The sequence below is a fragment of the Miniopterus schreibersii genome (genome assembly GCF_964146895.1).
Source record: "Miniopterus schreibersii genome assembly, chromosome: 15".
Lineage (NCBI taxonomy): Eukaryota > Metazoa > Chordata > Mammalia > Chiroptera > Miniopteridae > Miniopterus > Miniopterus schreibersii.
Window position 1 is genome coordinate 35,515,524 of NC_138115.1, and position 1,153,433 is coordinate 36,668,956.

The window sequence follows — 1,153,433 nt, forward strand, 5'->3', positions numbered from 1 at the left end:
ACTCATCACAATAGTAGTTTCAGATTTGTTTCTATTATTTGATTAAATCTGATTCCCTTACTAGACTATAAACTTCATGAGGACTAGGACATGAGACCTTTTTTTTGTTTTTTAATCATTAGAAGCTCGATTAAATATTAGGTATTCCTTTAATATTAATTGAACGGATGAGCGAGTTGTTGGAAGAATGGATGAATGGATGAGAAACTCTGTCCCATTTAACCCACTGCCTTTCCAAGTCAACCAGATTTGTAATTGTCCACATCTAGTGCCACGAGAACTAGAAGCCTATACCTGAGTAGCAACACACACCAATGATCCGTATCTCAAAGTAGAGGGACCCTCCAGAGAACCCAGCCTGAGGTCCAAGTTCACATGTCCCACACATGTCTGACCTGCCTGTGCCAAGTTTTCAATGTGCCGGCAAATGAGGAAGAATGGTCCTAAAGAGTTTCCTAAACATTTCCCCAGCTCATGCCGCCTTGAGCTACTTTATGCAGTTCTGTGGTTAGGATTGTCATTGTCACCTAAAGAGTAAAAATATAATCCAGATGCACAAAGTGTCCCAGAGTTTTCCGAACAATTTCCCCAGATGCTCAACCATGAGGATACGAACTGACCAGATCGGAAGGTCAAAGCAGAGCGGAGCTGTAGGAAAATCAAAACCCAAACTGGGGCCACGATTCCCATGTTCCTAGTACTGGAAGCCTTTCAGTTTTCTGCAGATTAGAACCTCCCAGAGCTTCCCAGGTCGGCTAGAACTTCCCGTCCACTCCTCAAACCTGAAGCCTTGAAGCGGAGGCCTCTCCTCTGTCAGCCGCATCAGCTCTCTGCGCCCTTCCCGAAAGGAAAGCCTGAGCCCGTGCACTCGCTTCGCTTCCCATCCGCTGCGGAACTGAGCACCTCAGACACTTCCCTGACTCCTCCAGGGGTCATGCAGTGAGGCACTGCTTGTGTTCACACGTTAACACATTTTCTCAAGGTTAGCATTTTACTAAAATCTTTAATTTCCCAAAGCACAGAGTGAAAAGTAAGGATGAAGTTAATACTAAAAAGGACTTACTCACTGGGTTTTGCCTCTTGGGAAGTAAAGATGACCACTATTTTATGTCGAATAAAGAAAAGGAAACGGATTTCTTAAGACAGAGTTGGGGATCCAGAAATCTACTCAAATAATTATTATTTGTCTAGGGCTTACTACATAAGGTATATGCTACTATTATGCTTTTTAATGAATGAGGAAATCATAGCCTGCAATGGTTAATGCTTGCTCCCAAGGTCATAAATCCCCCAAGTGATGGATGCAAAACTTAAATCCAGGCAGTCAGATGCCTCCAATGAAGAAATAGATTTCTAAGCAGAAAATAATGACTGGTTTCTTGCTGCAATGAAAATGCATTTCCTTTAAACCTTGAAATAACTCATCTGTCCGTAAAGACAGGTGATTGTGATACATCTTGGGAGGAGGTAGCCTTAAAACATAGCTCCTAGCTCCATTTATATGCTGGAAAATTTGGTTGCCAGTATTGATTAGTCAGAAGTCATTTCCTTCACAGCCAAGACCATTTAAAATTTTCTGAAAGAGATCATTTTAAAAATGCTAAAGTCCCTTATTTACGTAGTGATTGTGCACATTTTCTTGCCATTTATAGCTTTTTTCCTAGGCCTTTTTATAATTTTTTATTGGCCACTACATAGTAGACATTCATTAAATGTTGCACTGGATGGATGGATGGATGGATGGATGGATGGATGGATGGATGGATGGATACATGAATAAATACCACTGACAATCTGTCTTCGGTAACTGTTTAAGATCTACTATGAGTATTTTGAGCCTTGGCTATTTCAGTTGCTGCCTAACAATTTACTTCAAAACTTAGTTGGTTAAAACAATAACAATATACTATTTTTCATGATTCTGTAGGTTGACTGAGTTCAGCTGAGCAGTGTTTCTTCTCCACAGGGTATTGGCTAGATTACTCATGGGGCTGCATTCAGCCAGGAGCTGAGCTGTGGTTCCTCAGGGTTCCTCCACATTGTTTATCTCTCCATGCCATATCTTATCCTGTAGACATTCCACATGGCCTCTCTGCACAACAGAGTATCCTGAGCTTTCATTCAGAACCTGGGTTCCAGCAGGGAGGCTTCCAAGAGGACCAGCCCCAAAATGCAAACACCAGGTAATCATATGGTCAAACCAATACTCAATGTGGGAGGGGATTACAGGGAGCATGAATCCAGGAGGCACCTTTCCTTACCTGGTATGTTGTTAGTCATGTAGTAGACACCCTTAGAGGAGGAACAAAGGGGCTGGAGAATAGCCTCATAGGACCCCCATAAAAGCCCTTGCATGACCACTTCCTTAAGCATTAAGCCCTCAGGACAATCATCTTAGGAACAAAGCCTTGGGTCTGTTGATCACAGCGACAGAGTTTTGGTCAAACTGGAGATAACATCTAGGCCTCAGTTGTGTTTCAGCTCCAGGCCCAGAAAAGCAGCAGCAAAACCAGAGGAAGCGATGCCATGGCTGACATCAGGACCAGCTGTGATGACTAATGATCCTCTACCCGAATCAGTGGAGACCATGACCCTGAAAGGACACACCTGGAAAGCTGATGAATATTCTATTGAGACCCTCCCCTGAGACCTCCCCTAAAATCCCTGCCTTGGGAAACAGATAAAACCCCTTACCATGAAGGATTCAGTGCAGCTCCTCCTCTCCTTCCCCAGGCATGTTTTCTTTGCCTTTCTTTCTCCTAAGCTCCAAGGCCCCTTCTTTTGCCTCTGTGACTTGTATCCAGAGTCCTCACAGTCCAGCTGGATCACTTCTTCTGGGTCTTGGCTCTGAATTCTTTCTTAGCTAACACTCAAGGACCAAGGTCTAACATCTGGTGCCGTTCACCATTAAAGCTCAGCTAAAACAATAAGTGATTGAGAATGAAAATACAAGACAATTTCAGACAGATTGAATTAGCAATCATAAACCACTGCAGAAAGTATTACTGAAGGATATACTTCATTAGAAAAAAAAGTTAAACCCAGAAGAAGTGAATTAAAAGAAGCAATGATAAGCATAGAAATTATAACCTATTTCCATCAAATATGTAAACAGTTCATTCAGAAGTTCTTTCAAGTCATTAAAGTACAACTAAAAGGAAGAATGGCGCAAACACATCCCTGATATATTCCTCCTGACATCTTACTTGATCTATTAGGTGATGCTTCATATAAGTGCCGACTGACACTTGCAGAAGTGACCACAAGATCCTGTAACTATGTGTCATTCGCCATCTCTCTTGATTATGAAATAAAGACATACAGACGTTCACATGCAAGCTAAACTCTCAAGCTCCTATTAGTCATTAGTTTCATCCCTGCTTACTATAATTCCCAAATTATAAAATATATTGCTTTTGGTTTTCCCCTGTTTCCCTCCACCAAGATGGAGGTACAAGCAAAAAGTGACTGCAGCCCGGCCGGGCGTGGCTCAGCGGTTAAGCGTCGACCTAGGATCCAGGCGATCGGGGTTCGATTCCCGGTCAGGGCACATGCCCGGGTTGCGGGCTCGATCAATGACTCTCTCATCATTGATGTTTCTATCTCTCTCTCCCTCTCCTTTCCTCTCTTTGAAATCAATAAAGATATATTTAAAAAAAAAAAAAAGTGACTGCAACACTTCTGGTTTCTCTCCAACATGTAGAAAGCTTGGGAGTCAAGCCTCCCATCCTTACAAGAAAAAGCTGAGCAAACTGAAAAACAACCGCTTTTCCTCGACCCATCAGCGAACCGGGGTTGCAGGGAAAACTGCCACTCCACAATCTGGAGGGGCAGGCAAATCTAGACAGTCATGGACAAGACCTGCTTACCTGGAGCAGGGGCTGCTGGCACTATAACCTGGCAGGAGCACCTAGCTATATAGTAACATAAAGCTTCACAAAAGCCTATTTACCTCATTTCCTCTATAAACCAGTACCACATGACCAGCTTTCAACAAAAATTTCCAATGCATGCCCAAGGCAAGAGGAAACACACTCCAAAAACAGAAAGCAAGTATCAAAACCAAATTCAGATATGACACAGCTATTGGAATATCAGGCAGCTAATTTAAAATATCTAGGACACCTTGCTGACGGGCCACAAGTATACTCATGTTTGCACTTAGATTAATTTAAGTAATTTTGAACACCTTGCTGACCTGTCACGATGGAAAAGGAGCCAGCCGCAAGGGTGAGTTCTGGCTCAAAATAGCCAGTCAGCAAGGTGTTAAAGACTCTAAAGGGAAAAGTAGACAGCATGCAGGAACGGGTAGGAAATATATGCAGAGATGTGAAAACTCAACAACAACAAAAAATCAAAGGAAATTAGAGATCCAAAGCTCTGTTACAGAAATGAGGACTGCCTTTGACAGGCTCATCAATAGACTTGACATGGCAGGAAAAACATCAGTGAGCTTCAAGATAGGTCAATAGAAGCTTCTCAAACTAAAATGAAAGGAAAAAGTACAAAACATCCAACAGCTGAGGGCAATTTCCACCTCAAAAGACCAAACATACATAATTTGAATCCCAGGGGAAAGAAGGAAGGAGGCGGGGAGGGAGGCAGGGAGGGAGGGGGGACATCAATATAAACTCATGTTTAGCTTAATGCAGATACAGATGCTTACACATAGAAATATTTGTAAATATGTGTAGATACACGTTAATATGGCCAAGTATATTTGCTAACCCATCCGCTGAGAGGGCAGAGAAGGAAAGACACCCCAGTAGCAACTAGCACACGAACCACTGTGCTGTACACCTGAAACTAATATAATATTGAATGTCAATTGTAATTGAAAAATAAAATAAAAATTGTAATCAGCAAATCTCAACTGAAGGACATTCTACAAAAGACTTGACCAGCACTCCTGGAAACTGTGAAAGTCACCAGAATCTAATAATGCCTGAGAAACTGTGACCTCCAAGAGTAGCCTAAGGAGACATGCCAATTAAATGGAATGTGGCATCCTAGATGGGATCCTGGGACAGAAAAGGGGTATTAGGTTAAAGCTAAGGAAATCCAAGTATGGACTTTAGCTCATAATGATGTATGAGTACCAGCTCATTCATTGTAACCAGTGCACCTTACTAATGTAAGAAGTTAATAAGAGAGGAAACGGCCTGGGGGACTATCTTCATAATGTTTCTGTAAACCTAAAACTGCTCTAAAACGTTTAGTTTTCAAAATAAAGTGAATGTTACCAAAAGAGAACATGTGCAGCGAGCAGGAGCGTAAATAGTAAGAGATCTGCATGAACCAGGAGGATGACAATTGAGAGCTGGTTTGCGTAAAGCGCAGTCGCGGAATTGCCAGAAACCTTAAACTTTGTCACTCCGAGTGTCAACCCCAACCAGCAGCACTGTGTCCCCTGGGAGCTTTAGAAATGCAGAATTTCGGGCCCCACCCTGACCCAATGAATACAAGTCTGCATTTTCACAAAATCTACAGGTGATTGATATGCACATTAAGTTTAAAAGGCATTAGTGGCTATCAAATATAAATTGCTTTTTCATCCTGTCTCCCCAATCCACCCCACAGCAGAATTCTTCTACCTATAAATCTCAAGAATTCAGCTTTTCTGATAGATACATTTCCTACAAAAGTTGGTGAACTTACCAAGGATTCTAACTGTGAAAATATTTCTAACAGGACAAACTACAGGCTGGAGCCCTGGACAAAGGCCTCCTCAGTTTTCGTCTGAATTCTGTGCTGGTCAACCACCCCCTAAAGCTTAGAGAGTTGGGATGAGGTGTGCCTTTTTGAAAAGATGTATCAGTTCACGGTTCTGCTGTACACGAGCTCACTCCAACAAAGAAAGGAAAAGGCCCTTCCTCTGCCCAGGTAAAGGTGTGTTCGCCTCAGTCTACGGGAGTGAAAAATCAGGCAGAGTAATTACAGGTGGAAGGACGACTGTACGCTCCAGATTACTCTCAGGAAACATTTCTGAGTCTAAATACACTTTTTAATTAGCTCTTCCAATACCATCACACTAATTGGCTAATTTGGAAATGATAGGAGACCCCGTGTGCTTTAAAGAAAATCTGTTTGTTGATACATTTATTTGCACCTGAGACTGTCTTATTGCTAGCAGGACAGATATTATTAAAACAGAATCACCTGCTTGTTTTAACCAGATTTTTTCTTTTTTTAACGAACATGTGTGAATTGGATTATCCCTAGGGTTTTGGGAGGAAGTATTAGCATTTTGAGTGATGAGAAATTGCCACTTGGATGGGAAATAAATGAGCTTTAAATAGATTCCATTATTTTTTTACAAGGTTATTATTATAAATGTTTCATAATAGAAGAAATGCCCTTCACGTCTATCCTCACTGTTGGTTTATAATTGGGGTGCTAACCTCTAACTAGCCCAGCTCTTCACATCAAGCCTCAGTGAGTTTTCATAAGTGATTATTACATAAAATAAAATTACCTTTTATTGGTCTACATATTTCCAACAAGTGTCTCGGTTTGTTAGCTATGCTGTGAAGAAAGTGTATTAAATTTATTAGCTTGGCTTAGGAAACAGTCGCTCTTTAAAGTTTTTAAGGGATTAATATATTTCACTATTAACAAGACTATCCTGAACACTATAGGAACACGATTTAGGTGAGAGCGTGGTGATGTATTTGGATATTTATATCTCACCTGAATATTTCGCATTGCTTTTCTTGTTCCATGGAGATGATACTCTGTAATCCAAACAGAACTCCCCTCTAGCTTACTATTTAAAATGTTCCTTTCCTCTCTAATTACTGCCACTGAATAATAAAAGCGAAACTGCATGGATCACCCTGGACTTCAGAAAGTGCGGTGATAAATACTCTCCTCCCTGGGAGTGGAGGGAGCAGGCTAGGCTGCAGCTCTGCTGTACCCTGGGCTAAGCCTCGCTGCTAAGTTTGGAAAGGCTAGGGTGCCCCCTACTGTTGCGAACGGGGAAGCACTTCTCTTGGCCATTCCATTCAGAAAACAGGATTCTCCCCAAAAGAACACTGAATTAACCAAAGTTCAGGTAAACAATGGCAGTCAGCCACTGGATGGATGGATGGATGGATGGATGGATGGATGGATGGATGGATGGATGGATGGATGGAAGGAAGGAAGGAAGGAAGGAAGGAAGGAAGGAAGGAAGGAAGGAAGGAAGGAAGGAAGGAAGGAAGGGGACATCTAGTAAACCTACCTGAGGATAAATTTAATATTTTGGAGTGGAGATACTTTGTTTACCTGATCTAGAGATCCATCCGTGGGAAGAGAAGGGGGATTGAATATAACATTACCATGTGCATGTTCCCTTTTCTAAAACAACCGCATGTAACTTTTATTATGATTTCAACGGGATATGTAACCAGGGCCGCTCTCTTTGTTACTCTCCGTCATCTTTCTTGGTGATATCAACATGCATGTAGCTGATCCTTCTACTTCTCACAAGTCGTCTCGCTTTTTGAATTCCTCTCCTCCAGTGCTCCTGCTTTCCACCCTTCAGTCACTCAGGCACGTTGTCAAATCCTAAGCACCACCATTATGAACTCTTCCAGCTCCAGAATCTCACAAGCATTCCACTCTCTGATCACCGACTCTTACTTTTCTAGGTGTTGTTTTGTTGTTTGGCTTTTTTAGTACTTCTTTACAATTCTTTGACTCACGGCGATGGCTCAAGCCATTGACCCTGGAATTTTCCAGTAGTTTCACTTCTGACCTTCCTCTTTACCCATCTTAGCTTCCATGGTACATCACTAGAATCACTTCCCTGCAGGCACTCAACTCCTGTGTCCCTTCTCCCAGCATCATGGTCACCGCCTGAACTTGCAACCCTATCTAAATCCAGATCTCCACTTATTCCAGACCCGACGTCCAGGAGTTGCATGTGAAAGAAACTAACTGAAGAAAAACACATTATCAAATGATAAGTCTCACTTTAAATTTGTAATCACCAAATTCAAGAGGGCTGGCAATTTTACTACCTTATTGACAAACTGAACTTCATCAAATATTTAAACTTCTTTTCTTTGAAAGACACTGTTAAGAAAATAAAAATAAAGGGTAAAGACAAGAGAAAATATCTTCAAAACACCTATCTGATAAAAGACTTGTATCCAGAATATATAAAGAATTCTCAAAGCTTAATAAGAAGAAAATAGGCAACATATTAGGACACTGCACCAAAGAAGATATATTCATGGTCAATGAGCCATGAAGAATGCTTAACATCATTAGTCATCACAGAAATGCACATTAAAAACATAGTGTCCTGAAACCTATAGGTTCATATTAACCATTATCACCTCAATAAATGTAATAAAGTGTTATTTAAAAAAGACCCCAAAAATTAAAATTAAAAATAAACATTAATCCCTTAAAAAAATAAAAATAAAACCATAATGCGCTATTACTATGCAGACCTACAAGAATGGTTAAAATTAAAAATTTTTTAAAAAGCTGAAAATGCCAGGATGCACTGAAACTCTCATAAACTGCTGGTGAAAATGCAAAGTGATACAGCCTTTTGGAAATTTTCAGGAGTCTATGGGGTGCAAAGCAGCTGGTTTCACAGTCGAGCCATATGCTTTTTGCTGGGCCCTGGGAAGAGAAGACTGCTTATGGCATCTTGGTCCACAGGTTAAAGTCGGCTTCTTCAGTAACAGGGGTGTGCAAATGACATTGAGCTAACAGAGGAGATGCTGGCCTTAGCTGAAGATAAACTGGAAGGTTTCCCACTGCTCAGACGTTAGGAACGCCAGCTTTTATAAAACTGCAAGGGGGCCTTGGTGACACCCTAAACCATGGAGGTATTCTCAGGCAGACATCTGGCAAGTCAAGGCCAGGCAGCGGAAGCGGCCTTAAGGTACAGCCTGCTGCAATTCGATGTGCATTTCAGTTAGAACACACTAGGTGTCCTTACGAGCACGGTGCCCTCAGCTGATAGCAGATTGCCAAGACCCAGGAAGCCGCAGCTAAGGCAAGGATTCAGTTCCAGAAAGTCTTTCCGTGTACATACGCTCTTTCTGGTATTAGGAGGTGAAACTTTTAAAAAGTAAGTCAATTTACATGCTCTTATGCTACTTAGTAGTGAGGCTCTAGCTTTTCTCAGTAGGGCTTACCCAGATAGGTATCACTATGGGCATCACCCCAAAGCCATCCTGCTTTCAAGGCAGGGAGCAAACCATCCATCAGCTGAACTTGGATTATGTGGCTCTAGGATCATCCCCACCACATGCCCCATTTTGACTGAAAGCCCGCTAAGCCAACGTTTTCAAAATGATACCTAAAGAGAAAATTAACAACATGCGGAAGGCAAAATATTGTGAAACTGACATCACAAACCAGAGTTCGAATTTCAAACAACCAACTAAAAGGAATGGAATTCTTAGGCATACTAAACACTACAAACTTCTAAGATCATTCAGAACTATGCCTTTGGTGACTTTCCAAGCTCTTGTCAGGTTCTCTGGTGCTTTATAAAAGACAATGAGCCCGGCCGGGTGTGGCTCAGCGATTGAGCATCGACCTGGGATCCAGGCGATCGGGGTTCGATTCCCGGTCAGGGCACATGCCCGGGTTGTGGGCTCGATCAATGACTCTCTCATCATTGATGTTTCTATCTCTCTCTCTCCCTCTCCCTCTCCTCTCTCTGAAATCAATAAAGATATATTAAAAAAAAAAAGACAATAAATCTTAAAATCCAAAATCTAATTTACTAGCCACGCATACAGACATATGAGTCCTACACCACAGTGATTACTGAATTATAATACCTAAAACCAGAACAGACTGAACATTTCAGATGAACACAGATTTGACAATTCCTTTATTTAAATGAATGAACTCCCAAGATATCACATGGTTGTTTTACACTTGATCCGGTCGGCATGTCCTAGCTCATCTAGAACGTTTCTAATGGTCTCAATGCAGACTTCTCCTCTGTGGTGTTTTTTTGATGCAAGGTTCCATACATTTTCAAATTCTTCATCAGAAAGCTTGACGCCAATGTTACTTAATATCTCTGCAATCTAGAAGAAAACATTGCAAGTCAAGCCAAGATTTGTATGTTTATAAATTTGTATGAATATTTATAAAAAAAAAAAAGGTATGTGGGGGAGAGGGGGGTAATTTGTGTGTGTGTGTGTGTGTGCTTATTACATAGAATTAGCAAATGTCAAAATTCCAGTACTTTCCCTTCAGGAACAATTTTGTTAAGATGACTATGAGGGTGGTTCAACCCTAACAGCCAACATATAAACTTGCTTCCAATTCTAAGTGTTTCTGGTTATTTTAAAGGAAGGCAGCCAAATTCCAGCAGAAAGAGACTACTTGCTGGATTTGAGTTCCATCTCAGTCAACTTTTTGTCCCCATGATCTTATGTATGTCATGTAAACCCCATGAATGTTTTAGTTTCTCTTTTCGAAAATGAGAACATTTCTAAGACGTCTCTAACTGGCCTGTTGTAAGCTTTAACTATATTGTGGGAGTGCACCTGCCTGAGAGACTGTGCGTGCACAGGCAACTGAGCACACTGAAATCTGAGCATATTGAAAAACAGCACAGTTGGGTTATTAATCATCTCTGCAGTGGTAATTATTAAAACAGATGAAGGGAGAGGAAAAATGTGCTTCTCGTGTCCCAGAGAAAGAATAAGAAAGGAAAGAGAACTGCTAATGAAAAGAAATATTCGAATGAGTAGTGGGAATAAAAGATTTGAAAAAAACACACGAAACTAAATTTAAAAGAGAAAAAACATTTACTCTAAAGCATACAGGGGGAAAAAAGCAAAGAGGGAAATGAAAGAAAAGTTAGACAGGGAATAGGAAAGCCAAAAAGTAGAATAGCTGCAGAATACATTTATTAAACAGAATCTGAGAACAACAATTAAAAGATCCCCCTTGAAAGGATGTGCCCTGGCGGGAAATAAACAGTATAATCAAATACACTTGAGATTCAGAGGAACGGCTCTACCAGCAGCTGCAGCTATACAGCAAAAACACCTCAAGACCCCAACGCAGAGCTGCTACTTTTCCCCCCACCCAGTGGCAGGTGAAGAACGTCCCTGCAGAGTGAACTCCTGAAGTGGTCGGAGTCTGTCTCCTCGGCTCCCTTGCCGCTCCTCAGGAGGCATTCTCCCTCTTCAGCATTCTGCGTCAGACACAGCCTATGACGAACTAGTAGTATGCTTTTACAGGAACCCTCATCTATTCTCAAGTTAACTCCAACCAGGCGTTTGGTTCTTACTTTTTTCTTTTTAATTTATCTTTATTGTTCAAAGCATTACGTGTGCTCCCTTCCCCCCCCCCCATTAACCCCTTCTTCCCTGCCTCCTACTACCCCCACCCCCAGGCCAACCTCACTATTGTCTGTGTCCATGGGTTATGCATATATGCATATAAGGTCTTTGATTAATCTCTTCCTGTCCCCCCTACCCCTCTCCCCTCTGAGATTCAGTCTGTTCCATGCTTCCGTGTCTCTGGATCTATTTTGTTCATCAGCTTATTTTGTTCATTAGAGTCCACATATGAGTGAGATGACGTGATATTTATCGTTCTCTGACTGGCTTATTTCACTTAGCATGATACCCCCCCAGCGTGGAGGGATCCGGAGGGTTCTTACTTTTTATCTAGAATGGTGAGATAAAGGATGACTTCCTAGTTCAAAGAATTTTAGGCTTCATAAAACAAGCAGGAGATTTTTGTGAGATTTTTTTTGGCAACCCTGACCTTTTATTTCACAGGCCCTTTGAAGTGTTTGAAGGAAGTGAAAACAGAGACTAGGAGTGTCTCTTCTCTGACCCACTGGGGAAGATCCTGGTTTCCTTCTTTAGAACCAGCCAGGAGGCATCAACCTCTGAGCTTCTTCTTTCCTGTCTCCCCGACCTCAGCAGCATGAATCGTTGCAAGGAATCTGTTATTAATTTAGTATTTAGCAAGTTTTCAAGCCACCGGCCCTTCATCTGAAGTCCCAGAAAGCATCATGTCTATTCATATAATTTCTGCCTCCAGGTGTGAAGGTTCTGAGGAAGCAGTTACTCGCTAGATCACAGGTACAGCACAAACCCATCTGGTCTGACCAAGCACTGCTATTAATCCTTGGTCCTCTGACCCCAGCCGCTAACTGGCTGCTCCTGCTTTATAACCCATCTGGGAAGAAAATCACCTGGGATATGAGGGCCATGTTTTCTGAGAAACAAACAAACAAAAAACAAGATACATGGGCTGACATAGTGAGGACAGAGTAATTTAAATCAGTGCTACTGCAGATCATCCGAGACATGATAGCAGTACATAAGGAGGGTGGCAGGGTGGCCCTCTCCATGCTTACTCTTTGGTTCTGGAGATCCAAGAACTTACACAAAGAAGGGATTGATCCTTTTTGCCTTTTTTCAACTAAGAATGCTGTGGAACATTTTAGGGAAACATTTTTCTTTTTATCATAGGCCGTAGTGAATATATGACATGAAAGTAAAGCTTACTATCATATAGTAAATTCCACTCCCAAGAATCCTACTAAAATGTCACAACCAAATTGAACATCTCCCTCAAGGATCCTTTATTTGGCCCGGCCGGCGTGGCTCAGCGGTTGAGCATCAACCTAGGATCCAGGAGATCATGGTTGGATTCCTGGTCAGGGCACATGCCCGGGTTGTGGGCTCGATCCCCAGTAGGGGGCGTGCAGGAGGCAGCCAATCAATGACTCTCTCATCATTGATGTTTCTATCTCTCTCTCTTCTTCTCCCTTGAAAGTAATAAAGATTTTTTAATTTTTTTTTAAAGAATCCTTTATTTGGGGATCCTGATGACCTCTGATGACTAATTTATAAGCTCAGGTTTTATAAAGCCTAATATTAAGTTAAATAGTTGTTGAAAAATAAGCATTCCTATATTGGTGCATTTATGTAAAGTGGGCATTTCTTTCCACCCCTAGAAATGATAGGCTGTACCTCTTTTTTTGATCTGGGTTGGAAGAAGTCTCTTTCATACACTCCTTTCTGGCTGAAGATGGTGGGATACAGTAACGAATAGGCATTGCCTTCTTCACCATAATTAGTTCTGTCACTGATGCGGCGAATTCGGGGGGCAGGGATATCAGACCGAATGGTTGGGACCCCATAGATGGGATAACCTAGGACATCAATGAGGGAAGAAAACACACATTTTGAAACTGAGCTGTGTAATACAGCAGCCACCAGCCACATGCAGTTATTTTGAGCACCTGAAATGTGGCTGCTCTGAATTGACATGTGCTCTATGTGTAAAATACTGAATATCAAAGCTCTTGTACCAAAAAAGTGAGTTATTTAATCACTTTATATTACTTGTTGAAATGATATTTTAGAAATACATTTCATATACTATATATATACACACTATTAAAATTAATGTTACTTGCTTTCTTTTCTTAATGTGACTACTAAAAATATGTAAGTACATACAATGCCAGTTATATTTCTATTGGACAGCACTATTCTAAACACTAGCAAGACCTCAATATACCAGAATGTATAGCAAGTCTATAAAATCCAGTTACAAACAACATGTAAATCCTTAGTTATGTCCTTAGTCTAAGGAAAGGAAGTGATCTTGACCAACATAAAACAGACTTTCTAAATAACCAATATTCATCATGGTCCATACGGAGATATAGGGTGTTATGGGTTAAACTGTATCTTCCCTAGATTTACATGTTAAAGTTCTAGCCCCCGGTACCTAGAATGTGACCTTATCTGGAAATGAGGTCATTGTAGATGTAATTAATTAAGTTAAGATGAATTATATTGGAGGAGGCCCCTAGTCTATTATGACTGGGGCCCTTAGAGAACAGGGACATTTAGCCACCGACCCTCACACAGGAGAACGCCATGTGAAGATGATGGCAGAGATCGGGGTGATGCAGCAGAAGCCAAGAGGCACCAAAGACTGCCAGCAAACCACCTGAAGCTAGGGGAGAAGCAGGGAACAGAGTCTCCCTTACGGCCTCAGAAGGAACCAGCCCTGCGGACACCCTGATCTCGGACTTCTAACTGTGAGATGATAAATTGACAGTGTTTATGCCACTCAGTCTGTGGTACTTGTTACGGCAGCCCTAGCAAACTAACAGATGCAGAATGAAGATAGGGGGAAGCGTTTCGTAAGAGTTCTTCGAACATTTGAAGGAAAATCTGTGTGTAGCTAAGAATCATGGGGTTTACAAATCTCCTAAAGCTCGGTGATATCTGATTTGCTACAATGTATACCATTCAGTGTTCTTTCGAGTTCATTAATATAAAGAGAATCCTTTTACTTGGATTATCACAAACAATAGCTCAGTTCAGCCTAAACTTACCGAGATACCCTGGGTGCTTGGATATAGAATTAAATGAAAGATCTTAGGCTTTGAGAAACTTAGTCTCATGGAAATAGAGGCTGAGGACAATGCAAGGACAGATGAAGGACACGTCACTTCCATGTTTGCTGATCATTTTAAACCTTAACAAATATGGTGACATACTCACATATGGAAGGAATAGCTCCCACAACCGCGCTGATCTCAGAAGAAGTGGTCTTATAGTGACTGGAAACTTTATCGTTTGGCCTCAGAAGTGTCCGGAGAGTCTTTTCTGAGCTCCCTTTTAAGACAATATCTTCAGGCTTTATCAGGAGGGTTGGTTCAGATTCTTCAACATTAGCCTCAGCAGGGTTTGCACAATTTGGTTTTCTACCTTTATTAAGCAAAGACGGGTGGGGGGAAATGTACAGGAAGAAATTACTGCTTGGTTCGTACAACTCAGCAACAAAGTCATTTTCCCCATTTAGTTTCTTCCTGTTGGTTGAAACTGAGACGGGGCTGGTGTAAACCCTCCACGGACGCCAGCGCCCCACCATGGAAGAGCAAGTTTCGGCCAATGTAACATCCCAGGAACCTGGAACCTGGTCTAATGTTTCTTTTCACCATTCCATGCACTTGATTCTAGAATAAAGCTTTTAAATCTGAAACTATGAAAAGCATAGGACCTATTTTTTTCTTTCCTCTTTTTTAAAATTAGAGCTTATTTTCATATTTAACTTGAACTACAGGATTACCACAGTTGTTGCTAGGGCTCTGCCCTAGGGAGATATAGCAAAAGACATACCGAGAGTTGTCAAGTCCACGCATTCCTGATCATGGAAGGAAGCCTCGTGTACTGAAATATTTAGAGAAATTATGAGAACTCACTGTGAGGTCAGGAGCCGATTATACAAATAACTCCCTTCAAATAAGTGTACAAAAGGAAACCCTGAGACAGAACTGAAATGATAAGATTCTGACTTGTCTGGCAGATTTGCCTTGCTGAGTCGATTCTGAAACTTAGGATCATGCTCCTAACGTTCTTTCCAACAGAGCTGGTAACTCGACAGCTGGCACGAGAGGGCGCTGTGGTCTTTCGAGCTCTGCAAGAACTCTCAGTTCTGGAAAAGCCCAAGCTAGGTTTGCAAAGGCAAATGGTGCCCAAATATGAGAGTGGGGTAGGAGCGGTGGCAAACCAGAAAAGACATGCCTCTGTAAAGTCTGCATCCCCCCATTCAGCACCTGCCAATTGTTGCCACGAAAGCATTCAGGCCTACTCCAGATTCTCTATCCCTCCCTGCCCCCACCCCACCCCCACACACACAAAAAAGCAGAAATCTGTTCAAAGTATGAAAACCAGTTCCTCAGAAAACTGTTCTAAAACCACTGTCTTAAAGTACTGACTCCCCACTTTTCCTCCAGAAGTCAACAGTAAGATAGATTTGATTTAATATCACTCCTGAGCTCTTTCTGAGCCACTGGCCACTCTTTTAGAAAACAAGAATCTCAACAATTCTATGGAAAATGGCTGATAAAATCAGGACCCCAAATTCTGATATGAAAGACTGCCTGGTTTGAAAACAGGCTTCTGCTCTTTCCCCATTACTCATGAGTTATGCCAAGAAGAGAAATAAAACACCCCATATTTCTGAGAGCTTCATTAGGTAGGGAAGATTCTCCTGCTTCCCCACAGGGCACACTAGAAAGGCCATCCCAGAAACTTGTAAGGGCTCATGTCATCAATACAGCCCAAAATTTGGTTTTGGCCATGCAGGAAGGGATGACCAAGGAATAAAAATAAAAACAGTAGTATCTTCACTTTTTAGAAGAGAGAAAAAATGTAAACAACCTTTTTAAACAGTCAATCCTCTCTAATAATCAAGATTTAAAAATTAAAGCAAATGATGCATCATTACATACCAACTAAATTACAAGAATGTTTGAAGTTACAACTCAGTGGGAACACGGTTGGAGTAAAATTGTCTCTCGGCCTTGGCTGATAAAGCTGCAATTTAGTAAAATCATTTAGAAAGGCAAATCAAAAATATATATAGTTACTTCTGGGATAATAATAGCATTCACGATAAATGAGATATAATTAGAAACAGAAAGCTTTTTGAGAGATGATAATTGTTATAGTGTTACCCGTATTACTTTAAAACTATCTGGAAATAACCTAAATTTCAAAGAGTAAGGAAATGGTTTAGTAATTCATAATACAACAGCATAAGGGAACTGAAAATGAAGTTTAGAGAAACCATAAAAGTATCTCTTCATTCCATAGAAATTTGAAAGTTAAATTTAAAAATAAATAAAAATGGTATATTCGCTGTGATTTTAGCTATGCTTAAATATATGCATACAACCATACAAATATGCATATATGTATATCTATGTATGATTAGTGATGCAGGAATAGAATATGTAAGCATGAAAATATTTGAATAAAGGTAAAAATTATTTTATTTTTTATTGTTATTTACAAAAATTAAGATTAAATTTTTCTTTGTCAAATTCTACTTTACTATTCACTTTCCCTGGGGAAGGAGAGCTAATTACTTTATAAACGGTTTTCAAACAGCTTTCTGAATATTTTGGGCCTCTGAATAAATTTTTTTGTTTTTGATTTTTTTTTCCTCTTAAATGAGTAGTAAAATTCAAAAGATACAAAAACATAGATTAAAAAGTCTTGGGGGCGGGGGCATGGTGGAGGGGGTCATTGAGGGGAAAAAAGGGGGCCATCTGTAATTCTTTCAACAATAAAAATAAACAAAGAAAAAACTGAGTCTTGTTGCTACCCTATCCCTCAGCTACCCAGTTCCCTCGTCCTGGAAATAACAAATGTTGTCAAATTCTTTCCTATCCTACAGATAGCCTATGCATAAACAAGCAAATAAATAAATATGTATAAATGTGCATAAAATTTTAAATACATAATACTAAAGTAGAGATGAACTCCTAGAAAAATGAAAATATAAAAGTCCATTTAAGAACTTAACAAAGCTTCAAAAATTACCTTTAATGACAACCTTCTCTTCATAATCTTTAAGAGGCATTGTATCTTTCCAGTTAAGAAAATTTGCAAATTCCAGGTAGTTAATCAGCCCATCACTATCCACATCACAGTAGTCAAATAGCTGGTCCAGGAGCTTCTCATCCAAGTGCAAGTTGGCCTGGTCACAGGCTTCCTGAAGCTCAGCTTTATCTATCACTCCATCTCCCTTCTGTTAGCAAGAAAAGATGAAGTGAGCATTGTCTTCAAGGGCAGGGTAATCAACATCTCTTATACCAGTGAAGGCAAAAAGAAAGTGTCCTCTCACGTAAACTCAATGAATGTGTCTTATTTGTCACAAAAGAGGAGTCAAATAGTAAGTGAGACTGGTCTTCACTGCGTCGACCTGATACGGGCGCAGTCAGCAATGTCAACCCTCATTGGAGCAGGGTGTGGCTCAGAATCTTTGTTGATTCTATTTAATAATTTTTAAAAATTTAAATCGTGCTGTTTACACTGAGCAGATGTGACCGTGGATCCATGCTTGCCATTTCATCTGACCCATGCTTTCAAAGTGCTCTGGCGCCCCACCTGGGCAGGGAGTGGGCCTCCACTCCACTACCTGGCAATGAGGAGGAGCTGGGGGAGTAGCTGCCAGCCAAGGTGGATTCAAAGACAGTTGCCTGCTTGTTATTAACACTCCTATGGGCAAGAGGGGCCTTCCACCGATCCGGGCAGCCAGCCCCCATGGTCACAATCAGCACTAAGGTTCATCCCAGTAGGGTGGAAGGGGGAAGTCTCTGCCTCCTTTCAGGGAGCAGTTTAATAATACAGGAACCCTTACACTGAGTGGGATAGGAGGGAAATTTATGAGGGTCCTGGGCAGAAACTGGCTGATTCACTTGGGAGGTGAGGGGGCAGAGCACACAACACTTGTTAAGGAAGAATGGCAGGAGTTGGAACGTCTTACCGCTCATAGCCCCCTGCAGTCTGTTAAGCCAACCTCAAATCCATTGGAAGGTGACAGTAAAAGATCTGAGTAGGTTTGCACTGGGTCCTGGCTGCTGTAAGGGGGCTTTGGCCCTCGCAGAGAGATTTCTCTGAGACAAAATATAAACTAAACAAAACAAAAAAGAAGAAGGACGACTAGTAGGAGAAGAAAAACAAAGAGACAGGAGAATATACAAACAAAAAAGAAAAGTTTCTCTGAGACAGACACGGGAAACCATGAGTGACATGTTGACTAGTATTCAGCGCGTAGGCCCAGGGTTGGATTTATAATGATGAAGGTGATCCCTAGAGACCAGGAAACTGACCCAGTAATTCTAGATAAATTCCTGTCGTCAGATCTGTAGGCCTGGAAAATATTCCTAACCCTTATGTTGAAACAGAATGAGAATTTAAAACATAGCATCTTTGTGTGTGCGTGTGTTTCTATTAAAACATATTATCTTGACAAGGGAGCTAGAAATGCCCTGGATTAAAGTAGACCCCTTTATAAAAGCCTCTGCTGCAGATGCAAGTCAACCAAAAATGCAAACCCCACAGCCCTAGCGGAAAAACAACATGGGCTGTGGCTGTTGAGTCAAGGGGATCTTCAAAACTGAAATAGACGGTGTCAATAGCAATGACTTTGCTGCCCAGTATAGGGCTTTGTGTGGCTTGACAACTTTGGTGGGTTGTTTTTTTTTTGAGCTGCCTGCTGCCACTCATACTGCTCAAAACTGAAAGTATATGCTTCTTACTCAGCTGTGCAGAGCCACTCTCTCCCTCCCCACCCCCCAACCTCAGCAGCTCTAAGAAGAAAAATGACTAAATGTGGGACTAAGGTCTCCTTGTCCCCAAGGGGGATCAAAGGCCACATGCATCTGTCCAAGTATGCTATGGAACTTCAATGGAGCAGAGACTCAAACTTTCGTGGCTTCTTTGGATACAGGTGCCAAAGTCAACATCCTACTCAGTCTGCAGGCGGAGGAGAGGTCTGGATGCAGCGAGAGGGGGCGGGCAGGGTTTGTTTGATGTGGGGAAGGAAAGCTAGCAATGGAGTATTTCTGTGGCTTCCACTGCTAAATGGGTAAGTGATACTGATACTTTATGTGCCTGTACTGGGAATGTTCTTAAGAGCCAGAGGTACTTACGACCAAGAACAGTCACATGTACAGAATTGCTATTACCTTTGGGGCCCCACAACCCTAATGACCCCTTTGAGCTACAAGTCTCCATGACTAATGAGTCTGCCACGCAGAGCCTCTGGAAAAGACAGGCAATTTCCACTTGAAGGTGCCCCTGGAGGTTTAGGACTCATTGCCCCCCTCACCTGGTTACCAGATATACAGCTTTTGAAAAGCAGCTATTAGCCAGTTACTGAGCTCTTGTTGAAACTGAACACTTGACCCATGGAGGCCTTGCAACTTTCCAGACTGATACGCATGCTGAAGTGAGCCAACTTGGACCCAATGATTAGCAAGATAGAAGGGGCCTAACAAGCCTCATTTGTGAAATGGTAATGGTATATTCCAGAAGGCAGCTGGTCTGACCCCAGGAACATCTCAGCTTTACATGAAAAAAGGCAGCAATGCTTTGGGGAAAAACTTGATTCATCTTTGCTACCTGATGCAAAAGCCACTGCCTCAATAGGACCCTCAATTCACAGAGGCTCCCCAGCTGCCTGGGCCTCACTCACTAACCTGAAAGCTAGGGGTCTTCACTGGGCTACTGTGGCTTTGCACCTCAGTGAGAGCTACCAAGGACCAAAAATAGACACGGTCACTCTACTCGGTGAACAGAACTCAAGGCCATCCTCACCACTCTGGCCAACACTCCCCTTGATTAACCTGTGACAGTTTTACTGACTCTTGGACTGTTGCCAACGGTCTGCCTGCTTGGTTTGCCACTTGGAAAGCTACAGACTGGAAGATTAAAGACACTGGAAGACTACAGACTTTTTAAGTCTGAAAACTATGGAAACAAATCATGGCTACTGAATGAGCCATCTGGGTAATTCATGTACGGTCCCTTGTCTAATGAGAATACCTGGAATCTGAGCCTGAACCATTCAGATTGCCACCATCGCAGCCTGGATCCATCATTGTCCCAGACATGGCAACATACCCACCATAACAGACAACGCACAAAGTAAAGCACTCTATGTTTTTGATGCAGAGGCTACTGCCAAACTGTGACTCCTGTCAAAAGCTTACCCATCTGTCTCATGACGCGGGAGGACACATCACACACAGGACATTGCTCCATGCTCCGGCAGGCTGACTAACTCGAACCTTTGTCCCCTCTCAGAGCTACTAATGGTGCCTCACCAATGTTGCCACATTTTCAAGTTATGGAATTGCTATTCCAGCCTGATCCGCCAGCTCTACTTGCAACAGTACGGCCCATGAAATTAATCTGAGTCATGTGTTTTGTTTTCTGGACCATTTTCAGTCTGACAGTGATGTGCTTTATAGCCCAAAAGCAAGTCAACAATGAGCTGTTCGGCAAGGTATTCAATGAACCTTTCCTGTTCGCAACCATCCGCAGTCATCTGGTATTACTGAGCTTTGAAATGGCCTTCTCAAAAACTGACTACCTTCCTTATCAGCTCCTGCTCATACATCTTACAGGAAAGCCGTTTTGTCTCTGAATGCAGCTGTCCCCAAAAAGGAATCCATCCCACCTCAGCTACTCCCGGGATAATAATTAGAATAAAAGGAGTGAGAATTATATAGAGCTATTTTGAAAATGTGGGACTCTGTTGTGACCATTCTTGAACCTGATGCATTTTTTTCCCTGCTCGAGATTTTTAGTTCCCTGAATAGAAAGTCTACACATTATCCAGAATAATATTTGCTGTATTGTGAGTGTTCTATAAATAACAGAATTAATCCTCTAAGCCAAGAGGATTCATTCAGGGAATCATATTTTATTTGTTCTGTTTTGTTTTGTCATTACATTAAAAGTAGGCATTCAACAATATAAGATTCAAATAATCAAAAATTATCCTACAGCTGTAGTAGCAAGACCCACATCTTATTACCCTCTCAGAAAAACAGATCCTCAAAGACACTGAGCACGACATTGCGCATATTAAAAATTTACTACTTAAAAGATGTATCAGCATTAAATAATTCTCAGTAATTTCCTCCCTGCTTAATTTAATTTTATCATAAGGAGTATGCCTGGTGGTTCACTAAGATAATCAACAGCTATTAAGAGGATTGTCTTGCCTATAATCACATTTAAAATGAAGAATTTTTTAAAAGCAGAGCATTATGTATTGTGGCAGGTTTTCTTACTCATAGCACCACTATATAAATTTCCCCAGATACTATCTTTGTAAAATACTTGGATTTGAGTTAAGTTTAAAATGTACTTAGCCCTAGCTGTTTTGGCTCAGTGGTTAGAGTGTTGGCCTACGGACTGAAGGGTCCAAGGTTTGATTCTGGCCAAGGGCACCGTACCTCAGTTGCAGACTCAATCCCTGGCCCCGGGGAGGCAAGCAACTGATGTGAGACACATCAAGGTTTCTCTCTCTCTCTCCTTTCCACTCTCTCTGAAAAGAAATGGAAAAAATATCCTCAGGTGAGGATTTAAAAAAAAGTACTTATTTTAGCTTACCTGTTTTAATTCTGAAGAATCACTTTTAAATTACCTGTAAATAGTAACTGATCTCTATTTAGAAAGCAGAGAAACAGTGGAAAACTTATATTTTCTTTAAACACAATTTTTCGAGAAATGTAGCTGATGGCTGATTGATGTGTGTCTCTACATAATTAGTACACATTTAAATAAGAATATTAACCCACTTTTTATTCATTAGTACAACACAGGTACACAGGCCCTAATCTAAAAACAAATAAAATGAATGGACTTAAAATTAATTAGCTAATGAGTGATCAAGATTCTTTTAAGATAAAAGTATAAAGTGTAACTTTTTCAAAACTGTACTCAACAGTTGAAGTGACATAGAAATATTTTTTCTTTTGAGATGAACTAAAATTAATCTGCTTTTTTTTCCTTCTCATATCAAGATTATGACACATCACATCATCACAAATTTATTTATAAACTTTTACTTGTTTATATGTGAGTCATTCTAAAATGATTCTGAGGCTGCCTAGGAAAATAAACATAATTAATAAAAATAAATACAAAATAGCCTGGCCAGGGGTAGCTCAGCAGTTGAGCATCGACCTAGGACCCAGGAGATCTCAATTAGATTCCTGGTCAGAGCATATGCAGGGGTTGTGGGCTCGATCCCCAGTAGGGGGTGTGCAGGAGGCAGCCAATCAATGACACTCTCATCATTGATGTTCTATCTCTCTCTTCTTCTCCCTTCCTCTCTCTGAAATCAATGAAGACATATTTGAAAAAATAATAATAATAAATACAAAATAAAATCAAAACAAAAGTGAGGAAATCAGGGCAAAAAGAATGTAAGGATGGACAAAATTAAGATAAAACCTAAATAAAAAGATCATACAACATGCATGCTATAAGATTATGTTCACAAACTAGATGAGTTTCATTGAACTGACTAAGCTTCCTGGTGGCCAAGTCAAAAAGGTCTGGACAATTAGTACAAAATTCATGCTGTTCATGAGGTAAAAACAAACCAAATACTTAAATGAAGCACAGTTATTTCCTATAGAAAGACTGGGTTTCCTTATAAAGAGGATGCAACTGACAAAAATAAATAGTCTCATGGGCATACTAACAAAAATGTGCCATGTTTCACAAGCAGTTTATATAACAGTGTTCCTTATTATAACCTAAAGGCAAGCAGCTTAGTAAAGCAATCCTGTGATGACCTGTATTGGTGTCAGGTAATTACTCAACTCTAGATTGATCTGATTTTATCAAAGAATAAAATTTAGAGTAACTTGAAAATTGAATGATCTTGCTTCTCAAAACTGAAACCACACCCTGCTCCCCCAGAGGAGACATTCTAAGCTTGACTTGGACCTAGACAGTACTATGGGTACATATTCAAATTTGTATACAGATTGTCTCTACCTCAGGAGTCTTTCTCAGGGATCCATGGTGCTTCCTCCCCCCCCCCCGCCCCCCTTGCTCCCAGCACACTACAGTTTAATAATCTACAACAGTGGCTGTCAAACTTGAATGTGCATCAGAATCACTTGAAGGGCTTGTTAAAGCACAATTGCTAGGCCCCACCCCTGAGTTCCTAATTCAATAGGAACTCAACATGCATTTTAAACACATTCCCAAGTGATGGTGATGGTGGTACAAGAACCACACTTTGACAACCACTGATCTACTGCAAAGGTCAGGAAACTATTTCTGTCAAGGACCAAAAAGTATATATTTTAGGTTTTGCAGGCCATGTAGTCTCTGATGCACTACTCTGCATCTGTTGTGCAAAAGCAGCTATATAGACAATACTCAAAACAAATGGGCATGCAAAACTATTAACTAAAATAAGTGGTGAACTGGATTTGACCCACAGGCCACAGTTCCCTGACCCCTGATCCACACCCGTCTGAGGGATCTGGAAGCCCATGCACAGACCAAAGGCTCTGCTCTACTACTGGCCTTGTCATAGTGCCTGAAGGCTGCCAGCAAAGTGTCAAAGTTCTGGCAGTTAATGTTCTTCAAGCGGTGACGAACTGCTGCAACCAGGCCTCGCTGCCTATCCTTGCCTCGCAGATATTCACCCGGGAGTCTATTATAGATGAGATCATCAGCGCCTATTGAAGAGGGGGGGAAAAGTCTTGTATCTGAATATAAAGTTTGTCGATAGTATTCCCATCCTAAAGAAAGAGAGTGATCGAGCAACTTCTGCGAATGAAAAATCTCATACCTAACTCCAACATTATGATCCAGCATGATGAAATTTTATGTATAAAAAAAGGACATAAAGAAATTGATAAAAATTAATATTTCTGTTTTACGTGACTCCTCCGTTCAATTTAAAAAAATCTGAAAAAATCACCCGGCCGGGTGTGGCTCAGTGGTAGAGCATCGACCTAGGATACAGGCAATTGGGGTTCGATTCCTGGTCAGGGTATATGTGTGCAGGAGGCAGCTGATCAATGATTCTCTCATCATTGATGTTTCTCTCTCTCTCTCCCTCTCCTTTCTTCTCTATGAAATCAATAAAGATATATATATATTTTTTTTAAACTGAAAAAATAAAAATAAATTTTGTGGGGGAATTACTAGCCCCACTCAGCTGTCATTTCCTGTGACAGTGGAGGCCTGACTGCCTCTTCGTAGACATGTGTCTGCAATGCTGAGGACTGGAAAGCTGGGGCTGATTTCATGTGGGGGCCACTCTGTATGTCTCGGAGTTGACTGAACCACTGGGAGCCTTTGTAAAAACTGGACTCAAATTCCCTACTTCCCCAATCTGCCGTCAGCCTGCAGATCAAGTAACCATTTCTCAGCCCTGCTCCTTCCTATATCACTACCAGCACCACTACCCTATCCACAGCTTCATTAACTAAGAGTTCTAACCCATGACCCCCTCAGTTATCTGGAAGTAATCTCTCCAACCCACATGCTACATCCCCACCCCACCCCCACTTCTGGCCATTGCTTTCATTTACCCTTCAGGACTTAAAGGAACTTCTCTGAATTAGTGATGCTACAAAACACTGTGCTGCATAAGGTCATAAAAATAGATATTTATTTTGTCAGTGAGTGAACTTTAGGTAAAACATTTTCAGTAGTAGTTCTTAAACTTTAGTGTGTATAAAAACCTACTGAATCAGACTATCTGGGCATGGGTCCTAGGAACCTGCACAAGTGGAACCTTGGCTCTTGAACTTAATTGGTTCCAAAAGGCTGTTCAAAAATCTAATCATTTTTCCCATTAGAAGTAATGTAAATTGAATTAATCTGTTCCAGGCCCCCAAGTGATTCCCTGTTTTAACCTTTCTTATATACAGTACATGTCTAATGTATTGTTTAATCTATAAATACTTTAAAAACAAAAAGGACATGAAATGTAAATGATTATTTAACAAAAAGGAAATGAAATGTACAGTAAAAAATGAAAATTTAAAAATAAGCAGTGACAAAAGCAAAAAAAAAAAAACCCACAACAATATTCACAGCACAATTTCCTGAGATGTTAACAATGTGAGGTTTTGTAGTAACCTGACTCATACTTGTGCATTCTCTCCTTTGTAATCTGAGAGATGCATGACTGATCATAAAGGTTTCAGCATGAAAGGGTTGTGGGGCTGAGAAGCAAATTGTTCGAGATGGGAGACATTTGAGAACTGAGGTTTGAGTGTATTTCATAAAGTCCATGAGTGATTACTGCAGGCTATATTTTGAAAACCACTGATATACAGTCCAGTCCTGATAAGCTTTAGCACAGTTTTTCCTCTGGATTTCTGCTGTTAAGATTGCTTAGAGCCTGGCTGGTATGGCTCAGTTGGTTGGGCATAATTCTGTGCACCGAAAGATTGCTGGTTTGATTCCCCATCAGGGCACATGCCCAAGCTTTGGGCTTAATCATCGGTAGGGGGCATGCAGGAAGCAGCAATTGATGTCTCACTCTCACATCAATGTTTCTCTCTCTCTCTCTCTCTCTCTCCCTTCCTCTCACTCTAAAAATCAATTTTAAAAATCTTAAAAAAAAAAAAAAAGATTGCTTAGAAATAAAGACAAAACTCTGCTAAGTTTCTGCAGCCACTTTACAAATTGATTAACTCATTGGCTGGTGGGATGAGAGCAGCTCTTAATTATGTGATTGTATAGTGCCTTCTCAAACTTGAACTCCACAGACCCTACAATTCATCTGGAAATGTTGTTAAAATGCAGTTTCTGATTTGGTAGGCCTCAGGTGGAGCCTGAGGTTTTGCATTTCTAAGAAGCTTGCAGGGGACACCAACTCTGCCTGCCTGCAGACCACATTCTGAGTAGCAAGGGCCTAGTACAATATTTGAATCATTGAAAGGCTGCCTTTCTTCACTTTGGCTTAATACAGGCCACATGTGTTTTCTAAATAAAACTGTAAGCCTTAACTGACGGAAGATATTCATTACAGCTTTAATTTGTGCCTATTTCAAACAGAATATGAAAACATTTTTTTCTTTCTTGTGCTACAAACTTTTCTCATTAATATTCATATGATATTTTAAGCCTCTAAAATTAGAAGCTTTGAGAGGAGATGGTGAACTTAACTGCATAACATTGTGGGGGGTCTGTTGTTTGTTTTATAAGGAGAAAGTTTGTATATTTACCATAGTCGTCAGGACGGAGACAAGCTCCAAATGTGTGGTCTGGGGGGACATTCATTGTTTCTGCAATGCTATCAAAGAAAACAAATCCTTTAGTTAAAATACCCACCGCATGGCATCCCTGGAATTTTAGATATGTTTGCCATGTGTTTTTAATAGCCCATATTTTCCCTTATAGCCCAACTATGAAGATCAAACAGAAGGTCTCCAGCAGATTTTTTCTCTCACCTCCCACTTGCATTAACAATGGCTGGATGCTTCCCCTGTCTTTCAATAGCCTGGATTTAAAAGGGAAAAAAAACAGGACATATTCAAAGCAGAATTATGGAAGTAGAGAGAGAGAGACAGAGACAGAGACAGAGACAGGGAAGAGAGAGGAAAATGTAACAGAATAAGTTAAAGTTCTGATATCCCAGAAATAAAGCTTTACACGAAATTCTCCCTCCCTCTTCTCTAAATGCCCTCTCTATCTTGGAGAACTCAGCACTTTCCTGGAACCCCATGCTCTAAGGAAGCTGATAGAGTTCCCTGATAAACACACAAGGATGACCTTCTTATTTAATAGACAGAAACTAATAGAGCACAAACCAACATTTACCACAAGAGTACTTTTTAAATTCAATCCACAGACACTGTCAATTTGAAGTTAATAATTAACTTACGGATCTAAGACTCTTCCAAGTTTATGCTGAAACTTTTCTTTGAAATCATCAACTCTCTTGGATACAAACTTAGCTCCTCTTTTCCTAAAAAATTAGAAAATTGTCAGGTATCTCCACTACCTAAAGTATTCCTGGCTGCCAAATATATACATGGTAAGGAAAATCATAGTATAATTTGGGCCATCAGAAAAATAAGCCCAGTTTCCAAAGAAATTATATGCTAAAAGGAAAGCTCCATGCTCATTCTTCTGTCATTTATTTTCTATTATGAAGGCAAGTTTAAAGGTAAATTTATAATAGAATATAAAATTTTAATGAAAGAATAGGACACGCAGTCACAGTTTTTTTCAGTTAACAAAACCAAAGTGTTAATGTTATTACATATATAACTTCCCTAATTGCTAAAAGAAAATTAAGCACTGCATAAACGAATAAATAAAAGATATAAACAGATAACTCACATCTAGTAAGCAAATATATGGAGAAATTATAATACTGTCTAGTAATGAAAGGATGTAAAATAAAAACAACAAAATGCTACTTTTAACATAGTACATAGTACATAGTAAACACACACATATATGTATGTGTGTATATATATATAATTTGCTAGTGCAAATTACTATAATCCTTTTGGAAATAATTTGGTAATATGATTCGAAAGCATAAAAATGTTCATTCCCTTTTATCTACATCTGGGAACCAATCCTAAGAAGATAATCCACATAACAATTAAAAATGTAAAAAAGTTATATTTATAAAAATGTTTGTAGCCTCATTGACTATAATGAAAAGAAGAAAGGAATCTAAATGTTCCCTCATGAAGGGTGATTATGTCACATTAACAAAAATACACTTAATGCAATTTAAATGTTGGTTAAGAATATACAGCAATATAAAGTCATTTGAAGTTTAGTGAAAAAGAATAAATAATGGGATTGCACTCTGATTAAACCTATGCAAAAATCTACACAGGAAGCTACACCAGAGAAAAATACATTAAAAAGATAATAATGGTTGAATTAAAGTGACAAAATTATGGGTGATTTTATTTTGCCAATTTTCTGTAATATGTTACTTCATTGTGATTAAATGAATAAAATTTCTTTTTAAATAAGATTTCTTTTAAGAACTGTGAAATTACAACCCTACTATTTAAAAACATTAAAATTAATAAATTCTCTATTGTTTTGCTAAGACTGAAAACAATGAACATAAAATTCTTAAACTTCATTTTCTTTTAAAACTATTTTCTGTGCTCTAGAAATATCAAGCTGAGTAAATCTCTGGAGAGGAGTGACACTCTGCGGAGTAACAAAAGATGAAATATAAAGTAATCCACTGCTTATTTCTTCCTTGATTTGCGTTAGTTCAAAAAGAAAGGAAAAAAAGAATACAGGTACAGTCGGAATAAATCAGTGGCGTTTCAAAGGTCATAATTTGAACAAATAAAATCGACAATCTAAAAACCAGCTCCAGGAGACATAATTAGGAACATGGAAGAATGGTAAGGGTTAGGTTGTAAATCCCGGAGTCTACTCTTTTCAGTCTAATTGTGCCTGGACTGTTTCTGGGAGAATCAGGAAGTGTCTGTGAGTAGCCGTGTATGTCAGAATATCAATAATTGTAACATCATTACACGACCTCACAGCATTTGCTAACCAACTCAGAAGAAAGTGCTCTGTGTACCAGTGAATTTTTTTCATCCAGACACACACGTACACACACATACACACACCCCCCTATTGTTTGACAATCCTGATTCTTCAAACCAAACGTCATAAACAGAACACAGATAAGTAGTTTTACAGAGGCAATATATCCCTTAAAAGTTAAGAGTAAACCAAATTTATGTTAAAATAGTACATATAAAATTCAGATGCCTTAAAGTGTAAACAAACATGCTTAACTCCAAGTTTATAATAGAAATCACAGTGAAAAAGTAGTGTTATTTTTTTAAATCCCACAAACTGGAAGAATAAACATTCTATTGTTTTAGCAATAATTTTCCAAATCAGTTTCAAAATATAAAAAGTATGATTAAATAAAACATAGTTCCATAAACAATGTTTCCTCTGGGGAAGAGACAAGTTGGAGAGAAATCTACCCTGCATATTGCCAGCTTTTATAAATTCAGTGGTTTTTTTTAAATATGTCTTTATTGATTTCAGAGAGAGAAAGGGAGAGGGAGAGATAGAAACGTCAATGATGAGAGTCACTGATCAGAGCCTCCTGCACGCCCCCTACTGGGGATCGAGCCCAAAACCTGGGTACGTGCCCTGACCAGGAATCGAACCTTGTTCTCCTGGATCACAGGTCGATGCTTAACCACTGAGCCATGTCAGCCACGCTAATTCAATGTATTTTTTTATTGAGATATAATTAGTATATAACATTGCACTAGTTTTTGGAGTACTCAGTGTATTTATCCATGACTATCCCAAATCATTAATAAATATGTTCTTATTAATGACTCAAAGGCTCTGCTCTTAGGACATTCTTAAGGACCACATTGTTGTTAATGTGTTTATTTCACATATTCTATAAATTGACAGGTTTATATCTCTAAGCTTTCATAAGTGAATAAACCATATTTGTCATCTCCCTTTAACTATCAATTTCTATGTCATATTTAATTATAGATATCTATAGTCTTTAAACATTTAAATCATTTCTTCATGGTTTCCTTTATGTATGATTTAACCACCTTAATAATGATAAATTAATGAATATTTATATAAGTTTTTTTCCTATACCCAAAAGAAACTTTTCATATGGGTTTGCTATAGTACTGTAAGAATTTATTTTGTGTTTGTATTTTACCATTATTGTTTTGAATAATTCGAGTATCAGAAACTCACATATTTAAGGAGTGGAAAAGGAATGGAAATCACTATTTCAGGTCTGTGAGCACAGAATCAAGTGCCTATAAACCTGGGGTAGTGGTTAAGGGCAGCCTCTGGAGCCACACTGCCTGGGTTTCATTCCGACCCCTAGTATTTCTTAGCTACATGATGTTAGGCAAATGACTTCATTTCTCTGTACCTCAGTTTCTTCATCTGTAAAATGGGAAAAAATTAAAATTATAGTACACCTGCCCGGCCGGGCGTGGCTCAGTGGTTAAGCGTCGACCTAGGATCCAGGCGATTAGGGTTCGATTCCCGGCCAGGGCACATGCCCGGGTTGCGGGCTGCAGCCGATCAATGACTCTCTCATCATTGATGTTTCCATCTCTCTCTCCCTCTCCTTTCCTCTCTCTGAAATCAATAAAGATATTTTTTTTTAAAAATAAAAAAATAAATAATTATAGTACACCTAACCCATGTAGTTGTTGCTAGGATTAAATTAATAACATATATTAGCACTTTGACTCTATAACTGGGAGCTGCTATGATCACAGAGAACAGGACTGGAAACTGAGTGAGGCAGGTTGGGCCCCAATTTGTGGGAATGCAACTTTGAGTCCACACTGGAGCCCGGAACCTTGTAGGAACAGTGTCTCCTTTAAAGAAGGCAGAGGGTAAAACAAATCTACCCCCATCACTGATGTGTAGAAGTGGGGGCCCAATATATTCGTTTCCTGTGGTTGCTATAAAAAGCTGCTACAAATTGGTGGCTTAAAACAACAGAAGTGTATCCTCTCAGCATTCTGAAGGCCAGAAGTCTGAAATCGAGGTGTCAGAAAAACCACATTCCCTCCAAAGGTTTAGGGGGAGAACCTGTTCATTGCTTCTTCAAATATGGGAGGCTGCTGGCATTCTTTGGCCTTCCTTGGCTTCAGGCCACACCACTCCAATCTCCTCCACCACGTTCACTTCACCTTCTCCTCTGTGTGTCTTCTCTTCTGTCTCAAATCTCCCTTGGCCCTTCCCTTATAAGGACACTTGTCATTGGATTCAAGGCCCATCCAGATAACCCAAAATGATCTCTCTCTTCATTGCAAGATCCTTAATTTAATTACATATACAAAGACCCTTTTCCTACATAAGGTAACATTTATAGGTTCTGGGAACAGTCTAGACATATAATTTCTATCTACTAGACCATTATCTCCAATCTTCTAATATTTTAAACATAGTAGAAAATATGAATTTTTATGAGTAATCTCCCACTGTTTAAGTGTTAGCTTAGATATAAAATATAACACAGGTAATGATAAGGAAGCTTATTTTGGTTTTCTAAGGAGGTAGTCATATATAGAATGAAGGTGTAAAAAGATCACAGTTTACAAGAATTAAGTCACTTTGGGACAGCATGGATGGAACTGGAGAGTATTATGCTAAGTGAAATAAGCCAGTCAGAGAAAGACAAGTATCACACGATCTCATTCATATGTGGAATATTATGAACAAAATAAACCAATGAAGAATTAAGTCAGATGCTCAGGTGTCCAAATAACTATTAAACAAAGCTGAGTGATAAATGACAGGTCAGTTATATGCGACATGATTGTCTTTGTAGAGATTTGAAAGCCCATCTTTAAGATACATCAATAGGGGTGATCCTATGGATTAAAAACATTCATACATGTCTTTATATTTTCTTGTAAAGGCACAAAGTAACTAGAATGATACATACTAACACACACGCACACACACACACACACAAATTACCATAACTTTGGGGGAAATGGTCAGTTTGGAAGATACATCACTGTACATCTTTTTCTAAATTTTATGTTTGAAACATGTCATTGTATTTCCTCTTTAAAAAATAAATCAGCCCTGGTAGCTCAGTTGATTAGAGTGTTGTCCTGATACACGAAGGTTGTGGGTTTGATCCTTGGTCAGGGCACAAACAAAAAGCAACCAGTGGCCCTGCCTGGTTTGGTTCAGTGGTTAGAGCACTGGACTGCAGGTTGATGTGTCTCTTTCATATTGATGTTTTTCTGTCTCTCTCCCTTCCACTCTCTCTGAAAAGCAATGGAAAGGATATTGCTTTTAATCCTCAGGTGAGGATTAAAAAAAAAAAGCAGCAACCAATGAATGTATAAATAAGTGGAACAACAAATCAATGTTTCTCTCTCTCTTTTCCTTCATTTCTAAAATCAATCAAAAAATTTAAATAAATCAATCAAAAAATAAACTTTTCTTTAAGTTCAGTCCATATGTCATATATCTAAAACTTGTCCCAGGATACAATATAATTAAACTTACATTTGCAGTTCATGAAGCCAATATAGAGTTTTCGCCATGGTTCGTCCATCATTAAAATGTGATGTTGGGACCCCATACAGGTCAAACCTATGGAAATTTGAGGGGTTATACTTTCGGTTCTTTGCTTCTCCTGTGAAAAGAAAGGGGAGACTTCTGACTTCTGCCACACAACCTAATTTTGAAGGAAGCACATTATGTTCTCATTGACATTGAAAATGAGAGTAGAACAAAGAATGACACTGTAACAGTGCAGGGACCTGCACAGACTTGGCAACAGATGACAGAAGCATTCTCCCATGTGAGGCAGGAGACTGGTCGGACAAGAGTTCCTTGTGCTAATAGTTGGAAAGTAAGTAGGGAAATGATGTAGGAGAAAGACATATTAATGATGAAAAATGAAGGCCCAATTAACATTACAGAAATCCTAAAGATCAGGGAGGTACGGCGATGCTTTGGGACCCCAGCAGTCCTTTCCACGATGCTAAGGTCTGAGAGGTAGGTGCTTTGTCCTCGCTTTCACTAAGATTTGGTGACGTCATCAGGACACTGCAACCCTCACATTTCATTAAAATCACTTATCTCACATTAGAAACATTCAAAGGGTGATTGAGAGCTGAGCACACAACAGAGAGGTCTTTATATTTAAGACCTAATACTGTGGTTTTTTTCTTTTCAAGTCACAACGTGGCATTAGTTTTCTATTTCTAGATAAGAAAGACTGAAACTAGAGATCAGCTCAAAGGTTAAAATATAATAGAGAGAATATATTCAGCCTCACTAGTAACCCAAATAATGTAAGTATGAAGATTGGCAAACTCATTACAGGGGAAGTGAAAATTCTCTCATATGCTGTGGGTGTGAGGGCAGACTGGGGAAGCTATTCGGGTGGACAGTTAGGCCCTAAGATTGAAAATTCCAAATGCTCAGAAATATAGGAATGTATCCTAAGGAAATAGATCATATTCACAAAAATATATAAACAAAATTTTTTTATTATTGAAAAATGCAATATTGATACTGCCATGAAAAAATAGTCAAGATATTTCATACAATGGGGGGGAAGCAAATAGGAAAAAAAGTATATACAGTGGGGAGCAAAACACATATACACATATATGAGTGAGCAAAGAAAAACATCTATGAGAGTATCATCTGTGGGAGACTGGGAATTGTGGGAGATTTTCATTGTATTTTATATATTTCTCTGTGGCTTGCATTTTATAAAAGAAATACCTATTACTTTAGTAATGATTAAAATTAAGTGCATTTAAAAGAAGTTGTAGATATGTATTTATTGTTATTAAATAGTGTCCTTGACATATTAAATAAAAGAAAATTTTAAGGTATATAGCAGGTTCCCCAAAAGCATGGAAGATGTGATCGCATTTAACTAAAGCTAGCTCGGTGGGTAGTGGGTTAGAAAGATGTTTACTATATCAACTGCAGTTATCTCTGGTGAAAGACATTTGAAGGTTACATTTGCTTTTCCTTCATTTTTTTAATATTTAAATTCTGCACAATATTATGTATTTTTATAATAAAAAATGGAAGTACTTTCATTATGAGAAAAAAATAAGACATTTAAAAGATTGGATTTCATGATTTTTCAAAGGCTAATAAAACTTCTGTAAAAATCAGCAAACGAAGTTAATTTCTGTCATGTTATAGTCCATTAGAGCTCTTCAAAATGTTTTTTAAATCTACACTCATTTACCTCCAATTGCCAAATGCATATAAGACATCTCGTAAGTTGTCTACACATATTCATTCATATAGGCCTTTTTAAGACAACTAAAAGGCATTGGATTAGATCGTGCGATAGGTACTAAACTTTCCCCCCAAAATGAACAAAACATTTTCACAAGAGAGGGAGTGAAGGAGGAAAAAAAGGAAGGGAGGACTAGAGGGAAGAGAGGGAGGGAGTCAGAAAGTCGAGGGGGTGGAGATATGAAGAGATGTGGAGGCTGTGAGAAGGATGTGGTGACCAGGTGGGTGGAAGGAGTGGCGGTCGCAAAGGGAGGGAAGAGACAATCTCAGGACTGGGAGCATGTTACAGAGTGTAGGGAGCCAGCAGAGACTGGTCGTGAAAGAACAGAATGGCAGATTTCTGACAGTGGGCAGAGGAGACAAGTCCCAACTATGAGCAAAAGTTTAGAAGGAAGAGCTTAAAGAGGAAGTGCAATGGGAGAGGGGGAGTAAAGAACTACAGGAGGTGCCAGGGAGAGAGGTGCATTGAGCTGCATTCAAGGGAGAGCCTTGCTTCCAGCTAATGGAGGTTGAGTTCATGAATCATTCACAATTCAGCACCTTTCTCAGGACATATATCAGTGTCTAAATCTCAACCCTCTATTATATCAAGATGCTACTTAACATCAACACATCAACGACTAAGTCGTGTTTTATAGCACTATACACATCTAATGCCCTTTAGCTATGCCATAGAGTAATTCTAGTAATAGGCTACTATTAATTAAGATGACTTAATACTAATAATAATCGCTATTGAGCTCTTACCATATTCCAGGCACTATGCTAAGCATTTTGCAAGCACTCACTTAATCCTCATAATATTATTATCCTCATTTAAGAGGCTAGAATAGATGTTAATAGGACAAGTAAAATAGTCAAGGTCTAAAAGATGAGCTAGAATTTGAACCTGATATATCTGATTCAAAAGTTGTTCACTTAAACCATTACCCAATCAATATTCCTCATATAAAGCTAAGCACTTTGAATAATTCTGACATATGAAAAAGAACAGTACTTTTAAAGCCTAAAACCACTAAAACAAAATAACACTAACATTTAATCTCTCTTACCTGTGTTTTTCATTTTAATGATACATATAGCTCTACATTTTATGTGCAAAATGTATAAGAGTACACGCATGCCCAGCTACCAGGATTTATGACCTTACTAAAAAATGTTATTTATCGATCGCCCGTTCTATGACAGGCACTTAACCTTATGCACATGATCTCTTTCACTCCTCCTTAACAAATCTGAGAGGCCCACGTCACCGGACCTATTTTACACTGGAAGACACTTACCCGCATAATAATCATTGTGAGAAACAAGATACAGATTGTGTCCCTCCTCTGCTTCGCCAAGCACTTCTTGATAGGATTTCGGTGGATTCACCACATCTCTGGCAGATATTTCTAAAGAAAGAATTAACCACACCAGTTTTAAGATATTTTTGTCTATTTATAATATATTTAAATTAAGTAGAAAAAAATGACAAACAAGGTCAGCTGAATGCATAAGCTATATGGCCACCCTAGGAGAACATGAAGCCAATACAGTGTAAGGGAAGATTTATCAAGACAGACAGGACACAGCGCAGATGTTACTATTCCAGGGACTCTCATTTGACCTGGCTCACTCCCTAGAATTCTAAAGAACATCAGAACTCTGTATCACTTAACCGTTTAGGTTGTCCTGAGGCATATTCCAAGTCCGGTTAAATTCCCAATTCTGAGAATCTCTAGACAAATTTGATTTTTAGTTTGCTCTAGACTTGTCATGATGATCTAAGCAAATTTGAATCACAAATCAGTTTCAGTAACCCTGATGCCCTGTGGGGGAGCCTTGGTGCACATTTTGGCAGCTGTACACTGGAGCACACACCCTGAGTCTGTTTTGAACTGAATATCCATCTTCAGAGCAGCCAAAAGTACCAGGGAAATTGCTGGAATCAGAAAGAAATTATTCTTTCTACTGCTCCCAAACCTAGAGCTATAACAAGTTTGTTTAGCAGCTGTTTTCTCGGGACTGGTTGCCCACGGTTTTGTACATAGAGAATTACTTTATTTTCATTGTTTTACATAATGATTTTTAAATATAATTCCACTTACAATTTCACTCTTTCAACCTAACAACATAGATTAATAATATATAATATAATGATATAGAACATAATTATAATAAATGCATCTATTATATAGTAACTAAATATCTAATAATTGATATATTTATTATAGATTAAATACAAAATAATTAATATTACACTATAATGATTATAAAATATAATTCCATTTATAATTTCATTCTTCCCTTTCAACCTAACAATATTTTCTTCCCTTTGGACTTTCCACCAGAATTGAGGTCTGTAAACAAACAGTTAAGAATACCAGAAGTGGTCCTACTCAAAATAATCCTGTAAAGCAGTACTTCTTTCTGAGAGATGAATCACTATATGTATTAATACACATATACACATCTTGGAACATCTTTCTATTATATATTTAAGTAAGGTGCACCTAGACAGTACTTTGCTTATTAAATGAGCTAGTCCTAGACAGCAGTGATGATATCATTACTGTAATGCTGTAATGCCATAAATACAATGTTTAATTCTATTATAAAGAAAAAGGATATTTCATCTGCTCTAAAATACATTTTCTGTGTTGCAAATTTTAAATTAAGATCTGCTACAATAAAGTACAACCGCATAGTTTGCATTCTAAGAGACGGGCATAATTTATCTCCAGGGTGGATGTTACTATGTTAAGGAAAATAATTTAATGGACTTTTTTGGTGAAGAAAGTCCTGGAGCAGAGCCTTAACGAGAGCAGAAAGACAAAGAAAACCGAATTTCTCTGAAGGGTAAAGATGGAATTTGAGGTCTCCTGTAAGGCCCCGGAGACAGGATAGAGACCTGAAAAGGACAGTGGAAGATAAATGTGAGAAATGTGTAAAGAAAGACACCCAACAACATGGCAGGAGCCTGGGGCTTCAAAACAAATAATGGCCTGTGACCAATTCAGTTATACGTTGTTGTTCGTTGAAAGATGTGTTCCACTCCCTCTCAAAATGAGAGGGCAAGTCTGCTCTGTATCCTGCCTACATTTGTTAGTACACGGGTAGACACTGTGGATCTGCATGCGAGGAGGGGGGTGTGCAGCATTTACCAAGCTTATTTGTTCCGTGGTCTATTTTATGTAAGAGTTTCATAAAGAGTTAAGCATTATGAACACATTGGGAGGCATTGGTGGAAATAAAACCCACAAATAAATGTCTAGGGCGAAGGGATTGCAGCCCTCACAGCTGGTCCCAATGTCAACTTTCCTGATTCTCTTTCTTGCCTTTCTTTTTTAAAAGTTTATTGATTTTTTGAGAGAGAGAGAAAGAGAGACATCAATTTGTTGTTCCATTTATTTATGCATTCATTGGTTGCTTCTTGTATGTGCTCTGACTGGAGATTGAACCCACAACCTTGGTACATTGGGATGACACTCTAACAAACTGAACTACCTGGTCAGGGTTCTCTTTCCTGTCTTTATATCATCTCCACTATGCTCACTGAATCTCCACTTCAAAACCTGAATTTCTACTGCCTAGCACACATAAACTCTAAGGATTCTGGGTCTAAAGGTAACTTTGTTGCTATGATCCCATCTTTCATTCTTCATTCATCATTGGCACCACCACCACCAGACATCATACCAATGGGATATTTAATCCAGTTTTCTAAGAATTATTTTACCACCCCTCCTATCCCTTATTTTTTTACTACCTCTGATGACTGGAGTCCCAAATGTCGTCTTTAGTACATCCAGGCCTTTAGGCAGTCCCGGCGACTGATCGTGAGACTTTCCTAACGGTGCTCGTTGATTACTAAAATATACCGATTCCTTTTTATCTTTAATTTTCTGTTGAAATGTTGTAATAGGCTCTGGGTTTATCAATACCTTTGCCTAAAGAAACCATACAAAGCACAGATGTAAGAACAAAAAGAAGTAAAAATCTGAAAGCTGACGTTCTAATCAATAGCTGGAGAGAAGAAAATATGACTGTAGAAAAATAACTCCTCATCATTGCTTTGCTCACCTTCAAACTGTCACAATTGGGGCTATGAAGCTTAAACATGCCTAAACATGAACTTTCAAGGGGGTTAAAAGGTTTCAATGGGGTTACAAGATTAATGAGAGGAGCTCCCAGGTTACTTGGCTCCAATATTCCAGAAAAATGGGAATGACAAGCAAAAGAAATACATGTCTTCCACAAATGTTCTTCTGAATCTAGATTATTCATTCAGTGAATAGCAAGGAACATTCAGGCCCCACCTGTGATATTGAGGCAATAAACATCCAGCGTTTCTTGTTCCCTAACAAAGCCTGACAGCATTTCTCATTACTTTTAGAATATGGGGTGCAACTGGGCTTTTATTATCTGAGGAGAGAATATCTAGCTTGTGGCTTAAACCATTAATTTCTTTTGGCAGCCACTCCTTGGGATTTTTTTTTTTTTTTCAAACTATAAGAGAAAGTTTAGAAAGTCATAGAAGAAGCAGCGAGCCATAGAAGAAATGGGCTCAGGAAACAAGTTAAAGAGGCAAAAGACGGCCCTTGGAGCTTGGGAGAGAGAAAGGGAAAGGTAAAGAACCTGGGAGGAAGAAGAGGGAAAGGAGAAAGACAGGAGAGCCGCAAGACTTTTTCAGTGCTCAAGATTAAGGGTGAAAAGGAGACTGCATTTTTATCTTGGTAAATTAGTAGTCATATAGAGGGAAAAAGAAGTTACCGGTATTGAAATTTTAGATCTTATCCCATGTGTCAAATAAGGTGCAATTTGAGGATCATTCGCTCTGCCATAAAATACTCTTTCGGCTCCAGCAGGTGGATATCTGAAGTTGAAAAATTTTTTTGCCTCGGGTGGAGTAATTAGCTACAAACAGACAAGAAAATAGAATTATTAAGTACAGTTTTTAAAATATTAGGACTAATCTATACCAGCAATTTTCAACCAGTGTGCCACAAGTATTTTTAAAACATGCAACACCTGACTATTTAGTCAGAGGCACTGACCTCTTTTCCCTTAGATTGTCAAATTAAAAAAAAAAAATGACAACAGCCAACACAACAACAGCTGTCGAGTGTGAATCATAATTATACCTATTTTTTGTCAAATCGGCAAAAATATGTTTTTGGTGTGCCACAGGATTTTAATAATGTGTGCCATTGTTATTGGACCCAGAAAAGATGTTATCGGACATCTTTTCAGAGTCAGAAGGAGAGGGCTGTCCCTTCCTCAGTTCTTATCAATCTCGTAGGAAAGATTTCAAGTGAGTGACACTGGACATCAACGTTGCAGCAAGCAAATTTATTAGGGCAGCAAGGTAAGCAAATTTATTAAAAATGCACTTGGCATAAAGCACAAGTGGGCACCCAGCTAATCTGAGCACCCTGCCTGGTGGAGCTTTAGGGTTTTATGCTTTTCTGTCTACAGGTTTCAAGGTTCCTCTGCTGGATATCTTGCGCACAGACTAGGTTTCAAGGTCCTCCTTTTACTTTGTTGTTGCTTTCCCAGAATTTCTGAGAACATCTGGTGATTTTATCTTGACAAATCCCAAGACTGCTGACTTCTTTGTTCAGTGAGTAAGATAAAACTGCCCTTTCTCTCCTTCCCCCTTCCCAATCCTGCCTTAACAGGTCCAGGATGATTTAAGCTATATATTCTCTGGTTAGAGAGAAGAGGTATTAACCATTTGTTCTCAAGTGTTCTTGGTTGGGGAAGGGAAGGTCTTGTTGCAAGCTGGCTGCAAGCTGCCCAAACTGTTGGGCCTTATTTAATTTTCTTGTCTCCGTTTCTCTATTCCACTTGCCCTGGCTTACTGGCCTATCTCACCACAAGATGAAAAAGGTTGAAGATCGCTGATCTATACCAATCAATGAACACCCTTCATTGCATGTGTATAGTAAGCACATGGGGATCTAGAGCTCCAAATAATAAAATTTCCTGAAATTTGTTGTTTTTTTATGGAAATGAACAATTTATTTTAAAAGTTATATTTAGAAAACAACCAGGAAGTATCCAGGTTAGAAAGTATACCATAAATATTTCCTTTTGAAATAAATGGAATCCCCTGTAGGTATTTTATAAAGCTGGAAATCATAGAACTGGAATTTTCACTTCCTTGGACAAAATCAATAGAAGGCCTCAAAATTCAGTCAAGAGTCCAAATCCACATGCAATACATTAAGTGTAAATATCTTTCATAAGGAATGTTGAGAGTTGTCTATCTGCTAATGTTCATACGCAAGGCAAAAATATAAACATAAATGCATATTGAAATGCTCACCCTTGGAAGTTTTTCGGTCAAGCAGGTTGCAACTCTGTATCCAATTGGAATAACCTTCCCTGCCTAAGGAAAGAAAAAAAAAAGCCCCATGGTTGATCATTGTAGGGGAAATGGGGGTGGGGAAGGGGTGAGAAGGTAGGGGGTAACATTTTGAAGAATGAAATTTATTGCAAATTTGGCCTATGCTTCTAGTGCTACAAAAGTTACTTTCAGCTACTTAACACAATTAAGGAAAAAAGTAAGAAAAAATTATAAATCTAAAGCAATCTTGACACATAATACAAACATTAAATGCTAAATATTATAAACGTATGTTTTTTTATAGTGCTAGCATTGTAATCCAATTACAGGAGCTCTGAGAAAAGCTGGGACTCGGTATTCAGAAATAATCTTGTCAGAGTTCCTATCAGTACAATGGGAACATGGCTGCATTCAGCTAAACTCAAGATAAAATGTTAAGTAATTCTGAGTGTGTGTGGGAGGGAGGGGGGTGTTGTGTGGGGGTGTTTCCACCAACACCCTAACTTTGCTCCTTCGGTAAATGTCCTTTGTTCACTTAATTCTAATTTGGATCTTATCTGTCCTTCTTTGCCCAAGGCAAAGATAATAACTGTTCATTCCCAGTAATGCACCTCTTAATCTACTTTCCCTTTATCATTTCAAGGCAGCTGACAGTTATGTCTTCAATCTTTGCTGGTTGCTCTTTAGGTCTGGTGCAGAGGTCTTGTTCTGGGAATTTTTCATTTGCCTTTCTTCAGAGCTAGATTGCCCATTCCTCCCATCTATTCTTCCTTTTGGGTTTACTCCCCCATTTCACTGAAGAAAATTCTTTATTAATTTCATGAGAAAGAATGCATAAAAAGCCAATTTTTGAGTCCTTACACCCTTGGAAATGTCTGTGTTCTACTCTTACACTGGTTAATAGTTTGGCTAGGTATAGAATACAAGGTAACAAATCATTTTCTTTCTGAATTTTGAAGGCATTATGCCAATGTCCTTTAAAACATGGTCTTGTTGTTTGAGAAGTGATGCAGTTCTGAATTTTGTTCCATTGTATGTGGCCTCTTTTCCTCCATAGGAAAAGAGTATTTAGAGTCATTTCTGTATCCCTAATTTTCAGAAATTTCACAGTAATGCTTTTTGGTATAGATCTTCTTTCTCCTTCATTTGGTTTGATCTTCAATTAACTCCTTACAATTTTGCTGCATTTCTTTGATAATTTTCTCCACTTTATCTTTCTTTCTGGAACTACTATTAATAAAATGTTTCTTAATTTTTTTTTTCTTTTCCTTTTTTATTTTTTTTAAATTTTTTTTAGTATTTTAAGCAACAGTGGCAAGATTTATTAGAGTGAAAAGAGATAATATGCCCTTGGAGAGGCAGAAAGCAGGCAGGCTATAGTAGCAGCTGCATGGACTCAGAAAAAGAAGTTGCAGAGTCAAAAAGGAGTCCTCTTCTGCCGCTCGCTGCTCCCCTGGTTGCAAGTCTCGAGGGGACTCTTAGAGTCTGGGAGAAAAGGCGGCCAAATGTACGTGCCCAACAGAATGGCACAGGGCATGCCCATTTCCTAATATTTCTAATCTTTTCCTTTTTGTTTTAATATCTGGGAAATATCTTTGATTTCATCTTCCAATGCCCTTTTGAATTTTTATTTAAATTAGCATGTTTAAATTCTAAGTAATTCTTTCTTCTCTGGTTGGTATTTTATTTTTTAATCCTCACCTGAGGATACTTTTTCCATTGCTTTTTCAGAGAGAGTGGAAGGGAGAGAGAGAAACATCGATGTGAAAGAGGCCTATAGATTGGTTGCCTCCCGCATGAGCCCCGACCGGGTCCAGGGTTTGAGCCTGCAACCCAGGTACGTGTACGTGCCCTTGGCAGGAATCAAACCCGGGGCCCTTCAGTCCATAGGGCGATGCTCTAACCACTGAGCCAAACCGGCTAGGGCTCTGGTTATTCTTTAAAAAGTTCCGAAGTTTTATGGATGCAACATCGTTTATCTCTCAGGTAATCTTATGTGTGTTTACATTTTCCTCTGTTCTGTGTTTGTGCATATATTTTCTGTTAGCTTGTTTAGACCCTCCATTTCAAGCTGGAGTCTGAGCTTCAAATTAAAAAGTTAGCCACTTCAAAGATGATTAGTAGCTCTGAGTCTGTTGTAGGGCTTGTTGACTCTTAGGTTTTCCTATAAGGTGTTAAGATGATGAAGCAGCCTTTATTTTAGTAGAACCCCTAATACCATTTTTTCCCTCTAGACTATTCAGAATTTCCTGAGAATAGTAATAATAGTAATAATAATTGACAATTATAAAGCACATAGCATGTGCTGGACACTGTTCTAAGCATTGATTTCAATGAGGCAGGTACTATTATCATCACCATCAAATTGAGGCACAGAGAGTTCTAATAACAGGGTTACACTGCTCATATATTGGCAGATACCTGAACAGAAGCAGGCTGGCTCCTAAGCAGGATGCTCTACTGCCTCTCTATGCACTGTCTACTGGTGAGAGGGCTGGCTTTACTCCTGGCTGCTGGCCCTCCAGGGGCCTTTGAGAGAGGAAGTTAGGGAAACTGCAATACAGAAAGTATACTTTCATTTTTAATGCCCCATTTTCAGCCTGGAGCTGCCCCCCCCCCCATATTATCTTGGGCTTGGTCTTTCCCAAAAATCACTTTGGGGAAAATAAATCCACAGTTTTGGTGGAAGGAAGTGGAAGCTGACGCACAGAGGTAGGGAGTCAAGGTAACATAGGATGGAAAGGGGAACTGGAAACCCAACTGCACTGAACAGGGACTTTCAATTCTTTCATTTTCAGATCCAAGCTTTACTATACCTTCTTCCAAAGGCTGAGTTTCCCAGGGATTGTTCCAGGCAAACTGGATCATTTCCGGTAGAAATTATCACCTGATTCCCCTCAAACTTCATTTTTTTCCTGCTCTGCAAAATCAGTTGCCATATCTCCCCCATCTTCCTGTTTTCTAACATTTATTGAAATTTCTTAACTGTTGTCTCCTCTTCTATTTTCTTTTCCTTTGTGGTTTATTATTTTTTTAAAAAAACAACAAAAAACTAATAAAGGCCTCAGAAATCAGGAAATTCACACTGATATAGTACTACTAGCAAGTGTAATGGCCCCATTCAAATATCACCAGTTGCCCCAATACTGTCCTTTAGAGCAAAAGGAGCAAATCCAAGATCACAGTGTGATCGCTTGGTTCCTCTAAGAAGCAGACACAAGATTAGACATGTAAGATATTTATTAGGGGAAAGACCTGTGAAAGATAAGGAGGGAGGAGAAGGCAGGGAGAGCTTTCAGACCATGACACCTATGAAAGGAGAGAGGGAAGGAAGTATCAAGAAGAAAGACCTTCAGACTATAGCACAATTCTCAGAAAATGTTGGCCAGGCCAAAGAGTGATCCCTGAGCCTGAATTTCCCATTCAAAGAATTCTACATTGGGTAAAATTTTAGTATCCCTGCTATGCTCAGTCACTGGGAATACTGGGGTAGGTCCAGGGGGCAGCAGGTGGATGCTCAATCAGGTATACTCCCCACAGCTTGTCTTCTTAAAGATAGAGGAGCCAGATACCTCCATAGCCACCACACAGCGTTTAGCTGTCCTGTCCCTTTGGTCTCTTTCAGTCAGGAACAGTTCCTAATACTTCTTTGTCTTTCACGACCTTGACATTTTTTGAATACAGGCTAGTTATTTTGTAAAATGTCCCTCAGTTTGACCAGAGTTTTCTTATTAAAGTTACACATTTTTGTCAGGGATATCACAAAAATAGTGCTGTGTTCTTCTATCAGGGAGCACACTCTGTCAATTTGTCCTATTACTTGTGGTGTTAACTTTGGTCACTAAAGGAAGGTAATGCCTGACAACTAGCTTTCTCCACTGAGAAGTTATTTTATCTTTGTAATTAATAATTATTCTCTGTAAATATCCAGTTTCTCACTAAGATTTACCTACTGTTTTGGCATCCGTTGATAACTCTTATCTAAACCATTATTACTCTCAGAGTTGCCAAGTGGTGACTTTCTAATTCCATTGTCCTGTCTACATTATTACTTGGCATTATACTGCAGGGGAGCTTTCTTTCCTTGCTATTTATCCAATCATTCCTGTATTTATATCAGTATGGGCTCATGGATTTCTATTTCATTAATCAGTAATTTTACTCAATGCTCAAAGTATAACAGTTTGGGCAATTTGGCACCTCTTCAAGCCTGTTTCTGTGCCTTTTTGACATGTCCGTATTATTCTTTGAAAATTTTCTTTTTGGCTCTCAAAGGTGTTCCAAGGTCATATTGCACTGCACGGGCCCCAGAGTTAGCCACTGCCCCAAAGAGTCCTGATTCCTTTTAATAGGGAATGATATTTAAAAATCAAGATCTGTGCTTTGGTGTGCTCGTTATTACTAGATAAACATTGTTTCTAGGTCCTCTTAGAAAATAGAGTTAGGAAATGTATATATGTATACAGCCGCCGCCCCCCACCCCCACACACACACTAGCTTCTATATCAGTTCTATATTATGTTTAGTTAAGTGTGTAGATACATAAACATGGATTTTGACATGGACGCAGACAGAGACAGAGACATAGATACAGCATGAGTTTCCACCACTACCTCCAATTACTATCCAACACAGAAGAATTACTTCCATCCTTCTCATATTTGTAGGTTTCTTTCTCTGTCAGTGAGAAACCTGGTTCCTGTTGTTCTCAATATATTTATTTATCTGTTCAGGCCTCTGTATGTAACCAAATTCCCACTTCACCAACCACCTCCTTGCTCAGTTCCTAACCACACCAGTGGCACCTCACATGGCTACCTCCTCATCAGCCCCCAATATTACAGCTTTCAGTGACCTATTTTACTTCTTACACAATTGGTTTCCAAGATTCAAGTCAATTTAGGAAGGTTGATACAACACCAGTCTTAGCTACTGAAGACCTCCCAACCCACAATCATGTCGCCTTCTCCTCTCTCAACTCAGTGTGGGCTAACACTATGGTCCCATCTTCCCACTGGGCCTTGGCCAAGATCACTGTGTTCTACCCATAGACATCCCTAATTCTGAGTACCTCAGATAAAAAGTTAGGTGTGATAGCATCAATTTCTTTCTGCCCAGAAGGCCCTGAATCCATTATGCAACCACCCGCTTCTCAGAATTCTGCAGAGATTGGCTCTTTACAAATTCAGACAAAATAAAATTTTTCTCCTTTTCTCAGTACCAGGGCTTGCATAACTAGCAAGTTCTCACAAGATTCACAAATGGGTGACTCCTTTGCTTCTATCCATTCCCCAAATAGCTATCAGGTTCCCCTAGTATAAAACAAGGGGGGAAAATAAGATATCCCTTTACATGACTTTTGCCATATTACAAAATCATTTCTCTATTGGTCTCAAGTCTCTAGGCTCTCCTGAGTTCCTTGGAAGCAGACATCATTTTTTCATTTTTGTAGCCAAAGTGCCTAACATACTGTCTAGTCATTGTAGACACTATAATTTGTTAAACTTTCTTCGAACCTTTCCTTCCTTGTTCCTACATCACCACCAGGTAGGGCTTAGCCCAGAAATATGAAGATTGTTTGCAATTAGAAAGTTAACCATTTTGATCTGGAAAAGATGTATTTCAACAAATGGGAAAATTTTCCACAGCTCAAGGTCTATTTCTGATTTTTAAACATTCTTAGCAAACTGACAGTGGATATAGGTGTCCTTAACTTGATCAGAAATCCTCAGCAAAAATAATACTCAATAGTGAAGCATTACAATCATTCCCATTAAAGTCAGGAAAGAAACCTTACTTTCAACATCATATTATTGATCATAGGCAATGCAATGATGTAGAAAATAGAAATGAGAGGTATATATAGTAAAGAGGGAAAGATAAAAGCGTCAATATGATTGTCTACCTAGAAAATCCTAAAGAAGGCCCTGGCTGGGTAGTTCAGTTGGTTAGAGCGTCATCCAGATATAGGTTGCAGGTTTGATCCCTGGTCAGGGCACATAAAAGAATCAACCAATGAATGTATAAATAAGTGGAAAAGCAAATCGATGTTTCCCTCCCTTCCTCTCTCTCTCATCCATTAAAAAAAAAAGGAAAAATCTAAAAGAAATTATGAACAGCAATTAAGACTATTGACCAAAAAAGGGGGCTTCTATGGAAAAAGAAACATGAATATTAGGATACAACATGTATCTCAGTGAGAGGATTGAGAAATGCAGACTGAGGAATGAAATAAAGGTCAAAGGAGAAAACAGAAATCAAGAGGAGCCACTGGTGTGCACAGAAAACAAAGCTGACATCTAGAAGGGAAGGCAGAGAATCAGAGATCGGACAAAGTAACAGCTGGAAAGAGTCCAGTAGGACAAGGAATATCAGAATCCCAATGAAATCTTGGCAGTTTGACCCCACAAACCCAAACAAGTATAAAGATATGGCTATACATAGTTCCCAGGGGGAAAACTTACACTTGGATAGCAAGGCATTCGATCAAAAAATTGCCCAGAGTAGATGGGTCTGATGCGATCTGGTGGTTCGACTCCTGGCTCAATGTTTTCAGCCTTTTTTTCTCCAGGTTGTTGTATGAACTGGCACTCAGGAGGTTCTATCACCAAGCCCGTTTGGGGCTCTGTGTTCCTCATTTCATCCGGCTCCTCTGGTTGGGGCAGCCCAATATCTACCTCCACAGGAGGCTTCATCTCTGCCCAGGGCTTCACCACCACACAAGTCGACTCTTTTTCCAGTTCCTGGCTGGGTTCCACACCCAAAGTCAGCTGCTTCTCCACTGATGGCCCTAACCCCTCGAGGGCACTAGCCGCAGGACCTCTCCTGCTCCCTAGAGCCTGTGGGCTTTCACACACCATGCCCAGGGGAGTCCTCATTGTCTGTCCAGAACACCCTGCCAGAAGACACTCATTCTCTAAACCTGCTCTTTCTGGCAACACACCCAGAGAAGGTGGGGCTGAGACCCTGTTGATTCCTAAATTACTCCTCTCCATGAGGGTCCTAGAAATATCCTGTCTTTTTAACCTCAATTCCAGCTCCTTGTTAAATGGAGATCTTGTTTCTGATGATGCCATTCTCTCTTCATATTTATTACTAACCAAGGGGCTGTCTCTCCACGGGGAATCTTCTTTTCGTAATCCCACTCTGAGCCCCAACTCCGTGGGAGACTTTGTTCCCGTCAAGACCCTCCTCTCTCCTAAATCATCCTTTCCTTCCTGGCTTAATCCGACCCCCATGCTCAGGGGATATCTCCTCTCAGACACCCTCATTCCTCCAATGGTACTCATCTCTAAGGGGGAACCTGTACCTGCCTCGAGGGAAGTTCCCAATTCCTTTGGGGGCTCTAGCCCTTTGGGGGACCCCACTCTCACGAAAGCACACATCTCCCCTCCCCACTGCTTCCTGCCTGCCACTTAACACCTGGCCGAGGTCCCCGAGGAGCAGGAGCCGCAGGGCTGTTTACCCCGTTACCTAGGAAACAGGGGCGTGGCTTGGCGGCAAGTCTCTCTCGGGCGGATCCCCGCCCATCTCCCTCCGCCTTTTTTGGGTCTGGGCTTCTCGGTTTTTCTCCCAGGCTTCCCCTCTTACCGCCCCCTCCCCCCAGCACGCGCTTCTTTAATAGATTTGGAAGGCAAACAAGCTTGAAGGATGTGGTCTTGGACGCTAGAGCAAGTGCTCACCGACTTCTCTTTGGTTTCCCAAGCAATGCAGTGCCTTCAGGACGGGGTCAGCCGTGGGCTCCCTCCTGGTCCTTGGCCTAGTTACGTTACTGGTAATCAGGGAATCAATAACGCTCTTTCTGCTGGTCATCACTAATTTCAGGTCCTTCCTTGGGCAAATGCATGCACACTGCCTTTCGTTCTTTTAGGGCCAAAGAACTACTTTACAATATTAAATTATTATATTTAAGTCATATTTTGGCCGCTGTGGTATCTAGAAGTCTTTGAGAACACTAACACTTTAATAACTAGGCTTTGAATGGCGCTTAAAGTCAATATATTAAAGTTTGAGATGGGCTACACAATAGTGCTTATTGAGTTTTTTAAATATTGTGGCAAACTCAAACTTTCTAAACAACACTTCCGCTCTCCAAAACTCAGTAAATTTTTTGTTTTTAATCCTAATGGGAATAAAAGCCTGAAGAAAATCTAGGTACTTTTTAACTATAAAACAAAGCAAATATTAGAACCAAGTGAAACAAAGTATTACGAAACTACAAAATGAAATAACTAAGTCCTGTAGAAGTATCTTCAACTGCCATCCGGGGGGGTGGCATCCTGGCCAACATGAGCCCTACAGTGATGAGCAGGAACGGTGCTCCAGAAGCAGGGAACAAAGGGATCAGAAGGTGCCAGGGTGAGAGACGGGCAACACCTGGGAATACAGCGCAGATGGTATAGTTAGGGCACAAAATAAGAATTTGGGGAGAGGCAGGCTATAGAAATAGAAGGAAGGAAAAGCAGATTGGGTCTGGAGCTGAAGAGCTTTGGCTCTATTTAGCACGTAATGGGATACCACTGAACATTTTTTAGTGACTGGCTGAAGCGTAAGGAAGGGACAGCCAGGGCAAGAGTGCGTTCATTCCAGGGTCTGCAAATGCTGTCACAGCCCGGGCACTGGGATGAGAGCTTATTTGGGGGGATTAGAGAGGTTTTGGTGAAAGAACAGGCCACGGTTCATGAGAGGAAGAAGGAAGGGCTGAAGGTGGCTCTGACCTTCCAGGCCCTGGTGCCTGGGCGGCTGTCAATACCAGTCACCAAGCGGACGCAGGCTTGCGGCGCCATAGGCTTGATTTTGGGCATGATGTTGACATGCCAGGGCTGATGAGACATATCCTATTTCCTGATTCCTCCCGGGGCTTCCGAGAGGTGTTATTACCATGGCTAACATACCTTATTAGAACCCCCTGGGGATCAAGTGCCACAGATGCCACTTGCCTGTGACGCATCGGGCGGTTCTGGTTGGTACCTGGGGAGCGACCGCAGACCGGCTGCTGGAGGATGCACATGGCCGGCGCGGCCCGGCGCCCACGGCGCACCGCGGCGATCTCATCCCCAGGCCCGGCCGAGGCACGGGCACGGACGTCCCACAGCGGAGCTGCACGTGGCAAGCGGCCAACCGAAGACCAGCCATTACCCTGAGTGGAACATCATTTAACAGTCCACCGAATTGCAGCATTTCGTTTGTTTTGCTTTGCTTCACACGCCACCGCGTGAGACTGAGGCAGCGCGGCCTGTCCTACGGAGGCCTGAGGGGAGAGGAGGGGACGTTTGGGGCTGTCTCCCGCTAGCATGGTGCCTGTGAGCTCGGGTTCTGGGGGCAGCCTGCGGGTTAGAATACACTTTCCTCACCTCAGCAACTCCGTGTTGGTTTTGGGCAAGTTACACAATCCCCGCGCCTCAGATTCCGGACCTGCAGAGCAGGTGCGCCCCATTAACCAGCGCCGCAGCCGAGGCGGAGGACGCCGCGGGCCGCCGGCGCTGCGCCCCGGGCCTCAGGGCTCCGTCCGCGCCTAACGCGGCGCCGCGCGGGAGGCCCCGACGAGCCCCCCCCCCCCCGCTCCAAAAAACAGTCCCCTCTCAATAAAAGCAAGTTATGTTAAGATTTCCCCACCGACAACTTCTGGGATGCGGAGGCTCTCAGCCTTCTTTCTGTTGTAAAATATCACTGACTGCCTCTACCGCCCCACCCATCCCCAGGAATATATTGGGGGGCTCTCTCCTGCTAGACGTAGTCTGCAGCCGGGGAGCCAGGGCTGCGGTGTTGCGCGGTAAGGTAAGGGGGATTGTGAGTGAATTAATATTCGCAGAGGAGATTCGCCGCCCCACGGAAGCGGGGAGCAGCAAGCCCAAGTCCTCCCCGGCGCTCCCAAACGGCGGGGCGGTGAAGCAGCTGCCCCTGCCCCCGGCCGCCCGGAGCCCGAGACCGCCGCCCAGATAACAATGGCGCCAGCGAGGGCGGGGCCGCGCGCGCCTGGGGGGAGGGAGGCGGTGGAATTGCGGGGACCACGTGACACAGCGCCCCGCCCCGCCCCGCCCCGCGAGCAGCTCCTGCTGGGAGGGCTTTGAAGGGGGCGGGGGAGCGGCTGAGGCCGCCGGAGTGGCGGCGACCGGAACTGACGAAGGGGCGTAGTTCGCTACGTGCAGCGACGTGGCGGCGAGGCCGGCGCCGGGCGGCGGAAGTGGCTTCCGCGCTGGGACTGGAGTGTTTGTGTTTTGGTTCGAGAAGGAGCCCGCGGCCGGCCTGAGGGGAGGAGGCAGAGGAGGGAGGAGGAGGAAGAATTAGTGGGAACTCGCGCGGCGGTGGCGGTGGCGGCAGCGCCGGCGGCGGCGGCGGAGGAGGAGGAGAAAGGGAAGAGGAAGGCGGAGCGGAGAGAGGCGGAGACCGAGCCCGACGGGGGCGGCACCACGGCGCGAGCCCCGCACCTTCCAGTCCGAGGGGAGAGGCGCCGCCGCCAAAGCCACAGCCATCTCGCCGGCTACGCCTGGGACCCGCTGCCAGGAAGCTTCAGCCCCGCGGCTCTGCGGTCTGCAGTCTAAGGTAACCAAACCGTCCCTCCCCCTGCCCGGGGCCGGGACCCCAGGTTATCCGCTGTCCCCGGGCTGTCGGCGGCCCTGCCGGCACTGAGGCCCCCGCCCCTTCTACCTCTCACGCGCCAGTGCCTTGGACCAGAGAGCTGTGGAACCCGGCGTCTCACCCGGCGGGCCTCGGTGACTCATCCTTCAAGGGGCTCTGGAGGACCAGGATTTTCGGACTGGCCGAGGGAGCGACGGGTGTCACCCTCTTCCCTTCTCAAGATGGCGCCGTTTCGCCTGCCCCTTGTCCTGGCAATCTTGGGGGGAGGGGGGTCTCAGCCAAAACCAGGCCAGATCCAGGGGAGGAGGACCGGAAGGATGGCCGAGGGGCCCTGGCGGGCCCGCTCGTTCCGGCGATACGGAGTTTAGTAGCAGTTACTCAGGTGTTCTCCCGGGAGGAACCGGGGCCTACAGCAGGTGTGAATTTGGGGAGCTCCGCCTACCTTCGTCTTCCAAAGACCGGCAGTGGAGGGAGGAGAAGGTTGGTCAAGATAGGCTGTCTAGAGATTCTTGTCTCGTCTAAGGAAGGTGGTGAACCGCATCTTTAAAGAACTCAAGACAACTAGGCCGCTGAACACGCTCACCATGTAGACACCATTAAACCTTCTCTGCTGTTCTGGAAGCTGGCTACCCCCGGGATTTCGACTTTTTAAGCTCTGGTCGTCGTAATTCACATATTTGGTTTTTGTCTTTTGTTGAATGGAGTCAAAGTGTAGAAGAATCGGTTGCATTTCATTTTAGTAGGGGGGAAAAACACGTGTACACCGCTGTGATAATTCAGCACAGCTCAGGAACTTTATTTTTAATGTAAAGTAGGAGTGATAATACTCAGCTCATAGAGTTGCTGTACGCAAAAGTCATGGAATAGTGTGCTTGGCACAATATAAGGCCCAGTAAATGTTAGCTGCTGTTAACACAGTTTGGGTTAGCTGTACAACATCAGTTATTTTCAAAAGATTAAAATGCATTTTATGCAAAATCTTTGTTTTGCAAAACGAAAGTTTCAGTGGTAAATACAAATAAATGCACATAATTTTCCATCTTAATGTTGAGGTAACTGTACATAATTAAATTTAGTCATTTTCTGTTTTAAAGCCTATAGGGAACCATGATCCAATAGAAGGCAAAGCTAAATCTGTTTTTTTAATAATGGCAATCTGATGTTTTTCCTGAAATTCTGGAAGTGCCATGGAAATTCAGAGCATATTTTCCTTGACCAGTAATTTCATTTGCTGTTTTGTAAGGTAATTAGGCAATTGGGAAATATTTCAATTGCTATTGTGTGTAACATCTGAAGGTGTGTGGATGCATTTTCAGTCTACTTGACATTCTATTGATATTTGATCATTATCTCATCAAAGGGTTTCTACCAGTTTTCAGTCCCTACTATGTGCCACTGTATTGGAGATTTTTTCACATATAGTCTCATTTCTCACAGCAGCTGTGTAAATGAGATATTCTGGAAATAGGTACTTGAAAATGAAAGAACTTGCTTGAGCAGAAATTGGTATAGCTAGCTAGATTAGATCCCCAAATCTAGAGTTTGGGGGGGCTGGGGGCATTTTTTTATTTTGGAAAAAAATTTTAATATGCAGAACTAGAATAGTACAAAGAGAACTCATTACCTAGCTTCAGTTCTTACTGCCAGTCTTATTTTGTTTACATCCCTATTATTTGGAAGCAGTTCAGACATACTTCATCTGTAAATATTATAGCGTGTGTTACCAATAAAAGGTCTCTTCCAAGCTGTTATTTAGATAAAGCAGAGGTGATTTTATTGTCTCCAGTGTAAGATCTCTTGGGTGTGTTTATTAGTGAATTCATTGTCAAGAAAGATTCTTAGATAAACTCATTTCATGGAGGAAGGGAAATTTCTTACGAGGTACATAAATGAAATACAACAGTGATTCTAGGGAGAGAGTCATCAGATTTAATATTAGTAAGCACATGATCAGATTTTGATTAAAGCTGGGAGAAAAGGAAAATTTAGGATTGATTTGTGTGTAGATTGCAAAAGACTTCTTTGAAGGTTTGCTAATTCCTTTGAGATTGAAAATTAGCATTATTAAATAATAAGAGTAGGCAGAGATTGGGCTAGTTTTTTCTAAGGGTATTAAGTAGAAAGTAATGACATTTAATTGTTAGCCCTAAAACTACAGAAGATGTAAGTAAATATAAAACACTAATAAACTCACCACATAAAAAAAACCACTGTTAACACTTCAATTTATTTGTACTTGAGCACACGAGGAAACAGTTTCGTTCTTTAGCCATTAGATACACAAACCTGGAAGCCAAAAAATATTGGTTGTTCAAGGGATTAAGTACAAATTGGCCATTACAAAATAGTCATGGGAATGTGAAGTACAGCATAGGGAATATAGTCAGTAATATAGTAATAATTATGTATGGTGCCAGGTGAATACTAGACTTATAGCGGGATCATTTCATATTGAATGTTAACTAGTTGAAAAATTAATTTGTTGCTCCAAAGTAACCATTAATTAAACAAAAAAACATGTAAAAGTTAAGAGACCTTTAAATAATAATGGCCAACATTTATTGAGATCTTATGTCCTAAGAGGTTTCCATTAACTTTATTTTCTTTTTTTTTTAAATATGTTTTTGATTTCAGAGAGGAAGGGAGAGAGAGAGAAAAATCAATGATGAGAGAGATCATCGAACAGCTGCCTCCTGCATGCCCCCTACTGGGGAACCTGCCTGCGACCTACACTTGTGCCCTGATTGGGAATCAAGCTGATTCATGGGTCGATGCTCAACCACTAAGCCACACCAGCTGGGCTAACTTAATTTTCTTAAAACTCATTGTTTTGTTTTGTTTTTAAAATACATCTTTGTTGATTTCAGAGAGAGGAAAGGAGAGGGAGGGAGAGAGATAGAAACATCAATGATTAGAGTCATTGATCGGCTGCAGCCCACAACCCGGGCATGTGCCCTGACCCGGAATCAAACCCTGATCGCCTGGATCCTAGGTTGACGCTTAACCACTGAGCCACGCCCGGCCGGGCCTTAAAACTCTTTTAACCCAAATAGTCTGGTTCCAGAACCTGAACTCTTGAGTCACCCCTTAGGTTACCTGGGTTTGAAACAGCTCTGTCACAGCTCTGTCATAGTAACTATGTGACCTCAGTCAAGTTACTTAACCTCTCTGTGCCTGTCTCTTTTTTTTTTTTATTAAAAAAAAAATTAATGTATTTATTGATTTTAGAGAGAGAGGGAGGAAGGGGGGAGGAGAAACAACTTTTGTTGTTCTACTTATTTGTGCATTATTTGATTCTTGTATGTGCCCTGATCAGCGATCAAACCCACAACCTTGGCATATCAGGATAGCACTCTAACCAACTGAGCTACCTGGACAGGGCTCCTCATTTTTCAGTATTGTAATAGTCTAACTTTATATGATTTTTGAGTGGTTATGTACCTGGCACTAAGTTGAATCTTTAATAAATAAAATTTAGCATTAAAAAAATATTTCTTTAAGTTCTGGAACTTAGCAGTATGATTTTAGTCTTAAATCTTATGCCTTAATGTTACTTCATTACAAATGATTTAAACTAAATGGCCTTCAGTGTCCAGTAGATTCTAATTGTTATACAATAATATGTTACAGGCAAAATTTATTAAAGTAATTAATGTTATATTTTGTTTTCCTGATTTGTATATTTAACTCATTTATGTTTCTTTACAGGTTTCTTTACCTCCAGAAAGAAAAAATTGACACTTTGCATCCTGGAAGTTCATTTAAGAGACTGAAATTAGGGACTTCTTTCAAATTTGGACATGGCTAATCGAGGAGCAACAAGACCCAACGGGCCAAATACTGGAAATAAAATATGCCAGTTCAAACTAGTACTTCTGGGAGAGTCTGCTGTTGGCAAATCAAGCCTAGTGCTTCGTTTTGTGAAAGGCCAATTTCATGAATTTCAAGAGAGTACCATCGGGGGTGAGATTTTCTTTTTTCCCTTCTTCATTTAATTGAATCATACATTGGCAAAAAAGATTTTGCTGTTCCAGTTGTGCGATGATGAATACCTAAATAGGTAACACAGTGAAGAAAAGAGCTGTTCAGCATACCTCAAGCTTGAAAATTTACGTTGTTTCTTGTTAAGATAACATCTTTTTACGTTTTGATTTCCTTGTTATCCTTAAGGTGGTTGTATGGGAGCTAAAATACAGATGTAAACATGAGTAGAATTAATGTCTTAGGTAATGAGATTTGATCTGGTGTCTATTTCTTGATAATTAGAAGCTTCAAAGTAATACAGGTGTGTGCTGAATTATATTGGCTTTAGAATGGTGAAAGAATCTTAAAATTCTAGATGTTACTAGACTTTATAAATTATATTGACTTGTAAAAATAAATTTTATTATATTTGTTTAAGGGAAGAGAAAAAGTGAGTTATTAATGGAGAGGACCATGAGAGTAAATGGGACTTGAAGAGAAAGATAGGAAGAAGTAGAGTAAGCATTGCATACAGTGGTTTAGAACCAAGATGAGGGGAACGTAATATGTAGGACAAGAGACAACAGTTCAGTGTTGTGGTTAGAAGAAAGGAAATTAGATAATTGAATTTAATCAAAGAAATCATAACTATATAGTGGTAGGGCAGAACAGCCTTTTTGGGGTCTCAGCATTTGTCAAAGGAAGCTTTGGATTAGATAATGTCAGAGGAACCACACAGCTTTAAGATTCACAATATTTTGCAGAGGGTATGCAGTTAAGCAGTACTATATTTTAGGGGGTATGTAGGAATTTATTTTAACCTTACACATTTAAAAAGTCAAACTTTTGAAATATGTAAGGCATATACCCACTTACATGTAGCAGCTACTTAAGAGTCCATCATTCGGAAGCATAATTTTATGCTGTGCATTTAGTGTGTGTTCTCAAGTAAGTACGCTTGAGAATTTTATTCATATTCTTACACCCTTCCAGTAAGATAAATTACAGAACTTTACTACCTCCTAGCTTTTCCCTACATACAGGGAATATACTACTAGATAAATGGTATTCCTACTTTAATGGACCTAGCAGTATCAAAGTATTTGTCACTCTTACATTTGTATAGTCATGTTATAGTGTTATATCATTTTAGTGTGTTGTTTTTGTAATGGATGAGCTTCAAAAATGTAGTCTAGCCCTGGCTGGTGTGGCTCTGTTGCTTGGGCGTCCTCCCATGCACCAAAAAAGGTTGCCAGTTTGATTCCTGGTCAGGGCACATGCCTGGGTTTTGGACTCAATCCCTGGTGGGGGGTGTGCAGGAGGCAGCTAATCGATGATTCTCTCTCACATCGATGTTTCTCTCTCTTCCTCTTCCTTCCTTGCTCTCTTAAAAAAAAAAAAAAATCAATGAAAAATCTTAAAAAAAAAAAAAATGTAGTCCATATCATGGAGCTTTTATTTTGAATTAGAAAAATGCTGGTGTTTTTAAAAAATTTAATGAGCAATATATTACACATTCTTTGTTGATATAGTTAACTGGCCCACATAGTAGGAAGAGTTTTAAAGACTGCTAGGTCATGTCCACCTGTCTTAAACTGGTGCTGAAAGTTAGTTATTGTAACTGGCTGGCAAGTGATTGTGAGTGGCAGCATTTCCCAGAGTACACATGTATTATTCTGGGCTAAATACCTGGGCCAAGTAGGTTTGGGACTTGCATTATGCTAACCCCCCCATCTTTCACAGTACATAATAAAATAGTGAAAACACTAAGTACTGTAGTAAAGAACTTAATTCCTGGGAAAGTTTGCTGGAGCCTGAGGAGCCTCACAGTAGAAGTTTCATTTTTGTCTTGGATATTCAGATCATCTTCTAAGTGTTTTTTTCTTAATGACATCTCAAGGACGTTTAAAAGAAAAAGTTAACACCATGTGAGTGCATCATAAGTGTAGATATTTTTTGATATGTATGTGTATATATATAATTTCCCTTTCCATTTAATGCCAATTATATTGTGTACATTTTGTTAATGAATTTTCCAAAATTTTTTTTTTTTAATTCCTACCTGTAAAGCTTCCTTAATATTTTCTACTTATACAGCTCAAATCAGGCTTTTCAAACCAACTTTTAAAAGAATTTACATTCATATTTCTGTGTTATTGACTATTGGACATTCTTTCACTGTGTTGGCCACATATTAATATCTTTAGGAGATATGAAAATGCCATTACAATTATAGCTGTGAGAACTGTTCTTTCTGTTTTTGAGGTTTTTGGTTTTTTTGTGTGGGGTTGGTTTGTTTGTTTTTGAGATATAAGTGACATGAAACACCTTCTGTAAATTTAAGGTATAGACATGTTGATTTGATATGTTTACATAGTGAGCACTGTTCTTTTATGCTCTTTGCTAACAGCTCTTCACCTTTAGGGACTGTAGTAGGTTCTAAGCGTTCAAGGATTTCAAGGTTTTGAATTATTTAATGATCAACGCCAAAGGTCCTTAACTTGTAAGTAAACAGCTATACATAACAAATGAACCTGGCCATATGTTTTGCATTTCATCTTTAATTTATTTTTATTTTTACCTGTTTTTATCTATTTACATTAGTCATAGCCTGAACTCACTTAAAATTTTCATCTCTGTGTTTTAAGGTAGAAATCGTATGCTGCACTCTTGCGTATTCTAGAACCTTATATTCATCAAGAATATCAAGGTTTCTTCCGTAGTTTGTGTGGTTCTTCTAAATGTGATAGCTTGACTTAAGAATTTATGTTATCTCACCACACCCATGCCCTGTCCTTTGATCCTGTGACACTCATAATGAGATTAGCTAAGTGGGTGGTGGGGTTAGAACTTTGGGAAGGTCTGGCTTATTATTTGTAGGGGTTTAAAGTCTGCATGACATTTATGTTCCTATTGGAGGCTCAGTAGCTTTTCAGTAAATACTTTCACGGCTATAGGGCTGGCGCTCTTTCACTTCACACCTTACTACTGAAGATTTTAAAGATTTCTAGTGAGTTCCTCTTGTCAAAACCCTCCCCCTTCCACAGTATTTGTTATTAGAAAGGCATTTACACGGTACTGTTTAACAAATGGGTACTCAATGTAAGGCAGAACAAGATTAGATATAAAATGAAATAGCATGCAGTCATTCAGCTCTTTTTTGCTTTCGAGAGATATTTGACACCACAGTTTAATTTTGTATGCACTAATCATCAAAATGTTTTACATACTCTAAAAAGTTTAGGTTATGGAACTGCACGTGAGGATATTGACAAAATTCCTCTTTCTGGTACTGTAATTTTTGAGCTTTAGTTTAGAATAGTACTCAAAAAATGTTTGTCACCTGTTCCAGAAACTGCACATTACTTGGGAATTTGTTAAAAATGCAAAGTCCTATATTGAATCAAAACACGGGGATGGGGCCAGTAATTTTAAGTTTTTAACTGGTTTTTGTAGGGTTTTTTAAAAGTACTGTTCATTTGAGAATTACAAGTATTGTGTACTGGATACATCACATTTTACCTGTATTTTTTTATATGGAAACACCTTTTTGTGAATCTGTTAACGTGCTAGGCCTCTTTAAGAGAGCATGGCCCCTCCTCTGTCCCATCAAGGACACTCTGCCTTGTCTCCATTTAAATTAAGAGAAGCAAGGCTATTTTCAATTTTTTTTTTTTGTTTTTAAATATATCTTTATTGATTTCAGAGAGAGGAAGGGAGAGGGAGAGAGAGAGAGAAACATCAATGATGAGAGATTCATTGATCGAGCCCACAACCCGGGCATGTGCCCTGACCGGGAATCAAACCGCAATCTCCTGGATCCTAGGTCGATGCTCAACCAACCACTGGGCCACGCCCAGCCGGGCTATTTTCAATGTTCTTAACACACAGTCTTTTATCATTTTATTACTAGAAATTTCTCAAGAGTAAATTATTATAGTTAAGAAAATGGGGGACTTTGTATCCACATGGTTTGATTTTAAATTCTAGCTTTAGTACATACCAGGGATCTTAGGCAAGTCATACCCGGCTTTGTTTTTCCCTATATGAAGTGGAAATAGTAGTTTCTAACTTGAAAGATCTTTTTGCTGAGTCGGTTGTTTTTGTTTTTGTGGGGGTTTTTTAATCCTCACCTGAGGATATGCCCATTGATCTTGAGAGAGGTGGGTAGGGGGAGAGAGAGAGAAACATTGATATGAGAGAACATCGATTTTCTGTCTTCTGTACATGCCCTGACCGGAAATGTAACTGGCAACCTAGGTATGTGCTCTGACCAGAAATTGAACCTGCAACTTTTTGGTATACCAGATGACACTTCAGCCAACTGAGTTACAACAGCCAGGTTTTTGCTGAGTCCTTTGTTTTGTTGTCATGAGGTGGCATTATTTTGGAATTGTGACTCTTCTACTAAATGCATAGTATTCGCTTTAGCATTTGACAATGTTGACGAATTTTATGTTCAGATTTTCCTCTCTTAGAAGATAAAGTTTCTCATTAAAGATTATAAGAACAAATAAGGTTTAAAAAAACTATAAGCAATTATGTTCTAAATTTTAGCTTTCCTAAAAATGAAGTTTTTGCAGATTCATTCATGTATATAACATGAGGATTTACAACTAAGTTTCTTAAAATTCCATATGCTAAATTCTTACTAATTTTCTCTCCCTTTATTGGTTTTCACAAAAATGGTTAGGTGTGTATACCACATTAAATCTATGCCACCCACCTCAGCTAAGTTATTTGTGTAAGTTTTCTCAGAAGGAGAAATTATACATTTAAATAGAATATGTATGTATGTATACATGTATGCAGATATTAAATTTGTTTCCTAAACTGAGAAATAAAGCCGGCCAGAAATTTTAAATCTGAATAACTCATGTTTTTCCTGTAGTAGTAAACTTTCTACTCTGGCCCTTCACTTGCTAGCCTTCGTTTGTATAATTGTAACCTGCGTTTGTTTTCTTGCCTTTATCTTTTTGCATCTGCACGTTGTTTTCAATTAAAAATACTTCTGAGAAAGGACAGAAGACCTAGAGACAGACCACCAGAATGGTTTTTGATTCATGAGAAAAATGGTTTTTTTAAATAGTCTGTTCTTTCTGATACAGCAAGCGTTAGAATTTGTGGAGGTTAATAATTTGGTTTCAAGTGAAAGAATATTTATGCATAATATTACTTCCTTTGAGAAAGTACATATTCAGTCTTTGAGATAGATTGTAATACTCAAGAAAGTTGCTAGAGATTTGTACCAATTACGACTTTAAAATTATCTTTTATTAGTCTTAGCATCAATTAGTCTCAGTATTCTAGATTAAAATGTTGTGACTACTTAAACATTGCTGTGAATTGGAGACACATTGTTTTATTTTTATTTTTTAAAAATATATCTTTATTGATTTCAGAGAGAGGAAGGGAGAGGAGGGGAGAGAGAGAGAAACATCAATGATGAGAGAGTCATTGATCGGCTGTCTCCTGCATACCCCCAACTGGGGATCGAGCCCGCAGCCCAGGCATGCGCCCTGACCGGGAATCGAACCGGGATCTCCTGGATCCTAGATGGACGCTCAGTCGCTGAGCCACGCCCAGCCGGGCTAGGCACATTGTTTTATATTTTTTGTTTGCTCTTTTAGGAGACAGCTTGGTTCCAGTCCTGGCACTCTTTTATGTGAGCCCTGTTCGCTCATTTTTTAAATGAGTGGGTTGAGCTAAATAAAGGTTCTTCTAGAGCTCACTTTTAAAGTGTGTACTCTCCTCCACATTAAACAATACAGTCAATATAATTTAACCTTTTTTCCCCTCTTAAAATTTATTTCACATATTGAGATCATAAACTTTAGTTTTTCCCTTGTCTCACTTAATTCATTGATGCCCTCTGGTGGTGCTGAAGTGTTCAAAGCTGTTTGGTAGAATGACTTTGCCAGTTAGTTCTAACTATAGTGAGCTACCTCTATTTTGTTGTTATTGTTCAGTTACTTCTATTGATTCACTAATTTGCTGCTTTTATTATCCTGTGTACTGGAGGTTGAGTGGGCTTAGTAGGTGGTTTACTGATCTCTCTTGGTTGCAGTCAGTGCTGGGGCTAGAATCATGTCAACATATCTGGCAGCTAATGCTGGCAGTTGGTTGGGACCTCAGCTGGACCTGACAGCAAGAGAACACTTACCAGTGCCTCAACACCTAGCTTGGGTTTCCTCACAGTATGATGGCTACGTTCAAGAATGAGTGCCCCAAAAGCACCAGGTGGAAGCTGGATTCCCTTTTTATGATCTAGCCCCAAAAGTCACATAGACAGCATCAAATATGTTCTAGTCACAAGCTTGAACAGATTCTAGGAAGGAGTTTCAGTGTTACGTTATAAGAAGAATGTGTTGTAGGAAATCTTGTTGCAGCCATGTTGGAAAAAACTGTGCCAAACTTTTCTCTGTGCCATTTTATGAAGAGCATCCTCGTTTTTCTTGGCTGTAACAGTATTCCGTTGCATGGATATACTTAATCAGTCCTCTAGTTTTAGGTTTGCACGTTGTTTTATATTTTTGGCTCTTAACCATGCTGCAGTGAAAAACTTAACTCATAATCATTTCTCGTATATTTCAAGTATTTCCATAATATAAATTCCTGGAAGTTGATTGTTCTGTCAAAGCTTATATAGATTTGTAATTCTGATCAATTTTTTCAGACTGCCTTCCCAATCAGCAGTGTACAGAATGCCTATAACCCTATTTTACTAACTCAGGATATTATCATACTTGTCAATCTTTGCTAATCTTATATGCATTGATCTCTGCACTTTTTATGTACAATTTTTCCATATTATGAGTGAGGTAAAGCATCTTATTTTTAGAGCCCATTGTGTTTCCTTTCTCTGAACAGTTTATAACATTATGATATTTTTATATAGATTAATTTTTGATAATACTGTATTCCATTTTATTTGTTAATGATAATATTTCTCATCTCTGGATTGTATTCATATTTATTTTAAAATCTGATAATCTCACCTTATTTTTTAACCATACCCTTATTTTTGGACAGTTAATGTATATATTTTTTGTTTGCTTTTTTAGGTAATCATGTAATAGTGGATATATTTGTGGAATTTTCCCCCCTCTGGACTTATTTCTATAAGATCGATTTCTATGTGGTTAACTGAACCAGAAGGAATTTTACCTAACTATTGTAAAAATCAAAAGGATTTCAGTCTTTTCATCACTTTTTTCTCCCATAGAAATACTCCTAATTTGGGGGGGGCATTACTTGGCATAGATAATTATGTTCTAGGACTACAGGTTTCCTGTAACTGTTATTACTCTGGGATTAGAGACTTCCCCTATCTCTTCTTTCTTCTTTAATTTGCCCCTTTTCATTCTTGGATTGTAAAATTCTCAGATACATACTGGAACTTTTAAGCTCACTTAGTGGATAGGTTTGTTGCTAAGCGTTAGAGAGTCATTTTCAAGGCTGGTAATGTTTTTAAAGGTCTGGGAGATGCCCTTGAGCTCTGGGGAGCATTAAGTGCTAGATCCTTGAACCAAAAGGAGAAAGGGTATCACTAATGAGAAGGGGGAAAGACACTTCTTTGCAAATAGCCTGGGCACTATCCTTGTACATTATCTTTGATTTTCTGTAGTTTGAAAATGATAGGCTTAGATGTAAGATTATTTCAGCAGCTATCTTTATTGCGTTCTCTGAGCTTCCTGGATCTTTAGTTCTTCCTTGGATAGTCTGTTCTATTTTTTTTCCACCTATGTGCTCTTTATATTTTTAATTTTAGAGGTTTTTATTGTTATGTCTTCAAGGCCTGAGATTTTTAGCTGTGTCCAGTCTTCTAATAAGCCCATCAAAGACATTCTTCATTTCTGTTAGTTTTTTTTATCTCTGGTATTTCTTTTGGTTCTTTCTTAGGATTTCCATCTCTCTGCTGACATTACACATCTATTCTTTCATACTGTTTTCTTTAGCTATTAGAGCCATTATTACATTAATCCTAATTTTAAATTCCCAGTCTGATGATTTCAACATCCCTGTTATGTCTGGTTCTGAAGCTTACTCTGTTCTTTCAAACTGTGTTTTTTTGCCTTTTAGTATGCCTTGTAATTTTTCTTGCTAGCTGAATATGATATAGTGGGTAAAAACAACTGCTGTATATAGGCCTTTAATAACGTAGAGTGTTGTGGAGGGAAGGGAAATATTCTAGTCTTGTCTTTTATTGAGCCTTTGTGTCTGCACAGTGACTTCACAAGTGTTTGTCAGGTGGTTTTTTTGTTTTTTGTTTTCCCTTCCACCTTAGATAGGAGAGGATGGCTAAAGTGGTCTGGAGTTAAAATTTTCCTTTCTCCCACATGGGGGGCTAGAACTGGCTGGAGTTGGGTATTACTTTCCTCTGGTCAGTTAGACTCTGGTAACACCCCCACAGATTACTCTTCAGATTAACCAGTTGCTCTAGGGGCAGGCCTGGTTGAGAAGAACAGAGGGTCTGGTTTATTTCAAAATGGGTACATTTTTACTGTTGAGAACCTGGTCAAGTCCTGGAGGTAAAATTCAAAAAAGTGTGGTGGCCCCTGCTATAACTGGGTTCCCCTGGAGTTTTTTAAAAAACTCAGATTTGTTTGCACCTAACCTCCAGCAGTTTGTCAGTTACAGTTTGGGTTTTCCTACCCCAGCACTGGTTTCCTCAGGCTTCTGCTCGGAGGTGTGATTTTCTGTATCTGCTGGTCTAAGTTCAAGGGTAGCAGATTGCCTTGTGACCTCACTTCTCTTACAGATCTAAGAAGAGTTGTTGATTTTCAGTTCCACTTCTTGTCAGGGTGAAGTGGTGACTTCTAAGGTCCTTACTCATGGAACCAGAAACCAGAGTCACATATTCCTTGCACATTATAGAAATTTAATAATATTCAAACTACTTAAAGTATCTGTTGTCTGTAGATAAAATGTCTTTCATAGACATAATATCTGTTAAAGCTAAGTTAATTTTATTAACTTTTTCTCTATTGGTATTTTGGGGGGAGCTGATACTAGTTAATAACTTGTAGTAACCTCTCCCCTTTCTCCCATGTCTTCACCTTTTTTCTTTGTAATGTGTACCATCATTCTACTTCTCATTTCTGTATTTGTTACATCCTTTTTAGATAAATCCATTTTGGTAAGTAAAGATTTTATAAGGATTGTGCCTTTAGTGAGGTAAACACAGCCTCTTAGCCTTTGAAGTTTCAAATACAGGTATTATTGGTTCATCCTAGGGTGATCAGGCTTGGGGCACTAATTTAATACTAACCATACTCTACCCCCTAAGACTTAATTTATTTTCTTTCCCAGGTGGTTTGGAGAGGGTATTTATTAAAGTTAGGGACACTGTAATAAGGAAAGGCTCAGTAGAAGAAGCAATAAGAGAGCGCCTAGGCAAAAATGGGCCTAGGCAGGGGCTGCTTTGGCTCACTGAGAAGTTAGAGAAAAGAGGGCCTTGGAGACAAGGTCAGGGGATTAGCCCAGGATTAGCTGCCACTGCCTATTGCTTCCCTGATTGCAAGTCTGTGGAGCCCCTTAGAGTTTAGGAGATGTAGGCCTGAGAGGGAAGAAGAGGGGGAAGGGAGAGGCATGGGCATGCTTCCAGGAGAGGGAGTGCATCCTAAGACAAATTTTAAAACAATGTGCGTTAATATACTATCAGAAATACTATCATGACAATGTTCAATTGGTGACATGTAACTAAGTTACGTCCTGGTAAGTGAATTCCCTTAGGAGAGTTGGGTGTACTTTTAGAATAACTGTGATAGTAAATACACAAATGTGAGCAAGCAGGCGCGCACACACACACACACACACACACAGACTTTTCTTACTCTTGGAATATTTCTGGAAAAATTACATAAATTAGAGCTGCCTGGGTGGCTCAGTTGGTGGGAGCGTCGTCTCGTACACCAAAAAGTTGTGGGTTCAGTTCCTGGTCAGGGATCATACCGAGGTTGCAGGTTGGATTCCCTGGTTGGGGTGTATATGAGAGGGAACCTATCGATGTTTTTCTCTCATGTCAGTGTTTCTCTTTCCTCCTTCCCTCCCTCTTTCTCTCTCCCCCCCCCCTTCTCCCTCCCTCCCCCTCTCTCTAAAATCAATGAAAACATCCTTGGGTGAGGATTTTTTAAAAAATAACATGAATTACCCGGCCAGGCATGGCTCAGCGGTTGAGCATTGACCTAGGATCCAGGAGATCAGGGTTCGATTCCCGGTCAGGGCACATGCCCGTGTTGCGGGCTAGGCAGCAGATCAGTGACTCTCATCATTGATGTTTCTATCTCTCTCTCTCCCCCTCCTTTCCTCTCTCTGAAATCAATAAAGATAAATTTTTTAAAAAAAATTAACATGAATTAGTCCCACAATGTTGGAGAAATTATTGATTTTGCTTGACTTCATGCAGACTCTTTCCTATGTATCATTGATAGTTCCCAAGATTGCAGTTCGTTTGACAACAATTGCCTTTAGATGTTGCTGAATAATTTTTGTTGTAAAATATGCATAATATAAAATTTAAAGTTTTAACCACTGTTCATCTTCAGAACTTTTTTATCTTCCCCGACTGAAAATCTACCCAAACAGTAACTCCCCATTTTTCCCCATCCCTGCCCATGGCAAATACCATTCTACTTTTGTCTGTGAATTTAGCTCTAGTAACCTCATGTGAGAGAAATTATAGTGTTTTTCCTGTGGCTGGCTTATTTCACTTAGCATGTCGTCAAAGTTCATCCATATTGTAACGTGTCAGAACTCCCTACCTCTATAAGGCAGAATAATATTTTATCATATGTATATATACCACATTTGGCTTATACATTCATCCTTTGTCAGACTGTTGGGTTTCTTCCACCTTTCGGCTATATGAATGCTGCTGCTGTGAACATTGGTGTACAAATATCTGTTCAAGTTCCTGTTTTCACGTCTCCTGGGTATATACCTAGCAGTGGAATTGCTGAGTCATATGTTTAATATTTTTGAAGAATCTATACCACTTTTCACAGCAGCTGCACCACTTAACATTTCCACCATCCATGTACTAGGGTTCAATATCTCCATATCCTTGCCAATTCTTGTTTTCTATTGTTTTGATAATTGTTCTGATGGGTATGAAGTAGCATTGATTTGCATTTTCCTAATGATTAGTGATGTTAAGTGTCTTTTCATGTGCTTCTTGGCTATTTGTGTATCTTTAGAGAAATGTCTATTAAAGTTCCTTGCCTATTTTTTAATTGGGTTATTTGGGTTTTTTGGGTTGCTGAGTTGGAGGAGTTCTTTCTTTATTATGTCAGTCCTTTATGAGATGATCATTGATTTTTAAGAATGAATCCTGTATGATAGATATTTATAGATCATCTCATAAGATGGATTTACTTTGGGGAATATTGCCATCCTTTTGCATATTACGTAGTAAATTTTTTTATCTTGTTGGCAGGCTATTTGGGTTTAGTCACATGTGTATGCTTTCTGTCTGCCCTAATCTATTTTTCTCCCCTTCTCTTCCTCACATTAATTGAATGTAACTCTTCCCTGAATATGTGGTTGGTCGTCTTTGCTGCCGTAATTTACTGGGTACTTCCCCCTATATACACATACCATTTTAATTGGCAATATAAGTCGCCATGTTTTTATCTTGCCTGTTGTCAGCTCTAGACCATCTTCTCTGTATACAATTTTATCATCTGAAGTCAGTGCTCATCTTTCTGAGAAAATTCATTACGTTAGATTACTGCTGTTGATACCCATTTTTCCAGCAAACCAACTTCTAACTTCAATTATAACTTTGATACCTGGTTCTTTTTTATTTTTTTTTTTTAGAGAGGAAGGAAGAGGGAGAGAGAGAATCATCACTGAGAGAGTAACATTAATAGGCTGCCTCCTGCCCCCCACCAGGGATTGAGCCCAAAACCCCAGGCATGTGCCCTGAGCAGGAATCAAACTGGCAACTTTTGGTGCACAGGACAACGCCCAACCAACCTGAGCCACACCAGCCAGAGTGGTACCTGGTTCTTGATGCTGCTCAGTCAGCATCCTGCTATTCTTGATCGGATAATCATCATGAAGTTTGATCTGGATCCATTGAACTCTTATTGAATTTCTTGGCTCTCAAAACTTTTGCTTCCCTACATACCACTTTCAAACAATCTCTGACTTGGATTTGATGATCACAAGCTCCTGATCTTCTGAGATCTTGAACAAGGTCCTTCCCCTCTCTAGCAGTTTATATTTTTAACTTTTAACAGATTTTCAAATCTACCACTTCTGATAGTTTTACGTAAGAAGAAACATTCAGTCATGATTCAATTACAGGGGCACTGCTATTTTAGTTTTTTTCTTTTTGCTTTTCTATTCGTAGATATACCTTATCCTTACTAGGAACTTAGATGTATATTTTACTTTTTGGCAAATTAAGTCATTTTATAACCTTTTTAAAATATATATACCTTTATTGATTTCAGAGAGAGGAAGGGAGTGGGGAGAGAGATAGAAACATCAATGATGGGAGAGTCATCATTGATCAGCTGCCTCCTACACGCCCCCAACTGGAGATCAAGCCTACAACCCAGGCGTGTCCCCTGACCAGGAATCGAACTGCGAACTCCTGTATCCTAGGTTGATGCTGAGCCACGCCCGGCTGGGCTTTAACCTTTTTTTATTTAATTACTGCTTAATACTTACCAAGCCACCCATGTCTTCCTTTATACATTTAGGTGGTTTATGATTTTTTGAACACAAAGGTTTGTTCTACCTTCTCTCATGCCCCCCCCCCCGCCCTTTATACCATATTTTGTGTTTTTGTGGGTTTTTTAAAAATTTTTTTTTATTTCAGAGAGAGGAAGGGAGATAAAGAGAGAAACATCAATGATGTGAATCATTGATTGGCTGGCTCCTGCATGCCCCCTACTGGGGATCAAGCCTGAAACGCTGGCATGTGCTCTACCGCGAGTCAAACTGTAACTTCCTGGTTTTTTATAGGTCGATGGGCAACCACTGAGCCAAGCTGGCCCGGAATACCGTATTTTGGAAATTCCATGATATAATAGCTTAACAAGTACCAGCATTTTCATGGCTTTGCCTGGTTGAGAAAATTATTTCCAGAACAGTTATACAGCATTACCAGCAGTGGGTGTTTTTGCCACACTTTTTATTTATTTATTTTAAGTTAGGAAGTAAACAATATTTTTGCTGTAAAGATGATTTTGATATATATATATTCCTTTTGTGAATTTTTTTACACACTTATCCTTGATGCTTTTGGAGTTTTTTGTAAAATTTATATGAGATTCCCATATATTAAAAGTGAATGTAAGCATTCATTGTAGAAAATTTCTTAAATATATTCTCTCTTGTGTTTTGGGTGTATTATACATATTTTGTAAGCCTAGTCTCAATCAGTTTTTTATGTAATTAAGCCTGATAGTTATAGGTTTTTTGGTCAATTTTAATAAATAAATTCTATCAAATTTGATAATTAGTTACTGGTTGGGGTGGAATTGGTTCCTTGGTTTTTCTCTTTTTCACCCTTCTGTTTAATTCATGTAGAATCACTTTGTTACTGTAAACTTTTTTTCCCAGTTGTTGACCTTTGGCTAATGCTATTGATTTGAATAGTCTTCCCCCTACCCACTGTTTTGCAGTGTCTCCTCCTTGCTTATTATTTATTAAGGTCTTATAGGCCTTTGGTATTTGCAGATTTAACATTTACAGTTTCAGGTATTCTTAGCTGACCCCAAGGTCTATGATTCAGTAATTTGTAGTTTGCTGAGACTGAATTGTTACTTGCTTGCTACCAGGCTTGCAAATAGGAACTGATCATGTAGTTCAAAGAGAGGGAGCCTATTAGACAGGCCAGCACCGACATCTCAACGCAGCTTTGTTTTTCTCTACTTGTCGTCGCGTACACAGTAACTCTCGAAGTGATAAAAGCTGTTTCTTTGTGAAATGTGGGCCCGAAAAGAAAACCAACTGCTAGTGCTGGTGATGGAAGTGAAGAGAAAATGAAGAGGTCTAAGAAAGTGATGATTCTTAGCCAGAAAATAGACGTTTTGGATATATTAAAGTGGTTTTGCAGATTCAGGTAAGTTTGTGGTTGGTTAATGTTGCTACAGTATTGATATAGTTATATTTTGAGAGCCAGAGTTTATTTTTATAACTTTGTAAATGACTGGTAATGTGTTTTTAGAAGCACTTAGGATGTGAAGATGTCAGCTGTACTTCACTGAATTTTATGGGGAAGTTAAATGCTGTTAGTAGTATTTCAAAACTTGAGAACTTTAGGGAATCACAAGGGTCTTGTAATATGTAATGTTTATAATAATACTGGGTTATCCTATTCCCATAGTATTTGTTGTTGTGGCACTACAACACTTGTTTTAATGTGTTTTAGATGTACCCTAAAACTCATTCCCTTGGCCACTAATATTGATCTTTTTCTCCTTCCAAAATTATGCTGTCATCATACCACAGTATGGTATTATCAAGTTAAAAAGATTTTGGTGGTATTTTATTGGAGATTGTGTTAGTTATGTAATAACTTGAGTAGAGGCCTTTTGAAATCTCTTATTTTTTCTCATTTGGGAACTGTCTGTTCAGATGTTATCTAAAATAGCCCAAAAATATTTCCACATATCTTATATGAACTGGGCTTCATAGTATATGTTGGGTGTGGAAAAGAATAACTGAGTAATTTCTCAAGGAACTTCTAGTCTAGGGAAAGAAAAATATATCTTTTATAAAAGATTATAGAGAGTGTGAAACATGTTATCACACTGGGAAGTCTGGGAGCACAGAGGTAGGAATTACTAATAGTGTGGGATGAAGAATGGTTTCTAAGAGAAACTGAGTGAATTGATTGTTCTTGCTGTTTGTTAATATGATTGGAATCTTTTCTCCCAGCATAACGCTGAAAACCTGGTGATTGCCAGTATATGGGGAGGCTGTTGACTTTGACCTGTTCTAGTCAAGTTAAAGAACTCATTATTACCTGCTTTACAGTAGCTGGTGCCTTTGGATTTTCATGTTATTCTGTCTTGTTCCAAGTAATGTCTCTTTCCAGTAATTTTATTATTATATGGATATCCCATATGATGTTAAATAATTGTGATGTTGGACTTTCTTGTTTGGTTTCTAGATTTAGAGAGACTACCTTAAGAGCTTTGCTGATTTCAGACTTAAGAATGGAGTAGATACCTGATAAATTTTAAGGAAAAAATCCTTTGTATATATTAAGACTACATGTTGACTCTAATACCCTTTTTAATGTTTTTTTTAAATAAACACTGCTTTTCTTTTTAGCCTACTGGTGTAATAGCTTTGTATTTCTGACAGAATCTCTGTTTGGACATGGGCTGGTTTTTTGTGTATGTGTTTTTATGTATTTGTTGGCATTTCTGTGCCTGTACTTTGTCATTTTGTACATGCATTAGTAAAAAAAGATTGGTAGCCTTTTGTGATATATTGAAATGGTTTTAAAATCAGATTATATTTGCTTTAAGGCAACATTAACTAATAGTTATTTCCCTGAGCTCAGAGTTGACTTATGAAAGTGTTAGCGAATGTTTATACTACCAATGTATTTTGTGGTCATAGAAAAGAGAAAACAAAGTCTGAATTGCAAATTATAACTCAATTTTTTTTGAGTTGCATCAAATGTTACTTGAGAAAGGGCTTATATTTTATGATCCATTCCTTTCATTTAAGTGTTTAAAAATATTTTTTTATTCTATGGGAGAACCATTCATCAAAGTAAAAAAAATGACTTAGTGCTTTCTTAGTATCCTCTACCATAAATACAGGATTTTAGAAAATGGGCATTACTGCTAATGTTGTATAGGAAAAGATGCTTGATGAATTAGAGTATATATTTCTAAATATGACTACACTTGTGAGAATTCACAGAAATATTCATTAGAATGTAGCTCAAAATACATTTCCAGTTATACTGTTTGCAAAATTAATATTAATAGTTGCTGATACTAAAGTCAGCAGCCAATTGACCTAATAAAAACAGCAGGAAAAGTAAATGTTATATCTATTGTAAGATACAATACCTAATTGTACTTGGCTTAGTCAGCATATTCATATTAACTAGTGAATCTCTTATGAAGGATTGACACCACCAGATAAACTACTATAATTTACAGAAATGGAATATAATTTCCTTGCATGATAGAAGGTTTAGGAAATTTTAATAACTAAATTTCATGCTAATTTGGGAGGAATTGAAGATCACATTTTGAGCTAAAAGTAAAAGTGAGGAGTACCAAATTTAAGATGAATGGTAGAGCTGCAGGGATTTAACTACCAAAGTTAATGAAGGAAAGGAACTATAAGGTGTGGTGACTGTTGGCCAGCATGCCGCTAAAAATGGCTGTGTGTAGATCTTGTTCATAAATATCTTTAGTGCAGCTAGCTATGGTTAGACATTTAATCTCACATTTGATATTTTAAAGTTAATTCGCTTTATTATAACCTGCCTTTTATAAGTCCGTTTATTTTTCATAAGTGTCCATTACGGTGTCTTTACTGATGTTTATTCATAGGGCCAACAGAAGTATATTTATAATAATTATTTTCTTTTACACTGTTCTCATGAAACAATTCAGAAAATAAGGGGTGCAGCCCTAGCCAGTTTGGCTCAGTGCTTAGAGCGTGGGCCCTGAGGACTGAAGAGTCCTAGGTTTGATTCCAGCCAAGGGCACGTACCTCAGTTGCAGGCTCTCCATCCCAGGCTCTGGTTGGGGCGAGTCCCGGAAGCAACCAATCAGTGTGTCTTTCTCACATCAAGCTATGTTTTTCCCTCCCTCCCTTTCTCTCTCTCTCTCTCTCCTCCCCCTCTCCCACCCCTTCTCCCCCACTTCCCCCCTTCCATTCTGAAAAGCAATGGAAAAAATATCCTCCGGTGAGGATTTTTTTAAAAAAAGAAAGAAAATAAGTGGTACAGTAATACTTTGTAGGATTTGACAACAACATCTTAATTTTAAAAACAAAAATATTATAAAGTGACACTTTATTAAAATTAAAATCTGCCCAGCCGGGCGTGACTCAATGGTTGAGCGTCGACCTAGGATCCAGGAGATAAGGGTTCGATTCCCGGTCAGGGCACATGCCCGGGTTGCGGGCTGCAGCCGATCAGTGACTCTCTCGTCATTGATGTTTCTATCCCTCTCTGTCCCTCTCCTTTCCTCTCTCTGAAATCAATAAAGATGTATTTTTTAAAAATAAAATAAAAATAAAAAATTAAATTAAATTAAAATCTGACAAAATATTGAGATAAAAAGGTACAAATCCAAAATTTTAATGGCAAGCAGCGAGAGCTAGGAGTTAATATTGAAACTATATTTAGCAAGTTAAGTCTAGGTTGAGGTAATAATGATTGTAAAAGTGTCAGTGTTTTGAAGGACTAATATAACAGAAATATTAATTTAGTGGTAATGGACTGGGACTAAATCCCACAGTATGCCAATTAAAACCAGGAGAATGGAGCAGGGGGCATAGTTTGGCAATATAGATGGTAGCTACAGGTATGCTGATTTCCCCCCTTTTTCAAGAATATTCATAAATATATTTCTTAAATTGTTTTATAGTTTTGAAGTTACAATTTGTAAGACAATTTAAGAAATATATATTAAACTTATTTATTACAATAAACTTTTTAAGAATGTAGGCCTTACCCAGTTTTGCTTAGTGGTTAGAGCATTGGCTCTCAGACTGAAGGGTCCCAGGTTCGATTCCAGCTAAGGGCACATACCTTGGTTGCAGGCTTGATCCCCAGCTACGGTTGGGGCTAGTGCGAGAGGCAACCAATTGATGTGCTTCTCTCACATCGATGTTTCTCTGTCTTTCCCCCTTCCTCTCTGAAAAGCAGTGGAAAAAGTATCCTCAGGTGAGGATTAAAAAGGAAAAAAAAAAAGAATGTAGAAGAAACTTTCAAACTGATTTTATTATAAAGGTCTTACATGTAAACATATGTATTCATCTTTGAAGCACAGATTTTACAGGTACTTAAAGCCATATTAATTGTGGATATGCAATAATACAGATTTTCAGGTGTTTTCTATATTATATTAGGGGAAAATGGTAAACTTACTGCAGACATTTTTTTCTTTCAGCTGCTTTTCTAACTCAAACTGTGTGTCTTGATGACACAACAGTAAAGTTTGAAATATGGGATACAGCTGGTCAAGAGCGATACCATAGCCTAGCACCAATGTACTACAGAGGAGCACAAGCAGCCATAGTTGTGTATGATATCACAAATGAGGTAAGTAGAAATGCATAATATAATGGAACTAGTTTGAATATCCATTTCTGATATTCAGAATTTTGATTAGAGAAGGGAGCTTTTAAATCTTTTTTTTTTTTTTTTTTTTTTTTTTTTTTTTTTTTATAGCCAGGAATGTAGCCATTTCTGCCAAAAGCTTTTGAATTGGAAAGGCTGGTTTTAAAAAAATAAGATGAAAGTGTCTTAAATAATACAATAGGCCTAAATTTCTTTCCCAGAGTCACATTGGACAGTCTTTAAAGCCTTGTCTCACAAAGACTCTCCCTAGCCATTTTTTGATCCTGTGCCTCAGAGTAGCTGGTTTTTTGTTTGTTTCCCAGGAGTCCTTTGCCAGAGCCAAAAATTGGGTTAAAGAACTTCAGAGGCAAGCCAGTCCTAACATTGTAATAGCTTTATCAGGAAACAAGGCTGACCTTGCAAATAAAAGAGCTGTCGATTTCCAGGTATGTTGAATTTAACTTTTGTTTGAAAGCACATATTTATTGTAAATTTTTCTTCGTATCCACACTTGAATTACAGTTATAATTTTAAAACCATCCAAATAATAGAAAATAAAATTTACTAAATATGATGTACTGTATGTAATAAAGTGCTTCTCATGATAAACCTGAATTTTTAAATATCTTTACATAATTGTAAAATATATATATTGATTCAGATTTTGTTGACCTAAACAATTATGAGATAAATAATTGTTTGCAAATAGTGCAGAAATAAGTAAAAGCTGATTGCCTCCTACCCTTCCTAACCTTTTCCTGTTTATTTAAATATATATATAAATACACATATGCATACCCACATATACCTATACATTTGTGGTACACATAACCTACACTTGTGTGGTGGTTCTTAAAAGGGCCTTCAAAAATAAAGGCTCAGAAAATCTAGTTTGTAATCAAATATAGCTATTTAGGAATGGTCTCTGCTGTAAAATAGAGAAAGTACAATTTTTTTAATAAAGCAGATTATCTTTAATTAGACATTTTAAAACTTCTGTTCTTTTGTTCTTCAGCTTCTCTACCAGAGAAGTTTGGTTGTGGCCATTATATACGCTATATCAATGATGAGACTTTTTCTTTTTCAATGATGGCTGTATATGGAGGAAGGGAAATAATAGTTCTTACACCATTAGGTGTTAAGCTGAACGTGCACAGTTCATTTGATTCTGGTGACAGCCATGTGAGGTATGGTATCATCTATTACTCTAAGATAGTTACCTCCCCAGCATAGAGTGATAGAGCACGTGAATTATAGTCAAAAGTGGCTCTTTCGAATTACAGTTCGAAGGAACCTTATACCTTTTTTTTTTTTTTGTCAAATAGGAAAGGTAATTGGTTGCTCTTCACAACAGCTGTGAGGATCAGAGGCAGTAATAAATGTAAGCTGTAAAGCATGACAAAAATGTAGAATAGTAATAGTTTTCAAAGGAATGATTCATGATATATTCAAAGTTAAAATGTTGCTTATAGAACTCATTTAGAATTAGCTTTTTTTTTTTTAATGTGTTTTTATTGATTTTTAGTAAGGGAGAGGGAGATAGAAACATCAATGAGAGAGGAACATCAGTCGGCTGCCTTCTGTATGCCCCTATTGGGGACAAGCCCACAATCCAGGCATGTGCCCTGACCAGGAATCAAACCAGCGATATCTTGGTGCATGGGACAGAGCTCAGTCCACTGAGCCACAAGGGCTGGACTAGAACTCATTTAGAATTAAATATGAGAGTGCCATTTAGAGGTTGAAGCCAATATTTTGTGTGTGTGTATATATATATATATTGTTTTCTTTTGACTTTATTGCAAATAATGAGCATAAATAAAATTTGCCATTGAGATCGAAGAAAGTTTTATATTTAGAATAGGATAAATTTTTCCCCTTCTGGAAAGCAGATTTAAAGGACTTTATTATTATTATTATTATTATTTTTAATCATCACCGGAGGACATGCTTACTGATTTTAGAGAGAGGGGGAGGAAGAGAGAGAGAAAAACATCAATATGAGAGAGAAACGTCAATTGGTTGCCTTCCCATAGGTGTCCTGACGGGGAATCGAACCCAAAACCTTTCAGTGTATGGGATGATGCTTCAACCAACTGAGCCACACTGGCCAGGTCTGGAAAGCAGATTTAATGTGAGACCAGGTTAATCAGGCTGGGATAGTGCAAGAAGCTAAGGCAAAAAGAAAATTACACAATGCCTTTATATTTGCTTTACCTTTACTAATAATTGTTGGTTATAGGTAATTAAGTTGGAGTAGTAATAAGAAAGCCTCTTTATTTATTTATTTATCTATTTTTATAATTTTTATTTTTGTTTAAAGTATTACAGATGTCCCTTTTTCTCCCCAGTGACCCTTCCCCCCCCCCCCTTCCTTCCCCCTTCCCAGTCCCTGTCCCCACCATTGTCCGTGTCCTTGGGTTGTGCATATATGCATGTAAATTCTTTGGTTACTCTCTCCCCCTCTCCCCCTTCCCTCTGACATTTCGTCAGTCTCAACTATGCTTCCATGTCATTGAATCTATTCTGCTCGTCAGTTTGGAAGCCTCTTTTTTTAATAACAAAAATAATTCAGGTATAGTATATGCAAAGGATATATCTTATTATTTTGTTCTATAAACAGGAAGCACAGTCATATGCAGATGACAACAGTTTATTATTCATGGAGACATCAGCTAAAACATCAATGAATGTAAATGAAATATTCATGGCAATAGGTAAGATTAACTTTTTTTTTCCAAAACTATAAGTATTGGCAAAACAGGTTACACTGGTGCATTTTTAGTTTGACTACTCTATTTCTTTTTATATGTTTTTATTGATTTTAGAGAGAGGGAGGGAGGGAGAGAAACATCAATGATGAGAGAGTGTCATTGATTGGCTGCCTCCTGCACACCCTCCACTGGGGATCGAGCCCACAACACGGGCATGTGCCCTGACCAGGAATCAAACCTCTTATCTCCTAGATCATAGTTCGATGCTCAACCGCTGAGCTATACTGGCTGGGCTTCTTTCTTTATTTTTAAAATATTTTTATTGGTTTTTGGAGAGGAACGGAGAAGGGGGGGAGAGAGAGAGAGAGAGAGAGAGAGAGAGAGAGAGAGAGAGAGAGAGAGAGAGAGAGAGAGAACATCTAACCTTCCATTAGTTTTAAGGTACAGGTTCTATGTGAAGGGTCTACTTAGGTGGCTCTCACAGTTTTCTGCCTCCACTCTATTCATGTACAAGCATTCTTCTTGTTCCATAATGTCTTTTATTAAATAGCAGTGATTATTAACTGGGTGTCCACATTCCTATCCCCAAATAAGAAATATTCTTTTATATTGAAGTCATACAAATTAACCAATTAAGAGCTTAAAACTCGGTGAAGGTTGCAAGTACTGTCATAATAACTTTCACTAGGTGAGAGAGTTTAATGGTGGCTCATTTAGGAAAAAACTTGCCTGTTTGTTGTGTAAAATATTTTCCTGAGAAACTCAAGCTTGTAGTTACTAAGGAAATGCTAGCACAGTTGTGAAGGATTGTGTGGCACTATGTTTGCTCCTTTTATAAATGGGACAGATGACACCTAGAACCGCATCTGAAAAGTTAAAAGGAACCAATAATAGGTCCCTCAAGTCAGGCTGAACTTTAAAGCTTTCTCATGGTATTAAGACTACCAGATGGGCTGTATTAATTTGTGTTTTTTATTCAGATGTGCTAATAAGATCATTTTTCCCGTCAGAAAGTAACCTATATACTAGAACTTTAAATTATTTTTCTGAAATTAGAATGTTTCTTTCCTTGAAAGAAATGGAAAGGCCATTTCTTTCACCAGATTATAACTTAAACGAATCACACATTGCACTCATATTTTTACTTTTGATGACTTCCCAAAGGGAGTACACTTATTTTGTGGGAGAGTTTATGACAGGAGACAGCTTCTTTTGAGATCCCAAAAATGTGTTTTAGTTTATCATCACAGTAAAAATAACCAATAGAAGCTAAAGGTTTATTCCAGTTTATTTCCTTCAGCCTCGTGATTTCACTCATACCTAATTACAGGAAGCCCTTGGAGAACTATGCTAACGTGAGAAATGGTCACTCAATCCAAACTTGGTAAAACTTAGTATTAATTATAACTCTTTGTCCTATGAGGCTTTGTGAATACAGCCGACTGGATATTTACATTTTATTACCATTTACACTGCCAACTACAGAACAGTTCCTAGAGAAGTGTCCCAAGGTGATGGCTTTTCTTCCAAAACCTTGTTGCTCCTGGCTCCCAGATCCATCGCCCAGCTCAGCATCTAGAATTCTAAATATTATTAATGCTCATGTGGAATATTACAAAAAATAAAGGCTAGAAGATCTGAAACAATCAGGCATTCAGGTTTTGAAGTAGAGCATGATTAACCTTTGTGTAAACTTAGCGAAGGCTAAGATTAAATTAGAGTCTTACCATAGTAGTCTACTCCCAAGATTGATAGAGACCAGTGTATCTAGCCACCCTTGCAGTCTGTACTCTTAGAGATGTTTAATATTTAATAAATCCAGCACATCAAGGTTCTTCAGAATCCAAGCAGATGACATCTGATCAGTAGGAGCTGTGCTCCAGAGAACAGCATTAGTTGTACCAAGCTTAGCAGACCTAAAGCCATAACTGCTGGTTCAGGGGCTTGCTTTGTTCAAATGGGGCAAGCAGGGGCTTTGTTCAAATGGGGCAAGCCATGGTCATCTGACTCAAAATTGGGGAACAGTTTTTTGAGAGAGCCACAGGAACAATCTCACTTACATTAGGTAGAGTTACTGGTAAATCAGATTAGTGTTCTTAGTCACAAGAGAGGAAAATGGTAGACATTTAAAGAGCAAAATCTGTGTTAGCCAGGAAGAAAATAGGCGATGTGATCTGTCACAATTTGGTAATAATTAGGTTGCACAGCAGAAGACAAGCTCTGCTGGGGTGATGGTGATGGTATTTGTTTATATATCAACTTGTTCCAGAATGTGTTTGTGACAGTCCAGAGAACACTGGTAGAAGCTGAGCTTCTTTGTAAACATGGGCTGGCCATCATTTTTAACTTAGATTTTCTTTAAGTAATAGAAGTTTTAATGATTATGAAATAAAGTACAACTTTTCTGGTATTGTTAAGTGAATCTACATAAGGAATTTAATATAGCCCGGCCGGCGTGGCTCAATGGGTGAGCATCAACCTATGAACCAGGAGATTCAGGTTTGATTCCCAGTCAGGGCAGGTGCCCGGGTTGCAGGCACGATCCCCAGTAGGGGGAGCATGCAGGAGGCTGCCAATCAATGACTCTCATCATTGATGTGTCTCTCCCTTCCTCTCTCTGAAATCAATAAAAACATTTTTTTTAAAGAATTTAATATTGCTCTAGTCAAGTTTTAATTGTGTGTTAGCAACTGGTCCCCATTTTACCCTTCCATCAACTCACTAAACTCCCTCAGGACAGTGACCAATGTTTTGATATTTAGTGGATACTCAAGAAACATTTGATAAGAATGGACATATGGTTATGGATATTTTGGGATAACCTAACTGGAAAGGAAGATTATAAGTAAGCAGATGAAAGTATTTTAATATGAATATTCTAATTGTGTTTATTTTATTTTAATACTTTATCTCTCAGCTAAAAAGTTGCCAAAGAATGAACCACAGAATCCAGGAGCAAATTCTGCCAGGGGAAGAGGAGTAGACCTTACTGAACCCACACAGCCAACCAGGAGTCAGTGTTGTAGTAACTAAAATTCCAGTTTGAACTAGCTGGAATAGTCTTCTGCTTCCTAAATGTTAATAACCGTGGAATTGGAGCATTTAACCAGCTCAGTACGACTTCCAAAAGGAAGAGACTTACGATAGAGTCAAGTTTCTAATACAGAATTATTTTAAGTGTTTTGAACTTAATTTTTAATAACATGCATGTGACCCTCTGACTAATGTTTCAGCAGTAGAAGGCGGAAACGAGAGCTGTGTATACTTGTTTCCTTGGATGGTTAGGGGGAATCATTTCTCATCACCAGGGATATAGACAAATGACTATCTAAACCCACAGTTAACCAGCCAGTTCTAAGAAAAAGATTTTGAACTTAATTTGAGCCTTTCAGAAACATTCTTTTTTTTAGAAGAAGGTTCTAAAGATATTTATGCTTAGCTATAGTATTTAGGCAACTGGTAATTTCTCTTAGTATCCATATTTAAAGTGTACATTCCACATTTTAGCAAAAAACAGTCCCATATTTTGGGGGGGGGGGGGAGATGAACATTAGTGGCATCTAAATTGTAGCCAGTCCTGTTATTTTTTTAATGGGGTAAAAAAAAATCAAATGTAACCCCATCTTGTTTTAGGAATATAAAAACTGATAAATGGGTCTTAATGGGTAGTGTTCCCTTCAAACATGTGAGCTCTTCAACAAAAGTGAAACAAACCAGGTGTCTGTGATTTCTGTTTAATCACTGCGAGCCATTATATTGGTTTTGTTTAGGGGCATGGAGGGGGCTTTTGTTCCCTTTGGACATAATATAGTCAATGCACTAACAATTATGTACATTCAAACTTGATTATTTTAAATTCGATCTTCAGCTGTACTGTAAATAGGGTACTGCATTGTAGTCTTCATTTGTTTATTTTCTGTAATATTTAAGAGTTGCTTAAAAGTATACAAAATGTACAGTTACTAAAACAGCTAATTTTTTCTTCTTTCCCCCTTTCAACGGAAGGGGCTTCAGTTCCTACATGGCTAGAACCATAATAAACAATGTACGGTAACTTGTAGCATAGGTATTGCGATATGTTAGTAACAATCTTGCAGCCTTGTTTTCCAAAGTTTCTTTTATTTCGATCAGTTCAGTATATTGCACTAATTGTTTTAGGTATTTTCATTATATGAACTCTACCATGTGTCAGAGATGATTTAATCTATTTAAGTGTTGAACTGATAGCCGAACTTGTACATTTACAGTAATTCAGAATTAGCAAGGAAACAGTTCATCAGTGTTTAGTTTTATATTGAGGTGCTCAGGTTGGAATAAAGTGGTATAAAAAGCAAGTACTGGTTTTTCTCTTTTTTTGGCATGGAACAGTGAACATATATAAATGGTATTATGTAACTCAAAATCTCCTTTTCCATTTTCTTTACTATATTCTTAAAAATTATTTGTGTGGTATTGATGTATTATCCTAATATCTGGTTCATTGAAGAGTTGTCTTTATATTTTTGTATTCTGGATAATCAGAACTTTTTTATCTCAGAAACTGATACTTACTTCCATTGAGAAGTATTACCATAACTGTAATGTTGTCTCTGGAGCCAGCCACTAAAGCAGCATTTACAAGTTCATGGCTGATATACTCAGCTGCAGCTTCATAGAAACCCTTGGTGCATATTTTTTCTTTTTCACTTGAATCTTTTGGCACACCATCTACATGGGTTGGTCTGTCAGTTTTTTTCTTACTGCAAGAATCACAGTTAGTCATTCCTGGTAGAAATGTTTGTGTATTTTTAGGGTCACGAGTGAAAGATTTAGAATATTTTGAATCAGACAAATTTTCTTTTGAATTTGTAGTTGACTCCCATTCTTCAGATTCACGCTGAAACAATGTGTGGATAGTACTTTTTGAATCATTGAATGGGAAAACCGGATCTTTGGATGATGAGAATATTTTGCAGATGGTAGAACAGTGTATGTCTTTATACGCTTGAAACATTGTTATTGTCAATGCAGTGACTTCCTTTTTATCCAGAACTTCCCAGAGTCCATTAGTAGCTAAGATAAGGAATTGACATAAGTCATCTATAGAGACAGAAATAGTTTGAGGTGCTGGAATAATGAATTGTTTCAGTTTGGGATTTCCATGAAATCCAAGTCCTCTTGTGGTTCTTATATGCCCTTCTAGGAGCCCATGTGGTTCATGTGAACTAATTACTGCTCCATTCTGAAGTACTCTTCTTCTTTCATGTACGTTTCTCACAGTGTGGTCTTTGGTTAAGTAAAAGCCTTTCCCATTTCTGCATAAGACTGCTTGCACATTACCTAAAAGATGATTGGAAAAAGTTGATCCTAGAGACTTAATAACCAATTGTATGAAAGTATGCGGTTAACTTTAATAATTCTGTTTCAATGCATAAACAAAGCAGGCCATTTGAAAGTATTTTTTAAATATATGTAATATTGGTATCATTGCATGATTTCAAATTTCAAAATGAGAGGCCAGTTCCTCATTTTAAAGCAATTTAGTGTTTAAAATACTACATTTAGTATTAAAATAACTAAAATTACAGATACTGAAAAATCAAATGTTTTATGAAACCGCTTCCAAATGTTTGTTACTTATTTTGTAGAGCCAAAAGTTGAACTTTTTTATAACCAACATATATTCCATAGAGCAGACATTTTTAAATGTTTAAATAAATGCCTTTTCGTTTAAAAACATAAACTTTGATATTTTTTTAAGTGGAATTTGATGATTTTGTGACTGGTAATGTTAAAAACTGAATATACAGCCCAGCCAGCATGGCTCAGTGGTTGAGCATTGACCCATGAACCAGGAGGTCACGGTTTGATTGCCCATCAGGGCACATGCCTGGATTGTGAGCTCCATCCCCAGAAGGGGGCGTGCAGGAGGCAGCCAATTAATGACTCTCTCATCATTGATATTTCTATCTCTCCATCCCAATCTCCCTTCCTCTCTGAAATCAATAAATAAAACAGCAACAACATACAGATGGGTATGGGTGATGAAAAAAAAATAGAATATGCCTGTTAGTGTCAGTCTTGTTAGCTTCCTGATGTGTCTGGCTAAAAAGAAAGTCACTTAGCCCTATGTATTATTAATGTATTAAATGGATAATAGCAAACATGAAATTAAACCCTTTGATTGTAAACTGAAATCTTAAAAGTTGATTATAGTTTGTTCATGGGTCAGATGAACCTGTTAGCATGTGCATCATTGAAATCTTAAGAAAATAAACAATACTCTGAATAGATTGAGGGATGGTTGTATTACCAATACTTCTTTGGTTTATAGAACTATTTGTTAGGAAAATTGATTCTTCCCAAGTTTTTAGGAACATAATTGTGTATTCAAGCATAGGCAATAGTTTTTCTTGATATGGAATCATTGATAAATGAATATTTAAATTCTGAGGTAGGATTAATGATGTTTGAATATTATACTGTTGAGTGAAAATTTACAATAGAATATTCTGGTTTCAGACATGGTGCTGAAATCAGAATTTTGTTGCTGTAGGTTTTCAAGTCTAATCTCCCAGTTTTATTTTTTAAATCCTCACCCGAGGATATGTTTTTAGTTGATTTTAGAGAGAGGAAAGGAGAGTGTGAGAAACATCAATCAGTTCCCTCCACTATGCACCCCAATCAGGGATCAAGCCTGCATCCTGGGTTTGTGCCCTGATTGGGAATCAAACCCGTGACCCCTGGATGTACAGGACATCACTCCAACCAACTGAGCCACACTGGCCAGGAAATGCCCCAATTTTTTAAGTAAAAGGAATTTAAGTTTCAGCAGACTGAGGTCCACAATCTAGTATTATTGGACAGAAAGAGCATAAGTTAGTGAAGGATTAGTATCAATAGGCATAGACTAAGCCTATTGGCTCATTTACATAATGATAATTGTGAAAATACTGAGCTAATGAATGGGACCGAAAGATGAAGATGTATATGGGAAATGTTTTGGAAACCTAAGAACTGTAAAAATGATAACCCTAATAATTGCATGCCTCCCTTTTTTTATAGTGCAGTTTATTAATATTAACATGTCTTTGCTGGTGATTATTTTGCTTAGGCTCTGCAGAGTTAGGTAAGTCAGTAAAGTAATTCTTGATTTTTGCTAATTGTAAATTATTACTGTACTGGGAAAGTAGCACACAAATTTGGCTGTAGTACTGCTCTAATTGTCACCATGCCTTCCTACAATAAACTGCCTTTGATGACCTGGGGAATCCTAACAGATAGATATGGACAGTTTTTTAAAAAAAAATTATTACTGTACCAGCAGAGCAGCATGGAATGATATTGAACAGGCCAACTGGGTAAACTGAATTTTTCTATGAGGACATAGTGAAATACCTCTTTTAAATTAAGTTTCTTTACGTGTGTACGTACACATAAATAGTGCACCCATAGCTCTGAAAACAGTACATACTTTGGCTCAGAATAGTCAAATGCACTGACTTCCCAAATGTTTATTTCTATGTCACAAGTCAAAGCCCATTCGGCAAAAGGAAAAAGCTTTGTTTCTGTACTTTGTGAATTGAAAAGAATTTAATACAATTATGTATTTAACAAGGGAAGGGTGGTAAACTGGTATTTCGATTCCAGTTGCCTCTTCAGAGAGCTTGGTGACATCGCCTAGCACTGCTCGTCTTTGTTAATTCCTGTGCTGCAGGGGGGAAAGGCCGTTCTGGCCGTTTTGTTCTCGTGTTACTATCTTCTAGAGGAAGGGACATTAAGTCCTGGTTGCAGGTTCTGCACTACCGTTGACCTGCTGTCTGACTCCGGGTGAGTTATTTTCTTTGGCAAATTATTCGTCCTGATAGGAAGGGAAATAGTGCCTCCTGAATAACTCGCTCCCTTACCGCGTGAGGGGTGCGGGAAGGAAGGGGAAGAAGGGAGTGCCTGGGATTGCTCCGCTGTCGCCTGTCCACGCGCAGCCAGGAAGCAGAGGGATGAGGAAGGTGTCGGCCCTGGAAGTGTTCCTGGGACAGATGAGAGTGGGGCGTGCGGTTCATCGTTTACTCCCGGACCTCGGGTGGCATGTGCTGCCAGCTGCAAGTGGGGTTGTTGAAGGCAGCTGGCGTTAGCTGAAAGAATAGTGGGAAATGAGGAAGACTGAGGAAGAGCGCGGTGGACCCGTGTGCCTGCAAAACGGGAGAGAGCGGGTCGCGACAGGGTGGACGGGAGAAGAGAGCAGCTGCCCAGGAAGGGCCTGCGACGGCTGGGGGGTGAGCTGCCCAGTGAATGCGAGGGCCCGATCGCAGGAGGCTGATGGACCTGGTCCTAAGAACTCAGATTCCTGGACGCAGCGTCAGCGACTCTCAGGAGCTGGAGAGCGCTGTGCAGAGGACAGCAGCAGGAGGAACAGGCTTACTGGAGGGCGGCGCTTAGAAGGAAGTGCGGGCCGCAGGAAGCCGGGAGCCTGGCGCGCTTGAACTTGAGTCCCTACTTTGTGCCTGTGTAACCTGCATGACCTCACCACCTGACTGACAGTTTTGCACCTGCAGTGTCTTTTGTCAAGGTTATTGTGAGAATTTAAGAAGGTACTTTAAAAACTAGACAATTGATGGTTTTCCTTCGTGTTCCATGGAGGGAAAACAGGCAAAGAAGCAATAAAAAAATAGCATAAGCAAAGAAAATTTAAACACACATGAAGCATACCAAAAATGGAAGCACAACAAACGCATGTAAATGACGTTAGGAAAACAACCCATAATCCGGTTTTTCTTCAGGACGCTAATTTTGGCAAAAGAGGCTGAACTTACGTGCGTGGACATCAGGCTTGACTTCCTACAGAAGGCATGAGAGCCTCACTGACATGGAGCTAACTTTCCCTGGATGTTCAACAGATCCCTTTGTTCGTTATGTAACATGTACATGCATGAAACTCATGTTCACAATCATACAGCTGGAGCCAAACGATACTTTACACATCAGTCAACTATCTGTTAAGTATTTGTTGAATGTTCTCTCAGAATCAAGTTTGCATGTATGTGACTCCACCACCAAGTTGGTCCTAAATCCAAAGAACAGTATTTTTATAAGAAACAAGAGACACACAGAAGAGTAAAAAGCCATGTGACAATGGAGGCAGAAATTAGAATTTGCAGCCAGGGGCCAAGAAGTGCCTGGAGGCACTAGAAGCTGAAAGAGGCAAGCATTTTTCCTTAGAGGCTTCAGAGGAAGCATGGCCTTGCCAACACCTTAATTTTAGGTTGCTGGACTCCAGAACTGTGAGAGAATGATTTTTGTTGTTTTAAGCCGCCAAGTTTGTGGTAATTTGTATGGCAGTCCTACGAAAATAGAGCATCAGGCATGCAAACAAGCAGGGTATTTACTATCCGCAATAAAATGGGGGGGGAGGGGAAGTCAATTGAAACTAAGAATTGACACAGATGTTGGGATTAGTAGGCAAGAACATTAAAAGTTATAACTGCACACCATATGTTTAAAAAGTTAAGTACAGACACAGAAGATAATTTTTAAAATGCAAACTTCTAAAGGTAAAAAATATGTTAGTCCTGGCTGGTGTGGCTCAGTTGGTTGGAGTGTTGACCCATACACTGAAAGGTCAGGGCACATACCCAAAAAGCAGGTTCCATCTCCACTTGGGGCACATAGGGGAGGCAGCCAATCAATGTTTCTCTCGTATCGGTGCTTCTCTTCCTCTCTCTAAAATCAATAGAAAACATGTCCTTGGGTGAGGCTTAAATAAATAAAATTTAAAAAAAAATAGTGTTAAAAGATGAAAAAATGTGATTAATGGCAAATTAAACACTGCAGAAGAAAAAATTAGTGATTTTGAAGATGGCAATAAAAACTTTAAAACAGCATAGAGAAAGGAAAGTTTTTAAAAATGGAAAGCATTATGGAGATTTTGGACAATTTCAATTGTCCTAAGGTACATAATTGAAATTCCTTAGGGATAGGAGAAAGCTGAGGAGAAAAAAAAAATTGAGGTACATCACAACCAATTTTGTTTAAAACCAATGATAAAACTTTTAAACCATTGGGGGATGGGGAGGTGGGATGTGCATATTATAGACAGGAATAGTGATAATAGCAGATTTCTCATCATAAACAATGCAAGCCAGAAAGACCCAGCAATTCCACTTCTGGGAATATACCAGAAGAAACCGGAAACACTAATTTGAAAGACTGTATGCACCCCTGTGTTCATTGCAGGGTTATTTACAATAGACAAGATTTTGAAACAGCCCAAGTGCCCGTCAGTAGATGAGTGGATAAAAAAGCTGTGGGGCATTTACACAAAGGAATACTATGCAGCTGTAAAGAAGGAACTCTTACCCTTTGTGACAGTATGGATCAGGGACCTGGAGAGTGTTATGCTAAGTGAAATAACCCAGTCAGAGAAAGACAAGTACCATATGATTTTGTTTATATGTGGAATCTAATAAACTAAAAATAGAAACAATCACAGAGAACAGACTGACAGATGTCAGGAGTGAGGTTGGGGATCTGGGTGAAAAAGATGAAAGTATTAAGCAAAAAAAAACACCAAAAAACTCAGACACAGAAAAAAATAAAATAAAAAATGCCTTCACAGCAAGAACGAAAGGGGGGAAAATACAGGCCAGAAGACAGTGGAACAATATTTTTAACACACTAAAAAGAAAAAAACCTGTCAATCTAGAATTCTATACCAAATAGACACAACTTTGAAAAACAAAAGTGTAGAGTCTTAAGAATTTATCACCAGAAGACACATTAAAAAAACTTTTAGAATAAGTTTTTCAAGCAGAAGGAATATAATACCAGATAGATGTACATCTACAAAAATGAATAAAGAGCATTGGGAATAACTACATGGGTAAATACAGGGTGTCCCCCAAAAATTGTATATACATTTTAACAGCTGGTGCTATTACATTTTGAAAATGAAATGTATTTTAATAAACACTGCCTTTAAAATTATTCAAAGTATGTGTACATTTTTTGGGACACCAGGCATATCGATTTGTCTTACTGAAATCTATTTTTAAAAAAACTGAATGCTTAAACAAAAGAATGTTATATATACTATATTGTTAAAATAACAATACTCAAATTGGTCTGCAGAATCAACAGTCTTTATCAAAATATCAAATATTTTTGAGAAATTGACAAGCTTATCTTGAAATTCCTCATAATCCTACAAGGAATAAAGTAATTAAAGAGCACCAAGAAAAATTATACAATGCAATATAAATGAGAAGTGCTAAGAACAAATCAGGAATGTCATTTAGGAAGTATCTTTTTTCACATGCATGCAATCACTTATTTAATGGCCTCATCATTGCCCTCATGTTTCATTATAATTCCAGAGTTGTGATGACACTGGTATTTTATAAATTTCAAACAAGGTAAATGAATTCCCTTGCTATAATTATAGGCCTCGTTTTATAAAATAATTATGTTTTTGATAAATTTGTATGAACATTTATTTTTTTTATAGCTCGCTTAAATTATTTCTTTTTAGGAACACTTTTGTAGCATAAGTCATAACCTCCTTGTCACAAGTTGAATATTTTTCCCTATATTTTCGTTTCTGTTAAAATAAAGGATGCCTAAATAAAACAGTGTAACACAATTATACAAGCCTCAAAATGCTCAACCTGGAGATTAGAACAAACCAAACAGCAGTGAGCCTCGAAATAGTGAATCATGAAGTAAACTAGACATTTAATGATCTTATCTACTTGACTATCTCGTAATGTCTCCTTTAATTTTACAAGAACCCTAATATCTAATAATATTTCCAATAAAGGTCTCAAGCCCAGGAATATGGGACAGTTCCCAGATGGGGTCTGAAATCTGAAAACTCTCCACCCGATGAAGTAGGCCTGCTCTGAAGAGCTTTGGGACCTCAGTGTAGAGCCTGAGAAATGACAATGACTTGGAGGAAATTGGCATTGCCCTTGGCTCTAGGTATTGCTTAATCTGGAGTTCTCATTTTGGGCTCAGAACCAGAGCTAGAACCCTAGTTAAACATCTCATGAAACTCGTCATGTAACTCAGGTTCACTTTGTTAAAACTATTGTACTCCTGGGTTTTCATTTTGGCAAGCTCCTAAACTGAACTTGAGCCCTGAAGGTCAAAAGAATAGCTTCCTGAAATAAAATTAAAAGAGTACACTAAATATTTGAGAAAACATGACCATAAAATTGAGGCATAAACGATTGTTTTCTCTAAGATGAAATTGATGCTACTTGGCCAGCGAGCACAGAGTGGCCTATTGCAAATGTATTAATTATCCAAATAACCAACCAATGGACCGGCTGAACAATTACATTAACACTATTCAAAGAGTTTTCCATTCTGAAAAAGAGAAGTGTGAGAAACGTTTTTTGTTTCATTCAGATCTAAACAAATGTAATGTATTTGCTTTCCCTTTACTAACAGCTGTATTGCTACCCACTTAGAAAATTTAAGGTTTCAGTTACATTATTTCATATATGTGCCTCCTTGGAAAATAATTACAGTTATTTGTGTGCCTGCAATCTGCATTTAAACTAGTTATTGGTCGTTTCTTAAATTGGTTAGTGCCATTTTTTGGCATTAATAAGTCACTAAATAATTCTGGAAGCATGCGAGGTTTTGCTGTCAGGAATAAAAAATGTTAAGATGTAACCTGGAGCCATTCAGCACACCTACCAGTGTTTGCAATATGCAGTTCTCCAGAAAGTATCTGTGGCATCCTCTGGGAAGGGAACCTCTCTTCCCAACCAGCATTATCATCAATTCTCTGATTCCTCTTGGCAGGGGGCCTCTTAATTTTGCCTTCCAGTAGACAGGTAACTGCAGAACAGCCACTCCATCGAACCCTGGACACCTCATTCCTTCCCAGACGTAAAAGCCTATCCATTCTCCAAAACGCATTGGCAAAGGCTTTGTGCAGGTTCTCAAGCTCGTGCCCCGGCTCTTGCGTTTGTTTCTTTAACGAGAACAGGTTTTCTGCAGCTGTGTATTCTTCCCTAAACACCGTGGAGAAGGAACTGATTAACGTCTGCTCCTCGGGGGTCATCTGGTAGGAAGGGTCAAACCTGGAAAGCTGGTGGAGAAGCAGCACCGGGAGTTCCGCGGACGCGAAGTCCGCTGCCGAGGCGCCGTGGTGCCCGTCGAACAAACCGAAGAAGCACACGTTGGGCTTATTGCCGAAGTCACTCACTACGGTGAACCGGTCGTTCATATCCAGCTTCCAGGTAGAGTTCCTGTCGTCACAAACGGCCACCGCTTTAACTAACACGTGGCAGATTGGGGGCGAATGGGTGGAGCTGCACTGAACGTTGTCAGTAATCTTATAGTATGCTGGCATTTGTTTCTTCCAAAGTAGTTCGAAAGCGTTATTCGTGTTCTGTAGGACTTTTTCAGTAAATGTCAAAGATGACAACAGCTTAGTAATTATCGACTGTCTCTGGGCCGCAATCACGGAGCGCGCGCCTTTAGTTCCACTCGCCCACTTGAGGCCCAGTGTGTGCAGAGCCAGGTGCTGCTTTCTGTGCAGGAAAATCCCAGGTAGGTCAACTTCCTGCTTGCACAGGGAGCAGGGAAATGTGATGCCTTGGCTACAGATCTGCTGCCCTTGAGAGCCTCCAGAGTCTCTTTGTCCCTCCTTCGTCTTCTTCCTAAAGTGCTTTCTTTTCCATAAAACTGGGAAGTCCTCTTCGGAATCCAATCCTGTTTTCCTCGTTTTCCATTTCCTTGCTCTCCAGAACACTCTGCAAGCAGGAGGAAAGGTATTTACATGCCAGGAGCAACGCCACGAAGATCTTTTCCAGCAGACCCTTATCTTTGCAACTTGCTTTGGTTCCCCGTGATTTTTTACAGGCCTGGGAATGAACATTCTGATGCATCTTTCTGTGATTCCCCCCAACACACACAATTGGTGATCGTGCGTGGTTGGGGAAGACGCACAGACGGGTAAGGCTTGTGTCCTGCCCTCGGAGCTACAGGGGAGGAATTTGCTGTCCTGTCCATATGCTCACACACAGGATTAAACAGGTCAGATGGAGCTCAGGACAGAGTCCCGTGGCAGTGCCCGACCAGGGGCCTAACCCTTCATCTACCTTATGAGACCTGAGAAGCATCTACCTTATGAGATTTAGAAAAACTCCCAGTTGAAAGAAACCGGGAAGGAGTCCAAAGGAAATCCAAGGGAAATACCAGTTAGCAGCAGCAGGAGGAAGACCCAGCGTAGGAAATGGAAGGAAAGGTAAGTCAGAGAAATAGAAAGAGAGAATGGACAATGGCAAAGATTTTAAGCTCTTCTGACCAAAATGTATATTACATATTTTAATTGCTATTATTTGGTAATATGCAGGTGAAGGATACAGTTTTTCTGAGGCTTGATGAGCTGTTGGAACAATATGTAAGACACCCTAATATTATTTTTTCACCTCGACTCCATCCTTTATATCAGAACTTCAGTTTTCAGTACATAGGGGAGAGCCATAACACAGCTCTCTCACATGGAGCCGTTCTTAGAATATAATGTGTCATTTCTATGCTCACTCAGTGATTCGTTGATTCAACAAATACTTGAGTATCTACAATATGCCAGGTACTATTTTATTTTCTGGGGATACAGCAGTGAACAAAATAGGCACAGACTGAGAAGCAGCTCCTAGTCTGATACGAAAGACAGAGAATCAATAAAGGGCGCCCGTGAACATTTAATAGCAGACAGAGGTGCGTACTATGGTGAAAACTACAGCAGATTCAGGGTGCAGAGAGGAATGGCAGCCCTGTTTAGTATAAGGTAGTCAGGAAGATATCCTGTCACGTCCAGAGTCTAACGGGGAGCCACGGTTTCACTTGATTACTAAGAAAGTGGAGGAAAGAGACTAGTGCAAATATCATTGTCCATTGGTTACATTTGTTACTCAGTAAAAATGAAGGACACTTACCTGCAAGCCGAATTTTCATGTTCCTTTGACATGGTTACCTTGCTTTGCCCTCCCTCTGCTACCTCTCCCCAGCCCCTGTTCCTCCAGCTCGGGTGGTGATGGCGGTGGCGGTCATGGAGGGTGGTGGTGTGGAGGCGATGGCCCTGGGGGGTTCCACGGACTCGGTGGTGCCACCTCTCTGTGTGGAATGTCCACTACATCACCTGGAACCTCCGTCAGGCTCACTCTATGAGTTAAGCAGTCAGGTCACAAATTGTATTAACAAACTACTCCTTGAAAGTTCTGAAAGAAGGATTATTCATGAAATAGACTCCCATATGCCTGCTTAATGAGGTAAAAACAAAATAAGTGGTGTGACTATCAAGTAAATTTTTTCTTTCTTTCTTGTAAGTCGTCGTCCTTTCAAAATAGTGATTCCAGGAGGCTCTTCTTAATATACAAGCCAGCTGCCTTCCCACTGACACATCCCTCAGGGTGTCTCAGGCCATCTCCCTAGGACGACGCCCCCTCCCACCTGCCCTGCAGAGACTGCCCAATCCACCTTGCTGTTCCAAGTCAATGAAAGTTATAGACCTTTTTTGGACATTTTGTTTCACTCCTGGCCAATATCTTCAGTCTTTAGGTGCTTAATCTACAGCTGCATTGCACTCTCTCACCCCAGGCTAGATTAGAACTAGATCCTGAACCAGCTTGCTTGCACGCTGAAGAAATTTAGACAAGCTCAAGCTCTTACTGGACACCTCCAAGGGGATGAATCACAGTCGCCTCAAAGTTAATATGTGCAAAATGCAATTCATGACCTTTGCTCCAGAATCTTCCCCAACCATTAGCCTGGGTAGGCTGGAAACTATTTCTCAGAAACCCTTCCCTGTGTGGTTCCAGGTTAGAGTTGGCCAAGAAAGGCATTTGGGAGCACTGCATCTGAATGCCATCAAAGCTCAGTGAGATGACCCACAGATGCCGAGGTGCCTGGTGGGTTGCAGCTGGTTCTTGCTCCCTCTGCTCTGCATTCAGCTCTTCCTCCTGACTGCCGACCCAGTTGACCAACAGCAGCCCTAGATCCATCAGCAGAGGCCTGCCTTTGCACCCACCAAGGCAAATGTTTCCTTTAGACTTCTCCATCTGCCTCCCCTTTGTGGTCCTACTTTTGGTAGCTGGGCGTCCTTGGCTTCTCAGACTAACTGGTTGGGGACTTCGCTGGTCCTCCAGCTCCCCTCCCCTGATGTCCAATTGCCCAGCTCCTCCTACAAACTATGCAAGGTCTAACTGCAACAATGAATTCTATATTCCATAATTCTTAAGGTTCAGCGTTCCTAATTGAACCCTAACTGAAACAGGCACCACCACCACCACCCTGGCCTCCCTTTCAGGATACATGTGTTAATCATTAAGGCCCATTGGATCTCTCTCTTCAATACCCCTCTAATCACCCCCTTGCCTCCTTCCCCTCTGCTATCACTGTTTCAGGGCACCAGACTATTTTGCCTGACTTACTGCACTAGCCTCTAGCTACTCCACCCACATGCAGCCTGCTCCCTCTCAGTGAGTTCCCCTTGGAGCAGCAGACGTGATCCAGCAGCTTGAGGCCTCTGATGGCTCCCCCTGGTTCCTGAGATAAGCTCCTTAATGTGTTTGGCAGATCTCGGCCTCCTTGGCTTCTACCAACCTCTCATCATTGCCCCCTCACCCCATGCCGACACCGTGCAGGGACATTAAACAAATCTTCAGTCTGGTAGGAAAAGCTATGTGATGCTTTAAATCTGAATGTCTTATTATTCGGTTGCTTTTTAATTCACACCACGGACGCCTGTGCTGCATATTAATTTCCAGCAGCTGCCTCATCCCCATGCCACTGTGAGTGTGGGAAGGACCGAGGCGTCTCCTTCAAGCAAGTGCCAAGTCTCCTGTGGCCTCCAGCTCCCTGGGGTGGGGCATCTTGCGGGGCGGCTCTGGTGCTCATATCTCACCTCCACATGCAGCCCTCAGGCTGGGTGGTGATTAAGGTAGTAGGAAAACCCCCTCACAGAAGTTAACCAGTGACTTTATGCCCCCTTCTTTCCAGAGAAAACATATTCCATATGAAACTCTCCCCAGTGGAGAAGGTGGGTGTATCTTCACATGAGTTCTCAGCAATCTCTTTTCTTCCTAGGTGTATTTGTTGTCAGTTAATTTTATTTATTTTACTCATTGATTACTTTATCGGTGTTGTTATATTGACTTAAAAACATGTTGCATTTTTATTTATATATTTGATGCCCAGTTAATGCATTCTCCTTTTATTATGTTTAAACAATAAAGAAGCATGGAGAGGAAAAGCAGAGGTCTCCCTTCCCTCCAGGTAGCCACTGCCAAAAATCAGGGGTGTATTGTTCTAGACTGGTTTCTCTTTTCATACATACATGAAAATGTGGACACAATCTGTTTTCAGATTTAGGTTTAATTTGCATACAGCCAACTGCACAAATTCTAAATGTACAGCTCAATGAATTTTTATATAAGAATATACCGGTAAACTCCATTACATCTTGTTTTCTGTATTTTTTAAATTAACTTGGCAACATAATCATAATATTATTCTGTAAATGTTATTTGTCACTAGTATGGGGAGGGGAGTTTTTAGGTTAGCACTTATCACCTACACTATTCTTTTTAACTGCTGTATTATATTCTTTGTAAATGTAAAGATGTAACATAGATTACTTAGCAATTTATGTATAATAATGGAAATGATTTTTTTATTATAATAACATTACAATGAGCATGAACACATGTGTACAAGCCCCTTTGGTTACATGCTGGTGCTCTTTGGACGTCCAAGCCACAGAAAGTCTGCACGCCCAATGGAAGGAGAAAGGGCTCAGGCACAGGCAGGCTGGGCTCTAACCCTGCTTGCTGCTGACTTGCTGGTGCTTTTAGATTATTTAGCCCAGTGTGGGCCACAATTTTGTCAGCTGTGAAATAGAGATAACAACAGTAACTTTGCTGGACTGGTGTGAAATGAGAAATATTAGTCAAACACTGAGTACAATGTACATGATAGATACTCAGAAAGTAACTGTTATTATCGTTACTATTAACCTAGTAATATTTAATATCCCCACATTTCATAATCATCTCTGCACATGAATTTCCATTAAATTAGCTTTCCCTGATCTGCTTTCATCTATGTCTAACCGTACTGTCATCTGAAACTAATATAATATTGAATGTCAACTGTAATTGAAAAAAATTTTTTTAATTTAAAAAAGATACAACAATATAAACATAAAAATAGAGGCCAATCTGAATTGGCTATATATTGGATGAATCCAGCTACATGACACTCCGGACACCGCAAAACTATGGAAATAATAAAAGGACCAGTGGTTGCCAGGAGTTGGGGACAGAAAGGGATCAATGGGTGAATGGGTGGACCACAGGTGATTTTTAGAGCAGTAAAACTATTCTGTATGAGGCTGTAATGGTGGATCGTGTTATTACACATCTGCTGAAACCCATAGAATGTACGACACAAAGAATGAACTTTAAACTATGAGTCTAGATAATAATGTATCAATACTGGTTCATCAATTATAACAAATATACCACACTAATACTATGAACGGGAGTGAGGGGGCACATGGGCAATCTGTCCTTTCTGCTCAATTTTTCTCTAATCCGGAAACTGCTCAGGAATTAGTTTATTAATTAAAAAGCATGTGTGTGTGTAAGTAAACATTCCAAGAAAATACCTTTCTGGAAGTGTCGTCAACAATTTTGTTTCCCTCATTCATGTCTAAAGCAGGCAAACAGTAAAGGTTGTGGAAAATGAGAAGATTGACTATATTGGGAAGGCTGGCGATACAAGGGAAGAATTCCTTTACTCTCAGACGTCTGTATCAGTTATTCATTTTTTACTTTTCAAATTTTTATATATTGATTTTTTGAGAGAGAGAGACATCAGTTTGTTGTTCCACTTACTTATGCATTCACTGGTTGATTCTTATATGTGCCCTGACCGGGGATCGAACACGCAACCTTGGGATATCAGGATGATGCTCTAACCAACTGAGCTAGGCAGCCAGGGCACAGCTATTCATTTTTTATATTTTGCATCAGAAATAGGCACTAGACATAAAGGCCAATGGTAGGTCTCTACCCTCGAGGAGCTCAGTGTCACGGGGAACATAGATACACATGTGCACTGCTGGATAATAACGTGTCAGTGTTTACCACGTGCGGGGGTTATTTCCAAGCATTCCATCCACATTGTCTCACATCCACACAACCCTGCAAGCAGACACTGTTAACCCATTTTACAGACAAGGACACTGAAGCTCTGGAACGTGAATTTCCTTGCCCGGAGGAAGCAGCAGAGCTGGGAATCAAGCTCCAGAGTGTTGCCCAGCCAAGTGGGTGGCTTTTCTATTAGGCCAGGGACAGAGGTGAAATCAGTTCATTTTGGAAGAAGGGGACAGTGATTCATTTTGCTGAAGCAAGTCTGTTTCCTATTATTTGAAACTTTTGAAGTTCAAATACATTCACTACTCTCCCCCCCCCCCCCCCCCATGTCACTCTTCTTGCCTTTTCCCTACGGGATAGCATCCGCTAGCTTGTTATTTTCCCGCGGAAGGTCAATCAGCCTCGTGTGGCTCAGCGAAAAGGTGGCCAGACTAGTAAATACTGAAAGTCAACCTCTGTAGTAGGCTGCCCTTGTTCAGCTTAGACCTGCCCGTGAACTTCAAGTTTACTAGATGTTTCATAACTCTGATCATAAAAGTGAAGGCAGCAGGCAGCGGCCCCGTGAAGAGGGTTATATTTAGCAGTCCCTTCGAAGCTGTCTCTGGGTATCACTAGGACTCTGGTACAGGCTGTTACTGTTTGAGGGCTTCTGGGCCTGCGGCGGAGAAAATGGAGTGGGTGGTTTGCTGACAGTTTTTATAAATACCCCAGTATTTATTTAACGGCAGAAACACACAGAGAGAACACACAGAGCATTAGAGGAAAGAACACAGCTTAGCTCCATTCATCCTCTGGGCCCAGCACCAAGCACTTCTCGTCTGTTCCGAGGCTCGGCCCCTGGGGCCAGCTGCAGCCCTGTGTCTGGGGAAGTCACCTGCCTGCCTGCTGGCGGAGGAAGGAAGGAAGGAACGAGGGACAATGGAGCCTTTATTAAAAGCCAAGGTTCTTTTTTTGGTTTGTTTTGTTCTGCTTTGCGCATTTATTTTCTAGTCATGTCACTGCTCTGCTTCAAACCTTCCAGTAGCTCATCCCTGCTTTTAGGATAGAAGGTCACAAACCCTGCTGTGCCAGACAAGGCCCTGCCTCTTCAGCTCACCCCTCCCCGCTTTCCTTTCCTCTGAGTTGCTCGCACAAGTCCACACTTTGCCCACCTCAGGCCTGTCCGTGTGATTCCCTCCACCTCGAATGCTTTTCCCTTCACAGTCGCTAATCCTAACTCTTCATGTCTCAGCTAAAGCAGCTCCTTCACAAACAGAAAGGTATTTCCCGCTGCCCCGAACGAAGCCCCCATCCCTGTCAGACCCCTTCCCAACTCCTTATACTTTTCACTCGTTTGCGTTTCTAATCATGTGTGTGTGCGATTAAGTCACGTCTCTCCAGTTCTGTTTTGCTTGCCATTTCTACCCCAGAGCCAATGTAGGAGAGTCCTATAAATATTTGTGAAATAAATAAACGAACAAACGAAATGAGTGCTTGAGCACTTAAATATTTAGCTTTTAATAAAGCGAGTAAGAAAGGTCTTGATTCCTTTTCCCCCCTCCTCAGTTGTTAGCAGTGCCTTAGTTGGAAGAGACATGCCCCAGGAGCTGGCCAGCAGGAGCGCTAAGAGAAGGAGAGTGGAAATCAGACTTAGGCTCTGCTTGGAATTTGGCCACCAAGCATGCTTTTTAAAAAAAATCTTTTTATTGATTTTTTTTTAGAGAGAGAGGAAAGGAGAGGAAGAGATAGAAACATCGATGAGAGAGAAACATCAACATCGATCAGCTGCCTCGTGCACGCCCCCTACTGGGGACCAAGCCTGCATCCCAGGTATGTGTCCTGACCGGGAACCAACCAATGATCTCTTGGTGCATGGGACCAAGCTCAACCACTGAACCACACCATCTGGGAGCCACCAAACAGTCTTACCCTCTACAGCTGTGCTGTCCAATGTGGTAGCCACTAGCCACATGTGTATTTAAATTCAAACGAGTTAAAATTAAATAACATTTCAGTTCAATAATCTCACCAGCCACATTTCACATGCCCAATGGCCACACGTGGTCAGTGGCTTCCATGTCGAACAGTACCAATTTAGAACATTTCTGTTACCACAGAACGTTCTGCTGAATAGTGCTGCTCTGGAATAAAAAATCTCTACTGTACAGAACACGGGATTCTCAACAGAGTGGGAGAAGAAAGCACTTTCCCTTCTGATTTCAAATGAGGAGGTGGGGAGGGACCCTGCACCCATTATGGTTATCATCTGTATTACATGTGATGCCGGGTGTTGCAGCTGAAGGTTCTTCGTCTCTCAGTGGGACTCCTAGGTGCTCCTCATTGGGGTTCTTATGAAGATGTAGTTAGTAGAACACATGTTCGGGCCCTTAGTCGGCTGTCTATAAATAGTTGTCACCATCTTTAACAGCTGGAAAAGTCGTTAAGAGCAGAAGAGACTCTGGTGCAAGTTACCTAACCCCTCTGAGCCTCAAGTCCCTTATTGTTAAAACTGGAATAATAACTTTAGTATAGGAAGGAATAGATAGAATATTTTGCGAAAAGGGCTTAGCACAGTGCCTGGCATGCACCCCAAAACTGCGAGGCATTCTTATTTTATTATCGTTGGGTACCATAACAAATTTGAATTTCTCATGGGTCACCTCAGAAATTGGATTCCCGCTGTTAAAACGTTCCAGGTATGTACCTGAAGATGTGTGGATGTGGCCAGTAGTGTTACCTTCCTGAAACTTACCTTTGGTTTTGCTGAAGGCTGGCAGCCCAACCTGTTAGTAAGAGTTAATGAAATTTCCTTTGCTCACATGTGCATTTCTGAGGCGCCCATGACTTCTCACTAAGCCAAGAAACGCCTGACCTAGGCTATGTGTCAGAGTTCTGCTAAGATGTACTGGTCCTCTTAAGCAACTGAACTTTTATCTAATTTTTTATTTGGACTCAGCTATATTCCCCTAATGTCTCCTGTCAACTCTGCTGGCTCTGTTTTCTTCCAAACTTTACACTTGTTCCCATCAGGCAACCAAATGTCAAACAGGATATGAATGTTTGTATTTGGAGGCTGGAGAGTGGAAAACAAGGGAGGAAAATGATGTTTAATCTGATGTCAACTTAAAAGCAAGAGAGGGAAGTGGGAGTGGCAAAAAGGGGATCCCTAATATTTATTGAACACCCACCATTTGCCAGACCCATTTTTTTTTTCTTATGGATGTTTTTCTTTATTTTTTCTTCTTTTATATTTAATTTTAATTCAAAGTAATACATGTACACGGTCGAAATGTAATTGCTTTTATTTATTTCTTTTTCTCGGGTAATTCCAACATGCAGCCAAGTTTGAAAAGCCCTGGTATAAGGCACTTGGCAATTAGTGACGGCCTCTTCCTGTGGGTTTTATAATTTTTTTTTTAAATCCTCACCTGAGGATATTTTTTTCCCCATTGTTTTTCAGAGAGTGGAGGCGGGGGGAGAGAAAGAGAGAGAGAGAAACATCAATGTGAGAGAGACACATCGATTGGTTGCCTCCTCACCTGCCCAGATCGGGGCCAGGGATCGAGCCCTGCAACCGAGGTACTGCCCTTGACCGGAATCGAACCCAGGACCCTTCAGTCCGCGGACCGACGCTCTAACCACTGAGCCAAGACAGCTGGGCCTGTAATTGTTTTTAAAGTGTCAAATCTTGAGTGTATATTCATCCCCAAAATGTCAATGACAGTAAATGTAAAAAATTGGATTTTTTTTTTAAGTTTTAAAAAATGTTATCTTCGAAAATATGAGAAAGAACCTAACAAACCTAAAAGGCAGTGTTTTTTAAAATAACTGTTTTAAAACTGTTTACAGTTTTTGCATTCAATGTTCATCTACTTCCAGTGGAAAAATCCAGTGTCGCACTTCCCGTAGGTAATGTTTAGATCTATATACATGTACATTTCAGGGTGAAAGAAACTGTCCAGTGTTACAAAGTGTCCCTCAGACACCAGGCAGTGTGCGCACGTGAGGGCCGTGCTGATTTATGGGGATCTTCAGAAGCATGGATTGGAGCACAAAGCAGCAGGAACACGGCTGCTCCGCACTCCGGGAAACAATACTTGGTTATGCAAGAATCTGTTGCATTCATGCTAAGAAGAAGGATTTGACAAGTTAATTAATTTGTCTTTTCTCCTACCTAAGCATTCGTGCCACTCAAATCCTTCCTGTGCTCCTAAATTATGCCTCTCTCACATGCAAAACGTCTCAGGATTCTGAGGCTGGCACTTTGTTTGAGGAACTAGCACGAGAGAGAGACGCGAGGAGTGTGTCTCCCTGGGGCTCCATCGTGTGAGCCAGAAGGGTGAATGTCTAGGTTTACAGGGTCGCCCTGTCTGGCGCGCACACCGAGTGACAAAGTGACAGAGGCGCCCCTCCTCCAGCCCCCACTCTGTCTTTGAGTGTTTTCTGATGTGTGTAACTCTCTAAACTGTGGGTCTTGGAGTAAGGGGCTCCTCCTGCCTGAGGCTAAGGGTGATGCTGCTTTAAAAACTAATTAAAGAACATGCGATCGTTCATGGGCTACAAGACTACTCTTAAAAAGCACTGCGGTGAACTTTCGGGAAAGACTGAGCTATAAGGTCATGCTATGAAAGCACTCCTGCTTGGAACATTTAACACTGATAGTTTAAAAATGAAATAGAAAATTTAAGTAAGACGGTGACTGCTGCCTCCCATGATACTGGGCGATTGATCGAGGTGCAGCAGGGATCTAATCGTGGAAGGTAAGAGCAATGAAACTCCAAGGACACACAGGAGAGTATCTTCACAAACACGCGGTAGGCAGAGTTTCTAAATGGGAAGCAAAAGCACTAAACGTTACAGAAAGTATCGATAAGTCAGACCAACAGAAGTAAGAGCTTCTGTTCATCAAAGGTCACTATTTAGAGAGTAAAGGGCAAGCCACGGGCCAAGAGGAATTTGCAACACACGCATCCGCAGAAAGATTCAAATGCAAAATATAAATAAAAAAACTACCACAAATCAATAAGAAACAGACAAACTAATCTTCAAATGTGCAAAAGACTGAAGCAGGCATTTCTCTCACAAAAGAGGATTCCCAAAATGCCGGGGAGCAGATGAAAACATGTTCAGTCTTATGATGCATGTTGTAAATGCTCATTAAAACCAGGGGGGCACCAATATATAACCACCGATTTGGTGAAAAGGGGAGAGGCTGAGGATACCAGAGTTTGATGAGGCGGTGCAGCCCTGCGCTCCTCATAGCCTGCAGATAGCAGTATCGGCTGGCCCGGTCCCTTTGGAACACCCGCAGTGTCTGTTACAGCTCAACGCACACTTTCCCTGTGATCCGGCAGCTATACTCCCAGGTACATACCCTGGAGAAGTGAGTGCGTGGGACCACAGAAAGGCATCATAACAACTTTATTCATAGTAGTAAAAAGCTGGAAACATTCATCAATAAGAGAATGGAAAAGCTGTGGCATAGTCATAGAACTGAGTCCAATGCAGCGATAAGAAGAATGACATTTGCATAAACGGAACAACAGGATGGATGTAATAAATGTAACGCTATTCAGCAAAAGCCCATGCGGTGTGAGCAAGAGCAGGCGACACTAATCTACGATGATAAAGCCAGAACAGCAATTACCTTTGGGTAAACCAGAAAGGGGCAAAAAGCAGCCTTCTTGGCTACTGAGAAATATATATATATATATATTTTTTAATTTTTTATTGATTTCAGAGAGAGGAAGGGAGAGGAAGAGAGAGACAGAAATGTCAATGATGAGTCATCAATCCGCCTCCTGCACACCCCCTACTGGGGATCAAGCCCACAACCCAGGCACGTGTCCTGAGCGGGGATCTAACTGCCATCCCCTGGTTCCTGGGCCGATGCTCAACCACTGAGTCACACTGGCCAGGCGAGAAATCTGTATCTATTGATCTGAATGATGAGTAGCCAAGTATATGCAGACAAAATTTCATTGAGCTGGGCAATTAAAATTAGTGCACTTAACTAAACATGTCATATCTTTTTTTAAAAAAATCTATTAAAAAAAAAAAATCCCAAAACAGAGAGACAAAGGAGTAAAAACAGCTGAAAAATATAAACATGACGGACTCTGATTCTTTTGATTTTCTTTGTTTCCTTTTTTCCTTTTTGTGTGAAAGAAACACAAATGTCTATTTTTAAAAATTGACATAAAATACCATTTCAATGTAAAAGTTGTCATTCTTATTTACAGAGTTTCAAAAAATATTAAGCTCATCCTAAATAGATATAACACACTTGTTGCAAATGTTTTACCTCCTATGGATAGATTTAAGACCTTCCCTGATTGGAAGACTGAATAAGTAATTCTGTAGATCCTCTCTGAAAGAATTACTAAAGGGTATGTTCAGCAAGAAAAAGAAGCAAACCTAGATTGAAGGAGTATAGGGCAAGAAACTTAAAATATGTTGGCATAAATATGTTAAATATGTTAATTATCCACTGCAGCAATTTTCAACCTTTTTCGTTTAATGGCACATAAACTAATAATTAAAAAATATATTTTCGCTGATCTGACCAAAAAAAATACTTGTAATTTTGATTCACTCACATTGGACAGCTATTGTGTTTGCTGTTGTCATTTTTTTATTTGACAATCTAAGGGAAAAGAGGTCAGTTCCCCTGACTAAGAGTCAGGAATTGCATGTTTTAAAAATTTGCCGTACACTGGTTAAAAATCGCTGATCTACTGCATGTTATAGACTGAATTTTGCCCCCCTCCTCACCAAAAAATTAACATATTGAAGCCCCTCAGGATGAGAGTATACTTGGAGATAGGGTCTTAAAGAAGAATTAAAGTTAAACGAGGTCATTAAGGTGAGCCTTAATGCAATATGACTGGTGTCCTTGTAAGAAGAGGAGATTAGGACACGGACACTACAGGAAGACCATGTGAAGACACCTGTGGAAAATGGCCACCTGAAAACCAAGGAGAAAGGCCTTGGAAGAAACCAACCCTGCCAACACCTTGATCTTGGACTTCTAGCCTTCAGAAGTATGAAAAAATAAATTTCTGCTGTTTAAGCTATCCAGTTGTCAGCACTTTGTTATGGCAGCCCTAGCAAACCAACATATTGCAGTAAAATAACTCTATGTCATAAAAAAATGTAGATAAAAACAGCACGACAGGCATGTTTGGTGGGTAGTTATGCTAATATCCTGCTTGGTTTCCAACTATGTAAGAAAGAGGTGTTCTTTCCAAGAACACTGTATCTTGGCAGAGCTGAGTAGATGCAATAGAGACTATGACCCACAAAGCTCAATCTACAATCTAGCTCTTCACAGTAAAGGTTCATCCAATCTTTCTCTGCAGGGTTTATTTTGTAAATGTTAAAAAACTTAAGCAAGAAGGATATTTGGGAAAGGAGATAAAAGAGAGATATGAAGGAGGATTTCTTTAATTATATCTATGGCAAATGAAAACATTAAGAAAATCTGGCTGCTTGGCTCAGTTGGTTGGGCGCCATCCTGTGCACCAAAACGCTGCTGGTTCAGTTCCCAGTCAGGGCACATGCCAAGATTGCAGGCTTGATACCCAGCTGTGGGCATGCAGGAAGCAGCCCGTAGATGTTCCGCACTCATATCAATGTTTCTCTTCCTCTCTCTCTCTCTCAAAAAAAAGTATATAAAACACTTTTTTTAAAAAGAAAATCTAGTTAGTGAATGAACAGATATTTTTATCACTCACTGTGTTTTCCTGTGTTTAAAGTATTTTATAACAATACACAAATTTTAGTGCTTTGGGAAGATATGTTACTATGCACAGATAGCACATTTGTGTTAGGTGAGGATATCATATTATCATAGTATAGTTACTGTACTATATTACTCTCCATTTTTCTTCTTTGTTTTCTGATGTATAGTGTTTCCTGATACATAGCCCCTATTTCACAAGTTAAAACTCACTGCTCTGAACTGATTTTAGACCGGGAGAGTCAGCTGCAGGGTGTTCAGCCAACCAGGACTTACAATAAAGGAATGGAGGAAGTCAGTTTACTCTTATAAGGGAACCCTAAACAAGAAAAACTGTCCTGATAAATTTTTTTCTTAATTTGTAAAATTATGTGTATGAACATTTTCGCAGAGTTAGGGAATTAGAATCCCCTTAGGTTTTTAACAAACAATTATCTGGCACTAACAAGAATAAAATTCATGATATTCAGATTGTTATAGAAAATCTAGGTCATACCTAAGTTTGGTTCTTTGGAAATTTGATTTTCTTATATAATTTTCAAGGTGCTCGAAGAGAGACTGCTTTAGAAAAAAGCTGTCAGCCATTTAGCCTGAGTTCGGAAGAAAGGGGACTTGTTTTTTTCTGTTTAGTTTGTACTTTTATTATAAATGGTAGGTAGGCTGGTAAAACAAGCACATGTGTTAGTATTTAAAACAAAACAATGGGAACAGGCCCTCTTTACTAGGACAATGCTCAGCCAAACACATTTAAGTCTATTCATATTAAACATGGGAAATTGTTATTAAGGATAACTAAAAATACAATGAAAAAAAAAAAAAGCATTTGGAGCCAGCCATGCAGTTTGGGGGAGAGTTACAGGCAGTAGAGCAAATGCAAAGGCCCCGAGGCAGGAAAGAGCTTCCTGAGTTTGAGTGGCCTAAACCGCACCATGGGGAAGAGTCAGGAGAGGTTGGTCTTGCCAATCTGGTTATGGAGTTGAAATTGTATTTTAAATGTTATGAGAAGCCACTGGGAGGTTTTGAGCAGGGAATCATGGGATAAGGTTTGCATTAACTGCTGTAAACCTCCGTGCTGCTGTTTAGAGGGGATCTTGGTAGAGCAAGGGTAAAAGCAGAGAGACCAGTTAGGAAGCTGCTGTCAGTAGTCGGGTGAAAGGTGATGGCCATGGAGATATGAACAGATGGGAGACAGAGTTTACAGGTAGAAATGACTACTCGTATTTACTGTGAACTTTCTTTGAGTGACGAACTGGGAATATACAAAAGTAAGAAAAATAAGTTTTACTCTCAAGGGCATCCAGTGAAAGGCAACTACTTTTGAGTTTGCTATGTCTTTCTAAATCTTTCTTTCCGTTTTGCAATTTTATGTGCATTTGTTGAACATATACAGGATTGTGTTTATATGCAGATGTATGTTTTTTAACATAAATGGTATATTTACTGTACAGGGGTTCATTCTACAGTATTTCTTGGAGACCTATCTATGCTGTTATATTTGTATAAAGGTCATTCTTTGAAACAGTGTCGTAATAGTATTAAAACGCCAGAAGTAACTAACCTCCAGTGGTCAACTTGCCCCTTACTGTTTGTACTCCCCATGCCCCTTATTTTCTAACTGTGGCTTCTTCCTTAACTCAGTAAGTTGTAAATACTTTGTAAACTAAAACATTGCCTTTTATTTACTTGATACCCACTTCCTAAAAGGGCTCTGCGCACAGGATCTAAATGCTCACAACAGCCTCACCAGGAAGCCTCCCAAATCCTTTGCCCTTGACTCGTCCCTACCTGGTGCTTATAAGGCACTTTGAATAGGCCTTGAAACTCTCTCGGCCTTCAGCCTAAGGCAGTGTGTCATCTGGGTGCTCTGAGCAGGGAAATAATGAAAAATAATGTTCAGTTGATGTCACAAGCAATTCATCATTCAGACAGTGATGGTTTTCAGGGTGGATTGAAATGAGGTTGTTTTCTTCTGCTTCAAAAGATCCTGGAAATAGCCTGAATCCCGGATTCTGGGAGAGGCTTGGGAGGGGGAGGTGACAGGTGAGTTCATATTAAAGCTGGGTCTCCCCCTCCCTCACCCCCCAACATTTTATTATGGAAAATTTCAAACAGACAGACAATTTGGAGGAACTGCCTAGTGAACACTTCTATACCCACTACCTGGATTCACCCTTAACATTTTACTCTATTTTATCGTGTATCTGCTCATCTGCTTATCTGCCCATTCATGGATGCATCAATCCATCTTATTTTTTGATGCATCACAAAGCACATTGCAGATATCAGGGCACTGCACACCGAAACTTTCAGGATGAGCACTATGAACTAGAGTTCAATATTTATGGTTTTTAAAAATATTTGAGGGAAATTTCTATCCCACGAAATGCACAAATCTCAGGTGGACTAGTCCATCAGTTTGATAAATGCCTACAGCCCACGTGTGGAACCCACCCCCCATCAATACCTGCCAACATCATGATGTTAGACTTTGATCAATGGGTTCACAGCCTTTAAGACTCCATCCTGCTTTGGAGAGAATGGCAAAAATCTGCAAAACAGCAGAGCCAGGGGAGAGTGAAGCTGGCGACCTGAAGCACACCATGCGAGGGAGGGCAGCACCCAAGCACTGTCCTGAAAGAACCTGAGAGTGACATTTCAGACCTTCAGACTGGACTCAAGCGGGAGAGGATGTTTCCTTCTGCCCTAACATCACCGTTTAGATCTACAAACTTCAAAAAAGTGTCCATTTTACGTATCACTCTGCATTAAAAACCAAAAGAACACAGAGAATCTAGAAAGAGGGTAGAGAAAATTAATTGGAAAAAACGGGAGAGGCAGGGGAACGTTTCCAGGGAAAAGCACATTCCTAAGGCGACACTGCCTGGAGTTGGGCGAGAGCTTTAAGGCATGCGAAGAGTTTTATAATACTCGCATTATGACCCGTGTTACATAAAAATTATGACTCATGCTACAAACCCAGGACGCTTGCGAAGGGTCCTGAGGCATAGCCCTGGGCTGTTCAAAACTGCTTCAGAAAGACTGACCCAGGGTGCCCAGCTTCCAAAGGAAAAGCCGAGACGTTCATTCCAGTCGCTAAACACCACCATTGCCATCAACAAGGGCCACCACAGTGTTTTAAGCTTCGAGGGTGGCTGAGAACGCTGAGTTGAGGTGTTGTTCTGTTGGTGGTGGTGCTTTGTTTTTGTGAAGTTTGAGGCCAAAATCAACACTCCTCTTTCTGGATGTTTACATTTTTTTCTTGATGAATACGCATGCTGGTGGTTATCACTTTTGAAAACCGAAAACAACACAGAAAATAGCACGTTTAACCCCCCCCCCCCCCCCCCGCAGAGATGAGCCCGGTGAGCAAACTTTCTGGGTTCAAACTTCTCGGGCTGCGCGTCGACGGCACTCGGACGGGGCCGGTGAGACGCCGTCCCGTCGCCGCCGAGCCCTCCCCACAAAACCACGGTAGACACGAACAGTCTTCTTCCTCCGCCGACGGGATCCAGAAATGGCTACAGGGAGAAAGCGTTATTAATGAAAAAAAAAAGAAAGAAAAAAAAGTAGAACAGAGAAGTACTTAAAGAGAGACGCAGGAAACGCGACGCCTTTATTTTGGTGAATTAGCAACAAAGGGTTAGCATGGACGGGTACTTTTCAAAAATGTTTTTTTCCTCGGGCTCCCGCTAGGGCGGAGGAAGTTCTCGGCCGCGAGAGAGGGTGGAACAAAGTGGAGGAACAAATGCCCGGGGGCCCCCCCGCCCGAGCGGGGGCCGCGGGGACCCGGCGGCCGGCAGGTGCCTGCGCAGCCCCCGCCCCGCCCCCGCCCCGCCCGAGCTGGGCCTCGCCCCCTGGCGGGGAGCGCGCGGCGCGGAGGCGCGGGGGTTGGGGCGCACACCCCGCGGGCGGCGGGCAGGAGGCCGAGGCCCCGCTCCGGCGTCCCCGAGGTCGGCAGCGCCCGCCCGCGCCCTCGGTCCCGCGCCCCGAGGAGCATGTCCGCGGCCGGGGCGCGGAGCGGAGCCGCGGGGAGCAGGGCCCGGGGAGGGCGCGAGCAGCGGCCGCGACCGCCGAGCCGCTAGTCCCCTCCCTCCCGGGGAGCCGCCGCCAGCGCGGGCCGCGGCCGGGGCGAGCCGGGCGAGCGGCGCGCGGGGCGGGCGGGGCGGGAGGGGGTGGGCGCGGGGCGGGAGGGCGCGGGGGGAGGGTCTCGCGCTCCCCGAGACCAGAGCCCGCGAGGGAGACCCTGGCGGCGGCGGCGGCGCCTGACGCTCGGCACCTCCTGCGGGGCTGCGGGGCGGCATGTCCGAGGCTGGCGGGGCCGGGCCGGGCGGCGGCGGAGCGGGGGCCGGGGCCGGGCTCGGGGCGCTGCCCCCACAGCCCCCCGCGCCGCCGCCGCTGCCGCCGCAGGGCTCCCCGTGCGCCGCCGCCGCCGGGGGCTCGGGCGCCTGCGGACCGGCGACGGGCACGGCCGAAGGACCCGGAGGCGGCGGCTCGGCCCGAATCGCCGTGAAGAAGGCGCAGCTGCGCTCCGCTCCGCGGGCCAAGAAACTGGAGAAACTCGGAGTGTACTCCGCCTGCAAGGTACGCGCGCCCGGCGCTCGGACCGCGGAGGGGCCCCGGCCCGGCCCGCGGGACCCCCGCCCCCTCCCCCCCCGCCCCTCCGCCCCTCCGCCTCCCGCCTGGGGCGGCTGCACCGCGGAAGTGCCTCTGTCGCCCGCGCCCAGTTAGCTCCTCGGACGGCGGTGCGGTCGGGGTGGGAGAGGGGGCATCGCCGGGACCCAGAGCCTTTCATTCCTCGCCCTTGGGAGGAGTTGCCTCTGAACCCGCGCTCTTGGGCTGCCCTGGGGCTTTGTTGCTCTGTAGGAGCTCGCCGGGGGCGCCTTCCGGGGAGTGGAACGGCGCTCGCTGTGTGGCGGGCGCCCCGGGGCCAAGGAACGTCTTGGGCGGGGGGAGGGACCTGAGCGCTCTCCGCGCGTCCTCTCCCCGCGTCCCGTTGGGAGGCGCTGGGGGGCGGGAGGGGGTCGGCTCTCGGACTCCTGCGCTTTCCGGAGACGGACGGGGCGCAGCGCGCCCAGTGGGGAGGTGGGCACAGCCCGAGGCGAGGGTCCTGGGGCCGCGGGCGCTGCGGCGCGGTGACAGCCCGTCACCATTGTATTATTACTTGTTTAGTTAAAATGCTGTCCCAGCTGCTCCGGGGTGTAAACAGCGTTTGGCAAGGTGACAGCCCAGCGCGGCGAGCGCTCCCGCTCCGTTTGCGGACACACGTCTCTCGCGGTCCCCTCTCCGCCCGAGCCCTCGGCACCCCGTGTCCCTTCAGCTGCGGATCCCGACGTGGGCGCGGTGCTCCGCGGTGGGGGGTTGCCCGCGGCCGCGGGGCAGCCTGGCCCCGCGCTGTCAGCGGTGGCTTTGTTTTGACAGGGTGACAGCTGAGAGGGGCGGGGACTTGGCCTTGTCAGCTCCTGCGGCCTGTGGCGAGTCCGGGAAGAGACACCTCACACACTCACACACCTCCCTGTATTTTCTCGCTTGTTGCAAACAGGGTCAAGTTCCCAGATTCCAGATTCTCATACCCGAGCTGCAGTGGCCGCTTCTGAATTTTGGTGTAAAGATGATGATTCCTGCTAGGACTGCTCTCTCCCCGGTCATGCTGTTTTTAGTATTTCACAGGAGCCTCTCAACCGCAGTGGGATGCCTGTGTTTACCCTTGCCCCGCACCGTTCACATCTCATGTGTATGTTGACCACTTACTGTGTGCCCTGCACTGGGTCAATATTTGTTGGATGAATAAAGGATCTAGCCCAGTGCTTCTCCAACTTGAATGTGCAGAGTCGTCACCTGGCGAGCTGGTTAAAAGGTTGATCCTAATTCAGTAGGTCTGGGGTGGGGCTGAGATTTCTGACCAGCTCTCTGGAGATGTGATGCTAGTCCATTGAGTACACTCCAACTAGCAAGACCCTCTTGCAGGCCTGGGCAAGATGTTATTCATCCCTTTAGAATTCAACCAAGAAAACAGAAACTGTGAAGCAATAATGGCACATGGTTGGTATTTCTGAAGAAGGAATGCAAAAAAGATAAAAAGTGGGGAGTGTGCGTTAGGAAAGGTGAAGGGCCAGGAGTTGGCTGTGAAGGGCATTAGACTAATCAAGAGCAAGGTCAAGGACAAGGTCATTTGCTGGGTGGACTTGGTGTTTAGCAACCAGAGTGGGCTCATGTAGGAACTGTGTCAGCTCACTGTTTCTGTCCTGGCTTTTTATTGGGTTCGCTCCACGAGCACCTTCTCTCCCTATTGCCTGCTGTTGCCTTAATATCTGAAAACTTTCCCTGAAGTTTTGGTCCTATCTGAAACTGTATGAGTATATGTGCCCTTCAGATTTCTAAGAGTGAGACGCAGCACCTTTTCTAAGATTTGTGGCTGGAGTGTTTCATGTCCACATTCACAATCGAATTTATAGGAAGGGAAAAATCTCTCGATAAAGGCCTCTCTTCCTGTGCCTGGGAGACTCTGAAAGTGTCAATTTGTATTTGCTCATTCATTCACTAAATATTTAGAGGGGTCCCAACTGGGCGTCAGGCATTGCGCTAGATGCCGGAGCTATGACACCCAAATTCTGTCCTCCTGGAGCTACTGACTGTGTTGCATGTGTTGGGGCCTGGGAAGGTGGGCAGTGAACCAGTTGCAATGAAATTAAAAATGCAACAATCTTGCTTTCTTAGAGGGCTGTTGGAAGTCAGAGCAGAGCAGTTCATGAGCTGGAGCACCATTGGATTAGGAATGGCTTCCTGGAGGAAGTGTCAGTGCCTTGGCAGAGCGGGGCGGGGCGACATGAGGCTTCTTGTAGTGGAGAAACTGAAAGCAGTTATGAAAGCATGGAGCTGTGCCAACAGGAGCTAGAGCTCCATTGGCTAGGGGAGTGTGTGTGGCCAAGAGGGCACTGGGGAATCCAGGGATCTTAACACCTCGGGAGTGACATCTCAGATTTGCTCTTATTTATTTATTTCTAACTGCTTGACTGGGTGTGAGAGAAGGGTGCAAGAGAGCAGAATCCGTGGCTCCTTCTTAGCTTGTCTCTACATTTCAAATAAGAAGGCCCGAAAGAACAGATTTTGCTCTACCTTTCGGTACTGACTGGCCCCTTGGCAAGTCAGGGAGGGCAGAGAGATTAGGGAATGAGGAAGGACTGGAAAGAGATGAGTTACTTTACTGGGCGCTATTGAAAGAAAAACAGGTCCCAGACCTGATAAAAGATCTGGCCTTTAAACTTCACAAGTGAAACAAAAAGAAGGGAGTCAGTTCACAGCTGGGGTGGTGTGCCACACCCCCGAGAGAAAAAAAAAAAAGAAACAAACAAACTTGTTTTTCAGGATCCAGAGTAGTTTTTTGAACTGTGCTCTGGCAAAGATTGCTTCAGAGAGTCACTGGCTGGCCTGTGACACAGCCAGAGTGATCACTAAAAATATAAATCTGTCTCAGTGCTGCCTCTGCTTAGGACCCTTTAATTTCTCATTACTGGAGTCCACAGTGCCCTGCATGGCCTGGACATTCTGATCTCTGGCCCCTTTACAGGGTCACGTGTGCACAGTCCCCTTCTTCCTCAGGGCCTTTGCACATACTGTTCACTGGGGCTGAAGGTCTTCTCACCTCACTTTCAAATTAACTCCCAACTTTTCTTGCACATCTCAGATTTCTCGCATTTCCCTTATTGCCTTGTCCAGCCTTCCCATTATAAGTTTTCTGAACCCCTCTGTACTTGCTTTTCCTTCTTTGTGCTTTTATCACTATTTTTAATTGTGTGGTTATTTGATATGTGTTTGTCTCTCTGAATAGATTTTAAATGAAGTGGTTGTTGATGGAATAAATGAATTAGAGAAGAGAAAATGAGGAATGATTAGCTGTTGGAATAGTAGTAGTGAAATTTTAGCTTGACTGCTTCTTGACAATTGGGTAGAGGGAATTTTTCATGCAGGGCAGTTCTAGGAATCTCACAGATGCCCATAGGACTGGGTTTTAGTGCTATAAAAGAAACCCCAAGTGAGTGTATGAGCCCAAATCCAAATCTTGAATTAAAGTGTAATTTATCTACTAAAAAAATGAAAACCATTGACCAACTGTTAATAGAATTGTAAGAAGCTAGGAAAATTCCTTGGCAAGTGGGATAGGGAAACTGAGACAGCAGTTTGCAGCCACCTAGTAAATCCTACCTTCCCTAAACCAAGGACAGTTAAGAGTAAATGGGTTTGCACTTCTCCTCCCCAACTAGAGGGTAAATAGCCTAAATCACCCTCCTCAGGGAGACACATATCAGAAATCCAATTAGTGCCATTTGCCAGCCACACCCAGGGGCAGACAAATTAAGAGAATAAATCTCATTTTGGCACAGCCGCATAAACCTGATGAATAGGCCTGCCCTAATTGAGCAGCCCTGCAAACCCATGAAAAGGTCCTAGGGTGCTCTCCCTCCAAGTTGCATGCCCTAGCCATTCCCTTCCCCCTCTCCTTCCCCCACAGGCAGGTGTCCCCTAACCTCTAAGGGTCTCCTTGAGACTTGCAACCAGGGGAGCAGTGGGCAGTGGCAGCTTGTTCAGGGCTAACCCCTTGAACCTGTCTCCAAGGCCCCCTTTTCTCTGACTTCCCAGTGAGCCAACGCAGCCCAGCCCAGGCTCTCCTGTGGCTGCTTCCATGCCCTTCCTCGGTTCACTGCCCTAAGTGTGTTTTTGCTGCAGGCAATAAATTCCTGCTTGCTTTTCTACACTTTATCTCTTGATTGATATCTTTCCTTGAAGACAAGAACTGAGGTCTCCTGGGTTCCCCCATAACGACTCTTCTTAATGAAATAGGCCATTTATACTTGAGAGGCAGTAAGGTATAGTGGCCAGAGCTCAGAGTTCAAACTAAGGAGTTCGAATTTCAGGATATCCAGCTGTGTGACCTTGGACAAGGACTTCACCTCAGCCTTCATTTCTTTGTAAAGTAGGAATAATAATGCTCCCCTCATGGCTTAACAGTGAGGATTTAAAATGGTCGAACAGGTATGAGGCAACCAGCAGGGTGTCTGGCCCAAGGTGAGCCCTTAAAGCTCAGGGTGGGGGATGCGCTCTTATCTCGGAGGTCAAGAAAGAATTTGGGACTTAGAAAGTCTCGAATTTCAGCTCTGCCACTTGTGTGATCTTGGGCACAACTTACTTAGTTTTTCTCTGAGCCTTGGTTAGTTCATCTATAAAATGGGAACTTCACCCTTGAAATTAAAAGAGAGAAGGTCCCCCAAAGTTCCTGGGACCTAAAATTGCTGGGTTCGTGCTGGCTAAACTGAATCGTCTGGTGCTTTACTCATTGTCGCGGAATCAGTGGCCACAAAGCATTTATGGAAAACCCGGTGGCTTGGATTCTTGGCTGAATGCCATACCTAGAGAGCCACAGGGGCACAGGGCTATACAATAGCCTTAATTTAAAAAATAATGGTTTATAGTCTAGAAGTAACACTGACTGGACAATATGCAGGGAGTGGAGGCAGAGGTGCCACCAGGAGAGAAGTGCCTGCCCTGTGTTGGCTGGGGGCTGGTGAATGGGGCACTAGAACAAGCCTTATAGTTGGGGAGCATCCCCCAGCGCTTTGTATTTGTCAGTCACTCCTTCAGAGAACAAATTTCTTTTCCCAGCTTGTCAACATCTAGAGCTGTGACTCTCCCCTAGGAGCTATTCTGCCCTCCAGGGATATTTGGAGACATTTTTGGCCATTGTAATTGGGGGGAGGGGAGTGCTTCTGGCCAGTAGTGATTAGAGGCCCGGGATGTTGCCAAACATCCCATGATGCACAGGACAGCGCTCCACAACAAAGAATTATCCGGCCCCCGATGACAGTAGCACTGATGTTGAGAAACCCTGCGTTAGTGGAAAATTGCGCTGTCCCATCATACCATAAATACATTGGCAGCACAGGAAAAATCAATGCTTCTCATGTTAACTTCTGTAACACTCAAAATCTGAACTATCTCACTCTGTGAATCATGGGCACATTTTTCAACAGCTTTATTGAGGTATATATTATAGGTCATAAAACTCACACACTTAAGTGTGCAGTCAGTTGCTTTTGAGTAAACGCATATAGCTGTGCATCCCTCACCACAGTCCAGTAATAACTCTTTCATCTCCTGAAGTGGGTTTGTTTTTTTAAGGGCATATTTTGTATCGATTGTGGGTTTGCAAATACAAACAAAAGTATCTCCTTGTAGATTCTTTAGATAAGTAGTATTGCTACAGCAAAGCACAAAACACGGAGGGGGTAAAGAAAATGTTCTTTAAAAAAACCAGTCTTTAGCCACGTAAGTCTGTAGCACACAGTTATTTCATGTGTGGTGACTTCTCTAAAAAGCGGTATCATGGAGCCAACACACACAGGAAAAATGTTTCGTTTGGCAGGAACAATACAAAAAGTCTGAGAGAAAGAGGTCCAAATTTAATTCTGTTTGCTCATAAACTTTCAGGGAAGATGGAAATTCAAGCCTGCAAAGCCTTCAGATTGCAATTTGCAGTTTTATGTAACCGAGAAAGTAGTTTATAGGGCAAAACAGCACCAAATCTGCCCAGGACTGTTTTGTTTTAGGAAGCATATGCTTCCAAATAACATTTTGTGATGCAGCGCCGGTGGGTTTTTTTGTTCAGTTCTTGTTATTGTTGTTTTACCACTAAGAAACCTAGTTACCTGTCCACATGGGCAGGATTTTATCCTGTGCCTACCAGGTAAATCCACAGCGTTAGACCCATCATCGGGAGTCTTGAGGGTAAAATGTAGTTTCACGGGAGGTACCTTGGAACAATCAGAACATCTGCTTCTCAGATGAAAGATCTGGATACTCAGTACAGTGCCAATAAAACACGAATTTCCAAGGCTGAGTGGCTTCTGATGTAGTTCATTTGTTTCTAAATGAGAGAAAGGTTGCTATTTAGGAACAGTTGCCAGTCATCGGTTTCCTACTTCCAATCTGCTTCAAACCGGCAGGCTACCTGGCTCCTCGGTGAAACCCGGAGCATCCTTCCTTCTCTCTCTCTCAACATATTGAGCACCCTTGGGCACTCACTGAGCTGTCTTGCGTGGGTTTCAGTTTCCTCCTTGCTAAGTGGGAGTCAAGGTGCCACCTCAGAGACTTGTTGTGAAGGTGAAATCACTTAGCAGATGTGAAAGTTCTTGGAACATAGGCGTTTCACAGACGTCTCTTTTATTTCAGTTTTTAAAACTTTCCACTGGTCTCAGCTGTTCATGCTTTGCCAAAGCGTAGGCCTCCTGTCACTCGATTCTCCTCGCTGGGGTTAAGAGCAAGGGAAGGAAGGTCATTTTGCTAGCAGGGAACCGAGACCTTAAAGAGGTTAAGCCGCTTTCTGAAGCTGCAGTGCTCGCTCAGGGACGAGCTGGGCCCTGTGGGCTCTCTTTCCAGCGCACCATCCTGCACCCCCTTCCCAGACTTCCTCGTGGGGTGGAGGGGCTGCTCCTCGGCGCGGTTGACAGGGAGGATTTCACTTGTTTCAGGCATTCCGCTGCTCTCACTTGCTGTTTATTGCCCCCCTATCAAGAGGTATGTTCAAAGGCTTTTCTGGTTCATTGAAGCCGTGCAGGCCATAAAGCAGCAAAATGAGCGTTCTTTATTGCTGGCCCAGGGCAGACAGATGCATGCCCTTGATTGTTTCAAAGCTGACCATCAAGAATGGTAACTGTTGGCCCAGTAGAATTTCCTGCAGGAAGGAAGGAAGATGAAAGAGATCCCTACTCAGGTTGTAGGAGGTGCCAGAAATGCCAGAGAGGTGAGGAAATGCCTGTGTGTACATAGCAGTGTTTCATCCAGAGGAAAGTCGCTTTTTAACGTTTAATTTTATTACCAGACAGTAAAGTGCTGAAATGATAAGTACTGTATATAGCTCAGTGCTGGTTTTTTTTATTTTTTTTATTTTAATCTTCACCCGAGGATATTTTTTCCATTACTTTTCAGAGAGAGTGGGAGGGAGAGGGAGAGAGAGAGAGAAACGTTGATGTGAAAGAGACACATCAGTTGATTTCCTCCCGCACACGCCCTGACCAGGGCTGGGGATTGAGGCTGCAACTGAGGTACCTGCCCTTGGCTGGAATTGAACCCAGGCCGATGCTCTAACCACTGTGCCAAACCGGCTAGGGCAGCCCAGTGAATTTTTACATATGCATGCATCCATGCCATTGCCACCCAGGAAAAGCTGTAGAGCATTTCTAGAGGGTCCCCTTGTGCCCCCTCCCCACCCTTGGTAACCCTTCTTCCAGTGTCATTACCAGAGGTTCGTCTTGCCTTTTTTAAATGCCCCATACGTGGCATCACACAGCGTGAACTCTTTTTGCATCCGGCTTCTGTCACTCAGCATGTCCGTGAGCTGCGTCCGTGCTGTGGCACACTACCGCTAGTGTGTAAAGACACAGTTTAAAAACTATAAAAAACAAGTTAAAAGTTGCCAGCCATTTTCAGGATGAAAGGCATTGGATATGGACAACTTTATAAAAAGTGAATTTTAATGAGGCTTTTGAAAGAGAAGATGGGAATCTGAATTCAGGTGTACTGAGAGGAACCCACGACATGGCCAGGGATGCGAACAGGGAATCTGGGAGGCGTATCTGGCCAAGTAGATGTAGATGAGGGTTGGAATGGAGGAGAGACAGAATGCTGGGGAGGGGAGTGCAGGGCCTGTGATGTCACAGCTTGCAGAATGCCAGCCTGCCGAGTTCTTGTCTCCCAGTGTGTGTATTGGCTCCTGGAGTCCTCACTGTAAACATCCGGGTGAAGCTCTGCTGTCACCCATCCAGGCTCTGGAGGGTGACTATAGGTGTACACTGTGTCCTGCAGGCCAGGCAGAACCATACATGTTGGGTCTGTGGCAGGGTTCCTGGAAGACTGGGCAGAACCTAGTATATAAAGCTCCAGTGGACATTGAAACCTCTGTTATATTTGCAACAATTCATTCTAGAAAACTTGTATTAAAATATCAGATAAACTTACTATTTAATGGACTCCTATGGACCATCCACTTGTAGATTTTTCCATAATTGATAGTTTTAACACTGTTGGATTTTCATCCTTTTTTTTTTTTTTTTTTTTTTTTACTTGTATGTTCATGTACACAGGGATGTTATACCTATTGCCATTTATTTATTCATTTAACATTTATTTCCATGGACTGCTTTAGAAGATTTCTGCTCAGGTAGCTCCTGCCCAAACTATGACAATTCATCACCTAGTGATAATTTAAGTAGAATTGAATCTTGGATAATATTGAATTGCTTTCATCTCTGGCATGTAATTGTGCCTGCTGGTACCCCCTGCACTGCCCACTTTTCTTCTCCGGATATTGGCGTGGCTTGTCATCAAATCTTTCAGTCTGTTCTCAAGGGCCAGCTTCTCAGAGAAGCCTTCGTGACCACCTCCCTCCGCTGCCCTGGATCTAAAATAGCAGCAGCCCATCTCTGTAATCTTACCTTGTTTTGTTTTCCTTTTATAGCATTTATCAATACTTGGAAATCACATGTATATTTTAAATAACTTCTTGTCTGTTTCTTTTATGACAATAGGAGCTCCATGAAGCAGGGACTTTGGTTCCTTCCGTACTCCAGGTTCATGGACTTTGCTTTATACATAGTAGCTACTCAATACCTATTTATTAAATAAATGTGTCATTTCATGTTCACAGTGAATTTCATATTCGCTTGTGAGACTGAAGGGAAGAAAATCCCATCTTACAGATGAGGAAACTGAGGCTCAGAGAGGTTGAGTCACTTACCCAAAGCCATGTGGTCAGCAGCCGGGATATCCCTGAGCTGGGGCTGGAACAGTGTCTCCCGACCTGGAGCTGAGCGTGGCTCCCGTGAACTCCCGGTGGACCTGGTGACCTGCAGTACTTGTTCGATGGCCTGCACTTCTGCTGTAAGATGGAGCAAGCAGAACTCACACCTACTTTTAATCCTTCTTTGAGCAAGTGATGCGGCCTTCTGACCACCGTTTCCTCTTCCCCAAATGAGAGTTAAATTCTCACATGGGTAGCACGAGTATTGTGGGACCAGCAAGTTAAAACCTGTGAAGTGAGGAAAAGCCCCTACGATATATTCTAAAAGTGAACATTATGTTAGTAATCTAGAGAGAAAAATCAGTTGCCTATAAAGGCATGTTTCCTGGCTCTATTTCTTGTTGCTTTGCTGCCTGCTTTAACTAAAGGCTTTCATAGGCTTTCTTTAATTGGTTCTTCTGTTTGCATACAGAGGCCTGGACACAGGGCTCAGTATTTTGTTAATCAGGAGATGAATGCGTTTACTCTGGGAAAAAAAAAAGTGTGAATTATCTCTCTAATGATCCACTTGGAATGATACACCACCTAACCTTAGGAGGAAGTTTTGAGTACTCTCTTAAGTGACCCCAGGGGAAGACGTGTGGATGTTTCCGTTAATTCCACACCATCCTGATCAGTCCCCATGCATCGTGCGCGCTCAGCCTCCGCAGTCTTCTGCGTGGCTTCTGTGGTTATGCAGGAGATTCCAGAGGTACAGGAATGAGACCTGAGTAATATCATAGTGCCTGATGGCGGCCGCTCTAATTTGCATCAGCCCTAACAAGCTGGTGTTGAAACTGGATGGCAGGATGCCAAGAAGCTAAGGTCAGCATACTTTGAAATAGCTAAGTGAGTCATATAACCCAGGATTGGCACATACCCACAGGGCTACTTGACTCGCCCCCACCTCCAAGGGATCACGTTCACGAGTGCTGGTTAGGTGCCTGCGCCCAGCTCTGTCCTACGTGTGTGGTGGGAGACAGAGGGAAGGGAAAGTCATTAGGAGCCCCTCATCTTGCTGGGGAGACAGATACAGAGGGAAAGAAAAACTGAAGCATGAAGTCAATGGAGAGAGAAGCCATCATGAGCTGAGGGCGGGTGGAAGTGTAGGGGAGAGGCCCAGCCCAGGTCCGGTGAACTGTACACAACAAAGAAGAAAAGACCGCAGAATGGTTGAGATGTGGACCCGGCCAACAGGTGGCCTGGGTGTGAATCCTGATGTGCTGCTTTCTTGCTGTGGGACCTCGGGAGAGATTACTTAACCCTTTGCAAGCCTCACATTTCATAGCTGTAAAATGGTGATCGTGAGGTTGTCAACTTTTCCCCTTCATTCAACAAATTGTTATTTAATGTGCCAGGCGTTGATTTAGATGCTGGGGATACAGTGACAGATGGGTCCTTACTCTTGCAGAGCTTGCTTTCTGGTAGCAGAAGCAGACAGTAAATAAGAAAATAACAGAGAGTGGTAAGTGCCACACAGAGAATGAAAACAGAGAAGTAAATGAGAGTGCCTGCGGAGTCCCTTCAGATGTGTGCCAGAAAGGTCGCTCTGGGAGGGGACTGGATCTGGGGCCTGAGTGAAGCCAAGGGGGAGGCTGCCGGGTGGGGAGTGCAAAGACTCAGGGCCAGAAGCGGCTTGGCAGGTTCGAGAGCTGCCAGGCGGCCGCTGTGGCTAGATGGGGACAGGCAGGGCTTGGGGGAGCAGGCACAGAAGAGCTGGAAGAGAACGATGGTGGCCAGATTGCCAGAGTGTAATTTTCACACTGTGAAATGATCTGATCTTTACTTCTGATCCGTTTGGACCAATGCATATCAAGATACAAGACGTTTTCGCTGCCCTGGAGAGTTCCTTCCTGCTCCTGGCCGTTCAAACCCCTTTCCCCCAGAGGTAACCGCTGGGCTAAGTTGTCACCCTAGGCTAGGCTTGATAGTCTAGAATTTCACGTAAATGATTCCACATGCTGCATTCTCTCCTTTAGTCAGCATAGTGTTTTTGAGATTCGTCCACGTTGTTGCGTGTATCAGTAAAATTTATTATTATTATTTTTATTGCTGAGGAATATCTCACTGCGTGGATGTACCGCAGTGCATTTATCCATTCGCCTATTATGGACATCTGGGCCGTTTCCAGTGGACTCTGATTAGGTTTACATTTTAAAGCATCCCCTCTGACTGGTTTGAGGAGAAAGCGTATGAGAGAAAGCAGAAAAAGGGCCAGTCGGAGTTAGTCTGGGTATAAGTGGGTAGTGGTGCTGGCTGGGGGTGGTAGGAGTGGATGGGGTGAGCAGCAGACAGTTTGGGGCTATAAGTGTAGCAGCAACAGGATTTGACTTGCCCTTGGAGGGTGACATGTGACCAAAAGAAATGAACCTAATGTCTAGGTTGTTGGCCTGAGCAAATGAAAGGATGGTAGTTCCATTTATGAGATGGGTAAGACCATGGGGAGAAGCACGTTCGGGGTGGTGGGACTCAAGAGTTCTTTTGGGGGTGTATTAAATTTGGTAGGTCTCTTAGTAGCCAGGTGTTGTTTTGATGATAAAGTGAGATGATTTAGCAGTTTGGTATAGTATCTGGAACATTCTAAATGCTCAGGAAATGGTAGCTACTATTACAGTTAAAAGCACTGCTAAATCATAATTATTGCGCTTACGAAAGAGACTAGCCAAATTAGAGGAAAATGAAAAAAACAAAACAAAACAAAAACCCCAAAAAACCGAGTAAATAGGAATAGTGAAAAGTAGGATCCACTGGGTAAGGAAGAAAATCAGTTGATAGAAGGTTTTGAATTTCAGGTAGAAGAATTTGAACCGAGTCCGCTTGAGAATAACGCGTCTTTGCACTTTAAGGAGGAGGGGACGCGAGATGTTTAGAGCCGCGAGGAGTCCTAGGGCCTGGCTCCTGGCTCCTTTGCAGGCCGGGTGAACTGGGGCCAGCCACACCCCTTCGCTCAGCTTCGGGTTACTTGGCCTATGGGGCTGTGGGGAACAGAAAATAAGATGACGCAGGCGATTTCCTTGGAAAGTGTGGAGCAGAAACGCTCAACATTATTAAGTGGCCTTTCAGAGTTGAGCGATGTGCTAGGCAGCCGGTGCCCGGAGGAGGGCTGGGCGTGGGGATGCATTGCAAGTGCGGAGGAGGCCCTGCCTTTTAACCGGTTATTAAGGGCCTGACCTGGGACCCTGTGAGAGTGGGGAAGGGATGAAGCTGGGAGAGGCTTTGAAAGAAGCAGCAGATGGCCAAGGGCGAGGGCATTGGGTGCAGATGAATTGAGCCTCGGGAGCTGGAAGACCAAGGATGCCAACGAAGAGAACAGGATAGTTGAAGAGGGGGTGCTGGCTTTGAGGGCAGGCCTCAGTGTAAAACTTGCTGGGCAGACCTGCCAGAGGCCGGCCGTTGGGAATGTGGGCTGGAAGTTCTGTTTTGCAGGTTGAGCTGGTTATGGGCACTTGCCAGTCCTCAGCCCAGTTAATGACTGATACCATGAGATCCTGAGCTGTCCAAGGAAGCAGCCTATAAGGTGCTGTTTATTTTGCTCATCCCGGTTGATTTGGTGCCAAAACAACAGGCTGAAGAGTGAAAAATCCTGTCAGTCAGCTGCTTGTCCCGGCTGCTCTGTTCCAGACAAAGAGTTTGACAAATCTTTTCCCAGTGTGTTGGAGACTGAGCTGACTGCTTTGGCAGATTCACCGATAGTCTTGTGATTGGATTTGTGTGTATTTAAAGAGATTCCAGGAATTGTCCTTTGTGGTGGTTGTTGGTAATTCTCATCCAAGGATATTTTTCCATTGATTTTTTAGAGTGGAAGGGAGGGAGTAGGGATAGGAGGGGGGGCATCGATGTGAGAGACACACATTGATTGGTGACCTACTACACCTGCCCCACCTGGCGCTGGGGATCAAACCTGCAACCCAGGTATATGCCCTTGACCGGGAATCTAACCTGGGAACCTTTGGTACAGGGGCTGGCGCTCTAACCACTGAACCACACTGGTCAGGGCCCAGGAATTGTCTTGGATTTAGAGTTCTGGGACACCAGTTTCTTGGCCCTGTTGTCACTCAGGACCTCTTGAGGCTCTTTCAGGGGTGGTGCCTGTTTGGGTTTGGTCCTGTAGAGGTGACTCAGATGAAATGAAGGGTTTGGCCCACCCCTAGGGCATTTAGTAACACTGGAGTCATCCTAGCCCCTCCTGAGATAATGTCTGAAGGTCCTGGGTCATCAATTCTATCAGACCTGACCAATTAGCATAAAGAGGACAGTTTCTTATCACCTCCAGTGTCCAGGCGCTAGGACTTCCTCCAGCCAGGAATGTCCTGATGGTTTTCGGTTGCTTTGATGTCAGACTGATCTTAGCATGGGGTAAGCTCTCAGATAGGGTGTGCGTACCAGGTTTGTTTTGCCCTGGGTCAGTTCTTCATGACTGGACTCCATTCTCTTTCTGTATCCTTGACCACGCTTCAAATTTTGTTTTGTTTCTTGCGGCTGTCCAGACCAAAATGGCACTGAACTAAGGTGTTCAGAGTCGCTTCTGCTTCTGCTACTGAATTGCCTCACCGGTGATCTTTTCTCACCTCCTGGTTTTGTTTTCACTTTCAATTCCAGGCCTATCTGATCTCCTGAGCTAACACCTCCCCCACTCCCACTGTCTTCTTTTCACTTGTGCCAAAAGTCCTCAGATTCCTAAAATCCCAGTTTCAACTCAGAGCTTGATGGTGTCTGCTGGCCTTCCCTGTACCACTGGGTCACCCGGAAGGATTGTCACGTAGTGGAGAAAGAAAGAGAGTTTATGCCCTGGAAAGGATCACTTAGCCATTTCAGTGGAGGCTGTTGTATTTTCAGTGGAGGCTGTTGTATTGACACCCACACCCATCAGACCATCCCCCTCCCCTTCAGATCTTTGTTCCTCTAAGTGTTTCCTCAGGTGGGAACTCTTTAGAAATGCAGATTCTCAGGCCCCACCCTGGACCTGCTGAGCCGGAATCTGCATTTCCATAGGATGTCCTAGGTGATCCCTGAGCAGGTTCAAGTTCAAGTTCCAGAAGCATGGCTGCATACCACAAGGGCATTATTCAGACCGCTTCCAAAGCAGTTCACTTGGACAGGGAGCATTTATTGGGATCACAGCTGCATGCGGCAGACTCCAGGTGGTGGTGTGCTTTTAAAATAGGATTAAAAGATTTTTTATCTAAGTAATATACGTGCTCCATTAAGAGGAAAATTCAGACAGCTCACAGTGGTAGCAAATGAAAATGTAAACCCTCTTACCCCAATCCTCTCCATCCCCAGTCTCACTCCGCACCCCCTTTAAATCATTTCCAGAAATTGTTAGTCTCCCCGCCTTCACCCTGAACTCTGTGGCTTACGTTTCATACTGACGTTCAAGGTGGGGAACAAGAGTCACTGTACAGAAATCCACTTTAGATTTCAATTATGCTCGGATAAATTTGTGAACCTGCCAGAAAGTTGGATGTCAGCAAGTCAAAGGTGTTGAGTAAGGGAGCCCAAAAAGAACACCAGCAACACGGCCTTATTATTAGCAAATTTTAATTGTTTCAAACTCTCCACTAATTTTAAAAACAGGGCAACCTACTTTATGACTCACTTATTCCTGTTATTTGCTATTTCTCTCTTGCTGAGACAAATTCTAACAGCGGAGGTGTGGCCACCTAGACACTGTAACTCCTGTTGCTTTTTTAGATCAGAAAAGGACAGAAGGAGACCCCTATGTGCTGGTCTTTTTTTTCTTTTTTTCAAATGTTTAGTAAGCTCTTTAACTTGTGAGGATGCCCTTTGGGCTACGTTGCTGAAGACCCGTGTTTGAAGTGATGATTAAGTTGCTTGCAGTTCTTGTCTTTTTAAAAAACAACTTTAGCGCCGCCATCGTGGCTCAGAGGTTGAACGTAGACCTCTGAACCTGGAGATCTCGGTTCGATTCCCGGTCAGGGCATGTGCCTGGGTTGCGGGTTCAAGCCCCAGTGGGGGACGTGCAGGAGGCCACTGATCAATGACTCTCTTATCATGGATGTTTCTCTCTCTCTCTCCCTTCTCTCTGAAAGCAATAAAAATATATTTAAAAAACAACTGTATTAAGGTATAATTTGTATGCCATAAAATTCTCTGGTTTTAAGTGTACAATTCAGTGGTTTTTAGGAAGTTGACTGGGTTGTATAATTATCATAATCCAAATTTAGAAGGTATCTATCACCCTAAAAATATCCTTGCATCCATTCGTGGTCAGCTCCATTTGTACCCCCACCCCCATTCAACTCATCTACTTTCTGTCTCTATAAATTGGCCTTTTCTGGACATTCATATAAATGGAATTCTGGAATATGTGGTCTTTTGTGACCAGCTTCTTATACTTAGCATAATGTTTTTGAGGTTCATCCACGTTGAGCATGTATCATCAGCATTTCATTCTTTTTTATTGCCGGGTAATGTTCTAATATATGGATATGCCACATTTTGTTAATGCATTCACCAGTTGATGGACTTTTGGGTTCTTTCCACTGTTTTGCTAATATGAATGATGTTGCTGTTGACATCTGTGTGCAGTCTTTGTGTGGGTGTGTGTTTTCATTTCTCTTGGGTTAGATACTAGGAGTAGGTTTGCTGGATCATGTGGTAAATTTATGTTTAACATTAAAAAACTTTTTTTTTTTTTAGTTGTAGAATACACATCATATAAAATTGAACAATTAGCCATCTTAACTAATTTTAACTGTAAAGTTCAGTGGCATTAAGTAATTCACATTGTCGTGTGGCCTTTACCACCATCTATCCACAGAACTGTTTTCATCTTGCAAAACTCAACTCAATACTCATTCAACAATAACTCCCCATTTCTTTCCCGCCTCTCTTCCTGGCAGCCACTATTCTACTTTTTTTCTCTGTGATTTGACTACTCTTGGTAGTTTATATAAATGGAATCATACAGTATTTTTCCTTTTGTGACTTATTTCACTTAGCGTAATGTCCTCAAGGTTCACCTATGTCATAGCATGTGCCGGAATTTCCTTTCTTTTTAAGGCTGAATAATATTCTGTTCATGCATGTACTGCATTGTGTTGATCCATTCCTCTGTCAGTGGATACTTGGGTTACTTCTACCTTTTGGCTGTTGTACATTGGTGTATAAATACTCTTCAAGTTCCTGTTTTCAGTTCTTTTGGGTATACACCCAGAAGTGGAATTGCTGGGTCATATGGTAACTCTATTCTTAATTTTTTGAGGAACCTCCATACTATTTTCCACAGTGGCTACACCATTCTGCATCCCCACCAAGCGTGCCTAAGAGTTCCAATTTCTCCAGTGCTCGCCAACACTTGTTTTTCTGTGTTTTTGATAATAGCCATCTTAATTGGTGTGAGGCGTCATGTATCTCATTGTGGTTTTGATTTGCATTTTCTAATAATTAGTGATATTGAACATCTTTTCATGTGCCTATTGGTCATTTGTGTATCTTTGGAAAAATATCTATTTGTTGTTCTTTGCCTATTTCTTTTTTTTTACTGGGATGTTTTTGTTGTTGTTGTAAAGTTATAGGAGTTCTTTATATATTCTGGATCTTAACCCCTTATCAGACATTTGATTTGTAAATATTCTCTCTCATTCTGTGGGTCGCTTTTTCACTCTGTTGATTGTATTCTTTGACGCACACAAGCTTTTATTTTTGATTGTTTAGTTTATCTACTATTTTCTTTTGTGGCCTGTGCTTCTGGCGTTGTATACCAAGATTACCAAAACCGATGTCATGAAACTTTCCCCCTAGTTTTTCTGCTAAGAGTTTTATAGTTTTAGGTTTTATGTTTAGGGCTTTGATCCAGTTGGAGTTAATCTGTGTATCGAGCGTAAGGTAAGGGTCCAGCAGCTGCATTCTTTTGCCTGTGACTATCCAGTTTATTTAGCATTATTTGTTGAAAATCCTCCCCCTTTCCCTGTTGAATGGTCTTGGAACCCTTGTTGAAAATAATTCAATCGTATATGTGAGGGTTTATTTTGGAGCTCTCTATTCGGTTTCACTGGTCTATGCATAACTTTGTGAGAAACTTCCAGACTGGTTTCTAAAGTGGCTGCACCATTTTACGTCCCCTCCAACAATGTATGGGGGGATTCCCCTTCCTCTGCATCCTGGACAACATTTGTTATTATCTGCTCTTCTGGTTGTAGCTGTCCTCGTGGGTGTGAAGTTGTATCTCACTATTTTTTTGGTCCTTGACTTTTAAATATGGGTCCGTTGTTCAGCCTGGAGCAGGGGGGTAGTAACGGAGTGAGGACCACACGCGACCTCAGGACCAGTTATCTGCCTTGGCTCAGTTCTTCTGCAGAGTGGACTGAATAAGCTCGGCCTGGTCTCTTAACATCTTAGTTCCTCAGAATCTTAGCTCTTCTGAATTATGGGAATAATTAATACCTTTCCCACACAAATATTCAAGTGCTTTTCTCATTTTAGGTGCTCACTAAGTGTTGGATTCACAGTTTTACGCCATAAATTTCTTGTCTGTGTGCTCTTGCGGTGGACATCCCTGTGACCGATTTAAGCATTCTAGTAAAGAATGACTTCCCAGTATTTTAAGCACTTGCTAGACAGCTTGGCTGTGTTTCTTTTGTTCTGGATGTTACCCAAATACCTTCACACCCATCTTACTCATCCACACTGCGTGAACTGCGGGCGCCCTACTCCCTTGTCTGTCATCTGGGTCATGATCACTTGTTTACCCAGGTTAGCTGCCTTTTCACCATCCATCCTGGCTCCTGAATCCTATGACAAAGTCTTTTGCATTCTCTTGACCTCTAGCTCTGGGTCCTATTGTGGTAGAAACATTTTAATCCTAGCCCCATCCAAGGCAATACGGTGGCCTTTTCTTCCGTGGTTCTGCCATGTCTACAGAGACTTGCTCTTGGGGGAGGTGCAGTCATCTGGGCAGCCCGGCCCCTCCTTGTGCCTGGGTTGCTAGCTGCTGCGGTAATTGACTTGGCAGCACACTCCCTAAAAGGCTGTCCTTCAGCTGGCGCTTCGTTAACGCTGCAAGGCCATTCCCCTTGGAGTTCCTTGAGACAGCAGCTGTCTTGCCTAATTAAGGAGAGACATGGGAAAGGTGTTTTGAAGGGAGACCTCTTATCTCAAAGAACAGTGGCTGGGCCTGAACATGTGGAAGGGAGATATGAAGGCCAAGGCAGAGGGCATGGTGGCAGCAACTTGGAACATTTGGCAGAAAATGCTTTGCTGGCAGTCAAAGGATAATGTTTGAATGCTTTTTAAAGGACTTAGGGTGTCCTCTTTAAGTAAATTGGGCAATAAGTCCCACATGTATTAAAAATTTTGTGCGCTTAGGTTTCAAATTGTCCCATGATATATGTACACATTGTAGAAAGTACTTTTCATATCCTGTCCAAAAACATTCTAAGACAAAGTGAGTAAAGCCCCAGGCGCCTTCAGCTATCTCAATGGAGTATAGCTTAACCACTTAGAACCACTTAGGAACTGTTGGGACTATTTTATATCTAACCTGTTCTTGTTCATAGTGAAGACTTGGGTTTGGGCAGTGGATTCCTTTTAAATTCTAGTACATCCGTGTCCAATAGAAATATGATGTAAGCCACATGTAACTTAACATTATCTTTTCTTTTAAATATGTTTTTGATTTTAGAGAGGAAGGGAGAGGGAGAGAGAGAGAGAGAAACGTCAATGAGAGAGTAACATCGATCGGCTGCCTCCTGCACACCCTCTCCTGGGGATCAAGCCCGCAGCCCGGGCATGTGCCCTGACCAGGAACCTAACCGGCAACCCTTTGGTACATGGGATGACTCTCAACCAACTGAGCCACACCGGCCAGGGCCAATGACTACATATTTAGTGAAAAGAAGAAAGTGGGGATGCTTTACCCTAATGACCGAAAGAGAAAGTGAAAGAGAAAGAAATGAGTTTGGAGACATCTGCCTCATGCCCTTGGGTTCTGTCCCTGTCCCTGTTTCATACCTGGAAGATCTGTTTAAGGAGAGAACAGATCGAGCAACCAAGCTGAAGTCCTTCTGATTGCCTATGACCTCGGCCTTATAGGATTGTTTCCACTCCCAAATTACATTGCCATCTACAACTCGTTGCTTTACTTACTGTGCTCTAGCTACGCTGGTCTTTGCTCTTGGAGCAAGCCAGACTCTCTCTTGCCTTTGCATTGGCTGTTCCCTCTGCCTGGAATGCTCTTCCTCCAGATATCTAATGGCATCAAGTCTTGGCTTTTATGCCACCTTCCTGAAAAGGCCCAGTGATAATTGCAGTCTCTCTCTTCCACCAGTTCTCCTTAACTCGTCTTTTCATTTTTCATTTCATAGCACCATCACTTTCTAACATACTGTATAATTTACTTATTTGTGTTGCCTGTTGTCTCACCTCTTGGCACCCCAATGTCATCTCCACAAGGGCAAGGTCATTGTTTCCTTACATACCTAGCAACGGTACCTGGCACATAGTAGGCCCTCAGTATGTACTGCTGAATGAATAACTCAATGTGCATAGTAGTTCTTTGGCTTAGAATGCTGTTCTCCAAACTCTAAGGTTCTGGCTGTTACAGTTTTTTCCTTTGAGGTTTGGCCTGCTGTACTTAATTGATTTGTTGGGACTGTTTTGTCATCATTTTTCTTTCTCTACCCAAAGGCCTTTTGTGAAAGGGCAGTCAGATCAAACAAACTGCTCAGAAAAGCTGGAGGCTTTGGGAGGCCCTTGAAGTAGTTATTCCACTATTAGGAAAGGGAGTAGTCCACAATGGGGTTGGTTTCCTCTATTTCTGCAAAGACTGTAGGGATGCTTTCGTGGGTGCGAGTTCTCATGAGCGCCTTCCTAAAGAACATGGCCTCTGAGATCTTTCCAGTCTCAGAAGAGGTAGATGGCTCATTGCAGAGAATTTCAGGGCCCTGTTCAGCTTAGTAACAGAGCGATGAGGGTAATGGGCCAGGCCCTGCCTGATTCCTGGCCAAACAGAAGAGGGTCAGTTGATCTACTCACTGGAGGCTGTGCTGTTGTGGTTGCTGACATAAGGGCCTTCTTTTGGTCCTGCCTTCTTGGTCATTGTGATGAAATGTGGAAAGCTATCAGGTTGGGCTTGCCAGATTCCCAGGGCCCACTGAAAAGGATTTTCCTTCTTCCATTGTGACCCTTCTTGCCTTGCCAACTATTTATTCTTTTTCTCTTATTCTTCTATATATACACACACACTTCGGAAACTGTCCCTGTTTTGGAGAATTTTCTGTATGAGATCAAGGCAGCAGCCATTCTGTAATTTTCTACAAATCAGACTTCTGCTAACTTCAGCCATCTGGTCCATGGCAGGGGGTAGGGTGGAGAAAAGACCTCTGAGGGTACAAAGATCTAAGACAAAGCCCTAGCACAAGAATCTATGCAATTTGTTTTATAGGCCAGTGCTGTCCAGTAGAAGTATAATGTGAACCATATGTGTAATTTTAAATGTTACGGTAGCCACATTAAAAAAGTAAAAAGAGACAGGTCAAATGAATTATGTTATCTTTTGTTTTAACTCCATGTATCTAAAATACCCATGTTTCAACATGTAATTAATGTGAAGGATATTAATAAGAGATTTTATTTTAATTTTGCACTAGTTTTCTAAATCTGGTATGTATTTTTACATCTACAGTATATTTCAATTTGGGCTAGCCACATTTCAGTGCTCAATAGCCATGTGTGGCTAGTGGCTGCCATATTGGACGGTGTTCATGGAAGGCTCTCACCCAGAGTGAATCAGCATATGTTACATGTTATTCTAACAATTTTCTGGTTTCCCTGCCACAGCAGATTTGAAGCAGTAAATAAATGGGAGAGCAGCAATGGAGTGGTAAAGGACAGCAGGGAATGGGTAGAAGAATTGTTAAGTGGCTGGAGTCATTCAATGCAAGCATGCTTGCCTCCCAATCCTTATGACCCTGGAAGTATGCAATGTGGTAGCTTGGTAGAGTAATTGAAAAGAATTAATCTCTTTCCATGCTTGTCTTCCACTTCATAACCCAAGTCACCACAAAGAGGCTAACTGACATTCACTGTTCTCTAAGAAGGTAGGGAAGTGTGAAGAGCTTGTGGAAAAAGTTAAGGAAGATTTCTATCTAGTGTTGCTAAAATAATAGTGTTCTATACAGGTGACCTGGGACATAGACACAGGTAGAATCCCAGACTACGTGATGAGGCCCTTTCCATTTCTAAAGCTAGGAGCCTACAAAGGACTTGGAAGAGCCTGCAGGTGTGGCTTCAGCTGGGTGTGTCCTTCTTCATGCCCCTAAGATTGCTAACTTCATTTCTGCGGGGTTCCCTTCTGGTCCATGGGGCAGACCTGCAGCTGGAGCCTTGGAGCCGGCAAGGCTCACCCATGGCCTGGGCCCCAGCTGTGTTCCAGGCACCTCAGGAGTTGCTTTAGGAAGCTTTCTGGATGGACTCCCTTGGAACTGACCACTCCATGGACATTTGCTTGGGGTAGTGGTACCAGAGTGGCTGGGTTTGCTGTCTGAGCTGCAGTAGTCGGATTCCAGCCAGCTGAAAACAAACAAAATAACAAAAACCAAAATGCTTGAATCAGACACCCTCTTTGCCTTGTCTCTTTGTTTCTTGTGCACATTTGTTAAATTATAAAGTCAGGAGCACGGAGGGTGGCTATACTAGTATGTATTCTCATGTGGAACAGTCAGTCTGTTGCTGCCTGCTGCATAATTTTTGTCTCTCTCTTTATTCCTCTTAGGCCGAGGAGTCTTGTAAATGCAACGGCTGGAAAAACCCCAACCCTTCTCCCACTCCCCCCAGAGCCGATCTGCAGCAAATGATTGTCAGTCTGACCGAATCCTGCCGGAGTTGTAGCCATGCCCTAGGTGAGTTCCCAGCTCTTCCAGGAAACTCAGCCGATGTCACTCACTGTTGCCAGAAAATTCTAACTTACATGAAATCCGTGGGTGAACCAGACATGCTCTGTATGAGGCAACAACGAAAGAATGAGTCTCTTTAGTCTCATGGATTTGTGGGGAGGGCTTCGTGAGAGACAATCCCTGCACTGTTTGCACTGCTCTTCCCCCTTCCCCACGAGCTGTGCTCCGCTGGGGGATTGCCAGATAAGATGAACCGCGGGCACCCGAGATACAGTGAAGTGTAACGTGTCCTGATTCATTCTGATGGGGGCCTGGGGGTCTTTGGCCCCCTCGGTTGAAACCTCAACCAACTGATTTGTTGTCTTATTGTTATTATTTCCTGTTTCCCTGAACTTTCTGGAAATGCTTCATTTTCTCTCTATATTCTTTAGTTTCCTGTATCTGGTAGCTCTTTTTTCATAGGGCTTGTGTTCAGTAAATGTTTACTTGTGTTTTCCCTTTCAACTTTATCTGTCCCTGCAAGATAATCATAGACTCTGCCAGAGTTACTCAACTGGACTCTGCTAATATGTTCTTGTCCTGTAACTGGTTTTAGGATAAATATATTTTTAAACTGTATTTCGTTTGAGTAGATAAAAGTTAATGGGTAATTAGATTTCCCCAGATACTAAAATTCCAGTTTATAAAGGATCTTGGAAGATTATACTTAACGTTCCTGCCTTCAGTTATCCAGTGTCCCAAAGAATATCTTTATGTCCAGTTTACTGTCCATTATTGCAAGGACATGCTGGGCAGAATATTCTCACTAAAGTTGCATTTTCCACCTGACCATTTATAAGCAGGTGGCTTCTTTCTGACATCATCTTTCTCACCAGCTTCCAGCTGATATCAAATGCTACAGCCTCAGCCCTTCAAGGTCAGCGTGGCGTTAGGCCGAGTCTGAGGTTTTATTTTGTACTCAGCTGGAGAGTATCTCCATACTTACAGAGCAAAAAAAGTTGACAGTGATCTTCCCAGGAACTTACTGTACTGGAGTAACCTTCTGAAAAAGGAAATTGCGAACATAGATCTCACAAAAGAAATAAACACACTAATAATTACAGCGTTGTGCTGATTTAACTGGCTTCTAAAATAGTATAAGCTCTGATTTTTGAAGTGGCCAGTGCAAAGGGAAGATCTCAGAAGTTACAGAAACGACTTTGCTTATCACTCACCCTTTTCACAATTGATCCCTGGTGAATGTCCTTTAGAATTGCTGCAGAAAATATGATGCAATAAAAAGCGAGGCTCAGGAACTCCTTAAATACCGGGCTTGAACTGTATTTAGTATTGATTGGGAAAATCCGATTATCCTACATCAGTTAACAGAAAAAAACAGTCTTTTTTCTTTTCTTTTTGGTTCTGTTAGTCTCTTTTCTTAGCTGAGCAAATTGTCCCCATTCTGAGCATGTAAACACACATTAGTACCCAGAGGCAAAAACAGCCTTTTACAAAGAAAAGCCAGCTCTGTTCCCTTTCATATTTCTTAACAAGCTTTGAAAACAAATACCCTTATTTGACAATACATAATAGAATGGGGGGGAAAAGGTACATACCCTTTTACCTGGCAAATCTGTGCCAGAAATTTAACCTACATACAGTATAAGTTAAGATGTGCCTTAAAATTAACCTATGGGACAGTTAGGACAGTTATTATGGACTTATTCATGATATTAAAAACTGGAAACAGCTTAAACTTCCCAGTGTAGGAGATAATTGGTTAAGTTATGAAAATCTATGTTGTGAAATTTAATATAACCATTAGAAGAAGATGTATTTTCCCACATAGAAACTCTTAACAAAAAAAGCAGGTCATAAGGCAGCTTAATGGAAGGTTTTATAATTTAGGAATTAATAGGATCAGCCAGCCCAAGTTCAAATCCTGGCTCTACAACCAGTAGCTGTGAGTTGGAGCATTTTGTTTAATCTGCCTGAATCTCAGTTTTCTGGGTTCAAAAATGGAGTTGATAATAGTATCTATCAAATAGGAGTGTTGTGAGGGTTAAATAAGATAACATGAAGATTTTAGAACCATGCCTGGTAAATTATGAGCTTTTCTTTCACTTCAAACAACAGATATGAATTCTGTGCAGTTTAAGTAAGAAAACAGTGTTCATAAGAAGGGTACCTGTAGCTCCCAGAAGCTGAGAACAAAGGGAAACCAGATTTTAGTAGAGGATCTCAGCTGCAGGAATTTATGGGCCTACTGCCTTGGACATTGCTGCTGGGTGATTCTGTCCCAACTGCTTCCATCCCTGTGAATACTGGTTCAGGATTTAAATCCCCAGAGAAGAGCATCTGATTGGTGTAGTGCCTGTCACGTGCCCATCTCCGTCTCTCAGTGTGTCACCCACACAGAGAGCTACATGGAAGGCGGTCATTCCCAAGTGCGTGGATATTGACTCAAGAACAGCATCATGAGTATAATCTCATTTTATTAGTTTAGAAAATACGACATTTTAATATATGTAAACAGGAAAAGATATGGAAGGATGTATGTTGAGTTACTGACAATGATCTTCTGAGCGTTTTGGGGTTATAGATGCTTTCAAAATATTACCCCTTTCTTCATTTCTCCCTCTTTCCCCCACTGTTCTTTTTCAGCCTGCTTTCTTAAAATTAAAATATCAACACCTTTTCAACTACTCTTGGGATTATTTCCAGAATGCCATAGTATCTTAGTATCAAAGTTGTAGAAAACCTTTCTCTGAGATTATACTTCCTCCCACCCACCCCTTCCCTTTTAAAAACTTTTTATTATGGAAAGTTTCAAATATATATAAAGGCTGAAAGAATAGTAACAAGGCTATAGAAAACCCTTTATTCTGAGATGACCCTTCCTTCCTCCCCCATAAAAAGCTTTTTATTATAGAAAGTTTCAAACATGTGTAAGGTCGAAAGAATAGTTTGATAAATTGCCTTCTACCTATCACCTTATTTACATTTGCCATTTCCCCTTCCTCTTTTTTTTTTAAATGTCTTTATTGATTTCAGATTGAGGAATGGAGAGGGAAAGAGACATAGAAACATCGATGATGAGAGTCGTTGATTGGCTGCCTCCTGCACGCCCCCTACTGGGGGTCAAGCCCTCAACCTGGGCATGTGCCCTGACCAGGAATTGAACCTCCATCTCCTGGATCCTAGGTCGAAGCTCAACCACTGAGCCACATTGTCCGGGCACCCCTTCCGCATTTTTTTGCCAGAGTATATTAAGCAAATTCTGGACATCTTTCCTTATTCATGTAGATTACTCCTTTTTTTAAAAGATGGCTATTTAATTAATTAATTTTTATATACTTTACAAAGTGTTCCCTTGTATTTCCAGTACTCACCTGGCACCATACTTAGTTATTACAATATTATTGACTATATTCTCTGTGCTGTACTTTACATCCCCGTGACTATTTTGTAACTACCAATCTGTCCTTCCCAATCCCTCACCTGTTTCATGCAGCTCTCAAACCCCCTCCTCTGGCAACCATCAGTTCTCTGTATCTATGAGTCTGTATCTGTTTTGTTTGTTTGTTTATATTGCCCTTTAGATTCCAGGTATAGGCGAAATCATGTGGTATTTGTCTTTCTCTGACTGACTTATTTCACTTACATGCAGATTACTTCTTAGTGATCACCAGCAAAGTACAGGTTGGGGTCTAGGGAATTCTGTAAAGCATCATGCAAGCCTTAATTGCAAATACCTTTCAGGTTGTGTATGCTGTTCTGTTTTCACCGTCACTGTACTGAGCATGGTTAATTTATTCACCAGTAATCATATACATATGTCAATGTGTAATGTTGCTGGACTTGTCAAAACATTCAGGCTCATCGATTGAGATGACATCTAGTCTGTTGATTTGGTGTTGGGCATCTCTTGGCTCAGCCGTACATGTTCTTTTGACAGTGAGCTCTGGTTTCATGTGGTCTCTTGACAGTTGCTCCCATCGCAGGCATCCTTGGCCTGCCATAATTTGATACTCTTCTGTGTCTCCTGGGTATAAAACACAGGACTGGCTGATCAAATGGAAAGAATATTCAACTGGGGATTAGGAAGTAAGAATTCTAGGCCTCGCTCGGCAGTTTACCAGGTCCTTTAACCTCTTTGCAGTTCAGTATCTTTATCCACAGAATGAAATGGTTAGTCTAGACCTACTGTCTAATATTATGGCCTCTCAAAAAATGGGGCTAATGAGCACTTGAAATGTAGCTACTCCAATCTGAGATGTGCTGTAAGTGTAGCATACATGCAAGATTTTTTTTCTCCCTCGCCCGAGGATATGCTTGAATTGACTTTAGAGAGAGAGGAAGGTGGGGGTAGGAACATCGACCAGCTGCCTCTTGCATGTGCCCTGACGGGGGATCGAACCTGCTGCCTAGGTATGTACCCTGATGGGGAATCGAACCTGCAACTTTCTGGTGTATGAGATGATGCTCCAACTAGCTGAGCCACCCACCCAGGGCTACATGCGAGATTTTGAAAGATTATTAGGGAAAAAAAGGTGAGAAATCTCATTAATATTGATTACATGCTGAAATGATATTTTGGAGATACTGTGTTAATAACATTTGTTATTAAAATTAATTTCACCTGTTGTTTAAACTTAAATGTGTATAGCTCACATTATATTTCTATTACATAGTGCTGGCCTAGAATATTCTAGTCCATTTTCTGAAATTATTTGATCTTTGGGATTGGGACAATTAAAATTATTGATAAAAATTTGACGAAGGGTCCTAGCAAAGCACTTCAGTTGGCCCAGACATTTCTCCGTATGTTAGTAGTAATAAAAATGCTGATTTTGAGCCTGCTTGTTTAAATAGCAACCTGCTTCTATGACAGAAGAAGAGGAAACACCATTGTGATCAAAACACAATGGAATGTTTGTTGTCATTTTTGAGTTCATTGTTCTGAACTGTGCCAGAACATACGGATTGTTAAATTTGACTAGTCATAAATTTTTTTGCAGTTTTTTAAATTGTTTTTCAATGCCATCAGTTTTTTCTGATATATATTTAATACATATCATAGATATATATTATACACACACACACACACATTTTTAAACATTACTGTAGTAGAAAGTGGCAGTTGTTTATTACCACAGTTACCTACCTCTGCTTACCTGCTTATCTACAGTAGAAACTTTCCAAGGAAAGTAAAGAACTAGCGTTAACAATTACACTAGAACTTGTTTCTTGAACAGTGTGAAGTATGAAGGAACTACCGGTATTATTTTCGTGGACTATTTCAGAGATTTAGAGCATGGGCAAATCATTTGACCCAATACATTTTCTTTGGCCTTACCACATCTGCGTAGACCTCTGCCACTCAGTCACCCCCTAGTTCCCATTCACACATGTACTGGGCAGATGCCAAGTGACATGGTGCTCAGCCAGCACACTGACACAGCCACCTGAGTCAGCGTATTTCTCTTGGCTGGCTGTCCTCTGTTTTCCTAATGCTGCCTTTTACGCACGGGGTTCAGAGTTGTCCAGACCTGTGAGCCTGGGACAGCAGGAGTGAAGGGAATAAACGGATATTTTTCCTGCTTGATATGTTACTTTTCCCTACCTTCCCGTGGTCATGAAGTCCTGTTGATTTTCTCTAGCACTGCCCGAATTTGGGCATGTTCTCTGTAGTCTTTGGTTGTATCTGCACCCTTGCCGGGAGTACATCCCCACTCTGGTGCACCCATCTTCCCAAGGAAGTAGTGATCTACTCTGATCACATTCTCCAGCTTAACGCCCCTGACGTTCCCATTATTCTCAGAATGAAGTTCAACTTCAGCTGAGCATGTTGGGTTGTTCGGGCCTCTTCTATCCGGCACCTGGTTGCATTTTGTCCCGTAGGCTGTTCCATGTTCTTTGAAGGTTCTTTACACTCTCTCCCACCTCTGCCACACCACCTGCAACGCCTTTCCTTCCTTTCATGCCAGGGGAGCCCCTACTCACCTTCAAGATTTTGTTATTATAGAACTCAGTAGTGAGAATAAAGACCTTTTTGGGACTCAATTGCAATGCACCTTCTTAGGTAACTATAATTATCTATACCCTTGTTGGTTTTCTATACTGGATTGAGATTAAGGACTGACTTTTGCTCTAGTTCCTAATGTATTTAGTTCCTTGGGCATAGTTGGGTTTATTCCTTCATCAATAAATATTCATTAAATTCAGTAATAGGAACAAGGTGGCGGGTTGCTTTTATTTGCAGAGGCTTTTGTAGTTAATCATCTGTTCCTGCACAGGCCAGCACAGTAGTCACTAGACATGTGTGCTGCTGAGCATGTGAAATGTAGTTAGCTTGAATGGAAATGTGTTGCAAATGTTAAATACACACAGGTTTTAAAGACGTCGTGTGACAAAAGAATGTAAAATGTTAATAATTTTTTATATTGAGTACATGTTGAAATGAATAATCTGGTATGTATTAGGTTAAATAAGATGTATTATTAAAATTAATTTCCCTGGTTTCTTTAACTCTTTTAAAGTGGCTACTAGAATATTTAAATGGACATATGTGGCTTGCATTATATTTTTACTGGACCGAACCCACCTAAAGGGCTCTTCAGCTTAAACTTCTCTTTTTCTCCAGTCCAGAATTGAGATTACAAAAGATGAAACCGCTTTTAAACTATAAGCCCTTTGCACATCATGAATTCAGAAGGTTTCGTTGAAGGAATTTGTTTTACCTCTTTTCGCCTTGACCTCAAATGGCCGTGAACCAAAAATGCATTTGAACAGCTTCCAGATCCTGCGAATGCCACGCCATTTGCTTCCTTCCCAGTGAGAGGAGCCAGGGACGCGGTAGCTGCCCGCGCAGCTGCTGCCTGTTGGCCCCGCGGGGCGTGTGAGAACTGGCGGGCCGTCCTCGAGAAGTGCAGGCCAGCGACACATGGAGCCAGAGCTTGTGAGGGTCACAGCGCACGGTGACCGTGCCCCCCGTTCCCAGCAAGGCAGCAGCTGCGCCACGATTCCTCGCAGCAGGCTTTGGCAGTTCGCTGTGGCACCCTGGGTATCGCAAGCCTGACACAGCCTTGAGGGGTGCCACGGAGCACCCTCCTGGAGAGACGTAAAGACAGCAAAGCCTCCAGGCCTCGGACTCACGCCTTCCCGCCCCCATCGCTCGCGACCAGGAGCCGCCTCGACCCAGGAGTCAAGGGTCGGCCGTGCTTTGGGTCATGATGGCGATGCTTTGTACCAGGCTCTTGAAAGACTCTTTGAAATGAAAGCAGGGTTGTTTACGTTTGATTATCAAATTCCAGGTAGAGGAAAGATTTTTTTAAAAACGTTTTATTTAGAAATAATTTCCAATTTGCAGACAAGTCCTGAGAATAATAAGGAAGAACACCCTGTATATCCTTTGACCATATTTACCTGCTGTTGTCAGATGTGGACCGGGACCAAGGCGGTTCTGCCGCACTGGTCTGGAAATAGGATTCTTACGAAGTCCTTAAGAAAGAATTTCAGGGACTCTGAGGTACAGTGGTAAGATTTATTGGAAGTAGAAAGGCTCAGGGCACAGATGTCCCTGAAGAGGCTGCCCCACTGCCTCATCCACGACCAGGTGGCTTAGCTCTGTCTCGCAGCAGGAGGAGTCCAGCCTCGGGCTGCGCCAAGCCCAGGAGGAGGCCGGGCCCAGAGATGCTGTGCATTACCCCTGCATTGGCGTCTAAAGCTTAAGGGGTCTAGCTTAGCCTCTGTCCTCTGGCCCACCTTTGACGCTCGCACCTCAGGCCTTTGTTAAACTTCGATTATCTCTCCATGGTTTGGGAAGGGGCAAGCTTTCTTTCAAACTATCCAATCTCTTTCCCACCTCTTCCAGGGCTCTGCTGGTGCCTCCCCTAGCCAATCCCTTTCCTGGGTCTTGTGGGTTTCGTGCCCTTTTCCTATCTGATTCTTTTCCCAGATTTTCCCAGGCTAGTCTATTCCCCTTGATGGTCACCGTAAGGTTCTGCTTCCTCTTCTGGCTTCCGCTCCTGCCCGTGTGCTTAGTGCGTGGACCTGCCCCTGTGCGCCACCTTGGCTTCTATTGCACGTGTGCCCAGCAAAAGAATTTCCCTCTTACTGTTTATCCCTTATCTCCCCCCCCCCCCCCCCCGCCCCCAGTAAAGTTTGCATCAATGGACATTATATCATCAGTGGGAGAGGACACCCTTTCCCCACCCTTGCCTACGGTGGAGAATCACTCTCAATAATTTAATCAATGTTTCAAAAAAATGAATGCAAGTCCCCCACTGTTTTGATCTGCATTGATTGGAATGCCCTTGGAATTGTTTGTTTTCATGTTACTGGCTAATTTTTATTTGTTCTTTTGTGCACCGCCTGCTTATGTCCTCTGCCTGCTTTTATAGGATGTTGGGGTTTTTTGTTTGGTTTTTGTTTTTTTGCCTTGAAAGAGCTTTATGTCTGTCATATTCACTGCAAGTGCTCCTGGATTTTGTTGCGGTATTTGGTTGGTTGGTTGGTTTGGTTGTATAGGAATTTTAAATATTTTAGAAAGTCACATCTATGGTTGGCAGATCTTTAAGGTCTTGCTTGCAAAGGTCTTTCTTACATAAACAGAAGATAACAGAATGTATTTTCTCCCAGCTCTTTTAGCAGGTTTGTTTTTTAATTTAAAACATCCCTCCAACTAAATGTCAAAATCATAAAAGAAAAAGGCTGAGGAACTGGTTTTCATACCATGGAGCCCCAACAAGGAATGGGGATGCCCTTCTTCCCCTGACCCCCCAGCCTTCTCAGAATAGGAGCTTCCTTCTGTTTCAGAGCAACTCTTTTAAATTCTGATTAAGAATTCATTTGGGTGAAGTGTTTTGTGGGTTAAAAAAAAAGTGAGCCACTGGTTTTAACAGTAAATCATGGCATGTTTTTCCATGAGCTAAACCCATTATATGTTAGCACCTTGGAGTGTTTCATAATGTGGAGAATCTGAAGGAAATTATGTTATATTGTAGACTGCTTACTTTCATAGCTTATCACTGGAAACAGATGAAAACGTTGCAAGGTAAAAATAGTCTGCAATAAAATTATTTCTGTAAATAACTGACATAAAAATCTCAACCTACTTGTCTTCAGAATGAGGCCTGTATCCCAAAGGCTTCAGACTGACCCCAAGGGAAATTTTGCAGTTTTCAGAAAACAGTGACCTGGCAAACGTACTACTTAAAAGCAAGTCTAATTTCAGGCCTTTATTAGGAACTGAGGGAGCCACATATTGTATAGCCAAGTGTAAACTAATAGATTTGAATATTAATTTTTGTGTTTATACACACACGTATTTTTAATCTTTCTCTGACATAAATTATGTTCTTAGAAACACTATCAGTTACTCCTTTCCTATTTGATAATGTAATAATAGTGTTGGGATTTTCAAGTTTAGATGTATCATTAGATTTACTGCAACATCTAAGGCAGACAGATCACCAACATTTCCTTCCTCCCTCTTACGTTTAAAAAATGCTCTATAAGGGGGCACACGCATGCATGTGTAGGTGTGTATACATGCACACTCACCAGCGAAGGCCCATGACCTTGGGCCCATCCCTCTGCCTTTCATTTACTTTTCTGCATTAGAAAGGAATTTAAGTTGGGTGGCCCTGGCCCCTCTAATTTTAACCCTGTTAATCTGGTTTCCTCATGGACAGTTGGAGGCCTGCTCTCTTGTTGAGGCTAAAGCTCAAGAAGGTGGCGTCTCTTAATTATAAGAGTTTTGTGAGAAGACTTAGATCTCACAGGGGTTCAGAAATACCCTCTATTTACCGTCCAACTTAATGGGTTGATATCCTGGCAGGTGCCTGAGTGAGAACCTTCCGTTTTGAAGTCAAGAATGTCTGCAGTTTCCAGCTACTCACATGTGCTCCTTTGGTCTTTGTCTTAAGCTGCCCACGTTTCCCACTTGGAGAATGTGTCAGAGGAAGAAATGAACAGACTCCTGGGGATAGTGTTGGATGTGGAGTATCTCTTTACCTGTGTCCATAAAGAAGAAGATGCCGATACCAAACAGGTTTATTTCTACCTATTCAAGGTGCGATTTTAACGGGTTAAGAGGCTTTTCTTCTTTCCCTCCTTGTTGGAATTGCCTCGTTTCTGTACACCGGGCCGTGGGTGGGAAGGCTCTCAGCTCCAGACACGTTGTGCCCTCAGGGTGTGCTGACGCGTGCACTCCTTCATGACACACGTGGCTCTGCTCGAGAGCCTTCAGACCTGTATGCAAAGTTCAGTCCCTTTGTTCGCTGATGCTGACGGATTTCTTTCCACTCGCCAATCCATCCATCCATCCGATGAATGTTTCTTGCACACCTGCTCTGTGTGTGGCAGTCGTAGGCATGAGGGATAGATCAGTGGGCAAAGCAGTTTGCCCTTGTGGAGTTTACATTTCAGTAGAAGAGGCAGACACCCAACAGGTAAATAATATATTTGCAGGCGGTGCTAAGTGCTGTGAAGAGAAACAAAGTAGGATAAGTGGAATCAGAATGGCAGGGACAGTAGTGGGTGGGGGGACACGGCAGTGAGGAAGGGCAGTTGGGAAAGGCCTCTCTGAGATGGCAGATGGGATGATAGGAGCCATCCCTGAAAGAGGCTCGGGGAAGAGCCTTCTAGGCCGCGGGAGGAACAGCTCTGCACCAAGTGAGCCTGATGAGATGTGGGAACAGCAGGGGGGCCAGCGTGTGGAGCCCTGAGCAAGGGAGGCTGGGGCAGATGGGGTCAGAGGGCGGCCTGAGGGCCTCGACTCTTAGGCTTCTAGGGGAGCAATGAAGAATTTCCAAATTAGTTTTGGCGTCCTGCCGCTGCTCTCTGTGTCTTGTTGACACCAGCCACTGATTATCACTATCATTCCCGAAAGCTGCCCCTTCATGGCTCTGCCTCAGCTCCCTTGGGTCATGTCCTTTCCTCTCCACAGATAAATGTCTCCCGAAGCTTCAGACTGCAGTCGGGACTGACAGATGTGGGAGGGAAACTGGTGGTGGGAACGGATAGAAAAACTTCAGGTTGCCCAAAATAGATTCAGAAAGAAGGCTGACAGAAGGAATAATTTAAAAAAACACACACCCGTTTTTGAAGGTACTGTTAATTATGTTGTAGTGTGTAACCTTTATAAGGATCTTTAAAAACAAAAAAACAAAAAGCAGAACACTCCACTCAGAGCTTACAGCTAGGAAAGGTTTGCCCCTTCTCATGAGCACTGAGTTTCCTCTCTTGATTTGGCTGCTAGGAATCTTGGTGAAACTTTTGTGCCCAATTCTTATGGCTCTTTTTTTTGGTCTGAATTTACTTGATACATCATTTCCCTTCTCCCTTTTTATTAACTAATGGGGTGTTTGGGGTAGATAGGGGATAGGAGTAGGAGGGGGAATTATATTTTTAAATTTTGGGGCCATGTGGGAATATTAACTAAAAAGATTAATGGAGGGGAGAAAGCGAGAAGGAGAGAGGGAGGGAGATGGGGGGAGAGAGAAAGAGAGGAAGAAAGAGAGACAGAAATAAAATATATGAATGCATAACTGAATTCCCCACAGCCATTAGCAGGCACTAGGCTACTCCAGGTGACAAGTTGTTGACACGGCTGTGAGGCCTGAGTCATCATATTGAACCCCTGGCAGGTTCATACTGTTTAGAGCTTCTTTGGAAAAAGATCCTAGTTGAAGGAAAGCGCCTGCATGACCGCAGCTATTATTTGTCTTGGAGCTAAGCTCCCTGGCAGTGCCTGCTGCCCTGTTGGAAGTGAAGGTGGTGTCAAGGTTTCCATCCTGCCAGCCTCCTCTTGATTCTGTCTGTAACCAACCAAGGAGGCCAGAAAGCCCTGCTCTGCTTGGAGGTACATTTTCTCTCTGTCTTACCTCCCTCGTCTCTTACAGTACAAATACATTTGCTTGGGGAACAAAACCCAAAATATTCAGCGTTCTTCCCCTTCCCTCCCCCCACAATCATTCTTTGGGCAAGTAAGTCCTAAATCATCCTCTCTTAGCTTTTGAAGGGCATTTCCTGGATCTCATATGTCTCAATAATTAAATTAAAATGTATTATGTATTTTAGTAGCATTAGAAAATCTTCAGTCTTAGATGTTGAAAATAAACTCAGTGAAAAGCTGCTTTCTACAGCTTAGTATATCCTAGTGCTTGTGCATGAGGCTCTGGAGCCCCACTACCTGGGTTTAAATCCAGCTCCATCACTTAATCCAATGTGACCTTGGGCAAGTAATTTTCCTTCCATTTCCTCAATATCTGTAAAATAATAATAATAGCACCTATATCAAAGGATTGTTATAACTATTAAATTATACAGTATATACGAAGAACTGCAAAGAATGCCTGGAAAAATTAAGGATGCAAATGCTTGCTGCTATTATTAAATTTTGTTTATATGCCCATTTATCCCAGCTTCATTCTTTTGTAGAAAATGAGATTCAACATCTCCCCAATCCATCAGTTTATCTCCCAATTGAAACCCCCAATGGGCCAAGTTTCTAAATGGTCTTATTTTCACTGGCCAAAAAATATGGGCAACCAGCATTATTTGTATTTAAATTTCATTATCAATTTTTATTTATCCTTAGAATCACATACGGTGACTTACTACACATTTGTTTTTGAAAGATGGGCATAATACATCTGTCAGGATCCACAAATACCCTACACTAATAATTTACGTGGCACCGCCCAGGGAGAACTGAGGCCCTTGTGGCACACATCCAGTGGGGACACATGGTGACCTTCAACCTTAGGGGATTGTTCATTTTCATTAACTCCTGGGAGAATGGTTGCCTTGTTTTGTTTCTTTTGAAAAGGCAGTAAGTGGAGAAAGGAGGGAAAAAGTAACTTAAATAAATGCAGGGCTATGTATCATGACCAGCCCATATGTAAAGATTACACAGGATTCAAGCAAAGGTGGAAGGTAAAGAATTTCAATATTAAATTTATTTTCAAATTAGGTTTTGATTAGTTGCTCTGTTCCCTTTTCTCTCTACTATTTGCTCTTTGAGGGCTTGAAATTCCAGTGGCAGGGATTAAGAGCAGTGTTTTGTTTTGTGGGTATTGAGATGCCAGAACACTTGGCCTGCATTCTGTGGATGGAGAGGAAATGAAAAAAGACCGCAACAGTGCAAATTGCCAGTTGAGAGCCCTGCAGAATTCCTTCCCAGAGAGCCTGGGCCCCATAGATTATGCCTATGACATACAGCTGCTGCAGACAACCCCACCCCACCCCCACCTCATTTGTGCAAAATGGGCTTCTGCCTTTCAGGGGCTTAGGCAAGACCCTCCAGGGTGTCAGCCCACCTGCAGTGTTCTCGATGGGCATGTGCAAAGTTTGCACGGTGTACACAGGCTTCTGGGTCAGTGGAAAGCCGGAAACAGAATGGGGAGAGGGGAAACGAGTGGACAGAGGTGTCTGGTGGCCACTGCTGGGTGCTCTAGTCTGCCCAGAACGTGAAAGGCATCCAGTTCCTGATTGCTCTGGTCATTGGTGTGAAGGCAAGCTTGGGTTACCTGGTAGTTACCCATTTTATTGATTTAAGGATTTATTTACGTGTGTGTGTGCGTGCGTGCGTGTGTGTGTGTGAGGGGGGCACTTTGATTGATTCTGTAAAATGATTTCTTTGCAGCTCTTGAGAAAGTCCATTTTACAGAGAGGGAAACCTGTGGTTGAAGGCTCTTTGGAGAAGAAACCCCCATTTGAAAAACCTAGTATTGAACAGGTAAAAAGAAAAAAGCATCCCTTTCTTTCTGTTGAACAGACCTTTCACCTTCCTTTCGTGTCTTTTTTCTGTCCTTGGTACCTGGCTTAGAGATGTTCACCAGTTCCGTAGAAACTATCTTGGACCCTTTAGCTCAGAAGCGAATGCTTAATTTAATAAACGATCTAGTTTTTGTCTTTTAGGGTTGCTGTGTACTCAGAATTCACTGTGTGCTTGGGGAAGAAAAAAATCAAGTAGAACATGTTGTTCATAAAAACACATGAAATGTGCTTTTTCTTGCTGTTGATGTTTAAAAATTAAGTCTTTGTCCTTTTGTTTGGCACTGTCTGAAAAAGCCTATTGAAGTAAGGGGTTCAGTAGCAATGTGGAAAACATTGTAAGCCCAGCAAAAAAACGCAAAAAAGAGATGAGATTTTTATGTCCAGATATTGACTTCCTGCTACATTATGATTCCTGGAAGGAAGTCGATTTACTTGGGGAATCTGTTGACATGTATAGACCTTTTGTGTTAGGTGTTGTCAGTATCTTTCATCAGCATCCCTTTTTTGGCCTGTCATTGTTCGGCTGACTAAATCTCATCCTGTTGACTGAATTTCTTGATGATGATTACAGAAGATGCGATATCGGAGTCCTTACCAATAAATGAATTTTTATCAACAGTTTTCAGTAGAAGGAATGTTGTCTCCAAACTCTATTCAGTAAGAATTCTTTTATTTGAAATTAGATTAGATGGAAGTGTTGTGCAGGAAGATTAAATTAATCCACAGATTATTTTAGAAGCTCATAACTTTGAATAAGATTTTTTGGCAGAGGGGTAAGCTTGCTGAAACTGAGAGTGATGGTAAGAGTTTAAATTCTAGTGGAGTTTAAGATCCATGGAAGGTGTCCTAGTATAATAAGATTTTGCTAATGTAAAAACATAATATCTATCCAAGATCATCACATATTATATGTGAGCGACTGTGTTGATAGTACAGCAAGAATTATTCTGCAAAATAGTCCTATTTTATTGTTGAAGGGTTTTTGACCTTTTCAGTCTGTGATTTTGATTTTCTCTTTAACCTGTCAGGGTTGCAGCAGGCATAGAATTGCAACTCACAGCCTCTCTGCCTTGTCACTTTTCATTCTCTGTGATCTGCAGCGCGATTCCCTCTGGGCATTCCTGTTTTCTAATAGGGAAAAGGAAGAGATTTTTGTGACTAGAGAAATGTGTTCTTTTGTTAAGGTACCACCCATGGTGCTGACTCTGTGGGTGTTCAGAATTAGTGTGATTGCATAGCTACATGAATAAATTGCCTGCCTTCCTTTTAAGGGCGTGAATAACTTTGTACAGTACAAATTCAGTCACCTGCCATCCAAAGAAAGGCAGACAATAGTGGAATTGGCAAAAATGTTCCTGAACCGCATCAACTATTGGCATCTGGAGGCACCATCTCAACGAAGACTGCGATCTCCCAATGATGATATTTCTGGATACAAAGAGAACTACACAAGGTAATCAGGTGGCCAGTTCTTTTCCTTTGGGCCCCATAGAGCGCACTGCAGACATAAAATTGCTACTTGTCTCCGCAAGCAGGGGTTGTCCAGTTATCATGGTGACTTCATCAATTCAGAGAGAATGTCTCTATAATTTAACTCTCCAGACTCCTAGTTTCATTCATATCATGATGTTTTGGGGAGTGAGGTATACAAATCATCTAGATCTGTACTATCCAATATGATAGTTGCTAGCCACATGTGATTGAACATTTGAAACATGTGGCTAGTATTAATTGAGATCTCTAAGATTGTACGAAAAAAGATAGTAAAATATTTCATTAATAGTTTTTTATATTGATTACGTCTTAAAATGATAATATTTTAGGTATATTGGGTTAAATAAAATATGTTAATTTTACCTGTTTCTTTTTACTCTCTTGATGTGACTACTGGAAAAATTTAAATTGCGTATGTGGCTTGCATTGTATTTCTATTGAACATCGCTGATCTAGATAGCTCTACTGTAGCTCTGTAATTATTGTACAAGGATCTGATTAAAAAAGCAATGACCTTGAATATAATAGAGTTAAAAAGTTTTTTTAAAGAAGGGAAGATCGCCCTAGTCCAGGCACCAGGGCAGAACTAATATCATTATATATATTGTCTTCCAGTCTTTGCTTCTTTAAGTAAATATTTTACATTAGTTAGAATTAAAGAAAATACAGAATTTGCATCCTTTCTGTATTCACACTTAACATCGTATCACACATTTTACTGGTTACGTTACAGTCCATTGAGTTGATGTACCGTAATTTCCCTATTTCCCTGTTGGTGGGCATCAAACTCCACAAATATTCGTGGAGTGCAAGTTTTTTTCCTAAAGTAGGAGTTTATTTTTATTGCTTATGAACTACAATATAATAAAGTTGCCTTAAAAAAGTCTTAAATGTGGGCAATTCAAAATAGAATAACCTACATTTGTTTCATTAAAGTAAGAAAGTGACTTAGATTATCCACTCTATTCACCTTTCTATACCCTTCCCTATAGATTTTGTAGGTACAGCAAGCTTGCTTCATGGGGTATTATGTGTTTCTGATTTAAAGAACAGAGTGTTTTTGGTAGCCTTGTCCCCAGGTTATTTTCTGCAATAGATGACATGTTGGAATGGGTATGGTTTAAGATAAGCTTCCCTTCCTGATCACTGGCCTGATTTCAAGAGAAATACCTATTTTCCCTCTCCTCCCCCCTTTTACAGTATATACAGGTTGTGTTATATTTTGTCTTAATTATATTGACTTTTAAAGGGATTACAGATTTCATCAAAATCAATTTTTAAATCATATCTTCATTACTACACCTCCATTTCAGAATTTTACATTAATGATAACTCCTAAATTGTTGTAATCATTGTTTAAAATAAGAGTTGAGATAATACATCTCTCAAAAATACGTATCTTTTAACCCCATCTGTGGATGATTAACAATGCTGAATGTTTGTCAGTGCTGAACCCTTGAAAGTATTTGCCACTTTTAACAGAGGAAAAATTGTTTCATCAAGGAGAATTAACTGTGAAATAGCGTGGGAGATGTTACAGTGTTTTAGAAAGTAGAATAAAAATACTATGAGCACTTAGGACTTACCAAGAAATGGGTGGAACTTGGAAATACTTACGGAATAGTAAAGGCAGAAATCAAACTTGGAATGAGTGATGGGTTTGAATCATCGCTTCATTCCTTCCTGGCTCTGTGTGCTCTAGACCGGGCACCGGAGCCTCCCTGACCTTCAGTTTCTTCCTCCGTCCAAGTCTCCTACGTGCTGTGAGTGTTCCATGAGGTGGTTTGCGCTGGGAGGATCCTAGTCATCAGTTTCCTCCCACACATATTGTTGTCTAAAACTCAGTCACTGCGAACAGGGGACACTTAAGCGAGAGCATGTACAGTAGAATGAGAATGCACTTATTTGAGTATTACTTTAGAAACTAAGGTAGCAAGGAGACAGGCAGCCGCGGAGCCCTCTTCAGCTCCGCATCCTGAGGCAACAGCCGAAGGCGGAGGAGTGGAGTCTGACAGTGATGAAGAGAAACCACGGAGAGACGGAAATGAATATGCCCTGCTGAGCTCTGAAACCTGCTGATTTCTAGGTGGAATGTAGACCAAGAACCTCTGTTAATAATAAATAAAGGAAATGAAGGTAGACAACAGCTCCCCGGCTTTCCCCACCATCACACCATGTTGACGAAGGAAGGGAAGTAGAAACAACTTGTGAAACATTATGAGAATAATAGTTTCAGGGTAAAACCTCGCTGTCATGACTACTGGGGAATGTAAAAAAAACACACACCAGGGTGATAGGGTGTCTCACTGATACCAGTCTTCTTAAAAATGGCTAATATTACAGGCTGCAGGCACCGCTAGACTTTATCTTGATGTGTAAGTGAGCCTTAGGACCTGTAGTGCTGGCTCAGCATTTAATTTACAGGAATTGTAGCGATTAGAACAAAGGGGCTGAAAACTTCTGGAGCTCACATCAGCTTGAAAATGGGCTAAAATGGCATTCTCTGTGGAAAACACTGGACTTGGAAAGTGATTATGTTCATTACAGAGCTAACCCTTGAAGTTGTATCCAATAGAAAATTAAATGTGGATGGAATAGTAGAACTGCTTAAATTACTTACACTCTCTGTTCTGAATAAAGGAAGGATATATGATATATTGAAAATATTTGGCATTAATGTTAAGATACACTTAATATAGGTACATATCAAACATACATTATACGTATTCCCCAGAAATCACTGTGGTTTATAGAAAGAAAATCTGGACAATATTTTTGAAATTCTCTGAACTTCATGATGGCGCACTAATATAATTCCATGAAGAAATAACTTGAAAATCAAGTGTCAGAAGGGTATGACAAACAAAAGGAATCTGTCCAACAGAACCTGCTAAAGGAAAGTGGCAAATAATGTGTCTTCATTTCTGAGTCGTGCAGAGGTTTTGAAAGTTAACGTCACCTCTATATCGGGGAGATGTTTTGTAAGAGTACAGGGAAAGTTAGATATAACTAAGCTGACATTGATGAAGCAGTTCTATGTAATCATTTTTCTGTTTGCCAGCCACCAGGCTTACTGAGAATTCACAATTGGGCATGTAAGTCAAGGACAGTATTTATCAGGAAGCATGGAAAGAACAGTGGACTAGGGGCTAGGAGCCCTAGCTTCTTGTCTTAGTTTGGGTGAACTAAGAGAGAGCACTTAGATCCTGAAAAACCTTAGGACTTTCAGTCCAGCATGTAAGGAAGATGACATGGTTTTCTGCCCTCAAGCTCTCCAATTCTATTCATGGTTTTTGTTTTTTAATATATCTTTATTGATTTCAGAGAGAGGAAGGGAGAGGGGGAGAGAGGGAGATAGAAACATCAATAATGAGAGTTGTCACTGATCGGCTGCCTCCTGCTCGCCCCCTACTGGGGATGGAGCCCGCAACCTGGGCATGTGCCCTGACCGGGAATTGAACCCCGATCGCCTGGATCCTAGGTCGATGCTCAACTGCTGAGCCACGCCAGCCTGGCCTATTCACGTTTTAAAGAAAGCAAGGTGATTGCCAGTCATCATGATGCTGTAAAAAAATCTGAGTTATTTGAATAATCAGTAAATGGCGCACACATGCCATCTCTATTAGGTGTGCAGAAATGACAAACTAGCCTTTCACTACTTTTTGGAACACCGGAAACCAGTCATTTAGGCAAAATCTTTTTCTACAGTGAAGTTACTGCAACATACCACAGTTTTGTGACAGACTACCTAGGACAAAGGAAAAAAGCCAATGAGCAGGAGTAAATTAATACTACTCCACTCTTTATTAAGAGGCTGAGCATTCCTGGGGAGCTTCCTGTACCTGCTCGGGCCCGTTAGAGCCCTTCCCCGCACTTTAAAGGAGATCTGGAAGACACACCAGGTGGCTAGGCTTTAATTTTTGGAAAGCAGGCCTGACCTGGAAGAGAGTGCTTAGATCTGCTCCCAGGGATCTGTGCAGTGAAGCTTCTGGCCCTCCCTGGCCTGGTGCTGCTCACCCTCTGTGACCCCACTGTGCGCTCATGTTGCTGGGTCCTGGCTCCAGGAGACCAAAAAAATAAAAGGAGGGTTGATTTTAAATAGTTGCCTGTGCTGAATGAGCTTCCCACATTGTCTGCCCTACCCAGCCCGTGAGCCCCAGAACTGTGGTCAGATCTCGAGAACGCCCTGGTTTCCCTCCGGGCCCCGGCACTCCTCCAGTCTCCTGCAGTGCTCGAACGTGATTTTGACTTTGAGCCTGAGTCACTGAGAACGTACCGAAACAACAGATGGTGGTAGCTTATTACTTCCTGCATTTTGACTGCGTTTTGAACAGTCTTGAAGATCTTTATCTTCCCACCCCAGCTTCAGGGCTATGTTGAGTGCTGTGTAGGCATTTTAAAGAAACTTTTGAATTTTACTCAGAGGACTTGATGGTGGAATTGTGATTCTTTCACAGAAACTTCCCTTATAATTTCTTCTTTTGTTTAAACTACTATTTATGTGCCAGAAACTCTAGTTGCACTATTCACTTTCCATACAGTAGCTCATATAATGCTCGTAACAACCCAGTCAGGTGGGTATTATTGATGTCCCTGTTTTGCAGGTGAAGAAATGGAGACTTAAGAGCATAATTACATTTCCAAAGTCCTGCACCCAGTTAAGTGACAAAGCTGGGATTTGATCCCGGGCTGTCTGACTGCAGGATTCAGTGCATGATACTGCAGAGGGGAACGATTTTCGTAGAATTGGACCCAAGTGGTTGTAGGAGGGTGAGCTCATCTAATTCACAAGTGTCACTAGCAGGTAGTGATCCTATTGCTTGTCACCGCAGCCTCAGTTTCTTCTGCTGTGGTTCATGGTACGAGAGTGACCATAATTGGGTATTTCAGCTGATCTAGGGGTTTAAGAGACACTGACGGTGCTTGTCTCCTCTTGTCGCAGGTGGCTGTGTTACTGCAACGTACCACAGTTCTGCGACAGTCTACCTCGGTATGAAACCACCCAGGTGTTCGGGAGAACACTGCTTCGCTCAGTCTTCACCGTCATGAGACGACAGCTCCTGGAACAAGCAAGGCAGGAAAAAGACAAACTGCCACTTGAGAAACGAACCCTAATCCTTACCCATTTCCCAAAGTAAGGGGCGCTCTTGCAAACCTTTGTTTCAACCGGGCACTTGGCATTAATAAATACGTGCATCAGTGACAAGGTCAGGAAAGCTGGGAAAAGCATCCAGGGAGGAGGGACGAAGGGACTCCTCAGCCCCCTCTGCACATCCTCTTGGGGAGTGCACAGCCCACCTGTTGTTGGCTTGAATTTGTGTTGACTGTGGTGTAGCTCCCTTAGCCCCACCTCATCCCATCTGGGTGACATTGTCTCTGAGCTTCAGAAAATGGGGCGGTGCTGGTGCTTCGTTTTGTGCAGTCAGCTGCCAGGAAGCTAGAGGGGGGTGGGGAGAGTGTGCAGAAGAGTTTCCATCTACTCGGAACTCAAGGGGCTGTTTTTTTTTCAGCCGAGCTCGCCAGCCCTTTCTCAGACTGGTGAGAGGCTCCTGCGTCAGCTGCTGCGGGCCTGCCCCTCACTCTTTGTAAACTAGACCCCAAATGCGGAGCAGGGCAGGAGGAGAGGGGCCTCCTTCACAGGGACCTTGGTGCCCCCACACTCCGTTTCTTGTAGGATATACGTACTCTTGTGCGCCTTGCTGCCTACACCTGCCAGCGCTCCAACATGTAATCATTTAAATATTTTTTCCAATGAAGGCAGTGTGCCAAAGGGAATAGGGAGTTTCAGTGTCGCACCGTTGGCCTCGGAAATGCATTTTCCAATCTGAAAACCAGATATTTAAGCCGCGAGACTGGCTGCTGGTGAGGGGCCGGGTGTGCAGTGGATGACTTGTCATGGAGCACTGACAGCAGGACATGGACGAGGCGCTTCATTTCCTGGGTGTCATTCTGCCTGGAGCAGCGCTTGGCGGGGCAGACGTTGTAATTTGAAAAGGCTCCGGGTACGGCAGAGCCTTCCTCCACACCCATGCGAAGACCAGAACTGCTGGTGTAGAGTATGGAGTTTAAGAGAGGAGGTATTAGATTCTTTCAGCAAAGATGGGGGAAGCTCTGTTTTCGTTGCGAAGCTGGGTTTTTATCATTAAGATGCTATTACTGGATTACCCAGTTTGTGTTTTAGGAAAGATAATTAAAAAAAAATAAGTTAGGTCCAAAACAACAACAAAAGTGGTTTTTCAGGTAAAAATTGACTGAAAAGTCCTTTGCTGCTTAACACAAATCCTAAGCCTTAGGTAAAGGGTGTCATGGGTAAATCCCATGAGATTTCCCGGAACGTCCAGCGTTCGCACGTAGCCCCTAGCATCCTGATTTTCAGTGTTTTCTTGAGGACGCCAGCAGCTGAGACTGAGGCATGACATGAATGATTTGGCTTCCTCCAGGGAGAAAGATTCAGCGGCACTTAATCTGGAGTCTGGCTGTTGCCCCTCAACGGGTTGTGAACTCTGGGCTTGCTCGTCTATGTCAGTGGCTGCCTTTTAACTAGTTGAAGCTCCTTTCCTTAGAGATTAAAGCAATTTCCTTACTAATGTCTCTATTACATTTGCCACATAAGCAGCATTTTATGATTTCATATTATAGTTGTCATCCCATCTCTAAGCCAAGGGACAAAGAGGACCCACCCTCCCCACCTTTAATGGTGCTTAAAGAGAAATTTTAATTACCTTGCATAGTAACATTTTTTTCCCCCCACAGCAAGTGCATTTCGCTTCTTGCAGATATTTGCTAATTATAGGGTGTTTTGTTCCTTCAGCCCCTAGTTCTGGCATGGCTCCTGCTATTGAGCTAATCAAGGCTGCCTTTTCGTCTCTCTTACTAATGGTAGGGTAACACTACCACCCACTTCTCCTTCCAGATCTCTTTTCATGGACTAGGACAACATTTGAGGCTGTTAGGCATTTATACCCACAGGTTTGGCAGCAGAATCACACATACGTTGAAGCCCGAGGTGCTGGTTGCATCTTGGGCACGGTCGCCACGTGAGAGCCGCAGTCCTCCCCATACCACCCGGGGGGTCAGGTGGCTCTCCGAGGGATTTTCAGGGCCTTCATCCTTACCTGCCTCCTCTTCACGTGTCACTCTTTCTTCCACGTGGCTTTAACTTGTGCCTTTCCCCCCATCTGCCTGCTTACAGGGTTGTTGTTAAGAAGGTTTAGCGTCGGTATTTTATGGTAAAAGTGATCATTGTACATATGGGTGAAAATTTGGTTAAGCAGCGAAACACCAGCCATAGCCCTACCTTTCGGGCTTTTAGATATTTCAGTTTATTCTCCATATAATTTTGTATCCTGTGTTTACAAAACAAGCGCTTTCTTGTGTCGGTATGTGAGACTGTTCTTTATTGTAATGAAACAACTACATATGTGTACACGTATAACACACACACACATATAATTATTTTCCTAAATTGTTAATGGCATTTTTCTTTGGTGAGTCTGTGCCTGGCTTTATGAAGAGTGTTCAGATCATGTAATTACTGAACAAAGAAGGAGCCGAGGAAAGGAAAGGCAGTTTACCTCTGTGCTGAAGGGCAGTTGTGGGCACCTTGAGGGCTGTGGGAGGGAGAGGCAGGTCTGCTTAGGAACGGGGGAAAGAATCCGCTCGTCTGCAAGATCAGAATGTGACCTTAGTAAGGATTTTGGCTCCTGTTGCTATCTGTCTGTGTTTGGTAAGAAGCACACTCAAGTGTTTTAAAACATGCCTTCATGGTGGCTTGCTTAGCAGGGAGAAGTGAGTGACTCATGCGGTTTCGATAAACCATGAATTACACTATCGAGTGAGGCTGGGTGTTCACTCAAACGGTGCCTTGTTTTTAAATCTTCCAGGAGTAGCAAGTCAGAACCCCCCCCCAGGACCTTTTCCCACCTGTTTTCACTTCCAAGAAACCACCCTCTCTCTCCCCTGAAACCATCTGAAATCCTCCAGGCATTGATGAGTGAGAAGAAGAGTGGCACTTTTTAGTAATAGTGATGATTATGATGATGATGTGAATGATGATCGTAACAGGTTTTGATCGGTTATCAGAAACCTTGGTACTAAGTATGTTTTACAGTTCAGAAACTTAAAGGTAATGAATATAGCACGTGCCATATATCACAGCTCCAGGGATACAGTTAATTCCCCCAAATTAAACCCTTTATAATTGTAAAGACTGTAAATGTAGTCTTTATTTTAAGGGCTTTTGGATTTTACAGCTTCAGAGAAGGGAACTAGATGGCTTATAGTACCTTTATCACATCGCTGCAGTGTCAACTTCATGAGGGCAAGCGGTGGTTTTGTTCACCCTGTTCTTCCAGCTCCCAGCCCAGTGCCTGGCACGTGGCAGGTGTGCAGTCGGTATTTGTTGAATGAATGGAGCACTTACTAGGCATCAGGCATCATTTTAGGCATGTCCACCCTATGCAGGAATTACTGTTGATATTTCCATTTCATAAAAGAGGAAACTGAGGAAGAGGAAAGCTAAGCAGTTGTTTCAAGATTATACAAATAAAAAGTGGGGAGCTTCGTAAATAGATTCTAGAACCCAGGTTCTTAGCCAGTGTTCTGTGTTCTTCCACTAGAATTAATGTGCCTTAAAAGTGGCTGCAGGAAGACATTCCAGTACCAGGAGTGTAGATCTGTGTCGATATTTTAACCATAGTTCTTCAGTTTTGGTTTACATAAGACTTGCCTAAGGCACTTACCAAAACTTAGTCCCCAAAGCCCATTCTCACAGACTTGGATTCAGTAAGTGTAAGTGGGATTTGGGGTAGCCGTATTTCAGACAAGGTCTCCAGGTAACTTCTATGGGCCCCCAAAACTTGGGATCCGTTTGGTTTATACCATGACAGGAAGTATAACTTAGTCATTAATCACTGGTTCACTCTTGGCCCTGAATTTGCTAGTTGTGGGACTTTGTACCAGTTCTTTAGTCTCTTGTCTGCCTTGAGTTTTTTCATCTGTAAGGTTATGAAGATCAAGTGAGTTAGAGTTAGAACTATAGGTATGTGGGATAAATAAAAATAAACTACGAAACTCATTGGGTTGATGCGAGGATTCAGTAAATTAGAACACTGCAGGCACATGGCAAGCACGCGATAAATGGTACCAACTTTTGTTATGGTGATGACTGATAATGACAGCTCCCTGCAGGACTGGGACCTTGCTGAGGCTCACCCAGGAGGACTCAGTGGGGTGCATTTCCACTGGTGGAATGCTCCGTGTAGTCTATGTTATGTTGATCTATGCAGAGTCAAAGAAAATAAATTCATAAAAATGCGTATCTGTGTTTGAATATACCGGGGCTGTCCAACTAAATCATCATTTGAGTCATAATTTACTAGCATATCTCTGAGTTGACTGTGAGATGCTGATGTTCAGGTGATTGCCATAGGTGGTTAGGGCTTCTGTCCCTCTGGCACGACATTCGTTTTTAATCTTACTATTGCTTTTACTCTTGTGTCTAGGTTTCTGTCCATGTTAGAAGAAGAAGTTTATAGTCAAAACTCTCCCATCTGGGATCAGGACTTCCTGTCAGCCTCTTCCAGAACCAGCCAGCTAGGAATCCAAACAGGTAATTTTTTTTTTTTTTTTTTTGCACCAATCAGAGAACAACTAGGAAGTGTAACTTTCAGCTCACTCTGCATTTATTTGTGTTTTTCATCAAGATATGGAAGATGGGAGCCAGCAAATTTTGCATCTGCACCTCTATTAATGAGGAGAGCAGGTGCAAATCAGTGAGAACAACTACTGCTCCTGCTAGTGGGTTTGCTTAGCTTGCACATTACAGTTTTATAGGAGGTGTAAAATACCAGGCAGCTCAGTCCCGTAGGCCACTGCTGGCTCTTTTTAAAGACACTCATAGTCTCCGTCAGTGGCTGATATGCCTAGGAATCAAGTTCCCAGCCTGGTTGCTGAGTCCATGATGTCTGTTTTGTGTATCAAGTTACTATCATGATGAGTGGAAGACAGCAGTGTTGGGTCTTGGGACATGAAGAACTTCCCAGTGGGGCCAGGACATCCTTGCCATTGCCTTGGGTCAGCTGGTGTGGCATCACCTGGCATTTTGCAGGGATGGAAGACGTGACTTGTGGAGTCACACTGATTCCAGAGAGAGGATCTGAATTCCTGCCTTTGACACTAGGAGGATTCAGAGAAGTTTGGCAGGAGATGCCAGAGCAGCCATTTATATGTGGCCGTGGGGAAAGAAAGAATGAAGAATTCTGACGTCAGAGATTTTAGTAGCTCTAACTCAATGTATAATAGGTTATTTTTTCCCAAAAAGAACTTTACATACAATAAAAGTCATCCCTTTTAGTATGTGGTTCTGTGAATTTTGACAAACACATATAGTTGTGTTACCACTACTATCATCAGAATATAGAACAGTTGCATCACCTGGAAAATTCTGTTGTACCCCTAGGTAGTCCCTGCATTGCCCTACCCCCAGCACTGGCTACCACAGATCTGTTAGTGTGTTTTTTTCCTATAGGGTTTTTTTCCCCTTTCTATAAGGTCATATGAGTGGAATCATATAGTACATAGCTTTTTGAATCTGGCTTCTACACAGCATAATGCATTTGAGAAGGTGCTTAAAAGTTTTTGGTTTTTTTTTTTTTTTTCCATCTAGAGCCCAAGTGTGGGTATAAATATAATTAAAGTAGTATACATAAGGAATGAGCTATTTTGTTTTGGATCAGACCCCTTCTGTTTGCATTCTTGTTACCAAAAACATCTTTGTGTGTGTGTTATTTATTTTTTTACCTTAGGCCATAGAATGTAACTTTATCTTTTTCTGCTCCAAACCCTATAGAGCTTTGGGCCTATCTATGCATGTTACGTGCTCCCTCCAGACCTGAGTTCACTGGACGTGCTCTCTGTGGAGCCTGGCCTGTCCTCCAAATCGCTCTGTGCTGTTCACTTTGTCTTATCTCTGCCAGCTTGCAAGTGGCGTCTCTCTCACGAACTCTTTCCTAGGTCTTCCTGTGCCTTCTAGCTGGGACTGAATGTTCTTTCTTCCCCCCTTTCACAGAACCTTGAATGTATCCTATCCTTGGTTCTCCAACTTAGCTGCACAAGGTATCACCCATCGAGATTTAAAATAATAATTTCTGAGTCCCTTCCCAAGAGTGCGCTATGTAATTTGTCAAGGGTGTGACCTGGACATTTTAAAAGCTCCCAGGTGATTCTGATGTGCAGTAATATTTGAGAACTACTGTGTCATATAACACCTCATGCTCTCCTAGGCCCATTTTCCCCTGTACGTCTTTTCTCTCCTATGAGTGTGACTCCTGGATGGACAGAGACCAAGTTTTGCCACAATAATAATAATAATAACTGATACTTCCATTTAGTGCTTGCCTGTGAAGTTTGCTTCATGTCTTTAAGCCTTAGCACAAAGCCTGGGAAGTTGCTATTATTATCTCCTTTATATAGACGAGAGTTGCCCAAGGTCAGATCTCGTCAAGTGATAGAACTGGGTTTTACACCTGGGTCTGTCTAATTCCTAAACACTGTTAAGTACCCATGAGCCAGAGCTCTAACCACGACATGATGCTGCTTCGCTGTGCGTTGCAAATGTGCAGGCCACTGCTAGTGGAAGGAATGAGTGAACCGTTTCCTCCTTCAGGCAGGGGGCACCAAAGCTGGTCCGCAGGGGGGTCGACGTAGGTCTGTTCTGGAGGGTCTTCCGGAGAGACTGTCCCTGCTCCAAAGTCCCCCTGACCCTTGCCTATTCAAAATGCTCCCCAGCCTGTTCCATTTCCAGCAAATTACCTGTCACAGCACAGGACGGAGAAGGCAGAGCTTGTCTCTCTCCCTTGGGAATTTCATGTCTATTTCTGTGGCTCAGGTTGTAACCCAGTTAAGCTGGATTGTACTCTTCAGCATTACCTGGAGCCGTCAGAAACAGGCTGTCTTCTCCTGTTCTGCTTTAATTGCAGCGTGTTCTCTTTGGGGAGAGAAGAGTGTAATCATCGACTTAATTGGCACGTCTGCACATCGATGCAACGGTGATAAATGCCATTCATAATGATGGCTCTGAAGTTGTGCAAGGTACTCAGGTGTCACAGAGCTTCCTCTTTGTGTGGAATCACTCCAGGGCACTTTGAAATTCAGGAGGCCTGTATGCTGGAAGGAAGACCAGATAGCCGGGCAGTTCAGTGTATTTTGAGTCTTTGCGCGCAGACTGCTGTTCAGTTAGGAGTGCTGTGGACTGGTGTTCTCTGCTGCTTGCGTTACTTATTGCATCACTTTCTTGGCTGCTGGGAGTGTGCTGTGCACACTGAGCTGTGGCTGCATTGAAACTTAGATGAACATTCTGTCTGGACATCTGCCCGCACTGCCGGGCTCTCTCGTATTTGTCATCAGAGTCACCGAAAAGATCCTTACACCTCATCAGCTGCAGATCAGCAGCCCACTAGCAAAGCAAAGTCCTATTCCTTACGATGGCTTAAAAAAAGGTTTTGTTTGGACATACTCTCAAACTTACAGACAAGTTACAAGAATAGAACAAAGAGATTTTGTATACTGTATCTACACCAATTGTTAACGTTTTGCCACAGTTGCTTTATCATCTCTCCTCTCTAGCTGTTTGTTCCTCTCTGTCTCTGTCTGTTTTTTTCTAAAGTATCTGAAAGTTGCAAACATCATGCCTCCTTATTGACTTCAGTGGGTATCTCCCAAGAACAAGGCCATTCTCTTACTTAACAGCATACTTACCAAAGCAAGGAATTTTAACTTTGATGCAAGGTTAAACCTTGTTATTGAATCTATAGGCTAGTTTCCGTTTTTGCCTCTTAATTGTGTGGTTTATAGTAATTTCTGCATCACATCAGGAGGCACATAATGTTGGCCTCTCCCGTTATGGTTGGTATTAAGTTCGATCACTTGGTTAAGGTGGTAACTACAAGGTTTCTCCATTGCACTGCTACCATTTTTCCTTTTGTATTAAAAAAGTACTTTTGTGGGGAGATATTTGGAAGCTATCTTGTCTTCATTAGAATTACACTTACAAGGTTTAGCCTGCACAGATGATTCTCCCCGAATCAGTTACTATATGCTGGCTGCCGAAAATTTTTTTCTAACTTCCATTATTCTTTCCTTGTGTATTTGTTGGCATTCTTCTGTAAGGAAGAGCTTTACCTTCTTCCCATTTATTTGTTTATTCATGTATGATTTTATCAGTATGAACTCAGATATTCTATTCAGTGGGTTATACTCCATTATAGTCTTTATTATGCTCACACTGACCCGATTTCTTTTAAAGATGACTTCTTTGTGGTATTGGATGGGATGGTCTCACTTGTACTTGGTTCCTCACTGCCTAAGAAAAGAGTCATCTAATACCTTCTTTTCCGTTTCTCGGGGCAGTCATCAGTCCACCTCCTGTGGCTGGGACGATTTCATACAATTCAAACTCATCTTCCCTGGAGCAGCCGAATGGAGGGAGCAGCAGTCCTTCCGGCAAAGGCTCTTCTGGGCTTGAGGCAAACCCAGGTAAGCACTTAGGGGGCCTACTAGAGGGCTGTGATTTGCCCCAGAAGTTCTGTTGTAGTTTGAGAAGTGCCAGAGGTAGACTTACACCAACTACAGATTGTTCATGTCCGGGATTTTAATGGAGATTTGACTTTCATACCCATAGAAAATTGGTTGGATTAATCAACATATGTTACCTGCTTTGTGTTCCAAATAACCCATTGTTTGCCCTTTTATTTTGATCCTCACAGGAGAAAAGAGGAAAATGAATGACTCTCATGTTTTGGAGGAGGCCAAGAAGCCCCGAGTTATGGGGGATATTCCAATGGAATTAATCAACGAAGTCATGTCTACCATCACGGACCCTGCGGTGATGGTTGGACCAGAGGTCAGCAGGGAAGCCCTGAGCAGGCCAGCTGGTAGACCTCTCCTGCTCTCCTAGCCACTGTAGCTGTGTGAAATAGGGGTGGGATCAGAGTCAGCCTGCGATGCTACCCGGGTTTGCATTTCACCTGTGGTCAGGGTAGGGAGGGCAGGGAAAGCTAGTTGGAGAGGTGATTCCCCCTGGATGAATATCACATCACAGGGAGACTTCCTAATGATCTCACACAGTTTAAGCCTTTTCTCCTCTCTCAGCTTTCTATTTTGAAAAATTTACACTATCATAAATGTTGCAAAAATTCTATGATACTTTTTTAGATTCACCAGTTATTAACATTATGCTACATTTGCTGTCTTTCTCTCACTCTACCTCTCCCTCCAACCCTTCTTCCCACTCTTCCTCTCTCTCCCTTTTTCCTGTGAATCTTTTGGAACTATTTTAGAATTAAATATAGATGTCATAACACTTCACTTCTAACTATTTTTGCCTGTATCTTGTAAGACTAAGACTATTCTTTTACATTACCACAATGTAGTTATCACTGTCAGAAAATTCAGCTAAGTTACAATATTGCTAATACGTGGGTTGGCAAACTACAGCCTGCAGGCCACATCTGGCCCACTGTCTATTATTGTCCATAAGGTTTTATTGAAACTCTTGTCTGTGTCTGCCTTGCAACTACAAGAGCAGATTTGAATAATTAAGATAGGGGATGTATGGCTTGCAGAGCCTAAAATATTTATTATCTGGCCCTTTATAGAAAAGTTTGCTGATCCCTGGCCTAATGTGCACCCCATATCCAAATTTCCCATATATCCAAATTATACCCTTGATGACATTTGTTGCATTAAGTTTTCACCTCTTTATAAAGTCTCCTTTAATCTAGAACAGTTCCCAGTCCTTTTTTGTTTTTTTATGGCAGTGCCATTGTTGAAGAGTCCTGGTCACTAGTTTTGAATAATGTCCCTCCATTTGGATTTGTCTGTTTACTCAAGGTTAGACTCAAATAAAGCATTTGGTGTAGAAGTACTGCTGTGATCACAGGCATGCCGCCCAGCAGCAGGGCACTAAGGCATTGTGACAGCTTCCCGGACATCAAGAAATGACCTGGAGATTATGTTGCAAAACATCTTTTAAAACTTTTTTTTTTTTTTTAGCATTGCTCTGCTAGATTAAAGTATCTATTTTTTTATTTGTCGTTTACTTAAATATTTATTTTATGGTATTAGGGTAATTCAGAGGAATGGAATGTTGTAAGAGAAAGATCTCTTTCTAGTTATCTAAACCTGAGGTCGAAGACTACAGTACCTTTTATATACTTGTCTTTTGGGGATTTAGTGACTTCACAGATTAGCTTAGCTCAGGTGTTTCGGCTGTAAAATGTAGGTGCCGTCACACCTTTCAGAACTGTTGGGTGGATGTAGTAGTGTACTGGAGTTGGCTCATACAGGTGTGCGGAGACAATTGTGAAATTTTCAAGAATTCTCTGGGCTGGTTGTTAAATATGTTGGTAGCTTGAAATTGGCTTCAGTCGCACCAGGTCACCTGTAGACCAATGAGATGAGCAGGGGCTCCCAATTAGGGCCTTTCTTCCCTGGGGCACTTGCCTGCTTACCACTGGGTGCATTAAATAGGATGGGGAGCAGAAGGTGTTGGCACAGGTTGTGCTGCCTGCTGTGGTTGATAGTGGGTCAACAGGTGCTCTTCTGGGAAGAAAACTGTCCTCCAAAAATATAAACATGACAGCCACCACTGGCCCTGTAACGAGAAGTTGGGATCTGTCTTCCTGATGGTCCTATAAACTCAGCCAAGGGATTCCTCTAAACCAGGGGTTGGCAATGTAGCCCACAGGCCAAGTCCAGTCTGCCCTTTCACTTTTAAATAAAGTTTTATTGGAACACTGTTATACACATTCCTTTATGTGTTGTCTGTGGCTGCTTTCACACTACAACAGTGTTGACTAGTTGCCAGGGACCTGGCCCTTTTTTAGGTGACTCCTAATCTACGCTTAATATCCATGTCCGTGTGTAATACTCTGATCTCTCAAAATGCTTTACCTGTCTTTTCTGTTTCGCTTCCATCACGTGTGTGTTGTGTGGGACCCTGAGCAACGTAGCTTTGGTATGTCCTATCTCCGCCGTCTGAAGAGCAGAGCCCTGTAATTTTTTCCTGTCTCCCGCATCCCAGAACAATCTGCTGTCAGCACACTCGGCCAGGGATGAGGCAGCGAGGCTGGAAGAGCGCAGGGGCGTGATTGAATTTCACGTGGTCGGCAATTCCCTGAACCAGAAACCCAACAAGAAGATTCTGATGTGGCTGGTCGGTCTGCAGAACGTGTTCTCCCATCAGCTGCCCCGGATGCCGAAAGAGTACATCACACGGCTTGTCTTTGACCCGTGAGTGGTGCTCAGCTCTTCCTTTTTTAATTATTATTTTTTTAGTGAAAAAGGAACTACTCAGAAAGTGAAAGTCACCGTAGGCACCCAGCAGATCCTGCTGCCTCTTGTCACACTGTGGATGCAGAGCTACCTTAAGATAATTGCCACGTCTAAAGCATTAAGATTAACTTTTCAACATTTCACACAGGGTTTTGTTAATAATAATGACGCTTTGTATTTTCAGTTGCTGGTGACTATCCTGTGCTTCATTCATTGTAGCAATGAAAGAGTAGAAACACTTAAGAGGACGCCCCATTTTTTTTATAGTCAAAACATTCTTGATTTTGGTGTCTTAGGTACCCTGGTTGCCTAGGTCTGTAAGCACTGGGAAAATTATTGGGATATCAGACAAGTTATCATTGAAAATTTATTGCTTTAAAAAAACTCTCCCAAAAAAAACCAAAAAAAAAAAAAAGAAACTTCTCTAATAAATGTATTTTAACTCTATAGCTCAGTAGCCCATGTGGACTGTGATTCGTGCGCATGACAATGAGAGTGACATTTTAGACAGAGGAGGTCTGCCAGCGTTCTGTGATACAGGTTTCGGCAGACTGTACATGTGGATTTTATATTCTTGTCCATAATGTTTCTGTAATATTTCTGAGTAAGACTAATCTTCGGAAACATACACCGCTTTGTCCATGACTTTGTGCTCTCTCCTGGCCCCCCACCATGAGTCCCTTGGCATCGGGTGTACCCCTGTTCCAGGGCTCTGGAACATGTACTCTGTTCTTTATTTGCAAACCTCAGGCCGTTGTTAGGTGGCTGGCATTTTGTTCTGGGGGAATCTCTCACGAAGACCTGCGTAGGCAAGCTTGCTCTGAAAAGTCCACAATAAAGAATGGGCTGGTGAGATAGTGGCTAGATAAAGGAAGTTTCCATAGAAACCCAAGAAAAATACTGCCCCCCTTCCTGGCTGGTTAAGAAGGAACACCCCCAAGAAGAATATATAACCAAGACAGGTAAAACTTTGATATAATCTTATTTTTTCAGGAAACACAAAACCCTTGCTTTAATTAAAGACGGCCGTGTGATTGGTGGCATCTGTTTCCGCATGTTTCCATCCCAAGGATTCACAGAGATTGTTTTCTGTGCTGTAACCTCAAACGAGCAAGTCAAGGTAAGGGGACCCCAGGGTCTTAGAAGAATGCGGTGTTTCTCACTAAAGCTGCAGAGCTTGGGGAGGTCTCTCTGGGCCATGTCCAGAGAAGGTTTGAAGTGGAGCTCAGGACTTTCTGAGAAGCGTCCTCTCACCATGAGTGTACGTGTGTGTGTCTGAGGAAATAAATGTTCCACAGACTAACAGGTGCGGTTCTGCCAAGGCTCTGTTGGACCTGGGGACAAGGTACAGGGGCGCTGCACAGCCCCACGAGCAACTCAAGTATAATCTATGGCAAGTGAGGGATGTTTGAAAATCAATTGCAGTGTTCATTGTTAATTGACACACACACACACACACACACACACACCCCACCCCCACCCCGGTGACAGTGAACCACCAGGAAGGATATGGTGCGATGTGGATTAGGAAGGTGATTTAGGTGACTTACACCTCAGAAGGATTTCTTATGAATCCTTCCTCACAGGGGGTTGGGGGGGCAGGAACTAAAGATATTCTATTAGGGAAGCTGTGAAAAATTTGAAATTTATGACCACGTTTTAGAAGTATTCATGCTGGGTTTGGAATGGAGTGTTTTTAGGGGGTGGTGTGTGTGCGACTAATTTACTTTCCCAATTATTCCTGGCCTAGGTCGTCTTCGCCCCAGGAGCTGTGGTGGTTTTATTGATACCACAGTTGGTGTCAGAGCCTGACTGGAATAAACTAGACCCTCGGTTGGCAGAAAGAGCTCTGATCTCGATTAGGTTGTGTTCCACTCTGCCGCCCTTAGGAGAATGGAGGCAGGAAATGTGTCTTTAGAATATTATTCATTTGGCATTTGAGGGACCCCTAAAGAATATCGTGCAGAAGTATGGTGGGCGGGGGAAAGATAAGCATCTCAGGATTAGATGGCTGCTGAGAAAATCCGGGGAGGGTCTGAGGCAGTGCTGTGCAGTGAAATACAGTGTGCCGTGCAGACGTGAGCCGTATATGTGATTTCACGTATTCTAGTAGCCACATTAAAAATAAAGCAGAATTTGTTTTTTAAATATATTTTATTTTACCCAGTATATCCAAAGTATTGTCATTGCAAAGGTGCTCCGTGTTATGAAGGATTCATTCCACATTCTTTGCTTTGTACGAAGTCCCTGAAATCAAGAGTGGGTTTTACACTTACGGCTTGTCTCCGCTTGGACCGGCCACATTTCACATGCTCCCTGTGCAGGTCGAAGCATTGCTGCCTCGTGCAGCTACAAAGAAGCAATGCCGTTGATTGAAGGCAAAAATATGTCACCGGGTGGGGTCGTTCTCTGCTTGAGGGCCACAGCTAGTGCTGTGGGTACTTTTGCTGCCATCAATAGCTTTACTCTGGACGTGGTGCCCATTTTAGCCACTGAGGTTATTTATTCTCACAAAGCACAAATGGGGCTTTTTGCTTTTGACTCATAGAACTAGGCATCAAAGAGAAAAATTTATTAGTTTTATATTTCTCATTCCGACGGGAAAAGGCGAGGGCCCAAATTTGCTTGAAACTGATCTGTGGTTCTTTTCCAAGGAATTCTGACTGTGTGTCTTGAGATGGTGCTGTTGTGTTTATCACTTTTTTCCTTTTATTTCCCTCTAGCCAAAGTGAGAAACAATTCTGAATGTCCAGAGTTTAGGAACGTACTTAAAAGGGAAATTTTGTTTGGCTTTTCATAGGGAGAGGAGCTGGCAAATGTGTCCTTGGTTTATAATTTCAGAAAAAAGATTGCATAATTTTTGTTTTCAGAGAAAGCTACACCAAGCACCTTGTTTGGAAAGGTTGGTTGAGGTTGACTTGGACACTCTTAGGGATACTGGAGGGAAACTAAAGGTGTTTAATATGAATTGGACGCTTTGTCTTATTACTTTCCAGAAGGGTACTTTGTTTTTTTTCCCCAACCATGTAATTTTCTAAAGGTTTGAAGGAAGGTGGCCAAACATCACAAACTCAGTAGGAATAACTAGAAGAAGAAAAAAAATCACTTTTTGTAAGTGACTTATAACGGTAGCTTTAGAAAATTAAATATTATTCTTTTAAAACTGAAAAGAATGGATGAGTTTGGTAGAGGTCAGTGCTTGATAACACCTACTTGTGAAATCAGAGTGTTCCAAAGTGGTTTAAAATTTTTATTTAATATATTAAGAATCTTGGCTACATGATACTTTTTGTATCCACTCATTTTGGAATATTGTGCTTCCCGTCAGATTCTTATGAACACTCTAAGTAGGATTTGTATGTGAATTTATCTTTTCCAAAGCACATACAAGATAGTATTTGAGCATTTACTTTAAGTTCCCCACCTGGTTTGTGAATATCTCATCAGCCAAGAATTATTTGGACTTGATGTTATATGCAGCTTGGAAGTTACATACCTAATAATTGTTTACCATAATAAATGTGTAAGTAAACACGCAAGTTACCAGATTTGGAAAAGAATCCTTGTGGTGGCAATTATAAACAAAATCATGCAAACAAGGGAAATAGTTCTGGGGTGAACATCTAAACATTTGCTTATAAAAGCCTAACGTTGTCAATGCCTCTTGAACCAAAAAAATATTGAAGCTACCACTACTGCCCGCCACAGAGCTAGACACAGAGAGGATTCAAGTTAAAAGACACAGCCTCAACTCGCAAGCAACTTGGGATATGGAAAATTTCTTTGGAGAAGTGACAAATTAGTGGCCACTGATGAAAAATACCTTATGTAGGTTTTGAGAAGCTACTTACAAAAAAACCTTTATTGTTGCTCTTGAGTAAATCATTGGGCTGTGGGTGAAGGGGAGGAAATACATAGTTCTGTTAATTCCTCACAAGATAGATGATGTATACAACGAAAGCCCAGCTCTCTTCTATCAGCCACACCTGTGTTAAAGTGAATTTCATCAGAAAATACATTTCCTACTAATTTTCAGACATTACTCTTTCTCTGCACAGGCAGGTCCCTCCAAGTAGCCAATCCTTCTCTTTTTTCCAGTTCTTTCCATTTTTTTTTAAAAAATAGTTTAAAATTACAGAGGTTATACACATACATATTCAGATAAACAAAAATGCCACTCCCCCTTCAAGTCCCTGCCATCTCACTATTGTCAGCTTGGTGTGCATCCTTCCACTTGCTTCTCTACTGATTTATGTGCCAGGAAGTGCACCGGTATGTACGAGGTGACTGTGTTTTGTCATTGTTGTTTACATAAATAGAATTCATACCGTACATACTAAAAAAAAATTTTCCAGTATGTCTTAGGGATTCTTCAACTTGAGTGCATATATCTTGTTATTTAAATTTTTATTTAGATCAACAAAATGAAATAAAATTAAAATTCAGTTTTTTAGTCACTCAGGTACTCAGTAGCCATGTGTGACTGTTGGCTACCATATAGCTAAAGGACACTCCCATCATTGCAGACATTTCAGGTAAACAGTACTGATATGCCCACAATATTGCCACTTCAGCATATAATAAGTGTAAGTTGTTATTAGTAAGATTTTTCCCCCTGATATGTATTTTACACTCCAGTACCTCTCAGTTTGGACAAGTCACACCTCAGTTGCTCAAAAGCCACTTGTGGCTAGTGTCTACCGTATTGAACAGTGTAGCTCTGTACTCTAATCGTGCTTATATATTTATCTTCCCCATCTAACTGTCTTCTCCTCAAGGAGAGAGGTTTTTCATTCATCCTTTTATTTGAGTTTTATTCAGACTCACAGTGTGTCAGTATTGTGATATGTTTGGGAAACGGTAGAATGTCCTTGGGTAAGGTCAATAGAAGACTGATTTCCAGAAGAGGGAGACTGCTAGCCTCACACACGATAGAGTATTTTATCGGCAAAATATATCTAAAGTACAAATTCCTAAACTTGGCACTATTTCCAGACGAATTTGTAGGACTTTTTTTTTCTTCAGAACCTAATATATTTGTCTGTATACTAATTTCCACATAGGGCTATGGAACACACCTGATGAATCATTTGAAAGAATTTCATATAAAACACGACATCCTGAACTTCCTCACGTATGCAGATGAATATGCAATTGGATATTTCAAGAAACAGGTAAGTTTTTCACTGTGCGACGCTATTTTGTCATTCCTTTTTAAAATACGCAGTAAGGTAGCCTTCATTCAAATAAGTGCCCCCCCACACCCAGGGTTTTCTGCTTACAAAACGGACATAACATTTATTTTATAAGCTCTAAGCCAGAACAAGCTTCAGCCTGGATTAGAGGCTATGACCAGCACATAGTAAGTACTAAATATTTGTTGAGTGAATGAATGTCATCTCTAAGTGAAGTATAGTATTGCATCCTACCGTCCTAAATTATAGTATCTCCAGGCTAAGGAGACATTCCCAGTGTGGGTGAGTCGAGTTCTGTGTGGGAGAAGTAGATTCAGTCTGTGGAAAGCCTCTCTTAGGAGCAGGGAGGAAATTCTCGTGTTTAGGAAAAGCTCCAGACAGTTCTGGTTCCACAGCGCACAGCAGGCTGGGAGATTGGCTGCTCCCAGTCCTTTCTTATCAGAAGTTTTCAGCTTGGCTTTTTAAGGATTATTATTTGGCTGCATATTTATTTTCACAGTGCTTTATAATTCTTCTACATTTTTCACTTAATCTGACTACAAAAGTAATATACGGTTATTGTAGAAATTTTGGAAAATGTAGTAAAGCACAAAGAAAAAAGGAAACGTTGCTTATAATTCTACCACCCAGAGAAATTTAATGTTAATTGTTAATGTTTTGATATATACCCTTCTAGGATTGTGTGTGTGTGTTTGTGAGTGTATGTGTATATAAATATAAAAATTGGTTCATACTGTAATTTACTTGCCTTTTTTACTTAATATATTCTGATTATTTTAAAATATGACTTTTGATAGTTCTCTGAAATGTTGTATAAATAGAAAATAATATATTAAACCAATTCCACATTTTGGGGACATTTAAGTATTTTTTTGTATGTAACTACGTGTGTGTGTGTGTGTGTGTGTGTGTGTGTGTGTGAATGTGTGTGTGTGTGTGTGTTGCTCTCATCTATGGTAATTTGCTTTGAATAGATGCCTGGAAGTAGAGTTGCTTCCAGACATATTGAAGGCTTTGTGATGCATTGCCAAATATTTAACAGTTTCTGTTCTGGTCAGCAGTATGTAAGGGGGCTCAGGAAATGAGTTGGTAATTGAAATGTATCTACCCCTTTCCTCGGTAACAGACTGTATACGTTTGCATTTAACATGATCATCGTGAGGTCTGACATGCTTTTCCTTGCTCATGGGCCCTTTGTATTAATTTTTCTTTTTTTTTGAATTGCCAATTCATTGTATTTTGCCTTTTTTTCTATTAAAATATATATATTTGTCCTTATATGAGTCGAAAGCTTTCCCTCTTCCAATGTCAGCTAATCAATCACCTGTATATATTTTTCTCACTTTTTGGGATGCGTTTGTGGTTTTTGTAATTAAACTTACCTGGCAGAACTCAGTGGGATTGTTTCCCTGAGGGCTTGAGACTGAGCTTTCCTAGGTTATAAGTACATTACAAAGCACGAAATCTCAGCCATGGTTCTGAAATGACTTGCCTGTGGTCCCCTTTGAAGGCGATGGCAGTAATTGCTTGGAAAATAAGTTTTTGCTGAAAGAGGAGGCAGGAAACTGCTGATGATAGTTCTGAACCCAAGTAATTTTCTGCAAAAAACTGAAATAGGCACTGTAAGGAAAATTGTGTTTATATTATAAATATGTGAATATGTACCCTGTGGCACTATGTTATTACAGCTTAAAGTATGTAAATGAATGTATTGCAAAGTGTTAATGTCACGAAACAACCACACATTGAGATGGTCTGGAAGTTTTTTGCCTGTGAAGTCCGGGTTTCATTTTCTCAACATCAGGGTTTTATTAGCTGTATTTTTTGACAAGCTTTTCTTTCAGACTTTAGATAATGTTCGTTATTGATTTGTTGAGACTCCTGGGGGCCCCCTTCCCCACATCGGGAGAATTTGTGCAATTTAATGCAAAAATAAACCATATTTTTACTTAATACTCATTTCTCTTAAAAAAAAGCTTGCTAATATTAGTTTTACTGGGATTATTTTTTTAGATGTTGTCTTGCTTCCTGTTTGCATACTTAATTTTTGATGGTTTTGAACTTCATGGAAGGGTTTCATGAAGGTATGGTGAGGGTTTCCCTGATGGTATGGTGAGAACTTGAAAGAAGCACATCTTGATGCCTAGCACATAAGTAGCACTCAGTGGATAGCTGACGCACAGCGTCCGTATGAATGAATTTATTTGCTTTGCAGGGTTTCTCCAAAGAAATTAAAATACCTAAGACCAAATATGTTGGCTACATCAAGGATTATGAAGGAGCCACTCTAATGGGATGTGAGCTAAATCCACAGATCCCATACACAGAATTTTCTGTCATCATTAAGAAGCAGAAAGAGGTAAGCACATGGCTGATTCATGTTCCTCTAGGGAGGCCAGTCTCAGCTGGGATGAGCTGCGCATCGCTGGGCTCTGTGTGGGTGGGTTACTGGGTAGCATCACGCCAGTTTGCTATGGTTTGTCTAGATTTCTTCTTTGAAGGTGCCCTTGATCTGTCTTCTCTCTAGGTCACCATTCCTGAGAGCGTCAACACTTGTTAAACTGGCATAAAAAAACCAAAACTTGTAAAATACGACGGGTCATCTTAGTTTCACCTTCAAGGTCTCTTACCTTCTGGTCTCAAGCATTCCCCCCAAACTAACCTCTTTATTTTCTTCTCTAAACCATTCTCCAAAGGCCATTACTGATGCTTTCGCCCTCTCGCTTGGGGCCTTCCTCCCTTAGCCGCCTCCCTCTCCAACACACGTGTAAACTGGAACCACTTCCACCTGTGGTCCAGGCCCTCCTGGAGCTTCTGTAGCGCTCATTAGATCCACCCATTGGAGCTGCAGTTATGCATCATCTCACACAGACATTTACTTTGGCGTGTATTAATCTCTCCTCTCACATTGCAAGTTCTGAAGGCTACGCTTCTGGGCATTAAGGGATTTGTTACCTAATATCGGGGTGAAGTCTTTTACGCATATCAACTGAGAGAGAAGCATTAAGTATGTAGCAGTTTTCACCTCTAAGACAGGAAAATAACACAAAAAGAGCATAATTTGGGAGTGCACAGAGGCCATTTAATAAAAGAATGAACTCTGTGTGTTAAGCCCAGGATCACCTCCTTGCTCCTCTGGTGCGTTGGAGGTAAAAAAACTGGGAGTTTGCAGCTGGGTCATTCTACACAAATCCACTTTACACTTCTGTTATTCAGTCTAGTGCTCTTTTCTCAAGACAAAACTTCTAGACATTTTTCTATCTTAAACCTATCTCTTTTTTCCTGGTTTCTATTAATGACCCTTAATCTCAGTTATTAATTACTCATTAGACATCACCAATGTAACAGACATAACTCACACAGTGTCTGGTGCATAGTAGGTGCTCAATAAACACTTTCCTTTTACTTAAAGTGGCTCAAATTTGTTTTTATGCTTCTTAGGGAAGTGAGCAAAAGGTGTGTTTTTTTTTAAGTTAGAAAATCAAAACAACCTTTGTTGTTTTTTGGTCAAAATGTCAGCCTAAGAGAGAATTCCAAATAGGGTACTTGGAGAGTTCATAAAAGCCCAGCAGGCTCCTCTCTCTGTCTCCCTCTGAAGAGCTGGCTTTCTTCATTGTCCTCTTTGGGGCTTAATGAGCAGGTCTGAATTCAGCAGCTCATTGTTCAACAGTAGAGGCTGCTGGCCAGCTAAAGCCACCGGGCGCTGTCAGCTGCTCGTCCCTCAGTCCTCCCAGCGGCCCAGTTCAGCCCCACAGTCTGAGCTGCGCCCAGGATTCCCCCGGCCGGGTCTGCATGTTCACCTAGTCCAGAGCTGTCGGCTCTTCCTCCACGAAGGGAAAGCCATACGCACAGAGCTGACAAAAGCAGTCACCTTTTTAGGAGATAAAGCTCCTTCCCCTGCCCTTTCTCTTCTCTCGGATCTTCTGTCCTTCCCCCCCACCTCCTGTCCCGCCAGCGTTCTCTAACACACACCGCTGAATAGATGATGCAGGCTTGGAGCGGTTAACCTAGTTCTTTTAAAAGAGATTGGAATCACCATAATAAAATATATGGGTCCACATAGCACCTTCTTCCACTGAAATGAAATGATTTTTGCAAGTGTGTTTATTTCAACTTTGAAATGCCCCCTGAGGAAGGTAGGGACTAATGGTGGTAGCAGACAAACTGTAACTGTACGGAGGACTTTCCTGGCCCCCAAAAGCATAAAGAGCAGAATAAATGGTGGTCGTGGTTAGTGGAGATGGAGAGAGAAGCCAAGTGCCGTCGGACAGGTGGGCCAGAGTGGAGAGCTGGAGGCTGCTTTGTGAGTGCTGACTCCCAGGGGACGGTGGGACCCACAGGGGCCTAGTGTCATCTGAGGAGCCTTCGTGGGAGATGTGTTTTGAACTGGGCAGCCTGGTGAGGAACCCAGCATGAAAGAGTACTCAGAGTCCACGCAGATTCATGGACATGAGAATGGCTAGGCCCACAGGTGGGTGGGTAATGAAAGCCACTACTTGAGAAAGTGTGAACAGGCTGTGGGCCGGCAGAATTGGCCGTGCGTGTGCGGGTGGGCATAGGCTGGGAGGGAGGGATAATTCTTCAACTTGAATCCACCTGTGAGACTACAGCAGACTGGGTTTGGAGGAGCCAAAGTCAGGGTGAAGGGAAAGGAAGGAGATTTTCCGTAAGAAGACATGCTAGACTTGGTAACATAGTAAAGATGGGGGACTCGCCCAGATTTTTTGTTTGGGAAGACTAAAACTGACAGCAAAGGAATGAGAGATGGATTTGAGGCAGCGAAGATGACGACAGTGTGGAAAGTGAAGACATTTTCTAGGTCTGTGAAGAGGCTGGAACAGAAGTAAGATGCCTTCTTTCTCCAGCGTGATCCTTGGGGGCACAGAGATTAGGAAGGCACCCACTCCTGCTGCCAGTCACTCAGCAGGAGCCCCCCACCTTCAAGGTGCTGCGTGAGGGCTGTGGAAGCCACCTCGGGGGGGGTCATCAGGTTGGAGAGTCCCTTGGTAAAGAGAAAAAGTTTTCAAATTATATCTGAGATTATATTTTCTAAAGGTATTCATTGAAGAAATTGCCATTGGGAGTCTTTTTCAAAAAGATTGGTACTTACAGGTAAATGAAGGGAGAGCATCTGTCTAGACCTGTGCTGTCCAGAGTGGCAGCCGCCAGCCACATGTGGCTCCTGAGTACTTGATAAGCGGCTTGTCCTATCAGTGTAAAATATACTCTGATTTTGAAGACCTAGCACGAATGAATGTAAAATACATATTTTTTTCTACTGATTATATGCTCCAATGATAATATTTTGGATATATTGGATTAAATAAAAATATATTATTAAAGTCAATTTTACCTGTTTTTACTTTTTAAAAAATGTGGCTACTGGAAAGTTTTAAACCATTCACATGAGTGGTTTGCATTATATTTCTGTTGGACAGCACTGAACCAAATTTACAGGAATATCCTTTTACCAGTCCCATTATTTTATGAAGTTCTTTGTTTAATGGTTAGGATTGTGAATTTATGCTGCAATATTTACCAATGATAAGTCTGAAGTCAAGCAGTAAAGAACTAGACCTTTTTGTTTTCTTTTGTGAATTCAGTTAATGACTTCTACTGTTTTATTTTTTCTTTTCCAAAATTCAGTTATAATATGGTTAATTTCAGGATAGCGATGTTCCGGGTGTTTTTTTCTTATTTTTTGTAATTAGTTTGGAACTAATCACCTTAATACCTTAGGAATTATTTTATAAAACAAACACCTCTCAAAATCGTCATATCATGGTTGTGATGCCTTAACAGACAACACTTTAGAGCTGCTATTTTCACACAGACAGCACAGATTGGGGCTCAAGCCTTGAAAAATTCAAATAGTAAGGTCATCCTCCCAGGCTTTGGGAACTTTCTGAGGCCTGTTCTGTCCCTTCAGCCCGAAGGGGAGATTCCTAGTCGTGGATGTGACGAGGCTCTGATGCTGGTCTGGGGAGCAGATCTTGGCGGCTTTCCTGGAGCTCTGGCAGAGCCTCCTTGGACAAGCAGGGCAAAGTAATTGGCTCTTATGCCAGTTAGAGGACAGTGGGCCCTCGGGCTCGTGTGCTCTCTCGCTCTGGCTTTTCCAGTGGCAGGGGACCAGTCCTCAAAGCCTGTTGTGTGAATGACACTAAGTGGGTGTGGTGTCATAGAGTGTTTTCATGATGTAAGTAGAGTTCACGCCTTTCACCCTGTTTGTTCCCTAAAGACTTGATTTTGTTGGGGGGACAGCTCCATAGGTTGGCCGGCTTGAGCTATAGCCACAGACTTCTGTCACTGATCATATTTCTTCCTGTGCTTTACAGATCATTAAAAAGCTGATAGAAAGAAAACAGGCCCAGATTCGAAAAGTCTACCCTGGACTTTCATGCTTTAAAGACGGAGTTCGACAGATTCCGATAGAAAGCATTCCTGGAATTAGTATGTATATAGATCTTCTTTTAAAAGCAAAATCTTTCAGTCATGCCATCAGATGGGTTTGAAACTGTTAGCAGAGTGCGGTACTTTGAAAAGCTGTTTGCCCTGCCCTTGTCCATCTGTGTTATTTCTAGTCTTTTAAAAAGGCAGCAGATGCTTTCCTTTGATATCTTTTCTCTACTTCCTATTGCAAACAAACCGGAGAGAGCTTAGATGACCCCTTGGCATAGCTATTAATATCCATCAGGAGCCTGCTATTCGTAGCACAGTGCTAGGCACTACCCACATGTGACCTTGAAAGTGGGGGAATTCTGCTTTTACAAATGGGTGAATTCAGTCTCAGGATGGTTAAGTCCTTTAACCTTACGTGCACATGGCCAGCACTGGCAGAATGAAAAGCAGCCCATTTCTTACCTCCTCTAAACATCCTGCTGTTCTCACCGTGTCTCACTGCTGTCCTGGCTGCAGTTGGCATAGATCTGTGCTTGGGCAAATTTGTTTTCTCTAACTTCTAATAAGGATGATTGGAAATCACGTAATTTGTTTCCAGTTCTCTGTTTTACAACAGTTTTCCTGAGGGTTCTTATCTGTATGTTAGCAGAGTTGTATTGAGTTAAAACATACAAGATAGCTCTTCTGGTAGATCAAAAGCTATCAAATATTCTCACTTTCATTTGGTTCAAGTCCAGGGTCTTCTGTTATAGTGAAGATTTAGAAAGCAAAGCAAAATCATACAAACTAAAATTCTCCAGAGAAAACCCATAAGACATTATTTGTTCACGATTTGTTTCATATGTTTCTTTACAAAATCGATGCTTATAGGACATCTTGCTTTCACGGCCAGACCCAGAAACTTTACTTCCCCATATTATCCCAATTAATTTTAATATAGCTACTATGTCCCTGAATGCCGGTTTGTGCCAGGCATTCTTCTATAGGATAACATCACTTAATTTTTAGAATTCTGTTTTATAGATTGAAAAACAGAGAGACAAAAGGTTAAATAACTTACCTAGGGTAAGTTAGCTTTTAGGAGAAAGCAAGAAATCAAATCCAGGTCTGCTGGACTCCAGCCTGTGTTTTCTTTCTGCGACACTAAACCATCTTGTGTTACAAGCAGGGTCTTCGCCAAATAAAATAAAGACCAGGACAGACTTTGTTCTAACCTAAAATAACAGCTTAACTCTTTCACACAGTGTTGGCAAAAAAAATGTGACTTTGAGTTTAAAAAATACAACCACAGGACTGGACATTTTTATTTTTTATGATTTTCTTTGAAGGGTTGGAGTTCCTTCTTTAAAAAACATTAACAGACAGAGCAGTGTTGTTAGTCTTGGAACTGTTTTGTACTGTTAGCTGAATTAGGAGGGAACTAACTGCAGTTCATTTCAGTCTCTTCCCAGGAATAGACTTATTGAGGCAGGCCTGTAATTTATTGCATTTTTGTTAAGTGTTTAACTGTTATGCTCTTGACCAAAAGCAGTTCTCATTCAGTGTTTAATTTTGTTGACATGTAGGAGAGACAGGCTGGAAACAGAGTGGAAAAGAGAAAAGGTAAGTGTGATGGGCGAGGGGTTTATTATTAGAAGTGCTTTCCCCCCTCCCAGCAAATTAGAGAAAGTGGGCAAACCTGTGGTAATCACCAGTACACTAGTTGGGTTTCAGTTTTCATAAAAATAATCAGGAATGAATCCAGTTTTAGGTTTTTGTAAAAATGAGCTAAGTAGGAATCAGCTGTCAAGAGGGTAAAAAACTGATTGTTTTTCCTTGCTGTTTCACTCTTTTGAAGTAAAGAGCCTAAAGACTCTGACCAGCTTTACAGCACCCTCAAGAGCATCCTCCAGCAGGTGAAGGTGGGTGTTTTCTTTGTATCTACCGCATGCAAATGTTTGGAAATGATTCCCCACCTGGAATTGCCATATTACGTACCTTACTTTTTTCTTTACCCAAGAGCCATCAGAGCGCTTGGCCCTTCATGGAACCTGTGAAGAGAACAGAAGCTCCGGGATATTATGAAGTGATAAGGTTCCCCATGGGTAATGCCATTGACGTTTTCTAAGTATGGGTTGAAGACTCTGGACGGCGGGGGTGTGGGGGACAGATGGTTACCTAGGTTCATTTGTGCTCTTCTGCGGTAGGGTAGGGCGTGTGTGAGGGGTGGTGGGGTTCCATGTGCCCGGGGAGGGCAGTGATGTGGGAGCAGAATGGCAGAGGAGGAGGGTGGCTGTGTCCCTGAGGGACGTTCCGCAGTGTCCGGGGCCCACACACCAACACGAGATGCAGAAGTCCAGGTGGGCCCCCGGACAGCACTGGAAAGCTGGCTGTTTGGATATAACCTCGCGTATATTCTGTCTGTTGGGTTGCAGATGGATAAACGTCAGGGTGTCCTCTTGATACGTGTTGAGTCTGTTTGAGACTTTTTGAAGACAGTGCAACAGAAGTCAGATGAAGCAGCTTGGTTGCTGTGCTTTCAGAGGGAGAAATCCCCGTCAGTGCCGTCCTTGGTTTTTCATGCTCTCAATGGATACTGTTAATGCCGCTCTTTATGCTTCTATCTCAGGCTTCGTCCCACATCCAAAACCAAACAAACAGAAAACACCATTAGGAATGTAGGCTTCAGGAATTTGCCGCTGTGCCTGCACCATGCTGAAGGGAATGCCTGGGTGAATCGAGAATCCCCAAGTTAAACCAATTTGGCATCGTGCACATGATAGACAACTCGCTGAAATGTTTCAGTCGGTTGTGTGGCCATTTGTTTTGGAGAGAGCCTGTGTCTTCTGTCCCTTTTCTATCTGTCATCTGTTCCTGGTACTAAGAACGAATTGAAAGGTGACAGGAAGAATTAAAGGGATCCAGGAGCTCCTTGATAACAGAGTTGATTGTAGGTGTTTTCTGTGGCATTCATTTTCACGTGATGCTTTATATAGGTGTGGCGGTGATTTCAGTAGCCCGTACCCCTTAAAGTGGACCTACCCCCATGTGCTTTCCTTTCCCTTTTTTCTCCCTCTGCCTTGCTTCTGTGCACTTCAGCGCATGCCGACCGAAGTGGGGTTGAGTGAGTCTAGAGTTCTGAATAGAAGGGCGATTTGGGAATTAATGTTTTCCACGATGTCAAAAAATTTGTTAAGACCCTTTATGTACATTTCAGAGCTTAACTGACCTTTGCGTCCTCATGTCCTGGGCCATCTCAGCTGCTTTTGTTAAACCCTCATGGGAGGTTGTGTGCCTGTGGAGAGAAGCGTTTTTGACCAGCCCCTCCCTGTGCGCTCTGAGGACCTGCACTGGTGGGCCTAGCGGGCTTGCCTCTCGCAGTCCGCTCACAGCCTACTTTCTGGAAGTTTTTTGCTTGGTCCTGTCTGAGAAGGTTGTGAGCCTCTCCAGTTGAATACCACTTGTTCGCATAGCCGAATGCTGGAGAGGGCAAAATTGACCACATTGAGTAAAACCCATGGTGGGCTAAGGTGTGTGCTGAGCAAAATATGTAATCTTGCCCCCTAATAAGGTGGTCATGTGTTTAAGGACAAGACCGACAAGTCAGTAATTTTACTTTTCCTCATTACCTTCTTGGCTCTTTCCAAAAGCATTTCTTTTTTCCCCCCTGTGCCCTAAAAAAAATCTTTTCTTCCATATGAACGAGCACTAACCTGTTTTATTTAGGGAACACTGTCAGAATCAGCTGCCCCAAGCATGTCTTCTTAGCACACGTGGGTTGCTAGGCAGGGTTTTCTGATTTATCCAGAATTCCCAAGTTGGTGGGATCCCCCTCAGAAAATAGAGTCATTGAATGGCGTTTCCATATTAGGCATCACTGATGTTTATTCACCTTCTTTTTAAACTTATGCTATTTGGTCAACGGAAAGAATCTAAAAAGGCTAGAGGAAGAAAGATGCTATTTGTTACTTTAGAATAAAGAGGAAATATGGAAATATGCAGAATTGGTTATAACTATTCAGAAAGGCCCAAACACTTCTGTGATTCTTGTTTTGTTTCTGTTATATTTTAGGCTCTCCCTGTCTCTCCTTACCCTCTCCTTTCCAAAAAATAGTTTGAAAAGCTTTTAGATAAACTTTTTTTTGGTTAATTTTCATTGCCTTCTCTTGTTCATTTTGTTAAACATCTCCTCTAAAACATTGTGTCTGGCAGCATATCTTAAGTGGTAGGTGTTTAGGTGGAAGGACGGTAAACATGTAATTTTACCTACAGAGGCACAATTTAATTGCACTTTCTTTGTTAAATAAGAGGAATCTTTATCTGCTCAGCCACACTAGGGTGAGACATTTAGTGGGGTATTTGCTGTGCCTTTGTGTGTCTTAACACTTTTTTCCTCACTTCCCAAACTATTTCAGTTAGAGTAGAAAGAAAATTGGAAGTTGAACTCAGATGTGATGACGTAACTCTAACCCAGACAGGCTTTAGTGAAAAAAAAAAAAAAAGCAAAAGCAGGTATTTCCCATTTTTTCTTTGTGGAAGATTTAGGATTTTGGTGCAGATTTATTTCTCCCAGTTTGGGGATATTGCATGTAAATTTATCTATCTTATTAAGTGATAATCCCAGTGTATTTGGTTATATGTTTCTTTCCCTCTGGAAAATTTGATAATATAGTGGGAATTGGGGTTATGGATATTCAGAAGCATTTCTTTAGTGATTTTGACTTAGTTTTCCATGCACAGTTCATGTAATTTTTAATTATAGAACCAGGCTTAGCGACAACTAGGGACCTACAAGTAGGCAGTTAATAAGTTAATGTTAATAAGTAGAAGATGTTAGCATCTTCTAATCTGCATGGAATTCTTTAAATCAGTCCTGAGACTGAGGATTAAAGAAGCCCCATTGTATTCTTATAAATTTAGATGAAGCACTGTGTTCATTTGTAAAAATAATACAACTTAAAGCAAGTAGATATACTGGGAAAATAGTCTTTTTACAGTAGTCTTGCAAAGCTTATTTGCTTTAGAAAATACATTATTAAGTTTTTCAGTCTTATGTCATTGATAGAGCATGAAACTAAATTCATTTGAACCATTTTACCTGCAAATTCATTGGTGTATTTGCAGATGTATTTATGATCAGTTTCTCTACTTTAGTCCCGGCCTGCAACACTAGAACAACTGTGACTTTAGTGAAACTAAGTTTGATCGCTCTAAGTAATGACATGATTCAGTATACGTGCTCCACCTGTTCTGCTCCGTGTAGATAGAGCCTTTTCTGTATAAATCTGAATGAATAGCTAACAGTACTCAGTTCAACATACTTATCGCTGCTAATCTACTTAGCTTCTTGTGCTGAATAAGGGATTGGGCCAGATGACTAATAATGGTCCCTTCAGTGTTAAAATGCTGTGATTTTCTACAAGAAACCTTCACCAAAGAAGGAACAAAAGATTTAAGAACCATTTTCCCTGATCATACGAACTTCTCTTAAACAAAAGCATCGGGATAGTAAAAATGTAATCAAACTGATGATATAAATTTCTTTTTCAGTCTCACTTTTGTCAGCTGGTATTCAAAAGGAGTCAAAGATTGCTAACATATTTTTTTCCTGTGCAGATCTGAAAACCATGAGTGAGCGCCTCAAGAATAGGTACTACGTGTCCAAGAAATTGTTCATGGCTGACTTGCAGCGAGTCTTTACCAACTGCAAAGAGTACAACCCCCCTGAGAGTGAATACTATAAATGTGCCAATATCCTGGAGAAGTTCTTCTTCAGTAAAATTAAGGAAGCGGGATTAATTGACAAGTGATGGTCCCCCCCTCTGCTCCTTAGAAACTCATCAAGCAGTGTGCCTAAAGCAAGGTGGTTTAGTTTTACAAGGAATTGGACATAGTGTGTTGGAGATGCTTGTAAATGTAATAATTAGCACTTTTGAAAAACAAAAACAACCTCTTAGCTTTTCGGATATGTATTTAAATGGAAGTCATAGAACGTTTTTATTTTATGAAATAGATTTTAATCTATTTACTACTATTAATGTAAATTTCTATGGCATGTTCATTAGCTGAATAGCCAAGAGTAGATGATCAGGGGTTTCCTCAAAACCTGTATCTGAGGAAATTGCACATAGTACCAAGATGGGGGGGAAACCAGAAAATTCCAGACCGTGAATGTGTCCATTTTTTCCTAATGGAATGTGAGAGTTTATTTTTATTTTTTTTCTGAAGGATTTTAAGGAAGGGATATGTGATAAAAGGCCCGTAAAAGGTGAACTATGTGATGTTGGAAGTCTCACTGTAGACTTCATATATATATATTTTAAAAACACTCATCTAGATGAGGTGCTTTGAGCAGTTCTGAAAAATGCAGTTCCGAAAAAGCAACTGCTTTGATGCCTAAGGAAGAAATTCCAAATAATGCAAACTTTTTTATAAGCATCTGGGTTTTTGATAATTCTGTCTACCTACAAGAAAAAAACAACAAAACTTGCGAGTACATAACCACTATTTTAATAATTATTTTCTCTACACAAATGTATACTATTATATTTGACTTTGCTTATGCAGGCCATAAGTTCCAAAAGGCCATTTCCTGGGCCACAAAGGCATGCATTTGAAAACACTTGAAATTGAATCAACATGCTTTAATAGGAAGAGAGGTATAATCTATGTATGTGTCAAAGATGGTGGGTTCTAGTTCTGATAACTAAGGGTTTTTTCCTTTTCTGTGATACACGACGCCCCACTGATAATGTATATATGGACATTTTTCCTTTTGCATCTTCAGATTGTGTATATTCATTGCCTAAGATGAATTAAATTACCACCAAGGTTTGCTGTCAGTATTTTAACATCTACACTGGTTTATAGACCCAGGGTAATATCCCACTAAAATCCACCAAACAACCTTATTAACCTGTCTCGGAATTCCAGCCTCGTGCTTGGATTTAGTTCCTGATCAACACTACAGAGATAAGTGGGACATCTGCCATCCCAGCTCTGGGAGAACCAACTAATGCAAAACAATTGAAGGCCACCTTGATGGCCTCGACACTAATTTTTGTGACACAAATTTATAAACTGATTTTTGTAAAGAAGTAGGTTTTAAAAATGTATTTAACTTGATGTTTTCTATCTGCATAAATGAATTAAGATGATCATTTAGTAGTCAATAAAAACAATTGCCAGAGATAATCTGCGTCAGGGGGGAAAACTTGCAAATGGCTATTAAGTTGGATGTATTGTTTTGAATAGATAAGAGATTTTCAGAATGCTCACAATGAAAAATGCCTCAGCTTTTTTAAGTACAAGAAACCACCTTGAGTGGCATCTAGATTTCTAATGAAGAATTGAAGATACAGTTTGGATTAAGTATCTTGCTTGGACTGGTTTTACACAGTGCTTTGTACTGGATCTGCCGAAGCATCTGTCCAGCTTGGTATCCTGTGAAAGTTTGTTATTTTCTGGGTAGACATTCTTATAGAGTATTGTCTTTAAAATCAGATGGTCTCTTCTATATTGAAAGCATTTTTATGTTTTCTAATTTAAAAATTAATATTTTCTTATAGATATTGTGCAATAAAGCTGAAGTAGGACGTGTGGTTTTTGCAAATGCTTTAACAGCTGATAAAATTTTACATTTGTAAAATTAATATATTGTACTGGTACAAAATAGTTTTAAATTATATTTTAAAAAGCTCTCAAATTGTGGTGTGTTTTCTTCTTCTAACAGATTGATTTTAACAGGGAACATGTACGATCTGGTTGGTGACCATGGATTGTATCCTCAGTTCTTAGTTCTTAAGCATTTTGTTGAAGATGTTTAGAATTGTTGCATTTCTGGGAAGTTTCATAAAAATCTCCAGCCCATTAGTGACCAATTTTCAAGAGGAGGGACACTTACTGGACCTGTGTCTCTCGAGTTGTCCACTGCATTTGCTCACTGTCACTCGTTAAACAAGGAAAATTTAGAAATTTAACACCTCCCTCGTTTTTCTACTTTGCATTAGTGAAGTAGATGAATGAGCAGAGAGAGAAATACAGCAGATTTTTAGGTTTCTCCCATATGTGCTTCAGTGTTACTCAAAATGCTGACTGTAGGAAATAACACTGTATCCTGTTGGGGTACGAGAGGACCCACCAAAAGCATCCTCCTTTCCTTCTGAATTCTGAACTGAGAAGTCAAGAGCATAAAGCATATATAATTGCCAAAATGTCTTTATTAATAATAAAATGGATATTGGGGAATAGGGCTTACATCTCTGTGGAAAATGGGCTTTCTGATAGTGAACCCTAGAATGTAAGGGGTATTCAGGATGCTTGCAGTGAAAAATGCCTCAGCTTCCCAAAGTGTAAGAAACCACCTCGACTGGCATGTAGGTGATGATACAGTTTGGATTAAGTGTCTCGGGCTAGCTCTAAGCAGCGCTCTGCTGGCTGCCGAAGCATCTGTCCAGCTTGGCGTCTGGTGAAGGTTGACTTTCTGGGTGGACGTTCCTGTTAGAGCATCGCCGGCAGCTCTGCCCCTCTGCCAGCTTCGCCCTCCGCGGGCACGGCCTTGAGCGTTAGGCCCGGTGCGAGGCCAAGAGCAATGGTGCTGAATGAAGGCAGGACAGTCCCGGAGAGGAACAGAGCGACCTGCCCAGTTCCTCCCCCGGCTCCTCCGGCAGGGAGCCCGTCCCCAAGGAGCACTGAGCACGGCAGAGGGAGCCGGCGGGCGATGCCGTCCCACGGAGCGGGGACGTCTGCGGTGGAGGTAAGCTCCCCTCGGCCGCCCCATGTATTCATAGTCAGGAACGACTCTTAATTCTTCTGATTATTCAAGACATAATTAAAAAGTGGTTGTATTCATTAGAAGAGCGAAAAGAAGACTTTCAGTTTTTCACATAACCTAGAAGTAAAATTTATAATTAAATAAAATTTATAAATACCTAAGAGGTAGAAATAGGATCAGACTGAGGGAGCACGGGCAGGTTGATGTGTCATCACCTTAAGCTGATAGTCTTCCAAGCAACCCTCGGTGTTTGTTTAAGGGCCTAAGAGCTGCACCAGGAAGCGTTGCTGGGGGCAGCCCCGGCCTTTTCCATACTCTGTCCCTTAACTAGCATTGTCCTTTTAGCAAAGTAGAAACCCCAGAGAAAAGGGGGTAGCTACTTCAGAGTATCAGAAGTCATAATGACTGTAAGAGGTAGTAATTAAATTGCCATCCCCCCTGCCCCTCCCAGCATCTTGAAACATAGGTTTAGATTTTTTGACTATTTAAACATTTTTTTTTCCTGGCAGAAAAAGGTGAGTGTGTGTGGAGGGTGGTGGTTGGGGGCAGGGAAAGTGGTGGCAGGGACTGAAATCTGTGCCTCTCGGTGGTGTAGTGCTGTTTACCTTCTGTGGGTGCGTCAGTGCTGTTAATCTAAGCTAAGGTGGAGATTGGCAGGGCATAAACAGTGTTAGTAATGTCACAGGTAAAGAGATGAAAAATGAACTTAGGAAAAAAGCAAGAAGGAGGTTTCCACTTATATCTGGACAGAGCTTCAATAAACAAGATGCCTTGGATTCTTTCATGGGAGCATTTTGTGTGTGTGTGTGTGTGTGTGTGTGTGTGTGTGTGTGTGTTTCACAATGACAAAGCCAGAGATTTTCTTTGGGTTTATTAAGAAGCAGTGTAATTTCAACAAAGCAGAGAAAGCAAGGAAAACAAGCTACCTTTCTTGCTCCGTCTTATTATTAGAAAGTCCAATACAATCTTGGCAGTTAGCTTAAAAAGATGAGAAACCACCTGTGTAATTGTGTGTGTGTGTGTGTGTGTGATTTTCTGAGCTAAACCAAAGGTTATCAATTTTAGTTTATCTAGGTTCTTTAAAAGAAATCCCTTGGAGAACTTGTTGGAAGCTAAGGACCTTCTCAAAATAATGCACATGTTCACACATGTTCACTTTCTGCATACAAGTTTACCTGGTTCTTGGACTCTTCCTAAAATTCATTTGCTCTCTGTTAAACTCCCGGTTTCTACAGTTAATAGATAGACATCTAACTTACGCTTTAAAATATGTAAGAACAGAGATCTGCCTTTTTGTGTGATAGGCTGTCCAACAACAGAATAGGCAAAGGGCTGTAAGAAATTCCCTGGGTTTGGTGGCTGTTGGCTGTTCAGAGTTGGAGTCCACACTTGGTTCATAATGCATTTGTCATCAAGCTCTGATTCAAATCTTTTTTCCACAGACTGCTGTTAAGTAAGTGCGGGAGCACTGCTCCTCTCTTCAACACCCAAACGCATTTATACAGTTGTAGCTTTGTGCTATCTCCCTCCTATATTTTAACATTTTACAAATATGAATTGCCGGTTTTTAAAGACTCAAATCTATTACTGGAAATGAAATGTAAATCATGTGACAAGGTAACATCTGTGAATTCAGAGGTGAGAGTTTAATATGAGGTTGGGTGAAGGTTGATGATGTGTTTGTTGTGGGGATCAGGTTGCAGAAAGTCATGAAACACCTTGCTAAGGAGCCTGGGCCCACATGAGCTACTGAAACTTAGAGTATGTCTGGTAAAAAGTGATCAAAGTTGTATACATTTTCATGGGGGAGTTGGACATCGAATAAATAATTACAAATGTCAGTGCTGCAATGGAAGGTAGAGCTTACGGCGGTGGTGCCAAGGGTGGCTTCATCAACATAGAAGTTAAATTAAAAAGATACTTGTCAAGCATATGTAGCTTCAAGAAGTTTCCTAAGCACTCCCTTGTTCCCTTCCCCAACCTCAAAAAATCACCATCATAGGGTCCTGTCTGTAGGGGAATTCTGGAGCTTCTGTTGGTATAGGGCTGAGACCACACGAATGGAAGGGACATTCTGGTAAGTGGGAGCTTAGGGAAAGCTTCTCAGAGGAAATGTGCTGAAACAGGAATGGGCATTGACTAAGGCAAAGTTTGAAGGAAGGTAGGCAGAAACAATACAGGCTGAGAAATCCCTGAAGCGGTCAAGAATCCCAGAACAGAGAATCCAACAGGACAGGAGTGGTAGGGAGCAAAGAGGAGTGTGTGAGATGGTAGAGTGCCCTAACAGGCCGTTTGGAGAATACTGGATTTTCTTTGAAGGGAAATGGGAAATGGCTGTGAAGCGTGATTAAATTATGGATGAGCTCACAAAAAATTAGGAACACGAGCAAATGAATCATAAAAGCAGACAAAACAAATATCAAGTTTAGACGCCTAATGTGAGAAAACACCAAAACTCTGAAATAAGTGCTTATGATTGTTAAAAATAGCAAAACATAAGTGACAGATTAAATAGCGTATGTATGATACAGCCAAGGATAGAAGGAGTGGCCTGGAATATAGAACTGATGATATGAAACAAAGAACACAGGTAAAGACACAGGAGAAAGGAGTTAAGAAACAGAGGCTAGGCTGTAAAACAATGTGAAATCCATGAAGGCAGAATATTTATTTTGTTCACTGAGGTGTCTCAAATGCCTAGAACAGTGCCTAGTGCTGAATGTAATTAAGTCAGAGTCCACCGATCACTAGAAGTTGTAGAAGGAGAGAATGGGGAAAAGGCAATGTTCAACAAACTAAGACTTCCTTTGCAATCAATAAAAGGCATGAATATTTATAATCAGTGAATTCCAAGCAGAATAAATTATTGGCTTTCAATTCTGCCTGTGAAGGTGTAACTACTATGGGACTTGTTCACCTACTATAAGTGAACATAAAATTGGACTTGGTATATTAATAAGCTGTTTTCAGAAATTGCCCACCCCGTGTATAGAGAGAACCAATGGAGTTTCCAGAGTGAAAAGGTCACTGGAAGGCATCAAGAAACAGTTTGGCGTAGCAGAAGAAAACCAGTCAACTTGAAGATACGGCAGCAGAAGCTACGCAAAAAGAAGAGAGGGGATCAAGACAAGGTCGGAGTGAAATCAGAAAATATCTTTAAATGAACGTGAAAACACAACATACCAACGTTGGCGGGGCACAGCGAATACAGTGCTCTAGGGGAAATTTATCGCCTTAAAATAAGGGGAGTCCTAATTCAGCCCACCTTAAGAAGGCAGAAGGAAGAATGTGAAGGACTACAAATCACTGACACAGGAGATGAGTGAACAAAAGATAAACTGATGAGATGCCCAGTTCTTTACAACACAGAACTGCTCGCTAGTGATCAGAAGAGAGCACAGGTGAGCGTCGGGAAGGAAAGAGGACATGACTAGAGCTCTTACATGCAAGGTGCTGGAAGGACAAGGGACTGCTTTAAAGAGCAGCATGCCAGCTCACTTGGTCGCTTAGATGGAATGTGAAGTGAATACCCGTGAGACACAAATTAGCAAAGCTGACTCAAGGAGTATAAAACCTAAACTTTCCCGTATCAATTAAAGAAACTAAGTTCATAAAGAAAAATGTTTTTTTTCAAACAAAACTCAAGGCACAGATAACTTCACTAGTCTGTTGAACATGTAAGGAAAAAGGAATATCCTACGCAAACTCAGAAAAGAGGTATTTTTCAGAAAATATTTTATGGGGCTTGTACTATTACCCTGAACCTAAAGCCAGAAAAGAAATATTATAAGAAAATTATAAACCAATAACCAAGGAAAGATAGCTATAACCCATGTAAATAAAAAGAAGTAACAGTAGTAGAAAAAGATGCTTTAATAGGAAAGTAGGCAAAACAAGCAATTTATATAAAGAATTAGAAAGACCAATAAACACGTTAATTCTCGCAAGTAATTAAGTCAATAAAATCTTTTAAGTAATTAAAACAGAAACCATTTCACACTCATTGGCTTGGCTAATTTTTTAATGTTCAGTAACACCAAGTGGTGGTGGTGGGGAAGCTGGAAACTTAAACTGCTATTAGGAGAGTGACACCCACTCCTTGTGTCAGGGGAGTGGGTACAACCACTTTGGAAAGCAGAGTCACACCTAGGTATCAACTCCTTGGAAACCTACATGTGTACAAGGATGTGGAATATTCACTGCAGCAATAATTTGTAGTAATGAAAAAGTGGAAGCAAATTATCTCTCAAAGGAAGTTTCTGGATTTATTTATGTAACAAAATACTATACAATAATGAAAATAATCTACATTTGCCAACATGGATAAATTTTCAAAAACAATGTTGAGTTACAAGTCATTACAGAAAGATATATACAATGTAACATTCATGTAAAATGTTAAAACACAAAACAATTCTTTACAATCTATGGATAAACACTACAGTAAGAATACAGAAATATTAAAAGAACAAAAACAAATTTAGAGTAATGATTTTGGAGACGAAGGGAAGGATCAAAGCTAGATCACAAAATGTCAACAGAGGATCCAAGTAAAGGCAGTGAATGTCTGGAGCAGGAGCTGGCAAACTTTCTTGGTAGAAGGGCTAGAGAATAAATATTTTAGGCTGTAGGCCAAAAAGATGCAATCAAAGATTTTATGTAAGTACTTCGTAGGGGTTCAAATTTAGTGTTTTTTTATCACCCAAATTGATTGCCAGGATCTGATTTTTTCCAACCATTTAAAAACATAAACATTTTTAACTTGCAGACCATATGAAAGCAAGTAGAGGACTGTATTTGGCCTAAAGGCTATAGTTTGCACATTGCTGGCCCAGAGCAACATTGTCCAATAGAACTTCCTGTGGTGATGGAAATATTCTACATTTGCATTGTCCCCAATATGATAACCACTAGCCATGTAGCTATTGGGCATTTGAAATGTGGCTACTATGACTGAGAAATTTTAAGTTGGATGTAATCTTAAGTTAAAGTAGCCATTCAAGAGTTTTTATGAATTTATAGAACAGGTGTAAGGGGAATGGTTGAACAAATAAAGTAGGGGGAAAAAAGATTGTGTTGGGAGAGTAGGACATATAAATCAGTGAGGACTGATACTTGAGAACAGGGACATCAATTTAAAAGTACAAAAAAGCATGTGGCTTTGGAGGTCAGGAATAAAAAAATTTTGGCTGATAAAAAGGATTTGGGGTGTGACTGATATAGAATGCAGAAAGGTATGGAGATATAGTCAAGAAAACTGGAGGTGAGGATTGAAGAGTCCTCCAATAAAATAGAATTTGTTGGTCATGGACCTGGAGATTCCACCATAAAAAGTTGAGAGAAGTGTTAGGTTGAGAGTATGGTGGGGGAGCTAAGAGTTTCATGGCAATGACTACAGAGAAAAGCAAAATGGGGAGAGAAATGTCCAAGATGGATTAGAAGAGTGAAGGCTAGAAAGTACGATGACCATATACATACTCTGATATTTAAAGAACAGATGAAAAACACAAGCACTATAGTATACAAATTTTATTGCTCTTTAAAAATCGGTAATCTACAGTGCTTTAAAGTTTAAAGAGGTGTATTACGAGCAGTGGCTTCAACTTTCAGAACTGAACTAATTCCCTCTCATTGGTTGATGAAAAATATGAAAAAATCCTTGGCATTCATAAATTTAATATTTGAGTTTTTGACTGAATAAATAACTATCCTGAAAGCCCATGAGATAATAATTTGTGATTTTGCTGAGCGATCACTTTGAACAATATACACCCAGAGCTTAGCTTGGGGTTCATAGTTGCTTACCTAGTCCCTTAGCCTAAGCCACCATCAATTTTCTAGTCATGCACATTTTATCTGAAAAATTAAATACAGCAATGGTATAAAGGAGGCACAAACAATAGGGCATACCCTACTGTGAATGTCAAGAATTAATTCAAATATCATATAAGGAGTTTCAAAAGAACCTCAGCCTGTTTACAAAAATCATTCTAGTATTCCCCACTAAAGGGAAAAGTAAAAGGGCCAGAAGGTTATAATTAAAACATCTTATTTGAATAATCATTAATTCCCAAAATGTTGGTATAATTTTGACTAAAATTACGGGTTTTAGGCAGTATAAGAAATCTAACTATAATAGTGCTTAAGCCCAGTTAATTATATTTAAAAGAAGAAATAAACCAAATCTTATTAAAGGTTTAAGAAAAAAGATCACATCTTAAGTATAGATTTTAAGAAATGTTCATGATCTAGAGTCCATTCAAGAGATTACTCTGTGGCAGTAGTTCAACCCACTTGTGTGCTATCTTATAGATTCTCTCTTGGAGCAATAGGAGGGGATGTGGGGTGAATATAAACTGTATCCAATAAATGCTTCATTGTATTTGCTTCATACTTTTTTTTTTTTAGAACTGCGTCTGGAATCCTTTTTTTGCTTGAAAACAGGCGAATTCAAGAAACACAAATCTGTAAAAGGGTCTCCTCTTCTTAGTTTCCTATAAAGGTAAAAAGAGCTCTTTATTGCCCCAATACTAACTTACTCCTCAGGATAAAGTTATTATAAAATATGCCAGTGTTAGTATTCCCACTTAGGTTTATCAAAATTTTGTATTTCAAATAAGACTCACCCTTGAACAAAGCTCCATAACCCCTCCAAATGTATCATTAAAAGTGAGTTCCCACACATTAAATACTTACGAAGCGAGGGTGGGCTCCTTGTAGTTCACACTGACTGTGCACCTACGCTTAGGCAGGGACACTGCCGGGCTTTCTCTATTCTTTGGAGAAAGAGAAAGTTTTCTCAGTTTCACTTCAGCATACAAGGGGACATTGGTGATATCCTTCAGGCTAACATAAGGTGACTGGTGAGCTTCAGGTACTACACCTACAAAAACAACGTTTACTGAATATGGGTCCAAAAAAACCCCAAAACACAAACCCCCCCCACAGGAAATAAAATTGTATGCAATTACACATCCTAAATGTATACAAAATGCAGCATTTCATAATACAGATTTTTTAACCTGTTCATCAGCTTTTCATCCCAGATGACATTGAAATATTAAGTAGTGTAGATGTGAAGAACTGATACAATAGTTTACTAAAAGTTAAAATTCTTGAAAATTAACCCTAGCTGGTTTCGCTCAGTGGTTAGTGTTGGCCCACAAACTGTACGGTCGTGGGTTCGATCCTGGCCAAGGTCATGTACCTTGGTTGCAGGCTTGATCCCTGGCCCCAGTTGGGGCGCGTGTGGGAGGCAACCAATTGATGTGTCTCCCTCACATCAATGTCTTTCTCTCCCCCCCTTCCACTCTCTGAAAAAAGCAATTGGAACAATATCTTCAGTCAAGGATTAAAAAAAAAAAAATCTTGAAAATAAAAAAATTAAATTCTTCTAGAGTGCCTTGGGCATAATGAATTTGTTTAAACTGCAATTTCATTTTAGTCACACCTTGCTCTTTAGAATCAAGGCCTCTATCTCTTTCAACGCCAAAGCTTATCATCACGTGGATTCCTATAGTTTTATAAAGCCACTTAAACTCATTCTACTTATTAAATGAGAACTCTAATAAATCATAGCCTCTGTGTAAACCAGGAGAAACAGGGTTTCCTCTAGTAAAGCTAGTAGGTTAAAGAGTTACCCAAAGTTTTTCGTATCATAAAAGTATCCAAATTTTTCTACTTTGGAACTACATCTATATTGGGACACAGATACCCAGCTAGAAATTAAGGACACGGCAAGATGAACAATCTCTTCAGATAGCTTTAAAGAGCAAATCATTCCCCAAGAAAAATTACATTGTAACTGTAAAATGACTTTATATGTAGCAACCCTGTAATCCAGGGTAATCTGGGTTTCAAATATTCTTTTTTGTCCCCACATAAGGATATTGTACTATACTAATTATTCTATTTTTCAGTTTGGAAAATACAGTCAAGCAGTAACATCAGATCAGTTGTTATATTCTGGAAAGCTTAATGTATACACAAATCCCCCAGGGAACTTGTTAAAAAGATGCAGATTCTGATTTAAGAGTACAGGTTACAACCTGAGATTCTGCAATTTTAAGAAATTTCCAAGTAATGCTGATACTGAAGATCCAGGGACCGCACCCCAAATAACACTATTTAGAATGTACTTTTTTCCTTTTAAAAACTTCTGGAAATTTCCAAATGTACACAAAGATGGAGACAACAGTATAATGAACCCAGTCACCCAGCTTCAATAATTATCAACATCTTGCCAATCTTGATTTACTCTAACATCATTACAGGATATGTTTTAAAAAGATATTTGCATGCCATCACCTAACTGATTGGCCTTGGAAAGCCATTGAACTTTTTCGGCTTCTGTTTCCTTGTAAACAAAACAAGCATGATGATACCTTCACTACAGTTGTTCTTAGGATTAAATGAAATAGCATGACAAAAATGTGAGGATACAACCTGACTGGATGTGTTATTTTTACAAAACTAAAATTCCCAGATAAGAATCTTTGTGGGCAGATGCAGGCTAGATCCTCAGCCTTTAAATCATGCTGACTTTTGATCTCACTAAGCAAGATCTTCTAAGCCACAGTTTTTAGATGTCTTACAAATATCTTACAAGAGACGACTCAGCCCATCAACTGAGGAAAGAGTTTTTTGGTCTTATTAGGCCATGTTCTGTAACTGGAAAATTATTTAAAATCATGGTTCCTGTCAAGTCAAATATAAAGCAAAGCCATTAAAATGACAGGTCATTGGATTTAAGTTTGATCTCATTTTCAAGGGTTGTTTCAAGTGAGTGTATAAAAGATATTTTAATTCAACCTGAATCTACAAAAGAGTTTTTTCCTCGCCTTGGAATGCTTCATTTACTGAAAGTAAAAATGCTTCTTCCACAACAAGAAGTATTTGTTCTTTTAATTTTTAAAAATTTTTTATTGAATTTATTGGGGTGATATTGGTGAATAAATTTATATAGGTTTCAGGTGCACAATTCTGTAATACATCATCTGTATATTGTATTGTGTGCTCACCACCCAAAGGCAAGTCTCCTTTGATCACCATCTATCCCCCTTTGCCCTCTTCTCCCTCCCCCATATTTGTTCCTAAAGAGGATCTAAATTAGCTTAAAGCAGTTCAGGGCAACACTACTGTGATTTCCACCCCCGGTCCCTCACTATTTAATCAGACTGTTACTTCTCCCAAAGAGACAGATGGCAAGTCTCTAACCTCCCCCAGAGAAACAGATGGTAAAGTATAGTATATAAGCATCAGGAGCGATCAATTATTATAAACATTAAAAATGCAGGAAAACAAGTAGATCACTTACTGGTAGGAGTTTCTGTTGGCTGAGAATTCTCCATTTCTTTTTCATCCCTACATCTTAGTATCCTTTTAGATCGAGGCCTGGTGACTGGGCTCGTATCTGACTGGCTGGCGAGACCTGGGCTGGGCTTGCAAGTGGGCAAATAGAGGTCATCAGAATCATCTTCTGAACTGCTTGACTCAGAGCTGCTCTCTTCCGATACACTGCTGTTTTCCTCTCTCTTAGAATCATTGTTCACTTTTTGTCGGAAAGGAGTAGGATGAACACCTTCTTCCAAATTAAAATTGTAAGCATCATTGGAAGTGATAAAATCATTCAACTTTTTTTGGGAAACAGGTTTTTTAGTTTTACTTTTGCTCCCTTTGTACTTAGATACAGATTTTGACTTTCTCCGGTTAGCTTTTCTTTTCTCTCCTTTTCTCCTTCCTTGTGCATCTGTATGCTTATTTTTAGTTTGCTCAGATTTATACCCTAAAATGTTTTCTTTTGTTTTAGATCTTCCTGGGTGAATCAGCTTTGGTGATAAGTTAACTTGATCTTTGTTCCATTGACAAACATTTTGCTCTACATTTTCAGATATGTGCACGTTTACTAGTGGGTCTACACATCTAACTGTTTCCAATCCAGAAGGCTGCTTTGACAGAGGACCGATTTCAAAATTATCCAAGGTGTTGAATTCGCATAGACTGTTAAAATGTCTCTTTAAATTGCGACGGAGAGATACAGTTCTAGGTAAGATATTATCAATAGACTTATCTTCATCTGAATCCAAATCAAATCCCAGTCTGTCTTGAGGAATAGTAGGTATTTGCTCTGAGCATTTAAAAAATAAGTGAGAAAAACAGTTTTACTTTATGGAAATTTTAATTTCAGGAACCTTAGAATTCAAAGTTAAAAATGGAATAAATGAAAAGTCATTTTGCAGTTTCCCCACATGTACTATAAGTAAATAAAAATCTAGGGAACTTAATATTACCATCCATTTATTTGGCAACAATCAGTTGATAGCTTTTATCTCACCTGTGGAAGAATCTTACATAGCCTTCAAAAATATTCTAACTTGGAATTTTATGTGCCCCTCATTTAAAGAATACTTAGTAGTTTCCATGTATCTATATGTGTATAGGATTGAGAGGAAAAGAACCTCATATTCCAAAGTAGGACAAATACACTAAGAAAGTGGGAGCTAAGTTGTTCTTTGAAAAATGAGAAAAACTGGGATAATTGGAAAGCCTTTCAGGTAGGAAATATAATCTGTATTTTAAAGAGAAGTGGGGAAATTTGGAGCTAATTATTCAAATGCTTTCCCTTCTTCAAAGCTTAGTTCAGTAGAGGATTGACATTTGAGAAAAGGGACACACTGATTTAAAAGTAGAAAGAAGGGCATGGCTTTGGAGATCAGCTTTGAGTGTAAACCTTAACTCTTACCATCTGAGTCTATATAAAACAGACTGAATGTACCTATATTGCAAGGTTGTTGTGAGGGTTAAGTGAGACAATATGTATAAAATGCCTAACACAGAGCTTAACATGCTGTCGGACTCAGTAAATTGCAGCCATAGTTACAGCCAAGGTTTCTAATTAAAGATGTGGCAAAATAAATGGATGTATTTTAAAATTCTTACTATTCTGTGTAAAATAAACAGACATGCTTTGAGCAGAAGAATACCAGGTGAGATTTAAAAACTTAAAAAGGAAAACTGGGGAAATTTAATTATGTTACTTATTCTCAGAGACCTCTTCTTGCCCTTAGTCGTAATTTCAGATTTTTACTTGAATTACCTTCCATTTGGAATGATTCTCCTTGTTCTGAAGGATGAGCATCTTGAAGAGGAGCTTGCCTTAGAAAATACCATTGAAAAATAGAAATTTAACAATTATGTAATTAAAATAATTTAAGATTTTCTTAAAATTAAAATATTAAATTTTCCTTAGTATTATTTCATAATTCCATTCTATATCAGTACATGTGTTCTACATCAAAGGAAACCAAAAAACATTTATACTGATTACATGGAGGCTGATTTGTTACAACTGACATTCAATTCTTACTGGAATAACTAACGTATTGAATTGGATAGTTCCTCCTTAAAACATGCCATAACTCATAATTTCATTTAACCGGAGAAACAGCCAAACAGAATTGACTTATACAACTTATTAAAGAAATGTGGTTTGATTACTCAACTCTTTAGGAGCCTGCTTTATCATTAGCTGAGCTGTGATTTTTTTTGGTAGCACCAGCTTTTATGATGCTTAACTACTGACTGCTCTGAAGTTAACACTGTTCATTTTCTTTATAAGTCTTCTTCCTTTTTGGTGCATGAAAAAAGAAGTTTTCTTTATGGTCCAGTACTATTGCTGGCTATTTCACTTTAATTATAACTTTATTCTGTATTGACTGTAGAGAATTTTCACCTCTAGTCATCAAAATTTAAATACAGGTTTAGGCAACAGAGTTATGGTAACAAACTAATAACAATTTTAGAAATCTTACAGAGACTCAATTACCTTACCTTTTTGTCCATTACATATTTTGCCAGATGTTAAAGTTTGTTTTAGGATTAATTATTAAAATTAATATGGGGATAGAAATCACATTATGATTAACTCTGTGAGGACTGGGGCATAGACTCAAAAGGGATATGAGGAAATAGCTTATGGCAATAGTTCCTACTTGAGGACAATTATGCTTCCCTAAGGGATATTTGGCAATGTCTGTAGACATTTTTGGTTCTCATAACTAGGGAAGAGGGGTGCTACTGGGATTTAGTGAGTAGAGGCCAAGGATGCTGCTAAATACCCCACAATGCTTAGGACAGCTCTCTACAACAAAGAGTGGTCTGGTCCAAATGTCTACAGTATGAAGACTGAGAAACCCTAGGCTGGAGTGATGGCCATGCTCTATATCTTGAGATTTTGGTTTGACTACACATTAGTCAAACTCATTGAACTGTATAATTATCATCTATGCATTTTACTGTATGTAATTATACCTCAATAATTCATAAGCAAACAAAGTACACCTGATCCAAGAGAAAGGCAAGAGGATATATGGGATCTGAGTGTACTTAGGGATAAATTGGTTCAGCAAGACAATGTGATAGTGGTGTTAAATATGTTTAATTACATTTCTTTTCTAAAATAGACTATCTGTAATACTAGCAAAATACTATCATTTGAATAAACTAAACCTATAAATCAAACCTTCTTAGAATAAAAACTTGGTATAAGAAAAATATAACTGAAGGTAATAACTTAAAAATTCTAGAAAAGCTGCTTATTTTTGTAGACATCAAAAAAGTAACTATAAGAAAGATTTGGTTTGGCTATATATAACAGAATTTTAACATATCAAATTTTCTTAAATATATTCTTGGTAGAGAGAACATCAGACTCAAAATATAAGAGTCTATGATGCAAATTTCCTTTCATAAATGGATCACAGAATTACATCCTTTTGATATTAATAAGCATAATATTGAATTTGATACTAACGGTAAATCCTTTACAAGTAAATCCCCGGAGTTGTTGTCACTATTGGAGTCCATTCCAGAGGAACTTACTTCATGGTTCTGTGAATGTATTAAAAGAAAGAAAACACTAGTAAAATAGAAATATTCATAACAAAGCATTCATTTATTCAAAAATAAACACTTATTGACAGTTTATCATGGTGTGCCAGGTACTGTTCTAGGAACTTCGTTTACAGTAGCTAAAAAAATTTTTTAGTTCTACCCTCTTAAAACTTACATTCTAGTGTAGGGAGAGAAAATTTTAAAAAGACAGATATAGAAATGATTTCAGATGGTGTTAAGTGCTATGAAGGAAATACTCGGTGAAGTGATAGAGTAACTGAAGCAGAGGGCTCTTTTAGATAGGGTGACTTTCATCTGAAGAATGTAAAGGAGCAGCCAGTGAAAGAGCAGGGCATAGAGAAAGGTGTGGAAACAGCAAATATAAAGGTCATGATGTAGGGAATACCTTGCTGTGTTTGGAAAAGAAAGGCCATTGTAGCTGGGAAACAGTCACTAAGAAGAAAAGTAGATGTGCATGCAGAGGCCAGATAATGTAGGGCTCTCAGAGCCACGAGTTTGGATTTTAGTCTAAGTGTGAAGGGCAGGCACTTAAATATTACGCAGGGAAGTAAAATGATCTAAGTTTTAAAAAGATCAGTCTGGCCACTGTGTGAAACATGGATTGAAATGGGCCAGGAAGATAGGAAGTCAACATACTAAATGAAACAAGACATATAGTTAGGACTAGAATTCTGTGGCTATGGAGGTGAAGCCAGGTGGAAGGTTTTGAGTTGAACAAAAGGGTAAGTGTTTTATTGAGATGGGTAAGACTTACAGAGGGAGGTAGAAGCACACAATATTATTGGTGGAGTGGGAAATAAAAGAGTTTTGTACAAAATGTTTGAGATCCTTTATAAATATTTAAGTGGATATATCAAGTAGTTGTACTGTGTGTGTAGGTCTTGAGCTATAAATTTGGAAGTAGACAGGCAGTATTTAAAGCTATAGGAGTGGGTAAGATGGGTCTAGGACAATTGACATTTAAAAGAAGCCAGCAAGAGGCTGACATGGAACAGTCAGAAAGGTAGAAAGAAAACTAGGAGCCTATGATGGTAAGAAAGCGAGATCAATTATTTCTAGCAAAGTGTAACTCCTGTGTTGTATATTACTTCAAGGTCAAGAAGAAAGAGAAGTGACCATAGAATTTGGCAACATGGAGGTTTTGGTCACCTTGACACATAGTGACAATAGAATGGCATGGATAAAGGCCAGATAAGAGTTTAAAAGTGAATGGAAGCATTTATTGGTTGTTTCTTATATGTGCCCTGACTGGGGATTGAACCTGCAACCTTGGTATATTAGGATTACGCTCTAACCAACTGAACTACCCAGCCAGGGCAGAAATATGAAGAACAAATCAATGTTTCTTTCTCCCTCCCTCCCAAATAAATAAATAAATAAATATGGCTAAGATCACTTTGTTCTCTTTGGAAAAAGTTCTGCTGTGAACCAGAGCAGAGAAATAAGCAGATAGAGTTGAGACCAGGAGAGGTTTCAGTTATTTTCTTTACCTCTGAAGGTGAGAGATTCTAAGGTACATCTGTATGACAGCTAGAATGATTCAGCAGAGGGAGATACACATTGGTTGAGAATGAGTGACATACAACAAGCACATGGCAGAAAACAAACTGATGTTTTAAATGCTGAGAACACTTTTGCCCAGCCACTAACAATGTTTTAATATATAATCAGAAATCACTGATCGATGAGATGTCACAAGGCCTGCAATAACAGATTTTGCCCCTAGGGTTTTTGTGATTATCTCATGGGGTACTTATTTTACACTATCCTCTGTGGGATTTTAGCAAAAACTGGGAAAAGGAAGATTCAGATGTCACTGGAAGAGTTTTCTTCTTCACTAGTTGACAGAAAAAGAAAAAAATTAGGAAAGATTAAATTCTGAAGGAAAAAATTATATTAAATAAGCTAACTCTCACATAAAGGTAAAAAAATCATATTTAATCTTTACAGAGAAAATTTGCTGCTACACTGTACATGAATATAATACGTATGTGTGGGTGTGTATATACAGGGTGTCCCAATAAATGTATACACACACTTTGAATAATTATAAAGGCAGTGTTTATTAAAATACATTTCATTTTCAGAATTGAGCTATCAGCCGTTAAGGGTGTATACATTTTTGGGACACCCTGTATGTGTACACACACACACACACACACACAGAAAAAAATACGGAATCGCTTTAGTTGCAGGGAAGCAAGAAGTCTTTCACTGACTCCTGTCAGCAGAGAGATGACACTAATTCCTTTCTCAGGTCCGTATCCCTACCCTAATCACTATCGTCTGGCTTTCTTCTCTGGTCTCCTGCTAACACAACCGGTTTCACTGGCACAGCAAACAAATGGCGACCAGAGAAGTGTTTGTTAACACCTGACACTCAACGCGGCTTTTCTCTTTCTCTGCCCCATGAGTTTCCCTGGCACTGGCTTCTAGGGAAAAGGAAGAAGAAACTGGTTCATCATTGCTCTACTCAGGATTAACGTGCAATGAGACACAAAAAATATTCTAAACCATGTCTGTTATATTTTGGCTGGATCTTCTATATAACCTTGGACACAAACAGAGTCAGATAAAAAAACGTGGACAGAAAAATACTCATGATATTTCTTGTTTGGGAATTAAAGTGTAATCTTATTTAGCCAACTAGTAGGTAAACATGATTCTCTAAAAGCACATAAATACTTCCCACCCCCAAATTAAGGTAGTTCTTATAAAACCCCACTGGATGCAGCAAAACTATATAGAAAAGCTAAGATTTATAGTACCGATTAACAGTTATCAGTAAATTAATTTTAAAGAGCATAATTGATCTGAACTACTAATACACAGCTTTACTGTTTTTTTTTTCCCTAAGAAATTCAGCCTTCATAATGAAAATACCTGTGCAGGTTCTTCTGTTTGTTGTGAAGTAAATTTTTCTTTCAATGCATATAACTGATACGTGAGGTAGTAACATTCTTTTCTCAGCTGCAGGATGATGTCTTGGGCTTCTCTCACTTTGGCCTTTTCATTTTCCAAAGCTAAAACTAACATTTTGTTGTTGTCTTGGTAGTTTCTTAGCAGTGTAGAAGTGTTGGCTAAAAGAGTATAATTTTTTTTATTAGTTATTAAATCTAAACTTAAAAAAGTGATGCAAAGGACAACATGAAAATCTTACTGATTATTTGGCAAGGTGCAACTATAAAAGACTTTCGTTTGCCAATTTCTGCCAAGCTTTTATTCCTTTTCTCTTTCATTCGTTTCTTTATGTCTTCAAGACTATCTTGAAAGGACTTTTTGAGGTTCCTTTCCTTGGCCATCTTCTGCCTAGGAATTTAAAACAATAAAAAATATTTCATCTTTCTAAAAGATATCAAATGTAAAACAAGCTTGAAAACACAGGCTGTTCATAAAGAATGATTACATAGAGACTTAGTAATTGAAGAATTAGCTAAAAGTACATAGCTAACTTGGTAATAAACTAGATACTGCAGATTTTATTTTATTTTTTAAAAAACATATCTTTATTGATTTCAGAGAGCAGGAAGGAGGGGGAGAGAGATAGAAACATCAATGGGAGAGTCATTGATCGGCTGCCTAGCCTGCAACCCAGGCATGTGCCCTGACCAGGAATCGAACCCTGATATCCTGGATCCTAGGTCGATGCTCAACCGCTGAGCCACACCAGGCCGGGCGATTCTGCAGCTCTTAAATCTCATTAATATTTCTGACATATTATCCTCCTCAGGTACTTTATAGGGAAGGTTTAATAAATATGGACTTCCAACCCAAAGACTGTAATATGCCGCTTATTTTTTACTTAACAAATACTCATTGGGGGCTTACCATATAGTAAGCACTATGGAAAATGCTTAATATTATATTTTGATGCTATTGCTATTTATGTTTCCTACAGGCAATGCTTATGACCAACTTTTAGTGTTTATTAGGATTACAGCATTAGTTCAGAAGCAATCATACACGTGAGCTTTGTTTTCCAGTTTTTACATTGCTTATCAGATTAGGTAATTTGATTACTTCTCTCTCTCCCACACTCTTGTAACCCAATATTACTTTAGATAGGCACACACTCTCAATAAAGTCAAAGTGATCTTCAGAGGTTTAGTTAAACTATGCAGCACTATATACAATTTTAATAGGCTATTATAACAATGACAGAGCTGGAAGCAGCAGGAACTGGGGCACAGGAATGGTCAATTTTCTCAGTTATTCTAAAACTCAGGCCTGCTAACTCCTAGTACCTGGTGAACACAGCAAATCAGACATTAAATAATGATTGTTTTACAATACAGTTAAAATCAAAACAGGCATCGGTGGAATATGCTGTTGAGTATATTAATGCATAAGTATACTTAAATGTGGCGGATCAGACAGGCTTTGGTATTTTGCTGCTAAGCACGTTAAACTACTTTTCATGAACATCTTTTACCTTAGACTGCACTTTTGCAGATCTTAAAGTTGCAAAAAGTAATTGTTTCCTACAACAATCTATGTATACAATGTTCATTACAAGGCTACCCTCATCTCCTCTTCGTCAAATATATTCCTGAAACTTACATTTTCTTGAGGATTTTTCTCCAGGCCTTACTTATTTTCCTCTCTGCAGCGTCTGGAGTCTTAAATATAGATATTGTAGATCTCACTTAAATATTTCCTTTCTGCCAACATCAATAAAACACACGCCGGGAAGTTCCCAGCAGAGAAAGCACAACTATTTTTAAAACACGTTATGTGGGTTGTACAGAACAACGTGCCACAGTGTAGTTTTTGAAGTTCGAACTGGAGATGTTTGAGAGCCATACAGAGTAAGTAATCGATCAAGTTAGTTTAGTTAAGGTATTTTAAAAACCAAGTGTTATCTACCCCCCCCCCCCGTTATTAAATTTAATCAACAAAATCTGGGGGTGTGGTGGAGAGAACCAATGAAAACAGGTCACCGCGCGGAAGACAGTCGCGAAGGGCGTCGGTCCCGGGATCTGGATTCAAGGGAACCTGGAATATTTGCTCAGCGTCACAGTCCCTCCGTCGTTCCCGCCGCGGGGCCCCCGCCAGGTAGTTCGCTGGACGGGCGACTTCTCCGGGGTAATCGACTGAGCAAGGGCCGTGGGTGGCACAAAAACCAGCTGCCAGGTTGTGCGCCTTAGGTCGAGCCCGGCTTCTGACCACTGAACGTGCTTTTTTTGCACATCACTTAATTCACACAATTCTACAAGGCAGGAGGTTCGGGTCCCCATTTATTTCACAGAAGAGGAAACGGGGTCCTCGGGAAGCGAGGATCGGGTGGCGGGGCAGACAAAGACACCCCGTTAGTGCGACCCCACAGCCTCAGTTTTTGGCCACCTAAACTCAGCACGACAGAGAGACCCGAGGGAAGAGAAGAGGGGTGAGGACGCCTCTGATCCGCATCAGGAAACCCTGCGGCCTCCTCTTTCCCGCAGGGGCCGCGAGAAAGCCCGGCGGCGGGGGTGGGCGCGTCGCCGGAGAAGGGCCGCGAGACCCGCCTCCCCCAGGGACGTCCGCCACGATACCTTGGCCGCCTCTTCTGCCGCGGCCGTCTCGCTCCTCACATCCCAAGGCGCCGCGAAGCCGTCGCGCGGAGTGGGCCCCGCGTCCCGGGACCGCCCGCACCGCCTCCCGTCACCCGCCGGCCGCCGCCGCCGCATTCGAAATTCGCAGCCGCGCTCACCCATTGGCTGGCTGGGGGGCGGTCACGTGAGGCGGCGGCGCAGCCACTGACGCAGGCAGAGCCCCGCCCCCGGGCGTCCCTACGTGACGCGCTGTCGGCAAGCATCCACATCCGGGCACCCACGGGCCCGAGCCCCGGGAGGGCGGAGCGGGTCGTCCGGCTGGTCCGCCTGCCTGCGCGTCTCGGCTCCGAGTTGCTGGCTTCAGGGGTGGAGCCGCTCCCGGCCCTTTGAGCGGTGGGTAGTTTAGGGCGTCCGCAGCTTCCTGTTTCTTCAGTTTCGCGGTGTCGCGTCTTCGCGGTTGTGCTCTAGGGGTCCCTCTGCCGAGAAGAATCCCCTTGGCCGGTTGCCCGCCCAAGCAGTCGAGCTGCTGCACGGAGGCAGCTTTTAGGGAGCAACAGCAGGGAGAAAGTCGGGGGTTAACGGGACGTTATTGGGGAAGTCGCACGTACCTGAAGTATCCAGCGCCAGGTTCTTTCTGTTTGCCCGCGGGAAGTGGCACCGGCACCCACCCATACCGCCCGGGGGTCGGGGGACGCTGCCTCGCTCACCCTTTCTCCCCTCGGCCTCCGCGTCGGTCGGTCACCCAGCCCGGCGACTCCACTTCCTCAGTGTTTCCCGCGTCCGGACCTCACTGTTCCCCGCGCCCCAGTCCGCCTGCTCCCCAGTCCCTCGGAGCTGCCCCGGCACCCACTCCGACCGCGGCCTCCGCTCCCGCAGGCCCTTCAGAGTGGCGTTTTGACAAAGCAACCGTGACTGACTACGGAACTCCTAAATCACGGCCGCCCGCGGCACTCTCGGACTCCTCGGTGTTTGGTCCTTCAAGAGCCCCGTGGCTCCTGGTTTCACCTCTTCTGAATTTTCTTCCGTTTCCTGGCCATGTCTCTTGCTTCCTTTGCCCACGCTGCTGTGTGTGTCAAGAAGAGGGTTTCCTCCCCCCGAGCCCCGCTTACTCTTGCATGCTGCAGGTGTCACTGCGGAGGGAAACTCTTCCCGAGGCCCCGTCTGTCCCCAAAGCTCCGTTAGCACCCTGCTTTGTGCTTCCCTAGTGCCGTGCTCCCCTGGGCTACCTTGTGGCGCTGACTTGTCATTCATTGCCTGTTGCATACGAGCAAGAACTGTATCTACCTGTTCATACGAGTTGCATACGGGTAGTAACTGTATCTACCTGTTCATAGTTAAATCTTTAGCATCTGTTTAGAAATTTGAAGTAAGTTGGTAAATACTCACTGGGACAATAAAGCAATGGATAAATGAAACCTAAGCAAGTGCTTTGAATTTAAGCATTCAATTTATTATGAAGTTGTGTTTTTGTTTTGTTTTTTAAGAAGATAACATTTAATTAGTGGGGTAATCACATTGTAAGGTATAAAAGTGTTGAATCACTGTATCGTACTCCTGAAACTAATATAACCAATGTAAAATTGTATACCAAGTAAAATTTAAAAAAAGATAACTGATATTACACCCTCACCCTAGTCTAAGCCTCACCTTAGGCCTTCCTGGTTTAAGTGGAAGAGATTAGAACATCCTTCTTCAGCCAACACAACTTGTTTTCTGGTGTCATCCACCAGATTACCTCCATTAGTCTTCAGTTTACTACACCTGGGCAGTGTGGCTCATAGGTGCAGAATAAAAAGGAGAGGAGAGGTTTTTTAATTACCCGAGGCTAGTGGGTATGAAGTGGAAGGTGAGAGCAGGGCTGGATTCATGGGCATGTGACCTGTTCTCAAAAAGGCCCTGCAGTTGCTCTAATGCTCTGCTCTTGCCATCTTGAAATGCTTAATAATTTATCTTTGCTCTTGTAAGTGAAATCTGATGAGACAGTGGAGCATGCACATGAATATATGAGATACGTGTGCCCATTCCTGCCTTTTGCTGCCTTATTGCCATACAGTGTGCAGGATGCTCACTAAATGGCTTCACGATATACTTTGTACTTGGGGCCATGTGTTCAGTGGGGCTTCACATTTGATTTTAATGCTCTGCGGCCTTCTTCAGATTCTTGACAATTATATCTTTGAACTGTGTACTCGCTTTGAATCACATTGAACTTTCATGCTTTTTAGCCTAAAGAGATTATTATTAAAATCTAATCTGAGATTCTTTATTAGCAAACAATTTTAAGAAACTGAAGTTGACTTTATGGAGCCAATAAAACCCCTTGGATATTAGCAAAACTTTAAGTGAAATATCATCTCCAAAAAATGCACATAAAATTATTATTCTTGCTATAAGTATTTAAATACCTAGGCCAAATTTAATGAGACTAGATTTATTTTCAAACAAATTAGTGTTACTGTGAATATCTTTGGTAAAAATGGGGAGAATGTAGAGAAAAAAAATGTGTTTCAATAGAAAACTACTGTGTACCCATTATCAGATTTAGTCCTGTTTATTGTCTTTGAGGTTTTGTTATCTACCTGCAAACTGGCCTGGATCCTGAATTCTTCGAGTTTCCTCTAATACCTGGGTACAACTCTCCAGACTAACATTTCCAATTTTCTCCCACCCTTCTGACTTAGAATCACTAAAAACTAACACTGTCCTTTCCCCACACTGTAGCTAAAGGGGGACAACTCAATATAAACTTCAGAGACTGCACGGCAACAGATCATATATGTGCCATGTTGATGCCTACGTCTGTGTAGGCCACTCAGAGAGTTCACCAAAACACCCTGACACCACGAGACATTCAAACTGCAAGCCAGGAAAATGCATCAGATTGAAACTGTCATCCTCATTCTGCCATCTAATGATGCTTCAATATCAAACCTAGAAAATGTCTCAACTGACTTCTATTTAGACTCAGAAAATAAGTTTATAATTTGCTCCAACTATTAACCTTTTTTCCCCTTTTTGTTTCCATAGAAATACCTCTTATTAAATACCACCTGATTCTTTACTTAGATGGAAGCTCATTTGCAATACCACCTCTTGAAGGTGTGTGTCTATAGGAAAAACAGTACATACCGGGTTTGGTACCATTAGTGGTTTCAGGCATCCACTGGGATTCTTAGAACCTATCTCCCTCCCCCTCCACTTAAGGGGGACTACTGATAGAGACAACAGAGTTTGAAGTTTCACTTGGTCTCTTTTTCCATATCCTCTCACATCATTTTTTATTAAGTGAAATTCATAGTAAGTACACACAGATTGAAACTCTGATACAGCTTTTCATTTTTTAAAAACTTTCTGAATCATACACACTCAACTATACATTTTGCTTAGAAACATTTATTCTATGTTCATTTCTATTATACAAAATATCCTCAAGTATCTACATTGTGGTTTATCCTTGGAAATCTTTATTCCATTTGATGTTCTAATTTCTTTTATAAACCACTTTCCTCAAACAGAATTTTTCTTAGTCCTACCACTGCTGAAAGACTAGAATGGAAATGTGCAGAGAGAAAGTAAGTTTTGCCTTAAGATGGCACTGTGTGTCAGAGAAAGAGGCAAATTGCAAAGGAAATACAACTAGAATGTGATTTCTATAGCAGTCGAGATGCCACACAGTTGCAAAACCCCAAATTAATTCTTAGATTTTCTATGGCAGTCCTTTTACGTTAACATGGCTAGTTATGTATGAAATGTATCAGCTTCGTGTGCAATGTGTAATGATAGGAAAAAATGAGAATTATTTTCCATCCTTTTTGTGTTTTAAATACGATTTTGCTCAAATAGAAGTGCAATATTTATTAATAGCATCAGATTTTAGTCACGATTTAGTATGGAGTTAAAATAAATATAGTTAACTCTAGACGGAGATCATACTATTAAATTGCCTCATTGCACAACATTAAATAGTGAATTACTCCTGCTAACAGTAGTTAGCTAACTCTATCAGACTGGAAGAATGTAAATGTGCACTGAGGCAAGGTATTTCAACTTTTTCACTGGGGAACTTGGTAAAGACACAGAGGCACAAGTCTTCGCTTACCTCATTGAACCTGGGCTGCTCCTCTTTATCAGTTTGCCAGGTGATTCTGATTGACATTAACCAGACCTTTATGTGCACACGAATCACCTGGGGATCTTGTTAAAATGCAGATTCTGGTTCGTTTGAGGGTAAGCCTGAGATTCTGCATTTCTAACCAGCTCCTAGGTATTGCCAATGCTGCTTGTCTAAGACAGTGATTTTCAAATTTGGTGCACACTGGAATCGCCTGAGGACTTTAGAAATTACTGTCGAGTACCACCCCTAGATGGCTTGATTTGGTGAGCAGATAGATGGAGTGAAGCCTAGATATTAGGGATTTTTAAAAGCTTCCAGGTCATCCTAACATGCAGTGAAGCCTGGGAACCACTGCAATACATGACCACTTCTAGGACACCTGGTCTTTGGCCACTCACCCTTCTTGACCACTTAGGTTCTAAAGCCCCTTCAGGAGAGAGATCTACTTTCCTGTTTCCAGGGAAAGATCTATTCCACTGGAAACGTGGTGCCCCTACCACTAAAAACTTTATCATGAATTTCCTAGTGTGGGGGCTAAAAAAATACGTTTTCCCCAACCTTCTAAGTTCTTTTAACTGAGCTGATAAATTAACAGAGACAGATTAACAGGAGAAAATAAAAGTTTTAATACATGCACACAGGGAATTTGCATAAACGTGAAAATTCCACGGACAGTGAGGCAACAGTGAGTATATAAGACATTTTGGATGAAGGAAAAGGGGGGGGGAATGGGATCTTAGATTTCAGAAGTGAGAATGGACAATTTATAGGTAGTTGAGGAAGAGTGGAACACCCAAGGCAGGCAAACTTTTGCTAGGCAATTCAGAAAGAACTGGACAATGATAGGCCCCTGTCCGCAGCCCTCCCACTTACCATATCTAAATCAAATTAGGTGAGGGCAAAATCCTGATTTCCTTCCTGAAGCAGGTTTTTTATCTGAATCTCTTGGGTAGGAAAGAGGGGAAGGTCATAGGTTCTTTCTGAGTCTTGTTTCTTAATAACCAGCTTAAAATCAACATTCCAAAAGGCAAAACTTTTGGTCCCCTTCGTAAGGGAAAAAGGACATTCCCATACGTAGCCTCAGCACAGTGATCAGAATTAGAAAATTTTACATTGACACAACACTGTTACCTAATATACAGCCTACATTCAGAATTCAAATTCAAATTAAACATAATGGCACATGTAAGTGAAAATTAGGTGAGTGGAAATAATTTTAGGTGGGCCTATAGTTTTTAAAAAGTATCTACACACTGGAATATATTATACTTAACACATGATAAGTAACTAATAGCACGGTTTACCTTACTTTTGACATTTAAAAGATCAGATCTTGTCTGAGCAGTTTTATTTTTGCTAAGCTTTAATCTTTTTTTTTAAAGGACAAGTTATTAATAGTCAATTAACTGTTTTCTTGAATATAATGAGGAAAATCATCACATACCATGTTAATGCAAATTATTATAATAAGTATGAAGCAAAAGGGCATAGTGCTCCTTTGTGGTTTTATGTTTTGGAAGAGGTCAGGGGAATATTAGCTTGAATTCTGTCATCTACCTACGTACTTTACTGTGTTCTTAACTCTGTTCATAAAACTTCTTAGGTGACAATTTAAGTTGAACAAATTATTTGTAAATGTCTGTCATAAGTTTGTTATTTTTAATCCTCGCCTGAGGATCTTTTTTCCCCACTGGAAATGTGGTGCCCCATGACTGACTTTATCCAGTCACCAGGAAGGTTGTCTTCCTGGATGCTGTTCTGTAAGTGGTTGATGGTGGCCACCAGGGCAGTGGAGATACCCCCATGACCTGGACACGCTGGGCCAGACCAAGGGAGGAGAGCTGGTTCCAGCACGCCCGCACCTGGTTGGTGTACTGTTCCTGCACATGTGCCTGGACAGCTGGGGTTGACCCGGCTCAGTGCCGGGGGAGGAAAAGCAGCAGAATGTGGACTTGCGAATGTAGTGCGTGTTGAGGTAGTCTCGAATTGGGCTGGGCATCGTGAGCCTAAATGTGACGCTGAGTGTCTGAAGGGAGAAGGCCTTCCACTGGTCTCTGCTGATGATGTGGATGCGCCTCCTCCACAGCCAAGATTATCTGGATGCATGGGGGGGGGGGCCTGGTCGTTCCTGGAAATTCCGGCCTCTATGTATGCAGTACCTCAGCCCCCTGCTGGGTCCCCACTCTGTACCGAACCAGGCCATCCATATCTGTAGCCATGGCGAAACAAGATCATCAGAGAACCTTGGGATTTGGCACCAAAGCGCCTAGAAGCAGGTAGTGTTTGCGGCAGCCCCCGGGTGGAGGGCAGGGAGTGGGGAGGCCTGGCTCCCAGGGTTGGTGAATGGCTGGAGTCCCGGGGGCACGGGCTCACAGGAGAGTGGGTGAGAGACAGCACACCAAGGTGGGAGTGGGGTCGGTGGGGGTCCCGGAAGGGGAGTGTTACTGTTTTTGTCAGTGAAAGGTCTGATTCATGACCCTGGTTTCACCAACAAAATCTTACCACTTTTTTTTTAAAGTATGGAAAAAATTGCTTTATAGTTCAATTACAAAATAAAAGTTGTAGGTGAGACCATGGAATTCCCCAACACTTGATTTTAATACATTGCACTAACTTTCTAAAACAACTCAGGGAAATCAATTATTACAGTAGATGGAGTATTTATGAAAAATCTGGCAACAGGCATATTTATAAATATATGTACATATCTCAAGATTATATGATTTAGGTAACAGGTGTAGTATATCAGCAGAAGTGCTTCAATGCAGAGTTTGAGATGGATTTCAAAGCATGGGGTTTGGAAAAGGAACAGACATCTTTTTATTTTTGTTTACTTAAAATATGCTTTTATTGATTTCAGAGAGAGAGGAAGGGAAAGGGAGAGAGAGATATAAACATCAATGATGAGAGAGACATTAACCGGCTGCCTCCTGTATACCCCTTGCTGGGGATCAAGCCCACAACCCGGGCAAGTGCTCTGACTGGGAATCGAACCACAATAGCCTAGATCATAGGCTGATGCTCAACAACCGAGTCATGCCAGCTGGGCCAGACATCTTGTTTTTAAAACCTGAAGTTTTTCTCAGGACTGAAGTCAAAATTATAACTGTCACAGAGGAGGAAAAAAGGGAATGTGAATGTGATGTAGATCAACCTGGCCCTGCTCATTTATCTGGCGAAGGCGCTAATGGATAACCCTTCCCTGTATCTAGGAAGGTAGGTGCATGAGTTGAATCCAGCTGTGAACACTCTGCATCGTTAGCAGACAGCTATGCCTGCAGCCAGATGTGGACAAATCTTTGTCTTTTATAACCTTCACATTTCTGATGAGTAAATGTCACATTGCAGATTCTCTTTTCATTTGGAGTTGCCTGATGTTTCCTCATAACTTACGTATTTTGGGCAAGAATTTTCTTATGTTTTTTTAATTTCTATTTTTGTGTATGGTATATAAAATAGATAATTTATCATAAGAGTAGCACGTATATAATTTATAAACAAATGTAGGTACATGCTCAAATTATTTTTTACTGATGATGATACATGAAGATAAAGAGTTGGAGGCCACTGTGCTAAGTGATAAACTAGGGTAACCAGCTGTAATCGAGCAGCTGCGTCCTAGAAAGAAGAGAATGAGTGTTTCAGTTTGGAAATTGTGGGAGCCTAGGAGCCTTGGGCTGCTGAATTACCGGGTCCTGGAGAAGTACATAATTCTAAGCTTAGCACTCTAATACATGCACACTGAAGTAACCTGAGAAATTGCTGTAATCCAATTAAAAAACTTGGTTTAATATTTTGTTATGTAGAAATTTTGAAATGTATGTTTTTACTCTATTGAGATGCTTGCTTGACTTTAATGGCTGTCATAGTTGAAAAAGTTCTTCTAACAATATATAAGCCCAATATGTAAATGGAAAAGCTATATCTTTGACTTTGCTTTCCAAATTGTAATATCATCTTTCAAAGCTAATACAAAATTATGTAAATATTTTTTGTTAAAAAAAAAGAATACATTTTTATCTGTCAAAGGTTTATAATTTAAAATTTTTAAATTGAAAAATTTTAACAAGTTAACAAGTTAAAACAATTTCTCAGGTTACTTCAGTGTGCATGTATTAGAGTTTTTATAGGCTACATAATTGGAAACAACAGCATATAACAATGGAAACACTTCCAAACTTCTGTTTTCAAAAAGCTCTCTCCTAGTGTGTCCTTCAAGAAACCATAATTTTCACATTTATTGTTAGATTGAATTTTTTGTGGTGTGTCACATTCTCATGTTCACTAATTGTCAGTATAGCACAGGTCAGCACATTTGGATCAGTTAATTTGTTTTTACGAGAAAAATGAAGAACTCATCTGTAAGTCTGCCAACTGTTCTAAAGACTTTGCCACAGTCTCAGCTGCAGTCCTGTGTGTGATTGCCCTAGTGGATGCTGTGGTGCCCTGCTCACAGTCCTTCACACTGTGTTGGTGGCTGACAGGTCATTCTCTATGTATTGCATGCAGTGGAAGAAAGACGCTTCACTCAAGTTCACTTCCCTCCACCCCAGGGCAACTCTCGTTCCATAACTGGTCAGTGCTGGATATAAAGGAGCAGGCCTGGCCAGCTTGCTGCAAGTTGGGACAACATTGATGAGCTCCAGAGCTCTCTGTGGGACTGATTGAGGGCGTGGTAGTGTCTCAGTTCCGTTTCTCCCTCTGCCTGCTCCTGCCTGCTTCACTTCCAGATAGCTGATCCCGGGAGCACGCCCCAGTGGAATTTCTGCAGACAGCTGTCCTCAGAGTCTGTTTTCCAGGGAGCGTGACCTAAGAAAGTTACCCTCTGTGAAGGAGTGCAGAGAGCCCCCTACATTTTTAATGTCTTGTTTTATAAAGCTAACCTCGCCGTGATATTCTGTAGCACTTTGCGCGCTTGTGGTGTCACCATCTTTGCTGCAAGAGTTTGCCTGTAAACAACAGAGGAATGCGCTTCATGTGGGGGCCTTATCTCTGCCCTTGCTTGGGAATTTTTTTATTCCAATTCAAATAGTTTCCCATAATTTACTACACATCATAAATTTTCTAAAAGAAGTTATTTATTGTTGAGGGAAAATATTATTTGGTCCTTTTTTTAGTGGCTCACAAAAAATGGGTTTTTATGTATTTTATTGGAAACAATCCAGAGACCACCATACGCTGAAATGTGTTAGAGACATCAGTGCTTCATTCAAATACATAGCAAACCGTCAGCACTATGTAATTTGTTCCACCACTTGTGTTTTTACTCTTCTATAGTGCTTTCCATATATCATCGGACAGTATTTGCTGACAAAGATATGCATTTTAGGTTTCACCACATGCTTTTTGGGGGTATTATTTTAGCCATTTTAACTGTGACAGAACAAGTGTTTCCCCAATGGACGTGGTTGTGCTTTTTACCATTGCTTTAAAATGAGAAACCTCAAAAGAAGCTACTAAATATTTATTACCACATTTCATGATGCTTTGTAAAATCCTATATTTAGTGTTGCATGATTTTATCAATCCCTGAAAAATCGTAATGCTTTTCCTTCAGGTTTGAGATGCTTAGTTTTAACATATCCCACTAATATTTATGGCATCGTGCTAAAATTTGCTATTGCTATTTCTGGCAGTATGGCAAACCAGATTACCCAGAAAGCTTCCTGCTATAAAACGCTCACACATGTTAGATAAAATATAAAAAAATATCATTTTAAAATGTGTAGCTGAGCTAGAAAGCATTTAAGAAAATTCCCAGTGGGCTAAAAATGAAGTACACACTGAAAACCAGAGCCAAACAACACTGGATGGTGTTTTGACAGCTGGAGAAGTGGGATCAGGCGTTGGTGATGGAATCCTTGTCTCGGTCACATAGAAGTTTAGGTCTTAGTCCCTATGCAAGAGTAGGAGATAATGCCATGGGATTCCATGAGTTTAAAGAGTGCATTTGAGACCTCCATAGAAAGCTGGGCCTTTGAAGATTCACAGTAGAAAAACTACTCACTGTTAAAGAATAGTGTCTGAAGGACATTTGTATGTCTTTGTTTAGATTTTAGAAAGAAAAAAAATCTTTCTTGAAAATTCCTGACTATATCTCTATCGAGTCGAGATTAAAATATTTCTATCTGTATGGTTCTGGAAACTTTAAGCCAATAAGTTAACATAAAAGAGGTGTGAACTTGTGAAAAGCCTGGGCATTTGGCAAAGTAAATATGAAACCTCTCTGGGGGAACTCCCTCAATCCAGATACTACAAGATTCCCACCAGTAGAGTCCTGAAGGGTATTGAAGAGTTCACAATACAAAGTTACAAAGCACAAAGAAGACCGTATGCCACCACTGAGAGTCAGCATACACAATAAGCAGCCGTAATATACTATCAAGAACTTCAGATAAAAGGACTACTGAGTAGTAAAGAAAAAAATAAGTGTGCTTAAAATAGTGAAGGGTATAACTGGAATTAAAACCACGAAAAAGAAGCAGACACCATGGAAAAGACGATGACTTGAAAAAAGGAGACAAGTAGAACTTTTAGAAATGAAAATTAGAGTCACTGACATTAAAACTCAGTGGACAGATTGAACAAAAGATTTGACCCAGCTGAAGACAGAATTAGTACACCGGAAGACAGATCTGATGGAAAATTGTGATGTGGTTACTTTCATTTTGCCTTAGGACGTTACACTTTGCTCATCTGGATGCTGCTTTGAAGTGAAAGCCTGTTTTGAGTTACCCCTTCATCCCTCGTTCTGCTTTAGTGCACAAATCTTATGCATTCCTGGCTCCTTCTCCTCGCACGCAGTATCTGCTGCTGTGAGCCGACCGTTTTGCCAGAGATAGTCCTACATGTGGCCGACTCTAATATCCTAAATGGATCTACTTACTTATTGATAAAGAATAATTTTTCATAATATTGAAAGAAACTGCAGTTTAGATCACTGAGCCAGTATTCGTCATCCTGCAGGGAAATAAGAAAACTAGAGATAGGCAAATTTGTCCTGGTTTTAAAAAAATAGATAAAGCAGATTTTATAAAATAATCTAAATTTTCTCACTATCCTGAAAAGATTCTAGAGAAGATAAAATAATTTTAAACATTTATATTAAGGAGAATTATAGTAACAATTATATTAAGCTGTTAGGAATTAATCTTGTTTCAAAGGAGCAAGTTATCCTGTGTATCTATTATCTATCTACTGATCTAGCTATCTAATTTACTGATAGATCAATAGAAAATTATAGATAGAATATTAAAAAAATTCTTCTAGGCAAGTTAAATAAATGTGGATTATGTTAGTCAAGGTGCAGGAAATAGAAACTATTTTAGGTATTTTAAGGGGAAAGAATTTACCATATTTCATCCAAAGTGCTATCAAGCTATGCCAAAATGCCTTACTGAATCTTGAGTGAATTGCTTACTTTAGCCTTTTATTGTTTTGAAGTTATTTCATCTATTCTGAGTGATTTGGTTATTTCTATTGCTTTTGATTTCATTACTTGACATGAGATAGGCAATTCTTTTGCACTAATCTCAGTAACAAAACTGGGAAGCTCTGCTAAAAGTGGGGTTGGCGCCCTATAGCCAAGTTATAAAATATAGTTATACATGGATTTTTAACTGCATGGAGTGGGGGGGAGTGGCACCCCTAGCCCCTGCATTGTGTGTGGGTCGTGTGTGTGTGTGTATGTATATATATGTGTATGTGTATGTATATGTGTGTATATATATATAATCTCCTATTATATGAAAAAAATGCTGGTAGAGAAGCTGAGGAAATAAAAATTCAAATTATCTGTTGAAATAATATCCTTGCAGGCAGGATCCATGTGACTTAAATAGTTTCTCCCCAGTCATTGGTATAGAGTAGAATCTCTCTCTAGCTCTGTTTGGGGTCATCCCATTCTCAGTGCAGTGGCTGCTCCTTGCCTAGATGTCATTGACAGCAGCTGTCCCGCCCTCTAGAGGCAACTTCTCTTCCACCTGATCTCTGGCCTAATTACGGGGTGGGGGTGGGGGGTGGCTGGTCCTTGGGTTGATGACAAGATGACTCCATGCTAAAATGCAGTTTTTGTTCTTAGAGATAATTTTCAGGCTTGGAGGGGAATTGTGTGTCACAGGGAAGAAAGAAGCAAGGCTCTTGTGATTAATGGAAAGAAAGAAATCCATTTTGCCCCTGGCCCCTGCCTTGGCTCCTTGGTCTGGTTCATTCTCCCCTATCCATTGTTCTGTGCTGACCATTGTGATTGTGCGACTACCTCCAGCTTTTTCAACTGTTTGCCAGCATGGCCCACACATCCCAAAGGGTGGCAGACGTTAGGAACTATAACTTAAACAGGGAAAATGGCCTTTCTTGCTGTTCTTTGGCATTTGTGTTGTTTTTAATTATTTTTTCTTGCTAATTATTCTGGGAGACAGTGAGTGTGAAGGGCCTTACATTTGACCACAAATGAACTCAGAGAAGGCTGGTATCTTCTCTTTTCAGAAATGAATTTTTAAGAAATGAACCTTCTGAAGTGTGCATTACTGCTTTCATTAGAATGAGGGAAATTTCCGTGAAGGGTGGCATGCTGAATGCCTGGAAGAACTTCAATGGACATGCCTGATGACAGAGTAACAAGAATTTCTTAAGTCTTATAAAATGGTAGAGTAAGAGGCATTGATTGTTACCAGCCTGTTCATTTTTTCTCTTTATCTTTTCTATCTTGTATATCTGTCATCTTTAAAAGAAACCCAACACCTGTATTTCTAAACCCTTTGCCTCTTTCAGTCCAAAGATTTCTGAGAAGTCCTGTTTGTGATGGAAAGATGAATTTCCGTAATAAAATAAAATTCATAAAGATAATTTGAACATAAAGTAGACCAGAAGATAATCTTCTAGAGCAGGAAGATGAATTTGGCAAGTCTGACATATATGCACAAAAATTATATAGCACATATTTGTGAGAAATGAGAGTAGATACATTCTTTTCGAGTAGTCCAGATAATTAGAAAAGAAGTGTGTGGGGGAACCCACTAGAAATAAGAAGATTTAATATCATGTGTAATCAGAAGAAATATGCCAAGTAATTCATCACTAATTCAAACAGTCAAGAAAAATCTAGGAAAAGCCCCAAGAAGCATAATTAACTATGAAGAAGGTTGAAGCATTTGCAAAATGTCACAGTTATAAATTACCATTTACCCTCCTCATGAGGACCTGAGCAATGCTTCATCAACAAATCCCAAAAGACTTTTCAGCAGGTCTCAACAGGAAATACTTATACTTGATGTGGGACTTTTCAGCTAGAGAGAGAGGCGGCGGCTGACTTTGGAAGGTTCATTTCTTATTTTAATTTTTTAATTGAATTTATTGGGGTGACACTGGTTAATAAAATTATGTAGGTTTCAGGGGTACAATTCTATAATACATCATCTGTATATTGTGTTGTATGTTCACTACCCCAAGTCAAGTCTCCTTTCTCCTTATTTTTAAAAAGCTTTCTGGAAGTCTGCCACGTACACTTTCTGGGCTTCATTTCCGTTTCATGAAAAATGGAAGGAACTGTGTCTGTCACCCATTTGTCTCCCAAGGGTGTTGTAGAGCATATACAGAAAGTCCATTTATCCACAATGCTGTGCTGTGACAGACAGGCCAATGGGCCTCTCTGGCTCTGTAATGTGTTCCTGGTTTCTTCTGCGTTAGGGAAGGGATATCTTAATATCCCCTAACCTCCTATTGATAATATTTATTTGCTACTGTTCAGACAGCTCTGGATTGAACATGGAACTCATAGACTTACCTTAGACAGGAACCTTAACCAGAGGATCATTTCTAGGACTGGCTGCCATGAGCCCTGTTCACAAAGCTTGCTGAGAAAGAATCAAAGGTTCTGATCACTGTGGCTTCTGGGTATGCCCAGGACTCTTCAGTGCTGTCACTGGATATGTCCGAGACCATCTAGCTGGAGATTTGATTGGTATAGAGGGTGGAGGGCGTCTAGGACTGTGGATGCTTTTTTCTTTCTTAAATTTTCTTGCTGGTGCATACAGAGCCCCTGGAATCTCATCCCTATGGCTTTGGGTAGAGCAACATTAAGAAGGAACAAGTACTATGGTGTTTGGGGTAGAAGTTGGCATCAGTTTTCCCTGAGAAACAATACTTGTCAATGATGGTTAGGTTTTGTGGGCCTATTTGTAACAATATAATTCATCTTTGGATAGGCTGAGTGGACTTCGGTGGGCTCTTGTACACTGTCTATAACATTGTTTCTATGAGAAAAATGTATTCTGAGTTCTAAAAAATGGACTTAAACAGGTTTGGGAGGCAATCCATTTCTCCGTGAGGGACAGGGGACCGATGTGAGGCAGCTGTAATGGAGAGTTCAGAAAATGTGGTTCCAGCTGGCATTCACTAGAGCTTGCAGATTTTGGTCTCCTACCTCTAAGTGTCTGGATAGCTCCTCAGATCTCTACGTGGTTTAGAAGGTTGAATGTACGCAATCCTCAGGTGAAGAGGCTTATTTTCTATTCATCCACTGATTGCCCTAACAAATTCATTTCTATTCTTATTTTATTATTATTTTTCTTTATTATTTTGTGTGCTTTTTTCTAGCATCTTAAGTTGCAAGCTCAGTGAATTTATTTTAAGTTTTTCTTCTTTTCTAACAAAGTAAATAAAAATTTAAAGGTATTTTTTTTAATAATTCAATTGTACATATTCTCTAGTTTTTGTTTTAATGATATCTTGTAGTCTGAAGTTTTTGGGAAATTTCTTAATTTTCAAATGCACTTTAAAAATTCTCTTTGTAACATCCTTTTAAAATTGCATTATTGTCCATAAGAAAACAATTATTAAAAATTGTTGAATTTTGCTTTATGGGTATCAAATGGTGAATTTTTATATAGTTTTTTTGTTCTCAAATAGGGTAGGTATTTTTTCATTGTTGGGTTCATTATCCTCTATGTTTTTAAAACACAGTTGTTTATGTTGTTAAATTTTGTATATTCTTACCTTTTTTTGGGTAAGAATTTAATATAGCAGTAACCAAAAGTGTGTAAAAATTCCTCATATAATACATATATATTATAAAACTTCCTATATAAATTCTTTACATAATGTCAACATATGTACTTTTCTTTTGTAAATTTTTGTTTTTAAATTTAAAGCTATGTTTTAGATGTGAACAAATTTAAAATCTTTATATCATTTTGATGAAATGACCCTTTTAATCATTAAGTAGTCATTCTTTTTTTTCTCATAATGTTTTTAAAAGATTATTCGATTGGATAATAATATAGCTAAACTTTACTAAATTTTATATTTACTTTTTTTTTTATTGTTGTTTAACAATGGTCATTTCATTGATAATAATCAGACACCAAATTCATTAGGAAATATAATAAAATTTAAATAAGAATCAGTTTGCTCTTCCAAGACTTATCTTTTCCAAAATCAGGAATTTGACAGACAACAATTAGTGGAACAGATTAAATTCTTAGTGACTAGCTACATACTTCTGTCCTACTTTTTTTTTTTATGTTTTAATTTATCTTTATTGTTGAAAGTATTACAAATGTCCCCTTTTTCCCCCCATCAGTCCCCTCCACCCTGCACCCCCCATCCAGGCCTTCACCACAGTATTGTCTGTACAGTTTTGTCTTTTATAGAGAAAAATTGGCAGCAACAAAAATGCTTAACACTAGGACACTGGATATACAAAAGGTAATATAGTCACATTTTGGAGTATTATGCGTCAATATAACATAATAGTATATCTCGTAATCATTAAGAAAAAAGAAAACTAGAAAATAACTTATAATAGTGATACTATTTTTGTACCCCCCTAGATACATATGTAAGTATGTGTAGAGCAAATAGTCTGATATTATCTACCAGAGTAAATATTAGTAACTATAGGGTTGAGGAATTATGAATGGTCTCTAATTTTTTTGTTTCCTTTTAAAAATATATTTCCTTGTCACGAGTTAATTATTTATTTTGAATAATGAATATGTGTTACTTTTATTAATAGAAATACAATATAGCTTTTTATTTGACAAAAAAGGCCTTCCCCATAATTCTGTAATTTATAAATAGAAATTTTGAGCTAGAAAAACCATTGTTCTTCAAAAACTGTTTTAAAAAATGTCCAGATGCTTCCTTATGTGCTGGGTAGAATTTTTAAAGAATAAAATGACTACTGTTAGTTATATAAACTTTAATTTCTAAAACACAGTATGTGAGTAGAATAGGAAATTTTCATCTATTTTTTCCCCCCTCACCAAAAGTAATCATAAACTCAGAGTGGAATGTGAAATAATGAATTAAAAACAAAAACACGATTATTTCATGATTTTCTATTTCAAACTGATATATTTTAGCAAAGATCAAATTTTAGAGGTTTAAATGCCAGTGTCTTTTTTGGAGCCATTAATGAATAAAGAGAAATCTCCTCAAGTTAGATCAGATGGAGGAGCATGTTTTATGTACAATATATTATTTTGTTAGTATTCCTCTCAGAGTTTAGCAGATGAGTAGCAGCAACATAGCAACAAAATAAAACTGTCACTTGGTGGAGCTAGAATACTATGCAATTCCAATACACTCTTTCAGCAGATTTCTTGGGAAAAATTACTTTATTGCAAAATTTAAGACTAATACCCCAGTTGCTTTGAGGAAACCGATTTTTATGGCTTTCTTTGTTATTGTGCCAGAGTTTAAGTAAATGCCAAATTTATTGAGCAGAAAGATCTTTTACTTATTTTCATCAAGCTGAATTCAACACTATAAACTCATTGCCCCAGAAGTCAGGGTATGTCCTTTACTGATTCAATGATATCTTAGCATATTTTACATGGTACCTAAAAGCCCACAATCATTTCATTAGCTAAGTCAATAACTGTAAAATCAATGTAGACTTTTATGATGCCTAGAACGAAGTACCCAGTAGATGTTACACAAGTGCTTGTTGATGGCTACCTGCCTTTCGGGTTCTCTGGCAAGGCTGGAGATTTTAGAGTTGCACCAAATATTGATTAAAACCTTTAAGATGAAATTTTAGGGTGGTCATTAAATGAAGGCTATGATAGACTTGGGAAATCCTTCCCAAGAATGAATTGAACTCTTGAAAAATTTTGGATCAGAGTCTTCTTTATATTGACCTACCCAAAATTGAAAATTCAGACAGATGATTATATTTATGTGTGGGTAGGTAGGTAGAATTTTGTCCCTTCATCAAGGTTACATTTTGCCAACTTCTCCTCTCAGGTAGTAGACATACTTCAAAAGGGCCAATTCTGAAATAAGATTAATATCTTTCATTCTCAAGAGGTCTTAGCTAAGATATATATTTCTTGAATATACAAATAGAATGATAAAATTAGTGTTGATATGGACCCTTACAATGACATGTGAAAAAGAATTGTAGTTGATGGTTTTTAAAGATTTCTTAATTTAACTTGGTTCTGATACTCTCACACTTGTATTTTTTTTATGTTTTCATAAACTACTTGTGTTTTTTTTTTGCAATGAGAAAGATTTCATTTGACCCTGTAGGTGACTCTATCTAGGAGAAGTGTGGATATAGGATAATTAGCCTTCTGTGACACATTATTGTTAGGGTAGGTCCAGGTTTTGTAGGACGTGACCTTGAAGCCCTCTGCAGTTTTGGTCTCATTTATGTAAAAGGACACAAAATTACAAGTGCAAAACCAGGCACAAATGTCCACATTTATTTAAAATACAAAATTAAAAATTTAGAAAAGCTAAAAAAAAAACCCCACCTAAAACCCTAGAACATCACAGGATCTAGAGAAATAATATATTTTAAATTAACTGCCAACACATATGCATAATAATTTTCCAGAGACTAGCTTCTGGCTCCATATATTTGCAATCTTGTGTCTTCTCTATGATCCATATAATTCCAGTTCTGGAGTCCATAGACATGTTCATATCACTATAGGACATCTTTTAAAAAAATTATTCTTCAATTACATTTGCATACATTATTATATTAGTTTCAGGCATACAACATAGCGATTAGACATTTACATACCTTACGAAGTGATCACCCCAGTTTTATCATTAAATAACTTCTATCTCTCACCTTAGTAAAACAGTGTTGAAAAATCCACTACAATTGTGCAGTGGGAGTATTTTGGAATCCACTCATATATCAGGAATGCCAGTAATAACAGGGAAGTAAGTGACTGCAAACCACATAAGCAGCTCCTACTAAACTCAAACTAAATGTTCCTCCAACTCAGCATCACAGGGCTCTGGAAGGGCCCTATGCAAATGAGGAGCCCTGAAACGTAAACTTCATTAGCTCCACAATAATTCTACCTTAAAAAAAAATCATTCTATCATGATGCACCTCACATGGTTAAAACTGACATTGTCTTTATTTATTTATTTTAAAAAATGTTTTTATTCATTTTTTTAGAGAGAAAGAGAGAAGGGAGAGGGATAGAGGGGGACATCAATGAGAGAGAAACAACATCCATTGACTGCCTCCTGCATGCCCCCTACGGGGGATTAAGTCTGTGATTTCTTGGTTCCTGGGTCAAAGCTCAACCTCTGAGCCACACTGGCCAGGCAAGACTGACATTGTCTTTAGGTGACTAAAAATTAGGAAACCACTAACACTAAGGATACTCACAAATGAAGGGATGGTAAGTTTGGGTAAAAACATTTTAAAGAGTATTTCTTGTATATACAGGGAGAACATAGACATAGGGCATGTTACTTCTAGATGTTTTCTAAGAATTGTTTCTTGGCTTTAGTAAAGAGCGCTGAAGGAAATAAAGGCATAAGGACTTTAATTTTTCATTCACCATCATTCATTCTATATACCATTAGAAAATATAATTCAAAAATATAGCTTAAAGGGTACAGGTACTTTCTTGTTATTTAATTTATATTCTTAATCTATCAGAAAGATTTGTAACTCCAGTAGTAAAATCATTTATTTCATGGAGCATATCTGTGTTATTGAAAGGCCCCTCTTAGTGTTCAAATAAACAAAACAAGACAAAACTAACAAAGCCTTGTATCAAATATGAAATTATTTTTGGTTTAACGATGTAGGGAAGTCTGTTGACTCTTGAATGGAGCACCACATGCATGCCCTCCCTTTGTTGAACGTTAAAACCTTAGTAATAGTGATCGTCAATGTTTATCAAGTGCTGGCTATGAGCCAGGCCCTTAGCTAAGTGCTTTATATGCATTTTTTGTTTAATTCTCAAAACAGTTCTGTGAAGTAGGTACTACTTTACAGATGAAGAAACTGAGGCTTGGAGAGTTTAAATGATAAGCCTAGATCCATGCAGTTTGTTAAGTGGCAGGCATGGTGTCTGAACATAGACTTAAAAAAAGAAAATCAATCTTGCAATATTGTCATAGAAGCAGTGAAGGATGGCAGTAGGGTTTGACGTTCATAGATAGCACTTGAATGACTGTAACTTTGAAAAGGGAGACGCTCTAAATTTAAGAGAGAGTATAGCAGAGGAAAGGACAGCAGAAGTCCAGCACTAAGGTTAACTGCATGGGTTTGTATCCTGGTTCCATCATTTACTAGCTGGTTGACTTCTGGCAAGTTACTTAACCTCTCTGTGCCTCAGTTCCTCTTCTGTTAAAACAGGATAATAAGGTGTGAGGATTTAATGAGGTAATATAAGGCATTTAAACCAGTGCCTTGCATAGTAAACCCGGAAAAGGTGTAATTGTCCACTTATATTTAAGCTTATTTTTCCTTTGAAATAGCATACGTGGCATGTGCAATGCTAAGTAAACAGTATAAAACGATTTCTTTATCTTGTCTTTTCTAATACATACATTATTTGGTTAAGAACCCTTAGGTATATTGGAAAATGTGTTCATAGCAATATTATAATATCAATATAAAAATCCTTTCTAGTTTAAAAAAAATGAAAACACTTCCTGGGAAAATAAAATTTAAAAAGTTTGTACCATATTTATATTTTACTTTGACTTAAAGGATATTGCCACTGTTTGAAAGAATTTCTAGTCTGGGTATGTTCCTGTTGATGTTATGACTTTTCAAAGCTTAATCTACTATTTATGTTATAAAATTATTAATATCTTATAGCTCAGCAGAAACAGTAATATAACATAATGAGAAAAGTGCATCTCTGCTCCTGATACTCTTAATAAACACATTATTCATTTTTTATTCAATTTAACTGCAAATAGCTATATTGAAAACATTGCCACAGGGTACGTTTCTATTTTAGGGTGACAGAAAAATAACTCCTGAAGCGTCTCAGAAGTGGGAAACAAAATATAAACTGTATAGTAGATGGAAAAACATAAAAGATTCTGGTATCTATGAACAACTGTATTTCCCAGAGGAGTAAACATTAATGGCTTTAATTAGATTATAATTGCTCATGAGAGCCAGCTCTTACATGAGATAAAAATATCTGACAGTGCATTATGACTGAGCTTTTCTGTCAACAACATAGGATGGATTAATAGAAATGCCATTCAAAGGCAGATATTCCCCAAATGTAAACTGAGTCCTTAATCAGTGCCAACCTGATGAAGTGCCTCTCTTACAATTAGGTCAAATTCTATTCAGTCTTGACAGTTTACTTCACGTTGAGGGTTCATACAGCATTGTATGTACCGAAGACTCTAGAAGGTTATTTCTTATGAATATTTCTTATTTCACAAATGGTATAAAAATAAACACATGAGAGTATTTTTCTTTATTAGAAGTTTCTTTTTATGTTATGCCTCTCATTTGCTTGGAGAAACTCTCTGGACATAATCTGGTTTGGGATTAGATTTATCTATTTCTTAGGCAACAGTGTTGGAGTCTGTATTTACCCCATCAGTCACCCTCGGTCCAGGGGACTCTTAAGAATACTTGCATTTTGTACTTTTCATAGGTATTAAAATGACTCAGTTTTGTAGGCTAATAAGTATAGTCAAGATTTTCAGTCCCTATTAGAAAAACAGGTAATATTTATTGACATGATAAATAACTAAGTTCTCTATGATTTCTTAATTGATCTTGTTTTTATGCTTTTAAAGGGGAAAAAAACCATCTTGAGTTAGGCAAATCTTGTCCTAATAGGACTTCCATGGATTATGATGCTTTTAGATCCATCTAGTAGTCTGGGCCTAGCCTAAACATTCTGCATAACGGATTTTATTGAGATTTTGTAATGAGTCCATCTACCACAAGACTCACCATATTTCACTGTGTTGATTCAAATTTCTGTGATACCTTTTAAAACCCACTAAGTTCTTCCAAAGCCACAAATTCCATCTTACAAATGAGTAACATAAATTAGTGAAGCAGTTGAGGGGGGATGGTGGACTGGAAATACAATCTCTGTCTAGCGGGGACAACCATACACCCAGCCATGGGGGGTGTGGTCCTCATTGTAACTGGACCTTCTCGTTGAAAGAAGGCTGGGAATCTGGGTTTTTAGGTAAAACTTTGATAGTTAAATATTAGCAATTGATTTAAAGAAAAACATAATAAACCAATTGTGCTGATGCCTACTCCCCTTTTATGGCATTTATATAAGGAATTTGAAACAAAAAATCTGTCAGTCTTTATTTGCTCCTTTTACACACTGGAGACCAAATGCTAAAATGCATTTAAAGCCAAGCCATCCACACCAACATATTGCTCTAGTATCATATTCTGGATGCATTTCACTTCCAGGTATTTTCTGAAACCAATGCAGTTGTGTTTTAGCTTCCTATGTTTTCATATGACTAACAGAACAATACATCACATAATGTGCCACATTCAAAGAGGAGAGATAAGGGAGAAATTTACCCCATTGATGGATATCCAGTTCTCTTGTTTATTTAAACCTTTGGGCGTCCATGCTGCTGGGTGGATTAAGGAACAGATGGGGGAGTTGTGATTGAATAGCACAGAGTTTCACTGCCAATTCTGCCTCTAACTCCAGGTGCCCCTTGGCAAAAAAAAAAAAAAAAAAAAAATCACCCTGTGCTGTAGCACCTTGATTTGAAAAGCCACTGAAAACAATTAAGATACTCCTAACAATTAATATAAAATGGTACCAAACAGCTTTTAAATTGTTAAGAATGTGGTTCTGGGTAAACCAGTTTTTTTGTTTCATAAACAGCATTTTGTATACAGCACGATATGATTGTGTGTACACAGATAAAGGCAGACACAGCCATACAATATGTAAAAATCTTCCTCTGTCTGGAATGACACTCTACATTACCCCAGCATGAACGGCTCATGTTGACTTAAGAGTGTAAAAAGAAAAGAATATAGAGGCCACTGTGAAGCACAAAATTGAAAATGAATTGGCAAGCAGTGGAATTAAATGAAGAATAAATTAACTTAGTATAAAAGTGTAAGATACTAGCCAGTTGTTAGTAAGATATATTTTAGTTATTTCTAGTATTAAGGGGTAAATTGTTCATCAAAAGCAATTATCTCCTTTTAAATCAATAATGTCTACCTGCAGTTTACTGATTGATTTAATATTAATTTTGCAACACGTGAGCTTGGAATAAAGTATTTTTCTCACCTCCTGTGAGGCCAAATATAAATCAAACACGAGACCCAACTTAATTAGCTTGGCAGTGCATAAGCATGGCATTTAAGGGTTTGGCCTGACAGCTCTGGGCTTGAATCCCAGCTCTGCTTAATATGAGGTATGTACCACTGGGAAAATACTTCACTTTTCCAACACTCCATTTTCTTAGCCGCAACTGGAGACAATATTATTTACATGATGGGGTCATTGCAATGTTTTTAGGAAATAGTCTATGTTTCCATGTTTACAATAGTACCAGACACATAGCAAGTACTCAGTAAGTGGTGGCTCCAATTACTATTACAAAATAAGCAACCCTGCTAGTCCAGATTCATTCTAGGAAATACAATGGGAGGAATTTGATCTTGATTAATTCCCTTAATAAGCACCCAGTGAGCAATTATAGGAGCAAGGTAAAGAACTGACAAACTACTAGAAAACACTATCAAAGGGATATGCATTATTTAGCAAGAAAGAAAGCCTGTTATTTTAAATAACATTAGAAAGGATTTGAAGAATTATTGAAAGGGCATATCTCTTTATTTGCAGAGTGATTGTAAAGCAAAGATTGACATACACTTAGATTGCATTAAGAGGTATGTGGAGTAAGACTGAAGCTAGATGTGGGATGACACAATGGGATGACACACTGTGTGATAGCTACAGACCTTGGGGGTTGAAATGAACCCTGAGGTTAATAATCCCAGTAATATTTTAATTTTGTTCAATGACAAAATGTAAGAATTCAATATAAAATTTGGGTAAAACTAGAGATGCTATTGAAAAATAACTTGTGGATTAAAATTAACAACTAGCAGTGGCACTTTGCACTTGAAATAATGTGAACAATTCTTGGACTCCTACAAAATTTTAAACTTTAGTCTATATTGGGACATGACATTATTAATTAATTGACATGTCTATGATACTTAGGTTTCTAACCCAGGACCATGGTATCTATTTCAGTATCGAAGAGCTTCAGAAGCATTTTCTAACCTTGCCATAAGCTATTTACTTCCCATTTTTGGTTTTGCAATTATGTATTCTCATTTTGTCAAGTCCTCTTTCATGTTTCTCATTAACATTTTGTAGTTCTCTTAGGAACCGTATTTTGTGTTACAGTTATTTCTGGGTAATTAAAGTTTTAGGTAGATAATCTTGTATACATTATAATAATTCTGCTTTCTCCATTTAGATATCTATCTCTATTTCTTTATGTTTTATTTACTAGCGTAGAATTTTTCAGGTAAGAAAACATGGTGATCTGATGATGCCTGTATTGGCCTATCCTTGCACTCCTGGGATATAGGAGGAGAACCAGAGAATGTGATGCTTTTTTAGGTCAAATGAAGAAAGACTTTCAAGAAGAAAGGAGGGATAGTGTGCAATGCTGTCTGTAGTTCAAATAAGATGATGAAAAAAAATTATCCTCTGGATTTATTAATGTGGAGGTTAAATATAAATTTTGGTGGAATGATTGGGGCAATGGCCTGATTGGGGTGCTCTAAGGAAAAATGACAGGAGAGGACTTGGAGACACCAAGAATAGACAAGCATTTCCAGGAATTTTGCTTAGAGGGATAAGAGAGATAAGATTGTATCTAGAGAAGAATGTGAGGACAAACAGATTATATTTTATAGGGTGGGAGAAAAATTTAAAAATGGGACATATAATAGCAAGGTTATATGCTGATAGAAATAACCAAGTACAGAGAAGAGCATGCGGGAAACAGGGAAGAATTGCTGGGGAAATGTTGTCTTGGCAGGAGTGAATGTTGTATTCAAGAGTTGGGGTTGGCCACTGACAAGAGTTGGACAGTTCGTCTGGGGAAGACAGAGTTTATGGACACACACGTTGGTCAGTGGGTAGATATGCTGAGAGCAGTTCATGGAAGCTCTCTTCTGATTCTTTCTATTTGCTCATTCCGCTAACAATGAGGACTGGAGAGGAGGTAGTATAATTTGAAGAGAGAACAGAGGCATGAAGTAGTTGGCTAAGAAAGCAGGAGACTGGGTGAACTATGGATATGATGTGTCATTAGTGAACTCCACAAAGGGCTCCCTATGAAGGAATTTAAGTTGGTCACTCTGGTTGATATTGTCCATCAACTTTCAGGTGCACAAGACAGTTGCAGCATTAGTGCATTTAATCAAAGTTGGGGATTTGCGAGACAATAAATAAAACAAATGGACAAATGAATGATTATAGAGATTGACAGTATAAGTTAAGGTAAGTAAGGAGAGAAGTGAGAACATGAGGGGGTTGAGAGTGAAAAGGATTGATGGATTCTCAATTGATCAACTGGTCAAATAATCAACGATGTCTTTGATTTTTGTTCAGTTTGGAATATATGTTGAAATATGGAGGCAAGCAGAGTTCTCAGACCACTCACTGCTTAGAGAGAATATCAGCCACACAATAAAAGGCCTCTGTCCAGTTCTCTGATGAGAACTTGGATCTGTGAACTAGGCTCAGGCAATGTAGTCCCCAAGTCTAATCCCAATCTGTAGACCAATAGTTCACAAGGGAAATAACTCTGCAAGTTCATTCTTGAATGATAAACTATTTGAAAAAGGTTTCAGAATAATTTATTAAGAAACCATTCTCAGACATGATCAAATAGTACAGGCATTTCGGCTATCCAAGGTCAAAGTGAGACTTTGAATGCAGAAAGTCAGAAACAGAAATGTAGAAAATTGAGAGAAAAGAAAAATCAGACTGTAGAAAGTAAGAAAGGTTAAATACTGAGGTAAGTATGCCACATATATTTATATTTGGATCTTTGTCTCCTTGTGTTAGATAGGTAAGAAGAAGTTGACCAAGGGTACATGTAGGGGTGCTGAAAGGATCAGCTGGGGCAAATGGAGTGAACAGAAAATACATATTACAGGGAAACTTTTTAGAACTTGGGCAGGCTATCTTCTTATGCAGTTAGATTTACCTTTGGGAAAGGTGGAGGTAAGAGAGTGAAAAGGGGGACAAGTTTTAACAGGATGCTACCCCTTTATATCTTGTGTCTATCTTATAATCTTATAAAAAGAGAGTTGGCATTTGGGAACTTATGAAAATGGAATTATATCTTTTTTATTTATATCTTTTTTATTTATATCTTCCTAGCTTTGCCAGGTTTCCTGGAATTTTGATTTAGATTCCAGCCATCCCAGCCATAATTTTTAGATAGCTTCCATTATCAGTATCAATCTATATGTTTAGCTTAGTGTAATCAAGCCCATTTCTTTTAAAGAAATGCCTGTTTATTCCCAGTGCTTATGTTCTGTGAAACACAGACATGATCAATAATTGTGGTAAAATACTTTAATTTTGAATGTCACTGGCTCCACTGAAAAGTAGAAAAGTTATCTAATTGTTGTAATTACTTCCAAGGAATTTCCCTCCTCCTTGCCTTTCCTAGCATACTTATTCTTTTGAACTTTCTAGAATGCATGCAAAACATGCTGCTAGTTATTTCTGTTTTTAAGTTTTGATATGGTATTGTATATGGAACCTAATTAGCAGGCTATATATTATTTTATGTCTTTTACATTAAACTTTTATTTAACATGTTTTTGGTAATTTTAAGTAAAAATCACATAAAAAACCCTCAATTAGCTATACATGCTTAACATATTAAGGGAAAATTGTTATATAAAACAAAACAGATGTCATATTGTCATATTTTTTTCAGGGAATGTTGTAAATCTTCTATATGATAGATTCTGATATGTACATCGGGAGGAATCTAGATATCTGAGGAAGCCAGGGAGTGGTATCAGATTTATCTGAGACAAGGGAAGATAGCTCTCCTATCCTGACAGGAAGAAGGAAGCCACGTTAGCTATATATTTTGAACTGAGGAGGAAGATGACATTTGAGTGAATTCTGAGTGATGATTCCTCCTTTTCTTGTGATGTAGGAGATAATACGGTGGCCTCAGGCTAAGGAATGAGGTGGAGAATGGAGGTGTTTGGAAAGAGCCACAATGGAGAAGACGGGAAAGCTGCATAGGAATACATAGGATTGTTGGATAGAGCTGAAAACCCATTTATCCTAGAACCTGTGAATTTGTAGTGACACCAATCTATGAGAAATGAGCCAACTAAGCATGCGGTGAGGGCTGGAACCTCAGCTGTCTTGTTCAACACTCTGCCTTCCAAATCTACCAGAGAACCTGGCACATGAAAGGCACTCTATAATATTTTATAGATTTCTCTGACGGTACTCAACAGGCTGATATAGGAGGTGAGACAGCATAATATTGGCATGATCTAGAGGATTTCCTCCTCTAAATATTAGTGTTTTATATTACTGGACACACTAGAATGTATTTCTAGAGGTGGTTGTAGAAACCAATGCATTTGGAATCTCTGTTTGATCCTTCTATATAAAAATATAAAAGAACCACCTGTCTGAGTCAGACACTGGACAATGACAGTGTACACTGGGAGAGGGCAGGCAGGGACTAAGTAAGGAGACCTGCTAGAGAGAGAAGAATCTAAGTGTTTGAACCTGAAATTATGGCTCAGAGTTAGTCATTCTAGGAAATTTTCTTATGAAAAATGTACCCAAAATTACGTTCCAAATTGTGAGATTGAATGTTGGAAGAGAGATGTTAAAAGACATGAAAAGGATCTCCAAAAATCTAAATAGAATTCCAAGGTGAGTGGTATCAATTCAGGACAGGACAGAAATACTCTGAGCTTCAAGGACTGGAAGCAGTCCCAGTGGTGCCTCAGGACAGTCAAACACCAGGGATGAGAAACTCAGACATGGGCAATAATCCAGTTTCTGAGGCATGGGACATAAAGCAGGGACACTAGATAAGTATGGGGTACCTAGGAAATTGGGACTGCTTTATTCATCTATTCACATGATGGATATTTATTTTAAAATGTCTAAGATACTGTGTAAGTAGAGGGAAGAAGGTAGGCACTGGGGACTGAGACCACAACCTAGCAATTGAAGAATTGTAGTGTTAAGTTTAGAAGTGTTTCAGCAGCAAGGATAGTCTTGAATTTATCTACTGTCTGGGTGGGCTGGACCCTCAGGTTGGATCTACATGCATCAGCCCAGTTGCTGAGGTTATCGAGTGCTAAGCAAAGCAGCACAGGGAGCCGTTTCTTTTCAATTGCTTTGGAGGTTGGCTGTTTAAAGTGGCCAAGGATGTTGAGCTGACCAAGGAAACAAGCTTTCTCAAAGAACCCAGGTACTGTGGACCCAAAGAACAAAGTAGTTTCTGGTTAAATTTCACACATAAACAAAATTCTAACTGCTAGGAAGGAAACAATTAAAAAAAAAAAGACTTAAGTTACCCTAAGGAGCCAGAGCAGACTTCCACATAGATGACTGGCAAAACCTCACCATTTCATAGGTGAGGAAGATCTTCCCCCACTTAGTCTGCCAGATACTATTTACACATTTCTTTATGATGGATGTAGGTGCTCAGAATTCCACCATGAGTCCTCACTAGTCTAGCTGGGAACATATGGGACTTGGGTGTATGTCAGTTCATTAAGATATTTATTATTTTGATCAGTGAGGAGAGAGTAGGGCGTGTGCTTTGAGAGTGGATCTCTGAGAAAGGGAGGGGGAATGTTACTAATGTTACTAATGATTGATGACATTAACAAAAGGGGAAAGATGTAGACTGCCCCCCAAGCTATCCTTGATTATTCAAAAACTCTATCTTCTAAGGGAGACAGAATCAAAATTCTTGCGTGGACCCCTATCATCCTGTGTTCCTTGAAATGATAACTGTATTTTTGCATTATGCCAATGGTGTCCTTGCTTATAGATTCCAAATTCCCTGTTTAACCTGATGAAAAGTTATTTTGTTGAACATAGAACTCCAGAAAGTTATTGATTTCTACAGTGTTTGTAGGGTGAAGCTCAATTCGGTGAATAATAAGATGAATAAATGATAAATGAATTGAAACATAACAAATTAATGAAACTTCAATGTAATATGCCCTTTAATATGTTCAGGAGGGAGTGTTGCAGCTGTTAAATGGATTGCAGTTAAATGAATTAAAAAACAAAATAAATTTTAAAATGCTCCATTATTCATTCAAGTAGTTTAGTGCCTCATTAATCTATTTTGGATCACTCAGGACCACAAGTGCCTATTTTCAAAAGCTGATAAAGTGTGAGGAGTTGTTTTCCGGTCAGCTGAAAGCAGGAACACATCTTAAGGTGTTAAGGTCAAGTCTGTAGGGCATAAAGTAAGTGTCTTTGCCCCTGGAAAACTTTTTAAAAAGAACATTTGGAGGAGTTATTTTCATGTTTAAAGATGGTCACACTTTAAAATTTGTTGTCATTAAAATTTTTAAAAAATTGAACTGGAAAAAAACTTCTCAATTTTAAACAACTCCATTCCCCCCTTATAAAAAAAAAAAGGGGGGGGGGGAAGGCACTGTTTAAATGAGACACATCAGTGAGCCAACCTGAAAGATATTCTGAGTTAAAACTCAGTTGCATCTTCCATTTTCTTTTGAACAAGATATTAATAGGTATCATGACAAAACTCCATATGCAAATGTGTTTGAAATTTTGCTTAAATGAACTTGAATGGGTTTCTTTAAAATTTAGTACAAAGTGACTCTTGGTGATAACATGGGGCCATAGCTATGATGTAACATTTCCCAAGCACATTTTTAAAGGAATATAGTGGTTTGTGTTTTTTTTTCCACTAAAAATCTACTAACATATATAAAAACTAGTTTTCTAAAAAATCCAGTAGGAGAGATGCTTAATTAGTTAAATATAAATAAAATCAACAGCAGGAAAAGCCAAAATAGAATAAATTATACCAGGAGGAAAAAACATTATAATGTCTCACATAATTAAGCTCTAAATTTGTTTCCGACCTTCCTGGTGATCAAAGCTAGAGAAACATGGTTCACTACATAGTTCTCATGGTACAGGAAGAAACAAGAATATACCATTTCCTTGGGGCCAGGCCCATTGCCACTGGATTATGACAGATGTGTTTCAGTTGGATCACAGGCGGTCTTTGGTGTGTTTTTGTAGCTTCCATAAAGTCAGTCTTTCACAGGTGACAGGAGAATGAGCCGGGTGGGTTTTGCCAGAACCAGTGGTCTAGTAGTAGGTAGTTTTATCTTACCAAAGGTGAGGTCTACTGAAGCCAGCTCAAGTGTAGAGCAGCACACAGGTCAGAGGCAGAGTCTGAATGTCAGATACAGAAAAGTTGCTGGACAGTTTGATATAACAACACACTATCTCCCCTCCTGAGGGTTCGGTTTGAATAAAAATTCACCTGAATCAGAAACAAATATTATCCATCCATCCATCCATCCATCCATCCATCCATTCATCTGTCCATCTTCTATCTGTTTAAGGGGATGTTGTATATGTCTTTTAAGGTATCATTTTTGAAAATTAAAATGGGATATTTTTTCATGTGCAGTTCTTTATGTGTTTTATTTATAAAGTAACTCTGAAATAAAATTTGTGACCCGATCACTAGGTCAACAGAACTCTCCATTTGTCTAGGATGTGGGAGTTAGACCATCTCCTCATGGAAAAAGTAGCCTTAGAAAAATCACTCTATGAAACTTGTCAACTTTCCAAATATTGGGTTGACCAGTTCTAATTTTTCCCAACAGACATAAAACTTGATCACTAGTTCAGTAGTTTATTAATGATATTGTGGAAGAATAATTATGTGCTATATTTCTTTATGCCACGAAAATAAATAATCCCTCATTTATCATTCTGAATGAATTATAGCACAGAGGCTCAAATGAAAACCTCAGAAGTTAGAGTAAAATTTCAACATTTTCTGCTTATAATAGTTGTGGGACCTTAGGCCATTGCTTGAATCTCTTAGAACCTTAGGTTCCTTATCTGTAAAATGGAGAAATATAGTACATACTTTACAAGATTGTGGTGAGGAATATGTAATAACAATACAAGCAAATTCTTGGAGGTTGACACATAAAAATCACTCAATAATTTTTAGGTATTATGACTATGATCAGGTATTTCATGATGAAGCGTAGACTCATTGACTATTGTAGCACTGTTTTCAAGATTGCATCAACAGCAGGCCATTCATTTATACTCAAATGAGGAAAAGATAAGATCAGCTCCCTTTTTGTTTTATTTTAACGAACGGTTGATTATTGTGAAATGACAGAGATAGATCTATATTAAAACAACTTATTTTCAAAGGATTCTCTTTCCCAAAGCCTGAAAACCCCAGAGGATACTGGAATTCAGCATTAAAATTATGAAGGTCAAACTGTTTCCATAATTTATTTAATGAAGATTTGGAGATTTTCAAAAATTATAGTTTTAAGTTCTTGTCAACTTCCATTAAGAATGACATGCTTTTCTAATCTCAATGGCTGCTTTTAGAATTTATCATAATTTTGGAATTTGGGAGAGTATTTATTAATTGGATTAAAGTTTTGATGTAGTAGGTGGGAAACATTAGAAATAGAGGGAAAAACGAGAAAGGAAGGAAACAGTGTCTGTGACAGCATCAGTGCATTTTTCAGTGAACATTTATTAAAAACATAGTTGACACTTAAAATAGCCTTATTGTATTCATGTGTTTTCTGATCAATGAGAAACGAAACCTTAAGAAAAGATTAAGTTAAATAATTTATTAAAGCAATGTTTGCATTGCTTATGGCTTGTAAATGAAAAAGATCAATGAATTCATTTTATATTGAGAAAAGATTCTAAAAGAAAATGTTTATGGTTCTATAACACTTGGAGATTGTTTATCCAGACCATGAAGACCCTGACTTGGCCTAAGTTAATGTAGGTTCTGGGGTTCAGAGAGCATAAATTCAGTAGAGCACATGGTTTGACAAGAGACAGTTTAGCATATTGTATACCTGACTGTGTTTGCATTAACGTCAGCCCTATCTATGCCAAGAGCCACTTCAGCATCCCAGAAAGAGATACTGTGCTACAGTTTCTAGTTACTTCAGAGTTCCCTGAAATGATTAGTAACTCTCATGAATCAGTATAGCTGCTTACTAATAATTTGTAAATTAAAAGCCTAATAAAAAGAAAAGAATTGCAACAAAGTGAATAAAGGCAATTCTATATAAAACCATGGCAGTAAATATGCTGATTATGAATAAACATTGTTCATATGTGTTCATGATAGAGCATTTCACAACTACTTATTCTGTAGAATTTTTAAAAAGTAATAATTAATCAACCCTTATTTAGTGTTAGCATTTCATTCAGAGAAGGGCTGGTTAGTGCTATTGTTTCATATAGACTCAGACATATCATTTGATGACAGTCTAATTTACCTGACTTCATTGATCTTTTCCTTTCTTTTAAAATTTTCAAATGGAATCTCCAGTGAATAAATTAGTAAATTTATCATTTTCTCTATAACACTGTCATAAGGACAGTTTGATAAAATAGCTCATTATAGTCAATGATGTGAAATATGAGTTCCATCAGCATATTTTCATCAAATGCGGCTACATAAATTAGTTTGCTATTATCAGGGACTGTGGAATGCAAAAATAAAATTAAGCATGCTATTATATTGGTTGAATTTTGGGACTGACCCAAGTGAATTAAAAGAAAAAATTGTAGTGACAAAAGAAAATCAAAGAAATCATCTAACATTAATCGACAAGTGATACCACTATGGGTGTAATGACTATGATTAAAATAAGTTCCCACCCCTTTCAAAGGCAGCCTTCAGGTCTACTTTTTATTTTTCTTTCTTTCTTTCTTTCTTTCTTTCTTTCTTTCTTTCTTTCTTTCTTTCTTTCTTTCTTTCTTTCTTTCTTTCTTTCTTTCTTTCTTTCTTTCTTTCTTTCTTTCTTTCTTTCAATGGAGTCATAGTTCTAAAATGTGATTTTTGTCTTTTTGGTGAAGCAAATCAAATGCTATGTATGATCAGACTGCTTGTTATAACTATTGTTTACATGGATAAAGCAATTGGCTGTACCTAGTGTATCTGTATTTTAAACCATCATTGTCTTAAAATGGGACATTTAAGAAGAAGTGTAGAAGTCATCTCCATTTCGACTGGTACATAATTAGTTTGTGGTGAATATACATATAACCATATGACTGAAAAGGCTGATATTAGATCGTTTCACTCCTACAACGATACAAAAGTAGCACATAGCCAATCACCACAAAGCGTTATGACACACAGTCATAGCATTTATTTTGTTCCTGTGCCTGTGGGTATACGGGGCTGGGTGTTGCTGGCTGGGATGCCGGCTGGGTGAGTCAGCTCCGTGAATTTCTCACCCTCTTCCTGGAACCAGCAAGTTTTTCTAGGTACATTCCTCTTACAGCAATGGTGGAAACACAGGAGGACAAGTAAAAACGTGAAGCTTCTTCAGGTCTAAGTTCAGGACTGGAACACAATGCTTTCCAAACATTGGTCAAAGCAAATCATGTGGCCAAACCCAAGTATACTCTACTGTTTGAACAGGGCGAACTGCGAAATCATGTGGCAAAGAATCAGATACAGGGAGGGCTGAAGACTTGGGCTGGGAATGAGATTTACCACAATATCAATCCCATTAAGATAATAGTTAATCTTAAAACACGGTGAGTCAGGCCATGATGCGATAAAAAGGAGATAAAAGGTTGTGCCTGCTTTTTTCACATAGGTATGTGTGGGTGTCCAACTAACCCATTGTAATTTAAATCCCTAGTGTATCCTAAGCACAAATGAATCAATGGTAAATACAGGCATGCTGCATTTTATTGCACTTTATTGCGCTTCCCAGATATTGTGTTATTTTTTTAACAAATTGAAAATTTGTGGCAAACCTCTGTTTATCAGCACCATTTTTCTAAAAGTATTTGCTCACTTTGTGTCTGTGCCACATTTTGGTAATTTTCATAATATTTTAAACTCTTAAATTATTATGTTATGGTGATCTGTGGTCAGTGATCTTGTAATGTTACTATTGTAGTTATTTTGGGGCACCACGAACCATGCCCACATGTTTCAAGCCCTCCCTCTGGATGATTGTGATATAGGACAGTGTATGAAGCACTACTCAGGGAGTTTTGATGGCCATTTCTCAGTTATTGGTGGATTTGGCCATTTTAGCATCTGAACCCCAGGTCAGAGAGGCATTATTTTAATAGATTTGATTGCTCCTATGTCCAAGGGGCATTATGAATGATGCGGGGGCTCTAAGAATGGTCACCCCATTCACACAGAGTTATTTTAGCCAACTATGGAAACTATGAACAATAGTATCTTTTGGATGCACCCAATTACACTGCATTGCTATTAACATGGCCTAGTTCTCTGTGATTCTGTTTTAGAATCTGTAGGTCTTCTTTTGTTGGACTTGCTTTGATTTTTAAAAAAAGGCAAAACTCATCTTGAAAGAGAACCACATTTATAATAGGAAGTCCAGAGACTTCAATGATTCTTCATCACAATGTCTTCTATTTTAACATTGCTCTAATTTTAGATTTTATTGTAACAAGACTTCATAAAAAGTTTAAAAAGACAATTTGTTCCAACAGCCTTCTATACTGATTTAGGAAGACCTAAACATGTGCATCTTAGAAAACAGTACGATATGAAAGGGTTTTATTCTGTGTGTGGGCAGGATGGGACATGGATCCAAACATTTAAAGTCTGTGGTTTGGGGCGGTCATGAAAACCAAAAACCTTGAAGTGGATCTGTCTTGTGGTTTGTTAAAAATAGGCATAAAAAGTAAAACTGACTGAAGATTCTTAATAAATGAAACTCTAACTGAAGATAAAAAATTTGATTATGTCCAGTGTTGTATGACATTTTACCGCTGCCTTTGACAAAGGAAGGTCTACAGATTCTAAAACTGAATCGCACTTCACCTCTTTCTCTTCACCCAAATATTTTAATATTTAAAATAAATAAAATTAAAATTTATAATCAATAGAATGGAGCAGTAAAACATTTCTTAAATTTAGCCCCAGCCATTTTGCTAACTATGTATACCACCTATATATAGGGCTCCATGTTTGAATTGCCTTAACATGATTTCATTTCTATTTTTGCATTTCATCTCAATCCTATCTGCTTGTTTGTGGATTAGTAACAATAATTTGGGAATAAAATAATTGAATAGTGAATGAGCTGGTGATTAAATGGAGATTAAGATTTTGAATTGTTACAATAAAACATAAAAAAAGACATTCTGAAAGGTTAGAGTGTGAAATTTAAATCCCCATGTTCCAAATAGTTTAATCTGGATATTATGTTTAGATAAATAAGAGAAACTAATTAGCAATTAGATTACTTTGTTAGAATAATTCCTGGTTTTGGGTGGCAGCTGAGATCAAGAAATGAAGTTGAATATTTAAAAAAATGTTTGAATAGTGGTAGAATTGAATTTAGGGATGGTGCCTATGAGTCAGAATGAAAATCTTTGTTGGTGAAAGTTTTTATTCCATTAATTTTTTTGTATTGAAAGGAAGTTTTTCAAACTAAATTATGGGCTGTGAATAAATACTTTGTAGCAACTTCAGAATACCATCTCTGTGAGTGAGACTCTAAGATTTGCTGTGCCAGCTGCAACTTTTGGAGGGCCTGTAGGAAAATTCTTTCAGGCGGCTCAGGGATCTGGCACAGTGATAGGAATGTGACCGTGTAAATAGCAGGTACAGGATTAGCTAACCCTCCTGGGATGTGCAGAACTAAGCAGCCTACTTCTGTAAACATGGAAACCAGTTAAAAAGAACCTAAGGGATGTGGATTCTTTTATTGGAACTAAAATAAAGTCTACTTGTGGTCTTTGCATTTGGGGATGCAGATTTTTGATCAAATTTAATTTTAGGCTAATATTTTCTTCAACATACTGAGACCAAAGAATTTAGATTTATCACCGTTTCTTTGTTGAGCTATGGAAGCCTATAGTTATTGCACAGAAGGAAGAGGTGTGTTTGTGGGGAGGTGTGTGGTTGTAGGTTGGATGTGGGTATGTGGAATACACAGTGTAGTGTTTAAAAGAAAAGTCGGGAAAAAAAGAAAGTAATAGAGGAATTTGAAAATTATGATTTTAATTTAGTCTCTTAGAACTTAATGTAAATTAAACTTAGTTAAGAAGCCCAGCCAGGGTGGCTCAGCAGTTGAGCATTGACCTAGGATCCAGGAGACTGAGGTTTGATTCTGGGTCACAGGGCACATGCCCAGGTTGCTGGCTTGATCCCCAGCAGGGGGCGTGCAGGAGGCAGCCGATCAATGACTCATCAGTCATGTTTTTCTTTCTCTCTCCCTCTCCTTTCCTCTCTGTGAAATCAAGAAAGACATATTTAAAAAAAAATTTAGTTGAGATACATTTTTATGGAAAATTGTTTTCATTTTTTTCACACTATTTTCTTCCAGGCCTCAGGTTCTCTAATTTCAACTTTTAATCTCTATCCTTCATAAAGATAAATCTGTGCCTTGTTTAATTTTTGTACCCATAAATTAGATAATATTATGGCATACGAAATGGCTCAGCTACCAAATGTATAGAGCTATGTCTTCAAGAAGGAAGCAGTGTTTGTTGGTGGCCTGTTTTATAGCTATATTTCAAGAAGAGTCCACACTGTATTGTTTTGCACTCCCTAGAACCAAGAACTGCATTTCTGCCCTGTTTCCTGGTTTGATAATAAATTGCATTTACAGGTTAGGGCTAGTTCTTTTGAAACACTTCTAACATTTTTAGGTCCTAGTTTTTCATGATCAGTGTGCCCACTTTTTATTATACCAGTACTTTTGTGTCAATAACACATAAACCAAAGCCAAAAAGTAAAAAAAAAAAATAAATAACCACCACCACAAAATCACCTGCAAAACAGTCCCCTCAGGTGTGTTGGAAAACAAAGGAGACATGTCCTTGCGTTATATTTGAGCCTCTGAAAACTCTTGGTTATCTGTTTGTCACTCTTCAAGTGGCCTATTCAGCTATCTTTTGCTGCCTAATAACTTACCCTAAAACTTAGCAGCTTAAAACAATAAACATTTCTTTTTTTAAGTTGTTAAGCTTTTATTTCATAATCATAAACTTAGCTCTGCAATCCAGCTAGACCTGGAAGGGGTAAGGAAAATATGGAACCCAATGAACTGCAGGGAGAGCACAAAGATTATAGAACATTCCAAGCAGATGGGGGTGAAGGGGGGCTCTCCTGAGCTACAGAAGGAATGGTCTGGTGGTTAAGATAAAATGCAAGTCAGATTTTATTAGAGTTGTCCACAGTCAGCAATGGTGATCTTGCTGGGCTTGCCATTCCTGGACCCAAAGCGCTCCATGGCTGCCACAGATCCACGCCTTCTTTGACCTGGCCGAACTACATGCTTGCCACCCCACCAGTCTGCCTGGGCAGTGCAGATGAAAAACTGGGATCGTTTGTGTTAGGTCCTGCATTTGCAGTGGACAAGATGCCAGGACCCATATGCTTCAGGATGAAATTCTTATCTTCACATTTCTCCCCATAGATGCATTTGCCGCCTGTGCCACTGTGGTGTATGAAGTCACCACCCTGGCACATAAATCATGGAATAATTCTGTGGAAGCAGGAACATTTATAACCAAATCCTTTCTCTCCAGTGCTCAGAGCACGAAAGTTTTCTGCTGTCTTTGGAAATTTGTCTGCAAACAGCTTGAAGGAGACGTGGCCCAAGGGCTTCTTGCATCTAAGATAGCTAGTAGACAGTTCATGAATAAATCTGTTTTCACTTGGTGGTGTCCATTAAGCTTTTCTTTAGCATTTTAATCAATGAATTAGCTATATTATAACATAGTAAGTATGTTATATATAACATATTATATATAATTTTCAGATAAGACAAAACTCGAGAAAACTTGAAAAGATCAGAACAAGAAAAATTGAACAGAGTGTTAAACATGGGATTGACTTGGAATAGATTTAAATTATTGTACTAGGTTTAAAAAATCAGGTTGAAGAAAGATTTTATAAGCTCCCATTCTGTAAGAAATAGTTAAGGAAACTGGAGATGTTAAACTAGAAAAAGAAAGATTTAGGGAAGTATGGTAATTTGCCTTCCAGTATTTAAAGACTCACATGCAACAGGGATTAGATTTATTTTGTATAATCCTTCAACTACAAATGAAACTAGGACTTGGGGCTTTGGAGGAAAAGTAGATTTTGATAAGGTCGAATATCCTAGTAGAGTTGTTCACAGTGAAAATGGGCACCTGGAGAAGTACTGGCCTACCTTGTTGCTGTATAAAGCATTTAAACCTGATCTAGGTGACTATATGGTGGATTGATGGGAAGGTGAGCTGCATGCTTTATAGAGACCACAGGTCTCAGAGTTTCTAGGAGGTTAAAGAATCCAAGCACCGGATCTTTAAGAAGAGATGATATGGCAAGGTCAGCAAAGGATAGGCACTCCAGCCACAAATTCCTTGACACTCCTTTCATCAAAATAAAGGTCAGTCTGAGTGACTCACTTCTAATAATGAATGTAGCAGAAGTCTTTCTCCATGATTTGTGAGACTAGGTTAGAAAAGATGATGTAGCTTCCACTGGACTCTCTTGGGATGCTTGCCCTTGGAACCCAGCCTGCGCTCAAGTCCAGATTTATATTTACCGAGTGACCTGCCTAAGTCATTTACCTCTCCCACATTTAGCAGTCACATGGCAGGACCACGTGTAGATATTCTAGCCACATCTTCAGCTAAGGTCCTAGCGGGAAGCCATCATCAAAGGGCAGAACTGTGAGTATACCGGCTTTCAGATGGTTCTATCACCCAGCCTTTGAGCGCCCCCAGCTGATGCTGCATGGAACAGAGGGGAGATGTCCCCATTGAGCCCTGGCGGGATTGTTGAGTGTTTTGACCATTTTTTACTTTTGGTGAGGTATGGTGAGGCCAGATACAGATGAAGAGAGAGAAACCAGAAGGAGTTTTACAATTTTTGTTAAACTCACAGTTCCCTGGGGGTGAATGTGACATGCTACAAGGAGTCACTCAGAGGAAGCACCAGGGCCTGTTACAGGTCAGGGGGAGGCAGGAGTGCTTTTATTGTGGTTTCTGTAGGGAGAAAAGAGAAGGCAGGACAAGTAGTTTGAGGATTGGCTAATTTGAATAATATCAGAAGATTCTAGGGTAGAAGGGTTGTCCCTGCTTGTCTGGTACCTGGTCCTGGGGTGATTATGGGGGGTTCATAGTAACTCAGAGTATGAGAGCCAGATAGGGGAGGTGCTAGGGGAGGTGCTTGGAGGTGTGGCCTTAACCAGCTGCTCAAGAAGGGGAAGGGCCTTAAAACTGGGTCAAAACAGAATTTATAAAATTATATTATTATGAGCAAAATAAGTGTTGACATTGTTTTAAGCTACTAAGTTTTGGGTAATTCATTATAAAGCAATAGATAATTGGAGTACTTGGACTACTGGAAATTGAAGAAACCAATAAGATGGAGTGTCTGTTGCATGCTTCTACTGGCTTCTAGGGCTCTTTCGGGACCCAGAGGGGTCTCTCTGAGCAAGAGTTCAGATTTATTGATTTACTGGGTCAACATGGGCCATAAAACCTGGCCTCAAACTATTTCTGTGGCTCTTTTGATGTCCCAAGGGCGTGCTTTCCGCAGGTCCTGCCAGGGCCGCAGTGAGAGAGGCACTTTTTGGGTTTGGAAGGAAAGGAGGTGTGTCTTGGTTTAATCTGGTGATGAAGGGGTCTGTCTCAGTTTGGGTTTCTCTCAATGTAAAGCTTGAGAAAAGAATGTGGGTGCTTTATTTGGGAAGTGGTCCCAGGAAGCAGGAATGAGGGAGTGGGAGAGTTAGAGATGGAGGAAAATCCAATATAAGGGGGTGTTTTCAAGGTTGTTGTAGGAAACAAGGCCTTGATTTTTCTGGGACCCCCTGAGCAGCATACATCTTAGAAGTATCCTCCAGTAGGATAGGAGTTGGATATTTATCCAACTCTTCTCATTTCCCCTTGGGTTGAGGGAGTCCCTGAGAGCAACCTCTGGACTGTGCTTGTACATGAGCTCAGACGGCTTCTGTGGCTGAGACTCAATTTCTATGTGTTCAAGACAATGTTCTGGGACACCAGAGGAGTCTGTCACAAAATCCGAAGAGGAAAGTACACTGAAATTAGAATCAAAGGCCTGAGTTTTCTCATGGGTAGAATGAGGTTATAGTGTCAGGTGACATTAGTGTGGAAGAAATGGAGCCAAGGGCAGAGCATCACTCGGGGAGGTGAACTGGCTGGCTGCCCAGGGGCCTCGGGAGGAATTACCCATAATCCATGGAGACTAGAATTTGCCCTCCTGACAGTGGTACTTCTTCCAAGGCAAGATTTCTTCACCAAATTCATGGAGATTGATGTATAAACCAACGTGGAAATGTATTCATTTAGAATGAGATCACTGGGATGAACAGTGGTATTCTTTGGCTAGGAACACTGTCTTTGTAGGCAAGCTATATTAGAAGTTCGTTCAAAGTCAAAATGTTACGTGGGTATAGCATTCAAACAAAAGTAGCTGGTGACATGGTTTGAATTTTGGAGCAGCAGGGTAAGGGTAGCCTGATGTATCTTTTTCTACAATAAGGATATCAGCTCCTCTGAATTATCCAGTGACCTTCACTATGAATGACTTTGTCACTGGAAAATATCTTCAAACTTGCCTTATGCATGTCTGGGAGTCAATTGGCTTTTGTAAATCAACTTTACCTCCTACCACTATGCATTGTATTGATTTTGTGGTGCAATTCTCAGAGGACAACCTTTTTTTTTTTTTTTTAAACCAAACTCTATAGGGGGCAATTCATCCTCTGTGCCGCCTGAGCATGGTCCATAAAACCTGGCCCCAAACTATTTCTGTGGTTACTGTAGAGTTTAAATGACACTGTTAAACTGATGAACATTGGGTGCATTATTATTTGCGTTATTGAATCATGGGACCCAGTAGGCAATAATGGGCTCTGGTAAGTAGAGGAAAGAATTTGGCAACCAATGAAATAGAAAAGTACTTTTAAGAATGCCTATTTGGTTGAGGAGTTAAAGGACTTTTCTAATCATGAGCAGAAGAGCTGATGCTATTTTAGTTTTCCATTAGCCAAATGCTGTGCTTAAGGCCAGACTATTGTTGACCGAATTATAAATTGATCTTAAAACTACTGCGAAGGATTCTTATTAGGAATTGTCAAGTCTAGTAAAAAGGAAAACAAATATTTATAAGTTTGGGCTTATTGAACATAAAATAATAGCTTTTAAAAGATACATTGAAAAGAAATAGCACTAATCTAGGAGACCTGAGTATTTGCCTTGTTTTGCTGACTAAAAAGTTGTATGACTTTGGCCGATTACCTCCCTGGGATTCACATTTCCTCACTGTTAAAAAGAGGGCTAGATTAATTAATCCTATTTATATGTCAGCTCTAAAACTTCTCTAATACAAATAAGTAAGGATTCTTGGTGGGTGGGGACAATCACATAACTTTTTAAAGTGTGAATGTTTTGGAGGGAAGTGAGAGGTGGGAGGACCTTCACTTTTCATAGACGGGAAATCACTAATCTATATTCCAGGAAGTTACAGTCTAACATTTCTAATTTTCTGACAATAGAAAGAAAATACTTGTGGAAAGTCTATAGGAAGTTCCTAATAATGGTGAACAACCATCCCAGTTTGCCTGGATCTGAGAAGTTTCCTAGGAATCAGGACTTTCACTATTAAATAGAGGACAGTCCTGAGCAAAAAGTGATGAGTTGGTCGTCTTACTCCCAACATGCAATCTGTGTTTGTCTTAGTCTGTTTGAACTGTTATATCAAAAATACCACAGACTACTGTCAATTAAATAACCCTTATTTCTCATAGTTCTGGAGGCTAGGAAGTCCAAGATCAAGGCACTTGCCGATTCCATGTCTTGTGAGGACCTGCTTTCTGGTTCATAGAGGGTCCTTTTCTTACTGTGTCCTCATGTGACCAAAGGGGTGAGTGAGCTCCTTTGGCGTCTTTTTTTAAAAAAAATTTAAAAAAAAGATATATCTTTATTGATTTCAGAGAGAGGAAAGGAGAGGGAGAGAGAGACAGACAGAAACATCAATGATGAGAGAGTTATTGGAGATGGCGCCCGCAGCCCGGCCATGTGCTTTGACCGGGAATCAAACCTTGATCTCCTGGATCCTAGGTCGATGCTCAACCGCTAAGCCACACCCGGCCAGGCTGGCCTCTTTTATAAGGGCACTGATCCTATTCATGAGGGCTCCACCCTCATGACCTAATCACCTCCCAAAGGCCTAGCCTCCTAATATCATCCCATTGGGGAATAGGTTTCAGCCTGGGAACTCTGGGGGGGGGGGGGGCGGCGGGACACATAAACATTCAGTTTATAGCAGCATTATTTTAATATCGGCTCCAAGCTGCCCCATGTATAATAGTCAAGTGGTAGGAATAGTTGCTGCTAATAAACTTCAAACTCTACAAATGGCATTTCTAAAAGGCACCATTTAAGTGATGAGCACAGCAGTGAAGTCACGGGTGGGGGAATATGCAGAGAGGGAGGTGGATTAGAAGAGGAGAGGACAGAACTGAGTTTTCCCAGCGTTAGGGATCCAGTTGCTCACTTGCGCCTTCAGTGTTGCTGGGTTCCTCCTCTGTGTGAAGCACAGGGCGAGTTGCTAGAAATGAAAACAGACAAACAAGCAATTAATAAAACAGGAACACTCCCTCATGAAATTTATTTTAATCTACCTTGTTGCTATTGACTTTGTCTTCCCTTCCTGTCCCAGAGTGCTCTCCTGCAAGCACCTCAGGCACCTTGCTGCTGAGCCCAGGGCCTAGCACTTGGTAGGCCCTCAACAAATATTTGTTGAATTGAATTTTTATTATTCCCTCTGCTCTTTCTGACTTTTAAAAAAACCTCTTTTCCCTTCTTTGTCTCAAAGGATTCCACTAATATTTTTTCTCTAGGACTCAAAGCACTTGGCAAACATTTTCCAAGATCTTTACAGCCTGTCTCTGAAATAGATAAGAAGTACCCTGATAGCAATTGTACCCATCACTGGCTATGGGCTCTCTTGGTTCTCTTATATCCTATTACTGATGGTTCATTTGAGCTTCCACAGCAGGCCAAGACACAGTTTAATAGTTCTCATGGCTCATTTTGGGCATTCGCAGGGCAGGAGTTTCAGGAAATATGTGGACTTCAAAGGTACTTATCGTAGGCAAATTTAGATAAAAGCAAACAGCACAATAAATATGCCAAGTATAGGTAGGCCTCATGTTCCCCAGCACAGGGCCTGTAAAGGTCTCCCGAGGACATAAGCCAGAAAGAGCCACCTGGAGTTGTAATTTTCCAGTCCTTCTGGAGATTTAGGTGAGGTCATTGCTGTTGATTCCATTTTGGAGTTTGGCAGCAGGAAGGGATCTTGGGATTTAACTCTGTCCGAGTGTCACTACATTGAAAATAGAACAAAATGGTAAGACATTTATGACAAGGCTATTTGCTTTTTGCATAATTTCTAGAATTGAAGAGCTAAAAATATTGCTAAGTTAAAACAAAAATCCTTAATTAATTCCCATCACATTTTAGTGAGATAGATGAAGAATATGTTAATTTTTTTTTTAATAGAAGGGACAACTGAATCCCTTAGTAGTTATTGAATGCCACACATCAAATTTACAACAGCAATACAGTCAGACATCTGTTATAACACCACAAAACATTTTTTGGTCTCAGCAGGTGTTTTACATTTGAAGCGATCTAAACCGGTGGACTTTGCTCAGATTGTAGTCACAAACTGTATAGTAGGTGCACTGTCTTATCTAATTTTCTTATCTATCAGTGTGAGCTGATACTTACATTGTTAATGGCCCTTAAGTCTAAATGATTGCCCCATTTTAGGCAGGCAGTTTGTGGATAGATGAGCCTTTCTGTAATTAGGTCATCTCTCGCATTTGGGCAGGAAAAGTCCTTAAACTTGGAAATAGCGATGGGAAAATTAATTGTCTTGACAACAAAGCAGTAAAACCAGCCTGTTCTTTATGCACGTGTATATATGTGTATGTGCACATCAAAGTGTATGTGTGTCCATTTGTGTGTTATCTACTTGATTTTATTATAGGTCATTAGCAACTCTTAAGAAAAAACAAAACTAAGAGTCTTGATGAGAAAGATGCAGTAGGAAGTAATTAGCTAAGGTATAATCCTTTCTAGCCACTACTCTGAAGATAATCATGCTTTAAAAAAAAAGCATGTTTATCTATCCATTCATGCACGTACCCATCCATCCATTCATCCATCCATTCATCCATCCTTATATCATCTGTCTGTCTATCATCTATTTATCTGTCTATCTATCTGAATTAATACATTCACATGGTTAAAAAAAATCACAAAGTGTAAAAAGTTGATAGTTACAAGTCTTCCTCCTATTCCCTGTCTCCCATATGCCAAGAACCCTCAGTCATAGGCAATCATTCTTCTTAATTTCTTACATATCCAGATTTTCAGAGTTTAAAAAAATTATATAAAATCCAATTAAAATATGTTATTCCAGATACTCTTCTGCAGCTTGTTTTTGTCACCTAAAAGGATCTTAGCAATTGTGACTTAGCAAGATGTAGAAAGCTACCTCATATTTTTTTCCAGCTGCATGGTACTTCATTGTTTAGATCAGTATTTTTAAAATATGTATGTGCATCAGAATCACTTGGAGGGGTTGTTAAAATATAGATTACTGAGCTCTATCCCTAAGTGCCTGATTCAAGAGGTCTGGGGTAGGGTCTGAGAATTTGCATTTCTATTAAGTTCCCAGGAGATGCTAATATTATTGTCTGGAAACCACACATACCCTATTATAAGATCACAAATAAAGCAGTACATCTTTATGACATTACATTCTAACATCAGCTCACTGCATTTAGACAAACCTGCCCTTAAAACATCCCAAGCCTGGCCGGCGTGGCTCAGTGGGTTGAGTGTCGATCTATGAACCAGGAGGTTATGGATCAATTCCTGGTCAGGGCACATGCCTGAGTTTCGGGCTTGATCCCCAGTTGGGGGCATGCAGGAGGCAGCCAATTGATGATTCTCGTCATTGATGTTTCTCTCTCTCTCTCTCTCTTCCTCTCTCTGAAATCAATAAAAACAAATTAAAAAAAAAAGGGTAGCAATGGAAGAAGGACCTCTCTGATTTTCTAGCTCACCTTTGGGGTAGGAGAAGGACCTTAGTCCCTTCAAATTGTCTCATTCCAAATCCCAGATTGTAATATGAATGCTTCTCTCATATTTTCAATAGCAATTTTCTCTCTGTTGGTTTTCTCATCTGGTCTTCTTGACCATGGCATTTGTAGTTTGAACACTTCTTTGTCTCAAATGAAGATTTATTTGGGGCTTTACTGCATGAACTTGCCAATTTAATGTTCCATCCACTACCACATAATTCTTACTCGGAGAGTCAGAGAATAATAGAAAAATAACATAGAGGGAATATGTCTTAGGCTATCACTTTAAGAGTGTATATTCTCAGGGACTATTTGTGGAAATGAGGAGATGCTCAGGACATATTGAGTAAAGAGATCTGTAGAAGCTCTGTGAGCTAAAGCCTGATGAGTTGATAAATGCCTTGAAGGACTCCTTACTGCAGCAAACCAGGAATGGGCTGGATTCCTCCTTGGACGAGTCACTGTCTGGGTCACTAAGGAAGTCTGGCCAAATGCTCAGGCTATGCATACCCTTATGTTTGAGGTAACCAAGACTGTGGACACCGTTATCAAGAGCATTGAAATCTTAGCTTCAGGAAACTCACTGAGCAGTGCTACAAAACTGAAATATTTCTGTTCATCAATCTCTTGGAATCTACTGGGCTAGATACCCTCAAGAGTTAGCTCTTTAATTTAACCTTTTATACTAATATTTATCTTTTTCTTTCTAGGCATCACTTTTTTATTTTTAAAGATTATTTTATTGATTTTTAGGGAGAGAGGAAGGGAGATGGAGAGAGAGAGAAACATTGATTGGTTGCCTCCTATACATATCCCAACCAGGGGTCACACCCACAACCTAGGTATGTGCCTTGACCAGGAATCAAACCCACAACCTTTTGGTATATAGGACAGTGCTCCTACCAGCTGAGCTACCTGGCCAGGGCTCTAGGCATAGCTATTTTAAGATGCCTACAAAAGTAGGACCCCCAAACAACTGACCTTTGCCACCACTTTTCAATACATAGATGGTTAACTATACTTTTCCAGGAATATTATAAACAGGAGGCTATTGCTTAGACCCTGCTTCACCCCACTAGGAGGTTTATTCAGCTGTGAATGATACTCATCTTGAACAAAATGGCAACATGACAGTGTTGAACTTTACCTGAACCCTGTGCTTCTGAAAAACAGTGTGGCTAAGAATCCTCCTACACTTCTATGTTTGGGAAATGTCTTACAGCAAAGAACCAACCTTCCCAATGTCACTTAGACGAGACTCAAGGATGAACCCTTTATTTACCGAGGGCAGACACAAACCGTTGAAATTCTTATTCTTTATCTCATAAATGATTAGTTGAAATATTTGGCCCCATTGACCAAACTGAAGAAAATGCAAAATTAACTTGACTTGACCAAACTTTAGTCAGGGTTTTCTCCTTCCCTGAGGCTCCTAAATTTTGGCCCATCATTGAGCATTGGAATGTGGACCCTCCCCTGAATCAGCTGACCTGAGGGAAAACCATCCCATGATCAGTTGTCCAGTCAGGCTTTCCAGTCATCCCACCTTCCCTCATCTGGTTCTTTTTAGCATTATTTACTCTTCCCTATAAAAGAAAAGCCCTTTTCTGCCAGACTTTTCAGATGCTTGTACATGTCATGGTCATAAAAAGTAAGTTTTAAGCTCCTTTGGTTAAATACCACGGAGTGTGATTGCGAGGTCCTATGATAAAAGTATGTTTAATTTTGTAAGAAACTGCCAAACTGTTTTCCAAAGTGGCTGTACCATTTTCATTCCCACCAGCAATGAATGAAAGTTCCTGCTGCTCCACATCCTTGTCAGCATTTGGTGGTGTCAGTGTTTGGATTTTGCCATTTTAGCAGGTATGTACTCATATTTCATTGTTCTTTTAATTTGCATTTCCCTCATGACATAAGTGAAGCATCTTTTCATATGCTTATTTGCCATCTGTACATCTTCATTTGGTGAGGTATCTGTTGAGGTGTTTGGCCCATATTTTAATCAGTTTGTTGAGTTTTAAAAGTTCTTTGTATATTTTAGATATACAGGTATTTTTTCCCCCATCTGTGGCTTGGTTTTTCATTCTTTAGATGGATTTTTTACTTAACAGACATTTTCAGAAAAAAACAACAAAAAACTGAAAGACTTTGAGATGTCAAACTCCCCACTCTACAAATGTCTGGTTAGTGTATGCTTTAGAGTTATCTATGTTTTTCACTGTCTTTGAGCTAATTTACAGCTTTATGAGCATCAGAAGACAGATAATCAGATTCTTCTCCTTAGAAATGCAAATAAACTGTGTTCAAAAGGTAACTGGTTATTTCCTTGATGGTACAACTCTTGGCCTCTGTTTATAAATGAAGTTCAGCATTCCTTATTGTCTGTACAGGTGTAATTGTTTGAATTATCCTTTGAACTGGTTGTAACATCTTACTGATTTCTTCATTAATTAATGCATTACATAAAATCTCTGACACATGTTCATTTTGCCTTCATTTGTATGTGAGTCATGATTTTACCTTTTTTAAAAAAAATTATCCTTTAACAGAGAAGTTGGTATAATGTGGTTACACAGCTAGTGGAGGAAACTTGTCTCACAAACAAGGCTCAGACCACACAGGACATGCTCTTACCACATTGTGCTTGGGAACTAAAAGATAAAGTGGAGAAGCAAAGCATATTGCCTATTGAGACAAATGTGCTAACGGTTAAAGCCATTGTTTCCTATAGGAAACTCAAATGGAAAAGAACAGATAAATAAATTTATTTCAGAAGAATTGGAAACCTTTATTTTGCCTAGAATAGATTCTGCCAAAAAGTCTCTACTAGCCTTTGGGAATCAGAGAAATTAGCAGAGAAATCAGGCTGCTATGCGGGGTTTAAGAACATTTCCTAGCAAAGCCTACTCTGAATATGGAATTCTTAATTAACATTCCTAGAGGGTGGTCACATGGGGCAGTGTGCCCAGGGTGCGGTGGGAGCAGCTTTGTTTGAGTGAAGTTCCCTAGTGTTAACAGTTGGGTATCTGCAGATTAAGTGCAGACAATACTTGGACAGACAATTGCAAAAGTAATTTTTTGATGCTTTCCCCAGCTGCTGCTGAGAGATTAGCTGGGATGTTATCCAGGTTCTTTCACTGTAGCTGATAAAACTTTATGAGAGCAGCACAGGAGTTTATACGTTATTGTTGATTTAGCTGGGAAAGAATTTGGGAGCACTGTTGCACTTCTTTTATGGGATGTGAGTCAACAGTCTAGGCTTTGCTTGCTCAACATTGTGCCTGTTGAGAGGAAAATATTGCTAGAGATAGACAACCCATTAAAAGAAAACCATACAAAACAGTTATTCTAGTTGTCTGTCTGGCATCCATTCCACCTCATCCCATTTCGTGGTCTCCAGGATCCACTTCTTGTGCCCTGGGCTGTGAATAGGCAGAGCCAGTCAGGGTTATCTGAATTCCTTTGCCACAAAAATTGGTCACGGTGGGAATTCCTGATCTGGCAGAAACCAGTCTGTAGATAAGATTCTTTTAGGGACACTGATTACGCAGGAGTAATCCAATCAGAGTAAAGTTTAGGATTTTTGTTCAATTGCTGAGAAAAACTCTATCATCTCCCACCCTGGACATGTTTGAGAAAGAACTGTAGCTTTACCTCTTGCTAGCAGTGCTCTTATATTCATGAGAAAAGCCATCCTGAAGATCAAGTGGCTGAGAGGAGCGCCTAAAGAATCACAGAGAAATGAAACTAGAGCCTTAATGAAATTGCACTTAAAGCACATTTGACCTCTAGTGACTTGATCCTGTAAATTCCCCTTATTGTTTGAATCAATTTGTGAATCAATTTCATTTTAATTTTTTTAATCTTCACCTGAGGATATTTTTTCCATTGTTTTCCAGAAAGAGTGGAAGGGAGAGAGAGAGAGAAAGAGAGGGAGAGAGAGAGAAACATCCATGTGAGAGAGACACATCGACTGGTTGCCTCCTGGGGATCAAGCCTGCAATGGATGTAAGTGCCTTGGACTGGAATTGAACTCAAGACCCTTCAGTCCATGGGCTGATGTTCTAACCACTGAGCAAAACTGGCTAGGGCTGATTATCTCTATCTCTCTATCTCTCTATCTCTATCTCTATCTCTATCTCTATCTCTATCTCTATCTCTATCTCTATCTCTGTCTCTGTCTCTATCTCTATCTCTATCATCTCTATCTCTATCTCTCTATCTCTATCATCATCTATCTATATATATCATCTATCTCTATATCTCTATCATCTATCTATCTCTATATCTCTATCATCTATATATCTACATATCTCTCTATATATCTATATATATATTTGTCATTCACAATGAAGGATTTCTAGCACCAAACATGGGATATTTTTATGGTCCCTGTTGCTTCATTTCTTTATCACGGCATTGTACTAAGTGTGCAGGGGAGACTTCAGAACCTGGCTTTGGCTTGGATCTCATCCTGGGAAGAACTGGGATTGTGCACACTAATATTCTCTGGGAGCTCTTAGAATCTGTTCAATCTTGGAAGCTCTTCACCTTTCTCAGCCCTAGCAGTTAGAGGTATAATTCTTGGCCGGTTTTCTGTGACCTTTCAAGGAAGTGGAAATTCCAAGGAGAGAATGGAACTGGCCCCAAATAGGGAAAGCTGGAAGACTCTGGACAGATAGTATTTCATGGAATGTTCTCTAGGAAACAATTTTCAGATTTGTGGAAGGTTATACAACTGATCCTAACCAACACAGGTTTGAACTGTGCAGGTCCAATTATAGGTGGATTAAAAAAAAAAAAGCCCCTGTACTTTTAAAAAAAAAATTGATATTATATGCTTCCTTTAAAAAAATGTTTTTATTGATTTTAGAGAGAGAAGAAGGGAGAGGGAGAGACAGGAAATTGATGTGAAAGAGAAACATAAATCAATTGCTTCCCCCAAACACCCAACCAGGGATCGAACATGTAACCTAAGTATGTGTCCTGACCGGGAATTGAACCCATGATCTTTTGGTACATGGGGATGATGCTCAGCCAACTGAGCCACACGGGCCAGAGAAATACCTGTACTGTTTTTGAACCATGGTTGGGAGTCCACGGATGTGGAGCACTGAGTGTGTGCATCGATCTATGCCTTATATAGGGGACTTGAGCACCCCCAGGTTTTTCTCTCTGAGAGGGATCCTGGAACCAATCCTCTGTGGATACCAAGGGTAGTCAAGTTTGGGGGGAGTCTAAAGTTATGCATGGATTTTTGACTACAAGGGTTGGGGGCATTGGGACCCTTAACCCCCCAGGATCAACTGTACTTATATACGGTGTCTCTAAGACACACAGTGGCACTGTAAGCTCCCTGAAGAGGAGAGAGCGTGTTTGTTGTATACCCTGCCATATCCCCAGTGCCTCATGTGGGGACTGTTCCTAGGAAGTGTCTCATCATTCCCGGTTCAGTTAGCAGGACAAGCAGATGAACAGGAGTCAGATGACATAGAGTTTTTGGTATGTTTCTTTTCATACTTTACCAATAAGGAGTTTTTATTTCAAAATTCATGATTATAATGATAGGGCCAGGGTTTATCTAAATTAAGCTCACTGGAAATTTTAACCCCTCGCCCAATTCTTTGTTTAATCTTTTCTTTCCTCAAAGTTCCAAAGAAACCGCCATCAGAATTTCTTTAAGAAGAAAGTTGTTTCATTTGTAACTGCGGAGCAAGGGTAGGGTTGATGAAATCTCCATGCGCCACAGGTAAAGAAATGAGCACTATAAAAATACCAGAAGAACTATGTCACATTGATTTTTTTTTAAATCATGAAATGTCTTGCCGAGTGAAGGTCCATGTTTTTGAGCAGCCTACATGCTTTTGGTGTTACTAGTTCAGTTGCAAAGAGCCAAATGTGGTAAAAATAGATGAAAAGAAAAATGTCACTGTTAGCTCCTTTTCTTTGCTATAAGATACTTGTTAGTGGAAATGCTAACTTTTTCCACAGCTAATGGGACAGAAACCATGAATCTAATTCAGCTAACTTCCAAGGAAGACTAGATAAGAACTATTCAATTATAGGTTGCTTATTTATCTAATTCTCTTGGCAGGATTTGCTTTTGGTGAAACAAATCACCTGTTGAAGGGGAAAAAAAAGCCATTTAAGTGATTAAAATCTACTTTAGCTAATTTCCTCTTTAACTTATTTGTAAGCCAGCGAGAGCTGATAATTGTAATGAATAGTTCTTATGGGAAACTTTAGTTGACATTTGGATCGCCTTAGACTTTGAAAAACTTGTACCATCTTGTTTTTTTGGAGCTCCTCATCCCCATGCCTGGGGTAACTGTTTTCCAGGTAGGCTGCAGTGCATGGAGTTTAATGCATGAGCTTTGAAACTTCAGATTTTGGAATCCAGCTCTTTCTGTTACTAGTTGTGTGAGCCAGGACAATTTTAAATTAAAAAACAAACAAGCAAAAAACTCAAAGGCAGTTGTAAAATGATTGTTACAATGAATTGTCAGGATAATTAAATGAGCTAATGTAAAGTGCTTGTTAGAAGTATAAAGCACTTAACAGTGCGGGGCATAGCGTAAGAACATATTAATAGGTAATGTTCATTATTATTAAGAAGCTCTGGAATGGAAAATCTGATTGGATGAAGAGGGGGAGCTAGAAAAACAAAGATCAATTTCCTCTTTGTAAGTAACTTATAAGTTGCTAGAAAATTTAGCATATGTGTAATTGACACCTGCTCTATTATTAAGAAAATACTAGAGCCCAGCTAGGCGTGGCTCAGTGGCTGAGCATCGACCTAGGATCCAGGAGATTGCTGTTGGATTCCCAGTCAGGGCACATGCCCGGGTTGTGGGCTCCATCCTCAGTCGGGGGCCTGTAGGAAGCAGCCGACCAATGATGACTCTCTCATCATTGATATTTCTATGTCTCTCTCCCCCTCCCTGCCTCCCTCTGAAATCAATAAAGATATATTAAAAAACAAAAAAAGAGAAAATACTAGAAACACATTTTTTTCAAGTTCTTACCAAACTACTGTGTTATATGTACCATCCATTCGGAATTCTTTTTTGTTTTTAAAGAATATTTTATCTTATGGGTCAGAGTGTATAATACTTCTATAATAAGAACACCTTACGTGGCAGTGGAGAATTAAAATCAGTTAATGTAAATGTTTGGTGTTTTAAAGTGTGTATCATTTAAAGATAAAGAAAATGTAAAATGCAAAAAGAAGTGTCTTCAGGGGCTGGTGAATGTGGATGGTGTAAGAAAATGTATAAGAGAGAATGAGACGGGAGAGATAAAGACTAGTGGCGTCTTGATTTGGGAAAAAATATATGTATAGCGAAATCACATATGTCATTGCTATACTGGAGACCTGTCATTAATCTCAATTTTTACCCTTTTTTCAGGCTGTTGAATATGAATAATATTCTTAGACAAATAAGTCAACTTTTGATTTTTTAAAAAATATATCTTTATTGACTTCAGGGAGAGGAAAGAAGAGGGAGAGGGAGAGAGAGAGAGAGAGAGAGAGAGAGAGAGAAACATCAGTGATGAGAGAGGGTCATTGATCGGCTGCCTCCTGCACATCCCCTACTAGGGATCGAGCCTGTAACCTGGGCATGTGCCCTGACAGAGGATCGAACTGTAATCTCCAGTATCATAGGTCGATGCTCAACCGCTGAGCCACTCTGGCTAGGCAACTTGGTTTTCTGTGCAGAGGAGAGGAGATAGTGGGGTTTATAAAAAACTTACTTAGGTATGCATTGGAAATTTTTGTTGTGTGGATGTGAGGGGAACAGTTTGGCTTACCATTTCCAAATATTTTGTTCAGGCTAATCTTAAAATTAATTTGTGTTCTGAACACACATCATTTGTTTCTGCCACTAAGAAGACTATTAGAGGCCAAGTTAGATGGATTTAAAAGTATACAAAATAATCCATACTGTAAATAATTGGTATGCAAAGAGATATAATAGGGAGTATCCATTTTTATTTATTCAATACTACGCTTTGAGTTTAGATTTAATGTCTTATTTATAGTGGAAAAACTAGGAATTTCCTCTAGTCCAGAAGTGATTTAGCTTAGAGATAAAAATTGCCACATGTCATTGAAAGAACAGAGTTTGGGACTTCTGCTTTCACTTTTAAAATGTTCCTAGCCCAGCCGGGCGTGGCTCAGTGGTTGAGCATCGACCTAGGATCCAGGCGATCGGGGTTCGATTCCTGGTCAGGGCACATGCCCGGGTTGTGGGCTGCAGCCAATCAGTGACTCTCTCATCATTGATGTTTCTCTCTCTCTCTCCCTCTCTTTTCCTGTCTGTGAAATCAATAAAGATATATTTATAAAATAAAATAAAATGTTCCTTAATTTCCTAAAAATGTGTTTATTAGATGTAACAGAAGCCCATCTTAGAGGATGAGGGAACATCCTGACCGGAAATAAAAGTCGGAGAAGTCAAGGCAACAGCCTTGAGCCTTTTGTATTTCTCTTGCTTTATAATTTATCTTTATAGCACCAGTGTGTGCTTTCAGCTGTTACCATTCCTGTCTTGATGACTAACCAAGTCGTTATCAGCCTATAGTAATCCCAGCTCTCTCCGGACTGGCTTCTGAAATTGACCCCTAGCCACCATCTTCTTACTCCTCTGGATGAGGGGCAAAGGAACAGGAACAAGAAAGCACAAAGCTTTTATTTTTCTTTCTTTGTTAAAACTAGACTTAGAACAGTCTTATAGAAGCCTCTGAGAAGGCATGTACTCTCATGATCCAAATTCCTGGGTCTTCAATTTACTCAAATAGATGTATTTCCATTTGGGGAAGTGTCTCCCTACCATCTTCCTTCTGGGAAAGAGAATCATTTAGTTCCTGCTGAATCTGTATTGTCGAGGAGTTTGCAAAATGTAGGTATATACGGGAGGTTATTTTGGCTCTTTGTGTTTATGTTAAGTGTATTCTATTGGAAGCTATTATGAGGGCTGGCAGGAGAGAGAGTGAGAGAGAAAGATTAGTTGGTGTCTGCACTTTTCATAAACAGCTGTGGCTACGAGCAGAAACTCTTTAAATTGCACATGCAAATGTAGCATCTGGCATAGTGGGAACGGCAGAGCTCCAGGGACCCTGGAAAAGGTGAAGTAGGAGAGCTTGTCAAGTTTCTTACAGTTTTAACTCCAGACCTTAAGAACAGAATTAACCAACAAACAGGAATGAGATTTGCTCGAGCACTTTAGGAAACACAATCAATAGGACTTCAGCCTGAGTGAAAAGCATGTAGACTGTGATTAAAGAAGCAAGGAGTTGGAGATCGACATAAATTAGCTTGAAAGTAGTGGTTCTCAAAGAGTGTCCTGGCCTCCCCCACCCACCCCCCATCAGTGTCAGCATTACCTGGGAATTTGTTAGAAATGTAAATTCTTGGTCCTCTACTCAGAACTACTGAATCAGAAATTGGGGGTAGGACCCAGGAATCTATGGTTCAGCAAGTGCCTGTGACTATTTAAATTAAAATTAAGTAAAACAAGAAATTTAGCTTCTCAATAACACTAGCCATATTTCAACTGCTCAGTAGCCATATGTGACTAGCGGCTATTCTATTGGACAGTACAAACACTGAACATCTTCATCTCTTATGTACTAAACTTATAAACCTGCAAGTAATGTTTACTAATTTCTGTTGTGTAAACACTCCCACCATGACCAGTGTCAATCTACTAACATGATTATCATTGAATTTGGAGTTGGAAAGAGATACACACAGTCAACATGAGAGCCAATATGAACTGGTTCCAGGTCAACACTGGTTCTATGAGAGGAATTCTTTCTTGATGGCAAAAAGTGCAAATTCTGTTCTTGACATTTTAATTCCATTTTATGTGACTGGTTTTCTAAGAATACAATATTAACATCATACTAAAAATGGCCAATAACTTTATTGCCTTGACTCTATTTTAGGTATAAGGTGGGAGTATATAGTACACAATTTAATTTAAAGGATCTATTCCATGTCAATAGGGAAAATGCTCAAAGTGCATTGGGACCAGTGTCTTACAGTGCCCATGTGCTCAAAATGAAACCATACAAGATGCTAAGATGCATATGTTTTAGTCTGAATTTTATACCGAGCCAATGTGGTATTCCATTTATTATTTCTGTTAAGTTGAGGTGTTTATAATCATATCTGATTGTGGATAGTAAGCTGATAGGATTGACTTGCTTGCTAATTGAAAATGGAAGGGTTGTCTTTGATCTTTGAGGTCATGAATGACTTGCAATTATGCTTACAAAGATGAGCAATGTACTTAACTTTAAAAATATCTGCCATTTTGAAAGTGCTTCTTAGAAATCCTTTTTGAAAGATGAAAAATTATTCTTTTAATTACAAGCTAAACAAAAGTCAATTGATATACAGCCAGGGCTAGTTTTTTTTATTTTAAAGATTTTTTTTAAAAAGTTTTTTAAAAACTATGTTTTTATTGATTTCAGAGAGAGGAAGGGAGAGAGAGAGAGAGATAGAAACATCAATAATGAGAGAGTCACTGATCTGCTGCTTCTGCACGCCCCCTGCTGGGGATCAAGCCTGCAACCGGGCATATGTCCTGACCTGGAATTGAACTATGATCTCCTGGATCATAGGTTGATGCTCAACCACTGAGTCATGCTGGCCGGGCTGGGGGCTAGTTTTTAAGTATTATAATCAGACTTGGACAAGACTTTTTTGTCGTTTGTTAATCAGTGCATTCTTTACTCTTGTGTGAGTGTGGGTGTGTATGTGTCTGCGGTGATGGTGGGGTTTATGGTCATGAATGGTGCTCTTGCCTCACTGAGCTAACAACTCATCTGTTAGACAGAAATAAATATTAGTCCATGGATTTCACACCCAAAATACATAAAAATGAGAAAATGAAATGATTCTTATCCTATTTCCTTTCTTTAACAGGAAAACCCCCAACTCTGAATGACTCTGTTACTAAAACATTTGTTAATGGTGATAATCATAATTGGACAAGAATTATCAGCTAAACCGATAAACTTGTTGAGCCCAGTTATTTCTGCAGAAAGATGATACACATTTGGGTCAAATTAGCTCATTTTCTGGCTTTTGGGAATTTTAATGCTGGTCCAGCTAAAGCTGGGTGTCCTTGTGTGACAGCTGCTAAAAATTAAATCAATGAGTGGTGTCCAAATGTCAGAGGGAGTGGTGCAATATGGGGACAGGTTGAGACAGTCTGCAGGGTTTGATTCTGGATACTCAGAGTTAAAATTTGACTTAGAAAAGAAATAAGTCAGCATCTTTAATCCCCAAACATTATACACCATCCAGTCAGTAGACTTAGTAAAGGTCAAGCAATCGATATGGTTGGCATTAGCAGAGCTAGGTTATGGAAGATAGTTTTATCCCTTGAAATTATTTTTACATTCCAACATACAGAAAGGTGGGCAGACTGTCAGGTGGCATAAAAAAGAAGCTGATCATTGGTCAAGGAGCTAAATTAAGAGATTCAGTGGACTTGGGAAGTAATGGGGGACCTCAAATTGCTTCCACATTTGTCTTTGTTAAGGGTTTAATATTTTGAATGTGTACCTATCCTTTGGGGAAAGTTGGGCTGTCAGGTATATCATCAATCCAGCAAGATGGAAATACCAGGAGAAGCATTTTATGGTTCATCATGTTGTTACTGTAGTATTGACTTATACTAGAAAAAAATAAAAAATAAAAAGGAACAGGAATACATTTTTGCTCTTGCTCTTTGCAAAATCACTTGGAATATGATAAAGATAAATGGTGAAAATATTCGGTTCTGCCATTAAATTACATTTATAGATTTGCAAACTGTGGGAAGGAGGAACTTGTATTTTTTATTTATATATTATTTCTAGAGAGGTAGCAGAGCACTTATGGGATGGAAAACCATGAACAAAAACTGAGAAGGAAGGAAATAATGACCTGGTTAAAACCTAGTCATTTGACAACTAAATAATCATTATATGAACATATTCAAATAAGAGAATTCAGCATAGCCATTCAAAAGCCAAAGCACCACCACCCAAAAGGAAGTGTTCTTGAACTCCTTCTTATAAGTAAAGAAAAATTCCAGATAGCTTGTGTGCTTTAATTTTCACCCAGAAAGACTTCTATTGCAATTGATCAAGAAATTAACCTGTGATACCCTGTTTTAAAAATCTTATTTTGTCACACATAAAAAAATTTTAAAAATATATAGATGAATATATATTTTTGACCAAAGATTGCGATATAGTAGGAGACAAAATTAGGGCCATTGTCCTTTTTTTTTCTTTAACTCTACACTTCTCTAAAATGAAGTTTGGATCAGGTAGCAATGAGAAATTGATGACAATAATGGGCAACTCTGGTATACTCTCTTTGGCTAGCTGGGTATTACAGATCTCACAGGGAGGAAAGTTGTCCTTAAGGTTTAAGAATTTTCTCTTGATTTAATTTTATCAGGACAGTCTGGAGAGCACTGTTTGTAGATCATCCACTGAGAAGAGTATATGTGGAGAAAGACTATATTGAGAAAATGGAGCGTTACCTAGCAGATCTAATTGATTCTCTGGGCCTGTGGTAGATTCCAGTCATGGCCTCAATTCTTTAACCCATCCCTGCACCCACATCCTTTGCCCTGAGACCGCATTTCCTCTCAAAGAAAAGACAGAGTCTATTTCCCTTGAATCTGGACTTGTTTTGTTCATTGCTTTGACCAGTAGAATGCAGCAGAAGTGAAACATGCGTTTTTGAGCCGCTGTCCAAGAAGGCATTGTGGTTGCCATTTGTTCACTAGCTGAGAGCAATGCTTTCTAGTCTGCTGGTGATGAGAGACACAGTCTCAGACATGTGAGACACGTGAGAGAGCCCAGGCAATATCAGCAGTGCCGCCCAGCAGACCGCCCCAGACAGAAGAGCAACAAATGCTCAATGCTGTGTGCCACTGATGTTTTGTGGTTGTTACGCAGCACTGTTGTGGCAATAGAGAGCACCAGTTTTGTCTGAGGGCATGGAGGTCTGATTAATTCTTCAGGGAACTCTCCATGCTTTATGAAAATAAACAGGAAGTCCTTGAAGTGACAGCCTTGTTTAGCTTAAGCACTTTCCCAGAGGCTTTTATTTACAGAGTTGATGTGACCTCCGGGCAAAGGTTTGAGTCCTCTGCCTGGTAGCAGCAGTATGCAAATGTATCTGTCTCTCCACACCTGACAGCTGGACAGGTGTCTAGAAGTTATCAAGGACCTCCTTGCATCAGCATTGTCACAATTCCAGTGAACAGCTTGTTCCCTTTGGAGAATAGGTGTGACTGTATAATGGCCAATGGCTTATCTGTAGTTTTCATCATGGCAAAATGAGTAAATTTTCTTATAAAATGTATTTTGGGAATTAAAACATAGACCTTTAATTTTTTTTTTTTTTTTTTGCGATTCCGTTTCCTGGTATATTTGAGGTTGCCATTCCATTGTCTTCTGGTTTTATTGTACTTCTTGCTTTTCCCCCTTACTAGAGAAAACAATGGCATTTTGTAGAAGCCCCAGGGGTTTTGAATCTAAGAGGGACAGGCTTTTATCTGTGATGACAAGGGGCATTTGGTTGGAAATAGAGGCTACTTATGATTCATTCAGAGGAATTTTCCCCTCTCCATCATTGTATCTGCCTGGTGATTTGATCCTCAGCGGCACTTCAGAGGCCTCTGCGAGATGACTGGCTTCAGCTGCACTGGATCTTTTTCAAATATTTTCCAAGGACAAACACCCTCCCTATGGGTTTCCTCAGCTGCAATGATTGTCTTGTCTGGGGATTGTATTCTGATTAATTTAACTTTAGCTTCCTTACTGCTTCAGTGGATTCCAAATTTGTCATGGTTAAAAAAAAAATTCTCCTGGGAAGTTTCATAAAAGAAGTTGGTGAGAATAGGGCTTATAATTTGTTCTGCTGAGCAACCTTTATAATGTGGCAGAGGGCTGAGAAGAATAGAAGGAATGCCAGATTCTTTCTGATGCATGATCATGGGTCAGGCACAATACAGGAGTCGTGCAGAAATTCCCGTGATCATTGCTCTGCATGGAGGTGCCCCCTGCATCCAATTGAACCAAAAGCAGTGAAAAGCATGCAGTAAGTTCACACAGCCAGCAGGGGGCAGGAGCTCCCCGGCCATAAGTTCCAATCCCTTCACTGTAGTTGCTTGAACCAAACACTGGGCACTGTTCTCAAAGCCCCTGGTTCTGAACTCTTCGCAAGAATTCTTTTTTTTTTGGGGGGGGTGAAGGGGGAGAGAATTTTAGGTCTTGTCTGTTGACAGTGTGGGCAGTAGAGTCAGTTGACATGAGCTGAATCCTGGCTGTTCCACATGCTAGCTTTGCCATCTCTTTGTGCCTCAGGCTTTCTCATCTGAAAAATGGGAAAAGAGCAGTTATGACGATGTCATGAGGATGATTGAGTTAACTTATGTAATGCATTTAGAACAGTACCTGGCCCTTAGTAAGTTCTTGATAAATATCAGGTAATAATAGTATAGCCTTTCTTTTTGCCTTCCACTTCCTTTCCTCCTAAGTCTGAATGTAAAAATAAATTTATCTGGTGATAGATTCTGCAGGCTGACTCCTCCTCTTTGTACTTCAAAACTCGTCTCTCAAAAAGACAATATCACCTCTGTGGCATATCTGCCAAAAATGCTTACGCTAAATCTAATAATGAGAAAATATCAGACAAAACCAAATTGAGGGACATGCTACTAAATAACTAGACTGTGCACTTCAAAAACGACAGGGTCACGAGAGACAAAACTGTTCCAGGCTGTAGGGATACTAAACAGACATGACAACTGAATACTGGGAATTTCTTTTGCTATAATGTACACATTAAAACAATTGGCAAAATTTGAATAAGGTCTGTGGATAAGACAGTAGTATTAATTTCCTGATTTTGCTAATTGTAGGCAATGGAAGAGAATGTCCTTGATTTTAGGAAACACACACTGGATTATTTAAGAGGAAAGGGGACATAATCTCTGAAAGGTATTCTCAAATGGTTTAAAAATGTATATTTGTGTATGTATTTTGATGTAACATTTTAGCACATGTAGACGACTGGTATATGAGAATTCTGCAGTATTTATGCAACTTTTTTGGTAAGGCCAAAATTACACAAAAAACACAAAGTTAAAAAAGTAAAAACCATGAATAAAAAAAAAGTATCTTATCTCAGATACCTCCTTCCCTAAGAAGTTTTCCCTGCTCTTTCCATGTCCTCGCTCTTAGGTGGGTGAGGCACTCCTGCCCTGTGACCCTTGACCTGCAGCTTATCCTTTCTGTCACAACACCCACTACACTGTATTGTAGCCACCTGTTTATGTCATTAAACTGTGAGTCCGGGCAGGACGGCCGGGGCTGCGTCTCATTGTTCACCTTGGTATCGCCTGAGCCTGGCTGATATCCGGCACAGAGAAGAAACTCAGTGCAGGTTTGCTGAGTGACAAGTTTGCGGGACATGGTGTTATATCCAGGGTTTGATTACCCAGGGACCGGTTGTGAATTTTAGGCATGCGTTTTAGGTTTTGTAGCAGGCATGTAGCACAGGTTTGGGACTCAGCACACCTAGCCAGAGAGCCAAGTTCTGTCGCAGCATGCACAGGGGACAGCCTCTTCAGTTTATTTATACCTTAGTGCTGTGATTCTCTAGCTCAGAGACACCCTGAGGATAGAATCTGAGCTCTTTGGAAGAAAGGCAAATAATCAGTGGACTCTCTCTGTCTAGGCTTTTAACTTAAGGGAATTCAACTCTCTGCGCTCAGTGCTAAGTATGTTTAGTATGAAAAGAAAGTTAGTTTACTTACAATGTAGCCCCTGAATGCAAACCATGATTTCATCTGGTGTACAACTGAAGAAACAGCAATCTGAACTGAAGCTGGAGGCAGAGCTGACTGTTAGGGCATTAGTGAAAAATGTGTGTGTGCTGTGTGTGTGTGCACATGTGCGTGCGTGTGCTTCCTACTTGTTCCCTATTTTATGGGTAATGTTTGGGATGTTTTAAGGGCAGGTTTGTCTATATACGGTGAGCTGATGTTAGAATGTAATGCCATAAAGATGTAAGTCACTGCTTTATTTGTGATCTCTCTATTAATTTACTCTCATAAGAGGGTATGCATTGTGGTCACTACCGCACCCCTCTTTTTCTCTAATGTTCAGTTCCAAGCTAGATATTTTGCTATTTGACAAAGATAACAATGCAATACAAAATCAATATGACTCGCCTTTGCTAGAAGCCATAGAAGCCTATCAGAAAACATTCAAATGTGTGCACACGACTCTAGAAAAGGAATGCAACTGCAGATTGTAAGAAGTGTAGGACGAAACCAGGTTTCCTACTGAGGTTCTTCCTTTATAACCCGGTGAACTGGGGCTATCACGTGCATCGTCTTTAGTTCAGAATGGAATCTCCGTGAGGAAGAAAAATTGGATGTAGCGCCTCAGGTCCTTACGAATAGATGAGGGAAAAGCGTAACTCCCCACACCTCACAAATAACTCCCTCGCTCATTCCACCAATCAGAGGTTCGTTTGAAATAACAGGTTCTTCTCAAAGCTGCTATGAAAGTGAAGCCTCCTACTCCCTGTACTTTGGTACGGACTGGTTTAACCAGGCATTTTGATGGCTTTTCCTCTAACGCCTAGCCGAGAGCTGAAACAGGGGTGCTGTGTGGAGGGAATTGGAGAAGGAGGAGGCAGGGCAGTTTTACAGGGAGAGATGTTTTGGAAATGGTACTGACCAGGGGAGAGTGCTGAAGATGCTTAGGACAGCTGCAAAAAGAGTCCTAGCTCTTGGAAGCTGGGGAACACAGGTAGAGAGAAGAGCAGATATGGTCAAGCCTCCACGAAGAGGAGGGAGTTGCCAAAACAGATGTTGGCCATGCAGCAGTGGTGGCAGGAATCCTGCTCGGCACACCCCAAAATAATATGTACGTCGTGGTTCTGCAGTTGCCTGCCTTGGGAACTACCTGGCTTGTTTCTCTTGAGGAATGAACTGTCTTATACGTCTATGTTGATCTCAGAATAGAGTTACCTATTTTTGTGCTCAATAAACACTTATAATGTTCCTGACGCCTTTGCCATACCTACTGATACACATGCCCAGGACCTTAACCCCTGAAACTTAATTTCTCAACAAAGTTTTGCAAAGTACTTGGCCCAAACTAACTTCCACTAACTTTAAAAATAAAACGATCAAATTCCGGAGCAACCAACTGAATAATTCTGTTCTGTGAAGCCTTACCATAAATGGCTCATTTATCTAAATGGCATTCAATCTCATGTGGGCATTCAAGGATTTTAAGACAGAGAATGGCTATTTCTTCACACTCTAAAAATGTCATAAGACATGGATGGGCAGTGTGCAGAAAGGTTTGACTCTTGTCAAAACCAGTTTTGACTTTGGGGTATCACAATGGCTGTGTCGTTGTCACATTCTTGTCCTTTCCGGCAGATGTGTTTGGTCCTCTCAACCATCATTCTGGAACTAGGGTCGTTGCCACGTCAATGAAGAGTTGTAGAGTAGTAAAGGTCAGAGCTCAAAACTAGGAAGAAAGAAACCAAGAAATGGCTGAGAGGTCAACACAGACCTGGAGCCTGATCTCACGGAGGGCTTTGTGGGGAGGGAGAGAAACAGAGGAGGTCTCTAGGTAATGACAGATAAGCACAGCAGGGCACATATTTTTGCGGGTTTCCTAGTTATTTGTCACCTGCTCCCAGATTTTCCCTGACAAACTCTCAGGAGAACTTCTTAGAGTAAATCTGCTCTTCTTTGGTGGTGGTGGTGGGGATAAACGTCTAAATCAGGCCGGCAGATACACTTATGGGCCAGTCCAGTCTACTACCTTCATTGCCACTGCCTTATTCAGACCCACATCTCTCTTCTCTGGACAGCTACAGTCAACCCGTAAGGGCTGATGTTGCCTCCACTGCTCTGCTTCTGGTGCTCTGTCCCTTGCCTTCAGAGTCATCCTCCACTCTACTACAGGGACATTTTTTCTGAGATGCAAATATTATTGTTTGACAGCCCTGCTTAAAAGCTTTCATTGACTTTTTATTTTCTGTGGAATAAATCTCAAAATTTATGGCATTAAGAACCTTCATATTTTATTCCTCCAATCTTATCTCTTATGACATCCCTTTATTGATTCTAGCTTCACACAGAGTTTTTATAATTTATATCTCTTGTTCTTTATATATTCCTGACAAACTGCTACTCCACCTTTTAAAGGCAAAATCAAGTGTTTTCTCATCTTTGGAAGCCTCCTGTTCCTCCTATTCTCACCTCCTAACTCCAAGTCAAAGCGAGTATATTCATTGATGTTGCCCCTTTATCTAGTTTGCATATCTAACTACACCTTTGTAACCTATTTTAGTTGTTTATGCATCTATTTCCCCTACTAGACTTTGACCTTCTTCAAGGTTGATACCTAATTGATTTATTTTTGTCGATCAAGGACATGGCACATAATAAGTGCTTAACAATTGCTTATTGGATGAATGCGTGAAGTTTTCATGGTTAAATCCCAGTGTTTAGTTAGTAACTCAATAAGTAAAAGTGAGGACTGCTTCCTCAGAGTCAGCCTAGGACTGGGCTAGGTCCCATATGGGTTGTTGTATAGTGAGGGACACACTGGTTGGAGAGAAAGGTTTGAGCTGATGTAGATGTGGGTTCATTTTTTTAGGGGAAAAGAAATTTAGAGAGACAAACAATAGATGGTGGGAGTGTAGTTATAACTGAATAGGGGAGAAATTCATGCTATTATGGAACAACATTGTTAGGTTAAGTGATATGAATGGGAAATGTTATATCAGCCTTGGCCATGCACATGTGTTTGGATAGGAATGGAATGTGTTGAAATAGTAGAATTAGATGAACATGAATTGGTCAGCAAGACAATGAATGTTGTGGTCAGTAAGGTACTTGAAGCTGCAGGTGTGAGGACCAAGGGACTCTGTGACTCTGATATTCTGTCAACTCTATTGGGAGGGATTGGGAAACTGGGTGGCATCTGGAGAAGTTTGCGCAGAGAACAAAGACTGCTGTCATATTTTCCGCTGCCCTGGGACTCCCCTTCCCTCAGTAAGAGGAACCTTCTCACTCCATGCAGCAATGCCTCAGTGACTATGAGCAATAAAGGTTCATGAATTTTCTATTTATTGGTGCTGTAGCAGCTGCTACAGTTAGAGGCTCACAGCTTGGTACCTCAGCTGTGTACAACTTCCTGAACCAGCATGCAGCGCTTTTAAAAGTATTTTATACTGAAAATTTTCAAACACATAAAATAGATTTTACCCATGTATGCACGACCTAGTTTTAACAAATTATCAACATCTTGTGTGTTTTTTTTTTGAACTGACATTTTAAATCAAACTTTAGACTCATATTATTTCATACATAAGTATATTGGTATATACCTCTAACTGATAAGGATATTAAAAATAGTATAACTACCAACCACGATCACATCCAGGGTTGCTTTTAACATGCTCAAGGGACTGGCTCCCTCCCGTGCACTTCATTCCACTCCTCTATCAGGCGGTAGCCACTGTCCTGAAGCCACTGTCTTTCTGAGAGATGAACCAGTCATTAAACCCATGCTCGCTCCTTGTGCTGGCATAGTCTTCCAGTTGCAAAACACCATCTATGAAGAATGAAGTCTCCTGGCCTTTCCTTTTGTTCCACTTATACCTGCCATTTTAATTAGCAGAAAGTCTCACCCCTCTCTGCTATGTTGAAAGGGTTCATTTAAAAAAATCTTGGCTTGAGAATTCTTAGAGACTTTCAAGCAGTGTAAATATGCCAAGTGTTCATATACATGGACTTGCCTGTTCTGACCTGTCACTTTGGGGGGAATAAGTGAAGCTCATTTACTTAGTGACTTTCTGAGCTAACTTGAGATGGTGGCAGTCGTCACAACCAGCTGCCTTAGCTGCTCTCTTTGTTCCTCTTTGCTACTGGAGAAAGTCCAAACCACCTGTATGAATTAGGATTCATCAATAGAGAACATACAAAGAATTCTAGCCCTCAAGTCTTTGTGATCTACTTGCAAGTAAAGATCTAATTACCCATAAGGTATTGGAGTTAAAGTTGTTCATGCTGTGGGCATTCATTACTATTTGGAAGCTTCTAACTGGAAATAGTGCAGGGTTTTTGGGAAGAAGTGAGGTTTCACCTGGACTTTGACTGCTGGTCATAATCACAGGCAGAGAGGAAGGAGTGGGGTGTTTGGGTGTACAAAGGTGGTGGGACAGAAAACAGATGAGAAAAGTGTGGAGAGGTGAAGGCAGGGGCCAGGCATGGAGAATTATGTGTAACCCAGTGTAGCAGTCATTTGTGGTGACCTGCACCGCATGTCACCACTTTCCCACCTGATTTAAGGTTAAGTGAGATAGACAGTTGCACCCCAAGTACCTATTATGATGTCTCTCTGCTTTTTGGCCTCAGATCTTTCTTTGATGCCTAAAAAGTGTGCTCAGAACCACAGAGACAGTCCACTAGTATCGGGGAGTCAGTGTCTGGTGGCAGGTCTCAACTAAGGGCAGCTGGGAGTCAGTGGGAAATGTCCTAGGATAGTCAAGGGACAATTCTGAGATGCGTTCTACATGGTTTTTGAGAGAGCCCCTGCTGGGACTGAGCCTCAGTTGCCCACGGTGCTAACCAGCTCAAACACGCATCTCTGCCTTGATTTTCCCTCCTTCCCCTTCTACATCCACTGCCCCATTGTACTGCTCCCTTAAAATGCCTCCAAAATAATCTCTGTACACCCAGATTCTTGTTGAAGACTCTGCCTTTGGGGGAACCCAAACTAAGAAAACCAGATTGGTAGAAACGAGGCAATATTCCAGGGAAAGAAAGGAATCCAGAGTGGTAGGTTGACAAAGGCTTGTTATACCTTCTCACTAATTAAAAAAAAAAAATTCCTCCCTCCTTGTTTGGTTTCCTTTTGCTTTGCTTTTTCCTTGTTGTTATTTCAAAAATAACAATATAAATTGTGCTTTTAGATTACAGTTCACATGGAGCTAGGCAGGGGCTATAGTTTATGGTCTTCATGGATTCTGAGTTTAGGATTCTGTCCCATTGTCTCCTCATTTCAGTAAATGACAATCGGTTCTTCCTACTGCTCAGGTAAAAAACTTTGAGGTCATCTCTGACTCTCCTCTTTTGTTCACAATCCACCTTTATCTGTTGGAAAATCTTGTTGGCTGTACTTTCACATCTATGGAGCACCTGGCCATTTCTCAGCAGCCCCGCCACTACTACCGCAGGCATCTCTCACTTGGATGGTTGTAAGAGCATCCTGGTCTCACTGCTTCTGCCTTCAACTCTCTATTTTCTTCTCAGCAAAACAGCCAGAGGGAGTCTGTTAAAATATAAGCCAGTGGGTGATGCCTCTCCGATCCTCAGCACTCTCCTATAGTTTTCCATTGTCCTTTGAGTAAAAGCCAGCGTCCTTACAATGACTGAGTAAAGCCAAAGTTTTTACATGATTTTTCATCTTTTCTTTTTTGATCTTTTTTATTACTACTCTCCCCCTTGCTTCTCCCACTGCAATCCCTTGGCCTCATTGCTGCAATTCAGACAGGCCAGCATGCTCTCAGCTCAGTGTTTGCCCTTAGGTAACCTCACACGGACCTGACCGCCTTCCTCCTGGATATCCACGTGGCTCCCTCCCTCACCTTCTCAGTCAGTCCCTCGCTTGCCTGTCATTTATCTGTCAGGGTCAGTCCTTTTCTGGCTTCTCTGTCTAAAACTGTACCTTCCCCCTGGATACTTCCTTTCCCCTCCTCCTGCTTTATTCTTTCCTTTTGTACCTTTCACTATCTAACAAGCACTATTTTGCTCATTAAAAATTTTTAACCTTTTTTCACCTTCCAAGAGGCAAACTCTATGAGGGCAGGTGCTGTTTCTTGAGTGAGTGGGGAATCTCTAGTTCGGTTTTCTCTTCCAAGCCTAAAACAGTAAACAATATCCCCCCCCCCCCCCGATTTATAGTGGATGAACAAAATTTATTGGATATTTGCTAAATGTGTGGATACTTAATAAATATGCCCTCAAATACTTAGTGGATGCCAAATAAATATGCATAGATATGGATGCCTGATAAGTAAATAAAAAGTGGAAAAAGAGGAATGTGACTTTATTTAACCTCTCTGAGGCTCTGTTTTTTCAGCTGGAAATGGAGCTCTAATACCTAACTCCTGGGAGCAAATTAAATAATGTACTTAATGATCTTAGGAGAGGAAAGAACCTAGATAGATGGCAGGAATTATTATTTATAGGAACTCACTTTCTGATTTTTAGCTCAGAAGCCAGAATCTTGAGACTTACATCTTAAGCCATGAGAGGACCCTTTAAGAATTTTGTAAGTGACGTGTAAAATACTAAAAATCACTTCTTTTGCAATTCATTTTTCTCAGGAAAGCAGGTAGGAATGAATCCCCTGAAACCTTTGACTCGCTGAAAGTATACTCTGGAGTTTCTAGACTAGACCACAAGCTCCATCAGAACAGGTGTGTAATTGTACATTGCAATGTTTCCAGTGACTGCACCTGGTGTATATAGTAAGTTCTCACTCAGTAAGTATATGTTGAGTAAACAAATAAAGATAATGTAAATGTTTTTCTTCATTTAAGATGCCCCATTAGTGAGGCTAAGATTTTGCTAGGGACTGTTTCTTCTCCCCCCGCAAGAAGGCCCACGTGTTGACTCCATCCAGCATTCCTGCCTCACCTCCTCCCTGACCACTGGCTTGGATGGCGTCGCTCTTAGCAGCCTCTCTGCTGTGTGCTGTCATCCATCCTCAGCACATGACTGACCCAGCATCTGTTCCTTTCTCACTGAGTACAGTGCTGGGAGGGGAAGGCAGGAACTTTACTATTTCCACTATATCACTGCCTTACCTTTAGGGAGTGATTATGTGGGTACCAGGAGGGAGAAAGAGAACGAATTGGGTGGAAATAGTTGAGTTGTTTGTATAAAAGATTGAGCAGTGATTGCAAATGGAGAAACGGTAATGGGCCACAGGGTCCTCCTGGGTTGTTCAGATTAGAGGGCGCCGTCTACTATAATATCAGAAAATGAAGTATTGCTCCTGGGGGGGACTTTTCTACTATTTTAGAGAATAATTGTTCTCATTCGTGGGTAACATGGAGGGTAGAAATGAAGTCTGTTAGTTTCAATGGTTGCATCTGGATTAGTTTTTCTTGAATTCCTAGGAATGTGGTCTTTGCTTAGTAAAATCAGCACAGAGATGTTTACGCAGATGAACAGCTGCTAGTTCAGATCATTTGGCTTTTTTTTTTGTTTTTCCTGGAGGTGTGAGGAGAGGGGTTGAAGGGTGAAGAGCTAAGAGATGATCAAAAGACGGGGGCCAGTGAAAATTCACAGGTTGGAGAGCCAACAAATATTTTTTAAATGCTATAGCTTGATTGTGACGATTATTTGTTTTGCTCAGAAGTCCTTCCTTTTTCTTCATAAAATTTTTCAAAAAATTTTAAGAACTTGGTTGAGAATACCTACCTGTTTTGGGGAAACAGAGCCCAGTTTTATGACTGGATTGATGTAGTGTGTTACAGATAAACCATAAGCCCAGAAGGCAAAGGAGGCCATGAGAAATAGAACCAGGGAAATTTGCAGAAACATTGGAGACATACTTTGGCCTTCTATTAGGTCAGGGAATTGTTGAGAGCTAAGGACAGTTATTCCTAGATCTCCAAAGAGACAAGGGGTACTGGCTGACATCTAATTTACATTTGCATGTACACAAAATCAGTACATGACAAAATGATATTGTAGAGAAGTATGTAAATCTAGAGTTGTTTTTTTTTTTTCTTTCTTGTGAAGATATAGCCAAGTAAGTAATTGTTTTAATTTCAGGATTGAATAAATCAGAAGCTGATTTGAAAATGGCATTCCAGCCAGCTGAATTTGATTCACAGTTCTACCTCTTACCTGGGGTCCAAGGGCCTTGTCAATTACACTTTAAATTTATAATGTAGTTATTTATGTTTGCATGTTTTCTCCCTATTACACTGCAAGATTTATGATAGAGCTCATGTCAGATCAGCACTACAGCCCTGGAGAGTGCAGAGCACAGTGTTTTTCCAAAGTGATTGAGTCAAGTGTTGATTAAATGAATACTTTTTTTTTTCTGTTTGAAACACTTATGTGATGATTCTGGTAGACTGGTAAAGGAAACAATTTAAGAAATCACTTTATATAGTTTTGAATCATAAAGATTTTCTCAAAACTGACCATCTAGTCTGTTAATCTGTTGACATCATGAATGCATTTATGATGTTTACTATTCTAGACTTGAAGATGTAGCTAATTTATAATTCCATTTTTCTTGTTATAAGTAAGCCTGTTTTTTTTTGGGGGGGTGGGGGCAGGTGGTTTCAAGACCTGTACTAAAGTAACTATTGGTTTGTAGTTTTACATCTAGTTTTAAACTCTTTTGGTGGGCTCTTTTATCTGACTAGTATTTTGTAAAGCATTTTTTTTGTAGGTAAATAATTTTAGATTACAGATTCTATTTTGAGAGTTTTTTTAATGTCTTGATAGTTTAGGTTTATTCAAAAAATTTCAGACTTAAAAACTGTGATGTTTTATTTTTAAAAATTTAATAATTAAATATATTTCAACTATTGTTTACACTAGATATTCTTTAGAATTGGTGAAGGGGCAGATTTAGTCTTTTTTTCTTGCCAGTAATAAACCTGCCTACTACTCAGCTATGGACCAGCAACATCAGTGTAAGCAACAACTGGGAGTTTGATGGAAACAGGATGCTTGGGCCTCAGCGCAGACCTATTGAATCAGAATCTGCATTTTAACAACATCCCCCAGGAGATTTGTATGCACATTAAACTTTGAGAAAAGCAAATCAATTGAGTCTTTCCCCCAAATTCAGCCTGCTGCAAAAGCAACTGACTATAACGTATTCTTCGCTGCAGACCACAGTTTGGAATTCTGATTTATTTGATGGCTTAATGTCTATTGACTGCACCTGGTGTGCTAGATGTTGCAAAGAAAATTCAAACCACCCAGCCATTGTTCTATAGTTACTTTACTCTAAAATAAGAAGATACAGACAATTTACTATTTTTTTCTTTAATTGGTTCTTTAAAAAACGTATACACATGCATTGAAAGAAAGGAGTTGGGTAGGAGAGACGAACTAGTGTCCCACTCCAGGGGATGCGGTTCATTGTTAAAATAGGAGTAGATGAGGGATGCTCGCATACACAGATAGAAATGAGGGGAATCCCATCAATGACCTAGATGTTTGGTCTAGGGAAAGCAAACATCTGGATCGCCACATTTTGTGTAGATAAGATATCTGGGTAATTGCTTGCATTTTGTAATTCTCCAGATGTTTTCGCTTTGTGTGGATGTAGCTCAAGCCTATTGCTCTCAGACATTTCATGAATTTTTAGTAGAAAAAGTTCTGAAAGCGTTGATTTCATGTCTACATTCCATGACTCATGAATATTGTAGTCTTTTAAACCTAACATTTGGTCAAGTTTCCCCCACCCCTGTGTTAAGTTGCCATTTTACACAGTGGATGTAGAAGACATTCTTAGGCACTAGTATTAGGATATGATGAAGTGAAAGGAAGAATTTTGAAGGGGTCCAGATTATTTCAACCCCAAATACGCCACTTTGGCACAAGGGCTATTTTAAGCTGAAGGCAACTGAAAACCAACAGATACAGGAGTGTTTTGCCTTCCCCATCTGCCTGGGAGCAGGGCAGACGTTTCTCTCTGTGAAGGCGCCTCCCGGCCCTGTGCCCTGAAGAGGAGAGCAACTCTTAGCACCACAGCCTGCACGGTGCGTCTGCACAGCCAACCTTCCTAAAATTACCCTCCTCTTCTGTTAGATTCCCTATGTCTTTCCTAGTCACTTTTCTACAATTTATTGTTCCTCAAAGTCCAACCCACCTCCCTTTGTTAACACTGGCATAACCCCCCAGTCCAACTGCTCGTATTTCACTTCTTTTCTGTGAACTCCTGTGCACCCCAAATACCGGCAACCTTGTATTCTTTTGGTCCCGCTAATGGGCCATTTGCTAGTTAAACTTGCACGCCCCCAGCCACGGAATCTAAGAGGGTAGGGGAAAGGATTTTCCAACAGTTTTAACTCTACTAACACTTCCTTTTCAAAAACGTACTACATCATTTTAAAAGAGGAAAGGAAGAAATAAAGAAGGAAGGGTAAAAAGATAAGACATGAAGCACGTGGAAAGTCTGAAACATCAATAGAAATGGAATGAAGAGTTTTTGGGAATTAGCTAGTTAATCATCTCTTCCATCTAATCATTGCTCAACCTGTCAGTGGCCGCAGGCACAGTGTGTGGAGGATTATTATTGCCGCACCCTAAGCCTGCAGTGAGGTCAACTGTTGATCAATAACAACTCGGCTCCATCAGATAACGAATCTAAATGAGAATTGCCACTGTTAATCAGGTATCTTGAAATCCTTGAACAGGGCACTGTGATAAATGATGGCCGACTATTGTCCCTTTAACCTCCGCGGACTTGGCTCACCCACATTTTTAATTAACTAATTTAGTTCAGGACATTTAAAATGCTCAGATCTTTTCAAAATTCTCCCCAGGGAGGTTAGTCTCGGAGTAGATATCAGGGAGGATGTCCTCTCTTTCTTTGGAGAGATATATTTGGCACATTTTAATTTTTTCTCGGAGGAACGCGTTTCCAAGGAAGACTTTGGTTTCACATTTCACTGAGCACTTAGTTCTTTACCTGGGAGAATGGTAGCATTTTGAAATTCAGCAAAAATATACAGCGTTCTTTACGGGGTATTAAACAAAAGTCAAAGCTTTGGAAAATTACAACCTTCCATGCAAAAGGAGATGTCTTCTGCTTTTATGAACATTAATTAGTAATGAAAAGTCTTTTAGGAAAAAAATGTTAAGCTGAACGGAGGCTGTGGGGGAGTCTTAACAATTAAAAGATATTTTGTACATTAAAAAAAGGCTGAGATTTTTGCAGTTAGGAATATTATTTAGTTTATTTAGTGTATTAAGATCTGAAATTTTAACACTTAGAGTTCGCAGTTTTCTATACAACATTGAGAAGAGCCCATGATATTATTTCCTAAGTAATTTTGTAACACTAGGGTTGACCTTATAGTTACCAGAGATAATTCCAATTGCCTGCATTTTTGCTTTCCAGTTCATCTCTCTTATATCCAGAGTATGGGTCTGAACTGACCAAGACAAGGCAATCAAAAGCTGGTGATTTTTTAGTTTTTGTCTTTAAGACTTGACTGGTAAATTAGCAAATGTAGTTAAAACACTATGTGTACATCCTAAGGTATGTGGAGAGAAAAAAATGAGTTGTCCCAGCACCTCATTACAAACTTTTCTGGGTATTGAGATCAACCTTGATCTCTAGAAACTTTCCTTTCTATTCGGACAAGCTCTGTGTAGCTTCTAGCATGAAAACACATATCTCTTTAGATTATCTAAATATTAGATGTTTTAATCGTCACCATTTATGGCATTTATGAACCACCATTTCCAGTTATTTATTGCGGCAAAACAAAGCATTCCCAAATGCAATACAATAACAAACATGGATTAGGAGTTCAGACAGGGTGCATAGGGATAGTTTTTCTTTCAAATTCTGGGGCTTCAGCTGGGAAGACTTCAATGACTGAGCAATGGCTGGAATTATTTGGAAACTTCTTTATCTATATGTCTGATATGTTGACCAGAATGATACAAAGGCTGGGCTCAGCTGCAGTTGTTGACAGGAGCATGAACACGTGGTCTTTCCACGTAGATGTACTTCTATAGTGAGGTTGCTGGGGTCTGAGTGAGGGCATCCCAAGAGGGAGCATCAGGAGAGAGTTCTAGGAGAGCCAGGTGGAACGGCATGGCTTTTGGTGACCCAGCCTCAGAAATCACAGAACGTCATTTCTGTTCTATTCCTTTGATCAAAGCAGTGACAGGCTTGCCCATATGCAAGGGGAGGTGTTACAGATCTCACCCCTCAATGGGAGCAATATCAAAGATTTGTGATTGTTTTTTAAACCACCACAACATTCAATTCATAGTGTTTTTGTTTTTTTTCTTTACTAAGTATTTTAAAAAGAAACATAAGACATCTGGCACTTTATAGGGGGAAACCAGAGGTGAGTTCTGTGTTTGATTATAAAGTCAAGGGCAGAAATGTTGTCAATGAATTCCTTTGCACCTTTCAATATTACCCCGCTCATCAGTCTATACATGGTGTGTTCTAGGAAATTGTTAGGGGGAAAATTAATTGCTATGAGAATTTAGCATGAATTATGTTTCTTCCAAGTCTTCTCACAGTCATTCGGGCTGCTGCATTAGTGTTCTTTCTGATGTGGCCATTATTAACTAGAGCTCTATTAGCTGTTCATTTGTGGCATGAAATAGACCCAAACACAGAGGATTACTTTTGAACTGAGCCATTGTTTCATGAGTGTTAGAACACAAATCGATGCTTATTGACTGGGTTCGTGTAGATGAATACAACATAGCATTGCCCTCAACAAAATATGGTCCATTTCTTCAAAAAGATGCACAAGGCTAGAACAAAAATAAGAAGCACTTCAGTTTTTCAAGATATTGGATTTTAGGTACTGAGCTAATACGCTCATTTCTTCAAACGCTCAAAGCTGTATGAACAGATACTATACTTTCTAAACCACCTGCTGCTTCTGTGTGGATGGCGGTGGGCGAGGGATCAGAGAAGGATAATGGCCATAGGTAACACTTAACTTGTCAGGCAGGTATAATCATCCCAAATTTACAAATGAGCCAATTGATGTCATTGCTTTTCTGCCACATGCTTAAGGTTGCTTCCTTAAAGGGTTGAAAAGGCGATTCAAATTCCTCAGACATAAATACCTTTGAAAAGTCGTACCCGATCCTCAGCCAAATTTAAGTACTCTGTGATGTAATTTAAGTACTCCTGCTCTGTGATCTAACGATACCTTAACATCTATCCTTGTCTGCCACTTTGTGTTGAAATTGTTTTATGTATTTGTTTCTCTCCACTTGAGTTGAAGGAAAGGATCTTGTCTCTTAAATTTGCACCACTAAGGAAATGACCCAAGTGACGAAATGGATGCTTGAGTGGTTGAAGGTCCTTTAACTCTAAAACTCCACCAATCTATAGTACATTTCAAGGAAAAGTCATCTCTTAGGATATGGTAAAAAAAAAAAAAAAGCTGGTGTTTGTGGATAGGACACAGCAAGCTGTAGACATAAAGGGCTGTAATAATTTGTGGCATGGTTTTTAGCTCATTTGTTGGAATATACTAGAGACAACAAAGGAGACCTGTGTGCCTGAGCAGAGTGAGTAGGGGAAATAATTAGGAATATTAGGAATTGAGGTCAAAGAGTTAAAAAGGTGGAGCTCAGATCTTATAGAGCAGGAGTGGGGAAGCTTTTTCGTGCTAAAGGCCATTTGGATATTTATAACATCACTTGCAGGCCATACAAAATTATTAGCTTAAAAATTAGCTATGAAAAAAGCTCCTAGGTTTATTGAATTTTGAGTCCCGCCTGCTGTTGCCTTGGCAGGGCCAGACAAAATGATTTCACGGCCCTCGGGCTGGACATTCCCCATCCCAGTTATAGAGCCTGTAGGACAGATAAGGACTCGGAGTGATTTGAGTAGATTTAGTAGGCAAAGCGATACTTTTAGAATCTACAAGGAGAATAGGGAGAGGCTGGGTAAGAGTGGAAGCTCGGAGACTTACCATGATTGACTTAGTGTAGTGATTAAGGCAAGAGGCTGTGGTTGCTTGGACAAAGATGAGGAGTTGTTGGATTTTGGATATATTCTGAAAGTAGAGCCAATAAGACTGATTCGATATGGGGTGAGAGAAAGTGAAGTATAAGACGAAGCCATGATTTTGGGGCCTGAACACCCCAAAAGATGGAATTACCGTCAGTTAAGATGGGAATATGTATGGATGAAGCAGGTTTGGGGAAGGAAGATGGAGAGTTCAGTTGTGGGCAATGTGAGGCCTGAGATGAATGTTAGACATCCAAGGGGATAACATTAAGTAGGCAATATGGTGGGAGTTCATGATTAAGTTGGAGATAGGATTCCAGAGTTCTGGAGAGAGGTGTCAATGTGGAAGACACAATATAGAGATGTAGTAAAAGCCAAGGGACTCTAGGATACATGTTCTTTTGATTCTCACTTAGAGTTCATAAGTGAAATCTGGGAATTGGTATCTTCTCTCTGCCACATAATGAGCTGTTTAATTTACTTTTTCAGTAGAGGAATTGCAGAGAAGAAAGCAGAGACTAAGAGGGTGACTTGAGTGCACCAACACACAATTTTACCGATGCACTGAAAAATAAGTTAGAAATAAAAGTAAAATTGAAAAAGAAAGGAATTGGGATTGGTTTTCTATCTTATGGTTGTACCCTTGATGGGTAGAAAGTACTCACCATGAGAGTAGGACATGCAGGGTCCCACCCAGCAAGTGGGCTGAACTGATGAGTGTCATTGAATGGCTTCCACTCCCACTCAGCGATGTAAGTCTCATCAGTGCAAAGCTCCGGATGAAGCTGAACACCTCCTTTAAGTCCTGTGGTGTAGTAGCCAGTGGTGCTGGCTCAGGCACCATTCTGAAAAAAACTTGCTGGGGAGGTTTTCTAATGCAAAGGTGGCCAGGTATATTTAGCCATCAGCCTCCATTACATAGAGAAAGGGCTTTTGTACTCCACACGGACACACTGAGGGCCACATCTCTATTCACATACAGAATGTGAAGCAGCGTTCCGTGCAACAGATGCTGGGTTTGAACATTATGAACGTGTGTATCATGTGAATTTCTGGTCTGGCATTGCCATACTTTATTTCATCCTCATAAGAAGTGTTAAAATCTACAGCATGCCCAATTAGTGTGGCTCAGTGGTCGATTTTCGACCCATGAACCTGGAGATCATGGTTCGATTCCTGGTCAGGGCACATGCCCGGGTTGCTGGCTCAATCCCCAGTAGGGGACGTGCAGGAGGCATCCGATCAATGACTCTCTCATCATGGATGTTTCTGTCTCTCTCTCCCTCTCCCTTCCTCTTTCTGAAATCAATAAAAACATTAAAAAAAAAAAATCTATAGCTTGATGTCCTTATGCTTGTAAAGGACTTGAGTTCTGAGCTGACCTGCTGGGTAGTTGGTATTGCTATAATACTCCACAGGCAGTGGTGACGTTGGTATTTGGTCCTCTGGCAAGGTCTGTCTATTTGTTCTAGAGGAGGGACACAATTTTTAGGGAGTGAAATTAAGGCATGAAAAGCTGAAGAACTGTGGAGTAAGCAATATGATTAATGTTTGTTTTTCTCTTTAATTGTATCAAACGTACTTAATGAAAATTCTTGGTTCTGTTAAAATATTGATTTATAATAAGTGCTCACACAAGCGCTATTAGAAGTGAGAGTTCAGTCATGGGCAGACCTCAAATGTCTAATTATCCTGAAGAAATCGCCCAGGATGTACATATGGTAGCATATCACCCTCACATCCACTACACACACACATGTATTTTCATTTAGTCACTCATTCAGCAATTATTTATTGAGCTTCTCTTTTTGTACTGGCTGTGTTAAATATTGGTGATGAAAATATGAGTAAGGCTCCCGACTTGAAGGTTTTTGTATGTAGTAAGATGTAATTGGAATGCTAATTTTTATTTCTTGTATGGATTTTGAAATTACATTGGCTGCATTGATCAGCGTCATATAAAAGAAAAGTAGAGGGTGTGAATTATGAAGTGAGTTTCAGACTGTCCTTGGAGAACCAGTCCTGACATAGATGTGAGAAAAGGGTTGGAAGTCATCTGTTCTATTAAGAATTTGAATTCTGACTTACTCTTTGCCTTCAGGGGTACAAGTAATTTGCTTTCCAAGAGTGGGAACAGATCCACCTTTCACTCTCCTGAAAAATTTCCCCCCCAGGCAGTTCCAATCATTGTAAAGTTATGACTAGTGCATAGGTGGTGCCTTCACATCCCTGATGCCATCAGATTCCACACCACAGGAGTGGTTTTATTTCCAAGTTACAGATTGACATAAGACCTTTCTTGTCCAGGGTCATAGGGCTGCAAAGGGTTGGAGCAGAGACTCCTTTGACTTCTGTGCCTAAAGCCCACTAACCATATTAAACAAATGAAAATTTTCTCGGGTAGCAAATTTCCAGGGTTGCCTTTACCAAATCTGAGAGCAGCAAACAAGTGTTCCACTTACCAAAACCTTGCCCCCTTTTTTTCCCCTCCTCTGCATATGGCTACCAGTGAGCAGGATGGACAACAGGAAGCAGAAGTGACATGCTCTGTATTTCTGGTTCTTACCTGGCAATTTTGGTTTTAAAAGGGGAAAACGTTTCATGAGCTGCTCACAGAAGAGTCCCCTTCCCCTTCATCATGTCACCACAAAGAGGCAGATATTATGTTCCCCATTATGTCCTAGAGGGTTGAAATAATTGGCTCATAATTACACAGGTTGTAATTAGTTGTGTTTATTCAGGTCCCATCTGCCATCAAGTGTTCTATATCCTCTGATACCCTAGGTCCTTAAGCAGGAGTGTGGGAGAAAGAAAAGGAAGGATGGCTAGGTTGTAAGGAAGTGAGAAGAGCTGGGTGAATCCCTGCTGACACAGGACAGCAGGAGAGGGAGGAGGTGGAGAGGGAGGGAGGGAGGGAGGGAAGTCGGCCCCTTCGGAGTCTCTTTGGTACGAGTGAATATTTAACACACTCTGGCTTCTCCTCCAGGCAGAACAATTTTCTCTTTATGCTCTTCCTTCATTTCAGAGGTTATATAATTCTGTCGGTGTCCTTTTCATAGACATAATTATAGGAAACGTCTTAAAATAAAATGTACTAGTAGAAAAATTATTTATTTATTTATTATTTAAAAATATGTTTGTATTGGGAGGGGGAAGGAACGGGGTGGAACGGGTCATTGGGGAGAAAAAGGGACATCTGTAATATTTTAAACAATAATAAAATAAATAAATAAATAAATAAATGGACTAGAATCTTCTAAAAAAATGTTTGTATTGATTTTGGAGAGAGGAAGGGAGAGGGAGAGAGAGATAGACTCATCGATGAGAGAGAAACAATGATCAGCTGCCTCCTGCACACCCCCTACTGGGGATCAAGTGTATTTATAAAACATATATTATCTTGGTGATTAAGCCCTAAAATTAAAATTCCCACGAGGGCTTTTTATTCACAATTGTAACGGCCTTTCACATGGCTGATACTGCTTCTCATGTCTTGGGCCGATGTAATGCCTCTTTAATGAGGAGCTCAAATTATTCCAGTGGGTGGATGCTTAGCTGCACAGAGGTTAGGAGCAGACAGATAGCCTTCAAATCCTGGCTTTTGCACAGCTGTGTGACCTTGGGCTAGGGTCACAACCTCTTTTAACATGTACTTATCTACAAAAATGGGGTCATTTCTACCACTCAGAGATGTTGTGAAGATTAATGACACATGTGACATGAGGTCGAATGCAGGGTCTCGTGTAAAATAAGGGGTCAGTCTCTGTTAGTTTTCTCTCCCTTTCCTCCCCACAGGATGGAGGATTGGCTTCAATCTGTTGCCTCATTTTGAAGTTGGAGAAATAAAAAGAGAAGTGAAGGATTTATCAGTTTCCTAGAAGAATGTAGTCCCATTAACTTCCAACTTGCTGTTCTAGCTACTGACTCTGTTGAACAAACCTAGATCTATAGACAGCAAGGACACCGAGGAGGAGGGAATGGTCCTAATGTTGGGCTGTTGAAAGATGCTGATTCTGTGTGAGGTTGTCATTTTCCGGGTTCCTTGGGAGAAGTGGTAGCTATGCTTGTAGCTCTCTCACTGAGAAGCTGTGTGACTTTCGATCAAACCATTTGATCACTCTGGGCCTCAATGCTTCTGTGACAGTTGGATTTTGCCTCTCCTGTAGGACTTACACTTTTTCTTCTACTATTATATTATGTATATACTTGCGTGTTTCCACCATTAGATCCTGAGTGTGTGGGGGACAGGGGTACATCCTACTCTCCTGGCATCTTGCACAGTAAGATGCCGGTTAGGTTGCTAATCAGAAAAACTGGAGCAGGCTTGGTATGAGATGGTCTGATGCTGCTGAAATTCATAGAAGAGTTATGATTCTATTACAATAACTGAATGCACACACGTGCATGTACTTACACACTCACACATACTTACCTCCTCAATGTATTGCCTCCAAAGGGCAGAGTGGGATCAGTATAGTATGGTTGACGTGTCCTTCTCAAGTTAGCTTTAAGGTGAAATTCCTGATGGCTTGTCTTTGATATTGTGAAACTAGCCCTGTCGGGTTTATTGGATTGCTTATTTATTGTTTCTCTTTCCTGCTAATATGTGAGCACGGTGAGAACTGGAACCTGTTTGTTTTGTTCTTCACTGTATCCACTGTGTTAGAATAATACTCAAACATGGTAAGGTTTCAGCTTATATTTGTTGAATTAATTATAACGGACAAACAAAAAATGATCACGTCATTCATCCTATTTGCCTATAGGGCAAGAGTGCCAGAAAGATGACAAGGTTCTAGCCATTGTTACAGCCAAGTCACTTGTACAGGCAAGTTACTAGATCCCTTGTAAGGAAAGGGGGGAGGTGACTGTTAGGATGTTATGAGTATTGGGGTCTACAACACCTACTACTGGCCACCTCAACAGGTTACAGAATTCTAGTACAATGCATGTTATAGGGGCTTTCTGTATTGACACAGAGTTGATACAAGGTTTGATGTAATAGCTCTAAGTTAGGATGGCAGGAGCTACATTTAATTGTTCTAAACCAAGATTACACAAACATAGCCACACTGTTGTCACTCATGTCCTTTCTCAGACCTTTTGATTTACTTTTGACTCATTTGTCTAAATTTTCTTCTGTGTTGGTCCCAGATCACATTTCTACTCTCCTGTTTATCTTGTGAAGAAGAGGAACTTACACCCAGAATGATGCCTTCTTTCTCCCCCGCTGTTCGAGGCTCAGCTTGTGCCCACTGATTTTAAGGGATAAACTTCTATTTCATCTGCCTAAGACACCTGGGAATTCTGTATAATAAGTTTCTCCCGCTTGGCATTTAATTTAACATTATTGATATGATGATTTATTTCAGTGGATACAAGTTCTTGACTACTGAAACTCCACTAAAAAACCGAGACTTGGTTACACTGCTATCCCGGAAGATTTTCACCCCTGTGCAAAGAAAGTATTTGCTGGTCTCCTGGATTTCTTCCGTTTTCCTTCTTTTCTCCCGGTTTATAAAGTAGCTCCCACATTTCCTGTAGCTGAATTAATTTAACCGCATCTGTATTTGTCAAAGAGGGGATACAGCCAGCATCTGATCTGAGCTGTTCTGCTGAGAGATAATATGCCCCCAAGTAAGACACTGCTATCTCATAGGACATTCAATTTTGCACCTTTAGGGATTCATGACTTTGAAAAGTTTAATTAAAACTTTGGGGGAAGGGAAAGAATAATTAAGATATTAAAAAAGGGGTATTGTAAATAATATTTATGTTTTTATGCTTCTATAAATATACTTTAGAAATATAATTTCTATTCATATTGTTTTATTTAACATTTTCTGTGCGCTACATAGAACTTCATAATGATAATTTTTAATGGATGCATACTATTCCATCAAGTGGTTATACCATGATTGATTTAACTATTCCCTTGTTACTGACTGCCTTCAACTTTCCATTAATCACTGTTTTGGTTATCTTTATGAATGTACTCTTTTTCATACTTCATCTTTTTACTTTCTAAAGGTAATATTTATTTTATAAAAATGATTAATATTAATTAGGAAAAGGACAATGTTGAAAATTAAGACAACAAGAGCAAAAATATCCATCCCCAATTTCACTCTCCTCGTAGAGCGATAATTAATATTAGGTGAATATTATTTCAGATATCTTTCTATGCCAAGAGATTAACAGAGATTCAGCTGTGTAAATATTAAATCACTATCCTCTTAAAATATGTGTCCATGGATCACTCTATCTCTAGATCCAGGAGGCGTGTGTCACAGGGAAGGAGAGGCTGGGTTAAGTGAGTGTCAGCCCTGGCTGTGTGCTGGTATCACCTCCTGAGCTTGAAAAAAATGACACAGGTGCTGAAGCACCTTTCCCAGAATATTTTTATTAAAGTCTTCAAGGTAAATCCACCAGCTTTGAATTTTAATGCTGATATTTCTTTTAAACCTCTATAGCAAAACAATAGTTCTGAAAGCTAGATGGTGTTGAGAAAGGAATTTCATAATATGTCAAAATCTAGGCCTTATGGACTTGATCATTCAAGGGGATTATGGGGGAGAAACAGTGGCTAAATGAGAATGAAAAAGCATTCGTATTCCTTGACCTGACCTTCTGAGGCTGGACTTCAGCATGAGGGAGAGGCTTAGAAACACACAGAGAAGTGGTGAACCTCTGAAGGCATAAGGTCAAGTGGACCACTTTCCTGGGACAAGTCAGGGCGAAGCTCTCAGCTCCTGTGAGGACTACAGCCTTCTGTTCAGTGTTACTTGCAGTCAGGCTGGAAGTGGTGACACAGAGGTGATGGCAGAAGGCAGGAAGGTAGATGAGCTTGGACAGAGCTCCCATGTTCTGTGCTTGAAAGCCAAGGACAGAGACTATTCCTGAATGCCTGGAGAAGAGATGCAAAAGAGCCAAGAGGACTAAGGGTCTTCCAGGGGGAAGAGTCAACAGGACCACAGCTAAATGATCAGAACCGTGGACCCCATCTAAGGGTGAGTGCATGAGTATTAGCTCCCCTATCCACAGGCCAGTTTCCCATTGGCTCAGTGTCACAGTGCAGGGAAAGGCAGAGACCATCTCTTTACAGCATAGTCTTCGGACAACACTGAAAATTTGAGGACTTTATTTTCCTCCACACACACTGCCACAAGGTCATACAAGCAAGCCATACTTCTAATACACCCAGATGCTGTCTTGGAGAACAGTAAGGGGAGGAGAATAGGACCTAAATATTTGAGCATTTACCTGGATCTTATAAGCCTGGTCTAGAAGCAGACTAGCACTGTTTTCATTACTGAGTCTTACTGAGTTAACTGGGCTTTGGCGGTGGGACTGTAGAATACACCTGTTCCCCAGCCCAGAGGCTGGCAAACTCTTTCCTCATAAAGAGTGCTCATTCAGTCACACAGCAATCATTTTAACCATCAGCAAGATGACTGCAGGGGCTAGCTTCAAATCAGAACACGTAAAGGTCAAAGAGTTTTATAAATTATATATTATAACTGTTTCCCTGGGCCCGTCTATATCTGTTTATTCAGAACCTTTTTAATGTTTAAACCTAAAATATTCACTAGAGCTGAGAGCAATGGATGTTTTTGGCATTTGACCTCCATAAAAGCCACAATTTTCTTTTAAAAGCTTGTTTTATGCCTAGATCTGTCATTTTGGGGTCCGGTTTCTAATGTGCAAATACTCCAAGCAGTTATTCTTAAAACAAACAAACACCAATACATAAAACTACCAAAACACATTAGCTTTATGTCTGAATGGCATTCTGGTTTTAATCTAACTATTACAAGTATCGAGAGCAAGGGTTATTGTCTCAGCTACCCTGGGAAATTTCAAAGATTTAAAAAGATTGGACTTTGGAGAAATTATTCCCCTTCTTAATCCTTAACTGGTTGCAAACGACTATGGGCCATGGAGCTGTTTCTTAACATTGTCTGGTGGGTCAGTGTGATGCATTCATGCCCTTTAGATTGGGAACTTCTGACTTGAAGTCTCCTAACGTACTCTTTAGGATTAGAGCTGACATTTAATGCTCAGCCAGTGCCCACCCAGTGCTGGGTCACACGTCACAGGTCACATCAGTGATTACTCAGGTGTAATAGGAAGCTGGCAACTTCAAAGGGTAAGGCACGGAACCTCTCCATCATCTTGTGGTTCTGTCTTCCCTCCCTGACTGCATCAGGCATAACGCATATGTCAGGGTAATAGCGGCATGGCAGACGGGAGGCTGTTGGGCAGGCATTACACTTAAACCCTCATGGAGAATCCAGGGGAACAGTACAGAGGCAGCCAAGGTTGGGATGCTTTTTTCTTACAAGTTTCTGTTTGGGTATTAAAGAGTCCAGGCTGGCCGTGCATGAATCATCCTGTCCAGTGCAGAGCACGCTGTGGCAATGGGAACCGTGGCTACTCAAGTGATTATGGCATTTGTCCTCTCGCTGCAAAACTGTCCAAGAACCTTTTATGATAAAGTTCAGGTCAGCTCAATGAATGACTCTGTGGAATTCAGAGGTGGCAATTTGTCAACACGTTCATCAGGCAAGGGACTGGATGGCTGAGCATCTAGGCCTTGAGATGACAATATTTCCCTGGTCAAAGATAAATAAAATTGAACCCCGGGTTATCATTGCTTTGTTGTATTGCAGCAAGTTTTAGAACATGTGCCCATATTTTCTTCAGAGTTTTTAAAAACTCAAGTCTCTGAAAGATATGTGATGGGCTCATGAAAGATATTTGTTGATGTGGACATGGCATGTATGTTTGAAGACATGGAGACAAGATAAAAATTGACTTAGCCATGATTCTCATACTTAATATACTTTATTACTACCTACATTTGTTTGCTAATATTTTCTGTAAAGTTATTTTTCTATGGTGATTGGCACATTCGAACTAGATATTCCAAAATTCTCCTTATGTTAGTAATTTAGATGTGGCATATTATATTTCCAAAGATGGCTGTACAAAAAAAAAAAAAAATCCATGTCACATGCTATTCTTATAATGTCACTAACACTTCTTTCACTAAAAAGAGGGACTGTGTTTCTTCCCCTTGAATCTAGGTGGGAAGATTGTGATTGACTGCTCTAGCTAATAGCAAGTGTCAGAAATGATGCTACTGACTTCTAGAGCTAGGTCATCATGAGATTACAGCAACTGCCACATGAGAGTGAATGAGCCTTCAAAAGATTCCAGCCTCAGCCTTTAGGTCTTCTGACTGGGACCCCAGGCAGATATCGTGGAGCGAAGACATGTCTTCCCTGGCCCACAGAAACTGGGAGAGAAGTTGTTGCTGATTGAAGCCACTGCGTTTTGGGGTGATTTGACATGATTTGTGTAAGTGCCCCTCATCATATGGGACAAATATGTTGATAAGTCCTCCGACCATCTTCCCTCTTACAAGTCTAAGTGGTAAATTCTTTTTTTTTTTTTTTTTTTTAGGAGAGAGAGGAAGAGGGAAAGAGAGAGAAAAACATCCATGTGAGAGAGAAACATCGATCCGTTGCCTTCCGTACGTGCCCCAACTGGAGATTGAACCCGAAACCTAGATATGAGCCTCTGACTGGGAATCGAACTTGCAACCCTTTGGTGTACGGGATGATGCTCCAGCCAACTGAGCAACCTGGCCAGGGCTGAGTGCTAAATTCTTTTTCATACTTCCGCATCAAGCATAGACAGGGCCTTTTCCAAGACATTTTCCCTGAAACTCAAAGGCTGACTTAGATACCATTTCTGAGATCCCTTAGCTGTCCCCGTCACACTGCATGTAATCACGAGTTTAACTTGCCTTTTCCTCCTGTGAAACTGTAGGTTCCAGACAGCATGGGCTTTTTCTCTCATCTTTGTATTTATAGTACTTAGCACCCTTTCTGGCACATGGTAGGTGCTTAATGAATTCTCACTACAGAATTCTGCAGTTAGGACTTAGCATATCCAGGCCTTAATTTAGGGAACAGTGGAAGGGAGGTGAAAGAGTTTTCACAAGTAGGGTGGCATGACATAATATTTCTAAGTGAAATTCTAAATAGAAGATTTCAAGTGATATCCTGAAGAGAAGTTTTCCTTCATAGATATAAGAATCATTGTTTAGAGTTGGCATCTAGAGGGACAGTGGTCTGTTCAACGCTTGGTAGGCACCTCCAGAAATGGGTATCTTAGCATCCCTGGGAGCTGGAAGCAGCAGATAGGCTGGGATGATTAGCGTCCTTACTCCTGCCTTCTTGACTTTAGGGTCGAATGGAGGGGCAGCCTTAGTCTTCGGTTCTTCTTCATCTTAATAATAAATTTAGAGTGCCTCAGACGCACCCAGAGGTCTTGAGTGCATATCCCCAGGCCCTTGGCTCAGACTCTGAAGTATTTAACCTTGGTTGAGCCTGGAAGGTGTGTTTTTAATAAGCTCCTCAGTTGATTCAGATCCTGAAGATACAAGGACCATGCTTTGAACAAAACAACAACAAAGACCCACAAACAACAACACGGTAAACTGAAAAATTAAATTTTCCTTGTGGAAATTGGGTTCCCAAAACTCCGGAGGGCCCTTGAACCAATTACAGAAACCATATACAGAAACTTGATCCCTGATGCCTAGCTGGGAGTATGTTGAAGCATATCCTAGAAATTGCTATAAATATGTGACATTCCTGGGTTGAATTTAGCATTTACTCTAGTTTTTTGCTGATGTGTAACATATTCAAGGGTTGCTGTGAGAACAGAGAAGGATCCTGAGTACATTTCCTCTCTTGATTGTTGGATATTTGTCTCCCAGTTCTCCTGAATGGCTACTAACCCCATATAACTTATTGTCTTACACACTCCCCACCTCCAGCTGCACCTTGTATTTTCTCCAAACCTTATGTTACCTTATGTGTTAAGTCCAACCTGGTGATTTCCAAGACATATTTTTCACCAGAAAGATGTGACTATGGTTTCTAGAATTTTGATTCCATTCCATGGGACATAAGTGGATTCCTGAGCTACAGGGCAATGATATTTGCGGCGTAGCTGCTTTTATAACATTTGCCTTTTAACCTCAAACATTGAAAGTATAGTGGGGGGAAAAAAAACCCATCCAAATTAACTATAATCTCACCACACTTTAGCTGTCGTTTGTAACTTTCATGGAACTGGCCCTCTGATGGTCCATGAGCTGCCATGTGCCACATTTTCAGATGGCCTGATTCACAAGTGGCTGCATTACCTCAATATGGTTTCTCGTTTTTATTTAATGTAATAAATGATTTTTATTCAGGCTCATCTGAGAATTATATTGGAAGCAGCACTTGACCCATCTGTCTGTCCTGGCTCTACTGTAGTGCCTGCCTTGACCAGGGTTTGTCCACCAGCTGGAGATAATGTTATTACACTAGAGAGGTCTGGAGCCCACATGTAACTCTCAGTGAAACATTTACCTAAAATTTCTGTACGTGAAAGATATAGGCTTTTACCCCCTAAAAAGATGAATAGGTTAAAATTTTGCTGTTGAACTTTTCTATGCTGAGAAAATTGAAAAGTTGAGTTTGTTTTTGAATGTAGAACATTCTCAAGGCTAATGGATATATGAGATAATGAAGAGAGGCTGGTTCTTTCCTGGGCCCTGAGAAAGGCTGGTGCACAGGTATCTGATGCACAGGGAGAGCTGGGGGAGCGATAGCCAACAGGGCAGTGAGACTGTACAATATCAGCCAGCATTCATGTCAAGCCGTTTGTTCTAGACGGGGCATGATCTAGTGAAAATGGAACTTTGTTTTTGTCTTAGGTAGGGGTCTCTAGAAACAGAGCCTGACTTGTAGATTCTTGTGCCAATGACTTATTGAGAGGGTATATTTAGAAAAAGGGGAATGAAGGAAGCAAGGTAGGGCCAGGGAAGAAGACAGGATGTGGTCTTGACTGAAGTTTAGTGGAGCCTTGTCGCTGGGGCTCTGTGGTGGACATGCTGCACCATGGAGCTGAGCTCCCCCTTGGAATCCCATTGTTTGTGCTCTGAGTCTGTCATCGGCCACTTTCTACTTGAGGGTGGTGGTGGACAGTGATGTAATCTGGGTGTCTTTTTCTTAGACACACATAGCAAGGGAATCAGGTGTGGAAAAAATATTTCTGCTTGGCCTTAATCTTGCTACAGGACTGAGACATATTCATAGTAATCAGGCAGTTAAACACTCAATCAACTAACTAGACCTGCATATCTTGGCTTCTCTCTTCAGTGGTTTCCATATGTGTGATAGATGAACAATCCTGCTACTATTCTTTTTAAATTAAATTAAATGTGGAAAAATGAAATTGGACTCCCATCTTATACCACTCACAAAAATGAACTTGAAATGGATTAAAGACTTACAAATATGACCTGAAATAATGCATAGAAGAAAACAGAGAAAACTCCTTGACATTGGTTTTGGATACGACACCCAAAGCACAAGAAACAAAAACAAAAACCTTCAAGTGGGACTATATCAGACTATAAAGCCTTGTCACAGCAAAAGAAACAATCAACAAAATGAAAAGGCAACCTATGGAATGGGAGAAAATATTTGCAAACCATTTATCTGATAAGGGGTTACTATCCAAAATGTATGAAGAACTCATATAATTCAATAACAAAAAAAATCCCAAAAAATCTAATTTAAAAATGTGCAGAGGAACTGAACAGATAGTTTTCCAAAAAGGACATATAATGTCAACAGGTACATGAAAAGATGCTCAACATCACTAATCATCAGGGCAATACAAATTAAAACCACAATGAGCTATCACTTCACACCTGTCAGAATGGCTATCATCACAAAGACAAAAAAAATAAGTGTTGGTGAGTATGTGGAGAAAAGGGAAGCTTCATACACTGTGGGTGGGAATGTAAATTGGTTCAGCCACCATGGAAGACAGTATACGTTTTCTCAAAAAATTAAAAACAGAACTACAGTATGATCCAGCAATTACACTTCTGGGTACACAGCCCAAAGAAATGAACACAGGACACTGAAGAGATATCTGCATTCTCTGTTTATCACAGCTTAATTCATAACAGCCAAGATATGGAAACTACCCAAGTGTCCATCAGTGGATGCATGTATAAAGATGATGTGGCTTATATATACAATAGAATATTATTCAGCCTTTAGAAAGAAGGAAATCCTGCCATTTGTGACAGCATGGACGGACCCTGGGGGCATTATGCTAGGTGAAATAAGTCAGTCAACAAAATGAAAGGTAATCTATGGAATGGGAGGAAATATTTGCAGAGAAAGACAAGTACTGTATGATGTCACCCATATGTGGAATCTAAAAACATTAAGCTTGTAGAAACAGAGAGCAGAGTGGTGGTTACCAGGGTCTGGGGGTGAGGGAATTGGGGGGATGTTGGTAAAGGGTATAAACTTGCAATTAGAAGATAAATAAGTTCTGTGGGGTCTAATGCACAACATTGTGATTATAGTTAACAATACTGTATTATATACTTAAAAGTTGTTAAGATACTAGATCCTAAATGTTCTCATCACAAAAAAACAAATGACAATTGTGTGACATGATGGAGATGTTAGCTAACACTGTGGTGGTAACTGTATTGCAATATGTAAGCGTATCAAATAAACATTGTATATCTTAAATTTACACATTATGTCAGTTATGTCTTAATAATAATAATAATGAAATTGAAACATATTTCTGAAGTGTATCTATTTTGTCCTTTCATGACAGTGCTACCAGCTTATACTTACTGATATTAATTAATATAACAAGGATTGACATTAGTGCAAACGAAGAATTTTTTTTTCCTATTTTACTACTTCTTTTCCCAAGTGGCCCAGCTTTAGTCTATGCTCTGTTAGCCACATCTGGGCCTGTAACCAAGGACATTTAGCCTAGTAAAAATTTAGGAATATCTCACTAGAAGTGTTGGTTGGAAATAGTCCCCCCCCCACTCTATCCCCAAGGGAAGCTGCTAGATGGTACTGAAAAGAATGATTTGGCTGAAGGATTGACTGAAGCTTGCCATGATGGGTACATCAACCTCGGGTCACAGCTATCTGACCTGGGCTGGCCCTATCTCCTTCCCCTGCAGGCCCTTTCATTCTTATCTGGCATTCGGTCTTCTTTGTTTCAGATGAAAGGCTGGGCTACAGCTGTGCTCTGCACCTGCCCACCTAACCGCCTGCCTTTACCCTGGTTTGACTGCCGCCCCTTAGAATTGGGCTTTCCTTGATTGGGAAGATCTAATAAAAAGGAGATCTCTCTATCATCTATCTATCATCTATCTATCATCTATCTATCTATCTATCTATCTATCTATCTATCTATCTATCTATCTATCTATCTATCTATCATCTATCTATCTATCTATCATCTATCATCTATCTATTATCTATCTATCTATCATCTATCTATCTATCTATCTATCTATCTATCTATCTATCATCTATCTATCTATCTATCTATCTATCTATCTATCTATCTATCTATCTATCATCTATATCATCTATCTATCTATCTTTAACAAAATAAAGTCCAGAGAAAAGTGGTAGCTGGGGAAATAGGAATCTCATATGTAGACACCAATAGTTATTGGTAGATCATTAGCCCTTGAAAAATAATGTATTTAGATAACAAAAGCTAAGGATAAACCAGTCAAACAGCACATTGTTCCCTGGAGCTGTCTATTGCCTCACATCATCTTCTGTTCCTGAACATTGGCATGAAACCCATCCCCATGCGTCTACGCAGGAACATAAATGAATATGGGAAAGATGATCTGGGACACAGCCTAACTGCAGGCCTGAATCTTCCATGATCCAGAGGAAACTTCCATGATCCAGAGGAGGCAGGAAGATAGAATCTGCCTGTTCAGGAACCATAGGCATCTTTGTGGAAACTCTTCTGTGGCCTAAGGAACGTCCCGCTGGATAGAACGATGCACAGTGAGACATCAAGCTTTTCCACTGGGCACAAGTACCAGTTAGCAACACAAGGGTGCGCTGTATCTGGCTTTTCACTTCCCCTCAACTTTCTCTGCTTGGAATTTTATCATGTGGATCTACCTAGGGACAGGGCCCAGCAAGGGAAACAAACAGGTTTATTCTGTGGACGTTCTCCCATCCCCCAAATAAATGAAACTCACTAACACTCTTTCTGGAAAAAGGGCCTGATGCTCAGGTTACTGAAAGATTGGGACCAGTCAGGGATCAGCCCCACCCTGATGTTTACATTTCCATTTTCTGTAGTTGCCATTAAAATAGTGCCCCCACCCCCATGCTGATTTGTGAAATTGGTTTAACTTTTCCTGACAGCCTCCAAATGAACAGTCACTCTGCATTAATGGGACTCACACTAGTCAGGCATCCCTGTGCATTCCACCTCTTTTACATTGCCGGAACATCTGTCACTGTAATACCTGTGTCGCTGAGTTTTGAACCATAATACTTATACCTCATCAGCTTCCAAATGGTTCCATGATCTGTCAGCAGTGATCAAGGCAGTGCAATGAGACATGACAGGGCATCCTAGTAATTTTTTAGGGAGGCCCGAGAATGAAAAAGTTGAAGCCTGGGACATTTGAGTCACTGCATCTTGAATTGCTTTTGTAAGGTCTCTAAGTTCCTGACCTTATTTTTCTTGTTTTGTTTTAAATATCCTGAAGCAAAATTCATATATCTGACTTTAATTTGGTGTGTTAGGCAGATAGAAGCATACTGTATAAAGCCCTAGTAAGGATACCTTCATACATCAAGGGGCTTGACTGTATGGTGAGACAAAGCAAGAGAAAGGGTAGGATGTGGGGGTGGGAGTGTTATAGGTGTTTGTGTGTGTGAGAGTGAGGGTGAGGGACTTGGGAGGCAGTTCTCCTTGAATGGCAGAGACGTGGGTAGAAGGTCACTAACATTGATTTATTTAGAACCTGCTATCCTACATGCATTGGACTAATGCTTGTGTACACATTGTCTTATTTAACCCTTAAAAGAACTCCATGAAACTAAGCAGCACTGGGTTCTGTAGAAGGATTTTTTTTTTTTTTTAACAGATGGAGACATAAACATTTTTTACAGACAGAGATTGGACCTTGATCAAGGTCATACATGCAATCAGTGGACCAGTGCTGTGACCTTGGACAATTTAAGATGTGTCAGATTCTGGACTGTATGCTATTTCCATGATAAATGAGGGCTGTGGGTATCAGGATTTTTCAGCTATCTCTTCGAACCCCACATCCCCCTGAACAGTTTGGGGATTGCTCCAATTTTCAGATACTATTCTCTAAATCTATCCAGCAAGATCTTTTCCAGTCTTATTTCCTATCATTTGGAAAACATTTATTCCGTCTTCACCGCTGTGGCAGTCTGCCTGGAAATAGGTGCAATGTATCATTTTGCACAATAATGGAAGGTGGGCTAGGAATTACCTATAATTTGTTTCTCCATCCAGGCACGTCAAACTAAGTTATGATGAAAGTGGAGCGGCAACCTTGATCACCTACTGTTTTATAGCTGATGTGATTGTTTTTATGAAGCCTATAACGTTTTTAACGCTGTAGTTGTGATGATCTCGATTCTTGTCTCAGCAGAACTATATTACAACATTTGAGTCAATTCTGATTGCAGAGGACGGGAGTGTCGCTTGCTAGTGACAGGGCTGGAGAGAAAATTGCACAAAGCCTGCGCCTGTCGCCCCCTACAGACAAGCCATGGAGGGACCTTTCGCCAGCATTCTGCTGCCTCCATGAATTTACTCAGTTTTCTGTTTTTGTTTTTTTTTTTGGGGGGGGGGTGAGTTGCAACCAAATCGTTTTCTGTTAACTAGGAATTTAAGATGAAATTCTCTCTAGATCATTATATTCAAAGAGAAGACATGGGTCAAGGACATTATGGAATGAGCCTCATGTTTTGGGGAAATTCGGAGCAAGATACGATAGCCATTTCCCTTGGCTGAAACTCCCTAGTAGAAGGTAGAAGCAGGTTCAAATTTTACTTGAACAGGTAGTTATAGAACATCCATCCACGAGTGAGCATACTGATGCTAGATTCCGTGGGGAAAATAAAGGGGAGACTCCATTACACCAAGGTTTGGGGATACTGACCCTTAACATTTTAAATACATGTTAAAAGTGCTATAATAATGTTATACATACAAATGATGAGACTTCTGGGGGAAGCCACCAGGAAAGGTGATCAAGAGGTGATGTTATTTGATCTAATCCATGGGGATCTGAGTAAGGGATTTTACAAGGCAAGACGAGGGTAGGGAGGATGCTCTGACCATAAAAGCCAGCGTGGTAATAAGCACAGAGACGTGGCACGTGGTGGGGGGGGGCGTGTGGTGGCAGGTGTTTAGGGGAGGGGTGTGGCTGGAAATGCTGTCAAGTTGGAGCAGTATTTTGAAGAGCTTGGGAAATCATGATAAAGAGTTTGGGTTTGATATTGTAGGTCATAGGTTACAGGCTCAGTTGTAGACAGAGGTCAGGAAGGCGAAATAAGTGAGTGACGCTGACCACATAGTGACTGTGGTAACCTGGGTAGTAAGGTCCCTTCTAAGGACGGCAGCTGAGACTCCACTCCCGCAGACAGTGATCTTTCTAGTGTAAGAACCCTGTATTGCCAGATATCCCAATTTTCTTAGAGAAGACTGAACTCTCATTTTTTAAAATGTGAGCTCTCATGATACTTAAATGCTGGCAACTAATGAAAATTTATTTAGAAACACCTGGGGGCCAAAAAGAGCCAGTTTAAGGTTTGTGTCTGTCTGTATGCTAGTGGCTTATAATAATAGAAGGAGACAAATGGGAACCTACACATATTTATACGCAAGCAGCCGACTGAATTGTATGGAAGATGACACTTGAGGCAAGGAGACAGTTGGGCAGCAGGAGTCTGAGATATGATGAAGGCTTGACATCAGGCATTTGTGGGGAAAGGGAGGAGAAGGGAGACAGGAGACGAGAGCCTTGAGCCACCTGATAACCACTGGACGTGGGAGTAAGGCTGTGATACCATCATAGACGGTGCCTGGGAGGTTGTGAGGCTGTTAACGGAATTGAGACAGTGAAAGGAGCTACTGTCATATACTACTAGGTAATGTTTCTATTTTTCTTTTCACCAATTGTACATTTGCTTTTTACCATATATTTTATCCCTGTACTCTACTACCTACTCTATATTTCTGGAAGAAATTATTTGCAGTAAAGAGAATAGATTTTTTTCTTAAACCAAATAAATTACCCCTTTCCCTTCTTCCCATTCATACTCCAAGATGAACCATGGGCATTATTAAGTTTATTATTGCTAAGTTTCAGGCTCTTACCCTGTCGAGCATTAAACACGTTGATGTGGTTGAAGCAATGAGCTCAGCGTATTTTAATCCCTGATGGATAGCAGAAGAAGAGGGGTTTATGAGTCCAATTCTTCTCAAGTTTGAAGATAATGATTTTTGCCTTTCCTGCCTCCGCTTTTCTCTTTTGCATTTTACATTTTGTGACAGTGAATCAGACACATTATTATTGTACTCGGCAGCCTTGACATCAGCAGCAAATTTGCATGAACTAGGAAAGAAATGCTTCTATATTATTTTCTTCCATTCAAAGTGGTATTTTATTACAGTAGAGAGTTTAGGTGGTCTCTCCCTTTGAAGTTCCAATTTGATAGGAGCCTTCTATATTGCCCATTGATTTGCTTATAGGGCCGTTGGAATAGAGGAGAGCCTGGTTTCCTGATCGGTGAGTGTTTCGCAGAGGGGTGAATGGATTAATTTAACACTGCTCAGTGGCCTTGTGGAAAAGCTGAATCTACAGCAGAACTCCACCTAACATGCTGAATTTACTAGAGAAGGGCTTCCCAGGTCTCCTATGCCGAATGTTTTTTTGGTTATCTAACCAAAGTTAGGACCCCTGCTGTACCTGACATTGTCAACGGCCATGCTTATTTTTCCTGCCTGTTCCTTCACACTCCGCCTTTCATTCCTGTGCCAAGTCAGCTGGGTGATTTCTATCAAGACTGGGCAAAATCTCTTTGTACTAAGACATTGTGAACTCAGTAGGATTTTAAGGTAACTTTTAACACTAGAAGCAAGTGGGAATTTCAGGCATCTTCACAAATCCCTAGACAGTCACCAGTAGTCAAGGATCTTGTCCCATTTCAGTTCCTCTGAAATGATCTACCAGGGGTCCATGGGACACGGAGGAATCTCCATTAATCTGCCTCAGCATTCTTTCCCTTTTACCTTAGCAAGAAATAAGGAGTTATGCACGAATGTGTATTTAGAGTTTAATAGGGCCTGCATACACCTGGAAAGATTGTCAGGTAGAAGATGCCTTTGGTGCTGGCACTGCTGGGTGGCTGCTAGGTTGGCAAAGAACTGGTAGCAGAGTCCATTCCTCCCCTTTAATGAGATCGCATGTTCCCTTAACATGCTCCCCTTTAATGAGATCGCATGTTCCCTTAACATGCTCCCCTTTAATGAGATCGCATGTTCCCTTAACAGGGCATATGTTAACATTAAGATTTTTGGGTCAGATAATATATGCAAATTCAAATAGTATAAATTATTCTTTCGTATTTTTTTTTAAATGTTGGCAAGAGCCCCAGAATGGAAGAATGAAAGAGAAATTTTACATCCAGTTCTGCAGCTGACCAATTTGGTGGAACTGGGCCAATTATGGTACCTTTCTGTGTCTCAGTTTCCTCACCTAAAATCTAGAATGGGAATCTTTGCCTGATAACTCTTTAGGATTGTGGTGAGACCTTAGTAATTCTGTGGTGTGAAAATGCTTTAAGGGCATAGACACCGAAGGATCTTTGTCACAGTTTTCTATTGTCTCTGTTGATACGCAGTCAATATCTCCTGTGTCCTTGGTATAGGCTGGGAGGAGATAAAGAACTTAAATTATTGACTCAACCCTTAAAATAGTTCCATCAGCTAAGTACTGTTATTATCTCAAATTTATAGAGAAAAAATGGGGGCACAGAGAAGGAAAATAACTTGCCAAAGTTCATGCAGCTGATGATTAGTAGCAAAGCTGAGATTTAAACCTAGTCTCTCTTTTTCCCTCCCTTTCTCTCTCCCTTACTTTTCTTCTCTATATATGTGTAACATATGTGTTTATATCATATATAATACATACATGAATATATCTATAAATAAACCCCTCTATATATTATAATTATACCAACCTGCTCTTTTACTTAATATTTTATTTTGAACATTCTGTATATGTCATTAAACTTTCCTTTAAGAGCTATTTTTAATGATTTTGGAATACATCATGTGTCTACAGAGGAGTTAGGCGTTTGCTTTCTTTTTTTTTTTTTTTTGTCATGAGGCATAAGGCAGATTTGGTTCACAAATCTTTGTAGGCACCTGTGATTATTTTCTTAGGGAAAAAAAAAAAAAATCCCAGAGATGGAATTGCTATGCCAAAGAGTACGGGCATTTTTAAGGCTCTTGATATATATTGCCAAGTTGCCCTCAGGAAAGGTTGTACCAATTTATTCTTCCCCCAGAACTCTATATTCTCTTTTCATGAAGACGACAGAGCAATTATAGGAGGCTAGATTAGAACGGGACCTGCAGGGTCTGCATTGTGTCTGTGTGTGCACTCACTCGTGTGCGCCACAAACAAGGAAGGTAACTCGTCCAAGGACGCAGGGCCAACTGGTGGTTGAGTCCTTGTGATACTGGTTAATGATAAGCCATGGGCGAGGTGGAAAATGCCTGTGTGGGAGTGGAAATCTTATTTTTCAGCCATTGAACAGTCTAATTACCGAATGCCACTCTTTCATTTTTCTGGCTACTTTATTCTGATGACCTCAGAAGCTAAGCTGGCCACACACTGTTAGAAGGAAATCCATCCTGTGCCAAGCAGCACTTTGAAACGGCAGCGGAAAACCCGAGAGGAGGCGCGTGGGGAGAGCTCAGCCACACGTGCAACGCTCCCAGCCGTTGCTTTGGGGCTGCTTATCTATACTGTAGGGTGAACACCACTTGTTCGCAGGTATCGATGTATTACACAAACAACCTCATAGCAGCATGAATGGAAATAAAAAGTAAATTAAAAGATGTCTACAACTCTGCCACTGCAAGTAAAATTGCTTTTTCCCCATTTTTTTTCACATGACGTATACTTTTTATGTAGTTTTAATTGTCATAAATACAATTTTGTATTTTACTTTTTCACCTCAAATCATATTTAAAAATAACTTTAGCTAACTCTGCCTGCAACGTTGTATTTTTTAGTAGCTTCCTGATTCATTATCTTGTCATATTTTATTAAACACCCCTCCTCCCCATATTGACCATTTATTTAGGTTATTTACCAGTTTTTAGTATCATTGAGTAATGTGGCCAAGATACCTAGATTATGTACATGTATTTTCTCTTTTAGTTATGTCATTTGTAACTCCTCAGAAGGAGATTAACTACCTTAAAAAATGTGAATATTTTTGTGTGTTTTAACATGTGCTGCTAAGAGCTTTCCAAAATGGTTGGGTAACTAGATTATGTCAATACACATTACAGAGTATTTTGGGATGCAATGTAATGTTCGATGTTTAGAACATTTATAGCCATTTAAGCCAACTCCAGCTTCTGCCTAGGGAGCCACGACGTCTGGTCTCATGGAGGATTTGCTCGTGACACTTTTGGTCAGGTGACTTTGCCATTTTTTGCCCAGCTTGGAGGGGATGCTACAAGACGAATGGCGGTTTAACCAATTCTTTTGCCAAATCTGGCTGGCTCTTAGCTGACCGGCCTCTGTAGGGTTTTTGCCTGGGTTTGCATTGCCTAGAGCGTCCTTTGTCTGTAGGCCTTGAAGGCAGACCTTCTCAATTTATGTACTTATTTGTCCCCCATTAGCCCGGGCATAGTTCAGAATCCCCTGTTAATTCAAGTTGGAATTAGTTCAATGCTTCCTACGACTGTCCTGAATTCAATAAACAGACAGCAGTAACCCGACTGGCTAGAGCACCCTCTGATCATGTTCTTTACTAGGTAGTTACGATGAGACCCTTGGCTTATGATTAAAGAACACAATACTTTCCCAAGCACATTTTACCAAATGGCCTGATTGGGTGAGTACTATTAACAGAAATTGGGATGTGGGAAGATTGAGGAGAGAAATGAGCTCAATTTTGTCATTCAGCTTGAAGGCTAAGAGGACATCTAATGGATGTGTTGGGCATGTGGAAAGCAGGCTCGATACCCTGGAAAGCTGCTGGTGAGAGGAAATGAGATTTGGATTTCATACGAGGTAGCCAGTAAAGTAGTTGTGATTGTTAAAAAGAGAAAAAAATATGGAGAATAGGACCAAGGTTAGGAATTGAGCTCAGAGGTCTGATGGGCTTGGGTTAAAATACTGTTTCTGCCTCTCGCTCTTGGTCCTTGACGTGCCATTTAACCTTCCAGCCTTAGTTGCCACACTGACATGATGTAGTAACACCCACTTCATAGAATGGACGCGAGTATTGAAGGAGGTGATGCAGTTTATTGAATTCAGTGAACGTTAGCTGTTGTTACCGTTATGAAACAGATGGCAGAATAGGTGCAGGTTGTCACAGGAGGAACCACCAGAAGACAAAGAACGAATGGTCACAGAGAGGAAAAGAAAGCCAGCTATGATCCAGAAATCCAGGAAAGAATGGAATCTAAGAGAGGAAGAAAACAGCGGCGGAGTCAAATATGAGACAAAAGACCATGAACGTCAAGGTCAGAGAAGGTTTTTCAACCTGGGGACCACTAGGTCTCCTGTGATTTCCAAGTACAAAAACGGGAGACTCTACGTGATAGGGCATCAGTCAGCAGTGAGGCATGTTTCCTAGGACCCATGAAACTCAAAACAGATAAGGTATATTGACAAAGATAGGTGGAACTATCAGCTACGTGAGTGTCATTGGATTATCTATGGGCTTAGATATCACAGGTGCTCTCTTGTCCTACAAACACCGGAAGATGGTGAGTTCCATGCGCATATGAAGCTGAGATGTAGCACTGGTTGCAGCCTTCCTTGTAGCCTGCCTTATATGTCAACTTCTGATTTAACAGTAGATACATTTTTATTCCTGCCTTTGGCTACATTTCAGCTGCTCATAAGAAAAATAGCATGAAATAAATAGTTATAAGTTGGGTTCAGCACATTTATAAAGAGTCGATGGCATTTAACTGTTAGTTGCCTCCCACATGTGCTCTTCTTAGAGCCAGTTCACCTGGAATTAAAGACAGAATGTAAAGCGAAACCCACCCAACCCCTCCACCTATGGACTTGTTTAAAAAGTTATTCATTGGAAGCAGCTTTTGATCCTGTTTTGCTTTGGGTTTTATTCTCTCTCTGGCAGTCACAAAAATAGGTTTCTTTCTGACATGTTGATGGAAATTCTGCTAGGACAAACCCATTTAACTCTAGACAGAAGTGAGAGTTAAAAGAAAATTGCAGGTTTTGGTTTTCCAACATGATACAGGACTATGGCAGGTATACTATATTTTATAATTTCAAAGAATTTGATCTAACCACAAACGAATGAGAAATTAATCAGGGTCATTTCAGTTTGGGCAAAACAATAGAAGTCAATCTGTGTGTGTGTGTGTGTGTGTGTGTGTGTGGTGTCCTCATAATTAGAACCTCATTCTGGGTTCAAAATATTTCTGACTTTGAGCACTTGTTTGTACTAACATTGGTTATGTCCCTACCCTGAGGTTGTGCCTGGCGCTGGTTCATCATTTTCCTGCTGACACCCCAGAACATTGCAGATTCTTCTGCTCAGTTGCCCAGTCACCTATATAAAGCAGTGAAGTGTTTTGATACTGACAGAACATATAATTAGTATCTATTCTTGGGAAAGGCTGTCATCCACATTTTCTGCACACAATGATTGACATTTTGGGTGGAAGTTCCTTTAAAATACAGGAAAGAGAGTCTCGGTGTTCCGAGGATAGCCTTCGTCCTGACAAAAGGCAGGCTGAGTTCTTGTGTTTATTGTGTTTAAAAGCCACCTTGCAATTTTCTAATCACACATAGAAGTCTAATCTCAAAGCTGCTATCATAAAATGGTTTACTGGTAAAGCTACAATTCTCTTTCCACAAAGAGATTTAAGTAGTATGGGAATCACTGATGAATGACTGAAAGATTGATTGGAAAGTGATCATAATAGCTCAAAGAGGGAACTAAACAAATGTATAGAATGCACTATGTATACCAAGTACTGTTTAGTATTTTGTGGAGGGATCTCTTTTGATCCTCAGTAGAACTAGGAATGTAGGCATTATTTAATATTGGTACAAGGAACCCTTTCAATAGGAATGGTTTCTGTAGTTACACTGAAAGATACAGTTATGCTCACAGCATATGAGAGCTTTACCCCCCCACCAGGCACACAGACGTTTCCTCACACCCAGTTCAGGGAAATGATCGTTTACAATAATTGATATCAGAGGTTGGAACGGGTGGCACTAGGGTAGCTGACATAAATATTTGGTTCTCACCTTATTAAAAAGAAATAGTTTTAGATGGCTGCCAGTATTTAAAAATTTGGAGATTTCCCACATTAAGTTTGATTAGTACCTCATGAATAAAAGAACTGGATGATCTAACAACATGAGGCTTGATTAGGTCACTGATAACTGGGGGAGAGTATCAGTTGTCCCTATTAGCTGGTCCAAATGCCTTCCATGTAGCATTAGTGTTGGAACTCCTTATTCATGTAGAAAAAATATCTCTTTATATATCCCGTTCTAATTCAGCTTTTTCCAATCATCATATTATCCCACATCTCAAAACAAACAATGGGAACCACTAGAGAGAAAAAAAGGGGTAAATAATCTAGTTATTAATTTTAAGGTTTATTCAGAATGTTATGTTTAGGTCCTTGAGATATTAGTACATTTGCCATAGACAATCAGCGCATTAAATAATCCCTCTCTGGATCAAGGTGTTCCTGTTATTACGGCTCCAGGGATAATGTCTTCTCCAACATTAGCATCAATACATCAAAGAAAAAGCTAATGCTAAAATCACATTGATCCTACAGAGCAAATACTTGGACCACAAACCACATCCTAAGCATAAAAGTCTACAAAATATCATGAAATAGAAAGGGCTGGAGGATGTCACACAGACTGCAGACTATACTTATGAGGCAGGTTTAAGATATCCAAGGGAGTTTACTTGGTTAAGCTCCAAGTATCTCTCTGATAAGCCCTCCTAATCATGTAGTTATCATAGTTTCTAATTTACAGATTCAGAAGTTTAGGAAGTATATGTAATCTAAGTTGGAAACTGTTAGCTGGGATTTGAACCCTGACAACACATATCTATGTCTATATTGATATCAGTGTCTGTGTCCATGCCTGTGTCTGTATCTATATCTATATAAGGTATATTTGTCTATTCTATATTCTACACACACACACACACACACACACACATGGAGTTTTATTTGTCTATTTAAATTACATTCATGTCAGAGTTAGACTTTAAAGTTGTATTACCACTACAACTTTTTCACCCACTTAAGTATCTGCAGTTTTCCCAGTGGGCATCATGAGAAAGGCAACATGGTGCCTGGTTCTCAAAGAAGAGAACCTGAACACATGACCAGAAATGAGCCTGAAAATGGGGGTCTTCTTCCACCTCACTTAATATATATATTTAAATATGTTGTTTTTACTGATTTTTTTTTTTTTTTTTAGAGAGAGAGGAAGGGAGAAGGAGAGATAGAAACATCAATGATGAGCATCATTGATCTGCTGCCTCCTGCACGCCCCCTCCTGGGGATCAAGCCCAAAACCCAGGCATGTGCCCTGACTAGGAATCAAACCTTGACCTCCTGGTTCATGGGTCAACACTCAACCACTGAATCACACCTGCTGGGCTTTTTTTTTTTTTTTTTTTAAATAAGCTTTTCGAATACTTAGAACATCAGACTCTGTCTGCAGACAGGACTGTTTTTGTAAGAGGATAACGTGTGAGTATTAATATTGCCTTTATTGGCAATATAACTTTTGGCCATTGCCTTAACCTCTTTTATTCTGTTTCCTTACCTATAAAATGAGGGTGATAATAACACTGCAAGGCATATAATTATAGTACCTCCTTGAGAGGGTTAGTGCCAGACTTAAATAAGGCAAAGCATGTGAAGCAATTAGTACTGTGCTTTTCACAGCTAAGAATTCACTAGTTTTGCCACTATCATTTTTATTTAACCTAAGAATAGGAGAAAGGGACTGAACCCTAGATGTTACACATCAGGGGTGTCCCTGATAGCTTTTACATATTTCCTGTCTCAATAATTGCCTGAGATACAACTCTAGAGCCTCCTCATGATAGGAGTCATGAGGTAGGGCACCTGCATGGCCAGTCTGTGGCCAGGAGCACCCATTATCACTGCATCTGCAACCAGCCCCATCCGTCGCCTTGGAGGATGCTGGGGCCATAGCCTCTTGTGTCCAGGGATAGAATCTATGTTCTTCTTTGTTCCTTGTACCTCAAATAAATTTTCTTCTGCTTTAGAAGGCTGGGTATGAGTAGACTCGTCCTCGTGGGAGAGTAAGAGACGAGAGCCAACGATCCAGATCCTTTGCTGCAGTGGATAGTTCTTCCTGGGAATCTCGTTCCCTGTTCAAGACTAAGTTCGAGAGCCGAACCCCATGGTTCCTGAAACTTGCTTAGAAACAAGTGATCACATAGGTCTTGGGATTACATTGTTGGTGCCTAAGTGTGTCTGTTCTGAGACAAGAATACAGGGTTTCGCTAGAAGAAAAATGTCTTGAATGCCCCATGTGTGTTATGTGCAGTGTCTCAGGAAGTGGCCTCTGCCATCCAGTCCTGGGATGAGCCAGGGACAACCCCCGTCTCTGTAGTTGGAACACTTGCTAATGCGTAAATAAAAGAAGTTAACCCAATGAAATGTATGCCGATAACACCAGTGAGGTGGTGGTGGTGGGGGGGATGAAAAAGTGGCTCAAATCATAGATTTCTGCTGAAATTTACCATTAAGGCATAGGGTATGAGACCTTAGTGAGGTAATGGATATGAATATGTTTTATATATCGCCTGGCTCATAGTAGGTGATAACAAAAATCTCTCTCCCTCCCTCCCTCCTTCCTTCCATCCATCTAGTACATATTAAAGTCAGGAAGGCAAGCACTCAGTGTTAAGTATTAAATCAACCAGACTTATTTCCTTGCAGGTTACAGGAAATTAAAGTTTCTCATCTCTGCCAACTTCAATTGGTCTTAGCAATATTAGTCAAGTACTTTCTTTGAAAAAAACTTCCTTGTCCATGCATTTCCTACCTCCCCCTCCCGCTATTTCCTCACTTTATTGATGCCAAAATGTTGATCCATTGCCCTCCCAGCACTCCCTGAAGGTGAAAGAGAAGGGGTAGTATGTGTGGACTCACGCAGTACCAGATGTTATCCAGGTGACTGAATGTTCTGTCTCGAAGGGTGAGAAATAAAAATACTTTCTTGTGGACCTACTGGGAATCATTTAAAAAATGTTTATACAGATATGAATTCTTAGCCTTTGGAAGAAAAATGGGACCTTGCTTCTAAATGGTTTCTAGAAGGGCTGGTGTCAGTTTATGAAGAGAAATCACTGGTTTACTTCATCAAGATCATTGATGGGCCTGCTTCCCAGCAGGGTTTAGAGACATTTCCTTCCTCCTTACCCCTTTCCTTTTTATTTATATTGAAGCTTTGATCTATTTGGGGAATATGGGAGTAGAAGAAAGACATCTGGTAATGTCATTTTCCAGACAAGAATGAGAATTTTATCCAAGAAATCTTCCTAGCCTGGTTTTGAACTGCTTATGTCTTCTCACCAGGAATAGACATTATCATGGGGGGTAAAGCCAGATGTGAACACTTCAGTCCATATTTTGTTCCCTCATGGATCTCCTTTCATCTTTAACCCAGGCAAAATTTAAGAATGTCTTACATTCAGAGTGAGCCAATGACTTGAGAAAACAAGTCTACAAATCCTCATTGTGCCCTGCTCATACACAATTATAACTTTTATGCTTAAAAATTAACTCTGAGGCATTATATTATCTATTGGGAAACTATCATTTTTTGCTCAAACCTAATTTATTAGGGATTGGATTAAGGGACACATGTTTATGAAGATAAACTTCTTTGTGGGGCCGGAAAGGAGGGAATTGGAGAGGAAATGGATTGAGACAGAGAAAGAATGTGACACTAGAAAGCAAGATGGACATTTCCCTGCTGGGGCTTGAAATGTGCTCCAGGCTTGGCTGTATTATCTCTTATGCTCTTTCACTGTAGGAGAGATATAGGAAAGACTAGAAAAGTTGGTTCATCGGTTGTGTTTACAACCAACATGCATCCCTATTAAACAGCACTTGGAAAATACATTGTGAATGTTGAAAGGTTGGGGCCTGGAAGAAATTAGGCAGTGTCAAAACATAGTACATTTTAAACAGAAAAAATTAGTAGTTGTAGAAAATATATATGCTAGATATGAGCATTTCCTTCTTTTAGGTTATAGTACTGTCTGTCATGAGCTACATCAGAGTTACTGTGGTGAAATGTGCGAAAAGCTGGGGACCATTTGGTAAATTATCCGTAATCATAATAGTGATTTTGTGTGCCACATTCTCAGCCCTACTTCTGCTCCAGGCACTGCCATGGTGACCGGGTCCAAGTAGATTTGGACAGGTTTCACGGAGGAGCAACCTGAGAGTGTTTTGCTCCGTACCCATGCTGCCCTTGCTTCCTTCCCTGTAGATCTTTTGATATCAATGAGGGCAAATGTGCTCAGCATCCACGTGTGTGCAACATAGAATGTGGCTGAGTTAATGCCTGTGGGGCCGCCCCTGAACGATGGAGGAAGAATACATGGACAAATGCTTCCCTCCTTTGCTACCCCTGATGGACAATTTTGGAATATTTATTTCATAAATGTTCTCAGACAATTCCACAGAATTTTGCACCAATGACCTGTAGTGGTGGACAATTTGAAAACGCGCCCTTGAATTTGCTTTGTCTGGATTCTGAAGGTGTTAGTTTACAGAAGCCAGTATAGAACACAGTAGAGGAGGAGAAGACAGAGCAGTTATTTCTTTTATTATGGATCCAAAATGCCTTCACAGATGAGACAGTGCCTGAAGCACAAGTGTGTCATGTGGTTAGGGAAGATGGGTCTGTGGCAAATGAGGTTATTCCTGACAAAGTCGGTAGTATGAGCAAAGTCATGGAGAGCTGTATTAGTACAAACTCCTGGGTGAATTATGAGCACTTCTGTGTTCATGGCACATAAGTCAGAGCTGGAGAGATGAGCAGAAGCCCTGCCCATCTATTGTCTTATCTATAGAAATATTTAATTTCTAATGCCACATTGTCTGTTCTCTGAATGCAGCAAATGAATTTTAGACCAATTTTAACTTTGTAGTACCTAGCATAGAGTCTTGGGCAGGAGATAGCTCATCCAAATCAATTGAATCTAGGTTGCAACGGAAGGAGACTAGACTTGGGATGGTGAACACACAATACAATATACAGATGATGTATTATAGAATTGTATACCTGAAACCTATATAATTTTATTAACCAATGTCACCTCAATAAATTCTATAAATTCAAAAAAGTTTTAAAAGTCAGGTTGCTTGTCAGTCAACATTATAAAGGACTCAATTTACTTGGTGGACACAAAGAAAAGGGACCAGGAATGTTTATATGAGTGATTTGGTTCAATTAAAAAAAAATTAGAATAATATAACAAATATTGTCCAGATAATTATTTTTAATGAACACTTGAAGATGTTCTTTTTAAAATTCAGCACATGGGAAAACAGTAAAAGAATCAGCTGACAAGAACTGAATGCATTCTAATAAACTACATTGTTTTTTAAGCAGCAAACTAAGAATACTTAGATGTAGACCAATTCAGTCTACTTTCGTTCCAAAGGCCTATGGATGTATCAAAGTGCTTTCTTGGAGTAGAGTACCCCAGGTAGGGGGTTCTCTAGTTATGAATGAAAAACTGTCAGGCAGCTGATGAAAGATCTGGGTGGGCCTGCCCCCTTTTCTCATCCAGATGATTTAACATCTCTTGCTGACACAGGGGTGGGCAAAAGTAGGTATAAAACAACGAAATAAGACAATAATTGATAAATAATAATATAAGAATAAACTCTTTTGCCCGGCCAGCATGGCTCAGTGGTTGAGCATCGGCCAATGATCCAAGAGATCACGGTTCAATTCTTGGTCAGGGCACATGCCCGGATTGCGGGCTCGATCCTCAGTGGGGGGCGTGCAGGAGGCAGCCGATCAATGACTCTCATCATTGATGTTTCCATCTCTTTCCTTCTCCCTTCCTCTCTCTGAAATCAATAAAGACATATTAAAAAAGAAAAGAAAAAAAGAATATACTGTTTTGTGTACTCACAACTCTAAACATATGTTTGCCCACTGCTGTATATTTCATATTTCATACTTAGTGGTCTTTGTCGAATGAATGCCCCCCTGCCATTTTTTTGGTATCAAAATTACAATGCATCCTGTCTGTTTTTATGCAACTAGACAAGGTTTGTAATTAAAGTTCAGTAATGGGTCTTACCTTATTTACTACATAGAGCTAACCAAACGGATGTATTTAGTATTAGCTATTTTTATTCCTTTTTTATGGCACAAAATTGTCTAATGCAGAACCGAGATTTCTTGAATAATTTGCAAACACTGTGACTGTCTTCTAGAAAATACTTCTGTAGCTGTAATAGGGATGGGTGCATAGACTCCCAAATGCCCTTCCTCTCCCTAGTCCCCAAATTTAGGCAGAGGAAATGTACTTTCTGAAATGAGCGTGGCCCCAAACACATTTCTTCATTGCTTCACTTTTTCTTTCTCTTCGGTTCTTGCCTCCACCATTTTGGATTTTTCCTCAACTGCTAATGAGGATATGAAAACTTCCGTCTTACTGGGAGTTTGCTCTATTGCTGTTTCAAACCCTGTCACGCTGGGGATGGTGCTTCTCCCAAGTCTGCACTTGGGATATTTTAAATTGTTGGACGACTGAGTGAATACCTATCGAGCAATGACCTGTGATAATCACTCAGCGAAGTAAAATGAGGCGTGAGAAAGCCATTTGGACATGAAAAAGCACCATGTAGATTCAAGTAGTAATTCAGTGACAGTAATAATCACTGATATAAAAGTAGAATTAAGTGTATATATATTTTAAAAATATATCTTTATTGATTTCAGAGAGAGGAAAGGAGAGAGAGAGAAACATCAATGATGGGAGAGTCATTGATCAGCTGCCTCCTGCACGCCCCTGACTGGGGATTGAGCCTGCATCCCGGGCATGTGCCCTGACCGGGAATCGAACCCCAATTCCCTGGATCCTAGGTCGACACTCAACCATTGAGCCACGCCCTGCTGGGCAAGTATATTTTTAAAATCACTTATTCTTTGATTTCAGTGTTAATAGCAAGGGTAAAAATAATGGCTATTACTATCAGCATGACAGTTAAGGAGTGTGCAGGGCACACAATAGAGATTTTTATAATTACAAAGGTGGTAATTTGAAGCCAGAACTATCGGCGTGGATGGTTCTGCCTCTTGTATAACAGTTGTTTATTTGCCCTCTTTTGAACTGGCAGGTCTAGAGACGATGATGTATAAATATCCCTGCTCTTGTTTTACTTTGAAGACTTTAATAGAATATAAAAAGCAGCTGACATGAGGAAATGGGAAATCAAAGCGGAACAGAGGAGGCAACAGAAATGAAAGCACCTGGTTTCTTTAACCACATACAGACGACTCCCCAGTGACTCCCACCGGGGATTCTAGGGCAAGCAGACCCCCTTGCGCCATGTTAAAGTGGAGACTTACCTTTGTGTTTCTTTGTGACTGAGAGAGATGGAGGCCTACAGCAGAAGGAGTGCAGATTTTGGAGTCAGACGCCCTGAGTCCATACTCTGGCTTCACCAGTGACAACTGGTTGACCTTTTAAATCCCTTATTTCTTGAGTTACTGTACTGGAACCTCTAGCTCCCTTCGTCCGTCTTCCTTTGCAAGTTTATTATCGCACTCAGAGTTTTCTTTCCCTCGCCGGGCCCTCGGGCCCTCATGGTTGGCCGCCTGAGCCACTCTCATCGATGCTCTCAGCACCCATCAGCACCCATATGCCCTGGCCTCCTGCATTCACCCTGCGAGCGGAGGCCCTCCACTCCTGCCATGCTCATCGCGGCTGGAGGGCAGAGCCCCAGGACCCCCCCGATCCCGGAGCCTGCTGCCCCTCTTCTCTGCTCCCTGACTTCGGCAGGGCTCCCCGGGTCACCTGGAAAGCCGCCTTCCTGCTTCAGGGGCTTCCTGCTCCTGCCAGCACAGTGGGCCGCTACCCTAGGTGTTCTCTACCCTTCTGCGTTTCCCATTCCCGCCGCTCGCTTTCGGTAGGTCATCTTGCCTCTGCACAGATAGTCTGGGGTCCTCGGGCAGAGGCTCTTCAGTCTGCTGAGTGGGCTGAAAAATCGTGTCTGAACCCCCTCGTCGGCTTGCACGCGCCTCAGGGGGAGAGGCGGGCTAAGTCGTCTGTGCCCCTGATAGGATCTCCTGTTTCCTTTCCCTTCTTTCTTCCAGAATCATGCTCCTTCTTCCTCTCCCCCACCTACCCACCTTTTCTATTGGCATTTCCTTCACATTCAAGCAGAGAGCTCCGCCAACCCTATATTCCACCGTCCCTGCTGTCCGATGCTCTTCAGTCAGTCCTTGCTTCATTTCCAAAAGACAGAGTTGGTCGCAGGGGTCATGATTTCAAATGTCTGTTGGAGACAGGAGGGTAGTAATGACAGCAAGTGAGGAGGGCTGACTGGAGGCAGTCGCGGGATCACATTGGTCTGAAGCCGACATCCTACCCTGCTCTCCATTCTCATGTGGGAATGGGGGTCCAATTTGGCCAAAATTGGCTTAACTTTTTTTTTTTTTCCCCGTAAAAGAAGCAGGAAATCTGGATTTCTGTTTGAATTTTTCTCCATGTTTAAAACACTGCGCATTCCTAATGAAGTACATATGTGGGCTGAATATATGTTATGAACCCCAGTTGTTAACTCAGCTATGCTGCCTTGATAACTCGTTTCATTTAACCAACCTACTGCAACCAGTTTTCTGTCTCTAGCATTCCTGAGAAACTGCTTCAGACTAGCATTTCTCAAAGGTTTATGTGCCCATGAATCTTCTGGGGATCCTGAGTCAGTAGATCAGGGCGAGGCCCAAGCTTTGCACTCCTAGCAAGCTCTCCTGTGATGCTGCGGGCCCACGGACCACACTTTGAACAGCAAGGCTTCTGGGGACCCAGGCGTCTTTAGAGGCTTATCTCAAGAAAAGCCATTTAAGCATCTCTCCTCCCCCCACCACTAGAACTGGCCCTTTCTTTTTTCTGTGCATCTGCTGCATCCTAATCCAACCTCTACAAAGGAGCGTGCAATTCTTCATTTCATTTACATGTTTATGCGCCTCCTGTCCGTCTGTAAGCTCCTTCACGGCCAGGACCACGTCTAACTTACTCCCACTCCTCCCCAAGCATTGCTGCAGTGGTAGGAACCCAGCTTCCTCCACCCTCCCAAGTGCTCCCGTGGTGGTAGGAACATAGGAAGCACTTAGTAACCTTGTCCATCTGCTCTCATTTTGCATCACACAGTCTCTAAAGAGAGTGTGAGCACGTGTTTCTTCTCACAGGAGTGAGATCACAGTGCGGAGAGTTCACTATGTGGAAAGAGAGAGTCTCCACAGAAATCCTCTGGCTTGTAATGGGCTCCCAAAGAAGGATTCGGTGCCATGTTTTGACAGATTTTCTTGATTCCATGTAGAAATTGGTCCCATAATGTCATCTTTTCAATTTGTGTTGCCAGTTAGGAGAAAACATACTAAATTCCTTCAGTTTTGCTCTCCTGATTGTTTTCAGCACTTCCATTGAAGGACATCTGGAAGTTGTGTGTTACCTCTTCTTAAGGCTTGGTAAAAACCATCCAGGGTTTTTGTGCCTTAAAGGCAGCCTGCCAGACATCTGAAGAGACCTGATCTTGTTTAGAGGATGGAAAGCACAGAAGGAAAGCACAGATACCCCAAATGGTAAGGTATGTCTTTACATAACTTCCTGCCTACAAAGTGTAGATATACAGTATCACAGAGAAACCAGCATCGCTCTAAGCAAAGGGGATCAATATTTGTTGAGGATTTAATATATGTTATTCAAGGAGCTTTATAATATTTAATAACCACTCTAAAACATTGGCACATAGGTATCTTTAACTCCATTATATAGCTGAAGAAATGGAAACTCAAAGAAGTTAAGTAATTTGTTCAAGATGCCAAATTAGTAAGTAGCACAGCCAGAATTTTAGCGTGGTTCTGTCTCCAGGATGCGGAGATTTTCAGTCACAGCACCCAGCAGGGATCCTAATAAAATTTGACAAGGAAAGTTTAATAAAATCTTCCCCACTTTTTGCCTCTCCTTTGTGTTTGGTTTCCAGAGGAACCTGGGCTTAGAGGGGAACTAACCTTCTGCACCCCGGAGAATCTTAAATAGCTTACTCTGCTGGTAGAGATCGAAGGAGAAAAAATTGTTAAAAACACAATGAAGCTGAGACAGTTTCATTTTTGCAGATTGAATAGTATTCTAGCCTAGTGCTTCACTAAGCCTTGTCTGCATCAGGATCATAGAAAGGGCTTCTTAAAATAGGTTCCTTGGCCCCACCCCAAAGGCTGTGATTTAGTAGGTCTGGGCTGGGGCTCCCAAATGTGCACATTTCTAATACCCTCGCGGGTGTTGCAGGTGCTGCCTATCTGTGGACCTCATTTTGAGCAGCACTAGTTTATAAAATGAACATTCACATATATATGGAGCTAGTCAATAAATGTTTTTTGATTTTTTTGCCTGCTTGGGATAATCCCTTGCTGTTGGTTCCTAGTATAATGTCAAATTTTCCAGGAATATAATGATGATATAATTAATCCTTCCAGAGATTACACATCCACATTTTTACCTATGCCTGAAAATATTTTCATCTCCTAGATGTGAAATTGCTTTATCATAGGGTAAAACATTTTTAAGGATCTTGGTATGAAGTTACCAAATTATTTTTCAGAAAGATTTGGCTACTGTTCAACAACAATGGATAAGAAAGGATGCCTGTTTTAATAAATCCGCATTACCACAGGGCATTAGAGCTTCTATTTAGGGTTCATCTCTTCCTTCTTGATTTGTAAGAGTTCTGTATCAATAACATGGACCCTTTAAAAAGCTTAATTTTTGAAGACGGTATCTAAGTGTGTACTAAGTAACCTTGAAAATATTGCTCTGTGACTTCCTGGATCACAAAGCAAAGAGCGTCTTGGAAGGAATAATTTGCCTTCTTTGCTAAACAAGTTACTAAATGATTTTTAAAACATGAACTCTTCCAGAATGTACTAACAAATACTAAACCAACTTCAGTGGTTGTTCCGATATTTAGGTTGCTTCTTGTGTCTGCGGTGCTTTGAATGGAAGATGTAAAACACATTTACAAAGGGCAGAATGGAATACCAATCGGCTCTCGCCGCCAGACCTGCACCTGAGAAGGGCTCTCTTCTGCTTGTACTCAGAAATGCAAGCAAACTGAAAGAGGCAGCAAGCAGTGACACTAATTTATCATTGAGCTGTTTTGTATTCATAACTTTTCAATGATAGCACCTTTCTTTAATGCAGTATTGATTCAGCCAAGAAATGTTACTCTATTACTTCTTGAGCCATTGAATTAGGTTAAAGGACACTGTTATAGTTTTTAAGTGGAGACTGAGAATTTTTATTAACTGGCATCCCTTAGAATTTTCCAAAGGTCACTGGCTACGAGGTTGATTATCGGTAAGTATATGACAAATGGGGGAGACGGCTGGGTTAGCTCTAAGGTGCAATGCTACTTTAGGCAGCAACATAATTGGTGGAGAAATGCCTGGGAAGCCAAGAACCTTTGGTGACCCTGAGAAGAAGGCATAAGCCAATTCCGTCCATTCATGACTGACTCATTTTCTTACGGCCATGACGTGTGTCAGAAGAGGGAGACGACAGAGCTCAACACCCAGCACTTCTTTATAGTCCTAGACAGAGGGAATTCTGACTTCTTGTTTTTTCACTAAGTGTTACTTTCTTCTGGATCACATTCCCAACGGTGTCTGAGATGCAAGGATAAGCCTACACTGATAGATGCTCAGGTGGAATTTATGCTGGGTAAATGCAAATCCACAGAACGATGGCAAATATTTATAGAGAATTTTTAGCAAAATGATCTTTCGTGTAATGGGATTTGACTAGTTATATATTATATATATTCCAAGTTCCACAAATGTCATTTCTTGATGGATAAACCACACTTTTGGATATTTCTCACCAAAATAATGCATCTCTTTGTAGATTGAACCCTATCCTTTCTAGAGGAGGCTTTCTCCACAACTGAAAGATTGTTTGCATTTATTTACTCTTAAAAAAACAATAATTGCTTCTTCTTTTGTTGTTGTTGTGTTTTTTTTTTTTTAATGCAGAAACAGTTTCCAGAGACTCGGGAAGCTTGTCCTGTGATGCTTCATTGCCTTGCTTTGTTGCTGCAATAATAACTTGTGTTGATTGCAAGTTATTTTCACAGTTTGACCCACCAGCATTCCCTGTGGGCTGCAAACTATACTCTCTTTCCCCTCTCTTTCGCCGGTGTTACCTGTCTTCCACACTGACAGTACAATAGACTGTGAATATATTTCTGGAGTAATTTTCCACAAGTAGGGATGGTTACGAATAGAAGGCTCCCTGTGTATCTATGTTTTCAGGTTCTTCAGGAAGACTTTCCTTTACTAAAACATGTCTGGTTGATATTTCACTGAGAGTATCACTCCTGTGTTAAATGTTGAAATCAGATACCTCAGAGAGTATTCATCAAAGTTTGATTAGGCATTTGGATAAAGCAGTTTTCAAAGACTCTCCTGCAAGGAGTTTTGGAAGATTGAGAAGAAACTTGGAGACACTGTGACTCGGGGTGGGATGAAAGGGCTGAGAGGGGTTGTTAATGGTGGCTGAGAAGAATGAACTATGGTACTTGGAGGGAAAGAAAACGTTGTAAGAGTTGGACACACTCCTTCACATGATTTAATTTTGACCAAGATAATTCCAAGAGGAAATAGCACAGATTAATAGATACGCCCAAAGTGACAGGTGAACGGTCTTGATTTATATACTCCTTGCTCTACTGTTTATGAGGCTCGAGTCATATCACTGAATCTGTCTCATTTTACTCTTATTACAAACCTAGAAATTTCTTTGCATTGCTAGCCCTTCTTCTGTTTCAAGTACCCTCTTTTTTACCTGCATGCTGTTTGCAAATGGAGTTTTCTTGAACTGCTTCTACTATGGCATCTCCCCTCACTAACTTTTAGCAGGTTTCCATCCGCGAGAGATCAGCATCCAGACATTTCAAATAAGTATTTAGGGTCCCCCCGCCCACTACTGGCCCTATTGCAGCTTCACCACAGTTTGCCGTTTCAGGCATGTCTCCCACTGCCCCTTTACACAGAAACTCACATTTGAGCCCCAATTAAATGGACCTGCTCAATGTCCCATTAATAAGCCTTCTATTTTCTAACTTTCACATTGTCTCCCCCATGGTACCCTGGCTCAGAATGCCTCCTCCCTGCCTATTATGGTTTTACCTGGCCTGCAGGGTTCCATCGCCTCCCTCTCTTATCTGAATACTCCAGCTTGAAATGACCTTTCGCTCCAACCCTGACTGCATCTAGCATCATCCATTTGATACCCCAACTTATTGCTTTTGTGGAGAGTTGTTTTGCCATAGATACATCTTAATACAGTTCCCTCTAATGCACAGGGATATAGTCCAAGACCCCAGTAGATGCCCAAAACTACAGATAGTACCAAACCCTATATGTACTATATTTTCCCCATACAAATATACCTATGATAAAGTTTATTTATATTTAGGCCCAATAAGAGATTACCAACAATAATTAACAATAAAATAGAACAATTATAACAATATACTGTAATAAAAGTTATGTGATGTGAAATGATACAATGCCTTATATGATGAGATGAAGTGATATACTCAGAATGATGCACAATTTAAAACTTATGAATTGTTTCTTTCTGGAGTTTTTAATTTAATATTTCAGACCGAGGTTGACCTTGGGGAACTGAAACTGTGGAAAGGGAAACTGCAGGGAAGGGAGGGGACTACTGTACCTCATCTAGATTCCAGGTTCCTCAGGACAAGGGAGAGATTTTATATTTTAATATAATTTATTTCCTATCAACCAGTTGGTAGATGATAACACTCTGCATGGGACCCTAATGTTGTGAAGATACTATTTTTGGAAAATAACATATCAACATATATTTTATACCTTCCAAATCATAGTATAAAGGAAGTTAATAATTTGGTTTACTCTAACCTGCTTTACCATTTTATGTTGCCTTGACCATCCTCTGGGGCTCTCAGTCTAGTATCATCTAACAGTATTGACATATCAAATTTTCCACCCACTGGTCGTATTGGGGTTTTCACAGATTCACTCACCAAGACCTTTTTAACTTGTGTTTGAACTTGTTGACGGCTTTTTGTTTTTTTTTTGCTAAGCTATTCTGTCTATTATTGCCGTGTGCTTGGAGTAAAATATTTGCGTCAGTATTTGAATGTCCTATGTCATGGTGAGCAGTATCCACTGCTGTCTAATGAACATGCTTACTGGGTCATGCTGACTCTGCTAGGAGAGCAGTAAAAAGGCAAAGTAGCAAACCTAAGACACATGAAATTTATTTCTTGATTTCCTCCATTGGTTATCAACTCAGAGAACTGGTTGTGAGTTGGGGGGGTCATCCCACTGGAAAAAAAAGTGAATGGCCTGATTTGTCAGCACTTAAATAAGGATCGTCTCACTACCAGGGAAAGTTTTCTTTTTTTCTTTTTATTAATTTGGACTTTGCTTCTCCCTACTGTTGCTTTCCATATTTCAGGCTAGATCTGATCATTTTGAATAATCAGAACCACCCTATTAAAGGGATTTTCTACTTTGGTTACAATGAAAGCAATCAAGAATAAGCCTCGAAAATCTCAAATAATTAATCACTTCTTTTCTTTATTGTTATCTGTTCTTAAGAGTATTTTGTAATATAATCATCTATATTAATGGAACATCTTTCAAAAGAGAGGAAATGAAAGATATCAATTTATATTCTAATACTAAATATTATGAAACGTTTTACTATCTTATTCATGGAACCATCTCAAACTATTGAAACTCATCTTTCAATTCACACTTTTAAAAAATATCATATCTCTTGCTACATCTAGTAACAGAAATGTACTCATCCTAACAGCTACTGACTTTCAATTCAGCATCAGCAAATTTGATAGCAGTCCCGATGGAGGACTGTTATACGAACATGGCTTGACCTTGCTTTATAAATTACATGTGCTCTCTATAGTAAGGTATAAAATAAATATTTGTATATTTAATAAAATGTTACTTTTTATTATAACTTCAGAGATGTGTGCCTGAAAAATTGGCTTCAAGACTAATGAGATCCCCACACATAAGAATCTGAATAATTACGTCAAGGAGCAAGATACATTTGCCAAAGTACTGCCTAAGAGCCCTTCTTTCTCCTCTTAACACCTAAAAGAAACAAATCAGATGGATAACAAGCACATATAATCTTTGCACACTAACTTTTAATGTCCTATCCTACTGGGGGCTCTCAGTGGCTAATTCTGGGATTTAGAAGTTAAAGCATTACCCTGGTCAAGTCTTTGCTTTCACGCAAACATCTTTGAAAGACTTTGGACCACCGAAGCAAAGAGAGACATGAGCAAAACCAAGGAGCTGCTAATTCTCAAATTGCAATAATCATATTATCATTTAAGAGTTTACCATATCAAAAGCTGAAAATCCCATTTGACTAACAAATACAACTTCTCTCGACAGTTCATTTCAAAAGGTTCCCAAAGAACTGTTGGGCTTGGTCATTGAGGCTGGAAGGACGTGTTTACTGATGAGCTTGGACTCTTCTAGAAATAGTTCTTTGCTTCCTCTAGGGTATGTGTTTGAGATCTGGTCACAAATCTTGAGGAGGAGCAAAAGAGCAAAGAGATTTGTTCTTCCCTTATGTTCCTAAAAACTTAGATACTAGATTTAGCTGAAGTACGTAAGGGACCAGGCAGACGTTACCATCTTCAAGTCAACTTAATTTTCTGTATTTTGTATGTGTGTTTCAAGAGAAGGAAGTAATGAAAGGAGGTCATTGGGTAGAGGTTTGAGTTAACCATCTCAGATCCTGGGTTGAGACTATATCTCAATGAATTATCTTCCATTAAATTAATTGCTATAAATGGGAAGGCACTGTGACTGGCCCTGGGGGGATACAAATTATAGCTAACTACAGTTGTGAGTATACAAAACAAAGTTTATTCTTGTATTATTATTTATTAGTTATTGTGTTATTTTCCATATGAACAACTGTAAACCTACTTTTGCCCCACCATATATATATATATGTATATAATATATAGTTATATTATGCATGTATACTTATATAACTATTTAAAATGTAATCCTTTAAAATGTAAAATCCATTCTTAGCTGGCGAGTCTATAAAAACAGCAGCAGTCCAGATTTGGCATGTGGACAATAGTTTGTCAGCGCTTGGTTAGAAGGTCCCTGCCTCATGGGCTAGCCTCCTAATTTTCCCTCTTGCTCACTGTTTCTAGATATACTGACCTTTTGTGTGGCTCTCAAACATTCCAACCTCACTCTTACCCCAGGACTTTTGCACCTGCTGGTGTTTATGCCAAGGATGCCCAGCCCTGATTTTTCCATGTTTGCCTCTTTGTCATCATTTTGTTGCCTAGGAGACCTCAACTCATCAGGCCTCCCCAGACATTAGCTGATGCTGCTCCTCCCCCGACCTCAATTACTTTATCACTCTTAGAAATGATCTTGTTCACTAATATATGTACTGGTTTGTTGTCTTTTCTCCAACTAGAATGTGACCAACATGAAAATAGAGATCTTATCTAGTTTCCCATTACAATTTTGCTTCCAGCTATGGTTATTACATCATATTCTTGGAAAATTGGAGTAATCCATGACTTAAATTCTGGGTAGTGCAGATTTTGGATTCGAAGTATTAATCTACAATATTTAAATCATAATAGCTTTTGCAAGTACCTTTCCTCATTCAGCTTATATCATTCCTCATACATCAACATGCATTTAGATTTAAAGAGTCATAATAAATTACCCTTTTGGAAGGCCACTGTTATGCCATAGCCATGTTTACACAATGTCTAGTATCTTCAGGGCTAGATTCATATCATATTTTATATAATACCTTTAATAGTTACTATTTATACTTTGGATTGTCATCCATCTTCTCTTAATTTTTCAAGATGTTTCCCTGATTTTCCTGAATCTCATGTATGTGTGTGTATGTTTGTCTGTGTGTTAATAAGAATTTAGCCATGTATAGAGTTGTAAAAACAAACAAACTTGGAACCCAGTGAGGGGGACTACAGAAATGTTGCTCTCTCTAATATTATTGTGAGACACAAATTTCATGTTTAATTTGAAAGCGAAGATATAGAGTACACAGAGAGATATGTAAGGATGTTTATTGAAACATTGATTGTGATAAAATTTGTAAAGGATCTCAAATGTCTATCACTAAGGGATTGGTCTTATAATTATGGTACAAATATATAATATATATTGAAATGATCGTATAGGTCTATATTATTAAAGTGGAAAAATATCCACCACATGTTCTTAAAGGAATAAAGAAGTTACACACAGTCCATCTATTATGATCCTGCTTTTGTAGAAAATAAAAGATATGTAAGTACAAAGGCGTATGTACATATAAAGGGGAAGCTATCTGGAAGATTATACGCCTACTCTAGCATGTTAATAGAGATAATACTAAGCTTAGTGGTATTACTGATGATCTTTAATATTATTTTTTGTAACAACCATTTGTTACTTTTATTAATAGAAATAGCAAGCTATAAAATATGATAGTTATAAGTATATTAATTTATGAATATAAAATAAAATACTCTGTTAGTTAAGTCAAAATTTCTGTTACCTGCTGGGCACACACTTTTATTCTATTTCCATTTAGAAGCTGTATGACTGCCTTGTGATTTGAGACGGGATAAATAGGCGAGTATATTTCACCAATTTTACTGAACCCAATACTTAGCTTATGTAAGGAAGGAGATTCGTGTGTTTTGAAAATTATGCTTGGCCCAGGGAAATACTCTAGTGGCTAAATTAAATTTTATTATCCCTCCTATAATGTGGTCTCTGTGTACTTAAGAGTTATTTAGGCTGTGGTTTTGTTTTATATAGTTATAAGTATCCTGTTGATTCACATCCACAAAAGTCGGTTACTGGATAAAGGCTCTCCTTTGTCACCGTAACTCACTCCTTCTTGAGCCTAACTGTGATGCCTTTTCAGTCCAGCATATTGAATCGTGTCTCAGGAGAGGAATCTCCCTCAGATTTGTTGTCACTCAAATACTAAAATATTTATGGCTCTATTTTAGGCTTTATTAATCTGTTTTAAAAAACTCTATTTCAGTGGAATTCTCTGCTACATGCACATATAAATGGTACTGGATGCTTTTTATTTCTAGGAAGCATCTTCAACAAGGTTAGAAACCCTCCAGGGGAAGAAGGAAAGCAGCAGCCAAATGGAGAAGGTAGAGACAAAAACCTCAGCGACACGCTGTGCTTTTCCTGACTCTATATATTAATATTACATTATATTACATTATATCATAGTATTTTATTTTATTTTCATGAACCTGTGAGACTTTTAGTCACCTTTCTTCACTATGCCTTTCTACATAAATCTGGTATTTTGAGATGGCAGCTTCTTTTATATTTTTGTTGCAAGTTTCATTTTTGGTTTAGTCATTGTAGGAAAAGCTTTGCATGGCTACCATCCCTTTGGATTTTAAAACACTCTTTTCTTTCATTAAAAATATAAATTTGAGTTGATTGCCTTCTTTGTTCTTCAAGATCATTAGTGAGAGCTGCTTATTTTTACTAGAAGAATCCAGAAATTGAGACATTGTGAGAAATATTTTGAGTGACTGAAAACAGACACTTAAAAAAAAAAAAAGTTAAAGTTATTGAGGCAAAAAGGGAGAGAGGAGAAGGGTGGGGAGAGAACATGAGGCTGTCTGAAGCGGGGGGGGGGGGGAGGCAAAGGCACAGCAGAGGTTAAAGTGTGCTTTCTGGTGGAGACCAAGGTTGTTCTTGACTTCTTGCGAAGCAGAATTAATCTCTCCTGAGCCATCACTGGGTGGCTGTTAATTAAATGATACCACATCTTCTTATCTTCAGACTCTCCTAGCTCTGCAGCTAAGTGCTGAACTTGCTCTTTCAGCAGATAAGATTTCCCTTTGGCTGTTACCTGTAACTTTCAACGACAGCGCAAAGCTTCGACTACTTTAAAGTACTCCTTTTATTCACTTGCCAAGAAAATAAGAGTTGCTTAATTTTGCTGACTAAAATTAGTTTAGCAGTAATAGAAAAGATTAGGGGCTGTCTTCTTATGCTCTACTCTTTCCAGGTTTAAAGGAGTGAGATATTAAAGGTGGTATGTCATTCTGCAGGAATTTCCGAGCCAGAGCCCTGCACACTCACACTGTCTCGATGATTATACTTTTATGGTTGTCCCTGTTTCTGTGTGATTGGCTTTTCATTTAATTTTGCCTTCTTTCCTATTTCCTCTCCTGTACTGGAGCCAAGCATCATGGGTTCAGAAAATGTGATACTTCACAGTATTTGTATGTAACTCACTAGTAGGCCATCGTATCACTCAGGAGACCTTATCTTCTCCAGGGCTGAGCCAGTGATGCTCCAGATAAACTCCACTGGTTTCCTCTGCGTGTCCAGAGTCCTGCTGGGGACCCCAGCACGGGCAGGGAAGGTGTTTAGTCACGTAGGAGGGGGAGGGAATGACAGTGCACCATGGCCGTGCTTGCTTCCTCTCTGTTTAGTGGAGAAATTGAAACTCACGCTAAGGAATAGGGAAGACGTGATTCTTAAACATGACGACGTCAAGGGATCTGCAATACGTTCTTACACTTGTCATTGCGTCGTCTTGGCTAAGTTGCAGAAGAGATGCTGGGGAGGTCTGAAGCAGCGTGGATTCCCTGCTGTTCCGATGTCCTGCTTTAGGGGATTGTATTATGATTTTTTTTCTCATGTTTTCACTTTCTCCAAAATTGTCTTTGTGGGTTTTTTTTCCATCTGAAGTTTTGTTCATTCCTCATCTATCGTCCTGTCCCTTCCTTCAGTGAATTCCTCACCAGGATGCTTTTATTCTAAGATACTTGGTTCAAGAGGTCATTGTAAGTCTAGCAGCTTAATTAGGTGCTACTTACTCATGCAACCCATGTTTTCTGGGCCTTGTCCCCTTGGAAATCAAAACTTTGTCTGGTAGACACAACACACACACACACACGCACACTTCACTGTGATACAGGCACATTGTAAGAGATGATATTCTAGATATAGCATTGGGGCGGGAGAGATTAATTTGGACTGGGGAGAAGAAGAAGAATCCATCCACTAATATTTTTTACATTTTCATTTTAGGTAAGACATTGGTGTTAAACCTCTAGATACTAGATAGATTTTCTTCTTTCAGGGAGATTATATTATAGGACATGGACTCAGAAACCATCACAAATGATGGCAGGAAACAACAAAGTCAGGATCACTGGTGGACGCAGGAAGAGCTGGAAGACTTGGGAAAGGGGGGATGTGAGGCAGGGAGGCCTTTGTGGGAGATGTGGGTTTTTGAGAATGGATTCAAACAGGGAGGGGGCACAAGAGGGTGATTTGAACAAAAGTGAAAAGTGAATACATAACTCTAGATTGATGAGTACACCAGTGAGGATAGACTGTATTTACTCTGACTTAAAATTCCCTTGGACAGAATGTGGGAGGGCTCTAGAAAAGCTAGTTTGTGTTTGTAAAATAAGAGCATATGAGAGCTTGTCCTTTATGTCTGCTTTCAAGGTCCTTACCTGGGACTCTTTCTAAGATAGTGGAGTCAACTCAAATTCTGTACAAGAGAACAATTTACCTGCCAACTCTGGTCTGCAGCGTGAGGAGCTCTTTTGCTAATGGGCCAAAGGTATTTTCCTGCCTGAATTTGTTTTCCAACTGATAGCTTTTGCCACCTGACTCCTAGGTCTCTTGAGGTTATGCATCCCAAATGGTTTGCGATGGGGGCATTCCACTTAACTGCCTGGGTCCCACTGAGCAGGGCTGGAAGGAGAGAATGGAGAGTGTGCTTTTATAAGGCATCCAGCATTTGTGATAGTATTGTATGGTTTCCTGAGAGAGAATGTGTAGAAAAAATGGAGCAGCTCAGGCTAGGAGAAAAGGACCAGATGCATGATCCAATGTGGGAGAGAGTAAAAGAAAAGCATACAGAAGGGAAACATAGTCAGCAGATATCTGGCAGGCTGATGCCAAGTAAGAGAATGGATGGGTACTTATTCTTTGAGGAGTAATATTGGTCATTGGAAATGGCTTATCCAAGTTCATAATCATTGTCATAGGACACAGATGAACTTCTCTCTGAGATGCCAACCATCCTGCATAATGGAACACTGTTACGTTGTTAAAAATATATTTGTTGTGTCCACAGAGGCATAATAAATTGTAAGCAAGTGGAAATGTATTAAAACATGAGGTGAAAATGATTTGTAATAAATTCAAATATTCAGCCCAGGAAAGAGATACTAAATGAAGTTAAGTGCGAACCCATCAGTGGAAGCAGCTATGGGCGGTAGGATGACATGTACCTCAACAGCAGTGTGCCAGACAGCCAAGCTTTCACACAGCAGCTCCTGTATCAGTTCTGCTCCTCAACTATAACCCGTGGTGTTGGTGAAGGTGTGAGGGTTACTCAGGAGTTAAGAGGTTGGATGTTTCCTACTCTGACCAAAAGGAAAACTCTGAGAAAGAGTTAGGTAAAAAGTAGTCAAGGTAACCAAGGTAACAGCCCTCTATCTGGAAGTGTTGAATTCCCATTTCATAAGTTAAATAAATGCTTATTGAGCACTCCGTCTACGTCAGGAGCTGTGGGTGTAAGGTTCAGAATCATAAAAGAGGGAGGAAGACCAGACAGACATCGGAGGTGTCCGCAATGCAGAGGCAGTGACGAGGTTCCAAGCATCTGTTGGAGAAAGTACCTGCCATGGGGTTCTGTGGGGAGAGAATGATCCCTCTGGGCCAGGCTTGCCAGGGAAGCCTCAGAGCACGCTCTATATAAATATAAGCAAACAAGAGTATAGACGGTGGGGTGCAGGGGGTGGTAGCAAATACCCAGATGAGCTCTGCAGGGTGAGAGGGTTTATTGTCTTGATTAAGCACAAATTTCCCAGGGGGGGACAAAAGGCAGTTTGGCCAGAGACAGGGGAGATCCACACTGTGAAGGGCTTTGCATACCAGGCTAAGGGGCTGGGACTTTTCCCTCTCGATCTATGGGACAGGGACAAGTTCTGGAGTAGCAACATGTTTCCAGAATCTTTTTCTTACATAAAATTGAACGTAAAGAAGTTAGATAAAGCTCGTGGCACCTGTTAGAAAGTTCTTGCAGGAATTGAGATGGGAGATGATAGGGAGAGTTGAGATATTGTGTATTTCACTTCCATGAGGTCCCCAGAATTAGTATTTAATGGGTACAGGGTTTCAGTTTGGGGTAATGAAAAGCTGTCAGATGGATAATGGTGATGGTTGCACAATAATAGAAATGTACTTAATGGTATTGAATCGCACACTTAAAAAGAATTAAAATGGTAAAATTTGGATTATGTAGAGTTTACAACAATAAAAAAATCATAAAAGAAGATGCTGTGGTTTGGCATAGCCATTAGAAGACTGATGGACAGTGGGGAGAAATCATGAGAAATGGTTTCTCCTTTGGGACTGGAATATGGCTCATTTGAGTCATTAAGTTTGAGGAGAGTATATTCAAGTAGAACGTTTTTCAGGGTTTTGCAAAGTTCTCAGTGGTCATAGTGGGCTTAGAATAATGCCTCTCCTATGATGGAAACTAGTTAAAGCAGATGTGTTTCTAGCCAACTGCCTCTAACACAGAGACTCTCTCTTCTGAATGCTGTTCTAAAGTGAGGTGTTGAGATTTGTCCCTGGAGCTCTGTCAAGGAAAGAGAGGAGAAATAGCTTGAAGGGAAATTAATAGGAGTGTAAACCCTTCAGTTACTTCAAATATGTGAGGTTGGAATCAAAGAGGCTGTAGCAGTGCAAGAAACAAGTATGTGTGGGAATTTGTGGTCTTAGAATGTTGATATTTAAGTATATTTTGTTTATATGTTGTATATGCTAATTCATGTATTTTTAGGCCCTCTTGGTATGTCACTTCTCCTTCGTATGTGGATGATGGGCTTGTCTCCTAAATGAGATATTCAGCTCCAACCTTATTGAAAAGGGAAACAGAGATTTACTAGAGAACCTTGGGGTTAACTTCTGAATTGATTCAGGAGATTTAAAATCTTGTACTTTCTAATAACTGGATTCTGAATGTCAGGCAAAGTTCTCAGCAGTCATAGAAAGAGATATCCAGCAAAATAGATGATTGACAATTCGTGAATTGTTATAATTTTGTTGAATGTTTTGAAAGGTATTGCCTATTTATAGGATGCATTGTTAGACGCTGTGGCAATGAATCATTTTTGTTAATTGTTTTGTGTTAGCTCTTAGAGCATATTGTTGATAAATATATACAATTTGCATCATGTGCATATTTGATTTTGAGCAATAAGTACTTTTTAGTCACTTGGAACCCAAAGAACATACTATTCTATTACTGTGAGGCAGATTCATTTTAAATTGAGCTTTAAGTATATTTGGTGAGTTTCTTTATTTTGTTTAATATCTTTGTATTTTCAGAATTTCAAAATCATTGCTTTTATTTGCATTGATATTTAAAACCTTAAGATTCAAAGAGAATTATATTTTTAAAAAATCAGACCTCATGGTAGTTGCTGCTGTAGACAGTATTTTAAAAATTTTATTGGTAATACATTGCAGACGAATAACCTAAGGCTCTTAGTTTAAGTAACTTCCCAAAGGTTAGATGGTGGCAAATTCAAACACTGACCACTGGTATGTGGCATGCTTCTTTTCTTTTGACACCATTAACAATAGGTGAACTTGTAGAGTCACTTATGTCTTTGTTGATATTAAGGGAAGGTGGTAAACAGTTGAGTCATGAGTGATAGCTGATCCTTAAATATGTTTTTTTGGCCCACAATGGGGACCAAAATTTCTTTTTAAAAATTAATTATAAATGTCTAAAATCTACACACATACATAACAATCTAGATTTTGGAAATCTCTGAAAGCCAAAATAGTGGACAATACTTGCACACACTCTTATATGGCAACATTTGATTGGATCTAACTAGTGGCTCTATCTCTGGTTTACTGTGTTCTCAAGTACTTTTCCATCTATCCTACCTCATTCACTTCTGTTCTGTTTGGCCCATAAAGGCATCTTAATTTATGACCCTTGACACTGATAGCATAGAAACAAAAAATCAAGGACTACTAACTAAAGTGTGGCTTCAAAATTTAGAAAAGAGGTTAAGAAGTTCTTAACCAAAGTTGAGCTGTTCTGTTCTTAATGGTAAAATAGACTAGTGATATTTTCATGGTTTTGATCACTAGAATCATTCTTCATTGAGAGGAAAATGGGATTCAGGGATTCACATAGCTTTTATTATGTTTTGCTGTGTCTTTAGAGCCAAAGTGGAAAAATTGCAGGTGGGTTTCAGATGCAATAACAGTCCAGGAAATTCAGGCCAGTAGCTCATGGTTGGGTTCCAAGTGGTTTACCATAGTGGCCTTGCACTGAGGGGAGTCCATTTAAGTGAGGTCAATGAGCTGTCTGCACTATTTGTGCTTCCTGAGTGAGTTAATTCTATCACAGAAGGCATTTCAAGAAAAAAAGGGGAGAGGTGCTTTAAAGTCATGTCAGGATGTGTCCTCTGAAGCCCATTAAACTGAAAAGGCCATGGTATCAACATTTTTTTTTTCGTAGGCACTGACCTCTTGTGATAAATTGATGTGTCACATATTACACAGCTTGGTCCAGCCCTTAAGATTTGGAAATACTTTTTTAGAGAAAGAAGGAAAAGGGGGAAGTGTGGAGGCTGGAAAAATACACAACCATTTGATTTGTTCAGACACTTCTCCCGAAAGGGCAGTAAACATGCTTAGCTTATTTTATGGCTGAAGTCTTTTTATGTTTGTGCAACTCTGTTCTCCGGATCCCTGTTCACATGTAAATCCACTCCATCCTGCAGAAGCCAGGTGGTGCTGCTGGGAATGATGTTGCTGCTTCCAACACGATGATTTGGCTCCTGCATTTGTAGTGCTGTCAGATGTTTTACCTTCCAGAGAAGGGGATTCTATGGGATCAGGCACTATTCCAATGTTTTATCAGTGTTGTTTGCATTTGGAAATATATCTCAAAGTTTGGATTTTCACTTGAATGTAGGATAGAAACCTAACTGAACACTTTTCTTTTGTAGTTTCCTTCTTTGTTCTGATTGTCCTTTTTGTGCCCCAGAAATTCCCCAAGGAAATATAACATAGAAAAGAAAAAGTAAAATATATGCATCAGAATCATGCCTGAAAACAAAAGATGATTGGATTATTTATGTACCTTTTATCCAATGATATTAGCATGGCACTTTGGCTTGGCATTTAAAAATCTCCTCTCAGTGTCACCTGCATTGTCTATGCATTTTAATTTGAGGGTTACCTGTCCAAATTCTCTTTGTTGGAATTATGCCGAATATCACTCATCCTTGAGACCATGACTGGAATTCCCATCTCTTTTGTTTCATTTCTCTGGTATAGATAATTACGTGTTGGGTAGCTAACATCTTTCCTTGGTATTTAGCTCCCCTTGACCATAGGGGAAAATGCACCCTATAAGGTAGTCTATTGCCTCTATTCGTAGGCACTCTTAATCTATGAACTAAAAAGCTTAATTGCTAGAATACAGTATTAGCCAACATTAGGTTGGCAGCTTCACAAGGCTGTTGATGGATCCGCACCTTCCCAGCTGCATGCATGCTTACCTAGATTAATCCTAGTTTCCAGCATGAGGGCAGGGGAATGTTATGGTGCCTCTCCGTCCCTTTTATTTCTACTTAAATGAGCTCTGTTACCATTTTCTACCATTACATCATGATATCTCCTCTTGGATTTGAGGTCCTCTTTGAGAGAACTTTTGAGGGCCTTCTCATTCTGTTTTTTAACTCATTAGGGACTAGCCAACTATGGCTCATGGGCCAAATCTGACCCACCACCTGTTTTTGCAAACAAAGTTTTATTGAGACACATCGCACTCATTTGTTTAAATACTGACCACGGCTGCTTTTGCTTTATCATGGCAGAATTGAGTAGACCACTATAGCTGAATTACTAGAGGCTAAATAATGGATAATGAAGCTTAAAATATTTACTATCTGGTCCTTTGCAGAGTAATTTGCCAAATGCTGAACTATGCATTCATTTAAGACACATTTGTTAAGTCTGTACAATTTCGCGATGTAGTTGATGCTATAGATTGAAGTATAAGGGATATAAAACTTTCTCTCAAAGAGGTAACAGTCTTATGGAAGAGATAGACACATCTGCAATAGCTTAACCACAAAATAAATGCTCTAAAAGTGAATTTGACAGTCAATGAGTATAGAATAAGGAACACATAATTCTGCTGGGAGGGCCAGAAAAGGTGGTTTAGAAGAGAGCTTCATGAAGAGGCAGTCTGAATTTTTGACTTGCAAGACAAAGATCACTTATCCAGGTAGAGGATGGGAGCCCTAGGCCACAACTCTTAAAGATAAACATGAGCAAAGTTGCAGATGAAGATGAGAATAGGACTTCTTGGAAAACAGCAAGTAGTTCAGTTTGGCTGAAGCCAAAATCCTGAAGGACCGACACCAGCTAAAAAGCTTGTACTATGTGGAGCTACTAGAGTTTTCAAAAATGGTGTGGTGGGGAACAGAGCAAAGGGGAGGAAGAATTAGAAGCTGGTTTATCTTGATTGTGTAGATACTTATAGAACTTCTCTACATATAACTTTCTATTCTCTAGCTGGCCTATCATCTATTTGCTTTAAAAACAAATGTTTTTGGGAAAAGCATGGGGAGAAAAACTTTCATTCAGGTGAAATCATTATTATCCCACTTCAAGTTGGCATGTTTTTTGGGGTGGTGGTGGTGGTTCTCTTTTGGGGAGGTGTTGGATCGCTTTTTTAAATCTTTGTTGCAAGAAGGCAGCAAGTATCGCTTTTCGTTTATCCCAGTAAGAACCTGTGTATGGTGGAGAATCCTAACAACTCTCCGTAATTATTACAAGATAGAAGGAGACTATTCACTGGAAGTACTAGATTAGGTGGCAAGAATGCCTACATCCATTGTCTGTTTCCTAGGGTCTGTAAAGCTTTCTTTTTAAAAAATGTTTTTATTGATTTTATAGAGAGAGCAAGGGAGAGGGAGGTAGAGAAACATCAAAGAGAGAGAAACATCGGCCGGCTGCCTCCTGCACTGCACTGTCCCCCCCTCCCCCCACTGGGGATGGAACCAGCAACCTGGACATGTGCCCTGACTGGGAATGGAACCAGTGACCTCTTGGTGCACGGGGTGAAAACCAGCTGAGCCACACAGGCCAGGGCAGAGCTTTTTGATATTTGAAATAAATTGCTCTTCACATAGAGGTAGGAATTAAGCAAAATGAATGAAAAGAATAGTGTTTTCTTTGCCATGAAAACTCCGCTGACACTGTTTAATTAAAATATAATATTAATTAGTAGATAGCGCTAATGGAGATTAGCACAGCCAGTCAATTTATTTCCCATCTATCAGAAATGATGCTTTTAAACTTCTTACTGTGGTATTTATCTCTGTTCAGCTTCAAATCCCTCTCATCCCTCTTTGAAGTCTTAAAGAACAGTGTTGCTATCACACATCAGAGCTCAGAAATAGTCTTCCAAATCCCTGATCAATTGGGTTATCCAAAGGGTGACAATAACTAGCATTTACATAAACTTTCAGTACAGAAAGTGGCTTTAACATCGATTCTCTCATTTTGACTTCAAAAACTTGTGAGATAGGCTCTACCTTTATCATCCTAGAAGCTGAAAATGGAAGTTTCATGATGTTAACTATTTCCCTCAAGATTTCATATTAAGTAAGTGGCAGAGTTCAGAACCAAAATGCTGACTTCAGCATCTGTGCTTTTGAAATTCTTCTGGACTGATTTTTTTTCCTGAAGTAATACACAGATATAACCAACAGTGTCAGAAGCAATGGCTCCTTGTCATCAGAACCAGTCAAAGGGGAAAGATAGGTTCTCAGATGAAGTGGTGTTGACCACCTGTGCTCATGATAGGCAGAAGAGTCACTGCAGAGATTTTACCCCTTTCAGGCTACAATGAACTTTGCAGGCCAAACACAGTCCACATCAGAGAGCACACAGCTTCCAAACCAAGGCCAGGATTCAAACTCACTTACATAATCCTGCCCCTTCCTTCCTCCATCTCTCCCCTCAACCTCTTTTTTTTTTTTTTTTTTAAATGTTGGGCTCTGTCTCTATACTTGCAAGGTCTTGGTAATCTTGGGTATTTTATTACTTAAATGACCTCTGTAGCCTTGTCTTGTCAATTCAACAATTGCAATTAACCCAAGTAATATTTTTGAGCACCTATGATGTGTTAAAAACTCTCTGAAGTACCCCAGATAGTGTATTATGTAAAAGAGTAGGCTTATAGTACACCCTTGATATTCAGAAAACTTCCATCTTAGCTGCTATTCTTGGCCATGGACTCTCCTGGACAACCCTAGTCTGTTGTAGCCCACATTCCCATGTAACAGTGTTGGTGATGATACACTTGGAAAGACTTGATGAAGGTTTGGTGCTGATAGCTGCCATTAAAGCAAGGCTTTTCAGATAGTTTATGGGTCAAATATCTGAATGAGTCTTAGATGTTATCTTTGAAGTCTAATGAGCCTTCTTTGGCTTTGCAGAAGAGAACAAGATTGTGGGGAAGAGATACAAATGAAAATGGTCTCTTTCTGTCTTTTCTCTATGGTCCTTCCATCCTGAATTACTAGCTCAGTGGTTTCCAGGTGCTCTTTTATAGACCAGTGTTGATTTGTGATTACATTATCCAAGTCTTGGCAAAATATGAAAAATGTGTTTATAAATATTTTTTTCAGGAAATTATGGTGGTGACAGCGACAGTTTGCAAAGAAAATAATTGCTTGGCAAAGTAAAGTTTTGCAATCTTTTGTAGATTCATTATACTTTGGGGGCACTTTTCCTGGCCTGTTAAATGTAACTGTCTGGGCACTGCTCTTTCAGCTTGCCAGAGTTTAGACTCACTGAATCAGACAATTGTTTTGGCCCTAGAGTCCAGGTCCTAGCCAGATGCTATAATGGCCATTTTTCATCTTTGCAGACTTGAGTCTATTACTTTCAAAAGCATAATTATTGTCAGGGATGCCATGAATGGTGCAGGGAATGTTGTGGACTGAAACTCCAGGGATGCCATTTACACAATAGTCGATTTTAGGTCTATGTACATGGCATTCATGGAGTTGTGCAGTGCCCAGCTTTCCTAACCCTCTGTGGCAGTCTTGACACTGTCAGGGTCACGGTGGCCATGGTGTGACTTCCATCTTCCCCATAATTAGCTGCTTCTTGCCGCAGACTCTCTTTGTTCCCTCCTTGTACCTACTGCTGCCTTCCAGGGCCACTTTATTCTTATGACTCATTGAGAATCCAGTGTTTGTTCTCTTTTAAAAGTTGATCTGAGGCTTTATGGCCAAGAAGAGGAGACACTGAACTGCAGTGTTGTATGTGATAATCACACTGCTTATTTTCTAAAAGTGTTTAAAGGAGGCAGAATTAAAGTGAAAATAACTTGGCCCAAGAATTGCTAATTGTGTGACCTTGTGGTAGATACTTAACTATTTTAGAGTTTTAATTTATTCGTATACAGAATGGAGATAATAATTATTTTTCTTTGGGTAAAAATTAAATGAGGTGATGGATATGGAATGTTTGAAACAGGGACTAGCACATATTAGCAGCATACATAAGCTTCCCCCAAAATGAAAGTTATCTTGTCCTCCTCATCATTTTCATCCTGCTCTTGAAGCTCTGTTTCTGATACATTAAGGGTTGTTGTGTCTTTATTAAAAAAATTATTTTTATTGTTGAAAGTATTACAGATGTTCCCCTTTTTCCCCCATCGATCCCTTCTCCCCCCACCAGCCCCTCCCAGGCCGTCACCACACTATTGTCTGTGTCCTTGGGTTATGCATATATACATATAAATTCTTTGGTTAATCCCCGCCCCCCCCCCCCCCCATTTTCCTCTGAGATACCTCAGTCTCTTCTTGGTAGATCGACTCTTTCATTATTATGTAGTATCCCTCTCTGTATCTGGTAATTTTCTTTTCTCTGAAATTCACTTTTCTAGTATTAGCATAGCCATGCAGTTTTCTTTAGATTGGTGTTTCCATGGCATATATATGTATATATTCCCATTTCTTTGCTACTGTGTTAGTATATTTAAAATGAGTTTCGTGTAGATAGCATATAGTTGGGTCATTAAAAAATCTATTCTGATGATTTCTGTTTTAACTGATGTATTTAAGCTCCATATATTTAATGTAATTTTTGATATGTCAGGATTTAAGTCAAGTTTGTCACTTTATTATTTATTTTGTTTGTTCTCTTCGTTTTATGATTCTCTCTTTCCCCTTTTCTACCTTACCTGTGGGTTACTTAAACATTTTTTGCATTACATATTGCTTTATCGTTAGTGATTTTTAGTATATATCTTTGTAGAATTTATTTTGGTTTATGCAACTTTATTGAAGAAAAATAAATCAGTTGCTAGCAGAGTTGATCACTTATCCATTGACAACTTGCATCATTTATTCAGTGCTGTATTAAACAGTGTATTGGAAGATAGATTAACTAATAGCTCCAAGCCTCTTAACAATTTAAATAAAAAATATCAAAATGTTTGAGACCTTATTTTGGAATACAAAGTATGTTTGATTCCCAATTCCCAGTCTCTGTAGGACAAGAACAGATCATTCCTTTATTGACATGCGTAACATACATCACATTTTCTGATCTGTTGATGCTATAAATTCAATACCAATTCTCCAGCTACATCAGTTATGAGCATAAAGTACACCATGTAACCTCAGATCTCTAACAGGGGAAGGCTTAAACAAGAATGGATGCTGCTAGAATAATGCTGCTTCCTTTGATGTGACAACTGAGCATACATCTTCCTCCCCCTCTGAAGATTTTTTCAGCGTGTTAGAACAGTGAGGAATGGCTTTAGTCTCATAACCAAGTTAGAGTGAAGACATTGGCCACATAATACACATGCTCCATTAAAAAAAAGTTCTGAGTCTTGGGCAACTGTTCTCCTGTAACTACTTTACAGTTTCTAAAAGCAGTTATTGTCCAAAGCTGGAAGAACTTAAGTCTTCTCAGATGAGTGTGTGAATGAATGGAGGGAGGTAAACAAGAAATTAAATGAGAAAAAGGTGAGGTCTAATAGGGGAGCAGCCAGATAAGAAAATAAAAAATGGAACAGTATTTTAAAGTTTATTCCAGTTATAATACAGCTTATTCTTATTTTAAGGGAGCATCACATGACATACTTATGAGTCCATTCCCGAGATCTTTGGTCGTACTTATTTCTGTCTGTTTAATAGATCCTTGCAATCTCTAGCACAAGAGGTCATCTAGGTTTGGATCACATAGCAGTGAACAAATAGATAAAACAACTTTAGAAATAGTTAAAGCAGAAGACCACTGTGATCTCAGAACATCGAGGCAAATGCTGCCATTACTGTTAATATTTGGATGGTAAATTCCTGTCCTAAATGCAACCTGAGGTGGTTTGAAGGGGTAGCCTGTAGGAAAGTGAATTGTCAGAAAGAACACACCACCTTACATGAGCTGTCATTAGGTCTCATCATCATGGCTTGCCAATGAAACATTAGAATTTTTAAAAATAGTTTTCTCAGTGGTGCCCTAGAGATTACCTTATATTTTCTTCTAAAGACAGACTAGTTTATATGCCTGAAGTTCAAGTCAGGGCATTGCACATCTGCTTTACACTTCCCTACCCTCCCACTGCGTTATGGGGAGAGTACATATTGTTAATACTCATAAGTCTTCTCCTCAAGTAAATGTGTAAATTGTACACTTGAGTACGTATTTTAAGTTACAAAATAAAATGTTCAAAATTGGAATTTCTTACTACTCCTGACATACCCTTTTTATGTGCTTTATTTACTTAAAAAATATATATATATTTATTGATTTCAGAGAGGAAAGGAGAGGGAGAGGGAGAGAGAGAAACATCAATGATGGGAGAGTCATTGATCTGCTGCCTCCTGCAGGCCCCCCACTGGGGATTGAGCCCACAGCCCAGGCATGTGCTCTGACCAGGAATGGAACTGGAATCTCCTGAATCCTAGGTCGATGCTCAACTGCTGAGCCATGCCTGGCCCAGCTATGTCCTTTATTTTTGCTGTTGATCTACACATGAAATTATATAAAGATTCTTCTTATTTTCTTAACAGGATTTAAAAAATTTGATTCATTTCCTGTGTTCAAGAGCCTGAGCACTGTGGGTTTATTGACCAAATTTTAGAAACCATGACAGCTCAGGAAACATAACTTATTTTCCCCAAACAAGCTATTTAAAGTCAGAAGAAACCTCTCCTGAATTGTGCTACAATTATTTCTTTGCTTTTAGAAATATTATTGCCACCTACTTATGTCTTCCTAAACAAATAGTTCTGTTTTGCCTGATTTTGAACTTTATATGAGTGGAAACATACATTTATATTATTTTGTAATCTTGCTGCTTTTGCTTCATATTATGGTTGTGAAGCTCATTCATGGGGTTTTGGGTAGATAGAAATAAACAGGTAAACTCTATATAATCTAACAGAAAAATTGGAAGTAGACTTGAGGAAACTGAAATAGCCAAAATTATTTTAAAAAGTGCACAACCTCATTAGTAATCAAGAACATGCAAATAGAATTTAGAAAACCTCACACTAAACAATACCACCATTTACCTGCTCGATTTGAAAAACATTAAAAGTGTGGCAACCCTGTGTGGTGGTGAGAATGAAGAACAATAATAATTGTCATACACTGCAGGTGGGAGCAAAATTTATAGTACAGCCAGTTTTGAAAACCCTCTGGCACAGTGCTGGGCAAGACCTCGGCCGTTCCTCTCTTACCTGTGTAATGTAGAAACTCTGCGGCACATGTGAGTCAGGACTCTGGTCAAGGATATTTACAGCAAGATTATTCACAGTTGCTCCACACTGGAAGGAACTGGATAAATCAGCTGTAGTGGATTCATAAAATAGAATGCTATGTACAGCACCAAAAACGAGCACAGCGCCATTCACTTTATATTTCAGTGAATTAACTTAGTGTCTTATCCATTTCATCAGTTTTTGACTATGTCTAGTGACATTTTGGGAGTTTCCTCCTCAGACTAATATCATCTATAGAAATGTTCCATTTTGCAGGTTGCAAACCTGACAGACAGTTCACCATATTTATGCTCACATCTTATTCAAATAAAACCTAATGAGTTCCTGCACTTTTTTTTTTTTTTTTTCAGCTCAAAGAACAAGGCAAAATTTAAAAGTGTGGTGTTCTCAACAGGTCAGCACAGTGCATGGTCACACAGCCTGGCCTCTAACTTGTGAAAAAAGCTCTTTGGGAATTTCAGAAAACAAAATGCAGCAGAGACCAAGGTAGCAGGTGGGATTCAACTGAAAGAGAAAATGCTATTTGGTGTTTATTTTGAGAATCTATACCTGGGAACACTGGAAAAGAAATTGTTTTTCAAAAATTTGTGATTGAGTGTATGAGCTGGTGAATGAATTTTGCAATCTTAGAGTCTTTTTTTAAAAAAATCCATGAAAGATTAAGGAGGAATGGGGAAAAGTTAAGGGCTCCATACCTGGCCCCTTGCAGTTCTGGTGGTGCACTAAGCATTCTACACCTAGTTTAGACTTAGGAGATTTCTTTAAAGCTTTTGGAAAGTGATCTAATATTAAACCACAGCTCCCTTTAGTATCGGTTTACAACTGTTCAAGCAGCAGTTTGTGTTTTCAGAGGTGATTCTATGTAACTAGGCTCTGCAGGTCTGGCAAAGCTGAGACTCGGTGCCTCTTCAAGTCAGCTCTAACCTATCTGCAGTGGGACAGCCGTAGCAGCCATGTACTCACCTGCTTTTGATAGCATTTGCTAAATTTTCCAGGCACCAATGCCAGACTTCAATGGCAGCATACCAGGATTTTGTACATATTGGAGATTTTCAATTATATTTCCAAGGGAGAACTTGGCATTCAAACCCAAGCTTCCTTTTGCCTCCAGGTACAAAATCTCTGCACCGCAGAATAAATGTGTCAAGGTGTCTTCTGGAGGGGAGGAAACCCAGACTATTAAATGAAGATTCATAGAAATGTCTATGAGGACACATCCCAAAGACTCTCTGCCTAGTCTTACTTCCTCTACTTTGCTTGATACAAGATCCACCCCACAGCCTGCTGGACTGAGGTGTCTGCAGCTAATCTGGCTTCACTTAGTGCTCTCCTTCTGGACTGGAGAGTTTAACCTCAATTCACCAAGCATGATCCTGATCCCTGTGGATAAGCCTCCTGCTGTCTAGACCAAGGCTACATAAATTCTGAGTGCTTGGCTATACTGCATTAGCAGCCACTGAGCCCTAGTCAGCCACTGGGTCTTCAGTTTTCCCATCTGTAAAATGCAAGAATTAGACTAAATGGCTCTTACATCTAGATTGATTAGCTTTGACCTGAGCTTGTCTTTTGACATGATGCCTTCACCCTGTTCCTTGCCAGTGTAGATTTTTGCATTCAGGCTGGAAACGGTTAGCTTAGCAAAATATCGCAAGGAGCAAAAACCTCTAATATTCTGCGTATTCCTGGCAAAACATTGTCATTTCCTGAGGATTCAGCGACGCTTGGACTAGAGGCTGTCCTGAATATTGACAAAGACAGCTACCATGGAAAATTATGTACAATGTTATTTTGTAATAATTTTAAGATCAGGCAGGAGTCCTTAACTTTAGGCCCATGGACTCTGGAAATGTGTGTGCATGCATGGGCCTGCATCATCATTTTCTTTATGGAAAGAGGGCCCAATGCTTTAATCAGTTTCTTTACTCAAAAACTTGAGAACCTCTGATTTGAGGTGTGAGTTTCTTGCATAGTAAGAAAAGCATACACTTGGGAAAAATTTCTAAATTTAGTTAATGCACAGTACATTGAACATACGGTTGTATAGGCTAAGCAAACGACATCTTATTTTTTATCTTGTGAAACTTCAGTAAGCGAATTTTAATGCACGACATCACAAGCAAACACCTCCGTGATGGCATTTATTTCCCATCAGTATTGGTTTCTGTCTCCATTCCTCCGCCTCTGCCTGCCTCCTCACCTCTTCCTCCCTCTCCCCTACTATTTCTTTTATCTCCTCTCTCCCTCCCCCTCCAGCTCTCTTCTGTATCCCTTTTTGTCAAATAGTTTTAGGGCAGAAACAATATCTTCTTTACAATTGTATTTGCAGCTCCCAGGACAGTTCCTGGCATATGGCAGTTACTAAAAAAAAAAGAAAAAATTAAAAAAATTATTGCGTGAACATATGAACGAAACACCCAGAACTGATATTGTTCTTAGTCTTTGCATCGTAAGGCAGTCAGGTGGATCCAGGAGAGTGTGGAAAGTATTTTTCAGGAGGAGTTCTGGTCACCTGTGGGTCAGACAGGTAAGAGTTGTTGAAAGTAACGCATCTTCTCAAGTACGGGCAAGACTCCACGGGTTGGAGATGCTTGTTGTGGCAGCCAGTTTCCAAGGTGGCCTCCAATGATCCCTGCCTGGTAGCCACACCCTTTCGTGGTCTCCTTCTCACTGTACCAGCCTTGGCCTGTGTGACCAATAGCGTATGGTAGAAATGATGGCACGCCACTTCCAAGATTAAGTTATAAAACAATACTGTTTCTCTCTTGTGATCTCTACCCCCCCACCCCCCGTGTCTCTCTCCTTGATCACTGCTTGCTCTGGGGAAAGACATGCCTGTGGGTCTCTCCATAGAGAGACTCGCAGGAGGACTGGAAGCATCTTCTTAACAGCCACGTGAATGAGGTAGGATCCTCCAGACCCCAACAAGCCTTAGATGATGCAGCTGGTACCTGAGAGACTCTGAGCCAATCCCAGCTAAGTCATTACTGACAGTCAGAAGTGGTAAAATTGTCAGTATTTGTTGTTCTAAACCCCTAAGTTTGGAGTAGTCTCTTATGTGACAATAGATAACTGATACAGTTGTTGGATGACACCTTTGGGTGGTGTTAGATAGAGTGAATGAGCTGGCATGAGCTAATTAGCTTTTACTTTTTGTTTTGCTGATTAATGCACAGGTTGGGGCAGACAGAACTCTGGCAGCTGGCTTATGACCTTGGGGAAATAACTTTCCTCTTTGGAGTTCCTTTTTATCATATGTATAGTGAAGAAATTGTCATTGTAGCCCTGTATAATTTTTCTGTATGAAACTGAGCAAGTTCTGTAACTCCTAATGATGTCAGAGTCCACTTGTTCCTAAGGACAACACTTCTTTTCCTCTAATTAACCACAGATATATTAACTTACCCACTAACACAGAATCTATTCATTTATAATCTAAGGATGTTAACTTCCTCAAAGTCAGGACTGTCTTGTGCGCTCCTGTAGCTCCTCTTCTAGGACAGTGATTGATATATGCACAGTGTAGTAGTTATATGTTGAAAACCTGAATTGCTGGAGAGGAGGAGCATCTTCTCTCATGGGTATTACATCTACTGATATTGACTCTGAAAATCAAGGCTGGGTGAATGTGCTTTGGGAACTGCTTGAGTGTCTAGTAAATTTTGCTGGTATTTTAAATTAATTTTTAAAAATATATCTTTATTGCTTTCAGAGAGAGAAAGGGAGAGAGAGATAGAAACATCAATGATTAGAGTCATTGATCAGCTGCCTCCTGCACGCCCTCTACTGGGGATCCAGCCCGCAACCCGGGCATGTGCCCTGACCGGGAATCGAACCACGATCTCCTGGATCCTAGGTGGATACTCAACCACTGAGCCACACTGGCCGGGCTTGCTGGTATTTTTGACAGGCAGAATCATCCTGTTTAGAACAAAGGATGAAGAATAGAAGAAGAGGGGGGAAAGGAAATTAAAACTAGGTTGATCACACCCTTTTGTGAGTTTAAGTGGCTTCTTTATCCTACTTATATCTATACCTTTATATCTGTATCTGAGATGATATTTATGGACATCTCGTCTACCCTTAGATATCCCCATCTATTTATGATTATTACAATTATTGTGGGAGATTTCTTCTGATCTTTAGCAGGCCATCTTTGTTCCGTGGATATCAGTTACTCTGGTACATTTTAGGAAACTTTACCAGAGCGAAGCATCTGTCTAACTACTTACATATAAACAAATCAAAATGAACATAACTGGCAACATTGTTTTTTTTAAACGTGGAAAGCCTTATCAATAAATGATATTGTTGTCATGGAGTGTGTGCGGTGTAAATGCGTTTTCTGCCAGCTGTGCATTAGACTCTCACAAGGGCAAGGGAAATTGAAACTGTCTTTCTAATGGATCATAAATCTTGGAAATGATTTGAATTCATGGATTAAGTGTCAGCTTTGAAAGCATTTGCTGATTTATCTTGGATCTTAAAAGAAGGAACATTTCTATGACAAATCCAATTAGTGCATTTTCATATTCTGCGTTGTAGTTTTCCAGAATAATATTCTTCAAAGAAATGATATGGCATGCAGATAATGCTTCCTATTAGAAGATTTTTACTATTATTAACCTTCTCCCTGCTAAATTAGAAAACTCTTGGAGATTACGAATATGAAGATAAGTGTTGTACTGAAATGTAGATTATGATTAAAAACAGTGGATCGCATCACAGAAATACCAAATGTTATGTTAGTTAATAAATGGCTAATCCAGCTGTATCGGTGTGACTGGGGTAAAATCTGAATTTCTATGTAATTTCCTTCGTGTTCCTCCCCTCTACTTATGCCACTCCTAACGGAAGGAAGTTGTGAGTACTTTCCTGACTTGGAATAGCTTTTGGCAACTTCAACATGTCTCTCCTTGCCTAAGCTCAAATGAAAAGCTTTCTATAAAAGCCAGCAGTTTCCCTTTTGGTCTGGGGAATTAGGCCAGGTACTGCCTCCCATCCTTTAATTAGAGATCTTAAGCTCTGTCTGAGTCTCTGGTCCATTTCCTGTTGCTTCTCATATTTATACCGTGTCTTCCCTGAGTCTCTGCAGGCTGCGGGCATCTTCGGATGTGCAGCAAGCTGCCACTTTCCCAAGGATCTCCTTCAGCTTTCACCCTCCTTGACTCCTACCTGGCATCCTGAGGAAGAGTGATGTCCTATCTGTGCTTGACACCAAGACACCTCTGCCAGAGCCAGAGCCCAGCGCTCTTCTCTCCAGCTTAAATAAGAGAAAAGATTGAGTTTTTGTGGTTTGTCCCATGACCCGATGGCCATGGTGCCATTTTAAGGGAGGCTTAGGGCACGATACACATTTCCTCCTGCAGCTGAAATTTTAGTGGCAGTCCAAGTCTGTGATTGCATATTGTCAAGGTCGTTAGCTTTTATAACATAATCTTAGGCTCATGAAGTTAGATGCTCTATAGGGTTTTAAAGAGGTGGATTGTGGCTAAAATTGGTTGTAAAATACCACATTGAGCTATACGATACTTGGCCCTTGGGCCAGACTTTCACGGTTAGTGGGGTTATATATAATAAGTTGCCCAATCTTTAGTAGAACTCTCCAGCTCTGATGCACCCAGAGGGAATGGTTCTGTGGCTCTTTAGCTACACTGTCTTAATTTGTCCAGTGCATTTGAACTTTCATATGTATGATCCCTTCGTTTCATTCTTCTACCGATCCCCACCTTCATCAATACAGAATGACACGGCTAAGTCAGGCTTATAATTGTTGGCTGTCATCTTTTCAATGGGGGTGTGTGTGCAGCTTGGTTATATAGATTTTATTATCCTTGATACCTGAGTTCATTCCCTGATCTTCAGGAAATAGTGTGCATTTTCTGCTTGGTTCGCTTGAAGATTAGACCTTTATGACTAAATTTCCTGTGTGCCTACATTGTTACAGTATCTCCCTGTTATCTGACGTTTTATCAACAAGACTCCATCATCTAGCGTTTATCTTCTACTGTGGTGCAAGCTGACTGCTTTCTAAATTACTTCTTGCATATAGCTTTTTCTTTCCCAGTGTTTCTCCACCTCTACCACTACTGCCTTCATTCATTCAAAACTATTTTTTGAGCACCTGCTGTATCCTAGGCACCACTCTAGATTCTGGGAATACAGTAGTGAACAAAACAGATGAAGCCACCTGCCATCGTGGAGCCTGTGTGGCAGCTGTGACTGTTTAGGCCCATTCACTGTAACCCCTGCTCCTGTTCTCTGTCTCTCTTCTGTATGACCCACGTGTTCAATCTCATGAGAATCTCTCTTCCCCCAGCCTGGCTCTGCCGCAAACGACACTAAGTGCAGGTTCCTGTCTCTGCCACCAGACGCAGGAGACATGTTTCTGGTGTCTCACTTTATCAATTTGAAGTACACTTTCTCAATAGAAACATTAGAATAACATGAAATTATAGTGATGGTCTTTACATTATGGATAAAAAATACTTGTGTGGGCTGCCCTAAGCACTATTTATTACACATGTAACCTCTGCTTTCCGACTGGAAAATTTACAAGTGGATTGCTGAAACCCAAGGTTGTCAGTAAGAAGTTTTTTGTTCTATAATTTAAGATTGTGATGACGACCTTGGAGCTCTTTAAGATTTAGAAATGGCCTCTGAATTATCAAAGAATGATTACCTATTCTTGAATCTATTTTTAGATTTATTTTTCTATATCCTATTTCTTGGAAGAATGATAATCTACTATACAGGGTAGATATAATAACTCCATTGATTTCTTCACTCCCCAATAAAACCTCTATCATTTGACCAGATGAGAAATAACAAAAAGTTTACTGTACTCAGGAGTCTCCTTGGTAAAATAGAAACCTGTGACTCCAGGTTATCTTTGAAGCCTGGGAAAAGTAACAGAGATGAATTGTTTCATCTCTCTGACCGAACAACGTCTCAACAAAAAAACCCCACTTTTTGAAAAATGAGATAAAATGGTGTCTAGTGAGCCATGATTTCAGGTTAGTGCAAGCCCAGAGCACCCAGGAGGGTCTCCTTCGGGCATCTCAATTAGCAGTATGAATTCATGGGGCTCCTCCTGTTCTCTGAGTGGCCTAATTATCTGCTACCTAATCTGTTCCACAGCCTCGTAGGGCCACACGGAGAGGAAAGGAGGTACTGAGGGTTGCAAAGGCGGCCTGGCTGGCCGCAGAGGAGTGCCCTGGGCATCTCGGAAAGCCTCCACCTCCTGAGCTCAAAGCCACACCTGTCTTCCCTCTGCCTTTCCATTGCTTTCTGTGTTTAGACTGTGGGAATGTGTGCAGAAGATATTCTTTAGGGGATCACGGACTGGATGAATGAATACAGGCTGAGCTTCAGGAGCTTCCTCTTTGTTTTTGCTCAGCTTTCCTCAGCAAAGGCTTTGAAGACAACCAAAGGAGGGAGGGGTTGCAGGAACGGATATCCCCTCTGTTTAGATTGCTGCTTGCTCTGTGTTTCTCTCTGCAGGCTGCAGTCTGGCATGTAATCTGAAACAGAGTTTCAAATCTTCTATTTGGGTGCCTTGGAGAGGCCTTAGGTTCGGGTGAGAGGAGCTGTGGCTCTTGTATTGAAGCATTAGAGGTAGAGTCAAGTGCTGATCAATTTCATCTCTAAAAATTTCTTCTAAAGAAATACTGCTGATGAGGATTAAGATTTATCTGTAAATCTGTAGAGAGACTGCCAGGGACAGAAATAGAGCGCAACGGTTAAGTGTTTGCTCAGGCTGGAATCAGAATGTCCAAGTTTAAACCTTGGATCTGTACTTTATTGGATATGTGACCTTGAGCAAATTATTTAACTTCTTGTCAGAGTTTCCTCAGTTTCTAAGAGGAGTATTATCACTGTACCTATTTCACAGAACTGTGGTCAACATTAAATTCATTAAGAGTATCAAGTTCTTAACACAATGCACGCCATATATAAGCACTTGAATAAATATTAGTTAGTACATTATTGTTATTAGGTGATTTATCATAACATTGTTTATAATGGAAAATTGGAATGACATAAATATCCATTAGTAAGAAACTAATTAAAGAAGCCATTATGGTTTCATATAATATGAGATTATACAGCTATTAACAATGATATTTCCGAAGACTTGTTAATGACATGGAAAAATATTGCTCAATGTTAAAAACAAGTTACAAATATTATGCATAGGGCAATTTCTTTTGTTAAAGATAGTGAGTGGGTATACCCAGAGAAAAGGGCAGAAAATGTGTACACAGCCCAGCCGTGTGTGGCTCAGCGGTTGAGCATCAATCTAGGACCCAGGAGATCGAGGTTCGATTCCTGGTCAGGGCACATGCCCGGGTTGCGGGCTCGATCCCCAGTAGGGGGCGTGCAGGAGGCAGCTGATCAATGACTCTCTCATCAATGATGTTTCTCTCTCTCTCTCTCTCCCTCTCTCTTCCTCTCTCTGAAATCAATAAAGATATATTAAAAAAAAAAATGTGCATACAAAGTGTTAGCTCTTGGATCACAGCTGACTTTTCTTCCTTAGTTATATTTTCTATTGTGAACAATTATTTCATTTGCAGAGAAAAAAGTATATATATTTTATTAAAGCAAGAGCAACTTGGTTTCAATAACTTAATCATTCTGTTTATAAAATGGGAGTAAAAGTGATAGCTGTGTCATAGGATTGTTGTATTAAGTTTTCAGCACACGGTCTCTTCCCCATTGTGGCCTTCCCTGACCACCTGATAGAATTAGCCCAACAATCATCTTCCAGTGCATTCTCCTGCCTTATTTGCTTCATATCCTTTATCTGCCCTCTGAACTTGTGTATTTATTTGCATTTTTTTCTTCTTTTTATCTTTTCTCTCTGGAATGAAAACTCCATATCTGGGAGACCTTATTGGTTTTGTTTACAGTCGAGGTGCTTAGAATATTGCCTGGCAGCTCAGGTATTTAATAACTAATTGTCAAATGAATAATGAATATCAATTAGTTTGCAAAGTGATCCAGAAAATGTTAACTATTGTTATTAGAGGCAGAAATATATTTCACTTCAAATGCCTAAAAAATAAATGAAATCAAAAGGCTTGTCTCTAGTTAATGAACATGTAAAAAGTCATATCAAGAGCTAACACTTACATAGGTTTACTAGATGCCTGACCTCAGTTTTCAAGATTGATTAAAATAGCTGTCTTGTTGAGCCAGTTACCTCGTCATCTTATTTAATTTTCTCAGTAGTACTACGAGGTCTGCTACTTCCTTGTTTTATAGATTATTCTGAGAATTTTGCAGATCATGTAAATGAGGCCTAGAGAGGTCAAATAACTTGCTCAAGTTCACACAACTAATAGAGCACAGAACTGCGATTGACACCTGGGGAGTCTGGCTCTCCGGTTTGTGCTTCTAACCCCCACAATATAATACTAATGCTAAGGAACTCTAAAAATTATCTGGATATGAAATTATGTTTACATTTGTGTATGCCTATCAAGTACTTGGTGTTAGGTTGAGTAGTTCAATAATTTCAAAAGAGAAACAGGAGTTGTACACATTCAAAACTTGAAAAACTAAAGAAAATCAATAAAGCAAACAATTCTATAGCATTTCATGCTTAAAAGCAACTTTCACCTACTTTATTTCATTTTATTGATCCCAAATATCTTAAATCTGAAGCTAATCTTGGAAAGAAATATTATAGTCAAAGATTAATAGCCTAACTATGTAAAGGAAACTTAAAAATTGATGGAAACATTACTGATACTTTAAACAGAAAAAATATTGGAAATATAAATTCAAACAAAAATAAGAAATTCAAGCCTGCACAGCGTGGCTCAGCAGTTGAGCATTGACCTATGATCCAGGAGATCCTGTTTTGATTCCCGGTCAGGGCACATGCCCGGGTTGTGGGCTTGATGCCCAGTCTGGGGTGTGCAGGAGGCAGCCGATCAATGACTCTCTCATCATTGATGTTTCTATCTATCTCTCTCCCTCTCCCTTCCTCTCTCTGAAATCAATAAAGACATTTAAAAGAAAGAAATTCAAATAACTTTTAAATGCATGAAGAAATGTTTATGTTTACTATTAGTCAAAAAATTAAAGCAAATTAATACAATACTGCAGTAAAATTTTTTTGGCTAAGCAAATTACTAAACATTATAAAAGGTTTAATTCGCCATGCAGACAAGGAGTAGTGAAATGGTATTCTCAGAAACATATAGGAGCATCAATTAGTACAGACTTCATGGCAACTAGTTGGTCTTATTATTTTAGGGGTCCTAAAACATCCATCCTTTGCTTCATTAGTTCTTCTTCTAGGTAATAATCAGAGGTGTGGAAAGGATTTGTGGTTATCTTGGTGTTATTTATAATTATTAAAAAAGAGAGAGAGAACTCTTGACCCACAAAGTGACAGAGACATAATTAAATACATAATTGTATAAATTTTTAAAGGTATTTTTAATCTTCTAGAATAGTGCTCATGATTAAATGTTGTGTAAAGAAAAATGCAGGGGCCTAAATACTAAAATGCATAGTCATGCCTAGAAAAAAGTTTGTATGAATTTTCATCCAAGTGGCCACCTTAGTTTCTTCTGAATATAAGACATGAGTGTGTTTCTTTTTATTTTTTATGTTTCTTTTCTCTATTTTCTATACCTTTGAATGACAATAAAAAAATTAAGCATTTTTAAAAATAGACACACAGTGCTAAAAGTTAGTGTAAGAACTTCACGATTTGCCCCAGGACAAGCACATTTAAAAAATAGCTGTGTGTCAAGCAGCAGAACATTTGCAAATATAAATTTGAAGATGTCAGACCTTGCTTTGCTCTTCAATTAAAATTTAGTAATTCAGGCCCTAAAAATGACAGTCAAGTTCAAGCATTCCAAATGCACTCAATTTTATGTAAATGTTACAGAAGAAATAAAAGACCACAAAGAAAGAAAGAAAGAGTCTTACTGGTATCTGCAGAGAGTTATTACCATGCAGTCTTGTTAGGTACCAGCTAGCCACTGTAAAGGGGAGAAAAACCCCTTTCGGTCTGTTATGAGGTTTTTCCCTGCCTCATTGCCTTTTTGAAGCTTCGTTGCTTTTATGCTTATAGTTTTAACTACTATCGTTACCTTTTTTCTGCCAAAAATGAATACAGCATTTATACGTGATTTCTTCCTCTGGCCTCCATTCTTAACCGTGCAGCTCATGCATCAAGCAGGTGAGCAGACGGCCCATACACCTACAGGGTCCAGCTTTCTTTCTTTCTGGTGCCTGGGTATGGGTTACCCAGTCCTGCTCCCACGGTACTGGCTTTTCATTTTCCTGTTTTTCTTCTTAAATCACGTGTGCTTATCCCCTTTTTTCAATAGTTATTACTATGTTAAAAAGGATTTGGTGGTCAGAGTAGGGATAAAAAGGTCTCAGTTTTGCCCTTTCTCCATCAGTTAGGATATTTAGGTTATACTCTGGTAACACACGACACCCAAACCTCAGTAGCTTCAAACAACAAATGCTCGTTCTTGCTTAAATCTCAGGTCTATTGCAGATTAGATGTATTTCTCCTTACATCACCTTTAAGATGTACACCCAGATCTAGGTGAGGGAGCAGCCAGCATTTGGGGTGTTGCTGCTTGCTCTGGCACAGGGAGAAAAATAAAGTCATGGAGTATTTCTCACCAGCCATTTAATGCTCTGACCTTGAAGTGACATTCTCCACTTCTCTTCACTGCTCTTTGGCCACCACTAGTCTCGAGGTTCCACCCAACCACTGGGGAGGGCATCAGGAAGAGCCCAGCAGACAGACAGCTGGGAATAATTAGAAAACAAAATCAAGAGCAACTATACTTCTACCCCTAAAATAAATATTTTTGAGACTTTTGGTGGTTCTCGAGAGCCAGATGCTTTTATTTCAATAAGCCTATGCATATCAGAGTTTAGCTGAACCAAGACCTTTTTGGTCCTATCTGGTGTGTGGCAGGCTATTTGTTATAACTGAGTTCAGTCTCAACTCATAGTCCTTGTTCACAGAAGTTTCTCCTGAGTCCCACATCTAAAAATCAAAACAAAAGAACAAACAAAAGCAAAACCCTCCCCACTATATACGTACCGTATTCGCATATTATTGTCATTAAAGCATTTATTTTTATCTGAAAGTATCTTGCTCATTCATGTTTCACTTATTTACGAACTGTTTTGCCCAATAAAATAAACTCCATGAGGATAGGAATCTTGTTCTTTACATACCCCTGAATTCTTAGAAATTTCAACAGTTCCTGGTCGATACGAGGCTCTTCCTCCCTCCCTCCCTCCCTCCCTCCCTCCCTCCCTCCCTCCCTCCCTCCCTCCCTCCCTCCCTCCTTCCTTCCTTCCTTCCTTCCTTCCTTCCGTTCTTTTATTAAAAAAAATATTTCTTTATTGGTTTCAGAGAGAGGAAGGGAGAGAGAGAGAGAGAGAGAGAGAAACATCCATGATGAGAGTCATTGACCGGCTGGCTCCTGCACGCCCCTGACTGGGGATCGAGCCCAAAGCCTAGGGGAATGGAACTGTGACCTACTGGATCCTAGACAGATGCTCAGCCACTGAGCCACGCCAGCCGGGCCTTCTGTTCTCTGTTTTAATTTCTCTCTCCTATCAGCCTCCTTTAACATGCACCTTTCTTTCCCCCTTTCATTCCTACCTACTTAAATCACCCATTTCCCCCCTGAAAGGGAGTAATTTTTCTAATCCAGGAAGAGAAAATGTGCTCGTTGTTCTCATAACCAGAAAATCGATTCCAAGGGAGAACCACAGTGTCGAAGACGGTCTGTTAGACTGGGGCTCGGGGGCCTTGGCTTGGGGCAAATAACTCCTGGGCCTCAGCGCTCTCCTCTGCGTAAGGAAGAAACGCCTTTACACCTATCCCGTCTCTGAATCTGTAAATCTATGAACATTTTAACAATGGCATGATTAAGCTTTAGATTTTAAAGCTTAATATTTTCAAATACTGCACCCACAGGTAGTTTTAGTAGAATATTGCTTTGTTTTCTCTTTCTAAAATACGTAGAAGATGACGCATTGACACATTGACATGAAGCCTGTGAGGTCCACATGAAATCAGTCTTTGTGCAGTGCAGTCACCGCTTATATCTTTCTATTCAGGTAAAACACATGCACACACACAATATCCTGTGTTGTTATAGACACTGTCCTTATCCTCATTGTCTGCAGATTTTGAGGCTGGCAGCTGTTCAGACAGATAGTGGGAGAAAGATTCATTGATGGCTTATAATAACCCAAATTCTGCTTTTCAAAAAAGACATTAGGCTTTCCAGGTTGTATGCTAAAGAGCCTTAGCAGTGGAGATGATTCGATGATGGGGGGAAAACTAACTAAAATCACCAGTGAGAACCACTCCACAGCAAACAACGGTGAATATAAGTAGCTGTGTTTCAAAACTAAAAGATTTCTACTAAAAACTCAGCACCAGCCAGATATGCCATCATTTTCAGGAAAGAAGGAGCTGAGCAAAGGAAGAAATGAAAGGACGAATAGGCCAACAGAAACATTAGTGTGGAGTAAAGTCCCAAAGCCTGGATGCTGTACAAGAAAGACGGTCTTTTCCCCAGAATGAACAAGTAAAGAAAGTTCATTGTTATTACAGTGTTTTATAAAGCCCTCCTTTGGTCTTTAATATTTATATCTTTGTGTCTAAACCCAAGACCGTGTGATAGGGGTAATAATAGAAATGAAATGTTCCCCATCAGGTCCCCACTAATTTGGACCCCCATAGATTCAATCAAATATCCAGATGGAGATTATGTGGCTCTGTCCTTTCTTGTGACACTCCTAATCTTTCTCTAACCTAGTCAAGTTCTAGCCCTGCAGCAATACATATATTCATGATAAACCTCCAAATTAAAATGTTCATACCTAGAAATAAAAGTAACATGGGGTTTCAAAGACTTACATTTTAAAAAATTCTAGAAAATAGTATTTTGAAATGCCCATAGGAAAATCTAAAACTAGGAATTAATATATTTAATTTAAATAACTTGAGATTGCCCCGAAAATCTTCAAAATGAGCTTTCTTTTGTTTGAGGCAAAGCATTACAAAAAATATTTTTGCTTTATAACAAAATTTTATACAGTTTTCCTGTTAGTGCTTTCCTACTGTTTTTTTTCAGCATGAAAACGACAATAACAACAATGAAAGGAGAAATACATTTGATTTGTATTAATTTAAAAAAAATTTTTGTTCTGTTCATGTTGCATTCTTTATAACCATTGTTAGGTTGTAAATTGTTTTAATTTAATTATTACAATGTAAACTTTTATTTATTTAATGTTTTATGTCTCCACAAGGATTACATGAAAGGAATCTTAGAGGTCTATTGAATTACTTGTATTCTTATAAAGTTTAATTATCTATCTTCATCTAATGCTATATATTCTCACCCAAAGATATACTTATTGATTTTAGAGAGAGAGTAAGGGAGAGAGAGAAGCATAGATGTGAGAGAGAAACATCTATCCGTTGCCTCTTGTATGCTTCCCCTGAATGGGGATCAAACCTGCAACCTAGGTGTGTGCCTTGACTGGGAATTGAACATGCAACCTTCTGGGGTACGGGATGAATGCTCCAACCAACTGAGCCACCCGGCCAGGTCTGTTGGAACTTTCTGGAACATGCATCATTACATACATGTACAACTCTAATACTATATCGAGTCCATTATAAAATTTACAAAACAGAAAATAAATGAACGAGATAAAATTGAATAAAACAGGAATTCTGAAAATTTTGCTTGACACCACAATGAAACCTCTTGCCAACCCACCGATGTGCCCACACTTCACTTGGAAGATCGCTGAAGTAGACAACGGGTGGAAAAGGTTGTCCAGGTCCAGTTGCATGTATTTGTGAAATGGTACAAAAACATAAGTTAACTGCTTGGACTCATCATTGGTTCCATCCTCACATTTATACTTATATTGACTTTTGTGATAATCACATCCATTATTTTACGAACTTAGCCTTCAAGACAGAATAATGAATGGATCATTGACTGAACTGTGGTCAATAAGCTATTATAATTTCCCCTAATACAGCAATATTGGAGAGTCCCAGTTTGATGAAGCTTATAGTTGCTGAATAATGATAAAAAATGGGTATGAATAATAATGAAGACACTGGGAAAATCTAAAAAAGTCTAGCAATTGGAAGGTAAAGAGAGCAAAAAATCGTGAAATAAAACTATTTTCAAGGTTATTTCAGAATTTGGCTAACTGTGCAGTATATTTTTCAGGTATGAATTAGATTTTTAATTCAGCCAACATTTATTTCATGTTTACTCTATGCCAGCTATAGAAGATGTTTTCTTTGATATTATTTAACCTCCTCAGATTTGGGTGCCTCTAATTTCTCTTATCAGAAATCACTTATATTGGTAAGATATTTTTAAACTAATGAAATGAGAAGATATATTACATCTTAAGAAAAATCATGACGTAAGACAGGTCAGAAAACTATGGCCCACCTATTTGTCTGTTTTTCTAAATAAAGGTTTATTATAACACAGCTCATTTGTTTACATTTTGTTTTGTTTTGTGCTACAACAGCAGAGCTGAGTAGTTGTAACAGAGACTATATGGCCTGCAAAGTCTAAAATATTTACTATCTGGCCCTTTACAGAAAATGCCTTTGACCCCAATATAAGAGATGTATTAACCCTACTTCCTTATTTCACTCCGATTTGCAAGCAGTCAGAGCAGAATCTTCTTCAAAAATGTTATTTTGCAAGGGGTTGGGTAGCTCAAAGTCGTTTGGAAAGGAAATTAATGCCTCTCACCTAGAAAATGATACTTAAAATTTGTCATTGATTGGGTATTATTAACACAGTCAAGCAAATTAGTACCTCATACCTGGAATAAATCAGGTTGGAAAGAAAAGAAACTATGAGAATATGAAATAGTTAATTTGCACTTAAAAATTGTTTAACTATTGGCTTCTTTCCATTTTACTTAGAATTTCGGGCCTTTGAGCACCTTTCAAATTATTTAGAGTAGAGGGCCATCCCTCTACCCCTCTTGGTGAATAGCTTTAATTTTCTCATCTTATCTCAAGTTCTTGGCTGGTGTTCACTGTGAGGCTGTGTATGTTGGGGGTGAAGTAACTCAGCACAAGTGGGCTGAGTTGCCAGGAGATAGACTGTGTTGGGCTGGGCCGGAGTGGTTTAAACAAGTGTGATCTGAGCTATGTGTAAAGAATGAAGCAGTGTTTCTCAGTGCTTTCCTCCCTCTTAGGCGGGGCAGGATGGCCAGAGTGGGCTGGAGTTGGGTGTTTCCCTTCCCCCAGGTCAGTTAGGCTCTGATAACACTCCAGCAAGTTAGGCTCTGGTTAACTAGCTTCTCCTGAGGACAGACCTTGTTAAGAAACAAGAGTGCTCTAGAGTATTTAAAAATGGCTCCTTTTCCCCTGCTCCAACTCAAAGGTAAGGAGGCTCTGACATACACTGGGGGTAGAGCTCCTGGAGGTAAATCTCCCAGTACTGCATGGGCCCCTGTTATGACTGGGGCTCCCCTGGAGTTGATAGAGCTCAGTTGTCCCTGTGAGCTTCTGGCAGCTGTGAATTTCAGTTCTGGTTTTCCTGCCCAGGCACTGGTTCTCCGGTGTTTTCTGCTCTTGAGTCTCTGCTCCACTAAGATGTGACTCTTGATAGTCACCTGTCTCGTCAGTCTTGCGGGTAGTGGTTTGTTCTGTGTCCTGCCTTCTCGAATGGGTTTAAAGAAAGTTGTTGATTTTTCAGCCCGCTAAGTTGGGCTGGGGTGGCGCCTTACACGGGGAACCAGAAGTGTGTGTCCTTTTTAAATCTTTTTTTCTTTTTATTTGAAATAATTTCAAAGTTAAGCAGGAGTTGCTAAAACAGAACAAGGAAAGCCTGTATACCTTCACTCAGATTCCCAAAATATTGACATTTAATTTGTTCTGTGTGTAAGATTTATACCATGTGCGAATGTTCAAAAAAAAATGAATAATAGAACTTTGGTGAAATGTAATGGGTTCCCAGAGGAAAGATCAAATTAAAATTTATCTCCATCACTTTGCCTGCAGCCCTAGTCCCTTCTGCTCTTGCAAATGGCGACTTTCCCAGTTGGCTGGTGCAACCCAGTGACCTCCAGTGTTCTTTTCGATGTTATACCATTTGCTTTCCCCTTTTTGATTGTGATACCAGTTGGGCCATAGGTCCTGTATTTTTCCTCCCCCAAGTCTAACAGGAGTTTACTGTGACAATGATTACATACATCTGGGCTATGGTCTGGCGGGGGCGGGGGAGAAATGGTAAAGCTAAATCTTTGCATGGGAAGACATGGGCAGTTTGGTTTGAAATTTGAACGATTTTCTAGGCATCTCTGATGTTTTCTTCCCACTAAACACTGAAGAATGACTGAGTTAGGTAGTCACATTCCTGGTATATGCTCTATAACATTTAAGTAACTTCGGCATGGGGAGAACATTACGGTTTTGAGTGACTATCACTAATACAAGAGCTCCGGAGGCCCTGAGCGAGGAGGCTGTCCTTCTAAAGCTGATTTCCCTGGAACATTTGGAGTCTATGAAGCCACCCACAAAGGGGAAACATCCAAGGAGGTACCTGTGCTGGGAGAAAAATCAAGTGTCAGGCTTGTTGACTCCATCCATCCTCTTAGATTGGCAGTTACTGTTTATTAGGAACAAGAGTTGTTATGGGGACGGGAGAGAGGTGTAACACACTGGAGCTGCGGGAAAATGTTGAAACTTGGATATTTTTTTTATAAAATTAGATGCAAGTTGACTCTTTTAAGCTGTTCTTGAGATTAACTCGCTGCCCTTCCCTCTTGTCTGTTCAGTCATGCCTCACTTTATTGCATTTCCCTTAATTGTGCCTCACAGATGTTGATTTTTTTTCTTTGCAAATTAAAAGTAAGACCCTCTACCAGCAAAAAGATTACAGCTGGCTTTATTGCTGGACTCACTTTATTGTGATGGTCTGGAACCAAGCCCACAGTATCTCTGAGGTTTGCCTGTGTACATCACAAAGTCATTAATTAAAAATACTCCAGCATCCATCTCTGTTTCTGTTACTTTACCCTGATGGCTGCTGGGAGGCCTCAGCTGCTGGAAGAAATGTGTCAGGTGGAGACAAGGGGTTCAGAACCTCCTTCACATTTCTGTTGTGAATTTCAGTTTTCCTGAATTAGACTGTCAGGTATGTTTTTGCCTCTTACATTAAAACTTTTAAGGAATCACCTTTTGAATTTATCAATTCTGTTATCTGCTTTCAGATGAATTCATTTTCATTTTTCTTATGTTTTTTTAGTTTAATTGCACCAGTAATTACTCATCTCCAGACTTAACATATACAAAACCCCCCAAAACCTCCCAAAACAACAAAACCCTTTTTAAGCCCTAGTTTGTCAAATGTTTGGTTACTCACAGCCAAATGCTATCATTAGTTGATACACCTGGAGTTTAATGAAAGTCTGTCTCATCTTTTATTAATTTTCTCTCTAGTTATCACCAATTTCAGTCTCCACTGCCTTAGTAGTGGAAATACCTCCCAGATGCTGGATATTGCTTGACAATAATTCTTAGTTTTAATTATTAGATTTGTTAATTGTCCTCTTATTGCTATTTTACTATGAATTCATAAAACCTATATTAGGAAGTATTATCCAGATATCGCTTAAAAATCCCAGGATGTCTTAAGTGAATCAGTTTTGTCTTTTTCTACATTTACTTCTAAACTTTTGAAATATAAATCTATTGATAATTTGATGTTAATGCATCAGGCTTCCAAAATGCCTATTAAGAGATCATCTGAACTCTTTTTGTTTTATTTTGTTTTGTTTTGTTTTGTTTTTTAAAAATATCTGAAGAGCGCAGGTAGATTTCAACTAAGCAAAAAAAGTTAGGGACCAAGCATGATACCCTTTGGACTTCTATAGAATTAACATTAAACCCATTACATGTTCAAAGCATGTAATTCAGTAAGTAACTTAGCAAGCAGCAAGGATGGGGGTGGGTTCTTGTTTATGGAGAAATTACTGGCAACCTTAGCACACTAAGACACAGTCCTCTCCAGTTTTCCCTTTATTGATGATCCCTTCTACTTGGAACTTGGCTGGAAGAACTATAGTTGGTGGATATCTTCCTCAGACTTTCCATTTGTACTCAATAATGATTTCAAGCTTTCCACAAAATGTTTTGACTGGCTCTACCCCCCTTTTGGTGGACCCTTCTCCTACTAATAACTAACAACGAAGGGAGCAAATTTGGGGCAGAAATTTCCTAGGTGATTGGCTAATCCATTGGTTCTCCCTGGACCAGCAGCATGAGCATCGCCTGGGAGCTTGTTAGAAGAACAGACTCTCAGGTGCCACCTCAGGCCTGCTAAATAAGAAACTGGATGGGCCCAGCTGTGTTGTAACAAGCTTCTAGGTGATTCTGATGCAAACTCAAGGTCAAGAACAACTGATTTTAAGCATTTGGATCAGAAGAGAAGCGAGCTCTGATTAGCTCAGAAGTGTGAAACCAATGTAGCTGGCAATCTGAGGGAGAGAAGCTGAAAAAGAGAAGGGTGTTTTTTCTTCTAGTCAGCAAGGACAGCTGCTGCCTGCCAAGAAACTCATTGATAAAATAGCGTTGGCTGTACAATGGGAATAAAGATGTACGATGTCATCATTCCTTTATTTGTTCCTTTTTTTTCTTTTCTTTTCCAATTTACTTATTTAATTTTTTTAATTAAAATTTTTTAGTATTGACACTATTGCAGATGCCCCCCATTCCTCCCCTTTGCCCAGCTCCACCCGCCCCTCCTCCTCGACCCTTGGCCTTCACCACACTACTGACCACGTCCAAGGGGTATGCACATATGCTCTTTAGCTAATCCCTTTAGTGATGATGATTGCCAGGCACTGAGCGATATTCTGAGAAAGATGCAAGGGTGTATGAGACCCCGAAAGAATGTACATTGTGGGCGAGAAAGAGTGGAGTGGGAGGGAGAAATAGAGCAAACACTCTGGAGAGGCCCTGAGAGTGGGCTTTGGAAACGCAGGAGAGACTAATTAAAACTGAAAAGACAAACCCTCAGCGGAAGGGAAGGTGCAGAGTTTGACACTGGAGCACCTTAATGACACTTCCCATTTGCGTGCTGCTCTGGGAGTGAGATGTGAAGGGAACACAGGTCTGGACGCACGCTGGTGGCGATGATACTGAGTGTTGCAGCAATAATTTTCGCTGCTGGGAAACAAACACAAAAATAATCAAAATACGCAGCGACAGTCCTTTCATCTTCTGAGGTGAGTCCACTTCAGCAGGAAAAGCTATCAACTTATAGAAGAAATATAGCAACATGACCCCCCAAGCACAATCGAAGGGCACAGCAAGAACAACGTCTCGGGAAATACGATGAAATCCAGTCGGTATGGATTTTGACCCACCGCTTCAACCTGATCAAATGCAGCTCCCTGCCTCCTAATTGTTAAAAGGGAGAATTGACTGAGAAGAAAAATCAGCTCCCACTATTGTTCCGGAGACATTTCTCCAGCCAGGAAAGAATTCAATCTCTGAAGACCTGGCAGAGGCTTGCTGGGAGGGAACTGCTTACAAAGCTCTCTCTCTCTGATTTAAAAGCATGAAATTACTTCATTTCAAAGTTGAAGTCTTAAAAAAAAAACCACCACACCACACACACTCTTATCTGCCCTCACAGCCTGGATTTTGAGTCAGGCTTGGGATAAAGTAGAAGCGTCTGTGTGCGTGTGAGCAAATATTTGTTATCAAAAGCCTGATCATTCTTTTCAGAATTTGGGGCAAATACTATTTCCCCCCCGTGCATCTTACCATCCAAAATAGATCTTGAAGGGCATTCAAGTTTTAGAACTATTTATGCAGGGAAACAAAAAATTCACAAGAAATCCATTTGCATCTGCTGCACGGACTCCTGGTATAATCAAGTCAGCTTGTTTGTGGAGGAACTTTTTTAAAAGAATGCTTATGGATATTGCAGGATCATAGGATGGGATTCTAAAAAGACAGTTACCTTTGCTCTTGTCCCCCCCTCTACTATGCAACAAACTGATTCACATTGATTTTAGTTATGAGGTGACAGCAAGGGCATTTTGGAGTCTTTGTTGGTTCTCAGTAATGTTTGGCTATCTGGATAACTTATATGCATGCTTTCCACAGAAGGAAGTTCATAAAACTCAGAATAAAAGCTCTTTATACATTATATAACTGTGCTGTGCCTGAGAGTTACCTTCTGTAAAGTAAATAAAGCCATATTGATTTCTCCTCGGCCATGCAATCTGTTTTGTGGAATTTTCTCTCATCCAGCTCAATCCGCTGCATGGATTTTTAGGGCAGCTGTTTTTCATCATGGCTGAGAACAGGACTAGCTGGTTGGAAACGCAGGTAACTACCATGCAGATGGACCACAACATTGCGTGCATTATTTACATTGTTTAGACATAGAGTCAAAGAAAAAAATACCATCACAGGACTTGTCAGTATTGCCTCAAGGCAAAAGCTTCTGGGCTCTAAGGTTCAGAATGTAGAAAGAGGTAGGGGTAGAACTTTCTGAATTATCTACATGTATTATAGGTGATGTCAGGTTAGCAATAGCTGAGGCTCTCCTAACCCTCTGCTTCTACTCAGTGTTGCATGGTGTATAGCCTTTGATCCCAAGAATCATGCCACCAAGGGAATAATTATTCTTATATTAAAAATATAAGGAGATTTTTGTACTACCTAATGCTCATGTGTTTGTGCACTTATTAATTCCTCTATTATTTGACAGCTTGCAGTGTGTCAGCCATTCCATGAAATGAGGACATGAGTAAGACATAACCCCTACCATCAGGAATCTTAAGATCTAGTAGGAAAGCTATGTCACAGACACCGATATTTATAACACAGGTTCTATTGTGATAGGTAGGTAGATAAACAGATAAATAAAGGTTGATGGATTATAGACAACTGATAATGGGATAGATAGGTAGATAGACAGGTACACAGATGGATGGACAGATAAGCTGATTGATAATAAGAAGTAGACATCAATGGGTCTCGTAGGGTAAAATCAGGGCCTCCAGGCCTACACGACCTAGCTTCCTGCAAGCATCTGACACCATATCCTTTCCCTTTCTTTTTTTAAAAAATATATCTTTATTGATTTCAGAGAGAGAAAAGGGGAGGAAGAGAGAGATAGAAACATCAATGATGAGAGAGTCATTGATCAGCTGCAGCCAGCAACCCAGTCATTTGCCCTGACTGGGAATCGAACCCTGATTGCCTGGATCCTAGGTCGACACTCAACCGCTGAGCCACGCCCGGCCGGGCCTCTCCCTTTCTTATTGTTTCTTTTTTGACATGTAAAAAGCTGTACATAATATATATATATATATATATACGACTTGATGGTTTGAATATAAGAATACAGCTTTGAAGTTATCACCAAAATCTATGTTATAAACCTGTTGTTCACCTTTGAAGGTTTTTTCCCCGCCTCTTTTTACTTTTTTTCTTATGATAAAAGAACTTAAGATCTGCCCCTCTTTCGTACTCTGACTCCTGTTTCCAGTTCTCCCTGCCAACTACCATCCCACTTGCTGCTTTTATAAATTTGACGGTGTTAGATTATCGTGTGAGTTGCAGTATTCAGGAACCAACCAAAAATGTTAAATGAGGACTGACTGTAATTATTCATAATAGTCCCTTATGATCCTTTTATTTCTGTGGCACCATTTGCAATGTATCGTCTTCCATTTTTTATTTTGAGTCTTTTCTCTTTTTTCTTTAATCTAGTTAAGATGTTGCTGATTTTGTTTATCTGTTCAAAGAGCCAGCTCTTAGTTTTGTCATTTTTTTTTTTTATTTTGTTCTCTATTTCTGCTTTAATTTTTATTTCTTTCCTTCTGCCAGATTTGGACTTAGTTTGTTCTTCCTCTGGGTTCTTGAGGTGTAACATTAGGTTGTTGACTTGTTAGTTATTCATTAATGTAGGCGTTTATCACTGAATTCCCTGTTAGTACTCCTTTGCCTTATCCCATATGTTTCGGTATGTTCTGTTTTTGTTTTCATTTGTCTTTAGATATATTCTAATTTTTTTTTGATTTTTTTCTTTTACTTGAAGATTGTTTAAGGGCGTGTTGTTAAATTTCCATGTATTTGTGAATTTTTCCATTTACCTTTTAAAATTGATTTCTAGTTTTATTCCATTGTGGTTAGAGAATATACTTGGAATGACTTCAATCTTCTTAAATTTGTTAAGACTTGTTTTGTGACCTATCATGTGCTCTGTCCTAGAGAATGTTTTATGTGCATTTGAGAAGAATGTGTATTTTGCTGTTGAGTGGGATGCTCTTCATATGTCTATTAGGTCCATTTGTCTATAGTGTGGTATAAGTCGGCTCTTTCCTTATTGATCTTCTGTCCAGATCACCTGTCAATTATTGTAAGTGGGATATTGAAGTCTGCTGCTGCTATTGTATCCCCGTCTATTTCTCCCTTCAGATCTGTCAGAGCTCCTAAAGGTACCCTGACGTTGGGTACATATTTATAATTGTCATGTCTCCTGTGGAATTGACCCTTTTATCATTATGTAATGACCTTCCTTGTCATTTGTGCCATTTTGACTTAAAGTCAATTTTGATGTAAGTGTGGCCATCCCTGCTCTCTTTCTGTTACCATTTACATGGAATATCTTTTATTTTTTATCCCTTTTAGCCATTGTATGTCTTTAAGTCAAAAGTGGGTTTCTTATAGACAGCATACAGTTGGAAGCTATTTTTATTACTTTATTAAGCCACTCTGCCTCTGGATTGGTGAGTCAAATCCATTTACATTTAAAGTAATTATTGATAGTTATTGATTATTAATAGTAATTTTGACTTACTATTGCCATTTTGTTAATTGTTTCTATTTTGTAGTTTTTTTGTTCTCCCTTCTCTTACTGTCTTCCTTTGTGATTTCATTTTTTTGTAAGCGGATATATATATATATTTTTTTTACCTTTATGTATTTTTATTGTGTTTTAGAACACCAGCCTCCATACTCTGGCTGAAATGCTTTTAGTATGTTCTCCCCAGGGTTTTTGCTTTTTCTGTTCCCCTAGACGGTTAGAATAGTTTTCCTGAGATACACACGTTTCTTGCTCCTTTCAATTCAGATATCTGCTCAAATGTCACCTTATCAGAGAGGAATTCCCTGACCACCCAATTATCCCATCATTTTCCCGGCTTTTATTTGGCTTTGTTCATCGAAGCTATCACTACCTGTCATGTTATGTCTGCTTATTGCTTTATTTGTCTTCTAGAATTTAAACTCCATAATAGTGTGAACTTTTGTTAAACTTTGTGATAACTGTATCCCTGGTGCCAGGATAGTAACTGACCTGTTGTAGGTACTCAAATACTTGTTAATTGAATGACTTAATGAATGAGTGGCAAAATCAGGTAAAGGCAAGCTATGAGGCCATGGAGGACTTCGGATTCTGTGTTAAGGAGTTAAACCTTATTTGGTGGGTGTATCAGTTAGCCATTGCCATAAAAATACAATGCCGTAATAGAACGGGAGGCATCTACTTCTCATCGCCTGCAGATCCGTGGCTGAGGGGTTGCTGATTTAGGTTATATTCAATGGGAGAAGATACTGCTCTCACCTGAGCTCACTTCATGTAGATGTAGTCAGACTGGGTCTAAAGCTGGTCCTGGGATATACTCATTTTGGGTTGGGGCTGTCCCACTTTTTAAGTTTTCCTTCTGGGATCAGCAGACCAGCCTGAGAATTTTCTTCTCAGAGTGATGTCAGACTCCAAAGAGAACAAGACCACCAATGCCAGCAGTTTCCAATCCTCTTCTTGCATCACGTCTGCTAATATCCCACTGACCAAAGCAAATTATGTGGTTAAACTTACAAAAGAAGGGGTAACATTTAATCAAATCTATCATAGTAGGCAATGTTACTTTATGGTTTTCAGCAGTTTTATGCTTCTTTACTGATTATTGTATAACATTGAAAATTTTCCAGTATCGAGATGTATTATTTGGAGACCACGCTGAATTAGAATAAATGACAGTTAACCATCGTGTGGCCTGCAAATAAAAGAAATAGTTTCTAACATGCTTATGATGTTATACATACATCCTAATCACAATATGCCTAGTAAGTAGGTCGATAACTTGGACTGTTCAGAGATAGTTGGTCTTATACACAATTTATTCCCCAGCTTTCATCCTAGAAACAACTAAGTGCTCCCTCTGCTCCCATCCAATTTCCCCTTTGTAGGAATTTAATTTATAAGACTGCTGACTTTAATTACAGATGGAAGCATGAAGCTGTTCTATCAAAATGTAATTGACTGTCATAATAGTATAGCTGTGAGACTTTCTTATTCTGTTCTCCCATCTAACAAGAGTAGACTCTAGAGATTAGAGTTAATGATGCTGATGGTGTACTGATTGCCAGATTATTTGTTTTATTTTTTTCTTGCATTTGGGACAAACCTGATTATTTTAAAGACACCTGCAATTCTTTAGCAAATGTTTAATTCCAATCAGGAAAATTTGCCATCCTATATGTGGGTACTATAATATTATAATATCTCCCCAAAGATGAAAAGACGACAATAATAGTGTATGTGTATTTGTGTATGTGTGTGTGTGTTTAGTAGGAGGACCACCAGGGAACAGTTTTAATATTGGGCAAATATCTGTGTGTTGGAACATTTGTCATGAGCAGGATCTGGTTGAATAGGATTCCTAAGTTGCATTTCCTAGAAAAACCAAAGTCACATTTTCCATATCCAAGAGATAATGGGAGAAGGGAACATTAAGGGGCTGAAGGTTATATTCTCAGAGGTCGTTTGCTCATAAATCTGCCCAACCAATAAATCTTTAATGAGTGCATAGTACTATATTCCAGATAGTCGACCATTGGCTAGAATCCTTAGCAACTTTTACAAACTGGAGCCTGAGTAGAGTCAATTACTGTCAGGTGAATTTTTTCATATTATGAATAGTGATGTCTATTGCTCTTGTCCCAGTAAGATTTCACCATCTTAACAGTGTCCAAAAAGAGATTTCTGCTTTCTGTGTTAAAATGGAACAGACCTACTTGCTCACCTTTTTACTATTTTAAAAGTTATTCTCACTCCAACATTTGCCCTCCCCTTCTTTACTTTGCTAAGTTTCTGAAAATGATCTGATAATTTCCCAGATGGTTTTATTTGACTCATAGGATGAAAGTAATTAAAAGGTGAGCAAGTCAATCCAAGCATGGCCCGTCCAACAAGGGTACCCAAAGATGGATAAAATAAAGCAAGTACATTTTCTTAACTCAGTATTTTATGAAAACAATATTTAGAATAGTACTTATTAAAGAACCTTAACAAAATAACTACCATACAGTTCTGAGTCATTTGCTGGCATAAAATGAGTTTTTATTTAATCTCTGGATAATTCTAGCCAAACTATGATGGAAAGGTGACAGATTTCCAGAAGATTCTTCACTAGACAGTTTTGTGTAAAAAAAAATTTTTTGAGATGGAACCATCATATCTTTTGGAGGTTTGATCATCCCATACCTGTGACATTTCACATAATGACTCCGTAAAGACATATTCGGACACAGTCTCATTAGCAAGTTATATAGGTTGCTTATTAAAGTAGTGGAAATTACTTGTGAATGAACTCTGCGAGACTGTGAGAATGAGTTAATCAGCTGTCTTTGTTAGTTTTTCTAAGTGTGGGAGGCCTTGGCAGGTAATTTGGCTTTCTCTGATTTGCAGCTGCCATCATCATTACTATATGTGAGTGAAATGTCTGCCTGGGCAGATTTGCAACCTGACACTAATGCTAATGAATTGTTTAAAGATACTGAATTATTGATAATTTCAGAAGTGCCCCTGAATTGGATCTAAGAGGCTGGTTTCCAGTTTACATTTCTAAGTCACGGTGATACCGTTGAGGCAACATTTCTTTGCAGGGAGTTTTGAGTTAAGCTTCATAGCATCTGTAGTACAAATGCAACCAACTATGCTATGAATTTTCTCTAGTAGAACAAATCCCCTCTCTGCTTTGGTATCTTGTAGACATAATCTTACTTAAAATGGATTTCTTTACAGTTATTATGGTTCACTTTTACTCACAACTACTTTATGAAGGGAGGTACCAATTTTTCTTAATATCTGTATCATGTTTTGCCAGAGATGTAGAATGTTAGACTTAAATGAACCATTTGATATCACCCAGCCCATGTTTCTCAAAACCTCTCCCAGTGTTAGTGGAAGGTGAAGACATACATCCTGTAGTCTGTGGGAAGACCAGAAAACAAATTATTTGAGGTCATAAGGTTTTGGATCTTTATTCATAATATACACATGCCCATTAAACCAAAATTTCATCTCAGCTGAACTACCTTGTCTACATGAGTATATGATCTCACTTATATGTGGAATCTACTGAATAAGCTGACAAACAAAACAGATCTAGAGATGTGGCAGCATGCAACAGAACAGATGAATCTCAGAGGGAAGGGGGTGGGGTGGGAAGAGAGTAACCAAAGAACTTACATATATATATGCATAACCCATGGACACAGACAATAGTGCAATGAAGGCCTGGGGAGGGGCGGGTATAGGGTCGTGGGGGTCAATGGTGGAAAAAGGGAGACATCTGTAATACTGTCAACAATAAAGATAAAAAAATAAAAAGATATGTACCATCATGTGGAAGTTTTATCTACCTGCCAGATTATATCCAGGTATTTTTGGGTTTTCCTTTGTCCTAATGGTGAGCAAGTCACCTGATTATCACAGAGCAGCAAGACCTTGGAGAACTGCTGTCTCAGAACTGACAATAAGGTTTCTACTTTGATTCTTTCCCCGTGGATTTTTTCTTTCCAGCTTCAGGTCTTGTTAATTTTCAGGATTGTCCACACGTATTCTCGTGGGTACAGACACTCATCAGATTAACACATATTTTTTGAATTTCCGCTACGTACTTTGAACTGTGCAAGTTTTAATCAGGGATTACACACATGCACCCAGCCACCCCTTTCCTTATTCTCAAAATTTTCATACCATATTTGGGGAGGGGAACATAGATATGTATGTGGTAAGTAATAATGTAAGACTTAAGTACTGTTTTGAGAAAACGATGCAGGATATATCAGAAAGCTGAATATGATACGTTGGCAAATTAAAAGTGTGTAGACGAACAACATGTTTGTGCTCCTTTCTGTCCATTTGATGGATGCTGTGAACATTCTAAAGAAATGCACAGCCTGGCCGGCGTGGCTCAGCAGTTGAGCATCGACCTAGGATCCAGGAGATCGCGGTTCGATTCCTGGTCAGGGCACATGCCCAGGTTGCGGGTTTGATCCCCAGTAGGGGGGGTGCAGGAGGCAGCTGATCAATGACTATCATCATTGATGTTTCTATCTCTCTCTCCCTCTCCCTTCCTCTCTCTGAAATCAATAAAGACATACTAAAAAAAAAAAAAAAAAAAAGGAGAGATACACATATGCATATGCTGAAATTTCCTTAGTGTTTCCCAGGGTTAAGGAACTGAGGGAAGCCCACCCATGAGGGATATTGACCTCAGGTGAAGAAACTCTAGGACAAACTAGAAGCACCGGTTCATAGGCATGGGTGTTCCATTCTAGGTAGACTGCTCAGAGGAGAATTCCAGGAGAAATTGGAGGTTGATCTGGAAAGATGAACAGAGGAGAGAGGGACAAGGCTGGGGAAGGGTCATTCCAGGCATGGAAAACCTTAAGCAAAATGCCAAAGTCAGGGCACTAAAGAGTGTAACTTGGCAACTGTTAATCCAGATTGGAAGGAAGGAGAATTAGGAGAACACTATGGAGAAAGGTAAGAAATGTTGGCTTGTGTTGGATTGCCATGAATAAAGGTACAAGAAAGTAATTTCATTTATTTCAGAAGTAATATATGCTTATTGTAAGAAATTAAAATCATACTGAAGTATAAGAGGTAGAAAATTAAAATCCTTTTCAAATTATATAGAGTTATGAATTTGCACCAAACATCCTGCCTTATAACTTGCTTTCCTATTTAACAACATATGCATTATGGCTGCCTTTTCATGTCAACACTTAAATATCAATGCTGCCCTTTTAATTCTCTCAGCATGGTCTTTATATGGATGTACCATGATTTGTTTAACCCATTTTCCTATTAATTAGGTTTTCTCTCTGATTTCACTGGTGTATACATTATTGCAATACACAGCCTTGTTCATATATTTTTGGGCACTGCCATGATGATACCTTTAGGAATAAATTCCTAAAATTGTTAGATCAAAGGGCATACTGCTAAAGAGTGAATATTTGTGTCCCCTCAAAATTTTGCAGGTTGAAATCTTACTCCTCCCGGCCCCCAAGGATCATCCCCTTACAGTGTAGCCAGACCCCCTCCAGCCTGAGGAGTGCTCACTTAGTTGACAAGCTCAACTCTGGCCAGCAAAGAGCGGCCGTCAAAGACGTGGCTTCCCTGATCCCGGGCAGAGCCGGCCTATAGTCCTTGGCTTGAAAAGATTTACGCAACTGCCCCTCTCCCAAACCTAGATTCTGTATTGGATAGGGCTCCTGTTTGGCAGAAAAACGTTTCCACTCTACACTTAAATTTGCTCTTAGTCTATCTAAGAAATACAATTTAGCATTTCTTTTGAAAATAATTTGGCTTTTGTGCTCACTGTAATTTCCCTCGAGTGTCCACAAATGAGCGCTCATTAGTTCTTCGGGAGATGTGACATGAGGCGTTGCCTGCGTAAGGGGTCAGCTTAGCTTCATTTGTTTCCTCTGATGCCTCTTCCTTTCCTCCTTGCCAGCAAGCCCAGTTGTGATGTTTGCCTGGTCACTCCACTTTCCATTCTTGATATCCCTTCTATGAGTTTTTGTGAGAACTTAACTCTTTCTAGGAAATCAGTGCCTGCCTGCTTCCTTCCTGTCCTATCCATTAGAGCGCAGGCAAGGCTGCTGTGTTTGTACCTCGCTGTAAGGTACAATTCATTTTGTTTTTCCCAGGGATATCCGCAACAAAACTTGTCAAACACTGTGTTCTAAGACAGGTCAGCAAATTTCTTCTGTAAAAGGCCAGACGGTAAATATTTTAGGCTTTGTAATCCTCTTATGGTCTCTGTGGCATATTTTTTGCTTTTCTTTTTTTTTAAATATACAACCCTATAGAAATGTAAAAATCATTCTTCGTTCACAGGTCATACTAAAAAGTGCTGTAGATTTGGCCCACAGCTACATATTTCTGACTCTTAGTTTATGAGGCTACAGATGTTGAGAATGAAAATTTTCTACTTGGAGCAACACTCACCTAGGAGAGATCAAAGCTGCATACTGTGTTTCACTAAAATTTTTCTGTGCAGCTAAATAAGTTAAAGAAGTGGGAAGCTTGAATGTCCTCAGGACACCAAACTCTTATTGGACCTAATTGAAAACTCATTTTGGACCAATAAATACTGGGATTTCTTGAAAAAACAAACAAAAGAAAATACCACCACACCAGTTGTATACAGACCCGAGGACTCATTTTATGCTCTACCCAGAGTGCTAGTTTTCAAAGCATCCTTCCTTGAAACTTCTGGATTGTCTTACCATCCACTCCCAAAGTGAACCACTCAGTGAATTTTCACATTGTTGTATGTTCTCTTGCCTGGCAAGTTAATTAACTCAGTATCTCCCCCCACTTTTGGTAGTTTTTGTTTTAGTCTTTGGCAATTCCTTATGTAAAAAAAAAAAAAAATGATGTAAGTCAGCAGGTGGGAGAGTTCCTTTGGATGTTAGGTGAAGAGGCTTTTCCTTATGGTTTCTGAAATTATAGCAAGAATAAAGTTTGGTCAGAGAGTAATGGGAGTGAATCACATAAGTACATCTTACTTGCATGCAAAGGGTGGGAAGAGATGGGTAAGCCCCTTTATTGAACAAAATGGAGCAAAGGGCTTGTCAAGGAAAATTGTGAAAGTCTTTAAAATTTGCAAAAATGATTGCTGAGCATCCTAGAAATAAACTGTGGAAAATTGATAATCATGCAAATTTGCTGGTTCATAAAATTCAAATGAATTGTGTCTAGACAGATGCAATTAATTATTGTCCATAGATACTGACCAATTTTGCATCTGTTTGTCAATTCATGTGAGCCTTCCTGATTGCCCATATAGGTTCGACCTTCGAGTTCTCCTTTGGACTTGTAACATCTTCCTAATTTCCTCACTAATTAATGACATAAACAAAATATTTGCCCTGTGATCATGTTTATGCAGCATTCGTGATTATTATGAAAATTGTCTTCTAACAATCTTAGAATTTGCAATTATTTTCATCAACACATATACATGTATCTGTGGCATGCACACACATACACAGTTATATAGTTATATTTATAGAGCATGTTTTATATCCGTTTTTTCATGTTCAGTGTGTATATAAGCAAATATGTTATTTGCCTAAATTATTTATATAATTCAAGTCAAAAGAAATTGGGCTCTACTTATCTGGGTCGTCTGCATGAGAAGATCTGATCACAGAAGTCATTTTCTCCTTCCTTTTACTCATATCTCTGTGCCTATCTGTGATGTAACAAATATTAAACGGGCCATGGCCAAACTGATTTGAGGTTATGGCTCTGCCCATGAGTAAATACGTGGTAACCAATTCAATCCAGTTTGTAACTGTGAAGACAGCCTAACATTCCAAACTGACCCACCATATTCCCTTTTTATTTTTCCTCATTATTTCAACAAGACTCTAGTGAAGTTCATTGTATGGTACTGACTATTAAGGACCCCTTCTTTCTCTGTGTTGGCAGATTGATAAAGCAGAAGAAAAGTTTTCTTTTAATATGAAAACATATATTCTGCTTATCTAAAACTGAACAGTTTTTCAAGGACTCAAGTTGATATAAATATTTTAGATAAGATGTTTGCTTAGTCTCCAAGAAATCCCATTTGCTGGGTAGGAGTCAGTTTAAATTGTAAAGCACCTGAGAGGCTGGCAGGTCCAGAGCTTTCTTTTTCCTTTGTAAGGTTGTGGGGCTCTGGCGTTGTCTTGTATATAACCTTCAAATTATGCTCAGCACCTCTGGTTTCAAAGCTGTATTAGGTTTTAATTCACACCTTTGTGTGTGTGTGTGTTTATTTTTGTTTAAAATATTACAGATGTCCCTTTTTCTCCCCAATAACCCATTCCACCCCTTCTCACCCCCCTCTCCAGCCCCTCTCCACACCATTGTCCGTGTCCTTGGGTTGTACATATACGCATATGAATTCTTTGGTTATTCCCTCCCCCTCCACCCACCCACCCTCCGAGATTCGTCAGCGGGATCCACGCTTCCATGTCATTGAATCTGTTCATCAGTTTATTAAGTTCTTTAGATTCCATATATAAGTGAGATCATGTAATTCACACCTTTTTATATAAACTTTTTCATTAATAGAATGGCATGCATCCTCAGAGAAGTGGAAGTGATTTTTAGGGAAATCCAGAATTTTCCTGCCATTGGAATCTTTATTTATTTATTTTTAAAAATATGTCTTTATTGATTTTAGAGAGAGGAACGGAGAGGGAGAGAGAGGGATAGAAACATCAATGATGAGAGAGTCATTGATCGGCTGCCTCCCGTACACCCCCTACTGGGGATCAAGCCCGAAACCTGGGCATGTGCCCTGACCGTGAATGGAACCGCGATCTCCTGGATCATACGTCAATGCTCAACCACTGAGCCATGCCTGCTGGGAGGAATCTTTATTTTTAAATTGTAATGTTGCCCTTAAATTTTCTGTTAAGATGGAAAAATGCTGATAAAGTTAATACATTTAGGCCTTATTTTGTATTTGGCAAACTGACTTCTAAATGCCTTTGGATATTTAATGCAAGTCTATTCAGTGACTATTTCCTGATTTCCTCTCATGTGGCATGCATTGTGCTAGGTTATTTGGAAAAGCAAGATAAATAGATATAGCTTTTTCTACCCAGAGAGCACAATGTCTAATAGAAGAAGACAGATAAGAAATGAAATGATGAGAGTACAGGGTGTTATGTGTAATAATGGAAGCATGCATAAGGTATGCAGTCAGCATACAAGAGGGAATGATTAGCACTGTGAACGGAGTAGAGCAGCAAGTCTTTAAATTATAGCAAGTGTTGTAGGCTAGAGATCAGGAAGAAGATTAATTCATAGTACACATATTGAGTTCTTATAATTGGTGAGTACTAGGTGAAGCCCTCTCTCTACACACACAAATAATACACAGACCGTGACTCAAGAAACTCATAGTCTATTAAAGAAAACAGAAAAGCGAATGCGTATTCATAATGCATTATGAAAAGTGGCACCTTAAACACATGAATCAAAACCTGTAGGAACATGAGAGGCAATGGCTAGGGCTGGGGAGATGAGGGTTGGAGAAGGCTTCTGATGGGGAATGTAGAGTTGAGTCTGGAAGAATATGTGAGAGGAGATAATGGGATGAATGTTCTGGGTAGAGATCAGCATATGCAAAGGCTAAGAGGCCTGAGAGACAGAATCTGACTTCAGGGCAGTGTGACCTCAGTGTGAGCAATGCCACAGACGAGGTAATGTCCAGTGCTGGGCAGGTAGGTAGAGGGTCATTTGGAAGGGCCTTGTGTGTCATATATGTGATAGGAGGAACCTTTGAAGTCTTTAAAATGGGAATAGTATGAAATTAGCTTTTATAAAATTTCACTCTGAAAGCAACATGGAGAGGAAGGATTAGAGCAAAATAAGATTAGAGTCAAAGAGACAGAATAGAGTTTTCTATAGGAATGTGGATGGGAAATGGACATGGCCTGAACTCCTCTGGCAGGGGGATTTCAGGAGGAAAGGGCAGAGGCCAGCCATAGTAAGAAAGAAGAACAAGACTTAGTGATGCGGGAATGGCTCAGAAGGAGATGCTCAGGCCAGCACCCGCAGTTCTGGCTGGTAGTTGGTGGCGCCATTCCTAAATGGAAATGATGGGAAATAAGGACAGAGGAGTAGGGATGGGAGGGCTGTTCGGCAGGAAAGATGTAACAATGCCCCAAACTAAATACAACTAAGACGCTTGTATGATCCAAATAACTATGCCAAATAGGGCAACTGGAAAATCTGAGTTCAGAATTGAAAGGGAATATTGGGCCCAAGATACATAGATATCTGGGACCTTTAAGTAGATAGTTACAGTTGAAGGATTAGATCAAGTCACTCTGGAAAGAGTACATAAAATTGGACCAGGAATGGATCCCAATGAATCTGAATATGCAAAAGGGATGAAATGAGGGCAGGCAGTGAGGGAGAAGGCAAGAAAAAATATCACGGATGACCAGCCAGTGAGGCTAGAGAAAAATCAGGGAAAGGTGGTACCACAGAAACCAGGTAGAGATTCCAAAATGATGAAATGGCCAGTATTAATAATATATATGCTGCAGGGAGGCCCTGGAAGGCAAAAGGAAAAACGATGCAGAAAATAAAATAGCTCCTGCATCAAAACAAAAAGCATGTGAGCATTAAAGCCGGAACGTGGTGGGCTATGGAGTGAAAGAGAAATGAAGGAGGGACTATGCGTTTTTTCTTCAAGACAATTATCTCGGAAGGGAAAGTCCAAGAAATGGAGGAGTAAAGTATGTCTCTTTCTAAAAATGCAAAGTCTATGACAACAGAGACATCATTGGCTTTGTTGACTGCTATAAACTTCTTCAAGACTGCCTGGCAAGTCGCAGGGACTCCCTGCATTTATAATTGAATGAATGAATGGATAAATAGGAGAAACTTGGGGATGTCTATATGGCAATAAAAAAATACATACTTAGTGTAGATGGTGGCTCAAGAGAGCTGGCTGGGAGGAGGAGAGACTCTGAGACTGAGCACAGAACGTGTACCTTGGAATGAGGACTCTCCTTCCCGGACCTGTGCGGATAGGATGGTCAATGATGTTGGAGAATTTCAGGGCAATTCCATCAAGAAGGTGGAAGTAGTGACCTCTTCAAATTCCTAGAGTTTTGTGATTACAAAGCCAGTGTGTCCTAACCCAGAATGCCCCTTAAAAATGACACAATTTAGCTAATTGTGTGTATAATTGAGGCGAAAGAGCTGAATTATTTGAAATAATAGCCTTGATTCTGCACCTGACATTCTGAAGAGAACTGATTTTCATTTACAAAGTACTCTGTTGGCTAGTCTCTGTTGATCTTGCCGACTCCTCCTTTCAATACCCCTCTGAGGTAAGTTAGCTCCTCCATGAACCCTCTCGGCAGGAAGGACACTAAATGAGAAACAGAGAAGCCAACTGCAATCTTGCAGCCACTCAACCCAAGTCCTTCTGAAGGTCTCATCATTCTTTTCTGCAGAAGAAGAGATACCTAGATTGACTCAACATAGAACTTGTGGCTAAGGGTTGGGCAGTTAGAGTATAGCTAACTTGTGATTAGACCACCATATTCTGTAGAATGGACATTCATGCTTTTTGAGCTGCCTTGAGATTTTTTTAAGTTTATTTTTTGTTGACAGTATTACAGATGTCTCCTATTTTTCTCCCACTTCCCCCCCCCCACCCAATCCTCTCCCTACCCCAGGCCTTTACCACACTATTGTCTGTGTCCATGGGCTATGCATATATGCCTATAAATTCTTTGGTTAATCTCTTCCAGTTCCTCCTCCCCTTCTCCCTTCTGAAAATATTTTTTTAATGAGTTCTTCTAAAATAGCCAATAGGTCAAGAAAACTGTCCCTACCTAGCCCCTATGCCACCTCTAAGCATGTTTGTGAAATGTGAGAGACAAGTGATCACCATATTTTGAAATAGAATTTCGTATGTGGATATGGGGGTAATCTAGCTCTCTCCAGACCTAACTTTGAATATGTACACTGCAGCTGCCAAGGAAGTTGCTGTTCCTGACTCCGTGAGCCATACTGGGGGTGGGGAGGGGCGGGGTGGGGGGAGGTGCCTGCAAGATGCTAAAATTCTGCACTAATCCAGTTTGGGAACAGGGTGGTGGAATTTGAATTTTACTATTCATGTGACCACATTTACACTCCCAGTGGAGCTGAAGGAGCCAGGTGACACTCCCTCTTTGTGTAAAATCTATGATTTCATTCCCTTTGGGATCTTTCCTGTGATAGTTCAGGTTGAACTCATGGTGCCCTGCTCAGTAAGGGAAGATGTGATGACAAGGTAATCAGATGATTTATTTTCCCCATGTAAGCTCCCCCTACCCCAGTTTTATTGAGATATAATTAAAATATAATATTTTATAAGTTTAAGTATAGGACATAATGATTTGATACATGTATATGTTGCAAAATCATAACCACAATAAGTTTAGTTAACATCCATCACCTCCCATAGTTATAAATATTATTTTCTTGAGATAAGAACTTTTCAGATCTCTCTTAGCAATTTTCAAATATATAATACAGTATTGTTAATGATAGTTACCATGCTGTACATTAGATCCCCAGAACTTATTTATCTTAAAACTGGAAGTTTGTAACTTCTGACCACCTTCCCCCATTTCTCCCATCCCTGGACACTCTTCACCATGGCAACCGCCAATCTGTTCTCTGTTTCTATGAGTTTGGATTTCTTAGACTCCACATCCAAGTGAGACCGATCATATAGTATTGTTTTTTGACTGACTTATTTTACTTAGCATAATGTCTTTAAGTTTTATTGATGTTGTTGCAAATAGCAGGGGCTCTCTATGGCTGTCTAACATCCTAGTGTCTATATATACTACATTTTCTTTATCTAGTCATCCATCCATCAATGGATACTTAGGTTGTTTCCATGTCTTGGCTATTGGAAGTAATGCTGCAACGAACATGGGAGTGCAGATGTCTTTTCAAGATAGTGATTTCATTTCCTTTGGATATATATTCAGAAACGGAATTGCTAGATCATATGGTAGTTATGTTAATTTTTTAAGGAACCTCCATACTGTTTTCTAAAGTGGCCGTAACAATTTAGAATCCCACCAACAGTGCACAATGGTTCCCTTTTCACACACCTGTGCCAACACTTACTATCTCTTGTCTTTTTGTTGATAGTCATTCTAACAGTGTGAGGTGATATCTCATTCTGGTTTTGATTTGCATTTCCCTGATGATTACTGATAGTCTCTTGTCATATGTCTGTTGGACACCTGTATGTCCTCTTTGGAGAAGTGTCTATTCAGGTCATCTGCCATTTTTAATTGGATTGTTATTATTGATATTGGGTTGTATGAATTCTGTATATGTTTTGGATATTAACCCCTTATTAGATACGTGCTTTGCAAATATTTTTCTCTCATTCTGTGGTCTGCCATTTCACTTAGTTGATTGTTTCTTTTGCTGTTACCCTGTATGCCTTTGAATTTTGTTTTTTTTTTTTTGTGTGTGTGTTTTTTTTTTTAAATTTTTTATTGGTAAGCAATCAGACAAGAGGTGAGTCATACAAGTGCAGGTTTGGATTCTGTGTTGTGTTTACTTAAAATCTGATATTTTGTTCATTGAGGGTTTTTGCATCAATTTTGGATTGTTAAAAATATATTACATTATCTTATTAGTTATCTTGATAGCTGAGTCTTTTGGGCACTCTTTCTCTTAAATTTTGTGCCCTAGTGAAGTGCCTTACTCCCCTTGCTCTGCCCAGAATGTATTTCTTAAACCTTTGTTTTCACTTTAACAATAGTTTTCTTGGCTGGTGCTATAAGCTTAGAAACACTGCACAGCCAGTCCACTTTGGGATAAGAGCCAGATGGGAAATTGTTGTGCTCCAAAATGGATTTAGTTTTAGAAATTTTCAGAAGCTATTTGAAACAAAGTCTGGAGAAGTAACATGAATGGTAAAGCTTGATAACTTTGGTAAAGGTAGACATTATAAAGATTGCTTTTTCATGTGAGTTGTGAACAGGCTCTGAGGGTAATTCCAGAGATATAACTAAAAGAAGTTTTGAGCACAGGACTGTGACAAAGTAGTAGATCGTCTCTAAAGTTGGTACCCTGAGGATCCATTTGGGTAGTTAATGTCAAGGTATGTTAATTCAAAAGGCCTCATTATTTAGTGCTGGGCTGCATATTTTTGATGAAGTAGATTTGAATTTGTGTAATTCTCTGATTAAAAATATGTATTTATCCCTTCAATAAATGAATCTTCTTCTTGTGCTGATAATTACTCCAGCAGTATGTGTTTCTTAGGGGACAATGTCTCGCACCTGGATTTTTCCATTTATTATCCCTGTTATTAAAAAAAAAAATCCTACAAAGATTCTGTCTTAGATCATTGCATCATGCCCACGTGCCTTTTGTTCTTGACATGTCTGTATGTGCACACACCTATTGTTAATTTTCGTGTTGTAACAGCTTTTGACTTTGATTCTCAGTGAAGGGAGAACTGCTGTGACCTGAAGAAAGCTGACCAGTACACACCTTCTTGGTTTTATTGGCGTCTGCTACAAACTACAGCGTTTACCCAATCTCAGCCACACATAATATTAGCAATCTGAAGGATGTCCTAATTTCTCTTGGGAAAGTACCTAGGTGTGGGATTATTGGGTGACTTGGCATGTCACTGTTTATAAGAAACCACCTAAATGTCTAAAAATGTCTGTACCATTTTTGTTCCTGCCAGAAGTGCAGGAGAGTTCTAGTAGCTCTGGATGCCTGCCAGCACTTTGTTGCTGTTTTGTTTCTTTGTTTCTTTTTGGTCCTTTTGGTTGTTGGGTGTAGGTTTATCTGTTATTTCTTTGTGATTTTAATTATTTCCCTAGATAGGAACTGCTATTCAAGAAAACTGACTAATGGAGTTGAATATTGAACTAGGTACTATTTTAAACGTTTCAACCATGATTCTTTTAAAATGATCTAACACATCATACATACAGTAATGTACATTAGTAATTATCAGGAAAATACCAGTTTGCACTTTATGGGTAGATGTACTACTTAAGGAGATAAATGTTACTTTTCTTAATTTCTTTGGCGTCAGTTCTGTAACTTACATTTTCAAACCATAATAGGTATTTACTTGGATGGTGGTTTTGTTTTCTAAGGAATAATGATTCAGACTAATAAAAAAATCTGGGTTCATTTCATTATGAGCAGTAATTTATGTGCAATATTATGGACCCTAAATATTACTTTTGTACTAGTGTACATAAAACGTAATTGTGGAATTAATTACTGACTAGTTTTCTTAGTCATAGCTATTCCTTTGTGATTTTAAGTGTGTTTGGCTTGTAGTATATACCGGCTGCCTAGAAATTTGTCTCTTCTCATACTTCAAAATACTTTGAATAAATGGTAAGTGCTTTTGAAAATACTCTTCTGTGCGCGTTCTGATGGCTTGGGACTGGTAATAAGTTACATGCCTGTGTCAAATGCAGGTCTGGCGTAGCATTATTATCAACTACTTTGATAAATGATGCAATTTACTGTACTCTCCTGATTTTTTTAATAGCATTACACTGCCATGTAGAGTACTTGAGCTGTTTTCTTTTTCCTGATGGAGGAATTGACTCTTTAAAGTAGAGTGGATATACATAAAATTGAAGAGGCTTTGATAGATAATTCTTGCTATCTTATTGATATATAATTTTTAATAACTCTGACTTCCTAATATTCTTTTGCCTCAATTACAGAGACAGATACAGGTGAATATTTTTTTTGCTTGATATGAACATATTACCAGGATTTATCTATTTTATTTTGCTTATTTGGACTATAATTTCAAAGGATTCCAATAAAGAAAATGGAATGATGACAATGAATCTGATATTTTAACCTTATTATCTTATGAGACAGTTATGATCTTCTATTAAAGTGCCACTAAAAGTATCATTCATGGTGGGCTGTTGGTCCACGAATTTACTGATCTACAATGAAATGTATACAGAAATGGAGAGCATGCATTTTGAAACTTTTAAAACAGTTTGACATTGTCCTGACTTCCAAGCACAGAAATATACAAATACTAGTCCATGATATCTTGGGTGGGTAGATGGTGGCATCTGCTCCTTCATTATATACCCTCTGAAAAGCACTGATATATAATATATAGCACTCTCTGTATTCTTTGACTTTGAAATAGAGCTTTTAATGAGTGATTACCAGGTATCAGATTCTAAGTATTTTACAAAGCATCTTATTTACCCATCATCACATTTCTAGTACATGCCCTTGTTAGATCCATTTTACAGATGAGAAATATCTTGCTTAAGGTCCCACAGCTAGAAGTTACATGTTAAGATACCTGTAATAAATAAAGTAGGTGTAGGTAAACTGATAATTATATTTGACAGTAGTGCATGCTGATCTCAGTTTGCATATGCAATTGCAGGAGTAACTGATGCATGTGTACCGTAGGATTTTTTGGTGCCTATGGCTTTTGGGTGGATGAGTGAACAACCAACAGCAGCCTATCAGTCTCCCTACTTTGGAAGAGAAAGGAGGCTTCTCCTACCACAGAGAAAACACTTAAGGTATTCGTGTTACCACAGGAGAACATAAGCCTCAAGTGGTCAGAGAGACAAATCCTTGCCCGTCAGCCTACCCTTTCTTGCCTCCCTTGGGCTCTGCATAGAGAATCTGAGAGTAATTTTTGCTTCAGCCCCTCTGTCCAGCCCCGTCTATGTCTCTTCATTGGTTCTTTATGAGGCAAGGGTGTTCATTGGTTGTCCACTTTGCAATGACTAAAGGTTCATAGCTAATATCATAGTGAGGCGCTAATGGCGAGTGGAAGAGGGAACTTGAAAGATAAAATGTCCACAGATTACGAGATGGCAGGGTAGCAAATGGGGTTCCCATTTCCTCGGGGTGGGCCCCACATGTCACTATATTTATGCTTAGTATCCATTTGTGCCCCTTTCCAAAAGTGAAGCCATTCTCAGCCCTTCAAGTTCACCAAAACTGTCCATTTGCACCAAAATATGATTAAGCCAAGGATTCCCCAGTGGAGATGGAAGAAGAGGCTTACATTACTCTTGGTAGGTATTAATTTGAAACGTCCCCATAAGATGTGGAGCTCCTTGGAAGTCTTTTTCCTTTCAGGTCCAGGCCCCTTTGCTCCTCATCGCTCACCTTCTTCCCGCTGGTCTTTGCCTCCACCGTCCTCCCTCTGCTCCCATCACTCCTTCCTCTCCTTTGTAGGCAGGTATTTATCTTCAAACTCCTGCACCCCTAAAGGACATTATATTTTGAATGTTGAATTTGTTCACATTCAGAAAACCAAAATATCCTCTAGTTAAAACTCTCTTTAAAGGCTTAAGATTAGCAACCGTAGCGATAACAAATTCTGGTGTACTGTAGCCCTAGTTCTCAAGGTGAAGACTTTTAACCTTGATGTACTTATCCTTACAGCTTCTGGTTCCCCATTTTCAACACATTTCCTTCTCACTGGGAGGAAGGAGAGTTAGTTTAGGACCATTAGCTAGCTTTAGAGTGAAGTAGATTACAATTAGAGCCTTGGTTTCACTGCTTGCTTTCTTTTACTACCTTTAAAAAAATTACATTTCTGGGACTCAATTTCTCTATCAATTAGAGTCCATATCGCCTATTTTTTTTCTGTAAATATTAAATGATAAACTATGGCTAAAGCACTTGTTATGGGGTTTGGTATAATGAAAATTTGCAGTCTGGCTTTTTTTTTTTTTACTGTCTAAATAGTTTTAGATTCCATGCTAGGTGCAGGGAGAAGATTTCCCCATGCAATTCTTTGGGCTGGCACAATTCCATAGCACTGAACTACAAGACAGAATGACTGTGACACAGAAGGATTAAGTGAGCTTTTTGGCTTCTTGTGTCAGATTGCCCTGGGTTTAAACCGTAGTCCTAATACTCTGTGGTCATGTCATCTTGGGCAAATTCTTTAACCTATCAAATTTTGTTTCCTCATCTGTAAAGTAAAAATACAATATAGGAAAGCCCATGGGATCAGTGCCTGGAATATAAAAAAGAATCTGGTAAATGTTGACTTCTTCTCTAGGTCTCAATTTTTCTTCAATAGATAAAGGGGGCGATGGGAGGGCAGCATGGGTGGAGGCTGTTGTTTCCTTGTCTCAATGAAATTCAGTGATCTAAAAAATTACTCTCTCATTTTGACGATGATGAGGTTGGTGTCGATCAGTGCACTGTAGCTCACTATAAACAGTGATTTTGTTTTTTAGGCTTTAGCTTCTTGAACATAAATTACTTTCATGGCTTTTAATTCATGCAGACAGATCCAAACTATCTTCCTCACTAAGATTTAGCTCTGTTGGGTGCCAAGTGTTGGTAAAACTTAATTCTCACTGTTATACTGGGTTCAGCACCAACATTTCCAAATATGAAAACATTGAGGATAAACAATACCATATGTACAATTTTATTTCAAACGACAAATGTATTTCTGCCTCATTAACAATGAAAACAGAAGTGATGTATGTGGAATTCTTATTTTGAAGTTAATAAATCTGTGTATAATCTGCAAAGTTAAGAATTTTTATTTTTTTCTAAGAGCCTAATTATGTCTTCCCTTGTCTCAAATAATGCTCTGGTTGTTTTCTGCAATCTGCCCCCACGTGTGAAAATTTTCTCGTTTGGAAACATCTTCTCCCCCCAGTTCCTTCCCTTCCTCCTTCCCCTGTCTTCTCTCTCTCCTTTTCTTCCTTCTGCTGCTCTCTGTCCCCATCACATGTTCATTACCTTCCTGTCCTCTTCATCATCATCATTCCTGTCTCCTCCTCCCTCATTTCTCACCCTCGTGTCCTCTCTGTCTCCCACTTTCTTTCACACCCATACGTACTTTCATTTTCCTCCCTCCCTCCCCTTTTCTCTCTCTTTCCCTCATTCCCTTTCTCTCTCTGTCATGCTCTCTCAGAAATGCTAATATGTACACATTCTGTGGAAAAAGGAGTCGTTAGATAAGGTTGGAACTTCCAGTCTCTTTCTCTGGTCCCTACCAGAGACACATGAGCCTGTGCCTTCTCCCTTCAGGGGCCTAAAGGACATCTCCTCAACTCCATTTGTTGTCTACAGGGCCAAGTTAAGATCTTGAAGCCATAAAGCTCATAACACTTTGCCATCCTTTATAGATTTTTAAACACAAAAATAAGTACAAGAAAGTCCCTTCAAATTTTAAATTATTTCCAGTGTGATTATGACAATGATTCCTTTTCTAAAAAATTATTAGATACATAATTTTATGATATGCATAAATGTAATCATGTCACTACTTTTCTTGGTTAGGAAAACTTTTGCTCCCTCCCCTTCAGACTTCCCTCACCTTATTCTCTCCCCCACATATGCCAGTTCTACTAATCTTCCCTCCTATCCAACTTGGTCACCCATGCAAACAACTTTCTGTCACTTCACGTTTTCTTCATGCGCGTGCAATCACAAACATATCTTCAGAAAGTCATAGCATTTGCTCATTTTACAAAAATAAGTTCATGTTATCACGCATTTTTAAATCTTGCTTTTTTCCTAAAATATAGTTCCCTGGGAATTTCTCCAAGTCAATTGCCGGACATTTATTTCATTCTTCTAATGGCTGCCCAGTGTTCTGGGATGTACATATAAAATAACGCCTTCCATATTGTAGTCACTCCTTTTTCCTCTACTCTGTACATTGCCATGATAAACATCATTTTATACTTATATTTATGTACTTATGCCTTCATTTCTATAGTATAGATTTCGGAGGGTGGATCTCTGGGCAATAAAGGAATATGTGCTCTTAGTGTTAATGGATGCTGTCAAATAGCTTTACAAAAGGCTGTGTTGATACGTGTTTCCTCCAGCAGTGGGTGAAAGCACGCCCATTGTGCCCCATCTCTGCCAGGACTGTGCTTGTGGATAGGGTACCAGATGTGGTTTCTCCCAGCTGTCTCAAATCTTCAGGGCTTTATCTTGGATTTTATCTGTGCCTGACATGGTGGACATCATTGTAGGCTTCCAGTAACGTCAAGTTGGTATCTTCTAGCTGCACATGCTGTGTTTTCATTTTCTGCCCTGGACTCTCTAATGGCTTCATGGTGGTGAGAGTTCTCTGGATTTGCACTTGTGTGTATGAGCAGCTCAGAAGTGCAGGGGCGCTTTCCATTGACAAATGCCCCTGCCTCCTTTCTTTGGAGATACTTCCTTGACTTTTCAAGAAATCTTGAGGGAACTGATTTTCCATTGCCCACAGTGTTGCTCTTTATAACAAAAGCAACAGTTCTCAGCTTTCCCTCCGTTGTCTCGTTTCCCCCATTTTCTCAACTGCTCCCTAGGATTACCTCCCAAATAAACAACCTGCGGCCAGATTCTTCTCCAGCATCTCCTTTGGAGGAAACTCAAGGAAAGACAGGGTCCTTTTTGTATTTCTCAGACTGATGGCTGTCAAGTGATATTTTGTTGCTTTAATTTTTGTTTTCCCAATTATTCTGAGCATGGTCATCTTTTCCTGTGTTCACTGCCCATGCTGGTTTCCACTGTTGTGGATTCTCTCTTCAACTCTTAGCCCATTTGTTTATTGGTTTCTCGTATGATTTTGATAATTTTAATATCTCTTTCTTCTGAGTGTTCTCTTTATTAATATTTCTAATATTAATTAACATTTCTATTTGTCTTTTGATTACAAAATTTTAAAACTTATGTTGTTGAATATGTCTATCTTTTCTTCTATGAAATCTGCTTTTCTTATTTAGTTTAAGACTTCTTCCTTCTCTCTCATAATTTATACAAATCTTAATCCTAGATTTTCTTGTATGATTTTGTTTTTATTTTTAGTATTTTAAATCTTTAATACACCTAGAATTTTTGTTTGATATAAAACAGGCACTTAATTTTATTTTCTTCCAGATATTCTCTATCAGGCTAACACCATTTATTAAATACTTTATTATTTTCCTCATTAAACTGAAATATTATCTTTGACATGTATTGATTTTTTATTTTGATTTTTTTCTCCTGGATTCTTCATTTTGTTCCTCTGAATTATGTCTTTTTCTATGTTAATAACACATTGATTTGATTACAATGGATTTGTGTAGTATTTTTTATTACCTCTTCTTCATTCTTTACAAATTTAAGATACTTAATTGAATTTATAAAAAGAATTGTACAGGAATTCTAATTGAAAATGCATTAAATATATTTTTAATTTGTCAGAAATTGACTTTTTATGCTATTAACAGTTTCCATACTACAAAGTGATATATCTTTCTATTTGTTTAGTTTTTTTATACCCTTCAATAAAATTTTATAATCATCTTCATATAGGCCCTTTCTTCTTAAGTATATTCTCAATTTCTTAAATAATATCCAATCCTTACCAAATAATATTTTGTTGTTGCCCCTCATTTGCTAGAGCCTTAAACATGTGCTTAGCTTGTCTTTTAGGTAACGCAAAACTGTATCCTTTTTGGATTAGAACTTCTGAGAAACAGGCTTCTCCCAATCTTCAGTTCCCCTGCAAAGCCTGTCTTTTTTTCTGAGGCTTATCACACGTGTTTAGTCTTTACTGCACAAAGTGAAGACAATGCTGAAACTGAGAGCAAACAGCTTCCAGGGATAATCAATCTGCAGGTCTACACTATTACACTGTCAGCTAAATTGGGACATGTCCCCTTGCCTTTGTTTCAGCTCTGTGGATGCTCACCTGTCCTTATGCTTGGTCCCCAAACCTGCTGTACTTCACTGGCTGGACTTATCTCTGGACATTGATGAATGCCTGCTTCTTTGATGACTGTGTCTTATTTGCTGACCTTGTCTCTTTGGACCTCACTCCTTTCCATTTGCTTATAGTTTTGTCTTCATTCATAAACACATAGTATCTGAAGGAATTGTAAGTACAATAGATGGATTTTCCACAAAACTGATTGCCACATGACCTCCCTTTTCTGTCCATGTATGTGCACTGTATTTCCCATCAAGAGGTAGAGTCCTTTCCCCTCTCTTTGAGTCTGGGGGGCCAATAGTACTTGGAAGAAATGACTTCTGGGCCTGGCCTTAAGAAGCCTTGTAGGTTTTGCTTTCACCTTCTTGGAATCCAACCACCACATAATAGAACTTAGGCTAGACTATCAAATGATGATGTGAAACCACCTGTAGAAAGAGAGGCCCAACCAACCCCCAGCCATTCCATCCATCCCAGCTACAGCACCACGCACTTTGCAATCTCAAGTGATCTAATCTCACCCCACATGACATAAGAACTTCCTAGCTGAGCCTTGCCAGTCCTAGATTTGGGAATAGAATAATATGTTGTATCGAAGCCACTTTGTTTTGAGTTGGTTTGTTATACATCATTTGGTAACAGAGCTAGTGAGCATAAAAGAGGAGTACACAACTATTAATAAGAAGAAAACAGGTAAGCCCATGATCGGGCAAATCCAATGAAGACGTCTTACTAAGTGAGGGATTATCTTGCTGGGGTGAAGGAAGCAAACACATAATCAAGCAGCAGTGTATAAATAAATGACATTAAGGCTGTAAATAGAACATCCCTCTTTGTAAAGATCTACATTTTCTCAGTATTTTTCTATATCCAACACACACACACACCAGAATAGAATGGCAATGATTTGAGAATTTTTATCTAATAAAAATACCATTGAGGAACTATTCAATACAGTAGCTCTTTGTCATTAAATGATTTCTCAGTGTTCTCATATTCCTGCCTATGGCAGCCCCTTTCTTTGTTGATTCTCATTGACTGAAAATCTAATGTCTGGATATGTTAGGTATTAAATGAAAGACTAAGGTACTTCTATTTGATAAGTCTACCAAATAGTCATATAGAAGGTGTGACACTAGTCACAAAGAAGGTGTGACTTTAGTCTTATTTCTCAGAGGCCATTCTTTGTTTGTTGGATTCCTGGATCTTGGCAGCTTCTAGCTTGATAATGACGCCAGATGAATGTTCTGATAGCTGAGCTATTACTGTGCTTAGCAAGCTCATCAGTAAATACAGTAACATTGTCATGTGTCCGTAAATTCTGTCTCCTACATATTCGGATCCAATTTGGACAGTAGCACTGTCAATATTATTATTCAAATAAGATAAATGTGAAACATGCAATGTGTGTATCTTTACAGTAAACAGTACACAGCAAGATGTTTGTTTCAAGGTGAAAGATAATGTTGCTGAGCCCTGCTGTCTAGGATGGCTTCTCCTCGCTCCACATAACTGCATCACTAACACGGAGCTGAGCAGGTGCAGCTGTTGTTTTCCATATTATAATGATCACTATTAATTCCTCCTGGCAAATCTAGCCTTTGGGTATCAGTGGGTTAGGGAAGAAAGACCTGATCTAAATTACTGGAGGTTGTGAAGGGAGTATTTATGAGAAAAAAAAAAAGATTGTTTTTCTGATATTTCAGGGTAGTTTTAAAACTAGACCTTGTGCTCTGTCAACAATCTTGAGGTTACAGGTGCTTTGAAACTGTATTTACTGGGAGGGGGTGGACAGAGAAAGATTTCATTTTGTATTTAATTGTACTGGGTGTCTTTTAACATTCTGGGAAGCATCAGTTGGCAAAGGTGATTATATAATCAATAGGGCAGAAGAAGACCTCAGGGTTGCACTTAACATGTTATTGTGCAAATCAAAGGAACAGCAAAAGGCAATTTGCTCGGCTTGTCATTGCCTGGACAATCAGTGTGCAGACAATAAGGGAGGTGGAAAACCGAGTGGAGAGGCAAGTGCATCAAAACGCTTGGCTTTTGTTTTCTTTCTTTCTTTCCAATTCAGTTCTAGTCAATGTACCCATCTGACGGCTTTAACGTGGGTGACAGGAGTCAATAATGCATTGCCTCTTGTTTTCTTGAGTGACTTTTCAGAGAAAAATTAAACCTACTAAATTGTTTGGATGTTAGTTTTGTAATGTTTGATGCCTCGTATCTTTAGTGTACTGGTATGTAAGACAGTTCATAAAATAGCACTATCTGGATAAAACTTTTTCTGCCTTCTAACATCTCCAGGCATAAAATCTATTGGCCTTTAATAAGGCTCACAGTAGGTTCAATAAGTACATACAAACTTGTAAAATATTCTGGAATGAAATCAATAGGGACCATACTATAAATATTGGTAAAATTTAGTTCTGTTTGACTTAAAACATAAAACAAAACTAAAACTTAGTCTTTGATAGGACTAATTTGATGACATCTCATTTTACAGGGTATATTACCATTTGATACTTATTAAATCTTATAAGGTACTTTGCATTACTGTTATCCTTTTATCACCATATAATATTGAGCAGATGAATAAATAATGTGTGAATTTTCAACCTTGGCCCTTAAAACAGAAGCCACAATTCCCAAATGGCTTAATCTCCAACTGTAAGTAAATATTTATATATTTATAATATGCATACATGTGTGTATATAATATGTACATATTTATGTAGTAAAAAGATATAAGCTGATGTAATTCATTTTATAAATGTTTATTAATATTATTCATTCATTTATTCAATAAACATTTATTAAATATCTACATTGTACCAGCATTGGATTACATACCATTTTTTTTAACAAGGTAAAATATTTTCATAGTGTTTTATAGTCTAGCATGTGGTAAGAAGTTGGTCTCAAACCAGACTGCCAGATTTCAAAGTCTGCTTCTGTCAGTTACCAGCTGAATAACTTTGGGTGAGTTACTTAACTTTATTAGTAAGATAGAGATAATAGCATTTCTCTCATGAGGTTTGTAAGGATTAAATGCATTAGTATATATTGGCACTGAGTCAATGAGACAGACACCATCTGTATTAGTCAAGGTTCTTCAGAAAAGTAGAACCAATAAGATATGTGTGTGAATGTATGTATATGTGTATATGTATCTATATCTATGTGGATGTATACATACAGGGTATCCCAAAAATGTATACACACTTTGAATAATTATTAATCCCAGTGGGTTAAATCAGAAAAGAAACATCAATTGAGCTATCAGCTGTAAAGTGTGTATACATTTTTGGGGGATACCCTGTATATACCCCAGATATACTAATATGTGTATATATATATATATATATATATATATGTATAGAGAGGGATGTATATAAATATATATTAGGATGACTATAAGTATATATGATGCATATATATGCACAATATATATGGGATGTGTATATATATGTGTATGTACATAGATAGACAGATAAAGTTATTTTAAGGAATTGGTTCACCAATTTGTGGCAAGTCCAAAACCTGCTGAGCATGCTGATAGGCTGAAGACCCAGGGAAGAACTGATGTTACAGCTTATGTCTGAAGGCAGCCTGGGGGCAGAACTCTGCCTGTACATGTCTGTGTCCGAATTTCCCCTTCTTATAAACACATCAGTTATGTTGGACTAGGATCCATCCTAATTATCCCATCTTAATCACCTCTTTAAAGACCCTCTCTCTAAATATGGCCATGCTCTGAGGCACTAGGGTTTAGGACTTCACCCTGTGAATTTCTGGGGAACCACAATCCAGCCCATTATACCATCCTAAATATGTATTATGACCGATGTGGTACCAGTGATCTGTACATGATTCTGAGGAGACATAGAGGGGAGGGCAGTTTTTCCTGGGCCGTGATGGTGGTAGTCTTGGTGGCATTTGGAGGCTTAGGGGTTTCGGTGAAGAAGGCATTTAAAATAGAATTTAAGGAAAAGTACTCACTGGAATACAAAGGCAGAAAGCTTTGTAAGTAGAGGATAAGTAGAGGGTACAACATGAGCACAATCACCGATGTGCAAAAGTGCCCTGTGCCTCTGGGTTCTACACAGACTTTGGAAGAGGTTATGGAGAAGTGTGGGAAAAAGTGAGCCTAGAAGAGCCTGGGCCAGACTGGAAAGGATTTTAAAATCTACTTCTAAAGTTTAGAATTTGTCTTATGAGCAATGGGGAGTTACTGGATATTATTAAGTTAGAATCACAATCTGCTTTTAATCAATTTTACTTAGAAAAATTGCCCTGGATGGTAGAGCTGAGATTTGTCTGGGAGAGACATGAGGCTGATGTTGTGAGAAAATAAGTTGATGAGGATTTGAAATAATTTCGTGTTGGTGGGGATGAGAGAAGGAAATGGATTTTGCAGACAGGTAGAATTGGTAGGGTTCGATGGAGGGAGCTGAGCTGGAGAAATAGAAGAGCATTCTGAATTTTCTACCTTGGTTGGCTGGGTTGATGACACAAAATTGATATTTGTGTTTGTGAGGCTGTTAGGCATTAGTTGTGTATGGCATTGTGGAAGGCTTTGGGTGTACACATTGGAGCTGATTTGAATTATAACATCAACATTTTTTTCACAAGTATTCACAAATTCAAGGAGACATTAAGAAAAGCACTAGAATAGTTGCTTGGGGAAGGGAGGGTTTAAGCAAGAAGAGTGCTAAAAGGAAATATGTAAATAAATAAAACAAGGGGGACCTTGCGTGGACCAATGAGGACGGTGTATATGAGCTAATTGGTATAATTACTCAACCCTTGACACCTGTGCTATTACTAATTAGTATAATTACTCAACCCTCTCCACTTGAGGACCAAATAAGAGAATAATAAAATACATTTAGCATATTTAGTTGTGGACCAGGTGAACTCCTCTGCCTGATGCCAAGTAGGGAGTAATAAACAAAAAACATGTTGATTAATTCCCAGAACGTATGTCCAGTTCAGGCTACACAAAGGCACTGATTTTTTAAAGAGCTGTTGGTATTCAAAGATCTTAAATTACAAATGCTGTAGAATTAGCTGACATTCTGTGTGGGAGGTAATAAAAATAGCTAATATATTTTTGAGGACTTATGTTTTAGACAGGTCCCAAGAACTTTGCATGTATTAATTTAATGTCTGTAACAACCTAATAAGATGGTTACTGTAATTATCCTTATTTTATAAGAGAGGAACTGGAGGCATGGAAAGGACAAGCAATTTCCAGGTAGTAGGGTCAAGCGGATAGTAGGAATAGATCAGCATTCCAGAGCCTGTGCTCTCAAGCACTGCTCTGCTGCCACTCTGATCTCTCTCTACGGCATCTTCTCTGTTGATATCATGTATTCCAACAGGAAGGCAGAGGGGTTTGAGCTCCTTTATCATGAACTGCTTCTTGCTAGGGGCCCCATCAGCCTCTCCATGCCCGCCCAGCTCAACGCTTGCTGGATGCCCAGTACTCAATAAACCTTTGTTAGAAAAATGCATTAATAAGTGCCCCTCAGAAGTTTACTAACCTGGGCTTTTGGTTTCTGATAATGGCTGGCTCAGTCATTTGAACTAACTCTCAACCTGAAAACAGCCCCAAATAGTTAATAAATATAAAATTAAAACATTTAAAGGCGTGGAAGAACTAAAATTGCAGAGATTACCAGGATCAAATGAAAAAAAATATGGGAACCCAAGAAGGGAAGGAAACTGGGCATGAAAACTGCTTTTGCCCTGAGAATATAGGCTGATTTGGGAAAATTAGGACTTCATTTTTGAAGGCCTTGCTTGATGGGAAATATAGAAATTAAAGCCCAAAGCTTGCACAATGAGATAAATCAAGTAGGAGACTCTGTTCTCCATGGTAAATTATAAACAGAAGTTATAGATCCTCAGGATAAGAGAGGCCTAGGTACACATACAGGGTGGGGCAAACATAGATTTACAGCTGTCAGTACATAAAACACAGAATTTATTCTTATATCATTATTTATTATTTATTTTATCATTTTCCATATGAAAACTGTAATCCTACTTTGGCCTCACACTGTAGTCTTCATGGCCCTGGAAACCTGTGAATTAACCCTGATTAAAGATAGTTGCTGACTGTAGTTATAAAATTTGTCATAATTGATCTGCAAAGGAAATTCTTATGACATCCTTTAGGTAGAAGGAAAATGACTCATATTGTAGATCTGAGATATGAGAAGAAATGGAAACCAAAGTTGTGTCTGGGTATATCTAAGTTAATATTGCCCGTGTAAAAAAACCTCCAATTATGTATATGTATATGTCATAGCGCTTGTGTGCACATACACAGACACACACAAACACAATGAAACGTGTTGCTTGGGAGAGAGCTACAGCGTTCTACAGGCCACACGCTGTCTGGGAGGAAGATACAGTGTTTGGTTTCCTTTTCAACTTACAGGTGTACTCCTTAACTCAGAGGTTAGCCACAAAAATGTTTATAATTTTCAATCTAGTAGAGAAGAAAAAATAGGATAAAAACAATACCTAAGAAATTCGAAAAGAAGATTAGAAACTATAAAGCTTCAAGCAGAAAGCACAAAAATAGTTATAAGTTTAAAGCAAAATGTATAAGTAATTATACTATATGTAAGTGAGTTGAATTTGGCAGAGAAAATTGTATTCTGAACTTAAAGGATATCCAATGCCACACTATTCACTGAGTCATGTCTAAAACAGAATCATACAGAAAGTTAAAAAGAGTAAGAAATGATGCAAACGCTAACTAAAAAGATGGTAGAGCTATATTAGTATCAAACAAAATAATCTTTAAGGCAAAATATGCTTTCCCAGCGATGGTTACTTGTTAAAACCTCAATAATGAAAATGTTCAGTCCTTATAACATCTTAGGACATTTTTCTCCCTTCTTTTATGTATGTAGAACAAACTTAATTTAATAGTATGCTTTTGAATATAAATTACTGTCCTCAGAAGGCTGATCTTGTTTGAGTCAGTCCCCAACTGTATTGAGGCACGTTAATATATAGAACCACTTGTCTGCAAAATTGTCCCTTTCCCAAACTGTGTTCCAAATAACCCTATTCTATGTGATAGTCATAGAAATTTTGTGAAAACAATCTGTGATCAATTAAATCTGGGAAACCACTGCATACTGTATCACTGTCTTGGAGATCTACAATTCCATCAGCGTCTTAAAGTATCTGAACTGTTCTGCAGAAGTAAATATCCTTATCTTTAATTATACCTTCTTTTTCCAAGTTTAATTGATTCCTAACTCCCTTTTCATGGGCTACTTTTAATATTTCACAAAATCAGTGTTCAGTAGAAGACCCTTTAAAAATGGTGCTGTGAGTAATTTGGAGTTGGCTTCTTAACACATTTTTATAATATTGTCTATAACACTACAATTTAATAAACCATTTAGGTTGTTAGTGTCTCAATTATAATGCCATTAATTGTAGTATGTCTTGTTATTTTTTCTGTGCTTTATATCCTGAAAAAAATTAGGATCTTTTCCCTTTAGCTAACCTCAAGAACTAAAAACTTCCTAACATATATATATTTTTTGAGAGCAACACATCAATTGATGGTACAATATTCTATCAGACAATCACTGACTGGAAAAGTATATTTTCAATTACTGGAAATGAAAGGTCTCTTGTGGAGTGACCCAGTCTAGAATGCCTTATAACGTTCAGACCAGAGGCACAGTTGAAGAGCTCAGTGTTAGCACTGATTGGTTGAACAATATATATCATTTCACATCATTTCACTAAGCGTTCTTGTATAGTAGTAACATTGTCTCATTCCCAGAATCACCAACTAGCTTAGGCAGAAAAATGAAGAAAATTTTCTAAAAATTATGTTTAAGTGAGATAAGGTGAGAATTGGGAGGTTTGGGCAAGAAATTAGACTTTTGCTTTAATTTTGCATCCTATATAGAGCTCTACATTGAAGAGGAAATGGCACATGCATGTGCTCTGCTTTGGTCAGACTATGACCAGTCTATTGTTTTAGATACAAGATTTTACTTTCTGCCAAGGTATATCAGATAATATCATAGGGCTTTCTTTGGCCAAAACTTTAAGATTTGGTGTGTGGTTTTCCACAGATGCAAATGTTGAGATGAAGCCTCTACCAGCCAGGTAACTGACCACAAACTATTTCCCTTGCTATGATGTATGTGTAATATGAACAAGATATGCATTTGGTTGTTTTAAGGCTCGGAGTTTTTCCAAGTTGTTTGTTATTGCAGCAAAACTTAACCTATTCTGACAGAATATTTTAGTTTTATTTCATTTCTGTTAACTACTTATTTAGACAATCTTCATATTCTGCAGCAAAGGTTTTGCATTTTGAAATGATAAAGTTGGATTAGACTATCTCTGTCTTTTGTAGATTTTGAATGTTAGGGTACCCATCCCAGGTAGGATTGAGTTTTCCCTCTGCAAAGCCAAATGAAAAAATCCAAGACACAGGGAATCAGAATGCCTTTCCCCAAGGCTGCCATGGTCAGATAACTTCTTACATCTTTCTTATAACATAGTGAGTCATGAATATGTCTATTTTATCTTGAGACTGAGTACACCAAGAACAGGGGCTGTACCACACTTCATCTCTAAGTTCTCATTGCATCATCATGAATTCACTTAAACATTTTATTTTATTATTTTATTTTAAAAATATGTCTTTATTGATTTCAGAGAGAGGAAGGGAGAGGGAGAGAGGGAGAGAGAAATATCAATGATGAGAAAGTCATTGATTGGCTACCTCCTGCACATCCCCTACTGGGGCTTGAGCCCACAACCTGGGCATGTGCCCTGACTGGGAATTGAATCATGACCTCCAGGTTCATAGGTTGATGCTCAACCACTTAGCCACACTGGCTGGGCTTCATTTAAACATTTTAAATGGCTCAGGTCTGGAAAGCTGTATGCAGAAGTCTAACACAATTATCTCTCTTAATTTTGGCATTAGGCAGAGAACACTAATTGGGGCAGTCTTCCAGGGTTAAGCATTGATTCATTGGCTTGGGACTTTCCGTACTCTAACCACTTAGACTAAAACATATACCATGACTAAATGGATGTGCTTGAGAGCATCTGCAAAGTCCAGTTAATTATTTTTGTGTTAAGAGAAAATGAAGAAACATAGGCACATTACAAAACCTTTGCTTGATTAGTACCAGGAACCAAATTATCTACTTTTATATTCTGATGTATGTATTTAAATGCAATTCTACCCTTGAGACATCTTGTAACAAGAACTGTGTATCCCAAAGGATTTCCACATTTAGTTCTTTACATTTGCTCAGGCCTATAATGAGCATCCAAAGTATCCTTTTATATTTTACTTTTTAAAGATCTTCAGAGAGGGAGAATAATTCTGTAATCATTGGTAGTATCTTGGTTGGCCCTTTTATCACCTCTGTAGTTGAAAAGTTCTTCCCCATGTTAAACTGCACTCACACTCTAACTTAATTTGGCTTTCTGTCTTTTTGGTCACAGCTGGTCAACATTCTCTTTCACATGTTCAGAGGCAGCTAATAAGTCAAGCTTAGACTGTTTAAGCTACCTCCTAGTTAGAAGTAATACAATTTAGCCTTCTCAGTGTCAGGTCTTCTAATTATGGATTTCCAGACGGTTGGCAAAGGATGCCAATAAAGGTCTAAGTGGGGTCCAGTGCTGTGCTGGTGTGAATTTAGGTTTCTCAGTATATGTATAATAAAATTACATTGCTATCTCTTACACATACATTTCTCTTTGAGGCATGGATAAACCCACTTTTTTTTTTTTTTTAGCAGAAAACTTAAAATGATAACTATTGCTAACCCCAAGAGAAAAGATAACAGATTCTAAAAAGTCTAGAAACTAAGAAGACACTCTTTGTTTTCTATGACCACACAAACTTATGTCTCTTAGTGTAAAGATCCTTAATCAGTAATTGATGAGTAGCTTTACCTACTATGGTCTGTCATTCGCTTGCTAGAGAAATGGCCTCAGTCACCTACAAGGAGTGATACTTAAGCATTATTAACAATAGAAACTTGACAGCAAGGAGAGACCAATTTTGGGGTAATCCTGACTCTTCTTCCATGGTAGGATGCTCTCATGGTCCAAGAATTCACCCTTAGGGTGATGAACAGGTAGATAATAGATATAGTTTTAGAAACTTATCTTAGACCATGCTTTGAAGGTGCTGGGTCTTCAGGAAAGTTCAATGTGTGAAGAGAGGTGTCAGGGTATCATGAGTCTCATTATTTTTTACTCTTTATTGAGATTCAAGCATTCCTTGTGTATTCACTCTCCCCCTTTCTTTTCCATTTTAAGATAGGCCAGTTCCTCAATAGCCTAGTCATCTCAAAATTGTTATATCAAAGATGGCAATGTACTTTTTATTGGCTTAAATACTCCAAGAATATGCCCAGAGGACTGGAGGACCCAACTGTTATTGCTTCATAAGAAGATTTGGAAGTGGTAGGCATCAGACTCTTTGGGCAAGAATCACTGATAAACTCAGAACTATGTCTGATTCCTATATTCAAAGTAGTACATTTTAAAGATTTTAATGTACGAATTTGGAGTGGGGGGAACACAAACATTCAAGCCACAGCCCATGGCAATGACAAAAGCATGATTAGGCAAGTTTTACTACGTAAGCATTTTTCAAGCCTTTGTTTTTATTATGTCTCTAATATTCCATTAACCAAAGAAGTCACGTGGCCAAGTCCAACCTCACTGGGGTTGAATACATTCTTCCCACAGCATGTTGAAGAAGGGAAAATATTTGGTGAATGATCATCTAATTTATTTCATTTTTAAATTTTGGAGTTTTGTTTTTAAAATGTATGGTCTAAAATTCACTAGTAGGCAGAGTCTGTCTTAAAATCTATCCTTGGAGGATGGTTTTAGAAGAACCTCAAATATCTTGTTGTAAGGCAACCTGAAGTTATACGCCCACAGGGAATATTCCAGAGAGACTCTACTGCACGGAAGGTACAGATTCATTTCAGTGTAAAACTATAAACTTAGCTCAGGTGGAACTGGCAACATCCACAGAGAAAAATGCCAGCAATCAAATGCTCAAATGAGCAGCATATGCACAAATCGGTGACATTCGACATTATCTGCCTGCATATTTGTGAGCTCCTTGGAACCAAGACAATATATACTCGACGGAGGATTGACTCACTGTCAAATTGCTCAATTTTACCTCAAATACTCCCTCTTCTTTAGCTGCCTTCATGTGTGGCCATGGCTCATAGTTCTATGATTCATTTGGAAAAATTGTCTTAGAAAATAACATGCTATTTCTTAGATGATGTATAGGAGAAAGAAAAAAAATGAAGGGAGCTGCTCTTTGGGTGATGGGCTTTCCACTTTTCACCAAGGTCAGTAGTCGTGGAGCTTCTTGTTGAGCCCCTTATAATAGCCCACGGGTGGAAGTGTTGGTCTAGATGAGGGGAAAAGAGGTATTTATTTTGGATGTTCCACTGGAATATTTTAAATATTGAGGAAGTAGAAAATTGAAATCACCCACGGAACTCTATTTTTTCTCAACAAATCTGATGGGTTAGCTCAGCCTAAAACCCTCCCATCGGCTGGTGACTTCACTGCAAAATCTGTTGCTTGAGAAATGTGAAAATAAAAATGATGTCCTGTTTCTGGTAGTTTAATAGCCAAGTGGATTACTTAATATATTTGATACTCCCCTTCCCTTCTCATACACATGCTACATTAAAAATTTTATTACCTACGTGAAAGAACGAGCCTGCCTTTAGTACGAATGAGAATTTTAGATGATAAATGTCAGTGTTTATTGCAAGGCATAACGCATGTAAAACTTTTGCAAGGTGGTTAAATGTATCACGAGGTAAATTTTGTAAATCATATTTTGCCCACTTCCTGAGTGTAATCCACAGTCAGTGTTAGATACAAAAAAAAAAAAGAAACACGTGAATCATGTCTTATGCTGGGGTAAGTTCCTTGAAAGCATATTGGTTGTGTTTTAACTATTTCAGTTCATAGGTATGCGTGACATGCATTACTTCCAAGATGAATTTTTTAAAAGGAAGGTTAACTCTCTAAATTGGGATGCTGGGTTTACTAAAGGAGAGAAAATCCTTTCCTATGAGTGTCCTAGGGCCCAGACCGATTATAATTTTTAGATTGCATTCAATGCTCTGTTTCAGAAGCCAGATGCTCTTGGTGAATGATTTTAAGGAACTGAATCTGCATTTGAATGGTTGACTTCAGCACTTCAGCTTTCATGTATTATTGGAATAAGAATCCGAACTAAGCCTACTTCTGGTCTCTCAAGAATTTTAAAATACTCTCAGAATTTGTTTTAAACTCGCCTGGTGTTTTAATCACTCCTGTACACGATTTCCAAAATACAGGACCTGGCTCTTGGGAGAAACAATTATTTGAACTGAAGTGAAATTCTCTTTGAAAGTCATTTGGATTTGGAGCTTAAAGTTCTAGTTCCACTGGTACTGGCAGTAATATCATTAAGTACTCTTGTGTTTAATTATTCAGAACTTTCTGTGCCTCACTGTCTTTATCTATCAATGGGGATAATTTCTTATTTCAAAGGGTAGAGGTGACAATGAAGTAATTCAGCAAATGTGAAACTTACCTTTGGGACAATAAAACACTGTACACATGGGTGGTAAGACTATATAGTTTCTTACTGTGCTTCAAAATTTTGGGTTAAACCTTTACCATAAAAGTGCTTTTGACTATAACTGCCCATGATCAGGTAGGTAGAAGAGAATTCTAACATAGTGAAATTTATGTTACTGAGGTTTTGTTCTCCATTTTATGTTTTTTGTAGGGGGAGGCGACTACATGAAATCTATCCTAGCCACAGTAGGAAAATTTATATTTTTTCTAAGATAATTATGTATGTTTTAATTCTTTTTACAAATATAATACAAGTTCCTTACAAATGAAGGAAATGCAGGTACACACAAAAAATGCAGATAAGCCAAAGGTAGAAAATTAAAATCACCCATAATTGCACAACATGTTTTACGTATAGGCTTCCAGTTATACTTTGAATACGTGTTTGTATGTATGTATATCCAAAACATGCTCTCTCTCTTTTATAACAAAAAATTATCTTGTGACTTACTTTTAACATTTTCCCCCCTTGAACATTTTTCCAAGCCATGGAGTATTTTTTATATATTTTTATGGCTGTTCATACTATTGTATGACTGTACCATACTTTCCTTCCATATTCCCTATTGTCAAATATTGAGTTGGTTTTTATATTTATGATGATGATAGAGAGTGCTGCAGTGAACACTTTTACAGCAGGTATTTGCCAGGAACTTGGTATATTTCTGCATTTATTCAAGTCATCTTTTTCATTTCTCAGTGAAGTTTTATAACGTGCATAGAACTTGGATGGTACTTATTGTTTTGTTCACTTCATTAAACTCTTATTAGTCATTGGTCCTGAAAGTGTTCTTCCAGACCCGCCGGGGTTTTCCAGGTAGTTAAGCATGTCAGAATGAAATGGTAACTGTGACTCTGTTTAATACTCTCACCCTCTATTGTATTAGCTTACACTTACAGGACAATGGGTTTTTTTTCTAAACTTTTATTTTATTTAATTTTTAAAAGTTTTATTTTTTAACTATAGTTTACATTCACTATTATTTTGTATCAGTTTCAGGTGTACAGCATAGTGGTTAGATAATCATATACTTTACAAAGTGTTCCCCCAGATATTTCCAGTACCCATCTGGCCTAGCACATGGATTCTAGTCAACAATATTATAAGGACAGTGTTGAAGAGCAGTGGGAGCAGACATTGTTAGGTTGTTTTTGCCTGTAATGATCATGCTTCTATTAAAGTGTCAAACGCTACTCTGAAATTAGTATTATTTATCATGTTAAAGGGGTTTAACAGTACATTTTTAAAGTACTATAAAATAGATGCTGGAATTTATCAAAATACCTTTTTTTGGCCTCCATTGAGATAATTGTATAACATTTGTCTTTTAGCTTAATAACAGGATTAGTTTTAATAGGTTCTGTAGTAGAGTTCACTGTGAAACTGGAATGAAGACTACTACATTCAGAGACAGAAAATGCCGGGAATGAGACAGACTTTAGAAGCTTGTTAAATTAACCACCCTGCAAAAATCTTTTATCTGCTTTGAAATTTAGTTTCTTCTTTAAAATGGAAGTGGTAAATCTCTCACAGAACCAGCACTATGAATATGGAAGTGCTTTGTAATCTGTAAATGTTTACATATCAGGATGGTCTCTCTAATTTTATTTAGCTACACCCTTACAGTTTTCAAAGTCCAAAGAGTAGCACAGAGTTAGTGCCTGGTTTCCAGGACAGTCTTTAGATCTTTCTAGTTGCACAGGTACTTTTTAAAAAAAGTTTAACGGAATGAAACACACGTACAGAAAAGTTTATACATCGTAAATTAAAAGCTTGATATGTTATCACAAAGAGGGCGTCAAGTACCCACCTTCCAGTTCAAGAGACGGAATATTGCCAAGAGTGAGAGATGATTCTATTTTTAAAATGTTAACAGCTTCACCTGAATCATTTTTGGATGTTGGCCTGTGGGCTACTGCTCACCTGCATGATTCAAAAGGCAGCATTTTGTAAGAAGAAATTTTGATGGCGGCAGTCTGCTCATTTCAGATTACACACCTTGATCGGAGCACTAATCAAACAGTGTGATGCCACGGCCACTTCCTCGAGGAAGAGCCATCTTCTCAAAAGTCAACTTTTTTTGTTGCCTTCCTCAGCAGGTTTAATGCCTTCATCCATTATTATTATTATTATTATTATTATTATTATTATTATTATTGATGTAGAGAGAGAGATATTTGTTGTTCCACTTATTTAGGCATCATTGGTTGATTCTTGTATGTGCCCTGACTGGGGATCGAACCCGCAATGTTGGCTTAATCAGAATGATGCTCTAACCAACGGAGTTCCCGACCAGGCCTAATGCCTTCATCTTAATTCCCTGATACTTAACATTCAAAACCAAAAGAGGTGGCGATATTGGGGGGAAAAAAGTTCAAGGTGGTCAATATGAGCCCATACGTTATCATTTTAAAATAAAATAAAAAAGTTGCTGAATTTCTGATTCAGATAACACAGTGTGCTTGAAAGTGTTAGGAGAATTGTCATATTGCTTCATTTCACTCTCATAAGAATCTTGCCTTAGCCCGATAAATATTAGAAGAAAACAAGACCCAGTAAAACTGTTTGCATAAAATTATTCTGTTAGGTTCAATAGTCTAAATGAAATTCCAAGTCCTCTTTACCTTAGGCGAACATCATTTACAGTGTAGAATCTCAGAAACTCTTCAGAAAGTTCCATGTTGCTAATACGTAGCGCAATTCCCCTTTTAACCTTGACAAGAGCATGCTGATGTCGCCGCACGGAAGGATGAATGACAGTGTCAGCAGGCTTGATTCTCCAGGCTATTGCCTCACACCATGGCCCGATGCTCAGAACATGTTGGAAGTGGTTAGCAGTCAGGGACACTGGTCGGTGTGTCTTAGGGAACTAAAGAGTAAGGCCACTACAGTATGCCTGCGTCCTACCAGGACATATGTAGTTCCGACGTATAAAATAATGTACATTATCATTATTAGGAAAAAAACCCACACCAAAGATTCCATCGTCACTGGTATAATAGGTTCAAATTTCGTATGCCCCAAGGTTGCACGTATAAGAAAATGTAACATTTTTTTGAACGTGTCTAATTCCCTAAAGGCCTAAAAGCCATCTTAGCATGCTTTTCTGCTGACACAGTCCTCTCTAAGGGAAATGAATTCCTCTGCAAGGTGCAGTGGGGGGGGGGGGGAGGCTTCTGGGCAGGAAATAGGGAGTGTAGGCATGGGAGCAAGGAATTGTGGGTGAGGAGAGACCTGGGTTATTACCTAAAATTATTATCCCATCACAGACATACAAGGCCACATTGCTACTCACAGGACTTACAGCATAGAGATTCTGCACCAAACTGCTGAAAGGGAAATGTTGTTCTTTCCATTTTCTCTTTTCTTCGATCCCCACCCACTAACAGGTGAATAATTAGGCTCATTTCCATTTAATAATGTACTGCGTGGGAATAGAGAAACTTGACACTTTGCTTCTAGAAAAATAATGGCTGGGGATTTAGCAGACACACAGAAAACCACACATAGTCCAAATTCAGTCTGGGAGCTTAAAAATCTTCCTCTACAACACTGTGCCTTAGCTTCTCTAACCTACCTCTTTTGGCAATACTCTCTGCCCTAAATGATTCCAGGCAGAATAGGTGGAAAATTTCAATTGCTTAGACAACATGAAAAATGGTAGACGTGCCTGGACCCTTGTCTACCCAGGACTATTTTAAAAAGCATTTTCTCTGGGTGGCATATGGTCAGAGGTAATGGGCAGAGATGCAGAGTTCAACATATCCATGACTTGGAATCCTGTGCAACTGCATTTGAAAGTGTCAGCAGATTTAAAACTAGTTAAACTGAAGATTGAATTTAGTAATTATTTGGATTGAAATTGTATGAGATTTGAAGATATTAAGGCCTTTGGATGCATAAAATTGCCCCCATGCTCTCGGCTACTGCTGCACGAAATCGCATTTCCCCCTTACAACTTAGTACTGTTATTATATGTCCTTGTAACTGTTGACTTTGAAGTTTTTCCCCCAGACCTCCTAATACCTTACTTTTTGAAAAGGCAGACAAAAAGAGGGCAAAAATTTAAGTATGGTTGTACTGACTTTCCCTGGGATGGCATTTTTATTGGGATTTATGAATGATTGTGGAGAAATCATTTTAGAGCTGGAAAGGAATTTACCGAGATCATCAAATTCAAGTCCCTTATTTTATAAAAGCAGGTTCCCACTATGCTGTATATCAATTAAACAAAAAATTCAAAGCACAGTGTAAATCATATGAATATTACCTATAGAGGAGAGCAATAGGCTTACTTCCTCCTGGTTTTAGAAACATTTTGGATGCATTATAAAGGATACCTCAGAGGCAAAAGTCAAAATCCCTTGATCATTGATGCTGAAGGTAAATACCTTCAAGGCTGTTGCTCGTGAGGATGGCTGAGGCCATTCTTTACTGGGCTGCTGGTGTCTGCATGGCCCCTTGGATACTTGCCCAGATGGCTCTCAAGTATTTATATTTGCAGCAGATGTTGAAGGCTAAGTTTTAAGCTCTTAGGGGTAGCTTGGTTTGGTCATGAATTGCCTATGATTTCCTTTAGAGTCCTCTTAGGACTTCATTGCCAGTTATATTTACAGAGTGAGTTTTGGTAAATCAGCACTCAGGACATTTCAATATTCTAACAGAATGAGTGGACTTCGACGTAACTGCTTACTTGCAATTGAGTCTGAATGAAACATAACTTTGGCCTTTGACACATTTTATTAACTTGGACAGATCAAGAAACTCTTGTTCCATAATGGAGGTACTTTCCATAAGTAAATACAAATTTTTGTTTGAAGGACTTGACCTATTGCCTTAGAAAAGCTTAATGTGGATTATAAGTATTTGGCTAAGTGGCTATTACATGTTATGTCCGATGGTTCCTAATTTCTAGTTGAAGTTTATTTCACAAACCTCCACTCAGGAAGAAAATCTGTATTCAGCTGCCTTCTCTCCTTTCCTGGCATGACCCTCCGAACAGTCATTTACTCAGTCATTTATTCAGTCACTTATTCACAAGTGTATATTAAGCTGCTTTTGTCCCAAGCACTGTATATATTACTATTAAGACACAAAAGTGAGTAAGACATAATCCTTTCAGTCAAGAGCTTACAGTTTTTGGAAAAAAAATAAGATGTACACAAGTAACTATGATGTGAGCTATTATATTGGGAAGTGTTAAATAAGAGGTATTTTGGAGTTGCAAGGAGGGAGTGAGATCTAAACCCTGCAGTGTATTTGTAGACGTTGTCTATGTTTATATGTGTGTATTACATGTCCATATGTGAGGCATCTATGTGTACACACATATAATATTTGTATAATGTGTGTGTATATAGAGTGTGTATATATACAGTCATTCCTCTGTATCACAACTGGACTGGATCCAGAAATCACCCCCCTCCCTGTACCAAAATCTAAGGATGCTTAAATTCCCCTTATATAACCTACCTGCTTCCTTTGTATTCTTTAAATTATATTTAGATTATTTAAATAACCTGATTCAATGTAAATGATATGTAAATAGTTGTTATACTGTATCGTTTACAGAGTGACAAGAAAAATAAAGTCTGTACATGTTCAGTATAGATACAACCATAAAAGTCCTAACTACATAGTACATATCAGTAATAACATAACTTTTTCTTGGAATGTTTTCCATCCATTGTAAGTTGACTCTGAGGAGGGCTGACTTACATATATATGTGGAAAAAATGCACACACACACACACACACACATACACATATGCACACACACTACACACATACATATACATGCATATTATATATTATATAACATATATGTGTGTGTGTATATTATATATAGTATGTGTGTGCTTTAGAGGTAATACGTTTGTGTTTTGTTTTGTTACTATGTTTTAAAAGCCTCTTCAGCTAAGGTATTGTTAGGAGAAGTGATTGACTTAGAGAGTTACCAGACCAGTCAATATTCTTTATTCACAATTTCATTGCTTAGCCCTACATGAGAAATTGATGACTTTCCATTTTGTTCCCCTTGTGTACCATGAGCACAAATATGGGCACAGTGTTCCAGGATGGCAGATGTTTCTTGTTGTCCTGTAAAGCTGTAAACTTTTTGTCTCTGGGGCCTCAAACCTAATACATCATCAGAAAGTACTCATTGAAGGAATTAACTTGGGCAGCCCGGATAAGTAGCACCCCTCTATCAGTCGGGAGTCACTTTGAGCACTCTAACAAATACCCCAAATAATAGTGACGTAAGCAAGATAGGAGTTGATTGCTCTTTCATGCATCAATCGGGTATAAATAGTTTAAGGCCTAGTTTTGTCATTTCATGGTATCAGGGACCTAAGGCTCTTTTATTTTATTGTGTCACCATTCATAGGATGTTGCCTTTATTTATTTGGAGCAATTAATTTCCTATATTCTTGAAAAGCTGTCAGCAGGAAGAAGAAAAGGAAGGATGAGGGCTCGCTTGTTTGCTTTAAGGCCGTGTCGTGGAAGTCGCACGAAATTTCCACTCGAATCCCGTCGGTCAAATGTAAGCATTCGTCGGGCAGCCGTGTGCCTCGGATAATCAGATCCAGTTTGCAGGTTCTGTCATAACCTTTACAGTGATGTAAACGTGATGTTTGCTTCAACGTAATTCCTCTCCTTGCTACATTTTCCTTGTAGACTCGCACCCCTGGGGCTGGCGTGTGTGAGATGAAGACCTCAGTGCATTCTCCGGTGGTTTTTCTAGCAGAAGGAAGTGCTTTCCGATGTTCACTGGATTATCAAAATTGTTTGTGGTTATTACAGGAACTAACATCCTTTTAGAATTTCCACATGTCTTTGCCAAGAAAACGGTTCTTCCCATGATGGATTGACCCTCAGCCCTCCCATTCGGGGCTGGTATCCAAATAGAAGAGATGACTTATTTTCTTTCCTAAGTGTTCCAGACGGTTGGTTCACTGGCCAGTAGGAACGGTGCCAGGTTGCTGAGGCCTGTGGAAGGCAAAGTTACATTCTTTTTTTTTGTTGAAAACAGGCATCAGCAATCTCTTTTGTATCCCTTCTCCTTTGTTTCAGTAGTCCTCGCAACACTTGACAGCTTAAAAAAATTAGCCCCATTTCACATAAGGAGAGACATCAAAAGGTAGCCCAGGTTGCCAAACATCATAGACTGGTAACAGAATTAGATGCTTAGGCACCTGAAGGAAATTGCATTCCTTTCTCTATTTGTCATATTTATTTAAATGTCAAAGAGTTGAGGGAGATTTCAGACACATCTGGATTTTGTCAGACTCGTGACAGGGCTGGACTGATTTGGGGCTATTTGGTGGCCATTCCGCATAATAGGGAACAGAACTGAGCTTCCCTCCTTTGGTGGCTCTGAGATCTAACCCTTCATTGTAACAAGGTTCCTGAGCAGGTGGTGATAATACAGGCGATGAGCTTCGACTGAACCACATATACGTTTTCTGGAGATGATGAATTTCTTCTCGGAGGTGAAAATGAATGCTGATCTCTAATGTGAGATGACAGGGTTAGTTCCTTACCCCGCCCCACATAATGAAATAAGTGTCACCTTCTTAATGATGACATATGCTTTGCACTCTGATTCTCTGAAGGATAAACATGGGGTTGTAGATTCAACTTCTAGTACAACTCATACGTGAAGGAGAAATGGAAAGTCTTTATTTAGTCTATAATAAATCTTGTTTAATTTCATGATCTAGTCTCCACGTGGTAATTATCTGGGAAAAAATAAATTTTAGTCCTATTTAGTTTCTATCTTAGTTTAATCATGTAACGGATGGTGTATAGTCCTTCTTAGATAAAATTGCACTGGTGCCTGCTTTACTTCCTAAAGTGGCATCTAGCAGTATGAAGACTTATATAATTTTGGTGAGAAGGTGACTCCTTGACCTTCTGCAGGACCTTCAGTGGACACTGGTTGGTATCTCCGCGATTTACCTTGGTTCTCATTAGATTCAGACCTCTAAGTTCCCCTCCATGGCTGCCTTTGAGCCCATTGGCCTAGTGGCGTTGCCTCCGTGTGCCCTGCAGGGTCCCACTGCAACTCCCTGGGGCCTATGGTCCATGGAAAGGAGGTCTCAAGAGACCTAAACCTCAAGCCTTTTATTGCCCGACCACTGGCATGTCTGTGGCAGCAGGAGACATGGACTTCTCTTTGCCATGGGCACGAAAGGCTACAGTAGAGGACAGGGATGTCCCATTCACACAATGGAGACGTCTATGACCTGAGCTGTTGACATGGTGAAGGGGGAGGCAAATATTTGGGAAATCTCTTCTCAAGGTGCTTAATTTTATTGGAGCCATTCACTAACTTTCTTTCTGTAACAAATTCTAGTTGCTGTATGTCGATGACTTGGACACATGTAGCAGCATCAGAAAAACAGAAAAGAAATACAGATAAAATTGCATATATATAATTTTTGACCCTTATAATAATGCATTATCTGTAACGGGATTCCTGGAGAGATCCCATTGCCCAGTCCATTCAGCCGGCACACAGATCCTAGATTCCTGGTCTCTTATCCATAGGATAGATGAGTTATTACTCTGTCGACATTACAGCTATTTAAGTTAAAAATACAGTGTGGACAAAAGTAGGTTTACAGTTATTCATATGGAAAATAAAACAATAATACAAGAATAAACTGTCATGTGTACTCACACCTGTGACCCCACTTTTGCCCATCCTGTGAATTTGGTTCACCCTTTCTCCAGCTGTCTCCTCACCCTCTTTTGCACTCCTTGAGAAAAAGGCGAGGTGACTTTTTGTTGTTGTTTTCCTATGTCCAAAAATGAATATAGAGAGAAAGCTATGAGATTATGTTTTTTGTTTTTTGTTTTTTTTTTCTGTTTAGATTTTAAATATACTCACTAAGATAGGCATGTTGGAAACCAATGACAAAAGTAGGTTCACCTCTTTGGAAGGGGGATACATGTATATTTAATCAACTTTCACCCAGTGACAGCAGCACACCAGGCTAAGCCGCATGCGGAAAACAGGCCATGTAGTCAAATAATTGGGAAGATTTCACTTGCAAGGTTCCCCTCTTGGAAACAGACGGTACAGATTAGTATGTTATAGGATCCTGCAGTTAAGAAACAATTTTGCTCAACGCACTGTTGCCCAAGGTTATTAGACCAGAGAAACATTGTACTTTAATTTTTTTTTTTTTTGTAGGACACCTCACAGCATCATGCAAAAAAAATGTATAAACTACGGAACACATTTCAGAAAATGCTGATTTAAGTAGCAATACCCTCAAGAAATCATTTCTGCAAAAATGGAAAATATTTTAATGCTTGGCAAATAACCATTTTATATCAGGAATGTTCTTGGATGATTGAGTGTGTAGTATCAGGTGGATGCATATATATATATATATATATATACACACACACACACACACACACACACACACACACACACAGACCTCACAAATAATGCCACTATTCCAACAGAGGAAATGTTTATTCAGATGTTTTATTGTTTATTGTTTATTCTGATATATCATTTTGAGTTATTGCACAGCCAACAGTTATGAATGTCATTTACATTTCTCTTTCAATCACAAGTAGTGCAGCCTCTCAGCCTTCTTAGTCAGACTTGTCTGGCTATTTACACTTGAGGAAACTAACAGTATCTTCCAGCTGCCTGCTAACCCTCTGTTTTCAAGTCTCATTTAATCATTTTTAACAGATTGTTTTAAAGGTCACTTAAAGAGAATACCTTATTTTTTTCCCACACCACAAACAACTTCTGCAGTTTTATTGCATGTTGTGAAAGCCAAATTGGAGATGCTCCTTAAGAAACCTAAAAGAATTTGTCTTTTAAAAAAAAAATCTAAGTCGTATTAAATTCATCCACATTTTTAATGTTAGTAGCTTTGCAATTGTTTTCTCTATCAAGTATTGCTCACAATTCTGCTTTATTTTTTCCCCGTAGAGATTGATGCTTACATACTTTACCAATCTTTGCCTTGATTTCATGGAAGGCTGTTGGAATGAGCACATTTTGAGTTTGGGGACCTTTTGAGGCTTTACCAGATGTGTTGAGTTTAGCCGTTAGCAAAACTGTATTAGACTTTTATCAGCATATGTCTCTGTCATACTGAGCAGATGAGAGCTGGTAGAGCAGCTTGGATCCCAGTCATTTTCACTAAAAGCAGCAAATAATGGATATTAAGTACTTAATTAGAGAGGAGCATTCCAGATTAGAAGGGATTCAGCCACAACTCTGATGGAGCCTGTGTGCGGTTTGCATCGCCAAGGGAAAAGCACTATTATGCGATCCTTCTGTGGATTATGCCAAAAAGCAATTTTGATCCACAAAGTATCTTCCAAGCATCTACTATATATGTGGATATGCTGGAGAAATTAATGCTCTTAACTTCATGAATGAATCTGACAGAATTTCCTTTTTGTCAAATGCAGATGAACGAAGTTCGAGTGCAATGGAAGTCACTGGAATAGCAGACAGGAAATTGCTTTATAAAGATGGAGAACCTCAGTTCTGTGCTAGCTCACGCTCTAGTTAGCTGTGCCAGCTTAGACAAGCCACAGCTGTCTAGGATGGAGTTTTCTCATCTTTATTTATTTAAAAAATATGTCTTTATTGATTTCAGAGAGAGGAAGGGAGAGGGAGAGAGAGAGAAACATCAATGATGAGAGTCATTGATTGGCTGCCTCCTGCACGCCCCCTGCATGTGCCCTGACCAAGAATCGAACCCCCATCTCCTGGGCCATAGGTGGCTGCTCAACTGCTGAGCCACGCTGGCCGGAGAGTTTTCTCATCTTTAAATGGAAGGGGATGGGAAAAGTAATCTTGAAAACAAATGACTTCTCTTCTATTTTTGGATTTCAAGATTTTAAAAACCTCACACACATCTCTGTAGACTTCATGTTCTCTCCTCATTGTTCCCTGTGGACTGGCCCAGAGCAATATGTGTGGCCACCGGGATTTATAGCTTCGTGATTTATTACATAGACCAATTTAAAGCAAAATCAATGGAAGAAACAACAGTAAAACACTGATTTCAGAATGCTTTCTTGAGCACGGTTTTCAAGTTAATTCTCTCATCATTTCTGGTGCAAGTTTGCATTAACCTTTTCCCAAACGAGAAATGCGGTTCTATTTGTAATTCTTAGTTAGTGGTCATGTGATGTTTTTATCATTATAATGTCAATATTTAAGGTCTTCCTCCACAAGCAGATTGGCTGACAAGAGTCTGTGCCTAATTCCAGCCATTCCCGAATCCTGGCTCAGCTGGGTTAAGCGTCCACTGCTCTAGGCTCACTTTTCTTATGCAGTCAAAGCTAAGGAGGCATCTTCCATCTGGGCCTTTTAATCTCTTTCTAAAAGGTTTCACCCCTTTGTATAGTTGCGCCTGAGTTTACTGACGTAACTAATTTTATTTCTAATAACCGTGGCGTTTCTCCATCCTCTTAACAATGGATTCTTCTGAATTTCCCCCTTTTCACAACTCCCAACCTGACCTTTTCCTGGGCTTTTGAATATAGTTGGTCCCCTGAAGTATTTCATGGATGAAGGTGAGATGAAAGTTATGAGTGATCTAGAAAAGGCATGGGGATAATCAGAGTATTTTTAGAAGCAGAGTGAATATCATGGCGTAACAAAGTTAGGGTATCTTGGAAAAGCCACAAAATACAGGATAGATGGAAACTCTGGAAACGAACATAGAATATCATCAAGAACACCCTCAGCCTCGGTTGGAGCATGTGCAGAGGGGACCGATCAATGTCTCTCTCTCTCACATTGATGTTTCTCTCTCACTCCCCTCCCCCCTTCCACTCTCTCTAAAAAAATCAAAAAGAAAAAAAAATACCCACCTTCAATCTGTAGGAAAAAAAGACAGTATTATCAGTGTTCCCAGGTTTAATGGACACTCTGTATAGGAGATTGTGTTTTAAAGTGTTGGCTAACTTGTTAATAGGATATTTCCCTGAATTAATCATCCAGAGTTAGCTGCCTGTAGGGGAAAACAAAACAATAATTTCTTGCCCGGCTGGCGAGGCTCAGCGGCTGAGCATCCAACTAGGATCCAGGAGATCACGGTTCGACTCCCGGTCAGGCCACATGTCCGGGTTGTGGGCTCGATCCCCAGTAGGGGGCGTGCAGGAGGCAGTGGAGCAATGGCTCTCTCATCATTGATGTTTCAACTCTCTCTCTCCCTCTCCCTTCCTCTCAAAACAAAACAAAACAAAACCCCCAGAAAACAACCCCCAAAACCCAAACAATAATGTCTTCAACTAGCTAAGGACGTATTTCTTTCTTACATAAGGAAAACCTGGAGATGGGCATTCCAGGGATGGGACGTTGTTTCTCCAACATGTTCAGCAGTGGCTATCCCTCTTTCTAGTGCACTCCTTCAACGGCAGGACAGCCACTCGCCCGCGGAATCTGCCTGCCCAGGGTCCCCTGCAGCGTTCTGCTTGTCTCTGATTCCAGTAGGTCTGGGGTCAGGCGAGAGAAACTGGGAAAGACGATCTAAGGTTAATAGTGTTGGCAATGTACCCAGCTAACACTGGGGTTCTTTTACTAAGGAGGAAGAGGAGAAAGGTTTTGGGGGATAGGCAGAAAGAACTCTGCATACAGAGGAAATCCCACATCTTGTGAGGAAACGGAATCCTGGTGATATTAAGGGAGTTACCAAAGATCACATAACAGTGACATACGTGAAAAATTGAAATAAGACATATATACAATAGAGGCATCAACATCCAGGGAAGGCTGACTGGACATTTACGTCCCTCCGAAAAGGTGGCATTTACCTCGATCCATAGTTCTTGTAATGCCTGGACCAGCATCACCTGAGAACTTGTTAGAAATGCAGACTCTCAGACCCAGCCCAGACCTACTGAATCAGAAACCCTCGGCACAGGGCCCAGCAATCTGTTTCAAGAAGTATTACTTCAGGTGATTCTCATATATATTAAAGTTTGAGAATCACAGCCTTTGATGATTTCACTGTGGCCCCTGGTCTTGCCATTAGCCCCACACCCTCAGAGCATCTATCTCATGCTGGAAGGCTTCATTCAGAGATGCTGGCTCATGCTAACAAATCTCACAAAGTACCAACAAAAAAGTCATTTCATTGACTTATAATCAAAACCAGAACTGGTCAGGGAGGCCAGAAATTCATGGCACACTAACTAGCATCTTCTTTCCCTGTGGGTAATTTTATGGGAAACCAAATTAGTGGGATGAAACTTGGAGAGCATTTCCTAGTTTCATGTTTCTAGGCTATAAATCTAACTACTTTATACTGTTGGGGCTAGTAAAGTCTTAGCAAATTTATAATCATATATTGCTAAGGGAACTGGGGGACAATAGTCACATCATCTAGGCCAGCCTTGTCCCATAGAACAGTAATGCAAGCCACGTGCGATTTAACACTTTCTAGTAGTTGCATTAAAAAAGTATAAAGAAATAAAGTAAAATTTAATATATTTATTTAATGCAACACAGCTAAAATATTTTGGCATGTAATTAACATAAAATCATTGATATATTTTACATTCTCTCCTTTTTTAAATGCCGTCTTTGAAAGTTGGTGGATCCGTCACACTCACAGCACATCTCACTCAGACTCGCTACATTTCAGGGGCTCGATGGCCACAGGCAGCCAGTGGCTGCCTTAGTGTACCTGTTGGCCTACATGACCTTTACCCTTTCTCCCAGTTTTATTACGAACCCAACTTAGTGAGACATACCAACATTAATTTTATTAAAGACAATAAATGTACGTTAGAACAGAATAGTATAGAACGGAGAAGATTAAGAGGCATTTTTCCCGAGTGCACGTGCGCCATAGGTTATGATGTAGAGTGTGTTTCTTACTGTGTATCACATTTGAAAAGCTTGAAAGCTTCTCTCTCTGCTGATCTAATTTACTCCCTGGACAGTTTATTCCATAATGTAGACACGCTATGTTCTGCTTATCTATTTCCCTGCTGACAGAGATTTAAATTGTGTGTTTTTTTTCTTTTTCTCTTTTGCAGGAAATATTGCAATAAATATGTCTCATATATTTTTCCTAAAGATTTTTGGGGGTTAAATACATTAAAAGTATAACTACTATATGAACATTGGAGTAGGTAGGTTTTCAAATTTTTAAAAAATATTACTGCGATGCTCTCCAGTGGGTCTGTGTTTATACGTTCAATAGCAGTGTATGAGAATAGATGTTTTCATGCATTTTCATCAGCACTAGATAATTTCAGGTTTTTAACTTTGCAAATCTGGTGGAATAGTATCTTGTTTTAATGGTCATTTCTCTCATTACCAATGATGTTAGAGCAACTTTTCTTTACCCTTATTTTAGCATCTTAATTAAACTATACAAGATCATAAAGAGCTATGGAAGGAGTCTTGCACATATTCCCATGGGTAATCCTAAGGGAATCTCCCACTCTCTTTCCCACCTTTTCTTCCCAACAGCAACCACTGCCAACTCCTTTGTCTGTGTATTTACCTTTATGCACCTAAAGAACATGTTTGAGTTAACCTCTTGCATTAATGCAGATTTAGCTCTCTTCTGCGCCTTCACTCCAGGGCACACTTACACCCTTCATGTTTTTCCACTTTCCCAGTGCCATAATTTTGCATGCATCAGTCCATGCCAGCATTTTTATTACTGAGTAAGCACTATTTATGGCTGAGTCATGCAATACTATGAATTTTTTACTCTACACTTTCCTTTGCTACACAAGGTTGAATATTGACTTCTGTTTCCACTGATTTTAAATTTCCATACTTATCATTAATTCAGCCCAAACTCTTCAAAAGTTATCTAGACAGCAGCACTTTTGGATGCATCAGGGATTTTATTCATTTTCTGAGAAATCGTTTCTTCAGTTTGTTAGCCTACTGTTATCAAATGGCTCTCCCTATGGAGACAAAGATTATTATAGTTTATTCCTTAATTAGTTACTTAAAAAAGCTTTTGATGTTAGCCTTCAACTTATTTTTTAGATTTCTAACTTTCTTTCTAAAATTCTGTACAACCTCCTCTTAATTTGCTTTCTTAGTCGTCTGAATTCTTGATTTGAAAGCTTAGTTTATTATAATTAGAAATGGAAACATTTAAGACGACACATTTACCTCTGAGAACTGTCTTGCTGTGTCCTGCAGCGTTCTGCATGTCCTTCTAGTGGTTAGTTACCGTTTCTAAACAGTGTAAGAGAGTATTTTATTTTCTTCTTTGATCTAGGAGTTACTTGGAAATGAGGTGTTTCATTTAAAGTACTAAGATTCCGTTGGGGTAGGTGGAAGGTACTTTTTTTTTTCCTTAAACAACAAACATTTATGTCTCCCAGTTCTGGAGACTGGGAAGTCCACGATCGAGGTGCCCGCAGGTCCTGTGCCCGGGGAGGCCTGCTTTCTGGTTTGCAGATGGCCTTCCTGTTGCCATCTCACCAGGTGGAGAGCAGAGAGCACGGAGCGAGCTCTCCCGCCTCTTCTTTGAAAGGGCACCTCTCCCGCTCAGGAGGGCTCTACCTTCATGACCTAATTGCTTCTCAAGGCCCATCTCCTGAAACAGTCACACTGGGGGCCAAGGTTTCTTTCTTTCTCTTATTGTTTAAATTTTTATTGAATTTACTGGGCTGACATTGGTTAATAAACATGTAGGATTCAGGTGTACAATTCTATAATACATCATCTGTATATTGTACCATGTGCTCACCACCCAAAGGCAAGTCTCCTTCTGTCACCATTTAGCCCCCCTTTGCCCTCTGCCACCTCCCTCCACCCCCCCTTTCCCTCTGGTAACCTCCATATTATTGCCAGTGTCTCTGAGGTTTGTATTTTGCTTAATCCCTCAATTATTTTTCAGCCAGCCCCCTGACCCCCCTCTGAGGAATCAAGAGAAATAAGGACAGACTATCTGGCATCACAGTTATTTAATAAAGTGAGAACACTTTATCAGCAAATATAAGGAAGAACACCATATCGGGACGTAGGGCGGTTCTCCCAGGGCCCGTGAACGCGTCGTCACAGGCCGGCCCACATTCAGGCCGGAGCCTGGGTCTAGCACACGTGGGGAGACCTTGTTCAGGGGTCAGATGCAGCTGAGCCAGAATCCTAACCTGACTCAAGAAACTTTCTTAGACTGTCTGTTGTTCTAGTTTGAGCTATTATTTTTAAATTAAATTTATTGAGGTAACATTGGTTAATAACATTATACAGATTTAAAGTATGCAATGTTATACTTTGATGCCTCTATAATATATTGTGTGCTCACCACCCAAAGTTTAGTTTCCTTTCATTACCATATATTTGACCCTCTTACCCAATTTGTTCTTCCTCCACCCTCCTTTCCCTCCGGCAACCACTATTCTGTTGTCTGTATTTATGAATTTTAGTTTTGTTTTGTTACTTTTTGGTTTTATCTTCCACATGTAAGCAAAATCATGTGGTTGTTTTTTTTTGTCTCTTTCTGTTTGACTTATTTCACTTAACATCATGCCCTCAAGATCTTGCCATGTTGTCACCAATGGCAATATTTCACCTTTTTGTGGCTGAGTAATATTCCATTATAGATATATATCACATCATCTCTAACCACTCATCTGTCAGTGGAGAAAAGGGAACCCTCCTACACTTTTCGTGGGCTTGTAAACGGGTGCAGCCACTGTGGAAAACAGTATGGAGGCTTCTTAAAAAATTAAGAATAGAATTGACATATGATCCAGGAATTCCTCTTCTGAGTATTTACCCAAAGAGTAGGAAAACACTAATTTGTGAAGATGTATGTAGTACCCCTGTGTTCATTGGAGCGTTATTTGCAGTAGCCAAGACATGGGCTAAGTTATTTTGAGGATAGTTTAGTATCTGAGTTTGACTCTCTACAAGCATAATCGCTTTTGTCTTCATACCTTTTGGCATTTCATACTTTCCTGATTATTGAAGGAATAAAAAGATGTACACCTGGCTGCTCAACCAAAAGCAGATGGCACATTCAGAAAGGCTGATTGCTTTAATGAAGAGGGACTCTAGCATCAGCAACAAAGGGGCCGAGATGTGAATCCCTGCACTGGATACAGTGTGGGGAAGGAGAAGACCAAGGATTCATTTTGGTTCGTGTTCAGTTGAAACACCTTTAAGACTGCCACATGGAAATGTCAGTTGTGTAGCTGGAATATATGAGACTGGAGCTCTAGAAATTAGGCTTGGCTGGAGACGTCACTGTGAAAGTCACTGGAACATACATGATTCATAGAGACAAACATGGATGAGATACTTAAGGGTTTAGAGTAACTGCAGAAGTAGTTTTCCTGTAGGGACCTCAAGCATAAAGAAGTTGGGTAAAGAAGGAAGAGATGGCAAAGAGACCTAAAGTGGGGGGCAGAGTGATTAGAGAGAAGAGAAGCTTCTTATAGTCAGAGAAGGAAATGTTCCAGGAGTGATGGGTAGGGCTTAGCCGAATGGGATACTGCTGAGAGGTCAAGTAGAGGTGGTGACTGAAAAAATAGTCTTGGAATTTAGAGACATAAAGGTCATTGGCTACAGTTACTAATGCATAAACTCACTATTTTATCATGTTTCTGGATTCTGCAGGCTAGGAATTCAAACAGGGTGCAGTGGGAATGTTTGTCTCTGTTCCACCGTGTCTGGGACTCTGCTGCAAAGACCTGGAGGCTAGGAGGGCCTCCGTGGCTAGAGTCTGGAACCATCTGCAGGTCCATACACTAATGTTTCTATTGCTTGGGCAGGAGGAGTTGGAGACTAGGACAGCTAACCCCAGTGACTACACATGGCCTCTCCTTGTAGCTTGGCTTGGTGACACGGGCTCTAAGCCATATGTTTTCAGAGAACAAGGCAGAAGCTGCACCTCTTCTGAACTAGTCTTGGAAGTCACTGCATTCTGTCTATTACAAGTGAGCCACAAGCTTGCTCAGATTCAAAGGGAGAGGGCACAGGCCTCACCTCACTGCTAAAGGAGTTTGAGAGTATTTGTGGGCATGTTTTAAGACCATCATCAGGACTTTAATAAGTCTCAAGGGAGAGGAGGATCCAGACTAAAGGGGGTTGCAGGGTAAAGTAGAAAGTGACAGGTGCCACTTGAGAACAAATTAATTATATAATTAAGATAAAGACTTAACATTTGTTTGAATATCTGGTACACACAGGATGCAGAGAATAGTAAGGGATTTTGATATCCCTCAAAATTGGGACAGCTGATTTGAGTCTGCATTTGGAAATTGCACACTCAGCCTTTGAGTCAAGCATCTTAAAATATCTCCCCAGTAGGTTTTAAAAAATTAAACTGACAACTCTTAGTATAGCAAGTGGGAGCAACCATCACATCCATTTAACAGGGCACAGAAATGGTAAATAGTATTTCTGTGACTTCTTAGTTAGGCTCTGGAAGTGTCAAAATAAAAGCAATCCTTGTGACTAGTCTGTGTGGTCCTTACGTGTGAAAAGATATGCACACGGAAGGCAATCAAAGCTTGCTGTCATAAACAGCATTTGTCCAACTTCCTCAGCAATTTTGAGGAAGTTAGTTCTTTTTCTAACTTGGATTCTGTTTCACTTTTGTAATAACCTTCAAAATTTGCATATACAAAATAGACATTACACTTTTATTTATATATCATTGCAACTCTGTTGACATAGTTATATTCAGCTACTACCACAGCTTGAAAAAACAGGTAGAAATCTGCAACATAATAACTCCATCAACATCTTTAAAACTCAGCAGTTATTTTTTCTTTCAGTGTTTAGTTAAAGCTCCCAAAGCTCAATTGAATCAGCAAATATTTTTGATTTTCTTTGTCATAAAATTGACCACAAACTGATTTTTAAAAAATATATCTTTATTGATTTCAGAGAGAGGAAAGGAGAGGGAGAGAGAAACATCATTGCTGGGTGGAAGACAATTGAGGGCTTCTTAGAAAACTAACCATGCTCTTACCATACATTCCAGCAATTGTATACCTTGGTATCTACCCAAAGGAGTTGAAAACTTATGTCCAAAAACCTGCACATAGATGTGTATAGCAACGCTATTCATAATTGCCCAAACTTGGAGACAACCAAGATGTGTTTGGGTAGGCGAATGGGTAAACAAATGGTGGTACATCCAGAGAATGGAATACTATTCAGCACTAAAAAGAAATGTGCTATCAAGCCCAGAAAAGACATGGAGAAAATTTAAATGCATATTAATAAATGAAAGAAGCCACGTCTGAAAAGGCTGCAATACTGTATGATTCCAATTATATGACATTCTGGAAAAGGCAAAATTATGGAGACGGGAAAAAGGTCCATGGTTACCAGGCGTTAGTGGGAGGGAGAGATGACTAGACAGAGCACAGAGGACTTCTAAGGCAGGGAAAATGCTCTGTATGTGCCATAATAATGGATATATATTCTTATACATGAAAAAAAAATCTACAGGCCCTAAAGACTTGGCAGCTGACTGGTTGCTTATGGGAACTGGATCGTAAATATAAAAAAAAACGAGGCTGAATTTGTTGGCCTTGCACCTGGGAGGGTGCTAGCCCACCAAAATTAAAAAACAAAACTATATTTTGTAAATTTTAAAGTGCTGTGCAATTGGAAGGTGTCATTTAGCAGTAAAACATGTAAGCACAAAACCCACTGCTATTGCTGTGAGCTGAAATTTCCCAGAAGAGCAATTCCTTAACCCTCAATTTGTTTTAAAGGGATTTCTGAGTCTCCTAGGGTGAAAACAATATTTGCCAGCAGTGAACTAGATGAGATGAACTGACTTATAATTTAATATATATGATTTTAAATTCACGTTTTGAAGCATGACCCACATCCCTTTATTAACCAAGTGACAAAACCAGACTTCACATTTTCTCATGGTTTTCAAATAACGGATGAACCAGAACTTGAGGAGGAAGAGAGAGTGTCGGAGGTTGGAGTGTTCATGGGGGAGATGTAATGACGTTTAGATTTCTATTCATTTTGCTCTTAGCAGATGAGAGTTTTAAGGTTCTCCCTAAAGACAGTAAATTAATGAAACGGAGCTAGTTGTGTTCAAGAAGTTTGAGGAAGCCAGAAGGAAATAAATTTTCACAGAGAAAGTAGCCAAGTAAACTCTGGTTTTCACAGTTCATATTCACTCCTTATTCTATCTCCACCGCCTCCCTCCTCTCCCCCGGGATTTCTTGATGAAAAGAAAAGCTATTCAGAATGTTGAGGAGCCTTAGAAACTCAATTCTACCAGTTACACAAGACTGTGGTTAAGGTGACATGCGGCACCAACAAGAAGGGCTAATTATGTCAAATTATAGCTTTTAAAATGCCAAATGAGAGCTCCTTTCAGCAAAGTCCTGTCCCGGGCTCTGCTGGATTTCTTGTAGAAAACCCACTCTTTAAATTAGATTTGAACTTTTAACTCTGAAAGGGAGACCGTGCTGCGAGAGGACATGGATTAGTGATAGATACATGTATAACCTTCCGTAGACATCCATGTCCCATCTCCAACTGTAAGTACTTGTACACGCCAAGAAATGACCGCAGAATCATTAAGTAAGAGGGGTTGATTTTATTCCTGTACCAGGGGGTCTAGTTTTTCTCAAAAATTTGCCTATGGCTGGTTTAATATTTATATATAGATACTGTTTTGGCTACTACTGCTGTGAAACAAAACACTTCCAAACCTTAGTGCCTGAAAACACCAGTTATTCATTATTTCTCAGGCTGTGGTACATCTCGGCAGTTCTGCTGACCTAGACTGGGCTTGACTGATGCCTACGGGCCTCTGTCCTGAGCCCGCAGTCCCTGGCTGGCCGCCGGCTGGGGTGACTCAGCTCTGCTAGGTGTCATCCAGCAGGCAGCCTAAGCTTTTTCTGATGCCAGTGGAAGGATTCCAAGACCGACTGTGAAAATGAACAAGGTCTCTTGAGGCCTGAGCTTGGAATTGGCATGTGGTCACTTCTGCTTCTATTGGCCAAAGCAAATCGCAGCCAGCTCAATTCAAGGGAAGGGGTGGGGTGGGTGTGGGTGGGAAGACTCCACATGGTGATGGGAAGAGATACAAAGTCACATGTCAAGGAATGTGCAGACAGGGAAGGGTAGAGAATAGGGGTAATTTTTTTCTGCAATTTTCCAAAAGTATTAAACTTCCAAAATCAAACTGCCCAGCATCATGTAAGGTCTTTGCCAGCATTCTTTAATTTTTTCATAGGCTGTCAGTTTTCTCAGCATGAAACACACCTATTTTCCCGCAATTTCTCCACAAATTATAGTTTTACACAAATAACTTCCAGCACTTGCTTTTATTTCTCCAAGAAGGTGTTGGTTTATTTATTTATTTTTTACTATGATTATCCACAGAAGCCCTCCACTTTCCACTGCCATCGTTTCCAAGTCGCGCAAAACCCTCTCTAGAATATGACGAACATTCGTTTGACATTCCTAGGCAGGCTTACATTAATTTTAGTTCCCCATTGAATTTCAAACAGGATCCTCCACACTGACATTAAAGAAATATATTAACATTTGCAGGGGTGGTGCGATCTGCTGCGCGTGGATTGTTGCTCTGACTTGCCACAGCTCCCCCGATGTTCTTTTTTTAGAAAGAGCAAAGTGGGGGGGATTTGGCAGGGCAATTGGAGCTGCCACTCAGAGCAGCCCCAGAGACTGAAGGGCAGCAGGACCATATTGCGTCCTAACCGGCAGCAAATCCTTCGCTCAAGGTCTTTCTGCAGAACGGCAGCGCTGGCGAGGCTCCTTCCCCTCACTGTCTGTCCTGTGGGTTGGAGATAACTTCCCAGCCGGAACACGGCAGCTACTTTCAATTTTTCTGAATGCTTCTAACAGGCGTCCCTTTAATCTCTTCTTTTGCCCCAAATAAGATTCCCCCCCTTTGTCGTTCACAATAATGCAGTCAGTGAAAAGCAGCCAAGCTTCTGATTGACGTGTGTTGGGAGAAGTTTGTTCATAACCGTTTTCTTTCTTTTTTAAATTTGAGCTTTTGTTTTTATGGGCAAGGCCATGGGCAGCAGGGAGATTTTCCTTCGGCAGCTATTGTCCACCCCTTCAGCTTTGCTTATTTTTATCATGTCCCATCGCCATTATTACTCATTACATTTATATCTGCGTTTAGCAGGCAGACTTGCTTGGTGACTATAAAGGTGTAATGAGCAATTTGGGTTAATGATTTTCTGCAGCTGCTCTAAACAGTTGGTACTAACGTCACCATCATCGTTTACGCCTTCCAAAGAAATCTGAATGAGGTATCAGATGAAGACAGAATTGGCTTTTCCTGTTGCAGGGAGGGAGCAGAAGCCTGGAAGGGGGAGGGCTGTGGAACAGCAGTTCATGCATCTTTCATTCGCCGATGGATGGATGCTACCAGTGGAGCCTCTGCCATGAAAGAATCTTGGGCATTGGGAGAAAAAAAATGAATCACAACAAAAAACCTACTTGAGTTGCCATCTTGATGAAAGGGTATTTCTTTAATGGAGTTGAGAATTAAGTTTTTACACAGTTGTGTAATTTATAGGTGAACTCACAAATGCATGAAACCAATGCCTTTTCAAAGACGCTGATGCAGACAAAAGAACACGAGATTGGCCCAGCCAGGCGTGGCTCAGCGATTGAGCATTGCCCTAGGATCGCTGTTCAATTCCCAGTCGGGGTATAGGCCAAGGTGGGTTGTGGGCTCGTTCCCCAGTGGGGGGGGGCAGGAGGCAGCCAATCAATGACCCTGTCATCACTGATGTTTCTATCTTTCTCTCTCCCTCTCCCTTCCTCTCTCTGAAATCAATAAAGATATATTTTTAAAAACCCACACAACACAAAAAACCCACATTGGATTGGAAACAGAGTAACTGGGTTCCACGTTCCGCTCAGCAGCACTTTAGCAATTGGTTTAACTCTCTGGGACTCCCCTCGCAGTGCAACTGGGCATAGTGACTACTGCACAGGAGGGTTTCAGGAGAAAGGGAGCGAAGTACATGCAGGCACAGCGTGTGGTGCACTCAGGTGGTAGTTGGCACTAGTATACATTTCCAGAGGTCTCCTCGTTAGATTATGTGTCCGAATACAAATCAGAAAGTTTCTCCACATACACAAAGGGCATTTGACCTCTCTTGGCTTTCTCAGCACATTATTTATCTTAAAAGGTCTCTGCTGCCGGTGTTAATTCACACTTCCCATCTTATCCTTGCTCAATTCCTGCTCTTCTCGGTGGTTTGGAAGCCGTATAACTTAATGACGGGTTTACACTGTGTTGGTTACCTCCACGATTTAGGAATCCAGAACTCGGCAGGAAAAGTAATTTAAATTTGGCGGCCTGTAGACTCACATCAGGACAGTTCAGGATAAAATTTTGAAAAATAAATTTGTGTTAAATTTCCTCCCAGACCCGTCTACCTCTCTCAGATATACCTGTGATGAGTACAGTTCCTTCAGCACCCTCTCCTTCTATACCCACTGCCCCCCTCTTTATGATATTCTGTGTTCTGACCCCTGCTTGATTTCCTTACACCATAACTCCATCTGTGTGCTCCCCAATGGTAGAAACCATGCCCCTTCTCTAATTGAAGCGCAGACCAGGAATATTGGGCCCATAATCACCGCTTGTTAAATGGGTAGACATGACTAGGTGGAGATAGCCATTCTGCTCAGTTAATTGGAGCTAAAGGGTTAATTAGCATGAACGATTTCATGGATTGTGTCTCCCAGACTTCAAATTTGCCTTCTGGCTGGCACCTGACAAAGTTATAATCTGTGGAAGTGGCAGATGGTGGGGACGCTTATAACCCTGGGGCAGGCCTTGGGGATGGGGGAGGTGGGTGGATATTTCTGAACTCATACCTTGATGTGCTGTTCTCACAGTTTTGTTAGGGCTGAAGGCACACACTAGTACTTCTCTGGTTGAAGGGATGGAAATTTTACCCCTCACCATCACCCAAAAGGTGACTTGGCACATTTTCATTTCATAGTTTTATAAGTGCTCTGAAAATGAATGACTAATATTTATGGAGCCCCAATTTTGGCAGACACTAATGAGCTATCCTGTATGTTGGTGCTGTTTTTAATTTTTCCTTTACAGAAGGGGAAATGAAGATATAAAGTGATTAACAAGTAGCATAAAGTTACAGGCAGTAAATGGAAGAGCCAGGAATCACACTAAGATAATTTGACTCCAGATTCCATGTGGTTAACTGCCACACTATAATGTTATCTATAAGAGCACAAAAGTGATCTTCATGTTTTCCTCTAATGTTGAGATAGACATTTCCTAGAGACTTGGAAGTGTGATCAAAAGATTTCTGTAGGCCTTTAATACAACTCTACGAGCAGACCATTAGAACTGGGAGTGTTCAGGGTACTCCCAGTGGAGAAAGGAGCCAGAAATTACTAACAGCAGTTCCCTGAAGACGGTGCCTCTGTGTTCCACAGGACAAGAATGTCAGGATATACATAAAAACATTTTTGAAGCCTGGCCGGTGTGGCTTAGTGGTTGAGCATCAATTCATGCACCAAGAGGTCACTGGTTCGATTCCGGTCAGGGCACATGCCTGGGTTGTGAGCTTGATCCCCAGTAGGGGACGTGCAACAATTGATGTTGATGTTTCTCTCTCATTGATGTTTCTATCTCTCCCTCTCCCTTCTTCCTCTCTAAAATCAATAAAAACATATATTTAAAAAAAGCAAACATTCTTGGAGTACAGCACAGGTATTTTAGATGTGCAGTTGGGAGAGGAGTTTTCCCATCAGGCAAACTGGTGACATCCTCATGTAAAAGAACTAGACAAGGGTGTGCACTTGAGGAGAACACCACTCTAGGCCCCGTAGAGGTGGGCTTCAGTTAGGCTCACAGCTCCCCTTGGGAAGTAATTCCTGGTCTAATCTGCTCACACATGAATGATCAACAGGGCCCTCAGGTTCCTTGCCTTTGGGTATGACTCTAACAACATGTACCTGGAAGACTGTTTCAGTTACTGTGGCTGCTATTAATTACTGTAAAACTCACTGGCTGAAAACAGCCATAATCACTTACTATCTCCCACATCTCCTGTGGGTCAGGAGTTCAGGTGCAGCTCAGGTAGACAGTTATAATGTGTGGTGTCTAATGAGGTTACCATCTGACCATGGTCAGGACTGAGTTCATTTTACTTCTTTGCTCTCATGTCCGGCATTGGGGTTGGGAAGACAAACAGCTGGAGGCTGGAAAGTGGCAGGCGAGGGTCAACTGTTGCACACTGATGAATTTTGTAAGCTGAGTTTTAAGCTTTTGGTAGCTTGAAATAGACCATGGTGGGAGTATTTACATCATGGAAATCAGCAAAGGGTTTAAATTGGGGTTTTCTGTTTTCAGAGAGCTATTTCACCGGCTCACCACTGGGACTGGAATCCTGGGACTCCCTGGGCATCTCTTTCTGTATGTGGTTTCTCCAAGTCTCTAGCATGGTGGCTGCAGGGAAGCTGGACTTCTTTCACATAAGGTAGCAGGATGGAAGTTCCAAGCTTATATAATGTAATCGCAGAAGTGATATCCCATTACCATTGCCATATTCACCCGTATAGAAAAAAGTCACTAGGTCAGCCCGTATTTAAGGGGAATGGATTACACAGGGCATGAAAACGGGAGGCAGGGATCATTGGCGACCATTGTAGAGCCTGTGTGCCATTGCCACATTGGTCTAAAAGAGATATGTTAATAGAAAACCATTGTACTGGCACCAGATTGTCACACTGGCCTCACTAGAGGACTGAGAAAAATAGGTTGGCTGTATGTTGAGGAAGAAGACGCATTTAGTTAGCCTCTACCCAACCTCTGCCTCAAGCAGTAATCATGCCTTGTATCCAAAGTTTTTCTGCCACTGTGTTCGTAATGGGCCATTAAAGATAATAGGATTCAGACCTGGTATACTCTTCACAGCTATGAAACAACCACTGCCACTACCTCTGTTATCAGTTATATTTATATAAAATCCAAACAGTAGACAATTAATTTAGTTATATTATATGGACTTCTTGCACGTCAACTCTGGACTCTTAAGATGCATGTCCTAAGACACATGACTGTATTTTGGAAAATTTATTATAAGGGTGTTTGGAACTACATTTTCATGGAAGGCATATGTCAATAGAAGACCCTACATTTGAAAAGAACTGTTATTGTACAGCTGGGTTTTTAAAAATGCCTTTGATCTTACCTATACGTGATTGCATCTTGCCTAAGGGAAGTCTTAATCTCAGTGACAATAGAAGGGAGTATTCTTTACTTACCATGCTGGCTACTTAGGTACAATTCTCTTTTAAAAGTATGGAAAATAAGCTTAACCCTCATTTTACAAACAAATCCAAATTACACGCCGTAAGTTTTATTTTCTGATTGTCGATCTGCTGCTATACAGTGTGTGAGATTTGGTAAGTCATTTAACCTGCCGAAGTCCTACTTTCTTAATCGTTTAAATGAGATACATAGTTCTGGATAATCAATTAAGTTCCTTCCAGGTTTTTGATTCTATGAGCAAAACCAGAAAATCTAATAACTTCAATTCATTGACATCTTTACAATTTTTCTGCATGGTATTTATTGAACATCAAACTTAAGACAAAATTTGTATTTTCACCACCTATTGCTCTGTAGAAAACTTTTAGTGCCTATACCAACAACCATGTGAGTATGCACACAGATTCTGTGCCTCAGGAATTTACAGCAAGCCCTGTGGGAATAGATTTCTGCTGTTACATCACATTTCAGGATGCTCTATGTGAAACTTCTCACAGCCTGGTGACTGGGTCTCACAAAGAAGCACTCCATGAGAGTCACCAGAGATCAAGTGTTCTAAGACAACAAGGCAGAAATTATTGTGGCTTTTAAATATTTAGCCTTTGAAGACTCATGGCATCACTATTCCAGCACTTATTTGTTGAACTAGAAACAATTCCGCCCAGCTTCAAGGAAGGGGGACATAGACCCCATTCTTAGGGGGGAGAATGTCAAAGGATTTGGGGATATGTTTTAAAACTGCCACAGTTTAAAGCTATTTGCCAAGAATTTTGCTTCTATTTTAAATGTATTTTAATTTTAAGGGGTTGAGTATAAGGAGAATTCAATGGATTAGAGCATTTAATAACATTTTAGAGGAACAGAATAGAGTACGTCATGATGGTTTACAGTAACAGAAACTTTTGCAGTAGTTAAAAACAGCCGGTTAATAAACAGGACCTAGTCTTTTCACAGCTCCATTTGGCATCACAGTCTTTTAAAGGCAATATAACCAGGTAATTATTACACTTGGTCAAAAAAATATAAGGTTAGTATGTATTGTTTTGAGCATTACATTTTACTTATGTTACCTCTCTGGCCCCTGATGGGATATTAGAATTTTTTCCTGGACTTTATAACATACATGGTGGTTTTATGTATAATGTGTCATTTCTTTTCCCAATAACATTGCAAACATACGAATTATGAAACCTACTTAAAAATAAGAAAACAATTTTAGCGAATGTATCCCTTGGTCAAGGGTACCTTGGAGCTGAAATGCAGCTCTTTTAATGACAGGTTTAGTATTTGTTTCAGTTAGGATGCCTTGTTTGCAAGAAACAGAAAATAAAACTTAATATGCCTTAAAAGTAAGTACAAACATTGCTATCAGGCATATCAAATTTTCTAGAGTTGGGACAGCTTCAGGGTTAGTTAACTTAGAGTTCTAGTGCCTTCCTAAAGTACTCAGTTTCCTTTCTTTGCTGTCCTCAGCAATATTAGCTTTGTCACTAACGCCACCCAATGTCATAATGCAGCCTTACAATCACACATGGCAACCCCGTCAGGTTTGTTTTCTTCATGATATCTTTTGAAAAAAAAATCAATAAAGCCTTTCCCAAGAACAGCGACATTATCACCAGACTTTGTGCTGGAGAATCCCTTATTAAATTAATCACTTCAAGGATCACCACTTGAAAACAAAACTGGAGCTTTTCTAGCATGAAACAGGTTGTGGGATGGGTTTTTGTTTTTGTTTTTCTGGACACTAGACTGCATCCCTTAGAGAAGTCACTATAGAGTAAGTATATGAGTAACAGCAAGGCTAGCTGCTTTAATAAATAACCCCTGCTCCCCCCGCCCCGAATAGAGTAGCTTAACATAATAACATTTTAATTTGCACTAGAATAACGGCCTAATGAGGGAGCTCCTGGTGTGCGATCGGCTTTCCTCCCTGGGGACAGTCGCAGACCCAGCCTTCCCTCGTTGTTGCCTTACTGTCCTTCCCGGGGCTTGCGCGTTCTTCGCTGTAGGGGGCAGTCGGCAGCTGAGAAAGTGGGGAGTGGCCCCTGCAAAGGCAGGGAGAGAAGGAGGATAGCGTGGGGTGCACGGAGAGCTTTCGGCCCTGCGACAGGCAGGGCAGGCTCCTGCTGAGAAGGCCCCTGTACGAGAGCTGGGGAGCAAGAGTGCCGGGAAAGGACAAGCAGAGGAAGCGAGCTGGCCTTGGGTAAAAGAAGGTCAATATTCTGAATTTAATTTGGGGGGGAGGCAGATGGGAAGCTGAAAAAAATAGATGCCCTGAGACCTTTTTCCTTACAGTTGGCCTCAGGAGACGTGAGAAGGGTTCTGTTCAGTTCCTTCTGGGCTCATTAACTGGAAAACACTTTTCTGTTTTCACGGTGGTGTTTTATGACTCACAATATAAACTATACATTGAAGCTTCCCATCCTTTATGAGCTTTGAGATATAAAATATTGACATAAACAGGAAGTTTATGGAAAATAACTAAAGGGACTCGTAAGTAAGCACCCGTGTTTTGTTTTGTTTTCCTCTGTCTGCCATCCCCAGGAGTGAGTCCTGTGCTGGGCATGTTGAGACACTGCGTCCTAGTGTCGGTATCCTCACATCATGACTTGGTGGCTTTAGGAAATTGTGGTGATGGTGGAATCATGGTATTCCAGAGGTTGGAAAGGAAATTTCTTCAAAAAGGCCAATGTAAATATACAGATTAGTATAACTTCCTCTAGCAGGATATGTACATCTTTCTATGTATTCCCATTGGACTATTAGAAAAATAATGTAATGATTAGCGTGTGTCCTGAACTTCAGGCAAAGTAAAAATGGAGCTGGTGCCATGAGTTAAGTGAATGGCTGCTTATTATGAGAATCATCATCTCAAAACCAAACGCGTATGTGGGAAACCATTCCATGGTTTGAACATGACGAAAAGAATCATAATTTTGTGGGTGTGCGTGTGTTTGGTGCAGGTCAGCTACTCTTGGCACGCTCATATTGTATATCTTTTACTGCTTATAACTTCTTTCTAAATAAATAAAAGGGAGAAAACACAGGAAAAAATAATGAATTTCAAGCCCCAAGTCTTTGAATCAGAGAAGAGTCTGATTACTTGAAATTTTTATTTTTAAAGAATTTAAAAGAATAGAATACAAATGTTCCAAAGACATGCTACTCTACACCTTTTAAAAGATAAAACAAAAACCCTTGCTAGACAAGTACCTGTTAAAATATGCAAAAAAGCACACAAATATGCAAATATAAAACACAGGCCTAAATCATTATTTAAAGATTGTTTTAAACTCATTTTTCTGCATCGGCCCTTTCTCAGTGTGCTTGGAATCTTGGCCTAACACGTCCATCCTTCAGTCTTGGTTTTAGTGTTTGTTGGATTGCTAATCTTGATCTCAGAATTTCGTCTCATCACTCCACATGGAGCTGGGTTAGATGCTTGTTTCTCTCTGGCTGCTGCTTTAGACCTGAGGTGTTGGAAACATGGCCGGGATATAACCTGCCTCAGCTAGGCTTTGGGACCTGTGGTTGGCCTGGAAACAGGTCCAAATGATGCTATTTCCTGGTGCTTACTTAAGTCAGTGAGAGTGGTTTTTATGTTAGTGTTTTGGCTGCTTGCCCCTGGCTTTGTCCAAGGAGCTTAGATTTCTCTTTTTGTTCCGTTTGTGACCTATATTCTCTAGGGAGTTAAGATCCTCTTTGTTTTTGATGAATGGTTACAACATCCTATTTGAAAGCACTCTTTTCCTGTCCCATCACCTTCGATGTTTGAAATGTTTCCCATGTTCAATGTGTGACTCTGGCTGAAGTTACTAGCAACACAACTTTACATCTGTGATATCTCCACTCCACTTCCTTTCTTTTTTTTTTTTTTTTTATGTGGATGGTCACTTAAAACTGCACTTAGTCTTTTGATTACATTCTGTTCAGACTCTCTGCTTTCGCTAGGGGTCTACAGAAGCTGCAGAAAAGCATAGTGGGCGTTATCTAGAGCTTTAAGTCCTGAATACACTTCTTGACTATTAGCTACAACTCAGATTCTGCTCAGAGGTCTTGAGCACTAGTACATTCATTCATTCAATAAAGATTTAGTGAGTGAATACTGTGTGTCACGTTGGCACTGTAGGTTTTGAAATGGAAAGAGGAGTGAGATAAAGCCCCTGTTTTTGAGGGTTTCACAGTTTGGTGTAATGTGACAAGTACTCAGAGATAATAACAGCACAATGTATGTTATGCTGTAAGAGAGAGTATAAAATGTCTTGAGTAAGACACTGCCTTTGAGGAATGGAATATAATAAACAATATATATTTTTGGAATTAATATATGAGGTATAACATAGTGATATGCATAAGGTATTATGCTGTAGTGGTTTCAGTGGTGTATGGTTTCTGTGTCTATTTTCCCATTTTCAGGAATTCCTTTGGGAAATCAATTTTCTTTCTTTTCTCGGTTCACTGGGTTTGTGTGGGACTGTTCTCACCCCAACTTAACTAACAACCCCGGTCAGGTCAATGAGAGTAAGTCCCAGGACTTTTGTTAAGATTATAGAGAATTATTTACTTTTCCGCTGGAACATCTGGGAGGAGGAATCAGACCTGAAGTTTCCTAGAGACATCGTTACACCTGAAGAAAGCTCCAGTCTAAGAATGGCCCACACAATGGACAGGAGAAAGGCGAGGTAGACATAGCAAGAGTGAATCCTGACACCCTCATCTGAACCCATGAGTTGAGCCTCTTATTGGACTTGACAGTCATGTGAGCCCGCATTTTGCTGTTTTGCTGACGTCAGTTTGAGCATGTGTTCTGTTTCTTGCTACCGAAAGAGAAGACCTGCTTCCAAAGATAGGAACGCAAAGTTGAAATCATCTATCTCTGCTTGGGAGAACATTTTACTGAAGTAAACCTCCAGCTGGCCATCAGAGTAGATGTAGATCACCTGGATGAAGAACGGAGGGCTTTCCTGGCAGAGGAATCAGCATGGCAAAGTGCAGAGGTGAGAAAAACAAAGCCGTATTATAACTGATCCATGCAGCAGAAGAAGGCATTACTATCTCAATGTTTTATAGCCTAGGTCTTTAGGTCTCCTTTCTTCCCTTAGCAAAATTTTGTATTTTTATAAAAGCAATGGAGATATGCTAAATTTATATGAAAACATGCAAGCAGATCTCTAGAGGGCACAAGTAGAATTGATATGTGGGCGTCTTAGTTAGGACACGTCAGCTATGAGTAACTGAAAAGCAGAAAAACATTAACTTAAATAACAAGACAACATTTAGTGTACAGTTAACAACCCGTTAGGACTCAGTGGTTCCAGGACTGGCTAGAAAGCTCATAACATCACCCTCCGCCTCCCTGCCATTTCCACTGTGTTTGCTTTGGACCCCAAGCTCTCTGCCTCGTGGTTGATGATGAGATGCTCCATACTAGCAAAGTCAGAAACATGGAAGGATGCAAAAGAGCCATCTACATTTCTCTCTCTCTATCTCTCCCTCCCTCTCAAACCATGAGGGACAAAGTCCTCCTTCATCCAATAGATTTTTCCTTACAGGTCATTGGTCAGGACTAGGTTACATACTAGGCTCTAAGGGAAATGGGATTGCTGTGATGGCTTAGACCAATCGGTTCACATCATGGAGCTGAGCACACTGCCATTCAACGTGAAATTAAGGGTCTGTTTGCTAGAGAAGAGCAGCTGCAAACACAGAGAATAGTTGCTATGAAGGAAATCAACAGCGTCTGTTAGAAGGGCTGCTCTGGATAAGGTGTCCATCTAAACACATCCTCTTTACTGGCTATAAGCTACTTCTCTCAGGGAGCTTCTCGCTGTCAGTATTTTATAGGACCATTTAAAACCAACATCATTCTTGGCAAAGCCCATTTGAACCTGGCAGAATATTTAAAGTTTAAAAAGTACTTTTTCCTTCACAAGTAAGTTGAACACATATTTTAGGGAACACACTACACAAAGCCTTGTAGAAAACAACATCAATAATAAAGGCATTCAGTTAACAGTGAGTAATGACATTATGTATCTGTTTATTGGCTTTTCTCATCCAGATGCATTTATATAAATTTGTCTCATTTCGATTGTACAACCCTGCCTAAGTGGTAGCTATTTTTTCAGTTAACCAATGAAAAAGTTGAAATACAGAAAGTTTAAATCACTTTTCAAGCTACACAGTAAAGCAGGGAAAGAGCCAGGTTTAGAAAGTACTTCCAACTCTAGGGCCCCTTCTGTGATTTCCTAAAGATTTCAGGTGCCAAGTCTATTCTTTGTTTTATTTATCCAATAACCTCTCTTCAGTGTGCTCAAGGTGATGCCCATCAATATGGAGATATAGAAATGTTTCCTCAACCAGAGTCGGTGATGATTTTACCATCTTGATCATGAATAGACATTGTTATGCCATGTTGATGACTCTTTGGGTCTGGTGATAGGATTTGTTTTTCTTCCAGAGCATCTGCTTTCAGAGACACATTGTATATCCATCTGCACTAGAATTTTAAGGGGCTGTAGAAGTTCTTGGGTGTTACTGCAAAACCTGAAAGAGGCAAGTGTAAACACTGTACCATTGCCATTTCTAAAATGGAACTTATTCATTGCCACTGCTTCATATAAAACCAGGTGCAAAGTGCCACATACATTGTAATTTTGTTTTGTTTTGGGAGGGGTTGATAGAAATATACATGAAAATATACATGATATGTATCTATCATGAAATAGTGAGAAAAACACTGGGTTTAGAGTCAGAAAATTTAGGTACACATCTTCACTGTGATTTTCCCGAGTAACTTGGGCAAGTCTATTGACTTCCACCAGGCTTAATTTCCTCAAACATAAACTGGGAGAGATGATGATGATGTTGAGAAGGATGATTTTTCTCTTTGTTGTCAAGTTGACCAGTCTGTGAATGTGATGGTCAAACAATTTTTATTTTCCCTCAAAATTTTCATTGTGTCATCTCATCCTTGGTATTTTACTCCTGAGTTCCTGAATTTGAAATCATGGTCTGACTTTGTATATCCAAGGCCATTTATGGTATTCCTCCAAGAGCTATCTATTTTTGAGAAAGACTTCTCATCTCCTACCTCTTCCTTAGTTCAGTTCTCCTGATTTGTATAACTCAGGGTTTCTCAGCCTTGACACCATTGACATTTTGGACCAGATAATTTTTAGCTGTGGGGAGCTGTCCTGTGCATTGTAGGGTGTTTATTATTATTTTTAGCCTATACCCACTAGGATATCAACAGCAACCTATCCTTCCTTTATCATAGTTATGACAATCAGAAAGTCCCCAGACATTGAGAATTGTCCCCAGGGACCAGTGGTGGTGGTGGTGGTGGTGGTGGTGGTGGTGGTGGTGGGGAGGATGATAAAATTGCCTCCAGCTGATCTAACTTTATGATCTATACTTTTCTCTCCCAGATTTGTATTTGTTTAATTCTACTTCAGTAATATAAAATATGTGGTATGTTTGAAGAGTATGTGGTTCAAAATTAACGAATGTGACTTTTAAATTATTTTGTAGTCCAAGAAACTTTGTGAAATTATGCAAATTGTGCTTTGGAAGCACAATATAATAGAGTTTTAAAATAATTAATCAAAGTTTCCAATCAGATAAGCTCTAACCATTTAGGTCAGAATTTTTCTTTAAAGGAATCTGTACCCTGGTAATCACAATAAAGAGACCTATATTTTTTTTACATTGCTAAAAGGAAATCCTCCTCATGTGGACTTCACTAACATGACAGATGACATTAAACCATGACCACTTCTATTTGTACTGCAGATGAGATTATGGCACAAAAGACATTTAGGTGACATACATTTGATCTTAAAAATTTTTTTAAATTAAAATTAGTGTAGGTTTAATAAAGTACTTGAAAATCTAGCTGTCCTGAAAAAGGAGCTATAAAATATTCATGAGAGAAAAAAATCAAACTAACTTAATTTAGTAGTTATTGTGACTTTTGTAGAGCAAAGCAGTTTTAATACCCAGAGACTGAAATTCTTCTTGTCACAGACAGGTGATGAATTCATTGTTTGACATGGTAAATAGGGCCCCTTAGTTGATATGTTTGAGGCCTTTGAAGCTCTGACATTTGAGCTGTTGAAAAACCTTCCATCGCCCAACCTTATACAAATAGGAAAAAATTCCGTTTGCTGTCAAGGAGGCCAAAATGGTCAAAGAAAGCATCTACAAAATGATTCAGTTTACATTCGTTTGTGTAGCATCACCGGGAGAAGCACCTGTGGTCAGAAGCCTTTATGAAATATTTATTAGAGGATATTTTGAATGAAATGGCCAGCGGGGCTGTGTATGGAAATGTTTAGATATAGATATCTTGATTTGTTTGCTCTGGCCCCATCTGTACATAACTTGCTCTAAAAAAGAATTGCCATGAACTAATTTATGCCTGTGACTGGCCCAAGTTTAAACAGAGAGAAGTCACGTGTGTTTTTGTTTCTAGAATCTATTCTTGTTCACTCAGACTTGTAGAAATCAGGCAGTTCCCTTCTATTAACCTTCTAGATATTATGTAGGTTGGGGAAGTATGAATAGATAAGGGTAGGAAAAAGCACACAGATCAAAGTTTGCATCTGCAGTGACTTTTGAGGGACTAGAGTCTTGTCACTCACCAGTCTTTTGTGCTAAGTTTCTCTGAAGTCTTCTCTTTTATTTCTATGAACATATATGTTAGTTGATTAAAAAACTTTGCTGTGTTTTCTATAGGGGAGTTTCTCCATCAGGATATGATCCATAATTTCTTTCTCAGCTTTCCCACTGGTGGATCTTTAGTGGACCATTTAACTTTCTCAGCTTTTGAGTTTCTAGTCAGGACTTTGAGTCCTTGATTTTCTCCTTCTATCGGAAAAAATGATACTAGATTACCAGTTTTCTGGAGGTGGAAGCTGGGATTGAAACAAGGAGTAATGGTCAAAGCAATGGGAAGCCACCAGAGTCTTTTAAAACAATTCTGTGGCTTAAATTTTTATTTAAAAAAGAGATAACTCTGGCTCCTCTCTGGTGATGGGTGTGAAAGGATCAGAATATATGTTGGGAGGCCTGTTAAACTATTTCAGTTGTCCAGGTGAGAGATAATGGTGGGCAAGAATGATGATAATGAAACAGGGGGAAAAATATTTAAGAAATATTTTGTAGGCAAAACCAATAGGAACTGATAGATTCGATGCAATGTATGAGAAAGCATGAAATCAAAGAAGGCACCTGAGCTTTTGACTTGAGCAACAGGATGGGTCATGTGCCATCTATTGACGTAAGTAACCCTGACAGAGGTGGGAAGGTAAAATGAAAATCTGCGTTTTAGTTGTATTGGTTTTGACAAGCCCACGCAGCAGGAGGATATGCAGTTGGATATGTGTCTGGAGCAGAGGGGAGAGAATTACTGTATTTTGATGGGGTGATGTGCTCATTCCATGCAACGTTTTATTACTCCTTTTTGGACTAAGGGAAAGTAGGGTCTTTAATTCAACCTTCTTTTACATTTCTGCTCACATCAGGAGCATCAAAAACGGAAATCCTTCTCTGATTGGCACTGGTGTTCATGTTCTATGAACGACAGCAGTGTGTTCGTCTCCATGGTAAATGGGGCATCAACCTGGTTATCACAGATCAGAAGACTCCTTCGTAGTATAACCCCAAAGCTAAAAAAAGATTAATGGGAGTTGTCATAGTGATACATCCCATGCTTAGAATGCAATAATTTCATTTTAATCAGTTGCATATTATTGGTAACACTGAATCATAGCTTCCCTTGCTTATCAAAGAAACCATGACCTTGCATAGCTGTACTGAGTGAATAAAAAATCTGGATCTATTTAGTACATTTTATTTGAACTTTTGATATTTTCTCCCTTTTTTAAAGTGAATATCAGTGTCTTTAAATTACCCACAAACCATCACACAGTAAAATAAACAACAACAACAACAACAAAAAGACTCTATTTAAGGGATTGTCTAAGAATTAGACAATCTAATGAGTATATGTGACTCCTGAATGCTATATTTAACTGGAAGGGTATAAAAAAAAACCTGGCTTTTACTGCTTTGTATTTTCTTTCTTCTTGAAATACTATCTATATTTTGGGAGGTGGAATTTCATGTTGACAGCTCTATATGAAATCCTAATTCATTTTGGATAATTTGGAAATGAAATTGAAGATACCATTTGCCAACAGATAATTTACACTAAAAGATTTATTTTGCATAATATATTTTTATGAGAATTTCAGAATTTAGAAGGGAAGATATTTGGCATCTTCTCTTGAATAATATGTCATCTTGCCTTTTTTTTTTTTTTTAGTATGTTTTGAGTTCCTTAAGCTTGGGAGGGTTATTACTGCAAAAGTAATTTTAACATTCTCTTTGATAAAATGCAAAGGAAAAGAGAACACTCAGTCTATTGTCAGAAAACATAATGATATGGTTCAGGTTAGAGAAATAAAAGAAGCTTGTTGGAAAGTACCTTAGAACTCAATTAGCCAAACATTTGCTTTTTTCAAACAGCAAGTTTTTGTGTGTTTCAAACAAGTGACACAATCTCACTACTATTTAAACATATGCTGTTTGAAGCTCTAACTCCTTTTTACTGTATCAGGAAGTAGAATATAATTTATTTGGATAGAATAGTTTTACAATTTGATAGAAATAACACAAATAGAAAGAGAGCTTGGCAGAATTTGAAAACTACAACTTATCTCTAACTTATCTCAAGACTTGAAATAATTCTGTTTTTCCTCAACTATTTTTATTTGTAATAACGTTTAAAAATATATTGTCATTAATAATAACATTTTGTGATGGGAGAGGATGATTTAATGGCTATGCAAACTTGTGGTAGGTAACAACCTTCAGCTTTTTTTGGTAGTAGAAACACTAAAGCAAGTATGCGTCTGAAACCTACAGTGCATTTTTACATTTTGCCTGGACTAGGAGTTCTCACTTTTTGTTAATGTGAAATTATCAAAATTGATTTTCAAATATATTGGTGGAGATGGAAAAGGAAAGATGATATCACTTGAAGAGAATCCATTTTATTCCCTGAAAAGCAGCACTGAAGTGCTCATGTTCCACATCAGGAAGAACTGTGTTTGAAACTTCTATTTTCTACATACTAGTTGTGTGCTCTTAAGCAAGTTATTTAACCCTTTGAATCTGTTTTCTCATCTGTAAAGTGATACCCATTTTATAAGACTGATAAAATAAAACAGCATCTGGAGTGGTGCAAGCACCTAAAAAATATTTAATAGTAATTATAAACATAATTAACTTTTTACTAATCCAAAATACATAATTATAGTTTGTATCTTGGAGAAAACATTTTTTTGAGCTGAAGATAATATATTTCAGCCAGGCTAATGGGCTAATTTTTCCATAAGTTTTTAAAAAAATATTTTGAAATTAAGTTAACAGATTATAGAGTGAGAAGGGCCCATTGAAGTTATGGTCAAAATACTTATGGACAAGCAGAGAGTTTGAATTGAAGCTTCCTCTATGTCACATCCTACCTAAAAGCAGAGCTGTCATTATTACCCAGGCTCTGATTCAAGTGGTCAGTTGTTATTACACGCTGCTTTGTAAAGTCTGAGATGACATGAGAAGTAGGTTAACACAGGAATGTGTAACTGTCTGTCTTTCACCTGCTCCACAAATTCAGGTTGGAAATGTCATTTGGAAGAAAACTAGCTTTTTTCCAGATAAGCAGAGAAGTCTAGTAATTCCCTCAGAGGGCTCCCCTCACCCCCTGTCACCCCGGCCCACATATCCAAGAAGCCCAGGAACTTACACAGTGTGAAAGGAAGGAGGTTCTGCCTACTCACGTATCTGAGCAGACCAGAGGAAACCTACAATTCCATCAGTCCAGCTTGCCCTTACTTCCAGCGGCCACATAGAGCCTGTGTGGACAGTAGAACGTGACACAGTCCAGCAGGTGCTGCTTGTCCTCTGTTGGTATTAAATGCCCAAGGGAGGGCCGTCCAAGGCCACGAGTCTTTAAGAGAACACCATCCCACCCTCTTGGTCCCGAGTTAGGCTCCAAAGGATGCAAGCTTATGTTCCAAAGAGGGCGATTCCTCATGCTCGGCTCCCTGTGTTCCTCAAGCCCCTGCTCTCTGCAATGCCAGCTCCTCCAGGTGCAGAGCTGTGGTTTCCTTTTCCTCCCTGGGGCCTGTGTAGCAGACACTCACCATTTTCTCTTTTCAATCTCAGCAATAAAAGAGTTTGAAATATACTTCTGAGACACTAGAGCCCTCCATTCATGCTTCAGTTGCTAACTACCTCTATCGGGTCCAAGTGTCTCTGCATAATTTCCCCTCTGGGGAGGGGAACGATTCCTCAGGCGATGAAGGTGAATTTCTGGCCCCTGTCCTCAGAGTAGGAGAGTAAATGGCACTGAACTTGGCACAAAGAAGACCTTTTATCAATACTTTTTGAATGATTAAGTAAAAAAGTCTTAATGGGAAATCTGTATCAGGGCACCCAAGTGATGTTATAAAACTTAAGATTTTATTATATATATAATTTTAAGGGCTTTTTTCCAAGTCTGGTTTTAATCCAACTAACTCTAAGTGTGTGTGAGAGGCTTATTGGTGAATTTGCAGTGTGATCCTTTTTGAATCTGAGATTCTTACTATATAATCTATATTCTAAATGTATATGTGCAGAGAAAGTGAAAGCACTGAGGCTTTCTCACCACCTTCTCACGGCAGAGGGCCCCAGTTATGTAAGCATGATATAGCAGAGTCATAACAGATGCCGTGTTAGTTGACTAATGTCTGACCCATTGTTGGCTGAGAGCCACTATTGTCCTGGTTCCTATAAGACTGGCCCAGGACTATCAGAGGTATGGATTGTTCCCACGGTTTGCGGGTTTTGTTCCCCCTGGGCGTTTTATTTTCCCTGGACGGGTGTGTCCCCCCAGGGTGCAGTTTGTCCCCCTGTATGCCCAACTGGCTGCCACCAGGAAGACGGTTCGTTTCTCTGTACGTCAGCCTGGCCGTCAGCTGAATAAAGGAAATGTCTCATCCCCCTTCGGCTCCACGGTTTTCTTCGGATTGTCTGGATCCAGAGTGAACCTCCCTGGCGCTGATCCTTGACACTATAGTTGGCGTGATCCGTCGCCCCTACACTTGGCATAGTCCTCGCCATTATCATATGTATGTGTGTCTACATACATATGTGTGTATACATATTTTATAAACACGCCCTCTTTGGATTTGGCAGTGTTTTAGGGACTTGCTTTCTTGCGGTGTTTTTATTTTGGCCACATTCATGAAAATATAAATACATATCCAAAATAAATCCATGAGTCTGCCCATTATCCAGCTGCAGCTCTAAAACATGCTTCCAGATTTGTTCTAATGGCAGAGCCTCAGCTCTGCAGCCAATTTGGACTATAAATCAATTCCTTTTTCAAGTGTTTGGCCCATAAAGGGAACAGAGTGGGTGACTGTGGGTCACTCTTAGTCACATCATTTCGTTCAGTTGTCAGACAAGGTTGAGAATTGCCGAGAGGAGCTGATATATTCTCTCTGGACCTGGGCATCCCTAGAAAAGAATGTGGCTGTTGGAGAGATTTATTTCAAGCAGAAGGCTGCATAAATGGGGAATTCTCATTGCTGTTACTACTGCTGTTATTATTTAGTCCGCATCTGGAGCTGGTATTAGAGGCGAGTTGCAGGTGCCAATTGTCTCTGAATGGATGGAGATTAGATTGGACCATTTTCACAGACCTTCCTTGACGAAAGGTACTTGACAGAGTTGACAAATATTTACTCAGGGTAGATCTGAAGCTCAGAAACTCACAAACAAATGTGATCCTCTAAAAGGCAGGAGCAAACTTCCTGCGAAAGCAGCGAAAACTCCAAACCTGTAGCATCAGCTTTTGGTTGGAGGCTTTGGTTCCAGACCCTTGTACTCTCTTCACTTAACTTTTGAGGGCTCAGTACTGTTTCCTGTAACTATCTTTCATAATTTGTTTTAAAATGTATATTTTTAAATTTATCTTTACTGTTAAAAATATTACAGATGTCCCCCTTTATCCTCCCATTGGCCCCTCTGCTCCACTCCCTCCTCCTCCCCAGGCTTTCACCCCAAAATAGTGCAGGTGAAAACAATATTTTTAACAATACCCTAGAAATTTCAGGTATACCCTGATTTTGAAAAAATAAATCTGTTAATTGGGGGTAAGACAGAATGATGAATTAGAGAGCTTTTTAGGAATATAAATGCAATTTTGAAGTATTATTTAAAAAAACAAAACAAAAACAGAAGTAATTGAGGAAGCAACACTAATTTTACCTTCTGAGATCTGGGCTGGAAAATTAAGTCAAGGCCCAATTGCCATCCCTCATCTCACTCTGGTTCATCATTGTCGGCAGGTTCTGAGACTTGCAGCTGGGATGTGAGAGAAGGTAAGAAAGAATAGGCTTCTCATGGATCTCTAGTTCAGATTTTCTCCAAGTTCTGCATTGATTAACAGGATCCTGTTGTGCAACCCAAGTAGTATTTTAGTTCTCACTCTGCTGTTGTGTCCATAATTCCTTTGGGAGTACTCTCCTGGGCAAGGTATACTTTGGCTTTTGGAAAAGATTCAGGAATTTATGGGTCTAGACTTTTCTTTAATACTAAGTGTCTTAATCATTTATATTAATCTACTTTCTGGTCATCCATTCTTTCTCATCACCTCCATATCTGGTTCCCCCTAAAATCTCATTTTTTTTTTTCATATCTTTAATGTTCTTTCAAACTGGATTTCTTCTCTATCTTCTCATGTTTGAAGGTCTCTCATTCCTGAGAAACAACCATGACCCAGTGTCCTTCATTTAACCTAGATGCTCTTCCTCTCCACGCTCATATTGCTTTTGTCTCTTTGCCACACTTCTCAAATAATGACCTTTTTCTTACCATGGGCTTTATTCCTATTGAGCCCCTTGGTCTTGCTATCACTCAATAGAGTCCTAACAAGCCTGATTTGTGATTTGATTTTTTGATGTGGTACAGAGAAGAGGAGTGTAAGAAGTAGAAATGGAATATGTCCTAGGAGGCAGCTCACCCTGAGCAGCTGACAAAGGCAGATTTTACACCCTCTGGAATATTATTATTCCACATGGTAGCCACTAGTCCCATGTGGCTATTGAGCAATTAAAATATGAGATATGTGACTGAGAAAGTAAATTTTTAATTTAATTTTATTTAAATTTTTGAAATTGATACTCGGTTCAGTCATTGGAAAACTTTTAAGTATGTTTGGAACAACATGAGTATGACAATCTATTTTTCAACTGTATATTTTATAAAATCTGCATATAGATTAAGTATTTGTGATAACAATTTAGCATTCAAATTGGGATGTGTAATAAGTATAAAATACATACCAGATCTTAAAGACTTAATACTAAAAGAGAGAATGTAAGTATCTCATTAATAGTATTTTTTTAAACATTTTATTACAGCTTTGAAATAACCATATTTTAGATATATCAGATTAAGTAAAATATATCAGTAAATTAATTTTATCTCTTTCTTTTCACTTTTATAATGCAGCTACTATAAAATCTAAACTTATATATGTGACTCACATTATATTTCTGTACATCGTTGCTCTGGAAACACAAAGGGGCCTGATTTCTAAGTTTGGGCCTAGGCTGGAATTGCAAGGTAGGTTTATGAGGAAACAATAGCATCTTAACTACTGGTACCTGTAGTAGGAGAAGGAGAGGAACTATGAGAAAATCAAGAGTCTGAGTCAGGTGATGAGAGGCTACATTGAAAATGTAAGGTGAGGCAGGGGTTAAACTGGGAGGAAGATTAGGTGAGAAACAACAGCCCCAGGAATCCTCTGCAGGCACAGCTCCCACTGAGAAAGAGGTCTGCATGTGAGAGAACACAGCTCTGGACACAGTGATGTAGTGTGGCCAGCCAGCTGCCGTGGACACATCCTTTGAGCTTTGAAGCAAATGGGTTACCTGGGGATTGTATGAGTTTTGTGAATCAGTATCAGAATGAGCAGTTGTGACAAACCTTGGGGGATTTTCTCTCTCTCTCTTTTTAAACCAAAGCAGAGACTTCAAAGGGCTGAGCCAGAAATAACTGGTATGATGTCCATTTGCCCCCTTGCTGGTGGCCTAGGACAGTATCTGTTGTAATCTTAGGTCAAAGTAATTTGAGGGGGATGTTCTAATGTCTTGGCATAGTAAACTCATTCCCCCTCAAGATAAGGTCTAATGCTCTCTGTTATTTTTTGTTTATAATTAGCTTTCACTTGACAATTTATTGAGACTTTTCACATCTGCTGTGAATATTTGATTGTTAGATATTAGAAAACCTGAAACAAATAGATGTTACTACTCATCTAGAAGGGATATCTGTGAACCTCCAACTACTCTTGACATAAATAATTATTTTATACTATAATAAAAACTATGAGTTTGGCTTTATGGGGCAAAACTAGGAGGTCCAAATTTCCTACTTTCTGTTTTAGCCTCCCACTAGCACCTCAACAGGGATTTCCTAAGGTACATTCTAGGATTAAGAGGTGATGGTTACCTGGCTAGTCCCAGGATCAAGGTCTTTGCTTGAGAACCAGAAGGATCCCATTCATTTCAGTTATCTAGAACCTTCCTGGTCTTTTGCCATTGACAGGTTTTGATTTTTTTTTAATAAGAAGGGAATAAGCTTTTAATGAGCACATCTGAGCCTCTGAAATCTGTGTCCTGCCTCCTTACTAGGTGCATGACTTCAAGCACAGCACTGAAGCATCAAGATCTTCTATTTCTTCATGTAGAAAATATTGACAATATTAGTATCTGTTATGAGGTTTTCTGGGGATCAACAAGACAATGTGCACAAACTTTTAATTACAATACTTGGCATATAGTAAGAGCTCATAAGGTGCAAAATTGTTTGTAATTATTATCTGTTGAACATCATGTTGGATAATTTATATTTTATCTCCTTTAATCTCCTTAGCCATTTGGTGAGGTCAGAATTCTTGCCATCCTTTGTGCATGAGGAAACAGAGGTTCAGAGCCATAAACTAACATGCTTGCGATCGCTACAAGTGGAGGCAAGATCAGCAAGCATACATGGTTAAGAGCAGACTGAACTCTGGAGCTCTGTGATGGGAAGTGTTACAGGGCCTCTCTCTGCCTCCATTTCCACATCTGTAAAAATAAGGAGAGTAACTGTACCTACCTCATAAGACTTTTAAGAAGTTAAGCAAGTTAATAGTCATGAACACTTAGAACAGTGCCTAGAACATACCAGTGCTGCATACAGTCTGTTACATAAAAATATTATGTTTTACTTTTACTTCTGACTTGACAATGAATAAAATTGCCTAGATTCTTGCTAAATATTTCCATCAGTTTTAGGTAAGCAACAAAAGTACTTTGGAAACAAAGCATCCCTCTATCATTGTGCTATCACTCCGCTTGGCTTAAAAACACTTTTCCGTGTTCTCGTTTTTATAATGATGCAGGTGAAAAACAGTGACTCTATTTTCTGGTCTTCAAGCAGTGACAGTCTTTTGTAGACCATTGTAAACCTGGGATCATGCCTCTTTGATATTTCTCTTGCAAAATGCCAGCTTCCTCCTGTGGCTAGAATTCTTACTCCGTGTGACTGACATCTAACACATGTTCTGCTGCCAAGAGTACTCTTTTCCTTTGCCTGGGCATGTGGGTTTGGCACCAGTTTTCATTACACTTGAGAGATGTGGTGTCACTCAGGACTGTATTGCTGGGTGAGATAAGTGGGCAGAGAACACATTTTGGAAGCCATTTCACAGAGCTTTGGGATTATATCTGGGCCAGGAGATTTAGCAGAGAGATCTCAGGCTTTCCTTGTCTCTTTCCTATGCCTATCTGATGTGTTGCAGGGAGCTGTCTTTGCCTTTTAAATTATGACCTTTCTGAAAGCCAAAGCCATGTCTGTATATTCAGCCAGAACTGTCATAGAGAGAGCACCAAAATGATCGATATATAAATTCTATACCATAACTATTTTGAGAGAATGCCTTATAGACTAAGATCATTCTAATACTGGATGCTTGTGTTTCTAGCATTTTTTAATAGAAGGCAATGAAAAAAAAAATCCTCAAGATTGATACTCAAATAATTATGAGCAAATTGAACTTTAAATGTCTGAACTTTTCAACCACTGATTTAAAAAATAGTAATAATTAGATAGGGTTCAGACTTTCTATATATTTTAATGAACTTATCAAATTCTGCTTTAGAGGACATATTTCTATACCAGGGAGGGACTGGCAGACGACAACCTGCAAACCAGATCTGGGCTATTGCCTTTTTTTTTTTTTTGGTAAATAAAGTTTCATTGGAACACAGCCACTCTTATTCATTTAGAAAGTGTCTATGCCTTTTTTGTATTATAAGGGCACAGTTGAGTTTCCACACAGAGACCATATGGCTTACAAAGACAAAAATATTTACTTTGGCCTGGCCGGGTGTGGCTCAGTGGTTGAGCATCAACCTAGGATCCAGGAGATCGCAGTTTAATTCCCATCAGGGCACATACCTGAGTTGTGGGCTCGATCCCCAGTTGGCGGTGTGCAGGAGGCAGTCAATCAATGACCCTTCATCATTGATGTTTCTATCTCTTTCTTTCTCTCTCCCTTCCTCTCTCTGAAATCAATAAAGATATATTTAAAAAATTTACTTTCTGGCCCTTTATGTCTTCTCAGTTCTGTCCTTGACAACATCTGTAAACAAATGAACATGGCGTTTTCCAATAATACTTTATTTACAAAAGCAGGTCACAGGCAGGATTTTACCGAGACTTGGTAAACTGGAATTTACAGTCAGACATATCATCTATGTGACTTGGAAGCACTACTTTACCTCTCTGAACCTTAATTTGCACTCCCCTAAAACGGGGATATCAAGGCTTATCTCATGATTGTTATGAAGATAAAATAAGAAAATGTATGAGCAGGAACTAGCAGATATGAGATCCTCTCTAAGTGTTAGCACCTTTTTATTTAACACCTCATACCCACTGGCTATCAGGAATTTACAATTAAAATGTAGAAAAAATATCACCTCTACCAAACACCAAGGGAGGTATCTGCCTCAGTAAACTGAGACAGGAAAAAAAAAGATTTAAAAATTTAAAAACATCCTTAGTTTATTTAAGGACTTTAGTCTGGCTTGTATGAATTATATATTTATACAATTGGTAAAGAGGGAAAAGAATGATGTTAAAAAGCCATATCATTTTGACATTACAGACTTGTAATTTGACCCTAAGTTCCAAAAAAATACACTGTCTTAGATACGTTTTATACTCTTAAATACTCAAGAAATTAATGTAGTTTTGTCACCATTGTAATTAGCTAGTTATTAATATTAATAATAGGGAAGGAATGAAGGGAAGGCCAGACATTATAAGCATGGTCATCTAGGCAGCTTCACCAGGAAGCTGCAATTTCACACTCCCCAGGAAACTGCTGGCCCATTCTCTGCAAATTACTAGGGGGAGGGGTCCAACAAAGGGGAAGATGGATGCATGTGCAGTAAAATTGGGGTGACACAGGGAAGGTGCTTGCCTGTCAGTCTAGCCTGGGGAACCATGGATTGGCTGGAGAGGGTGGAGCCATTACAAGCACATAAAATCTTAGAAGGTTAAAATCCCCAGATAACAGAATTCTCACTCTTGTTTCCCTGGTTTCGCTCCTGCTTCCTTACATTTGCCTGTGCTCCCTCCATAGCCATGTGGCCCTAGAAGCCGCATGGCCCAGGGCCATGTGGACCACACATGCAATAAACTGCAGCTGGGAACACAAACTAAGCTAGCCAGATGCTGCACTGGACTGTGCAAATATGGAATGAAGGATCTGGGCAGTGGCTTTAATTCTAGCTCTGCTGAAGACAAAATGAAAGTTTTTCCTTGGTGGGACAAAGGGAGATGGGACCTTGGAAACTCAGAGGTTTAATTCCACAGGAATAAAACTTTCCATGATATCTCACCCTCCTGTGGGGGCCTCCAGAAATTTTTATTCCATTGGCACCCCACAAGCCCCCTTCTATGGACAACAGGTGGAGACACGGAGAGCACCCCACTGATAACAATTTTACATTGTCTTTCATGTTTCTCTATGTTCAGAAATATCTAGCATATCATGAAATCAACTATTCCTTATAATCACTTTTAAAAATTAAGCATCCAGGACCCAAAGCTAGAAAAACATCTGTATGCATGTTCTAAACCAGTGAGGAATGAAAGTGTTATGAGCAAATTTTGCCTGTGGGTCATGGCAGGAATGTTGATGCTGAAGATCATCTATCACAAAACTCTGAATGTGGGGTTGTGGGCTATTCTAGTTCCATGAGGCTTAATAATAATAACAATAAAAGAGAGAAAAATCTCTTACTTTTATTCATAATCTACTTATTTTCTTCTCTAAGTATAGTATAGTCTACTTCCTTTACCTCAATAAAATCAAAGCATCTGGTGCACAAATAAAACCTACCTTGGACCATCATGAGACAGATGGGAACACGGCAGGTAAACTTGTGCCTTGGGGTCGACTCAAATCCTCCTTCAGTTGTGCAAACTTGCACAAGAAACCTAACTTGTCTGGTCCTCTATTTCCTTCCCATTCAGTGGGGATAAAATGCCCAATAACAGTGTTACCCTAAATATTGACAATATGGTAAGTGTAAGGGCCTACATAGTGGTGACTGGATCCTAAATAAATTTCATTCCTCCTCAGCATCAATATTATTCTAGAGTAAAGGGTATAGGCTGTGATGCTGGACCTGGAATATGGGACAGTGAGAAAGTACACAGTGTGCCAGGGGCCACTGAAGCCTCCAGTCAGATAATCAGCATCATCTCAGAGTATCAGTTTTACTCAAAAGTTTAGCTAGAAAGTTTAGTAACACAATTTAGAAGAAATTTTAAACACTTTCCTATGGAAACAAATAGCCTTCATTTGGAAGAGCATGTGAAATGAATGGAAACTTGAAAGATAATGTTGAAGCTAGAAGGAAATTAATGGTTTGTTTTGCCTATGGGGCAGACTCTCCTCCGTTGTCATGGAAATGATAAGTGAGGCTCTGGGAGAAGGAATGTGTGATTTGGAGTTTGAAGATAAAAGCTTGAGCCCCGGGCTGTACTCACTTCTTGTTTTGAGATGCTGAATAACTTGATTAATCTCTTTAACTCAGTTTCTGCATCTGTAGAATGGGATCCTATGCTTCCAAAGGGCAACATGAAGATTAGGTGAAAATGTAATGAGAGAATTTCTGAGATTTTTGTGAATAGCAAAACAGTTGAAAGATGCAAGTTTTGTTGCTATCAGCTGGTGAATCTTCCATGTTACCAGTAAAGTGGACTAAGAAGGCAGACTGGAGGGAAAGCTCCTTTCTTTGAGAAGCCTGTTCTCTGCCTGAAGTCATATAGTTGACCTCACTTTAAACACCTTAAGTTTGTTATGGTGTGTTTTTTTTTAAGCCGAGTATGGATGAAATTAAACCTCTCTTGATTTCTCCATCTGTAAAATGAAGAAAATAGAAATTACTTCAGTGATTGTTCTGAGAATTAAAAGGACATGCTGCATAATGAGATTATCCTGCAGGGGTTTAAAGATTCAACTCTCAAAATTGTAAATTCTTTCCCTTTCCTCCCCTCTTCTATCCTTAACTTGTCTCTTGCAAGTTTCTTCCAATTTGAAGAAGAAAAAATTCTAGAGCCTAAATTCCGTTATAATGGGTTTTGGCTGTAGCCCTGGAAACTGATTTTGCGTGCTGTGGCCTTAAAGAAATCTTGTTCAGAATTGCATATTCGCCAATTACTTTGAAGAATTTTCTCTGATTAGCTCTTTCATGAGGATGTAGAATAAGGGGATTAAAGGAAGAGCAGTAAACAATTCAATCCAAACCCTTCATAGTGCTAAGAAACAGATCATTTTTCTCTGGTTGGGAACTCTGAGTACTTGAAGCTTACACTGTGCCTGTTTACAAAGCTCAGGGTTTTTGGGGGGCTTTTTTTTTTTAATGCATATCATGAATTTTTAGAAGCCCTCAAATCCAGCATTTTCAAATTACCAATTAATAAAATACTTTATTTGTTCTTGAATTTACATTACATTATGACTAGAGTTTAAATTTGTAAACAGCACCTGCTAACTAACTTTTTGCAGACCCAGCTGGATTAGCAACTTTTTAGATTTTTGTACAAAGCACACATGTCAGTTGAAGATAATTGGCAACAGATTCCATAACACATATTTTTAGAAGTGGTTCCTTCTTTTCAGGCTAAAATGTGTTGAATACTTACTAGATGCTAGACACTCTACTGTGTAGATTTCTTGTATTTTATTATTTGATACCTCACAACAACCACTGAATAGCTACGGTTGTATAATATTTTCTTCATAGTTTTGCCAAAGGAAATTGAACTTCAGAAAAACATTGCTAAGGAAATAAAACTTAAATAAGATTGCTCAGATAGAAAATTATGTATCTCAGTTAAGGTGGCTGACTACAATTTTCCCCTGTACTCCAACCCTTCTTTTGTTAACATTTTTCAATAGCTTCCATTATACCTCACTTCTCTATCCCACCGTTCTTGTTATTTGAAATATGGAAAACCAACCTAGGTCCCACCCACTCTCCAAAAATGTATGTCTGCCTAAGGCAAGATGACAAACTGAGTTTCAGGATTTTTTAGGAGAAATCACATCTCTTTAGTCTATGTTTTGGAGAAGGGTGGGTGCTGTACCATACGTATCTCCTACAATGTACATCCAAATCACATAAAAAATGAGTTGACTCCAGGCACTGAAATCTGAAAGGAACTCAGTTTCCAAGTAGGCCCACTGCCTTCCAGCCTGAAGCCCCTCCAACTTTGCCCTCTTGAAAGGACAATGACAGAAAAGATGCTGAGACTCTTCTAAACCTTCACGATTACTACCTTTTCATGTCAGGCTTAGTGAGGCATATAACAAAGAGTAAAATATATCTCTTTGGGTGCACAGAACAATGAGTTTTACCAAACATGTACAAGTTACAAAACTGTGAAGTGTTCACCACAGTCAAACTTTGGAGTATTCCCATTAGCCCCCAAGGTCAAGGCTCCGGGGCAATAGCTTGGCTTATTTCAGGAGCACAAAAGAGACAGTAGGCCTGGAGCTAAAGGAGTGAGGAAGTGGCAGTAGGTAAGTCAGAGAGATACTAGGGACGAGAACATTCAGGTTTTGTAGGCCATGGTAAGGACTTGAGATTCTACTCTCAATGAGACTGGAAGCTATGGAAGCCAAGGAAAACATGAACTGACGTTTTAAAGGGCTCCTTCTCTCTTCTGTGAAAATACAGACACTACACAAGGGGAGAAACGGGGAGCTACATTAGCAGGCGACCACAGTCGTCCAGACTAGATATGACTGTGGTCTAGGCCCGGGAAGAAGGAATGAAAAGTGTTTGGCCTCTGGGTTTATTTAAAAAGTAGAGCCAACTAGATTCACAGATAATTTGCCATGAGGTAAGAGAGGATGAGGGGTCAAAGATGATGAAGGTGTTTGTAGCAATAGACCAGAAGGGGGAATTGCTGGTTACTAGTATGGGAATGAGTGTGGTAGGCACAGGATTCTGGAAGGGGCATCATGGATTTGGTTTTGTATATGTTAAGGTTGAGATTCCTATTAGGCACCTAGGACCGCTCAGTGTGTGAATATGGAAAGTAAGGGACAAGCTGGATTGGATATATGAACTTGGGAGTCAACATCATATAGGCAGAACTGAAGAAGAGGGAAAAATTAAGCATAAATCTTAGTGAGAGCTGCAGTCGTCCTTCATTCATTCCTTGGGCCTTGAAATTCCCGTTGTGGCTGAAAATGCCTGGTGAACATGAACAAGATGAGGCTGACACAAGCTGGAATGGTAGTCTTTGTGTCTCCTCCTGGAGCTTAGTTTCCTGTGTGGGTTAGCAAAGTCACTCCATGACTTTGGGCTTCTTTTCAGCCTGCAGTTCAGATGCCTCTGGGAGTTGTTGTGAATCTCAGTTTATTAATATTTGCAAAAGTGCTTTCAGGTCCTTTGTTAAGAGGCATTATAGAGAAGCAGAGGGTTATTATTAAGGATGACATTTGCTCATTGTGATTAAAAATGACAAAATGAAATTTCAAGTGCAGAAGTCAACACTGCAATTTAATGTATAAAGGTGTCTTTGCATATCAACATGCGGCCAAATGAGGTCCATCTGTATTACAGAGATTTTTCGAGTTTGCTTTCAAATGAGGATTGGTTTTCAAGTGGGGAATTGAATGCAAGCAGACATCATCAGAGGCCAAAAATATACCGTTTCAGCTAATTGCATCCGTTTGTACAATGGCTTTTTTTCCTCTTTAATTTATCACGGGCTGCAAATGGAGCCCAGAGAACTGTGCACTGAGGCTGCGTCCACATGGTTTTATTTACCATTGCACACATAATTTTATTGGGCTATAAAATAAATGGATTTCAGCTGAAGCAATTAGAACAGTACCTTCTAAGGCCACTGCACAAATTAGCACATACCCCTGGGCTCTTCCCTGGATGAAACTTGCAATATGCGGAGAAGAAATGGGGTAGAAGCTTGAGAGGAATGATGGGATATTCTTACTCAGGTTTCCTGTTTCTTTCTCAGAACTTGCTGTTTGTGAGCCCCCAAACTAAACCACCTGTAGAGAAGAATTGGCTGACATACTTGAGCTGACAAATGCACTTGGCTGACAGTGTTTGAGGGAAAACTGAACTTGCTTTTGTATGGAGATTGGGGTGAGAAACAGAAGACATTAATAGAAAATTCCTTTGCTGAATTTTGAGTGTGTCTCTCTTTTAACCTGTTAAGGCAAATTTTCCAGTGTATTTTGATCCACATCATAAGAGAAAAAAGCTAGAAGTCAAGAGTGTTTCTGAAATATTCACCATTCCTCCCAGCATCACCACTTAACACCCAAATAACCTTGAAAAATTTTCCTCTATTGCTCGTGACTCAATTGTGTAAACAATGACTTCAGAGTATGACCTTCCTCTCTTAGTTTCAGCGTGGCACCAATTCTATATATATCAAGAGAACATCATGAATTAGAGATAAGAAACACCCCTCCTCACCTCCACACATAAACAAAAGGAAATGACTATGAATCTGTTTAATAACGTTTGAACGTTTCAGCCACCATAAGAATGAAAAACAAAGAGTTTCCAGAGATCTGAGAAGAGGTTGGAAAGAGGTTTCTTTGAAGAGAGCTATTGCTGAATCTATAATTCCCGCTGTGCCTTGGGGACAGACTGGCCCTGCTTCCTTAGAACCATATGCCCAGTGGGGCGGACCTCAAGAAGTCACTCAGGGGGCATGGACAGCTACACATCCAGAAGTTGCTGGATTTATGTCTGTAAAAACAAAACTAGATTGTGGGATAGGCTCTGACTGCATGATGTTCTCTAGGGGACAATGTGGGCTTTGGTAGAGGATCCAAAATGTTACTGTTGTGTAATTGTCCAGGGTGTGTTTGAGCTAAGGATGTTTACATTTCTGAGGACCATGGGGCTATGGGGAAGAGAGAGAAGCTATAGAGGACGACTGTATTAGGGAGTCCTTGTGACCCTCTATGGAAAGCAAAGGAGGGCTAAGGGGACCTCAGCAACGAGAGGATGGAGGTATCCCACTGAATGCCCAATAATGAACAAGAGGGGAAGTAAAGAGATAGAAAAGATCTTATTTAGAAAACCTCTTCAGAGTCCCCTGCTGGGACCCCGTCTCCTGCATCTTCCTAATTCCAGGTAAAGGAGTAACCAAAGTAGAGATTGTCGGTTCAGGAAAATGTATGAGCACCCAGAAATGTCTTGTTCCTGCTCGAGTTTTGCCAATCCAGGGTGTATTATCCCTACCAAATTTTAAGAAAATGGTGAGAGATGTGAGTAAAGGTGTTTTTTGTCACTTTCCATTTGTCTTGCTTATTTGACAGGAATGTTTTATGTGTGGAATGGGGTTGACGTCAGTGCAATTCTGTTGAATCAAATAAACATGTATTGAGTGCCCTTAATGTACAAAATCCTGGGAGATATAAAGATGACCTTGCATATTTACTACCTTTTACGTTCAGTTATCTTTCTGTGCAGACTTCTCTCCCTTTATCAGTCTTGGGCCTGCTTTCTTGAGTTCTATAACTTGCCCTTCTCTTTCTGTTGTTCTGTGTTACAGAGGGTTGGCTCTTACAAATTGCGTTTCCTAGGCTTCCCATTGGATTTGGTCAGTGGCACCGAGATGGGGGAGCGGGGTGTTGAGAGAGAGAGAGAGAACGCACTAGAGCCTTTTATATAAAACTTGCCTTCCTGATTCAATGGAAATTTATAATTTTCTTGTAAACAAAGACTGGCTTATTCATGTATTCAAGGCTGGCTATATAATTATTGGAACCCAATGCAAAACAAAAATGTGGAGATTCTTGTTCAAAAAGCAGGAAGAAAAGCTTCTATTTCCTCTACAACTTCATTCTTGATCTGTCATGGTGTTTATTTTCTAATATTGCAATTCCTCTAGGACAGGGATACTAAAAGAGAAAATATAGTTCCTTACAGGCACTTGCAAGGCCAGTGAGCTGAGTTCTCTCTCCTGCCAGTTGACAGACCAATGCCTCTGGAATTTGAGTCAAGCATCTAACCTCCCCATGGGCTTTATGCATCAACTTCCAGCAGACAAGTGACCCCCCTGCCAAGGAACATTGCAACAGCTGTGCCAGAATGCATTAGATAGGCTGACCACGAATGTGCTCATCCAAAGCACTGTGGTGCTGACATCCATGGTGCTGCCACCATGTCCCACCCTGAGATGCTTTGGGCCATGTTTCCAAAACAGACCCTTTCATGCTTGTCCCCCAGCCTCCATTAGGGATGGAGAGTGGCAGTGAAATGAGACAGGGGCATCCCAGGATACTGGAAGAGAGTGAGCAGATGGATAAGAACCCATCCCGGTGAGGTGGTTGGAGGTTGGACCTCACATGACCTGAGTCTCTGAGTCCCTAGTGCATGCTTCATTGTCTCATTTATAAAACACAAATTTAAGGGTAAAATTATTAAGAATTTCAGGGCAGTGACTACAGAGCATAAAACCCTACTGCAGGACCCTGTGTAACTGCAGCTGGTCACATGTCCATGAAGTAGGCCCTGCAGGTATGTCCTCTCCACTGTGCCTCGCCCACTAGTTTACAAATACTAAATTATCAACAGATGACTATTGGACAAAGAATCCAATAAATGAACATAAGAATGAATGAACAAATAATTGAATAAATGAATGAGGCAACTAACCAGTTAATCAGGCTTACCCAATTATCTGTTGCTTCAGTTGGACACCAGAAATAATCGACCAGCAATTAGCTTGTATTTTTTCAGTGTCTTCCACAATCAAGATACTTGTAACAGCCAAAGAGAGAAATATTGGGGTGAAGGTGAAAACAATTTGTAATATTTCTTCAAGGTCCAGCCCAGTGTTCCACAGCACGGGTGAAGAAGAGACAGTGAAGTGGATGGCATGGATGGATTTTTTTGGTTTCAGATGTAGAAGATATTCTCAGCTCAAACATAGTATATAGTGAATGAATGAATGATGTAAGGATAAAAATAGCAAAAATCTAAAGTGTTTTTTGAAAACCATCATTAGTAGTACTATTTAACATGAAGTGAACTCTGAACTCATTTAAACGAAGTATTTGAAAGGATCAGTAACCTCAATATGTGGCTGCCCTTCCTCATTTCCTATTTGAGTAAAGTTGAAATTTCTTCCCTTACTAATTATTTTCTGTCTTTTATCTTCTGAAATCTGGGTGAATAGTACCTCCAGGGTATTATAAGCAAATTATATACAAATAGTAATGAATAATTCTCCCTGTGATATTTTCTGGGCTGTGAATTCTGCCTGAGATTTTATTGGGTTGATTAATTTCACCTAAATACAATTCCCTTTGCTTTTATAAGAAAAGGAAGATTGTTCATCTGTTATCAGTCCTGATCTCAGTTTTGGATTAAATGTTATGTCTGATCAAATGCTATCACACTTGCTTTTTGATGGAAAAATGATATTTTATCTGTTTTTTTTTTTTTTTAACAGGCCATAATATTTATCAAGCCCTAGAAAAGTTAGAATAAAGCTATTAGAAAAATGCCAATCACAACATTTTTCTTCTCTAGAATAATTATTTATTTGGCACAGTTTCTGCACTGGGCTTTCTGATGGGTACAGGAGACGAAATGTGGAAGTTGGGATTCCAGTTACAATATGAACCTCTCTTTAAGGAATCTACAGATTAGTGCACGAGATCAGTGGCTGTGAGGAGAACTATAATAATGTAACACCACCTTAATCTATTGGGGCTGCTATAATAAAATACTATAATCTATGTGGTTTACAAACAACAGAAATTTATTTCCCACAGTTCTGGAGGCTAGAAGTCAAAGATCAGGTTGCAGCATGGTCAGGTCCTGGTGAGAGCTGTCTTCTGGATTGTAGATTGATCACTTCTTGCTGCATCCTCACATGGTGGAAAGGACTAGGGCGCTCTTTGGGTCACTCTTATAAGGGCACTAATCTCATTCATGAGAGCTTCGCCCCTATGACTTAATCATACTCCAAAGGCCTCACTTACAAATACCATCCTATTGGAGTTGAGAATTTCAACATATGAGTTTCAGTCTATAGCAAATGCCTTCCCAAAGACAGATAGAGAAAGAGCCCTAGGGGAATTTGGAAATGAGAAAGATTGTTTCTGGCTGGAAGATTGGGAGAGCCTGAGTAAGAGGTTATGAAAAGGAAACAAAGTAAAAATGCTAGAATTAGGTCATTTCTTTGAGTCAAGGAAAATACCCTTGAAGAACTCTGTAAAGTCCATTATTGGAGGCAGAATGTTATCTGTTATTTGTGTTTGTTTTGGTCATTGAATTTATGGAAGCACCTGAGGCAGGTGAACAAAGGGCCTGAGGATTCCAAAGTATGTATTTCCAGTCTTCCTTTGCTGATTTATAAGAGATTTTTGGAAATTGTTTTATTTACAGGCTAACAGGGTCTTGTGTGATATAGTAGTTTATCCATTGTTAATTCACTCAGTTATTCATTGTTTCACTCATATATTCTCTGAAACACATTAATTGAGCACCTATTGTGTAAAAGGCACTGAGCTAGATAGTGTGGGCAATGTGGTTAATTTAGACGCTGTTCTCATGATGTGTAATCTAGATCTTTGCTACTCTAAGTGTTTCTAATGGGTCAGAAGCATCAGCATCACCCAAGTTTTTGAGAAATGAAGAATCTGACTGCCCTACCTCCTCTAAATCAGATTTTGCATTTTAACTAGATTCCCAGTTCACTTGTACACATATTAAAAACTGAGAAGTTGAACTTGTAGCCCTAAATAGAGTCAAGCAGTCTGCAAGCTAAGGTGTCTTGATCAAATCCTCAAGAGAACCAGGACAGCATATAGATGCAAGGATTTTCTTTATTGAGAAGGGGCTATGGGTTTCAAAAGAAAATTCACTTAAAATCACTAACTGAAGAGAAGAGCTAAATCTCAAATATAAAAAATTTGAACAATAAAGAGACTGACAAAACTGATGAACACAGATTGTTTTTTACCTTAAATGAGACAGAAGAAAAGTCTTAAAGTCCCTGCCGGCAGCCTAATAATTTGGGTTCCTTGAATTAAATATGATCAGCTTTTCTTTCTTTGCCTAGAACTTATCCTTTGTCAATCTCAACTTGTGCAAATATTATTTATCTTTCAGTAACCAGCTTGAATGACACCTTTTTGTTAAAGTCTTTCTCACTACCCCAGCTAGAACCAATGCCCCTTTCCTTTGAATATCCCCAGCAATATAATCTGTACCTCTCTATGACACGTGTGTATTTCTGTCTTCATGTGCATATGTGCAAGTCCATGACTTACTTCTTCCCCAGTAATGAATGCCTGTAAGGAAAACAGGCCCATGCCCCATCTCATATATACAGCACATGGCATATTACCACACACACAGTAGGTAATCAGGTGTGCTTCTTGAATGAGCTGAAACACATAAATCACCACTGCATTTTTATATATGTTTAAATAGAGATGCAAACACATTAACTATGCTTAGTCAGAAGCCTTGAAAACTACCAAATAGCACTGTTCATGGTTCATGGTCATGAGCAGGAATGGTTTGCTTGAACACAAACTCATAACTACCAAGGCCCCCTTTATGGCTGCCTCCTCTTTGTAAAAATTCAAAAGACCTTTTTTTCTTCCAAGGTATTGGGACCATCCTCCCCTGTCCTGTTAGAGTCAGACCTTAAAGATGCTTTTTAGGCATTCTAAGTAAAAAAGCTACTCCTTGAAAGATGCCTTTTATCAACTCTGATGGCTCATTATTTAGATTTTCATCCATCTCTGAAGCCTTTCCTGTCACTGCTTTGTCTTAAGACATTAACCACCCTAATGCATAGAATGTACTAGAAACACCTTGTTGGACTGCATCACCCTCACTAGCTCCTCTGCAGGCACAGCTCCTCTCTCCTTAGGCTTCTCTCTCTCTTTCTTTTTGACCAACCATTTAATTATCTCTCAGCCTCTTACATTAAATAATCCCCAACTGGTGTGTCAACAGCCTTTTAATATTCTTTTTAGTAGTGTTTTTCTAAAATATACGGCCGCTCTATTCTTGTGCTTTCTTATTCGTAGGCTCTCATGTTACCTGTCTGTGCAATGACGTGCAGATACTTAGCTGAAGGTGACTTATCTCAGACCTTGCTTCTCCCACGGGGGGAGAAAAAATCAGTCTTTAATGAACTCTGTGCTAAAGTAGATTAGCTGTTTTCTTCGGCTAAGATGGATGATGCTATCAACATTATTAAGTCACTAAGTCTGAATTTCTCTGTGCAAATCCAATATAATAAGTACCATTAAGACCCCTGTCAATCCATCTCACTGACGTAATATATAGTGTTTTACCCCAAATCTAAAATGACACTAGTCCCGATGAAACAGTTTATCTATTTGGTTTTCTTGCTTCCATGTGGCTTGACCTTACCTACTGTCATTGGGCAATGGGTTTTGTTTCTCAAAGAGTTCATAATAGACAACTCATGATTGGTACAATTACTTTAAAAAATTGAAACATTTCTAGATTAATGAGAAAGATCTCTTATAACCTCATTTTAAGAAGTTTGAAAAAGAGTTTTGTTTTTATACATATATGAAACACCTCTTAAGCATTTTTGTAACCGTCCCTAATGAGGGAACAGCTCAGGTTAGAAAACTGTATAGAATGTTCAGGGCTATGATGGCAGGAGTGGATGGGTTGCCCATACCTATCTGGAAGAGACTGGGAGAATATTTCTCACAACCATAGCATTTGTGACTGAAACTATCCAGAGCAAAATGAGCAATCTAGTAAATTTAATCTATGAAAAATTTGGGGGACATAGGAGGTTGGGAAGGAGAGTTAAAGTAAAGTTTTCAAGGAACGTAACATCGTCTACTGTAGGCTAATGTTTCCTTTACTCACCTATAAAAGCGTTCTCCTGCTAATTACCCCCCCCGCCAAAAAAAAAGTGAAAATGTAGAGAAAAAGCTTTTAACATTTCCCTGGCATGAGCAGTATTTCATTTCTCTGCTTATGGAGATATTTTAGTAAGAGTGTAACATTTTTCTTTTAATATTGTGCAGACTCCTTAAGGTTAAATTTGTTCCTGGGTGGTTCTGTGTAACTTCTGAACAAAATTTGCCTTTAGACTTTTTTTGCTTTGTTTGAATCCACCTTAATAATGGGTGAGAGCCACTTGTGCAAATGGGTACTCACTGACCCTTATTTGCTGACATTGGTAAGTTGGAATGACCCCTGAGTAATGAAAATTGGAATTTCCTCTTCGGACTTTTAATAAGAGGTAGACGTTGAATATTTGCAACATAATGTCATTTCATTCAGGAAGGAAATATATTTATGTTAATATTATGTACTGCAGAATTCTCTTGTTATTGTTAGAAATAGGCTGGGTGGAGAATCAGGAAAAAAAAAAAAAGGAAAGGTAGAGAATTGTTCACGGACTCGTTTCTAAATTCACTTGCAAGAAGAAAAAAAAATAATGGATATCAGTATTCTTTTATTGTGTTTCCATCCCGCAAAGAAATGATGAGCTGTGCAAAGAAAGAAAAAGCTCTCACCTGTACTTTATCTGTCATTTATATACAAATAGGCTTTTGATTAAAATACATTTTAGTGGCTCTGACTGGGGAGAATTTATCTCTGAAGAAAAAAAACTTGAAAAGGATAACATTTTATTGTTTGGTATTATCAAAGCTACAAGTCAAATTCTTTATAGAGTTCAGTCCTGTGCAGACTCTGTAGAATTGCTAATGTTTCCTTCCTTCTGTGGTTCCCACCTTTACAGGAAAGCTTAATCTGAAGTTCTGCATGCTCTTTTCATTCGTTTTTTTTTTTGTGTTACGATTTCTTCTAGCACTTTCTCTTTTCTTCCCTCAGCAAGATTTTCTCTTTTCCAAAGAATTTTAATCTCTTGAGGTCATACAGCTTTCTGATGCCTTCTGTTACGCTTTAGGTAAATTCAGGGTGCAGCTTCTTTTTGTGGGGGACTAGTGGAAAGTTGTTCTTTGCCTCTGTTGGAGAGCTGGAAACTTGAAGGGACAATTACATCAGCACCTATGTCCCTCTGATGCAATGGCCTGGGGCTGCTGCAGTCACCCCCAGTGCCATATTCTTGGTGCTTATCTAAACAATGGGAAATATTAGAGCTGCTGCTTTTGCTGTAGAAGTTTTTATATTCAGTAGGCAGTATATCAAAGAGGAGAGAGGACTTCCACCTCTGGGTGTAACGTAGAAAGTTGCAAAAGATTGTTTCTTGTCTCTCAACCAAAACAAACTAGATAAGCGACCAACATCATAAATTTCTATAAACCCATCAGAAAACAGCACATAAAGAAACAAGTTTACTGAATTTCAGAAAGTGATAAGCTCTTCATAGGAAAGAAAAGACCCACAGTGTTTCTTAAAAGTGGGGAGGAATGGGAAGAGGAAGAATAGGCCATAAACATCAGTTAGGATAATAAACTAGTTGAAGTTTTAACAGACTTTTATTGGCCATGTGGCATGTAAGGATGAGAATCTTGAGGAACGGAGCCAGGAGCGAGTAAACATCTACTGGCTTCCCGTGGGCCTTCGTGAAGTGCACAGGTCGTATGCTGAAGAGTTGGGACATGGAAGGATAGCTGAGTGAGACCCCTGCTGAAGTGCGAAGGGAGAGCCCAGTGCAAGGCGGTCATCCTCCAAAAGCTAGGAGCATGGTCATAGAGCTGAGAGAAATCCATCTGAGACACTCTGGACTTTCAGGGACCAAAGTTTGGAACTAGAAGCAAGGTAGAGTGAAATCCCATCAAAGTCCTCTGAGATACCATAGAGGATCAACCAACCTCTGGAGGCCAGCTGAAGCTCAGGAAGGCTGAGAAAGATTTTCCAAGGTGCAGGAGAAAGATTTTCCAACGTGCAGAAAATTGGGGACAGTCCTGAAGAGCAAAGAGATTTCTAGGGGGCCCCAGTTGGCAGCCTGATTGTAAAACAGGAGATTTCTAATTGTTTGGGATGCGGTAAAGGAGCAAGAGCTGCCTGGAATCTCACCAGCACCTTGCTAGAATGAAAGGCCCTGATCCCACCAGTAAAACATTTTTTAAAATATTAAAAGCTGCAACAGAAACCAGATCCAGCTTAACTACAGCTAAGATCGCCTTAGCCATCCACTTTAGCACCCTGAAAGCAGAAAGGGTATGCCCCTTTCTGGAGGCAAGTATCACTCACTTTAGTCTCTAATGTTATTTTATGTGAACATTAGAGCATAAAATAAACTATGAGAAATATTAAAAAAGCAAAAATATGTGGCCCATGGTCCAGAGAGGAAATAGTAAATAGAAGTATACACAAAGATAGTCCAGGTACTGTAATTCTCAGAAAGGAACTTTAACTCAAGTGTAAAAATGCTCTAAGAATCTCCTGAAAATGACAGACAGCATGCATAAAGAGATGGAGTATTTTTCCAGAGATACGAAATCTGTACAAAAGAATAAAACAAAAATGCAATAATTGAAAAAGAAAAAAGGTAAAAAAAAACTAAAGCATTCACCAGATGAGCCTAACAGCAGAGGGACTGGAGGAGAGGATCAGTGTACTTGAAAGACAGGTCAATAGAACACATCCAAATAAGCAAATAAGGAAAAAAGGAGTGGAAAAAATAGAACAGAATAACTCTGTGGGACAATATCAAATACTCCAGCATGTAATCGAAGTCCCAGTAAGGTAGTAAAGACAGAATGGGGCAGAAAAAATATGTCTCCGTCTAGAGAAAGAGGGAGAGAGAAAATTGTATTTTCTGGAGGGTAATTCTAGTCACATTGGAAGACTGAGGCATGGGCTACGTATGTATCCAATGAGGGTCTCTTTGGGACATTTTTCCCCAGGTAAAATGCTAAATCATGACCTATTGGCTTCAGATGAATAGGTATTAATAAGGACAAACCTTAATAGGAACATATATAGTCTAATGAAAGCCCGCCAAAATGGAATTGACGCTCAAAGTTTGTCCTATGACTAATGGACACATGAACGAAAATGCTACACCAGCAAGCTGGCTCTTTCGTAACTAAAATCTATCATTTTAGTTTCACTTTTATATTGCTGTTTTCTGCTTTGTTTTTCCTCAGAGGTTTGAAAAATGCTGCCTGGTGTCCTGTAGGGAGACAGTGTTACTGATTCAAAATTCATAGCTGTGATAGGGTGTCCCAGGAATATACTAAGATGGAGTCAGTCTCCAGACTGTTACAGAAGAGCTGATTATCCTTCCATTTTCCATATCTAATATAATCTTGGCCTTGAGAAACCAAGTGTCAGAGCTTTTACAGCTAATAAATCCCAAGAATGAAGCACACTGCTGTTGTAGTTGTAAGTGTTTGGAAAACTGTGTTTGGACCATCCCATCATTTCATGCTTTCCCCTACAGGACAGTAAAAACTATTAAAATGAGAAATAGGGCCATCTGGTGATTGTACCTCATAATGATGGGAAGGTCAATATTGGTCAAGAGGGCAGGTTCATTTCTAAAAATTGGAAAACAGAAAATAAATATATTTTTATATTTTTTTATTGTAGGTACATACATCCAGAACAAGAAAAAAATGTAAGAATTACATTTTATCTGTGAGATGGAAAGAAGGCCCACCTCTTTAGTTGCGTTCCTAAGAATGGGACCCCAATCTTCCAATCTTTGAATAATGGTAGTGTTTTTAATGGCTATGCTACCTGGCAAAGTTGCGTGTCCATTTTTGCAAATTTCATTACATTTCAAAATATTTTTCATGAAGACTGCTTTTTAATTGACTCCCAATGTATGGTTAGGCTTTCTATTATAACTCCAGTGGCCATGTTATCTGAATAATCTGAATACCATCTTAACTCATTGGATTCACCACGTGTTCAGGAATTCAGCATTTATGGGGCTTGTCATTGAAGTTAATAACACATTTTATTCTGTGCCCCTTAAGTTTTACTTTTATTTAAGGTTGAAATAAATTAGATACTACTCGTCTTAATTATTTTCTAATTTAGCCATGGTATTTTTTTAAGACCTAGTCTGGTGATACACAAGGAGATGCCATCAAAGACCATCATTTTTCTTCATAGAGGAATCAGATCATAGGTGCTTTGGTTTTAAATTCAAGTCTATATGCTATGAAAGAGAGAGCAAGAACTAGAGTAAGTGTGAATATAAAAGATTAAAAATAAATAATAACACAGGTAATAATTCCAGGAATGGACCTATGCCTGGGGATGAGTGTCAGAGAGGCCAATGAATGGCTGCTCTTCGTTTAAATTTTCCTGACTTCTCAGTGTGAGACCGAGGTTTGATTCCCGGTCAGGGCACATGCCCGGGTTGCAGGCTTGATCCCCAGTAGGGGGAGTGCAGGAGGCAGTCAGTCAATGACTCTCATCATTGATGTTTCTCTCTCTCTCTCCCTCTTCCTTCCTCTCTCTGAAATAAAAGAAGACATATTTTTTAAAAAAGTATTCATACCTCCCCATTCTGTTGGCTACTCTACTGACCACAATGTGTAAAATTTCTAGTAGAAAATAGACTGTAGCAAATTCACTAAAGACCTCCCAGGGAGAGAGAAAGACATAATGAGATCTGTATTTATTTAGAAAATTGACAGTTCTACTTCCAAAATAACAAAAAGCTCCTCAGTGTGTCCCCTAGCTCCATTTCTTCTGCCACTGCTTCAGTTTAGGCTCTGTTCAATTTTTATCTGACATATAGTAGGTACCAGAAAACAAAAATTTATTGACAAAACAATCTAACTGGTTTTTGCCTCCTTTCTTTTTGAAAAAGAGTTAGAAGTAGTAACACCAGGACTTGAACCACAGTTTGAGAGGTTCCAAGTACAACTGTTCAACCACCACACCATGCTGTTTGCAGACCATTAGTTGCTTTTGCAGCCAACCTGATAGACTTGAGGGGCTGGCATTGCAGCATCAGCAGGGGACTCTTTAACAGTTCAGATTTATTAATTGTAAAATTCTGCAACCTCTGCACTCCATTTGGCTACCACTGAAATTTCCTAAGCAAGAAGATTACATATGCAATGGGGTTTTTAGTAAGATCCTGGCACTTCCTGAATGTTTATCTGTTTCTTATTATTTTGTTTAGACCATGAGTTCACAAAGAGGAATCTTTAAGAACTGAAGATTCAACTCTGTGAGGACACTGGCACAGCCCTACATATGGCTTGACTTGTCAACCCTCTCTGTGCCTGGGGCTCTTTCAGAAACTCTTAAATCACTCCTTTGGGGAAAAGAAGGCTGTTTAAAATTCCTTTATAATCTACAACCCTCTCTGTAGGAGAGCAGCTTTATGGAGTTTGGCGAAAAGCGGAGCCAGTCAAGCTCCTTGTGTTTCCTTTACTCAGCTAGATCACTTACTAGCTGTGATTGGGGAGGGATGCGGCATAATTATAACAAATTCCAATAGAACCTCAGCATTGATATTAATCAAAGGCACTAATGTGCCTCCAGAAACTTTGCTGTCCCTCCACCATCCCCACAACTTTGGTTTCCAAAAGGGCTCAAAGTCACTTGGATTTGAAAAATGGCTTCTTTAGTTACATGGAAATAATTTACATAAATCGCCCTGCTAAGAAGACAATATTATGTGAGGATTTCCAGACTAATTCACTTCAATCTTCAAGGAAGACTTACATCTGAACCATTTTCTTGTCCCTTGGTCTTGGTGTTCATTCAGTTGCTTTTTGTTTTTTGTTGTTGTGTTTTGTTTTGTTTTTTGCAGTTCAATCCTAAATATATCTTAGTAATGCACAAGGCTACCCAGCTAGAGACTTTCTGTGGCTTGTTTTTTAGGTCATTCAATTAAATTTTGGCCAGTGAATTTTGTGTATAAGTAATACATGCAACTTGCTCATCACTTCTTTAAAAGGAGGCAGGTAGCTCTACATTCTCTTTTTCACATTTCCTGTGGACTAATCTCACTACGGTACAGATGAGCCAGCTACAACTGGGAAAAGGAGAGCAACACCCTCAGTTACAGTGAGTGATTAAAGAAGCCTGGGTGTCTGGACACCAGGTGTGGCAGGACCTCTTGCCTTTTGCATCCCCTCCTACCACTGGACTATTATTTTGAGAGAGAATAAACTTATACTTTGTTAGAGATCCTGTAATTTGGAGGCCCTTGGTTAGAGAAGGATAGTTTTATCCAAACACAAAGTCTTTTTCTACAGACCGAAATCTACAGTACCTTTTATTGATTTAAGTTGGCCTTGGTCTGATAATCGTAAAATATCCGAGGAGATAGAACATGGTCACAGTTGAATCAAAAGCTGGTGTAACAGTTTTGAATGCTAGTGTGGTCAAGTGATAAAATATGTCATGGCACCAGATGGACTTGCTCCTTATATACAGTCATGCCCCACACAGCGACGTTTTGGTTAGTGACAGACTGCATATGTGACGGTGAACCCCTAAGATTATAATGGAGCTGAAAAAGTCCTATTGCCTAGTGACACTGTATCCATTATCATAGCACAATACATTGCAGTTGCCGAAAGTATTCCGTAAATTAACATGCAGTACAGGTTTGTAGCCTAAGAGCAATAGGCTATACCACATAGCTTAGGTGTGTAGTAGGCTATACCATCTAGGTTTGTATAAGTGCACTTTATGTTCACATAACAAAATCACCTAGCTACACATTTCTCCCAGTGTATCCTGTAGTTAAGTAACACATGGCTGTACTACTGATCTTGGGTTTCACTGAGCCTCAGTTACCTCATCTGTAAAATAATGAAAATAACACATTGCTTACAATTATTGTTTTGGGGATTCTGAGCAATAATATATATGAAGTATCTGGAAAAAATTTTTCTCCATAATGCTGTGTTTTCCCCCAATTTTTCTGCTTATTTCAGCCTTGTCTGTTTGGGGGATACCTAGAGTATGGTCTTGTTGTAGTCAGACCACAATTAGTTCTATAGAGAAGGAAGAGTCATTTTTTTCTTTATTTTTTTATACAGTGTTAGTTAATTAATTGGAACTTCTCTGCGTTTTTAAGGCTGATGAAGAAAGGGCATGAGTTTGAAGTAGGCACGGCCACTCACTCATCAGCTCCCTCTCCTCTCCTACTTTATGAATACCAAACTTTGAAGCACTGTGGAAAGGGGACTGGCAGTATAAATCACTCTTCTCAGGGTTGGCATCACAGTCGTCAAGAGTACTTTTAATAGAAGTCATTTCCAAAATCCCCCAAAGCAAATTTAATATGACACAGACTCAAGAGCTCTGTCCATGGCACAGTCTATCCCTTTTACCTTTATTGACAGGGTCTTTTCTACTGCGGTGTTGACAAGGGTATGCAGTATCGATCAGAGCTAATGGTAGTCTAGCTGACATCTCCACTCCCTGCACTTTCATTTTTAATTGAAGAAAGCCTTTCTAATCTAGTTACTTTTTAGTTTCTCTTTGATCTAAGAATCCCTGGGGAAGGAAGGCCAACCTTGAATCAGTATGAAGGCGTGTGTTTCATCTAGGATGGGTCAGTGTCTTGAGTAAGAAGAGAAAATAGGCAATATATATTGCAGTGCATAACTTTCAATGACATACCACAATATGATCCTTCTGTGTGGGGAAGACGTGGCACATGGTCAGATAACTGCACTCTGGGATCAAACCAAACTTTGTTCACATCCCAAGTCTCTCATTTTCTAAGATTAAAAGTCTTCAAAAATCTCTGAACTTCAGTTTCTTCATCTTTAAAATAGGTGATAATAATGTCTCTACATCAAAGATAGTATTACTTGGAGGATTGTTGTAGCATGGGTTAAACAACTCAGTGTAGGCAAAGCATCTAGAATACAGCAGATGCTCAAAGGATAGCTCTTCTCTTTTCAAGCCATTTGTAACTATGGCACCTCTCATTTAAAAAAATTTATTAGAAATATCTTATAGAAGTTGAACTCTGACTCAGTCTGAGCAAGCGAGACTCATCCTATGCAAATATAAATTCAAGAAGCATTCCAAAACTAAATGTAAATGGTGGGTTTTATTGCTTACAATTTTGAAGTGTTGATATTTCTGTTCTTTTTCAAGGATATAAGCATATCTATCTGCATTCTCTTCTAACCTATGGAATCATCCTACAGTCAAGATTCCTTACCTGCTATTTTCATGTAATAGATGGTGCCTTAAATTCTATTTTATTCATTAAAGTATAAATAATGTGCAAGATAACAGAGACATTTTTGGCATAAACTATATATTGGGTAACTCAAAATCCATTTCCAGTCCCTCCTCACTTCCTATGTTTACTAGGAAATTTAAATTGGACTAACAGCCTCCTTTGAAGGTAGGGTATCATGTAACACTTTTATAAATAATATATTCTGATAAGTAATATGTAAGTGGAAATCTGCCAAAAGTGTTTGGGGAAACATTCATTTATAAGAATAGAAAAAAAGAGCGTAGGATATAAAAAGCCTTGGGAACCTTTTGCCCTACCATCTTCTTTCTCTCTGATGTGATTGATGCTTAGATGTGGAGCAGGCATCCCACAACTCAATAGGCTAAAAATAATGGAGCAAAAATATGGAAAGGACCAGAGTTTTGATGTCATCAGTGAATGTTTAAATCAGTGCTTCAGCCATGTGTCTATTTTTCAACAAATATTTATTGGGCACTTACCTGTTGCAAACATACTCTTTTAGATGATAAATAAAACAGTTTTAGTTCGCAAGGAAATCTCTAAGCAGTGAGGGAGACAGACATAAGCACAAGTTTAAAAATTGCGTAAGGCACCGAACTGATTCACAGAAGCCTGAGTCCCGGTCCATGACTGTTCCATCATCCATTGGGAGAGTTAAGCCCTGAGAAAGGGGTGAGGTATCTTGAAAAGCAGTAGGTGCGAAGCATGAAAGGACCATGGGTGAGGAGCTGGGAACGGGCAGAGAAAGTCATGCGAATAGGTGTTGAAGAATGAAAGGCCATGGAAGCGTAGGGCTGGATGTTCCCAGGTGAAAGATGGGAAATGAAGTTGGAAAGCTGGTTCCCAGCAGCAAAGGTCATACGGATCTATTTAAATGGCTTGGGTTTTCTCCTGTGGGCAGGAGTTTTGAACCAGCTGAGTGAAACAGTCAGATCTGGTTTTGGAAAGGTACCTGGGGCAGATGCAGAAGCGAGGCAGGCACACATGCCCCTGTTTACCTCCTTGCACTTTGAAACCCCTCCTTTTTATGAAATTCAGAACATCGGCTTCAGATAGCCAATCGTTGTTATTTTATTTTATTCTCAGAGGCTGAAGTTACTCTCTCATTGGATGAAATAAGTCCTGCCCACTATTAAACACTGGTGAAATGACATCACACACTTCGATTTCAACCTTATATCACCTCCGTCATCCCCTTCCTTCCAGTTAATCATTTCCAGATGAATATAGGGCCAATCAGAATGTTCAGGCAACAAAAGACATGAACCCCCATTCCCTGTGTACAGATGCTTCAAGCCCAGTTTGGGCAGCTTCCTATATTACAGCCTAGTTATTTTTCCCCCAAGTGTAAGAATATAATGAGTGCCTGATGTGTTTGGCTACAGCAATAAAATGCAGTATGTCTAGGGTATTATTGCCTTCTGTCATAAAAAAATACAAACAAACAAAACAAAAACAAAAGCAAACACATGCGTCTGAACACACCTAGGCTTCCGACGTCAGGTCCTTCCTCACCAGGTGATTTTCCCAGGCCCTGGCTCAGCTGAGATTTGCCACCATCCGTTACTTCCTTTTATGAGCGTCAGGATTGCTTTATTGTTGCAGCGCTTGGCAAAATACTTCTCTTTTACAAGTAATCTAGATCCGTCAAGCTGTCTAGTTCTACTACATCCGTCACCACTTGGTAGTTTATTTGGTGACAGTGACTGCCAATAAAATAATGCTGTAAAATATTCCAGTGTGAGGAGGCTAATTCAGGGTAGGTTAATAAAGCTACCGTGATTCATCTTGCCACGGAGCATGCTTTTTATTCCAGGCCTCTTTTAGGTGCAAAATTGCATTGAGGTTAGCTGGGATTTATGCCATATGTAAGGGTTTACTTAATTTATATATTTACTTTTATTCAGACCTACGTTTGAAATAAAGTATATTGGTTTCTCCCCGGGATGACGGAATATATCCAGGGGTGAATTCTGAACAGGCTCGTGAAGTTGGGTAATAAAACAGAGGCAAAGAGGCAAAAATGACAGCCCTGGGGCCTGCTTTATTATGCCTTCTCCCTGAACCTATGCAAAGCAGAAGTGGTACCCAAAACCTAGCAGAGAGTATTTAAGCAAGCTTTTTGAGAGCCCAGCTCATGAGTATTTTAATGACCTCAGTTCAAGCCAAGAGCAATAAATGTCTCAGAAAGAGGCTGTTAATTGAAAAGACCAGAGATTTCAGAGGGATTAATATCACTGTCAGACCAGACTTGCTTTCTCTCCCTTTTAATTTAGCCTTCTGTTTTAATTTACAAACAGCTATGCAGATTGGAGCTTTAGAAGGCAGGAGCAGGAGTGGCAAATAGAATACATCTGAGGCATGGTGGACCAGAGTTACGACGCTAGTCCGAGCTCTGCCATTATTTTCTTCATCTGTAAATCAGATACTCTAGAGTGTCTTTTATAATACTTATAATGTTACTGTGAAGATTCTTTACCTAATCGATGCTGAAGTGCTCTATAAAGCATCCATAAAATTAAAATAAAGCGAATAGGTAAAAATAAAAGAAACAGATATAACACAGAATGTTTTTAATAAAAATTTTATAATATAGTATATTTAGTTTCACCAGCTTGGGGCTCAAATATGTTTGTATCGCTTTTGTTGTTTTAGTTAATTACTTGAGCTCCCACAGGTTACATTAATAAATAATCTTATGCTTGAGACCCTCCAACCTCTCTCCATTCTTAAATGTTATTCAAACCCTAGTTGTTGATGCAGCCTAATGGGGTAGATGCAGGGTCTGGAGAATGGGAGAGTTTGAGCAGAACTCCTCCTGCTATGGGTTCTGCTGCTATAGCAACATGGGGTCATTGTTGAAAATGCATCTTGCACAGCCCAGCAAATGGCCAACATCATAACAATGCCTTACTCGTGCAGATCCTTGTAGGAGCTGCAGTAGTGTCTACACTTGGCCTATCAGAATTACAGCTCTTTCAGATTTACACTCACAGGCAAAGCCACTGTTTGCATGGGCACCAAGAAAAGATCTCTGCAAATGAATTTTCGCCTGCTGCTTGCACACTGTTCCCAGGTACTCAGTGCTGTTCCTGAGGCCAGAGCATCTCAATCTAATGCTGATATCGCCTGTGGCTGCAGGAGGCCATTTCATGGTGAGGAGCATTGAAGAGGTTCCAATGCCATTGATTCTATGGATGGATTTATGGTGCCTTTCCTTACCAAATATTTCTCAGCCCCTTATGCAAACATGCCACTTACTCTCCAGGGTTTTCTTTGGCCACCAAATTTGTATATTGGAGGATTAGCCTTTGCCAGGTGCAGTGGTCCTGTTCCTCTTTCCCTCCATGGAGGTGGGTGTCTACTCTCCTTATATTTGCCTAACCAGGTTCTGCTAGTCAAGTGCTCTTGGATAAATCAAAGGTGTACACCAAGAAGACTTCTCTGCAGATAAAAAAAAAAAATTAAAAAATTGAAGTTAAATTCAATGAAAGAAATTTCTAAGTTATGCCTCATGAAACCCCCTGCTACAGAAGTAATTTTTTTACTGTTTTTATTCTATTACAATTTTCAAGTTGCTCATGAGAATTCCATCTCTGCTTTAAGCTCTGGTTCCAAAAATCACCTTTCTCTTCAGATTTATTTAGTAAAAGTAGATTTCTCTCTTACCATCTATCCTTAAACTCAATGCTGGGGCATGGTATGTTAGGATTCCTCTAAAAAACTGGGGGAAACAAGTTGTGTATTAGTGAATGTACACACGTGGATTTAAATGTTGTATGTCGGTTGTGTTTCCTGAGTTAGGTGTGTACAGTTTATACAAGAGGGATTCTTCATCCCTTATTTTCAGGGAGTCAGTTTCGAGCCCTGCCACATCCTGACCATGTTGCCTTGAGGAAAATATTTTAATAGAGCTTATTTATTCACATTTTTAGTCATTAAATACACTTTTAATTGTTTTTGTTTCAAATGTTTCTTAAACTTCTCTTTTTATCTCCGCCCTTAGTTCCACTGCATAGGTTTAGGTCTTTGCCATCTCTTGTCTGAATGACTGCTATGCTCTACTAAGTGTATTTCTTCTATCCAGTCCTGTTAAGGGCATCCTCCACACTGCAGTGAGCGGTCAATTTAAAGCTCTAACCTCACATGTTCTAGTCTCTTTTCAGTGGGTCTTCATCATCCTCAGACAAAGCCAAGTTTCTCAGCATGGCTTACTCCACTTACCAGCCCCGACCTTTCTCCTGCTTTGCTTTCTTCTTTGTCAAGTTTCCCCTTGAATTTAAAAATATCTCCCAGATACTATGTCCTTTTTGACTAATTTGTTTTGGCTGATCTGTACTTTTCCCTAGAATTCTCCTTTCCTTTTCCTTTGCTTGATTAACTCCTACTGAATGTTAAGATTCAGCTCAGTTAGCTGTCCCTTTTCAATTCCCATAGTATTGTTGCCTATTTTTTAATCAATGCTTTGCTTTATTGCTTTATCTCTACCTATGTTTCTGTGGCAGTATAGAATGAATGATTCGAGGGCACAGATTATTTTCTCAAACTTTTCTCTTTAGGGGTTAGCACATAGTAGAAGCTCAGTAATTGCCTTTTGAGGGAATGAATCTGCCTCATGGAAGTCATAACGTCTACCTCAAAGGTTCACTGTACAATTTAAATGAAATAATGTATGTCAAAGTGACTAGATTCACCTTTATTGCACAGTAGGCATTCATTCAGTTCATGTTTTATTTCCTTCCAGTTAAACTGAGTTACATGAGGCACATGGAGCTCATGAAGGAAAGTTTGCAAGTGAAATCATGCTTATTACCCATATTTCTCCTAAACCCTGCTGGACATTTTGACTACTGGTCCTCAAATTTACCTACTGAAAGATTTTAAAAAACATTGTCCATAATGACATACTAGGATGGTCATTGTATGAAAAGATAGTGAACCCTATATTGATGGCCTCTGGGTCCTACCTCTCTCTTGTAACTGATCTTACCAACATTTCTGTGTTCTACACTCCAGACTGACTATGTTCTGACGTGGAAGATAGAGCGTGTCTCAGGTCTGCTGCATGGCTCTAAGAGATATTCTGTGGACCCCAAGATGGGATGAGTCCAGGTAGCTCAAACTAGCCAGCGGGGAAACATTGGGAACTTGGGATAGTGGAAGTGCTGTTTATCTGAGTTATGTTTATAGCATTTTCCTCTCTTATTTCAATTTTTCTTCCCTCTAAAACACAGACATGAATGGTACCCTTCTGTCTCTGAGTCTGAATTCCATCATTTACTAGCTGTATAATTTTGGTAAGACCTTGTACTTCCATAAGCTTCAATTTCTCATCTACATAAATTGGATAAATATGCTCATCTTATCTACTGTACAGAGTTATTATAAAATTGTGTATATTAAAACTCTTTTTAAACTACAAGGCACAATGAACAGGTAAGGGGCTATTATTTAGTTATTCTTTTCAAGCAAATTTCTTCCTCTTACAGTATTTCTTTTTTTAAAAAAAAATCTTTATTGATTTCAGAGAGAGGAGGGGAGAGGGAGAGAGAGAGAGAAACAATGATTAGAGTCATTGATCGGCTGCCTCCTGCATGCCCTCTATTGGGGATCAAGCCCGCAACCCGGGCATGTGCCCTGACTGGGAATTGAAGTGCGATCTACTGGATCCTAGGTGGCAGCTCAACAGCTGAGCCACGCCCTGCCGGGCCTTTTACAGTATTTCAGTGACTTTTAGAATATGATTAGCCATGGACTGTCTCTCATGAACTCTGAAAGCTGGCATATAGAGCATGATAACAAATGGTAAATAATCACAAGAACATTGTCTCAGTAGGTAAATTTGACCCCCAAAAGTGTCTTTTGTGTAGCCAAATGTTGCCTTTTATCTAAATGTCCCACAGCATTTGCAGAAAGATTATGTATGACACATATCAAGAATCGTTCTGTCCCCATCACGATACTATCACTGCCTTTCTAAAGAAACAGTTGTTTAAAACCCCAGACTACCATCAATCAAAAGAGCAAATAAAGGATATTTTCACATCTTTGAGAATGACTGCAGCAGGTAGCTAGCTAGTAACCATCTAATACTAGTCAATTTTTTCAGCAAGAATTATGTTCCAGGCGGCATTAAAAGCTTACAGAAGCATGTGACTTAGGTTTCTGAAAATGTTTAGATATACCTCTGTTTCATTATAGTAAAAAGATTGGGGATAGTGTCGGGGGCACAGTCAAGAGAAAGGGCTGAAGAACAGCTAGGACCTATAGCAGCAAGATGGCTTTCATGTATCTGGAGTTATGAGCCACTGAACCTAATGCCTGTGTGTGCCCAAGGTGACAGCACATGGGTTAATAGTGTCATAGTTGTACTGATTATACCAACATCAATGATGAGAATTGAAAGCCTGCTCATATCTCAGGCTTATTTCTGAAATCCTTTCCATTTAAATACTGTCCCAACTTCCTGCTGTTTCTTCAGGATAAAAGTATTCCAAGAAAAACACTTTTATTTTTATTTTTCTGGGTAAGGACAGAGCAGGAAGTGAGGGGGGGAAAAGGTAATATCTCTGATTAGCAATTTTCCATCTTCCGAATACTAACACCTTGTGTCTCTAACATCTCCTCAGTAATAGTTTTTGCCACTGGTCCAGAGGAAGTTTAGAGCAGTGAGACTCAAATTTGAGTATGTACCCAAATGACCTGAAGGACTTGCTAAAGTACAGATGGTGGGTTGGTTGGGCCCACCCCCAGAGTTTATGATTTGGAGCCTCAGAATATGTACTTTAAACAAGATCCCAGGTGATGCTGATGATCTTGGTCCTAGAACCACTTTTAGACCCACTGGTTTAGAATCTACTGGGCAAGTCATAGGCTTTTTCTTTGGGGGAAAAATCAGTATCGGTATGAGTGGTCTGATCATGGCTTTTCTCAGTAATAATTTCCAATTATATAGAAAGAACTTTGGAGGAGTGAATAGTAACCCTTTAGTTAATTGGAATCTAAATATAGAAAAGTCTTATGAAAACAGAAAGCAATTGATAGAGCTCCTCAATTCATGCTTCAAGAGGCTGTTTGCTCTTATCTATGTGGGTCTCAGTGCTGGAATGTTCTTGTTGAAGCCTTCAATCAAGGACCCCACAGAGATTTTTGATCTTGAAACTCAGACCATGTCATAATGGATTTTACTCTTTCCTCTGAGTTAAGCAATGTAATCACAAAGCCTATTTTCAGAAAAAAACACAACACACACAAGAACACCAGAAACCCACTGCTACTGTGGCCTTCCCATGAGTATAGACACTTAAAAGTGGAAAGAAACTGAGACATCAATTAGGTCAAAGGATTTCAAATGTTTTTTTAAAAAAAGTCTTTATTTAGGTAAAATCTTTCTCAAAACTTCAGTATAAAAAAAACAGGTAAATATATAACTGATTTGATAAAGCACCTAGGGAGAACCCCCAATCATCTCAATGTATTTCTATATTCATGATGCTAGACAACTTCTGCAGTTTTCAGATGAGACGCGTAACCCTCAGAGTGACTAAGGACTTGCCATTGTCCTGGAGACTGTGGCAAGCCTAAGGCCCAAGCTTAAGGCCTTGAAGCCAAGATCAAGGGCTCCTTGAACAATGCACAGATCTTTCCAAGGAGTAGACATGGAGATCAGTAACTCTTATAATTACTTTCTGAGCACAACACTATCTTCCCACAGAGTTGCCTATGAAGGATGCCAGGCCCAAGGGAGAAACGCAGGAACAAGGACCAGTTGTCAATGACCACAAGAACATTCTCTTAAGAACAATAAATAGATGAATAATACATTCCTACATACTTTGAAGCTATTAGTTCATTTATCTGTTTTTAACTAGGGGAAAAGTTGAAAGTGAATTAACTGTTTAAATCTTCTAAGAAGCAAAATATCTAATTTTTAATGAGGAAAAATTTAAAACATACCCCCTCCAAATTGGAGGAGTGTAAGTATGCATATCCTATTGGTTGAAATTCAGAACACTGGTCTTCTGTATTGGCTAAGACAGTTTTGATAAATCCATGAAAAGACAAAATATACTACCTTCTTAAAGGGGAAGAAATTGTGCTTCACTCAGGATACAACTTTGAAAATATTAGAAACAGAAATAGTAAATAAATGTTAACATACACATGCATGCAGGGGAAGGAAATTATTCGTTCTATGTGTTAGAGTGCCAAGGCTATATCTGATTTAGTCAGATTATCACTGCCACTAGAGACACTTGGAAATCACCACCATAACTCATATTTACTAAGTAAAGCAGGAAGGTAAGAGGTTACAAATACAATGATAAAATTTCACCAAACCCTTAGGGTTTTGTTATTTCAAGTCTGGCTTTTGAATACATGTATACTATTTGAAAGTTGTTAACCTATATTCAGGATGAGAGATTTTTCATGTTTGTTTTTATTATCGCCATTGACTATTAGTTTAATAGAATTTCTGTTTATGATCTTCAAAAGACTCTTGCATCTTTATAAATGACTTCTCTTAACCCATTCCAGATAACACTTCCATAGCAGCTAGTCATTTTCAAATAGCTTTGGGAGTTCTGTGTATTTTGAGGATGTTTCTTAACAGTGACTGTGTTTAAATCTCTTTTGCCAAAATGGTCGTTTTATTCTGCAGAAAAACTCCTAACCCCTACATGTCTAAAGGCTTTGAGAGTGACTCCTAAAACCACTTCTTCACCAATTTATCCCTTTTTGTATTTGCATATTTTGCATTATTTATCTGGAACATTCAGACCCTCCTTGTTTACTGGCAGAACTCTGTCCAACTTTCAAAGCTCAACTAAAACATCACCTCCTCTGTGAGACTTTCTGTACGGATAGTGCTCATTTTCAAGGATTGTTCTCATGCCTACATTTTAAATCAGCATTTAACTTACAAATGCTAGGATGCACGTTTTCTGGAAAGTTAAAAATTGGGACATAATTTCTGTTGGGATCCCAAACTTAGAGATGGCATAAAACTAGGACAGTGATGGCCATGAGTGCCAAGTGTAAACGCATCAGGAAAAGTGACCAACAGAGAAAAAAGGGGAGAAGGCAGAAACTCTAGGTGAGACCAAGAGAGAAGAGCCAACGTGACAGAGAGATTTGCTTCTTTAATTCTTGGTCACCTTTCAGAACACAACCCAATGTTTTTGAAATTGCTGCACCTTTGTTCTGGATTTCATACAAAATGTTTCTATTTATCCATCCAATAAAATCTCTGTTTTGTTCAAGCTAGTTTGAGTGATTTTAGTTTTGAAAGCAAATAATCTCTCATCATCTATTATATATACAGCCGAGTAGAGGATGTGCTTCTGCAACTCTGCTATCTTAATAATGTGTGCTTTTCTCTATTATTATATTCTGCTATAATTCTTTAGTAGTCTTTTCTCCCATTAATCAATGGCGCCCTAAAAAATCAGAGATCACAACTCATTCCTTTTATATTGTCAGCATCTATTATAGCACCTGACCTTTAGTAGGTATTCGATCAATACGTGTTGAATGAATGAATAAATGCACTATTCAGTCCACAACAAATTTTATTTTTGGAGAATAACAATAATAGAGGTCTATAATTAATCATAACTCTATTAACTCAGAAAAGTGGCAGAAAGCTTTTGAAAGTGCTTACTCTTCTCCCCTGAATTTTCTCAAGTTTTGAATGCTTATGTAGTTGCTCTGTTGGTTTTGTAGCTTCCGTGAATGAACCTTAGATTGTCACTGTCATCTCCTCAACCCACTTATCTATGCAACCTGCTCTTTTAAAGGGTATTGTAGTAATATATGTGGTAAAGAGCTTGTAATAACAAAGGAGACGATAGATTAGTATGAAAGTCTCCTTCTGCATCCCTTTTTAAAATACAGTGTGTGAGAAGGATTGGAAGTTTTTCTGAAGGGCGTGATATTTGTGTGAACTTTCCTCTTAGGTCCGCTTGGACTGGGGCATTTCCTTAGTCTTATGGCCATGGGCAGGACATAGGCTGATAAAAACCTCTGGTTTTTATCAGATAAAAACCCTGATGCAACCATTGCTCTCCTTTCTTGTTCCTCTTGCTTCTTCTATACTTATTATTGTTAGTATAAAGTGCAAATATAAATTTGTATCTATCATAAACGCACAGCTCAGTGGCTTTCTGCAGATTGCACACTTGCATGACCAGCATCTAAGAAGCCCCTCTCGCTCCCTTCTCGTCACTATTACCCCAGCTCCCAAGGGTAACCTTCATTCTTCTAACAACATAGCTTACTTTGGCTTAATTTGGTACTTTAGACAGGTAGAATTACACAGTATATACTTTTTCATGTCTGGCTCCTTTTGCTCAGTGTGATGAGGTTCATCCACGGTGTTATGTACTTGTTTGTGCACGTTGCCATATATTACTCCTTGTTTGGATACACCGTAATTCATTTATCCTACTGGTGGTGAACACCATGGGGCTGTTGTGAATAAACAATTTTAGTACATGTTTTTGATGCCTAATTTTTAAATTTATTTATCTGAAGTCTCTCCAAAGGCCCAAACACTTTAAATCACTATAATAACAACTGCAATGGATAGTTTTCTGGAATCTTCTGAGTGAGATTCTTTGCTTAAGGAAGGCTTATATCTAATATCTGTGTCAGTAAGGGAAAAATTGTGTTCTGACCTCAGATTCTAATAGGCCACTGGAGGATTCTGCTGGTCGAATATCACCCTTGACGTTGATGTCCAAACTGATACGAGACAAAGGAAGTGCTTCTTGAAAAGCCAAATTATCTGTGGTTGAAAAAGCAGCGTGTGACAGCTTAGGAGGAATGGGGCTTTAGATAAGGGGATGATCTGTGACTTCTTTTAGCTCCTGGAGATGAGCGTGAGTTCTGCCTCCCCTCTCTGTCATTCTCTCTATCCAACTCCAGCCCCCGCACCAAGTGGGCTTCTTCGAAAACTAAGCAAAAACAAATGAGAAGCACTTTTTTGATGGTAGCACACTTTGCTTATTATGAATCCTTCACTCAGCCCCTAACTGGGTAGGATTTTAAACTCCCGGAATTAGCTTACAGGAAGAGGGAGAATTTTAACAAAGAAAAAGGGAAAAAGCACAAATGTAACATTTGAAGGTAGGCTCTTGCAACATCACTCAAAATGAGGTATGACAGGAGGCGGTGCTGGGCTTAAATCCTTCTACTAGAATCCTCTGGGCAATGTACTCAAGATGTAGATTCTGGGCTTAATCTCAGGCGATGGAAGTTACGTCCTTTAGGGCCCCCATGTTTCTAGAACTGTCCTCCTCCTGATACTAGGTCCTCTACTTGGCCCAGTTTCAGCATCTCCAACAACATTATTGGGTAGAAATCTAATGTGAGCCACAAATGTGAGCCATATATTTAATTTTAAATTTCCTAGTAGCCCTATTATATAAAAAGAAAAAAGAAAAATTAATTTTAATAATGTATTTTAAATAACCTAACATCCAACATATTGTCACTTTAATATAAAGTCAATATAATATTATTGATGAGATGATTTATATTCTTGTATTTGTAACGAGTGTTTGAAATGTGGGATGTATTTTATACTTAGAGAATGAATATCTCGATTCAGACTAATAGCATTTCAAGCGCTAAATAGCCACACATGGCTCCTATAGTGGACAACATAGGTAATAATCTAGTAAGTTGATTGCTGAAGAAATAAGTAAATCGCTGGAAGTAACTTCCCTCAGGTTCTGCTTGCATTGTTCGTCCTCTCTGTAGCCTTATTTCTGATGTTTAGGGGTGGGATGTGTTACAGGTACGTGGAGGAAAGGACAACGACAAAAGGGGAAAATGTAAACAAATTTCCATCTTTTAAACTTCTCCTCTCTGCTGACATTTTTTTTTTTTTTTGCTTCTCAAATTTTTCCTTAATAAATGAAGAAAGAGAGAAAGATGGAAAAAAGAGAAAGGAAGGAAGTTTCACCAGAACTGAAACTTTATTTACTTCGATTTAATGAGAGCAGTGGCTTTCCATCTATAGCACACCCCATAAACACCTGGAGAATATACTTAAATGTATTCTGAGCCCCAACCCAGAAAGAGAATTGAATGGGGTAGGATTGGGATGGGCATTTTAACAAATACCCTGGGCAGTTCTGATGTAGATGCACTGGCCATAATTTTAGAAACATGAGGTTAGAGCTGGGGCCTAGAACTGGTCCACGGAAAATCATAAATCTTCATTTATGTTGGGTTATTCCAGGGTATGACAGGTGGCAGTTGCTTTCGAGTGAACCAACGAGCCACAGTTACAGCCACAATTACTGGACATGCTATTACTTGGGCAAACAGACCTGGAAGAACCAGATTATACTTGTTACTGCCTTGTAAATACGTGCAGGAAGCAAAGTTTATCAGTGGGCTATGTTTGGTGAGGAAATGTTCTTCTTAGAGTAAAAGCAGTAATTCCATGGTCTGATGGAAGAATCAGGAGCCACCAACAGGCATGATCTTTCATCTTTGGAAATTAGTCTCAATCTGAGATAACAAAAGAAGAAGAAAGCTCTTCACGTCCAAGGACTAGTGAGAAGCATGGACTTTTGGATGTCCACCAACCAACATTGGCTCCACACAGCCACACACTTCACAAATGCACACGCCACTGAACTAACTCTATGTCCTGTGATAGAGGCAGCCAATGTGGAGGTTCCGAGGACAAGAGGAGGCTCAGGAAGGCTTCCTGCAGTGGGCCCCACTGGAACTGCCGTGGAAGGTGGGAGAATGTCATCAGGGAGAGACAGGAGGGACATTCTACGCAGAGATTTGACAGCGGGAAAATGTATGACTGTTCTGGGAAAAGTGGTCAGGGTGTCAGAGGAACAGTGTGGGAGTTCAATATTAACTCACTATGGGTATAGTCATTGTTTTTTGTCCTGAGTCCATATTTGAGTAAAAGTGTCACAAGGGAGATAGTTTGTCCCAGATGGACCTGCTCTGTGTTTCTTGTCCTGGTGAAATTATAAACAGTGCTCCCTTCACTGTCACAGGAGTCCCAGTGTAGATGTAAATTATATGGTCACTCTTCTGTAATGTAAGGATTTCCCCTCTGATGGTGACTTGGGAGGGTAGAAAGAGGGAGAAGTTGGTGGCTTAACCAGCGAGACCTGAAATACACGTGATGCTCATATAATATGTGTATTGGCCCAACTACCATCTAGAAGAAGGAGCTGATCCTTTTATAAACACGTTCTAAAGAACAAACTGTTTCACTTCTGTGAATCCATTTTCTCAGCCTTAAAGCTGGGACGGTAATACCATTACAAGGCTGCAGTCTCTTACCCAAAAACCTCCAGGAAAGGCAGGTTTTGAAATTTAGCATTTTCCAGATTTTAACAAGGTTATTTATAGACCTTCCCTCCCCAGGATATAGAGCACTGTGTAATCATCGCTGCTCTATTTCTGCAGCAAACGTATGAATATTTGCACAAAGTGGGATCAATAAGAAAGTAAGTCTTTTATAGCTTCAGATCAGTGCTGATCATGCTTTGCCACAAATAAGTTTTGAAAGAAACTTGTGAGGACACAGAGTTATTTTATTTTGTTTTTAGAGTTCACTGGATTATCAGAATTGCTGAGCAGGGGCTGGTTGTGGAATTGTGTTTCAATTACTGTGATAAATATAAGAAATTAGATTTTTCCATGTAAAGTGCTCAGCAGAATGACTAAGGCATGCAAGCCACTAATAATGATTAGTAGTATTATTTCCTAGAGAGATCAGAGAAAAAGTTGCACAAGTTGACCTGCAGCTGTTCCCCGGCGTTGAATATCACTCTGTCTCAGCGCAGAAGCACAGACTGGGATCTTGGCTGATCCCAGTCTCGCGGCTCCATCATCCATCAACCCGAGCAAACCCTGACCCTTAGTTGGCTTTGTGAGCCCAGACTCCCTAATGCGATAAAATGAAAATAAATAAGGCCCTATGCAAATTCGATTAAAATCCAATCAAGGAAAATAAACTGCAGACATCTGCTCTTCTCTGTCAGTTCCGTGTCATTTGAATATTTCCTCCTGGTCTTAAAACAAAAATAAGAACAAAACAAAATAAAAAATTTAAAAGCAACACTTCCTATTTTTCTTGAGTACCTGCCAGACTGGCATTCGAGCCTGTGATCCACTGAATAACTATTTGAACACGAGCAGAGGGAAAGGTAAACAAGTAGGTGAAGGGCACACAAGCTGGATGTTATCTGGCTCTTGTTTCTCATTCAGAATGTATTGTTTGGGAGCTCATTTTTCCTTCAGATAAGAGTAAAACAGTGTTTGAATTTCTTTGTGAATGGTGGTCCAGCTTTGTATTCAAATTCACGTCATGAATGAAAAAAAAAGTCATTTCAATGTCAAAGAAGGAACAAAAAAAGAGAGAGAAAACATCCTAAGTCTATGTGGGTGAAGTGAACATCTAATAGGTTAACCTATGGTGGCTTTCACATCTAGGAGAGGCATTTATTCCATTTTTTCTGAGTTTAGCTTGATACGCTATTTGTGTCATTTTTCCAGCCAATGAACAAGCTTGTATCCAGTGATGTGTGAAAACCATAACCAGCCACAGTGTTGGGACATCAGAGTGGGAACCATGCCCAGTAGAACTTTGTAGAAACAACCTGCCTTAGTTCAGACTGTATAACCGAATACCAGAGACTGGGTGGCTTAAACAACAAACATTAATTTTTACGGTTCTGAAGGCTGGAAGTCCAAAATCAATGTGCCAGTATGGTTAGGTTCTCGGTGAGGGCTTTCTTTCTGGTTTACAAATGACCATCTTCTCGTTATAGCCTCGCATGTCAGAGAGCAAGAGAGAGAGCTGGCTCTCTTCTTAAAAGGACTCCATTGTGCGGGCGCCACTGTTATTCCCTAATTACCTCCCAAGGCCTCACTTGCAACTCTCACCATTAGGGCTTCGACATATGACTTTTGGGGGCCATGAACATGACATTCATAACACATCCCAATTACCTAGGACAGAGCGAGCTTAGACATAATGCTGGTTCAGTCAGATGGGCAACTCAAGCAGACTGTCCAGTCCAGATTAGTAACTTCTGAGAAGCTGAAAACTCTACCCAGATATGCTGCTGACCCAATTATAGTCTCCATTCTGGACTAAATATCCATTCAGGACAAACTGACCACTTAGGTCATACAGAATGGACCAGATATATGGACCAGTTTGTACCAGTCACAACTTCGAGTCCCAATGTTTTAAACTAGTGAGTGACAGCCCAGACATACCCATCTCTGCAAAACTGTAATTAATGAGTCTAACGCTCTGACCACTTCAGCCACATGGACAACTGAGACACACACTATTACAGATACTCTAAGGATGTTGGACTCATCTCATTCTTATCACCCAAAATAAACTTACAATGGGCACTCCTCACTTGGACCCACAGACTCCCTCCTGCTCACCCTGTCACCTCAGGAACCCAGGAGACCTTTGTTAGTCTAGCCTATGGTGTTCCCCAATGGGGAAGGAATTGAGTTAAAATAACTAGGAGTTATATTCTCTCATTTATTTACAAGCCCCAAGACTCAGCTGGGATAGCTGAATAAAATGCAGCCCTTTATAATACTTACTTGAGCTGCTCGGTCTGTCGCAGGGACAGATGTGGACCATTTTGTATTTTATTTTAAGGGGTTGATTATTGAACACATTAAGTGTTGTGTCTGGGAAGAATGGGATTATGAATTATGTTTATAATGAAATATAAATTAATGAAATTATAATATTTTAATAATGAGTGTTAAGAACTTCTTGGATTGATTATGTGCTGAGTAGAGCCAGTAAAATTTAATAACTTAATATGGCTAAATCAACAACATAAAAACACCAGTATTTATTTAGTAGTTGGCTTCTGTTCTACCCAAATTATTAAATTACTTGCCCCAGTTCACCAACTGGCTTCTTCTGTGTAAACATTCTTTGTCAAAGCAAATGTTCTGCCAAAATGTGACTAGTTATAAATCCATTTAGCAAAAATCCTCTGTGAGGGTTTAATAACTAGTTTCTCTGATTGTTCATGCAAATGGGTAGAATAACCCTCTTCTCTTTCAGTTCTCCTCAAAGTTCTGATTTGATACTAAGGGAGTGGGTTTTGCACTCAGGAGATATCTGGCAACATCTGGATACATTTTTTGGTTTCATAATCATGGGATGGGAGGGAGATGGTGCTACTGGCATTCTACAATGGACAGGACGCTCCATATAACAATTATCTGGCCACAACATCAATAGTGCCAAGGTTGAGGAACTGTTGTACATAAGGAAACAAAGCGTGTGAAATTCCATGGCTGGTACTGTAAACAAACATTCTGACAATACAATGACCTCCACCTAATACATGGCCCTGGAATAGCTTGTCTTCTCAGAGGTGGAAAAGAGACACAGAAGAAAATACTGTACAACTGCAAAAAGTGTGCTGAGGAGTTTGCAAACCTTCTCTTTGTAGTTCACATCGCATCCCTGTGAGGCAGAGGATGTTAATGCCCACAAAATACAAATAAAGGAGCTGAGACTCCATTAAGACATCTGCCAAAGTTCACTGTGAGTAATTGGTAAATCCTGCTTTTGAAGATCATGCTTTCATCCACTACACTGCTTTTCTGCACAACAGCAGGAGAGACAGAAGTACTGGGCTCTGGCAAGATGCGTGATCAGGATGCTCCAAAGCAGAGGGACGTTTGTCTGATAGCCTATGGGATTATGAGTACTTACTTTTGTTACTCTTATGAATGAGAAGGAAGTAGCAGTGACATATCACCCTTTGGAAAACTCTGCCCAATGGCCAACATTATAATGGAAAATCATCCCTTTGCTATTCTTATATTCAAATAGAGTATGTCTACAAGGCAGTACAGTACAGGATGCCATAAAACCAATTTTAATTCTAAGTCTACTTCTTATTTGACCCTGGAATCATGACACTTAATCTATCACAGTTATTTATTTATTTTTTTTAATCTACGAATTGGGCATCCTGGTGACAGTTTCTGATTCAGTAGGTCTGGGGTGGAGGTTGAGAATTTGAATTTCTAAAATGTACCCAGGTACTAATGGAGCTGCTGGTTGGGATATGCCAGTTTGAAAGCTACATTGACTTAAAAGACATGAGGGTTTAATTTTACCACAGAACCTCAGTTGAGAACTCTACAAATTCTAGCTACTTTTTCTTCAATAAATTTTTTGCCAATTTCACTTAATTGTGTTCATTTCCTGCCTTCTTGAAGAAATTTGCTCAGTACATTATCCTCTAAAGCTTTTGTGGTTTGTGTGTAAGGTGGCTTTGAATCTTGGAGTTGACACTGTGATTTGTCTGCATATTTTAGCTTCAGAGTATTTCTCTCCTGTGCTGTTCATTACCAATATGGAGTATCTACGATCTGTTTGCCAGGCCACCTGCAGCTTTTTCATACTGATTGAGGCTGGCTATAGAGTGTCCTTGTCTCAGTTGCCCAATCTGCCTTCAACGCACCATGCCCAGGAGCCAAAAAGCAGGAAATACAGAAGGCCTGGTTACATTTCAGTGCCATATATGTCTTTAGCATCACTTGCCACCTGTTTTTCAGAGAGGAAACAAATTCCTCTTCTGTTTGCAGTAATAATCCCTAAGCAGGGAAAGAAAGATCCATGCCAGAATGCCTTCCCCTTAGTAGCCTCTTTGAAAAAGGTCTAACTTGATGTTTTGTTTTTGTTTTTTATCATAGGAAGGATTCCCTACTTACATGGGTCATGAATATATAGAGAAAGGGCAAGGCTGAGAGCTGCTGCTAAGACTACTCAACTTCTAATTTTTTTTTCTTATTGTCCACCCAGTCCTTCCAGATTCAGAAGATATTCCATGATACCTGTATTACTTAGGATCTAGCCAGAATAATAAAAACAAAATCCCAAGCCATTCAAAGAAGGAATGCTGTATGGGGAATTAGTAACAAGGTGTTAGAGGAGCTGAAAAAGCACACAGGGAAAGGAAAAGCAGTGCAGAACATAGCAATTCCTAGAAGCTGGTATCATCTATGGGGCTGGAGGAACAGAAGGAGGTGCTGTAACCATGGGTTAGAGCCACTTGGCCAAAGTTGAAAGTTTGGTGGACCAGCCTGAAGGAAGCTAGAACAGTAGTGAAGTCACAGGTATTAGTAATGCTCAAAGAACAGAGACACTGCTCAACAGAGAGAAGAAAAAATATCTTGGCTTCTCTCTTCATTTCACTTTCTCTCCCATCAGCCACTAATGAGTACTTTCCTTTGGGCCAACGTGCGCAGAAAAGGAGTTTGGGAAATGTAGCTTGCAGGGTCCGCCTTCTGCGATGGAAAGTAAAGGGAAGATCTTAATGAATCTGGATGTCAATAGGCAAGTAAATGTTATAACACCTCACCCCATCAGCCTTACATATACCCCAAGTTAAAAGTAGCATTTATGGTCAGTTATTTCATTCTGCCCTGTGATCAAGTTAACTGATAACTTATCTATTTTCTGTTAAGTTTTCATGAAAGAGAGCAGTTCATACTTGGATATGATTCTGCCTCACCATTTACTGATTCTCTGACTTTGGTCAAAAGACCTCTTTGAATCTCAGTCTCACCACCTGTAAAATGGAAATAATATTGTTATTTCTATCGGAGTTGTGAAGATTAAATGAGATAATGTTTATAAGGCATTGAGCACAATGTCTGGCACACAAGAACACTCATTTTTATAAGTGAGTGGACCTCATCTCATTCATTTGATGTCTCTTGTATCATTTTGCATATCACAAAAATCTCAAATATTTATTGAAGACACGAGAATAGCTGCCTTTCTGCTTTACTCACTATTTCTATTTGTTTTAAGCTCATAGTTCTTTATTTAAGAGGAGCTGGAATTCAAGCACATTGGAATGTTTCCCCCAGTACTTCAGAAATCTTTTACACTCAGCCATCCTAGACCAAGCCTAGTGCTAAACTTGGAATTGTTCATGGTGAGCTGGTCTTTGATGTAGAGACTTACAGCAATTTCTGTGAAAGGTGCCACTTGGATACCAATTATGTTGTCATTGCTGTTATTACTTTAGAAGGAGTCAATTTGCCTTTTGTTTGCCCTAAGAAGAGGTGCCAGCCAGGCCAAACGGGTCACAACTTTGTGTTATTTTGTTTGAAAAATGCACAGGGACACTGTGATGTAAAACTATGAGTGCTTCTAATTTCAGCATCTCATTGTCCCAGGGTGTCTGTGCCTGTCTAGGGTCATGTCACTTAGGCATTTAAGGCTAGCTTTCAGCTTAAGAAAGGATTGGACACCCTGCTTTATTTATACAGTTACATTAAAAGCAAGTAGGATCAAAGGGTCACCTTGCCTTTGTTTAGGTGCTGGCAGGTTCTAGAGTCATCCATTTGGAGCAAGTTGGGGAAAAGCCAACCCACGTTTGTTGTATAATGGCCATCACTGGCAGCATGTTGGTAAATGGATGGGAAAATGTCAGTGCAAAAAACAAAAGAGTAGAAGCTGAATTTTAGGTTGCTGAATTATAGTTGTTTTAAGATGAACGCTATAGCTAAAACATTTTACTCTCATTTATTTTGTCATATTTGTCTAGGTCAAAAGCTTGCTTTCATTCTCAACATAACATTTTAAAGAGACATATTTGGCAGATTTAGAGAAAGGTCATTTTCAGTTGAGATAACCTGCAATTTGGAGAACACACTGTGAGAAAAAGACACATAAAGGTTTGAAGTCAAGTACAAACACTTGATGCCTCAAACTTAGAATCTAGTATTGCATTTTACATGTCATTTAGAGAGAGCCAGTTCCTATATTTGATCTTTGATTTCATAAAGACATGCAATGCATTATTATGTTGCCTTTTCAAATCTTTATGTGTTATCTTACCTTGAATGGACTCTCACGTTCTACATGGTTTGGGTCCAAGGCTCCACACAGCTCCAAGTAGACTGGGTATGCTTTGATCTCTCAGGGTGTAGGCTCTGATGCCAGGAGTCCTGTTTCCTCTGCTAAATTATGAGAAGTCACCTTGGAGTGGGACCTCTGGGTCTTTTAGAGAATGCTGTACTTCTTTGCTATGTACAATTGAATCAGTGAAATTTTTTCACCAATGTCAGATAGTCTTATTTTCACTAGCAGTGATCCTTTAAGGCTTAAATTCTTCTGTTCTTGGAGAATAATTGGCTGGTTCACAGGAAAGTCAAAATTAAAAGGCTTTATTCCTTGGAAAAAATTCAGTTTTCTTAGTAGTTCTTTATATATTTATAATTTTTATCAGGGTGACCATCTGGCTTAGCCATCTCTGGTGGCCTAATATCTTGTTGGTTATGACTTATCTGGTATTAGACCTACCAGAGCTAATATTATATTGAGCATTAAGGCTTATACTTACCCTAAGTCTATTTAGCCCTTTACTGTCATGCATTCATTAATCCAAGCATTCATCCACTTACTTGTACACTAATTCATTCAACAAGTATTTATTGAACCCCATTAAATGCCAAGCCCTCTAAGAGACTGGTAATAAACTCAGTATACTTTGGTTTTCAAGCAAAGCTAAACACAATACCTGCCCTCATGAAGCTTATAGAACAGATGAAATTTTTTTCTAAACAATCACATATTATGAATGTAAAATTATAGCTGTGAAAGTTCACAAAGATCTTTGTAGTTAAAAAATGTGACCTACCCAAGGAAGTGAGAGATATACTTATATGCTTTAGATAAAAAACAAGTAGGAGTGAGAAGTAGAGTGTCTTAAGCATAGCGCTAGACCTTGTCATGAGGAGTAACATCTCTTTGTCAAGGAACTAAAGGAAAGCTAGTGGCTAGAGCACCAAGAGAAAGATGGCAGATGATGCCAGAAAGAAAGGCATGGGTATGACCATGAGAACCTTGTAGGCCGTCTTGGGAATTTTGGCTGTTGTCCTAAGACCAAGGGAGGTCATTGTGTGATTTAAGCCAAGGGTCATGGAGGGGTGAGCAGTTAGTGTGGGGTTAAGAACCTAGGAGGGTGACATATTTCGAGCTATATTTTAAAAGGATCATTCTGAATGTAGTGTAGACTACCACACCAATGTGAATGTTATAGGAGTAGAGGATGATAACTTGGATAATGTGGGATGGGTTTGAAGAAATAAAATCCTGGAGTAAATATGGTGAAGCAGAGTTAAGGATGCCTCTTGAGGTGTGGCTTGTATACTGAGTGTGTGATGGTGCCATTAACTAGGACAGATAGCACTGGAAAGGATTCGTATTATCTTGCTTGTCTGCCTCCCCTTGTCCATACAGTATATCAAACATAGTAACATGTACATGTTTGTTTCTACAGAAAGACCAAATTCAGTGACCACTGATGTACCATATAATTGAGACTCACTTATTTCACTGATATTGGAGCACCTGCTGAAAAGAGTTTAATTTTTATAACTAGTCAGAATAATGTAGTGGAAAGAGCATGAGCATTGTATTCTAGGCATACTTGGTTCTAAATCCTGGTTTACCACCTCTTAGTTTTGAAAGAGTGGGCAATTTATTTTAAGGTCTCTTCACCTGGCACTATTGACATTTTGGGCTAGATAATTTTGGATGTGGGGCTGTCCCTTGAATTTTAGGATGGTAAGAAGTATCCCTGGCTTCCACTTACTAGATGCATATGGCCCTGTCTCTTTGTTATGATAAACAAAATGCCTCCAGACATTGCCAAATAGGCCCCAGGAGGCAAACTTTCCTCTGGTTGAGGAGTCCTTTACCTTCTTTGAGTAATAATTGTATCGTTTGTAAAACAGCTATGATCTACATAGTTTCTTGGCTGATATTTACTTGGTACATACAGAATTAGAAGTACACAGTTTAATACGAAAGCAAATATTTATACTAATCAAGTAATCATAATATATACATTTTAAAAGCTAATAAATATCAGTCATATCAAAAAATATAAAAATATTTTATTTTTGCTAGAGCTCCTTCCAGGACCTTGGAAAGAGGGTCTTGCACAAGTGAAGGGCCCTGAAACTCTATGACCTTCACAGAACGCAGGTCTCTGAACAGAATTCATCACATCTGTAAGATGGAAATGGGATAGGAACACAAGTCATTGCCTCTGAGCCCTGCATGGGTTCTCCCTAGTAGGGTTCACTCCTGACTCAGAGGTAAAAATGCTCTTCTGTTCTTTTCCGTGTGCTACCAACATCCACAACAAAAGTCTTTTCATTATTGCAAGTACTTACTACATGTCAGAAGAGAATAAAATGTTTATTATCCAATTTGTCTCTGAAAAAGAACCTTTTGTTATTTTCACACACTACTTAATTGTCAAGTGGCAGTGTAGGCTCACCTTAAAAGCCTGTTGATTGGAAGATAGACGGTTCAGCGACTGAGGAAGCAAAGGACCAGGGTGCGAACATTATGGGCCTCATTTTGAAATTTATTACGGATCTTATCACCTCAGAAACAACTTCCTCTATAGCCTCTTTATGGGACTCATTGCAGAAATAATTGCCTGTTCTGAAACCTGTTGGCATTAGCACAGGTATCTAAAGATCTATTAAGAGATTAAGGTTTCAAGATCAGACAGCTAGTGGCTACCTTACATGTTTATGAAATTCTGTATATTTAGAGACTTGGCTACCATAGAAATGATCTCTTTATGTGACCTCCTTCATATATGAAATTGTGCTTTTGGGTGTTTTTCCTTTAGAAGAACTTTCTCCTTTGGAAGAGTTAGATTTATGATAGCCAATTGCATTAAAAATTTGTTTTGGCTTAATAAGATCTATATCGAACTCCAATCTTCAGTTGCTATTTTAAATTCAAATAACAATAATAATAGCTACTGTATTTGTTTGCTAGGGCTGCTATACAAAATACTGCAGACTGAGTGGCTTAAATAATAGGAATTTATTTTCTCACAGTTTTGGAAACTTGGATCTCAAGATCAAGGTGCCGGCGGGGTTGGTTTCCTCTTAGGCCTCCCTCCTTGGCTTACAGATACCTGCCCTCTTCTGCCTCTGCACAGGGTGATCTGTGCATATGCACCTCTGCTGTCTCTCTGTATGTCCTAATCTTCTCATCTTAAAAGGACACCAGTCAGATGGGATTAGGGCCCACTCTGTCTAATTTTTATGTCATTTTCCCTTTAAAGGCTCTATTTCCAAATACAGTCACATTCTGAGGTACTAAGGGGTTAACATCAAGGGTTAAAACTTCAACATATGAATTTGAAGGGACACAATTCAGCCCATAAAAGCAACCCTGTGTATTTAGATGGAAATTTACTGTTTATGAAATATGTTTACATATATTATTTTACTAGAATAAATATCTTTAAACTTTCAGTAACCATGACAAGGAGTAATTTCATTTTCTCTGCATTGCCTGGGAAAAACAAATTATTCATATTCATGGTTTAATATTATGTAGGCTCAGGGCATGTGTCAGGGGGCTGTGTCTGTTTAGAGTAGTTTAGTCATGGTTCCTTCATTCCTATGAACCCCATCTGAGGCAGGAACCGCCTCCATTTTAGGAAGATTCCCCATCTCAGGTATCAGATTCCCTGCCTGAATGTATATGTGACCTTATCTGACCTCTGTAACCCTGCCCACTATTTTCGCGCCACAAGCAGGCCCGACCTCCGACCCTATAAAGCTGACCCAAGCCCTTTGTTCGGGGCCCAGAATTTGGAGACTGCCTCCTCTGGGACCGCATGCATTAATAAAGGTCTCCTTTCGCCTCCTCCGGTGTACGGCCTGAGTCTTTTCCGCTACACATCTAGTTGCCTATTGTTTTGAACATGAGTTTTCATGATGAAGGCAGCTTATTTTTTTTGGTTTGTGTTGCTTTGTGAGAGAGATGAGTTTTGGTAATAACATGAACAACTGTTATGACTGCCTAAACTAAAAAACCAAAAAACAAAAAAACAACCAAAAAAACCAGGATCCAATTCTGAGCTCTTCAGGATAAATAAAGGGTAAAGTATGAGCCTGACTTTAAGGACTAATATCCCTTGCAACCTGAACTCTCACTCTCTAGATATTTGCTATAATAATCTGCAAAAAAATTTTTACCAGAAATTCACTCACCACACAAAATAATCTATTGTAATAAACATGTATGTGTGTACTGCTAAAAACATTTAACTTACACAGGAGTTCCAGATGGAAGGGTGCAAAGTGCATTAAAGTCCTAATTTAGCTATTTTTCCAACAGAATTTAATGCTCATTCTTGCTGTTCTAATATAGTGTATGTTATTGCTATGATTCTCTTATGTTCACGTGGCTATATCTTCTGAACGGATGGAAATGCTCTTGCTGAAAGTAGGTGAGCCTAGGAGACCTAGAAAAGCCCATAGATTCAAAGGAAAGTTGGAAATAATAAGAGCTATTGAGAAAAGTGTGAACATAAAAGTGATTGGACCAAAATAAAAAATCTTAGATTTTGCTAAGGAGTCTGGATTTAGTGAAGTCAACAGTGAAAATACTGAGGAACTGTTAACATCAAATAGTAAAGGAATCACTCTCTACTTCAGTAAACTTGGTGTTTGCCATTGCTCCAAGGAGGAAGAAGATCATGAACAACGCTTATTTAAATATAAAGTGTTAAAACAATTTTAGGAGGTAGATACAAAATAGTTGCTGTTGCAAGTGGGTGTGTCCTGAGTAAAAACTTCACATCCAAAAGCTGCCATTGTAAGTGTAGCCCTGAGCTATCAGTAGCAAAGGGAACCAGGACAAGTCTGTTTTGAGGGTTTATTGTTTCCTTTGGCCCATTGCTTCATAAGTGGCTTTAGTAAAATATTCATAGCCATTCACTTCCATAGTCTTGAGAACAGAGAATAGATTACCTTTTGTTCTTTAGATTCACCAAGTTGGCCATTTACTGTCCTACTTGGCCCCTCAACAGCTCACTCTCACCCCCATCCCCACCTAAGAGCAAGTGTGACACCAGCCTTCAACCTCCTCTTCTGGCCACCAAACCTTACTAAACTCTTCCATTTATGGGTAACCATTAAAAAGCTCTTTAATAAGGGTGATTTTCAACCATAATTAACTGTAATATTATTTTACTGTTTGTATACTGTAGTACATTTTCAACAAAGTATCGATGAAAAACATAATTATACCTGATACTGTGCAATATAATTATACAGGATACTGTGCAGTCTTAGTGTGAGATAATTAGGAATTAAGATTTCTTTCTACATTCCCAGTGTTTCGACATAGTAGAAGCTCCTATTTTTGATGACTGACTGAATGAGTGCTGAGCAAAGTAGCCCTCTCTAACAGGGCCAGCTTCTAGGCTGCTTGGGAACTTGATCGTTGTATGAAACTTCCCACGAAGAAATGCATTCAGAGTTACAAACACCTTCCACATAAACTTTTGGAACACAAAACCGGGGTACCGCTCTATTCCTATCAGAACTTTCCTGGTAGAGTTCTTTATGATTCCTGTCTTGAAGCCTAGCTATGTTTTCTCTTACTGCGTGACCTATAATCCTTCATTTCAGTGTTCTGTACTTCACATACAGACTTACTCTTCCTCTCCATCTGAAACTGCTCCCCCGGAGCTGTGCCTGATGTGCCCACGTGCCAAAAGATCAAAAAGGCACAGTCTCCGAGAAAGCTTATACGCAATTACAGGCTGCACAAATGGCTTTGGATGATGGCAGCAGGGCTTTTATTCCACTCCCCAGACTTAGCTGCTTATGCTATGGCTCCAGTCCCACCACGCCTGTCCCCAGCGGACTCACAGTTACTGCTCACAGTAACGAGGAAAGCTTATAATAAAGTTTTCCTTTGCCCCTGGTGCTCCCATGCTGGTGGAGGTATCACTTTCTTTCCAGGTGCTCTGTCCTCTGGGGAATATTTCTGGTGCAGCCTAACTAGGAGGGTGTCTTCTCTTTAATGGCTTTGCTACATCTGGTAAATTCCTTTCTTCCTGTTAGAATTAAAGGTAGAATTTGTCACTCAGATTTGCAATACAGTAAAAACATTTTTCAAGGCTTTCTCGGAAAGTCTAGTAGACTGAGTTTCTCAGGGAAGTATGTGGGAATATTGATTTATTTCTACTTATTTATTTTTGTTTGGTAACAGGAATGGAAAACCATCAGATAAAGGTGCTTGCCAAGGCTATAACAAAATTATGTACTTTGAATGTGTACTATAGTTTTATTTTTTAAATCTGCCTTTCTCTCCCTCTCTCTCATGAACTTGGAAATTATTTTTCATTTAAAACATGCATGCAAAATCATGTGTTTCTGTCCATTTCATTTCTGTTGATCATTTCTATGGACAAGGATCTTGAGGAGTAAATAGAAATTTATAGTTTTTATTTCATAGAAGAAAAGTTAAGTCAAATTGAACACAAATAGCTTCTTACAATGTCACCATATATTTCGAAACTGTTCATCCAAAGCAAGCTAAGAAATCTTTATAGAAACGATGAACTCACAATATTAACAACAGTTGTTAATGTCACAAAAAGAAAAACAGCCGGATAGTATGTGCCTCCAGGTGGCAGAACACAATATGACCAAAACATTCTTGCCAAAAAATTAGTTCTGAATTTGATCAAACCTACATCTAACTAGCATTTTCCAGAAAATACAGGGACAGTGGGACATGTTAACACCACAGGGATGCAATCAGCAAAATTTTTTACTTGTTCATATAAAAAAATTAATTACATGGGGAACAAAAAAGGAGTTGGAGGGAAATCTATAGGTTTAAAGAAACTGAAGAGACTCATCAATCCACCATTGAATGGATCCTGAGAGAGAAATATCTGGGATTATTGCCCAAATTCCTCATTCCCCTGATGAGGGGATGCAGTCTTAGTAAGGATAACCAACTTGGCCAAGGTCATACAACCGTAATAACCCTCACTGTCAAAACTCTTGTGTTCTGGTGCCATACGTCTTAATGGCAGCATGTGGTATCTTACAATATACACATAGATGATAATTTTCAACTTAAATAGAGCTCAAATAGAAAGTTAAGTAGTGGAATAAAATTCTTATTGGTCATGTAAGTAGATAGTGGTATTTATTTTTCTTAATCAACTTGGATTTTGTTATTGATCATATGTAACAACTGTAATAGTCTATCATGTTCTGTATTGAAAAAAAGGAACCCAAATAAAATGGAAAGATGAGAACATCTTATAATTCTTGTCCTCAAAGATTAAATTCGCCCTTTCCAGGTGCATGGAATTAACGAGGTAGGATATACGCGTAATGCTGAATTTGCCTTTGAACCAAATGTTTAGCAAATCATAAAGTACACAACCACAACCAAAATAACTTCATTTGATTACACTCTTGTTCATGAGCTAGAATTTATATAGACCAGAACTTCCCTCAACCTTCTTCATAAATATATTTGAAAGTTGATGTCATAGTTTGCTGTGTAAGGAGGCAGATTTCTCTGCATTGAAATAAGTCTCTCACGCAGGACCTTGTCCCTCACATCTTTTGTGAGCATGAGCAACAGAAGAAAGCCCACCCCGGAAAGTAAACATACTCAAGGGAAGATAGGGTCTGTTTTTTTGGTTTTTAATTTTTGAAATATATTTCTAAATCCAGATTTACACCCCATACGTAAGGTGGAAGGATTCGAGACGTAGATGAACAGAAGAAAGGTTCTGAGCAGGTTCCGAATAGGGGAAAGAGCCTGAATGCTTTGCCATGAGGCAGGAAGGAGCTTGAGTTTCACAAATACGTAAAAGGGCACGTGGTGGTTTTCTCGTTTTTGTTTTCACCACTCTTCTCCCATTATTGCCATTCTTCCCTTAATGCTGGAACTTGATGAAATGTCCATGCCTGTATTCCAGTCATATATTGACAATACAATGGGAATACGAGTGGAGTAGTCCAAACTTAAGGTGTATCGTCTGTCAGTTCTGTTGCAGAAGAAGTGGCTGCTGATAGCACAACAGACTCTCAAATATAAAGATACAATTCATTTGTTGAACAATTCCGGTGACTTATCTTAATCTGTGACTTTTTTTTTGGCATTACAATCAGAAAATAATCACCTGATATTGAACTGCTAAGACAAAAAATCTGGAGTCATTTTGAAGTAAGCAAAGGAACAGATTTTGATGATCTACTGTGTGCAGCACACAGTATGGCCCTCAGAGAGCGTGAAATGAGTAATGCCGCATTCCTAGTAAACACATCCTTAAGCCATTTTTTAAAGAATTAACTGGACTGTAAGAAAATGGATTCTCTTAATTCCTCATTGAACGCTGAGCGCTTGACAGAAACTGAGGATGTTGCAGAATTAGAAGTCATACAACTTCATACATTCTCATTCCACATTGGACGTGTGGCCACTATATTTTCAGATTCATAGTAAAACGCATGATCGGACAACAGGGTGCAACATTTGAAATCAGAAATCACACACTTCATTTCCTCGAAGAAAACTCTAAGTCAGTCCATTTGTTTATTTATTTTTTTTAGTTGATTTGTTTACGATAAATTTTCTACCTTTGTCACTTTAGGACAGTTTCCACCAAGAAGCATGTCAAGGATGAGACAGGGAGACAGACTGAGGTTCTGTTGCGTGGAGGAACCAGTCGGGAATATTGTCTGACTGGGCTGCCATCCGCAGCAAGTCAACCAAAGTGCGTATCTCCATTTGCCCTGCTCTTAACATTGGGTCAGGCCACAACTTTCACAAAATGCCTTTTTACCCTCTTTTGAAGTAATTATTTTATGTTCCTTATTCTGCTTGTCCCCTTATGTATTTTATTCTATCAGTAGAAAGTTAAATATCATGACAGCCTTTCTTTTTAAAAATAAGTTGTGCTTGATCAGGATGAATAATCATTTTGAAGTACTGTTGAATTGTATTAATGTTTCCTTGTGATTTTTTTGCATCTATGTTTATAAGGGAGATGGACATAGAGTTGCTTTTCCCCCCTGATTATTGCTAGCTTTTGGTATCAAAATAATGCCATCCCATTAAGTAGACTGAAAAAAATTCTATCTTTTAATATTGGCTGATATTATTATTTGACATTCAAATTAGCATTTTCTTTAAAGTGTAAAATATTATGTGGAGAATCTAAAGAACAAAATAAATGAACAAATAAAATAGAAACAGACTCATAGATACAGAGAACAGACTGAAGGTTGACAGAGGGGAGAGGTTTTGGGGGACTGGGTGAAAAAATGAAGGGATTAAAGACAAATTGGTAGTTACAGATAGTCACAGGGATGTAAAGTACAGCATAGGGAACATAGTCAATAATATTGTAATAACTGTGTATGGTGCCCGGTGGGTACTGGAAATACCGGGGTTGTGGGGAGGACACTTTATAAAGTATATGATTGCATAACCACTATGCTGTACATGTGAAACAAATAGAAAATAATATTGAATGTAAACTGTAATTTGAAAAATAAAATTTAAATTAAAAAAAAAAGAAAATGCAAAAGAACTCAACATAAAATAGTCTGATACTAAAGGCTTATTTTATAACCTTTCCAATCTATACATATATTCCTAATAATTTTTCAGAGCACTGCTTCTTTTAGAATAACTTAGGAATAATATATTTTTCAAGAAAATTATCTACTTCATGTATATTGTTTAGCTTAATGAACACATAATTGAAAATACTATTCTCTTACAATTTTTAATTTCCTCTCTACCTGTTGTTACATTATTTTTGTGAATTCTCTTTTTTTATGAGTTTTATACAGATATGTTCATCCCTCTATCCCCTTAAAGGTCAGCTCTTGAATTTACTTGTAATTACCCATATTTTGTTTAGGTTTTAATAATTAATTTTATCTCCACATTTATTATTTTCTCCTCTCTTTCTTTAAGGCTTATTGCCATTTTTTACACTTGCAAATCTAATTTTTATGATAACCAACAAAAATAGAAACTGTGGAAAGAGAAACAGAATAATAAAAAAGTTTACAAAAATAAAAATAATATGGTCAGAATTAACATTATGTGTACATACAGAGCAGGACAAAAGTAGGTTTACAGTTGTTTGTATGGAAAATAACACAATAATTAATAAGTAATAATACAAGAATAAGCTCTCTGGTTCCCACTCTCACAACTGTAAACCTATTTTTGTCCACCCTATACACACAGGCCTATGCATAGAAAGTAACAAGTAAGTAAAAACAGAATAAACTCAGTAGTTAAAAGATAAGTGTGGTCAGAATGCATAAAACATAAGGAAGGTTACAGAAAGAAAAGAGTAAAAGGATGGACTAAAGTCAGGCAAATGCTACCCAGAAGGAAGCTGGTTGAACTGTGATTATCAGACAAAATGGCCTTTAAGTTAAGATAGTTGTTGGAAATAAAGAAGGCGATTACATAATGGAAAGAAAGGGTTTCAATTCACCAAGGAAAGTGTAATAATTTATAATCTGCATACACCTGATATACATTCAGAGTGGTGGCTGCAACATGCCTTGTAATCAGTGGATCAAGCTGATGAAACCTCAGTAAGGGTAAGAACATGAGATGATAAGAACATTGATACAGCCCAGCTGGGCGTGGCTCAGCGGTTGAGCCTTGACCTAGGATCCAGGTGATCAGGGTTCGATTCCCGGTCAGGGCACATGCCCGGGTTGCGGGCTCGATCCCCAGTCGGGGGCATGCAGGAGGCAGCTGATCAATTACTCTCTCATCACTGATGTTTCTGTCTCTCTCCCTCTCCTTTCCTCTCTCTGAAATCAATAAAGATATATTTTTTTTTAAAAAAAAGAACATTGATATAATGAACACACAGATTGCCAAAGGTACGAAATGGGGAACACTCATTTCCTTGAAGCATGCGCTTGAAATATTTATGAAAATTGGCTACAAATTATAGGAAAGCAAGCTGTAACTTAACTTCAAAAAATCAAATTTTCTCTCCAAACATCCATTCTGTAACAGGTGTGTGTCTTTCACCTCTCAGGAATCTGGATCTGGGCACTTGCATGAACTGCCCTCATCACCCCTGGAGTTGTTTTCTCTTTGAACAAAGTGCCACAAATGCTAGGGAGAGTGTAACTCATCGTTGGGGTGTCCTGCCTTGGACTCACTACCATGGCTGAAACTGGGTAGAGTCATCAGTGTAGGCTCACAGAACCAAGGACTGGAATCTGATTTTCACTTCCAGGAGTCAGGGCAGGAGACTTTAAAATCGCTACTCTAATTGGCGGCATAGTGCAAGTCTTCTTCCATGAAGGGGTGGATGACAGCTCATTGACCAAAGCGAACGTGTCTGTTGGCTTTGCGCCACAGTTGGGCAGGCCTCCTCTTTATTTTATAACCAGGTTCATTATATGGCCAACCTGCCATATTACTAAAGTCTGTAGTAGAGCCTATTTCATAGCCAAGTCATCCAGGAAAGCACTTTTTGTTCCAGTCTGCCCTTTAGGCTGACATCTGACCTCTGTTTATACCTCGGATCCATTTCAGTAAAGTGACCAGACTTGCGTCTGTGATTCTGTAGGTCAAGTCTCAGTGAAACTACAGTTTCTCTGAATGAATCAGGCCTAAATGTGGCATACAATGGGAAGACAAAGGTCAAAATAAAATAAAAAATTACAAAGGCAATGAAATATTCAATTATAATACAAGAAAGCTCCAAAATGCCACTGAATTCACTCTTTTTGATTACAAAGGTCATTATAACCTCTATGGCATTTCCGCTACCTAAGGGTTTTCAGGCATTTTTTACCCTGCAATGGAAAGCTTGCACAGTGGGAACTAGTTGGTTTGTTGCATTGTAATGCACAGCGGGGGAGTTTATTGAGGTGGTGCAATGTGTTCATAATTCTATGCCTTCTGCAGAGGAATTATACATGATATTTGCATAAATGTTAAAACCACATACCACGGAGGGTGTATAAGGACAACTAGAATGTAGTGAATGAATTAAGTATTTGCAAAGCTCTTTAAGGAATTCCAGCACCATCTCACTACAACATATGCTAAGCTCCTGTTCTGTGCATAGTTAGGCATCTGTTAGGATGAAAAAACTGGAATTTTTATGCCAGGAAAGTCACAGAAACAGATCATGAGAAATGAACTATAATAAGTTATCCATTCTGGGATGGAAGTGTATCTAAGGTACATTGAGAACATAAATATAGAAAATAATTTTTCCTTTGAGGGGGATGGGAGGTTTATGAAAACAGAGAGAGGAAGTGATGTTTGAATGAAACAAGTAAGATGAGTGAATTGGAGAAACAATAGGGATGTGAACATACCTCATTTGTTTCTGTGTACAGATCCAGGCAGGTGGCTATGTGATATCATCATAAATAGTTTACAGATGAAGAAACTGAGGCACATGGGGGGTTAGTGATTTCTCACAGGCTTTTACTAAACAAGCATAAGAACTGGGAGTAGAAACAGTGTTTTGGTTTTTCTTTTACCATCTCGATGTTGGATACCTCAACTATTTTATACAGTTTGTATCCCCGCCACCCCTGGAACTATAAGAGACAATTAATGACAATTGTTACTGAACCTTATAGTCAAGTAGAAATACATATTTGTTCCTATTTAGGTTATTAGAAGGGAAAATAAACATAAAACAACTCGTTTTAGGTTGTTCATTTTTCTAGATGGAATACTAGAGAACATTTAATTTTCCTGTCTTTTTTGCTCTTTATTCGATTGAAACACATAGAGCAAATGTGCACAGGTATGTGCGCAGCTACGTGACTTTCTCAGAGTGAGTACGCACACCTCTGTGACAAGCAGCCAGAGCAGAAGGCAGAACAGGCCTGGCGCCCTTAGAAGTCATACTGTGTGTTTCCTTCTAATCATCGCGTCACAGTCATTATTCTGGCTTCTCACATCATAGGTCAGTTTGCCTGTTTCTGAGCTTTATGCAGATGGGGTGATCCGCTGTGCCCTCTTTGGTATCTGGGCTCTTCTCAGCGCTGTGTTTGTGAGACGCATCCATATAGTTGCACGTAGCTGCAGTTCACCCATGCTCATTGCTAGGTGACAGACCATGTGCGAATACAAGTTATTTCTCTTCCTACTGGGAGGAGCATTGGTTTGGACTGTGAATAATGGCATTATGGACACTATTATGCTATCTTCTGTTTTGCCTAATTTTATAATTTTATAGGAAGAACTTCATGATGTAAGTTAAAAAAAAAGTGTAAGTCAACTTTGTTACAATTTTTATAAGTAGTTCCAAAGTAGGAATGGAAAGGGAAATAATTTTTAAAAATTAGAAAGGAGAGAGAAAGGATTAGAAAAGACACCATGGGCAGAGTTCTCCCGGATTTACAGTTATTATGATAATGATCGTGGTGGCCGTGATAGTGATAATTATTGAGCGTTTGGTAGGTACCAGGACCTCTACTAAATGTTTCATGTCTGTTGTCTCAGTTAGTCCTCAAAACAATCCTATGAGAATTTTACAATAATTATTCACTTTTTGTGAAGGAAACTTTATATGAGACTTACATCAAAATTACTTGCTTAAGTCGCACAGCTGGAAGGGAGGGAACCAGGGTTTGAGTTTTGCAGTTTGTCTCCAACTTCAGCGAACTCTTAAAATGTGCTCGAATCCCCGATTCCTTCTGGAACGCCCCGTTGCTTGTATGCATTGATTGACTTTCTCTTGTTGTTTGGTCAAGGTCCTTTAAAAGATAGATATCTATCTTGCATCTGCCACTCAAGAGTTAGATTTCCTTTACAAATCAGGATGTTACTCAGCTCCTCAGTCATAAGTTCCGTCCTAGGACTGACATCTATGTCTTTCCTGTTCTGTCTTCTCTGAGCCAGATTTCTAGTTTATTTTATAATTGTGCTTGAGAGCCCAGGCATTGAAATAGTTTTGTAACACATGTGTCACGCTGGAAATATGATGGTTTAATATGGAACTATTTATTTTCAAGTTCAAGTTGTTATAGACGATGAACATTGTAAAAAAAAAAAAGTATATTCACAAAAATGATCATTCTTTACTGAAATGGTAAATGCTAGCACTTTTTTTTGAGGCCCCGCAAGTTCAGGAAAGTAGAAGAAAGTGGAGACTACAGCAAAATTCAGTTATCTCTTTCTAAAGCAGCGATTTTCAACCTTTTTCATCTCATGGCACACATAAACTAATTACAAAAATTCTGTGGCACACCAAAAAGTAGATTGTATTTTTTGCCGACATGATGGGGGAAAAAAGGTATAATTCTGAGTCATTCACATCAGACAGCTATTATTGTGTTGGCTGTTGTCATTATTTTATTTGACAACCTAAGAGAAAAGAGGCCAATGTCCCTGACTAAATAGTTGTGTACTGCCTGTTTTAAAAATCTTGAGGCACACTGGTTGAAAATCACTGTTCTCAAGAAATGTGCAAAACAGACAATTCAGCGAAAGGTACTTGTAGAACGTTGTAGAATGGTTTTGATCTAAGAATTACAAAAAATTACAAAGAGCTATAGTTCCCACACAAAGCCACGTTGAATTGTAGGGAAAACAGAACTCTCAGAAATGACTAAATCTCTTCCTGTCTTTAGGCAAGAAGTTACCTAAGGCAAATCACAAACACACTCCCATTTCCAAAATTAAAATTTCCCGGAAGAAAGGAGGCTGCAGTCTTCCTTGAAACCCTTTGTCCAATATTTAGGAGCCCTCCCTTTTTCATTGCCCCTGCATTAATTTTCTGTTCAGATGCAAAACTTGCGCTGACAGCGCCTTGTGAACTTCGTATGGTCGATGCTGAGAATTACATTGCCTCTTACCTTCTATAATATGAGTAAGCTTTAAAGAAAAAGAAATACCGAGAGTAGACTTTCAAAACTGAATGTGTAATAGATACACAGGGTGGGATATGGAGAAGTTACATGCAGTAACAAGAGTAGACAATCCTTGAGGAAGGGTCTATGAAAGCTGGATCTCTTCTTTCAATAAACCAGGTAGACAATGACCAAGATACCCAGTGTGAATATTTGCTGCTGTGTTTCTGAATTTTTCTGCTGGGTTAAACATCTGAATCTGCTAACAATGGCAGAGTTTGGAAAGAAATAGAGTGGTATACATTTGGCAGCTGTCTTGTGGGCAGTCAGCATCCTGGCTACCTGAACACGGCCCCTCCTCACTGTTGGTTTGGGGAGACAGTGGACAAAATCCCAGAGCTGAGAGACAGTTGAGAAGCCTGAGAACCAGACACGTGTGACAAGCTCGAAGCCCTGGCTCAGTGGCTCCTGCCATGAATCACTACATTCCCCTTCTTTTGTCTGCACGGGCATGGACTTCACTGACTCCTCTTTAGAGTTGGATTATAAATTCCATGAGTACAGGAAGTATATCTGGTTCTATACTTCTGTACACACATCATATAAGATACTATCTGGAAGAGAAAATATATTTATAGAATTTATTGAAAAAATTTGTATATAAGTGAACCTGAGTAGTTCAAAGCCATGTTGTTCAAGGGTCAACTATAGTTTAGGAAACTGTATTCCAGAGCAAAGAATGGATTAAGAGTTTTCTTTAAAAATAAAACCCAAGCCTGGCCATCATGGCTCAGTGGTTGAGCATCGACCTATATGATCCGGGAGATCTCGGTTTGATTCCCGGTGAAGGCACATGCCCGGGTTCGGGCTCAATAACCAGCAGGGGGCGTGCAGGAGGCAGCCGATCAATGACTCTCTCATCATTGGTTTCTCTCTCCCTCTCCCTTCCTCTCTCCAAAATCAATAAAGACATTAAAAAATAATAATAATAAAGAAAACCCCCAAAAGCAATGTGTTTCAAGTTCTTGAGCTATGAAGCATAAGTTTGTGGCTGCAAATGATTAGGAAAATGGCTTAACAGGAAACAATAGAGTGGAAAAAATGGAAAACAATGATCATTTTCTTGCAGCTATTACAGATGCCCCCTATTCCTCCGCCACCTTTGCTCACCTCCACTCAGCTCCTGCCCTCCCCACCCCCTGGCCTTCACCACACTGCTGTCTGTGTCCAAAGGCTATGCCTAGTATTCTTTGGCTAATCTCTTTACCTTTTTAATTCAGTCCCTCCCGCCCCCCTCCCCTATTTACTAAAGAATTTGTAGAGCAGAGGGGTGGGTTTTTATTGTGCAGCTCAGCAAACATTTTTATTATTACAAAGTTTTTAGGTTGTGTCCTCAAAGGGGGCCCTTTTCCCTTCCTTTCCAGGCTTCCATTTCTCCCAGATCCTCCTAGAAATCTCTAGATGTCTCTTCCTTCTACCCTGTTGAAGATTCTGCTCTCTTCTTGCTACTACTCCAGATTTGTGTCCCCCCAGTCCTTCCGTGCACTTCACCAAATATTAAAGCACTTCTAGTTACTATGATGCTCCATCATGCAGGTCACCATTTAGTGGACTTCTTTGTCTATCTGTGCAAGTTCTTTAGGATCTCAGCCCCATGAGCTTATCAAAGTATATTTTTTCAAACACACACAATGATATCCCCATTTACACCATTCTAGAGAATGACATTTTCTCTATCAAGCTCATCTTAAAAATTAGGAGCTAACCATGCTTCCACAAGTTTCTACTGTTGCTCTCTTCAATCCCCTGAAAAATAGGTGTTTTTTGCTTGTTTGTTTTGTTTTTTTTTATATTACTTTCTAATAAAATAAAATTGAAACTGTATTTCAAATAAAACTTTGGTATCTCTAAGATATTCTCTTGTTAGAATTTGATAAATAAAAATGCCCCTAGGGCACCTCTTTTGGAATTTTACTGAGATAGGATTCCTAACAAAGTTTCTCCAAAGTTATTTTGGGCCAGATCTCTATAACAAACATTTTAATTTGGCAGCTCCATTTCTCTCTCCTGGTAGAGAGTGTACACTGGGCATCTCAAAATGCAAAGAGGTAGCAATCTAGAATATAATCATTTTAAAAATCAGGAGCTTCATCAAATGTCCACTAGAATAAATGGCTCATCACTAATACCTCAGTTCCTTCTCCCATTAGCACTGCCATTGTTAAAACCATAATAAGATGCTTATGTGAAGCAGAAGTAATATCACATCCCCTTAAACCAGTGATTTTCAACTGGTGTGCCACGGTACACCAGTGTGCCGTAAGAATTTTTAAAACATGCCACAGAATTTTAGTAATTAGTTTGTGTGCCATGAGATGAAAAAGGTTGAAAATTTCTGCCTTAGACATCTGGCCCTAGAGAATGAGATTGATATAATTATATATTTCTCTGTATAGTGCCTATTCATTGAATACGTCATCTATGCCCTGGCTGGTGTGGCTCAGATGGTTGGGCATCATTCCATGCACCTAAATGTTGCCAGTGTTCCTCTCTCCATCTCCCTCTCCCTTCTTCTCTCTCGAAGAATCAATTTAAAAATCTTAAACTACAACAAAACATTATCTAATCTATTAATATATATTTTTTAACTAAATCATCTTCCTCAACAACACCCAACCAATATTTCTGGCATAAAAACAGGGCCATATGTGGTCTTTTAACATATATTTATCAGAAGTTATATCAGAGTTTCTTTAATTAATACTCAGAATAATAGCATAATCAAATATTATTTTCTTTCTCATATTTTTTGTTCTCATGAGTAAGCCTAGTTTACCATTTCATCTCTAAACAATGGGTCTGCTGAACCATAAACCAGGCGGATTAACACCATTTGTGAACCCCACAGGAACCAAACTGCAGGGACAGGAGATTTCGCAAGGCTGCATTTTAAAATGGAAAGTGACTTTAAAAATGGTATAAAGATGCGTATTGGGGCATATCTTCACTAGAGACTCACGGAACTATTTAGATTTTCAATTTCCAGATGTCAAACTGTTAATATAGTCCCTTTAAAATTTTATTGTAATCACCAATGTGTCAGTCACTTTTGGAAACTGGTGGGTAGGTACATTGCAATTGGATCTACCTTCTGATAAATAAATGGTATGAATAATTGTACATTATGTGGGGACTCACCTTTTCTAAAAACTTGCCCAGTTTTCTTTTTCCAGGAATGTTGCTGGGGGTGGACTAGAGAATGCATATTCTTTTGGATCACATTAATGAACTGGATAATATTTTAATTGTATAGAGGTCATTTAGTAATTATATATATTTCATATAGTACATTAGAGTCATATATCCACATGCTCTGCTTAAAGAAATAAAAAGATTTCTTTCTTGATATTCTCAGTCACTTTTAAGAGAATGTTAATCCCATGAATTTTCCTCCTGAGATTCATTACCTGTCCATTCTTACTTTCCCTTGTACAAAAAAGAAAATGGGTCTGAAAATATTTAGGGAAAAGATGCTGATGTGCTTCTCCATGTGCAAATGGAAAAACAGGGAAGCTTTTTCACTGTCAGTCCCCTTTCATTGAGGATGTTAAAGTCATGGGGACCTGTCCTTGTCTTAAGTCTAGAAAATATTCTTCATGGAGCTGTAGAATATTGTTTTTGCCACTGTTGCAAACTGGGCAGGTGTGGGATGAATGTGAGATGGGGTAACTTTAAGTAAATGGTTTTTCCAGCATCTCCATATCTCAGTCGATGAAACAGTTAAATAAATTAGTTTAATATGTTTTCTTGCATAGAAATAATCTCTAATATTTATTTCCCCATCACACTTTACTTCTTTGGCCCTCTCTTATGTTCTTAGGCCACCCAGTAATCACAAGGATATCACACAGCAAGAGTTCTTTCTTGGCATCCAAGTCTGCTCTTGAATGCAGGCCCATGAGGGAGGCAACCAATTGATGAGTCTCAATGCATCTCTCTCTCAAGAGGCCATTTAACCATAATTGAACACTAGTTTTATGTTTAATGAATAAAGAATTGGATCACTGTCAATTATTTAAGACATTTTTGAGAACATTAGATCTCTTAGAATATAGGAGATGAGCCAGTATTATCTCTTAATTTCACTTAGGTTCAATTCTTTATTTGTAAAATAGGAATGAGTCTTCAAAGAACTCCAGATATTTAGTAAGACATCTCATTGTATCCTTGAAATAAGATGGGAAAATTGTGAGATAGATTTGTAATCTGCAACTCATTGAATTATGATAACTCCAAAGTGATAATTATTAGATTTAAAAAAAAATTGAAGGAGGATTTTTGTGGCAAAAGATAGGCTTTGTCCTTGGTTACATTTAGCACTAAATTTAATCAGTGATTCAAATAAGCATATGGAAGATACAATTATTAGATTTTCAGATGACACCCTAAGATCCAAATAATACAGTTGGTGAACGAAGCATTTTTGCAAGTATCTAAATAAAAAATAATGATAAAACGTAAAAGAAAAGAAAATGTGTTATGAATAGTCACAAATTTCTGGATTCAAAAAACCAACCTGCATGAGAACCCATAGAAAGACACTCTACCTAGTTACAGGAAATGACTAACCAGTATGAAATACCTACTGTTTGCAGTACTACTATATTTTGTAAATTCAAAAATTAACAGCATGATGTAGCTTCCAGGAAACTTAACATTCTTTTATGTTGCATTAATAGATGTTAAGTTATTCAAAACAAAGGCATAGTTTAGTTTTTTCTTCTTAGGAGACAACAGAATTATGTTTACTTGGAGACATCTTATCTTAAGGGGAACAAAATAAATTGTTTTGCTTCCATATTAGAGAGGAGAAAATTGAAGTCAGACAGGGGTTAGCTAAATAAGCCACATTATGTTAATCTTGCGGCATTAAGACAAAATTTAGCCTTCCGGAATCAAGGATCTGTCAAAAGTTGAAAGTTTAGGATTCCATGTGAATGAGCTAGGATTTAGGGAAAAAAAGCTTCAGCCCTTTTTGAGATTGAAACTCTTATTTTATTTTATTTTTTTATCGGAGGGAGGGAGGGAGAGAGAGAGAAAGGGAAAGAGATCAATTTGCTGTTCCACTTATTTATGTATTCATTAGTTGCTTCTTATATGTGCCCTGACCAGAGATCACACCTGCAACATTGGCATATCTGGACAATACTCTAACCAACTGAGCTACTCGGCCAGGACTGGAACTCTTTTTGAGGACTCGGGGACAAGACCAGTCATGATTCTGGAAAAGCATGTCAGAGATCAGGGGAATCCTGAACGTCTGAAAATACTCAGCCGCTTAGGGTTTATGCCAAGGACCACCACATCCGTAAGCTCAAAATCTCAGACTTCACATGCTCCTGGGAGCAGTGCTCTTGAAGTGTTGGCTGCCTTGGCTGGGGCTGGATGGAAGACGCTAAGCGTGTGTATGTTTAGCTTCAAGGACTCCATCTGAGTGGGCAAAGGAGAAAAGGAGCTGTTTAAATCCCTGATCAAGCAGGAGCTTTATGACCAAAGAATTTGCTTTTGGAAAAAAAAAAAAAAAGAAGAATGTTGAATTTATGAGCATTAGGACTAGATGGGTAGGGAGACAGCATTCAACTTTATCCCGTGATCCCACCCTCATACAGGTGAGCCGAGCTCTTACATGGAGGCAGCCGAGTTTTATTGATGTCTTTTATTTGCCTTTATAGTTTCTCTTTATCCTGAGGACTTTGCCAGTACTCTGAGACCAGTCATTTCCTAAGCACATAAGCAGGAGGAGAATTTCTCTCTGTCTTTTTTATTTTCTTTAAAGAGATACAAATGACCTGCAACACTGGGCCAGCACATGGTTCCCGGGACAAGGTAACTTCAAAGAGATTTTGTGAGTAGCACAATTCGGTCAGCTGGGAATGAAGAGCAACATGCTCTGCAGAATCCCCAAAAGTCAGACAGAAGAGTCAAAAATGGAATCGGGTTGACTCCGTGGTAGGCACGGCTGTGCTCAGAACAGATACCAGGAGGGCGGCGGGTCCGAGAAGACAAGGCTGCTTCCCTTTCATGGAGCAGCTCTCTTGTGAAGGCAGGGTCACAGTCGCTAAGGAAACAGCAGAAACCGGAGTCCGACTGTACAGGCTACAGGGGCTTGCTCTTGGATGCGAATTACTGTTACCCCAGGAGACGGCTGGAATGAGACCGCTACCTGCCCGGAGCGCACAGAAACGCACCACCGGGAGGAAGGCCTATGCCAGCGCAGGATGGGAGACACGGCCCTGGCCAGCGGGGCCTGGCAAAGACTTTCCTCCGTTATGAGTAAACCCTAGGAGGTACGATTTAACCTATGCCATGAATCTTTAACGGAGAGAAAACCACTGGGCAGGGTAAAGTCTGCCCGCAAACCCATGTGTCCTTGCTTGTGATCTACACCAAATGGCGATTGCGGGCCGTTTGGAAAGAGTTATTGTCCTGCCACCAGGTCAGCTGAGCAGCACGGGCGTCCGTGCTGACTGCAGGAGCCAGCAGGTCGTCTCGGCCCTCGGGGCGTCACCTCTGGCTGGGGTCTAATTGCTGGCTGCCGTCCCGTGGGGCTTCAGCCAGGCTGGTACATTGATCGACTCCTGGAAGAGCCAAGAGCGACCCGTCCCAGTGACTTTGGAAGCGAGGCTTAACTTTTGTTTATCATCAATTCAGTTTTTCTTAGAGGTTCCTGAAAAGTTGTGAGTGGGGGAGAAGAGGTTGATAGGATAGAGAAAATGAAAAAAAAATGCCAAAGAAAGAAAAAATAGTGCTGAGTGAAAAAGAATTTTGCTGATGCAGCAATTTTCAGATTGTGTCTCAGACCCGAAACTCTGAAGGGTATTTTTTTCTTCTTCTTTGCATCAGAATATTTTTAATGGGATAAATAAATTGGAGAACAGCCAAATGAAAAAATAATATTGGTTAAATAAACTATTATATGGCCAATGTTATGATGCATAGCCACTGAAGTTCCACCCAGAAGATTATTTATCAATATGGAAAGAGGTTCATAATACATTATTGACTGAAAAAAAAGTAAGGTTAAAATATATGTACCTATGACCCCAATTTTTGTTAAAAATATGTACATACCTATATCACCTCTGGATTATAATCTCATCTTCCCTGTATTCTTAGTACCTAGAGCTGCGCTTACCTTATAGGCAATGTTTATTTTTTTGTTTTGTTTGTTTTTGTTTTGTTTGTTTTTGTTTCTGATTGTTGTCTTATTTTAAGAAATTTTTTTTATCTTTATTGTTGAGACTATTGCAGATGTCCCTTTTTTAGCCTCACTGATCCCCTCCACTCCACATCCATCCCACCCCCAGTATATTTAAGTAAATATACTAATATTTTTCAATGGTTATAACCTGTGGAACCCATCTATTAGGAATTACAACAAAAATAATAAACATATACCTTTCTATGGTCAGTCTGTCGTATTTCAAATCTATGAGGTGACATCATTCCTCGTTTCTTTTGTGTTTTTTTGTTTGCTTGTTTGCTTACCCTATATGATTAACTGGCCAACTAAATTCTATATATGCCTTGTTGTTTACATGTCCTCTGGCCATATTTTTCTATCATTATCCTTGACCTCGTAGTTTTTATTTTTATCAGAGTAATCAAACTTCTATTTCGTCAGTTTTGCTAGGCAGCTGCCTTTCCTCGCCTGACCTAACTTCTCTCGCATCTACCCATTTATCACTCTTTCTGTACCCTATGGCTTCCATACCTATATGCTACCTAGAATTTTCACGAAAGATTTTTTTTTTAATTAACCAAGAAGCTAAAGTAGGCAAGTACTCTTACTTCCATCTTCCATTTCAAACAGTATATCTGCCCCCGAAGGTGTCACTGTGGGGACGCCCAGATTTTATGTGTTTGTGTGGATATATTTGATTCAAACTCCATGTTTTATTCAGGACCTCAGATTTTGACTTTGTGCCAACCTTTAACTCCCAGTGCATGGCCGTGTTGAGTGGGCTCATGCCTCCAAGTAAATGCCATGGTAACAGTTGCTTTCTTCTACATATTTTCTTTCTTGGAGTTTTTAATAAGCCATATGATTTTGACCATGCCTTCGATTCATTTAAAACCACTAAATGTCATGCTTTTCATTACTAAATGAAGGAAAGTTACAGTAGGTGATCTATATTATGAGTCTTTCTAAGATTTTTCAATAACTTTTGATATGGTTTTGGACAACCTTCAAACTGTATATTTGAGGGATGGATTAGCTGGTGACCTTAATGGTAAGGAGAGGAAGTTGGCATGCAAAGCCTTAGGAAGACAGCTCTGGGGTCTTCAGGGAAAGTGCTGTCCTCACTGACTGGTGACCAATGCTTGCAAACAATTGCTTCATCCTGACGTGAGGAATTCTACTCCATGGAATGACTTGCAACTCTGTCATTTCATAAACAAATTCCAAATGCTGGTGAGAGTTAACATCTTGCATATTAAAAAAACCCCCACACCCGGCCAGGCGTGTCTCAGCAGTTGAGCATCGACCTAGGATCCAGGCGATTGAGGTTGGATTCCCAGTCAGGGCACATGCCTGGGTAGTGGGCTGGATCCCCAGTGGGGGGAGTGCAGGAGGCAGCCAATCAATGAATCCCTCATCATTGATGTTTCTCTCTCTCTCCCTCTCCCTTCCTCTCTCTGAAATCAATAAAGAGATATTTTTAAAAAAATCACTTCAAGACAGTGTCTTCACACAAAGTGGAGAGTTAAAATGTGGAAATGCCAGGTGGTCCAAAAAAACTATTTTTTTAAAAAAAAGTTTTTATTGAATTTAGAGCAAGAGGAAGGGGGAGAGAGAGAGAGAAAAACATTAATGATGAGAGAGAGTCATTGAACGGCTGCCTCCTGCACGCCCTCTACTGGGGATCAAGTCTGAAACCAGGCATGTGCCCCCATTGGGAATTGAACCAGTGACCTCTTGGTGCATGAGATGACTCTCAACCAACTGAGCCACACCAGCAGGGCTCCAGCAGAACTCTTAAGCTGAGAAAGTTTATTTGATATTATTCACATTATGCGTACAGAGTACAGCTAGTGCGCTGCTGTTAGTGCTGAGGCAGAGATGCCAGTATGTCTCCATGGGAGGCCAACAGATGTTGACCCACTCTTTCTAGAAAAAGTGCAGCTCCATCTTTTCAGCTATCTCCAGGAATTGCTGACCATAGTTAATAGGGTGTCATAAAACATATACCACAATATTGGTGCATAAAAGAAAACTTAAATAAATTGAACTAAACAATTACCATTGTAATCATTTCATTATTGTCTCTTTATAGACCCTGAATAAATGAAACTGCTTTCTTTGCTCTGTGGAGATAAGCGATTTCGCTCCCTAGTCTGAGCGGTGTGGCAGTGATGAACAGCTGTGAATGAATCCAGTACAGGCTACACAGACAAGACAGCAAATGATTTTTAAGCTCAATAGCCCATGAACAATAACTGTAATTAAACTCAATAAAGAGCAAGAAAAGAGAAAAGATGCAGAATGAAAAAACCCCACACAAACCCCCCCCAAAAAAACAAAAAACCCACCACAACAGCAAAACCTGGAACGAATGAAAGAAACCAGCAGAGCCCCAGGGAAGTGCTGAGGCCACTTTGCTTTGCATTCAGCATCATTGATCACCTTGGATGTCAGATACCCTCCCCACCCCCACCCTCGCCCCCCACCCAAGGGATCTAAAGGCGAAATTCATGGTCAGTATGTCCTTGAATATATTCACTGGAATTTTGGAGTGCTAACAAATGACTGGGAAGAGTAAAGCGTACCTCGAATTTTCTTGCCTCTCCCCTTTTCACCCTTCATCTCCGCAGGCAGTGTTCTGTGTTAACGGCAACGCAGCATCTGAAAGCGTCTCTGCTGGGATAGTCTGTCATTTCCCTTGTTTGCTCCCAGCATCTTCTTATCTAACACGTTTGACTCTGACATTATTTATTTAGCGTTTTCTCCCTGGCCTCGTTTTTTTGGGTCTTCCTGTCACTCTTTGTGGGATGTCCCTGACAGTTCATTGATGTTCTCGTAGAACCTGGTTGTTGTGTTTTCCGGATGCAACATTGAGAACATATTGAGGAGTCACAGGAAACATATGCACAGAGCAGGGCGTGTTTTTTTTTTTATCCACAGAGTGCCTGGCAATAGAAGGTTAACGTGCCAATTTCAGTAGCCACTTCCGTCTCACTAATATGAAAGAATAGGGTTTCATGTTTCCGATTGCGCCCTCAAAAAGCATCTTCCCCAATGTAAATCTGATCAGTTTCAGGAAGCTGTAATAATCCAGCTGCGACTAATAGAGTATGTGAGAAAGATGTGACCAAAAATCAAATCAATGCAATGCAAAGGGTGATGGCCCTATTTTGTTCCTAAGCGATGGGAAATATAAACCTACTTCTCTCTTTTGTGAAGTAAATCGGATAAATTGAATAAAATCATTTTAAATCAGCCAGCGATAATCTCTTTCTGATGTGGCCATCACATTAGCCAAAATGATAGCAAAAAGAATTCAATCCAAATTGAAAACAGTCTGAACCCACGAGTATTTTACTGTCATTAAATTTTCTGTTTTGCAAGAGGCTGGCACACAGCTCTGCGGTGCACTGAGTAACCTCCACAGATTTTTTTTTTTTTTTGGCCAGGGTTTTATCATTATTTTTCAGACATGATACAACAAAAAGGGCCAAGGTTCTCAAGAACCGTGATCCTAGATTCAAATTCCCGTGGGGCGCGTATGACTCTAGTCAATTGCTTACAATCTCTGAAATGCCTGTTCCAAAAGTGAGGCTAATAGTAACTATTTAAGAGAATTGGGCAGAGGATGCAAGACCATATCTAGCTTATACACCATAGTTTTATATAGCATATTATACATATAGCATAGCAAATTTCTTGGCAAATATTAGGAACTCAGTATGTCAGGCCTACTCTCTTTCCCTACTTGTATCTTAACAATGATAGCTAATGTCAATCAAACTCTTTTTATCTGCGAAATAGTTTATTCTTGTTATATCATTTATTTCTCAGCACATTTGTAATATCCATTTGCGATGTTAAGCCACTGGGTTTTTCACTCACCACTCTGCATTCCCTTTTACTGTAAAATACTTGTCCAGGGACGCACTGCTGGTAAGGTTCAGAGGGAGAAGACCTCAGGTGTGTCTGACTTCAGAACCCATATACTTAAACACACTTAAACTTCTCTGCTTTCATAACACACCAAGGAGAGACAGCAGGTTTCCCCCCGCCAACACTACTCTCTTTATTCCTCTATAATGTATTTGCCTGATTCTTGGCCTCAGCAGATGACCTGCTGGCTCTTGGAATATCTACTGCCCTGTATTAATGACCTATTGCTATCTAACGAATTAACACAAAACTGAGTGGTTTAAAACAATACGAATTTATTGTCTTGTAGTTTCTGTTTGTCAATCTTGGCATGCCTTACCTGTATCCTGTTTCACAGTTATTCTCAAACCTGTAATCAAGGTGTTGGCCAAGGGTCTGCTTTCTCACCTGAAGGTTCAACTGGGAAAGGATCTGCCTCCAAGCTCGCTCATTGGTTGTTGGCTACATTCAATGATTACTTGTTGGACTGAGTGCCTCAGATCCTCACTGGCTGTTGCCTAGAGGCTACTGTTATAGGCTGAATTGTGTCCCCCCCATACCCTTGACATTTAGATATTAAAGCTCTAATCCCCAATGTGCACTTGGACATGGGGCCTTTAAGGAGGTAATTAAGGTCAAACGAGGTCATTATGGTGGGCCCCCAATCTAATAAGACTTGTGTTCTTGTAAGAAGAGGAAGAGACACCACAGACCTCAATCTCTCTCTCTCTCTCCCCACATGTGCACAGAGGAAAGACCATGTGAGAACACAGTGAGCTGGTGGCTGCCCGCAAACCAAGGAGAGAGGTCTCCCAGAAACCATCCCTGATGGCACCCAGATCTTTGACTTCCAGTCTCCAGAACTGTAAGAAAATAATTTTCTTTTACTCGAGGCACTCAATCTCTGGTGTTCTGTTATTACAGCCTGGGCAGGCTACGACAGCTACCTTTAGCTCCCTCATCACAGCTACCTTAGCCTCTTTATTAGAGTGTACAAGCTGAGAAAGCAATACAGAGAGTCTGCTAATCACAGATGTGACGTCCCCTTCAGGTGGCTCCATTCTATTGGTTGGCTGCAATTTACTCAAAAGGAAGAGATTCTACCAGGCTGTGAATACAAAAAGTGGAGATTGCTGGGCCCGTCTTAGAAGCTGCCCACCACACCCCCTGACTCTTAGGCGGCATGCTTGGACTTCTGGTTATTTCTGTAACTTGGAGCTAATGGCAGCTTTGGAGCACTAACCTCCCTCTCTATCTGACCATGTTATCACGCCTTCTTTGTTCACTCTTTTGGAATTGCCTCATGAAATTATAGGGATACCTTCCCCAGAGGCCTCTTCCTTGCTTTCAAATGAGAATTGGAGACCTGTCTACTCTGAGGGTTCCCTTCCTCTCCCTCATATATTTTATTTTTGTCTTTCTGACTTTGGCCTGGCCAGGGAAGCTTCGAGCATGTTTCTCATTCCCTCAACTCTCTCTCTTCTTTCCCTCTTCTCAAGCTGTCAGGACTGGAAATAGCTCCCATTGTTTTTTTCTTTCTGTTTGGGAAAGAATTTCATTTTGTAAAATTCTGTGATCAAATTGCAAGAATTACCTCTTGATATTTTAAATTCAAGAAAGATGATAAGAAAAAGAACACAAACACCTCTTTTAAAGACAATCCTAGTTTTCACTAATGTCTTGCTGTAGACTTTAAAATTCAATTGAGATGGCAGAAGCCAAAACCTTAATTGTTTGTAGTCATGTTATAACTGCTGTCTTTCACTCTTGGTCTTCCCTAACCATTGGTTTTGAAGTAGATGCATACCTCTTGGTGAGGAAATAAAAAGTCATAAATAAAAAATGCAAAGATAAAAAAGCACATTGATATTTTTTTGAAAAACATTACCTGTTGCAGGGATTTTCTTATACAGAGAAGGTAGAAAAGATCTATCACCTAAGGAATTTGTCTAATTCTTTCTATACAAAGCTTCTCTGTAACAATATTTGTACGTGTGTAAGGCACAGCTTGGAGCAAAGCCAAACCACTCTGATTCTAACAATATGTAGCAGTACATCTGTTCCCAGGCTAATAGAGGGACTGGTGAAATTGTGCTGTCATATTAGAGTCCATAGTCATTTTTAGATCATTGATTAGGAGAAGCAGAGTCAGGATTTTAGCAACACTATTTCAAAAAGTGTTGGAGCACATGGGCCTCTAGGCCCAGTGGGCATGAGCCAGAACCACCATGCTGCCTATTACCTGGAACACTCACAATCACCTTGGAAGCACAGGTGCTGGGGCACCGAACCAACTCCAGCGGCATTGGCCTTGCCTCCGCCTCCTTACAGAGGCGGAGGCAAGCTGTGTACGCATGGACCCAGAGTCTCAGGGGAGTTTGGGAGATTTTTCTTCCCAGAAACAGGATCAAAGTGGAAATCATATCTTAGAAGATCTTTGAAAGATTTATATTAGAGACATGATATATCACTACCTATTGAGTTTGTAACTTTGTTACTCAACTCAAAGCATCCAGAGATTTGTTGCACCTCTGGAGCACAATGGAGAAATGGTTCCTGGGGTCTGGGTTGTGAGTATGACACACAGTTCCATGCAATAAAGATCAGAAATTATAGATGTAGTTGCATTATGCTATGGAAATTGCACATAAATGATTAGTATTCTATATTTGCATTCATAAAAGTAGAATTCAGTAGAATATATTTGTCTTTCCTGGGATTTGGGGAACACCTGTATGTGCTATTTTAGACATGCCAGTGGTATCATGCACACATGCATTCTTTCAGCCATTCAAGATTCAAGGCATATTTACTGAGTAGTACCTACATTTCAGGCACTGCTGAAGGCAGCGAGAACTCAGGCAGATATGCACTAGATGATAATTCTGATGGAATGATAGTAGAAATTACCCATTTTTTCATTCAAAACATGATTTCCTACAAGGCAAGTTTATGAAATGATGAGTTGATTATTTGCCACGAAAGGAGATGACAGCTCTAATAATGAAGTTTTTTCTATTTAATGGTCTGATGTTTGCTATGTAGAGGCAGATATTTCTATAGAAAATCATCATATCTTACTGTATTTTTTAATTATGAAGGATTTTAAGGACCATTTACTTGAGTTCTTTAGAGAACAGAATTCGGTAGATTCTATGAGACCCAATGAAAAGAATTAGGCTCATTTTGCCCTGCTGACATGGCTCAGTGGCTGAGCGTTGACCTATGAATCAAGAGGTAATGGTTCAGATTCCTAGTTGGGGCACATGCCTGGGTTGCAGGCTTGATCTCCAGTGGAGGGAATGCAGGAGGCAGCCGATCAATGACTCTCTCTAATCATTAATGGTTCTATCTCTCTTTCAGTCTCCCTTCCTCTCTTTAAAATCAACAAAAACATATTTTAAAAAAAATTAGACTCATTTTATTTAATCCCATCATTGATTAGGCCTAGAATTGCCATTACTGGAACAATGAGAGTCAAGAAACGAAATTACTCTTGATCTACTATTTCTCACCCATAAACATACCCCTCAGTGCCCACAGGAGGAGATGAAAGGGAGAAAAATCAGGACAATAAAACTGCCAAGTAAAACTTCACCTCATCTAACGTCACACAAAGGAAAGGTGTTTTGGTCTATATTAATTCAGAGATGCTCCCTTTACTTCTCACGCACACATATTGGTGGCTTTCATATTGAAGGTGGAATCTAACTTCCCTTCTTATGGATGTACCATGGATTTAGTGACCTGCTAGATCAACAGACGGTGGTGGGATGACGTTATGGGATGTCCCATGTCAAGTTGTGGGATGCCTTGAAACTTCTGCCCTGTATCTCTTGGAAGGCTTGCTCATGGCTGCTCCCTCTGGGACTCAAGCACCATGCTGTCAGAAGCCCACACATGTAGAGGACGTGTGTCCAGTTTCTCTAATCTGGAGCTCAGCTGAACTTCCAGCCAACAGCCGGTATCAACTGTGGGTGAGCTGAGCCTGCAGATGACTCCAGCCTCAGCTGCCATTTGACAGAAAGCAAGTGAGAAATCCCAGGCCAGAACTGCTACAATGAGCCAAGTCAACTCAGAGAACCGCGGAAGATAATAATAAGTAGTTTTAAGCCACTAAGTGTTGAGGTTGTTATGCAATTTCAACTGAGTCCACTCTGAGTTTAATCAATAACTTCAGGAAAAAAACCTAATGCTTCTCACTGCATCTCACAGAATCTATTGATCTCTGTTCCCCAAAGAGCTAAATTAGATCATCTTTAAAGTTACTTCCAGTTCTAAGATTCTCTAAGAAAAGATGGTTTTCTGCAGAAATACCATATTGGAACAGATGGCTACTGGTTTTCTTGAATAGATTTGTCACTGCAGCATCAATTGGTTAAAAATGCAATTAATTGTAATGCAAACTGCTCTTTCAAGTTTTACAAAAAGGTTTTCATAAAGATCCCAATACTCTACGTGGACCCAAAACATCAACAACCCATAGACCATTATTCTTCAAGCAAGAATATGAAATCACAGTTTCTAGTATAGTAAGAGGCAAATTTGGGAATTGAGGAAAATTATTGTATATGGCCAACATTTCTTATTACTGTTTTCTTTCTATTATCAAATTCTGTACTCTCTGAAGGCTAGGATACCAGTCGTTCACATTCTGGTAACATTTGAGTTACTTTCTTTACTCTAGTCATGTTTACTTCATACTTTTGAAGAGGCAGCGTGTATAGTGTACTTTCTACTCAGAGTTGGGTTACAATTCCAGTTTTGCAACACTCCCAGTTGTATGATCTTAGGCAAATCCTTTTACTTTTTTAATGTCAACTTTTCATCTAAAGTAGGAATGGCATATTCTGTCTCCAATGCATTTTGTTAATTGTGAGTTTGAGTTTATTATTAATAGAGATAATTATCAGATTGTCATATAAAAAGGGGGCATTACTGTAAGACTATGATGTGAATGGGACTGAGAATCCAACTGGAAATAGCCGTATCTTTCTTGTTTCCTCAAAGACTTCATCTCATGATATCATTGTTTATCACTGCTTTATTGACTAAATTTTCTTCTACCTATTGTTATTCTCTACACAGTGTTCTGAATAAATTCCGGGGGAAGCTAGCATAACTGGCTAAATTAATGATATTTTGCCTTCTGGGAATTCTGATCTTCATGATTTTTTTCCCCATTTCTGAGTTCATCTTACATGATCCCTAGTCCAGAGTAACTATTAAATAATCATTGTTGAATAAATGAATGAATAAAGGCATGAGATACTGGAAGTGGCAGAAATCATGACCAAATTATTTGACCTTTGTTACTCTTAACAAATTAAATGAGATCATTTATGAAAATGTCCCAGTTCTAGTTCTAGCACATAGTAAGGCTCAAAAGATATTTGTTTTCCTATTTACTCTTTAGTTATTTTTAAATGAATGCTGTTCTTTCTATTTGAAGAATCATAGTGATAAAGAAAAAATATGTTTGGGGGAAAAAGCGACTTCCTATGCTTCTGAAATCGACCATGTAGTAAGTCACCTACTCTCTTAGATAATTTTTTTTTAAAAATAGAAAACTTCTCTTTACAAGGTAACACTGTTTAGTTTTGTGGATAAAGAGGCTCTGGGAATACTGAATTCTATGATTCTACACCCCTTTTAAACACTCACAGACATTCTTCAGAATATTGAGTATTGTTCATATTCTATCATATTTTTCCCCTGGGAAAAAGAAAACAATAGTAGCAAGGCATTCTGAAATGTTTAGAATAGAATCGTTGAAAAATCATTTAAAGATGCATATTCTTGGGGTTGTGAATTCTCTTATAATCTCTCTCAGTAGGGCCTTTGGAGGACTTCATGGTGAGGCCGTGCTGGTATAATGAATGGTTGTAAGATCTTGGTTCTTAGGGACAGAGAATACATGCTCTCTGTTCTTTCTTTCCTTGTGGCCATAGTATGTCTACGAGGACAGCACCTTGGCCTTTAGAGAAGTTGTGCCCTCCCATGCCAGAGTACCTTCATTCTCAAGAAAACTGGATTCTCTTTTGCTTCTGAAATCTTTGCCAAAAAAGGATTTCTTGTTAAACCAGTGCCATTACATTTGGATTTTCTCCTTTGGTTCCCTACTGTCCTTCTTGCAGAGCTTTGGAACTGACCTAATGTAGCTTGCAAAAAGTGCCAATTTAATTGAGTGATTCTAGGTAACTTGTAGTTTTGTTTCTCTCAGCATTATTAGAGACATAGATACAGAGAATTCAGTGGGCCAGGTCAGCTCTTAAACCCTGCTCTTGCCCATTCTGTGCCTGTGGCATCACGTGGCAATATTTTTAGCTGGGGTGAAGAAAATGGCGATGGGAGTCATGTGGACAGGAACTGGGATTTAAGGGCCACACTTTGGGGGTATCTGCCAGAATCCTGTTTACTGGAGGGAATGATGGGAAGATAATGTTGTGGGATGTAACCAGTGCAGTTGAGAAAAATAAAAACAAAAATAAAAACAGAAGAGTCCTACAAAACATACCCACAGAAAGAAAGCTAAAAGAGCAACGTATTCCAAGCATGGTGGAAATGCTAATGCTTCAGTAACAGATGAAGAATTTGGCAACATTTCCAAAGCTAAGTATTGAACATGGAGAAAAAGTGAACTGACTCTTGAGTACAAAAAATAAAGGGATACCAAAATTTATTAGTAGTTGATCTAACTAGTTGTATATTTGTGTTTCCCTTAAATGAATTTTAAATCCAATAAAAACATTTGAAAAAGTGGGGAGGGGGAGATTTGTCTCTCTTTCAATATTTGGTTTTAATATTGGACATTTTTATTCATCAGTACTTAGCCTAGCTGATAGCAGTTTACAGACAGAAATAAGGTTACATGTATCCTTGCTGTTTTGAAAACCTGCTCACGATATGACAATAAGAACACCCAACATTTTCCTTCTAGACTTTCTATTATCATAATACCGCAGAATTCGGTAAGGGGTTTGAGGCAATCATTTTATAAGCTTGTATTATCTAGGATTCTGTCGTCTAGGAAGAGACCCTTTGGAGAAATGGGCCCTCGGGTATTTATTTTGCATCCCAGACAAACTCTAAAAAAATTAGTCTTATGTTGTGTTTCTTTTCAGCCCATATTCTCTTGAGCCGGCTTATTTTCATAAGCAGCTATAAGAAAGTAAAGGTGAGACCAGGTACACCATGAAGATTAGATAAAGAATTTTAGGGCTCCCCAAATAAAACAAATATTATTAATGTAGAACAGGATTGCTGTTCAGTAAAGATTACTGAAGCAGAAAATAAGCAAGGGCTCAGCACACTTTTTTCAAAGTGGTTTCTATGTTTGTTATATACTCTTATTACCACAAAGAAAGAGAAAGAGTTGATTTCCATTTTTGCAGAGCATTGGCCTCTTTACATCTGGCCCAGACCAATCCTAGGAAGTAGAAAGAAGTACTTATAAAGATAAATACAACCCATTGTCTTTCCCTTATTGGGCTGAACCAGCAAGTTGGGAGGAAGATGCATAATAAATTCAGAACATTCTTTGCCATCCAGGCAGCATTGGGGCAGGGTGATTAGTAGTAATGGGAGCCCAAGATCAGTTTGTGGACAATACTAAGTATATGCACAGAAGATAACTTCAGTAAACTCTGCTTTTTAAAAATTACACTGTCATGTTGGGCCCCTGAGAAATGGACTCCGAGATGGAGGTGTATGTGCCTGAGGTTTATGGGGTAGTACTCTCAGAAACACCTGTGGGAGCATGAACTGCAATGCATTAGCAACAGGGGCCACAGCCAACCCCCTGGGGGTACTCTGGAGCTGGAACAACCTTCTAGAAAGGTCCAGAATTGAAGCAAGAGGGAAAACCTTGGGCTCTGCCTATGCCAGTCTTGGCTGCCCCTATCCATAGGGATGGGACATGGCTTTGGTTGAAGTAACTCCCTCCTGCAGGAGGGACATATTATGTGAGGGCTCACATTCAAAATTCCTGATAGGTAATGAGTGTCTTGACTCTGAATAAAGGAAATCCAGGTGATAGACCCCAGATCCACTGCACACTTCATTAAATTTTAGCTCTGTGGTTCACTAAGGGGCAGGCCAAAGTTTTTACTGGTTTAGGATGAGCTTATAACTAAGGTGCAGATGTATGTGAGTATCGTTGTTTTGATTCTCTGTCTTATCTTCTTCATCTGGAAAGAGATGGCTATTGATAAGGGTCTTTCCTTAGCATGAATCCTGATCCTAAACGTTTGAACACTTTGGTTGAAGAGTGAATGCTATTGGGCCTGTCGGTTTCAAAGTCACTCAGGAGAGACTTATGATAGAGATGCGGTCTGTTTCTACACATATGGGTGAAGATTGAATGCCTTTGTTTCCCTTCAGTGAGCTTTACCCGACCCTTAATGATGCATGACAACCCCTCCCTTACACATTTGATAAATCTGCCTTCTGATAGCTTCTAAATATGAGGGATGTAGTTGAGACATTATGGAATTAGACATACACATATAGATGTTGTCAACCCTCAAGCTAGGCAATTTTGTGTACAGCATTTTTCCACCTGACGCAAGATATACCTTTGTCAGAAATGTATATTTGAACCTGATATTGTGTCTATAAAATTTATGCTCTGTAATATATACATAGAATGACTTCTATCTAGAATGTTGTCTGTAAACATCACCATTTTCTCTCAGTAACATAGAGGGTGGGGCAAAAGTCGGTTTGCAGTTATTCATATGGACAATAACACAATAATTAACAAATAATAATCCAAGAATAAACTGTGTTTCGAGTACTCACAACTGTAAACCTAATTTCCCCCCACCCTGTATTCCATCTCTCCCTCTGAACTCCACTAAATGAAGGTGCACTCTGAGAGCCAATGAGTAATGCACATGCGCAGGTGCTACATTCCTGGCAGATCAAAGAAAGATAACAGTGAAACTAATTAGAAGGTGCTTAAAAGATAACTGAGTTTTCAGCCCTCCTCAATTAAAGAGAGTATTCTAAGATACTTTGAATTGAGGCATAGTTGTTTTCTCTTCCAGATAGACCCCAATTGGTATTTTTTCCTGAACCAAACCTTTCTCAGACTCATTGAGAAATTTGTTCTGGCAAGAACTGCCTCCTTTTCCAGTAATAGGAGCCAACATTTTTATAGAGCATCCCACAGACTGTGCATCAGTGAAAGTCTTCATAAAAGTTATTGTATTATAAAAATATATGAAATACAATGAAATACACGAAGGTAAGAAATATACCTGTTGACAACAACAGAGAGAAAAATAAAAGAGCCATGTACACTGTGCAAAGTAAAGTAGGTTTCACTTACATACAGATAGCTAAATAATGAGGTATTCATTCCTTCCATACCCCCATTATTTATCAGTGGATTACTTACAGAAGACCACAAGTAGCTAATATACTACATTACTCAGGAAACACGGAAATACTTATGTATATGTGAGTGAATGTATTAATCTATCCAACTCTATATCCTAAGGCTAAGGAATAACATTAACTTTCATCTACATCAGAAAAGAAAAATTGGAAAATACATAAACTACAGTTCTATCTGCACTCCTTACCCAAACCAAGAAACAAATATTTAATTGAACATTTACGTGTCAGGCTGTGAGCTAAGTGCTGCCATTACTGTGGCGAGCAGAAGAGATTTGGTCTCTGTGTTCAAGGAGTTTACAAGCAATGGTGATATCTTAGTTTAAAAGATAATAACCCACCTTGGCTGGTGTGGCTAAGTGGTTAGAGCGTCAGCCTGAGCACTGAAGGGTAACGATTCGATTCCCAGTCAAGGGCACGTACCTTGGTTCTGGGTTCACTCCCTTCCCCTTGTTGGGGTGGGAGCAGGAGGCAACTGGTTGATATACCTTCTCACATCATTGTTTCCCCCTCCCGCCCTCCCTCCCTCTCTCTCTGAAAAGCAATAGAAATAATATTCTCAGTTGAGGATTAAAAAAAAAAAAGATAATAACCTTATAGAACTCTAACCAGCCAAGAGAAAATGGAAATATTTCATAATTTCATTGTCACTCTTAGGGGAGGGAAAGTAATGTACCTTTTACTCTTCTGAGTTCTTGGCTGAGGCCTCTGTTATAAAAGACAGATTAGCAAGAGAAAAACAAACATAAGTTTATTAACTGATATACTTCTTGTATACATAGAGGATACCCAGGAAAATGAGTGAACTCCCTGAAATGGCCTAAGCTAGCACTTTAAATAGTATGTTCAGCTAAAGATAAAAAGAAAGATGTTGGACTAGGGAGAGGCCAGCTGTGGGAGGTTACCAGGAAATCACAGGAAGCAAGAGTGTGATTTGCTCTGCAGATTTAACGTTCTACCTTCTCCATTGATAAGATTTTTGTGACTTAAAGTCATCCTCTTCAGGGTACAAGAAGGGAAACACAAATGGAGATTTGTTTTATAAATGTACATTTCCCTTGTAAGTAAAGGGTAACTTCTACTCTGTTTTGAGAGCTTCTCCTATGCCTACTTCTCAACATAAGCATCTTAAAATAATCCAAATGCCAAAGATGTATATTTTGAGGTGACATATCCTGCTACCCACACCCTCATATCCTCTGAAGCTTTGCATGTGAGTAGGCCACATTTTTTCAGCTGAACAAATTTGGGTCAATTAGCACCTCTTGGAACCTCAGTTTTCTCATCTGTACAGAATGGCTAATCATATCTACCTAGAAGTGTTGGTCTGAGGAATACCTATGATAATGTATTTAAAAATTTAGTGTTTTCCTTGAAGTACAAATATATGTACGGTCTGCGTAGTTCCCTTGCTTTCTGCTCTGTGGGGGTGGGGGCGGAAGGCATTTTACTTTGCCCGTCTAGGTTCTTTCAGTTAGTTTATAGTTAAATCTACATGAGGCAGATTAACAAGAGAAAATAGCCACATTTAAATATGTACAGAGAGGAACCCCACGTACACGAGAGAGTCAAAGACACCCACATGCACAAGCAGTTCAGAGACAGAAAGATAACATGATGTACATATGGAATCTTGAGTGAAAGAACGAAGGTAAGATCCCTGGAGTTTCAAAAGGGGAGGAGGGCCCTTTGCAGCTCAGTTAGAACAGATATTTAATAATGACAAGTTTACCCTGCCCTATATATAGGTCATAAAAACTTATTTCTGGTGATAGCTCTTATTATGGGCAAGACACCACATTTAAATTCTTTAAGTGAGAGGTGAACGTTTCTACTGAGTCCCCAGGGTCCTGATTGCCCTCATCTCAGAACAATTCACATGCCAGAGTAGGACATCTAGGGGAGCCTGTTCAGGTCCCTTCATCTGCCAGTGGTAGCTTACGAGCCATTTCTTTCTTTTGCAGCTCATCCAGAGGAAAACACAAACAGTCAAAAGAACATATGCCCCAATGGCTAAAAAGAAAGATCTAAAATGAATGTAAGGTTGCCAAGTACATTTTTCTCTCTCAAAGGCTGGGTCACACCAAGTCTGAGAGAAGGGTGAGATTTACAGATGGGTCCTAAGGGTGCACCTGAGAGATCTGGGTTGGTGAGGAGGGAGAGGTGAGGCGAATCTTTAGTCAAGAGGATAAGAGAAAAAGAGGAAGGGCGCCAGAGCTCCTGAGATATCTTCCAAAGCGAGTTCCCCTGGCCCATTCCCTGTGAGCCACCCTCCCACCCACCTGGATACCTGTAAACTTCCTTGAACAGAGAGCAGCAGACTAGAAATTTTCTTGAGAAATGAGGACATGAAGGGGAAAACGTTTTCTCTCGATCAAGGTGGAATTTAGAATTTCTTTCGGAATTGAGGCAGTGAGAGAGACATCACAAACGTAGCTGAATCAGTAAATACATATTAAGCGATCATGGCTGTATGAATATTGTTTCAGAATAGCATGCTCCTCTGCTTGCCCCTTCCCCACTCAGCTGACACTCCGGGTGACTGTTCACTCCAGCCCTTCACAAGTCAAGTATGACCAGAAGCATAGTTTGCAAATATGCTGCTTGCTCTTCCCTGTTGAGGACATCTGCCGAGCTCGCTCTTCGCTCCGGCATCCGTGTTCTCACATGGATGGGCCACAGCGTGGGAGAGCCAGTTGGTGCTTCTCCTCTCGATGATCATGGAGGCTGTGTGGGGCATGCAATTTAGCTGGAGCCATTGCTGCCTCTCATGGAGACTGCCAATGCGAACAGATGGGCCATCTACAACCCAGGTGGCGAGCGCTGCACAGATACAACTTAAAAGGTTTCCTCCTGGAAATGCTTGTGCCCTGCTTTCTGAAAAACTCAGGTTCAGGTGGGGACCTGCTGCAATTCAGAAGACAGAACTTTCCTACAGTGCTGGTCACTGGTCGTACTGATTTCTCTTTTCTCAGAGGAAGGACCCACCATCTGTTTCCTGTAACAAATATAAAATAAAGAGATAGTACACAAAGGAAGATAAAGTATACATGTTATACATATACACACAGATGAATAACTTTAAGTATCAAGAGGTTTTAATCTCCCCCAAAGTGCTATTACTTTCCAAACTCTTGATTTAGCCTCTGATTTATAGGGTGACTTCTAGAATTGGTACTCATTTGAAATGTTTTATTATTATGAGGTCTAAGTTTAAACAGCTTGCTTTTCTTCCTTAAAAAGAAGGTTAGGTGGAGGGGGGAGAGAGAGAGAAAGAGAGAGAAAGAAATGGGTGGAGGGAGAGGGAGAACACATGAGCAAAGCTATAGAGCTGCAGATGGGAAATACTTTTTACACGAAAATATTTTAGTACTGAGAATCAGACTTTGGAGTCCTCAGTATGGGCTGGTCTGGATAAAGTACAAAGCTTTTGTTGACATCTATTTGCCAACTCATAAGGACTTTGTAATGACATTCTTTCAAACCCATCTGGTGATTTAGCCAAGGCTGTCGAAAAGCTTTAGTCAAAATTCTGAAGAAGAGTTATAAAGCTGTGCTGTGTCAGAGGACTCTGGCAGCTGGTTCATTTTTTGCTGGACTCTTCTGGGCAGAAATGATATGATAGGACTTGCTAGAAATTGGATTGATTTAAGAAGGGGATTTATAATTGCTTAAACTAGATGATCTCACTTCCTTCTTTTTGTTTCCAGTTCTTATCATAGGCCTAAAACTGAATTTTATTTTTAATTAGCTCTTCTAAGGCTGCAATTAAAAGGAGGGTGGGCTGGATTTACACGTACAAATAATGTTACAGGATTCTGTAATCGAGCTTCCTCTAACTTTAATCTCAAAATAGAAGAGAGAAGATAGTACTCTATTAAAGCAAATTATAAAGAATGCACCACAGTGTTATCTCCCCAAATTTCCAGATTGAAGATCCCACAGTGTTAGTTATTAAACTGTCTCTGCCCCACACAAGTTCTGTGGTTCTGGAAAAGTCAACTCCTTTTCATATTCATTGTTATCAAAATATATGTGAAGTTCATGGTATGAGGAAAGGATCTAACTCAAGGAAAAATTAGAAGAAATAATTCAGTTTAGCCTGAAATCTGGAGATTTCAAGAATAGCGCTTGAAGATAATGAACGTTGGTACAAGTTTGGGAGTTTTTGATACCAATGTGGAGGAGGCTGTCTCAGGTTGATAAGTTCAAGTGGGTGTTAAAATGTTCATTTTCGCTTAAAATTTTATCTTTTGTCCACAATCTTAACTTTTCATCAGTCTTTCAAACTTCGTCATGTTTTTAGATGATTTCTGCTTCTATTTCAGGAGTAAATATTGGATATCTATATTTCTCTTTAACTAGGCTTGATAACACTTTGAGGTTAGAACCAAAGCACATTTATCTTTATGTCTTCAGCAACTATCACAGTATCTGGTAGGTAGTAAAAACACAATCAATATTTATTGAATTCAACAATGCACACATATTTGTGGAACATAGTTTGTTCACAAGGCACTGTGGGGATATAAGGTGGTGTAAGACAGGGACCATTCCCTAAAGTAACTTACAGAATGAAATACAACAAGATTTTATTAAAATACCGTGGAACAATTATTTAAACCCCTTTTGGTTTTAGCATTTTTTATATTCTCCTGACTCTCATTACTTAGATCACTGTTTAATGGTGTAAGTGCTATTTCTGAGGTAACATTTTCCTTTTGTCTTTGCCTATTATTTACTTTATTTCTACTCTTTCTTTAACTAATTACCTCTTCTCTCCTTTTTTCCACCTTGAGTTCTCCCTGACTTGTCCATACCTTATTAACACCCTTCTTTATCCATTTTCATTTTTCTACCTCTCTACTTTGCTCTCTTTCCACACCCCTCTTCACACCAAATACTACCATTTAATATTTATTTTTAAATTATTCCTGAAATTCTCTTCATGAAAACCTGTAACTTAACCAACCAGTAGATGTTAAGAAAATGCATTAATTACAGTAACTCCCCTGTTAGAGCTGTCAATGTAAGAATGTCCAAACCTGTAGGGAAATTTTTATAAGAGATTATTACAGTTTATTTGAGTCAAACAGAGAACATGTGTGGAAGCAAGATCTCAACACTCTGAGAAAAATGCTTTCCAGAATGATAATTTGTAGTTTCTTTTTATACATTTGGAATTAAGAAGGGAACATAAGATTACAGGAATCAGGGAGAAAGCAAGGCCCGGAGATCTCTATGATTAGATTACAGGATAGTTAACAAGATTAGGTGCTCTCTTGAGGGTAGTTCACTTCTGAGGGGTCTGAAAAAGAGACATTTCAAAGGTGTGTTAAACTAGTTGAGCAAAAGCAATGGAAAGGGCTTGCTTAAGGCCAAGGTAACCTTTTACTAGGGAAATTACAGGACCGAGGAACGAGTACCCACCATGACCTGCCCAGTTAGGATTTTATGATCTGATCACCCTGTGAAGTTACTTTAAGTTACTGAACTTGTACAAAGCTCCTTTTTTATTTACAGAGTTAATGCTTTAGGAGTAACTGGCCTACCTGAGTGATTTAGTAAGGTAATTTGAAGTCTCTGGGTTAAAAATTTCAGTATTCCCTCTGCATTTTCCATTTCCTGTTACTCTTTGCTCATCTCTGCTTAGTCTGTTGCTTCTCAACACTCACCCCAGTCTCAAAAGGCCTATGTCTTTTACCATTACCTTCAGGAGCATATATATCTGATTTCTAAAATATTATTTTTCTTATTTTCATAATCAAAACATTTTCAGAGCTATGTCCTTGCTATGGATGAATTGTGTCACCCTCAAATTTCAGATATTGAAGACTGAACTTTCAACAGGACAGTATTTGAGCATCGAACTCTTAGGAGGTAATTAAAGTCGAATGAGATCATGGGGGTGGGGCCTTAATTTCATAGGACCGGTGCTCTTATAAGAAAAGGGACACCAGACTTCTAGCCAGGAAGAGAGGGCTCGCTAGTATTCAGCTCTTACCTTGATATTGGGCTTCCCAGCCTTATAGAGCTAATATGTTTTCCTGAATTTTCTGAATAAATTTCTCTTTAACCTTATACCTTTTATCCAGTAGGAATAATGTTGTTGGTAGGTTTTTCTCTCATTTTTTAAATACAGGAAACTAATCCTAATATGGAGATTAACTAACCTTGAATAAGTTTATGGCCCCTTTCCTGATACAGAAGTTATAGACTATATTAACATGCAGAATCCTTAGCCCATTTACAGTGTGTGTCATCACTTGTGCTACTCAATTTAATTTCATCTGAAATGAAATTGGTGAACATCTTTTCCCATGTTTGGGAACCAATTTCATTGCAGATAAATTAAGCTGAGAAGCAAATACATACCAGACGTTGAGGTAGGACATAGAAAGGACAACAGTCTGGCCTTCCCACAGAGACACTCATCATTTTTCAAAGTAGATTCATGTATTTCCTTTTTGTAGGTTTTCTGAGTGTTTTAATGGATAATTGTGTAAAAACTAATAATAATAATTTTATGTTCATTGACAACGATCATTTGACAAACATTTTGCAAAATGCTTTATAAGCCATACATTAATCTTTATAATGCTACGTCTGAGCTATATTAATATGATTATGACTAGTTCTGTTTTAAAGATGAGGAAACTGAAGCATAAAAAGGTTAAATAATTTTCCCCAGTTCACAATTAGTATATAACAGAACTAGGTTTTAACCCTTCTGAGTCTCATACTCCAATCCCTCTATAAAACAACAAGTTATTTGTGTTGTTAAATGAAAACCTTTGAGGTTAAAAGTTTTTCTAAAAGAAGGGTTTTTTTGAGTCATATGCTGGCCAGAAAAGAGACTAGTTCTTGGGGTGTGCAGTCTAAACCATCAGCCACAAAGCTAGATTGAGAAGACAAACATGCCTGCTATCCTGGAGTGATGAGATTCTTTTATACAGTGAGTTTGGGGGAAGAAAGATGTAAGTTGTTTTAAAAGAATCTACATTGGCTATAAGTAAAGGGGGCTGGAGAAGGTAAAGAGGGGCTAGTTCTGGGATAGGTGTGGAGTCTGTAAGGAAAAAGTATTTGCTGTTTCTGGCCTGGTTGTGGGCAACATTCTGAAAAGTTCATGCCTAAGCAAGATGCCTTAGCATCTAGTGGTTGGTAATTCTATTTAGATAGCAGCCTGGAATTTGATTCAAAATTTCAACACACATTGAGGAATGCAGGCAGGGTTTTGTTATCTTCAGCTCCATGCTGTCAACTGATTAACCCCTCTTGTCTCTCACCCTCTTGTCCTCTGGCCTGCTGTAATTTAATTTAGGACATCTCAGAATTTTTCCTTGTCGGCTTAATTCCAGCTCCAACAAAGTAGTTAGACTGTACAATGCTACAGATCTTTATCCCTGGGATTCAAATACCATTCAGGAAAAAAATCTTAATGGTGAAATATAACATAAATAGGCGTTGTTTTAGAGAGAAACAACAGCGACAAACATCCTCCAATGACATCATTAAGGTTAGAAATATGTGGGAAGAAACCAAAGTTACAATTGGCTAAGCTACCACAGGTTTCATTCCAAGGAACATGCCAATTTGTCCATAGTGCTAGTTTTGTTGGCATAACGATTGACTGCTAAGATACCGGCATTTAAAAGAGACTGAGGAAAATGACTTAGGCTTTTATTGATGTTGTCACTCTTTTCCCATCAATGCATAAAGATGGTGGAAAGCTTCTACTCACTTCCAACCTTACTTTAGTCGGGGAGCGGGGGAATTAAATTTCCCTCCACCCTTCTAGGTTCTTGGCTAAGACACCCTCTATAATAAAAGACAGGTTAATAGGAGAAAAAAAATCCAGAAGTCCAATAATGTGATACCTCCTATATACATGGGAGAGACCCAGGGAAACTGAAGAACTGCCTGAAAATGCTCAAGCTATGACCTTAGATAACATCTCCAGCTAAAGACCAGAGAAAATATTGGAGGGGAGGAAACCAGTAATGGAACCAGAAAAAGCACAGTAAACACGGGCATGGTTGCTGTGCAGATTTAAGTCATGGACTTCTAGAGATTTAGTGTCATCCTTCTTGCTACAGTGAGGGAGAACCCTTACAAACAGAGATTTCCCTCATAAATGTAAATGTATCTTATTCAGTTTTCAGAGCTTCTCCTGTGTCTGCTGTTTCTTAAAAATAACCAGCTCAAAATAATCTTAATGCCTAAGAGACATATTTTTGGGGTGGCAAATTTTACTTTCAACTTACTTGAATGTCAACTTTTTATGCCTTTGTCGGTTGAAGAAATAAACATATAGTCTTTGAGGTTTAATAAGTTTAATACTTTTTCTTGCCAGGTATTTTCTAAATATAGCAGAAAGAATATGTTTTTTGCACATTTTAAAAAAGACAAGTAACTTTTTTTTTTTTTTTTTTTTTTACTTTCAGTATTCCTTCATAGGCAGGAAAAAAATTTTCATTTTGAAAGAAATTTCTATTTGATTGTTGTTATTTGGCGATCGCTGCATATGTGCCAAATGCTATGCTAAGTGGATGAGGCACCAGTTTTGAGTGAAACATACCCAGTTCAACCCCACATCTGACACTTCCTAGCTGAGAGCTGTTGAGTGCGTTGTTTGATCTATCTAAACCTCCAATTACCCATTTCTAAAATGTAGACTAAAGGAGCTACTTTGAAGTTTGTTGTCAAATAAAATGAGACATATGTAAAGATCTGGGGGCTCAGTAAATGCCGTTTGTTTTTCTCCTCTCTTCCATGCTTTGTGCTATTGGAATATTTTATAGTCAAAACACAAAGTTTTCTAATGTTAACATGTGGAAGATAAATGATGATTCTCATTGAGCCGAGAAGGATCTATTTTCAAAACAAATGAGTTTTTCTATGGGACTACAGTTGGTAAATATTTATTCTCTGTGCAATTTTGAACAAAAGTAGCCATTTATGTTAAATACATAAAATATAAAATATACATGTTAGTATAAGAATAGCAAAACTGATCTTAAAAAAGCTGAGCTGGAGCAATTTTTTTTTTTTTTTTTTTGCTGACTCTAGGGAGATATCTTTCAGTTGGAAGAGTTACATAAGGCAAGCACCAATTTTTGGTTGTATCTCCATAGCAATTTATCTTCTTTTCCTCCCTCACCTTTAAAAAATGTTTCCTGTTTTCCCTGCTACTGTGGCCTTGCTGCAATGTTTTTATAGCCCATTCAGTTCTTACAGGATTTCATCATATTCCAGTTGACACCAACTGTTTCGAGGCATCCCAGGGGTTCACTTTGAGTCCCAATATATAACTTGAGTTTGACAAATCTAGTTTTACTTCATCCAGATCAATCTAAGAATTAAAAAGGAGGCTAGGGGTATTAAATCAACAATAGTTTTCACCTCGGCAGGGAGATGAAGATAAAATGAAAGCTAAAGGACTGTGTGCTTTTCAAGGAGATACAGTCAATCCCACAAAAGCACATTTGTGTCACTTAGAATCCTAATTGATCAACTTATTTACTCTAGGAAGAGAGCACCACAGTTTTCTACTAAGAGGACACATTTGCTACTTGTTAAGTTGCTGGAATTCTAAGCATCTCAGGGTAAGTTTTAGCTGGTTAAATACACGGCATAGTGGGAAGAGCTGGAAAAAAAGTAAGACCCCAAATTTCTTTTTATTCATCAACTCATTCATGACCTTATTTTGGCTCACTTTGCTCATCCAATTGGCTCAACTAAAATTCATTCTTCCTACCATACCCATATGAGGATCAAAAGCAATAATGAATGGGAAAACTAATGCAGAGGTGTTCTAAGAATTTGAAGATATTCTATAAACTTGGGTTGAAGTTCTTTGCTTATGCTGTACATAAACAAAGGCTAATCTTTCAGTGTCTGGAGTTGCCAAGGCCAGGCGCTAAGGATGATCTGTCGCCTCATAAGCAGTACTCTGGCCTTTGATTCAAGGGTTCTTGTTTTTTCAATGCTCTGATTATTTTTGGCAATCTCATGTTTCTTTTAATGAATACAGTTTAAATGCATCACCAAAACAAAAAAGCAACCTACTGAATAAAAGAAGATATTCACCAATGCTACATCTGATAAGGGGTTAATACCCAAAATTTATAAAGAACTCATACAACTCAACACCAAAAACCAAAACAAAACAAAACCCTCAATCCAGTTTAAAAAATGTGCAGAGGACCTGAGTAGACATGTCTCCATAGAGTGCCTACAGATGGCCAGTAGACATATGAAAAGATATGCAACATCACTAATCATCAGGGAAATACAAATTAAAACCACAATGAGATATCAGTTCACACCTGTGAGAATGGCTATCATTGATAAATCAACAAACAACAAGTGTTGGTAAGGATGTGGAGAAAAGGGGACCCGACTGGTGCAGTCATTATGGAAAGCAGTATGGAGGTTCCTCAAAATATTAAAAGTGGAATTGTCTTATAATTCAGTGTTTCCATTGGGTATATATCCGAAGAAACCCAAAACACTAATTCAAAATAATATATGCACACCTATGTGCATTGCAGAGTTATTTACAATAGACAAGCTATGGAAGCAACCCAAGTGCCCATCAATAAATGAGTAGATAAAAAAGCTGTGGTATATTTACACAATGGAGTACTACTCAGCCATAAAAAAGAATGAAATTTTACCATTTGCAACAGCAAAATGGACCTAGAAGGTATTATGCTAAGTCAGCCAGAGAAAGACAAATGCCATATGATTTCACTTTTATGTGAAATATAAATAATATAAACAACAAAACAGAAACAGGCTCATAGGGACAGAGAACAGACTGATGGTTGCCAGAGGGGAGCGAGGCTTTGGGGGACTAGGTGAAAAAAATGAATGGATTAAGAGGTACAAGTTGTAGTTACAGAATAGTCACGGGGATATGCAGCACAGGGAACAGAGTAGATAGATAATAGTGTAATGACTATCTATGGTGCCAGGTGGGTATTGGAATTATTGGGAGGGGACACTGTAAAGATTATGATTGCCTAGCCACTATGCTGTACATCTGACTTATGCAAAATAATATTGAATATATGCTATAATTGAAAAAAAAATGAAAAGAGAGGAGAAAAAAGAATACTTCTAAATACGTACAATAAAATGTGTGGCATTATAAAAGAAACCAATTAGCCAACTAACACTGAGTCCTTTCTGTGTGTCAATTACTGTGCCAATCATCAAACTATTCATTGATTCAAGAATCTTATGAAGTAAAATCTATAATTATCACTAAATTACATATTAAGAATTTGAGATTTCTAGTTATAATTTGCTTACATTTGAGTTACACAGTTGGAAATACTAGAATTAAAATTTGAACCCAGGTCTCTGGTTCCAAACCCCCAACACTTAAACTATATCCTACCAGCTGAATTTGTGGCTGGTCCAGTGGCAGAACTGGAGTCTTCCAACTCTTAGGTCAGTGTCGTTTTCTAATGTTTTAGGAATAGTTTAACTCTTCAAAAGTTGTAACACTCTCTCCCAACAGTGCTTATTTCAATCTAAGAATACTCTAGATTTGAACTTACTATTTTATGCTTATGTTAATGGCAGGTGTTTTTTTTATCTTTTTTAATTTAGTTTTGAAGTTCATCCCACATATGAATTCCATTTCCTAAAATGTGAGAACAGGCTGTTCTTTCGGCTATTGACATTCCATTTTGGATTCCACAAAGGGCTTTAAACACAATCATTCTTACAAGCCTTTGATGCAAAGCAAGTGACTGCCTAATGTTATTAAGCAGCTGAAGGGCAGGTAAATTGGCTGTGTTTTCTAAAAATGACTTTCATTTCCATCTAGAACTTTATTGCATATTGTAATATAGCACAATGAAGAGTTGAACACTGAAAAGATAAGCTTTAAAACAGAATAACAGAATATAAATTCCTAAACCACAAAGCCACCGTTTTTAAAAAATGGAGATAAAAAAACCACACTTGTCAGAAGGCCCTTTCTACCCTAGCCCTGAAAAGGACTCTGCATGTCTTTCAAGTGCTTTCAACTTTTTAAAGCTCATTTAATTGCAGCATTATTTTTATTTAATAGTTTCCATTGGGTAGAATTTTTTATTTTTTTATTTTTGAACTTAAAAAATGTGACTGCTCTGCGAAATGAAAAAACTATGACAAAGAAAGCTTGGAGCTAGAGGTCATAAATGTTCAGCAGTATGTTTCCTACTTTTCACAGCCTATAATTGATGAGTGATAAAAATCAAAAAAGGTTCTTACAAGGGTAGAAAGTCACTATTTTAAAAAATGGCTAAAACCTATTGCTTTTTAAAAAAATCTTGATTTTTTATACTCTATGAGAAAACTATAATTCCACACCTTCAAACAGAAAGTGTATCCATTAATCACAAAGCCAAATGTGTTAAAGGGAGGTAAGAAAAGTGCAGTTTTTAAACAAAGACATTCTTTTCAATGTAATTCTTTCCCCTTGTTCTCATTCATTGAAACAAATTGACAATGCAATGTAACAGGTTCCCAAATTCACTTAGAAAGCAAACATGGAAATATCAGTGAATCAAATAGTTAAATTACTTGTGTATGATTAAAAATAAAATTTTAATTTACTGATCATTTTATCCATAAAATGAATATAATCAGTATATTTATTAACCAGCATTCTCAGCAGGGGTCATAGGACCTGGAGCAAGCTGTTGTTCATTTCTGCTTGTCTTTCATTTTCATTTTTTAAGTAGAAGTATGTGTTTTATTTCTTTAAAGAGTACTAGGGAAACCTAGATTGTATCCAGTCTCCTCAGACTTGGGGAAATGGGTGTGATGCCCCTTGTTTATCCTTCCTTGGTCTGCTGGTAGCATTAAATGTTGTCAAAGGCAGTTGGAAACAACTGTGTCTCAGGCCAGGCAGAGCTAGGATGTCCCCACCCCTTTTCCTTTAGCAGATAAAACAATTTATTGGTTTATTTACTCAGTTATTAAAAAAAATTATGGAATGGATTGTGAAACAAGGAATTCCACAAATATCTATAAAAATATATTATACATTTTTTTAAATTATGGAAGAATTTATAATATCTGTAGCTTTTCCTTATATCTTTAGTTATGCTAAAGACTAAGTAATATTCTAAAGACCATTAAAAAAAGACATTTGAGAATAGTAGACTTATTTTCAGTAAGTTCTTCTTAAATTAAAAAAAAATTATGGAATGATTTCTGTGCATGACGCACTGAGCATTTGTCTTTGTGGAACTTACATTCTAGTGGGGTGGGGAAAGCACACAGACATCAGTCAAAGAGTAAAGCAAACATGTAAAATAAAACTTTCAATAAGTGCTGTAGGGAAGACACATGGTACTATGCCAGTATGGAGGGTTGATTTGGAGGATAGTCTCAATTCTCTGCCTCTTCCTATATCTACGCACTTTGCAATATATCTTTATAATTCCTCCCATTGCAAGGTGACATCTATATTCCTACTCTTTGAACCCGTGCTGGCCTTGTGACTTCCTTTGGCCAACAGTGGCAGAAGAGAGGCTGTGACGATTCTGAAGCTAGGCCTCAAGAGGCTTTGTGACATCCCCTTTTTTTGTTCCTCTGCCTTCATCATGAGAACATGCCCGACTCAGTCCTTCTGGATGAGCTACATGGAGCAAAGTGGTGTCAGCCCAGTGGTCCCAGCCAAGGCCCTGGACACATGAGAGAGCCCAGAGATCAGCCCAATGGCCTAGGTAACTCACAACTAACAACAGACACATAAATGTGCCCAGCCAAGCTTATCTCTGAGCCGCAGAATTGCCCTGCTGACCCAGAAGCTCGAGAACAAAAAAATGAAGTTCGTGCTTGTGTGCCACTGCAGTTTCACGCTTGTTTGTTATGCAGCATTGCCATGCAAAGAGATGACTGCCTGGTGCTTTCAGGCCAGGCTTTCCAGGGGAAGTTATTCTTCACGTAAAAAACAAATAAAAATGAGCAAGGCAGATGAAAGAAGAACAGGATGCTGAAGGTAGATAAAACAGGGGCGAGTGCCTGTTGGCAGCAGTGGTAAGGGGTTGAGGGTGGCTGGATCCCAGATGTCGATGGGAGTGTGGTAGAAAAACGAGGCGAAGGTCACAACTGTAGGGCCTTGTTTTATGTTTAATTTGCAAGTAATGAAAAGAATTTGGAGTATTTTAAGCAGGGAGAGAACATTACCAAGATGCGTTCAGCTATAGTATGCAGAGCATTGGTAAAAGTAAGAGCTCCCAGGAGGAATTAAGAGGGGAGCGGTGATTTTCAGTTCAGGGCGAGGCATTCAGTCGTCAGCCCCATCTTGGATCATCGTAATAACTTTCTGATGGGTCTTGATATCTTCTTTCTAAATTACCTTCATCCGACCTTGGAGGGCATCATGCTCTAAGAAAGCATGGGTGTGGAATCAGTCTCGCCTGGGATCTACAGCTGCTTCCTCCACATATGAGCTTCACTTCTTTAAGCTGGCATATCATAAACCCCTCTATTTATTCAATTCCTCTTTCCCAACTTTCCTCTGCATGGGTCCTACAATCTTCTCATTTATTTATTTGAAATGACTATTTCCTCCCATCGATGCTCATTTGGCCTTTCAGATGATGTAAAACTTTGTTCTTTTGTAAACCATAAGGTACTACAAAAGCATTACTTATGATCACCCTGGCAGAAGCCACCCCTCCTCTGTAGAGCCATTTCTGATTATTCCAAGTCACTTTTCTCTAGTATTTTATAGTTTGTTTCTGCTAGATAATTAGCATCTTAATGTGATATGTCAATGAGGGTGCTGTGGCTGCAAATAGCAGATAAGCTTTTTGAACAATACAGTGTTTTGTTACATCGCTTAAGTAGACTATGGAAGTAGCTGGATTCACAATGGATCAGGGCCCTTAAGGCTCTGGGTCAATATCTCTGTCTTCCTCTTGACCTTCTCCTCTGGGTTGGAAAATGTCTGCGATGCTCTCTTATAACCTGTTGGCCCAAATTGGGTCTTACGCAACATCACAGATCAATATAGGGCAACAAGGAATGGAATTTCCCAGACTGGCTTAGTTCCACCATTACATAATCCCTCAGTTGAACGCAGTATTGGGGATCTGTCAGAGGTAAACAGATGCTAAACAGGCAGCCAGAAGTGACTTCTGCTCGTAGCTTAACAACCACTCACGTTCTGATGCTCGTCCACCCATGTGCTTCTCTAGATTTTTAACTTCCAGACACGGCAAGTTTCCTATAGCTCTCTGATCATACGCTGGTTTTTGTCATACCTTAGCACAGGCTTTCTCCTCTCTTTGGAACATCAACACTTTGCCTATTTCTATTTACGTGGAAAAAGATTCCACTTTGAAAGCTCTGTTGAATTATCACTTCCTCTGTAAATCTTTCACTGAACCTCACACTCAGGTACATATTTAATCACTCTCTTCTTTGTAGCGCTTCTGTTTCTTGTGTATGTCTGCATTATTACACGTGCTATGTTGCAGTAAGATGTACCTATATGTCTATCCAAGCCTCCTTCTATCCTCATGACTCATTGTTCTTGCTTGGCACATAGTACAGTTTAAATTAAAATATACTGAGTGGTACTGAATATAAAGTACCACGTAGTTTAGTCTTACAGTGTGTCAGGGTACTTCATGTCGGCCTCCTTTCTACTTGATGTCAAAGGCCAAATGTTTATACTTATTCGTAATTCAAAGCCCATGGCATGGTGCTAGACAATGCAGTACCTACTTTTCCATTGATTAATGTTTAAATACCAAACAGGGAAAGAAAAACAACGACAGAGAAAGCCAGAATGGCTCGTGTGCTTCCACATTATAAAGGAAGGAGGCATCTGGGTATGTTATCATGAAGGAAAGATCTTGGTCAATCTTGATGACCTGTAATAGATGCTTCTGTTTGGTAAATATGGGGACCCTCTGGGCATAACTGGATGGTTGAGAAAGAACTTTATTATTGCACAAAAGTAGTAGGAGTTTGGGGATGCAAATTAGCACCAGAAATGTGGAGAAGGACCTTCAGGGAATGAAAATATCCTTAGGGAATGGTAGTAAGCTGGAGCCCAAGTGGGAGACCACAAGCATTCCCTTTGGGAGGAATGACCAATGATATTATATGTCATGGTGGTTAATGTAGGTTGATTTCTGTATCATGTAATGCTGCAGTTGGTCATCCTTAACCTAAACTTCAGGAAAACTCCACCTCACACCGCCAGTATCAGTGGTCCTGATGTAGGTATGTAGTCATGACATAGTTCATAGGTGGCCCTCCTCAGCTCATCTAACAGCCTAATTAATACAATATATATATTAAGCGCTACACCCTTCCTTCTTTCCTCTGTGTTGTGGTAGAGAGAGGTTACTGGGAAAGGGGAAGGAGAAGTACCAGGGGTGAAGAAGCAATGGCACCTGCCACTTCTGTAATTCAACAGATAGTTGCTGCGGGCCACCTGCCTGCCAGACACGCCGCTGCTGGTGCTGCTGAGGTGATTATGAACAAGGCAGAGTCCTTGTTTCTTCTCATTTTCTTTCACTGAGTTATTATTACTCTTTCATTTGTCTGCTTGTTTCTCCCTATAGAGCATCTTTCCTCTTTCAAGTAGTTTCTACCATTTGTCTGCCATTAGTTGGACTAGACTAAGGAGTACTACGGGCCTTAGGTTTGGTTTTATGTTTCTTGTTTTCTTGGTGAGTTTAGGACAGAAAAAGTAAACAAACGGTGACTGAGGAGTGAACTGGTTTCATTTTGCCTGAGGAAAATGATGATGCCTACCTGCTAAAGCAGCTCTTCTCCAGCTGCCTGTGGTGAGGAACTAGTGTATTCTGTGTATCTGTTTTCCTATTTATATCTATCATCCATCCATCCATCCATCCATCCATCCATCCATCCATCCATCCATCCTTCTATCATCTATCATCTATCTATCTATCTATCATCTATCTATCTGTCTATCTATCTATCTATCTATCTATCTATCTATCTATCTATCTATATCTATCTATCATCTATCATCTATCTATCATCTATCTATCATCTATCATCATCTATCTATATCTATCAACCATCTATCATCTATCTCTCTACCATCTATCTATCTATCTGCCTGTCTGTCTATCTGTCTGCCTGCCTGCCTACCTAATCTGTCTCAGCTATCTATGCAACCTGACACTGATTTTTAGAAAACAATAAAATGAAACTGATCTACCAGATGAGTAAAACAAAGAATAAGCTCATAAAACTACAAATTTCTTTTTTATTCTTAGATTCAACACACCTTGACTCCCAGTAGCACACTTACCACGTCGCACACCCCTAACCGAGGTCACGGGCCCGAAGGCCAGTTTGAGTGGCACTGCGTGATGACACCCCTGCCGCGTGTGCTGCGACGCAGTGGGAGGCAGTGGCGGTGTGCTCTCCTCCCAGAGCCCTTCGCCACCTAGTGCAATACACGTTCTAAAAAGAGCCAATTCCTTCATTTGCAATGAGACTCAGATCTTTCTCTTCACTTTCCAAATAAGAAAATTTGATTCCAAAGCCTGCAAAGTGCCCGCTACCCCTCCACTCCTTGTTTCCTTGCACTGCAACATTCTCAGAGGCAGAAAGATGCCGAAGGCTGGGAACCTGCGAATGTAGCCGATCATTTGTGGGTTATACAGATCCCATCTCTCCGGCTTCCGCGGGCAGTGCCCTCTGAGGAGATCAGGAATCAATGTGCTCAGAAGGCGAGAGAAGGTGAATTTTTTAATAACTGGTACTTTGACGCTTTATAAGTTTGGTATTTCATAATCGGTGCTCCTATGTTTACATAAATCTGAAAAGTGTTAAGAACTTCTCAGGAAAAGACAAAAACATCTTTAGGGTGAAAGGGAAATGAATTTTCATTGTCATTGTTTTTTGGTGGTGGTGATGGTTTAGAGTAATCTTGAGAACTGCAGGCATTGAGTCTGAAAATTTAAATTCCATTTTCAACTTACTAAACTGTATAATGCAAGCCACATATGATATTTAGAATTTTCTACTAGCCACATTACAAAATAAAAAGAAACAAAAGAAACAAATTGTAATGGTGTATTTTATTTAAACCAATATATAAAAAAACAATTTCAATATAAAAATAATAAGATATTTGGTATTTTTTATTTGTGCTAAGTATTCAAAATCAGGTATGTGTTTTATACTCACAGCTTAATTTCAAGTGCTTATCAGCCATAGGTGGCTGGGAGCTACCATACTGGGCAGATCCGAGGGCAGACTCAGTGCCTTTTGTGGGGCAAAGGAACAAATCAGAGATGGGGGTCTGACATTCAGAAGGTAGACTTTAGGGTATGTAATGGAGAATTTCAGAGGAAAGTCAGGTTTTCTGTGTGAGTATAGACCTACCCTCCCCCAACACACCCATTTTAATGAATCTTTATTAAAAATATCCATGTTCCAATAAATTCCTGGTGAATTCAATTTATTTTTGACAAGGCAGAGAAATGCTAAATCCTATTCCAAGGCTTTTTGCTAGATGTAAACATATAATAACTCATTGTATATCTTGCTCATAAACTCTGATTTTGTTTTGGTTTCTGTCTTTACAAATTCCTGCAGTTATTTTTATAAAACTGTTCATGTGAGCTATCACTTATTTAGGTAAATTCCTTATGTTGAACATGTAGCATATTTGTAATTTTTTGTTATTATAATAACATTAAACTAGCACCCTTATGAGTAAGTCTGTGTGTTCATCTCTGCTTATATCTTTAGGCTAGATTTTGGGAGGTGAGCTTGTGGAATGAAAGGTTATGCAAACATGTAAGTCTCTTGTCATCACTTTCAAATAATTCTCTCAGAATACGCAGTCTACACGGTAGGGCTCCATTTACAGCGCTATATTCTGTAAATAATTACATTTGGATGGGAGAAGGTGGCATATTATCATGTTGTTGCTTTTAAGTTTCAAGTTTTACATATTTATAAGGGTGACTATTTCTCTTTGGTCTTATTGGTCGTATTTGGTGTAATTCTTTTTTTCTGAATTGCTTTTGTGTATCTTGTGCCTAGAGGCCATGTCATTACTTTTCCGTCAGAGCCCTGCAATTCCCTGTGGGTGTGCAGAGAGGTAAGGGGTAGAGGAGCCCTGCTGCCGGGCTGCAGAGATCCCACCATTGGTTGTAGTCATAATAAAATATACTGCAGTCACAATCAGTCAAATCTTTGTGAGCAACTGAGCTCACCTGTGGAAGAAATCCTCATACCCCTGAGGTCCGTCCGCTCTAACAGCACTACTAAAAAGCAGACAAATACTTTGAGTTTTATACCTTAAGCTTTGCCATCTCCTAAGAAGAGGATTGCTCTTCTGGAAATATATCTGCCAGCAAAGAGCCTTGGGGCCTGTGCGCTCCTTTTATATTTAACCAGCTATTAAAAAATCCCTGGGAAGCTGTGACCTGCATGGGTTCAATCTGCTTTGGCTAGTAAATCAGTTAAGACTGGAAGTTCTCTGTGACTTTTAAACACACATTAGAGATCCTAAAAATAATACTTCCCCCTTAAAAGAGGGGTAAGACAAACTCAAGAACAATTCAGACATATCCCGAGTCCGTCCATGCTGCCTCTTGGAGGGTTCTTTCCTGCCAGAACACACTTACTCATTTATATAGTAAACATTTGCAGGCCTGCTGTGTTCAGGCTAACCACAAATAAGATGCTCTTTGCCCTTGGAGAATTCAACCTTGGTGAAATAAAAATACATATAAATAAATACAATATTAGGTGATAAGTGCTGCATTATAGGCACATACAGGGAGCTATAAGAGCATAAAGTAAAATAGTAACCACACTTATTGGGAAAGGCCTTTACAAGGGAGTTGACATTTGAGCTGAGTTGTAGGAAATGAGTAGAAACTCACCAAGCAGAGAAGAGAGGGGGAAAGGAAAAGACAGACGTGAAAGAAAAGGAACAAGGGTTGCCCTTATAAAGACACGTTAGAGGATTTTAAATAGAGTGACGGTGATCAGATTCTCATGTCTCTTCTGGGTTGCTGTCACCACCCTGGAATGTTATGCTTCAGGCAGACTGATGTTAGTCATGAAACACTTGTATGTCAGGTTAAACAGAAAGCACATTGTCCAATTTAAACATGAATGCAAATGAAGAAGAAGAGATAAAAGAAGGTCCCCCAGCTCCCAAAGACATAGAGGACTGCTGCTCTATCACGGCACATACTCCTCCCAGGAGGACCGGGAATAGGAAGGGCTGGTTTGCATAGTTGTCATGCTGGACTTTTCTCCGAACTCAAATGCTTTCTATTATATTTGAAAATTTCAAACCAAAGCACAACAGAAACCAAACTAGAGAAAATGCAATTGACAACGCCCTGAGGTGTTTACAACACAACCCATTTTTCTGCAGGTGAATTTTCAAATTTGGGTATTTTGAACAGTAATCTAATAAGATTTGGCTAATAATCCCCATGGAAATGATGCTGGGGTGTTCTTTAGTTTTTGATAGACTCCCGATTACACAGACAGTCTAATCTTAAACAAGAAAAGAGAGCAGGTTTTCTACACCGGGAGAAATAAAGAATAATGTAGCACTTGGACAACCTTGAAGGTGACTTTTCCAAGCCATTGATTTGCAGGTCCATGCCCTGAAATTCAAGTCAGGGAGATTCATTACAGTTCTTTGAGTCACTAGAGTATTAAAAACCAAAATGCATCATTAACTCAGAAGTGGGCTATGCCATTTGGCAATAAGGGATCCATTTGACTTTGGTGACAAAGCCATCTATGCAGGTTCTTCAAACTTCACCACAAAAGGAAGTAATTGCTTTTTGCATGTCAGAGAGTAAAAGCAATCATTTTCCTACTATTATTCACTCTTGTCTATTTAGTCAAAAAGTATAGATTGCTGGGAAGAGCCTTGGCATAAATGAGCTCTAATGAAGAAAAGCAGTGTTGGACTTTTTCTGTGAAAGAGTTTCGGTAGATTTCCATGGGGTTAGTCTACCAGGAGGAAGTTGACAGGAATTTAAGGAGTTGAGGGCGCTGAGGAGTGGAGTGGCCAGCAGGGAGTGCAGAGAGCAATTGCTGTTTTCTTCTTCCCCTATTGTCTGAAAAACCCAAAAGCCTTAGTTAAATGCTCTTTTGTCCCTGGTTTTGTCCAGCAGTGAAAATAGCATGGCATTTAAATAGATGGCATTGGTTTTCATGAAGCTGGTTTTCAGAAAGGACATAATGGTGGTCGACAAGAATTCTTTTAAAAATAATTAAAAACAAGCCTTTAGTCAGTGTGACCCTGAGCTTTTAAAGTGGTGTGGCAGAAAAACCAGCTGGGCACTCAGTCAACATTTTGAAGCTGGATTCCTATATCCACTGCTCACCAATAGGCCATGTTATCTCAGGGAAGCCTAGATCCTGCTCCAACTTTCCTGAGCCTTGGTTTCTTCCTCTGCAAAAAGGAAACACAATAGCACTACTTTTCCTATCTACCCAGTAGGTGGTTTCAAGGATCAAATAGAAGCATGTGTGTGCTAGAGCCTCCTCCATAGATTCAGAATATTCATAGCCATCCTGTGTATGCCTGATAGGCATTTTTAAGTTCATTCATTACCTTTTAAAATCTTCATACCAATGCTGTGAGGTGAGTAGTAAAGCTCAGAGAAGTTGTAACTTCATAAAGAGGTGTTATACTCCATTTTAGGTATTTATGACATACGGGTGATTTCAACACAACCCCTGACTTAAAGAAACAGTCTAGCATGAGTATATGTATATATAATTTACATATATATATGTAAATAAATCACAGTATAGTGGGTTAAAGAATACAGTGGGATGGAAAGAATAGATATGAGGCCAAATTTGCACATAGGAGGGAGGTTTATTCTTCTTGATGCCAAGGGTAGAGGATGATGGAAGGAAAAAGGAGTATGGTGACTGTGTGTGTGTATGTGAAAGAGAGAGAGAGAACCAGTACATCAGAGAATGCTTCCTATTAGAGAACTTTCAAATATATCTTAGTATCTCCTAAGATACTAAGTTCGCCTAGCAGACTGGAGGCGGAGAACATTTCAGGTTGAAAAAATGAGAATGCCTAGTAGGAAGATAAATGACTACTATACAAGTGCTAATTCATATTAAATTGTATTAACATAAGTGCTTAATAATAAAAAAAATGAAGTACATTAAGTAGACAAGCAGGACAACTTAGAATCTATCCTCTGCTTATTGCCAATGGTTAGATCTCGCTTGAAGACAACAATGTTCAAAACATATAGTCTTTTCCTTTCCTGCCTCCTGCTTGAGTAGCATTTCTTTCAGCATGATGTAGTATTATTTGAAGACCAAGACACTCCCCATATCTTTCTTTTTTATGGCCTCTAATAAAAAAGAAATTCTTTACAATTCCATGTAAAGAATCAGGCAACTTGGATTCTTTAAAACCAAGATAGATCCTGTTGTCATAAAGTCTGAGATGGTGAATGGCATTTTTTTTTAAGTAATTAAGAACAAGCCATTAGTCGATGGGATTCTGCACTTCTAAAGTGATGTCCAGTGGGCATCAAAGTATGGAGCCATGATAGATGGAATTATAAAAATAGTAGATTGGGTCATTGTCTCCAGTTTTTCTTTCACTCCTTTGACACATATCTTTGCATGGCCTCCCGCTCTGGGCCGAGTCCAGTAGTTCTCTTATTACTGATTTGTAGGAGTTTGTCATATATCCTGATACCATTCTTTTATCAGATATGTTTGTTATTATTTTTTTTAGTCTATGGCTTACCTATGCCTTTTAATGATAATAGGGTTTGTTTGTTTGTTTGTTTGGTTTGGTTTGGCTAATCCTAGGATATTTTTTCCATTGATTTTTTTAGAGAGATTGGAAGGGTGGGGGAGAGACAGAGGGAGAGAAACATCCATGTGAGAGAGACACTTTGATTGGCTGCCTCCCACATGTGCCCCAACTGGGGCTGGGGAGGGAGCCTGCAACCGAGGTACGTGCTCTTGGTGGGAACTGAACCCCCGATCCTTCAGCCTATGGGCCAAACTCTAACCACTGAACCAACCTGGCTAGGGCAAGGTTTATTTTACATATAAAATATTCAGTTGTTAGAGCAACATTTTTTGGGGGGGAAAGATGGAGACCCCCCTCTTTCCATTGAATTAACTTCACACCTTAGTTGAATATCATTTAACTGTACATGTATGGGTGTGTTTCTAGACTCCTACTTTTGTTCCTTGACTTACTGATCTATCTTTTTACCAATCACACCAGTCTTCATTACTGTAGCTTTATAGTTAGTCTTAAAATTAGGTAGTATCAGTCCTCCAGCTTATTCTTTTTCAAGGTTGTTCAAGCTGTTCTAGGGCCTTTGCATTTCCATGTAAAACTAGAATCAACTTTTCAAAAAAAACCTTGATGGAATTGTGATAGAAATTATGTTAAATCTACTAATCAATTTAGAAAGATTATTGAGTAAATACTAAGTCTTCTTTATGCATAAATGTAAGTCTAATAACATACTTAAAGTAAGAAAATAGAAAAATAAAATTAGAGTTAAAATGTTTTAATTTCTTTAAACAAGAAAAAAAATACATGTACTATTCCTTTTTGTCCCTCTAGTGAGAATGATTTCTTTTCTTTTTTTTCAATAATGTCAAAGACCTATCAATTCCTAGTACTGTTTCTTGCTGAGTTATTCTGAACCATATATATATATTCTGTGTATTTTTACAAGCAGTCAATTAAATAAAACATTTTTGATAGTTTATTTGAAATCTTTAATAATAACTTGATACTGGGAATTACAGATTTTTACATTTTTCCACATTGAACATTATATGAGCAAGGAAGATACAAAAGAGTCTTTGGGATTTGCTATTCTTTACTCTGTCAGTGTAGGTTTAGATCAATAAGTTACATACATTTTTCCCCTTAAGAAATGACTGTGGCTTTTAGTTTTTCACAGCCTGAACTCTCACACTGACTTTTCAGTAGGAGGCCATATTCTTTTCTGTCTCTGGGCCACTGCGTTCCCCTAGTCTGTGCTACTCTTCTCCTAAATCTGCCCATGGCAAGCGCCTCATTGTCAGATCTCAGCTCAACTCTGACCTCCTCAGGAATCCTCCCCGACAAGCATGTATAAAATGCTCACCTCTATAATCCTTTATCCCAACATTCTTCGATTTTCATTACTTAGTTTTCCACTCTCTGAAATTATTTATTGCATGTTTCCTGTCTCTTTCTCTCCACTAGGATGTAAGCTAGAAGAGGCAGGATCCACACCATCCTCAGCATGCCTAGCAGATCATCGCAAGGCAATAAATATCTGGTGAGTGAATTAATGGATTTTGAAATTGATGATTTTATTTCAACTTACCACCAACATGATATCAATCCATTTACTCTATGTTTTCAAAGCTGAACTTTGAAAAAAGGTTGATGTTTGTAGATGGTTATTTTTATTTGCATTTCTGGGATTATTGACAACAAGGGCCATTTCTACACATTGTATTAATACTTATATATCCTCTTGTGTAATAAAGTGAAATGGGATCTGATGTTGTAGTCAAAAGAATGAGTTCAAGTTTTAGTTTCGTAATTTACTGATTGTTTAAGCTAGCACAGCCACTTAATCTTCCTGAGCCTCAATGTCCTCATGTGTAGATTGTGGATGACAATGCTTGCTCTGCTCATTCCATAATATTTTTGTGAAGGTGAAATGAGATAATATATTTATGAAAGCACTCTGTAAATGGAATATGTAAGGCCTTATTATTAAATTTAATGTATTAATTCATTGCCTAATGGACCGAAAGAGTTAATTGTTCTTCCAAAATTATCTAATTTATTTTCAGGGTTGGGGAGAGTTTTATGCAAGGTGCTACTAATAGATAATAATAACTCATTTGTTCCTCTATCACACCTTTCCTTAGAGGACTAGGAAAGCTTTATTCTATCTCATTAATCCTTAACAATGCCTCTGAATCATTAGACAGCTTGACGATAAGCGCTGTTCTGATTTTTACAGCTAGAGCTAATGAGGAACTGGGAGGTTGCGCGACTTTTTCAAAGTTACTCAGAAATCAGCGAGGCTGCTGTGGAAGGGAGATTGGGACTCCTGGCAGCACCCCTACTGTGATTGGCAGCAGGAGACAATACCTGGCACGTATCGTTACTAAGCTTCAGTGGGAGATGCGAAGAAGAACGTGACAGCTGTACTGTCCTCAGTGAGCTTCATGCTTAGAGTGAGAATGGCAACGTAAATGGACTTTAGGACAGAATTCAAGTGCCATGAATTGTTTTTTTAAAGTGCTCTGAAGTGTCAATGTGGGTAGGTCTTATTCGTTAAATGAAAATACACTTCAGCCCTGGCCAGTGTGACTCAGTTGGTTGAGCATTGTCTCATGCACCAAGAGGTCCCTGGTTTGATTCTCAGTCAGGGCCCAGGCCCAGGTTTTGGGCTCGATTCCCCAGCTGGGGGCTTGTGGGAGGCAACCAATCAATGTTTCTCATTGATGTTTCTATCTCTCTCTCCTTCTACCTCTCCAATCAATAAAAACATATTAAAAAAAAAAGAATAGACTTCATAAAAAAGTGATACTCCCAACAGATCAAAGAACACTGATAAGTTTAGAAAGTAATAAAAGTGGAAAGAAAACATACTATGCAAATAAAACAGTGAATAAAACTTAAGAGAAACCGTGAGACATATCTGAGCAAAAGACATTTATACTGAATAATTTGATATATATAAATAACAGTTGTAGCTATGTACATACTAAATCACCTCAAAAGTGATCATCTTTATTATTATAAGTAATTACAATAATAATTGATTCTAGTTATCATCATAGTTAAAACATTTTTATTATCAGTGGTCATCAAACAGTAAAGGGAGTCGTAAGTAAATAAGGCTGCTGTGGTACGTTGAAGAAATGTTTAAATACCTCCCTTCTCTCTTGTGTCAGAGAGATACTTCTCTGCCTAGACCTTGGAATTGGGATTCAGACATGGGATTTTCTCTGGCAAATGGGGCATAATATGATGAACTCAAGCAGAGGGTTTAAATGTGCTTACAGAGTTTGGCTTGCCTCTTGCCACAAAACTAGCATGAGAGATGAAGTTCCAAGGGTACCTTCTGTTCCAAGGAGAATAAAAGACAGAACATGTCCGAACCCAGTGACAGGCTGCGTCCAAAGCCAACCAGATCCCAAGCTGAAGCAAAGTTATCCCCCCAACCCACAGACCTAACGGTGAGAAAAAGAAATACTTATTCTTCTAAATCATTGCACGGTGGGGTGATTTATTATGCAATTACAGTTGATTCATCTAGTGGTAATGGCTAGTTTAAAGTCTTAAGTTCTAGGATGTGTTACTTTTCAATTTAGTGAGCATTAAAGGTCCATTATAGCAAGAGTCCTTCCTTACAGGTAGTTCACTGACAGTTAAGCCTATAGGTAGGCTCCTGTTCTCATAAATGGAATACAATGATAATTTAAATGTAAATATCTACATTTTCCTCACTGTCCCCAAATGATAAGGACCACTATCCTGAGGTGTTATAAACAAGACTGTAGCACAGCTAAAGCTTGACTTTAGTAAGAATCATTTGGCTGAGTGTGTAGGTAGATGTAGTGTTGGGAGTCCAGGCAAGAGGTTTTGCCAACAACTAAATGATAGGCATGATTCATTTGGGTGGAAACAGAGAAAAATGACAGGAAGAAAATGCATGGAAGATGTTTTGCTGGAGTTGACTCTCTTGGATGTGACAGCTGATGGGATGATGAGCATAAGAAAAGTCAAAAGCAACTTGAATCTTTGAAACAGTTGTTGCTTGTAAGACTAGTGATGTCATTCTCAGACATGAAGAAGTCAGGGAAGGGTGACTAGGTGATCTGAAAGGTGGAGAGGTAATGAGTTTCATTTTTATCATGTTGAGTTTGAAGTACAGAGAGGGATTTGTGGAACTGTTGTAAAAGATAAGGCCACAGATTCCACTTGACTGATTGTCAAATGATTTTAAATGGAGAGTGTCCTTCATGCCAAAATGGAAAGGATTGCTCATGTATTATATTTTAAACTCTAGAGAGAACTTTTAAGAAGCAAAAATCAATGGATTCGTGCTTAAAGCCAAGAATGTCAGGTTGAGGGTTTGGCTTTCATTGAAATTCTATTGCTAAGAATATCAGTAATTTCTTCATACCAGGAGAGGAAGCCTAGTTTGGCCTTGATTGCTGCCTTTTGGGGGCATTCTGAATGTAGAACTGAAAGAAAAGGCACAGCATTTATATACTACATCACAGAAAACAAACTTTAAAATTAGTTTTACATTTATATATGAAATTGCAATGTTCTACACCTGTTAGTAGTCAGTTGATAAAGGATTTTGTAGAGGTTTATTTTACTGGCTAGTAACTTGAGACCTTTTAACAAGTGATTATTTATGACCTATAGACTTGGTATAAGAATATATCAATTGAGAACATTGGCTTTGGAAGGAGCCCACTCTGGTTTGAATCTGTGCTCTATCAGTTATAGGTATTGATTCATTCATTTAACAAATATTTGTTGAATTCCCATAATGTTCCATGTATGAGATCAAAAACGTACAAAGACCACTGTTTTGGGAAGTTTACATCTTAGTGGACAGACATGCAACAAATAATAAACATAATAAATTAATTATAAAGAATATTAAAATGTTAAAAATGGTATGGAGAAAAAAGGAGAGGACTGGGAGTTTGGTGAGTGGGGAATTTAATAAAATTCCATTATTAAATGGGGTAGTCAAGAGAGATCTCATTGAGATGGTGCTATTTGAGCAAAGACTAGAAGGAGATGAGAAAGCTAGTCAGGAATATATAAGCAGAGAAAAAATCTAGAGCACAGGGCCTAAGGTGGAAGTGAATCTTATATGTTTAATGAGCAGCAGAGAGGCCGCAGTGGAATGAGCAATTTGAAGATCAGTAGGGAATGATGTTAGAGAGAAAAATTGTCGGGGGGAAGGGCAATCAGGGGAGATCTTAGCTTTTACCCTGAGTGACAAGGAGAGTCATTAGAGGATTACGTTTCTTTTCTTTTTATTATAGAAATTTTCAAACACATTTAAAGTAGAGACACTAGTACAATTGAACTCCATCATTCAGTTGAAATAATTGTCAATATAAGGTCAGTGGTATTTCATCTCTATCTCTGCTCAGTCCCTCATTCCCTGATTATTTTAAAACAGATTCAAGTCATTATATCATTTGACTTATAAATATTTTTATAATATCTTTAAAAGATAGGATCTTCATGTCTTAAACATAAATACAAAACCATTATCACACTTAAAAATAAAGATCTTGATTGTTACCAAATACCCAGTCAGTGTTCACTTTCCTCCAGTTATTTTAGAGACTTCTTTTTTTAATTGTTATTATTTGTGTGAATTAGGCATTATAGAATAATTTGAGCAAAGGGGTAACAGAAATACTCTTCCTGATGCAGGAAGAACAGCCTGCGCGGGGGCAAGGAAAGAGGCAGGAAGACAGGTTGGAAGCTGTTGTCGTCATTTAGAAGAGAAGTAATGGGGCTCAAACTAGATGCTAGCAGCGGAGGTGGAAGTACATTTTGATTTCTGAATATATTTGAAAGTTAAAGTCAGTAGGTTTTCCAAAGATATTAAACATGGAGTGCATGAAAGACAAATCAAGGGTGACTACAGGTGTTTGGATTCAGCAGGCTAACAGGTTTAACAGTATTTTGGGAGATAAAGAGTTAAGTTTGGACATAGTGGGTTGAGATAGCAGTTGGGCAGTTCAAGGCTACATAAACATGAGAGTTACAGCATGTTGCAGATCTATAGAGATATTAGACTGGATCAAATCACCCATATTTAGTGTAGATTTAATAGAGAAGATCACCGAGGACCTTGCCCTGGGACATTCCAAGGTTTTGAGTAAGAGAGCAAACCGACAAAAAGTACTGAAGAGCAACCAAGGAAGGGAGTGTTTTGGGAACCAAGTAGAGAAAGTGCTGTGTGGAAGGGGCAGCCATCAACAGTGTTAAAATTGTTATATCAACTAAAATGAGAACTGTGATATAGGATAATCTTACTTATTCATTCATGTAATTTTCTTTAAAATAGATCCAGAGACATAAAAGCATGGAACAGACCGAGGAATCTCAGAGGGAAGGCAGGGGTGGGGGAGTGGGTGGGGAGAGAGTAATCAGAGAATTTATATGCATATATGCACAACCCAGGGACACAGACAATGGTGTGAGGAAGGCCTGGGGGTGGGGCAGATTTGAGGTGGAGGGAATCAATGGGGGGAGGGGACATCTGTAATACTTTCAACAGTAAAGGTAAATTTAAAAATATATATTGCCTACCTACTATATTTCAGCCACTCATTAGACACTGCAAATAAAAATGAGAACAGGTTATCATTTCTATCATTAGGAATGATCTATCTCATTCCTAATGATCACGGGGATGCAGGCAATTAGAAGAAATTATAAAACACTATTATAACTTGTTTATCTTCTTTATGCTTCATTTGTTTCACTTATAAAATAGAGCTAATTGTACCTTCATCATGTTGTTGTGAGAGTTAAACAATATTATGCTTATATAAGGATGTGAAAAAATTATTCCTCCTAGACTTATTTGGTTAATTACTCTTCTTATTTAGAAAAAACAAAATCAATAGGTTTGTGGTAAAGAATAAAACCTGGAGGTCAGGTTTAATTAACAAAATATCATCTTTAACTCCTTGGCTTCAGAGGAGGAGAAAACTATGAGTATCTGTAGAAAGGACTTTGGAAGGAGAGTGGGGAGGCCCAAAATAAAAATAAGTGGCTAGAAGATGAGATCAAGGGATTGGTGAGAGGCCAGAAGAAGGAAGGCTGGGTGGTCTCTGGTGGAAGCAGAGTTTAGGATAAACAGAAACACCTAAGGGGGAGTTTGCAAGTGGATTGTTTTTAAACTGTAGGACTGGATTGACACCAGATGCAAACAGGGACAGTGTGCAAGGGCACAGGACCAATTTCTCTCAAATTCATAGGATATGAAGCCGAGGGCATAATATTATTCTAGGCCCTAGAATGGAGGTCAGTTCAATCCAACAAAGACTTTAAGAGCCAGAAAAAGCTGAGATGACGTTTGGGCTAAATATGCGGAGAACTTAGCATAGAGAAAGTGTTTAGTAAATGGAAGCATTTAATGTGGTAAAATATAGCCACTTCCCTCCCACACAAAAAGCCTATATACCAAGGTGTTGGGAATATGCTTACTTGCTTTTTTACATTCTTTGTGATTTTATTTTTTTTGTTTTTGTGAAATAAGCTTGAATTACTTTTTTTTTTAAATAAGAAAAACAATATTGAAAACTTTATTGGAAGAGAAATAAAAGTTAGCCATATAACCCAGTCAGCTTGGCTCAGTGGTTGAGCATCTATCTACCCATGAACCAGATCACCATTCAGTTCCCAGTCAGGGCACATGCCCGGGTTGCAGGCTCGATCCCCAGTGGAGGGTGCACAGGAGGCAGCCGGTGGGTGGATGGTTCTTTCTCATCATTGATGTTTCTATCTCTCCTTCTCTCTCTGAAATCAATAAAAAAATATATAAAAAAAGTTAGCCGTATACAGCTTATCTAGCCCTTAGGGAGCCAATCTGAAAGTGAGATAAATCTACTCCTGAAATTACCTTGAATGAAATGTTCTAACAACAATGAGACTTCAAGGCCTTCTAAGCACAATGGTATGAACCGTTAGCACTAATGGCATCACTAAGTCAGGTGTCCTCATGTTTTCTGTTTACCTAGTTCTAAGAAAATATGTGCATTTGTCAATATAATCACAATTTCCTCCTCTTGTGCATTACAACAACCTTATTTTGATTTTAAGTTTTTTTTTTATTACCATCTACATTGAAAGCAGGGTGCTCAAGAATAGGGTACACAGGAATATACAATTTGAAAAATCCTCTCAAGAGGATTCTAAAATATATTACTTATAAAGGCAATACTTGAAGAGATTATTTAATTAAATTAAGAAACATTTGCATCGCCCTCTGCTGAGTGCTGGGAACCTAGAAGTGAGTAAGGTATAGGGGTTGTCTCCTACCAGAGGAAAAAGACATGTAACCAAACAAGTGAGCATGTGACAACGAGGTAATAGAAGCAGAGAGGAGTTCCGTGCAAGCGCAAGCGGAAGAGTGGTTAATTTTATCCGTAAGTTCAGGAAAATATTGCTGAAGTGGGAGATCTAGGAGCTGAGGACCAAAAGAAAGATCCTTGGTATCCAACCTAGAAAATTCATTCTGACTAAGGAACCGCACGTGATACTTGATGGAAAGTGTTAGCAGAAGGACCAGAGGGCAAACTCAAAGGGGCTCGTGTGTTGCACTTACTTGATGAGGCACACTTGGCAGTATGGAAAGAAATGGTTAGGAAGAGTGCCTGGGGGTGGGCAGTGTGTAATCTGAACTGAGGAAGATGTATTTTGTAACAAGATGACTATTACCCATCAGAAGCCTTTAAATGAAGCCATGAGATATGTGCATGTACTGCGCAATGGGGATGGAAAATGAGTGCAGGATGTGGGACACTTTCAAGAGATGACAGAGTTGCATGTAAATAAAGAGAAGGTGCCGGGAAATATGAGTTTTGTGATATGTGATTGGAACATGCAAAGCACTGGGGGCTTTTGGGCGGGAAGAAATATTCCAGAGGGCAGAAAAGGTAGGATTGAGAAAACCTTCAAAGCTTGAACATGGGAATTATGTAAGGAAGTAACAAGGAATCTGCAATGACAGACTGAGTGGAATTTAAAAATTTAGTGACTCCTTAAATATCAATTTGTAACATTTTTAGGTTCTTTATAAATCAGAGGGGCCAAAAAGGAGTATCAGAGGGAAAAGACAAAAAAGAATTCTTTGGCTTTAAATGGATGAATGTCATAAATGTTTCTTCAAAGGTCAGCTCCATGGACATCTTTCTGAGACCTATTATTACATGTCAAAACTGTCCACTGTAATGCTAGGGATATGCATTTGTGTAAGGGATTGCGCTTACTCTTAAGAATCTTACATGTTACTTTCGTTATCAGATCTATAAACAGCAATTGATCCAATTAGAAAATGGGCAAAATGTATGCACAGACATTTCACTGGTTTATAGAAGGAAAACAAACACATGAAAAAATGTGTTCAACATCATTAGCTAGCAGAGAAATGAAAATTAAAACCCCAAGGAGATATCACTGCACATCTACCGGAACAGCTAAAATGAAAAATAGCAACAACAAATACTAGCAAGGATGTAGCGAAACTGGATCACTCATTCATTCCTGATCTGAGTGTAAAATGGTACAGCCACTGTGGAAATAGGCAGTTTCTTTCAAAACTAAAAATGGATTTACTATACAACCCAGCAATGGCACACTTGGGCATTTATTTATTCCCAGAGAAAGGAAGACTTGCTTTCACTAAAGATTTGTATGAATGTTCTTAGCAGCTTTATTCATAATGGCCCCAAACTAGAAACCATCCAGATATCCTTCAAAGGGTGAATGGTTAAACACACTGTGATACATTCATACCCTGGAATAGTACTCAGTAATTTAAAAAATGAACCATTTATACACTCAGAAACTTCGATGGACCTCAAAGAAATTATGCTCAGTGAAAAGAATCAATCTCTAAAAGATACATAACCACACAATTACATGTATATAATATTTGTGAAATAACATAATTATAAATATGGAGAACAAATTAGTGGTTGCCAGGGGCTGGGGAAGGAAAAGGAGAATGTTTCTAAAGAGGAATACTAGGAAGTGATGATGATATAGTTGAGTATGTTGATTTTTGGTGGTGATTATACAAGGCTACATGTGTGACAAAATTGTATAGAATTGTATACACACAGACACAAATGGATGCATGTATAATTAGTGAAATCTGAACCTGTTCATTGGATTCTGTCAACATCAATTTCTTGGTTTTGATAGTATACTCTGGTCCTGTGGGTTGTTGGCATTGGGGGAGGAGATGAGGGGAGTGTGCATGGGATTTCTCTGTACTTTTCTTTGCAAACTCTTGTAAATATGTGTGTGTCTGGTGTGTATAATTTAATGGTTGTGAGTAGAATTGATGGGTAATCACAAATTTCATATTGTCATCTTTGAACATAGCCACTGTATTTTCAGTTCTGGAGCCTAAAGTTCTTTTATATCAAAATTACAAATATTAGCAACTCGGGCTCAGGATGTAGGCAGAAACTTACCTGAAAGAAATTCTTTGCAGAATACCAATGTAATTGGTAACTCTTACTCCCTTCACTTTCATTTTTCATCAAGACCAATTAACTGAAAGGGGGAGGGGAATGGGGCTTGGTAGAGAAAGGAGGGAAAAGAAAATTCAGAAGACAAGAAAAATTAATACTAAGATGAACCTTTTAAAAATAATGACCACAATCTTTCAATATGGAGCAATATTTCCTTTTTTGTCTCTGTGAAGCTGAAATTTACATGTCCATATGGCCATTTTATTTTTAAATATATTTTAATTACAGCATTTATTTGCTGCTTATACCAAAATCTTGGATTCTATGTCAATATATAACAGAAGTCAAGGTTCTTACACAATAAATAAAAAATCTAAGGAAAACTTAAGAATCCAGGTAAAATAGATTTAAAGATGAACGAGGCAGCGATAGTCCTATATTAAACTCCTATAAGCTTTCCACTGTTTCTTATTCAAACATCTGCTCTTTGGATCTTAATAGCCATCATTTTCTCCCTTCTAAATGGGAAAGGGCTTAGACTAGAGGTCGAAAAGTTGTCGCACATAGCTCTAGTTCTTTCATATATTAGCTTTGCGATCATCAATTCATTGGCCACACTTCCTTCATCAATTTAATTTTGCAGGAAAGGAAAGATGGAACAAGGAAGCATTTTGTAATGCTGTAAAAATTTTAGGGCACTATTAGTAATAGTTTCTCAGCTTCTAGTTAATTGGCCAGTTTGAAAGTAGAGAGAAGAGAGAACTGAAATGTTTAAATTAAGCCAAAGAACACAATGAAGGACTTCAATAGGAGGAAGTCCAAATATAAACTGGTTTGTGGAGCAAAATTCTACCCGTTTCCCATGTAAGGAATATGTGGCAAAAGAATCTCACAGCCTAGCCTGGCTGGCATGGCTCAGCAGTTGAGCATCAACCTAGGATCCAGGAGATGGCGGTTCGATTCCCGGGCAGGGCACATGCCCAGTTTGCTGGCTCAGTCCCCAGTAGGGGGCGTGCAGGAGACAGCTGATCAATGACTCTCTCATCATTGATGTTTCTATCTCTCTCTCCCTCTCCCTTCCTCTCTCTGAAATCAATGAAGATGTTTTTAAAAATAAATGAGGCACACTAAACAAAATAAATTAAAAAAGAAAAGAAAAGAATCTCATAGCCTATAATATCATCTTTCTGTGAAAATTTTTTGAGTATTAATAAGAGGAAATAGATATAGAAGACATATCACTGAAAAGAAACTTTAGATCCAATAAATTTAAAATATCATCTTAAAGACATGGTTAAAAATGAAAGATGATCAGGAATAGGAGAATATGAAACAATTGGTCCTTAATATAAATAAATTGGTCATTATGTATAAATTGGCTGTAAGTTGGACACCAGTAATCAATTTTTACTGTAGCTCTTTGTTTTTCCTAACTTTAAACTCTCTGTGCTCTGATAATTGTTCTTTGACAAGTTTCTAATTGCTGTGCATAAGAAGCTACCATATTTATAAGTACTTTGATTTTACTATATTAACACAAGATCATAATCAAGTGAATTGTCCTTTCAAACCCAGGAGGTTTTGAAAATACTAAACGAGACCTTAATGAAAGATAAATGGTCAGCTCTAAAATATTGCACAGCAAAGAATTTGGCGCAACACTGTCAGGGCAAGGAAAAAAGATAATTCTGTGAGTCGGAGATTCACAAAGTAGCTACTGTATGCTGCGGCTCCATTGAAAGACAGAAGATCCACTGGTTTCCAAGATTGGCCAGCACTCCCACGTAGGTGGCTAATTATGGCCCCACAGAACTGGGCCACTGGGGCAGGATGGCTGACGCAGTCATCATCTCAGAGAATCCAGATAGTAATTTAATAAAATAGGCCACTTAGAGAAATGGAGCCAGAATGGGCCATTTTCCAGAAGTGGATAACGTGGCCTTTGTCTGTGTGGCTGCGTACATGAATAGCCTGAAAAATTGGAGGATGATAGAGGGAGGGTCTGAAAAGCCACAAGGTCACGGAAATGGAAAAACATGATGGAAGAAAGATTTGAAATTCTTAGGTTTAACAGAGGAAGCAGAGGCATTGGAGCAATTTTAAGACTCGCAGCATGTAGCCCATGGAATCTCCTGTCTTATTGGTAAAGGACTGTAAAAAAAAGTTAATAAAATGAAACGAGTTACCTGATATCATTTTGCTCTATAGAAAGTTATTTAGATCTGAGATGGTCAAATTACTCTAGCACCAGGATCTCATGTATAAAGTAGTTCCCATCCTTGTATCCTGAGGTCTATCGTCCTTTTGCTGACTTTCCTTCCTTATGCCAGGCGGTTTCTCATATAAGCCTCTCCCTGTGATAAATCTGAAGACTGAAGATGCAAGATGTTTCATGTACATACCGTTTTGTCCCTTCCCTAGTTGATATGAGAGATTTCCGTTGGAAAGCCCTATCTGGCAACCCAAAGATTCAATGTCGATTTCTCTAAAGACAGAAAAGTATCCCTTCCTTGTCAGACCTCCACATGGCCATCACTAGTCCTGTTCAATCTGTCTTTTCCTACAGGAATGACATTGCCTTCCTCCCCTTATCAAATTCCTGTTATCCTTCAATGCCTAGTGCAACCATCTCTTTCCCCCTATGACGCCAACTGTAATACTTCCTCCTTTCTCTGCTCAAGCAATTAATTGTACCTTGTAGTATTTCCTTAATAATGTGTTACTGCTTGGACAGTATTGTATTTATTATTGTGTCTTACTTACACATAGCTCTCTTCTCCACTAAACTGAAAAATAATCTCTGGCATTGAGATTAGAGTTAAAAATCCTGATCTAGCCACTTCTTAGCTGGATAACCTAAGAAAAATAACATAAACCTTTTTGTGCCTTGATATCTTCAAGTATAATATGATGGTGATGATAGTAATAATATAATTATAATAATAATAATAAATACCACATATGATTATTGGCAGAATAACGTAAACTATTACAATGAAAATACTCCCAACATGCATGGTATATAGTAAGTACTTAATGAATGTCAGCAATTGCCTTTTTTTTTTTGAGGACTTCCAAATTTTTATTGTTTTTGGCACATGATAGTTTCTCAATAACATTTGCTTGTGACTGAGCAACCCTAATTTTCTCCTAATACACACAGGCGTGATTAATGCCTCTTTGGTTTGACATAAGAACAATGGGCTTCTTTGACTGGTCAGCACCATGTGGTGGCTTACGGCCTGAAAAGTTTGTAATCCAATATTTGAAACACTAATTAAAGATGGGCAGTAGAATTTTAAGAGTAGTGACAGATTACGGCCGAAGTTCCTTTTTCATGTAAAGGGATGTGTGGCTGCTATGACTCTGAAGACAGAGCCAGAATCTCGGTTAGAGCATGCTGTAAAATTCTAGAGTGTCATCAAAATTCAGAACGAGCAAATGCACTGGCACGTGAATCCTGAAGGTCAAGGTGCATGTGGGCCAAGTATGGGGCAGAGGCTGACATCCAAACAGTGAAACAAAAAGGTTGAAGTATTGTTGGGATATAAAGGCTGGAGAGCTCAGGTTGAGCATGGAGGGAAGAATAAGGGGCTGAAATTCAGGCTGAGAATCTAGGACTAGAGCCACAGCAGGCGGGAACACAGAAGCCTGCGATGGCATGGATGGACCTGGAGAGGATTATGCTAAGTGAAATAAGCCAGCCAGAGAAAGACAAACACCATACGATCTCATTTATATGTGGAATCTAATGAAAAAAATAAACTAACTAAATAGAAAGAGGCATGAATACATGGAACAGACTGACAGCTGTCAGAGGAGGGCTGGATGAAAAAAGGTGAAGGGATTAAGCAAAAAAAAACATATGTGTGTGTATAAAACACACAGACACAAACAACAGCCTGGTGATAGCCGGGGGGAAATGGGACGGTAGGTGGAGGTGGGCAAAGGGGGGAAAATGGGGACAGAAAAATACTTTGCTTGGAGTGGTGGGCACCTGACGCAGTGTGCGTATGATGTTTTGTTGAGTTGTACACTTAAAACCTGTATGATTTTTTGAACCAATGTCACCCCAAAAAATTCAGTTAAAAAACCCAAACAGAAAATGGTTTGAATCTTCAAGCTTGGCAATGCTCACTGGCCTTGTCCTCTGGCTTTAGGCAGCCTCCCTGGTGTGTGCAGATAAGGAATGGCAGGTGTAATCGGCTTCCCTGGGTGAGGGAGAAGTTTTCAGACGCCAGTGCCTGCAGGAAAGATTCTTCTCACCAGGGAAGTAACAACTGATATTAAGTGCCTAAAGCTAATGAAGGATCCCTAAGGGCAAAGACACACTGTGCTCAAATGCTTAGTCAAGGATTAAGATCAATCACTCTGGCTAAATCCATCTCTAAAGACAGGGTGCTTACATGAACTTGTTAACGCCGCTATTACCATGATTATTTTCTTAATGCAGCTTCTTCTAAACGTCAATCTAGTCTATTTACTTACTCATGTTGCTATTCTTCATCTTACATTTCCTACACTTTCTTTTATGCAGTTGAGCTTACCTTGCTATAAAATCATACTAGTCATTGTCTAATGTAAAGAGGTGACTATTTTTCCCCCCTTATTGCCTCAACGCATTAATAGAAACTTCCTACCTCTTTTCTCAATGTATTTTTCCACCCATACTGTTTGAGTAGTAGGCCACATGAAATACCTACCTGTCTAGTCACTTGAGCCAAGAAATCAGGTTCTGTTCACTAGTGTTTGTAATTGAGATTCAGAGGCTCTATTTCCTTCCTGCGGATCCATGGATTGGGGTACTATTTAGGCTGCTATCAGCCTTTCCCACCATGTGCATGGAGGAGTAATAAAGCTGTTATGCCAGGACTTTTGGTTCCAAGATAGAAATAGAATTCATACTTGTTTAAACAAAAGAGGACACGGGTTGTTGCAATGACCAGTCTCAAAATACGTAGTCTCGTGGATGGCTGGAGCAGGGTGTTTAGATGTATTTATGAAGAGCTTTACATCTTTCAGCTATTTTTTTTCTATGTTTTTCTCATTTTGTGTCAGGAAAGATGGTTCCAACAGCTGATGTGAATGTGATTCTTAGACCTTTCACTTTCAGAAAGATTGAGTGTCACCGTATCTAAAATATATAAAGAATACTCATAAGTTAATGACAATTCAATTGTTAAAAGACAAAATATCTGAACATTTCACTGAACAAGACATGTAAATTGCACATGAACATATAGAGTATGTTTGCTGTTATTGTTTGTCATTCTGTAGTAGGGCTAAAATTTTAATGACTGACCATAACAAGCGCTGGAGAGAATGTGGGATAACAGAAATATGTGGTACTTTGAAAAGTTTAACAAATTGAGTAACCTGCTAATGAGACTTACCCCAAAAGAAATAAAGGGGACTTTTTCATAGAAATTGACAAACTGATTCTAAAATTTACTTGGAAAAGTAAAGAATTTAGAAAGTAAAAACATTGTTGAAGAAGAAAAGCAAAGATGTAAGGGCTAACGTTGCAAAACATTCAATACTGATTTCAAAACATGGTATGAAACTACAATAGCCAACACTGTAAGATATTGGCAGGAAGGCTAGCAAGTATATTAATGCAACAGAATAGAGAGTCCCCAAATAGACCCACACGTATATAGTAAATAGTTGACAAAAGTGTCAGCTAATGTAATGAGGAACAGAACTGTTTAAAAAAAACAATCATGCTAGACCAACTGTATAGCCATATGGGAAAAATGAACCTTCACTCTTTCCTTGTACCACCCACAAAAGTTAATTATATACATTGCTTATGTACAGTGCTGGTGGGAGAGTAAAATGGCACATCCGCTTTTTGAAAATATATGGCATTTTATCATAAAGTTAAAACAGAAAACAAAAGCTATAAACCCTCTAAAAATATTGGAGAATACATGTGTAATGGGATAGAAAAAGATTTCTTAGAGAAGACACAGAAAGCACTAACTAAAAAGAAATAATCAATTTGACTCCATCAAATTTAAAAACATCTATTCACTTTAAGCCACTAATTGCAAAAACAAAAGTCAGGCCACAACTTGGGAGAAAATTTTTAAAATGAATATTTCTGGAAAGTTACTTATATCCAGGATATATACCTACAAATTAAAAAAATCCCAACAACTCCATATGAAAATGGGCAAAAGACTTCTAGAGACATTTAACAAAAGATATGTAAATGGCCAATGAGCACATGGTATTACTGGTCACTTGTGAAATGCAAAAACGAACCCACAATGAGAGACCACTACACATATACTGGGATGGCTGAGGTGAAAAAGACTGGCAATATCGATATCACCAAGAGCATGGTAAAACTAACACTCTAGTACGTTGCTGGTATGGTCATTTTTAAAAAAATGTGTCAATTTCTCATATAAAGATTATTTTACACTATAACTCAGCAATTTCTCTCCTAGGTATTTACTCAAGAATACTGAAGACATATATTCCCCAGAAAGACTTATATAGGAATGTTCATAGCAGCTTTATTCACAAAAATAAAGAAAAACTGGAAATTACCCAAATATTCATTAACAGTTGAATGGATAAACAAATTGTTGAGTGGTCATGGCAATGGATACGATTTAACAATAAAAAATTTAAAAAAATTACACACAAGGGCATGTATGAATTTCAAATAATTATGCAGAAGAAGCCAGACACCCAAAAAAGCACGTACCATTATTCTGTTTGTAAAAGTTCAATAGGAGGCAAAATTAATGTACAATCATAGAAATCAGAAAGTGGTGGCCTGGAGGGTGGGGCTGACTGGAAAGGGGCAAAAGGGACCGCTCAGGGTAATAAAATGCTCTTTGCCTTGTTTTATGTGCGGCTATATAGATATGTATAATTATCAAAACACAAAGGTGTGTTTTAATTGTGTGTAAAGTATCCTTAAATTAAAAGCAAACAAAAAAGAAGAGGTATGTTTTAAGAATTCACTTAGAGGAGAAAACAGTCAACAGAGAGAACCTCAGCCAACGACCATTATCTCTGTTTGTTTGCAGTTCAAAGTTTCCTGCAGCTTGGAATCCCTGGCCTCAGCTGCAGGTTAGTGCACAGGAATTTCATTTTTCCTTCCTCTGCTTTTTGGCTGGGTCACTCTGGGCCAACATCTTAACCTTTGTTGGCCTTAGCCTGTAAAATGGAAAAAATCGGATTAAACGCTGTTGAAGTTTCGTTCAGATGTACTGAGATGCCTCTTGAGCATATGTTGAAAGTTCAGTCTCTGTCAGTAATATGGCACCCAGCCAAGTCTCCAAATATCTTACTACTGGCACGTCACTTGTCATCCAGACTTTTGTTATTTTAGCTCAGCCCTGGATCTGTCCCAGTTAAGAAACAGAACTAACAATGTGTCCCCAGGTGCAGAGTTGAGAACTTTCTACCTTGTGCGCAGATTCTCTCCTGAGACAGGGTCTGGTCATGGGAAAAGGAATATGACTATGTAGCTGGTTTTGATTTTTAGGCAGAAACTGGAGGTAGCTGTTAAGAGTTCCAGTCCTAGTTCTGTGACTTTGGATGAGCCACTTAAAAGGAATCCAATGGACCTCATTTTTATTATTATCGAAATAAAGAGGTTTTCCTGGAGGATATTCAAAATTCATTACAGCAATTTCAAGTCCCATCTCACCTAGAGTCTGCTCTTTAGTCTCTGTATCTCTATAGAATTTTTTCTAAATGTCAAACTAATTTGACTGCTCCTCAGGTTAAATCTTTGATTGACTTCCCATCATGGTAGTGTACCATGCAGAGCTTTGCACCTGCACAGGTTACCTGTATTATCTCCAATTATATATCCACCTGCAGACTTTGTTCCTCTAACCCACCAGAAAATCAAATGTCTCCCTGACTTTGCTCATCTGTTCCTTCTGTTTGAGAAACTCATCAACAACTTATTGAATAAGTTGATTTCCATCTTCATGCTTCAGCTCAAAGTTTCCTGTCTTTGCTTCCCTTCTTTCTAGCCACTCTCTCCCAGATGCCTATGTGGAGTTTGAAGTCCCTTCTTGACCTCTGTTTTCCAGAGTAGTCACAAAACTTTGCATATCTTTATTGAGAAATGAGCCCCCCCTGACACACCACACGAGCACACACATATACACTTACATTTATCTGCAACACAGAGCTGAATTCACCACTTGCTCAGCAAGGGAAAACTGTTCCCCTAGGACACAGTTTCTGAATGAACCAGTCAACCTTAGTTCAGGTCAGAAGTATGCTGCTTGGGAGTTGGCTGACTTTCAGAAGTAACAGGGTTTAGGGAACAGCTGACTTTCCCATGCATGGGTTTGAAAAGATGCTGTGACTGATGGGGTGGGATTAACACTTGTTCAGTGGTTACTTATTTATAGTTTGGGACTAGAACCAAAGAATAGATTTTTAAATTTCTACCTTAATCAAAATACTTAACATTTTGTATAGTAACCATTGAATTTTGTTGTTTCTCTGTTCACTAGACTTAAACTCCTTGATGGTAGGAATGTTTTAAGTTTATCTTTGTATCTAATAGATGCTCAAAATGAACGAATGTTTGAAATTTTATAATAAAAATAAAAATTTTAAAAGTATAGGGCATATTCATGTTCAAGGATGTAACTAATACCAAGAGCACCTTGTGAAAGTAGTACTGTCCCCAACAAGGCCAGCTTCATGGACATTCACAAAGACCTTATACTTACTGCAATGCCCTGCTGTCCTCTCTCTTGAATTTATGAATTTTTTTAAAACCAGGAGTTCTACATATTTATCTTTCTTTGGGTTCCACAAATTATGTAGCTGGTCTTGTCTCTCAAGCAAATTCAATGGCAGTCTGTCTTGTTCTAGGACAACAAAAGTGTTCAGTAGAAGCATTTCAGCATCGTGCTAAATAGATTTACTAATCTGACACCATGGGAAGCTGTTTAATTCACACAGCATGAGAATTTGTACAAAACCTTGAAAGGGAAAGGTAGGCCCTGGAGTGTGCAGCAATGCTGATAGTGAGAAGTAAGGTCACTATGGGCTCCACTGAGAAACCTAGAGCTTGAAAGCAGCCCTGGAGCTGAGGTCTGAAGTGTGTGTGGGCCAGAGAGACTCTTGTCTTGGACATTAACATGGAAGCAATTGAACCGCTCAGGATGCATGTGGAAAATAGAAGACTGTCATGATGGTCCTCCCAGATGTAGCATTTCAATACAAGTGAAGGGTTGGAGGAAGGGGAAATGGACTGAATGCAGAACTTAAAAATTCTGAGTAACACTGGAATCGTGAAGAATGGGAAGGAGACTCAAGACAGAGACTTGCTTTTGCCAGGTATGATCTTGGAAACAGGTATCTGTGTTACAGTTTCTATTATTTTAAAACTTCCATAAAAATATTGCTGCTTAGGGCTTGAAAGAAATCAAGAAGAGGCCCTTAGAGAAATATCAGGAGCTCAACTTTGCATTTCTATTATAGTTTGTAAAAACTGGAAGAAAAACATCTATTCTGAGCTTTTTCCTTAGTGAAAACCTGAGCATTGTGAGTACATATAGTTTTGCATAAAAAAGTCTTTAGGAGAGAAAGCTGTAAAATTGGAAATTTGTGAAGCCTAGTAGACATGTGGATAGGAGATAGGTCTTTCACACAGATTTTAAAAATATGTCTATAATGCTGGCTTAAACTCTGTTATGGAGACAGATGGTTTTGTAGACAGTTTGGATTGGAGTGAAAAGAACTGTTGCTTGCCATGAGATGGCCCAGCACTCAAATGACAGCTGCACCTCAGTCTAAATGCAGGGTTGAAATTTGACCATGAAAAGGCACATGGGGGCCCACTGAATCCCCTATTGCCACACTTCCATTATAAACTCCCTGAGGGCAGGGCCAGCATCTATCATAGAACTGCTGATAATGAATTCATGTATGAATGCAGCCGTGTCCATGAGTAGAGACATCAAAAAACAAAGGAAAAGGAATATTTAAACCGGTCATGGAACTTATTTTCCTTGTGTGATGGAGCAGGACTCCAATTTTTAAAAGTCTAATGAATCATCCGAATCTTCCCTGAATTATTTAGTGTCATGCTGGGGTTAAGTTACTAAAACACTCTTCTTTGCTTAGGTATCGTGATATCTGATGAAGAGTTGCAACCAGAGAAATTCTGCTCTTCCATCATAATTCAGAGGAGAAATAGATAACAGCCACTAGCATAGGCTCTCCATCTAACTGCCTCAAAGATAAAATATCATGCAGTACAAGGGCTCATTTATAAGAGACGGCTCCAGAATTCTGGGAGACGCCACCATGTATCTATTGGCTCCAAACAGATCTATGAACTTCAGACATTCAGAAAGCCTAATAACTTCCCAGCTTGCAAGGCAGCATGGTCAAGCAAAAACAACAAGCAGCTTTGATAAAATAAACTTGAATTTGAATTATAGTCCCATATAGGCAATAATTAATGTTTTCTCCCATGCTAATAGACATTAATTATTCCTGATAGGCCAGATTATGTTGCTGTAACAAACAATCCCCCCAAATGTTTATTTGTTGTTTGTAATACATGTTCACCCTGGGTGTTGAGGTCTCTTGAGAAGCCAGGTTTGCAGAGCCTCCATCATGAGAGGTGCTTCTATGGGCCCATGGAAAAAGAAGAGGTTCATGCATATTGTGCATTAGATCGTACAGCTTCCACCCAGAAACAACATGTTCCTGTCAGTCACATTTTGTTGGCTAAACAAGTCACATTGCCATGACAAACTTCAAAGGAATGGGAAGGGACTATTTCACCATGTGCCCAGAGGGAAGGAGAACGTGAATATTTTTGAACAACACCAGTGACTACCACAGAAAATGAATGCCTCTCCTGTACGGTTGTTGTTTAATCATATCTGAAAAGCACCATAACAGCAGTGGAGGCTCAATGAATGGGAGTTATTATCAGAAGTAGGTTTGATTAAATGAAATAGGCTTCTAGGTGAGTGTGGCAGATTAGACAATCATACTTAACTGCAGACTTTCCCCAAATTCAACTAAAATTATAACTACAGTTTTATTATTATTATTATCTAAATTTACAGTAGGTGTTTCTCTTTCGTTATAAATCCATAATGATAAGGAAAGCCGGAGAGTAAATGAAAAGATTAAAAATGCCAAAGATTTTTAAAAGATGCCTCAAGGCATACATAAAAGAGCACAATAAATCAAAGCCAGGAAACAAGCATGAATGCTGGGTCTGCCTTGGGATTTTAGGAAATTTGGAAATTTTGGAAATTCTTAATCTTGAAGAAATTGGAAGAGTAAGTCTTGGGAATGTGCTGAGCTGGGAGGTAGAATTCGAGTTCCACACATTTAGCTGGAACTTTTGAAGGGCCAAGAGCGTTTGTGAAATATGGGTTGAAAAAAATTGTCTGCCAGCAAAGTCCATAAGGAAACCTATCAATCTTGTCACAGTTCTGAATGGAAAAACAACTAATAATAAAAATATTCTCCTATAGAATGTTTAACCATGATTTGTTCTCAAGCCAGCCTTGGCTCTTAATTTATACTATCTAAGGAGCCTGGGAAAATCGGAGCAGACATGAATTAAAGTGCTTCTAAGTTGGTGGTTCCCACTCATATTCAGTGGAAGCAAATATTATTTGGAGGAGAACTTGTGGTTGCTAAGATTCCCATGAGTTAAATTCAGCCAAAACAATGAATTCACTATTAAAAATTAACACACACACACACACACACACAAGTCACCATGAACAATAGTAAAAGTAAAAAAATAATAATAACAGAAAACCCCACCTCACATGATTTGGGCCAGTGGTCAGCAAACTACCACTCATGGGCCAAATTTGGTCTGCTGCTTGTTTTTATAAATAAAGCTTTATTGGAACTTAGTCATGCTCGTTCCTTTGTGCATTGTCTATGGCTACTTTTACTCAATATAATGGCACAACTGAGTAATAGTGAAACAGATTGGGTAACCTCCACCTAAAATATTTACTATATATCCCTACACAGAAAATTAGCCTGCCTCTGATTTAGACAATCAAGAACTTCCTATTTGAGAATTATCCGATAGAGAAAATAAAATACATCCTTGAAGTAAATAAAGGTGTACAAATTGAAATTTTAAAAAAAGTGAATAAAGGATAAGAGACTACTGAAAAATGACAAGGGAAGTCTTACACTGCTGCTGGGAGTGTAATTACTAAAAAACTCTGGCACTGTTTTCTCAGCATGAAGACACTATCATTTGATGATACTCTTCTATTTTTAGTAAGTCTCTTACACATGTGACATACACATAGTACTATTTTCAATAGTAAAAACCCAGGAATACCCGGATATCCACAGCCAGGATGTTCGAATGATGTGAAATATAATCGTATAATCAAATATGGAGCAGTGAAAACGAACCATAGCTGTAAGCATATATATTAATCTTAACACATTGGGTGCAAAAATAAAATATAATGCCACGTATACATTTTAAACACTTGGAAAACATAACATTTAGAAATTTACATATTTATGTGTGTGTGTGTGTGTATGTATAAATTTAATATAAATTTACCATCTATAATAAAAAACCAGTAAAAACAATTTGAAATAGTGGATACCCTTGATGGAGAGGGAAGAGATTATAGATGTGACAAGAATAAAATTTTGACAAGAGCTTGAAAGTTATGAGTACTATTTCTATGAGAGTTGTAAGTAATATTTCTATGAAAGTTATGAGTAATATTTCTGTGAAAGTTATGAGTAATACTTCTATTTCGAAGCTGGATGATGTTATACACACATATATAACCACACTCAGCTTAGAGATAGAAGTCATTGCGTGTGTGTATGTATATATGTGCACATACACACAGACTATTACTATTGCTGTGAAACAAACCTTTTCAAATTTAGCAGAATAGAATGACAACTATTTTGGTGTCCTCATATATTCCTTGACTCAAGACTTTTGGTGGTGCTCAGGGGAATAGCTGGTCTCTGCTTCGTGATGTCTGGAACCTCAGCTGGAAAGATTTGAATGCTGGGGATGACAAAATAGCCGTGGGACTGAATCATCTGTTGGTTTCATGCTTCTCACGTTTAGCACCTTGGCTAGAAGGCGTCGGAAACTGAGCTCAGCTGGGGTCATCAACTCCAATACCCGCATAAGATCCTTACACATGGCATTCGGGGAGGGGATTCAAGACAACGCGTTCCCAGAGAGCCAAGTGGAAGCTGCAGGTGGAGCTCTCTTACGTAGGCTTGTGAGCAACGAAACATCAATTCCTTTCATTCACTGGCTACAAGTGTGTCATGAGGTCAGCCCCCTTTTGAGGGAAATTAGACTCCACTGCTCACTGAAAGAGTGACAAGTTCCCACTGTGGAAAAGCATATTAAATGGGGCATATTTTTGTGGCCATTGTTGAAAATACAATATGCTACTAATTATTTTAATTTTAATAAAACATTTATTAACTACAAAATTTTATTATATAAAATTATACTTATGTGTAAAACAGATACACATAAGTACATGTGTATGGCATTATATACACATGTAAAAGTGTACACACAATTTTATTTGTGCATATGTAAATATATGTTTATATAAATACAATGACATACATATGTAAATATATAAATGCATGTAAATACTTACATGTACATATATAATTTTATATGGTATGCATTGTATGTAGCTTATTTCTTATTAAAAGTACAAATTAAAAACATAAATCCAAAATTAAGATGGAAAATGTCAACAGACAGCAGCCTTCTTCAGTGACTTCTGAAATGTTTGTGCTCAAAAGAACACAGGATGTGTCAAAAATCATTTGAAAGCAGTTCATATCTTTTATTTGCTTCTCTTGCACCCCATGAAATTATTAATCTCTAGAGATATTTTGAAACTTTCTTCCTTCCCCTCGCTGCTTTTTACCCTCTCCCTCCCTGCTCCCTCTTGCACGGTTTCCCTCCCCTACTCTGCTCTCACTCCTTTATCTTTGCTATATTTGCTGTTTAGACAATAAGACCTGGCAACATCAACATCTCCCTCTCTCTCCCTCCCTCTCTCTCTCCTTCCCTCTCTCTTTCTCTCTCTCAGAATGGTAGGGGGTAGAGTGAAACATTATGGATACTCATCTGTTAATAGGATTTCCCTTAACACTTACTTTCCCACAGTATGTCGTCAGCAGGTTAAATGTTCAAATGTACTCCCATCTTCCAACATCATTTAAAAGAAAAGTATTCCTCCCTTTAGCATGAACCACATTCCAAAAACTAGTGCACTTCCACTGCAATAGTCAACTGCTCTCTATCGACATACTCCATCCTTGCCATTTTTGAGGTTATTTTACATTGTTCTACAAAAACAAAGTTGCTCTTAATCTTGGGTCTCCTTAAACTCTATAGGCCCTTAACATTTCCTCTTCATCTATACCTGGTTATCTAAGTAAACAGATGCAGGTAGGCCGCTTTATATTTTGCAAACTCGTATCACTAAAGACATACAATCTGAGGAAAATCTTGCTGTTGTTGTTTTACTTCAAATTCATGTTTTTATTATCGAACGAAAGCTAGTCATTTTAGATATTAGCAAAAGGAGAGTTAGTAATTACCTTTTCACACAGCTTTGCATTCACAGGGGTGGGGAATGTCTGGCCCGCGGGCCATATAGGGCCCGCGAAATCATTTGGCCTGGCCCTGTCAAGGCAACCGCAGGCAGGACTCAAAATTCAATAAACCTAGGAGCTTTTTTCATAGCTAATTGTTAAGTTGATAATTTTGTATGGCCCGAGAATGATGTTATAAATATCCAAATGGCCCTTGGCAGGGAAAAGTTTCCCCACCCCTGCCTAGGACAAAAGAGTGGTGCAAACAAGATGGTTAGAAATGCTGTCCCGATTAGGGATTCCCTTTCTCTTCATGCTTCGATTCGCAGCTTGTCAATGGCAGAAAGCTGGCCTGAGGTTCGAGGGCTGTGATCCCTCCCAGAGACACATCTTTATATCTCTCTTTTGCATCTAAATTCTTCACCAGGACTTCATTATTCTAATTGCACTGATTTGGCTTAAAGATGTGGCACCTTCATTTATTGTTTTATTTAACCATCATTTTGAGAAATTTTTATTGAGGTATAATTTACAGGCAGTAAAATTCACTCTTTATAGTCTACAGCAGTGACTTTCAACTTTTTCATCTCATGGCACACATAACTAATTACTAAAAGTCTGGGGCACGCCAAAAAATATATCTTTTGCTGATCTGACAAAAAAAAAAGGTGTAATTTTGAGTCACTTACCCCAGAGAGCTATTGTTGTGTTGGCTGCTGGGGTTTTTAAAATTTATTTTTATTTGACAATCTAAGGAAAAAGAAGTCAGTGCCCCTGACTGCATAGTCAGGTGTCGAATGTTATAAAAATTCTTGCGGCTCAGCGGCGTGCCTGCCGCGAGACGCGGGTTGAAAATCGCTGGCCTAGTTATGGGAGCTTCCACAAATATATGCAGTTGTGCAACCACCACATCAAAATATAGGACAGTTCCATCACCCACATAAAATTTTCCTCCCGGTCCCCATTTGTCAAACACCCCTGTTCATCCCCTCAGTCCCTGACAACTGCTGAGCGCTTTTCTGTGCCTACGGTTTTACCTTTTGGGAATGAATGGAATTATAGAGTGAACAGCCTTTGGAATCTGGCTTCTTTCATTCAGCGTAAGCATTTGAGAGATCCATCCATGTCGTTGTATTTGTATATTGTTTCCCATGTGGCTGAGTAGTATTTCATCGAATGGGTTTATCACAGTTGGTTGGTCCATTCTCCAGCTGAAGGATACTGGGACTGTGTACTCCATGCTGGGTGCTAGTCTCATGGTTGAACTCAACCCTTGGGTCCTTTCATCCTAGAACTGATTGATTTATCACAGTACATTAATGAGCTCTAGGACTACCCAGTTCTGTGGTAGTTGATGACAGATAAAAGATGAAAAGAGCAGAGTCTCAGGCTCATATAGTTTACAATTAAAATGGGGAACTAGACTAGGAGACAATTACAATAATAGAAAGTTTATAATAGAGTTATCCAGGTGGTATTATGAAGGATTAACAATAGAAATGCCTAGTTTGCTTAGGAGGATCCAAAATTTTATTACATATTACATATAATAAAGCATATTAAGTTATACCATATTAAAATTGCTTTATGGTATACTTATTTGTGAAGTATATGAGTTGAATATTTTAATATGACTATGACTTGACAATCTAAGATGACTGTGGTGGGTACAGTGCAGTGATGGACATTAATGAGATACTGAGACACCCTTAGTATCCTTCACCACATCAGAGGAGAGAAGCATAGCATTAGAGCTGTTAAGTGAGAAAAGTAAATGGCTAACTTATATGTGTTAAGTAACAAAAAATATATATAAAGTATAATATAATATGAGATAATGTATTTGTATTTTATATATTGACATATATTTTGATATAACACGTACTATATGTAGTATATAATATCAACACAATTATACATTACATATAATATATTATAAAATAATATATAACATATATTAATTTATATAATAATCCTATTTTGTAAATATAAAGAAATTGCATGAGTTTATTTACATAGATCTGTATCTTTATAAGGAAAAGTTCTATAAGAAAGGGCCTGATAACCTTGAGGTAGATTTTTTACTTCTTGCTCATTATAGTTTTTAAAATGTGATTGTACTGAGAGTGATTTTTACTTTTCTTGGTATATTGAAGTTCAAAATTTGTATGAAAATCACACAGACTCTTTTACATAGAGTATAATTGGGAGTCCAGGTCAGAGTCAACTTTGAGTTCAAGGACCAGCTTCTGGACTTATTTCTGTGGAAAAGGGCAATTCATTGAATCGCTGAATGATTTCAAGGATGGATTCTTTATCACATGATTTATTTCCTAGAAACAAAACCTTCACATCCTACAAGCATGTGTCGCATCAAAGATAATTGTTTTCTTTGTGTCCCACTGAGCTTAGATTTTAGCTTAGATAGAGCGTAGATTTGGCGCACACACACACAAGCGCACACACACACAACTGAGTGATGTCAGAGACTTCAGAATTCTTTTCTCAAATATGCGTATTACTAACGCAGCCCTCGGGTCACGTTTTTACAGTCCAGCAAGCCTTTCTCAGCACTTTCCATCTTGAAACGTTGCAAGTGCTTTAGGTAAGGCGAATGCAGCAGGAGTGAAATAAAATACCCTACAGGACAGCGCCTGCTTTGATTTGTTTTCGTGTTTTCTGTATTTGAGTTGACATATCCTATTGCAATATTTGCTTTTGTCCCCGCTTCCATTTTTAATGGCAGCCATCCACTGGACTCATAGCTGTAAGGGTTCTTCTACAGCCCTCCTAAATCTCATTTCAGTCATTATCTTATATGGCTCAGTCTACACCTTCTCACTTCTGTTCCCTGCTCCTAGACTTGCTGCTTTCCTGAGGTTTATGTTTTGCTTGGATAGATAGCTGAACGTCTGGGACTGCTGATTTTGATATTTTATATTTCCTGTTCTTTTAAAATTATTTACTTTTATAAGGAGGAAGAGATTTTTAAAAATGTGACCCTTGGAAACATATTCAGTCTGCTAGCCAAGCCCCGGCTTCATTAGCCCTGTCCACCTTCTAATATGACCCTCCCTTTCTGTCTGTACATTGCTCCTTTGTGCGTCTTAATGCTGTGATCCTCCACACACACTTGTCTGATTGTTGCTCTAATGTGACAGCACCTACGACAGGTCCCCTGTTGGCTTCCCAGTGAGAGTTTACTGTGGCCAGGTAAGTTTGCAGCCTGCTAGGGGAGGAGGGAAAATACTTCTAAATTTACTTCTCCCAGAGAATCCCGAAATCATTGCTCACTCTCTCACCTTTACTTTCCGAGTTATGCGTAAAAACTAATTATGCTATATAATGTAGTACAAGGGAACATTTGGGTTTTTAAGACCAGGCAAAAGTAGAGAAACAGATAAGTGGTGAAACAAAATTGAAACACGGTTTAAGTACAATGCACCTTTATTTACGGCTTCCTCAAGACAAGGTAACTAACTCCGTTGACTTTTATTTTTTGACTCTCTGTTTAGGCCACTGTTGAACTTCGAAGTTAATGTGGATTGTATAAAGAAAAGGTTCTAGTCATGACTAAGAAGCCAATGAGCTGTTAACGTTAAAAAGTGACTTTGACTTCCTGGACCTTAGTTTTCTCATCTCTAAACTGAGGGTTTCTAAACTGTGATCCTGGGAATCTTGGCTGCTCCGTGAAGTTGCGTGGGGGCCCCTTCACAGTGAGTCTTACCAGAGTGGGTCTGTGTTTATATGTTTTTATCTATTGCCCTTCTACTTAGGAATTATTTTCGAGAAAAGCTTCTACCACTAAAAATGTTGAAAGCCAAACCAGTAAGCTCTCGCTCTCTCTCTCTCCCTTCTCCAACATCCTATGAAAGCTATTATCTCACCAGTTCTTATAAAAGGAGCTTTTGATGCCAAGTCACTGCTTTTCAAGTCTCTCTAGATATGAAAATTATCTTTGGAGGCTTTTGTTTGTTTCTTATAATAAGGAGCCTTGCTTTTCATTTGAAAATTACCAAATCAGAATTGTTGAGGAGGAAAAACAATTTTCCTTCTATTGAAATAAAATCCTAGGCCAAGATGGAGCTGCTTCTGTCTGGGATGCCATGTCAGCAAAACTTAGATAACTTTTGTGTTCCTGTAAATGCTTTGTTTGAGCAGAAACACAGTACGCCCAGTCAGCCAGTCAACAACCTCCAAATGCCAAGCCAACTCTGGGCTCTGTACTTACCTCCTAGTTCCTTCTCACCCCAAACAAGCTGGGCTGTGTGACCCCAGCCAATCATATACTTTCTATTTGTTTTTCCCCTGTCCTTTATCCTATAAAATGTCTTGCCTTCCACCCCACTTTGCAGTTCTCAGAAAGGAGACTGTCCACTTTATTGTGTTAAATGAAATTTGTTTGTATCATCTAAATCATTTTCTTTAATCATTTTTAGCACCTCGACTCTTCATTGTTTATGGTGGAGACTTCCACCTTGTAAATTTTAACTACTTATGTATGTATGGGAGCCCCACGAAGATATGGGACTCAATAGGTGACCAGATGATTGAGGCTTATATACCATCTTGAGCTAAGGAAAGAGACAGAGGTCTGGGGCTTCAGAGGGCAGGCAATTTATGGGAAGGCGAGAAGAGCAAATGTTTGGTAATCAAGGGTTGCCCTGCAGTGTAAATAAGTCTCCCAGATGAAAAAGTTATCTCTGGCCTTGCTCTCTTCCTGGTACAGGCCCCCTTTTCTAAAATAAACATCCCTTACAAGAAGCGTATTTTGAGGAGGCACATTCTGCTACCCTTCAGAATCTCTGTGGTGAAGGCTGGGTAACTGCATTTTTCAAATCACTGCCCAGGTCATCCATTTGTGCAGGCAACACTGGAAACACTGCCTAAGCTCCGAAGTCTACCGTATGTATAACTTGAAATAAAGGCTAACAATTCCCAAGTGCCTGATGAACACTAACTCTTAAACCTGAGGACTCCTCCTGTTCAGTAGGTCTGGCGTAGGTCCCAGGAAGTTGTGAAAAGGGGCATTAGCATATAATTTTAAAAACTCTTCTCTCTATAACGGGTTATATGTTAAATAATATTTTTTATTTATTTACTTTTTGCCTTTCACACATATTGAATATTGTTGGTAAGCTCACTAACAAATAGAGGTGTCCCTTGAGTGATTCAAAATTTAAACTGACATAAGTTAACAACAGGAGAAAAGTCTACAAATTTACATGTTTTACATGACATAGATGGAGGAAAGACCCAAAGCAGTGATGGAATCTACATGCTTTTATAATGGGTTCAATAAACAGGCAATTGTGGAAAAGCAACTAAATCATGATGATGACAAAGTCACTTCCCTGAAGGTACAGGGAGGACATCTTTCACATGGGAATTTCATCTTCTGCTTTTAAGGAGAAAAAAAAAAAGATCAGGAGTATTTATTTACTTTGCATTTGCTCTTTTTCAAGGGCTTTAAACTCAAAATAATGTGGAAGTGGCATATTCCACCACCCTTCATCATATACCAGGGTTATAATTTTTTTTAATGCATTATTTTACCATCATGACAATCCTGAGAGTTAGATAATTACCATCCCCATTTCACAGGTAAGGAAGGAAATGAAAGCACAGAGTATACAGTGCATTAGTGGAAGGTTGCAAAGCTGGTAAATGTCAGAGCTGGGATTCAAACCCAAACTCTGACTTACAATATAGCAACTCTAAGGTATTTTGCTTCACTTCAAATTTATTTGGAAAGCACTCAACTCTGATGGTGCTACCGTCATCTGGCAAGACTTCCCCCAAACCCCCTAAGTGGGAATAAAGGAGGGGAAGAAAGACTAGTAGCAGTTAATTCATAAGGCTAAGTGCTATATAAGATTTTTGTACAGACCCCTGGAAAGAAGATATTTTGGCCAGAGATGGAGTTGGGGTGTGAACAGTAGGGATAAAAGAATATTTGCTACAACCCTCTCCCTACTTATCATTTCCACAGAAATTTGGAAGCATGGTATGAAGAACATTTTTGCAATAAGAAAGCTGACTTTGGTCTAGGGTTTTGCCTGAGGACAGAATTTAGATAAGTTTTTATATTCATATTATCATAATAAATGGGAAATTTAGAGACTTTAATTTTATAATTTACTGGAACCATCTGGACTTGGAATTATACAACAGGGTGAAAATTTACAAAACCACATTACACAAACCTTTTCTCTGTAAAACCTAAGCAGAAAATATTGTTTATTTATAAAATGGAAATAAAATTATGAGTATGTGAGAACCAATTATCTAGGTTCTTTTGTCAATCTTACTTTGGCTTCTGAGTTGAAAATTACACAATTAAACGTTCTTTGAGAGCAGTTTGATAGTTTGAAAATGTGCATGTTCTGAACAATCTGTTACTCCTTGCCTGTATATTGAATTAAATGTCTTTAAAACATTTTAAGAAAAAAAAAAAAATCAAGGTTGTATCTAAACCTTGATTCGGATTGGCTCAATGGTGTCTATCAAGACTTGGGGTCAGGGAAGGAGCTGGCCTTCAATCTGATGGCTAAAAAAACCCACCCATTCAGTTTTGGTGACTTTATTGACTTCTAGCTTTGGATTTGAGAAGAATGCTTTGAAACTTCTCCTTTGGATAGCGTTGGTTTTTAAAGTTCTCACTTTAATAGACATGATCAGATAGGTGTCTATAACCTTTGTCCTCTGAAAGATTGTCTGATTGACTTTCTGTATAAAGGAATTGCTGAGAATATCCCTACAGTCTATATGTAAAGCATTCTGCTCTCCACCTCTCCATCCCCTTCAGCCATGCTCTTCCCTTGGATAATCTCTTGTAATGGTCTCCAAGTTGGTGAGAATGTACAATTTCTCTCAAACAGATACTATCTGTCCAGCAATCCATATAATGCTTGAGCACAGAATACATTACGGCACTGCAGCCCCCACTCTGTGCAAGGGAATGGGCTTTTGGGCTTGCTTTCTGAGTCAATCTGGCCAGGATTTATGATTCAGTTATGTTGACTCAAATCAGGCTGAAAATTCCTGGCACTCACACAATTTTAACTCTATTAAAATTTAGCCTAAATATGTCAGGCTGTTCTTTTGGCACAATACATAACCAAGGCAGGAAAGCAAAGACAAGTACCTCGAATTTTTCTTGAGCTTCTTGAGTGGTGAGGTATGTGGTATGTATATATGCCACCATGTGTACATATTTCTTTCCCAATTAGTCAATACAAATCTGATTGATTTGCTCTTAAACTATCATGAGACTGTTCTTTGTGACAATTGACTATTTTGAATTATTTAACTCAATGAATGTAAATTGATACATAAAATGATTGACTTGTATGAAAGGTAATTATGTGACTGAAGATCCTGATTAATTGCATTATTCAATTCATGGGAACACTGAATCTAAAATGTGGAACCATTTCATTCCATTTAAATGGGGGGGAGAAAGTAGCATCATTTTTTAAAAATGAGAGTCGAAGACAGGGCCTTTGTTGCTAGTATTATGTCTGTGATTTTAATTGCTGAGATCTTCGTGTTGAAAATTATCTGCTGTCGAAGCAGAGAAGCAGTAAATGTGCATAACACTTTTTGTACAATGGCAATTGCATTGGAAATCCATTCTGGGAATAACTAATAATGGTTGCATTTAGTGTGTGTTCTGTGAAGGACCATTAGGGTCAATACAATGCCTGTGAAAACGTCTGATATAACAGATACTTCTATATCATTTCCATTGCTGTTATAAAGGGGAAATGGAGGCCTGGACCCTGAAATAACGGAGGAGAAAAGGAGCCTTTTATTATGCTACTATTATCACATCTGGGAGGCACTCCCTTGGGAAGCCATACTGCAGAAGCTTCCATTCAAACTCTTTCATGCTGTTTTTCTTGAAGTTGAAAAGAAAAAGCAAAACATTGATATTTTTAAATACATGCAAAAACTCTGGGAAATGTTGAGTTGTAAAGGCAGATTAGTGACCCACCCCTGCTATTATTTTTTAAATGAAGTCCTGCTTGAAGATTAAAGGAAAGATAAAATGAACTTCATGACCCATTTGGATTCTTAAATGATGATACAGAGACATTTTTTGAAAACCTAGAGCAATTAACATCAGCCTTGAAATAAAAACTAAAACAAAACATTGAAGAAACTTTAATCAATCCTAATTAATTTGCTTGATTCCAAAGTATTAAAAAAAAATTTTTTTTTTTGGTATTTTGTCCTGCTACTATTGAGAGTTCTGAACAAGAAAGCTTTTAGGGTGAAGGTCAAAACAGGCAAAAAAAATCTCTAGATTTCTGCTTCTCCTTTTCGAAGTGGATGGAGTTAGCCTTAAGGTCATTAGTGACTCTGAAAAGAACAGTTTCAATACAGTGTTGGGGACAGATCCTGACTGATGAAGATTTAGGAGAACAGGAGGAGAGAAATCAGAGAGAATAATTAGAAGCAATACTTTCCTGAATTTTTGTTACAAAAGAGCATAGAGAGATGGACTGGCACCTGACTGAAAAGTGAGGTCAAAGGATATTTTTAAATTATTTATTTATTTTAATATGAGATAAATAATAGCAGGTTTATATACCGATGGGAGTCCCACGGTAGATGAAGGGAAATTAATGACGTAGTGCAAAGGAGGGAGACTTGCTAGCATGATGTCTTTGAATAGGCAGGATGAGATAGGATTTAGTTAATATTAAAAGGATTGTTTTTGCAGAGGAGCCTGGAGAATTTAGTAACAGAAGAAAAGTTAGAGTATGTGCTGGTATTGGATAGCTGTGGTCATGGGAGTTGATCAAGTACCTTAGAAGACCACAGACTTCCAAACCCTGGAATTCTGTAGCTTGAAACAGAGAACCATCGGCATAATCATCTATAGCTGAGAACTTTCACAACTCTCAATTTTCTATTTTATGACTTTCAACCAGCATATGTGTGTGTGTGTGTGTGTGTACACACACTGGTAATCTGCATAAAAACATTCCTTCCTCTACTCCAAGTACAAGAAATCACATTACAGCACATTAATGTCTCAATGTTACTTTATTTCTGAGAGTTTGAAAGTCTTTTTATCCCAATTGAACCAACTGCCTCGTTAAAATTACTCTTGATGTGCCTCTTGTATGATTAAATATCTAAAACATTAAATGACAAGAATCAACCACTTTCTCTTCAGTGATTGGGTGTAAAGAGTTTCCTTTTTCCTGAAACTAGAGCTTGATTAACTCAATGAATAAGAAGTCCCAAGTACACTAGTAGCATCCAAACAACAACAACAAAAACCTAAGTTAGGAGAAAAAGAAAAGCTAATGAAGAAAATATTCTATAATATTGTAGGGCCCAAGGGGTGGAATTTTCCAAAGACACTATTTATTCTCTTTATTATAAATTTTGTTTTGAGAAAGTAGCAAGAAATATGTCCTTCTTGAAGTTCTATAGTCTTTAATTAGAACCTCTCCATATTTATTCACAAAACTTCTGCTTCTCTCTCTGTCTCTGTCTCTGTCTCTGTCTCTGTCTCTGTCTCTGTCTCTGTCTCTCTCTCTCTCTCTCTCTCCCCCCTGCCATCAATAAAAGCAAACTCTCGCAATATTCTGGGGTGACCTTTTTTTCACACCAGATTTCTCAGCCCAGCACTGGAATAAAAACAGATAATGCTACCATATAAATCTGTCCTTATAATAAAAAATTGGAGATAATGAAGAGTGGCAGATGGATTCCAAACTAAAGGAATCCATCTTCCATGAGTCTTGGCATTTGAAAAACATTCTATGCCAGGGACAAGATGAACATTTGCAATACCTTTGGCCAAGGGTCTTGTCCTCATTTCTGTCATTGAGACCATTCTGGTGATATAGTCTCCCACACATATGCTTCATGGTATGGCCTCAGCCTGCCTCCTTTCTCATGTTGTGCAGATTTGCTATGAGGGCTTTCAGTTGTCATAATCATCATCATCATCATCATCATCATCATCTGGGTATTTGTTTGGGTGGAAACATTGCAAAGTTTTCTAACTCTGTACTGTAGCCTGGTATGAGAAAGTTATTTTAAATGACTGCTTTAACACTGAGCTGTCTTTGATGAAATAATGAAATTTATTTTTTTTTTTAAAAAAAGACATACCCATTTAAAATTAAAACCAGTCTTACGAATGAGCTAAAACTATTCTCTTTCTATTTTAACTGAAAATGTCACATTCTATACACCATTTGTTAAATCATATGTAAAGAAAATAAAATACAATTTTCTCAGAAAGGAACTGGGACTGCCCATGGCAATGTCTAGAGACATTTTTACTTGTCTCAATGAGGGGAGGGGTTACTCCTGGCCTCTGGTGGGTAGAACCAGGGATACTGCTAAACATTCTACAATGCACAGGACAATCTACTCCCCACCCCCCAAAAAATTTTTCATCCAAAATGTACATACAACAGTGCTGAGGTTAGGGAACTCTCTGTAAGGCAAAAATCATGTCAGAGCTTCATACCACTTCCTAGTGAGTCCAGAAAGGTTAATTTTCCTCTCTAACATTAAAATAGACCTTCAGTAGATTTCCACTTCCAGTGCAAAAGGTGATAAGACATAGAAGACCTTTGCTTATGGTAACACCAAGCAAAAAATGGGTAATATAAAAGTAGCACATATTTATTTGACTATTTCAGAATCTGTACGCAAGAAGGCCTTGATGAACTGATTTCCAGAGATTGGAGCCTTGCATAGTTGATCAGTGAGTTGTAGCAGGTTCTGGGGCAAAATTTGGATCTGGATGTTGATAGATGGAGAAGGCCTGTCTGAGACCTAAAACTTTGAGATTGAGAAGAAGGTAGCCAAGCCACTGGCAGCAGGAGGAACAGGCGGGATGGAGTGGACTCTGGGAAATCCCCAGACACAATAAGTAACAGTTTTCCTGGCATGGTAAAACTCCCTGCTTCTCCTTTCCTCTCTGTTTTAGGAGAAAAATTAAGTAAAAGTAGGACTGAAAAGCAGAACAAACGTCTCACACATTCTCCTGGAACTGCTCAACCAAACCATTCAAGCTCAGCCCACCCCTTTCTTGGCTTCAGGCTCAAACCCCAGTTTAAAAAATCTAGCTCCTAGATAACAGTAGGGGCAGGTATGGTGGTGAAAGCAGCAATGGCACGTGTGGATGGTTGGGCTCAATTTTATTAACATTGTGACTCAGTCACAGACTAATGGTGAAATCTCTTTACCTTAGCAAACAAATGTGAGAAAGTTTCCACTCTTAGGGGATAGTAGCAGTAGTAATAATAAGTTGCAGCATTTTCAACCTCTATTATTCTTTCATAAATAATGACCCTATACAACAGAAAAATGCAAGACATACAAAGAAACAAGTAAATAGAACTTAGATTCATAAAATAGCATTCACTTAGACTAACTCACAGATACCCAGGTACTGCAAGAAGCTGACAAGGAATTTAAAATAATTATTATGAATATCTTGAAGAATTTATAGGAAGAGATGGAAAGAATGAAAAAAACAATTTCATTAAAGAAATGGAAACTGCAAAAATAGTAAAAGAGAAAGCTTAGGTATAAAAAAAGTGTATGAAATTTAAAAATACTTCAAGTTAATTTAATAGCAGAATAACACTATAAAAGAAAGGATCAATCAGTTTAAAGACAGATCAATAGAAATGATCTGAAATGAAGAAAAGAGAGAGACTTGTAGTCAAGATGCAGCGTAGTAAATGTGGTACTCACATCTTCCCACAGCCACATCAAAATTATAGCTAAACTACAGAACAACCATCATTCAGAAATCAGCATATCCATTGCCCTACACGTTTTCCCATGCCCTTTTGTAAGTACAAAAATTAATGTACTAATAAGCTGAAGTAAAAAAATTTAAATTCAAAATCAAATTACCTTACCCTTAGAAATTAGAATTCAAAGAATTTAAATCTAACATTCATACTCTTCAACTTTTTATTTGTAGCTGCATCCAGGGCTGTTTCTCTGTGGATTGAATGTTTCTTTCACAGTTGAAAGTTTTGTTTCATACCACATCTCTAATTTGTCTCACTTTCAATAATTCAGAAGCAATTTTTCAAAAAGATACACAGTATTATCATGCACTGACCGCACTGCCGCAAAATTTAGAAAATGCTGTTTTCCAGCTCAAGAGGAGTTACCCCAGGCAGTATCGTGTTTCTAGAATCCGGGATTTAGTGTTGGCAAGAACTGTAGCAAAAATTACATGGTGTCTCGGTGAATGAACTTGGAGAAAATCTTGGTTTCAGCCTTAAATGCTAGCTTATGCTGATTGTCTGGAATAGTTAGTTGTATGAGTGAATATAAAGTCAAGAAGTACAAATTGGTAGCGATAGCATAGTCACAGACGTGTAAATGACAGCACAGGAAATACAGTCAATAATATTGTAGAAACTATGTATGGGGCCAGGTGGGTACTTGAGACATCAGGGGACTACTCTGTAAAGTACACGATTGTCTAACCACCATGCTGTACATCTGAAACTAATACACAATAATATTGAATGTAAACTGTAATAGAAAAAAAACTACTCAGCTGGGAGGAGTCTCCCAGTGCAAGACTAATATTGGCACCCTGAATGGGGAGGGGGTGGTATGCATACTGCTATTTCTTTTTCTGGGGGTGGAATTTAAGACTTGGCCACTTTCTTGCAAAGCTGAGAAATTTGCTCCAGTCACTATGTTTTAAAAGAAATTCTAAAAGATGTTTCTTTCACATATTTTTTGTGTGTGTGTGATTGATTTTAGAGGGGTAAGAAGAGAGAGAGAAAGAGAGAGAGAGACATTGATCAGTTGCCTCCCGTATGCACCCTGATCTGGGATTGAACCTGCAGCCTAGGTGTGTGCCCTGACCAATAATCAAACCTCCAATCTTTTGGTGCACTGGACGGTGCTCCAACCAATTGAGCCATACCAGCCAGGGCTCTTTCCCATCTTTTATGTACAAGCCCCAAACCACCAGCTCACCTTGGCACGCTTTTTCTGGCATCCCAGTGCTGCACTGAGGGTGACTTTAGTAACTAATGGCACAACCTCTACCATCAAATCAACTTCCAGCTCAGGCTTGGACCAGATTTATCATTGCCTTGCCTGGCATCCAGGGAAAGGTGCAACATCTTTGTTGGGTTTCTCTTAGAGTCATAATTCCATAAATTTCATGGGTACATTTTCTTATCACACAGGAAATGATGTAGTTACATAGGTAATGAAGAAAACCTTCCTAATGTGTAGTATATGTGTACTACATGCTTAAACTTGCCATAAATATATATATATTTTGAACCTGACATTTTTCCCCTTTGCCTCGGGTGTGTCTGGTTAGGGAAAGGTGTATAATTCAAAGATAGGGTATAGCCACTATATCATCATCAAACAAACGTGGCTTCCATTTAGTTAGCATCTCCTTTGTCCCAGGTATTGATAGCACTTAGGGAAAGTAATTGCCAGCCTCTCTCTGAAAGCCTGGTAGGATTTTGTGATGGCAGAATAAATTACATGAGGCATAGATATGCTGCTTTGAAATGTTAAAGGAAAAGAAAATATATTATTGCTGGAAAAAAGGGGATATTAACAAGATTGAAGAGCTTATCTCAAAATAAATCACATGAGACAAAGGAACAAAGTCTTGTAAAGTACTTTTAAGATTTCATAGCTCTAGAAAGAGTGGAAGATTTGAACTTGTGAAAACTATATGCTGGCATTTATATAATTTTTCTGACATGCTAGCACTCTTCAAAGCATGTTTAATATGTTAAATAAATAATTATCAGAAAAATCTCATAAGGTCTGAACTATTATTAGCCTTATATAATGTACTGATTCTCTATCACAGTCAATTTTACCTCCAGGGGACTTTTGGAAATATCTGGAAACATTTATTATTATTAAAACTTGAGAGAGGGGGGTGCTATTGGCTTTGATTGGGTAGAGCAGCCACAGATGATGCAGTTAAATATCCTCTATTGCACAGCGTACCTCCCACAACAAAGCTTTCTAAACAAACCCTGAAAACAAATGAAGAAACAAGGCAGCTCTGGCCAGTGTGGCTCAGTTGGTTGAGAGTCATCGCAGGCACTGAGAGGGTGCATTTGCCAGGGTTGTAATTAAGTAGAGGGTGGGGGACAAGATAATACAGGACATATGTCCTCTCCGACAGAATACTGTTGGAGGAGTTCGTTTAACCAGACAGAGACAAGAACTGAAAACAATGGGTCTGAGAATAGCTTTAATTTATATTATCTTTAACATTGAAACATAACATCTGTACTACACCTAGATGGAAAATTAGTCTCTACCTGAGTTTGGAAAATCTTGACACAACTTTAAACTTTATTTGAACCTACGTTGTTTAAAGTGTAGTGAAAACACAGAAATGGATTTCTCCCACCTGGTTGCTGTCTGACTTTGGAACATTTTGGGTCAGGCAGAATATTGGAAGCAGAAGGAAACTAGTTTTAGCTTGACTGATTATGATACTGTATCTTCAAATCTTTCTTTTTCTCGCATACCTCACATATTGCATCTGTTTAGGGACCTTGCTCAATGGAGCAGTATACAAAACAGATGCAGACGTGAGAGGATGTTAGGAGCACAAAGAAGGGTCATATGGACTTCATTCAGCTGAGCGCAAAATTCAACATCTGGGTAGGTCGAATTTTGACCCCAGTCCTGTTGTTGCCTTGCAATATCACTCAAGGAAAAATTTCTCATTCCCTTTGGGCTCCAATGTATTCTTATTAAGAATGGGAAGCATTCTGATATCAACTGTATGGATAGCATGTAGAACTAACGAGTTCCTGTAGTTCATTTCAATATACGTTGGAAAACTTACAAAAACAATGTAAGCTACTATCAGATTTAGGTCAAGACACACATAATTTATCTTTAGAAATGCCATTGACTTTTGATACTATAAATCTGCAAATCCTGCTCCAGGATTTTTTACAGAATCTTTAGAGGATAAGTTGGGAAGATGCTTTTTCTATGCAACCTCTTTACCTAATTATTCCTGCTGCTGGGCTTAGCTAATTATGGTCTTTAATGCATAAGTTAGTACTGTCCCATGACTCCATAAAACCCTGCCTCAGTCCTTAAAAATTTGATAGTAAAAATCATACATTTTCATTTCAGAAAAAAGCTATACACTTTTTAAAATTAAATTACCTGCTCTCTCATTACTCAGGGATAACCCCTCCTAACACTGTATTGTATATACTTTGTTTCATATTTGTGAGTAGATATAATATGCAAACATGATTGCGTAAATCTCACTTTTTTCTGATTAATGTACCCTTTCACTTTCTAAAAAACTTGATTCAAATCTTTTCCACGCTCTTTAAATTATTAATGTTATATCTGCCTCCTGGTCCTCAGCACATGATCTCACCTCTAATACTGAGAAACAAGAGCCCATTATTGGGAATTATCTCAACTTCTTGCTACCAGGCTACAAGCTTGAAATCTTCAACTAGCCTTTCCTTTGCTCTCCAGTTATGATTCCTTTCCAGGACAGTGGATCCAATGTGCATGTTCTCAGGCATCTCATTATAACAATTATTCTTATAGCTTCTTCCTCTTTATTTGATTTACTCACACAGAGTGCATTTAACTTTTTCCCCCTTCCCTTCCCTTCCCTTCCCTTCCCTTCCCTTCCCTTCCCTTCCCTTCCCTTCCCTTCCCTTCCCTTCCCTTCCCTTCCCTTCCCTTCCCTTCCCTTCCCTTCCCTTCCCTTCCCTTCCCTTCCCTTCCCTTCCCTTCCCTTCCCTTCCCTTCCCTTCCCTTCCCTTCCCTTCCCTTCCCTTCCCTTCCCTTCCCGTTTAAAATCATCTTTTACTTTGTTTTACTGCCTAATTCTAACTAAATTCCTTCATGGTCTTCTTTATCCTGCATTCTTTTCTTTTCTTTTTTTTTTGTCCTCTGTTAAGATTATACTATTACTTTATGAAATTCTATGGATTTGTTTGTTTTTACTTTATAGTGTGCCCTGGAATGGGATTAAAAATCTGTTTAATGTGGCATTCTACTAACCCTTGCATTCTACAATTGTTTCTTTCTGTAAAAATGTTGATATCAAAAATTATTTCCTTTGAATAAACACAAAAATAGAAATATTGAGTCAAAAGATATGTTCCTGAAATACTGAGGGGAAAACAGACACCAATGTCATGGGTTGTGGGTGACAAGTTAGAACGATGCGGCCTTGGTCTGCGTGGAACATCTGCTGTGCTCATGTGGCCAGTACTGGCTGATGGACATTTTGTGCAGGGTTATCCTGTGTCTGGTTTTCCTGTTCGGCTTAAGAGCCTGATTCTAACTGCTCAATGAAAATAAACTCCATCTGTGATCTGGAAAGTTATTAACTAATAGTCTAATGTCTGATCCTATTTAAACTTTTAATTTATTTGGGGATTTTTATGAGTAATTTGGTAGGAACATGGGAAAGGTCAAAACTGGCAGTGGTAGCATTTTACCACAAGCATCTCAAACTCTACTACTTTTCCCTCAGGCTTATGATTCAGTCTCCTCTAGATTAGTTTTCGAGTGCTGTTCTGACAGCTGCTGGCTTTTACTTCCCCAGCATCTTTCTTTCACCCTTTCCTTCGGGGGACTACTCTTTCTAGCTTCCCTACAGTAATGGTATAAATACAGTGTCTTCCCTGCCTCCAGCCCACCCTACCTTAGCTAGGGATTAAGCATCGTCTTTGACCAAATCTAGAATAATGAGATGCTCTTCTGGGAATTTGAATCTTCAACAAACTGGTGAAATAATCGAAAAAAGTTGCAGAATTTTGGACAGGCCCTTGTTTCTGTCCTACCAAACCCTGTTTGTATAAATTGTCTTTAATCTGTGAGCTAACTCTAGCCTTCCAATAAATTCCTTTATTTCCTTTGCTTATGTAAGCCAAAATGTATTGTGGTTTCCTGGAGAGAAATATATTTTTACCGATAATAAGATTTGTGTAAGAGTCGGATACAGAAAACAGATCCTCAGAGACATGTGCAATTTTTGTTGGATAGAGATGAAATGGAAGACATTAAGACTTTTGTTCATTTTTAGGGAGTTCATAATCAGCTAATTATGTTATGATCTGTCATCATCTGAGATTTTATGTGTAGCTCTAGGGTACCAGGTACATGCTGTCATAACACAATCTAATGGGAATGATCTAGGGGGGAAATTGTGGTGTGAGGTAGTTGTTTCTGATATGATTGGATAATTTAAAGCAAAAGAATGACAAGAAATAATGTCAAGATTCTTGCCTCGAGGCAAAGAATGACACTCCAATGTGAAAATATCTCATACATCGTATATTTCAGATCTATGGGTTTGCAATTACTGAAAACAAACTCAGTGATTAATATGGATTTGCTGAGTTATAAAAGTAAAATTCACAGCTTAGTAAGCTTCTTATGTGTCAGTTATAACAAACAAAATATTTGTGAGGAACCCAGTAAGTCGTTGAACTAATCTGAAAAAGTTCAACTGCATTTCCAAGTCAGAATATTAAGTATTTCCTCTTAGGAGAGACCTAAATTTTTTTTCCTTACTCTTTATTGTTATCTTACCTATTACTAAAGCCCGAATTCACCGTGCTCTATGATAATATTTAAAATGAGAGTTAAAAACAGAAAGAATGCAAAGATAAAAATGCAGGAATTTCTTATATATATCATTAAAATCTAAGTGTTATGGATTTGAGAATTAGACTATGGTTATGTAAGATATTAGAATTAAAAGCTCTTCCCTATCCCTACCCCTGCATTTTGGGTTTTACTGTTCTGCTTGCTACCTTTTTACCTGGAACACTATCTGAGTAACAGGTCAAGTAAGAATTATAATCCATGGAACATGCAACTGCACTCAGAGAATTGTTTAAGTAAGCCCTATCTTTTTCTTTCCTTAGGTATATATAAAAATGAGTGATAGTGTATTAAATTTGACATAGTTTTGGGTACTTATAAAAATCATTTCTAAGCTATAATGGAAAAATTCTGAGCTATTCCAATATGATTTATATGGTAGAAAACATCAGGGATTTTGCTCTGGGTGTTATAGCTCCTGCAAATCGATATCTTCATGATTTAATTGTGTCAACACAGAATACAGTAGGTGGGTAATCACAAATAACTGCTATTATAATAGGGTAAGGTATATTTCTAGGTTCTGAATCGACCATTTTTAAACTGCAGATGATTAGATTCAGAAAACCATTCTGTTCTCCTGAAAATATCTTTTACTCTTAGGAATGTGGGTGTATAAAGAAGAACTTGATCAAAATACTTTTCACCCGCCTCGGTGAAGCCCAGCAGAGGGTACATAGGGAGTCTCTGTAGATCTGTTTTAGTTTGCTTGGGCTGCCATAACAAAATAACACAGACTGTGTGGCTTAAAGAACAGAATTTTTTTTTTTTTTTTTTTAGGCTAGAAGTCCAAGGTCAAAGTGTTGGTAGGTTTGGTTTCTCCTGAAGCCTCTCTCCTTGGCTTACAGATGACTGCCTTCCCCCTGTGCCCTCACGTGGCCCTTTCCCTCTGCATATGTATCCCTATGGAAGAGACTAATAATAATCCAGTGGACCAGAGACTCCAGTCTTGATAAGGTTCACCTTCTGCAATCACCCCAGTATTTGCATGGTGCCCTCATGAATAATTTACTCGTGTCGTAGTAATAAAAAGCAGTACAATACCCAAACCACAGATTTCCTCTTATCAAGTCTGGCCTGGTGATTGTCACCATTAAGATCTTAAATTGCCAGCAGCAGTGATCAGCCCTGAAGTTGTGGATGGTACAGATACCCGAAAGGGACCCGCTAAGTGCCCAGTGGCAGCTTGGTTATACTGGGCCCTTTTGTCATAGCAAGGACAGTACAGATATTTTTCTTATTAGAATAATAGCTTTTCTGTTTAGGATTTTTTTTTGGTTGCCATTTTTCTGGACTTAGTGCTTAATGCATCATAATGATGCCGTCAATATGTCTTCCAGAAAACTGCTATCAAAGTAAAGGATGTCAGGTGGAGAGAAGATCCCCATGAGTTTGAGCTCTCACATGCACTATGACCCACAGGTAGCTGGCCTTATGAAATGGCTCAATGAGACCTTTGAGAAATGCCAGCTGAGAAATGTTACTCTGCCAAGTGAAGGAGGTTGTGTACACCCTAAAACAGCAAATATATATATATAAATTGGTGCTCTATTTCCCCAGCCAAAATATAGATCTAGTAATCAAGGATCAGAGATGGGATGGCAACTTTTATATTTATACAAAATGACCCACATTTAAACTATTTAATTCTGTCCCTTGAATCTGGTATCTGCTGGGTCAGAGTTTTTGTGACCACTGGATTGGAGACTGAGGCTGTCTTTTGGGCATTGTGTTCTCCTTACAAAAAGGGGTGAAGGCATTCAGGGTGGTAACTGACCTTTACTCTCAAAGGAAAACACAGTTGCTTCCAGATACAGGGGGTAAGAGGATATGGTTGGAACTCAGCTATTCTTTAGGCTCCTCTTTGTATTTTCAATCTCAGTGGATACAATTATTGGAAGACTAATACAACCTTATACAGGCAGTATTATTACAAGCACCTGTGCTTTTGGGGTTTGAATATTTGGGTTACGCCTGTCTGCAAAAACACCTGACCAACTTAGAGACTGGCTAAAGGATAGAGAAATGTGGACTGTGTTACCAAAAAAAGTGAAAAGTAGTAGCCACAGCCTTGTGAGCAGCTGACCAAACAAAAATCATAGTATTTACTGGTATTTTCTTTCTTGCTATACATTCCTTTCTCTCCCTTTTGACTACTACCCTATCCCATATTTGTGGGTGGTGGTCACATTTATCATGTCATCTGTATATTGCGGAGTAACAAGATGGAATAATATTGAAACGAGAAGAGGGGTAGACAGCAACCACAGAACCAGATGTTGAAGTCATATGTAAGGTCTGTGCAGCTCTGTGCAGCTTTCTTTATGAATAAAGAAAGCTGTTTGTTTGTCTTCCCAACTTCATTTTCCTTTCTCTTCGTAATGAAATGCTTCATTTATTTTGAGGACTACACTTCCTCTATTTCACGAGGTCCCGGTGGGATTTGCAGTCCTCTAGCCTGTGAACCAAGTTAGGGCAACCAGGTGAAACAGACACCTGAAAATATGGCTCTTGAGAGGCCCATTGCAAGGCTGCAAAGAGTTGGAGTCAGTCTTTGTGGCACCCCGAGGGAACTCCCCTTTATTTTCTCCCAGCTAGATTTGTGGGTTCTTTGCTTTCTGTTCTTTCTGAGGTTTTATAGTTGAACTCTTTCTTGGAATTTATGAGCTCCCCAAAAGTCTTTAAATAAATTCTCTTGGCTTGAATTAGCCCAAGTTTGTTTTGAATACTTGGGAACAAAGAGTCTAACTGGTGCCTTTTCTTAATCTATTTCACAGGCTTTTATACCCTGAAAACAGTATTGCATCCCAGTTTCTTATACTTGCTCTTTTTTTGTTCTTTTATCAAGATTGGAAATGAAAAGTACCCCTAAGTAGCTGGGTGAGCCATTAGTCTCTCTAGGGTCTTCATATATGAAATAAAGTAATTTTTCACCCTACATAGTTTACAGAATGATTGGGAAAACTAAATTATGAGCAGCATGAGAACATATTTAGAGGTACATAAGGTATAACATATAGCACTCATAGGCATAAACCTAATTAAGACAAGTTTTTACTAGAAGGCTATTTCCCTGGATTTACTCTCTTGGCACCAGAATATTGCCCATAATGGCTGGGTATAGTCTGTACAGCCCAGGCATTTATTCACTTTCTCCTTTATGAAGATTTCCCAGGTGACTGTCTACTTCTTCCTTTTTGATAAGTTTTTTGGGTGTTTTTTTTCCTGTTCTTTGTCTTACATTTTCATTGCCTTTTGGACTATCCCCACTATAACCCTACCACACTTACAATTAAATAATTTCATGTCTTTCTTTCACTTCTTAGTGATTGAGTTCCTTGAAGACAGCCACTGCATCTTAGTTATCACTCTACACCCTTCTTGAATACATTCAGTTTTTTAATTAATTAATAAAAAATTTAAAATAAGGGATAAGAGAACAAAGAAAAGCCATTAATGGTGATACTAACATTCCACTTTTGTGCTTTGATAGCTTTGCAACACCAGGCATGATGTTAATAAATGCTACACCACTGACCTGCTTTTTACCAGGAGATAGATGCATAAAACTCTCCAGAAAGTGTTACTATGAATCACAACAGGGACACTTTTCGAAGGAAGGGGTAGTTGGTAGTTTAGTTTGGTAGTTTAGTTTTAGGGCAGATTTTGTTGAATAGTTTGATAGATAGACCAACTGTTAATGATATCAGGAAACATTCCCACTGCTACCAGGATTACCGCAGAGTGTCAGTGCCCAACAGTAGTCGCCCAGACACTCCCAGGATTACCATCAGAACACACGGAGATTTGTTACTGGAATGAATAATTCCTAGCATTGGTAGAAGGCTCCATCTGAGCAAAACCCCAACCATTTACGAACTGCAACAGCTAGGTAAGTAGCTTACCTTGGGCACTACTTTCTAAGAGGCCAGGGGTAATGTGGTGAAATAATATGGAAACTCTTCTCTGTGCTAATTTGCATAACATATATGAGGGTTTTATTGATTTTGTGCATATAATTTTGGTTCATTGAGACCAGGGTCCTATTAATGGGGAATCGGTGTTATTGAACAGAACAAATAAATAATAATCATATTAATAAAAGGGTGCTTGGTTAACTTTTAAAATAATGTGTATATGTGTTTTAAGTTCAAAAGTGGAATGTCAATTAAAACTTGTTTCTGTGTTCCATTAAAGGGCGTGAGTAATAGTTTAATTAAGATATCATGGAATACACAACTTTTTGTTTAGTTTCATCTAAATCCAATCTGAAACAATCTTTATCTCTAAATACTTTTTCTAAAAATTTGAAGGAAATGATGTTTGAACAATAGACTAACAATTTTTCATTTGAACTTAAAATCTGTATTTCAGTCATATTTTTGTTCAATGTAATTCAGAGTATGTGTATTTTGCTATTGTATGTTGTGAAGCACTCTTGATAATCAGTGGTGATTTTCTTCACCACCTTGGAAGAAAATAAAATGTTCCCCTATATAAATTAAAATCAAGGTAATCTGATATAATAAAAAGAGCTTTAGAATCAGAACAAGTATAACTTCAAATCTAGGCTCCCTCTGGTAATAACTGTGTTATTTCAGTATGTTACTTTACTTGACTCAGTTTTGACATCAACAAAGTGAAAAAATTTTTTTTAAAGTCTATTAGAATTTGGGAAGGATTAAAAGAAAAATACAGGAGGTCTGACTCATAGTAACAGCTGGTTATATATACTTATTTTCACTTCTCATATATATATAAGAAATGGATGGAAGGGGGAAAAAATCAAAGCCAGAAGGGTGGCAGAGAAGCCCCTGATCACTGGAAGGGAGAATAAAAATAATGTGGAACCACATTCTAGGTTTTCCCATGTAAGGTGGAGCAGGAGTGACAATGAGAGCCCCTCAAGCCACCCGTGAAGTAGGACTGACTGCTTGTCAGCCGCGCCGAGCCTGGCTCCCAGGGGCTCTGCCTCCTGCAGGAGCCTGGGTGTTCCATTCAATGACCGAGTGTATATTTCTTGACGTTTGCTTTATGAAACATGATTTCTACTTAAAAGGTAGAAAATGTGATTAATGTGTTTTCTCTTCGCTTTCATGATTTGAGAAAGTAGCCTCTTTTATAGAATATTAAGAAAAAGGAATTTCAGTATTTTGAGGGAGAGGAGGTTCCTCTATCCTAACCTTTTCATCAATTAGGTTAGTTAATAATGTAATTATTTTCTAAAATAAACTTCAAATTCACCAAATATCTATTCAGGCAAAGTCCACCTATTGTTTTATTTATTGTATTATTTTTTTCCCCCGTTCAATCCATATCCTCACAATCTTTGACATGGATATTAGTTTTCTATTGTCACTGTAACAGATTATCACAAACTTGGTAGTTTAAAACAATATAAATTGATTTATCTTACAGTTTTGTAGGTTCCATGTCTGATATAAGTCCACTGGGCAAAAGTAAAGGTTTTGGAGCTGTATTCCATGCTGGAGGCTATAGGGGTAAAGAAAGAATGTGTTACCTTCCCTTTTCCAGGTCTTGGAGTCTGCTTTCCTTGGCTCGTGGCCCCCTTCCTCTAGCTTCAAAGCCAGCAATGGTGAGTGGCACCCTTTACTCAAGCATCACTCTGACTTCTGCGTCTACTGTCCTGTTGCACTTTTAAGGACCTGTAAGATTATATTTGGTCCACACAAATAATTCAGGTTAATCTCCCAGACTCAAGGCCCTTAACTTAATCACATTTGCAAAGTTTCTTTTGCCATATAAGGTAACAACTTTATAGGTTCCAGGGATTGTGATGTGCATATTTTTGGGGGACGATTCTGTGACATAGCTGCCCTTTGTTTTCTTTCTCTCTTTGTTTCCCCTCTCTCCCTTTTGACATGTTTTATATCTTAGTGTATGTTAATTTAATTCATTACATCTAAATGCTGTCTGATGTTCCTTCTTATACACCTATCATGTTTTACTTACCCATTTCCCGACAGACAGACAAGTTGGTGGCCAAGGCTTCTTACCACAAACAAAGCTATTGTGAAGAGCCTCATCTATATATCTCTTTGCAATTGGCTTTGGAATTTTTCTGGAGTATACACCCAGTTATGAGATTTCTGGGTAGAATAGTACAAGCATCCTTCATTTTCATTAAATACTGCCGGGGTTCCCTCCAAGCAGGTAGCACAAGTTTGCACTCTCCCCTCCCACAGTACATGAAGGTTCTCACAAACCCCTCTTTCTTACAAACACTTAATGTGATCTGATTTTATAATTTTTGCCAATCTCATGAATATGACGTGGTTTTTAATTTGCATTTTAACACTCGTTATTTCAAGGTAACATACCAACAGAGCAGGATATAGATCATAAATATACAGTTCAGTTAATGATCACAAATTGAATATACTTGTCTAGTTAATACCCCCACCCCCCAAATAGGTGGGAGCCTCCATATTTCCCCCTTTAGTTACCATGCTCTCCAGGTGTAGCAATTACTCAGATTTCTATCTTTATAGAACCATTTTCTGAATAATCTAAATGGAATCACACAGTATATTTTTGTTGTTTGGTTGGTTTTATATTTTTCGCCCAACGTAGTTTGTGAGATTTATGCGTGGATTTGTGTATAGCAACAGTTGTTCATTCTCACAGGCTCCTAGGAATTAGGTGAGTCAATGACAGCGTTTGGCGTATGGTGAACAGCCAGTAAGTGTCAGCTGTTGTTTCTGAGCTTATGTGTTTCCCAGTTCCTGTCTCTCCTAGCCCCTACATGTGCAGTCCCTGAAATGGGGGTCTCATAGAAACTGCTTTCATTGTCAAGTTCAAAGCAATTGACCCTTCAGCTCAGCCCCTGCCTGCCTCTACCTTCATCTTCCATCACACAGCATCCATACCATTTACTGTTAACTCCCCGCGAACTGTTGTTCCCATTACCTGAAATAACTTGTTTGCAACAATTAAATACTACACATTTATTGCATGATTTATTTATCTGTTTTACTGTAGATGTACATTTGTGTTGTTTTAGCATGTTATGAATAGTGTTACGATAAAAATACTGGTAGATGACCGTTGGTGTAGGCATCTTTAATAGGTCTACCCTGTGGTGGAATGGATGGGTCTACTGAGTATGTTAATTTGTTGTAGATATTACCAAAATGTTTCCAAAGTAGTTGTATCAGTTTCAACTCACACCATTAGTGTATTAGAATCCCAGTTGCTCTACATCTTTGTCAACCATTTGATTAACTTTTCCATTCTTTTGTTCTGGTGAGTATAGAAGTATCTCATTGTTTTTTAAATTTCCATTCCCCTGATGATTAAAGGAGTTATTGAAAAGGCTGCTTAGATTTCCAACTGTGATTTGAATGTGACTATTTCTCTTTTAAATTGTGTCAACTTTCGCTTAAATATTTGTTTACTGGAGCACATTTATACATATGTGAAGTAAGCATAACATAAATGCCCGTGTTGGTAAATGTTCATTAACTATACCTACTCATGTAGTTAGCTCCCAGATCAAAAACAAAATATTATCATCACTCAAGGAGTTGGCTTTATTGACCCTTCCAGGTGTTACCTCCTAGAGAATAACCACAATCCCACCTTCTGCCAGCATACAAGCATTTTACATGTCTTTTAAATTTTTTTTGTAAGTAGAATCATATTAACTATTTCTTTGCACTTTACTTCTTTGATTAAACATTATGCTTTGAGATTAAACCATGGCATTGCTATTTGTTATAGATTACTCATTGTCAGTGTCGTATAGTATTCAAATTTGGGAGAATACTAAGATTTACATATATTCATTCTACTGTTGAAGGGCATTTGGGTTATTTCCATTTTGGAGCTCACGTGCAGCAGTAGTGCAATAAATGTTTTTATGCTAGCCTTTTGGTAAACATGTAGATAAATTTGGGGTCGATATGTACGTAGGAGTAGAATGGCTGGGTCCTGGATTTTGCACATGCTCCTCTGCAGTTGGCACAGATAGAGTGCTACAGCGTGGCTGTGCCAGTTTCCACTCTCATCTCTAGAGTGTGAGGGTTCTGGCTGTTCTGCTCTGTCAAAATAGTGATTATTTTCTGACTTTCCCAGTTTAGCCAGTGTGGCAGGTAAATAGTTTCTTTTAGAGGCTTTAATTTGCATTTCTAGGAAAGCGTAACACCAATTCATATGGATGGATACTGTCTTTTGTGATGGGTTTGGTCCTGTCATTGGCCCATTGTCTACTGTTGTGTCAGACTTTTTCCTATTGACTTGCAAGAGTCCTTTACTCTGAGTATGGTTCTTTTGTTAAACACAAAAAGAATGAAAATATTCTTCCATTGTGTGTGTTGCCTTTTCATTCTACTAATGGTGTCTTGATAACTATAAGTTCTTTTCTTACAATGTAGCCCTTTATCTTTTTTTCCATATGGATAGCACTCTTGGTGCCTGGTTAAGAAATCTTTGCCCACAAAAAGGGAATAAATATTTTCTTCTACTTTTCTTCAAATGCTTTATTGTTTTACATGTTACATTTAATAGTTGATCCATTCAAACTTTGTTTTTTGGGTTTTTTTGGTAATGGTGTGAGATAAAAGTCAAAATACGTATTTTCATATGGCTATCTGAATCACAGTGTCACACTTGTCAAAAAACAGGTGACCATACATGTGTGGGTCTATTCATATGCTCTCCTTTCTGTTTCATTGGTTAGTTTGTATTTCCCTGCATTCACAACGAACTCTCTTAATTATTATATCTTTATAATTGATCTTGATATCTTAGTATATACTCCCCCCCCTTTTTAAACATATCTTTATTGATTTCAGAGAGAGGAAGGGAGAGGGAGAGAGAAACATCAATGATGAGAGAGTCATTAATCAGCTGCTTCCTGCACGCTCCTGTCTGGGGATCGAGCCCACAACCCGGGCATGTGCCCTGACCAGGAATCGAACCTGGATCTCCTGGATCCTAGGTCAGTGCTCAACTGCTGAGCCACGCCGGGTGGGGCAGTATATACCTTTTTATTGTATCTTTAAAATTGCCTTAGCGACTTTTTATTTGCCAGTCTGATTGGTGAGAAGAGATATCACAGTATTTTAATTTCAATTTTTCTGAGTACTTTGAGGTTAAACTCTTATATGGACAGAAAATTCATTTAATCTATTCTTTACTTATGCAAATTTTCTTTCTTTTCTGTTATGTATGGAAACAAAGAAGACATTAGCAATAATACTTTATTGTTTTTAAATGTTGTATATACATTTCCCAGTGTGTGCCTTGTCTATTTGCTCTTTGATCAACAAAAAATTATACACTTTAATACAGTCAAATGTATTAACTTTTTCTTTTATAGTCCACGCTTTTGTGTTTGTTTTATCTTTAAGAGCACTATATTTGCTTCTAAATTTTATTAAAGCTTGTTTTACACATATAAGGCTGGAATTTACCTGAAATTGATTTTTCTTTATGATATGGAGTGAGGCTCCAATTTTACATATTTTTTCCATATGGTTAGCCAATTGTCACTTTTATTGATTAGTTCATCCTTTATCTTGTTTCTTGGCAAATGCATCTCAATTACACTTCAGTCTTTGTGTATACTTGGGTCTGTTTCATTTTAATAGTCTATTTTTAAAAATCTTTCATCAGTATTTCTTATTTTTCATACTCCTTTAATTCCCAATACTTTATGTAATATGATTTTGATCCACAAAGTAATTTCAGTTATAAGGTCTTTATGGGGCAAAGATATTTTTTATTATTTTCTGAGGAATTATTTATGAATAAGTGTTGAAATTTGTCAAATGCTCTTACTATAATTCCTTTATTTTACAAATGAAAACCCAGAGACCAAAAAATATTAAATGTTTAAAGCAATGATTTCTGATTCTTAACATATTTCCTTTATTATGTAAAAATATGTAAAAACTTGTTATGTAAAAATTATATTGCATTGATTCTCAGAAGAATCAAAATTATTGTCCATATTTTTGGTTTTGCTTTGTTTTTTGACAACAAAACATTGTATGAGGAACTATTTCATTTCAAAGCTTAATTAAAATCCAGAAAAAGGAGCACTGATTTGCCATTAGTGAAAGTGGATTTTAACAACAGGTGCACCAATTACCAGTATGCTGCTGAAAGGTGATGTTTAGGTTGCAGCTGATTTTTCTCTACATAATTTTATTATTGCATACTGAAAAATAATAGGTATTGCTCCTAGTAGCAGGAAGAGTAAAACATCTTTTGTCATGAACAGTTTGTAAATAATTACAAAGAGTTATTTTGAAAGTAAGATCAACGTCATGAATTAATATTAAAGAACAAATAAAAATAGAAACTGACATGAAAAATATCAGATGGAATCCTTTTATTGCATAGTTGCTTATACTATCTCATGACTATATTTAAATTAATTAAGAACAATGCAGTTTTACTTTTAATTTAATGAATTGTTATTGTTATTAATTTTACTTGGTAACAATAATCTGAAAAACATAACAAACTATTTTCTATCTGAATTACTTTATGAAGTAAACAATAAACTTTTTAGACAATGAAGTTTGGCTGAATTGTGAATAGCTATCATTATAGGTGTTTATTCTTTTTACTATATGTATCAAGCAATGGTACATTTCATCAGTATTTAAAACCATGAGATGTTGTCCTAAGATATGAGATTGATGATAGGAATATTCAACTTTATTGGAATAATATACTAATTAGAAAATATCATCTTACGCTAAATAATTAAATGGTTTGTGTCTCATTTATACTTTAGGAACAATAAGATTTAGCTTACTATCTGAAAGAATAGGTCTAATGAACAAAAACATGGTTTAGAGCAAAAAGGATTATTTTTAAGCATTGATATATACAGAATATTTTTTTGATGACTTGTGAGTTATAATCTAAAGAACTTAATTTGAGGTCAGTGTTAGGATATTAAAAATATGTTTTTCAGGTTTAGGAATTCTTCAGTTCATTATGAAATTATACACAGTGCGGCTGCTGGATAGATGATGATATTGCAATTAAAATACCCAGAAAAAATGATAAAGAAATCTACATAAAATGAAGTACAAAATTTGGTGAAAACACCTCTTAATAAATGTCTAAATATAAGTAGAGACAAATGAGTAACAACAATTACTATTACAACCTAACAATAGAACCCAAATCACCAGCAGATACTGAAAAAATCAGAGGGGAGATCTGAAATTTCAGAAATCAAGAAAGAAGCCCTGGCTGGTGTGGCTCAGTGGTCAGAGCTTTGGCTTGCACACCGAAGGGCTGCGAGTTTGATTTCCAGTCAAGGGCACACACCTGTGTTGCAGGTTCGATCCTCGACTTTGGTTGGGGTACAAGCAGGAGGTGGCCAGTCGATGTGTCTCTCTCGCTTTGATGTTTCTCTCTCCCTCCCCTCCACCTCTCTCTTCCACTCTCTCTAAGAATCAATGGAAAAAATATCCTTGGGTGAGGATTAGCCAAAAAATAAAAATAAAAAAATTTTAAAAAAGAAATCAAGAAAGAATTAGAATAAAAATATTTCAGAAATTAATGTTAAACTAGGAAAAGCATAAATAGAAATTTAAACAACATATAATTTCTCAATATAAGTTAAAGTTGAAAAGAAAAGATATTAAAAGTGAAATAGAAATGATGTATCTCAGATAGGATTTGAAAGAAAATTGTAAATGTAAAAGATATTCAAAGAAGATCCAATGTATGTATAGTAGGAATTCCCCAAGGAGAAAAATCAAAGGACACAACTATTACTAATAAATATTTAAGAAATTTAAAAGTCACTAGATTAATCAACATTGAGACCTCGTCTGATATAATATAACAATAAACTTTTAAAATACTTTTTAAACAAAAAGAGCAAATCACTGATAAGGGAAAGGTTATCATGTCATTAGACCTTTTTAATAGCAACCCTTTATGTCAGATGACAATGATTATTCAAAGCAACATATTCAAGAAAAGAATATGCGAATGAAGTGTATTATCTCTTGCTAAACTGATTTTCAAAATAATAGCAACATTAACAGTTATTCAAATGCAAAATCCCAGAGAATTTTATTCCCCTGAAACCTTTCTGAGGAATCTGCTACAAATGGGATTTAGATCACCAAAATAATTGGGAAAATATAGATAAAAAGACTGAGTGTATAGTTCAAGTTGAAAAGGCTATGAGCGTATAGTTAAAGTTGAAAAGAAAAAATAAAAGAAAATTATAATTAACTTATAATTGTTATATCAGATGAAGTCTCAATGTTGATTAATAAATTGTATTTAGAACTAAGAATAAATTATGGTTATAAGGAACAAATACTAGTATATCATAATTATATGCTTAGACAAAAGATATATTTCAATTATTTAAGGAATAAGACAATGGGAAGAGTATTTCAAAATATATAATAAAAATTATTACATGCAGGCAAAATAATATTACTTCAAATTTTATCTTATGGAACTGCTTGGAGTAGGGGAATAAAAGTTTATTAGCTAATTTCAGTCTTCTTCTTAGTAAAGCACCAATAAAAATAATTATTGAAGGGATATAATAAAATTATATTATTAGATTAGACATAGGAACAAAAATGCAAACCTCCCTAAAATAAACCATATATTAAAATTTGATATGCTATCCTCTATCTTAGGGGTGATATTGTATAGGTATTTTCTCTTCCTAAAAATAATGGAAGGATAAATCATTAATAATTAAAAATAATTATTCAATTAATAATTAATTAATTAACCTGCAAGAGAAAAAATAGAGACTAAGAATAAAATTTATATTTCTTTTAATGTGATTTATTTTATATACATATCTTGGAAATATGTAAATATTTTATGTAAAAATGAAATAATGTAAAAGACTTTAAATTTCTAAATTTAAAAATATGATTAACATAATAAAGTAAATTAGCATATAGTGGAGGCATAAAAAGGGATTGTTCTAAGTCATTTGGAACACATTAATTTGATAATACTGACTAATGTGTTATATTGAATTACAAGAAGAACTGCACAATAAAATTTTATACACTTTTTAGTAATTATATTATTGGTAGTAGTTGTCAGTATTATAATTTTGTTTCACTGTGGGTAATGTGGGATAAAATTAATGACTAATTATGTGATATTTTAATTCTAGCATCTCTAGTGTCCTTGACAACTGAAATTTTTCAGCATTGAAGAGAGTAGATAAAAAAGAAAAAGAAGTTATGTAAAAATCTTATAATCCTGACTTGACTTTAAAGTAGCTGCATGATTTCATTACTTATTATATTATAAAATGATTACTTGATCTATCCAAGGGAAAGGACTGAAAACAACAAATAACTCAGAAGCACCGAGTACACTTAATTCCCAGACTGTGGCCACATCCCACGGAATCAGGGCATTTGGAGAAACTGCTGACCTCAGATCCCGGGCAGCGAGCGCATAAGTCTGGACCAACTTTATAGATCCGATAGCAAGGAAGTTATCGATAACCACTAGAGTTGTGTAAAAAAAAATCAAAAGAAATTTGAAGAGGCTCTCATAGCCAAAATGGAAACAGTTTGTAAACCAATACAATTAATAAGTATAAGAGATTCAGACCTTCAAGTACATTTATTCATGATGAGGAAACCATTCAAAAAAAAAAATTGATCACCATTGGCGAATGGTAATTAATTAACTCATTTTTCAAAGACCATTAAACAAAGGAAAAGAATCATGCATTTATCCTTCCCTTTCTATATGAACTGTGCCGTGAGATTAAGCAAATAGGTCAAAAGGGTTAAGTGTCTTTTTAAAGAAGTATTCCAGGTAATAAATGAGAAGTAAATAATAGAAATATGATATTGCAATTTTGCAATGTATATGCCATCATATATATATATATGTGTGTGTGTGAGTGTATATATATATATATGTATATACCAATGTATTTTCACTTTATATGCTATTTTGCAATATTAAGAACTGAGGATTTATAGCTGCTCATATCACAAAGTGAGAGGCAACTTGACATTTATGACCCTGAAGAAATAACTCAGTGTCATCTCTGAGGTGGCAATGCTAAAACAAAGCAAAACCAAAGCGATCGTATGTTTGATCAAGATTCTAAATCCAGCTCTGAAGCCGTAGGACATGTACAGCGCAGGGGACCATGTTAAACACCATGAGGTTAAACACTGTGCCCACAGAACCTAAACCAGGGCAGTTCAACAGGCAGGAGGAGAGAAGGCGCTGGGGTGAGAGGGTCAAGAAAATAAGAGTCTTGAAAACATCAGCCATTTATACTCTGGGGACACTAAATCCTTGTTCACACAAAATGTAAGCTTAAAATGAAAGGCCTTTCAACATTCATGACTCAACCTAACATTTAAACTGTCTGCGCAGTTGACGACACTAGAAAACTATTGTTAAATTTCTAGATGCTGTCATGGTGATGAGACTACTTAAAAACGGGAGCTCTCAGATTTCAGAGACATAACAATTTTTACGGATGAAATTACACGATGTTCGAATTTGAGTCAAAAAAGAGGAAATGTGGAAAGTGGGTGGGAATTGGAATGAAACAGGTTTGGCCATAAATCCGTCCTGGCTGCTTTTTGGTACAGGAGGGCTCGTTTTACCACCGTCTAGTATTATGCGTGCTTGAAGTGACCCATAATTAAAAGGTGATCTAGAATTATCGTGGGTATATAGGCTGGTCTTGGGGACAGCAGGGTGCATAAATGACAGAGAAGGAAAGAACCTATGTCCCCTCTCCCCCTGGGCCTCACTGCGGATATTTTCATCTCCCTTTCTCAAGGAAGCTTTCTGGTTTTTCATATGCCAGGTTTGCTCAGAGCTGCTCAGCCTCTTCCCGTGAGGCATCGGTCTTAGCCCCTCACTCATTGCTTGCTTTCTTGTCTGCCATTCATAAGGCTTGTCAGCCTCTCCTTGTGTTTATTATACCCTGTTCCTGAGACCATCTGCACTTCTGTTCCTTAATAACATTTCTTTTCGCACCTACTAGCCCTGAAGCAGTTGTGAGCATGCTCCTAGGCTAAAACGGACGTCTATTTCATGGCCAAGTTCTGTCAAATTTACTTATTTCAACATTGTGAGATCGATTTGTGATGGGCTTTTGGTTAGATCATTGTGTTTTAATTGGCACTAGACATGCACTGGGTTTTAAATATACCCTTGACGTCCCTAATTGCAGGACTGCTTATTGCCCTGCTCTGGTAAACACCTGCTTAAGAGCAGTCATGCCATCCACGCTTCAGATATGTCTGCCAGGTGTTTCTAATAGACAGCACCAGTCACTGGGCTAGAAACGACAGTCATTTTAAGTCCCGTGTAATAATCATGGAGCCGCCAAGAATTTAAAAGGAAAATGGACTTATTCAGCAACAACCTGAAATCATGACGTAGTCTACTTGGAATATGAGCTCGGTTCTGTAAGGCCAAGTGGACTGGTGAGCGAGAAAAATAACTTCTAAAAAATAGAAGAATGCCATAATTTATTAAGTATTTAAACAAAGCTAGTGGTATGTTTTTCTTTAGGTTTTAGAAGCGATTTGATTATTTAACAGCAAGAATTCTATTTGATTTTGCTGTATTAAAAATATTTTTTGCCAAAATGACTCAACTTCAGGATCCAAAAACACTGGAAAATTAGATTCCCAGTTACATCAAATTATGAACTTAATCATTGTCCTCTACTCTACTTACATTTCCTTGCAATTGATCCTTTTAATAATTTTTCCACGTGTTCTTCCTTTCTCATGACCTTGGCAATTTTGATCATAGCCAAGGTCATCAGATATTTACATAAACTTACTAAGTCTATGATGGCAACCTTGCAATGTATCCCTGGAGTATGTAGAATAAGAATAGTGCTCCTTGGATTTGTGCAGAGTGGTGGCACTGATATTGAAAATGTATTGCACACTAGCCTGAATGTGTGTGCTCCCCTCCAAATTCATATGGTGAAGCCCTAACCCCCAATATGATGGTATTTGGAGGTGAGTCCTTAAGTAGAGGCCTAAGCATGAAGGTAGAGCCCTTGTGAATGGGATTAGTGCCATTTTAAAGTACTGAAGAGACCCAAGTTCTCCCCTTCTCCGTATGAGGACACAGTAAGAATACGTCAGTCTATGAACCAAAGACACCAAATCTGCTGACACCTCGATCTTGGACTTCAGAATTGTGAAAAATGAATTTCTGTTATTTATAAACCACCTAGGGTATGGTATTCTGTTAGAGCAGCCCGGTTGAACTAAGATAGCTTCCCTAAAATGGAACAAAATCTCTAGGAAGCATTCTGAAACATCACCTCCTCCAATGGGTGAATCATTTTTGAACTTTACAGCACATTTTCTCTGTGACTGAAAACATGGATTTTTGAAACAAATGTAATTAAAGGTAAAATGTTTCCGTAACCAAATAAGAGACTGTGATATTTAAACTATAAAGATTCCTATTTAACAGTAATTGTTGATTTGTTTCTAAGGCTATGAGGGGAATAAAGTAGAAATTTAAGTGGCAGGCTTGAGGAAAGAGGTCAAATTTTGCCACAGGCACATGGAACATGACGTTTAAGAGCTTCCGCACTCCGCTGAACATCAAAGCTGTTATTTTTAAGAGGGTTCTAAAGTTGGCAATCAAAATTCTCCCATCCTTCCATAAAAAAACAATGAATTTAATGCAATGCTCTTAAAAATAAATATACTCAGGTGGATATCTTGGCTACTTTAGAACTGGATAATCTCATCACAAACCCCAGGAAGAAAAGAGTAAAAAAGTGAGGAATTGTCTCTCCTCACACATATTTCCTTTAGCTTAGTCACAAGAAACTATAGCTAATTCAGATATGCCAAAAATAATTCCTTTGTTGATCAGTGAATTTTCCCATTTCTCACACATGTTTAATGTTTATCTTCCGTTGGGTGAATCTCAACTTTTTGGTTTTCTGTAGTTGGCTAAACCTTGTAAAAGAAAAATGTATTCAAAATGTAATGTCTAATATGATAAATCTGACAAGTCTGCCATGTAACCCTCTGAAAAGGGGGAGAAATACACATTTTTTAGTGTTTTCATTATCATAATGATAATCAGAACTTTGCTTGCTGGTCAAGTTCAAGAGACAATTCTTAACTACCTACTATTCTACCAAATGGTGCCTGTGTATTAGATAAGACAAAAAACTCAATAACCCTTAACACATCAGTTATGCTATTAAATAGCTGTTCATCCACATTTCCTGTAAAGTTTGGTTCCAAGAGTATTACAAAATATAAAGATCTAAATATCTATGAAAGAGTAAAAAATGCTAATGATTCTTCCTTCTTGACATGGCATAAAAGGGCCTTTTACAATTTGGTTCTAATTTTTTTGGTTCAGGTTTCTGAAACTATGAAAGAATAGATTTCTGCCTAACAAGCAGGAGAACTTTTCACAGCATTATCCAAAGATGGGACTGGTTTCCCTCATAAGTGGCGGGCTCACTCTCAGTGGACAACCGCTTGGCTGCACTGTTTCATATGTGATGGGTGTGCGGATGGGAAACTAGCCTAGTAGCTGATCCACAGTCACACTTCCAAGGTTGAAATCACAGCTTCTCTACTCACTAGCTTTATGCACTTGGGCACATTACTTCTGTGTGTTTATCATCAATGTACTTCATAAATTGTGTGAAGATCAAATCAAATGACACACAGAAATGGAGTAATCACATAACTTATCCCCATTTAGTTATTTTTGAGATTGAAAGAAGATTACTTATGTCAAGACAACAGGTGTTCTATTCTGGGCATTCAATATGTAAAACAGTTTTTCAATTGCCTGGGAGAAGCAAGTGAGGAATGGACGTTAGCTCTTATAATTGTTGTGATATTACTAATGTGTTTTTTCTTTAGTTGTCTTGAAAGAGGAGACACTTAAAGTTTCTTTCCAACCTTGAGACCCTTACGATTTGCCAATTAATAGCTGTCGATTGTCATCCCTGGTGAGTCCATTACTGAGTGATCTGAGAGAGCCGAGCGAGGGAGAGGTGGATGGTAAGTGTGAGGAAATAAGGAAATATGGTTATTTCTGGATTGAATGTGCTTTGTCTTCAGCACACCAGCTAAGCGTAAAATGGAGAACACCTCTGTCAAATATGTGGAGGAGATCACTTTATCACTTCGGCAACTTTCTTTCTTCCTATCAACTTTGTGTCATAAAAGATAAGTAAATTGTGTTGATGTTCCCTGTCATGACATGCGCTGTCGTGATTGATATGAAGCGAACTTCATGTCACATAAGAGAAAGGAAAGTAATGACACCTTGCAATCAGTGGAGAGAGTCGGGCACAGAGGAGCTGTGAGTCGGTGCAGAGACTCAGAAACATTTGTGTTCTTATTTCTCCTCAAGCTAAGAAGAGAAAAAGATGACATAACATTTTTACAAGGTTGGTTGTAGTGCAGAGAATATGCTAATGCCTTTTTGCTATACTGATGCCAAAGGACAACTTTTCAAAAAGGTAATATAATGACTCCCAGAGAGGTATACGTTGAACACGCATGTATCTTTTTTTTTTTAATTCCAATGCAACTGACTACCATAAGTGTTCTACAGCATGACAGAAATGAAAGATAAATATATAGATGGCAGGAGCTTGAAGAACCAAAGATGACTCTAAGCACATTTGCAAGGATAACAATGGACAATAGTGGGTAAGGAGAAGAGGAACATAAGGATTTTATTAATTCGTTAGCGAAATAAGGAGACCAGCAGGTTTCAAATCAGTTCAAAGGAGAATCCAAAGATATGTGTCAACCGAGACTATTGATACGAATGTGCACTCAGAGGACAAAGCTGACTTCAGTGGGTGAGGGAGGTCCCTTGAACCCTTGACAAGTAGAACTTACCTTTCTATGACATGAGTTATTTTTTATCACCATCACTATCAGTTATCTAAAACTTTCAGTGCTGATTGTATGATAGCGCCCATGGAGTCAGAGTCACATAACTCAAAGTGAGCTCTAGTCTAGGAGATGGAACCATAGCTGAGGGCAAGCCACCTGTTTTTATAAATCAATGTTTGTTGGAACACAACCACGCCCATTTGTTTATGTATTGCTTACTACTTTAAATGGCAGAGTGAATGGATGTAACTGTATACAAACCTAACATATTTTCTATTGGGCCCTTTGAGATAAAGTTTGCTGGCCCTTGCTATAGAATATGCATATAGGTTTCTATTGAAGCACAAATTTCCTCCTATATTGTGTAGTGGTAAATAAAGGATTTGGGAACTAGATAAATCTGGATTTAAATATTAATTCCATTACTTAATAAATGTATCATTTTAATCAAGTCACATAAGATTCTGGATATTCAGTTATTAAATAAGTATAAAATTTTGTTATTTATTAAATAAATATGATAATACCTCTCTCTTGTATGGTTATCATTAGGGTGAACTAAAATAGTAAGTATAAAGAGCCTAGTAGAATTTTTAGATAAGAAGTGGTAAAGGACTTAAAAATGTTAATTTCCATTTCATCATCTTCCATAAGAATTCATCCTAGTGCTGCCAAAACTACCTATAAGTTAATACCTTTAAATTACTGAGCTCCTCACTAAAAAGAATTGGCCGTTTGCCACCTACAATGGAATGTGGCCACCAGGCTATTCTTTCGGACAATGAAGAGCAGCCTAGTGTGTCAGCCAGCGCAATGAATTGGGGATTAGGAGATTAGAGACCCAGCCTGGTGAACTTGGAAAACTCTCAAATCTCTCTGATTGTCAATTACCTTATCTCTAAAGTGAAATGTTGAGCTGGAGGCAGAGAACTGCTGGGGTCTTTCAAAGATCTGAAATTCTGTGCAATGATGCCATAATAGCCTCTTTCTCCTGCCTTTTACAGCTAAAAGAGTAAACTTTTGGGTAAAGAGAAAAGATGACAGGAAACTGTAACCATATAGAGGGCAGTTTCTTTGGCGTAATGCTATTGCTTGCTTCTTATATTTTATAACATGTATTCCTTTAGGCAGAACATGATGTCTGATATATTCTTTGTTATTCATCCATTCTGCTTATAGAATTAATAGAGTTCTGCACACAGCAGCACTTAATACCCAATGAAGATGGAAATAATGCTTTAATGATTATTACCATTAAATGCTCCTTATAACATCCCTGGGAAGCAATGTCAGCATAATTGTCTTGGTTTTACAGGTGAGAAATCTGAAGCCCAGAGAGGGTGGAGACACACGGCTAATGTCACACAGTTAGTAATTAACAGAGCTGGGAATAGAATTCAGCATCCCCAAGTCCTGGGATTTTATTCAAACGAAATTATTACCACAGCCTGCCAAGGGACTAGGAGCCTTGGGGAAAGATATTCTCTTGAAAAGACCAAAGGCTTTATATTGTCTGTCAAAAGCATTGAGCAGAGTGGGCTCCTGGGAAGGCATTTATTTCTCACACATTAATATATTATCCCAGTCCTTATGATGATCTCCATATAAAAAATGTCCTTGTGATTCTAAACAACTTGTTACTATGGCTTTCTAATTACTGGGTGAAATGTCTAAGCTTAAAGGCATACCCTAGAAATGAGATTAGTGAGTTGAAAGTACTGATAAGAAAGTGGGTGGCACAGGAAGCATGATTTATTATACTCACTTATCCAACAAATATTTATTGATTGCCTACTACCTGCCAGGCAGTGATCTAGGTATTAGGAATATAGCCAAGAACCAAAATTCTTCTCCAATGGACTTTGTAGTCTGGTGGGATACAGAAAATAAGTAAATATAGGCAAAGTTTAAGGAGTTTTGCAATTGTCACAAAAGGCCTTTCTAAGCAGGTGACATTTGAGAACAAGCCTAAGTAACGTGAGGAGGTTATGCTGAAAGTAAAGTAGCTGGTGGGTTCAGTGTGCCCCAAGTTCTCAAGATATCACATACTTGGTGTGTTCATGGTATAGCAAGTAGGCCATGGAGCATGGTGAGTGAAGAGGAGAGTGTCAGAAAATCATGTTGGAGAGAAAGCTGAGTGGGTTCATAGGCCATGGTAATGACTTTGAGTTTTATTCCAAATGAGAAGAGAAAGCTTTGGAGGGTCTGAGACAGAGAGGTAACATGCTCTAATTTATATTTTACATTGCCACCCCAATGGTGCTATGGAGAATGGACCACAGTGGGTATAGAGTGAGAGAAGAGAGAAGTCAGAGGGCATTATAGTAATTGAGGTGAGAAATTATGGAGTGCTTGTTGTGGAAATGATGGATAAAGTTTGGAGATGGGATATATTTTGAAGATAAAGCCAATGGATTAGATCTAGAGTGTGAAAGAAAGAGAAGGGTCACAGAACTCCAAGTTGTTTGGCCTAAGTCCCTAAGTGACTGGTGATATAATTTATTGGGCTAGAGAAAACATGCAAAATTTCAGTTTTGGACAAGTTAAATCTGAGATGTTTATTTGAAATCTGAGTGAAGCTATTTCATAGGCGGTCAGATTTGTGAGTGTGTAGTCCAGAGGGAAAGTTGGGATTAAACCCATTTTTGAAGTAATTAGAATGAAAATGGAATTTAAAGCCATAGAACTGGACAAGACCACATCTAGGAAATATGTAAAGATGGAGCCTGGGGCACTGTACTATTTAGGTGCTGAGTAGTGAAGGAAGCTCTACATAGTAAGCAGAAGGAAAAAAAGCCAGGCGAGTATGGGATCCCAAGGGACGGGTGAAGAGTATTTTAAAAGAGGGCGACATTGCCCAAGTCAAATGCTGCTGAGAAACTGAATTAGAAGAGGGCTGTAACTGTTGAATTGGGGAGTGCAGATATTGATAATGAGGTCCTTGATGACCTGACAAAAATGTTTTAGTGGAATGATAGGAATGAAAACTTTCTCAGAGATCATTCAAAAAAGAATTAGAGCAGAGATACTGGGAAAAGACACCTTTTTTTTTTTTTAACTTTGATATTGTCTAAAGAAAGGATCAGAGAAATGAGACAGTAACTAGATGGTGATGTCAGGTAAAGAAATAATTTATTTTTAATGTAGGATATAGTACATCATGTTTGGATGCTGCTATGAAGAGGGACGTGTCAAGAAAAGGGGCAAGGGATTGATGGGGGTAATAGGCAGTGAAAATTTTGTCTCTTGTATGTTACACTTGTTAATTGATTGGTACTAAAAGGATACTGTTAGTTCTGTTTTCTATTTTCACCATAAACAGTCATAATATAGGTATCTAGAATAAATCTAAGTATAACTAAAAATGTCCTTATTTAGAGGTTATAATTTCTATATTCATTGCATTCTGCAATGGAAATAATAAAGGAGAATGTATAATTGCTGGAGTAGAAGCTGTGTGTAGGCTCCAGAGCACAGGCTGATGGACTACTTTAGGATTCTAGACACAGTTCATCCATTCTATTGTGTTATGGACAATACACCCATTCAGGGGTGTCCAAAGACAAGTAGAGGCAAGTTGATAAACTTAGAAGAAGCATGAGGATATGGAAGCAATGTCTTGATTGCAATTTTCTGTGAAAAGCCAAAGCAGGAAAGAAGGGAAAATGATTTGAATGGGAAAATGAAGAATTGGTAGGCACCCCTGAGGGCCCACTTGAGGTTTGTGGTCATAAATTTAAAGCGTGACCAGCCAGTACATTTTTTGCATAGTACAATATTAGGGGTTTGTGTTGAAATAAATTTTTAAAATTAAATTCCCACTTTATCTTTTCTTGTGTACTGACATCCAACATAATATCTTCAGGCAATGAGGAAAGGATTTTATTTACATGAAAATTGGATGATAAAATTAGACAGCCCACATCAACTCTTCTTTTCGAAAGTAAATAGACTCTGTATTTAAACCAACTGCTTTGCTTCAATGGAAGAGTTTTTCAGATACATTGCTTCTTTTAGAGAGATGCATGTTAACAGACTTTCGTTTTATGTGAAAATGTCAGTTAAAAATAGAAGGACATAAAAATAATATGTTCCTATCAACTAGTGATAATCTCTAGTAATGTTTTGGTATATTTCTTTCTAGGGGTATCTAAATAAACATATTTATTTGTCTCCCAATGGGGCCATACTTTAAATAGTTTTATTATCTTCTGTTTTCATGTAATAACATATATCCTAAGTGCCTTTCAATGTCATTCTTCTAGCATGTCCTTTTAATAATTCATTTCTGTGATATTCCCAATCAATTGTTCCCAGTTTCTTCATGGAACTGACACATTGATCCTAAAATTCAACTCGAAGGACAAAGTCTAAGAACATTTTGAAAAAAATGGAATAATAATAAAAAAGTGCATATCCTTTAACTTACCAATGCCATTTCTAAGATACGTTTTATAGTAATATTAGTACTTCTGAAAAATGACATCTGTATAGGGAAACTTACTGAAGCATCCCTTCTAATAACTCGAACTTAGAAATCACTCAAATGTTTTTCAATAGGTGAACAGGTAAGTAATTGGTGATATATTCAATTCCAAGACATATTGTTCAGTGAAAAAAATGCTGTCTAATAAGAGAAATGTTTTATATGTGAAAATTAAATAAAGAAGAACAGCCATGGCCAGTGTGGCTCAGTTGGCTGGAGTGTCATCCAGTGCACTGAAGGGTCATGGGTTTGATTCCGGGTCAGGGCACATACCCAGACTGCAGGTTCAATCCCCGGTCAAGGCATGTTCAGGGGGCAACTTGCTGATGTGTCTCTCTCACACTGAGGTTTCTGTCTCTCTCCCTCTGCCCCTCTCTCTCTCCAAAGTGAATTAAAAAAACTCACATATCCTCTGGTAACAATTTAAAAAATAAAAATCTAAAAAAATAAAGCCTGCATGGCTATATGCAAAACCAGTAACAGTGGTTTTATCTCTGGAGCAACAAATGGGATTTGGAAAAGAACAAACAGAGAAATTATTTGGAAAAATCTTTGCATTTTTACTCTGTATATACAGGATTCATTTGCTTTTTATACAAAAATGTATTTGTGAATTATTTATCAATGATTATTTATGCATATATTTTTATAAATAGTATATAATACATGTTATAAAGCAACAAAGTAAAAGAATTAATAAAAGCAAAATTTATTGGCAAATTTTTAGAGCTTGTTATAGCTAACTTTATCAGGAGTGTATGTTTATGGATGGTATTTATATTTTTAACTTTCTGCGGAAACTCCATACTTCTTCCAATCCATGAGCGCAAGATATCTTTCCATTTATTTGTGCTTTCTTCAGTTTCTCTCATTAGTGTCTTGTTATTTTCAGTGTGCAGATCTTTTACCTCTTTGTTTAAATGCATTTTAAAGTATTTTATTATTTTTTAAATTTATTATTATTTTTTAATGTGTTTTCATTGATTTGAGAGAGATAGGAAGGAAGAGGGAGAGAGAGAAACATTGATGAGAAAGATACATCCATCAGCTGCCTACTGGGGATGGAGCCCGAAACTTGGGCATGTGCCCTCACCTAGAATAGAACCAGTGACCGCTAGGTGCATGGGACCATGCTCAACCACTAAGCCACACTGGCCAGGGCAGTATTTTGTTATTTTTGATGTTATTGTAAGTGTGAATGATTTCTTTATTTCTTTTTCAGATCGTTTATTGTTAGTGTATAGAACTGGTTTTCTATATTGATTTCATATCCTATAACTTTACTGAATTTATTTACTAGTTCTAACAGTTTTTGTGTGGAGTCTTTAAAATTTTCTACATAAAATATATGATTATCTGAAAATAGACAATTTTACTTCCTCCTTTCTAACCTGAATGCCTTGTATTCCTTTATTTGCCTGACTGCTCTGGCTAGGACTTCTAGTACTATGCTGGATAAGAGTGATGAGAGAGGGCATCTTTGTCTTGTTCCTGATCTTAGAGGAAAAGCTTTCAACCTTTTACCACTGAGTATGGAGTTAACTGTGGATTTGTTATATACGGCTTTTATATTTGGGGTATGTTCCTTAGAGGCCCAAATTGTTGAGTTTTATCTTGACAGGATGTTCTATTTTGTCAAATGCTTTTCCTGCATCTCTTGAGATGATCATATGAATTTTATATTTGAATCCATTAATGTGTTACATCACCTTTAATGATTTGTATAAGTTGAAACATCTTTGAATCCCAGGAACAAATCCCACTTGATCATGGTGTGTGATCCTTTTAATGTGCTGTTGAATTTGGTTTGCTAGTATTTTGTTGAGAATTTTTGGATCTATAATCATCATAGATATTGGCCTTTATTTTTATTTTTAATTGTCCTTATCTGGATTTGGTGTCAGGATAATGCTGGTCTCATAAAATGAGTTTGGGAGTGTTCTCTCCTCTTCAATTAAAATTAGTTGTTGTTTTTTTAAACTTTAGTTTCAGAAGGATTGGTGTTAATTCTTTTAAAGTGTTTGGTAGAATTTACCAGTGCAACCATCTTGTCCTGGGCTTTTCTGCGTTGGGAGGTTTTCGATTACTAATTCAGTCTCCTTACTAGTAATTGGTCTGTTCAAACTTTCTGCTTCTTCATGATTCAGTTTGGTAGATTGTATGTTTCTAGGATTTTATTTATTTCTTTTAGGTTATCCAATTTGTTGGTATATCATTATTCTTAGGAGTCTCTTATGGTGCTTAGCTTTTCTGGGGTCAGTTATAATGCCATCTCTTTCATTTCTGGTTTTATTTATTTGAGTCTTCTCTTTTTTCTTAATTAGTCTTGCTAAAGGTTTTTTAGTTTTATTTATCTTTTCAGAAAAACCAGCTCTTAATTTTATTAATCTTCTCTATTGTTTTCCTGGCCCCCATTTTATTTATTTCTACTCTTTATTATCTCCTTCCTTCTGCTAATTTGGGGCTTAGTTAGTTCATCATTTTCTAGTTATTTGAAGTATAAAGCTGTGGGTTGTTTATATGAGATTTCTTTTTTCTTAATGTAGGAGTTCATTGCTATAAACCTCCCACTTAGGACTCTCGCTTTTGTTGCATCCCACAAGTTGGGTATGCTTTGTTTCCATTTTCATTTGTCTCAATATTTTTTTCCTATTTTCATTTTGATGTCTCTTTACCTCACTGGTTGTTCAGCAGCATGTGGTTTAATCTCCACGTGTTTGTGAATTTTCTGCTTTTCTTCTTGTTATTGATTTCTAGTTTCATATCATTGTGGTAAGAAAAAAATACTTGATATGGTTTCAGTCCTTTTACATTTGCCAAGGTTTGTTTTGTGACCGAACATATGATCTATTCTGGAGGATGCTTCATGTGTGCTTGAGAAAATGTGCATTCTGATGCTTTGGGATGGAATGTATTGGTCTATTAGGTCCATTTGGCCTAAGGTATGTACTTCAAGTCCAGTGTTTCCTTATTGATTTTCTGGCTGATCTATGATGTTAAAGTTCCCTACTGTTGTATTGTTTGTTTCTCCCTTCAGATCTTTGAGTATTTGCTTAATACATTTAGGTGCTCTGATATTAAGTGCAAATATATTTGAAACTGCTGTTATCTTCATTATGAATTGACACAATTATTACATATAAGGACCTTCTTTGTCTCTTGTTAGATTTTGACTTCTATTTTGTCTCTTATAAGTATAGCTACTTCTGTGGTGTGGTTGTTGTGGGTTTTTTTAGTTTTCATTTGCACAGAATACCATTTTCTGTCCCTTCACTTTCTGTCTGTGTTTGTTCTTAAAGCTGAAGTGAGTCTCTTGTAGACAACATATAATTAGTTCTTGTTTTTAATCCTCTCAGGTGCTTTACGACTTTTTTGTTTGTTTGTTTGTTTTTAAATTTATCTTTATTGTTGAAAGTATTACAAATGCCCCCCCCCCATTGATTCCCTTCACCCTGCAGCACCCCTCCCTCCAGCATTCACCACACTATTGTCTTTGTTCAGGAGCTGTGAATATATGCATAAAATTCTTAAGTTAATCTCTCCCAACCCACCCATCCCTGCCTCCCTCTGAAATTCGTCAGTCTTTTCCATGCTTCTATGACTCTGGAAATATTTTGTTCATTGGTTTATTTTGTTCATTAGGTTCCACATATGAGTAAGATCATGTGATACTTGTCTTTCTCTGACTGGCTTATTTTGTTTAGCATAATACTCTCCAGGATAAGGGATCATTAGTTTTTAGAGCTGCATGGTATTCCATGGTGTAAATGTCCAAAAAGATGCTTGATATGATTTCAATCTTCTTGAACTTGTAGAGAGTTGTTTTGTGTCCTAATATGTGGTCTAGCTTTGAGAATGTCCCATGTGCACTTGAGGAGAATGCATATTCTGGAGCTTTGGGATAAAATATTCTGTAAATGTCAATTAAATCCAGCTGATCTAGTGTGTCGTTTAGAATCACTACTACCTTTTTGACTTTTTGTCTGGAAGATCTACCCAGTAAAATCAGTGGGGTGTTAAAATCCCCTACTATGACTGTCTTGCTGGTGATCTCTCCTTTAAAGCCCTCCAGAAGTTTTGTTTTGTTTTTTTAGCCTGTGTGAGTCTTTTGTTCTGAGGGGGGTCTCTTGTAGACAGAATATATTTGGGGCTTGTTTTCTTATCCATTCAGCTGCCGTATGTCCTTTGATTGGAGCATTTAACCCATTTACATTTAAGGTTATTATTTATAGATACTTGCCTATTGCCATTTTATTTCTTTATGCCTATGTTTCTCTTTCTCTCTATCTTTACTTCTTATTACAGCAGTCCCTTTAACATTTCTTGCAATGCTGGTTTGACGGTGATAAACTCCTTTAGCTTTTTTCTGTCAACAATGAAATAAAATTTTTAAAAATTAAAAAATAGGTTAAAAGAATGGGGGTTTAATCTTCAAAGAAACAACTTTATCTGGGCCAGAGCAATTTTGGGAGGGAGATATGGGGCAGAAAATCTGGATGAATGATAGATTTTATGCTTTTTCTTGGTATAGTCATTTTCCCTTTCAAACCATTCAGATCTCTACATGTGACAAGCCTTTGCTTTTGCATAACCGTTTACAATTCACAGACATTATGACATACATTCCCTCCCTCATGACATTTTTTGAAGCTGCGAAGCAGATATTATCCCCATTTTAAAGGAAGAGAAACAGAAATTTGCAGAGTCTTTCCAATCCCTCCATCCTTGGGTAGCCTTCAACAAATTATAACCCATGTGGGATTTAGCTTCCTTTTCAACAAAACAGGGTGAAAATAACTTACTTCCCAATGTTTCATCCCAGCTTTAGGATCTATGATTGAGCACCTTGCACAGATGTATGTGTTTGCTAGTGGAGGAGCCAAGCACAGCGTCGATGTCCTGCGGACCACTGCTCCAGGGTCCTTCCTGCTGTCCCACGCTGCCCCCGAGAGACCGCGGTCAGCGATGGAACCGTGCTCTGAGCCTGCGGAGGCAACAGCAGGTGAAAGGCCTAGAATGCGATCTGAGAAAACATCCCAAGTGTACAGGAGCCCTCGCAGTGTTTGGAATTGCATGAATAACAATGAGTAATGTTTCTCTGTTATTTGTGTCCTGAGATATTTTTTGTGTCCTAAAGTGAAGTCACATGGAGCAGACTTGGCAGAATTCCATGTAACACTTGTGCCTGGGTTTTTTTAAGTCAATGGTTGGCACAAGTTCTTTCAGGGTTATACATGTTCTCCTCTAAATTTAGCTTAATCTATTAGTGAAAGACAAAAGCCATGGCATCTAACTCAAGTGATTGTCATTCTTGGATTACATTCCTACCCCCTGGATACTCCAGTTACATGTCTTATAGAGCAGTTTGTGGAACCACTCCATACCTGTGGCAGCATTTTCTCTCCCTGTCCACGGGGGTGATGTTTAGCCTACCAATTTTCTTGCAATTTCAGCCAACGTTTATTGCCCAAGCAAATTACTTGAAAATGATGGGCTGGGGCTGACCCAAGTCTGACCTCATCAGCATTCAGCAATACAGGGACAAGGTGAGTGAGAAAAAAGGCAAAACATGTAGGAAAAGGTTCTAATAACAACAACAACAAAGCAAGGAAGCAGAAAACAAGCACATCTCCAGGTTTTTTGGCCCCAATTTCATGTTTCTTACAAACTGTATTACAACGATGCAGGTCTTCCTAATCTACCTGAGGGTGACTTTTCTGATATTCTAGTTCTGACATTTTGGGAAACCTGGCTGTGTTGTATATAAACTTTGGTTTTAGAGAAAAGAAGAGAGACTATGCATTAGGATGATCAATTTAAAGGAGAGAATGCTCTGGCTCCCTGACGTGAAAGAAATGGCATAAGGCTAGAAGGAAGACGAAGTCGTTTTGCTCTCTTGTCCTTTACAGCCCTTGGAAGCTTAGGCTATGAACTAGCCTCCAGGATTTGTTCCAGCTTTTTTGGATGTAGCCTGTTGCTTGTTCATTCCTTGTCTCAGGTACTTCTTTCCTCAAATCTTCACTTTTGACTTTTAACTCTCTTTGAGGAAATTTCTTAAAGCATGATATTGGCTTAAATTGCATTCTTTCATGCATCAATTTACTTATTTGTAACCACAAATATTACTGAATGGTGCATTTCCCATCATTGGAAGGAGCCAAAGGGTTCTAGTCACATTTAATACTGCGTTTCACTTTTGTCCCCTCACTAGTAAAGTGAGATGAAGTGAAGTCTTCGGAGAAGCATATGAAGGCCCTCAGCCTCAAGTTCTGTTACCTTTTGTTGAGCACAGGAGTTGATCAGTGAGATTATTTAGAACTAGGATGTAAAAGCATTTAGAAATGGGAATGAGATTTGAAGTGGAATTATAAGTACAGCATGGTTTATAGAGGTGCTATCAGAGCCACAGTTGACATGAACTGGTAATAGCAACTTCAGCTCTAAGGTCAGTGTCCATTTTGTAGAATGGGAAAGGCACACTAGAGCTCCCCTAAATATTCTCGACAGTGTGGAGAAAGGAAGCAGTGATTATTCAAACAGCAAAAATCCTTGAGCCTCAGTTTCCCCTCTAGCTAGTGACTATGGCTACACATTGCCTCTTCTGTTTAGAGCAAGATACCTAAAAGCAGTGTTCTTCAGTGTAAGATTTAGCAGAAACTGGATGTGGACTACATGGGAACTCTGCACGATCTTTGCAATTTTGCTCTGATCTGAAAGCATTCTAAAAGAAAAAGTTGATTTAAAATAAATAAAAACAATGTTCTCTCTCCACTGTCGCCATGTTCATCAACTCCCTCTCACGGCTCAAACCACTGCAGTCTGACTCACTCAGAACTGAATGGAAAGGACTGCAAAACTACCAGGGATCTCCACGTGGAGAAATCCAGTGATCACTGTTAGTCCCATCTTCTTTAACCGCTTCGATCACTCTCTCCATTCTGAAACATGTATGAAGGAAGAAACCATTGCTCTCTTTATCTGAAACAGAAAGTTGAGTGCATTGTGTGCTAAGTAAGGAAGAGCTATATTTGAAAAGCACAGACTTTTTTAACCCTCAGTAGAGGCTGGGATGTCTGGAGCGCAGAGACAGGCAGATTTTCAAAAGGGAATATTTAGGGATCGGTTAAATTCAGCTCTGGAAGACTGGCTATTGGAATGAGGCTGCTGCTGAGTGGCTGACTTTTAAATGTGTGGTTACCAAAGCCAGTTGTCACCATGTAAGTCATCACTGACCAACTGAGGTGGATTTAAAACCAGCTCTGGAGATCATCTTTCATAGCTTGGACTGTGGCCAAAGAACAATCAGTCTTTTATTTGAATTATTGGAATGAAATCAACATTTTAATTTCTCCCTTGGCCTCGACCTCTACTAAATGTCCTCCAATGTCATTAATACCGCCTTTCAAGTTCTACTTGCGACACCACACCACCTTTCCTTTTTAATGTTAGATGTTTAAATATTAGGATTCCTACTTTCCATATTCTTTATGTGTATGCAGTTTCATCCAGCCCTTGGACCCCTTCTCTTCTCATCAGGCGCTTGATGATTTCATTTTGATGATTTTATCATAAAATCATATGGCTTCAAAAGTAATTTCTTTGCTTATATTACCCCAAAGTAGATTTCTAGCTCAGACCTTACTCTTCTCCCCCATATTTATATAACTGCCCGATGAACAGCTTCACTTGATGTTGAATGCACATTTCAAGCTCTTTCCCCTCAAATTCACCTCAGTCCATAGCCTTGCTCATATCAGTTTATGACAATTCAATCATTTTTTAAAATATTATTTTTTTGAGATACAATTCACGTAACATTATGTAGGTTTAAGGTGGACAACTTGTTGACTTGATACATTTATATAATGCAATATGATTATCACCGTAGCATTAGCTAATATCTCTAACATCTCACATGACTGTCATTTCTTTTTTATGGTGGGAACACCCAAGAACTAGTCTCTTAGAAACTTTGAAGTTATAACACAGTATTGTTGTCTGTAATCACTATGCAATGCATTAGATCTCCAGGACTTATTTATCTACTAGTTACAAGTTTGTCCCCTTAAACAACATCTCTCCAATTTCCCCACCCCCTAGCCTCTGGTAACCACCACACTACTCTGTTTTTAATGAGTTTATCTTTTGTTTAGATTCACATATAACTGGTATCATACAGTATTTGTCTTACTTTGTTTGTCGAAGTCCACCCATATTGTCCCAAATGGCATGATATATATACAGAAGTGGGGTTGCTGGATCATAAGGTAGTTCTATTTTTAATTTTTTGAAGACCCTCCATACTGTTTTGCATAGTGGCTGTACTACTTTCCATTCCTACCAACAGTGTACAAGGGTTCCCTTATCTTCACATCCCTCCTCAATACTTATTTCTTGTTTTCTGGATGATAGCATCCCACCAGGTGTGAGGTTATATTTCATTATGAATTTGATATGCATTTCCCTGCTGATTAGTTATGTTAAGCATCTCTTCATGTACCTGTTGACCATTTGAATATCTTCTTTGGAAAAATGTCTATTTAGGTCCTCTGTCTACTTTTTAATCAGATTGTTTTTTTTTGTTTTGTTGCTCTTGTTACTGGGCTGTTTATGTATTTTGTTGTTATCCAACTGTTCTTTATAAGAACCAAATACCATAACAATTTTAGAAGAAAATATAGGAAAGAAGTTCCTTAACACTGATGTGGGCAATGTTTTTTTGGGATATGACATTAAAAGCACAAGGAACAAAAGCAAAAATCAACAACTAAAACTATATCAAACTAAAAAGCTTCTGTACAGAAAAAGGAACAATAAAAAAAAAAATGAAGAGACAACCTATGGAATAAGAGAAAATATTTGAAAACCATCTATCATATAAGGAGTTACTATCCAAAAATATATATTTTAAAAAATCATACAACTCAATGACAAAAACAATCTGATTAAAGAATGGTAGAAAGACTAAATAAACAGTTTTTCCAAAGAATATATCCAAATGGCTGATAGGTACATAAAAAAATGCTCAGCTGTAGAATAATTCAGCCTGATGTAGTGTTGCCTTGGAGGGGATGGGCGCTCTCAATACATATTTGTGAAATGAACAAATGAATGGCCTCATTTACCATCTACACATGGAGTATTTTCTCTCCTCTCTCTCTCTTCTCTCCCTCTATTACTATTTCTTTTTCTCCTTCTACCTAGACAGTTCAGACCTGCATATATTTCTGCCTTTTAAACTCTACCACCAGTGTCCTGATGGAATTCCAGTCTCAATCTATTCAAAATTTAATTCATTACTTTCCTGCTAAACCCACACCTCCTCCAGTGTGCTCTGTCCTAATGAATGAGCATATTTTATACTTGATTATGCAAGCTAGAAACTCGAGAGTTATCTATGACACTCCTTTCTCCACGATCTATCTCGTCTAAAACCCTACCGCTCTGAATAAGTGGAATCTCTGCATTTTGCTTCGCCTATACTAACAACACCCATGCCCACACTTCTATCATCGTTCAGCTGGCAGATGTCCTTAGCTTATCTTTTTATTCTATCTTTTCCCTCTCTTGTATTTTATTCTTACCCCTGCAGCAAAGCTAAGACACAAAAATATGGCTTGGCCCTTGCCTACTTTATCAACTTCATCTAGTGCTAACCTGCCTCCGGCTCTCTTAACTCTAGACATGAAAGTCAACTTGTGTTTCTTAAAAGCTTTATGCCCTTGCTAGCCTGAGGTTTTCACACACGCTTTCCTTCTGTCTGAAATGCTCTTTCTTTTCACCTTTCCCTAATCACTACCTGCTTCAGAGCTTGTCTCAAATATTGACCCCTTTAGAAAATCTTTTATGACTCTCCAAACCTAGTTGGTGTCACTAGATACGCTCTCATAAAACCATGCATTTCTCTGCATAATCCTTTAAAATAAATAATTGAAACAATTAGGTGATTGCTTTTTAAATGTTTGCCTTCCTACTAAAATATCTGTTATATGAGGGAAAAGGCTGTTTATTCTTTCCCTTGCTATTTCTCAAGCATTTAAACAGTATGTCTTAGTCTCTTTGGGCTGCTATAACAAAATACCACAGACTGGGCAACTTATAAACAACAGAAATTTATTTCTCCCAGTTTCTGAGGCTAGAAGTCCAAGATCATAACGCCAGCATGTTTGTGTTTTGTGGGAGGCCCTCTTCCAGGTTGTAGACTACCAACTTCTAGCTGAGCTTTCACATGTCTAAGGGCCTGGGGAGCTCTCTGGATTCCCTTTCATAAGAGCACTAATCCCATTCACGAGGGCTCTACCTTCATGACCTAAGCACCTGCCGAGGGTCACATCTTCTAATATCATCACATTGGGCATTAGGATTTTAACACCTGAATTTTGGGGGAACACAAACATTGAGATCATAGCTCAATTCTTAGCACATTTTAGCCATTCAGTAATATTTATGAATAAATGAATGGATCGATGGATGAGTGAGTAAAGACGAAACTCAGGTTACAACCTCCCTGGTTTTGTTCCTCTCTCTCCTTTCTCCTGTTGATATATTGAGGAAAGTCCTCCAAAATTCATGGTAGTTTTATCTTGAGCATCACATGAATAGCAGCTTTTTTTTCAATAGTGATAAAGAATGACTCTCCTTCCCTTAGTACACCTAATTGTAAGTTAATGAGTGTTTCATTTTCAAATGTTCCGATATATAATATGTATAAAATAATAAACCTCTGCATGCTACCATCTTTTGGTGTAATGTGCTGAGATAAGCCAGGATATCAGGAAACTAAAAGCCTAGGAGAGCGTCTTATCTGAGAGGCGTTAGGTGAGGAAAAGTGTCATAGGGTGAAATTAGAGTGATTACAGAGCGTTCTAATGAAGGACACCAAGTGCTGATTGGGGTAGTTATCAGAATTACAAGTACAGATAAAAACAAATATTAGTAAGGTGAACTGCACAGCAATTCTGCTCAAGGAATAAAGTGCACAAATTGATAAAATTCTCTTGGACGGAGCCTTGCAAAATATCTCGTAAAAGCTCCAGTCATCTGTACACTTATCTCAGACCCAGCCATATTGAGATAAGTACCTTATTTCTGGTTATCCGCCCCCAACTGTATTCTTAACAGAAATGTACAAATTTGGTTTTTTGAAATTTCCAAAAAGATTGTGGAAATATGTATTAAGAAAAAAAATATTGCACTTGTCTCTGAAATGCAAGACTATTAGTAGCATGGCAGGGTTAAGTTTAGCCCTTCTGACAGAGAATCAAAATAATAACGGCTTAAACAATAAAACACATTTTAAAAAGTGTAACAACACGTGTTTGAGTGGCTCAGAGCTGGATTCGATTTTTCCCGGTGTTGGGACCCAGAGCTAGCTCCCGTTCTTCCATCTGAAGGGTGCTGCTCTCACCCAGCACCCTTTACAGTCCGCATGGCAGCCTGGAGAGGGGCACACGAGGAAGGGACGGCCATGCCGTAGAAAGGGCACACACTTCTGCTCACACCCCGTTGGGCAGGGCTCAGTGGAATCCATAGCTGGCTCCGAGAGTGGTTAGGAAGCTCACTCAAGATCCTGAATGGTCATGTGCCTGCTTAAACTAGGGACACTGTTACTATAAGAGGCAAAGAAGAATGCATTTCATGGGAAGACAAATCGTGTCTATTATAGCAAGTAAATCTAATCTCATCCATTTTTTACAAGCTTCTCACTCAATTTTTTTTTCCAAAGTTAGTTTCCAGGGAAAATATGTTTTGGAATACTTTAAGCTCAGCATGAGAATAAATGGAAATTCTTAAGTTAAAAAAAATTAGCTAGAAATGAGTAACACAAGTCAACTGAGTTTTTATGCTTTTCTTGAGGCAAATAAAAATTTCTGAACACAGGCGACGTGCACTGGAGGCTCCATCGCCTTTCTGGTTTCTGTATGTGTTCTGAGTGGCTTGAGTTTTTTCTAAGTCGTTTGGCTCTACCCAGGACCTTCCCTGAATGAGAGAGAGAACCATCTCCTGCCTCACTTACGGCACCTCGTTCACACACCGCTGAGGCTCGGATGCAGAACACGGTCAGCCTCCTTTGATTTCTCTCTAAGACCTGGCTCACACAAAGCATTCATGTCTCTGGTAGAATTCACTGGAGATTTTTGTAGTGCTGTGTGTGTTCATGTTATGCATCCATATTGAAAACAACAAGGTGTTTATTATCAGTTCAGTTGTTTCTTAAAGTGTCTCTTTAAAATTTCTGCCAACTCAGTCTCAGGCCTCCCCTCTCCCTTTTTCCTATCCTTCCTCTAAATTCCTATTTATTTCTTATCTAGAATAATTTAGCTTCTTCTTATTTTTCACTCACCTCTGCACATATGAAAGTATTATTTTTAAGCATAGATGATCTTAACTAATTTGGGGGATGAGATATTAAATATTGGTGTGTTCCATTCAGTAGAAATATAATGTGAGCTACCTATCTAACACTTTCTAACATTCACATTAACAAAGTAAAAATAAACACATGTAATTAATATCGAGGCTATATTTTATTTAACCAAATAAATCTATTATAGTTCCAAGATATATTCAATATAAAATGATTGAGACCTTTAATCTTTTTTGTACTAAATCTTTAAAATCTAGTGTGTATTTTTAACTGCTAGTACATCTCAATTCAGGTGTTAAATTTTCACTGAATATGCTTGTTTTCTATTTAGATTTCATAACATTTATAATCAAAAGATTAAATTTACATACTCAAGTCATTGCCAACATAAAATCTAATAATTAAATTGATTACCAAGAATAATTTACCTTTAGTATCATATCTACATTGATAAAACTTGTTCATCTTTTTATAGGCGAGTTGATTTGACTTTGAGACAAAAGCATATCAGTTTTAAAATTACATCTGTCCAAATGAACTAAATTCATTTGTTAATTATTATTAAATTTATTGGGCTGATATTGGTTGATATGAACATATAGGTTTCAGGTGTTGGTATCTATGTTACAAGACCTGTATATCGCACTGTGTGCCCAAAGCCCAAACTCAAATCTTCTCCCCTCACCATTTCTGTCAATTTGGATAATTGATACTGAATTCAAAGAGGCACTCCCTGAATTGAAGGGCAATTCTAAATCTGACAATATGGACCAAGCCTTTTAAAATGTTCCCTGTAATTTTGCAGCTAATTTACGCAGCACAGTCCATTCTGTATATTGATTGCTGTTAGAATAATTTGTAAAATCCATATTATTGATTTATATTTTAAAGTCTTCATTTCAAAATAAACTCTAATAGCTCTCTAGTCAACTCACAAGTAAAATCTTCCTTTCTTCAGGGCTTTAAATTTAGTTTGTTCATATGCAGTGCAAAAATAAATTCTAATTCATATTGCCAATTTTGTCTTTGATTATTGAATATTTGGCAAGCAATACTATTTCGAAAAAATTTTAAATTTGAGTTAACAGTACAATAAATCTTTTAAAAACTCTTCCATGGCTCAAGCAATAAGCATTGGCAAAGAACTTAACATCATAAAATATGCTGTCTTCTATTTCTTTCAAAACTTCCAAAAACTGGCTCTGATTCATGTATTTACAACACTTTTCACATTCTACTTCTAAAATCTAAGCATAAAATTTTCAATACATATCTTACAGTGGAATTAAACAATAAAGGAACTATCAATCTCTTATTTTAAAATCTCAAAAGGTCTGGGTTTTTAACCTAATGTGCAGCATGTTTCACAATAATTTTAAAAAGCTTTTTTTCATATCTAGCTGAAACCCTCTTTGAAAGATGTAAAATATTCAAAATTATGTATGCCCTGAGGTTGATAGTTTAGACCACAAATTGACAACATTGACTCATAAATTTGAAAGCCCATTGAGACAAAACATGTCCCAATAAATAATTAATTTTACCATCTCTTGATCTAAAAATGGCATTTTGAGTATGTACAAGAATCCAAGCTGGTTTATAGCTGGCCAATGTCATAGTCTTAGATCCTGTTAAAAAATAACTTATACAGTTTTGGACATTTGATTTGTATTTTAGATGATTAATTTCTTTAATTTTTTGGCTTTATATAATATTTCTTATCAAATTTATTATGTCCACTTAACATCATTCTCTTTATTATCCCTGAGATTGGTTTTGCAAATCATGCAACTTTTATATTTTGCTCTGCTTCAGCTAATTTTGATTACTGTATTTATTTTTTAATTAAAAAAGATTTATATATTATAATTAATAACTCAATTTAATTACCAATTACAATTTACACAGGTGCCACTGTAACTCTTGCTATGTACATAAAATATTCAAACAAACATATTACATTGTTACATTGGTGCATTAAAAGTCGTCATTCAAACTGAATCAATTCATAGACACCACATGGATGGAAGACAGGTTTATGCGTAAAACTAGAAATGATGAGTGTTCCCCGCATGTGCACTATAACAACATCTCATACGATCCATGTAGCTCTACCAAAAAATGAAGGTTTGTAACACAAAAATATATTATACTGCTGAGGTTTGTAAATATAAATCAATTACAATGAAGTTAAAAGTTAAGTTCCTAGGTCTCACTAGCCACATTCAAATGTTCTCTAGCTACATGTAGCTGGTGGCTGCTGTATTGGGTAGGACATCTGTAGGTGAAACACTGACATCCCTTCTCTCATGTTTGACACTCTGACTTCTTGCATTTCTTAATTGCAATAACTTTTTAAAAACATATTTCTCTGCACTGTATGCTTTGTCATAAAGTGCGTCTTCTCTATTCTTTCTACCTAGCACATCGCCCAGGCCTTGGTAAGTATTACGTGAGTGAATTAATAAACAAACCTATATTTTGCCACTCTTTTATATTCTTTCCAACATTAAATTTTTTGAAGAAACAGAAATCATTCATTTAATGGTTTGTTATCTCTCACTTATCATTAGTATGTTTTGGATAATTTTACTTGATTCTTTGTTTAAAAACTCTTACGATGAAAATTTTGTTCATAAAAGTAGAGGGGGAAAAATCTGTTTTCTTACATCTCAAACTAGATAGTTAGATTTCCTTCTTCAAAGAGGTTTTCTTTCTCTGCCACCAGTTAAATGTTCTCCAGGTTTCATTCTAGAACTTCTATTTATGTCACTCCAAACTCCCTTTCTCTGTTTTCTCTTAGACAGCCATGACTGTGACTACTGTATTTATACTGGTGATTACTTATGTATGGATCTCTAGTTCCAAACTTTACACAAAGCTTCGGATTCACATTTTCAGTGTCCTACTGTGTACCATTAGAGTTCACTCTGGCCCTTAAAACTTAACACTTGATGTGTCCAACAATCTGTTCTCCACCGTCCATCACAATCTACTCTTTATCTTTTACTGACTGTCCTGGGTTATGGAATCACTATCCACAACTTGTCCATGATAGACTCTTTATTTCTCTTCCCATATCACTCAGTCAACAAATCCTATGTTGCCCAATTTGTAGAACTTCAAATAAAGTTTTCTTTTTATGTTAAATGCTACCATCTGATCAAGATTCCTATTTTCCCTTTCCTCGTAGCAACACTCCCCTAACTGATCTTCCTGCCACCATTCCTTCCCATTTTAGTCCCTCTTCTGTATTCCCACATTGCCTAGTGGATTATTTTTCTAAATATCAAGCGCGACTCCAAATCTCCCAAGAATAAAACCTTTTTTTTGGCTCCAGTTATCTACACATAGAAGGACCTCACAGCCTACCTTTCTAGACTTAGCTCACCACTCCTCCCCTCCACCCAAACCCTGATCTTTTCCTTCTATAATGAGCAATGGTGGTCTTTCTGTTAATAAACCCAGTGGAATCATTTTATCAATCCTTCAACCTCCTACCTCCTGGAATGTCTTTCTGTTTAGTCTTAGAAAAATATATATATATTTTCCTCTGCCTGGAATGGCTTTGTGCCTCATCTTCATTCAACCTGAGGAATCATCCGATACCCCTTCGAGTGGATATTCAGAGCAAATCTGTGGGTTCTAATATAGACACCCAGGTATAAATCTGTCATTATTTGAAAACAATCTTTCTTTATTTGAGAAAGTTATTCTCTTCTGCAAAGCCTCTGGCTCCCAGAAGGCAAATGTGTGGGAGGAAGGGGACAGGGCTGAACCATACAGATCAGACAGACCAATCCTGTTCATTAGTCTGGCCGGGCTCCCACCCAGAATAGAAGCAGTCGACTCCTCTTTCTGCTCTGGTGCTTCCTTGCAGACAGCCGGCCACTTTCTGTGTTCCCTGAACACTCTGTTCACAGTTCCATTAAAGCACATGTTAGTATATAGTTCTCTAGTCATTCGCTGACATGCCTACTGAAATGTGATTTCCTTATGGACAAGTTCAATTCATCTTTATATCCCTGGATATATAGTTTACTCTACACACATTTATTTTGAATGAATGAATTTAGAAAAAATAAAGAGTGACAGGAGTATTGAAAGCCTGTGAATGAAAAACATATTTTTGATAGCTCTCAGGTTTCTTGGATTATGTATTTTCAAAGGGTATGCTGTACCTGCCAAGGGAAAAAAAAAATTAATAAAGGGTTCCTTTAAAAAAAAAAGTTCTTAAAATATCACTTTCTTACGTCTGCATGTTGAGATTTCAGCTTATCTGGAACAGAACTGGTTTAGTAGCCTTTTAAACAGCCTTCTGTATGGAGATTTAGCTCTTGATGGAAACTTTTGTGGTGCGAGCAAGGCCAGAACTCCTGTGGCCCCTGGTAGGTAAAATTGCTAAGTGGGAAGGAGAAGAACTTTGCCCAAGAATCCCATGGTTTGCTTGGAAGCAAATGGACAATGGTTTCTTCTCTCATTCAATATATTTTTAAAAATTTTATTTAAAATGTATGCCTTGGCAGGTACTATGTAAATAACATTTTAATCACCAGGTCATTTATTAAAAGATATGATGATATTGGCCCAAGTGCTAGTCTCTACCCTCTAGAAATATACCATTCAGGAACTTGAGAACTCTCAAGAACACTTTTTAAATTTTAGTATGAGGCTGATTTACTTTAGTGAACTACAGAGCTCCAGTCAAGACTGGTAGAGGCATATTTAATAACATTTTTGGAATAGCATCATCTTAGAGAGGCAGGAAATCTAAGCTTGAGTAAACTGAGTTACTAAAGGGCAAGTGTAGGCTTAACTGTGGCTACTTCTGGTAGTTGCTCTAAATCCAAATCATTGGCAAGAAATTTGCTTTGAAAACTACTAGCTGTCTATGTCCATGTGAACTGAAACAGCTACAATTTGGTGCCCACAAGTGGCACCACATTAGAAGTTTTGTAGGCATATTGATGTGTTGTTATCTTGTGGACAAGTTTCCAAAGAACTGTGTAGGATTCTGCTCCATCAATAACAGCCATAGAACTTTCGCTAGTCTCCTAGACCTTAGATATGCTTCCAATTATGGTATGTTGTCCATTTAAAAATCCATGTATATAATTTTTTATGTGGAATGACTGGGAGAAAGAAACTTTCCTCTACCCTCTTAGGTTCTTTTGGCTGGTCTAATAATTAAATCGACATGAATCAGATTAGATTAACAAGAGACAATAGCCAACTTTCATTACATGCTTACACATGGGAAACTCACACACGTGAGAGAATCAGAGACTCCACATACATGAGAGTTTCAGGGATAGAAAGTTAAAATGAGATATGTATGACATTCTGAGTTCAGGGTGATGTAAGACACCTTGGAACTTCAGAGGGGAGGAAGGTCATTTGCAGAACTGAGGCAGGATAGTGAGAAACCAGGACAATTCCTTGGCAAGTGAAATGAGGAAAACTGAAGCAAGATAGTTAAACAAGGCCGAGCAATTAACAGCCTGCTGGTAAACCGCAAGATCTTATCTTCCCCAACCAAGGCCACTCCCCAACCAGAGAGTGAGTAGCTTACAACACCCTAGTCAAAGAGAGAGAGAACAGAGACCCAAGTCAGTGCCATTAATGCCAGCCAAACCCCAGGACGGATAAAGTCAGGGGAATAAATAACGAAAACCCTTAAGCGATTACAAAGGCCCAGAATTCTTGAGGGGGGAATGTTAGAGCAGGCAGTTAGTAAGATATTAACAAAAGAGGAGGGGTAAAGGAAACGGGACATCTAAGGAAGCCTGATTAGGTGGGGAAAACAGCTTTTAAGTCATTCCAGGGAGTCACGACTAAGGCGGGGGGGAGGGGGAGGAACAGCAAGGGAATTTCTTTTACTAAGTGCATGTGCAATAGAAGCCAAGTAATGACACAAAACTATAAGGCATGTGCAGTAGGAACCAAAATGGTGACCATAAAATGGGGAGGGCACTGGGCCTGGAAAAATTGGGGCAAAAGAGATTAGATAGGGGGAGCCCAGGGAAATGCCGGGAAAGAAATGCCTGCTCTTTCCTGAACCCAAGGAAGTCTATGGAAGCCTAGCGAGGACCCCAGGACAGCCGCTACCCTCTAGCCTCCCGCTCTCTGCCTCTCCCAGGGTGTACTGTGGCTTTTGCTCTAATAAATCTTGCCACTATCGCTTAAAACTCCTCCTAAGTGAGTGTCCCTGAAAGTCTTCTCCCATGACCCTGCTCAAGAGTCTATTTCCTCTGGTAACAGGCTGACAAGAAGAGCAGAATTTTAGTAATTATATCTTTGTCCTGCCCAATAGATAGGTCATTAAAAAGTTATCTCTGGTAATAACTCTTATTATGGGCAAGGCCCCAGATTTAAATTCTTTGAGGGCGCGGTAAAAATTTCTCATGAGCCTGCAGGGTCTCAATTGCCTTCAGCTAAAAATAATTCACATGCCAAAGTGGCACATCTTGGGGAGACCTGTTCTGAGCCCCTTTAGGAACATGACACCTACATTTTATAGGTTTTTGAATACCAGGTTTGCATCAAATGTAAGTGATCTGGCTCTACAGTACGCTTCTTAGTCACAGAGTGAGTTTAAGGGACACAGAACAAATGTGAGTCTAAAAAATGTATGTTGTCACATATTTTAAAATGTTGTTTAATGATAGAAGCAGTAATTTCATTACTATTGTAAGATGAAAGTTTAATTGAACCCTTAATATGATTTAGAATGAAAATAAACTTCTTACATGTCCATTAAATCATTCAAATGTACCACCTGTAGGCTCAAACATTATTTAGAAAGAGCTGTAATATTTTCTCTGTTTGGATATTAAAGCCCTGGTGTGCAGGTATTTCCTTTCTTACAGAGCAGAGCACTTACATACTTTCCTAAAGTGCTTTAATGCATGTTTGCACATCTGATGATCACAGTTACGTAAAGAAAGCCAATATAATCACCTCTGTTTTAAATACAGGACACTGAGTCATAGGGACTTCAGATTCTGTAAGTAAGGCTCAGAGGATGTGGGTGGCAGAACCTCACAAAGTGTTGCTTTGGTTTATTTAATTTTATTTTACTTTGGTCCGACTGTTTGGTCGGTTTGTTGTGCTTTTCTTCTAGGTTCCTTGGAGCATAGGTTGGGGAAGGTACTATTTATTCATTTGTACACTCATTTACTGAATAACATCCTTAAAATTCTATTGACCCAGATCACCCCCTTTGTCTTCCATACTTCGTTGTCACACTTGCTTCTCTGAGTGTTTGTCATCACTCCAACCCCGAATTTGGAGGATCAAATAAAATATGCTGTTATGTCTCTTCGCACAGCATTTTACAATAGGCATGTAATGTAAGTGCCCTATATAATTTAAATTTTCTAGTAGCCACATTTAAAAAAGTTAAAAAAGAGGTAAAGCCAGTTTTTTTTATTATATTTTATTTAACCCACTATGTCCACGATGTAATTTGAACTTATGCTCAACGTAGAAATTATTAAGAAGATATTTAACATTCTTTTTCTGTACCGTCTTTAATATTCCATGTGTATTTTAGATTTACAGCACATCTCAATTTGAACTTGCCTCATTTCAAGTCCCTAATAACTAAATGATTGGACAGTACAGTTGGAGAGCAACCGGGACCTCTGATTATCTACTTGGACTCTTAGTTAAATACAATTTTAAATATTTCCAGACTTAAATGGACTCTGGGGAATATGTCTGCTTCCAGAGTTACCACTGAAACTCTGCCGGTTAACCTTTGTTCTCATAATCTGTGCATAATTAATTAATTGAAACGTGAACTTTTTAAAACTAACTCTTTGTGCTTTCTTAGCCTCTCAATGTATTCTGACCTTCCTTTTCTCTTCAGTAAAATCCTTCTCATCTTCACAAGGGCAGGAACCGTAAACCACGTCTTCAGAGTAAAGAGAGTTTCCTCTACCCAAAGAATCCATTTCCCTTATTGCTGCCTGATTTCCACAGAAGTTATTTAGTTCCTTTTCTTTATTATTTTATTAATCTACTAGATTCATTGATATCAGTAATAGACAAACTCTAAAACTTCAGTTGTTAAGTCCAAAATTTATTCCTCTCTCGGAGAACAGGCCAAATGCAGGCTATTTTTCATTGAGGGCCCTGGCAAAGGGGTCATGGTGCTTCCATTGCTCAAAGATATTCAGATGTCAAGCCGAGAAAGACCTTGCCTTCTTGAATGTATAGTTTCCAACATAGTTCTTTCACACAGTGACAGTCAAGAGACAAAGAGCAAGGGTAGAGAAGGCAATATATTCCCTAACTACATAAATCCATAAGCAACACACGTCATTTTTACTTATGTTCCACTGGAAAAAGCCAGTCATGGACTCAGGCTAAATGCACAGGAGGATGGGAAATTCTCTGTTTCTGAGCACCAGCTCTTGTAAATGGACAAAGGGCATCCATCTTTGGTGGACACCATGTCTTCTCTGCCACACATACTGCTCGCTTTGAACCATAAATCTTTTTGTGGGAGATCACCTAAACTAAGAGATCAGCAGTGATAAATTAGAGCTGTAGAAACCCGGATTCAGATTCTGATTCCAGTGCTTAAACGAATTAATCAGCTTCCTTATATCTGATTTTTCCAATTTCTGTCAATAGGGTTGGAAATTTTGGCAGAGATGTGGAAATTATTTTCCCACTGTCATTATCTTCTTCTTATTTATAAAATGAACCCCAGCTAAAACCTATGCTTCCCAGTTAGGGTTGAACATATAATTCATTTTTGGTCAATGACAAAATTGGTTCATCCATTATTTTTGGCTTAGTTAATGTTGACTGATGCTCCACATGACAGTATAAAATTTCCAGAGGTTTGGGTTCTTTCTTAGGAGCAGTGTATCATATGGAGTAGGTAAACACATACAGTATTTCTAAGGGATCACAGCATTTGTGTATAAGATAGGACAAGCCATGTTGTACTTTAGTAACAAACAATTCCAAATTTCAAAGGCTCAAGTCAACAAAAAATTCATTATGACTCATACAAATTCTGTTGCAAATCTAGGTGATTATCTATGACAACTATTCTCCATGCAATAAATCAGTAGCAGGGGCTGAACATGTATTTTCTTTCCCTAGGAGAGCCGCACAAAGACCTGCAATAAGGTGACCTATGTCTAAAGTTCACAGACATTAAAATCTTACTAAGGCAATGAAATATGTTTACATATACGAATATAATAGTACCCTCCAGTTTTGTGTACTTGTTTCCAATTTCCTAATACGTGTACGGTCAAAAAAAAATCTCCCTTCAGAAGCTTTAAATAATTGTTAATAAATAGCTTTCATTTCAAGGTACATTGTATGCATCCACGTTGTCACCAACTCTGTTTTATTTAACTAAATATGATTCTCACGTACAAGCCTCTCTTTAAAAGCTGTCTCCAAATCACTGTTTTCCGAAAGCCACCAGTTAGAGTGACATCTCGCCAAGGTAGACTAATGGAAGTCAACTCCCATTGTAAAAGCAGAACTGAAATTATGCTTCATGCGCATCTGGCAACACATTCATTTGTACATGAGAAAGGTGTGAATGAGATTATATCCCAAATAAATTATCCACTGATTACCACAATTAACTAGCTGTCATAGGTATTCAGTTATCTAATTATCTGCCAAAATTGTGTGCCAGGTGTTCCCTATGTCCACATTTTCATTATGTTACATGAACAATTCTGCTTCATTTTGAGAAACATTCTTACTTAAAATACCTGGACTGGTCAAACTCTTTTCTTTTAATTTTTTTCATTCATATTTAAAGAGCCCAGTTTACGAAGGAAGTCATCTGAATAATGCTTGAAGAATGTGTATAGATTCAAACTCATTTGTCCACATCACAGCAAGTGTTTGTACTGGCCCAATTGCCTACTGTGCATGCAGATGTTAAATTGTGCCTCCTTGATCACCTGTTTATAATGCGAAATTGCAGGTTGACTTGATTTTACCTAGCAGAAATAACTCAGGCATCCACATTGGCAAATTTGACCCAGAAGGTTTTATGAAATATTTTGCAGTGGAACCTGTGGATGAATTAAAACACATTTTCTCATTTCTTTGAGTGAATGTGTATGTATGCGTTCATTGCACAGGGTTTAAAAAACAAAAACTAAAGATTTTCCTTCTTAAACTCCAAAGAGAAGCAATTTTTCCTATGAATCAAAAGAGTGTAAATAACACTGTTTTTTCCTTTTGGTTTTACCTCCCACTATAAAATAGCTGTGAGCAATATGTTCAGGACTCCGGGTACTTGCTTTAGCAAATGTAAAGAAATATGTCCTTTGAAACTGCGTTTTTGTTGATACAGAAATTCATGTAGAATTTTACAAAGACCTGTTGGTCTCTACCCTTTTTGTGGTAGTGAATGTAACTCCCACGGAAACAGGGAATAAACCTTGTTCTACAAAGCAAGTGACTTTAAAGGCCTTTGATTGCATTGTCCAAGGCTGTATCAAAAGCACCCCATCCATGGACACCCACCGATGAGCATAAAAACAGAAGTATCTAAATATAAATGCAAAGAAGGCAGGGGAAGAAAGCATAGAAAAGAAACTGTTTCCCAAATACATGGTTCTGATTTTTGATAGAGCCAGAGTTTACCGCAATTCTTTTCCCATTGTTCCTTTCTCCTTCAAAATCTGACTAATTACCTAGACATTTTCAGAGCCTAGCTGGTCTTTCTGCCACTTGTGCAAAGCAGAAAAGTAACAGAATCAGTATTTTACAAGTATCGGTCACAGTATAGTGCAAAAAACACAGAGGGAAGGAGAGTGGATGTAAGATTAGTTAGAAGCCTTTGTGTTAAGATGGTATTTGATATTTTCTGACTGACTTATTTCACTTAGCATGATACCCTCTAGGTCCATCCATGCTGTCACAGATGTTAAGATTTCATTCTTTGTTATGGTTGAGTAATATTCCATTGTATATATGTACCACAGCCTTTTCATCCATTCATCTATTGATGGACACTTCAGTTGCTTCCATAGCTTGGCTATGATTTCACTTATATGTGGAATCTAAAGAACAATATAAATGAACAAGCAAAATAGAAACAGACTCATAGATACAGAGATGAAACTGTTGGTTGCCAGGGAGAAGGGGAGTTGGGGAACTGAGTGAAAAAGGTAAAGGGATTGAGAATACAGATTGGTAGTTACAAAATAGTCATGGTGATGTAAAGTACAGCGTAGGAAATATAGTCAATAATATTGTAATCACTAAGTATGTTGCCAGTTGGGTACTGGAAATATTAGGGGGAACAATTTGTAAAGATTGTCTAACCACTATGCTATACACCTGAAACTAATACAAAATAATATTGAATATAAACGGTGCTTGAAAAATATTTTTTAATGTAAAAAAAAATTTTAAAATGAGACATTAAAAAAGAAAGGTGAGTAAATGATGATGGGAAGATAAAGTACGCATCAAGAAATACGGTAGAGCACCATTCCATTAAGTATGCTTCATGGAATGTTAGCTTTGAAGGATTTTCATAGGTGGTAAATAGAAAAGTTTTGGAATCAAATAACTTGGAAAAACACTAGGTTAAGTCAAGTTAAATAAGCTCTGATTTGCCAACGTGCAGTGTAGATGCTTAACTGGGGGATTGAGTAACAGAATTTACTTTTCACTGTAAAAGAATTTTCTTTTCACTGAAGCATTTCATGGAACTAGTATTTCACAGAACACATTGTAGCAAATTCTAGACTTGAATTATATTTATTTGGTTGAATCCTCCAAATCTGGTGATTAATTATAAGATAAAATGCCTCAATTTCTGTCTTGAGTGGTGGGTTGGGAAGTGGTACCATTAATTGTGACAGAAACTTTTGTGGGAAGATAAATAGTTCATTCTTGGATGTGTTGAATTTTGAGTTGTCTCAGGGACATCCAAATGGGATAATTTCTGACAGTTATTTGTATCTGCATCTGAAATTCAACAATATTTTTCCTAGATATGTGGGCAGTGATTGAAGACTTATGAGTAGACGAAATAGTTCTGTCTTAAATTTTTTAGGATGGATTTTGATTGAGCTTCCTGTCTGGCTAATTGAGGGGATTTGAGGTTTGGAGAATGGCCTTTGCAAATAGAACCAGGCAGTGGTTGCCAGTGAAGTGTCTAAGGTAGCAAGATGTAGGGTTGGTGCAGGCTGCACATTTTTAATAGCCATTCATCGTATATCCCCTTTCTCCACTGAAAAGGCATCTTTGAAAAACAAGGATTCACTTGTTACAGTTTAGAGGTGGATAGCGATTGTTCGCCTCTAGCAATAACTGTGATGTGTGAATTTTGGGTCATGGAATCTCTCAGGTCTCTCTCAGGCTGAGTGCAGAGGTTTCTGTTATTAACTTCAGCTTGACTTAAAGCAGGAATCTGGAGATGGAAAACTTGAGTGACTATTATGAGTTGTCTGAGTTACAAAGCCCTATAAACCCAATTAAGTTTATATTTGTAAAGAGGCTGAAAACTTAAACTGTTTATTTACTTATTTATTTATTAAATATGTTTTTATTGATTTTAGAGAAAGAGGAAGGGAGAGGGAGAGATAGAAACATCGATGAGTGAGAAACATCGGCTGCCTCCTACACACGCCCTACCAGGGATTGAACCTAAAACTCAGGCATGTGCCCTGACTGGGAATAGAACTGGTGACCTCTTGGTGCGTGGGTCCACCCTCAACCAACTGAGCCAGTGGCTGGACAAATTGTTGGTGCTTTTAGATGGAGCAGCATGAGCACCATTTTGTGGACTCCGGAACAGAGTGACAAAAACAAAAAACAAACAAAAAACCCCAATTCATTAAACTCGCTCTCTCTCCTGACGGTAGTTTGTGTTCATTCCTGGAGTATTCGACATCAGAATGCATATCTGAACTCTCTTCTTTCCTAACCAGTTTCTAGGTTCTAGATGTGATATGATATGGGGAAACTTCAGAGCAAAATTGCCAAGGCTGCCATCACCTCAGTGTGACTTGTGGAGCCCAGCTACAGGCACTGGGATCACTGATGCTCTTGCTATGCTTTCAGGGAATGACCATTGGAGTTGCTTCAACCTTTGACATAGAAGCAAACACAAGTAGATAGTCATGAAATGGGAAAGGGAAAACAGTAAAGCATATGTGGAGCATATGTAGGAGAATACATATAGTGCACTTTTCTAGAGGAAACACGTATTATTTTCCCTTCCAAGATTTATTTAAGGTTAATTTTATTTGAAGTAGTTATACTGAATGTCTGACAGGTTATACTTGGCAAGAAAAAAAACTCAGTAAGAAGAATTCTAACAATACATCTCAGAATTTTGAGGTCAAATGAAATTAAGAGAATTTAACTGTCTCTCACGACACCCAAAATAACTGGTGACTAGGCATGTGGTTCATTAAAGATAACAATTGATTCTTTGACACAGTCCCATTAAGAAAGGATGTCAATTTGCCTGTCCGTTGGCTTTATTTTTGCTATTTGACTACTTACCTAATAGAACGTGGCAGAGATCACAATGTGCCAGATGCAAGTTTAGCCTTTTAAATATCTAGCAGCTTCTGTTTGCTCACTTTTGGAACAACTACAGTTGGGATGCTCCCTCTCAAAATCCATCTGCTGCTCAGACACCAAAGTCACATGGAGAGGACATGGATGTCAATTCCGCTCAACAGTCTCAATTGAGTGCCCAGCCAAGAGACAGCATCATCTACCAGCCACGTGAAGAAGCGACTTTAGATGTTCCAGCCCAAAAAAGTCCTTAGATGATGTAGTCCTGGCTTATATCACACAGAGAAGACCTACCCAGCTGCCCTTGGTCAACATATAGAATCATGAGAAATAATAAAATTGTTATTTTTAGTTACTAAATTTTGATGTGGCTTGCTATGCAGAAGTTGATAGTTGAAACAGAAAACATGGCTTATTCTTGGGGACAAATACATTCTTACCTCTTAGAAGTCATTTAGTAACACTGAAAGAAATTCCTGTTGGGTGACACTAGTGGGAAAATAAGGAATGGTCCAGCATACCACTTACGAAATACTAGAAGCTGATGCAATTCATGATTAGCTGCATTAGGGGATCCCAAGCACCTATTGCTGTGATATTTAAAAAGGAAAAACAGGAAAAAATTGTGTTTAGCCTAAAAGTTATGGAGAAGCCACTCATTAGAATATAATATCACCATGTAATGAAAACCTTACCGTATCAAGGCTCATTGAAAAAGATAATTGGAATATACCACTGTATATGGAATATAATTACAACTGCATAAAATAAATAAGACAAAAATATGTCTAAAAAGAAAAGGCTGAGAACAGTGCTTTAGAGTAAGCATTAGCTTCCCTACATGTACCACATGTATACTTAACTCTTGGGGTGAAAACAATAGCAAGCAAAATCTACAGAGGAACAAAAAGAAAATAGTTAGATCTCTCCTGGTCAATCAGAGATGGTTTCCCTGAGGAGTTGCACTTGAGATGAGTTTTACAGGATGAGTAGGAATTCATCAGGCGGTTAATGAGAGAGAAAATTCTAAGCAGAGGAAGTAACCAAAAGAAAAGTCACAGAAAGAGGCAAAATAGCAAAGAGCAGTAGCTTTGAGAAACTGCAACTGTTCTGGTGCAGAATTTGTGGAAAGAGGCAAGGGACAGGTGGGCAGGGTATAGCATATGGACCAATCTACTAAACTCAGTAGTTCCATTTGGATTGATTTCCCGTTTTTCTTTGAATGCCCATGATAATTTGTTTAGTTATACTTTCTATGATAGATATTTGGCCACATTTTTTCACATCTTATCCTAGATCATAATTTCCTTGCACCTGAGGCATTCGTTGACCAAATATCCATGAGCTCACCTAAATGTCTCAGGCTCTCTCTGGTTGTCTAAGTTTTTTTTAAAGACCTCAGGACTCTGACCTTCAAAGAACAGAAAGCGAGCTGAGAAGGTTAAGCAATTCTGAGATGTTCATACACCACAAAGTCCAGTGCAGCTTATGGCTGAGGAAGAATGAATGAGAAAGAGTGCAGAGCCAAGGGAAAATGGACACGTAACTTTTCCAAGGAAAGAATCAGAGCCTAATTAAGTCCTCAGAGTAGAGATTCATTATAATGTTTACCTAGTGGGATTTAGGCTTATATTCCAGCAACTACTGTATGTCTCCCACTCTTCCCCTTCCAAAAAACAAGCATGTGCCTTGTAGTTATCCTATTTGAGCCTTTGGTGTGGATGTAAGATAACTGGCCTTGTTATCTCCCGAAAGTGATGAGCTACACCCCTGCTGATGGAGGCACCACTGTTCCACACCCATCGACTCTAGACTTTGAGCATGTAGTGTGGGGGGAACTTTTTGTCGTCTCCTGTGGAAGAGTTTGAGTGTATTCACTGTATTTGATGAAAGGAGCAAAGGGGTATATCGGGTCTAGACGTATGAACAGTGCTCACCAAATACTTGTGTGCTCCTTACTCATTTCCTAAACATGTTTGCAATTAGATTGGAGCCATGTGGATAGATACAGCCAATAAACTGTGAGCAGAGCTAATGGGTGACATTTCTATGATAGCACAGTTAAGATCTAGGATGACGCAGCTAATCCTCTCTTCCACTGCTGTGGCAGTTTGAAGTGCATCTGGTTTATGCAGTGTAGCCAAAAGATGGAGAAAGATATCCTAGCCCGTGTTAAATTACTGAAATCTGAAAGTTTGTTTATTGCAATCACTAGTGTTAATCACCTTAACAAATAGATTCTTGGGAAGAAGTAGTTAGCAAGAGCTACCGCATAGCAAGGCTACAAAACTAGCATTTCTCATATCTTCTCCGATAGTGCACACACCCTTGTGAGAGAGATTTACAGTCTTTCAATTCTTTATTCCATCTCTGCTGCTTTCCCACAATTTGTATAACAAAACGTTTGCTAATTTGGCCTTACCCTTTGCGGACTTTCTGAAGTGAAGTAACATCTCTCTGGTTACAGCCTATTTTCCAAACATGAGTGAATTTATTATCGGACCAGCCAGCCAGAAATTACTTTTCCTTTCCTGTTTTTCAACCCAGTCTGTGGAGTTGTCAGCTGACGTCTCATAACTTGAAATGTCCTCTCCAACGTGGTGGAGCTACACCACCTCTCATTCAAATTTCCAGAGCCATTGTTCCCCGTTGTTCATCTTAGCTTCTGCTAATTTAGCCTCAGAAAGCTTCCTTTCTTCTTGTACATTTCTTCAAAGAGAAGGCAGAGTTCCATTTTTAAGACAGAACTTAAGAATTAAAGAGCTAATTAATGTAATGTATTTGATTCTCAAAATAACTATGGAATCAGGCATGAATGGTATTATTTATACTTTATTCTCATTTTCCTGATGAGGGAAGTGAGACTCAGGAAACTTCCACAAGTCCTCTGGCTGTGCCTGTGCGCCCATATATTTTTATTCCAAGTCTTATTTATCCACTATGCCTTTATTACCTTTTACCAATTCTCTCTTTGTTCCTGATCCTATATCTTGTATATCCATTAATCATTTATATGGAATCTGATAATAGGTATTAACAAAGCTAAAAGTAAAGGGAAGGGAAAAACAGACATTTGAGTAGCAGCCAGTTGGTTTTTGCTTTTTTGGTTTGTTTTTGTTTTGGGTTTGCGTGTATGCATGTGTGCTTTGTTTTGATTTTCTTGCTATTAAAGGCAATTCTACCATGGATGGTCTTCTTGATACGCATAAACAAGATTTTTTCTCCCAGTCTAAGTTATAGAGCTAGGATTTTAAAATGCTGGAAAAGTTTCAGTGAAAAAAATAATTCAAGCAAAGCTATAGCTAGATGGATGCATAAATAGATCTATGTATGTGTGTGCGTTTGTGTATACACATGCAATATGGTATCATACTATACATGAAACACAAATTGTTTCATACTATATATACAATATATAGACATATATAGTATACATTATGCTATATATATAGTATGATACAACTTTTGTAAAGCTCAAAGATAAGTAAATGTAAACAATATATGATTTAGAAGTATACATGTGGTAAAAGTATTTAAATAAATTGTGGGATGACAAGTATAAAATTTAAGATAGAGGTTACCTCTGGGGAAATGTGGGAGGACAGCATTAGGTGATAGCAGCACAACAGACTGTTACTGGTATTTGGTAATATTTTTTGTCAAGTTGGGTGGTGGGTTCAGAATGTTCAGTTGATCTTTTTAATTTATAATTCACATATTAACTACATAAAATTTTGAAAATATATATATTTTTAAATTAAATGTGAACAACTACCTATAAAGTTTTAATAGCTAGCAAGCCATAATGGGCTACAACTCTATCCACTGACTAAAGAAGTTTTTATATTGCCTGTGTGTGTTAATTTCATTTACAGTCCAGTGCCCCTCTAATCACAAAGAGAACTTTCTGTGGCAGATAGACCTTAAGATGATTTCCAGTGGTCTCCTTTCCGGGTGCTCATGGCTTTGCGTCTTCCCCTCAACAAGAGTGTGGGTGCAACCTGTGACTTGCTTCTAACCAATTGAATATGGGATGTCACTTCCATAATTAACTTAGGTAATGCAGCACAGGTGATAAAGTGTCACTCCTGTGATGACAATATGTTATAGAAGACTCTGTCTTGCTAGCACATTGGAGCTAGAGGTTCTCCTTGCAGTCTTCATGAAATTGAACAGTCATGTTAGAGAAGACCATGTGACAAAGAACTGTGGGCAGCCACTAGGAACTTCTGATGGGCTCTAGGACCTCAAGGAAACCTCCAACTGACAGGCAGCAAAAAGTGGGACACTCAGCCATAAAGCTTGGAGGAAATAAATTCTGCCAACAATCTGCATGGGTTCGCAAGTAGATTCTTCCTTAGTTGAATCTCTAGATCAGAATGCAGCCTGTCCCACACCTTGACTGCAGACGTTTGAGACCCAAGCAGAGTATTCAGCTAAGCTGTGCCAAAACTCTTGACTCATGGAAACTGTGAAATAATAAATACTAAATGTGTATTGTTGTAAGTCGCTGAGTTTGTGGTAATTCTTTATGCAGAAATGTATAACTAATACAGTTTCTTATTTAAAAAAATAAAACTATATGATTCACTTTACTATGTAGCCCAAACTTTGCTTTCAGAGCAAAGTACAATGAATCATATTGTAACATTATTTCTGACATGATAGTTATAATTTTTATAAAATTTTTAAACCTACAGAAGACATTTTCCTTTTGGCTACAGTTATTGACAGCTCACTTCTTACCGTATAAAAATTGATAATCTTTATTATTTCTAAATTAAATGGCATAACATTAGCAGCCTTTTCAGATAGATCTTTAATTATTAGTATCATGTGTCACTGACTACTTAATTTAAGTATGGTTACAGAATAGTATTTTTAAGTTTTGTTTGTACTTCCAAGTTTTTTCTTTTGTTCTTTGGTTTTAAATGGAGAGAACATGTAAGAAATTGAATTTTTCTTAGTCTGACTTGCTTGATTTAAAACTGAAGGTAATCATAAGAAAAAAATTAGAGGAGTTGTAACAATTTGATTTTATTGTGTGATAGTATCGAATAGATAAAGAAAATCATAAAGAGAATAATTCGTATGGTGAGCATATAAAACTTGCTGAATACTATCTAAAATACTGTCCTGTGACCCTGTATAGAGACAATTTTATATTTGGGGGCTGTCTGTTCCTCATTCAATCCTCTCTGTCGTCTCAGGCCTTAGGGTTTGAATGGCGTCCAACTTGGTGAAGTGACTGGCAAAGTCCTCAAACCAACAGGAAGAACGAAAGATTCCAAGAGAAAGATGGGAGAAAAGTAAACAACGTCACCATGTCCTGGTGATCTTGTTCAAGACTCTAGTCCCGCTTTAGGTCCTGAATTATGTGGTTGGACCTCAACTCTACATTTTGCATTTAAGATTTCTGATTCCCAAAAGTGTCCCTGAAATAAAATGACAGCCTCAGCTGGTTAATGGCAGACAGGTCTCTACCTGGTGCTCATTGTGTGAGTTTTCCTAAAAACCCGTGATACCAGTTCATTAAAGTAGCATTTGGAGAATTGCATTAAATGAATTTACGTGGACATAGTGCTCTGTGAGGAACCTGCCACGCACCTGAAGGAAAAGTTAGAAATCATCACCTGTTCACTCTTATGTGGTGGTGAAACGCTCGTGTCTCCTTTTGAAAGACAACGTGCCGCAAGGGGTGCAACCGGCTGGAGCCCCAGCACTTCGAGGTTGGGCTCAGCTTTCAAGTCAAGGCCACACGCCTGCTGAGCAGCCCCCAGCCGATGAGTGAGCACGGCGGGGATTCGAGGGCCACCGACCGCATCGGGTCACCTGGGCCTCCTCTATGGGCAGCCTTGGTGCCCGGAATTCCCTGGTGGGCGGCTGAGACTCTCGGAGCTGCCCGTCGGTGGAGGGTCTTCCTGCCCAGTCCAGCTCCTTCCCCTTTCTCACCACTGTGACACCGCACCATGGTGAGAAGGCTCCCCCTGCCTACTTTTGCTTTTTCTCTCTCTGTTTCTCATAGGAACTACCTCTAATAACTCTCTTGCACTTCGATTTTTAAAAATTTTTATTTTGCTATTTTATTTTCCCAGAGACCCAGAACTGTCACTTGGGAGCCATTAGTGAGCTTTTACGAGACAGAGGACCTGCAGCTGCTTCCTTTTTTGATGGGGAGGGCAGAGAGGCTGCAGGCGCCTGTGCGAGCTCCTTCACAACTAGCCCAAGGAAGATTCCCCCCAAGCCCACTAACTTTGAAGCCAGTACAAAACACAATTAGTGTGACAGAAATAGTTTCCCTGATTGCAAAAAGCTACTTGCAGAAAGTCAGCGGGCAGTCAAAAACCGTTTCATTTGATTGGGCGGAGGGATAAGATTCTGTGTATGTTTAGCCAAACAAAATCACACTTTAGATATTTGCAAAACTCTAATATTGTACATTGTGTGATGTAACAAAATTGGCACTGCCTCGTTATTATTGTTATGAATTTAGATTGTATCCCACTGGCTCAGGGCAGAAACTTATCCACTTTCTGCTTTGGGAGTTTACCAAATTCCTACGGGTTGTTTACTTATATAATAGTTCCCCTTAAAATAACTGACTGCTTCGAGACTAATGACCAATGAGAACATGTCTTGTCACTGCTTTCTTCAAATGCTAAGGTCTATGATATTTTAAATCCATGAAAAGTCAGTGGATGTGGGAGTGAAGAAAAGAGATTGCAATCTGCCTTTAAGACTATGAGATACCTGAGGGCAGGGACTGTACTGTGCTTTAATTTGTGTCCAGCTTTTGAGAGCACTCAGGACTGGTAGGAATCTGTGAAATGTTTCCTAAGTTGAACTAAAATCTAATTTTCAGTTATTCTGTACCAGGAAATCCACACACACAATAAACATGATTGCACTAAGTTTCGCTGACATTGATGGCCATTATTTGCCTTGAGAACTGGATGGGAGTATTTAGAGTTGAATTTGAATATGTATTACTTGAAGGATCTTCCTTTTTTTTTTTACTTCGTCAGGACCTTAAATGAGAATTTGGAGTCATCGTGTGTAACTAAAATAGGAGAGAGAGCATATTTTGGACTGCAGATGTTTGGGATTAAGGCTAATTGCTTTGCTGCTGCTATTTTTATCAGCCTGCTGAAGGGATTTTTGCAAATGCTGGAAGAAAGCCTAACTTTTAAAGGGGTTAAGCTTCTAAACGGCCGTGATCCTCAGTTAGTTAGAAGTGACAAATTGTAAGCAAAAGATAATCTCCTCCACTTACAGAAATGCCAGCCCAAATATCATCTGTAAAAAGCACTTCAGCAACTTTAACATAGTCACGTTAGAGAAGCGGAATTTAAAAACAGGCATTTGGGGTGGATCTTTTAGGTCCCTTCTGCTTTCTAGATTTTAACCATGCTGCTTAGCAGGCCTTTCCAGCTGTGGCCGGATGGTTTGCATGGAGACTGTCTCTGATGAAGGCTTATGAAGAGCCTGCACCACAGAGGAGGCTGCTGCCCGGCGCCCAGCTCCACGGATCCTCACGCGATGGAAACCGCAGCTCACAGTCAAGGGCCTTTGACTCTATCAGGAAAGTTTTCAACTGTGGGTAACAGAACACTAGACAAAAAGACAAAAAGTGGCTTAAAAAAAGAAAGATGTTAACTTATGTGCAAATGATGGAAGTGTACCTCTCTCTCCCTTTCTCTTTCTCTCTCTCTCTCTCTCTCTCTTTTGTTTCTGTAAGAGCATCTCAGTGATATCGGGGATGTGAGTGTATTCGATCATCTCTCGTCCTTGCCTCATGGTGGCAAAATGGTCACTCCAGCTCCCAGCAAGCAGGACCTAACAAATCGCATTGCAACAGGAAGGGAGCAGGGCAGGTCGAAAGGGAGCTTTCCCTTTGCTAAGAAGTGAAATCATTTTTAGATTTCCCATGTGGTCTCTCCTGCCTAATGAGCTAAAAGTCAGATAATACGGCCATCTCTGGGTAGGGGGGCAGCTGGGCAAGTGAGGGGCTGGAGAGGAAGAATGGACAGTCATAACTTGCTTGCGTAAAGCCTGTTTATTTCCAACGGAATTGGATGCAGTCGGTTTTGTTTCATTTTTTGAAGAAATTTGAGGATTTGTTAGGGAGGAAAATAGAAAGAAAGCTACAGGATAGCCTTGCAACAATGTTTGTAAACTCTTAGCCCAGGGATCGATTTTCAACTTTTTCATCTCATGGCACAAGTAAAACAATTAATAAAATTCTGTGGCATGCCAAAAAGTATATGTGCTGCCAATGTGACAAAGAAAATATACGTATAATTTTGATTCTTTCACACCAGACAGCTACTGTTGTGTTGGCTATTGTCATTTTTTAAAAAATTGGACAATCTAAGGGAAAAGAGGTCAGTGATCCTGACTAAGTAGTTAGATACTGCAGGTTTTAGAAATCCTTGTGGCACACTGGTGTGCCACGGCACCCAGGTTGAAAATCACCGTCCTTGTCAGTTGCATAATTGTCCTAATTTGAAGGAGAGTCAAATAAATTTCTCCACCTGCCTCCCAATTGTTCAATATAAAAATACACAACAAAACCAAAATTAAAACCCGGAAAAGTTAACAACAGCAAAGACACACAATTTAATCCTAACTTATTTGATCACAAAAAAAAAGACCAAAGAGAGTGACGGTGATACTTTCGTCTAAAGCTTTACGGAAGCAGGCCTGGAGGCTCAAAGCGGTCAAGTCACAAAACAGAGTGTTTCATCCAGGATTCAATCCAAGCCTGTTGCAAAGAAAGTTTCTCCTCCTTATATTATCAAATAATAAACCGAAAGTGATTTAAAATATATACACATGCAATATATGTCTATGCGGCAATATAAATGTATTTAGTTATGACAGCTGCGACGCAAGCCATGAGAAATAGACACCCTCAAATCAGAGATGATCCGACTGAGAGACGCCGTTCAATTCTGAGGCCTTTCTGCTCAGGCGTTGCACATGCTTCGGTTTCCTTTTTCCTTACTTCAATCAGCAGAGGAATTTACTTGGAAGCCAAAACCTTAGTTTCGTGACTATTATTACCCACCTGAAGTCATCGTTTCTGTTTATTACATCATAATCATCTCTGCTCGCCACCAACTGTACATCCCCAAAGAGGAAATTATGATTTCAAGTGAACACAATGGAGCAGGAACAGATGTGCTACTAAAAGAGAGGCATCCTATTATCCTGGAAATGTACTTCGTAATGAAAAACAAGGGAAAAGAGATCAGAGGGTATTGTCATATTTCAAAATAGAGTCTGTTCTAGCAACGGGATGAAATCAAAAGAGCTGCTGAAGTTTCCACGTACCGCTCAGAGTACTTTGTGCTTGACACGTCATATACTAGAGAAACTGCAAAAGATCAGGGGGGAAAATTCCTCTGCTGCATGTCTGACAAATCTGTCACTGTAGCCTTTGCACCATTTTTCTGTTTTGAGTTTCTTCAGTCATAGCAACTTGACCGTACTTCCAATTATGACACTTCCTTATGGTGCTGACTCCAGTATTCTCGGGACGCCTGTCGGGTTGTGCCACCTGCTTCTTTCAAGGTCTTCATAAAATGATAAAATATCTGTGTGTTTTTAACGCTAGGGAGGGAGACACTGACAGCATGGGAAACTGTGTTTCTAAAAAATGGATGTTTGATCACAGGGATTCATTCATAAAAGCGGATCTTGTTCATTTAATATGTGTCAGGTGTTTGATAGGCTAAAGGTACAGAGATTAAAGGCCCGTTTGATAAGCTCAAAGCGGCCGCAGTAGAGTGAGGGAGACAGCGAAGGTAATAGATAATCACAAAACAGCGTGATCGATGCTATGACAGACACACTCACTACCTGCCAGGGGAGCTCCTTGCAAATACAGGCGAAGAGGCAGCTTGGCCCAACCGGGAAGACTACCAGGGAGGCGAAACGGCGTTGGCAAGGCTACAGGGGGAAACCTACCGGTGCGTTGGAGACAGGGCCAAGCGCAGAAGCACCCCCTTCCACGCGGCTTCCCTTTCTGAGATCTCGGTGACCGTGGTCAGCTGTGATCTGAAAGTGCTAAATGGGAAGTTCCAGAAACAAACAGTTCGTAAGTTTTAAACTGCGTGCTATTCTGAGTGGCGTGATGAAATCTCGAGCTCTGCCGCTCCCCCCGCCCCTGACCATGATGTGAATTATCCCTTTCTCCAGCATATCCTCGCTGCATACCCTCCCTATCAGTCACTTAGTAGCTGTCCTGGTTATCAGATCAATTGTCACGGCATGGCAGGGTTAGTGTTCACATAATCCTTATTTCACTTAATAATGGCCCCAAAGTGCGAGGGTAGTGATGCTGGCAATTCAGATGTGCCAAAGACAAGCCATAAAGTGCTTTCAATTTATTATTATTGTTGTTAATCTCCTACTGTGCCTAATTTTGAAATTAAACTTTATCATAGGTATGTATGTATGTACAGGAAAACCATATATGGTTCAGTACAATCTGTGGTGGCAGGCAGCCACTGGGGGGCTTGGAACACCCCCCCACAGGTAAGGGCGGGCTACTATAGTTCTATATCTGAGGCTGTTGGCTCTGGAGGAGTCAGGTGAAGAGAGCAAAGTAGACAAAGCAGGACCGAAAGAGCTTTTTAATCAGTATTAAAGTATACAGACATTTGTTTTATCCCCAGAATCACTCTCAAAATTTTTTTAAACTAAACCTGCTCATGATGTTTCCAAAGCCCCTTGGGTCCCCGTGAAGATGAACCTGTTTGCTCCTCCGTGAGCTCTCCTTTTATGCCCCTTTCCTGGGTGTGGCGGGCCTTGCGCTACTTCTGTGACAATAGAAACACTCCTTCAGTCATCTCCCTTCCATTTTCCTTTCTTCACCTACTCCTTTCCTATTGGCCTAATAAGTTAAACTTGGTTAACTCAAAAGCCAACTTATTAGTAATATCATTACACATGCAAAATCCCTGGACTGATATAATATTGTATCTAAATATTCTTCCCACATCCAGGGAAAAGGACTCCATGAGCCCTGTGTACCATGAAGCAGGAATCTTGATGGCTATCTTAGGATTCTGCCCACTACATGGACTGTCCCACAATGCCTATCCCACGATCTTTTACATTGTAGATTCTCAAAATACATTTGTCCATTGATTAAGGATATGTATTGCTTTTATAACAAAATTATAGAAATAATACTTAAGGCTGGCTGGCATGGCTCAGTGGTTGAGCATCGACCTAGGATCCAGGAGATCGAGGTTTGATTCCCATTTAGGGCACATGCCCGGGTTGTGGGCTCGATCCCCAGCAGGGGTGTGCAGGAGGCAGCCGATCAATGACTCTCTCATCATTGATGTTTCTATCTCTCTCTTCTTCTCTCTCCCTCACTCTAAAATCAATAAAGATATATTTAAAATAATAATAATAATACTTGAGAATGTAATGATGTTGTCTTTTCTCCCTGAGCAAAAGTTCATTTGGTCCTTCAGCTCTCTGAGGGGTCTCTCTCCCTTCAGTCTTTATGAACTAAAAGCTCTTACTATTTGGGCTTTTCCAGCACTGTCTCCAGTTTCTGTCAAATGTGAAATTTTTCAATGGTCTGAACAGTTTTGGGTCTTGGAAGTGTTGGAAATAAGTTTGCTTGGAATTGTGTGTTTTTTCCTGAACCTATGACTGATCTGTTACAGGAAAAACCTCATGACTATTTTAAGAGGAAGAAAATATTCTAAAATATATTACTTTCTTTAAGTATTTCTTTTGGGGAAGAAGTGAAGGACCAAATTATGATGCAAATTAATAGATTATCCTAATATTTATGCAACAATGAGCACTCCTGGTTCCAGCAACATAGGTCTTAGATTTAGCATATAAGGCCCTTGATTTCTAAATCACATTCTGAGAACATTTTAATTTCCCACCACTGCACATAACCTATGGTATCACCAAATAACATCAATAACCCTTTCTCACCTTCCTTGCTGATACACCACATGATATGGGGGCTCCATGGTTTTGCTTGTATAATTTTCAACATGCCAACTATTGAGTACTCCCCTAGGTAAGTTCCCAAAGACCCTTGTTCAAATCTCTTTTCTGGTATGTTCAATTTTGTGTTTTAATAATTTACTTGCACCATAACAGTGGTTCCCCAAGCCTTAACCTTCAGCCCCTGGGGAGGAATGAAATTATTGAAGGGGGCCCATAAATTTATATGTGCATGTATACTTTTCAATCAATAGGGTAGTAAAATTATAGTCATGATTGTGTGAAGAAATGTAAAATATTTAGTCTAACAGGAGAGAGCATATTACGATTTATGGGCCAAATTCAACCTACTGCCTGTATTTGTCAATAAAATTTTATTAGAACACATTTATGAATTGTTTATGATTGCTTTCATGTAATAACAGCAGAATAGAGTGGCTGCAACAGAGACTAAATGGCCTACAATGTCTGAAGTATTTATTGTCTGACCATTTACAAAATAATTTGCCTACTCCTGAGCTAGAATATAATCATCTTGAGGACAATGGAAATATAGTAGATATACTTACATCACCCCCTGTGTGCAACTTACAGAAAGTACTTTGGAGACTGAAATCAAATCAGAAATAATTATATTTCCCGAAAACAGGCTCTTATTCCTTCTTTATTGCCACTCTTGCTTACAGTTATCAACAAATATTCAGTTGTCTGAGTTTGAAAATATGTCTTACTAACTCCTCTCTCCTCGCTGTTTGTATCTCTTAATCATGTCTTATTAATTTTATTTTTATGCAATTGAATTATCTGGATATTCTCTCCTCAATCTCAGTCCCCCTCTTTCTTCCAGATGTAACACTTAATTGAATATGTATCCTTTCCATACATGATTTCATATTATGAGCATACATTTTTGCATATATATGTATCCTTAATATAGAGTACTATTTTTAATATTTTAAGAATTCACATATGTGGCATCATATTGTACCTACATTTTACGGAGAAAAAAATTTTTTTCACTCAACATTGCATTTTTGTGATTTATTGCATTTTGATATATCTTCTGATTCATTCATTTGGTGTTCATCAGGAGACTAGATTATTTATCTGTTTCTCCACTGATGGACATCCAGCTGTCCCAAATATTCCTATTAAAAAAGGTGCCAGAATATCTTGGCCACATGAATGAGAGTTTCTTTAAAGCCTATTCCTAGAAATAGAAGTACTGGTCATAGGATGTTATATTAGTTTCTTATTGCTGCTGCAATGAATCACCACAAACTTAGTAGTTTTAAACAAAGCAAAATTTATTGCCTTGGAGTTTTAAAGATCAGGGTTTGAAATGGGATTCACGAGACCAAAATCAATGTGCCGGCAGGGCCCTACATCACCTGGAGGCTCTAGGGGAGGATTCATTTGCTGGCCTTTTCTGGCTTCTGGAGGCTGCCTGCATGCCTTGGCTCATGACTGTTTCCTCCACCTTCAATGCCAGCCGAGTTGTATCTTCCAATCTCTCCCCGACTCTGCCCCTCCACTTCTACGTCCCATCTCTGCTCTGACTCTCCTGCCTCCCTCTTCCAAGGACCCTCGTGATTATCTGGGCTCACCCAGATAATCCGGAATTACCTCCCCATCTTAAGATCCTTAACCTAATCGCATTGCAAAGTCCCTTTTACCATGTAAAGTAGCATGTTCTAGATTTTAGAATGAGTATCTTTTCAGAGCCATCCTTTATTTAGCCTACCACAAGTATAAACATCGTCAAATGTATTAGATACTACCAATTTTCTACCTTAAGCAGTTGGAGCTATTTAAATACTCTCTTACTTAGTTATTTATTTTTAATTCAGCACCTTAGTTTGGCTTTATCTCATGGTAGATGACCCTAAGGAAACTTTGGGCTGTATGTGCCCATCTCCTGATCAACCATTTACCTTTGCTTTGGTACATTAGGAATTTAATAGAAGCTGCCTAGTGTGCAGGTAACATCAGCAAGAAATGAAATATAGGTCATTACTCAGTGGTATCAACTGAGCAGAGCAGCAAAATATAAATTACTGAGAAATGGAGATAGTTCATGCCATTTTGCACTTTGAAGTAAGTCTAAAGACTTCATGTGGTCGAGAGGCCCGAGGGTTCAGCTTAGAAAGCTGAGGAACAAATCTCTTCCCTGTAAGAGTCAACCAGATACCTGCAACTCTGAGCTCTAGAAAAAGGAAATGAAGACTTTGTATTTTTCCATGTGCTCTGCAATTGTCTAGCCCTGTCCTTCATGTACATATATTATCATATGTGACCTTAAGCCTGTCACTTGGCTTCTCCAAATTTCAGTTACTTAATTTATAAAATGAAAATAACATCTACCTACTTGGCATGATTCTTTTTGCAAAGGATTTGGGTAGCAGATCTTGTCAGTGCCCGACCCATAACTCTAGTACCTTTTACCCAAATTCCAGTACTTGGAGCTCTGCAGAAACTGGCTGTTTTTTTTTTTTCTTTTCCTGGAACTATGAAAACCCCACTGCCTGTGTGCTTATGTGTGTGTGCACACAGAGAACAGGCAGAGTGCCAAGGAATTAATACCTCAAGGAACAACTCTGAACCGTTGGTTCTCCAGAATTAGTATATAAATATTCCTCTTGCTTAATACTTCAGGTTGGCTAATTATGATGCGTGTGTTTTGTATCAATTTCTAGTCTAAGCAGGATTTAGCTTAAGTTGCACACAGTGAGAGATGGCTTAATAGTACACCTTCCATTGGCTGCTTTCCATTCCTTTTATCACGTCTCTCTCTGTATCATCTCAATATCTCAAATATTCCACTTATAGATGAATCCGGGTCTCAGGGTCTGTATCTAGGATAATGCAGAAAACAGCCTGTGTATCCTGAAAGGACCCCTGAATGGGGAACAGTGATGCTATTATTTTGATAAATTAGAAACGTAAAGCTAAAAGAAATTTTTTGTGTTTGGGGATTCTCAAGACATATAAGGAATGGACTTGTGAAGTCGTGTGGGTGACAACCTGAGGCAGGGTTAAAGGTAGAGCAAGGCCAGTGGCTATCTGAGCCCCAAGATATAGCCTAAGGGCAGATCATCATACTTCAGCTCAGAAAAACCATTTCTCAAACCCAGTAATGGGCTCTGGCCTCATGAATGTAACTCAGGCACAGAAAGGAGCGGTAGCAAATTGTATCAGACACATTCCAGTGTGTGGAAACATCCATAGCAAAGAACTTTACCCCTAAAAGGGACCTTACCAGCTCACATGAATTTACTTTCATAGCCTGAGTTAGTGTTTGTTTGTGTAGGTATGGTGTTTTTCTTTGCCAGTTCTAACAGATTGATTTTCAAAAGTGTCCCAGAGAAAAAATTAGAGCAAGAAATCAAATAACGATAATACCAAAGAATTACCCATAGAGTAAAATAAGAAGTCATGAGTTCATAAGGATTTAAAAAATTGAAAGAATGAGAAAAACAATGGAGAGAGGATGGTCCTTCCTTAAGGCAGAATTCCCACTAATAAATTTAGAAGGAATGAAAGAAATATAATTGTTTCAGTCAAGGATCATCTGTGGATGCTGGGCGAAAGTCTGAGGAGAGAAAAGATAATTATATAGTTTTACAGTATCTCCCCAAATGATGCAGACTAATTACAAAGGGAAAAATAGTAACCTCACAGTGGAGAAATCTGGCAGATACCACCTTCCCTTCACCTGTAATATTGAAACTGGACGCAAAACGGGTCCAAGGCCGCTTTGAGCCAAATGAAGCAGAGACAAGGTTGAATCATATATGAGCATTTATTCCAACAATGCCAGCGGTGTGGAGAGAGCAGCGGGTCATCCTGAAAATTCTGCTCTAACATCTCCCGCTAGCTGGCTGATTACATAGGGGTAAGGGAGAGGGGCTACGTGCAAGGTGGTGGGGCAGGATAAGGGCCGCAGGGTATGTGTTCCATGCCTCTCCTTCCAGGATCTTGAAGCCTGATAACACGGGAGTTAATTTTCTATGATGTTAAAAACAGCTCAGCCTGTTCCTGGGACTGGAGAATGGTCAGCATTCCTGAGGCAAACTCCCGGAGGGGGTCAGAGGACAGGCACGGCAATCAAGTCAAAGTGTGTTCTGTCCTGGGTCTGCTCTCAAAATGTATTTTCTTTTCTGAGTAATGAACCCATCCAGGCTCTGAGACGTCTTATCTTTTCACAGCCCTGTTTTTCTTCTTGCAACACATCCTCCAGTTTCCCAGGGTCTGTAAGAAAACCCCTTATCTATAGTTAGTAAGGTGAATAGTCATTAAACAACTGTGGTTCTATTTCTGTTACATGCCCCTCCCTCATCAATACGACATGAAGGCATCATGAGCCTGAGCTGAGCGTGGTGCACTGAGATTGCGCAGCATCACTTTGGTATTCTTACCTCAAATACAGAGTCGCGAGAGAACATGCGACTGAGGAAAACTAAGAAACATTTTATAAATTAACTACTAGGCACTCTTGAAATGTATCAGGTTGTGAAAGACAAAGGTCAATGAAAAGACCTTTCCAGATACAAGGACAGTAAGAAACCATGGCAACAAAGTGCACCCCCATCCTACATTGGATGCTGGGTCAGTACAAGGACACTTGTGGGCCAGCTGGCAAAATAGGTCTATAGATTTAAGTATTAATAGCGTGTAGAGGTTTCATCACTGAACTCTAGTTATGTAAGAGGTGAATATTTAGAAAATCTGGGTAAAGTGTATAAATAATTCTTTGTATTATTTTTACAATTCTTGTGAAGTCTAAACTTATTTAAAAATTACAACAACAAAAAATCTTCAAAAGTATTACAGACATACTCAAGGTGATACATGTTAATCAGAAACATGTCAGCTCCAAATCTCAAAACTAAGGATGGAGGTTTAGAAAACATACACTGTATAAATGAAACTTTGGTATTAAATCAGAAACTGTTTCGTGAAAATATTGTTATGTTGTCATTTACTTCTTTAAATGCACATTTTATAGTACTTCATGTTTGACAAGGACTCAAAAAAACAATGTTTCTATCTTCACCACTTGGGTATACACTATATCATTGGATGCCTCTTTAGCCATTTCCTTTTCTAAAAATAAAAAATAAAAAAAAAATAGAAATAACAATCACACATCCTCTAAGATCTTGCAAGGATTGTAACAAAGACAATCAAAACAATTGTAATGAAAATCCTCTAAAGCAGCCCTTCCTATCCTCTGTATGCTCAGGTTCAATATCTTATTCTGAATTGAACGTGTAAAAAACCACTTACTCGTATTTTTCTCGAAAAGTGAATTATTTTGAACTATGATTACACTTTTCAACAAGTTTCTTTTTATTGAAACTGGGTTATTTTTTTTTAACCCCAAACCTTCTCAGTTCTCAAGAGGCTGCCTTTTAATTATATCATTCCTTGACCCGGAGCGTTTCTTATTGTTTGTTTAAATGTTATTGTTTGGACTTGAATTGATCTCTCCCGTTCAATTTCAGGGTTAGCATTTGTTGCAACACAGAGAGAATTTTTCCTGCTGTTGCCTCGAGGACATTCATTGAAAACGTCATGTTACACTTGATGGAGATTCTCCTGATGGAAAGGCTCACAATAAAGAACAAATTAATGTTTGGTAACAATCGATGGTACCATCCAATGTGTTTTCCTGTGTCCTTTACTTTTCCATTCTGTTTCTCATTGTCTCCAGCTTTCTAATTTTCTTTTGTAGAAAATAGACTGTAATTTATTTTTGAAGAACTCCTGTAGCTACCTCCTAATCTTAACTAAAACAGGGGCCATAGTTTATCTGGATTCCTAATCTGACTATGCTCAACACAGAGCCTCAGAAACACAGCTGACATGAGAAAAAAGAAATAATAAAGAATCAAGAGGAATCTCTCTGTCCTGTTGCTAGAGAGAAATTGGCCCTCCTGGCAGTGAGGAGACAAATCACTCTCCTAGTCAACTTCATATATATATATATATATATATATATATATATATATATATATATACACACACACACACACACACTTAATTTATACATAAATACGTAATTTGAATTATATATGTATCCACATTATATAATCTATATGCTTATTTGAGATTTGTTTTGTTGTGGTGCATTATTTCCACACTAAAGGGTATATTATGAATCCAGTTGGAATGACTAAATTATTTGTGAGTTTATTGTCCACCAACTTTTTCACTGCTATTAATCATTAGCACCCATGGGACTTCCTTTATAAGGCATGGGGACTGTAAAAATAAAATACAGGTTATTATGACATTGCTCTGTATTTGGTACAACATCAAGGGCGGCCACGCTGACCTGAACTAGCCAGTTTACCCAGCTCCATTTGTTGGAGTGATATAGCATGTTGAAAATTATCTATTCAACTCAGAGAGAATATACATATTTGGTATTCCTATGTGCTATTAAGTGTATGCTAAGTATTATTATCCCTAATTGCTATAAGAAAATCAAATGACCTATGTTTCTGAAGAGTTTTGAATAAAAAAGCAAGTATGAATTAAGAATTTACATTCTGGCCTGCTGATGCAGCAAAGGAAGCACGTTTCCATCTCCAGAGCACTCAAGCAGTTCTTATCACTGTAATACTTAAGAGGAATTGTCTGTATTCTGCATATACTAACTAGCGCCTGCACAACAGAACGTATGTGGCCCAGTGACACATTAGGGGTAACAATTGTTTCCTGGAAATTCAGCTTATGATTAAAGAGTTTCTTGTGTATTTGGGTTTCTTTCTTTCCCCACACAGAGCCAATAGCATCTTCAAAATACAGTAAAGACCACTTCAAAAATGCAAATCGCTGAGAACGCTGGAGTGTCTGGATGGACCCAATCGTGGAAACCGGTCAGGTGAGGTAAGAGGAATGGGAAAGAGGAATCACAAGAACAAAGGGCGGAGAATAAACACGGAGATTCTAAAAATATATCCAATCGAACCATCTGTGGATTCTCAAGATTACCTCGGGCTAATGTTGTTTTGCTTTCTTTCATTTCTTAAATGGGGACATAGAATAATTGTTCATTTACTTATAAATATTCTGAGAGTATAGGTCATCCGTGTAATGATTTCCATTAAGATTTGTTCAATATTTCCTTCTGCTTGGTCTTAACATAAGTTGCTAATATTACCATGGAAAGCTCTGCTAAATTAAAACTATTGTTATAGCTCAACATTATAGGTGGTACATTATCATTCATCATAAAAGGTAATTCATGAGTTGAAGATTCTGTTCGCACAATCTTTCTGCCTTGGCGACTAAGAAGTAACCATGCTTTTTTGGTTCTATAATAGTGAGCTAATGGTTCATTGTCCTGGTGTTAGCCCTAAGGAAATGTATGTTGTTTTTTGTCTAGTTAAATAGAAGGACAGAACAGTGTACCTGAAAGAGCTACAATCACAAAGGTAGAAGAACTGGGCTTGAGATCCACTCTCTGTGCCTATGTCATTAAGAAAGTAATTGTTTTTCTTTCTGAATTTGTTTTTTCCTTGTAAGGTAGGGATAATACTGCATGAACTTATCTCCTAAGGATGTTGTGGAACTCGAATGTGATAATATATGTGGTCATGCACGTATACATTTTAAAGTATAAGGTGTTATTATTATTATCTTTAAATCTTTAAGCATTTGCCTGTGAGTATATATGACCAGTCCCCAGGCGCCCCAATGCACCAAAGGCTCTGACATTGTGTATGTTTTTCCGATATCCACACACACTCCATGGTACAAGCAAAAATCTTTAAATAATCACCAACTACATTAACACTGGAAGCCATTTGTAATTAAAAAAATACTATGACATAGAGATATTTAATATCATTGGATAGTGAAACTTTACGAAGTCATTTATAATACTTTTTTAAACATATGTTTTTCTTGATTTTCGAGAGAGAGGAAGGGAGAGAGAAACATTGAGGTGAGAGCGAAACATCTCCTGGCTGCCTCCTTACGCCCCTTCCCAGGGATCAAGCTTGCAACCTAGCTGTGTGCCCTGACTGGGAATCAAACCTGCGACCTTTCAGAGCCAGGGGTGACGCCCAACCAACTGAGCCACACTGGCCAGAGCTTAGAGCGTTTTCCTTAGAAACCTTGTAATATAATTTTTTTCTCTGCTCCTTTGAGATACAAGTAAATCTTTTCCCCTCCCCATTTTTATAGTCATTGTAACACAGATAACATATAATTTACCATCTTAACCTTTTTAAGTGTATCATTTAGTGATTTTAAATACATTCATAATGTTGTGCTACCACCACCACCGACCGTCTCCATAACTCTTCTCATTTGGTAAAAGTTGAACTCTCTACGCATTAAATAATAAATCCCCATTCCCTGCTCCACCTAACCCCTGACAACCACCATTCTACTTTCTTTTTCTATGCTTTGTCTAAGTCTCTCCTGTAAGTGAAATCATGCAGTATTTGTCTTTTTGGGACAGGCTTATTTCACTTAGCGTAATGTCTTCAAGGTCCATCCATGATATAGCATATGTCAGAATGTCCTTCCTTTTTAAGGCTGAATAATATTCCATTGCATATATATGCCCTGTTTTGCTTATCCATTTATCTGTTTAGGGATACTTAGATTGCTTTCCCGTTCCAGCTATTGTGAATGATGTTGCTATGAACATTGGTATGCATATATCTTCTTGAGTGCCTGCTTTTAATTCCTTTTTAAAAAAATATGTCTTTATTGATTTCAAAGAGACGAAGGGAGAGGGAGAGAGAAATAGAAACATCAATGATGAGAGAGTCATCGATCGGCTGCCTCCTGCACGCCCCCTACTGGGGATCGAGCCTGCAACCCGGGCATGTGCCCTGACTGGAGATCGAACCGTGATCTCCTGGATCATAGGTGGATGCTCAACCACTGAGCCACGCCAGCTGAGCCTGCTTTTAATTCTTTTGGGTCTATACTCAGTAGTGGAATTGCTGAATTACATGGTAATTCTATTTTTAATTTTTTGAGGAATCGCTATTCTGCCTTTCCGTGGGCATGCATGGTTAGTTTCTTTTTTCCTCCATATGTGCAGTTGTTTCTAAATGTTCTAGTCCTTAGTGTCTAGCTCCCAAAAGGGGAAAAAGAAAAATGAAGAGGGAGGAAAGGCACTGGCCCTTAAATCTCCCTGAAGTTCAGTGGGAGGGGGAGGGTCTTGCAACAATGGGGGAGGTGCGACAGCAATGACCAGGGCTCTTTTCTCTGCACCTCTGATCAGGAGCAGCAGTTAGCAATCAAAGCACCTATCCCCAATATTTGGAGGACAGAGTGTTTTTGGTTGGTTTTGGTTTCCTCAATCTGTCTGCCATGACTGGGCGTGGGGGGCAGGTAGCTGCTATTGTTATAAGACATGAAATTTAGCAAAATGAACTGCAATTTACCAACCAAGTCTCCCTGGAGGTTTCAAGCTTTCAATAGACTCCAGGTTTCCAAAATAGTTATAACAGATAGATTCTCCAGTCAACTACTGTCTAGGTGGGAAGATAGATTCATGGTCCTTCCTACTCTGCCATCTTCCCCGAATCCTCTCCCTAAACCTTTTAAAAAGCTTCTTGCCAGTTTTATAACTCAGGGAGCTCTCTCTCTCAAGAACCTGGAAGCTATCTCTTTGAGATGTAAACATCAAGGGAGATAGTGCGCCTGTTTCCCAGGCTCTGTGGGAAGGTAGGAGCCAACTTCCAAGTGGTGAAACTACCCCATGTCGTGACTATGTGAGGAAGTTTACTCACCCTTGGGCAAGCTAATTAGCAAGCAGCCTGTGTACTCCCTCTCACCCAGCACGGAAAACTTCCCTTCCCTTTGATTCAGCACAGCTGGGCTCATACTGAGCTGTTGCCTCTCTACCCTCTTGCAATAGCCTTGGACTAACTCTTCCTTGTGTGTTCAGTTTTGTCTGGTGCAATTTTGTTTTGACACCAGAAAATGTAAAGAGCTAACACAGATGATTAAAAAAAAAAATAGCCACATTTAAGTGATGAAATAAACAGTATATTCACATAATAAAAATCTAAAATGGTCAATAAACATAATTTTTTATTCCTTTATAGTTTATTGTCTATTTTAGATTGTTTATAATTCTAAGAAAAAAACTAACAGATTTTTATCAGAAACTTGCAAATCTTAACAATAATAAAATATCAACAAACTTAAACAAGTATTCAGGCTCGGCAAGGCCATGGCCAGATGGAAGTTCTCACATATTACTTGTGGGAATGGATTTTTAGTGTGTGTGTATTTGTGTGTGTGTATGTGTGTGTTAAGAATTGGTTGGGCTCGGCCGGACGTGGCTCAGCGGTTGAGCGTCAACCTAGGATGCAGGCGATCAGGGCGCGCTTCCCGGTCAGGGCACATGCCCGGGTTGCGGGCTCCATCCCCAGTCGGGGGCGAGCAGGAGGCAGCCCATCAGTGACTCTCTCATCATTGATGTTTCTCTCTCTCTCTCTCTCTCCCTCTCCTTTCTTCTCTCTGAAATCAATAAAGATATACTTAAAAAAAGAAAAGAAAAAGAATTGGTTGGTATCCATCAAAATTTAAAATGGGTATGCTGTTTTGTCCCAGGAATATATTTTCTAGTTATCTATCATAAAAAAATTCTTATTAATTAACTATTAAAAATAATAAAAATTATTTGTTAGCATATTTAATGGGGAAGTACTTGTATTTTAATGATGAAAAGAAAGTTGAAAGTTTCATAAGGGAAGTCTTTCCTAAATGGAAAAAGGACGGAAGGGACAGGTAGAACCCAAAATGCTCCGCATGGTAGATACAAGGAATTAGCTGTAGCTATATTCTTCATACATTTTTATATTTCCCATAATTTCTCCTATTAATTTTACAATCAACAAGTGAACACATTGTTAGAACAAAAGTATACAATCAAATGAGAACTGCTGATTGTATTGACTCGCATCAAAATATAAATCTGCTTCGGCACAGGCTGCTTGCCAGGACTCTACAGTAACCTCGCAGAAATGAAGAGGTTCTCGGAGGGTTCTAACATCGTAAATGTGGCACTTCAAAAATAAGACATCCCATCCACTTTTTAAAAAATCAGTTTTCTTTATTTTGCGCATGGTTGCAAAGTGAGAAATATAATGCAAACCCTCAAATATTCTTCACCTCATCTCTGGAAAGAAAACAAAGAGAGAGCGGATATACCCTCAAAATAATGTTCACCCTTATTTTGATCGTTTGATATCAAAATGTTCAAATCGCACCTTTTCTTCTTCTGCCTTCAAAAGCCTGTTATGCAGGCGGGGAAGCTCCCCACCAGCATGTACAAAGTGAAGACTCAGAACTAAGCAGCGTGTTTCTAAATCTTGCCCGGACACGGGAAGCGGCCTGGGCCTGGGTTTCTTCTCTGACCTGGGCTGACTCTCGGCCGAGGCAGAGACGCCTGCGGGCTGCAAGGCCCGGGCCCGTTGCGACGCCGGGATCAATAGTGACCGATGGGGATGGGGATGACGGAGCGGAGCCCTGTCTGCGCAGCTGTGTGATTCCTCCTTCACGCCGTGTGCGTCCCCAGACAGCTGTCACATCCTCGCCTTCAGAGGCAGAGTCCTTGCAAAGTTAAAGCTCGCGAGGACACCGCCTCCTCCTGTGTGAGGGGAGTGTGAGCTGCGAAGGCCTGCAGGTCCACGCGGCCCCCGGAGACACGTCGTCTGATAAATACTGTCCCAGGAGCCAGTTCAGATCGACTCTCTGCCCAATTCAATCAATCGTGCCGATCGCTGATCTAGAAAGTGAGTTTATATGACGCCGAAAATACTGGCCAATTCCAGAGAGGAGGGAAAAATGTATCTGAGACCTTTTAGTCAGCGTAGTTTGGCTGAATTACATTAATTAAATAAGTATGTGTTTTTAGGTAAATATTGTTAAACGTGCAACTTAATGAATTTATTTATTGAGGGATTCAGTAGATATTATAGTCGATATCAACACTGATTTTTAAGGAACTGATAATCCTCTCGAGACTTATAATTTGCTAGGTACTGTATTAAGTACTTTCCCTGCGGTTTCTTGTTTAGTATTCAAACAAAATCCCTCAAAAGGGAGCTACTAATACTGTACTAGTGTACACTTGGAAAAACTAAGGCCAAGAAAATGTAAGCAGTTTTCCAAGGGTCACCAGTAAGTAAGAGGAGACCAGTTCAGTTCCCTGGGACTCCACACTTTTCATAAGCTTTTTGAGGAAGAGTTTTAGAATAGGAAAAACACCTTAATGGTAATATTACTCGTTTACTTATGCATTTAAAAATGTGTCCTAAGTATATATTTTTCAGGGTCTAACAAGAAATAAGCATAACTGACCAAGAAAGATCACAAGTTTATGTGCTTCAGCTAGTAATTCCACTTCTTCTAACCATTTTTAAAGTGGTAATTCTATTCAAATTACAATAAAACCTACAGATAAGAAAATACCCATGTTCGATAATAAAGGAACGATTTAAAACTACATAATGGTATATTCTTCAACCATTAAAATTGAGTATTACAAAGACTAATAAACTCAAAATACTGACTATAACAAAAAATAAGAAAACATCTGTGCATAAACTGGCTGACTGCGTGATGTTTAAAAAAGCTGAATAGGAAATAGGGCTGAAAAAAATACAAAATGTATGTTAGGTTGCTAAAGTTATCGGTGTTTTTCTTTTATGTTCCAGTAATTGCTAAAAATATGTTATGTTAATTTTATAATAGAAAACCTTTTAAAAACAGATCCACTATCAATCAAATCACATCAGCTTTTTTATTCTAAATGGTGGTCAAATTAACTATGATAACTAAAGTTTAAATTCATATATATGTGTGTGTGTATATATATATGTATATATATATAATGCTAATTTATTCAGCAAAATTAATAGTCATGATTTATCAAAAGATTATTTTTCTGTTTTTGTTTTGTGTGTTTTTTTTGTGTTTTTTTTTTTTTAAAAAAACTTGCTAAATCACTGGCTGGATTCATCTGCATGCTAGATCTTCTTTGATCACACATTTTCAACTGTATGTCTACTGAAAAGTTACTTTTTTAAAAGGGAGAGATTTTAGGAAATTTTATTATGATTTATGCAATTTCTGATTTACATAGTTTACCGTTGCTTTATGTTTTAATTAACTCACCATCACTAGTACATGGAAGTTGTATTTTTATTGCACTAATTGAAAAAGAAGTTGTCATTTTCCGCACTTAGTCATGCAGCTATAAATTTCATTGTCTCCTTCATGAGATTAAGGAGTGTCCAATTAAGACAATGATTTTAATCTGTGAATTCATGAGGCATTTCCTAAGCTTTTCTTGGTTTCTACTAAACTGTATAATAAACTAGATTGTGAAGGCAAGCCACATCATGAGGAAAAATAATTATCGCCTTGTCTCGGGAATGGAAACAGATTCCTACAGAAGCTCCCCAGGCTTAATGGGACGTGGGGAGGGCCTGCTGTGGGTCGTTGGCGTTCAGAGTGGAGCCTGCAGAGAAGCGCCCTAGGGGTTAACGGGGCGGCAACAGTGGATGGGGAGGTCTTTGTGGGGAAAGGGGGTTGTCAAAACTTCATTGTTGTAGCAAAACATTTTCTTTAAAAGTATTTCATTCTATCTTTAAATTCTGGCAACTTCTGATGTTAATTCCTCTCTAAACAACATCTACAGGAAAGCTTTTTAAACTAGAAATGCATGTTTAAGTTAAGCATTTGCACTATGCAAGAAGGTATTTTATTATTCAAACTGGAAAAATAAATACTGGTTTTAACTTTCCAGGATTAGGTTGAACTCCATCTATTTATCTACCCATCCACTTATCTATCTATCTGTCTATTTTCTATCATATATCTATCTATTATCTGCCTATTATCTATCATCTATCTATATCTATCTATCTATCTATCTATCTATCTATCTATCTATCTATCTATCTATCTATCTATCATCTATCTATCTATCTATCTATATCTATCTATATGTCTATCTATCTATTATCTATCTATCTATCTATCTATCTATCTATCTATCTATCTATCTATCATCTATCATCTATCTATCTATCTATATCATCTATCTAGTGGCTATTTTCCCCTGAGTGTTCTGTTACTCTCCCTATTTGTATGTTTATAGAAAATAAACATATTCATTCTTTAAATACCAAAGTGTCCTTATAGTTTGTGATAGGAATTATTCATCTCTTCTTCCAAAAGATACTAATTTCCTTTTTAAAAATACATTTTTAAAAAATCTACATTAATCCATTTGTTCAACTGCCTATATACCAAAACAAACGTTCCAATTTATTTCCAATGTTTCCTTTCATAATCCTACAGAGAGATACTGCCTTTTAAGAATAGTTTTGTGGGAAAAATAAATTTGCTTGGCCATTCTAAGGTTTGACTATTATCATAAATATTGCTATGAAGAAATTAATAGAGGCTGATGCTTTGTAAACATAGTGGACAGATTTATCATCCTACTCAGAGGTGACAGGTTTTGCCATCCTATTGCTGATCTGAGATGCAGTGGTTGGAGATGTAGACAGACACAATTGAGTTATATAAAGGTGCTGTGTGTCACCGTGCTGGCCGGGGTATCTAATGTAATTTGTCTGTTACAGTGCTTATGAAACGTTCCATCTGGCACAGCAGGCCTCTACGACAGGTGTTGGCGTATTAAAGATGCAAGCATCTCACCCATTTATTATTTCAGCAGAAAGGAAGACAACCTTCAGAAAACAGGGAAGAGATTAGCCAGCTCAGGCATTTGATTCAGATATACATTTGAGGGCAACTACCTCACAGTACATCAAGATATTTTAATAGGAAGTGGGATTTGGTTTTGAAGCTAAAAGCAAATAAATGCCAGAGACTTTTCAAAAGTCTTTTAACAGCAATCATTATAGAACATGATTCCGTAATTCTATTTATATAAAGTTTTAAAAATGCAACTGAACAGTTAACTGTTCAGAGTTACATATACTTTTTGACATATATATGTAGAAAACTGTTAAAACAGTTATCGTCACAACAGTAAGAAAGTTGGTCACTTTTGGTGGGGGTTGCTGGAGAAGACAAGGTTGGAGAGTCAATCAGAGATTTTTAATGGTATTGATAATGTCCTAACATATAAAGGACACATCAATGTTTATTTGTATTATTCTTTATAGTATATACATACATGCAGTCTTTTGTAAGACATATTTCACAATTTTGAAATGTCTTTTTTAAAAATGTACAATAGTAGGGTGATATTTGGATTTAAAAAAACACTTGGGAAGTATTATAATTTTCTAAGAAAGAAGTGATGGTGTCTAGTCCTAGTGGAGACAGAAAAAAACGCATGACTGCAAAGCTATGTAAAGCATATTTTTTAAACGACAGTATATGTTTGTTGCTTTAATATTGTGATTGAATGAGATTAGTTTTTTAGAATGATTCCCAGTTTTCAACCTTGTTCAACTTAATGGATGATGGAGCCATTTATTTTATTAAAGAAAGAAATGCTGAAGTTGGTTTAGGAAAGTATTTTTTAAACTCATGTAATTCAGGTAACTTGGACTAACAATATATTTAGCTTCATGAATATTTGCTAAAGAAGTAAGATTATAGTTTTTGAGCAGATATGATGTTGCTCGTCTATAATTAGAATTGCCAATCCCAATCATTTTAATAGCTTGACCTTTTGAAGGGAGTCCATAGCGTATACTTGTTTGCACGTGTGTTCAAATGAAAGTATGCAGATATCACTTGATACCTGAAGTTTGGGCCAATTATCAATTTATTTCTTCTTCACTTCAAATTCACCTATTTTTACTATGCTTTGTGATACTATAGCTGCACCCTGGAAGCATTTCCTCTTTGCATCTGGAGCAGTGTTAAGCTTTGGCACGAGAGAGACACTGCGAAGGTAGTGACTCTTCCCCTGGTTCTGGGGTGCTCTGCTCTCCCCGCTCCTGCGGGACAAGCATGGGCACTCGCCCGCAGGTGAGTGGCAGTGGTTCCCCAGAGAGTTGTAGTGGTGCCATTAAAAGCATCCTTTCAATGGCTTTCACCAGCACCCTGCCTGGCAGGTTCCTGCCTTCCTGCCCCATCCTGCAGCACATCGGCAAATTTCTCTACCATTCAGGGCACTAAAGTCACTGTTTTTCCAATACAGTCTGAGTTTCCACCTTGGTTGGGGGTGGGAAACATCTCCCAAATGTGTTCTTTCTTTGAGTACGTGGTCTTAGTCTCCTAGTCTTGAAGTTTTTAGAGCCCTCTTTATTTCCTAGTAGCTAACCTCCTGTTTTTATTTAATAATTCTTTGCATTTGAACTTTCCTATTTAATTTACTGTGTGATTTCCATCTCTTGACTGGGCCCTGACTGATGCAAAGGTCAACCACTTTTTGCGATAAGTGCCCTATAATTTTTCAAGAACTACCTGACCTGTCCCCACTTCTATATTCATTTGTATCCTAATACCCTCTAATCAAAGGCTACTCTCAAATTTTGTTTGAATAATATTTGTTTTCCTTTACTTTTGTCAGTTTTTGTACCCTTCACACAATGACTGACAGTTTTCTCTGTCTTTTGGTGGCAGGCGATTACCTTGGGAGTGTCCTTTAGAGAAGTAGAATACTCACAATTTCCATTGACTGTGCTTGTAGATCAGAAAGCTTCATGTTTTCCTTGAACAGTGAAAATCAACAGTAAATGACAAATTTTAAAAGTCAGTATATTTCAACAAATGATATATGTGCTCCACCGAGAATAAATGATTCCTATAACCATAAATGGATGCCGCTTGCATCACATTATTTTTTTTTTTCCAAATCAGACTTTATTCTAAGAGATTAGTAATGAGTAAACCCGTCATCCACTGATTTTTCCTTCCTTTACCACTGTTTCTACTCATTGAAAATGAAAGGCCCCCTTTTCTTTTCCTAAGTGATTAATGGCATATGCTAATTGAGCCTCTCTTTCTACATACTTCATTGCAAATGTGAGAAATATTGTCAGAAACTAAATGAACCCTTTGGAATTGACTGATTTCTCCCAATTTTTGAGACTTTTACCCAGCATCTCAATGACAATATATATTTTTTAATGAAGTAAAAGAGCAAAACTCGCTTCAAGGTTTTAATTCTGATCTACATTCCTAAGGCTAAAAAAAACCAAAAAAACCCATAATTAAAATAAGCTGTTTCCAGAATTTACCTAATAAAATCTTTTGCATTTGTGAGGCCTTATCAAAATACACTTAAAAAGCAAATTAAAAATTTTCTTTTATTATTGTTGCTCCACTTTCTGATTAGGCTAAATGTGAATAAGCTCTATTTTACCCAATGCATTCCTCTTCTAAACTTGTACCATTCAAACAACAGGGGACATTTGCTGACTCTGTCTCCAGCACCCACCTTTTGCTAGCAGACGAATTAGGTTCCTCCACCATCCTTGCTCTCACCCCTTCACCCACCATTGGAATCCCTGGGTTCTCAGTAGAGCGAGTACATCCAGTTTCAGGAAGGCGTCTCTGACAGGTGGGTACCACCCAATCTAAACAGCAGCTTTCTTTTCTCTTTTGAACAGGTTATTTATTTAAAATGTCACACCCTCATAAATAAAATACCTAGTTTTTATGAGAAACAATGTTTACTTCAAAATGACAGCGTATCCTTAAATAGGCTCAAATTATACCAATCTTGTAGACTTTCTGAATTTTAAATTACACGATGTGATAGAATACAATGTATAGACATTTCCAAGGGTTTGGTTTTCTTTTTTTCTAGTTTAATATTCCTCTATTATGATTGCATGATAATATCAAATGTTAAAATGTTACTTCCTGGAAGCTGCCTATAATCACAAGGAAAGATGTGGGAGTGGGCAAAATTCCTGAATATGGATAATAATGCTTGGTATTTATAAAGCACCTTTCTTCTCAAAAACTTAAATTGCTTTAATGGTGTTATTCTAGTGTATCTCTCTCTCTCTCCTGGTAGTTAAGCAGGGGGCAGTGCAACCTATTCATTCATTGAATTAGACTACAGAAAGGAAATCATTTTAGTGCCCTGAGATTCAAAGGTGAGTTGCACACATGATATTAGAATTCAGGCACCTAGACTGACCCTCACCCTTTTGCTAGGTGGCATGGGGCCTATTTCATTCACTGACAGTTAAACTTTAACTCTATTGAAGCATCTAGAGATAGGGTGTTAACCCAGCAGGGCGCTATCATTTCAATGCCATGCATAATTTCATATTCGCAAAACACAATTTTGCCTCCCAATGTAATTGTTTTCTTGAGCCTTCAGACTAGGGAGACAATGAAACACGCATATAAAAATATCATGTATTTCTTTTTTGAAAAACTAAATATGATAAGTAATGAAAGGGAAGCCTCTTTTGATGGTGAAAATGAGTGAGTGGTATTTTCTATTTTAGAGGAAGCCATGTGGAATTATTCTCGTGAACTGGGATCTCAGCGAGGTTGAAGATCAAAGAATATTCAGAGTTTTTCATTCTACTACGCTGTGACATGTTTAGTGTAGACATTATTAGTGGGATGCTGGTATGTGTGCTCAGTGGTTAGAGGTTCAGAACAGGGAGCCCAGTGGAGTTAAACATGTACAGATACAAGAACAAATGCCACCCCTTTGGTGACATCCACTTTCAACAATAACTTCTCATTCTCCTGTTCTGCTCTTTTATACTCTCGAAAAACTTCCAGGGCTCATGGCCTATCAAACGCAATTAGAAAACAGGCCAGTCAACATGGCATCAAGTGACTTGCACGGTCTATTTATGTGAAGGAATCAAGAGACAAAAAGAGTCTCAGTCTTCTCTTTCAAGACTTAAAGCTTTTGATATTTTAAAAACAAAAGGCAAGTTGAGGGAATTCTGGTTCTTAAATAAAATGTTGCTCACTTAACAAGAAACCCACACAGACTCAATTTGCTTATAATTAAACACTTCAAACTTTACCTTGCTTTCAAATTGCATTTGCTTGTACCTGCTCTCTCTCTCTCATGGTTGCCTTTCCAATGGTAAATTATAGCCCTTCTATTGTTTTTTCTTTTTCTTTTTTTTTCCTTTTTAAAAAATATATCTTTATTGATTTCAGAGAGAGGAAAGGAGAGGGCGAGAGAGACAGAAACATCAATGATGAGAGAGTCATTGATCGAGCCCACAACCCGGGCCTGTGCCCTGACCGGGAATCGAACCCCCATCGCCCGGATCCTATGTCGACGCTCAACCGCTGAGCCACGCCCGGCCGGGCTTCTATTGTTTTTTCAAGTCTTTGATGCTACAGACTTTCCTGCATTGAATATCCCCTCTCCCTTTTCTTAACTCTTGCTCATCCTTGGTAAGACTTAGCTTGAATATGATCATTACAGAGAAATTTTCCTTCCGGGAACGTCTAGGTAGAATTAAGAGTGCTAGGTGTCCAAGGACACTTGCATAAGTCTGATAATACTTGTATTTATAACGATTATTTGTTTCTTGGTCTATCCTTCTACACAGGTACCCTGCTGAGGGCCAGACCACATATATCTTTCTATTCCAAAGTCCAGCATAGAGCCTGGCATATATAAGTGATTTTAACACATATTTCATGAATGGATGAAAGTTCCTGTCTTAACCCCAATTTCTCTTCCCACTTGCACCTTCCCCTCCCTCCTGTCCCCATGTCCCCAGGGCTTGTGAGAAAATAAATAAATAAATAAATAAATAAATAAATAAATAAATAAATAAATAAAAAATAAATAAAACAGGCAACACAAGACCTATTCCATTATACTCCCTTGATCCTGAAATTTCTCTCTCTCTCCACTTTCTTAATGCCCTGAATGAAAATGTAAGGGTGAGGAAGGTGGGAAAGCATGAAGGACACAGAGGAAGCAATGACAAAGGCAAATTGACAATTCTGAGGGCTTCGTACTCACTTATTGGAGGAGCAGACAGTGTACCTCAATTCAGCCTCTCAAAAACCCTAGAGATGAAGGTAAAATTTATCATCCCAATTCCGAGAATTGGAACGAATGAGTTTACTGAGGTGTGGCGTGCCCGAGTGGCCTCCTATGACCTACTCATTCCTTCCTCACACTTGCATACCCCTACTGGCAATTTCCTCTGATTTAAAGGGTAGGGGACCATATCCTCCTCAAGTCCCCGCTCAGTGACAGATTCTATTTCCCTTTCTTGTTTCTTTACCTCTTTTCTGTTCTCTCTATTAGCCAACATCAGTAAAAATTAAGTCCAGTGATAACTCAGCCAGAATAAGTGAATAACTTGCTAAGTAATTACAGAGCTTCTTCTGTAAAGAAATCCGAGACTGCCCTGACATCCATTTGTCAGGCCTGGTTAGCGCTAATAAAACCAGGCCTCCCACGGTACAGGTAGATGGGCTGGCTGACCCTGTATCTCAGATGATTCATGGTAATTTCTGGTTCCTCATGATAATCAGAAGTCCAGGAGGAAAAAGCTACATAATTCCTTCCAAGTGATGGGTGCTGTCAGGAAACAGGCCTTATACACTTGCATGTCTCTGTGCCCCTCTAACCAAGTATCTGGAGTAGCTCATTTTGGAATACGGTGTAGTTTCAAAATGGCAAAGTGAATCAGATGGAGGGAAGCTGCAAACAGCTTTGGGATGCCTTGAATTTCACATCTGCCCTTGACTCTGCCCTTGGAAGCATCTATATTTTTTTCCATAAACAGAGCTTAGGGCAAGACATAGAAACTTCAAGGTGTCTCTGGTTTCCTTGCTGGGCTGGGTGGAGAAGAGGAACAGAATCTGTAGGTAAGTATTTATGATTCTGAAAAGATGTAATAGACATTCTTTCCCCTACTTCTGCCACAAAAAATCTTAGAATATATAGATATGGGTTCTTGTGTGTGTGTGTGTGTGTGTGTGTGTGTGTGTGTGTGTGTGTGTGCATGTGTGTAATTAACAAGGTTGTACTCAACATAACAATTGGTGAGATAGTTTACATTCTTTCCTTGAACTAGGTCTTTGAAATCTAGTGTGTATTTTATACTTGTAATTCATTCGTTTCCGACTGACCACATTTCAAATAGTCAGTGGCCGTTGCCTTGTGGCTCTCATATTTGGCAGTGCAGTTTAGAGAATAAATAGCAAATGCTTTCTTCATTCGGAAAGATTTCACATACTAATTATAGCCATAGTATATTTCTGGCATGCCTACAACCTTAATATATTTATGCTGCTATGTTCATCTGTAGATTAGAATGGACATTTAATAGGAACATACAATTACATATTCAAGGTTGGTTTATTTCTTCATCAGGTCTTTATTTCTTTTTTGTGAACCCCAAATTGCCTGTAATTGTGTGGAAAATCACGAACACACTGCAGCTGTTCGCAGTAGTTCTAGAGTACAGTAGTCCCCTTATCTATGGGGGATATGACCAAGACCCCTAGTGGCCGTCTTACATAACAGGTAGTACCTAGCCCTATACATACTGTTTTTTCCTATACATACATACCTATAATAAAGTTTAATTTAGAACTTAAGTTATTTCACAGATAGAAGCCTTGTTCTTACTATAGACCTTAGCAACCTCAGCATACAATTTTTTTTCCTTTCCTTTTTGAGAACTTTCATCTTTTCACTTAGGAAGCACTTTAAGTCTTCTCTTTGGCATATCTGAATTGCCAGCATCATTGCTCTTGTGCTGTGAGACCATTATTAAGTGAAATAGGGCTGACTTGAATACAAGCACTGCGATAGGGCCACAGTCACCTGATAACTGAGATGGCCACTAAGTCACTAACAGGCTGGAGCATACACAGTATGGAGACACTGGACAAAATGATGATTCATGTCGCGCTGGAACGTATCAGAACAGGGCAAGATTTCATCACACTATTCCAAATTGTGGGCAGTTTAAAACCTATGAATGATTTATTTCTGGAATTTTCCATTAAATATTTTTGTATTGTGGTTGACCTTAGGTAACTGAAACCACAGAAAGTGAAACCACTGATGAGGGGGTAGGTACTACTCTAGTAATATAGTAATAGGCCACATTCATCAAAAAGGAAAGGAGAGGTCTTGATTTTGTTTTTGTAAGTCCTTCTTAAAGACGTGAAAGTAAGCAAGGTCTGTAACTGAAATAAGAAATCATGAATCATCATACGATTGAGAAGCAAACTGTGGAACCACTTTTCAGTAGGAACTCCAGGACAATGGACTCATGTGTTAGAGGTCCCCAAAGGTCCAGCACATGCAATAATTTTGCCTGTGCAAATGGCAAAGAGAACAAAGGGCTAAATAGAACACCATATTGAACTTGCTCTTCTTTCTTTGGGCTTTTTTTTTTTAACTTTACCTTTACTTTAGTCATCTCTTGACGCACTGCATTGATAGACACAGAACCCAACCACTGCCTCCCACCTGCACGGCCACTGCCCTCTGCTAAGACACCAGCCTTTCTTGCCCGGGTTGCTATAATAGCCCCCGGCACCCGCCTCCTCCTCCTACCTGTGCTCCTCCGCAGTCCATTCTGAATGTAGCAAACACAGGAAGTATGTCAAATTATACAATTTCTCTAAAAAAATTTAGCAACGCTTTCAGTTTCCCTTAAAGTATACACAACAACGTCCCACCAAATCTACAGACCCAGGCCCCCAGTGTCTCTCAGACTTCAGCTTCTGTTCCTCCAGATTCTCACTCCATCCCAGGCACCCTGGCCTCATTGGTGTTCTTTCAACAAACTGGCAAACTCCACTCACGGGTCCTCCTCACTGGTGATTCACTCTCCCTAGAATGCTTTTCCCAAATATCTGCATGGTTTTTTTCTCACATCCCTCAGCTCGTTGCTTACTTTCACTTTTTCAGTGACGTCTACCCTGATCACCTCATTTTAATTTGCAACCCAACTCTCCCTCTACCCCCAGCATTCCCAATCCCCCTCTCTCCTACCTCTCCCTCAACACTCATCATTGTCTAGCATACTACATAATTTATAATGTACTTACTGATTCTATCAATTTCACTTTCTGCTGTTGGACATTAGAATGTAAACTCCACCAGGGTAAGGACCTTTGTTTTCTTTCAGCATTGCCTTCCAGGTAATAAATGAGTTTCGATATGTATGCTGCTACATGGGAGACATGAAATTGTAGCCTTTATTCCTCACATTTCCTTTTCCTTTACCCTGCTTTATACTTGGCTTATCATTTAAAGCCCTCTTTAATAGGCTGTATATTTGTTAGCCACTTTGTTTAATGTTCCTCATTCCCGGTTGAATATATATTCCCTGAGAGCAGTTATCAGATGACCGTGGCCCCGATGTTCATTGTTACATCCTTGTACCTAGCATTATGCGTAAATGCCATGCTACACATTCAATATACGCTCATTGCATGTGGGAATGAACTAGAGGCCAACACTTCTACACTTCATTGAGCTATATCTGGTGCATTTGGACTGTGGATTAATATCAAGAGAACTCTTACTTCTGTGAGAAGTCCCCAAGGTCTGCATTTCATCACGGTCTGTTCTATTTCATTCAGGATAGTCTTGCCAATGAGTAGTATTTGACCTTTCACTGTGACTCCGCATACACAAACTTGGCAATGAATAGTAAGGGGGAAAAAAACCCAAGTTGGCATCTTTGATTAATGACCTGAAATGTTTTCATTCAGGCACCATTCACCAGGTGACATGAAACCAAAGTCACTTCATTAAATAGGAGAAATACACATAGGATAAGGTAAGGATTAGCAAAGGAGAAGGTAATCCTCTATGTACAGAAAGACTCCTTTCCTTAAAACCTCATTGAGTTGTGTCTTATCAACACTAACTGTATTATTCAGCTAGTTAGGTAACTAACTGGCAATAATTTATGTGTATTTGAAGCCAAAGCTCTCCAGCAAGGTGTGAGGTTGCAGCTCGTCTGGCTAGTGGCTTGAAACAGGCTCCTCGGGCATATGCATGCTTATAGGACACCTCGTCTTAGAGCCGTTTGGGAGGAATAGCACTGGATCTGACAAGTGCGCAGTCTCTTTTGGGACTTCTGCTTCAAGCTGGTTGTTTTGGCTTTTTTCTGTTTCTATTTCGAGCTAGAAAACTCCTTCTTATACATTAAAAATTTGTAATGTTTGTGGGAGCATATGACTAGATGCATTGGACTGCCTTATTTTAGATGTCAGCAACCACTACTGTATGTTGGATAATTAGCCAGAAAATTAAGAGGATGTAGGTTGCTGGAAACTTCAGGATGTTTTCGAAATTAAATATGTACAATGTTTAATTTATTACTAAATGTGTCACTTTTAAAACACTCTCAAAAAATAAATATCTGTAAGTCAACTATATGCTACCCAAGAAATCTCCATTTTCTCCACAATGAAATTCTGTACACAGAAACTGGGTTTAGGCTCAGAGAATAAACTAAAACCAATTAGCTGATAAATGCAAGTAAACATTTTTAATATCTTCTTAAATTTAAAAAAATGGTTGGTTGAAAAATAGAGTGCTTTTTGCTTGAATGTTTAAATCTTTACTTTTTGCTCAATTCACATTTTGTGTGGATTTCAATTTGAAGTAACCCTGAGTATTAGATGGAGAAGTTTGTGTTTTATGGTTTGAGGAATTCATTATGGTAAATCAGAGTGACCAGAGAGAGGCTTTCTGGAAATGAAGATATGGCATTGCCAGTATTGATTGATTGATTGATTGATTTGCTGTCACATGACAGTATCCACTGTGTACTTGAAATATATGCATTTTAAATTGTGTTCAAGTTTGACTACAATACAAAGATGAGAAGCAACATCAGCTGTTTCCATCTCTCACCCATAATTTGGTTGTGGACCTGGTTCAGAGATTATATATCAATACACACAGAAGTAAGCCAAACAAAATAGGGATCTGAAAAGTATAAACAACAACCCAACAAAAAATATAGACACTAGAGATAGGCAAAATGATTACCAGTGTAAATTTAATAGACCAGATGAACAGAATGCACTTTGGTTGTGATTTCTTATCATTTGCTTTTGCCTAGGTTAATCATTAAGTCATTAGAGCTCATCACTAAAAGAAAATGCGAAAATTTTTCTAAAAAGTTTAAAACATCCCGAATTTCACAACAGGAGACTTACTCAGTACATAAAATCTTAATATTAGAGTATACACTAATCATTTGTTTAAATTTATGTGTATATTAACTCCCCCTGGGCTTTTCGTTTGTTTTTATAGAAAATTATACTCAGAAATGTATAAACTAAGGATACTTCCAAAACGTTTTTCTTCCTTTTTTGACTTAATAGCATCACAGGAAACATCAATAAGCACCATATATATTTAACCCCCAGGCATTGTTTCTCATTTTTACTTTTAAAGAGCAGTTGAAAATGTCAGTTTCTCTACCTAAATTTACCATTGATTTTCCTCTTTTGTTCTTTATTCATCGGAACCATTAAAAAGCTATTTAATGATAAATGGGATCATCATGATGGCACTCATTATCAGTAGTAGTGTTTTATATTCTACAAATTAAAAATATATCTCTACAAATTGAAAATATTCTATAAATGATTGTATAATGTGCCCTGGGTGTCTTTCACAAAGACGTCCAAGAAGAATTTAGAGGAGGCGCTTATTGCTTTACAGCTTTAAGTAATATACTTAAATCCTGGAATATATCTTTGTTTTAGACATGAACCTTTAACCATAGTCAAATTGCAATTAATTATTCAGGGGCTGCTTATCCATTTTATGGATTACCCAAGTCCTTTGCTTCTCCTGTCATTAATTCAAAGCTCATTAGTTCCTCTTTCTTTCACTAGATGAGAGGAATTAGGAGCTAGAACTCAAAGTAGCCTTGGTTGCATGTTGGTGTGGGAGTAAATTAAAACTGTTAGCCAAGAGGAACTTCGAAATGATCCGGGAACAAGGACTATCATACAGTTGAGGCATTTTAGGCAGCTATTTATATGGAGTAAATTAAAGGAAACCTGCCCAAATATTGTTTAAGTGACCCAATGTATTCGTTTTCTGTTGCTGTCTTGACAGATCACCATAAACATAGTGGCCTAAACAACAGAAAAGTATTATCTTATAGTTCTGTAGGCCAGAGGTTAGCCCTGGGTCTCGCTGAGCTAAAATCAAGGTGAGGCATGTCTGCATTCCTTTCTGGAGCTGTAGGGAAGAATCCATCCTCTTGCCTTTCCAGTTACTAGATACAACCCACACCCCTCGGCTCTTGGCCTCCTTCCCCGTTTTCAAAGCCAGCAATGCAGCACCTCTCTGACCATTCTTCCCTCATTACATCTCACTTTGATCACAGCTGGGAGAGGATCTCCACTTTTGAAGACCCATGTGTTAAATTGGCCCACCCAAATAATTTAGAATAATCTCATCTCAAGGTCTGAACATTCAGTTGAATCTGCAATGTCCCTTTCGCCATGCGAAGAAAGATATTCACAGATTCCCAGGGATCAGGGCATGGGTATCTTTGAGGGATCTTCATTCAGCAATTTTCATATTGCTCTAATTTTTCTAAGTATAATAATAAATAAAACTCCATAATATGTAAGTAACCCAAGAGTAATAGCTCCCGTTAACTTGGTGCTTATTATTTTTTAGATACAAATGGTATCACATGATTCTCACCACAACCCCATGAAGTAGGTATTATTTTTGTTACCATTTTACCGATGAGGAGAGGGAGGAAAATGGCTTGGGTCAACTCACACAGCTTTGACCCAGCACGGTGGCAAAGCCAACGTTTTATTTCAGATTCCCGTGGCTCCTGGTTCCAACTTGACTCTCTGTTACTGTTATAAGTAATTTATTCTCAGATATTTGCACCTGGACTCAAAGAGCTTTACAAAATGAAGGTCATGAGGAAATGAAAGTGTGTGACCTAACACAGTGGCTCTCAGACTTTACTGTGTATCAGAACCACCTGAGAGGGCTTGAGAAAATGCAGAGTGCAGGGCCCCATCCCCAGAGTTTCTGATTAATCATGCCTGGGGTGGGCCCTGGGGATCTGCATTTCTTCACATACTCAGGTGGGGCTGATGCTTCGGCACCATCCCTTGAGAACCACTGGCCTAGAGAATCGAAAGCCTGAGTTGGGGTGAGATTCTGTTTTTGACAGAAAGTGAACTTAAAAGAAAGGATTGCAAAAAGGGGGAAGAAAAAAAAAAGGTAGGGGAAGGGAGAGAAAGAAGTCATTGAATATTATAGAGTTGAGGGGTTAAAGAGAAAAACTAATACGTGAGTCTAATCCCTTGACCAGGACCATTTGTTCAGGTAGCAGAACTGGGACTAAAACCTGAATCTTCACAGGTACAGACAAACTGTTGAGAACAAGCATCCCTTATTTTTAGCCTTTCCTGCATCTGAGCCTGTAAGTGGCTTTAATTATCAAAACTATCTCCATTCTTGTGTCAGTAGATAAGTGGAAGGCTGGTACCCTAGGTCTGTGTAACCAATTACTTTGAAAAACAAGCTGGAACACTTGGGATATAAATAGAGAAACCTGTTATTATTGCCCTTATTTTATTAATTTAGGCTTTGCATAAAATACATGCTATTTGAATATCAGGAGGATTTTGCTAATTTTTTTTCTCCCAAAGAAAATCATTTTGGAACAAAGTTTTGATGTGCTGTTTCTCATGTTTCTCTTGAAAGTTCCTTGGCAAGGAGCATCCTAACAGCCTGGCTCCACTGAGTATCTGGTTGGCACTAGAACAATCCTGAGAGAGACAGAAGGACCTGCTCTTCATCATCTTTTCAGAAACGATTTCCACTTTGGAGCTTGGCGGGAAGTCACGTCTTTACTCCATTATTTTCTGACATTGGCATTCTTTTTGAAAGCCTATTTATTGAGGTTTCTTGAAATGCCTTCTTGACACCAAAAATGGTCACCATCTGACCATAAGATAATCATAAGAACCTAGGAAACATTTGGAGTGAAATGTATGGCATGCCTTAGAATTGAAGCAAAAGGGGAGAGTGAGATGAGACAGATGTAAGAGCGATAGCTTATGCACTGCATTTCTAGATGTCAGCAATCATGAAATATGTAGCTTAAAGCAAATGTAGATCAGCAAAGGCCTGAAATAACCCTCTATTTCCTGGGATGATTCATTTAAAGAGCCTACTTATTGCATACATAGTTTCAGGATCATATGCCTATTTTCTTCTAGTATTGTTCATATATAAATATACTTTATTGGCCCTAAAAGTACCCTGACATTTCTTTAAAAAAAATAAAATAAATAAATAGCAGGTGGAGGAGAGTTCATCTCCAAAGCACACAATGTTAAGATTTAAGCACGCTAAGATTATCATAGTAAAAATTGATGTTTTTAACGTAAGGTCATCAAAGGTGATATTTGGTCCTGGATTGCTGATTTGAGTCCAAGATTAAGTGGAACACAGGGCTCCAGACCAATGCTTCATTGGAAGTGATGAATGTTTTAAGACTATCTTTCAACCACATGGAGAGTTAAGCACAGCATCCGTGGCTCAACCACTGGAAGTCATCCATTCCAGTTCTCTGGCAGAAATCTGCCTAGGAATTCTCTGTCTGTGGTGGCCTCTATGGGATATACCCAGCTTTATTTCTGTGGCTTTCGGTAAGAATTTGAGCTGATTTAGAGCTTCTTGACTTGAAGGCAAAGCCACTCAGAGAGTAGCCAGAAAGCATTCCATGGGATGCAGGTGTTTCCTAGGCTAGTGTTAAAAAGACTGCACATGTCCAGCCTATATATCAAGTCCTTGCTAAGAAATCAAATCATGTCTTCTTGGTAACATTCAAATAGGCTCTTCATTTGCTTGGCTAGTTCTGTGTTTCCTTTTTTGGCCAGTCATGTCATTCCTTCCATCCAGGAGCGGTTCTAGCTATCTACGTAGGATATTTTTATTGGAAGGCTGTGCAACAAAGGTATCCGATCCTCTGGCCTCTTCTGTGCCGATTCCTGTTCCAAGTGACAGAGACAGAGCTGCAAACAAAACCAACAGAAATTCCTACAATGCGGAGGCCCTCAGAGCTTGGTGAGGCAGGTCTACTTTGCACCCTTCAGGCTCACTCGTTTCCCTGCAGCACTGATGGCAGAAGAGGGGAACTTTGCTAGACCGTTAACTTAAATCTGAAAGAAAGATATAACTACTGAATTACTCAGAGACAGAGTTGTTCAGAGAGTCTGAATTATCAAGCTGGTCTGCGATTACTGAACTAAAGTGATAGAAAAATGTTGGTACCTTTCTCCCAGAGGCAGTGTTCTAGAACATATCACATTAGTTATTTCTTTAAAAAAATTTAAACAAGCAAAGCTGTGGTTCTCAGCTCATGTATTCAGTAAGTTTGCAACTCTGCTCTATTAGGGATCGAGGGGATAGAATGAAACAGAATACCTGGGAACAAGAAATGCCCGGGATACAGTGTTGTCGTTGCTCATAGTCAACACTGGTAAACCTAGTAGGGCTCAGAGAGTCAAGATCATCAGTATGGAGAAATAATATACTACTGTTGTTTATTTGTGCTAATGCATTTTCGAAACCCTTTAGGCTGAGAACTAGAATTGTGTCCCTATTACAAAGATTAGCTTCCTAGGAAAAAGGGCAGGATGCATGAGCTACTTTGGTCATTGAAAATAGGAAATGCCATGCTTGAAGGAATTTGTGTGTGTTCTAAATCACTGAAATAGCTGCTATGAACGGTTATAGATTTCAAAACAAAGCTCTCAGGATTATGTGGAACCTTCTTATAGAAAGTGAAAAACAAACAGTTTAAGATATTCTGCCTAAACATCATAAGCCACATCTCAGTTTCCATTCTTGTCAGACACCCACGTAGCGTTTCACATCGTCTTCTATTTTACTCTCACTAGACTATCTTATTTGTCTGTAGGGTCTCTAAATACGCCATTAACAATTCTGTAATCAGGGGGTTATGTAGGGCCTCATCTAAAGATCTAAGAACTTTGGTAGAATATAACTACTACTTCTAAGAAGATTCCAGCATGGCAAGAATACCATTTTTAGACTTTCTTTTGGCCCATTTCATGTCACTTGCATATCTACAGTACAGCTATATGCAATGAGATATTTAGTGGCATCCAACCCGGCTACTTAAATTTCTACTTACATATTCAGGAAAGAGCCTGAAGTCTGAGGCAATGGGTACAGTGAATGCAATTCAGGGGTAATGATGATGAAAGTAAGCCATTCTCCTCTAGGGAAAGATCATCTTTCCCCCTGGTTCATTAATTGGTTAAAGACCTTGGATGAGCATAAAATGCCTTTAGCTTGTAATTAGCATGCAAATAAACACTGACTTACAGGCCCAGAGTTTAAAAGAAATGAGGCAGGGCTTAAAAGGAATGCTGGAGGGAAGCATGTTTTAAGAAAAAATAAAAATAACTCCCAAAGGTCTGGTGATATATGCTTTATGATGTTTTCCTTCATAATCCTATGAACCCCACCTTGAGAGTGGACTGTTATTAACATTCACCAATGGGGTCACTGGAATGAATTCTTTAAGAAATGGCCATTAGAAGAGAACATGTTGCTTCTGGGGAAGACCTATGGGTTTTTCATTAAGAAGTGTATGAAACATTTATATTTGATGCCTAAAGCGAGGGCTTTATACAACAGGATATATTGTGAAAGTCACTGCTATAAAGTCACTGCAGGGATTCATATACTTGGAACCCCGACATCAACTCCATATCTCAAAACTAACAATCACCTTTGTGTTTTTCAGGATGGGCTAGACTCTGAGACTGTAAGGAATTAACCCCAGAATTTCAGGGATTTGACACAGCAGAGTTAATTTCTCACTCAGCCTACTTTTCTAACACTGATGAACAGGGGTCACTCCCCACATTGTCCCACAGGGACCCAGGCTGTGGGAGGCTCTGCCAATTTAGATGCAGCTGCACTCCCTGCGGCACATGCTCTCGAAGGCTTGGCCCTAGAAGTGAGGCTTGTTACTTGCGCTTGGAGCCCACTGGCCATCACTAGTCATCTGGCCTCACCTAACTAGAAAGGGACTGAGTAAGGTGGTGGGACACATAGTAAGAGATTGCACCAAACCTTCACACCTTGCTTTGCTACAACAAACTCGGTCAATCTTGGGGTCACCCAAATGGATTTTCAGAGCAAGCAGAATAAGAAGAAAATGTTTCACCAAAGTGATGTAACAAAAACGACTGTGTGGGGAGGGGGATGGTGCACCGACCGCTATCACTATCAAGGGATATCTAAAATGTGGTCTCAGTTGAATTCTACCAAAGTGCACCTTGTTTTAAATTTTAAAAAATTTTACCTAGATTAATATTTTTTCAGTTTTTTAAATCTCCCTCCAAGGAGCCTTTTTGTTTTCCTAACTGGCCCCTCATGAAATATGAATACTACAGATATACTAGGTATCTGTTTATGTGCGTATTGTGTATCTGAGCTTCATGCATAAACACAGTATGGTGGTTTTTGTTTTTGTCCCCCAAGAACAAATTGTTACCCCCCGTGGAGTATTGCTCCTCCTGAGAATGCATGACCTAAATTTAGGAAAATAGAGAAGAAATTGATGTAGAATTTCTAGAATTGATGTAGCTGAGTTCATGTACTTGAGATAGTTTTATCACATTTTATTGAACAATACACTTTTTCTTATGAGCCATTGGGAACCACGGGCTCTCACCCCATTTTCCACATTTCTCTACCAAAACTATGAAGGCAGCAAAACTTAATGATTCAGGGCACAGGCATGGAATCAAATAACACACTTGCAAATGCTACCCCTCCTTAGAAGAGATCTCTAATCTTGGACAAGTTATTTAGACCATCTAGACCTCAGAGTTGTTTGTTCCTTTAATCTATAAATGGATCCTAGCAGAACCTATGTTACAGCTTTATTTGGATAATGGATGTCAATGGTTTTGCACATTGCCTAGAACAATAATTCATGTTCAGAGTTCTGAGTTCACATCTTAGGAATATCATTGACTGTCCAGGGAAACTTGGGAATATCACTCAGTCCCATCAAGCTATGCTTTCCTCATCTATAAAATAGGGGTTATGATGTCTGTCTCATTGAAGGATTTTGCTGGGCTCAAATGACTTAATATTGATGTATGAGGATATCCAGTGCAGACTAAGGCTCTCCATAAATTTATAAGATTGTTATTATCTCTTTTGTCTGTGAATTTTTCTAATTATTATGGGAAGAAGGGGATGATTTTCTGATTATAAATTTTTCTTCTATCTACCTACTTATCTATCCCATTCAATTAGAAAAAGTAGTCCTATTGAATTATACTATGAGTACTCAGAGGCCTGATATTAATTTTTTAAATGTCTGAAATCCCCCCAAATACATTGCCATTTCCCCCCTAGCATCTGCCAAATATATTAAAGACTAGATGGGTTTGGGGGTGCAGGAATCCATATTTGCATTCTCTTTTCCTTCCCTTTTAGCTAATGGAGTGGAAATTTGTTAAAAAGGGCCTATCTCCATACCTCAGCCTGTTTCCAGCTATCTCTGTAAATAAAGCTATAGGAAGGAATATAAATTGACGTCTGTTGAAGTTGGACATGGAGCATTAGCACAGCTCCTTTGGGCAAATGCTAAAGACCATAAAATGCCAGGAGTTCACATGCACAAGACTGAGTCAGAAATCTCTCAAGATAAAGGGCAGAAGTGGCCTGTGCAGGTCAATTCACCTGGGAAGTTTCCTTCTGCCCTCCTTGCACAAGTCCCTTTCTTCAACAGGCAAGAGTCTGCCAAGAAGTTGATTAAAGAACCTTGAGAAGTGATTATAATTGGGATCTTGTGAAAATCTCTCAGAACTGGATATAACAAGGGATGTTGGTCACCCCCATAGTGTGTGATATCCCACAAGGAAAATAGCAAGCCCCCGAGCTTGTGTCAGCCAGTTCCCTTCAAGATCCAGGTGACAAAGAAGCAGGGAGCTGGGATGGGCCTCTGTTTAGCTGATGGAAATGCACTCGATTTTCAATTCTCTGCTACATAATAGATTTCCCCCTGAATTAGCAGGGAAATTTGAGCTGCTTCACATGAATACTTTTTAAAAAAATAAATGCAACTCAACATATTATTAGTATTTTTAAAAATATGCTATGCCAAGTTTTACAAATAATATACTGTTTTATCCATGACCTGTAAGTCGACCTTGGTACCTTGCTCTTGCTCTGGCATCTCTTTCTCTTGCCAGCCTCCTTCTATAGTTTCCATGTCAGTCTGTTCATCAGGGCACCTGCCTAGGGCATGGGAATTGCAATTCTACATAGTGAATTCCACACACTGTTTTGTGGTTTTTTTTTTCTTCTCTTTCCTTTTGCTTACTAAGAAACCTGTGAAAAAGCCAGAGCAGCACTGGTGCAGAGAGGCAGAAAATTGGGGCACTGGACATTAAGCCCAGATACATTTAATAATTTACATTGAATTAATAAGGCACTGGGTTGTTTTTAAGACCTATGATCAAGTGACTGTTACAGATACTATTTGCAAAATTGATACTTTGCTGGTAGACAAGCCAAGTATAGTAATATAATTAAGTAGAAATTAAATTGGGGAAAATGCATAATCATGTTCTTATTAATATGTTAACTTTATAAAGACTATTTGCCTATTGCAGGCATTGAGCAAGATAACTAAGGCAAGTTAATTAGATTTCAAGTGAATTGCCAGCATGTTAATTCATATTTTGTAAGAATAGTAATTAGAATTTACTATGTTATAGCTACCAGTATGGTATTTTATTATATCCCATACTAACTTTTCCTTATAAGTAATTTTAAAACATCAGCTTAATGGATTAGTAAAAGTGCAATACTACAACTGGGTATTTATTGTTAATGAAATCCAGATTATGAAGTAAACTTTTATTACTCTTAAAATCATTCACAGCATAATTTTAATAATATAATACATTTCATCAGGGGTTTTTTGTATGTTTTTTTTGGTATCCACTTTGTGCTACAAATGACTTTCTATATGTATATTTAAATAAATATTGGTTTACATCTATTTCTCTAATATTATTTATATAAGAAAACATAATTATCATGGTCTTTGGACTTGAATATTACGCCCAGTGGGTGATGTAATATGTCACAAATTTTGTGGACTGGGATTTGATTTGATCAGAACACCATACTAGTTTGCCAAATATTTTCCATATTTGAACAACGTAAGGATTCAAGGGGTGATTCTGTTTCTTTCATGAAAAAATAATTATATGAAGGCTAATGAGCTAATATTAAAATGTGTAAAGTCAGGTCACATCTTCCCTTTGGCAGGTAAACTACTCTCTTGGCCATCTGCTATTCAGAGAAGAGAAATTCCACTGCTCTGTTGACTCTGGGTCTTAGCAGGGCCTCAGTAGTTGATGAGTCCTGCTTGTGCCCACTGAAAAATGTTGCATAGAAACTAGGGAGAGATCATATCAAAGAGCTGTTAATCAAATCATCTTGAGATAGCAGCTACCTTACTGAGAGTCTTCTGCACAGTGTTCCTATGCTGTTGGTGGCAAAGATCCTCTTCTTTCCCCTCGGTACTTGAGATCATTGAAGAGATATGGCTCTTTTTGGTCAAGGAAAAGGTCTTAAACAGGTTTCCAATAACATTGTGAGGAATGTATTAAGGTTTCAACTTTCCAAACGAGGAAACAAAAGTGCAGCTCTAGCCCAGCCGGCATGGCTCAGTAGTTGAGCATCAACCTAGGATCCAGGAGATCGAGGTTGCAAACTCAGCTGATCAATGACTCTCTCATCATTGATATTTCTATCTCCCTCTCTCCCCTCTTCTCCCTGAAATCAATAAAGATATAATAACAACAACAAAAAAGTGCAGCTTTGTAAGATGCATGGTCTAATATTTCCAGACTTTCCAAGTGAAGGATGCTGGTTGCATTTCCCTTGTGATTATCAATAATTCTCAACTCTTAGTCTTGACACAAATTTCAACCACTTATTCGCATCTTACTTTTTGTGGTTTAGGCTCTCTGCAAGACTTTACCCAAGTGCAATTACAGCCTTGTAGTGGATGTTATAACTTGCAATCAAAATCATCATTTGGGAATAAAGGACTTAATCTCTTCATTGCCAAAGCTTCAGCTTTCAGCCCCCTCCAGATGCTGCCTAGGGTACAAAGATATGCCATACTCAAAGTCATGTCCACTTCCAGGACAGCCTGCAGCCAGTGATTCATGAAAGGTCAAATGAGCTCATCGTCCAACACTGAAATGAGGAAGGCTTTGGAGGAGTATCCCATCTTCACAACTCTCTGCAGGGTCATCTGGGACTTCCACTGAGATCACATTGAAATTTAAGTTCTCATTTTGCCCAATCTTTTTGCCTTTCCCTTCCATAGGGAGTACACTTCTCTTTCAGCTCACTCCCTCATAAAGTTCCCACATGCTAAAATCCACCTCAGAGTCAGCTTCCCAGGGAAACCAATCGCAGGAGCTTATGCTGCTTCTGGATCTTGGATTTGCCATTATTCTGTGGAGATCATAGAGTTAATTCCACAGCCATATTATTTCGTATTTTCATCCTAAACACACACTTCCTGAATGGCTTAAATACATGAAAGTAACAGTTGAGTCTAGGTGATAGGGTTAATAAAAGAGATTGAGTTTTCAGAATTTAAGAGGGCCCTAATCTTAAAGGGCATTAGATAAATGAGGGCATCTTACAATGAGAGATAATTAGATTCAGATTTTGAATACATTAATTAAAAATCAGGGATATGAATTTAGTGATTATTTGAAGAAAAAAAAAAGAAACATTTTCCTTTTTAATCTTCAGTGTTAGGTAATTAGGCACAGGTCCCAGAGGAAAGTATGTTTTGCCTTAGAAGCTTCAATCAACAGGTGACTATGGAAGCAAAGACATCAAGTTTTCTACAGGGAAAGGGGATTGGGCAAGTGAGGAAATCTCTCTCTTAGATGCCACCAGTGTGGAACACTTAAGCTCATTACCCTCTATACATAATGAGATCATTCACCAAACTTCTTAAGTGCCTTTTGGCTGAACACAACTCTGGACAAGCAGCATAAAGCCAAGAGGAAAATTCAATTCTTTCATATTAATAACACTCTTGGAGACATTTCATGGAAACTTTCCAAATGTTTGAAAAAAACAACCTCTAAATAGATTTTTATAAGGAGTTTTATTTTGGCATTCAGGTACTTTCTAAGCAGTTCTGGAACTATAAGTTCTCTTATCTATGTTTCTGACTTAGATAAGATATCACACAATATCTCTGTTTTTCAAAGTATGTCCTGAGATTTAGGACATTTCTATGTTTCAACTTTTTTTTGCCACATCTTTCTGGTTGCATTAAATCATAAAACTCTCTAGACCCCCAACTTCCTCATGTTACTGGACAAAAACACACCTTGTCTTCCCACGTTGCTAGTGGGAGTGGATTCCTTGCGATATCCTGAGAAAAGGAATTTTCTGAGATTTGTATAGGAGGATGTAAAATAGTAGAAAGCCGTATTTCTGTAGAATTACACCACTGGGTTTTCAAAGTCCCATTTCCCTTTGTCCAATCATAGAAGAAGTGTAGCTGAGGTTTCAGAGCCAGCGTCCAGAGTTTCCGTTCCTTGTTGGAGCAGAGTCCAGTGCAGCATCAGGCTAGTTGTAGTCCATTAGTCCATTGTGTGGGGAGGTCCACATGGCTGTGGGCCACACGAGAAAATGCCAGGAAACCAAGCATGAGCCATGTGCCAAGCATGCCAAGAGGAACGAACCAAGAGAGCAAACTTCTCTGTTCAGGGGATTAAGTATCCCAAATCTTCAAGTGCTTGTAGTGGCCATGCCCATTCTGGTCAATGACCTCTGTTCCCAGGTGTGACTGACAGGCAAGTGTCTTCCCTATGTCATCCCAGCTTTACTGGGCATGTGTCTCTCTTCCCTCCATGGTTCCATCCCTCAGTGTTTTGCAAGGAACATGCATATAATGTCTGGCCTTCCTTTTGCTCCTTTCCTATTATTAATAACTAGGTAATTGCAACAATATCACTCAGATAATACTTAGACTTAAAAACTTAAGATTACCTTGAGTTGTATGTAAATGAGAAGTCTCTAATAATGTGCATTACGGAAAGTCATTGCCCTATCTGTCCACGGGGAAGTCTCTGACTGTGATGTGAACTTAATTGCTTTTGCGCTTATTTTACTTTTTACTTCAATAATAGTATTATGATGTCGAGTAAAAAACTCTTGAAGATGACCCTTGGGGCCAGCGAGCTTCCCCCCCTGCCACCTGTGCCTTTACTTCTGACTTCTTTAGTTTTTTCTTCCTCGCAACACTGATAGATACTAATAATGCAAAAATTGGCACATTCACTCATTCAACAAATATTTATTGAACATCTGTTATGTGCCCAGACGTGTGCTAGAAATTTAGGATATATTTGTTAGCCAAACAGGCATTTCCCTTCCCTAAAGGAATTTAATAATGTAAGGGGGGGGGGGAGGGACTTCCTTTTACCCTCCTAGGTTTTATGGTTGAGCCTGCAGTTTATATAATATGTCTTATATAAATTGACATAAGACATTTTAATGGGGGAAAAAACCAAAAATTTCTATTTTATATGAATACTGGAGTCCTTAAAAGGAAAATAAAGACCCAAGAAGCTGTTAGGCCCAAGAGCTTATGTACCTTTGTAAACAAAGAACAATAAATTGTGGGTATGTGACAAGGCAAGGGGGCTTGGGAAAAGGGTAGTAAACTGTGGGACAATGACTAGGAAATATATGGGAGGAAACTAATGGAAGATAAAGGTTATTTTAGTAGGTTTGTTTGTACAGATCTATCTCAGCATTGACTCCCAGTCAGGTGATAAAATGTTCTTCTCAGTACAGGGAGCGCACTTTTCTCATGGGAAATGTTATGACTTGCTTTTCAGTAGAAAAGAGAAGGCCAGAGAGACCTTCGACTCACAGTCATCAATATGCCAAAGCAGCATAGTTTGGGGTGGCATGTTCTGAACCCCTCCAATAACATACAGTGATCCCTAATTCAAGAGTTTACTATAGAGTAGGAAACCCAGACGTGTGACAGTCATGTATCGAAAGTGTTATATGTATTAGTCGCTACACAAAAATGAATTTGAGAACTTCCCAATTTCATTTTTGGAATTTGGGACACTAGCAACAACAGAAAGGGAAATCATTGGAAGGAACCAGCTTGTGCAGAGATCTAGGAGCTTATGGGTGAAATCCTGGAACAGCACAGTTTGGAGACACTGAGGTATATATGATCTGCAAAGGGGAAGCACGGGAAAAAAGACATGTTCAGCAAAGGGGCACATTAGCAAAGGGTTAGATCATCACCCTGCATTTCTACTCAGAAGTCTGGTAATGGAAGTTATGCCAGAGAAAGCAAACTGACCGCCAAAATTTGGGGTCCCCCTCTGTAATATAGAATTACTGCTAAAAGTGGCTTCCCAGCCAGTAACAACATGTTCTAGCCTCTGGTAAATCTAGACGGTGACTAATGTTCATTAATTAAAAGTAAGCAGCAGGGTTATGTGTCACTCCCAGGTCAAGGTGGTGAAAGAGCAATTATTAGTCTTCACTGGCTGTCATCTCCCGGTTGAATAATGATACTCAGGGTCGCCTAGGAAACTACATTTGGAAGACAACAGAGTCCTCAGTAACCTGGGTTCTTAAGTGACTGGATGAATCATCGCCCCCCACTCTGCTAACCAAGAGCACTTACATTGGACACAAGTGAGAAATCAACTTTTATTGTGTTATGGCACCGACATTTTAGATTTTCTTGGTCATTGCAGCTAGCTCTACCCTAATTAACACAAGGGGTCATTAGATAATTTTTCATACAGATATGACATAATCAGATGTATAAATTTACAAAAGGAAGGCATGTTGGTGTGGGCAGGAAAATAGTGGTATCGGAAAACTGCAATCAGCTACTGGTAGGTTAGAACCTCTATTAGGGCTTTTAGCGCAAAAGGAGAGAGGATAGCTTTGGGCCACATTTGGGTGGTCCATCCCACAGGAATTGCTGCTAGCCTAGTTAGGGATAAGTCTAGATGGCTTCTAGGTTTTAAAATATGAGTGGGCACTTAAAAATTAATGTAAAAATATCATTAATAAAACTTATAGTGCAATCAGCATGCCTATTAGACTGGGAGCACCCAAAATATAATGATTCGTGGTGACTGTGTTCTGGGTCCCCCCATAGAAATAAAAGATTCTTTTTTAATGGAAAACGACACCCATTGTAAAAAGAAATATATTTGGTTTAACTCTTCTTTATAGAAAATAGTTCTGTTTTCATTTGGATGCTAGCCACCTCATAAAGATAGGACTGCCACAATATATTTCGGGCAGGAGCGCCTAGAGACTTATAAATGCATGAGGAGTGGAGCTTGAAGAGAGAAATCCCCTCTGCCACCGTGTAGAAAACCAGATAATGAATCTTCACAGAGGTGATATTACAAACTGGAGTCTAGAAGGAGAGAAGTCGAGGAAATAAGAGTCGTTAGAGAATGAATGATTGTGGTAATTAAGGTTCTGGGTAAAGAAGGGTTTAGTTATTGCAATGCAAATAAATCAAGAGCGTGTTGCAGGCAATGAAGCAGTGGACTCTTAGAATTTGTCGTTTTTTGCCTCCCCCCTCCCCTCCATATAACCTAATGCTCTATTCAGGAAGTATCTTACTTGTGTAAAATACATGGAAAAAAGGTAACTGCTAAAATGTGAAAAGAGGCTTATCCAATACACCTAGCTGCCTTAAACCAGTTTGGGATTAAAGCCACAAAAAAAGACATTCCTCTTACTTCTCATTTGGTATTTAACATATCATTACCAACCTTGGCAGGGTAAATAACAAGTTTGTAGGTGATGCTAATGAAGATGACATTTTCAATTCAGATTGACAAAACTCAAAGCTTCTATGTGTAATATAATCCCCAAATGGGAAACTGTATCTCTGAGGGGATGTTTGAATTACTAAATCACAATAGTTTTCTATTAAAGGTTTCATATATAGATTGGGTATAATCTATATTTTAAGCCATATTTTAATGAAGTGCGTGTGTGTGTGTGTGTGTGTGTGTTATTTACTAGTTACTGTTCTTGTTACTGGGGAGAGGGGAGGGTTTGTCTTCTTTAGTTCACTGTTAGGAAGCTTGGTGATAGAAGATAAAACGTAGCATCCATGAAATTGTTTCAATACTTGGGTTTTCAAATTCCATTATATGATTAGAAATTTGCATTTATATTTAGAATAAAAAAAAGAATATTTGTTTTTCTGATTATAAAATTTTATGTTCGGCCTATAAAACTTAAGTTATAGAAAGTATAAAAACATGCAAATATTTTAAAATACAGTTATGTGTTTTTTGTTCTGTTCTCAATGCACAGGTAAATTTGATGTGCTTTTTCCTGCCATGTTTTATTGTATGGTCCTATGTCAAAAATATTATTGGACAGCATGTTTTTAATAGCGGCACAATGACTCATAACATAGATGTGTCATATATTTTTTAATAAATCTTTTCTTTCTGAATATATGGAATGTTTCCAAAATTTTGCTGTTGTAAAACATAAACACACACACACACACACACACACACAAAGGAGGAAAACTCCTATTTGAATAAGTCTCCTTATAATATATCTAAATCTGTACCTGCCATTTTCTTACCAAAGATTCCTAGACATGAAATTTCTACATTAAGGTAAAAGGAACATAAACCCTTCTGAAGCCTCTGGATGCATATTGCCGAATTGCCCTCCAGGTCACCTGTACAATTTACACTCCCATCAGTGGCCATTGTTCCCTTGGCCCAGGCAGCTTGGATTATTATTACTGTTTCCAACCTGTTTCAGTCTGATACATGAAAAATGGGATCTTATTGTATTTATTACGTTACTTTCATTTCTCTATAAGAGGGAATGAATTTTTTTCATGTGTTAATTAGCCATTCATCTTCTTCCTTCTTTGAGTTGACTTTGATTTAACAGTGGTATATGTTTAGAGATACATATTCTAAGGTCTTTTCTTTTCAGTTTTATTTTTACTTTTGTCCATAAATCTTTTCATTCTCCTGTAGACGGGTATAAATTCTTGAACTTATTAATCCTTAAATATTTTTACCCATGATGCCATCATTTAAAAGTTTATTTCTATTTTATTCTAGTCATTTTTTCATTTATTTTCATAGTTAATTCTTTAATTTCTGGATTTATTGTGATGTATTTTATTTGATCAATAGTGTGTGTGTGTGTGTGTGTGTGTGTGTGTGTGTGCTGTACTTTCCAAAGTTGTTGGGGAGAGAATATATAAAGTAAAAGTTTAGTCTATAAACTTATTACCAAACTAAAGGGGGTTTTCTGCCTATGCACATCAAAGCCCAATCAAACCCATAATTCTGGCCATTTCCCATTGTAATTGATTGTTTCTACATATTTTATATATTTACATTGTTTTATTAAAGGAAATTTCAAGATCTTATATGTTCTAACTGGCTTTCCTAATACATAGGAAATCTATTGCCTTTTATTTGGCTATTTTACTGGATTTTATTATCAATTCTGTTCATGTTAATCCTTTAGGTGCTTTTTTGAAGTGGATATGATGCCATCATTTTCATCATCTTGTTTCATTGCTTCAACTAGTTTTAACTCTTATTTGTTCTTTTTTCTCTCTCTCTCTCTTTTTCTTTTGGCTTTGACTAGAACCTCCAGCAAAATGTTAAAAAGTAATGGCATTACTACATTTTATTGTATTATTTAAAAACTGGATGGAATTCCACGACAGCTGTGCTTTCCAAAGTATTATCCTTCAAACATTAATGGTACTCTAATTAGAAGCCATTAGAATTCATGTTCCATTGAACATCAGCCATCAATTAAAGCAAAACTCTTTGTCTTTACCCAACTGAGGAAGTACCAAGGATGAGAAGAGTGTCCTGCCTTAGGTACAGACAATAAGGAGATGCATTGTTTGAAAAAACTTAAAATCAATAATAAAGCCAACGAAAGAGCAGTATCATTACCACTCTACACTTGTAGTTCTCAGTCCAAAAACTGCAGAGAATAAAGGAGATAAATACAGAGTGCCTGGCTCAGTTATGGGGTGGGGGCTGCCGCTAACCCATGCATTGTTCAAGGGTCAACTGTAATTCAAACTGCAAATTGATTGCAGATTTGTTTTTTAACAACTGATATTTACAAAAAGGTACATACACTATTTATATACAAACATTATACACTGAAGAGGTGATTTTGGAGCATATTTGTAACTATGAGGGCTAAATAGTCATTTTTAGCCATATTATAAATCATGTCTGCACAATGTTGTTGTCAAAATCAACTATTGATATCATGTTTGAATTCAGTACTCACTTTGCAATCTGAACACAAGAATCAATCAATGGTAACTTGGCTGTGGATATACCTAGATGTGTGGCATCTATTATGGGTGGACTAGATGTTGCCATCTGTTTTTGTATACAACTGGCATTTCCAGACTGTTTCTGGGCCTTAGATGGAGCCACTTTGGCAGGACAGAGACCAAGAAAAAAATGAAAGTTAATCTGCTAAAAAGAAAGGTGGCTTCAGAAGGAATTTAAATAATTAATGGTAAAGTAATATCTGCTGGGCATTTTGGTGACTTGGTGAGCCCAGGACATGTTGGGTAGGTAGGAAAGCCTAAGGATCTCAAGAGATAATGCTTGAACATATTTTTTCCTTTCTAAAATCAGGAGCAAGTACCTTTGCTTGTGCCCTGTGCTGCTAGGTCTAACTGACTCTTGGTGTTCTTTAAGGAACCTAATTTGATGCTAGGCCCACTGTGAGTGTATGTCCTATCCAATGAGGCTGTTGTGCTATCCTTGTTTGCCTGTGTGAAATAGTAGAATATACAGTCTATATTATCTTTATATTTATAGCATCTTTCCCCAGTTCCTGGCACACAGCTCCTAAAACCTTTGTAATTTCCAAAGTAATAATAAGCACTAGGAGCATCCTTTCTTCTAATATTTGGTCTTTGACCCCAATTCTGGCAGAGTTGCTAAATCCCTTAGAATTTCCTGGGTGATAAGGGTGTCTTTTGTTCTAATGAAGTGGCCCTTGGTGGGCTCCTGAATGGAGGCTGGTCACCAGAAAGACCAAGCTATGATTAGAAGCTTGGAACCTTCAGCCCTAGGCTCCATTCTCCAGAGAAAGGAGAGGGGCTGGAAACTGAGATAATGGCTGAGCATGCCTACATGAAGCCTCCGTAAAAATCCTAAAGGTACAGGTTTTAGAGAGCTTCTTGGTTGGTGTATACATCAATATGTATCAGGAGGATGGGACATCACAACTCCCCAGGGACAGAAGCTCCTGCACTGGGAACCCTTCTGGGCCTCACACTGTGTATCTCTTCATCTGGGTATTAGTTTTCACCCTTGTTTATATCCTTTATTATGGAATAAACTGGTAAATGTGTTTCCCTGAGTTCTGTGAGCTATTCTAGTAAATGTTTGAACCCAAGGAGGGGGCATGGGAACCCCTATTTATAGCTGGTCAATCAAAAGTACAACTGGTAACATGAGACTAGTGATTGGCATGTGAAGTGGTGGGAGGAGAACAGTCTTGTGGGACTGAGCCCTGAATTTGTGGGATCTGATTCTATCTCCAGGTAGATAGTATTAGGTTTGTTTTAAATTGTGGTTACTCAGCTGGTGCCAGAGAATTGCTTGATATGTGGAAAACTCACAGATCTAGCATCAGAAATATTGTATGTGAGGAGAGAATAAACATAGGGGTGTGTTTCTTTATAGCCTGCAAATTTTAAGCAGCAATAAATGTGCGTCTGTGTGCATAACTTTAATATGTGTTTATATATGTATGCATGCTCTACCTTCTATAAATAAACACTGGCCTATACCAGGAATGCCAAGAACTTATCAAGAGCTTGGTAAGGTAAAGTGTTAATTTTTAAAGGTTACATATCAGTTTACAGACACAGTTCTTATACACTATACTATTGTGTTATGTACAACCATCCAGGGAAGCAAATTTATTTCTGACTTGTTCCAAATCTCAAAGATGTTCTGACTTCTCTTAAATCATGAAACCAGTAAATGAAAGTGTTGTGCCTCCAATCCAGAGGAGCCCTGTGCTCGTCAATCCCTTACATTTTCTCAGGAAGAAACCCCAGAGACTTAAGTGACAGGGATGTCAGAAAGCTGTGTGCCCTTCAGGGACAGCTTTACAGCACAGGGAGGATGACCACGGTGATGCTACAAGGGAAGATACTCACCTGGGTAGGGATGGCATCGAGGCAAACCTTTTTGGAGCTTCTCACATTCCTGAAACCCTTTTAGTATTCCCAGAGGGTTCCTGAGAGACTCAGCAGAGGAGCCCTTGTTAATAATGAACATGACTTTTACCCGAAAACAACAACCCAAAGCCCCAGAAGTTCAAAAGTCCTGCCTGAGTCAATGTCTTCCTGCCCTCATCCCAAATTCCATACAACCTTCTGAACAACAAAACCTCTGTTTTTGGTCCTTTGTTTAATTCCATACCCCCCCTCCCCCCGCCCGCCATACTCAGTTACCCTTCATCTCCACCACGGGATTGATAATGCAATTTTGAAAGTGAAGAAGGCTCACTTATACCCTTCTCTCTGCAGGTGAATCCTTCTGTCCCTGCCCACCCTGATTTCCTTTCTGATTTCTACTGAATCTCACTCCTTTCCCACTGCTCACATTTTGCAAAAATGTCATGGCTGGAACTTTGCTCTTCCACGTGTGTCCAGGCCCAAGGTGAGTAATTGAATGAATTCTAGAACTAGCTCTTTGAAAAGGCTGAGCTAACCAGAGAGAGGTATGGAACCCATAGTCCCAATTTTCACAGATTTGCTGAGAATTAGTTCCACTTGCCAATGTGCCATTTGATTTTTTGTTTGTGATTAAACTGACAGTTGTAATAAAAATTGGTTCCAGAAAAGAGAATTGTGTTTGAGATCATGTATAAAAGGACTATGGGACCTTGAAGTAATCATTGTGCAGATGTGAAACGATGCACAATTGTTTGGTGGCTATTACATCAACTCTATCTAGTGAAGCTTCTGCAGATGGTCATGTCTCCAGATATTGTTACAGAAATCATCCAATCATATGCATAATTAGCTAAGAGAAAAGCATCTCCTTTTCAACAAATTCAGAAGGGGATAGTAATGGCCAGTGTTTGCCCTGATCTTAATCATTCATAGAACACTTTTTGTTTACGTGATCACATTAAAATTTCTACATAATTCCGTGAATTGAGTATTGATTTTATCTCCATTTTAAATCTCAGGTAAACAAGAGTAAGCTATTTAGAAATTACATGTAGAATGGTGTATGTGGTACTAAAATATAGGTCCTATGGCTTCAAATTATATTCTTTCCAAACCTAGAAAATTCTATATTTAACTTATATGTACAAATTTTCTTTATTTAATGGAGGAAAAACCAGAGCTTAAAATTGTAATGAGAGGGATGTGAAAAAAACATACCTACTGTAATGAATAAAGTCATTCAATTCCTGCTCTATTTAGGACCCTTTCCATTTGCCACAGTACCTACTTTCTGGAGTTGAGAGTCAGCTCTGAAATACCCGACTTTAAAAAGCAAAACCACACCTGGTTTTCTGATGAACTAGCACTCTCACAAAATAATCAGAGAGCCTTTCTCCAAGTTGAAAAAGAGGGTAAGAAACTTTGCCAGAGACAATAGCTCTTTACTGCCTCTCTCTGGTGGTTATTTTGCAAAAGGGGAAATGCTTCCAATGAAGCATAGAGTGCCATTTTCTACATATTGCTTCATCACTGCTTGCTGAATTATTGATTTATTTTATACCTTAAAACAAAATATAACTTAACTTATGAATACCTAATATCAAGACGGCATTTATTGACCATGCATATTCATTCATTTCTTCAACAAAGAATAAATGAATTACTACAATATGTGAGTCACTAGATTGATTATTTAGGCTATTGAGGTGAAAGGAACATAATATTATTTGATTTCAGGGAACTCAAATACTACCAGTGGAGCATGAAAAGCGTGCATATATTTATGATATAGCATGGGATATCTAACAATTAAGATACAGATAATGTGTTTTGGTAGCACCAGATGGGAAATCATTGCCTCTAACTGTAATTGTTGAAGGAGAGTTCACATGACATCAAATTAATCTGAAAGTTTAAGTAGATGTTTGTCAGATGGGAAGAAAAATGAGGTGGTGTGAAGCATTCCAGACTTGTGGAAAAAAACAAAGTGGGATTGAGAATGGGGCATCCAGGGAACTGTGAATTCTCTGATATTGGCTAGGTTGTGCTGAATGCAGGCTCCCCAAAATATAAGCAAAACATCCAGCCAATAGGACAAAACTGAGTTTATTGCTTCCTTCAGTAAGAGATCTGCCTCCATAGTAGCAGTGACTGAGAGAGGGGAGGGCAGAGTTAGGACATTCACTGAGATTTTGCAATCAAGTTTAACAAGTTTAACGCTGGTCTCTAAATGCCGGGATTGTAACAATCATAATATAATTAGGATTGGCTCACAGCAGCAAGGCAAGGCTTCTGAAGCAAGGGGTTCAGAGAGTCTAAGGGTGCTGTCACTTGCCACTTTCAATTGAAGAGCTGATGGATCTTTCAGGAAGTTCCTGTTATAATTAAGAGTTATTTGCAACTTTTATCTTGCCTGGAGTTGTAAGGTTACAGTAATGAAGAGCGGAATCATAAAGTCATGTTAATGTAGACAGTAAGCTGTGTGGGTGTAGGTGATTCTGATTCTCAGTTGGGATGAAATGGGAGATGATCAGTAAAAGTAAGTTTCATCAGATGTTAAACTGTCTTATTTTTAAAAAGTTGGAATTAATTTCTTAAATACTGAGAAGATAGCATTTTTTAAAAGAAAAGAGCGGCTTAGTCAGGTACAGGTGAATTGGTAGGAGATAGAATAGGGGCTAGACTAGATAATGTCAAAGGGAAGCAGTGGAGGTGGAAGGTTGGGATGGTCTGTAGACATTGGATAGGGGTTAACCAGTTAAAACACAAAAGGTTGTAAGAGCTTGAATAAAGGCAATGGAAATAATGAGCCAGGAAATTTTTTATAAGAGGGAATGAAATGATCTGGTTACAAATGAAGTGTGAGGCATAAAAGAGAAGGAATGAAAGTTGTGGATCTGTTGAATTCTAAATATTACATACGTATGAACTCATTTAATCCACACTAGAACCTTAGAAGGTGGGTACTATTATATTCTCATTTTACATGTGAGGAAACTGAGGTACTGAGGCAAAGTTACCTAAGTCATGCAATGGTGAGTCCAATCCAGGTTGCCTGGCCTTTGACACATTATAATATGTCCCAGATTTCCAGTTTGGGTTGCAGGGTAATTGGGGAGGAATTCACTAAGACGAAGACTGTTAGAAAATTTGTAGGAAGGGTTGATTGATGATCACTGGAGCTTGGGACTCTCCATGTTTGCTATGTCCAGAACTGACCCAGGGGCAGATGTTGATGAGTTAGTTGTAACATGAGTCTAAAGCTCAAAAGAGGTTGTTTTTTTGTTTTCATTTTAAAAATAAAGTCAAATGTGTATTAAGCATTTGTTCAAGGTACAGTTGTGGCTAAAGAAATAATAATAATGCTGATGATAAAGATCCTGCCTGTGTAGGTTGTCTCCAGGGATATTGTGTAGAAACCCTGCACTACTCCTGCATTTCTCCTTTCCCCTCACACCACTACAACCTTCACAACACTTTTGTCATCAAAAGGGTGGGAATTTTTCCCACACCAAGCAATTCTGTGATACCAGTTAGTTGTCTCACAATTTAATTAAATTCTGACACTGTCCACCAGAGTGAGTGTCACATCACACAGGTGAAGGGCTCATTCCCACAAAACTTCCCCTCCCTCTTTCATATGTCAATCTCAAGTCCAGGTTGTCACCTGTGCATCTGACTGATCTGTTAAAAATCAGGTTCCCATGACCCCCTGCTTGGGTTTGATTAATTTGTTAGAGCAGCTAACAGAACTCAGGAAAACAGTTACTTACTGTTTACCAGTCTATGATCAAGAGATATGATGGAGAAAACAGGTGAACATATAGATGGAAAAGATGCATAAGGCAAGGTACATGGGAAGGGCCACGAAGCGTCCATGCCTTCTCTGTGAGCAGCACTTCCCCAGCACCTCCATGTGTCCAGCGACCCAGAAGCTCCCTGAACCTTGTGCCTTTGGACTTTTATGGAGGCTGCTTCCCATAGGCAGGAGCAATCATTAGTTCCCTTTCAAACTTCTCTCTGGGGCTGAAAATTCCAAGCTTCTATTCATGACTTGGTCTTTGTGGTGATCAGCCCCCATCCAGAAACCCACCAACAGTCACCTCATTAGAAGGAAAGACCCTGCTATTACCTAGGAACTTCCAAGGGATTTTAAAACTCTATCAGAAATTGGGGTCAAAGACCAAATATTAGAAGAAAAGATGCTCCCAGTGCTCTTATCACTTAGGAATTATAAGAGTTCTAGGAGCTCTGGTCCATGAATGGGGCTGGGGGACAGGGACAGTACTCCTGAAGGCATGTGGTTCTTAACCAGATCTTCCTTCGGCCAATTTCATTGTCATTTACTTGAGCTCCTTTTCCTCACATTTTATAGAGAAATGAGCATGGAGCTTTGCAGAACATAATTGAGGCAAGACCTGAATTTCCTATGCTGTAGCCTAGTTTAAGGCTAGGTATATTTTCAGACTAGCTTAACACTAAATAGATTTATAGACTAGAACAAAAGCAAACCATCATCCATCTTCAGCACTGGCTTGGACAACACCGTGAACAAGTGGCTACATTTCCTAGAGTCTCAATTATTTCTCCTGCATAAATGGGCATTGTATGACCAACTTCACAAAGTTTTTGTGATGAATTTGTAAGTATAGGGTATTTTACATGGCAATTTTTATATTTTTTTGGTGAAGATAGATGTTAAATCATCACTCCAGTGAAATTCTGTATTCTGACTCAGTATATTTTAAACTTGAAAGCTTATCTCTGGATTTTTTTTTTTTTTGACAAGTCACATTTTCTTTATCATTTTTCAATCAGATGCGTCTGCCTTCATAAATGATAAATAAATTTGGTAAAAGCAAAGAGCACAGCCTTAGGAAAATCCAACAGGTCTGCCACTATTTATAATTTGACAATTTATGAGAAAAAATGTCTCCATTACATAAATAATTCCCTTGCATTTCATTTGCTTACACACCATTATTTCTACAAGTTTGTCAAAAAGAGAATGGAGATCGATTTATCTTCTTAGCTGGCACAGTAGGTAAATGTAATCACAATACATTCTTTTAGTTCTGTTTGCTGCGGGGGTAACACTAATCCTTTATTTTACAAAGATATACCTGAATTTTAGCCAGAGGCTAATGATGCACAGAAACATAAAAAGCCCTATGAGTAATTTGGCCTTGAGCTTTTTCTGTGTACTGGTGCTCATTTGGTTAGTTCCACCTGAGTCACTGCCTTTGAATGGAAATGTGAACTGTCCTTAGAAGTTCTTTAGCCCTTTATTTTTTCTTATCAGCATGAGAGTGAGAGCAATAGAATTGGTTCAGGGCACGTTTGCCAGACTGTGGCTCCGTAGACAGAAGCCTCCATGTTTTGAGGATCAGGCAACCTGTGTTCTTATCATGATCTATTGGCCGTTCTTGTGCCAATCACTGAAAGCATTCTGAAAATCATTTATAAAATATAGATTGGATATATCTTACATATAAAGTCACTTATATGTGATTTTAAATTCATATAATTTATCAATGATAAAATCACAATCATTTATAAAATAAGGAGACTGGACTATGTGCTTGAATGCACTTTATCAACTTGGCTAAGATTGGAAGCTATATTGCCCAGAATCCCCTTCTCTGTGTGGTTCCAAAATAGAGCTCACCAAGAAAGGAACCTATACAAGACTGGAAGGCAGAAATGAAGCCAAAACCATTATTCTTGGAGGGAACTTGGCAGTTGAACACTAGAACCTTGGAATCATCTGATGAAATCCAGTTTATCTTCACTCTCCTCCCAACCTTAGTCCAGGTTGTCTTCCTAATTGCTGGTCTTGTTCAACTCTCAATGACCCTCAGCCCACCACGAGGCACTTCAATACAAGCCCAGGAAGGTACCAATTATAAATAGGCACCAACATCTTCAGAAGGGTCAGTTCCTACAGGCTTCCTTCCCCACAAGTTCTCCCTGCATAGCCCCACTTAGATGTCTGGAGGTACTTTGCTTCTAGAATTTTCCTGCAAATTCTGACTTGTCCATGTGCTCCAGTAGTTCAGGCCAACATGGTTAGTGATTGTTTTTTGGATCTCCCCTCTTTCACATTCTCCTATATTTGTGTAAGATCTAATTCTTGTCTTATGTACCCCGTTCCCAAAATACATGTACGTAGTTCCATTCTACTGACTGAATCTGGACTGATACAGACCAGGATTCATAATAAGGTCCCTTCTAGTTACCACATGAAATGTTTCTATACTTCCACAGACTCAACACTAACCCAAGAGTGATAGCATATGTTTGTATTTAATCTTCATGGCAAGTATATGAACTAGGTATTATTATTATTATTATTTTAAATATATTTTTATTGATTTCAGAGAGAGGAAGGGAGAGGGAGAGAGACAGATAGAAACATCAATGATGAGAGAGTCATTGATCGGCTGCCTCCTGCACGCCCCCTATTGAGAATTGAGCCCACAATCGACATGTGCCCTGACTGGGAAATGAACCACCATCTCCCATAGGCTGATGCTCAACTGCTCAGCCACACTGGCCGGGCAGAATTAGGTCTTATTAATAGGCTTGTGTTACAGGTGAGGGAACAATTTAAAAGTATTAATCTAATTTGATTCACACAACTCGCTGTGGCCATAATTCAAACCCAACATGTCTCTAGAATACAAGTCTTCAGGCTGCACAGACATCTACAGATTCATAACTGTGACTCAGAGCATCTGTGAAAACTTGGAAAGAGTGTGTTTGCATTAAACATTTGTCTAGGTAGAAGAAGTCCATGGTTTTCAACACAGTTATAAAGAATTCTACAAGTCCAAATATTAAGATGAATGCTTGAAACTATGCTGTTCAATATGATTTCCACTGGCCACATGTGGCTACCTACATTTAATTTAAATTTAATAAAATTTAAAATTCAGCTTCTCAGTTATACTAGTCACATTTCAAATGCTTAGCTTGTGGCTAATACCCACTACAGGGGTGGGCAAAAGTAGGTTTATAGCTGAGAGTACGAAAAACAGCTCATTCTCGTATTATTATTGGTCAATTATTGTATTGTTTATTTATATTACAACTGTAAACCTAGTTTTGGCCACCCCATATATAAGACAATGCAGATTAAAAAAATGTGTCCATCATCACAGAAAGTTCTACCAGGCAGTACAAATTTAGAGGATACCAACGTTTTAAGGAAATGCCAAAGGCCCATTGCTCTGTAACTTCAACGAGCCCAATCCTTCCCCCCCCCCCTCCACTCCTCACATCTCTCCAAAACACAAAATCCCCTTTCACGCAGAGTGTGAACTCACTGAAGAGCTCGGGAGAAGCTCTGTATTTCCCTCTGCAAAGGTTAGAGCTTTTCATACGGTGTGGTTGCATGCAGAGCTGAAAAACAGATCCAATTCACCTACAGAGCCACATAAATATTTTAAGACCGTGTTTTATAAACTGTAAACTTTATTATAGGCTTTGCCTCCAGAGCAGGTGAAGTCCATATATCACGGCGTCCCACCTCTCCTGGCCATTGTGTGAGCTGCCTGCTCTCCACTTTCGCCATCAGCACCCCAGCAGCCGGGATTAATAGCCCTCCAGAGGCCCCTTCTACCTTCGGGAGAAATACAGACTGAACCAGAAGCAAATTCCTCCTTCTCTGACTTAGGTGCATAAAAGAAAACCCTAAAATTGACCAACAGGACAGTAGACTACAAACAGGAAACCAATCACCCTCTTCAGGGAGAGCACTAAAGAGTTTATCATTTTTTCAGGCCAGAAAGAGTTCTCCTGGTGAACACACACCTTTATAGCTGCAACAGCCTGCTTTGCATTTTAAGGAGCAAGGTAATTAGAAAAGCAAGTAGTGGTTCTAGAATTTTGGCAGCCATCCCTCAGAACCTGAAAGCAATCCAAACACTTCAAAGTCACCTGCATAAAGCAGACTCGAGTGGGTATTGACATCAGTTCTGTCAAAAGGGGAAATAGAGTCAGTTCCCTTAAAGTGCTCTCGCCTTTTTTTCTATGCAGCCGTTTTAAGAGTGGATTCTCTGCTTCTCTTTGATAATCACTCCAAAATGTAGGTACAATATTTTCTAGTAAACTATTTCTTAAACGGGGATGTATGTAGAACTATGGTCTGGAAAGTACTTGGAGTTTTGTGAGATCTATGAGAATTTACATTTATTTTAATTTATTACAAGTATCACAGTCTTTGGAAATACTTGCGTGTCAGAAAGATGCACTTTCTCTGCAGTCATGATTTGCAATGGAAAGATACTTTCACAGAATTAGACATTCTCTGTTCAAGTCGGTATTTCTCAAGCTGAAGTTCGTGGATCATTTAGACAGGGGTGGGGAACCTTTTTCCTGCTGAGGACCATTTGGATATTTATAACATCATTTGAGGTGGGCCATACAAAATTATCAACTTAAAAATTAGCTATGAAAAAAGCTCCCAGGTTTATTGAATTTGGAGTCCCACCTGCGGTTGCCTTGGCAGCACATACGGCCTGTGGGCTGGATGTTCCCCACCCCTGGTTTAGAATATATTTTTAAGGGTCCATCAGAACATTTCTATTGTTTTAAAAATATATCTTTATTGATTTCAGAGAGAGGAAAAGAGAGGGAGAGAGAGAGAGAGATAGAAACATCAATGATGAGAGAGTCATTGATCAAGCCCATAACCGGGGCATGTGCCCTGACAGGGAATTGAATCCCAATCGCCTGGATCCTAGGTCGACGCTCAACCGCTGAGCCACGCCCGGCTGGGCTGAACTTTTCTATTTTAAAGGGTTTCTTCTACTACTTAGGCTTGAGAAAAAATTTTACTGAGCTGGGAAGTCATTAAAACATATTCTGATCTGAAGTCAGATTGGGGGTGACCTGGAACATGTTATTTGTTGGCTTTTTGCCTCAACTTCTTTATTTTGCAGATGAAGAGAGTAAGACCTTTCCTATTAATCAGAGAACTTACAGAGAGTCTCCTGGAGTCATAAAATAAGGCAAATTAGGAGTTTTGGCTGACAGTATTCTTGGTTGGCAGCTTCCCGCCCCCAGCACTTTGAATATAACGTCTCATTTATTTTGCCAGACACCCCCTTCAAAACCAATATTGTGGCTGGGCCAGCCCTTATGGTTCTTATTATGATTAAAATAGTAAAGAATAATCAATAGGAAATCTTAAAAAAAAACAACCCACAAGGTTTGTATCCTCTCAAGTCCTGGAGGGTACAAAACATACCTGGAGCCGCCCAGCAAAGGCGTGGAAGTGGGGATGGTGAAGATTGAGAGAATGGGCCTGAGGTGTTGCTTTTGTTGGGTTGACATGTAAGGACCTAGGGTTTCACAGATCCACTCTTTACTGGTGAATTTAAAACAAAAGAGCAGAAACTAAAGCATGGAAAGGGTGAAAAAAGCGGCAAAATGCTCAATTATCAAAGTCAACCAGAGATCTCTAAAACAAAGGAATTTTTTCTGCTGGAGAGGGGTGGTGAGGGATGTCTTGGCCTTTTATCGATTCACGTGGCTGGCAATGTGTTTATATGAGATAGCTGTCTTTGAAGTAGATGCCTTGGCAATCCACAAAAGCTTGTCTTTCATTTGCAATACAATAAAGAACAACCATCAGGTGCTTAAATAAGGTGAACTCACATAATAAATGCTTGGTATCTTTGCTAAACAGAATGGAAAAGGTGTTCATATCAAGTGTACCAAAGGTGGGGTCAGCACTCATATAAAGTAAACTAGTATAGCTAGAATATTCTATGAATATGCCAAGCCTCAGGAAATGCAACCAGCAAACATTCATACTTCTTCCAATATTCTTGTTAGAGACCACTCTCTATTTCGGTCTCCAGCTCCCCATTTTTTTAATCCATTTTGAGTGTGTTCTCCATTAGCCAGTTTGATGTTCTGACATCAGGACAGAACCAGGAGAGCTTGATCAATAGAGTGGTAGCTGTGGGACAGGTGCAATGGATGACTTCAGGGGACAAGAGGTGGCCTGCACTCCATTAGTCATGTGCCTCCAGTTTTATATTCAAACCGCTCTCTTGCTTTAGTTCTGACATTTCAGGTGTAAAGAGCAAGTCAGCAAATTCCCTTAGTGAATATTAAAACAATTACTCCAGATACTAGGGAGGAGACGTGGAAGCAAAGGCAGGTCAGCAAAGGCAGGAAAATGTATAAGTCTTAGCACAGGGCAAGGGAAGAACATCCAGCATTCTCAGATGGATAGCCAATGGCTTTTTCTGGTGCAGGAAGGAATGTATTCTTTGTTTCTTAGTCTTTTCCTAAGTGCTTTAAAAACAATTAAAATAATAGAAATACGTTCTTCGTAAAGCATAACATGGACCTTATTTGGAGAGTCATGTGGTATTGTTTTTTTTTTTATGAAAGATAATTTTTCTCTGATTGTGAGGGAATGTGTTTATAAAATTCAGAGGGGAAAAGACAAGTAATTCATCCCAGAGCAAAGTGGAGGTTGCATGTTCTTTTGCCACCTCTTCCAACATCTGACTCAACTTTCAGGACCCCCTTATCCATCTGAGGTTGGATATTTGAAAGCCATCAACCTATGTCCCTTAAAGGATTAGAATCAAATGCATCAGAATATAGACTCTAGAGAGAAAATACATGAGCTATACGGGCTTCTAGCACTGATGCTTTAACAGTGGCATTTCTTGCAATGAGGCAGGTGATGAAGTGATAGGAGAGTTGTTAGAAGTGTGTGAGGGTGATTTTTCAAGAGTCCTGACATCTTAGCAGCATCTACTGAACATCATCAGAGGTTTCTTTATACAAAAGTTGAGAGAGGGAATTGGGAACTCTGTTCCAGTGGCATAAACCCTGGAGGAACCCCACTTAAGTGGTCTGTGTCCATGATAAATTCCAGGTATTTATCCAATACTTAAAGTCTTGCTCAAAAAGGTTCAATCTTTCTGTTCAAATTGATATCCTATACTGACTAATTTTATAAGGCTGTGAAATGATACATGATATCATGCAACTTATCATTAATCCTCTGAATTCTACCTACTCTCAAAGGTAGGCTTGTATCCAAGTTATGACATGTTCTCTGATCACGGCAACCTTCTGATATCTTTCTTTCCACTCTTACCCTGTAAGTCTTTTTATCCATATTTATTTAGCACTTTGCTCTTATATGCTCTCTCAAGTTTCAGATTTTAAGAATGTATTTTGTTCCCTCATTTAAAGTTTATGCTCCTGGGAAGCAGAAGTCATATTTTATAATACCTTTCTGATGTGTTGCTCCAGTGGCTTTCTGCTTGGCCTTATGATGTTCAGCCCAACTTAGCAAAAATATAATGGACATTTGCTATGTGTTAAAAAATGGAGTTTCAGAGATGGATCAAATAATATCCCCAACCTTATAAAGATAAATGACTAATCTAGCAGGAAATAAGAACTTGGTTTTCAGCAGCAAGATCATTTCCAACAAAGCACATTAGGTTGTGAGACTCTTAAAATCAGAGACTCTGTTTATTCATGTTGTGACTTTAGCACGTACCACAGTCAAGCCCTGACTTCATGTTGGGCACCAGACTCGTATATCCAAAGGCCCGCATGCCATCTCTAATGTAATAGGCACCTCATACTTACCATGGCCCACAGAAAGCTGTCGGCCTTCACTCCACAGAAAGTCTGCTCTTCCTATTTGCAAATGATGACAGCTCCTGGCTGGCTGCTAAAAATCTAGGAGCTACCTTCACACTCATATTATCAGCCAATCACACTGATTTTTTAGATCTGAAAAATATGTCCAGATCTCTCCATTTCTCTTTCCATGGTTGAAGTCAGCAAGTTTTTCTTTGTAATAACTGTAACAACCTCCTAATTCATTTCCCTGCTTCCACACTCACCTCCTTTCTGTTTTGTTTTGTTCCACACAAAGTTTATTTCCACCTCAGGGCTTTTGGCTTTGTTGTTAGCCTTGCCTGGAATTCTCTTCTTCTTGAAGAGAAAGTTTGCCTTGTTTCCCACTAAATCCCTAACACATAGGCAGTTTCCTGGTACAAAAGAAAGAAACAAAAATCAGTATTTATTTTTAAAAAGGTGAAACTTTGGTGACTGTTGTTGAATATACGCAGACATGAATGAAAAAGTTGAGCACCCATTGTTTGTGTGGTTAGGAGCTGGTATAGTCTCTGACCTCAAGAAGATTATGGCTTAATTGTATTTGGTTATAAGGCCCTCTGTATAAATAAATGAGTAATCCTCTGCTAGGCATCAAATGGGTGATGGAAACAGTATGTTTAGGGTCAGAAGAAAGGAGAGTCAGAGAAATTCAGGAACTTTTTCTTTTTTATTGAAAAAGTAATTCCCATCACATTTAAATTGTCCAGATTATAACTAACTCTTGGGAGTGGGGGGTCTGAATATTCCTTGAAGTAATTAAAGTAATAGTGACATCCTCTGCAAAAATACATAATTGAAAGCCTAAATTTTCTTCTTCCAAGTTTAAATGTTTATCCATGGACCTCTTTAAGGAGCAAATTTAAGGCATAGGCTGGGGTTGTCAGTCACATATTAAGAAGATTTTATTTTGCCTGAATTTGACCTTGATTTCTCTGTATCTTTAATAGTTTCTATTACTTACTTTAGCCAGGCTCATTATAGGTGCCCACTAAATATCTTTTAAATAAATAAATGTCCTCAGGAATGGTATATACATACCATTCATGTTTCTTCATGTGACCTCAGAGACAAGTGCGTGGATAGTTACCAAGTCCTTAGTCCCTTGTGACAGAGCCCACTTGTCATTACTGATAAAATCTATGGCATGGCTTCTTCACCTTCTTTTTGAAGTCTCTACTTTCAAAGAACTTACCTACTTCCAAGAGTTGCACCCTGGGCTGCTCAGCAAGCAGCTGCTGTTTTTCTTCAAACTTTGATTTTAGGCTTTCCACTAATGAAAAAAAAGTTGCTATGCTCCTTTAACCTATTATGACTTTCTTTTAGCTCTCTCTTTTGGAGTGCCTCTGGCACTCTGCTACCCCATCCACCCACATGGGCTCATTAGACACACGAAGCTAAGTTACCTACAAGACTGGGAGAATAAGCTGGCTGAGTGCTTGAGTGCCACTCCAGGGGTGGTCAGGCCTGATGAGGTCTCTGGATGGCCTCTTGGAGGCTTTCAGCTCACGTCCAACATAAGCAGACAGCTGTATTCAAAAGATTCTCTTTCCATGCTGAGCACCGTTCATCAGAAGCACTATTCCTCCTCAATCCTCTTAACTTACTGGAGTTCCCTGTGAGGCTCTCCAATTAAGTTCTTGAAGACTGTTTTTAGAGTGGATCTCTTAACACAAGTTGTAAAAACAGACAGTGCTTGACCAATAACCTAGACAAAGAGATTAAAACATTTCTTCTTTGATTTCTGCTCAACCGAATACAAAACTGGGATTGTCAGAAGAGCAAATGAAGATATACTTTTGGCTCTGAAACAGGTCCCTTGCTTTAAATGTATCTACCAACATTAAAACTAGAGATAGATAACAGTCCCTTAATCTAGCACTTTGCCGGAACTTTCATTATAATCTTGTGGAAAAATTCATCTAGATGCCTGTGTGTGTCGCTTCTTGTCTGCACTAGCTATTGGCATGTTTAGCCACTCCAGGCTCAGGGCCAGTAGATATCTGGTGGAACCTCCAGCCCTGGACTGGGGTTTTAAAAGCCTTTCATCTTCAGTCAGTGTGTCAAATGAGTGAACCTGACTCCCAGTGTAAGATAAACACCAGGTGTAGAGCCCCCTTATTTAAATTTCACTTGGTGTTGAGAACCAGTTTCTGCTTTGGTTTCCAATGATCTCTCCAGTTTCCCATCAGGTCTGTGTCTGAGCTCAGACATGGTCACATGAGATCTTTTCTCCTTTGCCTTTTTTTCTTCCAGTTTCTTCCCCTGACCTGAATCTAGACCGAGCTTTGGTATCTCTTGCATCAATACAGATAATTACCTCTTTCATAAGACCTTGACACAGCCTGATTGTAAGAAACACCACAATTAATACGTCTAGCACTGATAAGACCATGACCCCAAATTTCACTCAAGTTAGTTATGTCTCTTCTGCGGCTCTTTTGGCTTCTGGCCCTTCCATCTGCTCTGCCTCAGCCTCTAAGAAACATATCCCAGGGTTTTGAGCAGCTCGGACAACACAATGTAAAACAGTAAAACCGGGAATTCCATTCCACTGCTAAGAGCACAGGTTCCTGGTTTGAGTGGCTCCAGAAGTGATGATAATAATTCTAAGTAATCCTTAAGTAATTTAATGTCCTGACTTTAGAGCAGGAGGATTTTGTTTCCTTCATACAGCCTACATAAGTCATTGATACAAAATCTAGCCTTTAAAAGAAAGGGAATGGGCCGAATAAAGCTTTAGGCATTTCACCCTACACACTGCCCTCCGCATTCTCAGGGGCCCACTGCTGGTGCTTTTCCCCAGGGGCCGGTCAGAACCCCAACTATTGGCGCAAAGAAATGCCTTGTCCTTCATGTCTCTGGCAGTAAACAGCATTGTGAAGAAAGGTGCAGTTTTACTGCATAGTTCTTTGGGTTCTGGTCACTGAATCCATCTGTTTAGAATAAACCAGAGGACAAGGGAAAGAATTAAAAAAAAAAAAAAAGGAAGTTTTTTTTTTTTTCCAGTCAAGTGAAGAAATTCTAGCCAGTTTTATTCCCATGATTTCCACACTGTTCTGAATGAAAACCAGCCTTCCAGCAACTCTTATGGGTGTAATATTGATCAAATAAAAGAGCTCGTGAAAACAGTTGGTTGGAGGCCCAGTGAAAAGAAATGTGACAAGTTTCCCACAGATTCCTTTGCCAAATGGATAATGGGTGTGAGTTCACCTAGAAGCGACAAGGCATTTATGGGGACCTCCCTCTCAAACGGTGCCCTCCCAAGTTCGCAAGACTTCCCTCCCAAACCAGGGCTCCCTGCTGTGAGCATGAAAGGGTTTTCATCGAGTCTTTTCAATTCATCCCATAAAACGTGGCCCAGAGAGAAAGACAAGTATTTACTTCACCAATGCTAGTTGTTAGACCAGAGTTCTTTCTTTCTTTTTATACTCTCTTTTCTCTCTGCCTTTCTTTCATTTCTTTTTTCACTGGAAATGTCTCCTAAAGCTTCATTCCTGCTCTCACCAAATTGTCTTCTGTACCATGGCAGGGTTCAAAATCACAGTGGAAGGCAGGGAACTGAAAAACAGTAGCGAGTTGCCTTGAAGGAAGGCACACTCTCAAGTCTCCTATGACCCTGCACTCAGGTCGGCAAGTCTGATGCATCTACTCCAGGCTGCTGCTCCGGGGGGGGGGGGGGGGGGGGGTAGTTACTTGCCTGTAGATCAGAATGACTTGAATAGGAGAAGCTACTGGGCCAAATCACAGAAGTATTTTGTAGGGCTGCTAAGAAAAGGCGAGCTGGAGCCCTGACGCCTCCTGCAAAGCTGATCTGTCAGCTGTTTCCCTCTGACAGATAAAAAGTCTAATTGGTCTCTCTGTCTCAGCAAATGGCGATCTGTGGTCCTGAATAAATTTAATTTTTAGCAACCAGTGAGCACTATACTCAGGCAGAAATTAAAATAATTTGTTTGAAAGATAATGTTTTTTAAAAAATAACAATTATAGCCCTGGCCAAGTAGCTCAGTTGATTGGAGCATCGTCTGGTACACCAAAAGGTTGCAGGTTCGATTCCCAGTCAGGGCACATACCTAGGTTGCTGGTTTGACCCCAGGCCGGGGTGCGTAGGGGGAGGTAACCGGTCTGTTTCTCTCTCGCATTGATGTCTCTCTCTTTTTCTCTCTCTCTCTCATCCAGGAAATGGTCCAGCTTGTGAGATTGTTTTGGGATTATTTTAGGACAAATAGGTTTTGTAGGGGGGAGGACTTCACAAACTCAGCTTATACTGTGCAGACATCCAACCTATTATTTTTTATTGCTGTTTAAAGAATGGATAAGATAATATACACTCATAAAATTTAAAGTGTCTCAGATTTATGTGTTTGTGTGTTTCACATGCTTAAAGTCTTATTGAAAGAACCCCAAATATAAATGAGCCAAATGCTCAGACAATGAGGTGTCCATATGTAGTTCAGCTATTGTTACAGATATGAGTCATGTGCATTTGCTACAAGATGGGACTATCATATGTCAAAGCATATGCCTGTCACTGAAGCCAAATGCAGATAACATATGCTTGGGAGTAAAATATTTGTAAGTCTTATTGCTTATCAAAAATTGAGAGCAACTATGAATGTATACACTACTTTGGGCTTATAAACATATCAGCAGGGTTAATTGTAGAAACTATTTTTGCAAAATAGTCAAGTATAACCTTTTCAAGCTGTGGTGCTCTTTCTGTACCTCCCCCTCTGAAACACACACACATACACACACCTCTGCACACAAGCACTCGTATACCAACACATATTTACTATGGGGGTGGGTATTAGAAGCCCTAGCAATAGATTGTCTAGATCAGAATTTCTTTTCTTCACAGTGTAAGAGATTAATCATCAAAAATTTACTTCTGGAAATACATTTCCAGTGAAATTGGAAAGGGGCCTTTTTCAGCATATCCCCAAACTATGACTTCCTATTATAGACAAGCAAATTGGTGTCCAGAAAAGCCAGATGATTTTCCCAAAGCCACCCAGTTCTTGCAACTCTAATGGGACTCCAAATTAAGTGTCCATGAGTAAAATAAGAGCAGTGACTACCCACACTGAAAGCTTACTGTGCACTTGGAAGTAGCTAAGTGTTGCAGCTTTAGGCCTCCTTTCAACAAATGTAATTATTCTTACAAAGACTGACTGTAACCTAAATTCCTGCCAAGTTGTATTGGCATACACCAGGCAGATACTGAGCACTACTTTTACTTATGAGATTGAAGTGAAAAGGGGAAACTAAAAATAGTGCATAAAACAAACTGCTAGATCTACCTTGTCTCCTTATGCTTAGAATCCCAAATTAAAGTGACACATTTCAAGGTAATTCTATTTAGCGATTTCCCTGAGTACCTTCTGAGGGGACAAAAGGAGGGTGGGCATTGGTGGGAACCTTGAAATCAGCCAGTTGCTTTGGAATAAAATTTGAAACAATGTAAAAGAGGTGACTTAGGATAATATATTTGTAGTTGGCTGTACAGCAAAACAGTGCACAAATGAAGTTGTTCTATGCATTCCAGCTCTCTCCGTTTTTATTCATTTATTCTGTAAGGACTAGTGCAGTTGACCCACACAATCCTCTACCAGGTGTTCAACTGTCAGTCGGGCAGCCACAAATCTACAGTGAAGTCAAGAACAAATGTGTTTATTAGCGTCTCCATTTACTGCCATCCGAAACAGTCACATGGAAAACCCCCCCTTACTCCCTGCCCACCCCTCCATCTGCACACTGCTGGCAAAGGGAAAACTCAGACTGGAAGCTCTGAGTCCCCCTATATTCAGCCAGCTTTCTGAGGGGTGATGCTGGCTCCTGGGATAGACATCACAGTCCCAGGGAAGGGTTAAATGATGCTGTGCAGGGAGCCAGGCTTCTATGGCAGAGCCAACAGTCCTGAACCCTCCTAGGAAGGTGAATGCATCCCCTAATGAAGTGCAGCTGACAGCCTGCAGTCACATGGAACTCAGATCTGTGGTCCTAATTTATTCTTTCTAATTATGATGGATTAGAAGATACAAAACTCTCTTCTCTTTCAGGAAAAGCTTTGGAGGTCATCAAGGATCACAAACATTTCAAGAACTTGGGCGAATCCTACTGAGGATGGTAGTGGGGTTTATTCCTCCTTGGCAGGATACTCAGATCCCAAACACTTCTCATTTTCTGATTATAAGAAATAGTTTATGGGTCAGATAACTTCTATTTTGCTAACATTTGAGTGAGTAATTGTAGAGGATAATAGTCACTTGAAATAGATAATATCTTTTAGAAAAAAAATAGTCCAGTACCAAATGTTTGGCTACACTGATTGAATAATTGGACACACCTTTATTTGTTCACAAAAGGCCCACTCGGGAGATTTCTGAATATTCAAAATATCCCTTCACCAATAGAAACTTGAGTAAATCAACCTAGTAGTCACCTTAACTGTAAATTATACCGACTTGAAACAGAGAAAAATAAACATTTTTAAACATTTTTTGTGGGTTTGTGATTGTCCTCTGGAGCCCCTGGAATCTCTGAAAAAAAGATTTAATCACAAAGGCCAAAGGCAGAGACATATAAAAGGATATTTATCTTCCTTGCTCCCTAAATGACCCTAATCTGTTTGTTCTGTGATGATTTTAATAACCATGAGGTTTTTGAGTCAAATGATCAATTTGACACTGTTCAACTCCACTAATATTTATTAAGCATCAGGTATGTTCCTTTGCTATCTATGGTAATAAATAAGACAGAACTCTTGCCCTCAAAAAGTGTCTTAGCTTACTTAATAATTTAAAATGCATTTGAAATAGCTACAAAACACTATGACATTTTTATAAGAAGTAAAGGCAAGACATATATAAATCCAGGAGGTTAAAGAGAGAGAGAGAAAGAGAGAGAGAGAAAGGGTGGGGGAGAGAGGGCCAGAATCATTAGACTGGCTTTATTTAGAAAAAGAATAGTGCTAAGATCTTGAAGAATGAATGAATTCTTAAGTGAAAAAGGGGCGGTAGAGATTTAGTGGAAGTAGAGTATTGCCAAATAAATTGAGTCTAGTAGGGTAGAGTACACTGATGGGTGGAGAATAGTACTTTGTTAGTAGTCATGGAGATAGCTGGGTAGGTAATGTGGGCCTATTCACAAGAAGGGACAAATAGATTGTTTTAAACACACACACACACACACACACACACACACACACACACACATATATATAAAATTATTTTTTTAATTTACTTGGATGACATTGGTTAATAGGGTCACATAGGTTTCAACGGTACATTACTATGATACATAATCTATACATTGCATTGTGAGTCCACCACCCAAAGTCAAATCATCTTCTGTCACCATATATTTGGCCCCCAAGATATGGAGACAGCAAAGAACAGGTTCTTAAGTAGCCAAGTACTTAAAAATTATTATTTTGGGAAGAATTACTCTAGAATATCTTTGAAAATTTTTTAAGGCCATAGGGACATATTTGTCTCCTGGATTCTCTCAGCACCTTCTTGAGGTTGAAATGTGTGGAAAGTTCTTCAAAGTTGTACTGATAGTGACCCACATTCTGATCTCCATAGACTTGTTTTGCTGTTTTTTTTCTGTACAATTTTTCTACCCCCTACTTTCATTCTAGGGATGGTTTTTCTTTCATGGATGATAAAAGTTGGCTATATTCTGCCCCTTCACTGAAAATTCAGTTTCTATTCCAGTTCTAGTTCTTAAAACCACCTCATGCATAAGCAACATGAAAAGTTGTATTTGAGTTAAAGGCAAACGAATACCTTAAGAATAGCCAGTTGTTATCGAAGAGTAGCGCACTGTTTCCAGAGGACTTCAGTTTCAATGCAAACATGTTTCTTCATTCAGTGAACATTTTATTAGATGCCTTCTCTGAGTCCTGCACTATGCCAGGAATACTAAAGCACAAACCCACTAACAACTAACAATACCTAACATCTAGTGTTTCTTTCCCCTGAGTGTGTCAATCAGAGTGACACTTAGTCAAGCATTAGCTTCATAGACTAGGACTTGAGGTCTGTAGGTACAATTTATCAAATGGCTGATAAAGATCTCCTATCAAGGTACTACCAGCCAGAAAGGAATTGTAAGACTGTGGATACAGTTCTGTGGGGCAGAACTTATGGTATTTGGGGCACTGGAGAAGGGACACCAAGAAAATAATTCCTAGTTTTATGTTTGACTAGGAAGTCGAGTCTGCTCCTTGTACCATCATGGTACATTCTACATTACATCTAGTTCAAGGCCCAACTGCAGGGGGTCCACACATAGATCCTCAACATCCCAGAGAACCTTATCTACCAGTAGAAGTAGTAAATGTTACATTTTTAGAGACTGAGGTCTTAAAATTATATTCAGCTGGCAGAAAAGTTGGGAGGACACTTCTGTGTGAGGTCAGGGCAGCCTACTCTTGCTTGGAGCAAAAATCAGGCAAAGGAGAGAATAGGAAAAGGGAAGGGGAAAACTTTCCTTTCCTCCTCGGTTTTCATTGCCAAAAAGGGAGTATCAAAATAATTTCAGCTGACTGATGAAGGGTGAAATATTCCAGGCAGGGAGCTGCACAGCTCAAAGAGAATTAAATTTGTAGTTTTCTGCCAATTTTTGTCTCCACCAACTTTCCCCCCACAGAAACGCTTATGTCTTAGTCACATACCGGATGAACAAAATCAGCACATAGCCTGCTATTCAGAGCTGGGGTTGTAGTCATCATCTGCTTTGGAAGACAGTCAAGGACTAATTAAGCACGTATCTCTCCCTATCACATTTTGACAATCTGGAAATTTGGTGGCAGCACAAGGTGAGGTCTGCAGAAGGCTGCTCTTGGGTAGAAGATACAGTTTTCAAGCCTGAGGCCTTACAAAGTTAGGCTTCTTTATTATTTGTCCTATTGCTTTCACCTCCTCTCCTCATCTTTGGTGATATTAAAGTATGGTTAATGGGGGGGGGGGGGGGACACATATTTCTTCAAATGTGTGTTTTTCTTAACTCCTACTTGAGATTTTGTGAATAAGAATTTCTCAGGGTGGTTATCAATAACCTACAGTTTCCAAAACATTTCTCAGGTATTTCTGATAATTACCCAAGTTTCACATCCACAATCTAAGATGATGATAAGACTTTAACTAGACGGTCACCTACTTAAGGGTAGAGCCATAGAGGAAGGGATGCTTTTCCGTTGCTATTACATACCTGGAAAGTTTTAGAGTGGATGAGAAAGTTAGTTCTCCATTTATTTTATTAAGAATGCCAGTAATCCAGCCACACACCCCTTGAAAAGGCCATTGGTAGTTACTTTGGTTATAACAAATACTCTACTGAAAACTGCTAGCCCTGGAAGAATGGTCCTCCCTTTGACAACAAAACCTACTAAGGCTTGACAGATGTTCCATCCTACACCACAGAATGGAACATCTTCTTCCAGAAACATCGATATTGGTAGAGTGTTGCATGCACTGGTAGAGATGTAATACAGTTAATTTTTAAAATATTTTTTCCTTTATATTGAGTAATAATTTACATACATCACTATATACATTTAAGACGTATAACATGATAGTTTGATTTATGTGTATTATGAAATGGTTAACACAATAGGTTTAGCTAACATTCATTACCTCATATAGATATAATATTGGCAACTTTCCTATGTATCGTGTGGCACTGTTAACTATAGTCATCATGTTGTTCATAATGTCCCTAGTACTTATTTATCTCATAACTGGAAATGTGTACATTTTAACCACCCTCCTTTAATTATGCCACGAAGAGAGTTTGCTTTTCTTCAATTTAGCCCCCAAATAATATAAATTTTGGGTAAAATGTCTATTTTTTTTTAACATTCCTTGTATTCATCCTTTAAAAAAAAAATCCCATTCTTACTACCCTAATGCAGAGATAATCTGCATTTTGCAGGAGGTGCCTGATTTTTCTAATTTGCCTAGGCCAGTGATTTTCAAAATCTGTTCCCCTGAACAGCAGGATCAACCATCTCCTGAGAACTTAATAGAACTGCATTATTTCCAGTTCCACTGGAGATCTATCTACCAAATTTGAGGCATGCCCAAATTTGAGAACCACTAAATTAGTTTATGCTATAGTAACAACCTCCTAAATCTCAGAGGCATAACATACCATATATTTTCTTAATCACTTATGCAAAATCTATTAGCGAGACTTCTCCAGTGCAGTACCTTTCCAAATAGAGATTCAGAAATTCAAACTGTTTTCGTCATGTGGCCTTTACCATTTCAACACGAGGCCTCCAGGATCACCAATACAAAGGAAGAGAGAGCTGGAGAGTTAAGTCTATTCATAAACTTGGAAGTAACACATTTCCAATCACAGTTCATTGGACAAAACTTGTCACATGGTTCTCGCATTTATAAGGAAGGTGTGGAAGAACATGGATGTTGAGTGAGCATGACCCATATTTAATGGATTTAGTAGCCAGCCTTTTCCTTGATTAATAATGTCCACATAAAGACAAGAGATTAATTCTCCTAACCAAAGTTCTCTTTATGGCTTTTCTTCTTTCAGGATTATCTATTTCCGTTGTCCACAGTCTACTGGATAAGTGTAAATTAGTGTCATGATATTCAATAATTTTCACAATCTAGTTCCTTACTACTTTTCCAATTACTGCACTTAAACACAAATTTTCAATATTAGCTTTATCTGTTCACTAATGTCTTCCTTTTGCTTCCCCATAAATTCTGCCCATGAAATGTGTTCCCTTCTTATTTCATATTACCTTCCTTTTCTACCCTCTCCCCATTCACATATGTCTTATCTTCCAAGACTGATGCCAGCAACTCTCAGCATTAGAAATCCTCACTATTAGGATTCCCCACTGCTGTAGGAATGACACCCTCATACCAGAAACTGTGTCTACACTATTTGACTCTGCTCCCTTGGTCATTGCTAATGGAACCAGAGGTACTCATGTACCCATCTGGGACACTAAGATTTTTGTAGCAAATATATAACTATATATTGTCAATAACACTGAAAAGGCTTCTAGTGATGATTGTACATTTGGTGTCTACTCCATAAAACATTCTCTTAGTGAGACGTCATTATGACCAGGTAAGTTCCGTAACAATATGGGAATATGCATGGAGGTAAGTGGATGCAACTGTGCAAGGCTAAATGCTGGGAGGGCCACAGCCAGGGCTGGTCTTGTTCTACATTATCTGGAGTCTTAGTGTTTTGTCTGGAAAAATTACAGAATTTTTTGGACCTTAGACTTAGTTCTTTATAAAGAAGAAAGTTTAATCCTAGAATTCATGGATCACTGGTTCTACCTCTTAACTGGGGATTATTAAGGAATCTATACTTAACCAAATTACATATGTGTGTGTGTGTGTGTGTGTGTGTGTGTGTGTGTGTATACACACAAAGAATTATATTATGGTTTCAGCCTAATATAATGCCTGTAGGAAGCAGCTCTATATGTTCCATTTTCTTCTAAGCTCATCAGTTTTACAAAAGGAAAGGTGTATTTTGGTTCTAAATCCACTCCTGTTGGAGACACTGAAAATGTCCTAGAATATTATCTGCTAGTTTCCCAGTTAGGAGAGAAAAAAAAAAGCTTCATCACCTCCTTCTGTTAACAAGACCAAACAGTTTCAAAATCAATTCTCTAGTCTTCATCATAGACACAATTCCTTTAATTAGGCTCTTCCATGTCACAGCTTCTATTGTTAGTCCATTATTTCCAGCCTAAGTTTCAGAGACGAGACTAATCCACTAGGTCTTTTAATGAGTTTCCAGAATTATCTGAGATAATTCTCTGAGGTTAAATAACTAAAATAGTGATTGACCTTCATCTTCTCAAATTCAGGTATAATTAATTCCTCAGAAGCTTACACCTAGGTTGCACTATGGAGAATCATATATTTCTGCCCTTGGTCCAGACTTTATCTCTTTTGCATTAATTGACTATGAATGTTGCCCACTTAGGGAACACTATCACTCGAAGTGAGGTTGATTAGTGTATGCTTACATTGCAGACTTTCCAAAAAATAGATTGGAATATATTCAAGGTTATATACATGAAGGAAATTACCTTTGCTATCTATATAGTTCATCATATAGTATTTTTTTCATTAACTTTTTGAATGCATAATTTAATTGCTTGAAACACTCTACCAGTTTTGTTTATATTTTACCTACAGTTATAATTTTCATGTTTTTCTGGTTCTTTTAAAGTAGATTGATTATAGCCCTGTGTACTAAAAAGTAGACATAAATTAAAGAAGTATTTTTACTGAAAATGAGATAATTGAAGTATTTTTGCTGAAAATGGGATAATTATTTTTTCATAATTTTCACAAATATAGAACTAAATTAAAACAAATGGACATTAAATAAAAACCATTAAGGCAAATTGTGTTGAAAGAAAATTGCTTTTTTGTATTATGGTTTTCAAAAGAAAAATAAAATGAATATATTCATTGTACCGATAATTTACAAAATAGTGACAAAAATGAAAATATCCAAGCTCATCCGAATGTCTTAAACCACCACTAAGATTATCAGTTTAAAATTACTTTTCCCAGTCTTTTGTCGCATATATATGTTTTATATAAGTGGGAATAAAGTTATATGTAAAAGTGTTCCTCTTCCTTTTTATTCTTAATCTAAAAATTTGATAGTCTTGAATTATATATCTTCATAGTCATATTTTTAATTTCTATATTATGTCCCAATAGATAATGGCATCATAATTAATTATTCCTCCATAATTAAATATGTATATTATTTTAAATGTTTTTGTACACTGTATTTTTCTATATTTTGAATTATCTTCTTAGCATCCAGAGTTTTACTACAGGACTGGAAGATATAAACATTTTTGTAACACTTGCTATCCATTGTCAAATTGCTTAAGAGAAAAAGCTGTAGGCCATTATAATATCATAAGGAAAAAAATCATTCTAATGTTCAATGCTACATATTCCTACTTCATCAGCCCCAAGCTAATATTAACAATATCATTGTTATTTTAATCTTTATTTAATTAACAGATAAAAATGTCTAATTGTTTTGATCAGTTCCTTCATCATTAGACTTTCTTTTTTTATATACGTTTTCTACTCTTTAATACTTATCTATTCTACTGATTGAGAGATTAATGTTTCTCTTATTAATGTTGATAAAAGAACATCCAACATATAAAAAAGTTTTATATGAGTTTATTTGAGCCAAAATCTTGTGGACACGTCCAGAAGCAAAATTTCAATGGATTGAGAAACTGCTCTAAAGAATGGCAGATCACACTGTGAGATTCTTTTCCATAGGACCCCCAACCCCCTTTTTAAAATCCACATTGTTATTCTTTTTTCTCCCAGAGATGGTCGCTGTTTTCTTTTGTCTCTTTTATGGCATTTGTCATAAGGAGGAGAACCATAGGCCAGATGACGTTTTCTTTTGTCTTATTTTATAGCTTGGGAGCTTGGCTTTGTGACCAGTGAGAATACTTTCCCTGGTCTCTGCCAGCCGGATGCATTCATCTGGTGGACAGCCGAACAGGCTGTGGAACTTGGAAACAGCACTTGCTTTGTTTCACCATGCCAGCTCTCCAGGGAGTTTGTCATAAGGGGTCCCAGGCCATAAGGGGACTTTGTCATCTCAACCTTCATTGTCTTGTTAGTGCCGGGAAAGCTCCAGTCCAGTAATACCTCTCTGGTATCACAGATTAGTGGGTCTGTGACTAGAGATGTTTTATGTTCTCATGGGGAAACCAGAGACACAGTTTTCACTGCGATGTTCTTACCACCTGTGACAAGGAAGGTCTTTGACCTCTTAGGCTGACTCTGGAAGTGAACTTTTTGGATGAGGGCTACGTCTTTTGCAACCTCTTTTGAGATGCCTCTTGCATCCATGGTTAAACCATGAAAAGGCTTATTGGTTTGAGACACTATTGAGATTAAAATAAGATCCTATTTGTCAATGGCCAGACGAGGATCCTTTGAATTGGAAACTATTCTATATTTGAAAAAAATAAATAAATTAGAGAGATCTCATCCTAAACAACAGTCTTATTGGAAAGATTAAATTGAAAATACGACACAAAAGAGCATAGCCGCTAGCCTTAGGGACTCCCTTAACAGGGTAAAATTAAAAAGCCCTTTTTTTATCTCCACTCAGTGAAGATCCTATCAAACTTAGAGGAGAGTTAGATGGGTGGTCATTAACAAACACCTCATAGGCACCTTGATAGCCTGCAGAGGGGGATTCTTTCTACTCATGATTACACTCTAGTTATCACACAAACCAGATGGCCCCCTGGGGGAAAAACCCCTCACAGAGGAAACAGATGACCCGAGTTTCTCCCAGGCCCACCTACAAATGCTCAAGGAATGGATAATCCGGAGTCCTATATTCAGAGGCTGATAGCAGCAAAAGTAGAGGCTGTTACCCCCTAAGGTGAACTGGTCTTAGTTGAATTGTGCACTCAGAAGAAGGAGATAAATTTAAGTCCTTTGTTGACAATACAGACTTCACAAAGCCATATTGCATTAAATCCCGAAGCTCTAGATAGAACATAGAAATCTTTTGGTTTCCATTTTAAGTAGAAGTATTTTCCTTGATATATAAAAATAAGCAAATTGAGATAATGTAGTTGGATGGGCAAGTCAGTTTTTTTTATATCATTCTGACTGCAATCCAATTATTTGAGGAATTACAAGCAACTGTATTACAAATCTTAAAACCAGAATTGTGGCTCTATAAGCAATTCAAAACCCATTTATTCTCTTACCAGTTCCAAACCCCCTTATTCCTCTCAGTGCTTGTAGTTATTGTAAAGGATCAGAACATTGGAAACAGAACTTAAGAAAAAGAAGGAAAAAATTTCATTAAAGATTTCTCTAGATCTCTTATAATAAGGAAGTATAACCCCCCAATTCCTAGGAGAACACTTGGATATTTTCTCTGTGCCATTGTGATGTAGATTTTCTACCCCATCTTTTCTAGGACTTAAGAGATATTTCTTTCAAATCCAAACTTTAGGAAGATGATTCTTATTAGGAAAAAAATTAGAAATTGGGCTAATGAAAAATCTTATCTTCTTCATAAATATTTTTAAAAAGCTTTAGACATCACAGCGGGTAAATTGCTAGAAACACAATTTGGATTCAACTGTTATTTAATAGCTAGTGGGTTTTGTATCATTGTACCTGCTTCATGACAAATTTTATATAAATATCTAGAAGGTGTATAAAACTGAGAGGGTCTGTGGACATTAAGGCCAGTGATGATACAGTTTAGAATCAATGAAAACCTTGGGAAAGGGGAAAAAGAAATGTGAAAAAAGGTAAGCAAAGTACATGGAATTTGATTTAGACAGGTGGAGAACACACGATTATTCTTCCAAAAAGTCTGTATAGAGTTGCCCTGGCTGGTGTGGCTCAGTGGCTGAGCGTCATCCCATGATGCACCGAGAGGTCGCCCCATCGGGCCTCAGTCCCGGCACATGCTGGAGCTCGGGTTCGACCCCCAGTAGGGGGCATGCAGTAGGAAGCCTACCGATGTTTCTCTCTCCCTCTCCTTTCCCCTCTCTATAAAACTCAATGAAAACATACTTTAAAAAAAGAAAAAGTGTAGCTAAAAAAAATTCCAAGGGAAGCTAAAATAAGAGTGTACATTAAAAGCAAATGTCTTTCAATGTATAAGCTCATTGACATGCACATTAATTATCTCAGAACCACTCGGATGATGTCCTATTGTTAATTCATTTGTCAGGCAGCAAGAGTTAGCAGCCCCCAGAAGGAAGCCATCAAATGTGCAGCAGACAAGGAGACTTGGCAGGCAGGCAGGCAGGCAGGCTGTGGCCAAGCTGAGATACTAAACCACTTAAGGAAATGTAAAGTTTAAGACTGTCCTGAGTAAGTCCCGGAACACAGCACCTGGCAGATTTAGGTCCCAAGAACAAAAGTATATACGCACTTACATATGCATGACTATGACTCTTGGTAACTGACCTAACAGTTCAGGTTTACACGCCTGGCAATTCTGCTCTTCCTCACATAAGCCTCTCATAAAAGAATAGGAAATGCCTTCTCTGGTTCTGCTTTGAAATATACACCACAAATAATTCTACAAATATATACACACACACACACACACACACGCACATATGTATATATATATATATATATAAAATCATCTTATTCTTATTTTAGCTCTGAAGATCCTTACCTAAACCAAATGCCCCTGGGGGGAAAAAAGACATAATTCCCCTAGTTGCTTAGGAAAGTGGATACAGACTTGCAAATTTCAGGGCATGAGATTTACATAGCTCAGAGTTGGTCTTTTTTTAAAAAAAATGTCTTTATTGATTTCAGAGAGAGGAAGGGAGAGGGAGAGAGAGAGATCGAAACATCAATGATGAGAGTCATTGATTGGCTGCCTGCTGCACGCTCCCTCCTGGGGATGGAGCCTGAACCCGGGCATGGGCCCTGACGGGAAATTGAACCTGGATCTCCTGGATCCTAGGTTGATATCAGCTCAACTGCTGAGCCACGCCAGCCAGGCCAGGGTCAGTCTTAGTTATATGGCTCCAGGGGCCTGATTTCCTCTTTCCTGGAGGAAAGAGCTTTTCCTAGAGAAGCCCGGATACATCCCACTTCAGCGCTGACATGTGAAAAGGCAGTTTGACAATTGCCTGTTTCATAGCCTATAACTATCAGTTTTGGAGGCATTTATCATAGTGTCCATGTCCTGAATCCAGTCAGTCTGGTCTTGTGCTCACTCTCTATATTTTTTAAATTAACCTTAAGAAAAAAAAAAAAAGCAGTCAGTTCAATTATTCTCATTATAATAAATATTTAAATAGAAGGAGAGAAAAGCATACCAGCTTACCAGATATTGAAGGGAAGCAAAGCTTTTCTTAAAACTGAGTTGCCTTGGAGCTTCTGTCTATTTAAAAAGGAGTGATCACACACATTCTTGGAACTCGTATGAGAAGTAAACAAAATAATAAAGTAATACATCGGATTTTTCTTTAGATATTACTTAAAATAGTGACAGGGTAGCACTAGACAAATGTTAATTTTTTTAAAAAAATGTATCAAACTCCTCAATTCAAACTATCTTTTTTTTAAACTCTTCTCACCTGTCCATTATTGGTGCCAAGAACAAGCTGGAGGTCCCACGGAAAGAAGACTAATTGATAAAAACGTATCAGATAAATTAGTATTTTATATTTTATCATTCGAAGACATATTTTTTTAAGAAAATGTTTTGGCAATAAGTTTCTGAAGTTTTAATTGAGTAATGTTCATTGAGAATTTATTAAGTGCCAGATACCCTATGTTACTCTCATGTAATGTTTCCAACAACTCTGTTATTTTTATCTCTTTTCTTTGGACGTAAAGCCACTGAAACTCAGAAGAATAAAGACTCTTCCATGATTGTGAGCTACTTTACACTAGAACTGAGATTTTAACATTTGTTTTCTGACTCAAAGGTCCATCCAATTTCTTCTTACTACACTGAAAATGTTTCTCAACTTCCATGTATACATAGTTGTGTGTTCTATATACACAATACAGAATTGCATCTAACCCCTCAAGTATATGTAATTTGCTGGTATCCTCACTATCGCTAATAAATGTGAAGTCAGTAATGCTAGGCATGGTGTCTCTGCACTTCCAACATCTTTTTTGCTTTGGGTTTTTTCTAACTTCAATACAAGTTGAAAGTGGGAGACAGGAAAGAGAATAAATATTTCTCAGTATGTTTATTCCATTTGGCTCTCACTTCCTTAAACAAGAAACTTATGCTCATAGTTTACAGTGCTGTGAGTATAAAGACATCAGTTTTACCGTTCACTTGGCTCTTGGACAAGTTAAGTTGCTGAGTCAAGTGGAACCTTTGACTTAGAGAAAGTCATTAGGAAGCAACGAGAAACATCTGGAAAGACACAGTGCAATCACCCACTTTTACTATAAGAGGCTGACTAACTTCAAAGATAAGGTTGTCTCAAGATGTAGTGAGACTTTTTAGGGGGGGACACATAAGCTAAGTGACCTTACATAAGATAGCACTTGACCAAGTAAATAAGCAAGAGCCAGTATGTTTCTTCTAGCAACTCACTAGAAAAAAACAACAAATTAATATGGCCGTTAAAGCTGAGATTGACATTGTAGACCCAAGAATAAACTGATAAATGGAACCAGAGTTTTGAAAAAGGAATCATTTACTTACTATTAGAGTAGGATTTACTGAAATAATAGATATTTCACTTTATTATGAATTCTATTTGATTTTTTAAGTTTTTTATTACTCTTTATATATTTTGTTCTGTTTGGATTTTGCAATACAGACTTTCTAAAAGATATTTTGAAAATTATATTCATCCTTTGAAATGTGAATGTTTATATTTAAAAGACTGATGAGTAATTTCAAGCTGTGCATCTTCGTTTTCCTTAATTTACTTTCTTTAAGATGTCAGTGCATAAACTCCACGTCATACCAAGTAGTGGCAATAGCTAGTTGGTGCTGACAATAAGCAATAAAACAAATATTAGGTAGACTTTCACGGAGTGCTTAAAACATCAGTGACGGAGATACATTCAGAAAACATGATGACAGGTCATCAGGTCAACCTCCTACGTAAAACTCTAACATGAGGAAGAAGAGCAAGAGAGTGAGAGTGAAAAGTAACTTAGGCTCAGTGATAACCAGCCATAAGCTTACACCTCCCACCCCAAATGCTGCGCCGCCTGCCTCCGGGGCAAAGCCCACCGAGGCACGAGTGAGTCGGGGAAAGCCTATGATAGGAGGAGGTGCACGCGTGGCGTTCACTCACTGTGGGGCGCATTGAGGCCCCAGTTGCTCCTACAAGGAGAAGCATAAGCGTTATTATATGAGTCATTTATACTGTTCCTGACAGAAAGCTCAGAGCAGAGTTCTGCGGGGATCCATTCTTCTCTGACAAGGGGCAGCTGAAGGGGAGGCATGCATTCTGTAAATAATTTACATGAATTCATGAGCATTCCTCATTCGGCACAATCCAATTTAAGTCAGCTGGGGGATATCAATGTTTATTGCCGAGATTGCATCTTTGCTGCAGTTCCATTATTTAAAACCCCTTCTCTCATTTTGATAATCTTCAACGATAATATTTTGAAAGTTCTTTTCAGAGAACAGGCTCTGAATCATGTAGGCCACTTTCTAAAGTAAAGTTTTGACTTTGTATATATCGCTGCCCCTCAAAACCCATCGGTAAAACCTGGCAGGTCGCAGCTCACAGTTCTTGATTCACATTATTTCCCCTCTTCCTTGTTCCACTGCCATCTTCCTAGCAATTGAACTTCACAGTTGTCAAGTTGGGGACTTAACTGAATCATCTCCATCCACAAAGGAAGGCCACTGGCCTGTTCATTGGTGCCCATAAATAACCTGACTCACATCTTCCCCCTTTATCTCAGTAATAGAGCCAACTCTAATTGTTTAACACGATAGGAAATGGAATCCAAACATGAGCTGGGCACTCAGCTTAATGGACCACTTTCAAATTCTACCCTTGTAGAACCTTGTTCAGGGTCTGATGTCGTGCCCCCTGAAGAGAGTTTTGTTTCCCTTCTCCTTCCTTAGCACTTACAAGAATGCAAATGAGCAAATAGTTTAATTGGGGCCAAGACAGGAAGGAGGAGGGGCTTGAAGGTTCCTGGGGTGAAGCTCTAAAGAAGATTTATTCTGAAAAATCTGAAATTGTCAAAGCAAGAAAGCCATCAGCCCTTGCCCACACCCACAGACACCCTCAGCTTATTTTAGAGGGAGGGAGGGAGGGAGGGAGGTAGGGAGAGAGAGAGAGAGAGAGAGAGAGAGAGAGAGAGAGAGAGAGAGAGAGAGAGAGAGAGAGAAACATTGATTTGTTGCTCCACTTATTTATGCACTCATTGGTTGGTTCTTGTATGTGCCCTAATGGGGATCGAACCCATAACTTTAACATATCAGGATGATGCTCTAACCAACTGAGCTACCCGGCCAGGGCTGCAGGCACCCTCAGTATTGAAAGAGTCATGGGTAAAATAGGTATCAGACATAGTAGGAAGGCTTATATTGTATATTTGGGTGATCTGAGCCTACTGCAAGTTTTTAAAAATTTCTGTTGGTAATCTGTTTCTAAAAGATAGAAGTAATTGCAATAGGTTAACAAAATAAATGAATGAATGAGTGAGCGAATGAATGAGAGCAGGAATGTTATCCCAATTTAGATTTCACAAACCTCCTCTCAGCCACATATAAAACTAACTCTCCCAACCTCTCTAATCCCTTCCAAGCAGACAGCCATGCAGGTAGTTTCTCCCAATATCAGATATACCTGGCTTGCTGGATTAAGAAATTTGCAAAATATTTACCTCTGTGAGACATTTGTAGTTTTAAGAAAGTTTAAAAAAGTTCTAAGACAAAAACACCGTATTGGCTGAAAACTACAAGTCCATTATCTTTGCTCCCTCAAATATTTTGAGCAGGCTGCCAATTAATTCCTAACACCACTTGCCTTTTGTGTTCAATGCTTTTTGAGGTCATGTCATAACCATGAAGTGATGAATTCCCCAGTTCCATTGTTGATGACCTTAAGACCAGGCAATTCAGACCCCAGTGAACTTTGACTCCCAGTTTCGATTAGATAGATAGATTTTGGAAATTTTAAGCTCTGGTTTCAACCCTTCATATCTCTTCCCCAAGATAAAACACACACACTTCTCCCACTCGGCCTGATTAAATCTTAGGAATTCGCACCCTGGACACCTTGACTTTTCTGTATTCCTGCCAGGTTCTTTACCAACAGGAAGGGCTAAGAGCAGCCTGGTGGTCTAGTAAGATCAGAGACTACATGATTCACCACGGAAAGGTACACTCCATCGTCCTGTGATGATATATGCGATCTGGTCCCTGGTGTGTTCCTCCAGAATGTATCATTGTGTCTAATCAGAGCCCAGGCGAACTCTAAATGATTCAGCTCTCTCTGTTTGCTCAGAATAATGTATGTAGTTGTCCACTTTGAGATTCAGGGAGAGATTGTCTGTGCACAAATGAGGAGTAGCCAGGAGTGACACTCAATGCAGAAGATTATTCTTATCGATCCATCTCAGCAAAAGAGCACTGTGTTCTTGGGTGTCAGAAGGGATGCTGGTTCCATTTAATCACAGAGAGAAATGTGCGCGCACACCTGTCCTCAGAATAAATCCACTGCCTTGGAAAATCTAAACATGCCAAACTGATCCTGATGACTGCAATGTTAATGGGGGGGTTATGGAGGGAGGGAGGGAGGGAAGGGAGGGCCAGCGACAATTTTTAAAAAGCCATTAAACGTTAATACACTGAGTTCTGGGATTCATGTGTGGAGGAAGCTTTTACATTTAGGATGAGTGATTTTATTTCCAAGTTTGTCTTGAACCCTTGGACCCAAGGTGAGCTAGCTGAAAAGAAGCGGAGGCATTTTTCCTTCTCAGGGAGGTAGCTTAGAAAGGTCAAGCTGCAGCAGGCCCTCGGTTCAGCCAGGCCCGGGGGACAGTGTGATCTCATCCTCTAACTCTGCAAGTCGCCGCAGCCTGAGATGCTCAGAGGCGCAGAAGCAGAAACCGAGGCAAGGCCGGGTGATGCCAAAATCCGGGACCCCTGTTGTCCAGGCCCCCGCCTGGCAGCTGGCCAGGCACTGCTGTGTACCTGCGCCCCTTCTCTGTTGGGCCTTAAACTTCTAAAGTTAGGTCGGTATCTTTTTTTGTTTCTTTTTTCACGTGGCTTTCTGTATAATGCATGCATGTTATTTATTGCGTATTCAATCTTCTTTTATTGTCATCTCCTTCTGGTCCTTATAAAAAAACACACCACAGTTTTCTTTCCACACCGACCCTTTTTTGCCTGCCCTCGACTCTGCCATCAGCCTTTTCGAAGCAAAGAGAAAATGGATTTGCCAGTCTCTGCCTTCTAATCTCCCATGATTATCTCTGCTGGGGATCCAGGCATCTGAATTCTCTTTCTCCAGCCTTTCAAACATCTCTAACAAAGGCAACCAACAGCCTCCTAGCTCCTTGGCCACCAGACTTACCCTCAGAAGGGTGGATTTTACTATTATGCTTACACCTTCTGGAATGTTCCTCCTCCTTTTTAAATCTGTGGTATCACCTCCCCCTGGTTTCCCTCTGGAATTTGTATTTAAAGTTTGTATCCTTTGCTCTCGGCTGGTTTCTGTTGGTCACCTATAGGCCTCCCTTCGCTTTCGGGTTCTCTCATCTTTTTACACTCTGAGCAATTACATGCATGCCACGGGCCCGTCTTGAGTTTAAACATCTCCTGCAAACTTTCTGGATGCTCCGTCTCACTCCTTACTTAACATCTCCAAAATTTAACTCTGCAAAGCCTCCTCCTGCATGTCCTCTCCCAGGTAAAGGCAGAGCTCTTCAGCCACTTGTCCCAGATACAATTCTTAGAGTCACGTGTAAATTCCCTTTCTAATCTTTACACTCAGTACCTCATGTAGCTTTCTGTGTTTGTCATGTTCATTACCTACACTTCCCAGGGCTTCAGCATCCCCTGCCTGGGCCTGGGATTATTAAAAAGAAAAAATCCCTAACTTATTTCATTGTGACTCATTTCTTCAGTGTTATCAACCTTGATATTGTTTCCAGAGACATGGCTGCACACATATAATTTGTATAAAAAAGTACCACACCTCACAAGCACCATTTCCATGGCAGACAGTATACAGTATAGATTTTCATATTACAGCAAAGGTCCAGCAGGTGATAGAGCTTTGTTCTAACATAATCAGTACATTAAAACAGTTTTTCTGATGCATGAAAGGAACGTGACCTAGGAAAGGAATGAATGTCTTTTACTAATTTGAACCCAGGTGCCATGTGGAATAGCTAGCCTTGAGTAAAGTTTGCTTTCTTTTTTATTTATTTTAAAGACGTTTATTGATTTTTAAATTTTTTTTTATTTTTTTAGAGAGAGGAAGAGAGAGGGGAAAAAGAGAGAGAAACATCAGTATGAGAGAGAAATATCTATCTGCTGTGTCCTGCACGCCCCCAGCTGGGGATTGAGCCCACAACCCAGGCGTGTGTCCTTGATGGAACTAAACTGGCAACCTCCTGGTGCACAGGATGACGCCAGCCAGGACAAAAGCTAGCTTTCTTGAACATAGATTGAACTGTGACACTTCTCTGGACAAGTCTTCAATTCCTGTTGCTCATATGATAGCCGTGAAACTTCTTAGCCAGTTGTACAAGGTGCTGGACACTGTGGCCCAACTTTGCTGATGTACGTCTTTTGTATTCACCTTGTGCTTTGGCCCCACTGTGAGGATTTGGTGTCATAACTCTTTTTGTTTCACCTACTTGGATTCGCTCCATCCTCTCCCCTCTCCTTTCTCTCGGCTTACCAAAGCTAACTCAGAATCTGTCTTTCTGATGAAACACTCCCAGGAAGCATTGATTAATTTCTTCACCTATGCATTTATACTTAATATTATAGCAAGTGTATAATTGTCCATAATTTAATTATGTAGTAGACTGGACTTAACACATAGATTGGATCAGATGAAATTATGGTCAACTATTGGAAATTTTATATAGCTTAAACTATTTTTTTTCACTTGCAAATGAAGCCATCCTTTATATATTATTTATCCATTAAACCTTGGATCTGTTTCTGTATGACCTTGATCCTAGAATGGTTTTTATGCTTTACATGGTTATAAAACACTAAGAAAGAACATATGGCAGACACTGTAGGTGGCCAAAGAAGCCTAAAATATTGATATCTGGATTGTATACAGATCAGTTTGCAGACTCTTGTACTAAAGGATTAACCAATTGGGGGTAGATCTTTGTGTTATCAGCATAATAGCACAGTGCTTGAGATGGTTTATGTGCTCAAGAAATGCTTTTCTAACTGAACTAAAAGACTGATGAATTTCCTAAGAAAAAACATATGATGAAAATGGTCTTCATTTTTTTTGTTTTCCCAGTAAAGCCTGTTTGAAAAATTGGAAACACAAATATTAATATTTTAGTACACTTTGCAGTTTACTCAAACCCAAGAATCTGTGACCAATTACATTACAGTATTCCTCCTCCCCTTATCTACAGGGGATAACTTCCAAGGCCCCCAGTGGATACCTAAAACCATAGACAGTACCCAACCATATATATACTATGGGTTTTTTTCTATACATGCATACCTATGATAAAGTTTAATTTGTAAATTAGGCACAGTAAGAGATTATCAATAATAACTGATAAAATAGAACAATTATAAGAACATGCTGTAATAAAAGTTACGTGAATGTGATCTCTCTGTTTCTCAAAATAACTTATTGTACTGGGCTCACCTTTTCACTTAAAGAAAGCACTTTACAGCTTTTCTTCCACACACCTGAATTGCCAGCATCACTAATCTTGCACTTTGGGGCCATTAAGTGAAACATGGTTATTTGAACACAGGCACTGTGACACCGTGAAAGTTGATCTGATAAAGCCGAAAGCTACGAAGTGACTAAGGGGTGGGGAGCTTATACAGTGTAGAGAGGCTGGACAAAAGGATGATTCGCTCCCTGGGTGGGACAGAGCATGATTTCACCATGCAACTCAGAATGGCGCTCAACTTAAACCTTATGAATTCTTTATTTTTTGAATTTTCCACTTAATATTTTGGACCACCATTGACCCAGGTAACTAACACTGCAGAAAGCAAAACCATGGATAAGGAGAGACTACTGTATCCTCAAATGATCTAAATGATTAAATGATCTAAAGCAAAGATTGTCTTATGCTGCCAGGGACAGGCCACTGGGTCAGAGCTATCTGTCACTAATCCAGATAAATCCTGGGAGGAAATAGGGGTGGTGGTGGGGAAGGGTGTGTGTGACATAGGGCTACTATTAGCTTTAACATTTGTTGACCTTGTAAGTCTTCAAAAAAACTCTTCCTGAACTGCATCATTGCAAAGTGTTTAAGAATCTGGTCCAAGAGCCCAAAGCACTTCATCACTGGCCACATTCCCACTGAAGAAATTATCTCAAGAAGATTGTTCTTAAATCAAAAAATGTGAAATTGTGCTTGGCAGCCACAATGCAGGGAAGAAAAACCCTGCTTGGAACAACAGCTTTTCTCTCTATTTTGTACACTCGCTTTTGTCTTTTCCCTCTCTTTTGACTTCTACGTTTGGTGTTTCCTAACAGCTTAGAGAAAAGGGTTCCTCAGAATATTTTGGAAACGGGGGTCTTCTGAAATAGTTTAGAGAGTTAAATCCACTCCTTCACAGTTAATCTCAAAAGGTACTGTTGTTGGTATTTTTACCACGACATTTAAGAAGTGCTTTGGAAATGTAGAATTATTGAAACGCTCATTTCCTGTTTTAGGCCTGTGCTATATCACAGCTGTGCTCAATTAAAGCTTTTTGAAAAGCAGCAGACAGGAAAGAAAACAATGCCTTTTCCCCTCTGTTCGCTGTAATAAATAAATAAATAAACCCACCCAACACTCCCAAATAGAACCCCTCCCCCAGTGCATTTAGAGTTACAGACACATTAAGGTATCATCTCTAAGCAGTAGGAAAAAACAGCACATTTCTAACTAAACAGAATAGTGTGGGGAAGCCCTTTATTTCCAACTACCTCTGGGACTATGTTAGTTCCTTTTGGAACTTCGTAACTGCCAAATTTAGGCATTTCAAACTGAACATGAGAGTTTTTCATGTTACAGATACAACAGTGTGTCAGAGGCTGGGCATGCAAGGTAGAATCTTCCTCAAGACGGTAAAAGGTATGATAAAATCAAACAGTAGTTACAACTCTCAGTCCCGGTTTAGGAGTTTATGGAAAATATGGGACTGTCCAGATCTCTTAGTTATTGTTTGGCCTCTAGGACTTCCCCACGCTGGTGCACAACCATCAGAGAAATCTTTCTGAAACATGGATGTAACAGTGTCACCGTCCCCATGGGATCAGTGACTCCCAGGGACTAAGAGGGCTGATTATGAACTTCGGATGAGCGTTGAAACTTCCTGCCGGGTTTTAAAAGTGTGTGTATGCTTCCTCCTCTCCATCTCAAAACTTTCTAGGTCGTTGGGTCTGGGTTGGAGCTGCAGGCATCTGCATATCTAAAAAAGCATCCAGGGGATTCTGATGCACAAAATCCAGGCAGACAATCACTGGACCATAGAACAAGAGCCAGACCCTCAGCGGGACGTATAAGACTTCGCAGCTGGGTTCATTATGTTTCAAGTCCAATGAGAGCATTTTAGGAGTGATCTTCATTGACTTCTGGGCAGAATTTGATAGCATTTGACTTAGAATATGCTTTTCCTTTGCATTATGGTAATATAGACAATATTTTCCTCTCTCTCCTTCCTCTTCTATTTTTACTTTGAATTTTTTTTTTTTCTTTTTGTTCCAATGTCTGAAATCTTGCTGCTTTTGGAGAGTCTTGGGTCCTCTCTGATGCTGCTTCTATTGTCACTCCATATATTTTCCTTGGGTGATACATTAATCCTTCTACAATTTCAATTACTTTGGTAGTTAAAAGCCCAGAGCCTGAGGCCAGGTCATCTGGATTAAATCCTGGTGCTGTCACTTACTAACCTCTCTGTGACTGTTTTCTCATCTATAAAATGGGAATAAAAATAATACCTACAGCAAAGGGTTTCTGTAAGGATTTGCAGAACTAATATGAGTCAAGTATTTGAAATAGTAATTAGGATATAGTAGATAAGCATTTAGTGTCTTTATCATTATTGTGTTTATGTCGGTGACCTACTACTTACTCCTTCTGCTTAAACCGTTCTTCTAAGTCCTCAATTACCACATCCAACTGCCTACTTGCCATTTCCACTTAGAGGTCGCATGAGCGCCATCCAGGGCATAACTCTTCCAAAACTGAATTCCTGTTCTCAAGTAGAGTCACAGTTTGCTTGGTGTTTTGTTTTGTTTTTTGCTTTGTTTTTTGAAATCTGTAGTTCATCTAACTACCACTCATCCAGGTGTTTAAGATGGGAAGTTGAGTGTCAAACCTGATAAACTGCTAAATCTCTCCACGTCAAATCCATCGCCAAATCTTGTTGATTCAGTGCATACTAATGACTCAAATTCTCTCCTATCTCCTGAATGCCACTTGTCACAATCTTATATATCAAACCACATCAACTTGTTATATTTCTTCCTTTCTAAATAGGTTGCCTGTGACTCTATCCCATTTAGATTCTATACTCTTCACTTTAGCCATAGTAAACATTCTAAATCATGCCAACGTTCATCTAAAGATGTCTAGTGGCTTCACAGTGCCTTCAGAATTAAATTAGATGTTTTTATCATGACTAACCATATCCTTCAGGGTCTTCTTTGCTGACAGCTCCAGTCTTACTCTGCATTGCTCCCCACACTGTACGCTATACTCAGCTTAGGCTGAAATCTGTTCATTTTCTTAACATCATCTTCTTGGTCTTCGGACTTTTATATGATTTCCTGTTTCCATGGACCACCCTATTAATCTCCTATTTGCCTCAGCTAGAATGTAGCTTCTCCAGGCAGCTCTCTTAACATACCAGGTTCTAATCAGATGTTTTCTTTCCAGGTACCCCATAATACCTGTTATACTTATTACATTATTTTGTATTTTCTCTTTCTCCTAAAATGTTATTACTTTGAGAGCAACAACTTAATTATCTTTCTATTCATAGCAATTAGCACATTGTCTGGCACATAGTAAACTTTCAAAGAATTTGTGACGAATAAAGAATGAATGAATATGTGAATACATATATCCCTTTATTACATATCTTGTGTTTCATCCATGTCAAAACTTGGTTCTAGCCACACCTATATTGAGGCATCTTTTAATTGCTTTTTCTAGTATATGTAACTATAAATAAGATACATTTCAAACTTCTAAAATAGGAAATATCTGTAAAGTATTACATGGGATACAAATGTTGAGTATTACCACTCTTTAATACAACAGATTTCTTATGGAAACACTTATTTGGAATAATAGCAGGGATTCTAAATCTTGTATTTGGCCCTTAGGCACTCATCCAAAACCTTCCCTGATTGTGGGTAACCACAGCATCTTTGACACTAATTGGAGCATTTTATGAGATTTTCAGTTCTTCCTGATTTCTGGTTTCTGGTCTGATTAGCCTGTGAAATCTGGATTTCGTTGATGCTAATACCAACAAAACCAAAATACATAAAATGAACACATGGGAAAGAGATTAAGTTTCCAAGGGGTGTCAATGCTTATAAAAGATATAATATAGAAGCTGGAAGAGATTTAAAATATCACCATAGTCCTTTACCTGGCAGGTAAGTTCATCCATTCTCTGTCCCTAACCTACCTTCCCAGCCTTATTTTCTCTCAATATTATACTTTCCTACTCATGCTTTTCTACCTACCTCAGTACAATTAAACTCTCACACCCCTTTTCCATTCATTCTGTAGATGAAGAGAGCTACTATTTAGCCAAAGAGGGTGAGTAACTAGCCACAAATTACCAAGCTACTTATTTGCAGAGTGGGGTTTGAATTTGTTCAATCCTGAGCACTTTCTGATTACTCGTGTGACTTAAAACTTTTACATTAAGCTTTCCAGGACTATACATTTATTTTCACGTAGGTTAGAGATTTATTACTAAGGAAGATTCATGGATAACACTGGCTGTGAAAGTGTTGAAGAAAATACCATTGTGATCATCTTCATATGTCCGGTCTACTTTTAAAGAGTTTCTCAGATTTGGGGTTAATATGTGCTCTCTTGGCCCAAGTGGGAGTGAGGGGGACAACTTACTGAATTAGACTATGAAGAGGGAGAATAAAAATGTGGCAAAGGTAGAGCAGAGTAACAATCAAACAATAAACAAAGCCAATAATATTTTGAAAAAATTGGAACATTTTTATGTAAAACATATGGTTCAATTTTATCCAGCTCTCTTTCAAATTGTGAATCCCTGTACTTCTAAGGGATAGAAAAAAAGGTATACTTGATTACTACGCATCAAAAGAAATATACTCTTATTATTGCTTTCCTCATCTCATAAGATACTCTGAGGACCATTGTTGTCAGTCCAGGTTTAGAATTTTTGTGCAGATTCCTGCCTATGCCAAGTGTGTCCTTTATTGGTCTTCCCTTCTCAGGTCTCTCTCTGATCTAGCATGTTCTCCATCCTGCCACCAGACTTTTTCCCCAAACCAGAGAATTGGTCATAATGATAGACTTTGATGTTCCCAATGAATCATATCTCCCAGTGTTCATGATGGTTTAAAGCGAATGCTTTTTTCTTTTTTTTTAAAAAAAATCTTTATTGATTTCATAGAGAGGAAGGGAAAGGGAGAGAGAGAGAGAGAGAAACATCAGTGATGAGAGAGTCATTGATCGGCTGCTTAGCCCGCAACCCAGGCATCTGCCCTGAACTGGAATTGAACCCGGATCTCCTGGATCCTAGGTCGATGCTCAACCACTGAGCCACGTCCGGCCAGGTGCGAATGCATTTTAATGCTGTTGTTACATAGCAATAGATAACCAAGATACGGGTCATAGTATTCCTTAGCACAAACTGCCCTGGAAAACTCCATACTGTCCATAGTCTTTTACCTGGCAGGTAAGTTCATTCATCCTCTGTCCCTAACCTACTTTCCCAGCCTTATTTCCTCTCAATATTTTACTTTCCTACTCTGCTTCCCCCTCACTACAATTAAACTCTCACACTCCTTTTCCCAGGAATACCAGCACCTCCTGAACATGTCTCACACGGTTCACCAATTCCTTCTGTCTGAAAATTATTGCCTGCTGGTCCTGCTCTTAAAAAAAAAAAAAATCATCAAAGACCTCAAAGAGTAACTTTAGCATAAAAAATTTTTATAATTTTTTCTTAGTCTTTGAGAGCTTAAAAGTCTTGTTTCTTGGCATTCTAAGATCATCTTTACCTCTTAAGAACAGATTCATATTTAAAAACTCATGCTACTATTAAATAAACTTAGAATGCCAAAATCTTTTTGTGTTTTTTTTTTTTTTTTTTCTTTTGAAACAAACTCCTAATTTAGTTTTCCATTGTATCCAGTGTTAACCCTGTAGGCAGAATCTCTGGAAAGCCTGCTAACAATCAGGAGGTGATTTAGGCGGTGTGAGATTAGAGCAGGGTGACAGGACATTCATGAGTTTACTGTTACCCTGTCAACTCAGCCAGATTCATCCTTCTGGACAGGAAGGCACAGGGGGAATCCTTGTGTTCCACCCCTCTCCTTGGGCAGAGCTTTCAGGAGCTGTGGCAATTCCTCTTTACATTCTCACGCCCCTCACCCCCTCAGCTGGCCAACACATTCTCTCCTCAGCCACATTACACCTTCACTCACATCGACTTTAGTATCACTGATTTGAGAGCCAATATCTTTAAGATGATTTTACAGACCTGTGCGTTAATATATAATGTGTTTACTTTCAAGTTCAAAGAGGACAGTTTTGTTTTCCCGTGTTTCAATCTCTCTATGAAAAATGTTCTGCCCCATACACTGACCTCATTGCTTTCATATATATTTATCAAAACTGTGTTATAGTCCTCTCTGTATATGTATTCAGAGCCATATGACCTTATTTTAAAAACATGTCTTTATATAAGAGGTACTCATATCTATTGAGCGAATTATTCATTCATGAGAGATGAAATATCTTAAAAATAACTTATCTACAAAGTTGCCACAGAATCTAAAATTTCCATCATTACACTTCTGGTTAATTAAATTTAATTAGATTAAATGCTTTAAAATAGAGGGGAAATGTAACATGTATTGAAAGCTTACTACGTCTCAGATATTTTACATCAGTTTTATTTTAGTATTGAAATCTAGTACTAGGTAAAAAAAAGAGATTAAATCAAAAAGAGAATTTGTCTTATAGGAAACTGAAGATCAAAAAGAATAAATAACCCCAGCTACATAGCTGGTAAGTATTCAATTTTAAAGCCAGGATTTTGTGCATACCTTGGCATCTGGGGAGAAAGGGGAAAAGAGAAGGAGTATTTAAGGAGCAGGGTCCTGGAGCAGGAGTGGGCCTGGAAGGTACTGTATAAGAGATTCGGACTCTGCAAGGGCGAGTCAGAGGCTAAAGGAGGGCCTCCTGCATCAAGGCCAAACCTGACTATACTGCAGGTGGAGATCCAACCTTACAGAAACGGGAGGAGCGGCGCCCAGTCAGCCCATCATTTGATCAGAGCTTTAGGAAGACAGAGGGCAATGAGCTAGGTTTCGAGAACTACACATACGATTTTGGAACTTTTTTCTTTCTCATAAGAATAGAGCACCATTTCACTAGTGCTCTTCTGAGATTTCCTACAGTTCATTTTCAGGAATGATACTTTGCTCATTAAAAACAAACACCCCCCCCCCCACACACACACACACACTAAAAAAACACAAAACACCTAATGAAGAACTACTTCAACTTGATAAAGAACATTTACAAAAGCCCTGGAGCTAGCATTATATTAAGTGTTAAGATCCAGATCTTTTCCCCTTAAGCTTAGGAACAAGATGATGGGAGCCCCACTGCTATTCATCAACCTGCTGGAAGCCCTAGTTAGTGGACTAAGAAAAGGAAATAGAAGGCATACAGATTGGGAAGAAAGACATAAAGCTGTCTTTTTTCACAGTTGAAGCAATTGTCTATGTAGAAAAGCCCAAAGAATAAACATATTCCTAGAACTAAAAGGCAATCATAGTAAGGGTGCAGGACACAAGATTAATATGCAAAAGTCCATTGCTTTCCTATATGCCAGCAACTAACAATTAGAACTTGAAATTAAAAACACGGTGCCATTTATAACAACTCCAAAAATAAAATAGGTGCAAACCTAGCAAAATATAAACCAGATCATCCTGCAGACAACTGTAAAACTCTGATGAAAGAAATCAAAGATTTAAATAAATACAGAAATATTCTGTGTTCATTAATTGGAAGGCTTAACATTTTTAACGTCAGTTCTTCCAAACTTGATATGTAGATTCAATGCAATCTCAATCAAAATTCCAACAAGCTACTTTGTAGATCTCAACAAAGCGATGCTAAAATTTATATGGAAAGTAAAAACAGAATCAGTGATAATGAAGAAAAGGAATAAAGTTAGAGGACTGACGTTAATCAACTTCAAAACTCAGTAGAAAGCTGGAGTAATCAAAACAATGTAGTGTTGGTGAAAATATGGACACACAGATCAATGGAACAAAACAGAGACTCCAAAAATAAACTCACACAAATATAGTTAACTGGCCTTTTACAAAGGAGCAAAGGCAACTCAATGCAGGAACAACAGACTTTTCCAACAAATGGGGCTGGAATAATCGTATCTCTGCATGCAAAAACATGAAAAAAAACACAGACCTTGCATTTTGAACAAAAATGAACTCAAAGCAAATTATAGACAAAAATATTGGACTTCATTAAAATAAAAACGTATCCTGAGAAAGATGCTGTCACAGACTTGGAGAGGATATTTGCAAAACACGTATCTGATAAAAGCCTTGTGTCCAAAATCTACAAAGAACTCGTAAGAAGAAACAATAAAACAGAACCCAATTAAAAAATGGGCACAGGATCTGAACAGAGAATACACATATGGAAAATATGCATGCGAAAAGATGCTCACATGCTTTGCCATCAGGAAACTGCACATTGAAACAACAATGAGATCCTGCTGGACACCTAATAAACAGGCTAAAATCCAAAAAGTGACACTACATAACGTCGGTGAGAGTGCAATGCAGCAGAAACACTTATTTATTGCTGCTGGGAGTGTGTAATGGTACAACCACGTTGGAAGAGGGTCTGGCAGTTTCTTACAAAGCTAAATCTCGGACATTTCTTGCAGTAATACTTTTTTCTGATATTTTGCCTCAGGCAAGGAAAACAAAAGAAAAAGTGAACAAACTGGACTACATCAAACTAAAAAGGGTTTTGCACAGAGACGAAAACTCAACAAAATGTAAAGACAACCCACTGAATGGGAGAACATATTGGCCAACGATACTTCTGATAAGGGGTTAATACCCAAAAGTTATAAAGAACTTATAAAACTAAACACCAAGAAAATGAACAACCCAATTTTAAAAAATGGGCAGAGAACCTGAAAAGACACTGCCCCAAAGAAGACATAGAGATGACCAGTAGACATATGAAAAGATGCTCAATATCACTAATCATCAGAGAGATGCAAATTAAGCCACCGTGAGGTATCACCTCACACCTGTCAGGATGGCTTTCATCAATAAATCAACAAACAAGTGCTGGCGAGGGTGTGGAGAGAGGGTGTGGAGAAAGGGGACCCTCGTGCACTGTTGGTGGGAATGCAGACTGGGGCAGCCACTGTGGAAAGCAGTATGGAAGGTCCTCAAAAAACAAAAAATGGAACTGTCTTATAATCCAGTGATTCCACTTCTGGGAATTTATCTGAAGAAATTTGAAACAGTAATTTGAAAGAATGTATACACTCCTATGTTCATAGCAGCATTATTTACAATAGAGAAGATTTGGAAGCAGCCCAAGGGTCCATCAGTAGATGAGTGAATAACAAAGCTGTGGCACATTTACACCATGGAATACTACTTGGCCATAACAAAGAAGGAAATCTTACCCTTTGGGACAGCATGGACAGACCTGGAGAGCATTATGCTAAGTGAAATAAACCAGTCAGAGAAACACAAATCCCATATGATTTTACTTACATGTGGAATCTAATGAACAAAATGAACTGACAAGCAAAATAGAGACAGATTCATAGAGAGCTGGCTGACAGCTGTTGGGGGGTGGGGGTGGAGTGATTGAGCAAAAACAGAAAAGAAAATGAGAGAAAACTCATGGACACCACAAACAACAGTGTGGTGATTGCTGGGAGGAAGGGGTGAGGAGAGGTGGAGGAGAGTATTGGGGGATAAATGGTGATGGAAGGAGGCTTGACTTGGGGTGGTGAACACACAATACAGTGTACAGATGATGTGTTTGTATAATTGTGTACTTGAAATCTGTATATTTTTGTTAACCAGTGTTACCCCAATGAATTCAATACAAAAGGGGAAGAAAAAAAAAGCTAACATAGTTGTACTGGCCAATGCATCAACCTGCTCCAAGCAGTTAACCAACCAACTTTAAAATTATGTCCACACAAACATCTACATATAAATGTCTATAGCAATTTTACTAATAATCACCCAAGATGGAAACAACCCAAATGCCTCTCAGTAGGTTAATGATAACAACCCTGGTGCACCCATACAGTGGGATATTATTGAGTGATAAAAGGAAATGAGATGTCAAGCCACAGAAAGACATGGATACATCTTAGGTGCATTTTGCTAAGTAAAAGAAGCCATTCTGAAAAAAGCTATATACTGTATGATTTCAATTATATGACATTCTGGGAAAGGCAAAACTACAGAGATAGTATAAAAATAAATGGTTGCCGGGAGGAGGGGAGAGGGATGATGTTGAACAGTGAGCCACAGGGAAGTTTTTAGGCAGTGAGTCTACACTGCATGATGAATGGTGCAAGGATGACATTATACATTTCTCAAAACGCAGGAACTGAGGAATTTTATTACCTAAAAAGTAAGCCTTAATATATTCAAATTAAAGAAATTACTTAGGAGTTAGGAAATACATGAAGGAACAAAAATTACAAGAGAATCTAACTGTATTCAAATATATGTTAACTAGACATTAAGGGATGTTAACTAGACTTACGTGGTGATCATTTTGCAATATGTACAAATATCAAATTATGTTGTTGTACATCTAATGTTACATATCAATTTTATCTCAGTTAAGAAAATGTGTAAAACAACCTTATTGAAATGTGGGAGGGAAATATGCTAACCTAAATACTTCGGGAAACTCACAAAGTCTGTAAAATAAAGGCGAAAGGTACTGTACAATAACACTGTATTCTCACTGATACAGTTGCTTTCAGTGGAGGTAAAGATGAGCAACTCTGATGCATTCTGGAGCTGAACAGTTAAGTCAATGGGGGGGAGATGCTAGGAGCCAGGTTTCTCCCTGTAGGAGTGTGCGATTACAGATAAGCAAGTGGGGGGAAACTAAAGTAATCCATGCAGGAACAGATCAGAGTTCAAGACATCCAGTTCAAGACATCCATATGAATTTGTTTAGCTTAAAATAGATACAGGTGGCTATATATGGAAACATGTATAGATCTGTGCATATACACAGCTGTCTATAGAGCTATGTGTTCTTGCTCTGTTGGATGAGAGGGTCTAAAAGCAGTGACACCCCAGTATCAATGAGCACATCTAACCCAGATCGTGGTTTCTTCTACAAAGAACCAGTCTACTCTTTGGGGAAGTGACTGATTCTAGGACTGGGACAGGAAATATATAAGATGACTGTAAAGCATCTTGTGGTACCAGAAAGTAAGAAAGTACTAAAATAAAAACAAACTACATTGAGAGGATATGTCAAAGGGACACAGTGTTGACTTTTAGTTTCAGCTCTTTCTGAGTTTCAAATGGCCAAAGACAAAACAGTTTGAGCCTAATAAGGTAAGCATTGCTATATCAGCAAAATATAAAATAAATATCCAGGATTCTATAATGATGTAAATGAGTATGCAAATAAATAAGTAAATGGGGAGGAATAGACAAATCTCCGACACAGAAGAATTCCAAATAGCTTATGTAAATACTCTGCCCACAAGGAGAAGCAGCGTAAGCATCCATTCCTTACCACACTGTGTACGATGACTTCCTTCCCCAAAGTGAAGTACAAAAAGGGATGAAAATAAAAATAAAAACAATAGAAAGCACCATGGCCAGTGTGGCTCGGTTGGTTGAGTGTCATCCCATGCACCAAAGGGCCACCAGTTCTACTCCTGGTCAGGGCACATGCCCAGGTGCGGATCAATCCCCAGTTGGGGGTGTGCAGGAGGCAGCCAACCCATGTTTCTCCCTCACAGTGATGCTTCTCTCTCTTTCTCTCTCTTTCAACCTCTCCTTATCCCTCTCCCTTCTTCTTTCTGTATTTACATTTTAAAAATAAAAAAATAAAAATAAAAAGAGATTTGCAATAGAGAAAGCTGAAACACCACCTCAGCCAGGTAATTAAGGTTAACATCAACAGTGATAAACATATGATGGTATGTACTCTTGATGGGATGTGATGCAAATGACTGTTCATATCTCCCCAAATCTCATAACTACAGTTTAATTAGAAACAATACATCATGCAAATTCCAATAGAAGGGCATCCTATAAAAGGACAAGTACTCTTCAAAAAACATCAGGATCATCAAAACGAAGGGAAGTCTGAGAAACTATCACAGCCAAGAGAAGCCTAAAAAGACACAACAAATATAGGCAATGTGGTGTCCTGAGTGGGATCCTGGAACAGAAAAAGAACATTAAGTTAAAAATTAAAGACATCTGAATGAACTGTAGATGTTAGCTAATAATGTATCAATACTGATTCATTAATTGTAGCACTTGTAGTACAATATAGGACCTTAATAATAAGGGAAATGGGATGTATGAGAACTCCATGTACTATTTTCTTAATTTTTGTTTTGGTAAATCTGAAATGATTCTAAAGAATAAATTTTATTCAAAACAACAACAGAAATCAAAGCACCTAATGGCTTTAGCTGGAACAGTTTTAGCAACAAAATAAATGACAATATTGGACTGTAATCTGAAAAGAAAATATTCTTGAGTCCATACCAAAGAAAACAAACAAAAATATAAATGTAGAAGCAATGGTAAAGTAGGAAGTTCTCATTTGAACACCACAGTAATAGTTGCTGGAGCCATGAACCACTGATAGATGTTGAAATTAGTGAAAAGAGTTTAAGGGAGACAGGATATTTGCATAGTCTCAAAGCAACGACTCTAAATTAAACAAGAGCAAAGGGAAAAATAGTAACTATACAGGAGAAAGATTGGCAGACACCACTTTAACCAAGGATAAAGGTTAACATCACCAGCCACTAGACACTTTGGCCTCCTATGCCCTTGCTAAAGTACACCGAAAAAACCACAGCACCTCTGTGGTCCTCTTTACAATAATGCCTAACCCCAGGGTAGTCATGAGATAACATCAGGCAAACTTACAAGGGACATTCTACAGAATAAACGTTCAGTGCTCTTCAAAAGTATCAAGGTCATAAAAGACAATAAAAAACTAAGGAACTGTCATGATTGGAAGAGAAAGAGGTGAACAGTGAGAACTAAAAGCAGTGTGTGATGCTAGATTAGATGCTGGATGAGATGCTAGAACAGAATGAAACACGGAAAAGGTTTATAGTTTAGTTAATGGTGGTCTATAGTTTAGTTATAGTGGCGTTGCCCGAGGTTAATTTGTTAGTGTGTTTAATTGTAGTAGTTATATGAGGAGAGCCAGGATGAAGGGAATAGGAAAGGCTCTGTACTATTTTTGCAACTCTTCTGCAATTCTAAACATAGCGCAGAGTAAAAAGTTTAAAAGTCACAGAGTAAAACAAAACTCCTTTACAAAATTCCTCACAGAAATAAGGGTTTGCCCATTTTGTTTGAGGCAGTTGTCTTGAGGCAGTGTCTTTTTAAGCTAAGCCTTGGCATTTAGCAAAGAATCGCCAAGGGACAAATAATCTCTGAGCGCTTAATTAAATGATAAGACAATCTTTTTCTCCTGCAAGAATCTAGTAACTCCTGCAAAACACGTCTTGTTCCCTCATTTGTAAAAACAACAGATTTCTTGTCCTTTTTAGTGTGTTCTAAAATACTTTCCGTTTGGGAAGGAGATTTGGTTCAGGGTCAGATGGATTTCAATTCTCTGAGAAACTGTTTTTAACTATGACTAAAAGCCAGGTGCATAAAAGATGCCAAGGGAAGAAATAACTCATTCAGCCAGTTCCAACTTCCAATGACTTTCTTTAGCCCAATAAGGCATTATATCCAATGTGTATACACGTATAAGCCTCCGATTTATCAACAGCCAGATCTCTTTAGACTCAATGTGACTTGAAGCATTTCACAAATTCATTCCAACAGTAATTTTACTGACAAAGCACCGTTATCTATATAATCTTATTTAGCTTTATAAAGTAAATACAAACTCTAGAGAAGTTGGTAGGTAGAAAAACTAGAGGTTTTAATCTGCTAGTTCATTCACATGAGAGCAGGATTAGATTTAAAACTCCTGTCTTTTAATACTCTTCCTAAAGCTCTGTTTCTATTTTGAAGGCCAACTATTAATGAACTGTCTGTTAGGCATTAAAAAGACAAGGTTTGTTCTCATGGGATGTTCTCCCTACCTCCCCACCCCCACCCCAGGCGTTTTGCACCAACTCCTGTCCCTTTCTCTGTTTGCTTTCTTGAACCACATATCTTCATTCTTTTTTAGTTCATTTTGACAAATATTTTACCAGGCCCAAATTTGCGCCAAGTATTTTTTCTAAACACTAAGAAGAAAGCCATGAGAAGAAATCAACACATTAACATATTAGTGGGAGTGATGTGCCGGTAAGCACATCAAAATCCATTTGAAATGTTGATGGGTTGGAGCCCTGCAGGGGCACTGAGATGACACTGACTGGGGATGAACCGTGGGGAGATGGTGGGAAAGGCTTCCGGGAGAAAGGATGGGAGTTTCCTACAGTATAGTCCTCTATCATCATCACTGGATTGTGGTGTTCCTCAGGGTCATATTTTCCTTACATTCCATTAGGATTAAAACTTACTAATGATGAGTGAATGAATGAATGAATGAATGAGTGAGCGAGCCAGCTTTAGTTTGGCCTTGCCAGCGGAAGCTCTAATGGAGATAATAGATAGCATATTTACATTTGAACAGTGCCCTTTTCTGGGTCATTGCAAATGCGTGTTTCTGAGCAGTATTTCCTAATTAGTCATTTTAATTAAGAGTGATTCTAAGGCTCTTACTCAAGCTGATCTGTCACTAAACTCCTGGGAAATTTGACCTGATTATGTGCCTCAGAATTAGGTTCAAATCACCTCAGAACCACCGATAATTCTGTGTTATTTCAACTGTAGGTAGCTGAAAAGGTCAGGAATATAAAAATTTCATCAAGCATGTATGAAAGCATCCATGGAATTGGTTTTATGGCCAATCTCTGCCTAACAACGTTATATTTATTTGCCTTGGGCCATTGTACTATTTCCTGTGGCTAATTATTCTATAGGTCTTCAGAATGCACGGCTTTGAACTGGAGACTGAGTTACATAGCAATACACAGGACTATTACAGGGGTTTAGATGACAAAAGTATCACTTTTGGTTGGAATAGAGACCAACTATGATATATAGAGGAGGTAGCACTTGAAATAGAACTTGACACCTGGTGAAGAAGGCATTGCAATCCAAGGAAGCAGCATTAGAAAAGAAACCAGAGTATATATAGAAAAACAGAGAAAGCAGTTAGTCACCAGCCAAGTTGGATGGAAAAAAACATGTGTGAGTGTGTGATATAATTCTCTCTTTCATTGAACTCAGCCTAAGGAAATTCACTATGCAGGGAAATCTACCTAGAAAGGCAAGTTAGGAATATGGTGTTGAGAACTTGCTGGGATTAGTCTTCAATCATCAAGATAGAGAGAGCTACTGAAGGTTTTTAATTAGAAAAATTAGGTGCTCAGAGCTATGCTTTATAAAACTTAAACGTGAAGAACTATGTAGGACAAATTGGAATGTGATGGGGCAAGAGGCAGAGTAACAAGCCATATAGCATACGCCTTATAAAAAAGTTACCTTATAAAATACAGTTCTTCAAATCCTACTAGCCTATAAACTCCTGGTGCACATATCGTATCTGCTTTCTTCACCAAATAAAAAGTAGGATACACTTTACTGAGGAGGAAGGAGACATTATACACGGGATACAGTCTGAGCAATACAGGGCACACTGAGATTCAGGTTGATTGCTAAGATGAAGCCCAGGAGCAATGATCTTAAATATGCAAGTGTTTGATTTCATTTAATATCCCTTGTAGTTCACTAACGACTGATAGCAAATGGCATGAAACTGTAAGAACATTAATTTGATTAAGTGATTTAGAAGGTAAGGTGACAGCAGCCAGAGAGTTCAGTTCACTGGTAATGTGCACATATATGCAAAAGATGAAAAAGCCTTGAACTGACTTTCAGTTTCTAGTCTGGCATATAAGAACTGGAAACTGATACTCTATCCTAACCAAGCAAAAAGCTGAACTGAAAATTAACAATTCTTCTGGAATCCATCAGAGAAGCGAGGTCACAATAGCATGAAACCAGAAATCAATAACAAGAGAAACATGTGAAAATTCATGAATACATGGAAATTAACACCCTCCTGAATGAACAGTGGATGAAAATAAATTAACGAGGAAATAAAACAGTTTCTTGAGACAAATGGAAATGGAAACACAAGATACCAGAATTTATGGGATACAGCAAACACAGTTCTAAGAGAAAAGTGCAGAGCAATAAATGCCTACATTAAGAAGCAAGGAAGATCTCAATATGCCTTAAAGAAATAGGAAAAGAACAAATTAAACCCAGAATTAGCAGAAGAAAGTAAATAATAAAGATTTCAGTAGAAATAAGTAAACTAGAGAACAGAAAATAATAGAAAAGATTAATGAAACTAAGAGTTGGTTCTGTGAAAAGATCAACAAAATTGACAATCCCTCAGCTAGACTAACCAAGATAAGAAGAGAGAGGACCCAAATCAATAAAATTATAAATGAAAAAGGAGCCTTTATGACAGATAGCACAGAAATACAAAAGATCATAAGAAGTTGTAATAAAAAACACTCAGAGACTGAACAACCTAGAAGAAATGGAAAATTTTTTTAAAAACTTACAAACTACCAAGAGTAAATCAGGAAGAAATAGAAAGTCTGAATGGATCAATTACTAGTAAGGACATTAAGTAATCAAAAATTTCCCAGTGAAGAAAAGCCCATGACCAAATAACTTCACTGGTAAATTTTACCAAATATTTAAAGAATTAACATTAATCCAATTCAAACTCTTCTTAAAAACACTGAGGAAGAGAGAACATTCCCAAACTCATTTTACAAGGTCACCATTATTCTGATCTCAAAACCAGGTAAGAATACTACCAGTAAAAACAAAACAAAACAAAACAAACTACTAACCAATAATTCTGATAAAAATGGGTACAAAACTTCTCAACAAAATACCAGCAAACTAAAATCAGCAGCACATAAAAAGGATTGTTCACCATTATCAAGTGAGATTTATCCCTGGGTTGCAAGGATGCTTCAACATATGTAAATCAAAGAATGTGATACATCACATTAATAGAATGAAAAAAATCTATCATATATCTCAACAGACACAGAAAGCATTTAAAAAAATTTGACAAAGAAGGCATAGAAGGAACATATCTTAATATAATAAAGGTCATAGATGCCAAGCCCACAACTAAGTTAGACTCAGTGGTGAAAGGTTGAAAGCTTTTCCTCTAAGATTAGGAACAAGAGGCCCCACTCTCTTCACTTCAATTCAACATAGCCCTGGAATTCCTGCCTAGAGGAATTAGTAAAAAAGAAAAGGCATTAGATTTTAAAAGGAAGAAGTAAAATCTCAATTTGCAGATAACATGGTTTTATACAGAGAAAATACTAAAAACTGAACCAAAAATTATTAGAACTAAAGAATTTAGTAAATTTGGAGAACACAAAATTAACAGACAAAAATAGTGTTTCAAGACAGTGAATCAAATTTTCTGAAAAAGAAATAAGGAAATTGGTTTCATTTACAGTAGCATCAAAGGCAATAAAATACTTAGAAAAAAGTTTAACAAAAGAGGTAAAAGATCTCTAAATGCTGTAATACATTAATGAAAGAAATCAAAGAAGATACAAATAAATGGAAAGGTGTCCTGTGCTCATGGACTGGAAAAATTATTCTTGTTACAATGTCCATACTCAAAGCCATCTGTAGACTCAATGCAATCCCTATCAAGATTCCAATGGTGTTTCTTACAGAAGTAGAAAAACACTCCTAAAATTTTTATGGAACCACAAAAGATCCCGAGTAGACAAGGAAATCCTGAGACAGAAGAACAAAGCAGTAGTCATCACACTTTCTGATTTCAAGCTATCCTATCAAGCTATAGTAATCAAAATTCTTCTTATGAAACTGACATAAAAAGAGACTCAGAGACCAATGGAACAATAGAGAGCCCAGAAATAAACCAAAGCATACATGGTCAACTAATATTTGAAAAGAAAGACAAAAATATTCAATGAAGATAGTCTCTTCAATAAATTGTGCAGGGAAATGTGTTTATGGAGAATCACATAAAAAAGAATAAAACTTGACCCGTATTTTACACCACTCACAGAAATGAACTCAAAATAGATTAAAGACTTATATATATAAGAACTGAGACCATGCAACCCCTAGCAGAAATCAAAGACATACACCTCCTTGACATGGGTCTTGGTAATGATTTCATGGAAATCACAACTAAATCACAAGCAACAAAATAAAAAATAAACAAGTAGAATGACATCTAACTAAAAAGCTTCTGCATAGCAAAAGAAACCACCAACAAGTAAAAAAAAGCACACACAAAACCTATGCATTGGGAAAAACACTTGCAAATCACATATCAGATAAGGGGGTAAAATCCAAAATATACAAAGACTCAGGAAACTCAATAGAAAAACAGACAATCCAATTTTAAAAATTGGCAAAGGACCTCATTAGGTATTTTTCCAAAGAAGATATAGGAATGGTAACAGGTACACTAAAAGATGCTCCACATCCAGGCGTTAGGGAGACGCAAATTAAAACCACAGTGAGATACCACCTCACTCTAAGAACAGCCATCATCAAAAAGTCATGAGTTCCCAATGCTGGCATGGAGGTGGAGAGCCAAGACCTCTTGCGCACCGCTGGTGGGATTGTAATTGGTGCAGCCACTGTGGAAAACAGTATGGAGGTTCCTCAAAAATATTTTTAAAAATACCTTATGAGCTGGCAATTTAACTTCTGGGAATATATCCAAAGGAAATGAAAACACTAACTGGAAAAAATATCTGCATCCCCATGTTCGTAGCAGCATTATTTGCAATAACCAAGACATGGAAACAATCCAAGCGTCTATCTATGGATGAATGGGTAAAAAATTGTGTATACCTACAGTGTAATATTATTAAGCCATAATAAAATGAGGAAATTCCACCATTTGTAACAACTTGGATGGATATTGGAGGCATTATGTTAAATGTAATAAGTCAGACACTAGGAGACAAGTACTGCATGTCATCACATAGGTTGAATCTAAAAAACCCACAAAACTAATAACGAACTCATAGAAAAAGTTCAGATTTGCAGTTAGTACAGTTGGGGGTGAGAGGAGGGAAAATTGGAAGTGGCCAAAAGGTACAAATTTTATTATAAAATAAATAAATACTGGAGATATAATGTACAACCTGATGACTATAGTTAACACTCCTGTGTGAAAAATAGGAGAGTTGTTGAGACAGCTTGTCCTAAGAGCTCTCATCACAAAGAGAAAGTTTATTTCTTTTCATTGTATCTATTTGAGATGATGGACGTTAATTTACTGTGGTAATCATTTCACAACATATGTAAATCAAACCATGATGCTGTACACTTTAAACTTACACTGTGATGTATGTCAATTCCAGCTGGGAAAAAATAATTAGATACCTAGAATTCCAAGTTGCTTCCTTTCACTTGCTCCTACTGCCTTACTTTTCCCTAAGTAATCAAGTATTGAACTATTTTATTAAATTCATTTGTATGTGTATATAAACCTTTATTTCATACACACACACACATATACTAATCTACCCAAAATTCATATTGTATGTGCACAACTCTCCTATAAAATATTTTCCAGGCCAGACTGTTCTTTTAATTAAATGAACACTATCTATACTCATCTCCGAACTCCCTACACCTATAATAATGTTTCTTGTTTCTTTGCTTTTATGAAAGAAACCACTCTCCAGAGCTTAGCTCAAGTTATTCCTCTTTGAAGGTCTCCTCTCTGTTCTTTCTCTTTTTAATCTTCCTCACAACCCACCCATGTTGAAATCTGTTGCTTTCATAATATTTACTTGGTACATGTGCTTTCTTGTTTGGTTAATCTCCTTTATGTATGTGTCTTTTCTACCAAAGATAAAGCTCTATTTTTCTACCATTGAGGAGTTTTCCTATACCTTGTGTATATGTGTGTGTGTATAAATGTAAATAAATGGGAGAATATATTAATGATAACTTTGGCATTTTCAAGCTATGCATATTCTTTAGGACCAAGTTACTTACACCCCTATATTCTCTGATTTTTTAAAAGTGTTATCTGCAGGTTTTTGTATCACCGAAATTGCTCAGTCACAGTTTTGCTTGCATGAGGCAATATAGGGGATGCATTGATCCTATTATCAGTCTATTTCCCAGAGACAATATAGTTGTATCGCTATCCTCTTGGAAAAGATGATTTAGTGATTCGAAGATTTCCCCATTACCTATGCCCATTTCCCCTAGATAATATTTTGTGATTTGGCCAGTTAGCTAAAAGTCTGTTTAATAATTTAAATTCTTTGATAAGACATTAAGGTTCAGCTACCTCATTGCAGCTCAAATATTTTAATAATGATATCCAAAGGTGAAGCCACACACATAAATCAATGAAGAATTTTGTTTGCAAGATGACAGCTTTTTTTCCCTTGGCTTCTCACAACTCACATCAATTCCAAATTTGCATTCACAAGGCAAATCCCAGGAATAATTCATGTTATTTTACCAAAACTCAGTACTTGGTAAGACATGAAAAGGAACTTATAGATGAAACCTTCAACTATGACATTAAAAATGATCTACCCACAAATTAAACTTAGCTTAATTTCATGGAGTCAAAATAGCTAATATGACTCCTCTCTGGGCTGTGTCTTGAGTCTGTTGACAGAATGCCTCTGCATTGCTGTCAAAAAATCATTCTGAAGAAAGTGGAAATCATGCCCTCATTCATAGAGCTGGCACAGCCACCGTGAAGTGAGTTCCAGGAAGAAGTACCTGCTCTGGTAACTGGCATTTTAACCAGAAAAAGAGGGAGTACTAGCAGTCTGTTTGAGAAATATTAGGTAGCAGGATGCAGGCCAACTGGATTTTGAAGGTGGTTGTGTACACTCCTTACCTCTGAATTTCTCTGTTGAAGAGTAAAGCCTAACACACTCCAAAAAGTGGTGACATTGGATTATAATCCAGGTCCAGTGAAGGAGATAATAACTCACCACTATAAGCTCTCATTAGGCATACATTCCTCCTGTTCAAGCTTGTTGCCATTAAGCTGATAAATTATGGGATTGAAACTTACCTGGTACAGCTCCGAATTCCTGCTGAAGTGTGAATATGAGTTATGTGTAGTGTTTTCTCTGGCAGTTCTGTGAAGGCCATTCTTGGCACTCTATTCTCACACTGGCAACACGGAATAGTTGTTTTTTTCATTACTATTACTTTTGACCTTTGTACCAGTCATGGCAGCAAACAAGCCCTTAATCGTTGCTGCTTTTTTCATATGCATTTGAAAGCTTGAGATCAAGCCTAAAGGTACTGAGACGTTCCACCTCTATGCAGAAAGATAAAGCCATCTTTGAATCCAATGTGATATTATAATATTTATTGAAGCTATTTACAGTCAAAATAGATAGAACAATTAGTTGAAATGTAGTTACAATAGTTGTGTCCCCAATCTAAAGCTATGATTATTTCTGGAAGTGGTCCATTGCTGAAGATTCAACCTCCGAAAGACTGAATATTTAGGTTTTTATCTTCCATGTGATTTATGTTTCTACTTGTATATAACTTTCTTATATAACTTTGGCCTGATGTTGGGAACTTCTGTAGAAGGCTTTGGACTCTCATTCTTGCTCTGGGAAAACTAAAATAAGAGTAAGTTTACATTTTCATTTTGCCTTCTTTCTTTTTTTGTTCATGTAGTTTTGCCTAAGTTGGCAATGAAATGCTGTTGTTGGTGAAGTTTCTGTGTACACAGTGCTCAATTAAAGGTGGTCATTGTTTTCTGTGGCAAGGTTTCAAAATAAGAGAAAAGTTTTCCAAAATAGACTTGGGGAAAAGAAATGAAATATTATAGTTGAACATCCATGAGCACATTTTTCTTCATCAAAGAGAAAATGGTTAGAAAAAAATAAGCCTCAAAGTGAGCCGAAAACAGAGATTCATTTTAATTAAGGCTCAGAAAAAGATGACAAGTATATTGATAAATGACTTTCTTTCCTTTGCTTTCCTTTTCCTTTCTTTTCACGGTCTATGCTTGAGGTCAGAAGATTTTCTAGGCTTCAATAGATGCTCATTATAGAGTAAAAAATCTCGGGGCTTTCAGGTATTCCAAGTAAAGATGTGATAGTTTTGGGAAAGGTAAGATGCTGACATACCTCCCCAGACTTCACTGCTCTTTTATCCTATAATATTCATTGAGCTCTTGCTAACCAAACAACACTGAGCTATGCACCATGAGTACCACAGAGCTGGATAAACTTCAACAACATACCAAATCTATTGTGCTGTTGATATCACTGCACATGCTCTGGGAAAGGAGCCCAGTGGAGGCAGGGAACTGGATTAGAAGTTCATGTTTGGTAAAGAAGTGAATCAGGCTTCAAGGTGATCGATGAATCCAGCAGGGCCCAGAGAGGTGCTGCATCCACATGGACCAAAACCTAGACCTAAAGTGGCCAGGGAACAGGAAACTACTGAGGTGGACCAAAGTTTTGCAATGCCAAAATATGCCTCTTGGGATATTGATTTTAAACTGCCTATTTATTTTTTAAAATATGTGTTTATTGATTTTAGAAAGGAAGGGACAGGAAGAGAGAGAGAGAAACACTGATGAATCAACATCAGCTGCCTCTTGCACGCTCTGGGGATCAAGCTCGCAACCCGAGCATGTGCCCCAACCGGGAATCAAACCAACGACCTCTTGGTGCATGGGCTGACAGTCAACCACTGAGCAACACCAGATAGTCTAAACTGGTTCTTTTTAAAAAACAAAAGACTCAGAAATAACCTTTGACCCTCTCCCTTTATTTGCCTAAAGGAATTCAGAGAGAAAAACCTGCTTCTATATTCACCTTCACATATTTATGTTAAATTTGGCAAATAGGTGGGGAGGGATTAACCTAAGAATTTATATGCATATATGCATAACCCATGGACACAGTCAATAGTGTGGTGAAGGCCTGGGGGGAGAGGTTCAGGGTGGAGGGGATTAATGGGGGGGAAAAGGGGACATTTGTAATACTTTCAACAATAAAGATAAATTTTTAAAAAATCAATAAAAACATATATATATATATATATATATATTTTTTTTTTTTTTTTAAAAAAGGGAAAAAATGAAAGTGTGGCAAATAGAAATCTAGAAAAGCCTGTTTGTTAAACTCCTCTCTATGTTCCATCATTTCTGGTTACCCAGCAATGATTTGTTAACCACATGTTTTCTCTTTTTCATCTACATGCCTATTTTCCTTTGAAATTCCAGATCCTTGCTTCTCTCTCCTTTGTCCAGAATGGCATATAAGCCTCAACTGCCCAGTGGCATTCTTCACAGAAATAGAACACACAATCCTAAAATTTGTATGAAACCACAAAAGACCCTGATTGGCCAAAGTAGTCTTAAGAAAGAAGAACAAAGCTGGAGCATTATGCGCCCAGATTTTAAACTATATTACAAAGCTATAGTAATTAAAACAGTATGGTATTAGCACAAAAATAGACATATAGCTCAATGGAACAGACTAGAGATCCCAGAAATAAACCCATGTATATATGGCCAATTAATTTATGACAAAAAAGGTAAAAATATACAATGGGGAAAGGACAGCCTCTTCAATAAATGGTGTTGAGAAAACCAGACAGCCACATGCAAAGTAATGAAACTAGACCACTATCTTACACCATATACAAAATTAACTCAAAATGGATTAAAAACTTGAATGTAAGACCTGAATCCATAAAACACTAGGAGGAAACATAAGCAGTAAGCGCCTTGACATTGGTCTTGTGATGACTTTTTAGATTTGACACCAAAGGCAACAAAAGCAAAAACAAAAAAACAAACAAAAAAAGACTACAGCAAAGTAAAAAAACTTCTTCTTAGCAAAGGAAACCATCAACAAAGTGAAAGGGCAACCTACTGAATGGGAGAAGATATTTGCAAGTCGTATATGTGATAAGGGGTTAATATACAAATTATATAAAGATCTTATACAACTCAATGAAAACAAACAAACAATACAATTTTTAAAAGGATCTAAATAGATATTTTTCTAAAGAAGATATACAAATGGCCAACAGGTACATGAAAAGATGCTCGACATCACTAATCATCAAAGAATGAAAAACCACAATGTGTTATTGCCTCACACCCGTTAGAATGGCTATTATCAGAAACACAAGAAATAAGAAGTGTTGGCAAGGGTGTGGAGGAAAGAGAGGCATTGTGCACTGTTGGTGGGAATGTCAATTGGTTCAGCCCCTATGGAAAACAGCATGGAGGTTCTCTAAAAAGTACAAATGGGACTACCATACAATTCAGCAATTCCACTTCTCGGTGTTTATCCAAAGAAAACAAAAACACTAATTTCAAAAAAATATATGCACCCCCATATTCTCTGCAGCATTATTTAAAATAGCCAAGATATAAAAGCAACCTAACTGTCTTTTGATGGATAAAAATAAAACAAAATATGGTGTTTATATATAAAATGGAATACTATGCAGCCATAAAAAAGAATAAAGTCTTGCCATTTGCAAACAACATGGATGAACCTTGAGAACACTGTGCTAAATTAAGTAAGTCAGACGGAGAAATACAAATACCATGTGATTTCACTTAGATGTGAAATCTAAACAACAACAGCAACAACAAAAACCATGGTCATAGATACAAAGAACTGATTGGTATTTGCCAGAGGCAGGGGCATATGGTGGGCAAAATAGATGAAGGAGGCCAAAAGGCACAGACTTCCAGTTATAAAATAAATAAGTCATGGGAATGTAATGTATAACATGGTAACTATAGTTAATAATACATTATTTCATACTTAAAAGTAATTGAGAGGATAGGTTTTAAAAGTCTTCATCATAAGAGAAAAAATTGTAGCTATGATTTATTGTGGTAGTCATTTCACAATGTATATAAATGTTGAATCCCAATGTTGTATCCCTGAAACTAATATAATGTTATATGTCAATTATATCTCAATAAAAATGTGGAAATGGCATAAGTGTAAACGAAATAAAAAGATGATAGATTTAAACGTAACCATGTCAGTACTCAAGTTTAATTTGAGTAACATAAACACTCCTGTTAAATGAGAGATTGTCATATTGGATAAATTCACAAGATTCAACTATATGCTGCATGTAAGAAAGTTATTCAAATATAAAGATAAAAATAGGCTAAACATTAAAGGATGGGAAAGATATACAGTAATCAAAAGACTATTAGAGTGGCTATACTGATATCAGACAAAGTAGATTTCATAGTAAAAATATTAGTGAGGTAAAGAAGATGATTTTGTAATTATAAAGAGATCAATTTACTAATATAACATAGCAATTCTAAACATTTATGAAAATGACAGTTTCAAAATACATAACGAAAAAACTGATAGGGCTGCCAGGAGAAAAAGACAAGAAATCCACAATTACAAGTTGCAATGCTGCTCTCTCAATAGGTGGAACGTCATCAGGAGCATAAGGGACTTGAAAAATCCCATCAGCTTACTTGACCTAACTGACATTTTTAGAGCACTTCACTCAATAATAAGACACATTTTTAATCATGTTCTTGTCATGTTTACGCAGAAGGACTATATTCTGGGCCATAAATCAACTCTCAATAGACTAAAAAAAGTGAAAGTATTACAAAATACTTCTCTGATCACAATGGAATTAAATTAGAAATGAACAACAGAATGATACTGGGGAAATCTAGAAGACTGATCATACCAACCATTGGAGAGAAGGTGGAGCAATTAGAACTCTCATAAACAGCCGATGACACATTCATTTTGTTCAACAGTTTGGCAGTGTCTTAAAAACTTAAACATATATCTCCCAAGTGATCTATCAACTCCACTCCTAGAAAAACAAATGCACATGTTCATAAAAACCTTATACATGAGTTTTCATGGCAGCATTATTTGTTACAGTAAAAAAACAGAAGTAAATGTAATTAGCAGTGGAATGGACAAATAAATTGCACATACATACTCAACATTAAAAAGAAATAAACTATGAACATGTACAAGAACATGGATAAATCTCCACATAATTATGCTCAGCGAAATAAGCCAGAAAAAAATCATATTTTATTATTCCATTTATATATATAATTCTAGAAATAGCAAACTAACCTAGAGTGACATCAAAACTTATTCAATTGTACTTTTTAAATATGTGCAACTCAGTCAATGTCAATTATACCTTAAAGCTATTAAAAACTAAGAAAAATAAAATTCATGGCTAAAAAAAATTTTTAAATGCATTGCAATGTATATCTCACAGAGTAAGTAGTTTTACCTTCATCTCTCTCTCATCATATACTATATACCAGAATAAATCACTAATGCATAAGACAGGGAAAAAGACACATTTAAGTCCTGGGAAAAGTATATATAAATATATCTTTTAACTGGTTATTGTTTAAATATAGGAAGGCCATGGATATGTTATTTTAATTTTATATTTTCTCCCTTTCTAAAGGTCCTATTATTTGTGTCACCTCTATTATGGATTATGTGAGTATGCCATATCATATCATCAGCAAATAGAGATTCTTGCTTTTCCAATTCTTATGCCTATATTAGATTTGCTTACCACCGCTCCACTATGAAAAAAATACACATATGTTTTGTACTGAATGCCAAAAGATTCACAAACTCTTTCCATGAGCAAAATTTAATCTAGTTCCATTTTATATTAGATATCAAGAAATAAAATCCCATAACTGGAACAATGTTTAAGAGTATTTAAACATTTATATACCTAGAATTTAGAGAAGGAAGAGTCACAGAAAGAAGGCACATATTTCCCCCAAAATGCAAGTTATATGTATGTTGGTTTTATGTATCAACAAAATTCTTAGGAGCAAAAAGATAAGGTGGAAAGATATTTTTCATTCATTACCTCACATACTTCTCAAAAGAGCCCCAAGTAATCAGTGGTGTTGTTACTGTCGTTTTATAAATGAACCCTTTGAGAATCAGAGTGTTAAGAACTTGACAACAGTCACCCAGTAACTAATTTTGGAGATGCTACATAAGCCCAGCTCAGATTTCAAGGTAGAATTGGCTAATCCAGACTATAAATTTCAAAAATTATTTGCATTATCTGTGACTGTGTAACAAACCACCCCAAAGCTTAGTGACCTAAAATAACATTTATTTCACTCACAGGCCTACTGTTTGTTCGGGGTTCAGCAGGGAAGGCTTTTCTCCTCCACACAGCATCAGGCTCGGGATGGTTTGACTGATATCCCAAAAGGTCAACATCAGTGGTCCCCACAGAGCAGGATCCCTGCTGACCTTTCTCAGGACCCCTCCAACAAACAGACTGCCCTCTCAAGAAATTGTCATTTTAAAGTTTTCAAAGGCCCCTTATTACAAAAATAAACAGCTTGCACTCTCAAGGCCCGTTGGATCAAAAGCCAATTCTCAGATACTCTTATTTTTATGCAAGAGGACAAAGAAAAATATTTTTGAATTCTGATGAAGAGTGTTCATCAGCCAGGCCAGCATGGCTCAGCGGTTGAGCATCGACCTGTGATCCAGGAGATCACTGTTCGATTCCTGGTCAGGGCACATGCCCGGGTTGCGGGCTCCATTCCTGGCAGGGGGCGTGCAGGAGGCAGCCGATCAATGACTCTCATCATTGATGTTTCAACTCTCTCTCTCCCTCTCCCTTCCTCTCTCTGAAATCAATAAAGATATATTAAAAAAAAAAAAAAGTGCTCATCAGAGTACTTCCAAGCTCAGCAGAAATGACCATCTTCTTAAAAAAAGTTCAATAAGACCTGCTTTCACACTTCTGGGGTACTGAATAAAGTGTATTTAAAAGAATCAGAACCAGCCAAAAAGAGGTTCTGCTGCCGTTGGAATCTCCGCTCTCACGCACCCCTCACTGGCCTTAGCCTGTCAGGGGCGGTTGACATCCCTCTACGTGCCCGTTTCATCTCTCTGCCATTGCTGATTGCTAATTTCCTGAGTATTAATTACAAAGTTCAGTCCTTCCCCTACTGAGTCTGAAATAGAGAATGAGGGCTAACTTTAGAACAAAAGCTGTCAAATTCCCCCATCCACTCAGTACATTTAAGGCCAAGGACATGCAAAGCAAAGAGACACATTCCTCCCCTTTCAGGAAAATTTCTGTGAAATTAGGATGACTCACACTTTCCTTGTAGGTCCTTAAAATAAAGGGTGAGCGTTAAAGGCATTCCATTTTTGAATGGCCCTAAAAAATCTTTTTCTGAGAGATCTAGCTAGAAAGGGGTAAAATTATCTCAGCTCATTGAACGCAAATAAATGTTCTGGCCATCTTTCCCTGCATGATTAACCCCTTGTCTTAGTCACAGCCTGGTTTCTAATTCCGAAATGGGTGCATTGCCTTAGTTGTTGTTTTTCAAGAGGAGAAAAGAAGAAGAAGAATTTTGAGATAGAGAGAGAGAGGAAGGGAGAGAGAGAGAAACATGGATTTGTTGCTCCACTTGTTTATGCATTCATTGGCTGCTTCTCGTATGTGCCCTGACCGGGGACGAACCCGTAACCTCGATGTATCTGACCATGCTCTAACCAACGGAGCTATCTGGCCAGAGCCTACTTTTTAACTTTTGATCTCAGGGACAAATCGCACACTCTGGGACTGCCAGTTCCTTGTTTCGATTGCAAGGTTGAGTTTGGGGTACATCCTCATACCTCCTTCTCAAGAGTTATTTCATGGTTAGCAATTCACGTGCGAACCCAAAAGAGAGCTACCGTACTAGCTGATGTGGCAGGTGGCAGTGATGCAGGAGTCTGTACTAGCTGCAAGTGTGATTTTACTCAAGTATTATACTGTCAGGGGGCTTACTTTAAAGTAAACTATATTTTCTATTTAAAAAATTTCTTAAGCGATTATAATAAAGTGAGTGGATAAGCTGGGATCGAGTCAAATCTGTGACTTGTGCACCTGCATCCACTTCATAGGAACTGGGACTTCCCTTAGAAGAGGGTATTAAAATTTTATAAAGTTAAAAAAATCCTAAGCTTTAAGAACACAGACTAAAACCTGACAATCAACCTCAGTGTTGTTCAGTGACTCCGTGGCTCAGTCCAGTGAAAGACAGGCACCTCCTCTAGGGCCTCCACTTCCCCATCTGTAAGATGGGAGATGCTGGATGGTTTCCTAACTGTGCTCCCTACATTTCTAGGGATATGTCTTGTTTCAAAAGCCTAATGAAAACTGCCCTTACATCTGAAATCAAGATGCCCATCTGCTAATCATCCTTTCTTTGATTTTAGCTGGATTTAAATCTCTAAAAGGTAAGTGTGATAACTCTTTGCTGGTCGGAAGGCAAAGGTCAGCTTGAAGCCCTCTGACTTATGGAGAGTGTAAAAAATCAGCCCCATCTAGCCCATGCCCTCGATACCTGGGGGACCCAATTCCCCTATCACCTTCCCATCATTTTGAACAGGATTTCACATGGCCCATAATTCCCCCACACCAGACAGTTTATGAGTGATTCTCCTCTTTCCCTTTCCCGTTTTTTTCTCTCTCTCTCTCAAAGCCATTTGCCATTTAGCTATCACTTTTTAAAACTTTACGCCCTTAAGTTCTCATTTTCTACCCCACATAGCTCAAGTTTTTTTCCTTTCCAACCAGTACATTTTCTCTATCTCCTCACACACATATTCTTCGTAATAACCTATTAGGTCATTTGATGAACAAAAATAATAAAATGAATATATTAGCTGGGTTTCTCAAGACTAGTGTTTAACCAGATGTCTGGTTTACCGTGGCCTAGTCAATTCGGCACATAAAATTAATCATCGTAACGAATTGTTACTCATTGTTGGACGCAATTTGATCAATTCTTTCAAAAATCTGAATTCCAGATGATGAAAACTTTGAAGACTATGAGGGAAGTTTTCTGAGACCTTTCCCAAGTCCAAGCAAGGGGAGAAATCCTGACTCAGCTCACTTTCTGTTGAGCGGTTGAACAGTAGTAAGGGTTTCTCCTAACTTTTTAAGTATCTTCTGAAAAGATCAGTTAGTTCAAGGTCTTCTACCTGTGTGCCCTGGACTGACGGATAATGGTTTATTTTTGGCTGATGCTCTCTGAGAGCCGCGTCTCCCTTGCTCCACTCACCTTTTATTGTTTTGTGATTGTTCATTTATTTTTGCAAAGATAGTCTTAGAACCAGAAGAAAAAGGGAATATGTTGATTGTCCCAGAGCTTGTCTCTTAAGAGCTTTTAAGGGTGTGCAAATATGGAAACACTTTAAGCACTGAGGAATAAAAAAGGAAGTCAAAATAGAAATAAAGTATAGTCATTGCCGTTGGGTTTTCATGGAATGAACTAAATGAGTTTTGAAGTCACGCTGGAATAAGCTCTGGGGCAAGCAGCATTTTCTCCTGCAAAATTTTTGCTCTTCAAATCTGGCCCATCACCAACAACAGGCAGTGACACTTCTTCCCACATCCCTCCTGGATCAGGGTTCTCCGCCACCTCCCAATTTCTGCATCTCTAGAAAGTTTGCCACACAGAAGAATTTTCCTCCGAATGGATAAATAGCTGTAAGCATTTTATTTTGTTGTATGGTATTTGGTTTTTAAATATAAAATTAGATCTAGATATACATTTAAATTAGATAAAAGCATGAACACCTGTCTTCCCACAATACAACAGCTCCCCTTTCCTGAGGGGGAAAAAAGCCCATGCACAGCCCAGGCCCCAATTTGAAAGTCAGTGTGCATTTAAAAAAAATACTTTTTAGAATTAATGTGCTTTGATGGAGTTAAAAATGGAAAAATAATTAGACATTATCCTTATTTCTTCAGACTCAACCCTGATTAAAGCAAACCAGTAGGGTGTTGGGGTTTTTCTGCATTGATGGCATTTTTTGTGGAGTGGTAATTAAGCCTCAGCCATGAGGAGTGACCTACGAGCACCACAGGAAAGCCATTTTCCAAGACACAGCTCTCCACCAGCCTGTCGCACAGGCATTTGTTTGTGAAGCGAGGATTTCGGTGCAAAGGCACAAAGGCTGTGCAACGTGAGGACCCACCCTCGTAAGCTCCGAAAGGCACAGCTGAGCCTGAATTTCCCTCTGGAACCTGCTGAAATCCAGCCCTTACTTCCCTGGGGTGTCTTTGTGCATGTGTGTGCCCTGGGACTGGAAAGAGAAGAATCCAAAAACTTTGTAAACTTGCAAATTCCAGAATGTGCAAATGGCTGAACTCGGTTCCAATGCCTGTTGGGTGGGATTGGCAAGAAGCCGGAGCTGAGAGTAATGGTGTGGACAGCTTCGCCCCATTACTCTCAGAGCAATCGATTCTGCCGCAGCCATTAGATCACTCTCGATTTAAGAAGGAAAAAATGCAGGTGGTGTATCATCTCTCCCTTCTAATGGATAGGAACATCAAGTTGCTCTCCGTGTGGGTAAGTGAACTAAATATAAGGTGCTCAGCTTGTCAGTCTCTGGTTCTGACCCAATGATGAGATGACATACTCGGCTCAGGGGACAAACATTCTACTTGCTCCCTGCGCGAGGGGTTCTTGGGCTGTGCGCTGGCCTCTAATGGCTTCTGAGAGTCCTACTGGCTCGAAGGAAAAATAGATGCTTATCCAAGGCTTTCATTCTTCGATGCTTGAACAGAATGTATCATGTGATGGTAAGATGCAGGATGTTTCAGGGTCTGGCACCATTACTATTATCTGTCTTTGGGTATGTGACTCTTGTTGTTTATTATATATCAGCTAGAAAGAGATGCCATTGATTAGGGGTGCTTATATTGTCCTATAGAGCAAATGTTTTTTAAAAAAAGAAAAAGACAAGCTGAAGAAAGAAAAAATTCTGTATTCAATACCAAACAGTTAATTACTCAGACATACACGGTAGGCTTTTTGTTCAAAAGTTGTTCTGCCAACACTGGTTTAAAAACAAACAAATAAACCCACCCCAGAAAACGATATGATATGAAGGCAAAGTTAAAGGGTGAATTAAAAAAAAGAGAGTCAGATATATTTTACAACCTTCTAGTTGCTTGATTAATGATTTAAGCCAATTGTTGCCTACTTGTTTGGTTGGTGAGTATGAAAGGAGAAATCTAGAAAGTGTTCTTCCCAGCAGCGTTTCCAGTCGGCTAGGTAATGTTCAGTTTGTGTTTCTGGGTTGAACACAGTGGTTCCCAAACTTTGCTACCCATTGGAATGAGCTTGGAGCTTTAAAACACTGATGCCCTCTCCTACAGATTTGACTTAAATGTTCTGGGTTTTGGTGTGGTTATCAGGATATTTACAAGTTCCCAAGATGATTGCAATGGGCAAGCAGAATTCAGAGGCCTAGTTCTCAGACATGAGATCCCCAGTCATGTTCAACTGTCTCATAAATGTAGGAATTTGAGATTAAATTTGTGTCTGTTTTGGGAACTCCCTATTACCATTAATATTAAAGTATGAACAGGAGCCATAGCTTGTCTTTCTGTATCAAGATGTTTATATCTTTAAGCACCATTGAAGTCACATTTTCATTTTTAGGAATAGAAACTCAACTGGGAGTTATTGAAAATATTTGATGGCTCATTTAGGTTCTAAAATAAAATAAATTTTGAATATCAGCAACAAGTTATCTTTAGCTTGCAATACTCTCAAAGAACTTTGATTTAGGTAAGAAAATTCAAACCATAAAAGCCAAAGGGTACAAATGTCCAATTTTAAGAGGAATAAGTTCTGAGGATCTATTGTACTGCATGGTAACTATAGTTATCAGTATTATATTTTATATATTGAAAGTTACTAAAAGAGTAAATCTCAAAAGTTCTCACCATAACAACAACAGTAAAAAAGGTAATTATGTGAGGTGAAGGATGTGTTAACTAATCTTACTGTAAACATTTTGCAATGTATACATACAGCAAATCATCACACTGTACACCTCAACCTTACACAATGTTATATAGCAGTTATATCTCAATAAAGGAGTGGGGGGAAAAGATGAAGGACCTTTGATAAAGCTTAAATTTTGAGCTTTACTGTTTCTTTAAAAATTATTTATTTAAGGAGTTATCTAAGTCAATAAAAGTGAGATTATTGAAATGATACTACCAATTGTTTTCCAGAAGATAATATTTAAACATGATATGTAATTTATAAATACAAATCTTGTACTTTATATATAAATATATATTCCATATGTATGTAAGTATACATGTACTCTTGTTATACTCACAATCACAATAAAATGAAATAGAAAACAATTACCCCCATTTTACAGAAGAAGAAAATAAGATTTTGTGATATGAAATGACTTGCCCAAGTCTACTCCTCTGCAAAATAATGGAACCAGAATCAAAACATGTTTCCTCGATCTAAATTAATATATCCTTTCTCTGGTAGAGTGGTACCTTAAAAGTCTCCTAGAGCCTTAGTTTTCCCAAGGACTAGCTAATTGAAATTGAACATTTTTCTTTAAAATCAGAGCCCATAGAAAATTATTAGGATGGAACATATCTAAATACAAACTGATTTTGAGGAAATATTCCCATACAATTAGAACACCTATTGCTGAATAACGTTGTTTTTAGGTAAAGAATTTTGAAATATGGTATTTGGTAATTATGTATGAATTAATTTTAAATCCATTAAAGATACATAAAAGAGAAATAAAAAGTTCTCTTTTTTTGGTTGATATATTCAGTTGCAAAAATATCTTTATAATAATAATTCAATGCTCTGTAGAGGTTATATTTAACATCTACTTCTGAAAGCATGAGAATATTTGGTAAACATGTTGTCATAAGAATGTTAGGATTTGGAGGGATATACTTGGTCATTGAAGTCATTTCTAAGGGTCATAATTTAGAAATTAAGATCATAGAATTAAGTATTTAACTCCATGTACTGATCCTTACAGACAGTACTTAACTCCATGTACAGATCCTTTTATATTACAGACCTCCTAGAGAAACTAATAAAAACTACAGAAGTTCTCTCTAGAAAAATTGCCCATCACCACAACATTTTAAGTACAACTTTGAGAAATTCACAGACTCACAGACCTTAGATAAGAACTGTGCTCAGTTAAATGAGTGTAAGAATTCAACTGATATAAAGTAATCCATTTAAATAGACTCATTTCAGGCAAGGAAACGTTAAGTGAAACCATTATTTTTTAATGCAGAACTTTCTTGTTTAAAGAGTGCCTACCTGCCTTGTCTTTGTCACTCTGTATATAATTTAAGATTTAAGGGACTGCTTATTTCCTCTTTAGGCTATTTGTCAATATTTTTAATACAGAGCTAGAATCAACTGACCACTGATATTTGTTAACGGAGTGAGCTAACAGTAGGTTTGGTAGAATTAATAATAAAGAGAAAAAATATATATACATTTTACTCACTTATGCTAAAAACAAGCAAATCAAGGACTCGTCTCATAAGAGCTAAAGTTAAATGAGTTAAGAGAATTCTCCAAATCAGTTTTAATAGACATTTTGGTTCCTTTTGATTTTCTTCTCACTGATCCTTAACTAGTATCACTTACTGAATTTAACATGGTTATTACACCCATTTTAAGATTCACTCCCGAATTACCCTAAGTTGTTGCAAATCTTAGTGTTTGATCGTCTCTAGAATTCATTGGGAAGGTTTAAAATTTCAGAGTTCAGAATTAAAAATAGCACAAAGGCGACTTCTGGTTTCAGCTCTGACATGTAAAGAGCTTGGAAGTTTGTCACCTGAGTCCTTTATAAGAAAGTTTGACTGCTGAAAATCAATGGCTCTTCTTGGGCCTACCAGAGAATTACTGTTGCAGGGCAAACTCTCACCCCCAAATCTAGAGAGACAGGCATATCAGCGACACAGAGGCTGATCCGCTTACCTAGAACAGAAGCTTCTGGAGACATGAACCAGTAAGAAGGCTTAAAGGGTAATTTTGATGAGTGGCTGGAGTTGGAGTGGGGACTAGCTTGAGAGTGAAGTGAGAAATGCCGGGAGACCACAGTCTTAAGGGATCTTCCACACTTTTGTGGATGCTACCTGTAGGAATCCCACTAGAGTCTCAAGGTGAAAATCTAAGAAAGATTCTCTTGTGGCTATGCCCAGGGGAGGAGTAGAGAAATCATTGTGAAATATGCCCAGAACCTTCTGTACAACAAAGGCCTTGTCTCCAGGGGTAAAGACTTGGCCAGAATTTTATCCCATTACAGCCCTTCCTGCCCTCCTGTATCACCAAAGGAGGTGGGTTCGAACAGGCTTTACCTCTGTGGTTTTCCTTCCAAAAGTCCACCCATCCAGCCTAACCATGAGAAAACACCAAACAAATCCCAAATGAGGAATATTTTACATAATATCTGATGAGTGCTCCTCAAAACTTTTGAGAGCATTAAAAACAGAGAAAGTCTGAGACGCTGTTTCAGTCAAGAAGAGCCTAAGGAGACATGATACCTAAATATAATGTGGTTTCCTACATGAGAGTCTGGGACAGAAAAAATGACATTGTGTAAAAACTAAGGAAATCTAAATAAAGTGTTGACTGTATTTAATAATATTATATCAACATTGGTTCATTAATTGTGACAAATAGACCAAACTCTAATAAGATGTTAATTATAAGAAAAAATGGGTAGAGAGTAAAGGAAAATTCTGTACTTTATGATTTTTTTGTAAATCTAAAACTATTCTAAAACAAAAGTTGATTTTAAAAACTTGCATAGACTGTTTAACATTTGTCAAATTCTTATGAGTCAAGAGTATAAGTTGTCTATCCCTTGCTAGAATGTTGTATCTACAAAAAGCCTTACTTTCCACTTACTGCTATAAACCTCGCTTTCTCTCTGTCAGTCTCTGCATATATATTATGTATAACTTCTTACATTCACAACAACATAACTATTATGGAGCCCTCTGTTATTGTCATAAAAATTGGTTATTTCCTAATTTGTTATTGTAAAGCTCTTCAACAAGTCTTTAGAAAGATGTAAGCTTTTTTAGTTATTTCTCACTTTTGGGGGGATATTACATTTTTTGTTCTGACAAATGTGGATTAGATTCAACCTGCTTTTTCTTTAAAAGAACTAGTTAATTTACTAGATTAACTTTTAACAATATACAAAAAATAAGTTGCTAAAACCAAGCTAACTCTAAATAGTTTTAATACACAGATGCATCATGTTGTATCTTTAAATAATCAACAGAAGTAAACTGAATAGTAGAGATTTATTGATCTTGCTGGTTTCCCACATTTTCTGAATTTGAATCTACAGTCTGAAAACATGATGAGACTCAGAGTGCCTGCCTCCTGGAGGCACATTTACAGCTGCACCTGAACACAAACACAAGCAGAATCATAAAATGGCAAATTACATGTTTCAGATGCCAAACTGCAAGACCAGATTGATATTTACACCTGCAATTACAACCCAAAGCACACGGTGCATTGTATGTTCCAAAGAGATATGTGATCACACTTCCCAAGCACAGCCTGACTGCTGGAGAGCATTGCTTTCACCGACACGTAATGCGTTTTCTTGCATATAGTCACGATTGCAGTGATGTGTGCATTTTAGAATTATGATTTGGAGCAAAGTCTTCCATTACATGTTCCAGCTTGAAGGCTACTTCTGCAAAAGAGACGGATTAATCACGGTAACTAAAATACTAAGAGGATAATTTGTATTCATTGGTGATAAAGACTGTGTCATTTTTGGATCTTCGAGAGCCTCAGAGTCATTTTTTAAAAGTTTATTTCAATATGGACAAAAGAAGAAAAAAAGGCAATAAAAGAATTATTCAGAAAGGAAGTGGGCAGCCCTGGCCGCGTGGCATGATCTCCCTGGACATTATAACATATAAATTGCCTATAGCAGATGCTGTCTAGTTGCCCTCAGCTGAAGAGAATTGCTTCTCTTAAAAATCTTACCACTTTTTTGGGTAGCCCACATGATGAAATGTCATTATAAAGGCCCAGCCCCTCCGGCTAACCTCGGGCTAACGAGGAGAGTGCAATCCTGCCTGCTCAGCATCTGTGGGCTCACCTGGGGCCTTCGCTGTGATCGCATCATGAACTCACTTTTTGCTCCGCCCACTCTGCTTCGTCTTTCTTCCCAGACTATTGAAAATCCAGAGAGCATTTCCAGACCAACTTCCCAAATGCTAATCTCGGTCTCAAGGTTGGTTTTCTGGGAAATTCACTCTGCAATATTGTTCAAAACCAAGAGATGATTGACTGAGTGGTTTCCATCCTTCATGAGAGAATGCATATAACCATATATGATCATGGTTTTGAATAATGCTTGATGACGTACATAAAAGTTCACAATGTAACGTTGAGTGGAAAGGAAGCAAGGTATGCGATATAATTGTGAAAACACGGGAGAGAGGCAGAGAGAAAGCTGAAAGAAAACTCCTCAAGATGTTTGTATAGGCTATCTAGGCTTAAGGAAAACGGTGACTTTTACCTTTGTGCTTTTCTGTGTTTCTCAACACTCCACAATTAATACGTATTGATTTTAATTACAAAGGAAATATTTTTAATCGGCATTTCAACACTCAGCCTGATAGCAGTGTCCATTTTGGGACATTTTGGTGTCAATGTAATTTTCACGCATAACTAGAATGACTTTTTCATTTGTCGTTTCATAGGAGCTATGGGCTTCTTCGTTTTAGTCAGTGTAATAATTTTTGATGGTAAAGCCACATTTCTGTCTTCCCTTGAGATGAGCTATTGAGTAATTGTTACTTTTGAATGGACCCCATTCCCCTGCCCACCCCGCAGCGAGAGCTCCCCGGCCTGCCTCTCACTTGTCTCCCTTCAGGACAAGACACCGCCCTTCTCTGGGTGCTCAGATGCCGAGGCGGGATGTGTGCGGGCCGCTGCTCTGGGCCTGTGACAAAGCGTCAAACCACAGGCGTCACCCCTCTGGCCATTAGGACGCAGGCTTTCAGGGACGCTGCCTGGCTTCCCCGCTTTCCTACTCCCTCCTCCGGAGTCACTTCCCTTCTGATAAATGTATCACCCCCTCTCCTTCCTCCAACACCGCTTGTTAACCTCGGGCCCAAGAGCTATGGAGGGAGCTGAAACACAGGGGTGTGTGTGTGTGTGTGTGTGTGTGTGTGTGTGTGTGTGTGTGTGTGTGGAAGGGGCAAGGTGCTGCTTCTTAACAACCAGTTCCCTCAGGAGCTGCTTTCTGCTAAATTGGAAAGATCTTTCATGTTGAATGAGCGGCTGATGCGATGTCTGGTTAAGTGATCGCCTTCTTCGCGCTGGCACTGGTGACTGCTACAGGCTGACAGGCTCAGGTAACCAAAATAGGCACCTACTGCCGGCTGTTGTTAAATGAGGCGAGGGCAGGAGAGAATTAAAGTACCCAGCTGGTACCCAGCAACGCAGCAGCAACAGCAGCAGCGAGGCAGAGGCCTAGCTCCCTTTCTGTCCCTGTTCCCACTTGAAGACTAGGTGGCTCTGCGTTTTGGAGGTAAATCTCACTTCTGCTATCTATGTCCTGAAGCTCATATGATTTCTGCAAGTGTCATGCTACCCAGGATCAGCGACATGCACTCCGTCCCCTATGTCCATTTCTCCTTTTATATTCTCTCCCGGCAAAATCATTTTTCCCCCCCAGCAAATAGAAAATGAGGCATGTGACATCTGTTTCCAGACATGAAAATATGTCCTCTTGCCTTGCTTTGGGGAATGCGTTTCTGCCTTTGTATATCCACGTTTAGCTTTAGTGACTATTTTGAACCAACTTGAACCTCTCCAACTGGCCTAACAACTTGCACGGCACACACAGCTATTAACAAAACCTGAAACGTGGGAGAAAGCTCGCCAGCCAATCAAGAAGGCAGATTATTACGCAACAAATGTCACTAGCCTGGGAGATTCCACATTATAAGACTCTCCAAGGCCGAATCAGCAGCTCGCCTGTTTTCAGCGACATGTGAGAGCGTAACGTTGCTGCATCAGAGGCGCGTGGGAACCTTGTGGCATTCTTCGCCGGGCTGGAGTTAACTGAGGAAAGAAGCTTTGAGTTTATTCTGGAATCTTTGCTTTAAGTGCAAGCAATTTAGACCCGGGTGTGCCTGAAATAGTTCGCTGCTTTCTCCTCTATGCCAAATTTAGGTGCACCTTCACACGTAAGCAACTTGCCCCATATAAAAAGCAGCAGATTCGCCACACATCTAATTATTGCCTGCCAAGGAGGCCAAGTTGAGGCTCTTCATGAAGGGTACCTGAACTCGCTAGATAATAAAATTTCATAAAATAATCAGATTAGGTTAACTACACGGCAGTGCCCATGTGTGCGTGTGTGTGTGTGTGTGTGTTTCACTTAAAAAGAGATTACAAAATAATGAAGAGCTGAATGGTTGACTTAATGTCATTGACAAACACAGTGTTTGAAATGGAAATCGAGGGGACTACCTCGATGACTGCTTTCACAGCAGTCGAGGCAAAAATGTTACTGAAATATTCAAATAGTTGTTTCACTTCTCCATCTCATCGTGTACTTCAAAATAAAGATTTTGAGGTTGTGACTATCAAAAAATTATCAAATCATGGTCATTAAAAGGAGAAATAGATTCCTGCATACAAGTGAAATTAATTTCTAGAAAACAAATGAGTAAATAAAAAAAAGAATGTACATTAATGAAGCTGGTAGCTTTCAGAGCCTTCCAGGTTACAAAGATGTTTACATTATATGACTTAAGTATTCATTGTTAATAATCAGACAAAATTCTAATTTGAGAATTCGGTTGGTTTCTTTAATTCTCACCAGCACCACCAATCCATCCTAAGCTGCACCTCATTTATTTATTTATAAGATAAAAACAGTAGGAATAGAAATATACACCACCTGACTTACCAGCAGGTACAACTCCACTCATCTGTTTTCCTCTCTTCTCTTGCACTCTTCATTCATTCATTCATTCATCCATCCATTTAGCAAACATTCATCATTCCCAACATGATGCTGAAACTGTGATATATACAAAAGAAAATGGATATGAAGTTTGGTTTCTGAATTCTAGTTGCTTATACCACGCACAATAGGCTGCATGGTGCAGGAAAAAGTAAATCTGTGAGATCTGGGTTAAAATTCTGACTATGCTACTTTCTAGCTATGCGTGGTAGAGATTCTAAGTTGTCTGTCCCAAATCCATCTTTGACTTTGCTTTAGAAACAGAAACATTAACTTCCTCCCCGTTCCCCACCAGCATTGATGCTATGATGGACCAATGGCACTTAAGAGAGAGTTGTTGTGTCTGTGTGTAGGGTTGGGGTGTTGGGGTTGGGGATGGGTCCAAGGAAAGTCCTTAAGAGGGGGACACACTGCCTTAATGGACTTGTGCTCTTCTCCCCCTTAGTTTCTCCTTCTGCTTGAGTGGAATACAAACGTGATTTCTGTAACTCCAGCAGCCATTTGGGGGAGTAAAAAAAACTGAAGAATGAATATCAAGTCCCCAGGTTGGCAGAGCAGGAAGAGAGAGAACATGAGTTTATGATGACTAATTGGAGGCTCCCTACAAATCACAAACTGCCTACTTCTAAATATTTTTTAAAGAGTGAGTGAAATTAATTTTGATTGTTTAAGTGAACAGTTAATGAATAACAATTCCTAATTGACAAAATGTGTAACCTTGGTGAGTCCCTAACCTGAGCCTCCTCTCCAGCTTAATAATACTAGTTTTGTAGAATTGTCAATTAAAAGATTTAATGTCTGTAAAACAGCCAGCACATAATGAGGGTGCACATGGCAGATATTCCCTGGGCCTGGGACACTCTGGCACAGTCTTACTGCTTGAGTACAGTGAGTTCTATTTTGATTGGTCAGAAACTATGTCTTATCCAGGGTTATTCTGGCTTTGAATATCACCTCAGACTATGTTATAGATATTAACTCCTAATCTATAGATAATTTTACCTACATAAAAACTGAAATTATAATAGGATTTAAATAAGAGCAAAAGCCAATAGAGATGTCAGGAACTATTCTCAGTGAGGGTCAACTATTTGGTGCCAAACATAACTTTGGAGACTTGATAGAGTTACTGGGAAGAGAGAAAGACCAATGAGGAATATTCATCTTATATCCGCGGTAAGTTGGCATTCGTGGGTGATGAGGCCATTAGAAAAGTTATCAACAAAATATAAGGTGTACATCCTGCTACCATGAGAATTGAAAAGTGGGAAAACCCCATATGAAAAGGCCATGGTTTTATAAACAATGACATATTGTCCAAACTGCCGTTATCCAAACCAAATGCACGTTCTTTACATGTTTTTAAGGTTTAACTCTTATATATTTCAAGTATACCTCAAATCTGTGTATCTCTTTTAAGCAGCATAAATGCTTTTTGGAAATAAGTGCTTACACACCAAACAAACACATTAAAAAATAAATGTAGAAGAATGAAGCAGAAATAGGTAATGATTTGTTTTGTCTTTGTCTTTTGGTATGAAGAATTTATTATTGCATCTTGCTCATGAAATGAAGAACACTCCCAAAATAATGTTTATATGATTGTTTTAAGCCCCTATGTTTAACCTAATTAACACAAATAAAGGACACTATAATTAATACACACCAAGCTCTATATGATGGTTATGGCCCTCAGTGTGATGGATGAATGAGGGGAAACGCCTGGCATTTTGAATGATGCGATAATTAAATAGGAAAGGAGAGGAATCCATTGTCACCATGATCATGAAAGACAGGAAGACTTTCTAAGAACCAGACTGCCTCAGGACTTGGACAAAATCTGCTCTAGACCAGAAAAGGAACTGCTGGATATCTTCGTGATCTGCCTTTTTCAGGAGAATTGAGAGTTACTTCAAAATACTTCCCTTAACTACTTTGCCACAGAATAAACTCAGTTTAATGAGTGCACAGCCTTCCTCTCCACAGTTAAGGAGGAGGGAGAAGGTATCAGTCCCAGCATCACAGACAGAAGTGGAGGAATCTTGTAGATCCAAATTTTCATTTTGTGTATGAGGAAACCAAGGCCAAGAAGGACAGCAGTAATTTTTAAAGGAATTTTTCTGGAACAAGAAAATGTGGGATGGGGCTTTTAGGGGCAAAGTATACGATGGACATCTGAAAAGGAAAATATCAATAAATTTCTGTTGTGTTTAAAGTAGATTTAGTAGAATTTCTGTCATTTGTATATGAAAGAACATTGACTAATTTAATTTTTCAGAAAGTCCTCTTTTTTAAATCAATGAATATAATAAAAAATATGTTAGACCAGAATTGATTTTCGCTTGGAGGGTAGACTAGTAGGCTAATGTATTTCAATGATGAAATAAAATGTACTGCTCTAGGGCACTTTGCTAATACTGGTGGTAATTGTGTGTGTAGTGTATGTGTGGGGGGTGGGCACAGGATAAGAGACAGAGTGAATAACTGAGTATGTACAAAAAAATTCAGGAAAGGTGCAGGTGGTTTTATTTTTTCCTGTTTTTGGGGGGGTTTTGTTGTTGTTGTTTTTTAGTAGTAGTAGGTATTGAGTAGATCCCTCAATTTCTTTCACAAGAAAAAACTTAGACTACATTTTAAATTGTTCTTATAATAAAATTAATTTCCAAGACAAGAGAAAATGTATATAAATGGCTACATCTCAAAGAAGCATGTTAAGCAGATAAAGTATTTTAGCCTCAAGCTTTCATATAGTGCTTTTGTAGAATAAATTTAAAAGAGAATTTTTTTGTTGTTTTATTTTCAAATACACACTCCTTTAAACTTATTTCCCTGATTTCTTTAACTGTGACCTAATCCAATAGGAGGTTATCACATTTCAAATATTTCTGGGATTCTGTAGAAGAGAAAAACACAAGTGGAAAAATGTAGCCATACTTGAGGCTGCCCTGGTGAATCTGAAAATGAGGTGCTGGAAGCTGCTGTGCCATCTTGATGTAAGTGAACACCTGGGGCAGTGTTAGAAGAAAAAGGTAGAAGACTGTGGGTGCAGGAACAAAATGAATGGACATGTTGACAATGAGATGGAAAGTAACTGAGGAATTTCCATACTTATGTCCAATTTAGTTCACTAATTTTATTCTGCTCTTACCTGACTGCTTTACCCCTTTCCTACTTTCTGCTCTGCATTATTTCTATTTGTTTATGGGGCTGTGCAAAACCACTCACAGCAGGAGGCTTCTGACACATTTTCATGTGCTAGGAAGAGCCCTGGTTATAAGAACCTTCAAAGCACCCTAGGAGCCAAGCAAGGTAAAAACTCCAAGAGTGAATCCCATTGTGTAATGAAAAATGCATTGGCCTAAATCCCAGAAGACAGACTCTCTCCCATTCCCACAAGGTGCATTCGTACAGGCCACTTCACCTTTCTGAGCCTCTGTTCCTGCTGTGTGTAAAAGCGGAAGAACAATGCCTTCATCCCAAGGTTGTTGTGAAGACTGAGATGAGATAAAAGTGTTTACTCTCTAGGCCTGAAGAGCATCTTCACAAGGGAGTTATCAATCAGATATTACTGCAACAAGAAAAAAAAGGGGGGTAACAGCTCTCTTTAAAAAAAAGTATTGATTTCAGAGAGAGGGAGAGGGGAAGAGAGGCAGAGGGAGATAGAAACATCAGTGAGAAACATCAATTGGTTGCCTCTTGCATGCCCCCTACTGGGGATCGAACCCGTAACCCGGGCATGTGCCCTGACCAGGAATCAAACCAGCATCCTCTTGGTGCCTAGAATGACACTGAACCAACGGAGCCACACCAGCCAGGCAACAGGTCTTAATTTTCATCTCCAAATCAAAATATATTGACACCATGCAGTAGGTACACATATGTTTGTCTCTCTGGTGTTTATACTTGTTATTTTAATTGTATGGTTGGGCTGAATGCTTCCAAGAGATGGCTGGGGAAAACTTTGGCAAACAGACCAATAGTGAATATTTCATAAACTTAATTATAGAACTGAGTCTAAACAAAAAGTGGAATAGTAATATGTATACATTATACGTTCTAGTAAAATAAAAAGCATGCAACTAAAAAATGGGAAGATGTGAGAGAGAAAAGGAAAGTATGATAAGTCGTAACTATTATGTAGGAATACCAATTAAGAGGTAAACCAGATAATAAAGAATAAGAGAAAGGGGAATTAAGGGCACATTACCTGGTATAAATATAAAGGCATCTCTAAAGAAACAACAAAAGCGCAAACCCAAGCCTTCATTAATACCATAAGAAATGTTTAAAACAGCAAGACACACCCAATGCAGAAAGAAACAGTAAATATAATTCACACAGTAATTATTAAATAATAATATACAGTTGGGAGCAGACTTATCGATGACAACACAAATTTTTAGGTTTCATTCATCTTTTAAAGAAAAGACATTTGTGAATTTGCTCAGAAAGCAAAATCTACTTCTATGTGAAATGAACCCTGAACCTCAGTTTCCCCACATGTGAAATGGCGATAACAAGTTTACCAACTGAGAGTGCTTGCCCTTTGTAATGAACACAAGCAAGGTTCAAACACTAGGGAAACAGCCTTTCCGATCACCAACCAGGTGTCTTAACGCTGAGTGTCATATACATGCTCTCCTGGCTTCTGTGTCCAGAATAGTTTTAAGTTCTTCTCTAGATTTCTAAAAAATATACCATCTCTATATGCACCCTTATGCTCACTGCAGTATTCTTCCCAGTGGCCAGGACATGGACACAACTGAAGTGTCCCTCGCTAGAGGATTGGGTAAAGAAGTTGTGGTCCGTCTCTACCGTGGAATTGTACTCAGGCGCAAGGAAAGACGAAGTGCTGCCGTTTGGACAGCAGGGGCCGACCTTGAGAATATCATGCGACGCAAACTAAGGCAGGCAGAGAAAGTTAAGAACTATATGGTTTCACTCATATGTGGGATATAAAACTGAAAGCAGATGATTAAGCAAGGAAAACAAACAAACAAAAACCCACAGACAACAGTGTGGTGGTTACCAGAGAGAAGGAGTGTGGGGGGTGGGGTAGTAAAGTTTAAAGGGGGTCAAATATATGGTGCCAGAAGGTGATTTGACTTTGGGTGGTGGGCACACAGTGTAATATGCAGATCATCTATCATAGAAATGTGCACTTGAAACCTATATAATCTTATGAACCAATGTCACCCCAATAAATTTAATTTAAAATTTTAAATATATATATAGTTTAAAACTAAGAACTTCCTGGCCCTCTTGGACTTCCAAGATGACTGGACCGTATTTTGGCTGTGGGTTTCCGAAGGAAGTCTCCCATAGCCCTCTGTGGAAAGCACACAGAGACATGGCTAACAAAAGCCCATCCGGCTCTTGTCAAAACCCATTCCTTTTACCTCCTTTGCAATCAACTCATTTATTGAATCCTACTATGTACTGACACATATGCCCTCTTTCTTATATTGTGATTTATCTCAATCTCACAAATTTTGGCTGAGGGACTGTTATGCCAGGTACATGCTGCAAGGGTTGCAGATATAAACACAGGGAGTCACCATTCTCAACGACCTCACAAGGGGGCCTGAGTTTCCCATCTCCTTACTCTAAGGAGCTCTTGTACTCTCATAGATTCTGAAAATGATTACTCATCTGCAAAATTAGTCGGGGGGACCTTTAAACATTGATATATGGAGGCTGACGCAGGCACACAACAGTCTACAGGATGGTCCAAGGTGGATCAGTAAGGGAACTCCAGCCTGACTTTCACAGACTGGACTGGGTTTCTATCCATGTCTAGCAGGCAATCAGACAGCTTTTCCCTGCAGCCCCGTAAGCGAGACATTTTTCATTAAAGCACTCAAAAAGGGGGGAAAAGGAAAGGAAGGAAGAAGAAAGGAAAGGGAGAGTGTGAAAGACCAAAAAAAAGAAAGAAAAAAAGGAAGGGAGGAAAAAAAACAGAGAGAGAGCACCTTGTATATATTTATAGGTTTTCAAATGCCACATAATTTGGCATTTGAATATTGCTAGAATGTACCTGTCTTTGACTTCAGCTTTTGCATTATGTATTTATGTAAAATACATTTCGCCAGGAGGAGCCTTTGAAATTCTCATTACTATTCCGTGAGGAAAAAATATAAACTTATTCCTGCTCATACCAACTCAGAGTTGTCTGAGATCCTCTGCAATTTAATTATTTAATCTGAACCTAACCGTATGTCTCTTTTCTCTTTCTTGCCATCTGATTAATTGACACGAAATTATCCCACAGTTATTATATTTCATTAATGCCTTGGGGTCCTGTGTTTCCATTTTGTTGTGCCATGATTTGATTTTCAACGCATTAGGTATGAGCAGTTAATCCCAGCTATACTATATCTCAGCGATTTTCAACCTTTTTCATCACATGGCACACATAAGCTAATTACTAAAATTCTGCAGCACACCAAAAGATATTTATTTTGTCGATCTGACAAAAAAACGGTACAATTTTGATTCATTCACACTGGACAGCTGTTGTTGTGTTGGCTGTTGTCATTTTTTAATTTGACAATCTAAGGGAAAAGAGGTCAGTGCCCCTGACTAAATAGTCAGGTACTGCAGGTTTTAAAAAGTCTTGGGGCACATCAGTGTGCCATGGCACACCAACTGAAAGTCGCTGCTATTTCTAATAGTTTGCCACTACAGAATTTCCAGGTGTATTTTCAGTTTGCAGACTAAACAGAGAATCGGGGGCCTCAGCCCTGCCTGAAATTGCAACTATTCATTGGAATAGTAGAGTCTGAAAGAAATGACATTCAAAGGTGCAAGCTGTTTCCATTTTGCAAGTGTTGAAGATCTGAAGACAACTTTAGGCATACAGCGTACTGCATATTACAAAACCACCTGAATGCACCATGCAGTTATGCAAACATAAAGCCAAGTTCATAATATCAATGTAAATACTAGGGTAGTTGTGGCTGTAAGGCCTAAACAATGGGATGACAAAAATATGACTTAAGCCTGGCCGGCATGGCTCGGCCATTGAGCATCAACCTAGGATCCAGGAGATTTCAGTTCGATTCCCGGTCAGGGCACATGCCCGGGTTGCAGGCTCGATCCCTAATTGGGGGCGTGCAGGAGGCAGCCGATCAATGACCCTCTCTCATCATTGATGTTTCTCTTTCTCTCTCTCCCTCTCCCTTCCTCTCTCTGAAATCAATAAAGACATATATATTAAAAAAAATACAACGTAAGTGTGCTGTAATCACGAGTTTTACCAGCCCATCTTTGATTTTGCCTGTGAACTCACTGTTGGGCTTTGAATCAAGATAATGCAAATTTAATTTTTAACACTATAAATATTGTGATCAGGTTTTCTAAGAGTTTAGATAATGAAAGTGATAAGAAAACGGTTCCAATTCCAATGCAAACACGACCCATATATCACTGAAACAAGAAGGCTAAATGTCTGTATTATTTCCATCACAAACAGAAGTGCAACTGGACTAGGGAGGTGAATGATCATAACAGAGCTTATTAAATAATATGATAGAAAGAATCTGGGAACAGGCAGGGTGGAGAAGGAGCTGTGAAAGCACACGTGGAGACAATCTCACAAGTTTGTGATGATATAGGCAAGTACTTCTAAATCAATTAAAGTTTTTCTCGTCTGCCAAAATGATATCCATGCTCGATCAAAAACAGCAGCCACTGAACTCACATGGGCATTCTGCCCAAATGAGCACACACGTCTAATATGACCTTGTTAAATTAACATTTGGTATGTAGAGCCCTGGGGTGTTGACTGGTGAGCCTCGATTCAAGAAAAGACCATGAGGGAAATACAAATAGAGAAGTTTAATACTCACACGTACTGGACAAAGTTCATGGCAGCCTCAAGGGGCCACATGCGGAGGTCAAGGCAGAGACAGCTAAAGAACCTGGGGCACATGCATTAATTAGGATTACTGGGTGGGATGCTTTGGGGTTCCCAAGCTAAGGCTGGATCGGTCAATTCAAACCAAAAAGAGTGGGGTTTTAGTAAGCTCCATGGGTTCTTACCAAAGGCACACACTAAGGAGGGCCCTGGGAGGCTGGGGAGCCTTTTATCAAAGGGCCATTGGGAAACTTACATTTCCTTGTGACTCTGTAAGCTGTTATCTAGGGTATGAAAGGATTTCAATATAAAATGGAACCAGAGGGTCTGAAATGGAGAATCTCACACATGCACTCCCAGGAAAACAAAACTTAAGAACTGAGATTTATTTCCCATAAATGCCCCACTTTCAGGAAACCAGGACTTACCTCCTGACCAGTGAACACCCACCAACAATCTCTCCCCATCCTCAAGCCAATGAACTTACTGCTTGAACTCTGGCTGGACTCCTGCTCCCTTCACTCTGTACTTCTTGCCCATAAATACAGTGCACCCCAAACCTTCAGCTTTTCCTGAATGGCAGTTCCTCTATTATACCCGAATAAACTCAATCTCTGGTAATTTGACTTTGCCTCTGTTTACCTCTTTATTTAGTTTGACAACAGTGTGCACTCCCATGAGGGGTTATTGTCTGTTTAAGGCCCCCACAAAGTGGGTGCTGGGACGACAATGCCGAGCAGTAACTTAGCTACACACTTGTCAACATCACAGAGCTCCCTTTATTGTTCTGTGAAAATGAGTAGCTACATTTCTTGGTTCAGAAACTGCAACTAAAATGTCATGTGAGTAAACAAGAGGAGAAGTTCTGAAAATAGATATGTTGGCTCCTTACAGTGTACAGCTTAGCTTTTTCTGTCAGATTTTATCAATGATCATACTTTCTACAGTATATCAAATGATGAGCTAAACCATGGCTGAAAAAAACAAACAATGTTATCCCTAGCTACTAGGTACTTTGATTTAAAAAAATATAGTTTGAAATCATTTTCTAAATTTCTATGAAGATTTTAATGAAACATCAGTCAATGTAAAATAATAGATTGTTGATATCTTGTCCAAATACCCTCGAGGCTCTGCTTATCCATCTGCATATTTGGCCAATTAAGGCAAAGGTAAAATGTGAAAAAATATGTTCAGTTTATAAACTTCTTAGGAAAGAAAATAAAAAAGATTTAATCTGTTAAATTTCCTGCAAACCTCGTACACAGCAGTGCTAAACTGGGATGTGATTTGCTTATCTGTGATACTGAAGATTTTGTAATGAAAAATTTTTATCACTTTACAGTTTCCTCAAAATGTGCAGAAACACTTAATGGAATTTTAGACTTTATTGAAATAAAAAGGAGATAGCCTTTCACGTGTCTATAGGATGGATCTCATTGATTTCAGCCATAGGAAAGATATTAAAATGTCGGCCTATTGTAGAATCGTATTTTCAAAGATTGGGACAAGAAGAATGTTTCACAATTTAGAAATGCATTGAAGATGAGAAATAGAAAAAGGATTACTTAACAGAAACTTATATGCTGTTTCTCCAAAACTTTTTGATGATCTTTGAAGGGCCATAATGAGTCTAGAAAAGGGTGAACTGAGTGTCTGAATTATTTGATGTTATATGTAGGTTGCAATAAAAACTCATAGAGTAAAAGACATGACTCATTTTTTTTGGAAATAAGGCTGCTGCAGAATCCAAAAGTATGTTTAAAGAAAAGGGAAGCTAATTTTAACAGGACTTTCTCAATATCTTCACTAAAACTATAACTTACGTGGAATCCAATTTTTATTTCATAGATTCAAATTACCTCTCTGTAACTATGTCAAGCTTATTTCAGCTTCAAGGCCTTTGTCCTTGCTGAACCTACTACCTGGAATTTTCTTCCTGTTAATATTTGCATGTCTTACTCATTTTAGTGACATGCTGTAGTGTCACTTCCTCAGAAGCTCCTTTCCCAGTATTTCCTTCTGTAAGATTTTCTCTCCTTTTTTACCTTCTTGGACTATTTCATTTTTATTCATTGCACTAACCATTACCTGGAATTCTAGCTTATAAAATGATTTGTTTATTTCTTCTTTTTCTGTCTCCCCTTTAGAATGTAAGATCTGTCAGAGCTGGGCTCTGTCTGTCTTGATCATTACGATGCCACCGGCACCTTAAAACAGTACCTGACTCAGACAAGGCACCTAACAAATATTTGTCAGATTATGTCCAGAAAAGGGATTCAAGGGATTCAAAGTAGTTGCTTTTCACTTCTCTAAAAATCTTTCAGCACATGTGCTTCAGTTATGAGATCTTATTATGTTTGTCTCAAACTATGCAATTATGGCAATAACATCATTCTGTTGGAGGAAAAACCATGCCTCAGCCCTTGATATCTACTTTCAAAATAATCTAATCAGTGCTAAATATAGCAGAAATTTATCTAGATTTGTGATCAGAAGTTTGGACCATTTCTTATGTGCAGTAATGATTAAATGAATTCTCTCCAACTATTTTTTTTTAAATTCTTTTGGCCAATTGCTAAAAGGTGGTAGTTGGGGAAAGGATTGGCAATCTGTTTTTATCCCAACATTTTCCCTAAGTCCTAAGTTTTAAAATATGGTTTAAAAAAAAACAACAAAAAATATTTTTTATTGTGGGAAATGTCAAATGCAAATAAGATAAAGTAGTATAATGAATCCCCCATTATCCATCACTTTTATTATCTTATAGCTAATCTTTTATTCATCCATAAACCCTTAAACTTCTTAGATTATTTTAAAGAAAATTTCAAATATTCTATTATTTTAACCATAATATTTCACTATATTTCTTTGAAAAATGAGAAATCTTTGTAATATAAGCACAATTGTGCTCTCTCCCTTAATAACAAATTGACTATAATTCCTTAATATCATCAAATATCCTTTTGATGTTCAAATTTCACAAGGCAGATACAGAGAGTAAAAGAGAAAAAAATGAAATAAGTGGAAAATAAGCACAAAGTAATTAATGTAAACAGAACAATATTATAATCACATTAAATGTAAATAGTCCACTCAAATAAAAAGCAGCAATTGTGAGACTGGGTAAAAGAGCAAGACGCAACTATATGCTGCCTAAAATAAACTCACTTTAAAAATTAAAACACACATAGAATAAAAGTAAAGAATAGAAAAGGATGACTCATAACAATAAAAAAGTGAGTGGCTATATTAATTACAAGCAAAGTAGATCCTTAGAATAAAGAGCATTTAATGGATAAAAGAGCCATTTCATAATGACAAAGGGGTCAGTTCTCCAAGTGGATCTAACAATCCTATGTCTTTTATCTTATAACAGAACTTTCAAAGAGATGAAGCAAAAACTGATAGAACTGAAAAGAGAAATAGGCACATCCATCATTATCATCAGAGATTTTTAACAAGTCTCTCTCAATAATTAATATAAGAAAGTAAGGAGAGACTCAGTGAAGACACACTTGAACATGACTATCAATCAACTTTTTCTAATTGACATTTCTTGAACACTCCAATCAAAACCAGCAGAATACATATTCTTTTCAAGTTTACACAGAACTTTCACCAAAGTAGACCATATTGTTGGTCATAAAACAAATGTTAATGCATTTTAAGTTTTTTAATAGTACCAAGTGTATTCTCTAATCAAACTAGAATTCATTGAAATATCAATAATAAGATATTTGGGGAATCCACATGCATTTGTATTCTAAAAATGGACTTCTAAATAGTATATGGATCTAAGAAGAAATCACAAGGGAGTTTAGAAAGTGTTTTGAACTAAATAAAAATACAACATGTAATGTGTAGGATGCAGCCTAGTGAAGTATGGGAGAGGAGGGAGAAGGAAGGGAAGAGAGAGATTGCGTGAGCGAGAGAGAGAGGAGAGGGCATTAAATCCTGCTTTTGAAAGAAAGGAAGAAAAAAAAGACAGATCTCAAGCCAAAGAACTCAGCTGCCATCTTTACAAATAAAAAGAGAGAACAGAGCAAACAATATAGAAATAATAAAGGTTAGAGCAGAAATCAACAGGAATTAGGAGAATAATAAAGAAAAAGTAAACCAAAAGTGGGTTGTCTGAGACCAATAAAGTTGATAAATATTGGCCAGATTGTTTGTGAAAAAGCAAAACATAGGTTATAAGTATCATGTATGAGATGACACCAATACAGATTCTCAGGTATTACATTGATAAAGGAATATTATAAATAACTTACATGATTATATTTGATAATTAGGTGACATGAGCAAATTCTTTAAACACCCAAACTTCTAAAATTCATTGAAAAAGGATTAGATACCATGTATAATCCTGTATCTATTAATAAAATTGAACTTATAGTTAAAATTCCCCCCAGAAAGAAAACTCCAGGACCAGATGGCTTCACTTGAAAATGTTACCAAGCACTTAAGGAATAAGCCCCAGGCCCTGCTTTGTGTTTCCTTTGTATCTGTGCTTCACTCTGGGTTGCAGGCACTTTTGGATGCTCATAAACCACTTCCTCCTCCATGGGCCCATAGCTAAATGGCATTTCCCAGTCTCCCCTGCAGTCAAGTGCGGCTATGCAACTGATTTCTAGCCAGTGGAGCTCAAGCAGAAGTGACAAGTGACTCTGTCAGTTCTGGCCTGGGAGAACCTCTCTAGGTCCACTAGAGGGAAGATTAAGCAATGTTTTCAGAACAGGATGGAGTCATGAGATGATAGGATTCTGGGTGTTAAGTGAACCCAGGAAGCCCATGGACCTAACCATTAGGAACCCATGTTCAAATAATTAATAAAAAATGTTAAACTGCTGATATTTAGGGACTTATCTGTTACAGCAGTTAGCATTACCCCCAACCAATCCACTCTGCAATCTTACAGAAAACATTGTATTAGAATTATATTTTATATATCTGAATCTCTTACTTGACTGCTGTAACAATTCAGTTTAAAGACTGTGCTGTGTCTTATACATATTTTTATCCCTAAGTAAATGAAGATATTCAATGAATGCTTGAATTCAATAAGTGATGACCTGAAATTCCACATTCATAGAGATAACATGTTTTAAGCAATTTGTAAAAGTTATCTTATTTAATGATCTCAACACTGCTTGTGGTATATATTATTTTCTCTGTATTAGAAGCAAGACAAGGAATATAAGAAGGCAAGTAATTTGGGCAAAGTTGGCAATCAACATACTGAGAATGAGAAATGATACCCAGATCTGCCTAACTCTAAAGACCACATTGTTTTCTTAAAGCATGTATCATGAGTCTGTGGAAATCTGAAATTCATATCCATAACCTTGTATCTTTTCTTTTTCAGAAATACATTGGCCATATTTGGTTCCATAGTTCTCTGATGGAAATGAACACTTCCAAAAATCCCAAGAGTAACTTTCCATTCTATGAAAGCTTATCAGAAGTTACTATTTTCCAAAATAGTTTAGGTCTATCACGTGCATCTATTTTGTCTCTAAAAAGTCTGTAGGCTTATCCCTTGAACAAGTGTGGTAGGTTTTTTATAGGAGGGAGGAGATGATTTTTTCTTTAAACAATGAATTTATGATTTAATCAAAAAACAAAATACCAGTGACTTGTTATCTGCCAACTAGAACTCTGCGGTCCTTTGCTTACACACTCCTTATTAGTCTCCTTGGCAACGGGTAATCACTTGTTTCCCTTAAATAGATGAGATGCCAACAAATATGTAATAGTGGTTTGATACATCAGCAAAGAAAAGTGCTGTAATGACAGTGTAATAAATCTGAACATGAAAAGTTAATAGCCACATTAGTGACAGCCTAACTATAGTGCGAGAAGCACACAGGACCTGAATTTTCAGCTTCCATTTCATTCTTTTTGTGATACTCAGTTCTCTCTAGACTGCCTTCCTCCCCTCCTCCCATCCTTTCCCTCCCTTTGTTTAGCCACAAACCTGTAGGTTAAAACCCTTCAAAATTAAAATAGACCTGCTAATAATTCCTTTTTTCTCCCACAAGAAAGAATTGCTAAATTCATCGGAATCCAGCTAAATATTTTTATTAAAAATATGGGTTTGAGGTCACCCTTAAAGAGTTAAATGTAATTTGAACCCAACATGTTTACTTAAATAGGCTGCATTTTGGGGTATTCACCTTGATTTGTTCCAGTCAAGGTCATTAATCTCTATTAAATAGTCTCTTTTCTCTCTGATTAAGTATCACAGCTCTGTAATGAAGTCCAGTGCTGAACTCATCATGGTTCTTTCACAGTGGAGCCAGGGATCGCTGGGTGGGCTTGAATCTCTACCTCTGAAGGTGTAACCAGGGACTGTGATGTAACCCTGCTTGACCCATGAGGGACCATTTCTTCTTCTCATGCTCGCTGGGTATATATGGGCATTTTGCAGTGGCCACTGAACAACCATTGCTCTAATTCATCCTAAGAATTAACCGTATTTAGCAGTGGCACCAGAATTAGGCCAAAATGAGGAGCCAGTCACACAGGTCTCTTACATTTCCTCCCTTCTTCTTCTTTTTTTTTTTAATCCTTACCTGAGGATATATTTAGTGATTTAAGAGAGAGAAGAAAGGTGAGGAGGAGAGAGAGAGAAACATCAATGTGATAGAGAAACATCAATTGGTTGCCTCCCATATGCACCCTGACCAAGGACTGAACCTGCAACCTAGGTATGTGCTCTGACTGGGAATCAAATTCACAACCTTTTGGTGTGCAGGACGACATTCCAACCAACTGAGCCACCCATCCCTTCTTTGTTTTAGCTCCATTCCTCCAGTTCCAATGGTTCCTTCTAGTCTTTTCCATCTTCCCTTAACCTAGAGTACCTAGTTCTGTCTTTTCCCTTGACAGAGTAACAAAGCCATCTGAAAATAAAGTTTCTCCTCTAAGACATTAAGTAGCCCAACATTAAAAGGTGAGACTTGAGGGGAGGGGGGGAATGGGAGGGGTTTGTAATACTTTCAACAATAAAGATAAATTTTTTAATATTAAAAAATTAAAAAAATAAAAGGTGAGACTAGGGAAGAAAACACATTAGAGAAGTATAACCTAAATAAATAAATATTATAATATTAGGAATTATTTCTATCATCTGCCAAGTACCAACCATATGTCAACCAGTGGGCTAAATTCTATGAACATTATTTCCATTGAATCCTTACAATATGGATATTACTACCTAAATTATATAGGCAACTTGGGCTTCCACAGATATTAAACATGTTGTCCAGGTTCACATAACTAGAAAGTGGCAGAGTCAGTATTTTAGCCTACATCAGCTTGTTTCCAAAGCCAATGCAGAGTAGAAAGGGTCATTCAAGGCCAATGAATAATTTTCTACAAATTGTAGTCATCCTTCATCCAGAATTCTTGGAAGGTGATTAACCAAACTCTGAGTAGTTCCAGGTCCCTGCCTTCCAAGACATCTACTCCATTATTAATAATAAGAGGAGGAATAGCTACTATTTATGTAATACTTTCATGTGCCAGGTACATTCCTAACCCAAAGCATGATCACTGACTATAATCGTGGGCTCTGGAGTCAGGCTGCCTGGGTTGAATTCTTAGTCTACCATTGTGAGACCTCGAGATTCTGTATACTTAACACCTTCGTTTTCTCACTTATAAAGCGGGGAACAATAAAATTTCCATTAATATAGGGTTATCACACAAATTAGATGAGCTAATACACACATAACTCTTGGGACTGTGACTGCACTTAGGAAACATTCAGTAAAAATTAACTAGATTATAAGTTGGCTTATTGTTGTGTATGAGGCGATGTGCCCAGCAATTTATATATATTATTTCACCCACTCCTCTTAGTAATTCTATGAATTATGCACTAGGGTTATCCTTATCTTACAATTAAGAAAGACGAGGCACAGAGGGGTTATGTAATAGTCCTAAGGATACAGAGCAAGTAGTGGCTGAGCCAGGATTCTAAGTCAGGCAGTATGTCTCCAAGCCTGCCTTGTCAACGGCTAGTACTCTGACTCTACTGCTGGCCAATACTCTTGGTTAGAAAGCATGTTTCCATGTGAAGCCAAACCATGTTCATGAAACTTTAACCCCTTGATCTTAGTTTTTGTTATGAGTTTACATTCACCACTCAACCGTGAGCATTCTCTCTCTCTTTCATCTAATGCTCCACATCTCTCTTCACCTACCCCATCCCAGCAGTCTTGCTTCACTAACTTTCCATCACAAGCAATTTGTTAAAGATATTTTAAGGAGCCCAGCTGGGCGTGGCTCAGCAGTTGAGCATCGACCTAGGATCCAGGAGATCCGGGTTTGATTCCCTGTCAGGGCACATGCCCAGGTTGCGGGCTGCAGCCGATAAATGACTCTGTCATCATTGATGTTTCTGTCTCTCTCTCTCCCTCTCCCTTCCTCTCTCTGAAATCAATAAAGATATATTTAAAAAAAAAAAAGATATTTTAAGGAAATGTACAAATATGTGTAACCCAAAGCAAGAAAACTGCATTTTCATGTATTTGACCAAAACCCTGTCTTAAATACAGATTTATTTAGGCAGTGATGCTTTTCTTATGATGGAAAATAACAGAGGCAATCCATTTAATCTGTGAATTTCTCAGCCAGTTCTCTGAGAGTCAGTGAAGGGCACACATGTCCAGATTTCACTCTGGCCCCAGGAAGAACCTCGGGTTCTGCTTGACAGGTTACCACACACCCACAATGCACGAGGACTGCCTTTCAGGAATCAGCCACTTTAGAAAAGTTCTGTGCCTGTTGCAAATTTGTATCATAGCAACACGCACAATTTTGATAAATAAATTGTTCTCCAAATAACTTTATTCACTGAGGAGAGATCTCAGGTTCTTGTCTCTCAGTCTAAGGAGCACTTGATGTTCTGTTCTTCCTGAGTTGAATCTAAAAACCACACAGACTTTCTTCCCTTCTGTAAATTATTATCACAAATGTAAAATGCCTTGGTTTTCAGGAGATGGTAAAACATTGTTTTTCAAAAAGTCTCCCGAGTTGTTATTACAGAAACAATGTCAGGGATGAGAGTTTTATTTAAAAAGATGAATCTCTGTTAGATGTCATTTCTGAATCTGAGTTGGCTAACGAGATACTCTGATTTCATTTCCAGTCAACTTGTACTTTGAGTGCTCCTCTCAAGGATCTTGAAGTTTAGTGGGAGGGAGGGATGGTGGAGTGGATGACAGACAAAAAATATGACACAAGAGAGAACATTAAACAAATTTTAACACATGATTATGTGAGGAATTATGCAACTGAACCAATGAAGCCAGACAAAGTTTCAAGTAATCGCTATTGAAATGCCATTTCTCTCTATTTCTGCTCACACTTCATCCTGCCGCACTTCTGTTTTCCATGGTCTATGGTAAGTGGATCTAACGCAGGCCAAAGACTTCGCCTATAAAAATGTTTATATTTATAAAAATATAAAAATATTTGCCCAGCTTCTATAGACGAGAACGTCATCATTTATAAAGATCATTGCCCTGGCTGCTGTGGCTCAGGTGGTTGGGCAGAGTCCTGTGCACCGAAAGGTTGCTGGTTGAATGCCTGGCCAGGGCACATGCCCAGCTGCCAGCTCCATCCCCAGTGAGGGCGTGCAGGAGGCAGCCAATCGATGTTTCACCCTCTCATCGATGCTTCTCTCTCTCCTTCTCCCTTTCTCTCTCTCTAAAAATCAATAAAAATTTAAAAAGGAAAAGAAAAAGATCATGGTATCCCGTCCTGTGTGGCTCTAGATAAATGTCAGCTCATCTTTTCTGAAATGCTCTCTCACGTGGAAGCCTTCCCTGACCTCCCCTCTCTCCCACCTGGAAGGTAGGTACTCTCTCCTTTGGTTCTCATAGCATTTTATGTATCTCCCTACTATAATCCACATTGATTTGTCTGCATGTTCATCTACTTTCTAAAGTGTGAACTTCTCAAGACAAATGATATGCCTTAGGCCTTTTTTTTTTTTTTTTTAAATCCCAATTACTTAGCAAATTGTTGCTTCAAGAAATGTTTGTTGGATGGCTGGATGGATGAATTAAGTGATAAGACCTAATAGTGGAAATCTTGGCATCACTACCTTTAAGGCTCAATAATTAAACATTCATTAATTTAGGAGATGACTAAGTAGACTAAAAAGAGCAATTTTAAGCAGAAAGACTTTGGTTTAAATAACTTCTAGAGTGCCTATTGCTATTTTGTCTTGCTCTGATTGCTTAGCTTCTTAGAATATAAACTATCTCTTCCATATATTACCTTAAGACTAATAAAGCTTACCTCAAAGGCTTTTTATAAAAATTAAATAAGATTATAAAGGGTCTGGTCAATTATAAGTGCTCAATAAATGGTAACTATTATAACTTATAAACTAAGGAATTATTACACTTTAAAGTAAACCTTTGTTTCTAAATAAAAATTATTGAAGAACCCCCAGAACACAGGACGAATACATGCATAGATATTCCCTCCTTAACACTAATGTCTAAACCAATAAATGGTTTACTGCACATGTGTGCAAGCCCATGTGTGCATACTGAGACAATCATAAATTCGAAACATCTATTGTCCTCTAAAACTACCGGGTGGCTTATAAACTCTTGCTTGTTTGTACAAGGCAATTGAGGAATAATAAATAATAACAATAATAGTAATATTTATATAGCACTTATTATGTGTCAGATGCTGTTTTAAGTGTTTTACATACATTAAGTTAGCTAATGGACAAAAGAGCACTGTAATGTAGATGTAAACAATGGGACAGGCATCATTTGGAGATTAATAAAAACAAAGTAGTTTCTTTTTTTTCCCCTCACTTTTTTTTTTTTTTTTGAGAAACAGCCATGAGACACATGTTCTGTGAGTCACTAAAAGTCTTTTTGGTACTTGGAACAATCGTGTTATGTCCATTTTCTGTACGTTTTTAAATGGCAAGATATTATAAACAAGTAGAGTAGAACATATATAGTACACACTTAATTTATTCTAATATTCCCCTACCAAAGAGCCTTAAAACGTAAACTAAAAAGGTATAGGGGGGATAAGTGGTGATGGAAGGAGACTTGACCTGGGATGGTGAACACACAATACAATTTATACAGATGATGTATAGAATTGTACAGCTGAAACCTGTATACTTTTTTAAAAAAATATATCTTTATTGATTTCAGAGAGAGGAAGGGAGAGGGAGAGAGAGAGATAGAAACATCAATGGTGAGAGAGTCATTGATCGGCTGCCTCTTGCACGCCGCCGACTGGGGATCGAGCCCGCAACCCGGGCATGTGCCCTGACCGGGAATCGGACCCCAATCACCTGGATCCTACGTCGACGCTCAACCGCTGAGCCACACCCGGCCGGGCTGAAACCTGTATACTTTTATTAACCAATTTCACCCCAATAAATTCAAGATGGGAAAACTTAAGCTCAGAGTAATTAGATAACTGGCCCAAGCTCATACGGTTTGTGAATAGCATAGTAGTTGGGCAAGTTTATTCGGGTAGCAGCAACATGAAGTTATCCCATTATGAAAGGTGGCTAGACAGGAGCTATTCAATATTTGCAGAACAGAATATACCCAACTTTATCAGGATAAACATCATGGAAAGGAAGAGTGACTTACAGAAGCTTACTATGCTAGTCCAAGATACGCATGGTTGGAACAGAGGTTCAAATTCCTAACCTAGTGAGTGGTGCCCTTTAATTGTTTGCTATTTATTGGCCCCTAAAGTCGCAAGACTCCCAGGTTTGGTGGGTGGCAGGTGGGGGTTCTCAATGTAGGCACCCAGGGTGCCATTTGAATTTGGAGCTTGCCATAATCATTTGTGTGTGCTTTGACCTTGAGGTGGAATACAGTGACATCTGGGGCATGTCAACTCACTAGAAGCTGCCTCAGCTATGTAGTCATCTAAACCCTCCCATTTTTATTCTGGTCTGTCTGCCTAATGCTTACATCTACGAAACACAAATTTACCTGTCCTTTATTAGAGGAGTCTAATGGACTCATCACCAAAAATAACTAAACCCACCTTTGCCACACCCTGTATATATATATTTCCAAGTTGTTTTATCTATGGAAGAGGTGTGGTATAAATTAATACCAAATTGCAAAATAATATACTTTTCACCTAAATAATGTATCTATCCAATACAGAAGATTTATACCAAAGTGTAAAAATCCCTTTGGGGGAAAAAACCTACTCACAGTAGTAACATTATTTGTGTTGTGTATCATGCCAAAGATGATGAAAGAAGGCCACTACAGAATGTCAGAATGAGTAGCTCTTTACACAGTGGGGTTTAGTGCACAAAAGAATCACCGAGAGAGTTGGAAGCAGGAAGCACATCATCTTGAAAGATTCTGATTCTCTCTCTGAGTCGGGCCTGAGAATTCGCATACGGAGCTTTCTTGGCGATTCCGATGGAGCTGGCCTATGTACCAAAATAAACACTGCTAGAGGGCATCTGTAATTGTTTAATAGTTAATATCATTTGTTCTAAATATTTAGGAAATCGTTGAGAACTGCAAAAATTCTCTCCTGACCCTTATATTGTTACCCTACATCCTAAGATACACTGTAGGCATTTTTAGACCAGAAATTGGAAGGCAATTAATCTCAAACACATCATAGATCATAACAAAATCCTCCATTAAGTGATGGAGATAATTCAGTCCTCAGAGCTTTCAGAGTACCCTCAGGAAGGGAAAAGTGGCCTTGTAATTTTTTCTACCTTGTTTAAAATGTCTATTTTCTGTCATACATTTCACCTGCATTGGTTGGAGCCCTTGCTCATAAACAGTGGGGGCAGACAAAATACCATGACCAGAAGTCTTGGGGTTCTGTGATTTCAGACTGCTGTTAAAGAATTCATTAGGATCAGCAGGGCCTCTCCTTGCTGCTGTGTAATTGATGACCCCTCTCACATCAATCTCATTATTGTATTAAAGTGACTACAACACACTGAAGACTACATAAGTTTGAAATTGAATATAACAGGTATTGCCAGGAGCAGTTAGAGGGTTGATGACTAGGCATAGAAGTCGCACTTTGGTTGGAACATCTTAGATCACTCTAGTGCAAAGGCAAAGATGGCAAAAGTGAAGTGGTCTGAATCTGAAATGAGCTCAGAGTCATCAGCACCAATAGCATCATTATCATTATGATCATTGCCACCATTATTATTCCTCAACAAATTTAATTAAAAGCTGTGTCCTTTAGCCTGTACTACAAACGGTTTCTAGTTATCTATTCTCTAGCTGGAGTCTATGACATTTTGTTATTCTCTCCATGAAAAAGCCCGATTAAAAATCTGGCATTGCACAGTAGAAAAAAATTAAGTATTGAAATTCTTGATCTAAATATTGTCTCCAAAGCTCATTTATTATTTATCTTGGGACAGCTGCTTGACTTCTCTGATCTTATTTTACATTTTTAATATGGGAATGATAACGTTTGTCCCTGTGATCATTGAAAAGATGATATTTTTAAAAAAAGCAGAAGTAAAGGATTTGGTATAGAACCTGGCACTGAATATGTCTTAGTTACCTTCCCCTCACTTATCCAATGTGGTACAAGGTATGTTATAACGGCACACTTAATAAAGGAGGCACGAATGGGTGGATGGGGGATGGAAGGGTAGACAAACAGGAAATTCAATAACTTCATGTATAATTTATCAACTTCTCTAGGAGACACATTCTATCTCTTTTCCAAGATTCTTCAAAAAGCAACATGTTTTATTAAATGCAAAGTACTATGCAGAAACTATTATTTTTGGAAGGGCCTTTATATATATATATCATCTATCTCATCCCAGTTATTTCATAATTTGGGAAAAGGAAAGTCAAAAATAACCTCTCCAGCCCAGCGGATGTGGCTCAGAGGTTGAGTGTCGACCCATGAATCAAGAGGTCACCAGTTCAATTCCAGGTCAGGGCACATGCCTGGTTTTGGGGCTCGATCCCCAGCATGGGGGCGTGCAGGAGGCAGCTGATAGATGTTTCTCTCTCATGGTTGCTCCCATCTCTCTATCCCTCTCTCTTCTTCTCTCTCTAAAATTAAGAAAAACGTATTTTAAAAAATAATAAACTCTCCATACAATTTATCAACCGTGGACACTTTTGAGCTTGAAATGAAGCATTATTAATAATTACATCAGGGCAACAGGTATAAATTCGAAATACTCCAGGCAAAGTAGGATTACCAGCTTACCCAAAGATGGCCCATGCCTTGCCAATGGTCCTTTTAACCAACTTTTTTTCTCAGCGCAACACTTTTTCTGACTGCACATCTCTTTTAATTTCTTATCCTTGGGTTACATTAATGGTCAAATAATATATTAAAGAATTACTGAAAATATTCAGAGCTTCTTCTGAGACGAGTCTGAAGCTAGTCCTTAGCTTTCTTCTCTGGCTCTAACCTGCTTCCCTTATTTCTCTCCGGAGAGCACCCCCACAGTACAAACCAACTTTCATTACTATCCCATTTTGGGTTCAGCTCCTAGGGACCAGCCTAAGACAATAGGATTGATTGTGGATAGCAAGGAACAGAACGTTTGAGAAATAGAAAAATAAAGGACTAGACAGTTTTCAGGGCCCTGTTCTTCTTGCCATCTCAAACTTCAGTGATAAAGGTAGAGGCCTTGGTGGTACTGGTTTGGCCCAAGAATTAGGCAAGTCCTAAGATTGTAAATAATCCCTTAAAGGGAAGGGTACACGTTGTTGGTGTAAGTTCTCTGGAAAAAGTGAAATAAGCCTAAAGTGGGTTGGCTATCTCCCCTAAAAAGATATGTTCAAGTCCTACCTCGGAATGTGAGAGTGTGACCTTATTTGGAAATAGGTTCTTTGCAGATGTAATTACTTAAGATGAGGTTATAGTGGAGGAGGGTGGGTTCTACATCTATTATAACTGCTGTGCTTATAAGAACAGGAGACACCATCCTGTAGAGAAAGGTGAAGTGAAGACACATGGGCAGAACCCCATGTGAAAACAAAAGCAGAAATGGGAGTGTCCGGGCCTGCTGGCCACCACCGGAAACTAGAAGCAAGCACGGGACAGATCCTCCCTGAGCCCCTAAGAAGGGACCAGTCCCACCAACGCCTCGATTTTGGACTTTTAGCCTCCAGAACTGGGAGAGAATGGATCTCTGTTGTTTCCAGCCATCCAAGTGTACGGTTATGTGTTTCAGCAGCCCTAAGAAATGAGTGTACCTTAGCATACAATGGCAGTGAGTTAGCAGAAAGTGGGCTTTTCTTCCTAAACCTGGCGGAACAGTGCCTGTACCAGGTGTCGCTTGCAGCCGTGCCCTCTGTCTCTCCTGCTTCTCACCTACAGGGACCCAGAGAAAAGGAAACAGTGGCCAAAGTAGAGCTCATTTTCTCCTTCCCTGTATCGCAGTTTGCTTCCGCTAAGTTCTGCATCTTCGGCTAAATAAATCACAAACTTGCAGAGTATGTTGATGTCATCTTTCCCATCATAACCCAACCCACCTGAAATGCTTGACACTCTTGAAAATAATTCCAATCAATGAATAAAACATGATAAACTGGTAATTAGCTTTTGAAGGTGAACTCTTTAAGAGGAGGCTAATTCAGTAACGCTCTAATTGTTTTCCACAGCATCAGACCTTAGCTGACATTTGGTTTTAGCTTCAGCATAACAATTCCCAGGCTATGATCAGAAAGACCATGAACAATTTCCCAGGGGTTGGCCAGAAATTATCCACAATGCATGGATCACACACTTTGAAAATGTGCAATTGTATGTTAGTCCAGATTCCAAATCTAGCTTTGGCTTACGCTCCTGGCTTGGAATTACTCAACAGAAACTTATGATCTGCGGGGTGGTTGTTTTTTTTGGTTTTTATTTCCAAGCAAAACAACATGAAAGAGATCTTTGCTGGTAGACAATTAGCAATTTAAAAATGATGGCTGTTAACATCAACTTCAATGTGTCTGTCCATGCATTGCCCAGGCAGTTAAGGATAGCTATCTTGCACGCTATGGCTAATTCTATATTTTAAATGCCATTCCTAAATGTGGGAAGGAAAGGGAATTACTTCAAAAAGTTAACAAAAACGACTTTTGTATGATTTTTTTTTTTTTCAAACTAATAATCTGGCAGCTTACATGGCTCTAGAAAAAGAGAACAGAATGTATTCAGCAAAGCTAAGTTCTGAAACATTATTATTTCTGAATTTTTCTTCATATTTAACTTAAAGGAAGAAGATATAAGGTATTGTTTCCATAGGAAATACGCTTGGTGTTTCTTCCTAAAATCCCATTTCTGCTAATAGCTGAAGCCAAACTCTCCTGTAGGGAAACATTAAGAAAATGCCAGAATCCCCTTCTTGAATTTATCTACCCATTGCCCGAATCAAATCTTTCCTGGATGTTGAGTCTAAGAAATCCCACACACATTCTAGTCATTGATTTGTCACAGGTCATATTCTGGTGAAGGGAGCCTTAATGAAATTGATGTTTGCAAAACACTGCCCCTTGCAAACCGCCTATCCAAAGTGAAAATCAAAAGCATTACAAGATGAACCCAGCAATAATGAATTAGGGGAGAAGGGGGAGGGATGAAAAGGGTCTGAGAAGTAGCTGGCAAAGTGTATGTGGTGGTTGAGAACAAATATCCCATGCTGGGGCTTGCAAACCAAGTGATTACAGGGGCCTGGCAGGAGACGGCAGCTGCAGCTGGAGCGATCATAATAAACTGCAAAACTCTGCCTTGTCCAAAGGGGGCAGTCACAGTTCAACAGCAGCTAAGAGTTGCTTAGCAGGAATGCAGCGCTAGGGCTCTCAGATTTTTCAAGAGAAATCAGAATTTCCAATTTAAAAATAATTATTTTTTAGATTTTTGGGAGTTGGTTAAAATTTGTTGAAAAAACACTGTTCAGGCAAAAACACCCTTTTTTGGTCCTATGAAAACATGAACTATGATCTTGAAACCTCCTATGAGCACTGAAATTTTATTTCAGCCAGGACCAACCACAAGGTTCCAGTTATAAATAAAATAGCTGTTCTGCTTTACATTTAATTGAAATGGACTAGCAACTGGGGAGATGAGGGCCTCTCCCCTCTGTGAACACTAAGTGGTCAGTTTAAAGATAAGAACTCTTGTTCAAGGGAGAAAAAAGGGACAATGGAATAGGCATCATTTGGAGATTAATAAAAACAAAGTAGTTGTTTTTTTTTTAACACTTTTTTTTTTCTTTTTTTTTGAGAAACAGTCATGAGACACATGTTCTGTGAGTCATTAAAAGTCTCTTTGGTGCTTGGAATAATCATGTTGTCTATTTTCTGTACGTTTCTAAATGGCAAGATATTACAAATGAGTAGAGCAGAACATATATAATACACGCTTAATTTTTTCTAATATTCCCCTTCCAAAGAGCCTTAAAATATAAACTAAAAAGGTATAGGGGGGGATAAATGGTGATAGAAGGAGACTTGACTTGGGGTGGTGAACATACAATACACAGATGATGTATAGAATTATACAGCTGAAACCTGTATAATTTTATTAACCAATGTCACCTCAATAAATTCAATAAAGTACTAAAAAAAAGAACATAAGAATAAAGATAATGTTTCCCAAATCCAATACACTGCCTATGAATTACTTATGGACAAATGGAAATAAGCAACCGCCTTTACTTCATGAACAAAGTAAAGAATAAAGATGTAAATGTACCAGTTTTCTGAAACCACCAGTAAGTAATGTTACCTTTACCTGGATAATTTTGACACTGTCAAAAAGAGACACAATGCTGGCTACAGGTGTTTCTAGCATTGCTGAAGGGACCAGGGAGCTTTACCACATAGAAATATCACTAGAGTCTTTCTTTTATAAAAACTGAAAAGTTCTTCAAAAATTTCTGATAAAAATAAAAATTCGTTTATAGCTATAAGTTGAACTTAGTACAGAACCAGAGACAGGATAAAATGTGCTATATTTTTTACATCTGAGTCAATAAAATTGACAGCAGCTTCATTTCACATTGGGAAAATCATTGGCATATGGGGGACTTTAATTACATGACTTAAAACAGAAGAATAGCATAATACAAATCCCACAAATTTTCCTAATTCTTGTTTTAAATTTAGAGCCTTACTGGCATACAAAGGGCAGTTCTTTGGGTGTGCAATTAAAGTAAATCTTAGCAACACCCATCATCATAATTCAAGTATCAAAATGTGAAACAAAACAAAACATTTCCATCTCAGTGGTCCAAGTCTACCTGGGGACATCTAAAACCTCTGACTAAAGGCTATTCCGCATGGTCTGGCAAGAAGAAAAGAGCAAAGTCGGTCGCTGAGCACATGGCTGATGAGGTGGCACATTTGCATCCTGAGTATTTTGGCTTCTGCTGCTCAAGTCAAGCTCCCAGATGTGCAGATAAGGGCAGAGCGTGCTAGTTCTGCCATAATGTGGCATCACTGTAAGCCGACCGATGAAGCAGGGACCCACATCTGTGTGCCCAGAGGCAAGTCAGCATCTTTAATCCTTGGTTTTTCCTTCCTTCCTTCCTTCCTTCCTTCCTTCCTTCCTTCCTTCCTTCCTTCCTTCCTTCCTTCCTTCCTTCCTTCCTTCCTTCCTTCCTCCCTCCCTCCCTCCCTCCCTCCCTCCCTCCCTCCCTCCCTCCCTCCCTCCCTTCCTTCCTTCTTCTCCTTCCTTTTTCTCTTATTATTTTTTTAATCAAGAAAGTGCTGTCTAGTGTACCTCTTCAATGTTTGTGGTAATGCTCTGTCAGATAGGTATTATCGTTACCAGGTAAAACCTTACAAAACCTTTTGCCAAGCTGTTGATATTGGGCAAAGCCCTGCTAGTATTTTCTAAGCTATGAGATTTTAAGGAGAGAAAAAAACATCACATTTCCCCCCCTTAAGTAGTTTTGGCAGGGTTACAAAAATGTGGGATGAACCTTAGTTGTTTTTTTTTTTAATTTTAAAATATTATCCAATGTTTTTGAATGATAATGCAAAGTTTCCAATCAGAAGACTGGTTGTCAAAAACAAATACTGTCTTCAATTTGTGATCACTAAGTGCATGGAGATTAAGCTGTTTTTAGTCTTGAGACTAAGACTCAAATTGGCTCCTGTCAGTAAATAAGCACAATCATTCGATTCATTTGATAGGGTTGGTTTGTAGTTCTATGGTTAATAATAACCATTTTAAAATAGCCAACACTCCAGTGTTCATGAGAGCTGAATATTTCACTACACATTGGCCAATGCTACATTTTCCACCGAAATTCCAGTAAATTAAACATTACTAGCAGAAATGATTGCTAACGAAATAAGAAAAACTTAGTTGAACCGACATAAGATTTCAACTGATAAAATAAATATTTAAAACTATGACTAAAAAATTTCCCAAGAAAAACAATGTTCTTAGCATTTAGCTCCATATGTATAAGGCAATGTTCTTTAAAAAAATCATCAAGTTGTGTGAGTTTTTTTTTAGAATTGATTGTCTAATATAGTTGCATATGATATTGCTTTGGTATCAGATCAGTCTAATTTCAAATACATAAGAATGTGAACACTATAAGATGCATTGTAGAAGGTGCTATTCAGCACCATCAAAAAAAACCACACAAACCCATTAAAAAAAAAGATGCATTGTAGAACAATTTTACTGAAATTTATAGGAATTAGGTTTAAGATTTTGGAACCAATTCTGAGACACAAATGTCTTGCTTTTATTAAATTCAGCCTTTTTAATAGTATATCTTTGTAAAGTAACCTCATTATTAACGCCCCCCCCCTTTCTTTTTTTCCAGAAGGGAATCATCAAACTAATGAGTGAGTTGGCCCAGGTTCCTCACAGATAATTTGTGTTAAAGCCAGAAACCACGCTCATTGTTCTGTGATCAATCTTTTGCCCAGATCCCTTGACTACAAGAAGGCTTTTCCCCAATATTTAACACTTACACACATTTTTCAGTAATTCCTTTAAAAAACAGATGTCATCCCATGAAATCTTCCAGACTCTTTTATGAAAGTCAAACTTGCCATAATCTCAAGAACTTTGTTTCTTTTCTATCTCTAATATTAGCTCATAGTCCCAGTAGACACAAAGAATTAACGAAGGGTCTTTACCCAATATTAACCTCCCCAGCCCTAGGGTCCCACGCTGAAATTATACAATAATGTATTTTCACTTTAGTTGACAAGTATCCAACCAATAAAACCCACACTGTTATTTTGGTTAATAAAATTCCATACACTCTCACCACGACTTAAAAACTTCATAGCAGCACTGTGTCTCAGTGGATTTATGTCTTGAGAGAGTTGGACAATCAACTAGCCAAGTGACTTAAAAAACAAAACAAAACAAACTTGTTTCCTGGAAAAAATTCAATCTGGGTCCTTAATAAAGGATTCTCTCTTGGCTAATTTTCTTTAGTCCTGCTTTACCATGCCCTGCATACTACCTGAATTTGAAGAAGATTTGATAAGGATTCAACTTCTATACTCAGTAGCTTGTGTGAAATGTACAGTACACCACCCAACTCAAATTGCTGGCATAGTAAAGCTAGAGAGCCTAGCACCTTGACATTATATCTACTTATCAACCTCTCCAATGCCCTAAGGTGATTAAGACTCCTGACAACTGGTCACTGTACACGTACTTATATTTAGTTATACTTTTTTTGCTCACAAATCATTTTAACTCTGCTCTGGAAATTGCTTTTAGAACTAACTGGTCAGTCATGAAAAGAAAATGATCCCATTTTCTAAGTTTTTAGTAAACGTCACCAAACTCTATGATACTCCACTTTGTTCATAGATATTAATCACCAGATTTGACTTCCAATGCAATTTGGCAGTTTCTAGAGTCAACCCGAATATCCAAGAAGGATGGCTTTCCATCGCTAAGAAGAGGGGAAAGAATGCATTCGGATTGAAGGTAATTCTTGCTCCTTCCACATGAGTGTCGATCAGCCAACCGGGGAATTCTTTAAACTCTGTGACCCTTTGTAACATGCATGAACTTCTAATCAAGTTACACACAGGAGGTTTTTCCGGTGCAGACCTGCCTCCCATCACCATTCATAATTCTGGTAAGTTATAAATCCATTTCTGGAAATAAAAACCTTATAGGCCTCCTGAGGATGATATATCAACATATCTGTCTTTCACTGGAAGCCCTAATATCATTCTCAGAAACAGTAAGGAGACAATGGAGACTTGCCATATAAATGATCCATTTCACTGCCTGAGAGTAGCCTCTGTAGTCACTGAGGCATACCTTAGAAAGACCAGCAGAGACGCTCCAAAAATAAGTTTGCCCTTTCAGTGAAAACCAACAGCAATCAATATGTAAAACATTCACTGTCGGTACTGAATTTCAAATATAGACATACCTCGGAGATATGGCAGGTTTGGTTCCAGACCACCTCAATAAAGCGCATGCAGAACACCTGGGGGATACGGCGGTTGAGTACCAGGCCACAGTAATAAGGCAAGTCCTAATCTTTTTGCTGGTGGTGGTCGGGGGGGTCTTGTCTCCAATTTGCAAAAAACCCCAACACCTGTGGCGCTCAATAAAGGGAAGCACAATCGAAGGAGGCATGCCTGGGATTCTTGCTGTAACAACAGCGACAGGGCATAACTAATATCCTTTGGCTGTGGGGCACAGGGTCTTAATAATGTGACCACTAGCTAAAGCACCCACAAAACCAGGGCAGAAATGGTGACGGGGTCCATTTGTTCAGTAGGGAGAAAGCACAATGGAAGGAATTAGGAAGAGACCTTTGACATCTGCTGCCCCCTTCCCCACCTGCACGGCCCACTTTCTCTTGCTTTCATTGGGGTTTGTTTTGTTCAGAATTCATTGTGTTCTAGACCGAGAAAAGAGATGCAGCGTATCCCTTGCCACTTTGGTTAGGTGCACATCCTGATTAATCAGATAATTGGTCTGCTGTGTGGTTTACACTCAGGATGGAAAGGAACACAGGAAGACTTTTCTGGACACATGCAAATATGTGAAGAGCTGTGTGGTTCACTACAACAGAACAGTTTTATTCCTGAGGGGATGAGAGAGGTGGTCCTTTAAATGCAGAAATAGTAAACCAGCCCCGCCTTGATTCACCTCGCCTACATTGCTGATGGCGCAATTAAGGCCATGATGATATAAATCGCCAAAAGTCAACTGTGTTTGCTTATGTGAACAGAGCCACCCCCCTTCAAAATTAAGAACCAGTGAGAGGAGCAATGTGTCATTTGTAATCACCTGTTTTCTCAAAAGAGAATCACAGAACCTCCCCAACAACTGCTTCCCATTTGCCCGGACCATCTGGATGAGGTGCAGCCACGCTTCCTCCGAGGCACTTGACTCTTGCAATGCATTTATATTTGCTTTAAACGGGATCAGAGGTGCTTTCTCTATCCCTTCCTTGTCATGGTGTGATGCATGGGAAGGGATATACAACCATAAAGTCAGCCCACCCTTGGGGATTTTCAGAGCACCGCTGCTGACCAATCTGAATTAATGATCTTTATTCATGGAGAGAGTCCCCTCAGGGGACAGGTGTAGCTCTGCAGCAGGCCGGGCTGTTAATAGATGTTGATCGGTGTTGATAAATGCGTGGACTGGGGGGGAAACAATTCACAGAGAATCCACTGTAAGTTCTAAGGTTAGGCTTCATCCTTTATTACGTAGTGAGGAAAAGACAACCGATGATTACAACTCCAATTTAAGAGACCATTTAAACAAAAAATGGTTCCATAGCGAAGTGAGGCAGAAGGGATTCACGTATTTCTGAGTTTTCTCATATGGCTGATGGAGAAAATATGGCTGATTCGTTTGTTCCCAGCAAATCATTAAAGTTAGTAACACCTTGTGATCCAGGACTCCTGTACCCACAGGCCCTGACTCCTAGTGGACCGGCCCATTCGCTACGATGAAAACAGGGAGGACCAGCGAAAGCTCTCTGCAGCGGGTTTGCGTCAGTTAACACTAGGTTCTCCCACAGAAAGAGAGGGTTTATCAGCCGTAGGTGGTTGGATAAGATTTCAGGCTGACTTAGCGTGAAAGCTTGAATTCTTTGACAAATCAGAAACTGGAAACTAAAGTTCAAAACTGTCAGAAGATGGTCACACGTTATATAGACAGAATGCCAAACACAAACTCACGAGGAGCTCTCCAGCTGATGGACCAGCAGAGTCTGTGGGTGAAAAAACAAACAAACAAAAACAAACAAACAAGCAAACGCTGGCTAAGACTGAAGAGGAGAGAGACTGGTAAATGCAAAATCACCAGAGAGTCTCAGATCCCAATTTTAACGCTATCCTACATGTTTAACCAGGATGTATGGTGTATAGTTTAAAATTCTGTTGAGCAAAGACTGATGAAACAGTTTTTCTTTTCTTCCTGCCTGCCTGCCCTCCTCCCTTCTTTCCTTTCTTGTTGTTGTTTGTTTCACAAAACACATAGAAAGCCAACTGTTTTAAATATATGTTTATATGACAAATGTCTATAGCTAGGTGGTAGACAAGAACTCCAAAGACCAGGTTTAATGTTGAGCACCAAGCACGCTATGGGTGTTTCTTAAATATAAAATGACATATGCTAAATACCTCTCTCTCAAATGGTTTCCTCTTGAATCTTTATGCCTCTCAAAAGATTACTATAGTTTAGATAAGAGCAGTTTCAGGAAGGCCATACCCAGCCCTTCCCTATGTTTTTAAATAGTCTTTACAAAACCTTTTCAAAAATATTTTTTTTTTCTTTAAACTGAAATCATGTAGGGTTGATTTGTACACGTTTTAAATCATTGTTCTACGTTTGACTGCCATTGCTCTCATGAATGCAACAGACTGGCTGCATCAAACCCCATCACAGCAATAGGTATACGTTAGCTTTCTACGGGAAAAAGCAAATAGCCTTTATCACAAATTAAAGGCACAGCTATTTTTATGCCATTTGTTACCAACTTAATGATAACATGTAACATGGGATGGTTATATAATTATTTTATATAGATTTTCTTTTTATAAGTTATTCTTTTAATCTTTCTAACATATATACAATATACATATATTTATATATACCCCTGATTAATCTTGTTTTAAAGGTAAAACATCAACTCCTTTCAGCCTTAGGGTGAATATCAAAGGCTGTCAGTTTTCACAACTCCACTAGAGAAATGATGGTCAAGTGCATTTACCGGTATTTTTTTAACACTATATCCTTGGTCTGCAATAAACTCAGATTCATTTTTCTTGTTTTATTAACATTTAAATATATATTAATTGTTTATATCATATCAGTAGGAAAGCTAAAAAAAAAAAAAAAACCCAAAAATACAAAAACCCCACAACAATAGCTAATGTCTACCATCACATTCAAAGCAGAGACCTTTGCCTAAGAGACAATCCTACTGGTATGATATAAAGGGATATTGCAGAGGTACAGTATTTTCTGTTTTTATTGGAAAATCTTTACTTGGCATTATCACCCTAGGTTATGATTGTCCCTTATCCATGAAACAGAAGAGTTGTACTGATTTCTTTTTAAACACCATGATGCATGGTCTCACCTGTTTTACGATATAGGTTCATTACAAACACTTCCCTATTTCCAGCAATACTGCTTCAGGGTGGGAAAATGGTATTTTGTAAGAAATCAACTTTATTAATATCTCCCCCCACCTCTCTGCTTGGCCCTGTCCTGTGGTTCTAAACTTAAAGTCATCTCTGAGCTGGTTTGGAGGGGGAGAATGTGGACCAGGGAGACCTCCACAAACACCGTCAGGCGTTTATTTTTTGACTGCTTACTGGCATGACATAGTCGTTTGTTCTACCTTTTGCAATTCTTTAAAACCTAGTGGCATAGATTGAGACACAGCACTATTGTTTTACAAGACATCTACTGTATCTACTTTTGTTGGGATAAATGCCCACTAGTTGCTGTCATAGCAAGAGGACCAGCACGGGTACTACTATTCACAGTGTTGCTTTTGTTTTTTTTCCTTTTTTGTATTATTTTTATCTACAGGGTAAATTATTATATACACATTGGAACCAGTTAATGCCCTTAGACAATATATAGTTGTTCCATAAAGCAGGAAAGACAATGCAGAGGGAAACAGGTGCCCAAAAGCACAGTCACATGGGCACCGTAAGTCCTATAGATACCACCACGAGTCAACGCTGGAGATCGCTCCTAAAACAACCGATGTTCAAGAGGAATGCTTGAATTTGGAGAAAATACCACCCCTTCCCTCCCACCCCCAAACCTCCCTCCTTTTTTTTTTTTTTTAAATAATCTTTTCAATTCACTATCAAAAGTCCTGGCTCTTCAGATATACTTTAAACTATAAATAAACACTGCATAGTTCTCTTTTGTTTGTTTTGTTTTTCTGTTTTTTTTTGAAAAATTATTGCAGTACAAGGACTCCCCTGTGGAATTCAGTAAGGAGCAAACAGCACAGGAGTGTGGGCGGTCCGAATGGGCCCCGGGGCGGGCCGCAGGAGTGCGGGCGGGAGTGCGGACGTCTGGAACAGCGTTGCTGCTGGGGCAGTTCGGAGACTGAAGGGGGAGTTCACGGCCACAGCAGCAGCGGCTGCCGCAGCTGCCAGCGGGTTGGGTAGAATTCGTGGAGCCAATGGCTTTGAAGGTTCTTTTGAAAATACTAACTTTACCTGCAAGGGAAAGAAAAAAAGAAAGAGTACAAGAACAAACGTTTTGGAGTCTACACTTAGAATCCCAAAGGGTGGGCAGCTTTCCAAACAGAGCAGTAAACAATGACAAAGATAGATTCCCAATTGTGAACTGACAATAAAGGTAATGGAAAGTGTAGAAAGCCTTTCCTTTGGAAGAGTTGGAAGACCCCTGAAAGTGGCTGACCCAGGGTTTTGAAAAGTCCTTTAAAAAGTACTCAGCAACCTTATTTTACTTTTCTTGATACAGGTATTTCCTCAGGAAGATATTTATCTTGAGGTTCAAGCCCGTGTTGTTCAAGGGTCAACTGTATTAATAAGGTCTATTTTGAAGAAAAGAGATTTCAAAATGCACAATTCAGTACATATTGTCTATCAGTTGTTCTTAACTTTTCATTGTGGCCTGTGTCTCTCTGATAAAAGGTATGGTCAATAACCAGAAAAAAAGAGTTTATGCTCATAAATATTAGCCTAAGATGTCAGGAGAGTCACAGATCTCCCCTAAAACCTTACAAAAATTCCAGATCAGTATATCAGTACTTAGTATGTTTACTAATCTAAAAGGCACATTTAGAGTCATGGGAAGTGAGCATTTCCCAGGCAGTATGTAGTGACCTTGGGTGAATAATTACATGAAATAAGCCATGCCTGTGAGACTGTATCACTCAAAATCCAAAGTATTTTTGAGGGTATCAATAATACCAATGCTTTGACTCTGGAAGGTGCTAAAAAGGAGGTACAAGAAACTTGATTTTCACTGCCACTCTTTCCTTAAAAGTATGCACGAACATCAAGAGCAGATTTTAAGTGATTACTTACCTGACTCAGAAGAGTTTGGCTTTTCTCCCTTCCCCACACTCTGTCATAAACCTGAGCCCAACTCAGGAAGATAAGATCCTGGGCTGGGGCTAAAGGTGGCAAAACACCCCAATAACTCATGAAACCAATAATTCTGATGGTGACATAGGGGGTGGGCTCTCAAATCAATTGTTTGTCATTACTGAGGTACCTCCCATTTATTTCATTTAGTAAGTGACAAAAAAATCCCACAGCAGACTGTGGGAAGCAAAGAGGACACTCACCCCCAGCGGATGTGCTGCCTTCTGTAGTTTGTTGTAAGGACTGTATTTAGGTTTCGGGGGCTTCCCAGCAGCTCTGTCTTTGTGCCTTCTACTGCTAATGTGCTAGTAAAAGCAATTAAAAATGACAGCTTGAAAAAAATCATACCAAAAAAAATCCTCACAAATATTGCTTTAACCTGGAGAAGGATATTAATTATTTTGTGCAAGTTTCAGAAAGATAAATATAAAAAGTGCATGCATGTTTGTTCTTAGATTCTGATACCTTAAGGATATATATTTTTATGCTATCCATTTTAGTATATATTTTAACAAAAAAGATCTTCTTTTTCCCAGCCTTTCTTCTTATCATTGTATAGATCTCCTTTTCTTGAAGTTTATAAAGGAAAGGAATGTATGAAAGAAGTTTATATGCAGATAAACAAAGATTCCCAGGCAGGCATGAATCTATCTCCATACTAATATTTATCCTCATATTTGTACAGCCAAGTGTCAGCCCCTTAAATTCTAAAGATAAACAAACTAAGGTGCATAAATCAGCAGAATAGTGTACATATGCATATAAAACACAACACAGCATGAGGGCTGGGCCTTCAACTGGGAACATAGCTGATCTCTTTGTCAGGCTACTTAGAGTAAAAGTAAATGCAACAGGATCAGCCATCTCTTTAGCAGGTGGCTACATGGTTTAGAAATATAGTACAATACCATGTAATTAAGTACATAAAATCAAAGAATAGCATAGGATAAAGCTAGCATGTAAATATCTAAATGAGTAAAAATGGAACATTGTAATGTGAACTTTAAATAAAATCAACACTTTTGACTGGGAAACCTGGTAGAAAAAAAGATCTAATATATTTTTCCTGCCACTCTTCATATATAAAAATAGCGCAAACTCACTTCAGATAGTTTTTAAAAGGTTGAGAAGCCACTACATTTTAGTATTTCCTAAGCAACGAAATAAAATAAGCATACATAAATAAGGACGGTGAATAGAAGAAGATGGACGGATGGATGGACAGACGGACAGACGGATGGATGGATAAATAAAGGGAGGGAGGGATAGATGGGAGAAAACAACAGAGAGAAAGGGAGTAATGAAAGCACAGACATCCTGCTCATGGCGATGTCCCCTACCTGTTTTCATTTCTAGAACATGTGCGGCCTACCTGTTTAAGTTGTGTTTCCGAGTTGACATGCACATCGCATATTTCACAGTGAAATGTTTTGTTTTGCAGGCCGGTATTTCCCTTATTAACTGGTCCTTTGCCTTTCACCCCTGCTCTAGGAAAGGCTTTGATAGTCCCGCTTCCATTCCGGGCTTCTAGCATGGTTTTGTGCTTTGTACCTGCCAGAAATATTTAGGGGGAAAAAAGAGAATAAATATCTTAGCTGGTACATGCCTTCAAGAAACAATACAAGAGCCCAGCCAGTGTGGCTCAGTGCTTGTCAACCCAAGAACCGAGAGGTTCTGGTCAAGGCACAGGCCAGGTCGCAGGCTCGGTTCCCAGTGGGGGGCGAGCAGGAGGCAGCTGACCGATGATGTTTCTCTCTCACCGATGTTTCTATCTTTCTATCCCTCTCTCCCTCTAGAAAAAAAAAAGAATAAAAACTTTTTTTTTTTAAAAAGAAAACAATACAATAATAAAACGTGACCCTACTTTTAGTGCAGTTCTACCAGAGCTCGTGGTTGAAGTCTGTATATGACGCGTGGAGGACTGTAAGGATGTGTTCGGACCACTGTAGACAACATTACTTAATTACTTGTGTTTTTTTTTTTTTAAAAATGCCCCACATTACAAATAAGCACCATTAATACAGTAACTAAACTCCAGAGTCCTGAGATAAAATTAAATGGGTGTGACTTCATCTCATTTCCTCTTGATGCTAATAAGACATAAATGATAGCTGATGAGGAAGAGTGATTTAGTTGCTAAAGGTATGGTTGAAGGTGATGTGTAACAAATGTAATCACTTTAAACATGGTGTATTTACAGAAGTGGCACTAATTAAATACTCACTTCTAAACAGAATACAAATCGGCTTTCCTGGTTACGTGTTTTAGGTTCAAAGAGGAAGAGTAATAGTATCAAGACCTTAATGACTATGAAAAAAATCTTTGCTAGGATAGTAAAGCCCACACTGATTGGCTATGTGATTTCAAACGTAAATAAATAACCAAGAAGAAGAGGGTGGAATCACAGGCTAAGCTGACACACTATAAATAAATGCATCTTTTAAATAAACCAGCAACATCTTTGGACTGTCACACATACCTAAGGTAACTCAACATCTTTTTTTTCTTTTTAATCACTAAAGTTCACAATGGGAGTTTTCTCTCAAAACTTTGCTCACAATTTCCTTTTCACAGAGTTGGTAAAAATTATTTTTTTCACTTAGTCATGTGTTTTTGCTATGAAATTTTCCCTGTAACCATTTGTGTCCTTTCTGCCATTCTGTTGTTGTTGTTTTTAATTCTTTTTTAGTGGTTTCTCCTTCCTAATTGTATTTATTAAGTCGTTATCAGTTCTGCAAGCACAAAAAAAAAAAAAAAGGTTCTTAACTTATGATTCTTGGGCCAGTATCCCTGAACCATTGAATATTAATGAGGAAAACATGCTGGGGGCACTCTAGGTTCATATCTTAGCCTGTAAGAAGAAAGACGAAAGTCCACCTCTGGTGAGAAGACTAGAGGCACTGGAACCTGGAGCCACAGAACCCTCCGTGGTGGTGGCTGCAGGGCCCCGCTGGGGCTGGCTCTCACCCATCTCCCTTGCAATACAGTGACATAAACACTTTCTACTTTGTATAAAAGCTGCCTAAGTGAGACTAGGACTAAAGGGTGTTCTTCCAGGGAGCGAGAAAAAAAATATATATATACATATACATATATATGTGAAGTATATACATTGTGTGTGTGTGTGCTTGTGAGTAGATGGTTGGTGGTTGTTTAAGCTTCCTTATTGAAACAGGTGATTTTGTCAAAATATTTCTTTTCCGCGCAGCTTTTACAGTCAAACTGAGAAGCATTCCTGGGGCTGGTTTGGCTTGCGAATGCCTAGAAGTAGTCAGTCGGTAGGAGACTGATTCTCACCCTGCCTTTCCTGAGGGACTCTTGATTGACTTGTGATGGGAGCTGGTGTTTGGCGGGTGGAACCTGAATGGATCAGAAGAGTGTTTTAACCTATTCAACAATACTTAAGTAATTTATCTTTTCTGAAAAGAGAAAAACAGCCAGATGTAGGTGGCTTGCCTCAGGATTGGGTGTCAGGTGAGTTGAGACCAGAGGAAATTCAAAGGATTTGGCCCCAATAGTAGGAGATCAGAAACAGTAAGTTAAGGTCTCAAAAATGAAATTCCCCCCATAATATCTTTGGCAAGTTAAGTCCCACCTATGTCATGATCCTAGGGGAAGAAGAGAAATGGGATATATGTGAACATTTGAGGAATACCCATATTCCCAGAAAATCATTGGGTTTTTAGCATTATTCTTTCAGCATTAGCCTCTCCATAGAAGCTAGCAAAGATAGGAAAATTAAATATACCGACTCATGCATGCCTTAACTGCACGCATGCGCGCACACACACACACGTGGTTAAAAATGTGGCAAGATGGGGAGAAAAATTTCAACAACAGCCTTGATTCTGGGCTTACTATTCATCATCAGTAGAGTGAAACTTCTGTACCACAAAACCTCCTGCGTTTTATAGCAGACTGTCAGTCATAATTAAATAGCTATTAGCTTTACAAGATCTTAAAGCTTGAATAAGCTGTATTTCCTCCAAGGAGAGCTACCATTAAGGAAAGATGTCCTCTTACTTTCAAAGCATTTACGTTTTTGAGAGAACAAAGGTGCATTAATATAAAAATAGTGATTATTAAGGGAACTCATACTCCTTTTATTTCTGAAACATTGCACGGATTGTGCTCAATTATTTACCTGCTCACAGCTGCCCTAGGAGTTATTACTACACCCATTTTAGAGGTAACAGTCTGTGACTCAGAAAGGTTAAGTTGTTCACCTGGCTCAGAAAGCAAGCACTGCCTGAAGTTCCTGGCAGGGAGAAAGTGGGCTTCTAAGTCCCTACAGCTCTGGGGACTTAGCTGGAAACCCACTAAGGATTTCTGAGCCAGCTGAATTCCAGTCTCACACAAATCCCTCAGAGCGCCTTTAAATTTCTCCTTTGTTAATGCAGCCCTTTCTAAACTTGGATTTGAGTCTTTTGAATTCTCACCTCCCAGTTTTTGTGTGTTTTTCTTGCAATGCTCCTTTCTGCTCAGCACAGTACCATGAAACACGCTTCAAAAGGCGGTGGCTGTGTGATGACCAGTTGGATCAGCTCTTTGATCGCTCTGGTTCAACACTGTAAACATCTTGCAAGGCCCGAGCCTTCCTCTGTGATTGCACAGCAGGTCAGTCACGAGTCTGCTTCTGTATTTTATTCCTTCCCCTTCAGAGGACAGAATCTGCAAGGAGCTAACTGGACTATTTTCTCCCTATTGCTTTTAAAAGGCTGACACTGGCTGTGACCTTCACTGGAAACTTCATGATTCCTGAAATGTGAAACAATACTCCAGCCACAGTTTAAATTCAGCAAGTCGCAAGGCTCCAGTAAATGCTATTTTTGTTTGTTTGTTTTTGGTGACCTTGGGTCAAGATATTTACTTATCTGATATCTGCAAAATTCAAAGTAATAATGGGGGGAGGTGAAAAAAGGCTCGGCTTCCCTTTTATTTCCTGTCATCTTTACAACTACTCTTTCTTAGATGGCTCTCAACATAGGTACAAAGGAAAGGCAGGTGAGCAAGAAAATTGGCAAATAACTTTTTAAAATTAAATAAATCATTCATTAGGTCATCAGAAAATTTGAAGAAAAAATTTAAAAATGAGTAAGAAACATAATTCTACCAAGGAGAAGTATATCAAAATATTAATAGTGGATATCATGTTCCAGTCTTATTTTCTATTTGTAGATGTGTATTTAAAAAAAACCTCGGATAACTTAGTAAATGTGACTTTGAATAGAATTTTCCATGGAATTATATATACTTTTAGAAATGCACATGTTTTTTAATGACAACACAGGCTAACAATATGTGGATGTGATATATTTACCCACTAATCTTAGACATTTGCATTGTTTCTAGTTTTCCCTATATAATTAGGTTGTAATGAACATCCTACTCGTTAAATCTTTTATCCCATATTTGGTTGCTTTCTTAGAATAAATCTTCATTAGCGATATGATAGGGACAAAGAATATGACTATTTTTTTAAGTCTTGATTCAAGCTGCCAACAACTTCCTGAACATTACAAAGAACCTTCAGAAGGATTCATTTTATAGAAAAACGTATCTTGGTATAGTTTGCAAAATTTGCCCGTTTAAAATAAATTTTGATACTTCACAATTCAATTTTCCAGAATGCCCATGAAGTGATGTTTAGTAGTGTTAGACTAGACCAGCGATTTTCAACCTTTTTCATCTCATGGCACACATAAGCTAATTACTAAAATTCTACGGTACACAGAAATTTTGACATAAAAAAACAGGTATAATTTTGTTGCATTCACACAGAGCAGCTATTGTTGTGTTGGCTGTTGTCATTTTTTTTTATTTGACAATCTAACGGAAAAGAGGTCAGTGTCCCTGACTAAATAGGTATTTCATGTTTACAAAATTCTTGCACCCTGGCCAGTGTGGCTCAGTTGGTTCAGCGCTGTCCATGTACCTAAAGGTTGCTGGGCTGACTCCCAGTCAGGGCCCATGCCCTAAGTTGTAGGCTCGATTCCCAAAAGAGCATCTCTGTTTCTCTTTCATATCAATGTTTCTCTCTCCCCCACTTTACCTTCCTCTCTCTCTAAAATCAATAGAAACATGTTTTAAAAAATAAAAACAAATAAAAAGAAAAACTCTTGCAGCACACTGGTTGAAAATCGCTGGACTAGACCCTTAACAAACCAATGCAACTGCCAGTGATAATTCAGTTACCTTCTCATTGACAAATTCAGATGATTCAGCTTATAGATAAATGGATGGGAAAGTGGTCAGTCTCCATACAAACAGCACATGCAAAGGTGGTTTTTGATGTGCTTATTTAGGACATTTGGTGTAATGGCATTATATTCCAACTCTTGTGTGTCCTAAGAAAGAAAAGTTTTGAATCTATACGCCTGAACTATATAATCGGCGTCAAAAGCCTCCATGTTCTGTTCCTTCTTATCCTCTAAATGTCGAATTAGCCTTTTCTTACTCTGACCTCCTCTATAATATGTATTTTCCATGTTAATCATAATCGCATTTTGTCTTGGAGAGAAAATCTTTGGTTTACTTTATCAGCATATCAACCAGCAGTAAGCATCCAGAAGGACATCCATGGCATCAAGTAGCCAAGTAATGCCCCAAATGAGTAAAAAATTGCATTATTTCTGTTAGCTTCCTGGTTGAAAGTAATTTGCTGATTCACCAGTAATGTATCTGAAGTCCAATTTGCAGAGGTGAAAGAAGAGACAAGGGAAGCATGAAGCTGAAAACAGAAGAAAGGAGAACTTTGCTTTTAGCACCAGGAACGGTCTCAGATGAAGAGCCGTAAAGGTGAGATGAGACGGGGACAAGCCACACACAGCACTACCGATGGGGATGGGCTTGGTAAACAGAGACCCCAGGAATGAGCTCTGCAGGCTCAGGGACCCAGTGGGCTGAGCACCGGGTGGGTCTGTTGGGAAGATAAATGCATGGAATTGATATAGTGGCAGCCCCTGAGATCCCAGCATGTGGGGAGAAAGGTCAGGCACCCAGAAACACTCTTTTCTCCACAATCACTGACTACAGCAACACCGAGGCTTCCCCTGCTTCCTTAGACATGCATTTAACACACTTTCTGTGCACCGGTCTCATCCCCTTAAAACAATGCCTTTAAGAGCATGGAAAAGTGCCACACTGCTTTTATATCCATTACCCAAGAGAGCCTAGGAAAAAGGTCTTCCCATAATAAATACGAAATAAACGGACAAATTACACACACTTCCATAGTATAACAGATATGATGTTGTATTAGTTATTTATATAGCAGTGTTTGGGTTAACTTGTTGTGTAAACTAGTCTTATTTTTAATTTTTAACATCATTTTTGATGATAGTAAAACACACTCCTAGTAGAAAATTCAAAGAGCATTTAAAGTGGAAAGCAAAAGCCTGCCCACCTCTCAGCGGTGTGCCCTCAGCTGTGACACATTTTCAGGTGTAAACTTCCTGAAATGTTCTAAACATCAATGACTTGATATTAGGCATGAGTAGCAAAAATAACATAGGTCGAACATTCCACTTGGTTCGCACATGAAACTGCTTTTCAAGCACAGCAAACAGTTCAACTTGATACAACTCTGAAGTCACCCCTTCCAGTCCTTAAATCCGTGAGATGTCACCAAATTGAAATAACTAAACCCTGAATGCTCACACATATGCAAAAATTCTTTTTATTAGTCAATATACTGCATATCACCACCCCTCAAACATATTATTTGTGACTTAGAGCTAGTACACTGCCTGATGGAAACTTCTGTGGTGATGGAAACGTCCCATATCTGTACAGTCCAATACGGTGGCCATTAGTCATCTGTGGCTCTTGAACACTTGAAATGAGGCCACTGCACTGTGAAAATGAATGTGCAATTAACTTAAATTTAAATAGCCACCTGAGGCTGGTGGTTACCATATTAGATAGTACAGCTCTAGCACTCAAATATGCCCTACATGGATGTGGAACATGGAGGAGACATGAGGCTGAATTGTTTTTGTGTGTGTGGGTGTGTTTTTAATCCTTAAATGAGGATATGTTTTTTATTGATTTGAGAGAGAAGGAGAAGGAGAGAGAGATCAATGTGAGAAAGAAACATTGATCGGTTGCCTCCCATACACACCCCAACTGGGGATTGAACCCGAAACCCAGGTATGTGCCCTGAGCAGGAATTGAACCTGCAAACTTTTGGTGCTTGGGATGGTGCTACAACCAACTGAGGCACTCAGTCAGGGACTGGTTTTGTTTTTTTTTAATCATTTGTAGAAAGAAGGCACAATAGCCAGAATTGTGATAGAAGAATTTCTATCTTTATTGTCAATCAAACTGAAATCTTACTTATAGGAGATGCTGAATAGGACTGGCAGATACTCTTTGGGCCTTAATAATAAGGACATGGACATTGGCCACAGCTGACTGACTTAAATGAGTTTCTTACTGGAAACATGAAATGACAGATCTTCTGATGAAACAAGTCTTTCCATATTTCAGTCCTGAACACAGAGGCCTAAGCCAGACGGGCTTCTGGAAGGGCTGGTTCCACTTGTATTTTTATTCCCAGTGCCTGGCACACAGGACATGATCAGTGAAGATTAGCTGAAGTATGTGATATTAATACAGTTCAACGCACAAATATTTGTAAAGAAAGGCGTGAGCTCAGGCTCTGGAATGGTGTGTGGTTAAATTTCTCTGTGCCTCAATGTACTCAGCCATAAAGAAAGAAATTATATGCTCTACGGAAGTGTTGTCTTAAATGTGGTTATTGTTTTAAAGACTATTTTTTGCACTTCTGTGTGCTCAACAAATTTTAGTCAATCATCTCCTTCTCCTTCTTATCATTGTTGTTTAGTTTGGGCAAATTCGGGGGGTCCCAAAAAATGCATACACACTTCAACAGCTGATAGCGCAATGTTGAAAATGAAACGTATTTTAATAAACACCATCTTCATAAATTATTCAAAGTGTGTGTATACATTTTTTTGGGTGACCCCATATTTAGAAATCTCTAAGCATTTTAGAATTTAGTAAAGCCCATCCTTTGACAACTGTCTTTTCTTTATATTAAAAGTTAGCAAGGGATAGAATAAACTCTGCCTAGGGACAGAAGAGCTGGAATGAGATTAGTGAAATTTATCACGTTACCACTTCAAGTCATAACCAGAAAAATCTGCGCAAGTTAGTAATGAGTGTAAACTATGAAACACTTAAGTTTTTTTCCCCAATTATATAGAGAAAATCATCAAAATTAACTAAGCAAAGCATTAACTAGTAAGATGTTTTGGGGGTATTTCTAAAAAGAAAAAGACAAAACATATTTTGTAATATCTGCGTCTGTAACATACAGTGAAAGGAGACTTGCAGATCTCTTAAAAAGAGTACGTCCTCTGAAGGAGCCTTAAGCGTTCTGAGACTGTTTTGTGAGTCCTGCTAATAAGCTCAGGGGAGCTACTTTTCTTTCCGAATGATCAAAACATGCAAAGCAGGAATGTCCCTGTTCAAATCCTGTATTCAAATGTGATGGAATATAAACCAGTTACCTTACACTTTGAATGGTTACCCATTTGTGAAAAACAAAAAGAGAAAGAAAATGAGACAACACAATTGATCCCTGAATAATGCAACTAGCAGCTGTGGTTATACCAATAATCATGCCCTTATATTTGATCTTTAAAAAGAGCCATATGGCCTCTTAACTCAGAGAGAGAGAGAGAGAGAATTCATGGGACCCAAAGAGGACAATTAACTTTGCCCAGGTTCACAGAGAAAAGTCATCTGCGGATCTGAGGTACAAACTAAGTCTGATCAATTCAAGTCCATTCCAGAACATTCTATTAGACCGTACCACAATGTGTGATGGAAGTTATACTCCCCAAATTTGTTTATGATTAAGAATGCATTTTCCCAAGAGTAAAAGAAAACCACATTTCGAAAGGTCATTGGCTTCCCATGAGCAGACCATAAATGCATCATTCTACCGACTGCTACAGGCCTTATTTTATGTATTTATAAAGGAAATACAAAAAGAAAAAAATATTTCAAATTATAATTTGGATGCACGGAACACATCCCCCCACCCGCACCCCGGTTACTTCTGCTCAAAATTGGCATTCAACCCTGGTTCCCTGGAAAACACAGTCCAATCTTAACAATGCTTTCCTACTACCTGGCTCTAGAAGAAAGCAGAGAATTCCTTCCGAATTATATTAAAGGGGTAGGGATGAGAGTAGGGGGCAGAAGAGTACTAAAGGGGGGGTACTGATTGTGGTCTGAGTGCAGGTAATAAGGCTGTACATTAAGAGAATTATAAAACAGTAACTAAATGGATTAGGAAACGTAATCTGCTTTCCATGCACTGGAAACTCTAAATAATTTAATGTCAGTGACAAAGGACTACTCCCTAAGAAATACTTTGTGGGTCTATATTCCAAATAATTGATGTGGTTACTGTTAAGATTTCATATAGATTAAATCAGCACATTTTGTTACTTATTCTATAATACACATTATATGACACATGGAAATTAACTGGAAGAACTTCCCATTACACAGCCAGCCCCAGACACACAGGAATTCACCTATAAGCTTTTGTTTCATTAGTGAGTTATAATAGTTTGAAATCCTTCGAGCTCATAAAGGCTGCAGTTCAACCCGTGGTACCATATATATTTTTTATGAAAACAATAGGTTATGAATAAACAATGATAGCACAGGGATTGTGAAGATGAAGACACAATATTTGAATTAATTCAGTTGTCATTCTATGTGAGCACGTGAAGTGGTTATGTTTAAAACAGCTGTGCGGTGGGCGTGCGGGTTTGGCTGCGAGCTCCAGTTGCCCACATTGGTAACTGCCTAAGGGATGCACCTGCACTGGCCGCCTTCCCTTCCCTGGTGGCTCTTCCCACTCCCCTAACCTGTTTCCTTCACCTGCCCTGAAAACCATCTGCCCGCAAACCCTTGTGTCGGAGTCTGCTTCTGATGGAACCCAACTGAAACGCACCGCAGTAACCCTGTGCCAAGTCCTGCAACTGCTACTCCCATTCCAGACTGGAGAGAGACACAGGTGGAGCCTCTCTCCTTTCCACTCACCCAGTAGGTTTCCCCAAATCAGACTCTATGGGAAAGATGCAGGACACGAGGGTGTAGGTGGCACTTGTCTGGATACAGGAAGGACTGCATTCACCTTCCTTTGCATTTAGAAGAAGTCCCAGACTCAACGAGCCTCCCAGCACTGTTGCAGGTGCAAATAACAGAACTGAATCTGGAGCTCAAATATGGTGCCCAAAGGGGGTTGAAGAGCATCTAATGGTCTGTCCTTTCTTCTTCCTTTGCCACATCCAGTCTGGCACAGCTGGCTCATCCAAGTCTAGGGTGAGGCCTAAAATGACCATTAAGCTTGGGCCCTGGAAAAAGATCCCTGATGTAGAAAGGGAAATGCAGGGGTACAAAAGCTCACACAGGAGCCTGGAGGGAAGGGGAGTGGCTGGAGTCCCCTGACTAGGCTGAAGGTTTGGAGGAGACACCCCAATAAAAGGAATCAAGTAAGGGTGACAGCCACATTTACCACCTTAAATTTTTAAATATGTATATTTTTATTGAGTTTTAGAGAGAGAGTAAGAGAGAGGGAGAGAAACATCTATGCGAGAGCGAAGTGTCCATCAGCTGCCTCCTGCACGCCCCCTACTGGGGATTGAGCCACAACCCAGGCACGTGCCCTGACCAGAATCCAATTGGCAACCTTTTGGTGCACAGGCACAGGAAGACACCCAACTGAGCCACACCGGCCAGGGCCACCACCTTAAATTTTCAGATGAGATGGTTTTAGTGCTTCTGAGCTCTGATTGCACAACATTTTTTTCTCTTTTCCCAAACACTATACCTTACAGGCCCTGGATATTTAATAAATCAGAATCCCTGGATAAAGAAAATATATTTTTATGTGTTTATATATGTAAGAAGTCAGAAAGGATATTCAAATTCTTGACGAATTAAATCCAGCCTCAAACAATATGGCTTGTGCCCCCCCCCCCCAAATCAATGTTTCTCTGTTCCTATGCCAAATGATCAAAAAGAATTGAGAAATACATGGTTTTCCAATGTTGTTTATGTTCTCCCAATGATCTTGCATCCAGAAAGAATGTATTTGTGTGAATAAATGTGAGACAAATCTGCACAGTATAGATTCTGCTTGGGGACAGATGCTTTTCTGTGTTCCTCAGCCCTTGAACTCATGACCTGTCTCTGACTGCAGCTGATGTTGTGCACAGGAGGAAGGGATGTGCTGAAGGAATTGTTCGACATCTGCAATTACTCCCTCAGAGTCTTGAAGTCAATACTTGACTATTACCAGTGAAGCACAATGAGTGGTCAATGACTCAGTCAAATGCAGCTGCAGTATTAACTCAGGGTATAATTCACAAGTGCTTCTTTTTCCACTGTAATTGCTGACAGAGTCCTGGCCATGAATCCAGTCTTTTAGAGAAAAGTTGACCTTGGGCCAAAGGGCTGGTTAAAACCTCAGGCAGGACATAACTAACCAACTAAATAAATAAACACACTATTATCTATATTTAGATAGAAAGATATATCCTATATATACATATCTGGATAGATAAGTATAGATATAGATATATAAGATGTTGATATAGATATAGAACAGATGGGTGAGATAAAAATATATTAAGAAAGCATTTCATCCTGACTTATCAATATTTTCTGTTATGATATATTAGAATTTAGAGTTTATGTGTGAGAGACCTGGGTTTAAATCATGGCTCAGGCACTTAAGTAGTCATGTGCCTTCTCTGAGCCTTAAATAAGACGATTAGCGTTTATAGGTTGTCAGAAAGAGTGAATAAAATACTACATGGACAGATCATGCCTCAATGGCTGCCCATAATAGACACTTTCTTAAATTTAATTACCCAGGTCATATACATTTAGCCCAAACAACATTATTTGCCAAAAATATATGAAGTTATGGAACCACATTTTGCAACTATGCTATTGGCACAACCTTAGAAAACTTCATTTAGAAGCAAGTGCGTGGAAGTACTTAGCAATCTAGAAATTAAACAAATGCAAAGCTTATATTTTAGAATTATATTTTACTTTATCCCCTAATGTTTAATAGCGCACACACACAAACACACACACACACACCCCATATACACATACACACCACAGCACCAGAGCCCTGGAAACCCTCCCTTGACCCCATGTAAATGACACTTTACATGTCATTTTTATTTTTTAATGGTTAATGAATTGCATGTAATAATTGCCAGTTTTCTGCCACCTCTTTTGTCCCCTGCTGCAAAAGATCTCATCTATTCAGGGGAAGATAATTGCCAAGCTGTTGAGACAGAAAAAAAAAATCACTGCATCTCACCACTGTTGTGCGCCTCCAGCTGTGAGGCGGAGTTGACGGCAACCTTGCATAGCGAACAGTAAAGAAGCCGCTTTGCCTTTTCTTCCTCGGTCTCGGTGGAAGGACATGAGCTATTGCCAGTGGCTGTTGTAGGGCTTTTTTCCACTTGAGAGGTGATCTCAGTTGTCATAACACTGCTTTTGCGGATTTCCACAGTTGTTGTCGTTGATATTGCTGGTGTCCCTGTGGCACTGTCTGCATTCAAAATAGCACAGGAAAAAAAGAGAGGGAAAAACAGTGGTATTACCTTTCCCTATTTGGAAATGTATCACTAATATTACATTCTGCTAATAATAAGAGCAGCTAGCAATTGCTGCTTGTCAACTGTGAATCAGCCACCGCATGAGGAAATTTACATGGATGACCACATGTAGTTTCCTATATTGATATAAAACATTCGGACGATTCTTGAATATATTCAAATACACTTTACTTTTTTTTTCTTGAATATATCCAAATACAGTTTACATTTTTTCTCTGGAGTAAATAAATATACCCACACCTCTCTGTTGTTAACATATGGCCTTAATAAAATAATCTTTACAATGTATTATACTTTGTATACATACATTTCTACACAGATGGTTTTTAAAAAAACAAAGGATAAATACCTTTAAGATATTTTTATCTTCATTTACTACTTGCCTCTCTAGTTTCCTTTTACCTTTCTTTCTTTAATTAAAAATTAAGCACTGATCCTTTTGTACATGCTTGTGCAAAAAAAGAAAAGGAAAACATGGAACCTTGATGGTATATTCTTTGTCCAGATCAACAGTTTAGAAAATCATCACCCTCCTTACAAAGAGCTGTACGTTCAACACCAAGTACAAATATCATCAATATGCAAATAAGAGGAATTCTAGTACACGTCCACTTTGTACCAGGCAGTGTTTTGGGAGTTTGTGACATAGTGTTCAAACACGAATGGCCACTCTTTACAAGGAATTCACACAAACTGGTCACACCACGTTAATGTCAAATAGTTTCCAGAGTTCGATGACCATTGTAACCCAAAACCCTCTGGCTTCCAAGTCTGGTTCTAAATCCTGTGCCCTCACTTCAGTTGGGTATACACACCTCTCATCCCAAATACTATGCCAGTTACCACAGTGTTAGCAACATCTGCACAGCCTACAACAAACTGCAGATGAGCTCTAAGCTCACATCCTTTCCTCTCTTCTACTGCTTACTCTGCTTCCCGGCTGGCTGGTTCTTACTGTCCTATTCAACACACTCCCAGGCTGTCTCTCCAGTTACAGCTGCTCTGCAACTGTTTTTCACTCCATATGCTGCTGTGGTCACTACCTAATGCCACACTGAGAAGCCCATGACGAAGGGGCTGGGCGGTGGCTATAAAGGACAGTGGTCCGCCTGCAGTGAAAGGTCCTCAGAAACTCTTACTTCTTGCGAGCTCACGCTATCAAGAGTTGATTAGTTACAAGATGCATTTTAACTTGGATACCTCTTTGATCCACATACAGAGGTGGGGATAGAGGTGAGATTAATTATGGCTTCTTGGTGTCAGAAAACAGTCATCTGTAAGAAGATAAATGAGGCCTCGGTGAGGGCTGTTGTATAAAACAATTCATCTGGATCTTATTTCCTTTGCCTGACACTTCACACGCTTTTAATCACTTATTTTAGCTGCTAAGATCATCAAATAAGCCTCCTTCAGTGTCATGGAGATTATCCACCAAGCATGTAAGAAAAAAACAAAACAGTCTCTCATGGCTAGAGAAAAATAAATAGAATTACTACAACACCAAGCGTTGCCACCAAAATTCACTTATTCCTTTGAACACAGAGAGGTCCATTTCCTGATTAGTTTTTACCTGCTTAGTAAGGTACCTGATGAAAATTACAGTATTAGGTAATAGCCAGAAAATAATTCTGAGAACCTAGATATGGCATAAAATACCATGGCTACTTTAAGATATTCTAGTAGCTGCTCATTGCTTTGAATAAACCAGAAATGATTGATTGAAAGCATGTGCTTATGTCTGTAAATAAATAACAAATGGCTAGTTAATTTGCTAAGTGTTTTCTATACATAATTTCATTTAATCTTCAAACAAACTGGTGCACATGAGGAAACTCTGGACGTTAAGGAAAATTTCCAAGGTCATACAATGTTACATGGAGAACCAGGGCAAAATATTTCAAGAAACAAAGAAATAAGAGATTTTTGGGGGGGGAAAGTTGTGAATGATACCCTTGGCCATGATAGTGATTTTTCCATAGTAAGGTCACAAATACTACGTTTTTCTTATGATCAGCTTTATAGGGATGACAACCGTAAATACAGAGATATTTAAACCTAGTGTGCCCACCCGTAGGAGCCAGAGTGTCATACTATGGTTATTTATTTCATTTAAATCTAAGTAAGTATATTCCTAGTAATATCCTACTTCTAACAAATTTTCTTCTGGATTAACCATATTTATTTTGTCTTCATCTGAAAATTGTACATAGGATAGCTCATAGCAATCCTAAGCCGACTTCCCTATTTACGGTGAAATTCATAATAAAAGTATAGAATAAACAAAACCATGGACCTTTCAATCCCTGTGACAGCTACATTAGTGTCTTTCCTAACCTCAGAGGATAATGTACATTTATGCAAAGGACACCATAAGATAGAGAAGCCAGATTCTCTACGCCTAGGACTTAGTGAAGCATTAGCATTTCTTAAGGCCAGTCCTTGCTTGAGACAGGCTTAGGGGAATTAGTATCAAAACGCTTAACTTCTGGCTCTTTTACTCCGTTGCATCCTTCAGACCACATAGCTGAGCACAGATCTCCTATTATCGGTTTGCAGTAAATTTGAAAGAAATATGAACAGTTATATTTTTCGTTTTAACTTTAATATATGGATCTTGAGTCTGTAAATGTAGGATTACCATTAATTTATAACAAGGCAGATTTTTCACTGACTTTTCATTTATAAGTGAAGGGCACATTTTTTAACAAAAAAAATTAAGGTAAATATATTTTAAGATTATGCTGAATTCAAAGACAACCAACTATTTTATAAGTTGAATAGAAAAACTGCATATAGCAAAGAGATTTTCCTTAATGTGGTATGTTAAATGAACACCTACACATAATTCTTATCCACTCATTGAAACACAATCTTAAATCTGCGATCATGTTAAAAACATATACATTTATTATGCTGGGATGAGAATTACCTCTGTGATCTTCCTCCCCCAGACTCCTACCTCCTGTCTTGCCATGAGAAAAGCATAAAAACGAACCTAACTTTAAGGACATTCTACACAATTCCTGACCCATAGTCCTGAAAACTGTCACCATCATCAAAGCAAGGAGCTCTGAGAAGCTGTCACAGTCCAGGAGGGTTCGAGGAGACATGAGGAGTAAGTATAATATGGTATCCTGGTTGCCTTCCTTGGGACAAAAAACCCCAAAAGAAGTTACATAAAAAGCTAAGAAATCTGAATAGAGTATGGACTATAGTTAATAATAATGTATCAGTACTGAATGTGACATGTTAGCACTAAGGGAAACTGGGTGAGGGGGAAACTGGAAACTTCTGTATTATTCTTGCATCTTTTCTGTAAATCTAAAACTATTAGAAGTTTATTAAAGTTAAGAAAACCAGTCAACAGTGTATCATTGTTGCCCTGCAGCATCACAGTGAGAAGGGATCTTAGATCACGGTCAGGAGCTGCAGTATAGCTTTCTTGGTTTGCTTCTTTCGGTCCCTGCTCTCTGCTGTCTTTTGGCTCTCACGACACCCAGCAATGAGGGGGCCAAGGTGCAGAAAACTTTTTGTGAATCAGAAATACTCCTGTTACCGTAAACCAGTGGTTCTAAACCATTCGTACACATCCCAGTCACCTGGGGGTTTACTAGACACGGATGGTTGATTCCTGCCCATAGATGTGTGATTCCCAGGTCCAGGTTGGGGCCTGAACATATGCATTTCCAACAAGCACCCAGGTGTCGCTGCTGCTGCTCTGAGGACCATACTTCAAAACCACCACTGATGGATCTGCCTGTTAGTTTCTGGATTAGCTTAACAGGTCTCAGATTTAGAGCTATAATAATGCCACTTAAATAGAAAGTCATGACAGTCAAAATGGGAAATGAGGGATCGGATGACCACTGTCTTATTTTTCCTGCCACTGAGGGAGTTCCTGGGGCATGGAATTTCTGTACTAAAACAGGGAAAGTGCCTGGCAAGCCAGGACAAGTTGAGTACCCTGAATGGGAATTTGGAATAAATGAGAAAACAACTCTTTAAAGAATATTTTAAAGGCTAGCCAAGCAAGCAATGAACCACTTCTACTGGAAGATGCCTTTTTTCGAGATATATGTAATAATAAATGAGGGAGGGTGGGGACCCATTCAGATCCTTGAAGCCGAAGTAAATAGCTACTTATTTAATGTTTCATTTAGCACTTAAACCAGGAGTTCTTTTGTTTGAGTATAGTTTTCTCTCCGCATCTTGGAGTCTCTAAGGGAATTTGTTTCCTATACTGCTCACAAGATGCATGCTTCATCCCCTCTGAATGTGAATTAATTCAAAGCAAATTAATTCAGAACTAAGTTAATCAGAGGCACAACCACTGGGCCTTGAGAGTTAATTGAGTGTGTCTGGCCCCTGGACAGACGATTGAGAAGCACCCAGGGGTTAGTTCTGTCAGAATTTGCGAACTTTCTGACAAATAGTACAAAGGGGAAAGGAAGGGGAAGACAAAAAGAAAATCAATGTATTCCAAAGCTATTTTAAGTGGCTTGGATGCCACTAGATTAGGAAACTGCCTTTTTAGGCAGCTAATAGAGATTTTTTTCCCTTAGTAAGGCAGAAGAAAAACACACACACTGCTTTTCAAATCTATAAATGGTAGTTCCCCTGTTCCAAGAGCTTTCAGAAGGAAAAAAGTGTTGCATGGCACAGTAACAGTTGCCATTTCATTAAGCAGAAGACCTGTGTATTGAAAAACTCGATTTGAAATCCAGCAAAAAGTCACGGCGTGGTTTTTCGGTGACTGCCTTCGGTAGTTTATGTTTATAGCAACAGTGCTCTTCCTTTGGGCTATGAGCTGAGGTTAAACGTAAGCGTTTGCCTTGTGCCCTTAACTTCCATAATATCTAACTGCTAAGGTTTATGACACGATAGATCATGGCTCTTGAAAGCTTTTACTAATTGAAACTGAACACAGAGAGAGGGAGAACCTGCCTTCTGAAGAGGGGCTTTAGAATGTGTAGAGAACTGAGGATGCGGAGATGATCACGCCAGGCCACTTAGGACGCAAAGCCTTGCCGCAGGATCCCGTTAGGCAGCCCAGATAATAATAATTTTTAAAAAGGTAATAATTGTCAGCTCTTCAATTTTTGTGTGCCTTAGAGCCGCCTTGAAGATAAGAAAACAAGCTCTCCTAATGGATGGCGCGATGATAACATATTTAGTGTGGCCATAATATAGAACATTATTCCATCTGGGCCCGGGCATTCTGTCGTTCACATAACAGCTCCTGAGCAACCGTCATTACAAAGTTAGTGTTTCCGAGATTAACTATGCAGGGAATATGCGAATCCATAGAAAGGTACCATGACGTAACTGATAGGCCCTTGTCACATTCAGACATCCAGATTAATTTTTTTCCCAAATTTCGGGTGACCAGGAAGAGCATTTTTAGGGAATAAGTTCCACCCGACAAATTATGGGAAACGTTCGGCAACGAAGAGAGAAAGAAAAAGAGAAGACTCTTAAAAAAATTGAGATAACATGTATTTTTTAAATGACAACTTGTCAACAGCTTCTAAGCATTCCATTTAAACCACAAACTATGTTGTCTCAAGAATCAAACTACCAGCCATTTCACCCCCAAAACAGCAATTTATTATTATTTTTCTCTCTGCACAACGGAGAAGAGGGAGCTCATCATATATCATTTTTGATAAAATTTCTCTCTTGAAAGTAGTTGTTTCCAGGTAATGTTAATATACTTCAACCAAGAAGATATTTAAGAGCTGGAGGACACATAAAAATTAGGAGAAATGTGCACATCGAAATAGAACAGGGGAAATCAGAATTCTATTCATTATTTACTGAAAGGTTGGCTGCTGAGAAATTAATAGAACTGCTTGGCAACTAATAAAATTCTGGAGCAGATGCCTCTCAGTGAAACCAAAAGACCAATTTCTAAAATGGTTAGATTCCCTTTCTACCTGCAGAAACCATACAAACCAGATTTCCATGAAATTCCAGGTATAAAATGATCTCTAATATTCCCTACACTATCACACTTCCAGAAATTCCAAGCTACCACACACTGCCTCCTGCACCCAAATTCACCACACTGCGTGTTCTTCTTTTTGTTTTTGAAAAGATATTCATAGTAATTATATCACCATTTTACCAAAACACAAACTGAAACACTAAAAAAAAAAAAAAGATGAAGAAAACCCAAAAGTCATTCTCTCTTTTGTCTAAATGATGCAGAATAAGCTTTTGATTTTCCTTAGGCTTCATTTAATGACTAGTTATTTTGGCATTATTTAAAAACTTCAAATCTAATTATTTATTCTGTGTACATATTTGGGAAAGAAAAAAAAAAGACTTCCTGGTTAGCTCTGTCAACCAAGATTTAACTCAAAAGTTTAAGATAAATATATTTTAAAATAGAGCTATGTTAAGGAATAACCCATCTGAGAATTAATTTCAAAATACGTTTGTATTATCTCTGATGGTTAGTACTGGCCATTCTGATCAGGTAGAATGCCCACTATTTTTATGGATACAAAAGGATAGCTATCTAGTCCCATGGCCTGACCTATCGGAGGATGATGGCATTTCTATTCCATTTCACCCTGCGGGATATCATTTTATGAGTCAAATCATAACACTATATTAGAGACCATTTGATATGAATAGAAGTTCTGAAATTGTATCACTAATTTAGATAAAACAATTTTTAATTAAGCTTTAAAAAAATCATTATTTTTTTTTCTGGATACATGCAGGGTGGGGCAACATTAGGTTTACAGCTGTTCATATGGAAAATAGCACAACAATTAATAAGTAATGCAAGAATAAACTGTGCTTTGTGTACTCATAACTATAAACCTACTTTTGCCCCACCCTATATGTGAATAGCTGTTTTTAATTAGCACCACTTCTACTTTTAAATGACAAAATGACACCCAACTGGTGAAATTAAAATTAAAAGCCAGCACTTTGGGTAAACCACTTTGTTTTATAGATCACTTTGAAAAGTTTGATATTCTTGGAATAGAAGAGATTCCTGTTTATGTATCCTGCCTTGTGTAAACCTGCTTTCAAATCAACATTCGGTTCTTTTGACGCTGTTTCTTTAGAAATGGAAAAGCCTTCCTGCGGAAGACGTGTGACTAGTCTGGTTCACAGCCTCACTGGCAGGCTCCTCTTGCTCGGGGAGGAAGCCAGGCCAAGCACGCTAGCACCCAGGCTGCATGTGTTCAGTGAAGGGTCGGAGTGGACAGGGAGGGTGCGAGGCGCCCACATGCAAGCCTGGCACCTGCTGCCAAGGAGTCCAGATCACAGCCAGGCCATGACAGCCAACCCGCAGGGCTGGGGAGAGAGGTCAGAGTCAGGAGGCAAGCTGGGTGGGAAGAAACAGCTCCGGGGTACTTGAGGACAGGGCAGGCCTACGAGATGGTGGCCACATCAGGCTATTTTTAGCACGGAGGCCTCACCTCTTGGACAGCCCTGTCATGGTTTTATTGAGAAAAAAGCACTCAGGGTCACTACCTGCCCCTCCCACAGAAGGGGAGAGGAGGCAAGGAAGGGATGGGCACTGTGTGTCTAGAGGCTCTGGGCTTTCTGCCCCTGGTAGCCACTCTAGGAGACTGGGACATAGGGGAAGGAGAGGCAAACGCAGGGCTCAAATGCCTGTCTTTCCTCTTTGTTCAACTTGCCTACTCCCTCCCTCACCAAAAAGAAAATAATGATATGACAAATAAATACATAGATGCATAGATGCATTTCTCCCTTTGACATTTCAATTTGTGCCCATAAGCGCCCTCTCACTGAGGACATTTCTAGAGAAAGCAAATTTAAAATTTTCCAGATTGGCTGGGGAAAGAAAGAAAAAAAGGCAAGTGGCCAAGGACTGGGCAGGTCAGCTGAGAGGGCTGAGTTGTATGAGCTGGTTCCCTGAAATCATCTTTTCTCAGAAGTCCATCCAGAGCACATCATTGCTTAGGCCTGGCTTGGTAAAAACACAATGCTTTTTACCCAAATTGAAGCCAAAAATAAATTCACTTGGATAATTTAAGTGCATAGATAATTCTCAGTATGGGGGGGTAATTCTTGAAAAATGCTTAACCACTGGAAAAAATAAGGCATTTCATTTACACACCGCTTTATTTTCACTCAACACGTGATAGAAGATTCTTTTGCACTGGGATGCAGCAGTTTCGGTTGTCATTTGCTTTACTTCACACGGCAGAAAAAGTGCACTGTGACTTAACCTTCAAAATACAATTCCAAGATCAGTAGAAATCTCTTTTCTGCCTGACTTGTCAATCTGGATTAATAAATGTTTCCTCAGACTTGAAGTCTAATTAAAGTTGAAGAGATCTGAATGAGATAGAAATTATTTGTTTTTGCTTATTAGCTCTGCTTTTTGCAAGATAAGAAAGACTAGGGGGAAAAAAGGAAGAGAGACGAGTCAGAGGGAAATGGGTCTTCTTTGCCCTTCTAAGTCACAGACTTCATAGGAAGAGAAATTCTGTGAGCGACACCTCTTAAAAGATATTTTTATCAGCCAGCCCAGATGGATCAATGTGATGAACCAATCCACAGAATTGGGATAAATTTCTTCTCTTTCGATCTTTGAAGATCCCATCATCACAGATGCTCCGATTCTAATGAGGGACGTATCCTGTTCAGATTTCTGAGAAGCTAATGGACAAGGTGCCGCCGGATATGATGATGTCTGAATGCTGATGGGAGTATCACTGACATGCCAAAGCAAATGCCAAAGTCTGCAGCTGATTTTGCAAGATACATGATATACAATATACTCAAAATGATAGATAATGCATCATTCAAAATGAGATAAAGACTGATTCTTCAGCTACTTTTCTGCCTCATTATTTTTGTTATTTTAAATTTTGCATGATACAGGGTGGCTCTCTTCAGTTAGTCAACAACCAGGCTGCTGGCTAGTTTTATAGGCCCTTGTTCTAATTGTTACTGTTGTTCCATGAATCAGCTATCGAGTATAACAGTACACTCCCTTTAAAGGTAAAAGTAAACAATTATAAACATTTAAAAATGTGAACATTTAAAAGGTGCAAGTAGCAGTAATGTCCAACATTACTTCTCAGTCCTTTATAGTTTTCAAATAAATTTTGTGGATATTTCTCTTTTTATCCTCAAAACAACACTATGAGATAAATACTAGAGTTCTTATTTTATAGAAGAGAAAACTGCCTTATTGATATAAAGTCACTTGCTAGAACCAGATAACTATTAATTAGGAAAGCCATTATCAGTACCAAGATTTTTTTAGAGTTTATTGTTGCTGGCTGGTAGAAAATATTTAATCATCAAGAGCTAAGTGTAAAAAAAATTACATAATATCAATAGGACATTGCAGAATCATATGCTAATTTTTACTTCTACAAAAATATGTATTATTGCTGAGACAATGTATGGGACTAGAACACATTAGATATTTAGTTTTGAATAATTATACAGTACTTATAATAAAGACATGTATTAAACATTTTTGTGTATTCTCAGTTAAATAGAGAGTTAATTAACATATGACTCAGCAATTCCACTTCTAAGTATATATACAAAATAAATGAAAAAACAGTTTTAGACACAAACTTGTAAATTAATACTCATAGCAACACTTCATAATTGCCCCAAGATGGAAACAACCCAAATGTGCATCAACTAATGGAAGCATATATGAGGATGGGTTATGGCCACACAATGGAACACTATCCAGCCATGTAAGGGAATGAAGCACAATACGTTATGATGCACATGAACCTTTAAAATGTTATGCTAAGTGAAAGAAGCCAGTCACGGAAGGCCACATATTGGATTATTTCATTTACCAGATTAGCCAAATTCACAGTTACAGAAAGTAGATTAACCAGTTGGCAGGGAACTGGGGGAAGGGGAAGTTAGGAAGTACTGGGTTTATTTTGGTGGTGATGAAAATATTCTGGAATTAGATAGCTGTAATGGTTACAACCTTACGAGCATACTAAAACCTCTAACTGTACACTTTAAAATAGTGAATTATGCTATGTGACTTTATCTGCCTAAAAAACTTTTTATTTTTTGAAGCTGATGTCCCGCAGCGGCCAGAAGGCCCTGTGCGGCCTGGCCCCCACTGTGGACCTGACTGTTGTTTCTACGCTCCCTCCTGTCCCCGTGGCAGCCTCACTGCACAGGCCTCCGTGCTGCTCTTCCAGCCTCCAAGCGCGCTCCCACCTCAGAGGCGCTCGGTCCGCTTTCCTCCGACCTGCCATCCCCTCTCCCAGGGGTCCCCTTACTCACCCCTCTCCATCTGGGAGCCTGTCCCGCCTTCTCAGTGAGGCTTCATCTTACCACCGCAGGTAAAACTTGACCCCAACACTCAGGCCTGTAATTCCTCTTTCTCTCCCCTGCTTTCTTTTTCTCCGTAGAATTTATCACGTTCAACGATGCTATGAAATAGGTGACAACCTAAGGGTTGCTTATGATCAGTCTCCCACCCAGTGCAATGCACACTCTACGAGGGCAGGGGCTTCGAGCTGTTTTGTTCTCTGCTGACCCTTAGCATCTAAAATTGTGCCTGAAACATAAGAGATCCCCAATAAGCATGTTTTGAGTGAATTAATAAACAAATAAAACAATCCCCAAATAAAATGATGCTTGGAAAGGAAGAAGGGATAGTAGGAAAAGACAGAGAAAGACCCAACATCAAGGTGATGGCATTTATATAGAAAACTTTTATTTTGCTCTTTAAAATGTCTGCTTTTTTTTGTTCAAGTGTGATTTAATTAGGTGCTTTAAGAAAAGTGGTTATTTTAAAATGAGGAATCGTGTTACACGATTTAGCTCTGAAAAAAAAAGAGGCTCTGAAAACCAGGATGTTTACAAAAACTCAGTTCTCAGATCCACATAGAGCTTCTAAAAAAGTGATTAATAAGTTAATTTGACAATTGCACACGGGTAATTCTTCACTAGCCCTTCCATTACCAAAGGCCAATAGGTAAATGAGATAGAGTATATGTGGAAAATTATTTTCTACACTTGGGAAGCTATGCTATGAATCATATCAAGGCACTGTCATCACGCTTTTGTTTGTTTGTTTTTTCTTTCCCATTCTGCTAGGCCAGGGAGAAAGGATGATACCGTCCAGAAGAAAAAAAAGTTTCTGAGATTCTTGGGGGGGAAAAACCCCAAACAACTAAACTTTAAGCAGATGAAAAAAAGATTAAGCTAACGGCTAGTAACACAAGAACAAAGACTGTAGGAAAATTTGAACCCTCAAGCATCAAGCAGCTGTGTAAAACTTAGGAAATGTGACTCAAGATTAAGAAAAAGATTTAGGTTCTCTCTTTAAAACCACAGGAAAAAATATGAAAAAAGTTACTTTTACAAAATATAATGTTTCTTTAAATCTTGTTCTAAACCTAAATAAATATTATTCATGTTATTAGGACTAGTTAACAGTTATACTTCATTTATCTATTTCATTTTTTAAAAATCAGAACATCATCATTGAGTAAAAATACACATAGATGTATTTTTTAAGTTTGTTACTTCTTTGAAGAAGCTACATGCTAAGGGTATCAACCTCTGGAAACTTCACAAGCATTTTTTGACCTAATAGCTGAGAATAAATATTCTCAAACCTAATAGCCAATAAGTTGGGGCAGTCGCTTTGGAAAACATTTTGACACAGGTCCTCAGAAAGTTAAACAAAGAGTTACCATATGACCCAGCAATTCTCATACTATCTAATTCTACTCATACTGAAAAGAAAATATATGTCTACACAAAAACTTGCACACAAATGTTCATAGAAGCATTATTTATAATATCCCTAAAGTGGAAAATTCAAACGTCCATCAACTGACAAAAGGAAAAAATAAAACCTGGCACATCCACACAATAAATATTCTGCCCTAAAGAGAAATGAAGTCATGATACATGACACATTGTGAATGAACTTGGAAAACATTATATTAAGTAAAAGAAATCGGTCGCAAAACACCAGTTATTATGTGATTATTTCTATGAGATACCCAGCACAGGCAAATCTATAGAACGTGTATTAGCAGTTGCCAGGGGAGGGGGGCTTCAAGGGCAAGGGTGAGTGACCACTAATGGGTATGAGGTTCCTCTGGGGGGCTCTAACATTGATTGTGGTGATGAATGCAAAACTGCGAATATACTAAACACCACTGAATTGTACACTTAAAATTGTATGGTATGTAAATTATATCTCAATAAAGCAGTTATTTTAAATAAGTAATAAGCTGTGAAAACACCTCTTAAATTCCAGCTCCATCATTTCTGGTTTACTACGAGGAACATGACCATGTGGTTGACCATCCTGTTACCAGGGAGGACAAGAGGGATGCACAGGTTATACTGACTGTTAACTGGCGCAGTGGTGGACTTCAGAAGTATGGGGGGGGGGGCCCTGTGCTAGACTTCAGGTTACTCTGTTGGGAGGTTGAACCTTATAAATTAATGCATGTAAATGGGATGGTAGTTATCATATATCTCAGACCAAAAAAGATCCTCCTAAAAGACAGCTATAATTGCTCCTCTGCTAAAAACCCTGTAGATCAAAATCTAAACTACAGTGTCTCATATCCCAGTCTGGCCCTTAAGAGTTTTCAAACTTCAATTCCAGCTCTTCATCCACACACTACATTTTAATCTTGTCAAACTATCCCAGTTGCCCCAAATGCTGTGCTCTTTCCTAACTTTGTTTGAGCCCTTTGGCCAAGGCTTAGCACAAATGTCACAGCAGAAATTTCGTGATTCCCTCTCCATGTGCTTATAACACCTTGTTCGTATTCCTACTTGGGTACTAATCATTTTACTATAATGATTTTTAAAATTAGTAATCTCTTCCCCAGACTACGAGTCTCCCAAGGCCAATATCTGGCACGTGATAAGTGATTAAATGAAATACTTATTACTTGGCTGGCTGGCTGGCTGATTGAATCCAGTGTTGCATTTAACTATCTCTGCTTGACATCTCTACTCTACAGGAAAGGAGGTGGGGTGGAGTCAAACAATGCTTTACAAATAAAATGTAAGTTTAAAATTTAAATGGTGTGAACGACCACAAATTAAATGAGTGGGCAATAGGGTGGAATAGGCACAAGATTTACAGTTAGGATATGTTTTACTCCTAATGAGTTCTCAATCCCCCTCAAGAGAGCATTCTACCATGTTAAGTATATTATATTTTTAAAAAACACAGCCCATAAACACAAGCCAACTACCTCATCTAGTGCTCACCCAATGTACAAAATCTACTGCATGGCCTGATGAGAATGGAAGAAGCTGGGCATTCAAGAGAGATGAAATGTCTACACCAAACTTCCACCTTTCTAAGGCACATACAAAGGTAACTATGAGAATGCCCAATTTTCACCTTAGGTGAAGACATGAGCCCATCTTCCAGATAAGATGGAGCTCTACTCTTTAAATCCAGGAATACAAAATTCTGTTCCAGGTTTCACACTGACCACTGACAACCTCCCACAGTGATGTTTCACGACCTACGCTGCAGCAAACACAGACCACATCAGTAGGCCTATTGGCTGCTGCTCAATCACCTGTCAAATTTTCTGAATTCTCAGCCAATTTTCTCTGGATGTTAAGCTTGATCTTTTGTGTCCATATTTCTGTTGATGCTGTTTACATAAGGATTCCAAAGAAACACAGGCTTGACCTCAGTTTCAAGCTCAGATGCTCTGTCAGTAACATCATATTTTCTCTTTCCAGTGCTGGACAAAATAAAATTCAAATATAGTTTAGTGTATGCACTAGCTCGCATGAACGATTGATGTAGACCTAGAGCAGAATGCTTTTGGTTTCTATATCTGCCTGAAATTCAGATGCCTCTGTGTAACTGTTGCATAAGAAGCAGATCATGTGAGAAATAGTGTCAGAACCATAAAGTAGTTGGGGGATATTGGGTAGTTATCATTCAACTTTGATTATATCAGATTATATTCAGTATAAAGCTTTAACAATATGCTTTTAAATTGTGCACTTCACTGGGGACAAAGGAATGAAGCAATTGATTTTTCTTTGCATGTAACTTAGAAATTAAACCTTAGTATGTCATCTTGTGGTGAAGCTACAACAACAAATTGGTCTTTTAATAGACACACAAGTGTTTAATGTGTGGTCTTTGTGCTGTGTGTGTAAGAAAATATTATTATCTATTGACTACAAAGTTACTAGAGCAATTGTAATCTCTAAAATTGATGGTTCTCTAACTTGATATACAGTCATGGTGTAGAATTTTTTTTAAAAAGCAGTTAAGCCAGGTCGGGCGTGGCTCAGCGGTTGAGCGTCGACCTAGGATCCAGGCGATTGGGGTTCGATTCCCGGTCAGGGCACATGCCCGGGTTGAGGGCTAGGCAGCCGATCAATGACTCTCTCATCATTAATGTTTCTCTTTCTCTCTCTCCCTCTCCTTTCCTCTCTCTAAAATCAATAAAGATATATTTTTTAAAAAAGCAGTTAATTAGGGCAACTGCATTTCTGATCTAGTTCCTAAAAGACTCCAGGCTCACCTTTTTGTCTTGAAAAAAAATATTAAGTGATTGCCTTAATAACATCTAAGATTTGTTTAGTACTGTACAATTTGTTAAACGCTTTTACACCCACTCTTCCTCACAGAACTCTTTAAAATCAGAGCAAGAGCCAATTTTGCTACCTTTTTTTTTTAAGTGTCTACAGTGGATAACACTGTATAGTATAATTTAAATTTGGTCAAAGAGTAGAACTTAAGTATTATCACCAAAACACAAACAAATAAATAATCAAGTGATGGATGTGTTAATTAACTAGATGGGGGGAATCCGTTCACAATGTAATGTATAATATATCAAAGCACCACCATGTACATTTTAAATATGTTACAATGTTTTATACAAATTACATCTCAATAAAACTGAAATAGAAAAAATAAAACTAAAACACAGGAACACAAGTTAGGAGACTTGAACCAGTTCACCTAAAGGCACAAACTCTGCATTGTGGCGCCCAGACCATCTGTCCCTCTCCCATCACACATGGATCTTAGGGAATTAAGCTGAGGGAAAAGCGCTAAATGAAAGAAGGCTCTCCGCCCTTCATGTTCTAAAATCGCTTTCACAGTTTAGTGTTTCCTCTTTGGACTTCACATTTTGAATATGTGAATTTTTTAAATGTAAAATTCCTCTTTGAAATGAAGTCTTCATTTTGAAGAAGACAATTTAAGAGAGCAATCCTAGTACGGATATTATAAATTCAAATAATTCATGTTGGGCCAAATGTTAAATAGTCACTTAATTGCCTTCAAATTTGCACAGCAACTAATTAGGCCTCTAGCCAGTTGAAATCACACGCTATCAGCTTGTAGTTGTACATTTCAAATGTTCACCGAAAGGAGTCGGATTCGCTTCTGAGAGCACGCTCCCTGAATAGCTGCAAATGTCCAGTAAAGCTGCCTCCTGGTGCAAACTGGGACAAAAATACATCTGCAGCCATATTAAAGTATTTTTAACTTCTGAGCACTTCTTATCTGGCTTAGATTACTCCCTGTGACTTTCTAGTTCTTTGCATAATAGATAAAAGTAGGTGCCTGGCATATAGTAGTTGCTTAATAAATATTTGATAAGTGAGCTCATTTTTGGGGTACTTATAACATTTTCATAGCTGAAATTTTCCAGTCTTGCACACTATCTGCATGTACAATGGCAACAACAACCAAGAGCAAATCCCTTAGACCAGAAGCTCCAGGCGCCCCACAGTGGCTTGATGGGTGGAAATGATACTGTGGTAATTAGCCACTTATTAATAATAGCAGAGGAGCAAAGGAAAAGCCAGGGATTATAGGCATGCTCTCTGCAAAACACTGGGGGAAGGGGACCGGACAAAGGGAAGATAGACACATGCCCAGTAAAGTTGGGATGACACAGGGAAGATTCTTGTCTGTCAATCATGCCTGGGAACAGAGGTCATCACCCAGGATGGGTGTGGCCACTGTAAGGCCATGGAGATTTGGGAGATATAATCCCCTAAACAAAGGAATTCTCTCTCTTACACTCTTGGTTCCTCCTGGCGTGTTGCACTGAACTCCCAGCTTGCTGGGCCCTTTCGCGCCTGCTTCCTTGCACTCTCCCGCGTGGCCCGGGGCTGTGCAGACCCCCACGTGCAAGGAACTAATGGACTGCAACTAGCCTAATGTTGTCCCGGGCATGGCTCCAACATGGAATGGAAACTCTGGACACTGCTTCTGATTTTAGCTCTATTGAAACCCCAGCTATGCTTCTTCTATGACTGGACTAAGGGAAATGGGACTTTGGAAAGGCAGGGAATTAATTCCACGCAAATAAAATATCACTAACTGTAGCATGAGAGTCTCAGAAACTCCTTTTCTCGGGATATCACAAGGACTCCACTCCCAGCAGCACCTAGAGGGGAAGAGAGTCCCCCACTTCGTCTGTTATCTGGATGGTTATATTCAAATCTAAACACAACCTTTCTCCTTTGGATTCAATTTCTTCCTATTTCCCCCCACCCCCAAGCAACAGGATGCAAGAATCCTCGAACTATGATGATTTCTCAGACTACAATGTTGTGAGCCAGGATTTACTCTCTAGAAGTGTTACATTGTGCGTACCCAGAGCAACTGTCATGGCATCAACTGGAAGAGAAAGAGAGATTTCCTTCAGAGCTGATCCTGACACCGGGGATGCTTGTTTGCAATTAACTAAGTCAAGAGAAGAAATATGTAATAAGCAGAGAGAGAGAAATAGGTAGATAAATAGCTAACTGCTATATTAATGGTAAAAGTAGACATTAAAATATGTGTAACATTATGCCAGACACAAATAGCAATTTTTAGGAGAATAAGATTAAAGCATAATGGAGATAAGAGACAGAATAGGCCCCAGCCGGGAAGCCCAGTCGGTTAGAGCACCATCCCGATGCGCCAAAGCTGCGGGTTCAACCCCCGGTCAGGCCACATACAAGCATCAACCAGTGAATGCATAAATCAGTGGGGCAACAAATTGCTGTTTCTCTCTCTCTCTATCTCTCTCCCTTCTTTTCTCTCTCAAATCAATTTTTAAAAAATAGAGGCAAAATAAATTCAAATAAAATTTAAAATACAATAAAGTTTAAATTATATAAGGCTACCTAAAAATTACATACAATTACAATAATTATATATTATAAATATTATGAAATTTATGTTATATATAACTACATATAATTGCATATGTAATATATAATTATATGCAATAATTATTATATAATGCTTTACATGGTAAGCTTTTAAACAGCTAAGCAGGAAACACCAAGTAAAACAATCTTTAAAATATTGTTTGATGAAAATTGCATACAGGCTTGAAAAATTTAAAATGCAGATAGCTTCAACAATATTAAGGGTAATGCATATATTTTATTAACCTAGGTAAATAAAATAGTAAACATCCCAAAATAATATAGTTTAAAAGGAAAAACAGAGAACAGAAAATATTCAATAACATAAGATTACAAAACATTATGTGTAATGCGATTCCATTTATAGAAAAAATGTACCCCAGATATTTTTAAAGGGAGACTAGAAGATATATAAGTGATTGACAGAATCTATTTTTTCTGTATTAAAATACATACACAATTTATTGCTTTCACAATTAGAGAAAACACCAATTACTTAAAATAATGCAGAGACAGAGATCGGGGCAGCGGAGCAGCAAGGCAGGCACACAAGGCTCAGCAGCTGAGACCCACACAGAAGCCCACACGGGAGCCTGAGCAGCCCAGAAGGTGTCCTCGAAGTTGAAGGCCATGGGGGGGGGGGGGGTGAGCGCAGCTACGCCCCTTCAGATTTGGCCTTGAAGACATCTCTCTATAGCAGCTGCTTAGTTTTCTCTCTCCCAGGACTCCAGACTCACTAGCCTTCTCCACTGGTGCCTACAGACACGAAGATGCCCGTCTCCAGCTGGTCCTACCATGGCCCAACTATCTGAGAATCAGGAAAAACCTCTTCAAATCTGCCTTCCTGTCCGTCTCTCCCCGCCTCTGGCACACGCACGCAAGCACACCCAGACACTCACTCAGATGCTCACTCTTTTCTGCTCTCTCTGGAACATTGTATTAGCTTCAGAAACAACTGCAGTCAACTCTTCTCCAAATCGAGTAGGCTCTCTCCAGAACTGCAGCTTTAAAGCCACAGCTGTTAGGAGCGGCAGGCCAAAGTTAATATGTTTATGCCGTGTTTTCAACTCAGAGTCTCTAAAAAAATCCCTTTTTGTGAAAAACACAGACACACGTACTCAATTATTTACAGCCACTGGAAAACAACACACACCTCCGTGTGCTCGGGCTCAGGAGCACCCACGCAGCTCACGGACACTATTTCTGCAATAATTTCTGAATTAAGAGGACCAATAATCACAGCAGATGTGTAGCCTATTAAAATGTTTGCAGAAATATAACCCATGTGAAAATGAGATAGTATCCCGCTTACCACACATGACTCGCTAGTGTCTGTTTCTCAGTGGGGATACAGGCAGAGGGATCCAAGCGGATTTATGAGGTCGTCATGTGATGCCACTGCCGGCCAAAGACTCTGCTTCTAAGTAAGATGCCATAAATTTCTTTCTCATTCAATAGTTAGTCATCTTCACAGGAAGATTTTATATCCAAGTACTTTATATCCTGTGGTTAACAGATTTCCATCCATCTCTCTCTATACGGGACAGTTTCTGTTGAATATTTCTTTGCACGTATGTTTTGACTGTCCCCTTGACCACGGAAAACCTAAATTTTATTTCCATGTTGGCAACTACATTTATATCTAGAGTCTTCCCAATTTCTTTTGTTTTTAGATTATATCTTTACACAGCCATTAAGTGTTCAATGAAAAGCACACTGATTTTTAAAGAGTGTTGTCTTTACTGAATATTTTTATTCAGAACCATGGTTATGCGGGTGCTATAAATTGGTCTACCAGCGCGATATATAATCTCAGTTAATTTGAAGTGCTTTCTCTCTCTCTCTCTTTTTCAATTCTCACCCAAGGATATTTTTTCCATGTTTTTCAGAGAGAGTGGAAGGGACAGAGAGAGAAACATTGATGTGAGAGAGACACATCGATTGGCTGCTTCCCTAATGCACCCCAACCAGGGTGGGGGATCGAGGTTGCAACAGAGGTACATGCCCATGGCTGGAATCGAACCCGGGACCCTTGAGTCCATGAATGGACGCTATAACCACTGAGCCAAATTGGCCAGGGCATGTTTTTCTCTTAATGGGAAGAATGATGTATTGAAATTGTTCATGTCCGAGCTTACCTTTGCAGGCCCAATCTCCCCCACACCCCACCACATCATGAGGGCCATACTCTCTCAACACTTAGCAAGGATAAACAACACAAGGTAAAACATTTTAAAGTCCAGGAAATGCCATGAAAGAATGAGTGAATCAGAAACCAAACCTGTCCATGGTCACCAGGGCTTAAGGCTAAATTCTCGAAGAATTCCTCCAAGAATGCATTAGAGTTATTTATTTTTCTTGGCACTTTCGTCTCACATCTGTGTGAGTCTCAATGTATCTTGTCATCTGTCTTGACCCTGCCTCTACTTTTATGGTGAAAAGTAAGCCATTCGGCGTCCACCTGTGTGAATTTTACAGCATTTCTATAATGTTTCTTTATCACCCATTGTATGTTTGTGATTAATCCCAGTCGACCTGAGCAGGACAGTGGGGATGGGATCTGGCACGTGAGTAGACCCGCTGCCTGCAGGCTGACCTGCTCTCTCAGGCTGTGCGACACTCATGCTCCACCGTGCTGAGGCAGGAGACACTGCTGTGAGTACGAAGAGAGATGCTCCTCTGGGTGAGTCTGTGCCAGCACCTCTGCTATGTTTGCAAGGATCTTGGAAAGCCGACTCTATTTCGGTAACAAAGTTCAGAGTACTATTATTTCTCACCCCAATCCATTCAAATAGACAAATCTATTTATAATTTTACCTTACGCTATGTTCATTTGCTCAACATTTTGGGGATCAAAATACAACCACCTGACCTTAACATGACTGACTTAGAAGGTCCTTAAGGATCTGGTCCGTGTATCGCTTTCTAGACCCATCTTTCACCTTGCCTGGTCTTCCATATATTCACTCGGCTCTAGTCCTATCGAACTTCTCTCATTTCTGAGGAAATCATTCTTACCTCAGTGCTTCAAAGATTGTCACCTGTGCCTTTAACATCTTTCCTCCTCATCACCTAGGAAATGCCTATTTATCTCTCAGCTACGGGAGTGCTCTTTCCAGGAAGCCTTCAAGGATCCCCTGCTGCAAACTGTGACTAACAATCATGGCTTTCGACTTCTCTATCTCAGTCTCCTCCCTCCTAGTTGCACTCCTTACTAGTCTGAAAGCTCTGTAAGAAATTGCAATATATTTGTCTTGTGATTCCTTCTTAAGGCATTTATTAGGCACAAAAAGTTGTTATATTAATGAAAAGCTGGTTGCATATCTCTGAACTCCGTGTTCTGTTCCAATCACACATACCCTGTGTCTCCCCCCGCCTGACGTCTCCATGAGTTATTGGCCTTGCTAAGTAAACACAGAAAAACTCAGGGGGCTGGAAACTTAGGAGAGCATCTATTGCTGCCCCACCATATGAAAAATGAAAGCATATGAGCCCAAAGCGATTAGAGAGTCTGCCCAAGACACTGAGCTGGAGAGAAGCAGACTCTGGGTCTGAATCCAAATCGTCTAAGTCCCTGGTTTATGTTCCCTCAACTACGCTTACAATAATCCAGAATTTCTCATCCAGTCCCGCCACAGGTTCTTGTGCCACTAGCCCGAGCATTTGCAGTCTTATCCATGCCAAACGCTGATGGGGGTTGGTAGCTCATTTCATTAATGTCTCTTCATCAATGTGCTCATCAATAACATGTGAAAACAAAATTAAGGAGACTGATATTCTGCATCAAAACCTGAACACGTTACGGTTACTTTCCTATTGCATGAACTTCACAGCTTTTTCAAAATATGAGAACCAAGGATGGTATGTTTTGTTTTTTGGGTGTCACGGTTCGTGTTTTGTTAGAGGTTTACAAAACATTATAGATATTATGTATTTCCCCCCCTAAGAGGAATCTGATTCTAACTGAACATACATTGAAAAATTAAGTGACAGTTTCTTTGAGATGTTATTATTGATGCATGCAGACTTTAAGGTATTTGGAGAAAAAAAAACAGTTTTCAAAAGAGTGTAAGGAATTGTTTGCCACTTGTAAGGATCTCCCATTGAGTCTAATCTGGGGACCAAGAAAAAAGGGCGATGCTTACAAACTTGCTGATTTCTGTTCACTTCCACCGCTGGAGCTTCGTCCTGGCCTTGATGCCTTGTGTCAGTGGCATCATTCTGTGGGATTTCCCTAGTGATTCATAATATCCCGGTTCTGTCCCAGCTAACCCAGGGTTCCCTTCAATGACCATCCGAGGCTCACTTGGGTGCCACATTCTTCAGGACTAAGAAGTTCCACTTGTGAGAATATGCACCGTATTGAAGAGCACATTGTAAATGCTGGTTCTCCCACGTGTGCACGGTGTGAATTTGAACAGGTTAACATTCCTAAACTACAGTTTCAGCACCTGTAGAGTGGGATATTCACCACAATGAAGTAATTATTACATCATACCCACTTAGAAAACCTAGTTTAAAAGAACAACTCCACATATTGTTCAGGATCTGGGGCAAACAAGACTTATCTATTGTCTATGAAATGTAAAATGGCATAATCTCTTTGGATAAAACTTTGACAGGTTATTTCCCCCCCATAAAGTGAAACATACTCCTATCTTAGAATATAGCAATTCTACTTTCTAGATATTTACAATGAAAAATTAAAATATGCCCACAAAAAAAAGTATACACAAATGTTTAGAGCAGCTTTGTACATAAAAGCATCACAGCAGCTCAAATAGCCATCACCAGGTAAATGGATAACTTGTGGTATATCCATAAAATGAGATACTATTCAGCAATAAAAAACAAATTAGTTGGTATAGAAACGATGAGTGGAAGAGGGTATGGGGGGAATAAATGATGGGAAAAAAAGAAAAAAAAAAAGAACTCATGGACACAGAAGAAAACAAACAAAACATGGATGAAACTAAAGTATCCTGTTGTGCAAATGACACCAAGCACATAAGAATACACAGCATGATTCCATTTCTATTGCATTCTAGAAAAGGCAAAACTAGTCTCCCCCGAGAGGAAGCAGATCAGCCCCCGCCTCTGAGTCAGGAGGGGGTTGCCTGGAATGGGGAGCGAGTGAACTTCCTGGGGTGATGGAAAGGTCCTATTTCTTGACTAGGGTGACGGCTATACTGGTGAACAGAGCTGTCTAAACTCACTTAAAATCTGTGCATTTGATAGTATACAAAATATGCCTCAATAAAACAGTAAAGTAACTGAAATTCGCTCACCCTTACTGATTCTTCTACTATTATAAACATAACAAGGCCACAGACTTTTGTGCCATAAACTTGGAAAATAATCCTAGTTGCACTGTGAGTTCACAAGGCAAATGCCACCCTCAGCCCTTCCATAAACTGTCAGATTTGAGTTAACTTCCAGCTGACCCCCACCATGCTCCACAGAACACATTTTAGAACATGTTGCTCTTTTTTTTGAGGACAAAATATAAGCACATTGCACTAGTCCTTTTTAAACAGCTTTTTTCAAAGGAAATTTAAGAAATGTTGGGAGTTTCACAGTAAGTAGATTTTTTTCAACTTATAATAATGAATATACATTGGACAAACATCAGATAAAAGAGCAGACTCAGGTTTACATTATGGGAAATGTTTTTAGTTTGTTTTTCCATGATGTTCAAGTTGCTTTCTCTCTCTCTCTTTTTTCAATCCTCACCTGAGGATATTTTTTTCATTGTTTTTCAGAGAGAGTGGAAGGGAGAGAGAAAGAGAGACAGAGGGAGAGAAACATCGATGTGAGAGAGGCACATCAATTGGTTGCCTCCCACACACACCCCAACCGGGGCCAGGGATCAAGCCTGAAACCGGGGTGCCTGCCCTTGGCCGGAATCAAACCCGGGACCCCTCAGTCCGAGGGCCGACGCTCTAACCACTGAGCCAAACCGGCCAGGGCTACTTTCTATCTTTTAAAAAACAACTACGTAGACTGATGGAAGTTCAATTACTTGAGAAAAGTTTTAAAGTTTCCCTTTCCTCATTTTATGGTAACAAGTAATTCTGCACAGGCACGGCCACTTAAAGCTCAAGAAAGAATTATTAAAATGGAACTCAAGATATTAAACAACCACACAAAGAAGACTTAAAGGGAGAAAAAGAAAGTCAGTAATTGTTTTGTGGTCTAGAGTTTATTACTGGATATCCAGAGCAATCTCTCATCTCTTGCAAAGCACTCCACAAAGCAGGTGCATTAGGAAAAAATTGATGGGTAAGAGGCCTATGAATATAGCTCCTAATGGAATGTGTTGATTTTCGAGATGGGTAAAATGGAAGCCATATCAACGTAGTGTAACTGCTTTTCTCCCAGCACTTTGCTTGCCGCGTGTCGTATTAGGCACTTACAGCACATTTTCCCCCTTGAAAATACAAGTTCAGGGCATAATCACGGGAAGGAAACGAACGGATCAGGCACTTCTTTTCTGTTTTCTTGCTTTGCCTTGTGCAGTGCTGCACAGACCGACTCTTCTACAAACAAACTGAAAGAACTAAAGAATTAAGAACACACTGGGAAAGGCCTTTATCTTACAAACGCCCTGGATGCTAAGTCATTATCAAGGTAGTTTGAGGAAAGGAGGCCACTGCCCAGCTTTCGGATTCTCAGCACAGCCAATAGTATTGTTCTGAAATGTGATGGGAGTGGGTATATTCTGTCTCCACTGTCCTCAAGTTTCTATAAAGCTGTCAGAGTATAAAACGACCGAGAAAACACAATGTAAATTTCCATATAAGCCTTTTTAATTTTTAAGACATTGTTTCTACAATTAGCATTAAAAGACATCACTCAAAATAAATTGGTGACATGGAAATGTATTTTAAAAGACCAAATTAAGTGTGATATGTATCTAATATGATTTCTATCTTTACATTTGGGGGGAAAGCAAAATTAAATTGTTTTCCTAACATTTAAGCAGCGACTATTCTTTGCTGTCATATCACAGATCCTAATGGATCCTGACCTACAATTTGAAAACTGCTCCAGTGGACAGGAGACCTGTCCTCTGGGACTGACTATGGAGAAGAAAAAATATAGGACACAGCAAAATGCTAAGGAAAGGGTCAGGAGACAACTACCTTTTTGTGATGCAACTGTTTTTGAATGACTGTCCATAACCTTCAGCTACCATTAGGCCCAAGAGACTTTTATCTACATGGAACACACTTTGGGAAGATTCGCAATTGTACCAACACAATGTAGCCATCAGGGTCAGATGGTAAATTAAAGCAAGTAATGGGACTCCAAATTCACATTCTATATCCAATTCTCAAAAACAGTATAAGCTAGTGATTCATAAAATTATTGAATTTTAGAGTTAGAAGGTGGGTCTCATGTTCTGACTCTTTCAATGTAAAATGAAAAAACAGGGGTCCAGGAAAAAATGAACAACTTGCCAAAGATAACACACATACCTCACGTCATAGTCAGGGTCAATCCCAAATTCTCCTGAGTTCCGAGTCTGGGCTTCTTTCACTAAACCATTCCCTGGTTTGTTTTCTTATCACTGCTTGGTATGGTCCATTCATACAAGGATGTTATTATCATGGTCCAAGTTCAAAGCCACTGTCTGTTGATCGTACAAAGGTTCCACTAATACATAACCCTTAAGGCAGCTCTGAAAACTCTCACTAAAGAGCCCAGAGCAAATAAGCAAACTCATTGCTCTGTAATAAAATGTCAGCCTCTTACATTTGTGGTGAAAATACTTTCCTGTTAATTAATCTATTATATCAAGTCTTCTAACAATCAAAATTTCCCAGAGGATGGAATATAGAGAACACTTCTCACCCCTCAAGTTAAAACATCAAACTAATTTTATTATCATCAGTTTTGCCTTATTGGAAACAGCCTGAAGTATGTAGGGTTACATTTCCCTAAAGATTCTTTAGTTTTGACACAATTGGAAAAATGATTTCTTTCTGAGAATATTTATAGGGTCTTTCTGAATCTCTTTGTGCATGAAAAACTCAGAGACAAATGAAATTAATTAGTGTTTGCTGGTTAAGTCTCCCACCCCCACACTGTTGGAAGAAAATATAATAATTATTTCTTCCCATTTCTTTACATACATAGGTTTAGAAGACAAAATGCTAAATTACTTTGCTTAATTTAGAGAGAAACTGTGTTTATGTGAGGACTGGTTAGGATTACTGTCATTCTGAAATATGTTCAAGACAGCCTGTCCTGAGTGTTGAGACCTTACCTCATATTACGCTCTGATAAATTCTCAAGATTCAACTTTTTCCACAAGCTTTTTAAGTGACAATTTCTTATGTTATACTAAAGCCATGTTGCCGAAGGTTTGCAGGTGACAAAGGAAGAAACGAATGCCAGGATAAAGTGACAACCATACATTTCTTATAAACAGTGGGTAGAAACATTTTTGTGAATACAGATATTAACTATTTCAGATCCAAAACATAAACTACCAAGTTAACGTTTTTAATACGTGAACCGGTAGCCTAGGAGTCTTGGTATTATTCCCTGTATGCAAAACTTTAGAAGATGCTGGAGCTCTAGGTTGATTTAATTCAATATTCAGGCAGGAAATGCATATCTTGCTGTATAATTTCATCGAGGATACCACTTGAGAAATTTATCTTTGCTTTATGTAACTTTTGTGGAAATTTTCCTTCTCAGATCTGATCCATAATTTAGCATGTGCAATTAACACATGTAATGATGTGTTAATGATCTCTTATTTATACAGCATCCAGCTTCAATGAACACAAAGTACTCTATTTACTTAATTTATTCTCTAAACATATGCATCTGGAACTAACTTTGGACTTAAAATAAATTAACTCCACTAAAGAGTAGATTTCTAGAAAAGAAGATTTATTCAAAGGCAAGAATAAAAAATTAAGACATGCAAATATTCTTTTGCATGACAAACTATTTAAAGCATTTGATTTAGAATTAAGAGTACCAAAAAGTATTTCCTACCTCCTATCAGTGCTCAGCAGCTCCTGATGACTACCTAGAAACTTACATTTTTATTAACATCATAAGAACTTAATTTGTAATGAAAGGCTACACTGCAGTTGCAGCTAATTCTACATTTACTTGCCTCTATAATTTGCTTTACTTACTGCTCTCTCTTACATTAATATTCACCACCAAAGTCCCTTTCTAATATTACTTGATTTGACAGAAATGCATTAGCTATGACAAATGCTTCATAATGTACTCGGTATTAATGCAAGCAGAATCTATGGTAATTATTGCTATTTAAACACACTGATTTTTCCTTCTGGTCTTCTTTAAGAAATGGAAAGAAAATCTCCAGCCATCAGAAATTAGAAATATCTGTTTTTAAAAAGCACTTTATATTAATATAATGCCCCAAAAACAGCCATTTAAGGAGGTAGAGGCATATCATAATCATGGTGGACTCATATATATATTTATTTGGAGAATGGATGAAAATGAAAAAGAATAAGTTTCTCACTTGTACGCGGAAAAAAGGGACGTCGGGAGGATGAGTTCCTTGGTAACAGTAAGGCTGAGCCTTTTGTCACCCGGTACCAATTCACCCTGCAGCAGGCCTCTGTTTAGCTACTCCCCTGTCCTCGGCATACACGGCCAGGTCACCAGCGCCTTCCAAGGAAAGATCCAGGGGAGACGAGGGACAGCTTTTTCACTTCGACGATCCTAAAGTGCATAACACATGTGGCCTGATTCCCCAGTAAGCTATTTGACTGGCGATATTATATTTGGCTTGTTCAACTTTATAAGGTCAGCCCACAAGCACAGGCAACTTATTTCAGGGGGTTATGAATCATTTCAACTTATTTCAGGGGGTTATGAATCATTTCAAAGTAGCAAGTAATTTAAAGCTATCGTATGATTCAAATACACTCAGAGAGACATTTGGATATATCTGTATTTGGATATATATGGTGTCCTCAAGGATTTTAACCAAATAGCAGTATCATTAACTGTCATTTCATCAGCTACATAAATCGCTAAATGTCATTTTCAAAAAGCACATTTTAAGTTTACTTATCATGTACGGAAATCCTTAACTATTTATTTAATCTTCTAGGTTTTCCAGAGTTGTGAATTGATTTATTGGGAACGACTCCGCACTGGGCAAAGTGAGTGGTGACAGGAAACACAAAGACGTCTACGACACTGGCTGCGAAATCACCGAGTGACTGAGTCACCCGGAAGGCATACGACCAAGATTTCTACCATCGTAAAAATGGGGATCCAGACAGAAGTTGTTGAATTATAGGAACATAAGTAACATTATATATGAGAATGTACAGACTGTAAAAATTTGGACAGAAAAGGGATGTGATGCAATAAATGAGGTAAACTACTTACTTAGAAATAAAAGGTAAATCCAAAAAATAAAGTAAAATTAAAGTATTATAAAAAATAGGTATTATTTCCAACAGAGAACATAACCTTTAGGATTCCTATAAATTCTCTTAAAAATCTATCATTTCTGATCATGTATTATAATTTTGAAGTGCTCCACTCACTGCTAATAAAATAATAAAATCTCAAATTGAGAAAGGACCTATCTTACAGAACATTTGATTAAAAAATTATCTCAATGGTTTTAAAATATATTTTTAGCCAAGGGAAAAAGATTATGCAGAAGTTCAAATGTTCATAAAGACAGAGAATAAAGCTGGAGTAAGGAATCCAGGATTCTGACCTGGACACTGAGCACACATCCTTTCCACTAACGTGCCCCAGGCCAGCTTATTTTGCTTGTTAAAGTGCTTTTGCACAACTCCACAGACGAGCTCAGCACCTTCCAAGGTAGCCCAGTCCATTTCCAGAGAGCTTTTAATTTTTAGACAGGCCTTTCTTAGGGACCTGAAATCCATCTTTCTGCAACTTCCTTTCGCCATCTGGTTCTCTAGTGTATCTCTAAGGCTCAGAACAGCACATGAAATTAGCACATGTTCAATACAGAGTCATTGGATAAATGAGTGAACAAATAACCCTCTTGTGTGTTTTTTTAAGTACTAAATATCATAATCTCTTTTCCAAATTACAAAGTATTTGGACGCTGTTCTTAACATTTTCTCCAGGTTCAGTGTTCTAGCTGCTTCAAGTACTTTCCTCCTGTTGTGGTTTCCAGGCCCTTCCTGTCCTCAGTAGTTCGTTCTACCCTTGAACAGTTTCATTAATGTTTTTGAAGGGAGGAAGCCAAAAGTAAGCCCAATGCACTAATCATGGGTTGCCAAGAGCAGAGTAAAGAGAGCCATTGGTTTTACAAGTCTGAACTCATTTGTTTATTGATTTGTTGAGTAGAACTGCAACAATTCATGGGCTGGGATCATCACTTAGTTGACTCCCACTAAGTACATGGTCCAACTCAATCCTTTAAATCAGTGGTCAGTGAATTGTGGTTTACAGGCCAACTCTGTTTCAATGGCTGTTTTTATAAATAAAGTTTTATTGGGATCTAGGCACCACTGTTCATTTATGCACTATCTATGACTGCTTTCACATTACAATGGCAGAGCTGAGTGGGTATGACAGGGACCATATGGCCTGAAAAGCCTAAAATATTCCCATTTGGTCTTTTATAGAAAAAAAAAAAATCTGACCCTGCTCTAAATCATTCTTGCCCAGAATCAATTAAAGTTCAAGCCAAGATAAATAGTGTTACCAAACACCATAAACCCAGGGAACCTGGGGAAATACTCCCTTCAAGACAAAACTAACTTTTGACTTAGAATTCCTTTAAATCAGCATTTCCCCAACCTCTGTAATCGGCAAAATTATCTGTGAAAATTTTTTCAAGTGCCAATTCCTGGACCTCTAAGTAGGTCAACTGACTCAGAAACTCAAAGGTGTGGCTTGGACTAATCCCTGGCCTCAGCAGCCCTATCCTTCTACGATGGTGCCCTTCAGCTTACTTCTGTTTTTGTGGTTATTGTTGTAGTTGTTTGTTTGCTTAATTATCACTTGAAAATAATTTTAGACCTACAGAGAAGTTGTAAGAATAGTATAGAAAGCGTTCTCATGTAGTCTTCATCCAGATCCTTTCCATGATAACATTTCATACACCATAGCAAAATAGTCGAAGTCAGAAAACCGAAGTTGGACAGATTTTATCCAGATTTTTTTTCCTGTAAAATATGTAATCTTTTTAAAATGCATATTCCTTTGATATTTTATCACATGTAGAGATTCTTATCACCATCACACCAAGAAACAGACTGTTATATCACTCCAAAGAAACTTGCTCCTGCTACCCACTGTAGCCTCCCTCCAATCTTAAACTCTGAAAACTACTGCACAGTATAATTTGGAGAATGAAACATAAATGGAACAATAAAGTATGAACTTTCTGAGACTTGTTTTTTTCACTCAGCCACAATGCCCTTGAGATCTGCCCAAGTTGTTGCATGTAACGCTAGTTTATTCCTTTATATTGCTGAGTAGCAGTCGACTGCATTGATGTACCACATTGGTTAATCCATTTGCTCAGTGAAGGATATTTGGGTTGTTTCTAGTATTTGCTAAGTATTAAGAGAACTGCTATAAAAATTTGTATCCAGGTTTTCGAGTGAATGTAGGTTTTCAATTCTCTTGGGTAAATCCGTAGGAGTAAGATTACTGGGTCACATTGCAAGGGTGTATTCACAGGAGGCTGCCAAGTGTTTTCCTCAGTGTCTGTACCAGTTTGCATTCTCACCAGCAGTGTGTTCCAGCTGCTATGCATCCTCATCAGTACTTGGCATTGGATTTATTGATGTTACTTTAGGCATTCTAGTGAGTATGCAGTAGAATCTCATCATGGCTTTAATTTGCATTTCCCTAATAGCCCATGATGTTGACTATCTTCTCATGTGCTTATTTTCCATAGGAGCATTCTTTGGTGAAATATCTGGTCCAGGCTTTGGCCCATCTTCTAACTGGAATGTCTGCCTTCTTACTCTTTTTAAAAAAATCTTTATTGATTTCCAAGAGAGGAAGGGAGTGGAACATCAATGATGAGAGAGTCATCACTGATCGGCTGCCTCCTGCACGCACCGACTGGGGATCGAGCCCATAACCGCGATCTCCTGGATCCTAGGTCGATGCTCAACCACTGAGCCATGCCTCGTGGGGCTGCCTTCTTACTTTTGAGTTTAATGTGTTCTTTATATATTCTGGATACAAGTTTTGTTGTCAGATATGTGAATTGAAAATATATTCTCCCAGGCTGTGGCAGGCAAAAGTTTAATTTCAATGAAGTCCAATTTATATATATTTTTCTTTTATGGATCATGCTTTGGTGTCATTTTTTCTTAGTATGGGTCCAATCAGGAGAGAGAAGCTACACAATAATCTGAACATGGAAAGTTTATTAACTGTAATAGAGGGCTGCTTAATGATGATTGGCTACTAAGAAGTAAAGAGATCTTTAAATCATATAAAAGTACTAGATATAGGAACAGCCACCACCAGTAGGGCTGAGGTCCTGGGCCTAAGGAAGAGCCCACCCCTCCCAGGGCTGAGCTCCAGACCTTGTAGTAGAGGGTGTGGCCATGGCTCACTGAATGTTGAGAGGTTGCTGGTGGACCTTGCTGGAAAGCTGTCCATGGGCAGATGTCTCATTGGAGGCACAAAGCTACCAAACTGCCACAGGGTGTATTGGGAGAAGCTGCTGGCCTGTAGGTGCCTCTGGATTCACATCAGGAGCTGGGTACCTATGGGAGAAGCTGTCCACAGGGCAAGAGTCTGTCCAGTGAGTGCCTGAGGCCAGAAAGAGAGACCCTTCTTCCTCCTGCAATGTCTCTCCAGTGCCCTCTCCTGACAAAGCTTAGAATCATCATGCCAGTTGATAGAAGGAGAATATTAAAGGACCCACTTTCACGGGCCGGACCTGGTCCACAGGGCTCTGCCCACAATTTCCACAGGGGCTGTTGGAGAGGAGCACTGCCTCCGCTTGCAGAGTTGAACACGATGGTCAACAGGACCCTTCCCCCTAGTTTTTTAAGTGTCCAGTGGGAAGGGGGAGAGGAGCAGCTTCTTTGTGATGCTCACCTGGAGAAGAGTATGTGTGGTCAAAGGTTCTGTCTTCAGGGCTACCGCCTTGTAGGTCTAGAAGGGGGCTAGAAACAGCAGACTTTTGGGGGGCTAGTGTGCCTGTAACCATTTCCAGTTTCAGGCTGCAGGCTGCTGTGGCACCCAGGTTGGGATATACAGGAGGTAAAACAAAACAAAGCAAACAAACCAACAAAATAAAAGACAGAAACAAGCAAAACACAGGGAACTTCCCACTGGGTGATCCTGGGTTCCTTAATCTCTCCACCCTTTAGGGTCTTCTGATCGTTGCCTTAGGTATTCCGCGCAGGATTTATACTTGAAATTTGGAGGGGGATAGGTTGGAATGAGCCTTCTCCACCTTCTCGGGAACCATATACCTCCCAGGGCTTATGCTTAAATTATCATTAAGAAGGGCAAGTTCTACTAAATACTGGAGCAGGTCTGAAGAACTGAAACTGTCCTAAGCTGTCAGCTGGTGGTGACAAATGTTCATTTGGCATCACTGACCCTCACCTTTGCAGTGTATCAAAGGTCCCAGAATGCCTTGGTGCTCTTTCAACTCTACTCCCATGTCTGACCTTGCTAAATATCAGCTTCCTCCATGGGGTTTGCTTTTCATAGACGACATCGGTGCAATCCCCCCTTCCCCCTCCCCCCCCAATTTGTGGAGGCCACACAAAGCGGGACATTCCACTCTTATCTCAAAACTACTCATAAATTTAATCACCATGATAATGAGAATGATCACAGCAGTAAAGAGTAACAGTGATCTTTCTACCATTTCATGATCGGTAAGATAGGTGCCTTAACTGCACTACTGATCATCCTCACTACAATTTATCACTTGGCAAATGAAAAAAATTAAATGGTACAACAGAGATTAGAAAACTACTCTGATTCCAAATCTCATCTACTCCCCAAAATAATCCCCCACCTTTACCCCCCTCACACACACCCCACATCTGCATTGCCCTTTTTGCCTTTACCTTTTAGGCATACATCGCAGTATTCAGATTTGGGTTTTATCCATAAAATAAAAATGAAAGCCCCCTGATGGCAGTAAATTTTCATAAGTCTTAAAACACCTACCTGACATAGAATCCTGTTTTAGGCATTGAGAGGCTACTGATTTTCACAGCAGCTAATTTAGAGGCTGTCCCTCCCTGGAAACTGACTTAGCGGGGAGATTAAAAGAATTTGTCCAGCTGAGTGGAGGGGATGCTCAGTGATTAATGAGGCCAATCTGACTGATCAAAATTGGACCATGCATACATATGAGCACCCAACTGGAGATGAGGAGTCGCTGGATGATGCATTAATTTATAGCTACATATGAAGAAATGGAGCCAGGTCATCAATGCAAGTACAAGCCTTTCAAACACACATTTCAGAGACACCTATTTTATGATGATACCTGATGAAGGCTCCCATCAGTCATGCCACAGCCTCCCGTCCTGATTACAAAGTACATGCTGTCCATTTCTCTGAACATGATGACACGTTATCAAAAGATGATAAATATCCTCACAAACAGGTAGGGCTAAAAAAATGCTTGCAATATTTCTCCGTGGTTTTGCAACAACAAACATCTTGACTGAATTTCCTATATGCTGGGGAATAAAAAGCAGAAGGCTTCAACTACTGGGAAAGCTCAAATGGAAAGAGATAAAAATCAGAGGACCTGGGCACTGGAATAGATATTACATTACATCTAGTATAATCACAATCCAGAGCCGGAATTTGCTCCCAAAATTCTTAACCACTAGTCACACGGCCTGTACCAGAATTCCTCCACGGTCAGCAAAATATCTGGAGTGCTCTATCTGATGGAAAGTTCTTTTGTTCCCTCATTCATTCACTCATTCATTTGATGACTATTTATATCATGCTTTTTTAAACACATAAGCCAAGAGTATACAAGGCACTAGGAAAATAGCCATGAACAAGACAGACATATTTCTGCTCTTAAGGAACTTGTGTAGTCACTGGAGGTGACAAACAAAATTGTATAAGAAATACATTACCTATACATTATGTATATTACTTATACATAATAGAGAGACCATATGTGGTATCAAAAATAAGTTCTATTTTACATTGAACCTAGTGAGCTCCTCTGTATTTTTCACCAAGTAGTCCAGGTTGTATACTTTCGTGCCACACAGAATAAGGCTTCATTCATCCTTCTACATGATGACACACCAGGTATTTGAGGACAGCTAGCATCGTACCTTCAACACTTCCCCAGGACAATGCTTCCAGAATTTTTTAAATTCTTTTGCATTTAACAAAAAGTTGTGGCCCTTCTCACAACTCTGGTCTTACATGATAGGTTTGTTTCCCCCTCTATAAATGCAGTGGTTCACAATCTATCACATCTGCTCATAATCACATTTGCTACAATTAATTATAAAGCCCCAATAGATGCAAGAAGGGCTTGAACATGGATAGTTGGCGAACACTGCAAATTCTACATTTCACCTAACATCTTGATAGTACATCAAGCAACGTGATCACCTCCCTCATTTTCAATACTGTACCTTTACTGTATCACTTCCAACTATAATCACACACACACATGCAATACAATGCGTACCTACACAACAACATTTAGTATTAAAAAGAAGAAAACCTGATTGAGGATAAAGAATCCAATAATATGCTTACTGAAAATATAACACATATAGCTGGATCCCAACCTTGCAGCATAGAGGCAACAAGCCTATGGCTCAGGATCAGGCCTGTGGAGCTAAATCTGCTGGGTTCCAATCCTGGTTCCATCATTACCAGTTGTGTGACTCTGGGCACACACTTAACCTCTCTGTCCCTTCGTATCTTCATCCACAAATAATAATAAGATCAGGACCTTTGTCGACCTGTTGCATGAACTAAATAAATCAATATATGTAAAATATATTGATTAACTCATAGTCTGTATTATAGATGTGTATACTATTGTTAATATTACAATCAAATGTGCAATGAAAATGTAATTTTTCTTTATTTACTAAAACAAAATCAGTCCTCTGTAAGAGCACCCACCATGCTAAATTAGAAGTGGGCTGGAAGATGTACTTTCACACTGAATTTATTAACATCATCACAATATTCCCAGGTTGAATAGCCTCTTTTGGATTTTTGTTTTTAACTCTATGGCACAGAGATAAAATTTTTCTCTTCCTTTTTTTCTTTTTTTAAAAATGATATAAGATCTTTTGGGTTTTCTTAGTAAGAGCTTCTTCATGCTAATTATGGTCCAGGCAGAGACCTAGGAGGAGGCCTATTTGTGAAATAAGGCGCATAGGAGAGACACACAGGACAGGCGCCGCAAGGGAAGGGTTGCCTGGCCTTGAGGATCTCTGTCCCTGCTTGTGCTTGGTCTGCCTCTTCTTTCCTTTCCTTTCCATTAACTTCAGAATTTCAATTGCTTATAAATTTGTTCTAACCTTCCTGGCAGTCAAGGCAAAAACAACAACACAGTTCTTAGTATGAGACAGGAGAAAGCATGCCAGTTCTACAAAGAGCTGATTTCAATGAGCTTTTCTGTTGCCTCACGCGTCTCCATAGTTAGAATAGGATCTTTCATGAAACGACTAAGGCAAAGCTTGTCACCTTGTTCTAGTGCATTGGAATCCATGCAGAAGAACTGAAATGCATCGCTCCGATTAACCTGGTTCTCAGCCTCCTGTCCACCCAATGTCACGACGCTATAGAAACAGGACAGAAATGACATTTAAGGAGCTTGCCGTTGGAACAGAATTGGGTCCACTGGGCAGTTGGCTAAGTTAAGTCTTGGCTGTTTCTTAGGCCAAGGGTTTTAGACAATGAATAAATCCAGGTCTCTGGAAGGGAAGTTTCAGCATTTATTTGTTTAATCTCTCCAAGCAGTCCCAAAGCATTACCTGAAGGGAGAGCTTAGAATTGGATTTCTAGTCCCAGAGGACACCGCTGTTGCTGCTAGAATCGGCCTAAAGCCCTAGCATGTAACAAGCACATTTGCAGTTAAAAAGTCTATTAATAAACTGATGAGAGCTCACCAGTTAAAAGCTGAAGAATGCCATTTAATGCTCTCTTTTGCTTTTAATGGACTGAAACCTGTTAAAACACTGCTAAATAATAAGGCATATTTTTCTTGCAGCTGATGGAGGGACAAGCACACACACACACACACACACACACACACACACACACACACACTTGAGAGATTAATTCCAATAGGTTCTTTATCAAAAGCAGCTGGAATGGAGCAAAACGCAGAGACTAGAAGGTGCAAGGAGCCCCACAGAAAGGCTGGAGATAAAACCCGAGACATTTCACTCAGACAGAACTCTATGATTACATTATCAACTTTTCCTGGGGCTATTAAATCAGTGGAGCAAAAAATAGGCACATTTGGTCCACAGACAGAGAGAGCTGGGTAGAGCGGAGAGAGAGCTGAAATGGCACAACAGATGTCTCAGGGCTCCCGTATCAGGTGCACGCTCGGAAGGGCCTTCCGGGGGCTCTAATGCCGAGAATGGCTTATTGAGCACAAAAATGAGAGAAGTTAGGCGATGGAGCTTTAAAGACTTTCCTTATTCTTTAAGATCCCAGAAGGGCTGTTTCATCTATTTCTGGATTTGTGACGTCAAACCGACCAGTCGATGCAGCCACTGCGATGAGGTTTTTGCTTCTGGGACACCTGTCGGGATTCAGCTTCACAGTCAATCAACCCCTGGTTCTTCCTCTCTAGCTAGGAACATCCATCTGTCTGCCGCACTGTATGCTATGGGTTGCCCTTGACTTGCAGTGGGTTTTGGACTTCTGGAAGATTTGGAAGTTTCTGGTCCATGTCAAGGATGCCTCACTCTTTTGGTCATGGAGGCCTCTTTCAGATTTCCTTTCTTGTTTGTGTGAGTTTGGATTCACAACCTTCTTCTGAAAAGTAGAGGCCACCCATTCATCTTTTATATATAGTGTCCCTAAAATTCTTTTGTTTCAATGTATGGCTCTGGGGCTTTGAACCTTATAAGAACCTGGATTCGGCTCCTGCCTGCCTTTGCCCCCACAATCAAAGTGTCCTTCCCTGTTACTGACCCAATTTCTCCCTTGCTCTCCAAACTGTGTCATCCTGCCTTTTCTATTACAATAGAACAGAAGACCACTGCGGCAGATTTTGTTTTACAAAGATGATCGTAGCAACAGTTCCCATCTCACCTGACCGTCTTACATTGTGATGTATGGATATCATGACTTTAGATCAAAAGGAAATACATCATCAGCCTGGCTGTCTTTTTGGAACCCAGATGCCATGCTGTGAGAAGTCCAGGACATAGAGAGGCCACCAGTAGGTGCTCTGGCAGACAGTCCCACTGCTAACAAGGATAATGGGAGAATTAAGCATTTTGCTGTCTAACAGGAGAGAGAAAGGCAAAAGCCCCAGGAGGAATCAGAACTCAGTTCAAATCCTAGCTCTGCCTCTAACAAATTTGTTGACTTCAGTCAAGTTATTTAACTCAGAGCCTGATTTCTTTTTTAAAAATATGTTTTCATTGATTTTAGAGAGAGGAAGGGAGAGGGAGAGAAACATCAATGAGAGAGAAGTATCAGTTGACTGCCCCCTGCACGCCCCCTACTGGGGATCGAGCCGAAAACCCAGGCATGTGCCCTGACTGGAAATAGAACAGGGGACCTCTTGGTTCATGGGCGACACTCAACCACTGAGCCACACCAGCCAGGCAGAACCTGGTTTCTTTATCTGCAAAGTAAGAATATCTACTTCCAAGAGTTAGGTACTCCCATAATATTCACAAACCGCTAGCATAGAATTTCTAAACCACCTTGTTATAGCTTTTTGTTCTATGTCTCCTCCATTAAAGTGAGTCCCTAGAGGACAGGAGCTACATCTAAAAACAAACAAATCCTGAGTACTTGCTAAATGTTGTTTAAAGAAACATTTCCTCTAAGGAGTTAATTTAGGGATCACATACCCTTGATGTTAAGCTTAACACATGCTGGTTAATAATGCCTGTGTCTCTCTCTTCCTTTCATTCAAAAGGGTCATTCCAATTGCTCTAGATTTACCTGGCACCATATCTGCTATTTTCTCCTGACAGATCATTTCCTATCCTGGATTACATTTTGGGTTTATTTCTTGTTTTCCCAACCTTAAGGACAGAACTTGTGTTCTGCCTCTTAGTTTTCATCTCTACAGCATCTTAGATCTTGCAAACATACTTACAGATAAATGAGTGGGTACGAATGAATGGACGGATCAAAGCACAAATAAATAACCTAAAGTTCATGATTCAGACTTAAATCTCTGGCCATTTCAGAGAAGGGTGGAAAGGATTTTCTTTTCCACAAGTTCTTCTACTTCCTGGGAAGTATGAAAGAAATGCATTCTTTTTTCCCCTGGTGTTACTTAATTGTACTAGAGAACTCGTGGGAAAACAGAACACTGGACAAAAAATAAAATAAGGTCCAAATGGGTATCATTAAGTGCTACACATTCTGCATCTTGATCTCCACCTTGGAGTTTAGCCAGGCACCGACTGTTAGTCTGAGGGTGATTGATTTGAGCAGCCACATAAATGTAAAGTGTTGTCAAGGCTGCCCCCAAACTGAGCCATAACAAAAGCAAACTAGAGCACTGGCCTGTGCACAGTCCAAGTGGCACAGACTGTACCCCATGGAGTTAAACATGCTCTCTGCTCTCAAATTTAACCCGATACCAATGTCACAAGTTGAAGTTAGTATATAGTCAGTCTGACTCAATAGAGCTTTTAAAAATGTTCTTAACTCTCATTAGAAACTGAAGTAGCACAGTAATTTAATGATGAATCTGAATGCAATTATGATAATTAAAATAGCAAGATAATTTTATGCTGTCTCTGAAAAATGCTCAACTCAAGGGTTGTATATTCAAAGTCTGAGTAGTAGTACTGGTTAGTGCCTTTGATGTGTATTATAAACTGGTAAATATAATAAAGTTCAATTAGTTGAATTTATTGACTACATGAATTCAGTCTGTTAGTATATAGAGTGTGTTAGTTTTTTCTGTTAAAAGAATTCTTAGGATGGTCTTGCAGAAAATAAAAGTAATATATCATTATTCATTGATTGTTGTAATGTAAAGTGCTAGTTGCTGGGATAAAGATGTATAGGACAGAGGTGTAGGCTCCATCAAGGAAATGAAAGTTTCACAGGATTGAAAAATAGGGACGTAAACCATTTCTAAGATGCTGGAACACAGAGCTTATACAGAAAGAAGCCTGGGAGTAGAAATCAGCCAGACAGAGAATGTGAATATATTTATACATATTTGTGTGCATCCATGCACATACACACCAGCACACATTTGCATCTTTTGTGTGTAAGTACATGATGCATGGATGGGGTGAGGTCTAAGGGAGGACTTTGCCAAGCAAAAGAATGTATATGCCTTGCTTTCGGTCCTCAAGTGATTTTGTTGGGCTCTAGTTAAGGAGAGATGTGGAGGCAAGAAATGGGGGGCAAGGGCTTGATCACAAAAAAGTTCTGATGCCAGGTTTAGAGTTTGGAATTCATTGAGCATAAATGCAATTGCAATTCTTAATTTAAATATCTAAATCAGTTTGGGTTTTACTAAGACTTCAGTACAGGCTAATGTCTCCTACCTACAAGAAATGTGCTGTGAATATGTTTTGTTTCACACTTTGTGCCTATTACTATTAGATATCAAATCCTTCACTTTTCCACTTTGGAGACAAAGTTTTCTAACTGTCCCCATGATTTTATAGGTGCTCATTTCACATTCTGTCATATTTGATTACTGCCCAACTTTTTTGTTATAGTTAAGATTCTACCTTTAAGAATTAACCAAAGAACATGTATGCATATGTGCATAACCCATGGTCAGAAACAACAGGCCTGGGGTGGGGCAGGGGTTGGGTGGAAGAGGGTTGGGGGAGGAATGGGGGACATCTGTAATACTGTCGACAATAAATAAAAAAGAAAACAAAACAAAAAAGAATTATTTTGCAGCTGAAAAAGTTTATCATTATATAAGGTAATGTATTCAATTCCTAAGAACAGCATAGAAACAGGAAAAAGCACCCCTTCAGAAATTTTAAAAAAACACATACAAACACACACATAGACACAGATGTTTCCATAAGTATGACATCTGTAGACAAAACCACTGGGAATTTAATTTAAGTTTTAAAATTCTTCCAGATGTCTAGTATTTCACAGATACTGATTAGGTGTTTAGCTTATCATTTATTTTATAGATTTGATGTTTATGGTAAAGAAAGACAGTCACACACACAGTGTGTACACATACACGTGCATGCATGCACACACGTACACATATAAGTTAAAGGACCAGTAGCTTTGGTCTATAACATAAAATTATCACTAGCTGGTCAATTTAGTTTTAATTCCCCTCTCATCTTGCAAGCCATGCACCAGCACTTGAATAGAGCTCCATGACAGGTTCTTTAAGCAGGTTAGGTCTTTACTTTACTATCTCACTCATTCATTATGCTGAATACATGTTCTTGTACAGATGAAGAATTCATTGTGAAAGTCTCCTGTGATTCAAGGAGGGGTTAATATGTAATATATCTAGGTGAAAATTTTTATCAGCTTAATGGAACCAGCAAAACAACACTCGTCTTGATTTCCTCATGCCCAAAAAGAATGTGAGAGGACTTTTTGTTACTCCTTGTTACCCCTAATATACAATTTGTCATCACTGATTCATATACAAAGAGCCTGGAACCACAATATTCAGCTGGGCGTTGGGTGTTTTCTTTCCTCCTCAATGTGCCTTCTCTTTTTCAGGCTCTCTAGATATCTGCTACCATCACACTCTGCTAGCACTTATCATACATCGTGAGAAGGGAACACTTGATAAAGACTCTTTCTTTGACCAATCTGAAGCATGTCATGAGGCAGTGCTAAGAAAAGAAAAAGCACTTTCTTTGAAAATAAATGGTCTCACATTGGTGCTTCAACTCCTGTGCCAAGATGCTTGCAATAAGGTCCTTTATCATAGTAGTGATTGTCCCAGGGAAGCTTTGTTTGGGACCACGGGTCAAAAAAGAAAGACTCCAGGAGCTAGCACAATTTCCACTACGCCAAGGAGGCATTTGTATACCGCCCCACCAGATCTATAAGTGCTGACAGGAACGAGTCCCTTTTCAAATGACTTTACATTGCCTCTTAAAGTACAACAGAGGTATGGATTCATAAGTCACAAAAGCCTTTTTTTTCCTCCTTTAAGAAAATGTACAACACTGATTATAAAGACCTGATATAGGGGGATATTTTAAGGACAGGTGTTAAAGACAGAATCTGGCATATAAATATGTGTCTAAAATAGTTATATATAATATATACCACACTATAGCATCTATCTATCATCTATCTATCTATCTATCTATCTATCTATCTATCTATCTATCTATCTATCTATCTATCTATCATCTATCTATCTATCTATCTATCTATCATCTATCATCTATCTATCATCTATCTATCATCTATCATCATCTATCTGATACAATATCAAAGATACGTGTCCTTCTGATGTCACACCCAGCTTGGACTTTGCTGTAATTTTCTACATTTGGGACATTTGTTAGAAGCGCATGTCAAACAAACGTTTCCCATCTTCATTTTGGAAACAGAAACAAAGCTAATCCTTACTTGTCCCCCGATGAAAACTGTTTGTTTTCTAAATGACACTGGGAATGGCTTTTCCTTACAGACTATTCCTCTACCACCTTTATCTCCAGATCACCATTCTAATGATTTACCTCCCAGCTAAATGGAAAGGGAAAAAAATGTGTGTGCCTAGTTTTGCCTGGTGCTGGGCCTGATATAAATAGGATGACACTCGGGAGAGGAAAGATCCCAGACTCTGGGGCCTTATTATTGACAGACTTTCCCAAAGAGGCTTTGTTTCCTGACATGTTTGTTTGCAGTTGCTGGCCGTCGTTTTACATCAGATACCTTCTTTATCATTAGAAAAGTCTCTTTATAGCTCTAAGTCCCTGAACAAATAACGTGATTTCCAATAAACATGTAGAGTCAATTATTAAGCCACAGCAAATAAATGCTCCTTTGCATTTATAGACTTTCTCAACAATAGATTCAAAAGTATTTTACTCTTGGCACCTTTGAGAGGTGAGTACAACATCCTTGGTTTATAATTTTATATTTAAAAAGGGAGGGAAAATAGATACAAAACAGACTGAATCATACCCGAAGAGTGCAAATTTAAATCGTAATATCGAACTTTTACCTAATAAACATACTGGAGAGTCACTGAGACTTGATAGAGAATTATGTAATAGAATCCAGGGGAAATATTCTCAGATCTTACCAATTAGATGACTAGGGTAAATCCATCTACTTAACAGGCTAATTAATTCCTGATTACTAGTCACTAAGGGGCATTGGAAATGTCAAGTATTCTTTACCTGTGCAACTAGAGAATCTCAAACAAACTTTAGGGGTTAGATTTGATGACGTTTATGAAAACATGCACCTCTAAAATTTGATGAGCAAAATCTCAGAGTTCCTTAGATTAATGAGAACCATTTTCTTTCATGGAACCATCTACTCATAAATAAAAATGTCAAAAGCTTTGCTATTCTTTAATTCAAGAACAAAACTCATTGCTTCGAGTTTTAAAACTAATTATCTTCTATATAAAAAGTACTCTGTAAAGAAAAAATAATAGGATTATTCAAGGATGTACTCTTAACGAATGTCATCTAGCAATAAAGGGAGGTAAAGACATAAAAATTATATTTTAAGAAAAATAGGATAGGGTAGTTAGAAAAGTATGGATTCTTAAGGGAATTCATAGCAGATGGAAAAATATATATATATACACACACATATATATATATTTTTAAATATATCTTTATTGATTTCAGAAAGAGGAAAGGAGAGGGAGAGAGAGAGATAGAAACATCAATGATGAGAGTCATTGATCGGCCGCCTCCTGCACGCCCCGGACTGGGGATCGAGCCCACAACCCGGGTAAGTGCCCTGACAGGAATCGAACCCCGACAGCCTGGATCTTAGGTCGATGCTCAACCACTGAGCCACGCCCAGCCAGGCAAGAGATGTATTTTTAAGAAATTTAAAAGAACAATATTAACAAACAAAGACAAAAAAGTGTGTCTCTAGTGGAAAATGTTCCAGGTGAGCAATGAAAGAAAAGTTTGGAAGGGTAGGTTGTGATCAAATCACAGAGGGCCATGAAGTTCAGCATAAAGATAAATGGAAGGTTTCTAAATGGGTAAGTGCTGTGGCCTATTAACTGCGTGGCATAACTAGACAGTAGGATGGAGAAGATGACTGTCAAGGGGCAAGAACTGAGGCTAGGGCAATTGTCTGGGCAAGACACAGACCTGGGATGTCAGGAAATAGGTAGTCGCCATGTGTGAAAGAGTGAAAAGTGCTTTCTGGGACTGTGAGGGGAGTATATTCCAACAACTGAATCAGTGTGTGAACTGAGATAGCGAGAACAGTCAAAGACAACTAGAAGGTTTCAACTCTGAACCACAGGACCAAAAATAAAACTAGGAAAGACGGGATGAAGAGAAAGTTGGGATGATGTCAAGATGAGTTCTATTTTCTTTTTTTAACCTGTCAAATAGAACAGCTGACAAACCATCCAAGTGAGTGACCAATAATGCACGAAAAATTAGGTCAGAACTGAGGAAAAGATCAAGGCTAGAAATGTGGAATGCTCAGACATCTAAGCACAAGGGATAGTTGAAGCCATGATAGAATATTGTATTTTGTTGTTCACTAATGCTGCTACCCCACCCTGGAGGAGATGATTTTCCTTGCCCATTACAATCAGGTTTGGCCATGTGATTTGTCAGTGGAAATGAGAGAGATGTTATAAATTTACTTCCATTAAAAAGCTCTAAAAGCCTATTGATTCATGACCCTTTTGTGTCTTCCATAGAATTGGTAATATTCAGCTAGTGACTGCTTCATTAGCCTGGCCCTGGAGTTAAATTAACATGGAAGGAAAACCACAGCTGATGTGTTGTGTGAGTGAGAAAGAACTAATTACTGTAAAAGCCACTGGGATTTAGAAGTTGTTTATTAATGCAGTATAATCTAGTCTAACCTAACTGACAGTCGATAGCAATAAATAAGATTTCCCAAAAAGGGAAAGTAAAGAAAGAATCAGAGGATGGCCTAGCATAAGACTAAACTCCACAATTCTGAATTTGTCATTTTAAAGGAAAAAATAAACACCAAGTAAGTTATTTTTGTCAAGTTACTTCGAGCATAATTTCTTAATTTTTATCAGAACTTTTTCTGTATAAAACTCTTGTAAAAAAACAAAACTTGCTAGATCAAAGTTATTCTGACCAATTTTGAAGATGTTTGCTGCATGAAATATCCTGTAATAAATAGCAACCACCCTCAGAAGATTTGAATGTTCAAATTACTTTGAAAAATATTACTTTCATCTTGTAAATTTTTCTTTCTATAAATTCACCAACTTCATGTTAGGGAGCATCTTTCTTGCCTAGAGATAGGGGAACTAGGCTTTGTGTGAGCAGTCGTGGTTGATCACGGAGCATTCTCTATTACTCACCACTCCAGCATGCAGACTGACATTAAGTAATAAAAGAGAATTCCAAGATCATAAAATTAGTGAATAAAAGCTTACCCAATGTGTCATTTAGACATATTTGTTAGCCCAAGGCAGCAATTAAAACACATAATATATGATTTAAGAATTTAAGAGGAATTGTTTTCACAACTCTCCCTTTATCAAGTAGATTTGGGATGAAAATTTGTTTTTTATGAGCATTCTATTTCTTACAAGTTTGAGAAACCCAGAATAACCTCCAAGTCCATTTTTTAATTCAAGTCCACATTACTTCTTACCCTTTTCACTACTGTTGCCAACCTTCTCTTAAGGTTCTTGTCTACCAACTCACTGTCTACTTACCCTTTTTAAAAGCAAATCATTTTTTATATATTTGGATTATTTTTATTAAGAATAACTTAGCAAAATTAGTAAAATGTGATTTAATACATCTATACCTTTTACGGATAAGCCAAAAATCACAAAACAACCTTGTGCACTGAGCAAAATGGTTAATATTTTTTTATTAAAAAATACACAAACTGTAATTCTAGAGTCTTCTCTCTCTCTGTCTGCTGCCAAGTATTTAACTGTTCTAGGAAAATACCTCAGAGACCCATCTTGTTTTCAGGGTTGTGCTCCGTTCTAATCAGCATGAGTAAACAGGCAGTAATAAAAAGACAAGTAATGTTTTTTATAAAAACTCCAATTGACTAGCATAGGTGCCTCTGATTTATACTGCAATACAAATGAGATAATAATCTATAACATGAAGGAGCATTCTTGGGCTACTTCTTATAGACAGTTTTGTGGAAATTCCAGTTTAATAAAATTTGGCTTAAAATACCTGGTAAGTGTGCTAGAATCCTTAGTCTTTTAACCTCTGGTACTGGTTATTTATTTACTTTTTAGTATAGATCCTCATAGATTAGGAGAGCAATGTCTTTTTTGATGTTCATCACTTTCTTCCTTTCGCTTTAACATATTTGTACCAACTTTATAGATTTTACTATCCTTTCTGCCTTCCTGGAATTTTCTCTAGCTCCAGACTGAAAGGGTGTTTCTGGCAAGTTCTGGTACCTCCATTGGGAATCAGTTTATTTTATGTAGGTTGTCACACACAGCCCAATCCAAAAATTGTTTCCACTCAACTTCCAAAGGGACAGAGCCTTGGTGACTGCCACCCTTTACATTTTGGTCTTTAAGCTGAGGAATAGAAGAAAGCGTTCATAACAGAGACAACACGTGTGGAGTCTTTCCTAAGTAAGCAGTTCTACCTGCTATGTATGTATATACTTTTAAATGATGTGCATCCTCAATGTGACAGGGACTTTTACATTTTAAAGAGGAGTCAAGGTAACCCAAATAGTCGGTATTGATTAAAGTGTCTAAGAATAGAAATGTCTGGGGGCAAGCAAAAACTTTACATCAAACTCTTTATAGCAAACTCATCTCTTTAAACCAACCCTTTACATTAAACCCACCTCTTTGTTCTCCTTACCTACAATCTTTTTGCAAATGAAAGATATTTCTTTATGGAAAGTATGGCTTTAGGGATGCCAATTTGTGCCCCAATACCTGGGAACAAAAATTACACTTACCTGCTTCATTACTGCTTACTCCCTTACAGCCCCCAAAAGAAGGGAGTATGTTTTAAATTAGCAGAGAAAAGATTAATGCTTTCCCTGTAAGTTTTACATCTAAATTAATAAAATAGCATAATCCAGCTCTTACTCTGGATACCAAAGAGGTGAGGATGACAAGCACTTCTTTTTTACCTTTAGTATGTTGTGACACAAAATTGAATGAATCAGAGAGTTGAGGGGGTGAGAGGAAATTCAGCCATCCAACAGACATTTTACTCAGCACCTACACCTGGTGACAGGGTACAAAGATGACAGAGGCACTCAGCTTCAGAGAGTACACAGGGTTCTCAGGGAGGACAGCCTGATGCATCTACCACTAATACAATGATGTTGTCATGGGAACTTAGAGACAACATCATTAACCCCTTAAAGATTAACATGGGAGCAAGCATCTCCCCAGATCCTTTGAGTAGCCTATATGTGTCTAATGGATGTAACCAGGTATCATAAAGTCACTATAACCTGTTCTACCTGTTCAATGTAGCATTTATATTTTCATCATTCATGGCCAGAAGAGTCTTCTAGTTAAGACATTACCATCTATGACAAAATGAAAGCTTTCTGATCATGACCATTTGTAGGGACTGGAAAACATGTACCAGCCCTTCTCTTTTAGACAGTGACTTATTAAATGTACATCCATGAATCACACATGACTTCCTTTCATGAAAAATTTAAGGACCCGTGTTCTTCTATTTTCAAATGTCAGCTTAGGGAAACCCCACTGGCTTCCCCTGAAGCAAATAAACTGGCTGTTTGCAAGAGCTATCCCAAGGGGCCATTCAGAGGCCATTATTTCACTGTGAAGACTCTGTTAAAAAGAGTAATTGGCATCAATAACACTTACCTGTGTATGCAGAGGAAAGGTTACCCAGCCGTAACAAGCCCAGAATTACACCTCCTCTACTTAAAACACGGCAATGCTTGGGATTTATGAGAATAAGGCCTGTCGGTAATAATGCCCTTATTGGGGCCTTCTCGATTCATTTGGCATAGTCTGCTGTGGACGCACAGTTCAATCACACCGGCCATGCAGTCGCAGGCTGGGGTGCTGCATGCTGGATGCAAACAACACACATCGAAAAGGCTCACTTCTCAAAAAGGGTTACTGGGGGCATGGCTTCAAATGCCTTTGATTCTCATGTTGCTTTAAAACAGCCACAGGACTGTTCCAAATGCAAACTGTGCCGTATAACTCGGGGTTATTTTGGTGTCTTAAGGGTACCAGAAAAACAAGAGGGAACGATTACCATCACGTAGAAAGATGGATCAAGCATGGATCAATGCGGCAGGAACATACGCAACAGACACGGGGTTAGACAGGGGAGGAAGCCCCAAAGGACGACGATGGCGACACAGCAACAGCAACAGCAACAACAACAACAACAGAGATTGTCGCTTAACCTGTTTTGTCAGAGCTGGTATTGATGGTATTGGTAGTGATGGAGGTGAAGGTAGTCTTTGCGCTGTCCTTGGCAGTGACAGATTTCTGCTTATTTTTCATGGCTTCCAGTGCTTTGAGCTTCTTGGCATGTTTCGTGCCTTTGTAGTGGGCCGCAGCCTGGCTCTACAAAGGAGAACAGAATGAACCGTGCAATCAGGCTCATTTCTAAACTAGCATTCTCTGTATTACCGCAAATACAGACTCCCTTTCAATAATCGGTACCATTCAAGCTAATTTTGGCCGTGGCCAAACAGCAGGGTTCTATTGAGAATGATGCTAGAAAGCAATGGGAATCAAGTTCTAAAACCTCGGGGTGGAAGGAAGAAATACTCTATCACTTCTCTTAAGATAAATGTAGCTGAACACGCACACAGCGATGACATTTTCTTTGTGGAGTGGGGGGAGAAAAATATGGATTTACACCTGTATCGCCTTTGTTCTGCCACAGAAGATGCTGGGCTCCCAAAGATTAACAAGGGCCCTAGAAAAAAATAGCTCTCACCTTCTTGGCTTGGGAAATGTGTTTTCTCTTTCTACGGTGGGTCTTATTAATACAGTCCCCAACAGGTGTCTACGAGAAAAAGTCCACAAATAACAAGGGAAGTGGGCACCCTGGAGGCTGAGAGTGAAGCTTGAGAGCTAGTTCAAAAGCAAATGCATTGCCTAAGTCCAAATGGAGTACACGGAAGCTGGGCAATTTTCTGATTCTTTCTTCCTCTTTGTTTCCCATAGAGGGTAGTCTTAGAAATTCAAGGTAGTTGGCATTCTTCCCACATGTGAGTCTTTCATGGCCCGATCCACTATCAGGAGGCTCCAGTGTGTTTTGACTACCTAATGAGGCCAATGCAATTCTTTTGTCAGTACCTTCTGAGATTTTTTTTTTTTAAACAGTAATATATATTTTCCCAAGTTGATACTTTCTCAGCACTATCTTTTAATGGTACTGGAGAGACATATTCGTTGAGATAGAACATCATCTTGGAGAAACCTATATTTATTAATGCTTATTTATGGAGTGAGTGGGGGAGCTCTTGTGGTTTGGGGTGGGCTGGGAGTGAGGAGGGGAATTCTTAGATCAGAAGGTTTTCCAGCTCAAAACCTTGCAAAATGCCACCTCACCAAGAGGCTATCTCAGTGGAGGGCTACGCCTGTGAGACTAATCCCTACTTCCAAAGGCGTATTTAAACTCAATGTTCCATTTTGCAAGAAAAATAATAATTACATTGTCCTCTTCATCACGGCAACTGTGGTAGGTGGGGCGTTGCAGTATATCTTTTGATAAATAAATTATCCACACCTTCATTTGCATCATTCTGACAAGTATCCTCAAAGGACTAGGTACCCTTATTGAAAGAACACTGGACAAGGAAATTATATATTAGAAACAGTTTGAACAGAGAGGACACTCATGCATCAGTTACAACTTTTCCAACAACACATAACATCAAAAGACATAGTGTGAGTCAAAATATGAAGTTAAGACTTGCTATAGTTAATTGAAGAACCAGTGATAGATTGGATTGGTTTGATTCTGCATGGGGAATGTTACTCTGATGGACAGAGAGGTGTGTCCCTTTTTATTTCCTGCCCAGTTCTCCCTATTAATAAATCAAGCCCTTTGGACACATCTTTGAGGGTGATATGCTACAGTTAAATGAATCCACAATTTAGTTGGCCATCTTCTCCAGGCAACTGGCTACATACTTTTCCTTAAAGCAAAGTTCCTCTCTTCTCTCTGTCAGCATTCTTACCCCTGGTATAGAAGTGGGTGTTTTATATATAATACCTATTAAAAGATAGTGTTTAAATTAACATTAATATCTCTACTTGTACTGCCAAATATACATTTTAAGGTTTCTAGCAAATCTGCATTTTCAGTGGCATTTCAAACCAGATAAGACTTTGCTTTAGAACACCATAGGACTGAGAGAATGTCACTATTTTGCAAATTAAGAAACTTACTCCAAAAGAACCCAACAAGTAAAAAGAGTACTTATGTCCCCAAAGTACGCTACACACAGGTACAGCTAAGCCAATGCTTCCAACCATTTGGCTGAGGGAGTTGTGGAGAGGAGATAAAAAAATGACCAATAGGGTCCCAACTGAGACACCTGATATATTAAAAAGCAAAAGAAAACAAAAAAATTTAAAAAGGAGACTCATTTGTTAATTGAGTAACAGTCCCAAAGCACCTTGATAATAATCATCTTAATTAAAAAATTACCTGATTAAAAGGAAGACAACTACGCCTCCCACAAATTTGAAAAAAGATCCAATTATATTAAGCTCCAAAGCTCTATGGAGAACCCCTAAATATGTAGAATTTAAAGGAGCGACGGCAGATGTCGGGCAGACAGCACTAGAGACCAGTGTGATTGGGATGGTGCAGGTGTGCGAGCTGGGGTGGAAGTGGACATACCAGTTGGAAACTGAATATAGACAGATAGCCCTTCTGCATATTATAAATTTTCTTTGTCACTGACTTTTATTAAATGCTTGTGGAATTTACTGGACAGCTTTTTGGTTATACTAGTATTAAATTTTTCTATCTATGTATATTAACCGCATAACTCTTGGTCCAACTTGATACAGGTGTGTTGTATAAAAGTGTGTCTCTCGTGTAAAAAACAAAACAAAAACAAAAACCAACTCAGCCAGCTCTCCTTACTACCCCTTCCTGTCACTTCACTGGGCTGGAAAGAGTATTCAGCCATATCTAATCTCTCTGTGACTGGAGCCTAAGAAAGAATCCTGCTGGGAGATTTTTTAAAAGCAGCAGTTGGCCAGAGATGTCTCGTTGGGCCTCATCTGGGCAGAGAGACGCTGGCTGTAATGGAGCACAACGCATTCCCTCCAAGGTTGTTTCCTGTTATTTATTAGCCAGGCTCTGAGTCAAGTCTTTCCCAGAAACCTGGGAACCGTCAGACACAAGCAAACAGTTATTTTTCACAGGAATGATTTCAAGGTTAAAGAAGTGCACTTCTTCATTATGACACATTTCAGAATTTTGTATTTTCAAATGAAAACAGAATCAGATGATCGTAGTATACAAAGAAGTGAGCAGGACAATAAAAACTGGGCTTTGACAACTTACTTTTAAATAGTAAGTGGAATATTGGGGTGTTGTGTTATAAAAATCACCATTACCGTCCTCGAAATAGCACGACACCAACAAATCTAGCAAGTGTCATCACAGAGGCAAGTGCTGACATTAAAGATACGCGCACACATTCCTGCAGGAAAGAACGATGCCGCTTTAAATGTCATCACCACATCCTAGCCATCAGTAGCCAGTCAGACTGTCCAGTTGTCAAATTTTATCTTCAGTATTTCAAAATGGGTTCCAGCTTAAAAACAACAGAAGTTCCAAAGTAGATAAAAATAGCTGTTGAGTGGCTAACATTTGGGAGAGTTTCATCCTTCTGAAACACACACATACATTTATTTTACTTATCTAAGCAAGAGGCTTCTCTGTAAATCACAATTATCCTGTGAAACTCACAGGATATTTAATATTCATGTATCATTTTATTCTTTTAGCACCAATGCCTGGTATACTTTTACTCTACATCTTTATACTTTTCTATAAAGGTGTCTTTATATATATATATATATATATATATATATATATATATATATATATATATATTTTTTTTTTTTTTAAACTAGGAAGGGTATTATAAGTATACATGTCTGGTTACCATCACCAAGTAATTTTCATGAACACATTCTTTCAAAAGGAACAATGTGATCTTTGTTACTTGATACCATGTAATTTTACCACATGTTAAATTTGTTAAAATAAAATGAACATTATTACATTAAAATGTAATACGAGCAAAATGAACAGTGGTTATTAAAGAAGTTGCCGTGCTCTTTGGGGAGGGCAGAGATAACACTTGAGCCAGAGGAATTCTTTTCTTTATTTCTTTTTTAATTATGTGATTTTGAAAATTTTAGCTGAGGTCACTGTTTGGAGATGAAGACAAAAATGAAATGATAAAACATGATATAGTACCCCAAACTCTAAAACACTTACTTTAGGTTTATATTTTGAGAACTATTAAAAAAAATACTCCAGAAAAATGTTTAAAATTCTGATGAATCCAAGTACAGTTGCTTTTATGTGGCATACGCTCACTCAAGTCTAATCCTGAGGCAGTGGGCACAGGCTCAGCCATATGGATAAAGGCCACTACGCATTCTGATTGGTCAGTGGCTTGTTAAATATATTGCATATCACTTTTGCATATACCAATAGAAGATTTCCAAGTCCTTATTCCATCTTAATCTCCCTTTTATCAACTCTCAGCTTAATTTAACATTCACAGAAGCACTAGTTCTCAAAGTGTGGTCCCCAGATCAGTAGCAGCAACAGAAGCTGAGAGCTTGTTAGAAATGCAAATTCTCAACCTCCATCCCAGTCCTACTGAATCAGAAACTATGGAGATGGGGCTCAGAAATCTGTGTTTTACAAGCTCTCCACGTAATTCTTTTGCACATTAAATTCTCAGAACCACTCATCTTAAATATTAGTTCATTTTCTCCAAAGATGACCCCTTCTTCCATAAGTAGCCAAAGACTAGGTTTTTTACAAATGATGCATTTGAAGATGGTACATTTACATACGTCTAAATGTCAGCAAAATGTACTACTCAGAAAAATTATCAAAAGTTTCTTTCCTTAAAAACAAGTCATAAAAAGAAGTCAGAAATAACTCAGATACATATGTAATTGGAAAGCTATCCAAGACGGATGAAGGCAAAATAGCAAGTCAACCTTGAAAATCTCCATTCAATTCTAAAATCCCATGTAAGTGCTTTCCAAGTGACTTTCTCTTTCCAGTTTTCACTTTTTCTCTCCAAGTTAATTATTATTGCGGTGTGACTCCCTGACCCCATTATTTTTACCTCTCTATTGAATGCTTTGCCATGATCCATTTTGTGGGGGCTGAGGGAATCCCCAGCTCTATGAAAAAAATAAGCCAAGCCAAGCCCTGTATCACAATTCTTAAAACTTCACTATCACAACTACTATTTTTCATTTGCATTAAACTAATGTAGTGTTAGTCATATCCTGGTTCTTTCATTATGTACTTAGAGCTTTTTTATTGAGGAAAACTTTTCGCCAGCAGGCAAATAAAAACCACTCTGGTAAGCCAAGAAGAGTGCCTTTTCTGTTACTCTACTTAACGAACTATTTAAAGGAGAAATTTAAAGATAGACTAGCTCATTGTTTTACATTTTCCTTACTGCCGTGAATACGTGTACCTTTCAAATTCTCTTACACAATAGGGGAAACGATGTGATATATTTTTTATTCCTTAATTACATGTTCCATAAGGAGTATTTACTAATTTATTTTAACTTGTGATTGTAGAATGAACGCAGAAGGAGATGATTACATTATGAATAAAAAGGAAAATTCACTGGCATTGAGTCCCAAAATAAAAACCATGATTCAATTAAGAGTGTTCTCTGAGCTCCAGTGACTGATGCTTTACTTTAAATGTGTCCCTGTCTTCTGCACTCTCCAAAGAAGAAATGAACAGTAACAGTCATAGGAACAGAAAAATAGAAAAAAGAAGATAATACCACATGGGTAAATTGATTTTTATACACCACTGCTGCTGGTTGGAAAAAAAAAAATCTAAACAAACAAAGGAGAGAGGCATGCCATAATTTCTCAGATATATTAGGTAATTCTAGCTTCTATTTTATAAGCAAAGATAATACCCTGTCACTAAGTACTTATGTGGTTGGAAAAAATAACCTAGACGGACTCGTATTTTCAAAGCTCTTCAACTCATCTACAAACATCACGATTTTTAAACATTAAGCATTTCATGTTTTCAAGTATCTAATGGGAATGATAAAGCAGAGAGCACTCATTTGAGTGAGGGAAGCTAATTTGAGAGGTTTTGGCGGTTCCTGTTGTGAAACCATCATTCTTGTATATTTGGAATCCAAACAGCTGCCTCATTGACCTCTAATGTTGGGGCCCTGACTGGGGGACACAAGCTAACAGTGGGCTCTCGAAGTTGGTGTGCCTGGTCTAGTTGAGCTAAAAGGAATATTTAGCTCTGGTTAAGTTTACTCAATATTTTGGGGAGCTTTTTGTAAGCCAGAGACCTCAAGTGAGTTTTAACTCTAGTGATATAACCACAAAAATGTCTTGTATGAAACTGAGGCACAGTAAACAAACACCACCACCACCTAGTCTAACTACTTAATCAGTGTTCAACATCCGTCCCTTCACAATGCCTACAGCTTAATACTTTGCTCCTTGTGTGAGTGCCACGTCCCATTTAAAAGTTTGGGGGCAATTAGAAATGTTGAATCTAATTATGTCCAAAGGTCAAGCTGTCATAGGTGTTGGTATCAGCAGCAGAGAGAAATGTCTTTATTTCCTGGCATGACATGCATGCCCCAACTTCTTCCAGTACCAGTACCCAGCCCCGGTACCAATGTCGTTCTCTAGCAAGAAAATCTGCTTGTAGTGTAGACAAAAATTTCTCTTAAGAAAATACCATGAGAAGAAATCATTTGCAACCATTTCTATGACTAGTTCGCTCTGCCTAGAGCACTCTGCCTTGGGGAGAGATGTCCATTCATCATGTACTGTTGGGTGGGTAGTGTTGGGTAGTGACTGATGCCACTGCCATAGGAAGGGTTAAATGTCTGTTTCTTTTAATAGAGAGTGAATGACTCTCTCAACAGAGAGGGAAAGACCTGATGTTCCTTGTCATTCTGCCCCTAAATCCTAGACTACATCCCTAAATAGGTGCCCATTAAATGCACTTTGAATTAGCTTTACATTTTGATTTCAACATGGAAATATGCATATGGTGTCTCAATGGATTTTATATGTGAACCGGATTCAACTTAATTCCCTGCCATTTGTTGGCACTTTGCCTTATCTGTTGAACACACTTCAGGGAATTTTTATGGCACTTAATGCTGGAAAAGCATCTGGCACAAACACAAACTATTATTTTTTTCTCTGGGAGAAGCTTATCACCAACTGCAAATTGTGCTATTTATAGGAGCTCTGTTTGCAAAGGAATAATATGGAGATTGTTTCACTTTTTAAAAATTCTGATGAATAACTAACAAGATTTCTTTTTAATCCGGGAAATGCAATGAGTAATTCCAGCGATGGCTCTGCATTTTAAGAATTCTTTTAAATACACAGACTTGACATTTAAATCTCACAATGGAATATTTTATGCTCTAAAACAATATAGAGAAATCAACTCTGACATCATTAACCCATTTGATTACTCCCTACAAGCCCACATGTGTTTGCTGAAGAAGAGCACCTTCCATTAGGGGGAAATGATTAAATTCCCTATTTCTCCGTAAGTCAAGGACAGGCTTCTTTCCACAGGTGGGTAGCATTTCTAATTTCTAATTCATAAATCTGAGAGTTGTTACAATTGTTCCCTTAATGAACTTGTCCCAAAGATCACCTCTAAAATCTGCAATAGTTAGTGAGTCTTCCGGTCCACAAAATAATGGTTTATATTTGAGGCAGATGTTCGCCAGTGTTAAGCACCATAACAATTTTCTGAAGGACTTTGGGTGCACTGGGAGTAAGAGATCGCAAATAACCTCAAGAACTTAGAGACTAAATCCACCTTTATTCCAGTTCTTTTGCTGTTCATTCATTCACAAAGGAGTCACTGAACCTGTGGCCAGTTGCTTTGTAGTTATGGGATAGAAAACAAGTCAGACTGATCGATTAAACTAAATTTACAGATCTGCTCTATTAAAAAAATACCACAGGCAAAGTAAAAAGGTTTGAATAAATAAATAAAAGATATTTGCAAGTCCTATTGCAAAGTGGTTAAACTTCACTTTACTAATTTCACTCCATCGTGGGCCCATGCTTTAGATACCTAGCATCATTCTATCTGAGGGCTCACCTACTTCAGTGATTTCAATACAAGCTCCAATAAATTAATGCTGATGTGCTAAACAAAAGTGTGGAAAACTATGTGATGTTTGTTTCTATTTCAAAATGTGAAGCCTTCAGGCATCAGGAAGTATCACTGGGCACAAGTTAGCTCTTGCAGAGAGCCTTGTAGGCTCAGTTAAGGATTATATTCTTTACTCCGTTCAAAGGGATGGGATGGCCCAGCCGGCGTGGCTCAGCGGTTGAGCATCAATCTATGATCCAGGAGATGGCAGTTCGATTTCCGGTCAGGGCACATGCCCAGGTTGTGGGCTCGATCCCCAGCAGGGGATGTGCAGGGGGCAGCCAATCAATGACTCTCATCATTGATGTTTCTCTCTCTCTCCCTCTCCCTTCCTCTCTCTCTGAAATCAATAAAGATATATATATAAAACACACAAATGGATGGGCTACTTAAAGCTTTCTAAGAACTACAGACACATAAACATGTTTGCATTTTTGGGAGATCACTCTGGCAAGAGCAATGAGGCTGGACTGGAAGAAGCAGACAAGATGGGAAGGAGCGGAGGGTTGGATTATCATCGCAGTGGTCCAAAGAAGAGATGCCCGCAGCTAAGAATTTGTGATGCGGGTGAAAGCAGAGAGAGAAGAGTACACACATTTGATTAACAGGTGAGTTAAAAATGCTAAGAACTGATAGTGAATTTTGAGAGGCGGTCTCAAAGATGCCTCAGAGGTTTCTGTTTCTTGCAAATGCATGATTAGAGGTTCTGTTTTCTAGAACTGTTGATACTCAAAGAGGTACAAAGGTTTGGGGAGAAGAACATGAGTTGGGTTAGGGTATGTTGAGTTTGAGGGCTCTTTAAAAATCGAAGCAAAACGTGGGCTCTGTAATTAGCTATGTGGTCTGGAGCTTAGAGATGAAGTCTAGGCTGTAGCTAAATTGGGGAGTTATCAGCAACAGATGGCAACCCAAGCCACTGGGAAATGCCATTTGAAAGGCAAATAAAATATTTTTTTCCTGTTTAACCACTGAAACACAATCCTTAATCAGCTGCAACATCTGAATGAATGAACTAAGACTCCAACCGACAGTGTATGAGACAACGTATTTCCAAATTCTTCAGTGAGCTAAAAGTACACTTCATCACTAAGCTTAAAAAAAGTCTTCTCTTAAAGTGCTTAAAAATCTTCAAGTTTCAGCCATGGAATGAATCATTCCCTTTTCATCCTCATAGCAAAGTAAGTTAGCTAGAAAGAAAAGATCCATTTCTTCTGACATATAGAATATCATATCTTAGCATTTGGCATCTGGAGGCTGAATTTGTAAGGATAAAGGTTCTATTACTAGAGCACTGACATCAGGATTGGTAAAATCTGACTGTAGGAGGCTACAATGAGGAGGCCTGCAAACCTAACAGGAGGTTGATCTCTCAGTTAAAATTGTAGGGGATGGAATCAGCCATTTATGGGTAACTTATTAAAGGGTAGGTCAAAAGCAACAAGGCAAGATGAGAGTAGTAATCAAGGGCTGACTAAATATAAAAGAGCGCTGTGCTTAATGAATATTATTAACATGTCTGAAGTAAGACTGTCTTAGTTGAATAGGTTACACCCTGTCATCCAGAAAAAGAGGAATTTAAAAATTAAAGTCATACAGATTTATTTCTTTCCCCCTGATAAATATAGGAGGGGGAAAAAACCCCACACCTAATGGCATCTGTTTCTACTATGAGCAAAGGAGAAAGGGTTTATTCCGTAATTCACATTTAAAAAATTTTTATAACATTCAGAAGTCTCAATAACTATAAAATTTAAGCACTCTCTGGCTTCCCTATCTGAAGAAGTAGAAAGTTGTAACAGTGAGATTAGTAAGATTCTAGATTCTAGTCCGTATTTTTTTTCAATATTTTTAAATGTTAATTTTCAATTTTTAAGCATCTTGAATTTCAATGCTTTGGAGGATGGTGTCAAAACAGTGGCTTCATTTGACATGTTTTCCAATAGGTTTTGTGATTAACACTAAAAATAAGTTAAAAGTAAGTTTTCTCTAAATAAGGACTATTAAAATTTTGACTTTGCAAATATTAAGAAATTTCTAACCATAGGATTTTCCATATTATCTGAATCCCCAAATTGTTTGAATTTACCAAGGTCAAAGTAAGTTAAAATTAATGAACATCTATGTTTTCAAAGACAAGTTAGAATAGTTTGAATCCAATCTTAAATACAGGAGTTGTCCGAGTGATGCTTGTTAATATCACTGCTTCCACTGCCTAATCCAGCAAGAGATTCCCCCCTTGGGCATATATTAACAATTTACTTTATGCAGACAAGTGCACAAATATGATTAGCTTTTGCAAATTGCTCTTTATTCTGTTACTGGTAAGTAATTTTTATATTATTACAGTGTAAACAGATGCTATTTTCCACTACATATTCAGCTGTAATGAGCTAACTTAATGTGTTAAAATAACAAAAGAACTTCAAGAATGATTCAGTGATTCAAGCTTTATGGAAACCAAGAGAAAAATCAAGCACTGAGCTAGCAAAATTATTGTAACGTTTAGTTTTCAACAAGGAATTGGGGAGCCCCTGCTCTCTGAGATTGTTTGTTCAAAGTGGTGTTTTCACCTTTGCAGGGCGAGTCCTGCAAACAGTCTTCCAAGTGGAAAGGTTTCACTACTTCCTCTGCTCTTTCTGCTCCCATTTCCTAAAACTCCCACTAGAAGTGCCCCTCCTTTAGGTTAAGAATTAGATGTATTTGTTTGTTTATCTGTTCATTTAAATATTGATGTATTCAACACACGCTCAAGCTACGGGGCATTCCAACAGATAGACAAGCATTGCAAGAAGTGGAGCTAGAAAAGGAGATGAAAAGCCTGGCCAAGCATGACTCAGCGGTTGAGCATCAATCTAGGATCCAGGAGATCGAGGTTTGATTCCCGGGCAGGGCACATGCCCGGGTTTCGGGCTCGATTCCCAGCAGGGGGTGTGCAGGAGGCAGCCGATCAATGACTCTCATCATTGATGTTTTTTCTCCCTCTCTCCCTCTCTCTGAGATCAATAAAGATATGTTAAAAAAGAAAAAAAGAAAAGGAGATGAAAAACATGGGGAATAAGATAAAAACCTGAAGAATATGGTATCATGAAAACCAAGAGAATTAATAGCTTGTGGGAGGGAAGGGTTTTCACTGTTGACCGCAGTTGTCACATCAGATAAAAGGAGAGCAAAGAATGTCCATTGGATTTCACAACATGAATATTGTTGGTGACTGTGATATAGGGCAGGATAATTTAATGCTTAATGAATTAATTGAAACAATGGACTTTTGGAAAGGTATGCATAAATGAAAAGATCTGAATGCTTGCTCATGGAGTTGCCAATTCAGGTGGCCTCCAGATGCACATTTCATGCATCTGACACTATCATTCTGAACTGAGTGCTGTTGCCTCACTTAATTTTACTAATATATGTTTCCATAATATAAGTGGATATCTGGAAACAGACCTTCATTTTGATTTTATTATTTGTAAAGGCACAAAAATGAACTAATATTTTTAATACCATCAATGAATTACCTTAAAATATTTTCACTTTTTTTTAGAAAGTTCACTGAATAGAAAATTTTGAAAGTTTAAGAGAAGAAATCATGTAAAATAATCTATAAACAAATCATTCAATATTAATTCTTATAGATCTTCAGGGATTTTATTCTGTTAGTAGGTGCATAGTAGGTGCTCAATATCTATTTGTTGAATGATAATTATATATTATTATGCAAAAAATAAATTCACACTCTTTACTGTCTCACGTGAAATACTTAATTTACTTATAAATATATATTTGACATTTCTTTGATCGAGATCTTTTGGATTACATCCTCATGATGACTTCCATTCTTAGGGAGAGGTGATATAGCTTGGTACAGTAAGTAATAAGCCAGAAATGGGAAAGCATAGCTCCCAACTACTCTCTTAACTTTATTCATACACCCAACATAAATCATTTCACCTCCAGTGTGAAATTTCCCCCATCCCTAAAATAGAGCACTGTTACAAAAGGTTATAAGCAGGTTACTGAGTAAAATAATTTATTAGTTACTTTGAAAGTTAATTTTTAGGTAAAAACTTATTTTTAATTATCTATTGAAATATTAACTTTAGGCTTTCCTCCATAGATTAGTATTTTCAATTGGCTACCCCTCTATATCCAATGGCCATGAAGTGCTAAATCACCAAAACCACATGGAGCACAGCTGCCTGACAATCAGAAATGCTTACTGCAGAAAGATTATGTATAAGAAAACTAAACATCTATGTTCTCTAAATTTAAGGTCTGTTTGTTATAGCAGCTTAGCGTTATACAAACTAATATGAATAACTAATACGGATCCTTTCCACAGATTTTTTAGATGAGGGGCAAAGAACTTAGAGTTGCCTTACTAATGATAATAAAGTAGTCCCCCCTTATCCATAGAAGATATGTTCCAAGACACCTAGTAGATACCTGAAACCACAAATATTACCAAACCCTATATATGTTATGTATTTTCCTATACAATACATACAAGGGATTTTATGTAAACTTCGTAGTTTCCCTCAAAACTAGATTTTATTATATCCATTTCACAGATGAGGAAACTGAGGTTCATACTGTTTAAGTGACTTGCTTAAGGTCCACAGAGGAAAGATTTAAAACCAGGTCTTTCTTTCTCCAAAGCTCATGATCCTTCCATCACATCATGAAGAATTTTTTCAAATATCTGTCTTCAATGCAGATATTTAGCAAAATTTTAAAAAATCAAGGAAGGGGAGACAATATTAAAATGAGAAGTATATTTCTGATCGAGCAGATTTCCCACCTTCACCTTCTTCTATGACTCTCTAACCACAGAAAGAAAACCATACTTTCTATAATATTCTACTAATTTCTGGGGCACAATGTCAGGAACTCACAAAAGAAACATTTTTTTCCTTGTCACACACCCGGACTCTACCACTCTTCTGTTTGTGTTATGTGACTGAGTTATAGGCAATGAGGATGAGTGGAAGTGATCTGCAATATGTCCAGCTTGGTTTACTGAAACTTCGCAAGCACAGTTTTCCAGGCTCTTTTCCTGCTACCTGTTTGATGCAGATAAGCACAGCCACTTGGAAGCTACTCATTAAAGATGTTAAAACCACAAGATGGAAAGGCCTGGATTCTTGAATCACCACTTGGAAGAGATGTGCCAATGAATGAAGAACACATATTTTGGCTATCACATAGGTAAAATTTAAATATCTATTGTTAGAGCCATGATACATCTTTTGACTGGTTTACATGACAGCCAGAGTTACATCAACCTAACGAATGCATCTACCTTCTTACTATGCTTTAAATCTAGATAAACACAGAGTTCCCAGCCAAGAGAAAGAAAAGAGGGTGGGTGAGCAGTTAGGCACAATCAAGTCTGCATAATTTATTTTTTAGCTAATCTTTGCCTAAATGAAGCACCAAAATGCTCTGAAAATCTCCACGTTCCATGCTTGTAAGAGAAGCAAGAATATAACATATCTTTCCTTGGGCCATTTTGGGTATTTCTTTGCATAGCCTGGAGTAAAGAAATACCCAGGAGGGGTACTGAACCATAGATCTGGATAGACCCAAATCACCTTTTCTATATAATTCCTTGTGGATTCTTAATAACTCAATATAATTGGCATCCCCAGTTTCCCCCAAAATGCTCACTCTACCTGAAACCAAAGGCAGGACCATGGCTGGAGGGTTTTCTCAGTCTTTCATCAAAGCCAGGTAATGTCTACTTACAACCTGCAATGGAATTTTAGTTTCTGATATCCCATTTGACTTTGACGGAATAAATGAAAAGACCCTGCTCTTTCCTAAAAGGACCTGCAATGGATTGATGAAACTCCCCATGACTTTAGCATCCTGCACTTCAAAAATAAGTACTACTTTTATTCTAGGAATGCTTCGAGCCTAGAGCTCTTTCCCTTTCTTCATTTTCCCCACCTGTCCTTTCTTATCACACACTTAGAAAACTTAAAAAATAAAATGATTTACTTACGTCTTAAAAAAAAAAATCTTTTCAGGAGAAACAGAGATAATTTTATGATTCTTTTTCCAGTCTTACATGAATTTTATCTATAGATCTCAAGTCCCTTTTGGAAACATTCATTCATTTTTCACTATCTTCAAGCACAGAAGATAACAAACACTGCCTTGCAATATGTGCATAAATGCAGAAAATGAGTCAATATGTGTACAAATCTTAATGCAGCCCAGGAGATCCTGGCACCCGGTCTCCGAGGTTCCAATCCTAGCTCCACCACCTGCTGCTAAGGGGGATTTACAGAGCCTTTTAAAGTTGGCGCTTCTCATCGGCAAAGCAGAAGGAACAATGCATGATTGTCCGTTCATTCCTCCTCGCATCAAATGTTAAAACCCATACCATGTACTAAATTCTGTGCTAGGCACCAGGGCTGTCCTGGTGCAAAAAAGACTCAATCCATGTCCTTGGTGAACTTGGCAACAGAAGGATTAAAGGAGATAGTGAATTTAAGAACATTAAGTACTCAATTCATCATATATTTATTATTGCCTGGGGCACTGTTATTATTATGACACAAAAAATAATCTTGGTGCAGGTTTGGAGGCTTTTCTTTGATTTTAAGACTTATATTAAAAAACACACAAAAAACAGCAAAATAGAGCAATTTGCTTTAGGTAAAGTGGATTTCTCCCACAGGACTACTGTTAGAATAACCAAAATGTACTTGTATGCACCTATGTATGAATCATATTAAGTTGCCAGCATTTGACCGGTTTTTGACCCATACAACCAGCAATTTCATATGCCCATCCTAGTATGTCAGCAGCGAGAGAGGGACTGCATGAAAGGATGTCTGTGGGAAGGGGAACAGAGTGATAAATAGTACATGTCGGGGAAATTTCAGTCTGCTCAACATACTTAACTATATATAGGTTTCTGATAATTAGATTTTAAGATGTTCTTTAAAATGGAACATTTTTGGCTGTCTTCTGGCTCTAGCCACCATGTGAATTCTCAAAGCCTAATGAAAATTACTTTAAAATAAAATCATCTATACCCCATATCCAAAACAAATGCAGGAAGCAAATGTACGAAGGTTATATCTGTCAGTTGTCAATAGCATAATATTCTGAGTAAATATCCCAAGTAGAAATATATCCAGCAACTTGTGGGGTCATTTTTTTGTCACATTTCAGTTGATCCTTCACCATCATATATTCATTTCATCATATATTCAGTTCAGCATATATTGAGCTCATTCAATACTCCCTGAATGCCTACGATGGGCAGAAACTCTTCTAGGTTTCAAAAACGTACTTAAGGTAGAAAGTCAAAGCATTTCACAGAGACAGATAGCCTATAAAATACATCAGCTGGCACTCAAAATGTCACTAACCTCTGACTTTGGAGAGGTTGTGCAACGGCCTCACACAGGTCCAGGAATGCGAGGGTTAAAGATCTGGTGACTGAAAGCCTGAGCCTGTATTCTGTGCAGATGGATATAATCACTGGCCGTAAGTTGGTAAGTTATGCATAAAGCTACAGTGACAAGGCCAGAAGCCATCCCAGGTCCCTGACATTACTGACGTACTACCCGACCTCCAGTGGCCCTCGCCCAGGAGGCTGCGGCTCTAAATCTTCCCGATGGACTGGAAAATAAGCCCTTCACCATTCGACAGAAGCAGAGGAAGTCACTTCGTCATTGCCTGTCGCATGAATTGCTGACACCAGAAACTTTCCCCCCTCTTCGAAAACCACAAGCACTAAGCGATTGCTTATCAGTTGGGAAATGTCTGGTTTTTGCCCATGCTAACTGTCTAGTACTTGAGACGAAAAGGCCAGTTCTCTTTGAGAGACACTTTGGTGCACTAAGCATCTGAACGCCAGTCAATCTCTACTAATCTTATAGCAAAACTTTCGCGAATCTGTCAATGGATATACATTTATTTATGACCATAGCTGTGCATCTATTATACATCTATAAGACTGCGAATGCCAACTTTCTGATACCTGAACAGCAATTCACTGGATACCATTTTCGAAAAATGTTAGGTCAAACCTGCATTTATTACCCAGGTTCTTGCGGCTTTGAGTTAGAAACAAGAGTGGGGAAACCCAGAATCAACCTGTCCATTACTGAGTCAAGCTATACATTACTCCCAGAATTTATATTACCTATCTATATCTTAAAAAATAATATGATGGCTATTTAAGTTATTAAATAACTTAAATAGTATTTAAGTTATTAAATAGCCATTAAGTTCAAAGCTTTACTGAAAGAAATGGCCTAAAGGATAGAATACATTGGCAGTGCCGAATTAACACTCTATTATCTAATTGAGAAGAAAGAAGAAGTATTGGGCATCTATCAATCCTCAACACAAACACGTAATTTATGATTCTGGAAAGATACCAAGTATGAAAAGAACTAGTATTTGTATGCCATTATTGAATATAAGAAGGAAGGACAATGAACTCTAATACCTAGGAATCTACTGCTTTGCTTACAATACCCTGTTTAATGCTCACAGACATCTTGTGTGGTAGTGTTACCACCCTCCCTGTACAAGTGAAATCTGAGATTCACAGAAGGTGAAAAACTTGCTCACTAAACAACACTAATAAGTGCTGAGACAGGATCAGTCTTTCCATATCATGACCTAGAACAAACAGTAATGTGGAAAATAACTCCTTTCTCCTGTGAGCCTGCACTGTGGATTAGGTGCAAAATCGAAAGAATGGTCTTGGTGGTTTATCAAGGGATCATCCCAAGATTTGAACAGACTATAGTAGGCTTAATATAAACACCCCCCCCACCCCACCGCCGTCCAACAAAAGGTGGTTCAGCGCTCTGCTACAGACAAACTGGAACTAAACTCAACTTACTCAGGGGCAGATCTCTTCCATGCTGACCCGAGGAGAGAGCCCGAGCAGTGCTTTTACATGCCGCTCACTATGAACAAGCGCAGCTGGCTGCGGAGACCGCTTTTCCTAAATTCTGTTGCCAAGTTGAATTTTATGATCTTCGCTGGCAGATGACCAAATGCAAACTCTTCAGTGATAGCCAAGTTACCTTGCAGCAGCTGCTGGAAGAACTAATTTAGAATGCAAATCTAGTCCTTAAGCTATGGGAAAACTGATGCAGTGATGGATGGCTTTCGAAGCCATAGTTCATGAAAGACACCCCTGATGCCCTCAAATATTATGAAGGAAGAAATATTTAGGTGCCATTTGTTTACTTTTGAGCAATTGTCCCCACAGTGGGGACTGGAGCCCCATGGAAAGAGGATCCTGGAGCTTAAAATCAGCCTCAACTCTCTTTTCCACATAAGGAAAATTGAGGTCAGAAGACAGACGTGTAGGGTAATTTCAAACAATGTCTTTTTAGTATCTTGGACTCCGCTTACTTTAGGCAAAATCATCTAAGGCAACTGGGATGTAACAAGTTGTGTAGAATTCTTTGTGATGCCAAGAAAGTAGAAACGTTAGTACCTATCATTGATCCTGCCTCTAAAAGATCGTGTTACTGTAGGAATGAATTATCAGTTAAAGTTTGATAGCCTTCGTTCTTTTTATCCATTTAACTGCTAGCTAACAGTGACCTTCTAGAATACCTAATATATGAAGAGCTCACCGAATCACTCCACAGCTTTGATCCTCAACTCTTCAGTTGAACAAAATCTTAGAAAATACTCAGTCCTGGTTATTAGGAAGTTTCTTATTATTCCACTGATTTATTAAAGAAACCTGGTCTTGTGCAATATGTATGAAGATCTCATCTCTTGGCAACTGTCAGAGTTAATGCGATAGAAAAAAAATGTACATCTCTATCTGTTCTCCTGTTTTGTTAGGCATGGAGGAAAATTCAAGAATTATTAGAATAAGAATAAAGGAAAAATTAGAAAAGGGAAGATATATCCACTTCAATTTTTTTTCTTTCGGCTTGGCTTTTTATACAACTGACAGCTAACTTAGATTATTAAATTAGAAACTCTAGTAACCCATGATATGCCTCTAACTAGTCACTTTCCCATGTGTTCACTGTTCCACATGAGCCAGCATACATGATGGAAAAGCCTTAATGGTGCCGCTAATCATGCCTGTTTGGGGTCCTGCATTTCCCTGACCCTGTCCCACCGTCGTCACCCCTAGTTTTCTTAGATACACAGCTGTCTATGTTACTGGCCTACGAGAGTCTATGGTAGGGAAGGGGGGGTTTCAGTGGGGGTTAGCAGAACGTGGATTCCCCACAATCACAACAAGCAGCTGGCTCTGTTATGCTGAACAAATACTCCCGTGTTCTCCAAGATGAGGCACTGTCAAAACCATTGATCATCTTAAATTTTCTTAATGATAAAAAAAAAAAAAAAAATAGGCAGCCAGCCTGTGGCTCATGATTTGCCAATTTTATTTTTTGGAAATTGCATTTATCATTTGTCCTGATTACTGAGGTTGCTTTTTTTTTTTAGCAACCCTAAATTTTGCATCCTCACTTGCACCCAGAGGGTCACGGGTTCAACTCCCAGTCAGGGGTGCACCCTCCTCCCTACTCCCCCGAGGGAGTTCCTTTCTCTACCCCCCTCCCCCTTTCCTTCCACTCTCTCTAAAATCAAGAGAAAAAAATGCCTTCACTCCTTGGGCGAGGATTTAAAAACGAAACATTTCTGCCAACACGTAAGGTGCTAACATAATTACAATACAACTAAACATCTCCACGGTGAAGAAAAATACGGAGAGAGGGAATTCTTTCCTGAATCAGTCATTTAAAATAAACACCTGACATTTCATACTGGTCTCTAATAAACTGTAATAAAACTCCAGCCAATCTGAGTGTTTCACGAATATACAAATGTGGCCACTTAGTCTGATTTTTAAAGTTAGGCATGAGGTCACACACTGTGGCTACTGTTTAAAAGCGTAAAAATCATGCGGCAGCACATTTCTGCAGCAAACCATTTCACGAGCCTCTCTGTGCTAAGAAGAGATGAAGTATTTTAACCTATTCTTCAGGACAAGATTCAGTCTGCTGGCTGCTAATAAAAAGAGACAAGGATGGGTGCGACCAAATAGTCACATTCATTATTAAACCTGCATAATGACAAAGTGTCCCTGGACAAAACTGATAGCTCCTGTCGTGGGAAGATTCAGGACCTCACACGGGTCCGTGATCCAGTTTGAGCACCTTCTCATCAACCGGTGCCATTTATCCTTGCATTGCTTCATAGGCTAAAGGAAGGACAAATCATATCTACATGGTATCGAATGAAAACATCAATCCTTATTGTCTTACTTCATTCAAAAATAGAAATATATCATTACAATAGGATGCCCATTCATAGAAGGAATTTTAAGTTTTCCTAATTCCTCTGATTTGTAATCAAATCCGTGTTATCTTACAACTTCATATTCTACTCTGTTTTCTTTGTACTTTGCACTCTATATGTTAAAATATGTTTTAAACATCTCTAAATTATTGTTCTGGATTTTATAAAGTAGTAAAAAAATACCACAAAATACATGAAAAAGAAAAAAGAATGTCTGTGGAATTATACAAAGGACATATTAAATGTTTATTTAATCAGATATTTATTCTAAATACTTTGTGAAATCAATAAATATTTTACCGCGGTAATGTTCTGTCATTACTCTAGCACTGTTCTGAAACTGCTACTGTTTTAAGAAATGTGAGTTGGGTTAGAGAGACAAGAAATACTTTTACTGCATGTAACTATATTACAGACACAGCTAAGAGCAATGCTGACTCGCAGCAACTGATTTTAAAACATTTACTTCTCAATGTCTTTTTCCACCATGAATATAGCTAGTTAGTGTTGCTTAAAATAAGATGAAAATTAAAGATAAATATTCCCTAGCCCAAGCTAAAACATAAAACAAAAAGCCTAACTTAGGAAACCATTAAAAATCAACAAAATTAGACTTGCAAACATTCTAGTAAAACATATGCTAAACTGTTTCTTACAGAAGTACTGAATATTCATTGAATTATAATTCCTATGATTTTAATATCTCCAATCACAACATTAAGAATGGCGAAAAGCTAATATGAAAATAAGAAAACAATAGGTCATGAACTATTCTCTGCATTCAGAAGGCAAAAGCACAATAATAATATCATAGTGGAAATTATCAATCAGACTTTGAAAGCTATTTCTGGGGAATCTTTTACAGGAGTGAGCGGATAGAGTCCCAGACAGACATGACGACTCAATGAGACCCAAATGTAAATGATGAATCCATCGGCAAAAGCCTTGACGGGAAAACCCTTTCCCATGGAGGATGATTTGTACTGGCCTCCAGGTGTAATATTATGTGCACTGATGAGCTGATCAACAGAACAGAACTTCCACCCAGCTGTAATCAAGAGTGATTGATGGTTGGGACAAAAAAGTTGATTATCATGACAAGTTCACTGATGCAGAGAAAATAAGCTCTGCCGGGAAAATGGATAAAACCTGTTCAGAGACTACCTTCTGAAACCTGATTTATAAAGGAACCTAAGAGAAGGTTGAAAGTTGTACAGATGGACCTGATATCCCAATAAACCTGATAAGAATAAGGCTGCCATCTATCAATTTCCACAGGTTTCCTATGCAAGGAATCACAAAGCTCACTTAGGCCCATTACCACATAATGCTCAAATTATGTGTGTGATTCTTAAAAGTTTTCTCTCTGCCGCTCAAAGTACAGTACCACTGGAAATCATACATGGACGCAGAAAATTAAACTTTCATGGCATATTACGCCTCCACTGGCCCTCATCAGCTCCCTCCTTCCTCACAGAGAGTGAGTTCCCCAAATGACTGCAACCTTTACCACTATCAAATTCAATTTACATCAAAGCACAGAGTTGGACTGAGACAACAGATCCCAGAGGCAGCATTCTGCATTTAAAATGAGGTTTGGTAGGCTTGAAAACGGCGAAACTGGGCCAGAATCTTGGGGTAAGCACAGTGTTCTAAAACGGTAGCTAGATTATGCAGAGAATCATAGAACATGAAGGGACACATCCATCTCGTCAAGTTCTGGTTCTAATGTCATAAAAGAAATTCCAGCAATGTAATGCAGATGCAGTATGTGATTCACAGCACACCTAATACAGCTTCATTCTTCTTGAGCTCATGATGAAACCAAACAGCCACTCCTATTCCAGGCATCACAAGAAATTTAACCTGAACAAGGTACAGATGATAGGTTCACTTCACCTATAAAGAGATCTTTGGCCACGTGGACACTGGGGCAAGCAAACGTATTTCATCGCAATTACTCTAGCTAATTAATACAGAGAGCAGGGCTCAGCAGAAGAGACACCACCAAATAGCAACCGTTACAAAGGGCAGGATACAAAAGCCAAAATGACTCAATAACAGCCGATAATACGAATTAGCTTTTTCTCAATTTTTTTTTTTGCTCCTCTGCCCAGGAACAAATCCCTCTATTTTGTCCTAATTTCCAGCGCTGTAGTGAAACTGATGATTTGTTAAATGCTGAAATAAACTATAATGAAACAGAACAAAAGGACAAAGGGTCTGATAGACAGTGACTGCAATGAATGAAAAGGGATGAACACATTTTATTCTTGAGGCTTTCAATTATTGGTGATTACTAACCCAGTTTCTGACAATGCTTGTAGAAACTTGGTGCCTGGTCATACTTTGAGAAATGTATATAGTTGTAAAAGGAGACAACAACTGATGGCATTTATATTAGATATGTATATCAAGCAATTTCTGGGCGACAGGATTACATCAAGGATTTTTATTAGTGATAAGGTCGCTGCTATTCTCTGAAATCTTCAGGGTATAATCATAAAGTTAAAGTGAGGTATTTTTTACTAGAGTGATTTTTTAAATAACTAAAAATTCAGAGGTCGCTACATGGCAAGCTTTCAAAATTGTAAGAATCCGTTTCTAGGCTGCACTCAAATGTAATTCCACTTATTCATTTCCCTTTCGATTCATGTGAATTTTCTTTTTTAGGTTTTAGGGAACCAGTTGCTTAGGATATGCACTGCCTCACAGAGGAATCAGGCACTGGGGAAAAGGCAACCTAAAATTCCATTTTCATCACAATGGAGCAATTATTTTCAATGGCCTTAGTGAAGCTGAAACTTAGACCATCTCAGAGATTCCTGTTACCACCTTCATTTTCCTGATACATGAAAAATGTTTCTAGTCTTGAGCACTCCATTCATTTACTTACTCAACATTTATTGAGTGATATCTAAGACTTGCAGAGCTTTCCCAACTTTAATAGGCTTTGTGCCTCATCTTTTGGGGACACGTGGACAACATTTAGTTCATTTAATTGGAAACATACCTCTTGCTTCAACAAGTTGTACCCACTCCATCACATTCTTTCCTTTCATGCTTTGCCTATGCTCAGCCCTCTTCAAAACTCACTGCCTTCCAGAGGTACCATTTGACGAAACAGATTTAGCACAGATTCTCTTTAGAACCCTTCCGTACTTACTACAATATTACTGCCCTTTAAGTGGTTCTCAATTTTGAAATTTGTTTCTGTATTTTAACTATCTGTACGACTAGCAATCTAGCTATGAATGTACAGCTGGTGTTAACCTTGATTAACTTCTGTATTGTGTAGAACTTAAGCGATCGATTGTTTTAGCTGAAAACTGGCAGCTGATGCCAATGCAAGTCTCAAAATAAATTTTCCCTTACGGTGTGTTTCTTGAGATGATAAATGAAAGTGCTATGCTGGGACTTAAGAGCCCTGGTTCCAGTCCACCCAGCTGTTTCAATAGCTTAAAGACCTTGAAACAGTCAACTAAATATTCTAGCCTTTGATTTTTCCATCTATGTAGTCTATAAAATGGACAGAACGGTTTCCTAGACATCTCCAAGTCTTAATACACAACAATTCTCTGAGGTGCTCGCAGTACTCCATAGAAATATAAATATCTCTTTGATTACTGGAGGTTATGTACACATTTACTTATCTAAAAGCAACTTTCCTTTTCTCGTCTCTCAAGGTCAAATTTGCCATGTCTAGGAGAATTGAATAGAAAAGTGAATTTTATTATTGTGTTTTTCTTTGTTTACAAAAAAAAAGAAGCCCAGAGAAATGTGGACTCTTTTATAAAGATTTCTCTTTTCTCAGCCCCTTACTCTTTAGTCCATCCACAGATGAAACTCTGCAATATCAAAGCTTGATTCGGAGAGTCCTAAATGTCCCAACATTGAAGTTTTATTTTAAAAAGCCTGCCAAAGAGGTACAGTACTTAAATAGATCCCTGTGCACTAAATGGCTTATTTTCTCCTGAAATATCTAGTGGCCAGATCCAATATTTCTTGTTTGATCTTTCTGTTCAAGTTTTGTTTCCTGACAAATGAAAATGAACACAACAACCCAGTATCTATGGGACACAGTGAAAGCAGTCCTAAGAGGGAAGTTCACAGCACTTCAGGCCCACTTCAAAAAGCAAGAAACACTTTTAAAAAAACTAACCCAACAACTTAAAGAATTAGAAAGCTCCTCTGTGAAGCCACCCAAACCAGGGCTTTTGTTTGCTGGGAGTTTTTTTTATTACTGCTTCTATTTCATCAGTTGTTATTAGCCTATTCAGGTTTTCTGATTCTTCCTGATACAGTTTTACACGATCTCACTCATATGTGGAATCTAATAAACAAAATAGACTGAGGAACAAAATAGATCCAGAGACACAGAAGCATGGAACAGACTGATCAATCTCAGTGGGAAGGCGGAGGTGGGGGAGTGGGTGGGGAGAGATTAACTAGAGAACTTAAATGCTTATATGCATAACCCATGGATACAGACAATAGTGTGGTGAAGGCCTGGGGGTGGGGGGGGGCAGATGCAGGGTGGAGGGGATCAATGGGGAAAGAAAGGGTCGGGATATCTGTAATACTTTCAACAATAAAAATAAAAAATAAAAAGTTTTGTTTCCTGAGAATTCGGGCAGAGATGTAGGCTCCATTTAAGAAGTGAAAGGGCCCTGGTCATTTTGGCTCAGTGGTTAGAGTGTTGGTCCTTGGACTGGAGGGTCCCAGGTTCAACTCCAGCCAAGGGCACGTACCTTGGTTGCCGGCTCCATCCCCAGCCTTGGTTGGGGCATGTGCGGGAGCAACAGGTTGATGTGTCTCTCTCACATCGATGTTTCTCTCTCTCTCTGTTTCCCTCCCACTCTTTGAAAGGCAATGGAAAAAATATCCTCGGGTGAAGATGAAAAGAAAAAAGGAAGTGAAAGCTGGTGAAGCTGAGGGATGAAGTGGGGTCCAATACACACTCGGAGTACAATCCATTTCAAAGAGACATCCTAGCCATTTGTTTCAAAGTCGGCCACAACCTACAGTCCATCACCACGTACTCCAGAGCTAGTTCCTCACACAGGGTGACCTGATGGCCCAACTGAACCTCCTCAGGTCCCGGACGTGTTCCCTCTTTTTCAGAAGCCGGATGGCCCTGTCATAGGGCTGCTTTTGAAGAAGAAAAGCCCGCAGTGGGAAAACCCTGGTGCACGAGGCAGAGCTCTAAATAGCTCCGTGAGTTCTGGAGACTCACAGAGGACACTCTCTTATGAAAGAGATGGTTCAAAGCTGCCTGAAAATTTAATTTATAACTGGGTCCCTCAGATCCTTTGAGACTTAGCAGCAGCAGCAACAGACTTAAAGAGATTGAGAGTTTTTAATAAATGCTACTTTGCTGGGACACGTTGCCCCTGAAGCTTTTAAAAGGTAAAAGGTAAAGATTTACCAGGAATGAGAACCTCCAGTCAACACAGAAATGCACTAAACACAGACACTTTAAATTGAATAGAGTCCTTGAAATACTGAATAACAGAAAAGAGTTTTCAAACATTTGATTTTCTTAAGAAGTAATTTAACATTCAGAAAAAACCCCCGCACAATTGTAACTGCATTGTTTATCCTATAAAATAAAACAACGAGCTTTCCATACCATTCACTATATGGTTTATACTCCAATTGCCTACATGCTATATCTTATCACCTTACAGCATGGCTCTCAGGAATGGCCAGTCATTTTTATTTTTTTTTATTTTTTTAATCCCTTCAGCCACCTGTCATAAACACATATGGAAAGCACCTTGTCCTGCGTCTGATGCTGACTGTTGGGGCTCAGGCTACAGTTTCCCCCCGTCCCCCAAGCTGACCACACAGCCTAGCGCTGGAGATTGAACTGTCTCTTTCACCCTCTCAGTCGGAGGAGAGTGTGGCTTTGGCCATGAACTACGGCAGGAGTCTTTTGGGGCCAGGCTTTTAACATCCATCTGTTATCAAGGGAACAGTTATAGCAGAATTTCACTTAGGAGTCAATAGCCGGTCTTTCCTGAGGTTTCCATGGGGACCTGGAGTCTTAGAGCAATTTCAGGGAAGAACACTGGAAAGAAATGGAGGGGCAAAGTGTGAGCATAGACACACTGTTCTAGCACACACCATTTCTAGACCCATGGGTGATGGATGAGTCACTTCCTCTGCAAGGCCTACAGAGTGTAGAGCTGCGTGTGACATCCTTGGGGCCAGGTATGACCTAGTTCCTGTACTCAGAATAAAGGAAAAATCAGGTTTGAGTCCTTAGTCCTCAGTCCAGATGTGCTTTTCTTAGTTAGTTGCTTACTGTGTGACCTTGGGGAAGTCACTTAGCCTCTCTGGGCTTTGGTTGCCTTAAGAGTTATTTTGAAGAGTGCAAATGAGCCTGCGTGTGTGTGTATAAGAATTTTTCATATTATGAAAGATAAAGCATTTTAAATAACTCACACTTACTGTGTGCCTAATACAGTATCTGCCAGATATCTCCTCTAAGCCCTTTATGTGTACTAACCCACTTAATCCTCAAAACAAGAATATAAGGTAGAGGCTATTATTGTCCCCATTACAGATGGGAAACCCAGGTACAGTGAGTAACTTGCCCAAAGCCACACAGCTAGTGGGGCAGGATTTGAACCCAGGTACTGCCTCCAGCACCAGCTGCCACCTTTCATTTTACCCAGTTCCCAGGGCCTCCACATTCCCATCACTAGATAGCTGTTCTCTATCTTGGGGCAGGAGTGGGGCATCCAGCTTCCCTACGGCCTGGGTGAAGCATCCTTCAAAGTTATCACGAGAAGTAGCCTACCTTGTAGTTACTATAAAGAACATTTATCAGTAAATTTCAAACTTTGCGAATTTAAGATTCATTGGATAGTTTGTTTGTTTTTAGAAAAAGTGGAAGCTCAGGCACCTCCCGGAGAGATGCTGATTGAGGAATAAGCACACCAGTCGCGCTTCAGCTGCGGATAACAGAAGTCACTCTTGCTACTTGAAGCTGAAGGGGATTTGGTTCAAAGTCAAAGAGAAGGGAAGCAAACTGGGAGAGGGGTCGTTGGGTGCAGCAGCCAGAGACGCCTCACTTCTATGCCTGGGTGCCTGGGCCCCTGAATTCTGGTGGCACCGTCGCTGGCTCAGAGCCCGCACTACATCCTCTAGGACAGAACTCCGACATGAGCAGGTGGTGTCTGGAGCTGGTGCCGTGTCCCCACCGTCCATGGGCCATTCATTCCACCATCCAGAAGGTCAGCTACTCTGGGCCACTGGATCAGAGTAAGACCTGGGGGAGTCCCGGGGCACCAGCACATGGACTCACTTCTTTTGCTGTAAATGGATTCCTGATCAGAGCAGTGCTGGCTTTGGGTACGTTACTTTAACTCACTGTATTTAGTGGCGTGGATCTCCAATGCCAAATTCCAGGGGCTGAGGCATTCCAGGTCAAAGATTCTCATAATCCAGCAGAGGTTATAGGTCCAGATCGACACTTCAGTGAACACCCATCCTGCTTGTTCCTGATGCTTTTGAATGTCGAGCGAGCTTATGCCTGTGGAACCTGTCATTTCAATGAATGGCTTAAGGACACAAGCTGATGAAGAGAGGACAGATCCAGACGACAAGTAGTTTAATTCCCGATCCGATGATTTTCCTTCCATTTCACTCGGCTTCCCTAAATGCTGTTTTTAGGTTTGGGGTTAGATGCATATCCCCCATGCATAGATCTTTATTACCCTTTCTCCTAGGACATGTAATAAAATGCTGAAATCCGAATGAGACAACAATCATCTCTATGAAGTCTCCTGGGCATGTTTTGAGACTGCAGACACTGCCAGATACACGCAGGGAAAACAGAAAATTGCAACTGAGGCCTTGAAAATGGAATTTATAACTTGATACACAACATGCAGTTTAAGAAACATAATAGGATAGTAGATGCAACAATTCCTTTATAAAATTTAAGCATGATTATAAAGAGAATTTAGAAAGATTTTAAAAAGTATTAAGAAGTAAAAGAATAGTTCTTATACTCCAATACAATCACCACTAGCTTTTCTTTTTCTCTCCATCTAAATAGTATTTTTTTAAATATCAGCCCCCCCATCACCAAATATGTTGATTTAAATATGTAAAAGATGTGTCTTACAATATGATGTTAAGAAAGTTAAATTATCTAATTTGTTCATTTGGTAGGGAAATACATTCCTGTTAGCACCTTCATCCTTACATTGCCACATTTGGTTATTGAAGCTAGGGAAGAGATATGAATTAAAGTCAGATAAATTGCTCGGTTTCACTACATTTCTCGGTTCTAAAATGCAGAACAAGAACAATGATTTCTAAGTTATAATACCACTGGAAATGAAGCACCTCAGTTCCCTCTTATGAAATCAGCAGAAGTTTTCTTCTGTCTCTAATGTATTATGGAATGCTACTGTTAAGAGGTGACCCATAGTGACTCTTAGATGCCACCATGTTATGATTCCTTAGTTTGGGGCCCAAGATCTTATTTTCCATTCTATAAACAGTCATCGAGTAATTCTCTACCTCACTTGATCTTACATTCATGCTGGCCCTGCTGTAAATTGTCTTTCAAAGGCACTTACTTAATAACTTACCCAGGCCCATGGTAATTTATGCTTATTTTAGAATGCTGATAAAATAACAGGGCAAATTGCAACCTTTCTGTCTTTAATTGGCAGCTTTTTGCATAACTCCATGTGTGTTTCATATAAATCTAGAGAGTTGTTTTTTTCCCCAAAGAACAGCCTACACCAGGAGAAGACAATCTGATTTAAAGTACATAAGAAATAATGTGGCATTTTAAAAAGATATGTGCAGGGCCAAAAATGAAAAATGAACTCTACAGGAAACAAGTATGGCATAACACCAAACTACAGAGTTTATCATATAAAGGGTTAAAAAAATAAATAAAAGCTTAGAGGAGAGAAAATTGAATTTTCATGATGCAGAGATGAAAGGAACTATAAACTATTATTTTCATTGGAAGAGGAAGAAGCTTTGAAATGTAAAATGGTTCATAAGGCAAAAATACTTTCTTACATGATAGAGGATTCAACCAAGCACACAAGTGAATTGCAGTGTTACTTTTCCAAAAGGATTCTAGGTTTAAGAATGGAAACAGGAAGATAAATTCTAGATTTACCTGGAAATAGCAAAAAGGCAGGTGTATTGGGATTTATAAAGCTTTTTCTTGGGATTAAAATGATCCAATATGATGTATATCTCAATTTTCTATTTATTTAGAGGTTATTTTCTTATATGTGAATGAATGGATAATCAATCCAATTGATCTTGCTGTTCAGTTTTAAATATTACATAAAAATTAATATTTATGGATATGACCAGTCAATAAGTAAACAAAACTACTATTCCCATAGTAGTTTTATTGACATAATAATGCTACAGAGATATTTTTAAAGTCTCTAAGGGAGTTTCTACTCCTGTATTTCAATTTTGTAGTAATTATGTTTTGCTTATAAATCATAATTAAAATGTTGTTATGTCATTTATAAACTCAATTACATTGGGTCTTCCTATTTTTAAAAAAACTTCAATTTTAAAAATTAGAGCTACATAGTGAATTTACATTCAAGTTCAACATAAAGAAAAAATGTGGAGGCAGTGAATTCACATGTGTTCAGTTTATATAGACCAAGGAAGCTGGATTGAGTGATTATCCTATAAGTTCAAGTGGTCATGAAATTCAATTCAAACCTAAAGCAGACATACAAATGAGTATTTGTGGTAGGCAGAACAATGATATTTAAGTCCTAATCCCTAGGAGCAATGAATATGTTACATTACAAAACAAAGGGGGATTAAATTAGCAGATGAAATTTGGTTGCTAATCAGCTGAGTTTAAAAGAGAAAATTTATCCTGGATTATACAGGTGACACTCTGATCACAATGGTCCATACTTGTGGAAAAGGCAGGAGAGTGAGAATCAGGGTAATAGAGAAAAGACTTGACCAGTCATGCTGGCTTTGAAGATGGGAGTCATGAGCCAAGGAAAGAGGGAAGCTTCTAGAAACTAGAAAAGAAAGGCAAGGAGCGATTTCTCCCCTACAGTCTCCAAGAGGAACATAACCTTGCCAACACCTTGATTTTAGCCCAGGGAGACCCATTTCCGACTTATCACCTCCAGAACTATAAAATAATACATCTGTGTTGTTTTAAACCACTAGGTTTGTGGTAACTTGTTACATAAGCAATTGACTATTAATAGAGTAATCATATTGTTTAATTATGACCCAGGCTGACTGATTTAAATTCCCTAAATATCTTAGCTATTTTCCTTTTACCGCATGCCACACAAAGCAAAGTTGTGAGAATGAGCAGCAGTTGTCCCTAATAAATACATATTGGTTCCTGTCCCACCTTGAAGTGTCATTAGCAAAATAAATTGCTATTCTTTCTTACCAAGGAAATAAAATAAAATTACATTTTAGAAAAGAAGTACTTAAATGTTCTTTATATTGTTAAATGTAATGTTCAATATAAATGTTCTTTATATTGTTCTTTATATTATTAAGATTCTTAATGTTAATAATCATATATGTAAACACATATGTATTTCATAAAGCATACCTGACAATATTTCTAAAGTCTTTAAACATGCCTTTGATTTCTACCTACAGAATAAGAAACATTAAAAAAGAAAACAAAAGAAAAAGAAAAGAAATAACTGTCTTAAAGTGGTGAGAGATCCATCACTGGGGATAATCAACCGAAAGAGCAAGCCTGGATGTGGCAGATGGTTTTCCGAATGCAGAGGAAAATAATGTCAGTGAAAGTGCTGGCAGGAGGGGATTTCGAAATAGCCCTCATTAGGTGAGTAAAATATCAGTACGATTTAAGAAGAAAAGGAACCAATAAGAAGCCACTTAAAATGACAATTACAGAACTATATGACTGTGTGCCCAGTGTTCAGAAATGATCAAAACTGCAACTACAGTTGACCCTTGAACAACACAGGGGCTAGGGGTGCCAATGGCCTGCAGGGTTGAAATTTTGTGTGTGACCCTGACTCCTCAAAAACTTAACTACTAATCGCCCACTGCTGACTGGAAGCCTTACTGATCACATAAACGGATTAACACGTTTTATATCTTATACGTATTATGCAATGTAGTCTTATAATAAAGTTAGAGAAAAACATATTAAGAAAATCATAAGGAAGAGACAATGCATCTACAGTAGTGTACGTATTTTTTGAAAAAAATCCATGTATAAGTGGACCCACTCAGTTCAAATCCGTGTTGTTCAAGGTTCAACTGTATTGAGTTCGGAACTCTTATTTATATGTCAGACTCCTCTTTTATCTTTTTTTTTACAACATCTGGAAAAGATTACTACGTAATAGTGATCACTTGAAACTATTATTGATTAATAAATTATACTATGGTAAATTTCTGAAAATTCAAATCAAAGTGCTCAGTATTAAAAAACAAACAAACAAACAAACAAAAACCCCAAAATATCCCTCCAAGTAAAATGCAGTATGTCTAGTGTATTCTTTTTTATAGCAGCAAATGCCTTTCAGATGCTGTGCAGGTAATCTACTCTTCTCTTTCTTAAGCCAACAGAAGGAATGTTATAAAATTACCTGATGATTGTACTGTACTAGTCGGTATGAGTTCATAGGAGAGTAGCAATCTTTATACCAAATGAAATGTTCTCACAGAAGAAAAAGCCACTTTATTTATGCCTCATCTATTTCCTGTGCCTGGTTATCTCACGTGCTATTCTCACCGGACAGCACCCAAGGGATCTGCTTGCCCAGGAAGATTAAATACTAGATGGCCTAACATTCTCCAGAATCCAGATCTGCTTGGTCATCTCCACAATGCCCATCAATTGAGGGCAAGATGATGGCACCTTGGAGGGGCCATTTGGATAGGATGGGGTCTTCTGTTTGCCTAGAGTATCCACAAGGTGTTCAAATCCTATTTCTTCCAAATCAACATTCCCTCTCTTTTCCATATTTCTAAGGACCAGCTCCACACCAAAGCAGGTTGTGGGGAGCAGGATCTTTCATGTTGGCCACAAGCCAAAATTAGCTTCACAGGGGTGAACCAAAAGTCTTTTCTGATCCTTAGAAAAGCTGGGAAGGATGTGAGTAACTCTCAGTGAATAATTTGCAAGGCGCTGGTCAAGTCCACAGTTGTCTACCTTCTGTCATGTTCTCCACTTCAGTTTTTCTCATTAGGGGCTTGAGGGCATCGAGGTCTTTAGGACCCCTGTTAGAGTGATAATACTTCTAAGGCGGTAAATTAAGAGCTCTAACACAAATATAACTAAGGACATAGGGCTGATCTGGAATTGGGCACCACCGAGGCAGGCGAAAAGAATTTAAAAAGCCAAAACCTTGACCTTGAAATATAATTTGGGACCTATCTTTTTCAGAGGTATCATTTCTTGAAAACCTCACTGGTCCTATATTTGACTATTCCCCAAAGGGAAAGTATATAACCTACATTTAGCATTCTTAAGAGATTAAAACAATGCCATTCATCAAACAGCAAGTATATAAGATTATATATATGCGCTATTTTTCCATAGCAAACAACCAAATATAATATAATAAACTCCAAAATTAAAGCCCATAAGGAGTTAAAATATTATCGCTGAATTTTGACATGCTCCATTACTGGAGAAAAATATTTAAGAAATCTCTTCTGTAAGATTGGAACAGCATAATACATTTTTTTTTAGTGCACACTAAATGATAAACTTACATCGGAATTAAATCTCAACTGGCAAATGTTGCATGATATGATTTGCTTTCTTCGATGAGGAAGAGGAACCCCGAATGTATGATTTATTACAGCTTTCTGAATCGGGTCCATCTGTAATGAGAAAAAAAATACAACAAATAGAAATAAAGCTTGTCAGTTCCATTGGAATGTGGTCTATTTCATTAAAGAGCCAATCTGTACAGCTTCAATCTACTGTTCACATTATAAAAAACATTTTTTTCCTAAGAAATGGCATTTCTACATTGTTAAAAAATAGAAAACAATAAGCTCGAAGCTCACGATGATAAGGAAATAATAAATGTATCCATTAGAGTCTGCATACTAACTATTTTTCTCATTTAGGATCAACAATTGTCTCAGTTTGATAATCCCAAAATATAATTAAATGTTTATCAAAACTCAAGTTATTATAAATGCCAGCAATCTTACACAGAAGACTGTCTCCACCATTGCCCCAAATGGACTTCAAAATGGACTTGGTAGGAGGATCAGCTCTGAAAATAAATTATGCCCCATTATCCAACATTAACCTTATGCTATGTTTGGTATCTTTTCTACAGTAAGAATATAGTACACAATTCCTGTTTTCTAACAATTCAAATATATGGAGCTATCATCAATGTATTCAACAACCATTTACTGGTCCCCTAATAAATACTGATATCCCATAGATTTATTATTTGAGGTTCAAAGAGTTTGGGCCATATATCAGTTGTCTCTCTCCATCCCATTTTCCCAGGCCAGGACAAGTGACACCAAATACATAATGTTGATAATCCAGCTCTAATAAAACATAATGTCTCCTCATCAAGCTCTGTCCTACAGTCCATGTCAGTGGTTCTCAACTGTTAGAGTCAGATAGAAACTTTGATCTGTTTCTTAATATGTGTACAACTTCTTTGCTTATCTGTGTCTATTAAGACTGTGATGAGTTTTAAAAGCGATAATTCATGAAATTTACTTAGCACAGTCAGTGCTGGGCACATTAAGAAGTCAATAAATGTCGGCTATTCATATATTCTCTATTGCAGCACATGTGAGATCAAGGTTAACATGAGCCTCACACTCCTCTAGTCGTTGTTGGCATACTACTCATTTCTCACGTGGTCAAAAAAACATTTCAAAATTATTTAAATGTTACACATGCAGTCATGACTTCTGGTGAATGCCTGTAAACTTTGGGATTCTTTTTTTTAATGGTATTTTTAAAAATATGTTTATTGATTTTTAGAAAGGAAGGGGGAGGGAGAGAAACATGGATCGGTTGTCTCCAGTACACGCCCCTGCAACCTAGGTATGGGCCCTGACCAGGAGTTGAACCTGAGACCTTTCCGTGTTTGGGATAATTCTCCAACCAACTGAGCCACACTGCCCAGGGCTGGAACTCTTAACTCTCATCAGATACAAAGCTCTTACAAGAATGCTCACAATGGGTTAAAATAGTTCAGATATGATTTGACAGACATACACCAAAGGAGTGTATCTATGAAATAATGCTCTAATATTCACCTTTTGTGATTACCCTAAACAAGGCATCGATAAATCCCACCTTCGTGTGTGTATTTCATATCCTCAGAACCAGCTGACTCATAGGTTCTCCTCACTGGTAGGTAGGAGGAAGTTTCTGTCTATGTTTACAACTCCTATTAGGTTATCTAGGAACTCTTAATGTACTGTTCTAAATAACAACAATAAAAAATCATAGCACTCAACATATAAGGGCCTTCTATGTACTAAATTGCAAGCTAGCGTGTTTATATATTAAATAGTTAAAATGATTTTTAAAAAATCAACTCATGGGGTAATCATTTTTATCTTGGACCATCACTTTGAATTATTTGACCTAATGTTAACCCTTGCCCAGATTCTGGATGAAACTCAGCTATGTGATTTTTCTGGTCACTTTTAAGTATGAATAAATTCTAGTATCTTCTCTCCCTTTAGTAGTGAATTCTAACATATTGTCTTTTTAACCAGTTCTATTTAGGTATAATTTACATACAATAACATTCACCAATGTAAACTTCAGAATTGGTTGAGATTTGACCAATACATACAGTAATACTAATTATCACATTAGAGCATTTGCATTACCTAGAAAAGTTCCCTTCTGCTCTTATGTGGTCAATCCCTTTCTCCCACCAGAGTCTTTTGAAACCAATGGTGTGCCTCCTGTCACTATATTTTTGCCTTTTCTCGAATTTCATATAAAGGGAATCATACAATATGTGGTCTTCTGTGTCTGGTATCTTTCATTAATGTGATGCTTTTAAGAATCAACCATGTTAGTGCACGTATCAGTAGCTCACTCCTTTTTACTGCTGAGTAGTATTCTTTCCTATGGATATACCAATGTGTATCCACTTGTCAGCTGATGAACATTCGAATTGTTTTCAGTAAATTCTATAATCTTTTCAAATATCAATACACATTTAAAGCTTATTCTAAAATTCAGTTCAGTGATTAAAAACAAACATTAAAATTAATTTAAAAGTACAATCTCTTTTCCCTAGGTTGGACTGATTATCAGATAGTAGGCTGAAAGGGAATAGTAAACGGTACAGATTTTGTGTCACAGGATTCATCTCTCTCTCTCTCTGTCACACACACACACAAACACACACTTCTCCAAGTCCCCCAACCCAACTAAGCTTCCAAACCTTTGTGAACCCCATATCACCCCTCTTTCCTCAGAACCAAAATGGACAATGCACAGAGCTTGAGAAAGCCTACAGTCATACAAACGTGGGAATCTGAGCTGCTTCAAATAGCCTTCATTCTACTTTCCAGGATCACTCTGACATTGCTTTAAACATGCCATCACAACGCTTCCATGACAACAATTACAGAGAACACTGGGGGATAATTTCCCTTTTAGCCAACAGCTAAAGGAAACAAAAAGCAGAAAGAGGTCCCTGACTTGGAGGTAGTTGTCTCATCACGTTATACGGCACCTGTCCCGTGCATAAATGGGGCCCATTTCTATCAGGAAACAAGGGAAATTATGCCTATGACCCACTCAGGAATACTGAAGTCCTCTTATAATAATGCTATGAAATAAAAATGAACTACACGTTTATATTAAATATGCTCTGAAATGCATTACAGAGTGTTTATCTTATATTGGTGAGCAGCATATTATTTTGATCTTTCAGTAACACTGCGGAGGCAGTGACCACACTCAATCTTAGTTTGTGTAGGAGGTATTTTGGACGAGACACCATGCAAATGTGGCATATTCTCCAGATTTAATTCCATTGTTTGAATGAATGACATTCTGATCACTGTTGGCTATAAAATCAAATCGCACAGTGCAAAGTTGTATATTCTTCTTCAGAGACAATTTTATTTCCCAGTATACTTAAAAACAAGGCACCTAAGTAGGTTACATTTTAAAGATGAATTCACAAACTGTAGTTCACCAACAAAAGTATTTATCTTTTATCATTTTAGGAATCTAGTACAGCAAAATAAGTTGAATGCCTTTATTAATGGACATCAATCATGTTCCCCTCTCTAAGATGGACACCTATAAATATATGTAAAACCATTTACAACTAGAAATTTTGAAAGGGGAAAGTCTAAATAATGCCAGTTCTGGTGTTAAATAGTTAATTAAATAAATCTACATGGTAACTAAAAGTAGCATCTACTATCAACTCAGGGACACACACACAGCCACTCTGATCATTTTGTTTAAACATACCATTACTTACCATTATGATCAAACATTTTGTTCCAAAAGAAAGTCCTATAAGTTGGTTTTCCCCCCATGAACAAATAGGACTGATCTGTCAAAACAATCATGCCTTACTGTGCGTATGCACATTAGCATTAATTTTTCTTCAAAGTCAGTCTCTAGAGATGCCAATATGTGCAGGCAAGAATAAAGGGGGGCTCTTGGGTCCCATAAGTTGTAGGAAACCTAGGTATTACAATGTGTACATTCACAGTGCACAATAAAATATTAAATTCTCTGAGATGTCCCACAATAAAAATGTCTTAAATAAATGATTTCTAAAATAATAAAACTAGAGCTCTCATTGTTCTCCTTGCTTGTTTTTAAATTTAGCTTCCCTGGTTCCATGCGTGCAGTTTAGAACATAGTAATCTCAAAAATAAAATCATTATAAAAATAAGAATAAAATGTAAATCCTTCAGCACCAAAGTAAAGACACTAAAAATGAAATACACAGATATCAGATCCATAAAAGTTTTTATACATTTCACTTATCCCATGCAGCACTGAATTAAAAACTGACAGAAAGAAATGGTAAAATATACATGGTATTTTAAGCCATATTTATCTAATTTCTAAAGTGGAATATTTTGAAAGCTAAAATTCTCTAAATACAATATCCAATCTCCCAAAACAAACAAAGCCAAGAATGATTCCATACCTATTAATATGCTTACCCAAAGCTTTAGACAAAAATTCAATTTCAAACTCAGCCTATGGCCTTATTTAAAGCCAAACGAATATGTTCTTCTTGATTTCAGGCTTAAGGATCTTTGCATTTCTATCTCAGGCCCTGCTTTTCCCTCCCCTCCCCTCTGGGCATTCTGGTAAATTGATTTGTAAATAAGTGTGCAAGGCACAGCCTCAAGGAGAGCAGCCACAGCTCCAGGTTCCCTTCTCTAGGATGTCTGTTGTGTTTTCAGAGAGGACTTGGCTTAACCCTGAGTTTACATTTCTAGCTCTAAGAGACATTCTCTCTTTAGGTTCTATTATTATTGTGGCTTTCAGTTTTCAATTCAAAGAACAAGAATTTAAATGGCAGGAAGGACGTTTGAAGTCCAGAAATATAAAGGTTATCTCTTCCAGCTGGTATTTCTATGTAACAACAGCAAGTAACAATAACTCTAAAGGTTACACTTAAGGGCACTTAGTGTATTTTTATGTTTATAAGCATTATTTCTATCTCAGCAACTTACTGAGGAGCTCTCATTGCCCCTTGCCTAAAATCATACAATTAGTAAGAGTTGTGATATCCATTGTCGTGAAATATATAAAGCGTATACAGATCCCAGCATGGTGTCTGATACACAAAAAGCTGCTTTCCGCTCCTGCTGTTATTATTTTATAACAATAATAGTAAACATCGCCATTCCTTTTCAGAAGAGGAAAACCTAGAAAGAGTACAAAGCTGCCTCAAAGAGACCATGTGACCTCAAACCATCCAGGAAAACATATATATATTCAACGACATTAAATTTTAAATTATATTTGAAGAAAACAATACCTAATTTTAGATGAGCATTCAGATCTGCAGGCCTGGGTCCCATTGTTCTTTGTACCCGTAGCAATTAGAAAAGTGACTCACACTTATCAAAGGCTTAATACGTGTCTGTAGAGTTGCGAAGTAAATCAAAGCCCCAAATCAAAACATAGTCATGTTGGAACAACAGCAGTGGGAAAATCTGGTTTCGCAAGGAAACCTTAGGCACAGGAGGTGAAGAGAAGTTGTTCGAATCAAAGGCAAGAGGGAAATGACTCTATGATACAATATGGGATAAAAGATAGAGACACAGGTAGTAAAACCTACAACCGCAAGTCACCAAGCAGAATTTTCATATCACCTATTGTTATCTAAGCAACAAGAACTGGCTGACAGGCTCTCTTCACACTTTATAGGCCAAAGTCAGGCCATTTTCCACCAGGTGTCCTCCTAAATGAAGGCCAGCAGACATACCGGTCCCCTGATCAGTGAAGGAGAAGCTGGCCACGCTCACAAAACCAGTGCTTGCACTTAAATGCGCGAAGGCCTTGGGACGCTGGCCAAGTAGTCGGGACACGTCCGCATGGAAGAAACATTTCATTGTCGGCAGCTTTCTGCCATCATGGCTATTTTCCCTAATGTTCTACGAGTCGGATAATCAAGTGAAACACAGAAAGTTCAAAGTAAAGGATGGATGAGCCTGAAGGGATCTGAAGACATTATTTTTCCTAGAATGATTTATGTGCTCAAGCAAATTGCATTTAACCAATGTATTGCGGCTCTGTCAGGGAAGGCCCACAGATACCTTCTCTCCGAGATTTTTAAGTGCATACGCAGAATTGTTACCAACACAATTTCTCAGTCATGGAAATTTAATCATGGGCGCATTTTTAGAAATCACCTATTTGTGGTATTTTTCAGGGAGCGGGGGCTATGTTTCACCTATGCTCATATCCCCGGTGGTTCTTGTTCCTTTATCTAACCTAGGGAGCGCTCAATATATATTTAAATTTTATTGAAATTTCTCACTTTTTAAATGAGAAAATCTATACCCCAGGGGGGATATAAAGATCAGAAAAACAGGACAGAAGGTGATTTTATTCTATTGATGGGCTTCCATTTTCTGCAATAATATTTTTTTTTCTAGCCCAAAATAAATATTAAGTTTCTTTAAGAAGAATGAAGGTTGCCTGATCATAGTAATATCATCCTGTGGAGAAGACTCCAGTGTTTAATTTGGACACTTTAGAAACCTAGTTATCAGCATTACAGGGACTTAATTTGACTCAAATGTTTTGATCAGAAGCCCGTTTCTGGGGATTTAAATAGCAAAATCTCTTTCAAAGACAACAAATGCCTACAGGGCCTGTCTGGGCAAGAAGACAGGTTTCTCTATCATCTTTAGTCCCGGCCTCTGAATAAGGTTTACGGTAATTAAACCCAAGACCTCCAGAGCTGGGATTCCATTCACGTGGAGATAATGGCATTGGCTGAGCAGGAGAATACACTCCCCAAACCATGCTATTAGCAGCTGTGCCAGAAGTCAGCGAACACATCTGGTTCCTGGGCACGTCATTGAAATATAGGACAGGTGCTAAAATCTGCTGTATTCTGTGATGTAAAGAAAGGTAAGGGCAAAATACTTTTGTACATAAATCACTGATGGCTAAATTGAAAGGATTGTCTCTTATTCTGAAATCTCGTCCTTTCTATTTTTCTGTTGTTAAACTCCTTTCTTTTTTCAAAATCATGGTGCCATTAGATGGGATGATAGATGGAAACAATTAAAGCATGAAAGTACTATGTTAATTGGCCTTTTAACATTTCCTTTTTAATATTTTAACCATGTACTAGCTTCCTACAACTGCTGTACAAAAGTATTGCAGACAGACAATAGTGCAGGGAAGCCTGGGGAGGGGGTGGGAGCAGGGTGGAGGGGGTCAAGGGGAAGAAAAAGGGAACGTCTGTAATACTGTCAACAATAAAGATAAATAAATCCAAAGCATTGCAAACTTGGTGGCTTAAAACAACAGAAATTCATTATCTCACAGGTTGGGAGGTTAGAAGTTTGAAATGGAGGTGTTGGCAACCCAAGGCTCTGGCATCTGTAAGAATGATTCCTGCCTACTCCTGGCTTCTACTGTTTTACCTGCAATCTTTGGCAATCCTTGGCTTATAGATACACATCACCCCAAGCTTCCATCTTTAGGGTGCATTCTTCCTATGCGTGTTGTTCTCTATGTCCAAATTTCTACTTTTTATAAGGACACCACTCCTATTGGATTAGGGACCACTCTCCTGAACTTGTTATGGCTTGATAACCTCTGTGAACAGCCAATTTCCAAATAAGGTCTAATTCAGGTGTACTATAGGTCAGAACTACAACATACCTTTCTGGAGGGTCAAATTAGAGCTGTAATAAATGGAACAGACAATATACAAGTCTAAAAACCACTGTGAAATTTTACTCAGGCACTAATTCTAGGATTTCTTGCTCAGAAGAAAACTATAAATTAAAATAAGTTTTCTTGTCTTAGTGGCTAAAACGAAGAAAAATTCCAAGATAACACATGTATATGGAATTAAGCCCATGAGGGTATCTTTGCTTTCTATATTTTGTTCAAAAATACAAATAGACATATCTGTCTGTGCATATGAATGCATGTGTACACATGCATACATACACATGCATACATATCCTTTATGTACCAATTTATGCAGCAGTATTTACCCACAAATTCCCTACATAAAATCTCTCACTGCTTGGAATTTGGCATAATTCAATTTCCGTGTTTGGGCTAGACTTAATAATTTCTTAAAATAGTCTACTTCTGGCACTGAAGTATCCATTCACTAATTCACACATACACTTGCCCCACCCCCTGTGGGTGGCCCATACACTCCTTTCTTTCAGCAGTTATGCGGAATTCAAGCCACCAGGGGCATTCCGGGTTGGCAAACAATACCTTCCGCGGACTTGCCCAGCCCACACCTCCTTGCCTCTGATATTTTGCTCCTGTAATATAGATCTGTTGGCAATTCCTTGCATAATCCGGTGCAGTTTATTGCTTCCTTGTCTTTTGAAAGACTCATTTTTTCAATATTTATTACTTATATATTACATGTATAATTCCTGTCTATCCTTCAAAATGCTATTTTTTCCCAAGAGGATCCCTTTAGGAGGTAAGACTAAATGCCCCTCCTCCCAGTCCCCCAACACCCTGGACATTCTAGCATCCTCCTGCCATACTCGCCGCTCGAATACTCTGCTTATGGCTCCCCCCTCCCAAAACTGCAAACGGCGTAATAAATTTTGTCTGTCTTTGAAAAACAAGTGTACGAGCACAGAAAATACTTAAGAAAGTTTTATTGTTGAAGAAAGTAATTAGGTATGGAAAAGCAGCCTCTCCTGCCAACTGTCAATCATTTTAAGGAGAAAAATGTGGCCCAAGACATAATTCTTGGCCGATGTGACTTTGTTCAATTTTGTAGAAAATGTGCATTGTCATCCACTTGCATTGTCATCTGAAGCTGATTGTGTTTTGGGACCTTGATGTAAATATGCAACATGAACTGCATGTTTTAAAGCACAAAATAATAATCTGTCTCTTAAAATGCTCGCCGCATACTTAAGGCAATCATCTGAACCCTGCTGTGCCTGGGAATCACCCAGGGAGCTTGTTAAAGGTACAGGGCCGGAGCCCAACGCAAGGCAAAGCCCGTCACCGCTCAAAGGGCTCCATGGGAAACAGAGACAACAGGCTGAGAGCTGGCGGGGGGGGGGGAGCAGGGGCTGGGGGGGGCAGAACAGGAAAAATAGGGAAAGAACTCTGGGGAGGGAAGGTGGGGCGGTGGAGGAAGGCACGGGGGTGCTGAATGGTGATGGGCGGAAACTTGTATTGATGAACACACAACACAGTGTATGTTTGACGCACTGCAGAATGGGCACCCGAAACCTGAATAGTTTTGTTAACCAGCGTCACCCCAATAAATTCAATAAAAAGGAAAATAAATAAAAGGCTCGATGGGAATGGCTAAGAAGTGCTGGTTAAAACCTTGGTCCGAGAATCAATTTCCTGGAATAAAAATGTTTTCAGCAGATGTTTCCAGGAAACCAATGTCTTCTTTTCCCCCAATAAATAATTTTTAGACAAATAATCCTATAACGGATGTGATATTACCCTCATTTTACAGAAATGAAAACTGAGGAGTAATAGCTAGGGTAAGTGATTTGCCATCGCAATCTATTTCTTACCAGGCAGCTCCAAGATTTAAATCCAGGTTTATTAAAATCCAGCGTTCTTCCCACATATCACACTGACCTTCAATACACTTCTGAACTCAATTTAAAAACTGGGCTTGAGTTTGGGGTTCTTGGGAACTGGCAAACCACAGGCAGGAACACATATACATTTAGCAAAAGAATGAACTGATGAAGAAAACTGAACCACAGCAACTTGAAACAAACTAGGGCTATTATAAAGTGTCTCCAACAACTGACTTTTTTTATTGCCTTGCGGGCTTCTGTAAATGCCCAAAGTGTTGCTAAATGGCTGTTTCACTTCTGCCTAGATCTTTTACTCCACAAGTTTTCCACTTTCTGCTCTTTTTAAAGAACCTAAAGAAAGTAATGTAAAGTTGAGCTGCAATTAGAAGCTTGGATCTGATGTAAAGAAGGCAAAGTGGTCAGCAAGATGTTTTCAACTGTGGGGATCAAGGAAGGAAGAAGAATAGTGACCTCAAATCTGTCACTACTGGACTGCTGGTGGCTTATTGTATAAACTGCAGCCCAGCCTGTACCCACTTAAACCACTCTTCACATGGCCCAAAAGGGTTTGAGAATCTCTGGTGGATTTTCATGAGCGAGCACATTGAGAACCACTGATTTAAAAAGTCGTATTTCCCATGAACTTCAAGTCTTTTTACATAGGGACTCTTGGAATATATTGTTCTATAATTTCTTTTCTAGTTTTGTTTAGGTTTATAAAATAATGTACACACGATGACAACCAAGGAGTACAAAAGAGCTTCAAATAATAACCAAAACTCTCCCTCTCTAACCCTCCCAGGCAAGAAGGAAATGCTTGACATGTTTATTATTATTATTATTTTTCTTCTAGGTGACACCATTGACCTAAATAACATGCTGAAGTAGTTATATCTCTCTAATAAAAATGAGTATTTAATATGTACATACCATCACACTTGGTGTTTCTTTCCATACTCCTTTAAGCAACCTTTCAAAGTTTTATTAATTTCAATATTCTCTTATTATTTTACATTACTACATAATATGTTTCTACTTTTATGTTTGGTTCCATTAACTTGAGTCAGGATCTCAAATTCCCTGCTTGAAGTTATTTGTTTCCTTAGGTCTGTTCTCCCCTCACTTCCCAATTTCCAAATTCTCTCAACGACACTTACAATTTTAAATGTTCAAAATTTTCTAACTAAAATACTTTTTCCTCTACCTACAACGCATTCTACTCGGCTTTGTTCAAGGATGACTCTAAAATTTAGAAGCTAATAAACAAAATTATCAGTTTTAAATTTTATCAATATTTTTTGTCTGCTAATATGACAGGTTCCATTTCTTTTCCTGTGGCTCCAAGGCTACAAATCTGGGCCCATTAGAAGAGATTGTTTTTAGCTTTCAGCAAAGGAGCTTCTACTTTCGTATTATCCATCTATTGCTTGAAATTCTGTCCTATTTTGACATATATATCATGATTTTCTGTTGTTTCTTTTTTGTCTTTCTTTTTCTATAATGTGTTATCTTAAAATTTTCCACTGTTTAATCAATCCCCCTGTTTTCAGCCCCACTTGTCTCATGTGTTCTGTTTCATTCACCCACCACTATGCCTGTTGACCCTAATTTCAGACTTTCTACAAGGTTCTGACTTCATACTTTTCTCTACTTTCCTTTTCTGTGCACTTGTGTCCATCCATCTGGTTTCCAGAAACGTATAAAACTTCACCTGTTGGCTACTCAAAACACGTTTGTTCTTTTGCATCTATGTCTCCTTTTCTGTATTTCTTAAGGTTTATTTCTTGTATTTGTATAATCTTTGTCCCATTTGGAAAGAAAACAAGTTATTTCTAAGCATATTTAAATAAAAAATCTGAAGAAAAGCATGTATATTAAAAATGCACACTAGTCCAAAATGCCTGATACCTGATACCAATAAATTGTAGTTTTCAGGTAAAGGCTTATTATTGCTCACATTTGATCAGAAAAACTACTCCATTTAAATAATCACCATTCTAAACAACGCTTTAACATCAAGAACATGATTTAGGATCATGTCACTTCTTCTGAAATCTTCTGGGAACTCTTAATGAAAGCTGCTTTCCCCCACTCCTTAGAATATGCATTTCCTTCCATCATGAAAATAGTACATGACAACTAAACACTACGGTTTCCTCCTTCCTGTTGCTAAGTTTACTTTGTGTTTTAAGTGAAATTTCCAAAGCAATTCCCCAGCTCTTTCTTGATAATAATTTGCATTTTGTAAAAAGTCCTTGGCTAAAGGAAACCAAACATAAAAAAGGCAATCGCAATGAAGAAAGGGTATTAGTACAAAAGACTTCTGCTAATTACCTGGCAAAATAATCTGGCTGCCTGAGTACCCCTGGGATGTGCTAACTTAAGAAAAACACATCACAGATTAAGTGTCAGGCTAGCCAAGCTGAATTTCAAACAATCCCAAAATATTAAACAGGAAAAGACCATGCACTGCAGGACACCGCTTGGCAAGAGTTCCCGCAACCATTTTCACTCTATCATATAAATCCACACAGGAATTTTAAAAAAGGCAATACAGGGTTCAAAAACGTGGTAAAGGGGACAGCTGAGAATTGGAAAACCGAGAGAGAAAATTTATTCTAAAAAAATGAGGAATCCTGGAAAACAAAACTTTTGGTGAAGAGTCTTGGATTTAGACCTTGGGAAGGGTCACCTACTAGTTTTCTGACCTTGGGAAAGAGCAATGGCAGGATTGAATGAAGGAATGCATGGGAAAGCACTCGAAACAGAGCCAGGCGTGTTCAGAGTCCACCCTGGTGACGTGGTTTTCAGACGATGGCCTGCAGACATAGGCCACATGGGTGGGAGACACAGCAGGTCTGCGCTGTTGACCCACGCTTCCAATCAGGCCTGAAGTATACAACCATGGAAAGCTATCCTGCGTTGACTGTTGAGAGATTAGTGAAGATGACAACTTAAAAGTGAAGAATAAGAACAAATTGAGTGTCGCTCAGCCTGACACAGTTCTAAAGAGGAGCCTAAGCACGGAGGCCAGCCTTGCAGGAAGGCTTGCAGGAAGGATGGCGCTTGATTAGTGTTGGCGACAGGGAAGGGTGCCCTGGGAAGCAGGCAGAAGATGTTTTCTGGAATTCTGTGGATGTTTGTCTGAGGAAGAACAGGTATTCTAGCTGCCGGGGCAGATGCAATAACGCAAAACACATGGTTCTGAGCTCCAGCAAGGAAGTTAGGATAATGAAAGTTAGAAAAACATAAATTTCTGTGCAAATCTGCAAGTGTTGGAATAAAGATATGAGCACAGTGCCATGGTGGGGGGGTGTTCTGGAAGATATCAAATAAATGACTATATTTGGGTTGAATGAGTAGGAATTATTTAGATTTTTAAAAAGGGGGAAATAATAATTATAACAGAAGCCACCTATGTCAAGGAATAAAGGAATGTGCATTTTCAGTCGACATTTACAACTGAGGTCTGAATGTAGAATAATAGTATGAATGGAAAAGTATGAACGTGGACAGGTCAGGTGGGGCATGTGCATAACATGGGTGCTATGTCAATGAATTTGGACTTTTGCCCTTTGAACAATGTTAAGGTATGAAAAAATATTCAACTCGCAAGTGTATGTAACAACATTTGTATTTTTAGAAAAAATAATTTAAACAAGAACCTGAAAGGAGGAAATCAATCTGGAGTCAGGAAGACAAACCAGGAGGTTTTGCAGCAGCCCAGCTGCAAACCACAGGTCATAATTCAGCCAGTAGCAACCGGGAGATTGAGGGAGAGATTGGGGAGATTTTTAGGAGACAGGCTTTTAAGTCAGCATTATCTTTTTGAAATAAGGCCCAAGGAAGGCTGATTCTTCTCATTTGGGTAACGGAATGCGTAGTGACAACATTAACCATCACATAAATAAAAAGAATGGCAAATTTCAGGAAGGTATGTTTGTAGGTGTATGCGTGGGTAGGGGGATTAATGAGTTCATCACTGGGAACATATTACATTTTATGTGCTAATGGAAGTCTCTATATGAGAAATATAGTAGATATGTAGGAAATCAGATACGTCTCTAGAGTTTAAAAGTGTGTTCACTGTTGAAGTATAAAATTTTATCATTCCTGGTCTAACCAAAGAGTGGATGATATGGAATAGACTTGAGTAGAATGAGAAGTGAGGGGACTACAAAGAGAATACTGGGGGAGCACTGATGTTTCTGGGGATGTCAGAGGCAAAAGATACCACAAGGGAGCTAAAGAGGAGAGATTTGGAAGAGAAGTAGGAGAGAATGGAACAACTGAATCTAAGGGGACAGAGGAATCGGAAGGAAGGAATTATACAGGTTGATTTCTGTGCAACTTTTGAAGACTTGATTGGGAGCAGATGCTAGTGTCGCTTTTGGATGTCCAATTTTAATGCCTAACAGCTTATATTGCCCATATTCTACATGGTAGGCACTGTGACTGTGCTGGTGATACAAAGATAAGATAAAGTCCCTGGTCTCAAGAAGTGTGCAATCCAGTGGGGAAGACAGATGTGTGTAGAAATAATTACAGCGCAAGACAATATTATTATAATTGCTGTAAAACAGGGTGATAGTTAGAAACACAAGCAAGAAACTAATGAATTTTGCCGGGGAAGGATCATATAAGGTTTCATAGTGGGAGAAAAGATGCAAGTTAAGAGTAAAATGGTTTTCTCCTTAAGCCTTCTCAGTGGTTTTAATTAGGTTCTTCTTTTTAGAGTCTCATCTCTTAGCTAAATGGAAATCTTCTGATGACTTATAATTACTAGTTTCTTTAAAAAATGTACCTTTATTCAAAAACCTATGATATTTTATGATTTAATTTTTAGAATATATAGTGTCCATATTTTGTTAAAGGACATCCCGATTTAATTTAAAAATATATGAATGATTTAACCATGTCTGCAAGAATAAGAATTTATCACTGTGCAGAACCTTATAGAGATAATTTTTAAACTGTAAAGACATTAAGGAAGAACTAAATTAATGAGAGATACATCCTATTATGCTAGAAAGATTCAAAATAATAAAAAAAGATATCTCTTTGTTTTTTCCAAATCGAACTATAGAGTCAATGCAATGTGAAACAAACAGCCATGAGATTTTTCACAGGGCTTGATAGGATAACTCTAAAATTGACACAGGAGAAGAAATTATCAAGAATAAACAATCCAACCTTAAAGAATGAGAACCTGCAGAGGCCATATTTTATTAGATGGCAAATCTTATTGTAAAGCTACGGCTAAGACAATGAGACAATGGTGCTCCCCCAGAGAAAAGGAAATAGACCACTGATTTTCAACCAGGGTGCCGCGGCACACTGGTGTGCCATAGGAATTTTTAAAATATGCAATACCTGACTTTTTGGTCAGGGGCACTGACCTCTTTCCTGTAGACTGTCAAATAAAAAAATGACAACAGTCAACACAACAACAGCCATCTAGTGAATGAATCAAAATTATACATATTTTTTGGTCAGATCAGCAAAAATCTATTTTTTGGTGTACCGCAGAATTTTAGTAATTAGTTTATGTGCGCCATGAGATGAAAAAGGTTGAAAGTCACTGAAACAGATCAATGAAATGGGCCTGATGCTTTGAACAGATCCATTTTCAAAATGAAATATGCTCATTCGTCCAGTCATTTAATATGTATTACCGAGTGCTGATCATGCGCAGGGATTTTCTAGATTCTGGGGTTCCAATAGTAAATAAAACACAAAAGAACCTTTCTCTTCATTGGGCTTAAGTTGTTATAGTGGGGGAGATGCACAATAAAATAAGGAAGACAAGCATATACAGACTCAAAGAGTCACACGAGTGATGGGAGAAAAATTAGGCAGGGAAAAGAAATTGAGTATGTTTGGGAAAGTGTTGAATTTAAAATACAAATAAATGTGGTCTCATTGAAAAGTGCCTTTAGAGAAAAGGCCCAAAGGAGGTGAGGAGGGGAGCATGTAGCCACCTGAGGGAAGAGGGCTTCAGGTAGAGGGCAGAGCAAGTGCAATCACCGGGCAGTGGGAGCGTGCCTGAGGCAAAAATGCCATTGTCATGTGGTGGACACAGAAATGACAAATCAGTGAATGAGGTGGGACACTTGTTTACCCTTGTGACAGAAAATGAAATTAGTTTTATACCTCATACTTACACAAAACTAATTCCCAGTAGATTGTAGACTTAAATGTGGAAAGCAAAACTTTATCTTTTAGAAGACAAGGAGAATATTTTAATGGCCTTAAGGTAGGAAAAATTTTTTTAATTAAGACAAAAAAGGTTGAAACAACTGTGAAACTAAGACCATTTGTTCATCAAAAGTCACTGTAAAGCCCCAGCCAAGTGGCTCAGTTGACTGAGGGTCGTCCTGTGCACCAAACGGTCCCAGGTTCAATTCCAGGTCAGGGCACATACCTAGGTTTCGGGTTCAATCTCTGGGACACGTACAGGGGGAACCTGATCGATATTTATCTCTTATATCATATGTGTCTCTTTCTCTCTTTCCCTCATCCTCACTCTGTCTACAGTCAATAAAAAACATGTCCTTTGGTGAGGGTTAAAAAAAAGTCACCCTAAAAAGGATAAAAAGACAAATCACCAATCCGATAAAGGATTACTATTATTAATATATGAAGAACTTCAATAATTCAGTAAGAAAAATATCATAACCTAATAGAAAACAGACATTTCATAGAATAGGAAAAATAAGTAGCCAGTAAACATATGAAAAATTGATCAACACTGTTGGTCACCAGGGAAAATATTGAAAACACAATATAACTTTAGGATTCTATTTCCATCCAACAAATTGACATAAACTTGTAAAAACGTAGAATAGCACCAACCACTGGTAAAGACGTAGAACAAAAAGAACTGTTACACACCCAGGTGGGAGTAAAAACTGGTACCACTTTTGGGTAATATCTACTAAACTTGAGTCCCTGCTACTGTAAGACCCAGCAACCCCATTCCTAGGCAAGAGATCCTAGAAAACCTCATGCGGTTGTGCACAAAATGGCACATGCAAGAGCGTTAGTAGAAGGCCTGGATCCAGATACCCATCTGCAGTAGAACAGCCCTCTTCCCTGCTGTGTAGACACAACGGATTAGCTGTGCGGCAAAATAAGAAACGAAATACAGCTCAACGTGCCCACATGGGTGAAACTCAGACACATGGTCTTGAGTGGAAAAATAAGTGACAGAAGATACAAATATTTCTGTGATGCCAGAAAACAAGCAGAACTAAATGATCCTTTTTTAAAAAAGAAAAAAAAAAAAGTTTTATCCTTAAGGGCTAAAACAATAAAGAAAAACACGGGCATGATGAATAAAACATTTTGGATACTGGGTACTCGGATCAGCAGGCAAGAGGATGCACTCAGCAGGGAGGCAAAAACAAATTATTTGAAGAGTTAAAGGTAATGTTCAATTTCTTAAGCTGGAGAGGAGGTTCATGATGTTTACATTATATTATGCTTTACAACTTCTCTTTTCTTCACTTGGGGGTGAGGTACAGGGAATAAAAGGGGGACAGCGGCAGCGGTGGGCCTGAGCCCCCCCAAACTCTGTAACAGCTTTCACTCGCCACCTAATCAAGGAGAGAACACATTCAGAAGAATCTCAACCCCATTGTACTTCTTAGGAAATAAAATAAAAATTTAAATATGTATATAACATCTTAAAACCACATGTTAGACATGGCAACTTAGAAAAGCACTCAGAAAAATAAGTATGAAAAATGTCTTTTGAGTTTCTTCACATCTTCTTTGAATTAAATTGCAAGAAACTGAAATTGCACATTATAAATTTCTCTTTTTTCCCAAGCGACCCTTTGATTCCTCAATAAACAGAAATATTTTACAGTATTCTCTTTGACTTAACTAAAAGAAAATAGTCTAGTCATTCCAATATTACTTAAATGCATCTTGGGGGGGGGGGGGTGGCAGAGGAATCATTGAATGGTTATGGAAATAAAAGGAAATGAAAGAAATTTAATATATTCCCCAAATCATTATTTATCCAGACTTACATTAATGAGTTCATTACGTGATTAAATATTATGATGAGCAATGTTTAGTTTTAAAAGCCTACAACATTAAGTCCAATATAAGCATAAATTAACTCACTCGGTCCTCAAAAATGTTTACTAGGTCGTCCTCATATATAGAAAATACACACATGCAATTAATTTAGTATGCATTAACCTATGGTTAGGGTCACACCCCAAACCTTTATTTACCAGGAACTTCCCTTCTGCTGAAATAGTTTTACTTTATTTTATTGTTGACCCTTCCTCTGAAATCTTAAATGCATCCTTCACTCTGTCCATAAGCTTCTTCAAGTTCTACTCCTATTGTTCACTTTCTTCAGAACACTATTTCTTTCTACTGAAATTCTTTCCCCAATATCTAGCCTAGAAACTTCACACGCCAATGGTTTTCATGCCTCATTGTTCTTATATTTCCATTATATTTTTTCTTTAAAATGTCCATCATAGCCCAGGCAGAGGCTCAGTTGTTTGGAGCATATCCTCATACACCAAAAAGATTGCAGGTTTAATTCCTGCTCAGGGCACATACCAAAGTTACTGGTTTGATCCCTGGTCCAGGTGCATACAGGACGCAGCCAATCGATGTTTCTCTCTCTCTCCCTTCCAGTCTCTCTAAAATCACTAAGTATATCCTTGGGTGAGGATTCAAGAGAAAAAATAAAAATAAAATAAAATGTCCATCATAGATCAACCAAACACTTGAATTCTTAGGTTATTTGATTATTACTGTTTATTTATTACCAGTTTCTCAAACCTGATACTCCAAGTATTAATTTCTAACTTACTAGTGATGAGATATTGGCCAAGTTAATTAACCTCTTTAAGCCAGAGTATTTAAAATTAAGATAATAACATGTGTCACAGAGGTATGTTGTGGGAGATGAGATCAAGTGAGATTATATTTGCAGAGGAATTCATTAGCGTATTTTCTGGCATGTAAGAAATTCTCATAATTATCACTTATGATTATTAGTAGTTTTCACAACTTATCTGAGACAAATAAAAGCCTCATGTAGATTCCTTTTCTGGTTCCCATTCTTGCTGCTTCTCTATAAATTCTATTATAAAATCCTGTTTCTCTGCTCATCTCTTAAATAATAACATTCTCCAGTATTCCAATCTGATGACTTATTTACCTAATACAATTTAGTGTCCTTGTAAGAAGATACTATTTTAAAAATCATAAACAAACACTAAGAGAAAAAAGTCAATGATTACAATAGGTGACAATACAGTGTGTCTTATATTTCCCTCTTCTCACTGTTTCTTCTATTTACATTTTCTTATAAAGTCTTCCCTTTTTCAGAATTTTGTCTTCATGGCAAAAAACAGTGGTTGCCTTATATATAATTTTTTGCTCTGTGAGTAAGAAAAAGAACTTTAAAGAAAATGTATCTGCAATGAAGCTTTGGTTTGCTCAAACTCCTGTTCTCGAATCACATCTTTTAGATGTGAAAGGAATGGCAACTTCTATTTTAAGATTTTGAGTCCCAGCAACAGGTGCCTCTCAAGAATAAAACCGATTCCATTTTCTTCTAAGTAGAAAGCAGTTAGATTCTGTCAATCATAGTACAAAACATCCACAAGGGAAAAGCATTCTGGAACACAAAGCCATCCATTGATCTAACTCAAATGAAAAGGTGGATCTCTTAGGCAGGCCCTTTTCTTAACGTGCTCTATTCCCTGCACTGGCAAAGGGACAATAGGGGTTGAAACATGGCCTGCACAACAAGCTGCTGGCTGTGAAATGCATAGCAGATTCTTACATGACATCTGAGTGCCCCCCCCCAATCTACAGCCACCAGAGAATAGTAGCCCCAGGTCACAGAATGTCTTTTCCACCTGCTGCTCTCCCCTCTTTTCTACTTACTCCCAACAAGGCTGCTTGAGATCTCTCAACCCAATTCGACTTCTCATTCCACAATGGGGACTCTGGTCATCTCTCTTTACAGGAAGGGCTGGTGGACCAGTGGTGGGGGCGTGGGGACCAAGGGTCTGGCTTTTCTCTACCCTCTCCCACCCCCCTGGTTCCAATGGCAGTGATCTTGGCAATGTTTCTGGCTCCCCTTCCATCACCTCCTTTCCAGACAAATCTTTTGTCTTACTCACTTCACCCTTGGACTAGACTCAGATCTGGATCAAAACAACTTCTGAAATGGAAATGACCCTTATCCCATCCTTTGTGGAAAAACTTCCATCGTCTCTCTGTGAGTTTTACTGAAAGAGTGAAGGATGGGGAAGGGGCACCAAAGGAAAACAGAGCCTTTGACCAGCTTTTAGTGTGAGCAGTAAATCTTTCTCAACATAATCCCCACCCCACTCCAAAAATACACCCATGCACACACATGTACACACAATGCACTTTAAAAACTTGATCGGAGCTTATTTTTGCTTCTGGCTCCCTAGGAATACATTATAAACTTTGTTTAAAATTACAACAAACAACAGGAAAGAAAATGTGATCTCAAACTACTGGCAATGGAAAGAGGCCAAAGGATAGGCTAGCCCCAGAAAACTGCAGGAAAAAAGGAAGCAAGAGGTTTTTCAAGGAGGGAAATAATATAAAAGTCACAGGGCACTTGTCAGAGCCAAGAGGATTTCTGATGGGTTTACTGGGCCAGAAAGACCTAGCTCCCTGCTGCTTACTTTCTAAATCCTGGCTTCCCAGTTCAGAGCTTTACTTGCAGGGGAGTAGACAGTTCAATTCCAAGAGTTAAAGCAGTACAACTCCAAGGAGACAGAAAACAGAGAGCTTTCCACTAGAGTTGCTGTCCCTGAAGAGCATTGGTAATGGAAGATGAAAAACATCTCTCACAAGTAAGGCTTTTGCACGGCGGGGTGGGTTCATTCAGGCAATGCTCAAAAGTTGTTGTTTTATCCATGTAAACCATAGGGGTTTCCATGTAATACTTCACACCAGAGCTGCCAAGATCACTCACTTATTCTGCAGTGTGCATTTGTCCTCTGGACTTCCCATGACTGTAGCATCTTCAGGGAAGTGTGGAATGACAAATAGGAACAGAACCAGCTAACAGATAAGTCTGTGTACCTTTGTTTTATTTATTCATTTTTAAAATCACATCCAAATATAGGTTTATTGATTTTACAAAGAGAGGAAGGGAGAGAGAGAGGGATAGAGAGGAACATCAAGGTGGGAGAGAAACACTGATTGGTTGCCTTCTCTATGCCCCCTGACTGGAGATTGAACCCTTAGCTTAGGCATGTGTCCTGATCTGGAACCAAACCTGCAAACTTTTGGTGGACTGGATGATGTTCCAACCAACTGAGCGACCGGCCAGGGCTGCATCTTGTTTTAGAACAGTCCTGTCTTAATCTGGTTGCCTAGAAGCAGACTCTGACAGATAGACTGCACTGTACAAGTACTTTAAACGACATGTTTCTAGGGCAGACATGTAAATATGCAGGGGAAGGAGCACAGAGCACCAGGGGTCTACTGCGAGTTCCAACCGACAGCCACGTACTTGGACCCCCTAATATTTCTCCCAGGGACAAAAATACAGCATCCCCGTCGGCGTGGTTCTCTGTTGTCCCAGGCCCTGTAAAGGCCTGTAGCAGTCGGTACCTGCAGGCCCTCTTAGCAGTGAGCCCGGTCATCTCCGTGCAGGGCTTTGCTTCGTTCCCCAGGCCCTGTCCTTCAGGTACAAGCCTTCACTTTAGTCCAGCTGGGGATAGGAACCCAACATACAAAAAACAGGGAAACTAGGTACCTCCTACACGAGCAATGCTGAACCCCAGACACTTTCTGAAATCAAAATGAACTAATCCTGCTTCCAATCCCATCAGTTTCTCCTCCACTCGGGACTCTGGGTCCCACAGGGGAATGCAGTTCTCACTTGAGTCGTCTTAACAGCAGAGGCGATGCTTGAGCAGCGCAAGTCATGAGAAAGCTCTCTTAGTGAAGCTAAAGACACAGGACAGAAGATAAGCATGCAAGCCCCAGCGTCATCTCTAGGAGTATCAGTGTACGTCCAACATCAGCCTCCAATCCCCGTGACAGTTTTCCACCGCAAACACGCGTGACAGCTCATTGTGGATGCGTCTCTTCCAGCCCCGCTAATCCAGAGGCGCGGGGAGAGTGCAGTCTCACCAGGCACAGGCGTTTTATTTTTCAGGTCATAGCAACCAGCCGTCCGATAGCTGTGACTGAAACACACTGACCATTTAACTGCGAAAGTGCGCACAGACTCTTTCTCCATCACCTTATCATTAAATAAAAAGGGACAAGGCACGAAAGAAAGTTATCGAGAGTGGTCCTGAATTTCAGCTTTAACAACTGGAGGAAGGGAAGAAGGGAAGAGTTTGAGAGTTGTTTACGCCTAAACGCTTCGATCATTTTATAACGAAATTAAGAAGATAGATACATTACAAAGCAAAGATATGATCGGAAAGTCGCGAACCAACTCATCAGCTCACAGGGCTGGGGAGCCTTGTGAGTGGAAACTTACTCTTCTTCAAAGAGCCCTATTCTACCAGCTGTGTGACGCGGTCAGAAGACAAATTTTCATCTGTCAAATATCCTCTGATTTTTCAAGGGGGTGTTATAAGGTACAACATAAACGGAGGTGCTTCTGAACACAGTTTTATTTATTTTATTTTATTTTTTTTAATATATCTTTATTGATTTCAGAGAGAGGAAAGGAGAGGGAGAGAGAGACAGAAACATCAATGATGAGAGTCATTGATCGAGCCCACAACCCGGGCATGTGCCCTGACCAGGAATCGAACCCCGATCGCCTGGGTCCCAGGTCGACGCTCAACCGCTGAGCCACGCCCGGCCGGGCCTGAACACAGTTTTAACTTCCCTCCATGCTTCTGAGACCTTGAGTCCTTGCTGATCTTATCTTTTCCTTGCCTTCATAGATAAGAGATACAACGAGGATTAATGATGGAGGGGGAAAGGGAGCATCACTTTACGACATACTTTCCCCCCCCATTTCCAGACCTGAAAAGAATTAACTTGCCCTAAGAATACATCCCCCTCTGCAAAGGTACCCTGAGACGTTGCAAGTTTTAATTTTACAGTACTTTCCCTGTGCTTTTCTGGGTATCAATTATGCCAGCAAGCTTGATGCTGGGTGATATTATAGGCAATAGTTGGTGTATTTGTAGATTAAAAAAAAATATATTGACCACTGACCTAAAAAAGAGGCATTTTAATTAAATAGGGTTTGCTTGAAAAATGAAGCTATGTTTCAGTTCCAGGTCTAATCAACTAGTTGTAATTTATAACCTAATTAATTAGCGGCTCCATTTTCTTTTCTAGTGGGAACACTCAGATTATTTTCAAGTGGTGTTATCATGTGACTCGAGAAGCCCTGCAATTCATGCTGCATTTAGTACTTACTAAATGGAATGAGCAAAGTTCCTACAGCTGCGTTCAACTTACGTGAACTGGACACTGTGCTATAAAAAAAGGATCTCAACAGAAATGAGACATTGCCTCTACTCATAAAACTTACACACAGAATGCGCACAGCAGACAGACCACAGACAAACATAGTGGCACAGGAGTTCAGAAGGAGGGAAGAGACAAGATGAGAGTGATTTCTGACAGGGGTCAAGAAGAAACAGTTCAGTGAAGAATAGTTTTAAATCTCAGAATTGAGAGTTGGGTAGCACAGTGAAAATGGAAGGAATGCTGCGAGGCACATCAGACGTGGCAACTCGATAGGAAAATGAATGGAACGGAAAAGGCATGGAGGTAACAAAGCTCTTCCAGCCAACTGAGAGGCGTGTGGTTTATCTGGAGTACTGGGCAGAAGGAGGTGATAAACCGAGGAAGCCTGTCCTCAGATGAGCTTACCAAAGACCTGGAATGAGTTTTTGAATGGGTGGCAAATGGCATCAGAGACAGGCTTTAGAAAGTTTAATCCAACATTCATGTGAAGTGATGGCTGAAGAGGGACGAAAGGAGAAGACACAGAACCCTAAGGCCTGTCTCAAAATGATCCAGGCAACATTTAATGAGTGGTGGAATACAAAAGGTGAGCTGGGAGGACGACCGGCTAAAAGGAAGAATTAAATGAAATTAGCTGATTCATGCATCGCCTTAAAAAAACAACCCTACTACTTTATAGAACACCTATTAGCAAATACATTTATAGTAATTCATAAGAGGCTGCATGACTTATGATAGAAGATAAGCATGTGAGTCTTAGAGAAAGCAGTCTTGGAAATAAGTGATTTTTCTTCATCTTTTTAAAACTTAACATCTATAAGGATATATTAGTCTAATATTTATATGAATAAAATGATATATACACATCTTATTTCTAAATTATTTTCAAAGAATTCTAGATTTAAAATAGTATCTCACTGGGGTAAGAACAGACACAGCAGAGAACCACATGCATGTAGTTTTTAGCTTAATGAGAGAGAAATCCACAATAATAATTTGAGAAAACACGGAAGCATTTAAAGCTTGGTCAGTAAGAAAGAAATTTAGGACAAAGAGCTGGCAAGCACTGTATAACATATTCCCAGTTGGATCATTTATATGTGAATTAACAATATAACTGGACCAAATGCTGTAGCTGGATTGAATAGGAGTGGAGAAAGGCTTCATCCAAAACTCTACATGGGATTTCTGCCCAACAGACAAGAAGACCAGAGTCTCAAATAATTTCTGTTGACTTAAATCCTGAAAGAAAAAACTCAAGCATCAATTTATGTTTTTAGTGAATTATGACTATATGAATTTATGTGCTTTAAAGCACAAATTAGGTACTTAGGTAAAGGAAATAAATATTTGAGGACTTGAAAGTGAATGTGAATTTTTAATATAAAACTCCAGTGTCACCAGAGTTTCTCCTCGCCTCTCAGGCAAATACAGTTCTGTTCAATTTCAAAACTATATTATTTATTCAACTTCTTTAATGATTCCAGACAAGTTCACTATGTTTTCTAATGTTCATAAAAATCTGAAATAAGGATTATCTATATATGCTGATCTCAATGGAACAAGGTGTCCTTGAGTCCATCTGCCATGTTTAAAACTATTTCCAATGTTGTATTTATAAAAATGTTCAAAGAGAATTCCACTAAAAAAGGTAGTGCTTTCTAAATACACTTCAACTATTTTTAATGTGACTCTGGGGTCACATATAAACTTCTCTGCAGAAGGTCACTGGAAAATAAATGCTGATTCCCATTGCAGACTGTCTCTATTGTTTATAGACAGACAGACAGGCTACTTACAGCCAGTAGAGGGCAAACCATTTATAGATTTGGTTGAAATCAAAGGTTACTGCACATGTGAGAATGAGAAAGTTGAGTAGGATTCTGGAGAGGATTTTTAAGAGATAAGTACAGTGCTTGCAAACACCAGATCAGAAGAACCACATACTTATTGAATGGGTGAATTGTGTGGTATCAAAAGATAAAAACATTAAACATGAAGAGCTCGCATTTTATACTTTTAAATACCAAAGTTTTTTTTAAGCTGCCAAGCACTTGCGCCATGGTTTATGTAAGAGACGATTTCTCTAAGTAGACTAGAATAGCTACTATTTATTGAGAATCTGCCACATGCTAAGCATTTTGCTGACTCTAATGCTGAGCTATTGTATAAATTTGAAATCTGGTGTTGTTCGTCTTGTTTTACAGATGAGGGAAATGATGCTCAGAAAGATTATTTATGTAAAGTCACAGGGTATGTCGAACAAAAATATTTAAGGCTGACCAAAACGTACTTTTGTTGCAATAAAATAGTAGTCTAAAAATATTTTGCTCTCTGTTTCTATTTTGATATATGCCCAATCTCTTTTTCTTTTTATAAAATCTTCAAATAAGGCCTTATAACCTGATAATTTTCTTCAAGATGATAAATCAAATATATTGATTAATATCAGTAATATAAAATCAATCATATCAATAAAAAATAACAATTTTAAAAGGGCAAATTATTGCCTCTAATATGTGCTTTATTTTTAATGTAAAATATTTAAATATCAATTCCATAATAAACTAAATTATACTTACTTATAAAATATACTACAAAGATGTATCGATCATTTATTTTATTGCTTTTTTAAAGAAAAATAAAAACAATTAAAAAATCAAATAAAATTTTCTAACCAAATATGAATTATTGTTTTAGACAGATCTGGACTAACACTATAAATTCCTATGCAACATACTGCTAAATGATCAAGATATTAAATTCTTTCTTTTTGTATTTTTAATTGAATTTATTGGGGTGACGCTGGTTCACAAAGCCATACAGGTTTCAAGTGTATGACTTAAAAAACATCATCTGCACCCTGCATCGTGCCCCCATCACCCTAGGCAAAGTCTCAAGAAATTTGCTTTTCTAAGATGGTTAGCACAATTTCTAAGTTGAGCATTTGAAGAAAGCCAAGTGACAAAGCATTATTTTATGGCATCAAAACAAATTCAAATGGACAATGAAGCAACTCTATCATAAGACGGGGGATCAATAAGATTTCTGCCCCTTTACCCATCACTTGAGAAAAATCAATGAACACAAGAACTAGAATCAAAATGTCTATGTGGGTGATAGCAAGAAACAGGTCCTTGTCCCGCAAATATAAAACTAAGTGAAAAAAGATGAGATTGGGAGAGAGAGAAAAGAACAACAAGCGAAAGTCAATTTGAGTTACCCCTCAGAGTCATAGCGACCATCAGAAATCTGCAACACCGAGAACCTTGGGGACAGCACTTAGGGCTATAAAAGCAGCAGGTGCTGTTAGGAGGGGTTAGACCTGCAGGTCCCAGCTCCATTTCCTATTTCATGCTTACTCTTGGTTCATCATTGGGGAAGTAAAAGATATATTCTTTGAAAATGTTAAAAACCAGAAGATATCAAACACAGGAGTCATTTGGGGTGGAGCAGTTGACTAAACGGGAATTTACTAAAGGTCAGTAGAATAAATGGTGACCTTTCCCAGGCACCTTCTTCCTCCCAACATTTTGAATTGTGCTGTCCAGTGTGGTAGCTGCTAGCCAGATATGGCTATTGAAATTAAATTAAATTAAAACTTACTTCCTCAATTGCATTAGCTACCTCCTAAGAGCTCAACACCTGCAGGTGGCTAGTGGTCACTGTCCTCAACGGCACAGGTATAGAGCACATCCATCATCATAGAACAGAGTTCTATTGGACAGCACTGAAGAAATAAGCACTCTGCTACAACCACCAGAGAGATTAAACGATGCCTCTCAATAGCATCTGAGGGCCCCAGAATAAGACCTACAATCCTTAATGTTAGGGTCTTCTAATAAAAAGAGCTGTCAGTCATATACCTATCTCTACATTGCTGATCCTGTGACCATTCACACAGGCCATCAAATTAGATTTCTCATTATTTACTTTTGAAAATAAATTCAAAGCTGCGGACCATGAGACACTTGAGAAAACCTTCCAACAGGAGGACACAGAGACTAAAAACCAAGACAAAAACAGCACACACACACACACAGAAGAAATGCAAGAGGAAACAGAAGCAGTGCAGGGAACAGAAAAAAAAAGTTCCTATGATAGATAACAGAACGTATTCATGAGTAAAATGAGAAGACACTGTTAAAAAGAAATATTCAAATACAAAAAAGCCCAGAGAAATGAGAAATAGGAAAGTATACATGCAAAAAGTAGTAGAAAAATTTAAAGATAAACTTGAGAAAACATCCTTATCATTAAAAAAAAAAAGCCAAAAATATGCACAATAGATTAAGAGGTAAGAAAATTAAAGATTAATCCTAGAGATCCCATATCTGACTAATGCAAGTTAAAAAAAAATCCTGAGAAAATGTGCATAGAAAGTTGTAGTAAATCCCAGAAAATATTGATTATATTTATTGATAAAAATTAACATAATAATTATTATCTGAAAACCCACAAACAATTTTTACAAAACAAGTTGAATCCATATATTCCACTACATGGATGACCACGTTATTTACAAAATGCATATTTGATATCAATTCCTTACGGTGAACCCAAAAGATTTTTTTCCCTTTAGAAAGCAGAAGATAAACCACAGGCCAAGATAGATGTGAATTCTTACTGCTGATTCATTTGCATGAATGAAGTAAAACATTCAAAACCTCCAGAAAGATAAAAACTCCAGCTAATGAGGCCATTTGTGCAGTTTCATTAGCATGAATACTTCCAATTGATTAGCACAAAGTGTTACAAGGAAACCTCAAGAGTAAAAAGTAACAGAGACAATTGCAGGCTGCTCTCCCAAGACAGAGAAAACCCCTGGGGATGAGGCACTGGGTAGTGAAGAAGAGCATCTGGCCTCCTTTGCAAATGAGTCTCACAAAAAGCAACATCTACTAGTACTTGCACTACCGGATTAGAGCAAGTGCTTCACTCTTACAAGGTTACTAAGTATGTGATCAGTTAAGGAAAGCAAAATGTAATGCCTCCTATTTGTAAAATGTTACCATTATTTTATAAACAGATGATCACATCACTTTGACTCACAAGCATCCGAAGATGCCCTGCTCCTTCCCAAGCCAGGTAACTGCATCTCATTAATGATCTAGAAGACACATTTGACCCCTGAGATGATGGTAGCTGCCCCTTCCTCCAGGAAGAACGGATCAGCTCATACTGTGGTGGGTGAGATGCTCCAACAAATGGTACGCGCCTGTCCTTGTATATGTCCATTTGGAGCACTTCTCCCAATATTGCAATGATCTCACTTGGTCCCTATTATCCGTGATACTTTATGTTCAGAGAGAATTGGGAACCAGGCTATCTTATCCATCACTGAACCTATAACCACTAAAAAAATGTATCACACCTTGGCAGGTAGACAAATATTGATAGCCCTCTTTGAGCAAATACAGAAAAAACCCTCAAACATAAGAAGTGAAAACAAAAGTACAGAACAATATGTCCAATATGATTCAACCTGTTTAAAAATATCTATGCATATGTGTTTATATGCATGAAAATTATCAGGGCACAGTTGAAAGAATACAAGTAGTGATTGCCTGTCTCTAGGAAGTGGGATTGGGGGTGTGTAACAGGGATTCGTCTTTACTTTTTATTTTCTACTCTTCAATATTTGGATTTTTAACCCTATAGCTATCATATTCATAATTCTCTATTAAAATAAAGTTTTTAAAAGTCTTTGGATATTTACCTAGTTAATGGCAAAGTGGAGTGAATATTGGGAAAGATTAAATGGGATAAATGATATTTTATACTGGCCTAGAAGGGCAGATAGTGCTTCAATAAGCAGAGATGGTGGATGGATTCTGTGGACTACACCTCCCAGCACATGGCCACATTAGGTATGGCCATGTGATTTGTTCTAGTCAATGAAATATGAGTGGAAATGGCATATCTCATCTCCAGGGTGAGGCAGTGACAGCCCTCGTAGAATCTGATTCAGTCACAGAGAAGGACTCTTGCTGAGTTGGTGGAACAAGATTGCAGAGAAACTTTAAAAAGATCAGCTGCCTGTTGTGTCACATGAATCACCAAGAATGAAAAATAAGCCCCGCCAGGCGTGGCTTAGCTGATGAGCATCGACCTAGGATCCAGGAGATCACAGTTTGATTCCCGGTCAGGGCACATGCCCGGGTTGCCGGCTCGATGCCCAGGTCGGGGTGTGCGGGAGGCAGCCGATCAATGTCTCTCTCTTATCATTGATGTTTCTATCTCTCTCCCTTCCTCTGAAATCAATAAAGATATATATATATTTAAAAAGATATATATATATTAAAAGGAATGAAAAATAAAATTTTACTATGTAAAACCAGTGCGATTTGAAGCTGTTTGTTACCATGGCCAAACTTAGCCTGCCAGTTACAGACAATATCAGAAGAGGAAATAACATTATAGGGAAAGCTTTTTAAAAATGGGGGTCTGTATTTATAATAGAGAATGCCTACTGTGTAGAGGTAGGTAGAGATGGAGGAGACGTTCAGAAAGTGGCCTGGAGTTGAAAGGCAAATGGAACTGACCGCCATAAATGAGGTTACAGTCAAAGGATTTAGATGAACCAAGTGCTGAAAGTTTCTTGCTTGCGTGTTCTTCTGTTTGTTCGTTTTCATTTTAAGCTGAGAGGGGACATGATTAAAGTTTAGGAATTTCAAGTACTTAGGAAGATGAGTCTGGCAGTGCTGTGCCAGGAGGGATATCTAGTTTTAGGAATGGAAGAGAAATACTCAGAAAAAAAAACAAACAGCCCAGAGTAAGAGAAAAGTAGGAGCATTTTATGTTCTAGAATCCAAGGACACAGGAAGGAATAGGTGGTTTGCCACGTGAAACCCAAGGGGGTGAAATAAGGTGAGGCCTCAGAATTAAGTGATTCTGGTGATTAACAGACAAACTTAGAGAAAGTAATTAGTAGAGTAAGGTGGAAAGAAACTAGGTTGTAGGAGTTTGAGCAGTGAGTAGGTGGGTAAGGAAATGGGGTCACTTAGTGTAGGAAACTCCCTAAGGAAATATACAAAGAGGAGAAACGGTAACAGTTTGAGAAAATTTCTTAAAATGTTTATTTATTTAGCTGTTTGCTTAGAGAGTGGAGCTAATGAAGTATCTGTGGACAAAGAAGGGTCAGGTTAGGAGGGTAGAAAGGATGCTAAAGGGTGGTAAGTGGTGATGTCCTGTCCCGACCCACACATGTTAGCAGCGGGTAAATCAAGCGGCCTTGGCTGTACGTCGGACATGAGCAAGAAGCAGGAGAAAGTGGGCAAACCCACTGACGTGCATGAAAAATGGAGACTGAACTTAGTCCTAACTCTTCTCAGTAGGAGAAACAAAAGGCCTGGCCTTTTCATCAGTCTGGAGGCTGCAAGTAGAATTCGCGGGTGACATCCTTGGGAGAAAGAGGTGTGGGGAGTTGGAGACAGTTAACTTCCAAGAACAGGCAGAGAGTTGGGAGGCGGGAAAAGATAAGGATATCTGAGCCCCACTGAAAATTCATATACAAGAAGAAAGATCTGTATTGGACCCAATAGAGATGTTTGGTAAATATCTCCAGTTAGGTACCACTGCCTAGGAACAGGGTGGAGAAAACAGAATTGAGGTATCACTGGGCTTAAACTGAGGTGAGAAACGTAAGGCAAAGGTGACTCATAGCATGTCTATCAGTGAATTTTCTATAGTCAATGGCTCACACATGTGGCCCTGAATTAGTGTGCTCCGAGGGGACAGCAGAATGGCAGTAACAGACAACCTAGTCCATGAAGCTTTCCCTGGTCACACTAAACAAAAGAAACCATTCCCTCTTCAGCTGTCTTGCAATATTTTTGTCTGACCCACCCCATGGCATTTATGACCTATCCATGCCTCAGTTTCTTCATCTGTAAGATGGATGTAATAATATCAAGCACCCACAGGGCTAATGTGAAGATTGTTATTTTTGTCTCAGATCATCGTTACTACCATCTGGTGAGTTAGGTGTTATCATGAATTGCAAAGTTACAGATGAAAACATGGAAAGTTTCTTACTCTGATCTTAAATAATTTCATTAAAATATCTGACCATAAACATTTCATAACAACAGCCTGCTCTACTCAACAGGAGCCAACCCTGGATGAAACATGCAACACGGTTCACGTACACTACACACAGGAACACCACACGACCCACACACACCTCAGAATGCGCAGACTGGACTGGTTATGATTTTCATCACCTCCATCTAGTCCCTGATGTCCTCTTGCCTCTGTTCCCTGCGGGGGCTCACTCTGTGGACTCCAGCACCTCGATCGCTTCCACCTGACCGGGTTGTGTTTGGACGATAGAGGCACCAACAGGAGAACTGAGGGCTGGAGGCGAGAGAGGTCAGAGCACACCTACCGCAGCGCCCTCTAAATGTCCACACCCCCTGACAGTGACCGCATCTCTTTAGGGCCACAGCTTAAGCCCTGCAGCCCCTCCAGCACAGCAGCTCAGCTCTCCAGGGCTCCAGCAGCGCCACTTCCTCCCCCCATCTCCTCAGGCCCTGCAGCGGTGGCGATGCCACCTCGAGGTACCTCGACACACCGTGTGGGCCCCTTCAGCACTGCCCTCACTTCTGAGCAGTGTGCTTTTAATTCTTTCCCATTAAACCTTTTGAGTAGATTTTGTTCCTATCTGCACCCTGACTGGTCCAGAGTATGATGAAATACCATACATTTCACATAGAAAATGGAACATCAATAATACAGTTTAGATCCATAGGTGACTTGAAAATGCATTTGAAATAGAAGAAGAAATGGAGGCCTGCAGGAGTCAATTGGCTCCCGGGCTGAGCTAGTAAAGAAGGGCCAGGTCTGCTGACTCCCAGAACAGACGATTTGTGCTCCATCATGCGCACTCCCTCGCAGAGGGACCTGAACTGGAAAACAAAAGGCTCTGATTATAGGAAGCAGCTGCAAGACAGTGACTGTGGCTTCTGTTAAATAAATTCCACTGTCGGACCTTTCCGCCCCATCGTCAGAGCAGCCCTTCCATCTCTCTCCGTGGAGATAATCAGGATTTGACCTCCACGTTGGAGACAGAAAGCTGCTAGCTTTCAAAAAGAGATGTTACTGAAGGGTCAAACCTATTTTCTTCTGATCAATTCTGTTGCAAATGGATGAAGTTCTTATATGTGCTTCTTGTTTGGGGAGTGGGGGGTGGTGGTAAATGCTTCTCTCTGCTTCTCTCGAATACTTACAGCAGATCATGTATCATTAGGCAAAGTTAAGGGATCCAGTCTTTAATTAAAACAATTCCTCAATTCCGACGCATCACAGAGCAGAGCGGTTACGTACATTAACCAAAATGGACCTCCTAGCTGTGTTCTGTTCTCACCAAATCATTTTTAAAATTGATGGTGTGCACAATAATAGATAGCATCTTAAATATACACACACACAACACACACACAGAAATATATACAAACATACACTCACAAGTATATATAGACATACACACATATAGTATTTAAAAACTAATCTAATAAATTTAGTCAGTTTAATGTACAATAAAGAATAATGAACATGTAACTGTTTAGTTGGGGAAACTTTTGCATTCATGACTTAATGGACTACTCCAGTAACTGGAGGTGGCATTTATTATTGTTGTCATGTTGGACAGGAGGGGACTAGCTCTAAAGGCAGAGCACAAATGCCTATCTTCAAAGAGAAACATCTACAGAAGAGAGACCACTTAGTTCTGTCTGGAGAAAGGTCCCTGACAGCTTCCTGGCCTTGTTCCTCTAAGAGGCCTCATTGTTGGGTCCTGCCTCTGAGTTCCATGAGATGTCCCTTTATTCTTTTAGCAATTTACCTCTTATTTTAATTTACAGAAACAAGTTTAAAGAGTTTTGTGTTACTTACAACCAAGCAACCCACCATGCAGAAATACACGTTTTTTTCTGATAATTATCGATGTCTTCTAGGCATGTGATTAAGAACATAAATTCTGAGTGTTGTTGGTTATTAAAACATGAGCATTAATGGAATATCAGATAACTAAAAATGCAGAATTACCAACAGTAGTTAAAAGTGTGGGCTCTGGATTCAGATGACCTAGCTTCAAACTTTTCCATCAGTATAACATAAAACAAGTTATTTTTACCTACTATGCTTCTGCTTTCTCCTCTGTAGAATATAGAAAATAAAAGAATTTACCTAAAAGGTTGTCATGAGAATAAAGTAATATGTGGAAAGCAGTTGCCACAGTAACTGACCCAAAGATCAGCTAAAAAAAATGTTAGTTCTTGTTTTTTGTTATTTTTACTCTGATGATCCCCACAGTTACTTTTCCCTGTCTTACTGTCCAGATAAAGCTTCATTTTGGGGTTCATGCAGAAGCGTCAAAATGCCACCTACAAATGAGAGTAGTTTAAAATTCAGCTGTGAAATAACATCAAGATCTGCTCAACTCATTAGTATTAACATTTACAGTTCTTCCTTTATCCTTGCGTAAATTTCCAGTAAGTTTCATTCGTTCCCATAAGAATGGGTCAGGATGATGACACTTTGCTGCGAATTGGAGAAAAATCTGTTTTAAACATCTTGTCAATGATAAGTCAGACAACCTGGGGGTATAATCAGGTGTCTAATATGAAAATAACTGTGCCATGATTCATAAATGTAAATGACTGCCAAACACTTTTCGAGGCGTTCTCCTGGAGTTGTTGTCCCAGCTGTGCTAAGTAGAATTGTGCTAAATAATTTCACTTGCTCTGTCCTAGATCCCAAATCACATACTTTCAGAAGAAGAGGGTTAGTGTAAGAGAAGCGTTCACATTCCAGAACGAGAGAAACCTACTGGTCTACATAGGGATCTATCCATCACGTTGGGCTCATTAACACACAGCTCTAGCCAACTGAACTAAATAATTAAGGTCAGCTATAGATAGAATTACCATTAATTGTTTCCAGATTTCAATTTCTGGGCCTTTCATTCCAGAATTACTAATTAAAATAAGGAACAAAAAAAAAAGTGCTCAAAAGTATAGAGTCAACTTATGCTTCATAATCATCTATTAGCAAGCCAAATGGCTCATTTATGAAGAATGCTATCCAAACCAGGTTTTCCAGTAGTAAATATTTAAATTCAAGGCACTCGAGAAAAATTCTAGACAACACTGTTTTTGTCTAATTAACACATCTTCCCACTCTTATTCTGGGAATAATTCCACTCATGAACTATTCTGAGCATCTTAGAATACCTTCCCCCATCGCGGTCATATCACTGGTCTGAAGTGTCCACATAGAACCTGAAGGGAGCCAATAGCATTCATCTTTGGGATCCTTTTCAAGAAGGCTGATACTATGAGAGTCTTAGAACTGCTCATATATAAGCTAGATTGGCTTGCCATTTCCAAAGCTGCACAAAGACAAATGAAACCCACATGCAGAGAGAAACAGAAGACACACAGAGAAAGATGAAAAGAGAGGCCTGATGGCACTAGAATCCCCTTCCCATCTGTCCCTAGCTTGACTCTTACCATTCCCAATTATACAGGCTAATAAAATTCCCTAGTTTTCTTAAACGAATCCACTATACCAGGATTACTTTCTTTAAATATTGTTGAGACTTGCTTCATTACAAAGACCTCAGAATTATCGGGACAATTCAGACAGTAGTCATATATACAAAAATATGTGCTGATATACATATGCATAAATATAAGAAATATGTCTTTATAAAGGCCTCATAGTAAGCTTCTAAGAGATTGTATTATAACAAAGGACAGGCATCATAGAGCCAACTATACAAGAACAACAAATTGATCAGGATATGACTCTAAAACTCTCATTACATTACTGGATTAAAGAGTAAAGCATATTGATGATACTAACTTTTATTGAGTTATTATAATGTGCCTGCCAAAGATATAAGCACTTTACATCTATTACCAGGTTTAATCACACAACAGTTCTATTAGGGTGAATTAATTACCTACTAACAGATGGCAATCTAACTACAAATTTAGTGGCTAAAAACAACCTGCATTTATTATCTCACAGTTTCTGTGGATGGGGAGTCCAGATACAGCTTAGTTGGGTTATCTCCAGTAATCAAGGTGCCAGCCTGGGATGAAATCCCATCTGAGGCTTAGATCAGGGAAGGCTCCACTTCTTCACTCACTTGATGGCTGGCTGCACTCAGCTCCTGGTCGGCTGTTGAACTTGGACTCATTTTCTTGCTGGCTGTTAGCCTGAGGTTGCCCCAAGTATCTTGTCATGGGAAATCTCTCTCTAAGCAATTCACAGTCTGGCAATCTGCTCCTTCAAAGCCAGTAAGACAGAGAATCTCCTTGCAAGACTGGGGTTTCAATCATATATCACAAAATCATGTACATTTAATCATGCTTTTTCCTGTCACCTTTGTCATAGTTTATTGGTTAGAAGTACATCCAAGGCCCTGCCCACACGTAAGAGGAGGAATTACACAATGGTTGTGAAGGTGGGGCTGATGGGAGCCACCCTCGGGTCTGTCTGCCACACAAGAATAGATTATTTCCCATATTATCGGTGAAGATGCTGAGGCATCCTTAACAGATAAGTTACGATGCAGAGTTATGCCTCAAATCCAGGCAGTCTCTTTCTACTGTGCTACCCTTTAGGGGAAAAAGAAAAACAAACTACATGTGGCAAGTTCAATACCAGTCTCAGACCTGATGGTTACTGGTTATGGGGGCTGAGACAAAAGTCTTATCCTCTCTGATACTCACTTTTTCTTCTATAAAGCAAGAATAATAAATAAAATATTTCTAACTTTATGTGATGGCCAAATGGAATAATGTATGTAGATATATACTTTGAAAGTATAAGAATGTTGTGTTAAAAATATCACCCTATATCTCCATGATATAGAATAAAGATATTATAAGCTACATTGCTCTAAATTTATTTTCCCCAAATAATCAGGTACTGTATTTACTATAAGTTGCTACAATTTCATGTACCCACATAGTCAAGGCCAATAAATCACCCATAGCTTTCTGCAACAATGACAACTAGTTCAGTCTTATAAGGCAAAGGGAGATGAAGATATGTGTATCCGAAAATGGAACGATGCTTCACCATCGCCAAAACATGAGACTTGAGAAACCTGACTAGAAAGGCAGGTGGGTTTGCACAGTAGAACTCACATACTTTTGCTTGCCATAACCCACAATACTTCTTTAAAGGCTAGACTTAGAGAGATGTCTTTGGTAACAATGGATAGGAAAATGAAAGATATTCACATCTAGTGAGTTTCTACTAAAAGTTACCATTGTACCAGGCAGTTCATAGATGTTATTTCATTTAAACTTCAGGAAGCATAGTGGAATAGGCATTATTAACTCTATATTCAAATTAAGAAACTAAGAATCAGAGAGGTCATATAACCTTTTCAATGTAGATCTCAAACCCAAGATCTCCTCAAGTTGGACAAAAGAGGGAAATACATATTTAAATATTTATATTTGATACATAGCAAAATCATGGTGGAATCTGTTCACTTATTCAGTTGCCAAATCACCAAGGAGTAATTAAGCTCTTACATCAGTTATAGATATATAACAGCAATGAGAAGTCAGATTAATGTCATAGTATTTTGAAAGAGAAACCATTCACTTGGAACTGAAAAGACATCTGTCATATCTGGCTGTATTTCTAACTAGCCACGTGTCCAAGTCAACTGATTTAGATTCTACAGAACAAGCCTCAGTTTTTCCTCTGTAAAAAATGTGCCAATTCTCTGGGCCTTTTTTTTTTTTTTTTTTTTTTAACAAAGCAGCTACTGGAATCAAATTAATATGTCTATAAAAATAAAGCTCTATAAATGTAAGAAATTATCACAGACATGAGTAAACAAATTCAACCACACACACATTAAGCTCTGAAAAATGGTCAAAACCAAACATCTTCATTCAACATCTTTCACCGAAGTACCTATCACTCCATTCAAGACAACAACTCTGAAGCCTCTCAAATTTAACAATAAATGTAAAATATTTTCAAGAAAGAACTAAAATAACTGGCTTCTAATCATTACACACCCACAAATGGACTTATTTCAGAAAATGATGATACAATTTTATGAGCTACGAAGAGGTACAAGCTTTCTATTTACAGAGACATAGTTTCCCCTAAATCTTTCACGTTTCATTTAAAAACATGATGGCTTTTAATAAAACCAATTTAGAAAACGAACTATGCTTCACACACCGTCTTCCCTGTAGTATCGGTGTTTATCTGTGAATATACATGGAAGAGAAATGGAACTTTCTCTCTGCTAAAAGAGCCAGGACTTTAGTGGAAACTGACTTCAGCACAACTGAATCAAAACAAACATGGAAACAACACTAACAACATCCTAACATTTCCATGATTAGGACCGCCCCACAAACTGGTCTTTTTTCTTTTATAGTTAACTGGTTTTCTAAAATAACAATTCTACAACAGCTTCTCCTTCAGCTAATAAACAACTTAAACCATTGGCAATGTACAGTAAATTTGTAGAGGTGCTTTCAAATTTGGGATACTTCTAATTAAGTCTGCTTTATATCTGAGCTATAAGAATTATTTTCCATAGACTAGTTGTGGCTTCATACATTTCCAACCTCATTCATCCTCTACTACACACATATCTTCAATGCTAGACATTTCTGTTATGTTACTCTGTGCTACTGATAATACAGAAGAGAACCCAACATCATATGAAGTGTGGTCAAGACCTCTAGTGAACTTCCCATTGTTTTAATTACATAAACTTGTTTCTTCATTTATTAAATGGCCCTTTAAACTCTTAAAGCAGCAAACAGGCAGACTCGTATTATCAGACTGGGACAGAGTAAGACTATTGGGCTTCAAAGTTGGAGTTAAGCTTATGAATGAATCATAGAAAAAATGCTTTGTAAGGAAATGGACACACTGGGTCCTTAGCTCATTTCCATGCACGCCACATCTGTATTTATTTGAGCAATCGATCAATTCCTGCCCTTTTATCTTAAGGTTGTTCTGCATAGAGACCACCTCTACTAGCTGGGAGAGGCAAACTGCTCTAACAATTAGACCCCAAACATAAGAATGAGCCAAATACAGGAAAGGTCTTAATTCTTGTGCAAAAGACAATACTGGGAGGGTGAGCGGGTCTGAAGTGAGGCTCTCCTCCATGTAGTCTCTCAGGGACTCAGATGACAAAGGTCCCACCAGCTTTAACATGTGGTTTCCATTGACACTGCATTAGTTTTTTGAGGGCTGCCATAAAATAAATATCACAGACCAGATGGCTTAAACAACAGAAATTTGAACACTCATAGTTGCGGTGGCTAGAAGTCCAGGATCAAAGTGTTAATGGGTTTGGTTTCTCCTGTGGCCCCTCTCCTTTGCCTCACATGGCCTTTCCTCTATACATGTATATCCCTAGTGTCCTGATCTCCTCTTCTTATATGGACACTGGTCAGACTGGATTAGGGCCCACCCTAACAGCCTCTTTTTAACTTAATTACCTCTTTAAAGGCCCTATCTCCAAATACAGAGGTGTTGGGGATTAAGGCTTCAGCATGTAACTTTGGGGGGAGGTACACAATTCAGTCTGAATAGTTTCCCTGGGGATTCTCTTGATTCCAGTTACACAGAAGTAAAAAGAAATATGGAAGAAAATTGCATAGTGTGGCTTTTTTTTTTCCAGCCAGGCTTGAAATACAGGATTATCACATCCAGTGTCATTCCTTTATCTAGGACTCAGACATAGGGCTGTACTCACAAGGAAAGCTGCGAAACTTGGTACCCCTGGGTAGCCACCTCCCAACAAAAGCTCACACAATGAAAGGATGGATACATTTAGGGTGGACAGGTAGGCATCTCCCCTAGAGAACTGTACTCAAAGCTGCAAGTTCCCTATTAAAAGGAAACGCAGCCTCACATAGCAAGAACTCCACAAATATGATCTTATTTTATTCAGCTTCTATTTCTTACCCTCTTCTTCTGACATTCTTGATCTTGTCCTCTTGCCATGTCCTTGACCCATTTTTTTTTTTTTTTTCAATTTCACAAAACTAGACTTGGGTTGCTGTTACATTTGTCCTTCCGCTTTATCTTTCATTTTCCATTTAAAACTCATTCCATGGTAAAGGCTTCAGGTGGCCAAACAATTTTATAAAGCCTCCTCTATCTCATCTCCGGGGAGAGTAACTGTACAGAAAGTGGAAAAAATGTGTGTGTGTGTCTGTGTGTGTGTATTGGGAGATGGCAAGAAAAAAATCTGCTCATTTTGTAAAGACCTATCCAGTGGAAAGGGGGAAAAGGCCTGAAAGCTAATCTAAGCGCGGCTACAGGAATCTGAACAGTTTTATTTACCTAGGAGATGAACAGACGAATTTCTGGAAGTCTAATCAGAATTAATGAATAGAAAAATTAAGGAATAGAATTAATGCATGGAAAACAGGAAAAGAAAAACTGTAATCAGGCATCAACTTTGCTCTATTTAAATAAGCTGAAATCTATTAGAATTTACAAAATAAAACCACCTTCAGACTTCCCTTCCCTTGATAGCAACCACTTTAGAAAGATATTTAAAGTAACTTTACTCATAATAGCTCACACCAGGAAATAATACATTATCTGTCTGCATTAGGATTAAAAAACAAATATTAATTACTGTTGGATGATGGTATTTACTGGGAACAGACTTCATATAACCTTGTAGGTTGCTAAAAATATAATTGTATCTGGGTTGTAGTTAAAGTAAATGTTTGTATATGTAAACATTGATGGAACACTTAAGGTAGTATACTATATTGTATATATGATACGACTCAATTAAAAATATGGAAAACAAAACAAAAAAAATGGTTACGTATTTATCATAAAAAAAAAAAAATTCCCTTGCCCAGCTGGTGTTGCTCAGTGGTTGAGCATTGACCTATGAACCAGGAGGTCATGGTTCGATTCCCAGTCAGGACACATGCCTAGATTTTGGGCTCGATCCCAGGGGGCAGGGGCATGCAGAAGACAGCTGATCAATGACTCTCTCTCATCATTGATGTTTCTCTCTCTCTCTTCCTCTCCCTTCCTCTCTCTGAAATCAATAAAAACATGTTAAAAAATGACTTCCCTCTCCCTAAATTAAAAATAAATAAATAAATGAATAAAATAAAAGACAAAATAGAAAAGGAAATCTAACAGTAATTTTATAATGTGCACAATGTGATGACAATAAAGGTCAACCGAAGAGGTGGGAGTTCACAAAATCAGGTAATTTGAGAATCTGGGATGGCCACAATTCATGTTATTTCCCTATAAAGAAATCTGGGTAACAGAAACAGGGTAAGGGATGGCTTAATTCTTGTTTACTGTTGGGAATGTACAGACATCTGACTCACGGAGAGGGCTAAATTAGTTGCTTCTCCGGTGATGCTGGAGATACCCTCCAGTACCTTCCATCAGAAAATCAATTTCCTTGCGGGAGAGTTTCTGAAGGAGGCCTGGGGACCTTCCATAACGAGCCATAGCAAAACACACTTTCATTCCTAAAATGACCTCTACAAAACAGGGCACATTTAGTTTTGCAAATCACAAATGTTTTCCTATCCTTCAAATCAAACTAGTTTTGCCATTAAAAACATTTTAAAAAAACAATTCACATTCTCCTGCTTATTTTTTGCTTGTTACACCTAGTAAGTGGTTTGTTAAAATGTCTCCAAACAATATTGAACAACTATAGTACGTGTGTGTGGAGGGAGGCTCACTCATTTACTACAGTATCTGTTATCTAAATGTACAGGACAAAATACTTTTCATGACATTCGTATGCTTTTGATAAATAAGACAGAAATTACCAACACAGGTCACCTTGAAGCTAGAATTTCAATTTGTTGTAAAAAGAATGTGTACATGCCATCACTTATGAATCTGCAAGAGTTCTTCATTGCAGCAAATACCCAAATTATTACTTCCTCTTTGCTGATTATTTTTTGAAAGGTATCAAAAATGTCAGAAGATACCACATCTGACTAAATCACTAGAGCACATTGATTTTGCCTCTACCGCATATTTTAAAAATATAAACCTGATATTTTCCCTTTTTTGCAAGAGCCTGAATTTCAGCAGTCTCCTCTCTGTCCTTGAAACCTGTGCCATCAATAATACTTTCTCCATTTACAAGCCTTAATGTGTTGAGTAATAGAAAATTCTGGGTTCTCTAGCCACTAAGGATACCAACTTTTCCATTTAATAGAATTGAGATCAAGGTATCTCGACTCCCAGGTGCTCAAAACAATCAGCTAAGTTCTTCATGAAGGTTTTCTGGGAAGAACCAGGTGTGTAATATGGGTGCTGGAATCCAGAGAGATGGGTTTGAGTCTAGCTCTCTCATTAAAGAGCTGTGTGATCTTGAACAAGTCACAATTCTTAGGACCCTCTGTGCACATCTCTAAAGCTGGGTATGTGGACAAAGCACTTGCTAATGACAGCTACTGTTAGAGGGTGCTCCTGTAGCCCCTTTATACATATTAGTTCACTACATTCTCTAACAACCCCGAGCGAAAAGTACTTTTATAACCTTTGCTCTACACATGCAGAAACCCAAGGCATGAGGATGCTAAGAATCTTGCCCAAGATCAGAACAGCAAGTGATGATGAACCAGGTTCAACCCAGGAGTAAATGCTCTTAGCCACCCCACCACGCTGCCAAGGTCTTTTCTAGCCGTGATGCACTCTGATTATGTCAGCTTCTCTTACAAAGCCCTTAGATCTAGCGTCCTCGGTAAGACTTTTGAGACAAGTATCGTGACAGAAGGGTAAGAACCTGGGCCAGGCAGGAACTGGGCAACTGGCCTTCTCCGCCTCTGGCACTCTTGAGAAGTTGTGTGTAGCCAGGAAGGTTGCCAATAAGCTTTCTGTGCCTCTCAAATCATGGAAGTCCCTTCTAGTTCTCCATCCGTGGGATTTAATTCTGGATTAACAAATGGAGCACCAATCATTGTACCTAGGATCCTGGTACAATGAGCTCCTTCCTCCTATGTGGGGAGTTGAACAGGGGCCTCCCAGAAGACAAGTTCATGCCCTAACCCCTGGAACCTGTGCTTATTCCTTTATATAGCAAGACAGTAAATGTTACCTTATTTGGGAAAAGGGCCTTTGTTAGGCAATTAAGTTAAGGGTCTTGAGATGTATTTCCCTGGATTATCCAGGTGGGCCCTAAATACTAAATAACCAGTAAGAGCAAACATATTTTCATTCTTAAAATAACCTCACAAAGCACATTTTCATTCCTAAAATGACCTGTACAAAAAAAAAAAAAAAGAAAGAAAACAGTCCTACAAACCACACTGTTTCTCTATCCTGTAAATCTAGCCTTTTTTTTTTTTTTTTTTTAATCATAAAACAAACTGAAAAACAGCTCATCTGAGTGTACTTATAAGATAGAGGCAGAGGGAGATTGACACACGGACACTCAGAGAAGGAAGGACAGGTGAGGACAGAGGCCGGGATGGGAGTGATGCGGCTACGAGGACTGCAAGGATTTCCGGGAGCCAGGAGAAGCTAGGAAGAGGCCGGGAACGATTCTGTTCTAGAGCCTTCAGAAGGAACCAACCCTGCCTAGATCTGATTATGGACTGCTAGCCTCCAGAACTGTGAGAAAATACATTTCCATTTTTTTAAATAAATATTTTTGTTGATTTTTAGAGAGAGAAAGGGTGAGAGAGAGAGAGAAACATCCATGTGAGAGCAAAACATGGATCGGCCGCCTCCTGCTTGTCCCCCACTGGGTACCCAGACTGTAACCCAGGCATGTGCCTTGACCTGGAATCGAACTGGAAACCTTTCAGTGCATGGGATGATACTCATCCAACTGAGCCACACTGGCCAGGGCCATTTTTGTTGTTTTAAGACACCCCTTGTATGATAATTTGTTACAGCAGCTTTATCAAACTAATACAGTACCCTATTCAGAGTGAATTCGGTAAGTCGAAGAGTAGTATCTGAAATATATTTATGTCCAGTGACTGCACAGTAAATGATCAAGGAATAATTCCTTTAAATATCAAATCATACCACAGAAATTAGTATACTGTAGGCCCTTTAGGTATAAACTGAAAAACACTAGCAAGGATTAGTAATCTTAAGTAAGAAAAAAGCCTATCAAGAAAAGAACAGGAATGCCTATCGTTTCTCTTTCCTAAATTCATACTCCATTATCCAGCGAAAACAACAATGATAAAACAGAAATCTGATGATCACATTATTTTGTCTAACACTAATAATGTTATGAAAGACAGATGCTCTTCTATTAACAATTCCTTGACAAGAAAAAAGCCTCTCTTTGAAGAATGGTGTTAAGGGCTGCAGACCTTGAAGCAGCTTTAGTGTTCTCAGCCCAGGCCTGCTGAAGGACTGATGGGGGAGACCCCACTATCTTTTCGATCTAATTGAGGTGGGAAGGGGGGGTTTCATTACCTCATGTGTCTGGAGACAGCCCCCTGTCCTGGGTACCAAACAGACACTCTCTTCAATGCATGATATTAACCAATAAAATGCAAGGGTCTGTGTCCTTGACTGAAAGCCAATCAGAATTAGCATTGTAGTGCCCAAGAGCCTGCTATCAAAACATTTACACATATTTCAGTGTAAGGGAAAGTTATTTTAGAAAGGAATGGATAGTACATCAGAAATATAGCATGGGGAAGTTTATGTTTGAAAACAAGCGTAGTAAGAGATCTCTGGATACTCTGTATTTTAAATTGAGGCAGAAGATACAGGCAGTGGGTCTCCCACCTCTTGGGTTCAAAACAAAGGAGCAGTGGCTACGATGGAGCTGTTTGCTATTCACGAGTCACCATAATCCACTGCAGAAGAGTTTTCTTTTTGCAAATTTTTAAAACCTTCACCCCCTATCCCCCCATCTCCTCAGTCCCTACTCATGGCTCTATTTTAGTGAATAGATATAGAACTGGGGTGAGACTTTTTCTAGTTTCTTGAGAGGGATGCTTTGTGCTAATGAAGTGCCATTTTATACTAACAAGCCAATAATTAGTCTCATTCAAAGCAGTCATTGAATACAGGGTTGGATTCAGGCTACTGGGCATTTTTCTTTTAGCACCTAAGCTTCTCCTTTCGTCCTCAGGTAGCACAGAACTGCAAGCAAAGGTATTTTAACTTCAGCCCACTGGTATTTTTCATTTGAATGCCCTTTGCCTACTTGATTCTGTGTTTTGGTTTTATGCAATATGCTGAATCTTGAGTCATATGCCCAACAGGAACACGGGTGGACGGGATACAATGCTTGCCAGTACACTTCACCCCTGAAATGTCACAGTCGTAGAAGGCAGTTTTCCATAAAGGCCTCGAGAGGCAGAACTGGCAAGGTCCTCTAAGTCCAAAACTGGAAAGCTACTTATGCAAACTACTAGTGCTATTGTTATGCAAATCTTTGTAGGTGAACTCATCATAAATCAAACACAGTAAGTAAGCAAGGCTGTGTGTGCTGGACACACACGTGCACACACACAACCACACACACACACACACTCTAATTATTTTCTGAAGCATTAAATGCCTAGTGTGGGTTAACCATAAAGCAATGGAAAGCAGTCATTTCCTTATAAAAACCTGCACTACATACCACACCATGATGTTAATAAGAAGGCTGCAAAAGCACAACTTGGAAAGCTGGACTCCTTGCTGCAAATACTGGGTGGCTTTTTCCCTTGATAATTATGCATTTGCTGTCTAAGATTAATCAGGGAAGTTAATGATGCAAAAAATTACATTTATAATCCAGTCTGAATACAGCTGTACTGCAAGCTAAGTTCTAAGTCCTATTAAAGTAAATGGAATTAATGGGCTGTCGCTGGCAATCTTTATATCTATCAGTTACTAATTAACATTCTCCTGTAAAGAAGAGTTTGTGGTGGGGAAAAAAAATAAAACATACCTTAGTTTCAGCTATGGTAAAGCTTATGTAGACGCATTAAAAACAGGCCAAAGCAGAGGCCGGTAGGGATGGCAATGTGAGGTATTCATAATGCAGTGAATGAGAAACTGCCAATTCCTCATGTCATCAGTTTTAAAAAAGTGTGTGTGTGTGTAAAGCCGTTTGTTTTGCGCAGTGGCACATGATCACCACTAAGGACGACCTTTGGGTGGGAAATGTCGACCTCAGCTAATAATGCAAGAACAGAGGCACCAGAGCTGTGAAGCAGGAGACTCACATTAGTTACCGAGGACAAATGAATGCAGCTTGCTGTCTTCGGAGATACTCAAGCACATTTGCTGCTCTCATCACAAAAAAGCTCCCCGTTTGATTACTAATTTTAACTTGTTTTCTGTCCCTGTACTAACTTGGTGTCTCCTTCCCACATTCGAGCACTGCGTGTGTGTGTGTGTGTGTGTGTGTTTGGTTCTTAGTTCACAAGGGAAAATATATTACTCTCTTGGACTTTAATTCTCTTGTATTGTTGTTTTACTTTTATTTCCTAGGCCAGAAACATGTGCTCCGTCACTTTATAGTCCAGAAGAGACTCAATTTGCTAATAAAAAGATGCAGTTTCTTTTATAGGAGGCACAAAGAGTTTCCATTCATTTTTTATTACTCACAAATTGAGACTCTGATGCAATAAAATCTCCCTTAGGTCTTATCATAGATTGAAGATGAATCTATTTTAATAGAAAACAAGTGACAGAGCAGCAAGGCCTTCAAAAATAATGCTTTAGAAAGAAAATCAGGTCAAGACCATTTGCCCCCAGATTTTCAATATCCCCACCGTTGGCCTTGACACCAAACAATTAACACTTAGTCTGAAGAGATCATCTGCTTGTAAGCTTCCCAGATGTGCCGGCCTTGATTCTTTCCATTAGATTCATGCCGAGCCTCACCAAGCAGAGGAAAGGCAAATGTTTTGAGAAGTCAAGTGATGGAATGAGCTGAGTCCTGAATTTTGAGTGGAAAGATCAAGGTTGCAATTGTGCGTTTGTCACTTACTAGAAGCAAAAGCCTGAAAGTTATATTTTTCATCCATTGAAAGGGGTTAAAGCAGATGGCCTTCGTTCCTCCTTAAGAGGTATTAAGATGTTAAAGACTTCATGTGAGTTTATGAATAGAAAAGTGTTCATAAATGTAAATTAATTCTCTATGTTAAATTTAGTCCATCTACATAGCTATGAAGAGATAAATATAGCTTTAGTGCAGGCCCAATAAATCAGCAGCCCCAGGGCTGGGGCCCTGGCATTAATATGGCCCTTAGACTTGAGAAGGAAGCCAGCCTGCCTCCATCCTGCACTTTGGGGGAACTTTCCTCAAAATTTTCCAAGTCCTGCATGGGTGCCTGGACCAACAGGAGCTATCAGGGTCATCCTTTGGGGTACCCTGCATAGGGACTAGGTGCCAAAGAGCTCAGTGACTTGTGCCATTGAGGTCGTCACGACTCTTATGGGCAACATAGTTCCAGGAGGGTGCTGGGGCACCTTGTATGCAAGTCAGGCCACCAAAGCTGCTGACACCTGATTTTGGGGAACTATTCACATCCATCAAACACAAAGCACGTTTGGGACTCTGGTTTATGCACTGCCCACCATGGACCCTGCTTGAATCACACACATGGGCCTTGAATGGTTCTTGTCCCTCCTGTTCTGACCATCCAGGTCCATAACACTGACAGAGTGACACTGACCTTGGCCCTATGCAGCCCAATGCTCAACACTCAGGAAGGATACCTACCCTCACCACCAGCTCCACTGTCTTCCTAGATGGCTTTCCAGGCTACTCCTCCTCAAGCCAACAAATCTTTCTGGTCAGTGTCCTTTCTTGTCTCCCACTGATATCTCCCACCTCATGCTGTCCCTGTCCTCTTAGGCCATGTCTTGAAGAGTGTGGCCCTTTTTTGTCAGAATGGAGCTGGTCATGTTTTGGTGGCAGGGGTGTGGTCCCCATTGAAAGAGAGCACATTTTAGACAATCAATGATTACTGCCTCAATTGTTCAGAGAACTGTGGGAGATATTCTACGTTTATATTAGAAAATTCAAACAGTAAATTTAACATCACCAAAAAAGAATTATCCTTCACACTTTCTTACATAGTCTGGAAGACTTGCATATCCTGCCATCTTTAAGGAGGAAGCACAGTAACAACATTTGAGTAGGGTCATTGAGTATCAGTCTTCACCTGGAGCTGATGGATGAGACAGCTCATGAATAACAATCTGACAACCCTTAAATGAATGGTGTTAGAAAAAAGCAGAAGCAAGATCTATTCTGTTTTACTACAAACTAGCTCTGCAGAGCCCTGGCATTTTAATACAATGCTGTTCCCTGCTCCTTACAGGGAAAGATATGAAATTAACTAGGAATGGTGCAAAGAACAGGAAGAGATGGAGATACCCTACAAAAAAATCATGTGCACTGACTGGACGACAAATGCTATTCTAATTATTCTAATTTTTCTTCAGTAAATCAGTATACCTCATATGGACCCATGAATTTTGTTATACATTTTATAATCAACTTGTTCTATAGACAGGAGGCCCACCAAATAATATTTGTCCAGGATCTGCAGATGCTAGGGGCAATTCTGTGGAGCATCCTGTTTTGTCTACTTCTCCCCCCAAAAGATGTGTATACATATTTATATCTGTATACCTATATCTTTATATGTATATAAAACCTATACAGCTATAATGACAGTCAAATTCATTTTCTGTGTTAAATTCAATCCATCTATATAGCTCAAAAATTCTTAATTTTTAAAAAAAAAAATATATTTTATTGATTTCAGAGAGAGGAAGGGAGAAGGAGAGAGAGAGATAGAAACATCAATGATGAGAGAGCCATTGGTCGGCCGCAGCCCACAACCCAGGCATGTGCCCTGACCAGGAATCGAACCCTGATCGCCTGGATCCCAGGTTGACGCTCATCTGCTGAGCCACGCCCGGCTGGGATCAAAAGTTCTTAATTTTAATTTCTCTTGGACATGACTATTATTTTGCTTTTCCATGTAAACTAGAGGATGTAGTTCCCCTAACCCTCACTTTACTTGATGGTGGCTATAGTACTTTCACAGGTAGGCTCAGTTTAACTAAGACTAAAATCTTTAAAATAATTCATCTGTTCTTTCAAAATGATTTATGTGGATGCTCGAGGCCAAATGCAATGGTAAAGGGAAATAGTTTAAAAATCTTGCCCCCAAATGAAAATGTTTATTAGCCTTGCTTTCTCAACTTGTCACTGAAACGAAGCAATGATAAAATAATGTCCCCAACTAGAACAACCTACCATTTTTTATAGTTAGAAGCAGAACTTGTGTTTGACAATAAGGGCTCAGGTTTAATACTGCAGTCATTCACGTGAGAGTTCTGATCTTCATTTTTTTTAATCCACACCAGAGGATATGTTTTTTTTTCACTGATTCTAGAGAGGGGAAGGGAGAGGGAGAGTGAGAGAAATATCAACTAGCTGTGTGATTTGCATGATTGTGACTCAGTTTCCTCATCTGTTCAGTTAGTCATGATTATCTGAACCGCAGATTCTTTTTCTTGCAAAAGTAAAGCAATAAAACTGACAAAAATTAGTCCTGAATTATGCATGCTAATGGGTTTGAAGTGAAAAGCTGAAATATGTCAAAATCATCAGGAGCTATTGGGAAAAAGGGATAAATGGCCCTAAGGTGTTTTATTTGTTTGTTTTTTCAGACATAAATGGATTGAACCATGTATCTAGTCAAGATGAAACAATATACAGTAAAGAAAATACCTCAGCTACTGTGGCTCAGTTGGTTAGAGTGTCGTCCTGTGCACCTAAGGGTTGTGGGTTCAAATTCCACTCAAGGCATATGCCCAGGTTGCTGGTTTGATCCCTGGTGGGGCATGTATGGGGAGAAATCATTTGATGTTTCTCTCTCACATTGATATTTCTCTCTCTCTCTCTCTCCTTTCCTCTCTCAAGAATCAATGAAAAACATATTCTTGGGTGACGATTAAAATAACGATAATAATAAAAAGAATAAAAAAAAAAAATGTTACAAGTATTTAGTTCAGCTTCTATTTCCACTTCATATGCAATCAATCAACATTATTTACTTAATGAAAGCCACAGCACGATTTTAAGAGATACCTCTACTCATAAAAGTGCTTTTTCTTGCCATTACAACACAGGTTTGGAGATTATAGTTTGGTCTGTCTTTGGAGCTTTGCTGGGTAGTCACAAACCTTAAAATAAAGCCCTGCTTCCCCTGCATAGAGGATTACCTTGTTATATATCTGCTTTCTGGGTGACCTACAAAATTAGTCCAAAATTAAAAATTGGCATTAAAGGAAGTAATTATTTTGTTTCTTTTCAAAAAGTACTACAATAAAAATAACAATGCTATTTCCAAACAGATACATGTAAAAGATAAAGATACATTACCGAAGTTGGAAAAGATATAGTTTATTTTTAAAAAGCAGAAATATGCAAAATAATCTTACTTTGAAGTCTTATAATGAAAAATGGAAAGAATTCGATGGGTGGAAATCCAGACAGCTGGGGAAATGAGGGCTCAGTAACATAACCAGGGAAACCTTGAGGACCTACACAGGACTCAGGAAGGAAAGCGCCACTCCCCAGCTCTCTTCCACCTGCCTCAGAAGACCCAAGTCAAGCATCATGCAGGTTGAGTGCTGAGTAGTTCAGGAAAACTATGAGCCAGCTCAATCTGAGTCCCTGCCAGTGAGGAAAGGGCATCTTATTTCAACTGCAGTCACACTGCAGTCTCCAGACTCTTCCCAACTTCTGAGTTGAAGCCAAGTTTCAATCTATTAAAGACTAGAGGTAAAAATCTCCTCCTTAGAGTGACGTGCCAAACACATCCCATTCCCAACCCCGAACGTGAGGTTTTGAAAGGAAGGATTAAGATCCCATAAAAGTTGGACTTTGTAATAATCTACACACTCAAAAATATTTTCATCATTTGCCTCTTGCCTATCTCTCAAATACTTTCTTTAACCTAATTTTAAGACTAAATAAGCTAAAATTATAATGTAACAGGATAGAACAGAATTGATTTTTTTATAATACTTGAAATATTTTGATGGTAGACCCCCAACAGTCAAATCAAGTAGTAAAGGTCTAATGTAACCAGCTTTGTATATAAGAAGCAAAGAAAACATTTTCTAATGAGTCCAAGGGACTTTTTAAGTCTTCCCAAGATTCATATCCTTGCAGATGCACGCATTTTACATGCTTTGGCTCTTCCTGTTGACAGTCAGAATATAAGATGATACAAATAAAGAATAGCCAGGAAGGACTACCTGAGAATTCTGTAGGGCACACTCAAATGGAAAGTTTCTAAACCAGCCATGGGGTAAAGCTTTCAGGATTCAGGGACCAAAAAGAAATTTTTTTCTGAATCTAGTCCTCTTGAACATGGATACTTAGCAACAGTTTTCTCTCCCTTCTCTGTTAGCTATAAAAACACAGACATATTCACTAAATTTGAACAACAAAACAATGTTACTTGACTACATTAGGAGAAAGAATCTTAACTAGGACCCAAATTTAGCCCTTGGAAAATAGCAAAGTATTAAGAACTCATTCTTGTCCATTTTGATGACTGTGTGACTGAGAGACACAAAAGTCATATAGCTTCTTCTCCTGTGCTGTCCAATACCATGGACATAGCTAAGTGTGACTATTTAAATTTGAATTAATTAAAAGTAAAAATTCAGTTCCTCGACCTCACTAGCCACATTTCCTGTGTTCAACAGTCACAAGTGGTAAGTGGCTACCACACAGAGTAGAGAGAGAACAACCCATCATCACAGAAAGTTCTAATGGACAGAGCTGCTGAGGTGGTCAAAGCAATCTGAGGTCGTCATTCAAGCACTCTTTCCTTCCAGTTTTCTTAAAGTTTCCATTTTATTTAAATCACACTGTTGGTCAGGTACTTTCCACATTTTATCTCCCTTTAATTCTCAGAGCTGCCCTATGAAACAAATGACACAATTCTCATTTCACAGACGAAGAAACTTGGAATTGAAGAATAAACGCATTGCCAAGGTCATATACCTAGGACTGAACCCCAGGTCTATCTAGCTTGAAGCTCCTGCTCTATGTGCAATGCTGTGAGGCTTCTAGAATTTTCTCACTGGTCCAAAATATTCCAGACACACAGCCAAAGAGAACAAACCCATCCAAATGCCCTTCATATGTCCACCTGTGTGAAAATGTGGCGAGGTGAGGAAGTAGAAAAGGAATGAACGTGGCCTAAGAGCCACCTGTGCCAGACACTGTGCCAGACAGCCTCAATTGTCACAAAAATCCCCTACAATGTATACACGCAACACAGACAGGCAAAGTGATGGTCGTTGGGCTTAAGTAATAAAATGGCTTATTTACTGAAGTAGCTGAAATGTCACCTCTTGAGGTCAGATTTGGTTCTGATCGGTGGCATTCCCTTTCTCTCTCTGTGGGATGTTCCTACCTGATGTGAGTGGGATTCCCAGTGGCCAAGGCAGGATGAAGTGCAGAGGAGGTTTATCATTACCACCACCTTGTGGCGACCTTGGCCTCTGCCGGTGCTCCCTCCCTTGAAGGGAAGGCTAGGTAGGTGGACATGAAGGGAAGTTTAAGACGGAACCTGAAAAGTGAGTCCAAGATGGGTGCCAATACAAGAAAACCTAAGGAAAATATTTGGAGGCAGAATGGAGAACCTGGGAGCAAGAGAGGCAGACAAGTGTGTTAGAATTTGTAAATGGGCAGGGATCCAGACCGATCTCAGAGCCAGGGACCAAGGCTGGTGGGCTATTTCCAGGCTCCCATGCACACGGATGTGGCCCTGACAGGTATGTTTAAAGGATTTGGGTATTTAGGGGCTTAGGGCAAAAAAGCAAATGTCAATTAGGGATTTGGTGTCTATCAATGATGAGTTTTAAAATGCTTTGCAATAAAATACAATTTTAAAATTAGGTCAGTTAAGGGAATTTTTTAGATAAAACTAAATGACTATAATTACGAGATGATTTTTTTTTCTCTTTTTGAGGTTATCTCTTTTGGTGTTAAAACATCTTTCTTTAAAATGAAATGATATTAATAGTATATGCTAGGCTGTTTGTTTTAATGCCCCTTGTTGGCAAACTTAAGTAATGTGTGTGTGTGTGTGTGTGTGAGAGAGAGAGAGAGAGACAGAGACAGAGAGACAGAGACAGAGAGTTTTATTACTGGTTTGTGAAGGCCAAGTCTAGGAAACATCGTGCTATGGAACACCTAGTAAGGAAGCTAAACTGAGCCCAGCCTGCATATCTGAAGGTCCCCCACACATTCCAATTTATGTTGGGCTCTGAATAATTTTAAGAATGACCCTTTTATCTCTATGTCATGTTTTATGAGGAAAGCTGAGAGTTTCCAAGACTAAACTATGCCATGAAAATCAATCAGGTGGTAGATCAAGTGTCCTTTTCTCACCATCCAACCCCATCTCAATTTCTAATATTCTACATGCCTCCTTTGTTTATTGGGGCTTCTGAGCTGTGCAAATCACAAAAAACAGAACAGAGGTAGATGAAAATGCAAATACAAAAAAACACACAACACCCCACCACAATTGCCGTAGTATGAGGCAGACGTGGTTTCCCACGAAACAGCACATAAAATGTGTGGTTAGAAACCTTCTCTACCAAGTACTATTCACTATAGTAAGGCTTGACTTCTACAAACCTTTCGGCATGCAATTTTCATTTTGTTTATAAAAATGTAGGTGGTATGGTTATAGATGTATTGAGAAAAGCTGTTCTTTATGGAGTCAACTGAAATATATTATTAAATTTTTTAAAAAATGTGTGCTGTTGAAGCAAGCATCACCCATGAAGCATCTATTGTTCTGGAGCGGAAGGAAATTTTCTATTAGCGTATTGACCCAGTCGCTCTGTGGAAAGAGGTCTGCTAGTCATCTAACTGCCTTTGAATCGAGCAACAATATTGATAGATTTGGTGTATGCCACAACTATAATCTGATCTAAAGAGTTTATTTTAAATGTTATTGTACAGACGACAAGCAGAATGGACCAAAAATGTCGAGTGTTTTCTTTGCAAAGATATTCTGAAACAAGGAACAGGTATATATAGTAATAATCCCTTTGTCTGCGATTTGCAAGACAAAATCCAGCTATGATCTGACAGACTTCGCTCTTCCCGCCAAGCAGCGCTGTCCCCATTCAGCCCTGACACTGTGGACAAAGGCCTGCTGAGGGTTGCTGCTGGACATCTGAGAAGCATGAGCGGTGGCGATGGATTAGGAAGCCTGAAGCTGGAGGTGAGCAAAAGGCTGCTGCACAGTCTTCACTCTGACACAAATGCTTTAGGTGGCATTTTATTGTGAGGCGGGATCCAGTTTAACTGCTCACAGGTTAGCGCGTTGCTGTGAGCAATTAAACTGGGGCAGTGACATGAACAGAGGAAGGCTGTGGGGTTCAACGGAGGAAATACTAACTGGCAGTGGGGGGAAAAGCGAGGACTCATTCCCAGATCTGCCTCCAGAGGGCTATGGCACCTTAGGCAAATCATTTTTATTCATTTCCTAAAGGGTACTCTTGGAGAGAAAGGGTGTAAGGCAGCTTTTATGAACAACCTAGGGAAAAGAAAGAAGTCAATAAAATAAGGGAAAAGGAAGTTGCTTAACTTCTCCAAGTTCCTATATCCTGTTTTCTAAGAAAGGCAGGTGAGTCTGTAGGTAGCTGCTGAATTCTGTCCCACAGCTTAGTGACTGGCTGCCAGCACAGAAGTAACCTGGGACCTGGGACCTTCCTCACGATACAGATTCCCTGGAACCACTCTTCTCAGTTAGTAGATATGGCGAGGAGCCATGGGATCTGAATTTTTATAAACAAGCACATAATCTAAAGTGGAAGTAGTCCTGGGTAGTAACAATAATGATAAAAATAAAAGCTAAACTTCAGAGAATTTACTATGTGCAAAAGACTCTATTAAAATAATATATCCCTACTGCTCCTCAAATACGACCTATATCCATTTTAATTCCATGATTTTATGACTCCACGTACTTTCCCACTCATATTTTGACTGGGAAATGCTTAGTAGGATAGAAAGAACTAATAATTTTTTTTTAAAGTCACCCAACCAGCACTGTACCATATAATTAATAGACAGTGTTGGCTAAAACACAGAGAATTCGACTAAAGTCTCTTGTTGTGATCTGTTCATAATCTGGGGAAATGAGTCTGTCATACTGGGGACTTGTACTTCCCTCTTTCCTGGAGATTTTCTAAAAGTAGTGGTCTGTCAAAGTCATCTGCTCTGGGCAGGAGAACCAAAATGCAAGCAGGGTTCTTCCTTGGGCCTCGTCTGGCCAAGTCAGCCTCGAGCTGGGGTGGAAGTTGGGGGCTCTAAGAAGCTCATTCAGCTGATGAATTGTTCCTACACAGCTCCCTGTGAAAATCTACTTCTGATTTTCATCTGGTTTTTGCCAATTCTATTCCTCTCTTACCAGGAAAGAAGGCTCATTCTTAAAACAGAAGAAAAAACAAGAACATATACATGTTCCATAGTCCATGTTCCCTTTGAAAATGAAAGGATTAAACAGATGAAAATGACCACTTGAGCCAGTAGTGGGGGCTGCTGCCAATGACTGTCTAATCAAGCACACACTTTGATCTGCCCATGTGGAATTTCTTATTCCTCCCCCCCACCAGCATTTCTTCAGGCTTCCTTTTAGTAGTAAAAGTGGCCTCAAATTCCACCAAAAGATGGGCAGCCTTTCATGTGAGCTACTATTTTAAGCTCTATAGGCTACTTGTTTCCCGTATTTATCACAGAGGAGAATCCAAGATGCAATACATAACACAAACTCATCTTGTTTTTCGAAGTCTAGTCATGGATTCAACAGAAAGATGCAAAACTGGGACACACTGTGCTGGCTTGCCCTAGAATTGCTTTGATGGAATTGTATTCTGACATCATTTCATGAGTCTCTGCCAAATAAAAGTGAGGAAACCCATCACAATATTTGCTGCAAGGATGTGATAAAATATTCACCATATTGATGGTGTTTTCTCTGGAAGGACCCATGGAGACAGTGTCCCTCTGTATATATTTCCTCACTGTCTCCACCCAATCATGCGGTGAAGTAGGTTTTATTACCATCATCACCATCTGACTGGAAAAGGGGAGATTATAAAATACAAGAACATTGCTCATAATTATTCAGCTAGTAAATGGAGGAACCAGTGTTCAAATTCAAAGTGTTCCAAATCCACAACCTTACTTTTTAAGTTGAACTGAATTTCTAAAACACCAGCCAAAGTCCAGTGTCACTAACACACTATGTACACTTAGGCAAGTCATTTCACTTTTTTAAGCCTCACTTTGCTCATCTATAAAATAGGAGGGCATGGTTTAACAAACTCAAAAGTACATTTGAGTTTGGATGTTATGATGACTTTGGAATCATTGTTATCATCAGAAATGTGAAACTCAAGTTCCTCCTCCTCATCTTCATCAACCTTCATCATCATAACAATCTCTGTCACTGACATCTATCGAGCACCCATTCTGTGCTCATCACCCTGTCGGGCTGACCCTCCAACACATCCTATGATCTGGCCACTACCGAGTTCTCTACTTGAAAGATGAAGGAAGAGAGAATTAAAGACATGAAGTCATCTTCCCAGTCCGCGTAATGAGCAGGTGGTGAGGGTGGGGTAAAAATCCAAATTGTCTCTTGAGCTGCATAGACAGATACCAGAGAAGGCCCTTTGACTGATGCAAAGGGATACTCTAAAGGATATTTACATGATTTATGTTTATATTTAACCGCCTGCACAAAGAACATGCAAACGTACCACATGTGAGTTCGCGTTTTGGTTTGTGGGGAGAGTGAGGTATGTCACTGTGACTTCATGTCGCGCAGACACACCCACAGGGAAACACTGAAGAGCAGCTTTCTGGCGGGCGCTTCCTGATCCAGGCTGGGCTTCAGGGCGAGGCTGGCGGCGGTGGCGCTGGCTCCTCACTTGCCCCTCGGGCCCTATGCCCCATGGGTCCCGAGTTCTCTCCTACCCCCTAAGGCAGGTCAACCTTAGACTGCCTTATGACAGCCAGTACCTCCAGGTGACATCTCTGGAGCATCCTGCTTCCTGTTACACAACTGCAGAGCCATCGCTTGTCGCCCTCTCCCCCCACTCTAGCACCTTCATGCACGGGGGTGTTGATACATTTGGAACCACGCAAAGGAAGATTTGCTGAACTCCCTTTCTTTGGAGAAAACACCTCCTTTAACACCAAGATCACCATGAATAAGGTTTTTTCTTTTCTTTTTGTGGTAAGGAGTATGTCCTTACCCTTATTTTTTTTTTAAAAGTTTTCAAAAATATAGTTTTCAAAAATATCCATGAAGCCTTCTTGGGCAGTCGAACAGCCTTTCTGCACCTCAGTTGCTTCAGTTCCAGGCAGGCATCAAGAGGCATTTTGAGCTTGCAAAATCTTCGAATTTGTGGCTTTCTTTTTAGAACTGAGTCAAGATTTGAGATAGGGAGGAGAAGCTTCCCAATGCCAGAACTTGGGTATAAAATCAGCAGGTATTCCTGGTCAGCATTGAGGTAAAGGATGCTTCTTCTCATCAGTTTATACTAGAAATAAAAGCCTCTCCTCTAAGGTTTCAGATTTCCAGAGATGGATCCTTGTTCACTGGGGGCTTATGTAAAATCCAAATGTATATATGTGTATGGACAGTAGGGATATGTCTATGGATGCCCAATACAGACTGCCTTCACTTAAACAATTTTTTTTGAACCTACTATGTGCCAGGCACTAAACTAGTCACAGTGCCATAGTGGTTTAACAAAAACAAAAACAAAATCTTCACCATCACAGAGATTACAACCCAGTGGTAAGAGAGAGAGTCAATTAAAAATTAACTAGATATACTGTGGTGATTGTTTTGCAATATATACAAATACTGGGTCATTATGTTGTACATCTGAAACTGATATAATGCCATATGTTGACTATACCTCAATAAAGAATAATAAAATAAAATTTTAAATGGGGGGGATTATAACATTCTTACCCCCAGAGAGCTTATATGTCGTGGTAGAGAGATAAATATTAAATAAACATATATGTAAATTAATGTCAGATGTTGGTAAATGTTATGTAGAAAAACAATACTGGGAAGGAAGCAGGGCATACTGGTGAGGTAATGGAAGCTGATAAATTTCAATTAAAAGTGACTAATTTGTGACTGCATTTCTTAATTTGTTCATTTGCTGAGTTTATACCATTAGTTTAAACCCCTGGGAAATACACTAAATTTTTACTTACTTCTCATGCTGATATTTGTTAATTCAAAACAATTCTGTATGAAATGCATTAAGTTAATTTCCAAAAGAATGTAGTTAAGGGGGAAAAAAGGCAATAGAATAGTGTTTTGCTCTGGGAGATTGAACAATAATGCATGATATGAATTAGGCCATGGAATGTATTCTTTAATGAAAGAAACCAGAGAAAAAAGACATTACAAATCTACTTCCAGATACAATTGGCATGGACTGTTGCTTCTCCCTAATTTGTAGTGAAGCATACATTATCACTGCTGGATTGGATGTGTCAAAACTTGGGGAAACAAAATAAAAACTATCATTTCGTGTGAAAGTTGGAATCAATTTGAAGTCCTGAGAAATCACTTTTTCATGTATCTTAGTCAAATATAATCAGGATAACAGGAAAATTGCATTATATCTATTTTATTTATTTATTTGATGAATCAATTTAGGAAAGTTATTCTTATATTCTTACTTCAATATATTTATTATGAGCAAATCTATGATGTCATTAGAGTGGAACTTGTTTAACTTGGATGAAATCTGAAGACAGAAAGAAATAGAAAATTCAGTATATTTTCAAGATTTAATAGAAAAATGATTAACTTTCTAGCTCTCATAAGCTGGTATTCAAGGGCAGAGAAAAATATAAACTCACTCATTTTGGTCTCATATCAGAGTGAAATTAAAATGAAATCACTAGAAGCAGAGCATTTTTTACCTTATTACTTTACCTTTATCTTATTCTACTATTCATGATTATTCAATTACCTTGAATAAGACTATAGCACTTGAATTACACGAAGTCACATGAGTGTGTATGTCAAAATGATGGATCTTTAAATTGGAGAATTGATGCAAATGTAGAAAAACACAAGTAACAATAAAAAAGAAACAAAAGGTAAAGCAGGGGAACAGAAAAACAATATATTTATCTGTATTTAGAGATTGCGCCAAATTACTGTTTTCAGGCCATTCTGAATGTTAGTTCTGGGTGTCCTGACTTCACTGAGGAAACTTCAAATTATATCTTGTTATTTAGATAATCAATAAATCCATTAAGATTCTAAAAGATGGAGCTTTCAGCAATGTGCTCTTATGATTCTAGTACACAGAGAAAATTATAATCAAGTATAAACATTTCAGGAAATTGCATACTTTTTCCAATGCTAACCTCTCAGTAATATATATATATATATATATGACATTACTCATAACATACTGATTAACCGAAAGAATCAATAAACATATACTTATACACTGTCTTTGTTAATGTTTTAAAATAGTGGGATTGGTGGCTAAACAAAGCAAATAAGAGGAAAAGATGCCTTTTCTTTTTCATAATGAAACAAACCAAAAAATCAGCCATAAAGGAAATCCATGGTTTTCTAGCTCTAAAGAGCACTGTATGACACACATCTTTATATTTAAAAATTACTATACTTTTAGTTTTAAATTTGAAAGGTACTTATCAAAATTTAATTCTCCTTTTTGAGTCAATAAAAAGGTGAATATATGATATACTTAGTTAAGAAGGACATGAAAGCTTAGTCATATCCTTCTGGCTTTTCCAACTACATAACAACATTTTGGGTAAACTTCATGCATGTTATGTTGTTGGGATGGCTTCTCAAGCACACAAATATCCAGCTAATCAAATTACATATAAACAAATCAATGCTTTCAATCCTGGTATTCTCCTTCGGTATGTTCTATAATTTGTGGCTTACTTTTTTTTTGGATTGCAATATTTTTCTTGTAGATTTCATTTTACACAGGGAAGAAAACTGTCACTTAGAAGAAATGTAATTTAAAATGTGAGGCAAGGAAATGAATTTATTCATACACATCAGGGTAACTTGTGTCAACTGGTTTATGATTTCAATGGGAGCAAACCACGCTTTCGCTCTTCAGGTCTAATTTCGGTATCAAGAGGCACTTCTCTAAAAGTCAGAGCTGATCCTTATGCAAATAGGAACCTATAAACACTTACGCATATGCACAGAACACTATCACACATGCCTCAAGTTCTGTTTCAGAATTTTAATAAAAAGATTTCCTTTATTCACCTATTTAATAAATATTGGTCAAGCATCTACTTCGTATGAGGCATTGTGAGTGCCTGAAAATGTAACAGTGATCGAGCTAGATTAGGTCCCTGTTCTTGCAAAATCAAATGGCTTTAGAAATGTCATTATTTTTTAAGAGAAATATTTACAATTAGATGAAATCTAATAAATGGACTGAGTGCCCATCATATGCTTGGCTCTGTTCAAAGTACTTAATATGTATCAACTAATTTAATCATTGCAAAAATCCTACAAATTATGTTTCCTTAGTATCCCTGCTATGCAGATGAGGAAAACTGTGTCACAACGAATATAAGTGACTTGGTCCCAACTACATAGCTACTAGGGTGGCTGGGATGGGATTCTAGCTTAGGAAGACTTCTCCAGGGCCCACACTCTTAGCACTGCATAAACCACAGTACCTGCCTGAGTACACCACCAGCATCCATGTTTGCTAAGTAACCTGCAATGTGGAGTTTATGGAAGATATTATCTCCAAGAGATCTAGTTTTCTCTCCCAATTCTGCTTTTTATCCCTAATATCTCTCCCTGCAAAAAATCTAGATTCTAGATTTTAGCTGACTTCAATGGGTGATCGATCCTCAGGGGAAACTGCTACTTTGTTAAAAGGGGAAATAAAATTTGATTGTTGCCACAAATCCAAAATCTCTCCTACTGATGAAGATAAAGACACACACACATACTCTCTGACACACACACGCACACTCATACACACTCCCACCTCAAAAAGAGTTAACTTCACACTCCCATCTAATCAAATTACCACTCTGTGACATATCAGAATTTCAGAACACGGACAGCAACCAATTACAATTTTTCAACTTATTCAAGAACAATTAAGATAATTGTTACATATAATATTTTCATACTCAAATCTTTCATAACATAGAAATGCATATCCACCACTTCCACATTCCCTGCATCTCCTCTGCTTTTTTTCTACAGTACTTAGCACCATCTGACATATTTTATTTATCACTTGTTTATTAACTAATTATCTGTCTCCCTCCACCAAAATGCAAGCAGCATGATCCCCAGAGCCATAACAGATTATGATATATAGGAGGTACCCAATAAATATTTGCTGAATAAATGACTCAATACATTAAATAAAGAAATAGATACGCTAATTAATTTCTTTACAAAATTAAGAAACTACTAAAAAAGTTTTATACTCTGCTTTATAAATGAAAATATTATGAGCCTTTCTCTATGGCATTAAATATTCTTTCAAATCCTTCCTTTTTATGGCAACATAAAATTCCATTTTAGTGATCTAATGTAACTTAAATATTGCCTCATTGGTAGGCACTTGGCCTTTGTCCAGTATTTGATATTATAAATAAACTGCCTCATACTTCTCTGAATATTAATCATTGGCTATCTTAATGCTGCTAATGGATGATATTCTCATTTCAGTAAACTCCTATATATACAGTTTTACATGAAAATCAATTGCGCTACAGACCTTCTACTTCCTCACTCAGCCCTACAGGGAGCATCCCTTCTCACCGGTCGGCTTTGGTCCACACCGGAGGCCACCCATCCCCTTGAATCTCCCCAGAGTCTTTGTGTTAAGTAGAGTATTGTAAACAATTAAGGGGTATCTAGAGTAAATTTTAGCATGAGGAAGGAAGCATAGTACCAGACAGGCTGGACTAGGGGGAGGAATAGCAGGAGAGAAAGAAGAAAGCAAAAGAATTATCATCATCATCACCATTATCATCACCATCATCACCACCATCATCACCACCACCATCATCATCACCATCATCATCACCACCATCACCACCACCATCATCATCATCACCATCACCATCATCACCATCATCACCGCCATCATCATCATCACCATCATCACCATCATCATCACCATCATCACCACCATCATCATCACCATCATCACCACCATCATCACCACCACCACCGTCATCATCATCACCATCATCACCACCATCATCATCATCACCATCATCACCACCATCATCATCATCACCACCACCATCATCACCACCATCATCACCATCACCTTCATCACCACCATCATCATCATCACCATCATCACCACCATCATCATCATCACCATCACCACCACCATCATCATCACTGGAAATGTCATGGGTCATGTCCCCCTACTGCCTCGTCCCTCATACCACGTAACCAGCTTCCACTTTCCTGTTAAATCACTACACCTCTCCATTGTCTCTAGTCCCACTATCACCAGACAATGTAAAATGTTTCTTACTTTCTTATGCAGAACAAATCAGATCTCCTTTGAAACCATATCTTTAAAGTCTCCTTATAAGTCAAGATGCACACTGAGATATTTTTGCTCTAACCCCACTTAGTCAGCAGCATGCACTAGAGAAAGCAGAGACTCCTAGGTAATTCTCAAAAGATTTGATAGCAGGGGCTTGAACAGATAGTTGGACACCGGTGTTCACAGCAGCAGTCCGCACAATGGCCAAAGGGGGAACCACCCAAATATCCATCAAAGGGTGAATGGGTGAATAAAAGGTGGGATATATGTACAATGAATTATTATTCGGCCTTTAAAAGGAAGGACTTTCTGACACGTTACAACGCAGATGAACCTGAAGAACTCCTCAGCGAAAAAGTCATACACAAAAGGACAGACATTGCAGGATTTCTTTGATGTGACGCACTTTAAACTCAGAGACAGAAAGCAGAATTGTGGTTTCCAGGGGCTGGGGGAAGGAGGAATGGGAGCTGCTGTTTAACAGGAGCAAAGTTTCAGATTTGCAAAATAAAGAAGTTCTGGAGGCGGGCGGGGGTGATGGTTGTACAACAGTGTGACTACACTTAATGCCGATGAGCTGCATACACTTAGAAACGGTTAAAATGGTAACTTTTACATTACGTATATTTTAACATAGTAAAAGAAGACAAAGCAGAGAAAATGCATTTGATTTTCAAAAGCCAATGTTTTTGAACTCTGAGAGCTGTGCTTTTGAGTTTGAAAGCATAAGCTCCAAAGGCCACTGTGTATACAGTTTCCACCATAAGAAGGCAGATTGAGAGAAATGCACACTCATTAAGAGCTATTATTCTGACTTCAAAAGATAGCACCGTTCTCTGGGGTGGGGAAGGCAGCAGAGTGGGTGAAGACAAAAACTTGGAGTTGGTCGGTAAATAACAAGAGTCAAGCTGAGTACTATCAAGTGCTTTTTTTTTTTTTTTTTTTTTTTGAGAAAGTAGAGAAAATAAACCTGCTTCAGCTTCATTCCCCCACCTGCACTCCCAACACCAGGAAGGGCCAGTCGCACAGCAAGCTCCCAGAGATTCCTGGTGCCCACCATAATTCAGAAGCAAAATATATGTCTGCATGGGGGGTAAAGGCGATCTAAACAAATGAGTGAGTCAATCTCACAGAATTCCCAAATGCTCCAATGATGTCAAGTTGAACAGAACGACTTCTCAGACACACCAGAGTAGCATTGACGTTGTTATGGCCTTAGAGAGTCCCCTTTGATTTCTCAAGGATCTAGAGTGTCATGGAGAAATGACAGAATTTATTTTAAGATCCTTCACAGTGTGTAGAAATGGCTGGAGGGACGTGACCTGTTGAGACCTTATGGTTTAGAGCTGTGCTGTCCAATACAGTAGCCACTAGTTACATGTGGCTTTTTAAGTATAAATAAATTCAATTTAAATGTCCAGGTACTCAGTTACATTAGTGACATTTCAAGGCTCAAGGGCCACATGAGGATAGTGGCTACTCAATCAGACGGAGCAGATAGAGAACATCTCCAAAGCCACAAAACGTTCAATTGGATAATGCTGGCTTGGAACAAAGAGCTACAGTAGCAATTTATGTGGCTGGACAACCAAGAATCATATGGAATAGACCAGAGTGGAGGCCACCTCTTCCCAACACAGATAGAAAAGAGCAAAGTACCAGACATCTCCCGCCCCCGAGCATTTTTAAAGCATCCAGAATATAAATATAATCCAGGAAAGTAAAGAGAAAGACTCTGAATGAACTAAAATAGTATTCTTACTACACATAGAATAAATTAGGGGTTCAAAATAGATACTGAATTCAGCTTTAGGGAAAAAAATGTGAAGTTTCCTGCACACAGTCTTATGGAGTAAATTTTACACCTTACCACATGTAAATAACACTTCCCTGAGATGACAGGCCACGCTACTGTGTGAAAGCGATCACAGCACCTTTTTAAGATAAAAGTATGTTCTTATCACCACCCCTACATGAAATGCCCAGTGCGGTGCCCCGTTTATAGGCCTAGTTTATACAGAGCACTTGAAAATGGTAGCTTTTCTGATTATTGCTTTCTAAACGTATCCTGCTATAAACACACAAAATAAAAGTACGTCTCTGAGAAGCAGCAAAACCTCAGTGTCTAAAAACGACAAAACTACCTTGGAGGATCGGCAGCCAATTAGCGCCAAGAGACCTTGAAGGCTTCTGAGTCAGAAAATTCAGTGTGTCTCTGATACAATGGTCCCTGGAAAAGCTTTGTGAATTCCCAAGAATAGACTATCCCAGGTTCCTGTCCCCAATGGCAGCACTGGGACTGGCCACAGCTGTGCTCTCAAGTTAGCTCGCAGCCAGTGAACAGTTGGCCAAATCCAGTGGCAGCCAAGGTTGTTCGAGTGGCTGATAAAGTAACCAGTTGTTGAGAAGGAGACGGTGCACACTGGTGAGGTCACGCTAGCAGCTGGGACTTGGGGTGGGAATGAAGATGCACAAGATGTAGGAGGTCAGTTGAGACCCCTGCCACCTCCACATCTGCAGACTCTCGCATAACTAACCTACTAACCCTTTTGTCTCTAACCTTCCTAATAATGGGGATCTTAACTATAGCTGGAAGTGACAGAGGAAGGAAGTGAATCCAGTGGCAGGCCACACTGGGTATTTCAAGCTAGGCTGGGAGTTTGATGAGAAAAATTAGCAATTAAATTAGCTTTTAACTTAGCAGTTGGTACAAGTACTGTAGAAGTGGGTGTGACCTAAGAATTTCTGGAAAAGCTGAAAGGTCCTTGTAGTGCCCACCCACCTACTCCCCAGGCAGCCACCAGCCCTCACTCTCAGCCACGTTTAATGCCAACAGTCCCTGAAAAGGGGAAGCAGAGATATAAACAGGGCAACTGAACACCGGTGAAGTGACTTCATTCGAACTAGCTGGTTTTTTCTCCCTCGTTACTAAGTCACAGCTGCTGGGTCTTGTTTTAAATTTAGCTTTTTGCCCGGCTGGTGTTGCTCAGCGGTTGAGCATTGACCTAGGTTCCAGGAGATCTTGGTTCGATTCCGGTCAGGGCACATGTCCGGGTTGCGGGCTCGATCCCCATTAGTGGGCATGCAGGAGGCAGCCGATCAATGACTCTCATCATTGATGTTTGTATCTCTCTCTCTCCCTCTCCCTTCCTCTCTCTGAAATCAATAAAGATATTTTTTTTAAAAAATTAGCTTTTCCAAATCCATGTTCAGTATTCAATACAGAGAAAATCTGTACAGTAATAAAACTTAGCAAGTATGTCACCAGGAAAGATTTTAGTCTTTGCATTTGATTTATAACTCAATATAGGCAAATCTCAGATTTGTCTCCTACTTGAAAGGGCAGCCAACACCAAGAAGTGAGTTTAAACGAGCATCTCGCACATCTCAGAGAAGTGTAGCCCTAGTTTACAGGGACTGAGAGAATACCTAAAAGGAGAGAGGCTGCCAAAGGTCACAGGGCCAAATCACTTTTCTTTTAAAGAAAAAATCCAGGGAAATTTTAAAAAAACAGATTTTCTTTTCAAAACTTGAGAAAGAGGGGTGTATGCCGTGGAAGTAAACGCAATCGTGGATTTGGTTATGTTTAAAGAAAATAAAGAAAGGGGGAAAATGCCATTTACTGAGCACCGGCTTCATCCAGGACTTGCTTAGTACTATATAAAGTGTGAAGGTTGGAGGTTTTGTGTGCTACGGTGTCACTCACCATTTCCTCATTTTATAGATGAGGAATTACTCACTCGGGCAGGTGAAATACAGGGAGCAAGCGCCAAACCTGCTACGTGGCAATGCTTGGATTTGAACCCAGATCTTTATCTTCAAAGGCAAGCTACAATCTGAAAGAAGACGTTTCAGCCCCAGACCACTTACAGTGGTAACTGAGACTAATTCATTCAGCCAAGATTAAGGGCCCACTGTGTGATAACCACTGCTCTGGGAAAATGACAAGTAGTGAATTTTGGAAACATGTCAAACCTAGAGAAAATCTAAGGTTTGACAACTCTACAGTCTCCACTTCCTTCAGAGGGAGTTACAAAGAAAGAAACTAACCTTTTGCCCCTTTCCTACCATCGGAGGGAAGGCCACTGCATTTATTTTCCTTCACATATTATCTGGGGAATGTTTCACCCAGCATTTAGAGCCAACAGCTTCAGCACGTTGGGTCGCAAATAGAAAGCAATAGAGAGTATTGGCTGTTGCCTTAAGGTAGCACTGCCCAGCCCCACTTTGTCTGGTTCTCTGGCTGCTGAAATCAAGGCCAGGCAGAATCGAGAGCCAGTCCAAAGTGATTCTGTAACCTGTCATTTACACCATGCTACCAGTGATCTTTTTATTGGTAATCAATTTCTTAGTGACATAAGTAGTTTCTCATTTCTAAGCAAAACAGAATACTCAAGGAAAACAGCAGGTAGAGACAGATCTAATATTTTTCAATATTATATTTACCGATATAACTCAAATGTCCAGAATAATTGTTGCTATCCAAATTCTGATATGGCTGTTAAGTAAATTATAGTCATTTTCTACGTACTAATCTTTGAAAGGGATTGCCTAAATTACATATAACAGAAACAATGCCAAACCTCAATCTGAGAATTTCCTTACTGTCTTGCTGTAAATCACGTCCAGACCTACACTTCTTTGGCAGAATATTCCAGAATGACAACAGTGAATCAATCCTTCCTTCCCTCTTCCTTTCCCTTTATCCCTCCGTTTACTTACCCTCACAAATATAGCCACGTTTATTTTTCAAGAGTGCTTTAAGTTCTCCATATAGCATGTAATACAGGTAATTAAATAATACCCATGAAGGCAGCTCAATTCCTAAAATAATGACTTTGTTCCATACTCACTATTTGTAAGTCTGTGTTTTTTTTACCCACAGAATTACTTGTGATGGTAAACTTTGCTTCTCCCTTTATATTCCTGACTAGTTTAACAAAATAATTTCTTTAAGTACATCACTTTCGCCCTGGCTGGTGTGGCTCAGTGGGTTGGGCATTGTCCTGTGCACCAAAAGGTCACGAGTTAGATTCCCGGCTGTGGGCTCCATCCCTGGTCGGGGTGCTTGTAGGAGGGAGCCGGTTGATGTCCGCTCTCCCACGGATGTGTCTCTCTCTCTCCCTGTCCCTTCCTCTCTAAAAATTCAATAAAAAAATCTTTAAAGATACAAATAAATAGTTATAGTTTTAAAAGTACATTACTTTTCACTTTAAGTGTAGCTTTAAAAAGCACATTGACAACTGTCTACATTTAATTGTAGCTTTCATGTGCTATGATATTATGTTATCCTTTACCAGTTTTACAGGCTTAGCAGAATAAAATAATCGTTGATCTTTTTCATATAAATGCTATTAAGAAACACAGTGTAAACTTCAACTGATTAAAATGTTATTTAAGGTGCTTTATTAAAATTTATTTTAAAGCGGTTTTTCTCATTAAGCCCTGACAAGTCTGAAGAGCACTTTATTTAATCTCTTTTATGAGGATGTTGTACGTGCTGAAGGACTGTGGGATTCTAGAGACTTGGGCGGTCTAGAGCCACTGAGACCTGTAGGCAGTTATTTCTTGCAGATCTGCTGTGCAAATTGCTTTTTACACACAGCAAGGTGGGAAGAAAGAGCAGGAAATATAATAATCTTCTTTGTAGGTTCACCCTTCTGTAAACATCAATAACAAATGCAGAAGGGAGCAACTGCCAATTACAATCCACGATTCTTGCACACCTCTTAAGATTACTTGAATAAAACGGCCCATAACAGGTCTACCAAGAAATAACAAAGATACAGTCATTCTCACAACTACCCAAAGCCTGTACAATATCCTTGAGGTTAGGTGTGTTCCAGGAAATAAGATCTATGTGGTATCACATTTAATCCACAAATAACCCATGAGTCAGTTCGTAGTATTACTCCCATTTTGCAGACGAGAAAACTGAGCTATATACGCAGACCAGGTAACTCCCCCAACATTACATACATAGTAAGGAGTGAATCTAGACTAGAAACCTTAGGCTCTGATTACAGAGTTCATCATCTTAAGCTCTGTAGACTTGTTCCCCAATGTGTGGGCCATGGACAGCCAGCACCAGCTTTACCTGTGACTCTGTTAGAAGCACATGCTCTGATTTAATTGCATACTGGCATTAGGGAGCACTGCTCTATACTATAAAAATAATATAAATAATAATAGCATATATTGCAGCATATATTTCTTCATAGCTTAAAAGTATGTGCACTATACTACTTACCTGTGGGCAAGACAAGGCAAAAAGGCAAATACGAAGAATGTTCCGGAAGAAAAAGTGTCTATTTGGATGTCACCAGGAGGCATTTTGTCCTGCGGTTTATAAGATGGACATGCTGTACTCTTGCATGATTCTAAAGGGAGTGGTCATGGATTCATGCCCCCAGAAACTATTTAGTGGGCTGACATCATGGAGATTTGCTGAACTTGCCCGAGAAGGATTGTCCAACTACATTAAAAAGCTATCTTACCAAAGTAACACAAAATGTCCTGAGAATATAATGAAAGAAACCCAGTTCATGAGAGTTTCCATTTATACCAGGAGAAATCTGGGCCAAGAAACTCTTCAGCACCAGAAAGTATTTAAAGTTGCAGTCTCTTTTATTGGACATTTTAAATAGCTTAAAATACGCATGTAATTAATTTATATTGAATGCAAAACTGGATATGGTTTCTATATCAGAAACACAAGTTAGCTAAAACATGCCAGGAGCGGATAGATTTATTTTTTCCAATTCTTTGACTTTGTCCAAATAAGAGCCAATTCATTAAAGGGAATTAATCTGTCAAATTAGTATTATTGAATTTACTACTTAAATGATTTGAAATGTGTTGGTTTCTTGTGCCTGCCTCCTCAGCTAAATTATAAACTTTATTCTTCATTTATTCTACGATATTGCATAAACACTTATGAACTATCTGGTATCTGCAACTCTAAGAGTGCCTAGCATGGTGTGGTGCTATATGAGTCACATAATAAATAAATGCTTATTGATCCATGAATTAAAATGAAATTTACTCCAATTTCCTGGATCAAGACTCTAAGCTCCTTGAAGGAAAAGGGCTAGGTCCTGGTAACTGCTACATCTTCCATGACTGAAATTCTGACAGTAACAGAGTCCTTAATGAATTAGTAAATGAGTGAAAGGCCGGGGAGAAGTAGGAAGATACCAGGCTCCTGAAGGGTCCCATGAAATATGTTAATTACAACAAATAATGCCCATTTTGATGGCAATAATGTCAGTATTTTATATTTTAAAATAGAAATTAACGAAGGAACCTTATGTCTTAAGTACCTGTCCGTTCAATTAAATAAGAGTAGCTATTGTCAAAGTTTTCAATTTATGCTCGTTTTCTATGAGTTCATATAACGTGTGGTTCAATATTATCTGCCAACAACCAAGCTGAAAAGTACATTCATATATTTATAAAGGTTTCTTTTGTTTTCCCAAAGTTAACTTCTACTTAATACTCACATTATCAAGAGCCAAAATTTATGAGAGCAAAGCTCATGATTATGAAACACACATTAATGATTTTAAGAGCAGAATTCCTTAGGTCAGGTCCTTTTTAAACACCAAGCTCCATAGAATGACAAGTTTTAAAAAGGTATAGATAAAATATAGCTTTTTATTATAACAGGTTTTTTTCGAGAGCACTTCACATCCGTAAGATTTTTGTTTAAATCATTCTTTAAAAAAATTAGAAAAGGCATGGCCAGCATGGCGCAGTGATTGAGCATCGGCCTAGGATCCAGGAGATCTCGGTGAAATTCCCAGTCAGGGCACGTGCCCAGGTTATGGGCTCGATCTCCAGTGGGGGGGGGGGTGCAGAAAGCAGCTGATTAATGACTCTCATCATTGATGTTTCTATCTCTCCCTCTCCCTTCCTCTCTCTGAAATCAATATATATTTTTAAAAAATAAGAAAAGGAATACAATAATATAGGTATGCTGAGGACAGGAAAGAAAGCCAATTATTATTCCATATCACCTACTCAAAAACACAGGATGCCAATGCCAGTTAAAAAGAATGGCTACCACCCGGCCGGGCGGGACTCAGCGGTTGAGCATAGACCTAGGATCTAGGCGATCGGGGTTTGATTCCCGGTCAGGGCACATGCCCAGGTTGTGGGCTCGATCCCCAGTCGGGGGCGTGCAGGAGGCAGCCGATCAATGACTCTCTCATCATTGATGTTTCTCTCTCTCTCCCTCTCCTTTCCTCTCTCTGAAATCAATAAAGATATATTTTTAAAAAAAAGAAAGAAAAAAAAAAGAATGGCTACCAAATAGCCAATACCTCCATAGAAAGAAAGAAACCAACTAGATCAAAGCAGGCCAATATACTAAATACGGAATCAGGAGTTAATCACAGAGCTAATCACCATATTTACAGTCAAATACTGAAGTTGGCCAGAAGACATAGATGTGATCAGGGAAGCATCCTGGAGCGCTAGTATCTCAGAACCTGGAAGTGTGGGAAAGATACCGCAATAAAAACAGAATGTAATGAACTCATTTCTAAAAACCTACACAATTGCGTATTAAATGTAAACAAATTTTAAGTTTTGTCAACTTTAAATCCCCGGAATGATTCCAGGAGCCAAAACTCAACTTGGAACATTTTTCTTTGCTCCTGGGGCAAATCTTTCTCTCCAGGGTATTCTTAAAGGTTTATTTGGATCTATTAAGGGTAAACCTAGTGTCCCCTCCAGGCCACTACCGTAAGGACCTTCTCAACCAGTTAAAAACAGGCAGCCCAATAACCAGATAAGAACGAAGTGGCTTCATTCACTTATGTTTCTTTATTAAGCATGAAAGTCTTTAAAATGTGAATTTTTAAAAATTCCTCCAAACAGCTCAGAGGCATCTGCAAAGGATATGCTATTTAGCATAACACATACACAATGTATCACACTTTCTAAACAATTCTGAGAAGCAACATGGGTTCTCCAATTCTGCATGTTCTCCTCTCACAGATTCCCGAAACTTTTCGATGACCTTGGAAATTAGCTATTGTAAACACAAGGGTGCTGGGCTTGTCCTCATTTTGGACTTACAGTTTCTGGGAAGAGTGCCTTTGACTTCGAATAGAGTGACAGTCATCATACAACACTTAAAGAGTTAGTCATCTGATTGGAAGTCTGCTGAAGTGGGTTGTTTTCCTTTCTAAGGAGTATGCTAGCTTTCACATTTTTATTTTTGCCACAAATATGTTTTCCAGGCTCTCAGAATTATCTCAACTATTTAAATTTTTTAAAGAAAAAAATTTCTGAGGCAAAGGCCTACAAAATAGTATCTCATTTATGTTCTGGCTTATGTTATTTTCGTTATGTTCATTCAGTTAAAATTGAATATATTCATCAGATGCACCGCATATTACATCTATGATCACTACATTCTGTTGTGTTGAAAAAAATGCTTCTGCGGTTTTGTTTGGCTAAGTGTAGCGGTCTGGTTGTTTTTTTCTTTTGGTGGTGGGGAGAGGTTCCTGCAAGTTATTACTAAAACTATTTGTAAAATAATATTTATATAGTAAGTGGAATGTATAGACAAGTCTGGTCAACCAACTTTAAATTTAAATTGGGCCATTTAACCTCATTCAGGAGTTCTATGATAGATAGGTTACAGCGGGCTCGATGGCCCTTGCTTCCAAAATGAAAACTTTCCTGATACTCAAACCCAGTAGTTACCTAAAAACTACAGCAATTCCTTTAAAAATACAGACCATTCAACAGAAAATTAAGTATCGACTTGACATTTTAAATTTGCTGGCTGGACCAACTCTTTTTAAGAAAGTGTAAATAAATAAAGCTGACCACTCTTGAGAAATGATCCAAAGACGATGTTTGAAAGGTGATACTACTTTGCCCAAGACTGTAAAACACCAGCCTCACCGCACTATGGAACTTGATGTAAGCTAGAGCACCATCACAATCAAACTCGGTTACAACTGCTATTAATAATAAAAACCAAAAATTTTACTAACGTCTTTGATATTCTCTGAATGTGCAAGTGTTTACATGATACTGTTTTTAAAAAGTACATTTGAATTACATTTTAGGAGTAAGTTGCCAGGCTTGGTCAACACATTTTCTGATTGATTTTGTAATCTCAACAAAGTCACAGGTTACAAGAATCAATACATGAACCTTTCTACCTGAATATTCATCTAAAACAGTTCTCCTAGAAGGCCTCTGAGCAAGCAAATCATGTGTGCCATAGAAATCTCAGAGTTGAGGGCATGTTGATCAGAAAATACAAACTAGTACCTGAAGCAGGCACATCTAACTATGAGCATCAGCAAGGCCCTTAACTAATAACACAGTATAGGTAGGACAATTAAATAGCTTGCTGAAGACATTTGCAATTTAAAAAAACTGGAAACTTTTTTAGTACATCAAGTACATAGACTATTATAAATAACCAAGTACTGATCACCTAGATTAAAACACTAAGTATGAATGACTCTTTACTTTTGTTACAGTTATTTCTTTTTTAAAGTAACAGCACTTGAGCCTTCTGGATATGGTGAAGTCTCCTTTGTTCCCCTCCCCAGCCCTACTGGCTCTCACTCACTCCTCTGCACCATTGCAACTAAAGATTTCATGTGTGTTCGTCCAGTCCATGCTGTTACATGATGTAAATAAACCTCGGTCCATATCTGTGTGTGTGTGTGTGTGTGTCATTGCCATTTGATTTTAAAATACACGTACACACACATACACATTCTAAAATTCTGTACACATCTGAAATTGTTTCCTCCCCACCTGATAATATGCTTTTATGATGTGTCCATTTAAAAAAATTATTTCATCTCAAATGCCTCTTAAGGTACATTTCATAAATGGATATCAATTTATATATCCATTTCCCCATTCATAATCTTATTGGTTGTTATGTATTTTTTTCTTTCTCTTTTTCTTTTTTTTGCTAATAAAAGCATTGTTGCAATAATTGTCTTTGAATTAAGCCTCTTGACACACATATGCAATATATTCCCTTCTTCAAAATTCTAAACTTTTACTATGATTTTAGGTAAGTAGAATTAAAAGAAACTTTAAGCTTAAAATAATTCTACTTTATTTCTCTGCATCATTCCAAACCAGGATATCAAAACCAGAGTATGTCAATAAGACACTATAGATAGTCTAAGAGCTAATTAAGTTGATTCTGAAAACCATATTAGTATTTTCTGAACTTTTTTAAAAATATTTTTTTATTGATATTTAAAGAGAGAAAGGAAGGGAGAGGGAGAGAGAGAAATATCAGCTGCCTCCTGCCCCCTGCCCCGGGGGGGCAATTAAACCAGAAACCCAGGCATGTGCCCTGACTGAGAATCGAACCAGCAACCTTTCAGTGCACAAGCTGACCCCCAACCAACTGAGCCATGCTGCCCAGGGCAAATATTTTCTGAACTTGTTTTTGCTTAAAAAAATGAGCAGTTACACTTGAAGTTAATATAATATTGAATGTCAACTGAAATTGAAAAAAATTTAAAAAAAAAAATAAGTAGGATTCTCTGGAGAAAGGGGAAGGGCAGTCTTCTCCCGTAGTCCATCATTCCCAGGTTCCATCGACCTAAGGATCTAAATTCTACATGTGTAGAAAGTGCTGGTCACCTCTCACGTCTCTTTCCCATACAGTTCTTAGGAAAGCCGAGTCGGCTGCATTTCAGTGTAGTAGATGACAAAAGTCAAATGAGCACAAAAACAGGAGGTATGTGTAGATGTTGTAAGAGCAAAGGATGTTTTGGTAAAACGGATTACTTTTCTCTGTGATTTCCCTGAAGACACTGCTTAAAAAATGTCCCCAATCTATTGTGCTACTAGACTATTGCTTATTCTAGTTTCTATTTAAAAAAATAATTTGGGCCCAGCCAGGCGTGGCCCAGCAATTGAGCATCGACCTAGGATCCAGGCGATCGGGGTTCGATCCCCGGTCAGGGCACATGCCCGGGTTGGGGGCTCGATCCCCAGCAGGGGGCGAGCAGGAGGCAGCGGGTCAATGACTCTCATCATCGATGTTTCTATCTCTCTCTCCCCTTCCCTTCCTCTCTGAAATCAATAAAGATATATTAAAATAATAATAATAATAATAATTTGGATCAGGAATCAAAACAATAATGTTCTTTATCCCCATATATTGTCACTTATAATTTGCAATTTTTATTTTTAGTTTCTTAAAATCCCTCAGCAAGGTCCTTGAAGTCAATCCCATTTTAAAATGTTCAAGGAAAGAAGCTCAAGAATTAACTACTAACTTTACCACTTTATTATGTGCCCAAGCTCGAGATAAAATGTGGCATAAGGGGTTATGTTTCAGAGAGAGGCAAAACGCAAATTATCTCACTTTGGATTCTGCTGCTGTCTTGATTTATGAGTTTCAGGGAGCACCATTTGCCATTGCCACACCTCACCAGGATAAGGGAAATTGGACAGAGCTGAAGTAATCTGAATCAAATTGTATTTGCGGCTTTCTCAACCATACATCGTGCGAATTACCTGAATAACTGCCTCAAGTTTCCTTCACTTTTTCAGTATCGATGGAGCTTTGACATCCTTACCAGTAACAGCAGAGCACTTCCCAACCCTCTTTGCTGAAGGACCAGCCCTCCCCCCATCAATCAGAGACTGGTCCTTTTATAAAATATAATAAATTGAATTACCAGGAAAAAATAGAAAGAAAAAGACCTGCAAAATATAAGCCACAATTCTTTCTTAGCCTCAACAGATGCAAAATTGCTCTCTTAAGTAGCTACGAAAACTTCTAAATGCTGCTCCCTCTCCATCACTCTCTCTAGCTCACTGCAGACCTGTACACAGCTCTGTGAACCACACTCTGAGAAGCACTGCGTCATGAAACAAAATTGTCTTGCTGGCAAAAAGGTCTCATTCCTTTGATGAAGAGTAATGAGAAATGGCATTCACAGGGTTCTTTACATTAGTACTGGGGGTGTGGGGTGTGGAAGGACAACTTTCCCTAAAAAAATAGCCTGAGAAGGTTATTCTTTCATCTCAGCTGTGAAAATGGATTTCCCCACCATTATTGGCCACAGGGGAAATACAGTGACTCTCAACATTTAAGGGGCAAAGATATCACCATGGGATGTTTGTAAAAACCCACTCACTGGGGCCCCAACACCAGACACACTGATTCGACAGACTGCCTACTATTGCTGTAGTACTTTCAATTTTTAAACACCTGTAGACACCCCTATCTGGTCATTTTGATTATACCTAGCCTCATAAACAAGGAAATGTGGATTCAGGGTTTTGCCACAGATAAAGTATTAAACACAGAACTCAAACCTTTTAGATTCTAAGTTTAGTCTAGTTTTGTTTTTTAAAATCTTATGTGTGCAAAATGTGTCTTAAGGTCTTAAAAAGCCTAAACTGCTACTGGGATAGGAATGGATTTTTTCATTTGCTACCACTTAATGTTATCTATTACCCTTCACAGTGATTGCCCACATACAACATAAACATTTCTGAAGGTGACATAACCTACCGATGCTCCACCTGTACCTTTTCGTAACTGTCCAATCGTAGCCAGAATATTATTCAAGAAAGAGCTTACTTTCTTGGAGTTAAGTCTTCTATGGAATTAATTAAATTATTTAATTAATTTTTGATTACAAGGTGCCAATGACAGCTGATTAAAGAAATTACAACTGAGGAAGATTGTCTTCCCCTCCCTCCCTCCCCCCCCAATACTAAGGCAGAGAACAATGTTAATGCTATTTCTCACAGAGACAGAAATTGAGAGGAAGCAGCATTTAGAAAATTTTGTAGCAACTTTAGAGAGCATCTGTTGAAGCTAAGAAAGAACTGTGGCTTGTATCTTGTATGTCTCTTTACATCACCTCCCATCTATGTGTGTCTCCTGTCTCAATTTTCCCTTTTTATAAGTCTACCATTCATAATGGCTGGGACTCACTATAACAATCTTATTTTAACTAATTACATCTTCAATGACCCCATTTCTAAATAAGGTCACACTCTAAGGCGACGTGGGTGATTAAACTTCGGAGAAATACAAGTGAACCCATAACACGATGCTTCAGTGGTTAGCGTTCTCATGAGAAACTAAAGTTAGGGATCAGTTTTCTCTCAGTTCTGAGCTTACTAACCGTGAATCTGGAAATCTCTTAATCGTTCTAGGCTTATCAGTAAAATAAGTGTGTTGGAGTAGACACAAATGAACCCTAAAAAGCTCCTTTCATTTCTAAAATGTCTACATCTAAGTCTGAGCAGGCATCTCCAAAAAAAAACACCTGCTATGAGCTTACATTCTCTTGTTCAAGTCCCGTTATTTGCACCAGAACCACAGTTAGTAAGAAAGTCAGACTAGGAAACAGGTCAAATATATATTTTTTTCAAGAGCAAAGCTTCAGCTCATTATGATATTGACCGATAAAGAAAAATAAATATATAATGTCTTATGCCTCACTCTTTAGTGAGAAGACATTCATACATCAAAATATGTCTGGAAGGACAGATACAAAAGCAATTTACCCCTTTGTCACTTAAGAGAGGAGAACTGAGTGGCAGGGGAAGAGCAGTAAGGGAAAATGATTTGTTCTCTTTACATCTGAATCACAGGAAAAATGGGTTACCTGTTCAGAGTAAACAAGTATCAAAACAGAAAAATATTCATGTATTGTCCATCTGGTTAGCTTTTTATTTTCAAGCCTAGATATTCTGTATTTAAGTCATTTGGTGTTTTGGGGTCATTAGAAGTGGCCGTGACTTTTACAAACTCTGGGTTTCACAGAAACTGCAGGGCTCAGCCCAAGGCTTATATGTTTGTTTCTGTGGGAAAACATATAATGAAAGATTTCATAAGCAGATGTTTCTGAAGAGGCTTTTGCTCTATAAATATGCTACACTCGATGCACAGAACCAGCTAGCAGTCTGTGACATCTGTCTTTAAAGGACAAAGAACTCAGCAGTCAATACCTTATTTACCAAGGCATTTTTCCCCACGAAAATCCCCACACCCTCTACCAGGTGTGACTTAGAAAGACAGGCTTATTTTTCGAGCCATAATTTCATCCTGGTTGACTACCTATTTTAGTGACAGCAGCAGTTGTAAAAACTTAGAGCAGTTAGTAATGGATAAACTGAATTGAATTAATATCTTTTGGAATCAAACAAATGGAAGTGTGCTTAACCCACTGTTTCTATAAGTCCATCGCTGGCTGAGGTTGGGAGAAATCTCCATACCTGGAGTAGGTAACAAAATATAGAGCCACAGAGACCAATGTCAAGAACAATTTTTGAAAGCAAAGGAGAGAGGGTCCAGAGAACAGCTTCGGTTGCTATTCCTTAAAAGCTGGCTTTAGGTAGACTACGAGATCCTAATGGTTTTATTGAGCATCTTTGTTTTATATCCACATTTGAGCTCAGATCTTACAACTGTTTTCCTTTCCCCCAGAACTGTGCTTATTTTTACAGATGTTTTGTCGTCCTTCCTGACTCACAGCCAACCCCAATGGCTGATACGTTTGTGGACGGATAACAATCAGAGATGTTCACTTATATTTTCGCGTATTTTATTTTATTTTACAGGCATACATATTTCTAAATTGCCTAAACTCTTCTGCTTCACCCTTCCCCACATGGACAGGCAATTCCATACTCATATCCTCAGAGGAGGAATATCATAGGCAGATAGTCTCTGATTGTCACAGGCACTGTTACATGAAGGTCGGATGGAGGAAGGGTGTTGGGTGACAAAGTGGTTCACCATTTTCTTGGCAAAGAAGTGAAGCAGTATGGCACATCTGGGCAGGAGAGACAACTGGCCGTCTCGCAAAGCTTCTGTGCCAAAGTTGAGAGCTGGGGACCTGAAGGCCATGCTAATCAGGTACTGACCACCGCATGAATGCCTATGTGGATAAGGAACTTGATGACCAGGGGAAGTCTCCTACCAAAAGCCAGATGAATAAGCTATAGATACTTGAACCTTAGCGCACCCTGAATCAGAATTAAATTGCATTTCTCTCCAGTCTGATGGAATGAGCTCTTGCAACAGAAATAAAATCAACTCACAGATATTAAAAAAAAAAAAAAATTATGTTCCCTACCCCCTGAATTTGTGGATTGAGATTCACACAAGAACTCAGGCTATTACTTGGTGCTTTATGCCTTAATTCTGAGCTTGAAGCCACCTAATTATGGCTTTCCAACCATTCCCCTCTGCTGGAAGCAAGGAGTTCAACCCATGACTGGCTGCACCCAGAATAGCACTGGAAGGAAATAACCAATATGTGTAACAACAGAGCCTCTTGCCTTAAATGTAACAAATGCCAACAAAAGTCAAAATCCATTATATGAAGGGAAACAAGAAAAGAATGAAGTCAAACTTTTGCAATCAGTCAATGAACTTCCACATTCAAAATGAGAAGGGTTTATAGGCTACGGTACCTATCACTCAAATAGCGTTTGTTGTATGCTGAGCCCTTCCCTACATGATTTAACCCACATAAGCGTATCACACACCTATAAAGCAGGTTAATTATCAGCCCCATTTTGCAGGTGAAAATATTGAGATTCATGGGAGTCATGTGACTTACCAAGGTCATATTGATTGATGGTAAGGAACAGCTCCTGTTGGAACTGGTCTAGCTACAGAATCCAGCTTGATCACCACAGAACTCTGCCTTTGCCCACAAAAGCTCAGAGATGTGAATGGTATAACCCCCAAAGGAAGAGATCATCAGGTCCACTCCCTTTATTTTAAAGAGGAGGGAGGCCGCAGTAGCGAAAGAGGTAAAGAGGTTTGCTCAGTGTCATATAACTCAGCATATCACTCATCCCTGCTTTATGACAAACAGTATTCAGTTAAATTAATCATTTTGCTTTTAATGTTTCCCAAAGGGCAAATCAGAAGTTTTAAATGCAGCCTTTTACAGACTTCCAGGAATTTCACTTCAACTGCTCTAAAGCTGACATGAGACCTGAGTGACAGGATGCCGAGTGGTCTGAGAGGCCAGCCAGGTAAAGCACCTTGATGGATCATCGATGGGGGCCTGGGAAGCAAGACTGTGCCAGGAAGCCACTTAACAGAAGAGCAGACAAGATGCTCAGAGCAAGGGAACCCAGGGGACTTTAGTGTGGTCATTTAAGAATCAGGGAATTGGATGCCAGGCAATTCGTTATCTACTTTCACTGAAACACCTAGGATTAGGAACCTCTACTTTAGATATGTGAGTTCTTCATGCTATTCTATTTATGCTCCATCGATTTCAAAATAAGATTCCTATGGGAAAATCCCTCACCCCCCAAAAAACCAAGGCAATCATTGTGATTCTCCCTTGCCCTTAAGCAAGGATTAGCACATAGGGTACCATCTCACTGGCATGTCCAAAGTACCCATGATAAACTTTTATTAAAGAATATAGGACCCACTACTGTCTGCTGAAGAAGAGTGCTCTAATTTGGGGCAGATTTAAAAAAATATATCCATCATGGATGCAAAATATTGCACCAAGAAATCTGTATTATTTCTATCACTGGGCATTCAGCGACCTCCCAGCTTAATCCTCTGCTTTCCTTGTGCTGACACGTCCTGTCATTGATAAGCTCAGACCTGCATTCTAACAACTGCTGAAAGCTGCCTTAGATGATATTAGACAAAAAAAAAAAAAAAAGGCACTTACTGGATTCTAACCTTTTCAACTCTTATTTCTATTTCTATCCTAAGAATATGCTCACTGCTCACACAAAAAAGATGATGAGGAATAGGAGGAATCTGCCGACTTAAAAAGACATGCTTTAGAGTGAAAGTAGAAGCAAGGAAGTAACCGAACTTGTGCTGAGAAGGATGTTGACAAAGCTCCCCCCAAACATGGTAATTTAAGACAACTGGATCAACTGTGGCTGAGCAGGAAAACGAAGAAAATAGAACTGATGCTACCAGAATCCTGAGCTGTTTCAAGTTAAGGAGGCAAAACCTGCTCTATACATGGAATACATCAGGGTTCTCTTTTTTAAATTAGGTAAGAAGTATCAGATTTTAAAATTAAAATAGAGGGTCCATACAGAAAAAACACGTTTAAGATTTTAGACCTGAATTCTACTTGAATTCTGATGTTCTCTCTGACAAATTCATTCCATTTTGATTAAGATATATTCTAGCAAAATAATAAAGTTGTTCGTGTTACCCAAAAAAGACACTAAAGGGGAGAGATGAACTCATGATCAACCCAATCCATTGACTCGCTCTTCATTTTTCCTTGAAGGAGCCTGGCTGCAGGGACCTCACATAACCAGGAAGGCAACTAACTTCACCGTGGCTTTCAGAGGATCACAGAATGAAAAAACCAGCAAAATACAGGCGGCGAGCGCCTCCTCCCTGGCCCCTGAGGTTCCCCAGCGCGGCTCTGGCCTAGGCAGGCCTGGGGCGGGACTTACCGCATTGAAATTGGGGAAGAGGTTGACTGCGGCGGCAGTGTCGAGGGGGAAGGGGAGAAATGGTTTAATATCCAGCGACGGCGTCAGAGGGGGGGCTGGCGGGCGAACCAGGGCTGGGAGAGCGGGGCTCTGGCATGTGCCACCTGCAGGGAAGAGAGCAAAGGGCGCAATCAGGGAAATCCAACACATCTCAAAAACAACAACAGACAAACAACACCAAGGCCCTCTTTTGAGACCAAAAGGCCAGCTTTGCGGGTCACCGGAAAAACCAAGCCACAAAGTGAACTGACCTCGACTGGGAACTGGCCAAGGAGCTGATCTGCCATTAGTTAGGGAAACTGGCTGGGCTGCTTCCCTTTCCTCCTTGGATTGTAACTCCCTGCTATGGAAGTACCAGGTGGCATTTCAAACATCTCGTGCTTCCCAATATACCCATTTCCTGCCTAGAGCTCTCGGGCTGGGTCAGCAGCCCCTCCGCCAGCAGAATCCCTTGATTCGAAAGGAACGTCCCTCCGCCGACCCCCATCCCTCTTTGCAGACTAACTGCTGCTCAGAACAGGCCTCCGGTCTGACTGATTATTTCACAAAACTGCTCTTTTCCATCACATCCAAAACTCTGCCAGCAACACGACGTGAACCTGGCATGGAAAAAAAGCAACTTAACCACATACAGGCAGCTGTACCTCACTGTCCGGGAGGCAACTAACGGGAAGATGAAAACCAGCGACCCCAGCTACGAGAAGAGCAATCCCCAGCGATTCAGCAGCCCCACGGCTCTGAGCCGTCAACGACCACCTGCCTTCTTCCCAGTCGCGAGCAGGTGGGCTGTAGAAGGCCACCGACGAGCAGGCTGCGGGACGTCATGTCAACAAGGCGCCCCCTTTGCGTACAGTAGGCAGGCAACCAGCTGTTCGCAACAGAGCACACACTTTGGCCCTCCCCTCCTCCCCGCCCTTCTAGAACTCCACCCCACTCAAAGTCTGGAAGGATGGAAGCCTTGAGTTCCATCTCCCATATTTTGGTACCATTCCAAAACATCAATTTTATGTTAATTAAAGGCTGCTGAATCCTAGGGAACTTAAAATATGCGAGCATTCTTCTAATCTGAGAGGCAAGCAACAGACTGTAAAAACCTGCTGGTGAGAATCCAAGAGGCATTAGGAAAACAAAATGCAGTGGGATTTTTTTTTTGCTTTCTCACAGAAAAGAACCCTAAGAGACAGAAAAGAGAAGAGACGTTCATGCCTGTGCCATTTACTCGCCGATCACCTTGTTTGTAAAACAAAGTAGGGTGAGACCCCACACGAATGACCTTGACAGATCTCACCGTCAGCTCTGCCAACTGTGCAGAGACCACCACGCGGCCCCCATCGACCACCTGAACACAAGGGGAGCATGCTAAAAATGATTCCCCAATGGCGAAGCCGACCCTCTGGACCAGAGGATCTGCTAACAAGGTGGGTGACTTAATACCTATAACAGAAGCCGTCAGCACAAGATTTAATTAACTGTGCTGAAAAACCATCGAGTCTCCTGCTTCCAGGTATAAAATCAGCTGGAGCCAAATTAACAAAAACAGTGTCTTCCCAACTCCTTTAAATTCTCTCTTGAAAGGTTTCTCAGCAACAGCAAGGACAACAATAGCAAGTTCGAATCAGAAAACCCATTAAAATAAAAAGTAGTGCAAGTCAGGAAATAGAAGGCAGATATTAAAACAAACAGGGATAAAAGCAAAATATAACAAGTCTACATTCACCAGACCGCACCGTAAACTTATTTTATTGCCCACCTGGTAGTACAGTAAGTGCGGGTGTGTAGACTTTCTTGGAGGGGGCATCCATAAAACTCTGGTGATGGGCCTGTCGTGAGTTTAGTATTGCTCAGAATTTCTCTTTTGATGAAAAGTTCGAGAACCCAAGTAAATGTGTGGTCGGTGCCTCTTTACAAAGCTCAGAAGTAAAAAAAAAGTTTTGGTTGAAATCGGTGGTATGGTTTCACTCACATGTCCAAAAATAATAGCGAGCCTTGATTCATCACTTAAAATTATTTTTATTTGTGTCACGCTGTGCAAAACGTATTCATTATCTTATTGGATCCTAAAAGCTCAGAAGTTAGGTAAGGGCTAATGTAACATCACAAAGAGAGAAATACATTGATCAGCTCTTTAGCTATTTATGTTGCTCCAACAGAAACAAGAATGCTATTTATTTGGCCACTTGCTATGCAAATTATTCAGGTGTAGTGGATGCTGTGGGGTGCTCCCCACAGCCCCGTGCAGGGCTGAGGACTCCTCCCAGCTGCTGGGAGTGCTGGTAGCCAAGGACTCACACCTGAGATACTCTTCACAAACTGCCCTGGGCCAAAAGGAGCTGCTTCGCCCAAGGTCACACTGCCTCCCAAGTGGAGCCTGGTAGCCCCAGACAGTGACTTACTAATGCAGGGGTTTAATGGCTTCTCCCCCTTGCCTCAAGGCTGAGCAACTCTGAAACTGCATTTCAGTTTTAAGGCTCCTCGTAAGATGTAGAAGAGACTAAGGTCTCTGCTGGGATTGCGTCATGGCTCAACTTCTCCCTCTTCCCTGTCCTGTATCCCTCACTCCTTACAGATGTTCTCAAGAGCACCCATGATAAAACCCAAGTCCATTTCCAAAAGAACATGACCTGTGACACTACGGTAGAGCAATGCATGAGTCTGAGTGAAATGTCGAGTCACTTGAAATCTACAGTGCTGATACTGAAGCAGAAAATTGAGGCCACCTCTTAAAAGTGATCTGTGACTAACATTTCTGACTTTACAATTTAGGTAAGTCCTGAACCAGTTTTCTTGTTCCAATCTGTACATGCTCAGCAGTAAGAATATTATTTGCAAATAGTGCAGAATCAAAGCCAGCAAACATAACATGTTTCGTCTGTAAAGAAGATTAAAATATGCTCCTTGAGGAAATAGCTGTTCCATTCTGCCATTTCGTAATAGAAAATATTGCATTCAAGACATGAATGCATGTTTATTACTATTTTCCTTATTATAAAATTATCTTGAAAGTAATAAATGTCAAAATACATAGAAAATGTATAGACATTTCTACAGGTTAAAAGAGTTGTTTTGTTGTTACTGTTTACAAACAGTGTTGCTTCATACATCAGAATGTCGCACTTCAGGAAATACTGATATTCTGAATTTGAGCAAAGCATTTTGAGCCTCCATGGGGGTGGGAAATTAATAAGATATAAATCTATGCCCTTTGCATATGGAACTCTGCTTATATCTAGTACCACATATTTCACAATATGCAATTTTAACTTACACAGTTTTAAGTTACATTTTAACAAATTATTCTGATTTCAGAGCAATTAATATTTCTTTGTACAGAATTTCTTATATGTCACTAAAGTCAACAAATTAAAAATATTCACTGAGTACAGAGTAGCTATTAGATACTGAGTAAGGTATTAAATAATGAAGATCAGTGACTTAAACAAGATAAAGTGATCATCAAAGCTTGCAAAACTCTCCCTTTTTGATGCATATTTCTATTAGTTTATCTTTAGAACTTAGAATTGAAATACAGAGCAAACACTAAATATTACTTGGTTCTATTCACAACATAGCCGTGCATTCATAAAAGTACAAATTTGAGAGTTTGAAAATATACTCCAGTAACCTACTTGTTAAAAGAGTATTTGTTAACAGAGACTGAGAAAGTAAGATAAATTAAAATGTAAACTTGGAAATGTTTAACAATTTATACAGATAAGCAGGAATTCTAAATCAGTGGTTGTCAGCTAAAGCTTAGTGTATAAGAGATAATGTATATAAAGTGCCTAGCACAGTGTCTAGCCAATTGGCGCTCACTAAGTTGGGCGTGTGTGTGTGTGTTTGTGTGTGTATTTTTTCTTTTAAATTTATCTTTATTGTTGAAAATATTACAGATGCTCCCCCTTTTCCCCCCACTGACCCCCTCCACTCTGCTCCCACCCCCCAGGCCTTCACGGCACTATTGCCTGTGTCCTTGGGATTATGCATATAAATTCTTTGGTTAATCTCTTCCCCAGAGTATTGTGCTAAGCAAAATAAAGCCAGTCAGAGAAAGACAAGTATCACATGATCTCCCTTATATGTGGAATCTAATGAACAAAATAGGCATTATTTTTAATGCCTAATAAATTCCAAAGGAACCATTTAGGTCGGTCCAGGCTCAAATCCGGGCTCTCTGAAAGCAGTCAAGCAAGAAAATCTTAAAAGAAACTTCAAATTCTTCACTTTATTTTGAATACTGCAGAAAGAGACTCTTTACAATAAGAGGCTACTTTGTAAATCAGTATTTGGAAATATTCCTTGAGAACGGAATAATGTTCTCTCCAGAGCAGAACACTCTTAACCTTGAATTTCTGCACGTGACTCATTCAGAGTTCATCAAATAGTCATACAGCCACAGACTTTCTGTCTGATGGCTTAACCTACTACTTAATCTTCCATTTTCAAAAATGACAAAACCAAAGTTCAAAATAATCAGGGGTGCTGATGTTAAGTAATTATGTCAGTGTGTGCTTTAGGTATGCAACTCATATCTGTGTGTGTGTGTGTATGTAGATTTTATAAGTATATATATTTATAAGTATACATAAAATTTACACTTACAAAAAGCAGCAAAATCCATGACTTACTGATGGGAGAAATAATTTCTATAGTATGTTCTTCTTTAACCATCAATTAAATTATATATATATTTTTTTAATAGTGAGTTATTGTTAAATTACAAAACTACTCAGAATATTCATACCTAACCAAAAAACATTTAGAGCATTTATATAACATCAAGTCCTAAGTACTTACATGCAAAGCAATGAATTTCATACACAGTAAGACTGCTCACATCCACTCCCAACTATTTCAGTTAGAATTTGCCATATCCATTGTGGGAGGGAGGAAGGGAGAGGCACACTAGCAATTCTGGGGTCTATGTGATAGTGGAAATAAGAAATTTAGATCTGATACTATAAATAGGAAGTCGAAAAGAAAGTTTGGATTTAGAGCATGAAGGCAAAACTTTCTCTGATACAAAACACTGACCACAGAGTGCTATAGTTAGTAAAACTGGCCAGCCAGGGTGGGTAGGAGTGATTGTAAAGAATATAGCTAAATTTTATGAATCTACTCAGTAATTGGCATGAGCTAGGACTGCTATCCCTTTAATTCCTTTAAATGTACGATAACTCTGCCAGGTATCTATTTAAATACCCAATTCACAAACTCAAGGTCAAGGCTCTATGTAGCAAAATATGTTACCTAAAATCATACAGGTAACAAATGGCATTTAATGGGAACCTGAGTGAACCTAACAATTTTCAATGCACTGATACAAAATAGCTTTTAAATTAAAACAACAAGAACAAACAAACAATATAACAACAAAGACTCTACAAAGTCAGTTTTGTCATATTAAGCAAGCCAGCTTTCCTGCACCCAGAATGTAATGCGTTAAAATCATAAACCTTATGAGAACTTTTTAATACGATTCAAAAAAAGAAGAGACACATAGCTTGTAAAGGAGATGATAAAAGGATATTCAGTATTTATCACCAATATTTATCCACCATGGGAACATGCTGGCACTGCCTTTTATTTGAGAAAGGATCCAGAAAGACACGCATATCATATCCAACATGTTTCAAAGCCCTTGACTTTACATTCTTTAACATCTACTCCACAAATCAGAAAAACAAATGTGGGTTCGTCGTACTCCTGTGTGTGGCTGCCTCTCAAATACTCAAGGTTGTTGGTCGGGGATTAGAGTGATTATAATGGGTGGGGTGTTACCATTTTTTTGTTCCTTAACTAGGGAAACTGTATGTTTACCATGCTTCCTTAAACCTCAGTGATCCAAACTCCCATTAGCTCCTGTCCTTGCTTCAATGCTGTTCCAACTGATCAAACCAGAAACATATTTTGAGATGAAATTTGAATTCTGTGTGACTTGGTCACAAGTGTCCTTTTTCTTTTGAAGTTCCCTCTCTGTTTTGGAGTGTTGATCCACCTACTAGGTTTTGGAAAGTCAATCCAGACCTCAGGAATAAGGTCCCCATTGGCTTCAAGTGACTTGCTCTGGGCAGGTCAATTCCAATGTTAAAGTTAGGTCTGATCACCAGGGGCAAGCTGGCAGCACTGAGTCACACAGGAAGGCGTCTGCTGTCTCAGACGCCCTGCTCCTGACCACAGAGCGCAATGAGGTAAGAATGGAACAATGAGTCAGGGCAACTGGAGCACCATTCTGGAAACACTGGTTCAAAACCATTTGCCCGGATCAACGGTCAGTGACTTGATTTTCACCCGTGAAAGAAAACAAGTGTCAGTGACCCACATTTTCTGTTGTCCAAATGCTTTATTTATTCATTTTAAGTGGTGGTATTTACATATTCCAGTAAGTCACCCCAAAATTCATTTTGGAAGATAGCTAAGCAGGTTAAACTAGCCCGGCTGGTGTGGCACAGTGGTTGAGCATCAACTTATGAACCAGGAGGCCAGGGTTTAATTCCTGGTCAGGGCACATGCCCAGGTTGCGGGCTCGATCCCCAGTGGGGGGCATGCAGGTGGCAGCTGATCAATGACACTCTCATCATTGATGTTTCTATTTCTCTCTCCTTCTCCATTCCTCTCTCTGAAATCAATAAAAAATATATTTAAAAAAAAAGTTAGGCTAACAAATATTGTTTTCTCTGTCACTGTCATTGAAGGCATGACCAAAGTCAAAATACTGCTATTATCTACTTGCCAATGTCTTGAGTGAAGTCTTTATTAGAACAGTAGAGTCCCTCACTTGTGTAACCAAGTTTCAAGACAATTTCTGGTGCCTGAGAGACACTGGAGAAGATTCTGTTACAAATGCCAGAGTAAGTTTTAGTCATCTAACCCAAAATATCCCTCTGTACTTCAGCCCCTCTGCCAAATAATGCATAAACCAGGACAAGTACTTCCTCATAGGAAATCGAAATCGGCGCCAGTGAATGGAAAAATGTAAAATTCCCTTCAAGAGGAATTTCCCAGGGTTTAATTATTTAATCACAAAATCAATTATAACTAATAAAAAAAGGTGCTCTAGTGCTGAGCTGTCCAATATGGTAGTCATTAGCCATATGTAGGTATTTTAAATTAAAATTAAGTAAAATTTCAAATCCAGTTTCTCGGTCACACTAGCCACATTTCAAAGGCTCAATGGCCACATGGAGCTAGAAGCTACCACGTTGAATACTGCAGTTAAAAATAATTTTCATCATTGCAGTAGCTTCTATTGGACACTACAGTGCCAGTGAAAAACCAATTCTCACACGACAAGTAATTTACAGGTAAGGTGCCGGATACAGTCTGTTTCAGGATGCACTGCAGATAGGAGAGGAAGTCTTGCTTTCTCCTGGGTCATTTTCCTAATAGCTTTCCCAGAGCCAAACATGGACACTGGCAGACTCGGCTGGGCTCGAGAAAGGATTAGTCATCCATTCCAAGAGAAGACAATGACCAATCTATGAATCTTCATGTGTGATCAATGATAATAATACTCAAAGGGCTACCTAATTTAAAACACTGTTAATGCTGAAATCAATATTAATGAATAATGAGTGTTTTGGATACCACATCTTCAAAGGAAGGATGCCAAAAGGGGCAGTCGTGGGGTAAATGGATGTTTATTAATATCTGATACTCCTTGAGAGTGCTATCAAAAAGCTTTTATTTCACCCAAGTGTGTCACAGCCTAGTCTCACTAATAGCCAAGTGTTTAAATCCAGCTAATACAGGTAGTTAAACCTGCCAAGCTACGACTGCCTCTCAGGGTAATTTTGCCATAACATGTAGGCTTTAGTCATCTCACTCATTAAAGAGCAAAAAAGATCCTGAAGCCTTGTTACATGGTCTGATTCTTCCATCACCTCTGCCTTTCGATTGGGACTTGCCTGCATGATCTTCTCTATGCCAATAGAACTGGCATGCAGTTCCTCCATAGCCTGAGAAATAACTTCCTTTCCCATGTTTTATTCCACATGGTAACTATGTTATATTCTTTGCTTTACCTGTGCAGGCACTAAATGTGATCTAAGGTATTCATGAAACATTTCCTGAGCTTAGTTGCCTATGGTTTTCCCAGTGCACCAAGGTGAGCCAGGCAAGACCCACAAAAATTATGGAGTACCTTCCTTTATCTCACTTAATTGTTCTTATTGTGTAGATGGTGAGGCTATTGGTTGAGATAGAAAACACCAGAGGAAGAGCTGGTCTAAGAGAAGAAGACAAGCTAAGTTTTTGACATAATGAGTCTGAGGTGTAAGTGGAAATGTGCCTCTTGGATAAGCGGGTCTAGAGCTTAGAGGACAGTTCTGAGCAGACTTCATTCAGAGTAGGCACTGGAGGGGAGTCATCAGGTAGGCACTGAAATCATGAACAGGAAAAAGATTTCCTTGGGAAAGTGTAGAACAAAGAGAACAGAACTTAAGTCTTGAGGATCCTTAGAGAGAGAAGAAAACTGACAACAGGCAAAAGAGCAAAAAAGGGGAGGGGGAGGAGAGAGTGTGATGGCCCAGAGAAAAAAGGGACAGACTGTTCAGAAAAGGAAGGAGTGGTCAACACTGCCTAAGGCTGCCTGCAGCTGCAAAGGGATCAAGTAAGATAGCAACATCTGTTAGATCTGAAGTTTTGGAGAGTTTTGGTGACTTTTATGAGTCATCTAAGTGCAGTCATTTAAGGTGATAACATCAAAGAGGAGCCACTTTTGAGAAGGATCAGGGACGGAGCAGAGATTCAGAATGGAGACTAGTGGAGAAAATTATTCTGAAAAATTTGACTGGGAAGGAAAAGTAGAGTAGGGCACCACAGTTATGGGTAAATATATTTTATTTTTAAAAATGTATCTTTATTGTTGAAAGTATTACAGAGACGTCCCCCCTTTTTTCCCCAATGCTCCCTTCCATCCCGCATCCACCCCGCCCCCAGGCCTTCATCACACAGTTGTCTGTGTCCATGGGTTATGCATATATACATATAATTTCTAAAGGCATGGAAAGGAACTGATTCAATCCAGAATATCTAAAATAACTCACTCTTGGAATGGTAAGATTCAACTAGCAATTAAGCCCAGTAAATGTGAACCCATAGCAGCATATTAAGCATTGCAATTTGTATTTCTCTCAGTGCATCCCTCCCCACATATTATCTAAACATACATCAAAGTATGGCAAGTAACCCATCAGCTATTCCTGGTTCAGGATGCAGCTCAGATAGGACCTCTTGTATGCAGTTATCTCTTAGACGTCACCACAGAAGGAATGCTCCCTTGGTGCCCTACTCTGTCTGCCCTTCACAGGCTTCCATCTGAACATACATTGGTGGACTTGCAGTATTCATATAAGGGTGCTGGGTCTTGGGGAATATGTCTACTGCATTCCTCCTTGACTTCAATGCATTAAAAAGTTCTTGGTACCTACTCAGTGATTTGGGTTTTGTTTTGTTTTTTAGAAATGGATGGATGAATAAGTAGTTGGATCAGCAAATGACTGAATTAAAGTGAATCACAGCCTTCTGAGAACATTGTACCCTTTCCTCGACTGTGTCCAAATTAACAATTTTTGTTCATTTCAGAAACCAGCAACTTCCTTGAAGAACTAGAAAAGAAACAGGTACTAAAAAATCAGATTGTATTAGAGTACACTGAAAAAAGTTGAGAAACAATTTAGCATAGATTTTTAGCTCAATTAAGCTTCCATTGTTGATGTTTCTTTAAAAAAAATGGTCCAAACAAAAAAAGTTCTAATCTTTTTATATTATAATTTTATTAACATTTTTTCTCTACATAAGTTACTTAAACATAGATTTATTTTTAGACATAAATTTATTCTATCTTTGTAAGCACTTCCTTTCCCTCCACAGGCATAAATCAATAACATTTCAGCTCTTGCACACTGGGTGCTGTGCTGGGTACTCTACATGATATATCTCCTTTGTACCTTCATAGCCTTATCAACAAGGAAATAGTGCAATGGTGAGATTAAGGCAGTTGCTCAAAGCCATGGAATTAGCAAGTTGTAGAGCCAGGACTAGATACCAAATATTCTGCTTCCACAGTCTAAGCTCTTATATCTACATTTTATTCAGGGATTGCCATTTTTCAACACAGGTGGTAGAGAAAAATAATTCTATAAACATAATGCTTCAATTAAACTTTGCCAAAGCAAATCAAACCAATGTATACTAAGAGGCACTCTTTGTAAGGAATCCAGACTATTCAAGCAATTTCACCTGTTTCTTGCCTCCACTGGTGCTTGGACTACTGTATATAGTAGATTATGCATATATTGTGTCTACCACAATTATGCATATATTGAGTCTATATTATATGCAATACTATAGACTCAATAACTGTGTTCCCCTAAAATTAGCATGGGGAAACCTAACCCCCAATGTGATAGTATTTGGAGGTGAAGCCTTTGGGAGTTGGTTAGGTCATGAGGGAAGAACCCTCAAGAACGGGATTAGCAGTGCCCTTATTAAAGAGGCTCCAGAGAGATCCCTCGCCCCTACCATCATGTGAGAGGCCATCCACGAACCAGGAGTGGGCTCTCACTGGACACCATATTTGCTGACACCTTGACCTTGGACTTCCAAATCTCTAAAACTGTGAGAAATAAGTGCCTGTTGATTATAAGCCACCCAGTCTGTGCTATTCTGTTACAGCAGCCAAAATAAACTAGGATGTATATGAACATATATGTTCATCTACAAGTATCAGATTTTTATTCTATTTGAATTCACCTAATTTTGGTTCAGCTCTACCATTCAGTTTCTCTACATAATCCAGAAGAGCACAATTAATTTTATTGAACTTGATGGGAATACCTCCTAGAACATTTGCTTGACTGTGAATGTTTTCATTCAATGTTTCACTATAATTTTTTCTCCACATTTCAACTGAATCTTCTTTCATAGCCATGGCACAAAATTCCTAGAAAATGTCACCGGAGTTAGCACTGGGTGACATTTAGAAAGAACCAGGGAAGAAGAGACTATGTCACTATCAACATCATCAAATTAAATACAATGTGTTAAGAACAGCGAAGATAGAATGTTTGCTATCTCCAGGGGCCTATATTTAGCACATCCTATTTGAAGCAACCATTAGCTTCCAAGGTTTAGGAACTCTTAGTTCTGGTTTCCATTCTGGTGAACATTCTCACAAACTCTCTAATAGCAAAAAGAAATTCTGATTTCAGTTTCCTCAAGAACACTCCCTGTGGAGCTGACATGTGCTCTGTTTAGTCTCAGCCTGAATGTGATTGTTTCTCCTGGCAGCTTGTGCTTAAAACAAACCTAACTTTATATTTTCTTTTAATTCTGAAACATTTCGTCCTTGGAAAAGATGTAAAATCAGTTACTAATGGAATTGAAGTAATTGCGGTATCCGGAAAATGACTGGCTTTAAATGGAAGAGAAATAAAATGCTTGTAAGTGATTGCAGGCAAGAAGATACACATAACCGTATTTCACTTTTATAAGGAGTCCTGCCATTGTGAGCACTATTCTAGGCTTTATTCTAGTGCTAGGTGACTTCGAATACATTATTTACGTAAACAATGAAGATATCCTTGTTTCGTTGCACAGGTGAACAAATGGAGGCTTAGTGAGATCATTTCACTGAAGATAAACCACCTTGTTAACTGGTAGAGCCAAGAATTAGAAACCAAAGATATCTGATTCCAAAGCCCATATTCTTTGATTATATTCTATCTTCCCTCTCTAATACCTACCAAGTTGTGAGTTCCACCAATTTAAAAGAGGAATTGATGGAAGCAGAAATTCCTTCTGAGGAAAGAACCTAAGTTTTTACACTCAAAGAGTCAGGAGGCAGCCAGTCCAGGATTTACAAATCCAGAAAAAAAGCAGACAAACAGAAATTGCTTCTAGCCTTGGGGAGGAGAGAGTCATTGCGCCAAGGTTATGGGGCCATCACTAAGATGCAACACACAATGAAAAGGAACGTCTATATTGTGATAAAATAAAAGGCATCATAAAGCAGTGCACTTAAATACAGGATTAAAGCTAACCTAGAATGAAAGGGGAGCTGACAACCAGTGGGGGCCATGTCGGTAGAGAGGATGAGCAGCAGTAAGGGTTAAATATGGAGAGGCCCTGAGCTCAGAGAATACCAGGCATTGACCAGAAGTCCAAGATCAGACATCATGGTAATAAGAGAATACAGGTTTTTCTTGTTGCCATAATAAAGTTCTCACCTTCCTGTGAATTGCAGCCTAAAATATACAGTTTCTGACTTTCCAAGAGGCACACAGATATCTTGACTTATGCTACTAATTCCCAAATACTGGCTGATGTAAGAACACCAGAGAAATTGTCTCTGATTTTCCTTTAAATGCAAGTTTACAAGAAACATCCTCTTATTACTGCTTAGACTTTGGGTGTCCAGAATATCATAGGCCTAAATAAATTCCTAAGAGAAAAATTTAATTTAGCAATGAGGGTAAAATATTCTAGTAATAAAATTATACTATGCTGGCATGTGATGAACCATATAGACTGAATTACTCAAAGCAGTCCCAATCTCAAAAAATAATAACCACTAAAATAATAATTACAAACTCAATTCTATATATGTATGTATGTCTGACTTTAATTTTCACAACATTTTCATTAGTTCTTAAAAATTTAGTTTTTTTAGCAGCGGAAACAATGTATGAGAATAAGTACTGGGATGCAAACATTGTGGACTGATTTCAATACTCTTGCACTTTGTAAAAAAAAATCACATTATATCCATTGTTCCCGCAAGCCAAGGACAGAAATACATAACACTGCTTCCCTTTCTAGCGTTCAGGGCACATGCTATCAATCAATCCTATTTCCAGTTGGCCTCAGAATCTTTCTAATAGAACATATCAATGTTGGATCCAGTTGACCAGAATTTGGTATCCCCAACATAAATACTCAAAATGGTCTAACCATGGCAACAGGGGGGCATCCTGAACTCTACACACGTGCCCATCATCAGGTTAGAGACCTACCCAATTCCCTTGTAACCAATGGAAGAGGGACGGTGAAATAATCCTCATGGTTTTCTCTTACTAAGGCATTTGGCAAGGCGCCGGCATTCTCCGGGCTGAGTCTGGTGAAAGGACTAAGAAGAGCAGTTGGCGTTTGTGACAAAGCTTGCTCAGGTCACAGGCTAACAGGAGGTCTGCATTCGCTGCTCGGGAAGGAGACGTCCACCCCTGGCCTTGGGCAGCGGGTGGCTTTGGGCGGGTGCTGAAGGAGTAAACATTTTCTGAGACCCGCCAGGACTCACATGTGCCTGACTGTCTTGAGAATATCGAGCTCCCTCACTGTTAGTCTTCTTTATTGATCTGTCTAAAGAGAGTGGAAGTCTGCGGATTGGCCTGATCGATGCAAACCCGCAAAAGTCTGTGGAAGACAAAACTACTACTGACCCTAAAAAGACACTTGCGCAGGGGCTGTGATCACAGGCCCTAGGAATTGGAGTTAGTCCTTTCAGATGCATGGGCCTGTTTGCCTAAATTGTAGGGATTACTTTGTGCTTTTGAAGGACATTAATCCACAAGGAAGGATAAACCAGAATGAGTGCAACTGCTTTGAGCAGAAATGCCTGCTGAGAGGGGAGAGGGAGTGTAGGAAATGTCCCTCCTGGACCTGGCCCTGCATCTTCCTGAATGATTCCCACCTGTCCTTGATATCATTTTCCAAAGTCATTACGCCCTCCAAGTGCTAACTACCTGTCCCCGATGTTATCAATGCCATTATGACCTCTTCTTGCCTATTCATACCATTTGGTGGCCTCCTCCTATAACTAAGATAAGAAAAATGTTTTTAAATGTTTTAATGTTTTTAAAAACATCATGTCATTTCTTCAACTCCTCCCTGCCCTTCAAGGCTTCGCTGCAACACCGCTTCTTCCTGCCCTGGCGCCCTCGCTGTCCATTTAGCATGATAATCAATTTCTCTTTTGTAAACTTCCACAGACTATTTTAAGTGGTTTTGAGAACAGGCTTTGTCATCAGAAACCTGAAGCCAAATTTCAACGTTTTTCATGTCCTCAGGAACTTGGCAGCTATTTAGTTTCTTCTTCTCTAAGTTAAAAAAACAATACCTAAATCACAGGAATTCTTTAAGGGTTCCATGAAGAAAGATTTAACAGAGGAAATACTAAATTATAGTTGCTATTCTTAATGCCTTTTTATTCATTATTATTTTATTAAAATCATTAAAAATAAATTAATATATATTATTTTATTAAATTTGATTTTGTTAATGCTACAGTTTAAATCATTAAACCTTACATCTCTTATGAGTCTTACTTTTTGTTTAGTAGTCTAGTTATTTGGTTCTGATTTAAACCTTTTTGTAGAGAGGAGTGCCCACGTCTATATTACCTTAATTTTTTCCATGATGTCTAACAAAGTGCTTTGAAAATTAAAAGCATTCAAGTGTTCTTGAGTGAATGAATTAATAAATGACTGAATAAATAAGACAGTGTTTATTTGAAAGCATATCTAAGGAGAATAAATGGAAATGGCAAACTATATTTAATTTCATTAATACTATTTGGTTGGTTCCTACTAAGAACAGGAAATATTTATTGATGCCTGTTTCCAAATATGTATGAGCACTGTGGTAGCAGGCATAGGAAACGGTATTAAAGGGGAGAGAGAAATGCAAAGGAAGGAAAGAAGAAATAAAGGAATGGAGGGAGGGTGAGAGGGAGGTTGGGAAAATAATAATCTGGGGAAATGATCATATCCAAATCAGATGGATACGCAAATGATTCACCTGCCCTAGGCAGAGCTGGAAATGAAAAGACCTCCTGTAAACGGCATGGCAAATGCTCCAAAAGCTATCCTATATGGACATACCCATACAAAAGACCTCATCGTAACCCACAGGAGTATTTCCATCTTTTAAACTAGAACATAATCAAGAGCATAACAAAGTATTATTTAGGCTAGAGACTAGCTCAGTGTGCCTACCACACTGTGGATACTCAAAACATGGTGGCTGACTGGGAATCTGGGGTGGATGCATGTAGTAATGTTAGTTTTGGTCAGTGGGAAAATGGACACACACTAATTAATGTTCAACCCTTTTTAGCTTTGTTCTCAAAATACCTGCTCTCTCTCTCTCTTACTGCCCCTCACTTCTCTTTCTTCTCAGATTGATTTCTTGGTCTATTCACTCTTTCTCACAAGCATGTATCAAATATTTATTGGTTGCGCACTCTCTTGAATGCACTGGGTAAATGTCAATGAAAGTAAACATGACCCTAACACCTTTAAATAAAGATAAAGCAAAAGCAACAGCAGGGAGCAAGCAAAGCAATGTTTGCCCACTTCTGTGCTCTCCAGCTTCCCCCTTAGGACAAGAGTTTTCTCCTATTTAATAAAATGGGGTCCTTTCCTGAACCATCAAGTAGAACAAATGCATTTTGTTAACACTGGCATATGTTAATGAAAGCAAAATAGTCTGAAATCCACTTCTTTAGCAAAGAGCCATATGTGCTGTTTAATTAATAGTATCAGATATGAAGACTGACACTTTTTTTTTTTACCAGAACGTGACATACTCTAATATTTGCATACACTAGAATCAATGCCATTCAATTTTATGAGTGGCTTTCTTGTTCATTTGCTACATTTTCACCAACTATTCCAGCTAAGTTTAAATGCCATATTGGCACTGAAGAAATCTTGATAATAATTTTTTACAGCAGCCTTGCCTGTAGCTTGAGAATTCAATTAGTCCACGCAAAATTTCAGTTGGCTCTTTTTTTTCCCAATTACTCCTAGCCAAATCATGAGTGCTACACAGTTCTACGCAGAAATATCCTTTCTTCTCTACCCTTATACACAAGCTCATAATTTTACACTCCCTCTTCCCACCAAGACTGCTGTACACACAGTCTTTCTTCAACGGCCACCACCACAAAGCCAGGTGGACCTTGTGGATTTTTCGTAGTTTGGCTTTTAATTTCGTGTTCCAGTTTGAATTGCCCCGGCTACATTTTCATTTGGCTGGTTTGAGTTGGGTCTCAATTGACTGATAAATTCCAATTACAGAAATGAGCATAGTAGAACTGTTTGCAAGGAACTCAGACTCTCCCATCACATTTCGGAGTGTAATGCTGTTTCAAAATGTCTGAAGTCCTTCCCTGATAACAAGAGAATGTGGTAAGCTACATCTTCTTAGGAAACGTCATTTTTATTTTAAATAAGTCATACATTCAGAAAGCCTATGTGAAAATACTGTGTAAGTAAAAACCTACATTTTTGGCACATGGGATGCAGATTTGATTGCCCTAGAGCAAATTATGTTATTCATTATGTTTCTGAAAAGGTAAAGGCTGTACAATTGGTAAATTAAAAGTGATTATTTCAGTAATGAGATATTTCAAACAAGCAGGGTTTAATCTGCTAAAGGAAATGGCAGGGTGTACCTCAAGGGGCAAGCTTACGAAAGCTGGCTGCCCTCAAAGAAATCTGTAATACCGAGAGCGCAAATGTGCATCACAGATAAAAGTTGGCAGAAGGGAAACCAAAAGGAACAAAACTAGAGCTCTGCATATATTTGGAACACACAAATACACACATACACACATACACACAAACATGTTTTCTAGAAGAATCTAGACTAAGAATAATAAAAGAATACAAAAAAAAGTTGAAACAACAATCACGTATATTTTTAGTGCCACAAAACAGAAAATATCAAGACTAAGGACCAAACTTAACGTGATGAAAGGAAAGGAACAGAAAACGAGATTTCCCTGATTTCATTTGATTGATTGATTTGCCAGGTATTGAAAACAGACAAAAATGAGAAAAGAATTGTAAAATTAGAATTGGGCACCTAGAGTGTTTTGAACCAATTGGTTAACCAATTAAAAATACCATATGCCAGTGTAAACCTTCATTACGCCAAATGAATCACTGCATCCAGCCTCAGAAAGTAAGAATTAACCACATTAAGTCTGATTGTTAGACTTATTTTGGAGAGAAAGTACATAAAGTAAGTGATGCAGGTTACATTTAGTGAACTTCAAGCAAAGGTAAGCACAGAAGATATACAATTATATAGATCTCAAGAAAATAGAGAGCTGAAACCTGGACTATTGGAGGGTCTTGTTTGTTGTTTTGTTTTGTTTTAAATGTAGAAGCCAGAAAGATTGGCTAAGTAGGTTAGTGTCTAATAACTTAGGAAAGATGCATACAACCTATAAAATACCCAGAGCAGAGAAGAAGACATGATTAAAGGGTATGCAAGTGGAAGAAGGTAAAGACTGGGGGAAAGCTAATGGTACTGCATTGGCAATGTTTGCTGGAAGAAAAGAGGCCCACCGTGACTTAATGGCCTTCAACTATATGAAAAGTAAGGTAGGAAGGATGGTGAACAGATGGTCTCCATTCCCACTGAAGACAGAAAAAGCAGACAGAGCACTGAAAGTGCCGAAGAGGGATTAAAAAGTGATTGTAGTTGCAAACATGTCTGGATAAAATGACACGCTTTCAGGACCTGTAGTAGGAATGACTGTCAAGGGTTCATCCTGTTTTAGAAGAATGAGCTTCTAAATCTCGTATGCAATTCTGGAGGTTTCATGTGGGAAGCTGTGCAAAATCAGAACAAGTTAGAACTGGATGGCACTTAAACAAAAGAATCAAGTAACCTACTTCCTGAGCAGGAGTAGCAAACTTTATTTATTTATTGTATTTATTGATTTATTTTATGAAAGGGCCAAATAATAAATATTTTAGGCTACATGGGCCATAAGGGCTATGCTACAATCCCATTATTGTAGTCTGAAAGCAGACATAGATGTATACGTAAACAAATGGGCATGACCATGTTCCAACACAATTATATTTACTAAAACAGTTATCACACGAGATTCACCTCTCTAGCACCAGCCTTAATTTGCTAACGATGATCTAAAGGGTTGGTTCTCTTAACTTTGGTGAGCATCAGAAATACCTGGAAGACTTGTTAAAACACACTGCTGAGGACTGTTCCTATCTAGAGTTTCTGATTGAGTCTTGAGTAAGGTCTGCTAATTTGCATTTCTTACTAATGGCCAGGTAATGCTGATGCTGTTGGTCCAGGGACTATACATTGAGAACCCTGAGGCCGGAGAATGGAAACGGTAAGCTCAAGGGCCAGGTAAGGGGGTGTGTGTCTGTGTGTTGAGCAGAACTCTATGATGGCCCCTACGAGTTCCCGCCTCTTGGTGTACACACTGCATAATCTCCAGTACTGTGAATGTTTGTGGATATTACTCCTGTGATTAGGTTATGCTACATGACATGACCTCAGAACTGGGAGATTATCAGAATAGGCCTGAGTTAATCACATTTACCCTTTAAAAGCAAACATTTTCCTGCTCGTCACAAAAACACCCAAGGATTCAATGTACTGTTGCTGGCTTGAAGACGGAGGCCATGTGTTAAGGAGCTAGAGTACCCCAGGTTGACAGTAAGCAAGAAAAGAGACCTCAGTCCTACAACAACAGGAACTACTGAATTCTGCCAACAAGAATAAGCTCAAAAACAGAGGCCCCTCCGAGTCTCCAGATCAGAACTCAGTCCAACCAATATCTTGATTTCAGCCTTATGATGCAGAAAACACAGCCGCATCAGGGCTGGATTTTAGACCAAAATAATTCTAAACTAATAAATGAGTGTTGTTTTAAGCCATCGAGTTTCTGGTAAACGTATCACGCAGTAATACAAATCTAACACTGTGTGTGGTATGCGTCCCACCTTAGACCTGAGTCTCCCTAGTGGAAGGGGTTATATATCCACTGCCAACTGTTATTATTAACTCCAACAACTTCCAGGCATGCTCTGCCCTACCCACTACGCTCTTTATATGCATACTCCCCACAGTACTGTTTAGAAAACATCCTCTTTGAATTAAAAACATCCTCCAACTGCTCTTCTGGTCAGGGGCGCAAAGAAATTGAGGTAATACATAGCTTATATGTTTGGCAAATTTGTGATACTAAACCCAAAAAATAGTTGCCTGTTGTTTTTTATTCCAAGGAGCTTTACATTCTCTAGCATCTAATTCAAGCCAACTCTGACTCTTTCAGTGGCAGGACCCCTTTAAGGGTCTTTAATAAGTCCCAAATTCATAGAAAGTTCAAAAATACCCTCAGCAGTTAAGTATTATAAAATCACATTATTTTAAAAGCATTACAGTTTCTGACATTTAAAAAGTCTCTGACATGGCATATCCATAGTTTGATTTTTCTAATGTTCTTATAAAGGTCATATTTATGGTATAATAAGCACACATTTGCAAGGGTTATTAATCAGAGCAAAGCTAGGTTGCAAACAGATTTCCAAAGAATTTCCCATTTTTATTCTGAACATATTAGCTACTTAAGAATGTCACATTTTTCAAGAGCCTACTTGGAAAAAAAAATTAACGATTAATTTTGTTCAAAGGAATGTCTTCATTTTAAATGAAGTGGGAGTGCAGCTTAAGAAAATAAATGACACGGATGTGTTCTGCTAGTTCAGCAAACTTGCTTGGCAATTTGGAAAATTCTAACTTTTAAAGCTAATGCTTTAGAACAGGTACATTGCCAGTTACAAGGAAACCAATGGGGTCTGTATGCTTCATAAGGAATCCATTGGGTATCATATGAGCAATACACTTTTCTAATTTGGATGCTGCAAGAAATGATAAGAAATGCTGCAAAATCCTGGTCCATATAGGTGTTAAAACTTTATTTTAAACAATTATCTTCCCATTTTGTCTTAGCAAGAGATATTCAATAGATTCCTTCTTGCTGAATGTAAAAAAAAACACACTCTTTTTTAATATTCAAGAAATGTCAAGAAGAGGAGTGCCTCTAAAGATTTTTGGCTACTATCTCTTTGGAAACATTATTTGCCTTCGTGACAAGAATTCAACTTGCCCTTGAAATATAAGCACACTTTCAAAATACTGAAGCTTAAGAAAACAAACAATATGGCCCAGCTTCACTGTTCATGAAAGACAGCAGAAGTAGCAGACTTTTAAGCATCTGAATTTTCAAATTTCTGTATCTCTTCAATTTTTCCACATGAGTTTCTCTAACCTTGTGTGTGCTGAACTTGACAAACCAAACAGATGAACTGGCAAATGCAATTTTGCTCCAACCAGAGGAAGTATCGGCTCCAAAGAGCGGCTTCACCTGAGGGATGTTTAAACCAAAGGCTCCAGACAGCTTTTAAGGGGTCCAAATAGCATGACGCATAAGAAGACAAAGTACAAATCCATTAGAAAATGATGAAATTAGTACAATTGGCATAGCTGAATTTCTAATGACATGAGATTTCTGGAAAACCATTCACATATGGAACAACACATCTGCCTCTCTTAATTTAGAAAATGAAGTGCTAGAGATACAAATGATCAGCAACCCTGAGTTTAGGCCAAGGGACCAGTAAAGCAATATGCCAAGAGTTGACATCAAGACAGGTGAATTCCCCAGGCAATAATTCCTCAACTGAGACAATCAGAGCAGGGACAATGGGTCAACCAATAAAGCATAGAGAGAACAAAGGTGAGAACTGCCAGGCTGGCATCGTGGGCTGTCACAGATTCCTATCTTGTGTCCCCACACAGATAAGGGGCAATGGTAAATAGAAATGTTCTAGCCTTTCATGTAACCCACATAAGAATAATTCAGGATAAATAATACAGAAGAAAGATAAAAAACCACAATGAAAACTAAGAAAGTAAATTTTTTTAAATGGCAAGCCATTTGACAGTTATAAATATTGTAATAGTGAGCAAAAATGTGCATCAATTTGTCATAGTTCATTTAGTAAATATACATCTGAAACATCATTTTAAATTATTAAAAGCACTTTATCCTAGAGATATACCATAACTGATTTAACCAATGCCCCATCATTGGGAATTTAAGATATGTCTGATTTTTGGCATTATAAGTAAAACTGATATATAATAATTCATCATTGGGCATTAAAGGTATGTCTGATTTTTGGCATTATAAGTCAAACTAATTTATAATAAGTTTACAATAATAAATAAGTTATTTTAAATAAAACAGAATAAGGCAATCAATAAATTGAGGGAGACAATAAAGCATATCATAAAACATAATGCCATTGTTCACTGACTATCTTTTTATAAAAGTTGCAAAGAAGGTTTTTATCACAGCTAGACATTAACTGCATTTTTTCTAAGTTTCAGCTACTTGAAGTATTTTTACTAATGTCTCTACTCCCATAGTGTGTTTATTTCGATAAACTGTTTTTAAAATTCATAAATTCTGTCCTATTGTAATCTAATGCAATTCTAGTATTCGATTAATAGTCTAAAACTCAATTAATAACTCCAGAAATACAACATAAAAACTAGATACCAAGCCAACTAATGTTAAAAACGACAAAGAGAAATTTCTCAGTTCACACACAACAGCTTTGTACTATACCATATGTTTAGAAAATCATTAAGAGCACACCAGGGTATCTGAAAACAGTGTGTGAACACTATGACATTATTATAAAGTGCTTGTGTTCCCAACAACACGTTTCAATATGTATAGAGAGACAGTCCTTAGCCAAGAAGTTAAAGTCTAGTTAAACAAATATACTTAGAAAAAGGGAAAGGGAACTTGGGTGTATAAATCTTATATACTCCAGCGGCTGAAACTTGGCAATCTCAACATCCAGAGAATTCTCTGATGTCCAAATATTTAGAATCATCTAGCCTGCCCTACCTTCTTGAAGCACAAAGTTACTATCACATTTAAAGACTGAACAATGAAATCTCAGATGAGTTATGCCAAGCTGACTGTGTTCCAACACACTATAAAAGTAGAGGGGCAGAGAGGGAGAATTTTGCCATGTTTGTCTAGTACTGTCCAGGAGAACATCAACAAATTTATGAACCACTAGAATTCAATCACTGGAGAGGTGTGTTATGTTGAGGAGTAGCATAAGCTCTATTAAACTTACAATGTCTAGAGGCACTGTCACTCAGAGTGATCGACCTCCCTTTTCTCCCATGCTCACCAAGCAACACGCATATTGATACCGTATTTTTAGCAACGTGGAAAGGGTAGACTTGAAATGCAGCTATAAATACAATAGTCACTGGAAATTCAGTGTAGACTCAACTGCATATTAGTAATTAGACAAAGTTAGGTTGACTTTAGTTCATTTGTTCATGTGCGTTTAGTTCGTAGGTGTCGGTCTTTGAGAACCTGCTGGCTTCTCACTATAGTAACAACAGAGTCTAGGGGAGGCCGTTGAGTCGCTGCTGGAGGCATCGATCTATTAGGGGCTCTAGAGCAGTGATTCTCAGACTTTTTCAGAATCACCTGGAAGGGAAGAAAGAGGAAGAGGAAGAAACAGATTTCTGGGCCCCACCACCTGAGAATCTGCATTTCTCAAAACTTCCCAGGTGATGCTGATGCTACTAACTTGGTGGCCTTGAGAGTCACTGCCCTAAAATATCCTTGGATTACACTGGGAATGTTATGGCACTTTATATTGGTTTCTAAATATGACTCTTTACAGATCCAGTGAAATATAAGTGCTTCTGCTCTTGCCAAAGTAGACAGTGCCCTTGAGAGATGTCAGACCTGGTTCCTTAGGTAACAGGGCCAAAGACGAGATTACGTGTTCATGCTCTGTCGGGGGAGTGCGGGGACAGGCAGGGCAGTGAGAGCGAGGGAAGGGGTGAGAGGCAGGGGGAGCGGCAAACAGCGCCGGCAACGCATGGCCTCGGTGGCCAGTTTCCCGACAATCTGTGATGGGACACGGCCAGTTCTGCTGAGCCACATATCACATCTCCACACAGACTATTCAGAGAAACTCTGCCTTGGAGAGTCCATGAGAGAGAGGGAAAAGACAGGGAACTCAGCTGCCTTTCTTCTCATTTTCACCCACTTATCTCCAGTGACTGGGGGAGCGTAAGCCCCATCCAACTCTGAAATGACAGATCCTGCTACCAGGTCTGAGATCAGTGAGCTCACAGTTGCCTGAAAATGCAGGATATCAGCTGAAATTAGAAGCCTGAATAGTGCGGGACACAGTGCTGCTTACTGGGAACGAGGAAATCATTTTTATTACTTTGAAAATCTAAATGTAAAACTCTTTCATGCGTCTTCTAAAATGTTGGCTGGGTCAAAAAAAAAAAAAGAAGAAAAAGGGAAGTGATTTTTTAAGTGGAAAACATTTGCCAGTAAGTAAGAATGAGGACTTTTAAACATATCTGAATGAGACTTTATAACTGTAGTAAGGAGTGTGATCCAATAAACATTTCCGAGTGATGGAAAGACTGAAAATTAAATATATCAAATATATGAAGTACATGTAAAGAAATCCTTCATTCTAGACATAAAATTTATATACAATTTTTACTCATATAAAACATTTATTTTTTGTAGAAAGATCTATTTTTTTCTTCTCTTCACTAAATAAATATAATTTTAATATAGAATAAAAATATATATGGATAAACATACATATTCATGTAACAAAAAGTATTTGAAGGGGCAGTAAATCATTAAACCATCTGGGATGCACATATAACTCAATATAGCCCATCTAGGGGTCCACAGGGAATCTGAATCTGCAGACTCAGTGCCAGCCACACCAAAGTTTGAACACTACGTAGAGCCTTGATGGGGTGGTAAACTGGTCAACCCAGCAGAAATCTCATGTGTATGCCATACCCTCCTTATGCACAGCTTCAAACTCCCAGGTCATTTCCTCAAGTTCTTTGAAAACTTTAGTACCTGAAAGAGTCTTCTTCCTTAATCTTCTGCCACGTATAATACCTATACTGAAGATCCGCTCTACCTTCTAACCATTGACTTTTCTCTATGCTCTACTCCAGTGGTTCTCAAAATGTGGTCCCCAGGCCAGCAGCAGCATGTCAAATGGAAACTTGTTAGAAATGCAAAGTCACTGGCCGCACTTCAGACCTATGGAATCAGAAACTCTGGGTGCCCGGCAAAGCATGTTTTGAAGAACTTCAGGTAATTCTGAGGGGCCTAAAATTTGAAAACCACACAGCTCTATATTATTCACCTGCCTTCAGCCTGAGCAGTGACTTACCTGATCAATATCTGGAACTACTCCTCCAAAATCTTGAACTCTGGGTTTCTAACCCCTGATCAAAACCCATGTTTACTGTATTCCCCCTTCATTAAAATCTCTGGTCACTTGAAAGCTTCCAGGTCTCCTCTCAGTCTCTCAGTCCCTCCTTCTTTGCTTTCTTTCCTCTCCAGCCTGGACCACATGGTCAACCAATTAAACTGTATTCTCGTGACATGAGTACCCTCAATTCCCTTAACTCTTTAACTTTCTACCACAACTGTCTTGCCAATGCCTTACCTAAATCAGTCCAACTGCCTGGTTTCTTCAGGTTGTTTCTGTGTTGCCAAGTACTACTACAGAAAATGACACAGCCATGCTCACTGGCTCCATTACAAATGTATCATATCCAACCTCAGCTGGTTCCTCTCTGCTACTTGGCAATTCTTCCCCTGTTTTATTCTTCCCCTGTTTCCTTTCCCTTCCACAGCTCTGCAACTTTTCCCATGCCCCCAACTTCACCTTTAACCTTCACACTCTTTCACAAAGAGAAGTCACTAGGCAGGCGACCTACACCTCCTTCTCCTCTACATCAAAAAGGACATGCAGACCTGTGCTCATCCTATCCCCCAATCCTTCTTCTAAGAGGAGGTGTCTTGACCTCCTTTCCTAAGCCCTCCCACCCATCTCCCTTTTCTCCTATTCCACATTTGCCAAGATCTGATGACTATCAAATGATAATTCTGATTATCATTGCTATGAAACTGTATTATTTGTATGTACCATCTACTTTAATTCCCACACTTTAATTTTTATGGTGCTAAAATATATACAGCATAAAATTTACCATTTTAAGCATCCTCAAGGGGTTAGTTCAGTGGCATTAAGTACATCTGCACTACTGTCAACTATCACCACCATCCACCTTCAAAACTTCATCATCTCAAACTAAAACTCTATTTGACTATTCTAGTTACCTTATATAAGTGCACTCATACAATATTTGTACAGCTTATTTCACTTAGCATAACATTTTCAAGGTTTATTCACATTGTAGCATGTGTCAGAATTTCATTTCTTCTTAAGGTTGAATAATATTCCACTATGTGTGTATAGCACATTTTGTTTAATCCATTCATCCATCAATGGATATTTGGGTTGTTTCCTCTTACAAGACTTTTGTGTGGTGTCTATTTTCAAGCTCATTTTTAGATAAAGATCATGAAGTTTAGAGAGGTTAACTAAATTCTTCACATCCACACACCTGTTAATCAAATGGAATAATCAGGTCTAAAACCCTCTACCTTTATATCTCTGGCTTTTTTGCACTCTATCCCAGAGACTCTATCTCAAACACTTCCATATCTCTGGTGATTGTACTTCATCAGTTTTTCACCGACAGTCAAGCTGACTTTCTCCCTCACTACCTACTTCTTTCTAAAATCATACTCAATTCTGTTCAGCCCTATAAATAATTGACTTCTCACATTCAATTTACTTCACAAACTCTCCCAAATTGGCCATCAACAGTCCCTAATGATATCCTGTGTCTCTTCTCTCTCCTCTCCCTACTCAGTGCCAGTCATTCTGAGCCTTCACAATCTACCACCAATGTACTTTTCAAGCTTCATCTGCCAATGACACCCTCAGTGCAGGCCACAGAGTGCCACGGCGCCCAGGATGCCCGTCCCTCCCAAGCACCAGACGTCTCCATTCTCCCGCATTCCCTCTGGAATGTCCTTTGTGCCATTCCTCCTTCTGACCATCCCTTGTTCATGCCCAAGACATGTTACCTTTGTGGAGACTCCCAGGGCGTCCCAACTCCCACCTGTCTCAGGCACAGTAACCAGATCTTCCCTTGAGCTACCACTATTTATCGTAACAGCTACAACCAGGCAACCCCTTGCTCAGTCACAATGGTTATCTCCCCAGAACTTTTCTGATAAGTCAATGAGACATGCCTATGGGAGGCTGAGTTTGCACACATGTTCAGATTTGAACTTATTAGGAGTTATCCCATGTTATCACCCATACCCAAAGGGAAATGGAAGCCAGTGGACTGCCTGCTTCTTCAGTCTCTTGAGTGGAAATGTCTGAGGCTACTGGATACAGAGAGTCGGGGGGCCCTGTCAGACTGAGCCTTGTTGCCGATACCAGGGAGCAGCTTGATAACATACCTTTCTTCCACTCTTAGAGTTCTCCACTCCTGATCTTTGTAATGCTTTCTAAGAATAAACTACAGTTGACCTATGGAAAATATATATTTAAACTGTGTGGGTCCATGTAAATACAGGGTTTTCTTTCAATAAATACAACCAGCCCTTCCTATTGGCGGGTTTCGCATCTGCCGGAAAACAGTATTTTCGCATCCCCAACCACAGATTCCCAACCCAGTTCATAAATACTGATTTCAATCCACGGTTGTTTGAATCTGTAGATGTGAAAGGCCCACTGTAGAATCAGAAGCTTTGCATGGATTTTTGACTACACTGTGGTCCCCACCCCACCCCTCCATCCATGCTCCCATTGTTCAAGGGTCAAGTGCACTTGCAGTGCAGACCCTTCTCTCAAGCTCTGCTTTCTGGGGGGAACTCAAACTTATAATCAGAATACTAAATCTTGAGCTTTGCCATTTATAAGCTGTATCACCTTGGGCAAGTCATCTGACCTCCCTATGGGTCATAAAGAGGAGATGCTAAGAGGAATTATGCTAAAGCTCATAAGCTAAAGAAATATATGCCCTTTGTAAAGCATAATAGGTTTTAGAAATATTAGAATTATCTCCATATTGATATTTTCAAGTTTTAAAACATTTTCCCCAAAGATTTATGCAAATTTTAAAAAGCCAATAAACAGTTTATGACTTTAAAAGAATAAGAAAAAATGATGTATGATCTAGCCAGAGAGGAGTAGAAATTACAGTCAAAATTATTGACACTGTAAAACTTTAGGAAATCTTTCAGTACAGTCTTTCAAGGCATGCCCTCTGATATAATGAAGGCCCATGGGGAAAACCTTGCGCCTTGGAAACAAATTCAAGAGCATCCTGACAAAGTGGAAGGAGCTCAGATTAGAAGGTGTCACTTCTCCAGTGGCCTGAATCTGCTTTCTCTCAGCCTTTCAAAAATACTAATTGGTCCTACAGCCAGATCTGGGCACTACTAGAGGGCTCTTGGGTCTTGGACTATCTCACACTTGGCAGAGGAAGACAACATGGGGGAAAAAGAGAAGTCTGAACCATGGAGAACTATTTCTCTGGACAGCAACTTGAGTACTCATTTGTGTCCATCTCTAGACAAAAGATGGAATCCTAGGTGTTTGAACTTATGACAATGAATGATATAACTTAGAAAGCTTCTTGTGATGGATTTCAATTAATCAATCTTGTCGTTCCAGTTGAGATCCACCTCTTATTAAGTGCAGGGTCAAGTCAGTTATTTAGTTTCACTGGGTCTAATTAAAACAAAACAAAAAATAGAGAATTTTTGTAAGGAAAAGAAAGGAAAGGGAAGAAAAGGGAAAGAAAATAGGGAGAAAAAGAAAACAGGAAGGGAAAAGAAAGGATAAGCTTGGCTTTTGAAGTGAGGCCAACCTGGGCTTGGATCCTAGCTCCACCACAAGATTGCTTTTGTGATTTAATACATCACTTAACTTCTCTGTGAAATGAGAGCATTATCTCGGAGATTAGATATGGGTATATAAAGTTCCTGAAACATAGTTGTGCATAAATAGACGTCACCTCCGCCTTTGCAGCCATCATCATCATCATCATCATCATCATTGTCTTCACCATTATCATCATAATTATTAGCAACATTCCACATCCCAGAACACAATAGTGCAATTCAAAAAGCTGAGAGTCAGGCATCCAAAAGGACATCAAAGGAAGAGCAAAGTAATGGCGTTATTTCTTTCTTCTAAAGTGGCTTTCAGAAATTACATTTCTTTTCTCTTTTAAATTAATCTTGGAATGCCCCTGGAGACAGGTAATTTTCATGAGCTGAGCAAAAGTGAAGCTGATCCATAGTGGATGGAAATACTTAGGGGATATGGTCTGGTTTGCAGAATGTGTATCACCAGCAAGATACCATCCCATGCAGCACTTTTTAGTTCAAAGGTTGTAGCCACATGTGATTTTAAGATCACTGCAGGACACAGTATGTATTATAGCTTAAGTAGAACTGACCAACAGCCCATCCAGCTAACACCAGGCCTCTCCCTCAAATAATACCAGATGCTTCAATGAAAAGTACAAAATGCATCAATATTCCTCACCATGCTCTATAACACCATAAAAGAATATAGTCTTGACCTCTGCAAGTCACAGAACCATGCCCAGGAGCATGAGATCGTACAACCCTCCTAATAATTCTATCCTTGTAGTCAAACTGCACATGCTATTAAGAATATTTATATACATATAGAGTCCATGGAAATATTTCATTTTATTCCTTTAAAATGCCCTCCCTGCCCAGCCAGGCGTGGCTCAGCAGTTGAGCATCCACCTAGGATCCAGGAGATCACGGTTCGATTCTCGATCAGGGCACATGCCCGGGGTGCAGGCTTGATCCCCAGCAGGAGGCGTGCAGGAGGCAGCCGATCAATGACTCTCTCATCATTGATATTTCTCTCTCTCTCTCCTCCTCTCTCTGAAATCAATAAAGTCATACTTAAAAAAAAACACAAAAACACGCAATAACAAATATTGGTTGTTATTATGATAGTCATTGTGTTGTGGCAGCGTATGACCATTATATACAGTCACGTAGAAGCTGGTCCATCTGAGTGAAACCAAGATAGTAAATTCAGCCATCATCCAGAGCATTTAAACCTTTCTCTTAAACCACCTGATCAATGAATAATAAGCTTTCTGATCTAATCAGCATAGCTGTATGTCCACATAACCCACCACATCCATCAAACTGCAGTCCTTTAAACAAGTGATCATTGTCTGTCAAGCCTATATAATGCATTTCCAGTGAGTTATCCAACAAAAGCAGTTATTCCAATCTTATAAAAGTAGCTTATGTTGTGTATACTCTCACAAACAAAACAAAACAAAAAAAAACAAATAAACCTAGGACATGCATCCTCCTGTGTAAAGATACTACTGCAGATAGCTCTTCCCCATGTTGGTCCATGAGCCTGACCACTAGGCTGGTGAGTTGACCAAATTATTTGTGGCTCCTCCTCTTCTTGACCTTTGGATATAAGTTGAGCCCAGACACTTAAATAGCAACTAGTTGCTACTCCTGCACAGCCAACTCTCACCACTTCCTTCCAGAAACCAGACACTCTAGTGCTATGAAGGCACACCTTTCAGATCCCTGAGAAGGCCAAAATGCCTTCAGTCTCTGTGCCTTGACAACTATGCCATCTGTTAGCAGTGCCCACATCTGCTCTCTGAGTGGCTCTACCTGCCCAGGTCCATAACCAAACACAAACACTGAAAATAAACTGTGTGTGCCCCTTTTCCATATTCAGGTAAAATAAAAACAGTACTCAACCATAAAAGACAAAACGCATGTATTTGGAAATTAGAATAGAGTTTCCTAGGGTTTGTGATCTCATTAAGTTCCATGATACCAAAATTTTCTTACTTTTGAGGGGACATTGCTTGGCTATTTTAAACTTAGTTTGTGGTTGAGGAGGCTCCTCAGTCACCCATCAATGCTCCCCTCTGTTCTTCAAGATCTAGTCAGGTGCAATTTCCTGCTGAAAGCTAGAAGTAAATCCTAGACTCTAGACCCTACTCCATGTATTCGTGGAACAGATTGTATGTTCCTCCAGCAGAGTCCTGAGCATACTTTACTGTCATCATTGAGCTACCTGTCTCCCTCCTAAGTGCTACTCTTCATTCTTTATTCTCTTTCCCTATTTATTTCATAGTTTTTATTAACACCTGATATTGTTTATTTGCTTCTTTATTTATGATTATTTTCTTTCACTAAAGCGTAAGTTCCATCAAATCATGTTTAGTTCATTACAGTGTCCCCAGTACCTAGAACAGCAGGTGACACGTAGTAAGCAGGTGCTCAATTAATATACATTATATTCATGAATGAGCAAATAATCTCACATTTATCACACAGTGTTGGACAGAGTAGGTTCTTAATAAATACTTGTTTGAATGTTGAGTAGTTCCCCTCTAGTATCACACAGCAGTAGCATACTGACTATTTTGTTTATCTCCAGGAAGAGGTCTAATAACCATGATGAACCAGAGAGTCCCAGCCATCTAGAAAGAGCAGCTGGGACTCAACGCCAGACATTTATTATCATTTTGAATGTAGGCTTGGTGCTGCCAGATCTTCCCATATTTTGAGAAAAGCCGAAATTCTTGACATTTCTATGTTAAAATGCCTCCATTCTAAAAAGCGGTAATGAATTTAAAATACTAGTAAATATTATGTGCCCAAAATGAAATGTTCACAAGTGTAGTGCAGCCAGGGGGCTATCAGAGTGAGAACACTGCCCCACATCCCTGCCCTATGAGATGCATCCATTAGAGAAGACAAACTTAAATACATGTTAGCACCCTGGACTAGTGAGCTCCTTTCAAAACATCAAAAGTGATTTCTTAATATAGATTAAGGAGTAGTAAATGCATACACACACACACACACACACACATATATATATGTATATATATAGTAAAGTTTTATCATAGAAGCCCGAAGAATATGAAACAAAACTACTAATTACAACTTAATTTGAAACTTAATCAAAAGTGAATTCTACTGTGGTAAAAACGCAACAATCGCAGGATCTCATGACCTTCCCATGCAATGTGGCACTTCTTACTCAGTGGGTATGGGAGGGCACAGAATATGAGAGTAAACACTGTTCCTCAAAACTCACTTTGCCAATCTCTTCCTTTCACAGCTAAGGAAATCAAGGGAGGTCTAATAGAGGCAAGCCTGAGGTCATGTGATGGCAGAGCTGGCAACAGAACCCACTTGGTGCTCCACGGCCTCTTTCTACCATCCCAAACATGCACTTGCTCCTGTGCCTCTCCCGGGGTTCAGACCCTTTGCATCAGATGCAGACCTTGCTGGTCTACTCTTATGTTGGGTTTGACTCTCTGGACTGTCCTCTGCTTCCTGCCCCAGAAGTACTCAGTGGCTCAGTTCCTGCCACTCCCACATCAAGGCCCGGTTGCCAAAGCCTCAGCCTGGGACATGTGCCCAGATGAGCTCAGTCACCAGGGAGAAAGCATAACCTGACTAATGATGGCGGAGGCGGGGTGGGAAGTGGAAAGTTACCATCCCCGACACTGCTGGATGTCTGGTGCACTGCTCTGCCTCCTCTAAGGGTCTCACTCACTTCCACATAATGACCTGTCCTAAAATAATTACTCATTGGCCACAGAGCTAACAATGACTAAAAAATCATTTACTTTCCCCCAGAACCAAAACAGAACAGACTTCAACAAGGCCATAGAGCATTACATGATTACACATTGACTTATTGCAAAGCTCTTATTGGGAATTTTGTCAGCTTTTAAAAACATTCTTCTGTTTGATTAAGATATTGTTCACATTACATACAATTCATCCTTTTGTAATAACTATGTACGGGGCCAGGTGGGTACTTGAAACATCAGGGGAACCACTCTGTAAAGTACATGATTTTCTACCCGCTGTGCTGTATATCTAAAACTAACACAGAATAATATTTAATGTAAACTGTAATTGAAAAAATTTAAAAGAAAAACAATCAACTTTCGATATCTCACTTCCAACTCCCTAACAATGGAGTCAATGAAAAACCATCTATCTCTACAAAAAGGTGTATCTTTTGGTAGAAACTGCAGTGAGGCCAGAAATTAATTTTGTATTAGTCACAGCATGTTTATGACTTGATACCATGGAGGAGATTTTCTGACTTTTACTAAGCTATGGCTGACCTCTTGAGTAGAGGCAGAAATTGGGGCTCCAGGGACATGTGTTCAAATTCATGTCTATGTTAGCTTTATAATCTTATGATCAGAAGTCGCCATGAACCAGGAAGGTTTATTCTAGTTTCTCGTATAGTTAGGTGTTAAAGAGCCAATTACAATTAAGACCAACACCAGAAACCTACTGCTTTGCATGAACCATGAAGGCAGCAGTTGGGTAACAGAAAGCCACATCCCTTAACAGTCCATTTCTGGGGACGGTCTATTTAGATAGATAGCTGATGATATGTAGTTAGATGATTGATAGATAGATAGATGATGATAGATAGATAGATAGATAGATAGATAGATAGATAGATAGATAGATAGATAGATAGATAGATATAGATAGATGATAGATAGATAGATAGATAGATAGATAGATAGATAGATAGATAGATAGATAGATGATAGATAGATAGATAGATAGATAGATAGATAGATAGATAGATAGATGATAGATAGATAGATAGATGATAGATATAGATAGATGATAGATAGATAGATAGATAGATAGATAGATAGATAGATAGATAGATAGATAGATAGATACTAATACCAGGGATAAAAATCAGGTTTATAGAGCTGACAGTTTATTATTGTTTCTTTCTCCTTCAGGTGGCTGCCTTAGCTCACATTCCTCTGCACATGTAGACATATCCAGAGACAAATTGAAAACCTTGATGAAGTTTAAGTTCAAAGGCTTTCAGTAGCTTACCTTTAATAGCACCCAGATGTGATTCAAACTTGAGTGGTTATTACTTGCCAAGAGTTATTTGTTATTATTTTAAAAAAGAAAACTGAGTGAGCTGGTGATCTGAATCGAACTGCCAGGGGAGAGAGAGGCTTAGTTTAAATAGCTACTGTTCTTTTTAAATACCTCTTGTTTAGATTGGCTTCATTATGTGACTTACAAATCACATCATCTTTATTAAAGACACTTAAGATATGCAACATGAAATAAAATTCTGAATGCTTGATTTACTATAAATCGTGCACAGGTGTAGGCCCGTTTACAGTCCTTTGGTACAGTAGGAACTCAAGCTTTCATTTCTATCTCATGGTGCAGTAAGTACTGTTTAACTCGGAAATGCTAGGGTCATTACAAGGAGGCTTAAGATATGAAGTCACTGTCAGTGCAGATCAACTTTAAGACTCAACCATCATCATGGTCTCTCCTTTACACACTGCAAGTGCTTTTAGTTAGAACCTTGAAAGGGAAAGATCACTATATATAGAAAACATTTAAACTCCTAAAAGCTCTAAGGGAAAAAAGGCTGTAGGTTAGACAAGTGCATGGCTAATATGGGCAAAACCTGACACGGGCTCCCCTGGGAAGGCAGCGCTTGGGAAGGGCCTGGCCAATTTGAATACAGTCCAGCTATAAATTTCTCCTGAAGGTGAGATCATTTGAGAATGTACTGGTCTCTTTAACTGTGTCTTGGTTAATGTTTCCCATTAGTAATATCTAGTCCCCAATCAGTCCTCAGAGGCTGGAAAAATACAAATTGTAAAAAATGACATATCAGCTCTTTTAAAATGTTAGATGTTGAGTGAGTGAGCAGGACTATATATGTGTGTCTGGGCTTAGTGACCTGAAATCACTGATTTTGTGGTGAAGTGGATGAGCTCTGGGCTGGGAACAAACAGCTGGGTTCTAGTACTGGCTCTGGAATTAAGGGCAGGAGGGACCCTGGAAAGTAATGGCCCCTTTGTGACTCAGTTTCTGCATCTGTCAAAGGAGCAGCTGGAATTCCTACCTGGACTTCCTCTTAGCTCCTCAACTCTATGACAAGGTGAGTTCTAATATTAGGTCAAACCTCCTGACTATTAACTTAAAATTGTTGGTGATTGTGAGTAAAAACAAACAAAAACCAAACAAAACCCAAACGTCACTTTGGGTTAACTGTGGTTATTATTACTAACATGGGCAAGCAGCAATGACTACAGAACATTTACTATGTCCTAGGATACTGAACTAAGAAATTTGCAAGTTCTTGGCATGCTTACAACCTCAGGAGTCAGGGGTGGGGAATGTCTGGCCCGCGGGCCACATGAGAAATCATTTGGCTCAGTATCACTGCTCTTAACTGCTATCACTTTCTTGTACAATTTGGGATTCCTGAATATTCCAGCCAATCTCATAGCTGCCTCCTTCCCATGGACATTTAAACTACCTTCAAGTTTTAACAATCTTCTTTAAGAAATTGTTTGTTCCAAGTCCCAGAGTACAGCAGAAAGTTCGATATTAATGTTTTACATTACTCAGAATTTAAAAGGTGCCTTTATTCCTTTTAATTTCATTGTTTTTTGGTATTCAATGTTAAAAATTACCTCTTTAAAATATGGTTTGAGTCCCTTTGATCCTACTATTTATATTTCACCACTAACTATTAAAAAGCAATACATTTAATTGTCTGTTTCAACGGATTTGTGCCAATAGCTTTTATTGGCTCTTCTTTTTACAATCCACCTGTTTAATTGGGCCAGTGATTAAAATACCTGGAGTGTGTTACACACACACACACACACACACACACACACACACACAGCAATACATTGGTCATAATGTCCTTACCAGGACCTAAATACCATAGAGCACCTGTCCTTAAAGGCAAGGTTTGCTCCCAAGCTTCTGTGGTGGAAGCATGCATAGTTAGAGACTTGAGCCCACATGGGTAGACTGGGATTAAAGTTGTAATCAAAATTCTCGTAGGCCCAATACTTCATTTCATATTTCTTAAAATAAAAAGTGTGCAGACCAGAAATATAACACATGTCAGTGACACATTGCACATTTTACATTAGTGGTGATGGATACGAGACTGTTGGCCCAGCTTCACCACTCCTAGGTATTTTCTCACTGTTTCCATATGTATACAGCAGAGTTCTTTGTCATCACCCAAAACTGGAAACAAGGAAGCTGTTCTTCAACAAATGAATGGATCGACAAACTATAGTGTACTCATACATGGAATATCATACTTAAAATAGTAAATAAATAAGAACAAATTATTGATACACTAAACAATAATAAATCTCAAAGGCTTTAGGCTGAGTGAAAGAAGCCTGCCCCTAAAGACTACATAACCTGTGGTTTTATTTCTATGATATTCTGGAAAAGACAAAACTAAAGAGACAGAAATCCATAAATGCTCCCAGAATCTGGAGCTGGAAGCAGGCCTTTACTATTAGACAGCACGGAGGAATTTGGGGAGAAAAAATGGAACAGTTCTATGTTTTAATTGCAATGGTACTTATGAGACTCTACGTACTTGTCACAACTTGCAGATCTATAGTCTAAAGAGATAAATTATGCCTTAAAAAAAATAGACAATAATACTTTTTAGAAGCAAATTGGGCCTGCTGGACCAGATGAGCTGGTGAAACAGGTGTGGGGTGATCCAGGAGATGAGATGTCGGACATAGGAATGCAAGGAGAAAATTCTGTCTTAGAAATGACAGTCTCCTTCGAAAGGAGAAGACAAAGAAAGCAGTGACATGTCCTCGATCTCCTCATTTGGCCTTGTCTCTCCCCGGCCATGGGGAATGGACCCAGTGTGACAGTCAATGTCAGGGCAACTTTCTGAAGCTTCTGTACTGTAGGCTTTAGCTTGGGCTCTCAGAATTGCTTTGGAGAATTTAAACTGGAAAAGAGAGAAAACTGGGTCGTGGAGAGTGAAGACCTTGTGAGGGACACAGTGGCCGAGTCAATCATGGGAGAAGGGCTAGAATGAGGCCACATGACCTGCTGCTGAGGAAACAGCAAGATCACCTGCCTGATTCCTGAAACCCATCTTGTCTTCACAAGGCCCCACTCTATGGCTTTTTCTGAGTTCCCTGAGGTGCTTCGACCTCCATCTCTATTCTTATCCCAGGTCTCCATTACCTAATGATTTAGGTCCTTCATCTCCACAATGCTTATTAGCGGGCAGTGCCTAACCTGCACTGAATTTTTAAATTAGCATTTCACAGCTCTCATCTTCCCAGTTTTGTTCCTCAGTCATTTTTACCTTCACTCAGACAGGACTTGTTAAATGACAGCTAGGAAAAAGAAGGCATCGGTACTACTTCTGCAGGCTCTCAGAGTTGGAAGTGCCATTAGGTTTTGGAACCATGGACGCTGAGTGTCTCCTCCCTGACACTGCCTCCAGTGAATTATCCAGCCTGTCCGTGAACACCTGCAGGGTGGAGGAACTCATCACTGCCTGAGCGAGGCTGGTTAATTCTTTCACAGCCCTGATGTTAAGAAGTTCTTTCCAAATGTCAGTCATTCCTCATGAACCAAAATACTCAAATTATGTTTTGCTTATCTAAAGCCTCCTTTATATTTAGCCTTACTCACATATAGATTCCCTATGCCCTCCTCTACCATCACTGTGTGACCTTTGTCCTCAGGCAATTTAAACCTCTCTGGGCCGAACTTTCCCATCCTTCCAAAGGTTTTCTAGAAATAAAATATACAAGGGGGGACAAAGGTAGGTTTACAGTTGCGTGTATGTAAAACACAGAGTTTATTCCTGTATTATTATGTATTAATTATTGTATTTTCATACAAACAACCGTAGACCTACTTTTGCCCCCACCCTGTCCAGTATCTCATCTCAGGTGGTCAAGTTCACATTCCCACATGCTCCCTGGCACTGTCCTTGCTTTCAGCACTAAGCACCATGCTCGGCAAAGTGTGTCCGCATCCCCTAGAATGATTTCAGAATTTCTTATACTCTATTAGTAAGTTTGTCAAGATGGGGGAAATGGTTAGGACATTTAGAAAGGATTTGCCTCTATCCCATTTCAATACTTTCTTTTTCACAACAGTAATTATAGGACAATTCCATTATAAGTAATCTAGTTCTGATAGCCCCACAACCTAATACATCACTGGCATGCAGTCTGTAACTCTCATACATGGAGAAAATAGAATATTTCCTGCAATACAGGCATTGATATTGCCTTTTCAAATTTTAAAACACAGCCAACTAAGTTGAGTTTTATATTTAGTTTTACTCACATATACATTTCCAAAGATGTTAAAAGGAAAATAGCAACATCCAAGGCCAATCCCTTTCTCCTCCCAGAGAAGGCAAGAGGATGCTGAGACTCAGGGAGACAGACCACAGCACTGGGGCTCGGACTCCCCTGGAAAACCCATTTTTCTACCTTTCCCGTATCACTGGGCATGATGATACAGACCAAATAACTACTATCTTAAAAACATACAGTGACAGCCTGGCCAGAGGGGCTCAGTATCACTGTCCAGTGCACAGAAGAGCTGCCGGTTCAATTCCCTGTCAGGGCGCATAGCTGAGCTGCGGTTCGGCCCCTTTGGGGCACGAAAGGAAGGCAACCAATCACTGTTTCCCTCTCACATCAATGTTTCTCTCTCTCTCTGAGCATGTCTCGGGGTGAAGATAAAGGGAAAAAAAATACAGTAACATGAATGTTATTTTGCTCATTAAAACCTTCCACATTCCTTATAACTTATGACAGTAATATCTAACCCTTTATTTGATGGAGCCTTTGAGGCCTTTCCTGAAGGCCCCACCACCATTTCTGGTCTCCTCTGCCACCACCTACCACTGCGATCTTACTCTCTATGGCAATGGGCAAGTAAACACTCCCTGAACTTGTCGTGTTCTTTCACATCCTGCAACCCTGTTCGCAGTGGTCACTCTGCCCTAAAATATCTTTCCCTCTTGCAAACCACTAGAGATGTCCCCAGTCCGCCACTCTTCTTTGGGCATGTCTGCTTCTGAGGCTTCACTGCAGGACTGTGATGTCCGTGTTATGAACCAGGATCTCTGTCCCTTGAGGCCAGGTGTCCTCCATTCTTTATTCTTCAGTGAGCACTCAGTCACCTGCCCTAGTTGCTCATGGCCTCTTCTTGTCTTATTTCTTTACGTGGAATGTCAGTCTCACCCCCATATTTTAACCTTTAATGTTTCTAAAACCGGTCACATCTTCATACTTGCTTGGTTTAAACCATCATGAAATAATATTTTAAATAACAGAAAAGTATAGATGTAAGAAAAAAATATTTCTCAATAATCTGTACACCCTTGCAAAATTATATTAAATAAAACTCTGATTTTGAGACATTTCAAAACATTTCACTCTGTACACATTGGTATCCCATGTGAAAAGCATGTGTCGAAAAAAATGAGAATGGTTCATAAAGAGATTATTCAAGTTTGCAAATATGCAAGCTCTTGAAAATATGGATTTTACTGTTGGCTAAATACCTAAGACCTATTGGCTGCTTTTACAAACTCTGAGCAAATAGTTTTCTCTACTCAATCAAAAGTAAATTATTTCTTGAATCCATCATATCCTTTTAGCCTCTACTGGCAGTGAATTAATTCATTCTCTATTTATCTCCTGAAATATTGCAATGGACTCCTAAATGGCTTTGATGCTTTCAGTCTGAACTCATTACACACAAATACACATACATGTGCACTCTCTCTTTTCAACTTATCAATGGTGCCAGATTTTTTTTTAAATACAGTTGACTCTTGAACAGCAGCAGTTTGAACTGTGCAGGTCCACTGATATGCACTTTTTTTTCCCAATAAATGCAGTCAGTCTTTCCCATCTGCAGGTTTCACATCCACAGATTCAACCAATTCCAAATAGAAAACAGTATTTTCACATTCACAATTGCAGTTTCACTACCACAGATTCCCAGACACAGATTCCCAGCCTGAACGAAAAATACTATTTGTGATTCCCCAGTTGGTTGAACCCGTGAACAGGAAGGGTTATGACTATAGTTAGGTTTGGGGGAAGTCAAAAGTTGTACAGGGATTTTGGGCTCTGTGAAGGTCCGCACCCCTAAGCCCCATGTTGTTCAAGAGTCAACTGTATAAGGATCACTTTTCGAGGGAAAAATAATTTTCTTTGACTTCCCTACCATGCCCAGTGGTACAAGGAGGGTGGAAGAGAAACAGCCACCACATGAAGGATTAAAGGGGAAGCTGTGTCTTCAGTGAAGACCCTGAAAGGAAAATCACAGAAGCAGTTTGCAGGAGCACCCAGAGTTTGGGGGTCATCTTTTCTCTAGAATGGGACTTGGCTTATACTCACCTGGTGGGGTCTTCAGGGCCTTTGCAAAGGGATTATTATTCTATGTATAGATTTGCCCTTAGCTTCTGACAACGGCAATAGAGGAGTCATCTCGATTTAATTTTCTCTGTTGACTCTCTCCATCAGAAGCTCCAAGGGCGGTCAAGTTGGCGCTGTCATGTAGCGACTAAAATAGTTTGATAGCTTGCTAATGGGTTTCCTTGCTTCCACCGCTGGCCATGTTGAAGCTACTCACCACACAGCAGCCAGAAGGATACGATTAAACACAGTATCAGAGCATTTCTGTCCTCTCCTCAGAAGCTGTCAATACGTTCCCATCTTACTCAGAATAAAGTCAAAGTCTTATAATATCCTAAGGTCCTTATACAGTCACTCTATTATCTCCCTACGGGATCTTCACTACTGACACGTCATTCCTTTAACATGTCCGGGACAGCCCTCCCTCAGGCCTTTTACATGTGCTGTTCCCCGTGCATGAGACAATTTTTGCCCATGTATATGCCTGGCTTGATTTCTGAGCTTCTGAAATATATTACTCAAAGTTCATCTTTTCATTGAAACTTCCCCTGAATCCCCAGCATTTCCTTTTACCCTTCCTTCCTTTATTTTTCTGCATAAAAATGTGTTCCTATACAGCATAGACAAGGTTTTACTTATTTATTTTGGCATATCTCTCTGTCCCCACGAGAATGTAAGTCCCACCAGGGTAAGAAATTTTCTTTCTTTTGTTCCTTTTCTGTCTTCAGTGGCAAGAAAAGTTTCTGGCACACAGAAATCCTTACTAAATATTGAATGAATAAATGCTTTACCTCCAGCTATCAGTTGATTGAGAAAATATATGGTGAAAAGATTTTTTAAAAATACAATTATGCCTTTAAATGGATTTTCCTTGTAAATCATAAAATCACTTAGTACATTCAAGGAAGGGGAGAATGGGTATGTACAAGAGAATGTTCCGAGCCCCTCTGGAATTTTCAATCTTGCAGATTATATTTGGGGCCATGTAAGATTTTCAAATCCCTTGAGATAACTTCCTGGATTTATCTGCAGCCCTGATCCAGAGACTGGATCTATGCTCCATTGTATACCAAGGGAATCTTTCCAAAATATAAAGCTCCATCATATTAGCCTTCTAATTCAAGCCCATTAGGGCTGCCCATGCCTAGAGCAGTGCTTTACAAATGCTCCCCTGCCTCGGAGTCGCCTGGAAGACTCCTGAAGATACAGACTAGTGGGTCCTACTCCAGAGTTTCACAGTCAGTCAGTGTGAGGTGAAGGCCGAGAATCTGCATTTCTAACAAGTTTTTAAGAGATTCAGTTGCTACTGGTGTTGGCACCACACTTTGGGAACCACTGAGTGACAAGTGCAAGGTTGTTTGCCATATAGTGTCCCGAGCACATGAACCTATGTGATGTACCCCATAGGGTCTGGGGCCCTCGGGGCCAACTCGCTGGGACGGTCCCTGGAGCGCTCAGCCGGCTTGCTGCTGACCAGGCTTCTCCACGCTGCAGTCTGATCCCCTCGGGGTGATATGGAGAATGGTTCTGATCTGGTCTCCTGAGAAACACTTCCACGGACGTTCCTGACAGATGTGTCAGAGGATGGTGTCCTGGGGAACACTGGTGTCTGCAGCAGTCATTCAGCTGTGGCCACCAGCCGACGAGGTAGGATAACAGTGAAAGCCAGTGTTTCAGTGCTTACCAGGTGCCTGATGCGCTAAGAACTTTCCAGTAGTGGTTGAGTAAATCCTCTCAAAAACCCTACAAGGCGGGTACCTTTATTACCCCCATTTCATAGATGAGAAAACTGAAGCTCATCAAGATTAAGTGCTGTGCTCATAATGAAATAGTGTGTTAGCGGCAAAGCCTGGACTTGAGCCCAATATTCTGATCCCAGAAGCCAAAATCATGATCAGAATGCTATAATACCTTCTTCTAAATATGGAATCAGGGAAGAAAAACTAAAACAATTAAAGTGTTTACTTTCCAAAAGGATTTAGGAATATTCAGACAGAATTGAAAAACTGAATTGAATCCATTTTAAAAACAATTAGTGTTGTGGTTTTAGTTACCTCCAAATCACTCAATTTTTACTTTCTCCTTACTGTCAAGCTGTATTTTCAGCAGAAAGTTTAAAGGGTTAACGCTATTAAAATTCAAACCCCAAAAAATAAAAGAAGAAAAGATTATTTAAAAGCTTCTAAAATTTTAAATGGCTAGAAATTGGTCAAATATAGTTGCTTAAGATATGCCAATTTTCCCTGTAGTGGCTATTGTCTTGTATTTGAGGTCATGGTTTCTATTGTTAAAATACTGATTAGGCCCAGGGAAAGGTACATTTCACCCTCACTCCTGAAAGTGTGTTCTGTGAGCCAGTTGCATGGATCAAACCTGGGGGATTGTTAGAAACGCAGACTCTCAGACCTTCTGAGACAGAATCCACATTTTAACAAGATCTCAGGCGACTCTCAGGCAGAAGTCACAATATGCAATTGCTGCTAAATTTTAAATCTCAGCCTCCTGGTTATGTAGTAAAAGTGACCTGGTCCAGACATCAGATGAACTCTCTCCATAACGAGCTGTATGATCCCGAATGCTTTCCCTTCTCTTGGTTGCATTTCTTCATTGAAAAATAAGGAGAAAGGTGGGCCTAGAAGAGTGTTTTTCAAACTTAGCTGCACATTGGAATCATCTAGGGATCCTGAAAAAAATACTGATGCTTAGTTCTCACTTCTGGAGAATCCAATTTAAATTAGTCAGGGGTGTGGCCTGGGCATTGGGGTTTTAAAAACTTCCCCCAGAGATTCAAATATGCATCCAAGGTTGAGAACTACTGGCCTAGAAGAGGGGTTCTTAAAGTGTTTTCCTTTGATCAGCAACATCAGCATCACCTGGGAACCCCTGAGGAATGCAAATTCTCAGGTCCTGCCTCAGACCTACTCAATCAGAAGCCGTGGGAGTGGAGCCCAGCCATCTGTGTCTCACATGTCCTCTGGGTGATTCTGCTGTGCACTCCACTTTGAAAACACCGACCCGAAGAAATCATCAAGGTCCCTTTCATTCTGTAAAGCTACTGTAATTTTAGCACATATTTACGATCGCAAATATTAACAATGTGTTTGCCCCACGAGTCGCACATTATCTAATCTGAAGACCTTCTCTATGGGGGCAGTTGGTGAGGAGAGAGAGGAGAGCCTCGGGAAGATTTCCAAATGGTAACAAAAACAATCCCAGATGGTAACCATGCAATTATTTGTACCTTTTCCCTGTAACATAAACTTCACAATTGTGGGGGCATGAATAGCATATGCCCATATGCTGAATAACATACTTTGCTTAGAAGTCCTTCCTTTATATTTTAGCATCTCTCATTATTACAAGAAAATTGCGATAGAATTGTCTCTAATGAGGTGAGTTTAAATGTACATATGACCCTGTGATCTTTATTCCTGGAAAGGGTAATATCCACTTCCCCTCTCCATTGCTGGAATGGTTGCCCAGAAGTCTTCTACAGGATCTCAGCGGGTGTTGGTCCTTACTCTGCCAGTTCCGACACCCAGGATCAGTCAAAGGATTTCAGATTCCCACCTTCAGGCAGAGAGCTGAAGCAGGGTGAGGAAATCTGAACCCGGTTGGATATTTCACTGCATTGGAAAAAAGGGCAAGCGAAGTCCTCTGGACAGGCTCTGTCTCTCAGTGGTCCGGAACATCCTTCCCATGGTTATAAGAAGAAATAATCCGGAGAAGAGAGTACCAAGACTCCACAAATACACAAAGATCCCGCTCATTAAATAGAAAGGAATAATTTTCTTGTGCTTTGAGTTTCTTTGAGGTTTTATAACAAAATGAAGACAAGAACATCCTATTTTGGAGGGTATCTAATTTATGTTAAAATGCTTTTGAACTTTAAATCCCTTAGCAATAGTAGTAATATCAATTCAGATTAGTTTAAGTTATGCAAGTATAAAGTTACACTCTATGGAAAATATGGGTTTATAAATACACAAAGTCTGTCAACTGTATTTTTCAAAGATAAGCCTGGAATCTGAAGCTCAGCTTGGCACTTATGTCTGAACTGTTACAGTGTCCCATCTTCCAGAGACGTCTGCAAATAGGACAGCAGGGGTGGTGCCGGGTCCCCAAAGGGGACAAGTAATATAAGTCTCTGTTTGTTACACACATGAGGTACAATAGTAGTTCCCTCCCCTGTGGTTGCACAAACCAGCAAGCAGCTGTGGATAAAAACTTCTCCTTAGACACCATAGTGTGTGTACAATAGATATTTTGTCTGCTGTGTGTATATAGCATTCTTCCTCTCTCTCCCTCTCCCTTTTACCTTTGATAAACAATGCATTCGGCTACCTGGCACTTAGGCCTTATTTGTTTCTCTGAGTTGGGAAATGCCCTGGTGCCCATTTAGCAGGCCCAGGGCTGCCTGGCAGACTGAGGCCTAAATTCTCAGGAGCATGGGTCCCTCCTACGGGAGGAACTTCGAATTCTCTCCCTCTCCCAGCTAAGGAGGCCACAGTTACCTGTGAGATGCAGCTTCGATTTTCCTTTCCCACCCCGTCATGGGGCCCATTGGGGTTCCATGCCTCCCGCTTCAAATTCCTCCTATCTCCTCTCCCCTGATGGGACCTAGATTCTCTTGCCAGTGTCCACACCAAAGAGGCTCGAGCCTTTTCTCCAGGTTTCAAACCCATTTTGAAGACTGCTGAACTGAACAAGGGTCCTAAAACCTGCAAGGAACCCTAACTGCCTCCAAATCGACGGTGTAATTGGTCTCACTCACCAGTTTCCCTGTCTTCCCCTCTGCCATCCCACATCGCTTTGGGAGCCTGCACACCCCTTAAAGAGCGGGTCTCTGGCCCGGCCGTCGTCGGGGAGTTTCCCGGGTCCCTGCAGCCCTGGCTCCCCCTTCTGCCTGCCCAGCATGTGCTGCTTTCTGGTCTCTGCTGCCTCGCACCACGCCGGTTCAGGTCAGGACCCAGGTGGTTTCCCAATATTATAAAAGGTAAAAGGAAGAAAAGCTCAGATTCCCACCCAGCCAGTATGGTGGCATTTCCTTTCCCAGTATCAGTTTACAGGAAAACAAAACAAAAGTAAATAAATAAATAGAACAAACAGCGACTCAAAATGAAGACAAGCTTCTCCCAGGTCCTAGGAGCACAAGACCTTTGTGACACCATCTCGGGACACATGCCCACCCCAAAAAGTACATTTAGTTGAAAACCTGTTTACCTTTTTTAAACAAAAGTTAAGACCACTTGGATGTGAAATCAAACAAGCAACAAAAGTCTACAGCTTTCTGAAGATCTCCTGTTGGTCAGCCTGCATTACGGAGGTTTGCCCGCTTCATTCCCAACACAGCACAGGTTACATATTTTTTGCCACTTTACAGGTGAGAAAACAGTGTGGTGAGAAGCTCTGCTCAACTTACTCAGCTGGTTAATGGCACCGGATGGATTCAGCATTCAAATCTCTGCTGAAATATGACCTTCATGGGGACGCCCTCTCCAGCCAGACGCCCACCCCTCCAGTGGTTTGCCAGGTCTCTCCCGAGCTGCAATTCCCATCCATAGCTCCTCTTCTATTCTAACATACTATGTATTTATGTATTAATCATGTTTGTTGTTTAATATCTGTCTCTCCCCAAGAAAACGTACATTTTTCAAGAGCAAGGATCTATGTTTTGCTTCTTGACAACCTCTAGTATCTAGAACAATACCTGGGACACGGCAGAACTCGCCATATACATGAGGAACCTACTAATAAAATGGCTGGAGGCCTTGACTGCCTCTGTTCTGAGTGCAGAAGTAGAAATTCTATTTCATTCCATGCTGAGCTATTCTCTCTGCTGATAATTCAGGAAGGGTGAACAGGAGGCCTTCTCCCACCCCTCTCATGCCGGCCATAAAGCACTGAGCAAAACAGGCAAGAACCCCTGGCCTAGTGGAGCGTTCTATCTGCACCGACTGACCTAAAAAGCATAAATCCAACCGAACTTTAACAACTGCTAACAATTTTTTATGTTTCTTTTTGGAAATGGATATATCAGTACAGCTATCACAAAACTTTAAGTTTTTACTCCCATGGGGGTTTCTTTTGGGACTCCTCTTTACCCCTCTGAGCCTTGCTTTTATTGCTGTTATATTCTATTTTTTCCCCTCATCACAACATAAAAACATATCTATTTTTTCATGGGTGCACACTATTCAAAAGTTTGAATGTACCGTAATTTTATTTAATGTGTCCCCTACTGATGTTCACCTTTGTTGTTTCTAGTTTGCACTTTAAAAACCAACCCTGTATTTAACATCCTTAATCGTATGCATGACCTTTTGGGAATATACAGTATGTTCCTAGAAACAAGCTTACTAGGGCAGAAAATACTTGCTATAAAAAACACACGTATATATAAGTATTATCAAATCACCTGTGTAGAGTTTGCAAAAATTTATTCTCTCACACAGGACCATGTCTGAGTGGCCACTCCCACACCCAACTCTTAAAATGTTGTCCAACTTTTAAATATTTATCAATCTGCTAAGTGATGGAAATATATACACACACACACACACATATATGTATCTATATCTATATGTATATATATATGTCCCATAATTCTCATTTATATTGTGTTAAGTATGAGTGAAATTAGTGTAGTTCTATATTTTCACTGGCAAAATATGTCTTTATTTGTCATGTGTTTGCTCACATTCTTCACTTTTCTCTTCAGCCCTTTGTCTTGTCTCATCAATTCCCATGGCCTCTTTGTCAATTAAAGATATTGGCCATTTCTCTGACACTGCTGTTTAAGTACTATTTTCCAAATTTGTCATTTGTTGATTTTTACTTAGTTTTTGAGTTAAATTTTTTCCCTAACACAAGTTATTCATTTTATGCAGTTAGTACTTATTACCTGTCCCCTTTATAGTGTGGGGTTTGTATCCTGATTACAAAAGTATTTCCCATTGAAAAAGTATAAATTTATTCTCGCCTGGGCTTCCTTCTATAAATTTATGGCTTCAGTTTTTATGTTTGAATCTTTGTTCAATAATTTATTTGGTGTAAGAAATGAAACAGGAATATACTGTATTTATTTGTCTAAATGTTTATCCAGCTGTATCTAAATCATTTAATACTTCCTGGTCTCAACAATGAACTGAAATGTCATTTTTATCATAGCCTAAATCCCCGTATACACAAGTATTAACGTTTACTTCTAGATATTCTAATCTTCTTTTTATTACCTATCATTCAGAACCAAATTATTTAATTATTATGGTTTTATGATCTAATTTAGGATAAGTCTCTCCTGTCAGAACATCCTTCCTCATAATTTCCTGGAGAGTTTGCTTATGTCTCCTCTTTCAGATAAATTGTAGTATAATTTTGTCTAGTTCACCATTAGTATTTTAAGTGTGATAGCATTACATTTATAGGTTTATTTATGGAGAGCTAACTGAGAATCTAGTGATATTAAATTTGGAGGGGGGGAATGTTGAAAATACTAATTCCTGGCCTCCATCCCTGGAGATTCTGACTCAGAGAAATATAGAACATAGAACTTTGAAAACACTCCAGTTTTTTTTCTGAGACAGGTTGTGACAATACCATACATGGAAATTCAGAGAAGAGGTGCGTGTTCCTTTTATAAAGAATTAGACAGTCTTCCTAAAGATGGGGCATTTGCAAGTGGACCTTCTTGAAGAATTTGTAAGAGTGTCTTTTTACATAAAACAATGAAAAGCCAGAAAAAAAATACAAGAGCAAACAATAATGAATGCTTAGATTTTTGGAGACACAGAAGCAAAAACAAGCTACATAATCAGGTAGGAGGACAATGTGAGACAAAGTTTCAGAAGTGCTAAGAAGCAGGGAGTGATTTGCAGAGCTTAGGATGAAATAAGGAGAGTTTTGGAAAAATGTGAATTGGGGCCAGAACTTGGGCTGCACTGACCACCTGGAAAGGAGTCTGGAAGCTCTGGATCAGGAAATTAGGACCACTGGAGGCATCGGGGTATGTGTGCGTGTTGGCAGGGGAGTAGCATGTCTATAGCTATGCCTTTGGGACAGCAAAGTGCTGGATGAGTTGGAAGCATGAGAGAATCAAATCAGGAAACTCATTAGAGACAATTACAGCAGTTCACACGAGAGATAAATGATGCCCACTGCTGACAGTGACGAATGGAATGAGGGAGATTGGATCATGCTTTTGGGACTCATGTGAGCTGCAGTGTTTTATTGCTCCAATGAGTTCCACCCTTTTATCCCCACAGCTATTGTAGGATTAGTGGTTTTTAGGGCTGGGTGAGAGCTCTGAATTCATTTAGACCCTGAGAACTGCAGGGACCCACCCACTTTTAAACCTAATGCACATAATAGCAGCCTGAAGCCTTGAATCCAAGAGGCAAAGAGGAGAGGCAGACAGTGTATGAGCCTGAATTCAACTCCTGGCTCCCACACTTTCTGTATAACCTTGGAGAAGTAACGTAATGCCAGTTTCTTCATCTATAAAATGGGAAGAATAATATTCATCTCTTAGATTTGTTGTGAAGGAAGAATGAGCCCATGAACATCCCTCTTGCATCCCAAGGAGGGCAGATGGTACTGGGAGGGAGTCAACAGACCTGAATTCTAGGCAGCCCAGCTCTCCCACTCACTATTGACTCTTTATTTGGGTTAAAGGATTAAACTATAATCTTCCTTTTCCTCACCTGAAAACATAAGGATGTCAGGTGAGAGCCTGACATCCAGATATGAAATTATTTTAATGTATTCTGCACAAGATGTATATGTTGAATAGGGTGGGGGAGAACTTTCAATGGCTCAACAAACAGAAGGGATGTAAATTAGGACACTAGACAATGAGTTCTACAGAGCATTCCTAATTAGCATATTATAAAGTACAATGATTTACTGGTTTCCTTCACCTAAATTGTGTTGCTTAGTAAGCACTAGGGCATGCTAAGATGGTCCAAAGAGACAGCAGTTAACATGGGAGATGGTCTCTTCAACAGAAGAGAGAACAGAAAACTGGTCACCCCTCCCTCTTCAGAGCCCCTGCTGTAGGGTAGAGCTCTCAGTACTACTTATACCTTAGCAGGAATTGCTGTGATTGTCCTTAAGACTATTCAACAGCAAGAACCCTGAAAGTGAGAATTTCCACTTTATATAAAAGTCCCCTAGTACCAAATTTCACAGACATGGCCCAAGAGTAGTGTGCCAAATGGAAAGTGTAAAGGGTGGTGTCCACATTTTGGCCCACAAGATGCCCAATCAGAAGACCTTGGGTTTGAATCCTGTACCTGCCATTTTCAAGCTATGCGATCTTGGGCAAGAAACTTAACCTTTAATCACATCTTTCCTCCTTTGTAGAGAGAATTAATCTACTTCATTAAAAAAAAAAAATCATCCCGTTAGCGAATAAAGGACTTGATGTTTGTAAAGAGCTTAAGAGCTCAATAAATGGTGACCATTATCATGACTTGGGGACTTTTTTCTCTTAATAAATGTGGCATTTTTCCATAGAGACATGTTGTAGACATTCCAGATTATTTCTAAGCCTAATGTGTTGTGAATAGAAATGCTGAAAAAGTAACACAAGACTATCGAGGTAGGAGTAGAAGGAAAAAAACACTGAAATATGTAATTATGCAAATGTGCTTGTACCTTTTAATGCCCACTGGCTGCAAAAGAAAATGAAACTGCCAACCATATTTGGCTTTAGATCTAATTGATTTAGAAGTCTTTCAAGGAGCAACATTCTAGCTTTGAGGCAGGAGGGCACAATGTCACTTACAAGATGCATCCTTCCTGTTGTATGGATTCGCACTCTAAAGCATAGGAAACCTGTCCATTCTATAGCACCACTGCTTTTTTGAATACTGAAACTAATATCCACATGGAACTAGCACAATGGAAGTGAAATAGAGGAACACATTGGGGAAGGGAAAGCAAAAACAAAAAAAGCGAGCAGCCGCTCCCACTTTGCTCCACTCTGAGAAGCCAGGCTCTGAGAACCTGCCAGGCAGTTTTCACATAAGCAGGTACCTGTTTGAAAGCCACTGTTTTATTTTTTAATGACAGAAATACATGGAGAAATTTACCAATAAGAATTTGGAAATACCCATGAGAATTAAATATGCCTTGCCCCATAAATTCCATGTCTAAGAATGTATGCTATAGATATGTGTGTCCATGTGCACAAAGAGTTACATATGCACAACTATATTCATGGTTTTTATTAGAAAAATAATGGAAAGAACTTATTTTTCTTTTAAAGGGGCCAGTAAAATAAAACAAAACATGTTCTTGCATTAGAATACTACGTAGCCATAAAGGAAAAAGAACGAAAACCACCAATATATGTTAAATAAAGCAATATGCAAAACAGGGTATATGATGTGCTCCCAATCCATATAAGAAAGAGGGGGGTGGGTATACATATATCCTTCCATAGAATGCATTCTTTCCAATTTTATTGAGATATAATTGATATATAATATTTTATATGTTTTAGGTGTACAGTATAATGATTAGATATATGTATATATTAAGAAATGATCACCACAGTAGGTTTAATTTATATCCATCATCTTATATTGTTTCAATTCCTTTTCCTTGTGAGAAAGCTTTTAAGATCTACTCTCTTAGTAACTCTCAAACATACAATACAGATTATTAACTATAGTCACCATGTGTACATTACAAACCTCTTGACCACTTTCAACCATTTCCCCCACTCCTCTTCCCCTGCCTTCCAAAGAATTTAGTCTCTCAAAAACAACAAACTACTCTAAGTTACAAGTAGGTTTAGTTTTCACTATTTACCCATTTAGAATATTCAATTTTTAAAACTGTACACATATTATCGTTTTGAAAAATAGAAACTATTCTATTGCGGGTCTAGAAAGATTTTTATGGTCTCTCTCAGTTCCTGGCGTTCCATGGACCTAAAAGAAGCCTGAATTATTAGCAGATACGAAAAGATCACCCCACATGGGGCACAATGCACGATGCACCCAGGAAGAACTCAGTGAGAAAGGAAATCCATTTGGAAGAATGGGGCCCTGCTATCAGGCACAAACGCACAGGCAAAGTCCAGGGCACATCTCCCAGCACACAGAAGTCAGCTATCACTGTGATTGGCATCACTTGTAAGCCAGGGTCTTGGAGCATTGCTGGCTCTGATGTTGCATGTTCCATGAACAAGATTTTATATCTGCCCTTGTGCTTTCTGGAAAGGAACTGGAATTTTTCCCTGATCTGCCTCAGTTCCCACCACCAGGTGCCTGCTTGGCATGCAAGTGGAGAAGAATCAGCTCGTGTGTTGGTTCACTTTTTAGTGTGTTGCCTGCCTCAAAACCCCGCTGCTCTACCTGAATAGTGCAACTAGCCTCCCGGGCTTGGGCTTTCAGAGGGTGAGATTTACTCAAGGTCACGCAGAACAGGGTGGCCCGGAGCCTGCGCCAGGGAACTAGACATCTTGAGTATGACCCAGCTCAGCTGCTTACTATAGTCTCACTGCTTAACCTCTGTACCTCATTTCCTCACCTGTAAAACAGGCACAGTGATCATTCCTCCATCACAGGGCGGCTATGAGGACTGGGTGAGGTGATACACTTAGAACAGCAGCTGGCAAGAACTAAGTACTTAATAAATCTTAGCTCTTTTTAGCACTTATAGCTCTGCCTTGTGAGGTAGGGCGAGTTCGCCTCCTCTCAATTTACTGATTTGGAAGCTGAGGCTCAGGGGGCAATTCATCCAAATTTGCACCACTGGATCAAGACTTGGTTTTAATTTTCAGTTTGAGTATTGGTACTAGCCAGACATATGCATTTACTAATCACCAGTCTTCCATTTTCCTGTCTGTGAAATGGAGACTTTGACTTCCTATGTTCAATGATGTCATAGGCTATAACAGTAGCAAAGAAGATGGGAACAGAGACAAAAGTCTCCCAATTTTGCCTCTAAAATGGACATGATCAGTGAAAATGCAATTAAGTTGGGCCCTTTCTGCAACTGCATTTTATGCTCCAGGAAAGCAAGAGTAGCTTCTGCTTTGTTGTTCACTTGTTTTCTTGTCAAAAATGCGAGTCAGCAGCCGTTCAGGCCCAGTAACCCCTACTGTGGCATAATTTCCTGCTTGTAGCTGCCCTACTTACCAGTCATAACAAAAACACAAAAGGTGCACTCTGCTTTGCACGTAAAAGTCACCTATTTGGCAGGCTCAATGCTCTGATGAGCGGATGGTATTGGACTGGAGGTGAGTGGATTGGCTGTGCTAAGTAAGGTCTGGCAAAGCCAGCGTCACTCACTCAACACCAGCCAACCGAGCACCAGGAAGTGGAACCTCAGGTCTCCACTGGAAGTTCATCAGAGACAGATGCCCAGGGCTGGCATTCCACTCAATAAACATTTACGATTCAGGGTCCACGTGCCAGGCCCTGCGCTAGGAAGAGTGTAAGTTAAAAGTCTTTCTATTTTCCCCTCCACAGACATTTAGTGGAGGCTTCAGCATAAGTGCAACCTTGTCTATTTGTGTGCATGTTGTTTTAAAGATATCGATTGTGAGCGCAATGACAGGTGAGGAGATGGAAGGCACGGTCATTAGCTGCGGCTGCCCTCATAGGCTGTTACAGAGCTCAGAGAAACACTAATGGATAAGCAAGGTTGACAGGAACATGAGGGGCCAGTTCAAAATGTCCCCAGGTGGCTAAGCCTTAGCCAGGCCTTTCTTTCCCTAAACAGCAAACAAAAACCATTAGTATTGATATTCAGGGTAGGCAAACTGCAGAGTGAACTGAGAATGACTTCACCCCGGCTCGCCCATCGTATCTCAGGGCAGGAGGTGATTTATAAGCTGTTCTCTCTGAACAGTGATGGTGCAATAAAGATGATCCATGAGCACTTATACTTGATCTTTGGGGTATTTCTTCTTTTCGGTCATGAAGAAGAATGCAGAGTCAGGTCTGTGAATTCGTGGCAACAGCCGCTGCCAACGCTTAGTGTGAATGACCATGGTGACAGTGCGTCGAATGCTGTGTCATGCCACCTAACTGAATCCTTGCAGTGATCCTAGGAAGCTGCACTGATTATTTCAGCTTCACAGGTAGGGAAACCAAGGTTCAAAGGAATCAAGTTACTTGCCCAAGTTCTCCATGGGGAATTTGGTCTTGGGTGTTGAATTTAGGATTTGAACTTGATCTATTGGAACTAGTGTGACCAATTCATCCCAGGCTGCCTGAGACTTCCTTCATTTCAGCAACGAAAGCCCCACATCCGGAGATCCCCCTCAGTATCAGGCAAAATGGGGTAGCTGGTCACCCTAAGTGGAACTCTAACCATGGACCATTCAGTATGGTGTAGAATATAATTAGAGCAATTTAGTTTAGACACTTAGACCTGATTTCCCATATCTGCAGAAGGCAGTAAACAAAGCTCAGCTAAACCACCTCTAAAGCCTTATTACTTAAAGTGTGGTCAGCAGACCAGCAGCACTAACATCACCTGGGAGCTTGTTCGAAAGGCAGAATCCCAGGTCACACCTGAGACCTACTGATCCTTGGGTGACTTGTACCAACATTAAATTTTGAGAAAGGTTCTAAAATCCTTTCCAGAACCATACTACTGTGATCATCAATCGACTAGTGTAGAATGAACCTCCTTTTGGTGCCAGCTCTATGAAGAGTCCTAAGAATAAAGGAGCGGAGCTCATCGCTGGGGACTCCCACTCTTGAAACCAGGGGGCAGCACAGGGCAGTTTGTAATCAAGCCCAGACTTTATGCCCTGGACTGATTACCCTAAGGCAGGGGTGGGGAACCTTTTTTCTGCCAAAGGCCACTTGGATATTTATAACATCATTAGCAGGCCCTACAAAATTATCAACTTAAAAATTAGCTATGAAAAAACCTCCTAGATTTATTGAATTTCCAGTCCCGCCTGCGGTTGCCTTGGCAGGGCCAGACCAAAAGATTTCGAGGGCCAATATGAACAGAGAGACAGATATTTCCCACCCCTGCCCTAAGGGGAAACAGTGTGTTGGGGAGGAAAGAACATAGGCTTTAAATTCAGATTGACTCGGGCTGTAATCCTGCTCCTGCTGCCTGGGTGACGTGGGGCAAGCTGTGAACTCATAGGGCACAGGATGTACTTTGTAAAGTGGTTAAATTACCCATCTTCGAGGTTCTCAGTTCTGGACATCCTTCAAAATCCACTGAGGTGTTTTAAAAGAAAGTTTAGACGCCTGGGCTCCACCCCCAGAGAGATTAATTCAATCAGATTATGGTGGGGCCTTGACAATAGCATCATTTCAAAGTTCCCCAGGGAATTCCTTTGTTTGGCCAGAATTCAGATCCATTGAAATTCCTCTTAAGGATGGTAATAGGGTGCCAATAAAATAACTCACACCAGCCCCTGGGAAGAAGCAGGCATCCAGTCTTTGTTAAATCCCCCTTCTCAGTCAGTGGTTGTCACATCACCTGTAAGCACCAGGACTGCTCTCCACCGAGTCGAGAAATTCTCTAAAAAAGCCAAGAGATCCATCAACTCCATGCCTTGGGCGTCTCACTCTAATTGTCTTACTGAGTAAGCACGTTAAAGTTAGGGGAAACCAGGTAACAGTGCCAAGAAAGAAGTAATTTACCAGAAGGTTGGTGTTTAGGATCCTACACACAACATATTTTTTAAAGGGAAAAAAATATTTTTTTAAATATCTGCCTTCTAATGCACCTGTTAACTGATAAAGATGCCTTAAGATGTGACTCTTAAGAAGTGCACAGCCCCCTAGGTCACAGCCTGCCATTGCTCGGGGCAGCTAATTAAAACACCTGGTGGTAGCCAGAGCCCCCCACATTGTACACGGCGGGGCGATGCACCCCAGCAGTTACTGCGGCCTTGCCTCAAAACCGGGGCACCGTCAGTTCTGCACTGTCTCGGGGCTTTACAAGCAGGTTTCAAGAGGCATGCTAATCATTCCATACAGAAAGGGAAAAAGGTTTTACCTTCATTTATTTTTTAATAGGAGGGCCAGTCAGCCAAAGAAATGTTTAGAAGTCCAGCAACATAAGGAAGGACAGATAAAAATCGATACCAAATCCCTCTTTCCTCCCAAACAACTATTAATAAACTCGCGCAGCTTTCAAGGTGTCTGTCCCCATTAGGCCTTGGAGAGGAAGGAGTGCGGGGCACGGCGTCTTTGTGGAGGCCTCCCTGCCTGGCTCACCTTCTCTGCACAGCCTCTGCTCCTGCAGCTCCCCTTGGGCAGGAAATGAGACAGAGAGCAGATGAGAAGTGGCCTCCAAGGTACGTGTAACCCCACAATACAAGGGGCTATTTGAGGAAGTAACCGAATGCTCCCCTCCTCGGTGCACTAGAAATCTCTGCTGGAATGCTAAGCTGCATAGCTGAACATATTATTTCCAAATTGTTGTTATTTTCTTCAAAATCCACTCTTCAAATTCACTTGGTTATTCACGTCCTTGTAAGACGGCCCTTTCATATGGCACTTTGCAGATTATGAAACTTGGGTTCCATTTCTCATGGACTCTCACTGTCAGACTCTTACACCCATTGTCCAAAGGGATTAGTTGACATACAGGGTCACCCATTTGTCCAATGTCACACTTCCAGAAAGTGACAAAGCAGGTCCTTGCTCTGGGAGGACTGGTGAGGCATTGCTGAAAGCTCTTCAGCTGTTTCTTTTTCCTCTTACTTGGATCTCCCCCAAGAGAACCTCTTTCCCATAAACTGAGATGTTTATGCAATGACTGTCTCACTTAAAGTGTTACTTAAATCAGGTATAAGATCTCCTTCCAGATCCCTGACCGGTTTGCCCTGAGATCTGCTTCTTGAACTTTCCCTGGAGCGCCCAGGTGCTGACACCTGCGGGATGCAGTGCCCAGGCTGCCTTGTCCGTTGGCCGTCAGCTCGGTTCCACCAATAAGGGGACAGAAGTAGTTCTTTGCACAGCGGGAAAAAGAGAGACGCCAGGGTATTTCTCTGCCTCTCTCTGTGCTTAAGGCTGAATCCTTCCATCCTTCCACGTCTTAGGCCTGCCAGGACTCCAACTCCTCCCCCAAGGCACTGGGCCCTGGCCTCCAGGATGGCATCCGGTCTCCCCATCTTACAGCTACCAGTTTCTTGCTACTGCTAATGTCTGGGTTGCCCCACATCCCTCCTGTGGCTTCTCAGCTCTTCCATCACCCATATAACAAATTCGCTGCATTGAAGTCCTTCTTTGTGAATTAGTTGGCGTGGTTCCTGTATTCTGGTTGCCCCAACAGAAATAATCACTTTTTGCAATTGGTGTACATTTGTATATTTGGTTGGCTAGAAAGGGCGAAAGCAAGAAGGAATCACATTTTACCGACGGCTTAACATGTACTTCCTGGGGCCTGGCACTTTTATATGCCTTGTATATTTTAGTCCTCAAAATAGAACTGTGGGAAACACATTATCATTAGTCCCCTTTTACAAAAAAAGTCTGGATAGCAAAAAAGTGTGGTGGCTTGCCCAAAGATACAAAGCCAGCAAGTGTAACAGCTACAATTCTAACGTAGGCCATTTCCCCCTCTTTATCAGTCGTGGAATAAAGAGTGGGCTGGGGCTGCATCTTGAAAAACTACTGGGACGGTGCCACTGCAGATACCAGTTTGTAGCACAAATGGCTTCATTTTTTTTTACAAGCAATGAGTTAAATCGTGAGACAGCAGGAATATGGAACATATCATTAGTACAAGCCTTAATATCCGACACTGCCTCGGGAAAACTGAGGCAGTGGAGAGAGCCTGGGTCCTGCCTGAGGCAGCTTCACGCCTTCTAAATAGGTGGGGTTTTTTCTGATTATTATTAACTAGCTGATGTAAAGACAAGACAAAATAAATAAAAGTATGAATTTTGTTCAGCCCTCTGATCAATGAGAATTCCACAAAATCAAACACAAATATATCTTAGTGCCTAATCATTTGTATTAATTACTTTGCCTATTAGCTAGAATATTTTTCTGGCATTATTATTATTACAGATAATCTTCCATTCATAAAATATCCCCCTGTGCTCAGCTATAAAGAGTGAAGAGCCCTGAAGTCAGCCTCAGAATTAGTCTTGGCTTTAACATTGACTAGCCGTGTGACCTTGAGAAAGTTGTTTCAGTCATGGGAGTCTCAGATTCCTCCCCTAAAAATAGGAATAATTATATTTCGTCTACCTCCTACAATGGGTCATTCTGAGGATTAAAAAAAAAGCAGAATGTGGATGCATTTTGAAAAATATCAATTGCTATAAAAGTGCAAGCGTTCATGTTTATTAAAGTACGTTTACATTCATTATTGCGTTTTTATCCTCAGAGCAATCTGCCACAAGTACTTTCCCTCATCAGCAAAAGAAATGAATATGAAAAAGGTTAAGTGTGAAGCACAGTTTTACAAAAGCCTTGCAAATAGTGTCAAATTTATCTCCATTTTCTTCAGCCTTAATAAGGGGCAGTCTTTGAAATCGGTGGCCTTCCTGGGCATTTTCGACTACTTATGCACAGGGGGTTCTCCTGCCTATCCCAGCCTCCTGGCAATGCCAACATCTGGGGCAAATTCTCTGAAACCAGGTACAGGTGAAAACTGAAGCTGAGATCAGGTGACGTGACACACGGCATAATTCTACCATTTTATATGGCGATTTTAGGTATTCTTCTGACATTTTTGCACATTGGTCTTAATATCCTAATAGATTTGGCCCTCTTTTTACATGGTAGAGCCCTGTGAAGAAAGATCTGAACGGAAGCAGAAAAAAGATTGTGAAATTCCTTACATTTATTATAAGATCTACTTTCGAAGGTCCAGTCCTTACTCTTACAGCTGATGTTTCAAGAACGACAGGAGTGTTTCTCTTGTCAACACACACAAACCAGCTGTTAGAGAGAACATCAGCCTTAAAGGATCTGCTGAGGAAGCGACTTCCCTTGCTGTCTGATCACCAACACCCCTTGGATCTTACACATTCAACACAGATTTCTAGGTGCCCATGCGCCTGGCACTGAGCTGAGCAGGGAGCTGACCAACCCCATCCCCCCGAAGCCCCATCTCCCTCCAGGTGAAGTGGTGCCTGGGGCAGGCAGGTGCACTCAGAGCACCGGTCATGACCCTGCCTCTGTCTTCCCTCCTGACCTTGGCCAGGTGACTTTTCTCCTTCCCTCCCTACTTACAGAAATGTGATATTGCAAGTGGGCGAAAAAAGAGAAAACTGGAAGACTGGTAAGGAGAAAGGGTTCAATGCCTTCCACCCAGCGCTCCCATGGAAAATCATCTGCATTTCAGGCCTTGGAATCGCGGGAGTTTCATGGCAATACCTTCCATTTCAAAGGCTGTGCAAACCTGGAGTTCACATTCAAGGAAGGCCGACTTCCAGCTGCTTCGTAACGATTTTAACGCTGCCACAGAGCAAAGCGTCTTCCTATTTTCAACCCTAGCAATTTGGTTCAAGCATGATCTCAACCACTTTAAGCTTTGATATTTCTAGCCACTTCTTATGCTGTATTTTCTCTTAATGCCACCAATCATGTGTGAAATTCTGTTGCAAAACTAATCTTGGTGGGAAATGAGATGTAATGGCTTCTTTAAAGAAAGAGAGAGGGAGGGGGCAGCGACTATGACCTTTGTTGTTTTTTAACATGTTTTTCATAGTGTAATACAAATGGAAACATCTTTTTCTTAAGGTCAAAGTAGAAATAGGTTTGTGGTTATACAAACATCAGTCTTTCTTAAGCAGGAAAAGCCTTGGAAATTATTCTTATGACTTGATTTTTTTTAAAAACCTCTAATGTATGTAATAGTTGTTAAACTTAAAAGTCAGCTCTGCTCAAAAAATAGTTTAATTTCCATCTTATTAAATCAACACTGAATGTTTTACCTCTCAAATGATATGAAAAGATTTAGGAATACACAAAAGTGGTGAATGAAGAATAATATTTGAGTACTTATATAACAGGGCACTATTCAACAATCCAGCGTTAAACATGCATACACACACACACATAAGCCAACACATCTTGTCTTATCAAGGGAGGTTTCAGTCAAAGCAGCTGTGACCACATCTTCTGGAATGGAAGTCAGAAAACACTACTTTAAATCTTTCATTTGTTTTTTGGAACAATTACACCACCCATGAAAGGGTAACTTTGCAAGTCATCATTATCTCATGAATTTTGGAATTATCCCTTAAATAAACCCATCTCATTTCCATATAATTACAGCAACTAAGAAGGTTCGTTAAAAAAAAAAAAAAGGTAAATTTTAGCTCAAAATTTAGGGGTGTAAATTAATAAGGAATCCATATTACTAGCATATTGATCAAATTTGGAATTTGGGTCCTTAAAATAAGAACTTCATATGAATTTAACAGAGAACACTCTTGAGGGAAAAATCTTTATGGTTGTTGAAATTCTTTTCGATTTCTGGTTCCTGCATGTAATCCTTTCCGACAGTATTCACCTGTCACATTCTCCACCCTTATCATGTATATGTAGTAATTTATTGCATATTGTTTAGATTTATTTGTGATAAAACATAATAGTAATGACTTCAAACTTTAAAAAGGGGGGAATCTGGACTAACAGATTTCTTCCTGAATTATTCTTTCCCTGGGAGCCTCAGGAAGACAGAAACACCTCTGGAGTATTTAAAAGACTCTAGTGGACCTAATTTCCCATAACAGGTCACTCAGCACAAACTAATTAGGACAACTTAAATGTTTCTACTGAAAACACCAAAAAAGAGGAATGTTTTATTTCTGCTGCCTGCTGGTGTCTGCTCATTTCCTCCCTCATAACCTTGCCACTTAACTGTTTTTCTAACACACTGCTTTAGAGGTGAAACTTGATGGGCCAGCCAACACCAGAAGTGTAAATGCTGACTTAAGAATGTTCTAAACATCTCAGGGAAAAACAAAAGTCCTTCTCATGACAATGTACAACAGTGTTTATTACAGGCAGGGGAATAGGTCTTTGGTCCAGAATTTTCCTACTAAATTTGTCCTAGCTGTTATATTAAAAGCTTCCTCAATTACATATTTCTTGATATGATAGGCACACACCACTGAGTATTTTTCCCACTTTTCTTAGGTATTTTCAGGAAGGCAGCTGATCCACAATTAACACTAAGCTGAACTTGAACAGTTCATCCACACCTTCTAAATTTTGCTCACCCTTTTCTCCAGGTTTAATTAATAGGCCATTAATAGTAGCATTTAGCCTGAGCTCTAACATTCCTCTCTCAGTTCTGCTCATTTGTTTAAGGCATATCATTTCCTTTATAATTTCTTTCTTCGTGTGGCTGACTCCAGGCCCGACAGTGTCCTGATTTTGGGCCACAGAGATTTTTCTCAGCGCGATCAGCCTCCCATTTTCTCTCCTGGTGGCAGAGGGCTATGACATGGCACCTCTCTGGCCAACCATGGACAATTTGTGAGGTTGATGTGTCCAGTGCTAACGACTCACAGTTCCAGCAGTGGGGAAATGTGTTGGGCCAGGTGGAAAGGGGAAGATGATTCAGACATACAGTCTCAGAGGTAGAGACAGGACACCATTACAACCTTCTGCCAGGCTCTGAGAAATAACCAGGATGCACTCGAGCAAAGAACCTGCCCTTCATAACAGCACACTCCTCTTAACCAAACTGTAATCCAGGGGCTCCGGTCTGCTGTGCTGACAACCACCCACGGCCTCTCTTCCTTAATCTGGGATGAAGTCTCCCACCTGCCTTGCTTTTATTTCTAGATAAATGTTTAATGGCTGTTCATCCTTGGCACCTGTAATTTTTAACTATGTAAAATATTTCTTGGGGTGGAGAGGGTAACTTCATAAGCATTTATTACTCTCTCTTGCATCTACAGTAAATCCCAACCTGGTTGCCGACTGGGATTTTCCTTGCTTCATTCTTCCTTGTGAACCTTATTTTTAACTCTAAGTAATGAATGCAAGATCGATAGAATGACTAACAAAAGTATCCAGGGTGATTGAACAGCAAACTCTTAAACCACTGCGCAGTAAGTGGGAATGAACAATTATTGAAACAATGCACTGAAATCTCAATAGGAGATAAGAGTAAGGCTTAAGCCATTAAAAGAGTCCATTAGTCATGTAAGTCTGAGACAGCACACTCCAAACACGAGCTGTTCTCCAGACCTGGAAATATAACATATTCCACCAACTTGCATACAAACAACTGACTCCAAGTGAGCAGCAGCAGGGTCCAACTGTCCAGTCCCTAAGGATAAGGCAGACAGAGAAGCTGAGAAGCTGAGCCAGCCTATTCAAGCAATGATTCTTCAGTTATACTGGGGGGGCGGGGGTGCACTGACAAACTAGATTATTTATAAAGGAAGTAAATATCCCGCCTGCAAATCAACTCACCCCATGTTACAGCATCATCATGATCTTCATCACTCCCAGCTCCAAACACAAATAAAAGAATTCTAAGACCTCTACCCCATCCCCACAAATCACCAGAAAAGCCCAGGAATATAGCCCGGCTTTCCCTTTGTCCCGGTTCTCCCTGACTTGATAAATCATTCGCAGTTCAAAAATGAAGGTAGAGTAACAGGCAAAGTAAAAGCATGGTTCTGAAAAACTGCCTGAAATAGCTAAAATTTTGGACACATACACATAAATAGAAACATATATATGTACACATACACGTAAATATAAACATATATATATTAGCATAGTCTTAGGGGATCTGCAAACACTTGAACGCTCCTGAATCTTCACATGCCTGGGTTGCACTGCTCAATGCTTCCTGCCCTCGCTCTTGCACCAGGCGTTTTATTCGAGACAGGTGGGCTCTCCGAGTTACAGACGCCCATCAGCTTGAGCGAGGGGCTGAAGAGCATAACCTGAGAGAAACGGCATTCCTGAATCCACACGATTTCCTCCGGGAATAGAAAAACATATCTCATACCGGAATTACGGTAAGACTGAACCATGCTCATGACACACAGGGCAACTTTAGCCTTGCCTTTAAAAGAGTATCATTTCATCTGAAAGAGGACATCACATTTCATTTTGTACTATTAAAAACTTGCATTGCACAGTGAAACTAATTGCCCTGTGAATCACCCTGCTTCCCAAGACGGCTGGACTAGCGTACAGTTAATAACATGAGCTCGCCTGGCGAACATCTCACCAACAGCCACATGAGGATCCACTACAGCATGGACGGCCTCTGGCCGGTACTTTTAGACTACACCACTCCTCTATCAACGTTACTTCCTCACTGCAATCACATAAGAAATTGTTGCAAGAGGCTGAAAACTTTAAGTAAAATTACAATCTACATTCCACCCCTCGGATATCACTATAGATGCCAACATTTTCTTTTGTCTAAAAGACGTGTTATCTTTACAAGCTTTTCCATTTATCAAAAATATATTCACGGTTAACAGTAACCACTTGCTGTTTTATTAATTGCCAATAAACAAGCTCACCGCCTCTATCATTAACCACCAGAAAAGGGTGTTGTCTAACTCTGGATTCTGCTTACATTTGATATGAAATCAGGAGTGTTTCTTCCATATCCATTTAAATTATTGTAAGGCCTCTTTCTAACATGACACAAATTACAGGGAAATCAAAACTGCTGTCAAGACAACTAAAGGCATTCGGCTCTTGCAACTTGTGTTCCTTCCATACTTGCAAAGATGTTTCACAGGCTTGAGAAAACAAAAGAAAGCAAACAGTACACGCGGAAATAAATACCCCAAGAAAAGAACACTTCCCCGCATGCATTTATCTCAAGATTCCTTTCATCTGAAAACGACTCTAGACTTCCTATTTAAAGCTAACCGAGAAACCACCCAGAGCCATCTGCCTCTTCGATCCGTCCCCAGCCCCTCTCTGGCTGTTCTCACGAACCTTTGAATATCAGATAGATGCCCTTCGATGCTGCTACCGGATGGAGCTCACAGAAGGAAAGCATAACTTCAGGGCGGAGGAAAGGCGATTCAGTCCTGATCCGTGGCGTCTTGCTCAGCGAAGGGGCTTTGCCTCCTCCCCTGGCAGCAAGTTGCAGCGTTTACAGGGAGCATGCACAGCTCCTACGGCGCTCCTCTGAGAGCCCAGCTCTCAGCCTCAGCATGTTTTCTGGAAATGCAGGCGGCTCCGCTGAAAACCTAAGGGAGGCTCCCACCGGGGCACCCAACTCAGCCGCACACATATTTAACAGCTCCCAGACCTCTCGCGGTTTAAAATAATCTGCCTGCCGTGCCAGGCTGCCCTAGCTGGACGCGAGGCTGGGGCGGCGCGGAGGCTGCGCGCCCCCCGCACGCCCGCACGGCTCGCCCCTTTGCGCCTCGCAACCAGGGCGCAGCCCGAGCGCTCGGCGACACGCAGGTACCGCTAGGCTTCCCCGGCACGGGTGGCCGAGGAACTTTGTTTTACATCCCATTAAGTTAGCCCAGGACTTCCCGCGTCGCGTCATTTCTCCGTCCCTCGCCTGGCTAAAAAAGCCAACTTCATGCGGACAAATCGAGGCCAAGTTTATGCGCCCCCACCCCTCCCCGTCTCTCTCTGTCTCCAACTTAAAACTCATTCACGACTAATCAACACAAAGGAAGCTCCGAACGCTGCACCAGCCTGGCTGGTCCTCCAGAAGCCCACTGGAGGTAGGTTGAATGTAACAGATTCTTGCGGTTTCAAGATTCTTTTTATTATTTTATTTTTTTAAGGGCTTGTCTGCACCGACCAAGCGCTGGGCACCCGCCCCCTTCCCCCGCATTCCATCGCCAGAGTTAACACTCACCAAAATACATTATGTTTCTCATTAATCGGACCGCCGGCACCCCAGCGCAGCGCCTCCGGCATCAGCTCGCACCCGAGGCCGCCTGGCGGAGCAGCGCGCGGTCGGGCCGCATTCGGCGGAAACGGCCCCGGCGCGCAGGGCGGCGGGCGCCGAGCGTGCGTCCTGGGCGGCGGGCTGAGCGCCGCGCAGGCTGCCCGTCCCCGGCTACGGTCCCCGGCGGCTGGAGCGCGCGCTCGGGCCGCCTGCGGCACTGCCCATCCTTACTGTAACCCGACTCCTCCTTGCGATGTCCTTGCCGCGCCTGTGACATCAGGGCTGAGAGTACTACAAACAGACCCCCCCACCCCGGCGCACCCCACCCCCGGCTCGCGCCGGCTCCAGGAGGTGCTCCGATCGCCCGCCTGGACCAACCATGGCTCTCGGGCGGCTTTGACGAGCCCAGAGACCCGGAGGGGGCGGAGTGAGGGGCGCGGGAGGCTCCCTTAAAGAGAGCAGGGTCCCTGGATCCGCGCAGGAGCGCACGGGGGGCAGTCGGCGGTGTGCGGGAAGGGCACGCGGTTACGGGGGGTCTGCATTAACCTGTCGTTAGACACACTTTCATCCCGCCCCTCCCGACCGTGTCAGCAGCATCCTCGCCAAAATCTCGCCTTCCCAAGTTAAAAAGGCCGTGGGGAGGAGGAATGCTGCCTTCTGTGCCACGGGCTCGAGGGGTTCTTGTTCGTCGTGTTTATACCGAAGAGGAATAGAAGTCTCAGCGCCCCATGGCTAAGGGTCCTAAGAGGTTTCCGCTTAGGAGCGATCAGATCCCGGAGCGCGCGTAGCTGCTGAAGAGCTGTTTTTATTTCCTGAGCATTTTTCTGAGCTAGGCTGATAGGGAAATGTAAGGAAAAATAACTGGCAATAAAAGCCCCCTCCCAGTTTCACAGGATCACATCTGCAGCCTCCCTTTCATAGGTAGTAGAGAGGGCCCTGAGGCTGAAATGATCTTTGACCCCTAAATGGGAGAGAGATTTAGCCTGAAAGGCAACCAAGATCGTGTCAAAATCGCAGTCTAATCACCGATATAATATAGACACACGCACACACACTCCCACTAAATTTGCCGTGAACAGCCAAGAAAGGCAAAGCTTAGCAAAGCCTCTGGCTCCTCCAATGGTCTAATGAACTGAAGTTCTTATCTTACATAGCAAAGGAGGTTGGAAGAAACCCCTGAAAGCTTGCTGATTAATACTTAAATGCTCAGCATGGAAAATAAACCCACGGAGCAACTTCAGCTTCCTAAGGACTCCTCACTTGGCAACCCAATTTACCTACTGGGTCATAAAAACTTAAAAATTTCTACAAAAGTTTGCGAAATAAAGGACTGAAGATAAGGATCTGTATGTAGCCTATGAAAGGAAGCCACTAATAATATATTTTAATATCGATGTTTAGAAGCCATGTTAGCAAATATTTCTGCATTGTGATATTAAAATATTGGAGGGTCTTTCCCTGCACAATTGTATATCTGTTGACGGATTTAATGCATATTTTTGGAACTAGGGGGTTGAAGCTCATAATAATAACAGCTTGCTGTACAATCTTGCAAAAGAACTTAAACTCCTGTTTCCTCTCCGTGAAAGAAACACTATAATCAATGTCCTCTCTCACAATGAACTATAAAGCATTTGGTGAATGTGAATAGGTAATCATACATAAATCAGAAATCTGACACTGAGTCTTAGGATAAATCTAGTGATGTTCTTTTAGAAATGACTCTTCACCCTGGCCAGTGTGGTTCAGTGGTTAGAGCGTTGGCTTCCGCACCAAAGGGTCTCTGGTTCCATTCCTGGTCAAGGGCAGGTACCCAGGTTGCAGGTTCGATCCCTGGCCTGGTAGGGGCACGTGCCAGAGGCAACCAATTGGTCTCTCTCTCTCTCTCTCTCTCTCTCCCCCCATCCTCCCTTCCCTTTCAAATCAGTGGAAAAAAAAAAATCCTAGGTTCAAACAAGATACAAAATAAAAACTAAAATAAATCTAGAAATAAGATTCTTCATGTAAAGCCATTTGGAAGAAGAACGTTTAAGTAGTAAAGAATATTCACTTTTTTACTCCTCTTGTGAAATTAAAAATAAAAACAATGTTAAAGAAGAATACTGAAGAAAGCACATAAGTGTTTTCCTTTTGGACAGATGGAAATCATCATCCAAAAGCAGGATTAATGGCCCCTCCCTCAGGCAGAAGCACCATCTGTGGTGGAGCTTGCTCATGAAACTCATCAGCTGCCTTGACCTCCTACATGGGCTAGGGGGCACTGCAGTTTAATGTTAGAATTTTTGGTCCTTTTGAGTTCCTGTAGTTAGGAGGTTCACACATTGCCAGCGCAGTTTAAAACAGGAGATTTGAGACTCTCAAGGCCTGTCTTAATAATGAATACCAACCTTGCATTTGCAGTTACAAGGTACATTCACTTATGTCATCTCTTATTCACTGACAAACTGAGGTACAGAAATGTGGATATCATCAGTGTCACAAATGAACAACGTGAGACTCTGAGACGTTAGCAACTTTTGCAATGATGTGGTCAGTAAAGAACTGTCGTCTTACTATATATGTACGTTGAATTTATGTTACAGTCCCCAGCAGGTTTCTTTACTCAAAGAAATAAATTATAAATTTCCCGTTTATTATGGCTCAGGTAAGTTTCTTCCCCAATCAACTTATGTCACTACATGCTCCAGGTAAAATGATATATATATATTATTTACATATATATTAATAAATAAATCTAGAAATAAGACTCTTCATGTATATATAATCATGCATATACAGGCAGAGTATCTGGTAACAGAATATTCCCACCTCTGCCTGGCCTATAATGGATTATGCCTGAAAGGGCAGCATGTAGCCTCTGAAAGAGTAGGGCATCCAAGAGGCAGCCGAGTGTCACATCTGAACAATGGACTTCTGTTCAACCAAAAAGAGGAAGGTATCCTCTTTATTTAAAAGTGTATGCCCCTTCCCCCTCCAATTAAGGGTTATCTGGAATGCCAAGGCCTCAGATACAAACACTGGTTATCTCTGGATGGAAAACAAATTATTTTAATATTAATTTTATACTCTTTATTTCACTAAAATTTATTTGTAAATATCATATTTAAAAAATGAAAAATACTATTTTTATTTTGAAACAAAACAACATCCAAATGATGACACAGCTAGCCATGGGGTTCTGGACATGTCAGCTGTGCCTGAGAGATGATCCCAAGGACAGGACCCAAGAGACTTTCAGGAAAGGACCTAGTTCACACCTCTGGCCTTTTAAGAGGTTTTAGAAGCTGGGAGATTCTGAGGAGAAATCAGGTCATTATTTGCCAGACAGAACTATATTCTCCACTATTAAAATGAAGAATACCCCAAAACCAGTTACCTATTTGTGGTTAAAACGTTAATAAATATAAAATAAAAATTCTAAGTGGTAAGAGAAAAATATATAGTAACGAGAATTTTCTCTCTGCCCAAATACCCAGATAGCTGCCTTCTTGGATCCCTCATCTCCTTCAAGTCTAGCTCAAAGGTTCGTCCTGCTCTGTCTTTCCAGCTTCATACTGCCTCAGTTCCTCCCCTGGCATTTCCTCACCTCCTCCCTTCCCTCAGGATTCTCCACAGCCGTACGCCACTGTACACATCTCTTTATTTTGGTCTCTCTTCCCTGGAATATAATCTCCATGAGGGCAGAGATTTTTGTTAGCTGTTTACTGTTGTATCCAACAGTTCTTACAAAAGTATCTGGCACTTGTTGCTACTCAATAAATATCTGTGAAAGAATGAACGAACATATTGCGTACCACCAGACTGTGTGCAAAAAACATCATACTTGTCTGTGTGCCTGCAGTCCATTCTTTGGGGTTGATGGCGTCTTATGCAAAGTGCTTAGACAAATTGAATTTGCCCATGCTTAGCAGCAGCTGTTCTTAAATTCCACGCGATACAGATGCCAGGTGGGACTGCAGGCCACAGATTTTGAACTTGCTTGTCCTTTCAAGTTCTCATAGCTGAATGCAGCAGTCATTTAGTGTTGAGTTAGCAGAGCCCAGTTGTCTTACATTGCTTTCCCTGAGCCTCCGTTTAGTCTACTTTCATCTCTTACTTATATTGCTGCAATAAAATTTTATCCAATGTTCCTGACTCCAAGCTTGCTCAAGTCCAACAGATTCTCCATATTAGATCCATTATTTTCTTTTTAAAGCGGAGATGACCAAGTCACTCCCTTACTCAGCATTCATCAGCGTCTCTCTATGTCACCTACCAGGGTATAGAAGGCCTTTCACAACCAGGTCCCTGATTCCTCCTCCAGCTCTGAATTCTTTATCTTTCATACTCCACTCCAATCTTATTTCATGACTACAGCTCCCTTAAAGACTGAGCTCTCTCTTACCTGCTCTCTTTACCTGGACAGTTCCTATTCAACCTTGGTTCTCTGTTCAAGCATTATTTCTCTGAAGACACTTTCCTAACCTGGAGACTGAAGGAGGTGCTGCTTCTATTTTTTTATACAGCACACAACACTTTTTTCATTGGGCACAAAACACTAATTCCTACTGTAGCACTTAGACAGTGTGGGGATTTCCCTGTATTGTTTGTCTCCCAAATGAAAGAGATCTTCATGACCTAATACAAATTGGTACTTAATGAATCCATTATTAATCTATTCATTCATTCAATATTTATTGAATAAATTCAATATCTCTCGAATGCTTACTTTGTGCCATTCGTTGTTCTAGGTGCTAGATAAAGAGCACTGCTTAAGTGCAAAAGGCAATGGGGAGACGTGCCTCAGGGGTTCCAGGAAGAGCAACAAGGCCAGTGTACCCGAGCAGAGCAGGTACTGAAGAGTACATAAAAGTTGAAGTCAAATGGGTCACATGGAGCAGAATTCAGTAGGACTTTGTAGACCATAGTGTAAGGACTTTGACTTTTATTCTGATTTATATAAGATGCCTTTGAAGTAACACGACTTTGTGTATTTTAATAGATTCACTATGACTAATGTATGGAGAATGGACTAAAGAGAGCAAGGACAGAGGCAAGGTGACCATTGAGGTAGCCTTTGTAATAATCTAGAAAAAGAGTTGGACCAAGGTAGGAACAGCAGAGGTGGTAAAAAGTATTTGGAGTCTATACATAGGTCAAAATGGATCAACAGGATTTCCTGAGTTGTTGGATAGACCATAGAAGAGAGAGAGAGAGAGAAAAAAAAAAAAAAAAAGAGTAATAGATTATTCAAAACGGGGGACTGAGCAATTGAAAGGATGGCATTTTCACTAATTCGTATGGAGAAGGAAGTAGAAGAGCATGCCTGGTTGGGGGTTAAGAGGTAGTCAATGTGGGGCATATTTAGAGGTACTTACTACATATTCGAGTGGGAATGTTCCATAGCAGTTTGACTCTATGGGTCTGAAGTTAAGGGAAGAATCTGGGGTTTTATATTTAAATTTTGAAGTCACCAATTTGTAGGTGGTAATTAAATTCATGAGGTCAGATGATACCTTTCAGGGAGTATAGATGGAACTGGAGAAGCAAGAGGCTTAACGCTAAGCCTTGGAACATTATAAACAAGAGGCCAAGTATGTGGGTATTTGGTGATTGAACATTTGTTGAAAGCATAATGATTCGTTGAATAAATATCTGCTGACATATGAATGACATTTTATGAAATTCTATTTATTTTAAGCCTGAGTTTGCCTCTGTCTGATATCCCACCATCCATTGTAAAAACAGTTTGAAAAGTGGACAAATAAGTAATTTGTCTTACATGAGAACACATGCCTAATTCAATTGATCTGTGTAGTGTTTTGATCAGAATTTTTTTAGATGATGTAGACACTGCTATAAACTCATAAATCATTTTTATTTCCAGATTCTCACTTGAAGTTTCCATTGAAATTAAAGGCTAGGGACCTTAGTCTGAAAAAGTAATTGCCCACAAAGACATACTAATATTTTGATAAAAATAAAATCCTATAAACAATATAATATTCCAAAATTCTATCTATCTAAATTTCCATGACTTCAGAGACATCCAATAAATCCCTTCTATATGTGGTCCTACCTATTCTATGGTCAGTTAAAAGAGGTTCTTTTAAAATATTTAATAACTGGCATTAAGAGCCCGCTTAGAATTCTTACCTTAGTGCTGGCTGTGACCTAAACCTACGCATGTTTATTCATTCAAAAAATAGTTATTAGATACTCAGTACTATCGCGAAGTACTAGTCTAAATGCTAAAGGTACATCAGTAAAATTACAGAAATCTCTGTCTGCAAGGAGCTTACATTCCAGGGGTTTCCATAGTCCAGCTTGTCCGATGGGATTTGGAACCTCTCCCGCCTTCTCTCATGCAGAGGAAAGGACCTCAAACATCCTTCATCTCATTCATTTCTGAGTTGTAGTTTATTGCTTTCCCCCCCCAATAGAATAGGCATGAGAGCAGCAGCCTACCCACTGTGTTCATGCTATATTCAGTGTCTCAGTGTCTACACAGTAGGGGGGGGTGCCAATAAACCCTTGTTAAGTGAATACATATCTCGAAAGTCTTCTGCCTCTAGATGATGCTCCATTCTGATCCTACTGAGAATATAGTTATATTCTACCTGGAATACCCTTTTCTATTCTCTTTTATTTGTCTAAATTGTTATATTTACCACCCCAAACTACTCAGATATTTTGTTTTCTAGTAAGTTCTCCCTGGGCTTATATATGACTCATGTGTTCCCTTAATGAGCTGCCAAATATTCTTTGTATAACTCAATTACCACACTTATCAGATTGCATTTCAACGACTTGTTCAGTTGTCAATATCACTCAAGTAGAATGAAGTCCCTTTGGAGTCAAGGAACAAGTTATATAAATGTAAATCCTTGAATTTTTTTAACATTTCCCAAAACATAGCAGAAATGCATGCCAAGGACCAGGGCCATGGCATATTGGGTTAGTGACTAGAGTATGTCATTATCATCAGACATGGTCCATGATTGAGGAAGCAGCAACTCTTGCTGTGGTTGGAGACAAGAATCAGAAATACACAGCCAAGGAGGAGACATCAAGAGTAATTTTAAGGTACAGAGAGGAATCCCAAAGATTTGAGGAAAGGCCAGCGAGGAACCAAAGGGTTGATCGGCCATTAGGCAAGAGACAGATTGGAAATTTTGTGGGTGGAGCAGGTCAGGAGGCACAATGGGAGCCAAGCACCAGCATCAAGAGCAGAAAGTTTAGGCAGAGAGTGATTCCGGGGAAGCTAACCAAACCCCTAGCTTCTTTTCTAGGTGGCATCCATTAGTGCATTTTCCTGATTGACAGTACTGATTCCCTTGCATCCCGAAGCATCACAAGCTTCCTTTCTGAAGCCTTTCAGATTATCTCTGCGATGCCTCCCTTTCTTTTCTTCCCCCACCCCAAAGCCCTTCAGGAAGTCGTTTATATTTTACTAGTGTTTTATAAGGTAAATTCTGGCCTGTCTTTGGTAGTCCCAGACCACCTAGTATGGTGCCTCACTCATAAGAAGTCAAATTGTTCTAACTATTATCATCACTGGCAAAAACAAAAACAAAAAGAGGAAGCACTGGAGCAGAAGAGATGGAGAGGGTGGGGAACAGAAGAGGAGACATTACATAACAAGGCACTGAACTCTCATGTCTAAGCTCCCACTCTGCTGCTCAGAGGCTTGTATCACATTTAAGAAGATGAAGCGCATATCCAAAAATATAAGCAGAAACAAAGCAAATGACAAGTGAATAATCTCGGAAATGTATATAAAGACTCAGTAAAAAATGAAATTATGATGGCTTCAGGCAAACCTGGAAAATTGCAGAAAAGAATTGGAACTTAAGCTTGGTCTTTTAACGCTTGCCCAGATTGATAACATGCAGAAAAAGTTGCCAAACAACATAAAACAACGGTGGGATTTGTGAATGGCATGCCTGGGAGACCAAGAACAAATCAGAGTACTTAAGAGCAATTTTCATGCAAAGTAAATTTGGAGAGGAAAACACAGAAGCCATATTGGATGTGATCTCCCATTCCAGGTTAAAGGATTTGAATTTTATTTGACAGATAATATAGTAAGTGTTTGCTGAATGAATACATAAAAGGGCCTCAAAGACAGAAATGTAATAATACAGCTCCGACGATATTTGGTGGCACAATAACTGAGTTAATACATCTTGTATAGCAGGTTGAAAGATCTTATACAATCCAGACGTTTCCCATTTTTCTTAAAAGAAAATTCATTTATAGTTTCTGGGCAGCAATTTGAAAATCAGCCCTGTCCCCACCCAGCCTCACTACAAATGTGCTTGCAAACAAAATGGAAGAAAACAGAAACATATTTCTGTTTTGCTTTGAATTTTTTCTTTTGCTGAAAAAAAGATCCTTCAAGATAAATTGAGTACAGCTCTAGTACATTTGGATGCTTTAGGTCATGAACATTCCATTTTTATATATACTGTGATAACTATACAGAGTGAGCAGAGAGAGACAATGCATCTCTGCCCCAGTGTTGCAAGAACTCACAAAGTAATTGAAAGTGTTTCCAAGTGTGCATAATTCTGTGCCTCCAGTCAAATACAGTAGATGGAAATTTGTTTGGCTTCCTCAACAAAATGTCTAAAACACATAAAGGAAATGTGTACACGGAAAACAAAATATTAGAGTTTCAACGTTCTTTTAATTATATTCTTTCAATTTCAATCTTGGCTTTGCTCAAACATATTAATAATCCTAAGGGCTCATCTCTCTGATCCTTTTGGTGGATAAAGTGACCGAATGTGATTTTTACCCTTGACTCAAAAGTGTCAGTTCTGGAAATCTACAGTATTTGTCACCATGAATGCCATTTAACTGCAGCAGTACCCAAAGGAACTCTGCACAGCCACACGTGAATACAGCTGGAGGAACTTAATTAATCTTGCTGTCACTTCCATGATGCTTTTCATTAGTTTTGCTGCTATCTGATCAACTGGCCTTCTCCGCGTTGGAAATGCTACCCACAGCCTCTTGCGAAAGCATTTTCAGAAGGTAAACAAAGACTCACCTTTGTGGTAGGGAGCTTTTATGCAGATGGACATTATTACTGCTACTCTGATATGGAGATAACCCTTACATTTCATATTTAAGATTATAAAATCATAGAAAACTTAAATATCTACTCTGTCCCCAACTGAGAAAGTGCTTTAAAATCTATACACAGACTACATATTTGAAGTAAAAGGTCATATTTTTCTTTACATTCTTTTTCATGAATACTGATAGTACACTCTCAGGAACTAGACTGACTAAATATAGAATTTAAAATCATAAGAAATCTAGATTTCTTCACTGACCATTGGAAAATAGATTAAGTGAAAGTTGGATTTAACGGATAGAACAAAGCAAGTGATAATTCAAAGATAGTATCAGCCTTCTCTGAGTCACATCTTTGAAAAATTGCTTTAAAATGTGTATATTTTAAGTATAATTTTATTTATACACATTTGCTTTTGCATTGTTTTTCAATGCTGACCATAGTTTAATTTACTTAAAGTTGGAAACATTTTACAAGATGTTTTCACATTTTCATGACAGCTGACTCTTGAACAACGCAGGGGCCAAGTCCCCATATGTAATTTCTGACTCTCTAAATGTAACTACTAATAGCTTACTGTTGACTGGCAGACTTTCCAATAACATAGTCAATTAACGCATCTTCTGTATATGTATCATGTATTATATTCTTACAATAAAGTAAGCTAGAGAAAATAAACATGTTAAGAAAATCACAAGGAAAACACATTTATAGTATTTGTTGAAAAATATCTGTGTGGACCCCACAGTTCAAACTCATGTTGTTCAAGGGTCAACTATCCATGAAAATCAATCATACCTATGGGATAGCCATGAAGAACTACAAAAGGGACTCACTGATAGGTCAACTTACGTGGTGGAGAGATACAAGAAAGTAATGTGGCCCCTGTCCTCATGTGTGTGGAAGCCAGCCTCTGAAATAGTCCCCAGTGAGTCTTCCTTCCACTAGTCACTGTTTTATATGTCCTTTCCCTCTCTGAAGAGGGCTGACTGTGTAACCAACAAGATAATGTTGAACCGACAAGGTGACTTTCAAGATTAGGTGATAAAAGGCAAAGTGGCTTCCTTTTCTGTCCTGGATCACATACTCTAAGGGAAGGCAGCTGCCATGCCATGAGGACACTCAAGAAACCTTGTGAAGAAATATGCATGGGGAGGGACTGAGACTTCAATCAACATCCAGCATCACATTGCCAGGCCTCTTAGTAAGCCACCTTGGAAGTGGATCCTTCACCTTGGGTCAAGGCTTCAGATACCTGTAGCCATGACCAACATTTTAAATAAAAATCCTGAGAGACCCCCCCAAGTCAGAACCAGCCAACTGAGCAACTCGCAAATTCCTGATTCACAACAACTGTGTAAGATGATAAACATTTATTATTGTTTTAAGCTTCTAAGTGTGGGGTAATTTTTTTTTAAGCACATCAATAGATAACTAATACACCATGGACCTTTACAACCTAGTTGTAACAATCAGACATCCGTACAATATTAATTAAAATTATCAAATGTGATCTAGCGATCAGGTGAAATAGACATAAATGTCACATATCTTTTTGGGCCTTGGTTGCTTCATCCATGAAATGATGGTGTGGGAATGCATGTGGTCAATAATGGAAGAGCCTGTAGAGGTCAGAGAAGTAACACAGTTATATAGGGTTCACAGAGAGTTTTGGTGGGTTAAAGAATGTGTCAGCTATCAAGAGTGTGCCTATTACTTAGCTTCAGTTGATAGTATGCTGTGAGGGAATGCAGACCCAGTGCTCTCAGATTCTTCCTATTTTTTTCCCTTAGCTTTTACTTTCTATGACTAAAACATTACCCATTTGATAAGAACTTTCATATAACTTTAATTTGAAGCCATGGTGCTTTAAATTATGATTAAAACATTTTATAGTTTTACGTTTTTGTATTTTCCAATATTGTCAAGGTTTTATACAAGGATCTCTTTTATTGTATTCAGCAACTCCATTCATTTTTCCCTTCCATCACTATCTCTAACCTCCTCTCTCTATCTCACTATCAAACTTCCACTCACCTACCAACACATATTCCTCTCTTGATGGTCCACTCACATGGCACCCTCTCTAAGAGGCTTTTCTTGATTGCCATAGTAATAATCAGTGACTTCTTTTTTTATGTCTCAAGAATTCTTTATACCTTGTGTCCTACTAGGTATATCTCCCTGTTTTTAAAGTGAAATTTCATTAGGCAATATTAATATGCCTCATTTATTTTATTACTCATGTTTGGAGACCATCGGAATTACATAAACAATGCCTGCCTGCAACTCACTACCCTGATCTCCCTAAAATGACAAATTTGTTGCTCACCTTCTAGGAGACAGATAGCTTTCAATCGCCAGGACCTTCAGTTATTGTCTCAGCTGCTGGAAGCCGCTTTGCCAAGGTTTCTGGCCCTCGCAGTGGACCATATCAAATGATCAACGTGGGAGCAAAAAAACAAAAATGGACCACTCAAGCTCTAGAGTACCCAGTGCCATCTTTGGACCTGCAGCACAGCTCAACTTCTTCTCCACTCCAATTCCTCTTCTCCCTTTCACTGTCATTGAGTAAGTAATCAATAAATGTTTGGTGGTATAAATTTAGGTCCCAAGTATTTACAGACAAGCAAGGCTAATATCCCAAAGAAGAGAGAATATGGTTATTCCTCCAGAAGCCCTTGAAATTGCTGGGTAACTTACAAGAAAGCTCATTTATTCTCAAAGACTTGTTGATTCTGGAATTAATGTAAGGAAGGGAAAGCCCAGAATTTAAATAAATGCCTGGTCCATGTACTCTATCTGAGTAATAGTGATGGCTCAGAGCTGTCAGGCCTGCCAGGAGATACTCAATCATCATGCTCTCTACTTTCTCTTCAACAAAGGTAATCACTCAGCATTTTATCTTTTCTAGAAGGTGTCATTACTTTGAAAAGACAATAAAAGTCTCACAAGAGTTTTTATGTAGTGGAAAGTTTTCTCTTCACTTACAAGGAAAATAATAATAATAATAAAGGAGAAAAAGACTAATTAATTTGAGCATGAAGAAACATATGAGCTTTGAGTAACTTCCATCATTTTCAAGTATAAAATTTCTTGGGAAATCCTATTAAGCAAAGAAGGGGGATAAAACCCCTCATAGACAACAGTGTGGTGATTACCAGAGGGAAAGGGGGGTGGGGGGAGGTAGAGGAGAGTAAAGGGGGGATAAATGGTGATGGAAGGAGACTTGACTCAGGGTGGTGAACACACACTGCAATATACAGATGATGTACTGTAGAACTGTACACCTGAGACCTACAAGGTATCCCCAAAAATGTATACATACTTTAATAGCTGATAGCTCAATTCTGAAAAAGAAATGTATTTTAATAAATACTGCCTTTATAATTATTCAAAGCATGTATGTACATTTTGGGGACCATATATATATTATATATATATAATATATATAGGAATCACAGAAGAAAACAGGGAAAATGACAGCACTGAGTCATATACCGTAAGTGTGTAGATTTATATGCAAGTTGTGGTATAATTTTACAGTTCTGGCTTTCAAGCCCTTTTTTCCCCCCGATTTTTCACTTCTCTCCTGCCTACAAATTTCCTAAATAACTTTTGTCACATTATGGCAGCCCTGGTTTTGAAGATCCTCAAGCACTGAAGAGTATTCTTAGGCTGCCAGTACCTTTAGTTGCCTCAAGGAAATAAAGTACTAGATATTTTCAGTAGCCAAAAAAATGTCTTGTTTCTTCTCTAAAGTTTCAAAAATAAATGTCTTTCTAATCTCAGTCATATTTTCACAAAATAAGTTGGCAATTGCATTTATTTCAGAAAAATAAAAGCAGCCATTTCCAAAAGGTTGTGCTTATGTATAGCATTCACACACCAAATAATGTGAGTATGTGAGATTTCACTCTTACTTTTCTAGAACCATAAGTGCATTAATCTCAGTGGGAAATATAGGAAACTTTGACATATTTCAGGGTGGCTGCCAAGCCATCCCCCTCTCTGGAAAAATTCATTTTCCATATGAAATATGCAGGCCCTACTCATCCCTGGACATGACTGATTTGATTAGAGTGGCCTCTGAATAGGATTTTCTGAGACCTATGACTTATATGACCTAGCTCGAAAAGATGAACTGAGACAATCATGTTTGTTTTTGAAAACATAAACTTAGAGATGGAGAAGGAACTTGTCAATTGATGATGGGCCATGGACCTAGGAGGTCATATAAACTCAAGTCTTATGGAATCATGTATAAAATGGATAAGCCCAGGAAAGCAGAAAAGAGGAAAAGGGCAGAAACAAAGAGAGAATGTGCACCCAGGAGGCTGGATGGAGACAGAGGCACATTTTTTTTTAAATCCTTACCTGAGGATATGTATTTTGTCGATTTTAGGGAGAGAGGAAGGGGGAGAGAAGAGAGAAACACTGATGTGAGACAGAAACATCAACTGGCTGCCTCCCATACGTATCCCAACCAGAGATCGAACCCACAACCCAGGTATGTGCCCTGACTGGGAATTGAACCCACAACCCTATTGGTGGAGGGGACAATGCTCCAACCAACTGAGCCACCCTGCCAGGGCGAGAGGGGCACATTTTTAGGTAGGCTTTGGTTATTCAATGGTTTGTTTTCACATGCACCTTTTCAATCATCCCATTTTCCCCCTTGAGGCACGTTTAATTCGTCTCTGTTCCTTCAGTAGCATCTCCCGTCGCACCCTCAGTTAACTGGAAGAGATCTGGTAGGGGGACACTAGGAGGAGTCCTGGTCAAGTCCTGCGCACTGGCCTTTGACTCCTTCTAAAGGAGAGAACACAAGGTGGCAGCATTGTGAAGAAGGAAAGGCGGCAGGCAGGGCAAAAGGCAGAGTCGGTCAGGCAGGCGGGGAGGGGGCAAATTCAGGGCGCTTGGGTAGTGAACTAAAGGTAGCTACCGGATAAATAATAATGGTTTCTACAAGAAAAAAATAATCATTTTTAGCTCTCCAGATCAAAGACTTATTCTCCTCTGATCTTTATTTTCCACTAATATTTTTTACATGCAAACCATAAAAGTAAAGATTTTTGACTTAGTGGTGATATGTAACCTGCATTCATTGTTTTTATGTATTATTTCCCTAATAATAAAACCTCTTTAATTAATAGACTGGTGAAGGGCACTGACTTCTGTCAAGTAGGTGATTCCCTATCTGTTATGGGTGAGGGGCATGCTTATTGCAGTGTTAGAACACCAAACCCTGACTTTGGGTAAGGGTAGGAATGGGGCATATTATTGGCCATAAGTAACACGGTTTCATCAATTCTCTCCTTCGTCTCAGTCTCTGGCAGTTCACAACAGATTGGCTAAGATGCAAATCTCAGGGGAGATCTTGCAGGAGAATCTAGAAAACGTTACTAAACCATTATAGAAAGTCGGCGATGGGGGGGTGGTGATAGAGAAGTAGTAAGGACAAAAGCAAGTTAGAGCAGATGGAATTGAAAAGAAGGTGTATTAAGTGGAGTCGAGTAGAATGAAAGGATACAGCGAGTTAGACCGCGGGGTAAGGAGTGGAGATCCTTGAAGTCAAGAGAACTTAGTTAAAATTGTATTTGCTAGAAAACCTGTTTATAGTTGAGCCAATGTACTTGAAAGGATTTGTGGCTATGGGTAAAGAGGGCAGCCCCATGAGGTTCTATTAATATATATCTTACCTGATCCAATACTTGATTCAAGTTGTGGGCTCAATGACCATATATAATGCAGCTATGAAATATAAGGTCTTTTTCATGCAAATCTTTTCTCATTGCTCATGAAAAGTGGCTAAAGAAAGTGTGTACAACCTCTACCCCCCACACACGCACATTCCAGCTCTATCTGTCTAAACCTAAACTGAAACAGAATTTGGAATCAAAGATTATCAGTTGAGAGCCTTACAGAAATCACAGGTCTTAGAGGAATACTAAGATAGCATGAGACAGCCACCTTTGAACAGGAGTGAAGCTACACACGTGTGTTTTTTAAGTTTGTATTATTAGCCTACAAAACATATTTATCTTTTTAGCTCAACTCCTTCTTGCATCTGACGAATTTTATACACTTTTACCTCCAAACTTAGATACCATGTCTTCCAGAGCATTTCGTGACTCTGCTGATAAACCTCCTATGTGCTTCCTCAGCACACTCTCCTCAGTGATAATGCATTTGCTGTAAGTGCCTGGACACTGGCCTGTTCCTTCACAAGACTGTAAAACTCTTAAAGGCAGATGAATGGCATGGTGAATTCACCACTGCATCTCCAGAGGCTACCCTAGTGTGTAATGCATGGTAAGTGCCCAATACATACTTGTTAAATGGATGGGTGAATAAATGGATGGTGAATGGAAAGAGAGTTGGGTGGAGTGTGGGATAACAGGAGAGAGGGGGAAGAAAGAGGATTACATACTGTGATGGGAGTGTATAAAGTGATATAGATATTTGGGTAACAGACAAATACGACCTTTGCTTTGGAGCATTTTGGTAATTCAAGAAGTGGACTTTTTTTTTTTTTTTTTAATATATCTTTATTGATTTCAGAGAGAAGAAAGGAGAGGGAGAGAGAGAGATAGAAACATCAATGATGAGAGAGTCATTGATCGGCCGCCTCCTGCACACCCCTGACTAGGGATTGAGACCGCAGCCCAGGCATGTGCCCTGACCGGGAATCGAACCCCGATCGCCTGGATCCTAGGTCGACGCTCAACCGCTGAGCCACGCCCGGTCCAGCAAGAAGTGGACTCTTTATAATGCTAGGTTAAAGCACAAAAATTCATATGATAGGTTTAAATTATTATGACTACCCATTGCATACCCAATTCTAGCCAACAATTAAGACTACTCATATTTCTACATTATTACAATTTGTTGTCATCATCTACATAATTACATTCTAAGCCTGAGGGCATTTTAAAAAACGTGAACTTGTCTCTCATTTAAAGGGAGAAATCTTAGTGGGATATGGAAACAGATGAACGCAAGGAATGAAAGACTCCCCAAGGTCATTCACGCCCTGTGACCTATGCCCGCATTCTGGTATGGGCAACGATGAAGCACCGCCACGGAATCAGAGTCATGACCCATTCATAACCAGAATAGAGCATTTACAAAGGAAAAAGGAAATAAAAAGGAGTGATATACTATGATTAAATATACAAAAAAAGGAATTTAATAATAAGAATAGACTTTTAAACTGAAATATTACATTTTTTTTTCTTGCCAGCTTCTCTTTCCTCTTTATTTCTATTTAAAGAATCAGAAACGAGGTACAATGAACAGGTTTGCCCATGCCAGGCAAGGCTACCTTAAGGAGGAAAACTACAGAAAGTCTTCCTCGACTACCCTTTTCTCAAGGAAGAGATAAGGACTTGCATCTTTCTTCATCGATTTCAATCTAAACACATTTCTTCTGAAGCTGGATGGCAGTGTGTGGAACACTTTGGTTCAAGTGTCCTTTTTCTTCACTGGGCTGTGCATTCCCTGAGTGCAGGGTATTTATCTCTGCATTTATCTTAACTCACATCAGTGCTTTCAGCACCCACAACAGTGTCTGGTACATAGTGAGCTCTCAAGACATGTTTGTTAGATGAGTGAATAAATATACAGAGGGGGAGCGAATGAACAGATAGCAGAGGAATGAGTCACCATTGACCATATGACTGGGAATATGTATATTTTCTTGGATCAATCTCTGGAAAAGATGGTAGTAAAGAAATGTTTTAGGATAGAATTTTGCCATGAGAATCTGTTGTGTTGTTTCACTTTCTTTATACCAAAAGTAATTTGTTTTAAGACAGGAAAGCTCTTTTTTCAATGACATGTGCCACTGTTCCCCTATCTAAGATGTTCTTCCTTCCCTTATATCACTTAAGCTGAAGAATAGAAATATAAGTTAGATGACGGGTTGTTCTTAGGGAACATCACACCAGGCCAAAGGGAGCTAGAAAGACAAGGTTTTATCCAGGCCACGGGGAGGCATTTAGCTAAACGCCTATCTTACATCCTTAATGTTTATGTCATTAGAATTTATCATCCCACTCATGTGGACACAGTGTTGGATAGATATTGCCAAGTTTGGGGCACTTATTATTTAACCACAAAAGTCCTATGAAACTGCTTTATTTCCAAACCTAGTTTAGCGGTGTTCCACTGAAAAAATTCTATATATCTTAATTAAGGTAGTGGTTACATAGGGTACGTTTGTCAAACTAATCAAATTTTAAACTTAAGAACTGTGTGTTTTATCAAATGTAAATTATATTTTTTTTTAAAGAGAGAAATAGAAAATAATCTTAAAAACACGCACAGGTATACACAAAAGAACTGGATTAGGTAAACAAAGTTTTAAGTTGAAGTTAGACATGGGATATGGTCAGAAACTTTTTAAAAAATCAAAATGAGTCTTAAATGTCTAACAGGTTTGACTGAATTTTGTTACAACATCAGAAACAATGGGGCCCTTGGGTTTGCTGACAGGCAGAATGTTATATAGCAGAAAGAGCGTAAGCTTCAAGTAATACTGACCTAGGATTGAATCTAAGCATTGACACTCAGCAGCTGTGTGACCCCATGAAAGTTATTCAACCTTCTGAGATGCCATTTCATCATCTATAAAGCAAGGATAATAATTCCTACATTGTTTTGTGGTTTTGAACAGTTGGTGCATGTAAGTGCTTAATAAACAGCTGCTATCATCATTATGGTCCATCATTTGGATGCTATAATATTAATTTCTATACATTTTAAATCATTACAGTAATATTTAAAAGGAACATACTATTTTGTGCGCTCATGCCTGGCATCCTCAAACTCTACTGGTACTCTCCTCCCTGACATGGGTTTCTCTGTTAAAAATAGGGATGAAATGGAAAGAACACCTTTAAAAAGAGAGGCCACAGCACACGGTGATGGAAACAGAAAGGGGGAAATAGGGAGAAGGGTCTTAATTCCATGGTATCACAAAGCTCAAAGACTAGTTAAAAAGAGAACAGTTCCCCAAAAGGATATTATGGTAGGTACAGGGATAGATTGATTTGATAAATATTGAAGAGATTTTGTTGACTAACCGGATAGATAACGATGGATGGTGCTGCTGTTCGATGAAGGAGTTTTGAGTATGACCAAGAATAACTTGGGGTTTTGACTTTTCCCATTTAGTGCCTGTCGCTGATAATGGGAACTTGGGGAACTTTAAAGATGCCTAGTGAGTGTGTATGTGTGCGTGTGTGGGTGAGGGGAGTTGACAGATTTGGATATATCTTTGCAGTATCTTGGAAACAAGGATATGGAATTAACATAGACAATTGAACAAAGGGTCTGAAACTGAGAAGGCAGATCTAGGCGAGTGGTATGCTGATGCTGGTAAATGCTTAACAACTGGTTCTCCAGGGAAACAAAGCCCTGGTTTGTAGCTGTTGCCAATCTCCATAGTTTAAATACTCCCACCAACATACCAATTTCATGTTATAAATGCAACCAACGTAGCTTTAAAAGAGATGTGCTCTTGCAAAGGGTGCAGCCCAGCTCCATTACATAAGGGGTGATTCAAGTAGCAGAACATAGTCAAAAGTGGAAAATATTCATGAAAGGTTGAATAAATTCCTCTGGATTAGGGTTGCCTTTTGCATATCTTTTGCTTCTGTTTCACATGTGTTTCCTTCTTTATTAACTCTTTCCTGCAAGGTTACATCGTATTGGCAGGAAGAATTGGCATCTGTTCCTTATGGCTTTCATTGCCCACACCTACAATACCTGCTACTTCCCAAGGTCATCAGAAGGTTAGGGTAAATAAAGAATAGCTTCTCCTTAATAAAAAAAAAATGGGGTTGGGGAGGCATGAAAATGAGCGATGGAAACTGTTTTCATGGCTCTACTATCCTAAAAGTAGTCTAAACGTGTAATGAACCTAATTGTACCTATCTGAAGTTAAACTCTCTCTTGCTATTTCCTTCAGCATATGGGACCCTCTCTGTTATCTAACTTCCTAATTTAAATCTTCTATGATTTTATCATGACTGTTTTGATGATTTGCGTATCATTTCCTCCTCCATGTATGTTTGCTGGTTTTGTATCTCCAGAAATTAAATTTTTATACTGAAATGCTTGTGTTTTTAATGACAGAAAAAATCATTATTTTCTTAATGATAGAAAAACATGATTCTAGAGATGATTTTAAGTTATCTAAGCCAAAAATTGTATGCTTTTATTTTTAGGGCTCATTGTTGAATATAGCACTTTTCACTAAATATAAAATTATGAAGCACTCCTGATAAAGAATTTGGGAAATTCAGAAACAAAATAAAGAAGAAAATAAACCGTAACCTCATACACAAATATTTTAATAGTATTTCCTAAGACACAGTAAACTAAATATTCATGATGGCATATATTGCCTAATATTAAATATTTTACAGCATTTCTTTGTGTTCTAAAATTTTAATATTATACTATCATCTTCCCCATGTCATTAAAATTCTGTAAAATATAACCTTAATTGTTGAGCAATGTCCTCTGAGTGTACCACATGTATTTAAACACTGTTCTATTCTTGGACATTTAGATAGTTTCCAAGTTTTCGTTATTACAAATGGAATGGCAGTGGACATTCCCTCCCATCAGTTTTTGTGTTTATTACCCATTGCTTCTTTGGATAAAGTCCTAGAAATGTAATTACTGGGTTAGAGGGTAAAATTGCTGCAAAGAATTTTGGTACTGTGTTCACTTGTGCTCTCAATCCGACCGTACCAATTTACAACCATATCAGCACTCTATGTGAGAGTCTACTTTTGCTCCATCGCCAGCGTTGAATATTACCTTTAAGAAAAGGGGTACATGTATATGTGTGTCTATCCCATTTGATAACCAGTAACTAGCATTTCATTGTTATTTGCATTTATTTTTCTTTTACTGATAGTGTTACAGGAGAATTAAACTTCACAGTCACTCCTGGGAGCAAGGTTCTTGCCATATCTCCAGAAAATGAATTTTCTAAAATTCACACGGGAAGATGGCACGTGGAAGAAGGCTTTATGGGCTTGGACTTACATTTCTTGGGTTCCAGAGTCCCCTGCCCCTTAAGCCAGTCCTGGAAAAGGTGCCGCTGGACGTTCAGCAGAGCCAGAACCAAGGCCCATGTCCCGAGTTTCCGCTCCACGTTGCAGCCAAGTGTAGCTCAGTATCCAAGCTAATTAAAGCCCATTAGTCCGTGTGTGGAGTCCAGCATGGCCATGGGCCATGTGTGCACTGGGGAGTGTGTCCCCCCACCACAGGAGAGCCAGAAACGCGGTGCATGAGAGGGAGAAGAGAGAGAGAACTTCTGTTGTTAGGAAGTTTAAATATTTAGGTTCCCCACACTTGCAGTGGTCATGCCCATTCTGGCCACTGACTGGCTTGCAGGTGTGATTGAAGGCGGACAGGCGGGCACCTTCCCACGTCGCTCAGACCTTTCCTGAGCATGCATTAAACTGCCTTTGCCCAGTCCCTTCCCCCATCAATCAGCAGGAACAGACTTGAAGAATATTAAATGCAGCTTTTTGGCAAAGTTGTATAAATGGCATGCCTGCATCTAGTCTTCCCTTTCTTCCCTTCCTGTTAAATAACCAGGTCACTATATCATCAATAGGTTAATGGTTTTTACAGAAGGCATTTTGTGAATTTCTCTTCATATCCCTTGCTTATTTTTTTATCGATGTTTAAAATTTTACTTTACCAAAAGAATTTGATACAATTTAGAAGTAGCTAAAATAATAAACTTTATTTGAGCTTCTGGAAATATAATTTCTAAATGGAGCATCAGCAATTACCATAACAGAGAAAATAAAGCTAAACTATGAAAGTGATGTCTACAAATCATAAAGGAAAAGGAATGTTCTCTCTTACAGTTATTAGGACCCCACGAGAAGGGCACACGTGCTACCCCTCTGGGCACAGACTGAAGGTGTTCTCTTCTGTTCATGACGCAGTTGGATTTCGGAGGGAAGATTAGGCCCAGAAGGGTTCCCAGTTCCCTTCCCATCACTGCTGAACTACGCAGCACAGGAATCCTCACCAACATTTGTTCTGAGCTTCAGATATGATTTTCTAATTCTCCCTTGGCCCCCTAACATGCTGCTTCCTCAGCCTTTTCACCACATGGGATCATGTTGCCAATAGTGTCTTTGGGATAAATCTAAATTCATCAGGCTTGAATTTAATTACATCACGTAAACTAGAAAATGTCCCCAGCAGGCTTTGAGGGAGTAGCTTCTGTGTACAATTGCAATGTCCTATTTTGTTTAAAATATTTGCATTTTGATAAATCCACTCTGACTCCAAGTTCTTTGTCAGAAACTCATTTTCATCACATTGGCCTGAATTTACTTTTTGTAAAAAGTAAATATTTAAATTTTTTTGCATCAGTTCCTTTCCTCTATTCTACCTCCTTTCCAAATGCCTGTGTCTTTACCCGGCTGGGGCAGGATGGTAAGAGGAGATGGACAAAGCATCATTTTTATAGGTTATCTCAGCACCATAGACGTTGGAAAATATTAATCAAGTTCTGAAAAGATTATTCTTAGTGCAAAGGGAAGGAAGGCTTTCAAAATGCTCAAACTGGGAAAGAGGAATCATTTGAAACACCAAATGGACTCTATACTTGGGTCCATTATGACATTTGTGACCTCCCACTGTAGATTGCACCACTGGCCCCAAATTTCCACCCCTCCCCATCACTACGCCCTTTGCCATGTGACCCTGTAGCCCCCCCCCCTCCCCTCCACTGGGCATGTATTTCAAACCCTGCCTTCTTTGGCGCTTGGCTTCGTCATCACTTTTGATTAATAGAATAAAATGTGCCGTGTTTGAGCCCAGCTCTCTTACACCTCCAGCACCACTATGAGAAGAACCTCCCTTGGCAAGACTGCAGGCCCAAGGAGAACGGGAAACACGCGGAAAAGAGACAACCCAGCAGCCTAAACCCCGCAGTGAGAAGCAGAGCTGCCGGTAATCACAGCCTGAAGCAGACCCCTGCTGCTGAGCCAAGCGTGCATGAGCTGGACCCCGGCCGGCAGGCAGTGAGAGTCCAAGAAGGAAGACCATAGTGATAGCTGTTTAAGTCCATGAATTCTGGAATGGTTTGTTAAGTATTCTAGAAGTTTTACACCTTACAACTTACACACTCAATGCAAAAATTGAAAAAATGAAAAATTCCTCAGTTAGGAAGAAAGACAGTCAGTGTCCCTCAGGTAGGAATGGCAATGTTCAGTTTTCTCAGGCTCTCGTTTACAGCTCCTGAGATGTGCCTGGAAGCATATCTATAGGGTGTTCCAAAAAAATGTATACACACATTTTGAATAATTATAAAGGCAGTGTTTATTAAAAGACATTTCATTTTCAAAATTGAGCTGTTAAACTGTACATACATTTTGGGGGACACTCCGTATCGTCTTTTAAAGTAACATTTCTGACAACAAATATCCCCCCACTTTTTCCCCTGTCCTCAATGTACCTAGCCATCTCTCTTCAAAGCTCTTCCCAACTACTTCACTCTTTTCCTACCCACAGAGATGCACAGAGCCTGGGTGAGAGGAGGTGGTGGTTGAGTTTAGAAGTAAAGCAAGCCTTCCATTACCCATTCATCTCACAGGGGTATTCTAAACACAGAAGCACTCCCTAGTCAGTCAGGCAAGCTCACACTGCCAGCTCTTGAAAGATGCAGAGAAACAATTCTGATTCAGGGCATGGCTCATGAAAAACAAAATGTACAATCGCAAAAAAAAATATATGTACACCTGTCTCAAAGGAGGCAGAAAAATCACCTCCCATGTCTTTATATCATTTCTGATCTCTCATAATAGAAAAAAGGAGCACGTTTATTTTATAATTGCATTAAAATAGATTTATTTATTTTAAAAAATATGTTTTTATTGGTTTCAGAGAGGAAGGGAGAGGGGGAGAGAGAGAAAAACATCAGTGTGAGAGAGAAACATCGATTCGGCTGATCAGCGGCCTCCAGCAAGCACCCCAACCTGTGATCGAGCTGGAACTGGGGCATATGCCCTGACCAGGGATCCAACCAGCAACTTTTCAGTGCACAGGGGACCATGCTCAACCAACTGAGTCACACCAGCCAGGGCAAAAATAAATTTAAAAATCCCAGTCTAAACTCTCCAATGGTTATGTTTTGACTCAGTTTTACCAACATCAATAAGCCACCTGTGGCTATTTTATAAACAGTCAGAAAACTGAAGGAGAAATACTGTGATTAAAAGACTCTTTTAGCCCCGGCCTGTGTGACTCAGGCCGATGGATGTGTCGTTCTCACCACGATGTTTCCCTTTCTCTCTCCCTCTTCCTCTCCCTTCCTCTCACTCTGAAAATCAATAAAAATATATTTTTTTAAAAGACTATTTTAATAAAGCAAAATCACCGTCTGGCACGGAGTCTGGAACATTACTTTATGTGGACCAGGTCCTATTAATATCCCTGCTCTTCTAAGAACAACAAACCTAGCCTGGCTCATTAGACAGAACCAAAACTTCCCACAGAAAACCAGGTTGGACAAGGAGATGTTCTTTTGACAACACTCAGGAAGTGGTGACCTGGTGGTGACATGGACAGGGGCAAACCACTTTTAGCCTGGAGCAGAAAAAAATCAACCACAGTGATGGCTGGAACACAGACAGCTGCCTGGGGATGACCCGCCTCATAGTCCTTTCTCAGCACCAGTGACATGGCCATGAGCACCGGTGTCATTAAACAGCACTGGGTGCTTCAGGGTACAAGCATTACAAATGCTCTCTGTGACACGCAAGTGAGCAGGTTATTCAAGTCAAATTGGTTTCTATCTCAATGATCCTAAGTCCCAAATGGTACAAAGGTCTGCATTCAGAGACACGTCTAAATAGCTCACATGGAGAAACAGATTTACTTTTTTCCTGCTCTTTAAAAAGGTGAGGGAAGAAAACATTAAGAGAAGATGATTGCTGCCTTTCTATAAACTATATAACCGAAAGCATAATATTTGGCTTATATTGTAAATATAATAAAAAGGCAATTAAATATTGATTGTAATTAGAGAATTTAACATGTTGAGTTTACGCAATAGAAATTTTTGAACACTAAAAATAAAAATAATTTTTTCTGACTTTAATTTCTATCTTGGAGAAAAAGAAAGAGGCCGGGAATTAACACTGACTATCTTTTGAATGATGCCCAGTTTACATGCGTAAGTTCACTTAATATGGACAGTAACTGGATCTCAGGAAGAGAGTAAGGAGAGTGTGATGCCCGGGCCCATTCAGAACTCAGCGCCTCGGCTCTCTAGACGTGTTTATATTAGTTTCCGAGCAGGGCCTTAGATTTAGCAAACTCTACAGCCTATTGAAAAGCACAAGGGTCTGCTAACCCAATTACTCAAAATAACTTTTTTACTCTTCTTCTTGGCCTCACTCTCTATTTCCTGAGACTCTGTCCAAAAATGAAACTTACATTTTTAAAAACAGACCCAGAAGGGGCGCTGGCTTCCAGCGTGATTTCCAGCCGCGGTCTTACCAGGCTGTCTCGCTCGCAGAGAGGAAGAAAGGAAGGGGAGCTTATCTCTGGGGCTCTGGGAGAGTGACTTTCGGGGTCTAATGTATCAGAGAACAGCACCCGGACACACAGAAACACGCACAGGCATCTATACAGCAAATAAACTCCGCCGGGGAGCCGGCGACACAGTCAGAGCAGCAGACACATAGCCCCTGCCACGCGTCGGGCCCTGTCCTAAATATCCTACTAACTATTTTAATCTTTCTAACGGTCCTCTGAGGCACGTTTCACACATTTCACAGGGAAGTAACAGCTTAGCAGAGTGCTCACAGCCAAAGCGACTATGAGATGAAGGGCATAAAATCATCTCAACTTCCACCAAGGGAGCCATGTCACAGCTGACCGAGATTTTCTCTGACACTTCCCTCTTCCTCACCTGCTTTTGTTCCTGCTGCTCAGCCTGTGTATTCTTCTGTCCCAGTATTCTCCATATATAAATATATTTTTATTTATATTATATACTGTTATGACTTAGTCACTGAAAAATATATGTTCCTTTTCTTCATATTAAGAGTGAATTTATTGAGTATTTACTTGGTCTTTCTGTTTAAATACTTAAGATATGTTAGGGAGTAAAGTTAGTACACACAAGTGCTACTAAGACACACAGTATCTTTTGAATGTCCACAGGCGCAATATTGGTGCCTCTAACTACATCCTAGAGTAGCCCACATGACCTTGAGGGAGCTCCTGTACTGTCCTCAAACACACCCTTTTCATCCAATGCTTACCTTAGGAAACATCTTCTGTAACCATCTCCATCAGGTGACTAATAACAAAACTCAAATATTAACAACAACAAACCCAAGGACTTCCTGTGAGGTCGATCATGAATGCTGGCTGTGTATTTCCAAAGCTGTCACAGCAATGACTTAATACATGAGCATTTGAAACAATCAGCTTTAGATTCATCACACTTAAGAAACTTTGAGGCAATCATTTTACAGGAATTCCCCAAGTTGAATGGAGTTGTTAAGAGATTATAAGAGAGAGATAACTCAGAAGAGGGAGGTCAGCTATATTAATCTTTCAGAAAATTAAAGGGTGCATGATAAATATGAAGTTCAGGAATAGGGTAGCTATCACTTTGTTTGAAAAATAAAGAGAGAAGAGGGAAACAAATCGATTTTAGCAAGATAAAAAATAAAGTAACTGAGCATTTTTAGGTAAAGTACTGTCAGAAGGAATGGGAGGCAAAAATCTAAATGTTCTCTTGCCTGTGTAAGATGGGCAGCTTCTCTACACCTAAAAATGAGACATTGCATAAAATATGCCAAAGATTCCTAATTTATTTCATCTCCCTCTAGACCTCATCTGAAAGCCAACCACGTATAACAAATATTAAATATATTGAAGGCTCTGCCAAGGAGTGTCAGGACTTCAGTGTCCATAGAATATGCAATATTTTGAGAAAACAATTCTTTATAGAAAACCTTTTGAATAATGGTTCCTTTACAAGTCATTTGGGACAAGTGTTTCATGAGTCTCAGCTCTAATAATACCTCATATAAATTCAGGCCAGAGAATGACTAAGGATTCCTCGCTGGGTTAACGACATAAGCCAGACACCTGGAACAAATACTTAGGTCTTGTTTCTATTATGATTCCTAAAGTCATAATATCAAAGGTTATAAATATCTAAGCAGCAGGGGTTTTAGAGGCTCATCCCTTTACCAGACTGACAGAGAAAAGTTCTTATAAGTAGGTCTCTAGCCCACAGGTCAAGATGAATCAAATAATTGACATCCCCAGCAATGTCACATGACCAAGAAAAATGCTTTAGCAATAAAGTGAAAGCTGAAAAGGCTAAATGGGGATGGAACAACTAGCAACTTTCATCACTCCTCAAACTGATGAAAATTGCCTCCCTCAATAAAATTGGCTCCTCACTTTTCTGGCTTTCCTTTCCACCAGAGGGAAGACTCATCTGCACCACTTACCCTACATTCTCTGTTCTTTCTCTTTGATGATAGAGCACTCATTTTATGACTTGGATCAAAAACTGGAGCTCTCTCATCATCAAATGCACCATTAGCATAATTCATTCAGAGGAGATGCTGCCCTGCTTTTCATGGAGGTCAATAGCTCCTCCTGTAAGAGCTCTGCATATATGCCTGTTGATGGTATTCAGCATCCTGGGCAATATTTAGTGGTGCCTGCCAAGTGGAGGGCAAAAGAGGAGCACTTGTGTCTTTATGAGACATCAACATAAAACTTCCAAGCATGGAACTGAGAGAAATGATCAGTCACCTGGAGAGAATTTAGGGATCAGAGAACTTCAGTACATCTTTTTCAAGTAAGAAAACTGAGGCTCCGAGAGATTAAGAGGGTTCAAGGTCACCCACTGACTCAAGACAAATGAGCCTCTAATTCAGGGTCTTTTCATCTAGGCTCTGATCATATTAAGTTTCATACTATGGGTAGGTCATCAATTTAATTTATGTCTCCTTTGCCAAGTTTCTTTACCTTTAAGCGTCTCCAGATTTGCTATCTGTTTGGCTCTGAGCAGTTTGCTTAACTAACTCTGTGAGATTATTTCTTTATAAGTAAAAACTTGCATCATGAGATACATGATTAGTATAACTCTATTCTTTTTAGGATTATTTGGAGAGTTAAATTAGATAGCACTCTTAGAAAACATGGTCTATTACTTATCTTATATAATAAGTATTTGATAAATATGTTCCCTAATTACTCTTTGGGCGAGGATGGTAAAGGCACTGAAATAATGAATATGTAGATTATGATATATATGAACAGAGGCTAAGAGGGAAAGTAGAGCCGGAACTTAATTGGACCGGTTGCTTCACATCCTGCATAATTAGACTTATCTTCCGGAAAATTTGTTATGCAGTTATAATTGCATTCAGACTTGGAAAAGCATGAGGTCACTAAAATATTCACGCCCCAACTGCATTTCCTACTCATGGTCCTGCTGTTTTGCTTGACCTTCATGATTAGTTACTGATCACTATTCTTCCTGATCTTTGACTCAGTGTTTCAGGATCATCATAGAAGCAGAATACTATATTCCTTTCATTAATTATATTTAGTAACCCTCATGTATTGGGGTTTTTCTGGTGTTATAAATAGGGAGGTATCTGAAACAACCTGACATATGGATGACCTAGGTAAGTAATGAACAGCCATTACCTCAGGTAAAGTTTGATGGGGAATGGGTTTAGTTTGATCAGGGCTTCCATTAAATTACATTCAAATTTAAACTCTCCCAGAGTCTCAAACATTCCATCAGAGCACTGGAGAGAGAAGAGCCTGAGAAGATTCCTTCCCTGAGAATCTTCCAAGGAAAGGGGAAATAGTACATTGTCTTAGGAACACAATTAGATGTTATTACCCATTACCCTTTGGCAGAAGCATTTTCACAGAGGCCTGATTGTGCACAGACTGTCTGTACAGAGCATGAATCTAAAACATCATCTGCAAACATCTCAGACGCTCTAACAGCACAGTTTAATGTATAAGCCCTTGGAGAACCTATCTGTCTGCATTCAAGAGCAGCTCAAGGCACCAGTTTAATGATGCTCCTCACAAAAATAAATAAAATAAATAGCAGCCCCAGAAAAAGCCAACTGATCTTTTCCTTTACAAATGTGGGGATATTTATTTGAATAAGGAAACTTTCAGAAGCTTACACTATAGCTGAGGAAAGTTAAGCTTTTCTTAAAATGTCTTGATGGACACCCACTTGCCATGACAGGACTAAAAATACAGCAAGGAGAGCCTTCCAGAAAGATGTGGCAGTGACTTTGCTTTCTTTTCCTCACTTTCTATCAGCCCTCCTAGACCCCAGGATGGTGTTATCAGCACTGCCAGACTAATTCAGGGGGCAGCCGGGCTCTCTGTCACGCGCTTACCTGTCTCCTGAAAGAAGTTTGCCATTTAGTGCACTACAGGGATTAGGACTGAGTCACTGGGAGCAAATTCCACCAAGAATCAAACTTTAAGAATCAGCCTATACAGAGGAAGAAAGTCATTCTGGCTTCAAAATCCATATATTTGAAAGGAACCTATATTCAGCCATTGGATGGATATTCGCAAAAAATAAAAATGTCTCTTACTACCCACTCGCAGGGCAGGCTACTTCTTTATTTACCTAAAGATCTGTCTTTTGGTGTTACTTTTCAAGACACCAGCATAATCACATTAACCATTTCATTGGCACCTGGAGTTTCTAAAGTTGATGGCTCCTCTACGCCCCATGGCTTAAAGATGGTTATTAATACATAGATTTCAGATAAATGTAAGTTATTAAGAAGTTTCAAGTAGCCTACTTTTCAGTACTGAGTAAATGTAAACACACTCACATAGATACAGAATCAGAGCATAAACTAGGGTGAGGGGAGTGAGTACCCACTTTGGGAGCAAAATTTAAGAGAGCACCAAACATCTCAGTAATCAATATAAAAGGTATTTTAATATATATTTTCTAAAAAAATTAAAAAAATTAAAAAAACTACCAAAAAAACCATAATAAAGGAAATTTAAACATTTTAATAAAGGCAAAATCAGTCTTACTGAATCTTCTGCTTGAGGCTCCAATATGGTTCCACAAGGCCCCGTTACTGATTGTAACTTTTATTTAAAATTTTCATACTTTGTCTTTAATGGACATTTTTGCATTTAAAAAAATATTGCGTTAAACAATTATTTGTCTTGTTTACTGTGGTTTTGGCGATTCCTGAAATATTGTGACTGAGGCAAGTGCCTCACTCGCTCACCCTAGGCTGGCCCTGGGAGACTTGTAGATGTGAGCTCAGTCCTATGGTCGTCACTCCCGACATCACATCTGGTCCTCCCCACAGCACTAGGAGAGGAGAGCTGTGAAAACTGAGCCTCAGAGCACTTTAATAACTTTCCCTAAGTCACCTAACTATTTAAGAGGGCAGCTGGCATGTGAACCCTGGTCTGTGTCACACCTGAGTCCCACGTTTAACCTCGGCTACACTGTTTCTCCCTGTCTGTCCAGGGTCATCACAACATAATAAAACATTCAATTAGACAAATACCTACTAAGTCCCTACTCCGTATTTTATGGCACTTTGCTAGAAATTTGAAGACAAACAGAACAGGTTTGGCTTTTTTCAGTGGAGTCATGACCTACTTCTGAAGCACACATGAACCTATTTGACTAACTATACTAAATGCAACCATCATAAATCATACTAAATAATACTTCATTTCCATAGAGGTCATAACTTTGATGTGAAAAAGGGAGGGGAAAATGCAAGAAACACTGATCATTCTATTCATCCCAAATGCCGGTACTTTAGGATTTGTTTTTTAATCCTTACTTGGAGATATGATACTGAGATTAAGAGAGAGAGAAAGGGTGGGAAGAGGGAGAGAGAGAGAAACAGTGATGTGAGAGAAACATCGATGCCTCCCAGGCATGTGCCCTGACCAAGTATGTGCCCTGACTGGGAATTGAACTCACAACCTTTTGGTATACAACACGGTGCTCTAACCAACTGAGCCATCTAGCCAGGGTGAGAATTATTTTTACACATGACTTTATTTCACCTTCATAAAATCTCTGTGTGCTATTAATGGCTATATTATTCTAACAAAGAGCTTTGCAAAGATTCATAATCTGCTCAACATCACAAACATAAATGGACTGGGACCCACACTCAGCTCTCTCTGACTTTCCTTTTTCACGATTCCTCCCCAAGAAATCTACAGGCTGCTCCGAATGCTGAGTGTGGCCCTACTGACTGGACTGAGCAAGGACAGGGCACCGAGTCCTGAGCACAATGTGCCAGTTAATGGCCTGACCAGAAATGTTGTTGATAGTCTGTCCAAGAAAGTGAAGAGCTATTTAAGAGTACAGTACTTCTCTAGGGAAGCCAGTTTTTGTGTGTTTTTTTTAAAAAAATCTTCATTGTTTGCTTTGGCATATTTCAGATTTTAAACGTATACAAATTCACAGCAAATGGGATATAGAGCCTCTGGCAAGAATTATTCAAAAGGCTTTAATCAGAAATGTTGCTCTCTTTCCCAGTGCCCTGGAACCACATAGCCTGTCTCGCTCAGCACAGTATCTCTGACTCAATCTATGCTGGGCCATCAGTGAGAAAAACAACTTTCAAATACCTCCCGTTGTGCAAAAACTGTGATCTGAAACAGTACAGCATCCGTGGTGACAGAATAATAAGGTCATTTATACTTTTCTGCTTGGTAATTCATAGAACCAAGTTGCATCTAAGCAATTTTTTTAGCATTAAGCTTTGCCATGGCTGTGGACATATGCTAAAAAATGAAATGAATAGTTGCATTTTATTTATATAAATGAATCTTATCTTTCAAACCAGAAACAAATTCCCAAGCTTAATCTCCAAATATATTTTCCTAAGCCCATGTGAAGTAGATCATTGTATTATTTTAGGAATTAAGCTACCAAAATAAAAGAATAAAAGAAAAGAGAATTTTACATTTATTTAAGCCTAATGATACAACATAGTGGATTGAACACGTTTATCTTTATTCTTGCCTGAAACCACACTTACATGACAGCAAGAAATGAGAAAAGAATTAATCCACAAAGACACGAAACAAACAACACATAAGCTATGTTAACTCATTTTTGGAAGATAGAGAATGGAGGAAAAACACATGATCAAGCAAAGCAGTGAAGTCATTATTGAGAGATCAACTTGTGGAACTTCCAGAACTTGCAGGAACTGGAGGTGTGAGGCACCTCCTCCAAAGGCATGAAGGGTCTAACCTTTGCAGAAGAAAGGGGACTCCAAAGACACACCAAGTAGGGACATGAGGCACAGAGAAGGGAGGGAGTGAAAAGCTAAAATAATAGCAGAAGTATTCAGTGCAAGTCTGAAAGCTCCACGGGAATATGCACCCCACCCGAAGGCCTCTGCTCCTGCTGGTCTCCGGGGCACCAGTATCTAGCCCACCCCTGAACACACGCCTCGCCCTGCCGTGCATTAGAAGCTGTTTCTCAGGAAAAACCAAGAGATCCAAGAGGAATGCCACTCAGGTGCTAATATTTTGGAAACTGCCAATAAAAAAACAGCTTGCTACCCAATTATCCTATAGGGAAGGTCACCAAGCCCACAAACTCTACTGTCAACTTTTTAATACCTTGCTCTTAAACACCAATGAACAGAAAGATCACTGCATATTTGAGGAAAGCCTGCATCATGAAAACCAGAGACCAAGGTAACTGAGGATAAGACTCAGAGAAAGAGAGACCGTCAATGCCAGGAGCAGAAGAGCTAGCTTTTTATTTAAAAAAAAAAAAAAAAAAAATGAAGAACAATGGATAATAACCTCAGAGAAGTAGGAGTTAATATTACACAATAAAAAAAAAAAGAGAGAATGCCATAAAAAAGGGGCAATCAGATAAGAAGAGTTCTAAGAAAATAAAATTATGATAGGAGTATTCAAATATTTAAGAGAAGCAGTAAAACATAAAGTTAAGGATGTCTTCTAAAGAGTAGAAATAAGACAATTAGATGGGAAGTGAGAGAGAAATGATAACAAAATTAGAAAATCAATCTTCACAATTTGATATATGCTTAATAGGACATCCAGAAATAAAATTAAGGATAGCAAATTACAAAAAAGAAGAAAGAACAGATGAATAGAAGGACATGGTCCCATATAGATAAGGCCCAAGTAATTTTTAAAAAAAGGGGGAAACAGGATCCTCACTAAAGCACATAGTACAAATGTGAGGCTAGAACAGAAACCTTTCGAAACACTAAGGTTTCCAAAGAACAAGCTCTTCTCTACTCTTTCTTTCCACTGCAGGAGGGGCTTCATTCTAAAGAGGCAATAATCACGCTAAAGGAAACATGCAATCCAGGGAACAGGAATCAGGGGACCCAACACCTGCGACAAGTTTAGAAATTTCCAAGGTGATGTGTGATAAAACAGCCACAGAGGAGGTTTAGAGGTCTGCTGCTCTGGATTAGGGTGGGAAGTCAGAGAGTATCTGGAAGGAGAAATTAAAAAAAGAATAAATCAGACAGAGAGTCTGACAGACTAGGCCACATGCTCTTTTTTTTTTTTTTTTTTTTTAAATATATCTTTGTTGATGTCAGAGAGAGGAAGGGAGAGAGAGAGAGGGATAGAAACATCAATGATGAGAGACAGTCATTGATCGGCTGCCTCCTGCATGCCCCCGACTGGGGATCGAGCCCAGAACCCGGGCATGTGCCCTGACCGGGAATCGAACCGCCATCTCCTGGATCATAGGTCAACGGGCAACCACTGTGCCATGCCAGCCGGGCGCCTATGCTCTTGAAAGGGTCGGGAAAAAATATCCCCAAAGCCCTAAGCAAGTGAAAAAATGAAAACAGTGTTCTAGGATAACAAAAATAAATTATACAATAAAGTAAAAGTAATTATAGTCCATTACTTGGCTTCACCATGAATAGTATGTCCACAGGCATAATAAATAAAACACAAAATAAGGATTTAATTAAAACTGTAATATAATTATGCTTGGAGGATGGGAGGGTGTGTGTGCCACACACACTGGAATTCTAGACATACAGTCTAAAACTATAAATCAAACAAAAGCAATAAAGCCCTGTTATTAGTAAAATAAATAAATAAAGTAAAATAAAATAAAACCTGGGAGAAGTAGGCAGGAGAACTGCAAGTGATAGGTTCAGGTAAACAGGGCTTCGGAGTGGGGACAGTTAGGGTCGAATGTTGGTCTTGTTTTTGAGCTAGAACTTAAAGCACAATTTGACTTTTAGACTATGTGCATGTGTTCATTTGTTAGATATATGTTAATAAAAAGTCAAAATGCTAATTGATGCTTTTTTAATGCATTTCTGTAAATAAATTTTCCTGAAAAATAAAGGTATATAGCCCTGATTTACAAGGTCTGAAAACAGCCTTATTCACCTGTCTTTTAAAAATTCTGAATTTACTTGTTTATATAAAAACAAAAGCATAAAACACAATAGGAAATTAAATACTAAACAAAGATCCAGAATGCTTAAAGTATTTAGCAAGTTTATTATAATTTTAATACATTTTTACATGTACTGTGATAAATTTTTGGACATAATTAATGAATATTCTAATGACCTTCATGTCTATGACCTCTTGGCTTCCTTCCATTTGTTAGTGATGTCAGAGTATGGCAAAAGGATGGGTAAAGGGACAAAAAGCTCTTCAACAGGACATTAAGTATAGTCAGATCTTAAAATGAAACATTTTGAAGCTATTACTAGGCTGCGATAGATCTATATGAAAAGATCTCCAGCAAATATTAAGTAAAAAGATTAAGATGTAAAGAACAGCATGTATTCTGTGATTCCTTTTGTACACACAACACACACACACACAAGTATTTATACACACACTAATTTTGGGAGGACACTTATACTGCTAAGAGTTGGCCTCTCAGGAAGAAATCTCGGGGGAAAGATTCATATTTCATTGTAAACTCTTTAATACTCTGATTTTTAACCTTATGAATATATGGTTTATTTTCAATAAAAAAGTGATTCATAAAGATAAATAAAATGCTGATATTTATGCTTCCATTAAAATAGATGGTTTTGAAGAACAATGGAAAAGATCAATGAAGTTATAAAACGGATCAAAGGGCCCTGGCAGGTGTGGCTCAGTGGGTTGGAGCCTCTGCCATACACCAAAAGGTCGTGGGTTCAATTGCAGTCAGGGCACCCAGGTTGTGGGTTTGGCCCTGGGAGGCAACTGATCAAGGTTCCACTCTCATATCAATGTTTTTCTCTCTCTCTCCGTCTCCCTTCCTCTCTTTCTAAAATCAATAAAAGCATGTCCTCGGGTGAGGATTTTTTTTAAAATTTACAAAGGAGAAAAGGAATTATGATATTTATATAAAATCAACACAAAGAGTTATCTGTTGGTTGCCTGATTTAGTGATTGCTGTTTCTTCTTTATAGTTTTTTTGAAATTTAAAAATTTTCTACACTTATATTTCTATTACTTTTAAAATAAAAACTACTATTCAAAAGAAAAAAGAAGAAAGAAGAGAAAATGTCATCCCTTTACCAGTTCTCTAGGGCACAGAAGATGTGCAGTCAGAATGTAGCTTTTCTGGGAGGGGAGAGTGAGCATCTGGGTATTACATTTGCAGATGGACTTCATACAAAGCATATGGTAGATTTTCTCAAGGAAAATTGTTGCTGTAGAAGCACAAGTTGCTATTTAAACCTTGGCAGACTATGTCTTTTTTATGCTTGACTTTTTTCTTTCCAATATGTGAATTCGGCATCTGCTCAGATTTTTCTTAAGGAGGCCCCCTATTATTGAAATTCTTCTTCTTCTTTGTAAATATTGTAAATTATAGAATGTAAAATTTTTGTAGCTTGGATAGTCAAGGAGGATAATTTTTTAACTTGTCCTTTAGGCCTATGTACTTTTTTCTTTTTGCTCCCTTAGTTGCCAGATATGTTAAGCAAGGTCAAAGGAAAACAAAACACCAAAAACCACTATAAGCCACTGTGAAGATATTCACAGCATCGAGCAGGCAGAGCACCAATTCAGAAAAACAAGCAACTTCATTCTCAATTTATCAGAGGTTATATAGCTCAAAAAAATCGCAAGTACTTTTCACGGAAAGTAAATGGCTTTATAAAGGTCAACACAGAACTTATCAACTTTATTGCATGATTTCTGTGCTTTCTTTGGGTATGTAAAAGGAACACAGTAGAAGGTGGCTTTTCTGTTTAATCTCAACAGAACTGTTCTTCTGCAACAGGACTAGATAGAGCAATTGCTTTGCCTCCACCTCTGTAAATAGTTTGGATAAGTTGTAGGTCCATTGTTAACAATAAACAAACATACCATCTGTGGCTCAAACTAAGAAACAGACATGAGGCCTGCAGTGCAGTGTGAGACAGACAAGGGAGAATCACAAACATTTACCCAGGAGAGACGATGGCAGATGCCGAAGGTACTGCAGAAATGTCTTCACTACAGATAATCGCCCCTTTACACGCAGGGTTTTCAGCTGAACGCTTTCGGAGAATCTCTCTTCCTCAAAGAAGAAATCTGGCCCCTTTCGTTTCCCGTCCTGCTTTGGGGACAAAAATCTGGAACTCAGCCAGTGCTTAGGGTCCCCCAGGGGATATTTTACAAAACATTAGCAACTCTAATGGTTTTCATTATTTAATGATTTCTTACATTATGTATCCAAATGATAGCTAAAGCAAAGTTTAGAAAGCTTAACGACTCGGGGTCTACATATTGGGACTGACTTTAATCGTTTTCATATCCTCTGTCTCCTTTTCTGCCAGAGGTATTTTATAATCAAAAGATGGGGGCTCAGAGGTTTAAAATTCTCTGTGAATTGTATTGTTTCGAGCAATGGCTTCTCTGGGCCTTAAATGTTTATATCTGTAAAATAAAGTGTTGGGGCAAATAAACTCTGATGGCCCTCCTGACTTTAATATTCAATGACAAAGACTAGCCTCTCTCTGGAGAGCCACTTTGCACCCTCCATTAAGAGAGCATGGGGATTTATAAAGTCACGGCATCCACTCTCTGCCTATAGGTAGGTAAAAGCTTCTCTATGGAAGGGGTTGACATATTTCAGAATTTAGGCAAAATCTGGCCAGCCACTGTTTCTGAAGAAAACATTTGTAAGAACACTGCCACACCTATGTGTTTGTTTATTGCATATGGTTGCTTTCAGGCTACATTGATACAGTACTTACACCAGACATCATCAGACATGAAAAGCCTAAGATAGTCACTAGCTGGCTTTTTACAGAGTCAGCCAAATCCCTGGTCTAGATGCTCTCTCAACTGCCACAGACTTTCTTGGCCCCTGGGTGTAGGCCTCTCTCCAGACTAAGAGAATCAGAATCTGTATTGTAACAAGCTCACCAGGAGATTTGTGTGCATGTTAAAGCTTGAGGAACATTATCATGGAAAGATCTTTGTGCAAAGCAAAAACCATGGCATAAGGCTGATCTCCTTCAGAAAAGGGAATTGGGGGCCACAGAAATCACAGGACACACTGAGGTTTTGCACAAGTCAAGATGCGAAGAGATGGAAGCAAACAGATGTTAGATCTTAGAAATATTTCCAAAACAATTCTGTGCTCATGTGCTCATGGCCTAGTGAAACTTAAGACACATCATTAAATAAACACCACATGCTGTGGGATGCTTACAAAGAGCTCAACCAGGTCTCTGAAATCCACAAAGAGCTGCTATCTGTTCTTATGAGGTCATGGAACTATTGTCAGGGCAAGTTGCAGATTTCCAGATTTTTTTTATCTGCAAAATTGTCATATGAGAAGTAGCATATCTATTCCTTTGTATTATCTCATTGAGATAGAGTAAAATTAGTAATGATAATTACATGGGCTTTCTTGACTACACCCCCTACGGCACTTCACTTCTGCCTCTAAAGCAGAAGTTTCAGAAAATGACAAGATCAAGGGCGTAGCCTAGAAGAAGACATGGGGAGAGGAACAAAGAATACCTGGGGATATTAAAAAACAAAACAAAGCAAACCCTGCTACTGACAATATAACCAAGAAAACTAATTGAGGGAAGAGTATATGTGGAAAATGTTTCTTGGGGTGATAGAGGAAGACACCCTACCTCTACCTTCCTAGAATTCTTTGTCACCAGGTGTGACTTTCTAGGAGTAGGGATGAGAAGGGAGAAAAAATGAAAAGTTTTAAAAGAGAGATAAACTGAGAGGGGACATGGGTGGGGCCTAGACAGTTGGGAACTTCTGCTCTAGTAAGATCACAAAACATTCCCAACAGTTTATGGGTCCTGAGGCATCTTTCCTCTTGAGAACTAGAGGTGCCAGAGTGCCACTGGGAGGACAGAAAACAGAGTGGGTTGAGAGGTTTTGCCTCAAGTTTAAAGAAAAGCCAGCTTCAAGATTGTCTAGTCCAGCCGGGCCAGTGTGGCTCAGTTGGTTGAGCATCAACCCATGCACCAAGAGGTCACTGGTTCAAATCCTGGTCAGGGCACATGCTCAGGTTTTGGGCTGGAGCCCCAGCCGGGGGCGTGCAGGAGGCAGCCAATCAATGTTTCTCATCTGTGTTTGGTTTTTTCCCCCCTCTCTCTCTCAAATCAATTTAAAAAAAAAAAGAACATAGTTAAAAAAAAAAAAATTGTCCAGTTAAGACCACCAAGTTGAGGCAACAATAAGTTGAGGCAACAACAGGGATTCAGAATAGAAGCTGTAACTAGAGGTACAGTTGTATATTCCTTACAAATTGGGTAAGCATTGTCCTTATCTTTCATCTCTCAGAACCCTGAGCATGGTGGATGGGAATAGAGAATAAGCCAAGAGGTGATAACATTAAAAACATTTAAAAATGATAGCCTTTGAAGCTGCTGTTGCTGCTCACTCTAGGGGTATAGGAGAAAGGGCAGAGTTTAGAACAAAAGAAGCCTGGGTTTGAACCCCCGTTCTGCCAGTTACCACTACTGACCATGATTGTATGACCTCATGTACTTCAGGCAGCCTCTCTGAGCTTCATCTGAAGACTACAGATTATTGTCACATATCACCAAATGCTGTTGTAATAGATAAGTGAAATAATGAATATGAAGTGTTGACAAACTATGAGTGCCCATGACATTCATTCCTTCCACCTTCTATTGTACTCAGGCTCGGTTTGTCAGTCTACACTCACAGAGTCAGTACCTACTGTGTGCTGAGTTGTATCAAGTGATTCATTTAGGATCCTCAATTAAAACAGATGTACAATGGTGGGGAGAGTGACTGGGGAAGGGGAAGGAATGGGGGGGGAACGGGTCATTGGGGAGAAAAAGGGACATCTGTAATACTTTAAACAAAAATAAAAAATATTAAAAAACAAAACAAAAAAGATGTGGTATATCTACAGAATGGAATACTACTCAGCCATAAGATGAAATACTGCCATTTGCAACAACACGGATGGATCTTGAGAATATCATTCTAAGTGAAATAAGACACATAAAGTTAATGCCATACAATTTCACTCACATGTAGGATATAAAACTGAAAGCAACAAATGAACAAATAAGAAAACAAACAAACAGACACAAACTCATAGACACAGATAACAGTATGGTGGTTACCAGAGGGAAGGGAGGGAAGGGGCTAGTAAAGGGTAAAGGGGGTCAAATATGTGGTGACAGAAGATTTGAATTGGGGGGGTGGGCACAAGATGAAATATACAGAGCATGTATCATAGAAATGTACCTGTATAATCTTATTAACCAATGTGACCTCAATAAATTTAATTATAAAAACCAAAATGACAAAGTTAAGAAAAATAATGCGTAAGTGTGAGAGTTCCAGCCCTGGTTGTCCTCATCTCACCCTTCAGGTTTAGTTATCCAACAGCAGTATTAGCCTGCTCCAAGCTCGCCCAGTGTGAATGGAAAAGCCACTGGAGTCTTTCATGTAATTATGCACACAGTTGCTGTAGACCTCAGGGGCCCCATTGGCCCTCTAATAACGGAGGAGTCTGGAAAGTCTGTGCCTCCCCAAATCACAGCAGTGGCAGGCTGTGGACTCACCCCGGTAACAGATGGTTTTATTAGTGGCCACTGCCAGACACTTGGCTGAGGGCGGAGCACATGCCATTAGCGTCTGTTCCACTTTGGTGGAGCAGTAGCTCTGTGCACAAGGAAAGCTGGGTCCAAAAATAATTGACAACGAGGGAGACAATGTGCTCTTGATGTCACCTGGGGCGAAAACAAACTGCAAGAAAAAAAAAAATAAGCCCAAATAATTGTTATTTCCATGGAAGAGAAAGGTTAGGATGTCTCCTAGCATGGGAAAAATGAAGCGGGGGGGGAAAAATGTCTACAGGTGCCTAACACTCAGAGAACCTGTGGGAAGAAATTCTGACTCTGGCTAGTTGGAAAACAAATTAAAAAACAAAACAAAACAAAACTCTTCTCCATCTACCACTTTGTACAATTATAGGCACTCAAATATGGTGAATAGGGGACTATCAGACAACATGCAACAGGAAAGACATGCTCCATTCTCAATGCCAAACATACAATATTCTTTTTAACCAAAAAGAAGGAATATAATATTTAAGGCCAGGAAAGCAAAAGCTGGTAGTTAGCTACAAACACAAGTATTTAAGTATTTAAAAGACCTCGGAGTTTATGGGCATCCACTCAAACAGTAGTAGGGTTGCAGCAATCGCATCGTTGCAAAGCCCAGATAGCACTCAGTTTCTTCCCCCACTAGGCATCTGGAGGGAAATCCTGTCACCAGCTGTGTTGTTTTGTTTTTGTTTTTAATCAAGTTCTAGTAGATGTCCCTAGCTCTTTGGAGCTTTCAGAGTCAGAGTGCATTAGGGAACTTCGCGGCAGTGAAATCTCTCTATCCATCTTAGTTTTCTATTGCTGGCTGACAAATTACCACACAATAAGCAGCTTCAAACAACACAAATTCATTATCTCACAGTTACATGGGGAGGGCTCCAGGCACAGGTGAGCTGTTTCCTCCACCTGTGGCCTCACTCGGCTGAAATCAAGACATTGCCTAGGCCCGCTTATCTGCTCTTGAGGCTCAGGATCCGCTTCCAAGCCCACTGGTTATCAGTAGAACTCATAACCTTAGGTCTGTACAACTGAGGCCCCCATTTTGCTACCTCTACATCAGGGATCACTCTCAGCTCCTGGAGGCCACCCTCAGGTCCTTGCCACACAGCCGCCTCCTCTTACAACATGGCAGCTTACTTCTTCAAGGCTAGCAGGAGAGAATCTGCTACAGCAGCTTGTCTTTCTGAATAGATCAACTAATTAGGTCAGGCCCATCCAGGATAATCTCCCTTTGATTGACTCAAAACAACTAATTAGGGGCCTCAGTTACATCTGTAAAACTCAACTTTGCCACATAATGTAATCTAATCATGGGTATGAATCTCATTATATTCACAGGTTCTGCTACCACTCAAGGGAAGGGGATCATACGTGGGAACCTTGGGGGCTATCTTTGAATCTGTGATACACTTTTTTTTTAATTGAGGCAAAATTTGCATAGCATAAAATTAACTCTTTTAAAGTATACAATTCAGTAGAATTTAGTATAGTCACAATGTTGTGCAACAATCATCTCTGTCTAGTTCCAAAGTATTTTCATCACCCCTAAGGGAACCTCATACCCATTAAGCAGTCATTCCCCATTACCCTCTCCCCTTGGCCCCTGGCAACCACTAATCTGTTTTTTTGTCTTTCTGGGTTTACTTATTCTGAATATTTTTTGTATAAATGGAATCATAAAATATGTGATCTTTTGTGTCTGGCTTCTAACAGTTGCTAGACTTTTGGGTTGTGTCCATTTTTGGTGAATGAGACTAGTGCTGCTATAAACATTCCTATACAGGTTTTTGAACATCTGTTATCAATTCTTTTGGTATATACCTAGGAGTGGAGTTTCTGGATCATATAATAAATGGCAAACTATTTTTCACAGAGGCTGCACCATTTTGCATTTCTACCAGCAATATGTGAGTATTTCCGTTGCTTTACACATCACCAACACTTATTCCAGGTTTTTACTTTTTAAATTACACCTATTCCAGGGGGTATAAAGTGAAATCTCATTGTGTTTTTATTTACATTTGCCTAATGATCAGCAATGTTCACATCTTTTCCTGTGCTTTTTAGCCACTTTTATATCTTCTTTAGAAAAATGTTTAAAAAACAAGTTTTTTTCCATTTCAAGTGGGTTGTCTTTTTGTTATTGAGTTGTAAGAGTTCTTTATATATTCTGTATACTAGACCCATATTAGTTGTCTGAGAAACATTTGTTGAAGAAACTATTCTTTTACTCTAAAATAGTACAATACCTTTGATGAAAATCAGCTCATCAATTATTTATGGATTTATTGATAGACTTTCAATTCTAATCCACTTATCCATATGTCTATTCTCTCCCCAATATCATAATGATTTGATTATTGTAGCTTTGTAGTAAATTTTGAAATTGGGAAATGTGAGTAATTCAGCTTTATTTTTCTTTTTCAAGATTGTCTTGACTATTTGAGGTGCCCTGAAATTTCATATGAATTTTAGGATCAGCTTGTCCATTTATGCAAAAATGTCCATTAAGATTTTGATAGGGATTTCAATGAATTTGTAGGTTGCTTTCTGTAGTTTTGTCACTTTAATAATATTAAGTTTTCCAATCCATGAACATGGGCTATTTCTCCATTTACTTAAGATGTTTTTTAATGTTGATCAGCAATGTTTAGTCGTTTTCACTATATAAGTCAAGCACCTCTTCAGTTAAATTAACTAAGTATTTTTATACTATTTAAATCAAATTGTTTTTCTTAATTTCATTTTTCAAATTGTTCATTCATTATTAATTCATAGAAATACAACTGACTTTTGCATGTTGGTCTGGTATTCTGAAACTTCGCTGAATTTATTAGTTCTAATGGGTTGATTTTCTTGACCTTTTTTTTTTTTGTAGATCCTTTAGGATTTTTATATATAAGATCATGTGATCTGCAAATAGAAATAGTTGTACTACTTAATTTCCAATTTGTAAATCTTTTATTTGTTTTTCTTGCTTAATTACTATCTAGAATTTCTAGTATTAGCATCCTTATCATAGACACCATCCTAGAGGGAAAGCTTTTTATTTCACTATTGAGTATACTATTAGCTGTGTGTTTTCATAAATGCCCTTTTCCACATGAAGAAAGTTGGCATCTATTCCTAGTTTGAGTGTTTCGTTTCCGTGTTTAATCATGAAAAAGTATTGGATTTTGTCAAATGATTTCTCTGCATCAGTTGAAATGACCATGCATGTGTATTCCCATTTATTTTATTAACGTCACGTATTACGCTGACTGATTTCATATGTTGAATCACCTTACTTTCTTGGAATGAGCCCCCCTTGACCCTGGGGTACAATACTCAGGAGGCTGCTGGATTTGGTTGGCTATTCCTTTCTTGAGGCTTTTTCCATTAAGACTGAAAATGCTTTTTGGCTATAGTTTTATTTCAATCCTTACCTGGCTTTGGTATCAGGCTAATACTGGCCTTATAAATTGAGTTAGGAACTATTTTTCTGCTCTCCAATTTTTTGAAAGGGTTTAGAAGGATTGGTCTTAACTTATTTTTAAATGCTTGGTAAAATTCACCAGTAAAACCATCTGGGATTTTCTTTGTTGTAAGATTTTTTATTACCAATTCACCCTTTTTACCTTTTCATCTCCCTATTTTTTTATTATAAACTTCCATATAATTTACCTGGCACTTAACAGAGGCACTGTTTCCTTTCTCTCACTTGTTCAAAACACTTGCTTTATGAATCTGTTAAAGCAAAGCCATCGAACTTGAAAACCACATGGGAGTGAAATGGGACCTGGGAGAGGGAAAATACGTCATTTGCCATCTTAAAATTGGGAGGTAAAAAAAAAAAAAAATTATCATCTTAGAAGTATTGCAACTTGGGTGATTTAGAAAAAAAATCATCCATAAGGAATTGGTATCTATTTCATAAACACTCAAAAGAAAACATAAACAATTAAGAAATGACAGCTGTCTCCACAAAGGGGAAAAATGTAATATAATAAAACTGTGCATAAAAATCTAATTTATGAATTTGTTTATTAATTTCTCATGAAAATGATATACATTAGCTAATACAGATTGTAATTCCAATTCTGTCCCATAGCCTATACGTATGGGGGGGTAGCATATATTAAACACTGTTTCCAAACACAGTCAGGAATAAGAAAGGCTTTTAGTGTAGATTATAGAGATGAGGTCGTTTCTTTGATAAACAATTATTGTTTCCATAAGGAAATGGGCTCACTCCTTTGGAAAACATTTTCCATTGTTGTTTCCAAAATAACTTGGTCTTCTTGTTTGTTTGTTTGTTTTGCTTAAGACAAATGAAGCAGAAGGTTCTGAGCCCCTTCAAAACCAGAGTCAAAGCAATGTTTATGTAATGGATATCTTCAAATAAATAATATTTAACACTTGAACCAGTAACTTAGCATGCAGAATATGAACCTAATTTTCAGAGTGGATCCATTTTGGTTTATAAAGTGTGGTAGGTACAACTTAAACTATATGTGCATGGGTGACAATCAGGGCAGTTCAAAGGGCCAGCTTCATCAGAGGAGGAGGAGGGTGATGATGATGATGATGATCCTACTCAATTGAACGCTCCCATCTCAACATCTGTGTTAAACCTGGGAGAGTCACTTTATCTCTAAGTCACTTCATTTCCTAAACCTCTAATTTAAGGATAAAAGTGCTCACCTGCCCTTTGGGCAGATTAATAACATAATGTTTATGAAATGCTTTGTAAGCCTCCAGACCGAAGCAAAGATAAGTTTTCAAGGATCTGTGTGCAAGTGATTGATTGGCAAGTGCTTCCAGGAGAAACAAGGGAGTGAGAGGGAGCCGTACAGGGAAGGGGCAGGAGAGAGGGAAGGATGGGAATTGAGGCAACCTTGATCCTGCAGGGAGCTTTGGAGTTCTAACTATTTCAGAGTTTGTCTCCCTTCAAGGCAAGCCACCAGTCATTGCTAAGGGACCATCCTGTGAAATAAAAACTCTTTAGGTACTCAGGTTCTCTGTATATGTGAACAAAGCAGCTCCAGGAACTTCAAAGAGAGAGAGGTTCGAAGACAGTCCTCCGAAGAGAGGTACAGGTATGGGTGGGACCTGAGAAGCAAGCACCAAATGTGAGGGCAGGAGGAACAGGTGCTTAGATGGTACAACTGCTAGGATCCGGGTGGACCAACAGTGTCCACTTACAACCATCTTCCTTAACATTTCATTTTCTTCTCAGATTTTCATTTCTTAGCAGTTTTTAAAAAGAAATTTGTCTAGACACAGTATTTTTTTCTGTGTAAGAGTAGAGTCACTGTTAATTAAAATCATTGGGGGGGGGGGAGGATATCAGTAAACTTTCAACAAAAAAGATAATTTTTAAAAAAATCAAAATACTTTAAAAACTGTGCAAACCAATTATGGTCCCAGAACTCAGCATGAAGCCTAAACATTCCATAATAAAATACCCTTTCCAAGTGTTTAAAAATTCATCTTCATCTTACAATAAGAAAACATTTTTCTTTAAAACTTTATAGAATATACATGAAAAAAATTTGAGGAACTGTCCATGTTAGTTCTAGTACATAAAAGATACATGTGCCATCCCTGTCATAATTCAAATAAAATGCAACTTCCCCAGACAGCACATCAAGAAACAAAAGCATTTTTCTCAGGCTTCACCATTTTTCAGGCTTCCTGTTATTGGACAAATTCAAGTAGTTTTTGACTATCTCCATATGAGATACAGTTTGCATGGAATCATTTATCCCAAGAGTCTTGAGAGCAAACTGTGGATGGGGAAATGACTTAACAGGCCCCGTGGGATAATTAATCATGGCTCATTTTGAAACTGCACTCAGCATCTGTGGCACTGTCATTTGAGAATAAGAAATTCGTATTCTTCAACCTCAACAGGAATACTGTCGAGTTCTATAGAGTTTCACTTCATGTTTAGACAATGAAGAAATCTTTGCTAGAAGCATTTCGACTCATCGAAAAACAAAATTAAGGGGTTTTTATAAAGGTGTAAATTATTTTAGTTGAGAATATGCACTGTCACGGGGCAAATTAAACCTACTGTTCATTTTTATCCACAATGAAACATTTGGATGCAATTATGACTCAATTAAGATGTGTTTGATGAGGTTGTTTTAGTAAACAGGATAGTGTTTTTTATACCACATGCCTATTGTTCACAATTATTGTCCCCTATGAATTTTTAATTTGTTTTCTTACATGATGAAATGTAACTGCCATCCCAAATTGAAAAGGCTAAATAAGTCTCTACTTGCAGGATGTAATTAAAATGAACTCACATTTGGTGATAGCAGTTACCAATGGAGAGTAAGGTTTTAAGAAATCAATCAGATGAAAAATTAAGTAAATCTACCCCAGGAAGTACTTCAGTTTCTCCAGGGAATAAAGAAGGACTGTGAATAAGAGATGATTCAAAAGCAGAGGGCAGTGCCTTGGCCGGGTGACTCGGTTGGAGTGCCATCCCCGGTGCACCATAAAGGTGGGCTCAGTTCTGGGTCAGGTCACCAGCGGAGGGTCATATGGTCACAGACAAATCTCTGTTATGTAGAGTGGTCTTTTGTTATTTCTCCTAATTGCAAGTAGGCTGTTTAACTTGAGTTGGACCGAGTGGACAGGAATCCGGGAGAGGTCACTTTCTATATATTTTGGAAACCATAAGATATAACGTCTGTAAGTAGATAGCATTTGAATAAACAGTCTTGCATATACCCTTGTTCTCATGTGCCCTGAACAATTGATGTGCATGTTAACCAAGCAGCAAAGCATGCTTATCTGTCTAGGACTCAAGTGGGGCTGGCCTTCCTTCCTTCCTTCCTTCCTTCCTTCCTTCCTTCCCTCCTTCCTTCCCTCCTTCCCTCCTTCCCTCCTTCCCTCCCTCCCTCCCTCCCTCCCTCCCTCCCTCCCTCCCTCCCTCCTTCCTTCCTTCCTTCCTTCCTTCCTTCCTTCCTTCCTTCCTTCCTTCCTTCCTTCCTTCCTTCCTCCCACCCTTCTTTCCTTCCTTCCCCATCTTCCTTTTATACCAGTCTAAATTCCTTCTGCATTTAGGACCTGAAAAGAACATTATGACACAAGTGTGCAGTAACAGTCACATAGATACCAACTCCACCATTCTGTCAAGACTTTTGCTCACTCTCTTCATAAAATACTATCAAGATCACCAGGAACCCCCTTCAAGAATTACTGTTTACCAAGTGCTCTGTACCACCCACTTGATTTTTAAAATCAGCTTCCTCTATTAAATATAATTCTATCATTCTGCACTAATTAATTAGGACCAAAATAAACTATATGGACTAGAAAGAGCTTTTTATAAAAAAAAAAATATATATGTTTTTATTGATCTTTTTTTTAAGAGAGAGAAAGGGAGAGGGAAAGGGAGAGAGAAACATTAATGCAAGAGAGAAACACTGATTGGTCGCCTCCCATACACACACTGACTGGGGATCAATCCCACAACCTGGGTATGTGCCCTGACCAGGAATTGAACCTGTCACCTTTTGGTGCATGGGACATGACTCAAGCAAGTGAGCCACACTGGCTAAGGCTAAAGAGCTTTAATATTTAAATCGACTCATAAGAATTTGTGTTTATCTCCCGCTATTAGTGGTTTCCCAACTTTCTTAATCAGAAAACTTACCTAAGGCTCTTGTTAAAAATACAAATCCTGGAACTTTCCCCTTGACCTGAAGATGAATCTCAAGGATAGAAACCTTAGTATCTGAATGTTCACAGGCATCAACAGTAATTCTTACAGTGAGAGCCAAGTTTGGAAACCATTACTTTATATTCAGAATGAACATTTCATTGTTCATGTGTGCTTTTCTTCTGAAATCAATGCCAACCTCCCTCCTATTTCTCTGATGTCAATCTAGTCCACTTCATAGTCCACACTATTGTGGGAAGCCAGAAGAATGAGGGAGGAAACAAAGGATTTAGAATAGCATTGTCCAAAAAAATATATAATACCATTCACATGTGTCCTTTTCAATTTTCTAAAAGCCACATTTTAAAAAGTAAAGAAATAGTTGAAACAAATTTTAATAGTATATTTTATATAACAATATATCTAAAGCACTATTTCAATATGTAAATAATACAAAATTATTGAGATGTTTTGCATTTCTTTTTAGAACAGTCTTACAAGTATGATTTGTACCGGAAGCAGTCATATCTGGGATCCTAAATTCAAATATGTCATATTGAACACAGTGGCACATTTTTTGGTTAACTTTCCACTCTCTAATCTTCTAGGTCCCTTTACTGATACAGAACCCTAATTAAGTTGAATGTCAATATTTCCCAGCCTACCTTGGAGTTAGGACTGCCCATCTGACAATCAATTAAAGGTAAGCAGAAGTTCTGGTTGGGGCATTTAGTGAAGCCCTTTACAACAGAAAAGACCTAGTTAGTTTGTCCCTTTTACACTACCCTGTCATTTGTTGTTGTTGTTGCATGGACTATAGAGTTGATATCTGGAGATAAATTAGCCCTTTGATCTTTAGATCAAATGGCATGAGTATGGTTGCTTGCCCTAATGATGGTGAAGCAAAAATCAGAATAATCTTGAGTGCCTAGTGAAGTCATGGATTACTGTTCCTGTACTAGCCTTCTTTCACCTAAAGCGGAAATTAGTCCACTCAGTAACTTTTCCTGAAAATGTGAAGAAAGTCCTGGAAAAAATTGAGGAACTCTTCTGAACTTATTTTCAATACTATCATTTATCAGAAGGATAATAACAATGATATTCTCTTCATGACAGTTTCTTCAAATAGTAAAAATATTAAAAAGGCCCCCTAGTTTCCTGGATCTTCCTTACTGGTAGAATTTTACCTATGAACATTGGCCTGAGACCTTTTTAACACATGGCATAATGAAATTATGGGAAGAAATCAATGATTGGAAGAAAGTTTTGAAAATTTGCCCATGGGGATTAAAGACATTAATAGGGTCATCTTGACTTTGCTAAGGTACTGAGTTGAGAAAACCAGAAAGCAGATCACTTTGACTCAAAATGTCTCTAAATGCTGTCAGAAACTTCCCACAGTGTCCACAGACGGGAGCTGCATTGTGCTGATAAGAAATAGAAAGTAATTTCTTACATATAATATATAAACCCTTTAAATTGATTTTTAAATCTGCTCTCTCCAAATTGTCTATTCCATAACTCATCCTGGTATTCTCACTGCCTCAAAGTCAATTGGGATGGTTATTGCATGCCGAGCACACAGCCCTGTCTTCCCTTGACTTACAAGAAAATGTAAGATTGTCCATCTGCTTCAGATGCAAAGCTTTATCAGGTGTTGGATTCCACAAGGAAGGCGAGAGATGCTGTCAGTCACCAATTTCAATATGCATTTTCTGAAGTAGACTGCGCAACGACCTACAGGTTTTCTTGCCAAATTAAACAGTTCATGTTATCTATAATTTTTATGTGTGAGGATAATATTTGCAGAAAACTAAGAGTTTCAGACATAAAGAACAAGCAGATAGAAAAATCAATGAACACATTATGAAAATGTGAAAAATGTATAATTTAAGTAAATACATTACAGTATATATGTTATACAAACTTTATATGATATATGCAAAAATTATGTAATCTATGAAAACTACATATGATCATCCTAAGACTGGCTTTCCTGATAAAACAAACACAAACACTCTAACCTACTAAAATCGAAGGGAAGTCTTTTAACCAATAAAGGATGCTTAGAATTAAAAAATTCTGCATCAAACATCATATTTAACAATGAATGTAAAACCTATTCACTTTAAAATCTGAAATAAGATAAGAACGCTGATAAGCCCAATGGAAAATCCGGCAGAAGATATGAATGCGCATCTCAGAGAAGAAAATAAAAATCATCATCATGCTTGAGAAAAACTGTTCAACCTCATCGGTAATCAGAAAAATGTACATTGCAATCACAAGGCACTGCCATTACACACTCACCAGGTTGTCCAAAATTAAGACGTGGACGGGACATAAGTGCTGGTGAATAGACAGGTACCCTTTGCGGGTGGGCTCACAAATTTGTACAACCATCTTGCAAAATGCTTTTATCATTCTGTAGAAAAGTTAAAGACGCATGCGTCCTATAACCCGGTGACTCTAGTCCTAGGTATACAATCTTTGGAAAAGTTACAAAGGACGATCTGTACAAGAAAGTTGACACTGGCATGATTATCAGAGCAACCTCTGGAAACAAGCCAAATGCACAGCCCTGGGAAAATGGCTTATGAATTGTGGTGAACCCACCGGCTGGAGAGGGGCAGGAAAGGGAAGGCACCCCACGTGGTGCCACGCGGGCACAGGCTCATCTCAGAAACCTAACATGGCGTGAAAACACCGAGTGACACAAGAACGCATGTGGAATCTTCCACTTACGGCGAGATCAAAGGCAAGCAGGCAAAACTGCATAAAATATTGCTGAGATATGTACATACATTATAAAGCTATAAACAAAGGAAGGAAAATGGATCGCTCAACATTCAGGAGAGCAGCTACCTGGGGAGGGAGCAAGAAAAGGGAGCTGCAGTCAAGAAGGGTAACGGAAGAGACTCTGAAGATACTGGAAAGTTTCTACTTTGCAAGCTATGTGTTGTGATGCTTATGCTGCATGCATGATACGCTGCATGCATGATACGCTGCATGCATGATACGCTGCATGCATGATACGCTGCATGCATGATACGCTGCATGCAAAACTCCCAAGACTGCTTAATTAGAGAGCAGGCAGAAATGTCTACATCGCCGTGTATGTAGCTGGTTTGTTCATACCAAACCTGGTGTTACGCAAATTAGTACCATACAGTTTGGGCGACGTTAGGCTTAAATCGTTGGAGCTAAATCTTCACTGTGATAACTTTCCGGGTGTTGGCAATTCCTAGTTGTATCCCAAACACTGATTTACTGGACTTGCATTCATTACATCCAACGCCTAGGGGCCTCCTTGTAGTCCCCCCAACACAAGATTATGCATACATGATATATAAACACATTTTGCTTTAATTCACTTCTCTTTTTATCAGACATTCAGGTTCTCTCTGGGGATGAAGTCAAGCGTTGCCATGTCCAGATGAATTTTCTGGCCCAAGGAGATAATTTTGTGCAGTCAATAGCAATATCACAGAAGTGAACCAGAAAACTCAACCAGCGAAACAAAATTCAATAGCAATATCAGAGCAGAAAACTCCTTAACCACAGAGGGTATGTCTTCCAAAGAACACACCAGCAAATGCAAACGGAGCACGATACCTACATCTGATGTAAGCCGATTGTGCCACATTGTCAGATAAGGTTGTAACAGAAAAAAAATAATAATTCTGCCTTTGTAACTCCCAAGGGGCCTCTATTGCTTAAGTTTACTGAGAGTCAATTTATGTTAATGGATTGCACAAAGCTGTACATCAAACCTGAGGTGAAGTTGTCGCTTTATTGAGAAATCATTGAATTATTACGCTATTTAATGATGCATGAAAACAAAATGCAATTGGGAAGAAAAGCAGTTTGGGTATAGACTGCGTTTTAGTAATGCAAAATGGTGCGTTTCTGTCAGTTCCCCAAACACACCATGGCCATCTGTGCGAACCTGAAACTGAAGGGAGATGACAAAAGGTGACTAATTAAAACATGACTTCTTTCAGGATTCATTATATCACAGTACAGTGCACCACCCAAGGCCTGGAGGCTTCTGAGAACAGCAAAGGCTCGTGCCTCACATTGTTTAAATTCACTTTATATTCAAGACAAAATATCGACGCCTTTGAGAATTTTTATTAACAAGATTAACTAGATAGCAATGGTGCTTTTACAAAAACAACTCTTGGGGCACCTATTTGTCCAACGTGAATGCAACCATGTAAGAATATGCATAACCAGGAAAATTATTGTTATACAAAAATCAATTAAAAAAACAATTGTTTTTTAAGCCAAAATGTCATATACCCATATGTATATGTATGCACATATACATACATTAATATACATATATGTCTGTATATGCCTCACCTGATCTTACATCTCTTACATATCCTAATCATATATATACAAGTATATATACATATATAACTATGCATAGTTTTATATTACCTCTGTATAACTATATATATTTATAGATATGTAGTTATATGTATAGCCCAGATTTTTTAAAAGAATTCAATACAGAATGGTAGTAAAACTAAGTAGAAACTGAAATGATTCCACTTGGTAGTGATGTCAATGTGCAAGTTCTAGAAAGTGAAAGGTATTAGCTATGGGTGAAAGTGAAATAGTTTAATACCTTATAAAATAATTTTGAAAACTTCAGGAAAAAACATACATTGTTTAAAATGTCTAGCTGACACAGCGGTTTTTACAGCATAGAAAAAAGGCAGAGAAACACGCCTGCCTGCTCCTTATACCATGATCCCGGTTGTAACTCTAATATGATAATGTGACATTTCAAACAAAATTGCTTTCATTATCAATGTTACGTATAAGCGCTTTTTCAAAAATTAATACATTCAGATTATTGCAGGTGAAACAGACTACCATATCATTTAAATATTGATCCCATAATTGAGATTTTTGATCCCAAATCTATCTGAGATATTGCCCCCAAAATCTAGTTGAGATTTTTCAAAATGTGTAAGTATCAACAGCACACAGATCATTCACACACAAACACTTTCTTCTAATATTTACATCTACTGTCCCCTACCAATATTTAACAAATACATTCATCAGTGCAAACAAGAGAAATAACTCCTTTCACCCCCTAAAGGCTGTAAGATGCCCAGCACCCCGGAGGGGAAATGCCAAAAGCAACGAGAGGCCCAAGAGGACCCGCATGAGCTCCGTGAAGCCTGCGTCTGACTCATGTCTCACTGCCTTTCTTACCTACTGCATTTACTGCCAGAACAATTTCGCCACTTGAGTACACCCTACTTTGTATTCCTCTCAGATTATTTACAGTGCTTGTGATTTGTCTCCTCATATATCAGTCAAACTGCTTTTAGTTTCAAGAAATAAAACAGGAAAGTAGAACTGGCTAAACATTTTACATTGGCTGCCAATAACAAAACTCTCCAGAAGAATTCCCCTTGTTTCTTTGACCAGAAGTAGGTCACATGATCATTTCTAGGAGGAAATGAAGCTGGGAAAATACATAGCTGGCCTTTGTCATCTCTCATGGAAGGCTGACTCTACCAACAAGAACACAGGAGAGGAGGATGGCTGGTGGGAAGGAAACCAAGTGTCTACTGCGATCCCAGACCTGACTGAATTACCTGAGGGTTGGGCTGGGCAATATATTACTTAGGTTTCCAGCAGAGTGGCCTGCTCAATGCCGGGAGCTTTACACCCCCGCTGCAATTCTGACTGGGTAGCACTAGTCAGAAGAAATATTTCATAAAGCGCACAGAAAGCCGTGCAGTTATTGGCATCTAAACAGTGGTGGGGAGTAGGAGAGAGGTTCAGCTGTTCCTTTCTTCAGAAAGTGTGGGTGACAGTAACTCCTGTGACTATTCAGTCAGACAGAAAAATAAACAAGGTTGGGGTCAGACACAATTATTCTGCCAATCGTGAACTATAATGGGAGTGGGAGATGCGCTCTTTAAGTTCCCAAATTTTACAAATAGTTGGAAGTTTCATAGTGTAATGAAGACTGTTCATCATTAAACAGCTGCAGAAAGAAAGCTAGAGGGTTCTCTGCAATTAGTATAAACTGAGATGAGACTGGAGGATTATTAGGAATCAAGAAATTGATAGGAAACTCTCCTGCAGGACAAGGGGGTAGGTGGTCTCAGGGTCCTTTACTGCATTTACTTGAATGAGACAGTGACCAGTACTGGCTTCAAGGTCAAAATGCCTGAGCAGAGAGCTTGGTCCTGCCACCTGCTCAACTGGGCAGCTTTTATCAGGTCAAGCTCTCTGTGCCTCTGTTTCCATATCTCTGAAGTGGGCATTCAAATAGCACTGCTCACGTAGAGCTACTGTGAGGATTAGGTTAGTTGGTATATATAACACGTTTTGAAAATTGACTCACTGTAAGTGCTCAATTTTTGTTAGTTTCTGTCACCAACATCCATATTCTTAAGCCACACCTGAGACAGGGATTGTCAGTCTCTCATGAAGAGCTGTGAAATTAATACCATAACCTCCCTGCATATTGTTTATCTTATACTAATGCATCTGCAAATCTGCTGTTAGGCAGGCTATGCATGCATGCACATATATATACATATACTTATGTGTGTATATATGCATGTGTGTGTGAATATACATAATTGGATCATTGTAAGCCTCTTACAGGCTTCAGAGTCCTGCCTTACAAGGACTCCTTCAAATCCTTTTTAGAAGATCAGCTGGCACTTGTGGACATGCAGCACCCTTATAATAGGTGCCTGGTTTAAGTTTTCTTCTGTCCCAATAGGCCACATGCTACACTAGATCAGTGAAATCACTTAGCTAAGTTCACATACTAAGTAGTTTATATTTCATCCAGATTTCATATAGGAAGGAGATCAGAAATCATACCAACAGCCTCCTTATATTAATACATTGGACTGCCTCAATTTTGAAGCATTACAACTATTCTTGGAATGCTGAAAAATGACAAATTACAAAAGGAGTAATTCTCCCAGGAGTTACAACTCTAGGAAAGACGTCTTCAAAATGTGCATGACATTTGGCTCTTCATTCGAATGCAATTTCTGATCCTTTGAAGTCTGCGTTTCGCTAGCTAAATATATAGTGCAGGAAGAAAGAAACACGCCGAATACGCAGCATATGTTTCTCTCTATTTTCAAAAAATATTGGTCGAGCTGAACATATTGAGAGCAATTAATCTTCAGCTTATTTACCTGGATAAGTGCCATTATGAGTCAGTAGTATTGAATATTAAGAAAACGACTTACAGTTTATGCATTTTCTTCTGATTACTTTTTATGTTCTTTCCTACCCTGTACTTACGACCAAGCCCATGGGACTATCATGTCAATAAACTAATCAGAAATAAACCATACATAAACGCTATGTATTTTACAAAGGAGCAAAACTATGCATACCAGGATTGGTTATAATTTCTAAAAACCAGAGCCATATGTCCCACACAAAATATTCGCTTCAAAACAATATGTTCATCTGTGTTGAAAAGGCTTGTGACCTTATGGTCACATATATGCTGTCTTTTAATGTCAATTCCAAAGAAACAGTCAGAAAGGTGTTCAAAGGCAGCTTTCAGGAAACCTTAAAGTTGGCAACGATGATGTTTTAAACATCTTCTGAATGATATAATCAACATATATTTTACTAGGCTGTGTTTCTCGCTAGAGAAATAAGCCAAAGAGAATGGGGGACATTTTATGGCTTTTAAAAATAAATGGTCTTAATCATATACAGTCTAAATCACTTCGACATTCCTGTCTTCCCATAAGGAAACTCTGGCCTGTGGTTTACCATATGTTTGTTTTACAAATATTTATTGACTATTTACTGTCAGGCTGGTATGGACAGGATGGATTCAGCAGGGAGCAAAGCAAACATGAGTATTAGTTTCCTGTTGCTGCCCTAACAAATTACCCCAAATTTAGTGGCTCACAACAATACAAATGTATCATCTAACAGTTATGCAAGTCAGAAGTCTGAAATTACACTCACAGGGCTACACTGGAGACGCTGCCAAGGGGGCTCCTCTTTGAGAATGTCATTTGCTGCCTTTCCCGCTTCTAGAGGCCGCCCGCATCCTTTAGCTCGCTGTCCCTCTCTTGCCTTCCCCCCACTCTACTCCAAGTCTGGTTTTCACCTTATGTCTCCTTTTACTGACTTAGACCCTCATTTTTTTCCCCCCTTAATCCTTGCCCAAGGATAGAGGATATTTTTTCCATTGCTTTTCAGAGAGAGTGGAAGGGAGAGAGAGAGAGAGAAACATCGATGTGAGAGAGACACATCAATTGGTTGCCTCACACACGCACCCCAACAGGGGCCGGGAATCGAGCCTACAACCGAGATGTGTGCCCTCAGCTGGAATCGAACCCAAGATCCTTCAGTCAGCGGGCTGGATGCTCTAACCACTGAGCCAAACGCACCAGGGCAACTTTGATCCTCTTACATCCCTCTTATAAGGGCCTTTATAATTATGTTGGGTCCATCAGGATTATCCAGAAAAATCTTAGCATCTCAAATCCTTAACTTAAGCATATCATCAAAACTCCACATGCCCTGTAAGGTAATATATTTACGATTTCTGAGGATTAGGATGTCAGTATCTGTGGGGGTTGGACAGTATTCTGTCTACCACAAGTATCTGCTCTCATGAAGTTGACCTTCTAGACACAGACAATAAACATGTAACCAAATCAATAAAACACATAATTTCAGGAAAGTACATGCACTAGGAAAAAACTTTCAAGGGATAATGGGAGAGTAAGCAATTGGCTATGGGGGGAGTGGCTCTTTTATCTGAAGTGGTCACAGAAAACTGCTGAGATATGAGACTTGAGATCTAAATGATGAGACAGAGGAAAAGAACTTTCCAAGTGGAAGAAACAGCAAGTGCAAAGGCCCAGCATTAGGAACAAACTTGGGTGTTGTGGGGCAGAAAAGGCCACAGTAGTAGCTTACAGCAAGAGTGAAAGGAGACGCAGTGAGAGATCAAGGTTGCTCCCTGCCCACATAGGCCTCTGTAAGTCATGGGAAAAATCTTGACTTTTATTCAGATTAAAAGGGAAAGCAAAGGAGAATTTTCATTAATGAGAAGACATGATACAGTTTATCCTTTGAGAAGATGATTTTGGCTGTTGATTAACAGAGTAGACTATCGGGGGTGCAGCTGGTGGTGGTGAATCAGGATGGGAGAAGTTGCAGTAGCCCAGGTAGGATATGATGGTTTTCATGGATTAGGATTTTCATGGGGGAGAAGCTGAGAAATTATTGGAATATATTGTAGAATAGCTTCAAAAAGATTTGCTAGTAAGCCTCTAATTAGCAAAAATGAAATCATTATACCCATCAAACGGGCAGTCTCTACAATGTACAAACATAACTGGTGTGAGTATTTGGGGACTGTTTTTCCATTAATTTGATCTGGCAGTTGTTTGACTAATATTTGTTTAACTGAGTTGACCAGCTGTTCGGCTGAATGGATTGGATTGATCTGTTATTTTAGCAGTGTTGACGTAGCTGTCACCATTTCTAGGGTATCCTAGGCTCTACATTTATATTCCTTCTAGATAAAGCTACTTGTAATCATCTTAGTTGGTATCCTTTTGGCCACATTCTGGGAAACGCCTCTACATATACTTTGTACTGATGGTTACTTGATGTCAAACCGATGTCAAGCCAAAATTGTATTTGCTTAGCCATGGGCGTGTGTTTGCTCTCCTTTCTCACTTCCCCACCCCTGTCTGACCAAGATGAGGTAAACTCTACCCAACATGTTGCTCAAAGTATCTTATTAGCAGGGTTGTAGAATATGCCTGAAATTTTTAAATAGGTGTTCCATGTTTGTGATTTCTTAACCTTAGCGAATGTTTGTGTCTGGAAATTTTGTTTGCAGTGTACAAAGAAACCTTGTACTTCTGGGGGAAATAATCAGCCTGTCCATATTAGTCATTGCCTTGGGATACACAGAAATCTTGGAATGTGTCTGGAGGAAAATATTCACGCAATTGGTCTAATTTATTCACCCAAGTTCATTTGGAGGACGTCATGTCATACATTGGCTTCAAAAGCTAGTATATAAAATATTTTGTTAAAAAAAACTAGTATTTGGGTTTGAAGAGTAAAGTTTTATAGAACAAAATGAGTCAGATTCCAGGACTTCAGGATTTATGTATATAGTTTAGACTGGAGACGGAATCTAAGCAAGAAAGGAAATGTTTTCTTGACATTTCTTTTCAAAATAAATCAATACTCGAGGTTGTTTTTAGAGACATAGTAACTGTGTAAAAATATTTTGCTTAAAAATGCCCTCTCCTTTGCTACCTGGAACGTCCTTTCTCTTAGGTTCTATCATTTCCTTCAAAATTTAACTGTTCCAGGGCTCTTTCGGGATTACCCTCACTGTGGGGGGAGGAGTGGAAATGGAATTTATCTCGCAGGATGCTATGAGAAAATAGAAAACATACAACATCATGTGGCAGAGATATAGTAGTTATGTAACACAAAAGTGTTATGTATTTAATTTTAAAAACATATTCCTTTAGCCCTTTTATAGTTAATTTGTTCACTGGCAAATTATTCTTGATGGATGAGCCCCGGACTAGAAATAAGAAAATCTCAGGTTTGTTCCAAGTTAGTGGTAGTGTCTGAACTTAAACCCAGACCTTTCTACACTCAATTCAGTAGTGTCCATCCCACTTGGCTACTAATTTATTCAATAAATATTTACTGAGCTCCAATCTGGTTCAAACTAACCCCATTTTATCCATGAACACAACCTTAGGGAACAAAGACAGTTGCAAGTCTCTTATTCTAAACTTTGAGAAGGTAGATTACTTTCCTCTCTGTGGGGTGTAAATGTACATATGACTCCTTTACAGGCCACATCCAACACTGGCATCAGACAACTGATTCTGATCAAATCTAGATTTTTATAGTGAGTTTCACCACACAGAATTTCAATTACGTTATCTTAGCAATACATTTAATATGGCTTAAATTAAATGTGCTCATACCAAAATAACCTACAATTTGAAAACATTAAAAGAAACTTAACCCTGGCCCATGTGGCTCAGTTGATTGGGTGTTGTCCCATGCACTGAAAGGTTGCTGGTTCAATACATGCCCAGGTTGTGGGCTCAGTCCCCAGTAGGGGGCATGCAGGAGGCAGTCAATTTTTTCTCTCTCTCTCAATCTTTAAAAAATAAAGCAGCTTACATGCACACATTTGTACTTAAACATCTCATGAGAAATGGGGTTCTAAGTGTGCTTTTAAAATATACACATTTTGACATTTAAATGCATTATGCCACCCTGGCCTGTGTGGCTAAGTGGATAGAGATCAGCCTGCATACCTAAGGGTCTTGGGTTCGATTACTGGTCAAGGGCAGGTCACGGTCTGTGCAGGAGGCAACTAATCAATGTCTCTCTCTCTCTCTCTTTCTCTCTCTCTCTCTTTCTCTCTTGCTCTCTCCTCCCTCCCTCCTTTTGACTTTCTCTAAAAATCAATGGAAAAAATATCCTCGGGTGCAGATTAACAACCACAACAAAAAACACAATAAAATGTATTATGCCTTTAACTAGCATGGAATCATCTTTCCAGATTAACGTATAAAACACTGAAAATCAACCCAACGTACTTCTTAGGCAGCGCTGTTGAATAATTTATCTTTTGCTTACTCCTGTCCTGTCTTCTCCTTCAAGCCCACATATTTGAATTTTCTCTTTTTATTAAATTTGACAATTCTGAGCATGTTAATAAACCACATGTCTTGTTTGATTCTTTCTCCTTCACATCTACCTTCATTTGAAAATGATTCACTGAAAACATGAAAAATAATTACAGAATTTTTCCTTAATGTAACGAAACTTACAGCGAACCAACTCATCCCCACGATGTTGCCTGCCTTTTGGCATTTTGGGTTGGACTCACTCCCCTTCTGCACGCTCCTAAGTGTTGGTCTGGCCTGGAGGATGCTGAGCACAGTCCTGGCCCTAAATCAACCCACTTATTCACTGGCATATAATTATGGCCCTAGATAAACTCTTAATTGCCGCAATCTAGTTATTATTTAGATTCAAATCTAATATATAGTAAATGGCTCATGCTCTTTCCATTGTGAAACTTGCTTAGAACACGTTTTCCCTCCAGAAAGTGGTTATAATAGGATCTGTTGCCTCCAAAATTCTCTAGTAGGGTAATGTTCCTAGCTGGAATTCTTTCAGTCCTCTCAGGAATGTGGTAAACACAATGTGATTTGGAAGGGAGATCAATGTGAGATTACTTTTTTAAATACCTAAAGCAAATACATATGTTCGCTAAGGTTAAAGAGACGAGTAATAAATATTAGTGTATAGTCTAATAGGAAAAGCTAAAACATATGAGGAAAGAGGCATGCAGCCTAAAAGAGGGAAGGTTTTATATATTATTTGGAAAGGTCTTGGTAAACCGGAAATTATCCTGAAATTAAATTCTTACAGAGAAAGAGGACTTGTTTTCCCTTCTTTCATTCATAAGTAATGGTGTGTCATTTCCAGAAAAAAAAGAAAAGTTTTTCTAGGCCTAACACTTATTGTTCCTGAGATTATATTCCATAACCCCTCAACTATTTTATAAGCAAAATATATTAATGGATTCTGACTATTATATTAAAAGAAATCACGGGGTTCCTTAGAAGCACCTTTAAAAAAAAAAAGTATCTTCATTGGTTTCAAAGAGAGGAAAGGAGAGGGAGAGAGAAACATCAATGATGAGAGAGTCACTGATCAGCTGCCTCCTGCACGCCCCCGACTGGGGATCGAGCCCGCACCCGGGCATCGAACCCTGATCTCCTGGATCCTAGGTCGATGCTCAACCGCTGAGCCACGCCGGGCGGGCCAGGGCACCTTTTTGATTGATGGTGAAAGGAGGCAGTGTCTGCAGATGCATGGGAACCTGAAGCACAGGCAGGTAAATGCATCTAGCTTTTCAACTTATACATTTACTCATCTGTTGTCAATGACACTGTCACAAGAAGAACTTTTGGAGAACTTTTCATTGCTGATGATGGAAGCGGACAAAAAAGAAAAAAGTTATTTTTTAGGGCCAGTGCCATTAGTTGTTTGCTATCCCAGCTCTTCAAAAACAGCTTTGATCTATGAACACAAATGTTATCCAGAAGAGGTACCAAGGGAGAAACATGGAGTTTTTAGAGTCACTTCTTCAATTGTTATTATCAAACACTTAATAGGTGATCTACAGCTCTCTTCTTCTCTCTCCCTCAACTCTTCCCTGAACCAAATCTAGGACTTAAACACATACACCCTTTTCTATATCTGACCAACAAGATGTAAGGAATGTGGGTGGAAAAAGTCAGCCGAGTGCGTTTATTTATAGTTTCTTAAATACTGCCATGGGATATAACACACATTACAGAAACCTAAAAAGAAAATGCTCCACCCAGAATCTTGTTAATGGTATTTATAATAACCTGTTTCTTTAAATCTAAGATGCCATCTATTGTAAGATGCATCCTGATTTATGTACCATTTAGCAACTATAGTTATAAAGTGCCACCAATTGTAAGATGCAGCCTGATTAATTTCAGAGATAGCTGTGAGAAAATATGCTGTTTAGAGGTGATGGAATTTGCGAGTAATAATAACAAAAAACAACATAAACTCAATAATAAGCACAGGACCATGCTAAGCATTTGTCATGCTTTTTGTATCAATGATTATAGGGGTCTACGAGGGGCTTTCTATTGTTATTCCTATTGTACAACTGAGGCTAAAGAGATGACATCACCTGTTTAAGTCCACACGGCTAGTAAATGCAAAACCAAGATTCATTCCTTGGTCTTCCCGCCTCCAGAACCTGAATGAACTCTTAATCACTAAGCTGGACAGCTTCTGCCACACATTGGTTATAGACATGGAGCAAGATATGGAGCAATTAACTCTCACAAAAACAAGTTAAAACAAATTAAGACTTGAAAGACCTAAAATTAATACAGAATGCAGAAAAGCTGCAGAAAAGTGGGATCATGTTCACTTTCCACCCACCAAAGGGTAGTGGAAGGAACTTACGACATAAAAGGCAACATGCTTTCTATCCCCAGACATCTTCATGTAGACATCTCAAGCCTTCCTTTGTGTAACCCAGTAGTCCTCAAACTTTAACAAGCATAAGCATTGCTATATACACAATCCTAAAATTCTGTGTTCTATGGGAAGTTTCAAAAATAAGTTTCATCTTTAGCCAATGTTGATGCACAAATATATTTGGGATTTGATAACCTTTGAGCTAGACACTGTTGTGAAAGCACCTGGCACATGACACTCTTCAGTATCTGGTGATGTTCTACCTAATTCTAATATTCTAGAATTACCAATTTAAACATTAACTTTTGAAATGTGGATGAACCATTGGTTTTTTAGTTTGATAAATCACCCCTTATGTCAGGTTTACATCTAAATATTAAGTTGGGGGTGCTGAGATATAAAATATAGTTCCTGGCTTCAAAGAATTCGTGGTTTACAAGGAACCAAGAATTGAGTAAATGGCCATGACTGGGGTCTGCTCACAATAACTTGGCAGCACATGTAATGGACATATATCCCACTTGGGTTGATCAGTTTAGCTTCCCTGATAAGGTGAGGCTCCTGCAGAATGTTTAAGAATGCCTAAAGTTTAGACAAGGTGGATGTGAGAAACAGCTTGCAGGTACAAGGGGGAAAGCAACTCCAAGGCAAGGAGGCAAGGACATTCAAGAGCAAGTACATTAAAGCTATTCATATTACTCTGCAGCTTGTGTTTCTCACTAAGCGGCATGTCTCGAGCATGCCTACATCAGAGATAACCGACCCAACTCACTCACTGTTTTAATAGCTACATAGTAATCCCAAAACCAGATTCACTTTCTTCATTCAACTATTCCTCTACTGGTGGACATTCAGATTATTTCCAGGGTTTTGCTACTACAGTGTTGCCATAAACATTCTTTTATGTATAACTGTATGTTCAGATGCTTTTATTTCTCCTAAAATCAATTTCCAAATTCCACATTGTTGAGTCAAAGGATATTTCTTTTTTTTTTTTAAATTACAGACTACTGTGTCAATCTATCTTCTTACCTAGCAGTGTAGGCTACACATCTTATTAAATTTTGCTAATTTTGTGAGCATGATAACAGTTTTTTGCCACTTCTAAAATTTAGATCTCCTATTCACCTTAAAAATATATATCATTTAAGGGATTTTTATCCTTCAGATAAGACAACAATGAAGGATAAATGGTTTTGATATAAATGATAATTAAGTATATAATCGTTTCTCACCAGTGCAGGTCAGTAAAGACTTGACACTGCTCTGTTCCCAGGCCACGGCTGACAGAACAGCCACTCTCTGGAACAATAGGAATGTAATTTGTAATACTTCTCAATTTGGATAGTTGTGATAATGGGGAGTTGTGAGAAAAAGGATTGAAGTAGAAGGGAAAATAAACTTTATTCTAAAATCTGATTTGTACCAGACCTGATTTATATTGCTTATGTGGGTTCCCCCCTACCCATTGCCCCGACTCACCAACCCCCGCTTATTTCCAGCAGTAATGAATTTACATCAATCCATTTTTAAAGGCCAGCCAGTGATTGGTAGACATGAAAGATGACTTTAAACTCAACTTGGCTGACCAGAGGTTCTTCGGAGTCATGGTAGATGCTCATGGTGATGTTTCTTTATATGATGCTGTAATTAGATGTTTGAAATGGTTGCTTATACACTGGTCTGAGAATGTTAATTTATATCCAAAGCGTTGTTTTACAGTTATACAACTTTGTAAGTGGAACGAAAGCCTTTTCTTGCTTAATTCAGCTTCATAGTCAATCCGTCACCTTTCAAATGCCAAAATGGTGCAGAAATATAGTACTTTTCAGCTCTGGTTACCTCCACACTTCATCTGCTGTCAAACAGCAGTTAAGCTGATGCAGGAGGATTATTTTGATAAGGCCATTTCTAAAGACAGAATTCAAAACAAGAACATTCTGGTCTCCCCCATTAATGTCAAATACATGGTATTCTGCCAGACATTGTTGGTGCACACTTCTGAAAATCTGTTTTCTTTCAAATTGCACTACATTTTATTTTCTGAAATATGCTTGGTCCCTGTTTGAAAGAGTTTAGAGTAAAAGCTTTTAAGAACAATTTCTTTAGAAGCTGGGTTGTCTTTTTTTAGACACTGTGGTTTATCCTAGAGAGTGGTTCCTGCATAATTGCTAGAGAATGATATTGGCCCTCTTTCAGAGCAAGCTGAACAGGGCCACCCCTGTGTGCACAGCTCTGAAGATGGCGTGAGGTCATTGAGCTCTCAGGTGTGGGGAAGAGGGTTTTAGACCCAGCAGGTGGAAGATCTAGGAGATTTATCTTAGTTCCTTTATCACTTTGCTCTTTGCTGAGGTGTCTTAAAATGGGTCTAGTCTAAAAGTACCCAATGTGGCGTAAGTGGCCTAAGAGCTATCCTGGCTTTCTGGGTTATCCCCGAGGCTATGTGTCGGCCCTGGAGAAATGCAATCCAGTTGTCTGTTTTGGAAAAGTGGCCTCTAGGGATACAAAGCCAACTACATTTCTTATGCTCTGCAGCCCAGGCAAATGAGAGGTAGGCCCTGATTCAAGAGCAACAACAACTCACAACATTTATTTGTTAATTCAACTAAAATTTATTGAGGCATTAAAATATACAGGACCCTGTACGAGGCACTGCAGGAAAAATGAAGAAATTATCTATTAGTGGGCATACACGAAAGTCAGGATATGATAAAAAGGAATAAACAAGGCATTGCCAATTTTAAAAAGGAAACAAATGCCAGCAGATTGTGAATTCGTAATGAAAGAACTATTCGGTATGAACTACGGCGGGTAGAAACATTGCAAGGGTCCCAGGTGAAAATACGGGGACTGGTCCCTCCAAGGTGAGAGTAAAGCACTCAGCCTGGCTTTCACTCTAGTGACATCAGCTCCATTCACAGCACCATGTTTTCTACTGAGGAACAAATTCGAAACCCATATGGACTAAGCAAAAAGGAATTCGGGTGGAGAGACAAGACACATTCATAAATAAACATGATACAAGAGAGAAGGTAACGCATTCCAGGGCAAGTATAGGTCCTTGTTCTGGGAAGTGTGCTGGAATTTAGAGAGAGGATACCGGGCAGGATGGGAGGCGAGAGGCGAGGATTTAGGGGCACATACATCTTATAGCATTTTCACTACCTTATCTAATTTTAATCTTCAAAGAACCGTGGGAGGTAGACGGTACAGGGCTATTTAAGATTTATTATGCCTGGTTTACAGATGAGGAAACTCTGGTCATGAGAGGAGGGTTTCAGGTTTTATTTTTTGTTGTGGTTTTGTTCCATTCTTCAACTTGTACAGTTGACGCCTGAACAACACAGGTTTGAACTGCACAGGTCAACTTATATGTGGATTTTTTTCAATTGATTACAGTTTTGTTGACCCACATAGTTTAAATCCCTGTTGTTCATCAACCCGTGGTTGGGAATCAGCATGTCCTAGGGGCCAAGTTAAATTACACGTGGAGTTTGGGCTGTGCAGGCACTCAGTGCCCCTAGCTCCAGGCATTGTTCAAGGGTCAACTCTAGATTCACAAGAGTTCTTTCGCTACAGAGAATTCATCCCAAGTTGGGACCAGAGAGTCAGTTGCTTTATTTTAGCTAATCAGCTGATTGGACATTAGGGATGGTGCTTTCCTGGTGTTTTTGAATGGCAACCTGTATGCTGAAGTTGTCTGAAGCTCAGTTTCCCCATATGTCAAGTGGGGGTAATAAAGCCTGCCCTACTTACAAAAATTGAACAGGACACAAAGGTAAGGTGTGAAGCTTTGCATGGTGAACACTCAGTCCAATATCAGTGCCACGACATCACTTACAGAATTCATTTCAGTGAAAGATGCTTAAAATCTGAACTACTGAGACCTACGAGGAATTTGTCACAATCAGCAATATTGCACTCTCAGTAAGATGTTCACATTCTACTTGGAGCTAGTATTTTCATTTAGCTTTGAAAGGCAAACGAGATCAATTTTACTGTCATTTTACAGAGCTGTTTGTTCTGTCTCACAAACGGACAAACATCAGTTTACGGCGCCACTGTGACTATGCTGGAGCCTAATGAACTTTGGAATTTCACACATGTTGGCTTCACTTACAGTAGCACTACTGTACTTCTGACACTTAAAAAACATGTGTTGATGTACCACTAAACCATGAACAGAGGCAAAAACAACAACAAAGAAACAGCACTTGCTAATCTCTGTCACAGGCCTCCACATTACTTTGCAACTTTCTTCCTGAGAATCCCTTAAAATGGTGGGAGCTATTATTAGTCATTTGTCCTCAGCAGTCTCGTCTGATGAATGCCAGCCCACAGGTTGCATATCTGTGCTGCAAATCTGCAGTCTGTAATACAACAGAGCGAGCTTCCTGAGATTAAAAATCGAGAGAAAAAATAGGGTGGGGATTTAAATTTGCCTAGTGGCGACATTTTTCTACACCAATGTGCCATCTCATGTAACGGAATATAATAATGATGGTAATTTTGGGAGCGGCATGAATTCACGCATAAAAGTACACAGTAGCTCTTACAACTAGAACTATTTTATATTCCCCTACTCTTTGTCCATCTTCTTCTCTTTATTAAATTCCCTTTCAGTTAGAAAATCTATCTCTGAGCTGATATGGAGATCTTTCCAAGCCAAAAGAAATTTGTTCAGTGTTAAATTTTAGAAAGATGAACTGAAAAAACCATGCCAGTTTTCATTAATTCAGAAAACCTTTCAGCATTCCAATCTCTCCCAGGAAGGAAATATTTCTCCAGCCCCGTAAGTGCTTTCTGATGTATAAACGTACCTCAGGAAAGACACCTGAATAACCTCAGCCACATTTGCTGTATTATAATACCAGGATGTTCACCGCGGGGGCTTAAAAGACTTGATTGTCAGAGATGGGATTTTTGTGGTTAATGAGAGCTCCTAAGAATCAGCATCTTTGGCTTTTAAAGGAGAGAGCTGGCTTCAATTTCTACATCAATGTCAGGGTTAAGAAAATACATCTGAATATAGGAAATTATTGGAAAACTCACACAAAAAGAGGTCACTGGAGTGAAAAGAAATGAATCTTACTGATGATGACCACGAAGTAACTTCACACAATGTACACAGGACCTAAGGCCTGCTGGAGCTGAAAACTCGACTGCAGCTCTGATGACTGGGGAGACTGCTGGTTACACACAGAGAAAACTTCTGCTCCAGAGTGAGAAGGGCGTGTAGGCTGCATCGACCCGGGCTGCGGGGGTCGGGAAAAGAACCGCACATCAGTCTGTCCCGGACAGGCTTCCTAGTTCCCACTGCACAACTGGGGCAACTGGGTTGGTAGACTAGAGGATTTGCAAAGTATTTGAAAGGGGATTCCCAATTGTGGAGTTCTATAGGTGCTCAGATTTAATCATACACACTACATCATTCCACAGTTTCATCCTTACATCTCTGCTCGATGCTGGAACAGTAACCAAAGAATTCAAAATCCTTTAAATGCCGGGGTAGAGTTTTACAGATTTAATAAGCACTTTCCCATCAACTAGTATAGTGGGGAAATTATTGACACTGAAGTGCCTATGCTCTCTTGATTTTCATTTTTTTCGTTTGTCTTTAAATTCAAGCAGTATATTGTTTTAGAGCTTTTTCTATGACTGAGAGGTGAAGCAGCATTTTCCTCCAGCATAAGAGAAAAAACAGGAATTTATTGAGAAGACTATGACATGTTGCTGAAGGGACAGAAGTCTCAGAGTAGCTTTGTGATGTGGGGGGATCTAAGAGAATGGAAAGGGGCTGATTTATCTGGATCCCTGGGTCTGGCTCCTAGGCATTACCCATATCTCCAACACACTCCTCAAATTTGGAGCGTCAGAATGGGAAAGGTTCAACTGAGTGGCTTAGAGTACACCTAAAGAAGTTTAAACCTCGCACAAATCCCAGCCCAACGCCACAGAAGCTTAGGGCCTGAGGGGACCTTGCAGGTTGAGATAGTGGCTGTCGTGGCAGAAAACAATAAGTAGGAACAGCCTATTATTGCTGTCCTTGATTTTCACAGCCCTACGGACTTATGACTTAACAAAGATCATATGACTAGTTCAAGGTCCAGCAAAAGCAAGAGCCCAGATGTTCTCATGCCCCATTCAGATTCCTTTCTGTGGCAGGGCTCCAAACTCAACCCTTCAGATGAGGCAAATTCTCAATTCTGATTTCACATCAGCTGCCAAAGAATTTACCTCTGAAAATGCAGCTGCTAAAGCTATTCCTCACTAGTAGGGCTATGGAAGAATTTATATTTTTATGACTGATTTCCAAGAGACCTTAAACAAATAAAAAGTTTGTATAAGCAATGGACTTTTTCAGTTGTTTGGAAGCATCCCAACACCTATGTTCAAAACAGATGCTGCTGAGGTTCCTTGGCTCCAAGCGGATTGAGAACAGGATGAGAAGGAGTCTGTGACTTATTATAGCAATTTCAAAAATATATCCATTGATAAGGCTGCATAAATAAGCAAAAGATTGCATTTCTATGCTTTAGAAACAGATAATGACAAAATAATAATCCAATTGTTTCATGATGATTAGAAGAAAGCTCTTAAATGTTTTAGATTAATAAAAATATTAAATAATTACATAATTAATATGGTTTATTGAACATAATAATGCTTTTGCAGTCTCCTCCTAGTCTGGGAACCTGCAAGTCCATTTCACTGAAGTATGATATACATACAATACGATTCACTAATTTTAATTGTATAATGTTATGAATTTTGATGAATGCATAGAGTCTTAGAAGTACCACTACAGTCACAATATAGGACATTTCTGTCACCTGCAGAAAATTCCCTCTTGTTCCTTTGCAATCAATTTCCTCTCCTGCCCATGGCTTTTGACAGCCAGTGATTTTTCTTTTCTTTACTTTAATTTTTATCAGAACACTTAACGTGAGACATATCCCCAATCTAATTTTGTGTACAATACAGTATTGCAAACTGTACGCACAATGTTGTGTAGTAGATCTCTCATTCATCTTACCTGAAACTTCATGCCCAGTGGTTAGCAACTTTCTGTTTTCCCTCCTTCCAGCGCCTAGAAACCATTACTGTATTCTCTGCTTCTATGGGTTTGACTATTTTTGATATCTCATATAAGTGGAATTTTGCAGTATTTGTTCTTCCGTGAAATCACTTAACATAATGTCTTCAAGGTTCATCCATGTTATGGCATCCTGCAGGATTTCCTTTTATTGAGGCTGAATAATAGTCTAGTGCATGTCTGAACCACCTTTTCTTTAACTATTCATCTGTTGATGAGCCCTTACATTGTTTCTGTACCTTGGCTATTTGTGATCAGTGCTTCAGTCAACATGACAGTGCTAATATCTCTTGAGATCCTGATTTCCATGCTTTTGGATGAATATGCAGAAGTGGGATTTATGAAGCAAAGGTAGAAAATAAATATTAGAGTAGAAAAAATAGATATAATAAAAATCACATGGTCATCTCAACAGATACAGAAAATTGTTTGATAAAATTTAGCATCCTTTTATGATAAAAACTCTCAACAAACTAGAAATAGAGGAAAATTAATTCAATATAATAAAGGCCATATGTGAAAGGCCTACAGATAATAGTATACTTCAAAGGAAAAACTGAAAGCCTTTCCTCTATTGCTTTATTCTCAGGAATAATGTAAGGAAGCCCATTGTTGCCACTTCCATTCATTAGCACTGGAAAGTCCTAGCCTGAACAATTAAGCAAGAAAAATAAATAAAAAGCATCCAAATCAGAAAGGAAGAAATAAAATTGTTTCCACTTGCAGGTGACATGCTCTTGTATTCAGAAAACCCTAAAGACTTGTCCCCCTGCCCCCAAATATGGTTAGATATAATAAAATAGTTCAGTAAAGCTGCAGGATACAAAATCAACACACAAAAGTCATTTGTTTTCTACACACTAACAACAAACAAAAAAGATAAAGTAAAATATTACCAAATATTCAATCCCCAAAATACAAAAATAAAAATAGGAAAAAAAGAACAAAGACTAGATGAGACAAAGAAAATACCAATAGCAAAGTAGTAGGCTTAAACCCAGGTACATTTATCATTACATTAAATGCAAATTTTGTAAATATACTAAATAAAATGCAGATGCTATAAGAATAGAATTTTTAAGAAGTAACTTCATAATGTCTTCAAGAAATGCAATTTAAATGTAAAGACAAGAACATAAAAAAGTTGGAGTTACTATATTAATATCAGACAAAGTATTTCTGACATGGAATATTACCACAGATAAAGATGAATATTAAGGATAATAAACTTTATATATAAAACTAAAACAACTCAAATTACTTAATGATATTTGTAGGAATCTCCTAACAAGTGTAGAATATATGTTCATTTCAAGTACAACAGAAATAGTCACCAAGATTGACAATATTCTGGGTCATAAAACAAGTCTCAAAATTTAAAATCAGTGGTTAACACATGACTTCTGTTTGACATTATACTTAAAGTCCCAGACAGTGTAAAAGACAAGAAGAAAGCAATAAAATAAACTATGCAAATTGAAAGGAAGAAGTAAAGCTATATTTATTTGTATATGATACAAGCATTTGCAAAAAAAACCTAATGAATTTACAGAAAGCTGAAAGAAACTGGCAGTTTAGCAATATTACAGGGTATAAAATAATATAAAAAGTAATTATATATCTATATATGGTCAACAGTTGCATTTTGAAAACATCATTTTAAGGCATTGAAAATCTTAAAACACACCGGGATAACTTTACAAGAGATTTGCAATGCCTATATACTAAAAAGAACAAAACACTGCTCAGAAAAACTAAAGAAACCAAAACAAATAGGGAGAAATATCATGTTCATGGATTAGAAGACTCAGTATTGTTAACATGGAAATTCTCCTCAAAGTGATCTGTGCATTCAAAATGGATGCATGCTTCCCTGTAGAAATTGACAGTCTAATTCTAAAAGTTATGTATAAATGCAAAAGGCATAGATTAACAAGTAAATTTTTGAACACTCAGAACAAAGTTGAAGAACTTATATATACATATAAATTTACATGAGTAAAGAATTTGTGGTATTTGAATTAAAAAAAATAGACATACAGTATAGCTCAATGGGACCAAGTAGAGAGCCCAGAAATAGACCTGCACATGAATGGTGAGTTAAATTTCAAGATGCCCACGTTAACTAACGGGAAAAGATACGGGAAGGATGTATCTTGGGGCCCACCTTGCACCATACAGAAAATTAAACTCAAATGTATCAAAGACCTAAGCATAAAGAAAAATTACAAAATTTTTGGAAGAAAACATGTAAGATATCTTTATGTTCGTGGGGTAAGTAAAGATTTCTTAGTTCAGCCCGGCCGGGCGTGGCTCAGCGGTTGAGCAGCGACCTAGGATCCAGGCGATCAGGGTTCGATTCCCGGTCAGGGCACATGCCCGGGTTGCGGGCTCGATCAATGACTCTCTCATCATTGATGTTTCTATCTCTCTCTCTCCCCCTCTCCTTTCCTCTCTCTGAAATCAATAAAGATATGTTTAAAAAAAAAAAATGATTTCTTAGTTCACAAAAGGCATTAATTATAAAAGAAAAAAATTATAGTTGGATCTTATTTAAGTTTAAATATTCTGGTTTTCAAAATTTCTCCTTAAGGAAATAAAAGAGCAAGTCACAGAGGGGAACGAACTATTGCTAATACATATACATTAAAGGGACATAATAAAAGAACTTTATAAAACAAACGTATAACTCAATAATAAAAAGAAAAATGACCCATTTTTTAAAATGGCAAACAATTTTTTTTTTTAATATATCTTTATTGATTTCAGAGAGAGGAAAGGAGAGAGAGAGAGAGAGAAACATCAATGATGGGAGAGTCATTGATCAGCTTTTTTTTTTTTAATATATCTTTATTGATTTCAGAGAGAGGAAAGGAGAGGGAGAGAGAGAGAGAAACATCAATGATGGGAGAGTCATTGATCAGCTGCAGCCCGCAACCCGGGCATGTGCCCTGACCGGGAATCGAACCCTGATCGCCTGGATCCTAGGTCGATGCTTAACCACTGAGCCACGCCTGGCCGGGCTAAAATGGCAAACAATTTTAACAGCCACTTCACAAGAGAAGGTCCATAAGTGGCCACATGAAGAGATTCACCCCTACTGCAGCCTTTATTCCCTGGTTACTCGTGGAAACACAAATTAAAACAACAAGAAGACACTAGCACCCCTCTACTAGAATGGCGAAAATTATGACGTCCAAACATACCAAGTATTTGTTAGGATGTGAGTCAACCAGAACTACAACACTGTGCTGGTGAGAGTGTAACATGTACAACCACTTCATTTTGTCCACCTCTTATAAAGTTAAATACACACACAACCTCTGACTCAGCAATTCTCCTCTGAAGTACTTATGGAGAAATGAAAACATATCGCCACGTGAATGTTCACAAAACCTTTACTTAAAATACTAAAAACTAGACATCTTTCAAGCGCCCTTAAACAGCTAATGGCTAAAAACATACTCTTACGGGAATGCTAACCAGCACAAAAAGCAACAAGCAACAAAGAAAATCTCTTGTAATCGTAAGATTCCATGCGTTAAAATTTCTTGTGATTATTATTAATAGGTGCCTAAAAGAACATGAGAATAAATTTTATAAAATATTAATAACGATATAGACTTCAGCATCAATTCTCTTCCTTTTGTGCCTGTTTATAGATGTAAGCACTCAGCATTATATTCACTCTTACAAGATGATATCCCTGGTCTGGAGACCACACCACTCTAACAGATCTCCAGTCTTTCCTCTTGCTTCCTGCAGTCCAGTCCCTTGACAGCAGCAGCCTAAGTGACATTTTTGGCAATGAAAACCAAATTTTAAGAAGTTCTCCTTCATGGCTGTTCACTCTCCACCACCCCTTCCCCAGTAGGTTGCCTACTGCAATTAGAATAAAATGTGATCTCCTCAACTCTGCAGCCAGTCTCTTTCTCTTTTTATACTTCTCCCCTTCTCCAGTTCTGGGTTCCAGACACTTACACCCTTTTGTTTTTCAGACATATCAAGTTCACACCTACTTCACCCTTTATTCCTGGCTACCCAACCTACAGAGTCCCTGTAGACCCTTGTCTTCTGGCTGTTTTGCCTTCCCAACATTTTCACTGACTTATTGATCATTTCCCTCTCCTAGCTATGCTTCAAGAGAGCAAAATAAAAACCTTCTTGCCTTCCCCCGCACCCCATTACCTAGAACTGTGCCTGGTAGATTCTAAAACATATTTTTCAAATCGGTGAATGAGCCAATGAATTAATACCAAGTCATTTCAATAAGCATTAGTTTTCAGAAGACATTTTGGTATTGTTGAACAATTAAAAATTGCTCTATTTTTTAATGTGATTTATTGTTTTCTAAAGCTCCAGGTTGCATGTGGTATGTCTCTTGTTTGGCTGTACACGTCAAAGCAATCTTTGAGTGTGAGACGATTTAGAGAAGGTAGAAATTTCAACAGGTTCAATTAATTGCATCGTAGTTTCCCTTAGGACATTTCCTGCAGCGCTCTTAGGTCTTTTTCATAAAAGAGCTTCCCTAAGTGACTGTAATAGACAGCATTCGTTTGAGAGCTGTCACCTCTAGACCTGTGTCTTTATTGATTTCTACACTGCTTTTACTCTCAAGGCATCAAAGTCAGAAACAAAATGACTATGGTGCTAAATGGCTGATTGTAAAGGAGATTACTATTTTCTCCAAAGAATCTTGAAGAAATGTTGTGATTCTAAAAAAGAATGATTAGACAGCAATTACTGTCCTGAGCTGAGCAGTAGATTCTATTCTTTCTACAGTAGTATTTAAGACAAGATGACACTGTAATTACTAAGAATTGACTACGGATGAAATGGCAGACAAGATGAGAAATTATGAATTGAGGAATTATTTCAGGGGTTAAAGTTCAATATGAAATCATTGAACTTTAATGGATAAGAGAAGAGAGCAGGGGTTAGGATATTAAAATATAATGGGACCTGAAGGAAATTATATCCAGGGAGACAATGTTCCTCCTCAAGCCCCTGATAAGGTCATCATGAAATACAACAGGATTATTCCATAAAGAAAATAAGTTAGCTATCCATGCTCTCAAATATTGTGGGAGACCCGAATTCAGTTTCAATTTCTTCTACTTGTTCCTTCTATGCACTAATGCAAAATCCATTTTTATCTATTTCTAAGATTTCCTTACCCAGTGGTAAAAGCCAGTTAAAGTTCTCTGTACATTTCAAAAATCAGACTTCCAAAGAAATTGAAAGTAGTTTGTGATAAAACTAAACAAACAACAGAAACATCCATTCTGAGCTGCCAGAAGGGAGGCGGGAGGTGGAGAATAGAAGAAAGAAGGTGAAGGGAAGAGCCAAAGAACATACATGCAAAACCCACGGACACACACAACAGTGTGGGGATGGCCAGAGGAAGGGGGTGGGCACAGGCTGGGTGGAGGTGGGCAAAGGGAGGGAAATGGGGCATCTGTAAGTGTCGACAATAAAAATGAAGTAAAAAAAGCCACACCAAACATATGTTAAAATTAGGTGTTATTGAAGCTACACATTCTCACCTACATGTAGGAATATAAATCTTTTCTTATTGCTGGTAAGAAATTCCTACAGTTATTTTCAGTGAAAGAAGAGCAAAAGGTCTAGAAAAATAGATCTTTTTTTTTTTAATTGCCTACTTTCCTGTTTGGTGGATTTAAAAAAAAAACAATTGTTTTGAAGAAAAAAGGTGGCTGTCTTTATTAGTTCAGAAATAATATGTTTGGTAAGTCAATCCACTTCCATGTTTATAGCATCATGATAATAAAGGTCAAGGTCATTGTAATTAGTAATGAAAATGCTAAAGTTTTCATGTGTTTTAGAATTTAGTATTTCAAAATTTGCATTCATGTTTCTTTTGTGTTCTGCAGTGTCACTTTATCAGATTATAAATGCCCAAGTAAGCATTTATGGGGGGGGAATGGAAGGGAAATTTAGCTTAAAATTGGAAGAATGGATTTTGAACCTTGATTTTATTATTAGTTAACCATATGATTCGACATGCTATTCCATAATTATGAGTGTTAATTTCCTTATCTGTAAAAAGGAGGGCCAAACGTAATTTCTTCACAGTATTTCTCCGAGGACTAACTAAAAATATGTTCATGAAGTCATTCATTAAAAAATAAAGTACGAACCAAAAGGAATAGTATATACTGGATGATTCCACTTACATGAAGCTTAAGAAAGGCAAAACAAACACACAGTGATAGAAATCCACACAGTGATTATGGGGGATGGGGTTATTTACTGGAAAGGAACACAAGGGAACATTCTAGGGTGATAAATTATTCTGTACTTTTATTTAGGTGGTAGTGAAAATGTTATATAGAATATAAAAAGTCATAGAGGTGTGCACTTAAGATTTGTGCATTTTGTGGTAAATTAAACATTAATAAAATAAACAGAAGGGAGATAGAACTGTGATACCATGTTCCTTAGCATGGCCACAAGGCCAGTCCTGACCTGCTCCATATCTACTTTTCTATTCTCAAGTCTCGCCACTAGATTCTCTTTCTTCAAACAATTTTTGAACCAATGATTATTTTCTGGCCACAACATTTGCCTTTTTAGAGTTGTAAAGAAATTTTAACAGGTCCATGTCTTTGCTTATTTACATCCTAACCCAACCTTGCCGAGCAAACTTCAAATTCTCTCTCAAATCAGAGCTCATATGCCACTTATTCCAAAAACCTTTCCAGGAATATTCTACTCAGATGGAGATCATCAGACAATCCTCCTTTGCAGGGCTATTAGCTTCATGGACAGGCAACCTCGGCAGTAGCTCAGAGTCCCAGCTTAGAAAGGCCTTGCACTTGGTTAATGGTCCGCTATAGTCATCCTGACATCCTGAATTTTTCAACAAGGGAACATGCACTTTCATTTTGCACTGGGTGCTGAAACTATGTACCAGATCCTGCTCTTTGGACCTTTCACTGTACCTATACCAGTGTCTTTTTTGTTGGGATGTATTATTTCCTTCTCTGACTTCTTGACTTACCAAGAATCTCTTTAATCATGACTATGGCTCTTCCATTTAAATTCCCAGAATCTAGCATATCTTTGAGCACTTAATTGGCAATGATGAGTATTTGTTGATTGATAGATTAACTAACTGATCCACTAATTGGATTAATTAATAACAGAGTTAGTTAATTAATGTTACTGGGTAAGAGAGTGATATGGCAAGCTAAGAAATATAACAGAGTTGACTAGTAAACTGAAAACTGTAATTACTCGTCAATCAGGTCTGTAAATTCATTCAACGAATATTAAATACCTACTCTGTTCCAGAATAGCTGATAAACTGGCAAGCACATCTATCATTTCCCCTCTTGGACAGCCTTGTTTGTCTTCCTCTCTGCAGCTTGGGCTAAACCAACAGAGAACACTGCCTCTGAAGACCATGGCAAGAGCTGAAGGTAAAGCTGGGCAGAATTAGTGAGTTTTAGGCATACTGCCATACTGTTCTCACGCTTACTTTCTGAATTTTTTAAAAACTCTGCTCATCTGATATCCTCCTAAAATCATCCTTCAGCAAGTCCCTAGGCAATTTACTCCCTGTCAATTGAGTTAGATACAGAGGACATTGAAAAAGGCTAGGGGAGTGGTACAGAGACTTTGCAATATCTATTTTGTTTCAGAGGCAAACCTGCTAGAAGGCAACTGTTGGAACCACCATGGTTTTTTTCCATGTCCAAACTCCACTAGCGTTCTCATGAAGCCTTTGTGTCTTCTGGTATTTTAATAAACAGGCAATGTTGTTATCAAAACTACACTATCACTCTCTAATCCATTCCCATACCCATCCTTCAAAGTAACTTAGCATAGTGTTATTTTCTCTAAGAATCTGCTTGCAATCTAGGCCTTAGAGGCTATCTCAAGATATTGTGTTTCTTTTCCCTTAAAAATGTTTTAGTTGATAAATATTGCATTCTCTGGAATCCCAAACTGCACTCAAATCAAGATTGTGCTGATCAACCCAGGGAATTAATATGAGGGTGGGTGTGGCAAGATGTGCACTCTCCACAGGCTGCTCAGAGTTGCATTTCCTCACGAAGATAAGGTAGCAGAGGCTCCATAATATTTCCCTTCTGTGGAACTAAGGCCTTCCTTGTCTTTCTAATGTTTTAATCCTGTGAGTCTGGATTTCATTTATTTCTTATTTCCACAGGAAATTAGAACCACAATCCATTGCAAGCAGTTTCTAGCTTTATTCCTTCCCACACATATCAGAAAAAGTTGTCCAGATGACATGTAGGCTAATGAAAACCTGAAGCCCTTCTACTTGTAGACTCACCATCCAGTCTATCCCAAGATTTTTCTTAACCTTTTGTGCTAAGAGGCACAGAATGAAAACTTGTTTTTATTATTAAATTTTTAAAAGTTTACCTTTATTGTTGAAAATATTACAAATGTCCCCTTTGACCCTTTGACCCACTCCACCCCAACCCCCACCCAGGCTTATCGCACTGTCTGTGTCCATGGTTATGCTATAAATTCTTTGGTTAATCTCTACCCGAACCTCCCTCCCCCCTCCCTCTGAGATTCATCAATCTGCTCCATGCTTCATGTCTCTGGATCTATTTTGTTCATCAGTTTATTCTGTTCATTATTGCTTATGTAAACTTCTACTGAATGTAAATATGCTTTAAGAGCTATGAGCTGATCTAGATCATGTTTGAATCTTCATAATGATGCTTTATGGCAATAACTTTCATACAGTGTGATGCTAATTGAGTTTATTTACATCTTACTGAAGGTGTTAAAAGGAGGTAGCTAATAAATATACTACCAAGCACAGGACTGGAGGAAATCTATCATCTACCTTCACACAATATACATGGAATATACCATGTGTGTATAGTATATGTGTGTGTATGTCTATAGAAGACATAGATATAGATATAGATGATATATAGATTAGATATAGATAGAGATTAGAGATAGACAGAGATAGAGATAGAGATAGAGATAGAGATAGAGATAGAGATAGATAGATAGATAGATATAGATACAGATATGTAGTGTGTGTGTATATTGTATGGATATAATCAGGTTCTATGAGTTCTACTAGTTGAGCATAAGCGGGAGAGTATAAAGTACAAAATGCTTATTATCTAAGAGGAGAAGCTTTCACTTGCTATGATCCCCAAGAGAAATTATTCACATGAGGTATTTTACAGCATTGGTTGGCATCCAACTTTCCTAGTTTTCTTCCTCACTCCTTGATCACGTCTTCACAGCCCTTTCAGTGGGCAGCTTTAATAGCTGAGGTTAGACACTGGAGTGTCCAGGGTTAGTCCCACGGGCCCTCTCCTCTGCATGCACTCCTCGCCCCATCTCATCCAGCTCCTTGGCCGTACGTAACAAACTGTAATAACCTAATGTGAGCCCTCATTACTTTCTCCTACCCCTTTGATCTTTCCTTGTGTCTCTTCATAGTACAGTCAAGATAGCAAATACTGAGTTATTTATTTACTTCTATGTTTATAATTGCTGGTTTCCCCTACCAGAGTACAATGACACGAGGGCAGGGCTTTTCAGAATGTCTTGTTCACACTGCATCCCCAGGTTTAGAGCGGTGCCTACCATTAAGTTGAATTGTTTAGGTTCCAGCAGAAAATAGAATTCTTCTCATGTGTTATGAATTATTTTTCTTTTCTTTCTTTTTGTGTGTGTAGAAAGTACATAGGAAGGTATGTAGGGAAATCATAAGGGATTTGGAGCATCCAAAAATTATCAAATGGAGGAAGTCCTTAATCCTGAGGTCCTAAGAGGAAGTAGGGAGGCTAACGAGGTCTTGGCACCCAGTGAGAGCTGAGGCTGTGGTGGGGGGTTGCCTGACAGGAGTAGCAGTCCCAGTCCTAGAGGGAAAGGAAACAGCCCCAGTCACACAGCTTAAAGTAGTGAGGGAGCAGGGGATATACATCCTGACCCCTGTTGTCTCCTAACCTGAAATCTCCTGCAGATGCTCTCCACTGGCCACACCCAATGGAAGGCCAAGGTCAATAGTGCCCAGCAATTTAGGGCAGGGGTGAGGCAGAGAAGGATGGGAATGGATCTGAGGGACAATCAGGGAACAAACTAATGTGCACTTAATATGCAGCCATGGAACAAACACAAGGCAATGTCCTTAAAATATGATTTCAAAGGAAACTTAAAAATTGAATCCAAATGACTGTTTATCTCAGATAAACAGTCATTGGATTCTCAGATAAACAGTCATTGGATTCTCAGATAAACAGTCATTGGATTCTTAAAAAATGTCAAGGGCATGAAATCAAAATGAAACTCAGAAGAAGCAATTCTGAGAAGGGCTAGAGTAAGGAGATTCTAATAAGAGCTGCTGAGGAAGGGTTATTTGTAAGGAGGCTCTTTGGTCAAATTAAAATGTTCATATGAACGAGTAGATACACATGTCCCTGAACTTCATAGTTCTGTGCAGGTTCTACCTCAGTCTTCTGTTTAACTAGGTAGCATTCGTGGCTTGTGTCATTAATTCAACTTCCTGCCATGGTGCAGCTCTGTTGCTCACCTGGTGTGCAGGCAAGGTGTAAATGCTTCACAGTGACAACTGATCAGATAACAGGGCCAGTCCATGAACACCACGTGGTTCCTCTTTTCCTTGACTGTATACCCCACTTTCGGAGAGCTCTGCTTTGTGTCAAGAGATCTAGGAACTGATTTGACATCAGCAAGTCAGAAAAGCAGACATCACAGGCATCTACCCCTACACACAGCGGGGAAGAAAATGTAAAACCCACCTTTCATATCTGAGGTTTGGGGAAGGGATTCTTTTAAGTAGCAGCGCCACCCAGACCTAGAATTTATCACTTCTGTAAACAGTAAGAAAACACAGGTAAGAGATGAAAACCACAAGGCAGCTACCGAGCCTTTCTGCTCTGAGGGATCCCAGAAGCTCAAAGAGCCTCCCTCAGCAGAACTGCACTTTAGACTCTGTCTGCAGGTTTCCTTCTGCTTCAGGAAGAAAGCTTGGAGCGAAAGCCGGCTATGGAGCCTGGCCGGGTGGCTCAGTTGGCCGGGCATCGTCCAGCGCACTAAAGGGTTGTCGCTTCTATTCCTGGTCAGGGCACACGCCCGGGTTGAGGGCTTGATCCCTGGTGGGGGCCTGCAGGAGGCAGCCGATCTATGTTATGATTTCACATGGATGTTTCTCCCTTCTCCCTTTCTCTCTCTCTAAAAAAATCAATAAACTATTCTTTAAAAGCAAAACAGCAACAAAGTAAAAACAGCCTGTGGAGAGCCCAGAAGTTGAGGATTTGGGGGTTACACATGCGTGGATTTATCTTTCCTCTTAAGTAGTTGGGTTTGGAAAAAAAGAGAAAAAGACAGAAAACAATAAAGTGGTCAATATAGGGGCCCATCTTTATGGTCAGGTAGATAAAAAGAGCATTCTGCTTTCCTTCTCTTTGCTCTCATCAGAGGCTCAGGAAATAGGGAATTCTGGAAAAATGAGACCAAACAGCCTGTCTGAGGCTGAGTCAGGTGCAGGAGAGGAGCACCCATGCGGCAGCCTGCAGGGCTGTCTCCCTGCAAAGGGCCTGCCCCTGGTACATCATTGCTGCCTTTGGCTTGGGAAGCTCTAAAGGCATTTTTTCCCCTGGAGCTAGAGATGCTGACCTCACTGCTGGAATGGAAAGATAAGAAAAATGTTTTAATCCGTATGTTAATTATTGAAATTAGAACGGCAAACAAGTATTTTGGGAAACTTCAAGTTGCTTCCAAACGTGGCACTTTCCATTTTAAGCCCAAAGTATAATTGTGTATTCAAAGGCTCAGATCTTCCCTACGATTCATGCATTATGTATGCGGTGCTTCCCTGGGACACGGAGGGTGTCACGCTCCGCATCCTGCTGAACTGGGGAAATAATTTCAGACAGAGTTTGACTTGAAACAGTATCAAAATTTAAAAAAGAAAAAGAAAGGAAAAAACCTTGGAACCCAGTTTTGGGGACTCAGAAACTTTACTAATTTAGAGGCTCTCTGTTGGGTAAAAAAAAAAAAAATTACGAAATTAAGATGAGTGTTGACATGGCACAGAAACAACTGCAGAATTATGTTCTTTTATGCCAAAAAAAGAAAAGTATTTCTGAAAGAGGCTGTTATTGACAAGGCTCTGCACACTTTTTCTGTTAGGGGCCAGATACTATTTTAGGCTTTGTGGTGGTGACCTTATCCCTCTCACTGTCACTGCCTCAACTTTGTCACTGCAGTGCGAAAACAGACAGATGTAAACAAATGGGACTGTGTTGCAATTAAACTGTATTTACACGGACAGGTGGCCAAACAGATTTGGCTGCAGGCTGAAGTTTGATAACCCCTAATGTAAAATATATGCTTTTACAGACTGATTAATATTTTTACGAGGCAAGTTAAATATTTAAAAGAGGACAATATTGCCTACTGCTGTAAGCTGATTATTCCCTTATAGATTCCTAGCCTCTTTCATCAGCTGGACAAGTACAGATTTCCCCACATCAACATTAATTAAGAAGGGAGACATTTTCATTGCCCTCATCAAAGTGCTCCTGGGAACACATCAAGCATCCCTTCTGTATCAGGTTTAACATTTCCACCGTCAGGTTTAATAAAACCTTAATAGTTTTCAAAGTCAGGCCCACAAACATTTTCTCTAACTTCTGCCTCAAAATCATATATTAACTTCAGCCACTGGTACCCAAGGCGGTTCTACTGCAGTGGCTTTCTGCTTCTCTGGGGAAGACCAGGCTAAGGAAATTGGTACATGTGTCTGTAGCAACTCCACTCAGAGTCTCTATTTGGAGGTTCCTGTCAAACCAAATAGAAAGGGGCAGAATGCAATAACATCCCTTTAGATCCACTGCCTGATTCTCATTTAGTTTTCCTGATTTCTTTCAGTCTCCAGACACATCTGCCAGTGCTTATTTTTTACGGCTGATTTACAGTAAAGGTTTGATTAAGATACCTCCATATTTTGCAGTGCTTAAGATACCTCCATTTCTTACATGCTTCATATGCAGCATGCACCAGACAAAGAGCAGAGTTTAAACTGTCAGTTCAAGGTCAAACTAAAATAGTTTAGTCCGTGCATCCAAGCCAATGAAGTTGGCCAACTCACTAGTCTATTCACAGAGAGCCTCTCTTCATCTTTGGTGCATCTGGCAAACCCAAGGAAACAGACTGCTTTCATACAAGCTCTCTCTATTTTTTGTGTGTGTCATGCCATAGCCCAGGTGTTTCAACTGTATCAGTACAGTCTGTCATCATAAACTGGAAAATTCAGAATAATTACAATTTTTCTGTGTTCAGAAGTAAGTGGAAATTTTCATTTAGGAGCATCATTTGCTGCTCATGAAAATGCATTTATCTAATTGCCTTCACTCACATCACTTAATGTGCTGTACTCTGCGCTGTTTCTAATATGACCTTGAAAATAGGTAAACTATCTCTGTATGCAGAGTGAAAATTTAGATAAATGCAATTAATTAAAATGAGTATGGGAAGAATGTGACCAATACATAATTGAACTGAAACAGCGTAACACTAAAATCTTTGACTAAGCAGCCTTGTTTTGCAAACTCTAGTTGGGAAAGCCCGATGGACATGGTGGAAGGATCCTTCCAACAGTCACATGTGGACGTGGTGTCAAAAGAATAGGAGAATATGGTGAATATTGTGGTTGTCTCTCCGAGAGCCTTTTCTCCCCTCATTTTGTTAAATGTGTGAATCTGTGGGTAGAACCCACTTTGTCTAACCCAATCAAGGTAATCCCAGCCCCTTGCCACAGCGGTTGATTGAAGTAACCTAGTCTATGCCAATCAGCATATATTATTCCCTTGGTACTTTGCACACATAATTAGGGCCAGTGAGACAGGAAGAAAAGTTCTAGGAGTTATATGGAAAAGAGGTTACTCTCGTGTCAGGAAAGCCATACCATGCCTTGAAGACAGCATTGCACAGTTATATCAAACCAACCCTAAAGCTAGACCATCTATCTGGTCATCTGACTAAACAATCCCTTTACTATTTTATAAGTATAATTTATATTTTTATATTATAAAGTATTTCAAATATACACAGAAAATCAAGTAAACACTAGGACAAATACACAAGTACATTTGTATTAGAAAATGTCAACACCTCTTTATATTGATACCAAATCCATTTTATTTTTAAGTGTTTTAAAGGTTGTGGAATGTCTTAACTTATAGTTCTGCACTCAAGTAATAAGGAATAGGACTAGCACTAGCATGGAAGTACTATTGATGAATTAATTCTGTGTACTGGAAGCAGGATACTTTACCATGTTAGCAAGTTCAGGTTAAAAGCCTAAGACAAATGCAGCCTAGATGACAGCTTTGATACTGAAAACATGATGCAAGTGATATGAATCAACAAGAAATGTAGGCTAATTTGAGATTCTTATATCACACTAGGATTATACAAATGGAAAGTGAGCAAGAGAAACAAACAAATATTTTCCTTTGTCATTCCTGATCAAAGATATGCCAATACTTTGATAAGAAGGCCATAACTTCCACCGCTACCACATCCTGTGGCACATTGAAAGAGGACTTCTCTTCAGATCCTCATTATGCTGTGTGTATGGGGTTCTAGCATGAAGACTGATGCTAAAGAGATGTAATTAAACCAGAAGAAACCAAAGAAGCTTGGAGGCCATCATTCCAGTCCAGACAAATCCGTCCAGGCAGGCAGTTGTGCCTTCTTATCAAGGTCCCCTCCCTGTTTGCATGGGCCCTGTTACATCTGCCATTACAGATCTCAGGGTGCCCTACCAACAGCTCTAATAACCTGAGACACACCTAATTTAAGTCAAACTGAGCTATTAGCTCAATTACAACTGGTCTGGGCTGTTTCCAGGAGTTGTGGAGCCTAATGAAGACAGACTAGGTCATCCTACATCCCTCTCTACTTAGTTTAGTCTGAAAAATTCACTTTCCCTTCCTTCTTTGACTTTACCTCAATTTGTGTAAAAATATGTGAAAATATATGCAAATAATATGCTTGCAAAGGAGTATACATATTTGAAAATACACATATAAATATTCATAGAGTCCCCCGTCCTCAAAATCCCAGAGGCCAGTAGCATAAAATCATGTTGGAAAATCATATTTTAGAGCTCATATCTAAGCAAAGTAACTTGCTGATATTGGTATAGAAGATAATTTAAAGATAAAACTCTATACTGGTAGTTTAATTTCTTTTCCTTCTGTATTTCATCATTTACCCCATTAATTTCAATTTTGTCCAACTAAATGTTCAAAAATGTTGACTTTCTTTTTAAAATAAATGTCAGTAGTTGATTATAATTTGTTATATATCTTCTCTTTTCTCGGTTATTGTAGGTACTCATTATATTCGAGTGCATGGATGGATGAATAAATTAATAAATGTCAAAATGCTCATATTAAATATTTGTCTTCATTCTTTGAGCAACCTTTTTGACTATTAATAATAAAAGTAGTGTTAACATTTAACATACATAGACTTGTCATCAAATTGTGGGCTTTAAACCTATGTTTCCCTGGGAAAACCAGTATTTAACCAAATAGCATTTAACTCAAGAACTTGGGGATATTTAATAGTGGAGGTAAGATAAGAAGGTCTAAAAGATCTACTGAATATTGGAAAGAGTTGTTCAGCAAGGACTTAACTCAGAAAAAGACAAGGACTTGCAAAGAAAGACCATCAATATATGGGAGTATAACTGATGCAGAAAGGCCAAGATTTTAAAGACCAGACTCACGTTGCCAGCAGAGAAACAAAGAGCTATTAGTGTATCTGTGTAGACATAAGGAAGTGGCCAGCCAAATCCAGACACCTATTGAATATGAACATAGTGAGTTCACAGTGTTTCTCAAACATTAATGTGCATATGAATCACCTGGGGATTTTGTTCAAAATGCAGACTCTGATTCACTATGTCTGGGGAAAAGTCTCCATTTCCAACAAACTTCCAGATGATGCCCACGCTGTTGGCTCTTGGAACACACATTTAGTAGGAAATAAACAGGATCCTCAAAATGAATCAAGAAAATCCAGGTAAGGATTATGCCTCACAATATATATGTTGTGTATATAACTTGCTTATGTGCATACACACACAGGCACGCACACATAGAGTTCATTTCGTAGTTTCTCAACTACTCCAGCTGTTACCATTCTAAAAACCTGAGTTCAACAAAACAGATCATTTAAAGCTACAAGATACTTGATACTTAGGCAGGTAAGTATCCTTTTCATATCAACCCCATTTATGATAAGAAAGGAATGTACTGGATGAAGTCTTAGAGAAGTAAATTCTCTGAGCATTAAGTACATCATCTGTCATTTGGATGTTTGCCTTGCCTCTCTGAGTCTTTGCCTCTCTAATTCTAGATGAGTGACTAGAGACATGGCTTACTTTTTATGAGCCTCAGTTTCCCTATTTCTAAATTATTGATAAAATCTATATTTTTGAAGATCAAAGAAGCTAATAAATTTAAAATGTTCAGCATTGTCTTTGATACATCATCATTTCTCATTAATGACAGCATATAAATACCAGTAAAATAATATACTATTATGCATTTTCTAAAGGACTATTCAGATTTATTATTAGTGTTATGACTCTATAATTAGTCTTTTGATAACTATAATGCTTTCCATTCCAATATTTATTCCCTTCTGTCAACTTGTTTAATTCTGTTTCTTGTCTCTCCTTGCCAAGAAGCTTAGTATTCCGAGCCTAAAAATGTCCTCATAAAATAGCCTTCTTTATTATGCCAATAACTCAGAAATGTAGGTCAAGTAAATACAAGTGGTGTGTGAAATGAAGCCTTCAGAGTTAATAGTGCTACTGACCAAATAGTCAAACACTGTTAGTGTGATTATGATGGCCTGGAGCCTTCCTACCTTCAGAACAATGCCTTTCTTCTCTTTTACAGCAAATACTCTGGGGTGAGGAGAAGACATTTTTTTATTTTTAGAGAAGCCCACCACTTGCCATATCTAGTTTCATTTGTTGTAATACAGTTCTTTTTCTTCAAGTCATTACATAATAGTAGACTATGACAGCAGTGCAAGCAATTAGAATGTTTGCTACACATTATGGGTTTCCAGAGCCCTTAAGAAGCACCATGAATCTGCCATACAAACTTATAAATAGATGCAATCAATACACAGTGAAACCTCGAAAACTCGTACCATGCTAGGGTAGAATTTTTCGTTTATCAAACACAGGTCTGACTGAATTTGCTTTTGCATTATCTGTGGAAGGAAAAAAAATCTTCATTAAAAAATTTAACCGTGTCAGTTACATTTTTTAAAGAATACAGTCAAGTGCCACATGACGTTTCAGCCAACAACGGACCGCAAACATGATGGTGGGCCCATAACATTACAATAGAGCTGAAAAATTCCTATTGCCTGGTGACATCCTAACTGACATTAGATCCTAGTGCAACACATTATTCATGTGTTTTTGGTGACACTGGTGTAAATAAACTTACTACACTGCCAATCATATTAAGTACAGCACATGCAGTTATGTACAGTACGGAATACTTGATGATAATATAAGACTATCTTACTCGTTTATGTATTTACTACACTATACTTTTTTAAAAAAAATATGTTTTTTTATTTATTTCAGAGAGAGAAAGGGAGAGAGAGAGAGAGAGAGAGAGAGAGACAGAAACATCAAAGATGAGAAAGAATCATTGATCGGCTGCCTCCTGCACGCCCCCTACTGAGAATTGAACCCACAGCCAGAGGGCAAGTGCCCCGACCAAGAATCAAACCATGACCTCCTGGTTCATGGGTTGATGCTCAACCACTGAGCCATGCCGGCTGGGCACTGCACTATACTTTTTATTATTACTTTAGAATGTACTCTTCAATTAATAAAGAAAATGTTTGCCAAAAAAGAGTATGCCGTGTTATGCCTGCAGCAGCCCCATGCATATCATGTTAACGTCTCTCCTGATTGCAACATTTTCTATTGTGTTTGATTTTATCTCATGTAGTTTTATAAATTTAGTGTAGCCTGAGTATACAATGTTCATAAAGTTTACAGTAGTGTACAGTAATATCCTAGGCCTTCACATTCATTCACAGCTCACTCACTGACTTACCCAGAGCAACTTCCAGTCCTGCAAGCTCCATTCATAGTAAGTGCCCTATCCAGGTGTATCATTTTTATATCATATTTTATTGTACCTTTTCTATGTTTAGATACTCAAATACTTAATATCATGTTATAATGGCCTACAGTATTCAATACGATAACATGCTGCACAGGCTTGTAGCCTAGGAGCAATAGACTATACCAGATAGCCTAGGTGTTTAGTAGGCTATATCATCTAGGTTTGTATAGGTGCACTCTACGATGTTCCCACAATGACGAAATTGCCTCATTACCCATTTCACAGAACATAGACCCATCATTAAGTATTGCATGACTGTACACTAAACAGGCCCAAGGAGATCCAGTATGATAAACGCCAACATTGTTTTCAGCTCATTAAAGCAGGATCTGCAAATCTTCTCTGACAGTATTGTTAATATGCCTTCCTAAATATTACAAAATACATTTTTTAAAAATCAGAATGTCTGTATTGCTAACTCGCTAAGGTGGGTAGGAAGCTGAGCACTGCTGGGTAATGTGTCAAATCACAAGGTCTTACAGCTGGAGGAACTTCTTCCATGAAAGAACTTCAGCTTTCACTTAGACTGAATTTCCTTCCCATTAAATTTCCCTTGTTCAATGCCAAGCTACCTGAAATTCAAGTACAGAACTGCATAATTGATCCAGTTACTCTATTCAAATGTGTGCACTTCACAACTTCAATACAAACGAGATTTTTAAGTGCAAACATAAATATTTTATTTGCAACTTAGAGCTATAATTTATCCTGTTTGGGTTACCAGAAGCTGTAACAGTGCAGAGATGCTCACAAAATTTACATTATGGGTCTTTAAGTAACTAAACACTGGTTTGAAAAATAATACTAAATTACATCATCATTTAGAAATATAGATATGCCGGCATACTTCAATATGCATCTGTTTATAACATTATGTACACATGTGACTATATACATAGGTAAGTTAAAATAGTAACAAAATAGAAAAATAGTTTGTTTGATTTTATAAATACGGAATTAAAAAAAAATGCTGCCCAGGTTCATGAGTGCATCACCACGCATCCATGACATTGCTTCTCCAACTTGAGTTTGCATCAGGCTCAACTAGAAGGAGGGCTTGTTAAAATAGTTTCTGATGCAATAGGCCTGGGGTGGAAACCAAGAACTTGCATTTCTAACAAGAACTTGCATTTCTTGCATTCCCCAGCCGATGCTGCGGCTGCCAGTCCTGGCAACCACACCTTGAGTGCCACTGCTCTAGGATATCTGATTTCTATTTGGCATACACAGTAGCTCATTCTCTTTTGACATTTATTTTTTTCCATTATAGTAAAGATATTCAGAATTTGTTAGCATGCTTTTATCATCATCTTCTTTATATCAATTATTAGAATCATCTAAGTATTTAAAAATAGATCTCTGGGCCTCCCATCTTTAGATGTAAGGTGAGGCCAGAGATTTTCAAACTTTGCTGCCTATCAGAATCCACTGGGGAGGCCCAGAAATTTAGAATCACTAAATTACATGATTCTAGTGTGCAGCCAAAATTGAGAACCAGTCTGCATGCTTGAGAAACACTGCCTTAGGAGTATGTATTTCAAAGGGTCCTCTACTTCTCTCTTCCTATGAGGATGACAATAATCACAGAAAATCAATCTCTCTCTGTCAAACTGCATCTTGGTCACATATTTGTATTCACGCTATTTACTACATTTAAGGTCTCTAGTTTTTAGGATATTTACAAATGTTCTACTGGAAATACATATATTTCAATGTATGTTTTTAAATAAGACATGCTATTTTATTAGGGTATTTTAATGCCTTTCAATCTCTCAGTTAATGCCAAGAGGAAGTATATTTTAGTAGGGGGGGAAAAAAGAAAACCAACAGACTTTTTAGTCAGTTTTGAGATCTTAGATCTGAGCTATCCAATAGAATTTTCTGAATGGATGGAAATTTTCTCTATTTGTCTATTTAATTCAGTAGCCACTAGCCACATGTGACTTTTGAACAATGAAAATCTACTAGTGCACCTAAGAAACTGAATTTTAACTTTTGTTTATCTTTAATTAATTTAAATGTAAATAGTCACAATAGCTAGTGAAGATGCATATCCTAAGGAAGGAGCAATGTATGGGGCTAAAAAGTTCATGTCTACATAAGAAGCAGCACCATAATTTATTATCATGAGATGTCCTGGTTTGCAATAAAATATAATTTGGGGTAATTGATTTAATTGTCACCCAGCAATCATCAGAATCAAAGACCTTCAAGTCTTTACACTGTATAATCTAAAACAAACTATGTCAAAATGTGTACAGTCAACATAAAAATCTTAGATTGAACTGTATGACGTATGGGGTGAAGACTTGTGGTAACTGAATAGATGAAGGATGGTGGAGTCTTTAGTAAGTAACTATTATGGGGACGAAAGCCAATTTGGCATATATCTGCTCTACAGCATGCAGGATTCAATATCATAGAAATAAACCACTGATAGTAATGGAACAGTAACAACGAGAATCCCTTTTTACACACACTAATTTTTATCCGTATTTTCAAAAAAAGGTTTTGTTTATTTTGGTTATTTCACTGTTTTACCAGTATACTTATTCCTCATTTCTCCCCCTCTTCCTCTTTACTTTTCTTCTTACCATTCCTTGTAAATGGAATATGTTGCCATTTTCAGGGATTGCTTGGCAAGCCTGTTTTTTTGGTACCGTTTAAGTGAATTCTTAATATACTGCCATTAATCCCAAATGTACACTTGACAGTATCATGGTGAGGGAAAGCACATTATTTCACACATGTAAATCAGATGGAAAGTAAAAACTATTTTCTCAGCATCTAAATAGGTAAGTACAAGATAGCCTGCTTTTACCTGAACACAGCATAGTATTCTCAACTGCAGCAATAATCTCTTTAACTGCATTCTTATTTCACCATGAACATGTCATCTATCTCTTACATGGATGTTTGAGGCAAACTGCACCTCCCTGAGTAAGACCCTATTTCCAGAAGTAAAATTTTAGGCTCCTTCATATTCTATAGGTTGCCTAAAACAAGAAATATTAAAAATGCTACATCAGCTGACAAAAATTATGCAAAAGGCAGGATTCACTTTATCTCTATTTTTGTTGGAGCTATTATTATTTTACATTTAAAGAGCCTGTTTCCCCCCCTTACAAAAGTAGTGTGCTGCATCACAATGAGTTGAGGGACCCAGAAACATTATAGAAAGTCATTAGCACATAGATTAGCCAACTGAAAGAGATCATTTTATTGTTTTATTTAAAGACTATCATTCCGGTGCTAATGGGTTGGTATATGTTGAGAGGGCAGAGGTACAATGTCAAATAGTCTAATATTCAGATGAGATTTGAAACCTTCTTTAGAGGGGGCATGCACACATTTTATCCTAACACAGACACACCAAGACGTGTTTTTTAGTATTATAGTTATCATTTTAACTATAATGCCCATAGAAACTATCACAAACCTTCAGATCAAATCCCTCTTCAACATGTGACACCCCCACTTCCCATACAAGCGGCTCTCCTGAAGTGGGAACATATATTCCATTCAGAGAGGAACCCTGATACTGTCAGGTTGAAGGTCAGCAAAACCCATTAACTTGAATAAGCACCATTAAACTATATTCCGAGGGATCAATAATGAATAATTGACAGGCTAAATGCAGACTTACAAAGTATTATGTGTACTAAAAGATGTAGTTCAGATGCACTCTTAGTGAAAAAAATCGCATAATATTCTCAGCTTTTAATGCTATACAAGAAGAAAAATAGTTTATGCATTACAGTAATTTGTTAATGTCAACTATTTGAGTGCACTTTAGATTCTAGCCCCAAAAGACAGAAAATTAAGCCCGGAGCCAATCTAAGATATTATTTAAATAGATTTCTTACCAGAGCAGTATCAAAAGCAGTTCAAAAAAGCAGTAGTAGATTTCTTAAAAGGAGAAGTTCAACTTAGCATTAGGGCAAATTTTTCTTTAAATTAGATGAAAATCAATAAGCTCAAAATTAGTAAAAGGTCTGTAAGTCACGATGATAAGACAAAAAAGATACTGTGCTTTTATATTCTCTTGAGGAAATTTAAAAATGTCTCCCAAATATACAGAACACATAATCCCAGTCCTAAGCTTCAACAGCCTATCCAAAAATACCTACTAAATAAATTGCAGCTGCAAATTTAAAGAACATTGCAGCAGCAGATAGCTAAATATTTTGGTAAGGATTCTTCCCACACACAAAATTTATATTCTTCCTGAGCAAGATCCCAAATTTCAACAAGCATTGCTGGACACTGACCTCTTTCATCAGCTATGAATTGTGATGTCCATGCATGATAGGCAGGTTATACAGACTCGGCAATTCCTCCCTGATTTGTCTTTTTACTTAGAGGTTACCCCTGAAGTAAAGGGCAAGCCTTAGCTTTGGTTTCATCGTGGTAACACTAAGACTGGATTCAGGATATGGATGCTTTTCTATCCAGCAACTAAATAAGTTTACCATTAAATAATAACTTCTTACTGCTAGAATGGCTAAATAAATCTGCAGCTACATAAATAACAGAACTACGGGATGTCTATCAGGAGGTTGACTATGTCTTTGAAGATATGTAATATCTTCTCTTTGAAGAGTCTCAATGGCTCCCCAAATAAATTTCATTCACATAATAAAGCCAATTTTCCTTAATTCTCAGGATATTTTTTTTCCATTGATTTTTTTTTAGAGAGAGTGGGAGGGAGAGGGAGAGACACAGAGAGAGAAACATCGATGTGAGAGAGACACATCGATTGGTTGCCTCCCGAATGGGCCAGACCAGGGCCAGGGATTGAGCCCGCAACTGAAGTACATGCCCTTGACCAGGAATCAAACCTGAGACCCTTCAGTCCCCAGGCTGACACTCTAATCATTGAGCCAAACCGGCCAGGGAAAGTGGTAACATTTTAATCTAAACTTAGTGATCCTTCCTTTCTTTCCTGTTACTTATATACTACAGGAACTGCACAGTGAGTGTCCCCCATCTGCCTAATCAAAATGGGACAGACAAAGTCATTTACCTAGAATCATTAAAGAGCCACTGGATGCCTAAACACGTTTTATCTAGTGATACAAATTAAACATTTGTCTTCAAAAAAATGAAAGAGTAAAACATATATTTATTCTTTCTATTAAGAATCACTTTAAAGACTTACTCTCTCATTCATTCATTTATCTTTTCAATCAACTACCCTTTATTTCATTTGCTGAGCATCTACTATATCCCAGGCAGTGGGCTCAGTGCCGGGTGTAGCTTTACTACAATGAGTTCATAGTAGAAAAATAACAGGGGTTTGGATGACTTTTCCCATATTTCATGTAATTTTGTGTATCACGTGGAGTCATTGGAAACTCAATTTTCCTGTTTTGTTGTACAAAAGCTTTGAGAGGATTCTGCCTAATGTGGACATAAAATTCTGCACAGCTTCGCCCTGCTGCAAGCTACTAAGCATTAGCTTCTGTCTAAATGTTCTTCCTTTCGGTAATTGCTTTCTTTAGGATCGCTAATCTTCCAGAGAATCATTGTTTACATTATGCCTTTGCCCATTAACCAGAGAGTCATTTCTTTTTACCCTTTCCCCACTCCCAGGAAGGATTAAGAGCAACTGTTAACACAATTAAAGCTCAGTTTAATTTCTATGACCCATTTGCAGTAAAACACCATGACTGTGGACTCCTGGAGGGTTTTAAGTACCATAAGATCAGGTTTGTTCTGCTACCCTAAGTGACCTGTATAGCAAGAAGACAAGGCTTTATATGTGGAACAGCAAACCCCTCAGATCCCCCAAGCAAGGTCATCTGGATGCTCCGTTTGCATAGGAATGAGCTTTATAATAACTACCGTGTTCCCACTCTCTGGGAAGCTGAAAATCAACCCAGCAAACACTGTACCCAAGCAACTACTGCAGCCTGAAGTGGTCTCAAAAGCACAGTGGCCTGGAATTTTGATCCACTAAGGAAATCAATTCAAGAGCAAATGCCCTCAATATATGACCCATTCTCTGCGCCTGTGATTCCAGGTAGCACACACATTCCCAGAAACGTGTTCGATTAGAAAGATGACAGTGGTGTCACATCGACTTTGGTAGTTATTTAAAGTTAATTAATTTAACCTGACCCTTCCCTATAACCATAAGGCACGATAGCCTGCTAGTGATAATTGATTCTGAAGAGCCTCGGAAATGGTTCAAGGAAAACACAGCTGTGCTATGTAACGGTTCTTGTTTGCTCTGCCTTAGAAACTATTTTTAGTACTTAGTTAATAAAGGTGATTTTCTGAAGGGACCTGTAGTGGAATGCATGAACTGCCCTGCATGCTGTTGGAATTGGGATTTGCAATGGATGAACCTACGAAAATTAGCTCCGCCAATGCTGCCTGAGTTTCAGAGCTGAGACACTGTGCCTGGCTTGTGGCGACACATAATGGAGGTAGTTAGAGCCTATTTCATGGTTTCCCAAGATAAATCTACTTTTGAAGTCACAGGTGGACTCAATGGAATCTACCTCCCTTTTATTTTATGCATTGATATTTTATTCATTTTAATTTTAACAGCAATAAATGAAGATTTCGGAAATATAATAAGCAACATATAAGTGCTCCTTATAAATGCTTCACATATATTTTGACACCTTTGAAGCTGATGATGTATCATAATAGCGCATCTCAGATGATATCTTATTTTCACTAAGATATGGCAGCTGCTCTCATCGTGTAAGCAACTTTCTAAAAGAGATACTGTTTTCACTCTCATCTTAAAGATGAGGAAACTGAATTACAGAGAGTAACACCCATGGTGAGATATCTAGTAAACTGCGGAGCTGTGATTTAAATGTAAGCAATCTGGTTCCAGATTCTAATTCTCAATTACTATGAGATATTGTCTTATGGACCCATTTAGGTGTGACTCCAGTGCCTTTTGAACAAGACCTTCTCATAAGAAACTGACATTAGTAGTTTCATGTATGTCCCATGAGTATAAAGATAGCATTAGTATATATAAAATAAAGAACATAATATTCTGTGTGTTCACAAAAGACTGTATCATACTGTGAAAATCTTTCTAATTTGTTTCCATCACTCAATAATAATTTTTGCATGAAGTCCTTTTAATGTTTTAACTCCCTTCTTAATGGCTGCAGAGTGTTCCATTATATGATGGGGCATGTAAGTGATTTTCATGTTTACATTATTACAAACAGTCCTATAAGGAAAGATGTTTAAATGTTCTGATTCAAACAAATTATCCTCTAGGTAGATATGTAAAGAATTAGAATTTCTGAATCCTGGATGTGCTTCTACTTGCTTTTTGAAGACAAATATTTAAACTATAATGCACAAAGCCTATTATTATATTGTATTTTGTTCCTAAAATCAGCAAGTTATTTAACATTATATATTAGAACAATTATTTCTCAAATTCATTTCAAGTGCTCTTCTGTGTTACCCAGAAAACCCTTTATTATACATTTTTATTTAGGTTCATACCCATCAAAGATATTTTGTATAAAGAACTCTGTATGTGTGGAGGGCAGAGGGGTAGGACAAGGATTGTTTCCGATAGTAGCGACTCACTACCAGAAAAAAAGAGGTGCCTTGTTATTTTTCATTATTTAAATGCCTCTCAAATTTGTAAAACATGTCAAGAGGGTGACATTTTGCTTGTCACAAATGGCACTAACAAGAAATCAGATATGATAATTTATCTGTTATCGGATCAAAAATCTTTGAATGAGAAAGAAAAATCCTGTGTTTGTCACATTCTTTCAGCACAATGAGTGTAGTCCTCTTAACTCCAATGTGTTTGTTTTCATGAATTATTTCTGACAAACTTGCGGCCTTGTCTAAATGACAGACTGTCTGCTCAGGAGAGGACACTGGGATCTGTTTATTACCATCTCTGGGATTTAAATGCTGGCTCTCAGCTATCTTTACAGGTGCTTCTTTTCTGGGTTCTTAAGTCGTTTAGCATTAAAATAGTTATGTCATCATAACACCTACTGTGAATAGCAGGGCTGTAATCTTGAAATGGGTGTAGATTTTTGTGTATTAGCTCATCTGCTATAAACCAGACTTTCTTCAAAGACAGGAAGGAATTAAGATAAATTCATTAGCTTAAATACCAAGTTTTTCACACACTCTCTATATGTGACACTTTTTTCACAGCTGCTGTAACACACAACAGCACTTCAATTAAAAAATAAATCATCACATGGTTTAGAAATAATAAACATGATTAAAATAGCTGTCTCTGAGCCACTGGGTGCTACATTTAAAAGGGCACAAGGGTCCTCACTTGGAAAGTTGATTACAAACTTCAGCATCAAAGGGACACATAAACATGAAAGACTCTAGTTGGTTTCATGATGTTATTTCTTTAATCTTACAATGGAGACTGGGTACCAGAGTTAACTTTCTTTCACCCCTCTTAATGTGCAGATAGGAGCACATACCTTTCTCCCACTAGGCCCTTGAACTGTTAAGTCAGTCGACCAAATTGGTTCTTGGTCATGATTTGGCTCTGCAAGGCGAAAATAAAGCTAATAGATTAAATAATTTTTTGAAATGTAATAATATGGATATGCAAATAGCTTTAAAGTTTGAGAGGCATTACTCTATGTCATAGAGTCAGTAATAATTTTGTTCTTAATTTTCATTAGACCAGCCACATTAACAGCTGCAACACTGCGTTTTGCTTAGCTAATTATGTGGATTTTGTTTTAAGGAGCACAGCTACTTGGAAATGTTCCCAGTTTCTCCACTTTGTCCTCAAAGGAGTGTACAAAAATCTTTAAAGAAGGTAAAAAGTGAGTAAGAAAATCATGCTAAGAGCGTTTACATTTAGAATATTTACTCTGGAGAATGGAGTAAAATTTAACACTTCTCACTGATTAACAAAACTATCATGTATAGAGTATTCTGGAAAAAAACAGTCTTCATGGTTATTTGGAGGGGACAGATTTATGCTTTGTCTCCTACCACATCAAGGGAGTGTCATAAGAAAATACCATATGTCATCTATGGGTTAGTTTGTATGGAAAGAAGATTATTATCTGACCATTTGGTCTAGATTTATGACAAGGACTTGGTAGTTTGTCTTCTCATCTAGAACTCTTCTGTTTTATTTTATAGTCATTTGTTCTATAAGAATTAGTCCATGGAAGAAAAGTCAGATTGATTTCAAAGTTAGAAACATATATTAGTATCATGTAAAATAATTTCCTTATCTTTAAAAAGAAACCAAAAGCTCCTTTTTCCTCACCTAAAAAATAAATAAGTAAAAATGTTCTTCCTAACCAGATAAGTGTCTAGCCAAAACGACCATGTCAGACACATATTCTGGGCCTTTGTTTTCCACATTAGAGAGGATAATCTGCTTTATTCAAAGTCCACTCATTCAAATATTACTCTCATCCAAAAAGACCCTTGACAGAAACATCCAGAGTAATGTTGACCAAAGGTCTGGGTGCCATTGCCCGGAGAAGTTGACCCATAAAATTAGCCATCACATACACACACGCACTTTTCCCCTACAAGCGTCATTTGAACTTGACAAGCACACACTGGCCCCCACCTCTGCATGTCCTCTAGCGGCCTGTCTCATGCATGCCGTTCAGCCCCTACGTCCATGTCATGCCCGGAGGACAGGAGCAGCTCCCCCTCTACAAGTCACGGTCTAGGGGGGTCTCACACGCCGTTTATTGCACCGTGATTGCGGCTGTAGCCGTGGATCTGGGTGTGACTGATAAACAAAGTAGAGAGAAGGGGGGAGAGCCTTCCCTCCCGTTCTTGACTTAAAACTGGCAACATTTTGAAGTGAGCTCTGTCTGTATTTGGCACCCTTTCCTCCCCTTTTCTTTCTTTTTAATTTTAAAAAATATATCTTTATTGATTTCAGAGAGAGGAAGGGAGAGAGAAAGAGAGAGAGAAACATCAATGATGAGAGAGTCATTGATCGGCTGCCTCCTCCACGCCCCTGCTGGGGATCGAGCCTGCAACCGGGCATGTGCCCTGACCGGGAATCGAACAGAGATCTCCTGGATCCTAGGTTGATGCTCAACCGCAGAGCCACGCCTGGCTGGGCTCCCCCTCTTTTCTTAGCATCACCCTTCCTCACTGAGATCCTTAACCTTTCTAAAGAAACAGGCCTTGGGTGGATGTGGGGTGGATGACTTGAAAAAAACCAGCAAATTTTATAATTATGAGCCTTGCTAAATCCTACAATGCTCCCTTGTCCATAGCAAATTGTTGTGCATCTGTACAAAGAAATGGAGGCATGGGCAGCTAATATATATGTATGGAATTCCCTCTGGTTTACATGTGGCAAAGATCATAATAAGCTGATGAGATCTGAATTCAAACACATGATTAGCATTGGCCCTGCATAAGCAAATGCAAAATGAGTTGTGTATTTTTTTAAAAATAGTCCTTCCTACCTAATGGCATTAACTTAATCTTTATCTGTGGTCATGAATGGATCTACAGTGTCCCTGTGGGTCCCCTTGCAGCATATCTTTTTATTCATATGTGTGGACCACCTGGCTAGAACGTCTGTCACCCCATTTGATGCCAGACTTTTTCAAGAGACTTGGCAACTGTTCCTTCCCTTCCTCACCTCTCCATGGATGTCCCTCTGGAAGCAGCATTTATTAGTTCTTTCTTATGGATGCTTCAAGTTGCTCCATTATATGCCTCACTGGAGAAAAGAAATGGTCCCTGCCCTCTGGGGGGTGTGGGGGTGGAGGGGGTGGGGTTATATAAAAATTTTACCTTTGGGAAACATTTATGAGAAGACTTTAGAAGACTTTAACTTGGGTTTTTGTAGTTTGTAGATTCTCAACCGTGGAATGACAATTTATTTCATGTATTGAAATGTCATGAAAGATGCTTGATTTTTGTGGATTTAGTCTTAAATTCCAGAGTTTGTTTCTGAGTGTGCCCTTTTAATTATCTTCTACCAATAACTGATTCTAATATGTTGGAAACCATTCAAAGAAACATAAATATACTACTTAATGGCATAATTTATAAAAATTAACTTATGGAACAAAGAGAGAATATTTGTGCATGAAGAATTTGGAAGAACAACAAAAAAAAAGACAACAGCTAAAACCTGAAAATTTCTTAAGTCTAGCAGATAAATAAGTGCTGTAGAAATAAACAAAAAATAAAATTTTGTTTTACTTTTTTAATAAATATTTTTACAATAATTATATATCAGTTGCTGCATGTTGGGGAAGCAGAAATTAATAACATAGATGGCATTTGCTCTCCTATTAGTTGTTCAGGGGCAAAACAGTGTGATAAAAGCAAAAATAAGATAAGTATCATGAATAGCAATCAGTCAGTAAAGAGAACAGAGAAATAAATTTAAAATCATCTAGTAAAGTGATTAAGATTTGGCCAAGCCTCTGATGATTCCTAAATAAAGAATGCATGGAAAAGGTATTTCTAAGATGCTATCTTTTCTTATATCCCTAGAAACAATATAAGGAATTGAAAAAAGAGAGAGAAAAAAAAACATGGTTAATGAATCAGTAAAATAATTTAAAATGTTGTTTAAAAAATTATAACAGTTTCCAAATGGGTGACATATCTCAACTGAAAGTATATTAATATATTATAAAATAACTTGAGCATTTATGGAAGAAAATTACCACACAATGAATAAAATTTCTTTAATAAAAGATTTAATGATTAAGAATTTATTTCCCTTTCATTTTCCCCTTTCATTCAAACTCAGTAATTGTTCACCTTCTTTTTTGAGAGACAATATCCTCAGTGTCTTCAATTCCAGGTAATTCTTCCTCAACTGTCTAGATTATAACCTTTTTGTATCAAGGATAGTAGTTCAAAATTACATAGCTTCAAAAATGTTCATTAGTCGGTTCAATCGATGGTTAAGTAATCATCAGGAGTTTAGGAAAGTGAGCCAATATGGACCTTCAGATTTAGAAACGATTAGAGAAAAAATTATTATATTTTGTTAAATAGCAAAGAGACCCCCAAAAAAAAAGTTTCCAAAGAAGAAACCTGAAGGCCCTTGCATTTAATGGAGGTTAGAGAACAGGGAATTCTGGAATGAGATGGAGAAGACAGAGGGAGAGGAGTGCTGGAGAACACAGCAGGCACGTTTTTAAGAAAACGGAGAAGTTCACAGTGATTCGCAGAGGTTCAAAACCGCCAGAGAGTAGCCAGAACTGAGAACTGAACATTAGATGGAGCAATCAAGAGTTTATTAGTAATTTATTTCAGGTCAGTTTTTAGTGTTGCTGTAGAAACAGAAGATAGCGCTGTGGATTAAGTAGTAAGTAGAAGGAAATGGAAACAAGAAGCCTAGCTACATTTTTCAGGAAAGTTGGCTGAAAAGAAAAAAGAAATAAGGTACAGGGGCAGGGAGACAGGTAGAGGATGGGTATAGATGATAATGGGATGTTAAAAGTGAACCTATTTTGCATTTCATTCAAGACCGCAGATGGATAGCAAAATAAATGGTGAGTTTTTCCACAGTGAGGTGCCAGTTCACCTAAGTCCGGGGAAGCAAGGAGGTGTCAGAGGGCCAGATCCTCCAGGCAATTACCTGTTTAGAAAGCAGGACTTGCAGGATGGCATGAGAAAAATCACTTTACTCTCCCCACCATGCCCAGGCCAATTAAAGGGGCTGGAAGCCTAGAGCTACCTAGAAAACCACAGATCTTTTTTTTTTTGTCTAAAGAGAGTAGACACTGTGAGTCCCCTTGAGAGGCACAGAAAGCAAGCTTCTCAGAGATCTCAATAGGAGCAGTTTGAGGGGCTCAGTGGACAAGCACCCGACACTGAAAGCTGACTATAGAGACCTCGGCAGCGAGACGATGGAGGTGAGGTGCCAGATAACCTGGCCTGATTCACAATCCTAAGCAATCAGACGGTGGAAATTTATCAGAACAGACCCTTCCCTGTGCCTTCCCAAAAGCAAGAGGTGGCTTTCAATGTCTCCCAGGCCATTAGAAACGCCTTTTGCATGAGCAACAATCAATAGGATGAATTGGTTGGCTCCTCGCTTTCGTCAGAAACTACAGGTAAGAGAAGGGAAGCCTGGGGGGGGAAGCAAGAGGCCCTCGGTGGACACCTACCGAAGAGCAAGGGGGTTCGGGGGAAGGAGCGGAGTGGTTTTCCCCCTCACGTCACCCTGTGTATCACCTTTCTAGGGCTGCCATAGCAAAGGACCACAAACAGCGGCTTAAGCAACAGAAATGTATTGCCTGGCAGTTCCAGAGGCCCGCTGTCTGTGACCAGCGGCCCCAGGGGAGGAGCGGTCCCAGGCCTCTCTCATGGTTGTTCTGGTGGTACCGTGGTTTGCGGCAGAAGAGCGCTTCACATGGCATCTCCCTGTGTGTGCGCCAGTCTCTATGCCCAAATTCTCTCTTTCTTATAAAGACATGAGTCACGTTCAATTAGCGTCTACCCTACTGACCTCATTTCAAATTGATTACCTCTTTAAAGATCCTATCTCCAAATAAGGTCACATTCTCATGTACTAAGGATTAGAATTCCAACACGTGTGTGTGTGTGTGTGTGGTGGGGGCACAATTCAACCTATAATACCTGACAAGTCCAAATTTTTTGAATATGCAGATTATATAAGCAAGAGAGGAAATAACCGATGTAAAGAGGAGGGAGATGATTTAAAGTTAATACATAAGCTTCAAACTGAGAAAAAAAAAGTCATCTTTAAGACAAGAAAGAAGTAGAAAAGGAAGCATTAGGCTCAGGTGGGTATGAGAAAAGTTACGAGGGGGTGGGATGCAGGTGGGTATACAAAACAGTTTGCTGAACGATGTCCTCCTAGAGAATATGAAGAATGGGGAAGCAGTTGGCTCAAGTACTCACAGGGACAGCATGAGAGTTGCTGATATAGGAATAATACGAAGGATCAGAGCGAAGTAAAAATTGACTTGTGGTGTTGAGGCCAAAGGAAACAAAAATCATGAACTTGCAGTGGCCTCAAGCCACGTTGGGTATATGACTTTGTTTTTATTTTTGTTTTCTGTCCCCAAAAGCACTTAAGTGTTTGATAGTGGGAGGCAAGAAAGTGAATTTTTGAAGCAGCATGGCAGAGCAGCAAGCCAACTTTGAACTGGATGGATATAGGTTTGAATTCCGTCTCTGACACTCATTGTTTAGATAGTTTACAGACTTTCTAGAATGTTACGCTTTATTGCATATAAAATGGTTAAAATAACACTTTCTTTACAACTTTATGAAAAATATGTAAAATGACAGAGGGAAGGTGTTTATTTAATACATTGCTTGGCACACACAGCAAGTACTCAATTAAAAGACACTTTTTAATTGTTATTATGGTTATATTTTCAGTGTTAAGATTCTCATCATCATTTTTCAGGTTTCGTGTTTTGATGGATAGTTGGGGCAAAAGGATATGGAGGAGTTTGATGTATTTTTATTAATTTTTTGGTATTGCTGTGTAACAAATTATCAAAAAATTCAGCTGCCTAAAGCCACACACATTTAGTATCTCAATATTTCCATGAGGCAGGAGTTTAGCTATGCTTAGCTCAGTCCTCTGTTCAGGGTCACACAAGGCTGCAATCAAGCTGTTGGGCTGCATTCTCATCTGGAGACTAAACGGGGGAAGAATTCACTTCCAAGCTCAATAAAATTGTTGGCAGAATTAATTTCTGACCTGGGGTGCCGGCTTATTACTGGCTATGGTTCGGAAGCTATCTCAGAGCCTACTGACACCTCACAGATCCTAGAGACCACCCAGCGTTCCTTGCCACATAACTTTCTCCAACATGGCCACTCACTTTATCAAGCCTGTAAGGATAATCTCTAGCCCCAATCTGCTGAGACAGAGTCTCATATAATATACGATATTAAAGAAAGTGACATCTCATTCCCTCAGTCACATTCTATGGTTACAGCAGGTCACAGGTCCATCTCACACTCCAGTGGAAAGGTTTACACAAAAGTGAGAGCACCAGGAGGTGTCACCTTAAGGTCTGTCTGGCATAGCTGCGTCCGGAAGTGTCCTCAATGAGTAACCAGTCCACAGAACTGACTGACTTGATATGTCTGTTCTCTCCTTATTTTATAATTATTATTAAGCGTTTTCACTTTTGTCCACTGATCATGTTGGCGGTACTCTTCAAGATGGGTAGAAAAAACACAAACACATGATTTAAATGGAACTTGTTGCAACCTATGAAAAGCAAAACCAAAAATAGCCAAACGCAAACAGTCTATCAAGCTATACTTGTAAGTAAAAAAAAAAAAAGTCCCTTCCAAATAAAAAAATTACCATAAAAGAATCACAATTAGGCTTCAATATGTCCAATACTCAGATAAAACAGAAAGACTGCCAAACGTTAGTGTTCTGTTATATAAACCTACCATCTTAGGCAGTTTCTAGAGAAAGTCCTTCAGCATTGTTTGTAGGGAACAATGGACATTAAATGGAATCTCCCTGTGGAGGAATGTCTAAGGCCAGCCATCCGCCAGCATTCAAGTACAAGGTGTTCTAACTCCTGCACAGGATGCTCAAGGGGCAGTGAATAGGAGATATAAGTAGGGAAGGAAAAGAAATCCATTTTGGAACCTTAAATGTTCAAATATTCCTTCGTCAGTGGGGTCTCCCCTACCATCCTGATTAAAATACCTCCTCATCTTTCACCTTTCAGCTCCTTAACTTCTTGGTTTTTCCTGGAAGTCCTTTTCACTAACAGACATTATATTATGTGGTTCTTTGTTTATCAGCATCCCTCCCAACTAGACTGTGTATAATATAACACATAGGTTTTACCTGTTTCACTTGTACTCTCTACCTAGTGCTTAGAACAGAGCCCAGCACACAGGGAACTGTACCTGTTCACTAAGAAATGAATGCCAGGACTTCATAGCAGCAGCAAATATCCAGCTAATACTCTGCCAAGTGGTTGAATCAGTTTGATAGCAGGCTGAGAGGCCTTAAATTGGCCTAATTATCTGAGATATGAATGAACCAGGTTATATTCTACTATCATTATTACTACGTGGTCTACATCTAAAATTCTGAAGCTACAGTAAGTTTCTATTATTTTAAAATCGATACTAATTCCCCTAATTCAGTAATCCACAGAAGGATTATCTGGCATTGATGTGATTTAGAAAAGTTCCACTCTGCTTAATAGCCTTTTGAAATGGAGATCCACACTGATCAGAAAATACTAACCCCAAAGAATATTTTCAAAAACAACAAAGATATCGGTTTCCATGTGTGCATGCCAAATATCCATTTTAATTCAACTGTGGCTTAGATGAGATACATTCATTTCAAGATTTACTTTAAAAATTAAGTTCCAATACTTATTTCACCGGGTAGGAGGCATTCTGAATGAAAATATTACTAAGAGCAGTGGAAATGAAAATACCTCAGATGTTTAATAATTGAAATGGAAGAATCCAAATTTTTAGAGAGTGAGAAAGATGCCTGCCTGGATTTTTCAGAAGTTTTCGTTTACAGCCTTGAAAACCTACAATGTCAGAGATGTGCTGGTTCAGCACAGGAACCTCCAGGGAAAAACTAGAGTAAATGACTGCCTCGGGTTTGCCCAGATAAATTCCTCAAGAAATCTCTAAGGATGTAACAATCCAGAGAAGTCATTCTCACAACACACTCTCATCCTTACCTCAGTATCGCTTCTCCAACTAGATTTGTTGGTGCTTTGTTCTCATTAGATTTAGAACTATTATTAGCTTGCTAATTTAATTTGGTAAAATTCTTGCTAATGAAATCATGACTTCTCTCAAAATACACTTGAAGAAATATCAAGATTAAGATTTATTGGTGCTCTGTGACAACAAGTCCTATTTATATCCAAAGGAGCTAAACATAGGTCTCTAATGGATTTTAAATTTAAATTAAATTTCATTTAAAAGACACTCTCTCCATCAACTTTTCTACTCTTTTTACCCCAACTGGTCCATGCTCTAAAGTTAATTTCCAAAACTGATTTATTTGCACGGAAACATAAAGTCCAGAAGTAAAGATAAGATCAGTGACTTTCTAACTATGGGTTGTGACCAATTTGTGGATTGTGAGACCAATGTATTGTTTTATGTCTTACAAAATGAAATAGATAAGCATTTTTTGAAAATGTTTCTATTATGTGTATCTGAGTTTGATCTCATGTAAAATGGTTTTTTGTGGTTCCTTTTTTAGAATTGGTTCCAATCAGAAATGATTGAAAAACACCAGAGCAGAGAAGGGAATGGAATTTAGACACAAACAGATCTAGTCTGAACGTTGGCTCTAACACTCCCCATGTGACAGAGGAAGCAACCTCTCCAAGCCTCAAATGTCTCATCTAAAACGGTGGTGATAATTCCCACGGTGACGTGGAAATAGACAGGTAGATTAGAGCCACTCTGAATATAAGACAGCGTAAACGAGATTAACATCATATCCACATCTGCTTTTGTCACAGATACAACCCATTCTAAATACGAATTGCGTATTTATAGAAGGGAGAAAGATTGAGCACAAAATTTAAAACATTACTGAAAATATCAAGAAACAAAAAAGGTGCCCTCCACGTTGCAGCCAGCCAAGGGACTCTTCACGGGCACCCAAGTCATCAACGTGTTTCCCTGTGCTGGACTGTGGTCTAGGAGCAAGCCCATGAGATATGCAAAAATGAGTCATAACCTCTATGAATAGTTACTTTAAAAGGCTAAACAATAAAAATAACTTAGCGTTTATGTGAAATATAAAACCTTTAAACATTTCAATGTGTCCTGAAATAACTTAGCTCGTTAAATGTTTTTGTACTGAACTTATTAAAATTAATTATCTTGAGAAGTTCATCTGAAATTTTAACTGTGCTGAAAGAGAATCGGTGGCGTTTTGAAGGTTTGAAGTTGTTTCATAAAGAAATTTGAAATTGAGATTGGACAACAATTAGAATCCCCCTGCTGTTAGGTCTAGCTGTCTCAGAGCGTAGGAAATTAATGAAGAGACATTCCACATTTTATCAAAGCCACTGTTATAAATTCTAGTAACTGAGTTAGGCAGTTATCAGTTTCTATTCTGCACAGACTTTCAATAACAACCATTACTTGAGACTGAATTTAGGTTTTGATTGTATCATCCCCCCCAAAATTATTTTGATTATATAGGCTATAGATCAATCTAAAGATAATCACTGCCTTAGATAATTTACAAAAGCAACTTTGTAATATATTTAAAACCTTCACCTGACTTAGCAGGTTCAGAAAGGTCCAACAATAGAATATTTGTATATGTGTCTCCAGGTAATTAAATATGCCTGGTTTACATTTCTTAAAATCTCAAATTTTTGAACTTGCATAATCATATATATTAAATCATATTTTAAAATTGCCTTAATCTAGAAAATTTCTGATTTTTTTCTTTGAACAATATAAAAGAAAGACAACAGCATTATCTTTATCATAATTAATTAAAATGAAAGAAATTCAGGCCACTAAGTTATTAGCAAACCATCCCCAAAATCGCAAATATTATCTTAAGAACTAGTATGTTATAACTGGTTTATTCATCTAATATTACCACTTGGAAAACATGGTTTAAAAATGTTTAAATATTATATTGTCATAAATGCAAAGAAAAATTGTTGAACCAATTTTACTTTTCCTTTTTTAAATATATTTTTATTGATTTCAGAGAGAGAGGAGGGAAGAGAGAGAGAAACATCAATGATGAGAGTCACTGATCGGCTGCCTCCTGCATGCCCCCCGCCTGGGGATCGAGCTCGCAACCCGGGCATGTGCCCTGACCGGGAATTGAACCCTGACTTCCTGTGTTGGACCAATGTTTTCAAGCCAGAAACACCCCTAGAGTTTGGATTTTCTGTTTCTTTCCCATTCACTCTCTTCCTTGTCTTCTATAACATAACTTGTCTTTGTGATAAAAAAAACAAGCTCAGAGTTTTATCTGATTTCCTTTCCCCTTACAGACTAGTTTAGCAATCATTTTAGCAGCATAACTCACCTTATTTTAGACTTAAAGACCTACTTTATAATTATTTTTAATTAATATACTTTGTGAGTGGTAACAATTCCCTAAGTTCATGGTTTGTGGGCTCCCTCCAGTGGCTAATTTAGCATCCACAAATCTCCTGAAATGGTGCTTTGAAACTAAGATTATTTCAGCCATGATGAGCCATAGTTTCAAAATCACTGAGTTTATACCTTACAAGAAAAAATAAGTATGAAGAATGCATACAACCATCAACCATTTATCTTTTTATTCATTTAACGAGAAATGGGAGGGCTTAAAACATATGCCAGGCACCATGCCAACCTCTGGAGATTCAAGATACAAGGCAACCTCTTTCTAGAGCTCACTCTGAAGAAGTGACATGGATATTTATAAGCAAGGACAAGCACGACCAATTAAACACATTGGGGTGAGCCCAACAGTGGTGGTATGTGCAAAGTAGAGACCCCACATAGTCAGTAAATCAGCCCAGACAGACAGACCAGGAAAGGCTTCTCAATATATCAGACAGTAAGAAAATGTGGTTTGCAAGAAAAAGCATTCTAATCAAAGAGAGCAGCATGACCAAAGGCCCAGATTCAAAAAACTGTTGGGCATATATTGAAAATTGAGTATTTCTGTTGGACTGACTAGAGTCCAGCTGGGTAACTGGTAAGACCTAAGGATGTTTAAGAAGATAGAAATCAGACTGTGAAGGACATGAAAGCCCTACAAATAGCTGATAGGTGCCCATCTGGCATGGGTGAACCACTAAAGTAGTTCACAAAAGGGAGTGACATGGACAGAGGTCCATTTGGGAAAAGAAAATTGTGATGACATGCAGGACACAGTGGAGCAGGGAGTGAAACCAAGTTCAGGAGATTCACGGAGGCGATTCTGAGGAAAGAACTACATGAGGAGAAGGAAGTGAATGCAGAGACTGCAAGGTGGAAATAAGCAGAGTCCAGTGATATTAACGTCTTAGATATATGGCAGAGAAAGGAAAGTGTGTCTGTGATGTCTCCTAGAGTCCAGTTTACATTAAACTCAAACTAGTGTCTAAGTTGTAGAATTTTTTAAATTTAGTGATGTCATTGGAAATGTATGTAATGTCATCAATGACAATTATATTTAATGAATGGAATAGTTATTTGGACCATATTAAAATTAAATTTGGGGCATGAGTAAGGGATTCCTCTCTTTAACATTGGGAATAGTGCTGTTGCTGAGATGTCTCTGCTCCCATGTCAATAACAGAAATTTTGTGACACTATGTGTTTGCTTCTTCTGGCAGGAATGTTAATGGAAACCAGGAAAAGAGAAACTTGGGAAACCTGCATTTTCAGTACCTAAACGGTTTAGTCTACAAAGATGTTAATTTTGAGTGGGCAATAGCTACCCTTTGGGAAGCACTGATGCTTTGGATATGTGGACGAAAAGGGGCCACATGCTAAACCTGACGTGATGGCCTGCATGGTGGCGTTGCAAACTCAGAGACCTAGAGTAACCACAAAGGATGGTGTGAAATTAAAACTTTTTAACAAAAAAGCAGTTTATGGTGGGTAGTCATGTCCTAGGCAGGTATGTTCCGTAACAAAGGTTAATTTTCTCCTTAACTAAGCCTGTTGATTGTCTTTTAGCATCTACGATAACATATCGTTGGAAGGTCAAAGTAATTTTCCTTTTCCGGACCCCTCAAAGCACAGGCATGGCTCCGCGGAGACCACAAATCCCCTCATTGTCACTGAGTTAAGGTTGACTGTTAGCTATCCTGCACCCACCTGAGTAAAAGAAGTGCGTCTATCATTTTACTTTCTATGCAGTCCGAGAGGTTTCTCCCACCTCCCTAAATCTATCCCCAATGAATCTCCTGTCACCCACTTACGTCTCCTCTTCTGATTGTAACGTGTATAAAACACAGCGCAGAACTGCCCTTCTCCGGAGCATCATCTCAATCCGTTGAGGTTTTGGCTCCCCAGCAGTTGTCGACCGTTGGGCTCAAATAAACTCACCAAAAAAGATTCTTCACAGGTTTGAATGATTTCTTACATTAACAGATAGATGTCAATCATGGCTGCCCCAAAACTCCATAATTTGATGGTTTGTTTCCCACTGTGCATTTTCCACCTTTCCACGATAGAAATGAAAAAAATCTATATACTTTTCCCAGCCTCCTCTAATCTTAAGGCACATACATACACGAGCTGTGTCCCATAATCAGATTTATGTATGGGAGACTTTGATCTGCATCTGAGTTATGTGGGAGGCATACGGAAGGGCCTGATGTATCCTTTGTTTGTTTGTTTGTTTGTTTCCCTGATATACTTTATGGAAAGGCACCAAGTCCCTGGAACCAACAGCTTCCCCTTCAGGAGCTCCCTGACTGAAGAGCCAGCAACCCTGGAGCAGTGATGCACAACCGTGACAGAGGCAGAGCTTCAGTTTTTTCTGGGGAACGATGAGGGCTGGGAGGGTGGAGATCTGATGTGGGAAAATGTTCTCCACACTCCCTGGGGAGTCTGTTTATTTCCCCAACGTATTCTTCACAAATCGATGCTTAAATCAGGCAGAGGTGAGTCTGTTGTCTGCAGTGTTTTGAATTTTGGACGAAACGCAAACTGCTGGTAGAAGTCACTGTAGGCCGCAGAACCTTAAGGAAAGAAGAAACTAGGGCTGGTTTTCTGATGGCTGGTTTCATAGGCGCTGAGGAACCGGTCATCACTAGAGGACGGCACACTGGTAGTCCCTGCAAAGCAGCCATGAAACAGCAAGGGCAGACGGAATGCAGAGTCTTTTGCAGGCTCTTGATCAATTAGGGGCTTCAGTGGACTTGCCACTTTGGGCTTTGACGACCTGAGTAAGGGCGCTCAGAGCAGTGACACAGGAGCGGTCCCCTTGAGGCTGCCATGTGGCTATTTCAGACTACTCATGCTAAAAACAGGCAAAAGAGGATTGATGCATGGCCTGGGTGATTGATCTTGAATATTAGGTAAAAACAGAGTGCCTTATAGTATTTTGGAAAGAATATATATTGAATCCAGGAAATCAAAAAATTATTGTATTTATAACTTCATGATTAGCTGTAGAAAGCAGGGCTATAGTGGCCATTCTTATTTTCTTCCCTCCTTACCGTGTCTTGTATCTATGTATATATGCTGGCTAATTCTCCTTTCTCCTCACTCCCTTTTCCTTACTGTTTTACAGAGAGTCTGCTGGCTGTCACTAATTTTATAACATTCCCTAGATTTCAGATCACTGAGTTAGGACCGTGGCTAAGCAAGAGGCGCGAACATCGAGCGAGATTCTTGTTTTGGATTTACCATCGGCAACCTCACCGAGATGCATTCATGTGGCCACCGTGCTGATTTAACCAGCCTGAGGGTTGAATTTCCCCACTATGCTGCTAGGAAAGGAATGAGCTCAATTCTAATCAATACCCAACATGGATTTACTAGTTTTTGTTATTATTTGTTAATTTTAAATAAGCTGTAACATCTAGCTTCTATCTTTATACCAACCAAAACTTATTCATCATTTCCAGTTCCTTTTGAAGTTTCATTTCAAGTTTCTTTGTGAATATAGATGAATAAATCATGAGCACTGAGGCTGTATTTTTGTTCATTCCAATGTTCAGGCTATGAAGTATGTGAATCAAAATGTATAATTTTCCATTCTTCTGACAGTTAAGTATTACTTTTGAGGCCAATTATTTAAAAAAAAAAAAAAAAAAAAAAGGAACAATGTGTAATAAAGAGATACAATGACATTTCAGTGATGTTGAATGTTACCAAAAAATTTCATTATCACTGAGCAAAGACACCTGGGCACAAGTTCACTAATAAAACCCCCTGAGATCTAGCATAACGGCACCGCTTTACACCAAAATAGCTCATCGTAATGAAATTTTCCTAATATAGATATCCTGAATGTGTTTTCTGGAGAGTTTCATTTTCATTGCTATTGGAAGACAAACTTCATACATAAACACATAAGAAATGTTGCTTATGCATAAACTACTTGCAGATTATGTTTTCTGAAATAGTTCAGTATTGTGTCATATACTTTCTATTTGTAGTTTGCTGCCATTGAGTTATCTGGAAAGGACTAAGATATGCCCATATTATAAATTCCCCTTACCAGGATTTGTAAATGCAGTATCTCTAGTTACAGTGTGTATATCAGGATGTTTTAACTCCAGGTTACGCAAACCCCAACTAAAGATTACAAAAACAATAGGTTGTTTTCTCAAATAAAGGAAGGTCGGATGGTGGCTGTTTTCTGGACCTATTGATGTAGTAGCTTAATTACTACAAGTTTGCTCTGATATTAGAGGCATTTCCCTGAGGATGCAAGGATGTCGCAACTCCAAGCATTACATACACAAAAGACAATGTCCAAAGAGAAGGAAGAAAGAAGACATTTTCTCCGGGGCATCTCCAATTTTTTGAAAGGAAAGCTTTTCCGAGGACGTCTCAGAAGACATCTCAGGTTTCGTTGGCCAGAACTAGGTCATGTGCCTCTAATCGTATCGCAGGCAATCAGGAAAAGAGATTATGATGCTCAGATTTCAACAGATAAGAGTCATACCCTCGGGCAGTTATTCCCAGCAGCAGAAGGGGGGTTAGCCCCCAGGGGACATTAGACACGACCTGAAAACATTTCTAGATGTCACAACTTTGGGGGGGGGGGAGCATTTCTAGAATCTAATGACTAGAGGACAGTCCTTCTACAGTTCATAGGACAGCCTCCCACAGCAAAAAAATTACTTGGCCCAAAGTATCAATAGTACTAAGATTGAGAAACCCTGTCCTAGGTTTTCCCTCACCTTCCCTGTTAGACTGTCTTTTGATAAGAGCAAAATCAAGGTTCTGTTAACAAGAAATGATAATCTCATCCACAGGGGGAAAGAATCTATTATATCAGTGATGCCAAACTTTAGAAAACATGAGCATTACCTGGAGGGCTTGTTAAACCCACTGTTGGATCCCGTTTCCAGACACTGCCATTCAGCAGCTCTGAGGGCGAGGCTCAAAATTGTCCATTTCCAAAAAGCTTCCAGGTGATGCTTATGCCGTCGGTCTGTACACCACACTGTCGAAAACCATTGTATGTAATCAAGTCCAGGAGATTGTGAATAAGAATTCATCAGATTGTGACACTGGGCAACAAACTTAACCTCTCTAGGGTTCTGCTTTCTCGCTGATAAAAGCAATATACTGAAGGAACAATCTAAGCAAATTGTGCTGAGCAAATTGCCTGCATCATCCCAAGAAACACAAATCTTAATGAGAAAATGATCCAGTGCTCAACCTAACCAACAAAGAAAGGCCAATTAAAACAACCGTGAAATACTTTCTATGTTTTCAAAAAGATAAAAGCAAAGAAGGACAACACTGAATGCTGGTAATCAGGGAGAAACAATTGGAGCCACACCTGACACTACTTAGCAAATTTCACTCTAGGGGGGTGACAGAATCAAATAAGAAACACAAACTGGTGGGGAAATCAAGCTGGAAATAAAATGGGATATTTACTGGATCTACAGAGGAATGATAACCAGCTGGAAGACAAGAGAACAACATTATGGCTATTTCATCATGGTGATGATAATATACCTTTGCTTATTAACATACTAAAAGAAAAAAGAAATATTAGGAAATATTTACACAGAGCAGTGAAGTGGGTGATATTCATACTTTACAAGTGCTCATTTAGGTGTAAAGGAAAAATAACAAAATGATACATAGGAAGAAAATAATATCTGACAAGCCACACAAGATGAGCTGTAATATGGAACTAAGTCAAGAAGGTAAATTAAAAAAATAAAATAGTGGTATTACGGTGGGGTCATTATAGTTGGTATATTTATGTGCATATATACAAACATGTAAAAAGAAAAAGAATTCAGTTGTTGACTAGGTAGGCCTGGTAAAAGATCTGTAATGAATGACTTTGGTCTTGGACTGGAATAAAGGCTGGTGTTTACCACAGTCCCCAGGTGTGGTGCTTCTTAAGGACATCATCTAATTTGGGACCTACAACAGCCCTCTCAAGAAAGCTTTATCATCTCCATTTTACAGATGAAGACAAGGAAATTCAAAGAAGTGAAGTGACCAGCCCAGTCCTGCCTGGCATCAAATTCCACGCTCTTTCTACTATAATTTTGTTGTTGCCCTTGGATGGTGATAATAAACATAACATTAATGACTAACATTTGACTAGCGAGTGGTGTGCTAAGCAAATTGCCTGCATCATCCCATTTAATTCTCAATATAATCCTGTTATCTACTCCCATTTGTACATCATAAAATTAAGAGGATGTGTTTAAGGTCATAGAACTCTTAAAGCCAGGTCTGCAAGATTCCAAAGACTACATGTAAAACACTACTTTCTCCTATTTCCCTCTTTAAAGTGGTGTGTAAAAAAAACCCCAAAAAACAAAACAAAAAACAGAAGAAAGGAAATAAAAAATAAAAAATCCAGAGAGAGAAACAAATTTTCCACTGATGGTCACCTGACCAATTTGAAAGAGGCATTTGTTCACTGTGTTAGGGATTAAGAAACGGGTGGGAAGGCCTTATCTGACTTGATTTATCTTGTAATTTCCATTCTTACCTCCCAACCCTAACCTCGAGTTGAAAATGAAATTCTCATGATCAAATTCACTAGTTTGGAAGAGTATGAAAAGTGGGAATTAAAATAGATTCTTTAGTCTTTGAGACCATGATTCAAACTTCACCACTGGCCTAGTAGAAAGATAACTTAGTTTCTGGCATGGTGATTTGTAAGTAAACAACCTTTGCAGGGCTATGCTTGCAAACCCACACCTATAAAATTATTGCACCTGTCACACTAGGACACGAGGTCTTGATACCATAAGATAAACCAAACCACCCAGTCATCTTTCTAAAAAGGGATGACCCATTTTAATAGCTAGTAATATGCATAAACTCTTTAGCCTTAAGGCAGAAACCGAGCATTAGCCGGATTAGGGAAGGTATTTCCTTCTCTTTCAAACACAGTATCACAGCTTTAGATGTGTGTGAGGAGGCTTCCTTCAAATAAGAACCACTGCCCAGGGCAAAACACAGTATTTGATGCAATGATTCAGTCATTTAAAATAGGACCTGAGCTCTATTGTGTCACACTCACACCTGTGCTCTATTTTAAACAGATCCTCGGAATCTGTGGGGCTGGCTTAGCCGCCCCATCTCAGGCAGGCAAAAGGCCAACTACCTAAGCAGGCATTATATGAAAATCAAAATTGATGACTGTCACGGGACTTTATTGGTTGATGAAACTGTTCTGAATTTTGATTGTGGTGATGGTTACGTTGGTGGAAACATTTCTCAAAATTCATTGAACCATGTATTTAAAATGGTGTGTTTCACTGTGCGGAAATTATACTTCAATAAAGATGATTTTAAAAAATGACAGCTGCCCCTGTTGACCACGAACGCATGCCCCTCTGGCTAAAGCAATAGAAACTATAAAGTCGGCTCTGGGTGCACACTAATAAAGATTAAATATAGTATTTAAGACTTTGTGCAATCATGAACAGAAGGACTTCTTTGTGAGAAATTGGCAGTATAATTAAAGATCTTCTGGGAACTTTATCTTACACTCAAAGACAGAAACAGTCACTCAACATGAGTGTCTGGAACTTGCCTTTTCCTTTATCAGACCAATCGTAGAGTATGTCAGCATGTTCCATGGCTTTCCAAAGGCTTGTATCTCCATATATACACACAACTCATCATCACAACTGGGAAAGCTTAAGCTCAAAATGCATCGTATCTGTGAAGAGTACATCTCCTTGTTTTTTCAAGAAAATAAAACATAGCATAGTTTTCTGGGATCATGAAAAGTATATCTAAGAAATAAATATATTTATGAACGCAAATTTCCTAAATATGTAACACTGTACATACTGAGAAGCAACACAGAGTTCTAGATACTACCTTTAATTGTGTGACCTTGGCAAAGTCATACCATCTCTCAGGATCTATCTCTATTTTTACTTCTGTAAAATAAAAGGACCAGACTAGATAAAGCCCTGTGACAAAGAACATCATAAATCACACTTGTCCCATGGATTAGAAGCTCTATTTTTACTACCTGGACATTCTCTCTTTTTATCACCTAAGACTTTTTCTTTTGTCATACTCGATTTGGAGAAAGGACGGTGCTAATGAGAGAATTAGAAAAATTTTTTAGTTATTTCATTGAGACACAGCAGATATTCTAAAAATACGAATTTATTCTCAGCAGACTGGATATGATAGAGGAAATGTTCTACAAGTTGGGGTTGTCAGGAAAATATCAGAAAGAAAAAGCATATTATTGGTGAGGAAAAAATAAAAAAGAAATGATGCTGTGATTAATCTTACTAATATGTTAAAAATATATAATAGATTAAAATATATTTCATTGAAAAAAGTTGAACGCATCTTTGACTTTTATGTTTCAGAATTCTGCCATTATGGAATGTTGGACTTACAAGGAAACACGAATGGTCATCAATACCAGTTTCTTATTCAGAGTCTGATGGTGACCCAGTACTTTAACATAAAATGCAAAAATAACTAAACCTGCCTTGATTATTTTACTTTTGTTAAAAAAAATTTTTTTAAAGGCATTCAAACAACTTCACACAGTTGTCACTGTGCATGTTTAAGCCAAGATGCAATTAATATATTAGAGATAAATATTCAGAGAGAGCACCAGGGGTTTTCTTTTATCACATAGAGGCTAAATTTTATCCAAGGTTGCATTTATTCATTTACTTTTAATTGTCAGCATCAGGCGGTCTCTCTCAATTTCAAACCAGGGCACACTTCTCAACCTAAGGAGAGCAGACAGAATAATGGTTTTTCAGAGGGAATCTAAACCTTTTGGAGTCTGGATGATAAAATATAAGCAAGTAAAACAAATGACAGAAGTCCAGAGCATCAAAAAATTTATTTAAAACTTGGACTTAATGTGCAAAGGTGGTGGCACATTTTTCTAAATGTCATTTAGGGGCAAAAGACACCCAAGAATTATCTACAGGAATATACTTGATTCAATGTATTGATTAAAGGTCTCAAACTTAGTAAAGTTGCTTGTTTATTTCCTGAGTGATTTTTGTCTGATAGAGGTACAAATAAATCTTTTTTTTTTTTTTTTTTTTGCCAAAACAGATAACTACATTTATGGCCTTTGGGATATGTACCAATGTTTTTAAAGCTAAGTTACCTTAACATAACATTTCTTTATCAAATGGTCTATATATACCTAATTCCTCAAATACTCTCTGAATTGATTGGAACATCTCACTCTTTGTCTCATTCACTAATGAGTTAAATGAAATAAAAGATTTCACATGTTCACTTCATATTAGCCTGACAATTATGATTCTACATTTTGAAAATTATATATTTACAAGAGGATGAGATGTTAAATGGAAACTGCTAATTGCTGTTGTGTTTGTTTGTTTGTTTGAAGCTGTATTTCCCCAAGAACAGTTGTTTTCTTCAAATCATTTGGGTCACCCTTCTTGATTGGCCCAGGTTGACACGAGATGAACATAAAAGATGCACAATAATGGCTCCCTGACTTACAGATTCTTAGAAGGTGGCATCCCAGTGGAGCTTTATCTTGAATAGTTTAAGCTCTGCATTTTAGGAGGTAAAAGCCCTAAACAAATGATCATCGAAGGAATCCCTCTGGGCTCTACCCCCCACCTGTGAGGGAAGAATACAGGTTATAGAACTTTCAGGATGGGTCCAGTTCTTGCCTCTGCTTTCTTCCTTCACTTAATGATTTCACATCTGACCTTGCCTTCACCCAATATGCTCTCTTTGTTTTCTCTGAGCCCTTTTCCCACAGCCATGGGCCAGCACCACTGTATTCCTATGGCCGGCCTTGGCTCCAAAACCATAGATTTGGCCAGAGACTCAGGCTGTTTGAAAGTTATTCCTAGGTGTTTGGCTTCTAGAAGCTATTAATGTTCTCACATCCAGGACCCTTGCCTGGCTGCCACACTACCTTGTCCCGCAGCTGCAACTGGTATGAACAGCAGAAAGAATTTATTGTATGATCAGAGGACACCCCCAAGTTCATGCATTCCCAGTCTTCAGCCTTAGCCTCTGCACCCTTCAAAGTCCACTGAACTTTGTATTGATCCTACAGCTCTGCCTTGCTCTGTTTCCCACTGCTCAAGAGCTAGCAATGTGGTCATTCTCTTTGAGTGCTGCATTGTGCTGTGTCTACCCAGGATCCATGCTGATCTCAGTTTCTAGTGCTGCTAATTAAGCCCCTTGGACCAGACAATTCGAAAATAAATTTACCACCTGTTTGTCTAGAGTGTTTATCAGAATTTACACCTACTCCATAGGCAACCCAATGTTCTTTAAATCTTAACCTTAGCTTTTAAAAATTTTTTTCATTAGATTTATAATAAAGCTCACTCCAGCAAAATTTTTAAAAATATATTTAATTCAGTTTTTAAAAAAGCATAGTCATAACTCTGCTACCCAGAGACAAACTCTGCTAGCCAGAAACAAACACTGCTTTTTTTGTGGCATGTTAACTTCATACTTCTACCTCAGCCATACATAAATACACATTGTTATTGTGAAAATGACAGTTTATTGCCCTATGCAATCCCTTTGTTTTCATATTAGAAAATCCATTTCCATATCAATGTGTATGCTTTTAAATAGCTAAACTGCATTTCATTCTATAGACGACCGATTTTTATATGATTAATCCTTAGGGTTGGGATTTAGGTAGTTTCCTTTCAATTTTTCCCTATAAAGAGCACTGCAATGGACACTTGGATCATAACCTGATGCTAGTCAGGTTAGGAAACATTCCTAAGCACAGGACCAGTTTAAGAGGGATGAACTATAAGACTCTTTGATAGGCATTATCCTTCACATAGGTTTTTTTTCCAATTTATTCTTCCACCAGTGTGTCCTGCTCTCATCAAAATCCAGTGCTCTCAATCTTTTACACAGTTGATACTAAAACACAAGAAAGGACCATCACCCCAGTAATATCAATGTTGCTACAGGCTGTGCACATCCTGACGCCTTGGAGCTTAAACTGTGAGACCAGAGTCCTAAGAGGACCCAAGCAGAGGGGGAGGGAGGCCTAGGGGATCTGGGAACTTGCCTGCTGGAAACCACAGGCCAGACAGACCTTTTCTCATGGAAGGATAAACAAACCCAGTAAATAAATAAAACAAGGTGCCAGTGAAAGGGTGAAACAGTGAAAGAACACAGGACATTATACTCAAGATGAAGATGAAATCAATATGCTTAAAACATTTCTCATAGAAACTGGAGAAAACTGTTGTTTACTTTCTTAATATTATTTTGAAAACAAGGACTCTCTGAAACAGGAAAAGAAAGATGAAGCCAAGATGCAAGTGGATGACGGGTGAATTAATAAAAACTGTAAGGGAAAAATGTAGTTGTAAGATGCAAAGCTGCATTGGAAGGAGGAAAGTGCCTGATGGATATTGCCTGAGAGGTATCTTTTCTGTTGAGAATAGTGTTATGTTGTAAATCATTCATTTATTCTAACACACTATTCTGGGCACCTACTGCTCGCGTCAAAGTTTGAGGATAAATGCTGAGAACCCAGTTTGCAAAGAATTCACCTGTACAGGGGAAGGCCAACTGGAAACACTATAACAGGCTCTGAGTTCTCAAATGAGGCTGGGCACAGGGCTGAAGGAGCCCGATGAAGGAAGAATTAACTACTCACAGAGGGAGCACAGTCTGCACAGAGAACGTAGCCTGTAAGTTAGGGCTTGGAGAATGAGGCAGATGTGGCCAGGCTCTGGAGGGATGCAAGGAATTCCACGGAAGGGAAGCAATTTAGAGAAAATTCTAAACCCACCTTCATCTAGATTGAATTACCCTTCGTATACAGGTGCTTCCCACTGTGAGGGATCATTTTAGCTCCTTAAAAAACTTCTGCCTAAGAAACACGGATGTTATGAGCATACACACCCATGTCAAAGCTGTTACAATTTCAGCTGTTAAAAAAGGTTGTAAGACTATAGAATGTGAGCTATTTTTCCCACAGGGCAGCTCTATTTGCATAATAAATAATCACGTTCTTTCAGTCTATGAAAAAGCTACAAGAAAACTCAAATTAGTACTCTTTTAAATATGGTAAAACAAAGTCGAAATACGGTTCCCAATATTTAAATTACTTTTTCTCTAAAGGTCTCAGAGTCTAAACAAAGGGTTAACTTCTCAATGATAGTTTAAGTGTTTGAAAACACAGATGTTCTATTTCTTTAAATAATGTCTCTTCCTATAGAACGGCTATGTCCTGCGAGATATAATTCATCCAAATATAATACGGATGACATATGGAAGCGATCACATTCTATTTTTGGAACCACTTGACAGAACTCTGTCACTGCCCACAATACAACCTTCCATCTCCCTCCTCCCCAACTTTATTTTCTTTATGTAGCAAGTAATCAGTTTAACAGCACAAAATAACTCTGATGTTTGAGAGCTTGGTGACTTTTTGTTTCCCATTAATGAAAAAAGGGCCAAACATTGCTGATAATGTTAGAAAAGGTTGTCCTCACATTATGTGCGGGTGGGATTCATCATCTGTAACACAATCACTGTAACAATCACTTTATCTCTAAGTATAAGCATTGAGTTTCTCAGTTGAATTTGGAAAGAGAGAAAGTTAATAGATGGGCAAACAAATTCTGCTTCATCCTGAGAGTCTCCAGTTCAAGGCTCCAAAGTCACTCCCCTGTTTCTCACGGATAAACTTTCACAGCAGGAACAGCACAGGTCCGGGAACAGTTGTGGGGGAGAGAGAATCACGCACATGGAGTGGGAAGGCCAACTCCAGACGTGTAAGCCCGAGAAAACTCTAACAGAAAGTACTTAAAATGAATGGGTTTCAGTTTTCTTGAACGAAAAATGGGACTACTAATGAGACTATATCATGCAAAAGGGAAGTGAGACTATGTATGGGACAATTCTTTTATAAACTGTAATGCACACATTATAAGCCTGTATTTATGAACAATGCATCATCACTATTATATGGAAGAAGAATTTACAACAACTTGCTTTTGTGACTTTGACAATACAACTAAAGATAGGTATAGAAAAAATATTAACTGCATTTTAGACACAAATACTATTTCACTAACTACTGCATTTCAAAGTATGTATAGATCCAAGTAGCTATGGGTTATTTTGCACACACACACACACACACACACACACACACACACACACACACACACACTCTCACCACTAATTGTCTTTCTTCTTCCTAAACCACCATTACCCTGCTCATTCCCCTGTAGGATTGCTCTGCCACCCAATTGTTATGTGGCTCTGGGGTTTCATTCAGCCATTTAGCTCATTGTTGTTGGAAATGATAACATCTGCCAGGCATTATATCTGTTTCATGTGTTATTATACAGGTTCCATATGTGCCAAGTAGTTTCTAAATCTCTGAATTAGGGAAAAGACAGTTGCTAATTATTAAAAGCTGTTAAGATAATAATGTTGAAATCTCTCAGCTCATCGAAGAACCTCTTAAAATGTCAAAATACGAAGAGCTTTCCCACTTTAAAATCTTTCAAATATTGTCTCCCCTCCTTACTGCTAAAAATACAAATATTTAAAAATGGAATTTACTGCTTGCAGGAAATTATTAAATTTTTATTTAAAAAAGTGATATTACTGTTCCAGTGCATGAGTGAAAAATCTTTGAAAGTCTACCCAGCAATCCAAAAACACATTACTCTTAGCATTGTACCATTTTTATTACCGTTAAAAGCCATTAAATAATTTCCCTCTTTAATTATTTTCCAACAGATTATCTTATGAAAATTGGAGCAATATGAAGGATTTACCATGTATCTATACATAGGTATTTATCATACTTGGAAATCATTCCAAGGTTCAGAGAGAATTGTATTTTATAAGACAGACCTCTATGATCAGTTAAGTTTCTCAGCAGTCAGAGATGATAGTTAGATGGACATTTACCAATATATCAATCTAAAAATAAACTTGAGAGTGATTTAGGACTTTGAGACTAAAATGAGTGAGAATTAAAACCAAAATAAAATCTTATTTCTGTGTTAAACAATACCCAAACTAAACAAAATTAACCTAGTTTTTTGCTCCAAGAAATACTTGCTCCTGGGCTCTAAGACTATGACCAACTAAGGAGAACATTTATCAAGACTAACGGTTTGCTTATTAAGACTCATTTCAAGACCCTTGTTTTACTGTTCACCCCAACCCAAAACTGAACACAGCCCTATCTGAACCATTTCTCTACCTTACCAGACCTATCTTCAAATTATTCAGCCCTATCTCTAACACTGGTTAAATATTGCTCTAATTTTCTGCTCTAATTTTCCATTGAGACATTATTAACTCTCAGTGGTACACTCTCCTGCTGCAGTAGGTCTAATAGTTTTACTTCATCAACGTATTTGTCTAGTAGACTTTCAGGGAGTTGACAGCTGACATAAATTTTTAACATATCATTTGCGGTATCTAGAGAAAGAAGATTTGAATCTCTTATACCCTCGTGATGGTAAAAGGCAAAGTGTTCTTCTTATTGGTGTACAGATACATCTGAATATGTGCCAAGGAAACGAAATAAACACGGTCAAGCTTTGATCTAAGAGTTGTGTGCCATTCAAAGCAATCCAGCGGATTGTTCTCTAGTGCATACAAGTCAGGAGACAGCTAATTGTGCATCAGCATACCATTAGAGCTGGTCCCAAGCTTCTGGACTTAAAGAAAGAGAAAATCCAATTAATTATATTATGTTATATAATATATTGACAATAAATCATGCTACACCTGGACCTCTACAGAAAATCTATTAATAAGAGAGACTGGCATTGCTATTCTATTATGTGCCCCTTTACTCTTGAATGCTTCTCTGAAATAGCATTTGGCTCCCTACGCAGAATATATAGAAAAATCTTAAATTGTCTTGGCTTCTGCATCTAAGAAATTGAAATAGTAGTGACAATCTTATGTGGTTTGATAAGACTGGGAACAGAATTGCAATGATGATAAGAAAATAGTAAATTGCTCACTTTCTGGAAGGGGTTCTCTCTCACTTTTGTGGTCCAGTAGATAATCACTCTGAACGAGGGTTCTGGAAAAGTCCTTTGGAGGAGTGATTGAACCAAATGGGATCTTCTGGCTGGAGAGGCCGCGCTCCTCCAAATGTGAGTAATTTGCTACCTTCTCAGCAGGAGAATGGATCCTTGTGAACACTGGGTGTAGGGCCAGGGGGGAAAGGATTACGGGGGCAGGGAGTGGGGTGACTGACACCATGCAGGGCTGCAATGTGCCTACATACAGAATAAAATTCTTGTGGCTTTATCTCCCTCATCTAAAACTATTTCCTCGGGTTATATATCTGCTGCTGTGTGAAATAATCAATTAAAAGAAAAATTCAGCACATTTCATTTCCCAAATTTGATGTCGGAAGGAGACTACCTACATGAATTTCTGAGATTTGTATTGCTAATTCATTCAAAAGCATTTGCTAAATGACTATTACATTCCTTGTGTCATTACCATCCTCACAGTGATGACTTTTACTATTCCAATAGAAAAGGTGTACTTCTATAAACAGGTATTCAGATCATTCTGTTTGTTTTGGGGAAGCTTCTATATTAAAAGCCTTGTCTTTATGAAACTGTGTATCAAAAGTCATTTGCTGTTCCTTTTGTTCATACAATTTGGGGTGAAAGTATCAAATGCTTGGCTTCCTAAGAGAGATGAGAACTTTTCCTTGGTGGGGATTAGTAATCCCAGGTCCCCTACCACTCACTCTGAGGCCATCCTCCCAGCCTTTGATCACGATGCGAATTCATCATGAACCCATTCCTCATAATGAGCCATCTGTCTAGATTTCCTCATCAGTAGTTGTTAAAATTAGGCAAGGATTTGTTGGTTAGTTATTTTTATTCACAACCACATTAATGTGCCCTAAAGTAATCAGCTTATATTATGTGGCCTTTCACGCAGGGTGCACAGATTTGCAGCTTGTTTGGTTGATCTAGGCTCACGCCTGTGAGGCAGCTGCTAGGCATTCAGTTAATAAAATCCTCTTCGTCCGGGGGCTGGGCTTGGCCATTCACAGGGAGACACATGTAGCCTGCGGTTCAACACTGGAAGCATTTTAAATCACCTTTTTTTTTTTTTAAATGAAGTCAGCTCCAGAATTTTGGTGGACAGGTTCTCTAAAACTAGCTGACTAATTCAAGCATGACAAAACTGGGCCATTGTGTCTCTTGATTTTCCTGAAGGGGGCAGGTTTAAGGCTTCCTTTCCTTTGAGATAAACCACACCGACTTCAAGTGTTACCAAGTAAATGATCTTTGAATGTCCTTAAACTATTCAGCCTCAACGGATTTTTTTTTCAGGGCTTCTATTTTACCTTTTTTGGGGGGAGGCGTGTCTTATCTGTCTTTTTCAAATATTGAAGAAATGAAAATAGGAGATTAAACCTTTTCTCATTTGATTGTGTCCCTACCAAAAGATCATATCAATGAAAACTCATTCAAATACCTCATTAAAATTCAGGCCTTAGATGAGAAAGTTTAATTGGCATGAAGTCAAGATTCATAATTATTTAAATTATGATCATTTCCAGAAACAGAAAGTTATGATGAAAGGCATCTATTTACATTGCACCATTCCATTGTGTTGGAAGTTACAATAAAAACAAATACTGTGTATATTGCCAAAAAGGAAAGGAAATATAAAAATATGAATATATAGCACCTTTAAAACAACAGAAAAAGTATTTAAAATATATTAAATGCCCTGTGGCTCATTTGTATTAAAAAGCAGTTTTGTCATCTAAACTATAAAGTCTTTCTTTATGAAGAGTTCAGATCAAATCTAACAATATTCTGACAAATTACCTTGATGTTCTGCAGACAGCTTTTGACATAAAAAATAATGGCAAAAAATTTCAATAAAAATATATCAACAATTAGTGTGTGTGCACATACCACGAGCAAGGGGAGAAGTAGGAGGCACGGGTCATGTGCGTCACCAGAACCATACTGAATGAAAGCCAGAGTATAAAAACCACTTTAAGAATTACTAAACACAATTAAGAGAACTGCGTGTCTCTTAACATCCTGCATATCTCTCTCTATTCCATTTATATGGCGTATTTTTCTCACTACCCGGGAACACTGGGTGGCATGCCGTGGCAGTGCTGTGCTTATCTGGGAATAAGACATATACTTTCTGCATCCCAGAGAAAGGGCGTACAGTTCATTAAAATTCAACCCACTGGAGAACTGCTGACACTGCTTTTCATTTGCCGAAAGACACCTTGGGCTGAGGTTTATTTTTCCTTTTTTTTTTTTTTTAAGATTTGTATTATTATTGTTGCAGGTATTTGCTAGTTCATGACAATGCGAAGAGAATTGTAAGCATTAACCCTCCAACGGCATTGTGTGACTTTAGAAATGCTACGATGCTTCTTTTTAATGTAAGTGCATCTCTTTCATTTTTATTCTTCTGCGTTCTTAATTATTATTTTCCTGTTATAGGGTAAAGTGAATAAGTAAGAATTGCTAAATATTTTCTGTTTAGATGGTTTATATGAGTGGTTCCAGGAAAGCAACCAGTGCACTCAAAAAAATATGAAACTACTTCCCTCCCTGCCAAAAAAATGAAAACAAGAGAAACCACCAAAGTGGTGTGGATCCCAATAAGCAAACAACAGGGGTCAGCGACGAGAGATGTAGAAGGGACAATATCAAAGGGAGGCTGGGAGTCAGGGACTTATTTAGAAAGTAGGCAGAAAGCAAAGATACCCTGTACGTCCCACGCCTTTTATGGAACTCAGGCCACACGGGGAAACTGGAAAACTTTTGTCCCTCGTGTGTGAGTTTCGCCATACACGTCAAGACAAGACTCAGAAATGAGGGTTTCCTGCTGAGCCTACCATGGCTGCGGCTCCTACTAAAACGGCCAGTGGCAGCTTCAAAGCTAAACTGGTTCCATGAAATCCCATCTTAAAACCAGGAAAGATGACCAATAACAACCAAGTGAATAGACTTTGCTTTGATAGATGGATTTCACATTTCTTGCTTTAATATCAGAAACGATTCTTTCTGAATGTTCATGAATACTGAAGGTATATACTAGGCTACATCGAAAGCTTAATGTACATATATCAAAAGGTAAAAACTCTATATAGGCCATGTTCCGCTACCAGAAAGCAATAAAACTTAACATTTATAATAAAAAAATAAAGAAAATTGCAACACTGGAAAGTGATATGCTTCCTGGATATGTATTATTAATTTAAGTAATGGATATTCTGTACACTTTCTCACAGTATTTGGATCTGCTTTCTGATTTTATTTTTTGTTACTTCCTCAAGCTGACCTTCCACATTATTTAGTTGATTTTCTAGTGGGTTGATTTTCTACTTGGCTGCTTCTGATGCATATTTTTAATTGTAAATTTATATTTAAAATGTGACCTTATACAAGTTAAACCTATTACAGACTTTAGAGAACAGAATAAGCCAAAATAACAACAAAGTGACATGCATTCCTATACTCAAAAGTACTAATTTTAACCACTGACAATATGCTTACATAAGTCAGTTGCATGTCCTTCGGCACAAATTTTTTCCAGTGTAGCATGTATACTGCTTTGTAAATTTATTTTTAATTTTAATACTTTGCTGTTAGTCTTTTCAAGTAATGAAGCATTTGATCCAAAAGCAATTTCTATGAGTGCATATGAATTATTTTGTATAGGTCTATCACAACTTATTGCCTCATGTTTGGTATTTGAGTACTGAAAGACATTATTATTGTTGTTGTTGTTGTTGTTGTTGTTATTTTGGATCTCTGCTTCAAGAACACAGCATGCAGAACCCATGACTTTTTCACTGGAGTTTGTAATTCTAAAATTGGCTTCCTTGATATTTCAGAAAATTGTAGGTGGTTGGCCTGAACAACATAAGTGCTTTTATTCCTCAAATTGGAGAATGTATGTAAACATTCATAACTGTCATTTTGACACTAATGTCAACAGTTTCAGTGATCAGTATATCTGGTATAAAAAGTAAAATGATAACAGGGGATTA

The 1,153,433-nt window shown here is 39.1% G+C and overlaps 7 protein-coding genes and 2 pseudogenes across 21 annotated transcripts in view; 3 read left to right on the plus strand and 6 right to left on the minus strand.

Moving 5' to 3' along the window:
- Positions 1–9,830: 9,830 nt before the first annotated feature.
- On the minus strand, positions 9,831–47,927 carry EFHB (EF-hand domain family member B). Of its 2 annotated transcripts, XM_081159350.1 has the most exons (14): positions 46,917–47,927; positions 40,432–40,494; positions 38,874–39,017; positions 37,870–38,050; positions 35,402–35,512; positions 32,352–32,481; positions 27,196–27,279; positions 26,537–26,604; positions 23,874–24,028; positions 17,349–17,556; positions 15,138–15,188; positions 14,520–14,726; positions 12,969–13,150; positions 9,831–10,049 (listed from the first exon to the last, which is right to left on the minus strand). In XM_081159350.1, the coding sequence occupies exons 1-14, from the start codon at positions 47,835–47,837 to the stop codon at positions 9,876–9,878; spliced, it is 2,679 nt and encodes an 892-aa protein (XP_081015476.1). In that variant the 5' UTR covers positions 47,838–47,927; the 3' UTR covers positions 9,831–9,875. The 2 variants fall into 2 exon arrangements, with proteins under 2 accessions (XP_081015476.1, XP_081015477.1); XM_081159351.1 differs by lacking the exon at positions 15,138–15,188.
- Positions 47,928–50,596: 2,669 nt separating this feature from the next.
- Positions 50,597–80,324, plus strand: RAB5A (RAB5A, member RAS oncogene family). Its single transcript, XM_081159352.1, has 6 exons — positions 50,597–50,994; positions 54,739–54,993; positions 73,107–73,258; positions 73,600–73,722; positions 75,900–75,993; positions 78,908–80,324. Exons 2-6 carry the CDS (start codon positions 54,831–54,833, stop codon positions 79,021–79,023), a joined length of 648 nt encoding a protein of 215 aa, XP_081015478.1. The 5' UTR covers positions 50,597–50,994; positions 54,739–54,830; the 3' UTR covers positions 79,024–80,324.
- A 129-nt stretch (positions 80,325–80,453) lies between these two features.
- Positions 80,454–90,952, minus strand: PP2D1 (protein phosphatase 2C like domain containing 1; the record flags this gene model as incomplete). Its single annotated transcript, XM_081159204.1, has 3 exons — positions 80,454–81,309; positions 88,669–89,732; positions 90,921–90,952. 3 exons carry the CDS (start codon positions 90,950–90,952, stop codon positions 80,519–80,521), a joined length of 1,887 nt encoding a protein of 628 aa, XP_081015330.1. The 3' UTR covers positions 80,454–80,518.
- Positions 90,953–107,073: 16,121 nt separating this feature from the next.
- Positions 107,074–180,413, plus strand: KAT2B (lysine acetyltransferase 2B). The gene is made up of 18 exons (XM_081160207.1): positions 107,074–107,442; positions 129,423–129,549; positions 139,455–139,600; positions 143,177–143,269; positions 144,582–144,763; positions 149,747–149,938; positions 154,308–154,414; positions 158,212–158,337; positions 158,568–158,704; positions 160,886–161,094; positions 162,130–162,256; positions 166,200–166,310; positions 168,547–168,690; positions 172,667–172,781; positions 174,296–174,332; positions 174,568–174,631; positions 174,730–174,814; positions 178,326–180,413. The coding sequence occupies exons 1-18, from the start codon at positions 107,161–107,163 to the stop codon at positions 178,517–178,519; spliced, it is 2,478 nt and encodes an 825-aa protein (XP_081016333.1). The 5' UTR covers positions 107,074–107,160; the 3' UTR covers positions 178,520–180,413.
- A 7,244-nt stretch (positions 180,414–187,657) lies between these two features.
- Positions 187,658–200,107, minus strand: SGO1 (shugoshin 1). Of its 3 annotated transcripts, none has more exons than XM_081160211.1 (8): positions 200,084–200,107; positions 197,555–197,703; positions 197,278–197,474; positions 194,294–194,370; positions 192,578–192,636; positions 190,799–191,608; positions 188,179–188,365; positions 187,658–187,976 (listed from the first exon to the last, which is right to left on the minus strand). In XM_081160211.1, exons 2-8 carry the CDS (start codon positions 197,694–197,696, stop codon positions 187,871–187,873), a joined length of 1,578 nt encoding a protein of 525 aa, XP_081016337.1. In that variant the 5' UTR covers positions 197,697–197,703; positions 200,084–200,107; the 3' UTR covers positions 187,658–187,870. The 3 variants fall into 3 exon arrangements, with proteins under 3 accessions (XP_081016337.1, XP_081016336.1, XP_081016335.1); XM_081160210.1 differs by having other exon boundaries at positions 199,926–200,085; XM_081160209.1 differs by lacking the exon at positions 200,084–200,107 and adding an exon at positions 198,955–199,003.
- Positions 200,108–200,242: 135 nt separating this feature from the next.
- On the plus strand, positions 200,243–633,507 carry LOC308567966 (uncharacterized protein). 8 transcript variants are annotated; one of them, XR_014000420.1, is made up of 8 exons: positions 238,171–238,274; positions 246,510–246,589; positions 503,102–503,217; positions 536,011–536,086; positions 552,080–552,122; positions 582,852–582,912; positions 605,515–605,694; positions 631,809–633,507. XR_014000420.1 is itself a non-coding variant. In XM_081160216.1 (8 exons), the coding sequence occupies exons 5-8, from the start codon at positions 536,051–536,053 to the stop codon at positions 631,820–631,822; spliced, it is 291 nt and encodes a 96-aa protein (XP_081016342.1). In that variant the 5' UTR covers positions 238,171–238,274; positions 246,510–246,589; positions 308,470–308,641; positions 503,102–503,217; positions 536,011–536,050; the 3' UTR covers positions 631,823–633,507. The 8 variants fall into 8 exon arrangements, 6 of the variants coding, with proteins under 6 accessions (XP_081016342.1, XP_081016341.1, XP_081016343.1 ...); XM_081160216.1 differs by lacking the exon at positions 552,080–552,122 and adding an exon at positions 308,470–308,641; XM_081160215.1 differs by lacking the exon at positions 552,080–552,122.
- Positions 236,774–237,213, minus strand: LOC308567878 (peptidyl-prolyl cis-trans isomerase A pseudogene; annotated as a pseudogene). The gene has a single exon. The product of its transcript is annotated as a peptidyl-prolyl cis-trans isomerase A pseudogene (transcript).
- On the minus strand, positions 330,349–330,703 carry LOC308567828 (ubiquitin-conjugating enzyme E2 D3 pseudogene; annotated as a pseudogene). Its single transcript has one exon. The product of its transcript is annotated as a ubiquitin-conjugating enzyme E2 D3 pseudogene (transcript).
- Positions 633,508–789,341: 155,834 nt separating the features above from the next.
- ZNF385D (zinc finger protein 385D) overlaps positions 789,342–1,153,433 on the minus strand; it is a 463,164-nt gene continuing 99,072 nt past the window's right edge. Inside the window, exons 1-8 of one of the 3 annotated variants that reach the window (XM_081160105.1) lie at positions 1,028,947–1,029,298; positions 966,013–966,155; positions 885,928–886,038; positions 853,835–853,997; positions 806,638–806,871; positions 794,620–794,798; positions 793,451–793,552; positions 789,342–792,350 (exon numbers count right to left, since the gene is read on the minus strand). In XM_081160105.1, coding sequence (XP_081016231.1) covers positions 792,117–792,350; positions 793,451–793,552; positions 794,620–794,798; positions 806,638–806,871; positions 853,835–853,997; positions 885,928–886,038; positions 966,013–966,155; positions 1,028,947–1,028,968 — 1,188 coding nt within the window. In that variant the 5' untranslated portion in view covers positions 1,028,969–1,029,298 and the 3' untranslated portion in view covers positions 789,342–792,116. Of the gene's footprint in view, positions 792,351–793,450; positions 793,553–794,619; positions 794,799–806,637; positions 806,872–853,834; positions 853,998–885,927; positions 886,039–966,012; positions 966,156–1,028,060; positions 1,028,445–1,028,946; positions 1,029,299–1,153,433 lie in introns of those variants that run through there. The other 2 variants (XM_081160104.1, XM_081160106.1) reach the window with 2 other exon arrangements.

Bases quoted from the DNA above. Each gene is read 5' to 3' on its own strand.
- RAB5A (XM_081159352.1), top strand. From the start codon at position 54,831: ATGGCTAATCGAGGAGCAACAAGACCCAACGGGCCAAATACTGGAAAT. The intron at 54,994-73,106 runs GTGAGATTTTCT...TTTTTCTTTCAG, and splicing joins TCAAGAGAGTACCATCGGGG to CTGCTTTTCTAACTCAAACT. The intron at 73,723-75,899 runs GTATGTTGAATT...TTCTATAAACAG, and splicing joins AAAGAGCTGTCGATTTCCAG to GAAGCACAGTCATATGCAGA.
- SGO1 (XM_081160209.1), bottom strand. The intron at 191,609-192,577 runs GTAATTCAAGTA...TTAAATGCTCAG, and splicing joins AGAATCATTCCAAATGGAAG to AGCAAATACCTACTATTCCT. The intron at 187,977-188,178 runs GTAAGTATTTAA...TTACCTTTATAG, and splicing joins AAGGAGCCCACCCTCGCTTC to GAAACTAAGAAGAGGAGACC.
- EFHB (XM_081159350.1), bottom strand. From the start codon at position 47,837: ATGTGTGCTTTCGTGAGAGTGGGGTCCCCCAAAGGGCTAGAGCCCCCA. The intron at 38,051-38,873 runs GTAACTTCTTTT...TGGTTTCTTTAG, and splicing joins GATCTAAAATTTCAATACCG to GCAAAGGTATTGATAAACCC. The intron at 13,151-14,519 runs GTGAGTATGTCA...TTGATGTCCTAG, and splicing joins GGGAGCTATTCCTTCCATAT to GTTATCCCATCTATGGGGTC.
- KAT2B (XM_081160207.1), top strand. From the start codon at position 107,161: ATGTCCGAGGCTGGCGGGGCCGGGCCGGGCGGCGGCGGAGCGGGGGCC. The intron at 158,338-158,567 runs GTAAGCACTTAG...TGATCCTCACAG, and splicing joins TGGGCTTGAGGCAAACCCAG to GAGAAAAGAGGAAAATGAAT. The intron at 168,691-172,666 runs GTAAGCACATGG...TGTGCTTTACAG, and splicing joins TCATTAAGAAGCAGAAAGAG to ATCATTAAAAAGCTGATAGA.
- LOC308567966 (XM_081160212.1), top strand. From the start codon at position 536,051: ATGCCTAGCAGATCATCGCAAGGCAATAAATATCTG. The intron at 536,087-582,851 runs GTGAGTGAATTA...TCCCTTTTCCAG, and splicing joins CGCAAGGCAATAAATATCTG to GTCTTGGAGTCTGCTTTCCT. The intron at 582,913-605,514 runs GTGAGTGGCACC...GTTTCATCCCAG, and splicing joins TAGCTTCAAAGCCAGCAATG to CTTTAGGATCTATGATTGAG.